Source organism: Pseudorca crassidens, chromosome 6 (genome assembly GCF_039906515.1).
Source record: "Pseudorca crassidens isolate mPseCra1 chromosome 6, mPseCra1.hap1, whole genome shotgun sequence".
Classification (NCBI taxonomy): Eukaryota; Metazoa; Chordata; class Mammalia; order Artiodactyla; family Delphinidae; genus Pseudorca; species Pseudorca crassidens.
The window spans coordinates 86,067,881-87,221,313 of record NC_090301.1 but is presented as its reverse complement, the minus strand read 5'-3'; the positions used below and the strand labels follow the sequence as shown (position 1 = coordinate 87,221,313).

The 1,153,433-nt window shown below is 36.1% G+C and overlaps 2 protein-coding genes across 2 annotated transcripts; both read left to right on the top strand.

Annotated features, from left to right (window-relative positions):
• The first annotated feature begins 384,656 nt into the window (after nt 1-384,656).
• Nucleotides 384,657-476,031, top strand: KYNU (kynureninase). The gene is made up of 14 exons (XM_067742050.1): nt 384,657-384,824; nt 388,752-388,933; nt 398,541-398,661; nt 406,480-406,562; nt 415,923-415,984; nt 417,775-417,846; nt 419,053-419,127; nt 421,914-422,060; nt 441,665-441,763; nt 442,569-442,642; nt 465,003-465,055; nt 466,915-467,000; nt 472,569-472,799; nt 474,111-476,031. Exons 2-14 carry the CDS (start codon nt 388,765-388,767, stop codon nt 474,255-474,257), a joined length of 1,419 nt encoding a protein of 472 aa, XP_067598151.1. The 5' UTR covers nt 384,657-384,824; nt 388,752-388,764; the 3' UTR covers nt 474,258-476,031.
• Nucleotides 476,032-527,085: 51,054 nt separating this feature from the next.
• ARHGAP15 (Rho GTPase activating protein 15) lies at nt 527,086-1,151,228 on the top strand. Its single transcript, XM_067739897.1, has 14 exons — nt 527,086-527,193; nt 556,185-556,363; nt 603,237-603,305; nt 623,249-623,310; nt 638,897-638,984; nt 658,244-658,333; nt 845,246-845,344; nt 846,634-846,763; nt 895,099-895,221; nt 925,588-925,686; nt 955,856-955,933; nt 1,022,962-1,023,096; nt 1,091,053-1,091,158; nt 1,149,600-1,151,228. Exons 2-14 carry the CDS (start codon nt 556,199-556,201, stop codon nt 1,149,781-1,149,783), a joined length of 1,428 nt encoding a protein of 475 aa, XP_067595998.1. The 5' UTR covers nt 527,086-527,193; nt 556,185-556,198; the 3' UTR covers nt 1,149,784-1,151,228.
• The last annotated feature ends 2,205 nt before the right edge of the window (nt 1,151,229-1,153,433 follow it).

Sequence of the window (1,153,433 nt, the reverse complement as noted above, 5' to 3'; positions counted from 1 at the left end):
ACAAAAAACATAGCTTCCAGCCTTGGTATCTAAGAGCATTTTTACCAGACCAAGCTAGGAAAATTTTATGTGTAAGGATCAATGCAAGACTTTGGAATGAAGCTGTTCAACTGACAGCTGGAAATGAAGGTTTAGATCTTTTGCTCTCAAGATATGGACTAAAAGAGGGCTTGCAGACTCAAATGCTTACAGGGACTACTGAAGTAACAGGCTATGTTCAAAACAATAAAGCCATGGGGAGTGCAGCACCATGAAAAAATGTGTCTTTCTGAAGGAGGTAGCTGCTGCTCAGCTTCAACAGATTGGTGCCCTTGCAATTGTAGACCCTGCTTTTCTAACATAAGCCAGAAATTTACATGGCTTTCCTTTTTAAATTATTGATAGGGAAACTACTCAGTAAAATTAAGTAACTTTGGGGAATAAACAAAACATGACTCTAAGCCACATTGGTATACAGACTGCTGGATATAAGTTTGGGACTACTATATTAACCTTTTCAGAATTAGCAGAAAGATAACAGTGATGAAAATTGTGGGAAAGGGTACACATTTTCAAAAGAACAACTCTAAGGAGAGAAGTCTAAGAAGAAATCCTCAAATAATTTTTATACTTAAAAAGTCAAGTAAAAGAAAATAGTGGTCCCTATATACAATGAGGTTGCCAGATATGAGAAAAATATGAGGATATACTCGAAGAGAATGGAAGGTAAAGAAACAAGGATAGACACAGTTTCCACCAACAGGAGGAATTTAAAGAATACACAATAGAAGAGACATTAGTAGCCTAAAAAGATAGGATGAAAGTGGAAAGGCATAAATTACCTGCATTTTTCTTTACATAATCTCTATATTTTTTCATTTTATGTTTTCAGAAATCTGCTTCATAGCTCAACATACTTATTGGATTGAATAGTATGCTCAATATATCCACTTTTTCATACAAACACCTGGAGATGTTTTTTGTGGTAACTGGCAACTGTGAAGTTACCATCCATTACAAGAAGACAATATGGGAAAAAAGACTTGGAAGATTTAACTGCTCATTTGTATTATCAGGTAGACAAGTCCACAATCGTGGTTGTATTAAAACATGTATAAGAGAAAGTGGAAAATGAGTTTGATTTAATGTTTAGAAGATATTTTAAAGTGTTCCTACAACCATGCTTTCTTCATTGACTCTGAGAATTTATTAGAAGAGCAAGTAGCTGTATCTTGCTGGACACTTCTCAGTCTCTGCTGGTAAGAAATCATGAGTCTCAACTGTTGAGAAGCTTTATGTTTTCCTTGAAAAGAAACAGTTCCTTGAACAGATGGTTGACTGCAAGATTTTGCCACATTTCTCAAATATTCTTTGTAAACCACCAGCAGCCACATTTAATTTTGTCTACGAGGAAGGAGCAGTGAGTGGATGATGAATCAGGCATCATTAACTGTAATTTAAGAAAAATCAAATGCAACGTCTTGAATAGCAATAATAAGATATTAGAAAAGCTTCTTTTGAAAAGATTTTCCAAATGTGCAAAGGATTGTCAAGGAAGTATTAGAATATGACAATGAAGAATATTAAGGTGGGTGACAAAAACTGATATATATATATGTGAGTGTGGGGGGGAGGGGGTAATTTGTATTTGGAACACACTAGGCACTCAATAATTACTTGCTGTTGCATAACTTTTCTACTCTTGCTGGTCACAGAAATTCAGATGCTGAATTTCTTCTGAGAGTCATCTATAGATCCCAAGACACCTTACCAGCAACTTTTTTTTTCTTCCCTGTTTTTCCCACCTTTCTGGTAGACTCTAGAACCATGCTGTTTTCCTTTTCTGGTCTATTATTAATTCATTTTTTATAACTATGTTTTTTTCTCCTTGGCTTATAAAAAAGCTCAATTTTCCTTCATGATTTAATAAGCTTTTTCTTCTAGTTATCTGCTGCTATTTATTAAACAATATCACTCCCAAATTAGTGGTCTAAACAACAATCATATCATTTTGCTCTGGACTTCATAAGTCAGGAATTCAGACAGGGCATAGCAGGCAGACTTGTCTCTGCTCAAGTCTGTCTGGGACCTCAGCAAGGAAGTCCTGATACCTGAGGGTAACTGGAAACTCTGGAGGCTGGAATCGTTTGGGAGGCATTTTTGCTCACCTTACTGATACCCGTCATAACTCAAAGCCAGGGCTCAGCTGAAACTTTTGACTGGAATGCCTACTCTTATCACCTCCACATGGACTAGGGTTTCTCATAACATAGTGGATGGGACCTGAGAGTGACTGTCTAGAGAATGACAGTTCAAGAGATGCAGGAAAAGGCTGCATGACTTTTTAGGACCTAGCCTTAGGAGTCACAGGCTACAACTTCCACTGTCTTCCATAGGTTGTAGAAGTCACAACCTAGATTCAAAGGCGGAGACACAGATTGCATCTCCTAATGGGTGCATGTATCAAACTTTTTGTGATCTTTTTTTCTAACTTACCATTTTAAATTACCAAATTTTCTAGAGAAGTCATGAAAAATGTCATGGGAGGGTTTGTGAGTCAATAATGTTAGTAAAACAGCATTTGAAGAGGAGAAAACTAGGTGTGCAAGAGATGTACGTGAGCATTCCATGTTTGTGAATCTGCAAGTCAATCACTGTTGGATCATATTGTACAAAACATGTGCAAGCAGTAGATTTTAAAGGGCCATTTTTGCCATGTTAAGAAGTTGCTACAATATACATTAAGTAATAGCAATCACTGAAGAACATTAAGCATGGGAAAAACCTCCTCACTACATATTAGCCCTATTTCTCTTGCAAGACTCTGAAGAAGGAATTTATTATGGGATGAGAATACAGATAAAGTGACTAGCTAGAAAGCTACTGCAGCAGTTCAGAGGAACATGAAGACAGCCTGACCTTCTTTTAGAAAGGGGAGAATCAGAACAAGAGAAATTGAGGAAGTTGAATTAAGGCAGTTTAAAAATTGATTAATCGTTCAGATAAAGTTGGTCAAAGTGAAGGAACACTTTTCAGATCACTATCCGTGGGTGGTTGGTTGATGATTATTATGCTATTTAGCCAAAGTACTGATGATGGACAATAATTTTCATAATATATTAGCTTTAAAACATTTCTGAACTCATTATAGACATATCAGCCTCTTTCTGATAAGTCAGTAATACTGATCTACTCAACCACATGAGGCTTTCTTTATTTAACTGATTATGTAGAAACTGATGGCCATGCAGAGATTAGTTAATAATGACGAAGAGAAGTGATGGCTATAAAAGTACTTAAAATGATCCATAGGTAGTTTTTATATCCATCAATGCCAGCAAATGTCCAGTATCATTGAGGTCTTGAACTTAAACCTACTGAAAAGGTAATAAATAAAATAGTCTAACCTATGGTATCTATTAAGTTTTATTAGCTATTTTGTCAGGCTGGTCTGTGTGCAGGCATATTGAGAGGTGAGAAAATCATTTTTTGTTTCTGCATTTTTTTAGAAACCTGTTCTTGAATACGGCTGGAATAAGTGCAACTTTAAAAATGGAAAGGTTGAGGACTTGGATAGGAAAGGAGGGTAACATTTAGAATGATAAAGTGAAGCTGAAACATAAGGTTTACTTTAATGTCAAAGAATTGTGACAAATCGGAAGTCTATGTGTTGTTTTCACATATATTAATTAATTTTTACAGTAACAATGCTGAATTAAAGCATCCTTATATATAAACCAGTGCTTACAGCTCCTGTACCTATCAGTAATTTTTCCTTATGGGTGAAAGTAAAAGAACCTTTAATTCTTAAGGTAATACCTTGAAAAGGGGGCTTATCATGGAATGTTCAGGTAGTATTTTCATCACGTTGCCTCTAGCCAAGTGCAGCATGAGCTGCTGCTGCACACGTGAATGAACTGTATTGGCAGCAGGACCTCTAGCTCTTTGATGGTTTTATACAAAGCATGAAACTATTAAAAACATTTACTTAAAGTAACATTTTTTACTCTACTATTAGGTATGTCTACAAAGTCAGATTATGCCTAGAAGTGGGAAGCAATATCTGTTTTCTTAATAGTACAAGTGTTTTATATTCATTGTTTTAACTTCTAGATTTTACTACTATTCAGTTATGGTGAGGCCGACAGATATGGAGACTGAAAAGATAGTTTTTTGCTCACAGTTTCCAAGAGGGGGAGGCATGCCACATGATGCAGGGGACATCTGGGGAAGCAAAAAATTCAGTAAGGAGGCAGAGGGAGCAGGGGGTAGGAAGAAAGCATGGGCAAAGCTTTCTCTGTGGTTTCCCTAAGAAGGAATGGACAAAGCAGGGTAAGCAGGTTTAGGATTGGCTAGTTTGGATAATTTCAGTGGGTTCCAGGTTGCAGCAGCTCTCTAGCTGTCTGGTACCTGGCCATGGGTGATTAGAGGCAGGGAATAATGGCCCAGACTGTAAGAGCCCTGTGAGAGGCTGATAGAAGAGGTGGATGGAATATGCGTTCTGGGTTGGTTGCTTTGTATATGAAAGGCGTACTTACAGGCAAGTCCTTTCCTGTCTCTAGGAACTGGCTAACCCTGGGAGAAGCGGTCTCTCTAGAGTCAGCAAGGCCCCAGATGTCAAAGTTTCAGAAATACCAAAAATAAAAAGCCATGATTAATATACTCATCAATGACAGAGCCTCCATCTTTATTCACCCCACAAAGAAAAAAACAAGAAAATTAAATCTGTTCTTACTTAAAACAAGCCTCAAATCACTGACGGCCTGAGACTCCTGGTCTGGTGCTATTCTTGTTCCTAAAGCTGAGAGAAACTAGACACTAGAAAATTCATAATTGTCTTTTGCTTGTGTTTTCCAAAGACTTTAAAACATGTCATGAATTCAAAAAACTATATTTAAGGTAAAGGAGTATTTCTTTTCCTGATTATCTAGTGGGCTAATAATATAAGCTAGTATTAAAATCATCTGGGAGAAAGGGAATTTAGAAGGAAATTCAGTTTGCCCATTTTGCCTTCAAACAAAGTAACATATAATCTATAAACAGAGGAAAATCCATTTAACTCTGAAGCATTATTATATTTTTATTGGGAAGACTATGTGAAGTTGTTTTTTTCTATCTTTGATGGTGTGTGTCCAAAAATACAGAAGGACCATCTATTGGTCGACAGGTTCAGGGTAAAACAGGCCATCTATAGGCTGAATGTTTGCAACCCCCCACAAATTCATATGTTGAAATCTAACCTCCATTGTGATGTTGCTTGGAGGTGTTGCTTTTGGAAAGTGATTAGGTCATAAGGGCAGAGTTCTCAGCAAGATTCTTCATCCCTTCTACCAGGTGAGGTTACAGCAAAAGGAAGAAAGTATGGTTAGGAAGGAGCTTTCATGAGACACTGAATCTGCCAGTGACTTGATCTTGGACTTCTCAGCCTTCAGAACTGTGAGAAATAAATGTTTATTGTTTCTAAATCACCCAATCTATGGTATTTCTTTTAGAAGCCTGAAAAGAATAAGACAAGGCCCTATATTCAATGTTCAGATTGGAATTTATAGGATCGTTCTATGTATTTTGAAAATGCCTTTGGGTTTTTTAATACAATTATCTTTAAAAATCTTCAAGATTAATTTTATTTGTATCTAACTAATAATTTTCTCTTTTTTTGTATTCCTGCCAAGAATGCAGTACTTCATTTCTTTTATTTTTTAAGCTCTATTATGGTATTTTTAATACCCAAAATACACAAAACTGTATACAATGTGATGAGTTTGTATATATGAATATACCTATGATACCAAAACCACAATCCATCACTTTCAGAAGTTTCCTTGTGTCTCTTCATTATTTTTTTTTCTGGTAAGAAAAATTAACATGAAATTTTCCCTCTTAACACATTTTGAAATGCACAATACTGTGTTGTTAATTATAAGCACTCTGTTCCACAATAGGCCATCTCCTGTAACTCTTGTCTGAACTAAATTTCACATCAAGAACACGGCTTTCGTCTTTAGATGAATCAAAATATCTATAAGCATCTGGCCACTCAACAAGTGTCTGCTGAATTTCAAATTATATTATTTTGTAGGCTTAGCTACTACAGGCATAAAATGATCAATGCTCATTACAAGATCTACAATTATCCCTGTAAACATAGAAGACCACTTTTAAATGCACATTTCAATTTGGTTGTCCCTGAGATAAGATTAGTAAGATATTGTCATAGGGTTTTCAGGTCACAAACATACATCTTAACAGTGCACATTACAGCCTAACACTGGAGCCAATTAATAAATTGGTTGAAATAGCAGTTTGATTAAAATCTCAGATGTGCTAATTCACTTTCCTAGTGCCCTTTAATTAAGGCTTTAAGAGAGTCTGCAATTACCTGAAAAGTTTTTTCTTTGTCTTAAATATTTGCGCTTCTTTCCTTAACTTTCAAAGCTCCTTCAACTCACCAAAGCACAAGAACAATCACTCTAAGAAATTAAGTTAAAGCATAAAGAAAAAACAGCTTTTCCTTTAATTGGGTGAACAAGTACTGTATGCCTTTAAAATGTTTGTGGAAATTTAAGTTGCAAATGGGTATTTTACTATAAGTTATGATATGTTTTCTGTTGTTTTTGCTATTGTTGTTGTAAAAAACATTAGTTTTGGTGAATGAAGCACCACTCTGTGGACTTTTTCTACGTAAACTATCTTGACCTTAATTGAATTTTAATATAGAATACTTAACACTCAAATTTATGTCTTCTGTGTTAAATTTTGATTTTATTAAAAAATACAACTTTATCTCAGCTCGTTTATAACTACTATATTTTGAGCTTTTTTTCCTGTATCAGGCACTGTTCAAAGTGCTTTACATAAACTTTGTCATTTATTACTCCAATAACTGAACTCAGTAGATGCAGTTGTTATCCACATTTTGAAGATAAGAGAATTAAGAATTACTGCTTTGGGGTAACTGGTCAAAGTTACACACATGTAAACGGCAGAATTGCAACTGAGCCAGGTGTGTTTGACTCTGAAATTTGTGGTCTTAACTGCACTAAGCTTATCTCAGTTGTTTGAATTTATTGGCTTATTATTAACTATACCAACATTTGTGTAAAGTAAAAGGGCTCATGTTTAAAATCTCTGGTGTGTGATATGACAAATGTTTCTAACAAACTTCCAAATACGAATTTGTATGATTTGTAATGATTACTTATTTTAAATGGAAATATAGATAATATCTTGTTATTGTTTTGTGGTGAATCATGCCTCCACTTTGAAAAACTTCACTTTGAAAAAAACCCCAAATCTCTCTTCAGAAACAAACAAATGAGCAAGTACACCACAGACCTCAGTCTCAGGCTTTTTTTCTGTAACTAAATATCTACGCATTGAAAACATTGCAGCAAAAAACCCACCCTGGATTTGACTGCCATCCAAAAACAACTCCCCTCCCACCTACCTTCAAAAGTGTTCTTTCAGAGAAGGATTGAGTCTGTTGCTAGTAAACATGTCTAAGATTGATTCAGAAAACCTGAAGAATGCTGTAAAAATATATGCTATGACACATACTGAAAAGTAACAAAGAAATGTAAAAAATGTAGTTCCCAGCTTAGTTTAGAAGTTGTGTAAACTACCAAAGATTCCAAGTTTGGGGAGTCACCACTTGAGAGACATTCTAGCATATTCATTGATTCAGAATAGAAAATGTTTATCTCATAAAATATACAGACAGTAGAATTATAATTGATAACTGATTGAAAATTTTAAAAAATATGCTTGTGTACTTTGAAGTCACTTATATAATGTAGAAAATTAGGTTTAAAAATGCACTAATAGTTACTCTTGCATATACTCTTGAAGTAAACTCACTGCAACACTATTACTATAGGAAATAAAAAGAAGATGAAGAACAACTTAAAAATCACTTTGTATAGGAAAATATATTTAAAACTCACTTGTACCACAAATTTTTTCACATATGTTAATATTTTTTGAAATTGCAAAATTATATATCCCATAAAAATTGTAGGCCAATTCAAATCCCAGCAGCATTTGAGGGTCACGGGTTGGTGAAAAGAACTTTGAAAAATGATACCAATGCTCAATATGGAGAATAAATATTGACAATAACAAGAATATTTCCAACAAATACTTAATAAGAAGTGGCTTGTCTGTCTAGGTATTCAACTCATACAATAATTTAAGCAATATGGAAATGTTACAAAGACTGAAAAATAAAACAGTGGAACAAAATATATATTTCAGAAAAGATCTAGTTTATATAAAAATTAAAATTTTTATAAATATCTGCAAAAAAAGAAATTACATGCCTCTTAGCTTAAGTTACTTAGGCCATATTTAAATAACCAGGAAAATAAATAAAATGATAATTCCTAATTTGATCTCTTAATACACAGATAGTAGATATTTGGATTACTATATTAAAAATATTTATAAGTGAAGCAATTAATTTTCAAAATATTTATTTTAGATTTATATGGTAATACCTGACCCTAACCAATGAAAATACCTATCATTTAAACATTTTCAAATGCTTTTCTAAAGAAGAAATAAAGTTTTCCAGAAAACCTTTTCTATGATGATTAAACTAGCTTATAAAATATTAGTAAAATCCTGGTGCTAGAGCCTCAGAGAATATACATTACCTGATGATTTTCCTATCTCTGTCGTCTCTCTCTATTTGCACACTTGTTCTCTTTCCTTTTGTCCTACTATATCCCATTTTGATTGTGCAATTCATTGTGTTATATCATTTTACTTCTTTATAATTTCAGGGTCTTTAAGAAAAAACAGATGCTCTCTTCTCTTGAAGTGCTTTCCATGCAGCTGATCCATCAGCATATTTATATTAAATAATGGGAAAGTAATAAAAAGATGACATCATATATTTGAAACCACATTTTCATACTGAGGGGTGTAGAGTCAGTGTGATTAGAGAAGTGAATATTTAGGTAAGAAAGAATTCTTAGAAAATGTAAAATTTGGGGGAATTTGTAGACCATCTCTGTGGAGCCTTTAAAAGAATTTATAAATGCCTGTCATCTACCACGGGCATTTGTTAGAATGTACTGACTTTTTCACAGTCGGCTACGTGTTAACTAATATATTTTGATATACTTTTATAATCCTCAGCTCATTTGATGTAAAAATCAGGCATTTCTACACATTCTCTTATAATTAGGATATCTTGAACCTCCATAAATAGAATTATGTGTAAAAAACTTATAAAATAAAGAAATGCGTAATTTGGTAACACTGAATCTAGTAGTTGGAACTAAATTTCATTGATAGCAATTTTAAAGTAAGAACAGGTGATAAATTCAGAGACTCTCCTCTTCCTGATAAGTTTTATGAGTTTATAAATGCCAAATATCAAAAATGATATTTTACCAGGAATAGGGGCAGCACAAATACTAGTTGACCGAGCCAAGGAAACACATTCTTAGATAAAAACTTTTATTGTGCTTTGTAAAGTCAGATCTGTGCAAAGGAAGAAATAGCCTGAATTATTGAAAATTATGAAAACTAGAATATTTGGTAGGTGGATAGGGAAGATTACAAGTTACAAAAACTTTAAAGAAGGAAGTTCAGAAACTTTGGGTACACTTTAAGAAAAAGAGCAATCATGAGCAACATGGAATGAGCACCTCGAATTGGCAGAAACAAAAAAACCCAAACTAGTGAGAAAAAAGATGATAAGGAACAAAGAGATGTTATTACCTTGTCAAGGTGCTGACTGAAGAAACTGTATATGTTTTGATTAATGTAATTAGGTTCCCCATCCCCCATAATAAAATCATTGGGCACATCACCTTTAGAAAAGTTAAACTGATGCTGCTCATCTTCTGTAAAATAGAGATATATCTAGAACTCAATATCCCATGTTTAGCTACCAGACATGCTAGAAGAATCTGGCTTCCACATGATCACAATTAAAATGAAAGACTATATACCAATTATTCTGCAGTGTGAATGCCAATTTCCCTATTTAGAAGGGAAACAGTACAAAAGTTTTCATATCTTCCCTAACTTCTCTTTCTATTGAGAACAGCAGTAGCAACTGCAATTAACATGTCTAGCCTGCCTTGATTCAGCCCTCACCATCCCTCATCTGGACTGTTTTAAGAGCTTGCTAACAAGATTCTCTGCCTTCTTGTGATCTAGACAGTACTCTTCTGCTGTGTAGTCCTTCTGAAACAGAAATCTGACCATGTCACTCTGATGAATAAAATCATTCATTGCACAAAGTAAAACTCCTGAGCACAACATCCAAAGCCTTTCACAATCTGTTCATTTAGCTCCTAGTACATTTGCACAATCTTGTTTTCATCTCCTCCATTTGCTTTGTGTTCTAGAAAAGCCAAAGTTCTTATCCGTTGCCAGGTGTCATGCCATTTCCACCACACTGAAAGGGCAATTACTGCTCATCCCAGCTCCTGGCAGGACTTCCCATTCTCCAGTTGTCCATCTGGGGAACACCAGCTTCTTGTGGTCAAGGACTTAGTTTAAATGTTAAAGACTCTCCTCTGCAGAGTCTTTGCTCACCTGTCCTAGCAAACTTTGGTGCATCCTCCTTAGGTTACCCCCATCTCAAATTTTATACTAGCAAGTATCAGTTCCTATAATTAGTTGCATGACTGATTTAAATTAAATGTTAGTACCTGGAGGACAGAATAGTTCTTTTTACTGTATTTTATATGAATAGAGCCTAGCATATGGTAGGTTTATAAGAACTTTGTTGACTAGGTAAATAAATGAATAAGACAACATTTATGAAAATTCTGGTGACATCTTTTTCACATATTATGAAGCTGATTCAGACTTCAGAAAATTTTGTAACTTTAATTCTTTATGTAAATTTCAGCAACAGAATTTTTTTCTTCTGAAACAAAACTAAACAACTCTACTGCCCTGCAAATTATTTTAGCTATAGTTATAATTCTGTCTAGAATTAAATGACCACAGTTGTTTACCCATCAAGAAATAGTTGAGAAGCAGCCTTAAAAACTTTTCCAGTTAGCTAAAATTTGTTCACAAATTAAAGTTTCTACCCTTCACAGGTAGAGAACAGTTCTTCAGTACTTAGTTTTCACTTAGAATCCATTTGCTCTAAACACATACTTCTATCCATCTGTCCAGTGATTATTAAGCTGCTGATATTTAAATTTAGTGAGGGATAGCAATGTTAAAATTAATACTAACTTTGCTGTCTAGGAAATGATGGCTTAGACTATTAGGTATCTTTTCCATTTCATAATTAAACAGAAACAATAGTGGCTCTACCTTTCATCTCCTCTCCTCACAACAGGCTCTATAATCCTTCAAACGTACCCTTGTATAAAAAGATACTGAAGACCCACATTGTCATGACCTTTCCAGTTTTCAAGTCCTCAAATTTTAAAAGCCCCTTCTTAAAACGAAGCAGCTATAAACCAATGCAAAGCACTGATACTTTGACTTCTCCACTTGAAAATATAATTTATTTATTTATTTATTTTTACTATTTATAAAATGTGCTTCAGACAGCCCTAAGATTTACTTCATTCTTAATCCTTATCCCTCTCCTGGAGTGAGACTCAGAAAGGGTAGATTTTGCCTAAGATGTCTGTTGCAAATATTACCTGCTATTTTTTGTAATATTTCAATAGGAATTTTTCCCTTTTTTTATTGCCTGTATTTTTTTCTATTTTTAACACTAGCTAGAAAACTCTTACGATAATCAAGTTTTAGTGCTTATGTTGTATACCCCTTTACATATTATCTGATTGATACAGGAAGAAAAGGAATTATCTCCTCCTCTCCTAGGTTACATTATGCTTCTATTAATTCATCCTAAGACTGAAATAGCCTTTTACTGGCAACCATAATTCTTATTGGTTCATACTTAATTTGCAGTAAAATAAGACACAGTTTTTAAAATGAATAATAATTGTTTTGAAATATAGAGACTTTGGTTAATCAAGGAAAGCATGCATTCTCTTCAGTATGCTCTGAAAGTATAACAAAGTAAGTGTTTCCTTTTCAAAATGCATTTCTTCAGCCACTGATTTATTCATTAGCCACTTTGGAGGCATCTATTCCATGTGTCTTGCAGAAGAATTTCTTTACAAAGTGGTTAGACAGCTAAGTCAGATAACTGAATAAAAACATTTACTTATTCAAGGGAAAGTTTTTATTTTGTTGTGTATTATCTAGATCATTCTCTATAAGCAAATAGAATTCTAGGTAATATTTAGTATTCTGAATAAGAATAGAGTTGCTTGTGTTTAACATGGTACACTCCATGTAAATTACTTCTCACAGTCTTTACATTATAGAGTCTTTACATTATAGAGAAAGGTAATAAAGAAGTTATGGTTAAGAGGAGAGGCAAAAGAGCAGTTCAGGGATGATAAGTTATTGAAAAAGGAATCCAGTAGCATTAGAGATACACATTAAAGATAATCTTACCAGACAAGAAGACAAGGATGGCTTTCCTTCCTTTCTTCCTTCCCTCCTTCCTTCTTTAGAAGATAACAAACCTTCTGTTCAACTGTAAAAACATTAAAATCCACAAATAAGACTGTTTAAGTCTTCCTTTCTGATTCCCACCTTCCACCTTTCTCTCATTCTAATATTTATTAACCTGACCTAGTCTATCTGTTCCATCACTATTTATTCACCACAAACTTAACCTGGTTCTGCAGCAATGGCAAAAGTATGACCATATACCTATGAGCAGGAAGTATTGTAGATTAAATAAAAAGATTTTGAGATAGGTCTGAATTATTTGATTTATTAGCGCTACAATTTTAGACATGTGGCTTTACCACACACACGCACACACAAATATATATATATATACATTTCTTAATCTATAAAATTGAGGGATAACACCAACTCATCAAGTTATTGTGACGTTTAAATAAGTGCTTAATATATAGTAGCCGTTTTAATTATTATTATCATTCTTAATATCCAGTGTAGGGAGGGCATTTATTTCATTGTCTCCTTGGCTTTTTATGATGCCTATCTCGTCAATAAGCTTCACTATGTGCACATCTATTGATGTGTTGTCTCCCTTGCTCCCATACTTCTCAGGCTAGCATGGTTCTTCTCAGATCTGCCATTCCTGTCATTTTCATCACAACTTTTCTCCGGGAGGTGCCATGTTCTTACGTGTCCATGGCCACATGGTCACACTTAGTTTAACAATAGTAATCTGAATTATGTTTAGCAACTCATCTTAAACCATTGCAAATTACTTCGAATCTTTCAGCTTTTTTCTTTTTTGGTTTGGGTTTATGAATCTAGAAGAGTACCATACCTAGTGAGCCCAATAAGCATTTTATATTTGTTAAATATTTGTTAAATAAATGATTGAACATATTATTAAGTATAGCTTAAAAGAATATGAAATAAGTCTTAGGATCAGGCAATTGGCTGTGCCTTGTTACTTTTTATTCTTCTATACATTCTGTGAATTTGTAGTAGACTTCTTTAGCTAAAACAATTTTCTCCTTTATCACAGAAATGAGTGAATCACATATTACACTAAAACACAATACTTAGAATTTTACTTGTACTATATAAACTACATGGTAAACAGTAAAGAGCTCAGCTTTTTTCAAATTATAAATATTTGACTTACTTTCATATTAGGCAAGAATCATATGAATTGTATGGACAAGAGATTGAAGACACAAGGAAATACTGGGATAAAGGTGAATTTCTAAATTTTTGTCTTGCAGTCTGTTTTACTCAAAATGTTGCCTTTTGTGTACTTCATTTACAAAAATAAGAAAGGGACCGAGGTCCATGAGGAATCTGAATAAGGTTGAGGTTTGACAGTCTTTTGATTATGACTTATTGGTGACTTTATTGTACGCAATTTGATCACTGTTTTCCAGTTCCCACAATCTGCATGGCCAGCTGTGCAAGGAATGCTGCTGAAGTAGGCTGTCTCTCTCCCACCTGCTGTTTTTATTTTTACTCACTAATTATGAAATTAGGTCTAGGAAAATGAAAAAAATTTAATATGCTACAGCTACAGTAAGTTTTTCATCATTACATGAGTGGTTGGTCATACAGTATAAGAGCACTGGGCAAGATTTCATATGACCATGGTTCTTATTCCTGTTTTATTACCAGTTAGCTGAGTAGCACTGGTCAAGTAACATGTAATTCCCCTACTCTGTGATTACATTACTTAAAAGGGCTAACTTGGTGCAGATTATGGATAAAGCAAAATATTAATACCAGATTTTAAGAAATTACTCTCATACAGGTCTTATGTTACGAAACATGTTTTTTAAAAAACAATCTGCCTAAATTTGGTACAGGCATAAAGGCAGACATATAAGCCAATGGAACAGAATAGAGAGCCTAGAAATAAATCCACACATATACAGTCAACTGATCAGTGACAAGGGAGCCAAGAATATACAATGGGGTAAAGACTGTCTCTTCAACAAATGGTCTTGAGAAAACTGGATATGAAAATGCAAAATAATGAAATTGGACCCATATTATACATGATACAAAAAAATAAATAAATAAACTCAAAATGAATAAAAAAGTAAACATAAGAACTGAAATTGTAAAACTCCTAGAAGAAAACTAGGGAAAATCTTCATAACATGGTTCTTGGTAGTGATTTCTTGGATATGACATCAAAAGTACAAGGAACAAAAGCAAAAATAAACAAGTGAAACTACATCAAACTAAAAAACTCTGCACAGCAAAAGAAACAGTCCACAGTATGAAAATGCAACGTAGAGAGAGGGAGAAGATATCTGCAACCCATATATCTAATAAAGTTTTAATATCCAAAATATATAAAGTAATCCTAAACTCAGCAGCAAAAAACAAAAGTAAACAAAACAAAAAACAAAACAAAAAAACCCCAAAACCAACTAGATGAACAAATAAAAACAACAAATAACCATTAAAAATGAGCAAAGGGCTTGAATAGATATTTCTTCAAAGAAGACATACAAATGGCCAACAGGTATATGAAAAGATGCTCAACATCATTAATCATCAAGGAAATGCAAATTAAAATCACTGTGAGATATCACCTCACATCTGTTAGGATAACTATTCTCAAAAAAAATTAAAACAAAACAAAAAAAGTGTTGGTTAGGATAGAGAAAAATTGGAACCCTTGTACACTGCTGGTGGAAATGTAAAATTTTGCAGCAGCTGCTGTAGAAAATAATGTGAAGGTTCCTCAAAAAATTAAAAATAGAACTATCAGATGATCCAGCAATCCCTCTTCTGGGGATATATCCAAAGAAAATGAAAACAGAGTATCGAAGAGCTATCTGCATCCTCAAGTTCATTGCAGCATTCTTCACAATAGCCAAGATGTGGAAAAAATCTAAATGTCCATCAACAGATGAATAGATAAAGAAAATGTGGTACATATATATGATTGAATATATTTTTTAAACATCTTTATTGGGGTATAATTGGTGATTGAATATTATTTAGTCTTAAAAAAGAAGGAAATACTGACATACCTGACACCATGAATGAACCTTGAGAACATCATGCTAAGTCATACAAGCCAGTCACAGAAGAACAAATACTGTATGGTTCTACTTGTATGAGGTATTTTAAATAATCAAACTCATAGAAACAGAGAGTAGAATGGTGGTTGCCAGGGTCTGGAGGGGAGGGGAATGGGAAGATGCTATTCAATGGGTATAAAATTTGCAATATGCAAGATGAATAAGTTCTAGAAATTTGCTGTGTAACAATACTGTACTGTACACTTGAAAAGTTGTTAAATAAATAAATACTAGGGATGTAATGTACAATAGGATGACTATAATTGCCACTGTTCTATGATGTATATGAAAGTTGTTAAAAGAATCAATCTTGGGCTTCCCTGGTGGCGCAGTGGTTGAGAGTCCGCCTGCCGATGCAGGGGACACGGGTTCGTGCCCCGGTCCGGGAAGATCCCACATGCCGCGGAGCGGCTGGGCCCGTGAGCCATGGCCACTGAGCCTGCGCGTCCGGAGCCTGTGCTCTGCAACGGGAGAGGCCACAACAGTGGGAGGCCTGTGAACCGCAAAAAAAAAAAAAAAGAATCAATCTTAAGTGTTCTCATTACAAGGAGAACTTTTTTTTCCTTTTTTCCCCCACTTTTATCTATATATCTATATAAGATAATGGTTATTAACTAAACTTACAGTGGTAATCATTTCACAAGAAATGCAAGTCAAATCTTTATGCTGTACACCTGAAACTCATACAGTGATATATGTCAATTACATCTCAATGAAAATGAATAAAAGAAAAAATATAAAAACATTCTTAAGAAGTAAATCTTGGGACTTCTCTGGTGGCACAGTGGTTAAGAATCTGCCTGCCAATGCGGGGAACACAGGTTTGATCTCTGGTCCAGAAAGATCCCACATGCCGCAAAACAACTAAGCCCATGTGCCACAACTACTGAGCCTGTGCTCTACGGCCTGCAAGCCACAACTCCTGAGCCCACGTGCCGCAACTACTGAAGTCCCCGCGCCTAGAGCCCGTGCTCCAAAACAAGAGAAGCCACCACAATGAGAAGCCCATGCACCGCAACGAAGAGTAGTCCCCACTCTCTGCAACTAGAGGAAGCCTGTGCTTAGCAACAAAGACCCAACGCAGCCAAAATAATAATAATGATAATAAATTTTTAAAAAAGAGGTAAATCTCAAGTTGTGTCCTTACAACTACTTAAAATAAGAAAATGGAGAGTAAACCTAATGACACTAGAAAGTGCTCAGGTTCAAAATTAAAATTCTGCCTATATAAACAACTAGATTAAGGTCACGTTAATTAATTTCATTAAAAAAATTTAAAGTGCTATCTCATATGCTAACAATTTACCACCACGCTTTCTCTAAGTTATTTTGAAGTCACAAAAGAAGTGAAAAACAGACTAGAGCTTATCAGAATTACACAACGTCTTCCTGTCCTAATTAACACCCCTCCCAAATACAACAGACGATAGAAAACATGGTGTACTCAGCCACTTGCCAATAGATTCAATTAGGACATGGTGTTCACAGCACAAATAGAGCAGTGACTGTCGGGGGACCAGATAGTGAAGGGCTTTGGGTGCACTAGTGAGAAATCAGAATTTATCTTGAAGGTAGTCTGGAATCATTAACTAGTTTTTAAAGTAGGGGGATAACAGAACTAGTTTACATTTCAGAACCACTGTTTCACTTGAAAAAACTAGAAAATATGTTGCAGAAAAGACAACAATAAAATTGGAAAATTAGATAGCAAGAAGTTCTTATTAACCCTTGCCTTATAAATCCAGGCAAGATGTGATGATGTTCTGAACTGAGACACTGAGATACCGGGATATGTAGAAAAATAAGGAAAAAAGAGAGAGTCATAGGAAACACAATGAACAAAACCTGATGATTTATCATTCTTAGGTTCGATTTCAGAATATTCCCTGTTCTCTCATTCTTCCTTTGAACTTTAGTTATTGATATACACTTAAAATCACCTTGATAATTATTATCATGTAAATTATTCCAAAATATAAATATTTTAAATTGATGCTTATTCTGTCAAAAAACTGAATTATTACTGACACAAAGAAATTTTGCACTAAGGTGCTATTACAGGAAATGTGTTCTTCACAAAGTAAAGACATGATGGACTTCCCTGGTGCCCCCAGGGAAGAGCAGCCCCTGCTCGCCGCAACTAGAGAAAAGCCCGAGCACAGCAACGAAGACTCAACGCAGCCATAAATGAATAAATAAATTGAAAAAAAAAAAAAGTAAAAACATGATATTAAACATTAGCATGCAAAAATGAAGAAGAACATGACTGACAAAAAATTGTGATGAGTAGTTCTGGCAAAATTTAATCAAAGCAAAACCAAAAGAGAGTTCTATGGTTATACTATGGTGATAATGAGTGGGATTTTTTAAAGCTGTAAATGGTGAATTCATATTTAGTATGTGACTAGGAACCATTGAAGGTCCTTGAAATATGTTGAAAGTGATGTTTTTGGAAGAACATTTTCAGTACTTGCAAATAAGGTTTGCCAAGTAAGAGTCGACTGTATATTAAAGACTTACCCAGTTTTACCATAAATTTTATTAGAAGATATAAGCTGTATATAAGAAATTGAAATTGAATTTATTTTCCAAAATGGAATTGTTTAAAATATTGCCTAGTGAATTAATCTCTGACTATCATTATCATAATAATATCTATGTTTTCCGGGCCAGGGAATGTAAATAGCTATGCTTCCTGCCTTTTGGAATCATCGGGCCTAAAACGGATGACGAAAACAATAAACATAACCAGAAAAGCAGCCAAATTAATCTCCACTATACAGAAATCCTGAGAGGCAATGCCTTGAAAGAAGATGTTGAAAGAAAATAAATTCAATAAGGAAGGGCTTTTAATTTTATATGTGACCCTATGCCAGAAATTAAATACATATAAGCAGAAATGAGACAAGAATTGGAAATGTTCTTTGGGTATTCCTTTCAACATTCCCAGTGTCTATAATGATATTCATTGTAGAGCACTTTCATATGTATCATCCCTCTTTTTAAATCCTTCAAGTGTATTAAAGTTATTTACATATTATACATATTTACAATCCAACTCCCATGAGCCAATCCAACAAAGTTTCTACAGAAATTGAATATCAATTACTTAAACCTGAAAAGTGGATGGCAAAAGTTTGTTTCTCTTTACTTTTTTTATCCTCCCATTCTGTTTTGCTAGTTATTTAATTAATTTATTTCTGGAAAGTTTGTCTCTAGGCATTTTATTGCATGTATATGCTACTCAGAGTGTTTATTCTCAAATTCTAATTAGCATATCCTTCTTTTGCCCCTTAAATATTTTCTTTGTAATGTAGTTTACTCTTCTATTCTGTTAAAGTAAATAGGCCCAAAGTCGTATACTCTACCATGTTCAGAGGTTGAATTGTTTTATCCCCTCTCCCACACAGTCCCTGCAATCTTTCTCTCAAGCTCATACATTTTCTTTAAACCCAAACTTTAGGAAGGGTTTAAGAAGCCATATACCATCTGCTGGTCTTAGCTGGATTTCCTTCCTCCTCTTAGATAGGTTTTAAAGTTCAACTTCTTAACATCATTCTTTTCTAACTGCCATCAATATACAAATTGTGTCCACTTCCTCCCTCCTTTTATCTTCTGCTTTCTCAAGACCTCTCTCAAACGTTGTGCTTCTTTGCATTCTAAACTTTCCCTTTGGTGGAATACTTTCTTCACCATAGAATTAACACGAGAAGAAAGAATTATGAACTTACCCTTTAGCCATTGTCATCTTCTTTTTAAATGTTGACACATGAAAGTTAATCAACTGCAACAGAAGCTTGTATTAAATCTGCCTAACGCTGTACCTGCAGTGTCAGGCACATAGCCCTGGACCTGCAGTGTCAAGCATGTTAGCTAAAGCTTGCTTGAGTTTGCCTTGCCATTCTAGAAGGAAGAGTCTGCAGGACTCTGCATGGGGTGATACTCAACACCCACCACTAATATTCAAGACAATTAATACTTCCCTGTGTCTGAACTAGTAATACTCTGCTTTAAAAAGCTCAGCATGCTTTTTTCTTTTCCAAATTTACCTGGTTTCCCTTTCCTATCAACATGCATAAGGAGTATGTTTACTGCTCTATCTTGAACTTCAATAAATCATGTGACTTTTGGGTATCAAATTTCTGACCTTCCATTTTCTTCTGTTGACTATCACTCAAACTTCTCTGGCATGATTGTTTATATATTTTAAATATTCTCCCCTTTCTTTTTCTCAATTAGTTAGAGAAATGTCAGCACAAAGTTATATCATGAATATAACCTGCTTATTACTTTCCCTTTTTCATCTTTGCACTATACTACTTTCAAATGTGGAATCCATTTCCCTGAGAGGGTGTGTTCAATCCATAATCAGAGTGGAAGCTAAATGGGCTGCTTGACCTCACTCGCTCCACTTGTCACTTTCATTTCTCTCCCCACCTACCCATTCAGATGCAGGATGCCTGTTACACTGGCAAGTAGAGCATTTTAGCATCCAAGACATCATGCAGCACATCTTTGTATTTCCTTAAAGAGAACATAATTATTTGTTTGTCCAAATGTAATAAATAGTCATTCTATGTTCTCCTTTAGAAAAAATTGAGATTTCTCATCAATTGAACATCTACGTTTTTATTCTTGAAAATTGACTGCTTCTACTCTAAAAGTCCTTCAGTGGAACAGACTAACAGTATGGGCATATAATCAAGATTTAATGATGCTAAATGAAGCCTTCTGATTCCAAATCTTCCCTTTCTGGCCCCTTGAATTTTGACAATATTTCAAGCGTATATCCATCCAATAGGCTTCAGAAAAATCTTATCAGAGACTTTGATGTCTCCCAAATGGGCATCTGGAGCTGTAACACCTAGTACCAAGTGTCTTCACCTGCCATCAAAAGTTGCACATACAGCCAGCCTCAGCTCAAGCACAGTTCTGATGTTTTCACACCCGAGAGTACACTTCCCACTTTCAAGTTTTTCTCCTCCTAAATTTCTTTACATAGCAATATTAATGTAGCATTTCTAAAAACAATGTTCCAAGCCCTTTAGAATGTCTTGTGAGGTAGATCCTATTATTATTTTTACATCGCAAATAAACCACATCACAAGAGAAGTATTTTAACTTGCCTATTGTAAGCATCCAGTGACAAAAGACATTTGAACACTGAGTTGTGAGCTTCTTGTTAAATCCTCTACTTTGTGTATGTAGCAAAAAGTCCTTAAATTTTAGTAAATACAAATAACCTCAAATCCCAGGAATCTGCATCAGAATGAGTTTGAATTTTAATTGCTGACAAAAAAGAGAATCTTTTCTTTCATTACAGAAATTTCATTACAGTATATTTTCATTATCAAATTGATATACTTAATCTTGTAATATTGTTTTAAGAGTTTGTTATTATTTTTTCTCTTTAGATATGTAGGATATATTTTTCTGTTTTCTTTCTTATTTGATAGCTATAAAAACAACTCTTTGTAATTCTACTGGAGATTACTTTAGCATTTTGAAATAAAAAATGAGCCTACACTTCTCTTATTATCACAGTGAAACTGATATGCTATATATTGATTCTTTTCAAAGAAGAAGGATTTAGCACACATTTATTTACCTTTTACCCATAATTATTTTCCATTTTTACTATAGTGTCATATTTTTACTTCAGATTTACTTTATTTTTAAATCATGTATCTCTTTGTCCAAAAATTATTGTGACATTTGTGTTCAGTCTGTTTAACCATTAATTATCTTAACTCGACGTTTAACTGACTTTATGTTGACCATACGAATTTTCTTATCATGACTACCATATTAACTTCTTTACTTTGATGCTGCTTTCAAACAGCTGCATATTTCAAACAGGACTACGTCTGTGAAAGCTTTTCCCCCCTTGTAAGAGTGTGAAAATTACACTGTTGAGCCACGTGTATTTGAGAATTTTCTTCTTTTTCCTTCAAGCATAACAGAGTTATAGAGTTCTGGGTGGTAATATTTCCCCTCAAAATTCTTTTGATATTTCAATGTCTTTTGAAGTTAGTGATACATAAAGAATGTGAGGTCAAGCTGACATTATTCCTTTGTATGTAAACTTTATTTTTTCCTGCCTGAATGTCCTTAGTATTTCTCTTAATCCATGCATTTCAAAAATTTCACCAGGCTCTCTAGGTATTGTTGTTTCTTAACTAAGAAACCTATAGATTCAAATTATTTTTCAGCTGAGGTAAGCTTTCCTATTCCAGATTCTCAATTATTACTTCAACTCTATTGTCAAATATATATATATACACACACATACACACTTCTATCCTGTTGTCATATATATGTTTTTTATATATATATATAATTTTAAGTATATTACTATATAATATAATTTTAAGTATATTACTTATACATTACATATTACAAATTAATATTTTTGCCTCTTAATATCTTAGAGGTTTAATATCTTAGCCTTAATATCTTAGCCTCTTTCTTCTGAATGTTGGGCAAGCTACTCAAACTTTTCTCCTACACTACTGATTGTATTTCTTGCAGAGATCCTTATTTCTTTAAACTTATGTTTTAATTTATTTTCTCTATCTCATTCATTTATCAAAAATCTCCTCTATTTTTATCATTTCTCACTTGGTTTTACAACACAAGATTTCTTGAATTTTATTTTAAAAGTTGAAGTGCTTTCTAAAACTACTTTGTGCTTTCTCAAATAAAAATATACTCAACAAATATACTCAATTGAGTCAAAAAGACTCAATTTTTCCCTCTATATCTGCTATGCAATACTAATGATCCCTATATTGCCACAATATTTATTAGCCCCTAAGATATTTGGTTTTATTTTTTAATCACTAAATATGGAAAATTCCAGCAAAGCCAGATACTTTGTTACATTCTCTTTGTTCCCTTTATCCCCTTCCTTTTAGCTTTTATGCTAAAGTATAGGTTATTTTTTTATCTTGTTTTAGGCAAAGGTTTCTTAGATTGGACAGAAAAGCAAAAAATATAAAAGAAGAAGATCAATAAAACTGATGTTGTCAAAAATAAATTCTTCTATTTGAGACATACCACCACAAAAATGGAAAAAAAAAAAGCCACAAACTGCGAGAAAATATTTGCAATGTGTATATCTGGCAAAGAAAAAAGAAAACAACTTGCTTCTAGAGCTTATAAAGAACTCTTACAGTTGAATTATAAAAAAAGAGAGAAGTGGGCAAATGGTTTAGAAAATACTTGACAAAGAAGATGTAGGAAAGGCCATTTCACACATGCAGGCATTTCTGACACCATTAATCATTAGGGAAATGTGAATTAAAGCCACAATGAGATATTATTATACATATATTAAAATGGCTAGAATTAAAAAGACTAACCATACAGAGTGTTGGCAAGGATCTGGAGGAAATGAAACAACCATGCATTTCTGATCTGAATGGAAAATAGTACAGCCACTTCGTAAACTAGCATTTTTAAAAATAGCACTTTTTAAAAAATTGATGTTTAGTTGATATACAATATTATATGTTTCAAATTTACAATACAGAAAATTTTTAAAGGTTATATACCATTTATAGCTATAAAATACTGGCTATATTCCCTATGTTGCACAATATATCCTTGTAGCTTATTTATTTTATACATAGTAGTTTGCACCTCTTAATCTTTTTTGCAAAGTGAAACCTACATCTAACATAGGACCTAGCCATTCCATTCCTAGGCAAATACCCAAGAGAAATAAAAGCATTTACCCACACATAGATTTGTAGATAGCAATTTGTGCATAGCAACTTCATTCATAATAGCTCCAAATTGCAAACAACCCAAATGCCCATCAACAGATTAATGTATAAATGATTTATAGTATATCCACATGGAATAACATTCCACACTGAATACTACTGTGGCATACTACTATTGTATATACTTATATGGAAGAATCTCAAAAGCATTACATGGAACAAAGGTAGCTAGATACAAAAGAGTACATCCTTTATGATCCCATTTACATAAATGTTTAGAAAAATATAACTCACTCATAGCGAGAGAAAACAAAGAGGAATGAGGGAGCTTTTGGTGTGATGAAAATTTTCTAACTCTAGATGGTGATGGTGGTTACTGAAGTGAACACATTTTACCATATTTTTCTGACAATGTCAGGAAATTTGTTCATACAAATTTCAGGACAGGCTGCTCACTTTCTGTGGAACAAAGGTACATACCTGCATTTTAAGGGACTGATAGGCTGAATATATGTTAATCTTGTACAATTTTTCCTTGATTAACTTTCCTTACCTCTTTTGAAGTTTAATAGTTTAATAGCTCTTACCTATTCCTAGTTTTCAAGATTATTGCAATTTGGCATATTCTTTTACTCTCATAATACACTTTAAGAGAAAACTAACATTGCTAACTAGCTGTCGTCTGCACCTGAGTGTAGCCTTCTCTCAAACCCAAGGGGATTTTTTTGCATTCACAGGGACAAAGGCTCTCAATTCCATTGCTTCATTCATCTGGAATCTGGAGAAGAGCCAGGCGCTCATGCCTTACCTTCATCATTGCTTCCCCTCTGTGAAGTTTGCATAGCTCTGACTTTTCCGTCAAATATCGGTACATATTTCTCGTTACCTGAAAACTTGCTGTTTTTTTGTTTTTCACAATTTTGAGTTTTTCATCTGCCTCTACAGCTTCTCTATGGCTGAATAAATCTAATTGTTATCTTGTATTTTGCCTAAACAGAAAGGTTCTGGAGCCTTTTAAAATCAAACATAAAACTACAAACACCCCAATAGAAAAACTGGCAGAAGAGGCAAGTTACAATAAACATGAAAGGACATAACCTCATAAGTAATCAAAGGAATGCAAATTAAACAGTGAGATATCATATTTGCCTTTTGTCAGGAAAAAAAAAAGTATTCATTGTTTTAAAGGCTACAGGGAAAAGAGGCTGCTGGTAGGAATATAAATTGTTTTCTGAAAGAGAATTTTGAATAGATATTTTTAAAAACCTTAAATGTATATTATCTTCTGCTAGAAATTCTACATCTAGTAGCTTTTTCAGACAACAGCACAAATATGGAGGCACAAACACATTCATCACAATGCTTTTGAAATGATTGAAATCCCTACGTTTCCAATAATGAGAGTAACTGATGGTACATTATATAAACAATGTCCACCTAATGTTTGATGGCTAAGAAAAAAATGTTCATCTATAGAATATTCCACATTGGTGTCATGATTTTTGTTTTAAAATGTACATGTACAGGGACTTCCCTTGTGGTACAGTGGTTAAGAATCCGCCTGACAATTCAGGGGACACAAGTTCGAGCCCTGGTCGGGGAAGACCCCACGTGCCGTGGAGCAACTAACCCATGCACCACAACTACTGAATCTGCGCTCTACAGCCTGTGAGCCACAACTACGGAGACTGAGTGCCACAACTATTGAAGCTCGCACACCTAGAGCCTGTGCTCCAAAATAAAGAGAAGCCACTGCAATGAGAAGACTGTGCTCCTCAATGAAGAGCAGCCCCGGCTCTCCACAGCTAGATAAAGTCCGTGCACAGCAACAAAACCCAACACACCCACAATTTAAATAAATAAATAATAAATAAATGAAATGTATATGTATATATTGAAAACTATCAAAACAAATATATTGAAATCTGAATCACCAATATCTATGTTGTAAGATTAGGATAGTTTTTTTTCTTCCTTTCTTGTGGTTCGTTTTTTTGTACTTCCAAAATGTCTGAAAGCCATATATAACATTACTTTTGTATTCAGATTTCAGGCATATGATTAACTCTGTGTTCCATGGGCCCATGTCATACCTTCTAGTTTTCTGAAATCTGTTTGTATTTGGTCTCATTTGCATTCATCCATACAATATTCCTTAAGAGGAAAAAAATCTTCACATCACTTTTCCATTGGATTTCTAGCAACTCAATTATCTCCAAGATATGTTCAAACTACTAGTATAGTGCATAAGATCCTTCATATTCTAATAGTTCTAACTCTAATCTACCTATTGAATTTCATCTTCAGCTACTGCCTCAATCCTCATTCAGTCCATAGTTTGGTCTCAGCAAATACCCGTCATCACCTGTCTCAACCTTATGCTTTTGTGCATATGCTGGAACATTTTCTTTCAAACTGTTATACGTGGCATACTACCCACCCTTCATATCCAGGTGAATTGCACATTCCTGTTGAAAACTTCCCTGACTGTGCCAGACCTTTCCTTTCTCTGGTCACCCACAGTATCTTGATCATACTTCTTTGAAAATCATTATTTGGGGTATTTTAACATGATCAATTAAAAGAGCTGTCACAGAGATAAGAATCAGAGAGTAGAGAAATATACCTCTATTTTCGAATTCCCAGAACCTAGCACTTAGAATCTAGAAACTTCATTACATCTCTGTCGAAGAGAAAAGGAGAAGGAAGGCCAAAGTTCATATAATGATGAGGAAACTGAAATGCACAGAAACAAAATTATTAATCACAAAGAGTTCTAATCCAAGATGGTGACATAGGAGGCTCCTGAACTTACCTCCTCCCACAGACATACCAATTCTACAGCTACAAATGGAGCAGTTCCCTCTGAAACATCCAGAAACGATATGAGCAAATGTGAATCAGGCCAATGAGAAAATATCCACATCAAAATAGATCTTGGCTAATCCTCAACTACTAGGAGTCACTAAAAACAAAGAAGGTGACTTGGAAACCCACAAAGATTTGAGAGACAATGAAGAGGTAAGACAGGGCTGAATGTTAAGTCTCATCTCTTACACAAGATCATGTTATCAAGACTCAGAGAGGTGACTGTTTTATCTAATGTATAGAAACCAACATAGAGAGTCAAAGAATACAAAGAAACAGAGAAATACGTTCCAAATAACGATAGAACACCAGAAACAAACATTAATGAAATAGAGATAAGTTATTTTCCTCATCAAGAATGCAAAATGTTTATGAAGTTATTCACCAAGGTCAGGATAATAACGCATGAAGGAAATGAGACTTTCAGCAAAGAGAAAATATATGAAAGTAGGAACAGGAGTCAAGATGGAAGCGTGGGAGATGCGGAGTTTGCATCTCCCCTCAACTAGGGCACCTGCCAGATGCTGGTGGGGGATCTTGACACCCAAGGAGATGGAAGGAGCCCCCGGGAAACTGGGTAGGATGTGGTAGGGAGTGAGGGGAGAGGAGAAGTGAAAGCCGGACAGGACTGGTGCCCCTGAGGGGTGGCTGGGAGGGGGGAGGGGTTCCCACGCCTGGAGAGAGCCTTGGGGTCTCAGAGGATTGGGGGAGCATGCCTAGAGTTTCCCCTGCCCAACTGGGTCCCGGGAAGCCTGCTGGTCTCCCAGGTGAGTCCTCCACCCTCTGAGGCCCCATCCCAGCCGCGTTGGTCCTAGGGGTGTAGGAGGGGGGGGGGAAAGGGGAGAGGTGGGAAGGAGGAGCCCTCCAGGACCGGAGGCTGAGGGGAGGTGCAGCAGGCGTTTCCCCCACCCACTTGGGCCTCAGGAAGCCTGCTCGGCTCCCAGGCCAGGTCCCCCACCCTCCGAGGCCTCCTCCAGGCCTCATTGGTCCTAGGAGTGTAGGAGGGAGGCGGGGAGAGAAGATGAGAGTTGGATGGGGAGGGCCCTTCAGGATTGGAGGATCAGGGGAGGCACAGAGGGTATTTCCCCCACCCACTTGGGCCCCGGGTAGCCTGCCGGGATCCAGGGCCTGGTCCTCCGTTCTCTGGGGCCCCCCTCCAGCCTTGTGGCTCCTAGGGGCATGGGGGGAAAAGGAGGAGGGGGAAGAGGAGGAGAGGCGGAGGGTCGGGGGGGTACCCTCCAGGACCAGAGGATCAGGGGTGGTGCACCAGGCATTTCCTCCACCCACACGGCCCCGGGAACCCTGTTGGGCTTCTGGGTCTGGTCTCCCGCCTTCTGGGGCCCCCTCTGGCTGCCTGGGTTCTAGGGGCATGGGGGATACGAAGAGAGGCCAACGGGGAGGGACCCTATGGGATTGGAGGATTGAGGGGAATGGGCCTAGCATCTCCCCCACCCACTCAGGCCCAGTGAGACTACTGGAGTCCCAGACCTGGTCCTCAGCCCTTCAAGGCCAGAGGCACTCCTGGGTACCTCTTGCTGTGTTGAGCCTAAGCCCCATCTCTCACCCCCCAGGGCCTTTACCAGTCCTGTGGGTCCTAAGCATAGGCCCTGCCCACCACCTAAACCCTGCTTTGACTAAGCCCCGCCCCCCACAGCCAAGGCCTTTTCTGGCTTTTTTTTTTTCCGTCCTCTTTTTTACTATTGTGGTTCTGTTTTACATTCCGGTTGTTGTTTCATATATATATGTATTTTAAAAAATTATATATATATTTAGTTTTCTTTTTAATTCTTTCTAACATATCTGTTAGCTTTCTAATATTATACTTTTTACTCTTTGCTCTTGTTCTGCTCCTTTTTTTCTTTCTTTTTTTTTTGCCACCTGCGCAGCTTGTGGGATCTAGGTTCACAAGCAGGGTGACTGGCCTGCGCTCCTGCAGTGGGAGCTCTGAGTCCAAACCACCGGACAAAGAGAGAACCTGAGACCCAGGGAATATTCATCAGAGTGAGGTCTCCTGGAGGTCCTCAACTTGGCACCAAGATCTAGCACTACCAACAGCCAATAAACTCCAGTGCTGGAAGCCTCAGGCCAAACAATCAGTAAGACAGTAACACAGTCCCACCCATCAAAAAAAAAAAAAATTAGATGACAAAAAGATATGTCACAGATGAAGGAGCAAGGTAAAAACCTACACAATGAAATAAATGAAGAGGAAATACGCAACTTACCTGAAAAAGAATCTGGAGTAATGACAGTAATCTTGGAAATAGAAAGGAGGCACAGATCGAGAAAATACAAGAAATGTTTAATAAAGATCTAGAAGAACTAAAGAACAAATAAAGAGAGATGAAAAACACAATAACTGAAATGAAAAATACACTAGAAAGAATAAATAACAGAATAACTGAGGCAGAAGAACGAATAAGTGAGCTGGAAGACAGAATGGTGGAAACTGCTGAGGAGTAAAATAAAGAAAAAAGGCTGAAAAGAATTGACAATCACAGAGACCACTGGAACAATACTAAACACACCAACATTCGAATTATAGGGGTCTCAGAAGAAGAAGAGAAAAAGAAAGGGTCTGAGAAAATATTCGAAGGGATTATAGTGGAAAACTTCCATAATATGGGAAAGGAAATAGTCACCAAAGTCCAGGAAGCACAGAGAGTCCCATACAGGATAGACACTAGGAGAAACACACCAAGACACATATTAATCAAACTAACAAAAATTAAATTCAAAGAAAAAATATTAAAAGCAGCAAGGGAGGGGACTTCCCTAGTGGCAAAGAATCTGCCTTACAATATGGGGGACGTGGGTTCGATCCCTGGTCAAGTAACTGGGATCCCACAGGCCGTGGGGCAACTGGGCCCACGCGCCACAACTACTGAGCTCACGCACCTCAACTAGAGAGCCCGTGTGCTGCACACTACAGAGCCCATGCACTCTGGAACCTGTGTGGCACCACTATAGAGCCCATGCATCCTGCAGCCTACATGCCACAGAGAGAGAAAAAACCCACATGCTGCAACTAGAGAGAACACTGCACACCACAATGAAAGATCACACATGCCTCAAAGAAGATACCACATGCCGCAACTAAGACCCAATGCAGCCAAAAAAAAAAAAAAAAAGCAAGGGAAAAGCAAAAAATAACATATAAAATAATCCCTATAGGGTTATCAGCTGAATTTTCAGCAGAAACTCTGCAGGCCAAAAGGGAGTGGCAAGATATACATAAAGTGATGAAAGAGAAAAACTTACAACCAAGATTACTCTACCCAGCAAGGATCTCATTCAGATTCAACATTGAAATCAAAAGCTTTACAAACAAGCAAAAGCTAACAGAATTCAGCACCACCAAATGAGCTTTACAAAAAATGCTGAAGGAACTACTCTAGGGAGGAAACACGAGAGAAGAAAAAGACCCACAAAAACAAACCTGAAACAATTAAGAAAATGGTGATAGGAACATATATATCGATAATCACCTTCAACGTAGATAGATTAAATGCTCCAACCAAAAGACACAGACTGGTTGAATGGATACAAAAACAAGACCTGTATATATGTTGTCTACAAGAGACCCACGTCAGACCTAAGGACATATAAAGACTCAAAGTGAAGGGATGGAAAAAGATATTCCATGCAGATGGAAAAAGATATTCCATGCAAATGGAAATCAAAAGAAAGCTGGAGTAGCAATACTTGTATCAGATAAAATAGACTTTAAAATAAAGACTGTTCCAAGAGATAAGGAAGGGCACTATATAATGATCAAGGGATCAATCCAAGAAGAAGATATAACAATTATAAATATTTATGCACCCAACACAGAAGCACCTCAATACATAAGGAAAATGCTAACAACCATAAAAGGGGAAATTGACAGGAACACAATAATAGTAGGGGACTTTAACACCCCGCTTACACCAATGGACAGATCATCCAAACAGAAAATAAAGAAGGAAACACAACCTTTAAATGACACAATAACCAAACAGATTTAATTGATATTTATAGAACATTCCACCCGAAAGTGGAAGAATACACTTTCTCCTCAAGTGCACACAAACATTCTCCAGGATAGATCATATCTTGGGTCACAAATCAAGCCTCAGAAAATTTAAGAAAACTGAAATAATATGAAGCATTTTTTCTGACCATAGTGCTATTAGATGAGAAATCAATTACAGGAAAAAAACTGTAAAAAACACATACATGGAGGCTAAACAGTGTGCAACTAAATAACCAAGAGATCACTGAAGAAATCAAAGAAGAAACATAAAATATATAGAAACAAATGACAATGAACACAATGACCAAAAACCTATGGGACACAGCAAAAGCAGTTGTAAGAGGGAACTTTATGGCAATTCAATCTCACCTCAAGAAACAAGAAAAATCTCAAATAAACAATCTAACTTTACACCTAAAGCATCTAGAGAAAGAAGAACAAAGAAAACCCAAAGTCAGTAGAAGGAAAGAAATCATAAAGATCAGAGCAGAAATAAATGAAATAGAAATGAAGAAAACAATAGCAAAGATCAATAAAACTAAAAGTTGGTTCTTTGAGAAGATAAACAAAATTGATAAACCTTTAACCAGGCTCATCAAGAAAAAAAGGGAGAGGAAGTAAATCAATAAAATTAGAAATGAAAAAGGAGAAATCACAACTGACACTGCAGAAATACAAAGGATTATAAGAGACTACGACAAACAACTTCATGCCAATAAAATGGACAACCATGAAAAATGGACAAATTCTTGGAAACGTACAATTTTCTAAGACCGAACCAGGAAGAATTACAAAATATAAACAGACGTATCACATGTAATGGAATTGAAACTGTAATTTAAAATTTCCAACAAACAAAAGCCCAGGACCAGATGGCTTCACAGGTGAATTCTAACAAACACTTAGGGAATAGCTAACACCCATCCTTCTCAAACTCTTCCAAAAAATTGCAGAGGAAGGAACACTCCCAAACTCATTCTATGAGGCCATCATCACTCTGATACCAAAACCAGACAAAGATACGACAAAAAATAAAATTACAGACCAATATCACTGATGAACATAGATGTAAAAATCCTCAACAAAATACTAGCAAACAGAATCCAATAACACATTAAAAGGATCATATACCATGATCAAGTGGGATTTATCCCAGAAATGCAAGGATTCTTCAATATACACAAATCAATCGATGTGATACACCATATTAACAATTTAAGGAATAAAAACCATATGATCATCTCAAAAGATGCAGAAAAAGCTTTTGACAAAATTAAACGCCCATTTATGATAAAAACTCTTCAGAAAATGGGCATAGAGGGAACCTACCTCAACCTCATAAAGGACATATATGACAAACCCATAGCAAGCATCATTTTCAGTGGTGGAAAACTGAAAGCATTTCCACTAAGATCAGGAACAAGAAAAGGATGCTCACTCTCGCCACTCTTATTCAACATAGTTTTGCAAGTTTTAGCCACGGCAATCAGAGAAGAAAAAGAAATAAAAGGAATACAAATTAGAAAAGAAGTAGGGGCTTCCCTGGTGACACAGTGGTTAAGAACATGCATACCAATGGGGGGGACACGGGTTCGAGACCTGGTCTGGGAAGATCCCACATGCCACAGAGCAACTAAGCCCATGCACCACAACAACAGAGTCCGCGCTCCAGAGCCAGCAATCCACAACTACTGAGCCCATGCACCACAACTACTGAAGTCCACATGTCTAGAGCCCATGCTCCACAACAAGAGAAGCCACCTCAATGAGAAGCCTGTGCACTGCAATGAAGAGTAGCCCTGGTTCGCTGCAATTAGAGAAAGCCCGCATGCAGCAATGAAGACACAATACAGACAAAAATAAATAAATGAAATAAATAATTTTTTTAAAAAAGAAGTAAAACTGTCACTGTTTGCAGATGACATGATACTATACATAGAAAATCCTAAAGATGCCAACAGAAAACTACTAGAAATAATCAATGAATTTGGTAAGGTTGCAGGAAACAAAATTAATGCATGGAAATCTCTTGCATTCCTATACGCTAACAACGAAAACCCAGAAAGAGAAATTAAGGAAAAAATCCCATTTACCATCGCAACAAAAAGAATAAGATACCTAGGAATAAACCTACCTAAGAAGACAAAAGACCTGTATGCAGAAAACTATAAAATACTGATGAAAGAAATCAAACATGACATAAACATATGGAGAAATATACTATGATTTGGATTGGAAGAATCAATATTGTGAAAATCACTATAATACCCAAAGCAATCTACATATTCAAAGCCATCCCTATCAAACTACCCATGGCATTCTTCAAAGATTTAGAACAAAACATTTTAAAATTTGTATGGAAACACAAAAGACCCCGCATAGTGAGAAAGGAAAATGGAGCAGAAGGAATCAGCCTCCCTGACTCCACACTATACTACAAAGCTACAGTAATCAAGACAGTATGGTACTGGCACAAAAACAGAAATATAGATCAATGGTACTTGATACAAAGCCCAGAGATAAACCTACGCACATATGGCCACCTAATTTATGACAAAGGAGGCACAACATACAATGGAGAAAAGACAGCCTCTTCAATAAGTTGTGCTGGGAAAACTGGACAGCTACATGTAAAACAATGAAAGTAGAATACTACCTAACACCAAACAGAAAAATAAACTCAAAATGGATTAAAGACCTAAATGTAAGATGTAATAAAACTCTTAGAGGAAAACAGGAAAAACACTCTTTGACATAAACCACAGCAAGATATTTTTTGATCCACTTTCTAGAGTCATGGAAATAAAAACAAAAATAAACAAATGAGACCTAATGAAACTTAAAAACTTTTGCACAGCAAAGGAAGCCATAAACAAGACAAAAAGACAATCCTCATAATGGGAGAAAATATTTGCAAATGAAGCAATGGACAGAGGATTAATCTCCAAAATATACAAACAGCTCATGAAGCTCAATATCAGAAAAGAAAACAACCCAATTAAAAAATGGGTGGAAGACCTAAATAGACATTTCACCAAAGAAGACATGCAGATGGCCAAGAAGCACATGAAAAGGTGCTCAACATCACTAATTATTAGAGAAATGCAAATCAAAACTACAATGAGGTATCACCTCACACCAGTCAGAATGGACATCATCAAAAAAATCTACAAACAATAAATGCTGGAGAGGGTTTGGAGAAGAGCGAACCCTTTTGCACTGTTGGTGGGAATGTACATTGATACAGCCACTATGGAGACCAGTATGGAGGTTCCTTAGAAAACTAAAAATAGAACTATCATATGACCCAGCAATCCCACTACTGGGCATATACCCTGAGAAAACCATAATTCAAAAGGACCCATGTACCCCAATGTTCACTGCAGCACTCTTTACAAGAGCCAGGACATGGAAACAACCTAAATGTCCAATGATAGATGAATGAAAAAGAAGATGTGGTACATATATACAATGGAACATTAATCATAAAAAGGAATGAAATTAAGTTATTTGTAGTGAGGTAGATGGACCAAGAGTGTGTCATACAGAGTGAAGTAAGTCAGAAAGAGAAAAACAAATATTGTATATTAACACATATGTGGAATCTAGAAAAATAGTACAGATGAACCTATTTGTAGGGGAGGAACAGAGACATAGTTGTAGAGAACAGACATGTGGATATAGGGAGTGAAGGGCAGGGTGGGACAAACTGGGAGATTAGGTTTGATATAAATGCACTAAAGTGTGTAAAATAGATAGCTAGTGGGAACATGCTGAATAGCTAGTGGGAGCTCAGCTTGCTGCCCTGTGATGACCTAGATGGCTGGGATAGGGGGGTGGATGGGAGGTCCAAGAGGGAGGAGATGTAGGTATATGTATAGATGATTCACTTCTTTGTACAGAGGAAACTAACACAACATTGCAAAGCAATTATACTCCATTAAAAAAAAATGCTGAACAACTTCTGTTCCACTATGAACATAGATAATAGGTGCTTCCCCACACCCTCACCAACACTGGCTATGAGAATCTTTTTAACAATTCCTCAGATTAATAAGCAAAAGTAGCAGGAACCAAGATGGCAGTGTAGAAGGACGTGCTCTAACTCCCTATTGTGAGAACACCAGAATCACAACTAGCTGCTGGACAATCATCGACAGGAAGACACTGGAACTCACCAAAAAAGATACCCCACATCCTAAGACAAAGGAGAAGCCACAATAAGACGGTAGGAGGGGTGCAATCACCGTAAAATCAAATCCCATAACCGCTGGGTGGGTGACTCACAGACTGGAGAACACTTATACCACAGAACTCCACCCACTGGAGTGAAGGTTCTGAGCCCCACATCAGGCTTCCCAATCTGGGGGTCTGGCAGCAGGAGGAGGAATTCCTAGAGAATCAGACTTTGAAGGCTAGTGGGATTTGATTGCAGGACTTTGACAGGACTGGGGGAAACAGAGACTCCACTCTTGAAGGGCAAAAACAAAGTAGTGTGTGCATCGGGACACAGGGGAAGGAGCAGTGACCCCAGAGGAGACTGAACCAGACCTATCTGCTAGTGTTGGAGGGTCTCCTGCAGAGGTTGGGGGTGGATGTGGCTCACCCTGGGGACAAGGACACTGGCAGCAGAAGTTCTGGGAAGTATTCCTTGGCGTGAGACCTCCCAGAGACTGTCATTAGCCCCAACAAAGAGCCCAGGTAGGCTCCAGTGTTGGGTTGCCTCAGACCAAACAACCAACAGGTAGGGAACCCAGCCCCACCCATCAGCAGCCAAGTGGATTAAAGTTTTACTGAGCTCTGCCCACTAGAGCAACAGTCAGCTCTACCCACCACCAGTCCCTCCCATCAGAAAACTTGCACAAGCCTCTTAGATAGCCTCATCCACCAGAGGGCAGACAGCAGAAGCAAGAACTACAATCTTGTAGCCAGTGGAACAAAAACCACATTCACAGAAAGATAGACAAGATGAAAAGGCAGAGGGCTATGTCCAGATGAAGAAACAAGATAAAACCACAGAAAAGAAACTAAATGAAGTGGAGATAGGCAACCTTCCAGAAAAAGAATTCAGAATAAGAGTAGTGAAGATGATCCAGAACCTCGGAAAAAGAATGGAGGCAAAGATCGAGAAGATGCAAGAAATGTTTAACAAAGACCTAGAAGAATTAAAGAACAAAGAAACAGAGATTAACAATACAATAACTGAAATGAAAACTACACTAGAAGGACTCAATAGCAGAATAACTGAGGCAGAAGAATGGATAAGTGACCTGAAGACAGAATGGCGGAATTTACTGCTGAGGAACAGACTAAAGAAGAAAGAATGAAAAGAAATGAAGACAGCCTAAGAGAACTCTGGGACAAAATTAAACGCAGCAACATTTGCATTATAGGGGTCCCAGAAGTAGAAGAGAGACAGAAAGGACCCAAGAAAATATTTAAAGAGATTATAGTCGAAATCTTCCCTAACATGGGAAAGGAAATAGCCACCCAAGTCCAGGAAGCACAGAGAGTCCCATACAGGATAAACCCAAGGAGAAACATGCTGAGACACACAGTAATCAAATTGGCAAAAATTAAAGACAAAAAAAAATTATTGAAAGCAGCAAGGAAAGAACGATACAAGGGAACTCACATAAGATTAACAGCTGATTTCTCAGCAGAAACTCTACAAGCCAGAAGGGACTGGCATGATATACTTAAAGTGATGAAAGGGAAGAACCTACAACCAAGATTACGCTACCCAGCAAGGATCTCATTCAGATTCCATGGAGAAATCAAAAGTTTTACAGGCAAGCAAAAACTAAGAGAATTCATCACCACCAAACCAGCTCTACAACAAATGCTAAAGGAACTTCTCTAGTGGAAAACACAAGAGAAGGAAAAGAACCTACAAAAACAAACCCAAAACAATTAAGAAAATGGTCATAGGAACATACATATCGATAATTACCTTAACGTGAACGGATTAAATGCTCCAACTAAAAGACACAGCCTTGCTGAATGGATAAAAAAACAAGACCCATCTATATGCTGCCTACAAGAGACCCACTTCAGATCTAGGGACACATACAGACTGAAAGTGGGGGGATGGAAAAAGATATTCCATGCAAATGGAAATCACAAGAAAGCTGGAGTAGCAATACTCACGAGATAAAACTGAGTTTAAAATAAAGAATATTACAAGAGACAAGGAAGGACACTACATAATGATCAAGGGATCAATCCAAGAAGAAGATATAACAATTATAAATATATATGCACCCAACATAGGAGCACCTCAATACATAAGGGAACTGCTAACAGCTATGAAAGAGGAAATCAACAGTAACACAATAATAGTGGGGGACTTTAAACCTCACTTACACCAATGGACAGATCATCCAAAATGAAAATAAATATGGAAACAGAGCTTTAAAGACACAATAGACCAGATAGATTTAATTGATATTTATAGGACATTTCATCCAAAAACAGCAGATTACAATTTCTTCTCATGTGCTCATGGAATGTTCTCCAGGATACATCACATCTTGGGTCACAAATCAAGCCTCAGTAAATTTAAGAAAATTGAAATCATACCAAGCATCTTTTCTGACCACAACAATATGAGATTAGAAATGAATTACAGGGGAAAAAAACGTAAAAAACACAAACACATGGAGGCTAAACAATACGTTACTAAATAACTAAGAGATCACTGAAGAAATCAAAAGGAAATCAAAAAATACCTAGAGACAAATGACAAGGAAAACACGATGATCCAAAACCTATGGGATACAGCAAATCAGTTCTAAGAGGGAAGTTTATAGCTATACAAGTCTACCACAAGAAACAAGAAAAATCTGAAATAAACAATCTAAACTTACACCTGAAGGAACGAGAGAAAGAAGAACAAACAAAACCGAAAGTTAGCAGAAGGAAAGAAATCATAGAGATCAGGGCAGAAGTAAATGAAATAGAAACAAAGAAAACAATAGCAAAGATCAATAAAACTAAAAGCTGGTTATTTGAGAAGATAAACAAAATTGGTAAACCATTAGCCAGACTCATCAAGAAAAAGAGGGAGAGGACTCAAATCAATAAAATTAGAAATGAAAAAGGAGAAGTTACAACAGACACCACAGAAATATAAAGCATCCTAAGAGACTACTACAAGCAACTCTATGCCAATAAAATGGACAACCTGGAAGAAATGGAAAAATTCTTAGAAAGGTATAACCTTCCAAGACTGAACCAGGAAGAAACAGAAAATATTAAACAGACCAATCACAAGCAGTGAATTTGAGACTGTGATTTAAAATCTTCCAACAAACAAAAGCCCAGGACCAGATGGCTTCACAGGTGAATTCTAACAAACACTTAGGGAATAGCTAACACCCATCCTTCTCAAACTCTTCCAAAAAATTGCAGAGGAAGGAACACTCCCAAACTCATTCTATGAGGCCATCATCACTCTGATACCAAAACCAGACAAAGATACGACAAAAAATAAAATTACAGACCAATATCACTGATGAATATAGATTCAAAAATCCTAAACAAAATACTAGCAAACAGAATCCAACAACACATTAAAAGGATCATACACCATGATCAAGTGGGATTTACAACAGGGATGCAAGGATTCTTCAATATACGCAAATCAATCAATGTGATACACCATATTAACAAATTGAAGAATAAAAACCATATGATCATCTCAATAGATGCAGAAAAAGCTTTTGACAAAATTCAACACCCATTTATGATAAAAAACTCTCCAGAATGTGGGCATAGAGGGAACCTACCTCAACATAATAAAGGCCATATATGACAAACCCACAGCAAACATCATTCTCAATGGTGAAAAACTGAAAGCATTTCCCCTAAGATCAGGGAGAAGAGAAGGATGTCCACTCTCACCACTATTATTCAACATAGTTTTGGAAGTCCTAGCCACGTCAATCAGAGAAGAAAAAGCAATAAAAAGAATAAAATTGGAAAAGAAGAAGTAAAACTGTCACTGTTTGCAGATGACATGATACTGTACATAGAGAATCCTAAAAATGCCACCAGGAAACTACTAGAGCTAATCAATGCATTTGGTAAAGTAGCAAGATACAAAATTAATGCACAGAAATCTCTTGCATTCCTATACACTAATGATGAAAAATCTGAAAGAGAAATTAAGGAAACACTTCCATTTATTATTGCAACAAAAAGAATAAAATACCTAGGAATAAACCTACCTAGGGAGACAAAAGACCTGTATGCAGAAAACTATAAGACACTGATGAAAGAAATTAAAGATGATACCAACAGATGGAGGGATATACCATGTTCTTGGATTAGAAGAATCAATATTGTGAAAATGACTGTACTACCCAAAGCAATCTACAGATTCAATGCAATCCCTATCAAATTACCAATGCCATTTTTTATGGAACTAGAACAAAAAAATCTTAAAGGAGACACAAAAGACCCTGAATAGCCAAAGCTGGCTTGAGGGAAAAAAATGGAGCAGGAGGAATCAGACTCCCTGATTTCAGACTATACTACAAAGCTACAGTAATGAACACAATGTGGTACTGGCACAAATACAGAAACATAGATCAATGGAACAAGATAGAAAGCCCAGAGATAAACCCACGCACCTATGGTCAACTAATCTATGACAAAGGAGGCAAGTATATACAATGGAGAAAAGACAGTCTCTTCAATAAGTAGTGCTGGGGAAACTGGACAGCCACATGTAAAAGAATGAAATTAGAACACTCTGTAACACCATACACAAAAATAAACTCAAAATGGATTTGAGACCTAAATGTAAGATCAGACACTATAAAACTCTTAGAGGAAAACATAGGAAGAACACTCTTTGATATAAGTCACAGCAAGGGCTTTTTTGTTCCACTTCCTAGAGTAATGGAAATAAAAACAAAAATAAACAAATGGGACTTCATAAAACTTCAAAGCTTTTGCGCAGCAAAGGAAACCATAAAGAAGACGAAAAGACAACCCTCAGAATGGAAGAAAATATTTGCAAATGCATCATGGACAAAGCATTAATCTCCAAAATATATAAACAGCTCATGCAGCTTAATATTAAGAAACAAACAATCCAATCCAAAAATGGGCAGAAGACCTAAATAGACATTTCTCCAAAGAAGACATACAGATGGCCAAGAAGCACATGAAAAGCTGCTCAACATCACTAATTATTAGAGAAATGCAAATCAAAACTACAATGAGGTATCACCTCACACCAGTTAGAATGGGCATCATCTGAAAATCTACAAACAACAAATGCTGGAGAGGGTGTGGAGAAAAGGGAACCCTCTTGCACTGTTGGTGGGAATGTAAATTGATACAGCCACTATGGAGAAAAGTATGGAGGTTCCCTAAAAAACTATAAATAGAATTATCATATGATCTAGTAATCCCACTACTGGGCATATACCCAGAGAAAACCATAATTCAAAAAGACACATGCACCCCAATGTTCATTGCAGCACTATTTACAATAGCCAGGTCATGGAAGCAACCTAAATGCCCATCGACAGACGAATGGATAAAGAAGTTGGGGTACATATATACAATGGAATATTACTCAGCCATAAAAAGGAACGAAATTGGGTCATTTGTTGAGATGTGGATGGATCTAGAGGCTGTCATACAGAGTGAAATAAGTCAGAAAGAGAAAAACAAATATTGTATATTAATGCATGTGTGTGGAACCTAGAAAAAATGGTACAGATGAACCGGTTTGCAGGGCAGAAGTTGAGACACAGACATAGAGAACAAATGTATGGACACCAAGTGGGGAAAGCTACGGTGGGGTGGGGATGGTGGTGTGATGAATTGGGCTATTGGGACTGACATGTATACACTGATGTTCATAAAATTGATGACTAATAAGAACCTGCTGTATAAAAAAATAAATTAAATTAAAAAATTAAAAATATAAGCAAAATATAAGCAAAAATATAAGCAAAAATATAAGCAAAATATAAAAAAATAAGCAAAATATAAGCAAAAATATAAGCAAAATATAAGCCAAAAAAAGTAGTATATATGAAAATACCAAAATAAAATCAAAAAGTTGAAGAATATAATTACTTAACTAAAGAAAGTGCAATAGAGGGATTCAACAGCAGCTACATAAGTAGAAGAAAAGATCAGTAAATTGAAGACAGCATAGTGAAATCCATCCAGTAAGAGGAGCAAAAAGAATAAAAAGAGTGAAAATAGCTTATGGGACTTGCATTATAGTATTCTCAGAAGAAGGAGAGATAGAAAAGGAAAAAAACCTTATTTGAATAAATCATGGCTGAGCACTTCCCTAATCTATGAAAAGAAACAGATATTCAGATCTAGGAAGCCCTGAGAATTCAAAATAAGAACTCAAAGAGATCCATACCATGACATTATAATTAAATTAAGAGAAAAAAAATTGTTACACAAAAAAGGAACATCCATAACTATCAGCAGATTTTTCAGCAGAAGCTTTGCAGGCTTGAATGGAGACATAATATATTCAAAAAGCTGAAAGAAAAAAACAAAACTGACATCCAGGAATACTCTACTCAGCAAAATTGTCATTCAGAATTGAAGGAGAGATGAAGAGCTTTCCAGACAAGCAAAAGCTGATTGAATACATCACCACTAGACTGGCCTTACAAGATATGTTAAAGGGATTTCTTCAAGCTGCAACAAAAGGACTCTAGTTAGTAATAGAAAAATATATGAAAGTATAAATTTCACTGGTAAAGATTAATATACATGTAAGTTTAGAATATTCTAATGTTGTAATGATGACTTAAATTGCAGAAAGATCTGTTTTGATCCACCTCCTAGAGTAATGAAAATAAAAACAAAAATAAACAAATGGGACCTGATTAAACTTAAAAGCTTTTGCACAGCAAAGGAAACTGTAAACAAAATGAAAAGACAACCCACAGAATGTGAGAAAATATTTGCAAATGAAGCAACCATCGGGGATTAATTTCCAAAATATACAAATAGCTCATGCAGCTCAATATCAAAAAAACAAACAACCTAATCCAAAAATGGGCAGACCTAAATAGACTTTTCTCCAAAGAAGACATACAGATGGCCAACAAACACATGAAAAGATGCTCAATGTCACTATTAGAGAAATGTAAATCAAATCTACAATGAGGTATCACTTCACACTGGTCAGAATGGCCATCATCAAAAAATCTACAAACAATAAATGCTGGAAAGAATGTGTATAAAATGGAACTCACCTACACTGTTGGTGGGAATGTAAATTGGTACAACCATTATGAAGAACAATATGGAGGGTCCTTAAAAATCTAAAAATAGAACTACCATAAGATCCTACAATCTCACACTTGGGCATATATCCAGAGGAAACCATAATTCAAAAAGATACATACACCCCAATGTTCACTGCAGCACTATTTCCAATAGCTAAGACATGGAAGCAACCTAAATGTCCATTGACATAGGAGTGGATAAAGACGATGTGATACACATATACAATAGAATATTACTCAGCCATAAAAAAGAATGAAATAATGTCATTTGTAGAAATATGGATGGACCTTGAGATTGTCATACTGAGTGAAATAAGTCAGACAGAGAAAGATAAATACCATATGATATCATTTATATGTGGAATCTAAAAAAAATGGTACAAATGAACTTATTTACAAAACAGAAATAGAGTCACAGATGTAAAAAACAAACTTATGGTTACCGGGGGGGGGGAAGGGGGGAGGGATAAAGTGGCAGATTGGGATTGATGTATACACACTACTATGTATAGAACAGATAACTAATAAGGACCTACTGTATAGCACAGGGAACTCTGCTCAATACTCTGTAATGACTAATATGGGAAAAGAATCTAAAAAAGGGTATATATATGTATATGCATAACTGATTCACTTTACTGTACACCTGAAAATAACACAACATTGTAAATCAACTATACTCCAATAAAAAATTTTTAATAAATAAATAATTATTAAAAAAAAAGAATTAATACAAAACTTTCTCAAACTCTTCCAAAAAACAGAAGTGGAAGGAACATTATCAAGCTCGCTTTACAAGACTGCATTATCCTGAGACCAAAACCTGATAAGAACACTAAAGGAAAAGAAAAATACAAGCCAATATTCCTGATGAACCTAGATGCAAAAGTCCTAAAAAAATACAAACAAAATGAGTTCAACAATAGATTAAGAGGATAATACACCACATCAAGTGAGATTTATTGCAGGGGTGCAAGGAAGGTTCAACATTCACAAATCAATGAAATACAGCACATTAACAAAATAAAGGATAAAAATCATATGATGCAGGAAAAGCTCTTGACAAAATTCATCCTGCTTGTGATAAAAACTCTCAACAACCTGGGTATAGAGAGAAGTTACCTCAATATTATAAAGACTATATATGACATGCCCATAGCCAACTTCATATTCAATGGTGAAAAGCTGAAAGCTTTACCTCTAAGGTCAGAAACAAGGCAAGGATGCCCACTCTTGCCAATTTTATTAAGTATATCACTGGAAATCCTATTCAGAACAATTAAGTAAGAAAAAGAAATAAAGGCATCCAACTGGAAAGGAAGAAATAAAACTATCTCTATTTGGAGATGACATGATACGATAAATATAAAGCCCTAAAAACTCCACCCCAAACTGTTAGAACTAATAAATGAATTATTAGCAAATTGCAGGAGACAAAATCAATATTAAAAAAATATGTTGTGTTTTTACACACTAATAGTGAAATACCAGAAAGAAAAATTTAAGAAATAAATCCCATTTATAATTGCATCACAAAGGTCAAAATACCTAGGAATAAATTTAACCAAGGAGGTGAAAGATCTGTACACTAAAACTATAAGACAAAAATTGAAGAAGGCACAAATGAACAAAAACATATTCTGTGTTCATGGATTGGAAGAATTAATATTGTTAATCTCCATAATACCCAAAGCAAACTACACATTCAATGCAATCCCTATCAAAATCTCAATGGTGTTTTTCACAGAAATAGTACAAATAATTCTAAAATTTGTATAGAACCACAAAAGACCTCAAGTAGTCAAAGCAATCTTGAGAAAGAAGACCAAAGCTGAAGGCATCAAACTTCCTGATTTCAAACTATATTACAATGCTACAGTAATCAAAACAGTATGATATTGACATAAACACAGACATATAGCCCAGTGGAACAGAATAGAGAGCCCAGAAATAAACCCATGTATGTATGGTCAGTTAATTTATGACAAAGGAGCCAAGAATATATAATGGGGAAATATAGTCTCTTCAATAAATGGTGTCTGGAAAATTGGACAGCCACATGCAAACAAATGAAACTAGACCAATATCTTACACCATGCACAAAAATCAACTCAAAATCGATTAAATACTTGAAAATAAGACCTAAACCATAAAACTCCTAGAAAAAAAATTTTTTAAACGCTCCATGACATAGGTTTTTTTCAATGAGTTATTTGGATTTGACACCAAAAGCAAAGGCAACAAAAGCAAAAGTAAACAAGTGGGACTATAACAAACTGAAAACTTTTGTACAGCATAGGAAACCATTAACAAAATGATAAGGAAACCTACAGAATAGGAGAAAACATTTGCAAATCATGTATCTTATAAGGGATTAACATCCAAAATATATAAAAAGCTCACACAACTCAATAACAAAAAATATCTGATTTAAATATAGGCAGAAAATCTGGATAGACATTTTTCCAAAGAAGACATACAAATGGGGAACAAGTACGTGAATAGGTGTTCAATATTATTAATCATCAGGGAAATGCAAATTAAAACCACAATGAGCTATCACCTCACACTTGTCACAATGGCTATTATCAAAAAGACAAGAGACAGCAAGTGCTGGTGAGGATGTGAAGAAAAGCAAACCCTTGTGCACTGTTAGTGGGAATGTAAATTGGTACAGCCACTGTGGAAAAAAGTATGGAGATTCCTAAAAAATTAAAAATAGAACTACCATATGATTCAGGAACCCCACTTCTGGGTATGTGTATAAAGCAAATAAAATCACCATCTTGAAGAGATATCTAAACCCCCATGTTCATTGCAGCATTATTTACAATAGCCAAGATATGGAAACAACCTAAGTGTCCATCTATGGACAGATGGATTAAAAATTGTGATATATCTCTATCATGTATCTATATCTATAGATACATAATAGACTTTTATTCATCTATGAAAAGAAGGAAATCCTGCCATTTGTAACAATATAGATGAACCTCTAGGGCATTATGCTAGTGAAGTAAGCCATACAGAGAGACAAATACTGTATGATCACACTTATATGTAGAATCTGAACTCACAGAAAACAGATTGGTTGTTGTCAGGGTTGGGGGTGGAGGGTGGAAGAAATGCATGTAGTAGGTCAAAATGTACAAATTTCTAGTTATAAAATAAGTAAGTCTTGGAAATGTAATGCACAGCATGGTGATTATAGTTAACAATACTGTATCGTATATTTGAAAGTTGCTGAGAGAGTATAGATCTTAACAGTTTTCATCAAAAAAAAAAAAAAAAAAAAAAAAGCCCTAGTGAGGTTACGGGATGTTAACTGAACTTATTGTGCTTCATTTCAAAATATGTACATATATCAGATCATTATGTTGTACACCTTAAACTAATATAATCTTTATATTATATAATGTATATATTATGTTATATATTATATATATAATATATATATATTAGATCTCAGTAAAGCAGGAAAAATTATTAATCACATGTTAGAGCTAGTGATTAGTAGAATTTAATATTGTACTCTATGTTTCCTGATCAGTATTTTTCCTTTAAACCCATCTGTCTTTTAAAATGTGTTTCAATGGTATTACCTGTATTAGAAAATCAAATACAGTTCTGAATAAGATCTATAAACTCCAAAGCAAGAAGTCATCATTTTTAAAAACAAAAGTTTTTAAAACAGAAGTTATTAACTGCCTTTGAGCATAGTTGTTATCCATAATATCTTGTTGTTATCCATAATATCTTGTTGGACTATATTTGATTGATACTTATAAACATTGTATAGGAGAGAGCTCTGTTTTAATCTTTAAAGCTTAATGATTAAAATTTCTTTCTTCCATGTTCTGAATAAAGACCAGAAAAATTATGCCGCTTGGTTTTATTAAGGAAAATATTTCCTTCTGTGCCAGTGCAAAATATCCTATGACTTCTAGAAATGTACTCATGAAAGCAAAACGGATCAATTTGCCAAAAATTAAATGAAGCAACACGCAATCTAACCATCCAGGCAGAATGATATTTTGCCTACCTAAACGCCTCCTGACATTTTCATTGGTTAAGGAATTACTCCTCACTTCATGACACAAATTTGCTTAGTGCTTCAGTAAAAACAGCTGCTGAGTATCTTTCCTGAAGTGACTATTTGAAAATTACAAATAAAGAAGTATTTGAAAGTATTCTGTATGTCCATTTGTAAATTATTTGGGTGTTTTAGATGAAAAAGGTAGGCATTTTATAAACATTTTAAGGTTCTACATATTAGATGTACTATTTCTCATTCCCCCAATGTTTAAAAAAATTCAATGAAAACATGTACTTTGTAAGAAAAATCACTCAATTAATACATATATACGATCAGTTGGGAAAAAAAATATACAATCCCTTTCAGTAATCTTCAATTCCATCCATTCCTTTCCCCCAGAAATGAACACTGTTTTGGGTTTGATGAGATCCTTAAAGAACATTTTCATATATTGACTGAATATAAAATATATACCTATAGTGTATTTTTACTTAAATACTCACATGATACGTTCTGTGTCACAATTCGCTTTTCTTCTATTAACTTTCTTTTCAACTGTACACTGTATGAATGAATTGTAGGTTCTTTAATTATTCTTCTGTTGATAGAGATTTAGGACATTTACATACTGTTGTTTATATCTGACACGTTTTGAAGCCTCACACTGTGCCCTTATCCTAATTGGTTTAAACAAACTGACTAATTTACTTTTCACAAGAATTCAATATATCAATTCAACCAGGAAATCTGACCTTTTGATACTGCTATTTCAAACTTTGACTTTCAACTCTCAAAGGACCACCAAGAAAATCTGTAACCAAGCAATGGTAAGTTGATTAGATTGACTGTAGTAAGAGAGAATGTCAAGCTGACAGAGTTTAGGAATGTCCCAGAGAGGGGGATCAGGGTTTTAAGACCTGGGCAGGGTGATTTTTTAAAGAAAGTCTTATATGGTAAGGAACTGGGTGGGACTGGGCAGAATTCATATGTATCGTATACCTTTGGACTGATGGCAGAGAGAGATGAGGAAGCAAATTTTGTTAACAAATCTGTTATTATTGATAAGTAAGCTGTTATGGTTTCTTCTTAGTCTTATCTTCCTAGAACAAGTACCTAAGTTATTTTGCCAATTTTCAATATTGTTTAACAAAGGAACAGGAAGGTATGTTTAAGTTCTCACCAATACCACTACAGTAAATATAGTTTTGCATGACTCCATGTATGTGAATGATATTTTTCTAAGATAGATCCCTAGAAGTGGAAATTCTGGGGCTTTAGGTTTGCACATTCTTTTAAGAGATACTGTCAAATTGTGTTCCAAAAACCCTAATGTTAACTATTTTCAGCAAAGGCATATGGTACTCGATTTCCATACCCACACTAACACTATATCTGATCAAGCTATCAATTTTACCAACCTGATAAGAGAAAAATGCTGGTTTGCTCGACATTTTAATTACAATTTCCTTGATTTTTTTTCCTGCATTTTCCTAGCAAAGTTGAGCAGCATATTTCTTATGCTGCTCATTTGTTTGTTGTCTCCTGTGATATATTTGTTCATTTCCTTTGTCATTTTTTCCCTATTGATTTGTAGGACCATTATATAAAAATGCATTTCTTGCTCATGTATTTAAGAGATGGCTTCATCAGCTCTACTAAAGGCTGCTGTTAAGTTTAGGTCTATTCCACCTATACCAATTTTGGGCTTTGGTTGAGTGGCAGCAGTTACTTGGAACATTTACTTTTCATGGAAGAAATGGAAGCTTTCTCCAGAGAGGTGAGTGGAAATATGGGGTTTCTCTTAGGGGTTAATATACTTTAACTTCCATCCATATTATACTGTCCAAAACAAATCACGTTGCCCAGCCCCAAATCAATAGGAGGGCTAAATTTACTCTTTTCATGGATGTAAGGGGAGAAGAGATTAAATAACTGTGAACAGAAATCTCATCTCCTCAATTCTAGGTAAAGCTCACTCTAGCTTGAACCCTCCCAGAAGAGAGTCATGATGCAGAATTTGGTGACTACCATTGCTATATATGTATTTGTACCTACTCAACAAATATAATGTATGTTCCACTAACCATAGTGTATATACTGTTGTATTTTAGATTTAGCCATGTTTATAAAAGTAATTACTAATAATCACATGAACAGATAATCTGGTAATTAGGAAAATATAAAGTAAAATAATAGGATATGGGGCTTCCCTGGTGGTGCAGTGGTTGAGAGTCCGCCTGCCGATGCAGGGGACATGGGTTCGTGCCCCGGTCTGGGAAGATCCCACATGCCGCGGAGGGGCTGGGCCCGTGAGCCATGGCCGCTGAGCCTGCGTGTCCGGAGCCTGTGCTCTGCAACGGGAGAGGCCCCAACAGTGAGAGGCCCGCCTACCACAAAAAAAAAAATAAATAAAAATAATAGGATATGACATTTTCATCTTTTATAAAAATAAGTACGTATGATAACACCAAGTGTTGGTGGGTAAGTATGAAATGAGAATTCTTATTGATGGTGAAAGTATATATAGAGTGATAGTGACTGGGTTTTGACTCATAAAGCTGAAGCTGCACATGTCCTACAATAAAGCAGCTTCCCTTATTTTTATGGAAGAGACTATATAAGAAGGGAATTTTCTATTCCTTTAAAGTTTTGGAAAACTCAGCCACATAACCTTTGGGGACTAATGTATGTTTTGGTACAAAATCTGAATCACATTTTCAATTTTCTTTCTATAGTTATTATGCTATCCAGATATTTTAAATTGATTCTTATCAATTTAGATAGTTTTTATTTTTCCAGTAAATAGCATTAATTTTATTTAGGGACTCTGTTGATATTTATAGTTCCTCTGTGGATCCCTCCTTGTTTTCCAGCACTGCTATGATGTATTGCTACTTTTTTAGATCTCTTAATTTCAAAGCTTGGTGTTGGGATGTGAGATAACCTGTCTGCCAAGTTATCAACCTGATTTCCTGTGTGCATTACAACAATGAGCCTGGTTAGACAGCATATTAAATATAGGCTCTCTCTGACATGCCATACCTTCAAAATTTCACATTAAGTATGCATACATTAAATTTCTGATAACTCAGAGGGCAAATACAAGAAAATCGTTTCCAAGAAAATGTAGTAACCTCCAATAAGCCTTGTTATAGCTATTGACCATGGTTATATCATAGACAATCTCTTTGATCTAGCATCTTAGCACAGAAAATCTCTTTGATTTGTCATCTTTTTAAAAATATTCTTTCAGTTAGTATTTGGCAAGAAATTGAAGAAGGTGGTGATGCCATCATTTCTTACTCAGTTTTCTCTCTAGTATATATTCTGTGTTTCATTGTTTTTAGTTTAATGAAAATTCTTCATGTTCACACAACTCAAGGAATGTGGTCACTTTTCCAAGTGAAATGGGATATAAAAATCCAATGTTACCTGGTCAATTCAGAAAATACTCTTAATTTTGAGATTCCTATTTGGACAAACTAAAGCTACCACATTCTGTATAACTAAAGCTTATTTGAAAATTGTCTTTACATACACTTTTTTTTAACATAGGTTTTAGTAAATGTTCTCATGGATTATTGCAATGTGCTATAGAGATTTTATAAATGGTCTATTTTATTCTATTTATATCATATTATCTGGAGCTTGGAGTGTCACTTTCTTTTTTCTAGAACAGATAATTTGAGTTTTATTTTATGACCTTGACCGGAGTTAGAAAGCTAAAGATATTATATGAGAAAGTTAGAAGGTTGAGCAATCCTAAATTAGAAATAACTGAGGTATTGAACAATTTATAGAGTTAGCTCTTCCAATGAGTTTGCTCTTGCCCACAAGATCTAGTAGAAATCTGCCTAATTAAAAAACTTTAAGTTGGAATTAGTGGCAAAACAATGATCACAACAAACCTGCAACACCCAAAACATACTCATTAACACTCAACAATTCATCCAAAAATCTTTCCAAATTCCTTAGTATTAAAATTTTACCAAAATATCTCTATATATAAATATGTATTAAGACTGCTGTAAATACCTTAGCCCAAAGTCATTTGGTGAGAAGGTAAGTAAAGAGTCAGAACTTTAATTTAGTGAAATATCTTTCAGAATACTCACTGAGTAGCCCTACCAATGCCAACCAACTGGCCCATAATAATGTAGCTTGCTGTCTAATACATTTCAAAAATGAGATACATATTTTAATGTAACCCCACATGTTCTTTTTTATAAATAGGCAAAAATCTCAGTTTCAAATTCACAGTTTGTATATATCAAAATTAAAAGGACATAAGTGAGATTTTAACATATCTGAACAAATTTGGAGGTTTCAAGCTGTAATCCTGTTTTAAAACTTCTTTGTATGAACAAAATTGCTATTGAAAATAATTGCATTTCTCAAATAGAAATATAATTCCAAACATTAAAAAAATTCAACACATTTCTCACTCATTATGTGTGCTTCAGGCATAGTGCTGTTCGTATTCTAATTAGTCATTATCATGTACTTTCTAATTATCTCAATTCTAAATCATTAAAAATTACAAGATCAAAGTTTTAAATGATAGCAGCAATGAATTAGTCACCAAGAGTAGTGAGAGAACTGAATTCAGTATAAGAAAAAATCTATTATTTTTAAATGTCATTTTTTACTTTATAGTACCTTGAAAATACCACTTCCAGTAATTTTAGAAGTAAATTGAAAGATCTAATTATTGAGAGGAAAGATCAACTGATTAACAAAATAATATTTCAAAAGGCTCTATTTCCTCTAATGACATAAAACTATAAAATGTTAATATATTTTTGCTGCCTAAACATCCTAGAACAATTTGCAATTTTCTAAATGAGCTAGGACTGGTAAATAACCTGTGAGGTTTTACAGAACAGACTTCAACAAAGTGCATCATCTCTTTCTTTGCCACAGAGGTGATCACAGGAGATCAAACTGAATTAAAAATTTATGTAAATATCAATTAAAAGACCAGAATGAATCCCATTTTAACAAGTAATCAAAGCAATCAAATCAATGACAGTGTTGTTAGGTAGCTGAGGAGGGTAACATTAAAAGTTCTTTAGATACATATAGTCTTGAAAGGTAACATAGCAGGTTCTTTTGAAGATTCACCATTTGAGAATGGAAAGTATATATTTAAGTTCATCTAAATAAATAGTTTTTTGAATAATTGCTGAAGGTCAATTTTAAATTCAGAGAATGCAAACTCAGAGAGGATTTATGTTAGAGCAGTGGAAACAGCTAATTTCCATGCTGATATAGACAAATGTGTATATTTTTGTAAGAAAAAGAATATACACAGTAATAATATGTGAGGCAATTTAAAACTGGGACAGACAAAAAGAAGTCATGGTTCACTGTGAAATTTTAACTGGATTAATAGGAAGCACTGGCACTTTAAAACAACAAACCAATATGTAGGAATAAAAGTTAACTCTCCATCACACTCAAATGGGTTTAAGGGATGTTTTGCCATCAAAAGCACTGGTGTTAAGAGCAAGGTTCAATTAATGAGAGGTTCCCAGCAAAAGACTGAGCTCTGCTGAAGATAATCAGGGAGGAGTCTTATTTACATAAACAACAGAGTCTTAAATTGTTATGAGGGCTGTTGGTGTTATTTTGTTGTACATGAGGTAGAGAATATAAAGGATGAGTTGGAGGGAAAAACAATTCTCAGAGAAAGAAACAAACAAAGAAACAAACAAAAAGATCCTGGAGGAAAAGAGGTGTGCCATATGAAGAAAAAAAAAAGGAGCATTGCAAAATAATTACACTTTATTCTTCAGGGTGCAGCCCCAGGCCAGAGAATTGGAAAACAAAATTAAGATTATAGATTTCCATGTATACAAGTATGAAATGTATTGATACCTAAGGGACTAGATCTCAGATCTAAAACATAAAAATGCTTTTTTTTTAAAAAAAAAAAAGCACTATGTTACCCAAAGAAATATAATTGAGTTCGAAGTTGAGTTAAATGAGGAATTTTAGGAAATGGATAGGCCATATTTGGATGAGACCAGGAAGAAAAGAGAAATAATAATATTGTGGTAGTGTAGAGAAAGAAGGTGTTGGAGAAGGAAGGTATCGGTGCCTTCCATGGAGAAAGAAGGTATTGGTGAATTTTTTTCTAGTAGAATTTATAGACATAATTCAGTGGGAAAATGTAATAGTGGTGGTAATACAGAGATGTAAGGAATGTTTCACTTTTCTAAGTTCAAATTTCTATGAAGCCTTAATTTGCCTTGCTGATCCCTAAAACAATAGAGGAATGCTGAGGCAATGCTTTTTGAGACTTCTTCCATATCAACAAGGGGAAAGAGGTTCATAAATCTAAAGTAGTAAAAATTGTGGTAGGAAACGATCATACTGCTCCAAGTTATAATACTGAAAGACAGAAATAAAAGACATAGACACATGCAAACTAAAGACTGAGTTGTTTCCTCCTTCCTGACTGTCTAGTTATAAGAGCACAATTACACTGAGCTGTCATTATCTGTTGATATCCCATCTTCCCAGGTAGACTTCAAAACTTTCAAAATCAGCAGTAATTGTTACTCATCTCCATATCTTTAATGCATAACACAGTGTTTTTGTTTGGGAATTTAATACATTTAATCCTCATTATTCATGGATTCTGTATTTGCAAATTTGCCTACTGACTAAAATGCATTTATAACTCCAAAATCAATACTCATGCTACTTTCACAATAGTTTAAAGGCATGAATATGTACAGAGAGGTAAGAAATAGGAGTTCCTCAACACACACTTTCCCAGCTTAGGTGGAACAAGGAGAAGGTTGTTTTGGCTATTGTACCATAAACAAGTATATGTTTTGTGGGCTATTTAATGCCATTTTTGTTGGCTTTTTGTTGGTGATGTCTCTGTTTAAAATGGCCCCCAAGCAATGTTGAAGTACTGCCTGTGTTCTGAATTAAAAAAGGCTGTGATGTGCTTTACTGAGAGCACATGTTTTACATAAACTTTGTTGAGGCATGTGTTATAGTGCTGTTGATAGTGAGTTCAATGTTAATGAATCAACAGTATGTATTAAATAAGGTGTCAAACAAAACACACATAAAATAAGGTTATGTGTGCAAAAATGCTGTGGCCAAGGCTTGCAGGAATCTAACCCTATATTTCTTCTAGGAACACTGATTCAGTATTTGTTAATTCAGTGTTTGCAGCAACTTTGTAGTACATAACTATAGTGAATAACGAGAATCAAATTTGTATGTTTGTTTTGAATGAGTTATTTAAAAGATGCATCTATTATTCATAACACTAGTTAGACTAGCTTTTTTATAAATGCAATTTTATATATTTTCAAAAAATACAGCTAATCTGCAAATTAAATGGATTCAGGTTTTTAGATATTTAACAGCTAAAATTCCCGGATTTAATTTATACATCTACCAGTCGCATTCCAAGTGACAGGCTGTAACTTTACGTTGTCGCTAACTTCTTGGAGTCTCTGCCCTCAACTAAAAATAATTGCCTCGGGAGCCTGATATGAGACCCAAAGAAGTAATGTGAAAGAAAATATTTTTCTAAACTCTAAAATGCTGAACATTATTATCCTTTGATTATATCAGTTGTATCTATTGAAACAAATTAAACTTACTTAAATAATTATTACTAGTTTACACATTTTACTCACCTTTAAAAAACTGACTCCGCAACTGTAATGGCGGCGCGGCGAGCGCAGCGTTAGCCCGTGGTTCTCAGCCCGCGGCCGTTAGTGCACAGCTGTTAGTGCGTGGTCCTTAATGGTCCCCCTCCACCAGCGGTCAGCATCGCAGTGCGCCAGGCGGCGGTCACCCTGGGTCGCTGTGCTGTGACCTGTCGCCTGTTGGGGGGTGCGGAGCAGCCTGAGGGCCGGCTGGATCCTGGACGTCCTGCTCCCTCAGTGATGATGGCTGGCCGCAATTTGACCCAGAGGGCACTGCCAGCTGAGATCTGCCTCTTCAGTTGCACCTGGGCACTGGTGGGAGCACCCAAACTGGGTGCTGGATGAGTGCTCCTGGGCAAGGGTGACCGGCCTGCGCAAGGACCCCCTCTCAGCCAGGGCCTAAACCTCGGAGGGGGAAAGTCGATCCTTGGGACCCTGGACAAGTAAAATGAGGGGTAATGATGTCACTTTGCTCACAGGATTTGTTAAGTGTTAGAAGTCGTGTAATTGTATTGTATAATACAAGCCGAATTGTATAATTCTCAAGGCTATTACCTTTAAGAGTATGACACCTTTAGGGCTTCCCTGGTGGCGCAGTGGTGGGGAATCTGCCTGCCAATGCAGGGGACACGGGTTTGAGCCTTGGTTTAGGAGGATCCCACATGCCGCGGAGCGGCTAGGCCCGGGAGCCTGCGCGTCTGGAGCCTGCGCGTCTGGAGCCTGCGCTCCGCAGCGGGAGAGGCCGCGACAGTGAGAGGTCCGCGCACCGCGCTGAAGAGTAGCCCCCGCTCCCGGCAACTGGAGAAAAGCCCTCGCACAGAAACGAAGACCCAACACAGCCAAAAATAAATAAATAGATTAATTAATTTATAAAAAAAAGAGTATTACTACACCTTTAGATAAAAAATTGCCTTTGTTTTTAAGGTTTACAGGAATATCGTGGCCTGTGACCTGACCTACATGGACAGCTGCAAGAACAAAGGGTCCCTCACCAAGAGCTTTGCAACAACTAACCACGCCCCTCTCTCACCTTTTCTATAAACAGGCTTTGCTGAAAGCCTTCCAGGAGTTCAGGGTTTTTAAGGCATGAGTAAACCCTCTCCTGCGTGGCCCTGCAATAAACCTTTCTCTGCTCCAGACTCCAACGTTTCGACATTGTTTGGCCTTACTGTGCATTAGGCACACGGAACTGTGCTGGGTAACACAACTACTAGATATTTGAAGTCATCATATTTGGGGCTGTGAGACTGACGAATGTAAAAAGTACAAGTCTCCTATACTCAAAAGAGCTTGTTGTAGATGTAAAAATTTGGCATTCGTATTTTTAATAGCAACATAAGCAGTGTAGAATAAACATATAAAAAATCAATTTCTATTAGGACACTAAAAAGGGTGAAACCGAAAATAAAACTTCCCTCAAAGAGACAATGTAAGTGAATCACAGTTCCCTCATGTGGGAATAGGAGGAAAAGAAGTGAAAAAGTTTATGTTATTGGCATTTTATTTTCCTTGATTTAAATAAAATTATTTAAAATACATACAAAAAAAAGTTCCTAAGAAACATTCTTGTGCTGTAACAATTTTTACCTAAATATGAAGTACAATATGCTTGATGTCAAGTTTGTTCCAAGATATGACTTTGGAATTCATCTAATGAACTTTTTTTCTTGCAAAAAATATACGTTTTTCTAGACTTGTTATGTGCTTTAATTATGTTTGCTAGTTATGACATGATCTCTGTTTACACTAATTACTAACTGCTTGTAATTATACAAATCATGCCTATACACCCTAATTTACTTAAGATGATATGTAAACAAAAATTTATCTTTTTCCTGCCTGCAACAGGGGAAGATGAGGTGCTGAGATTTTTTTTAAATAAAGAGGATCAAAAACCACAGAGGCATCATCAGCCGTACAAGCAAGTTGGGGCAGAGGTGGGGGGAGTGAGGCAGGTATTCTTTATTTGTGCTGAGTGGCTCTCCTTGTCTCTAAAGCACTTTCTTATCCCTCAATCAGAAGTGTGAAACCCACAAAAGCCTGGGATCAGTTAAGAAGGAATTATCAGTACCTTAATGGATGATGTAGCAATCCCGCCCAGATACTATTTCTTTGTAACCAGACTCTATGTACCTATTAGATCCTTGCTTCTCTAACATAAGGTTTTGCATTTTGCTCAGCATATCTATAAATCAGCAGCTACTGGCTGTAGAAGGAGACGCCTGAAAAACCTAGTCCTCGTTCTATATGTTATTTGTCAGAAGAGAAGGGAAAGATTACATACTTTACTTTCAATATTCCACTGGATCGTCGTAACAATCTGATGAGATTATAGTTAGTTAGAAAAAGTAAGCCGATTCAATGAATAGTTTTCTAAATCTACACAGTTAATAAGTGGTAAAATCGCTGTTAGAACCCTGACTCTAATCTGTTCTATTTTATGTTATATCAATGGCAACTATAGAACCCGTTAGAATTCTCTTGAACCATAGACACACAGGCCTCGCACTCAGACACAGCCTGATTAACAAACAAGTATAAAAGAAAAGTTCCTTTTTTCCATGATGACAGCTGCTTAATTGATTGTTTGCTCCATTGTTTTTTTTCTTTTTTTTTCCCCTTTGTTCTGGATCATGTTTGCCTGAGCCTGTAATTCCCCTAGGGCTGTGGGTCCCTGGCTCTTAGTGCTCTGCTGTTCACTTCCCCATTGCTATTGATATCCCCATATCCTGGTTAGCACTGGACAGAGATCAGTACTTCATTAGTCCTCTTGATAAAACCTCACCCTTGAGTTGGAGGCAAAACATTTAAATTTAAAACAAACTCCCAAATATTAAAATGGACTTTATCTAGAAGCCAAGCAGAATTCAACAGGTTGTTTGGTTTGGTGGTTGATGTCAAGAAGACAGAAGAGTGTTTTTAAAAGAATTGAGTTAGAAATTGAAGAGTGCATAGGAAGACATGGATAATTGTGGAATATGGGTTAAGTGACCCATGAGGAATTTTGAAAAAATCAGGTTCTCCTATAAAATCTCATTTTATATAGATCCCATACACATATTTTAAGAATCAATTCAAGTTTTCTTTCCCTCCAAAGCTTTTTGTGACTTTCCCAGTTTTAATTGCTATTCCTCCCAAATGTTTCCATGGTATCTTTACATCATAAATCACAGGAGTTATACAGTTAATATATTAAGAACTCTTCCTTTTAAATTTTGTATCCCCATCACAAAAGGTGTATTTTGTTTGTTTGCTTAGTAAAAATGTTCCTGGAACAAGAATACACTTAGTATGTTAACAGTCAATCTGGTTGCATATAGTTCCCATTTTAAGTGGTATAATGTATTTTAAACTTTGGTTTGTAACTTTTCACTTGTGAAGATATATGGTATGCATGGGTGTTACTGTGCTACCTGTATACAAATCGAGACTTAGTGAAGTGTGGCATTCTTGCAGCTATCAGTCAAGGCAATGCTAAATATAGCTTTTTGCATAAAGGTATGTCTGTTCTTTGTTTACAATGGTTATTGAACAGTGACTGTAAGATCATAATGGTGGTTTTCTTCTCATATTTGAAGCTTTATATTGACCTCTATAAAAATATAAGAAATATGTGATATTTTTCTGAGCATAGATGAAAGATGAAAATCCATTTCTAAAGGAAATAGACTTAATGATAAAAACATAAGCAGAAATAAGGGAGCAAAATAGCTGAATTTCTTGTTTTAAACTGCATGGATTCTATATGAGTGTAGGTCAAGCTCATTTTCAGGAATAGTTTTTTTTTTTAATATTACTGAGTTTTAAGTCACAACTTAAGCATTATAGATATTTTTAAAAATGAAGTATTCAAGGAATTATCTGACATAGAAATGGAACTCAAAACAACATAGGAAGGTAATTTAATCTGCAGTTGTTAGCATAAAATAACACAAAACCTAAAGATAATAGTGTTTTTTTCCTTACCATTAAGCCTCATGTTTATTTTAATTGTACCAAGCATTTAAAAATGTGTACCCTCTTGGGCTTCCCTGGTAGCGCAGTGGTTGAGAGTCCGCCTGCCGATGCAGGGGACACAGGCTCGTGCCCCGGTCCGGGAAGATCCCACATGCCGCGGAGCGGCTGGGCCCGTGAGCCATGGCCGCTGAGCCTGCGCGTCCGGAGCCTGTGCTCCACAACGGGAGAGGCCACAACAGTGAGAGGCCCACGTACCGCAAAAAAACAAACAAACAAAAAGTGTACTCTCTTTTCTTTCATATAATAACTCTGTGGAATAGAAAAGTTTCGTATTGTTACCACCACTTTATGGAAGCCCAAAGCAAGCGTTTCAAGGTGATATAAACAGACATCACAAATACAACCTAATCACACGACCAAGAATTCTGAACCCTTTGAGGAAAACCAACAATATAAAAGAGACACAAAAGAATAGAAAAACTAACATCTGAGGAAACAGACCTAACAGGACAAACAGAGTAATACTTTAAATCATGATTATTGCCAAAGCTCTGTCAGCAGCAGTGATTGTACAAATTTAAACTGCTATCAACAAACAAAACTCTGAAAATCTATGCTTAACATCATAATTGACTATAGTAGTGAGCTAAATTTTTGAATAGGGAAAGATGCCCATGCATTCAAACAAACAAAAAGAAAGAAAGAAAGAAAGAAAATACCAAAGAGAGACTCAGCAGTCCTAAGATTTGTTTTTTAAAAATGTTACAGAAGATCTGAGGAGATAAAAGGAGGGGCTAAATGTTCTTTAAAAATGGGGAAAAAAATTTAAGTAGGACTGAAGAATAATGAGATTACTAAATTGAAAAGGCTTGCCATGTACTGAGTGGCAGGAATTTTAAACACACAGATACACAATTATATATCACTAGACACATCATTGTGGTAAAATTTCTGAACTCCCAAAATTAAAAAAAGAAATCACTTTAAGATGTAGACACACTACAAGAATTAAATGACATTGAAAACAGACTTGTTTTGGGCAGTATTTCCTGCAAGACTGTAAACATATTTCTTCATAATTTTGAAGAACTGATCTTGAACATAAAACCTTAATTTATCATTTAAGGGAGAGAATATGCAAGAACTCATATTTTATTTTTAAAAAAGTACCCAAACTGTAAGAATTATAAGAGAACATGCTCAAAAGAAACAATGCAAAAAAGAAAATTCAACCCAAAGGAATAAATAAAGCACATTAAATATGAGTAAGTTTGATCTGCTTAAAAATATATACAATCCTATAACTCAAATCCCAGAGTAATTTATTAAATAGAAGATAATGGTTTGGGGGATGGAAAGGGATAGTGGAAAAAGAAGATTGATTTTTTTTCATTTTGCTTATTTTAGCTTTATTATGTAGATTAAAATATCTAAAGCTAATAATTAAAAAATATATATCTATATATCTATATCTATCTTACAAACCATTATAATACCAAGAATGAAACAAAGAGAACTGAAAAATTTGAACAAAGGCAGAAAAGGAGAGAATAATGAGAAAACATGGAAAACTGAAAAACAATATATATAGTAGAAGTAATTGCAAATATTTTATTAATGAAAATATGTCTAAAGTCATATTGAAAAGACAGAGACAGCCTCTTCAATAAGTGGTGCTGGGAAAACTGGACAGGTAGATGTAAAAGTACAAAATTAGAACACTCCCTAACACCATGCACAAAAGTAAACTCAAAATGGATTAAAGACCTAAATGTAAGGCCAGACACTATCAAACTCTTAGAGGAAAACATAGGCAGAACACTCTATGACATACATCACAGCAAGATCCTTTTTGACCCACCTCCTAGAGAAATGGAAATAAATACAAAAATAAACAAATGGGACCTAATGAAACTTCAAAGCTTTTGCACAGCAAAGGAAACCATAAACAAGACCAAAAGACAACCCTCAGAATGGGAGAAAATATTTGCAAATGAAGCAACTGACAAAGGATTAATCTCCAAAATGTACAAGCAGCTCATGCAGCTCAATATCAAAAAACAAACAACCCAATCCAAAAATGGGCAGAAGGCCTAAATAGACATTTCTCCAAAGAAGATATACAGATTGCCAACAAACACATGAAAGAATGCTCAACATCATTAATCATTAGAGAAATGCAAATCAAAACTACGAGATATCATCTTATACCGGTCAGAATGGCCATCATCAAAAAATCTAGAAACAATAAATGCTGGAGAGGGTGTGGAGAAAAGGGAACACTCTTGCACTGTTGGTGGGAATGTAAATTGATACAGCCACTATGGAGAACAGTATGGAGATTCCTTAAAAAACTACAAATAGAACTACCATATGACCCAGCAATCCCACTACTGGGCATATACCCTGAGAAAACTAGAATTCAAAAAGAGTCATGTACCAAAATGTTCATTGCAGCTCTATTTACAATAGCCAGGACATGGAAGCAACCTAAGTGTCCAACAACAGATGAATGGATAAAGAAGATGTGGCACATATATACAATGGAATATTACTCAGCCATAAAAAGAAACGAAATTGAGTTATTTGTAGTGAGGTGGATGGACCTAGAGTCTGTCATACAGAGTGAAGTAAGTCAGAAAAGAAAAACAAATACCGTATGCTAACACATATATATGGAATCTAAGAAAAAAAAAAAAGGTCATGAAGAACCTAGGGGCAAGATGGGAATAAAGGCGCAGACCTACTAGAGAATGGACTTGGAGATGTGGGGAGGGGGAAGGGTGGGCTGTGACGGGGTGAAGGAGTGGCATGGACATATGTACACTATCAGGCGTGGAATGGATAGCTGGTGGGAAGCAGCCGCGTGGCACGGGGAGATCAGCTCGGTGCTTTGTGACCACCTAGAGGGGTTGGATGGGAGGGTGGGAGGGAGGGAGACGCAGGAGGGAAGAGATGTGGGAGCATGTGTGTGTGTATGACTGATTCATGCTGTTATAAAGCAGAAAGTAACACACCTTTGTAAAGCAATTATACTCCAATAAAGATGTTAAAAAAGAAAAAGAAAAGATAGAGCCTCACAGATTCATAAAAAACAAAAATCTGTTTATAAGAATAACTAAAAGTTACAGAACTACTATCAATAAAGACATATAAATATTAGAAAAAACTTAAAGGGATATTAACTATGGAAATCTTAATGAGCCTTAATGTAATTACTGATGCAAAACATTAGAAGGGGAAAGCATTTATATTGATTAAGATATGAAAAGATTGTATTTGTTAGGCTAGGTATTATGCAACAAATGTTTATTTTTCACTCAAGTCACAATCTGATATTTAATGGTAGGTTTCCACATTGTAATTCAGTTATCCCTGATCTTTCCATTTTTGCTCCTTCCATCTTCACCATTTCCCTGAAGAGCCCTCTTCCTCCTCTACATTTTGATGAATGAAGAGAAAGAGCAAAAATAAAAGCATACCTATATACACATAGTTAAGTATGAGTATATATTGTGCATACACACATAAACACATATGTGTATATATAAACATAGCTTATATTACATTGTCTCAAAATGCAAAAACCACTATTATCTATGTTCTATCACTACTGATATAATTGTTATTACAATCTTAAAGGTCAGTGAAAGCACCATAAAAACTGTTTATAGAATCCTATTCGAGTCAAAGTTACAACTCCAGTCAAGTGTTTTGTTGCTGTTGGGTGGATGGTTTTGCCTTAGAAAAAAAAAAAAAAGAAGTTTGAACAGCATGAAAAGAACCTGTTACAGTAGGTGAGATTTAGGTAAGTATTTCTAATTAAAAGTATTTATAGTCTTTAAAATAAATAGCTTAGTAAGTTGTCACATTTTCCCCCAATATTCTTAGAAATAAACAACACTAGTATTTTAGGCTTCATTTTACTGCATTTGTATTCAGGTTAGAGGGCTTGAATGGATGAAATTCTCTAGCATTCTGATTATTCAGACAAGTATTCTAGCTCATGGAGAAGGAAATGAGATGTTATTACCTCATATTTCACCTTTTCATTGCTGGCAGAAAAACCTAAGACATGCACTGAGCTTATCAAACACAACCCGCACTGTTTGTTTTTCTGTTTCCTCATTTATGAACTTTTTGAGGAAAAGACCAACTTTTTAATATCTTCGTACTTCAAGTGCCTAGCACAGTACCTGAACATAATGGATTTTGGAATTGTTTATTTGGGGAACTTCATATAAGAAGATTAGACCAAGAACAGGGGACATTTTTTAAAAAGAAGAAAAATGGTCTCTTGACTTCACCTTTCCTCCTTACCACATTTATCCCTACTAGAACTCCTAGCCCTTGGCTCTTTAAATACATTGGTCCTATTTCATCTAACATTAGCTAAATCTTTATTTCAACAAGCAGGAATATCGGCGTCAATATCAACTGTGAAAGTGAGTCACTATGTATGTTAATTGCCAACGCAGAGGCCGAGGACTGCTAATTTTTAAAAAATGCATTTTTGAAAAAATTTCTTCCTGTTTTATTCCAAATCTGTGTGCAGATATTTCTTACTGTGATGCTGAACCTCCTGACAGAGATGGCATTTTCTTTCTAGTCAACAGCTAGCCTTCTCCTACATATGGTAAAATACTAAAGAATTTAAGTATTCACACTGATAATTCGTTAACCTGACCTTTAGCAAAATGTGGATTTCTGGAGTTTATCTGCCTCTCCATGCACAAGCTTCCCCATGATTTATATGTTCTGCAATGAATCCTACTTTCCAATCTTCTTGTCACCAATTTTATTCTCTGATCAGTCTTTTCTGTCGTTCTCTCTGGAGTCTCATTTCAGTCTGCCTCATAAAAAATATATTAGTTATCAACCTAAAAGACTCTCAGCTTCTGTTTCTGTGCCCATCTACATGCAGACTGCTCTAAAAGGCGTCACTGGCTCTGCTAGCTAGAGTTTACTGGGGTCCAAGATTATTATTCAAGGTAGCGTCTCTGGGCCCCAGTGATCCCCTGGCCTTGTGCTAATGGATTTTCTCCTAAAGATGCAAATAACGGCTGCCTGAATTCCTGTCTTAATTGCCTCAAAATGAGGCAATCTGGCATCCTTGCAGAGCCATAAATAATCCTCTGAAACTACTTGCAGAAATGCTCTATCAAGATGTTTTTTTGGGACTTGATGATAAAAAGTGTTCAGTGCCAAGTTGCCACCATAAACCAGATCACATCTGTAGAAGAGGGTTTGCTGAAGGAACCTTCTCCCGAGTCTACCCTTTTACTCTGGGTGTAAAAATCACCTTCATTTATTAATATTACTCTTGTAGTGATGTGAGGATTCAAACACTATCCAAAGAGCCAATGTAAAGTTAGGACTTTATGAAAATGAAAGTGGGGCTTCATTTCTGCTGCAGTCAGATCAACTGTGCTAATTTTTTTTTAAACCATACTGAGAAAACTATAATCTAACACTATTTAAACTTACTTTTCAAAACTGTCCAAGACCACACTACAAGCGCTTTGATGATTTATACTTGGAATTAGGGGAGTAAATAGGGTTAAATCAGAGTGATAAAGAGTTCCTGACTAAATATTCAATTTGACTACTACCTATTAAATATTATAAAATGTAGCTGACCCATTATAGAAAATTAAATGCAAGGAAAAAGGGTGTTAATGTTAACTAAGCCTAAATATTTGTAATTAACATTTACATTTATCATTATGTACTCAGATGTACAGTCTCTGAAACACAGTAGTAAGAACTCAATAAATATTTAACACATGAATTAATGAATATGACTTTTAATATCATCTTTAGTTCCCCTGATAGTTTCACAGGCATTCACCTAGACAGTAACTTGACATTCATCCAGAAACCAAATTTCTGCAATCTTAGCCACGTGGAATGGAATCAAGAACCCCAAATACTGCTTGTGAGACTATTATACGATTTTTGGTATTCAAAAATGGGTAACTCTGATATCACAAATTTCAAATATTAACCTGTTTAAGAAGAAAGTGTTTAAGATGAAAAAGATGCAAAACAGAACTTCTTAACATTATTGAGTGTGGGTAAACAGAGAAGCAAGTTTCAATAATGTAAAATATTCATTTTCACTGAAATTTTATATCATGTTAAACCTAGATATCTAAGTTATCTTTTTCATTCAAAAGACCATGATGAACAGGGAATCCTGGAGAAGAAGAAGAATGTGTCATTATTTGTCATTCTTAAAGTGTAGATGGTGACTGGATTATTTACTGAGCCAGGCACAGTGAGGGCTCATCAGTGAAAACAGAAATTAGCTGATTAAACATTCTTTGATGAGTGAGAGAGAAGCACATAACAAAAATACAGAACTTCGGGGCTTCCCTGGTGGCGCAGTGGTTGAGAGTCCGCCTGCCGATGCAGGGGACACGGGTTCGTGCCCCGGTCTGGGAGGATCCCACATGCTGCGGAGCAGCTGGGCCCGTGAGCCATGGCCACTGAGCCTGCGCATCCGGAGCCTGTGCTCCGCAACGGGAGAGGCCACAACAGTGAGAGGCCCGTGTACTGCAAAAAAAAAAAAAAAACAGAACTTCGAAAAATTCAGCTATCCTGTTTCAGCCCTGTTATTCCAGAAAACTTTATTCAAAGCATTTATGGAAGAAAGTTTCTTCCTTAGTTAATGATTTCTAGGGTAAAAATAACATTAGAATAACTTACCTTAGTAACTTAAATTCTTTCTTAATAATCTCTACTCTCAAAAAGCACTTCTTAATATCGAATCCAAAATTTTGCCAAGTGACAAGCTGATAAATTATCCGTGCAAATATTTAAATATTTACTAACTTATTTTTCAACTTTTTATTTATTTCATGGTTCTCTACTCAATGTGTACAAAGTTTTCTGGGGCACATTTTTTTTCTGCATTCTCTGTATCAATAAGAATTTCTGAACCTCTTCAAAATAGTATCTGAATACTACTTGTATCACTATACTATTAGTCTGCTGAATACAGAGACAAATCAAATGATAATTATTAATTTTCATTTAAGGTCTGAATGAAATAAAAGGATTTATGTCCATGCCTCAAACAACAGATAAACCAGATAAAATATTAGAAACAACATTGTTCAGATATCAGGCAACAGATAGCACAGGATGGTCTCTTCACCTGAGTGAAGAGAAACAGATGAAGTGAACCCTCTGATTGCCTCAGCTTCCTGCCTAGAGGCAGTTTCAGGGCTGTAGTGCAAGGAGAGAAAACCTACAAAGAACATGGTGGTCACTAACATGAGAAGACAGTTCAAAGTTTACGGAGGTCACAGTGGCTATAATTTGTGGCACAATAATGGAGAGAGGTTGTTGAACAGAGGGAAATGTGACAAGATCTGAACAGGAACCCCTCAATTCTCCGGCTGAGCACTAATCAATGTATGTTAAAAGAAATCACACAAGGTTGGGGAAAAACCTACCAGAAAAGAGGAGGCTGAAAAATTTCCAAAGCTCACACATGGCTGGGAATAATAGTTCAGACTACCACTAGCGAAAATGGAAAAATCTCCAAAAATAAGGCATCTGATAGAGGTCTCCGAAAATATCATCCCAGTAGTAAAGCTCAGTTAGGCCTAGATCAAAGACTGCTTTGCACCTGCCTAACAAAGCTTAAAAGCAAACCTCAAGAATATTAAACAAAGTGCAAGTAACTTAAATTTACTGCAAAAAATGTTCAACACAATTTAAATAAATGCAATTTATTACCAAGAATCCAAATAAGATTGATACTGTCCAGCATACAAATTTCCAGACAAGCTAGAAAAATGAAATAGGAAAATATGACCCATAACTAGGATAAGATTCAATCACTGCAAGCCAACTCAAAAATTATATGGGTGAAGTAATTTTTAAATTGTAAGTTCTAATTAAAATTTTATTGTTAAAACAGAGATCCAGAAAAAAAAAAGTGTCCTATATAATAATGGGAAAAGAAGAGAAGAGAAAACACAAACCTGGTAAGAGAGATGAGCAATTAAAAAAAAAAAGACACAAGTAGAAATTCTATAAAAAATAATAGCAATATTATTATATTGTAGTGTTTATAACATATGTAGAAGTAAAATAGACATCAATGCAGATAATGGGAGAAGGAAGACAGTAGTGGACTAAAATAAACATATCCATAATACCATTAAATGTTTTTATCAAACATAGTTTTTTAGAACTATAATGCCAGCTACATATGGAATTTTAAATTTTGTAGTAGCCACACTAAAATTAAAAAAAAAAGATGAATGATGATATTGAGCACCTTTTCAGTCTTCATCATTTTCTTGCAACTCAATATTCATATTGTTCAAGACGGGTTGCCTGAGAAACACTTTCTTATGGTGATTACTTTTATCCTATGCTTTTCTCAGCACCAAGATTCTCCTGGTGACAATAAGTTATGATGGACAGAGAGGAACACACAGATGGTAACACAGACAGAATACAACCCTCCCTTTCCCTCCACAACTCTAATTTTCATTTTTTAAATTAGTAAAGCTATTTATTTATTTTATTTATTTTTATACAGGTTTAGTAAAGCTATTTAATATCATCACTTCTGATGTTCTTTAAAATTCCAAAATAATAATGCAAATCCATACATAATTAATTATCCGAAAATAATCAAAAACAACAGCTAACAAAAAATTCTGCTCTGTGAAGTGAATATTGTTCTACTTTAAAAATCACTCACAATGTCTTAATATGTGTATAAAATGAACTTTGTTAAAGATGTGTAAGCAAAATAGGGAAAACATAAATCTTTCCATCTCAGAACATTTGTACAAGTAAAATGTAGTTGCTTTTATTAAACTAGACAGATTTACCAAAAAGCAAGTTTAAAAGAACTGTCCTGCATGGAAGCAACCTAAGTGTCCATCAACAGATGAATGGATAAAGAAGATGTGGCACATATATACAATGGAATATTACTCAGCCATAAAAAGAAACGAAACTGAGTTATTTGTAGTGAGATGGATGGACCCAGAGTCTGTCATATAGAGTGAAGTAAGTCAGAAAGAGAAAAACAAATACCGTATGCTAACACATATATATGGAATCTAAAAAAAACAAATGGTCATGAAGAAACTAGGGGCAAGACGGAATAAAGACACAGACCTACTAGAGAATGGACTTGAGGATATGGGGAGGGGGAAGGGTAAGCTGGGATAAAGTGAGAGAGTGGCATGGACATATATACACTATCAAACAATAATAGCTAGAGGGAAGCAGCTGCATAGCACAGGGAGATCAGCTCGGTGTGTTGTGACCACCTAGAGTGGTGGGATAAGGAGGGTCGGAGGGAGGGAGACGCAAGAGGGAAGAGATATGGGGACACATGTATATGTATAGCTGATTCACTTTGTTATAAAGCAGAAACTAACACACCATTGTAAAGCAATTATACTCCAATAAAGATGTTAAAAAAAAAAGAAGAAGAACTGTCCTGAGATCTCAGAACCATGCAATTCTCATCACTTTCTTTCTTTTTTGTAAAGACATGAAGGGAAGAGCAAAACCAAAATAATTCCAGACATATTCCAGTTGGGGTGTATGGGGTGGGGAGAGATGGAATTCATTCAACCACTCAATAGAATCCACCCTATCTTAAGGAACACTATGATGTTCTCTAAGGTGAGAAGTTTTATAAGCTTCAAATACCTTTAACTTCAAGTAGATGCTTATATATATTCAAGATGTGACTTCCTCGACAGTTATGAAAGTTTTTCCATAAAACATTTAGGATTCTGTCTGATGATATGCCTGCTAAATGTGACTCTTTCATAATACATAAAGGGCCTACTAATACCGTAGACCAGCCTTAACAAACTTTTCCTGTAAAGAGCCTGATAAAATAGTTTAAGCTTTGTAGGTCATACAGTCCCTGTCACAACCTCAGAAGTCCTTGCTTGGCACAATAGGTAGAAAAAGACCAGAAAAGGGACCATGCAAGCTGAAACGATGCAAAGAAATCTTAGTAATTAATGGTAAAATTGAGATTGTTTTGCAACCTTTAAAGTTTTTGTCAAAACATTAAATAGTCAATTGTAAGTGTATAAGAAAATGAAAAAAATAGTAAAACTAATATTTATTTAGTACACTGTGACTTCAAACATTGAAATCATTGAGAAAATGTTCTACTTATTCTTAAAAAACTTACCCTGGTTGTGATAGTGTACTGTAGTTTGGGAAGATGTTACCATTGGGTGAAGAGCACTGTGGATCTCTCTGCATTATTTCTTAACACTGCATTTGAATTTATAGTTATCTGAAAATTAAACAAAGATTGATAAAAAAAAACTTGGGAATAGTTTGAACAATGCTTGCTTTCTTCTTGTTATTGTATAACTAATTATATGGAATGGACATCTTTTTTGTTTCGTTTTGTTTTTTTAAAGATTTAGGGACTTCCCTAGTGGTCCAGTGGTAAAGAATCCACCTTCCAGTTCAGGGGATGCAGGTTCGATCCCTGGTCAGGGAACTAAGATTCCACATGCTGTGGGGCAATGAAGCCCATGAGCCACAACTACTGAGCTTGCACACCTCAACTAGAGAGCCCACGTGCTCAGTAGTTGTGGCATGTGGGCTTAGTTGCCCTACGGCATGTGGGATCTTAGTTCCCTGACCAGGGATCGAACCCGCATCCCCTGCATTGGAAGGCAGATTCTTTACCACTGGACCACCAGGGAAGTCCCAGAATGGGCATCTTTTCTGTGCCTTGGTGGACTGCCATGCTTCTTTCTAAGTTTGTATCAGCTTCCAACAATTCATCCTTTACTCTTTCAAAGTCATAAAATGTCTCCAAGAGTTTGCCTATTGTAAAGATTTTGCCAGCATCTGAGACATCTTCCAATCATCCATTTTTAAAAAATTTTTACTGGAGTATATTTGCTTTACATTTTTTAAACTATCACATGAATTCATCACCAGGAAACAGGGAAGCAGCACGACATACTTTTTGTCTCTGTGTGTACTGAACAGTTGATGCTGACTGGTTACTGGTTATGATATACGTTTGTTATTTACATATTGATGTGGGGACCAAAGAGCTAGCAGCAAAGTCTGTGATTTATGTAATTACAGTTAATGTACCGTGGTAACTAAAACTTGAATCATGTTCTTGAGAGATTTGTGTTATCTAACTAAATTGGTTTAGTTAAAATTTGTGCACATCAGAACCATGCAAAGCAAGAACCACCTATACTCAACCCTGCCACACAGTGTGAAAGCAGCTGAAGACAATATGTAAAAATATGGGCACCGCTGTGTTCCAGCAAAACTTTATTTACAAAAATAGAGAGCTGGCATGATTTGGCCTGAGGGCCATAGTTTGAGTCTGCTGAGTTATATGGCCCAAGCAGCAAGTCTTCTTGCACTGTTGTTATATTATAGAGTGGGCCTGCTACAACCCCCTTTCTTGCATAGCCCCTTATCCAAAGATGGCTTCTGTGTCACCAACTCAGTGAGTAAAAGCAGTATTCCCAAGTGTGAAATATGCTGTCTTCATAATCTTAGAAGCCAAACAAGGGCCATGTTTCTTCCTCAGTGATGGGATGTACTAGCTACAATAACGTGTTCTTTTTTTTTTTAAACATCTTTATTGGAGTGTAATTGCTTAACAATGTTGTGTTATTTTCTGCTGTATAACAAAGTGAATCACCTATACAAATATATATATATATATATATATATATATATACACACACATATATATATAGCCTCATATCCCCTCCTTCTTTCGCCTCCCTCCCACTCTCCATATCCCACCCCTCTAGGTAGTCACAGAGCACCGGGCTGATCTCCTTGTGCTATGCAGCTGCTTCCCACCAGCTGTTTTACATTTGGTAGTGTATATATGTCAATGCTACTCTCTCATTTCATCCGAGCTTACCCTTCCCCCCACCGTGTCCTCAAGGTACCACATCTTCTTTATCCATTCATCTATCAATGGACATTTAGGTTGTTTCCATGTATTGGCTATTGTGAATAGTGCTGCTATGAACATAGGGGTGCGTGTATCTTTTTGAATTATAGTTTTGTCTGGATATATGCCCAGGAGTGGGATTGCTGCATCATATAGTAATTCTATTTTTAGTTTTCTGAGACACCTCCATACTGTTCTCCATAGAGGCACCCACCAATAGTGTATGAGGGTTCTCTTTTCTCCACATCCTCTCCATCATTTGTTATTTGTAAGATATTTTAATGATGTCCATTTTCACCGATGTGAGGTGGTACCTCACTGAAGTTTTGAATTGCATTTCTCTAATAATTAGCGATATTGAACATCTTTTCATGTGCCTATTGGCCATCTGTATGTCTTCTTCGGAGAAATGTCTATTTAGGTCTTCTGCCCAGTTTCTGATTGGGTTTTTTTTTGTTGTTGTTGTTGAGTTGTATGAGCTGTTTGTATACTTTAGAAATTAAGCCCTTGATGGTTGCATAATTTGCAAATATTTCCCCCCGTTCTGTAGGTTGTCTTTTCATTTTGTTTATTGTTTCCTTGCTGTGCAAAAGCTTATAAGTTTGATTAGGTCCCATTTAAAGACACAGACATACAGAATGGACTTGAGGACACAGGGAGGGGGAAGGGTAAGCTGGGACGAAGTAAGAGAGAAGCAATGACATATATACACTACCAAACATAAAATAGATAGCTAGTGGGAAGCAGCCGCATAGCACAGGGAGATCAGCTCGGTGCTTTGTGACCACCTAGAGAGGTGGGATAGGGAGGGTGGGAGGGAAACGCAAGAGGGAGGAGATATGGGGATATATGTATATCTGATTCACTTTGTTATACAGCAGAAACTAACACAACACTGTAAAGCAATTATACTCCAATAAAGATGTTAAAAAAATAAATAAACGTGGGTGCAGAGAGAGGAGGCAGCTGAGGGGTAGAGAACTCTGGAGAGCAACAACACACAGGCAGCAACACCAAGTAGGTGCTGGGTTCGGGGGTGGCCAAGAGTTGAGGACATAGTAGGAGTCAGCCATGACCTGGGGGGCTTCAAAGCAGTCTTTGTCCGATAGTACTGAGAAACCAAGGGGCTGAGCAGATTTGATAGAAGAAAATGCTAACTCTTGTCGGGATGCTCCATTCAAGACCAGGAGGCTGAAAGCTGACAAGTTCTTGCAGGTGACCTACGGTGCATCCAAATAAACTTCCCATTCGCTTGGCAATATGAAACAAGCCTCTGTGTCTCTGCTCCCAGGAAACAGGAGTTTCAAGAAGATAACTTCTTCACCAACAGTGAAATATCAGAAAGGGAATGTAAAAAACAATACCTTTTAAACTCACACACCCAAAAATAAAATATTTAGCAATAAATCTGACCAAGGAGGTGAAAGGCTTATACACTGAGAACTATAAAACATTAATAAAGGAAATTGAAGAGGATTCAAAGAAATGGAAAGATATTCCATGCTCTTGGGTTGGAAGAATTAATAGTGTTAAAATGGCCATACTACCCAAAGCAATCTACAGATTTAATGTAAGCCCTACCAAATTACCATGACCTTTTTCACAGAACTAGAACAAATAATCCTAAAATTCAAGTGGAACCATAAAAGACCCTGAACTGCCAAAGCAATCCTGAAGAAAAAAGAACAAAGCAGGAGGCATAACCCTCCTAGACTTCAGACAATACTACAAAGCTACAGGAATCAAAATAGCGTGGTATCGGCACAAACACAGATATATAGATCAATGGAACAGAACAGACAGCCCAGAAATAAACCCACATAGCTATGGTCAATTAATCTTTGACAAAGGAGGCAAGAATATACAATGGGAAAAAGACAGTCTCTTCAGCAATTGGTGCTGGTAAAGTTGGACAGCCGCATGTAAATCAATGAAGTTAGAACACACCCTCACACTACACACAAAAATAAACTCAAAATGGCTTAGAGACTTAAACATAAGACATGACACCATTAAACTCCTAGAAGAGATCATAGGCAAAATATTCTCTGACATAAATCGTACCAATGTTTTCTTAGGTCAGTCTCTCAAAGCAATAGAAATAAAAACAAAAATAACTTGTTCTTTCTTAATCATGGTTATATTTTGGCACACTCTAGTCCACTTCACTAATATGGGTAGCTCCTAAATCTTCAGAGGTTTTAAACTCCTACCTTCTTGACTACATGATGTTTGCCAAAGTTGCTAACATGCTACTTCTCACTCATCACGTCCAACTAACACAATGCCAAGCATGTAGTAATATTCTACAGAATACCTATCGAATTCTGGCCCCTTTGGACTATAGTATAATAAACATAAGGAGAGTTAACATACCCTAGGGCAAGATCATTAATATATACTCTTGTTCATTCCATGTGAATGTCAACTGCCTCTGACTCACCTTCCTGATAGGAATGAAAAAGAATATTTTTTTCAGATAATGACTACATATCATATACCTAAAGTTATGCTAATGTGTTCTAACCACTTAAACAACAGAAAAAGCAATTGGAGTTACCCTTTAGGTAAATTTCTGATAGCCCATTCTCAAATTTCAGGATCAATCTGGCTTTTATAGGGGCTACACTAGTAAATTAAATGAGAACATGAAAGAGACTATAACTCCTGCATTCTTTAAGACTCTAAGGGTGACACTGATCTCTGCCATTTCCCACCAGGACGTGACTCTAGGTTTTGATTTACTACTGTGACCAAGTTGTGAAAGGACAGTTCCAGGAACTTCCTTTGACCTTTCCATTATAACTCGTACCTCATAGAAATCAATGGGAGCGTATAGCAATTTTAATACATGGCTTCAAAATTCTGGGCTTCCCTGGTGGCGCAGTGGTTGAGAGTCCGCCTGCCGATGCAGGGGACACGGGTTTGTGCCCCAGTCCGGGAAGATCCCACATGCCACGGAGCGGCTGGGCCCGTGAGCCATGGCCGCTGAGCCTGCGCGTCCAGAGCCTGTGCTCCGCATCAGGAGAGGCCACAACAGTGAGAGGCCCACGTACCGCAAAAAAAAAAAAAAAAAAAAATTCTTTCACCCTCTTCCCATTCTCTCACTTTTAAATCTCAGTAGTTTGTGACTAATTTGACCAAGAGAAGACAGTGGAAGTGATCTTATATGTCTTTAAGGGCTAGCTCAGAAAAAGACAGGCATTGTCTAACCTGCTCCCTATGGGATGCTTGCTCTGGTAGAAGCCATCTACCACGTAAGAAGTCCAAATACCCTGAGAATACCAGGCTAGGAAGTCAGAGTGCACTACTCTAGATGATAGCCTCAGCTGAGCTCTTAGCCAAGAGCTAGCATCACCTGCTATCCAGGCAAGTGAGCCAGCTTGGATATCTAATCCAGCTGAGCCTTTGGAAGACTGCAGCATCAACCAACAACTAACTGCACCAGCATAAGAAGTCCTAAGAAAGAACTGCCCAGCTGAGCTCTTCCTGAATTCCTGACCCATGAAACATGCGAAAAATAAAATGTTTACTTTAATCACTAAATTTTGGGATAATTTGTTACATGCAACAATAACATGCCAACTAACAAGGATGTACATTTTAATTATATTTTGGGGGACTTGGGAAATTACTAACAGGTGCATCTGTGGAACAAGTGGAACCAGAGTAAAATAAACCATGTTTATTTATTATCTATTATCTCACCACCATATACTCCCACGGTATGGTTACTGAGTAACCACGGAGCAAAAATGGGGGAATCATTACATACTTATGATGTTACCGGGTGTTAGAGACCCAGCCTCGTATTCAGTTTGTGGGTTTGGGGTCTGTAAACCAATTCAAGTTGAACTACCATGGATACTGTTTATTTTGTTTCCTTTTATAAATCAAGCAACATCATTGTTGACTGCCCATATAGCTTATTCCCAGGATCATTGTGTTCTATTTTTAAAAAAAATATTTATTTATATGTTTATATTTTATTTGGCTGTGCTGGGTCTTAGCTGTGGCATGTGGGACCTTTAGTTGCGGCATGTGAACTCTTAGTTGCAGCATGTGAACTCTTAGTTGCGGCATGTGGGATCTAGTTCCCTGACCAGGGATCGAACCTGGGCCCCCTGCACTGGGGCATGGAGTATTAGCCACTGGACCACCAGGGAAGTCCCAGCATTGTGTTCTATTAAAAATCACTGTAGAGATGGTTGGTCTGGTCCCTGACTTCTACTCTGACTTTGAAATTATTGAAATATGTATTTCAATAATTTCACTCATCTTTCTCCTTACAACTAAACCCTGCCACCTGGTCTCTATTCATCTGGCATTCCATCACCTTCCTTTCAGTCAGATAACATCATATTTTAAAATCATTCCTAGCCTACAGAGTATAGCCATCACAGATATTTATACTGCTGGTGCACTCCTCACTCCCATATTTCTTAGCACTTTGCTAAGCGAATTGTACTCAGGGTTCCCATAAGGTTTTGCAGATTTATGTATTATACACACTCTAATTGCCTGTGTTGGTGAGCATTTTACCTTTTCCTGCTGTTTGCCAGGGAATCTCTTCATTTGTCTTTATTTAGTGAGGGCAAGCACTTTTTCCAAACTTTCACAGGCCAACCTGTAGTATATCAGCATCATCTCTCAATGTCCCTGAAAAAGTGTTAAATTCTATGTTACAGGGGTGTGTTCCCATATGAAGAAACTCTGTTTTAAATCAGTTTTGTAGGCTGCCCTTCTGGATTCAGCACCCTCAGATCCAACTTCACATGTACTTTCCAGGTTCCTGACTGTAAGCTTGGCTAGGTCCTGCAGTTTCTTGGCACTTACATTTTGTCTCCTTTAGCAGAAACCTCCCCAGCCAATTTATCCTGTAATCTGACCCTAGTTAAAAGTCTTCTGGCAAGCAGCAGAAGTGGGAGTATAGCCTGAGGAAGGCATGTGTTGTCTTGCAAGCAAAGGTGTCTGCATCATCGTTATGCATAGATAAAATGCTAGTCTTGACAAAGAGGAGTGGAGCATTTCTGAATGCCCAAAGAGTTTGAGGTGATCTCCGGTGTCAAGGTTCTAGAAACCATTGACCCAGACGTTAACATCCTTAATCTCAGCGTTCTACTCTTTCCTCATCAGAGCCCAGATCATAGCATGGTTGACTTGTTGGGATTCCTCTAGCTTTCTAATTCAATCCTGAGCCTGTTCTTCACCTTGTTCTGCTCTCTAGTATTAGAAAGTGAGTCTTTTTATATATTTCCAAGGAGGCACTGTGACTTTCATACATGGCCTTAAAACAATGATCAAGCACATCTACCATTGCCTTTTTTCAATACATTGATTCAACCCAGCAAGAGTCATCTAATCCCATACATTATAATATCTACTTCCTGTTTACTTTTTAAATGCCTGAGACATTGTATTGTCCAGTGGAAAGTAAACACATACTTTCCACTTGTTTACCACTGGTAAAAAGTTCAATAACTGCACTGCTATAGCATACCAGGGCTTATTAGTACTCCCCCGACTACCAGAAATAGGAGTCACGGTGCTGGCCAACCAGCAGGTACTCCAGTCCTAATATCCCATTTTACAGTTCACTCTTTAGGATCACTCTTGGCACCCACTGACTTAGGTCAGCATCCTCAGAAACAATATCGAAGACAGGACTTTGCATTCAGGAGCTGTACTAGGGAGGATATATTGGGACAACACCTGTAAGGAAGTGAAGGGGGCAGGACTGAAGAGAGAGAGAATTGGAATGTGATGCAGATGCGAAGAGGTCTCAACCAGCGCTGAGCCCATCTATGGAATGGGTTGGCCCTTCAGAATTGTCCCAGATTAAGTAATAGTTCCAGGCCCTCCAGACTGCATGCACCAATCACTGAATGCAAATTGACTGTAGCAATGTGCATGACCTTGGGAGAGTCAGCTTCCCCAGGCTGAAGGTAATTTCCAAAGTGATCGAATAAGGAACCATCTGCAGCCAATATTCATGACTACTGGATGAATGAATGTCTCCAGACTGAAAAAGTGATCCAAGAGGCATATGCAAAGAAGGCAATGCACATATTCACTGGGAATCTGTTTTCAGCAAGGAACTCTAGTTGCAAATGACTCTGTGTCAAAGAGCCCTTATGATGATTGTGGCAGGACAAAAGTATGTAACAATAGAATACAGAGAGCATGTGTAACTAAATTAGAGAGAGGCAGTGCCTGCAGCCGTTCCCAGTAAAAGTAAAGCAATCAACTAAGATTTTGAAGTTTGCTGTACAATGCAAAACTTTGTACTTAAAGGATGTTATTTTGAATAAATGCAAAGGTAAGAATCAAAAGTTGTCTTCAAGTAGTAATAAGGCTCCTACATGCCAGAATAGAACAGTGTGGAAATCAGAAGAGAAATAATACAATGGGCATTTCCAGAGAGAAAAGGTAACCTAACCAAAGCTTTACAGAAATGCAACCCTTATACTTCCTCCCTGATTAGAGCACTCATCACGTACTTTGTGGAACAGAAATCAGAACCTCACTGAAGGGTGTATCCAAAGGGACATAGTTACTATTCTCTTCCACTCCTAGAGTCTGGACAGATGTAATTATCAATTTATAGTCCATATTGAACAACCCTCAAGTTAATGAATGCCTTTGGAATGCTTAAATTTCTCAACCTTGGCCAGACCAACTCTGCCCGATTGTGGCAGTCAGTTTTCTATGATCCAGAATAGACAAAATCAGGTAGCCTCCGCATACAGCTCTAGTTTTCTAAGTGAGTCTTAGCCTTGACTCTGTCTAGATTGGCTACCTGTAAAAACCATTGCTGCAATGACAAGGATTTTGATATATTTAACTCTTAAAAAGATGAAAAAAGCAAGTTGGAATGAAATTGTTTAAAATAAACTACATTGAGAGAATCAGAAATACTTTAGTAATATATGTTTATAAAATACTTTTATTGGCAAGAATTTGGAGAGAGGGAACATCAGAATCTTTCTTTCTCTAGGTTATAAGCAACGCAAGGGCAGGATTTTACCGTATCATGTTCACTTTTATAGTCACGTTAATTAGCGAGTTTGACACTCATTGATATTTGTTCAGTGAAGTTAACACATGCCTCAGAAATATTTCAATATAATTGTCTTATGGGTCTCCAAAGCCTTGTGTCTCTGATATTCTTGATTCTAAAACTTGTTCTGCTTTGACATTTGGCTTTAGGCTTGTCATACCCCTCTCTTCCTTGTTTGTGACCTGACTTATACAGCTCTGGCCATTTAATGTCATTTCCTACCTCCTATTGCCTGAGACAGGTCTTCTTTCAGTGTTCTCCTTCTGTCCTAAGTTCAGCTAAGGCTTTTTACCATACAACATTGACCTTCAAATCTGTGTGGTGGAGCCCTTTTTCTTCTCTACTGATTGAAGGCAGAAGGAAAAATTTCTACCCTGTCAGCTCTTTGCTATCCTAATGGATTTCCATTGCTTATAACTTTGGCTGTCTAAATTTAAAGTCATGCTTTCAACTCTGAAATTCAAAAAGTGTAAGTGAATGTCCAGGGTCATTTAACTAGTATAGAGAGTTTATGAAGAAATATCAACTTTTGATAATATCGACGTGTAACAACTTCATTTATGCAAATACTATGTAGTGAGTCTCTTAATATTTTGAAATTGTCATTAAATTTATAGTCGTTTCTCAGTAATTAGAAGAGATTTGTTTTGTTTTCTTTTGCGCTACGTAGGCCTCTCACTGTTGTGGCCTCTCCCGTTGCGGAGCAACAGGCTCCGGACACGCAGGCTCAGCGGCCATGGCTTACGGGCCTAGCCGCTCCGCGGCATGTGGGATCCTCCCAGACCAGGGCACGAACCCGTGTCCCCTGCATCAGCAGGCGGACTCTCAACCACTGCACCACCAGGGAAGCCCAGAAGAGTTTTATTTCCATATTTAATATGCTGTTGCATTATTTTGAAAAATTTTCACATTAAACTAGTTTCAAACTTTCTGCCTCCCACTATGCCAGGTAAAATCTCTTGTGGCTTTAGTGCTTTGAAGGAGGAGCAGGGAGAGGGACGATATGACATTATCACTATTTACACACTCCCTTCCTCCCTTTTCTAGTGCTAGTTATTTGAGTTGGAAGGAGGAATAGAGAGGGAAAATGAGAGTGTTCCTTGACTTAACTGGGAGCGGTGGCAATCTGGTTGAGTTGATTATTGTTGTTTCCCTGGATAACTGAAACTGGCTACACTTATTTGCTATGTCGCAGTTACCTAAATATTGGCTCTCTTGGGAACCACACCTATCAGGTATTAAGAATCCCTTCCAAGGTGGTGTTCAATGGCCCAATTTCCTAATGTCAGAGAGAAGGCTCTGGTTAGACCTGTTCCAAGACAACTCTTCCCCCACCAGCATCAGTCTATCCCAAAGTCTCTTCCTAATGAACTCCCTTCTTTCTCTTCAGCAGACATTGCCAAATGGCCAGGGACAAGCAGCCCCACTCAGCTCCCGCCTTCTTAGCTCTGCCATTTCTTTCTAATTCTCTCTGTCTGCCTGTGTAGTAAAGGAGCACAAAGGCAAGTGAGGGGTCTAAGCAGACAGCCATTGGAGAACAAAATTCTCTCTCCCTTTCTTTTGGAGACTTTTTTTAAACATCTTTATTGGAGTATAATTGTTTTACAATGTTGTGTTAGTTTCTGCTGTATAACAAAGTGAATCAGCTATACATATACATATATCCCCATATCTCCTCCCTCTTGCATCTCCCTCCCAAGCTCCCTATCCCACCTTCTAGGTGGTCACAATGCACCGAGCTGATCTCCCTGTGCTATGTGGCTGCTTCCCACTTGCTAGCTATTTTACCTTTGGTAGTGTATATATGTCCATGCCACTCTCTTACTTCGTCACAGCTTACCCTTCCCCCTCCCCATATCCTCAAGTCCATGCTCTAGTAGGTCTGTTTCTTTATTCCCGTCTTACCCCTAGGTTCTTCATGACCTTTTTTTTTCCTTAGATTCCATATATATGTGTTAGCATACGGTATTTGTTTTTCTCTTTCTGACTTACTTCACTCTGTATGACAGACTCTAGGTCCACCCACCTCATTCTTAAAAAGCCATTCCCTTGGCTTTGGAGAGGGAAATAATCTTCTCCAATAACATTCACAGTATTCCCACGATCCCTCATGAGAGCTCACACTTGGGTCCTCTACTTGGGTCACACTTTGGGGAAGACAGGAAGAATCCTACTCAGCCTCACTTGACAATGAGAAGTAAAATCAGCATCATAAGTTTCTAATCCTTTGTCCCTTAAGGGAAGCATGGTGAAGATGACCCACCAGGCATGGGCCAGGAGGGATGGACATGTGCTAGAGCTGACAGATCTTTTTAAATAGATCAAAGTCAAGAGGATTGGCTGAGATCTAGAGAAGTCTGGTCAGATGGCAGTCAAAGCAAGAAAAGATAGTGGGAGATAACTAATATTAAAGTTAGGATCAGAGTAAGCTGATTCCTACGAAATGTCAGAAGGAAGTTCATCACCTAGGAAAACAATATTTTAAAATAAATAAAAACCCATAAATTTATGTTTTGAGTACATCTGGATGTTCATATATGAAATGTATTTCTTACGTCACTACAAATTAGGTCAGATAAAATCGGGGCACAAGTGACAAGTATACAATAAGAGCATAAATTAAGTGGAAACTTTCTGGCATGTCACTAACTAACTGGAATCTTCACATCCAAGCCTTTCTAAATCTTTCACAGATGGAGATGAAGGGTTCTGGGGATTCCTGTGTGAGGTTTGAACAGCAGGACTGGGTTTATACCACTTTCAGTTCTGTTTAGGTGCCACCTCAGCTGCAAACGTTTCCTACCATATGCAGTGGCATGGCTGCTGCACTGCTCTGGCCCAATGTCTAGGCACATTTTCTGCCACTGTGGATGTGAATATTTAGCATTTCCCTTACAACCGTCACTGCCAATGTAACTTTCTGTGTTTGGTCTTAAAAACATTAGATCTTTGTGCCCTTTCTCATATTCAGAAGCCTTAGCTATACAACACTTCAACTGCTATAGAGCTAAGGCCTCCCTCCTTCCAAACTTCTTTGTCCTGATCCAAAGGTGCTGGTGTGGGAGAAAGAACAGAATCTGTGGAGCAGTGACAGTGAGATTGTCTTCATGCCCATCATACTTTAGAACTTTTCCTTTCTAGTACACTGTCTGGAGAACTGGGAGTAACTTGATTATAAGGCAAATTAGGTGCATTAATCCTGGTGACTTAGTAATAGGGGATCTGCTTAGTTGCCATGGATCATCCTAAAACTGATCCCAAGTGATCTTGTCCTGCAAACCATACAGATAAATTAGATTCTGCAACCTGTGAGACTTTAGGTCTTCACTCTGAGATTTGTGTCTCACATATTTTCAGTTTCCTTAAACTACATACACACATGTGCACTTATACACACAATATAATAAATTTCAGAGGCCAAGTGCATACTCAGTAAGGAAGAAGTCTAAAAATAAAAGTGCTATAAGGCATTGAAAAAGAACAACTAGGCCAGCATATTTCAAACATACTTTTCCCTATAAAGCCTGCTGTCAAAATAATTTCCTACTGATGCTACAACTAAAAATCCTTTTTCCTATTGTTCTTCACTTTTTTGAAAGAGCTAAAAGCCAATTGTCTCTGTTCATTTATAAAGACAATTCTGTCCAATTAACACAAAACTGCTCTAATGAATTACTGTCAATGGGAAATTATTCTATCAAATGAATTAACATCATAGAAAATGGCTTCTAATCATTCGGTGTCATAGAAAGTATTCTTTCAAAGGTATCTTTTAAGATATATTTCTCTACATGTGCGTATACTGTTGATGTATTATGGAATATAGTTTCTGCATTTAGTTTATTTATGTCATTTACTGGGTGTGACTAGTAAACAATCTGAGACCATCATGTCTGATCAGGATGAAAGAACATGCAGATCAGTTTTGTGAATAAAAATGTCTATTGAAAAACAAATTGGGCAATGATGAAGGAAAGTAATCCTATTTATGTTTAAAGACAATTTTTACTTTTCTTTCCCTTCCATTTCCTGTTCTCTTCATGAAAAATTTAGTCCACACGCATGAGGTGTGGCTGAGGACAGTAAGTGTCCATGCCAGGGGCAGTGGCACCATGCTCAGAATGGAATGTTGGAATCAGTGTGGGTAGAAGGGTATTCCCAGGTAATGTGGCCCAGTGAAGGGGATGAAAACCACGCCTGCTGAGGAATGCCCACTGAAGGGGCAGTTTGATGTGGGGTGTCAGAACCAAAGCATGGTAAGGAGGGTATGCACATGGGATTACAGCTAGTTGTAGGATTTATTATATAAGAAGGGTGAGAAGGTCGTTCACGTGGTGCATAGAGAGTGGCCTGTGTGGGACGGTGGACTCCAGGAGGGATGGGGAGGGTATCCACTGGGAGAGTGGGAGTCTTCAGGCCTCAAGCAAAGTGAGGAAGGCATGTACAAGGCAGGGGGCTGCAAGGCGGTGTGACATGGGGTACTGGAGCCCAAGGCAGGTAAGGAGGTGGCTAACCCAACGCAGTGTCAGTGTTTGAGTGGCCTAAGGGTGGCATTCCAGTGTGTGTAGAGGAGGAACTTGGCATAGAGTATCAGATCGTGAACAGTGTGAGGAAGATGTGTCTAGAAGGGTTATCTCTTCACTGGCTGTACGAGCCCAAGTGGCTTGAGGAGAGCATCTACATGAGATGACGGTCTAACAAGGGTGTTATGACTCTAGCCAGGTGAGAGTATCACCATCTGGGAGACCATTTCACCAGGAGGTAATGGCCCCTAAGTGGGCTGAGGAGGCTGGAGTGAGGAGAATTTCCACATTGTGGGCAATCCCACTCAGGGAGTTGGAACAAAGGTGGGGAGAGAAGGGTATTCACATGTTGGAGGGAGCAGTGCAGCAAGGTATCAGAGCCCAAGTGCGACAAGAAAGTCATCTGTGCGTGAAGAGGATGGTAGCAGTATTGTAAGTGCAGTTACACTGAGGGAGATTGATCACATAAATAAATGTTAGGTAGGGATAATGGGAACTGGGTCTCTTACCATCAGAAAAGAAAATTACAGATACAGAAAGGGAGGAAATTAGTGTTAATGCTATGGCATTATATTGAAACTAAAGATGTCTGTGTGAACTCCTGGTTTTCAATATAGAAAGAAACATAAAAATAAATAGAGGTGCAAATATGGGGTTATACATGTGTTTTCTAAATTTTCTATTGAGAAAGCCTGGAAGCAGGGACATCCCAATAGTAATAAGTACACCTTAAACCCAGACTTGGTTTCTTAATTCTAGTCTCCCCTAGAAGAGCTAGGACTCCTTGGAGAAAGGTCTGATCTAGAGGTAGAGCAGGAAGGGACATGCGACTAGAACATCATCTTGTACCAGAAAACAATAAAAGGCTCAAATGATGAAGGGGCATGCCAAAAGGATACTTGGAGGGTTTCCACTGGCCATATCTGGGACAACTGAGCCTCACAATAAATAATGATGTTAATGGATGACAGCCCACTAAATAAAACAGAAAGCCATGGTTCATAGTGATATACAAAAATAAATGAATAAATTGAATATTCGGATGGTGGAGAAGCATGGTAGACATCACTTTCATCAACTGATCAAAGTTAACATAGGACAAATTGAAATCTTGGGCAAACTAACAAGATGCAATAAGAAGAACACAATATTACTTCTGTGATATTCCTGAAATGTACAACCTGAATCTAATTGTGAGTAAACATCAGAGAAACTCAAGTTGAGGGACATTTTATGAACTATCTGGCCTGTATCTATGAAGATGCAGTGTTACAAAAGCCAAGGGAAGACTGAAAATGGTTTCATAATGAAGGGGACTAAAAGATTCAATGCACTACAGGATTCCAAACTGAATTTCTTTGCCACTAAGAACATTTCTCAAACAGTTGGTAAAATGTAGATGACAGTTTGAATTCAACTTTGTTGAGTAAATTGTTGTAATATGTCAATGTTAATTTCTCAATTTCAATGGTTGTATTGTGCTCTGTAGAAAAAATATTCTTGTTTTAGAAAACTACACACTAAAGTACTGAGGGGAGTGCTATGCGGCATCATGTAAAAAACTCTTTCAAATGAAAACAATTTACCTGTGCTATACTTGCAATTTTTCTATAACTTGGAGATTGTTTCAAATAATAAAGAATAAAAGTTAAAAAAAAATAAATGCAAGGTTTTACCAACATATACTGATTTAACTGAGAAAAGGAAATAGTAATTGGATATTCTTTCCACTCTGCATATGATAGTGTGATGGAAAGAAGGCTATACAATAGAAAAATTACTGAATTGTGGGCCAGATAGCTTCAAGAACTTCCTCCAATTTTTACTCACTATGTGAACCTGGACAAGTCTACTTCAGGTCTCAGTTTTCTTCAAGTAGCATGTGACATCAATGCTTACATTCTTTACATCAGTTCTTATATTTGAGCTAAGAGGCTCAAAGGGGTTGTCTGTGAAAACATTTTGTAGACTATAAGGTGGCATAGAAAAGTCAGCATTAGGTACTAACATGGTCAAGCTGGGCTTAACCTGTGCTATTTGAGTCTACTGCAAAATTCCTGGTGTGTTTGTTCAAAATCAATCAATTCAATTCTGATTCGATTAGTTCTTCTATTGGTCTGACCTATATCACACTCTACTGCTGTGCCATATGGCTCAAAGCGGGTGTGTAAGAATCTACCGTACTCCTTCTACCTCTGGTCAGCACACTGCACTGAGGTTTCCTAACTCTGACTGTCAGACATTTTTGCACACACTCAGCACAGCTGAGATGTATTTCTGCAAGTATTTGCTTCAAGATCGGTGAGCTAGCTAATGTCAGAACATTTTTTTCTGGCAAATCCAGCTTAACTTTGAAATTAAGAACACTTATATTTGATGTTAATAAAAGTCAAGCAACATGGGCTTCCCTGGTGGCACAGTGGTTGAGAGTCCGCCTGCCGATGCGGGGGACACCGTTTTGTGCCCCGGTCCGGGAAGATCCCACATGCCGCGGAGCAGCTGGGCCCGTGAGCCACGGCCGCTGAGCCTGCGCGTCTGGAGCCTGTGCTCCGCAGCGGGAGAGGCCACAGCAGTGAGAGGCCCCCGTACCGAAAAAAAAAAAAAAAAAGTCAAGCAACAAATTTTTTTCTCTTTATTTTGCAGTAAGCTTCTTTAGTAAATACAGAGTTCGGGTGTGTGTGGTTTTCGTTATCGTTGTTGTTTTTGCAGAGTACTATATTTAACCATTTAAAAGATTAGAATATTAAGACCCAGAGAGAGAACTGGTTACCTTAAGGAAATATCCTCTGATGTTTGCATAGACTATACAATTACGATCTTTTTGTGAACATTGACTCTGATGTGGAATTTCTATCTTGATGCTACAAGGAGGGTCTATCAAAGGATGCGATAATTTCTTCCCCCAAAATAACAAATATACACTTTTAATGGGCTTTCATGGGAGAAACTATTTGCAAATGAAGCAACTGACAAAGGATTAATCTCCAAAATTTACAAGCAGCTCATGCAGCTCAATATCAAAAAAAACCAAACAACCCAATCCAAAAATGGGCAGAAGACCTAAATAGACATTTCTCCAAAGAAGATATACAGATTGCCAACAAACACATGAAAGGATGCTCAACATCACTAATCATTAGAGAAATGCAAATCAAAACTACAATGAGGTATCACCTCACACCAGTCAGAATGGTCATCATCAAAAAATCTACAAACAATAAATGCTGCAGAGGGTGTGGAGAAAAGGGAATCCTCTTGCACTGTTGGTGGGAATGTTAACTGATAGAGCCCTACTATGGAGAACAGTATGGAGGTTCCTTAAAAAACTAAAAATAGAAATACCATACGACCCAGCAATCTCACTACTGGGCATACCCTGAGAAAACCATAATTCAAAAAGTCATGTACCACAATGTTCATTGCAGCTCTATTTACAATAGCCAGGACATGGAAGCAACCTAAGCGTCCATCGACAGATGAATGGATAAAGATGTGGCACGTATATACAATGGAATATTACTCAGCCATAAAAAGAAACGAAATTGAGTTATTTGTAGTGAGGTGGAAGGACCTAGAGTCTGTCATACAGAGTGAAGTAAGTCAGAAAAGAAAAACAAATACCGTATGCTAACACATATATATGGAATTTGGAAAAAAAAATAAGAATGGCTCTGAAGAACATAGGAGCAAGACAGGAATAAAGATGCAGGTGTAGAGAATGGACTTGAGGACATGGGGAGGCGGAAGGGTAAGCTGGGACGAAGTGAGAGAGTGGCATGGACATATATACACTACCAAATGTAAAATAGATAGCTAGTGGGAGGCAGTGACATAGCACAGGGAGATCAGCTTGGTGCTTTGTGATCACCTAGAGGGGTGGGATAAGGAGGGTGGGAGGGAGACACCAGAGGGAGGATATATGGGGATATATATATATATATATATATATGTATAGCTGATTCACTTCGTTATAAAGCAGAAACTAACACATCATTGTAAAGCAATTATACTCAAATAGAGATGTTAAAAAAAAAGGGCTTTCAACTGATGTCTATTGGCACAATTTTTTTGTTGTTGTTAAACCATAGCTCCTAACCAGAACAAGTAAAAGCATCATTCTGAAACATATTGGGAATTGAGGGAAAAAGAAAACTTCAATTATAGTTTCTTTTTTTATTTAAAATTTTGAAATTTGGCTTATCATAGATTTTTGCATTAATTTTTATTTTGTAAAAAATAATGCATTAAGGCTTCCGGGAAGATGGCGGAAGAGTAAGACGCGGAGATCACCTTCCTCCCCACAGATACACCAGAAATACATCTACACGTGGAACAACTCCTACAGAGCACCTACTGAATGCTGGCAGAAGACCTCAGACCTCCCAAAAGGCAAGAAACCCCCCACGTACCTGGGTAGGGCAAAAGAATAAACAGAGACAAAAGGATAGGGACGGGACCTGCACCAGTGGGAGGGAGCTGTGAAGAAGGAAAGGTTTCCACACACTAGGAAGCCCCTTCGCGGGCGGAGACTGTGGGTGGCGGAGGGGGAAAGCTTCGGGGCCCCGGAGGAGAGCGCAGCCACAGGGGTGCAGAGGGCAAAGCGGAGAGATTCCCACACAGAGGACCGGTGCTGACCAGCACTCACTGGCCCAAGAGGCTTCTCTGCTCACCCGCCGGGGCGGGCGGGGCTGGGAGCTGAGGCTCAGGCTTCGGTCAGAGCTCCGGGAGAGGACTGGGGTTGGTGACGTGAACACAGCCTGCAGGGGGTTGGTGCGCCACGGCCGGCCGGGAAGGAGTTGGGGAAAAAGTCTGGAGCTGCAGAAGAGGCAAGAGACTTCTTCTTACCTCTTTGTTTCCTGGTGCCAGAGGAGAGGGGATTAAGAGCGCTGCTTAAAGGAGCTCCAGAGACGGGCGCGAGCTGTGGCTAAAAGCGCGGACCCCAGAGACGGGCACAAGACGCTAAGGCTGCTGCTGCCGCCACCAAGAAGCCTGTGTGCGAGCACAGGTCACTATCCACACCCCGGTTCCGGGGAGCCTGTGCAGTGCGCCACTGCCAGGGTCCCGGGATCCAGGGACAACACCCCCAGGAGAACGCATGGCGTGCCTCAGGCTGGTGCAACGCCACGCCGGCCTCTGCCGCCGCAGCCCCTCCCCCCGCACTCCGTGCTCCTCCCTCCCCCAGGCCTGAGTGAGCAAGAGCCCCCAAATCAGCGGCTCCTTTAACTCCGTCCTGTCTGAGCGAAGAAAAGACGCCCTCCGCGACCTACACGCAGAGGCGGGGCCAAATCCAAAGCTGAGCCCCAGGAGCTGTGAGAACAGAGAAGAGAAAGGGAAATCTCTCCCAGCAGCCTCAGAAGCAGCGGATTAAAGCTCCACAATCAACTTGATGTACCCTGCATCTCTGGAATACATGAAAAGACAAAGAATCATCCCAAATTAAGGAGGTGGACTTTGAGAGCAAGATTTATGATTTTTTCCCCTTTTCCTCTTTTTGTGAGTGTGTATGTGTATGCTTCTGTGTGAGACTTTGTCTGTATAGCTTTGCTTCCACCATTTGTCCTAGGGTTCTATCCGTCCATTTTTTTTTTCTTTTTTTAATTTTTTTTCTCTTAACAATTATTTTTTATTTTAATAACTTTATTATATTTTATCTTACTTCATTTTATTTTACTTTATCTTTCTTTCTTTTTTCCTTCCTTCCCTCCTTCCTTCCTCCCTCCCTCCCTCCCTCCTTTCTTTTTCTTTCTTTCTTTTCTTTCTTTCTACTTCTACTAATTCTTTCTTTCTACTTTTTCTCCCTTTTATTCTGAGCTGTGTGGATGAAAGGCTCTTGGTGCTCCAGCCAGGAGTCAGTGCTGTGCCTCTGAGGTGGGAGAGCCAACTTCAGGACACTGGTCCACAAGAGACCTCCCAGCTCCACATAACATCAAACGGCGAAAATCTCCCAGAGATCTCCATCTCAACGCCAGCACCCAGCTTCACTCAACGACCAGCAAGCTACAGTGCTGGACATCCTATGCCAAACAACTAGCAAGACAGGAACACAACCTCACCCATTAGCAGAGAGGCTGCCTAAAATCATAATAAGTCCACAGAAACCCCAAAACACACCACCAGACGTGGACCTGCCCACCAGAAAGACAAGATCCAGCCTCATCCACCAGAACACAGGCACTAGTCCCCTCCACCAGGAAGCCTACAAAACCCACTGCACCAACCTTAGCCACTGGGGACAGACACCAAAAACAACGGGAACTACGAATCTGCAGCCTGCAAAAAGGAGACCCCAAACACAGTAAGATAAGCAAAATGAGAAGACAGAAAAACACACAGCAGATGAAGGAGCAAGATAAAAACCCACCAGACCTAACAAATGAAGAGGAAATAGGCAGTCTACCTGAAAAAGAATTCAGAATAATGATAGTAAAGATGACCCAAAATCTTGGAAATAGAATAGACAAAATGCAAGAAACATTTAACAAGGACCTAGAAGAACTAAAGATGAAACAAACAATGATGAACAACACAATAAATGAAATTAAAAAATACTCTAGATGGGATCAATAGCAGAATAACTGAGGCAGAAGAACGGATAAGTGACCTGGAAGATAAAATAGTGGAAATAACTACAGCAGAGCAGAATAAAGAAAAAAAGAATGAAAAGAATCGAGGACAGTCTCAGAGACCTCTGGGACAACATTAAATGCACAACATTCGAATTATAGGGGTTCCAGAAGAAGAAGAGAAAAAGAAAGGGACTGAGAAAATATTTGAAGAGATTATAGTTGAAAACTTCCCTAATGTGGGAAAGGAAATAGTTAATCAAGTCCAGGAAGCACAGAGAGTCCCATACAGGATAAATCCAAGGAGAAATATGCCAAGACACATATTAATCAAACTGTCAAAAATTAAAAACAAAGAAAACATATTAAAAGCAGCAAGGGAAAAACAACAAATAACACACAAGGGAATCCCCATAAGGTTAACAGCTGATCTTTCAGCAGAAACTCTGCAAGCCAGAAGGGACTGGCAGGACATATTTAAAGTGATGAAGGAGAAAAACCTGCAACCAAGATTACTCAACCCAGCAAGGATCTCATTCAGATTTGATGGAGAAATTAAAACCTTTACAGAAAAGCAAAAGTTGACAGAGTTCAGCACCACCAAACCAGCTTTACAACAACTGTTAAAGGCAAGAAACACAAGAGAAGGAAAAGACCTACAATAACAAACCCAAAACAAGAAAATGGGAATAGGAACATACATATCGATAATTACCTTAAATGTAAATGGACTAAATGCTCCCACCAAAAGACACAGATTGGCTGAATGGATACAAAAACAAGACCCATATATTTGCCGTCTACAAGAGACCCACTTCAGACCTAAAGACACATACAGACTGAAAATAAGCGGATGGAAAAAGATATTCCATGCAAATGGAAACCAAAAGAAAGCTGGAGTAGCAAATCTCATATCAGACAAAAGACTTTAAAATAAAGACTATTAGAAGAGACAAAGAAGGACACTACATAATGATCAATGATCCAATAAGAAGATATAACAATTGTAAATATTTATGCACCCAACATAGGAGCACCTCAATACATAAGGCAAATACTAACAGCCATAAAAGGGGAAATCGACAGTAACACATTCATAGTAGGGGACTTTAACACCCCACTTTCACCAATGGACAGATAATCCAAAATGAACATAAATAAGGACACACAGGCTTTAAATGATAATTAAACAAGATGGACTTAATTGATATTTATAGAACACTCCATCCAAAAACAACAGAATACACATTTTTCTCAAGTACTCATGGAACATTCTCCAGGATAGATCATATCTTGGGTCACAAATCAAGCCTTGGTAAATTTAAGAAAATTGAAATTGTATCAAGTATCTTTGCTGACCACAACACTATGAGACTAGATATCAATTACAGGAAAAGATCTGTAAAAACTACAAACACATGGAGGCTAAACAATACACTACTTAATAATGAAGTGATCACTGAAGAAATCAAAGAGTAAATAAAAAAAAACCTAGAAACAAATGACAATGCAGACACGACGACCCAAAGTTTGGTTTATAAATGGTCATTGAATGATAAATTTGGTAGGTGGTTATATTTTTTTTAGCAAAAATAAGCCTAATATTGCCATCTAATTTCATTGACTAAATTCTATGGCAGCTTCCATTTTGTCAGGAATAATAAGGATGCATTCCTCTTGGTCTCAAAATGTTTATATCAGCCAAAAGGTGAGAAAAAAGATATTCCAAGGAAGCTGGCCTTGTAAACCTTAATGGATTATTAATTAGTCTGTCAAGTTTAATTTTTGATTAAGAAAGAAAGGTAACACTTGAGCACATTTTAAGCAGCTCATTTTAAATTCTTCCATCACTGCCACTGAAGATCTGCAAGAAGAAGAGTTTTGACAAGTGATGCCATTTTTTCACACCTCTCCATAGACGTGATCATTGAGATGACTGTGGTGGACAGCACAATATATCCAGAAAGCATTAGGCAATGGGAGGCTCTCCTCCCCCCATCTTTGATATGCTTGAATCCATATTAAGAACTGCATACTGCATCTCACTTACCCTAAAACCTGTGCTGTCACTTGAAATATCTCAAAATATTTCCTTCTTCTGTTATGCCATCCAGAAAAGTTTTACAGAACAGCATGCTCTCATTCATAGTATTTTCCAAAGTATAACTTACAAATGCCAACAACTGAGCACAACCTGAAACATCTGTGGATTGGTCCATTTATGGGACAAAGTAATCACTTTCAACACTCTTTAAAACCAGCTGTTCACAGACATTAATTGCCATGTCACTTATACACTTTAGAACAGCACCATTTGACAATGGCACGTGTTAATTTGTTTACCACATCTGGTTCTTTTTCAGTGAATACTGTCTTTATGGCAGATGGTAATAGAAGAGTAGTTGCAATTATGCAGTTTAAAAGGGATCTGGGTTGTGATGGATACAGTACGCATTTAAGTAACTAAATTTTTATATTAAAACGCATATGTAAATTTCTTCAAATTTCTGGCTTACAAGTTCCATAATCTAGGTTTTGTTTTATTTTTAGAAATATACATGTTGATTCTACAATGACAAAATAGTTTTAAAGACTACCTTCACATGTCAGATCTTCAAAATATATACCATGCCTGTCTTGAAAGAGATGAGCATGTTGGTGTCTTCTCTTCCTGAAGTGATCCAAGAGAATCAAAGCTCACTCTTAGAGAGAGTGATTAAACATTACCAGTTTCCAGCACCCAGCACCCTTGGAACAGTATTAAAGGCTGTGGCTTCCATGAGATTGATTTAGGAACAGTGGAAGGACATTGTAGTCTGAGAGGGAAAAAGCCACTGGTTCTTTTTTGTTTCTTGCATGCTTCCTCTCCAGTTTGCTTACACACACACACACACACACACACACACACACACACACACCCCTACCATGAAGATCCAACCAACCTGAAAGAAAAGATTTGCAGAAGAATTCTATCATTTATTTAGTATCATGAAATCCCTCTGGAAATAATATAAATCTCCAGTGGCTTCTACCCCCGGTTCTACTTTGACTTTGCAAGCTATTCTACGTTCTTGATGCTTGGTTTTGGCAGTCTTTATCTCACTCTATATAGCAGATGATGAATTCTCAAAGTTTGTTTAATTCCTATTCTGATTCTACCCTTTAAATGCTAGTGCTTCTACCAACAATGGCAAAAGACAAAGGCTGACATAATATTTGCAAATTTATGATAAAGAACTAAGTTTTTTAGTATATCTTTTCTATCACCCACACAAAATGCTGTAACATTTGTCGTGTCAAAAAAAAAAAAAAATCCCTTCCATGATCTAAGCTGCTGTCCTACCATTTCTCTACCTCTCTTTAGAGCTAATATGTAGTTGCCTATTTTGCAGTCTCCAATTCTTTTCCTATAATTTCTCTTGTGCCCCTTTAATCACGGTTTCGCCCATAGCACTCTACCAGTCAGCTCTCATCAAAGTGGCCGATGACATTTATGTTGCTAAATCTAATGGTGGATTTTAAGTCCTTATTTAACAACACCTATAGATAACATTTGCAATAGTTATTCACTCTTTCTTCAAAGACTTATCTCACTTCGGTTCTAAGATACCACCTCCTATAGATTCTCCTCTTTCCTCATGACCCTCCTCATTTCCTTTTCAGGTTTGCCTTCTGCTCTAGGATTTCTCATCTCTGGTGTGTCTCACAGCTCGGCCCTCAGACTTCTCTACTTTTCTGTGGACTCTCACTTCCTAGATCATCTCATCATGGTTCATGTGATAGCATACTATCTATATGCTGAAGACTTTACAAGCTATATCTATGGTCAATAATTCTCAATTTCACATTCGTATATAAAACTGTCTATTGGAAATGTTCACCTGAAGTCTAATTGGCATCCCTAACTTAAATGGATGTTTCAATAAAGAGAGAAATTAAATGGTGTGACCAACAAGGGATTCATTTCCAAAATATACAGACAGCTCATACAACTCAATAACAAAAAAACCCAACAAACAGCCCAATCAAAAAATGGGCAGAAGATTTAAACATATTTCTCCAAAGAAGACATACAGATAGCCAACAGGCACATGAAAAATGCTCACCATCACTAAGTATTAGAGAAATCAAAACTACAATGAGGTATCACCTCACACCTGTCTGAATGGCCATCATCAAAGAGTCTACAAATAATAAATGCTGGAGAGGGTGGGGAGAAAAGGAAACCCTCCTACACCATTGGTGGGAATGTAAATGGGTGCAGCCACTAAGAAAAACAGTATGGAGGTTCCTTAAAAAAACTAAAAATAGAGTTACCATATGATTCATCAATCCCACTCCTGTGCATATGTCCAGAGAAAACTATAATTCGAAAAGATACATGCACCTCAGTGTTCACAGCAGCATTATTTACAATAGCCAAAGCATGGAAGCAACCTAGATATCCATCAATGGAGGAATGGATAAAGAAGATGTGGTATATATATATATATATATATATATATATATATATATATATATATATATATATATAAAATGGAATATTACTCAGCCACAAAAAAGAATGAAATAATGCCATTTGCAGCAACATGAATGGACTAGAGATTATTATACTAAGTGAAGTAAGTCAGAAAGAGAAAGACAAATACCATATAATATTGCTTATATGTGGAATCTAAAAAGTGATACAAATGAACTTATTTACAGAAGAGAAACAGACTCACAGACATAGAAAACAAACTTGTGGTAACCAAAGAGGGGGAGGGGGGGATAAATTAGGAGTTTGGGATTAGCAGATACATACTGTATATAAAATAGATAAACAACAGGGTCCTACTGTATAGCACAGGGAACTATATTCAATATTTTATAATAAACTATAATGGAAAAGAATCTGAAAAAGAATACAGACACACACACACATATATATGTGTGTATATGTATATATATATATATAATTGAATCACTTTGCTGTACACCAGAAACTGACACAACACTGTAAATCAACTATACTTCAATAAAAAATGAGGTAAATTATAAAACCCCAAAAGATGTATTAAATTGAACATAAAACCCCACAGTATCCTCAAACTTTTAGACAACACTGCAGCTTCTACAGTGCACCTCATTTCAGTAAATTTCAAGAATTCTTTTAATCTATTTGCTTTGGTCAAAAACCTTGCAGATACTCTTGTCTCCTCCCTTTATCAGCAGAAGTTGTTTTGAGAAGGATCGCAGATCCATATATTGAATATATCTTATATTATGAGGACAAAGTATAGTATCCTTCATGACAGGTGGGATCTAATATAATTAGTTTCCCATCAGCAGGCAGGCTGATCCCCACCACCCACCTACAGTATCAGGAGATGAAGGCATATTGAGGCTCAGGCTCAGCTGAAACCAAATGGGAGCCAGGGCTAACTGATGTAATCTGTCCACACTAGAATAGGGAGAACAGAATAGAGAAGAGATCAGATTGATCTGGGAAGCAAACAGAAGATATCCAACACAGCAGTCAAATAAAAATAAAAATAATAAAATATGATCAACTTAACTCATAATTAAAGTACTGCTATTAAAAAACAATGGCAGGGGGCTTCCCTGGTGGCACAGCAGTTGAGAGTCCGCCTGCCGATGCAGGGGACACGGGTTCATGTCCTGGTCCGGGAAGATCCCACATGCCACGGAACGGCTGGGCCCGTGAGCCATGGCCGCTGAGCCTGCGCGTCCGGAGCCTGTGCTCTGCAACGGGAGAGGCCACAACAGTGAGAGGCCCGTGTACCGCAAAAAAAAAAAAAAAAACAATGGCAGGATATATTTCATTGATCAGATTGACAAAGTTTGTTTTAACAGAATTAAAAATAGACAGTACTGATAGCTAGAGGATGTGGTGAAAAAGGAACTCCCAAATGCTGCTGGTGAAAGCAAAAATTAGCATGCTTCTGGAAAGCAAATTCTTACCAAAATCAAAATGTATTGAACCAGATCCTACTTCAAGGAATCTAGGAATAAAATACTTAGAAAAAGCACAGAAATACTGTTCAATTTGTTTATTGCTTAACTGTGCAATAAACAAAATATGGAAACAATCTCCATGTCCATAAATATGGGATAAGAAATAAATGATAGGGCTTCCCTGGTGGCGCAGTGGTTGAGAGTCCGCCTGCCGATGCGGGGGACACGGGCTCGTGCCCCGGTCCGGGAAGATCCCACATGCCGCGGAGCGGCTGGGCCCATGAGCCATGGCTGCTGGGCCTGTGCGTCCAGAGTCTGTGCTCTGCAACGGAGGAGGCCACAACAGTGAGAGGCCTGCGTACCAAAAAAAAAAAAAAAAAAAGAAAGAAATAAATGATAAAACAATGATGTTCAATGGGTTTGAGTCAGCTATTTAAAGAAAGGATTTAAAAATCTATATGTACTAATACAGAATGAATGTTGTGATAAAATGGTAAAAGGAAGTTGCTGAACAATTTTTAGAGTATGCTTCCATGAGAGTTTTAAAAAGTATACATAAATTATCCAGATATTACTAGGAAATTTTATAAAATTCATCCATTACCCATTTCCAGTGACTGGGACAGTAAACACCCTCTCCACAATTTTTATTTCTGATACCTTCTCCTCTATGTCTGCCCAGGAATGAAGATGGATTTGGAGCACATATTCACATGCACATACCCCATGAAGTTTTTTTTTTTTTCTTTTGGAACTTTACTAAAATTTGGGGGGAAGTAGAGGAGAAATGTAAGTCCAGGGTCCAAAAAGTTTCAGCCATCTCCCTTTTTTCCATCTAATTTTTATTATCGCTTCAGAGATAAAGACAAATTATTCCCCTTTTAATAAAGATTTTTCCTTATTTTGCACATTCTTCAGCTTTTTCAGTCCCTTAGGGGGTCTTACCTTCTACCTTAAGTTGTCTAGTAAAATTTTTTCCTAGACCAAAGAGCATAATCTACTTGGGAGCAATTCTGCTGAATACTATTTTCTCTATTTATTTATTTAGCCTATATGTCCATATGTTCTGAAAATATGTATTCAGAGGTATTCGCCAAATGGTTAACAGTGGCTCCCTATAGGACTAGTTGGGGTAGCCTATACTAGAACTTTTATTAATTTATTTTTCCAACAAACATATATCACTTCTTTTTTTTTTTTTTTTTGCGGTACGCGGGCTTCTCACTGCTGTGGCCTCTCCCGTTGCGGAGCACAGGCTCCGGACGCGCAGGCTCAGCTGCCATGGCTCACGGGCCCAGCTGCTCCACGGCATGTGGGATCTTCCCGGACCGGGGCACGAACCCGTGTCCCCTGCATCGGCAGGCGGACTCTCAACAACTGCGCCACCAGGGAAGCCCCATGTATCACTTTTATAATTTAAAAAAATTTAAGTATTTGCGTGCCTCAGGATTTTATCCTAGTCCACATCTCCTTCTATTTGTTCTCCTTTACTCATCACATTCACTCCAAATGTTTTAATTACCCTGAGAGTAGCATGTTTACAAATCCACATTTCCATTTTGGATAGTTTTCAAGCCATGGATATCTGTATTTCCTATTGCAGATTCATTCTTTCCCAGACATATAGGTACTACCTACCTACTACATGCCATGGTGAGTGATGTCCACACTGTTGCTAAAGCAAAATGACATGACTCTTGTGTTGACAGTTGACAATCTTTGGACAATCTTTGGAAGTGGTGTACAGTAAACAATTAAACAAATAAATGTATTATAACATGTTGTAAGAGGTGTCCTCCAGAAAAATAAATGCAATGCTGTCATAAAAAAAACTGGAGGTCTATATTAGACTGGGGGGCGAGAGAAGTGCTTTCTAAGGGGATGATGTTGAAGGAGAGGCCAGATGGAGAACTGCGAATAGTAGCTTCCAGACAGAGGGACAGGAGGTGGGAAAGTCTGAGTTTCCAAAGTGCTTGCTGTGCTTTAGAAATGGAACGACAGTTTTTGTGGTTTAGGCTTAAAAATTGAAAAAAAAATGTGGCATAACAATCTCAGAGACATGAGCACAGGAGTTTAGTAATGGCAATCTTAGACCTTATGAAGATTTTGGACTATCTTAAAAGCAATGGGACGCCCTAAAGAGATTTAAGTAGGTTAAGGAAGTGTTTTGGTTTATATATTTTTAAAATTTTCTTGTTATATCATTTATACTGTAAAATAGGTCAAAGAGTTCGGGAAGAAGCAGATTATTAAGAATCTGCAGGGTATTTAGATTTCCCTGTTACCATTATCCATTTGATATTCCAGAAATCTAGATATATCTTTGACTTCTCTGTTCCCTTCACTTGCTCTACCATTCTGTGATCAAGTTTGACAATTTTAGATTCTTAATATCTCTCATAGGTATAATTTCTTCTTCTCTACCTTTATTAATTTACTGCCCTACATTAGGCTTTCATAATCTTTTATCTGGGCTCCTATAAGACTATAGTCTTCCTACCACATTTCTATGGCTACTATCATGCATATCAACCCTGATCATGCAAACTGATGCCTTAGTTATCTTAATAAAATAAACATTTAAACATGATACTCCCCTACTTACATCATCACTGGGTGTCCACAATAAAATACATATATTTATTTATACAGGAAAGAATGCCATTTATTGAACACTCCTATGAACAAGCTTCATATATGAAAATTTTTATTGGAATATAGTTGACTTACAATGTTGTGTTAGTGTCAGATGTACAGCAAAGTGAATCACTTATACTTATACATATATCCACTTTGAAATTTTCATAACAGCCCTGTATGTTAGGTTTTGCCATTGTTCTCGCTTTACACATGAAGAAACTGAGGGCTGGGGTAAGTAAATGAGAGAGAAAGAGTGTTATTTGGCCCACTGCTGAGTAAATCTGCTCTCAGAAACTACTTGACTGATAAATTGCAAATCACCTTGAGATTATTTTTAGAGGAGCTCACCAGCTCAAATTTATAGGCAGAATGTATCTTATTAAGGAGCCTTTAAACTGTTTGATTCTTTGGAGTGAATTATCTTGCCAACAACTTGGCATGCTGTCATTGGGAACTTGAAAACCATTTTAGAAAGTTGTAGCAGTTTCGGATTGACTAGTAAAAGAATGCTTATGGTGGTTTATCACAGTGTTTTATATTGTTTCTTTTTTTCATTAAATATTTTTTTAATAAATTAATTTATTTTTGGCTGCGTTGGGTCTTCGTTGCTGCGTGCAGGCTTTCTCTAGTTGCACCGAGCTGGGGCTACTCTTCGTTGCAGTGCACAGGCTTCTCATTGCGGTGGCTTCTCTTGCTGTGGAGCTCAGGCTCTAGGCCCGGGCTCAGCAGCTGTGGCTCATGTGCTCTAGAGCACAGGCTCAATAGTTGTGGCGCACGGGTTTGGTTGCTCCGCGGCATGTGGGATCTTCCCGGACCAGGGCTCAAATCCATGTCCTCTGCATTAGCAGGCGGATTCTTAACCACTGCGCCACCAGGGCAGCCCTATATTGTTTCTTCTATTGGCATTAACATTTTGGACGTGTGTGGGAAATTTTCCAAATTTTACCTTTTAATGATACATTTCCTCTTAATAAATAATTAAGTACACAATTTCAAATGACTGACCTTAAAGATAAGCAGAACTATATCCCATTTTTCAACATGGGAATAATCTATATAATAAGGAGTACAGATTTCTGTCAAGTTGTGAGTCATTAGAAATGATTGAAGCTCACTCTCTCTTCCAGCCTAGGACCTAAACCTGGTAAATTCAATATCTGTACCTAGTGTTCTCACTCCTTTCCCCACTATACCATTAGCCCTCTAGAATCAGTTTCATATCCTGGAGAATGTCACCAGCCAGCCCAACCTATATTGGTCCCAGCAGGCCTTATAAAGCAAGCTTTAATAAAGGAAGATAACATACAGTGACAACTATAGAATTCCACAGAGAGCTGTTATCAAAGTCTGTTTTCAGAGTCTGTTTTCAAAACACACATCAGATTCCCTTCCCTTACTGCTTTCCTTCTCTCATAGATAAGAAGAGGAAGAACTGAAGGTGATTTGTAACTTGAGGGTGTGGGTTTTCTTTTTTAGCATGAGGATTTGTTTTCCATATAGCTGAAGTAACAATCTTTCTGAAGACTTTGCTTGTTCTGAGATTCCATCCAAGCCTGAGCACTGTTTATTAATATAATTAATATTAATAGATGTTAGGCACAAACATAGGCACTGAGCAAAATATTTTTTAAATCTCATGACTACACCTAGGATGAGAGCTTACTTTTCTGCAGTCAACATATAGAACCTGACTTAACCAGCTGCAGCATATTCTTTCTCTCTCTCCAGATAAATTAACGTTTTCAAAAAAAGAAAAACCATATGATATCATGCAAATATAAATGAGACCCTCTCAGAGATTTTCTTCAATTCATTAGATAATATGGTGTTGAGGGCTAAATTGTGTACCCTTAAACTGTTTTTTTTTTTTTTTTTTTTTTTGCGGTACGCGGGCCTCTCACTGTTGTGGCCTGTCCCTTTGCGGAGCCCAGGCTCCGGACGCGCAGGCTCAGCGGCCATGGCTCACGGGCCCAGCCGCTCCGTAGCATGTGGGATCTTCCCGGACCGAGGCACAAATCCGTGTCCCCTGCATCGGCAGGCGGACTCTCAACCACTGCGCCACCAGGGAAGCCCCCCCCCCCCCGCCTTAAACTTTTATACAGTGAATTCCTAATGCCTCGTACCTGAGAATGTGACTGTATTTGGCGACAGGGTTTTTAAAGAGGTAATTTAAGTTAAAATAAGGTCATTAGGGTAGGTCCTAATCTGACTAGTTTCTTTATAAGAAGAGGAGATTAGGACTCAGGCAGACACAGAGGGAAGACCATGTTAAGACATACGAAGAAGATGGCCATCTATAAGCCAAGGAGGACTCTCGAAGAAACTAACCCTGGCAACACCTTGATTTAAGAATTCTAGATTCCAGAACTGTAAGAAAATAAATTTCTGTTTAAATAACTCAGTCTGTGATTCTTTATGTCAGCCCTAGCAAATAATACATTTACATTAGAGCCCATATATATTATAGGCAATGGAGATTTGCATTGCTATTATTTTCCCATAAGTTAACCTCTAGCCCTAGAGAGTTGTGAAATAGTCTAGTTATATAAAATTAATAAAAAGTGCACACCCCCATGAAATCAGATATTCCTCCAAGGGTTCACTAGGTAAAACTTATCACTCCACTGAAAAGATGCCCAGTGATCTCTTTTGTCCATTCCAAGTATTGGGCTTTCTTTTCTTTTTCTTTTTTTTTTTCTTTTTTGATATACCACAACCCCATACCTTGCACACATTTTCTATCTCATGTATGTAACCATTGACCAGATATATGTCATAATATGTTAATCAAGTATGCTTTCCATGCATTTAGTCTGGGATGAATCTCTTCTTCTGTTATCCTGGCTAGGATGCAGGTTTTCTTCCACTGACTAATATTCAGAAGCTTTGTCATGCCAGGATGCAACATATGATTATCAGATTTTCATAAAATTATACACAAGTATCAGATTTTCATAAAAATGATCAGGCTCATAACACCTCAATAAAGCGGATGAAGCCCCCATTTCCACACATACAAATCTGTTTTGAATTTATTATTATTTGAAAGAATCTGATTCAGATTTTTCTGTTGATTATTAATTCTTTAAGTAAGAATAAGTGCCTTGACAATTGGAGAGTAGGTGGTGAGGGAGTATTATTGGAGAAATATAGACAGGATTTAGAAAAGGGAGGTATGAGAGGATTCAGAAAAGGGAGGTATGAATGAAGGTTCACCTGCTATACAGGATTAACAGACCACTCTGCTCTTAAGCCATATACTCCCTGGATTTATTCATTCATGACCTGATTTATTTTTAACATCACATGGTAATACGTTAGCGTTTTTTTTTTTCAAGACCCCTCTGATAATCAGCCTAAGGCTGAAATATCTGGCAACAAAACGTTTGAAGAGATAATTCAACCTAGGTAAACTTTAATATATCTTTAGATTTTCTGCTTCCTCCTCTCTGAGTCTGATTTCAGCATTTTGGCCTAAGGTCTAATGTTAAGGACACATAAGAAATGCTAAATGCCATAATCCCTCTTTCCTAAAGGTTATGCTTATTTATTTTTCCTATTTTAAATCAAATTTTTTCAACAAATTGAAACATTATTTAAGTAACTCTACTGCCCAGCTTAAAAATCGAAAGGAACTGAAAAGTTGACTTGGCGCTGATCTGTGAATGACAGTAATGAGTGTGGGGGAGATGAAGAACATGAACTTTTCAGAGTGTCTAAAAAATGACATTGTTATTTAAAGTGCTTATCACTTAGTGATTTTTTTAAAAATACGATTTTTTGCTTCACCAAGAGAACATTAAGCTGTGCTTTTTATCACACTCTTTCTTCCAAAGCACTGGAATTATCGTCTTTCTTTAGTCCATGCCCAGCTGCTGCCCTAGTAAGCCCCATAAACTTGGCTTCACAGCTGTGCTGCCTGTTCCAGATTTTGGAGTCGGAATTTTATTCTCAGTTGTTTCAGTGATTTTGGCCCAGATTTCAGGTGAACATTCTCCTAATGCTCAGTTGAAAAGCATCACTTTTTGTGAAAATCATATGCAAAGTGTTTTTTTTTTTAAATTTTTTGTTTTGTTTTGTTTTCTGTTTTGGTGGTGCTTTTCTGAATATCATTGGAAGCATTTAAAACAACTTACCAACTTCTCAAAGAAAGCTCAGAGTATATGATAAGGTACTCAACATCACTAATCACCAGGGTAATGCAAATCAAAACCACAGTGAGATATCACCTCACAACTGTTAGGATGGCAATTATCAAAACAAAACAAAAATCAAAAGATAAGTGTTGGTGAGGATGTGAAGAAATTAGAACCCCTGAACACTGTTGGTGAGAATGTAAGATTGTGCAGCCACTATGGAAAACAGTATGGAGATAAAAAATTAAAAGTTGAACTACCATACAATCCAGCAATCCTATATCTGGTTATTTATCCAAAAGAATTCAAACTAAGATCTCAAAGAGATATATGCACTCCCATGTTCATTGCACAATTATTCACAATAGCCAAGATATGGAAACAATCAAAATGTCCATTGACAGATGAATAAAGTGTGGTATATACAAACAATGAAGTAGTATTCAGCCTCAAAAAAGAAGGCAATCCTGCCACATACAACAACATGGATGAACGTGAAGGACGTTATGCTAAGTAAAATACGCCAGCCACAACATGACAAATACTGCATGATTCCAATTATATGAGGTATCTAAAATAATCAAACTCATGGAAACAGAAAGTAGAATGGTGGTTGCTGGGGACTGAGGGGAGGGAGAAATGAGGACTTGTTTTTCAATAGGCATAAAATTTCAGTTACGTAAGATGAATAAGTTCTAGGGATCTGTTGTATAACATAGTTCCTATAGTTAACACCACTCAACTGCATACTTAAAAATTTTGTTAAAAGTGTAGAAATTATATTAAGTGTTCTTACCACACACACATACAAACAATAGGTCATGAGGACACTTTTGGAGGTGATGTTTATGTTTATTACCTTGATTGAGGTGATGATTTCACAAGTGTGTACGTATATCCAAATTCATCAAATCGTATGCATTTTATATGTGCAGTTTTCGGTGTATCGATTATCCTTTGACAAGCTGTTTAAAAAAGGGGAAAAAAGCTCAGGAGATGTGAAGCTAAACAGCCTAATTTTCAGTGACCAAGTGAGCCTAGATATCTGAGTGTTTTAAAATAATTCTATTCCAGTCCCCAGTACCGGTCCACAGTCTGTTAGGAACCTGGCCACAAAGCAGTAGGTGAGTGGTGGGCAAGTGAGCGAAGCTTCATCTGCCACCCGCCATGGCTCCCCATCACTCGCATTGCCGCCTGAACCATCTCCCCACACCCTCCCCCTGCCCCCGTCCATGGAAAAATTGTCTTCAACGAAACTGGTCCCTGGTGCCAAAAAGGCTGGGGACTGCTGCTATAAGTGGTCTATTTAGTATGAGGTCAAATAATCTTATAAATATATCTCATAAACTAGGAAATTGATGTACAATATCAGCTTCTGATATAAATTCTCTGTATTACAGTTATGTTTGTACTGTTTTATCATTTACTAGATTGTTGAGTTCCTTGAGGGCAAAACTATGTCATTCATTTTTCTGACACTCAAATTAAGCTATTATTTGCTTGGTAAATGTAAATTTTAATCTGAACTGAGCACTGAAGTTCACTGGTCTTGTGCTGTCCTGAACCAAACTTGGGTATTAAAATAACAATTTAAAAGAAATTTAAAAAAAAAAAGAATTATTAATAGTCACATCTTTAACCCCTTTCTCTGCCTTTTAATAAGGAAAAATATTTTGTTGCTTGGGACCCAAGATTTTATTTTCTTGATTGGGTTGTCCAGATTGAGTAAAGCCATAACTGAAAAGACCTGAAATGGGCTAGATTGATTTTCACTGGCAAGATCTTATCACAGACAGATAAAAGTTAATTACAGGAGCTGGAGTAGAGACTTTCTTGAAGAAAGTTAGCAAATTCTGTATTTTAAAGAGATTTTATCTGGATTTTAGAAAATTTAAAAATATAACAACAGCAAAACACCTGAATGGAATCCTTGTTTGGCATTTGTAAAGTTTAAGTCAAGAATTTCACTGCTTTTCATAATTTGCCTTTTCAAAAAATTTTGTGTTCCAATAAAATTTTATTTATAGAAACAGGAAATGGGTCAGATTTGGGCCCAGGACAATAGTTTGCCAACCTATATGGTCTAGAGGGAATCCAACACTCCTCAGAAAGTACTTGATGATCTATCAGGTTGCTTCTAATTCAAAAGTTCAGTGAATCTGTGCTGTTGTAGACTCAGCCAAAAGAAATATTGGGACAATGTGATGGACCTGAAGGGAATTATGCTAAGTGAGATAAGTCACACAGAAAGACAAATCCTACATGATATCACTAATGTGGAATCTTAAAAAGCTGAACAGTAGCAACAGAGAATATAAAGGTGTTTACCAGGTGCTGAGGGGGTGGGGGGAATTGGGAAGATTATATTAAAGGGTAAAAACTTGTAACTAGAAAATGAATAATTTTTAGGGTTTATTTTCAATACTGGTATTTCTTTTGCATGCTGTCTCATAAAGAAAACAAAGAAAATTCATGTTATGTGGTAATTCAACTTCTGTGGCAAGAACAGTGGTGATGGTGAGAGTGAGAAGGTAGTGGTTTTGCGGCCTTCAAATCATACCACATAGGTGACCATGTAAATCTAGTTCAACTCCCCCTAAAGGTCTTTTGATATATTTTAAACATTCTCAAGAAATAATTTGGTTCACAGATATTCATTGCATGAATCAAATACTTGTACACTTTTCATTTACTATACAGATATTTTATATAAAGGTTACACTTTGTTAAATAGCAAATCTTACAATTTTGTGCATACTATAATAAAAAAAAAATATATATATAGAGTGTGGTATCATAGAGAAATATTTGGTCTTTGTTCCCTATTCCTGGCATAGAGCTCCTAAAGCCTTTAGAATTTCTCGAGAAATGAGAGTGATAGGACTGTCCCTTGTTCTAATGAGGCACTCTTGATTAGCCCCTAGGTAGCTTTAGGATGGTGGCTGGTCACCAGAAAGAAGACCAAGCCTTGATTACAAGTTTGAAACTTTCATCCCCACCCCCAACAACCAGAAAGAAGAGAGAGGCTGGAGATTGAGTTAGTCACCAATGGTCAAGGATTTAATGCATTACACCTACGTAAGAAACCTCCATAAATACCCCTAAAGATGGGGTTCGGAGAGTTTCCGATTTGTCCAACATGTCAGGAGGATGGCACACCCCAGCTCCATAGTGACAGAAGCTCCTGTGATTGGGACTCTTTAAGACCCCTGCCCAGGATACCTCTTCATTTGGCTGTTCATTTGTAACTTTATAATAATCCAGTAAATGTAAGTAAAGGCTTCTTGAGTGAGTTCTGTGAGTCATGCTACCAAATCATTGAACCTGAGGAGGTAGTTATGGGAATCTCCAAATTATAGCCAGTCCATCAGAAGTATGGTGGATCAGGACTTTTGACTGGCATCTGAGGTGGGGGCAGTGTTGTGGGACTGAGCCCCTAAATGTGTGGAGTCTGACACTAACACCTGGTATTTCAGTCAGAACTGAATTGAATTATAGGACACTTAGTGAGTGTCAGCATTAATGTCAGATGTCAGGAGGAGAAAAATCTGAGACAGTCAAAAAATAAGAAAATTAAAACACTCACAACTCCTCTTATTCCCCGGGTAAGCAGTTAGGATACATTGATACATAGATACATACACATACACGTACTCTCTCTTCTTAAACACACATTTACACACACAAATAGTTTTATAATAAATTAAGACCATAGCATACAGATCTTTTCACTGTCAATACAAAGTTGTTAAAATATTTTCTTTAATGGAATAGGATGCCATTATATTGATACACATAATTTAATTCATACAGCGAATGTCAAGCATTACATTTCAAGATATGAGTAGTGATTTTTGTATCTTTTAAGTGTAACATCTTAGGACAAACTATACTAAGAAAACAATCTCATAAATTTATAGCAAAAGTCGGTAAGCTGTGACTGTCCATAACACTCTCTACCTCTTTTCCACCTAAAATGGGAATTGATGTACTGTAACTCAACCATACTTCAATTAAAAAATAAAGAAAAGAAAAGCTGAGGGAATTAAAGCTTCAACAGCCAAATATTTTAATTTTTTTTTTAAAATGGGAATTGAGATAATTTTTGTGAAATATATCTAATAATACTAAAACATATTTATTATCTAAAGTCTGGAGGTAATATGTCCCAAATTAAGTTTTAGGAATTATTTTATTTATTAAACCAAGCTTCGATGGAACAAAACTTTCAATTTATTTGAAAGAGAATACACAGGAACATTTTGGTTGTCTGAATCTTTGGATAAGCTGAGATATTCTGTTAATCAAAAGAGACAAAAGAAGCATAAATCATATTCCTCATATAAACTAAAATCAATAGAATTCTATCAGGCTGAATTAAGCAATATTGTATTATTAACTTCAAATATTATCTAGTGTGGTTAAATGATTTTATTTATATATGTTTGAGTTTTTTCTTGAACATAAGAATCTATAGTCATGTAATTTTTAAGCATAGAGGGATCTTAGATATTAATCAAATAATATGTAGGTTGGAGTACAAATTCCTTTGGGGTAGATACTGAATTTTCTCCATCTTTACATCAATACAGTGACTTGCAAAAGTGTACCTAATTTTTAAACTCAATTTAACTGAAAATGAGGAAAGTGTGTTCCAAGAAGTTAAGTGATTTATCAAATGATTATTAGAGACTTAGATGTACCTAGACTTTAGAATTTATTTATTTTTTAATCCTAGACAATTAGTAGTACTATTATGCCAGACTTCCTCTCTCAACATATATATCTTTAATAATAGTAATATATTAGATATGGCAGCTCTTATCTAATGGAATTCTATAGTGGTACGTATTTAACTATATTTGGGGTTCCACACTGAAATGTCCAGGCAGGATAGGACAGGTAAAGTAAGTGAGAGAATATGGCCAGTGTTGAGTGCCTAAGTACATATTAGGTAAATGGAGTGAGTTGTGATAAATTGAATAAACTCAGGTCCTGTCTAAATACGGCTTCTTCTCCTCAGCTTTAAGAAATCTTAGAGGTTTATTACTTAGAGATGGGAAAGAAACTGCCTCTTGCTCAATACTCAAAACAGACACAAGACAGAGTTTTGTTGCCATTTAAGGAAAAAGTAAGGGATGCAGACAGACAAATCTCCACCCCCTAGGGCCAGGACCCAAGGTCCTGTCTAAAACTGAGGCTGGGGGACTTCGCTGGTGATCCAGTGGTTAAGAATCCGCCTTCCAATGCAGGGGACGTGGGTTCGATCCCTGGTCAGGGACCTAAGATCCCACCTGCCGCAGGGCAACTGAGCCGATGCGCCTCAACTAGAGAGCACACCTGCCGCAAACTACAGAGCCCACACACTCTGGAGCCCATGTGCCACAGCTAGAGAGAAGCCCGCGTGCCTCAACTAAGACCCGATGCAGCCAAAAAAAAACCCCCAAGCAAAACAAAATACTCAGATGTCAACAAAAAAATAAATAAATTAAATAAATTAAAAATAAAACTGAGGGTAGGCCAAGAAAGTAGGAAAGCCCTCCTCTATACACAGATGTTTATAGCAGCTTTATTCATAATTGTGACAGTAAAAAGATCAGTGGTTTCCAGGGGTTGTGTTGGGGTGGCAGTGGGGATGAACAGGCAGAGCACAGAGGATTTTTAGGGCAGTGAAAAGACTCTGTATGATATTATAATGATGGATACATGTTGTTATAAATGTGTCCAAATCCATACCACATATAATACCAAAAGTGAACAGTAATATAGCTATTACTTATGACTTTGGTTAATGATGTGCCAAAATAGGTCAGAGAAAGACAAATATCATACGATATTGCTTACATGTGGAATCTAAAAAACATGGTACAAATAATTTATTTGCAAAACAGAAATAGAATCACAGAAGTAGAAAACATACTTTACAGTTACCAAGGGGAAAAGGGGGGAAGGGATAAATTGGGAGATTGGGACTGATATATACACACTACTGTATATAAAATAGGTAACTAATAAGAACCTACTGTATAGCACAGGGAACTCTACTCAGTACTCTGTAATGACCTATATAAGAAAAGAATCTAAAAAAGAGTGCATATATGTATATGTATAACTGATTCACTTTGCTGTACATCAGAAAGTAACACAACATTGTAAATTAACTCTAGTCCAAAGTAACTTAATTTAAAAAAAGAAAAGAAAAACTATGGCAACATACAAAAAAAAAAAAAAGAAGAAGAAGAAAAGAAAAAGATCTCAAGCCAGTAATCTAGCTTTAAATCCAAAGCATGTGGAAGGAATAAAACAATAAAGACAGGGACAAAAAACAATGAGATTAAAAATGGGAAATCAGTAGAAAAAATCGGGAAGCAAAAAACTGTTTATTTGTAAAAAAATCAATAAAATTGATAAGCCTCTAGACTGATTAGGAAAAAAGATTATTAATATTATCAATATCAGGGAAAAAAGAGGGAATGTCAGTACAGATTATACAGACGTTAAAACACAATAGGGGGCTTCCCTGGTGGCGCAGTGGTTGAGAGTCCACCTGCCGATGCAGGGGACACGGGTTTGTGCCCTGGTCCGGGAAGATCCCACGTGTCGCGGAGCAGCTGGGCCCGTGAGCCATGGCCGCTGAGCCTGCGCGTCCGGAGCCTGTGCTCCGCAACGGGAGAGGCCACAGCAGTGAGAGGCCCGCATACCGCAAAAAAAAAAAAAAAAAAAAAAAAACCACAATAGGGAAATATGAAAAACTTTGTCAATAAATGTGATGACTTAGATGAAATATACAAACTACTAAAACTATCAAAACCACAGGAAAGTCACAAACTACCAAAACCACATGAGAAGAAATAGATAACCTTAATTACCCATATCCATTAAGTAAATAAATTGCATTTATCATTAAAAATCTTTTCCTCCAAAACAATAACAACAGTTCCATGTCAAATGGCTTCACTGATTAATTCAACACAAATATCTTTACACTATATACTTATTAATCACAAAGGAAAAAATAAAAACTTAACAGTGGAGTAACCTGACTGACACTACTTTATCAAGTGATTAATTAAGAGTTAACATTACCAGTAATAGGACAAATCAATATCATGTGCATCTTGATGTGACGCACCAAGAACAAAATATCTCTTCAGTAGTATTCCTGCAAAAAATCCAGAGCAGAATTGAGCAGTATTCTACAGAAAACTGGCCTGTTCTCTACAATATTGTCAATGTCATGAATGACCAAGAAAAACTTAAGAGATCAACACCTCAATTCAACATGCCTAAAGTGAAATTTAATTTTTTCTCCCCAAACATGTTCTATCAGATTTTCTTTTTCATTATAGATAGCGGCAATGCCCACAATCTCAAAGAAGATCAGAGTATGGCATTTTATTGACAGCCTTATTCATCAACACTCTAAGTTTCTGAATTACTAAATTCTGCCTGTTTTACCTCTGAAATATAACTCAAATTCACCCACTCCTTTTAAAACAATTTTATTGAGATACAACTCAATTCATGTATCACACAATTCATCCATTTAAAGTGTAAGATTCACTGTTTTTCAGTATTTTTACAGAGTTGTACGACCCATCATCACAATTTTAGAACACTTTGTCACTCCACCAAAAAACAGCATCCATTAGTAGTCATTCCTCACTCTCCTCTCAATCCTTCCTCTCTTGGGAAACCATGAATCTAATTGTTTCTATAGATTTACTCTTCTGGAGAGTTCATATAAATGGAATCATACAATATGTAGTCTTTCTTTTTTTGACTTGCATCTTTCATGTAACATGTTTTCGATGTTACATCATGTTGTCATACATATTAGTACTTCCTTTTATTTCCAAATAATATTCTCCTGTATAGATAGACCACATTTTGTTTATCCATTCATTTTGATTATTATACTTTTGGGCTATTATGAATGAAGCTGCTATAAATATTCATGTATACATGTTTACATGGATGTATGTTTTTATTTTTCTTGGGTATATACCAAGAATACATTTTCCTTTCTCTTGGGTATATACCTAGAATTGGAATTGCCGAGTCTTATGGTAACTCTACGCTTAATGTTTGAAGAACTGCCAAACTTTTTTCCAAAATGGCTGCAACATTCTACATGCCCACTAGCGATGATTCTAGGGTCTTTACATCTTTACCAACATTTGCCATTATCTGTCTCACTGATTATAACTATCCTAGTAGAAATGAAGCCATGTCTCATTGTGTTTGATTTGCACTTCTGCAGTGGCTAATGTGTTCACTGGTTATTTATATATCTTCTTCAAAGAAATGTTTACTCAAATAATTTTCTGATATTTTAACTTGGTTATCATTTATTATTGCATTTTAAATGTTCTTTATATATGCTTATCAAGTCCTTTATCAGATGTATAATTTGGAAATATTCACTCCCATTCTGTACGTTATCTTTTTACTTTCTGGATGGTATCATTTGTCACCCATTCATTTTTTTCCCACAGTAAACATTTGAATTCAGGTCCTTACGATTTCTGGATCATTTCTGAATTGTTTTGTAGACTTCCAAATGGACACTTGTCTTCAATTTCTACCCTCTCCTATCAATTCACTGGGTAGTTGTCAGCTGTCCCCTAAAACCAATAATCAGACTGCCATCTCTTCTTCACAAACTATTTGTGGATTCTCTTTGTCCTTAGAATAAATCCCATCTCTTAAAAATGGCGTCAAGGGCTTCCCTGGTGGCGCAGTGGTTGAGAGTCCGACTGCCGATGCAGGGGACACGGGTTCGTGCCCCGGTCCGGGAAGATCCCACATGTTGTGGAGCGGCTGGGCCCGTGAGCCATGGCTGCTGAGCCTGTGCGTCCAGAGCCTGTGCTCCGCAATGGGAGAGGCCACAACAGTGAGAAGGCCACGTACCGCAAAAAAGAAAAAAAAAAAAAAAAAAAATGGCGTCAAATTGTTTTAAATACTGGCTCCAACCTAGAATTTTGGCATTATTTCAGATATCAATGACCTCTACTCCCATGACATTTGAACTCCCATCACCCCAGCCCAATTTTTAGATTATTTAAACAATTACTTCTATATCCCCGTGCTTCTGCTCATGTCTGAAGCACCTTTCTCTCCTTCCATCTCCACCATCGAATCTGTATGTATCCTTTATGCCATACTTGGAAATCAACTTCTTTGGAAAGCCTTTTTCTATCACTATGTCTCCAGCACAAGCTTAGCATTTGTTTCATTCTCTTTTATGGAAATGGAATGGAAATGTATGAGTAAACATTATATAGTTATGATGCATCTTTTAGTAGTTGTTAAGCTACTTTCTTATGTAATAGGGCCATATACCATTATGTATGTTCCATGTCCAAAATGTATTGCATATATCAGGTGCATGTTTGTTTAATGAATAAATACGAAGATTAAAATTTTGTAAGAGATCACTTAGAATTTGTCACATTAAGAAATAATCATTTACTTTATGAAGAAGTCAATTGCAAAGTGTTTTTCATTTGTTAACTTGTTCGTTTTCACCTTGAAATACCCTAAGGAAAATTTCATTATATATTGGAACATAGTTTGTTTACAGTCTACTTTCAGGATATCTGTATCAGCATGATTGGTACCTCAATATTGTCACTTTTACAAAAGGACTTCTGTAATTCATGTTATCAGTGAACTTGATTACAGAAATCGGGTACTTTACTTTGTTTTATTTCTCTTTTCCTTCAGCAATTTGCACCAATGGGAAATGCCACATTTTTTATCTTGCTCATTTTTAGCCTTAGTTCCCTTATCAGTAAAATAATTCTATTAGATCAGATGATTTCCAATGTTCCATTTAAATCCTAATATGTGTCAGTGATGGGCATTTGCATAAGATCTCTGTAAGCAATCACAGATTTTGGATATTATTTTCCCCATTTACATTTGCCAACTGCATTTAAATTTCAGTTCTTCATTTAATGGAAATACTGTTAAATTGTTTCAGCTCTTCCAAGATAGTGGTGCCTTTCACTTTTGGAGACTTAACTTAGGATATGCATGAAATTTCCACAGTTGTAAAGCTGAGCCAGTGATCCATTCTTTGCCTCTAACTAGTTCTTGATAAGAATTTGTGAATTCAAATTCACAAATTTGTGAATAAGAATTTGTGGTCAATTCATACTTTTCCTTTCCCTTGAATTCCCAATATGATTTTCCATTTTCTGCCTTTACATGGAAAGTGACTGTTGATAAAAATGGGATTTGACTCTAGAACATTATTTTTATTTTCCCCTATACCTTTTCTCATTATATATTCCAATTTTCTCTCATATCTCATCTACACTCACATAATTAGTTCTAGTTGATTTGCTAGGCTAGAACATTTCCCTTCTATGTCTCAGGATTTTTGAAGAACCTTTCCTCTCTTCCTCCTATTCTTCTTCATCATTATTATTATCACCATTATATCAACAGTAATAATAAAATCAATAGCAATATATCATTATTGAGTGTTATTAGTCAATGCCCCTTATGTGTCAGGAATCATTCTAGGTGTTTTTGCAATGTTTACTGGCTAATTACTACAATGACATGATGAGGTATATATTATTAAATCCAATTTATGCATAAGAAAACTGAGAATCAGAAAGATTAAGTGACTTATCCAAGATTTTCTTGACAGGAAGTAGAAAAATCTGAATGTGACTTCAAACCACATTTTACAGTTTCATACTCCTACCGAACAGATCTGGTTAAAAAAAAAAACAAACTCATGCATATTGAGGCTTTCCAGGTGAATATTTTCCTATAAGTCTACATGGGCTTTTAAGTCTGAGTCTAAAATCATGAAATTGGGATATAAGGAAAGAAACAATTTATTAAGCTTTATGGATCTAAATTTGAGTCTCAGTCCACGACAGCACTATCTAGCCTCATACTCCTCGCAATTCAGTGAATCTCTCTGGGTTCAGTGTTTTTTCTTCTTTCAAAGAGGAAAACATTGCTTACCTTGCATGGGTTTTGTAAAGACGATAGCTGTTACTGTTATTTCAGTATAAAATTTTAATCTAAGAAAGCACTAGAAGAAGCTAGAAAACAATGTGGACTTAAAAAAAAGTATATAGGTTTTAAAACAGATCAAATTTAATTACTTCCCCCCCCAAAATAGTTCAACTACTCTTTTAAGTAATGATTTTTTTGAATTATTATATAATTTCAATACATGCTAAAAAGTCAATTAAGAGACTTCTAATCTGGACAAGATGGTATAAAATCCTTTTACCCTGCATCTCTCCTCTAAAGACAACTATATACCCCAGAAAGGGTACAAGACAAAAAGCAAACAACTATGAAAGATTGTAAGAAGAAGGTCAGCTGGTTTAGGACACCAGGACTGGAGAAACAAGCACAACTGTGGCAGTGTGTTTTGTTTTGTGACCCTCACCCGATAGAAGAAGGCTACCCAGATCCAGCATTTCCCAAATCCTAACCTAGCAACAGAAAGCAGGTCATTCTTCCCCAAAGAGAAGTCCCTCTGACAACATCAGGGGAGCCTGACACCACCAGAAAGGGGGATCGTTTTGGGAGCACTGCCAGAAACAAAAAGCCAGAGGATGCTCTCTCATTCCCCACCAGGCCTGACACTCCACTCATCCTCCAAAGAGATACCAAAATAGGCAGGCAGAGCCGGCAGAAGAGACAAGATAGGGCAGGTGGCCTGGTCCAGGAAGCCTCTTAGTCCCTACATGACTAAGTCTCTCCTACCCTGCCCAGAGTTACCAGAAGGTCAGGCAGAACCCACACAAGGAACAAAGTCAGAGCAAGCAGCCTGGTCCAGGCAGGCTTTTCATCTCAGTAGTATACAGATTGTCCCTCCCTGCCAAAAGACACTGGTTTAAGCAGGTGGGGCAAGGGACTCAGCTACAACAAGAAGCTCAGTCTGAGAAACACCTATGTCCCTGTAAGCAGAAGACTCTTCTCTCCCACCCAGAAACACCATGGAAGAAAGGCACTGGTAGGGGAATCTCATTACACCCTCACCCACTGAGAGATACCTGGCAGTCAGGCCTAGGGAAATCCCTTATACACCCTGAGGCAGCACCAGCAGGGAACAGTTGGAGCCACAATAACAACAGCTAAACCAGGCAGGTCAAGATAATACCAAAAGACCCTGATAATTAAACTGGCGTTGGTATTACAGCTACAAATGTAGGTCAAGACCTGCGTGCTAAATCTGACTGCTAAAAATTTTTTTAAAGTTAAATAGGACCCAGATTCTCCTAACATAATACAAAATGTCCAGGATACAAAACAAAAACAAAAACAAAAACAAAAAAACCATCATAGCAAGAACCAAGAAAAGACAACTTAAATTTTAAAAAAGCAATGAACTGATGCCAATATCAAAATGAATCATATGCTGGAAATAGATGACAAGACTTTTAAAGCAGCTGTCATAAAAATATTTTGATAAATAATTACAAAATCTCTTGAAACAAATTAAAAATATAGAAAATCTCAGCAAAGAAACATAAGTTATAAAAATGAACCAAACTAAAATTATAAAAGTGAAAATTACCATAACAGGAAAAAAAAGGTCTTGGATGGGCTCAACTGTAGTGTAGAGATGACAGAAGAATGCATTGGTGAACAATATAATTGATGCAATCTGAAAAATAACGAGAAAATAGGCAGAAAACAACAACAACAACAAAAATGAGCAAAGACTCAATATTTGTATTATTCAAGTCCCAGAAGAAGAGAAGAAAGAAATTGGGACTAAAAGAGGATTTAAAAAAATAATGATTGAAAACTTCATAAATTTGGTAAAAGACAAACCCACAAAGAAGTTGAGCAAATTCCATACAAAGAAATCCATGTTAAGACACATCACAATTAAACTTTTGAAAACTAAAGAGAGAGAAAAAATTATATTGAAAGCAGCCAAAATAAATAACACCCTACCTAAAGGGACAGTTTGCATTGTAATGAATTTCTCATTTTAAACTGTGGAGGCCAGAGGCAAGGTCACACTATTTTCCAAGTGATGAAAGAAAAGAACAAAGGAAAAAATCTTCAGCGTCTAGGACTAAAACAGAACTTTTAAACTTGACACAAAAAGTATAATCCATAATGGGGAAAATTGATATAGATATATTGAACCTCATCAAAATTAAAATATTTTGCTTGGTGAAATCTCATATAAAGAGAATAAAAAGACTACCTACAGTCTGGGAGAAAATATTTGAAAACCATATACCAGACAAAGGACTAGTGCCTCGGATATATAAATAACTCTCAAAACTGAACATGAAAAAAATTCCAATTAGAAAACTGGCTAAATATATGACCAGATATTTTACTCAAGAGGATATATAGATGGCAAATACGCATATGAAACGATGTTTAGCATCATTAGTCATTAAAGAAATGTAAATTAAAACTACAATGACATATCACTAAATTCTTATAAGAATGGCTAAAATTAAAAAAAAAAATAGTGACAACAACAAATGCTGATAAGGACGTAGAGAAACTGGACCATACATTGCTGACAGGAATGTAAAATGGTACAGAAACTCTGGAAAACAATTTGGTGGCAGTTTTTAGAAAACTAAATAACCAACTACCATATATGTCAGAAATCAGACTTCTGGGCTTTTATCCCATCAAAATAAAAATTATGTTCACACAAAGACCTGTACACAGTCGTTTTTGGCAGCTTTATTTTCAATAGTCAAAAAATTAGTTAAGCAAAGTGTGGTACATCTGTAACAGACTACTACTCAACAATAAAAAGGAATAAACTATCCATACACACAACTTGGAACAATCTTCAAAGAATTATGCTGAGTAAAAAAACCCCCAAACTTATATACTGTATGATTCCATTTATATAACATTTTCAAAATTACAACATTTAGAAGTGGAGGAGAGATTAATGGTTGCTAGCGATTAGAGATGGGCATGGGAGTGAACACAATAGAGGGTTTAGTCATAAAGGGAAACCTGAGGGATCCCTGTGGTATTGCAATTCTTTAATATCTTAACTGCAGTGGTAGATACATGAACCAATAAAGTGACAAAACTGTGTAGGAGTTAATGCACATGCACACACACACACACACACACACACAAATGAAAGTAAGTAAAACAACGGGAGAACTATAAATAAAATTTTTGGATTCTGTCAGTGTCAATATCCTGTTTGGGATATTGTACTATAGTTTGCAAAGTCCTACTATGGGAAGAAATTGGGCAAAGTGTTCAAGGGTTCTCTCTGTATTCTTTCTCATCTCAATTTTTAAAAATGATTAAAACTACAAAATAGAAGTCCATTAGTCCAAAATTCTTATAGTGAAAAGCACTCAGGGTTGAAAATCATTGTTCACATAGTGCCGTGGAAACACAACTCCATTTATTGTCTTATATGAGCAATGATGCTGGGGCTCACCTACAGTGTTGTGTGTGTGTGTGTTTTTGGAGGGTTTTTTGGAAAATTTTAAGATAGCCTCAGTATTTCTAAGCATTGAAAATTTTTCCTTCATTATGTTTATGATTCTGTCCTCTCTAATGTCAAAGCATTTAACTCAGAGAAGATTTACTGTATTAATATTATTGTTATTCTTGATATCCTTCTCTGAAATTTCTAACATTCGATCCTTTCTTATCTCATATATTTTCTCTCATACTTTTACCTCTATGTATTTTTATCTTTTATATTCAGGGAAATTTCTTCAAATTTATCTTTCAATCTTACTAAATTTTGGTTTTAGTTTCCAAGAAACCCTGCTTATTTTGTGATTACTTATTTTTCACTGTATGTTTTTTAATGGATGCAATACATTTTTTTACTCTCTCACTGAAGTTTTTTTTTATTGAAATATAGTTGATGTCTCTGAAGACTTTAATTAGAATTTTGGTTTTCTGTTTCTTAGCTCCATTTATTTATTTGTTTTTTCTGTTTCCTATCTTCTGGGTAAGGGTTTGGCACATGATCATTTTGTTGGAGAACCTTTAAGTGCAAGAATGGGAATGGGGGCACTAATGTCCATTATTTCTGCCTAAGTCATCCATAAAATGTTGTTTTATTTAAAACAATGAAGCGATCTTCAGTCACCCCATTTACATGGTAGAGCCCCGGATAGGCATGGGCAATCACCCCTGTGATTTCACATTTGACCCGACTTCTCACTCCTGCCTTCTGGAACCTGGTAGGCAGTTCAGCCAGCTCACTGGTTACAACACTTTTTGCTTGTCAACTAGACTGTGGCTTCTCATGTCATCAGTCAACACTGTTTCTACTGTTTTCTGTCTTCTAGAAATTTACTAACATTTCTCATTTTTTCATGGCCTCCATTTGATATTCTTTATTGTTGTGGTCTGTGCTATTTGTTTTGTTTTGCTATTATTTCAATGTGCCAAGAGAAAAAAGAAATATGTATTTGTGTTGTCTGAAATTTTCAAACGTAAGTCACCATTAAAATATTCTCAACATAAAAATATAACTGTTGTACATTTTACTAGTAGTAATTTAAAAATCAATAAATATTTTTCTTTTCCTCCAGAAATATAATTGAAAACTAAAGCCATAATTATATTTGACAAGCTAACAAAGAATGAAATCATGGATTTCTTTCATCTTACAACTCATGCTGCACGTGACTTTAGCTACTAGCCTTTCACAATTAAAATAAGCCTTTGTAAAACAAGCCTTTCACAATTAAAACTAAGTAAATTCAGTGTCTTCCAAAGTATTTTGAAATTCTTATTATAGTTTTGTTTATCTATAGGGAAGGATTTCCCCATATTATTTGTTACTGAGTCAATGCTAGGCATAGAGTACTCAATCAATTAATATTTGTTATGATCCCAGGTATAATTTTAATGTCTAGTGACATGCAGCTTTGTGTTCTGTGAATCTTGGTTTTCTTTTTTTTTTTTTGCCAACTGTGAATCTCGGTTTTCTAACATCATCTTTCCCACCCCAAAATAATCAGTCTCCCTTCTAACCTTGTCATAAGTTTCACTGACAGTAAAGTCACTCATCTCAGTGGAGCAGAAATAAAAGCAGAATCATTGTTTGGAACTACTGAATCATTGTTTGGAACTACTGACACATTGTACATTTATTTTACTTAGTTCAAGAACCAAAACATCCAAGTCATCTTAACCATGCCAATAATAGTAAAATATCTTCTGAGTCCTTCAATCTCTTAACAGCTACAAAACTTCAATTATGCACCTATTTCTTCCTGCCTGACATCCTATTTCTCAGTGAGGCCATTTTGTGTAACTCTGTGTTCCTTATTAGAAGACTGGAACAAAGGCAATGATGAAAATAATCACCATGGAAAACACTTAAAACACAGGAAAAAAAGCAATCATGAATACTCTTAAGTTATCCACTTTCTGTGAAGATTTCTGTGAAGATAAAATAGTATTTATCATTTGGAGGCCACTGTTAAAGATCCAATTAATAGTGAAGGAAGAGAGGAACAGAAAGTTTGTGTTAAGCCAGCTTGACTTGGAATAAGTAAACATTGACCCTGTGGCTTTCTCTTGTTTATCTGTATAGCTGCAAAAAAAAAGAGATAAGGTTCTCAGAATTTAAAAAAAGGCCTAAGTCAGAGCAGTAAACTAATGTAATTGTGTAGTTATAAAACAATCATGAAAGTTTAACTTTCTCACAGTCAGGCTTGGACCAGGCAATGGTTTACTTCCCATGGTATAAACAATAGAAACATAAAATTCAAATTTAATTTTTGTTTATCTTACCTGTAGACCTTGAAGATTGAAGGAGGAAGCACGGTAGGGTAGGGAAACTGTCTAGATTGTTCAAACATTTTTCAAAATTATTCTCCTTTATCAACTAGAACAACTGAATAAGCAATGGTTACTCTCCGTGTTACTCCCATTGTTCTATCTAGAAATATTCTTGCTCAGATAATAATTAGGGTTGAGCTCCTTGTTTTAGTACAAATGAAGTTTTACTCAAAGAGGCCAACTACTATAATAAACAATCCTAAAGTATCAGGGGCTGAACAAAAATGAACGTTTATTTCTGGCTAATATCACAGTCCAAATCAAGGACCTTTGCTCTAGTGTCATTCACTGGATCCATTTTTCTTCCTTCCTTCCTTCCTTCCTTCCTTCCTTCCTCCCACCCACCCTCTCTCCCTTCCTTCTTTCCTTTCCTTCTCAAATAGACCTTTGAAACTGGTCTGGGAAAGTAGCTGTTTTGATCACTGACAAATATTAAGCTTTATTTGCTTAATATTGCTATCTGATAATCAGGCTAGTCAAAATTCTGGCCCTGTAACAAAATGCCTATGCTTCTAAAAAATCTTTTTCTAGGCTGTATTTTCATTGTTCCTTATCTTAAAGAAGCCATGATCATGCACGATCATTAAGCTATCCTGTTTTCTAAGATTAAGAGCTTTCCCACTTCACTAAAAAAAAAAAAGGGAGGGAGGGAAGGAGGGGAACCAGTCCTGAGCTGGCTTCGTGGGCTTGTGACCTTTGTGGTTGCAGAAGTTTCCTTACTCACAAGGGTACCATGTTTGGTTCTGATATCAGCAACCTGAAATACTTAAAAACTGTATTTTTAAAAATTATGTTTTGTAAGTTAAGTCTAAGGGACAGTGGAGCATGCGCATGAAGAGAAGTTTTATGGGCGTTAAGTGTGTCCACCTCCTTTCCCTGCAGTTCAAGGCTGTTCAAGCAGTGTTCACAGTGCTTGGTGAGCACAAAATTCCCATTAGCTTTTCTGATTTATTGGGCTCTGCACTTCTTAGGACTTCTGCATCCTTACTGGATCCTCTAATTCTTGCTAGCAAATGAAGAAGGAAGGACATGGTGGAGAATTGGGAATTTTTAAATTTAATTGTATTCAATTTAATTTAAATTAATTTAATTTTATTATTTTATTTAAGGGTCCATCTCTCAAAGTGGCATATATCACCTCTGTCACTGTCATGTGGCACTACGACTTGCTTTATCATGAGATTTAGTATAAAATATTTCTTTGATGACTTCTACCCAAAGCAGTTTAGCTTTTCAAAGTAATTGGTCCTAATTAAGAGTGTCACACCATGGAAATCATAGGCTCCAGTGATGGCTCTGGTGCTGCCTTCCCTTTATACATTCTCCCTAAAGTGTTTTCCTTCTCAATAGCATATTACTGCTATTTTTAAAGAATGTCTATTATATCACCCAGTCCTAAATCTCTTTTTTTACCTTTGTTGTGACTAATCTTACTTCTAAAAGGAACACAGTTATTTGAATTACATGAGAATTGAATTACTATAGTTGAATCAGGGTTAGGAGAAAAAAGGAACAAATATAAATGTAAGTGTATATGTACCAACTCAGAGTTAAATCTAGTATCCATAACATATTTTTCTCAAAATCATCTCTTTTCTTTATGTTAAAAGCAGTTGTTTTGAATTCTGTTATAATGTAGCCTGCCAATCCAATGCAGAGATTTTTCTTAAAGCGATTTCACTTGGTACCCCGCCAAAACAAAAAATCTACATTTTTCTCATTTTTTAATTAGTAGCAGCACAATTGTTTCTTAGATTTTGAGAGGCATGTTCAGAAAATACAGTGTGGTTCAATGAGAGAAAATCACATTTTTATTCTTCCTCAGACAACTTTGATTTAGTTCAACTATTTCTGAAAGAATGAAAGTTCTGCTTGAATGCCCAATGCTGATTTCCACCATGCTTCATTTTTTTGTTCCTTATTAATAGGAGAATCTGGAGAAAGGAAGAGGGTTCACATTTGAAAAAGGAAGGAGAAAATAGGAGAAGCAATTCTATTTTTATTTTCCCTCACCTCACCTGTGTGGGGAATAATGATGGGAACTCTGTAAGATAAACTCACCAAGCACAGTTTCTGGTAATGCTTAAAACATACCTGTAGGAGAAGGAAGAAAGAAATCCCTCAGGTGCAGGTTACTTTGATGTTTGTTTATCAAGAAATTTTAATAACATAAAACAACAACAAAAAAAGAATTTTTATTTGTATTAGAATAAGTCAATTATGTACTTGAGTATTAGTCAACTTTCCCTAATTTATACAATGATAGTTAAGTAACCCTAACATCTTAGTAGCGTATATGACATTGTGTTTTATGTCTGTGGCTGTCATGTGCTTTGCCTCTACTCTACATGCCATCACCTTCCAGAACACAGGCTGAAGGAAGAGCCCCATTTGGGATGTGCTATTCTCATGGCAATGGTAAAAGAGCAACATAGTTGATGGGGACAGACAACAGCTCGTAAAGCTTCATTTAAGATAGGCTTGTACGACTTCTGGTTTTATTGGCTGAAATAAGTCACATGGTCACACTTGACATTGGAGAGAGGAAGTATATTTCACCTACAGGGAGGTAATGTAAGTCACATAGCAATGTGCCAAAGTATGTAAACCTCCAATACAAAAGAAGAGAGAAGAGCAAGTGATTTGAAATCATAATGCAATCTGCCATACATGTTGACACACTTTCTAGTAGGAAGAAAGCTATTATTTTTCTTTCTTAAAAAACTGAGCTCTTCAAATTACATCTTCTATGTTGTAAAAGTTATAGAAATCAGAGTAGAAACATTTTAATACTGTAATGTTTTGGGTAATTGCAAAGTTAAGGAGATAATATAAAAATTCAGAGGAAGCTAAAGGATTCATTAATACCATATTTCTTTTTTCTACTAAGAGAGGAAAACACTTTAATCAGAGAATACTAGTTTTTTACTTCAAGTATATTCTGTTTTTCTTTAGGAATCAACTACTATTTTATTGCATGTGGCTATGTGCCCGATTAGGCAACAATATTTCTCAGGTCCCCTTGAGGCCAAGATGGTCAATTAGACTTAAGTGAGAGTTGACGGATGGCACTTCTGAGAAAACTTCTTTGGAACAGAGAGTTAATGTGCACCGTTTTACCACCACTTTCTTCCATTTCCTTCTTCCTGTCTAGATCTTAAACCCAATGGTTGATGAGCTATAGTTATTTGCACGTTGGCCTTGAAGATGGAAGCTGAGTGCTGAGAATGTTGGAGCCAAACATTAAAGGTGTTTGCATCCTTGGTGGCAATATGCAGCCTTCCCATCAGTCCTGGACTGCTTAACTCTACTTCTTTTGTGAGACGGTGATATAAACTTCAATTTTGTTTGCATCACTATGATTTTCTATTTCTCTTACTAGCAGTTGGGCACAATTATTGTATAGTGCAACGCTTACATAGGAATATTAACTAAAAATTGAGGAAATCCCATTGCAGCTTTTCTAACAGAGATCTGTGTGGATGTTTAGCTGGGAATATGATGATGCAGAATAAGATGCCAAAGAGAACAAAGCAAGATTATGATGCCCAAGACCAGGAAGAAGACTGAACAGCGCTAGTATTCAGCCAAATGAGTAAAGCCAAAGAAATGGTATTGTATCAAATAAGATTATGACTTCACAAAGCTTAAACATTTAGTTATAATAATAGATATGGATATATGTCTTTGAGTATATATTGATACACACACATTCACAAATTAAAAAATTGCATATTTTTGTGTATAGGTAGTGTCAAATCAAGTAGGCTCCTCAGTGATACTTAAACTGGGACACCATAGAACTATGAGCTCTTAGTTAAGTAGATTGATGTGTTCCCTCTTATAGGCCACTTGGCACCAATGTTGGCCACTTGCTTTGCTTCTATAGACTTCGCAACAACAGCTATTCCCACACAATGAAAACTTTTCAAATGTTTCTATTGGCAATTGGATTGTGGCTTGTGAACAACTAGTGCCCCAGTTGTCATTTTTTTAAATTTATCATTTCAACATTTTTTTCCTCTGTTAGTTCCTATTAGATGTAGGACCAGAAAAAAAAATAATAGAACTTATCACTCAATTCTGCAGAATCTCTTTTCCAAGTAACATGGATCCTTTCCAAACGGTGGGCTAAGTAGGCACACCTAAGTATTTCTTAATGCCTATGATGTGCTGTCTTTGTCTACACCCTGATTTTGTCCTCCCTCATTTATTCATTGTCACTTGAAGACAGCAAATCTAAGAGCTCTCTTGGCTCCTGAAAGTTTTAACTTTTGCAATCTGCCAGAGCAGGTATCTATAATTTAATACGGATTAAGAAAAAGAGTAAGAAAGAAATGTTCAAATGGTTATGTGAGGAAATATCATTAATACACAGGGATGATTTATAATCTAAAGCAGGTGCAATCAGCACACATTAACCAACAGGTCTACATAGGATGTAGACAACCAATTATACAATTTAAAAATATTTTTGATTAATTATTATTACAGTTAGAGAGGATTTGTGGTAAATTCCTGCTTTAGTTTCCAAAGTCAGAGAAAGACTTCAGGTTCCAGTGAGGAACTCAAAATATGTGGTTGAAGTAAAGAGAGTATCATTAGTGTATGTGGGTTGGAACATGAAGAAAGAGGAGGAGGAGAAAGAAGAGTGTGTGTAAAGTTGCATTTCAAGCAGAGAGGATGAACTGAACAAATGTTGGAGATAAGCAAGGGAAAGCTGGCTAAAGACCACAGAATAATAAAGCAGCTAGACATTATCAGCTGGCTAGTGGCCTACAGACTAGCATGTTTCAGCTACTTGAATATTTGCATCAGTTTCTATTGACTGGAATCAGAAATTCACACTTAGATATTTCTAAGTGAAAATGAACTAACACTACCTTAATGTCCTAATTATGTGGAGATGTTTAGGGAACACCTTGCTTTTGTAGTGCATTTTGCTGCTTTTATTCTAATAACTAAATATGTACTATTTTTGTATAATTGCCAAACAGTGGTAGATTAAAATTATTAAATAATTCTTCAAATGAATAGCTTGTCAATTAGTCAATAAAATGTTTTAACTCTTTTTTAATATAAAGGAGCTAATGCTTTCTTACCACTTATATTCCTTTTTCTCCTGGGAAAACAGAGTAATTATGATTTTTTTCTACTTCAGAATCTGTCTCTTAGAAGTGTATCAATTGCATTCAAGTTCTTACTGTTTAATGTGTCCATTTTAAGTTATTTTCTGTATTTACCTTGCTGATGCTACCTAGTACAGAATAGGTAGCTATCTTGTTGAAATAGAAATGTCCACACATTTCTAAAAATTTCTAAAAATGTAGACACATTTTTCCTTTCAGAAATGATTTCAAGCCTGATTAAGAAAGAAAAAGGTAAAGCCAGCAAAGCACTTGTCATTTTTCTGTAAGTACTGCACTTGTTTCTTTCAGGCATTTGGGAAAGAACTGAATATATATTATTTGATTTACTTTACTGTCTGTTGGAGTAAATTTGGTTTTGTGTATTTTAAACAGAGAGACTGAAATGACTTGATAAATAATATCCATCAAAACAACTTGGAAACCACTTAAGATGTTGGTCTTTATATGAAGTCAAGATAGCTTTTCCATCCAAGTTGCTTGAGTGCTTCTGTTAAAAGTATGTAGAAGGAAGGAGCAAAGCAAAAGCAAAGCAAAGAAGTAGAAAGGTTTAAGTTGGAAATATGACTTTAAATATTGTTAGTGCCTTTCAAAACAGATACCTCAACCAGTAAGTTTCTATTTGATAGTAACAGATGTCAACCTTTGGTCTGAAGTTAAAGCACTGTTGAAAAGCTCCATTGGCTAAATATGAAATTCCATTTGAAATAAACTTGTACATGTTATAATTGATTCAAACTGTTTGCTCAGAGGAGATGCTCAATTTATGTACATTGGATTTCTTTATTACCATTCAGAAGAGTAATTAGGACTGTTACTCTTATTATTCAGCTTTAGAATATCAGTGAATCAGCTTTGAAATATACCATGGCAAATCTTTAACAGCGAGCAACACTGATTAATAAGGAAGGAAAGGAATGGATATTGCCCCAGTAAAAGAAAAGGAAAATTTAGGAAGTTGGCAGAGAATTATCCAACTTGAAATTTGTTCAGGAAACAGCACCTGACACCCACATCCTCCTTTGGCAATATGTTCTCTGCTCTTTTATCAATAATGGCCATGAACAGCTGTAACATTAGTTTTGTAGGTAAGTGATGAGAAGAGGATCGTTGAGACAGTGCACTGAATTCTACTCCCAAACTCCCTAATTATTTTTTTATGAAAATATCTCATTTCTCAACATTAGCCTATTTCTTGGAGGTCTGTGGGACTTAACTCATGTAATTGTTAAATTTTCTGCCCAGGCCCAGTAAATTAGACTGACTTGACTAATCCATATGTCTCAATAGTAATGATCATGTCTGATAAGAAGAACATGTATGATCAGGATTAGAGGGGACAAGGAAGTGAAAAGAAACTCAATCCTTTAGATTGAATCAGAGTAGAGCTTAAAGACAAACCACCACTGTCTCTACAATCATCATCACAGCCACATCTCCCTTCAGAACAATTCTATTTTCAGTAGTGGCAGTTTATCTCAGTGTGTTCTCTCGCCTAAATAAGCTCCCCTCCTGGGCACAGTAATTCTCTAAATTTCCATCTTAAATCTTCGCTGAACTTTTGACCATGAGCAGAATGCTAGATGGTACACTAGATGATGGCCACTAGATGATGACCACTCGAACACCAACTTGATGGACAGCATGCTTTTCTTTGCAAGAGTAAGTGTGGTTAATTTTTGCACACTGAGAAAATCACATTTTAAACGTCTTGTCTGTAGGCCATTTATAGATAATTTGAGAATAAGCACATTTCTCTAAGGCTGAAGACTTAAATAAATGTTAAGAGTGTACAGACAACTCACATAACTGATAGATACTGCCCTGTGCAAGTAGAAATAGTCTCTACCCTTGATTATATCCCTTTCCACCCTACCTCCACTTTACCTCTCTTAACAAACAAAATATATAACTTATGAAAAAAGGAGGAAGAGTCAGTGAAGAAGTAAAAAAAATAATGAAGTTATTCCAGTAGCTTACCCAAAATAGATACTTGTTATCTCTAGGTTGATATTATCAATGGACATTTTTAAGTCTTTGTCCTATTTGAACTCACAGTAGCATTAGGTAGTATTAATTGTTCTCTTTCTTTTGAAATTCTCTTTTCCCTTGGCTTTCATGAACAATATAGTCTTCTGCTGTACCACAACACCTATCTTTTCGACCCATTTATGTTAGTATTTACTAATTTCTCCTACTATTTTTAGATTTTAGATACTGGAAGTCCCCAAGATTTGGTCTTATTTCTCATTTTTCACTATACAATCTCTTCTTTGGCAATCACATTCACATCTGTGGTTTCATTTACTTTTAATCTCTTTATCCAGAGCTCACTTCTGAGTTATAGACTCTTATCATCCTCTTCCTACATGGCAATTGCATTTGGATGTTTCAAAGGCAACTCAATCTCATCATGTCCAAAATCAAGCTTAGTGTTTTCCTTAAATATCATGCCCTCTCCTAGCATTCTCTGTTTTCATGAATGGGACCACCATCCATCAAGTTAAGCAAACTAGAAATTCAAAGGTTTCAATTTGTCCTTCTTTACTTTCATACCAAATAAATTTCCATGTTCTTCATTTATATTTTCTAAATATCTCTCCATCCCAAACACCACCACTGTGGTTAAAGTCTACCTCACCTGGACTGTTACAACAGATTTCATCTCATTTTCCCCTTCCCATCTTGATCACTTTGAATTTGTTCTCACACAGGGGTCAGGGTGATAGATTTGAAATACTGGGTTGGCCAAAAAGTTCGTTCAGGTTCTTCCATAACATCTTATGGAAAAACCCGAACGAACTTTTTGGCCAATCCAATATAAAGATATTTGTGTTATTCCTGAGCTAAAAATCTTCCAAAGATTGCCCATTGTTCTTGAAATAAATATGCATTCAAGGTTCAACCCATGACTCTCTCTCTAAGTAATTTTATACCATTCTTCACCTTTCATTCTATATTTCATCTATATTGGCTTCTTTAAGTCTAAAAATTCCACTTTGATCTTCCTACTCATGCCATTGCACCAGATCCACCCTGGAAAAATACCACTTTAAGCAAGTTACTGCCTTCTCATTCATGGTCTCAGCCCCATCTTCTCTCCTTGAGGTGAGCCTCGTCAATCACACAGCCTAGAAATAGACACACTATAATGTCCATAACTCAGTTATTTCCCTTTTATCACAATTATTATAATTTTTAATGTGTCCCCAATTAGATGATGAGCTCCACAGAATAATATCCACATCTATTTGTATTCACTTCACTGATAATCCAGTGCCTGAAATATACATATTAGACACTCAAGAAGTGTTTTTAAATGTCTAAAGAAAAGACCTGGTTTTATTCTGTATATCATCAAGCTGAATTGCATCACTATACTTGCTCCATTTCACCTCTGTTCTCCCACTTTTCCATGTCATAACTGTAATAGCATCTTTCTTCCAATGTTGCCTCAGTACCATTTATGATCTATGAGGGAACACAACACAAGGTTAAGGATATGGTTTCTAAAGAAGTCTGCATGTTTCAAATGACTTGTCTACTTTCCTAGCTTTGAGATATTTGGTAAGCTACTTAATTGCTCTGTGTTTTAGTTCCCTCATCTGAAAAAATGGGGATTAATAATATTGATTTATGAGATTATGTGAGGAGTAAAAAAACTGCCTATTTAAAGCCCTTAATGCATGCACAATACATATCAGCAAATGTTCTCAATCAGATTTTTCATGTATTGAAAAATCTGAGGGAACATACAGGGTGATGCTGGTTATAGATGCTTTATTTTTGAGGGATCAGTGAGTGCAGAGAGTTCTGTAGTAGAAATTTGGAATCTGTCCAAAAACCTGATTTATAAAACTGACTTTTCTCAGTAATGGTGCAGCTTTCATAAAATCTAAGGGGAATACAGGAAAAAGACACTATCCCAGATCTTCAGACACTTCTAAAGGGAAAAATGGCAAAATACTGGTCAGCAATTCGTCTTTGGCATAAATGCTTAAAGTCTAAGCAGATGTTTTTAGTTCTACCCTTGCCTTGGTATTGACTTACGGTAAAAACTGCTTAATCGGTTTCTATAAAGAACATAATTATTCCGGAGTTGATTTTTAAAGAGGATATTCATTTTGATAAGGATTATTACAGTTGCAGAATTTTCTACTTCAAGTCAATATGTTTCTGGAAATTATCACAAAGTTTAGAGATAACCAGAATAAAAAGCAATTTATATAACAGTTGAATTATAATAAAAGATGATAAGTATTTTACATTTTTATCTGGTAGTTCTGAAAATTATTTGCTCTTCACAATTATCTTGATTTTTTGGGTATATTTTGAATTGGTTATCATATTTAGTTTGCTCTTGCACAGCATTATACACTGCAAACTGAACATAGAGATATATAGGAAAATACTTAATTTTTTTGTTCTAAATTTAAATGGAACATAAATCTACTGCAGTCATCAGTTGATTATACAATCTTCCTTTATGTTTTATAGCAGAATTATAGCTGGAAGGCAGCTTTAAGTGTCTTTCCCAGAGGTAGAGATGATATGAAAAATAAAATAATATGTGAACACTCTGACTGACTCCATTCAGTAAATTTGTCTCATCCCAAATACACTTCTAGGCACCGAAAAGTTATAGTTTTAAACAAGGGTATATAGACAAGAATGAAAATAATCTCAAACTGGGGAAATATTTTGAATGAATGTTAAAATATTCCTGTTGATTTACATCTATGCATATATAATAATTCCTAATAAACTGTATGAATGGCCAAGTAACGTGAACACTCAACTTCATTTTTAAGTGTGTATGCAAATTTAAAAACTGATATAATTTTAATTGAGCATATTGAAAACATTTGAAAAGATTATATTATTCCGAGTAGAGGATAGTGTTGGTAAAAATGTACATCATACAACTACTAAGGAAGAATTGAAAGTATATACTCAAGCATTTCAAATGTGAGCATGTTCTGAGCCAAACTTTTCCATTCTTAGAAATTTATATCGGGTATTTTTGTTAGTAGGAAAAATTTGTATAAGAAGGCTTATTTATTTTATTAATAACATTTTTATTACATAACACTTTTAGATTTTGTTTGAAAAGTTACAAAGATAGGGTTCCCATATACCCTACTTCCAGGTCTACTATTAACATCTTCCTTGGCCTGGAACATTTGTTGCCATTAATGAACCAATACTGGTGCACTGTGATTAACTAAAGTCTATACTTTATTCAGATATCCTTATTTTTTACATAATGTCTCTCTTCTGTTCCAAAATTCCTTCCAAGTTACCACATTACATTTAGTCATCATGTCTCCTTAGGCTGTATCTCTTGGCTATGTGTTTCTCAGTCTTTCCTTATTTTTAATGGCTTTGGCAGTTTTGAGGTCCTGTGAAGGTATTTAGTAGAAAGATGTGAATTAAGATTTGTCTGATTTTTTTTTCATGATCAGACTAGAGTTATGTGTTTTTGAGAGGAAGACCACAGAGATAAAGTGCCATTTTCATTACAAGGGTATATGCTATCAGTGTAACTTATGACTATCAATGTTAAACGTGATCACCAAGATGAGGAACTGTCAGTCAGGTTTCTCTACTTTTCATACTGTACTTTTTGGAAGGAAGTCACCATGTGCAACTCACCTCCTCTAGGGCAGAGTACCTACATAAATTATTTGGAATCCTTCTGTATAAAAGATTTGTCTATTCTCTCCCATTCATTTATTTTTCTATAATTTACTTACATCAATATGGTCTCATGGAAGTTCTATTTTAATATTGTTTATAATGACACAATTTTGAAAGTACTTTAAATGTTCATCGTTAATTATTAGTTACAGTATGAAATTATATGCAATGAAGTAATATGTAGCATATCATATGTCAATATCAACATATATATTGACATGGAAATATATCCATATCCAAAAATGGCAAGATACTTATTTTTAGTATAGTTGAATTTTTATCGAATTAATTAATTAAATGAAAGTGTGTGAATGAATATGTGTGTATATATTTTTAAAAGTCTGAGATAAGAGAAAACCATAGGTTGAAAGGGATTATATCTAGATGTCTGGATTATGAAAGTGCTTTTTAATTTTCTATGTTATATAGTTCCAAATATTTTTGTTTGGATATTTTTCATACTGAATACTAATTCATTGTTTTTTTGTCTTTAAATATGGAATTCTGTTTTTAAGTGTGCATGATTATCCACCTCTGACTGCGTAGTTTTATTTTCTCTTCGTATAATAGATAGTGACAAGCAATCAGCTCATTCCATATCTCTTTAAATGGATCTACGCACCCACGGAATAGAAAGAGCTACCATTTGTTACATGTAATGAGTGCTAGGTCCTTTGCGTGCATCCTCTGACTTCATGATGTAAAAAGCTATAAGAGATGTATCATCATCACCATCTCCATTACTGAGAAGTTCCTGAGACTTCTAGAACTTGTGAAGAGTCCCACAGTTAGTAAAGAGGAGTCGTGTTTTAAACAAAGACATGTTTAAATCCAAAGTTCATTTTCTTAATCATTATGTGATACGTAGGAACTTGCTCCTGTAAGTGTTATACAAACTACCTTCCACTCACCAATTTAATACCACCTGCTTTCTCTTACTTATATCCTCCCTGGATCTTTCTTCAATTTCTTGGCTTTAAGCCTTATGTCAAAATATTCTCCTTCAGTCTTCCCTTATTTGATAACTCATCCAAATGACTCATCATTGTTTTTTCCCTTAAATTTTATATGTATTTATGATGATGTACTGACTTTTGAATCCACAAACTTGTAGTTATGAATTGGACAATATCTCTAACAAGTTTGGGCAATACTAGGCCCATATCTTTATATGTCATGTTCATACAAGCAGTGTCTGTTGTATTGGTTAGCTGTATTTGTGATACATGTAGAGTTTTGCAATAGTTTTTAAGATTGATTCCATGGAAAGAGAAAATATAAGCCCCTGCTCTCAGAAAGACAAACATAGTTTTTAAAAAATGAGTTGCCCTTCAAGAAGAAATTCTGTTTTAATTAAAGGCTAATATGAGTTTGTCTGTGCATCTGAATATTTTAAAAAGTACATTAGAATCACAGACCTTGACACCTGGTACAGTTGGGGCAAGAGCAAAAGTATCAACTGGAGCTGCATTTTATAGTACTCTTTTATTTCAGTGTGTTTTTGCATTCATTTATTTTTCTATAATTTCATATCCTGAGGCCCTAGGAGATGTGTACCTCACTAATATTTAAGGATCCTATATTTACCTTATTTTTTTAAATATGTTTAAAATTTTAGTGTTCTTCAGTGGTTGTGATATAAGTTTTAGGTAATTACAGGAAGTGATAAAACATGGCTATTATAGGAGATAGTTAAATTTCAAAAATAAAAATGGCAATCAATTAATTAAAATCATAGCAAAATAGATATTTTTTAAAAAGATTTCTGCTCCTTTTGGCCCTCTTTTTTTACTTTCCCCATTACAATAATCCAATTTTATATAACTCACAAATTGTATAACACAAAACAATATTATATCTAATTTTGAGATATTTATTCATCTTCCTAGCTAAAGAGGTTATAAGAATCTTTTATTACTGAAAATGCTACCTATTATGGGTTTGCTAACATTTTTATTCTGAACCCCATTCTTCAGGCCGTCAATGTTTTAAGGAGAGTAGGGGTATCTTAGGGTAATCTTTTATATTATTGATTTATTATTTATAATAAATGCGGCTATCAATCAATCATATTCCTCTAATTATGCTTTTTGTGTAGACATTTTGATAGTTTTCAATACTTTGTGGAGAGGTTCTTTGAAAAGTGTTAAACTGTTGTGAACAATAAAGAGTAACAATTAGGCAAAGTTCCTATTGATCCCATTTAAAATTCAATCAGTTAAAGAAATTTAAATGTGTATTAAATTTGGTAATGGGATGTTTATAAATGATACTCAACTTAGTAAAGAAATTTAACAACACAAAAACAAATAACGCAAAACATGAAGTCCTTTAGGACAAATGCATAATGACACTGAAATTATAACAATTATCCCTTCAAATTGTGCCAAGAAAATGGCAGAATCCAACCTTCCACGTGGCAGCAAGAAGCAGGTTAGTTGCACATTTAACATTATATAGAAAGCATGTTAATAAGTTAGTTGCAAAATGGTATGAGTAGCACATCAGAAGGCATTTAGTCAATCACTGTCAAACAATAAACTACTGTTGTTCAGAACTAAGCTAAGAATGTTGACATTCATCTCATTTAATCCTCATGACAACCAAGGGAGGTAAACAGTGCTATCTTCACTTTACAAATGGAAAAAAAAAAAAACTATGTAAAAAATGGATAAAAGTATTAAGGAAATAGATGTAGGCAGATAACTTAAAGATAAAGACCCTCTTAGGCAAAGATTTCTAAACTAGTATAAAAGGCAGTATCTCTTTTTTTCAAATGTAGGAGACTTTATCATCAGAAATTTATATAGGTAAAAACCAGCAATTACTATTCAAGAGCAAGTCTTCCAAGAGGTAAAGATCACAAGCCTCTATGAAGTCTCCCGAAAAGTTATGTATTTCTACCTCCAGGCTAAGACTGTATGTGGTCACAAGATGTTTAAAAACAAATGAGTCACATCACTGAGTAAGAAGTTTCATTGATTACAAAATTTTTAATGCTCCAAAGCATGTCACTTTGGGCCCCTTCCTCAGCACCCACTGTCACATAATTGCTCTACTGAAGTTTTTCTGTGTGTGCTGTTACTTCAGGGAATGAAAACAAATGAAGTGGAAATGCACTGATGGCTCTGGTTAGTGAAGAGGTCAAATGAACTTCTGGCTCTGCACTTTGCAGCTACAGAAGGCAGTGGCTTCCACATCAAATAGTTCTGCTAAAGAGATCTACATCACAGGAAGTGAAAATACTTGACTCTTTGGGGATTCTAGGGCCAGAAGGAAATACAAATATTGTTTTCACCAATTATGTACAAATAACCTTACTGGTTTTAATAATCAGTCAGGAGAGTTAAGGAGGGAGTGATAGGTTTGGTGAAGATAAGCATACCCTTTAAAAGTGTATATGATTTTTCTAAGAATTACCATGTTTAGGATTGCCATATTTAGCAAATAAAACTACAAGATACCCAGCTAAATTAGAATTGCAGATAAACAATGATTTTTTTTTTTTTTTTTAGTATAAGTATGCCCAAAATATTGCATGGTATATACTGATATTTTTCAATTGTTTTTCATCTGAAATTCAAATCATCTGGGGATTCTATATTTTATTTGTCAACCCTACTAGAAAAAGTATCGACTAGAAGATATTTGGGAATATGGAAGATAAGACAGTCGTTCAACAACTTTTCAGAAAGAAGAATGGATATATCAAAATACAGGTCTAATACATTAGCCCATGGGTTAACATTTTTCTGGGCCAAAGCACATTACGCATGAAAGAAATGACAGTTCCCTGAACTAAGGATGAGGTAGCTGTTCTCTTCCCAGTTCTCTGGAGGTAAATGCAGTGCTTTCTATAAATTATGTTGCCTTACTTGCTGGAGATACAAAGACCCACATATCACATCCATTTCATCTCCTGGGTTTTATAACCTTTATTACTGAGAGCCATTGGCCTGATCTTTATTTGGTTTTGACTACAGACTTCATTTTGATCAGTGTTTTTATGCATGCATAAGCTTTGTTTTGAAGGACTTCTAAGACTTACAAACTAAATAGGATTCCTGATTTTCTCTGTGTAGCTGTGTCATTTACATTTTATAATGTTGACAGATAAGAAAATGAACAAAAAGGGCAAGTTTTCAAAAAATTCAATGAACCTAGTAGCTTTAGACATTTAAGTTAATAAGAATGGGGCTCAAAATGTCACCCCAGCTAGGAATGAAATGACAAGGGCTATTCAGCCTCATGCTTACAAACTTATACCTATTTTCTAAATTTAAGAGCAAGACCCCGCCTCTCACCTCCACGTTCTCATTGGTAAACTGGTATACAGTAGAGAAAGAATGTCAAAGCTCTGTACAGTCCATGGCATGTATGGGTTTCTCTGAAATACCTGCAATCACATGAGTTAGTGAGGCAGGACCCTAAGGTGGCTTGTTGCAACAATCTATATAGAGAACTCAAGTTTCATGCCTCAGAGACTGACAAAGCAATCCACCAATGGTCTGAAGAATGAGGTGCCGAACTGGAACTAAATTTCCCTGAATCCCTAGCAGCATGGATGAGTCAACTGTGTCCCCTCTAGTAAAGACCTCGGAAGATCTCTATCCTTGAGGGTTTTTTTTTTAACTGTATGATTCCATTTATGTAACATTTCAAAATGACAAAATTACAGAAATAAGAGGACACATGAATGGTTGCCAGGGGTTAGGATGGTGAGGGGGAGGAAAGTTATCCTTCAGTTTTTGATTTTCACAATTGAATCATCATCTGCCCTGTTTTGAAGAGGCACTTTTACTTATAAATGGTATTAACGCTTGGGTTTTGTGTTCAAAGCCACAAAAATACCCTGTCAATTTTCTTTCATTTATCATAGCCAAAGGTCGAAAATATTTTACCTTATGAATATTTTTGTCTTCCCCCCCAACCCATGGACCTCATATTTACATATGGATAGAGATAGATAGATAGATATACACACACACGCATATGTGTTTATATATATATATATATATATATATAAAAACTCTGAACTATATATCCAAAATCTATTTTAAATCGACTTTAAATCCGGTAAAGAAAATCTCTGTCCCAAATTATCCCTGATTTGTGGTGATGTCACACTGCTACACTAATCATTTTCAAATGATTTTGCTAAAATTTCTAAAATGATGCAGACCCTAATCTCATTTTGGGAATACCCTCCCTCTTCAAGGATCCAGAACTCACAGGAGAAGAGTAAATTTGTCACATTTTTGTTTGCCTCATTTGGTCGTTGTTTGCCTAGTAAGCTGCAAGTTGCTAGCAAGACTGCAAGGCTTTCCCTGGGCACCGTAGGTGCTCAATGAATAATTAATCATCAAATGAAGCTGCATCAGTTACCAGGAGGTTAGCCACCAGGCATCAACTGCTATCCTATGCTGGTCTGAGAGGAAAATAACAGACTGACATGAAATCGGGTGACTCCTAATGAAATTAGGAGCTTCCTTTAAAGAAAACAGGTCTGCTGTTGGAAGCATTCAATAACAATAATAATAATAGGAGAAAAAACATAATATCAGCATTTTTTTCAACTTTTCTAAAACTGAGTTGATAAAACCCACATACTTGTCATTCATGAATGCATTTTCAGACTTTATCACTTTCTCAACTTCCTTGATGCTCTTTTGGCCGTTTTATCCTTTCTTCCCCAACTGTAGAACCTTACAGCGCTGTAGCAGTTTTGAGTTACTGGGTCTTCCTGAGACATTGATAATTTCCACCTAATATACTGAAGTGCTTTTGACTAGAAAAGGAAAATTGTGATGTGTCATCATCTTGTCTTTAAGCGATTTCATTTGCAAAATTCTCTTGGTGTACAACTTACTCTGATATTAAGTCCGACAACTTGAATACCACATTACAACCTGGAAAATCCTAAAATATTCTAAATTACAGCAGGGAGATCAAATAAAGGATACACATTTTTGCTAGTCTGTGAATAGGTCTGGAAGGAGGGAGAGGGAGGCAAATATAGAGAAATAATATAAGTGAGAAATTGTGTTCCTTGAATAAAATTGACATATTGGGCTTACTGTTGAAACTTAAAACGGACTGGAGATAAGAAAAGGCCAGGCAAAGGAAGACTGAAATCAGATAAGTCTCTTTATCACATAACCAGAAAATGTGGAAAGACAGAGGTAGAGATATTATTAAAAGAATATCGAAGAGTTGTCTGAAACATTTTATTACCCCAAAACTTCTGATTCTTTTGAGTACTTGGGTAGTCAATTGTATGAGTCACATCATGTCACCTGATATTCAGTGTCACAATCAGGCAGATTTTAATTTCCATTCAGGAAAAAAGAAGACTAAAATCCATATGAGCCATTCAAAATTGTCTTCTCCTTTGATATATTTTTCTCCACCTCCCACTTGCAATACCCTCTCCCCATCTTTCTTCTTTTTCATGTTTACTTTTCTGAGGTGTCTTTTCTGTGGAAAGTCTGAAGGCAGGACCCTGGCTTTGGGATCCTTGACCTCTGAGTACGCTGCTCCACTCTCTGTAACTCCTGGATTTCAACTGAAATCTTTTTCATCTTCTACTCCTTTTGTTCACAGTCCAGGCTAATATGCAGAGAAATGCTTGAATATGAGATTTCTCGTTCAGTTTTTACATTAAACTCAAAACTTTGTAGAAGTCATTTGAAACTTGCTCTTCATTGTCCCCATGACCCACAGTATTAACCAAACCAAAGGCAGATGAGGAACTGGTGAGATAAGCAGAGATTTTTCCTTAGAAATAATTTGTAAGAGCATTTGTCTCTCTCTTCCTCTTACCAAATATCTATCTTTAGAGAGTCTTAGAATTCACACATTATTTTCTTTAAGTAAGTGATAACAATATTATTATAAATTTAGGGCATATTGATATCTTTAAGTATAAAATAAACATTATCTTACTGAAGCAAGGGTTTAGAAGAGATGACCCCAACTTCTCTTTCTTTTCTTTTTTTTTTTTTTTGATTACCTGCTTGCAAGCTAGATTTTAATCCAAAGGTAACAGGAGTGCATTGACAGTTTTTGTTTTTTGTTTTTTTTTTTTTGTGGTATGCGGGCCTCTCACTGTTGTGGCCTCTCCCGTTGCAGAGCGCTCCGGACGCGCAGGCTCAGCGGCTATGGCTCACGGGCCCAGCCGTTCCGCAGCATGTGGGATCTTCCCGGACCGGGGCACGAACCCGCGTCCCCTGAATTGGCAGGCGGACTCTCAACCACTGCGCCACCAGGGAAGCCCCTGTTATTTTTTTTTTTTTTACAACTTTATCGAGATGAAATTGATATACAACCCACTGACCTATTTAAAATGTACAATTTGCTGAGTGTTTACATATGAATACACCCACGAAAGCATCACCACAATCAAGATAATGAATATTTCCATTACCCCTAAACTTTTCTCATGCTCCTTCTTAATCCATCTCCTTCCACCCCTGCCTCCCGGCAATCACCGATCAGCTTTCTGTCACTATAGGTGAGTTTGCATCTACTAGAGTTTTTGAGAGTCATCCATATTGCTGCAGGAATCAATAGTTTGTTGTTTATTTTTATCACAGGGTATTATTGTTTATCCTTTCACCTGTTCCTGGACATTTGGATTGATTCCAGTTTCTATTACAAATAAATTTCTGTGAACATTCATATGCAAACCTTTGGGTAGACATATACCTTCATGGGTGTGTAGTGGTTTCTTATTGTGGTTTTAAATGGAAACGCCCTGGTAACTAATGATGCGGAGCATCTTTTCATGTGCTCATTGGCCATTCTTCTGTTTTCTTTCATGACCAACTTCTCTCTTTTTTATGAGCTTTATTGAGGTTCAGTTTACTGTAACATTCACACATTTAAAGTATACAACGCAAGGATTTTTGGTATAGTCACAGTTGTGTGACCATCACCACAGTCAACCTTAGAATATTTTCATCAACCCCCAAATAAGTGAAATATTCTTCAGCTATAACATTCCAACCTTCCCCACCTCCAGCCCCACCACAAGGCAACCACTTGTCTACTTTCTAACTATATTTGCCTATTCTGGACATTTCATGGAGATCGGATCCTATAATACATGGTCTTTTGTGACTGATTTCTTTCACTCAGCTGATGTTTTTATGGTTCATCCATGTTGAAGCACTCATCAGTCTTTCACTGTTTTTCATTTGTTAAACTGAGATAAATATCCACATAACATAAAATTAACCATATTAAAGTGTTCAATTCAGTGTCCCTTAGTATATTCACAATGTTGTACAACCATCAATACTCTCTAATTCCAGAACATTTCCATCACTCTAAAAAGAAACTCCTTGCCCTTTAGCAGTCACTCCCCAATCCCCTCAACCCCCAGTTTCTGATAACCACTAGCCTGCTTTCTGTCTGCATGCATTTGCCTATTTTGGATATTTCATATAAATGGAACAAGCATATATGGATTTTTCTATCTCTCCCTTCTTTTACTCAGCCTAATGTTTTCCAGGTTCATGCATGTGGCAGCATGTACCAGTACTTCCCGTCTTTTTATAGCCAAATAATATTCCACTGTAGATAAATCACATTTGTTTATCCATTCAGCCAATAATGGACATTTGGGTAGTTTGCACTTTTTGGTTATTATGAATACTGCTGCTATGGACATTCATGTACAAGGTTTTGTTTGGACACCTTATTTTCAGCTTTACTGAAGTATAACTGACAAATAGAATTGTAAGATATTTAAAGTGCACATCATGATTATTTGATACACATATGAATTGCGAAAGGATTCCTCCTATCTAGTTAATTAATATATCCATCACTTCACATACTTATCTTTTTGTGTGTGTGAGAACATCTAAGTTTTAGTCTCTTAAATTACTGTTCAACAATTTCACAATACAGTGTTGACTATCAACTACAGTCATCATGTAATTCATTAGCTCCTCATACCTTGTTCATCTTATGTTTGAAAGTTTGTACCCCTTTACCAAATTCCCTCTATTTCCCCCACAAACTAGTCCCTGTGAACTGCTTTGCTACCCTCTGTTTCTGTGATTTTTAATATTTATTTAGATTCCACAAAAGTGAGACCATGGACTACTTGTCTTTCTCTGTCTGGCTTATTTATTTGGCATAATGCCCTCCAGGTCCACTGACACTATCTCAAACAAAATGATTTACTTTTCTCTCATGGTTGAATAATATTCCATTATATATATATATATATATGTTCATTCATCCATTGTTGAACAGTTAGGTTGCTTCTATTGTGAATAATGCCACAATGAATATGGGGGTGCAGGTATTTCTTCAATATCCTGATATCCTGTTTTCATTTCCTTTGGATATATACCCAGAAGTGGGGTTGCTAGATAATATGGTAGTTCTATTTTAAATTTTTTGAGAAACTGCCATACTGTTTTCCCTAGTGGTTGCACCAATTTGCATCCCTACCAACAGTGCACAAGTGTTCCCTTTTCTCCAAATCCTTGCCAGCTCTGCTTATCAGCTGTCTATTTGATGACAGGCCTTCTAACAGGTGTGAGGTGATATCTCATTATGGTTTTGATTTGCATTATTAGTGATGTTGAGCATTTTTCATGAAGCTGTCGCCCATTTGTATGTCTTCTTTAGAAAAATGTCTATTCACTTCTTTTACTCATCTTTTAATTGGATTGATTTTTGGTTGCTGTTGAGTTGTGTGAGTTCTTAATATATTTTGGATATTACCCACCTATCAGATAAATGATTTGCAAATATTTTCTCCCTTTCTGTAGGTTGTCTTTTCATTTTGTTGATGGTATATCCTTTGCTGTACAGAAGTTTTTAGTTTGATGTAATACCACATGTTGATTTTTGCTTTTGTTGCCTTTGCTTTAGGTGTAAAAAGAAAAAAAAAAAATCATTGCCAACACCAAAGCCAAGGTGCTTATCCCCTATTTTTTTCTAGAAGTTTTATAGTTTCAGGTCTTAAATTTAAGTCGTTAATCCAGTTTGAGTTGAGTTTTCAGTATAGTGTAATAAAGGGGTACAGTTGCATTCTTTTGTACTTGTCTATCCAGCTTTCCCAACACCATTTATTTAAGGACTATCCTTTCCTCACTGTATATTCTCGCTTCCTTTGTTGTAAATTAATTGACAATATATGTGTATTTCTGAGGCCTTGATTCTGTTCCATTGATCTATGGGTCTGTTTTTATGCAATATCATACTGTCTTGATTACTATAGTGTTGAAATTTAATTTAAAAATAGAGTGATGTCTCCAGCTTTGTTCTTCTTTCTTAGGATTGCTTTGGCTCTTTGGGGTCTTTTGTGGTTGCATACAAATTTTAGAATTGTTTTTTTTTTCTTTTTCTGTGAAAAATAGCTTTGGAATTTTTATAGAGATTACATTCAATCTGTAGATTGTTTTAGTTAATATGGACATTTTAACATTAATTCTTCCAACCTGTTAGCATGGAATATGCTCCCATTTGTTTGTGTCTCCTTCAATTTCTTTCCCCAATGTCTTATAGTTTTCAACGTACAGGTCTTTCACCTATTCGGTTACATTTATTGCTAAGCATTTTGTTTTTGATGCAATTGCAAATGGGGTTATTTTTTAATACTTCTTTCTGATAGTTCATTCTTACTGTGTATAAACAACTGATTTTTGTGTATTTATTTTGTATCCTATAACTTTAGCGAATTCATTTATTAATTGTTTTTGGTGGAGTTTTAGGGATATATATATATATATATATATATAACATTATGTCATCTGCAAATAGAGACAGTTTTACGTCTTTCTGATTTGGATGAATCTTATTTATATTTCTTGCCTAATTGCTCTATCTAGGACTTCTAATACTATGTTGATTAAAAGTGCTGAGAGTGGGTATCCTTGTCTTCTTCCTGATCTTAGAGGAAAAACGCTCAGTTTTTTACCACTGAATATGTTAGCTGTGGATTGAATGAATATGGGGGTGCAGGGATAAAAATATGGCTTTTATTAAATTGAGGTTAATTTCTTCTATACCCAGTTTGTTAAGAGTTTTTATCATAAATGGATGTTGAAATTTGTCAAATTAACTTTCTGCATCTATTGAGATTGATCAATGATTTTTTCCTTCACTTTGTAAATCTGATGACTGATTGATTTGCAGACTTTGAACTATCCTTGCATCCCTGGAATAAATCCCACTGGATCGTAGTAAATGATCCTTTTAATGTACTGTTGAATTCAGTCTGCTGATATTTTGTTGAGGATATTTGCATCTATGTTCATCAGGGATATTGACCTATAATATTCTTTCTTTGTAGCCTTCTTGGCTGATTTTAGTATCAGGGTAATGCTGGCCTCATAAAAGAAGTTTGGAAGTTTCCCTCCTCTTCCATTTTGGAAGAGTTTGAAAATAATTGGTATTAATTTTTCTTAAAATGTTTCATAGAATTCACCAGTGACTCCATCTTGTCTTGGCTTTTGTTTATTGAGACTTTTTTTGATTACTGTCTACATATCTTTACTAGTAATCAGTTTGTTTGGATTTTATGTTTCTTCATTATTTAGTCCTGATAGGTTGCATGTTTCTAGGAATTTATCCATTTCTTCTACGTAGTCCAATTTGTGGGCATATAATTGTTCATAGTAGTCTCTTATGACCCTTTGTGTTTATGTGCTCTCAGTTGTAATATATCCTCTTTCATTTCTGACTTTATTTGAGTCCTTTCTCTTTTTTTCTTGGTAACTCTAGCAAAAGGTTGGTTTATTTTGTTCATCTTAAAAAATGCCTCCTAGTTTTACTGATCTTTTTATTGTCTATTTAATTTATATTTCATGTATTTCCACAATGACCTTTGTTATTTCCATCCTTCTACTAAATTGGGCATTATTATTATTTTTGCCTAGATCCTTGATGTATAGAGTTAGGTTGTTTATTTGAGCTCTTATTTTTTTTCTTAATGTTGGCATTTATCATGTAAATATACTTCTTAGATTTGTTTTTGCTGCATATCATAAATTTTATTGTATTTCCATTTTTATTTACTTCAAGTTTTTTTTTAGTTTCTCTTTTCATATTCTTTGACCTATTGGTTGTTTAGTAGCATGTCGCTTAATCTCCACATATTAATTCATATTGTGAATTTTCCAGTTTTCTGTGTTTTTTTTTTCCTCCAGTTTTCTTATAACTGATTTCTAGTTTCATATCATGGTGGTTAGAAAAGTTGCTTAAATTCCAATCTTCTTAAATTTATCAAGATTTGTTTTGTGGCTTAACATATGATCTATTCTGGAGAAAGTTTTATGTGCACTTTAGAAGAATAGGTATTCTGCTGCAGTTGGATGGAATGTTCTGTAAATAAATATCTGTTAAACCCATCTGATCTAACATATAGTTTAAAACCAATGTTTCCTTATTGATTTTCTGTTTCTACGATCTAACCATTGTTAACGACTTTGTCTCTATTATAAAACAATTGAGGTATCAAAGTCTTCCTCACTATTATTGCATTCTTGTCAATTTCTCTCTTAACTCACAACTCTCACGTTGTGCATTTTTTTCAGTCAACAGCCTGTTGTACAGTAAACTTTTTAAGGTTTAAAATTAGTTCATATCACTATTTAGAAAATTGGATTATTGAGTTTTGTCATCTCAATAAATTTAATTGTATGCATGTTAGCAGAGAAGTAACAAAAGTAAGGACGGAAAAGAAATAAAATCTTTATTGCTTTGGGAAACTGCTGCTAATGACTAATTTCATGTTTACAATTGCAAATCTCTGCAACACTCCACCAGACATGGACTGCATTGAAATAAGGATGCTCCACTGAAATAAGGATCAATTTTGAATTGTTTTCCCTGAAAGTCTGGTATTTAGCTCTGGAAATGAGTTTGGTGAGATCAAGGGCTAAGCCTAGGTGAACTGTTTCTGTTTAATGCCATGTCAGACACTCATGTTCAGAGTGCTGGCCACCTTCTTTCTCTTCTCTTTCTCTCTCTCTTTCATCTTTCCTGTTTCTGCTCTTTTTCTGTCTTTCTCTCACTCTGACTTTCTCTGCCTTTCAGTCTCTGTTTCAGCCCCTTACCTTCTTGTGTTTCCTCTTTCTATGTCTCATTCTCCCAGTTTCTTTGCTTCCTCTCTCTCTCCATCCCTCTATTTTTTGTCCTCCTCTTCTTGACTCCTGAATCCACAGAAGCCACACAAATTCCATAGCTGTAGCTCTGCCTCTACATTGTAACTTTCAATATTTTATTAGGAAACCAAACTGAGAGCTGCCTAACGATCCCAGGAGAAGATCCTTCCAATTTAACATAACCTCTAAACAACATCTGAGAGGCAATTTCATAGGACCACAGTGGAGTGGGTACTGCAAAGCCATCGGTGCAGGGGCAGTTTAAAGGTAACATGCATTTTGGTTCCTCCTCTTTGCTTTTAGCACAGCCATGGGGTCCTGCAGGCATTTGCTCCTGGTACTGCTGGCTTCTCACTTTCATTTTTATTAAAAAACTAACAAGGAGCATTAAGCAGCTCCCTGCTTAATTTCCCATAGAAAAGCAATAGTTTCAAGCAGCCCACTGCTGGAGGGATATTGAAATGCAAAATGCACAGCTGTGCCAGATGTATGCAGCAGAGAAAAAAGGGTTTCATAATATGACAGGTTAATACCATGGGTTTTTATTTCATTTGCCACTGAAACAGCTAATCAGAGAGAACTGGACTGGCAGAAGGAGAGGTGAAACTGGGTAGTTCTTAAGAGACAAAGGATATTGCTTGTCAACGTTCTATGGTTTTAATATTATGCTAGTGAAAAGCTGAAGAATCCACCAAAAGTTACCCCCCTGGAGAGACTTTCCCTGACCTGCCATCACTTATCTGAGCCATCTAGAAGTTCCTACACAGAGACCCCTAGTGAGCCATAGTTCCACCCAGCCACGTGCACAGGCCCTACCTCTCTCCCAACCCATGAAAACAAAATTATATTAAGGCAAAACTAGAACAGATCACACAAAGGAAATCTGTAAAGCTTTATATTAGTCTGAACACTTGACCTCTCTTTAGCTTTGGGTAAATGGACACATAGTAATGTGAATGATTACAGAAAAGAGAATGCCCTAAGCACAGATTTCATGAAATCCCTGTACAAGCCAAGCAACATGTCAGATGACCAGCTTAGCCTAGCCCAGCATTATAGGAAAACACTCTCTTAATTATATTTGTAACAGATGTAGCTCTTAAACCAATCCTACTTCCTTAGGCCAGGTTGCCATAATAACCCTTCCTTCTCTTTAGTTCATAATATGTACACCCTAGTGAAAAGCCATATAATGAATAATGATGCTTTCAGATAGGAAACCTGGCAAAACCTCTCAAAGATATTTGAGATCTTAGGTAAAGGTGCAATTATGATGTTCATACCAGTCAGGTCTTTTTTTTCCTCCTAAAGAGCAAGGCTTTGTCAAGAGACAGGTCAAAAAATAACTATCAATGTCAGAACAAATATTGACAAATATGCTCTGAACTGTCTCTTTTGGAATTTTTCCCTTCACTTTAAATGAATTTTTGCTTGGCCCCTGGCCACATTCTAACATCACTATTCAAATCCTAGCATTCAATTTCTGAAGTCCAGATCCACTGTTGCCTAGTTGTCTTTAGAATAGAACTATGAAGCTTTGACAGACGTATTCTAGTTTTCACACAGTAGAAGAAGGGTCAAAAGATTAAGGTGTGAAAGAGACCACAATCCATGTATCTGAAGAAAGCAAGGTACTAGAAGGATCCAAAGCAGTAGAAAGTTTGTCACAGAGTAAAGGAAGGAGACATCTTCCGTTCATTTGTTTACTTATAGCTCAGGGAACAATTTCCTTGCTTTCAAATTAAATCATTTTTACTCTGCTTCCCTAGACAAGCATCATGAAGGAATCATCTGAGGATCTGAATGATGTTTTCAACAATAAATTGAAGATGGCCACTTACCAATGACTACTTTCATACAGGTTCTTCCTCTGTTAGCTAAGGCAACGGAGGCTAGCTTTCCAAGATAGTAACAAAAATAAAATAAAGAAGAAGGAAAAGAAAGGTAAAAGGAAAATATATCAGTAGAAAAAACCATTAAAAGACTGATCTAAGGGGAAAGGCTATTATATTTCCAGAGGAGGGAGTAAATAGATCACTTGTAGCTTTGTTAAGGAGAAACATGATATATGAATGACTCTGAAGTGATGCTTCCATTTATTCTGTTGAAATGGAGGTATGTGTGCATCATGCAGCACCTGAACACTGAACCTAGAACACACATGGATATTTGCTGTCATTTGGTGAGTGTCTACTGCATGTCAGGTATCATATTAAGTGTTTTGTAAAAAAAAAAAAAAAAAAAAATGAAATTCAAAGTCTTGTTCAATGTTTGAGATGACTTAGGTCAATAAGAATAGCTGGGGAATATTTGAATGTTAAGCCTTATATCTAAAATATGGTTACTGCAAAGTTACAGCTCTTCCTACTTCAATTTTCTTCTCTCCTAGTCCTTGCTATTGTCCCTTTGTTACTGACTGTTCCTCCAACCCTTCATTTGTAACAACACATAATCCACATGCTGTTGAAAGTCCTCAGTCCAACTCCAGACAGCACAGTTAAGTTTTTTCCCCCAGCTTTATTGGGGTATAATTGATGAATAAAATTGAGAATTTATTTTAAGTTCGGAGTATAAAAAATAAAGGTTTACAAAGAAATGTATTCCCATGTCTCCTTTCATCTTCTACTTCCCCCTTTCTCCTTTTTGTCAATAAATGTTAACAGGCTGACGGTGCCGATTCACATGCCTAAAGTATTCATTTATTTCTGCTGAAGAGCTACAACAATGAATACTTCCAAAGCTCAGCTTGTGTCTTTAATTTAAATAATAAATGCTACGAAATAAATAAATCACATTCTGATTCATTTCAGGTTAAAATGGCTCCAGCAACACAGAGGTATATCTGGACACTCTCAAAGTTCCTCTCCATTTCTAAATACACTAAGACTGAAAATAGCTTTATCTCCTTGAACACAGGTAAAAGAATGTTCATGATTAAACCCTACAATTTATTTACTTTTAATTATGTTTGTCTCTGCAGATTGCCTTTTCCTTACCTTTTCAATGCCTGACTCTGAAGGCATCCTGTGTTTTACAGGCCAAAGTGTCTTTATAAACTTACGTCAAGTGGGTTTTAGTTGTTCTCCTGACGAGAACGTTTTCATCCAGAGAAAGCCAATAGGACAAGAGTAACTGAACTAGCAGCATTATAAATGATTCCAGTTTGACAAAGTCAAAATAGAGAGCTTCTGTCACTTTACAGTCTGTCTTTTAGTTTTATTTCTTCTGGCTTACCCTTATATATAAAAATGTAACATATAGGAAATAAGAGTCAGCATTTGGAAAAATCTAAATTGATTGGCTTATTCTCTAGAGAAAAAAATATTGTCCTGTATTGTTGGAAATGACACCAATAATGATAGGGGAGCATATAGTATGCATTTTGTTATAACAGAGAAGACTAAAGTAAACACTTTGAAAACTAAACAGAAGCAGAAAGCTTTATTATACTTTTCTTCCTAATATACTTTATTTTTTTTTGCTATATTCTCCCAAATCTAAATCTGAGCTCAAAAGTACAGTTTGGGGGCTTCCCTGGTGGCGCAGTGGTTGAGAGTCTGCCTGTCGATGCAGGGGACACAGGTTCGTGCCCCAGTCTGGGAAGATCCCACATGCCGCAGAGCGGCTGGGCCCATGAGCCATGGCCGCTGAGCCTGCACGTCCGGAGCCTGTGCTCCGCAACGGGAGACGCCACGACAGTGAGAGGCCTGCATACCGCAAAAAAAAAAAAAAAAGTACAGTTTGATTTTTGATACACCCATGCTTCATTTTGTCCACTGGACACTTTCTCCTGCTTGTACACTTTATTTTCTCCTTCCCCCTCTTTCCCTTTCTTTTCTTCTTCTTCTTTTTTTTTTTTTTTTTTGTAATTCTTTGAAGGTTGAGAGTTTTTCTAAGGGTGAATATCTGGGTACTCAGGTATAAGTTGGAGAGCATGCCTTTTCGTACATCAGCCTTTGGAGATTTCAGGATTGAGGTTCAGGTCAGAACCTGGAATTAATTGGAAAAGACAAAAGAAGCTCTTTGGCAGATAAACAATACTTGGAACACCCTGGAATGCACAATTTGGCCGAGCATCAAAGAAGTTATCAGTAGACTTGATGGACAGCTGTTGCTCAGTTCACTGTGGAAAAGAATCAAAGTGTGTAGTTTCACTGGTGAAGCTTATGAAAGGCCAGACTTCTCAACCAGGAGCTGATTGTTGAGGACCAACAGAACAGAGAGCAAGCCAACATGGTCTGAGTAGTTACACAGCTCCACTTCCTTTACATCAGAAAGTGTGTCCACCTTGAGGACCCTGGGAAAGCATTTAAACTGACCATAGCTAGTTTGAAAGGAACTGTCTATGACCTCCACAAATAGCAACCCCCGTGTGCTTGTTTCTATTTATGTTTTTATAGTAGTTTGCTGTTGTTGCCTTCTCTTTTAGAAATGTAAGAATTCTTCTCCAGATAACGTCTTCATTTATAATGTCTAACATTTTTGCTTTTTTTCCACTATGAAAGTACTGTGCATTCCTCATAAAAACATAGTAAATACCAATGAAAAACACAAAAAGATAAAAGAAAATAGATACAATGGGCTAACACATGAACACAGCCACTGTTAAAAATATTAGTTGATGTTTTGGCTCACTCTTTGATATGTTTTGGATAATTCTTCCCCAGAACATTGAGCTCTTTAAGTATTAGTTGACTTCATCTCAGGTAGAGAGTTCCTTTTACTTGCATTTCAGAAAAAGGAGGGAGATGCACAAGGCAGGAATTTCTATAAACTATCCATAGCCTCCATTAACCCCCACATAATATAGAAAATAACTAAAGAGGAGCTATGGTTAGAGACAATGAAGGATTGCAGGTTTATTCAGCAGTGAAGAATAAGAGAACTAAAAGCAATGAAGATATATTGATTCAGAAGAAATATGGCTACCCATCCCACATTTCATGTTGCCTGCAGCTGTACTCAGCTTAGTTCACATGAAAGAGGTAGAAGCTAATAGTCATTTGTACCTCAAAAGCGTAAGTCTTTATAGTTCCAGAGGCCTAAAACATCTCAATCACATATATGAAGAAGATGAGAAAGACGACTGCACTTCAATAGCTCTACAGAGTATTTGTGCAACATCTTCTGTCCCGGCAAACAAACAATAAAAGAGTTGCTGGTCCTAGGCTTTTGGGAGATTGGCAGGGAAGAGGGCACAGTTAAGACGGTATGAGGGATACATTCGAGCAACATATAATTATATTCATAAAATGTGTTCATTTGAGGCTTCAAAAATTTATTCATTTATACTTAGTGTACTCTGTTTAAATATGTCTACTTCTTTCTCCACATTCACAAGATCTCTGCTCACATGTTATCTCCTTAGAGAATTGTTTCTTGAAATTCACAGCTTGCCACCACTAGGTACCCATCTACTATCATGTCACTTGATTTTAATGTCTTCATAGCACTTATCATTTGAAATTATCTCATTCAATTGTTTACTTTTCTCTCACCTTTCCATAATAGATTATAAACCTAATGAGATCAAGGTAGTTGTCATTGATCATTGTATTACTAAATATAGAGCTTGAAATATTGCCTAGAACACAGTAGGTGTTTGATAAATACTTTTATAATATAACTTTAAATAAATTTAAAAAAGAAACAAATTTGGCACATGTCAGATCTATAGTTTCACTGATTATTTTGTCTTCTTTATCTCTGTACTGAAAGCCATGTGTTTCCTCACTGTGATAATGGATTTGACTTTTAGTTCTATTCATCTCTTTTCTGTTTAAATATTAAAGATATTTTATTATATGCATACAATTTAAGAATTGATATATCTTCTTTCTCTAACTTATGATGCTTCTTGCCCTAAAGTCTTTTTTTTTTTTTAATTTTATATAGGAATACTAGCTTTATTTTGTTTTGGGTTATGTGAATATCTTTTCCCAACTTTTTTCTTTCAGCATTTTTATTTCAGATATCTCTTGTAAGAAGTTTTATCTGTTATAGCATTTTTGTCATTTATTTGGAATTTTTAATCCATTACATTTAGTGTAATCAATGAAATATATGGTCTTAAGTCAACTGTCTCACTATATACTATTTGTCACACTTTCTCCATTTTCTTATCATCATTTTTGCTTTCTTCTGATTAATTATACATTCTTATTATCTTATGTTTTTTCTATTAATGTGGTACTTTACATTCTCATTAGTTTTCATAGCTACATTATAAATTAAACATATTATTGATTTATTAATGGTTAATATAAATTAGTACATTTACCATTTCTAGGATAATGCAATAACCTTCAATAGCAACCTTCAAAGTTTCTATTATTGTTGTGGTGTTTGCCAGTATTTTTAAAATAAGTGCAAATGGCTAATCTCTTGATTTGTTATTACTTGTTCCTGAATCTTTGCTTCTTTCTGGCTTTATTATCTTTCTCTTTAAAACATTTCTTTAATTCAAGCTTATGGCTGACAAATAGTATATTTTTTAGTGTCTTTGTTTTGCCATATTTTTTTAACATCTTTATTGGAGTATAATTGTTTTACAATGGTGTGTTAGTTTCTGCTTTATAACAAAGTGAAACAGCTATACATATACATCATATACATATATACCCATATCTCTTCCCTCTTGCGTCTCCCTCCCACCCACCCTATCCCACCCCTCTAGGTGGTCACAAAGCACCAAGCTGATCTCTCTGTGCTATGCAGCTTCTTCCCACTAGCTATCTATTTTATGTTTGGTAGTGTATATATGTCCATGCCACTCTCTCACTTCATCCCAGCTTACCCTTCCCCTCCCCGTGCCCTCAAGTCCATTCTCTACATCTGCGTCTTTATTCCTGTCCTGCCCCTAGGTTCTTCAGAACCTTTTTTTTTTTTTTTTTTTTTTTTAGATTCCATATATATGTGTTAGCATACGGTATTTGTTTTTCTCTTTCTGACTTACTTCACTCTGTATGATAGACTCTGGGTCCATCCACCTCACTACATATAACTCACTTTCGTTTCTTTTTATGGCTGAGTAATATTCCACTGTATATATGTGCCACATCTTCTTTATTCATTCATCTGTCGATGGACACTTAGGTTGCTTCCATGTCCTGGCTATGGTAAATAGAGCTGCAATGAACATTGTGGTACATGGCTCTTTTTGAATTATGGTTTTCTCAGGGTATATGTCCAGTAGTGGGATTGCTGGGTTGTATGGTAGTTCTACTTTTAGTTTTTTAAGGAACCTCCATACTGTTCTCCATAGTGGCTCAATTTACATTCTCACCAACAGTGCAAGAGAGTTCTCTTTTCCCCACACCCTCTCCAGCATTTATTGTTTGTAGATTTTTTGATGATGGCCATTCTGACTGGTGTGAGGTGATATCTCATTGTAGTTTTGATTTGCATTTCTCTAATGATTAGTGATGTTGAGCACTCTTTCATGTGTTCGTTGGCAATCAGAATTCTAGCTTGGTAGTTGCTTTCTTTAGCACTTAAAAAATATTATTCAGTTTTCCTCTAGATTCCCTTGTTTCTGTTGAAAAATTAGTTCCCAGTTTTACTATAGTTTCAATGATAGTAGACAGTGTATGTGTTTATGTGCATGTTTTATTACGCATTCCAACTGTTTTTAGGGTTTTCTTGTTTCTTTGGTTTTTAGCAGCTTTATTATATGTCTAAATATGATCTTTTTACTTACCTTCCTTGGGGGTTGAATCATTTTTTGAATCTGATGATGTGTTTCACTATTTTGGGAAAATTCTGGGCCATTATATCTTCATATATTATTTCTAATTATTTCCATATTTTCCTCTTGGGTCTCCAATTATGCATATAATAGAACTTTCCTGTCTGTGATTCATAGTCTATATTTCTATTCTTTTCTTCTTTCCTTCAGTCTGGACAATTTCTTCTGAACTATTTTCCAGTTTACTAATTTTCTCTTCAACTGAATTTAATCCTCCTTAAAACTCATGCTTCCTTGATGATTTAATTCACATATAATAAATTTTAGTTCTAAATTTTCCATTTGGTTTTACTTTTATATTAAATTTCTACTTCTCTGCTGAAATTCTTCATCATGAATTCACTTTTTTAAACAAATTTCTCACAGTTATTTTAAAATATGTCTGCTAAAGTTAATATCTGCTTCTGTTATGTTCTTTTTCTTAACTTTTATTCAGTTCTTGTTTTTTGCAAAGTTAATTTTTTCTTATAGAATGCCAGACACTGTCCTTAATTTTTTAAAATTAAATTCATAGATAATCTGAGGCCCTAAATGCTGTTACCTTCCTTCAAAGATAATTTGCTTTTGCTGGTGGATCATGGGATGAGTTGATTCAAACTTGAGTTTCTATCTTTGTGATGGCTGGTTATTTTTAGTTTCTTACTCCCAGGGTCTGGGAACCTAGAAAATTACAAATCTGGACTGTAAGTGTGAGGTATTTACTGGGATAGCTCTTCCTTAGAAGACCTCAACTCTAATTCTCTTGGTTCCAAGAGACAGTTGAAAGCATAAATCAACCAAACAAAACTAATATTTTTTTCTGTATTTCTATTTGTTTTCAGTGGGACAGTCAGTTTGAATTGAGTTAGCCCATCATTTCTTAAACAGTTGTCTTACAAGAAATAAATTGTATAAGACTGAAACTAAAACTTTCTAAAAAAGAGCAAACATTAGCAATCTGGGTAATTTAGTTACCCAGAATGAAGCATACCTCTGTGTTTCAGAAGATCAAGTTCTTACTTCTTTCTGTGTGTGTATGGATTTGAAGAAAAATACACTCAATTTGTGTGAACTTTGTACATTACAAAATATTTTTCATAAGAAACTGTCTTATTACTTATAAAATTATGTGTGCCTATATGAAATGTGGAAAATATAATTAAGTACATTAGGTGCCTGCATTGTACCAGGACTTATTAGATTTTTCTGGGTTTTAACTTACCAATCAAGTACTGATTCTGCCTTCATCTTCAATAGGCAGCATTTATATCCTAAGCAGTCTACCCTTGTTTGCAGAATTCTGCTGATGGTGCTATTCAATGCATTAAGCATGTATAGTTTGTTAGAAGAAAAATCAATCCTGTCATCAAAGTATTACTGAGAATATATTTTTCTTAGTTGAAATGTACACAAGGGCATTTTGCAAAGGGGTTGCAAATGAGGTAGTTTGTCCATGGTAAAATTTGGGAAGTGGAATAGGGTGTGAGCAGGTAAACAGGCAAGAAGTATTTAGAAAACATCTGTCCCTAAACCATCTTATTATTTTAAAGTCCTCTTTCATGTTTATGTCTTCTTCCCACCTTTTCCTTTTCATACTATATGCAAAGACTAGGGGTTAAAATTATTCAAAAAGCACTTGTGTCAGACTTTCACAACACTCTTATATAGCTGGGAGATCAAAACAAAGACTTCATACACTTTTCAGATTCCAAATGTAGAGTAAAGCCTGGATAAAAAGGTTCTGTTTTTCTTTTTTTGGTTTCTTTTTTTTCCAACACCCACACAAAAATAATAATGGTGATGAAGCCATTGTTGAAACTTGTGTTCTGCATCTTTTAAATGAGCATTTTACTCAGAGGAAAGCAATGTGTTTCATTTTAACTAATTCATGACATAAAGTTTCCAGTTGAGTCATGGAAAGAGTGAAAGAGAGAAAGAGAAAAATGAGCCAGACAGTGAAACAGTGCTGAATGCACAGATAACAAGGAAATGGTTTCCTTGGCAACAACAGCACTTTGGAAGATTTCAGACAAAAGTACAACTGGGTACAAAATATTTGATTAAAATTTATTGCAGGAGAAGGAAATTATGCAAATTTAAAGGTACCAGAACATGCACTGTAAATCTGAATATGATTGCTAAAAATTGATAACTATAATTTGTCCAACTGAGATTCTTCTCTCTGTTTTGGTATAAAGTAGCATTTGGAAGGCCATGCCAATCTAGCAAAGAAAGGTTTAAAGTATCCAAAGGATACTTATGCTTGATTTGTGACCTAAGAATCAAAATGCATTGACAAAAGCAACAAAATACATATCTAAAATGGCAAATTCAGATACCTGTTGGGAGAGTCCTAATATCTCCTTTAAACCCTATTTCTTCAGAGAAGGATAATATTGTCTTATTCATTCTCAACCAACAAGAATAAGAATTATTATGAGTCATGTTCTGTACACTTGAAATTAATCTATATGTAGCATTTAGCTTTCAAAGCTAACATGGGACTATAGATAATCATGATGATAATCTATTATATACAATCTGGATAAACAGAGTCAACTGGTCACTCTGATGAAGATATTCTCCTACATATAAGGCTGACAACCTAGTAATCCACCTTCTTGAGCAACGTCCTGCATATTATATACCACAGGGAAACAGAGAATGGAGGGTTGTTGGATCTCTAAAATGTTGTCAATTCTGGGAGAAAAATTTCAAATTTCTTAGGCTAAAATGAATTATCACAACATTTAAAAACCCTGTTTCACATGCTTACTTGTGCACAAAATAATCTTTATTATCATAATATAGTTTTATAAAGATGATCCTCGTGTTCTAAGACACCTACAGGTAAGGAAACTGCACCACTCATTTCTCAGTTACTTCACCTTGCCTACTGGGGATAATCATAGGAAGTAGTGAATGATCTCTAATTCATTTTTATCTGTGATTACCACTTAAGTTTTCTGAGAACTCAGCATGCCTAAGATGTTAACTCTTTATACGAGGAACTTGAAAGTAAGGGAATTATTTTAGTTTTCTAATGTACAATGTACACTTAGAGATTTTTGCTGAAGAGATGTAGGAAAGCAGAAAGCATTTCTATCCACTAAGTTTGTCCTTAGCTACAGCTAATATTAAAGAATTTAAATTAAAAAAAATATATGCCTATACTTAATTTTTAATTTTGGCTATCCAGGAAAAAAATACACCAGGTCAAAATTTTAGCAAAAGGTCTGGTTCTGACTAAATTAAATGATTTATTCATACTTAATAATGATGGGTAATTTCTAATGAGTAGAAAGCCGGAAATAAAATTAAAATGTTTTACAGAACAGTATATGAGTATCCACATTTTTTTTCACTTACTTCTATTTCTGGTAAACTGTATTTAAAATACCACTGGTGAAAGGACAATGGAAAATCTAATTCCGTATATTTTATATTTGGCAAATAAAATGTCCTTCCCTTTGGCCCTGAACTTTCACCATTAATTTTTTGGTTTACACAAATTCCCACATTAAAAGACTACTATTTTAAGAGAGAAAAAGTCTATGCTTTTGTAGAATGCAAACCTTTTTTTAAAAAAAATTGATACAGTGCACAAATCATTATTACCAATGCTAACTGCCTTACCATTGAATATCTGTTGATTTTATGGAGATAATTACTAATGTGCATGCACATTTCCAGTAATTTTCAGCATGATGTCCTATTCATTTCATTAAAACTTTTTTTTTTAAAAAAAACCTCTTTCCTGAAGGCCTACTATGGCCTTAATATTTGAATGGATACTTAGAATCTGAAAAAATAAATCTAGAACAAGGACTTTGCTCTAAAAGCAATTATATACTCCCTAGAGGAAAAGTATATGAATGCCCAATTACTTCTACATATTCTATTCTGTCACATCTCTGGGACTAGGTATAAGTTAATAGTCTATCTAGCTATCAAGGTCTATTTGATATTCCACTAACTCTATACCTGCTCTGATTCCCCCAACTAGATATAGACTCTTGCACTACATTTTTCACCATAGGGTTATTCTTGAACTGAATATCAATTCTAAGATGTGCACTTTTTTCACATTTATCATGTAAGAGCAATCATAATTTTAAATGGTAATAACTAATATATAGCCCTTATTACATGCCAGATATTTTCTAATTGATTTACATATGTTAACTCCTTTTATCCGCACAACAGCCTTGTATGACAAACTTTCTTATTACACACGTTTTGCACATGAGGAAAGCTAAATGTAGAAAAGTTCAGTCTTTCCCGATAGCCCATCTCTAGGGGGTGGTGTATCCAAAAGGTTTGGTTCCAAAACTCTGTCCATAGCCATTATATTACACTGCTCATTCTAAAATGAGGATATTTCTGACCATGAGGTAATGAGTTTATTAGTTGGCTTATTAGTTTATTAGTTGCCTTATATCAATGACATATCATACGATCATTGGCTTATTAGCCATGTGGAAATATGGTATAATTTTTTTATAACTAGGTTTTACCAAGTTTACACTTCCCTACTGGAAAAAATTTTATTTGAGGATTATCTGAATTATTCTAGAATATCTTACAGAATCAAACACAGGGTCTTCTTAGGTTAGTGTTTAATGAATATTTACCATATAGTGTATAAGAAACAGTTTATGTGAACTATATACTAGCACATATATAAAGCGCCAAAAGGGAAGTTTAATAATACGTGAATTTTGAGAAGTGATAACGAATTAGGGCTGAAGAAAGTGATAACGAATTAGGGCTGATATTCTTTAGGGAAATGTTTAGAAGAAATCATACTGAACTGGACATTGGATAATTAATTTTTTTTTGAAGTATAGTTAACTTACAATGTTGTGTTAGTTTCAGCTGTACAGCAAAGTGAGGCAGTTATATATATATTTATTCTTCTTCAGATTCTTTTCCATTATAGGTTATTATAAGATATTGAATATAGTATCCTGTGCTATACAGTAGGTCTTTGTTGTTTATCTATTTTATATATAGTAGTGTGTATCTGTTAATCCCAAACTCCTAATTTATCCCTCCCCTCCCCCCACTATCCCCTTTGGTAACCATAACTTTGTTTTCTACATCTCTGACTCTTTCTATTTGTAAGTAAAAGTTTACTTGTATCATATTTTTTTTAGATTCCACATATAAGTGATATCATATGGTATTTGTCTTCCTCTGTCTGACTTACTTCACTTAATATGATAATCTCTAGGTCCATCCATGTTGTTGCAAATAGCATTATTTCATTTTTTATGGCCATTGTGTGTATGTGTGTGTGTGTGTATATATGTGTATATATATATATATATATATATATATATATATATATATATATATATATATATATATATACCACATCTTTTTTATCCATTCATCTGTTGATGGACATAGGTTGTTTCCATGTCTTGGCTATTGTAAATAGTGCTGCTATGACTATTGTGGTGCATGTATCTTTTTGAATTAGAGTTTTCTCCCAGGAGTGGAATTGCAGGGTCATATGGTAACTCTATTTTTAGTTTTTTAAGGAACCCCCATACTGTGCTCCATAGTGGTTGTACCAATTTATATCCCCAGCAATAGTGTAAGAGGGTTCCCTTTTCTCCACACCCTCTCCAGCATTTTTTATCTGTAGACTTTTTCATGATGGCCATTCTGACCAGTGTGACGTGATACTTCATTGTAGTTTTGATTTGCATTTCTCTAATAATTAGCGATATTTAGCATATTTTCATGTGCCTGTTTGCCATCTGTATGTCTTCTTTGAAGAAATGTCTATTGAGGTCTTCTTCCCTTTTTTTGATTGGGTTGTCTTTTTGATATTAGCTGTATGAGCTGTTTGTGTATTTTGGAAATTAATCCCTTGTCAGTAACATAATTTGCAAATATTTTCTCCCAGTCTAGGTTGTCTTTTCTTTTTGCTTATGTCTTCCTTTGCTGTGAAAAAAGCTTTTCAGTTTAATTAGGTCCCATTTGTTTATTTATTTATTTTTATTTCCATTACTCTTGGAGACAGATCCAAAAAAATATTGTTATGATTCATGTCAACGAGTATTCTGCCTATGCATTTCTCTAGGTGTTTTATAGTAAGTACCCAGTCTTACATTTAGGTCTTTAATCATTTTGAGTTTATTTTTGTATATGGTGTCAGAGAACGTTCTAATTTCATTCTTTTACATATAGTTGTTCAGTTTTCCCAGTACCACTTATCAAAGAGACTTTTCCCCATTGTATATTCTTGCCTTTTTTATTGTAGATTAATTGGCCATAAGTGCCTGGGTTTACTTCTGGTCTTTCTATCTTGTTCCATTGATCTATATGCCTGTTTTTTGCACCAGTACCATACTGTTTTGATTACTGTAGCTTTGTAGTTCATTTCTAGCCTCATAGCGTTGTGGTCAGAAAAGATGTTTGATATGATTTCAGTTTTCTTAAATTTACCGAGGCTTGCTTTGTGGCTCAGCATGTGATCTATCCTGGAGAATGTTCCACCTGAACTTGAAAAGAATGTACATTCTGCTGCTTTCAGATGGAATGCTCTATAAATATCAGTTAAGTCCATCTGATCTAATGTGTAGTGTCATTTTAGGCCTGTTTTTCCTTATTGATTATTTGTCTGGATGATCTGTCCATTGATGTAAGTGGGGTGTTAAAAGTCCCCCACTATTATTGGGTTGCTGTCAATTTCTCCTTTTATGTCTGTTAACACTTGCCTTATATATTGAGGTGCTTCTATGTTGGGTGCATATATATTTACAATTGTTATATCTTCTTGGATTGATCTTTTGATCATTATATAGTGTTCTTCCTTGTCTCATATAACAGTCTTTTTTTTTTTAAGTCTATTTTGTCTGGCTTTCTTTTGATTTCCATTTGTGTGGAATACCTTCTTCCATCTGCTTACTTTCAATCTGTATGTGTCTCTAGATCTGAAGTGAGTCTCTTATAGGCAGAATATATATGGGTTTTGTTTTTGTATCCATTCAGCCAGTCTATGTCTTTTGGTTGGAGCATTTAGTTCATTTACATTAAGGTAATCATTGATATGTATGTTCCTACTGCCATTGTGTTAATTGTTTTGGAATTGTTTTTGTATGTTTTTTCCCCCCTTTCTTCTTTTGTTTTCTTCTCTTGTGATTTGATGACTATCTTTAGTGCTATGTTTGGATTCCTTTTTTCTTTTTTGTGTGTATATCTATTATAGATGTTTGGCTTGTGGTTACCATGAGGGTTTTTGTATAGCAAACTATATATAATTTGTTTGGTTTGAATAAGCAATTAGGATAAAAGAAGGCATTTCCCAAAGGGAGATATGTGTATGAAAAGGCTCAAAGGCAGGACTACATATTCAGGATAAAGTAACATGACAACTTAAGTAAAGTAACAGGTTCCCATCATGGAGATAAACTAAAGTATTTAGGTGAGGGTGAAGCCAGAGGGGTCACTGAAAGCCAGTTAAAGAGTTGAGACTCTGATAAAGCAGATAGGAGAGACTGATACAGAGTGGGTTTAAGATGACTAATTGAGCAGCACTTTGAAGGATCAGTAAGTTACAGAGAGAAGTAAAATCAAATAAGTGGTGGGCTGATGGAAACCTGTGTGAAGATGGTGACTGTGATGGTGCAAAAGAAATGAAAGATTTAAAAAGTAATAATAAAAAATTAAAAAGCTGACTGGCCTTGATGATAAAGTGGATGTAAATGGAGAAAGAAGAACCAAGAGCCAAATATAGTCCAGTCAGGAAGCAAGAATGCAGAGTAATAAAAGGCTAGCAACTCCCTGGGTTCAAATCTGAATCATACTAACTGGTATATTTTTTAGTAATTTTCTCTACTTTCATTAGCCTCAGTGTTTCAATTCTAACAAAAATGATACTTATTTTATCTGGTGGTTATCAAGACTGAGATGATACATATGAATTCCTTAAAATGGTGTCTCGCAGGTAGGGAGAATTCAACAACTATTAATATATACCTTAATATTAATTTATTACTATATTAATAAGTTAATAAAATTATTATTATCATTCTGCTGATTTGAGCCTAGGTGACCCCCCAAAAAAATGACAGGTAAAGGGGTATCTAAATGAAAACTGGTTAAGGGGAAAGAAAATATTCTAAATATTTTTATTGTTAAATAATTATTAAAGATGTTGGAAACTAGGCCAGGAGTTAGGACTAAGGAATAATAAGGGATCTGTTCATAAACCTTTTAAGTTGAGCTTAAAGTGGTGCCTATTTATTTCTATAATGCCTCAGGAAGCAAAAGTTAAAAAAAAAAATCTAAAATTCTATAAGACAAACTGGTTTCTGCATTTAGTATGTTATCTCAAATCTGGTTGGTTGTTGCTGAGACTAATAACTGATGATAATATAAAATCTGGAAAAAGAGTGTATGATCTTAGAAACCAAGGGCATTTCAGAATATTTACATCAGTAAAACACAGGAGACAAAAATTATAAGAAATATTCACTAGATTATAAACTCCATACAGGCTGAGACTATATCTTGTTCTATTCACAACTAGATACCCAACAAGTCTTGCATTCAACAAGCAGACTTTGAGTGAATAAAATATTTTTAGTTAATAAAAATTTAACTACGACTTATAAAGAGATTACTCATGTCTGCCATCTGTAAGAGGTGACACCAAGAATTGACTCTACATCTGTCTGATTCAAAAGCTTATTTTGTCTTCCATACATGTCAGTAACTGAGTCTAATGTTTGGTGAGATCCCAGTGCTTTTAATGGTGCACAGGAGAATATGATTAATTGATAAGGTTAATTTTCAGGTTTTATTCACTAACTAGAATGTGTTTTTGGGTTTTGAGAAGTAGTATCAAATTTTTTTATGAGAATTTAGTATTTCTATGGGCCTTAAATTATGCTATAGAAATGCTAATAGTATAGGTATTGAGATATATTTTGAAATCTGAATTCTCCAACTAGAGGAATTTTACCTATATCTGAACTATACTGACCCCTAACCTCTTACTTTTATGTAATTAATTTTAAATATTTTTGGAAGATACAGGATACTGTTTGCCCTATATTAAATTCAGAGGTACTTCCTATTAGTTTTTAAGATAAATAAAACTGTCTGAAATTCAGTCCCAATGAAACCCTCTACTCAAGGGCTTCTTGAAAGTGACCCCATTTATAATATGCCCTTCTGGAAATCAAAGGCAACCTCTGAATGGCATAAAGCTTCAGAAATATTGTTAAAGGTTTCCTTGTCATTGTTAAATAAATATTGGTAGCCATCAGAATTTTCCAATGAATCTTTATACAATTAATATGAATAAAGTATAAGTAATTCAGTCCTAACTACACATTGGATTGAAGAATGTCTCAAAGATAGTATAGGTAAAATAAGTGGTTTTATTTATTTTTATATTTATTAGTTTTCCAAAACCAGTGTAAAAAAGTGGATTTGTATTAGTTTTCAGGATCAACAGTAATGTTATGGCTTCTCAGTTGGTTCCACAATTTCTTCCATGTCTAACCTGATGCTGAATAAACTACATGTTTTAAATACATCAATATATAAATCTCACTTTTCAAAAAAATGTTATACCTTTTATCTACAGTCTTTGGTATTAGCTTAATGACCCTTCGTTTTTTTTTTTTTTTTTTTTTTCGGTACGCGGGCCTCTCATTGTTGTGGCCTCTCCCGTTGTGGAGCACAGGCTCCGGATGCACAGGCTCAGCAGCCATGGCTCACGGGCCCAGCTGCTCCACAGTATGTGGGATCTTCCCGGACGGGGGCAAGAACCCGTGTCCCCTGCATCAGCAGGTGGACTCTCAACCACTGTGTCACCAGGGAAGCCCGACCTTTCGTTTTATATAAGTTCATTTTCAGGATCATTCTACCGAGTAAAAGCCAAAATAGACATGACATGAAACCACCTTTTATGCTTTGACTATTAGCCAAGTGTTAAGGTTTAGTTTTGTTTTATTTGTTTTCTAAATTTTCCTTAATAACTCTGTTCTTTAAAGGAACACAGTGACAACTGACTGTGGACAGCACAATTCTTTTCTTAAAGGTATTCTTACTCATTGTTTCATTTCACATTATTTTATTGATAAATATACTAAGCATAAGGAACAACTTATCTTTGCAGTCTCATCAATTTAAAAGCTACATTTTATTTAATTAATAGGGAGAGTTTATGGGAAAAGCTTTTATCAATGGGCATTGGTTTAAGATATCTTGGCCTTTTGAGAGCTATGCAGTATAATAATTGGTCTAAGATCATGTTAGAGAGGCCAGGTTGCTTTATATTCTCCCCCAACAAATAGAGAAGTCAGGTGAGGTTGTTTCCTGACACAGCTACTATTTCATTATTTTGGCTGATATTGCTGACCCCAAGAAGTTATTTCCTGTATTACGTGGACCCAGCATATACAGTCATTGAGAAGCACAGTATAAATATAGAAAACAAACTGGTCTATTCATATCAGGACCTCAATTTACCATTAATTTTCCACTCTTGATTACATGATAAATTATGTCTATCAAATCCATCATATTGTGATGTAAAAACAAGATAGGCAACTATGGTGTAGGGACCAGGGTAATTATTGTTCTGGGCTAGCGTTCTAGCCCAGGTTTTCACACAGTGAGCCTTTGGTTAAATAATTTTATGCAGTGATTCTCAATTTCCACTGCACACTGCAGTCACTGGAGAACCTTAAAACAAAACAAATCTGAATGCTGATGACTGGTCCCACTGCTAGAGTTTTATCCTTTTATGATTTTTTCAGGGTATTAAATAGTCCAGCTATAATCTTAATGCATTTGTTTTTGTTTTGCAAATAGATAGTAGCACATTTAATCTAAAATTGAAAAGTCAAGAATACTTATCTTAATCCATATAATTTTTAATAATAAAAACACACTTCCATTTTTAGGTGATTTTGAAGCTGTAGATATCATATATTTTCCTTATGAACATTTTTTCTCATTTTATTCTTTAATGAAGTCAATATTATCTAATCTAAAAAACAAATAGATAAAATCCAATCTTAAAGGTGATTCTTTTAGAGGATATAGATCCCTAATTCCTTAACCCTTTCATATAAAAATAAACTCCTAACTGAAGATATAAACACATTTTTCAAACATCACCCAAAAGTAAAAACAAAAAAGTTTTATTAGTTGTTTATTACATAATATACACCTTATTAATATCATTCTACTGAATTTCTTAGTCTTTAATATACAAGCTGCAATCAGGAGGAATTATCAATCTACAACCTCTTCCATTTGCAATCTAGTAGACAAGATATACCTTAATTATCTTACATATATTATTACTGTGTTTGACAGCTGAAGAGAGGATGGTCTTGGACCCCATGGATCTTAAAAACTAACGATTTCCAGAAAATGAAATAAAAATCTTTGATTAATCAGGTGGTTACTTCAATTTTATAAACAAGGGGTCAAATCTAAAGATTTCTAGTCTCAGAAAATAGAAAAGATAGCAGAGGGAAACTGATGTATAAGGAATAGGAGAGAACAGCTCTCTAATTTAAATTCTCGTGCCTTTGAATCTCTGGCATGTAAAACTATGTATATCATCCTGACCTCATTATTTCTGTCTGTACTTTTTTCCCTCCCTATACCCAACTATAAGAATTTGCATAAAACATGCATCTCAATCTGCCTTTGATGATTCCAAGCTCTCTTGAATTCCTACTAAGTTTACATATAAATCAATAAAGTTGACCAAGGAAGACAGATCAAGGATCATATTTTCACAGTTTATGCCAAGGGAATTAAAGTTGAAAATCAAACATATAGGGTTGAATTAATGGGGCAGTCAGAAGCTGTGAAAATCTCCAATGTGGAAGAAGGAGCTGAATAGAGACACATTCCATTTTCACCTCATGGAGACGTTTAAGACCCTCTGTAGAAGAAAATGTCTGCCTCTTTGCTACTTGTCCATAATTTTTGTCCTTTTTGTCTCCCAGGTTCATTGTGTCAGTTACTACCAGGTTCATTGTATCAGGCTTTTTTAAAAATTATATTTCATGCAATCATAATTTGAGACTGAGCAAGACCTCCAGAGTCTCAATCTTATTTCTCCTTCTTCTCCAGCAGGATTCTTTCCTCACAATCATAGGCTACAAAGAATGTTCAGAGTATTTCAGTGAAGTGACTCAAATATATCAGCATCAGATATTCTGTCTTCCCTTATTTCTATTGTCTTTAACAGAAAAATGTCATACTTTTTCTCTTCTTGAGAATCTACCTATGTTTTGATATTTATTTTGTGCCACATGAACTCACGGATTTATTCCTTGACTGCATTGGAATCCATTGTTTTATTATTTTATTATCTTTATTTCATCTTTTTGAATATATCTTTGCTTTCTACTTCATTTTTAATCAGTCTGCCTTTAGACTTTTCCTCCTTACATTGCCCACCAATAAAAATCTAGAAAGTTCTTTGTTTATTGCTATTTGAGGACCTAGAGATTACATTATTTTTTGTAATATAAAAGAATTTAATACAAAATATTAAATAATATAAAAGGATTTAAGCTGAAATTATCTATGTTATCTATTTCAAAATTCTATATCTTATATTTTGGTTGTGCTGTTTTCACTTCTTTTATCAGCTGAATTCAATTAGCACTTATTAACCCCTTAGTAATTGAAAACATTGTACTATAGGTTGAGAGCACAGAACAATTAACCCTCAGGAACTTTACAGTCATGGCCACAAATGTCAATATGCCGCAAGCATCCATCAATTTACTTTGATTTAAAATGGCTTTTGCTAGTTACTCAGATATACTAACGGTTAACAGTTCCCTTCGATGAACTAAATGTGAATAGTTATTATCCTGTAAGCGTTGTTCCTGAGGTGAGAGAAAATGTGAGCTCTTATCACAGATACATTCACCACCCTTGCCCACAACCTTCTGAAGACCTGACCCCATGCATATTTGAAAGATATTTTACCATCCTTTCTAGTAGATAAGAACTTAAATTTAATTACAGTAAGTCCAAAATTATTGCTTATGGGAAAGGAGTCACATACTAAATCCAGGTTTATAGATAACCATAAAATTGAAAAAGTTGGTACTTATATCAAACTTAGAACTGACTTTTCATACCAAGTTATTGAGCAGTCCATTTAGATTAAGGGAAAAATCAAAACATTTCACTTATGGATTGCTATCACCTTTTGAAGCTTGATGGCTTATTTCTTGGCCTGTTTCTTCTTCAAAAGCTGTTATAAAATAGCTTTGTTATAAAATGTTTTAAATGTATAATTGGCCAATATAATAAAAATACTTAAATGCAATTCAGTTCTTTTTTCAAATGTACCATTCCTAATCTAACAGGAGTAAATAACAGGAGTAAATAACATGAGTAAAATGTGGTCATTCCAAATTTCTATTGTTTTCTATCATATTAATTGTGAACATTACAATAAAGATCTATTTTGTCCTTATTTATATTATTAAAACTTTGTTTTGAATGTACCTTGTTATTTCTGTGGCATGAATTTGTTCACTTTCCAATGGATAGTAATATTTTGATGGAAAAAAAGCAAATAAGCAAAACCTAATATACACAATAGTGAAATAAAATTCTGTAATAAAAATCATTTTCCAGAACAGAAAGTAGGAGAAATGTTGAATTTTCCATCAAATGGCTTATTTGTATTTTCTATCTGCCTTTCGAAAACTAAATCTTCTTTTTATTATTGTTTCTATCTTTCCTTCTATTGTCAGTTTCTTTCCTCTTCATCTCAATCATCTTCATAGCAAACACTAATTTCTCTAATCATGTGCCAGACACTGTTCCTAGTGCTTTCATGCATTTTCTAATTTATTATTCATACCTACACAACAAGGTAGGTATTTTTATTACCCCCCAACCATTGCACAGATTAGACAACTGAAATTTACAGTTTTTCTTCCCACATCTTTACTTCCTAGAAACCCTCGGGCATCTCAGATGAATTTTGCTGAAGCTTTTCTTAATCAAAACAATTTACTTAGGATTTTAAATGCAAAGTTGTTAATAAGATATAAACACAACTTATATATCGCTCTGTCCTTACTATTCACATATGAATTTGGTCCTCATCTGAAAAAATTTAAAAACTCAGTGTTTCAGCTCACTCAGAAAATGAGCAGACCAGAGCCTCAACAGCATAAAAACTCATTGATGTTAATCAAATATATAAAAGTATCTCTGATACACCAAAATGTCAATGTATTAATTTGCAGTGAAAAATTCAATTTCCTGAGGTACACTGATATTTGTACTGACCAGTGTAAAGATAAGGACCAATTAGTATCACTTAACAACACCAACTTCACTGTTCAGTCACCCTCTGAGTTTCATCCTAGGCACCCAGCTGCCCTCTTCCTGCTTCATATCTTATTAGCGTATTTCTTAAAATATCTCTATATCATCATCCCAATTTAGCTTTCATCCTGAAAGTAATTATTTATTTATTTATTTTCTCTCCTTTCTGAATCTCTTTTCCCATCAAGGTAAGACTTTGCTTCTATTTTTCTGTATTTGCTCTAACATCCCTTGTTTCTACTCTTAATGTTATCACTCTGCTAAAAAATGTCACTATATCCTGTCTAGAGTGAAACAATAGTCTCTGAATTGGAAAATCCAATAAATTCTCTCGATTACCAGAAGATTAATTTTCTTAAAGTATAGCTCAAATAATATCATTTTTCTTCACAGGCTACCCCATTGCCTACTGAATTAATGAATAAATATTTTTTAAACCCATAGTTAAAAAGTCAAGAACATTCTATACTTCACTAATCTTCTTCATATGTAGTTCAAGGCTCTCTAAATTAACTCTACACTTTATTAATTTACGCACTCAGTTCTTTTTCCTGGAATAATTTTCCTTCCCATTTCTTACCTACTAAAAATTTTATCAGTCTGTAAGGCCATTTAAAAGTCACCTCCTCCAAGCAATCTTCCAGAACTTCAGTAGATTGATATCATTTATCCCTCCTCAGAATTCTCAGAGGACTGCATTTTTACCTTTCTTACCACATAATTATTCTTTCTCATAATAGAGATACTATCACCTTATAGAGGTGATAATAGAGATACTTGTGTAATCACTTAGGTTTCTGGCATTCCACCAGATCTTAACTTCTAAAGATCAGGACTTTGGACAACTAGCTGCTGGACAATCGTCGACAGGAAGAAACTGGAACTCACCAAAAAAGATACCCCACATCCAAAGACAAAGGAGAAGCCACAATGAGATGGTAGGAGGGGCGCAATCACAGTAAAATCAAATCCCATAACTGCTGGGTGGGTGACTCACGGACTGGAGAACACTTATACCGCAGAAGTCAACCCACTGGACTAAAGGTTCTGAGCCCCAAGGGGTCCGGCAACAGGAGGAGGAATTCCTAGAGAATTCCTAGAGAATCAGACTTTGAACTCTAGTGGGATCTGACTGCAGGAGTTCGACAGGACTGGGGAAACAGAGACTCCATTCTTGGAGGGCACACACAAAGTACTGTGTGCATGGGTACCCAGGGGAAGGAGCAGTGACCACAAGGGAGACTGAACCAGACCTACCTGCTAGTGCTGGAGGGTCTCCTGCAGAGGCAGGGGGTGGCTGTAGCTCACCTTGGGGATAAGGACACTGGCAGCAAAAGCTCTGGGAAGTAGTCCTTGGTGAGAGCCCTCACAGAGTCTACCATTAGCCCTACAAAAGAGCCAGGTAGGCTCCAGTGTTGGGTTGCCTCAGGCCAAACAAGAACAGGGGGGGAACCCAGCATCACCCATCAGCAGTTAAGCAGATTAAAGTTTTACTGAGCTCTGCCCACCAGAGCAATAGTCAGCTCTAACCAACATCAGTCCCTCCCATCACAAAACTTACACAAGCCTCTTAGATAGCCACATCCATCAGAGGACAGACAGCAGAAGCAAGAAGAACTACAATCCTGCAGCCTGTGGAACAAAAACCACATTCACAGAAAGATAGAAAAGATGAAAAGGCAGAGGGCTATGTACCAGAACAGGATAAAACCCCAGAGAAACAACTAAATGAAGTGGAGATAGGCAAATTTCCAGAAAAAGAGTTCAGAATAATGATAGTGAAGATGATCCAGGACCTCGGAAAAAGAATGGAGGCAAAGATCGAGAAGATGCAAAATATGCTTAACAAAGACCTGGAAGAATTAAAGGACAAAAAACAGAGATGAACAATACAATAACTGAAATGAACATTACACTAGAAGGAATCAATAGCAGAATAACTGAGGCAGAAGAACGGATAAGTGACCTGGAAGACAGATGGGGAAGTTCACTGCTGCAGAACAGAATAAAGAAAAATGAATGAAAAGAAATGAAGACAGCCTAAGAGACCTCTGGGACAACATTAAACACAACAACATTTCCATGATAGGGGTCCCAGAAGAAGAAGAGAGAGAGAAAGGACCCAAGAAAATATTTGAAGAGATTATAGTCAAAAACTTCGCTAACATGGGAAAGGAAATAGCCACCCAAGTCCAAGAAGCGCAGAGAGTCCCATACAGGATAAACCCAAGGAGAAACACACCGAGACACACAGTAATCAAATTGGCAGAAATTAAAGACAAAGAAAAATTATTGAAAGCAGCAAAGGAAAAATGACAAATAACATACAAGGGAACTCCCATAAGGTTAACAGCAGATTTCTCAGCAGAAACTCTACAAGCCAGAAGGGAGTGGCATGATATACTTAAAGTGACGAAAGGGAAGAACCTACAACCAAGATTACTCTACCCAGCAAGGATCTCATTCAGATTCCATGGAGAAATCAAAAGCTTTACAGACAAGCAAAAACTAAGAGAATTCATCACCACCAAACCAACCCTACAACAAACGCTAAAGGAACTTCTCTAAGTGGGAGACATAAGAGAAAAAAAGGACCTACAAAAAGAAACTCAAAACAATTAAGAAAATGGTCATAGGAACAAACATACCGATAATTACCTTAAATGTGAATGGATTAAATGCTCCAAGAAAAAGACACAGGCTTGCTGAATGATACAAAAACAAGACCCATCTATATGCTGCCTACAAGAGACCCACTTCAGATCTAGGGACACATACAGACTGAAAGTGAGGGGATGGAAAAAGACATTCAATGCAAATGGAAATCAAAAGAAAGCTGGAGTAGCAATACTCATATCAGATAAAACTGAATTTACAATAAAGAATATTACAGGAGACAAGGAAGCACACTACAAAATGATCAAGGGATCAATCCAAGCGGAAGATATAACAATTATAAATATATATGCACCCAACATAGGAGCACCTCAATACATAAGGCAACTGCTAACAGCTATGAAAGAGGAAATCGACAGTAACACAATAATAGTGGGGGACTTTAACACCTCACTTACACCAATGGACAGATCATCCAAAATGAAAATAAATAAGGAAGCAGAAGCTTTAAAGACACAACAGACCAGATAGATTTAATTCATATTTATAGGACATTCCATCCAAAAACAGCAGATTACACTTTCTTCTCAAGTGGGCATGGAACATTCACCAGGATAGATCACATCTTGGGTCACAAATCAAGACTCAGTAAATTTAAGAAAATTGAAATCATACCAAGCATCTTTTCTGACCACAACAATATGAGATTAGAAATGAATTACAGGGGAAAAAACGTAAAAAACACAAACACATGGAGGCTAAACAATACATTAGTAAATAACCAAGAGATCACTGAAGAAATCAAAGAGGAAATCAAAAAATACGTAGAGACAAATGACAATGAAAACACGATGATCCAAAACCTATGGGATGCAGCAAAAGCAGTTCTAAGAAGGAAATTTATAGCTATACAAGCCTACCTCAAGAAACAAGAAAAATCTCAAATAAACAATCTAACCTTACACCTAAAGGAACTAGAGAAAGAAGAACAAACAAAACCAAAAGTTAGCAGAAGGAAAGAAATCATAGAGATCAGGGCAGAAGTAAATGAAATAGAAACAAACAAAACAATAGCAAAGATCAATAAAACTAAAAGCTGGTTATTTGAGAAGATAAACAAAACTGATAAACTATTAGCCAGACTCATCAAGAAAATAAGGGAGAGGACTCAAATCAATAAAATTAGAAATGAAAAAGGAGAAGTTACAACAGACACCACAGAAATACAAAGCATCCTAAGAGACTACTACAAGCAACTCTATGCCAATAAAATGGACAACCTGGAAGAAATGGACAAATTCCTAGAAAGGTATAAGCTTCCAAGACTGAACCAGGAAGAAATAGAAAATATGAACAGACCAATCACAAGTAATGAAATTGAAACTGTGATTAAAAATTTTCCAACAAAGAAAAGTCCAGGACCAGATGGCTTCATAGGTGAATTCTATCAAACATTTAGGGAATAGCTAACACCCATCCGTCTCAAGCTCTTCCAAAAAATTGCAGAGGAAGGAACACTCCCAAACTCATTCTAGAGGCCTCTATCACCCTGATACCAAACCCAGACAATGATACGACAAAAAAAGAAAATTACAGACCAATATCACTGATGAATATAGATGCAAAAATCCTCAACAAAATACTAGCAAACAGAATCCAACAACACATTAAAAGGATCATACACCATGATCAAGTGGGATTTACAACAGGGATGCAAGGATTCTTCAATATACGCAAATCAATAAATGTAATACACCATATTAACAAATTGAAGAATAAAAACCATATGATCATCTCAATAGATGCAGAAAAAGCTTTTGACAAAATTCAACACCCATTTATGATAAAAACTCTCCAGAAAGTGGGCACAGAGGGAACCTACCTCAACATAATAAAGGCCATATATGAAACACCCACAGCATACGTCATTCTCAATGGTGAAAAACTGAAAGCATTTCCTCTAAGATCAGGAACAAGATAAGGATGTCCACTCTCACCACTATTATTCAACATAATTTTGGTAGTCCTACCAACATAGTTTTGGAAGTCCTAGCCACTAGGACTTCTTCTCTGATTGTCCTAGCAATCAGAGAAGAAAGAGAAATAAAAGGAATCCAAATTACAAAAGAAGAAGTAAAACTGTCACTGTTTGCAGATGACAGGATACTATACATAGAGAATACTAAAAATGCCACCAGAAAACTACTAGAGCTAATCAATGAATTTGGTAAAGTTGCAGGATACAAAATTAATGCACAGAAATCTCTTGCATTCCTATACTAATGATGAAATATCTGAAAGAGAAATTAAGGAAACACTCCCATTTACCACTGCAACAAAAAGAATAAAATATCTAGGAATAAACCTACCTAGGGAGACAAAAGACCTGTATGCAGAAAACTATAAGACACTGATGAAAGAAATTAGAGATGATACCAACAGATGGAGAGGTATACCATGTTCTTGGACTGGAAGAATCAATATCGTGAAAATGACTATACTACCCGAAGCAAACTGCAGATTCAATGCAATCCCTATTAAATTACTAAAGGCATTTTTTATGGAACTAGAACAAAAAATCTTAAAATTTGTATGGAAACACAAAAGACCCTGAATATCCAAAGCAGCCTTGAGGGAAAAAAACGGAGCTGGAGGAATGAGACTCCCTCACTTCAGACTATACTACAAAGCTACAGTAATCAAGACAACATGGTACTGGCACAAATACAGAAACATAGATCAATGGAACAAGATAGAAAGTCCAGAGATAAACCCATGCACCCATGGTCAACTAATCTATGACAAAGGAGGCAAGGATATACAATGGAGAAAAGACAGTCTCTTCAATAAGTGGTGCTGGGAAAACTGGACAGCTACATGTAAAAGAATGAAATTAGAACACTCCCTAATATCATACACAAAAATAAACTCAAAATGGATTAGAGACCAAAATGTAAGAACAGACACTATAAAACTCTTAGAGGAAAACACAGGAAGAACACTCTTTGACATAAATCACAACAGGATCTTTGTTGATCAACCTCCTAGAGTAATGGAAATAAAAACAGAAATAAACAAATGGGACCTAATGAAACTTAAAAGCTTTTGCACAGCAAAGGAAACCATAGAGAAGACGAAAAGACAACCCTCAGAATGGGAGAAAATATTTGCAAATGAATCAATGGACAAAGGATTAATCTCCAAAATATATAAACAGCTCATGCAGCTCAATATTAAAAAAACAAACAACCCAATCCAAAAATGGGCAGAAGACCTAAATAGACATTTCTCCAAGGAAGACATACAGATGGCCATGAAGCACATGAAAAGCTGCTCAACATCACTAATTATTAGAGAAATGCAAATCAAAACTACAATGAGGAAAAAAAAAAAAAAAAAAAAAAAACTACAATGAGGTATCACCTCACACCAGTTAGAATGGGCATCAACAGAAAATGTAGAAAGAAGAAATGCTGGAGAGGGTGTGGAGAAAAGGGAACCCTCTTGCACTGTTGGTGGGAATGTAAATTGATACAGCCACTATGGAGAACAGTATGGAGGTTCCTTAAAACACTAAAAATAGAATTACCATATGATCCAGCAATCCAACTACTGGGCATATACCCTGAGAAAACCATAATTCAGAAAGACACATGCACCCCAATGTTCATTGCAGCACTATTTACAATAGCCAGGTCACGGAAGCAACCTAAATGCCCATCGACAGACGAATGGATAAAGAAGTTGTGGTACATATATATGATGGAATATTACCCAGCCATAAAAAGGAATGAAATTGGGTCATTTGTTGAGATGTGGATAGATCTAGAGGCTGTCATACAGAGTGAAATAAGTCAGAAAGAGAAAAACAAATATCGTATATTAATGCATGTATGTGGAACCTAGAAAAATGGTACAGATGAACCAGTTTGCAGGGCAGAAATTGAGACACAGATGTAGAGAACAAACGTATGGACACCAAGGGGGGAAAGCCATGGGGGGGTGGGGATGGTGATGTGATGAACTGGGGGATTGGGATTGACATTATACACTGATGTGTATACAATTGATGACTAATAAGGACCTGCTCTATAAAAAAATAAATAAAATAAAGTACAAAAAAAAAATCAGGATTTTATTTTCTTTTTTCTTTTTTTTTTTGCAGTACATGGGCCTTTCACTGTTGTTGCCTCTCCCATTGCGGAGCACAGGCTCCGGACACGCAGGCTCAGTGGCCATGGCTCAGCGGCCTAGCCGCTCTGCGGCATGTGGGATCTTCCCAGACTGGGGCACGAACCCGAGTCCCCTGCATCGGCAGGCAGACTCTCAACCACTGCGCCACCAGGGAAGCCCTGTCTTATTCATTTTTGATTCCCTATCCCTATATTATCTATTTACTAATCAAGTATTTAATGAAATCTTGTCCACTTAAATTAAATAGATCAAAATAGACCACTAAGAGCCCTTACTTTTAGTTTTATTTCATCTTGAAGTTTATGTCTCTGACATTTCCCCAGAAAGGTTTATACTCTTTGTTTCAGCATATTTACCCATTAAGTCAACAGTTTTATCTCATATATGAAAAGCTGAAAGGCAACAGTTCATGTCTAGACAATATTTTGTAGTCATCAGTAAGGTTTGAATCTAAGGTCTGTACTAGGTGGATGCTATTGAATATAAAGAAATGCAGTTTAAATGGAAAATTAGTCATTTACTTAATTTTATACAGTTGAAGAGTATTATCAGTAATGGTTACTCTCAGTTTACCCTTATAACACCTAAGGTCTTTCAGTGTTCAAATAATTTAAAAATTAAATTTAGTTACCCTTTCACTCAAGACACCATGAGATCTGTTGAATATTTTTTTTTGATGGGTTTATGTAGTGGATGTTCTTTGTAGTTCTCCAAGTAAATATTTGGGAAGAGAATATTGTTGAGGAGACCCACAGCACATGTGAGGAACTGAAATGTGCAAGCTCTGCACTGGGCATCTAAATGCTTACAGTTTATGCTCAGATACAGGGCAGTTTCACCAATGAGCTCAGGAAAGCAAAATGGGTATTTGGCATATTCCTTTCCAATCTGCTTCAGAGTATACTATTTATGGCATGGACAACCTTTGAATTTTTTGTTCAAGTGATACGATCTCACTGAACACAAACACAGGGATTTATAACATGCAGCTCAGTATAGAGTACCTTCTATTACAAGCACATATGGAGAAAAAGTCTTCTTAAAAATTTAATTTCTTTGCATTCTCTTAGCTTAAGATGTTTCTCTCCTTGAAGAATCTTGATTATCTGTGTTGAAAACCCTGTGGGATTCCTCCTATAATGATATTCCTTCTTAGGTTAAATATGTTTTCCCTCTATACCTACTAAAATAAAATTTAGGGCTTATATTATACTTTGCTCCTCCTTTTTGAAAAGACAGTTTAAGCAATAAACATATATCCAATTTTGCTGATTTTTTTCAGTTTGCTTTTTGATTTAATCAGATACAGAATTCATTGAAAGACTTTTTGTTTAAGTTTTAGGACTTCAAACTAAAATTTTAAAGTACTGAAGGTCAAGATAAGTTAGGAAATGGCAAAAGATCTCATGGTATACGGACACTTGCTTCCTTTTCTTGCTTCACTTGTGCTACAAGGTAAGCAGCGCTCACTTGTAGGAATTAAACTCAGAAGAACATAGATAGCACTATGAGATATATATATATAATTAATATATTATTAACATATACTATCATATATATGCATATGATATATATGATGTTATATAGTCCAGTGAAAAGGCATGGACTAGGAATCAGGAAACTGTCTCCACTCTTCTTTTTGGTATAACTAGTTGCATGAGTTAACTGACATCATTTCCTCCATGGTCAAATACATAGAAACATTTATTTGCTTCAAGTTTTTATGCGTTTCAACTGAAATGTTGATTCTAAAAGCATTGTAAAAATAAGCCTATATACTGTGCAAATTCAGATGGAAGCAGCAATTTGAATTATAAAATAGAGGAGAAAAATTAAATAGTTGGGAGGGAGTAGGTAGATAGAAAATAGTTGAGAATATTATGATGGAGAAAGTCAAGGTAGTAAAACTTCTAGGCATTTTTCTTCAGAAATATGTTTGAGTGATTTTATAAAGTGATGTACCTACTTGTGATTGCCTTGCCAGTGCTGAGAAGAATTTTCAAGAACGTTCTCTAAACATTTTTCTGAGGCAAAATACACAACTTCTTGCTTTCTTGTAACATGCTTTTTGGCTTGTATGATCAAATATCATATTCAGGTAGTATTTTTATTTTGAATTTGAAAGTTACCATGTAGGGCTTCCCTGGTGGCGCAGTGGTTGAGAGTCCGCCTGCCGATGCAGGGGACACGGGTTCGTGCCCCAGTCTGGGAAGATCGTGCCCCAGTCCGGAAAGATTCCACATGCCGTGGAGCAGCTGGGCCCATGAGCCATGGCCGCTGAGCCTGCGCGTCCGGAGCCTGCGCTCCGCAACGGGAGAGGCCGCAGCAGTGAGAGGCCCGCGCACCGCAAAAAAAAAAAAAAAAAAAAAAAGTTACCATGTAGTTGATGGGAGCTGAGATGAAGTCATCAAAAGCGGGATATTTCTGCTGAGTTCTAGATGCACTGCAATGGTGTGTGGAGTGACAGTATCACAGAGAACACTTGTGGTATTATAAAATATGAAAAATGATAAATACTTCATATAACATCCAAAAAATCATCTTGAAAAAAACGACTTGCTGAGTTGTATCTGTTCTGTGGTGCTTTACATCTTGTTGATGCTTCAAATGGATCACCTAGTCATCACCTTTGCATCCTTACATTGCTAAAGACTACTTTTTGATGCTTTCTCAGATATTGTGCTTACTTTTCAGCTTTAAATTTAGTTTTGAAAACACATGTTCCTAATTTATAGAATGTCAAAGGAGGCATTTAAATTCAAATTACTGTATTGGGATATTCAGAGTAAAACTATAATTATATTTTTTTACACTGTCTTTTGACATCTCAGAAAAACCCATGTCTCTGATTCAATCCACATACTGCAAGAATAAATAGTATGCCTTCTCAGTAATTTATCACTTTCTGTATGATGGAAAGCCTCATTTTCTAAAAGAAATACCAGACATGCGAAGGAAAGCACTTTGTACATTATTTTATCAAGAACAAAAAGAATGGTTTAATACTTCCTGTAATTCCACTTTCTCCCTCTGCATACGAAGTAACTTGCACAAGTTCAAGATTAACAGATCCTAATTGAAATGCTAAAAGACAAATACACAGTGTAATTATCGAGTTTAAAGTTTAACATCTTTGAAGATATTTCAATGTGAAAAAATCTGTTCAGAGACTCAACACATGTCATATTATAGAAGGAAATGAGCACTGATTTTTCTAGATATTTTCAGTGCCTAGCAAAATATGGTATTTTATCTTGACTTTGTAACCAAGCACCGTATTTTTTAACAGATGCTATTTCTCTTCTGATTACTGTATCCCACTATGAATTATCTCTCTTGGGAAGAGGAGAGGGGGAAGATTTTCATCAAAACATAAATCTATGCACCTAAAATACACTATGTTCTAAAGACAATAAAAAAATTATACACATACAGTAATCTACCTTTGCCAATTTGAAAAATCATCAAACCTTTAAAGCAGAAATACTGAGGCCTTGGGAGACACCATAGAACCATTAGAGATGTATATTTATACTTTAAAAGTTGGTATTATTCTACCTCAATAAAACCTTTCCATATATGCAAACAGTAATGACAGCAATGTAAATTGAATTATCTATAAAATATTATGTTTTTCTTACGGGATTGCTGAAAAGATGTTTTACACTACAATGCTGTTAGAAAGTGCTATCATGCTGCACATACCAAGGATTCTAATTAGACTTGTCAATCACTGATTGATTACTACCATAAGATGAAAGAGCAATTGCATCCCGGCAATTATATTATCTTAAGGGTACAAAATGCAATGTTCAACTTTCAGCTGTCAGCAAGATTTCACTGAATGAAGGCCTGTTTTATCACACGGGCTGTTCAAAAGCCCTTCTGAGAACCTAAATGGCACATTAAGCCCTGGAAATATTGCTACTCAAAAGAAAAAAAATGTAGTAGAGTGAAATTGACTAAGTTTTAATTGATGAATGAGAAATCACATGGCTCTGTAGCCTCACATTCTTTAATTTTAGGAAAATACGGTCCACAGTAACATGCAAAATTACCCTGTTTCCATATTTCATATACTTTCTTTCTCATCTGCCCCCACTTCTCTCTCTCTGTTGACTCCCTCTATGTACAAACACCTCCACTTCTATAAGTAGGTACATGTGTTTCATATATTGAACTTTGCTTTTTGGTTTATTAGACTTCAAAATATTCAGCAGATATTTATTTTTCTAAATGTATTCTAGGTAAATAAGTATTCTTTTTTTCCTAAGAATGAAATATTGTCAAGTCAATAATTATTTAATAATGACTTAAGATTAATTGTCAAATATTATTTTTCATTCCAAAATATACTAGTTTGGAAAGATTATAATCTTTTCAGTAGCACAACTTCAGGTGCCTCTTTCAAATTCCAAATTCAGGAGTATGGTATATCAAAAGGTTGTGATTTAGGAACTCTACAGCCATAATAGCTACTATAGTTTCAAATATTTGGGGGGAAAAAAAGTAAACTGTTAACTGATTTGGAACATAGAGGAGAGGATTTGAATTAGAGATTTATTTTAAATTTAAAATTTTCAGCCTTTCTAAAAAGGAATATTGGATGACATTCTAATTACTATTGCTATAAACAAACCATTCAAAACTTGGAGTGGCAAACACCACCATTTTATTTTGCTCAAGGATTCTGTAGGTCAGGAATTAGGATAGGACACACTGATGACAGCCTCTCTGCTTCATAGGGTTTGGGGCTTATCTGGGAAGATTTGAAAAGCAGGGGACTGGAATCATCTAGAGTTTTCTTCTCATGCCTTTCTGTATCAGAGATGAGATGATGCCAAGGACAGGCATAGCTGGACGTGTCAACTGGGGCACTTACATGAGGCCTTCCATGTGACTTGATATTCTCACCATGTATTGGCTGAGTTCTAAGAGAGAATGTCATGAGAGTGAGTATTCCAAGTGACTCAGGAAGAAGCTACATGGACTACTATACTAGCTTCAGTCACACAGGATCACTTCTCCTGGGCTCTACTAGTTGAAGCAAATGCAAACCTTACCCATTCTCTTGGCAAGAGGACACAGAACTACCTCTCATATGAGCAGAGTCAATTTCCTACTATTTTAAAAAAGGCACCAAAGTGTCATCTGGCCACAGTTATGTATATTTATCATATCTGCACAATAGAAGGCTATCTTAAGACTCCTCAAATGTCTCGACCTTTATTTTTTTATCTTATTTTATTTTTTATTAGAGTTAATTTACAATGTTGTGTTATTTTCTGATATAGAGCAGTGATTCAATTATACACACACACACACACATTCTTTTCCATATTTGTTTCCATTATGGTTTATTATAGGATATTGAATATAGTTCTCTGTGCTATACAGTAGGACCTTGTTTATCTATTTTATATACAGTAGTTTGCACCTGCTAATCCTAAACTCCTAATTTATCCCTCCCCATCCCCATTTCCCTTTGGTAAAGTTTGTTTTCTATGTCTGTGAGACTGTTTGTTTTGTAAATAGGTTCATTTATGTCATATTTTAGATTCCACATATAACTGATATCATATGGTATCTTTCTCTATCTGACTTACTTCACTTAGTATAATAATCTCTAGGTCCATCCATGATGCTTCAAATGGCATTATTTCATTCTTTTTATGGTTGAGTAGTATTCCATTGTGTGTATGTACCACATCTTCTTTACCCATTCATCTGTCAATGGACATCTAGGTTGCTTCAATGTTTTTGCTATTGTGAATAGTGCTGCTATGAACATTGGAATGCATGTATCTTTTTGAATTACAGTTTTGTCCAGATATATGCCCAGGAGTAGGATTGCTGGATCATATGGCAACTCTATTTTTAGTGTTTGTTTGTTTGATTTTTGTGGTGCGCGGGCCTCTCACTGTTGTGGCCTCTCCCGTTGCGGAGCACAGGCTCTGGACGCGCAGGCTCAGTGGCCATGGCTCACGGGCCCAGCCGCTCTGCGGCACGTGGGATCTTCCTGGACCGGGGCACGAACCCACGTCCCCTGCATCGGCAGGCGGACTCTCAACCACTGCGCCACCAGGGAAGCCCCCCTATTTTTAGTGTTTTGAGGAACCTCCATACTGTTTTCCATAGTGGCTGCACCAAGTTAACTTACATTCCTACCAACAGTGTAGAAGCGTTCCCTTTTCTCCACACCCTCTCCAGCATCAAATGTCTCAACTCTTTAAGGAATTATGTTCAAATTCAAAATCCAGGATACTGTTAACTAAATAAGGTCCAGATATGGATGAGGTTCCTCAGAGTGATCCCTCTAGTACAGTCCTTGAATATAGTTTCTATCAACCTGAAGACTTGTAAACTAAAGAGTCTCATTATCTTCCCCCACATACCCAAAGTACAATGATGGGATACTCCTGGATAACTGCAGTGGCACTCCTGCTCAAAAATGGATGTGGGACAGGGATAAGGAAAGTGACAGGAAGTACACAGCAGTCATTGGCTTACAGCATTTCTGAAATCCAGCCAGCATGAGCTGCCAGTTTCTAGATTAGAGTCCAGTCCTATTTTCTTTGCTCCTGGCTTTGGAATTCTCTGTGGCTGTTAGCTCCACCCTCCGGGGCCCTGTTTCTGTCCTCTGAGTCATCCTTCCTCTTCTGTAAGAGGTAGCCCATTTTTGCAGTTGAGCAGTTGTTTCAACCTGATCCCTGCTATTCCTGCTCAGAAAAGAGGAGTCACCATATTTCCAAGAATAATTGACCCTGATCAGCAGAAGGCAAAGCTGCTTTTACTCATTGAGAACACAGATATATATATATATATATATATATGGAATGCAGATGATACACTTGGGCACCTCCTGGCATTTGTTTGTTCTATTGTAACCATAAGTGGGCAAATATAGCAGCCCGGATTTGAGAAGTGTACGACTACCAAGGATTCAGCCACTCAATAATGAAGGTTTGGTCACCTTGGTGACCAGCCAAGACCAGCCAAGGAAAAGCTGAGAGTGAGGGGAATTTAGAATGGATAATGGAGAAGGGAAGGAATGAGTACTGCTTATGGCTCCAAGATAAGCTACAGTAATGGGGGCTATAAAGTATCCCACTAACCTCCCCCTTCCAAGTTTACCCTCAGGAAAAAAGGTCTGTGGGAACCATGGAGGAGCTGCTCTTTGAACACGTGTAGACAAACGTATCTGTTCAGTGCAAACAGTGAACTGTGGTGGCTAAATCCATGACTCAGATTTTCTGCTGCAGGAAATCTAATTGATAGATGACCCTAGCTGCTGCACTCTGAAGCTACCACCATTTTTGTATACACAGTCTTTTGTACAGTCTTGATTACCAGAAACTTTGATCTTGTTAAAATTTATCAGAACTGCACTATAGTCTAAGACTCTGCCTATCCAATTCTCCTTCCTTCTCTCTCTCTTCCACAGGTGTCATGACTGTAACATGGTCTACCAGCTCTCCCTCCCTCTTGGGCTCCCTCCTCTTTTTACCTCACAAGTATTTTCCCCTAAAAACCTATTACAATCTAATCCTGTCTTGACATCTGACTTTTGGAAGACCTGAACTAATGCACTGGGGATTGGTTGATTTGTTTTAAAGCCAGAAAGTCCTGGCTCTTATAGTTTCTTTAAGCTCTGCCTGAAAAATTAAATAAGTTCTTTTTTAGCTTATCTCTCTCTAGGCTCACCTTATGATGCATAAGAAAGCAACTGACACCTTAAACATGTTACCCAGTAATGTCCTTAGCCAGATCTATTCATTCATTAGGTACATAGTCTATTTTCCATGTTACTGCAGGTGCTAGCTGTGCTTAATTCTTCATCACTATGTAACAAGAAATCTATTCTCCTCCAGCTTCCAAAAATAGCTTTATCACTTTCCTTTAAGCCTTCACAATAGCCTTCTGAAGACCCATTCAAGCATCCACCCATGACCCAGTCCTAAACCTAACAGCACATAAAGCTAAATACAATGTTTTAGATTTTCACTTTACGTTTTAGATTATTGTATCTTGTCTATTTTTTAATTTCACGTTTGTTTTATGACTTTGCCCTGCCTCAAAATACCAAATTCTATTCCAAGTACTACTGCTGCCTAGAAACCATTCTGAATTTGAGAGTATACAACCACCATTGTACTGTATTCACACATTCATTTTTTTTTGACTTTTATTTATTTTTTAACATCTTTTTTTTTAACATCTTTATTGGAGTATAATTGCTTTACAATGGTGTGTTATTTTCTGCTTTATAACAAAGTGAATCAGCTATACATATACATATATCCCCATATCTCTTCCCTCTTGCGTCTCCCTCCCTCCCACCCTCCCTGTCCCAAACCCTAGGTGGTCACAAAGCACCGAGCTGATCTCCCTGTGCTATGCGGCTGCTTCCCACTAGCTATCGATTTCACATTTGGTAGTGTACACATGTCCATGCCACTCTCTCACTTTGTCCCAGCTTACCCCTTTCCCCTCCCCATGTCCTCAAGTCCATTCTCTAGTAGGTCTGGGTCTTTATTCCCATTCTGCCCCTAGGTTCTTCATAGAGTCTGTCATACAGAGTGAAGTAAGTCAGAAAGAGAAAAACAAATACTGTATGCTAACACATATATATGGAATCTAAAAAAAAAAAAAAAACAACAAAAAACCACCACCATAAAAAATGGTCACACATTCACTTTTGTTCTACCTTCATGTTCACCATAGGTCCCAAACCCATCCAGTATCAAAAGAGAGAGTACATGGACCCTACTGCTCAACAGGAAAAGTGCCAACAAATTTGGAGCCATTTTTTAAAACTTCTACATATGATATTCATCAATTCATTACCATTTTGAAAATGTGTAAAATTTATGAGAGAAAATGTGTGAAGCTTAATAAGATTCTAACAGCCTGGGAAATTTTTTCAGAAGCCTTTAGGCCTATAGTATTCACTAACCCTGCCTATATTTAGGATTCTTCCTCCTATGACTTACTACTACTCTTTTCAGTACCAAAGAGCAATTGTCTTTAAAACTGGTTCTCTACTGTCCAGTGATAAATGTTTCTTCTCTGCTAAGGAACCTACTACTTTTCCCACAATCTGTTAAAGCAAATCCAAATTTCTACAACTTTCCTTATCTCTGCCTTGAATTTTAATTCTTATCTTTTCTTTAACATCAATTCTCTATTCCAAAAATTTTGTCCTCCCCATGTGTCATCATAATGTCTGAGTCCTCATCACCTTTCCATTTCCAATGAAATGGAATTTGTCTTTATTCTCCATCAATCCAAATCTTATGCTTTCTAAAACATATGGTTAAATACCTAACTTTTCCCAAAATAATCCACCATCTCATAGATCTTTTTCTTTGAATTTCTAAGTCTCCTAGGGCATCTCTCCGAATTTCTAAGTCTCCAAAATAAGAATGAGATGCACATTCCTATTTGTTTTGTGTTACTTAAATTCTACTTCTGGACTGATAAATTAATTCTATTGCTTTGAGAGTTTTTGTACATTTGTTTTTTTTTCTTCTTTTTCTCATTCATAATGTTGATCTTCTGATGTTTGTTGATTATTAGTTGTGTGCCTCAGTTTTGTGACAGAATTCTCACATTGTATTCTGGGCTGTCTGATCTCCCTTGAGGGCTGTGACATTCCATTTAGGTATTTTTTGCTGTTGTGGAAAATTTCAATTGGACGCACTATTTTTTTTTTTTCAAATATGTTACACAAATTCATTGTCTCTGAGAATTCCCCTTTGTTTTGGTCATGGCTGTATACTCATTAATTAGTTTTTACATTTTTTCCCTATACTTTGTAGACTTGAGATGTCAAGCAGTGATTTCAATGTGTGTTTGGTCTGCCACTTTGATAGTGGAATAATACACAGTACACTTTATGTTGTCTTTTACATAATTGACAGGTATCATATTTTCATCATTTTGGCTTACACAGTAGCTAAAAGAGTATCTTAAATGTGCTAAGTTTTCAATTAAAGTTTTTTGAATGACTTTAAATACTTTGGTTCTAATATAGGGTTGTAATTCTGACACTGTCTTGGGATTAAACTGGAGTGAAACCACAATATCCTCTAGAATGTAGACTGTGAGAAAATATGTGTAACAAGAGGTAAATTTGAGAATTAGGATTCACTTCGGAGAAAACTATAATTTTAGATTCTATCTAGGTTTATGTAGCCTTTCAGCTCAGACTGTGGTTTATTCCTTCATTCAGAAAAGATTTACAGAGTAAATAATGTTTTCAAGTATTGTGCTGGATACTAAGTTTGTAGAAATAAAGTGAAAAACTATCCAGCCATCAAGGAGTTTATATGTGTCAGGGCACTGAGGTATAGTGTATCTCTTGTTTTCAAGGAGGCAAGTATGGCTGGAACAGGAGTGATGGGAAAAGTATCAGATGATGCGGGCAAAGAAGTAATGAATGAAAAATTATGTAGAAAATCTTAGGCCATGGTAAAGATTTTGATTTTTACTCTGAGCTATATGGAGGACTACCGGAAGGTTTTGGTAGGGGAGTGACATTATTTTACTTTTTTTTTTTTAGCAGTATCACCCAGATTCCTATGTAGATGTCAGCCTGCTATGCAGATATCAGCCTGTAGGGGTAAGGGCAGAAGCCTAGAATCCAGTTAGGATATCATGTCATTACATAGGCAAGAAATGATGGTGACTTTGTTCATGAGTAATATTGATAAAGGTGATAAGAACTGGTCAGAGTCTGAGGTATACACTAAAATGCAAAGACTGAAGGAAAAATAGGTTTTGGGAGAAGATGAGTACGTATTTTTTAAATGTCCCAGGATAAATGCTAGTTTTATTAACTAAAACCATAAGGGTAAAAGGAGACTATTCCAAAATTCTTTTACTTACTTTTACTACACCCTATAGCAGTCATTCTCAAACTTTTTGGTCCCAGGACCCTTTTACCATCTTAGAAATTATTGAAGACCTTGGGTCTAACCAGGAGTCAGAAATCACAGAGTGATTTAAATAGGGCAAGTTTAATGTAAGTAATTATTATAAAGCTGATATTTTAGAGTAACTATAAAGGTGAGAAGATGATTCTGAAGTGTATCCAGGTACTGAGGGAGAGTTTCCAAAAAAGGACAAACTTGAAAGGGAAATGATGTCCCCAAGGTTGGGGCTCAGACATTTTGAAGGTCTGGTACAATCTACCAGATGGTAGAGAACTTTGCTGAGTTGCCTGAGCAGAGCTGGTCCAGACTCACCGGGCAAGTGGTAGAACCCTCTGAGGTGCCTGTGAGTACCACTGTGGGAACTGCTGAAAACTGGAGCTGAACAGGTTTCCCTCTTTATGAATCTTGGATGCTGTGCCTAGGTGGTGTGGGATAAAGGTTGGGTGGTCTGCTCAGCAGAAGTCAGCCTGATGGGACCTCTAGCATGTGCATTACATGATACAGGTCTGTCTTAAAACTGATCATTCAAATATTTCAAACAAACTACAAATAACCAAAGTAATAAAAGTCCTTTAGATTTTAGTCTTCAAAATGTTCTGAAGTAAGATATACACTGCCTCCACCTCAACACCCGATTTATATCAGTTGAAATGAATAGAGAAATGACATTTTCAATTCATATATTCATAGTTCATTAGGTTTAATAGTGTACAAACATTATATTTAGAACATCATGGGTAATACCTATACTCCCCTTCCTATGGGCAACCAAAATTTTGCGTTCAAATAATTCTAGTAAAAAACTTTAAATTTGAAATGTAGTTATGAATCCACTTACCTTCTCTTAGAAGATTTTGAAATCTCCTGTAATTTATCCATTCTATTTCAATGTAGCTCATTTCAAAGAACTTTTTACAAAATGGAATCCTTTTAGATTAAACTTTCCACAATTGCTACTTCCACAGTTTTAGCATATAACATAATTTTGCTTAACAAACAAAAAAAGGCTCTTGAACCTTCAACCCTGTCCTAATAGCTCAGTGAAAAGTTACCAGTAAGTCATTTCTACTCTTTTATATAAATTGGAAAGAAAGTAAAGACAGTGGATAGGTTTAGACTTTTCTAAGACAGTTGTTGGCTACCTTGGTGTGCTAGTGGATCTGCTTGACTTAAAGAACTGGGCTGGCCAAAAGGTTCATTCTTTTTTTTCTGTAAGATGGTTCTAGTAGTGCTTAGTTGTCTTTAACTTCATTTGAAACAATTTTGTTAGATTGTATTGTGACAGGTATCATATCAGTGTGCATTAAAAAATATCAAAATTGGTGAATTTTTGTTTAGCCATTTTAATATTGAAGATGGAAGAAAAAAAGCAACATTTTCGGCATATTATGCTTTATTATTTCAAGAAAGGGAAAAACGCAACTGATACATAAAAAAAGATTTGTGCAATGTATGGAGAAGGCGCTATGACTGATCGAACATGTCAGAAATGGTTTGCAAAGTTTCCTCCTGGAGATTTCTCGCTGGACGATGCGCCACGGTTGGGTAGACCAGTTGAAGTTGACAGCAATCAACTCAAGACGTTAATTGAGAACAGTCAACGTTAAGTCACGTGGGAGATAGCAACATACTCAAATTATCCAAATGAAGCATTGAAAATCATCTGCACCAGCTTGGTTATGTTCGTCACTTTGATGTTTGGGTTCCACATAAGTTAAGCGAAAAAAACCTTCTTGACCGTATTTCCGCATGTCTCTACTTAAACATACGTAAATGTTCCATTTTTAAAACAAATTGTGATGGGTGATGAAAAGTGGATACTGTATAATAATGTGGAACAGAAGAGATTGTGGTGCAAGTGAAATGAACCACCACCAACCACACCAAAGGCCTGTCTTCATCCAAAGAAGGTGATGTTGTGTATATGGTGGGATTAGAAGGGAGTCCTCTATTATGAGCTCCTTCTGGAAAACGAAACAATTAATTCCAACAAGTACTGCTCCCAATTAGACCGACTGAAAGCAGCCCTCGATGAAAAGCGTCTGGAATTAGTCAACAGAAAACGCATAATCTTCCATCAGGATCATGCAAGACTGCATGTTTCTTTGATGACCAGGCAAAAACTGTTACAGCTGGGCTGGGAAGTTCTGATTCATCCGCTGTATTCACCAGACATTGCACCTTCAGACTGCCATTTATTTCAGTCTTTACAAAATTCTCTTAATGGAAAAAATTTCAATTCCCTGGAAGACTCTAAAAGGCACCTGGTACAGTTCTTTGCACAAAAAGGTAAAAAGTTTTGGGAAGATGGAATTATGAATTTGCCTGAAAAATGGCAGAAGGTAGTGGAACAAAGGGCGAATGCACTGTTCAATAAAGTTCTTGGTGAAAATGAAAAATGTGTCTTTTATTTTTACTTAAAAAACCGAAGGAACTTTTTGGCCAACCCAATATAAGGTAAGGGTATATGCTCTATAACACTACCCAGCTTCTCTGCTCATATCTCTATTAATTTCATCCAGTATAATTATTTAATGATAACATAATTATTGAAGACTATTGATCCTCCAAAAGACTTAGTTCTCTTTCAGCAACTTATTCATATACATCTTCCTAATTTTGTAACTTATTTTAGTTTCTCAAGTGTACTTCAGTATATTTGCTGAATGGCTACATGGGCAAACTAAGTGTCAAGTGATGTGGTAAGAAGGCCATCATGCTGACATCTCAGAGAAGATTTAGTCAGTCCAGAGTAGGTTATGCTGTGGTAACAAACAACCCCAAGGTCTCTGTTTTAACAGAACAAAGATCTATTGCTCCCTCATACATAATCTATTATGGATTAGGGCTAATGTTCAGACAACTAGGGCCCCAGCAATTAAGACTGCACTGATCTTACAGCTCTACCACATCAACATGAGGTCTTGTCTGCTGTTGCCTTAGGGGAAGGAGAACTAGAGAGTTATATGCTTGCTTTTCTCAGTATTGGCTAGAAGTAACACACATCACTGCTACCCATAGTCCATAGGCCAGAACTCATCACATGGCCAAGAGAACCAGGAATGTGTGGTGCAGATGGAATGCAACTCTCAACTCCACCGTGTAAATCTGAAACTATCCACGCTTTTGTAGTAACAGCACCAACAAGAAATTCTGCTAACATCCTAGGAAGAAGCAGGAATAGACAACATGAGACCATAATAGATGTAACTAGTTATTACTTGGTGAATTGGAACCTTTTTGATTTATAGATTTTCTAATTTTATACACTAGAAATAATTTGAGTTTTAGATTTGGAGAATCAAGAAATGTTAACAGACCACATATTAAATATATGTTAATCCTCTACTTGACCTCTCTTTCTTTTACCTTTCATTTACACTAAATTCACAGAACAAAAATTTTAAGAAAAAAATTTAAAAAGCATACCTTTGTATATTAAAAATATATACATTTTGTAGACAGGTTTAGTAAATTATGACTTTTAGATCTTCAATATAGCTTATGATTATAGGCCCCATTCCTACTCTGTATAGGTGAGAAAATCGAGGAAGCCCACAGAATTTAAATGACCACCATCACTCTTGAACTTAAGCACACAGCCAACTCTGTGCCTTCTGAATCCAAGCCCTGTGCTCATATCTTGCTCCTTTTATCTTATATTTTGAAAATATCTCTGTGTTGTGTTTATCTCACCCACTAGACAGAGATTCCCTTAAGGTCAAGAAACATGGCTGGATCTACATTGCAATGGATTACTTATTTGATACAGGTGATCTCACCAGGAATTCACTGACTTATATATACCAAAGATCAAGGGAGGCACCAGGGTGTATTCACTCTTATGTGTATACACTTATGGCATCAAGTCCAGTTTCAATATTTTGAGAGATATCTGATATTTATCACCGTTTAAAATCCATACCACTATTATAAAACCCTAGATACGATAATTTTCCAGTATAAACCACTGATGACAAAAAGAAGAGAAATAGAAGAATGGGGGGGGACCATGTTCTGCACATGATGATTGCATTACATTATTTAAAATTCAATAACCATATTGACAAATGAGTTACCTAGCTCAGAGAGGTAACTCTCCAAAGTTACTGTTAAAGCTGAGATTTGACCTCACAGCTTACCTGATTCTAAATGTTGTATGTTTCCTCAATCCCACAATGACCCTCTGACAATGAAACATTTAGTATTTTAGCAAATAAAAATATCAGCATGAAGGCGGAAGATGGCGGAAGAGTAAGACGCGGAGATCACCTTCCTCTCCACAGGTACACCAGAAATACATCTACACGTGGAACAACTCCTACAGAACACCTACTGAAGGCTGGCAGAAGACCTCAGACCTCCCAAAAGGCAAGAAACTTCCCACGTACCTGGCTAGGGCAAAAGAAAAAAAGAAAAAACAGAGACAAAAGAATAGGGACGGCACCTGCACCAGTGGGAGGGAGCTGTGAAGGAGGAAAAGTTTCCACACACTAGGAAGCCCCTTCGCGGGTGGAGACTGCGGGAGGCGGAGGGGGGAGCTTTGAAGACGCGGAGGAGTGCACAGCAACGGGTGCGGAGGGCAAAGCGGGGAGATTCCCGCACAGAGGATCGGTGCCGACCGGCACTCACCAGCCCGAGAGGCTTGTTTGCTCACCCGCCGGGGTGGGCGGGGCTGCGAGCTGAGGCTCTGAGGCTCGGGTTTCGGTTTCGGACGGAGCGCAGGGAGAGGACTGGGGTTGGCGGCTTGAACATAGCCTGTAGGGGTTAGTGCACCACAGCTAGCCGGGAGGGAGTCCGGGGAAAAGTCTGCACCTGCCGTAGAGGCAGGAGACTTTTCCTTCCCTCTTTGTTTCCTGGGGCGTGAGGAGAGGGGTTTAAGAACGCTGCTTAAAGGAACTCCAGAGACCGGCGCGAGCCGCGGCTAAAAGCGCGAACCCCAGAGACGGGCGCGAGCCGCGGCTGAAAGCGCGGAATCCAGAGACGGGCGCGAGCCGCAGCTGAAAGCGCGGAATCCAGAGACGGGCGCAAGCCGCGGCTAAAAGCGCGGACCCCAGAGGCGGGTGGGAGACGTTAAGGCTGCTGCTGCCGCCACCAAGGGGCCTGTGTGCGAGCACAGGTCACTCTCCACACCGCTCTTCCGCGGAGCCTGTGCAGCCCGCCACTGCCAGGTTCCCGGGATCCAGGGACAACTTCCCCGGGAGAACGCACAGCGCGCCTCAGGCTGGTGCAAAGTCACGCCGGCCTTTGCCACCGCAGGCCCGCCCCGCACTCCGTGCCCCTCCCTCCCCGCCGGCCTGAGTGCGCCAGAGCCCCCGAATCAGCGGCTCTTTTAACCCCATCCTGTCTGAGCAAAAAACAGACGCCCTCCAGCGACCTACACGCAGTGGTAGGGCCAAATCCAAAGCTGAGCCCTGGGAGCTGTGCGAACAAAGAAGAGAAAGGGAAATCTCTCCCAGCAGCCTCAGAAGCAGCGGATTAAAGCTCCACAATCAACTTGATATACCCTGCATCTGTGGAATACCTGAATAGACAACCAATCATCCCAAATTAAGGAAGTGGACTTTAGGAGCAAGATCTATGATTTTTTCCCTTTTCCTCTTTTTGCGAACGTGTATGTGTATGCTTCTGTGTGAGATCTTGTCTGTATAGTCTTGCTTCCACCATTTGTCCTAGGGTTCTATCCGTCCATTTTTTTTTAATTTTTTTTCTTAATAATTAATTTTAATAACGTTATTATACTTTACCTTCGTTCTTTCTTTCATTCTTTCTTTCCTTCCTTCCTTCCCTCCTTTAGACAACGAATCATCCCAAATTGAGGAGGTGGTCTCTGAAGCAAGATTTATGATTTTTCCCCATTTACCTCTTTTAGTGAGGGTGTATGTGTATGCTTCTGTGTAAGATTTTGTCTGTATAGCTTTGCTTCCAACATTTGTCCTAAGGTTCTATCCGTCCCTTTTTTTTCTAAATAAGAATTTTTTAATTCAATAACTTTATTATACTTTATTTTATTTTTACTGTATCTTCTTTCTTTCTGTCTTTTTTCCTTCTTTCCCCCCTTCCTTCCTTCCTCCCTCCCTCCCTCCTTTCTTTCCTTCTTGCCTTCTTTCCTTCTTTGCTTCTTTCTTTCTTCCTTCCTTCCTACCCTCCTTTCCTTCTTTCTTTCCTCATACTTCTACTAATTCCCTCTACTTTTTCTCCCTTTTATCCTGAGCCGTGTGGATGAAAAGCTCTTGGTGCTCCAGCCAGGAGGCAGGGCTCTGCCTCTGAGGTAGGAGAGCCAACTTCAGGACACTGGTCAACAAGAGACCTCCCAGCTCCACATAATATCAAACGGCGAAAATCTCCCAGAGACCTCCATCTTAACACCAGCACCCAGCTTCACTCAACGACCAGCAAGCCACAGTGCTGGAAAACCTATGCCAAACAACTAGCAAAACAGGAACACAACCCCACCCATTAGCAGAGAGGCTGCCTAAAATCATAATAAGGCCACAGACACCCCAAAACACACCACCAGACGTGAACCTGCCCACTAGAGAGACAAGATCCAGCCTCATCCACCACAACACAGGCACTAGTCCCCTCCACCAGGAAGCCTACACAACCCACTGAACCAACCTTAGCCACTGGAGACAGACATCAAAAACAGGAGGAACTACGAACCTGCAGCCTGCAAAAAGGAGACCCCAAACACAGTAAGATAAGCAAAATGAGAAGACAGAAAAACACACAGCAGATAAAGGAGCAAGATAAAAATGCACCAGACCTAACAAATGAAGAGGAAATAGGCAGTCTACCTGAAAAAGAATTCAGAATAATGATAGTAAGGTTGATCCGAAATCTTGGAGATAGAATGGACAACAGAATGGACAAAATGCAAGAATCAGTTAACAAGGACCTAGAAGAACTAAAGATGAAACAAGCAACGATGAACAACACAATAAATGAAATTAAAAGTACTCTAGATGGGATCAATAGCAGAATAACTGAGGCAGAAGAACGGATAAGTGACCTGGAAGATAAAATAGTGGAAATAACTACTGCAGAGCAGAATAAAGAAAAAAGAATGAAAAGAACTGAGGACAGTCTCAGAGACCTCTGGGACAACATTAAACGCACCAACATTCGAATTATAGGGGTACCAGAAGAAGAAGAGAAAAAGAAAGGGACTGAGAAAATATTTGAAGAGATTATAGTTGCAAACTTCCCTAATATGGGAAAGGAAATAGTTAATCAAGTCCAGGAAGCACAGAGAGTCCCATACAGGATAAATACAAGGAGAAATACGCCAAGACACATATTAATCAAACTGTCAAAAATTAAATACAAAGAAAGCATATTAAAAGCAGCAAGGGAAAAACAACAAATAACACATAAGGGAATCCCCATAAGGTTAACAGCTGATCTCTCAGCAGAAACCCTACAAGCCAGAAGGGAGTGGCAGGACATACTGAAAGTGATGAAGGAGAAAAACCTGCAGCCAAGACTACTCTACCCAGCAAGGATCTCATTCAGCTTTGATGGAGAAATTAAAACCTTTACAGACAAGCAAAAGCTGAGAGAGTTCAGCACCACCAAACCAGCTTTACAACAAATGCTAAAGGATCTTCTCTAGGCAAGAAACACAAGAGAAGGAAAAGACCTATAATAACGAACCCAAAACAATTTAGAAAATGGGAATAGGAACATACATATCGATAATTACCTTAAATGTAAATGGACTAAATGCTCCCACCAAAAGACACAGATTAGCTGAATGGATACAAAAACAAGACCCTTATATATGCTGTCTACAAGAGACCCACTTCAGACCTAGAGACACATACAGACTGAAAGTAAGGGGATGGAAAAAGATATTCCATGCAAATGGAAACCAAAAGAAAGCTGGAGTAGCAATTCTCATATCAGACAAAATAGACTTTAAAATAAGGACTATTAAAAGAGACAAAGAAGGACACTACATAATGATCAAGGGATCGATCCAAGAAGAAGATATAACAATTGTAAATATTTATGCACCCAACATAGGAGCACCTCAATACATAAGGCAAATACTAACAGCCATAAAAGGGGAAATCGACAGTAACACATTCATAGTAGGGGACTTAAACACCCCACTTTCACCCATGGACAGATCATCCAGAATGAAAATAAATAAGGAAACACAAGCTTTAAATGATACATTAAACAAGATGGACTTAATTGATATTTATAGGACACTCCATCCAAAAACAACAGAATACACATTTTTCTCAAGTGCTCATGGAACATTCTCCAGGATAGATCATATCTTAGGTCACAAATCAAGCCTTGGTAAATTTAAGAAAATTGAAATTGTATCAAGTATCTTTTCTGACCACAACGCCATGAGACTAGATATCAATTACAGGAAAAGATCTGTAAAAACTACAAACACATGGAGGCTAAACAATACACTACTTAATAATGAAGTGATCACTGAAGAAATCAAAGAGGAAATCAAAAAATACCTAGAAACAAATGACAATGGAGACAAAACGACTCAAAACCTGTGGGATGCAGCAAAAGCAGTTCTAAGGGGGAAGTTTATAGCAATACAAGCCCACCTTAAGAAGCAGGAAACATCTCGAATAAACAACCTAACCTTGCACCTCAAGCAATTAGAGAAAGAAGAACAAAAAAACCCCAAAGCTAGCAGAAGGAAAGAAATCATAAAAATCAGATCAGAAATAAATGAAAAAGAAATGAAGGAAACGACAGCAAAGATCAATAAAACTAAAAGCTGGTTCTTTGAGAAGATAAACAATATAGATAAACCACTAGCCAGACTCATCAAGAAAAAAAGGGAGAAGACTCAAATCAATAGAATTAGAAATGAAAAAGGAGAGGTAACAACTGACACTGCAGAAATAAAAGAGATCATGAGAGATTACTACAAGCAACTCTATGCCAATAAAATGGACAATCTGGAAGAAATGGACAAATTCTTAGAAATGCACAACCTGCCAAGGCTGAATCAGGAAGAAATAGAAAATATGAACAGACCAATCACAAGCACTGAAATTGAAACGGTGATTAAAAATCTTCCAACAAAGAAAAAGCCCAGGACCAGATGGCTTCACAGGCGAATTCTATCAAACATTTAGAGAAGAGCTAACACCTATCCTTCTCAAACTCTTCCAAAATATAGCAGAGGGAGGAACACTCCCAAACTCCTTCTATGAGGCCACCATCACCTTGATACCAAAACCAGACAAGGATGTCACAAAGAAAGAAAACTACAGGCCAATATCACTGATGAACATAGATGCAAAAATCCTCAACAAAATACTAGCAAACAGAATCCAACAGCACATTAAAAGGATGATACACCATGATCAAGTGGGGTTTATTCCAGGAATGCAAGGATTCTTCAATATACACAAATCTATCAATGTGATAAACCATATTAACAAGTTGAAGGAGAAAAACCAGATGATCATCTCAATAGATGCAGAGAAAGCTTTTGACAAAATTCAACACCCATTTATGATTAAAACCCTGCAGAAAGTAGGCATAGAGGGAACTTTCCTCAACATAATAAAGGCCATATATGACAAGCCCACAGCAAACATCATCCTCAATGGTGAAAAACTGAAAGCATTTCCACTAAGATCAGGAACAAGACAAGGTTGCCCACTCTCACCACTCTTATTCAACATAGTTTTTGAAGTTTTAGCCACAGCAATCAGAGAAGAAAAGGAAATAAAAGGAATCCAAATCGGAAAAGAAGAAGTAAAGCTGTCACTGTTTGCAGATGACATGATCCTATACATAGAGAACCCTAAAGATGCTACCAGAAAACTACTAGAGCTAATCAATGAATTTGGTAAAGTGGCAGGATACAAAATTAATGCACAGAAATCTCTGGCATTCCTATATACTAATGATGAAAAATCTGAAAGTGAAATCAAGAAAACACTCCCATTTACCATTGCAACAAAAAGAATAAAATATCTAGGAATAAACCTACCTAAGGAGACAAAAGACCTGTATGCAGAAAATTATAAGACACTGATGAAAGAAATTAAAGATGATACAAATAGATGGAGAGATATACCATGTTCTTGGATTGGAAGAATCAACATTGTGAAAATGACTCTACTACCCAAAGCAATCTATAGATTCAATGCAATCCCTATCAAATTACCACTGGCATTTTTCACAGAACTAGAACAAAAAATTTTGCAATTTGTATGGAAACACAAAAGACCCCAAATAACCAAAGCAATCTTGAGAACGAAAGAAGGAACTGGAGGAATCAGGCTCCCTGACTTCAGACTATACTACAAAGCTACAGTTATCAAGACGGTATGGTACTGGCACAAAAACAGAAAGATAGATCAATGGAACAGGATAGAAAGCCCAGAGATAAACCCATGCACATATGGACACCTTATCTTTGATAAAGCTGGCAGTAATGTACAGTGGAGAAAGGACAGCCTCTTCAATAAGTGGTGCTGGGAAAACTGGACAGGTACATGTAAAAGTATGAGATTAGATCACTCCCTAACACCATACACAAAAATAAGCTCAAAATGGATTAAAGACCTAAATGTAAGGCCAGAAACTATCAAACTCTTAGAGGAAAACATAGGCAGAACACTCTATGACATAAATCACAGCAAGATCCTTTCTGACCCACCTCCTAGAGTAATGGAAATAAAAACAAAAATAAACAAATGGGACCTAATGAAACTTCAAAGCTTTTGCACAGCAAAGGAAACCATAAACAAGACCAAAAGACAACCCTCAGAATGGGAGAAAATATTTGCAAATGAAGCAACCGACAAAGGATTAATCTCCAAAATTTACAAGCAGCTCATGCAGCTCAATAACAAGAAAACAAATAACCCAATCCAAAAATGGGCGGAAGACCTAAATAGACATTTCTCCAAAGAAGATATACAGACTGCCAACAAACACATGAAAGAATGCTCAACATCATTAATCATTAGAGAAATGCAAATCAAAACTACAATGAGATATCATCTCACACCAGTCAGAATGGCCATCATCAAAAAATCTAGAAACAATAAATGCTGGAGAGGGTGTGGAGAAAAGGGAACACTCTTGCACTGCTGGTGGGAATGTGAATTGGTTCAGCCACTATGGAGAACAGTACGGAGGTTCCTTAAAAAACTACAAATAGAACTACCATAGGACCCAGCAATCCCACTACTGGGCATATACCCTGAGAAAACCAAAATTCAAAAAGAGTCATGTACCAAAATGTTCATTGCAGCTCTATTTACAATAGCCCGGAGATGGAAACAACCTAAGTGCCCATCATCGGATGAATGGATAAAGAAGATGTGGCACATATATACAATGGAATATTACTCAGCCATAAAAAGAAACGAAATTGAGCTATTTGTAATGAGGTGGATAGACCTAGAGTCTGTCATACAGAGTGAAGTAAGTCAGAAAGAAAAAGACAAATACAGTATGCTAACACATATATATGGAATTTAAGAAAAAAAATGTCATGAAGAACCTAGGGGTAAAGCAGGAATAAAGACGCAGACCTCCTAGAGAATGGACTTGAGGTTATGGGGAGGGGGAAGGGTGAGCTGTGACAGGGCGAGAGAGAGTCATGGGCATATACACAGTAACAAACGTAGTAAGGTAGATAGCTAGTGGGAAGCAGCCGCATGGCACAGGGATATTGGCTCGGTGCTTTGTGACAGCCTGGAGGGGTGGGATAGGGAGGGTGGGAGGGAGGGAGACGCAAGAGGGAAGACATATGGGAACATATGTTTATGTATGACTGATTCACTTTGTTATAAAGCAGAAACTAACACACCATTGTAAAGCAATTATACCCCAATAAAGATGTTAAAAAAAAATTAAAAAAATATATATATATCAGCATGGAAAATTGCAGGTCCTACATCTCCTCCTTTCCTTTTTTCTTAACATACTCTTTACTTTCATATTGGGTAAGGTTTTCATCCACATATACCAGCAGTAAGCCCACCAGTTGATCTACTTCGTTAAATAAGGTAATAGTGCATAAGTATTACTGTTTAAGTATTTCCCGTAGAACAGGCTTCTGTATTTTTCTTCTTTGATTGGAAAAGGTCAGAGGGCATTGCTATCCTCTGGCTAGGTAAACATGTTTTGGGGATATCTTAAGTTTGTGAGAATGGTTGTATCTCTTACATGTGTATCAAAATATTCTAAAATGGAATATATTCAGGGATTGAAAGGGGAAGGGGCATACTCCTTTTTTTCTGTGATTTTTCCAGCCCTCCTTCTATTCCAAAAAATACTTTCTTGTAGAAATTATTTTACTGTTTTTTTCACTGGAGGTCAGAGACATATCTGACAGCAAAGAGAATTCCAATATTTTTTAAAAGTTATTCATTCAGTAAATATATATTTATTGAATATTTATTGAAGTTTTCAATGCCAGATACTGTAGGCATTATGTACAACTGAAAGCATATTTACTGTTCTCTTTCAATTTACAGTCAAAAAAGATGGAGCAGACAGAGCTAGGAGATGGGAAGAAGAAAGAGTAGTTATCTCCTCTCCATTGATTCAAACATAACAAGATGAACAATTTCAATGTTCTAATAGAATTTTCAATTCAAGGACATTAGGACAAAGAACACATTGAAAGTCTTTTAATGTAACAGAGTCTTGGCTCTTCTTCAGCTCTCCAAGTCTTGAATCATGCTCTGGGCCAGAGGAAGAAGCCAAGCACTCTTTCTATTCACCAACATAATTGGTGTCAAGTTTATATGTCAGTCTTTTACATTTGTTGTTCCATCTAAGCAGCATGTTTTTTCAGTAAACCCTGTTATTCATTTGGGGGGCTAGGGATGGGACAGAGACAAAAATATTTAAGTAGATCTTTGTGCTGAATGGGAAGTGGCTTTTTGGTATACGCTTGATCTACATTGTAGGGGTTATTTATTTGATACAGGTGATCCCACCAGGAATTTACTACCTTATATAATCCAAAGGTCTAAGGAAGCACCAAGATGTGTACATATACACTGATATCATTAGGTCCAGGTTCAATATTTTTGAACCTGGGGTAATGAAGCAGCCAGAAGGTAGTTTAAATTAAGGAAGACATTTTCTGACTATTGTCTCTGGGTATAACTTGAACGGACTTCCCTGGGCAGTCAATTATTCCTGTGTGTATTTGAACATAAGTTGGAGTCTCACCCATCAGGGATGTTGTCAAGGTGTTCAAGCTTTACACAGATGATTGGACCATGTAACTTCTGATGAGTCCATCCTAAGATTTATAGGATCAGAAAATCCAGAAGTCATAGAACATTACAGATTAAGGAAATATTTCTTCACTATTATAGAAGAAACAGATTTTATTTTAAATTTGAAAAAAAAAGCACTGTCAATTTGTAAGAACATATATACTTGGTTGAATTAAAAATCTCAAAGCACACAAAACACCAAACTGAATGTATTTATAATTAAAATATGCCCTCATACTTTGTGTTGATATTTTTAATTTGGATGTTTTAGAAATCTATTTCTGATTGGAAAACTTGATAGAAGAACTGCATTAAGAATTGTCATGGTTTTTTGACATTCCTGAAATAAAATCTGTGAAATCTGTTTCTTCTCCCCTGAAACTGAGTGGGTCTTTGTGACTGCCTTGACAAAAAGAATGTGGTGAAAGTGATGCTGTACGACTTCCAAGGATAGTTTAGAAAAGGCCATGCACATTCTGCTGTTTCTCTTGGGACAATGGCCTGGGGCCATTGAGCTGTCATGTATGGAGTCTCACTACCCTGAGCTGCCAAATGAAGATAGATACCAGATTGAGAGAGACAGGCCTGCCCACAGGACCCAGCACCAGATGCTTGTAAAAAGCCTTCCCTATGTCCCAGCCCTACCCTGAGAAAGAGCTGGCCTAGCTGAGTCCTGTCAACCCCCTAACTCCACTGTTTCGGAGTAGTTTGTTACACAAAAACAAAATAGAACACACAGACATCTCACTATTATGCTCTCTTTATACAGTGCTTACCCATTAACTTGAAAAGGGGAAAATTCAATTATCACTACTTTTGACTTTCTCAGCTCTAAATATAATTTTCTATTAACTTACTGGAGAAAGTACATTTTTGGGACTATGTGAAACTGTAGTTAATGTATGAATTTAAATAAATAGACCTTTCCCTTTATTGTTAGCTTGTAATATGTGAGGTATTAACTGAAAACAAGAATATATATATATATATATGTATATCTATCCATCTATCTATCATCTATCCAAATGTTAATCAAATTCATGTGTTAGGTAAAGAAAGTGTTTCGTTATGAATAGCACAAAGTAAACTTTGTAGTGCTGAGAAAAGTAAACGTCTTAGCTGGTCAGACCCTGGAGATAAATAACCATCCCAAGAAGCAATGAATGCTAAAAAAATGAATAGTGAATCAGTGCCAGAATTGTGTGTGGAAATGTAATCGATAAGTCAGGTTAGTGAAGAGAGCTTCTTCCCACCTGAAGCTATCCAAATGACACATCCTTTTCAATATGTCATAGGACTCACAAGAGTTTAAAGAATTAAAATTTCATTAAACTTTTGAAACTGTAGCTTGTTAATATACAGATGAAATCTAATTGTTACTATTTACTCATTTCATGTATAGGTAAATATACTATTTTAATCAGTATTATCTATTATCAATTGATTAAAATTTGATAAAAGTTAACATTTTAATTTTGTAGTTTGAATGTTACAATGACATCATTCCTAATAAAAACATTAAAATATCCTATGCAAAAGTAACAGTAAAAAGTGATTACTTTTATTGCATTGTTTTGTATATTCTAGGTTCAGAGTAAAATAGAAAAGAGGTAAAATACATATACTTTCTCATGTAATATTCAGCATCTTTCAAATATATTTGAAACAAAAAAGCATGAACTTTCAACAATACATGTTCTTTATATGTATAAAAAGAATTTTTATAGATATTTTAAAATAAACGTTATAAAAATGAGAAAATCTTGAAAAATACGACTTCATTTCTTTAAAAATTTCTTACCAAAAGTTAGTAGCTATGAACTTTAGTTTTCCTGTGAAAACCAATTTTAATGTATATCTTGTGCATGCTGTCGTATTGCATTAATGTTAATGTAATCCTGTTAATTGCCTATATTTTCCATTCAAAATTTTTAAATGATTGATGAGATTAGTTCTCATCAATATTTTCTCTGGGGCCTCATGATAATTCTGCTTTGCATAACAGCAAATTGAAATGAACGCTAATTTTTAAAAAATACTAAAAATTCCTAATTGAAAAATGGACATTAGTTTGTAAACCAAAATTTATGCTCAAGTTAATTCTTAGGTGTTGTCCTAAAACCTTTCTTTCATTCTTATAGGAATTAATGAAATCTGTTTTATTAGATGAACAGGAGATTATTTATAACAGCAAAACTTACAAGGTGATAAATATGAATAATGTCAAAGTTAAGACCACAACCAGTGTTAATTACCCATCCCCAAGTGATTATTAGAATTAAAAAAGGAAATAAAAACTGAAAGTTTCATTACACGACATTCTGATAGTATAAATTGTACAGTACAACAGTATAACAGTGCCTCCAAGTGGCATCTGCCAAAATTCCACATGAAAAATTAAAACACAAGATCTAAAAGTTAAGTTTTAATAACAACAGACCCTAAAGAAAGACTAACCCTCTTTTCTTTCTACATACTTACGCTCTACTTTTCCTATTTATGATTCTCTTTATTAGAAATCCCTGTGTCATTACTCTCATTTAACCCCATTAATCCTCAGAATTATAGACTGTTTTTTAATACACTAATTATACTGTCTTGATATAGTGTTTTGATGGCTAATATGTAATTATTTCCATTAAATTTGTACAGTAAAATCTGGGGTTTTTTTAAATTATACTATGCCTCTTTTTTCAGTATTCTTAGAAATATCACCCATATTTACTAAATCTTAGAGGAGAAGAGGGACAAAAGACTTCTCTCCCATCCATAGAATCCTAGAGTTGTAGGATTATCTAATTCCTTCTCTCTACTCTACAATTAAACATAAGAGTTTAAGCAATTTACCCGAGGTCATCCCGTTTTGTGACTTAACTAACGGAATCTGTCTCCCCAGACTTGTAATTCAGGACTCTTTCAAATGTATTTGCTATGACACCACAAGTAGAGCTCTCACCCATGCCTTAAACAAATGCACATTTAGTACATGGTCTTCTTTTTTTAACTTAATTAATTAATTAATTTTTGGCTGCATTGGGTCTTCATTGTGGTACACAGGCTTCTTATTGCGGTGGCTTCTCTTGCTGTGAAGCTTAACTCTAGGTGCACGGGCTTCAGCAGTTGTGGCACATGGGCTCAGTAGTTGTGGCTCTTGAGCTCTAGAGGGCAGGCTCAGTAGTTGTGGTGCACGGGCTTAGTTGCTCTGTGGCATGTGGGATCTTCCTGGATCAGGACTCAAACCCGTGTCCCCTGCATTGGCAGGCGGATTCTTAACCACTGCGCCACCAGGGAAGTCCCATGGTCTTTTTAAAACTCAAACAAACTCTAGAACACCAAATAAATTTTAGATGTTACCTAAAGCAAAAAAGTGCTCAAGAATTGACAAATAACTGATAGGTTCTAAATACACTTTCTAAAAAATTAATGAATGTGTAATGTCATGGAATTATCCCAGTTACATGCCACAGAAATGTTTAAATCAGTACAGCAAAATAGATTCTAGAACCATAATAAATAGGGCAATTGAATTTATAACATAACTTAAAAATTAAAATTTGTTTGCTCTGGGGAGTTCCCTGGTGGTCCAGTGGTTAGGACTCCATGCTCCTACTGCAGGGGGCACGGGTTTGATCCTGGTCGGGAAACTAAGATCCCACATGCCATGTGGTGCAGCCAAAAAAAAAAGTTGTTTTTTTTTGTTTGTTTGTTTGCTCTGAAAAGGTAGTCTTTATAGTGAAAGTTATTTTTAAACTGATTTTATTTGTAAATGCAACTATTTCCATTATTCCACCACTCTTTTAATATTTTTCTGAATATCGTATTTTATTGCTTATTTTCCCTTCTTCTGTTCCATATAAATGATTGCAGTAGGGCATCTTTCTCTCTTTTCCCAGAGGTGTCATACCAATGCTATTCTTTACTAATTCTTATTCCTTTTCTACTACTTAATTGCTCCTTATGGCTCTTTCTCTTTTTCTCTTGCCACTTCATCTACAACTTTCTTGGAGTGAGTTAGCCAACATCGACAACAAGATTTAAAGTTCAATCTCTGAGGGGCTATAAGTAGATATACCTAGAGAATTAAATATAGAAAAAGTGCAAGTAGATTTTTAAATAGATACAGATATATATATATATACACACACATATATATATAATATGAACTATATTGTTAAACTTTTACTGTAATGCTGTAATATTTATGGAACTATTTTGCTGTGAAATTGGAAGAAATTTGTTCTTATTTAATGTTTACTCTTACCTATCTCCAAACTTCCATTTAAAGATTGAGCTCACACTCTACTATCTATAGTTTCCATTAATTTCTTCAGCTATATCACATTTAAACAATTATATGTGTTTTAACTTTCTTACCAAGATTCCACCCGTTTAAGGTAGTTTCAAACTGTGCCTTTTTTTTTTTTTTTTTTTTAGTGGTGTTTTCACTATCTGCCAATCTGAGCTCATCTCAATTTCATTTGTACTCTATTTACTCCATCTGAGATCACTAATGAGGTTTCAAATAAGACCAGGCTGACATTCATCCCTATGGCACCCAGAGAACATGACACTGTTTACCTTCACTCTTTTTTTCAAGCCCATCAGCCAGATTTTAAACATTATGACAATGCTCAACGCAAAGCCTATTTAAATTAGCTTCTCTGAATTAAATCTGTGACTGAAATTTAATGAGACACATCAAAACTTGTTTATAATTAATACAAAAGTTCTTCTACATTACTATAGCTGTTAATCCTGCTTATTTCTCCCATGATTAACTATTCATATGTTTATTTTTCCCATAGTGAGTCCTTCAGATATTTTCCTTGATATTTGCTCTCATTTTGTTAGTGATAAAAGATACATGTCAACTTTCATGAATACTTCAGTACCTTTTAGTTTGGTAAAGATTATTTAACTTTTCATATTGCTTGCCAAATAAATCCAGATGGTATGAATATATCAGAACTAAACACATATAATTATAAAATCCAAGTTAATATTTTGCCACATTTTTGATGACTAACTCCCAGAATCAGAACAAGGGATAAACTGAAAATGAGTAAACCACACATTTTCTGGGCTTTATGCTAATTAAATATAGCAATAGATAGAATCATTTTTAAAAGACAAAAAAAAAGACAGATTAAACTGGGTTATAAGATATTTAATTAAATCTAATAACAATAATTTGTTTATATTTATGGGCCACCTATCTTTCAACCAGATGGCAATATTTTATGTTACATGTAGGGAGAGATGTAAAATTACCTATATTTTTTATTCACTCTGAATGAGGATGATTAGGGAAAATAATGTTGAAATAAAGGTAATAAATAATATATATTTGAAAATTATGGTTATTAGAAACTACTAAACAACTACTATTTGGTGATTGTTCCACAAATGTCCTAAAATCTGTGCTTATATATTATCTCCTTAAATAAACTGAAAGATACTTAAAGACCAAAATATATGCTACTGAAAGTAATACAGCGTTTTTCACTAAATAAACATTATTTGTGTTTAAAAAACAAAAAGAAACAAGGCCAAAATTAAGTCAGTTGTGCTAAGTACCACATCATCCTACCAAGACTTAATTCCTCACTTAACTACAGTTTCAGCCTCTTCCAGAAATTTAACGTTTAACCAGTCAACCCAGAATTACCTGGCCGGCAGAGGTAAGGTAATCTGCCTGACAGACCCAAGCCTTCCTCCAAAGGAAGGTTACTGCCCGAAATAATCTTTTATTTTGCTATGACTTCCCTGTCCCAGGCCCTTTCTGCCCCTAAAAACATTTCCTTTTCTGCAGCTCCTGGGAGCCCCTTTCTATTTGCTAGATGCTGCCCAATTGGTGAATTGTTGAATAAAGACAATTAGATTTCAACTAGATTTTCAAATTTACTCAGCTGAATTTTGTTTTTTAACATTTGCAAGGTGACTGATGTTAATGAGCTGTATTCCCTATGACAGTGTGGTCTCTGTATTAATCTGCTTAAAATTACTAGATTATGTTTGTCAATTACTGAATCAGAATCTCTAAAAATGGGGGAGGTTATAAACTCCCCAGATGAGTTGTGCACTCAACAATGTTTGAGGAACATTGTTCTGTAAGCAACATATGCAATAAATGAATGAATAAATGAATAGATGAAAGAATGAATCAAGAATATTTAGGTGCTGTCCAAAATACATGATGAAAAAACAGCAATAGCATTTCTATTAAACTAAGAGAGGAAAACTTCACAGAACATTTTTGAGTTGATTATCAGCATTAATAAAATTTGATGACCAGAGAATTACTCAACTTATCTGATTATTCTGTGTTGACTAAATATGACATATACTGTTGCTGCTTAATGACATAATCAAAATGTCAAATTATAAATGATATGCCTTAAATTAAAAAGACAGTGAAAGCTAAAAATGATCAAAAATGTATTTTATATTCATGCCAAAGATTTAGAGATATCTGTATTGGTAAAATTGTTGTCAACTATTGATCTGGAAAAGTTAGTCAAAACACAGTTACAATGGATGTATCTAAATTATTTGGTTTATTGCCTCTGGATTCCAAAATTAATATTCAAGAACAGAAGTTACCCAATTTCTTCAATAGTCCCAATAAGTTAATGGAAAGAATAAATGTGTAAATATTTTAAAAATCTGTCATTATTTCAGTCAAGTATGTATATTTGAAGAAAGACAAATTTATGATTAAATTCTCATCATAGGATAGTTAGTGGAGTGACCCGAGCCAAGTTAAACGAATAATGAAAAGGGGGTGAGGTTGGGGGAATTCCTGTCATATAAAATGATTAGATGTGGGAATAACACAAGCTCTGAAACCTAGTAGAGGCTTTGTGAAGGTTTGTTATTATTTTAAAACTTTGTGACTTAAGGCAATCACGATGATAGGAACTTAAAGGTACTACAGTTAAAGAGCCTGGTAGCAGAGAGAAACTACGATTCTTCCCTAATGTAATTAAACACACTACTCTTTCTCTGTGTGGGCCAGATTCACAACTGGCCCACACAGAGTTCACAACTCTCATTCACAACTTCTCATTTGCTTCAAGAAAATTTTGTGATTCATGATTTTGTCTCAGCAGAAATGTTATACTGAGGAAGAAGCATATGTCAGGGAAACCTTTGTACATCCCATGAATTGCAGCCTCTGGAGTGAGTACTTGAACAAAAGAAAAGTGGCTTTGATTAGAGAGCCATGAGGAAAAAGGTCCATTTGCACTGATGCAGATAGCCTATCTAATGTTTTAATTAGTAGATGACCATAAATTTGTTGGTGGGTTGTTTTGACATATCTAAGAGTGCACTAAAACTAAATTACACAGCTTTGTTGTCAATCTTAAATATCTTTGTTAACATATAAATTGAATAAAAATAACTGATATTAAGAGATTGTAAATTACTTCTGCTCATGATGCCTCAAACATGGTTCATAGAAGTCAAATTAATGACATTTTATAGAAATTATTATTTCAACAATGTGCTAAGTACCTACAATATATAATCACACGATGATAGGCACTTTCAAATACTGAAAATACCAAGAACAGTCTTAACCATATCTTCAAGGACTGTACCATTTTATCCAAGTTTATATTAATACTTGCAAAAAATTAGAAGACAATATAAGAAAACATATACATACAAATACTATAGGAATTCAAAGGGTATAACTTGGGAAAGTTTCATAAGGGAATGAGACTTTTTAAAATTAGTTCTAAGTTTTTTTGTGAAAATGAGGGCCATGTAAAATATTTTTAAGTTTAATTCCTGAATTTGCAATTATATTCATATTTCTAGCATGATTTCAGCAATGTACAATTTGAAGAACCATTTGACATTGAGGCTCTTAAATTAAGCATTACAATGCATAAGATTGTGAGTCAACAGATTTAATAAAGAAGAAATAATTATTCAAGTTCAGACCAAAAAAAAAAAAAAAAAAAGAGAGAAAAAAGTAAATTAACAAATTTAAGTGCAAGAACAGAAGGCAATGTAATAGAAGTGAAATCCATAATTCCAATACACAAGTAATAATACTTAATAACAAATTCCAATTACAGAAGAAATCAAACACTCTAAAGATATAAAGAAAAAAGGATGAATAAAATATAAATTTTAAATAGTAATAAAAAAGATTTTTAAAAGCAAATCTAAAAGACATGCTTTTCAGTATGAAGAGAAGTAAATATGTAGTAAGAGAACATCTCTGGCAATAAAATATTAAGGGAAGACTTCATTGTTGTTAATATTATAATATATTCACAGATTAATTATCCAATAAAGATAAATAAAGCTATTTGTAACAAAAACTTTGTGACATGATTTTTTTTAATTTTAAGAGAATAACCCTATGTGTCTATGCAGAAAGAGCCATTTATGTTTGGTCAGCATATGTCCAAGACATAGTAAAATAATTTAGTTGCAAAAAAAAACCTATTTTGACATCACTAAATTTGGCAGAATTTGTTCTATTCACCCTTCATTTTCTTTTTAAGCTGTCATAACTTCTTCTCTGTTTAAAAAGCATTAAATAAATATAATGGATTCTTCACTGGAAAATGTAATGCCTATTTGTTACCTCCCTTTCAAAATATGAGGTTAAAATTCTTTTAGTGAGAAGATCTCAAAATAGAAAGGTCAGAGAAGAAATCCCTTTAAGATATATAGCATAACCAATGTTTTATAGTCCATAAAGTAAAAAATAAACAATGATGTTTGAAATTATCTGCTTTTATGATGGGATCAAAAAGCAAGAGATTTTAGACGGTATTAATTTAGTCATTAGGGAACTTGTATAATAACATATATATTGGTTGGTAGTAATCATGCTTGTGCTTTGCAAATAAAAACTGCCTCAAAATTCTGGTCAAGAAAGATTTAGAATCTTTCAGAGCAGAAGATGTAATTTCAATAGTTTTCAAGAGCTGTGACAATGGAGTTGCCACAGTTCAATTATTTATAGTCATTTTCAGGACTGGGAAACACAACAATATAATAAATTACTTTTTAGCAGACAATATCAACCATTTACATATACACAAAAGAGATGATTTTAGCAACAGTCCAGCTAATTGCCTGTCTTCTACAAATTAGCAACTAGGAAACTATTTTCACTCCTCATGACATCTATGTCTGTACAGTTTTCTGCTTCATTTCCCAGGTCATCTTGTTCTACCTCTCTCTAAATTGATTATCTCCTAAGCATACTAACCTCATATTAAAACATTTGAATAGCCTTACATATTTTAGTGCAAATTCAACACAACAAACATTTACTGAAAACATATTATCGTGAAGAAATATTTTGGATAATGTAGGATGGTCAAAGATTGACCAGAAAAGTTCTTTGCTTTCAAGGATATAGAAAGGGGAACATACATGTATGCCACAAAATTTAATTTGGTATTGACCATCAATGTGTTTTAATTTTGCATAACACAGAAGTAGCTATGGACCCTCAGAGGAGATTGTTTTGAATACACTGGGGGGAAAATGCATCAATGATGGTATCTATGGCATCTTAGATGGCACTTTATGAATGTGTAGAATTGGAGTTGGTTGATACAGAGAAGTCAGATGGGAGGTATGAATGAAAGAGGAAGAATTTTAGAACATAGTTTTTAAAGGTGTGGAGACAGAAGATGGGATTTCTCTTTCAACGTAGAAAGGAGTCTGAATTATATTTTAAAGCAAGAAGTTCTACTAGCCATTGTGTACTGATCTCCTGTCAGGCTTACAGGATTCAGTTACTTACTCCTTACTTTGAAATACTGCTGACATCCGTACTGCACTGCTTGGTGACTCTTTCATATATACAACTCTCATTCAGAAAGCTGATTTTCAAGTTGAGCAAATTAACTTAGGTTTCCTTTCATTATAAATATTTTTTACTTTAGCTAAGATTCAGAATTTTCTTTGGCTAGATTTGAATAAAGAGAAGATTGAAAACTTTGAGTCGATTTCATTTTAACTTAGCTTCAAAATACATCCATTTTTTCCCTTCCATTGAAACCTTTAAATTTTTTTTTTCTTTTAGCAAACAGCTTTCAGATTTACATAGGCTACCTAGATTAAATAATTTACATTTAGCCAGGAAAAGTTGATGAAACTCTCATTCAAAAATTGAAGACACTTCACTTTTTAGAATCTGGTGTTTACCAAATCTTTAAAAAGTTCATCTGTAGGATTATAATGAAATTGCCTAAAATCACAAGACATTTGAATTCAAACTTTTCAATTCCTATTATATAAAATTTGTAATCCATAAATTTTTAACTTCACAGAGTTTAGCTGCATAATATTCAGCACCCCAAAAATATACTGGATAAAATTCTATTGTGCTCAGAAAAATGCAAAGAGTGAATGAATAGGAGGTTACATTGACAGTAAAGCCTTCCCTCTAAAAAGCAACTCTTTCATGGCCTATCTGCATCTGCAGGAATTACTTGGAACATGCAAGATGGACAATTTTGTTTATCATATACGGACACTTCCTTATATGTGTCTATTCCAGTCTCTAACTTCCGTGCAGAAAACTTAGTATTAACTGTACAACTAGCCAGCCTATGACTGTGAATAGATTATTTTATTTCTCTGACCCTCAGTTTTCTAATCTGTAAAGTGGGAGTCAATAACAAACATCACAGTCCATGCTTGAAAATATCAGCTCTCTCTCCAACCCACTCTACATTCTGCAATACCCATCAGAAGAACAACTATGCATAGGCACTAAACACATATTTTCAAAAATAATATCCATATAATAAGGACATGCAGAACTTAGAAGAAAGGGTCCAAGAAGATATAATGAAAGAATGTCTATCTTTGAGATAATGAACAGCAAAGAGTAGTTCTCAAACTTTAATGTGAATGGGAACCATCTGAGAATATTGTTCTGACTCGGTAAGTCTCAGGGTCTTAAGAGTCTACATTTTTAACAAGCCATTGACAAAGATATGCCAGTGCTGCTGGTCGGCAGACCACATGCTGAGCAGAAAGTAATGAGAGGACGCTCAGAAAGCCCTCGGATCACCCAGTGAGTCGTGAAGACAGAGAAAAAAATTTAATATATGTGCCCAAGCAAATAGGTGACCCAGGATCTCACAAGTGCCTGCCGTGCTCCGTATGGCAATATTCATCACCAAAAGTTGTTACCAACATACAAACAGAGCCTTGATTCTAGACATGACCTTGCTGTTGATTCTGCAGCTAAAAAATTTCCATCTCTTTATAGGCAGTCTAGCTGAGTATCTGGAAAGATCCAGGTCCGAAGAAGAAATAGGGAATTGAAAACACTGAGAAGGAAGATAATTAAGAAATATGAACCACAAAAAGTGGCTTTCTATTTTCTGGAGAAAATATGGTGCAAAAATAAAACTGGGAAAATAATCGCTTTGGTCATCTGAATATAACTTAAAAAGTAGTTGTTTCTTTGATCTCCAATATGGCTTTTTCTGTACTGCTCAGCTACATTTCTTTCAAAATTTTCCAAATATAGTTCATTTGTTTCAAATAATCTTTTTATTTTCCTTGATTTATAGTTACTATTCTCTTATAATATACCATGTGAGTACAAAGGCTTCAGTTTTCTTCTCCATGTAAATTCAGAAGTTCTTTTTTTTTTTTTTTTTTTTTTGCGGTACGCGGGCCTCTCACCGCTGCGGCCTCTCTCGACGCGAAGCACAGGCTCCGGACGCGCAGGGTCAGCGGCCATGGCTCACGGACCCAGCCGCTCTACGGCATGTGGGATCCTCCCGGACCGAGGCACGAACCCTCGTCCCCTGCATCGGCAGGTGGACTCCCAACCACTGCGCCACCAGGGAAGCCCTCAGAAGTTCTTATCTTAGTTCAACACTGAGTTAATGATAAAGACAGGATGATGGTAAATTCAGGGCTAAAAAGGTTAAAAGGTTTTTAATTCTCAATTTACTTCTCTCTCCACATTATAATAGCATTTCCTATTTACGGTGTTAAGGTGTAATGTAAAACTAAAGATTTGGAAGTAAAAAACCGGGTTCTAGTTTTGATTTAAGTAGCCTCGGAAAAGTAATTTAATTTTTCTGATCCTCAGTGACTTTATCTATGAAATGAGGATAACTGTAATATCAATTCAAAAAGATGGTTTGAAGATGATATGACAATGTTTGGTTAGCCATTAATTACTATACAGCCACCTCATAAGAGTTATAAAAATATGAATTATTATTAAGCAATTTTGCTGCTGTTATGCAAATAATCCATTGGGGATCATAAGTTACTGTTTTCTAATGCTATCCTAATAAATTTAATTATTCATATTTCAAAACTAACCTATCATTAATGAATTTCTATTCCAGATAAACAGTTTGCCCATAATTATTTTCTAAAACAAAAAGGTATATATTCATGACTAGTCAATAATTATAACCTTTTATGTCAAATACATTTTCTAAAAGGTTTAACATATTTTAAAAAACATGGCATCACCCCATTTCTTCTTAGTTGCAAGGGTTCTACTGGCACACTGTTCTTGGGCAATCCTCTTCCTAAGGTTATGGTGCCTCAAACTATATTTTGTCTCAACAACCCCCAGGCCTACAGTGAGGTTAACTGTTTTTGTCTGACACTTTAAAATATCAGCTTTTCTTCTTAAAGGATAGAAATGGATATGCTTTGACACATATAACATTTTAATTTTGGGATACCCATAGATTCAAAGTTCTGTTTCAAAGAAATGATTTGGACAATTACATTCTATTTCCTAAACTTTAACAGCAATCCAGGTCAACAATCAAGCGATTCAATTCTGACATCTTTGAAGTATCTTGCCAATATCATATACAGGACAAAGTTTTTTCTCAGTGGGGGAAAAAAACACAACAATAACAGGATCCCAGGACCCTGTGAATGCAAGACTAAATAGAGAAGAGGCACTTATTTTCACTCTGTTTCATGGAAATGCAATGGAAAGAAGGAAAAAGTTGTGAAGAATCCTCCACTCAAGGAAATACAAAAGCTGAGATATTTCTAGCTTCAGTTTATTTCTAATTCAGTGAGACTGAAACCAACTTTCTCTACAGGAGCCTTACTGCTCCTCCTTCTGCCCAACCACCAAGAATGAAATGTTTTTTAAAATAACTCTTTAATTAAAAAGGATGATTTTAAATAAAATTTGCTAACCTATAATCATAAAGATAGTATTTCCAATAGACCATAATTAGAGTAATTTTTAAGATCTTATGGTGGGTTTCTCTAAAACAATAAAAGTAAAGGAAGGAAATTCAACAATTACTGTATATCTGTCATTTTCTTTCACACGAACCTACGAAGTAGTCATTTTCAACACAGAGCAAATGAAAAAATTGGGACCAGACAGGTTATAAAACTTGTCAGATATTAAACAGCCAGTAAGTTGAAGAAGCCTGGATTCTCCCAAAATCATGTTTTGAAGGTAAGGTCTCATTTCTTCTTATCCCCAGATATGTCATTATCTTTATGATGTCACAAAATCTTGATCTTTAATCTTTCTGGACTACAATATATGCCTCTATACAATAAGGTTGTGTAAGTAGAAGCTCTCATTCTGTTTTGTAACTCTATGATATCATGAGTCTGGCCATGGCATACATTAATAGAATAATTGGCCAAGAATATAGGGTCCTGCCATAATCTCTGAAGCTTGCCATAATAAAGAAAAGCCAAATATAATAACATCTCTATTATAATTCACTCAATAGTGTTGCTTTTGCCTGGAGAGTTAACATACCACCCTGAATGCCTTGTCTAATATCAGACAGTAAATGAGGCATTTGGGAGATGGAGATCAATGACATCCCTACATGCACATCAACTGCAGTATAATTAACTGAAACCTAAAACCAGGAAGTTCAAAAATTGAAATGCTCTCCAGTGCACTTTTATATCACTAATCATTGTTGTACATTAAAGTACAGGATGTACTTGTGATTGAGGATAGCAGCCTTGACAATTTAATGAAGAAAAGATAAAACACAGTAATCCTATAGAGAGCAAAGCTGGTCTCCTATTTATCAACAAATGCATTAGGAATCTTCCATCATGAAATTATACATCAATAATAGTATGAAATGAAAAGAAACAAGTGCCAAATAGGTTCTTTGATATAACAAAGGTGTTGGAAATGTAAGCCCTTATACTCATGTAAAAAAAAAAAAATCCTACTATTCTATGACCTAATTGTAGAGTGATATTAATAGGAATGGTTCTATAGTACCTAATCAAGCAAAAATTCCATTGAAATAAAGGATGTGTCTTAGAACTACAACATAAGTTCCAAGAGACTGTGTAAATAATATGCAACTTTTTTTAACTTATAAGGACACATAAATTAAAATAATAAGGCTGTTGAAATCACATAGTTCTGCAAAATAGGAAGTAAAATAGCCTAACAAACAGAAAACAATCAAAACAAACAAAAATCCTATATATTTTAAATATAGCTTCTTCAATTAGACTTTTGGGAAAAAGACAGAGTGGAAAATTTTGGACTAAATTTCAGAGATTACAAGATAACTTTCAAAGAACATTCAAAAGATTCAACAGATCAGGAGAGAAGCTGGAGATTCCTTTAACTTCAAATTGTCTATGTTGTCATTCTTAAATAAAAAATAATTTATTATAAATCATTTTGCTTTGCTATATAAGTATTCAATTCCATGTTTGAAATCGTAGTCATGACAATGACCCATATGTAGAACTAGTTAGTAAAAATAATAAAAATATTAAGTTCAACTATAAGAAATTATAGAAAATGTAAGGTTTTAATTTTTTAAGAAAGACATTGTATTTCAGCATTAAAATGAGTAGTATCATTTTTCAAAGTAATTGTTCTGGTAAATTTTGCATCAACTCTTAGAAATGGAACAAATGTTCAAAAATTTTTGAACTTCTCCTTACAACTATAAACTCAGAACCACAGGGAGAAAAAAATGTCTGTTTTTCTTCATTTTGTTTTTAATAATTGCAATCACCATTCTGATACATTTCATTGAAAAAACTTGTACTCAACATTTGTAGAATTCTTGAGAGATCGTGTTTAATTTCACTGGAGATGCAATAGACAGAACAGCAGTGTAGTAAAAGCATCTTCCACTTTCTGGCTACATAATGCTGGGCAAGTTGTTTGAACTCTCAGAGACTCTATTCTTTTATCTTCTAGATGGAAATAAAATAACTACAGAAATAAAAGAGTTGTAAGGATTGTATAAATACATAGTTGGCAGTAATATTATGAGATCTGTAAAGATATATTAAATGATAGTAATCAATACTAAGGAAAAATATTTTTCCCATTTTATGGGTTGATAGAAGGAATATACTTCTTCACTGACTCTGTTCCTGTATTCACTCTTTTGAAAAGAGAAAGTAGATTAACCAGTAGTTAAATTGGGGAAAACTAACTAGGCATGGCTGTCCTGGCACTACCTGCTTTTGTCCTCTTGCTAGCAGAGAGTGAATTCTCCCTGCTCCTCTGTGCTTTGAGATTTTAGGAGGGGTTTTTAGGAGGGCTGTTGTGCAGAGGGAGTTCTGCCTGGATCCAGCACCTCTGTACCTGGACTGGGAGAATCTGTATATTTCTGGAATTTATTTAAAAGACTGGTTTGGCTCATATATTATACCTCCTATAAATTAGACATTATCAGCTATAAGATGAAAATTTGGCATCCATATTTATAATTTAAAATACAAATCATCTTCCTCAAACACAGGTAGAACCTGTCAACATGGACATGGAAAAGAATATACCATAAACTCTGAGGGTAAATTGAAATAAAAATCACAAGGTGTATAAACGCAAGTTCCTGGAATTTGTTGCAGCATCTCTTAGTTACTATTGATAAGTTTAACACTTATATGTTGTATATGTCCTGGCAGGAATGTTACAAAATTAATTCAGAATTAAAGTGATCTTTCATTTTCCACATAGATCTAAATATTTATAGAGTCCTCTATTCAAAAAAATAAGAAAATACTGTCATGTGTTTTGAGTATTCTTGTAATTGTTACTTGTGTTCCAGAATAACAGAAATATAGTGTTTTCCATAAATGTGCATTTAAAGTTTAAAGCCATACAATTTAAATTTTCTAGAAGCCACTTTTTAAAAGTTAAAAGAAAAGATCAAATTAAATGTATTTAACCAAATATAGTCAAAATATTATCATTTAACATGTAATCAATATAAAAAATTTATGAGACTTTTTTACATATGAATTCATCTAAAGTCTAACATGTATTTTACATTCACCTCAATTTGCACTAATGACATTTCAAATGTTCAGTAGCCACATGTGTCTAGTGGATACTGCATTTAATAACAGTGCAGGTATAGACCATCAACAGAATACTATGTCAAAACATCACACACACACATACAAACTACATTAATGTATGTTAAAGTAAAACTTCATTAACCTTAACAAGTGAGGAATGGAAAATTCCAATTGAATATTTTTTTTAAATATTTTATTTTTTTATTTATTTATTTTGGTGGTACGCGGGCCTCTCACTGTTGTGGCCTCTCCCGTTGCGGAGCACAGGCTCCAGACGCGCAGGCTCAGTGGCCATGGCTCAGGGGCCCAGCCACTCCGCGGCATGTGGGATCTTCCCGGACTGGGGCACGAACCCGTGTCCCCTGCATCGGCAGGTGGACTCTCAACCACTGCGCCACCAGGGAAGCCCCCAATTAAATATTTTTGATTGTTTTATGTTTGGGGTAGTGTTTTGCTAATATGTATATCAGCCTTCTTTTTTTCTCGATTAGGTATCATTTAGCAAAAATAAAATTATATATATATTTAATTAATTTATTTATTTATGGCTGTGTTGGGTCTTCATTGCTGTGCATGGGCTTCCTCTAGTTGCAGCGAGAAGGGGTTACTCTTCGTTGCGGTGCGTGGGCTTCTCACTGCTGTGGCTTCTCTTGTTGCAGAGCACGGGCTCTAGGCGTGCAGGCTTCAGTAGTTGTGGCACACGGGCTCAGCAGTTGTGTCTCGCGGGCTCTAGAGTGCAGGCTCAGTGGTTGTGGCGCATAGGCTTAGTTGCTCCGCTGCATGTGGGATCTTCCCAGACCAGGGCTCGAACCCGTGTACCCTGCATTGGCAGGTGGATTCTTAACCACTGCGCCACCAGGGACGTCCCCAAAATTATATTTTTTAAGCAAGTGAGATGATGAACAAAGGTTTTTTGCATAGAAGCGAAAGAACAGATGCATGTGGACTGATTCATGTACCATGCAATCCTAGCCCATATAAATTAAATATGTATTTTTCCTAAAATTTTCTACAACTCAACTAGTCACTCACTGCCAGAGCACCTTAAAACAACTCACAGAGATTTAGCATAGTGGGGAATTGAGTGTTACGTTGTTTTTAATCAATATATTGAGGCTTATTATTGCATTGACTGATTCACTCGACTTTGTTCCACAAAATTTTTAATTTTCTTAAAGCAAATGTATGTAGAAAATAAAACTACAAACTTATCAGACTTAGGGATACTACAGATCAAATCGAGACTGGGAATCCTTAGAATATAGACATCCTTGTCATAGTGTTCTACAATTACTCATGTAGAGTACGAAACTTCACTCTCCTTTTGGCAGCTTGTGCAAAATAGACACTTTCACCACTTACACAGTATTTGGCAAAGAAAAAATGTTCTGGTCTCTCAGGGTATACAAAATTTTCCTCCAAGTTAAATATGAAATTAAGCTTAAAAGTCAATTTCTGTGATATTTTCTTCCATTTTTTTAACCACTCTTATTCCTAAGCACCTCTTCCAAGAGAACTGAAAGGGCAGAGATGAACACCTACAAAAGCCTTCCCCTGCTTTGCCTAGGTCCAACCTGCCTTCATCACCCAGCCTTAAAATCAGAGAAAAACCCCAGCTTCAGTACTTCCTTAGTACACGCAAAAAAATTTCCGGAATCTCTAAGCATATATAAATAATCAGGCCATTTTCTAAATCAAACTTTTCTGTAGTTTTTACCACTGTGATCCAAATTCCCCCACAAAAAAGAAAAAAGAAAAAAAAAACTCTTAAAACTAAGTTTAAGTGCTAAATTCTATCTTCTGGGAATAAATCTCAAAATAAATGTCAGAAGCGTGAAGAGTGATTTATATATGTTATGGTTGCAATTATGTTAAAAATAAAGGTATGCATATAAAAGTACTAAAAGAAGCCAAATGTTAATAATGGTTGTTTTTTGTGTTATGGAATATGGCTGTTGTTGTTTCTTTGTTTATTTTGGAGTTTGAAGTTTATTATGTAATAAGTGCTTAATACTTTTCAAAACATAAAATAACTTCATAAAATGAAATGAAACAGATGTGAATATATAGCATTAAATAAACAGAGAAAACAATGTTGAAACCTTTAAATGTACAAGGGCCTCCAAAGGATTAGGTAAATTTATAAACAATTGACTGAGTTTTATAAATACATTAGAGGTGAACAGTATAGTGAATCAGAAACTGTAAAAGCATACACACCACCAATACAGGCTGATGTTAAAATATAAAATCACAGTTTGAACATCTCCTAGAAATTATTTTGCTTCTCATTGCAAAGCTTTCAATATTAAGACTGTCATTGTTTGGGGTCAGAATACTTAATCCCTACTTCAAATAACCTTCCAAGCAGAGCTTGTCTTGCTTATCCTCATTCTTTTGCTTCTAGGAAAATATTGTCTTTAAACTGTTGTATAATATTCTATTTTTCAGTGATTATAATTAAATTTTAAATGAACATGAGAACATGGCTCATGCTCAAAACTAATCACTCTATTATCTTGTAAGTGTAGTTGCTGAATAAAATTCTTAATATTTCTATATGCATTCATTTACTCAGATAGGCAGACAGGCAGGCGAAGTACTAATATTTTGCAGGGTTTTTTTAATTTTATTTTTTATTTTTTTGTGATACGCGGGCCTCTCACTGTTGTGGCCTCTCCTGTTGTGGAGCACAGGCTCCAGACGCGCAGGCTCAGCGGCCATGGCTCACAGGCCCAGCCGCTCCGCGGCATGTGGGATCTTCCTGGACCGGGGCACGAATCCGTGTCCCCTGCATCGGCAGGCGGATTCTCAACCACTGCGCCACCAGGGAAGCCCTTTGCAGTTTTTTAAAATTTTAATATTGAAATGTTTTAAGCATACAGTCAGAAACAATATTGTGATAGATACCCATGTTCCCACCATCCAGATTTAACAACTGTTAACATTTTGCTGTAGTTGCTTCGAATCTTATTTTAAAGAAATAAAACATTTCATAAACAGTTAAAGCTTTCCACTCTACTGTATGCACCCATTTTCCTCTTTATCTAAAGGTAGTAAGTATCCTCAAATTGTAGTATATTTTTGCTGCATATGGTATCAAATGTCTACTATTTTGTATTCATAAATAATAAATAATATTGTTCAATATTTAAAATTTGCATACATGGCATCTATTCTTCTTAACTTATTTTACTGCACAGTAGGTTTTGAGTATTATTCCACTGGATCTAACTAATTTATTTTAATTGCTAGTTAATTTATTTATCCATTCTCATATTGATAAGCATTTAGAATTTTTTCCAAGATAAACAATACTGCAAAAGCATCATGCCATGAGCATCCTTATGTACATATAGAAGAGTTCCACTAAGGTAGACACATTTTTAAAAGAAATTCTGAATCATACAACATGACTGTCATCAATTTTACTAGATATAACTCAATAAAAATCCATAACAATTTTGTCAATACACTTTCCCTCCAGCCATGTATATCTTTTCATATCCTCATATCCTTGTTGAGATTTTGATCAGACTTGCAGTAAACTCATAAATTCATTTGGAGAGAATTAATATATTTCTATGATTTCTGTGTACCTTTATATATATAAAATCATATTTATACATACTAATTATGGAACATAGTACCTGTTGGGAGAGACAGTTCTTCTGAATTTGTGTTCCTCCTACAAATCTTGCTGAGGTGACTGCTCTCTAGCAGACTGGAACAGGACACATCTCAGTGTTGTTTATGTAGCTGGTAAGTTTGAGAAATGAGATAATCCTTCCACTCAACTGAAAAACAAAAACAAACAAAAACAGGCTTGCTTACTACTTGCTATGAAAGCAGTAGATTCCCCAAACTCACCTATAATCCAGCCCACTGCATGTGCAGGCATCAACATGGTCCCATCACATAACCCTGTAGTCTTGGGGGATCACAGACAAGAGGACTAAAGCAAATATGGCAATACGAATGCTGCTTCCTTAGTGGTGAGGGCTAATGTTTCTTTTTTCTAGCTCAGAATCTATGAAACACTAACAGGTTAATTTCTCAGCTTTGAAGCATGGTAAAATTAAATCTCGGAGCTAACAGTGTATATTTTATTTATTGAAGGCTTTATTTGTAATCCATAATACAGATTTACAATTTTCGGTATAAAGGGCTTATGCATCTTCTGTCAGAAGAAAGGAAGGAAGCAAAGGAAGGAGGGACGGAGGGACGGAAGAAAAGTGTAACACTGCATTGGTTAAATAAAACACATTTTTCAATCAAATTTGGGATTACGGTCTGCTAAATTGCTACCACTGTGCTAAGCTGTCCAACCTATGTGTCACATGTGCTTTGTACAAGTATATATTACTCCCCACAGCCTATTTTACTGGTTATTTGGTTGTATTTGTTTGCCTTACTGTTCCTCAGGAGTAGATACTCTGTATTAATCTTGTCATAATTTATATGCTTGGTATTTGATGTGCATATGTTATCTTTCATTCACTCAAGATTATCATGTGCCCCCTTTAAATTGTGAAGTCTTCCAAAACACACAGATCATATATTTTCCTTCCTTTCTACCTCACCAGTTGGTATAATATAGAATGCTGTATGTGCACTCATAAAATAAATGCAACTGACAGAAGACTGATTATCCTAGTTGGAAGCATTTTTTAAGATGTTCACAGCAGTTACTCTCACTATTTAAGATAATTACAATCATAATAATCACTTTCATTTGTATAATGCTTTCTATTTTCCAAAAGCCTTTTCATATACATTATTTAATGTGAACTCATAATAAGCCTGGATCTACAATAATCAACAAAAATAGTATCCACTTGGCAAGATAAATTGATTTTATTTACTTATACAGATAAGATTAAAATAAGCTAACATTATGAAAAACTAAAAAAGCAAAGAACACATTTGCTTGTTATTTTATCTATGGTGAGCATTAATCCAAATCATTTATGTTGACTTTGATCAAGCTACATCTGTTTGTAAAAGTGCTTTGATCTGCTTTACAAAGCAAGTTGCCCCTGGGGTATTAATAGACTGAGAAGAGGGTAAATTATTTTTTCCTTTCATATTTTGAATTAGACAGCATTGCTTAGCCAAAATGTCTCAAGGCTGGGGATATTACCATTCTCAATTTAATTTATAAATGTGTTCATAAGTCTTCTTATCCTCCTTCCCAACCCATTTGTAATATTGCTTACTGCACTCCAGGTCTAAAATGTTTCTATGCTCAATCATGTTAAAGTGTAAAATTGTCTCTCAATTTGAAGATCACTAAGATGGACTGAGTTCTTTTTGTTCTAATGTTCAACAGAGATCCTCATTTCTCAATGTATGTTTCCCATGTGTCACATTACTATGTGGAAAGGAGGTCACAGAAAGAACAGTATTGACTTTTAAGGTCTAGTATTCAAAAACGCTGTTGCAGTGAAATAGCATGTTCTCCAAGCAATGATATCTAAAAGGTCATTGTAGGGACAACCACAACCACATAATAATGATGGCAAAAGTTCAAGAAATCTTTGAAGTGGTAGAAAAACTTTTCAACTAAATAATGTACTATTATAAAACCTGGAGAATATATTTATGTATGCATGGTAACCTTCAAATAGCCCAATCTGCTTAAAGATAATACAGTAATTGATACAACTATGATGACTATTAAGATTTTAATGTAGAGACTATGTTGACTATGTTTTCAGCAATATAAGTGAGGCTATTGAACAATACAGGCAGATCAATCATGAGGATCTGTCTAAATAGAAAGGTGTTGCAACCAAGGATAAACTTTGACATACACAATTTTAAATTACAGGTGAAAGAAATGTTTAAAGATATGAAGGAACAAGGGAAAAATGGGAAGGAAGGGAGGGAAGGAGGTAAAAGGAAGGAGTTGAAAACCCTAACTGGTATATATTTTATCAAAATACCAAAATACCAATCAAAGCAATATATGTTATCTAAAATATGTTTACTTTGGCGAAAAGTAAAATTTTCTAACTTTACTAGTTGGCTTCTACTTTTTTTAAACAAAAAATCAGCTTTATAGAGGTATAATTTACATACAATAAAATCTACCAGTTTAGTATATAATTCAATGAAATCATACATGTACATATTTGGGCATCCACCACCTTTACCAGGATGTAGAACACTTCCAGAAGGTTCTCCCGTGCTTCTTTGCAATCAATCATCCCTTGCCCATCTACAGATGACAACCAATCTGCTGCCTGTTGCAACAGTTTCGATTTTCAGGTTTTAGAAACCCACACCAGTGGAGCCACATGCCATATGAACATTTTTGGGTCTGCCTTCTTTTGCTCAGCATGGTAGTAATGAGTTTCAGGAGACAGTGCGTATCTATATTCTGTTCCTTTTACTGTAATCAGACACTAGATTGTTTATCATTCATGAGTTGATGAGCAGTGAGCTGTTCCAGTTCCTGCTGCTAAGAACTTTCTTTGAGTCTTTTTTGGGTATGGGTTACCCTTTCCCTTAGGTAAATAACGGGGAATGGAATGACTGCTTTGTATATTAACACTGTATTAAATTTATAACAAATCACCTAGTTATTCCAAAGTAGTTGTACAATTTTACATGGCCCCCATCAAAGTGTGAGAATGCCAGATCTGTATCCTTGCCAGTATTAGGTAATGCCCATCTTTATTTTTTATTAAGGTATATTTGATTTACAATATTATATTAGTTTCAGGTATACAACAAAGTGATTCAATTTTTTAAAGGTTATACTCTATTTATAGTTATTATAAAATATTGGCTATATTCCCTGTGCTGTACAATACATACAATAAATGTAGCTTGTTCCTTTTATACTTAGTAGTTTGTACCTCTTAGTACACTACCCTTATCTTACCCCTCTCTGCTTTCCTCTCCCTTTTGGTAACCACTAGCTTGTTCTCTATACCTGTGACTCTGTATTTGCTTTGTTATATTCATTCATTTGTTTTATTTTTTAGATTCCCCATATAACTTATAACATCCATTCTCTTTCTGTCTTCCATTCCAGGTACAAGACAATTCATGGCTAGTGCTTTGGGTTGGAAGTTCTAGGATTTAGACTGCAGAGAAATACATGGTGTTAGCAAGTTCTTTTTACTGTAGATATAAAGATATGCTCTGCAATCAGCTTTATCAGTATTAAAGCTGACATGCTGAATTCTATTTGCCTCCTAGAAATTGCTACTTAAATAGTTCTAAATTCAGAACAGAAAAAAAAGAGTGTATTAGTGTTCTAAAACCATAGCAACTTGCTCTTTCTCTACGACCTTGAGAAATACACAGACTGGCACTTGGTGACCAAAATAACAAATAGACATCAAAGTTTAGGCGACAGTCAGCTCTACCACCACCACTCCCTCCCATCAGGAAACCTACACAAGCCTCTTAGATAGCCTCATCCACCAGAGGGCAGACAGCAGAAGCAAGAAGAACTACAATCCTGCAGCCTGTGGAACAAAAACCACATTCACAGGAAAACAGACAAGATAAAAAGGCAGAGGGCTATGTACCACATGAAGGAACAAGATAAAACCACAGAAAAACAATTAAATGAGGGGAGATAGGCAACCTTCCAGAAAAAGAATTCAGAATAAGAGTAGTGAAGATGATCCAGAACCTCGGAAAAAGAATGGAGGCAAAGATCGAGAAGATGCAAGAAATGTTTAACAAAGACCTAGAAGAATTAAAGAACAAAGAAACAGAGATTAACAATACAATAACTGAAATGAAAACTACACTAGAAGGACTCAATAGCAGAATAACTGAGGCAGAAGAACGGATAAGTGACCTGGAAGACAGAATGGGGGAGTTCACTGCTGCAGAACAGAATAAAGAAAAAAGAATGAAAAGAAATGAAGACAGCCTAAGAGATCTCTGGAAAAACATTAAACACACCAACATTCGCATTATAGGGGCCCCAGAAGGAGAAGAGAGAGAGAAAGGACCCGAGAAAATATTTGAAGAGATTATAGTCAAAAACTTCGCTAACATGGGAAAGGAAATAGCCACCCAAGCCCAGGAAGTGCAGTGAGTCCCATATAGGATAAACCCAAGGAGAAACACGCCAAGACACATAGTAATCAAACTGGCAAAAATTAAAGACAAAGAAAAATTACTGAAAGCAGCAAGGGAAAAACGACAAATAACATACAAGGGAACTCCCATAAGGTTAACAGCTGATTTCTCAGCAGAAACTCTACAAGCCAGAAGGGAGTGGCATGATATACTTAAAGTGATGAAAGGGAAGAACCTACAACCAAGATACTCTACCCAGCAAGGATCTCATTCAGATTCCATGGAGAAATCAAAAGCTTTACAGACAAGCAAAAGCTAAGAGAATTCAGCACCACCAAACCAACTCTACAACAAATGCTAAAGGAACTTCTCTAAGTGGGAAACAGAAGAGAAGAAAGGACCTACAAAAAGAAACCCAAAACAATTAAGAAAATGGTCATAAGAACATACATATCGATAATTACCTTAAATGTGAATGGATTAAATGCTCCAACCAAAAGACACAGGCTTGCTGAATGGAACAAGACCCATATATATGCTGTCTACAAGAGACCCACTTCAGACCTAGGGACACATACAGACTGAAAGTGAGGGGATGGAAAAAGATATTCCATGCAAATGGAAATCAAAAGAAAGCTGGAGTAGCAATACTCATATCAGATAAAATAGACTTTAAAATAAAGAATGTTACAAGAGACAAGGATGGACACTACATAATGATCAAGGGATCAATCCAAGAAGAAGATATAACAATTATAAATATATATGCACCCAACATAGGAGCACCTCAATACATAAGGCAACTGCTAACAGCTATGAAAGAGGAAACTGACAGTAACACAATAATAGTGGGGGACTTCAACACCTCACTTACACCAGTAGACAGATCATCCAAAATGAAAATAAATAAGGAAACAGAAGCTTTAAATGACACAATAGACCAGATAGATTTAATTGGTATTTTTAGGACATTCCATCCAAAAACAGCCGATTACACTTTCTTCTCAAGTGTGCACGGAACATTCTCCAGGATAGATCACATCTTGGGTCACAAATCAAGCCACAGAAAATTTAAGAAAATTGAAATCATATCAAGCATCTTTTCTGACCACAACGCTACGAGATTAGAAATGAATTAGAGGGGAAAAAAACGTAAAAAGCACAAACACATGGAGGCTAAACAATACGTTAGTAAATAACCAAGAGATCACTGAAGAAATCAAAGAGGAAATCAAAAAGTACCTAGAGACAAATGACAATGAACACACGATGATCCAAAACCTATGGGATGCAGCAAAAGCAGTTCTAAGAGGGAAGTTTATAGCTAAACAAGCCTACCTCAAGAAACAAAAAGAAACTCAAGTAAACAATCTAACCTTACTCCTAAAGGAACTAGAGAAAGAAGAACAAACAAAACCGAAAGTTAGCAGAAGGAAAGAAATCATAAAGATCAGAGCAGAAATAAATGAAACAGAAACAAGAAAAACAATAGCAAAGATCAATAAAACTAAACGCTGGTTCTTTGAGAAGATAAACAAAATTGATAAAGCATTAGCCAGACCCATCAAGAAAAAGAGGGAGAGGACTCAAATCAATAAAATTAGAAATGAAAAAGGAGAAGTTACAACAGACACTGCAGAAATACAAAGCATCCTAAGAGACTACTACAAGCAACTCTATGCCAATAAAATGGACAACCTGGAAGAAATGGACAAATTCTTAGAAAGGTATAACCTTCCAAGACTGAACCAGGAAGAAACAGAAAATATGAACGGACAAATCGCAAGTAATGAAATTGAAACTGTGACTAAAAATCTTCCAACAAACAAAAGTCCAGGACCAGATGGCTTCACAGGTGAATTTTATCAAACATTTAAGGAATACCTAACACCCATCCTTCTCAAACTCTTCCAAAAAATTGCAGAGGAAGGAACACTTCCAAACTCATTCTAGAGGCCACCATCACCCTGATACCAAATAAGTGATGCTGGGAAAACTGGACAGCTACATGTAAAAGAATGAAATTAGAACACTCCCTAACACCATATACAAAAATAAACTCAAAATGGATTAGAGACCAAAATGTAAGACTGGACACTATAAAACTCTTAGAGGAAAACATAGGAAGAACACTCTTTGACATAAATCACAGCAAGATCTGTTTTGATCCACCTCCTAGAGTAATGGAAATAAAAACAAAAATAAACAAATGGGACCTAATGAAACTTCAAAACTTTTGCATAGCAAAGGAAACCATAAACGAGACAAAAAGACAACCCTCAGAATGGGAGAAAATATTTGCAAACGAATCAATGGACAATGGATTAATCTACAAAATATATAAACAGCTCATGCAGCACAATATTAAAAAAACAAACACCCCAATCCAAAAATGGGCAGAAGACCTAAATAGACATTTCTCCAAAGAAGACATACAGATGGCCAAGAAGCTCAGGAAAAGCTGCTCAACATCACTAATTATTAGAGAAATGCAAATCAAAACTGAAATGAGGTATCACCTTACACCAGTTAGAATGGGCATCATCTGAAAATCTACAAACAACAAATGCTGGAGAGGGTGTGGAGAAAAGGGAACCCCCTTGCACTGTTGGTGGGAATGTAAATTGACACAGCCACTATGGAGAACAGTATGGAGCTTCCTTAAAAAACTATAAATAGAATTACCATATGATCTAATAATCCCACTACTGGGCATATACCCAGAGAAAACCATAATTCAAAAAGATACATGCACCCCAATGTTCACTGCAGCACTATTTACAATAGCCAGGGCATGGAAGCAACGTAAATGCTCATCGACAGATGAATGGATAAAGAAGATGTGGTACATATATACAATGGAATATCACTCAGCCATGAAAAGGAACGAAATTGGGTCATTTGCAGAGACGTGGATGGATCTAGAGACTGTCATACAGAGTGAAGTAAGTCAGAAAGAGAAAAACAAATATTGTATATTAACGCACGTATGTGGAAACTAGAAAAGTGGTACAGATGAACCGGTTTGCAGGGCAGAAGTTGAGACACTGATGTAGAGAAGAAATGTCTGGACACCAAGGGGGGAAAGTGGCGGGGGGTGGTGGGGATAGTGGTGTGATGAATTGGGCGGTTGGGATTGACATGCATACACTGATGTATATATAATTGATGACTAATAAGAACCTGCTGTATAAAAAAATAAATAAAATAAAATTCAAAAATTAAAAAAAAAATAACAAAACAAAACAAAAAACTAATACTAAACTTTCTTTGGGTTATTTGTATGGAAATATGTTAATATAAATGTTTCAGACATTACATGAAATTCCTAAAAATCTTATATATTCTGGTATAATGTTACAAGTCATAATTCTAGTTATTATTTTAAAAGGTATATCTCAGAAGTAAGTAAATTTCCTTGTCAACTGTATTATTATGAACTTTCATCAAATCTTTCACCGTGGTCATTTTTAAGTCTTTTGTCATTTACAGACAGTTCTGGGCATACTCTGATGCTTTTGCAAAAATGTTCCTGTACAAGGGTTTCATCTTCAAGGAATTCATGGAGAAGACTGACAAGTACTGGTTTCTGGTAACTCAGTATACTGCTGAACTGAATGAATAAGCATTTTCAGAACTCTAATGATAAACTGATGAATTCATAAAAGTGCTAACAAAAGATCAAGATGAAAAAAAATTAATTACATGGGACTGAGTGAACTGATGAGGATGATTATAATTTTTGTGACTTTGAATAAAAAAAAAACAAAAAACAAATTGTCTATGTTTTTCGAGAGAATTACTATCAGACCACATGAAAGAAAAGCATACATTTTTGTATCCATTTCTTTGAAGTGAAAGTATCTTTCCAAATTTCTATGAGTGAATTTCTTGCCTGACTCCACTAAACAAAGATGAAATTTAAAGGGTATTTAAATGTGTTGTATTTAAAACACTATTAAATACAGTTTGGCAAAAGTGATGGCTTAGTAAATGTCCTTCTCAATCCCTTCTGTTTAGAGAATTACTTATGAAACTAGTCATTAGAAAAAAAAAAAAGTTTACGGCAGGCATGTGGGTTGCTTTATTTAGGTTTTCACCTAAATTAGTTCAGTTAACACGGGATTGTCCACAGTGGGTTAATGCAGTTCATGGGCACTCAGAGTGGAGTTCACATACCCCATTATGAAGACCTGATATGGAGAATACAGTACTTGGTCTTCTTTGAGGAAGGAAATAGCTTAATGAAGTTATTGTACACTAAAACATGAATAAAGCAATTACATAGACCTGTTTTGGAAACCTCAGTTTCTATCAAACAGATTTGCTTAGGTATTCAAATGGTAACTGGATTGGTTTTAAACATATATATTGGAACAACTCTTAGGCCAGGAGTGATGTGAGAATAGTAAAAATACCAGAGGAAAGAAGATTAAGAAGAGATTTTTTTAAAAGAAAGGTCATAATCTTAAAGGACAAGGCTGAAATAAATAAGAAATACTAAAGATGTTCCTGGGTCTAAGTGCTGGTAAAGATGCGATAAAACAGGGGGTAGCTGTTTTAGTTATTACTATGAATGAAAAAAATGAATGGGGAGCAAAGTTATGAAACAGAAAGAAAAGGCAAGATCTCAACGAGGAGACTGAAATGACCAAGTACCAGACACAGAGCCAGTTTAACAACCAGTGTAGATTGGTCACCTACCAATTAGAACAGGACATTACTAATTAGAATGGATAATGGTCATCAAACAGTATATGTGAATATTCAGGTTTCTACTATCTATCTGTGTAGCACTAGGAATTACTATTAGAGACTTAGACTAGTGGTTCTTAAATTATATTCTCTTCAGCACCTTTTTGGGAACTAGTTGAAAATGGAAGTTCTCAGGCCCCACTTCTGATGAACTGAATTAGGAAACACTGAGGGTAGGACCCAGCAATCTGTATCTTAGCAAGTCCCCCTGGTGAATCCAATGCATGCTAAAGTTTGAAAATAATGCGTTTAGCCCAATCATCAACCCTAATCTGAAACACACAGTCAACACATAAATACCTGAATTAGATATTTATTATAGCCAAGTATTATAAAGCTAGAACTAATGTTCCAATAAAAAGGAAGAAACAGAGGAAGCAGATAACGGATAGGAAACCAACAGTGTTCCTGCCATATCTACTCTATCCTTTTAATCTTAAAAAAATTCTCTCTCTCTCTCTCTCCTCTTAACATACTATGATCTACATTGTATCATTCATTTAAAAATCCAGAAGAGTTGTAGACATTGGTCAGGTAAATTAAAGTATAAAATTGATGCTTCATTATAGTTAATTATATTTTATTTGCTTTAAAAAAAAACTTGTAGTGAAAACACTCATTATCATGGTTCTTTTTCTTGTGATTATTATGATAAGCTAGAACATGCTAGAGATAATTTCAAACAGAAGTGAGTTAATAAATTATCTAATTATATAAATTATCTAATTATACAAATAATTACTGAGCATCTATTACATTCCTGGCTCCATGGTGTATACTGATTATCTTGTATTTCTACTTAAACCAATTTAAAAGATGTTTTCACTGTATATTAGTAGGAGGGCAGTCTTATGGTGAGGGAGTCTCTTAGGTCCAAAATTATTTGATTCTTAGGTCTCAAGGCTTCTTCTTTGAAGAGAGTCATTGCCTCGTCACTGATTTGTTATGGAATAAAACAACATTGATAGTCTAGGTATAGAATGATTCAATGTTGAACACATATACAGATAGCAAATAATATTTTACTAATCTATAATCCCTTCTGTGGTTTCTGTCCCCTTTTATGAACTCTGTGGAGGGAATCACTTATGACAAAATGCTTTATGGGTAAAAAAACATTTTCAGAAGTTCAGATTTGCACTTCACTGACACTTTCCCTACAGCGATAGGAGGATCACAGTTATTTTCTTTAAAAGAGATGTAAGTTAAAGAAAAAAGGCAAACTTTAAAGCTTTCAGGACATCAAATAGAATAATCAGATATTTTATAAAATATATATCTTGATATGTCAGCCAATATGTGTTTTCAACAGAAGAAAAAAGTTGTAAAAACCCTCAAACAACAATGATTTTTGTGCACATAAACATAAATGTTTGGGCTTATTTTAATTCTACTGAAATATTTAAACTAGTTTTTTCATATTGCTTCTTATTTTCTAACCCTTCTGACAAATAGACTTTACACAAAAAGTGAGACATTTGCAAGCTGATGAATCATTATCAATTCATGAGGTATGAATATGCAGTGAAATTTTTCAAGTAAAAGATATTAATAACTTGCGATTTTGCAATGATTTATTATATTTCTTGCACCCAGCAGGTAACAGTGCTTTGAACATTTTAGATTCATTATATATTACAGAAACTTACCAGAATAAAACCAAAAATTCTGTATATTGGGTTAAAATATCATATTTACTTATACATTTCCCCCTCATGTAGTCTTATTCCCACAATCAATTTTTTTTAATAAATTTATTTATTTATTTTTGGCTGTGTTGGGTCTTCATTGCTGTGTGCAGGCTTTCTCTAGTTGCGGTGAGCGGGGGCTACTCTTTCATTGCAGTGCGCAGGCTTCTCATTGCAGTGGCTTCTCATGTTGTGGAGCACGGGCTCTAGGCGTGCGGGCTTCAGTAGTTGTGGCACGCGGGCTCAGCAGTTGTGGCTCACGGGCTCTAGAGCACAGGCTCAGTAGTGGTGGCGCACGGGCTTAGTTACTCTGCGGCATGTGGGATCTTCCCAGACCAGGGCTCGAACCCGTGTTCCCTGCATTGGCAGGCGGATTCTTAACCACTGCACCACCAGGGAAGCCCTCCACATTCAATTTTAAGAATTATGTTTTGATTCAATTTTATGTTTTTCTCTTAAATTTATCTAATATAAAAATGTAAGAGTCTTTCTGAATTTTTAGCTAGCACATGTGAATAATACACAATTATTCTGTTTGAAAAAATATAAGATATTAGACCTGTAGAGTTGTTAACAGCGGACTCTACACTATCCAACCAAATTTTAGACTACACTTGAGTGAAAACTTCGCTCCTAACTGTAGAGGCTAAATACATCAAGGCTGCTCACCAGATACAGCAACTCCGCTAAATCTGAGAGGATGCATTCTTATCTTATATAGTGCCGAAAAACGGGGGAAAAAAATCTGAGATTAAAGTTGTAAACTGATATTGATTGGAAGACACATCCTGATTTTGGAGACATTTCAATACGTAAATAAGTGGGTCTTAGACTGAAAAAATAAACTACGTCATAGATGTTTTCCTTCCTCTTGGCATTATTTCCAGAAGTGAGAGAGGCTTATACAAATTAACAGTCCACAGCTACTAGAATGTGCATTATATCTTTTGACAACTTTTTATTAGAACAAATATCAAACTCTACAATTCAGATTTCTGAGTTTAATTCATTACTTTACTTTGGTTAAAACCAATACTAACTACTAAAAAGAGTGATCTTAATGTTCAGATCTGAAAATACCACAATAGTTTATCCACAATTGGAATCTGGGACTAAGACACAGGTCTAAATAAGGAAGAACTTGATTAATGCTTATCAATCGCTCTCCATTGCTTACAGAAGAAAGTGCAAACTTGCAGCGTGACCCACAGGCAGGCTGGAGCCAAGCCTCTACCTCCCCTATAGCATCTCACTTAGGTCTTCCCTTTTAACCCTATATCACCTCCGTACACAATGCAGTAAAGTTCAATGTCCTCAACCTGATTCCTACTTCTGTGGTTTCACAGATGCTCTTCCCATTGTAGACTCCAGGGAATATTCCTCCTCATCCTTCAAGCTCTTCTCAAAGTGGTTCTTCTTCTCTGAAGATTTTTCTAACCTACTTATTAAAAAGCTTGCATTTAGTCACCATTGTTTCTAGCACCTATTTTACAGGATTATAGTGTGTTAGTGTGCGTGTGTGTATGTGTGTATGTGTACATTTCTTAAGGAGAAGGATCATATCCTTTATCTCTGTTTCCGAAACAATCACAGTGCTATGCACATAACTGTCATTCAATAAAACTTTGTTGAATCAGTAATTATTTAATTAAATGGAATCTACGGAAACATTTATTCTTTGGTCAAACATATTAAAGTTCCTTATTAGAATTTTTTTTTTCATTGTCTTTATTGTGAAAATGATGAAACAAGAGCTTTCTTTTATTTCTATACAGGAAGGGACAATGGTGATCGTTTTCTATAGGAAGAGTGAGATCCTTGCTTAGGACTTCATTTTTGAAAGGAAAGTTACCATATTTTGTTCCTGAATTTTCTATTTTTATTTAGATAGTATATAGGGGATGGTAAAGAAATAATTTGATTTTAGCAGGATTTTTAAGAGAAGTAAGGGACAGAAAGCTCTAAGAAATGTCTTAACAAATATTCTTTCTTTAAGACCTCAATTAGAATAGCTTCCCAAGATTTCTGAGTGAATATGAATTAGAATTAGAATTTTATTTTCTCCCCCTTTTTTAATAGAAATGCAGATAACACAGGAAGTCAGGTAGGACCCTCTATTCAATATAAACTTCACCCATTCATACTTGCTATAACTACTAACAGATTTGGCTTGATTGCTTTCCAATGGTGATTATTTCTTTAACTAGCGCTCCTGACAAAATATACAACTTCAGCCACTGTATAAAAACCACCAACAATATATCCATACCAACTCTCTCCTTACACTCTTTTCTTCCCGTAGAAAAAAATAAGAAAATAAGACTTTGAAAATACTTCTACTTCCTCACATCCCTACAGAGAGAGGAAACTATGTGAAGTACTTTACTTCCTCTTCCACTCCATCCCCATTCAGCAGGTTTTGCTGTAATTGTTTAGTACTTTTACTTCCTTTACAGCAGTTTGTATCTTCTCCTTTAAGAAACTATAACTAGGACTGATTAAATATAATTAGTTACCACCCTTACCCACCACTCACTAGTAAATTGTTTCTCCTCTTCCTTGCACTGAGATCACTGATCTATTTGTTTGCTAGGAATTTTTGCTTGAATATTAAATATGAGGCTAATATAGTCTATGAAGTCTTATATATTCTCCAATATTTCATTGCCAAGTGAAAGCTATCTTACCTGGGAAGAAGATCCTTGGATTTGTCTGTTTCTTTCAAGAATCAATACTATATTCTCTTGTAATATCTGGTGTCACTGATGAAAAATTATAGGTTTTTTTGTATATAACTTCAGCCTTCTGTATGGCAGACAAGAGGATTTTTCTTTAACCTTGAGAGGTCAGGATTTTTGCCAGGATATACCCAGGTCTGTGTTCCACCAATCCTGCCTGGAATTCATTGAACAATTTTAATTTGCAGACTCAAATGTTTCTTCACACCAGGGAAATTTTCTTCTTTATTTTTTAATTACTGTCTCTCCTCCATCTTTTTTCTCCTTCTGAAACCTCTATTATCCATATGTTATGTCTTCTGTATCTATTCTTCTTGCTTCTTTTCTTCCACGTCATGATTTTTGTCTCTTTATATTTTTGCTCTGTTTTGAGACGTTCTTCTACTTGATTTCCTAGACTACTAATTCAAATCTCAACCAACAGTGATAATCTTTCCTTTTTATTCATTCTCTGAATTTTTGGTTGAAAGCATGCCCTTTTACTTCTAGTAAGTTATTATCTGTTCTCTGTTGACTTTTCAGTCATAGATAGGTAGATAAATAACACACAGATATAGATAGAAATATAAATATAGATATAAATGTATGACACTGGAAGCATAATGTGAATTTATTATCTGGATCTTGCCATAGTGCCGTATATGCTTTTAAAATATCCCTTTAATAGTTGCCTTGTAGTTTACTGTTTGGCTACATCAAATTTAACTACACATTTAGTAAACATTACTGAAATTTTGGGGTATTATAAGTGTTGTGGGGTTTTAAATATTGCTGTGGCATTCTTCCTAAGCATGCATATTTTAAAAGTCAATATACATATGTGTTAAGATTGATGGGTTGGGTGAGATTATGAGTGTTTTTTTTAATTTGCTTCATTGTCTACCTTATAAGAAATTTCTAAATTAAATGCATATTACTTTTACAATAGAAAAAAATGTATTTAAAAGTTAATTGAAAAACTTAAAGAAAACAAGTCTGTTTACAGTGCAAATTTAACTATTTCAGTGTTTCCATATTTCTCAGCTCACTTTCTGACCATCCATTCCTTCCTCTTCTTTGATTACTTCAATTATAATTGTATTATTTGTACATAATTACATAATATCTTTAGAATAATGAAAATGTCTTCAAGGGAAGAAGTGTTTTATTCATTTACACTCATCTCACCGTTGAAACAAGCTGTTGAAAAATGCTGATAAACAAAATATGATAAATTAATAGATAAAAGGCATTTATTTAAGTTCCATTGCTAATATTGTGTTAAATTTCTGTGCAAACTTTTGTCACTGAACATAGACGAAATTCAATGCTTACACACTTCTTTTAGCTGAATGGACTAGGAAAATACATTCATATATTCATTCTTTTTTTTCCATTCCTCATTTATTCTTTCCTTCATCTAACGTTTATTTCGTGTTTTGTTCCAGATCCTCAGCTTAGGGCTAAGTATTCTTCTCCGTTCTTTTAAAATGAGAAATGGCTTTCTTCCTCTCCCTTCTACACCTCACTTGCCTGGTTTAAAAGGCAATAATATTATTGATAGCTTCTGCATCCACAACCCATTCTTCTCATTTAATCCATCTTTCAGTTAGGAAATCTCCCACCTCTCTTGTTGAGATACCATTCTATCATCTATTGCATATGCTGATACAACTATTTTGTTTATCAAAGAAAGGATTCTTTAAACTGCTACATATGATGCCTGGTCTTTATTAAGTTAGGGGAAAAAAAAACAAACACAATCTTATTGTTTATTCATTCCTGCTTTCACCAAACCTCTAAAAAAAGATTGATGCTTTGGGGTAATATTAACTGTTAATGAAGTTAGCATGAAGTTTTGAAAAAAAATCTTTAGCATTAGAGTTAGAGATTCTATTCAATTTGGATGGACTGCACAGGTGTACAAAATGGAAAACAGCCTAATTCCTGCCATCAGTTGTGAGCTGCAATACTAGTCCTGTGTGCAGATGGGCTGTGAATAGCCTTAAGCATTATAACAGTAATGCCAACTAATGAGAAGCAAATGTTGCCATGAGATTATGAGTGAGCAAAACCGTACAGTGAGCAAAACCATATATTTTAATAATCAAAAGTGTTTTGCCATTTGCAAGAATATTGCTTTGCATTCTACTTTATATACAGACTTCTCCTGATTAAGAAACAATGAATCAGGCCTAGGGACAAAATTCTCCTCTAGGACTAGCAAGACATCAGTTTGAACTATTTGATTTTAGTACTCTCATGGATTCTTAAAATTGAAAGCAGAAAAGGTTTACATATGTAATATGAGACAACTAACTAGATAGGAATAAACTCTAATAAAGGCTGCTCTGTAAGAATACATTTTGGAATATCTGCCTTTCTAGGATCGTTTAAAGGGAAACTATGTGTCATTTATCTTAGATGTATTTGAAAAGAACAAAAAAAAAAAACCCAAAAAACCTCACACATAAAACACCAAAATAATTCTGTGAGAAAGACTATATTCTTACAATAGAATATCAACCATGCAGTTAACTTGAGGCAATTTCATGGAAATCTGCTAATTCTATGCAGTGTGATTATGTCTCACTAAGGAATAAGTGAAATTCTTAGCAAAACTATAGAATCATTTCTTTCTAATGACTCAGCTTAGATTATCTCCTTGATTAGCTCAACGTCTCATATTCTCCTAGAACCAGTGGGTTGTCTGTTGGAATGGTAGGTTGTACATTATATCAGTGCATTACACTAAGTGAAAATAATTTCCAGACTCTGGGTTTGCAGCCGTTCAGAATTCAGATTCTAAATAACTCCAGTTAGATATAATAACTCCAGTTAGATATAATAAAGTCCCTTGCTTTCTGTTCACTCTGCAGAATGTTAAACACCTTTAAAACTTTGGAACTGAGGCACAGTTCTTGAGGTGCTAGCCTACTGTGTTCCCCTTTGCCTGGCAAAGAAAGCAAGCCACTCTTTCTCCTCCATTAACACTGTCTCCATATTTCTGTTTGGCATTGCTGCACAGAGAGCCAAGATTTTGGCAACAAATTTGGGGGCTCGTCCGGGATTGACTCATGGGCAGGAGGCCCCGTAGGGCCCTCGGTTTGATCGGTTACTCAGGGATTTCTCTCCACACCACCCTCCCCAGGGAGAGCAGAGGGTTGGAGGATTTCTCTGAGGCCAGATCGCCAGGGTTCCCCTGCCATAGGGCCCTGCCCCGATCATACCCGACCCGCCGTCTCAGCTGCAGAACTCCATGGCTGCGGCGGAGATCGGGGGAGAGGTTGCCCTAGCAGCTGCCGAGGCTTTCTTTGCCTTGAGGACACCTTCCTTCTCCCTTCTCCGCATCAGCCCGGACATCTACCCTGAGACAACATTAACTCTTGGAGGATCAGAAAGAGGGCGTTTGGTACGTCGCAACAAACCTGCCAGCAATTTGAACAACAGACATTATCTCAGTTTCTATGAGCCGTGGCCGCTGAGCCTGTGCATCCAGAGCCTGTGCTCCACAACGGGAGAGGCCACAACAGTGAGAAGCCAGCGTACAGCAAAAAAACAAACAAACAAACAAACAAAAAAACCACAAAAACTCAACTGGGGGAGAGTCCCCTTCCAAGACTGCTCATGTTGCTGTCAGGTCTTCCTTCTTTGTCACATAGGCCTCTCCACTGGCTCTCTGAATGTCCTCATGACATGGCAGCAGTCTACTCATAAGGAGTTGGGAGATTGTTGGGGAAGGTCCACTCATTGGGCAGAAGTCAGGTTACAGAGAATAATTCACCAATCACTGTCCAGCAGCGGGGTGTGAATGTGCAGGTGTTTCACGGCCACCTGAACGCGCCAGTCTGCGTGGCGGGCAGAAGACACTGTGCTGGACGCGCCGCGGCTCAGGTAGCGCAAGTTGGAGAGCCTGTGGTGCGGGATGGTGGGCAGGGCACTGCAGATGGCCTCCTCGTTCATGGTAGTGGGTGGCGCAGGCACTCAGGCAGCTGGTCGATTCCCTGCGAGCCGGGTCGGCAGGCCCTACAGCCTGCCGGACATTAGGTCACGAGGGCATCCATTCTCCGCGCAGCCCACGCCAAGCCTGAGCGGAGTTTAATTGCATTATTAAAGGATACTCTAAGTTTGTTTCTGAAGCTTATCTCCGTAATTTCTTTGGATGAAGATCAGATGCCCCATGACCTGCAACCAGGGGATTATGCATACCGGAAAAGACAAAATTTAAAGGACTATCTCCAACCTGGAGAGAAGGACCCTTTTCAGGTACTCTTAACTAGCTTATGCACAGCAAAACTGAAGGGAATTGACTTTTGGATTAATTTCCACTCATAAAGGGCCCCTGCACTGGAGTGGCCTATAGAGAGGATGGCTGACCTTGAAAATCACCTCAAAACAATGCTCAAACAAAGGAGAAACTACACTCACACCAGGGCGAGAAGACGACGACATCAGAAGTAGACAGCTTGCCCGAGATCCTGGACCTGGCTCATTTCCCCTTCCCTTGAAGCTCTCTTACCTCCCTTCAAAGCGGGAGACGGGGTGCTGCTGAAGTATGAAAAAGAGCAATGACCTGAGCAGCAGCAGCAGCCTGAAGAAAAAAATGAAAGGGATCTTATCTTAGCACGTTCTTCTTACTACTCACGCCTCTCTAAAATTAGACAGAGTAAAACCGTGGGTACATCATACCAGAGTAAGAAGATTATCAGCTATTGACCAGCCAAGCCTGCCTACAGCCAACAGACTCCTGAGAAACAGACATCTCACCCTTTGGGAAACTTTAAGTATTTGTTCCGACAAGTGGAATGAAAGTTGTTTTCTTATCCTTTCTCATACCTTCTACCTATAGATTCACATGCTGATTATTTCGATAATTCTAACTGCTAGACATGTGGTCAGCTTCCTATTTCTGGGTCTTCAGGATTGCCTTGATAGGTTTTCCCCATACAGGGAATGGTTTGGAAACAACTGGCTACAATAAGTCTCTCTGAAGTGCCGGTTCCAGACTGGGCTTCAGACTTACTCCCCTGAATTCCCAAGGAAATGAGATCTGTTCTGTCTACTAACGTTCTAGTTGTCACTCCTCTTACTTCTAACTGGGTCTGCTACACCAAAATGGCAAAACAAAGGTTTGAGTTCTTAATCACACAAGACTCAGATCCAGGACTTGGAACTCAAATACTTCTAATTTGTTATCTATTCCCCCAAATTTAGGCAGGAATACGCCCCAGCTCAGCAAGAAGTAGTTAAAGCTGTTGTCGCCCCGTTCCCTAAAAGATTTGGGGAAAGATACAGCTGAAGTGGGGATGAAAACCGAGTCCCCCGAAAGCTGAGTTCCTCTGCCGAGTTTACGATTAACATCTCTATCCAAAACGATTGTTCCCTTTTCTTGTCCAACATCTGTTCTCCTCAAGATTGAGGAATATCAAAGAAAAGGAAGGGATCGGTGCTGAGTAGGGCCCTCTGGGGCTCCTGAGCCGGGAGGCCTTTCTGTCCCCCATTTCTTGTAAGCAAGACTCCAGCCTCCATGACCTTCCCTGAGTTCCAAAGGGCAGACCTGAACAGTTGCTAATCAAGGGAGGAGCAGCCACAAAACCACCTGAGGCAAGATTAAAGTGACCAGAGAAGCTCAGGAGATTAGGAGACCCTGAACACACCCTAATCTTGTCAGCAACCCCACCCTTTTGAAACTCTGCAGAAGAAAGAAGAATGCAAGACTGTTACTGCCTTGATCCTTATCACATACCTCTGACCGCTACCCCTGACTATACAACTTCTCCCTATTCCCCAGTGAAGGGGGGCACAGTTCTTGAGGCCCTAGCCTACTGTGTTCCCCTTTGCCTGGCAAAGAAATAAAGCCACTCTTTCTTTCTCCTCCATCACTCTGTCTACATATTTCTGTTTGGCACTGGTGCACAGAGAGCTAAGATTTTGGCAACAACAGCTGATACAGAGGATAGCATAAATTTGGGAATGTTGCTGAATCAGTTTCCCAAACTTCTCAGATAAGAATCACTTGGCGGGAATTCCCTGGCAGTCCAATGGTTAGGATTCTGTGCTTTCACTGCCAAGGGCATGGGTTCAATCCCTGTTTGGGGAACTAATATTCCACAAGCTGCGTGGCGTGGCCAAAAATCACTTGGGCCATCTGTAAAATATACACACCACCAGTCTTCCCCAGACATTCTGACTCAAGAAGGTTGAACTGGGGCCTGGGAATCAGTACAAGTACACCAGTGGCTTATCTTCAACGTCAGGGGGAAACAAATTAGATTATTATATTTAGGCAAATATTTGCACCGTAATACCAAAGACCCTGGAATTGCCAAAGGAGATTAAACTACCAATAGGAAAAAAATTTGTCTATTTTTACACTGATATGGAACCGGTGTTTTGGAAACACAATCCTGACGTTACCTTCTCAGGTTCCACCCCACTCCCACTGAAAAATTTCCCACTGCTTTTAGAATATAGACAAAACTCCTTACAATGGTCCACAATGCCCAGAGTCATGGTTTCCTTCCTACTGCTTCTCTATATCCAGTACCCATCTTTCTGGTCTTAATTTAAAGATGGCCCTTCTCTAGGCTAAGGCTAATCTCTTCGACCCTTGGTGCTCCTGAGGAAGTTTCCTCATTTGTAAAATGGGAATAATATTGATCTCATAGATGGTTCAGGATTAAATGAGGTCAGGTAAGAAGAGCTCTCTGCACAGAGGGGCTGGCACAGTGAATGATAGCTATTATTTAATCAAATCAAGCTCTGTTTCTACTTCACATTCAATTCAGTTCTTAAACCCACTTGCCATCTGGTTTCTGCATCCACCATTCCAAAGAAACTATTTTCATTAGGCTCACCAACTGCCAAGTCCAAATGACATATTTCAGTCCTTATCTGACTGACCTTTCTGCAAATACTGGACATTGCTGACCATTCCATCCTCTGAAATTCTCCTTTGGCATCCCAAAAAACTGTATCCTGGTTTCCTCATACTTCTCTGGCCAGTCTTTTAAAGTACCTTTTGTGGTTCCTTCATTGCTTACTTTTTCAAATTAAAAAAAAATGTTTTATCACAGTAATACATGCATATTTATACGCCAATGAGAGCTACTCAGCAAGGTCTTCCTTGACCATTAAGTTAGAACCCTCACCCCATACCCTCTCACATCACTTTGTTTTGTCTTCGGAGTACTTCTCGCACTCTGATTCACTTGTTTGTCTCCCCGCCCCCACTAGATCCTAAACTCTTTGAGGGAAGGGGTATGTTTTATTCACTGCTGTATTCAGAGCACGAAGAATAATGCCTGGCACCCACTAGGCTCAATCAGCATTTGACTGACTGAAATATCCCCCACATTTAATCAATCACTTGTAGATTCTACCTCCTCAATTCTCTCAAATCTTTGCCCACTGTTCTTGCTTCACAACTGACTCATATCTTGCTTAAATGACTGCCACAACCATCTCCAGCCCTACTCTATAGTCCATATCCCAAATTGCAGCTAAAGTGATCCAAATCCTTCAATAGATTCCTACTGCCTTTAGGATTATGTCTAGATTCTTCAGCAAAGCATATAGAGCTCTCCATGATCTGGACCCTGGCTAATTCTAGTTTCAGCTTTTGCCAGCCCCTTCCATATGCACCATGCTCTAACCATCCCTATTTATAGTCACATGCAAACTGCTTTAGCTTTTCTGCTTCTACACCATGACAGCTGTGTTGCTGAGGACCTTTGGGGAAAAATCACACAATAAAGTAAATCGGTACCATTTTAAATAAACAGCCTTTAACCTCATTTGTTCATTGAACACCTATAACAATCCTTTTATGGATCCCATGTCAGCTCCAGCTCCCATTTCCCTCATGACCATTAAAAAAAAATACCAAGAAACACTTCAACATTAATAGAAGGGTTTACAGTGAAGAGAATGCGCCCCTCCCCAACCCTACCTCACTCCTAGAGGTGTTAAGTTTGAAGTGCAACATGCGGAATCTTCTCTGTGAATATGCAAATATGGATTTACATTCCTTTTGTCTCCTAAACAAGTGAAATTAAATGTCACCTACTATTCTAAGACTTATTTCTTCAAGAATATCTTTCCTATTAGCACATGTAGATTTTCCTCATTCTTTTTCAACAGTTGCATATTTTTTGACTGGACTTACCGCAATTCAACCTCTCTGCTACTAATGGGACATTTAGCAGGTTTTCGGTTTTTCATTCTCTCTCTCAGCAGTTCAACACTTTTATTCGAGCTCCCATCCCATTTTCACTTTTCTCACAAGGATGATTTTACCTATTCCACAGAGGAAACTGAAGCTATGAAGTGTGAATTCCTCCAACTTTCTACCTCCCTCATCTATAGGCTGATCTGTAACTCCAACTCCTTCCTTCCTTTGTCTGGGGGGGGGAATCTCTTCTCCTATAGGAGGAAATGCTATCTATGCTAACATTCCTTCCTGTTTTCACAGAGGTCTTTCCAACAATTATCTTCTCTTGCTTTTTTCCAACCCCTCCTTCTCTATTGCTTTCTCCCTTAAGCCTACGCAAGCGTACTTATTTATCTTCCTTTTTTTTTTTTAAATTTTGGCTGCGCTTCGCAGGCTCCGCATGCAGGATCTTAATTCCCTGACCAGGAATCAAACCTGCGGCCCCTGCAGTGGAAGTGCAGAGTCTTAACCACTGGACAGGCAGGGAAGTCCCTATTTTTCTTCCATCTTAAGACTCTCCCCCTCTTTTATTCCTCACAGCCTAGCTTCTTTTTTATTTTTTTTCAGCCTAGCTTCTTGAAGGGGTAGTCTATGATCTCTCTTGTCACTTCCTCATCTTCCATCTGTCCCTCAACCTCCTGCTGGCTGGCTTCTAATCTCACTCTCTTGCTAGCTAAGGTCACCAGGGACCTCCTAGTTGCCAAACCCCAAAGCTCTCAGGCTTTATTTTACTTCTCTGTGGTATAGATGCTAAGTCTTTTTCTTTTTTCCTTTAAACCTCCTTCCTTGGTTTAAGAAATATCATTCTTCAAGTTCTCCTATTTCTGACCACCCCTAAAAATTGGTCTATACCAGCATTCTGCCCTCCATACTCTTCTGACTCTACACAGGCTTCCTGTGTGATCTCACCTACTCCCAAGTTTGCACAAATCCTAAGCTTTCTACCTATCATAGTTTAAACACACATGCTCCCAACCGAACTTAGCTATTTCTCCTACCTTCCACCCTCAATCTGTTCAGTGAATGGCCATCACCATTTACCCAATCACCTAAGTCAGAAACCTAGATTCCACTTTTTTTTTTTTTTTACTTTCCATTATCCAATCAGTCACCAAGAGGTACCTCTCATTTCACGCCTACTGCCAATGCCTCAGCCAGTTTTAAGTCTCCATCATCTCTCATCTGGCATCAGCCCTCCCCAGCCCATCTATTTCCCACACTGTGCCAGTGATCTAAGATGAGCATTTGAACCTGAGCCTTGTAAATAATCACTACACTACATATGTTTCCTATATTCCATCCATCCAGAACTACTTGTTGTTCCATGAACAGACCATGTACTTTCATGCCCCTAAGCATTCTGTTCCCTCTGCCTAGAATACTTCCCCCACACTGACCCCGGCAAACTCCTCCCTACTCTTCATGATCTATCTGAAGGGTTCCCCTCTACGAAGGCTTCTTATCCTCACTTCATAAGCAGAGTTGGTAACTCCTTATCACCATGAAACTTTATAAATATTTATTGCAATGATCATTTCTTATTAAACTTATTTATATTTATGTGTCTACCACTCATTCTAGACCTTAAGTGCCCTGCCATCAGAAACTGTATCTTAACGTCTGTATCAGCATCTAGCAGACTACTTGATAAAAATAGGTGGCTCGATAAATGCTGAATGAATGAATACCATGTACCCATCCAATCAAGCTAAACCAAAATTCTGGAAGCCACCTTTCATTCTTCCTTCTCCACTCCCAAATGCCAATTGGTCATCAAGTCCTGTTGATTCTATCCCCTAAACAGCTCTCAAATTCATCCCCCTCCTCCCCATCTTAATGCCACAGCCCTGGTTCAGGCTCCACTACCCCATACTTGAACTAGATTTGCCCCTCTCCAAACCACTCTCCGCACTAGTGCTGGAATTTTTTTAATTTTTTAATTCCAAAAATCATACATTCTTGTAAAAAATTCAAATACAGAAATAAAAGCACAATACCCCACCCAGTATACACACAAGCATATAGCCCCCTCCCCTCCAATCCTCCTCCCCTCCAATCCCACTCCCCAGAGGTTATCACTGCAAACAGTTTTGTGTATATCCTTTCAGACCTTTTCCTTTGCATATACATATAAGCACATATAAATACACACACATGGGTTTTGTCATTTACAAAAACGGTATCACACTTGTTACATGATTGTTCAATTTTTCCTCATTTAATATACAGAAAATTCCTAAAACAAAAAGAAAAAAAAAAAAAAAAAACTTTGGAACTGTCTCTTTGTGCATCATTTCAGTCCTCAGGTGTGTCTCTATGGGCAGGTACTGAATTACCTCTATGTTCCACTCATACCTGCAGAAGAGGAAAAGATCTGAAGCCCCTTGCTTTGTGATTCAGACTAAAAAGTTTTCCAAATTAAACAGAAGTTATTACAATATTAATATAAGCGTAACTCTATTAAATTATCTTCCTTTAACTTTGAAATTTACTTCCCCCCCCCGCCCCCCACCCCTTATCTTGCATCCCTGGCTGCATGTCTGGGTTAAAGTTCTTTGGTTTGCAAGTAACAGAAAACTACTTAAGTTAGCTTTAGAAAAAAAAAAAGTGTGATGAAACTAAAGCTGTAGCTCATGGACCTCAGGTGAAGGTCACCTTGGAGGGGAGAGAACTAAAAAGATATCAGAAATTAAGGCAATTCCTCTGCAGTCCCTCTGGTCCTTCTCATTCATTTTATCCCCCTCTTCCTCTCCTTCCTCCCTCACTGTTTAGGATCACAGAGTCTTTCAAATCTGATTCATTCTGAGTATCTTAAATTCCACTGTCTCTACCTGAAGTCTTTTCCTGCTCCTCTTTCATATGGGGAAAATGTTTACCCAGCACGTTTGTAATTTGCAAGTTTCTGTTTAGAAAAGACCCCAAATTGACTAGTATCTTTGAATTCTTAATCCAAAATTTCTGTTCCATCCAGGTATCTAAACCAATTGCAGATAGCTACGTCCAGGAAAATGAAGTCACCCAGGACAGTCACAGCTGCCAGGACCCCCACTGGGAGTATGGCAGACAGTCTAAAAGATCTCTATTACACTATCTAAAAACAAATAAACAAAAATTTTTTTTTTCCACAATGTATCCAAAATAAACACTCCTAGGTCATGAAGAAAAAAAGAAGAAAAAGAAATAGCTTTTAGAACTACTATAGTCAAAAAGTATATCAATGCAAGTCATTTTTCACACATTGAATTTATACAAAGAAGATAGGTTTGTAGCTTCTTCAGAAAAATTCATAATTAAGCAGTCTAATGAAATAGAGGGCTAACATGTAAAGATTAAGGATCTCATTGCTCCCATAAAGAAACAGATGCAGAAACAGTGCAGGAAAAACAGACAATAGCTTCTTCCTTTTAAAAGTTCTTACAATCTATGCAGAGTGTGACACATTTGATATATGCAGAGAATCATATCAGTCAGTTTAAAGTCACGTGTCAAGTAGCATGATATGAATTATTAGGGCTACTAGAAATCAGAGAAATCAGTTATTGATGGAGGTGGTAAGAGTGAAAAAAGTTTCATGGTGAAGACTAGACTTTATCTTGGCCTTTTGTTTAAGTGTAGGATTGGCAATACAAGAAGGGAGGAGGGGTGGGGATAAGGGTGGGAATGAGAATTGTTTGGAAAATGACTAAAAGATAGTGTCATTGTCAGAGAAAGTGTTGATAGAGCAAGGCTGTTGTCAGATATACTGATTACATAAGCAGATGTTTAACTTGTTTCCTCCCTAAAACGATCAGAAAAAAATACATTTTTCTTATCAGATTAATGTGACAACTAGTTTTTGACATCAAAGTGTCAAAACGTCATACATAAAATGTTACCAATATTATTTCAGTAATTACCGACAGAAGTCTGAGAATGGCTACATACTTTCACAATTTTCAGAATGGGAAAGTGATATATTAAAGTAATTAAAATAAATTTTGTTTGTTATTATAATTCCCAGAAAAACTGTAGATGAATTTACTTATCAAACACAGTAGGTAAGCACTTAGAAAAGAATGTAGTTCTCATGGAGCAAACCAAGTTAACCTCATGTTTAATAAGATTACTGGATAGAAAGACAAGAAAAGTACCATGATATAATACAACTTGATCACAGCATAATGTCCTTCAGATGAGTCTATTAGTCTTAGTTGTAAACAGAATCAAATTCTGGCTGATTAAGAAATAAAAGCAAAGACATACTATAAAGGTTATCCTAAAAATAGCTGATTAAAACGAAACCAATTTTTCCAAGAGGCTAAAGCATAAATCACAATTTGGGAGGAATGGAGAATCAGACTTGAAGATCTGGTGCCAGGTATCTAGCCCAAAGCTACAGCACAGATCTAGTCTTCCGAGGAAATCACTCTTGCCAGCAATACCTATCTAGGACCACTGATCATGTGATAAAGTCCTCAGTATTTTAGTTTAGGAACGCAATATTGTCTAGTGGACATGAAAGAGTTCAGGCTTTCAATCAACCTCCTTTGTAGTTAAATAACCTTGGGAAGCACTGGTTTCCCTGTCTGTGTCACACGAATAAAAATAACTCAATTAACATGGTTGTTATATAAATATGTCAAACTGCTCTATGTAGTACCTGACTCATAATAACTGACAAGGAGTAGCAGTATAGTTGTTAATTTACCCAACTTTGACCAGCAGAGGGGCTGGAAGACAATGACTTTAGCACTAATATGTATCCATAGTCCATAGAAAAGAGAATAGTGCTGTTATCCATTGCATTTGTTAGGTGATACAGAATACTGTGTTCAGTTCTGGGTGTTATTTTTTAGAAAAAAATTTTAAATCTGGAACTTTAATATTTGATATTTGGAGGAATATCATGTAGAAACAGAATACAACAATCTGTATAGTTCCATAGATGAAAGTGGGAACAAATGAGTTGGAATTACAGGGAGATGAAGTTCAGTTGAACATAAGAAAAAACTCCCTAATGATTATGGAAATAAGACATTCTTTCATATTCAAAGAGGAATATAACGACTTTCTTTGAAGAACTGAGAACCACAGACATCTTCAAGCAAGAGTTAAATGAGCATTTTTGGATATATTATGGAAGTTCCTATATTTTATGGGATTTTAAAAGGCCCTAAGATCATTTCCCATGATGAGTGAATTGGTTTAAGATTATTCACCTACACCTGTGAAATATATTATACAAGTTAACTTTGAAAAAAATGAGATCAGTGCAGCAAATTACCAATACCCCATACAATATACTTACATTTTAAAAAGCACTTTGTAACACATCAAATACCCCTTCTCTTACTTAGAAATTTCTACTAATGCTTCAGGAAAAATAATGACAAAATAAAGTTACCCGAAAAATATTTTTGCTTAGGTGGCCAGTTTTGGAGTTTTTCTGTTAAGAGGAGTGAAAGACAAATGTTTACACAAAGACAATGATCAGTGATTCTTTCAAATGCTTCATAAAAACATGAAATGGTATCAGAAATTTAATGAAAATAATTGAGGCTTTCAAAAGTTTGGAACAATTTATAAAAGTTGATATTCATAGTAAATTTTACTATTTTCAAATAGCAGCATAGCTTAAGAAAAATAAATAAAGGAATTTTATTTCTTTTAAAAAATTTTTTTCCTTATTTCTTTGATTTTAGTGATCTTTTAAAGTATGACTTTTTTTTCTGCCATATGAAAAATAATTCTGGTTTCAGAAAAGTGCTATAAAGACTGGTTTCTAATCAAATGCCAAGGCAAACTATGAGTAGTATAAAATTAGCATCCCACTGATTTTCAAACAAGGTCCCTTTCATGTGGAGAAAGCATACATGATGTTGTTTTAGTGTACAAGAAATAAACATGAAAGTATTATTCTACCAATCTAGTAATCCAGAGGATGTTACCGCTCTACCAAACAGAATCAAAGACTACAGAAGTCCAAGGAACAAGGAAGTTATGCAGTATAGGGGGAAAAAGCTTAATAAAGTATGGAGTTTGTCTTGAATTCTCTACTCAAAAACCCTGTGGGTTTGAATAATTTGCTTTTTTCTCCATTTTTTTTTCTCTGAAAACTGTAGATATATCTTCTGATTACATTATACCACTGTAAAGATGTTGGCATACTGTGAATCACTATGCAAGAATAAGAGTATTATTATTTTTTATTATAATTACAGAAATGAAGTCTCAGAGCTACATACTGGTTTAGTGGAGCAATTTTCTGAAACTGCTTTCCATGTAAGGAACTCAAATGTTCAGAATTTTAGACAAACGAAAAATTTAAAGTGAAAAAAAATTTACCAAACTTGCCAAGGTTAAATTCAAAACCTAGCATGAACACTTTTCTGATGTTATTTTAGTGCATCAAGTATATATTGAGAAAATGAAAAAATAAGCATAAGCATTAAAATAAGCATCTGGCCTTCATCGGAAATGTCACACTACTGTCATTTATCTCACCTCTTCTGATCAATAACTATCTATGGGAAATCATAAAAATAAACAGAAGAACAATTTCAATCTTACAACAGTCTTTATACGCATTGTTTCTAGCACATCAACAACGTTAAAGTACGGTACTATTGTGTTCATTTTGGGAAGGAGGAAACAGGGTCACAGTAGCTGCGACTTGCCTTAAGAGAATACAGTCAGTAAGGAAAAGAAATGAGTTTTATTTCAGGCCTCTATTACTTTAAAATCTAGGTTTGCATTACTCCAAGTTTTTTTCAAGATTCTATGGTATGTCCGTATCTAGCATATGGATTCTCATCTCATGATTATATAAAAACTGGTATGGAAAAGATAATTTACTTCTCTGGTCCATTATGCTCCATGTCGTTCTATTCCTGAAGGCATCCTTGATCATATTCATCCTTGGACAGAGCTGCCTGTTTTTCACTTAGTCTTCTAATTGCCCATCAGAAAGTATAATAGAATGACTAATTCTTATTCTAAGACAACATCTACAGTTCCAAATGTTGAGACACAAAATGCTTTAGTTCCAAAGATATGTACTCAACATTAAAAATGTCTGTGGATGTGCCTGTCAAGACATAAGGAAAATAAATCTGAAAAGTAAAGGAAAATAATCATAGAACACAGTCACGAGAAGACAGACAGATATAAAGAGGATATAGACAGGCTGCCTAAGAGAAAGGCAGTCTTGGTATGTAGACCAAAAAAACAGGTGGAGGAGAAAAAATAGGGGCATATAGCAGGAGAGTACTATTAAAGATTTGCTCTTGTGCTAAAAATGACAGCATAAATTGCCACTCTGCACTGGAGTACAATGATGATTATATGTAAGGATAACTGCTTTGGTGTATATTGTATTATATTCTCCAATCAGAAGAGGAAGTTCTTTCTGAACTTAAAATTGATTATTATTTCTAACATATAACAATTGAAATAGTTTTTGTACATGAGCTATACATTCTATCTATTGATCAATCAGTCTATACCTATAACTGATAAGTTTAATTTGATCACAGAATCAAAACAATGTTTTAAATTATTAACTTTAAAAGTAAAAATATATATATATATTAGTTACAAAGGTCAGATGCGTGAGCAGGGTAACATTTTGTTTTGTTTTGTTTAAAAAATATGTATCTCTTTTCTATAATAAACAAATATCACTCAGCTCAAGTTAAGTCAGTTTTCTTTCAATCATCACATAAGTTACAAAGACAACCAGACGCATTTTTCTTTTCTATATTTGGTGTCATCAAGATGCTCCAATTGACTGAATATATTATGTTAGCACCACATCTTGTTGGCAAGAGCTTTATCTGACAACCTCTACATTCCTCACCCAACCGTCTGTTTTTCTTGGTCCTTAGTCATAAGGAAAAAAAACTCTAATTTTTTGCAACACCAATATCAAGCTAAACTAATAACTGATTCCCACTGACTTCAGAGAATACTCAGCACTTGGATTCTTACCCATGGGTATGAAGAAAGATGTGAAAATGATTCAGAGAACTTTAAAAATGAAGTAGCATCATCTCTGGGAGCAGATACAGATGCCTTCAGTTTTCTACACTCTGGATTACAGTAAACTGAGACCAAACAGTCTCAAGTACTGAAACACATTGCAAAATAAGGTATTTTTCAGAACAGATTAGATGTACAATGATGTCCTCTATTAAATATGTTTTCACATATCATGCAGTTGATTTGACAGTACACACACACTGCAAATCAAGTTTGCCCTTGTAAACCTATCAATTAAAATTATTACTGGCCTATATATCCATGATTTAATTACAATCAACACACTGGCCTTTATTCGCACCTAACAGCTTCTTTCTGCTAACTTTTTATAACATTTTCCTTCTCTAAAGATATCATCAATTTGCATATATTCAACATTTATGAGCACAAGCCATACAACAAAAAATAATAATTTCTCATATGGGATTTATAATTATTTTAGGTTCATTCAGTCACCAGCAAGTTAATTAAGACCTTCTATGTCCTCTAGCTGTGCTTAGGCTAAGATATAGTCTTGGTATGTAAGGAACTTCCACCTCCTTGAATAGGGATTACATAAGCCTGTATATTTTTCTCTTCAAACGAACTGTAAAGGCCTCAAACATTAGCAGTTGTTGTTTACTCTGTATCTCAATAGTTTGTTTAGAAACTCAGGCACAATCCCTATGCTGATAGTGAAAAGCATAAATGACCATGGGAATGGCTATATCTGGAAATACCTTCTTTCCGCCATGTTGTGCTCTTGCTGTGAGTTCTCTCCATATTTGAAGTCATTTGAGGATAGACACCAATTCCATTTATTTCCCTCCAGGATTCAGCACAGTGCTTGGCACAAGTAAGCCTCTAAATGGCTGCTCCTTAATCATCTATACTCTATATTAAATCAGTTTGTGATTCTGTCATATTTCTATGTGCATTACATTATTCTACATAGTAATAGCATTCCTTTTGTTGTTTTTGCTCTTGAGTAGAGGCATTTGATCAAAAGATCTACAATTACAAACAAATATTTATCTTCCTGACAAAAGAACATTACTATTCCATTCAGACAGCAGCCCTTATAACTGAGAGTTACAATAAAGTTCTGCAAAAATATTCCACATCAGTTCCAGTCAAGGCATTTGTGGATTTATCGGAAACACTTTCAAAATGGCTCCACTAGTATATGGGATAGTGACAATTGTTAGACTAAGCATTTATGGTTTTCTGCAGTCTCAACCACTTTAGAGAACTTAGTAATCATCCAAAGTTACTCCTTATGAATGATTGCAGCTTTCTTTCAGGCATTCAATGCAAGCCTCATTGATTCTCTTCATGATTTATTAAGCCAGGGCACTTTTTTGGTTAAGTGACAGAATTCAGATTTCACTGTAATATCTTTTGTAATGGTTTTTCAAAAGCTTTATGGAAGAATATGAAGATGTATATCGCCTAAATTAAGTGTGTACTTATTCAAACAAATGTGACGTGTTTTAAAACAATTTTAAAACTGCTCATAGCTGATGCTTGCATCAGAAATAGAATTATTTGACTTTAGAGTATGATTAAAACATTTGTACAAATGTATTGCCTATATGGTATGTGTTATTTTAACTAGGGCTTGGTTGGAAAGAGGATGGTCCTGTCAATAATGACCAAGACCTGGGAATCAGGTGGGTTAGAGTATTTGAGAAAGACCACAGAAGTTAGGCACTTGGACTTCAACAGGATACCATTTAAGGAGTTTGCTAGGCAACTAGCCTTAGAGGTGTCTGAAAGCCAGCAGTGAAGACTCTACCATGAAGAAGAGGAACAAGAAAGGAAATGTATCTCTGGAAGGATGGAGAACAGGAGAACGAAGGATTTTGGCTCAGTAGAACTAGAATATTCCCTAAAGAACTAAGGAACAACCCAATTGTTTACTGATACAGCAGAGTAGCAATCATCAGAAATGTATAAAGTAAGCTCCTGGTCATAGCCAATGAAAAGCCCTGCTACTAGGCCTGGTGTATAACATCAATGTTAAGACCAAAATCCTGTCTGACTTGATCTTAAAGAAAATAAATAATAGCCCAGAGATTTCTTTTTAACCTACCCAAGGGTTTCAAATTCTGCGAAGAGCTCCATTTACACAGGAACTTAAATGACTCCAACATCAAGGGTCAGAGGGCTGCAGAAGCTGAAAGCCTGGCATAATCTGTAGTCACTGCCTTTACTGCTTCCATGAAGATTATGGAAACCTAAGGGCATTTAAAACAGAGGAGAAAGACTGTAGTGGCTGTCTAGAATTTTCTGTGTGAAAGTGTACAAAAGGAATACACCTTTACTTTGCTGATATGTTTTGCTTTTTTAGAAAAAAACAGTGGAATCAGGAATTTTTTGACCTTTCCAACAAGATAGAATGTTGGCTGGAGGAAAGATTTATATCTGAGGTAGAACAATGATGGAAAAGGTGGAAAATTTTGGCATTTTCTCTGTTCTTAAGTTATCAAGGGATTTAACTCACTGCCTAGAGAAAGGAGAGAAAGAGGGACAGAGAAGGAGAGAGAGAGACCCTTGTGGGCTTTTCCCTCTCCTTTAAATACACATCATTATTTATCTTGATTACTCTATCACGGTATGTCACTCTTTAATTTACTGTGACTTTTTTCTTTTAAAATGCCATTGTCTTTGGAATGGAGGAAAACATAAGAAAGCAGAAAATAATACTTTGAAAAGATCATCAATAGCTTTATTAGCAAAATTACTCCCCTTTTTTTCCTTCATTTTTCCACACCTCCATCAACAGTTTAAACCTGAAAAATCAATCCACAACTGCACACTGGTCCTTTTCCCCCTAGATATGAAGGAGTCAGTGTGTGGTATGAGCACATAATTCAGAAATAAGATTTCTGAATGAGATAACTGCTTCTATGAAAAGGTTAATGAAAGTAGGGCCTGCTGTGAGGAGAACATTATTTTATGAACAACAGACGTAGGGAGTCTTCATAATAAATTATAATTAGCCTTTTCATAATACATTTCACACATACCATTGATTTAGATAACCACTTTCTTTGAGAAACTCGATATGCTTCACAACTCAAAATATCTAAAACATATAAACAAATCTGAATAAATCTGAACTGACCATTAGACCTAGGCTCTGCAGAAAACTGTATGTAGAATTAGTAGGGGCAGAACCAAAGACAGGGGACTTCTGAAATTTTTGCGAGTTTATAAACATTTTATAAGCTAATTAATTTGCTTGCCCTTCTTGCCAGCTCTCATGAGTTTTTTCTCTTCTCTCTTCTCTGTAGCCTCATTTTGGATGCAAAAAGATGAATCCAGGTCACTAAATAATTTACATCCTTCTGAACTCTGTGGGAAGAAACTCGATTCCTTGCTTAGGTTTCTGACGTCACTATACGATCCTTAAGCCAGTGTCTTAAATTGCCGGAGTCTATTTTATCATTTGTAAAAGTAGAAGCAACAAAACTATTTTACTGTTCTTATGGATGTCTCAGCAAACAACAGGAGTGTACACTAGGGCTTCCCTGGTGGCACAGTGGTTAAGAACCTGCCTGCCAACGCAGGGGACACGGATTCGAGCCCTGGTCCGGGAAGATCCCACATGCTGCAGAGCAACTAAGCCCGTGCACCACAACTACTGAGCCTCCGCTCTAGAGCCTGCGTGCCAGAACTACTGAAGCCCGCGCGCCTAGAGCCCGTGCTCCTAGAGCCCGTGCTCTGCAACAAGAGAAGCCACCACAATGAGAAGCCCGCTCACCGCAACATGCTGCAACTGGAGAAAAGCCCACATGCAGCTACCAAGACCCAACACAGCCAAAAATAAATAAATAAATTTATTTAAAAAAAAAAAAAAAAAAGGAGTGTACACCATACAGTTAGATTAGATTAAAATTTTATTAAAATACAAGATATTGGGATTAATTCTGGCATTCTAAATCACTTACTTCTCTAATGCTAAGGCCACTTGAGTCTACTCTTGAAAATTATCAGAGCATTCTGAGGGTATGAATTGCCACTGCCAGCCTGGAAAAGGATATTAATTAAACCCTAAAAATGCATTCATTACTCATTCAATAAATATTTATTGAACACCTATTATTATGTACCAGGCATTGTATCAGTTGCTGTGTACAACAGTAGATGAAATAGACATAATCATTACCCTGATGGAGGTTACATCTAATGGTGAAGCAAACTATTTTACAAGAATTTTGCTTAAGTGACTCTTCTTGTAAGAAATAAGTTTTCCTATGAAAAGCCATTACATTTTAAATTTACACCTATTATAAACAATTTTATCATTCAATTATAAACAATTTTATCATTTTATCATTCAATTCTCTTCTTTGGATTAGATTTTTGATTCCTGGTATGTAGAAGAATAAAATAAGAGAAATCACAATGTTAATATATATATATATATATATATATATATATATATATATATATATATATACACACAGACACATATACATCAACAATTTACTCTTTTTCTCTGCTTTCTTTAACTTATACTTGGAAAAAATTTCTCAGCTAACTTGTTTCTATACTCTACCAAGACAGATTAAGGGGAAAAAAGACATCAAGACTGATTTATAGCTTATCAAAATCACTCCACTAGTAGAGATTCATCAAGATCAACTGAGTAATGGTCAGACCAAGTTAGTGAAGTCAACATAGTGCTGACACAGCACATCTTAAACTCAAGAATGATAGCTTTGAACTGGTGGCTAAGAGAATGGATGCTACATTTGCCTCAGTAAAATCTCAGTTCACCAGAAGTTAAAAGAAAGAAGGCTATGTACATATTCATTTGTCTGATTGACAAAACACTAAACAGAAATTTTTTCTAGCAGGAATTTTTCCATCTTTCTTTCTTAGTAAATGTACAGATGATTGAACTTTTTGTGATTCAGGTTCTTGTGCTTCAAGTTCCTTAATTTGTCTATGAAGAGCCATTGAAGAAGCCATTTTACATTAAAGACAAAAATAATATTCAGAAGTATTTTATACCTTGTGAAAAATACGGTTGATAATTTTGAAATAAAAGATGTGAAAGGCAACATAATGTAGTAATTAAGCAGGTACTACAGAGCCAGACTTCCTGAGTTCAATCTAATTCCCTAAATCCTTAGGTGTGTAATATTGGACAACGCTTCAGTTTCTTTACCGACAAAATTAACATTATTGTGTTAACTACCTCATGAGGTTGTTACAGGAATTAAGTTAGTAAACACTTAGAAAGGACACTGCCTAGGACAATGTCTCCATCATATTTAGCATACATAAGTGTTTCTTAAAAAATAATATGCACAGAGACAAATAATTTTCTTATGTGACTCATAAATGGGTTTCTGAAGCTGCATGAAAACAAAACAAACAAAAAGCTTTAAAAATATTTTGAATAATAACAGTGTCATTAGGATAAATAAATGGCCCTTCCAAAGGTGACTAATTAGGAGAAAATATTAATTTGAATGTATAAGCAGAAACGTGCTTTTTAAAAGCTATTTCATTTCTCTTGAATCACACCTTATATGATAGCCTAGATCTGTCTGCTAATCACATCAAAGATTTTTTTTTGTTGTTTACTTCATCTGGAACAAAAAGGAAGCGCTGAAGTCAGATGACAGAAGTGAGACCTAGTACATTAGACAAAATAAAAGATTCTTCTTTTTTCAAACTAATAAATTGTCATTAGCTTTGTAGGTAAAAATCAAAAATAAAAAAGATAAAGTACAATTATTAGGGATCAGAGCTGGAATTCATGAAAAATATACAAAAATATAGGAGGATTAGATTTACTTAGCTGTTGAGGGTATGTGTGTTAAAATTTCCCAGAGGGCTTTCCTTTTAAAAACAACATTTAAATCACAATTCATGTAAATTCAAAAATATTAGAACTTTTGGTGGCAACCCCAAAGAAAAAACATTTTAGAAGCTTAACGCTAACAATAAATTGTGAAAAACTGGCTAATTTAGAAATATTTTGTATTTAAATTTCTTGGAATCTATTTGCCCATGGCCAGAAAAGCAATGGGGAAAATGGAAATTTATTGAAATAATTGTGTTGTGGGGAGGACTTTTATTTTGTTTATTCACACAACGCCAACGCTAAGTAAACAATCAACTTTACTTTGCTTAATTTTAATTTTATTTGACATGTTAGTTTGTGGTTTTATCATTCTCAGAGCCAGATTTAATTGGTGAAGTTTTAAATGTAGAAATAATACATGCACTTTACCATATAAAAATATCAAGGCATGAAAACTATTCTAAAGGAAGAAACAATATAGAACTCAGGAAATGGAAACTGTAAGTGGATTTAATGGTTGTCAATTTGCCTAATGATCCACCCACCACCCTACAGATAAAAATCTCCTGACTACTAATCAAAGCTAACAATGATGACATCATACTCTATTGTTCTCTTCCCTCACTCCCTCTGCCCCAGTCACTCTTGCTTGCCTCATTGCTGTTTCTTGAATTCACCAAAAATCCTGCTGTTTTAGTCAGGGTTCTCCAGGAAAACAAACCATTATATATACTCTCAGATGTGTGTGTGTGTGTATACACACACACACACACACACATATATACATATGTATTTACACATAAATATACATGGAGGTGGAGGAGAAAGAGAAAGAGAGATACTTTAAGGAACTGGCTCATACAGTTGTAGAGATGCAAGTCCAAAATCTTCAGGGTGGACCAGCAAGCAGATTGGAGCCCCAGGGAAGGGCGGCAGTTTAAGTCCAAAGGCAGTCTGCTGGCAGAATTCCTTCTTGCTGAAGGAGGTCACTCTTTGTTTTCTTAAGGCTTTCAACTGATTGGCTAAGGCCCATTCACATTATGGAGGGAATCTGCCCACTCATTTAAATGTTAATCTCATCCAAGAAAACAGATTCACAGATGTATCCAGAATAACATTTGAACAAATATCTGGGCACTATGACCTAGCTAAGTTGACACATACAATTAACCAACACATCTGTCATATCTCACTCAAGGCCTTTGCACCATCCCCTATAACAGGAATATTCCTTCCCCAGCCATCTATGCAATACCCTCCCTCCGTCCTCTTCTAGTCTTCTCTATCCCCATTATTTGCTCCACGGTACTTATAGCTACTTCACTAGTAATAGAGACACCTGTTTCTTGTTTCTTTGTATGTTGTTTTTTGTGCAGTGTCCCTCTTCCTCTACTAAAATGAAACCAGAGATACTGTCTGTTTTGTTCACTTCTGCGGACTCCCCACATATAAGCAGTCAAATAGTCATTTTAAAATAATAATGATAAACTAATGCATGGACCATATTATCTTCAATCAACTCAGTTATTACAGGGAAACACATAATCTCTTCAACAAGTTGAACAGTTGTATTTCATATGAATGTTGAGGAATAAATCAGACAACTCTCTTCAATACACCACACTGTCACTCTGCCACTAGGTCCATAGTTTAAGCTATGCAAAGTGTCCCCCAAGGGGCACACTACTGGAAGATCTGTACTTTCCTGATAACTCTCTACTTTATCTCAAATACATCGTTATCAGAATTTATATATGTATACATATATATATATATATATGTATATATATATATATATATATATATATAACAACAAGTTACAGCTATTTAAAAATTACTGGATCCAGGAGCACAAACAACGTGGTTAAGAATTAACCTCACACTACAAAACTCAGCTCATGTTTTCATTTGGTCCTAAAACAGGTTTTGCTCTTGTGATGGCAAGATGTCTCTAGGCCTACATGCTCACAGCTCAAAGTCTGGTAGAAAAGAGGAAAAAATATCTTTTTTTAGTCCTACCAGAAAACACTTCAGGATTTGCTCTGATTGAAATGATATGGATTATATGTCCATCTGTGACACAATCTCTGTTTCTTTGTGTAGGCGGCAATGCTCAACTGAGCCAGGCCTGCTTCACATTTCCACTACTGGGGCTGGGCACTGAGCCAGCTCTACCAAAGCGGCATCATCTTAGAATGAACAAGTGGATTTTTTAAAATAAACTTTTTATTTTAGAACACTTTTAGATTTACAGAAAAACTGCAAAGATAGTAAAGAGAGTTCCCATATACCCTGTACCCAGTTTCCCCTATTATTGCCATCTTATATTAGTTTGGTGATTTGTTACAGTTAATGAACTAATATTGATACATTATTATTAACTAGAGCCCATACTTTATTCAGATTCTTAAGTTTTATTTAATGTCCCTTGTTCATGCCAGGATCCCATTCAAGATACTGCATTATATTTAGTCATCATGTCTCCTTAGGTTACTCTTGACTGAGACAGTTTTTCAGATTTTTCTTGTTTTAAATTACCCTGACAGAGTACTGGTAGGCTATTTTGTAGAATATCTCTCAACTGGGGTTTATCTGATATTTTCTCATGATTAGAAGGGAGATATGAGTTATTGGGAGGAAGACCACAAGGTAAATTGCCGTTTCAATGCATCACATCAACAGTATATACTATCAATATAACATCACTATTGATGTTCTCCTTCATCACCTGGCTGAGGTACTGTTTGTCAGATTTCTCCACTGTAAAGTTGCTCTTTTCTCCCCCCAATTCCATTCTGTGTTCTTCAGAAGGAAGTCACTATATTCAATCCAGACTTAAGGAGTAGGTAGTTATGCTCTATCTCTTTGATGGCAGTATCTACATAAATTATTTGCTATTCTTCTGCATGAAATATTTGTTTATTCTCCCCCATTTGTTTATTTATTAAACCATTTATTTATATCATATAAATTCATGGATATTTATTTTATACTTTAGGTTATAATCCATTAGTAAATTATTTATTTTGTTGCTCAGATTGCTCCAGCTGTGGCCTTTGCGTGCTCTTTCAACTGACTCCTGTGTCCCTTTGTCATAACTCCAACATTGTGGGACTTATTTTTTTAGTATTTTCTTATCTTATGACACTACAAGATGTTCTAGAGGTGGAATTTTAAGGACAATACGGGAGGAATGATCAGAAGAATTACAAATGCATATATGCAAAAACAACTGAGCCCAACTACATGTATCAAATTCCTTATATAGTATTGTATCAAGAGAATTTCTGTGAGCTGAGCTCACATTCTGTTCTATGATGTATAATGTTTTGTTTTTATTTTTTCTACTAGAAAACTCTGAGATTTTGAGCTTACACATATCACTGTTACACAAAAATAATTTGTTTAAGAAATGTCTACATAATTAGGCATTGAGGGTAACATTCCAACTCAAATGCTAAGGTCTATATTGATTGGACTTCTTTTAGCTCACATATCCACATTCAGTATTTAACACAGAAGATGTTAAATAGAAGCTTGATTGTCTAAAGCAGTGGGAAAACAATTCTTTCTTATTCATCTCTAAGTTTTCATATAATTCAAAGCATTCATTTTCTAGAAAATATTTTATTTCATAACAGATCCAAAAATCATGGATTAGCATGGTTAGACAGTAAACCACTCATTTTTATTGCATCAATCCTGATAAAATAGTTTCAGTTCTGAATCCTGTTGTGTAAATGCTTATTATAACACACAAAGATAAGGCAGAAAAAGAAAAACTTACTGTGCTAAGACTATTTCTGTGAAAAATATGAACTTGGTCTTTATTATTCTCTAGAACCCAGTCTACTGTTGTGTTTCTCCACCCAGTCATGCTCTGATTCCTACAATGATTCAGGCTTTAATATGACTATTTATCCTACCTGCAATCCCTCAGTCTAAAGTCAGTTTCTCTCAAGAGCCTATATTTAGTCTCTTAGTCAAAGACTATTGTCTCTTAGAAAACTATCATCTACAAACAAAATGCTTTATGGCTTAGTGTTATTTGAATATATATTTTCTGTAGTAAAATTGTTATTGCTTGTTATAATTTCCTAGTGGTTTCAGAAAGGTCTTAACATTATTTATTACTTTGGAGCCAGCTGAAAGAGAAAAGAAGGTATGTCTCTGGATTCCTGGCCAGTGAGATTGTTTAGAAATCTATAAGCTTGTAGAAGGTTGTGAAGCTCTGTGCATGTAGTATTCTCAACTCCATGACTCTCCAAGATCATGTTTTCTCAGTATCAACAAGTACAGGCTTGTTACTGAGTCCAAGCTCGCTCTGCTCACCACACGACAGGCCAATGAATCAGAGACGAAGTGCTGAGGCAAGGAATACAACTTTATTTGCAAAGCCAGCAGATGTAGAAGATAGCAGACTATCGTCTCCGGTAAAATATCTTATTGGGGTTTGGATGCCGCTTTCTTTTATAGCACAGAGAGGGGGAGGAGATGAGGAAGTAAAGTAAAAAGGTCATAAATTTTGCAAGTATCCCCTGGAATGGCCAGCCTCAGTGAAGGGGATGTGTTAATTTCTCCTTTCTTGTAGCCATCCACAGATGGGCAGGGTCAGGCTGTCTCCCAGTGAGTTGAACAGAGACACTTTAGTTTTTAATATTCAGGCAGAGGGGCAGGGTTCCCTGAGGCAGGCCATTATGTATGATTATAATAACAAAAGCAACAAAAAGCAAAGGTTAAAGTCAAAGAAACAGATCGAACATGGAGTCCGATTTAGCTCTTCCCTGTTACAGGCTTATAGCCACATAAAAAAATTCACTCTGTGTCTTTCCTCTTTTCTATGTTTCTCTTTCTGAGTATCGTCACATAAATTCTTGGTTGAGGCCTTACAGCTCTCCATTTCCTCTGTGTGGTATCTGTTGACAATGTCCCCTGGATGACTGACCTTAAGTGCTCTTATCATCTATAGCCAACAGGAAAGGGCAAAGCAGTTGAAAAAAAAGTGATCAAAGATTAGAGTGTGTGTGTGTGTGTGTGTGTGTGTAATTGATACTTTCAACATAACTATCAAAATATGGGATCAGAAAAAATTGTATTACTGTTTCACTTTAAAGCGGATCTAACAGCAATAATATTGGGGGTGCAGAGTGGGACGGTTACATTTCCTACACCTGTGAATAAAGAATCTGAACAGCCCATGATTTCTGCCATCACCTAAAAGTGTCCACAGACACGTAATATTACAAACACAATTTCAAATAAGTAATTTAAATTATAAAGCCCCATGTAACAATCAAATCTTCAAAATTTACTCCAGTGAATAGCTAGCTGTGGGGTGAGGGCAGTGGTCAGCAAACTCTTCATCCCTATTAGAAATATTCTCCCAAATTTTAGAGGCAACATAAAATACCACATAATATTAGAATGTACAAACCTGAAGGTTAGTAAACAATAGCTTTGATTTATAAAAAGTTAAAGCAAGTGATAAAATTTGAAACATCAATTAAATCATTTTATCATATCTCCCTCATCAAGCTTAAAACCCTTCAGCGACTCCTTAATGTCAAGAAAATTATGGTCAGTTTGCCTATTAAGTCATACAGGATATGGTATGATTTGTCTCTTGAATTCCTCCTTAGCTTCACTTCTCACCAAAACTTTCCTTGTATTCTCTTGCCTTGTACAACTGTTTGCACTTCTAAAAATTCACCATGTTATTTAAAAGCTGTCATTTTCTATCATGTTTACTTGGACTGTATCACTTCTAATAAAGCGATTAAAATCTCAACTTACTGCTGGATATTTAGAGGCCTGACTCTCCATCATGTTCTATTTTTTTTGTATATTATTGTAAGGCCAACTGGTCCGAGGCAGGGGAACACAATCAGATTCACAGGTTGCATCAGACCGAAATTCTCCAGACCACCCAGTTCCAGAAACTGCCCTGGAGACATTCCGGACCACCCAGTTCCAGGAACTGACCTGGGGACTTTGAACCCAGCCCAGCCTTCCTGTCTTTCCAGGGGTGGGACTAACCGTCCCCCAGGATACCCGAAAAGACCACCAAATAAGGAATACCCTGCGCCCTCCCAGATTCACCACACCCCTTTCCCTTCTTCCCCTATAAAATCTTGCCCAACCCTCACCTGAGCGCGACTTCTCTGGCCCCTTTCTCTCGGACCAGTGAACCTCGCCAGGGAGCGCTCCCTAATAAAGCTCACTTGAAGCTTTCCTCTGTTTCGTGGTGCCGTTTGTTAAGATCCAACCTTACAGTTATGTTTTATTCCTTGTTATATTCGAAGTGTCTAGCAAAGTGCATAGCACATATAGGCATATGAATATAGGACAGAGAATTACAATAAAATAAAATAACAAAGACACTATGGCACATGTAATAATATGCATACTTAGCTACTGATATAAATGGCGACAATTTATGTATACATATATATGTGTAATATATAGTGTATACAATACATATATAAAATAAATGTAGTAGGTTGAATAGTGTCCCCCCAAAATCTATACCCATTTGGAACCTCAGAATGTGATTATATTTGGAAATAGGGTCTTTGCAGATTGGATTATTTAAAATGAGGTTGTATTGCATTAGGATGGGCCCTAAATCCAATGTGTAGTGCCCTTATAATAGGACGGGAGATAGAGACACATTAGGAAGAAGGCCATGTGAAGAAGGGGGCAAATTCCTTATGAGCCATACATTCCAGATCCTCTTCCTAACAGCCACAATTCCTGAATCCAATGCCTAATCACACCCATTACTAATGCCTAGGGTAGAGATCCCTTATATTTCAATCAATTCCCTCTTGGGTGTGTCCATATGGAAAGTCTTTATATATATTTACATATATATATATATATATATATATAAATAACTGAAACTAATACAACATTGTAAATCAACTTTATTTCAAAAAAATTAATAAAAATGTATATCAGCTGTAATTCTGTGAGATAGCCTACTATTCAAACATCTTTCTTTTTCCAAGGTTACTCATTCCTTTTCCTTCCTCCTGCAAATGGCCTTGTAGTAAAAACAATTGCATTACCTTTTAACCAGTAATACTGTGCTGTTCAACATGTGAAAGGCTGAAGGTAGCCAATGAAAGAAGTAGAAAATAACACAGGAGGAAGAAAAAGGCGACAGGGTTGGAAACTGAAGAGGACTGCTCTCTTTATCAACACTATATGACACAAACGACAAGAATAGATGTATTGAGGGTCTTGTTGGTGGTCAAATATCAAAGCTCAGAGCAAGTGAGCGTGGGGAGGCGTTTAAAGGAAGGCTCACTAATGGCAGAAGCGGACTTCAACTCTGCTAATGGGGAATTTGATATTTGGACCAACCCTTCTGCTTAGGAACTCTAAAATGGTAAGACAAAATATAAAGATGATCAGACAAACATTACATAGCTAATAAAGTAGTAAGGAATTAGACATCTGAAACTCAAGACAGGCAAAAATCACAGAAGTGAGCCCAACATTTAGGGCTGCTTACGGCTAATTTGCTGCTTTGTAAGAAACTGCAGAGGTTGGTCTTTATTATTATTAGTCCAAATCTTGGAGCTGCCACCTTTTCTTAGACAGTTTGCTTCCAATATACCCAAAAGACTACGGAAAACATAATGCTGAGCAGAGGTCTTTTCTATGAACTTAGATGTGGCAACAATTTAGCCTTAACTCTAAAAACTGTTTATGACCCCATGGAAGAAGGAAACTTTTTTTTTTTTAATATATGAGGGTAGGAAAAACATCTGAAAATAAAATAAAAATTAATAACAGACTGTATTAAAATTTCCTGTCTCATTATTAACTCAATTTATAGAAAGGTTAAATTATACCCAGTGTCTCCAGTTACAGGAAAGTACAGGAATGTGAAATTTACTTCTATAAAACCACTCCTACCAAAATGTACTGAATAAATCAAGCAATACTGTACAGCACCTGCCTTTTTATATCCAAGCACAACAACAGCCTTATAACTCCTACCAAATAAATATTTATTGAGTAGAAAGAAACTGTGTGTTAATGTTTGTACTAATGATTTCATAAACTACCAAAAGATGGCATCAAAATCATCAATTGCGAAGTCCAAGGATCCTGGGCCTTTTCACAGAGCCACTAGAGGAACCCCAGTTGGAGCACTGTGATGACTTACTGACACTATTTTAAAAAAGAACATGGATTCATCAGGAATCCAATTTGTTGGAGGTTAATAACATTTAGCATTTGACTGCAGAGGTCTGTTAGCATAGAATTTAGAAAATGTATGGATAATTTAGACACTGATGAAAGGGAAGCTAAAGAATGCCAAATTCAGGTGTTGCTTTCTCAGTGAGCAATGTCTGTTAAGAAAAGACTATAAGGAGACTCTACTCTGAGTATAATTATTAGGTAAAGGATGAGGCCCTAGAAGTACCATACTTTCCAAAACTGAGAAATAGACTTGGCATGTTATTAACATTTTCACATTTTGAAATGGGATTTTTATTTATTTCCTGACATTCTGTTGAGACAAGGTTAGGTCTTCAATTTTCTCCCCTGTATTACAAACAAAAGAGTGCTCTTAAATGCAAAATAGGAGTTGAAACTGATAAGATTCAGGATTTGCATCTTTAACATGTTAAAAATTAGCTAGAGACATCAATAGTAATGAGGAAATCTGTAAAGAGAATCTATATCATTTTAAATTGTTTCTGAACAAAATGAACATTCGAAAGTAAAGAATTTATTTTAATATCAAGCTTGAAATCCACAAAAAAACTTAATTGCAATTATGCACTGATATTGAAAAAATAATACTAATGTTGTACTCTGTTATTAAAGCATATTGATGTTTACAAGTTAACACAGAAAGAGATACAGTTTGACACAGCAACTGATTGCAGTTATTATTCAACACACTGACCAAGCGCTACCAAAATTTTGCTAAGTAAATCTTATTGAATAGCTGTCTTAAAAATGTTTAAATCAATAAGAAAGAAAGTTTATTTGACTTGTAGTCAGATCTAATTCTACTTTCACTTTTTCTACAGGCTAAATAATTACAATTCACCACTGATGTTGTAGTTAGTGGGAAATTAAAGCATTCTTCAACTTTCTCCCCAAACTGAAAACAACATTTAGCTAAAATATATTTCATTGTTGACAGAGAAAACAGAATAGTGAGCAAATATTTTTTAAAGTTAAATGCTAATTTCAATCTGTTTTTCTTTTAATACCAAAATATATTTTAAGCCCTTAGTATTTTCTATGCAGAAGTACATTTTAATTTTTTTATTCTAAAAAGTAAGTGATTAGATGGTTTTTGAATCATTCAAGACACTATTTTTTTCAAATAAAAATCCATTATAATCAAAACAAAATCTTTGAAGAAGCTAATGTAATCTTTAAAATAATATTTACCTTCTATCCCATTTTCTTTCTTCAACAACTAATTTAATTGCATTGTTTTGCTTAACTACAATACCATTTTAGCTGGTATAAAGTTGAAAGAAAATGTGGGAGATTTCGAAGATCAAGTTCATCTACAAAAGCAACAATTTTAATTATCACAAGAAAATGTTTAGTGATGACTTAATTGGAGAAAGATCATGATCTTAAGGTAGTTTCTTCGTTGTAATCTTTATAAACTTTGACTGAGTTAACTGTTTGCCACGCAAATTAATTATCTAATTTCAGTGACAGGGTTAGATGAACGGATAGTTTACAAACAGCATTCTTTAGCACCAAGTTCTCTTGTCACTGTTAATTCCACTATACCACCTATCTTAACAAAGATCCAATTTAGTATGTGGGGTGGGAGAGTTAAAAACAACCTGAAAGATTAAACTGATCACTTATTCTTCGAGGTGAGCAAGGATGAGGAATGGTGTTATACTTTTAATCTTTCATACTCACATTTAGTTAGCAATTTCAGGAGCTTATCCAGTCCAATGCTGGGCAAGTTTTGACATGGGAACGACTGGAATTTGATGTCCTTTCACATTCTTATGCCATCTTTATTTTCTGTGGTTCATTCTTGTATCAAGTGTCTGAGACCTTCATTCTGCTCACTCATACCCAGAATTACCCATCATAACACCTAAGTAGCATTTCCTCTTAAAATAGAGTTATGCTTTTCCTGTGCTTTTTGAAAACTATCTACTTTACAATTATTCTTACAGAGGATAAAATTTGAGTCTCAGAGATATTAGATATCTTACCAGAGATCACCGTAGAGAGATACTTTTCATGGATTATAAGATCCTACACTCTATTTCTTATTGAAATAGATATATTCAGTAAGAGTATTTAAGGTAGTTTGAGTTTTATCAAAACCCAGAATTCAAAAATCTATTATAGCTAACAGTATGTAGTTCCATAATTGAAAAGGACCTGGACTTAACAATATGAGCTAAACAGAGAGAAGGAAGGAAAATAAACAGAGTTTTCTTTATTTACCTTGTTGCCCTTTCCTCTGTTACAGGGAAAGCTGAAAAGCAGATAATCAAAAGTGCTTTGTTTTTTCTAACATATCATTATATAAGATGCATAAAATGTATTTATCTTATTTATTGCCTGTCTCATACATTAAAATGTAAGCTTCATGAGGGTAGGGATTTTTGCCATTTTATGTTTTTAGCATCTTTAACTGTACCTGACACAAAGTAAATGCTAAATAAATCTTTGTTGAATGACGAATTCCTTGACTTTGAACTTCTAAGGGCCAACATCCTAGAGATTTAAAGGTGGTTTAAGGGATTTACAGTTTATGTGACCATGTGTTATTCTTTATTTTATTCTCTGTCTTTAGAATCTAATCCCTACATAAGCTGAGGCACCGTCATTTTGAATGAACGTTTTATATAAAATTTGTACATGTGCTCAAATTATACATTTATAGCACAACACACGGTAAGCATTCACAATACATAATCATTTGGCAGCATATGTGTGGAGTATAAAGGAAAAATACCAACAAACAGGAGCTACAGTCTAATAAATTAGAAATATCAAAAAAGAAAGACTAGTATTATATTTAAATTTTTTAAATACATTAACATCTAGACCCAATACTTTTGAATTCTAAATATTTTTGTGGCTTCACAAAGATTTTTAGTATTAGATGGATTCCATGAAGCCCAGAGGTATCTCATTATGGGCAATACTCTTAAAATCATATCCAAAATGTACAGATTTTCAAATAGAGATTGCTTATTTACATTTTGCCAGGGAACAAATCCATAGATTTTATCAAATTTCAAAAAAATAAAGTTAAGGACTATTGATGAATGAGATTTTTAAGTTTTTTTTTTTTTAATGCATACTCAGTCATTTTCGTTTATTTGACAAACACATATATATGCTAGGAGAATATAAAAGGTACATGCTATGGGCTCCAGCTAGACTCTCAGGATACAACAGTAAGTAGAGGCTCCTTTAGTTAAAGTCTAGTGACTAACATCTGTAACTGTTAAAAATTATCCAGTTTTGGACCAAAAAGTCCTCATCCTTTCTGATTTTACCTTACTAAAATTTAAATCAAATAATATTTCAATGAATTCAAAATTTATTACCAGAGAGATAAGAATCACTCTATTTCACATTTATGAAAATGTATTTAAAGAACATGAAATCATACATTTCTTGTTATGTGGTGTAGTATCATAAATTATTGACAGTCAGCTTTCCATTTACTTGTTAAAATATGCAGCATTTGGTTCTGATATTTTAAGTGTTTTACACATTTACAAAAATGAAAGTCAGCACTTTAGAGTTGTTATGATCCCAACCTTATCCTAATGCAAATGTATAAGTTTCTTTCTTGTAAATTAATAAGAAAAACACATTTTTAAAAAAGCTAATTTGAAGACTCTCTTATTCTCTGTAACTATTCCTAGTGCTTCTTTATACTTTCTTAAATTGTTCAGAAGTACTAGATCTCTTCATGTGGTACTTAATCTGTTAGGCTTCCTCTTCTGTTTACAGAATATTAGTCTTATGACATAAGACAATATTACTCTTGTGGACACTTAAAATGTCATCACTGTTTTTCTGATGTATGAATAATCAGGTCAAAGATCTGTCTAAAGTCCTTGTGAGATAATTGCTGTTAGCTTCATTTTTTTCTCCTTTCCACATTTCTTAATTCCACACAACATGATGGGGATATGAGCAAATTGTGATTCCATTCCTTTTATTCCATTGTTTTTGGTAATCTCTCTATGTAGTTGGCATTTATGCCTCCTCTGGTAATAGTAAAAAACGAGGCTTTATTTTAATGGGGAGAGAGATCTTTTTTGGCTTTTTCCATGGACTCATGCAACTTTCTTTTTTTTTTCATGATAGATAAACTAATATTCAAGTAAGTGCTGATTTAAGGCCACTTTTACCTATTGAAAAACACCATTATCTGTAGAACCCTGCATTGAATTTATCATCAAATTCCTACTGTTTTGTTCTCAGACTAAAGGATTTAATCAGCGGACCTCCAACTAAATGATTTCCATTAAATATGCACTTTGTTATTTTAGGTGCTGCCCGGAACCTACCTTTTAAGCACTGTGTATATTTTTCTGCACATTTACTCTCCTCCTGCACTACACATGCACTTTAGCATGTTTTAATTCCTTTAACTGGCTTAAAAAGTATTTTATACATCTTAACATTATATCCTGCAATAATGTTATAATTGCTACCAGCAATTTAAATTTATTCCCAGATTCAAACTCTTTGCTTTTTTTTTCTTGTTTCATCTCCAAGATTCCACATGGAATTTTTTTTTTTTTTTTCTACCTGAGGTTCTTATATTTTCTACCTGAGGTTCTTATATTTGGGTTTGTCTGCTGGAGGCGAATTCTTACTCTTTGTATGCAAATGCATTTATGTTACCTTTATTCTTAAAAATATTATCTATGGTGGAAAATTAGGCTCAATAATTCTGCCCTTTAGCATCTTGAAGACACTTCATTCTTCTGTGGCCTCTAATGTTGTTCGGTAGTCAATCATTCCTTTGAGGTTTAATCTTTGGGTACTTTCAATACTTTTATGCTTTGTTTCCTTCATCAATTATGGGAAATTCTCAACCATTATCTCATGAAAAATTTCTCTGGGGCCCATTTTTGTTCTTTTTTTTTTTTTTGCGGAACGCAGGCCTCTCCCGTTGCGGAGCACAGGCTCCGGACGCGCAGGTTCAGCGGCCATGGCTCACGGGCCCAGCCGCTCCATGGCATGTGGGATCTTCCCAGACCGGGGCACAAACCCGTGTCCCCTGCATCGGCAGGCGGACTCCCAACCACTGCACCGCCAGGGAAGCCCTGCCCTTCTTTTATTTTCTAAAATTTTAGTTAAAAAGACATTAGACCTTTTTCACCGTATCCTCTCTTACCCCTTCATCTTTAATTCTGTATTTGTCTCTTCTTGTTCTTTCTAGCTGAGCTGTGTGTAACTGGCTATTAAAATCGTTATGTTGTCTACTTGGTTTTAGTCATACTTTTCAATTCCACAATTTTAGTTGATTTTTATTCATATATGCCATATTGCTTTTTATAGTTTCCAGTTCTTTACTCTAAATTTTAAATGTATTTAGGGACTTCCCTGGCAGTCCAGTGGTTATGCAAGAGGTGCTATTTCGATCCCTGGTCCCTGGTCGGGAAGTGAGATCCCACATTCCCACGTGCCACGTGGCACAGCCAAAAAAATCCCTGTATTTTTATTCTCCTGAACATGGTAAATCATTGTTTTACAATCTACATCTAATAATTCCCCTAACCAGACTTCCTCTCAACCAACTTCTGTTGAATATTGTTCTATTGATTTTAGCTTGTGCATTTTTATTCTGCTATTTGCGTTATTTATCTTAGATTGTTTCTTAGAACAATTAATTTCAGAAATAATTTGAGTCCTAAGATGTTTCTATACTCTTTTGAAGATGATTTTTGTTTCCTTCTGCCAAGCAAAAGTATGTGCTAGATGATCAAGACCAAAACTTAAGAACTGTTTGTGTTATCTACATGGCCTGCCAGAGTCTAGTCCATACCCCACCTCCTGAAGGCAGTTTCTTCAGGTTCCTGCTCTGAGCAAGGGATTTTCCACGAGGGTTTCTACTTTTAGTGATCACTTAAATTTAACTTTCATCTTTTGAACTCAGTGAGTCTCCTGACTGATAGGTTTTCTTTCAGATGTGTCCTGGGCATTGGCAGAAGTTCCCAGTACAAAGGTGGCAGTGTAGCCCTAGCAATCAGAGAAGGTCCCTGCTCCTGGAGGTCCAGGGCTCTGTCACCTGTTGTCTGCTGCCTCTCAGCTGTCTGGTATGATTGAAAATGCCCCTAATAAAGAAGTGCCTAATTCTCTCCCTTGTTATTTTATGAGGACCTCAGCATATGTACTGACATAATATGCTCAGCATATATAACAGCTTAGTGTATTAGTATATTTTTTAGGTCCAGCTTTTTAGGTGCCTTTGGCAGGAAGTGCTTTGAATCACCTAGGTGACCACTTATTGGAAATGGATTTCTCTCAAATGTTAGTTTTTCACAGACTTTATCCACAGTCACGTTATATTTGGGAGAAGTTAACATTTTGTAAATCTGTGTTGGAGATCGTAAAAATATTAGTAACTCCTGCCTTGATGATTTCACTCTGGCAGTGTATTTGAAGAAAAGAGACCAAAGGGAAAAAACACGAAAAACTATGGGAACACTTTATATAAAAAAATATTAATTATAACATTTTTTAAACTCCAATAAAAAAATGAAAACAAATGACATATCAAATAAAATGGAAGAGATGTGCTAACTATGATTTATCCATACAATGGATTAGTATTTAGTAATTAAAAATAATATTTTTCTATAAGCATGCTACCTAAAATCAGAATATAAAATTTCATAGACTATGTGATTTAAATTATATAAATAAAAGAAACAGGACTATAAATCAGAAACACATGGAGACAAATCACTAAAAATCTGTAGATTATTATTATGAATGCTGACTTATATATTTATTTATATTTTATATATTTTTCTAATTATAAAATAAAACCATACTAATTTTAAAATTAGAAAAATATTATTCTAATTGCACCTAAAAGTAAACATAGCAAAATATAATCAGTAATTTTATTTGGGTAGTGGGAATTTAAGTTTCCACCCTTCTTTCAATTTCTTTGTATTTCACAAATTCTCTAAGATTAGTATGCAGCCATTTTTTATGATCATAATAAAATACACTCTTTTTAAGCTAAATTTTAAAAAATCCACCTTTATTCCTGCCTGAAAATAATATTACATAGACTCTTGTTTATATATGTTACATAAAACTGTCCCCAAAAGTAAGGTTAAAATCATTCAATCATGTAAAGTTCTGCAAAGTATGTTCTAGGTAGCATGGCTACCTGTCAGTGTTTACAATAATAGTTCACAAAGATCATCATCAACATGAATTGGCAGGAATTTTTTTTTCAAATTCTTTTTTTTTTAAACAATTTGGCTTTTAAAAAAATGCACTGTTTAAATAAGGCCTGAATTAAAGGAGAATTTCATCTGGCATTAACTTTTCAGTCATGTCCTCAATGTAAAATATAGCTTAATAAGGGAAAGCAGTCTTTAAAGGCTTTATATTAGAAGTAAAATATCATATGCTATTAAAAAAGCAAACTTTCTAGAGTATATCTTTTGTGTAATAAAGACCGTAACGTGAAAGGGTAATATAAAATAATTGCATAAATGTACAGCCTTCTGACCCATGTAATGTGTTCCTTTCTCTTTCAGCATTGAATGCTTTCTGCAAAGGATCCTTAAGTACTTTATCTCATTTTAAATGGTGAAAGAAAAAGGATTTCTAATTCTTCCCATTTTCGTCTTGGTGTCCAAATCTAATGTTCTCCTAATCAATCACCTCCCATTAATTCTAGCTTTGTTTCCTTAGTCACTCTTAGCAACACCCACAATTCTGTTTCTGATGCTGTGATAGCTGTTATGTAATATTCATCTAGCATAGTATTTATGAAGTATAATATTGTTCACAATAATCTTTAGTTTTAGAAATAAAACAAATTAAACAAAAATACATTATGCCCTTGAGTTGTTTCTTGCCTGCTCAATAGGTTAATTGTGACCTCAGCATAAGGAAAGAATAGCTAACTAGGTTGAAATTAGGTTACAAAGGTGGTCTGACTTGTTTAGAAAACAGAGTGTTGCTCTTTGCAAACTAATCCTGTAAAATTGTAATTTTTACTTCCTTCACAAATCAAGGACTTTCAAATACACATTTGGTTACTCCTGATATTTGGATAAGCGAATCAGGAAATGTTTTTATATTCCAAATTTGTCAAGATTTTTAATCTTGTTTTCCTCACCAAATTTGTTAACCAGATAGTCTTATGGCAAACTTAAATATGAAAGTTTTAAACTCAAATGCCTTTTTTTGGTGACTTAAGATACTTTATAAAATCAGTCTTTTTTTATATCCATTCATTCATTTGTACCTCACCTTGTCTGAAAGGTTTTAAGATATTAAGAGTGTGTGTGTGTGCATGTAATGAGATAAAATACTAATAAAATTAATGAGTGAGGAAAGTAGGACAAAGAGAAAATGACAAAATGAAAGGTAAGGTGAAACGAACATGACATTAATACAGGAAAAGCTCACCAAGGGTTTTTACATATCTGTTGGTTGCAGAATACAAATTTGACCCCAAATTAATTAATGAATATGAAAGTCATTCGAGTAATTAGTATGAATTTAGAAATATGATAACATAATTCAGTAAGAAGAAACAAAGAGTTGTATAAGAGAAGTTTCACACTCCCTGATACTAAGGCCAGAGAGAAATTACTTCTGTGAATTCTCATGAAAAGGATGCTATATTATTCAAACAGTAATTTTTTTATAGTAAACAAATCAACTTATTCAGTGGTGCTGTTTCCTACCTAATAGGCTCATTCTGGGTGAACAGGAAAAGACCGTCATTCAACTCAGGAAAAACAGCTAGGTAAGGGGATATGAGATGAGGCCAAGTGTATAGTTCTCTTCGTCTATTTAAAGCTCCTTCAAAATTGTTTTCTATGAATAAAAATTCTCTTTACTGAGACTTTCATTTATATTAAACAACACTGATTCCAAGATTTTAACCCTTGACCAGTAGCTATGTTTCAAGTTAAGCAAAGAACCAAAAAGCAACATCAGTCAGTTGAGCTAGCATATGTGTGACCTCTTGGGGACGGAGCATCCTAGCAATGAGCTACCAAAAGAGAAGGCAACTGTCCCCTCTTCCCAGAAATGAAGGAATACTCATGGGCTGGATGAAGTATCTCTTAGAAGTAGTTATAAGTATTGTCACAACAGATGCCACAACTTAGAGCTATGTAGGTGGTGCTCTGCATAATGTTCTCCTTATCAGTATGTCATCTAAAGGGTTACATCTATGGGGTTTGAGAGCACCTTTTTCTAATTCACATAAAGGCTCTCTAAAGCTTAGCTTTGGCCAGGTTAAGATGTATTAATAGATTAAGTACAAGCAGTCCCTGCTTTTGCATGATTCTGAATGCACAACTTTCAGTAACAATGATTTAGTTAAGTAACCCCAGTCCCCCAATGACACAGTTTAAATTTTGCTTATCATGGTATGAATTGTGAGGAATTACATACTGATACAAACTTCACTACCAGCTCTTCAGTCCACAAATCACTAAGTAAATAACAGACCTGCATCACCATCAATGACCCAATTGTGTCACTTGTTTCAAAGTCTGTCAGTGATTGATTTCTGAGCATCTGTTAACAAGTCCACACACAGACATCAAGGTATGGAATTGTGTTGCCTTCTTGTCTCCCAGTGGTAAATCTATGTGACATTTTACAAAGATGGATAATTGAAAGACAAAGAGAGGTATGGTCAACAAAGATGAACGTGCAGGGGGAAAAAGGAGGAAGGCAAGGAAGAGGAAAAAGAAGAGAAGGAAGAAAAGGAGAAGGGGGAAAAAGAAAAGTGGTGATGCTAGAAGTGAAATTCAAATCAAATGTAAGTAGAGTTACAGTACAAATAGCTGAGTGTAGGAATGTTGACAATGGCACCATTCAAGAGACTCTAAACATGTGCCATAGTAAGTTAGTGAGGGTAAACTTGTTAACATAAATGAGTAAAGTAGTTGTGATGGAAAGGAAAGAGATGTCTCAGAGGAAGTGATGCCAGCAAAAACTTCACACTGAAGGAACTCTCAGAGATATTTCAAAACATTGAAAGCACAAAGGGTAAATGTTGGAACCTGCTCCAAGTGTTGAAAGGTGTAAGGAAATTCTCCAGAGCATAAGAAAAAAAATTCTCACTTCACATTTTAAATTATATCAAGAGAAGAAAAGGGAAATGCTATTCAAACTACTCTCTTGATAAGCTATTTTACAAATAAATAAAACACTTTAATTTTCAACATCTCCAATGTTTCAGTGCACTAAATAAATGTTTTACTAATTTTTCATATACGTACCTCTATAACCAACAGAAAGAAAATTCTTAATGTTTTGACAACAAATTTTAAAAGTCACAGAACAATCATAATTTTCCCATTGATTATTAAAGTTGCTTTCATGTTTTTAGTTTGTATGATTATTTTTACAGTCCCACACTACTGTGCAAAGAGAGGACTTCTTGTACTAAACAATATGAGTAGGTAAATATGTAAGTAAGAGAGATTACAGTAGTGGTAAAACAAAAATAAATGCTATGTATGAAAAAGTCTTTTGATGTATTATAAGAAAGGAAGAAAACATAAAAGAAAATGTATTCATTTAATAATATTGATAACTTCTTCAAAACTGGCATAAGCAAAATTAAAAGACAACATATTAGAAATATATATTTATAATGTGTATGGAATAAAAAATAATTAAGATAAAGAGTTCAAACCAAAAAAATTAGCAAGTATCCCAAGAGATAATGGAATAGCTGGGAAGAAAATAAACTCTAGAGAAGATTTGGTTACAAGGAACTAAAATACACTTTAGCTTGCATGAAATAAAAGGAAATAAATGAAAAGCAAGAATTTCATTTAGTCTTCATAGGGATTGAAGCTTGGAGATAGAAACTCAGGAATGGAAGCTGTTTTATTTTTCTCCTCATGGATTCTCTAACTTTCTCTCTGCTTTAAAGCCAGTCTAGATTTGCTCATGCAGCTTCTTCATAGCTGCAAAATGGCCACCTAAAGCAAAATCTCATCACCTTTTGGTTCAACAGCTACTGACTGTAGCTGACTTTATTTTCTGAGATTTGTTTGTCTAGTTCTCAATAAAGATTTGGTCTCAGGGCAGACTTCTTATCAGAAGATGATGCAATTTGTTGGCTATTTCCAGCAACTTTGGGCAGGTCAGATGCATTTACTGACATATGCAATTCACTTAATTAACAAAAGAAGAAATTAAAAAGTCTAATGAACATTTGAAGATATTTTAAATTGCAGTCAAATAATTGATCCATAAAATAGTGAAACATTATTTATAATAAAATATGAATAATCAAGAAAAAGCAGACAAGAAAGAAAATTGACACACCCATGAGCACTGCTTGAGAGATTACAAATTAGTACAATTATTTTAGAGAGAAATTTGTCAGTGCACAACAAAAGCCTCAAAAATCTGGATTTCCAGTGATTTAATTTCACTTTTAGAAATTTATCTTCAAGAAATAATTATGGGGACTTCCCTGCTGGCACAGTGGTTAAGAACCTGCCTGCCAATGCAGGGGACATGGGTTCAACCCCTGGTCCAGGAAGATCCCACATGCCGTGGAGCAACTAAGCCCATGCTCCACAACTATTGAGGCTGCGCTCTAAAGCCCGTGAGCCACAACTACGGAGCCCGCACGCCTAGAGCCCGTGCTCTGCAACAAGAGAAGCCATGAAGCACATGCACCACAACAAAGAGTAGCCCCCGCTCGCCTCAACTAGAGAAAGCCCGCGTGCTGCAACAAAGACCCAATGCAGCCAAAAATAAAATAAATAAATTTTTAAAAAAGAAATAATTATGACTTCATAAAACAGTTTACGTACAGGGATGTTCATTTTTATATTATGTAAAATAGAGAATGAAATGAATAACTTCAATATTCAATAAGAAGAATGACTAGTTGGTCATGTTTTCAAATAATGAAATATTATTCACTCATTACAATTCATAGAAGTCCCCATATTCATTTTTGTAGACATCAATATTCACATGCAGTAACATGGAAAAAAGTGTAGGTTCTGTACACTCTGAGAGAATATTTTAAAGTATTTGGAAGAATTTGATAAAAATCACTTAAAACAAAGAATAATTGTAGACCAGTGTTTCTCAAACTATACGTGGTAAAAGACCAGTGTTGTTGTTGTTGTTATTCCTTCTAATCCTAATTCACTGGAGACTAATACGTTAAAAAAAAGCAATAATAAAATAAATCAATAAAAAAATAAAATGATGACAGTCAATATATATGTGTTTTTATTAGATTCAATAGACAAAATATGTCATTTTGTTACATATGTTTCTAAACACTTTCAGTTTCTATACTTATCACAGACTGGTAACCAATTTGCAGACCAACGAATTGTGAAACACAACTTCAATAGCACTGTAATCGATCTTCATTATACTGTCTCCTAAAGAGTGTTGGTTTTATTAACAGCAAAGCTTTTGATTCACTAAATGATATGCAGATTTATTATTAAAATTACGAATTATTTTAACTAACATATATGGAAAGCTTTCTATGCCTGTCACTGTTTTCTATACCAAAAAAAAAAAAAAAATTCAAACCTAAAAATAACCATGAAAGATAAGTAAAATTACTCCATTCATTTTAGAGACATACTGAAGAAATTTTCCCAGGGATACACAGCCAGTCAGTAGCAGACCTGGGATTTGAACTGGGGCAATGTGACTTTAAAGCCCGTGTTCTAATGCACTATGCTATAGCCTCTCATAGCACACTGCCTTGTGACCTGAAGCTGAACTGCTTAGAACCATGGAATAGAGGTTGAGCACTAAATCCAGACTCTGTAAAGATGGGGCTCTTCTGGTGACAGAAAAGAACTCACAGACATAATTTAAAAGGAGAATTAACAGAGTTTAATGCTAGATATGTTCCAGGAACTCCTTTGTCTATTCTAGGACATCTTTGGTAAATTTGGGTATTCCAATTCCCCCAAAATATTGAGTATAACTGGATATTTAACTAAAATATAAAACGGGCTGAGGTGTGTTTCAATGTCCTAGTTGTCACTACCCTCATCAATTGTGCCATAGATAACACACCAAAGTTAACTATGTTAAAAGGTTGCATTTTTTAGATTAGGAGCTTATTATTTTCTTTTATTTATTTCCTTTTTATTTGATTTTCTGGACCTCAGACGCAAAGTGTTGTATTAACCATATGCCTCAGTTAGTAACTCACATCGATCTAAGCAAAACTCCTCTTTTATTTTAATTTTGATTCTCTTTTGGCCCAGTTCCCTACTCTCATTTCTCTATCTACCAAAAAAAGGCACCCATTTTAATATGTTATAGATAGGTAGGTAGGTAAGCAGATTAGATAGATAGAGCTATAGTAGCAGCTGTTTTTTAAAAAAATTATCTTTTATTTGTATACATTCTTATAAAACATATTTTTGTACTATTTATTTTCTCTCAATACAACGTTTCTAAGATTTACCTACAGCGCTGGGGGCACATCTCCCTCATTTTCTCTGAGCGTACCACAGTGTGCCTTCAGTATGCATTTTTAAAAATTAATTTCTTTATTAATTTCTTTATTTTTGGCTGCATTGGGTCTTTGTTGCTGCGCGCAGGCTTTTCTCTAGTTGCAGAGAGCGGGGGCTGCTCCTCGTTGCGGCAGGCGGGCTTCTCATTGTGGTGGCCTCTCCCGTCGAGAAGCACAGATTCTAGGCGCGAGGGCCTTGGTAGTTGTGGCTCGCAGGCCCAGCGGTTGTGGCTCCCCGGCTCCAGAGCGTAGGCTCAGTAGCTGTGGAACACGGGCTTAGTTTCTCCGCAGCATGCAGGATCTTCCTGGAGCAGGGCTCGAACCTGTGTCTCCTGCATTGGCAGGCAGACTCCCAACCACTGTGCCACCAGGGAAGTCCCCCTCAGTATGCATTTTAGCTTCAAGGGCTCTTTTCTGGAAGCCCTGGGACAAAATAATTATAATCCACTCATCTAAAATAATTCAACATAACAAAAGGGATCTTGTTATGTAAAGTTAAGTAAACAAAGCTCTTTTTGTGGTTTTTAGCTTAACTATATGACATGCTAAAATAAAAACTGAAAGTTAAGGTTTTTTTCGGTTCTGGTGAATTAAAATAACTTTTAAGTGGTTTTACTTTTTAGAACCCAGGTTTATAGGCCATTACTTTCCTATTTGCAAAGTTCTGGGAGCAAAAGGTCATTACATGTATAATTTTATGGATGTTCATGGCATTTCTAGAGTACTACTTTGAGAATTAAGCATCCTAGTTATGACCCAACTAAACCCCAAATATGCTTAGGATTCTGGATAAACAAGATGAAAAAAAAAAAAAAAAATAGATGCTTTAAATTCACCAAATTTTGACCATCAGGTCTGGCTGGAAAAAAAATCGGATGATTAAATCCACCCTGTACATGCGTAATATAGAAATGGAAGACCCATTAAATTAGTCAAAATTTAAAGCAATTTAAAAGAGATTCAGGACTTCCCTGGTGGGGCAGTGGTTAAGAATCCCCCTGGGGCTTCCCTGGTGGGGCAGTGGTTGAGAGTCCGCCTGCTGATGCAGGGGACACGGGTTCGTGCCCTGGTCCGGGAAGATCCCACATGCCGCGGCGCGGCTGGGCCCGTGAGCCATGGCGGCTGAGCCTGTGCTCTGCAATGGGAGAGGCCACAGCAGTGAGAGGCCCGCGTACCGCAAAAAAAAAAAAAAAAAAAAAAAAAAAAGAATCCGCCTGCCAATGCAGGGTACATGGGTTCAAGCCCTGATCCGGGAAGATCCCCCATGCCACGGAGCAACTGCGTGCCACAACTACTGAAGCCCGCGCGCCACAATACTGAAGCCCAGACGCCTAGAGCTCGCGTTCCCCAACAAGAGAAGCCACCGCAATGATAAGCCCGCGCACCGCAATGAGGAGTAGCCCCCGCTCGCCGCAACTAGAGAAAGCCCGCGCACCGCAACAAAGACCTAACGCAGCCAAATATAAATTTAAAAATAAATTAATTAATAAAAAAATAAAAGGTATTCAAATTTCATTTGTATTTAGATGATTAGTGTTCAACATTCTTTTATGATTTTAATAATAATATCTCAAATAACATATGGCTAGGAATACATTTTTTGTTTCTTTTCTATTATAAAAAGAACTCTTTAATGACATTGAGAAACTGACTGTGGATAAATTAAAAATTAACAGTAGTGCCAGGATTAAATGTTATTGAGACCACTAGACCATGGGTTCCTAAGAGGATATTAGATACTTACCTTCGTTCACCCAGCATCTAGGATCCGGTGGGGTGCACTGCACACACAGTGAGGTTTGATAATTGGAAGGTAATTTAGCCTAGTTAGTAATATTGTCCATGGGACTTCCCAGATTTTAGGGAAGAGTAAAAAATGTACAGAACTTGAGGAAAGGAAGTAGGTAAGCTTTGGGGATGTAATGTTTAATGGCGGAGATAAACTAACATACAGTCAAAATAAGTCTTAGGAGGTGAAACTTAATTTAACATACACATGCACAGAGTGCTATATATGGTGCTTTTTATAGTGTTAAAGCTAGTACCAATTTAGAGGTGTGCAATTCATTACATATATGCTATCCCATCATGAATAAGATATAGCTATAATAAGCTTACAAGTGCTAATTTTGTATGTAAAGATGACACTCCAGACCTCACAATTTTCAGGTTTATTTTTTTTTCTACGAAGAGTGAGGTAATGTGAGCCTATCCACATACTTCTTTGTCTCTATTGTAAATTTATTTATTACGTTTTTCTGGTGAGATATAGTTGGAAAGAATTTTGAAACTAGTAGTTACATATAAGCATGTGAACACATGGGGATCAAACCCCATGAATTCATAACATTTGTTTCCTACTTTGGTGAAGTCTTTCCAGCTACTGACGTATGCTCAGAAATTAATTTTCTCATTCCACCAGTGTGTACTCTGTGCCTATCAGTTCCAGGCATTATGATCGGGGCCACAGAAAAAACATAGAGGTTGACTTTTATTACAGTACTTAAAATCTGAGAGAAAAAGCCAGTATATAAATATAATAAGATGAGAAAATATGAAATAAAGAGCAAAGGTAATTTAGGAAAGTGAGAGATCACATCTGGCTACACTGATAAAAGAGGATTTCTTGGAAGAGCTCATATTTAAGTCTGTATTGAGAGTTTTATGTCACGGAACATGTGTATAATAGAATATATTAATATCTCAGTCATCTCCATAAGAGAGAGAGGGTCCAAAGGTCTGCAGACTAGGAAATTTGAAGTATGTGGGTAGCAAGTTAACTTATGCAAATAAATCATCTTAATTGAGATTTCTCAACTAGGATTCCACAGCTGAACCACAGAACACAGAAAATGTCTAAGTGATTATTTTACTTGTCTCAATGAGTACCATTTGAATGCATAGGTGAAAAGATAATTCATAACCTTCAAAAATGCCTTAGTGGAATAGGACTTAATTCTCTCATGATGTTCCAGTTGAGAAAGACCTAGTGTCTGATATTTATGTTTATTGATGGATATATCTATATTTACCTATATATTCTATATCCATATCTATATATGTATTTATATATCTATATCCATCTATATACCTATATATTTGTATATAGCTATTCATCTATTCTTTTTTTCTTTCTAGAGAGAGAAGTTATCTATTAATAATGAGAAATATGACTACTAAATTTACCAGATACTGAGCAGCATTTTCAATCCCTGAAGGTGGACCTACATAGAAGACCAATTATCATTAGAAAGACTTTTCTTGGAGTATAAAATAATAGTACCATTGAGTCATAAGGACTTGATTTATTTCTCTCCTCAAAGAGATAGTCTCCATGTGAAGACTGGATGATTACTTGCGGCCCAGAGCACATTCCCTCTCCCCTGAGCCTTAGGCATGGTGCCACTGTTTGCTTCTCTCCCTCTTTTTACTCCTTTCCTGAAAACCTCTCTTCCAATTGAATCATTCTCTCTTTGATATCTCTCGTATATATTATGCTAAAAATGTGTTTGACTTAATAACTTTCGAAGTCATATGGCTTGCATGTTTTAAAGAAGGGGATGCTCTTCGCAGGAGCTTAAAATATTATAAAATCTCTAAGTGCATATCACATTTTAGATGTGATCTCTGATGATATATTTCAAGCATTTCAGACCTTTCCTACTTTGATCTTTCCCTTCATAACTGAACACACAGTTGACAGGATTAGGTCTAATGAGCATCCACTTGAGTCAAAATAGTCTCTACTGTCAACTTTCCTAATGAGTTTCAACTGTTACCTCAATTGTATCAAGGTTAGGAGACCTGAATTTCTCATCTTTAGAACTAGCACCTTCATTTTCTGTTTTTTTTTTACTCATTCAATATAATGAGTAAGAAAAAAATGCAATGCAATAAAACAGTGGTTTTAAATGTTCATAAGCAGAATGGTCCATTATTCAAATGACACGTAAAAGGAGAACGAGTATGCCTGAAGTGTAGTGAGTGTCAGGAGGCCCACTTGCTTGCTCCCTCCTTTCCTTCAGCCTTCGCTATTTCTAAGGTACATTTGTGGTGCCATGCCGCAAGGCTTTATAAACCACTGAAAAGACATGATAGATACAGATATTTAGATCAATAGATAAGTAGACATCCGGTCTGTAGTGTAGAGCATTTGTTTCCTTTTGCTGCTGTTAACAAAATGCAACAAACTTAGAAGCTTAAACAATACAAATTTATTATTTTACTGTTCTGTAGGCTAGAAGTACAACACAAAACTCACTGAGCTAAAATCAAGGCGGTGGCAAGACTTCATTTCTTTCCAGAGGCTCTAGGGTTTTGAAAACCTTTCCTGGATCATTTGGGTCTTGGCACAATTCAATTCCTTGCAGCTGCAGGAGTAAGATCCCAATTTTCTTACTGACTGTCAGCTGAGAGCCGTTTCCAGCTTCTAGATGCCTTGGCTGATGGCCCCCTTTTTCCATCCTCAAAGGCATCAGCAGCGGTTCCACCTCTTTTATGCTTCAAATCTGTCCTTCTTTCCTCTTCATCTTTCTAACTCAGCCAGGATAGGTTCTCCACCTTTAAGGATTCGTGTGATGAGGTCGGGCCAACAATATAATACAGGATAATCTCCACATCTCAGGATAATCTCAAGGTCTGTACTCATGATCGTATCTTAAAGTAATGTCTGTCATATAACATCCACGGGTTCCAGGGATTAGAGTGTGGACAGCTTTGTAAGGGGAGAGGTCATTATTCCACTTATCACAAGCAGTGTTTGTGTAGTTATTTGCATTTTCTTCTAAAGAGGAAGTCTTGACCAACAGGCAAGGCTACTAAGAAATATTTTGAAAAGTTATTTTGTATTTAAATGACATTTAATCAGTTTTTAAGTCATGAATATCATTCTTAACTTCAAGGCTTTGCATACCACAGTTTGGTTAATTATACGTTGCTTTTCAGTTAATTTCTGGAGAAGAATCTCACATCTCTATTTCCAATATTTTAATTGAACATACGTGGGAGAAGCTCACAAAGAACCATTAACATAATAAAGGGGGTTTATTTTAGATTATGGGTTGTCAATCAATAATAATTTATGTTTATAATAATAATAATTTATGATTTCAATTTGCCAGCAATTTAGCTATAAAACACACACACACACACACACACACACACACACACACAAAACATAGAGACTTACTGAAGTGAAAGAACTGACCCATAGCCAGGCTGACCACAGTTTTGAATACACTGAAGGACTAAATTTTGACATGCTTATTTGAATCTAATTGGAAATTCAGATCTCTATACAGCCATTTATCCTTGAGTTCTAAGTCATTGCATTTCATCTGTTATTTATGACCTCATTTAGATTTCAGAAAAAATCCAATACTTCACGACACATCTTAACTTATGCTTTACCTTTAAGATCTGGCTACTCTTTGAGCCAAGAGCACAATGCTTATTCATGTGCATGGGAGTTATGAACCACCACCAAAGGTCAATGAATGCAGTCATATAATGAAGATAGAGTTTTTGGTCCACCTTGGTGTCTGACTGGTGATTTGATTAGTGATAAAAATGATACTACTCTTTCTGATAGTTCCAAGGCAGAATCTTCCTGTGGGATCATGGTTTATGGCCAGCCACTTCCCAAAGCACCAAGAGTAGCAGAGGAAGGTGGGGATCCTTATAGCCATCCTGGTGTTGCTTTTGCTAGCTCTAGTCACTGGGGGCTGATGTGATTGCTAGCCAAGATAGAACTTCTATAAAACCCAGCAGCAAAATGCTACACATACCTAACGTGTTAATAAGAGAGAGAAAAACTTCAACTTTCTTTTCTCTCTCACTTGGGATTCTAAAGGGCAACTGGGCAGCTACCAGCAAAAAGTCCAGCGGCACAAACCTACCAACACAGAATTCAAAAGGTACATTTCACAAATGATAGACACAAGATGTGTTTTCTTTGCATACTCTAGTGTCAGGCTATTTCTCAAATGCCAATTCCCATCACAACTGGCACCTTTGGCATTTATGAAATGGTTGGTGTTTTGCATTCAGCTAAGGAATTTGTGTTCAGGGAACAGACAGAACGCAAGTGTCCTGGTCAGCTAATGCCAATCACCGTTCCCCACTCCACAGGGATTTACTCAAAGAAGAATACAGCTTTCAGTCACCCTTTAGGGAAGTTTCTCTCTCATGCCAGAGTATGTCCAAGTAGATTCTTGACTGTGTTTCTAAATTCTTGACAGGCAATATGGGGAAAAAAAGAATAGCACAATTCTGAAAATGGAAAATGTGTATAAATAGTAACTTTATATAACGTTAAATCACAGAACTTACTGAATATAAAGCAATAACACTACATGTGTTTGGAAATACCGCAGTTCAAAGGCATTCTGTGCCTGATTTTAATGGATCTCACAAATACAATGAGTACATTAGTGAATGCATCATTATGTTCAAAGAGTTTGATCCATTTCCGAATAACAAGAATGGCAAACCACCTCCCAGTCCCAAAGGGTCAAATTCAGGGGCATGTTACAAAACCTTTTACAGATTCACCTCTTGACAAATGCATTTTAGGAATGATTAAATCGAAGTTTCACAATACAAAAAGGAAAAGAACAAGCTCCCTGGTAAACCTGCCACAGCTGAGGGAAGAATAGGCTATGGGATGATCTTAGAAACTACAACAATTTTAATGCGTTATGGAGTCTACCGTTAGCACAAGATGAGAATGAAGCAGTAATTATCAAAATCCAACCACCTATTATTTTCCATTCAATAGGCAAAAATATTTCTCATATTCTGATGTGAGAAAGCACAAGGATTTGTTTTTTAAAGATTAGGTTATGCTAGAGAATTATAAACAGCAGGCACTGTCAGCACTTAAGATTAGTGGACTTTTTTTCTTCAAGAAATGTAACTGAGCACTAGCTACACCACCATCAAGCAGGTACCTGGAGGTGAGTGTAGAAATATCAACCAACTTCATGAACAGTTGGAAGGTCTGAAATTACTATGCCCTTTGTATTTGCTAGCTGACATAATTGCTTACTTCAATGCACAGCTGTAGGAAAGAAATAAGACTCTTTTCACTTGTGCAAACTTACACTGACATATTTGTGAAAGCCCAAACTATCCCATACTGAAAGTTTTGGAATACTCTTATATCTATGGAAAATCTATTTGGCTTGCAAAATTCATATGAGCCTCACATACAAATTCTGTATATTTTCATTGCTTCCATAACCTTTTCCTCTTCTCCCATTACATTATAGGTTAAGAGGACATAAGTATGTGCTGGCAGTAAATACTTTCAGCATAATATGTGTTAGCATTTCCTCACAAATAAATATTCCCCTGAAGAACCAAAGAGTAGAAAGGACAGGCAGAATGCATTATTACTTATGTAGCTTCACTGCGTCATTTTATTTAGGGCCCCAAGCTGATTCCCTTAGTGTAGCTATAATTTCTTTTGGTCTTACACAGTGTACATTGGGTTAATGAGGTCAACTTGATCTCTATATGGTACCCTAAACCCATGCCACCTCTTAATATAGCATAATTCTATGGTGACAAGAAGGAAATACAGAACAGATTTACATCAATCAAATTGAGATCTGGAAGCATTTTAGATTTTTACCTTTCCTCCTGCTCCATGTATATTTGATAATAAAAATTTATCTCAGGTTGTCTTCTTTTGCTGCATCTCCTACTGCCCCAGCTTTAATTCAGGCTATCCTTATTTCTAACCTGGATTATGGCAGTAATCCAGAAGATCCCTCTGCCTCCAGTCTGTCTCTGAATTTACTCTATCATCTACACTGATACCACTGTGTCTAAAGCACAGATTGGATTTTTTTTCTATCTTGTTTAAATCTTTCGACGGCCTGGCTAATTCACTGCATGTTCACAAAGACAGTATCGTCATTAATGGTATCAAATGTCCTTTGGGGAAGCAACATCTGAGCATCCAACAGGAAGGAGTCAAGCCACACACCCTGAGCTATGGGGATTTAGAACCCTCAAGAGAAAGAACTTGAAAATGGCCCACAGTAGGAGTCCAGATCTATACAGACATGTCTAATGAATAGGAAGACCATATAGTAATCTGATTTTAAGAAGTACCAACTGTGGCCCTGAGAAAAAAATCCCAAGGAAAAGAATGAATTTATAAAAGTGGACCATATCCAACAACAGGGACAAGATTTTGCTAACAACTACTGGCAATTTTTTGAGATGCATGCTGAAGCCAAACTTGAGTGCACTAAATTCAGCTGTGTGCCTCACCCTCAAAGCATCTATGCAGTCTATGAGGATGAGTGCCATGTAGTAAAACCCCATATAATTATGTCAATATGAATCTCAAAATATCTAAAGCTGGACATCTTCCTTTCTTACTTAAGCACTTAAAGAAAGAAGCTCTTTGTATACTGTAAGCCTGAGAGAATTATACAGTTGAGATGAGAAGAAGAGATGGGAAGGAAATCCGCAGATGGAAACTGAGAGAATACAGATATACGTGGTATTTTGAAGCCATATATGGGTTTCAAAGCATTCATAGATTCATTGAGAGATAGATGTATAGCATCATTGGCAGACACATTAAGTGCCCTGGGATCCAGAGATAAAGAAAGGTGAGACCAAAAGTCATAGATAGTCACTCTGGAAACATGTTTAAGTCACTCCTGGCCATTTCTGAAAATGTCTAAAGAGACATAATGAAAGGGATGAGATTCTGGTAGAAGTTTTTGAGTCAGCAATCCTATTTTACAACTTTCAGGGAGGGGGAAATTTCCCCCTCTACCCTTCTTGAGTTCTTGTGGCTTGACTAATAAAATTGACACAAGACAGATTAAAGAAACAAGCTTAATTGGTACCCACAGAAGTCTCATAGAAATGAGACCTAACAAGTGATGAAAGGCGGCAGCTTTTATATATTTTAGAGAAATAAATTTGAGAGGAATTAATGGGGCAAAGAAACTGAAGTTTGGGTGCTTAAATAGTAAGAGAATTTAAGCAAAGTTAGAGCTTGAGTAGTAAATTAGTAAAGAAGTAACAAGGTTTGTTTGTACAAGTTTCTCAGCCCTGAATTCCTTATCTCTGGTAATGAGGATGTCTTTCTACCTCCCAGTACAGAGAAGGTACCTTTCACATGGGAGATTTATTTCCTGCTTTCAGGCAGACAGAGAGGAGTGTTCCTCTTGCATCTACTGTTTCTTAAGTAATTTTAATTCAAAATAATCAATATGCCATTAGGGCATATTTTGGAGCTTCCATGCCCACTCCAGGCACAACACTCTCTGGGAATCTCCACGTGTTCACCATCTTGGAAGTTCTCCCAACCCTGACCTTTTGGGGTTTTGATGGAAGCATGGTTGATTAAATCATCGGCATTTGGTGATTTTTTTTTAAATAAACATTTATGTACAGTTGTGTTTTTTTCTAAATGTATTTATTTGTTTATATTTTATTTTTGGCTGTGTTGGGTCTTCGTTGCTGCATGGGGCCTCTAGCTGCGGCGAGCAGGGGCTACTCTTTGTTGCGGTGTGCAGGCTCCTCAGTACGGTGGCTTCTCTTGTTGTGGAGCACAGGCTCTAGGACACAAGGGCTTCAGTAGTTGCAGCACACGGGGTCAACAGTTGTGGCTCTCAGGCTCCAGAATGCAGGCTCAGTAGTTGTGGTGCAAGGACTTAGTTGCTCCGCAGCATGTGGGATCTTCCCGGACCAGGGCTCAAACCCGTGTCCCCTGCATTGGCAGGCGGATTCTTAACCACTGTGCCACCAGGGAAATCTGGCATTTGGTGATTGATTCAACCTCCATCCCCTTTCCCCTCTCCAGAAGTCTGGGAGTGCGACTAAATTTTCCCCAATTTGCTTTCTTCACCTGGCTAAATAAATTAGTTTGGGCAGCCTTCTCTAATCTCAACTCTTCAAATCCCATCATGTGTTAGGTGCCCTTTTTGAGTCCAACAACTCTATAATTATAAATTACACTGCAATATAATTATTTCTGTACTTTTTTACCTCCTCCATTAAATAGTGAATTCTTAAATGACAAGGGTATTCTAAATATTACATGGTCGATACAGTGTCTGATAAAGAGTAAATGCATAGCAAAACTGTATTTAATAGATTAATTCCTTCACCCAATATTCTGTATTTTTCATGCAGGTCTATCCATCTATATAGAATGTGGCCCCCACCATCCAAATAATGTAAAAAGTGGAGTCCCATTCCCCCCGTTATATCAATTATCTGAAATTATTTTCTTTACACTTGCTTTTTACTCTACCTGTTTTTCTTTTTTTTTTTTTTTTTTTTTTTTTTGTGATACGCGGGCCTCTCACTGTTGTGGCCTCTCCCGTTGCGGAGCACAGGCTCCGGATGCGCAGGCTCAGTGGCCATGGCTCACGGGCCCAGCCACTCCGCGGCATGTGGGATCTTCCCGGACCGGGGCACGAACCCGTGTCCCCTGCATCGGCAGGCAGACTCTCAACCACTGCGCCACCAGGGAAGCCCTGTTTTTCTTTCTTAATCTTATTCTGTGCCTTTTGTTTTAAAATTCTGTTCTAGTGGTATCAGGAATATGTTAAGTAAAATTTTACATATTTTATATATATATTCTATAATATTTTGTAAAAATTAATAAATAGATCTTAACCTTAAAGGAGCTTAGAATCTACTAGGAGATGTAAGACACGTGCACCATAGAAATCTAACACATGATTGAAAGTGAGAAGTTCTATAACAGAGAAACATATAAAGTGGTATGACAGCTCAAAAGAAATTCCAGTAGGTTATCAATGAAGTTGTAGCAGACACTATTACTTGCTCACTTGGTGTTGGCAGGATTTGGCTCTTTGCTGGCTGGTGGACTGACAGTCTCAGTTCCTGGATGACTATTCCCTGCATGTCTCCCTCAGTCCCTTATTCTGTGACCCTCTGCCTATACCAGCTCAAAACATAGCAGCTAACTTCCATTAGAAGGAGCAATGGAGAGATGAAGAAAAGGCGAACAAGATGGAAACCATAGACTTTTGGTAAATCTAATATTGGAAGTGACATCCCATCATTTTCACTGTATTCTATTTGTTAGAAGAAAGACATTAGGTATGGCCTATATTCAAGGGGAGGGCATTTCACAAGTGAGTAAATACCAAGAGGCAGAGATCAATGGGGGTCATCTAGAGGCTGCCAATCACATATACACCTCATGAAACTTTCATTACAAATGACAAAACAACAAAAACAACAAAAAAAGTTAGCACAGACACTCCTTGAAGCAATTCAAATGTATGTTTCTTAGAAGACCCTCTGGAAGGAAAGACAAATACTTAAAAGGAATGGTGAGCAGGAAAATTGCAAATATGAGCAAATCTAAATGCACTGACACATATAAAACAATAATAGTAGTTTGATGACTAATATAGCATGTAATTAGAAAACGGGCAAACTTATTAAAAAAGAAAAACATCAATAGTATGTAGAAGAACAGAGGCAAGTGAAAACAGATGGTTCTAAGGTTCTTCTATTGTTTCAGAGCTTACTAAATCCAAGTATGCATATTATATTTTAAGGGTAACCACTAAAAATAGACATAGATTATGCTGTTTCCAGACTAGTAGAATGAGTGTATGGGTATATGTTTGGGGTAAAAGGCAGTGGGAATATAAATAAAATTCAATCAGTACAAAAGAACACAGGAAATATGGATACTGGGAGGCATGGAAAAAGCAAGGTAAAAAGAAACCACAAAATAGTAGAAAGTAAAATGTTTGAAAATAATGAAATCACAAAATGGAAGATCTAACCAATGAACCAGAATACATAGATGATAGCAACTGGTTAGATATGGGGCCCAAGGAAAGAGAAAATTAAAGATCTGCCATTTTTCACTAGAGTGATTAGAAAGTTGATTGTGATATAAACAAAATCAGGGAGTATAGGACAGGTTACTGTTCAGTGAAATCACATGACAAAGTCAATTTTGAAAATTTTATTTAGATTTCAGCAGCTTTTCCAGGATTTCTAAGTAACATGCCCTTATGGTTGGCTATCAGGATAGATGGAGTTACCAAAGCTGTGTTTTATAGCATTTTGCATAAGATTGGGAAAATATCACTTGTCTATATGAAAAAATATGTGTGTGAGTGTGCATGGGGAGGGGAACAGAATGGATCTAAAGTTCCTTCAGGAAGCCCTTTGCCCCTACCAGTTGAGTCTGAGTTGCCTATGAGACATCCAAATAGAGCTGTTCATTCAAGTAGAGTATAGAGGCATGGATGTTTATTGTAATATCAGACAGACTGGATTAAATCACACCTTTTCCATTTACTAGCTATGTGATTTGGACAGTTACTTAGTGTTTGTAATCTTAGTTTCTTCAACTTCATAATGGTCACAAGAGCATCACTGTTGCAAGAATTCATTCAATTACATAAGATAATGAATATAAAATGTGTAGAACAGTGCCTGAAACCCAGTGTGTGATTATTGACAGCTTTATTTACAAGTCAATTTCTATTCCCTTTAATATCCATTATTTAAACATCTCATAAATAACATATCTTTTGTTCAAATCTTAGCATAAAATGAAATCACATCTTGAATTTCATTTTCCTTAAAACAAATCTACTAAAAGACTAACATGTCATATGGTTTCTACTGAAGTATCCCAACATGTGGGTCACATTTGTTAACATTTCTATTACAGTGTTGTCATTGAGTCGTACAATTCCTTGCCATCAATACCAAATTTCTCCTTGGAGTTCAGAAACATATTTTCAGATTTGATGGTAACAGATGAGCTTGCCATGAGATCAGCACTATAATAATTTACTGCAAATTCTTACCATTCATTTAAATAAATCATATAGAATACATAAAGCCAGAATATTTATACTATTCTTATCTTGTACATGAGGGAGTTTATAACATAAAAAACTTTAATTTGTATATAGATACATGTTCCTTCAGTGAAAATATAGGGAGAACATAGCCTGAGCCAAAGTAAGTAATCTAATGTAAGAAAAGGAACCTAATTAAATTTAAATAAGGAAAAAAAAAAGGAAAGGAAGGAGCTATTTCACAAGAATGCATTATTCTAGCAAGAATACTGGGTAGTCTCTGACATTCAATATCTATGACACCATGGAAAAATCACCAACACTAAGCCCCATGTATTTCTCTTTTTAAAATGTTTGGAAATAATTCTGAACTAGTAATGTATTAAAGAGACATCCTTACGTAATTATAGTACAATTATAAAACTCAGTGTGTTTTTCATCTCAAACATTTTTCTACAAACTTGATTTGGGTCATTTTTATATCTATCAGATTCCTATTTAACTTTTTAAACATATAAAATATGGTTAAAATACTTTTTAATGACCTTTGTTGCTGCTAATTCTAACATATATGTCAGTTATGGGTCAGATTTTTAAATTAACTTTTTACTTTGAAAGAATTTAAGATTCACAAGTTGCAAAAATAGTGCAGAGATTTCCCATGTCCTCTTCCCCTAACTTTCCCCAATGATAATATCTTACATAACCATAGTACATTGTCAACATAAGGAAATTGACATTGGGACAATATTATTAACTCAGTTACAGACCTTTACTGAAATTTCTCAAGTTTTGCATGTACTCTTGTGTGTGTGTGTGTGCGCGCGCACGCGCACACACATGTTGAGTGAGAAGTATGGTTATGTGAAAATTTGTCACATATATAGATTTGAGTACAAATACCACAATCAGGTCACAGACCTTTCCATTAGACAAACACACACACACCCTCCTTACTATTACCATATTACTCCTTAATAACTATACCCTTCTTCCACCTCTAACCTCTGTTACTCTCTGATGTGTTTTCTTTGTCACTTCAAGGTTGTTACATAAATGAAATCATATAAGTCATAAGTCTTTGGGTTGGATACACACACACACACACACACACACACACACACACACACACAGTGATAGAAATAGTTTCTATATCTATCGATCATCTATATCTATATAAAACCTATTTTTTAAAAATCACTTAGCTGAAGAATGGCATTGCCTCTCCTAATAGATTTGGAAAATATCATTATATTACTGCCTATTTATTTTCTTATTTATTATTCTAGATGACTGTATATGCAGTGGCTATTTTTGTCTCTGTTTTGTACTAGGTGTTGGTTGGTTCGTTGGTTTTGAAGAAGATTGAGGTTTGAACTAAAGATAATTTGGTACCAGTCTCAAGAATTTCTCTTACTGGCCAAAGACAATCACTGAATTGCATTTCAATAAGATCTATCAACTCTGAAAGAGAAGACTGTATTATTTTCTGAAGTGACAGCAAAAAGCCAAAACAGTTTCTATCCAACAGGAAAAACCTGCTGCATATTATCAAATAATTGGCACAAGACTGGTAAATTCTTTCATAGATATTATTTATTATAATATTTTATAATTCACAAAATTTAAATAAAGTTAAACTATTATATTTGTAATAGTTTATATTTGTAGTAATCAAACCACTGTGAATACATTTGGGGGCATTAAGTAGTTAAAGTATTGCATTTGAAAGAGTGGTAATCAAACTGCTAAACTTTTTGAGACTTTTTTTACTTCTCATTAACTAGTAATAATTATAAGAAGAAGATCTGCAGCCAAGGTAGCAAGGAGCAGAAATGAATAGGGTAATCATAAGAAACTCTGCCCTATCTGACTGTTTACCACAACGCACTGTGTTCATTGTGCTCCTGTGGGCACCAGAATGTAAACATGCTCTGACCTTCTTTTCTTTACCTTGCTGGGAAAGGTAATTTTAATAGAATATTTAAATTCTCCAAAAGGAGTTTTCACAAAAGAGTTGTAACTTATGTTTCTATGACTATGGTCAGTCAAATAGTCTATAATTTCTGACATGTTTCTGGACATTCACTTTAAAGCAAAGTAAAACATAGACTTGATCTCAAGAGAGGAGAAACTATGAAAACATTATTTTTGTAGGGTTCCAAGTCTCTACTGAATCTATGTGTTAATAACATTTATGTGCTACAGGCATTGCTTTTAATGTTTGTACAGAAAATGTATGCAGATACTACTATTAATTCATTTTTAAATGTACAATACTGGTTTGTAAGTGAACCGATGATGTACTCAAATCGCTTCTATTATCACAGAATTATTTTCTAGCAAATTAGACATATAACTTTAAGTTCTTCTGGCACTATGGATTCTAATGTGTATACCATTCTGTATTTCTAAGGGTAAAACTTCCCAAAGTAAATCTCTTTGCTCAACTATATATGGCACAACAATACTGGGAAATAATAACATATTTGGTTTCCTTTCCATAGTTATTTTTCTTGCCATCTTGATCTCCTCTAATTAGCTTAGTGGCATCTTTTGCCTGGCAGGTGGGATTTGGGTAGTGGGAGTACAAGTAAAAGCGAAGTAACTAGCTAGATTTCTTAAAGAGATTATTTTTAAAACTCATAGCTCATACTACAGTCTTAAACCAAGGCACCTTTGAACTTGAATAGCTGGACTGTTTGAAAGACATTTTAATGTTTTATCAAAGTTTTCTGTTTTTTTTTCAAAAATCAAAGCATATAGTTTATATCATAAACAATAAGTGAAAAAAATAGATGATAGAAGGGTAACTTCTTGTTCCAAACTAGATAAAGATATATGGTTTGAAGTGAGAGAACTTTGAAAGAAAATTTAAAATTACATAACTAATTATCTAAGACCACAAAGGTCTTCAAACCCTTTCCCACTGGTCTTCACTCCCCAAGCTGTCTACTAGGGTTAGGAGTGAACAACAAGCAACCAATGGTTTAAAAGGAACCTAACTGCACAAAAATTGATGTCTCACTTTCTTATATTGGAGCTTATAAGGAGAGTTCCAAGAATGAATGTCATGGCATGAATTGGCAGAAAGAGACCTCAACTGCCTCTAAATTTTTCTTGCATTCAGAGAATCACAAGAGTTTTAATGTTCCTTCACTTTCATCCCAAGAGGAGCACAGAGACTGCTATAAGGGCTATATATTTGGGATGAAGAGGGAACAGAAAGTCCAAATTTTCACAGTGATAAAGGCCATAGAACCCAAAACTTGAGTAAATCGAAGCCCATGACTGAAAATCAATGGGAATTACACACCACAGTAGAAGCCAGGAAGATGCTTGTTGACAGAAAGATGAGACATTTTCCCTCTATTTGAGAATAATGTTTGAGCCCTTGACTGATATTCCTTATTTATCTCTCCAGAGCTATTCATCTCTGCCCTGTTTTGGACCTAGAGGCTTACTTATATGGACTGCCTCACTTGGGCAGGTTCTGTTGCCATCTGGATCATGGTTTGGTTTGGACAATAAGAAGCATTGGAAAGAGATGAAAGAAGAGAAACAGGTCAAGATATTTACTTATATGCCCCACCTACTCTCTCCATACCTCACCCCACTCCATCTGTTTCCTGCCAAGACAAATTTTGGCAGTGGCTGCCTTCCTCTTTATAACCTGCGACTGTTTATTTTCAATGGGTTCCTTTGTTGCCTCTCCTGTTGCCTCTTTAGGTATAGGGGTAGTAACAATGTCCTCCTCTTTTGAATCCCTAAGTGACTCTCCATCCCTTATTGATATTTCTTAACCTTGCCTATACCTTTATAAATAATCTTGTCTTCATACTCTCTTCCTTTATTCCTTTGAGTTTTCCATTTGTCACCTGATCTTGAGTTTTACCTTCTAGCAAAAATAGAAGGAAAAGGTAGAGGTAGAAATTACTGAACTGATTAAATATTTAACCCAAAAACATTAGAAGCTATGAGTTTCCTTAGAACCAGTAGATAATTTTTTCCATCAGTAGAGAAAATGCTATACAAAAACTAAGTAAAATTCTATTAGACACATAAAAAATTTCTGATTTTGTACACTTGAAATTGTGGTCTTTAAAATTCAACCAACTATATACAAAGACACTGTTCTTCAATTTTTTTCTGAAACCAATTTCAAAAAATAAATTTCTATTCATTCCAAAAGATATCGTTTTTAAAGGAATTCTCTAGATTATTTTTAAAGTCTCATAATCGAAAACTAGTCTCAAATCAAATACTCGCAGGCTAATTTTCTTAACCTCTCTATAACTTACTTGTAAAATTGATATCAGAGTTTAACCATACATTTAAGGAGTCATTTTTAATCTAGAAGCATGACAGATGTAATTATTATTTTCAGCTTGAACAAGTTTACATTTATAAGCCATTAATTTACTAGGCTTTATTCAATTCTATGACTTACAGAGATTGAAAATTTAACCCTAATTGTCTTTAAACGCAATATCCTCCAGCTGTGTCCATTCTTTTAAAAGAGATCATGCATGTGTCTATGTGTTTATTTCTCTGTATGTAGCTGTGTTGGGCAAATCCCAAATAGGATAAACCCAAAGAAATCCATGACAAGATACATCATAATCTAACTTCTGAAAACTAAAAAACAAGAAAAAAATCTCAAAAGCAGCAGAGAGAAATAAGGCATTGCTTATATGAGAACAGCAATTCGAATGACAGAGGATTTCTCATCTGAAACCATAAAGGCCAGGAAAAAGTGGCACACCATGTTTCAAGTGCTGAACAAAAATAACCACAAATTCTACATCTGATGAAAATATCCTTCAGGACAAAGACATTCTAAGATGAAGGAAAACTGAGATAATTTGTCACTAGCAACTGTATCATTAAGAAATGATAAAGGAAATTCTATACACAGAAAGGAAATGATCACAGAAGAAGTTTTAGAACTTGAGAAAAAAAAAGAACATTGAAATGGGTGAAAAGAAGGGTAAATACAGTAGACTATCTTTTTTTCTCATGAGTCTTAAGACATATTTGATGATTGAAGAACAAATTAGAACACCACGTGATGTGGTGCTCAGTGCATGCAGAAGAAATACCTAAGGCTGTTATATTTTAAAAGAAGAGAGGGTAGGGCTTCCCTGGTGGCACAGTGGTTGAGAGTCCGCCTGCCAATGCAGGGGACACGGGTTCGTGCCCTGTTCTGGGAAGATCCCACATGCCGCGGAGCGGCTGGGCCCGTGAGCCATGGTCACTGAGCTTGTGCGTCCGGAGCCTGTGCTCCGCAACGGGAGAGGCCACAACAGTGAGAGGCCCGCGTACCAAAAAAAAAAAAAAAAAAAAGTAGAGAGGGTAAAGGAATCTAAATGAAAGTAAAATTTCTACACTTCACTTGAAAGGTTAAAACATCAATACCAGCAGTTTCTAAGTTATATAAGTATACTATAACACTTTGAATGGCCACTGAGAAAACTATACACAGATTTTATATATATAATGTATATATATAAAACATATGTATATATTTTAAGCACGTTTTTAAAAATACATCAGGATGAGCCTTTTTTCTCTTTTAAGTGTTAAAATACACCAATCAAGTGTCGTAAGGGTAGAGGTATCTAAATGTTTCTTTCACAGACCATGGATACAGTGGCTGAGATGCCCTAATTAAGTAGCTGACCATGGGTTTAGGGTCATACTTGGCCTCCATAAGGCCAAATTCAAGATGGAAGGAGGTTCCCACCAGGGAGCACATTGGGTAACATGGAATCACAATTATGTTATTAAAATCAATTATGAAAATTCAGTAAATAAAAGACAGTCCGACAAAAAAACGTCAAAATGCCGAAGTCAGCAGAAAGTTCCAAGTCAAGCCAAATGAGACCAGAGTGAGAGGAGGTCTACCGGAGTTACAGAAATTAGGGAAGAAAAAGTTCGGTTCATGACTTGCTGCTATGGGCTGACAATTGTGTGATGTATTATGCTGAAGGTATCTGACTCATCTGAAGTACAGGGAACAGGAAGTACAATGTAGGGAACACATAATAGCAACTTGGTTTCTATATCTTCAAGCATCTTTTCCTATATCATCTCATTTAATCTGCTGTGTGACAAGATATTTTAGCCACACAAGCCTGTGTGACAAGATATTTTAGCCTCATTTTACAAAAGACATAATTGAGGCTTAGAGAATTTAACACCTTGGATAAAATTATTTAGCCAAATATGACTCAACCAAGATAGGCATCTGGTCTAACTTTTACAGATCTTTCTCATTAGAAGGATTCTAAGCTGGACTGAGCAAAGGATCTAGGTTGGTAAGAATGGAATAATCTCTCTACCACCTCCTCCAATATTATGTAGCATGGACTTGTTTAGTCCACAATTAAGAAACCTTTTTCTTACCTTTTATTTTTTAATTATAAGAGTGGAAAAATTCTTAAAATAAAGCAGGACTTGGTGACTGAGAGCATAAGGAGATTTTTTAAATGAAATAAATGCTAAAGGTTAAAAAAAAAGGATTATGCAATAGAACCAATTTTTGTTAAAATGTTAGTGTTTGTTGTTTGCTTTTATTACTTTTTTTAAAATAAATTTATGTTTTATTTATTTATTTTTGGCTGCGTTGGGTCTTTGTTGCTGCACGTGGGCTTTCTCTAGTTGTGGCGAGTGGGGGCTACTCTTCATTACGTTGCACGGGTTTCTCATTGCAGTGCCTTCTCTTGTTGCGGAATACGGGCTCTTAGGTGCACGGGCTTCAGTAGGGTTCAGCAGTTGTGGCTTGCGGGCTCTAGAGAGCAGGCTCAGTAGTTGTGGTGCACAGGCTTAATTGCTTCACTGCATGTGGGATCTTCCCGAACCAGGGCTCGAACATGTATCCCCTGAATTGGCAGACAGATTCTTAACCACTGCGCCACCAGGGAAGTCCCTGCCTTTATTACTTTTTAAATGATGAATCTTGTAAAAAAGTGATGCATGTCCACTATCCATATTTTTTCTGAGAAATCATTTTCCCCAGTGTTTAAGAATATAGGCTCAAAGTCAACTGACATGGATGAATCCATAATCTGCTACTTCTTAACTGTGCAACCTTGGGAATTATATTTAAGCTATCTAGAATTTAGTATCTTCATTTGTAAATTGGGGATAATCATTGGAGCGCTTGGAGATTAAATCAATGATACATATAAAATAGTCCGGTAACTTCTTGGCAAAGTATTTCTTGGAAAGAAATCAACTTTTTAAATGAATATCTGGCAAACAACATTTGTTTAAAAACATTGATAGAAGATAATATTGACAAGGTCATAGTCATGACCTCTCATTGGAAATTTACCTCTACTTCTATCTACTCTTTGAACCCTGAACAACAACAACAAAAAACTGCAAATAACTCATTATAGTCATTTGGGATCTGGGTGAAAGGGCATAGCAGGATCTAAGAAAATGCAGGCCTGCTTTGGAAAGAGTATTTCAAAGTCTATCCCCTACCCAACCTGAGTCAAGGCTATCATGTGAAACATAGAACTGCACATTGATAATGTGTATGTTTTATAACCTTTAAAGAAAACCAATGTAGCAAGACATAAAAGAGTCTGAAAAAAATACAGTAGGAATATAATACTCAGTTTTAGAAAGATGAAGAAAAAGTCTTATTTGGAAGGAAATGATTGAAAAGACAAACAAGCTGCAGCTTTTCTTACAGCTAAAGACCATGGAATAAAAGATGAAAACTAAGCCTCTTAGGTGGAATGCTATGAATTCCAGCTCTGTATAGTGGAGGAGTTGACAGAAGACTAATTTCTCAAGAAGAAAATGCTTTAAAAATTAAGCACTCAAATCAATATATCATTCTGGTTTAAAAGAGAAGAAATGACATCTGGGAAGTGCGTTTTTATTTCTTAATCAAATGTAAATATAAAAACAAAGATCCTTGACAACTTTAAGAGATCAATGTTACCATGAGTAATTGCTATAATTTCATTTTTGTAAGGCACATAATTGATTAAAAAATTAACTCATTTCTGGTAGTCATTTATCAACAATATATTATTTTTATAAAGTATTCTAAAATGATAGAATCATATGTCATTGTAGAAAAATCCTATGCATTTCAAACAATTTACAAAGTATCAACTCCATAACAAGGGCCTAAGTTTTTTAGAACTCATTTAAAAAATTAAAACTTCAGAATTAAGATTTCCACTTTATTACACAATATATGTCGGGTTAATTAATCATTCTTGTTGATTCTCCAATATTCAACTACTAGTGAAGTGTGAATGGGTGAATCATATTCACTAATTCACGTCCTAGGGAAACTACTTTTGTCAAATAAGGTAATGTAATAAAAATTTTAAAAAGGTCTCCTCAAATTTGACTGCTACTTGGTCCTTTCCAAGACTTTTAGTGCAACATATTTTTCTTTTATTTAACATCAAGTTATTTCAAAATTGTGAGATGCATGTGATAATTCTTAAAGTCACTTGGATAAGTTTCTCCTTAACATTTTTCAATTTTTTTCTACTGGAAATCTTAGTATGTGCTCTCTTTCCTTGCATTAAATTTCATATATAAGAGAATGAATTTTCTATAAGAACTTCTGAAGCCAAATCTAAAATGAATTTTATCCTGAAGAACTGTCAGTTACTATTGTATTTGCTTAGAAACATAATGGCTATGTTTTAATGTTAGTGCTAAACAGAAGCAGAAATAAAATTTAGACAACACTACTCTCTCTGTATCTCTTTTCATAGGACAGAGATTAATGTCATGCTCTGGATTTGATCTGGGATATTATTTTTCAATTTTAAGAAACCTTCAGTTGCATCTATAACCAGAGAAGCCCCAAGTTCTCTAGCTACTGAAATTACTATCTTCTTTAATGTCTAAATAAAATGACCCAAGATGGATCCTATGTGGTTGCAGAAATTAGAGTCCTGCTCTGAAAATTCAGAAAGATGGGCTAGGGGAGGGAAAGTGAACAGTTGCTTTCTTATACCTCTCACTGCCAACTTCTCTTTCCAATAATGCTTTGATCATCTCTCACAATGCTATATCAGCTTACTCCAGTTTTCGGTAAACACAAAACATGAAAAAAGTATGTCTCGTTCTCCAAGGCAGAGCAATGACAAGGCTAACACCAAATTTATAAGTTAATAAAACTCTTTTTTTTTTTTAAAGGTTTGGGAGATGTGGTGGGAAGTTGGTGAGGGCAACCACAGTATGAAATAGAAACTAACCAAAAAGTAGATGGTACATAAAACGTAATGAACTCTGAACATATACAAACCACAGAGATGAACCTCAAGTGCCTTATATTAAGGAAAAGAAAGCCAGACTCGAACAGCATGATCCAATTTATATTATAGGCGAAGCTCTACAGGGACAGAGACTATAGGTACAGAAACAGATCAGTGGTTGCCAGGAGCAGAAGAAAGGAATAGACTACAAAGGGGCATGAAGAAAATTTACGGAGTGAAGGAACTGTCAAACACGGGTTGTGATGGTGTTTACCTAACCATATTCAATTATCAAAATTCATAGAAATATACATGTAAAAAGGAAAAATTTACTATATGTAAATTATACCTCATAAATTTCACTTCATAAAAATGGATGTTGTGCAATAATATTCTTCATATCCCTTATATAATCTTGAATGGATTTTCTTAGAAGCTCTCTTTCCACATGGCCCTCACCTCCTGATTTACTCTAAAAGCAGAAATTCTAGCTCCTCTTAATCCTGTTTCCCATTTGCAGGCTCCCCAAACTCCTGTTTTCCTAATCCCTCAAAAATAATTCACAAATCTCTTAAAACTGAATGAGTCAATTCACTAAGATAATAATTAGCAGGCAGAGAGATTTTTGCTACCTACTCATTGATTTAAACCAAATCATAAATTTTTCTTGACCATAATCAACATTTTTTTCTTTCCTATTTTCTTTCAACACAAATAGAAGAACCATCTCTCAAAGAGTGATTTGCTGTCCATCTTTGGCATCTCAATGGCCTGTGGTTACATGTAGAGTCGTCCTTCCACTTTCCCAGTTCCAGATGTACTTTTCAACAAAGACCCTGCTTCCAAGTAGCAGGGTTTTCCTTCCCTGCTCAGCAGTTACCAAAAAAGGAAAGGATTAAGTACTAGAAAATTCATCTCCTATTTGAAATTTCTTTTCAAATTGTAATTTTTGGTTACCTAATCTCTCTTCAGTCACCAGGCATATTAACTGTTCAAAGGATAAAAGAACATACTGTATTATCAATTTATTTGCTCACTTTCCTCATAGATTACTATTTAGACAATAATTATATTCAGAACTGATTCTATATTAAGAGAAGAAAAAATGGTGTTAATCCAAAAATGAAAAATTTAAAAACTGCTTTGCACAGCTGCCTTTATAAGTGTTATAGTAGTCTCAAGCTTATGGATACAAATGAGATCACACTAATATCCCCAGCCTCTCCCGCCCAATAAACCATAACTCAGCCAGTCCCCAGGAGTGTCATTCCTTTTGGGAGACAATTCTCCATGGTCTCTAATATTTCTGCATGCCTTTTGAGCAAAGGCATTGACAGCTGTGCTCCCAAATATCTTATCAAGGATGTTAGTACATAAAGGGCCTTGGAAGATAAAGATAGTGTCTCTCTCTAGGGCAGTACACAGATTTCTTTCCTTGGAAGATAAAAATAATGTCTCCCTCCAGGACAAAAAAAGTTGGGCAGATTGACTAATAGCCCCTTGAAAAGAGTAGGGTTTCTAAGCTAGGAGTACTCAGCTGTGATGCAAACCTACTGCCTAGACCTCATCATATGGGCCATCCTGCTTAACCCTGTGGGATTTAGGGTGTGAGCAGAATAGAAGTGATCATGAAGCTCATGACTGTTGTTCCATCAGTAATAAGGTCTTTTGTTTCTGACCCAGGAGTTTCATGTCTTCTGCCAGCACCCATGAAACTGTGGCAACCTAACTTATTAACTGACAAGCAATGTAAAAATCTCAGACCCTTCATGGTTCTTGACAACACCATATTCATGAATCAATCCAATTCACATCTATGTTCCTCTCAGTGGGCTGGTACCACCTGCAAGCTTCTGGGTTGGTGCCTACAGTGCTGCACCTAGATCACAGCCCTATAGATCTCACCAGAAAACTGCCCAAACCACCACCATGTTACTGCACCAGAACTGCTGGCAATAGCTACCCTCAAGAAGCTGCTCTTTTTGTTGTGCTTCCCTAGGGCATTCTCTTTTTGATTTTTGAAGACTGCTACACAAACCACTGACGTCATTACCAACAACTGCCCTATTCAGGCCTTTCTGAGATGTTCTATTGCAAAATGGTAGGGAGACAACTTCTCTTTCCCCGTTGTGGGCTCTTCTGTACATGCTTCACAGCAGGGTTGCTTGGCCCTATTACAGTTCCATTTGACTTTACAAATACATTGGCCTCTGTGTCCAGGATAAACACCCAGCGCTATCTGGTAGCTGGCTGAGGTGGGTTCAAGTAAAACCAACATAATGTAACCAGGATGATCTAGCCTCTCCAACTCTTAAATCCTATTGTTGAGTCAAGCCACATTTGATGCACACTCTCTTCTCTTATTAGCATATATTCTGTACAGAGAGCCTACAATAACTGCTAAATTAGAATAATTTGGATACTGTTATGAACTGAATCATGACTCCCCCCCATATTCATATTGAAACTCTAACCTTTACTGTGGTTGTATTTGGAGATGGGGCTTTTAATGAGGTAATTAAGGTTAAATCAAGTCATAAGGGTAGGACCTTAATCCCATAGGACAGATGACCTTATAAGAAGAAGGGGCACAGAAATCTCTCTCTTTCCGCATGTATACAGAGGAAAGGCTGTATGAGGGCACTGAGAGTAGGCTTCTGTCTACAAACCAAGAAGAGGGCCCTCAAAAGACCAATTCTGATGGCACCTTTTTCTTGGAATTCTAGCCTCCAGAACTGTAAGAAAAAAAATTTCTTTTGTTTATACCATCCAGCTTGTGGTATTTTATCATGGCAACCTGAGCTGACTAACACAGAAACTCCTGTGTCATGGCTTCCCACCGCCTCCTCCACAGTTCTACTACCAGGGCAAACCTTGAGTTAAAATAATTACACATCAAGTGACTCTGGTTTTGGGGAATGCTTCATGTCAAACCCTGGACTACTGTGGGCTTCTATTTGCCCCATGTGGGACATATAATGTTTACTGATTTTTATTCTCTTTTAATAAAGCCTTTTATGCCTTCAAGATGGAGACATTTGAGACAGTGAGCTGGGCTATTCAAGGCAAAGATTTCACAAGCTGCTAACAAGAGGCTGATATTAATATTATAAGAATCATGACACTTAGGATTCAGCTTTGACATACAGGTCAAAGACAGTCTGAAACAGTAGTTTAAATATTTGCAAATAAAAAATCAATATGTCTTTCTATGAGTACACATGATCAGAGGAGCCCAGCACGCTCTTTTGCAAGAAATGGCATGAGCCACTGCCAGGTTGCAAAACACCTGTGGGTTAACCGTATACTTCTCTTTCAAGGGCAGGCAGGCCTCATAAGAAGAATGGAGCAGCATGTTTATTGCTTGTTAGTCCTTTCTTTGGGGGCTAGAACTCACTCTCCCTGCTCCATCTCCTTGCAAAGAGGGGACATAAAGAAATATAATATCACCATTCTATTTTTATAACTAAAAATATTTTCCCCAAACCCACACTATTTCAAGTACTACAAAACCATATCAAATATTTGATCCCAATTAGGAAACATAAAATGCTATGATAGTAATCTTTATAATTATTATTCATTTTTATTCTGTCATATAATTTTTGTTTTTATATTTTACACCAAAATTGTATTATTTATACAGTCATAATATTTTATATATTTTTATAGAACTATGATATTAACAACACATATTTCATCTGGTTAGCTGTAAAATCATGGTCCAAAGTTCCCTAAGCAGAAATCTGTGTGACTCAATGGGCTATGTTATAACCTGTCACTAGGGCAAGAGGCTTGATGACCATTGCCTACAGCCTAGCACTGACACATCCGAAGTTTAAGGATAACATTGGTGACAATTTCCCCAAATGTAAAAATGTCCTTAAATTTATTAGCTCCTCTTTAAGAACTAATTAGGATTAAACTTATAATCGTCTTTTAGTATGTTTTCCTAGCACTTTGTTCTGATGGTGAAAATTTTTTAAGCATTATATATTTCAGTGAATTGAGTCTTTACCCAACACTAAGCTTTGTCATTGAGAAAGAAAAACATTTTTGCAGTAAGTTATAAGAATGAAGCATAATGCATATGAGAAAATTTATGATTTCTTTTTCCTCAGTAAAGGCAGTCTATAGATACTAGGTTAAATGTGGAAATAAACTACAAAACTAATTTAGTATGTGGGTATTTAAAATCAGTTTATTTAACTGCAAAATATTGTAAAAGGTAAGTGATTCAATATCCATAGGTGAGAAAACTGAGTTGTAGAGAAGTTAAATAACTTACCCAGTATATAAAACTAGGAGGTAACAAAGTTAAGATTTAAATCTAATGTTTGAATCTACATTTCAAGATTTTCACTACTATAATATCCTAAAACAAATCCATATGAGCAAAAATTCATAGTTTCTCAAAATGAAACTATGGTAAAACAATAAATAGAAAACTAGAGATAAAATGTGATGTCTAAGGGAAATAAAATATTTTAGATGCCTCAAATATGAAACATATAAGCATCCAGTTCCAGAAACTTTTGGCAGATACAAAATTAGAAACTGTATGACCTATTTAATGAATATAAGCATCGAGGTGCAATAGTTACATTGAATAACCCATGATCAGAAACTGTGTTGGTTATTTTTGCTATAAAGATAAATCTCCAGTAAAACGCCCAATAAGGTTACCATTTAAATGGTATGCTAATAATTACATTCTGTGTTCACATTTCATTGAATGCCATAATTTGTTTCCTACACATTTCCCCTGTGGATAAAAGAAAATGCTTTTGTTCCTGTGAAAGTTCTTGATTATCATTTTTGAAACCTTGTTTAATAACCAGTTTGAATGGAACAACCCAAAACATTTTTATGGAGGGGGTTTCTGAAACAAAAAATATATTTTCTATTTATTATGCAGATATCTATCCTGGGAAACAAAGCATCTCCTAAGTAATACAATCAGCCAAAATCTTACAATTCTCAGGAAAAAAAAAATGGCTGCCATGTGTAACTGTAAGGTATTCTTTCATATGTGGCTAGAATTCAGTACTACAATCTTTAACCTCTGAGGTAAATAACTAACTTTTATGTAAAATTGTATTTGTTTTAGTTTAACACGTTAAGTGTAGAGACCAGAATACATTTGTCTTTGGCAGATGTCAAGAGATTACACATTTTATATTTCATAACTGAGACATGCATATGTATTTTGTTCATCAGAAGAATGGAAAGATGCACAAACTCAACCTTTTATTTTACCTCTTAATATTCAAGATAAAGAAGATGACTTTGTACAGCTCCAGAAGAAATGCCTCAAAAGCAGAGAGGAACACCAGTTGCTTAGATAAGCATCGCCATTGGCATGTGCTAGTTTGGGATATTTTTGTTTTGTTTTCAAAACAAAATTTTTGTTAGTAATTTAACATTATTACAAAGAAGAGCTTGTGAACACTATGATCTATAAGTTTTTGATGTTTACTAGACTTTGATTTCCTTAACAACCCATTTCTTTCAACCTTCTTGTTAAGAAAGAAAGAAGAAGAGAGAGGAAGGAAGAAGGAAGGGAAGGAAGTAAATGATGGAGAAAGAAAGGAGAAAAAAAGGAGGAAAGAAACAACAAATAAAACAACAAAATAAAAAGACATTCTTCCCCAAAACCAATACTCTCTACCTTCAGCAATTTCTTCCCTACTTTCCCATTTAGTGTCATCATTTTCTTAAGCGGTTGCTAACAGAGTGAAGAACACGACTAAGAAAGGGTATGTTAGGCTTGGTTAGTTGTCCATGGTTCATAGAACACCACTGCCTTCTTTCAGTGTCAGAAGCAATTCTGGTTCAGATAAAAGTGTGGCCTCTCAGGGCTGTCAGCACTGACACTTACTCAGTCAAAGACACAGTATGCTTCCCTTTTACTTACTTTGAGTCTTGCTGAACTTACATGCATTGGGAACACACCAGAATTCTGTGTTCTCAGGGCATCACCTATCAATGGGGAGGCAAGGAATGGCAGTGAACATATTTCACGTATTTCCTCTACTATTGTGTATGTTCCATTCTCCTATGGGACTTCATTTACAAAACACAAGTTCAAAGATACAATTATGAAGAATTTCAAGATGGTGACAGCAGAACATTAAACTAAACATAGGTCCTTTTAAACCTGGGACCCTTTGAGACTACACAGGTTGCACATACAGGAAGCCAGCCCCGATTTCATAGGTAGATAAGTAGGTAGATAGATAGAGGGAGATCTTAGAGAAGGCTTCTTTAAAAGGTAAAAGAAACCTCAAGAGAATAAAAGTGATGAGAAGTGATCAAAATATGAATATTGATTTAAAAGAAAAAAGAAATCAGAAGAAATTGAAGGTCTGGGGCCTGAGAAACTAAAAAGATGGAGTTATTATTTAATCAAACAGGGACTACTCCAGGAGAAGGTGGTTTGAGAGATGAGAGATAACAGAAGTTCAATTTTGGATGAATTAAGTTTAAGTGCCTGCTATGCATCCAAGTGTAAAACTCAATTAGGCAGTTGGATATGTGAGTATGTGGAGTAGAGAAGATATCTGAGCTGGAGATTTAATTTGAGAGGAGTCAGCACAGTGGTGACATGATATTTAAAGCCATGAGTGGTGAGAAAAGCTGATGTAAGAAGTACAGATGGAGAAGAGAGAGGGTTAAAGACTCAGATTTGGCACACTCCAATATTTATATATCAGAGAAATGACATGTGATCTACAATGGAAACTTGAAAACTAGTTTTGGCAAATGACAATCTCTCCAAAGTTACTCATCTGTAAAATAAGGGTGCTAATACTTCTTAAGATTGCTAGGGAATGAAAGATAAAAAATAGTATCTTAACTGTCTAAAGTATCAACAACATTGCCTCCTTACTCCAACTACAGTGTCTCCCTCCTCTTGTTCATTTCCTATGCTCTCCCCATAGAACTCAATAAACAACCACAACAAAAAACCTAAATCTATTCATATATTCATTTGTATTACCACTGTTTGCTTTCCTAATACCTTCAATTACCGTTCAATTGTCCAGGACAGGAAACATGTCTTATTCATCTTTGTAACTCTACCATTAAACATACTGCCTGGAAATGAAAGACACTAATATTAAAAAAAAAAAAAAAAAAAAGAATGTATTCTCATCAAACAAGGTCATTCCATGGCCATAGAGAAGACTTTTACACTAATGATAACTTATATAATTGTCTCAAAGGACTAGATGCTGAATGTAGGAGAATATGGCATCTACTCTTGTTCAAAGTTGCTAAGATTTGAATTGTATATAGCTAAGTGAATATATATATATTCAATAAATATATATGGCGAAACTAAAAGTTAAAAATTGACCCTAATATTTCTTTCAAATGATCTTTGATTCAAGTACGTATCCTTTGATTAAGGGGAGATCAGAGGCCGATGACATCTAGGAATACTGGCCACCCTAGAGATAGGGCCAGGACACAACTGGGAGTAAAAAAGAAACCACTCTGAATATATAAACAACAGGGATTGAAATGCAAAGAACTGGCTAGACAAATAGTGAAAAAACAACAACAACAATCAGCAAACAGGAGATCAAAAGGGAATCCAGACACTCGCAACAAAAGGAACCCCTTACAGTCCCCACCATCAGACTGAAGGAACACAGGAAGGAGGTGGTTTTACTAGGGCCAAGGGACCAGCGTCATCTGGTAGAAGCCAAGGATTTGTTCATAGTAACTGGTCAGCACATTCTTTCTACATAAGACAGTGTTCCTCAAATTTTGTGTGCATAAAAGTTACATGGGCAGTTGCATAAAATGAAGACTCCTAGGAATCACCATCAAAGATTCTGATTCAGTAGAATCTGATTCAGTGGTATCAGGCCTAAGAATATGTATGTTTGACAAATATTATTGGTGATTTCAATGTAAGTGGTCCATGAGCCACATCTGTAAACGTACTGTTAAGGAGACATTTCATGGAAGATCAAATTAGAACAAAACTGCTTGTTGAGAAAGAAATCAGTCCAATGTTGCATGGGGAGTGATGGGGTAGAGAATGTTTAGAATGGATTAATTTCATACTTCCTTTAAAGCCTGGTTCCTCCATTTCCTTTTCTTACACCCTGTGTTGATCACATTCCACTTATCTCAAATAAACCATTCGTACATAAAGGTATATATTAACTACACTAAATTTCAAGTGATAGAGACAGACACAGATCACCTCAGGATTTCGTATCAAGTGACTCAGGAGGGTAAGGAGCAAAGGAAACTATTTTAACAGCTGCACAACTGCTCCTGTAAAATTTAAAATTTAAATCATTATTTAGGACATCATGTCTAACATCAACCGTGGTGATCCAATTAAAGGTCTAGTGACCTAGTCTTTTTCATATTCTCAGATAGAGGGGTTTGCATCTCTATTTCCTTAGCCATTCTCATGACTCAACTGCTCTTATTACCTCCCTCTTTCCATGTCTGTTTTATCTTTTCTCCATGTCTGCATCTTCCTCAAATGATACATTCATTGCTAACTCTGATCTAAAGTTATCTATAGTTTCCAAGCTCCCCCAAAATGTTGCAATCAAGTAAATTAGGTAACATCCTTCATGGAGCCTATAATAAGTAGAGGTCTCAGATTTGTTTAGACTCTTCAGTAAGAATCACATTCCAGTCCTGCTTTTATTAAGATTGAACAGCCCCATGTTTCTTCATATAATATCAATGGACAGTCACTCTTGTAATTTCAGCAAATAACTAATTTTGTCAATTTCATTTTGATTTTTTTTTCAAATTCCCTCAGAATTATGGACACTCCACTGTTAAACCCATGTGTTAACCAACCATTCCCTACACACAATGAATTAGCTGCTACTCAAATGTTTCACATAAAGGTGTTCTCACTATGTAATCTGTCTGCCTTTTCTATCATTGCAGATCATTCATTATCTGAAGGATTTTCCTTATAAGTAGCAGCAACTGCTTCATTAAAACTTTAATACATACAAGTGATGTCTGAAAGATTTATAGAATACATAGAATCTATTTTTTTCTCCAACAGAATAGCTACTCAAATATTTAAAAGCATCTACTGTGGCTCTCCTAAATCTTTTTATCTCCAGACTAAAATCCCCCACTTCCTTTCATCTTTCCTCATGTGTCAGAGTTTTCAGATTCCTCACTGTTCTGAACACTGTTCTGCCAATATTTCTTTTACATTGTGATGTATAGCGTTAGAGAAATTATTCCAAGTGTGAACTGCATAGTAGACGGAATGAATAATTCTTATCTGGACATGAGACGTTGATAAACACAATGTAATACCATATCATGATAATATTTTCAGTGGTATGATCAGAGTGTTGACGCACGCTGAGCTTGTCATAATCAACAAAAACACAAGAATTTTCTATTCAAAGTTGCTATCGTATCAGTTTTTCCCAGTCTTTACCTACATCATTTATTGTTTTATTCTAACTAGTAAAGGTGGATACTGGCATTTGTTCCTTTTAAATTTCATAATATTGATTTAATTCTCTTATTTGTTTTTATAACAATGATTTGAAATGCTACAATCATTGAATCTTAGAACGGAAAAACAATTTAATTTTATCTGTATAATCAAAATAAAGCAAAATGGGGCTTCCCTGGTGGTGCAGTGGTTGAGAGTCCGCCTGCCTATGCAGGGGACACAGGTTCGTGCCCTGGTCCGGGAGGATCCCACATGCCGTGGTGCGGCTGAGCCTGTGCGTCCAGAGCCTGTGCTCCGCAACGGGAGAGGCCACAACAGTGAGAGGCCCGCGTACCACACACACAAAAAATAAAATTAAAAAAAAAATAAAAATTAAAGCAGAATGGACAAGATAATCTCTATAGTCCAGGGTTGACTGACCTTCCCTGTACATCAATTCTGTGATTCCTTAATCCTATATTCTAGCCATGCATGTGCCATATGAATATTTGATAACTACAGTGAACCTAATTTGCTTCCCAGTTATTCAAAACTTGAAAAAAAATAATATTGCCTCTAATGTTTAGAGCATCTCTGAGGCAGACAGCTGAAATCATTATTCACGTTCTAAGAGTCACTGATGTCAAAGGTTTGCTTAAGAAATTAAAGGTAGTATAATACACAGCAAGAAACAGAACAGAACTAATCTAGACAGACAAAAAGTAGTCCTAGGAAGGGAGGAAAGGATTATAACAGCACATGAGGAACCTTTAGGATGACGGATATATTTATTATCTTGATTGTGGTTGTGGATTCACAGGTGTATTCTTATGTCAAATTTATCAAATTGAACTATATTAATATTTGCTGATTATTGTACACCAGTAATATTTTCAAAAGCAATTAAAATATATTACTGAGGGATCCAAAGGTCTTTGTTCATGTTAATTATATCTACCAATATTACTGAATAGGTGATTAAAATTGAGAAAGTTTAAAATATTTTTAGTTATTCATTTAAAAATTTTATAATAATTTCATTACATGCTAATATTTAAAATAAATAAACTATTTTCCAAAATAAAAAGTTAGTGAAAATAGGGATAATATTTTACATTTTTGCAAATCTCTTATTACATCTAACAATAGAAAGGAACTAGATTTCATACACTTTGACTTTCAATATATTGCTAAATGTTGTATCAATTGATGTGTCTCAAGAAGTTACAGCCTCACACAGATTCATAGTTGGAAATGAGAGGAGCATTTTAATAGCCTTTTCAGATAATTCTGAATATTCTTTGATGCTGCACCAAAACTCAACAAGTGATCGCTTCTTAAAGGTGCACTGAAATGTGAAAATTCAAATTATATCAATAAACTTTTATATGCTCTGTTACTTTAAAATCCATTGGATTCATTGTACATTAAATAGATTTTACCCATGCATGAATGTGTGTCATGCACTGTAAATGTGAAAAAATACTGATTCTCTGAGACCTTCAGTTCTTTCCAAATTATGACCCATTTTATTTTACAATAGCAAAATGACAAATTCCAGTTCCATCTTGAGAACGGAGACTATTTCCTCTCTGTTTCACTATTGCTTTCTTGGTCCTGGAGGTGATATTCTGATTCAGTAAGGTAAAGTATGTAAGCAAATCTTTAACTTATGGTACGGTTATCTATCCTTTTATTGATAGAGACTGTTTCAATACAAAATGTACACTTATAACATCTTGCTATGGAATATGAGGCTTTCAACATCTGCTTCCTTATGTATATCTACAGCCTTTTTACCATCTTATTTACTACATTCAAAGATTCCTGACTTCAACTTGTTTGTGCACATTTCCTTGATTTTCCACATATGTAAGTATCTTATTCCTTTTGACCAGAGAACTCTAACTGTCTGAAAGGATGAGATTGTTAGCCATTATTTGAGATAAGCCTCTTTAACCACGCAGAATGAGGTAAGGGTTTATTTTATGTGGTGTATACCAGCTGATCCTACCACTTTCTTAGTCTTCCCATAAAGTTAAGGAAAGGCACTCCTTCCAGCAGGATGCAGGCAAGCACAGGGCTTGGCAAGCCGATAGTACCTTATGCAATAAGAAACAGGCATATCTTCCTCTCATTGGATACAACCTCCGAAAGGCACAGGGCTGAGAGGAAGAATTGGCTTGGATTTTAACCGCACAATTTGCAAAATATACAAAATTCTTTCTGGATGTCCTGATCCTTTCATAGCACTTTTCATTTGCACCCTACAAAGTCATGTCTCCAGATAAACTCTAAGCACCCTGAGTAAAGACTTTCTGCTTTATTTACATCCCCAAGATGCGGCACAACAACTGACACACTAGAAGCGCTCACCAAATGGGTACTGAATGAGTGAGCATTTGGTAAAACATGTCAAGATGGAAATCTACATACAAGAAGAAATGACACTCATCAGGAACTTCTTTTTGAAAGAAGTCTTTTTATGTCATGGTCTATACGTATTTTTCCCTCCACTGCCAAATTCATCACACCATCAACCTTCATAGGATAGATTTGTGTGGAAAGATAATGCATTAAAATGAAAATATTCAAGGGAAAGCATTTTTTTCTTTTCAAAATGACCATGTAAAACATGAAAAAACAGATAAATAAATATATTTAAAATATTAATTTGGCTACTGATGGAATGAGAGAAAAACAGCAATTTTCAAATCTGCTCTGGATTAACAAGGTTCAGAGGAAGTGAGACACCATGAAAAGAACATAGACTGTCATCCTTGACAAGTGTGTTTACGAGTCCAGCCTCAGTTACTTTCTGACCACGTGAACTACAGCAGATTGCCTAACCAATCTGATACCAGTTTGTCATTTGTAAAACAAATGTACATTTACCTCCATAGTAGGGTTGTAGCAGTGATTCAAAAAACAAATGATACATGTAAAATAACTAAAACAGTATTCAGCACATTATAGATACAAAATATTTGGTAGTTCTTCATAATTACTTATATTTTCCTCATACTATTAAAGGTAAAAACTCCATGGGAAGAGAAAATAAATTTTAGATATGAAATTCAAAAGCTGAAATTCTTGATTATGTTTATGTGTCATTTGTCTTGAACATTTCCTCAAATTACATTTTCATATCAGTGACAAACGCATGAAAAGGTGTACATTTTAAAAATACATCTAAATCAATATAGTGTTTAAAAATGCATATTATATTTTATTTGGTAGTGCATTTGCCTTCAAATAACCAAAAGCATAACAAATAGCAACTTGAAAAATTACAGTTTGTTTCATATAACATGAAGTTTTGAGAAGAGGCAGGCTAGAGCTGGTGAAGAAGCTCAATATGGAAAGAGGAACACAATACCTTTCTCTCTTTCTTCTCCACCCATAGCTTGCTTTGTGGCAATCATCAGTGAAAAGTGTGTTAGGAAGGTCTCTTGACTGAGACCAACTATAATGTATACTACAGCAAGTAATCAAACTACATTTACATGTTTTCATATAAATGTTTGAGACTAAATTTAAACACATTTACCAATATTCTATATTGTACTTCTTGCTCAACTTGCTTTTGTACTTTAACACTGAAAAATGTCAATTGCAAAAAAAAATAAAAAAAATAAAAATACCCATTATGTCAACAAATACGCAATTAGAATATCGTGGATTTAACAAGTATTGAAATGGATATCAGCTTTATTTTGGTAGATCTAGTCATTCAAAATTGATTTTAGTTTACATGAATTATTGTCATTTCAAACGGTTTACAGAACTTACAAAATATCTTAGATTTAAACACTAAATATTTTTAAAACAAATCACATAAATTTTTATTAACTGTTAACATGTGAGTAATATGTAGATAATCATCAATATTTTATAACAACATGATAGTCCTTAAAATAGTTGCAGATGAGAGTAGGGAATATATACAGTGAGAATAAATTAGGTTTACCGTAAAATCTGATGCCACTAGGGATGGAATAGATTTCTGACTAAATTTCTGAAAGAGTTATCAGTAGACCAGAGAGTTTTATAAGTGGGTGTACTTTTGTATTAACATCAAATCTTTTGACAACAATTTATAATATTTATAATTTGTTTACCATGTACTTACAAAAGTGATTTTTGATCATGTTGTTACCTGTCAAAAGCTAATATATTCTATGCATATTACAATAAAAGGAGACAGCCAGATTTGAAATATGACATAACTTTAAAAACTTTCAACAGTGTCATATCCTTTATTTAATCAGTCAGCCTTTTTTCTTCCTCTCTAATATTCCTAGTATTTTCCTCTTCATCACCCATTAATTTAATCCTTATTTAAGTAGGAGTCATTATGAAACTATCATAATAGCTTTACTTTCTTTGATTTTAGAAGAAAACCAAATATTTCAAATAGTTCAATTTACCCCATAATTTCTTAAAAGCATGTTACATTCACATTATTTCCCTTGTTATTTTTTTCTTTTTTCTTCTATGCTACATTTTGAGACTTTTTAAATCTTTCATTTGCTTTTATTAATTTATAAATTATTTATCCTGTTCCTGAGGATTTTTTGTATTCTGGGGGAAAAAGAAACATGAAATTGTATGTATAGAAAAGTAGTTTTAGAGGTAAAATTGTCATTATATGCAGATGATATGATACTATATATAGAAAACCTTAAAGAAAATCCACACAAAAACTATCAGAACTGATATATGAACTCATCAAGGTAGCAGGATACTAGATTAACATGCAGAAATTCGTTGCCTTTCTTTACACTAACAATGAAATATCAGAAAGGGAATATAAAAAAACAATGCCTTTTAAAACTGCACCAAAAATAAAATAAAATACTTAGGAATAAACCTGATCAAGGAGGTAAAAGACTTATATGTTGAGAATTTTAAAACATTAATAAAGGACATTGAAAATGATTCAAAGAAATGGAAAGATAGCCCATGATCTTGGACTGGAAAAGTTAATACTGTTGAAATGGCCATACTACCCAAAGCAATCTACAGATTTAATGCAATTCCTATCAAATTACCCATGATATTTTTCACAGAACTAGAACATATAATCCTAAAATTTATATGGAACCATAAAATATCCAGAATTGCCAAAGCAATCCTGAGGAAAAAGAACAAAAGAGGAGGCATAACCCTCCCAAACTTCAGACAATACTACAAAGCTACAGTAATCAAAACAGGGTGGTATTGGCACAAAAACAGACATATGGATCAATGAAACAGAATAGAGAGCCCCGAAATAAACCCACATACTTACAGTCAATTAATCTTCAACAAAGGAGGCAAGAATATACGATGGGGAAAAGATAGTCTGTTGAGCAAGTGGTGTAGGGAAAGTTGAACAGCTCATGTAAATCAATGAAGTTAGAACACACCTTCACACCACACATCAAAATAAACTCAAAACGGTTTAAGACCTAAATATAAGACATGACACCATAAAACTCCTAGAAGAGAACATAGGTAAATCATTCTCTGACATATTTCGTACCAATTTTCTTAGGTCAGTCTCCCAAGGCAATAGAAATAAAAGCAAAAATAAACAAATGGAACCTAATTAAACTTATAAGCTTTTGCACAGCAAAGGAAACTACAAACGAAATGAAAAGACAACCTACGTACTGGGAGAAAATATTTGTAAATGATGCAACCAACAACGGCTTAATTTCCAAAACATACAAACAGCTCATATAGCTCAATAACAAAAAAACAAACTAACCACTCAATCAAAAAACAGGCAAAAGACCTAAATAGACATTTCTCCAAAGAAGAGATACAGATGGTCAATAGGTACATGAAAAGATGCTCAACATCACTAAGTATCAGAGAAACACAAATCAAAACTACAATGAGGTATCACCTCACACTTGTCAGAATGGCCATCATCAAAAAGTCTACAAATAATCAATACTGGAGAGGGTGTGGAGAAAAGGGAACCCTCTGCACTGTTGGTGGGAATATAAATGGGTGCAGCCACTATGGAAAACAGTATGGAGGTTTCCTCAAAAAACTGGAAATAGAGTTGCCATACGATCCACCAATCCCATTCCTGGGCCTATATCTGGACAAAACTACACTTTGAAAAGATACATGCACCCCTATATTCATTGCCACACTATTCACAATAGCCCAGACATGGAAACAACCTAAATGTCCATCATCAGATGAATGGATAAAGAAGATGTTGTACATATGTACAAAGGAATACTGCTCAGCCATTAAAAAAAGAATGAAATAATGCCATTTGCAGCAACATGGATGGATCTACAGACTATCACACTAAGTGAAGTAAGTCAGAAAGAGAAAGATAAATACCATATGATATCCCTTATATATGGAATCTAAAATATGACACAAATAAACTTGTCTATGAAACAGAAACAGACTCACAGATATAGAGAACAGACGTGGTTGCCAAGGGGTAGAGGGGTGGGGGAGGGATGGTTTGGGAGTTTGGGATTAATAGTGCAAACTGTTATATATAGAGTGGATAAACAACAAGGTCCTACTGTATAACACAGGGAACTATATTCAATATCCTGTAATAAACGATAATGGAAAAGAATATGAAAAAGTATATAAATGTATATACATGAATAACTGAATCATTTGCTGTATAGCAGAAATTAACACAATATTGTAAATCAACTATAATAAAATACCATTTTTTTAAAGAAGTTGTTTTGTATAGATGCTAGGTGGTGGCATTGATGGGGGTCATGGAAGCTAAAGAGATGGTACAGAGAAGTAGAAGGACGGAAAAATACATTGGCTTATGAGGAAGTATCAAACTGTGGGACTCGAGGGACATTGTTCCAGCTAATGATTAAGAACTCTCCAGACAATAGGGGCTTCTTAGACAATGGGTGAATTTCCAGGATGTCCGGCCCCCTTCCGAGAAGGAGGGAGATAACAAAATGTAAAAAAGGTGTCTGTCAAAGACCAATCAGACAGCTGGGGAGAAGGAGGGAGATAACAAAATGTAAAAAAGGTGTCTGTCAAAGACCAATCAGACAGCTGGGGAGAAGGAGGGAGATAACAAAATGTAAAAAAGGTGTCTGTCAAAGACCAATCAGACAGCTGGGGAGAAGGAGGGAGATAACAAAATGTAAAAAAGGTGTCTGTCAAAGACCAATCAGACAGCTGGGGAGAAGGAGGGAGATAACAAAATGTAAAAAAGGTGTCTGTCAAAGACCAATCAGACAGCTGGGGAGAAAGAGGGAGATAACAAAATGTAAAAAAGGTGTCTGTCAAAGACCAATCAGGCAGCTGGGGACAAGTTCCCTCTCTGGTCCGAGCCTAAGCCGGGACCAATCAGCAGGAGAACACAACCAAATCTATAATTTACATACGGGGAAGTGGGAACCTATAAAACTGACATATTCGCGCCCAAAAGGGTTCCTTCTTCGACCTCCTGCATGAGGACCAAGGAACCCCGGTGCACCGGCCTTCAATAAACCTCTTGCGTTTTGCATCGGCTTCCGACTCTTGTTGTTTCCTGGGCGAGTCGAAACTCCTAGGAGACCGCGCAGGTCTAACAAAACCAGATAAGCTAATATGTAGAGATATAAGACTAAGTGATTTATATGTAATTTTTTTCAGCTTTATTGAGGTATAATTGACAAATAAGATATTTAAAGTGTACATGATGATGATTTGATATATGTCTACATTGTGAAAGGATTCTTCCCATTTAGTTAATTAAATATCCATCACTTCAAATATTTGTTTTATTTACTTGCTTTGTTCAGAATATTTAAGCTCTGCTCTCTTAGCAAATTTCAATTATACAGTACACAATACAAAACTGGTCAGTGATGAGAAAGAAGGAAATCCTGTTGTTTGTGACATGGATGGGCCTTGTGGTCATCATGTTAAGTTAAGTAAGTCAAACAGAGAAAGACAATACTGCATGCTATGAATAGAGTAGGGTGGGGCCCAAGGACAGCCTCTTCATGCATAGGCATTAGGCAGAAGGCAAAGCCACCTCCTTGTTTTGCATTTAATGAGGGCATGACACATAGGGGAATCGCATTTAAAACAGAAACTTTGTAGCATCTTAACAAGAAACCCTGACCATGAGAATTGTGAAGCACGTGCAATAAAACTGCACAGGTTGCTGATGACCCGGTACCACCTTCCACATGTGGTGCCCCACTAGTAAGGGAAAATTTAAGGGAAACAGCTCTTAGAGCATATGTACGGTGGCTGTAGGAGAAAAAAGCTCAGGACCCGGAGCTGATGCAGCCTGGTGCAGTCCAGGTCACACCTCAACCTTCCCCTCAATGAATATTCCAACTGTAATCAAAAAGATCCCCACCCGGGCTTCCCTGGTGGCGCAGTGGTTGAGAGTCCGCCTGCCGATGCAGGGGACACGGGTTTGTGCCCCGGTCCGGGAAGATCCCACATGCCGCGGAGCGGCTGGGCCCGTGAGCCGTGGCCGCAGGGCCTGCGCGTCCGGAGCCTGTGCTCCGCAACAGGAGAGGCCACAGCGGTGAGGGGCCCGCGTACCGCAAAAAAAAAAAAGACCCCCACCCATGCAAAAGGCTAAAAATAAGATAAAAGGGGGATCAAAAAACCCTCACTCTGACATGCCCGTACTCTTCTCCTCTGAGTGTGTAACTTTAGCTTCTGCCCTGAATAAACCACTTCTTTTGTACTCTTTGTTCCCCAGCCTCAGTCTTTATTTTTCCTTAGTGTTTTGTGTTCCTTGCTCAAATTTTTTTGAATGAGTTGAACAAGAGCCTCAACTTTTGATAAAGCTTTTCCAGTATCACTATCACTTATATAAGGAATCTAAAAAATATTTCAAACTCATATAATTTTTGAGAATAAAACCATACATGGTCATTCCAATGATGTCACCATTTTTTTTTAAACTATCATTCACATGGAAGGTGAAATTCTGAGACAGAGAAAATTAGAAATGAAATTTAATTATATTGAAGACTTCTTCAGGAAATCATTAACATATTACACTTCACAAATATGTAAGGCTTTACTAGTTATCATAAAAGAATATTTGTATGGCTTCCAATAAATATAACTCATTCAATTTATATGACTTCTGTTTTTTACTCCTCATATACAAGCCATTGAAAAATGAAGTGAAACATTATATATGCTTTTTTCAAAGCTTTCTCAAAGTTATAGCACATCACACTACATATTTTTCCTCAAACTGTGCAATTTGAGTGAGCTTTTTAACCTCTGAAAAGTAATGGTCAGAAGTTTACTTGATTATTCAGAGCAAAATGTTTTTCCTAGTAATGGTTTCACTGAACGAATACACAATTAATTGTATCAAACTGAGACAGGTTCCAAACTCACAGACGGCAGAAAATATTAGCAAAAGAAGTCAGAAGAACAATTAATGAAATATTTTAAGAGATAAAATACCTTTTGAATGTCTTTAACAAAATTAATATTTTAAATAAATGTAACATTGTCATTATATCCATTATTTTGCTTTTTCTTTACCTTGTTAACAGCTTTATTGAGATAACTAATATATCAAAAAATATGACTCCTTCCAAGTGTACAAATAGTTTTTTGTATAGTCACAGTTGTGATCCTTTAGCACAACCTAATTTTAGAACATTTTCATTACCTGAAAAGAAAACTTGTACCCACCAGTTAGTAGCTTCCCATTCAACAACTCCTCCCAACCTCACTACCCCACAACACACATAGACAGCCCTACCTTCTGTCTCTATAGTTTTGTCTACTCTGGATATTTTAAATAAATGGAAATCATACAATTCCCCTGTATAGAACCATATAAACGAAAGCTAATGTTTTGAAGTTTCATCTGTATCATAGCATGTACCAGCACTTCATTTCTTCTAATAGCTGAATAATATTCCATTGTGTGGATACACCACATCTTTTTTTTTTTAACATCTTTATTGGAGTATAATTGCTTTACATTGTTGTGTTAGTTGCTGCTGTATAACGAAGTGAATCAGCTATACGTATATGTATATCCCCATTATCCCCTCCCTCTTGTGTCTCTCTCCTACCCTCCCTATCCCACCCCTCTAGGTGGTCACACAGCACCAAGCTGATCTCCCCATGCGATGCAGCTGCTTCCCACTAGCTATCTATTTTACATTTGATAGTGTATATATGTTCATGCCACTCTCTCACTTCGTCTCAGCTTACCCTTCCCCCTCCCCATGTCCTCAAGTCCATTCTCTATGTCTGCGTCTTTATTCCTGTCCTGGCCCTAGGTTCTTCAGAAATATTTTTTTTTTTACCACATCTTTTAAAATATATTCCTCAGTTGATGAACATGCAGCTTGCTTCTTGTTATTATGAATAATGCTGATATGGACATTTGTGTACAAGTTTTTTGTTTGAACACCTATTTTCAGTTCTCTTGGGTATATACCTAGGAGTGGAATTGCTGAGTCATATAGTAACTTTACATTTAACATCTCAGTGAATAGCTAAACTGTTTTCCAAATTGGCTGTACCATTTTAAAATCCAACCAGCAATAGATGAGTATTCCAATTTCTCCACATCCTTTCCAACACTTGTCTTAATTAGCCATCTTAGTGGTTGTGAAGAGGTATCTCATCATAGTTTTGATTTTATTCTCCTAATGACTAATGGTGTTGAGCATCTTTCATTTGCTTATCTTTCATTTGTTTATATTCTTTGGAGAAATATCTACTCAATTATATTGCTTATTTTTAAAACTGGGACCTAGCACAGTATTACAAATAGTAGATGCTCAATAAATATATGTAGAATAAATGGGAATGGCTTTGCTATTTATAATTATTATGGCTAATTAATGGATGTTAAGTTACAAATATAATTCCTTTCAAAGTTTGATTAAACATCAGAATAAACATTTTGAATGATAGGACGCTTATTAATTTTGCAGCTCACGTTGTATATAAAAACAAGTCAATAAATAATGCCTCATAACATCCCAAATATGATGAAAAACTTAAATCCACAGAAGCTTAACAAACCATAAGCAGAGTAAAAAGGAATAAAATCACATCTAGGCAAATCATACTCAAACTGCTGACCAAAGATAAAGATAAAGCCTGAAATCAGCAAGAATGATTAATCCAGATAAAATTGAGATGGGGAAAAAGAGAAAAACACACAGTAAGTTTATACATATAAACTCAAAATTTTCAGAATTGCATTGAATGTTAAGTGGTCCAAATACTCCAAAAACCGGGTATCAATCTGAATAGAAAACAAGCACAAAATATAACACTGTATGTCAAGTATACTTCAATGAAAAAACAAAATAAGCACACAAACCTAATTCTATGTTGCTTAAGAGAGATAAAGACACAAAGACTGAATATGAAAAAGTGTAAGTAGATATAACAGAAAACATTAGCCAAAAGTAAGCTGGTAGTTATATTAATATCATAGAAATTAGATTTTAAATCAAGAAGCATTATTAGAGAAAAAGAGAGATGCCATAACGAAAACAAATCAGGGGAAAATAGAACAGTTCTAAATCACTGCGTGTGTAATCACAAAGCCATAAAACAAGAGAAGAAAGAAAAAAATCCACAAGCATAGTAGCATAATTTATCAAGCTTCTCTGTCAATAATAGAACAAGACCAAAAATCTCTAAGTATATAGAACATTTAAAATCTATGATCAACAACTTGGTCTAATTTATATATATATGTATACATATATATGTAATATCCCCACAGTATCCTTAGATTTAAATGAAATCTCAAAGTCCCAGCAAGTTAAGATATAAACAAGTTGATTTGAAAATTCATATAGAATTAGGAAGAGCCATAAATAGCCAAAATAATCTTGAAAAAGAAAGAAACAAAATATTGGACTTATACCACCACAAATCAAAAAACATTATAAAGTTACAATAACTAAAAGAATGTAAGAGGATCGGTAAATAGACCAATGGAATAGAATAGGGTCAAGAAAAACACCCACACGTACATACTTATAAAAGTATTACTGCAATTCACTTACAAAATGTGCACTTTCCAAAATACTGCTATATTATTAAAAAAAAAAAAAACAGGGCTTCCCTGGTGGCGCAGTGGTTGAGAGTCCGCCTGCCATTGCAGGGGACATGGGTTCATGCCCCGGTCCAGGAAGATCCCACGTGCCGCGGAGTGGCTAGGCCCGTGAGCCATGGCTGCTGAGCCTGCGCGTCCAGAGCCTGTGCTCCACAACAGGAGAGGGCACAACAGTGAGAGGCCCGCATACCGCAAAAAAACAAAAAAAACCCAGAAACTAAAAAACAGACAAAATACTCTAGATTATTGTTGATCTAACAGTGAAATTTTAAAATTAATAATAAACTGTGCTATGCAACACAGTAACCACTAGTCACGTGTGGCTATTTAACTTTGAATTAAAAATTCAGTTTATCAGTAGTAATAGCCACTTTTCAAGATATTGATATATACATGTGGTTAGTGACTGCTGTATTAACAGATTTAGAACATTTCCATCATCATGAAAATTTCTGCTGGTTAGCTTGGTTCTAGAAGAAAACAATGGAGACTACCTTTATGGCTTGGGATAGCAAAGATTTCTTAAATAGAAAAGAGAAATGCTAACTACAAAGGCAATTACAATGATAAATTAAAATGTCTTAAAATTAATAACTTTTGTTGATCAATAGATGTCGTTAAGAGAGTGAAAAGGCAACTCAGCAAGCATCAGAAGATATTTTAATTACACGTATCTGACAATTAAGTTGTATTTAAAGAGCATGTATTTTAAAGGATTCTTATAAATCAATAAGAAAAGGACAGTAAACCTAATAGAAAAATAAGGAAAAGACCTAATGGGCACTTCACAGAAAAGATACCAAATGTCCAACCAACAAAAAGTATGTTCAACATCATTAATCATCAGGGAAATTAAAAATTAGATCCATAGATCTACTACATGCACACACATATTCTCTCTCTCTCTGTCTCATACACACACACACACAAACCGAAATAACTACAAATTGAAAGACTGACAGTATCAATCATTGAAGAGGACCTACAGTAATTATAACTCTAATAGTCGGCTAGTAGGAGATAAATTCATACAACCACTACAAAAAAACTAGCAGTATCTAATAAAACAGAATGTATATCTATTCTATGACCAAACAGTTCCATATGTACATATTTTTTTCAATAGAAATGTTTGCATGTGTGTTATGAAGGACATGTACTCAAATGTTCATGGCAGCATTATTCATAATAGCTCCTAACTTGAAACTGTTTAAATGTATGTTAATAGTAAAATAAACAAATACATTGTACTATATTCATATAATGAAATGTTAATTATTAATGAAAATTAATGAACCATGCTACATGTAAGTACACGGATAAATCTTACAAACTTACACTGAAGGAAATACATGAGAACAAAATGATACTATATAAATCTAGTTATATAAATTTTTAAAACAGGAAAAACTAATCTATGCTGTTAGAAGTCAGGGAAGGTAGTTTCCTTTCAACACTATAATGACTGGGAAGTAGCGAAAGGTGGCCTTCTTTAGTTTGGCTATATGGTTATGTCTTTTTTTTTTTTTTTGGTGGTGGTTAAATGAATTGGTAGCATTGTGGTATTTATTTATTTAGCTGTGTACTTAATGTTTGGGTAATTTTCTGTGTGTGTATTATACCACAATAAATTATTTGTAAAGCTACATCATGTAATTGGGTATTAGCTCCATGTAGAAAATATTTTGCTAAAGAAGTTTCACTTGAAGCAAATCTTCAGAGTAACACACAACTAATTTATAATGAACACCACTGAACTCCCTAACTACATAACCTGTAAGAAGCTAAGAAAGCTCTGTCGGTAGACGTTTGGAAGTATTATTTTAATGATAACTGGCAATGTAAATGTTCCTACAGACCATGATGATTAGATGGATAGACAGAAAGACAGATAAAATATAGGTGGCTTACATGATATTAAATATATGACACTATAATGTATATATATAACATTATGATATATGTGGCATTATAGATATATATGGCATTATATATGTATAATACTAAATTTATTATAGTAGATATAACACATATATACATTAATACTAATGATTCTTAAGATCATCCAAGAGATTACTGAAAACCACTGAATGATTTTTTAAAAATCAATTTTGTTTTAATGAGCATTAAAGCACAAAGTTCAATTTCTAAACAAGCAAAACATTTACAATGATCAGTAAGTCTCCCTTCTACATTTTCCTCCTAGATCCCTCCTGGGAAATAACTGCTATGAACACTTTCTTGTTTATCCTTCTACTCTTTCTATATACTTTCCCACACACACTATTCTACACTTTATTTCCCCCCAAATAAATAAATCTAGTGCATTTTTATACATACAGATCTGTTTCATTCATTTTAATGGCTATGTAAATTCTATCGTATTAATATACCACAATTCATTTAACTAGTTCTTTGCTGATAGATATTCAGCTTTCCCAAATCTCTTCTATCATTGATGTGCAATGTGTATTCTTACACATTCAACATTTTGCATGGGTGAATACAGCTATAAGATAAACTCCTAAAAGTGAAATTGCTCATTTAAGTGATATGTGGATTTTAAATTTTGACTGATATTGCCACAAAGTTGCTCATTAAGGTGGAAGCAATTTACATTCTCATCAAGTATATATGATTTTAAGCATTTGTGTTTTAGAAAAATGATTCTGTGTGAAACTTGGAAGATGGACCATGGCAGAGAACAGTGATATGCGGGTTGCTAATTTGGAAGCTAATATAATAATAGTCTATGCAAGTATTCAGGCAAGGGCAATAAGAAGTGAGAGGGAACTAACGATTTCAAGAACTATTACAGTAGGAGAGTTGAGAGGATTGAGATAATGACACCTTTGAGTGCTCTATCCATAATGGCCTTATATATATCTTTTACTAAGTCATCCAAACTGAAGTCCCAATAATTCAAGAGACATCCAGTCCATTACCACCTCAACCTTTGACTTGTCAGCCTCTCAGTTTCTTTTGCCAAATTCTCACTTCATTAAAGTGCTACTAAAATGAATTACCTTTGTCAGATGTCTCCATTAAGCCATTAACATGGGCTCTTCTCTCTCAAAACCTTTGGTCTTAAAGGTTAGCAAACTGGAAGTTCAAGTATTTGGCCTTTATCATTAAAAGGTTAAGGAAAAGCTATTCTTAAATCTGCCTCCATGTTTAGCCTCTAAATTATATCCGGTCCAGCATTAACAACTATATTTCTCAGAGGAGAGTTGTCCTTGTCATTTACATGTGAGGAAACATTTGAATTTCTTTTAGAGAAACTAAAGTTTATCAGGAAATACAAGCAGGAACTCTTGACCATTTGCATAAATTCTTCACCATAGACAACCAGTTTCCAAAATCCTTTTTATATGCAAAAAATGGACTTTCTTCCTGATATGAGAAAATCATAATCCCTGTGTCACTCTTCCAAATGTCATCAGTCTATCAATTTGGAAGATGGTAACTAAAGCTAAAATTGTGAAGCAGTTTCTCCTATTGAAGAACAGTAAGACAAACACTGTTTTTTGTGAAAAATTTTACTTAACAGTTTTGCTTGGACCTGTATTCCACTTGAAAATCTCACTTTGGCATGAAAATCGCTGAATGGTCTTCCCCCATTCCCTCCCCAGGTGGTATAACTAGCTGATTGCAACGTAAGAACAAGTTGGGAGAAAGAAAAGGCAGTGATACCTAAAAAGGATTACTAAGGGCATAAATAGATCTTTTATTGGTAGAGATCTCTGTAGAGGATGGGCATGCCAGAAACTTTGATTCAGGCCTAGATGCAAACTTCATGCTAATATCTTTGAAATCTAAAGCTGGCATAAGCAAAGCTGAGAGCATGGTGGAACAAACAAATAAAAGCTAAACTAAACAAACCTGATCTTTTAAAGCAGTCAGGATGTTTTCTGCTTTCCAATTGTTAGAGACTTGTATTCTACTTTCATGGAGGCTGTTTTATTGTTCCAGGAAAACCATGCACTGAAAATGTGCTTTTTAATTTTGAAGATGTAAAGCAGAGATGTGACTCCAAGGGATGCAATTGCTCTGTCAGATAATACAAAGAGGTTGGCTATGATGCAAGTAGAGTTGAGTATCTGCAGATTGTGCTCCCCTTAGAGGAATTTTTTTTATTTCCAAGTATGGCTTTAGAATGTGCTGTCTCTGAAAATTATAGCAAGTCCTTGGGGGAAATTCTTGTGAAAACAATGCCCACAAGACATAAGCAATTAAGACCTCTTAAGACTTAAAGAAAGATGAGAAAGCCCAATTAACTTGAGCTAGAAGAGAAACTCTACATTGGAAATAAATTGGGCTTGGCTAAACATTGGACTATTGCATCAAACTGCTGATATCCCACATTATTATTATTTAAGACAAATAACTTGTCAGGTAAGGGGCTGATGCATGACTACTGTATTCCAAGAATATTGTTCTTTTGAAGACAATGGGCCAGACTGCACCTCTGTGGTTGCAGGTGGAATCTTGCTTAAAATAAGTAGAACTGCTCATGACAACCATCCCCGTGAAGAGGTCAAACTGGGGACAGGAAATGAATTCGGTAGGTCTCAGATTCGAAGAAAAGAAAGACATTGTCTGTCCTCCTGTGGGTAGTAGGATTGTGAAGCTCAAGAACACTCTTTTAAGCGTGTGGCAAGCAGAGGAATTAGGAGGGAAGAAAATTGGCCATTACCACACAGATACAGAGAGGAAGCTAAACAGGAGCCATCCTGTTAGAAATGTCTTAACGGTAAGTTTAGTTTAGGTGGTACCTTTGAGCTGACCTGTCCAGTACCAATTATAAATTACACCCAGGGTTTTGTTTCTTTTCTATTATATTTTAATTTTCAGTGGGAGATTAGGGGAAAGTTCATGCCCATGCTTGAGAGACAGAGCAAGAGAGAAAAACACATTCAGAGACAACCTACTCATTTGTTCATTCTGTAAATGTTCATCACACCTTCTCTATACCAGGCACTATTCTGTATGTGGGGAATAGATGGGTGAGCAAAACAGTCTTGATGAGTAAGACAATGTCTCTCATAAAGCTAATATTTTAATATGAAAAGATCAAAGAAACAGAATTAGCAATTTAAAAAGCAACAAAGAAAATAATGCGAAGAATATCAGATGCTTATTAGAATAATAAAAACAAGTTAATAAATAATAAATTACTGCATGATGGGGACATCATTTAGATAGGCTGGTCAAGGACAGCCTCTCTTAGAAATGACTTTTAAACAGAGACCTGAAACGATGAGCAACCAGCCTCCTGAAGAGCTGGGTAAAACATATTCTGGGCAGAGGGACACCAAGTTCCACAGTCTTGAGGAAAAGCAGAGCAGTAATGTCCAACGGGTGGGCAGAGCAAGAATCATAGACCAGAACCAGATGTGGAGGTAAAATAAAAAATGAAAACCAGGAGTGCTCTCTAGAATATGTAAGTGTACTCTAAAACTTTTCTGATATTCTGCAGAAGAGGAATTCATTGAAAAATATATTTTTATTAATAAAATCAGACTTGCCATTATTGGAATGTAATTTTGAGGGAAAACATGAGCTAATTTGATACTCAGGGACTCATTGATACCCTGGCCATACCATTCACACTTGCATCTTTTAAAAAAATAAAAGAACTAACTTATTGTGAATAGACATTAATGTTTGAAGCTGATATATATATAGGATATCTCTCTCTCTATAGAGAGAGAGATATATATATATATAGATAGATATGTAGATATCCTTTTCTACTTCAAAAGTTGACCTCAACCTTCATAACAGGCCCTGATTTCTATTTGGGGATCTATGTTGTCCCAAACAACTCAACTATCCCCACAGTGCCAGGGGCAGAACACATGACCTAAGCTAAGGCAGTAAGTACCTTTTCACTACAGGGATTGGACTGGGGACAGGCACTTGCCCCAAGATGATCCAATCAAATTGAATCCCTAGAGTTTTTCAAGGATTTCTGAGGCTAAGATAAGATGAAGGAAGCATGCAGTCCTCTGAGCTGCTGGATACCATCTTCATATCATGAAGGGAGAAAGTCTTAGGATGACCCCAATAGCATTAAAGGCAAAGTGGAAAGCGAGAAAGAAACCTCATCCTTGAGAACATCACTGAGTCTCAAAATCAAGCATTACTGAGGACACTGCTCCATCAAGTCTAGGTACGTAAGTCAGAAACTTCCTTTTACTATTTAAGCCAATTTTTGTCGTGTTTACTTATTGTTACTCCCAACAACAAAAACAAAACACTGTACCCACAAATTTGCACATAAAATGGAGACTAGCTTGTAGTTCACTAGAGTGCAGTAACTGGAAATGTTTGTTAAATGTTGTGGAATTCTTATGAGAAACTGACAAAAATCGTCAGATCAGAAGTATACAGAGTTTAATATTACAGTACTTTAACAGCATCACATCTTTTATGCCACAATTAATGCTTAACTATTCTTATAGTACCAAAAGTGTATATTTGTGGAGTTTTGTTTTGTTATTTTTTTCCCAAGAACCTTAGAAGTCCTTGTTAAGTAACTCATCAACCCTCCTCATAATCTCTCTCTAAGGTAGTCAGGTTATAAGCAGTATTATTCATATTTTACATAAGGCAAGAGCAATTTAAAATTCTCATAATCCCAGTTATCTTAAAAGATAAAACTATTTACCTTAAACCGAAGTAAATATAACTTGGCAGTGAGATATGTGGGTCCTGAGTTGCTTTAAAGTTTAATTCATAAGGCAACTAAATGCTTTGGATCTTTAGGTTTTTTGGGGTTTTTTTGTTTGTTTGTTTTAATTTGGAGCAGGAAAAGCTGGTAAGGAAAAAACCACCAATTTAACAAAATCTTTCTTATGTGGTAATGTATTTATATTTATGTATTCTAGTTACATTGTTTTGAAACAATAGTGTCATCATCTTAAGACTAAATTAATATCTCAGTTTATATGCAGAAAAATGACAACTAATATGATGTCATCAAATAGAAAAAAGTTTTGAGACACTATTTTAATTATGATATTAATTATACTGAATAATAAATTTAATATTGATTAAGTTCATCCATCCTACCCTCAGTATGTCTTTGGATTAATAATGCATATTTTGAAAGACCAATTGTCAGAATTAGGAACACAGTATGTGGCAAGAAATTATCTATGTTAACCAACTGAGACAATTCATTAATTAACAGACTGACAATCACTGCTTTGCTAATAGTAAGCAGATAATTATCATGATTTCCCACAGTAATCTGTGAGTTTTAGACTCATTTTATAACATTAAACATTGTTCATACTTTGGGATTACAGTTAGTAAACTAATTTGAGGCACATTATCATTATTGAATGAATATAACTTGCCTGCACAGACTGCCACAAAATCTGGTGCTATCAGTTAATGAGCTTAATTTTCAACTATTACATGATTGCTGCCCAAACAGTCAAGTGTTCTTTAAATATCTTTCTAACATAAATGAGAAACGGTGGATCTTCCATAGGCTATTTAAGAAACTAAATACATTTTTAATTTACTCTTCATAAAATCCCATTAAAATGAAGTAATCATGAATTTTCGTAAAAGTAAATTCTAACACAACGTTACTGGAAAATGAATCAACTTTAACTCTTAAATCCTTTCTAGATTAATATATGTTACTAGGAAATTCACTGTAGTGTGCACATCTGTCACTTTAAACTACTAATTGAAATGTCCTGGCCACAAAAACTCACCTTAGATTCTGCAGCGACATGACTCAAAAAGTTAAATACAAGTTCCAGAAAATTTTACTCCTGAAATTAATAAAGTCTCAGTAATTAGAAGTTTCTGTAATTCAGATAAAAATTATATTCAATTAAGAATGGTTTTAATAAAAAGTAAAAAATTGATATATCTGTTTTAAAAAAATTATAAGCTGGTTTTAAAATTGAAATTTTCCAATATACACCAGTTTCCTTCTAAAATTGCTAAAAATGTTAAGGCGATGATTTACACAGTAGCTTTTCTGGCAAAAGAGATACGTTAAATGGTATAAAGATCTAATTTCAGAAATTAGGCAATGTAGAAAAATGAGCAAATATTGAAAAGAACAATATTTTCCTAATCTTGTTGACACTTGGTTAGTGAATTATCTAGAAACTACAATGCCTCTACATTTTAATTAATACCGTTAGTAGCATTCATCCTCAAGACAACAAAGGATTTTAAACTTGAACTTGTCAGTGCTGACAACACTCTGTAAGTAAACACACAAAGTAAATTGTTTAACATACAGTTCAATTGAAACATTCCTAAAGTTCATTTCATAAAGGAATTTTACTGTCATCTAGTTCCTGCCCCATATGTGATATGCAGGGGGGGGCACACACACACGCACACAAATATAAATACAAACACAGCAATGTGATCTTCATGCTAGAGTTCCTCATCATGTTTTTTATCATGATGTATAGTGCTGAAATGAGATTCAGGTTTGGGTAAGGAACTAAGTAAATAGTTGAGTAAGGTAAGACTCAGGTATAGAGTGATTTCAAGATGAAGTGGGAGATGAAGCAGTTTCAATAAAATAATTAACAGTAAATTATGCTATTTAACAAAGTAAATTGATAAAAAAAATTTAAGCTCAAATAAAGTTACATATTTTAAACCCAGTCATCTCATTCTTGAGAATTGATTCTTAAAGAAAATACGTAAAATCCATAAGGAGTGGGAGATCAACTGTATAAATAAAGATGCTCCTTGTAGTGACAACATTTATAGTGGCAGATGTTGGAAACAATCTAAAATTCCAATAATATGCAAATAGCTTGCTTATTTTAGATACAACCACTTGATAATTTTTTTTTTGCATCAATTTATTCATTTAGCAAGCATTTACTGAGTGCCTTTTCTGTTACAGGAAATGTCCTAAGTGTTGGAGATAGAGTGGCGAAAAGTTATTCATGGTTCCTGTCTTATTGGAATTAACTACAAATCAGTCATCATCAATTATGATACTCTTGAAGGCTGTACAAGTGCATGAAACAATGGCCATGAATTTTTCAACTACTGACTTAAAAAATCTATTTGCAAAGAAGTTGCAGGGCTTCCCTGGTGGCGCAGTGCTTGGGAATCCACCTGCCGATGAAGGGGACACGGGTTCGAGCCCTGGTCCGGGAGGATCCCACATGCCGTGGAGCAACTAGGCCCGTGTGCCACAACTGCTGAGCCTGTGCTCTGGAGCCCACGAGCCACAACTACTGAAGCCTGTGTGCCTGGGGCCTGTGCTCTGCAACGGGAGAGGCCACCGCAATAAGAAGCCTGCGTACCGCAACAGAGAGTGGCCCCCGCTCGCTGCAACTGGAGAGAGCCTGCACGCAGCAACAAGGACCCAACACAGCCATAAATAAATAAATAAAAAGAAGTTGCAAACATGATGCAGAGCATTCTCATGCATCCTTCACCCAGCTGCCCCTAAAGATAAAATTTTACATAACCAAAGTACAATTGTCAAAGCCAGGAAACTGATTAAAATACCTAGGAATAAATTTAACCAAGGAGGTGAAAGACTTGCACACTGAAAACCATAAGACACTGAGGAAAGAAACTGTAGAACATACAAATAAGGCTATTATTAAAATGACAAGAAATAAGAAGAGTTTGGAAGGATATGAAGAAAAAGCAACCCTTGTGCACTGTTGGTGGGAATGTACATTGGTGCAGCCACTGTGGAAAACAGTATGGAGTTTCCTCAAAAAAGTTAAAAATAGAATTACCATATGATCCAGCAATTCCACTTCTGGGTATTTAACTGAAGAAAACACCAACTCAAAAATATATATGCATCCCTGTAATCATCACAGCATTGTTTACAATAGCCAAGATATGGAAACAACCTAAGTGTCCATCAGTGGATAAATGGATAAAGAAATTGTGGCATATATGCAATGGAATATTATTCTGCCATAAAAGTAATAATGAGATCTTGCTATTTGCAACAACATAGATGGACTTGAGGGCATTATGCTAAGTGAAACAAGTCAGACAGAGAAAGACAAATACCATATGATCTCTCTTACATGTGTAATATAAAAGACAAAACAAAACAAAACAAGCTCATAGATACAGAGAACAGATGGGTGATTGTCAGAGGCAGATGGGGCAGGGGGCAAAATGGGTGAAAGGGGTCAAAAGGTACAAACTTCAGTTATAAAATAAATGTCATAGGGATATAATGTACAGCATGGTGAAGATAGTTAATGATAGTATATTATATATTTGAAAGTTGCTAAGAGAGTAGATTTTAAAAGTTCTCATTATAAGAAAAATAAATTTTTTACTATGTATGGTGATAGATGTTAACTAGACTTACTGTGGTGATCATTTTGCAATATATACAAATATCGAATCACTATGTAGAACATCTGGAACTAACACGATGTTATGTGACAATTATACCACAGTTTAAAAAAAATAGGAAAATGACATTGGCATGATATTATAAACTACACTACACACCTTATTTAGATTTCTCTAGGCTTTATAGTCATTCATTGTGTGGGTGTATAAATCTATACAATTTTATCACATGTATAGATCCATAATCAGGACACAGTAATATTCCCTCACTCCAAACAAAATTCCTCTCACTACACTTTGTCACATCTTCCCCACAACACTAACCCTTGACCACCACTGATCCGTTTCTCATCACTACAGTTTTATGATTTCCAGAATGAGCAGAATCATACAGTATGTGACCTTTTGAAATTGGCTTTTTTCATTCAGCACAATGCCCTCAAGATCTATCCAAGATGTTGCATGCTTTTTCTTATTGCTGAGTAGTATTCTCTTGCATAGGTGTATCACAATTTGTTTACACATTTACTCATAGAAGAATATTTAATAATAGATTTGTGATAATATTAAAGTGACATGAGTTATGTGTATGTATTTTAAAAGTATAAGAGTACATGTGTTCTCTTAAAGTCTCAGCTCCTAGGCAGATGACTAGACCCATGTGGAGATTAGTAAATATTTATTGGTTGCATCAATTCCAGAAAAGAAATATGGAAAAATTATATCAATTTTTTGAAATGATATATATTAATGGTTGTTATAATTTGGTTTATAGAGGTCTATTTTGAAAAGAGCATGGGAGGTGGAACATAATTAAACTTACATCTCTATCTCTTATTAGCTATAATACTTTGACATTCTATTAATAATTATCTCCACACTCTAGGTTATATTACCTCATTTAATCATCACAATAAAAAAGTTCATGAATTATTATTCTACTCATGTTCCAGATAAGAAAACTGAGGCTCAGCAAACAATGAAGAATGCATACAAATTAATTTTAAAAAGAGACAAATTCCCTGACAGAAAAATGAAGAAAGAACATTAAAGTAATACCTAATAATTATTTTTAAATATTTAACTATCTTAGTTATCAAATACATACTTATTGAAAGATCAATATTATTTTTAACTACCAAATTACCAAGGAGTTTTTTAAAGGATAAATACCAAGAACTTGTATCTAACTACTTATGGGAGCAAAAGTTAGCACAAAGTTATACAGGGCAATTGACTGTAAATATTTTCACTAAGATTACTTAATGAATCCACTTCATGTATTTTATTAAAGAAATAATTATATGTATGTGTGTGCATACACATGTATATATGCATCCACAAACACACATATACACACATATACATATATATATATACTTGTTTACAAAGGTATTTATGCTGATGACAAAAAAGTTACATGTAATTTATACATACAAGAAAAGTGATTACATAAAAAATGAATAGCAATATCTATAGAATTTATAGATTTTTTCATATAATTAGTGATCTCTCTAATTTTTATGTTTCCTAAAGTTTTACAGTATATTGCAATATTTATATATACTATGATTATATTTTAAAATAAAAAATATGTATGTAAAAATATATAATTTATTAAGCCACTTTCTATGTTTAAAAATCACATCTCACTTATGTCTCACATGACTTTCACAATAACCATTTAAGAATGTCATTATTGTTCCTATTTCGCTGACAGAAAACTGAGACCTAAATTGATGAAGAGATCTGCCAATATCTCACAGAATAGTGAATGTAAAATTTACTTCTAACAATAGTGTTTTCTTTCTCAAAGTGCAGTATTCTTTGTACTACATCTTGCTGACAGCATATGAAAAATTACAGTTCATTGGTAATAAAAACATTTCACCAAATTTATGAGCTTTAAAACTTACATTTGCATGAGTAGTAGTTTTAAGTACACAGGCCTAAAACGGTTACAGCAATTTTTACATCATTCAGTACTTGACAAATCTAAATGGTGACAAATACATTTCCTATCAAAAGAAAGATTTTCAAATAACTAAACATTGACGGGAACACTACCATTGAGATTTCCAATATTTGGTTGCTGTGAGAGACACTGAATTTCACTGTAATACAAGCATAGACCAGGGGTGCTATATTTAAAACTACATCGGCATTTCTATTAAAATTTAAGCTTTTCAAGGTTTATGACAAAGCCATAAAAATTCTATTTGATAGAAAGACAGAATTGAAAGCCTCTGTGGAGATTGTTTTCTTCCCTTTTCATATAAAACCAGCCTACCTATTTGTTTTCTTCATGGAATCCAAACACTTTAGCAGAACATGAATCTTGGATAACTATTAAGCAGTTAAGGTATATCAGCACTCTACCAACCTGAGAAAATGTGAGCGGGCCATACTGCCTGAAGGCTTGCCTATTCCAAATTCTGTTCTTATAAACCTATAAAAATTTTTTTGGTAATACTAATGGACTTGAAACCCAGAATATTTTGAGTCATTGTGCCAACAGTTGATACTGAACAGAGAAATGATATGTTGGTTTTTCCATGTTGTTGAGAAAACCCTACGATTTCTATTTTATTTTTAGAAGGATGACACAATCCTGTCAGTTACCACTCAGAGGCATATGAATTTTAAAACTCTTTATAATTCTTTTTCTGTTATTCAATTAAATATACTTTTACTGAGCCCTAGAATTCTCTGCTTAGAATCATGTTATTACTGCAGGAGGTAAGGGGAATTACCAGAGATGGTTCTGTCCTTAAAGGGCTAACAAGTTCATTGGGGAGATAAGATAAACCTATGAAGCATCATGGTTCAAATACATAGTTGTAATCATTGTGAAACATTTACTAAGAACAGAAAAGAAAAATTTTGTGCTGTTGAATACAACTCAATTATTGCCTCACTTCTTAAGGACCTTACGACTGAAAACAATATGACACAACTATGTTCATAAGGAACATTAGGAAATTGGTAGAGTTATTTATCAAACTGAGTCTCAGTTTTCTTAACTATAAAGTGAGACTTCAGTGTTTTTTAAACTTAAAAGGGACTATTTCACCTCCTTTAGTGGGCATGAAATGAATTAAATGGGTCACAACCAGCATTCTTTATAAAATTAAGTAGTACAGAGTAGATGAAATAGAAAATATCAAAGTGCATCCCATAGTGTGGGTAAGTGTTGTTTCATGAAACTTTTTTTAACTTGCATGTGTGTGTCTGCATATGTAATCCATCATAACATATATTTCCTTTGGTGGGTCATAATATGTAAAGTTTAGATTAGATGGACTAGTATCATTCCATCTATTAAGGTCTATAGTTTTGTAAACTGTCTCAGATTTCATTAGGCTATAGAAACACTATATCACATTAAATATTAATCTCCATTGGCTTTAAATATTCATCAGTTTAAATAGAAATTTATCTCATAAAATCCCTGTTCTTCTGATCTGTTTTTGTAGAGAATATGAAAGGGGGTAGTATCTCATGTGTCATGACTTTTCTAGTATAATTTTTCTACCTTGACGTTCTTTTCTAGGCATTGGACACATCTGTCCTGAGACACATTGCCAGTCCTTGAAATATTTGCAAGTACTGTATTTCATGCAGAGTATCATGCTGACCTTGAAACACCAAGGATCATTCCTGGGATCTCATAGCACAGCTCATAAACTGAATTCTCTCAACTCTTTTTTTTTTTTGGAATAAACAAAACAGAATTTATTGATTCACTCAACTCTTGAATCGGCTTTTTTTTTTTTTTTTTTTTTTTTAACCAAAGCTCAGACCCTGTCCAACTGGCTGGTAGGGCAACAGATGCTATCATTTTCATACTTTGTCACTTCTCTTGCCTTGAGTACTCCTGAAAAATCCCTTAGTCTTCCTCTAGCCAAAAGAGAACAGTCCTTTGTGTAGATCATTTGTCTATTTGCTTTTTGCATTCCAAACTCCACCTTTCCTGGCTCTGCTATATAGTTCAGGAGTCTTGGAGCCAGAACATTTTATTTCCCAAAGCCCTTTTGACAGCTGAATTTCTGATGATTTCTTATCATTAGGAGGTCAAACAGGCAGTCAGAGAGTGGGAGGAAGAAAGAAGCTTCCAGCTTCTTGCTCCCACAATTCGGTAGTTGTTGAATATTGCTAGAGATGCAGCAAGCGGATATGATATTGGGCTTAAGCAACCTGAAAAAGGCAGTTACCTTTTCAGAGTCAGTCTTGGTTGAGCTGAACTTCTCTGGTGGATAAAGCAGCAACTACAATGGTTTCCAACAGCTTACCAGCAGCATAAGCTCATAGACTCCAGCACAAGGACTTCTGCAGCTTTTGATCTTTATATATCACATCTTTTTTTCTTTTTCTTTCTCTACATAACACTACCTTTTTTCCTTTTTACTCTTCATACCCTTCCAACACTTGCACAACCAATTCTCCAGATTAAATTTCCTTTAAATTACTAGAGTTGATCTGTATTTCCTAACTCAACCCTGACTGATACAGCCCTATATATGTTAAATCCTTCATTGCAAGTGGGAATGGGAGACGTACCACTGAACAACACTTCACAGAAGAATCTCAGTTACAGCTCTGGTTTAGTCTATGAACTAACCAAGGGGAACGTTTGCCTTGTGTTTATTAGTCATTTTAGTAACTCATTTTTTTGCCGAAAGTACTTGAAGTAGATCGGAGTATTTTTCAACAAAACTTCATTTCTCTCTAACCTCCTCATAGGGAGTATATTTCTCTGCTCCACAGAAGTTTTGTATGGCCATGTGATTTCTTCTGACCCACGGGATGTGACATGAGTAGCAGCAATAAAGTAATGAGCTTATTAGCCCTTATGGAGCAGCCACATATTTCTGCCAGTTCCCTTGGGGAACTTCTGACAGTTGCCAGAAGAAAATCACAACCACTTGGCTTCTGCCCCTCTAGCCTAGGAACTCAGCATAAACATGCATGGAACAGAACCAACCCAACACACATGTGGGACCTGCAGCATGAAACTGAGTGAGTTGCCAAACACAGTCCCATGAGCATGTCATTTGCCATTGAGATTTCTGCAATCGGTTGATTATGTGTACAAAGCTACTAATGCCATAGATTTGTACCATATTTTTTCCTATCTTGTTGATGTAATTGCTGACATAGATAATCTCTGCAATCAATATCTGTGTAACTCTGACCTGGCCATTCTGATCTGTTGTAACCTGCTACATAACATCTAGTTATTTCACTTAGAACCCTGAGAAAATGAAAATGTGATTAATATTTCAGGAACTGCATAACACTGAAAGCAATTAACAGGCATAGTCAACACTTTTAAGAAATAATATTTCTCAAAAAAAGATATTGTACCCTGCTTAAACTAAAATGTTATCCTTCATTCATTCATTCATTCATCACTGTTTCAGTTATGGGGAATACAGCAGCAAACCAAATGAAGTTCTCTGTTCTCATTCTAGAGGTGAAGACAGACTCCAAAATATAAACACATAAACACATAAATCTTTATACTGCCACTAGCTGTTTTAGGCAGGTTAATCAGAGAAGACCTCTGGTCTTCTGCCAGAGTTGCAGTAAACACTAGCAGAGCTTATGTTTATGTTATTGTACATATATAATAAATTAGTTTATAAGGTTAGTCCAAAAATATGAATGTTCTTCTGTTTCATTCAGCAATAATTTTGTTAAATGAGTTCCTAAGCCTTGCAGAATACCTGATGATTAAAAAAAGTTGGCCTTTGTTATAAAGTTACAAAGGGCATCTTTCAGAACCCAAAAGTAAAAACTGCAACCAGACAATCAAGTATTTAGAACTAAAAATTAGAAAATTTCTGAGCTGATTTTTCCATTCCTCTTTTTACTGATGCTATATTTTTTGTTTCTGCTTTGCTCTTTGCTTGCTGAATATCTGATTTATTCCTTTCTCTGCAAAATAACTTTCTCTAATTGCACATGACTCAACCTGGCCATTTCAGCCCCAAACTCACAGATTTTACACAAAGATAACTGGTAACATTTCCCAATTCTAAATTCTAACTAAAGGGAATCTTATTATCCTTGCCCAAGCTTGGAACTTCTCTACATCAATGATTACCAGTGTGATCCCTGGACCAGTAACAGCAGCATCACCTGTGAATGTGTTAAAGATGCAAATTCTCAGACCCAGGCCTAGATTTATTAAATTAGAAGAAGCTCTGGGGTGAGGATTAGAAATCTGTGTCTTTACAAGCCTTTCATGTGATCTTGATGCATACTAAACTTTGAGGACCACTGTTCTATGCTGTTGTCTGTAGCACTGATGAAATTAGCTCTAGGTAGATTGCTTAGGTCATAAAATAAAACGTCTTCATTTTCACGACCCATTGCGTGGGGTGGGGAATGAGTGTTAAAGGAGAAATTTCTTTAAAATAGAAAAATAAAATATGGAATATAGAAGAAACGATTAACTTCCTTCATACATTTCCTAGGATCATTCTTATCTATTGTTCCATTTTTGGAAATTGATTATTCATAGGTTTCTCTCCACCTAAGAATTAGGCTGTTTCTATTAATAGAAGTTGCTTCTATTAAATATAAAAATTTTGTTTCGGGTATTTAAGTAAGTCATAAGTTGGAACACACAAGAAACGTGCTTTTAATTTTTTTTCATATGGATGAAAAAGACACAGAAAATAACTTTATTTATATGGCTCCTCATAAAAAGTAGAGTATTTGAATTTCTCCTATATTGACTTTGGGATTTTAAACTAGTATAAATATTCTTTTTAGGGCAGTTTGATGGCTAAATAACTCCATGGGAATCCTAACACAATACAGTTCATAAATACTGGATAAAGCTACTTGACATTCATGAAGTCTTTTCTCTGACATCCTTACATGCTATGTTAGTATTAAATTCATAAAGACAGCAATGAGATTTAAAAGCATGACTTGTTCAGAATTCAGAATATTTTCCAGTAGAAGTATGAATAGAGGTCTTGATATTTGAGTACATGACAGTAGAAGGAGAGGAGAAAATTCTGGTGACTTAATAACCACCATTTACCCTGACAAAGTAGAAATTAAAGAAAATCCTCACGACCATAATGCTGTCACAGGCACTGAACAAAGAAAACTACAAGACATACCCTTTGTCCTTCAAGAGATTACTATCTGAGAACATTTGCTTTAAAGAAACAGACTTAAGTGACCCAAGGCAGAGCAGAAGTCATACATACAGTTCTCAGGCAGTTAATATGCTGATAAAACAGAAATGGGAGAGACAGGACTAATTTTATATTGATGGAAATGCAAGCCTTCTAAGGGTAGGAAGAATTGATCTTTTCTCCTGTGTTAAATACTCATAAGGCACAAAATAACTTACTTGATTTCTGTTCAAAATCTTTTCACTGCAGTTCACTACCTTTGCTTCTGTTTTCTCTCTCAACTGTCAACTGCTAAATGAATCATAGGAAGTAAGACAAAAAAATATGTGTTCTGGGGGGGCTTCACTGGTGGTGCAGTGGCTGAGAGTCCGCCTGCCAATGCAGGGGACGCGGGTTCGTGCCCCGCTCCGTGAGCCATGGCCGCTGAGCCTGCGCGTCCGGAGCCTGTGCTCCGCAACGGGAGAGGCCACAACAGTGAGAGGCCTGCGTACCGCAGCAAAAAAAAAAAAAAAAAAAAAAAAAATTTGTTCTGGGAATAATAGAGGTAAGTAAAACCGTACTGAGACCAGTTTCATGCAGAAGGCAACAGAGAGAGAAGAATGTTCTCATGGCAGAGACAGGGAGAAAAATAAAACAAGGCATGGACATTATCTTAATGATGGCATCAAGGTGCACAAAGAAAACAGTGAGAATTAAACGGTGCTTGAAAAACTGAAATGGAAAAAGAATGTGAAGACAGTGAGTTGCTTTCTTAAATACTATGTAATATTTAATACATACAAAAAACCACACACACATTAAAAAACCACCCCTGAGCCCGTCAATAATATAGTAACGGGAACATTTCACACCTGTGTGCTTCTACTTGGCTTTATCATTATTTTGATTTTTTTGTCATCACTTATTTCATTATAAAATGGATTTTATCACACATGCATGTGTCAAAAGAAAAGACTGATAAATATGACAGCAAAACTTATGCTTTGATAAAAAAGTAGGAAAAATAATCTTAAAAGATATACTGTAAGTGATGTAACTTATTACCTATATGAATAATTGATAAAATATGAGAATAAAAGTAAAATGAAAAATTAACAAAACATATGAATAAGCAGTATTTAAAAGCAGAAACTCAAATGACCTATACATATATGAAAATTGACTATCAGTAGTAATCATAGGCATTTAAATTTATAGAAGTCATGTATTACTTTATCATTCATCAGATCAGAAAATATGAAAAAATAATATTAATATGCTAACAATGCCTTGGCAGGTTGTGAGGAAATAGTGTTTTCTTTCATTCTTGATGGGAGAATAAAGCAGTAGAGCAAATTTGATGAAGAATTTGACAATATACGTTAACACTAAAAATGCACATATGCTGTTATTCAGCAATTCTCATATTAAGTACCTAAGATAGAAAAAGCAAATTCACATATGCAAATGGAGACATTCTAAGGTGCTTAATGAAGCCCTGCTTACCAAAATTAAAAACTAAAACAACCACAGTTTAAAAACAGTTAAATCTAGTTTGTTCTTTTGATGGAATAATATATAGCATCTATAAGGAATCAAGTATATGAGTTAGCATAGACAGACTGAAAACATATTTGAGTGAAAAAAAAGCAAGCTACAAAATATGTACACTATGGTATTATTTTTATAAAAATAAAAATCTGCATTAAATTTTTTATATACTTTCTATCCACGTATTTTGATATATAAACAGTATTTTTAGTTTCTACTAGAAAGATACATATTGCATTCTGACAAGGATGAGGAGAAAGGAGCATGGTGATCAGAAAGGACTTAAGCATTAAATGTAACACTCTTATTATTTTCTAAAACCAATGCAATAATACATTACTTGTGTTATTAATTTTTTAAAATAAATACAATATTAAATAAGATCAAGGTAATTTCCGGGAAGTGGAAGCTTGAATCACACACTCAATCTGAACTCTAAATGTCATATATATTGTATCTTCATGGAAATGGATGCCTCAGATAATCATAACATGGAACATGCAAATAATTGTTATCCCTTTGAAGTGTATGTTCATCTAGCATCTTATAGTTTTGACATCTATCAAGGAAAGAATATGCTAAGCTTAACAAAATAAATTCATTTGTTCAGCAAGTACTGTATGCTTACCATGCAAAAGTCACTGTTCTGCATTGTGGGACTATAACTGAACAAAACTGGCCATGATTCTTGCCCTGTGGAGCTTATATTGTAGTGCAATATATAAAGATGTTAGGTAGGAGTAAATGATATGGAAAAAATAAAACAAAAAGGAGGACACAAAATTTGAGGAGGGAGTAGTTGGGAATGAAAGCTGGGCACAAGAATCATTAGATTGTTGTAAGTTATTCTGAAGATTTTGAATCTTACTCTGAGTTAGATGAGAAGAAGTTGGTGGGTTTTAAGCGGAGGAGATTTTATTAGGATCTCTTTGGGGGTTGTGCTGAGAATACACTAAAAAAGAGCAAGGTGGAAATAAGACTCTTCAATAAGTTACTACAGTAATCCAGGCAAGAGAACATGGTGGTTTGGACAAGTGTGATAACAAGGGGATGGTATGAAATGTTCTAATGTGTTTTTAATGTAGAGTCCACAGGATTTGCTGTAGGATGATTGTGAAGGTTTAGAGAAACACGGAAGTCAAAAATGAGTTCAAGGTTTTTGTTTTACGTTATAAGGATCCACTGACAACTGAAATGGATAACACTAAAGCAGGAAAAGATTTGGGTGTTTGATTGGGTGTTGAACATATTAAAACTGAGTTCAATATCCCTTAATATATGACTGCTCTAATTCTCACTGTAAATTAATAATAGAAATTCTGGTTAACATATCATTGTATTTGGTGACCAGAAGTGTCAGTAATAGTGTGACCAGAAGTGTCAGTAATAGTGTTCTGTGTATAAGCAAAGTAGTGTATGTCAATTATATCTCAATAAAACTGAAAGAAAAAAAAGTAAAGGAGAAACACACAGGAGGAAATCTGTAGGTTTTTTTCAATATACCTCTTCATACTGCTTTACCTAGACTCTAAGATATTATCTACCTCATAGGGTTGTTTTCAGATTAAATGAAGGAATATGTATACAGTACTGCGTGCTTTAGTTATACACAGTTGTGTTAGTGCTTAGTGACAAGTAGTTAGGACGTAAAAATGTTAGTTGTTGTTAGTACTATTTTTATGGCCTGAATAGTTTAGACTTTTGATGAGAGACAGGAAGGAGAGCATTCAACTTTTGTTAAATCCTTGTAGAATATGCTTAGTGTATTAATGTTTACCTCAGTGGAAGTAATCTGAGACCTGGAGATGAGGTTACATTTTAAAAATTCTGAAGATTAACTGACAGAGACCTTCTTTAATGTTCCCTCTTTATTAGTTTGCATAATCAGGAGAGAAAACATGAAAAATGGTTGTCTGACAATTTACAAATTTGAGCAATTATATAATTGTGATTAGATACATATCTAGAAGCGAAGTACCATTTATTGCAAACAAAAGAAAAAACAAAAAAAGCTTCAAAGATTAATTTTCTCTAAATGTCCATATGTACACATTATTTATTCATTACCTGCTTTTTGCAAAATTGTTTAGCTTAAGGTCAAACATGTACTACAAACACAAAGATATATAAAATTATTAATAATTATTTATATATAGATGATCAAAGATCTAAATCTAAAGAAAAAGGTGAAACAGCAACTTGTTCAAATTAAATTGTTTAGAAAATAGATTAGTAATTTCACTGATAGCTAAAACATATATTCCAGATTTAAGCAAGAGAGAACTACAAAGCAGTAAAAAGCTCTTTTTGAGAGTTTATAACAAATACATAACCATAGCAATTTAAAAGAAAAGAGTAATTTAAGTTTCAGTAACTATGATATAAAAATTACTCTCAAAATTCTTCTTAAAGCCATCACTAAATTGTTCCATGTCATAGAATATATGACATTAAAATTTCTCTTAAACTATGTCAGAATGGAATGGAAAACAAGAGAAGCCAGAGAATAGAAGAAAGATCAAGTTTGATTTTCTTAACCCTTGCCTTATCTTTTCGATTGAAAACATCTCTGCTGGGCATCACAGATAAGTGGACTTGCCCCCAAGCAAATAAATATACCCTATACATATGTGCCTTTGAAAATATAGGGTAAGGTCCATGCTGTCCTTTGTCTCATTCTCACAACATATTGCATTTACATAGTGCTTAAAGCAATATTTTTGCTTAAAGATTTTCCCAAATACCTAATTTATCAAACCATTACACACAGTTTTTTATTGAAAATGCCTTATATATCAGACACTCCCTAGGAGACAAAGGTCCTGACCAATCTTTTGCTCTCATTATGTTCTTGAGAGAGAGAAGGACCATAATTAATAAAGAAATAATATAAAATGCAAATATAATACATGCTATAACTACAGTAAGGCAGAAGCAGGTAACAAAGAGTGTCTAGGATTCTACTTCATGTGTGGTAGACAAGGAAATGGCAGGATTCACATTTCTATTTGATTTTAATAGTTTTTATTTTTCTTATCATCACAGAAACAAATGGACAGATTTTTTTTCTGTAGATTTTCCAAAAGGATCATATTATCTCTGGTCCCTGAAGAGATAGCTTCACTGACTTAAGAGTTGATGCTATATTTGAGCGTTTATAGATACTTAATTCTAAAGTTGCTATTTTGAAATGCACTGTCATATCTTCGGTAAAAGGACTGCTGTAACATTATGTGCCATGTGGATTATTGTTTTGTATGTAAGGAGCCATGAAAATGTTTGGAACACTAAGTGAATTTGCACAATTACTTCTGCCAGATAATTTACTTCCTAACGAATTGTTTCCATTTTTGCATAAGTGACCAGTAAAATAAAGCAAAATTTCATTGCTACTTAATGTCTCCCAGCAAATTAGTGTCACAGCTAGACCTCTTGATCACCACCCAGTGCTTTTCCTGGGATATCACATTTTCTAAAGATAACTTGATCTTCTGATAAAAAGCCATCACTTTAAAGCATATACTGTATTTCATTGACTTTAAGTTACCATTGCTTCTAAGATGCACTGTTACCTCTAAAAAAGATGCTTCCAATTGGACTATAATTCAGTGCTTATTGTGACTTAGATTCATATTCTATACTTTTATATTGAAAGAACTCTTCTAGGCTTAATTAGACATAGGGTTTTATCTTTTATCAATCTTATACATGCATATAAGCAAAGTATAATCGGAGTAAATTGGTTGAGTTGTTCCTGAAAATTTTATACATTCAGACAAAAGTTTTCTAGAAATTTTTTAATTCAGTCATTAATATCGTCAAGAACATTGGTGATACAGCATTTCTTAAAATCTTACACAAGAGAATTAAAACCTTTTAGTAATAAGCCCTAAGACAACTTTGAGGTTATGAAGACCTAGCTTACTTTTAAATACCATTTCAGAAATTTTGCTAAGTACCATCTAATTCAATGTCTTTACTGATGGTGTCTAAGAGTTTAAAAGAATACTCCAGAATTATCCCTGGGCCTTTCTACAGGCCACTGCTATCCTTTCTGTGAGTTTTGATCTGGCATTTTGATGGTTGCCCATACACAGGCAATGGCAATTATGCCACAATTGCTAATTGGCTGACTGCTGTTTGGAAACATTATTGATTTCAATATACATCCATTGTAAAGATTAAATGCAGAGCAAAAATGCAAAAAAAAAAAAAATCTGTGTCTTGTGATTATGAACCAGAGCAATATAGTAAGCATATTTTGTTGTTGTTCCACAAGTTAAATTAACATAGACCTTTCTTGATGCTCATTCCTAAAATATAAAAATTACTAATTTATTCTAATATACCTTGCATTCTCTGGAGAAAAATCTACTGTAAAATCTGCTTCTTCCCAAGCTTCCTTTTTTTTTTGCCTTTTTTTTTTTTTAAAAGATCTGAAAATTTTAGTAAACAAAATCCTCAGTAGCAGCTGTTTTAACTACATTTTAATATGGGATGAACTTAGTTGGCAAAAGAAGCTTTGTTTAGCTTTTTCTTTGCTAGAGCTTTTGAAGCAGCAAAGAAGATAAAGAATTGTTCTAGGATATATGGAAATTCAACTGAATTTGATAAGACTGCTTCCTTGTGCTTCAACCCTCAGGAAGATGTGTGTGAAAGGCAGTCAACCACAGCCAAATCCAAGTTCATAGCATAGTTCCTCATTTGCTATTTGTTCCTTCCTGCTCAGTACATCTTACTGAATAAATACCTTTGGGATATGGAGCCCACACCCTTGTTCTCCTTCCTTTTCTAAGTTGATGGTAGATAAGGTTTATCAAGTCTCAGTTACATGTTACTTTCACCATAGTCTAAAGTTTGAAAGCAGGTAGATTCTGAAGCCTAGATGTCCCTAGAAAATGTCACATGGCAGACTGGCTGGCCGACTGCTGAGAGTCTCCAAAAAATCCAGTCATTTCCTCTTCTTTATAGTTTAAATTCATGATCATACCTGTGCATTGAGAGCGGCACTATGTTATTTTTTAAATCACACTTAATACAATGATATGTCACCAATGGGGTTTTTTTTCCCCACATCAAAGCAATTCATGACACCAACTGGGTATCCTACAATTTAACTCAGTTCTGGAAATGGGTCAGACACCACAGGTTAAGAGCTCAGTCCCACAAGAATGTTCCCACGACACTTTAGATACCAACTGAAAGTAGTAGGTCCCCAGAGTACCCACAACTTCTGTCTGACTTGGCTACAAAACGGAGGTTTTCACAATTCCCTCCTCGGGTTCTATTAATTTGCTAGAGCAGCTCACAGAGCTCAGAGAAACACTTATTTACATTTACCAGTTTATTGAAGAATATGATAAAAGAATACAGATGAACAGCCAGATGAAGTAATACATAGGCTGGGAAGGTCCCAAGCCTGGGAGATTATGTCCCTGTGAAGTTGGGATGTGTCACCCTGCACATGAATGTGTTCATCAACCTGGAAGTTCCCAGAACCCCCTACTCTTGGAATTTTATGGAGGCTTCTTCACGTAAGCATAATCAACTATTAACTCCACTCCTTTCTTTGGAGGATGGGGGCAGAGCTGAAAGTACCAAGCATCTAATCATGTCTTTCTGGTGACTAATCCCCATCCAAGAACCAACCAGGAGCCCACTCAGAGTCGCCTCAATAGAACAAGATGTGTTCCTAGTGTTTTTATTACTTAAGAAATCACAAGGGTTTTAGAAACTCGGTGTCAAGAACTGGGAGCACAAACCCATATTCCATTACCTCATGAGAGGTAATGAGACTTACCTTAAAGAGTTTTCAACACAGGTCTTTCCAACTCTAGATCTCAGATCTTGACATCAGTGCTATAAGGAAATGCCATGAAATAATTAATTATCTTACAAAATACAACCTTGTCAATTACACAATTTTACTACAATGAAATATAGCTGGTTAAAACTACTACTATAGTTATTCCTAATAGTTCTATGTCTCAAACACCATACTTGAGAGGACTTAAACTGATGTATATTTGAGAAAATTCTAAGGTATACTAGTTAGTATGATGAGCAGATCTTTAATTTGAATAAGGAGACCTCCAATGTATCTTCTGTTATTCTTAAAAAAAAACACAAAAACCCACATTGTACCTTCAACACATTGTAATTTGGCTCAAAAATTTTACTACAGATGATTCCTTTGACCCATGTGTTTTTTAATTATTATTTACATGCTTTACAAATTGTCACATTATCTAGATATATTTCAATGTGAGTTCATTCAAAGTAAACTGCAGAACATACTCATATTCTTTTATAGATCATAACATTTGCCATGTTATAAATATTAATTTAATACTTTTAATTAAATAGGAATAATAAAAAAGGAATACTAACATAAGTATCAGAAAATAATTATTCAGAAAAAGTAGATATACGGTATATGGGCCTAAGAAATATCTACTTGTTAGCTCTGCAGTTGTCCTAAAATGAATTTGACATGTGGGGTAAACTGAATAACTGCCCTCAAAGATGTCCTTGTCTTAATCTCTGGAACCTGTAAATATGTTACCTTACATGATAAAAGGAACTCTGCAGACGTGATTAAGTTTAGGATCTTGTGATAGAGAGATTATGCTAAATTACCTGGGTGTGCCCAAAGTAATCACAAAAGTCCTGTAAGAGGGAGGCAGCAGGATCAAAGTCATGAAAAGGAGTTGTGAATATGGTAACTGAGGCTAGAGTGATGTACTTTGAAGACAGAGGAAGGGACCATGAGTCAAGGAAAGCAGGGAGCCTCTAGGAAAGGAAAATTAAAGGAAATGGATTCTCTTCTAAAGCCTCCAGAAGGTCCTGCCAACATCTTGATTTTAGACCTCTAGAACTATAAGAAAATAAATTCATGTTCTTTTAAGCTACTAAGTTTATAACAATTTGATAGAGCAGCATTTGAAAACTAATAAATTACGGTTGTTAAATAGAACTTCTCACACTTTTACCTCTGGCCAAGATTTACCAAAAGTTTGTTTTAAGCAAAAACAAGCAAACCAACATATTGAATACAAAAATAAAAACAAAACAAAACCCAAACTACCAAAAATAAAAAAAACTGTATGTGAAAAGTAGTTTTCAAAACAATGGATATCATGCAATGAATGTTAGTCATCCCTAACAGGCACGAAACAAATAAAAGCAGTCCAACAAGTTTTCTAGTTTAATGCTTTGAGAGAGAGACTCTTCAGGCCATGGCACAGGGAGGAGGAAACTAGGCGTAACCTGGAGAATGCACTGAGCTGAGGAGACAAGCAGAGTCTGAGGAGAACCTGGCAGCAAGATTCCACAGAACAGAGTCCCTGAAGAGAAGGGGCCGCTGAAGAGACCTAGAGCTCTGGGGATCTGCTAGTGAGGAAACCACCTGAGGCTGAAGGAATGCCAACCATAAGAATTAGAGTGAATGGGGCCTGGAACACAGACATGGCGTGAATCGTGTCTGACTCCTCCAGGCAGCCTGTGTAAACTCCTAATTCACTTGACAGAGTGCTCAGAAAATGTTTACCTCAGTAGTGGGTTATAATTATCCATAAACTGAGCACTGTTCCAGGCACATATAACAAATTAAAAAAAACAAAACACCTGAAAGAACCAAACTTCTTTCCAAGTAACTTCTCTGAGTCCCCAAAGTTTAATATTTATATAAGTGCAACAAAATACGCACGAGGGGCTGCATGGCACATCCTGCAGGCGGTGGCGGGCAGGCGGCCGGGCGCAAGATGAGGAAATTTCGGTTCCTTAGGCAGAGCTTCCACCCGCCTCACGAAATGCTAAAGCAGGAGCTCTTCGCCTTCCCCAAGACCGAGGAGCATGGCTTCCCCAATCAGCCCAGCCAGCGCCCTGGCCTTCGACCCTGAGCTTCGCCTCATGGCCTGCAGCACCAGGTCTGGAGCCATCAAGATCTATGGTGCCCCCTGGTGTGGAGTTCACGCGCCTGCACCGAGACATGGCCACCGACACCCAGATGCACCTCCAGCCCGGCCAGGGCCACCTCCTGACCCTGCTGGATGACAGCAACCTCCATCTTTGGGAGATCGTCCACCACAATGGCTGCGCCCACCGGGAGGGAGCCCTCAGCTTCCAGCTGCCTAGGCGCCTGGACTTTGACAGTGCCACTGGCCTGCTCAGCCTCTCGCATATCACAGTGGTCCATCTGGTGGCTTCTGGTGACAGGGCAGCCCTGGGCACTGAGGGTGGTAGCATCGTCTTCCTGGATGTTCCCACTGTGACGCTGCACGAGGAGGGCAGACCCTTGGTGCTGAAGAAGTTCCGTGAAGGTGAGGCCATCAGGCTTCCCAGCATCCTCTTTGCTGGGCAATCAGCTACCCGCTCACACCACCCCCGCACCCCGCTCCCGCCATGCTCCCTCTGGGGGGATATACTATACATATATATATAGTACGTACTATATATATATATAGAGAGAGAGAGAGAGTACATGCACATGCACATGCACATGTGGGCACCCACACACACAAGGGATAAATTTCAAAATGAATGGTATCTAATCAGATTGCCAGGCATGAAAGAAGTAGAAAAATAAAAACCCGCAATGAGAAGAGTAACTGTCAATTGAAACCAGATCAAAATTTACACTGATATTAGAAATATCAGAGAAGAATTTTAAAACCATTATAACTCTGCTGTATATGCTGAAAATGCTAAGTAAAGACCCGGAAAACATGTTTTAAAGACTCAAATCAAATTTCAAGAAATACAAACTACAATGCATATAATGAAAAATATACAACATGAGCTTAATGCAGATTAGAAATTACAAAAGAAAAGATAAGTGAACTTGAAAGATAGTCATAGAATTATCCAAATTATGTTATCTAATGGAATAATCCAAAGTGAAACACACAAAGAAAAAAAGGATTAAGAAAATGAAAAGAGCATAGGAGACCTGTGGAACAATTCAAATGATCTAATATGCATGTAACTGATATTTCTTAATGAGATGAGAGAGACAAAATTTTTGAAGAAAAAGTTCTAAATTTGATTAAAACTATAAACCTACAATTCCAACAAACATAATGCATTGTAAATACAAGAAACTTGAAGAAAGCTACACCCATACAGAATATAATCAAATAGATCAAAACTAGACAAGGAAAAAACTTAAAAACAGCCAGAGGCAAATGATACATTACATACAGAGAAACAAAAATATTGATGGCGGCAGAGCTCTCATCAGACATAACACAAGGTGAGAAAACACTGCATCAATGTCTTTAAAATACTGAATGAAAAAGAAAATCAACCTGGAATTCTGTTCTGAGTAAAACTATATTTCATAAACAAGGTGAAATAAAGGTGCTTTCAGACATTCAAAGCTGAAATAATTCTTCACTAACAGACCTGTTCTATAAGAAATGGTTGGGACTTCCCTGATGGCTCAGTGGTTAAGAATCCACCTGCCAATGCAGGGGATAGGGGCACGAGCCCTGGTCCAGGAAGATCTCACATGCCGCGGAGCAACTAAACCCGTGTGCCACAGCTACTGAGCCTGCACTCTAAAGCCCGCGAGCCACAACTACTGAGCCCGTGTGCCACAACTACTGAAGCCTGTGCACCTGGAGCCCATGCTCCACAACAAGAGAAGCCACCATGATGAGAAGCCTGCGTACCTCAAAGAAGAGTGGCCCCTGCTCGCCACAACTAGAGAAAGCCCATGCAGCAAAGAAGACCCAACGCAGCCAAAAATAAATAATTTTTTTAAAAAAAGGATTACTATTGTTTAAAAAAAAAAAAAAAGAAATGGTAAAGGACATCCTCAAGCAGAAGAAAAATAATAACAGCTGGAACACTGAATCTATACAAAGGTAGGGGAAAAGAAATATAAATTACAACTAAATGGGTAAATATATGATTTTTTCTTAATATTTAAATCTCAAAAAATCACCACAAACTTCCACATCTAGAAAGATGAAATAAATGTAAATTTTTCTATTCCTCCGTTAAATATAGTTATGCATTCTGTACATTATATATAAAACAAATATAAAAAGTTTCTGAAAGAGAGAAGGCAAAATAGCTAGAAAACTCAAGATTTAAGAAATGTGCTCAAAAAAAAAAAAAAATGAAGTTCTTAGGAAGTAAATCCAATAAAACATGTCCAGTTTTGTATGCTGAAAATCATAAAATGGTGATGAAAATAGTCAACAAAGATCTAAATAATTGGAGAGATATAGTGTGTTTATGGATTGGAGGACTCAACATAGCAAAAATATCAATTCTCCCCAAATTGATATATAAGTAATATACAATTTTTATCAAAATTCAAGAATTTGTAGAAATAGACTAAAACTATTATAAAATTTGCATAGGAAAAGGAAGAAACTTGAATAGCTTAAAAATGTTTTGAAAAAGAACGAAGTGGGAAGAATCAGTCTACCCAATTTCAGTTACTAGATAGCTACAGTAATCGAGACGATGTGATACTGCCAGATAGACAAACACAAATCATGGAATAGAACAGACAACCCAAAAACAGACCCAACAAATATGCCCAAACTGACATTTTTTTAAGGTGCAAAACTAATTCAATGGAGTAAAGATAGATTTTTCAACAAGTAGTGCTTGAAGAATTGGACATCCATAGATTAAAAAAAAAAAAAAAAAAAGAACACAACCAGTTTCACATCTCATAAAAATATTAACTCAAAATGGATTGTGGATTTAAATGTAAAACTATAAAATACTTAGGGGAACAAAAAAACTAAGGGAAAATTTTTGATATCTAGGGCTAGGCAAAATGTTCTTGGACTTGATGCCAAAAATACATTTTATAAAATAAAAATAGATAACTTATACCATATCAAAACTTAAAACTCTGGCTCTCCTAAATACCCTGATAAAAGAATGAAAATATATGCTGCAAAGTGGGAGAAAATATTTGCAAACCATTAGTCTGTCAAAGGACCAATACCTATAGTACATAAAGAACTTTCAAAACTCAACAGTAAAAAACAAATAATGCAATTAGAAAATGGGCAAAAAACATAAAGAGACATTTTATTGAAAAGAATATATAGCTGACAAATAAGCACTTGAAAAGATGTTAAACATCACTAAAGATTAGAGAAATGCAAATTAAAACCACAATGAGATATCATCTCACATCCATCAGAATATCTAAAATAAAAATAGTGTCAACATCAAATGCTGGTAAAGATACAGATGTGAAAGGGCCAGATGGGAAAGCCAGCCTCTCGCTCCTTCCAATTGCAAGTCTTTCAGCTGAAGCTGATCTCAGCCTGGGATGGTAGAAAAATCTTATGTTAAATAAACTCAAAATTTTGATTATTAAATAGAATTGGGCTATTTTCTAAACTGAGATGGTTTTAATTCAAAGTGCCCCACAAACTACTTATATTATACAGAAATGTATTGGAACTGAACAAAGTCTGAGACTGAAGATCTAGCCTCTATTGAATCTATATTGGGAAGAGTGGAAGACAGTTTCTTTATGATATATCATTAATTGTAACTTGTAAAATATTGTGATTCATGTAATAAGCAAGAGATTGCTGAGAAATCATTCAAAACAGTTAAAATACTTACTTTTGACAAAGAATTTCAGAAATAGGAACATGAATAAGGTCCAGTATTACACAATTAATGAATCCCATTTTTTTAAACAATCCCTGTAAAAGAGGTATCCAAATATTCTCTGGAACATGAAGTCACTGATGGTAGTGCTCCTGGTGATAATGGACCTGTTAATGCATTTTTGTATTTAACCAAGAACCATGTATTAGAATACCTTTAAATATTAAGAATATTTATAATAGGAAATGTCATACCCTTTTGTAAGTATAATTGAAAGGACTTTATTCCTTTTCATCTGCAAATAAACACCACATCTCTATTGGCATCTTTATTAGTATTGCTTAAACTGATGTTTTCACAACTGCCCCTCGTGAGAACCCTGCACTGGGAGTCAGCAACTCTGGATTCTTTTTTCACCCTGTTGCTGGCTTAACACATTACTCTAGAAATACTACATAACCTCTCCCTCCTCTCTTTCCACATTTTTTAAAAGACATGTATTATAGCTACTCCAAATACGCCAGAAAATCATTTTCAATTGCCAAGCATGTATTTATGGTGTGGTTTCCCAATATCTGGAAGTATGCTTTACCTTGTGCTTAAAGGAAACTTATTGAAAGATTTAAAGTTGCCTAGAAACAAGCTGAAACTGAAGTTTAAAAAATGGGATTGGAAGGTGCTAGAATAACCAAGTATTCATATGGGGAAAAAACATTCCCTTCTATTTCACCCAATACATAAAAAAAAATATTTAATGGGCAAATTCATAGAGACAGAAAGTACAACTGTGTCTACCAGGAATTTAAGGGGAGAGGGGAATGGGGAGTTACTGTTTAATGGATACAGAGTTTCAGTTTGGGATGGTGAAAAAATTCTGGAGATGGATAGTAGTGATGGTCACTCAGCAGTTTGAATGTACATAATGTCAATAAGTTATACACTTAAAATGGTTAAAATCATCAATTTTATGTTATATATATTTTACCAAAAAATACAATTGAAAAGAGAAAAGGAATTGAGTCTTTGGAAAGCAGGGCGGCCCTCATAGCAACCTCTGGTCCTAACTAATGTGTGGCTTATCAAGTAGGATCGGATAAAACCACTGCCTCACTTAAAGGCTGGGGTTAAAAGACAATAAAATAATGCTTCAAGACTTTAAAGTATACATCAAACTGGTGGAATAAAAAATGCATAGCAAGTATATGTTACAAATGTGTGCTTAGAACTATTAAAAAAAGTGAAATAGCATAATTTCCATTAGACTGAGACATCAGACTCCCTTGAGATGCCATACATGGCGTCCTACGTGATATGTGCAGTTTAATGTATGTCAATTATACCTCAATAAAACTGTTAAGAATATTTTTCTTAATTCAAAGTGAATGATAGAAAGAAATTTAAAAGCTAAAAATATAAAACTTCTAGAATAAAAGAGAAAAATATCTTCATGATGTTAAGATAGACGAAGGTTTCTACAGAACACAAAGAGCCTTAACAATAAGAGAAAAAATTGGTAAATAAGACTTCAACAACAACAATATGTATGCTTATCAGAAGGAATAATTAAGAAAATAAAAACATAAACCACAGACCTGTATATTAATATCTGCAATGCCTATATGTGATAAAGAACTTGTATCTAGAATATACATGTATGCATATATATATATATTTTTTTAATCCCTAAAACTCAATAATAAAAAGACAAACACAATACAAATGGGCAAACAACTTGACAGACACTTCCCCAAGAACATACAACTGGCCAGTAAACACATAAAAGGTGTTCAATATTATTACTCATCATAGAAATGCAAGTAAAAACCACATCACTAGAATTGCTAAAATTAAAAAGAATCACAAAATCAATTGTTAGTAGTAGACATGTGGAGCCACTGGAACTCCCATATTTTGCTGGTGAAAGAGAAACTGGTACCATCACTTGGAAAGCCACTTGGCAGTTCACTATAAAGTTAAAACATACCTACCCTGTGATTGAGAAAATTCACCTCTAAATACTTTTCCGGAGGGAAATAAAAACTTCTGTCCCAAAAACCCTCGTATAAGAATGTTTATTACAGTTTTATTTATAATACTAAAAACCAGAAACAAATTAAAATGTGAATGAGTAAACAAATTGTAGATATTTATACAAGGGGATACTAGCTAGAAATATAAATAAAAGTACAATCAAGGCACACAACAGCATGGATGAATTCCACAGAAATCATTTTGGGCAAATGAAGCCAGGTATTTAAAATTCCATTTACATACAGCTGTTAAACAGGAAAAACTGGTAACAGAAATTAGATCAACTGTTGCCTTGTATTTCGGGAGAAACTGAATGTAAGAGATTGAATGTGAAGGTGCATGAGGAAATGTTCTGAGGTGATGGAAATGTTTTCGATTATAGTGTGGTCACATAGGAGTATATATTTGTCAAAACTCATTCCACTGAAAACTTAATACCTATGCATTTTATTCAAATTATACTTTGTGATGATTAATTTTATGTGTTAACTTGGAAGGTATTTGTGGATGAGATCAACAGTTAAATTGGCGGTTTGAGTAAAGCTCTCCATAATATGGGTAGGCCTCATTCAACCAGGTGAAGGCCTGAATAAAGCAAAAACGACTGGCCTCCCTAGCAAGAGGACTGCCTTCCTCCAGCTGACTACCTTTAGACTTCATCTGCACCGTTGGCTCTCTGGCCTGCCACCCTACCCTGCCAATTCTGGACTTGCTAGCCTCCATATTTGTGTGAGCTAATTTCTTATAGCAAATCTCTCTCTCTACCTCTCATATATACATATACACAAACACACAACCTATTTTTTCTCTGGCAAACAATGATTAATATGTACCTCAAATCCAGAAAATAGTATAAAGCAAATTCTCCAGAAACAATATGCTAATTCAAGGAAATCCTTCCAAGACAGTAGATTCCATTCCAAGCCAGATTCAGAGTCCACATCTCAGAGGTAGCCAAAAATACTGTTTATTTTTCTTTATGAATCTTGCATAATCCTACTACTGGGAAAATCAAGTTTGAGCTTTCATTCTATCAACTTTCTCCTTCCTGAAGGTTCTGAGTCACTATCCGCCATGTAATCTATTTCTTAGCAGCTATTTCAATTTGTCCCTACTCTAGGACCAGAGTCATTATGGCTATACTCCTACAACAGAATCTTACTGCTCTTCATGACCTTTCTGGGTCATGGCTGGAAGCACTTGGAATCAAACAAGGCCCCTCCAACCTGTCAGGGTCTGAATAAAGTGTCTGCCTTCCCTGCACTGTGTACCTGAAATTCCTGCTCACCTGTTTGGCTGTTAGCCCCTGTTTTCTGCCAGGTTTCTTGAAATCTTGCTCTACACAGGCATAGCTGAAGAATCAGCCAACTACTTGAGAGAAAATTTGCATACAGATTATTGTATCCACTTTGCTGAAGTTCATCTCGCCAAGATGTTTCTCCCTCAAGTCCCATCCATTTTCTCAGTTCCAAGCTCACTTTTGTAAAATAGGCCATTTTCTGCCTTGGCTCTATTCCTAGGAACTGAAAGCCAAAAAATATCTTCAGACGAAACAGTCAAAATATTTGAGTAACATCATTTTCCTTCCTTTCTCTTAAAGACAGGCTGGAGCCCTATACCCAGCCTGTCTCAGTTGCTCTCCAGGGCTTTCCAAAAGTTGCTTTGTGTAGTTTGTCCATATTTAGTAATTATTTTCAGGGACATCACAGCTAGAACCAAGGTTAGCAGAGTGCATCTTTAAAAACATAAATTTTATCAAGTCACCCCCACTCTCCAACCTTAAAATCCTTCAATGGCTTCCAACTACACTTTGAACGAATTCAGATACTTAGCCTTGACCTAAAAGGACTGCATAATCTGACCCTGTCTATCTCTCCTGGTTCACCTAGAGCCACTGCTGCATTATGTTCAGAGTTACTTAGCCACATGTCCCTTCTTGCAACTCTTGAAACATAACACTACCATATATAAAATAAACAACAAGGACATACTGTATAGCACAGGGAACTATGTCCAATATCTTGTAATAACCTATAATGGAAAAGAACTGGAAAAAATGAATGCAAACATAAGCATATATATATATATATATATATATATATATATATATAATATATAACCAAATCACTTTGCTGTACACCTGAAACTAACACAGTATTGTAAATCAACTATACTTCAATTAAAAACAAAAGACAGAACTAACATAACAAGCCTCTTGGTGGCTCAGGGGCCTTTATTTTGGCTACCCCCTCACCTCTGCTTGAAACACTCTTCTCTCTTTTATTAGCTTATTTCTTCTCATGATTGACGATGATTGACCCCAATGCAACTTTTTCAGAGAGGCCCTCCTTAATGACATTATGTAATCTCATACTCCCTTGTTATTCACTATTTCTGTACACTCTTTTTCACTTTAGTCTTTCAGTGCGCATCACAATATAAAAAGTTACATAGCAAAATCATACCCAAAGAAATGGAGAAAGTGAAGAAGAAATAAGTAGGATTTAGCTAAGCAGAGAAAGAGAATACAATTACAACATCTGCAAAGTGACTTATATGCAGAGATTAGTAATAATATTCAAGTCTGAGGAAGGGAGATGATAAAAGGGAAGTGAATATGTAAGGCTTTTACTAAAAAGTCAAGTCACTTTTTGTATACTGTTGCAAGATTTGATTGACTTGTGAAATGAACAATTAACAACCATGAAATTATTTTATTTTTATCAATACTTAGGCCAAATTTGCTTTGTGTGTCCTCATCTCTTTCTATGCAAGTGAAAAAAATTAACATTAGTGGTGTCTTTTGTTCTCAACTCACTCATACAATTAATGGGATTTTTGTTTTCTACTAAAAACTGTCTTCAAAGTATTTTATGTATTCATCTTGCAGTAAGATTAGTAAATCTTTATTAAATCTGTTGCACATATTTTAAAAGTTCTTGACATTTATTATAATTTTTTTGCCATATCAAAGTTTGAATTTTTGCAGTTAAATCTGTCTTTTTCTTTATCACTCCTCTTGATGTGTCACACTTAGAAAGTACTTCCCTACCCTAAGATGCATTCAAGTTTTTAAGTCATCTTAAAATTTTATTGTTAGTATGTATTAAATACATTAGAATTTCTTTTGATTTATGTTGTAAATAGGGAATCTAAATTATCATTTCCTAAATGTCAATCATCACTATATACTATATGATAATATTTTCCCCATAGCTTTAAGATGTCAATAATAAAATACTTAATATTTACAATTATATGAATACGTGTGAATTCAGTACATACACACATACACCCCTGTAACTAGGTATTTTGCTCTGCTTAAGTGATACATCCATTAACCTTTATAATAGTGCTTCTTAATGACTATTTGTTAAATAAATAGAATTAAATTACATATTAATTAGTCATTAAATTTTTACTTAATATTTATTTAGTAACCAAATTAAATATAGCATCTCAACTTTACATGTATATTTTAATATGTTCTAAAACAAAGCACTATTTTTTACTCTTGTTTTCAAAAGTTATTGAATATTTTACTTTGTTTATTCTTAAAGTAACAATATGAAATGATCATCTCAGACCACATTAGAAAAACATGTCACATTTGATGCAAAAAAGAGTCATCTAGAGACTGGTATAAATATACTGAGAGAAATGTTTTCTACAGAGCTGGGATAAAACTAGATTTCAAAGATTTGCTCAACCTTATTTTGATTCATCCAGTGCCTTACTGAGTACATAGAAACCTTTCAGTAAATATTTATTCATTGAAAAACATATTTGAAGGCGTTTCAAATGTGAGCTATTTGTCCAAGCTGTACAAATAAAATTACACAGATAAAAAAATTCCCCTTTATAATTTAATTAGACATGAGTTTTCAACCAGCTTGAATTAACAATTAATACATGTTTATTGGCTGCTTGTAGAAGTCTCAATTGTTTTTACGGTATATACAAAGAAGTAGAAGATGTAATGAGTCTCTTGTTTCAAATAGTTGGCAATAAAATGGGGAAACGTAATGTGTATTTAACCACTAGGAGGAAATTAAGAATTTTTAGGGGAAGGAAGTTTGTAAGGTCTGGAATCGCATAGGTTCCCTTACAGAAGGCTAAAGAAGGATGGATGGCCTTTCACCTTAGATACATGACAATAGGCAGGGAAAATGTCAACACAGAAGAGATCCTCCCCTCTAGTACCAGGAATCTTGGTGTGAGAGCTTTGATGAACTATTCTCATGAAGCAAGTAGACTTCATGAGTCCTATGCCAATTATTTTAGATGGAATTCTTTTTGAAAATATACTTAACTGGAAAAAAGTAAAATATGATTTTTTTACTCTTTACACATAGTGTGCATTTTCCTTTCTTTTTTTTATTTTTTACTTTCATTTTTTAAATTCCATTTTCAGGCAAAAGGCTTGGGTTCTTGGCAGAGGGTATTAATGTAAGTATTCAGTTCTGTATTCTCCAGTTCCTAGTACTACACAGACATTTAGGTTATCTATTTTCTACATATTTATTTTTGTTAACTGCATATACAACAAACAAAGGAAATAAGGGAAAAAAGGATTAAATATATTTAAGCCCACTGTGTGTTGTGCCTGTAGACATGATGTTAGGAATCCACATGAAAATACAAAGATCAAGCCCTTCAACAGTTCTGATTTTTGGTGCATTGGGCCAAGACACATGCAAGAAAAAAGCAGAGCAGTTAATGAGCTAGTGAAAAAATTTATTAAGATTAGAACCTACATAATTAGATGATACTTGCTGATGTTTTTCTTAGTGTGTATGTATCATATACCCTTAAAATATCTGTAATATTTTGTTTGCTTGGAGAAATAAATTCAAAACAAAAAGCTTCACAACAGATATGTCAACGTAAGGATCACATTTCATATTTTATCCTGGAATGTTTATGAAATCTCTGCTCCATTAAGTCTTCACCCCAATAACCTTAGAAAGCCCATTGATATTAGAGTTTAGTTCTTGTTGGTTGATATTTATATCTTTCAGCAATAAATGCTTTTATTTTGAAATTGCTTATGAAAAGGTTAAACTAGTTCACCATATGCAGAAAATAAACACGTATTTTCCCTCGGATAAAATGCCAAGAATATGAAAATAAACAGGTGGATTTATGGATGTATACCAAAACATCACTAAAGCTTAGTTGATTCTGCTTACAAAGCCACCTTAATATTCAGTGGAGATCACTGCCAGATCCATTCGACAATAGTGATTGATGTAAATAAGTAAAGACAGAATCATTCCCCCAATTATATTGCCTCCTAGCTCAGCTGTTCAGGCTAGGCAGCCATGGTTCCAGATACTGAACTTTCTCTGTCACTCTCCCCTTCGTTAGTTCTCTTTTATCTTCAAACATTTTATAGAAAATAGCCCACTTTTGACCCTAGAGGGGTTTTTTGTTTGTTTGTTTGGTTTGGGGTTTGATTTTGGCCATACCACAGGGCATGCCGGATCTTAGTTCTCCAACCAGGGATCGAACCCATGTTGTCGCCAGTGGAAGTGTGGAGTCCCAACCACTGGACGGCCAGGGAAGTCCCAACACAAGAGTTTTAATATAAAAGTAAAAAGGTCTCTCTCTCTCTCACTCCTAGACCTAGGTCAAGATGGGAAGGGGCATAGGGAGACTCAAGTGTCCTCAGTAATTTTACTTTGGTTTTGATATGTAGTAATGACTGAAAATGGAGTAACCAAGGCATTTAGCTCCCAACTATCTCTTCTTATACTCAGGGTGAATTGATCAGCAAGGTTCATGCTCTGCAGGAAAGCCCTGTGAGCAAACAGATAACAATTTATGCTCCTGCAAATCCCTTCATAAACTGCACCCTTGCTGTTAGTGTTCTTCTTAGCAAAGAAGCTCCCGGGAGAATGGGAGATATAGAGTGTCCAATAAGTAAAACAAAGTCCTTTGGATTTCTCAACTTTTTGGAAAAATATTCTAATCCTAGTAGATAGTTCACAACACTTAGATTTTAATAGAAGTTTTTCCAGTTTTCTGTTCTAGTCTAACCTTGCCTATAAGCTGTTTCAAAGGGGCCCTCAATAAATAGGACTTCTACAACAAGTGTGATGGTTTTCATCAGTTAATGAGAATCAACTTGGATGTGTATATCAGTTACTGTCAACATTATGATGACTCTGAACCACAGTCAGAGTGGCAGTCTCTTGTTTAATGTTTTTTTCCTTCTCCGTTCAATGTGGTCATGACTCACATGTTAAGAATAGTACTACTTCATAGTGTAAAAAATTAATAAACAGAAGCCTCAATTAAACAGAGCTGCAAGATCAGAAAGGGGAATTCTCATGCCCTGTGATGGTAGCAGAGCCCGACGGTAGAAAAACTCCTCTTCTTTCCTGGCAAGGACTCAGTCAATAAAAAGCCATAGACTCTTTGTTTACTATAGAACTACCAACTTCCTTTTCCTCTTTATAAAAGCTTTCTCCTTCCCTTGTGGGGTGGGAACTTGCATGTGGCCGCCATTGTTGCAGACCCCAAATTGTAATTCTCTGCTGATTCCAAATAAACCTATCTTTGCTGGAGAAATACAGGGCAGTCTGCTTATTTCAGGTCAACAATAGTATTGGGAGAATTAAATGAATTGATACATTATAGCATTTCGAACAAAGTAAGCATTCAATGAGCATTAATAATTTGACCTTTTTGCTTCTTGCTGTGGCTGTTGTCTGTATAATTACCAGTACTGAATGCCAGCCTGCATGACTGCCTCACCCTCCCATTCCCTTTCCAGCCCCCATATCCTCTGGACCATTGCAGATATGAACCGGAAAGCAGATGGGAGTCAGGGCATGATGGTAGGGAAGGAACAGCCCTCCACTTTAACTTTTGACATAGGGACTTAAAATAGGTCCTCCCCTAAAACTCTCTCAGCAGGATTGTGACTAAATTGCAACTTTACAAAAGATTTAACTGAAAGTTCATGGTTAACAGAGGGGTACACAATCAGCAGTTATTTTCAAGTGCCAATCCATGTGGTTCATTTCAGAGCACTCTAGCCCAAGATTACCCACATGGATTTCCTAACAGTCTGGCACTCTAGATGACAACTTGCCTACAAGCAGTAAGGTCAGTTTAGCTTTCATTATCAAAAAGGCATTTAATAATTATGATACCCAGAGAAAAAAATTCTCCCATTACCCCAAATGAAGACTTGTTTCTCAATTTTCTCATTTCTTCAGATTCTGGTTTATCCCAGAATCTGCTGTTTCCTCTGAATCATTTTCAACAAAAACTCTCATCTCTACAATATAACAATGCAGTTTAATGTAGTGTAATCCATTCTAAGTCTTCTAAAGAAAAGAAGCATTTCTACCATCTGTTTCCTCCAGCCTTCTCATCCAGGCAAATACAGCAACAAAGTCAATAGGGACAGAAACTCTCCCTCAGCCAAATGTACACAATTTTATATTGCAAAGTTGAATATTTAGCTTCTTCATCTAAATCATCTGCATTTCGGTAAAGGGACACGTCAGTTCTTCCCACAGAACAACAGTTGGGTACATTATGGGATACCATGAACAATTACAGATGCACTCATTAGTTTATTTCAAAAATTGCTTTAATTGCTAATGATATGCCTGGCACTGGAAAATAAAAACAATTAAGAAAAAAATTTTGAAACATAAGCCTGTCTTCTGAAGCTAAAAATCTAGTGTTAGAGAAATAATAAATAAGTTAAAAACCAAAATATTATTATAGAGTGCTGTAAGTTTCATGAAGGAAACAGGGATCTGTGCAAAACAATGGCAGATGGCATTAGTGAAGATATGGCATCCTTTCAGTCACTGTGTGCTTTGTTCAGCAATAGTATGTTTTCTGGGTATGATCTTATTTTTGAAAATATCATTGTCTATGTTACGTCTAAAAAGTACAGAAGCTGGGTTAATAGTTGAAAATATTACAAAAAAGTGTTACAAAAAAGCGTTTCACTATAGTGAAACTAAAAGTGGTAGCAATAAAAATAATTAAATATGTAAAGAAAATGGCAAATTTGGCATGTCAGGGATCAATCTTTTGAAAATAATATAGATTCTGAGGAAAAAGTAGCAAAGCATACATTATATGCAGAAGTCCATAACCAGCAAGAGTGGTCTGCTGTCTTCCCTCATCCCCCATCTGCTCTGTTATTCCAGAGTTTTAACAAGCATCCAATAATCCTATATATGTTTCTTATATACCAGGTTTATTGCTCATTTATTCCCATAAACTGCAAATTCCACAAGATCAGGGTTTTCTTGTGTGATGAATTTCAAGCACCGTGAATAGTACTTTATGCATAGCAGGGTTAAATAAATATTTGTTAAATCAAGAAATATGTAAGTAAATGAGTGTACAAATGAACCAACAAAGAATCTAATAATTTCAAAATGAATAATATTGGATGAATTCTAAAATTAACTTGCATTTTTGTCTGTTAAAGCTCTCTGAAGTAGACCCATTTAATCTTCCCTATTTTTCCTTTCTCCTATAGAAAGCTGGTATAATTTCTACATATAAGTAATTTTCATGACATTTTTTATTGAAGTATAGTTGAATTATAATGTTGCGTTAATTACTGCTGTACAGCAAAGTGACTCGGTTATGCATATATATACATTCTTTTTCATATTCTTTTCCATTATGGTTTATCACAGGATATTGAATATAGTTCCCTGTGCTATACAGTAGGACCTTGTTGTTTATCCATTCTATATATACCAGTTTGCATCTGCTAATCCCAAACTCCCAATCCAACCCTCTCTCTCACCCTTCCCTCTTGGCAACCACCAGTCTATTCTCTATGTCCCTGATTCTATTTCTGTTTCACAGATAGGTTCATTTCTGTCATATTTTAGAGTCCACATATTAAGTGATATCATGTGGTATTTGTCTTTCTCTTTCTGACTTACTTCACTTAGTATGATAATCTCTAGTTGCATCCATATTGCTGCAAAAGGCATTATTTCATTTTTTATGGCTGAGTAGTATTTCTAATTTTGATTACTTATATGTTTTATTAAAATATAAGAAAATAATGTGAAAAACACTGGGGGAATAATTCATATGAGCAAATATAGGGATTTTAAAAATATTCTAATATGATGGTCAATATATTCATTCATTAGTTCAACAGATATGTTTTGAGCATCTGCTATGTGTCAGGGGTATAGCTTTGAAAAAGGAAGACAATATTACTGAACACATGGAAACACATGCAAAGAAGTAAACACACTGAGTTATTTCAGACAGTGCTAAATGCAGTGAAAACTTAAAATGGAGAAGGGATGAGGATCTTGTTTTTGGTCAAGGTAATCAGGGAGAGTCTCCATCAGAGGTGACTTTTGAATTGAGACCAGAATGGAGAGACTGCACACCCTATGGGAACGTGGAAGAACAGAGTTTTCTAGGCAGAGAGAACAAGAATGTGAGATTAGAGGGAGGCAACATGAGCACAGGTACAGAAAGGAATGAAGTCCAGTACGGCTGGAGGCCACTGAGAAAAGAAGAATATGATGTGTGTTGAAGTCAGAAAGGTCTCAGGGACCTAAATCACTCTGGGCCTTGTTGACACGGACAGTGTTTGGCCTTTATTTCTTGTTCACTTGTACTTCGCTGGAAGGTTTCATCTTGCAAGTAACAAAATTTGATTTATTTCAGTTTTAAAAATATCCCTAGCTGTGTACAGAAAATGACCAGCACTGCTGGGGGAAATATCTTCCTCATGTGTAATTTTCTTTTTCCTATGAAATCTCTCGGTGAGGAAAGATAGTATATTGAATTACTATTACAATTCTATGCGTCTTGCCTTTTATGCTTTAAAAGTCACAGTTCTGAAATTTTATTCATGTGCACCACAAATACAATTTTTTTTTAAATTGATCATTAATTTTTGTCTAAAAGGTGTCTACTTCTTTAGAACTAACTTAAGTTCTCCACAATGTGGGGGAAAAAAATTAATGACAGTTACTCCAGTCCAAGGATATTACTTTTGATAGAAGTATCCCTAAATCTTGGTTTACTTCAGTCCTTTTCAGTGAAATTGCACATTAACGTTGGCAGGTTGTAATGGGTAAAAATCATCAATATTCCACTTCTTATTCCTCCTAACAAACTAAAGCCTGATGGGCTAAAGTAAATTTAAAATCTAAACCACAATGTTGTATTAAATTCAGTTTTGGCAGTTAGTAGATATTTTTTATCCTACAACAACAGATGTGACTAAAAGAATTGATCTTGTTGACATTGCTACCCTTGTATGGATAGAAATCAATATTAACAATATAATTTACCATTGCATATTTTGGCAAGGAAATTTTAACCATTCATAAAGTCAGGCTGAGCTTGTTCTCCATTGCAGTGTCACAGCCTACTTCTGATAGAAAACATTTTTATCTGCAATTGGCTAAGTCATTTATCTTAGTGAGACATCACAGGCAGTAGATGGCATCAGCAAATAGATATAGGAAAACCGCCATCATTAATTATAGTGAAGGCTGGAATTGGGGTCGCTGAGCTTCCAGTGACAGACTCACAAAGGAGGTAATACAACTTGTGATTCAAGTACAATTAAGTGTAATATATTAATGTCTTTTTAGTCACCTCTTTAAGTGCAGGATTAACTCTAAGTCTTCATTATAATGACTAGTGTCCAACCAAATTTGGGAGTGTCTGATCTAGATTTAGTACTGTCTTTGCATTTGAGCTTCCTGACAAGATTCATGACAATCACCCATGTGATATGGGTAACATTAGCCAGTATCTACACACAAAAAATAAAGTGGAAGACTGAAACAATACTCCAGATAGTTTTTCCCACATTTTGATTGTCTGCATGATTACAATTTCAAGAGTAATTTGCAGAGAAAGAACAAGTTTTCATTTTCTGAAAAGTTTTCTGTAAAGGTTATTTAACATAGAGTTATGTAAGAGCATAATCATTTTGACAAATAGGACATACTTTCAGAACATAAAATGGAATAAATAAGATTATATGAAAAATGTGGAGTACATTTTGTCCCTGGCAAAAGGTATTCAAATCTGGCTGACCCTAATAACTATTAATCAATATTAATTTGGTTACTTATGCATTTAGCTATTGTGTTTTATATTTTCGGTCTTAAAATTTGCAGTTTTTAAATACATTTCTACCTTTGTTCTTCCATATTTATTGTAGTTTGTTTCTCTCTAGCCTCTGGTTCTTCTATTTGATGCCTTCTGTAGCATTTTTCTATGCTATTCCTTCCATTTATACTCATTCAGCTCTTTAATATTTTGAGTGTATTTAGCATTGAACTTTAATTTTGGTCTGACTGTCTACTTTTTTCTTTAAAATTACTGCACTATGTCTATTAAAGTTTATCAGAACTTTTATATACTGGTTCATCCATTTTTACCTTTCTTAAATTAGGGGAGAAAAACACCTTATACAGTAAAATTCACCACCCATTCAGAGAATTCCTTGATTACATAAATCAATGATAAAAAATGCACATACCTGTTACAAATGCTGTTTTTTAATTCGATTAAATTTAAAATATTTTGCTATATGTAAGGCTGGTTTTGTTAGAAAGCCTAAGTTTACATTCAAAAAGACAAAATTTATAAATCACTCAGAGATGTGTATGGTTCTTAGAAACACTATTTACCTGTCACCTATCAGTATGCATATTTATAAGTTTGTGTGTATGTGTGTGTGTGTGTTAAGTGATAGTGGATTTGGAGGAATCTGTTGGTTTGGCATGATCACGGGAAAGCCATGTTTCACCAAACACTGAGAAAAATAATGAAAAGTTGTACACGTATCTTTTGTTTCTATTTGTTCCCTCACTTTGCTATGGACTTATATAGACTAGTGTTGGGGTGGTAGCATAGCAGTTTCCTGTCTCAAGGTGGCTTCATACTATTAAAAGCAAAACAGCACACTCCCCTTGGTTCAAAGGAGACTACAGTAAATAATTACTCACATTGTGAAGGTGAGCTCTTTCCAGATACAACCCTTCTCCATCCAGACTGATGTTTCTAATCTTCCGTATCCATTGAGAGATGGATGGGATATGGGAGAAAAAAATAATCCCTGAGGAGGTTATTATGTGCATGCTGCTCCTGGGCCATGACTCATCTAGTGAGCCTCCTGTAGGAATATTCTTACATGAATATTATCTCATGGAATCCTCACAGCAGTTCTGTGAGGAAGGGAGACATGATATATTATTACAGATAAGGAACCTGAGACTCACAGAGGCTGCCTTTTGCAAAGGCTACATACTAGAAAGGGGCAGTTTCTCACTAAGAATTCTGTGTGTTCTGACTTTAAAGTCCACATTCTGTCCACATCATGTAGCCCCTAAAGCAGATCTCAGCACAGCTGGCAATGCCTGCAAAGCACAATGAACTACTGGGTTCTGTTATTCTGCTCTCTAAGAATTTTTTGGCCCGGTTATACAGCACCAGTTCTTGCTTTGCAAGAAAAGAAAAAAAAAAAGAAAGAAGAAAGGTAGAAAACAGTAAGAGTCAGTCTTGTGCCCATTACAGTAAATGGTAATGTATATAATTTTTCGATTAAAAAAATTTCAAAAGTTTCCATATATTATCCAGTGGCCTGCCCCTGACAGCTTCGAATTCCACCAATCTTACTGTATTAATTCATGTTAGGCATTTTCTTCTCATGCTTCAAGTTGCAAATATCTCTGGAACAAGTGGGGCACTGAAATTAGTGTCACATATTTAATTTTCTTAAGTAATTGGAAAGGCAAGCAGTATGGGAGCACTGGAGAAACTGAAGTGCGAGAAAGAGGAGAATGAAGGAGGATACCTATAAAAAGCCCTCTCCATTTCACTATTTCTTTATATTTGATCTTGTTCATAAATGAAGTTGTACGAGTTAGAGACATAAATATCATCATAAATGTCTTTAAAAAGGCACTGATGACAGTTCCATACAGGCTTTCAAGGGAAACAGTGGTGTTTTGGGAGCTCTTTTTTAACATTCAGGTAAGCATCATGTACAACCACATCTCCCCATGGCAATTCTTTATTGCCCTAGTAAGTGGCAGGATTCTGATAGGGACAGTGCCCAACTGACTCAGAGTAACAAATATCATACTTTTGGCTCATATGCATGGCCCCTGATTTCTTGATGCCATCTTCAGAGAAATAAATCATCATAAAGTTGACTGAGTGTGTCCTATGTACATGTGCTTGACTGTATTTGATATAATTGACAACAATAAAAAGACATTAGAGAAGAGAGGCATCAGTGTTGTCAAGTGAGTGTCACCTGACCCACGACTTCCAAAGAATAGTCAGGATATGGATGGGCTGAGAGGAAAGAAGAAGCCATCCAACAAGAGTAGGGATAGATAGTACAGAAGTAGTGTAACCACATGACATCTGTGTCTGTGTCTGGAGGGGGCTGCATGTGGTGGAAGAAAAAGGAGAGGTATTTTGCAAAGTTAAAAGGTTAGTCTGATTAAAATAGTTCATGGTACTAACAGGAGATCATTTTAAAACTGTAGAATTCAGTGAAATTATTGAATACCATAATTTGGGTTTATTTTTATATCACATTTGACATCTCAGCACAGTAGCACTTATAGCACATGGAGAAAAAAATAATTATGTTTAAGTGAGCATTCTGTATAGGCTGTGGCTTTCGTACTTCTTCATCCTCTGTATACCAGAATATAACAGAAATATAGTATACCTAACAGAAAGTCAGTGTACAGACAGACCAGGATGCTCCATCTATAGCAAAATTTTGAGGTGTTCTTGGAAGGATTGTATAAAGAGAAAGAAAGAATATGTAGAAAATAGGTGAACGCATATCTGTTATGAGAGTCAAGTATATGTTACTGTAAATACTTATATGCAATGAACTCTAACATCCACCCAGGGGTTTTTGTTTTAATGTTTAGTTGCTCATGTTAAAGAAATCATGTAAACAATTAGCCAGTTTTTCTGATGCTCTGTTTGGATTTACTGCCATCTCTCTCCTGCTTAAGGATTGTTGTTACTCATCAGATAAGCTGAGTTCTTAGCATTTTCTTGTTAATTCCTTCAATCACTTTTGAAGCTTTAGTTCTGCTTTTCTAACTTCAGTGACTTGTGTGTGTGGTCTTGCCCTTTGGGTAGCAGTGTTCTAAAATGAGAGAGAGAGGATTTTTTTTAAACTTTTCCTGGAGGATCTTGTGACTAGAGTCAATCTAAAAAGAAAAAAAAGAAGTGTATATGCCACTTATACATGTTGAGTTCCTACCTTTGAATTATCCCAATCTTAGAAACTTGTTATACTTTAAACTCTGTCTTATAAGTAAATGATCAGGGCAAAGTACTTAATCACTGTAGGGTAGCAGACTATGCCACCCCCAAAATATGCCACTTTAGCATAGGGGTTATTTTGAGCTGAAGTTAATTGAGAGGAATTAGATACAAAAAAGTTTTCTGCCCTCCTCCTATTTCTCTAAAAGTAGAACATAAATTTAGGAAGGTGCCTCTCCTCCCCTCTCCAACAGGAAGGACAAAAGTTAATCACTGAACATTAGTTTGTATCTCTGGATCCCATACCCCTAACTTGCACCCCCCCTTAATAGATAAGCAACGAGGATATATTGTACAGCACAGGGAATTAACCATTATCTTGTAATAATTTTTGATAGAGTATAATCTGTTAAAACTCTGAATCACTATGCTCTATACCTGAAATTAATATCATATTGTAAATCAACTGTACTTCAATTTAAAAAAAAGTTAATTACTGAAGAAAATTTTAGATCCTAACAGCCTGGAGACAGCATCAGAGGAATCTACATAGTGAGATTTACTAATGAGGCTTTATCTACCATTAGTTTCTCATATGTTTATCTTTCCACATTTTCCTGCCCCTAGAGACTCAGGACCTTTCCACTTCTCTAAAAATGTATTATTTCTTTGTTAAGATGCTGTATAAGTCCAAGTTCTAACCAAATCTTTGAGTCACTCATCTCCAGGTACTCCCATGTGCCACATGTATGATGTACATGTTAATAAACTTCTGTTTCGGTTTTCTCTTGTTGATTTGTTTTTGGCCAGTCTAATTTATAGGGCCCCAGCTGGAGAACCTAAGATGGGTAAAAGAGATTTTTCCTCCCCCACATCACTTAATTCCAAAATTCTGTGAGTTTCTCTGCAAATTTTTATGACTATATAATTTCATTCCATGCCTAGGCATAATATTCAATATGAGAACCTTGAGTGCCAGCCGTACAGTGCTGGGCAAATCCTTTGCACACCCAGTCTCACCATATGGTATAGCTCTAAAGATAGATAAGAGCAATGAAAGTAGCGAGCTCCTGGGCAGGGAGTGAAATGGGAATGACAGATAGCAGGACAAACAGAAGAAACAACCAATTTAATCAGTCAACATGGATATATGGTGTTCCTACTAGAGTCCATGCCTGGCATTAAAGGAAGAGATAACATGGGCCTTGCCTTACAAGATCTGATTTAGAGATCCCATATTCATTCAAATATTTATTCCAATGTTCCAAAATTCCAATATTTATTAAATAATTAAACTTGTAAGAGCCAATGGTGACATTAAAAATAGTTAAATATTAATGTTATATGGAACCATTAGGACTGAAATGTTAAGGGAAAGATTTTTTTGGGGTAGGACTTTGTAGCAGGGTTTAAGATGAGGGAGTTTCAGAAACAAATATGTAAGTATCATAAGAAGTGGGAACAAATGAAGCAGAGAAAGTGAGGAAAGGCTAAAAGTGGAATATTCTGGAAATAGTGAGATTTCACTCAAGAAAAGCTTTCATAAAGACAGAGTCAGGAATAACAAGAAGACCAGCTCTTAAGCAGTTGGAAATGTCGTGAATCACTCAGCATAGGCAAAAGGGCCACAATTCAAGGGACAAAGTGTAAAAGGTATTGAAAAAAAGTTCAGCAATTAAAACAGCCTTAAAATCATGTTTCTTACTGATGGTCTGTTGACATTCTGCACATAAGAGGTGTCCAAATAATACCAGAGAATTATTGTCCAGGCAGAATGAAATATGTTGCTTTAAAAGTCAAATTGAGGCTTTTCGCCCCGGAATATGTTCTGACTTTGGAGATTTATAATGATCAATTTCTATCACTGGTAGAGAGCTATACACTGAATACTGAATTTAAGATCTATCATTTGCTTGAGCTACATTATAATAGTTTAATTTTTAAAACAATACAGCTGAAATAGTTTTCATACAGGAACTAGATAATAGACTGTAATACAGATTAGAAGAAAGTACAGTACATTTCTTCAGGGTACAAAGCAGGTGCCTTCAATGTTTGTGTATTTTAAATGGAAATTGTTTTCTTTTAAGAGAAAGTATTATATAGAATATTGATACAAAGGGATTATATATTTTTGTTTTATCTTCCTGAGTTGTAAAACTAATTTTCTTCCTCTAATGAGAGTTCCGTGAAATATTCCATGAAGTCTGTAACCAATCTGGCCTATAAGGAAATGGATTTTTATAAACTATAGCTGGGATTTTTCTGTATCTCAATGCAATTTCTTTCTTTGTAACATTTTATGCAGGCTTATTATGATTTTATCTACAGAGGCATTTAGGTATGTTTTAAATGGTAAGGAAAAAAATCAAAATTTGAAATTGAAAAAAAGAATTCAAAGTGAGTTACCAGGACAAAGAGTTCTTGAATAATGAATTTTAGAAGTAAGATCAAATTCTTACTATATGGAGTGCACATCTGAACAATTTCCATTTGTGACCTAGTAATCAAGACTTCTCTATAACACTGCCTATGATTACCATCATTAAGAATGGTATGGATATTATATATAAAAAAACACTGGAGAGGCCTCCTTTGAAATTGATGGCCAATATAACTATAACTCAGAGGCATTTACACGAACAACTTTGTAATAAAGAATAAGCCCAACGGTGTAAGAACAAGTTGATTTCAATCACAGTTTTAAGTTAAAGCTTGTGGGGGCCACAGTGAGTGTCTGTAATTATAGGAATGTGCTGTAGGATGGTGTGGGGTTTTTTTCTGAAGCTATTCCTGAAGAAGATAAATGAGGCATGATGGTGGTACTTTTTCATTGGTTATGTTTTCAATAGATCTTTTGTAATGAATGTAAGGTGGCTTAGGAGAAGAAAAACTGATAAATCTGAAAATATAGATACTAGAATGATCTCTCTATGCAATGATGAGCAAAAGAAGTAGTTGAATTCATCAGTGTAACATATCCATTGAAAATGGACAGACCATGTATTGTTGTTGTTAGAAAAAGAGCTGGAGCTCCACAAACATCAAGTAAAAATGTAATAACCAAAAGAAATTCTGGAAAAATGATTCCTCAATAGATGTTCTGACCATCCAACCCTCTCAATTCCAATATCCTCAACTACTGCTCTTATATGAAGCACTACTGAATAGATTGTAAAAGTCTTAGGCTTTGTTGGGTATTGAGGCAATGAGGAAATAATTAAGCATACCACTATCTAAACTCTAAGTTCAGGATAGTTCTATTACTGTTCAAAACTGGTCTGAAGTGTAGAAGCAGTGGGCTCCTACCCCTCTGCACTGCATCAAATCCATTCTCCCAGTAAAAACATAGGCCTTTGCCCTTTTTGAGCTCAACACTGTCCTGATAAACTGACTACATGGGTGAGCCATACAAAATGCAACTTTTCCACAGATGATCAGTTCTAAAATACAGAAAACTCAGACGTGGTTGGAGCAAAACAGTAACTCAAGCTGAAGCTTCTCCACATGAAAGCTTGAGGCCAGAAAAACAGAACTCCTGCCTTCAAACCCAAACCCGAACTTGGATCTGGAAAGAAAGAGAAGCTATATGCAGAAAGTTTATCTTCTTTTAGCCAGAAGGATGCCTGGAGACAGAGGGTAGACAGTCTCGGGATGAGAATTAAATTCTGAGGTTCTTAGAGAAAACTCAATCTGCAGAAATCCATAGATGTTGGTATTTGAACAAGTGTGTAGTGCTAAGAGCACTCAAGCCTTGGAAGAAATGCTGGAGCATCATACCATTGGACACACTTTAACCTAAATCTCATAAAATAGCAAAGTTTTCAGTGAAAGAGACTGTGAAGAATAAAGCGTTACTGATGGAGCCTCAACAGAGGGCAGATGGATTGAGGGTGGTACATCATCAATGCCCAGTTGTAAATACTGTAGAACCTCCCACCACTTGTATCCCTCATGATAGCTCAATAGCTTGATCTGAGTCATAAAGGCAAATAAAGCCAAGAGCAAATATATGCTTAAGGAAATTTAGCACATAACACAGAACACCCAACGAAAACAATCCAAACAAGTAGGTTCTTCCAGTGAATTTGAATCTGGAATTTGAATTTGAATCTCACCTTGAAATTGAATCTGGAGGAAACAGATGAAACTGTTAGAGAAATAAAAAGGAACACTGAGATTAATTCAATGATCATAATAAGGCTTTCAGGTATGGAAACAAAATTTTTAAATTTAGAAAATATTAGAAATGCTGAAAAAGTAGATGGTGATTGTTAAAAATGAGGCAGTATCCTGAAATCTTGAAACGATAAAAATGCAAAGAGACTGACAAGGAACTTGTAAGACGTATCCAGGAAGTCTAACACCTGAAACATAGGAGTTAAAGAAAAAGGGAACAAAGAGGTTGGGGAGAGACAATTGCTAGAGAAATGATAGGGAAGAATTTTCCCATGCATATGCACATACGAGCATGCTCATGCGCACACCCACGAAGAAATTTTTGGGCCAAACTTCTGAATTCTAAAAATAGAAAAAAAATTCTAACAAGATTCCACACAAAAGAAACAAGTTGTTTTTTTGTATTTTTGTTTTTTATAAAGGAAAACTAATTAGACTGGTATTGAGCTTTTCCCTTATAATACCAAAGGAAGAAGTGTATGGAATAACATCTATAGGCTATTGAAAGAAAAGGATTGGAACCTAAGTATCTACACCCAGCTTAGAATCATTCACCTGCAAAAAAAAGAAACATATTTGTTGATAGGCAAATATTCAAAACCAGATTATTCTATATCCATCAAAGGAAATACTCGAGAATGGATTTAAAACCAAAAAACAAGTAAGTGGAACAGTATCCTTATATATCATTATGGAGGATGATGGGCAAGAGAGTTCCTTCAAACAAGAAAAGTGAGTTTTGTTATCCCTGCCCTGTAGTATTTTTGTATGTTTTATATCAAGGGCCTATTGCTCTCATTTCACTGACGTTTCTTTATAATAGTTTTCCTCCACTGCTTTAAAGTGGGAATGGGTATCTGGGTTCATTTTTATTATTAGTCATGAATGCCAGAATAATGAGAAACCGTATTTATAAAGAACAAGAATATCCTAAGTTTCCTAACAACACGTATCCTAAAGTTCCTGTTTTTAGAGGGAAACTTTAATTTGGATGAAGTTTGGATTGTCTCTCTTTGGAAATAGGGTAACTGTGTTTCAGTTGCATACGGAATTGCTGAATTGGGTCCATGGGCACAGGTTTAGAATCATGTATCTGGGGGAAAAGATTGGGGTTGCCAGAAGCGAAATTGTAGTGAATTTCACTACAATATAGTAGGTATATAGTTTGGTCAGCTTACGTCAGGGAGCAGCTGAAGTCCTGCTCTATAATAATTCTCTATTCAACTGTGTTCAGCCTAGGGTTATTATAGCTATGGATTTTTGTGTGTCTATATTTTTATTACCAATATTTCAATTGATATTTCTTTTATATTCATATCTTCTTGTTTTGGTTTTCATGTTTTTTTAAATAATTGAAAACATACTTATTCCTATTATAATTGTATGCAGAGTGAGTTTATCATGAGTATTTAATCACTGAGTATGTCTTTCTTAGTACTATACTACTTAATATAATATGCAGACTTATATTGAAAAAGAGAATATCATGTGATTATTTACACTCTCTCTCCCCCACTTTAACTGCCTTATCAGAATCATGCCAGCCCACTCACCCCTCTCTCTTTTTCTAAGGCAGCAGTCATAGTTCTGTTAGCTCAACCTGTAATTGGCACTTTTGTTTCCTACAGCAGCCAAACATGTAGCCTTTCTTTTTTTCACCCAGATCCACAGCCTTGCAGGACCATAACTTCAGCCCTACTCACTGCTTTGGTTTTTTGTTTTGTTTTGTTTTTCTATTTCTTATCCACAGAAATATTTGCCTTTTTATTTATTTTTTGATCCCAGCTACAATTGTTTTGCTTTTCTCTTTTACTATAGTATCTACTAGTGTGGATTTGGGGGTCTATATTGCATGGAATATTCCCTTCTTCTCTCTCTCTCTCTCTCTCACACGCACACACACACACACACACACGCATGCACACACACACACATTTTATTTTATTTCCTTTGACGCATTTCCTCCTCTGTAAAGTAAAACAGTAATAGTACTTATAACTCTTTTTTTCTTTCCTCTAAAGATTAAGGGAGATAATACAAATGAAACCCTAGTACAATACTTGACGCTTAGATAGGATTAAATATATACTAGTTATTTATTAATCTTGTTTCAAATTGAACTTACATTTTTGTGGGACTTAGATACACATATAAAATGAGATTTAAATTTAATTTTAGTCTAAATTGAAATTGAATAATTTGTTCTGTCCTATATGTACTCCCTCACCAAAGTCTCTGAGAATGTACAGTATGGTGATAAATGGAGGAGGATGTAGCTGGGAAATCAGCAGCCATAACTCTGCTCTTGAACTCACATTAGCCTGGCACTCCTGCCTGTGTGGGAAGCAGACCCTGCCCTTAAAGCTGACCTGCCTTTGTGCAGCAAGCATCTGACCTGCTAATGATGGAGGAACTCTCATCTTTTCATTTGGGCCAAATGTATCTATTGAATCCATATATTTATAGTCTCAAAATGCAACACTTTCATCACCATCACTCTTGCCTCTAGTGCACGATTTATCACACAACATGTCAAACCATTTTGAGGAAGGTATCAGGAAATACAAAGTCAAAGTTGTATCTGATTTCTTTACTGAAGAACAAACTTAGAAAGGAAAGAAAAAACAGCACTGCCAATGTCATGATAGAAAATGGAATCATTCTTAAATTCATGAGGCAAAATATGTTTTCCAAAATCTGTATTATAGATATTGGCAAACAGAGATAGGTAAGAAAAACAGTGGGGCAAGTAGAATGTTCTTATAAGTGCATGGAGTTTTCTCTTAGTAGAAACTTTTCCATTTAGTTACTAAACAAATTCTCTAAACATTGAAAATATTTTAGAACTTCTCAGGAAATGATCATTAAAGTAAATTGCTAGTGTTTGATAAATTCTCACTCCAGTGTCCATCCGTGGCTCCTTCAACCAATACCTCTGTTCTCGGCCAGATTCTTTACTAGCAAGGAGTTCTGGGAGCATTTTATATTCACTTGTCTATGTCAGGTTTGTCTAAGATGCTCAGCCTAGGTTGGTAAAAACATTCCATCCCTTTTAAAATTAGTTTCTGGAGTACTCTGTTAAGAAGATGAAAGACCGGACTTCCCTGCTGGTGCAGTGGTTAAGAATCCGCCTGCCAATTCAGGGGACACGGGTTCGATCCCTAGTCTGAGAAGACCCCACATGCCGTGGAGCAACTAACCTGTGCGTCACAACTACTGAGCCTGCGCTCTAGAGCCCGCGAGCCACAACTACTGAAGCCCACATGCCTAGAGCCCGTGCTCTGCAACAAAGAGAAGCCACTGTAATGAGAAGCCCATGCACCGCAACGAAGAGTAGCCCCCGCTCGCCGCAACTAGAGAAAGCCCGTGCACAGTAATAAAAACCCAATGCAGCCAAAAATAAATAAGTAAAATTAAAAAAAAAAAAAGAACATGAAAGACCACATCTAGGCACAGAGGAAAAGAGTACAGTGTGAGCTCCATTAACAGGGACTGCCACAGGCAAGGAAGAAAGGAGTAGCTTCAGGTAAGTATAGACACTTCTTTGGAATATTCTCTGACTTCCCCAAGCAGAAACATCATTGCTTCTTCCCAATTCCATGGGGATGTATTTTCAGGATACTTTGAATAATTAAATTCTAATTATGTTCTCTGGAGATTTAATAGATCAAATGTAGATATGAAATAACTACTATTCTTGGAAGTTTTTGGATCAGCTATTCACCTTTATTACATTAATCAATAAATTCAATTAATTAATCAAGTGGATTACCATGTACAAATCATGTATTTAAGGACTGTGCATATGCTAGGGCTATCTAAACTGAGTTAACCCTCTTATGTAATTCAACGAGCAATACATGTGTTTTCTTATGGTGTTTGGATTATTAAGAAGGTATTGTACACTGTTCTGTAAACTCTATGTTAATGGACCCAAGTTTCACAATCATAGTAAGAAGTGTTTTTTTTAATTCTGTAGTTATACTGTAATCAAGATGTAGAGCACAAGAAGCAATAGTAATAAACTCACTAGTCATATCTCATAAATCATGAATAGGACTCTTTTAATAAGCAAAGACCTTGGGTCAACTCAGGCTAAGAGGCAGAGCTGCAAAAAATAAGCTTTTCATAAAATCTCTTTAGCTGAAAATGTAAGCACAATCATTTTTGTGGTTAAACAAGGGAAAGGATTAATTCTAACTCTGTCGATATGTGTGTATATATTTCCCCAACCAAACTTAAAATTGCTCATAATAGAGGCAACTTCATTTTTGAAAGGGTTGGCTGTGAGGTTGTGATAATGAAGAAAGAAGCTCTGATAAAGCATATTTTTTCTAGTGCTTCCACAGCTAGTTTTAGTACGTTTTGGGTATTTTTATTAAGCTGATGGCTTCTCAAAGAATATGTTTGTTTTATTGGTGGGTCTTTCCTATATTTTAATTAAAATTGCATACCTCTTGGGCCTCCCTGGTGGCGCAGTGGTTGAGAGTCCACCTGCCGATGCAGGGGACACGGGTTCGTGCCCCGGTCTGGGAGGATCCCACATGCCGCGGAGTGGCTGGGCCCGTGAGCCATGGCCGCTGAGCCTGCGCATCCGGAGCCTGTGTTCCGCAACGGGAGAGGCCACAACAGTGAGAGGCCTGCGTACTGAAAAAAAAAAAAAAAAAAATTTTCATACCTCTACCATGTTTTATTTATAATTTTTATGACAATGATATATACATTAAAATAGTTTTTACAGAGCATTGACCAAAAATTGGTAGTATTTCAACATACTTTTCTATATGAAGACTAAAAGTAGATCTCTGAATATCAGAAAAACCTTAAAAATTAACATTTTAAAAATAAATATAACTTTCACCTTTATCAACTTGATTTGTGCCTGCTTAAGACCTCATGTTCAATTCTGATAATGCTGGGTCTATGTGGTAAACAGGTCCCCAGACTTATGGTCCAGAGTTTTGTTTTTTTAGATTCATATTCCATTGCCATAATGCTTTTTCCTTTTGTTCTCGTCACTATTAATGATATTTTAATATATTTATCAGTTTAACTGGTTAATAATAGATCTTGGTGAATAAAAACAATGCAGAGGGCTTCCCTGGTGGCGCAGTAGTTGAGAGTCCACCTGCCCATGCAGGGGACACGGGTTTGTGCCCCGGTCCGGGAAGATCCCACGTGCCGCGGAGCGGCTAGGCCCGTGAGCCATGGCCGCTGAGCCTGCGCGTCTGGAGCCTGTGCTCCGCAACGGGAGAGGCCACAACAGTGAGAGGCCCACGTATCGCAAAAAAAAAAAAAAACAATGCAGAGGCAATCTAACTAATAAAATAATTTAACAACTTGAATTCAGGAAACATTTTATTATCTACTATGTAAAAGGAAGTACAGAAAGATAAAACTTCATGCTCAAGTAACAAGTACCCTAGAAAGGAAGAAAATTGTGCATACAGGTATATTAAGAACTCAGCCTATGCTAAGGGCTATTAACAGCAGTACAGAAAGTGCTACAGGTACAAAAACGAATGCATGTATTTTTATTAGCAACAGAGGGAAAAACTGTAGAATGAGACTGGAAAAGAAGAGACAAAGAAGAATGAGAAAAAAGATTAAACTGAGATTTGTACTCTAAAAGAAGTGATAGGAACAAGAGCTTTCAATGTAGAGGCTGTCAGCAGAGAAACCAGCTTGAATTTGCCAATTAGCAAATCATTAGAACTGTACCAGAGAAGAGGTTCAGTAATACAGTAGAAGTGGAAGTAAGATTTAAGGGGAGTTTGCAGTTAAGGAGGCACTTTACAGGCATTTCTACTCCATTCTTCTCTTTGAAGCCAAGAGAAAACTGAAAAGAAAACTTCTTAGAAAACGGAGAAGAAAACTCTCTCTTTACTAAAATGGGTAATGGCTATAATTGCAAATGACAAATTATGAAGAATAGCTGCTGAATACAATAAAGTCTCAGACCTAACATGTCTGGGTGCGAAGAGTGTATTCATATCTCACATGGTGAGCCCTGGAGTTCTTCCAAAGCAGGTGGCATGGTCCTATGGGAAACTGTAAAGAATATCTTATCCAGAAAAGTAATTCTGGAAAATAGGACAGGCTAGAGAACAATCTCTAAACTCCATTCCACTCTGAATATAGAAAAGAGACATAAGAGTGGAGGAAGTACACAGATCAGCCGCCATCATGAGAAACTGCAGTCATTATGGTAGTGGGAGGAAAGAGCAGGAGCAATTCACTTTACCCACAATGACAAGAGTTAGCTAAGTCATCTCACAACAGAAAAACCTGTGTCACCTGGGCCCAAATGCTAAGCCATGCTGATTTACTGCTGCAGCAACAACAAAAAAGAATTGGACCATACTGGGTAGATAAATCCCCTCACACCTCCTGGATACCTCAGTCATGCTTCTGACTTTAACTCTGTCAAAGCATAATCACTCAGTTAAATAAAATATCATACGAAGCATTATAAAACAGACAATAAACTCTGACTGGAATATAAAGAAAATCCTGAGCTAAGTGAAAACTTAAGTTCATTTTTGGAAGAGGGCAATCAAGAGAGAAAAGAACATTTCAACCAGAGGGAAGTAACAACATAGGGAAAAACAGAAGTGGATGGAGAGTTTGGGCATCAAATTCTCATAGTGAGTTTAGCATGGCTGGATTATAGCATCCACGGGGAAGAAGGGCCCAAAATGAGGCTCCAAAGGTAGGCACAGTCCAAACCATAAAATACTTTCTATGTCATGTCAATAACTTCATCCTTCCTGGATACAATTTTAAAAGTCCTGTAAGTAGCATTTAACACATGACCTGAAAGATTAGTCTGTGAATGACATGGAATTTAGATTACAGGGGAAATATAGAGACAGGGAAGCAAGTTAAGAGACTGTCCAAAAGAAGTCAAAAGGAAGTCATAAAGTGATGACATGTTAGACTCGGACAAGCAGTGAGTGTAGAAAGGGGCGGAAGGAATGACTAAACAGTACTTGGGCAAATTGAGGACTCCATGCTTTCTGTGAAGTACCTATAGGATGATGATTCTGCGATCTCATAAAGAGTCACAGATAAAAGGAAATTAAGGACAATTCCTCTTGCAAATCTTTTTCCTATTGATGATATTTTTGTTTTCTATTAGTTTTCTTTTATAAATTTAAATTTCAGATTGTCCTACTTGGCTACTAATTGCTGTTAGTAAAACATTAACCTCCTATTTCATCTGTACTGGATTAGGGCAGTGAGTCCAAAAGTCCACTCTTGTAGGCACAATAAAGTTACAGGAGCCTCTTGTGAGTGTAATAGTTACATGGAATTCCTTAGGAATAATTATAAAGAACAAGGAACAAAGATAACTGAAAAGTTAGAAGTCAGAGGATTTATAAACTGCCCTGTTGAAAGTAGGTCCTAAGTAAACTGCATAGGACATATAGCTAGTTACTGACTACTCTACAGCTACTTCCTGGCTTGGACACCACAACAAACATCCAGACCATAAAGGCTCCTTGTCTCATAGAATAGCCTAGGGATGCTCTGATCCAACAGGGAAAGCTATGGAGATCTGACCCTGCATTCTGAAGGCTTCCTCAGAGGAAGGACCATGAGGGTGAATATTTTAAATGGATTCTCTAGAGCATATAATACTAAATCAACAGGTAAGGCGTAACTGGATTACTGAGCAGCAATTAGGGACCAGTCAAAGTGAGAGAGGGTAAATTTGTATGGGAGTAATAATCACTTTCTTATTTAATTACTTATTTGTCCATTATCATTTAACCAGGGTGGTGAATTTATATTATCAATTAAAAGGCCACATGTACGTTGAAAAATAAATAAACATACTGATCCCATAGAAAGATTATTGTACAGTAAATACAAGAGGAAATTAGAACTCAGTGATGTAAATGAAAAGTCTCACTAAACGTAGTGCAAAAAGTTGATTTTAACCTCCCTAGCAGCCAAAGCAAAGAGTAGCACAATTCTTCATGGTTTTTCAAAAACTAAGACCTGAATGATATTTCTCCTATAATTTTTCAAAGCAAAATCATGTTTTGAGGTAAAATATATATAAAGTGAAATGCATGATTCTGCTCCTTTTACTCCTCTCAAGTCACACTGAAGCAGAAAGTCAAATTGGAGTTCTATAAGATCCAAATTCATTAAGAGCTAAAAGCAATAAGGTTCAACTGTGCAGCCTGAGGTAAAGTCTGAAGATCCTCAAAAGTCATCCAGTTGTCACGATTTCACCATGTTCCTTTAAATGCTAATGATACCTGAGGATATTCATCCTCAGAATGCCTTCCCTTGCTCCAAGGATATGTGTGGTGAGGGGGAGAATACACTTTTCATCACCTCTTTCCTGCATTCCTACTTGAACAAATTTATTTAATTTTGTAGACTATCTCAGTCCATTAAAGGTTGTCTCTTTACCAAATCATAATGTGTTGAACACCAACACTATTTTTTTTATTTCCATCAAGAATAAGACACAAGGCTTTTGGCTGGAAATTTATGTAGAAAAAGGTTTACATTGCAGAACAGTAACATGAACAATCACTAAGGTTCTTTGTCTTTTTCTTATCTCCTTGTCCATCACAAACTCTTCCTGCTTGGGCTACCCAGATTAAATGGTTTTCTATATACCATAGAAAGATAACTTATTTTTTAATATTTTAATTTTATTGGAGTATAGTTGATTTACAATGTTGTGTTAGTTTCAGGTGTACAGCAAAGTGATCCAGTTATACATATACATATATTCATTCTTTTTTAGATTATTTTCTCATATAGGTTATCACAGGTAGAGTTCCCTGTGCTATACAGTAGGTCCCCATCGGTCATGTATATTATATATAGTAGTGTGCGTGTATTCATCCCAAGCTCCTGATTTATCCCTCCCACCATGTTTCCCCTTTGGAAACCATAAATTTGTTTTTGATATCTATAAGTCTGCTTCTGTTTTGTAAATAAGTTTGTTTGTATCGTTTTTAAATTAGATTCCACATATGAGTGATATCATATGATATTTGTCTTTCTCTGACTTTCTTCACTTAGTATGATAATCTCTAGGTCCATCCATGTTGCTGCAAATGGCATTATTTCATTCTTTTTATGGCTGAGTAATATTCCTTTGTATATGTGTATACCACAACTTCTTTATACATTTTTCTGTCAATGGACATTTAGTTGGCTTCCATGTCTTGGCTATTGTAAATAGTGCTGCAATGAACACTGGAGTGCATGTATCCTTTTGAATTATGGTTTTCTCTGGATATATGCCCAAGAGTGGGATTGCTGGATCATACGGTGGTTCTATTTTAAGTTTTTTAAGGAACCTCCATACTGTTCTCCGTAGTGGCTGTACCAATTTACATTCCCACCAACACTGTAGGAGGGTTCCCTTTTCTCCACACCCTCTCTAGCTTTTATTGTTCATAGGAAAATAACTTATAAAATTAAAAGCAATTACAATTGTTAATAGTGAATATTTGAAATAAATGGGAAAGAATTAAAGAATTATGAAATAAAACCAATGAAATAAAATGAAAGAACAGAATACAAACAAACAAGTTGAGTAAAAATAAATAATAATAAACAATAAATAATAAAATAAATTAAAATGGCATAACAAGAAATAATAAAGGTCCATCTGTGTAAAGAAAATAATTTAAAATAACAGATTAAAATAAATAAAATAAAAATTGAAAATGTAAAAGTGAGTTATGAAATAAAGCAGGGAAAGAGATTTTAAAAAGTAAAAAAGAGTTAAAATTTTAAAAGAATCAATATTGGAGTAATAAGTAATAAGAAGGAAACACAAGGATCAGATTGGACAAAAGTGAAAAGTTAAGGCAAGAAATTTGATTGGAAAAATTAATATTAAAAATAAGTTGAGAAGGAAGTATTATATGGGAATTCTCTGTACTTTCTGCTCACTTTTGATGTGAATCTAAAGCTGCTCTAAAAAGCAAAGCTTATATAAGAAAATAAAAAAGAAAAACTAGATAAATAAGCTGAAGAAGAAAAAAAAACAGTTGAAAGCCATGTAACAAAGAACAAACTATGTTAAAACAATGCAGTGGAAAATAGCTATAATTTATTTTAAACAGAATTAATATATCATGAATAAAGATAAATGATTCTAATGAAAACAGTTAAGCAACATGATTCTTTATCAACACTTTTTTTTTTTTTTTTAATGAAAACAGACTTTTGTACCTTAGACTCCTACATTATCAAGTTTGGAATTGAGATTAGAAAAACTTCAGAAAATAAACAGGAAAGCTCATTTTTCCCCCAGTAGTCTGGAATAGTTTGAATAATATGGGAATCTCCTATTCTTTTAAGATGAACTATAATTTAACAATAGTTGTACAAAAGTATTCAAACTTCATATTGCCTTCTGTATGACAGCTCTTTAAACTCATTTCTAACCTCTTCTGAAGGAATTGTTCTTTTCAAGTATTCCTCCAGTTCAGTCAATTTTGAAAATGTGTATCGTGTTAAAAAATAATCTTTTTTCCAGATTATAGAAATATTTCTATAAAGCAGGATACTATTCTCATATATAAATGCAAGTTAAATTTCAAGTTTAAAAAAAAAAAATTTCAAGTTTATGAATGTTATTTTCTACTTCTTACTAACTCTTCTCTAATACAATGTACTTTCCTTTTCTAAAGAAGAGCCCCTTAGAAGCATTTCCTGCTGGCCCTCAGGAACTTACTGTAACATTCTTTGGATTCTAACTAATAAAATCTCTCCCATGTTCAGTGTGGGATTTAGGAAATTGCTATATTTTGGTGGATGTGTACTATAAAAGCTGTGGGAAGTAAATGAGTAGGAACCAGCAAAGCTGGTGTTTAGATAATGGACACATGCACAATGAGAATTTTTACAGCATTTGTTAGTGGTGCTAGAAACCATTTTGCCAGAGAATCACAGGAAGAAAAGTCAAATGCTAGAGGAGGATCTTGAAGAGTCACCTATGAACATCCACCCTTCATTGCCTCTCTTGATAGTCACTTTTAATATTTTAAAAATGTTTTAAGGAGAAGTGAGTTATTAAAGTAAAAGGAGGGCACTTGTATTTGTACTTGTACTGTGAAAAAAATTCTAGTGTATAAAACTTTGCCTTTTAATGGAAATTTTGCACGAGTGACATCAGCATCATGGCAGAAGACACTTTCTTTGTCTCACCCCTTCAATCTACACACAAACTACAACCAAGGAAACATCCATAACTCAACAAAAGTGTTCTCTTAGCTTCATGGACTTGTATATCCAGTTCTTTCCTTAAGTTTGGAAATTTCTTAGCTATTATTTCTTTAAATAAACTCTCTACTCCCTTCTCCCTTTCTTCTTCTGGAATACCCATTATCTTTATACTGCCTTCTCTATTGGAGTCAGATAGTCCTCATAGAGTTTATTCATTTAAAAAACAAACAAAAAAACTTAGTTCTTGTTCCTCTTCTCCCCGAATCATTTCTAGCTTTCTGTCTTTGAGCTTAATAAATCTCTTCCTTATGGTCTGCTCTATTTCCAGTGCTCCATCTCATTTATTGAGTTTTTCAGCTCTAGAATTTCTGTTTGGTTCATTTTTAGAGTCTCAGTCTCTTTGGTAAAGTATTCCTTCTGATCATTAATTTTATTCCTGACCTCATTGAACTGCCTTTCTGAGTTTTCTTGTAGCTCATTGAGTTTCTTCATGACAGCTATTTTTAACTCTCTCTCAGTTAGATTCTGTGACTTTAAGTTTGTTTTCTGGAGAACTGTCAAGTCAATGAAAAAGAATTTTAAAGGAAGCCAGGAAAAAAAAAGGATAGTAAACTACAAAGGAACTCCCATCAGGCTATCAACAGATTCCTCAGTAGAAACTGCTATGATCAAGTGGGATTTATTCCAGGATGCATTGATGGTTCAACATCATAAATTAATAAACATAATTCAATACATTAACAACATGAAGGATAAAAATTACATGTTCATCTCAATACATGCAGAAAAACTATTTGACAAGACAAAAACTCTCAATAAAATGGGTATAGAAGAAATACACCTCATCATAAAAATAGCCATATATGATGAACTCACAGCTATCATACTCAATGGTAACAAACTGAAAGCTACCACTTAATATCAGGAACAAGACAAGGATGCCCACTCTCACCACTCTTATTCAATGTAATACTGGAAGTCCTAGACAGAGCAACTAGGCAAGGAAAAGAAATAAAACACATTCAGACTGGAAGAGAAGAAGTAAAACTGGATGACATGATTTGTGGATGACATGATTATATATATTTGTGGATGACATGATTATATATAGAGAAAACTCTAAAGATACCACCAAAAAAATCTATTAGAAATAATAAACCAACACAGTAAGCTTGCAGAGCACAAAATCAATATAGAAAAATCTGTTGTGTTTTTGTACACTAACAACGAGCTAACAGAAAGAGAAATTAAGAAAACAATCTCATTTACAATCACAACAAAGAGAATAAAATACCTAGGAATAAATTTAACCAAACAGGTAAAAGACCTATATACTGAAAACTACAAGACATTGTTTAAAGAAATTGAAGACATAAATAAATGGAAAGATATTTCATGCTCATGGATTGGAAGAATTAACATTGTTAAAGGTGTCCATATTACCTAAAGCAATCTACAGATTCAATGCAATCCCTATCATTATTCACAGAAATAGGACAAAAAACTCCTAAAATTTATATGGGACCACCAAAGACCCCAAAGAGCCAAAGCAATCCTGAGAAAAAAGAACAAAGCTGAAGATATCATACTCCTGATTTCAAACTATATTATAAAGCTATGTAATCAGAACAGCATGATATTGGCAGAAAAACAGACACATAGATCAATGGAAAATAATTGAGAGCCTAGAAATAGAACCACACATATATGGACAATTAATTTATGACAAAGAAGCAAAGAACCATACAAGGGAGAAAGTATCGTCTCTTCAATAACTGGTGTAGGGAACACTGGACAGCCAGATGCACAAGAATGCAACTAGACCACTATCTCACACCATACACAAAAATCAAAATGGATTGAAATTGAATGTAAGACCCTACACCATAAAACTACTATTTAGACAGTATGGTCTTTGATGGCAGTCTTAGTAATGTCTTTCTGGATATGTCTCCTCAGGCAAGGAAAAAAACAAGAAAACAAAAATAAGTGGGATTACATCAAACTAAAAAGCTTCTGCACAGCAAAATCTACTGTCAATAAAATGAAAAGATAACCTACTGAATGGGGCATTTACAAGTCATACATCTGATAAGGGGTTATATCCAAATATATAAAAGATTCATTCAACTCAACAACAACTAAAAAACAAACAACCCAATTAAAAAATGGGTAGAGGACCTGAAGAGACATTTTTCCAAGGAAAACATACAGTTGGCCAATAGACACATGAAAAGTTGGTTAACATCACTAATTATTAGGGAAATGCAAATCAAACCCACAAATATCACCTTATGCCCATTAGAATGACTACGATCAAAAAGGCAAGAAATAACAAGTGTTGGAGAGAATGTGGAGAAATGGGAACCCTTGTGTAGTGCTGGTGGGAATGTAAACTGGTGCAGTCACTATGGAAAACAATATGGAGATTACAAAAAAAATTAAGAATAGAACTACCATACGATTTAGCTAATTCGCTTCCAGGTATTTATCTGAAGAAAACAAAAACACTAATTCAAAAAGATATATGCACCCCTATGTTCATCGCAGCATTGTTTACAATAGCCAAGATATGGAAACAACCTAAGTGCCCATTTATGGAATGAATGGGAAAGATGTGGTGTATATATATATATATATATGTATATACACACACACACACACACACACACACACACAAAGAAATACAACTCAGCCATAAAAAAAGTAATATTGCCATTTTCAACAACATGGGTGGATCTAAAAGGTATTATGCTAAGTGAAGTAAGTCAGATGGAGAAAGACAAATAACATATGATTTCACTCATATGTGGCATATAAAAAACAAAACCTCAGAAAACCTCTCCTTATCAAGAGGATAATAGCAGTAACATTATTTTGAAAAAGTCAGTTATTAAATAAACAAACAGTAAAAGCATAACTACTACTACAAAATGGTTTATTTGAAAGCAAGCCCTTGCTCTAGAGTGGGAGTTTCAAAATCCTTAATGGTCATTTTCTAATTCATTAAAGTTCCCTCTATTCAGATGTGATGACTCATTGAAATAGGGCCAGCAATATTAAAAGCATTTGCCTATTTCAAAACTGTTTTGAAACTCTTTGTAGCTCAGCTCTGATTCTTTTATCTGCTTACTATTTGAATACAGAGGAAAAAATAGATAATTTTGTTAATTCCAATTCTTCATATACACAATCATATATTTGGACAAATCGATATGCAAACATATCTAATAGAGAATATTCAACTTCCCCTGCTAGAGCACAACATATAGATTGACTTGAATGCCTCTGAATTTAACACTGAGGGGGAAAATTTGATCTAGGAAAAAGTGCGTGGGTTATAGGAATTTTAGTCTACAAATGAATTCTTTTAATATTTAATTAATTAATTAATTTGGTTGTGCTGGGTCTTAGCTGCAGCAGCCAAGCTTCTTAATTGACGCTCACCTGCTCCTTAGTTGAGGCTCTCTGGCTCCTTAGTTGTGGCATGCATGTAGGGTCTAGTTCCCTGACCAGGGATCGAGCCTGGGCCCCCTGCATTGGGAGCCTGGAGTCTTAATCACTGAGCCACCAGGGAAGTCCCTACAAATGAATTTTAAGTACCAACTGGCAAAATGTCATTTGCTTATAATAAACCCTTGTATTTTTTCTCAAAAAAAAAAAAAAACTAAAAAAACTAAGATACTGCATATAGAGGATAGGAAAGCCCGTGCTCATTACTGGGGAATTTTTCTAATAACCAGAATATATATCTCATAGGAAAGACAGAACAGATTACCTATTTAGCCTAGTGATTTACTGTTATTTGCTTTCCCTGTTAGATGTGACGGAAAGGAGAAGAGGGAAGAGAGGAAGGGAAAAGAGTGGAGGAGAAGGAGAGGAGGGGCGCGAAGGGGTGAGGACAGGAGGGAGGTAATGGAGAAGAAGAAAGAAGAAAAGGGAGAGGGGCAAGAGAGAGAGAAAAGGCAGGGGAGGAGGATTAAGGAGAGTAGAGGAAGAGGGGGGAGGGGAGGGAGTAAGAAGGGGGAAGGATAAAAAGGGAAGGCAAGAGAAGAAGGCAGGGAAGGAGAGGAAAGGAGGGAGAAAAGGAAAGGGGAGGGGGAAGAACAGAGGAGAGAATATTTGGGGAGGTGGTGTTCTGTTCTTGATATTGTTCCAATATTTTCCCCTACCCATGAAAGATTTGGCATTCCTTGGCTTCAGAATGAAATTGCTTGACAAGAACCCCCTGACCTGGGATTTGAGAGAACTTATGTTATGTTGGTTAACCCTAAGAGGAAGGGGAAAGAGTGTTGGCAGTGCAAAGTGATGAGGCTGGGAAAGGAGAGGCAGAAGGGAAGAGAGAGAAGGAAGCTACTAGGCTGGCCCCAGAGTATTTTGCTATGTGTAAAACGTCTGGGGTATTTCCAACATCCCCTTGGAAGAAGAAGGAAGGAGCATCCTAATAATGACTCAGATTAAATTTCCCTGCACAGAAGTGAGAAGCGAGTTCCTACATGTTTTTATTTAATTAGAAAAAATAGATCTATGTGAAAGTTCCTATATACTGTAGGGGAGGAAAGATAATTTTCCCTCTACCCTTCTGAGTTCTTAGCTGAGATCCCTGTAATAAAAGACAGATTAACAAGAGAAAAAAAAAAAAAGTAAGTTTATTAACATGAATACCTCATGTATACATAGGAAATATCCAGGAGAAAATGAATAACTCTCAGAGCTGGCTTAGAATTCAGGCTAAATTCCCATCTTAATAGGGAAGGGAAGAGGAATGTATGCCACTTCGTGGAGAATAAACGATTTTTAGGAAAGATCAATGGGCCCTTAGAAGAAAGGATGAGAGATAGAAATAGTTTGTGACAAGGTCTGTCTGTGTGTGGTGTGGACTTCTAGTCTCTTCTGTGATAAGACTCAATCTCCCCTGGTTAATGAAACTTCTGAGGAGGGCATTTATGAAAATTGGGTTCCTTTCGGATCTATCTTTAGGCAGATAAAGGGAGTTCAGAGACATCCTCTCCCTGCATTTGCTGTTTTTCAAGTGCCTACAGCTCATAATAGTCAATATGCCACAGTGGCATATTTTGTGGTGACATGTCCTGAACTACTACAGTTCTATTTGGGGGTGGCATATTATGCTACCCTTCAACACCCAAGTTTGAGACTGCAGCTTTTTATCAGTCCGTCCTCACTGGCCCCCGAGGTTCTCTTTTACTTCTACAGAACACTTTTAATAGTTGGACCTGAACTGGCCACCAACCAGCATCTTTGCCTTAGTCACATACTCGTTTTTACTTACTGAACATTTAGCATTAGAGCTTCTAGTTGGATCTGTAGCCTTGGATTCTTACAGAAACAGTTGCTACACTGAATTTAATTTGATTAATAATACTGTGAGCCCCGACTGAAGTCTACTACTTTATGCCACACACTGGTCCAGCCTTAGTGAATAAGCCTTGAAGAGTAAATATAAAATTCACTGTTTAAGAATCAGTTTTTGAGAACAGACTTTCCCTCATATCCCCAATCAGCAATTTTGATGGAAGGACATGAATCATCTTCTGAAAAAAAACCAACCTAATTCAACAGATATTTTCTTAGCTCTATTCATGGGCAAACTCTGAAGAGGATAAAATCAAATTTTCTGCCTTTCAGAGACATATCATGTTACAGGCCAGATGACATACATGGAAATTAAAAGACAACTCTGAATTGGTACATTTATCCTGGCAACATGTTTCCTCATTCTGTTTCCAAAAAAGAAGAAATGGAAGCTCACTCTGTTCTTTCTTTTCCTGCCACAGCTGGCCTTGCAGTGGATCTTTCTTTCACCACTCCTGTTACGACTTATCTCACAATCCTTTATATTTTTAGGGGCTTATGTGAGTATTATAAAGATTTTATAATGGAAAACCATTATATCCCCAGGAACAAAGAATATTCTTAATACTTTTTAAAAAATGAATAAAGGTAACAGATTAAAAAAGACAGATATACAAAATATAAGAACTAGAATGACAGCTTAGACCTCCAAGCAAGTTCTTTAAAAGTGGCTATGTTAAACAATAGTTTTTAAGATAATATTTTTATGGCATGGTCTTTAAAATTATCAAAAGACTTTAGAAGAAGTAGTGTGAAAGTAAGACACTTTATCTCTACTTCTATATGTACCTATATCTGTCTCCTGTAGATAAAGGAGTATAATTCTCCCACCAAAAATGAAACAGACTTCACCCTCAGGCTCACTTCCTGGATATTAGAACTGGACAAATTGTCTAACACTCTTACAGCATAAGGAATAAGCAAAATAGAAAAAAACCCACAAAATTTGAGATACTCTGGATTCAAAGTTTTACTCTTCCAACTTAATAAAATTAAGACACTCTACTTACTCTATAGTATTATTGTAATGATAAGGTTCATGAGATGAAATACATTTTTTTTTCACTGTTCAATTACTTGTATGAAAGTGACTTCATGTCTTTTATCCCCATCTCTCATACACTGGAGGGTAATGCTTTTGGTCTGGTTAACTAAAAAAAAATAGGGACATGTTACTTATTAACTTATGTGCCTTGGTACACTGGCTCTCTAGGTACATTGTTTTATATCTCAGTAATCTTGATGGAAAGGTACTTTTATGTCTCCATCTGATAGATGACATATGGGACTCACCACAGGTGAGGTAAATTGTCCAGAGTTACACAGCAAACATATGGTAGATTGAATCAAATAATTATTTGATTGAATCAAATAATGCTATACCTGGTATGGTGTGGGGCTCAACAAGGGGCAGATGTACAAGTGAGTTAATTATTCAGGCCCAGTCTCTATCTTTGGTCTTCATTCTGAAACATTTTGCTCTTGGTTTTTGATACCTAAAAGGATATTCACTAAAAGACCCAAGCTCAGGAATAAGCATAAAGAGATAATGAAGGTAGAACAATAGATAGCCCACAGGCTTAAAGGAATAATTTCCATTTATGAAGTTTCCTAGGCTAGTTTCCACTTGATCTTCAAACTCTAACTCTTTCTTCCTTGATTGTTTTGTTAACTGTTAATTTAAGACTTTCTAAAATCCACCTATTGGGCAATAAAGTATATTCTAGAATTGTGGGCCAATATTAAACTTTCGACTAAAATGTTAATTCATTAAATATCAAACTCTACCTTCAGACTAAAAACTTACAGTGCTTTTGACAGTGGGGTACTGCCTCAAAATCTAAGTTTTCCTTATCTCCCAGAGTTGGGAAAGAACTTTTCTCCAGTCCTTAGTGTATTCCATAGCCCAAAGCAAGGAAGGATTGCAAATTTGGGGATTTAGTTCCTGGACAAACTCATTGGTTCATTTCACAAAAAAATGAGGATAATCTATTTACTCTATAGGATTATTATAGGATATAGCTCACATTCTCAAAGGTCTTAGTTGGAGGACAAAGAAGTGTTTATCTAAGTGTAAAGGTCAGAGCCCCTTAGGGAACTGCCCTAAGCAGAGCCCCTAGTGTTTGAAATAGAGAGCAGAAGCAGCATTTTGTTTAGATGTTTGTCAGTGATTGGAGATTTACAATCAGCATACACAGAGTGGGAAGAACTAAAGTTAGCTCACAGATTCCCCGGAGGGTGGAGTCTGAGCAGAAGTGCTTTCAATTTCTCACCCAGAAGTCTGGCCTATAAATTTGTAAGGAACTCTTGAGAGGTTTACTTTTTTGTTGAAGCAGAAACACAGGGAGCTGTGGACCCCATTGGAATCCTAGCCGGTAAGCCCTGAGACACTGATATATATACTCTGTACACAAATATACATTCAGTGATTTTTCTAAAGGGATATTCTGCTAGAATTCTTGTCATAATGCTTTAGAGGTTTCTTCTGCCAGTTTCTTCTCTTTTTCTCCTCCAAATTATTTTCATAAAAACAGTGCAACACCCTAAAAGTGTTCTCACCTTTAAAATTGCAAGTTAAATGAAGAGATTTTTACCAATATAGTAAAAAAAGAATTGATGTCAATAGTATACTGCAATTCATCTACTAAAAGATAGTTATAGTTGAATAAGTTAATCTTGGTACTTGAGTTTAAATGGTAAGATTTGATCAAAATTCAAATTATTAAATTAGCTTTAGGTCTTTTGTTTTCTGGTAACTCTAGTTGTCTTTAGTGCTGTTAGTCATACTCAATTTTTGTTTAGAGAAGTGAAAATGTCTATTTCTTGAGTGAGTTTTCTTCCCCTTTCACTCTGTGAAATGTTTGCCTAAGAATGGAAAGTTGATACACATTTTTTCTATATAGCTAAAAGAGTTTCTTTTTTCTTTCCTGCTTTTACTTTGAGGACGGAGGGGTGTTTTTTTAGGTAGTAATATTGGAGCAAATGCATTGAACTTATTAATGTGAAACTCAGCATATAATTCATATAAGCTTAGATATGAAGTATACAGCTATGTCAGTGATGTCACTCATTCCTCAAACAATGATATATTTAAAGAACACTGTTCTATGCACATATATTAAGTAATACTTTCTTTCTCAATGAAAAGCTACACACTTTCTTCATAATTTGCTTTACCAGGTTCTAATCTTTGGACTCAAGTGAATAATTTGCTCATTTCAGGCATGAAACCTGAAACTGTGTAAAGATTAACTACTGGGTATTCATTGTCATTTACTTAACTATTTAACCTTAGACCTGTGGGCAACTTGGGAGATCCTGAATTCCATAATTCCATAAAAAAATTTTTATGATTCTAAGAGTTTCAGCTTTAAAGTTTTAGCTGTCTAAATAAAATTGAAAACACAATTTACAAAATTTCAAAAGCTAAATTGACAGTAAAATGGCAATTTCCATCACAAGGTACTAATATGAAAATATATTATGAGACTATCTTTTATCTCTTTAGAAAGGAATTTACTTAAATAATTTTATTTGATCCTAACCATGATCTTCTGAAGTAGAATTTAAGATAGTTTTACATAACATTGCAGCAGAGAAATGTTAGGAGACTCGCCTAAGACCATATGTGTACATGTCCACTTTTAAAATAAAATTAACACTAAATACATGAAGTATAAAATTTGGAATTTTTTTTTTTTTTTTTTTTTTTTTTTTTGCGGTACGCGGTCCTCTCACTGCTGTGGCCTCTCCCGTTGCGGAGCACAGACTCCGGACGCGCAGGGTCAGCGGCCATGGCTCACAGGCCCAGCCGCTCCGCGGCATGTGGGATCTTCCCGGACCGGGACACGAACTCGTGTCCCCTGCATCGGCAGGCGGACTCTCAACCACAGCGCCACCAGGGAAGCCCTACTTCTGTCGGAAGCTGTGCCTGTTGGCAGGGTGGCACCCAGTTTGCTCTTCTGGAAAGACTATTTCACCAGCAGGTATCTTACTGTCAGTGCAGGTGAGGTTTTGACACCTGGGCTATGACAGGCCCAGAAGTAGGACCAGCACTTTAACCTTTGCCTGGCTGGGACTGAAAGGATTAAAAAGAGTAATAGCCTGTGGTGCTTTGCAGACTGAGTACAGGGCTGAAAAAAGAAATAAAGGGAGAGAAAGGGAATGAACCAAAGAAACATCGAAAGGAAAATCAAGAAACAAGATTGAAAGAAAAAGAAGTGAGAGGGTCAAGTCTTGGGTCAGGAATTCTTCTCTGCACATTCCACCCACATGCCCTGTCAAAGACAAGCACAATTTGACTCAGCTCCTCAGGCAAGTGCAGTCCCAAATTGTGAGCTCTATTATCCTTCTCTTTCATTTTTGTTTCTACTCTATTGATTCCAGAGTTTGGTCTCAAAATAGGGGAAAATGACTCTGATCCCTCAGAATTGTTACAGGGATTAAATAAGAAACAAATATAAAGAGGCTAATGAGTTAATACAAATATTTTTTTAAATGAAGTTGAATTTTATTGCTAATATGATGGTAGAAAATTAATTTGTGTATTGATTTAGATAACCCAGTCAGAGTTTAGAGTCAACCCTGATGAACTCTGAAAGTGCTGACTCTCCAAAGGAAGTCTCAAATACAAGGCAAGCTCTCTTGATTCTGAATCCCATTGAAAATGTTCCTTTAATTATTTCCTCTGTGGTTGGAATGAGGAGGGTATTCCTCTAGTAACAGTCATTAATCCTGTCAAATAATTCACCAAGCTATTTTGTGAATCTTATTCAATTGCCATTTCGGGCGGAACACTCTATCTGAAAGGCACTTCTCAGGAATGGGTTGACTACAAAGATAAATTAAACAAGATTCAGGCGCCCAGGTAGAATACAGTTCAATAGTAACTCAATCAAGCTACCATAAGTAATGGGTTTATAGTAAAGACACACTTGATAGAAAAGCTCCAGGTTTTGATTCCCTCCAGACTGTGGGTCACCACACGGGCAAGAGGGTGTCAAGGCTAGATTGTGTCCTAGCCTCTTCTAATCACTTCAGTGTGGTTTTCCCCTCGTTCTCCTGATGTGTAGTTGATGCTCAGCCAGCCTTTAGGTTTTTTCAGAGGAAACTGCTTCATATGTAGTTGTAGACTCATTGTGTCTGTGGGGTCAAGTGAGTTCAGTATCTTCCTGCACTGCCATCTCAAACAGGAAGCCTCTCCTATTCTTGCTCAATTTCAAAAAACTAAAACTTTGGGAAATAAAATACAAATATAAAAACTAATTACAAAATAAATATAAATATAAAACTCCATTGTCATTTATCCCTTTCCAAAATTTAAGTTTTCTTTCCAAAAGGGTGGGAACTGTTAGATGATGACTAAAGGAAGCAGGATGTGGTTTCAAGAAAGGGTCCTGCTTTGTTCAAAGATGCTCTGGGGGCTTCCCTGGTGGCACAGTGGTTGAGAGTCCACCTGCCGATGCAGGGGACACGGGTTCGTGCCCCGGTCCGGGAAGATCCCACATGCTGTGGAGCGGCTGGGCCCGTGAGCCATAGCCGCTGATCCTGCGTGTCTGGAGTCTGTGCTCCGCAACAGGAGAGGCCACAACAGTGAGAGGCCTGCATACCGCAAAAAAAAAAAAAAAAAAAAAAAGATGCTCTGTATGACTGTGAAAGAGAAGTTTCTCATTAGCAGCAGCAGGTAGATTTCTTTGGTCTTCATATGGCAAAAATTACTAACATTATTTAAGGTGTTTAAATACTTTTTCATCGATATTGTTTTTATTCACAATAAAGAATTTGTTAAGGTTCTATTGTATATATGTTCATATTTTTAAAACTATGATCCAAGAATCACTGGGGAGGGGAGAGTGGAGGTGGGCTAGGGAGAAGGAGGATAAGCTAGTTGGGGCACTGCTCTTCTATACTTTTCACAAAAGCATCTTTACTGTTACCTCCTAGTAAGACACCTAAAGGAAAAAGTGCTGACATTATATATGTTTGAACAACATTAATTTGGACCACTTCTCAGAAAATAAAAATGGAAAGAGCTAACACTGATTGAGAGCTTACTTTGTCTTGAGCACCATTACCTAATTCAGTCCTTTCAGCATCCCTAAGTCACTATTATTTTCATTATTATGTGCATGAGAAAAACTCAGGCATGGGGTTTAATGCTGATTGTTAATTATATTATTCGTGAGGTTGGGAAGATGAGAAGCTTAGTTAAAACAAAAGGTGTTTTACCTAAAAGCTAATTTTCTACCAAAAAAAATGATGGTGGCTAGATTATTTTTAATTTTTTTCAAATTAATTTTTAGAGGAGAACTTATAATGGAACCTTCACCTCTTGAGTTACCAGCTAACACAGTCCGACGCATCGCATCTGAACTTAGATGTCACCCAACAGATGAGAGGGTTGCCCTCCGCCTCGATGAGGAAGATAAGCTGAGGCACTTCAGGGAGTGTTTTTATATTCCTAAAATGCAGGATCTGCCTCCAAGTAAGAATACTGGAAAGGGTTTTACTTTTCTTAATTAATTTATTAACATATTTGCTACTGCATGTGTTCATCATAAATCTTTGAAAATCATTGTTCTGTTACATAATAGAGCCATTGCAATTGTGTCCACAAAACAGCAGGCTCCTGGTGGTATTAATTCAACCTGTCAGCCTACCTTAGTCTCAGATTCTATGTGTTTCCTCTCCTCTTCTGAAGAAAATACTTACAGGGTTCTTATACTGTCATCTAGTTCTATTAACAATAGAGTTACTGATTGAAAATTGTAGCAGATGCATTTACTTGTTCTCTTAAGCACTCAGAGCTCAAAACAATTCTTTTTCAATACAGTATTAGAATACCTCTTGTTTTGTGGCACCTAGTTCATGATAACATATTTGTCTAAGAGAGAATATTATTTTGGGACTTGGACATATTAGGAAGGATGTTACATAAGTAGCCATCTTTGTGTGTTGAGGCATGTATGACTTACAAAAATAATTAAATAAATAAAATCAATGCCTAAGAAATGCATATTGCATTTCAAAAATTTAATACAGTAAACTGACTTTGTTCTTGTTTTGGAGGATGTTCTGTTTAAAAAAAACTGGATAGCATAGGTAAAAAAAATGAAACAATTTTTCATATTTGGCTTAGCTCCATTTTTCATCGATGAAAAAGTTTACAAGTTGAATAGAATTGATCCACCAAAATGGGTTTCACATACTTAATAATTCAGTCTAATTTCCTTTTTTCTTCAGATTAACTGTGGCGGGTACAATTTTGGATAGTCATAATCCAAGAGCATTAGCTAATATGATTTTAAGATGAGATTGGGTCACATAACTGTCATATTTGGTTTATGTTTTATTATGTAACACAGGATGGCACTTTGTAAAATTATGGAAGTGTAAAATAAAAGGAAGCCTAGTATCCAATTTAAAGTTGCTTACTTTCTGCCCTGCAAACCGGTTCATCTGTACCATTTTTCTAGGTTCCACATATATGCGTTAATACACAATATCTGTTTTTCTCTTTCTGACTTGCTTCACTCTGTTTGACAGTCTCTAGATTCATCCACATCTCTACAAATGACCCAATTTTTCCCCTTTTTATGGCTGAGTAATATTCCATTGCATATATGTACCACAACTTCTTTATCCATTCGTCCGTTGATGGGCATTTAGGTTGCTTCCATGACCTGGCTATTGTAAATAGCACAGCAATGAACATTGGGGTGCATGTGTCTTTTTGAATTATGGTTTTCTCCAGGTATATGACCAGTAGTGGGATTGCTGGGTCATATGGTAATTTTATTTTTAGTTTTGTTTTTTTTTTTTTTACAGTACACGGCCCTCTCACTGCCGCGGCCTCTCCCGTCGCAGAGCACAGGCTCCGTACGCGCAGGCCCAGCAGCCATGGCTCACGGGCCCAGCCGCTCTGCGGCACATGGGATCCTCCCAGACTGGGGCACAAACCCGCGTCCCCTGCATTGGCAGGCAGACTCTCAACCACTGCGCCACCAGGGAAGCCCTATTTTTAGTTTTTTAAGGAACCTCCATACTGTTCTCCATAGTGGCTGTATCAATTTACATTCCCACCAACAGTGCAAGAGGGTTCCCTTTTCTCCACACCCTCTCCAGCATTTGTTGTTTGTAGACTTTCTAATGATGCCCATTCTAACTGGTATGAGGTAATACCTCATTGTAGTTTTGATTTGCATTTCTCTAATAATTAGTGATGTTGAGCAGCTTTTCAAGTGCCTCTTGGCCATCTGTATGTCCTCTTTGGAGAAATGTCTGTTTTGGTCTGCCCATTTTTGGATTGGATTGTTTGTTTTCTTAATATTGAGCTGCATGAGCTGTTTATATATTTTGGAGATTAATCCTTTGTCCATTGATTCATTTGTAAATATTTTCTCCCATTCTGAGGGTTGTTTTTTCATCCTGTTTGTAGTTTCCTTTGCTTTGCAAAAGCTTTTAAGTTTCATCAGGTCCCATTTTTTTATTTTTGTTTTTATTTCCATTATTCTAGGAGGTGGACCAAAAAAGATCTTGCTGTGATTTATGTCAAAAAGTGTTCTTCCTATGTTTTCCACTAAGAGTTTTATAGTGTCCGGTCTTATATTTAGGTCTCTAATCCATTTTGACTTTATTTTTGTGTATGGTGTTAGGGAGGGTTCTAATTTCATTCTTTTACATGATGCTGTCCAGTTTTACCAGCACCACTTATTGAAGAGACTGTCTTTTCTCCATTGTACATCCTAGCCTCCTTTGTCATAGATTAGTTGACCATAGGGGTGTGGGTTTATCTCTGGGCTTTCTATCCTGTTCCATTGATCTATATTTCTGTCTTTCTGCCAGTACCATATTGTCTTGATTACTGTAGCTTTGTAGTATAGTCTGAAGTCAGGGAGTCTGATTCCTCCAGCTCCACTGTTTTCCCTCAAGACTGCTTTAGCTATTTGGGGTCTTTTGTGTCTCCATACAAATTTTACGATTTTTTTGTTCTAGTCCTGTAAAAAATGCTATTGGTAATTTGATAGGGATTGCACTGAATCTGTAGATTGTTTTGGGTAGTATGGTCATTTTCACAATATTGATTCTTCCAATCCAAGAACATGGTATATCTCTCCATCTGTTGGCATCATCTTTAATTTCCTTCATCAGTGTCTTATAGTTTTCTGCATACAGGTCTTTTGTCTCTCTAGGTAGGTTTATTCCTACGTATTTTATTCTTTTTGTTGCAATGGTAAATGGGAGTGTTTCCTTAATTTCTCTATCAGATTTTTCATCATTAGTGTATAGGAATGCAAGAGATTTCTGTACATTAATTTTGTATCCTGCAACTTTACCAAATTCACTGATTAGCTCTAGTAGTTTTCTGGTGGCATTTTTAGGATTTTCTCTGCATAGTATCATGTCATCTGCAAACAGTGACAGTTTTATTTCTTCTTTTCCAATTTGTATTCCTTTTATTTCTTTTTCTTCCCTGATTGCCATGGCTAGGACTTACAAAACTATGTTGAATAATAGTGGTAAGAGTGCATATCCTAGGCTCATTCCTGATCTTAGAGGAAATGCTTTCAGTTTTTCAGCATTGAGAATGATGTTTCCTGTGGGTTTGTTGTACATGGCCTTTATTATGTTGAGGTAGGTTCCCTCTATGCCCACTTTCTGGAGAGTTTTTATCATAAATGGGTGTTGAATTTTGTCAAAAGCTTTTTCTGCATCTATTGAGATGATCATATGGTTTTTATTCTTCAATTTGTTAATATGGTTTATCACATTGACTGATTTACATATATTGAAGAATCCTTGCATCCCTGGGATAAATCCCACTTGATCATGGTGTATGATCATTTTAATGTGTTGTTGGATTCTGTTTGCTAGTATTTTGTTTAGGATTTTTGCATCTATATTCATCAGTGATCTTGGTCTGCATTTTCCTTTTTTGTAGTATCTTTGTCTGGTTTTGGTATCAGGGTGATGGTGGCCTCATAGAATGAGGTTGGGAGTGTTCCTTCCTCTGAAAATTTTTGGAAGAGTTTGAGAAGTATGGGTGTTAGCTTTTCTCTAAATGTTTGATAGAATTCACCTTTGAAGCCATCTGGTCCTGGACTTTTGTTTGTTGGAAGATTTTTAATCACAGTTTCAATTTCATTACTTGTGATTGGTCCATTCATATTTTCTGTTTCTTCCTGGTTCAGTCTTGGAAGGTTATACCTTTCTAAGAATTTTTCCATTTCTTCCAGGTTGTCCATTTTATTGGCATAGAGTTAGTTGTAGTAGTCTCTTAGAATGCTTTGTATTTCTGCAGTGTCAGTTGTGATTTCTCCTTTTTCAATTCTAATTTTATTGATTTGAGTCTTCTCCCTCTTTTTCTTGATGAGTCTGGCTAATAGTTTATAAATTTTGTTTATCTTCTCAAAGAACCAGCTTTTAGTTTTATTGATCTTTGCTATTGTTTTCTTTGTTTCTATTTCATTGATTTCTGCTCTGATCTTTATGATTTCTTTCCTTCTGCTAACTTTGGGTTTTGTCTGTTCTTTTTTCTCTAGTTCCTTTAGGTGTAATGTTAGATTGTCTATTTGAGATTTTTCTTGTTTCTTGAGGTAGGCTTGCATAGCTATAAACTTCCTTCTTAGAACTGCTTTTGCTGCATCCCATAGGTTTTGGATCATCGTGTTTTCATTGTCATTTGTCTCTACGTATTTTTTTGATTTCCTCTTTGATTTCTTCAGTGATCTCTTGGTTATTAAGTAACGTATTGTTAAGCCTCCATGTGTTTGTGCTTTTTACGTTTTTTTTCCCTCTAATTCATTTCTAATCTCATAGCGCTGTTGTCAGAAAAGATGCTTGATATGATTTCAATTTTCTTAAATTTACTGTGGCTTGATTTGTGACCCAAGATGTGATCTATCCTGGAGAATGTTCTGTGTGCACTTGAAAAGAAAGTGTAATCTGCTGTTTTTGGATGGAATGTCCTATAAATATCAATTAAATCTATCTGGTCTATTGTGTCATTTAAAGCTTGTGTTTCCTTATTAATTTTCTGTCTGGATGATCTGTCCATTGCTGTAAGTGAGGTGTTGAAGTCCCCCACTATTATTGTGTTACTGTCAATTTCCTGTTTTACAGCTGTTAGCAGTTGCCTTATGTATTGAGGTGCTCCTATGTTGGGTGCATATATATTTATAATTGTTATATCTTCTTCTTGGATTGATTCCTTGACCATTATGTAGTGTCCTTCCTTGTCTCTTGTAACATTCTTTATTTTAAAGTCTATTTTATCTGATATGAGTATTGCTACTCCAGCTTTCTTTTGATTTCCATTTGCATGGAATATCTTTTTCCAACCCCTCACTTTCAGTCTGAATGTGTCCCTAGGTCTGAAGTGGGTCCCTTGTAGACAGCATATATATGTGTCTTGTTTTTGTATCCATTCAGCAAGCCTGTGTCTTTTGGTTGGAACATTGAATCCATTCACTTTTAAGGTAGTTATCAATATGTATGTTCTTATTACCATTTTCTTAATTGTTTTGGGTTTGTTTTTGTAGGTCCTTTTCTTCTCTTCTGTTTCCCACTTAGAGAAGTTCCTTTAGCATTTGTTGTGGAGCTGGTTTGGTAGTTCTTTATTCTCTTAGCTTTTGCTTGTCTGTAAAGCTTTTGATTTCTTCATCGAATCTGAACGAGATCCTAATCTTGGTTGTAGGTTCTTCCCTTTCATCACTTTAAGTATATCTTGCTCCCTTCTGGCTTGTAGAGTTTCTGCTGAGAAATCAGCTGTTAACCTTATGGGAGTACCCTTGTATGTTATTTGTCGGTTTTCCCTTGCTGCTTTCAATAATTTTTCTTTGTCTTTAATTTTTGCCAATTTGATTACTATGTGTCTTGACGTGTTTCTCCTTGGGTTTATCCTGTATGGGACTCTCTGCACTTCCTGGACTTGGGTGGCTATTTCCTTTCCCATGTAAGGGAAGTTTGCAACTATAATCTCTTCAAATATTTTCTCGGTCCTTTCTCTCTCTCTTCTCCTTCTGGGACCCCTATAACGTGAATGCTGTTGTGCTTATTGTTGTTCCAGTGGTCTCTTAGGCCCTCTTCATTTCTTTTCATTCTTTTTTCTTTATTCTGTTCCACAGCAGTGAATTCCACCATTCTTTCTTCCAGGTCACTTATCCATTCTTCTGCTTCAGTTATTCTGCTATTGATTCCTTCTAGTGTAGTTTTCATTTCAGTTATTGTGTTCTTCATCTCTGTTTGTTTGTTCTTTAATTCTTCTAGGTCTTCGTTAAACATTTCTTGCATCTTCTCGATCTTTGCCTCCATTCTTTTTCCGAGGTCCTGGATCATCTTCACTCTCGTTATTCTGAATTCTTTTTCTTGAAGGTTGTTGCCTATCTCCACTTCATTTAGTTGTTTCTCTGGGGTTTTATCTTGTTCCTTCATCTGGTACATAGCCCTCTGCCTTTTCATCTTGTCTATCTTTCTGTGAATGTGGTTTTTGTTCCACAGGCTGCAGGATTGTAGTCCTTCTTGCTTCTGCTGTCTGCCCTCTGGTGGACGAGACTATCTAAGTGGCTTGTGCAAGTTTCTTGATGGGAGGGACTGATGCTGGGTAGAGCTGGCTGTTCCTTTGGTGGGCAGAGCTCAGTAAAACTTTAATCCTCTTGTCTGCTGATGGGTGGGGCTGGGTTCCCTCCCTGTTGGTTGTTTGGCCTGAGGCGACCCAACACTGGAGCCTACCCAGGCTCTTTGGTGGGGGTAATGGAAGACTCTGGGGGGGCTCACGCCAAGGATTACTTCCCAGAACTTCTGCTGCCAGTGTCCTTGTCCTCACAGTGACACACAGCCACCCCCTGCCTCTGCAGGGAAGCCTCCAACACTAGCAGGTAGGTCTAGTTCAGTCTCCTATGGCGTCACTGCTCCTTCCCCTGGGTACTGATGAGCACACTACTTTGTGTGTGCCCTCCAAGAGTGGAGTCTCTGTTTTCCCCAGTCCTGTCAAAGTCCTGCAATCAAATCCCACTAGCCTTCAATGTCTGATTCTCTAGGAATTCCTCCTCCCGTTCCCAGGCCCCCAGATTGGGAAGCCTGACGTGGGGCTCAGAACGTTCACTCCAGTGGGTGGATGTCTGTGGTATAAGTGTTCTCCAGTTTGTGAGTCACCCACCCAGCAGTTAGGGGATTTGACTTTATCGTGATCGTGCCCCTCCTACCATCTTATTGTGGCTTCTCCTTTGTCTTTGGATGTGGGGTATCTTTTTTGGTGAGTTCCTGTGTCTTCCTGTCAATGATTGTTCAGCAGTTAGTTGTGATTCTGGTGTTCTTGTAAGAGGGAGTGAGAGCACGTCTTTCTACTCCACCATCTTGAACCAATCTCCATAATTTCTTCATTACATTTTTGATCCCCTTCTCTCTCTGTCTTCTAAAATCCCTATAATGTGAATACTGGCATGCTTAATGTTATCGTAGACATCTCTTAAATTGCTTTGTTTTTAAAAAATTTACTTTTCTGTCTGCTGTTCCAACTGGGTGATTTCCATTATTGTATCTTTCAGATCACTTTTGCATTCTTCTGTATCACTTAGTCTGTTATTCATTCCTTCTAATGTGTTTATTTTAGCTACTGAATTATTTAGTTTTGATTGGGTCTTTTTTATATTTTCTAGTTCCTTGTTAAAATATCAGTGTTTAGATCAATTATTTTTTTCTAATTCAGTTAACATTTTTATTATCAATGTTTTGAATTCTTTGGTAAATTATTTATTTATGTTTTATTACTTTTTTCAGCGGCTTCCTCTTGTTCTTTCAATTGTGGATAGTTCTTCTGACTTTTCAGTTCACTTAACTTTGCCTCTATGAATTTACATGAAACAGTTACCTTCTGTGGTCTTGAAGGGATGTTCTTAGGTTGGAGCATCCCTGTGCAGACTGCGTGTGCCCAATGCTTTTGGTGGGAGAGCTGGATTTGATATGGATACTAGTCACATCTTCTTCCAGGGTGTGCTGGCAGCTATCTTATGATGTGAGTATCTCATGACTTGGTTAGGTGAAGGTCAGAAAGTTCTTCCTACACTAGCCATTTCTCAAATTCCTTCAGCTTAAAACATCCAATATGCCAAGGTGCCGTATTTTTTAAAATACTTTTTAAAAAATTAATTAGTTTATTTATTTTTGGCTGCTTTGCGTCTTTGTTGCTGTGTGCAGGCTTTCTCTAATTGCGGTGAGCAGGGGCTACTCTTCATTGCGGTGCACAGACTTCTCATTGTGGTGGCTTCTCGTTTCGGAGCATGGGCTCTAGGTGCGAGGGCTTCAGTAATTGTGGCACACAGGCTCACTAGTTGTGGCTCGTGGGCTCATAGAGCACAGGCTCAGTAGTTGTGGCACACGGGCTTAATTACTCAGCGGCATGTGGGATCTTCCCGGACCAAGGTCCGTGTCCCCTGCATTGGCAGGAAGATTCTTAACCACTGTGCCACCAGAGAAGTCCAAGGTGCCACATTTTGAGGTAGCATGTCCTGAACCCCATGACTGCCAAGAGTACCAACTTTTAATAAGAAATTTTCTTATCATTCTTCAGAGAAGAGAAGCCTAGGCCCCCACAGCTTAAAGTCCTGTTTGTCTTTCATGTTGTAAAGATCTGATGGCATTAGGTTGGAGAGTGGTGTGTTATCTCTTCATTCTTGTGGATAATTACCAAAGCACTTTCTTGATACTCTATTCTACCTATTTACATAATGCCAAATGAATGCTCACATGGTGACATTTGATGTGCTTTGAGACAAAAAACGAACAAACAAAAAAACCCAAACCTCAACCAAGTAAAAGGAAAATAGTTTAGGATGGGGAACCACACTTTGGGGAGGCATGAGATGAGATAATTCAGTTTACAATTCCACTTTTTTTTCACACTGAACACATTTTAAAAATGACTTTCTAAGTAAAAGTAACCCAATACCTATATATCTGTAAAAGCGTCACCAATGAAAGAACAAGACAAAAAAAAAAAAAAATGGGAGCAGAGATCTGGGTGATTGCCTCCTCTTCCTGGGTTGTTGATAAGGCTGACACACACAGAACATGTTTAGTCTTTAAACTACTTATTTGAATGCTTAGTTGAAATTTGAGCCATGGTACACCAATTAAAACCTCTGGATTCTAAAAAAAATCCTTCAGTATTTGTTCTCTAGATCGACAAAGAACTGCTAATTAATCAAATTTAAATGTGTGAACAGTATTTACACCTCTTTGATTGGGTCTGACTTAAGAAATGCCAATGAAAAAGTGACACAGGATCTATAAAAGTAGGTTGAATTAGATGGTATGCTTTTAAAAAGCCTGCAAAGATTTAAGCAGTCTAAATAAAGACAAGTATACTACCAAATGATTCAAATTTCAGCAAGAAGCTTAATCTTTCTTCCCATAGAATTAAGATAAAACTTAGTAGAACACAATTATAAACTTGTGCATTTCTAGAAAATACTTGAAGCATATAGATTGGTTTGCTAATGAAATTGCATTTACTGCAATCAAGGAAAAATTATAAAACAAATCACTAAAGTTCTGATTTACTTGAATAAAAAGTAGATATAGAGAACAATCTTTGCTTACATATGTATTAATATTATATGCATACAAAGAACAAAAATCTATAAATTCAATATATCTACTTCAGATATATAAGTAATCATTTAGATTTTTTTAATTTGCCTGATCTACAACACCAGGATTATTACTTGTCTAAATTCTGGTAACCTTCTGCTATGACTAGATAGGCTGATATAATTTCTGTAAAAATTCTGGTTTTAACTCTTTTCTATTGGCTATTTATGATTGGGAGTAGCTGTTAATCTAGATTTCCTCGTGGAGCATAATAAATATGACAGACCTGAACAAAAGCATCTATCTGTTTAAACTGTATTTTAAAATATAAATGTAAAAGATTATTTTTCAGAGAACCTGATGTTATCCTTGGGAGGAATTTTAAGATATGTATCATCTTTCTTGGAGTTAATTACATTCATTGTTTGTAGTGGATTAACAATGCCAAATGGAAGAATGTTAATTAATTGAATAAGTATATTTTCCCTTTTCTTCTATTTCAGTTGATTTATCTTTAGTGAATAAGGATGAAGAAGCCATCTATTTCTTGGGAAATTCTCTTGGGCTTCAACCAAAAATGGTTAAAACATATCTGGAAGAAGAACTAGATAAGTGGGCCAAAATGTAAGTATTATTTCACAAGCTATCATTCAACATCTCATATAAGAATTTTAAAAATCACGCCAGGTTGTCTAATATTTGGAAAGGTGTATAGTAGAATCTTAGAATTTTAGAGCAGAGGGAACCTGAGGGATTGTGTCATTCAACACTGGATGAAATAACTGAGGATCAGTAAATAAGGTATTATGGCAAGTTAGTTGCAGAATCAATAGTAAAACTTTTGAAATATTTAAAAATTTAAGTTTCTCCCTTGAAATGACACATCTACATCGTATGCAATTATTTTATTTTCTAAATGATTAACAAAGCAGTTAATATTTAGGATTCAATTTAGTGTTTTCATGATTAGTTCTTGGCTAAACTCTACCACACTAATTTTTATAAATAAGAAAATAAAAATTGTTGAGGTGGGGAGAGGAGGTTGAGTGGAAGAGAAGGTGCTTCCCTCCCCAAATTGAACATGATTATTGAGAAGATGCTCCATTTGGGCTTAGCTAACCATGCAGGAATCTTAAATTAGGATTCATCTTTTTCTCCTTCTTTTATGTTCTGCTTTTACTCTTCTGCTTATGAAACCCTTCATACTCTCTGCTTACCTCAATGATTACCCTCTTTAATATCAACCTTCTCAACCACTGATTAGCCCTCCCTGAATGTCTATTGCATTAATAATCAGTGCTCTACAATAGGCAGTTTAGAGGTGTCTACTTTCATTAGTTTCATATTCTCAGCTATATTGTAAATCCCTTAAGGAAAATAACCTAATCTTATGTACTTCTTATCCTTCCCCAGTGATTACTGATAAAGCTGGAACTGAAAATATTTTAAAATATTTTTAACTATTTAAACATTTTATATTTAAAATATTAAAAATAGTACAACTATTTTAAAAATATTTTTTGACTCCTAGAATCTGAAAAATAGATATGAAGGGGAAGCTAAACCTGAAGGATAGGAAAAAAAAAAATTCAGGAAGGAAGATGAAACTAAACCAGATAAGAATTCTGAGCAAGATATTTGGTTCTTATAGAAACTCAGAATGTCTTTTCCAGCTTTCTATATTCTTCAGGTCAGTGGTCTTTTACATCGAGACCAAAACCTCTTCTATAAAGTTTAGTTTACACTGACTATGCCAATGATTACTACCATGGCTATTAGATAACATTGCAAAGTTTCTTAATTTAAGTGGTTAAGAATGTAAGTTCACAACTCAATGCAAGAATAATAGAGTTTTATATAGTTTATTAGGCATATTATAACTTTACCTGCGTAACATTTATGCATAAATTGAAAAATAAATATCACCACATTTGGAAGCATTTTGCACTAGCAAGCTTTAGTATTTAAAAAATGAGGGTCATATTTAATAAAAATGGTTAATATTCATTTTTGGCCTTAATGTAAAAGATAGCAAAGAATTAGATTGAATTTGAACTTTGGAGAGTGTCCTTGACTCTTGGATATTCATTCAGCAAGACTGTGCATTTTTATCCTTCAGGTATTTTAAAAAGATGCCACTCTTCTATCCTATTCATATTCTTATGATTATCCTACTTTATTAAAAGAATGGTTGATTATTCTCAAGACATGTATTCCAGTTATGTTCCAGGAAAGTGCCTCTCTGTCATAATACCCTTCTATTGTTGTTACCTTTCAATTTTATATTTTACCTTGTGACAACAGAAAATTACACATAATCTTAAACCGTTCTACCTATTTTTCATCAGACAGACGATTTAGCAAGGAGGTGCACTGTAATGCTTCAAGCAATGTAAAGTAAATTTTAAAAAGACGACTTCTTCTGAGAAAAAGATTAGGTAGCTAGTTTGTTTTATTTAGTCTTTTTGCTGTAAACTGTGGTGGCCCAGTCAACATCATAGCCCTGCCAGCTCAACGTCAGTGGTGTTTTAGGTGCATGATCGCAATCCTGTTTTCCCCTATCCCACCCTTGATCTTTCATCTCAAATGGGTTTGTTCATTACTTTTTGCTCCTAAATATTTAGCTTAAAATTCCACTCTGGCCTTTTCCAGCTAAGGTTGTGTTGGGAGGAAAACATTTCCTCTACCAACTTACATTCTAGTGGTTGGGGGCATGAGAATTAATTGACAACAGACAGATTAGCAGGAGAAAAGTTTATTTCACATGTGTGCAGAAGCACTCTACAAACAGTGATTCACTGATCAGCCAGAGTAAAGGTTTAAAACCAACTTAACAAAAGGGGCGAGTTTTAGGGCTTCAGTAGGAAAGTATGGAAGGTTCTGTTGGGCTTTTCCATCCTGATGATAATGGGCAGTATCTTTCCGGGCTGGAAGCCCCCCAAGAGGAAGATGGAAGAGAAGTAAATTTGTAACTCCTAGTGCTAAGCGTCATTTTTCTCTGACGGTGGGTCAATGGCAATGGCATTTTCAGGAGGCTTTCCTTAAGTCTAGATAATGTTTCTTTCTTAGGCTGCTGTTTGTCCACATGCTTTTAGTTTAAAGTAATCTTCATGCCACTCTGGTGGCCTGTTGGTTACTTCAATTCCCTTTCTGGCTATTGCTTTTGTTTTAAATCTCCCCTGCATATATTTGATTTGCCTCTAGATCCAGGGCCTCCCATTACTGTGGTGAGTTTTATCCGATTATCTGTTCCTCTTCATCTCCTCCAACCCCACTTCTGCCCTACTTCTTAGCTGATACCCAAGCCAGGCCAGTGCCTCCCCCTCTTCTAGATCACTGAGAGATTTTGAGAAGAACTGAGTCAAACAGAGCTACACAGTCACTAAACACTCTAATGCACATTGAAATTAGTTGGAAAAAAATAATATTAAAAATTTATAATCTTAAGAGTAACATAGAAATTTGAGTGCTCTAAGCAAGATATTACTCTGGGATATTGATGTCAAGTCTCTGGCCATCCATGACCTATAATGTAGGAAAAGACATTTGGCTCATGGTTTTCATCTTCTATGTCATCATCTTTTATGGCCTATTGTAGACATACTACCTACTTATCTACAAAATAAACCATCACTGGTCACAATGCCATCCAATCTTATAATTCATATGGCTACCATATTTGATTATTTATACTAAAGAAAAGTCAAGGATACAGGCACACTTAGAAATATTTTAGGACCCAAATGATTTCTTCTAAAACTTCAAGTTACTTAAGGCAAAACTATGAAAATAAAATACTTACCTCTGTGTTTTTTATAAATGATTATCATTATTTTCCAAAGTCATTTTCAACTGTATGTGATTTCTAAAGTAGGTTAATAACACTTTACTTTGGAGAATATATTATTTGTTTGGTGAAATGATAATATTTAGATAATTTTAATATTCTGAAATAGAAAACTTTTAGGGTAATTTCACTCTTTGATATATAATAATTAGTTATCAGCAAGAAGCTAACATAAACAATAAGAAGCAACAATATCATATGCTTGTTCATTGTGGGTCTGCTAGGATGGATAGGCAATAAACTTAAATAATTTTTGAGAACATTTAAAATTATATATTTTACCAATGGCCCAGATTATTTAAAGGAGAATAACATGGGTTAATATTCATAGCGGTAAAGTTCGGCTAGAAGGGAAAGATATGTCAGTCCTAAAGAGCACATTGTAAGTTGAGAAATGTATATTGTGTCCCTAAGATATAATCACTATATCTTAGGTCTTCTGGGTTGTCTTATCTGCTAGATAAATAAATGTCTTTCTTTTTCATAGGAGCAAAAACTTGCCACATTTGTGTTTTTATAGGCATTCTTCTAAGAACTGAGATATATTAGGTAGAATTATTTAAAGAGAAAAATAGCCCGCTGAATTACATAGTAGGAACAAAAGGCCTGGTTTGCAGACAGTGACTTAACTTACATGGCAATGTGTGTGCAGAAAAGGTACTGGTAAAGCACATGGGAGAGGTCTGCTCCTGCAGACCTGCAGTGGTTCAATTTATGGGTTTCTTTCTTTAAAAAAAAAAAAAAGTGTATTGTAAGGGAGGAAAGACTGTCCCCCTACTCTCCTAGATCCATTAGCTGGGTCTATGAAATAAACATAACAGGCAGATTAACGAGAGAGAAGGCATAAAAGTACATTTTTAACATTACGTGCATGAGGGCATCACAGGAAAAAGAAAAAAGTGAATATCCAAAAAAGCAATGAGATTTGAGAGCTTAGGTACTGTCTTAATAGGGACAGAGGAGGGGTATATAGGCTACTCTGGGGAAAGTAAACGATTTTTAGGAAGGATGAATGGAACTTTAGAAGAATAGATGGGAAGTGTGATAGCTTGTGACAAAGTTTGTCTGGCTGTGGTGCTGACTTCTAGTTTCCTCTCTTGTGACAAGAGTAAATCTCCTCTGGTTGATGAAACTCCTGAGGAGGGAATTTATGACAACTGAGTCCTTTTTGGAGGATCTGTCTTCAGGCAGATAAGGGGAGTTCAGAGATATCTTCCCCATGTATTTGCTGTTTTTCAAGTGCATTCCTTTTTATTAATTTATTTATTTAATTTATTTTTGGCTGTGTTGGGTCTTTGTTGCTGCGCGCGGGCTTTCTCTAGTTGCGGCGAGAGCGGGCTGCACTTTGTTGCGGTACGTGGGCTTCTCATGTGGTGGCTTCTCTTGTTGTGGAGCACGGGCTCTAGGCACGCAGTCTTCAGTAGCTGCAGCATCTGAGCTCAATAGTTGTGGCTTGTGGGCTCTAGAGCACAGGCTCAATAGTTGTGGCGCATGGGCTTAATTGCTCCACGGCATATGGGATCTTCCCAGACCAGGGCTTGAACCCATGTCCCCTGCATTGGCAGGCGGATTCTCAACCACTGCACCACTAGGGACCTCAAGTGCATTCTTTGTGCTTTGTGCAAAATAATCCTTATGCCAAAGAGGCCAGTTTTAGTGTGGCATATTCTGCCACCCTTCAGTATGAATAAGAAAATACATGGTATGACATGTGACAGAGCTTTTCCTGACATCTCTGTTGGCTAATCAACAATTGGATCACAGAAAAAAACTTGTGATATCATTAAGGAAGACTGTGAAGTCTTATTTATTCGCTTATTGGGGGGAGCTTTTAAAAGCAGGGCAACTTTTCATTTTGTAGGATGGTTAAAGCACAGTCATATTTCAAAGAGGATCCACATTTCTATTAACTTCCTAATTAGATTTTATATTCTGAAATTTAATTTTCTGAGCAAATACTGCTTTGTAGACTTCTCTGAGAACAGCCCACTCAGGCAATGATTGATGCTATGGTAGTGAGTGAATGCTTTCCTATGCTCTCTTTTCCTTTCCAGCACTTGTAAAAGAAGATTGCAGCTATACTGCAACTATTTTAAGCAGTTTTGAATGAGAACAACATAATCTTTCTCTTAACTTGAATATGTACGTTATGACTGCAGTGTGATCCACATCAGCTCTTTCTAATGACAGGCCACTTTACTTTGAGTTTATTTGGGTAACACTTTCTAAATACATTTCACTATCTCAGGCTAGGAGACTGACAAAATGAAGAAGCTGACTCTGCATGTGATATTTTAAAGGGAGGAAGATGACAAAAGCATTCCAAGAAGAAAGTATCCTTAAAGATTATTATCATGGTGCCTACCAGAGTGAGAAGTAGGTGGCATCATATTCTGAGATATAAATTCTCTGAGGCAGAACATAGACTTTTACTACCTAAATGTAATAAGATGTATTGTGCTATCAGCAAGGCCATGGAGCTCTATATGATTAAAATAAAAATGTATCCAAGTATCTGCCTTTAAATACTATTTAATGATAATGATTTTTGTCTTTAGTATTTATATTGGAAGTCAAGAGAGAGGCAAGCTGCAGGCTATCTAATAATAATATGAATAATATGCACTAACAGTTGCCCTTCTTTTCCTCCTTAGTTCTTATAGTCTGTTTATTCTCAAAGAAAGTCTTCTTCCTTCATCTCAGTTTATATGGTAATTGAAATATTAGCTTAAAAGTTGTGTTTTACACCTCATGCTGGTGAAGTGAGTTTTAACATTAGATTTTCATTAGGAAAGAAGACTCAGAAAAGGGGTACGATGTACCAATCTTTTTCACATGTTGCTTGTTTTTCATAGCTATCCTTTAAGTTATATATTGTAACCCATTTACTTTTATAAAAGTGGAAAATTAGGCCCTATAAACCTCTAATAAATGTAGCCTCGGGCCCAGTATTGCCCTGGACCTGTCTCATCCCAGGTGATGGAGCCAATTGCTAAATATTCAAGACTTTTGTTGATACCAAATTGGCCACGTGAATGGGGGTAGTCATACCGCAAAAAACAGCAAGGGCTAAAAAACAGGGCTCCTCCCTTCCAGTTCCCCACTGCTGTGTAGAGGAGAAAAAATATTTTCCTTTACCCTACTGAGTTTTTACCTGAGAGCTTGTAATAAAAGATTAACAAGAGAAGAACAAACGGAAGTGTATTAACATGAATACCTCATGTATACATAGGAAACACCCAGGGAAAAATGAGTAACTCCCAAAAGTGGCTTAGAATTCAAGCTTAAATCCCTTGTTAAAAGGGAAAGAGGAGGAGAGATGAAGGCCTCTTAGAGGAGAGTAAAGGATTTCTATGAAAGATGGTCCTTGAAGAATAGATAAGAGGTATAGTTTGTGACAAAGTTTATCTGGGGTGTCACTGAGTTCTAATCTCTTCTGTGCTAAGAATCAATTTTCCCTGGTTGATGAAACTCCTGAGGAGGGGATTTATGACAACTGAATTCCCTTTGAAGGATCTGTCTTTAGGCAGATAGGGAAGTTCAGAGAAAGCTTCTCCATACATTTTCTGTTTTTCAAGTGCCTACAGCTCAAGATGATCAATATACCACTATGCTACATTTTAGTGTGGTGTGTTCTGCTACCCTTCACCTCTGAGAGAAGGTTTACCAGCTCACCACTGCCAGCTTACTTAATTTCAGAGTATGTATTCATCACAATTAGCACTATACATAGAGCACATGCTCATTCTTTTCTTCCAAGTTTAAATAGTCTTTGGATTCCAAAAGAATTAAAAACAATCTAATTCAAAGCTTCCTAAGATATGTTTGTAACAGTACACAAAGTCACTCCCTTCTTAATCCTTTGTTTTAATTTCTTCTCCTATATTTTTCAAATATTTTGCCTCCTCATTTGATAGAAACTACCAGAGAGTTGAAGTTCTCTTATGTATTTTGTGTTTTTTCCATTATGCCTACTGGCATATTTACTAGAATAATAAAATTGAGCTAGAACATGATAGATGAAATTGCTAGAAAATAGGTCAAGAAATAGTGTTGGCTTTGATTATTGCCAAGTTTTACTATCTACTTAAAATGTTACCATGAGTATGGTCACATTTTATACACTTCTATTTAATTTACAGATTGTAATTATATTTTAATGTTTAATTAATAATAATTTTAATCTCTAGCCTCAAAGAACAGTTAATATGTTTTAGTATAGGTACATCTATATGGTATGGTATACAAGTAAGGTATTCAAATAGTCTTGAAATTTTCAAAAGAAAAGAGAAAAAAATAACATCTTAGACTCCAAAATAGAGAAAAATAATGAAATATATGGGTAATCGCCCCTACGCTCCCCAACAGAAAGGAAATCAAAGAAATTTTTTTAAATGACAAGTTAAAAAGCAGAGTTCTCAAGTATTACTTTTGGTTTTCAAAAAAGCATGCTTTTTATTAAAACACTACAAAGACTCATTTAGAAATGTCCAGTTGCTAATGCTGATATCTGAAAACTCTCACACACACACTCACACAGATACACACAGACACACACATAAACTAAGATGGTTCATCTCCCTTTTCAATTTCAGGGGAGCCTATGGTCATGATGTAGGGAAACGTCCTTGGATTATAGGAGATGAGACTATTTTAGGACTTATGACTGACATTGTAGGTAAGTATAAAATGAATTTTTTCCAGAAGAATCATAAAGATATGATCATTTAGTTATACACATAGGTTATACGGTAAAAATTTTATTGAAGAATGTCCTGATTTTCTATTTTAATCCATAACACTAAGGCGTAAGCATGCCTTTAATTAAGACTTATTGCTAATGTTATTTTTTATTATATATTCTAGGACTAGTATTTGCTCACCAATGAGAAACACACATATTTATAATTAAATAAGTTTCATAAAAATCATCTTAAAAGACTTTTATAAGGTTTTATTATATGGTAAAATAAACATTAACCTTAACATGCTAAAACACCAATATGTTTTGGTTCATTTCAACTTAATTCATGGTGATCTTTTAAAATTAGGCTGAGTGCTGTTGAAAATAATATAGTTGATGCTGTTTTTTGGTATATAGTGTATTCCTTAAAGCGAATTCTATCTACTCTTGGTAAAACTATTCAAGATAGTTTTAGATGGTAAATGTGTTAACATTTCAAAAAAAGTTATCTGTTTAATTGGGTTGATTGTTCAGCATTGCCTAAAATCTTATATGAAATTTAAGGTATTAAACAAACAAAAAATATAGCTCTGATGACCAGAGACGAGTGTGCTTCTGGGCCCCATAGTAAGTTTCCTACATAAAGCCTCTTCTTTAAGATCAGGAAATGTAACAAACTTCCCTAAAACATACAAATAAACATAGAGAATTAGGCAAAGTGAGGTGACAGAGGAATATGTTCCAAACAAATAACAACATGAAACTGAAGAACTACGTGAAGTGTTGATAAGTAATCTACTCGATAAAAAAATCAAGGTAGTGATTATAAAAATGCTCAATGAATTAGGGAGAATGGATGAAAACAGTGAGGAGTTAAACAAAGAGTTAGAAAATATAAAGAAGAACCAAACAGACCTGAAGAATACAATAACTGAAATAAAAATACACTAGATGGAATCAACAGTAAATTAGATGATACAGAGGAACGTGTCAGTGAACTGGAAGACAGAGTAGTGTAAATCACTCCAGCTAAGCAGAGAAAAGAATAAGGAATTGAAAAATAAGGACAGTTTAAGAGACCCCTGGGCCAATATCTAGTGTACTATCATTCACATTATAGGGGTCCCAGAAGGAGAAGACAGAAAGGGGCAGAGAAGTTATTTGAAGTGATAATAGCTGAAAACTTCCCTAACCTGGGAAAGGAAACAGACATCCAGGTCCAGAAATCACAGAGATAAGATCAAACCAAAGAGGTCCACACCAAGACACATTGTAATTAAAATGTCAAAAAATAAAGAGAAAGAGAAAATCTTAAAAGCAGCAAGGGAAAAGCAAGTAATTACATACAAGAGAACTCCCATAAAACAGTCAGCTGACTTTTCAGCAGGAACTCTGCAAGGCCAGAAGGGAGTGTCATCACATATTTAAAGTGGTGAAGAAAAAAAAAAACCTATGAACAAGAATACTCTACCTGGCAAGACTATCATTCAAATTTGAAGGAGAGATGAAGAGTTTCACAAATAAGCAAAAGTTAGAAGAGTTCAGCACCACTAAATCTGCTTTACAAGAAATGTGAAAGAAAATTCTGTAAGTGGAAAAGAAAAGGCCACAACTAGAAATCTCTCTCTCTGTTTTAATGTTCTTACACAGTATTCATTTGCTCTGTAACAATTCACATTTTAAATAGTGCTTCCTGACAACATGCCAGCTGGCTCTTCTTGAATAGGGGCAATAAGGATAGCAATTCACATTCAAGGTGGTGATATTACCAGACCACACTAGAAGGGTAAGCAGAGATCCTGGGGTGGGGGGGGGCGGTGTGTGTGTGGTGGGGAGGATGTTGTCTAGGGTAGAGGGTTTGTAAGGGAAGGAAAGTGGAGAGGTTGGGAGAAGGAACACCCTTGAATTTGCAGAAGTCATTACTCTATCTAAGTAGTGGTTGTATTGGCTTTGCTGGTAACCCCATGTAGGGAGAAGAGGAAGAAAGGAGCACTTCCTATCTTAGATGTTTGGTTGGGGGCTTGCCTGCGAGGAGAAGGAAGTTTAGGGACACATTTGACAAGAGACCAGCACCCACACCAATCAGGTGAAGCTTACTCAGTCTTCAGCCACCATTTACATCCTCTGTACTGGCTGCAAGAGGGAGAGGAAACCTCAAGCTTTTGTACTATGTTTAACAAGGAGAAATTCAAACTTATTATAGTCAAAACAATCTAAGGCAGTTTGCAAACATACCACAAAGAATTTAGGGACATTGTTTTTCTAGCTTCTTCTTATGTATTTCTGGGAGTCACCCCAGCATAAATATAGTCTTCTGCCCCAATCAACCCCCACAAACCAGATCCTCAGTAAACAACTTTGCATTTTACTCCTGCCCAAAGTGGCTGGCTTCCCAGAAAGCCTCAACATGGTAGAGAACCAGGCCTAGATGGCCCAGCCCAGGTTGCAGGACTACTGCCCAAGTTTAGGTATTCGGTCAACTAAAAATTAGTCCTTAGAATTCTCTATTAGACTAAAATCTCACTGGTAAAGGCAAGGAGGACACAGTTCAATCCATAACATATTCCCTGTGAAAACAGAGTTAAATAAATGTTTATCCACCTCTACACTAACTTAGCTCCCAGTATCTAGGCAGGAGACTGGAAAAGTCTTCTCTGCGATATTTGGGCAGCCTGAAGGTTCTGACATGGGTTTTCATAGCACGACAAACCCCACCACATGCACAGCGGGGAACACAGTGGGTGCTTAACACACCCCAAACTACCAGACTTTAAGGAAAACCTGTTTTTAGTTTATGAACTATATGAATGTGTAACCTGTTCCGTTCAGCAAGTTAAAAAAAAAAAAAACAACACTCCATCGAAGAGTTGCAAGCAAAAGCAACAAGCTCGGTTTGCTGCTAGTTATTACTGAGTAATCATTACACTACACACATTTCTGTTTTATGTGGTTATATTATAGGATCAGAAGATTGGCTTCTAGTTTAAGATAACACATTAAGTACAAACTGAAAATGCTCCTTTCTATTCCAAAAACAGAGAAATGATAGAAAAAAAATTAGATTAACAAACATATAGCAACACTAAAAAAAATTAAATAGAAATCCCTACTGACCAGAAATATAGCAACTGCTGAGAAAGAAGCAGTTGAAAGCTGGAAGCACAATATCTGGGGGGTAGTGCATGGAGCCAGGAGTGTGTATGGCCTGAGTGCAGGACTCTCACAAGCCCCAGGGCGAATCTGCAGAGCCCTGGATGCTTGGGGCTCAAACTCAAGGCCAGAACCTTGTCAGCCAGGGTGGGTAAAGGTGAAAACATAGCATCTCCTGCCAAACCAGTCAGGATCTTGGGAGCACAGAGCATTTGATCAGACTGCCAGCATTATCCAGAGGAGTGTATATTCTCATGGAGGGAATTCCCACCTGAACAATCCTGGACTACATTTACGGGTGTATTAATTAGTTGTTTGACAATGCTTTCATTTATGTTCATTTTTTAGACGCCTATTATATTCATTCAAATGCCTAACATGTAAATTTAAAAAAAAACTGAAAAAAATCCTGCATTAATTTGACCTGAGCATGTATGTTTTCCTTAGATGTGGACTGTCTCTTTCTTTGCTAGATTTGCTTTCAGAACATAAATTACATGCTAATCCTATTATTTTGTGATTAGTATTTATTATCCTTTAAGAGGAGTTCAGATGTTTATATACAGGCCAGGGAAGTGGTAAGGCTATCATTTAGTGAGATTTATTTATGAAGCCCATAAAACCTGCAAAAAGATTTCCTTTGATCGTTTAAAAGTTTATAGCTCTATTGCAACTTATTAAATGTGCATGTGTTTTGTTGCCCAGCAAATACACATATGTCAAAATGATCAATGAAATTTAAACCAGCTCACCTCTCATGATGATTACTAAGGAAATTAAAAAACAACAACAACAACTAAATACTCAGATTTATTTAGATAAGTAAGAAGATTGAGTTTACTAAAAATGTTTAAAGAATATTTATCAGTTCTAGCTTTAGGGATTTTTGTGTGTCTTTGAAATACCATACAAAGCTGTAACGTATGGGACAAACTTCCTTATGTTTTTTGTGATTTTTGTCCTTGAATGTTGTATAAATTAAATTACATTTGATCCTAATTATACAGGATATAAAAATAAAAATTATGTCTTGAAATGGGCAAAGTCACATTTGTACATATGAAACTCAATAAACAGTATATGTATTGTTTATTTTATATATATACAGTATATATATATTCTCAAAGTTTCAAGCCTTAATATGACAAATGCATTGTCATATTTTATTTGAAATATTGTCAGTGCATTAAACTAAATATTTAGTTTAATGATTAGTTTATTAAATGTTTATTTTGTTCTCTACAATTTATGTTGTATCAGGAGAAATATTTCTACATTTTTGTTGTTGACAGTATCTGCAAAAGTATATTATGAGCAATATTTTAAAAGCTTGTTTTTCTTTTTAATTTCAGTAGCTATCATCTATCCCCAAATTTCTTTACTTTTAAAACTGTATATGTTAGTCCAAGAAACGGTTCTTAAGTTGAAAAATGAATGAGTTCACTTTGTTCGATTTAGTAGGAACTGATTCTTTTAGAAGGTATTGTGTGTCTGTTCATGTTTATTTTCTTTGCTACAAATCCCATGCAGGTTCCCTTTTGCCTTGGTTGATAGTAAGTTCTGAGAAAATTTGGTAGAGTTCGAAGTAGCAAAAATATTTTGTTAAAAAAAAATATATTTAATAGCTCCTAATTTGTTTCTCATCCACATATATAGTACTCTGTTGCAATTTTTTAAAATCATTCTTTCTCACATGTAATACAAGAAACCTAAAATCCTCTTTGGAAGTAGATATTGTATAAATCACAAAATAAATGTTAAAATTATGTGGTAACTACAGAAGAGAGCAGCAGAAGTCAAATTGATTTTTGCTACTTGTGGGCTGCCTAAATGTGTCATGAACAGATAAGTTGTATATTTTGGACTATGACTGAATCTTCCAGGTTCTTAAAACCACAACCTGTATTTTGCCATAAAATTTCTCAAAAAGAAGTAACAGGAGTATAATAAAAATTATTATGTGTACAAATTGATAGAGTGGATAGAGAAGCGGAAGACACAGTGAGCAACCCTATATTTCTATGTCCACAGACATAGAAAAGAATTTCCATTTCAGATGAGAAGAAAAACCATTAATAAAACATTTTATATGGAGCTAACAATTCTGCAAAACATGGAATAACTTTCCCTTATAGTTAATGTCATATTATCAAGATGCTAGAAATAGAATTGCTGAAGAATATTATTAGTATTATTATTAAGCCTACTTCTCCCTGGGCACATAAACATCACAAAGGGCTAGATACATACATTTCGGCTTATAAGAATGTTGTAATGTGAACAAAAATTTGCTTTATGAAACTTGTGGTTGACCCTCAGAGAAGCAATAATCCCTGGGAGCTCTCTCCAAAGTCATAAATCCTCAACCACACACTAGCCACCTCCAAGGCCATAGGAATTTGCTATTTGAAAAACAGAGTGGAAAGTTCTCGGACTTAGCCGAACTACAAACCTTACAACAAAATCCACAATTAACATTTGCATCTGCTTAATAAAATATACAGAACATGGTATGGCAGTTATGAGATCCATCATTAACCTTCTTATCAAACACTAAGCAGCCTGGAACCCTGCTGGCCTCACTTTGCAAAATATTTGAAATTAAATGAAGATTAGAAAGGTGCAGAGGGATGTTAGTAATGAACATGGGCTTCCTATATTTGACTTACAGGGAGTGGATAATGTAGACAACACTTCCAAATGTTACCTTGAACAAAGATTTTAATTAATATTTTTTTCTATAAGATTTTGTCTCCTACTTCCTATCTGTGAGATCTTAAGCGAGTTAGTTCATTTCTGTGCACATCAGTTTCCTCATTGATAAATATGGAAATCAAAGTAGATACCTTATCAAGTTACTGTGAAAATAATACAAGTTACATTAGAAGTGTTGGCACATAATAAGGGCTCAATAAACGTTAGCATGCCAGGCATTGAGATAAGAAGGCAGTGCTTGTACATAACTTTCACCTTCTGGTAAACAAAAAGTTATGTTCAATAAATAAGCAAGCAAGAAAGCACTCTTCAAATGAGAACTCTGGCTCACACCCATCTCAGATGAAATAATTCAAATTTTTACATTTACTGCAGTGAGTTTTATATGATCTTCTAAAATAAAGACTCTTTCAAATCCTGATAAGTTTTCATGAAGTTTTTTAAAAAAACCTTGGCCTCTAGTAAATTTGCCCTCAATACTTGTGGTTCTTTCTTTTATTTTTATTTTTTATTGAATTTTAGTCAGATGAATGGATAAAGAAGATGTGGTGTATACATATATAATGGAATATTACTCAGCCATAAAGAAGAATGAAATAATGCCATTTGCAGGGGTGTGGATGGACCTAGAGCATATTATGCTTAGTGAAAGAAGCCATACAGAGAAAGACAAATACTGTATGATATCACCTATGTGGAATCTAAAAAATAATACAAAAGAAGGTATATGCAAAACAGAAGCAGAGTTATGGATGTAGGAAACAAACAAGTGGTTGCCAAAGGGAAGAGGGAAGAGGGAGGAGCCAAACAGGGGAGTTACAAACTACTATGTATAAAATAGATAAGCAACAAGGATATATTGTACAGCACAGGGAATTACAGCTCATACTTATAGTTATTGATGTTTCAACATTATTTCACAAAAAGTTCTTGGGAGAAAGAAAAGGTACAAAGAAAAGCAACTTGAAATAATTTCAGCTTGCTTAAAAAAAATTTTTGTCTTATGGAATGCTGATAATATTGAAATATCTTAAAACAGCAAATGTTGATTTCAGAAATACATATTAGACCAAAAGAGATAGGTCAATTAGATATATTTCCTTTGGAAAATAGGCTAAAAATCAGTCTGACTGGTGGCCCTTTCATGTTAACAATGCTTGTTTCTTTAGTGCCTTTAGGTCATATTTGGAATAAACATTTCTGTTAATGTTCTGCAGCATTAATATTTGCACCATCCTTAGATATACATAGGTACGCACGTACATGTTAAGTACACCGAACCTCTCCTTGACAAAGTTCGTTAGCAGGTGAGGAGGGCATTTTGTGAAGAGCTTGATTGAATTTAAAGTGTGCCAAGGCGGGATAATTTTTGCGGGCAAATTATTCAAGTCAGTGAGGGATTATTTACAAAGAATTGATCCAATGTTAGCATGCCATTGAGAGTGAGGGGAGGAAAGGCCACGTGTATGTCTAGATTAATTCAGCCTAGCACTTGTGGTTCATCACATTCCATGCAAGAAAAATTTTAGGTGATCCAAAGTGAACACTATTATTTGAAGGACTAACATTCCTGAGGAATGAATAATTATTTTAATCAGAAGGTAATCACTAAGCAAAAATGGAATGCCTGACCTTGTATAGAAAGTCTCACTCCCTTCCTGCCTCTTCTATTTCTTTGTTTTCATTTTGTGATAAAATTTATGAACTTTCTCCTCTTTTGTTTTCTTCCCACCACATTCTTTCAAATGCTTTTCTTTCTACTAATTCTGCTTGCTCAGTATGTTTGGGGCGTGGCTCCCCCATGGATACCAAAATAGGAGGATGCTCAAGTCCCTAATATAAAGTGAGTCGTGCCATGAATAAAGTCCGTCCTCCATATCCGCAGGTTTCATATCCACAGATAAGGAGGGCCAAATGTATTATTTTTCCTTCCTTTTCTCCTTCCACGCTCCCTGCCAGAATATTTTTTATTAAAATGAATAGTGTTCAGAAAAGATGTGTGTAAAGAGCTAACAGGGAGTTAAGAGTTATATAAGATTAATATAATAGATAATGTTTTGTTTTAGAAATAACAGTAAAAATTCATACCATAATGCAAAGAAACGAATAAAATAAAGCTTGCAGCATTTCTTTCACCATATTTCTAAAAGACTTTTATACCGTAGGAGAAGACATATGCCCCTGTATACAAATTAAGCTTTCTAGTATGTTTGAGACATTTTATTTAGTGCTAGGAATGCAGAATGAGGTTGTCGTTATTGTCCCTTGACTTGAGACACTATTCACATTACAATGACCAGAGATACATCTCCTAACAGCCACCATTTATTTACCAACCTTGCATTCAAATGGGGAAATCCATCAATCAAATGCAACAAAAAGTTTTTCTTGACTAAATGAAGACACAGGCCTTTCCTTAAATGGCTATGTTGAAATATAAATTCCTAAGTTATACACTTATTTCCAGTGGCCTTCCCTCAAGTGAACTTAACCTAAAATCCATCTATTAATTAGATTAATTATTCTACTTACTGTCTATTCTTTTAGTAAAAATGGGACTCTATCAGAAGTATTTCATTGGATACAAAGTGCAAGACTTGTATGATGCATTTTCTCTAACACCTAGTACAGCCTTACAAACATTAAAGCTCACAGCCCATTTTTCTCAGTGATAGTAAAGAGAAATCATTCCTATTAAACAGGTCTAATTGCCTTTAAGAGACATCATAAGAACTAAAAATAGGGAAAGTATTATTATCTTTGTTATTGCGCTCTGAGTTCTTCAGTATTCAATGTATGCTTTGTCTCTGGGTCTGTTTCCAGTGGCAAAACCCTTGTTAACAGGAATTATATCAGATTATGATTGTGTGGTGGATATATTAATTTTGTGTGTTTTCTTCATCAGACAATACATATCTATATTAATTATCTTATATCAGTGTGTATAAATAAACCCCAGAGCTATTTAGCTCTTTGTACTTTGCTCCTAGCTCTTTTGTCTTATAAACTACAGTATTGTATATCTCACTGTAATAACAGTGAATTATGTTTAGCAACATTGCCTTCTTTTATTAAAGGTGCATTTTAATTTGATGTTACAAACAACCAGCTTTAAAAATGTGATGGGCTTTCATTTCTTTTTAGATTCCTTTTGGAGATACACTTACCACAAAAATGTCCTCTGTGGGAATTTGGCAACGTAGCTGATGATAGGATAAATCATTTTTAGTTTAGCAAATGCTTCACTATTATGTTATTATTATTTACTATGTCAAAAAGGAAATATAATTTTTAGCTAGCTATATGCATATGAGTCCAGCTATTGTTTGATAAAATGAGTCAAGTGGGAAAACTTCCATTTCTTTGTGATGACACATCAAATGTGTCCTTATCTCTAAAAACATTAAGGATGAAGGAGTGATAGTTTGTTTTTCCAGGTACTCTTAGAACTAATAGAACAATCTAAATTATGATATATTTATTTTGCAGGAGCCAATGAGAAAGAAATAGCCCTGATGAATGGTTTGACTGTTAATTTACATCTTCTATTGGTAAGTTTCCTATTCCACCAATGTTTAGTATACACTGTTTACAGAATCTGACATTTTTCAATCTTTAATCCATGAGCATTTGGAGGTTTACTTATTTAAAAATAAGTTGTGAGGTTGTTTTCATTTCTACCAGGAAATGCTGGACCATGACAGAATGGCTTCTTCGTAACCATGGGAGAGTTGACTCTTGCAAAGAGCTTTAGAATAATGAATAGCTCTTATATCAGAACATAAGGAATAAGAGTCACAGTGGGTAAAAAGCAAAACTGCTGCACACACACAAAACAATGATGTATGAATGGTAGCAAACAGTGAGCTTTTCAGAAAGACAGTTTTCCAATATGCTGGGCTTTAGTAGGGTGGGACTATGGATTAGTATGTCTTTGTAGGCTAATTTTGGGAGAGTAGATTAAAAAAGAATTAGAAAATAAAACTAAATTGGAGAAAAAGAACCTAGTACCTTAAATGAGTCACTGTGTTTAGGTGTTTCTTACATCCTAAGAACTTAATAATGTGTATGCCTTAGAATGTCAAATATATTATTGATTTGAAATATGGTACCTATAGTAATTGTTTGATGCTATGAAAAATTTGTATTTCATTTTTGTTTGTTTTTGTTTTTTGTTTTTGCGGTACGGGCCTCTCACTGCCGTGGCCTCTCCCGTTGCGGAGCACAGGCTCCGGACGCACAGGCTCAGCGTCCATGGCTCACGGGCCCAGCCGCTCCGCAGCATGTGGGATCTTCCCAGACCGGGGCACGAACCCGCGTCCCCTGCATCGGCAGGCGGACTCTCAACCATTGCGCCACCAGGGAAGCCCTGTATTTCATTTTTAAGTGAGATTTTGAAAACATGTCTACAAGACAAAGATGCACAATTAAGATATTGATATTTTATTTTGATAAAATATAGACATGATTATTAAATATGCCTGAAGGAAAGTACTTGCGGAGTATGTTAACTATGATGGTAAACAGCATAGTTTTCAGTTCAGACACCTCTGGTTTGGCTCCCAGCTAGGCTACTTAATACCTGTTTGACTTTGGACAAGGGTTTTGGCATCTCTAAATCTTAATTTTTTCCTCTGTAAAAATGAGGATAATACCTACCTCGTACATATGAAACAAGATAATATGTGAAAATTGCTTTAGCACCCTGGCCAGTGGTCAACATCTAATTATCAGTAGTAATCATCCTCATTGTTATTATTGTCAGTCAGTATTGCTTCTCCAGGGACTGTGTGGAGAAATGAAAAGGCCCCACTGAACACATGAGCTACTTCTCTCTGGTGTCTCTAGAAATGCCAAATGTTTCATTAGGGCAAAGGTACTTCTAGTTGAACCTAAAATTAGATTTCATAAAATCATAAAACTGTAGAAATCTTATGTACTAGAAACCAAATCTGCAGTGCTAGATAAACCAGTATAAATAAAATATACACAGAACATGATATTTGTCTCATAATAGAGAAATTGCCATTAAACGCATTGGAAGTTAATTTTTCAATTAACATTTAAGTAAAGTTTGAGAATGTGTTTTTATCTGATTAACATTTTCTCCCAAATTTGCTTTCCTATTGATAAATATAATGAGCAAGTATCTTCTTCCATTTTAGAATTTACTGGAAACAAGGCTAATCAGAGAAGGTACCTTTGACAGACATCTAGCTGTGTAATTAATTAATGCCTTTAAAATGCTGGAGATTATAAAATTAAAGTGTGGTATATATAAAATGAAGAAATGTCTAAGTTGTGCATTAACGCATTTCTCAATAAATCCATTTCATTGCAGTTATCGTTTTTCAAGCCTACACCCAAACGGTATAAAATTCTCCTAGAAGCTAAAGCCTTCCCTTCAGATCATGTAAGGATTCTTCAAATTATATTTATATTCTTTCTGCTCTTCCTAAAGGAGCATATCATTTGCCTGACTTGAATGTTTATTCACTAGTCTTTTCCAAGTAACCTTATAATAAAAAAGATCTGTCAAATGCTTTTGATTTATGCATTTTTTATAGATTGTAGCTTTATTTCTTTGGTTCAAGTAAAACGTGTTAAAGGAAGAAAGAATTGAATGGGAACATTGATTTATTAGTCTTTTTAAAGACATTGAGCAAACCGCTGGTCTAAATCAAGTGCAGTTATAAATGTTTTATTAATTCTTGTTGCTGTTTTATTTTATGAAATTAAATCAATACATATACCAGTACTTAACCTTTTAGGTACATAAAATAGGAATATAAACATTTATTTGTCCATTTGTTTTCATAGCACACTAACATAATTATTGATGCTTTATAATTAAAAAAATGTATTAAGGACTAAAAGAATTTTTTGTGGTTCAAGAAAAAAAATCATGCTACTTTTTCAGGAATCACAGTTGGTAAGAAATATGATTGTTCCAGACACAGACAGACACAGATTAAAGTATATTGCAGTTTCAGTGCTGTATTTCAGTTTTAGTGTTGGAGAAACTTGATTTCTGTCTTTTCTAAGTATTCTAGCCTACACCTTGTAATTTTAAGGCACTTAATTAATGCAAATTAATAACCATGATCTTACTAAAAAGGATCAAACCTCTATTTTGAAAAACTTCAGGGTTTCAAAATTTCTTGTTCCCATTTATATCTTGGGCTCTCAATGAAGGGAATTTCTTGATGCCCTTTTCTTTTACTAGCTTACTCTTTCTAGGACAAGCCACTTCTGTACTCTCTGTTGTAGCCTAGCAAATCCCCACCTGCTCACTTTGGTTATTTTGTAAATTCTGTTTTGACTTGCATTAGATGATTTAATATCTTATTCTAAAAATCTTTTGTACTCCTAAAGTCTAGATGACCCCTACATTTCCATCCATTTCTAATATTTTGTGTTTCAAAGAATGTTCAGACTGTTGCATGTAAATTATGTTAAGCAATTCTTCTCTGATATATTCTGTTTAGTCACTTTTAACCTTGACCTTGAATTTAATATAATAATATGCTTTTATTGGTATTTTATTATTTTTTTCTGAGTTATTTCAATATACTTCTGTACACTGGACTTGATTTAATAAATCATCTTTCTTTTCCAGTATGCTATTGAGTCACAGCTTCAACTTCATGGACTTAACATTGAGAAAAGTATGCGGCTTATAAAACCAAGAGAGGTATATGAGAAAGATAAATAAATATTAATCATTCTTCTATTTAGTATTGATTTTTTTTCTTCATTTTCTTCAAAAGTTTATTATCTTCATTACTTTAATGGAAGTTTCAAGAAAGTATAAAAGGCCTATACTCTGTTACTGTTAGGTCATTTTGCTTAAAATAGAGAATTAACTCAGAAGTGTATTTATTTTAATTTTTCAAGGGCTATTACAAGCAAACTATTTTCCTATTAATACCACTGGAGTCTGCCATTTTCTTCAATGGGATGGGAGGAGATGACAAATTGCATACATCATTTTCAATTTTAAATGCCATTGCCTGTGGGTGCCATTGAAATCATGTTAAAAATTAGTGATATTTGTTGAAATTGAATGATGCCTATCTTTTATGCCCCTCTTAATCTAAGGATCAAATATTTTCCTCTGAGCTTGGCCTGGGGAATAGAAAGGGATGTGGTGTAGCAGAAAAAAACTAGGCTTAGAACTTCGCTATTACTCCCCAGGGAAATCCCAGACCCACCAACATACTGGGTATGTGACTTTCTGATAGTTACTTTATATCTGAGATTCCTTTATATTTAAACAGACAACAAAGGAAATACCTAGTCAGGCTTGACCATATGTTCAAGGTCTAAAATACTGTGCACTTTACATTAATAAAGATATAAGGCTAAGTTGTACAGGTTTTGACCTATAAACCCTGCATCTTGTGTAATTTTGGCACCAAGAGATCCACACAGAATAAATTTTAGGTTTCACATATGTACGATGCTCCCAGGCTGTTAAACCAGTGTTTGAACATTTATTTCTTTCCACCCAGAACTAATTTGAGAAATTAAAGGTCTACTCTATTCACTTCTATTTGCCAACATGCAATAAATTAATGGAATAGAAAGTTCTCACAGCTTTGGAACAACATCTGTTTCATATGTTGTATATAAATTGCTTATTTCCAGCAAAATGAGCATAGCCACTAATATATCACAAGTTTTTACTTTAAAAGTGACAAGTGGGGACTTCCCTGGTGGTCCAGTGGTTCAGAATCTGCTTTCCAATGCAAGGGACACGGGCTCGCTCCCTGGTCAGGGAACTAGGATCCCATATGATGCAGGGCAACTAAGCCCGCCCGCCACTAACTAGAGAGAAGCCCGCGCTCCATAACGATAGATCCTTCATGCCACAACGAGGATCCCGCGTGCCGCAACCAGGACCCGATGCAGCCAAATAAATAAATAAATAAATAAAATGAAATAGGGAACAAACTTACAGTTACCAATGGGGAAAGGCGGGGGAACAGGGCGGAGGGGAGGGATAAATTAGGAGTTTGGGGTTAACACACACACTACTGTATATAAGGTAGATAACCAACAAGACCTGCTGTATAGCACAGGGAAATATACTCAATATTTAAAAAATAAAAAAATAAAAAAGTAATAAAAGTGACAAGTGTTGTAGAGCTGTATGAGTTAATCATAATTTGGGGACCACTCTTTAGCATTACTGGATTAGGGCACATGAACATGAGAGAGAACCATATCTATCATTGAAAAATATATTTCTTATTTGCTTAATACTGATTCTTTAAAGAAATAAAGTATTAGTAGATATAACACTTTCCTTACTTTTTTTTGAAATTATGGTGGACAAATTGTATTAGCTTCCTCTAAGGGAAAAAAAGAGTTTGGGGTTATGATATTATTAATTTTACTCTGAATTTTTTCTTAGAATCACTGAAATCCTTCTCTTTATGTATAAAGTATGCATCACTTAGTAATTCAAAGATTTCATTGTCAATCCTATTTTTATAGATTATCATTTTGTAAACAAGTCTCAGACTATTAGCAGAAATTAGAGTATTATTATATTTGTGATACATATTATATATGTCTAATATGGGATACAGTAACTGGCAAATAGTAAGTTACCAAAAATTAAAAATAATTGAAGGAAAATTCATTAATGCCTTAATGAGTTTTCCCCACATATTAATGTAGTTAATGATGCTTTGACTTCATAATCATGTCAGATTTAGCACTGTAGAAAATACATGAAGACTTCATAAATAGATGAGAATTATCAGGATACAAATAGACTATATGTATCTAGGTGAGTTATTTTTACTCAAGTTGTTTATAAGACCAAATCTAAATTCATTCACAATTTTCAGAAAGTCACTGATCACTAGTCTTAGGTGGGGAGTTGTAGGGGAAAAGTAACTTTGATAATATTGAGTTTTATTGATATTTTCTTCATGTTTGGATCTTGATCTTTAGATTGGTGTGGAGGAGATTTTACTCTTAAACTAATAGAAAATATTGGTTAAGTTACACTCAGATGAATGATGTATACGTGACTCTTTTTTCTGGAAAAAAGTATTAGATTGATAAGTAAAATACTAATTTCCAAGAAATTTGCCTTGACATTTAAATTTTATGGACATCCTGTACTTTCTGGTATTTTATTTGATGGGAATAAGAAGGAAACAATCTATAAGTATGTAAATAGTAAAGATTAAGTGAAAAACTGAAGACTAAAATCAAGCAGTAGGGTTTTGCAAAGATACTTTATAAACCTCTTTTTTACTATTTTATTATCATTTCTTAATAACAAAAAGATATTCAAATACATGCTCTTGCCTGATTTTTGAAGATTATTAATTTGAAAAAAAATATCTTTGATTTTTCTTATGGTAGGAAAGATCTCAAGGTGAATTTTAGATTGGGAAATGTAAAGGGACAAATTTGTTATTGTGGATATAATGTAACTTGTGCCTAACGTGACTTTAGGGGGAAGAAACACTGAGATTAGAGGATATCCTTGAAGTAATTGAGAATGAAGGTGACTCTATTGCAGTGATCCTGTTCAGTGGTCTGCATTTTTATACTGGCCAGCTCTTTAATATGCCTGCCATCACAAAAGCCGGACAAGCAAAGGTATGTACGTCATTTCCTCCTTTGCCCCTTGTCCAGAACATCACTCTATAGGAGTATTCAACTGTATTTCTAGTAAAATAACTTTGTTTGTGTCTGTGTAAAATTATTTAAAGAGTTTAAAAAAAGAGTAAGATATATATCATATATATGATATATGACATATATATGATATATGACATACAAATAATATATTAAATATATCTGAAAAAATATATATATTTTGCTTTAGGCATCTCTATTTAAACCTCTTTTTGTCACTTCTGTGGTCTTACCTCCTTATTAGCATCTGCTCTCCCAATGTCTACCTCTAATCAGCAGTATAGGTGAGCTTCCTGTAAGTGATGTCATTGGTACAGAGCTGCTCAGTCAGCAGGAAGCAGACAATACTTAGGATAGTAACTATATACTAGGACTGTTAGAAGCTCAACTCTGGTGCTTTGTCATATTATAACTCATTCTATATATAATTCATGCTCATTAACACTATGTACCTGAAAAAGGGGAGATGGAGAATAAAAGTTTATCAGTAGATGGAGTTTTACCCAGTTTACTTTAGGAAGCCATTATACTGCCTATAACGAGCAATTTTCCCTCAATACTACTGAATGACACTTACATAGTTTACTATTGTGAAAGAGTAGCTCTTTATATATAAGTGCTTGTAAGAAAGTGTTTTTAGTATTTGTTTGCCTGAAAAAAAAAATCAGAGGAACATTAAACAGTTACAATTTGTATTTAAAATCTTTAAATAACAGTTCTATTTGATTCAGCAATCAAATCATGTATTTAAAAAGGTAACAACTGAATTATACTCTGAACATTAATAAGTTATGCGATTAATATATGTGTGATATCTAGTTAATGTACTCAGTTATTGAAGCTAATGAATGGAACTAATGAAAAAAAATTTAGCACCGTTATCAGCAGTCTCTAGGAGTTTCCAACCAAGACTTCCAACTGGTTTGATGGATAACTGTGAAAGTGGTGCATTATGAAAGATATAAAGATAATGTCTTCTTAATTTAGATATTAAATGTTAAGCACCAAAATAAAGGGAGGCCAATAAAATATCATATTTTTAAATGTTATGCAAGTAATCAGAAGTCCCTGATTGCCTTAGTATACACGCATGTCTCATTAAACTTCATAGAAATGAGGCAGGATGGTAAAGAAGAAAGATCATGGGTTTTGGAATCACTCAGTCTGAAATTCATATCTTGGCTAGGTCATTTAATTCTTACATGATCTCAAGCAAGCTAGATACTTGACTTTTCTGAATTTCTGTTTTCAAAACTGTTAATTTGGGATAACAGGACCCACTTCATAAATGCAGTGTTGATTATGAAGAGTATAAAATATCTCTTGGATTGTACACATTCTACAGTTAAATGGTGGTTCCCTCCCTCCTTCCACTGTCCTCAACAAATATGAAGTTATAGAAAGTGGCTTAAATATAAATTTTCTTTCATTTCCCATTAAAAGCAAAATAAACTTGTTTAGTAGATGTTATATGTAATTCTTATTCTTAACTACCTTGCTTACTAAAACCATTCTCTCAGTATTTTGCACGCTTTCTTTTATGTAAAAAATATGGTAAGTGCCTACCAGGTAAAACTCTCATTGAGTTTTCAGTCAAAGAAAGGTAGGTAGGAATGAGCAGTTCTATATAAATGTAACTGCACAGGAGTGATGGATACTATGTGAGTGAAATGGCGATCTAGCAGACTTCAATTTATCCATTATCAAAATTATTTTAACAGACATTTATACTCTTGCTAGACAATCTCCTCCATTGTCAATGGAGATTTAGAAAAATTCTTTATAATGTAGACTTACATAGCTCTCTTGGGTGGTCTATGAAGATAAAGCTGAAGAGAGAGACAAGGAGAAAATTAAAGGTGTCAATCAAGAAAGAGTTGGGAAATTCGAGGGGAAAAAAAGCCATAAAAGAGCCACTGTTAGGAACGGCTAAGTGACATAAAAAAGACGAAAGTTTCCAGAAGTATGGTTGGAACCAAAAATGATGGATTAATAAAAGTCAACAAGAGTAGATTCTGAAGTAGAAACTTCATATGAAAGGGAAGTGGGGATAGGAATTTTGAAAAATAGATTATTAAATAAATACATGTATACCAAAAAAAGCAGAAATCATAAGTGGCTTGATAAATTATTTTGAACCCTTATAGCCATCACCCACATCAAGAAACTTCTAGAACATTTATAACACTCAGAATCCTCCTTCTCCCAAATACTGCCTATTACCTCCTCTCCTGACTTCTAACCATATATAAATATATATGGATAAAATATATACATATATAAAATATATATAAGCTTTGCCCATCTTTGAACTGTATATGAATGGATTAACATATATTCTTTTGTGTCTTGCTTATTTGCTATTATATTTGTGGGGTTCATCCATATTGTATGTAGCAGTTTTGCCTGTTTTTCTTTCCACTTCACTATATTATTATAGTGTATGAAATAGATCACAATTTATTTTTTTCCATTCTAATCAGAATAGATATTTGAGTTTCATTTCCATTTGAGGGCCATTACAATAAATTCTACTGTGAACATTCTTATAAATTTCTTTGGGTATGCCTTCATACCCATTTCTGTTAAATACATACCTAGAATTAGAATCCTTGGAACATAAAGTATATATATGTTAAATCCTAATCAACAATGCCAACTTTCCAAAGGTTTGTATCAATTTGTCATATACTCCCACTAGCATGTATCAGTTTCTGTTGCTCTTCATTCTCACCAATAGCAAATCTGATTAGTTTGTAATAATAATTCATTAAAGTTTTAATGTGCACTTCTCTGACTATTGATGAGGTTGAGGATCTTTCAAATGTGTACTAGCTGTCTCAGAATCTTCTTTTATGAAATGCTTATTCAAGTGTCTTTCCCAATTTTGTATTTGGTTATCTGACTTTTTGTTGTAAGTGGTATAGAAATCGACTCTGATGGAAAGAGAAAATATAAGATTTCTAGTGATCATCTAAAGGGAAAAATAAATAAATTAATAAAAGAACAGTTGGTAGGACGGCTCTGACTCACATAATGAATTTAGAGAATGCTGAGACTTTTTTTAACTGAGGAGAAGCCCTGGGATGGTGACAAGTGTGAGAGGCCAAGGAAAATTAAGCATAAGATCAGGCTAGAGAGCCATATTATAAGGGAAGGCCAGCATATGAAAAGAGACATCAGTTTGAAGACACACTTTTCATATTTTGTCTTAGAAGCCATCTACTTAATTTTATATTATTGGCCAACCTACCATCTTGGAGCTCTGCCTTACTTCTATATTTATATATTTTTCATATACTATTAATTATTTCTACTAATAATTTATTTTTGTCTACATTCACTGAATGCTCCCCATTGTCCTTTGAATTACTAACCCTAAAGATTTTTAACCACTGCCACGACTCAGCTCTCACTGTCAAGTAAAAGCTACAGGCTACTCACACACTTGAAAATTGTTATTTATGAGCATCTGCCTATTACACATGGAAGTCCTATATGCACCTTGAGATCAGTATATTCCAGACTTGTCTCCCTCCAGAATATCCCTACTGTTTGTTTCATGCCACCATCGTTATAGACCTTTAGACTCAACTCTGACATTTTCCTGTTCTTTACCTTTTCAACCAATCACTTCTTAATTCTACCCTCAGGGTTAGTCTTTCCTTTAATATTCCTGAATCACTTATGAAGGTGTTCAGCTGCAAGAAACAAAATCCCAGAGAAAAATTAGCCAAAGATTAGGGATTTATTTTTCTCACCACAGAAGACTTGAGGCAGGAGGCTGCTAGGATGCACTCAGCAACTGAGTAGTGTTTGTGTGACATCTCCAGGGCTTTCTTATATTTTCTTCAGTCTTTTCATGTCATGGTCACAGGGAGAGTTGTCCCAAATCCAGATATCACAATTCTATTTACAGCAGAGAGAAAGACGAAGGGAGAAGTAGCAGTACAGCTTTACCTGTCCCTTTCATCCAAAGTGCAAAGTCTTTCCCAGAAAAACTTAGCAGTTTCCTGTTTATGATTCATTGCCTTCTGAAGTAGTAGTTTCAAAGAAGCATGAGTAAAGGAGTTTTTAGCTTTTATGGCCCTATATTAAAGAGAGGCTGAGAAGAGGGGTTGGGGTTAATTTACCGATAGTACTTCTTGCATTTCCCAATTACACCCCCGTGGAGCATCATTGTTTCTAATCTGTTTCCCTCTTTCCTCTTCTAGCCCTCTTTAATTTTTTTCCTTTTTTTTTCCCTTTGTTCCTTCCTCCCTCCCTCCCTCCCTCCCTTCTTTTTTTCTTTCTTCTATTTTCTTCTTTGCCTCATTTCACAAAATATTTGAAAAAAATTCATGGAAAGTTGATTAGGCTCCATAATGAAATATAAAGAGAGCAAAATAAAGAGAAAATCTATATCATCTGGTGAAATGAATAGACTCCCCACAAATTATAATTTCTCAAGTTGAATTATGATAAGAAATAGGTAATTAGAAATTACTGTCAATGGAAACTCTTGGTGTATAAAGTAGACTAAGTCTTGGTAACAATTAAATAGAGCCATAAATGGCTTCACTGTGATAGATGTTTTTGTGTTGCTCATGCAGCAGTCAGGGATCAGCTTTCTCCAGTGCAATGATTCAGGTTACCAGTGGTTCAGGGTTGTATCCTATGGCTTTCATACCCTAGAGCTTCTGTCACTATTCAGCCAAAGAAATGGGATAAAGGGATTTAAAGGGGAATACTAACATCTTAAAAACATTAGCTTAACAATGAAAAAATTTATTTCCACTTATATTCCCTCGACTAACACATGGTCATTTTTGGGAAATTAAGTGTATTTGTGTGCTTAAGAGGAACAGTTATTAGCCTTGCCACACCTGGAATTCAGGCGTTTTTGGTTGCTGATGGAGTAGGATACTTATTCTGAAATGCAGTATAGCATTTGCATTAATGAAATGTTTAGATAGTAGAGACAGAGACACACCTGGCCTTGAACCCACATCTTTCCATTAGTTTCTAGAATAGTTTAAATGGCTTAATTCATTTACCAATATGACTTCATTTCTCCACTTAACAAATGGGGAAGGTAATAGTGCCTACTTCATTGATTTGTTCTAGTGAGAAACAAGGAACTATCCCTAAAACACTTAGTACTTAGTGCATTGTAAGTAATCAGTAAATGTTATCAATATATAAAAATATCACATTGGCATATCCAACCTACAAAAAAATAATGAATCCTTAGAAAGTGAAATATTAAGAACTTTAAACTAAAGACTCTCATTAGACACTCCTACTCTAGATTATAAAAGAAAACAATAATCTAAGCAGTATGGTTAGGACTCAATAGACTGGACTGAAAACTTTAAAGACTGGGTAATGGACTGATAAAAATTTTAATAATCTTATCCCTAAAAAAACTCAGTGCCAACTGCTTGCTTTCTACCTTCCCTCTCCAGTGCCACATAAAATGGCCTACAGCACTCTGGAATTCGTGGTACCTGGCAGACAGTGGTGCCAAATAAATATTTTTGAGTGAATGAATGATTGATTCTCTTATTTATCACATGTTTTATACTATCTTACTCTACCTTATATGGATGCTGGCATGTTAGTTTTCTTTTAGCCTACTGAAAATTGAAATGCAAATGATAGCCAAAAAGAAGACTGAATTTTGCAAACCTGTGCTTTGCTTTATTAGCTTCTACCTTGTTATGGGTCACTCTCTACTGGGTATGAGTACAAACATCTCTTAGACCTAACTATAAGTTGCCTAAATTATTAATAAATAATAATCACAATTACAGCCCAAACAATTTTAAAAACAAAATGAATTAATTCTGGATCTAGAACATTAGACGAAAGCAGAAATATGAATAAAGACATCATTATAAAAAAGAAAGACATTTTAGCTTTAGTATCATTTAATAAAAACTGAGGTATCTAAATAACACTCATATATAAATGGTCACCTCACTGATCCACCCATTTACCTTCAGGGAAAGTTTAAATTATTGTTAAAAATGTCTTCAGACTTTTGTAGGAGACAAATGATTGATCAAGCCTCAAAATTCAACATTATCTTGGCTGAGCTGCTTCCAGTACTGAAGATTGGGAGTCAAGTCTCATGGACTATTACAACAGAATAATATCAGTAATACTTGCATGAGATATCAGGATTTGAGCAATCAATCAGTTAGGAAAAATCAGTACCTGATGCTTTTGTATATAACTATAATATAAACTGGCATGTTGTATGAAATTTTTATGCATAATAAATTAACCTTTTCCAAAAAGGTTTAACATTGAGATGTTCAATATTAAGTAATCTTTACTAGAAATCATACTGATACGGCCATTCTTTCATTAAAGTCACTGCCAGTTCACCAAATAGGATCTTATCATTAGCGCATAAAAAGAATCTTATCTCTATATTCTCTATAGCAGAGCGATATGCATTTTAATTTTTTATACATTCTTTCTATCAGTAAATATTTGAGTAGTAAATTATAATAACGGAATTCTAAATAAGAATGCCTAATTTAGCCTGGAGTGTCAGCCTGACCTTCTTAGGGAAGATGAGACAAGAGCCAATTCTAACATTATGAGTAGGAGTTAACTAGGTAAAATCCCCTCCAGGGTGTGGACAGTATGGTGGGGCCATTCTAGATAGTGTTAAAAAATGACAGAATTACAAGGAAGCAAATATTTCAGTATAATTTGATTGTAGAAAAGATTGTATAATTTGATAGTTAGAAAAGATATGACAAGAAATGAGTTTATAAAGCAGACAGAGGCTGAGTAAAGAAGGGCCCACTAAGCCATATTATACATCTTGAGCTTCTCTTTAGTGCCACAGGTAGCCACTAAAAGCTTTTAGACAATGGAAGAACTAGGTTTTGTTTTAATTTTAAAAAGATTTTCCCTGCCTACAGGAATGGGTAGGAATTAGATGGGTAGGCAAAAGTAAAGAGTCAGTTGCAGTCTCTATGCAAGAATTTTAAAACTCGCTATCATGATACAGTTCAAAAGATAGGGGTACCAGAGAGCAGATCCATTTCATACTACATGAAATATTTTTCTGATCTCCTAAGAGACTGTTCTTATTTAATCTTATCATCCTATTGTTATTAAAGACAGATTTTGTATAACCATCAGAAATGAAGGATCTATACTGAGCTCTTGCTATCCCACCCAGATTTAGTTCTAGCCACAGAATCCAAGGATTAAATATATATATATATATATGTATATATATATAGATATATATATATATATATAGAGAGAGAGAGAGAGAGAGAGAGAGAGAGAGGGAGAGAGAGAGAACAGAGACAGATTGAAACAGAGACAAAGAGACAGAGAGAGAGAAGAGAAAAATGACCTAAAGTTTAGATGGAATGTCCCATTAACTATACATCATTTACTCTGGGAATAGTGAAGGATTATTCTGTTTAGAAATATAAAGTAAACTATCCTGGTTATCCAAGCAGAAGCCTGGAGTCTCTAAGTCAAAATATGTTGGTAAGGATCAGTGCCCAAGAATCTAAAAATTTTGAGCTGTCTCTAAGAAGTTTTCATCAGATGTTTTAATTTAAGCTTTTCATTAAATGGACCATGTGAGAAAGACTGAGTAGTTCTCAACAGAAGAGAAATTTGCACTCAAGATGTTTTAGAATTACAGATTTGAGAAAAGCAAGACTCTCAGTTGTCAATCAGGATTGTTGCTTTGGCAACCACTCTCATCAAAGCCATGGTGGACAATTATTTCTCCAGATCTAGCCTCATCTAAACCCAGGGTCCCCCAAGTGAAATATTATATTTATGGGTTTTTTTAGATGATATACATTTTATAAAATACTTAAGTTGTCTTAGACCCAGGCTAAAACCCATATTTTTCATGCCACTTGACCAACAAAAGGCTGATTTAAGTCTTTGTTAAGCTGAAAAATTAAAGTGTTACAACATGAAATGTACACACCCGTTTTAATTTATTCACTAATCACCATAAGAATGGAAAGGAAAAAGTGTGTCTCATGGCAATCAAGGTAGGTGGAATTTCAGAAGACCCCAGAAAAAAAAATCCCCAATAAAATGTGAGAGATTTCTCTTAATGTCCTTCTTCATGATCCCCTTCTTTAAGAAATGTTTTATTAAATTAATTAATTTATTTTTGGCTGCGTTGGGTCTTCGTTGCTGTGTGCGGGCTTTCTCTAGTTGCGGCGAGTGGGGGCTACTCTTCATTGTGGTGCACGGGCTTCTTACTGCGGCGGCTTCTCTTGTTGTGGAGCACGGGCTCTAGGTACACGGGCTTCAGTAGTTGTGGCTTGTGGGCTGTAGAGCGCAGGCTCAGTAGCCGTGGCGCACGGGCTTAGTTGCTCCGCGGCATGTGGGATCTTCCCAGACCAGGGCTCAAATCCGTGTCCCCTGCATTGACAGGCGGATTCTTAACCACTGTGCCACCAGGGACTTCCCCCCTTCTTTAATCAGTTAAATTGTTTATGCAAACAAGATTAGGGATATCAAAGTTTAGTTCAGTTGAAGAGACAATGTTCACTTTCCTAGCAAATTAAGTAAGGTGGTAAACAAAGAAGATAACTATCACATTGTCTATAAAAAGTAGCTTTAAGGGAAGAAATTTAAGAGTGACATCTTCAGAAACTATCCCATAAGCTTCTTTGCAAGATTATCAAGTTCAGTATGTAAGTAAAACTTAATAATATAAGCAAATTTGGTTGAGAAATTGACCATTTAGATTGGCATAGTAATCACTAGTAAAATATCTTATGGAAGAGTGTACTTTCATTTCCCATCTAAATGGGGCTCTCTTTGATATACAGTACCATTCTCATGTGATGGATAAATTAAATAGTTGCTTTAACGCCACTTTATAACAAGACAGGTAGATAAAAGTAGATACGTAAAGGTTAAAAGTCACCACCCATGCAAAAAGTAACTGCCCATTGTTGGGAAGGTTGTGATTAGGCCCATGTATCCCCTATTTGATCCCTTGCTTCATGTCTTTCCCAAATTATGACCATCATTCTTCTACCATTTGTAGAATAGAGTCAAAACCACTTCAGGGCTTCCCTGGTGGCGCAGTAGTTGAGAGTCCGCCTGCCGATGCAGGGGAAACGGGTTCGTGCTCCGGTCCGGGAAGATCCCACATGCCGCAGAGCGGCTGGGCCCGTGAGCCATGGCCACTGAGCCTGCGCGTCCGGAGCCTGTGCTCCGCAACGGGAGAGGCCACATCAGTGAGAGGCCCGCGTACCGCAAAAAAGAAACAAAAAACACTTCAGTCTTTTATGATTATGCATATACCTAAGTTATCAGTATCGTATTTTCCTCTGCTCTCCTTCACATACTAATAGTTAAACTAAACCAAATGTGTTGAATGTTTTCTGTCCGGATGTCATACTTTCAGTCTCCAGGCCTTTTTTCTTAGCTTTCCCTCTTCCTAGAATTCCCACATATGAAGATTCTGTTCCTCCAGCTTAGCTCAACCACTACCTGCTTCACAGGTTATGATCTGTCCTAGAGAATTGCTTTGTTTAACCCTCTTTGTATATGCAAACATCATACATTAAACATTTTTTTAATCACATGCCAATAATGACAGATCAAGAGATTTCATATAAAAACTCCTAGTTTCAAATTACAGGTTTGGCAACACTAGACCATCTTTCTTGTACGATAACAAGTGGCAAGCCTGAATCATAGCTCTGCCCATTGGATGGGACTTCGGTTCTTCAACACAACTGCCATGTCTACCTACTGACCTCAGCACTGAAGCAGAATGACAGCTGGTGTATATATTTCTGCTTACATTGCAGCATTCTTACCAAAAACGGTAAAGTGGAGTATTTCTTATAGGCCCAACTCATATATTTCTTGACTAACTCCTGTAGAAACATGAGGGGGTGATCCTTCACCTTCATCATAAAATTTTTCTTGCTCCTCTGTGTCAGGCTAAATCTGTCTTCCTGCTGTATTTCCATAGCATGACAGAAAATGTATTATTGGTCCTCTTTTGCAGTATCTTGTAATTATTTCTATGCCTATCTTAACTATGAAATTTAGGAAGCTTTTGTCAATAGTGTGTTCAATGACTGATTGAGGGTGGACCCTACAAACTTCACAGGCTTATACTAGTGCTTTACACATACATAGTCATTTATCATTAAGTGCATACCTGTTTGGCCAGTGAATGGATAAATGTGTGTTATCAGCAAGAATGGATTAGGCTGATTTTATGGATCACACATTGCATAAAAGACATAACTATGCTCCCATTTAATTAGAATCAGAAAATTCTGAAGAATTACTTATAATGGTCAATTGCTCTAAAAATCAAAATACTTGTAAAATTTGAGTTCTTTTTCAAACTCCATTTCTACTCTTTGACACACTTAGGGCATGCAGACTGCTCCATTAAGTTATTAAATATTAAATGAACTAAATTAAGCTTGAAAAATTACCTTGAGCTATTTTTCCCATCTTGAGTATCTGAAATAAATCAAACAAACTATATTTTGTGTGAGATCCTTGCCAGCTGGAGAAAGACTCCAGAAGAGAACAGTGTTACTTGATTTGTTTTATTTTTCTTCTTTGGTTTTGTACTTACTTCTGACCATAAACAGAGGAGACAATTGCTGTTTTTTCCTGGTAAAAGAAACAGCTGAAATTTACTCTTGAAAGCACACTCTATTAGATAGTAAGACATTTCTACCTGTAAATTACACAACACTTTAGGGTCTCAAGGTTTTTTTTTTTTTTTTTTTTGCTTTTCCTCTCTCTCAAATCCTTTACTCTTTCTCCCCATGTAGCTCTTAGCTCTTAGCTCTGTCTCAAACCTTCTTAACTGATACCTCCCTCCTTAAATTTCATTAGCAAAATGCTCCTAACACTCCCCACTTTCTACTTCTCATCTCTGGATTTGCCAGTCCCATCAATATTTACTTTTAAAAAGCCAGGCTAAAAGGATGAATCTAGTTTCTGCAATAGTGCTTTGTACAAATGTGAATAATACTAGGTGCTGATGATGACCTACTGTGCTTCAGGCACTTGGCATGTAGTATTTACAATATTCTCAGCTACCCTAATAGGGAGCTTTTCCCATGGCTCAGTTGAGGAAACTGAGTCCAAGAGAAGTTAAGCAGTTGCTCAAGCTGACTTAGCCAGCCAGTAAAGGTTAGACTTGGAGTCTGGCGCCGATACCATACCTCTCTTTCCACTATATTTTCTCCTTTTATATTTGTAAACTGATTGTGTAAGGGCAAAGAGGTCTCAACATTTGGAAAGTCAAAGAAAATACATATAGCCCTCTTTCTTGGTTATTTTTCTCCATGGGAGCCTGAAACCTTTGTCTTTATGGTTGATATAACTGTCTCTTCAGTTTAGAGAATATTGAAAACCACAATTTTTACTTTGCCCCTAGATGTCAAGTATAAGGAACAGAATTATTGCTGAATAAGATTCTATTCAGTGCCAGCATTCAATAGTGGCCCAACTCGGAACCTCTAACCCACTCTTCCCAACCGCTCTTTTTCAGAGATGCCCCAAGACACTGGTGGGTCTCCTTCTGATGGTTCTCTTAGGTAGTTCTATTGGCAATAGCTCCCACCAATGATTGCCCCATTGTCATTCCTGTTAGCAGCTCTTCAGGGCCTTTAGATGTATTTGCAGGTGCCCTCCCTCTAATTAAGAGCTTACAAACTCCTATATGACTGGGAAGCTAATCTACATGACAATAGGGAGAATTTCAACAGGAAGTCCACTGAACCTTCTAATGGTAGCTGAGTTGCAGAGTATTCTCAAGAAATTTCATTGTTTCACAGGTATATTGACCCCTCACTTAATATCAGTTTCCAGGATTTAAGAGGGGGAGAGAGAGAGAGACAGAGAGAGCGAGGGAGACAGAGAGAGAATAGATTAAGAAAAACCCCACTGTGTCTGCCTTTAAAGAATCATATGGGACATAGAGACATATATATAGAAAACTGCTTTAGACTGTATTAATGCTCGACAAGGGTAAAAACAAATCCATGAAAATGTCTTAGAAAATCAATCCAGTCTAATACCACAAAAAACAGAGTTATATATGCTCCAATTCATTTTACCTTACGATTGGGTCAAAACCACATATTGCAAATTCAAGAGGAAGTCAGATAGTGTGGGGAAAATTTCCCACTCAAGTTCGGAAGCTATCATTTTTCTCCAGGCATCTGTTCACAGAACTAGGGGACATAGCTATTAGGACATAGCTAGTATTCCAGACTCTGGTTGCCAGTGTTCCCCATGGGCTACGTGGCCTGCTGTGTAAGTTCCACAGCTAAAACACTTCTGGAATTTAAACAAAGGGCACCTTGAGTTATACATTAATTTCAAAAAAAACATTCAGGTTCCATTTCCTGTGACATAAACAGAGCCCAGAAAGGCCTCCAAAAATGCACTAGGTTGGCCATCTTCAGCACCTGAGTAGAGTTCTACCACCCCATTCAGGACTCCAAGGTTTCCATCCAAAGACAAGCTCCTTAGTTTTCCTGTGTCCATCATCTTCTTCCCAAATTTCCACCCCGTTACTTTACTTTTCCAACAGGATACTTCCTTCATATTTTCTTTTGGGTAACTATAAGTTACTATACTTTCTGAAAATATGGAAGTATGGCTTGATATAAGTGGGTAATAAAATCCTAATACTGTATTAGTCTAATTTGCACAGGTTGACAAATAAATGAATATTTCAGAATTGATTCTACTTTCACTTTTTAGCTTACCCGTGAATCCAAACCAGAGTTTTTAAGTCACTGAGTGAAAGCATTCATTCTGATTTCATTTTGATTTCAAGTTAAAGGTACTCGTTTTTAATTTAATTAATTCCCTGATATCTATGCACAACCTTTGTCATGAAAGACTCTTTCTTGATTCAAAACTCTCTCTTATTCGATATCTTATCTTTTTCCAAATTAAGCTCTCTGGAAACCGAGAAGTATAGTCATGGCTCCCCAAATCCCTAGCAATAGCCCACATGAGAGGCACAGAACAATGTTCACTTTATCACGGCTTGTTGTCTCTGCTGTATATACATTTTGGCATAAATACCATCAATCAATAGCTCTAGGACAATGGGGGAGCTTTCTTACTCAAATTATCATGTAGACTAAGGGTTATTTGTGATACCATCCTTCTCTGTACACTTGCATTTTAAAATAATATTTTGATAGAAGATACATTTGAAATTATTAGACCTTAACCTTGGAGTAATTCATCATATGTCTCGGGTAGAATCTTGTCTACCCTCCCAATTTTTCCTCTTTCTGTTCGTGTTTGCTGCTGAACTTAATATGAACATTTAGAATTATCAAGTCACTAGCTTCCTGGATGGAATACTGTGTGTATTTTTTTTCTCCTGCAGTACATATGCTGATTACTTATGTTTTTCTGGTATCATATATTATCTATAAGAGCCTCAGGACTAAAATAACTTTGAGTAGCATTCAGGTTCTGCCTTACAGAAAATTTTAAGTTTTGGTTCTGGTTGCCAAGCTACTTGATTTCTAAAATATTCCCTGCAGTTCCACTTGGAAGATTGTGTTTTGTCCCTTTTAACTTGTGAAAGTTCATTCTCATTTTGTATTGCTTTATGTTTTAATAGTGAGGAACAGTTACTCCCATAAAACTATTGATATAAATAAGTGAAGGCTTAACATAGTATTTCAAAAAACAGTAGACAGCTGTATTAAATAATTTGGGGAAGGAAACTGTAATACAAATTACATATTGACTTTAAGTGCAGAGTAAACACAGTATTAAGAAATAATGCATAGTTCCTGCTTATAACCAGAGTTGGATGAAAAGAAAAAAAAAAAAGTGAGAAGGATATTTGAAGACCACAATAAATTTTAGGATGAAAGGAAAGACTTTCACAATAAAAATTCACTCTGAAATGATATACTATGTTTACAGAGATGGTAGAGAGATCTCTTACAGAGATCTTTACTAGATATTACTTTTTTTTCTTTTAACTTAGCATCTGTGGATTTTTTTGAATCATAGCACTTGAATAAATTTTACAAATTTTAGTGCTTCAAGACTATGGCAAGAAACCCTACCACCTTTCATGTGCTTCTTGTTCATTTTCACCCTCCCCAATACAAGTCAACAACACCTCCCTAACTGTGAGCTTCCTTGGGAAATCCCAGAATCAAAGCTAACTAGCCAACCTGTTGTTATTAATCCATCATTTGTCCATATCATCTATGTAGAGTTGAACAACCACACACACATACACACACACTCCTATCATTTTTAAAAATTTTTGTTCACTGTCCTCAAATTTTCCCATCAGTTTTTCTATTTAAGGTAATATTGTTCAAATTTATAGCAATGTACTTCTTCAGTTGTTTCCTGTGACTTTAGATCAAAACAGGAGTGATATTTAGAATACATAAAGATCTCTTTAGTATGGTGTGGAAACTGTAGTTCCCATAAACAGCCACGAGAGAAGTCACACTCCTATTACTAGTATCCAATTACTAGCCTTGAAGGGACTTGTAGGCCCCTGTAATTTACCCACCATGATGCTAATGCCACTGCCAAGGGCATCCACTGAAGTCTGGACATGCACCCAGCTGGTATGTATGAATGACCACAGGCTGTGTGACAGGCATCTCTTGCAGGTACCTCCTAAGTAACCTGGGCGCTTACTCAACTGGCTCAAAGACAAAGGCTACTTACCTATCTTAAGTATTTTATTATTTTAACAATTATTTGAACACACAAATGCATACAAGCTGACTTTCAGTTCTGTGTATAGCTACAAATATATAATTAACCCTTTTCCCACCAAATTTGCTACTTATTGATGGTCTTCATAATTTATAGGATTTTTTTTTTTGGTGAAGAAAGAACAAACTAATAATATCTGTCTAAAGCCAATCTGTTATAGAATAAATCAATAAAGTTATCAGGACTTTAATGCTACAAGGGATAAAATTAAACTGTACTATTCCATATTTCATTTTAATTAATAAACAAATAATAAACTAAATTTGAGAGACAGTGATCTAGCTCTTTACCTGGAAATCTCAGCACAGACCCTGTGTATTATTCCACTGGTTAGAAAAATTTTTAGTATTGTGCTAGTAAAGATGGCAAAGACAAAAAGTCATGATATTCCTTGTTTTATTGAAAGGGATTTTAAATATATTTTAAACTACTTTTGACTGTCCAAGAAACTTCATTTTAAAATATGCCAAGCCTGAATAAATGGTTTATGCAATAAAATTGAAACAGAAATAAAGGATATCAAATAATATTTTAACATTTAGCTTCAGTTTACAGAATATTTATTGACAATTGTATGACTTTGTTTTTTTACTTACTTATTCAACAATTGAATTATCTGAGTTCATATTATATAAAAATAGAAGACAGTTTAAGATTGGAAAATTGCTACAAGAGATTTATGCAACCAGGGCTGTAAGATGAGAGAAGCAAGAGGGTTTGGCAAAGGTATCTTCCTATGGAAGTTATCTTGTGATCAAAATTTGAGCTACCCAGGCAAATGAGGAGGGAAAGAATACCCCAGAGACAGAGAACAGTTTATGCGAATAAATGAAAGTACGTGTAGGGCACCCGGGACAGGAAAGCTGGAAAGAACCAGATCATAAAGGTCTTTAAAAGCCATACCAAGGAAAATGAGTTACATTCTCAAGTTAATGGGGAGATCTTTGAAGGGACACAGGAAGTCTTATAACCAAATGTATGATTTAGAAAGTTCATTGGAAGAAGGCAGGCTGGAAGTAGTCCGAATGGTTAGAAGACTACTGCCATAGTTTGGGGACTGACTGTAAAGCCAGGTGACACGGTGGCTGAACATCGCTGCTGTCCTTGTATCAATGAGAGTCTGAGCAATTGTGGGTAATTTTAATAAAAATCTGTTGAAAAATATTTGATTTCTATTTTTAAAATTACATAAAGTATGCACTCAAGAGTGAGGTCTGTTTTCACACATTCATATTGTTTTACCTACTCTTATTCGTAAAATAATGAAAATGTTAACTGTATGGCTATACAGAGGTTTTGGAGAACTATTAGTTTTTTCTTTATTTTTAAGATGCTGCCATCTAGTGAAACTTTTGTAAAATTGCTTTGTGATGATCTCATGCAAGTTTGTATCTTACGGTCATTTCCTAAAAACAGTCACATTTTAATAATTTATGTTCTCTGCCACCCATGGGGAAAGAATTGTACATGCATTAAAACATACTGTAGGAGCCACAAGTGATTATTTTACATCGTGCCACAGATGTGACCACAGAGCTTTTAATAACAGGATACTGTAGGTGAAGTTTCATGGTTTCTTCATTGTGCCATTCTTTATAAATAATTGATAATAAAAGTGCTGCCTTTTTATTCCTTGAGTTTTCTAAGAAAAGCTGTGTTGTAAAAACTTGTCTCAGAGAAGTTAAGTTGTAAAAATTTCTTCATAAAAAAAGCACTTTAATTGGATGTGTTGGTGAGAAAAAAGAGAATTTTAAATTCAGAACTTTTTTCCCCCAAATTTAATTTCAATATTAAAAGTGTATCTTAAAATACAAACTAATTGCACATATGTATGTCTCTGTATATATATCTATTGAACCTAGTCTGCAAACCTCAGTTTTGATGACCTCTAAATCTTGATGGAGATTAACTGTATTTCTTTTCTATTGCTTCAAAAATTTGTGTTAGCATGAAGCATCTGTCATATTTTTATGACATGTATTGCTCATTTTTTGTGTTTTAGAAACAAAATACCTGTAAGAACTTTTTCTTTTATGATGTTCTAGTTCTGGCCACATTACAGTAAGATTTCTAATTAACTGACTCCCCAATATATTGAGTTTCTCTATGGAAACCAATGCTATAGGGCAGGGGTCAGCAAATCTTTTCTGTAATGGGCAAAATAGCAAATGTTTCAGACTTTTTCGTTCATATGGTCTCTGTTGCAGTGATTCATTTGTGCTTGCAAAAGCAGCCATAGACAATATCTAAACAAACGAGATTGTTGTGCTCAAATACAACTTTATTCATTAAGAACTAGGTCATGAAAAAAAAAGAAGAAAAAAAAAAAGAACAGGTCATGGTTTGCATCCCTCTGTTCTGGGGAAAGTACCTGTAATAGCAGTTTGGGGTTATTTATTCTTAAGAGGTGTTAGAACAATCTAAAATTGGTACCTCTGCAATTATTTACTTCAAAAACTTCAATCCATAGATGTGTTTCTTCGAAGTTGCAGGAAGTCTACAAGTTTTAAGAATGTAATTATTATGTTTGCTCTTAGTAAGCTAACAACAGAAGAACTCAGAGGTAAGACATGTTTGCAAAGCGAACTATCACCCCCATTTAACTATCAGCTTTTTAAAAAAATTCATGTCATTAATTGAGACAGAATAGAGTCAGACAGGAAGAGACTGTTAGGGTCTCAAGTCAATGTACAGGGAGAACACAGTATAGAGTCAAAAACAGCATCATTTTTATGGGTCACCTTTGTGTCAACTGATCTAGACAGGACTTAGTTGCAGGGATCCTGCTAATCTCAGCTGAGGTCACTCATGCATCTCTGGCCAACTAAGAGAATGTGGGAGAGTAGAATCCAGGCTGAGCCCAGGGGAGGATGACTCTGATCCACAATTTTTTCATCTTCCATCTGGGCCAGTAGGTTGGCCGAAGCAAGTCCTTCTCATATAGGTGGCAGAGGGCAAGAGAGAGCAAGCCTCATCACTCAAGTGATTAGGACATTCTCTTTGTATTATATGTGCTGATGTCCCTTTGATCAAAACAAGTCACCTGACTGATCCCAGTGGCAGAGAATTGCACCCTGTTCTCAGTGAAGGAACTGAAAAGTTACGTGGCAAGGGACATGGATACAGGAGGGGATGTAGAATCGGAACCACTAAGGCAATTTACTACAGCATGCATAGACTTGATCAAATTAAATGACATGATGTGGGGTTAAGTGATAAACTGAAAATTTTATTAACTCCTTCAGGTTAACAGGATATACTAAAGCAGCAGTTCTCAAACTTTTTAGTAGTGCAAACCTTTTATATTCTTAAAAATCACTGATCACCTCAAAGAGGTTTTAATGTTGTTTATATCTATCTATATTTACTGTATTTCTAATTAAAACAGAATTTTAAAATACATTTACTTATTTATTTTAGGACAAAAGTGGCAAACCCATTACATATTGACATAAATAATATATTGTTAGGGAAGCAAAACTGTAGTTTCTAAAAGAAACAATAAAAGGAATGTTTTATATTTGGCAGATATTTTATATAGATAGAGATCTTTACTGTTTGGCTTCATAGCAGGCAACTGGTTTTATATATCTTCTGCATTCAATCTCTTGATTTTTTTTTTTCCTTTGTGAACCACAGGAATGAAATTGGACCTTGTACAGATATATATTTAGAAAAAGCAAAAGTAGTTTAATAGCTTTTTCAGTTAATTGTGAATAATCTTTGATACTACACCAGAATTTGACAAGTGAGAACTTCTTGGGAGTTGTGGTATGAAATGTGAAACCAAACCACTGATCTTTCTACGCTTTGTTACATTAAAATCCATTGGCTGATTTTTCATTTTGAATAGATCTTTTATCCATGCATGATATGTAACAATAAGCGTTGGTCATTTGGAAAATATTGGTTCATTATTATGCATATTTTACAAATATTGGTATTTACATATTTCAGTATATGTTCTTTTAAAAATTATATATTACTTCTAAACTCATCAGAAATATCTTTAAATACTGGGAAATGGTCATATTCATAAAAGTGGATACAAGTTTTCCAAAATTCTACTTTATCTTGGTAACTACTTTTTTTCCTTGGCAACAAATCCTGTGAGTTATTTTCCTTAAATTGACAGACTCATTTAATTTTCCAAAATATGTCTGTCAAATACCTAAGTATGACCTACTATTGTTTGTATATAAGTTGCTCTTTCATGCAAAAACGGTTTTCCAGTAAGCTAAAGTGGCTAATTCAGCTTGCAACTCAAATAATTGCATAAGTGCATTACTTTGAGACAACTATCCTACTTCAGGATATGGTCAAATGTCTTATGCATAATTCCCACATTAAATCTTAAAAACAGGAAAATTAAGATATTGAGATTTAATATAAATGTATTAGTTTTATACTTTTATCAAGGAGATATAGAAGTGAAATTAACTTTTTTATGCTGTAACTGAATGGCTTTGACACACAATGACAGTACAAACTTCCACTACCTTGATTTGTGCTGAGGTGCCAGCAATTTCACCCATCATTGCTTTTGCATTATCATTGCAAATGTCAACACAGTGAAGAAGGCAAAGAATGTCTTCTTCATGGTACGAAAATTGTTTTGACCTGAAAGGGTCTTGGGAATGCCCAGGACTTTGTGACTCATACTTTGTGGGTCACTGTACCAAAGGATGAACTATATTTATGGTACAGCAGTGTGTCAAAGATTTTCTTAAGTATACTGTCTTTACTATTTCAAATCATTAAGTGAATTCAAAATTTATTATGTTCTTCCACAGGGTTGTTTGGTTGGCTTTGATCTGGCACATGCAGTTGGAAATGTTGAACTCCACTTACATGAGTGGGGAGTTGATTTTGCCTGCTGGTGCTCCTACAAGGTATCAACAAACTAGTTAATATATTTTTATTCTTTTATTCCATATTGACGTTAATCTAAATGTAAAACTGGATCAGTGGCCAATTTTAAGTATTTGAATTACTTACCTCCATTTCTTTCATTACTGTATTTTCTGACTCTAGTTAACTGTAGAGCACATGATAGAATAGTATAGGTTATTAAATTTTGCTATTTCCATCCTCTATAGAATACTATTCCTTCAATTCCCTGGCTGCTCTGTAAAAGTCAGGAGGTTCTGGAAAAAAAGCTCCACACTTAGAACTTAATTCAAATTGATCTGAGTTTTTTGTTGATATGTTGTGAAATTTCTACATAAGTAAAGATAATTCTTATGGAATCAACTTTGTACTGACATTTGAAGACAAGTTAATTGACAGGGAGCATGGATATACAACCAATTTTATTTAAATTTAAGTGTTTTAAAAATATAATCTTTTATTATTATTTAAATAGTTTGTGACAAAATAATTGAAATGAATGAGCTCTGAAATGAGATAAATGTCACTGGAACTATTATCTACTAGTTGGGGCAAAATTTGGCTAAAAAAGTAATAGCTATTTATTCTCGATTAATAATGCTATGTTTCATTTTTTTTTCTTTAAACAAGGTAACTCTAAATTCTGTTTTTTATAAAAGTTCAAATAGTCACACATTCTGATCTTGTCAAAAGTTGGTTTCATAACAAAAAAGTCAAATTATTACATTGTTTACTTTTGTCATACATATTTAGGTAAACCCATACAGTTTAATTTATTCTCAATCCGGTATTTTTTTTTTAATCCAGTATTTAAATGCAGGAGCAGGAGGTCTTGCTGGTGCCTTTGTCCATGAAAAGCATGCCTATACAATTAAACCTGCGTGAGTACTATCTTTAGATTCTTCTTTGGTGATGAATAAATGAACTTGCATTAATAATATGCTAAATTTACATGAGCTCTTTAAGATGCTATCCAATAAGAATCTGGACTGATTATAATTATTTTACTACTCTATGGACAATGATATGCTTTGTCGGAAATAAATGGTTTCCAAAGAGTTCTCTTGGTTGAACAAGAAATTTAATCACAAAAGAGAAGCTTCAAGGCTAAAAATGAGTCCCTGTAATCATGCAGAGCAGATGGTTTAATGCGAAGAGACTACTTAACTTTTTTTCAAAAATTAGACTTTAGAAAATTTCAGGTTTCTCACATTGATGAATAAATCAAAGGCAACTAGAGCTGTGCCTAATAGAGCTTCAAAGTGGTATGTGATTATTAAAATTACATCTACCTTTAAAGCTGGAAACTTATAAAATGGTCTTGTAAGGAGTATCTTCTGTCCTAAAAAATTTTATAATCCATGAAAACTGAAGAAGCTGAACACTGAACAACAGACTGACTACATAATAAGAAATACTTTTCAATTTTTATATAGCACTCCATTTTTTTAGAGCAAGTATAAATGCAAATGTGATACACCAACAAATTTACACATTTTTATTTGACTGGGGAACTCTTAAGTGTTTCTATTTTTCTAATCTGGTATGGAGATAAAGAAATAATATCCTGTAAAAAAAATCCTTTCAAAGTTGTATCAGAGTGTAGGTGATGAGGAGACTGTCTAGACTCCTAATAGGTAATATAATGACATTTGATTAGTTTTCTGAATCTTCTCAGTCACTGGTTGAGTGGTATAATCGTTATAAGAATTGAAAGTGAATTAGTAATAAAGCTTGGAGCACCTCACATTTTTGAGATTCTGTGCATATAAATCTTACAAATTTAAGATGATTTTCTATAGCTCATTTAATTATGTCTAAAATTTCCACAAGATTTTAAAGTTTTAAAATTAAATAGAGCATTTTTAGGCAAGTATTTTGTTAGGCAGACATCTTCCTTGAGTATATTGTCAGTACATTAGATTTCTCCCCTTGTCCCAAATTCTCTGAAAAGAATATAAAGCGTATATTATATTATAGGAATACGATACATATTTTAAAAGGTCTCTTTTTCATTTTTAGCAAACCACATTGATAACACTTTACCTAGCATAAGTGTTTTCCATATAGACAGTATATAAGGTATTGCTTGCTTTGTGTGAAGACTCACTACCTTGAGCATCTCCAACTCTCCACTTATTTATTGCAATAGAGGAATCAGCAAAGGGAAGCGAGGGTAAGTAATCTACACAAATTCTAGAGAATGCAAGTGTTAGCAGTTTAACTGATTTTACAGCATCTCTATTGAACTTCAGATTTCTTTCACCATTATTTGCCTTTCATGGATGAGGAACTGGAGAGGGTGGAGGGGTTGTAGTGTGTTCGCATGTGCCTCATCTTGTAGAATCCCAACATCCTCTAGACCCAGTAAGCAATTGTTAAGTCTATGCTCCCAGGAGAAAGACCATGCAGACAGACCAGATTTACATTCCAGCTTGATCACTCACTTGCTGGTCCATAACCTGAAGAATGTCCTTGACTTCATAGTGTTCTAGCCTCTATATAAAGATAACATCAGCATTCACCTCATAGGCAATTACTGTGAGATTAAAATGGGATGATGCATGGAAAGCACTTAGCATAGCCACTGAAGCATGACAGGTGATCCATACATGTAGGCTAAGTATTTTGTTGCCTCAATGTGAAGCTGCATGTTAACTTGTAGAATTTTGCCTAGTAGAGACCATTTCTCTCAAGCAGGAAACATAGCCTTAAAGATTACAGCTTGTGACCTTTGGGACATTAAACCGTTTTGTACCTATTGCCAAGCTCAGACTGACCCTGTAAGTCTCTATTCCTTGAATTCTCTCTCGTACTGGCCTCACCATCTTAATTGGCTCCCTTGCTAATTAATGAGTTGATTGAGATCTTTATATGTGTTCATTTTATATTTGTATGAGAGCCATGCTTTTAACTTTTTTGAAAATTATACGTTATTAACTATTGTTGCATTTTAACTATCTGGCTTTGGAGACTGACGACTCAATTCAGTCTGACTCATGTAGCCCTTCTTACAGGAAAGCCTGTTTGTTGTTTCTTCGTTTGTCTGTTGTTAAAGCTTCTTTTTATGTGATATCAGAGGGACTAATTCCGATGGTAACAACTTCTACCCTATAGTGGAACGTAACTGCTGTTGATGTTGTAAACTTTGTCAAGTAAACTTTGTCGCTTAAAAAAGGGTGACATCTAGTGGCTAAACACATTATTTCAAATAAAGAGTACATATAACTTTTCCTGGTCCATTCATCCTTTTATCAAGTATTTTTTAAGTATATATATTTAAATCATTTTTTATTTTATATCATTTGACCCCATATTTATAGTGCAATGATTGTGTAGTCAAAGCCTTCGATAAAGAGGCAGGACAGGACGAAGGTGGAAGTTAGTGAGGGGCATTCTAGGTGCATGGTTCAACATAACGCATACATGTCTATCAAGGCTGAGAAGAAGGGCATTATGGGAGTGGCTGGAGGTTGGCCTACCTGCTATAGTGAGTGGATCCCGGAACATGTAATCCTGCATTCTAAAAGTTTAATATTCATTATATAATTTCAAAGTATCTTTTATATGATGTTCCCATTAGCAACTGGTAAATTATATCTGTACCAAGAAACTTCACTTCCTTCTTTTGTTTAAATAGGCATTTTGGCCATTGTTCAAACCTGATGATGACCTAAGACTTTTTCCAAGAACCTTTGCCAATAAAAAGAATGAGTAGAGGCCAGAGTCAGTCCACTGCATTAAGCATTGTAACTCAAGCTATCATTCTCAACTAGAATTTGACCTTTTCCTAGTTTATCATCACTTTTTCTCATTCCAGTGTCATATTCTAAACCTTGTCTGTAGCTAAGAATTATACAAAGTTAGAACTGGTTGTGAGTAAATGTTATCTGTGTCTTCTTCCTTCAGGGCTGACTTCAATTTAGTCTACACAGTTAATTATTGCTCTGAAATATGAAGGAAAATATTTTAATTATAAGAATTTGACAATCAGAAATGTATCACTTTAAAAAATATACTTCAAAATCTTGAATTTTTCTTTTTAACTTTATAAGTGTTGACCTTTCTGATAGACTTCAGATCAATATTTAACCTTTTAGTTTTAGGGGATTCAAGCATATCTGAGGACCGTAAAAAGATTCTTCTGTGAGAACCTATAGACTGCAATTCAAGACACCACCACCCACCTCTTCTTTTTTTTTAGAGAGACTCTAGCATGAAAACAGGAGTGGATTATGTGAGCTATTAAGATTCCTTCTATGGCTTACTTTTTTACCCTGTCCAATGAAATAACACATACAAGAAAACTGCTGTTCCTCACTTTCCATGCTGGCATAAAAAACCTCCAAATGGTCTCATATATCTCTTGAAATGCTAGTTTCTCCTACAATTTTTTTTTTTTAAGTTTTCTGAGTGGCCAAGAATGGGGCCAACTGATAATTTTTTTTAAATGCCGGAATTTCAAATCATGCCAACACATTTCCATAAACAGCTAGAAGTATTTGATTGAAGACTTTAAGTAGAGATAACATTTTCAAAGCTTTATTGAGAACTTGAGTCATCTCCTTTATTATAATAAGTCATTTGCAGGTTAAAAAGAACCAATAGAAGAGGCTGGCTGACATCAGTGCATGGTTAAGGCATATTTTAGAACTCAGAAATGTAGGTTATTATTATTATTAGGGAACTTAAAAAAAGAGGAACAATAAAAGAAAACAACATTGTTTCCTATAAAACAATATAGGGAAGTCTAAGAAAGGATAATAATAAGCATCAAGAAAATTTAGAAAAAAAGACTTAAAAAATTATAAGCAGGTACCATGCGTGACCCAACTGTACAATTAATGTTATATGGAGAGAGCATCTAATGCACATTTGTTCTAGGGAGCGCTGACTTGAAATATTTGATTCTACATACTTCTCCAGGCGATACTGGAGAATACCATAGCCCAAAACTCATCTATAATTTAAACCTTGTTTTGGTTTCTGTGATTCTTTCTGACTTACTACTTATCACATCCTTGTCTACTACCTGCATAAGGTCTTGTTGTTAAACGCTGAGAGAACAAGGAAGTGTAGGTGTGTGAATTCACAAGACTCCAAATGCTTTCAAATGGAACAGGCCAGTATCAATAGATTTCTCAGTGAGAGTTTTCACAGAATTCCTAGTTGATCTATGACCTAGACCTCCCAGGGCATCTGTTCTACCCATTTAGCATGTTTCTGGAGTTAGATGTTCAGTATGAATTAACATGGATGACTTCTCAGCCACAACTTCCTGCCCTATCAGACAGCCATATTAAATGTACTTGGCCATCCCCTTTGTCCTTAATGTGTACCTCCCACAGCCCTAATCTTCTAGTGTACTACTTTCCCTTGCTTCTGCTCCAATGTATGTGATTATTCTTCTATATTTTATAAGGTTTTCTCTTTCACTTTTTCATTGATTCTCTCAATGCCTCAACCATTGGTCCTCTTGCCCAGGAGTTTCTCATCCACAGTCATTATGTCAACAACAGACATTTGTAGAAGACACCAATTTGCATTTCCAGCTTTACCACTTGCTTACTTTCTAGCCCTTACTTTCATCTGATTGCAAATTGCAAGAGTTCCTGATTACCAAAGCATTATTCCAGTCCCCAAGATATATGACAATGTAGGGAAGCAAAAACTGTCATAGTAGGAAATTTTCACTAATGAACTACCCATTTATAAAATTAGCCTTTTCTAAACACCCTTTCCCAATTAGTATTAGCATTTATCTCTATGTTATCATAAAAAAGTTTAGACTCTTGCTGATTATAGAATGTTATAAGCATAACACAATAAAAACTTAACGCAAATGAATTGTAAAGTAACATTTTGCAAGAGATTCAGGATTTCATGATGCAAGTGATACTGAAGAACTGCTGAATCACAAAATCATGGACAATGAGAATATGTCAGAGTCAGAACCATTAACAGATGAAGTAGACGAAATTAGACACGGTACTTCAAAAGCAAATGACTAGAATATCAGGGATTAAAAGGAAATGATGAATGCTTCAAAAATTTTGTGGAAATGATCATCTTTATGCTCATGCTAAAAAAGTTAAATGTAATACAAAAAAGATTGTAGTTTGCTATCACATTTGTTAAAATACACACAAAAACCCCACAATTTATTATTCTTTTTAATAATTAGCATATTATAATTTTAATGTAAGTTTTGTCAAATTATATTTATTTTACAATTTAAAATTTTATTTTCAAGAGCATCTCAATCAAATCTTTTATTCTTTTTTCCTCCATTATTTACTTCAAAAAGTATGGTTTACTGTTTTAAAATAGATGTATTTTAAATGGCCTTTTCCCAGTATTCCATTTGTAATCAAATAATGAGGACTTCCAATATATTCATACATCTTTCCAATCTTAGGAATTAAACATGATGAACCTTCCATTTTATCCTACTCCAAAACGAGTATCCTTTCTAAGGTGCTCACTGCTTTACCAAGTAAAGAGAATGTTCCTGAGTCAATTGAGGAGGCATGAGCAAATATAAACAACATAGATTTTTGTACAAGAAACTTTAATAGATAGAAATAAATATAGGATATTTCATATGATTTTTAAATCATACAATCTATTTGGAGAGATGCCATTTCAATAGCTGAATAAACAATTTAAATAACAGGTAACACAGGGATAGAATATGTGCCACAAGGCAATTTCTTAATAATTGCTGGGTGAATTTTCAGATATTGCTATAGAACAGTGAAGGAATAGATAACTTTAACTCAGAGCTGCTTTGGAAAAGCTTGAAGAAGTTGGTTCACCACCAACTTACAGATACAATTCCTCTGCAAAATGGAATGCTATGTTAACTGAGTAAATTTTCTCTCTGTTACTTTGAAAGTTGAAATTGTTGCCTATGAGGGAGATTTCACTTGATTAGTTTCATAAATTTAAGGAAGTATAAAGAAGAGTTACTTAAATGACATTTCTTTAAGGGATATGTCAGGTGATCTTTATCTTTTTATACTCTTTAGTAGAATTTTTATGGAATCTGAGTTATTGACTTAACATTTAAAAGTCTGCCGATTATCATAAAATTGCTCTTTATCTCTATTCTACAATATTTTAGAAATTATAAACAGTGGTAAAATCAAGTATGCTTCATACACTTAGTTCCAGAGCCATGCTCACGAGTGGGTTACACCTATTGCAAATCCTAGTCCCCAAAGCCTCATTGTAAGGGATCCAAAAGAAGACAATTTGATTGAAGAAAACTCATTTATGGATTCATGGCATATAACCTATACCTGTCTTCATTCACAAACCATTTTAGATCAATAACTCTAAAAGGATCCCTCATCTTCTTGGCTTGACACTTTTTTACTGTGCATAATCATCTAGACAATTTTCCTGTGTGAATTTAAGCTGGGATCATAAAAATAACGTTTATGCACTGAGGCATGATCACAGTTAAAAATAATTTCAGTAAATAATCTGATTTTCTCAATTTAAGAGATAAAGGAATCCTGGCTCTTAAAAGAAAACCAAAATAGTAATCATCAGTATAAAAAGATACATTAAAGCCATTGTTGCTCGCAAATCACTATTCTCAGATAATGATGACATAAAGATTAATTTGAGAAAACTGAAGTCCTTTGAAACCTCAAAATTTATTTTCTCTTTGAAAATTGCAGACTTGTGTCCCTGGAGATATATGAGGTCAGTGAACCTTTTAAACACAAAAAGTAAAACTTGTCAAAGAACTTCTGCTCTTGTTTTAATTACTTCAAGTTTTGTCCCTAAAGTAACCTTCAGAATCTGCAAGGGTTTTTAATATAAACTATGGAGAGCTACTGCTAAACTTTTATTTGTTCTTGTTGAGAAAACACATGTATCCATCTGACTTTTTATGACTGTCAAAACAGCCACGGTGCAATGATACTGTTGTGCGGGGCAGCTTGGGAAACTGCTCATCACACACAGACCCACTGGGTCCTGGTGCTTCCAAGACTGAGCTGTGCCAACTTCACAGGTCACAGGAATACTTGGAATGCATTACTCAGAAGAGAGGTCTGAATTCCTATGATCCATTTTCTCTTTGGTCACTTGTTTTTAACTCTACCCCAGAGGAGAGGGTTTGATTGAGTGGGAGTTATCATTTTCTCTAGGATGGAGGTTTGTCCCCATCATGGTAACGTCCTGTAGAGATAGCTTGCCTTCATTCTCTTATAAATCCTTGCTCCAATCAGATGTGGTCAGAGTCTCAGAAGATTTGGCACAGGCATGGAAACCTAGGCAGAAAATGCCCATTTGATTCTTTTTTTTTTTTTTTAAAGGGGGCCTGTGATCCTTGTGAGAATTCATCTTAGTATGTCCAATGTGATTGTTTGAAAAATTGACTAAATTAATTCTAAATGTTTAAGTACAAGGACATTGTCCTTTGAATTTTCCTTTACTTTCATAATCCACAACGCCCAAGAAAATATTTTTAAAATTTTGTTGTTGGATATATGGCTCTTTCTTTACTCTCAGCATAACAGACAAACCATCTTCTAGCATATGGAAGCATTTCTACTTTGCAAGGTATTCTGAAGTGGGTATGATTTGCAAAATACTGTCAAATTAAATATGCATTTCCATATGCTTCTACAAAGACCAAATATATCCATGAAAACCAGCTATATACAACTTCAAAAGTCCTTCATGAGTATTTTAATCAACATTGCAAATAGTTCTTTCTAAAGTCCTAAATTCAGACATCTTCTTGATGTGTTTTGTGCTTTTAGCATCAATGTTACCACAGATTATAAACCAATATTTTATAGTAATAATACATTTCAATGAATCATATGCAGAAATTTTTTCTTAATGAAGCTTTCACACCAAGAAAATATTGATTTAGCTCTTGTAAGGACAGCATATTATTCTGAATCTTCAGGAAACAATTTTCATTAACCAAAACTTACAATAACAGGAAGTACTTTCTTATAACTATGCTTATCATACTGTTAGCTCACTGAACATATTTTAACAAGCCTCCTTTTGAGTAAGATTTGAAGATGTAATTGAATATGTAACAGAACCAAGTAAAGCACTCTATCTTAATGATATTTACATTATGATTGGGCAAATGAGTGGAGGAAAAGGAATTGAACCCCCATACATCCACAACTCCTTTCCAAAGCAGTGTTAAATCAGCTGACTTAGAACAGAGCAGAGCAATTGTGAATAGATGAATTTTTTTAGAAAATAGGAACTGATAAAGATCTTTACTAAGAGTGAGTTGGTAATATTTTACCTGTCTAATGTCATGGCCATATTGAGCCTTATAATGGTCATGCTTAGGGACTAGTCGCTGACGTCAAGGGATGAATGCACAATTCACGGGCTGAAACATCCTGTTTTGTCAAGATTTTTGTTGTCACTAGCACCTTTGAATCTGCTTCTATCACTTAGCCGTAAGTTTACTTTTCCTTCAAATATGCTGTTCCCCAACTGCCTGGATTTAGGTTTTCCTTGCTCCTTCTCTCATTTTTAGTTGAGCTTTTGTTTTTTTGCCTTTTGTTATAGTTTATATCTGTTTTCTCTGATCCTTATTCCTATGCTGTAGCTCCACCTTTCCTATATGTGCCTGAACTACTGTTATTTTTGAATTTCAATATCTACTTGAACTTTAGCAATTGTGTTCCTGCTTCCCAAGCCTTTCTTCTCACTCTGCATGGTAGTTTAGCAATATTAATGCCTCATTGTGAGAAATGGCCTAAAGACTTTCTGGGATACTTATGTACCCACGCAACCTGCCCATATTCCACCCAACTGATATTACTTCCCTGAAGGCAGTGTTTTAGTATGCTCAAAGTCACCCTTGTTTGCATTTGGTCATCCTATTGGATGGCTTGCTTAGAAAAGACTGTCAGTGGAGGCTTGAAGAAACACCTTGGCTGATTATAGATGAATAGAGCTTGGACTAACCAAAAAGAAAGAGGAAAAAAGTATACAATTGTTCATGAAAAGAAGTTAATATTGTCACTGAACATTGTGGAAGAATTTTGACTTATAATCTTTTAAGGCACAGCTGCATAATGTCCTTGTACCACATTTACATTCATTAAAGAAATATTTATGGAGCATCTACTATATTCCAGGCATTTTTTTTAAGTGTCTGGGATATATGGACAAATAAAGCAAAGATTCCTCCCCTTATAGAGCTTACATTCCAGTAAAGAAAGATAGATTATACACATAATAAAGAGCAAATTGTATGATATGTTTGAAGTTGATAAGTCCTATAGACAATTGGAAAAACAGGACATTAAAAGGAGGTATAAGAATACTCTGTGGGGCTTCTCTGGTGGCACAGTCATTAAGAATCTGCCTGCCAATGCAGGGGACACGGGTTTTTGCCTTGGTCCGGGAAGATCCCACATGCCGCACAGCAACTGAGTCCATGAGCCATAACTACTGAGCCTGCGCTCTAGAGCCCGCAAGCCACAACTACTGAGCCCACGTGCCACAACTACTGAAGCCCGCATGCCTAGAGCCCATGCTCCACAACAGGAGAGGCCACTGCGAAGAGAAGTCCGTGTACCACAACAAAGAGTAGCCCCCGCTCAATGCAACTAGAGAAAGCCCATGCACGGAAATGAAGACCCAACGCAGACAAAAGAAAAAAAGAAAAAGAATACTCTGTGGAATCCTTGGCATTGCACAGTATTAAAAAGGCATTCAGGAAAGCTCACCATTGGGAAAACATAATATGGATGAAGAGGTGAATGAGGTGGAGACTGGACCAAATAATTATTTGGTGAAGAGGGCTCCAGGCAGTGGGAGTATTTTATCAAAAGCTCAAAGACAAGAGTGTGTTGAGAAAGCCAGCATGGCTGGAATAGAATGAATAAGCTTGAGATGAGTGAGACAAAGTGGTCCAGAAAATGCAGGCCCTTATAAGGCAATGTAAAGACTTGGGATACATTGCCCATTTTGCTGAAAAGTGACATGACAGCAAACTTAAAATGATAATTCTGGTGGCTTTCTTGGGAATAGGTTGTAGGAGGGTAAGGGACACCTTACTTTGGGAGACTTTGGGAGACCTGCTCGGGAGCCATTAAGGAATGCAGACAAGACGTGACAACAATTCAAAGCAGGGGAGCAGCAAAGGAGGTGATGAGAAGTTGTAGGCTTCTAGATTTATTACAAAAGATAGGTGGCAGCACTCTGAAGGAGGTCAGAAACAGAAATGTGGATGTCAGTTAAGTGATGTTTGCAATCACACAGAAGTGAGCCACTCACTATCTAAAATATAGTAATGGCAAGAGGGATAAAGAAAGCAGGACAGAGTTAAAAGTTATTAGGAAATTAGAGGACATAGAGAAAAGTTTGGCTAGAGGGACAAGAATGAGGGGAGAATCAGACTGATGTCTGTCCAAATGATACTAAAATACTCAAATGTCATACAGTTATTTCAACTATCAACTAAAAAAATATTTCTTGAGCATCTACTACAGGCAAAGCAGTATGCAAACCCTGGGGATACAGACAAGAATAAGCCTGTTTTCTTGGGATTTATCATTCTGTGTGACAGGGAAAAGGAAGAGAGACGTTGGAGAAAGTCTCCTAACTCTTAGTCAGACTGAAAGGGAACAGGCAGTGGTGGGGTGTTCCAGGCAGGATCATCGAGGTCCTTGTGTTTCAAGTTAAGGAGTTTTGATTTTTATCTTAAAAACAAAGGGGTGCCATTGACTGCTCATATGGAACAAGACTGCAAATTCAAGTCTCATCACCTCTCCAGGTATTGGTTTGATTATGGGAAAAATAAATAGTTAGGCCGGGGCATCTTTAAGATTCCCTTCCAGTTTTCAAACTCTCTGATTCTTCAGTAATAAACATGAAGCTTTCGAATAAGGTAAACTGCTGATAGGGATAACTCAGAAATTAAAACCAATTTAATGGAAATCTGTGCATCATCGGTTATATTGAGTTTGATGACCCTCTTCCCTTCTGTTTTTTTGTAATAGGTGGATACAGTAATGCCCAGTAAGTTCAGACAAATTTATAACAAACTTTACTGTAACTTTCTCATCTTTTTCATTTTCTCAAGTATGAAAGAGTACCATGTTCACATTTCCTAAGCTCAGCTACCAAATTTTTTATTATGAAAATTAAGACTATATAAAAGCTATTTGAATGAATAAATTTCTCATTACATCCTCAATAAAACAACCTTTGTGGAACTTTTGATTCTGTGAAACCTGATTATTTGATGAGGATTTTAAGTAATATACTTTCACTTGAGGTTCGGTTATAGAGGACATTAGGATATGAGATAACAGACAAACTTATTCACAATTGCTATTACAGATTTTGTTTAAAAATAAACAATTATGCTGTACCCCAAATGTTCCTTTTTTTTTGTAATGCTATAACAGTTTTGTTGATTCAACACATTTTCTGAAACCATGAAAGCAGTAAGACAATTGTATTTAGTTCTAAGTTGTGCCCGAGAGAGAGAGAGAGAGAGAGAGAGAGAGAGAGAGAGAGAGAGAAATAAGAGAAGAGGGGTGGGGAGGGGAGGGAAGAAGAAAGGAAAGAGGAAGAAGGAAAAGAAGAGGAAAAGGAAAAGAAAAAAAAAAGAAACTTACTCCCAGTCAGGTTTATATTCCTAAGCACAGACTTAAATTATTAAATGTGTGGTGATAAATTGCCAAATTAAAGGACATCATGAAAGCAGTTTTTAATGCAAATGTACTTCCTTAGAAAAGATTGTGATCTATTTCTTTATATGTGGGATTTTGCTCCAATGAATAATTGCACTTTTAACATAAGCTAAGAAAACCGGGATAAGTTGTTTTGTTTAGATTTGGTGAGGTATGGGGTGAGGAGAGGTAAGGGGTTTGCAGAATAAGTTAAATTAATTCAGTGCATGAAATATTTAGGGATTCATACTGGAGATTCTGCCATTAAAGTCTTGCTAAGGAGATCAAGGAGCATTTTGATATTTCATTTCATAACTGTTAGCATCCAAAATCATATTGATTGGATCCCTAGTGGCTTCCTCTTACTGAATCTGAATATCATGGCTCAAAGATGCCTTTATTGTAAGTGATGCTTTCCATTTGATAATACTTATTTGAAACTCCTTTTAGGAAATTTATGATGTTCAAGAACAAAAAGCATATTAAAATCTTTACTTTTTATTATTTATTGGATCTCTCCCAACACCTTCTCTCAAAATTCTGTTAACATCCTCATTTTAAGTAAATTTACTCACTGCTTGATTTTTAATTTTTGATGGCAAAAGATTCAAATTTCTATCCTAGTATGATGAGATTGCATCTTGATTGTTATTGTTCATATTCAATTTGTAGATATGATTTATGAGCTTGTGATAATAGCTACTTATAAGCTAATTTAGTGGTTTTTAATTTTACTGCATTAGCTTTAGAATATTTGTCTTTAGAATTCATGCCACGATTTCATTTATATTACATTTCTTTTGTATTTTGATTTTCCCTTTCCTGCATTCCAAGTGGTGGAGTCTTAAAATGAATTTAATTTTCCCCTAGGTTCTTAGAAATGTATTTTGAGTTTGAATAAATATTCTTTGAAATAATCATTTCTTTATTTGACTTTAAACAGCCCCCATTCCATCTGTCAAGACTTCAAGGTGTAATATATGATCGATACACATACTCAGATTCATTAAATTAGATACCTAGGTCCATGCATTTTGAAGAAAAGAAACTGACTACAGTGATTATGAAAGGACAGAGTCAAAAAACTTTTTTTTTGAGGAAGGAAAAACATTGTGTATAAAAAAATGTGGCTGTCATCTAGCCTGGCATTTTGCCAGGTCAGAACCTTAAGCGTAGTATTTAAGTAATCTAAGGAATATTGGGGTTTTTTTAGACTCCTTGATGAATTAAAAAAAAAAAAAAAAAGACTGCCCAGGCGATTTTGCATGTGTTTGTGAATATACTTGGTCATGATGGTCTATACCTGTATTTGGGCTTCAAGGACTAATAACTGTATTATCTTCAACTAATTTTTTTTTTTTAATTAATTTTTTTGGCCACCAACGTGAGGCATGTGGGATCTTAGTTCCCCGACCAGGGATGGAACACACGCCCCTGACAGTCGAAGCAGAGTCTTAACCGCTGGACTGCCAGAGAATTCCCCTATCTTTGACTATTTATCCAGCATCTTGGAACCTCAATTTTCTCATCTGTTTAATGAGGATGATAATAATATCTACATCACAGGATTCTTTTGTAGATTGATTGTTTAGAACAATGTTTGATTCATAATGAAATCTCAATTAACATTTGTTTTTGTTGCTCTCAAAATTAATAAAACAACTACAAGAACCTAAATCAGGACGAACCCACAAAATCAAATCAAATTCTTTTGAGTATTTTTACAAGATCTTTGCTTGATGTTTGAGGAGTCAGTCACCTGGTTTCATGTTGTTCACTTTCCAGCATTGGAAAATAATATGGGGAAAAGACTTTATCTTTTTAACATACTATTTTAATAAACAGAATTCTTTTTCCTTTTCTTATTTAAATTAACAATGATTTTCAAAATTTTAATCTAGTTATGGTAAAAGTTATATTAGTATGGGCTCTTATATTAACATATATCATTGATGTTATTTATCATGAAAATATTCAGGATAACCTGAAAAATGTCAGGAGTTAAAGAAGAGATTCTAAGATCCTTTTACTTTACAAGGAATTATGGGTAAAAATAAATTTTAATAAGATAAAAATGTCATTCTCTTGTTGTAACACCCCATTTAAATTATTACTTTTTATCAAGTGAAAGTATAGAGCAATTAATTTTAGAAAGTTGTGATTATTTCCACAAGAAATAATATTTAGAATTTCATTAAGATTATAGACACCACAAATGATTAAAAGAATATGGTAATTATTAATCTTTTATATCAGAATAAAGACATAGAGGAAGAAAAGCATCACATGAAAATCAGTGACAGTTTGGGACAATTAACCACTATTGGCTTCAGGAATTTGAAGCACATACAACATGGAATAGCTCCTCTATCCTCTTTTTTCATAACTGTAAGAGTATTTGTACTATGATTTGTTGAGTTGTTTTGATGAAAATTTTCAAGTAATTGCTTTGGTAACAGAGTTCAGTGATGTCACTGTCACATCTAGATATCAGACTTTACTGCCATATATATTATCCTCCTGCTCTGGAGCACTCTCACCCAATTTACTACTACTTGTTAGGGAATTATGGTATAAATAGCCTCTATTGAAGAGCCGTGTTTTCTTTCTTCTGTTTCTCCTACTCTACTTTTCTTCTCTTAATGAGTTCAATATTCACGTTGATGAAACTGAAACTTCTTACCTTTTGAGTCTCTAATTTCATTTCTTTCAGGGTTTCAATCCACTCAATGTCTCACTCCTAACAGAATCTGTCAGCAACTCTGTCTTCCTTAGCTCTTGTTTAACATCAGACATCTAGGTTTGAGTCCATTTTCCCTCTCTCAATTCTTTCTACTTTGCTATGTCACCTGAATCCATTCTTCTTGAGGAAGAGACACAGGTCCCACCCACAATTCTTAATTGTGAGCCACATAAAGGCATGAACACCAGGAGTCAGAGATGGGGGGCTACCTACCCACCCTTTGTTGAATTAATATTTGTTTAATTAGTTTCTACCCCGAGTCACACCCACACCCAATAGACTTTAAGCTCTTTGTGGGCAGGAACCATTTCTAGTACAGCTCACTGTACTATTTCTATCTCTTGCTTCTATCAAGGTGTCTCAATTATTTTTGAAGAATTATAGAGTGAAATGTAGGAAAACTCTAATAAGCTTGATAAAAGAAAGGTAATTTAATTAGTCACATAAATGATAGAAATAGAGTCCCTTATAACAAGCATCAACTTTACTCTAACTTCACACTAATTTCCATTAAACTATTTTATTTTACCTGAGTCTACTTTTAGCATCTGCTCTTCTACTCAGCTTCCAGGGACTGACCATCTCAGCTTCTATTTGCTTATTGGTTTGTTAAGATACTTGCTTTGAACCCCCTCCTTCAACTTCCTTCTGATGATGTTATATCAACCACAGCTTCTCACTGTGGGTCAGTGTTTCTGCTCACTTACTGGGCAGGATGTGGGCTTAACTAGCTACATTCCTTTAGATGATCACTCAAACTCTGTAAGCCTTACTTTTCTCAAATATAAAATGATGGAAACAATACCAACCTCAGAATGTTGTTGCAAAGATTAATAAGTAAGATGACATGAAACGATCTTGCCCATTTTCCAGCAAACATATCTTTGTTTCTGCCCTTTTTTTCCCTTAGCAGTTCAATATGCAAAAGCTTTGCCCAACAATGCCTTTTGAATAGGATTTCCTGTTGGCATAAGAACAAGCAATTTGATTTGATAGATCACTCCGAAATGTTCTATAGGATTATATAATTCCCATCCAGAAGTGACATAGATGTGGTGGCTAGGGGTGATGGATGGCAAACAATTAGAATCTCCAATGCGGCTGGCCCAGAGGTTAGTCTCCCAGTATCTTTTGTACTAAGCCATTGGATAGAAAAATATAATCTCTTTAGTGAATAAATTCAAAAGAAGCATATTATCATCAAATAATGAGGCAACTCAGAAAAAATTACAATATCATATTTGTACTTTTTCAGATAAAAAGTTAAAGTACTTTTATGGACTCAGTAAATAAAGCATAAAAAATGATGCCTTGACCTCAGTTATAGACTCAGGTCCAAGTACTTTTTCCCCTAAAGAAGAAAACTTTTTCCCTCCGTGTATTTACTTGTTCCTTTTATATTTGGGCTATGAACGTGCCATCAGTACTTTTAAGCATGAACTATAATTTCCTCCTATGATACCACGTTCATATCTAGGTCTTTGATGGTATCTTTGGATACCATGTATCTAGGTCTTTGATGTTTCTGTCAGATATGCCCAGCAATCATAAATCATACTCCTGAATTTTTAATAGCACTCCACAAACAGAAATGATAAATACCTAGTCTTTTTAATGAATACACAAAAATGAAGGAAAAGTTGCTAAATAAGAAAAAAAGTATTGAAGTACTCTCCCAATTTTTATTTTAAACCTGTTGAAAAAAGATGGAAAAAAAAATTCCCAGTTTTCCATTACCCTGTCTCATAGCCACTGTATTTGCCTCAGATTTTTAAAAAAGAAAATGCCAAGAGGAAAATTTTGAATCCGTTTCCAAAGAAAGCATTACATGCAAAAGGGCTCATACATTATGTTTTTGATTTGTAACTACAGAAGAAATCATTCTCTTTAACAAACTGTAGTATTTTTCTTCTCTTTCAAAAGATAGAAATAACATAAAAAAATAGTAAATGCCTCTGTACTAAATGATAGTGAATGAATCTAATTCATTCAGGCTAGAACTCCTTTCTTTATTCCTCTTTTTTTATGCAAACATAATCTTAGCCTCAATAGAAAAGGTGATACTGAGTTCCCCTCAGTACCCAGCACAGTTTTATGCCTGCTGAAAGAATGGGTTTTCAATAAATATACACCATGATAAATATAAGCACCTCAAATAAACAATTACATTGTACACTGATTTGTTTTCCCACTCAATTTAACTCATCCATATAGCTCAGTTATGTGTTCAGATTAACTAAAGAAAGGTTCTGATTCTGGATATTTAATACAAAAACATATGAGAACTTTGATAAACATACTTTTCATTTTATAATTGATTTCAGTTGTCATCAGAAATTTAATAATTTTTTAGTAAGTTACATATGTAAATGTCACCAGACCATAAACTTAGGTGGACAAATAATTTTATTTTCTTTATTTTCATCTATCAACTCATTTGATTCAGGAAATTCAGTCTTATAACTTTGAGGTATACTTAGTGACTTTTCTCAGTAAATTCAGAATTTAAGCTCTGTCAGTTCAGAGTTCTTTTCTTGTCCTTCTCTCCTTAGGATGGCATCTAAGGTTGCACGATGGGTGACGTACAGAGTGCCCAGACATAGATAAAGGAGAGGCATCTTGTCTATAGCCATCTCCTGGAATCCATTAAAATGTACCTGGCACTCCCTTGGTCATCTGCTCCCATTACTGCTACATCCTCCAAGATGTCTGTGGAGCTACCATGACCCTATGCCCTTTATCTCAAGCTCCAATGGGGATGCTGACTTTCTCAGTCACTTCGATTTCCTTCTCTGGGGAAACAGGTATTTCAGGATACTCTCTTGGGTCTCTTGGGTTAGTATGATCCTAGATTATAAATGGAGGTGCTATCACAGGCCCTTCTGCTAACCTTTTTTGTATGAAGATTATGGTACCAACCTGGCATAGAGGGATTCTTACAAACCCTTTGGATTGCCACGTAGGACTGAGGGAACATGGCTCAGGAATTTCGTATCATTAGATCCTCCCAAACATATCTGGAATTCCCACTGACCTCTCAAGCATCCCAACTCCCATCCCCTAGAACTTAACTGGGGGTAGGGAGTGCAGCCCAGCTCTGTATTAGGAATATGAATCCAGTCTTTCTATTTTCCTTTCTGAAGCTTCCCATTCCTCAGCACTCACAAAGGTCATTTGATTCATGGGTTAGATTTATTATTCTCTTTTCTTTTTGCTGCTTACAGCATAAACTTTATGCTAGGCTATTATATGAGACACTTGATAATTAGAATTCCAAAATGTCTATCTACTGCAAGTCAAAAGCCTTGGCTTTTAAAGACTACTGACTCTGCTATAAGTTTCAATAGCTTGTTTTGAACTCAAAGCTAAAAGGAGTATACATCTTTTGGTGCTCTCCATTTAACAAATGACCCTGAAGTAATAAAATTTATTGATTCATTGTGGAGAAGAAAGTTTTAGAAAATTATTTGCAAATGATGAGAAAATTTTTAATTAATACCTTCAAAGTTTTTTTTTTACCACCCCAAACATTTTTTCCCAAACAATATTATGTCAGTAGTTGTCCCTGAAGCCATAGATTTTTCAAGTCAAGAGAAACTGGCAATTAATATGTGACTAAAAATATCATACATAGCAGGAGCAGAACCCAAACTGGATCATCAGTTTTCTAATAAGTTTTAGAGCTTTATTCTGGAAAAATCATTTGAAAACAATTCTGAAGTTGAATATTAAGTCTACACCTAGAAATTTAGTAAACTCAATAAAAACATCAGCAGAATTCATTTAAAGTCAAACAGTATAACACACACAAAAATATAAAAGTTGAAAAGGGAGGTGGTGTGAAATTTGCCCTCATAATCTTCATATGTGCTGGGCCTTTGAATATGCTATTTGACTATCTGGAACACTTTTTCCTTCCTCTTTTGCTGAAATATACTCATTCTTCTGCTTAGCTTCCTTGTCAAAGCCTCCCCTGACCATCACCACACTAGTCAGTTGCCCGAACTCATGCTTCTCCTAACAATCTTTTACCATTCGTCACACATCCACATTACAAACACTCTTCTACAAACACTAGGAGACAAGTCCCTGATCTCATGAGCTTACATTCTAGTTGGGGGAGAAAAATGAAGATAAGCAAGATAATTATCAAGTTCATAAAAGATACTACATGTTCTATTGTATATCTTTATTTTTTGGTTTCTTATCTCTTGCAATCATTCCCTTTCAGGACCCAGAACTCATTCTCATTCACTTTTGATATAATGACTATGTGATATTTTATAATATAAATTTAGCATAATTTATAAAACTAGTCTTTTATTGAAGGAAGTTTAGGTTATTTTCAATCTTGGACTATTACTAAAAGGGAGGCAATGGCTACACTTATACATAATTCACTTCATACTTGTACAAGTTCTACTGGAGAAAAAACTCCCAGAATTGAATTTGCCAGGTAAAAGAATACATGTATTTGTAAATTTTATAGCTGTTACTCATTTGTTTTCTAGAGGGGTGCATCAATAATACATATTCCCACAATAATACATGAGCATTACTTATAAAACATGTTAATACTAAAAGAGTCCTTAATAAAACTTTGGAATTTTTTTCTAATCTAAGAGGACAGCAAATGTATCTCAATGTAGCTTTCATTTGTATTTTTCTTATCATTAGTTAAGTGGAGAGTTTTTTGGGTTTTTTTTTTGCTGTACGCAGGCCTCTCACTGTTGTAGCCTCTCCCGTTGTGGAGCACAGGTTCCGGATGCGCAGGCTCAGCGGTCATGGCTCACGGGCCCAGCCGCTCTGCAGCATGTGGGATCTTCCCGGACTGGGGCACGAACCCGCGTCCCCTGCATCGGCAGGCGGACTCTCAACCACTGTGCCACCAGGGAAGCCCTATCTCTAGATATTTTTATACTACAAAGATTAACCTCTTGTGACATAAGTTGCAAATATCACTTGATAGAACTTTCTCTTATGACTCATTGGTCTATGGAGATGATTCTATAACTTTCTCTTCAGCTTTATTAATATGATGAATGGTATATTAATTGATTTGTTAACACAGTTCCACATTGTTTTCATTTTGAATTTTTATAATATAGTAATATTTTGTCATAGCTGTTATGTCATAGCTGTTATGTCGTAGCTGTTATGTCAATGTCATAGCTGTTATTTTTTAGGGATTTTTTAATATTATTTGTTTTTCCATATGGCATTAGAATCAGCTTGCAAGTACCAAATGAAAATAAAATCTGTTTGTATATTTTACTGGGGTTATATAAATTTATACATCAATTTGAGGAGAACTGACTTTTTCTTTTTTAATAAATTTCTTTATTTGTTTATTTTTGGCTGTGTTGGGTCTTCTTTGCTGCGCACAAGGCTTTCTCTAGTTGGGGGGCGATGGGGGGCTACTCTCTTGCGGTGCGTGGGCTTCTCATTGCAGTGGCTTATCTTGTTGTGGAGCACGGGTTCTAGGCACACAGGCTTCAGTGGTTGTGGCTCACAGGCTCAATAGTTGTAGCACATGGGCTTAGTTGCTCCGCAGCACGTGGGATCTTCCTGGACCAGGGCTCAAACCCATGTCCCTTGCATTGGCAGGCAGATTCTTAATGAATGCACCACCAGGGAAGTCCTATTGTTTTTCCTGATGTTGAAAATTATTCAAGTCTTTTTGCTCTTGTTGTTCAGATTCAGAAGTATTTAAACTTTTTTATGTAGGTCTGGAATATTTCTTATTATTATATCAGCTTGTTGAAATTGTAAACTTCAGATATTTAGTTCTCATATTAATTTTGTACCAGATTACCAGACTAAATTATCTTTTTGTTCATACCAGCTACAAAATTGTATAATTTGAAAGTAGTGACAATTTACTACCTCTTTTTTCAATTATTATAACTGTAAAATCTTAGTACTAATGAAAGTAACTTTGGTGTTTCTCCATTTCGTCTAAGTTTGACTTGGATGTGAATAAAGAAAAAATTGAAAATTTTAACATTTTGGCCATAATTACATATAAATGCATGCAATATATTTTATCCTAAAATTGGAAACATAGTTTAAATATTGTTATCTCCATTTTATTCTTTTTGAATATACATTCTTTCAAATATGATTTTTATAATGGCTACATAATATTCCATCATATAAAAGTTGTATAATTTATTTTATTGTTTCTCTGTTACAAGATATTGGGGTTGCTGTGACACTGTAAATAGTACTGTGTTCACTGTCCTGGCACACACATCTTAGCATACTACAAATAGTGTAATCCGAACAGTCCTTTGGATAAACTGGAACAAGTAAAAGTACTGGGACAGAAAACTATACAATATTTAATTTATATTTTCAAACTGTACTCCATAAAGGCTTTATTACTTATATATTCATTATTAGACAAAGAGCTTATTTCCTTTTTACTAAATCCTTGATACAAACAGACATATAAATTTTAAATGACTTTGCCAATTTGATATGTGAAGCATGGTCTGATCTTCTTGTTTTTTCATATTTTTAATTATTACTGAGATTGAGGGTTTTTTTTCCCCCCAGAATTCATGGGGCATATGCATTTCTCCTTTTATAAATGCCTTGTCCATTCTTCGTGGCTGTGTGGTTTTGGGGGCACTGCCCTTTCTCTGATGAAAAAACTCTTGGTGAAAACTCTTTTAAATGTGGCAAACAGCTTCCTTCTCCCCATCATTGGTTTTTCTTTTGGTTTTTCATTTGTTTTTTCTTTGTAATACAGAATTTGAAATGTGTCTGAATATATAGATATGTTCCTTTATATTTTCTTTGGTTTTCATAGTTAGAAAATTTACTCTTAAGAATCATATAAATATAGGAACATATGTTCTTCATCTCTGCATTTTTTGGAATGTTACAATTATCACTTATTAAATTGTTGTATGATCTGAGGACTGTTTTTTATATTTTCTGCCATGTTCCATTTGTCTCCCTGATGCTTCTTTTAATAGTATTGTGCTCATTCATTTAACGAATTTCGTAATATGCTGTATAATAAAGAGCATATTCACCTTTATACTCTTCTATTTCAAAATTTATTATTTTCACTCATATATTCTATATAAACTTAACAACATTTTGCCAAATCCAAAAACAACATACTTGGAATTTTTAATTTTGGCAGTATTAAAACTAGCAATTTATTTAGGAAGAATTGATTATCAGGAATATTGTATTTCTCTTTCTCAAATTTTATATTTTTCTTTAGATATTTTGTATTTTTTTTTATCTAATAAGCATACACACATACATATGATTTTTCCTATATATACTGTATTTTATATCTGGCTAATTAACATTCTTATTAAAATCTGAAAGTAACAATTTCTTTAGAAAATTATTTAAAATTTTTCAAAAATTATATAGGTTATTTTTATGCCATTTCTCCTTAGAGAGCTTACTGCAAGAAAAATACATTATTGTATTAATCACATTTTTTTGGAGCTTTCTTTTCACCTTTGTTTTAAAATCTAAAATAACCAACATTTTTGCTCATTTTATTTAATTTTAAATAAGAACAAGGTCATTAAGTACAGGTCTCCAGATGATTTAACTTTGCAAAGGTAATACAACTAATAAGAATAAATTGATTTTATACTCAATCTCAAGAAGGTTATAAATATTAATTCCCTTATGATATCATATAGTATTTATATGCTTAAGTATCTGATGACTCGTATCACAAATGATTTTAAAATGCAGGCCCTAGAGTCCTATATTAATTGTGACTATTTTTATAGACCAAAATATCAAATGTTATTATTTATGTTTCAGGTTAGTGGGATGGTTTGGCCATGAATTAAGCACCAGATTTAAGATGGATAACAGTAAGTGTATTCAATTTTACTTCACAAGTCACTTTGTCTTAACTTTATTTCAATTTTCGTCTGTCTTTGTATGATATGTAATATACATGCCTCATGGAGAGTGCACTTTGAAAATGCCACTGAGAATTCTTAAAATAAGGAATGACATTTCTTCAGTGTAAGACTAAGTGTTCATAGATTTTAGCATGATTTTGAGCCTATCCTTTTGTAGGGAAATAAGTAGAAGTGAAATCTAAAGTACTCAGATCTCATCAATATGGAGTACCTAAAACATCAGGCAGGGAAAACAGGAAGGAATTGTTGGCTTGGAGTCAGACCCAGAGAGACTTAGGTATCAAACCCGCTTTGCTGCTTAATAGTTTTGTGATGTTGCACATAATTATCATTTTGGATTTTTGGGGTTTTTTCCTCACATATCTAATGTGAATAATAATAACTATTTCAGGGTTTCGTTTGAGGGCAGGACACATTCTAAGCTATAAACCAAGTAGCATACTATTTAATAAATGTTCATTTTTATCCCTCTATTTTCCCAAATATTCCTTCTTTTGTGTCTTTCATCACATACCAAATAGTAACCCCAATGGGTAGAAATGAAAGTACACCATGAACAGGGAGTTATCAAATTGCACTATTTCTTTTTCCTGAGTGACTTTATTCTTCCATCACATGGGATACAGAGAACTTCCTAAATGTGAGAATTAAACTTAAATTTGATCCTTCAGACTGCTTCCAACCCTGAGATAGGATTTTAAATATATTCACATTTGCACCAACCAAGATGCAAAGAATAAAGATGGGCTCTTCAGTCATATCAGGAAAGCTGTGTTTTATCTTGGCTGCTGAAATAATGAACTGTTATTATGCCAGTTATTTAAATTGTTTGTAGTGGGTTTTCTTATCTGTAAATGAGGGAGCTGGATTAGATGAGGGGTGGACAAAAATTTTCTGTGAAGGGTCAGATTGGAGATATGCTAAGTTTTGGGGGCTATGCTGTTTCTGTGGTAAATACATAACTCTGCCATTGTGGTGCTAAAGCAGCCACAAAAATACATAAATGAATGAATGTGGCTACGTTCCAATAAAACTTTATTTACAAAAACAAGTGGTGGGCCAGATTTGACCCACTGGATATAGTTTGACTAGCCTTAATTAGATGCATCTCTAAAGACCCAGAAAATTCTCTCACTCTTAGTATTAGTTTTTAACTTTATCTCTAACTAGCAGTTTTAACTCTTGGATTTAACTTGCAACTATTCAATCTAATTAATTATAATTAGGATAATGTCTGATATTAATTTACCTTTTTAATATATCATATTTAGGCAGATCATTTTTTTTAAAGCCTTTTTTTTTCTTCTTTCCCAAGAGAAGTTACTTGACCTAGTAATCCTAATGTTAAAAGTCACCTTCCTAGGTCATTTCATTTATATTTCTGCCTTTGGGTGACATTACAATTACAAATCATTCGAATATTGATATCTTCCCCTTGTTGACCTGGTTTCATAATAGAAAGGCAAAGCATGGAGCAGAACAAGGAATGCTGGCTGGGGATGAGAGGGCAGAGGATGGGGTGCCGAAAATCTTCTAGATGACATTATGTTTGTCTTGTGTCTAAGGGCTCTAATTTTTGGTAGGCTGCTATGAAGGTGGGGGCAGAGGAGATGGAAGTTGTAGGTGAAGGAGAAATATGCCGGTATTTTAGGTCCATGGCGTTTCTCTTAAATATCTCAGTAATCTCAGGAAGAAAAGTTTTTAAGTCTTATATTTTTCCTCTCTACTTTACTGTCATAAAAAAATCCATAAATGATACCTTTTTAGGCACATTCTATAAAAATGACACGATATTAATTTTTCAGAACTGCAGTTAATCCCTGGGGTCAATGGATTCCGAATTTCAAATCCTCCCATTCTATTGGTCTGTTCCTTACATGCTAGTTTAGAGGTAAGTGATCTATGCTTCAGCCTTCCCACATCTTTACCTTTCTCTTTACCTGAGACATGTTGTTTATCTGCTAATCAGCTAGATTAATATGCAATGTGCATAAACAATGGAGGAAGGGCAGGGTTCTCCATTAGGACAGTGACTGTGTGCTAATGTCACTTTTTATTTATATATTCAGCCCCCAACCCAAGGCTTGGCACACTTAATAAATGTTCAATGAAACTTACATGGGGTGACATATTTTTAGTTCCACTTAGAATTTGTGTGAACCTGAACAAGTTATTTAATCTTCTACTGGTCTCTCTCTATACAAAACAAACATGCAATATTTAAGTCTTGATTAATTCACTCATTCAAACACTTACTTATTAAGAAATTATTGTGTGCTGGACGATGTTGTGATTACTGGGGACTCTGTTTCTTCTAGTTCTGTGAGTCAATGAACTGACAAACTGCCACGTGACAAAACTATAGGAAGACTTCAGGGGGTTGGGGAGAGTATGAATACTCAGAGTAAACCAAAGATGAGTAAGGTTGTCCTATGAGGTAGGGCGGATTTTCTTTTTCCTCACTGGGGTTTCTATAACATTATATCCATGTTTAATTTCTACTATTATTGGCTCAATATTTTTCTTTAAGTCCATTCATGCTTCTACTTAAAATTAGTCTCACCCTAAATAATAGGGTACTTACCTATATCTATTCATTTTTACGCACATATAATGCATATATATGTCTCCTAACTAATTATTTGGATATTGGATATTCATTAATTTCAGATTAAGACTAAATTTATCTAAGTAAATATATATTGTTAATAATTATATCTATATAATAATAGTATTAATACATATATTAAGGCAATATATTTTATATACATACATTTAAGTAAAATATATTTTAAGTAAATACACATATGTTTCCAATAGAGATTTTAAATATATAGATATTCAAATAAAATTTTGATTTTCTGTTTTTTTTTAAATTGAAAGCCTCCTAAAATCATCTAGGTTTAGGAAATTCTACTGTGGCGTATTCTGGCATGAGTGACCGGATAAAGACTTCCAAAATCTCTTCCAAACTTAAAATTCTAGAATTATGTGAACATTCACAGCAGCTTCTCATTTTGGCCACTGGACAGCAGCGTCAAGTTCCGCTGTTTTTATACAGCTTCACCACTAGATAGTAGTAATCAACTCATTTCATTTCATCCCAATTTAAAGAGCACATACTCGGTATGACCACTAGATGGAGCTTGTGCTGTTTTCACTTTTGGGCAGGTTTTTTTTTTTTTTTTTTTTAAGTTGAAATAGACCCAGTAACAAGATTTCACAGGCAGTGATACATATTTTAAAAAATCTTTTTAAGGGGGGTGATGAAATCTACTCGGCAAATCAAATAATGATATTTGATTTGCTTTCAAAATATCCAACCTGAGGAACACTTCCGTTAAACATTTTTATTTTATTTTATTTTATTCTATTCTATTTTATTTTATTTTTTTGGCTGCATTGGGTGTTTGCTGCTGCGAACCGACTTTTCTCTAGTTGCGGCGAGCCAGGGCTACTCTTTGATGCAGCACGCGGGCTTCTCCTTGCGGTGGCTTCCCTGGTTGCGGAGCACAGGCCCTAGGCATGCAGGCTTCAGTAGTCGCAGCATGTGGGCTCAGTTGTTGCAGTGCATGGGTTCAGTAGTTGTGGCGCAAGGGCTCAGTAGTTGTGGCTTGTGGGCTCTAGAGCGCAGGCTCAGTAGTTGTGGCACACAGGCTTAGCTGCTCTGCAGCAATGTGGGATCTTCCCGGACCAGGGATCGAACCCGTTTCCCTTGCATTGGCGGGCGGATTCTTAACCACTGAGCACCAGGGATGTCCCCCGTTAAACATTTTAAAAGAAGATAACGTTTTGCTTATTTTGAAAGTTTATATCAGGGAGAAGATGAATTATAGTAAGAAAAAACAAGGCACCAAGGAATACCTTAGGAAAAATTAGTACTTAAAGTTTCCTCTGATTTTATCTTTGCAAATGACTTCCTAGCCGTATCTAGAAAATGTCTTTTAGACACTATCACTTTGGTATTCTCTGCAGTGGACTGACTGTTCTTCAGTATTCACCTCTTCTGCCACAGGAAGTCTTATTCCTATTTTCCCTACCAATAGTTTTCTTCCACACTGTATTATAGTCACCTAGACATGGTTTCTATTCTCAGCTGGAATCTGAAGACTGATTTATCTTCTCCTTTAATATCTAAACTTAAACCTGAGAAAAAGACTCTAAATGCCACAGAAGAGGTATGTACACTGCTCTGGAGCTTCTTATCACTTAAGTGTTTCTCTGCATCCTCTTGGAGATATCTTATTAAATCATTCACTGTCGAGGCTATGTTCTAACCAAAATTATCTTTAAGTAATCAAATCTTGTGTTAAAGAGGTGTTTTCGAAATTCTTGCTTCCTATTATAAATTACAAAATTCTGAAATTACAAAATAATACGTTTCATTGTTTCCCATTCTCTACTTAACTGTTAAAACACTGTACCTTCTAGATGTTTCTGAGTTTGCCATGTGTCAGTGAATTAACCTATTCAGTACTTACCTAATTTATTTAAAAGTTACACATATAGGAGACACGTAGCTGAAGTTTGAGTAAATGAAAGAAATAAATACATGAATCAAGCTACCTTTCTTTGTTATCTCTACTTCCCTTTCAAAAAATATTCTTACACAGTCAAATGCCAACCGAAGAAGAGATTCTATACTTAAGAATCAATGTACATGGATATGATTTCGGATTTGCAATACACAGAATTTTTAAAAAAGATTAATTATGGCTTTGTTCACAATTAATGTGTATTTGATTGATTGATGGATACCATGAAAAATAGCACCTTATAATTAGTTTCAAACTGTTTCTTCATAGTGCTGCCTATTTAATCTTTTGTACAATAATTTAAAAAATATTGTGGATCAAGAGAAAGAGCAATAAGGTAGGAAGCAGGAGGCAAATACTCTATCCCTCACTGGGACACTAAGTGTGACCTTCAACAAGTGACAACTACTCTTGAATTCATTTGCCTCAATTTTTTAATGAAGATGTTTGGACCAGATTTGGACTTCGGAGGTCACCTCAACCTTCTAATTACTAACTTGAAATTAAACAATACTTATATTGTATTTTGAAGGGTCATATAGACAATTTTAGACTTTTTCAGTACATAAATATATAATTAAATAGCTTAAATATATAAAATTAGAGCATTCAATTAAAATACAGGGCAAGTCAGAAGAAATGTACTCTGTCTTTCCTCAGAGTTATTAGGGAGCCAATTTTAAGAATTGAAAACATCATGCTATACTTATTTTTCCTATTTAAACATAACTAACTTTTCTAGCTTTGCATTTATTTTAGTTAGCAAGAAAACTCACCCAAATAGTGGAAACTCTGCCAAGAATTCTGTTATAAGCTGAATATTTTCAAACTACACTTTTCATTTTTCCTAATTTAAAAAAAAATTATTCCACAGTACTGAAAGCATGAAAATAATGAGAAGCAAAAAAAAAAAAAAAAAGGGACATTTATTCTACTTCACTGTTAACTCCTATTATCCCCTCTTGATATTTTTATCTGAGGCCTCAGTAGAGACTTTTACACTCTGAGAAGAATTTACGACCGCCTCAGAATGCAGCTTCTCTTGTTGTGGTTGTAATGTGGAAATTAGTTTTACATTTAAAAGTTATTTTATTATTAACAAAGAGTCATGATATGTTAAAATTGACACATTTGTCATGAAAAAAAATTGGTTGCTTGTTATCAAATCTGCAAGAGCAAAAAACCTAATTAAAAAAAACCCCCTATAAACTTAATATTCCCCAAAGTCTTACTAACCTATGAATACAAATGAAATACCATTAAAAGTACTACTTTACACATTGTCCCCATCTGCATCTTATGGGTCCCAAAGCAGATCCAGAAAGTGTACTAGAATTATTTAAATAATTAAAATATCCTCAAATTATTATTAATCTCCAAAGAGAAGCTTGTAAAGATTCCTGTCACATTTTTTTTTTTTTTAATTCCAAACCTGACAGCCAAACCACTGGTGGGCTACACCTTACCTGTCCCTGCTCCTGCCCTCTGTACAAATGTTGATTCTTGGATCAGGCTCTCTTGATCCAAAACTTGGAGGTGTTCCCTTGAGTCTTTATTGTGCCAAATCTATGGACATTTTTTTTACACAGGAAATGAAGAGATGCCTCTTACCAAAGTCCATGTAACTGGCCTAAAGTAGCATTTTTTTGCACTGAATATGTCAGATGCCTTTTGACATGGACCTCAAAGACCTCAGCTTCTATTTGCAGCTGAACTCTTCCCAGGCTGCAGACACAGTCCATGAGGTCTGGTTGGGAAGAGAGGCAGATAGGTTTCTATCCTCTGATTTTCCTCTCTTCCTTCAAGACATTACCTTACGTACAACTCCCATCCTCTCCTTCAGCCACATCCATACCTTCCATGCAATAGGTCAAGAAAATCTATGCCTGAATGGTTGAGTTCTAGTAGAATGCCTGCCCACACATGCCATGTGTATATAGAGAAAAAACTATTTTCATAGACTTCATAAAGTATAGATATCACCAAATGACCCTATGTTTGGTCAGTGGCATAACATGATACAGAATAGGGACATTAAGTGGCTTGCCAGTGCATCATTCTCTGTTTGCAGTTATTTCAGTTCTTATATGTAGAATATATTTTTAAACTCTATTTGACCTTAAGAGATAAGCTAGAAAAGCATGTCTGTTCTGACCCCTAATGTTCCAATACCAGTTATTTTGTGCCCTTTTGTCACTCATCTTAATATAAGACACCTCACGCAGCAACTGGCAGTATTTTCACACCAGTGTTAGAGTTTAGCAGGGGAGAAAATGATGAAAGAAGAAAAAAAGAAAGACCAAATGCTTCAGTAATAATACATGCATTATCTAACATTATTTGCTTTTCTGACCAAACTTAGCCATCACTATTTAACTACTTGTTTTCTTGCTGTTAAACTGAAGGAGATTTAGGAATTGGTAAAACGAATATAAATAATATTGGTAACATTGCCTTCCACATAAGCGTTTAGCTCTTATTGCACCGTTTTGTGGATTAAACAAACTTTATATGGGAATAGAAAAAAATCTTGATTATGATTGTATAAAATGTTTGGAGGAAAATTTTTGACATTTATAACAGTTAAATGCATTTATTAAGGTATGTTTTACTTGTACTAATTATATGAAGCTAATTTAAAATAACTGAAGGAACATTATGTTCACTTATATTTTTCTGCTTTTGCAAGTATTGTTTAAATGACAGTTGTACAGTTTTTCTGTCATGGACACTTTGTGTTTAATTTTTAATGGCAAAGCACTTAAAAGAGGACATGTTTTCACAAAAAGATTATCTAAAATGGATGTTTTATTGGAAAGGTCAAAAGTGGGCATTTCCCTTGTTTTATGTGTGATTTACAGTTAAATTTTGCTTCTTTATAAATCAACAAGAAACCGTGAACCTGATTGCTTCTCATTCTGCAGATCTTTAGGCAAGCAACTATGAAAGCACTGAGGAGAAAATCTATTTTGCTAACTGGTTATCTGGAATACATGATCAAGCATCACTTCAGCCAGGATAAAGCAGAAACCAAGAAAACAGTTGTGAACATAATTACTCCATCCCGTATAGAGGATCGCGGCTGCCAGCTAACCCTAATATTTTCTATTCCAATTAAATATATTTTCCAAGAACTAGAAAAAAGAGGAGTGGTTGTACGTATATCTCTTGCTTTGCTACCAGGTTTTTCTCTATGGGTTGCATGTTGAGGACAAAATTTGGATTTTTTTGTTTATTCATTTTTCCATGTTATTTCACATCAGTCAGTGAGGATAAGTTAAATGCCAACTAAGTATTCAGCACTGTGCTAACTGAAGGGCACAGAGATCTGTCATTTCTGAAAAAAGGGAAGAAACCACAAATTTTGGTTGCAGGAAAGAATTTTATGTAATTTATCCATTATTTTCATTATAGTTTGGGCAGAAAAAAATTTAGTGAAAACCCTAATATATTATATATTTATTGAATAAGTGGAATTAAAGAACATACAATATAGTAGAGGGAGAAAAAGGAAATCAGTCTTACTTAGTTGTTTGATTGAACTAAATTATTTTCAACATTTTCACTTCAGTCAAGAAAGATATGTAGACACATCTTAAGAGTGTTAATGTTGTATGGAATTTTTTTTTAAACTGTTGGGCCTAAGTAGCCCTCTTAGTCTCTTGAAGAGAACTAATAAGTATTTAATGAGTAATTTCAGGAAAAATGGTGATAACATATCTATTTCCAGATTTAGAAACTGCTGCACTCAGTCTTCCAAACCTTTAGGAGAGGTATCCCCAGAGTCTGAAGACACAAATCAGAATATCAGCATTTCAAATCACACTCTACCATTTACAAGCCATGTGCTCCTGGGGAAGTTAGTAAACAACTACTGACTTCAGATCCTTCATCTGTATTTTTGCTGCAAAAATACTTACCTCATAAGTTGTTATGGAATAAAATGTGCCAGCACACATAAACCATTTATTATATTGTCTCGCCCATAGGGCGTGTTTCTTAAAGATAGTCATAGTGATCTTCAGACTATGCTGAATTATCTGAGCCCAATTCATGAGATTAGGGATTACTGAATTTAATGGAAATATAACTAAAACTATCCAGATCTCAGTGAGGTTCTCAATCATTGAAATGTGTGCAAGGGTTCCAGTCTCTCCAGGGTCTCTCCACAGATAAACTGTATACTCGATCCATTGGTTGCTTAAAAAGGATCATTGCTGACTGGACTTCAGGAAAGTACTTAGGATATTCATGTACCAACCCATTAATATTTTAATTATTATTATGAGGGGAGTTTCAAATAACATAGAAACACTATGCTTTATTTAAAGTGAAAAAAATTGCTTATACATTAAGTTTTAGGGAAATCAGTATGAATGTTTTATGTAAGTTTCTCTTGAATGTGGATTTCCATTATATGAATGATGCCAACATTATTGTGATTTTACTTTTTGTTTCCTCTACAGTGTGACAAACGGGATCCAAATGGGATTCGAGTGGCTCCAGTTCCTCTCTACAATTCTTTCCATGATGTTTATAAATTTATCAATCTGTTCATTTCTGCACTTGACTCTGCAGAAACAAAAATAGCCGAGTTTTCCATAGCAACTTAAGCAAATAATATGGAAAGCCTGTGGTTATTTTATTACTATTATTCAAGTTTTAATTATTTCAAAACTGATTACACATAACTGGCAATGAATTGTATACTTCACAGAAAAACAAGACAATTTTTTAAGGGTCTGTGGCCTTGAGATATCTGCATGGCTGTCCAATTTCTTGGTGTTTGGTGGATCAAAGTCTTTACTGGTGCAAGTATTATGTACACAGTCTTGATTAGCTGTCATATTTCATTGTTAATGAAATGTGTTTTGTTGGTTTAATTTATAATTTGACTGACAACTTCACAATGTACGTGGAAATTTTTGTGTCAATTTTAGAAATATTACTTTAATTTTAATTTACCAAAGAGTTTCTTATAGGCACTGTAGTTGAACAATCTGATATATGTATGCTTTTTACAATGTTCCATCTAACTCCAATCTGAGGAACAGAAAATGCATTTTCTAGGGCAGTGGCTTTCAAATATTTTGGTCACAATCCACACTAAGGAATACATTTAATATCAGAGTTTAATTTGTGTACAAGCCTTATTTCATTGATTCTAATACACAATTTTTTTAATCGTATGTTAACATCTGGTAAAGAAGAAATGTCTTTCAGTTTTCATTCCACAGCTTCTTACAATTGCCATTGGCCATTCTTTCATGTTATCTTCCCTGACATTACCATGATTTTCATAGTGAGTAGATATCATCCTAGATCTGGTTTTAAAAATGGTATATATAGCAACAACAAAAGTTGCATAAATTATTTGCTTGTGCTTTCATATTTATTATTTTATCTCATTACAACTAATGGTGGTTGAAGCTCATTAAATTGATTTCTTTACTCACTCTAGGGTCCTAATCCATTTTTCAAGGATGTCCCCTTATTTAATGTTATCATAATCTCTTGGTTTTGTTTAATGGGAATTTCTCCTGATAAAAGACTTCAGATGCTACTATGTTTCTAAAATAATGAAATAAATCACTCTAAGATACTTGTGATTGAGGATTAAGGTTAGGAAATAAGTGCTTCATCACTCAACCTCTATCCCAAATCTATGGACCTTTGTTAATCACTATGAAAACACAACAGTTACATTCAGCCCTGTAAAATTCCCCTAGTTCTCAGCTGTTGATGCCATAACCACTATTCATGAATTGGCAAAATACTCTACATTTGTGTACATAAGCAGCAAGAAAGAGTGACTATGACGGTATTAGCTTAGCCAACCACTTTGAGTGGTAGAGTTAAATAAAAAGTTGCAGAGCTCTGACACCAACACCAGCAACTACTGATATTTATTGAGTACTTCCCATGTACCATGTATTGTGCTATTCTATTTACATGTTATCTCACTTAATTGAGTGGTTGCATAATTGCTTTAGAAAACTTTCCCACCTCCACTTTTGGCAAAACTCATCTTTCATAGATGGAAAAATTCTCAAAACCTTAAAATCTGACCATACATGACTTCATCTAGAAGAAATTGTTTTTGAACATCACAGTGGTAAACAAAAAAGACATAATTTCAGCTCTCAGGGAACAGGTAGCTTAGTGGGGAAACAGAGAGTAAACCTATAAACATCCAAGTAAATATATATTTACAAACTGTAAGTTCTTCTATTAAAGATAAACGGTGATACTACGAGAGAAAAATCTTAAGGGTATTAACTAGATAGTTGAGTAAGGAAAGGTATATGAAGGTGCCTATCAGTTAAAGTTCTAAAATATTTGATGTTAATCACATTAAAATTACATCAAATTATGTAAATAAACCATTCAAAGCATCATCAGCACTCTGTCCTCATCACCCAGGTGAAGAAAGAGCATTAAAAACTCGCTTTCTCACAGACTCTGGGAGGGCTCATGCCAAGGAGTACTTGCCAGAACTTCTGCTGCCAGTGTCCTTGTCCCACCGTGAGCCACAGCCACCCCCCGCCTTTACAGGAGACCCTCCAATACTAGCAGATTCACAGAAAGGTAGACAGGATGAAAAGGCAGAGGGCTATGTACCAGATGAAGGAACAAGATAAAACGCCAGAAAAACAACTAAATGAAGTGGAGATAGGCAACCTTCCAGAAAAAGAATTCAGAATAAGGATAGTGAAGATGACCCAGGACCTCAGAAAAAGAATAGAGGCAAAGATCGAGAAAATGCAAGAAATGTTTAACAAAGACCTAGAAGAATTAAAGAACAAACAAACAGAGATGAACAATACAATAACTGAAATGAAAACTACACTAGAAGGAATCAATAGCAGAATAACTGAGGCAGAAGAATGGATAAGTGACCTTGAAGACAGAATGGTGGAATTCACTGCTGCGGAACACAATAAAGAAAAAAGGATGAAAAGAAATGAAGAGGGCCTAAGAGACCGCTGGGACAACATTGAACGAAACAACATTCACATCATAGGGGTCCCAGAAGAAGAGAGAGAGAAAGGACCTGAGAAAATATTTGAAGAGATTATAGTCAAAAACTTCCCTAACATGGGAAAGGAAATAGCCACACAGGTCCAGGAAAGGCAGAGTCCCATACAGGATAAATCCAAAGAGAAACACGCCGAGACACATAGTAAATCAAACTGGCAAAAATTAAAGACAAAGAAAAATTATTGAAAGCAGCAAGGGAAAAATGACAAATAACATACAAGGGAACTCCGATAAGGTTAACAGCTGATTTCTCAGCAGAAACTCTACAAGCCAGAAGGGAGAGGCATGATATACTGAGAGTGATGAAAGGGAAGAACCTACAACCAAGATTACTCTACCCAGCAAGGATCTCATTCAGAATCAATGGAGAAATCAAAACCTTTACAGACAAGCAAAAGCTAAGAGAATTCAGCACCACCAAACCAGCTCTACAACAAACGCTAAAGGAACTTCTCTAAGTGGGAAACACAAGAGAAGAAAAGGACCTACAAAAACAAACCCAAAACAATTAAGAAAATGGTAATAGGAACATACTTATCGATAATCACCTTAAATGTGAATGGATTAAATGCTCCTACTAAATAACACAGGCTCCTTGAATGGATACGAAAAAAAGACACATATATATGCTGTCTACAAGAGACCCACTTCAGACCTAGGGACACATACACACTGAAAGTGAGGGGATGGAAAAAGATATTCCATGCAAATGGAAATCAAAAGAAAGCTGGAGTAGCAATACTCATATCAGATAAAATAGATTTTAAAATAAAGAATGTTACAAGAGACAAGGAAGGACACTACATAATGATCAAGGGATCAATCCAAGAAGAAGATATAACAATTATAAATATATATATGCACCCAACATAGGAGCACCTCAATACGTAAGGCAACTGCTAACAGCTATAAAAGAGGAAATCAACAGTAACACAATAATAGTGGGGGACTTTAACACCTCACTTACACCAATGGACAGATCATCCAGACAGAAAATTAATAAGGAAACACAAGCTTTAAATGACACAATAGACCCGATAGATTTAATTGATATTTATAGGACATTCCATCCAAAAACAGCAGATTACACTTTCTTCTCAAGTGCGCATGGAACATTCTCCAGGATAGATCACATCTTGGGTCACAAACCAAGCCACAGTAAATTTAAGAAAATTGAAATCATACCAAGCATCTTTTCTGACCACAACACTGTGAGATTAGAAATGAATTACAGGGAAAAAAAACATATAAAACACAAACACATGGAGGTTAAATAACACGTAACTAAATAACCAAGAGATCACTGAAGAAATCAAAGAGGAAATCAAAAAATACCTAGAGACAAATGACAATGAAAACACGATGATCCAAAACCTATAGGATGTAGCAAAGGCAGTTCTAAGAGGGAAGTTTATAGCTATATAAGCCTACCTCAAGAAACAACTCAAACAATCTAAGCTTACACCTAACAGAACTAGAGAAAGAAGAACAAACAAAACCCAAAGTTAGCAGAAGGAAAGAAATCATAAAAATCAGAGCAGAAATAAATGAAATAGAAACAAACAAAACAATAGCAAAGATCAATAAAACTAAAAGCTGGTTCTTTGAGAAGATAAACAAAATTGGTAAACCATTAGCCAGATTCATCAAGAAAAAGAAAGAGAGGACTCAAGTCAGTAAAATTAGAAATGAAAAAGGAGAAGTTACAACAGACACCGCAGAAATACAAAGCATTCTAAGAGACTACTACAAGCAACTCTATGCCAATAAAATGGACAACCTGAAAGAAATGGACAAATTCTTAGAAAGGTATAACCTTCCAAGACTGAACCAGGAAGAAACAGAAAATATGAACAGACCAATCACAAGTAATGAAATTGAAACTGTGATTAAAAATCTTCCAACAAATAAAAGTCCAGGACCAGATGGCTTCACAGGTGAACTCTATCAAACATTTAGAGAAAAGCTAACACCCATCCTTCTCAAACTCTTCCAGAACATTTCAGAGGAAGGAACACTCCCAAACTCATTCTATGAGGCCACCATCACCATGCTAACAAAACCAGACAAAGATACTACAAAGAAAGAAAATTACAGACCAATATCACTAATGAATATAGATGCAAAAATCCTAAACAAAATACTAGCAAACAGAATCCAACAACATATTAAAAGGACCATACACCATGATCAAGTGGGATTTATCCCAGGGATGCAAGGATTCTTCAATATAGGTAAATCAGTCAATGTGATAAACCATATTAACAAATTGAAGAATAAAAACCATATGATCATCTCAATAGATGCAGAAAAAGCTTTTGACAAAATTCAACACCCATTTATGATAAAAATTCTCCAGAAAGGGGGCATAGAGGGAAACTACCTCAACATAATAAAGGCCATATATGACACACCCACAGCAAACATCATTCTCAATGGTGAAAAACTGAAAGCATTTCCTCTAAGATCAGGAACAAGACAAGGATGTCCACACTCACCACTGTTACTCAACATAGTTTTGGAAATCCTAGCCATGGCAATCAGAGAAGAAAAAGAAATAAAAGGAATACAAATTGGAAAAGAAGAAGTAAAACTGTCACTGTTTGCAGATGACATGATACTATATATAGAGAATCCTAAAGATGCCACCAGAAAACTACTAGAGTTAATTAATGAATTTGGTAAAGTTGCAGGATACAAAATTAATGCACAGAAATCTCTTGCATTCCTACACACTAATGATGAAATATCTGAAAGAGAAATAAAGGAAACACTCCCATTTACCATTGTAACAAAAAGAATAAAATACCTAGGAATAAATCTACCTAGGGAGACAAAAGACCTGTATGCAGAAAACTATAAGACACGGATGAAAGAAAATAAAGATGAAACCAACAGATGGAGAGATATACCATGTTCTTGGATTGGAAGAATCAATACTGTGAAAATGACTATACTACCCAAAGCAATCTACAGATTCAATGCAATCCCTATCAAATTATCAATGGCATTTTTTATGGAACTAGAACAAAATATCTTAAAATTTGTATGGAGACCCAAAAGACCCTGAATAGCCAAAGCAGTCTTGAGGGAAAAAAACGGAGTGGGAGGAATCAGACTCCCTGACTGCAGACTATACTACAGTAATCAAGACAATATGGTACTGGCACAAAAACAGAAACATAGAGCAATGGAACAAGATAGAAAGCCCCAAGATAAAACCACACACCTATGGTTAACTAATCTATGACAAAGGAGGCAAGGATATACAATGGAGAAAAGACAGTCTCTTCAATAAGTGGTGCTGGGAAAACTGGACAGCTACATGTAAAAGAATGAAATTAGAACACTCCCTAACACCATACAGAAAATAAACTCAAAATGGATTAGAGACCTAAATATAAGATCAGACAGTATAAAACTCTTAGAGGAAAACATAGGAAAAACACTTTGACATAAATCACAGCAAGATCATTTTTGATCCACCTCCTAGAGTAATGGAAATAAAAACAAAAAAATGGGACCTAATGAAACTTAAAACCTTTTGCACAGAAAAGGAAACCATAAAAAAGACCAAAAGACAACCCTCAGAATGGGAGAAAATATTTGCAAACGAATCAACAGACAAAGGATTCATCTCCAAAATTTATAAACAGCTCATGCAACTCAATATTAAAAAGACAAACAACCCAGTTCAAAAATGGGCAGAAGACCTAAATAGACATTTCTCCAAAGAAGACATACAGATGGCCAAGAAGCACATGAAAAGCTGCTCAACATCACTAATTATTAGAGAAATGCAAATCAAAACTACAATAAGGTATCACCTCACACCAGTTAGAATGGCATCATCAGAATATCTACAAACAACAAATGCTGTAGAGGGTGTGGAGAAAAGGGAACCCTCTTGCACTGTTGGTGGGAATGTAAATTGATACAGTCACTATGGAGAACAGTGTGGAGGTTCCTTAATAAACTAAAAATAGAATTACTATATGATCCAGCAATCCCACTACTGGGCATACACCCAGAGAAAACCATAATTCAAAAAGACACATGTACCCCAATTTTCATTGCAGCACTATTTACAATAGCCAGGTAATGGAAACAACCTAAATGCCCATCGCCAGATGAATGGATACAGAAGATGTGGTACATATATACAATGGAATATTACTCAGCCATAAAAAGGAACGAAATTGGGTCATTTGCAGAGATGTGGATGGATCTAGAGACTGTCATACAGAATGAAGCAAGTCAGAAAGAGAAAAACAGATATCGTATATTAACGCATATATGTGAAACCTAGAAAAATGGTACAGATGAACCAGTTTGCAGGGCAGAAATTGAGACACAGATGTAGAGAAGAAACATATGGACACCAAGTGGGGGAAGCGGCAGGGGGGTGGTGGTGGTGGTGTGATGAATTGGGCGATTGGGATTGACATGTATACACTTATGTGTATAAAATTGATGACTAATAAGGACCTGCTGTATAAAAAAATAAGTAAAATAAAAATTAAAAAAAAAAAAGAAACTTGCTTTCTCCTACTTGCACCCCCTCCTCCCCCAAACCCAGAGATAATCATCGAACTAAATTTTGTGTTAAGCATTCCCTTATTTTCTTTAAAATTTTATAATTATGCATGTACCCATAAAAATATATTAGCTAAATTTGCCTGTGTGTGAACTTTATATAAATGTAATCATACTGTATATATTCTTCTACTTCTTTTGCTCAGCATTCTGCTTTTTGAGATTCATTCATGTGTTACACATAGCTTTCCATTCACTTTCATTGCTGCTCAGTATTCTATTGTATAATTAGAATTATAATTCATTCTACTACTGATGAAGATGTGAGTTGTTCCAAATATTTGTAATATTGCAACAATGCTGCTATTAACATTCTTAGTGCACACGTTCAAAAGTTTGTCCAGGACCTATAACTGTGGAAGTGCTTGGTCATAGGCCACAGACATGGTCGACTTCACTATGTACTGTCAAACTTTTCTAAAGTGGTTGTACCAGTTTCCACGCCAAACCAGTAGGACATGAGGGTTCCCTTGCTCCTTATCCTTGTCAGTAGTATACATATAAAAATAGACAAGGTGGGGCTTCCCTGGTGGCGCAGTGGTTGAGAGTCCGCCTGCCGATGCAGGGGACACGGGTTCGTGCCCCGGTCCGGGAGTATCCCACATGCCGCGGAGCGGCTGGGCCCGTGAGCCATGGCCGCTGAGCCTGCGCGTCCGGAGCCTGTGCTCCGCAACGGGAGAGGCCACAGCAGTGAGAGGGCCCGCGTACCACAAAAAAAAAAAAAAATAGCCAAGGTGATTATTAAAATAACAGAGAATAAATGTTTAACTTCCACACAAGAAGAAAGGGAAAAAAGAATGAAGACACACACAACACACACACACACACACATACACACACACACACACACACACATCAGTTTATGCTTCGGACACCATCCTTAATTTGTGGATTAAGCCAAAATTAGATTTTTACTTGAATTTTATACTTGATCAGCCTCTTTTCCTTTCTATCCTCTCCCTCACAGGCTTTTTGTATAATTCCTTCAGTAAAACATATTTATCCAAATTCCTGTCTCAAGTTCCTAGGGAACCAAATCTAAGACACCATTTCCTTACTAGTCTTAATAATCGTAAGTATTTTATATTCTATATCTAATATATAATGAATTTACAGTTCTGTTTCTGTTGCTTTTCACATATAATGCTAGTTTCCTTGTATATATTGTAATTCTTAACTTTAAAGTGCTCGTTCTTTGAGAACTGGGTTAAAGTGTGTTATTTGAAAGGTATTCACATTTGCTTCTGCCAGTTGCCGAGGATCACTTCTGAGTTGTTTTCAGGTTTTCAAATCACATGAACAGCATGTAACTAGATATATTAATCCATGTGAGGACCAATTAATAGTTACAAATCTTCACAAGTTACTAATTTTTCTTGCTGATCCTTTATATAGCCTTTGGTTGTCAACATTATGCCAGGCTCTCCTATCAGCTTACTTACCTTGGCCAATCCTAGGCTTGTCTCATGTCCTATTTAGTTATCAACACTGAAGCTCAGTGACTCTGGGATTCAGCAGAAACTCTGAGGATGAAAGCCATGCCTTGATCCTAAGCTTACTTTGATCTTTTCTTACTTCCCAGTTTCCTGCTTTTATTTCATTTTGGGGTTCTGAGAATTTCTCACTTCTGTGCCATCTCATTTTAAAAGGCTTTTTTGTTGTCGTTTTTCTTTTCTTTTTTTTTCTTTCTGGTATCTAATCCCCTACAACATGCTAAACTGTCAAGAAATGGATTATGACTGAAAACAAAACAAAACAAAATATATATATATACTTCCTGTTTTCTTAAGTAGAATGTGTGAAAAATGAATTGCACTTTCTCAATAACTCACGCACATCTATATAAATGTCAATTCTTTTATAGCGATGCCCTTGGGTGCTATTGTAATACATAGGTCTGTTTGTGTAACATGAAATTATTATACAAAGCTTACTGGAGAAAAAGCTGGATGTGAAGTCAATAACTTATTTTCAAATTAAAGAAATAAACTTTTTCTACAGCTATTTTCTGCGCAATAACTTTCTACTTATTCTTGAGTTCAAAACTATACGGGTTTACATTCAAATTTTTTTATGTCTTTGTTTCACAAGTTGAAGTTGCTAGAGCATTGGTTTTTAAGTAAATGGATTTTGGCATAATCTTAAGAAAGAAACTTGCAAACACCCTGAAAGCACACCATGAAGTACAACATGGTAATCACTGGATTAGGGCACCCTATTACTGAGATGATGGATTTGATGCTTGTGTGGGCCATTAGCATCTGCACTATGTGTTTGAGAAAGGTACAGGATATGTACCCAGCCCTCTAGTAGTAGTATTTTTAATCTCGGCAAGATGTACTCTCAAAGAACAAAATGATAAAGAGGATCATTATAATGGATTTAAACATTTCTGATGTGGTTTTGGCTTATTGCAATTATTCTTTTTATTAATGATCTAGTGTTCCGATTTTTGACTCTTTAAAGTGGCTCCTGAGTCCTTTTGACATTACCTCAGCTATTTTTTGATAGCTTTATTGCTTTTGGTCTGACAAGATGTAGGCTTACTTTGTATATTTCCTACCTCAAACTTGATATCACTCATTTCTTTAAGAATATTCAATTTCTTTTGGAGAAAAGTGGCATTTAGAAACTATAATCTTAACAGTACAAGTGCTCATTATAATTAGGTTGATCATTATATCCATGATTTTCAGTAAAAGCATTAGGAAATATATATTTTTATGAGAAATTATATCTTTATTTCATATTCATTCAATTTAATTTAGGATAACAGAGTATTTATTTAACTTAATCTATTTTATATCTCTTGTGCTGAAAATCTTTGTTCTAATAATATTATCATGTATAATATACACTATCATATATATGCATATATATTATATATATAGTTTCAGAATTAGTAATACTAAAGCTATCATAAACAATATGATGAAAACAGTTTAAGATCTTTTGGAAACTTCTTTTTGTCCTTAGAATACAGCACAGTAAAACACAGTAAGTCAGATTACTGTGTTTTAAAGGCACTTGTAATAACTCTTCTCTGTATGGTTCCATCACCAATTGTATACATATTTAGGTTCAGTACTTTAGAATTATCTTTTCAATCTTTATAAACTTCATTTTAAATATAAAATTTATTTCAGAATTGTGTCATATAATTGGACAATTTCAACTTCAAATCTGCAAGCCAGGTATACTCAGAAAACTCTAGATTCTGTCCCTATTCCCTTCACCCTATTTCCTCCCAGTATTTATACATTTTTTTTTCATGCTTTGGTTTATCCTTTCTTTTACTTTACATATAGATATAAATATAGGTAAATGTATATATAAATATATATCTCCTTCCTTATATAATATATAATAAATATAGTAGCATGTTACAAATGCTTCCACTTTGGAAAAGCATTCCTTTATAGAAAATTATAGTTAATACTTAAGGAATAATAGAATTAGAAAATAATTCATTTTCAATTCTTATTAGAATAATTGGTTCAGGCAAAGATCAAACATTATAGGAAAAGTTGATGAGAAAGTACATAGTGGGGGCATTGGATTGTTACCACCTAAACTCACTGATCATCACTAATACCAGTAAAAATGGAGCAACCTGTAACTATGTGCCTGTGATGCAGGCTATTTACTAAGGATATAATAAACCTGAATCCAATAAAACTTTAGGGCTATTTTCCAGTTTATAACAACATGAAGAATGGAGGAACAAGCTAAATGACCCCACAGACCCCACAGAGAAGCAAATATGAGCCATTCTACATGGCAACTGGCTGGGTTTCTTCAACAAGTCAATAGCATGAATAAGATAGGGAAGAGGTGAGGGAGAAGGAACTATTCTGGATTATGAGACTGAAGAGACGGCAAGCAAATGCAATGTGTAGACTTAGTTTGGATCTTGATTCAAAGACCAACTATAAAAATATATTGCTGAGAGAACTGAGGACATCTGAATGAGAAAAGAATTTTTATTCAATTTGTTAGCTGTGATAGCTACTGTGGATGTAAGAAGATGTTAGTATATCTAGGTATATATACCAAGTACATAGGAATAAAATGATGAAGTCTGGAATTTGCTTTAAAATTCCTTTGTTCCCTCCCTCTCCCCACCCCCAAAAAATAGAAAGAGTTTCTTATTGTATCATGTATATAATATTTCCCACCACATATTCTTATGATGGAAACAATCCCTTCTGCCTCCACGTGTCAAAGAGTTGTTTCCATAATTTCCTTATGATGGATTTTGAAAGGAACAATATATCACACACTTATTTGCATATTTGTCTTTTGTTCCTACTTTAATATCCTCAATCAAATGAGAATAGTGTTTTAAAGCATGACTTCCCATGAAAAACAAAGAAACTAACTAACATTGGATTCCTGGGCCTCAGTTGCAATTTCAATCACATATACTCATAATATTATTTTAGGTGAAAAGAACTGCATTTGGGTGCCAATATTTACTAAACAGAGGTCTTAATTTACTCTTTCCCAGTATGTGGGAGCTTCATTTCATGCAGCTCTCCTTGCACTCTATTGTGCTAAAACAGCAAGCTTGTCAAGAATGGAGACATTGCAATGATATATGCAGAGTCTATGGGAGACATTTTCTCTATGGGTTAAAGTAAGTAGTTGGATCAAAGTCAGGACGTAGATGCTACAGCTGGTCTGGGAAAAAACGGCAATTAAGAGGAAAAAAAAGAACAGAAAGAGAGAATCACAGACAGTCTTTTTTTAGGTGGCAACAACAGAACCAGACTGTTTGAAACTGGTAACTGACTCCAAATGTCACATTTTTCACTGAATTCTAAGTAATATTGCTATTTCATATCTGTTATTTGGTTGTATTGATGGCCATATTAACTTACTTTGTAACAAACTTGTTACATATATTTTTACATACTATATTTGTTATCTTTCTCTTTCTTATGTATCTTTCTCTCAACAATACTTAGGAGGATTGAAGAAAAGCATATTAAAGCTTACAGAACACTTCCTTTGAATGACTTTCAATCCAGCCAGACCTGGTACGTTTATTGTGATCAACTCATGCACTTCTGTGCAGTTCAATATCCAGTACCTGTGTGATTACCTATCCATCAGAAAATTTCATCTTCCTTAAATATTTCAATGTGTATTTGTGTCAGAAACATAAGAATAAAATAAGACTAAAAGAAAACTAAATGTTTTAAATTAATTTCTCTGGGAAAGTTGACAATCATTTTAGGGGAGCAAATTTACTGTATAGTAATCTATACTTCCAGGTAATATTAGTCATCTATCTCACAAAAAATTATAGTAAATGAATAAATGTGGCATAAACATAGAAATACCCCTAAAATGACAAGAGTCAAGAGTGCATGGAAGATGTCAATACACTTTCAAAACTGGAAAGTAAACTGACTTAGCAGGACAAAGAAAACTGAAATATAACTGCCAACATGAGAGGGGAAGCTATCAAAGAGTATTAATCTAATTCAGGTCAAAGCCATTGAAATGTTTAGGAATTGGAGGTACCTGTTATTTCTGAAGATCAGGATACACAGTGGGATGGGAAATAAATGGTTGAAAGTCTATATAATTCGCAGCTGGACCACAGATTCTTTCCTCAGCCTGTGCAACTGGAATGTTACACCTTCCCCACAACCACAAAGACAAGAGTTCACTTTCTAGAAAGGATGAACTTGTGTAGTTCTAGACGTGGGGCCATGAGGACAGCTGAGGAGATGGATGAGCCATTTGAGTAAATGATGAATGATTTAGCAAAATTTTGCATTTTAAGTGGTGAAAGCCCTTACTCCTTTCCCCTAACTTGTCTCCCAAGAAATTATGCATGTGCCTAGGGCCATGTCCACCTACCCTCCAGCCCACCCCAGGAATATGATTATAGAGTTCTCTCTGGGAAAACTGTCTAGTCCAATTGATACGAACTACAAATCTTTACATGGGTCTCATTGTGGTATAGTGTCACCCACCAATCAAAAAGTTCCACCCCTGCACAAAATACTCACACTTGATTTTTACAGTTCCAAGTTTAAAATGAATAGACATGGAGTATCACCATACGTTGAACAATAACATTTAAAGTGCAGGATATAATCCAAAAGAACAAACAGGAAATAAGTAATACAATGAAAAAGGAAGAAAAAGAGGAGAAAAAGGAAAAAAAAAAGCTACAGCTAAAAGTCTTCCAAGAGAAAAGAAAAATCTTGGAACAAGAATACTATACAATTAAACAGGGTTCAGAGAACAAGAAAAAGTTCTTGAAAATGAAAACAAATATGATATCAGAAATAATTCAAAGGAAAATTTGGAATATAAAATTGAAGAACTGTCTCAAAAGGAGAACAAATAGATTAGATAATTAGAAGGCTAATTCTAGAGGTCAACACCCATCTAACAGTGGCTGCAAAATAAAAGAGCAGAGAAAATATTGGGTTGGCCAAAAAGTTCGTTTGGGTTTTTCCATGTTACATTTTGGCCAACCCAATAGAAAAATTATCAAAAAAGAAAACTCCTCCCAAGAACTTTTCCCAAAACAAAGATGTGCTTTCAGAAGAAAGAGGCTTAGTAAGTACTAAACATGATCAACTTGTTTTGTTTTTTAAAATATAAATCACATTATGGGAAAAAATGTAAGACACTGGGGATATAAAGAAGATTCTAAAAACTTTTATAGAAATAATTGTTACATTAAAATCAGCAACTATAATGATGCAGAAATTCTTACTACAAAATCTGAAAGACAGAGAACAATGGAGGATACTTTTGTTATTCAGATGGGAAATTATCTCCATTTAAGACTTTGACTGCAAGTCAAACTATCAATTAAATGTGAAGATAAAGATGTTTTCAGGTGAGCAAGGTTTTAGAATGTTTACTTTCCATGTACTACTTCTCAGAAGCTACTGGAAAAGACTGAGGCAATAGGATTCCCAAAGAGGGCATGAAGAGAGGTCTCATGCAGACAGCCCTAGAGCAGAACCACTCCAGACTGGAATAAATCCTCAGAGGGCTGCAGGAGGTGGATATTTACTTCCTCTCTCTGTCCTTCCACCACACACACAAACTGATGAAATACCTAATGCCTCATATTTTTCATTATTCTGATAAGAGTTTTAAATTCTGTCAGAGCTAATTTGAGAATTCAAATTAGTAAACAGACAATAATACTGAGCAAATGTAAAAGAAGGCAATTATTAACTCTAAAACATAAGATTGTACAATAAAAGAAACATTATTAGAGTAAAACGTGCGGTGTAGAAGACATACCCTCTATTTCTCAGTTTAATATTACAAAAATGCTATGTTCTCAATATATTTTAACATATGTCCTGATTCTTTCATATGCACACAACACCAGCTGTAAATAATATTTATGTGGTTATAAACATGCAAACAATGACTATTGAGGCAATCTAAATAATAATTTCACTATATGTGGAGGATAGGGGAAGAGAATATGTATTTGTTTGTATGTATGTGTCTGTGGGCCATGGGGGAGAGGGAGATCTATGACAACTAAATCCTCAATTTTCACAGTAGGAAAAAATAATGTTGCGAATTTGAAGATGAAGAAATAGCTATAAATTCATATTATTTAAAAATATGGGGCTAAATATAGATAGAAATAGCTAAAATAGTTGAGAGCTGTCGCCTTTTGGTTAGCAGGAATTAAAGGTAGGTGTTGGGTGGGTCAGAGGACTACTGTTTTGGGCGTAAAAGTTGAAACATGCAGAGAAGTATGCTGTATAAGAGTTACGTTCACAGACTCTGAAACCAAGATACAGGGCTCAAATACTGGGTCTACCACCTACTAGTTATATGATCTTGTGACATAGATGCTCAGTGCCTCCATTTCCCTTTTGTAAAATTAAATAATAATGGCGTTACCTCACAGGGTTGTCTTACAGATTAAGTAGTTTAATAAACAAAATCATTTAAATAGTATGTGGCACACATTACTAGTGCTGGCAGTTCTAGGTAACTGTTAAGTATTTACATGAGTTACTTTGGTTAAAAAAAAAATTAAAAAGAAAACACAACACATTGTGCAATACATAGAAATTAGTCAAGAAATAAGAATCATTATATTTAAAAACTAAAAATTGATGAATTGCCATCAATGGAATAAAGCTATCTTAAACTACTAAAGTATGTTTCTTACTGTTTAATATCTAAACAAGAGCATTTCATTAATTATGCTTCGTATGAAAGATTAATTTGTGTCTATTGTAACTATCAGTATATGAACATATTGCATAAGATATGAATTGAAATTGGCTTCTAAAAATCAGAAGCTCATTCACTGAAAGAAATGAAGACAGTAAAATTGATAATAACATTCATTGGACTTCCCTGGTGATGCAGTGGTTAAGAATCTGCCTGCCAGTGCAGGGGACATGGGTTTGATCCCTGGTCAGGGAAGATCCCACATGTCACGGAGCAACTAAGCCCCCAAGCCGCAACTACTGAGCCCACACACCACAACTACTGAGCCCATGTGCCGCAACTACTGAAGCCTGTGCACCTAGAGCCTGTGCTCTTCAACAAGAGAAGCCCTCACTCCCTGCAACTAGAGAAAGCCCGTGAGTAGCAACGAAGACCCAATGCAGCCAAAAAATAAAATAAAGTAAATAAAATAAAATAAAAACTTGTCAGAAGACTAATTAATACTTATGCGAATATTTCTTCTTTTTGGCCGAACACTGGTCCTATATCTGCTTTGATATTTTCACATAATATCAGGTATGCCCTCTATGCTTCAACTTAATATTCAGAAAATCCTAAATTCTCAATATATCTTAAGATATGTTGCTACTATTTCATATACACTTAGTGAGTCCAAAATTTCAACAAAACTGATACTGATTTTTCTTTTTCTCCTCAGTAGAGATTAAGGACATATTTTTTTTTTCCCAAAAACGAACTGTGTTTAAAAAGATGCTATTAAGTGGGGAAACAACAGGTAATGTGTTGAGTGCGGTGGTTTTATTAATTGTAACATATAGTAAACCATGTTTTTGTTTTTATTTATAGTTTCAACATGTGATGTAAATTAGAATACCTCCAGATATTCTTTTGGCAAACACAAAAGCTGTTTATCCCATAGATGATATAGACAATAATGTATGGCTCATAATTTGGAAGAAAGCTGTAACTTAAGAAGTTCCGATGACATTCAAACAGTTTGTGTGTAACTAAACTAAGGCTGTTAGTGAATGGCAGCTTTAAAACATTTTAAACATGTGGACAAAAAATTGAATTTTTATTATTGTAAACGAAAAAGGAAGGTTTCTGGAGAAGCTAGACAACATACTGTAATCCAAGCTTGAGCAAGTTGAGGAGGTATGGTGTCGTATAAATAGAAACCTACTCTTCCCTTTATGTGTTTAACATACATAGTCTGAAAAAGAGGAGAGATATGGAATGATAATGTACAATATCATACATCTGAGCACAGGAATAGAAATGTTTTTATTCTGAATATCAGAAACTCAAGGAAGAATCACAGTGAGACATATTTATCTCTGCAAATCTAGGTACATCCTGAAAATTTTGAATAATATACATTTTATGAAAAAGATTAAATTGAGTGAGTTTGTATATAAGTGTATGCGAAGACTGAAAGAGAGAAGTGACTGAAGGACAAAACTTAATCCAGTCATTGCTATCAAACATATGACAACATTTAATGACATTTCTACTATGGCAAGTTTGAGTACAGGAAAACTGTATGATAAAAAAAATCTTTATAGCCTTCTGTTCATTCAACTCATAGTGTATTTAGTTAGTTATAGCTTAGGGAATACTTTAAAATCATATTCATAGTTTTATTACATAGAGAAAATGAAGAAATAGAAGAATAATATAGGAAAAAAGAAAGGAAGATGGATTAAAAGGACTGAGAAAGTAAACTGCTTCTTTTCTTTTGAAACATTTGTCATAAAGAAAGTTGAATTCATTTTACTTAGAATTTTTAGGAATTTAGTAGAGAACCATTTCTTAATATAGAATCCTGCATACTGTAGGTATTTTTATCATATCCACTATATATTGAAAACCTAAGCTGTGTAACCTATGTTAATGCAAAAATATGTACAAAATGGCTAAAATTTAAAAAATAGAGATAATATCAACTTTTGGAGAGGCTGCAGAGAAACTTAATCACCTGTACATTGCTGGTTAAGATGTAAAATGATATATCTACTTCTGCAAAATAGTTTAGCAGTTTCTTCTAAAACTGAAAATGTGCTTACAATACAACCCAGGAATGGTACTTTGGGAAATTTATACCAGAGAAATTAAAACCTATGTTACTGCAAAGACATGTACAAAAATATTTATAACAACTTTATTTATAGTAGAGAAAAACTGAAAACAACTCAAATGTCTTTCAATGGATGAATGGTTAAACAAACTGTGGTATATCCATACCTTGGAATACTGCTCTTTTACCTTTCTCTCTTTAGTTAATTTCAATTCACTTTCACCGATCAATAGAGACTTTATTTTGCCTGGAAGATTCTCCTTCTAGGCCAAGTTGAGTATCTTCTACAATACAGTCATTCACTTGGGAATGATAACACAGAGCTTAAATACTGAATGAATGAATGAGTGAATCACAGTAGGACAAATGATCAATCTCTGAGATATGGAGACTATCTGAAAAAATGAGAATTCCATTAGTGAAAATAAACTCTTGTCCAACCAAGAATTACTTTTGTTTCTTTCTTATTCATTTCGGTTGAGTTCTTAGAAGTTAAAAACTTCCAGTTATTTTAGGTTTACCTATGATAATAGGTTTCATTATTTAGTCTAATAGGTATCTAATGGATATCATGATAAATAATAGTTCAATAAATGCTAGAGTTAATTGTTCTCTTAACGTATGCCAGATTTTTGTCTTAACACTTTATATTTAATCCCTATCCCAACCCTATGAGATAAATACTATTATTTTGTTCATATTCTAGATAAAGCAGGAAAGGATAAGTATTGTGTCAAGATCAAACAACTAGAAAGTGGTAGAGTTGGGACCCAAATCTGGCAGTCTGTATCTAGGGCTCACGTACTTAACCAACATGCAATATTTCCTCTCTTGAAGCACACTGATAATTTGGTTTATTTTAATTGCTCACAGCTTTCTCACCTTTCGTAACATGCATGGTAAACTCATAAAATACTAACTTTGTAAGCCCATTTCCTTAGATGTAAACCAAGATAAAATAACTACTTACTCCATTCACTTCTCAAAAAAATAAACAAGGAAGCATTCTGTAAACTTTGAAGTTCTATCATAAGGCTTTTGTCACAGGCAGTGATATCCACTGGTTTCTTTTCTGTATTAAAGTCATCTTGTCATGTCCCTGCCTTATACCTTTTCAACTGTCATCTTTTTATTTCTTAATGTAGTCCTAATTATATTAAGTTTCCAGACTTCACCTCCCTAAAAAGGTGCACTTCAATCAAAGACAATATGATTTGGACTGATTCACATACTCATCCTTCAGAGGTACAGGCATACCTTGTTAAATTGTGCTTTGCTTTATTGTGCTTTGCAAATATTGCAATTTTTTACAAATTGAAGTTTCGTGGCAACCCTGCATCGAGCAAGTCTATCAATGCCATTTTCCCAACAGTTTTTGCTCACTTTGTGTCTGATTACATGTTGTTAATCCTCACAATCTTTTGGACCTTTTCATTGTTATCATATTTATTATGGTGATCTGTGATCGGTGATCCTCGATGTTACTACTATGATTCACTGAAGGTTCAGATGATGGTTAGCATATTTTAGCAATAAAATATTTTAAAATTAAAATATGTACTTTTTTAAAAGACATAATGCTATTGCACACTGAATAGGCTACACTATAGTGTAAACATAACTTTTATATACACTGGGAAACCAAAAAATTCATGTGACTCACTTTATTGCAACACTTACTTTATTGCACTGGTCTGGAACCGAATCCACAATATCTTCAAGGTATGCCTCTGTTAACTGAGCCCTGACTACAGACAGTTTCTCATGCTAGGTTCAGAGATTAGAAAAAGGGCAATCATCCCAGCCAAGGGAGCTCAGAGTCTGGGGAGATAGCTACCATAATGTAGACATACTCCAGATAGTAAAGGAGTAGAGTTCTGGTAAGGGTTGTAAAGGAAAAGGACAGAGTGTACAATGGAAGACTGACCAAGGGAAAATTTTCACCTATAGGTTGGTCAGGGAAGGCTTCCATTGAGGAAGTGATTAAAATGAAACCTGGAAGATGAGAAACAGGGAACGCAGGGTGGAGAAAGAGTATTCTAAACAAAGTCCGTGAGGTTAGAAAGGACTTCATGTAGAAACGAGCTTCAGTCTTTTGAGAAACATATTTAATAGGCAAGATTTCCTACTTAAAAGTCCAAAAACTTTTTCTAAGTTTTTAAAGATTTTTTCCAGTTTTCTTATTATATAGTTTGATGAAACAACAATGAAAAAACACATTAATTTGTGAATGTATTTTTAAAAATGAGTTTGAGTGTTCCTGTGGCTAACCCAGTGACTATAAAATAACCTACAGGGCAACATCAATCTGAGGTGAGTAGTAATTATTTTGAACCAAAACATCTATTGGATCTTTGAATGTTCCTTTTATTTAATCAGTTCTCACCCCAAAGGCAGAGAAGTGTTTCTCTATTTTGTCCTACACTGACAATTCAACTACAAGTCATATACCAGGGTCAGCAAACTATGGTCCATGGGCCAAATCCCATCCAACATCTCTTTTTGTTCAGTGTGTGAGCTAAGAATGGTTTTTATATTTCCAAGTGGATAAAAAAATTTTAAAGAATAATATTTCAAAACATATGATAATTACATAAAATTCAAATTTCATTGCCAACTATTTTTTTTTGAGTGGGGGAGAACTCAGTCATGCACATTTGTTCATGTATTATCTATGGCTTCTAAGGTCAGAGTTGTGTAGTTGGGACAGAGACCTTATCCACAAAACCATTTAGACCATCCTCCACAAATATTTACTCACTGGTCCTTTAAAGAAAAAGTTTACTGACCTCTGCATTAAAACATTAGTTTGTTGAGGTGTTATTGGTAACACATTCATGCCACAAATCGTCAGTTCAGTTGTGTGCCCATGGCTTTATCGTAGGCTTTAAACGTATATGAGCTGCTTTTTCTACCTTTAATTTTCTGAACAGTATCTCGTTAACAAACTAGACAATCAAATGATTTTATTTTGAAAAACTATATGATTTTTTGTTTAATCTTAATTTTTGGTAGCTTTCTAAATTCTATTTTAGGATATGGAAATTTTTTCTGATATTATAATACATAAAGTTAACATTAGGTGTCAGTATTTTACATATTATTTAGTAAGTGTGTGTATATGAAAAAGTATTGGATTATTACAGACAGCATTTTCACTGGAAAACTTCAACTTTGTTATAATGCTTGCTCTATTGTTTTTGGGTTTTTTTGGTTTCTGTATTATGGAAATATTCTTTATGATATCTACTAAGAAATCTCTTTAAAATGTGGCCCATCTACACCAGTCCATTTGCCAGCTGAATATAACTGTACCCTCAATTGAAGCCACAAAGAATAGAAGCTCTACCAAATTCTGGACCGAAACATTCATGAGGTGTATTAATTTTAGCCTCTAAATTTTGAGGTGATTTGTTAAACACCAAGAGATAATTAGAACAATTGGGACAATCCTCAATGTTGTAGACAACAGATGTGGTAGAGTGAAAGAGTAAGAATTTAAACATTATTACTCAATCGAGCAAAAAAAATATAACACTCTTAGCCCCCACTCCCAAAAAGTCTATTGCTCGAAAGCCCTATGAAGCAACTGGGAGTAGGTTTGGGAGGGGACTCAAGCCTGCTAATTAAGGGTATTAACTTTTTTTATGGCAAAACCTGATCTGGTCCAAACTCATTTGATCAGCATTTACATAAGACTATATATTGCTTTTATTTATTACACTTAGTGTGAATATTCATATATTTGGTTACAGTTATATTAATGCCCTTAAGTGATACTGTCCTAGACCCCACTGGAAGTATTATGTATTATATGATGTATATATTATATTACTTTATAAACTCAGAAAAATTCTAAATTCTAAATCATAAGTGGACCCAAACGTTTCAAATAAAGTTTTGAGAGCCTGTATTATGTGGCAGTTGAACATGCCATTTTTAGGAGTCATAGTATTGGGTTCAATTTTCAACTCTGTATACAATCATGGGAAAGTTACTTGGTCTCTCTGCACCTTAATTTCCCCACAATCAAATGCAGATGTGTTCACAAAACATATCTTCAGGAAAGCTTAACCAAATATTATTTATAAAGATAGAAAAACAGAGTCAACTTAAATGAAGAACTATAAGGGACTAATTTAATTAGGCCATCGTTAAAAATTCTGTTTTAGAATTTTTAAATATTTTAAAATGCAGTACATTCAACACTGTAAATAGATATTGAAATAGTGAAAACATTATTGCTATTCCACAAAAGTAAAAACCAGAAATAGATATTAATATGATTAAATCTAAGCCAGAAAGAGCTAAACAGAAGTGCATTTACTGTACCAAGTTTTATGAAAGTGAAGAGGAAGGAGAGTTTTAATCCCACCTAAGGGGAAGAAATGAAGACTTCCTCTCTTTTATAGTAGCTTGAAATTCTCCAAAAGTCCCAACGTCATGGATTATCATTAATGGAAGGAGCAAGTAAGTCAGGGAGGAAACAGTGTCATGTAAGTACAGTGGCGCTGCATATACAAGGGTTCACTTTCAAAAACTCAACTAAATTATGCTCAATCAAAAAAGATTAAACATAAAAAACAGTCTAAATTGTTTGGGTGACTGATACAGCACTACAGAATGAGCTGAGGACCCAGATAGAATGTGACAAGGTTGACAGCAATTCCTCCTCACTTTCTAGATGCCTCTCAGGACATAAGCATGACCTACACCAGATGTGATTCTAGTGTTGAAGACTAGATGAAATCTATTTTTAATAAATATTTCCAAGTATTTATTTTTCCAAAACATAAGCCATAAACTTTATCTAGAAATCAACCAAAGCATCTCATTTTCCAATAATGGAGGAAAAACTATTGACACTGGACTTACTTAAAGAATATATGTCTCCAAGATGTTGCCTTCTTTGAAGATCTGCAGTTTGCTTAGGGGTCACTTACATCCATCCTACATACCCACATCTTACAGATGTAGAAACTCAGGACCAGCACAGTCAAGCACTAGAACCCTGAAGTTTTCACTCTATGCATGTTACTTTTTCCTCCTTTTTCTATACTATTTCTGTGAGGATTCCACAATTCTCAGTTGCTACACAACCCTCTCCGTGGGGATAACAAATGGGGCTTGCTGATGATTCTGTTTGCTGCTTAAGTGTCCCCATAAACCTGCTTCTCTACTGTTGCAAAACAGAATAGCACCTCAGAGGATTCTGTAGCTTCAGTTACTACACACATTTCAAATATGGGAGATTCAGCATGGACAGCAAGATCTATCCATTGATTTGTAGGCAGTGCACGAGCAACCCTTTCCATACACGAACCTCCATCTCAGCCAGGAAGGGGTGTACCACCAGCAGGAGTCCTTGTTTTTTCTCTCCCATACCTGTTTCCACTGCTCTCACACTAACTTGGAGGAGAAGTAAACAATAATTCTAACATTTTGCCATTGAAAATACTAGATACTAACTTAGTCCCACCTCCTGAAACCTATGGAGAAGGGGAGACATTCTCTGAGTACCAGTACCCCCTTGTACCTTAGTTCTCCAGGTCAAAACCCCTCAACCCTTAGGAAAACACTGGGCAGTTTTTTCTTGTAGCCCACCAAGTTTTGAATGAATGTAAAGAGAGGAAGTTAGGGGAAACAGAGTAATCACACTCTACCCACCAACTTTCATCTAATCTATAATAAATTATTAATCTAATTAATATTAGATGTTCAAAAAACAATGCCTTCTCCCATAACCATGACCTGACATTCTCACAGGAGTAACTTGTCTAATTTATCCCAAATAGTACTTCCTTCTCAATAGATACATACTTTCTAGATTTCATAATTAACAAAACTAAAAGTAACTTTTAAAAAGGGTCATCTGTATGGTAATAAGATAGTGGCCCAGTTTCATTCTTTCAAATGTGGCTGTCCAATTTTCCCAATACCGTTTATTGAAGAGACTCTTTTTCCATTGTATATCCTTGGCTCCTTTGTTGTAAATTAATTGATACATATGCATGGGTTTATGTCTGGGATCTCTATTCTGATCCACTAATTGATGTGTCTGTTTTTATGCCAATACCATTCTGATTACCATAGCTTTGTAATATAGTTTAAAATCAGGGAGCATGATGCTCACAGCTTTGTTCTTCTTTCTCAAGATTACTTTAGTTATCTGAGATCTTTTGTGGTTCCATACAAATTTTAGGATTGTTTGTTCTATTTCTGTGAAAAATGCCATTGTAATTTTGATAGGGATTACATTGAATCCATATATTGCTTTGAGTAGTATGGACATTTGAACAACATTAGTTCTTCCAAATATGAGCACAAAATATCTTTCCATTTACTTGTGTCTTCTTAAATTTCTTTCATATATTTCTTTCTTAAATTTATTATATTTTGTAGTTTTCAATATACAGGTCTTCCACATCCTTGGCTAAATTATTCCTAGGTATTTTATTTGTTTTGATGCAATTGCAAATGGGATTTTTTTTAAGCTTCTCTTTCTGACAGTTCATTATTAGTGTATAGAAAAGCAACAGATTTTTGTGTATTAATTTTGCATCCTGCACAGTCCCTTTGTCATGTAAGGCACCGTATTTATAGTTCATGGGGATTAGGGCATGATCTTTAAGGGTTATTATATTGCTCACCACCATTGGTTTCTGAGCATTTCTCTTTCTCTCCTACTTTGGCTTTGCTCCCATGTAGAATCCCTGAAGCCTTTTTACCCTAAAATGCTTTGCCTCCATCTTCTACAACCTTTCAGTAACCAAAGGCAGATATTTCCTTGGATGGTAGCCTTCTAGAGCATTCCTCTATGTTCTCTTTGAAGTTGTTAGTTGCAGGAAGCAAACTCAGATGGAGATTTATGTGCAGGAGTTTTACTGGAAATGCTCTTGGGATGAACATGTGTATGTGGGGATGGGCTTGGGGGACAGCGAAGGAAGCAGGACTGTGCTGATGGGAGAAAATGAACTTTAATACAGTTACAACAAAGTTCTCAACCAATCCCACAGGGAGTCTGGACCAAGATGACCCTTGAGAATTGCCCTCCAATTGAGGTCCCTTGTATGCGGCTCCAACATCATTGTCATAGATGCAAGAAACTAGGGCATGGAGAAGTGAAGGAGGGGCAGGCATGACCTCAGGCTAGGCACAGAAATTCACCGAGAGAGGTCTGTCCCCAACAATCCCAGTAATAATTGTTTTGAGGAATGAGTGTTTTGCAGCTAAAGAGTAAGAAATCTGCCTTGAAGTAGGAGAACAAAGATGACACTTGGGTCAGGAAAATAAGATCAAAGATTTGGGATCAAATGGAGGTGGGATAGTCTAGTATTTCCTATACCAATCACTTCTACTTCTTGTAGCTTGTATGCACAGGTGTATGGGAGGTGTGGGGTTCAGCTATCAGGAAAAGAAAAGGGGTAATGATCTCATTCCTGCCACCTGCCACATTGATCCCCACTCTCCCTGAATGGTTCCTGATCTTTTATCTTTAAACTAATAAGCCTAGGTACATGTTTATATATGTGTATTTTGTGATAAGCCATCAAAACTTCACATTTAATGTAGAAATGTTATCAAATATAAATGAACCATTTTTATGTGTGTACATATTCATATATATGTATTTACACATATGTGTGAGTATATACATATATATACACAGGTATACACACACATGGAAACACACATATATTCAGAAATCTGTGTAAACAGCTAACCTTGCTTGATAAGTGTGTATGTTTTTTTTGGCGTGTGGAGTGTCCTTGAAGGTGGTTTTGGAGTAACTAAAAGTCAAATCTGAAGTTGCTTTTGTTTAAAAAAAAGAAAAAAAACCCCACTTCTTTTGTAACTACTAGAATCAGCTCACAAAGTTTATTTTTTATCTGTGTCCATAAAATTTAATAAATTTAATAATTTAAAAGATTTATAAAGGGAAAATTGTCCCTAACATGGTCTGGGACAGAGTTTTTAATTCACAACCTTCTTCTGGGAAGAAATTAGCATTCTTGATAAACTGCTAAAGCAATTTTCAGATAAACTTTTGATGGTATTAAGACCTCTTCTGGGAAGCCAGTTGTCATCCCACTCAGCCGAATGATAGTCAAAGAGTTCAATGATCTTTCACCAGACATCTTTTTCTCCCTTTTTGTGTATGACACCTTACCACTCTTTCATATATGTTTGTGTGTGTGTATGTGCGTGTGCGCATGTGCACGTGTATGTGTGTGTATGAAGAGAGAAAACTTAAAGTTGTCCAATTTAGAATTTGTAATAATTTAAAAATAAAATTTGATTAGCACACATAACTAAATTTTCTGGGGAAAAAAGTTTCAAACAGGAAGTATTTCATTAATATTTGGTCCCATTTAGAAATGTAAGAGCCCCTAAACATTTTAAACTACAGTTGTGAATTTAATACTTGATTTCATTTTTTAAATATTTACATTTAAATACCTTTAAATATTTACATTGTCCAAAAAAAATTTTAAGTACTTACATAATTCTGTAAAATTTACTAAATTAAATTTCAAAATAGAATAAACCTGTGCCAACAGGCATTCTAATACTGTATATGAACTTACTGAGATCTTAAGTTAAGATCTCAAGTTGAAATTGATTTCACAATTGCATATTTTAAACTGGAGTCAAAAGTCTGACCCATTCTAATATACTAAATTCTCCACAACATTTCAGATATTTAAAATACCAAATGTGCACAATTTACTTAACAAAGATGGCTAAATAATAATAATATCATAGATGTGATTTTCTAAAACATTTTAATACTAATTTTAAACCTTCTCAAGTTTAAAAAAATGCTGCACATCATGAAACAATTATGTCACCCAACCCATTTTTGGTGGTTACCTTCCCATGAAATTTTTGGAATTGCTTTCATTTTCCTGGTTCTTAGAGACCAGAATATATTGACCAAAAAGCAATGGATCCTTATCTGGGATTCTGATGGATTTCCCATGAATATAAAGAGGATCCAACAGTCTTTCTAACTTAAAACGTGTAGACATTTGGACCATTTTCTTAGACTTAAGTCTCATCATTACCAAATTTTCAAATGAAACAAGGTCTGTAATCCACACCAAGGAATTAAATTTGACTTTGCATTTCTTTCTATGGAAACGTGTCTCCATTCAAGGTCTAAAGACCCATGAGCTTGAAGGATTTCACATTATCTTAGTACTCTATAACCTTAGGAGATATGAAAATTATATCAAACTAATTCCATATGTCTCTCCTGGCTGTGTGTTATTATTCAACCGTAATTTCCAAGGTCATTCTGTGAATGCTATCCTTTCCCCTAAGCTCTTCAACTTCTTGCTTCCCTTCTCTGAGAACAATTTCATCAAACCTTATTTTCCTCACTACAAAATAAGAATAATAATATACAACTCACAAGTTTTGCGAACACTAAATTAGATAATATATGCAAAATTTCTTTGTAATAAAATCAGTGTTGCTGTGAAATTTTTTTTTTTTTTTTTAACCACAACTACTAATACCTCGTATTGAGTTTTCACTATAGGGCAGATTCCCACAAGAGGGATTTAACATTATCTATTTAAACCTCTAAACAATGCTAGGTGATGACTAATAGTAATCTCCACTTCAGAACCAGGGCTTCAAGACCACAAGTCATTTCTTAGTTATATAACATATTGCTAAATTATGCCCATAGCTATGTTGCTAATGTTTGTGGAACTAGAATTTAAAGCCAGATATGATGGACTACAAGGGTGGTTTTTTTAACCTCTATTCTAAATACTCTAGGCAACCAAGAAAGAGGTGATCAGTGTAAAGTGTACGATCCAGATCTTGTTACACAGATGGTCCACTATTTCTTTCACCATCCTTTTTTTTTATCTCCACCAATGACCTTTTATTTCTGTTTTACTATTTCATCTTTGCCGAGTTTATATTACCAAGTATACAATAAGCTATTCCAAGCACCGTTTGGAGTTCCTTGGTGAATGCCAAATCACTCCTCATATATGGAAGGTGCTACAAAAATAGTTGTTGAATGAATGGGGCAAAGCGTTGAAGAAAAAAAAAGGAACACATTTGTTATTTAGTATAATACTTAGAAGAGATATTTTCTTGGCGGGGAGAAGAAAATGAACCCTTTAGAAATGTATATTTTTTAGTTCTTCTATGCACTAGGCATTAGTTCTCTAATACACTAGAAATAAAGTAACACATATTTTATTTCATTCAAGCTTTTCAATAACGTGCCAAGATTTGTTGCACTACCGCTATCTATGACTATTGTTGTGGAGACACTAAAGAAGTTAAGGAACTTGTCAAAGGATAAAGATCAAGTGTTAGGACCAGACTTTGGAGCCTAGTGGGTCTGATTTCAGTAATGAAAGGAAAGAGCCTTTCTTTTGATCATAAAGTGAGTACTGAAAGCTGCTTATTGTTGAAATTATTTCCTATCAAAAAGCTGAGCATTCTTAGTAGAACCTTTTAAACAAATGTCCTGTATTCTTCAACTAAATTGATTTAAAGGTAATACTCCTCATATTGGGCCAGTCATTTAAGAAAATGTAAACAAATGCCAAATTGATCTCCATGTCCTCCCACCCCACTTATTAAAATATTTTTAGTGAAGTGTAGTTGATTAACAATGTTGTGCCAATCTCTGCTGTACAGCAAAGTGACTCAGTTATACACATATAGACATTCATTTTTTAATATTCTTTTCCATGATGGTTTATCCCAGGAGATTGGATATAGTTCCCTGTGCTGTACAGTAGGACCTTGTTGTTTATCCATAGTAAATGTAATAGTTTGCATCTACTAACCCTAAACTCCTAGTCCATCCCTCTCCCTCCTTTCCTCCCCTTTGGCAACCACAAGTCTGTTCTCTGTGTCTGTGAGTCTGTTTCTGTTTTGTAGATAAGTTCATTTGTGCCATATTTTAGATTCCACATATAAGTGATATCATATGATATTTGTCTTTCTCTGTCTGACTTACTTCACTTAGTATGATAATCTCTGGTTGCATCCATGTTGTCGAAAATGGTATTATTTCATTCTTTTTTGTGGTTGATTAGTAGTTCATTGTGTATATGTACCATATCTTCTTTATCCATTCCTCTGTCAATGGACATTTAGGTTTCCACCCCACTTTTTTATACACCCCTTACCCTCCAAACACCTAAGGGCTTTTTATCACCCAGTGCATCCTCACAACTTTCCTGTGCTACCTCTCCTATCCTTACACAAGTCTACAGTGAAACTCTGACATCTCGTTCTCAACATGGTTGAAATTAAGTTTACTCTCTTTCCAACTGCCCCAAATAAACCTTGTCTCTGCTCTTTCTCTTTTGTCCTCTATGTCATATAATAGCATTACCAGCTATGCATTTGACTGTTCCTGAAGCCTCAAGTTCCCACATCTAATCAATCACCAAATTTTACTGATACTATCTCCTACTACCTCTAGAATTCTTTTTTCATTCTATTCCACTTCCATTGTCAGAATCATAGTTTAGTAGATATCTTTTTTTTTGCCTTGGATTCATGAAAATGAACCTCTTATATATTTCCCCATCTTGAGGCATATCCTACCTTTTTGAGTTCTCTACACTATAGACAAAAATATAACCGGCAGATAGGTTCTATTTAGATCCCTTTTTAAAACGACACTATTTCCAGGAATTTGGGGACAGAATACATATCTGGTTCTGAAACCCTTTCAGGCCTCATATTTCTTTTTTTTTTTTTTTTTTTTTTTGTAGTATGCGGGCCTCTCACTGTTGTGGCCTCTCCCGTTGCGGAGCACAGGCTCCGGACGCGCAGGCCCAGCGGCCATGGCTCACGGGCCCAGCCGCTCCGCGGCATGTGGGATCTTCCCGGACGGGGGCACGAACCCGTGTCCCCTACATCGGCAGGCGGACTCTCAACCACTGCGCTACCAGGGAAGCCCATGGCCTCATATTTCATCATTCATTTGTTCCTCCAAACTGCTCTTCCAGAATTAACTGTGCTTTCTCTTGATTTGTGCTATCTGCCATTCTCTGCTTAGAAGACATTCCTTAATGCCTTGTCCCCTGATTACATTCTACTCTTCCTTCAAGTCTCGGCTGAGTCTTACTTAACTTGCTAGTGAAATTGTTGCCGATGGGTATCATCCTTACATCCCATTGCAGGGAAACATGAGCTATCTAAATATTCTCATAGCAAAATTAAGTTCTTCTTTATCTGTGTTTCCATTGCAGTTTTGTACTTCCCTGTTTTCATCCCTATCTATTGTATTGGTCCTCATGTACTAAGTATTGGACAGAGATCTGGAACATAGTAGGCATTCACAGAACCCTTGTTCACTTGAAATATTAGATATACTCATAATATTTATTAATTTAATGTAGGAAACTTCATATAACTTAGCCACAAATTTTTAATGGGTTCTTCCTATATTAGAAATTATATATGTAAAGCAAAAATAAGAAAATAAATCATGCTAAAAGTAGAATGTTGTACTTACATAAGATGAATGTGGAAATGTTTTAAATAGAAGTGTGCTAAATTAATGGAAGAATATTTACTAAAACATATTTATAACATTCTGATATGACATAATGCTATACATTTTAGTTTTCTTCTATTTTGAGCTCTTTTTAGAACACAGCTGAGCATTTTATTGGATGACTCTTTGGGTCAATTTTATTAATTTAACTAATTAAGTGGTACTGAAATTTAGATTAAAGAGGAAATATTAAAGTTAATGATAACAGAGACAGAGTTATAAAACAATGAAGTCTGTACAAGTGAGGGAACATAAAATGCTCAGTCAGATTAAAAAAATAAAAAGTTCAATTTTTTGATATTGTGGCATGTGTCTTTCACTGAATTTAACATCTTTTCTAAGAAAACAAAAGTCACATAAGTTCACTGAATTTGTATTGACTGGTTGGGATACATTTGATAAAAAACATAAATATTCTGCAAGACTTCTGGTGGGTAACATAGGTTTAGGTACTGTTTTGACCAGTTAAGTAATAAGAGGGGTTTTGTTTTTTTGTTTTTGGGGTTTTTTGCTTTTGTTTTGTTTTTATCATGCACCAAATTTTCACTCAATATTGGTGACACATTTTACTTACATGCCCCACAATCTGCACAAATGACTCAGTTATAGATCAGTAATTCATGTTTTTTTATTCTTCAATTTTATTACCTAAACTTACTCTTCTAAGCATCGTTTTATGTTTCTAGTTAAATATAAGTGAAAATTGATTGGAGTATTTCTCAATGGAATTTTATCTTTATTTCATCATAATTGCTTCATATTTGAATAATGACAGATGAACTGCCTCATTCAATTGCAGCTTTAAGTCTTTGAAGTCACAATAACAGCATACGATTTAAATCCTCAAGCCATTATTATATCAGAAAAGACATTGTTGAAAATGAAAACTTATGATGCTATAATTTGATGGGAAAAAAGACTCTAATAGTTAAAACATATTATTTCCTGGACAATTTCTAACCTAAGACATTATGACACAAGAGTGAACTAGACAGTTACACGGTGGTACCACCTTCCTAAATTACTTCTAGAGCAATATTTTATAATTATTGAGCAAAAATTCACATAGCAAGTAAACGACACTAAAATTATTTTGCTTTAGGATGAAACATTATCTCAGTGGCATTTATAATTCTATTCAGCAACAATTCAGTATTTCACCAATAGAGAGTTCATCAGATCTTTTTCTTTTTTTCTCTGACATTTACATCAAGAGTTGAGTACTTGTTAATACTCCAAGGTATGCATTTCAAAGTTCTCTTTGGCTTTGTATTCAGTTTTAAGTAAAGAATCAAATACTATGCAAAGGCTAAAAGTAAAAAAAAAAAAGAGATCCTGCACTTAAAATTTTATTAAATATGGCTAATATGTTTTGCAGCGGCTGATTTATACATGCAACACTTTCATTTTTTGACTAAGACACTATATTTCTACCAATGCGGCATCAAAAGATTTTCAGGACCTCAGTAAGCAAAGTAAATAGAATAAAACTTATGTAACACATACTTAACATAATTCAGAGTACATAAAATTACACACATAAGAGGGAATATTTGTAAATGATTACAGTGAATAACATGAACATGAAAATGGCTCCCATTTGAAATTATAGAAAGACCCCTTTTTACTGGGGATTTTCTTCAGCCATTTATCAAAGCAAGTTGATACTCCTAGTAAGTCAATACCTTTCTTTAAGAAGGAAATTACATAGAATAAAATTAATTATGTGTTATAAAAATTATATTTTGTACTAACACTAAATTTTGTGAAGTTACAAAACCCAGTAAATATCAACTTCTTGTCCAATAGCAAGAACATCATTAGATATTTCTTCTATAAAAGATCATAGAATACTATGAATGAAGCACCTCAGAGTCAGGCAAAACCCTGCTATTTCTCTAATTGCATAGATGTTTTCCGTGCTAGCAGAATCTGTTTAAATTCTAAAACTCTGCTTGTTTACATTTTAATACTGTTTAACTACTGGGATGTCCTATATCATTTGAGCTCTAGGGGAAAAGTGAGATTGAATGTTCTATCTATGCACCCAAATTCTCCTTATGTTGCAGACTATTAAATAGATCACCAAGGACTTTTGGATCTTGAGGATGAGTCTACAATTTAAGAAAGATATTTTATAGCACACCATGACAAAACCTATATGCATAAAATCTTCACTGACTACTAGTTATTTTCAGAAAATACTTTTACAGTTCATTTCATCCTTTCCCTTCCTGTCCCTCTTCAATAGTTTTAGATTCCTGCCTGCCTTGAGGAGAGCTTATTTTGGTACATTATCTTTGAATTGAGTTTGATCTAGCTTCTTCAAATTGATCAATTAATTCTAATCAGCTATCTCGATTTACTGTGATTCAAATCTCCATGTGCCAACTTATCTGAGTTTCTTTCTTTAAAAAAGATCAGGCATTTAGGAGTAAATGTTGGCAGCAAATGTTGGGGTCTAGAGATGGCAAGAGGGAAGATGAAGAATTGTATGGAAACATACGGAAGCTCATTTGCCTCTCTGTGCCTTAATGCACACTAGAATCTGGTTTCACAGATCTAGGAAAATGTTATAAAGGAAACTATTCCCGGGACTTCCCTGGTGGCGCAGTGGTTAAGAATCTGCCTGCCAATGCAGGGGACATGGGTTCGAGCCCTGTTCCGAGAAGATCCCACATGTCGCAGAGCAACTAAGCCCGTGTGCCACAACTACTGAGCCTGCACTCTAGAGCCCGCGAGCCACAACTACTGAGCCTGCGTGCCACAACTAATGAATCCTACGTGCCTAGAGCCCGTGCTCCGCAAAAAGAGAAACCCCCTCTCTCTGTGACTGGAAGAAGCCTGAGTGCAGCAACAAAGACCCAAAGCAGCCATAAATAAATAAATACATTTATTTTAAAAAAAAAAAACAAAAAAACTATCCCCACAGCATATTCACAACTTACTTTCTGAACCCAAGTCAGATTCTGGACACTTTATCTCCTGTCTTTCAACACTGGTGCATATGCCTTTATATTTCTAAAACCCTTCACTGAAAAACCTCCTTGACCACAGCGCTCCAGAACTAAAATAATACTCCTTTTCCCCACTCCCTCCTAGATCTGCAGAACCCAGGGCAGGATGACAAATAGCAACTAAATATTTCAAAGTTGCAAAATATATTGTTAATAAGCTGTGAAATAAAACCAAGTTCTATCTTTCTACCTTGACATATATTCCCTTATAATGTCCTGGAAAACCAGATTTGAAGTTAGAATTCTTGTGCTCCTTAGCGTTCCCCCTGAAATGAGGGTGCAAGGAAGCCAACCCCCTGCCGTTAGTCATCAGTTTGAGCCCTGTTCTCCCTTTCCACCCTGGGCTCCAGTCTGAAGCTGAAGGAACTTTACTCCCATGCATGTGTGGCTTCATCTAAACCCTCCCCCAAAACAGCTCTTCCTTAGCTAAGCCTGAGGGTTAGCGGTGCACACAACTGGCCGTGTGGCCTATTCTTGGATAAATGGAAGCAGGGAAGAGGCTTTCATAAGGTCTGGAAGCAGGCTCAGAGCTCTTTGGGCAGGAAATTCCCCAATTTTTGATATCTGTAGATATCTAGGGGTTCAGAGACACTGATTCAAACTGGGTACATGCCTCTGGTCTTATGGATTTCCTCACTCGTGGGGAGGAACTGCTGGAAGAGAACCAGAGTAGGGGCCTCTGAAATGTGGATCTCATCTCAAGGCAGGAGCTCTCTCGTCTCAGCCACATGTTAGAGAAGAAGCAAACTAAGGTCATTCATATTATTATGAGAATGGTCAATGATACTAATCTTTAAGTAAGGCTGAAATGGCCCCCTAATTCTGAAAACAATGAGGTCACCAACTTTGAATTTTAAAGATCCATTTGCAATGTGGTTGTTTGAAACTTGGAGTTCTGTTGTCAGATGGGTCAGCCAAAGCCTACTTAGATTACAATATAGTTAAATGCTATTGAAAAAAATGAGAGATAACACTATATCTTGCAACACTGGTCAATTAAATTACATAGAAAAACATAAAACAAAGGAAAATAAACCCCGAAGTCTTTGTTTCCTATAATTCTTCATACAATTTGAAATGTCTCAGTAGTAACTTTTCATCGTATCTGTAGTTGCCAATATCCTGGAACCATTTATATCAGAGTCTCCTAAACTCAACTAACATTGAGATTCAAGGAGAGAACTTAAAGAGCACAGTGTTGGCCTTACATTGTTCTGTCAGTTTGAACCTGGAGCACTGCCTTTGGTTATGGCTGGCATCCAACCAGTACGGATGTAAGGCTATATCTGGTATTTATGGCAATAATCATCTAGTCAGTGTCTATGCCTTACTACTGTTTAAATATTTTATATATTATCCTTGTTTTTTGGATCTGTTCCTTGTCTTTGGGGCAAATTAAGTAAATAAGTAAATAAGTAAATAAGTTACCTGAAATGTAATCTCAAACAAGTTGTATGTCAGAAATTAAGAAATGTATTTTAAACACAGTAAAACCTTGCAATAAATCAGAATCAGATATAATAAGAATGCTATTGGCCCTCCATTATTCAACGTTTCATTAGAAAGTGAGCTTTTTTTTCATCTTTTAAGGAGAGTAGGCAGAGAGCACACAGAGGCAGCCCTGACTCAGGAGACAAGATGTATTCTACATTTCCAGTAATTTTTCTGCCCAAATCTTACCAGATTTGTCTGACTGAATTAAAGCAGCCTCCAACTAACTATAGAACCATGTGACTGTGAGATTTCTCAATTTACTGTCTCCATACAAAAGTCCCAGGAAGCCAAAAAACTCAGAATGGTCCTCAGCTATATTTAAAGTAAACAGGTGCCACAAGGTGGCACCAAACCATGGATGGCTCCCCTCTTATTTAAGAATACAGGATGAGCAAACTGGACCCTGGCCTTCCTTTGATTCCTTGATATGTGTATGTGTGTGTCTACACACACATACACACACACACACACACACATACACACTCTAGCTAGACCCACAGAACTATTTTTCATTAATTTTGTAGTATATACTTGTTTATAGCTGAAGATAGAGTATCTTGTTAGATTTTGTATCTTGCTAAATTTTGTGACCTGTATAGTAAAAAATAAAAGCAATCATATTAATCATTTAAAACACACCTTAGCTAAAACTCTGATTTTAAAGACTAGAAACAATTATTTATACAATGACCATTTTCCCTTTCTTCCTAATAAACAGAACACTAATTTTCTTTTAGGCTATCATGTGTCCAGCTAAAAGATTACATTTATAAACTTTTTTTTTTTTTTTCCAGCCAGTAGTGGCCAAAAAGCTATAAGCAAAATTGTCAGTGGAACATTCGGGAGAGTGCTTTCTTGCTCATGGAACTCAGACATGAAGGCAGGAGCTAATAAGACAGCCATCTTAAGACTATAAGGGCAAAGCTAAAAGTGTCACACGTTTCTAGACCTTGACCATCCGAAGCCACTGAATCAGGGCTAGCAACTGCCTATTTCTAGATTTCTCATTATGTGAGAAATTAACTGTTCTGTGTCAAAGCCACTGCCATCTTTTTTTAATATGTAACTGAATCTAATCCCAACTGATATAGCGGGTAAATAGCAATCATCTTTTACCTGTCTTGAACATACAGGTGCTCTAAAACTCAACGTGAAGCCCATACTCAATAATAATAATAATAATAAAGGTTTATTGAAATGTATCAAACTAACATTCTGCATAGCTTTTACTATTTATAAACTGAGTTTACAAGCACTATCTTATTTGACCATTGTAAAACTTAAAGTAATTCAGTCATTATTTATTAGGCATTTACCATATGACAGGCACTGAACCAGGTGCTGGAGGTACATATTGTAAGCAACACAAAACCTTATTTGAACAAATAGAGCTCATATTTTTGAAGAAGGTAAAATGAATAAATAGAAAAAAATTTTAAATTCAGTACAATAAAAAAGAAATAGGGGCCCAAGATAAAAATATGGAACAGAATGGGGTGCTTCATAGATAGGTCAACAGAGAGATGGCATTTTAAGCTGACATCTGTAGAAACTGGCTATGGGAACAATGGGAGGTGGGCATGAGGAGTGGGTCCAGAGCCTCTGAGGCAGAACAGGCAGATAGAATGAAGGTCATCAAAAAGAAAGAACTTGGCACATTCAAGGAACTGGAAGATTAGTGGGGATAAAGTAATGCACAAAAGAGAAGTGCCTAACATGTCATAAATTCTTAAGAAATAGTTGTTGAAAACTACAGTGAAGTAATTCTATGAATACATTAATTGTAACTAGGACTGAACTAAAATATAAAAAAACAACATGCTAAAATAGCTCAATTTTTAAACCTGAATCTGTAACTTATGGTTTACCAACAATACTCTCCTTATTATAAACTAAAACATAATAAATAGATAACAGTAGAAGAGCTCATTGATAACACTGATATATTCTTAAACTTGCAATGTTTTTTCGTAGTTCAATTAACTTTTCGAGTATTCTTAATATTAATTCATTTATTAGAGTGTCCATAAAACTTATTAGAATCAATAAATGAGATTGAAAGGCATTAGAGTAATGGAAGTAATCAAGTTAATTTTCAACATTTTCTTCACTTTGCACTATGCTTTATGTATGGTCATGCCCCATCAGATACTAAAAAGGTTTTAGTAAAGTTTGGTGAAGAGGGTAGGGGAACTTTCTTGAGAAATAAAGATGTCAACTGCCTTCATTCTGAAAGTATCTACTTCTATTTGATCAGGACATATAGAGAGTAAAATTTCTAAATACTTGATATTTGAGGTTAAAATGAACAAAATCTTTCATCTAAAACAGAGTTACTCCTTATATGTCATTTTGGTGATTACTTTAACTTACAGGTTTTAGATTATCCTAATATTTTTAATTTACCCAAGATATACATGAACTTGAAAACATAGTCACAACTACATCTTTACTTTGCCCAGTTTTTACAACTGTATGTTTATAACCAAATTTTAATGAGGAGGTTGTTAATTCTTCATCTTCTGAGTATTACTGAGCTATAGTTTATTTCATAATATCTGCAGATTTTTTTTTTTTTTTTTTTTTTTTTGGCGGTACGCGGGCCTCTCACTGCTGTGGCCTCTCCCATTGCGGAGCACAGGCTCCGGACGCGTAGGCTCAGCGGCCATGGCTCACGGGCCTAGCCACTCCACGGCATGTGGGATCTTCCCGGACCGGGGCCCGAACCCGCGTACCCTGCATCGGCAGGCGGACTCTCAACCACTGCGCCACCAGGGAAGCCCCTATTTTTGAATGTATAAGAAAGTTATTATAGCTCAAGCATGATAATGAGTATTACTATATTGAATGAATCTGAGTATGCTGAGATAAAATTGCATGTCCTAGGATTTTTTTTTAGTGAAGATTTTCTGTACCCCATGTCTAGAAACTATGATTAAGTAAGTCATTGGATAAACATTGAAATATTTATTTTAAAAAATTCTAATCATTATGGTGCAGAAGTTTTGACCAGCTTTTGGGGAAAATAAACAAGCAAGCAAGCATGCCCTCAATCTTCTAGTTAGCCAGTAAAGGTTTTCCAAAGAGTTAACCAGAGGAAGAAGACAGTATTGTTTCCCAAGAGCAATAGTACAGGTTTTGTCCATTGTGTTGACAAATAAATATATATTTTTATTTTAAATAACTGAGTATATCCTGAGAGTGAAAATGTAACCTAGCTGAAGAGTCATTTTAGGATTGCTTTTTAAACTGGAAACTTTTCCCCCCTAGCTGTCTGCGGAAATAAATTATTTCTCCTAATTTCCTGATTTAGTTATAGTCATAGTGTACATAAAAACAGATTTGATTTTCTTGGAATCAAACATAAAATGAAAGCCAAGGCCTTATCACTGAAACAAGACAGCAGTTTTGCAGAGCTGTGTACATCCTTTGAACTCAGATGACATTGTCTCAGAGGAAAAGATGTTTGATGAGTTTTTTATACTTTAAAGCTCTTTCTAAGGAAAATGAGCTGGGGATCTCTTTTGGTAGAATTGAAGGGGGTGGATCATTTTGTCTTCAAAAGATGAGGGAAAAAGTGTCATTTTCTATTTCCCTTAAGTATCATTCTTTCAAATGCTTGTGTGACAAGAGGTTCAACAGGCTTAGATTTGGGGTTTTAGTTTTCCAGAAATGCATGTAGGACTTAAATGGCCCTGCACATCAAAAGGAAGAGAGAGAGAGAGAAAAAAAAATCCCCTAGAAAAAAGAAAATAGTGCAGAAAACTCTTGAAAAATATAGTTCATAAAACTGCTACAATCTATGCAATATCCTACAATTTAAAGGGAAATTAACAGCTGAAACTCAAAACTGAATTAAGTAACATTTTGTACATCTAATTCAAGCTGTCAAATGATAAACCAAGTGAGAAATGGTGTTTAGAGATAGAAACTTATAAAAGTGTTGGTTCATTTAACAAATACATATCATGAGCCAAGTTCTGTGCTAGGTGCTATTTTCATATACAGAGGATGAGGTTAGGTTGAGTAAACAAAGAATAATGAGAAATAAGGTGATATAGAGTGGAACGAGGGATGAAAGTATGAAATGAATGGAGACTGAAATGATAAACAGTGCAAGGAAGAAAAGCCAAAACTGGAAATATTGATGTGTTGAGAATTGTGAAGGGTCTGAGATTTTGTACTACCTACAAGCTCACAAATCAGTCTGCTGCAGTTTCATAGATGGTAAAAGACAGAAGATTCCTGGGTCAAAGACAAAGAACTTTTACTCACTGCACAGCAAGCAGCCTGTGCTTCATGTCCACATCAGTTTCCCTTGCTCTGCAGATCCCCTGAAGACAATATGCAGAGAGGCTCAGATGGATAAAGTACACACAGTGGGTTTGCATCACAGCTAAGGGAACTTAAAATTTGAAACTCTGAGTAATATAAAGGCAAACCTACTAGTGAACCTTTGCCCCAAAGTGAGATATAATCTTCATTATCCTGAGCAATGAACAAAACTCCGCTACTCCAGAGGAAGATATTACACCTTCCAAATCTGTGTGCTATACAAAATTCTTGAACAGAGCCATTAGTGCCTCTAGTTTATAGATGGCCAGAAACACAAGAGATCCATAGAAAATTGTCTCCCAAGAGGATGCAGAAAGTACAGGAGTTTCAACTAGCATTCTGTAACATTGGGCCATCATTGTGCCATATGATCTTTTAAAACTCTACTCAGCTGAGTCAGTCCTGAACAAAGCAACCGTAAATATCTTGCTCATTTATAACACATACAGATGTATACGGCCCATGACGAACTTATAAAGACATAGTTTTCAGCTATTTTTACCATACATGTTTTAAAAGTGATTTTAAAGGATCCTAATTAAATATTGTTATTTATTCTTATTTTTTTTATTATTTCTATTTATTTATTTATGTATTTGGCTGTGTTGGGTCTTCAGTGCTGTGCACGGGCTTTCTCTAGTTGCAGTGAGCGAGGGCTACTCTTCATTACGGCATGCGGGCTTCTCTTGTCTCAGAGCATGGGCTCTAGGCACATAGGCTCAGTAGTTGTGGCGCATGGGCTTAGTTGCTCCGTGGCATGTGGGATCTTCCTGGACCAGGGACTGAACCTGTGTCCCCTGCATTAACAGGCAGATTCTTAACCACTGCACTACGAGGGATGTCCTGTTGTCACTGCTTTTAGAGTAAAATCTATCGTTGTGGTATTTGCCAAGTCTAGCAGCTTTAAGCTGTTTTGTTGTTGTTGTTGTTTTTTTTGCGGTACGCGGGCCTCTCACTGTTGTGGCCTCTCCTGTTGCAGAGCACAGGCTCCGGATGCGCAGGCTCAGTGGCCATGGCTCACGGGCCCAGCCGCTCCGCGGCACGTGGGACCTTCCTGGACCGGGGCACGAACCCGTGTCCCCTGCATCGGCAGGCGGACTCTCAACCACTGCGCCACCAGGGGAGCCCTAAGCTGTTTTTTATAATTTTCTCCGTGTCCTAATCACGCTCATTTCTGGCCATGAACAAAAACAAGGCACTTCAGCCTCATTATTGTGTTCTTTCACAGAGGCAATAACAGTACATTTGAATCTAACAAGACAGAAATGCTTTTATTGTGTTTCAGCATGGATCACAGTAGTGCTTTATTGTAATCTAAAATCTTGAAATAGTAACCTAAACTCTGTCTCTGACAATTTATGTAACCTGGAGAGAGAGGTGACCAAGATGGCCAAGTGGGGAGAAACTGAACTCACTTCCTCCTGTTGACACACCAAAATTACAACTACTTACAGAGCAACTATCTATTAGAATGACCTGAAGGTTAGCAGAAAGAATTTTCCACAACTAAAGACATAAAGAAAGAATCACAGCAAGATGAGTATAAGGGGCAAAGATGTAGTATAGTCAGGACCCACACCCCTGGTTGGCAACCCACAAACAAAAGAAATATCACAATCATACAGGTCCTCCCCAAGGATTGAGGGGTCTGAGTCCCATATTGGATTACCCAGCCCAAAGGTGCTGCACCAGGAAGATGAGCCTCCAGAACATCTGGCTTTGAAAACCAGTGAGGCTATGTTCAGGAGAGCTGGAGGACTATATAGAACATAGACTCCATTCTTAAAGGGTGTATGAAAATCTCATAAGATCTGAGTCCCAGTGCATGGACAGCAGTTAGAAAGGGGTCTCCACCTGATGATCTCAGAGAGCCTCCTGGAGAGGCAGGAGGCAACTGGGACAACCTGTAAGGACAGAGACACTGGTAGCAGCCTTTTTTAGGAGATCATTCTACCATAATAACACCAGCACTGATAAGTGCCATTTTGGAATCCTCCCTCTAGCCTATTACACTGCCTGGGATACAGCCGTACCTTGCAGTAGGCTGGCACTAGGCCTGTGTCCCCCCACTGGCCACACAGACAGCCCTGCAGGGACCAGCTCCCATCCTCCAGTGGGCCAGCACCAGTCCTGCAACCTCCCTGGACCACACAGACAGCTGGCTGGTACTAGCCCCGAGCCACCCCAGGCTATGCAGTCAATTGCAAGGGAAACCTAGTCCACCTTCCAGCAGCCCAGAGCCACCACACAAGGCATGGCCTCACAGCCAACTGGACTGGGGGCCAGCCCACCTACTAGTATGCCCACAGTAGTCGACCCCGCCATAGCAAGAGCACATGCAGCCCACACAGGGCATAGCCCTAGAACATAGAGCTCTGGCAATCAGAGGGGTGTGTGCTGCTGAGCCCCATGATCTAGAAGACAAAGTAGTGGAAATCACCTAATCTGTGCAGAAAAAAGAAAAAAAAAAGAATTTTAAAATATGAGGATAATTTAAAAGACCACTGGACAACATCAAGCTTACTAACATTTGTATTGTAAGGGCCCCAGAAGGAGAAGAGGGAAAGAAAGGAGCAGAGAACTTATTTGAAGAAATAATAGATTAACACCTTCTTAAGCTGCAGAAAGAAACAGACATCCAAATCCAGGAAGCACAGCATCCCAAACAAGATGAACCCAAAGAGATCCACACAAAAACACTTTATAACTAAAATGTCAAAAATTAAAGATAAAGAGAAAACTTTAAAAGCAGAAAGAGAAAAGCAAAGAAGCTATATACAAAGGAACTCCCATAAGACTACCAGCTGACTTTTTAGCAGAAATCTTGCAGGCCAGAAGGGAGTGGCACAATATTTAAAGTGATAAAAGTAAAAAAAAAAAAACAACCCTATAACCAATAATACTCCACCCAGCAAGGCTATCATCCAGATCTGAAGAAGAGATAAAGAGTTTCACAGACAAGCAAAAGTAAAAAGAGTTCAGCACTAGAAAACTGACTTTAGAAAAAATGTTTAGAAGACATACATGTAGGATCTGAAAACATACGCAGTCTGCTTTTTGACATCAGTGCTAGCAATATATATATATATATATATATATTTTTTTTTAAATCTGTTTCTTCAGGCAAGGGAAGCAAAAGCAAAAGCAAACAAACTGGGACTACTAAATCAAATTGAAAAGCTTCTGCACAGCAAAGGAAAGATCAACAAAATGAAAAGGCAACCTACTGAATGGCAGAAATATTTGCAAATGATATATCTGATAAAGAGTTAATAAGGCCAACAGACACAGGAAAAGAAGCTCAACATCACAAATCATCAGGGAAATGCAAATCAATACCACAGTGGGATACCATCTCATGCCTGTCAAAAGGGCTATCATCAAAAAGACAACAAATACAAGTGTTGGTGAGGATGTGGAGATTGCACTTACCCTGTTGGTGGGATTGTAAATTGGTTTAGTCATTATGGAAAGCTGAGTGGAGTTTCTTCAAAAAAAAAAAAAAAAAAAAAAGGCCTACCACATGATTCAGAAATTTCACTTCAGGTTATCTATCTGAAGAAAATGAAAACAATAATTAGGAAAGAGATGCGGCCCTATGTTCATTGCAGCATTATTTACAATAGCCAAGATATGGAAGCAACCTAAGTAGTCATCAATAGATGAATGGATAAAGAAGTGGTATACATACACAACAGAATATTACTCAGCCATAAAGAAAAATGAAACCTTGCCATTTGTGACAACATGATGGATCTAAAGCATATAATGTTAAGTGAAGTAAGTCAAACTGAGAAAGATAAATACTGTATGTTATCACATATGCGGAATCTAAAAAAACTAAACAAACAAGCAAAATGAAATGAAAACAGATTTATAGATGCAGAGAACAAAGGGGTGGCTACCAAAGGTGAGGGTATAGGGGTTTGAAAGAGATGAAGGGGATTAAGAGGTACAAACCTCCAGTTATAAAATAAATAAGCTATGGGAATGTAATATACAACATAAAGAATATGGTCAATAATACTGTAATAACTTTGTATGGGTACAGATGTTTTCTACATTTATTGTGACAATCATTTCATAATGTATGCAAATGTCAAATCATTATGTAGTACACCTTTAACATAATAGTGTATGTCTACTATATTTCAATTTTTTAAAAAAACAATAATTTGAGAAGATAGATGCAGCCCATGTTCATTGCAGGATAGCTTCAATCATATGTGATATATTATTTAATAACCAATTCTGAAAACTTTAGGCCCAAGTTATAGCAATTGCCAATTTCTGTGGTAAATACCTCTATTATGGCCAATTTCAAATTACCAACGTGATGTCACTGAACACAGGGTTGAGAAGATAGGTCATATTTGAATCTTGTAAGGTGGCTTAAGCCTGCTCCAGCACACTAGTGGATAGCTCCATCTATCACTTATACTTTCCATTTGTAATGTAGCTCACTGGAAAATTGGAAGGCTACCATTCAATTTGTAGTTGGCAAAATAAAATTTATACTCAGGTATGATAAGGGACAAGTCATCACAGAGAGATTAGAGTCCTCTCCTACTTGTGAATATGGAATTTATACATTACCTTATTTACCAAAATAGAGAACACAGCTTCATCAGCCAATAGCTTTCTCCACCTGCACACATGCTCATCTTGATAACTCACTAGCATGTTTCTTCAAAATTCAGCTCTGAAAAATCTCAGCTCATGCAAGTCATACCTGAACCTACCTCTCATCACAATCCACCATCCTCTATTCTGCATTTCCATTACATCCTCAAGTCTTTTTGTCAAGTCAAGGAAATTCTCAGGCTTTACCTCATTATATTTTGCTCTCCCCTATTTTCTGTATTCCCTTCCTCTGGTACTCCTTTGAGATGCATTCTGTCCTTATACCTTTTATTTATTCTTTCATATTTTACATCTTTTCAGTACACTTGCCACATGCTAGGATTTTCTTCAAGTCTATCTTCAAGTTTACTATTTTTTTTTGCACCTGTCATTTATTTTAATATGCCTTTTGAGTTTTTAATCTTACTTTTTTTGTCTTAGTACCAAATTTTTCTTGAGAAACAGAGAGTGGAAAACTACAGTTTTTGGCTGAGAGTTCAAGATAATTGGTATTTATTACAACACAATTGGCATAAAGTGATAAAGTGGAATTGTCAGACATTTTACATCTGCATTATTTTTAGAAATTAAAAGAAAAAGCTTACCACCTACAATGCTATCAAAGTTTCAGTATTTGCCATCTATCCATTAGAAAGTAGATATATATTTTAAGGTTATTTCAGTTTTAAAGATGTGAAATACAAGTTGCTGATATATTCCATGAGATACAATTTTTTTCCATATGCAGTTTTTACACAGAAGTCATTTTTAGTTTCTTGTTCAATTCTACAGAAAGGAAATAAAGAAAAACAATAAAAATTATAATCTCACTAATTCACAGAATTGCTTATTTTTCAGCTAGAAAAAACGAAGTACATTCTATCTATGATGATGTAAATGATCCTTCTATTATATTTTAAGACTGACAAATTTATTTGAAGTAAATTATTTTTAGGTTATATTGTTTCTTAACTCAAGAATATTGCTTGGTCAAATCTACTTTCCAAGAGTTACATCTGAAAAATAATTATGTAAATGATTCAACCCTTGATTTATAATGATACATATTTATCAAGGAAAATCATATAATGGTGGAATATTTCAGTTTGAAGGCATCATAATATAGAACTTCCATTCTCATTCATGATGCAATATGGGTATACTCACTATGACTATAACAGGGTCATCTTTCTACTGCTAGAAAAATTCTCTGGTAATCAAGAACATATTATGATTGTCCTTAATATGTATTTTTTAAAATTTATATTTGGTTCTTATGAAAACATGTCAGTCATTTTTTAATGGAGCTCTATTTTTTCTGGTGGAATCTATTTCATTTCTAATCTTTGTATTCAACTGAAATATACTCATTTCGTAGATTTTTTTCAGATTGCCTATAATCTCAAATTCTGAGGAATCTCGTTTTTTGTGATGACTTTTGCAAATGGTTGATGACTTTTTGATATGCAGTGTCATTTTCATTGTGAAAGCACCTTACATGGATAGATGTGCATGTACTCTGGCTTGAGGAAGTATTTGCTACATAATAGTTTTGCATTTGCTCCTTCCATAGGCCACCTGGTTTCACTGGTCTAAAGGCAATTTTACATGAATTGTAGACTTAGAGTTTCCAGTATCTGAAAAGATATTATGCATCTGGATCCTCAACATGAGTCAGTTTTTAATTTCTCACAAAAGACTTTTCTTTGTTAAACCAAGGACCCAGTATTAACAGGCTTTCTAGTTTTTATCTACTTTAGTTCCTCTTTTATGGTGGTGATAGCCATTCTAGGGTCTTATCTTTAAGGCAGGAATCAGTTCTAACTGCTGGCTTTGTGCAAGCGCAGCGCCATCTTTTCATTTCCTTGGTGACCATGAAAATCTCTGACCCTAGGGACTACCTGCCTCCTCAACCTGCCATAGCAGCAGTCTGCAAGCTTACTCCTTTAGCTTCAGATTTCCTTTTTAATCCTGTCTTTCAGTGAGTTTCACTTGCTTTTCTGGGATGCTTAGCTATGTGTTTAATATTTTGTTAATCCATATTTTTTCTTGCATTTTTAAGCGTTTGCAGTGATATGGCAGATCCATATTAGCTCAATAGGCAATGTTGCTAGAATAGGAAGTCTCTCGATTTTGCACATACTCTTACGGCATGAGCTTCATGTTTTGAAACTAGCTTGTTTCCTTTCCTCTTTCTCTCACTGGAGTAATATACTCTGGGGCTTTCAAATAGGGCTGGAGGCCAGGACTTGGGACCTGGCTATGTACAGATACCCAGAATCTTAAGGCTCCAAAAGTACATTCCTGATCCAGGAGCCTTGAGACAGCTCCTTCTGGCTACTTAAGTCAATAAAAGGAAGATAGACCTTACCCCTGTTACAATATCCAAACATGTAACACGAAAAGAATGAGCCAAGATGTGATGACAGTGCCTTGATAGAGGTTAAGGGGATGGAAGGGAGGTGAAGAATTTTGTCTCTAAAGTCTCACTTCTTAGCAAAATGACTTTTGCACAATGTGTATAAAAACTATTGTTCTTATTTGGCATTCAGTGCCCTACAAAATCTTGCCCTCACTGCTTGCTTTCTAGGCACACATGTCTCATTGCTATTCTTCAAATTGCCAATCCTGCTCTAACTTGGCATTTACTCTTTCTTCTGCTTGGACCACTGTTCTCCATATATACCAGGTTCCTCCTTGACTATTTTCATGTCTTGTGCCAAAAGTCACGTCAGAAATGTCACTCCTGAAAACCCTATATCTAACCACCTTCATCTAGATGCTCTCCTTTTTCTCCTGTTTCTATGAATTACCTATGACTTGATGCCAAGGCCAATTTCTCCCTTTTCACTTACTCAGGGTCATTGTTTCAGGGAGCATCCTTTTTATGTTATATCAACAAATTTTCCCTTTCTACTACATCATTTCAAAATCAGCATAGAATCAAGCTATTATTATTCTCTGATCTGAAAAACAAAACAAAACATTTTGTCACCTGCTTCTCCCTCAAGGCACTGCATATCTAACACATATCTAACTTCCTTTTAGATTATGATTTCTTGGAAGAGTTGTGTATACTTGCTATTTGCTGATATTGCTTTACTTTCTCCATAGCTCTTACTACTCTTGAACATTATTAATTAATGTGATTTTATTCTTATTTATTGTCTCTGTTACCTCCACCAAATGACATTAAAAAATCTCCAAGAAACTGCATCCTTGGAGCTTGGTGTTGTGTCTAGAATAAAGTAAATACCCCAAATATATTTGCTGAATAAGTGAGTGATTGAGTGCACACATTTTTTTCCTACAACAGTATAACACTTGGTTGTAAGAAATGTCACATTTTTTTCTCTTTTTATAAATAATCTAAGTCAGGTCTTATTCTCACCTACTTTCTTTAGTTAGAATTAAATTTCCATCATGCTTGGCCCACCCTCCTCCATTCTACATCCAACTTTCAGCTCTTGAAACTATACGGGATTCCCCACTGCTTCCACAGTCCTCAGGGAAGCTCCTCCGGTCATTATGAATGTCACTGAAAGACGTCTTGTCTAAGTTCAGGGGCATAACGTGAAACAGGTGGTTCCGATGCTCCTGGCAAAATGTGGCATATGGAGATGTGTCCACACTCCACCCCAGAAATCTCACAATGTTGGACTGTTTCACATTTTATTCTTCTTAAAAACTCTAACTCTTCACCCCATTTTCACCCATTCTAATTCTCATTCCCATCTTTCTCCTTAACTGACAGAATTGTTGTAATCAGAAGAGAACTTCCACTGACCTCAAATACTGTACCCAGCTGCAAATTTGTGCCTTGCCTATGTGCTCTGGTTTCATTTCTGGTACAATGAAAGAACTGCCCATGCTTTCAGCCAAGGCTTAGGCCATAAAGGTACTTGTGCCTGAGATTCTATTCCCACTCCTCTGCTTCAGGACTGCATCCCATAACACTTTCCTTTCTATCTGGTATAATCAGTTTTTCCTTCTATAGGATCATCTTCACTTCTTCTACTTCTATTCTTTCCTGTAGAGTAAAACTCCAAAAAGATATCTGTATTTGCTGTCTTCAATCTATTAAAATAAGATTTTCTCACTCATATGCTACTAAAACTTTTATCATGGTCACAACGACCTGTATGTTGCCATATCTAAAGGTAATTTTGCCCCTTTCATTTTACCTGAGTTTTCAGTGGCATTTGACAATTTATGAATCTCTCATCCCTGAAAAATATTTTCACTTGGTTTCCAGGACATCAAATTCATCTGTTCTTTCCTCCTTCCTTCCAGACTACCCTTTTTAACATCTCCTTTGTGAATTTTTCCTCTCTCCCAATCTTAAATTAAGCATAGATCCTTTCCTTGAAACTTTTCTCTTTTCTATATACACTCTGTATCTATATTATCCAGTCTCATAGTATTAAATGCCATTTTTATGCTGATGAGTTCCAAATTTATATCTAACCTGGACTCCCTTCTTGACCTCCAGACCTTCATATCTAACTGCAAAATAGTCAACTCCACTGAGATGACAAATAAGCATCTCAAAGTTATCATGTACTACAAACCAACATGCCCCAATGTACCAGCTCTTCTGAAGTCTTTTTTGTCTCGGTTAATAGCAACTCCATTCTTCAGCTGTTCAGGTTGCTCAAAAGGAAATGGTTGTTGGATCCATTTTCAGAACACATACAGAATTTGATCATTTCTCCCTTACACTTGCTACCATCACTTTGGTCCAAGTCCCAATCATCTCTGCCATGGATTATTGCAGTAGCTTACTAATTGGTGTCCTGGGTTCTATTCCCATTCTTTTGGTCAATCCTTCATACAACAGACAGAATGCTCTTGTAAAATTGTGAGTCAAATTATTTTAATGTTTCCCCTTCTCACTCAGATTTTTCAAAAAGAGCAGGAGAGTCCACGTGGTCTAGGCCTTATTACTTCTCTGATACTATACCCTATACTCCTCTCTCTCACTCATCTATAGTCACACTGACCCCCATGCAGCTTTTCAATGATCCCAGACACAATCTTCATCCAGAGTTCCTGCACTTCTATTTCCTCTCCATGGAATACCCACCTCCCACCTCTAAATCCACATGGCTAGATCCCTCACTTTCTTTAAATATTTACTTTCCTTGGTAAGACCTCTCTTCTCATCTGACCTCAAGTCTTATACCTTCTGAACATTTTATGTGCCACTTCACTGCTTTTGTATTTCTTTCCTTATCAATAAATTATTTTAATTTATCTTTTTTCTAACTAATATTCAGTATATCTAAAGCTTGCTATATTGCCTGGTACACAGTAAGTGTTCAAGAGATGAACAGACGTTGCCTCCAGATTAAAGTGTTTGCCAATAAGGGGCAGCTTCTTGGGAGTGGAGCAAGCTCTCCTCCAGTAAGGGAAACCCATCTCTCTCTCTCATTCCTATCACAGGAAATTGAAATCTTTCCCAATCTAAGTCAAGCCTTTCTTCTCTTTTCTACTCTCCTTTAGTGTCTAACTCATAACATCTGCTCAGAGGGCCTATAAACTTCTGTTTTTGTTTTCCCTAATCATACACAAACACACAGACACAATAATAGTTAATATTACCTGAGACACAAGAACCAAGACCTAAATCAGTTAACTAGTTGTGATAAAGGAGGGAAAACAAGGCTTTGTGAGGGATTTATCTGAACCTATATTTATAACAGAATTGGGTTGCTGGAACATAGTGCATGAATATATTTTATTTTGCTATATTTTTTTTTGCCAGATTGCTTGTCAGAATGGCTTCAGTTTATAGTTCCACCATCAATATATGACAGTTCCTCTCTATAAATTCTCATCCAGATTTTTGCCATTTCAATAGGAGCTAATTTAACTTGTTTTTACAGTGACTACTGGGGAGGTGTACATCTCTTTACTTACTGATGGATACTAGTTCAGTCCTTTTCATGAATTGTTTATTCAAATTACTTTCTTATTTCCCACTTAAGTTTCCTACTGACTTACACAAATCTTTTGTGAATCTATGTATGTTCTACTAGTCTGTTATTTTTCTGTAACTTTGTTTTATAATTAACAGAATTCTTTAATTATTGTATAGTTAAGTCCATATATTTTTGCTCTTGTTAAGTCCATATATTTTTGTTCTTTTCCTTTTAATTTAGGGATACTATTTATGAAAGTTGCATTTTGCAAAAATATATTTCTTTATATTTTGTATCAGCAAAAGGATTTACTTTTCAAATGTAGATTTACTCCATCTAGGGTCCATCTTTGCTTGTGGTCTAATGTAGGGGCCCAACTCTATTTTCTTTGATTTAGTGAGTGTGTCTTGCCAGAATCATCTACTAATCAATCTGTTCCTTTTTGTTTACCGAATGATGCCATCTTTGTCATATATCAAGTTCTCAAATAAATATGGTCTGCTATTGGACCAGTACTCTAATGTTTTTTTAATACTGTGGCCTGGACTATGTTAATATCTGACTAGTAAGTCATCAGTCTTTGCTGTTCTGTTTCAAAATAAACTTAGGTACTTTGGGACATTTGTTCTTCTATGGAAATTCCTGGAATAGCCTGTTGTGTTCCTTAAAAATTCATCTGCAATATATTGAGATTTTATTGAATCTATTTGTTGATTGACTTGGACAAACTGACACATTTTCACTGTTACTTTTCTTATCTATGCACATAGTGTATTTCCATTTATCAATTCTTTTAATCTCTTCAATATAAATTTAAACGTAGAGAACTTTGGGGAGATTTGATTTTAGTATGAGTCTAATGCTAAGTCTATCATTCCTGTCAGTGAAGAAGCAAAAAGAAACACCAGGGGTGAAACTTGTCCTCGGCATTACTTACTTTGAGTTATGCTGAATAGAACATGGTTAGGAGATAGCATAGTGATTTAGAACAATCACTGTGGGATCAGGGCCCTTGGCTGGACTCCTGGCTCTACTCCTTACTAAAATGGGCAATTATATAATCTCAGTTTCCTCATAAGAAAGAAAAAAAGAAAGTATAATAACATTGGTTAGCTCATAAGGTTGTTGGAAGGATTAAACGAAAGAAAAAATGTAAAGGGATTGGTACAATTCTTGGCTTATAGCAAGTATTCAATAAATATTAGATACATATTGAGTGGCAAGTGTCAAAGCCTAAGCTAGATCCTTAATCGTAATCATGGTAAATACATTTCCTCTAGCCACCAAACCCAGGTATATCACTGCCTGAGTTGCTCCCCTCCCATCTTGTACAAAGAAAATGTGCTTTGTCTTTATTTAATGTCTACTTGTTCATGATCAAAAATAAACACTGAAAATTTATACCTTCAAGTAGGTGTTTGTGTTTATTTATTTCCCATAAGGGTACATTGGTGTTTTATATTTTTTCTATTCCAATATCTGTTATCAGTACCTATGTAAAAGGAAAAGCCTATTTCCCTTGTTCTAGATTTATGAGCCTGACTTGGACTTACAAAGGCTTAAATCGAGTAGGATGTACTAAATTTATCTGATGTTTCTTAGGAGGCATCATCATTTCCTAGCTCATGCTCATGTATAAGTCTGCAATTCTTCATTATTTACAACACATTTAAATCTATTTACTTATTTTTGTTGGAGGAGGTAATTGGGAGAATGTGACCTCCAGTTGAGCTGCAAACTGGACCCAGGCAATCGGAGGCTCCTCACCTCCTACCCTGACCCTGGAATGTATGTTCTGCCCACCATTCCCACAGCAGGAGCCATTTTCAAGGACGCAGCCTTGAGGGAGCAATGTGTTATTGAGATGGTCTGGACTGTATGCATGACTGAACCCAGTTAAGTCCTCTATCTAAACTTAAGATTCTGGTGGGCAGGCGCAAAGATTTACTTGTCTTGCGGCCACCCAAGACAATCTTTGTAGGTAAGTTCCTTTGCTTATTAAACCTGCCACCTACCAATCTGGAGTGGTCTGCCTCTTTCTTTGGTCTCTTCTTGCCCTCATCATATGGGGGCCAGTTTCAGATTTCACTGGGGGAGCTGCTGAGTGTACCAACCAACAATTTTATTCTGGTAGATGGATATTTTTTATATGTATGTTTCCATTATATAGATAAATAACCTTAATTTCAGAGAACCTAAGCGACTTGGCCAAGGTTAAATAAACAGTAGTGTCAGAACTGAAGCCTGAAATCTGGTTTCCTCACTTTCATTATCATGTCCTTTCTATTTTCTCTTCAATGTTAAGGAGGAACATTGAGTACAAACCTTCAGGGCTCTAAAAACTTAAAAAGGTGTATGCTGGAATGACAATTGACAGTGAGTTCTAGGGTGAATCTGAAATATGATTTTAGAAAGAAGAGTCCTAGAGAAATTAGATTAATTTGCAGGGACATGCCATGCATATCTTGGGCCATATACACCACATATATTTTTAAAGTTTTTCTTTATGTGTGCCAAAACATTCCACACCACTGAGAACTACTACATAGATTTCTAGTCTGATGGGTTTGTATGACAAGAGATTGTGATTTAACTTTCTCACATATTTGGAAGGGAAGATTTTCCTTTTGTGAATCTCCTGCAGTCTCACAAAACCAGCCAGGCTTGCACGCCCAGGAGCTCACTTCTTGGAGCCCATAGCTCAGTAGAGAGGCACACCCTACGGCTATTTTGAGTCCCCACCCCACCCCAAACGTGTCTTGGACGGGTGGAAGTTTGACACAGAAGGGCACAGCGCAGCATGACAAAAATGACACCCCTTGGAGCCTTTATTTTCCTTCTTAAGTTAGGCCATACAGAGAATCATTTAGCCACAGCAAAAGCTCTTCAGCACATATCAGAACTCCTTAGGCAACTGCGAGAGAGGACACACAAGTGTGAGAGCCACCTAGAGCAAATGTCACAGTATGTGCTGGATGAGCACATTCCATTCCCCCACGTGGCAGCGGGGCCCTGGGCTGTGTTCTCTGAAGTTCTAATGCAAGCTGTCCAAAGCCTCATGAACTTAGTAATGGAGCACCTCTTTGTGGGGCCCTCTGTGAGTTAAAAGCACCAGCTCTGTGAATGGAGATGGTCTCTTGGCTTCCCAAGCCAATAAGCAAAGCCTCCTGAAGGCATATGGACATGCTCTAGCTGACTGAGGAGAGCAGGCTTTAGGCTTAAAGCCCTTGCTAGAAGGCAGAGAAAGAGGAAGTGTCCCCGGTGCTTAGCAGGCTGCCCCTCTCCCTGCTAAATTTTTAACCATACATTTTGCCCCATTAAATCAGAATTGATGAAACCTTTACAAATGTGCAGTGTCTGAAAACTGAAAATCACACTGAAAAATAACAATCTCGTTGACTATAGAAGGCAAGTTTTTCAAATCGAGTAATGATGTGATGTGTGTGGTTAACTGTATCTACGCAGGAAGTGGTTTATTTAAAAGTTTTTGTGCTCACTCCACACCCACCCCACCCCACCCCACCCCGCCTTTTTTTTTCCTCCAGTACTGAAATTAAGCAGCATCCAACCTAGGCCTACTTTTACGACATGTGACTTGACTTTACTGTTTTCCGTTTTTGCTAAAAGAGTCATTAACAGAAGTTGATGGCAGTTTCAGTAACAAGTCAGCACTGAGGAAAGGTAAGTGAGCTCATACAGAACGTGCAATTTAACCTTGAAAATATTTGACAGAGTATCCTATGCTTCAGTGGGAATGTATAAACGTTTCCTACAAAATTGTGATGTTTTCATTTGTGATTGAAACATCAGTTTGTTTCCTTTGGTGTAGAGAAAAATATTGTTTTTAAATTTGCAACAGTTAAATTCTAAAGTACTTTAAAAGATCGTATACTAAGATTTTATATGAAAATATTAAAAACAGAATAAGGTATAGTTTTAGTTTGAAAGTGCTTTTAAAAATTGGGACTTTGTATCTTTAACTGACTGCTTTATAAAAATATGCATTCTTCATGATCCAGATAATAAAGAGAAAAAGGCATTTTGTAACAATTAGAAATAACATCTGAATTGCATGCAGTGTGAAAGATACCCACTGTAAAGTGTTGTAGTAAAGTTAGCATTAGAAACCCTTAAAAGGTGTAGTTTATTAAATTTACAGCTTATTAAATAGCTATTAAAAAGCAGGAAATTTTCAAAATGCCAAAGAAATTTCTCTATCATGACATCTGATTTTTTTCCTAAATTTTATTTAAGATATAGTGTGAAATGAGGGCAAGTTTCTATTTCATAAGCAAAACTGACGTTTAAAGGAGAAGTCACAGATGACTTCACAGGGGGTTACTTCTGGGAAAAGAGGCAAATTAGAAATATACTTCTGTTATTTAGGTAATTATATAATTTTCCTTCTTTGAGATTTCTAAAACAATAACCTCAGAAATTAAAAGGATTTGTTAATCATTAACTGACAAGAACTTTTCTTGTATAGTGACTTCTTGCTTTTATAGAATGTCTTTGTGTGCTGTAACATATGTACAAAAAATATAAAAGTATTGCTCATCTCAGAGACAAATACCTAAAATAAATCTGACTGTAGATTTTTCAAGGAATTTTAATAAAAGCTCCAGATACGATCCACCCTTCCGTAATATTATTTTTATTGTGCTGTTGGATGGGGGACATGAGGGCCCCACAACACCTATTTTTTTGTATTATTAAAAAATGGTTACAGGATTGATAAGTGGCAACAATTTTCTTTTCTTTTATTGTCTTCTATTGAAACACTCATATAAATGTTTTTTGATGTGGTCAATTTGGTAGGAAATTATTAGTTATACTAGTACACTCCATTTTAAGACCTCTTCAATTGTCAATACTGAAGCTAGCTACTTGTTGACTATTCAAATGATCATGAAAAAACAGAGATTAGGACTTGATGTTCAATACATTTTTTATTGTTAGAGTGTAAGAGAACCTTGGTAATATGTATTTGCTTTGATATTCTGATTAGCTTTTCAATTTGCTGCATTTTCTCACAATGGAAAGCATTATTTAAATCTGTCTTCAATACTGTGGTTCTGAACCTCTGCATCTACAGAAGCTTAATAATTCAGATAGTTTTGGTTGATATGTTATTACTTTATTTCATTTTATTATAAAAGAACATCACATGAATAAACATATGTAGTACTTACATATTAGCAAGAATGAATATCCACATAAGCCTTTGGTACTGAAAAAAGTCCACTACAGTTTTTTAAATAATTTAATATTTTTATAAGCCAAATCTTTGTAAAATGATTGTTTCCTGCAGAAACTGTTAAATTAAAAGACAAATATTTTATGGAGTATGTATAAAATTAAGAAGTAATTAAACATACTTAATATGGATTTATAAAGAGAAATAAGTAGAGATGATATTCATGTAACCTAAGATGCTCTCAGAATTGTTTGTAAAAACTACTAATGCATTATCTCTGGGATGTAAAGACCAAATCTTAAGAGGGTAAATTACAAATGAGTTATTATAGGTAGGTTACTATATCTTTATGTATTTTAAGCGAATAAGAAACAAATTTTGATGAAATAAAAACAATGCAGAGAATCTCATTTGGAAAGTCTTTAAAAAAAAAAATAGGGGGCTTCCCTGGTGACGCAGTGGTTGAGAGTCCGCCTGCCGATGCAGGGGACACGGGTTCGTTCCCCTGGTCCCGGAAGATCCCACATGCCGCGTAGCGGCTGGGCCCGTGAGCCATGGCTGCTGAGCCTGCGCATCCAGAGCCTGTGCTCCGCAACGGGAGAGGCCACAACAGTGAGAGGCCCGCGTACCGCAAAAAAAAAAAAAAAAAAGCTTTTCCACTTGGGGCCAGGATTCAGCAAAATTCAGAAAGGAGACATTCCCCCCCTTGATATTCCTTCTCTTGTTATTTTTAAGTGTTCTGTCCCAGAGTGGGCTACTCTGTCCCCGACTTAAGGTCTGCCAGCCTTGGTCCTAGAGAAATACACCCTACACTTTTCCTTCCATCACACTCCCATTGTTCTTAAAATGTACTCATCCTATTTTCCAGAAGTTAGGGCATCTGATAAAAATAATCCATGCTCACAAGAGAGGGCTCCAGAGCTTTGTTTCTTGTAACCTGTAATTCAGGCCTCCCTTCCTCCTCCCAGTAGAATTTTAATAACTTCTCTCAGCAGACAGGATCCAAGGGAACGGCTAACTGTTGAGGACCTCAGTCTCAAGTGAGGAGACTGATGCCATTACAAACATTTTGGGGAAAATATTTTGGGGGAGAAAGAGTGTTTTGTTAACGATTCGTCTTGTCTATGGCATTTAAACAAAATTTCTGAGTATGTTTTATGTGAAGGGTCCATCACAGAGATGTGTCCATTTCTCTAAGATATTCCTTAAGAAATATACATCTTTCTTGTAGTGGATGAAAATTAACTGCACATCTTCAGACTATTTTGGTATTCCCATACACTTAGAAACTATCTAACATAATCAAAAGTTTTACATATGTATTTTAAAAATCATTTAATATCCTGAATTTAGCACTTTGGGTACCATATTTTTTGTACTGCAAGATAAATGTTATATAACTAAACTATAAAATATACTTACAAGTATTCTAAATTTTAGCTTACGGTAGACAAAACTCCTTTGCTTGCAAATGACAGAAAATAAGCTAAAGTTAGCCTAGGCAATAGAGAGAGGCACTGATTTGTATAACTGAAAATCCAAGGAAAGAAAAGTCAGGCTGGATCCAGCAGCTCACACAGATTTACCAAGATCATTTTCTTCATCCCTTAGCTCTTTTCTTTCACTCCACTATAAACAGTCTCTGGTAGAAGCTCACACTAAGTTGACCAGAAGGCTTCAGGTTTACCTCTGACCCTTTCAGCAAACTTTGTACAAAAGAATGCCTTTCCCCCATCACCACAGCAAAGGTACCTCAGATTGAGATCTGATTGGACTGAAGTGGGTCACGTAACCATACTGAACCAATCACTGCCTCACCCTGCGTGACCAGGCCTAAGGTCACTGGCCCACTCTTGCATTGATGAGCCACCTGCCCCTGCAACACCTGGACTCTCCGCTGAAAAGAGGGGTCCCTACACTGAGGAACTAAAATTCTTACCCCAGAAGAAGAGCAACTTTATGTCTTAGAGGTAATACAGCCATAGAAAACTACCACACGGCCACATCGGGTCACATTTAAAACCAGTACTTAAATTTTCCAACCTCTGTAATCAGACAGAAAGACGGCGTCAGTTTAAGCATAGGTCTGAATGAAGCAAGTGTTTCAATTAAACTGAATTTTAAAGTATTTTTCACCAGCTACTCCATGTACAAACCCCTGCCCCACAATACTTGTCTTCTAAAAGCTTATAATCCAGTAAAAGTACAAGATTAATAATTATAATGCCAACAACTTTTTATCAAGTACCATAAAAAGATATAAGAAATATTCTATTAGGATTCAGAATTTCATCAAACATTTTTGTCTTCCTGTTATATGGCGGGCAATAAACTAGAGAATTTTGCAGGTGTTATATCATTTATCATATCCAGTCAGAGAAATCAGGGCAGTTTTGGAAGAAATATTTGTACAGTAGTTCCCCCTTCTCCAGGGTTTTGCTTTCCGCGGTTTCAGTTACCTGCAGTCAACCACCGTCCGAAAATGTTGAAGGGAAAATTCCAGAAATAATCCATGAGATTTAAATGACTCACCTTTCTGAGGCAGTGTGAGGAAGTCTCGCTGCCGTGCTCCGGGCCGGCATCTTCGCGTCCAGCGTTTCCCCCGTGAGGCACTGAGCTGCCTTCCCGCTTATCAGATCGTCGCTCTCGCGAGTTTGAGGTTTGAGGTATCGCGGTGCTGGTGTTTGCGTCCCCTTTAATTCGCTTAATAGTGCCTCCAACGCGCGAGTAGTGCTTCCGGCCAATCGGACATGCCAAGGCATATCCTTGCAGTGCTTCCTCTAAGCGATAGGGTGCCAGAAAAAAAATTCGTAGTCCGAGGTTGCCCAGATGTACTGTACGGACGAACCTGAGTTTTCCATCCGTGAAATTGTGAAGAAGGAAAAATAAATCTCTGTCCGTTTTGTTGTGGCACCTCGAACTGCAAAAGTTATGGCTGCAGTGTGTGGTAAGTGCTTAATTAAGATGAAAACGGCATTGAATTTGTACAATAAGATATTGTGTGTGTGTGAGAGAGAGACAACATTCACATAACTTTTATTTTTTTAATTTTTTATTGCTGTACGCGGGCCTCTCACTGTTGTGGCCTCTCCCGTTGCGGAGCACAGGCTCCGGACGCGCAGGCTCAGCAGCCATGGCTCACGGGCCCAGCCACTCCGCGGCATGTGGGATCTTCCCTGACCGGGGCACGGACCCGTGTCCCTTGCATCGGCAGGCGGACTCTTAACCACTGCGCCACCAGGGAAGCCCCACATAACTTTTATTACGGTATATTGTTATAATTGTTGTATTTCTTTATTAGTTGTTAATCTTTTACTGTGCCTAATTTATAAATTAAACTTTACCATAGGTATGTATGTATAGGGAAAAACATAGTCTATATAGGAGTCGGTGCTATCTGCGGTTTCAAGATCCATCGTGGCATTTGGAATGTGTCCCCGTAGATAAGGAGTGGGGGGTGGACTACTGTGATAGTATCCAGAGAAAGCTAGAACTGGGGAGTTGAGAAACATTCCAAAAGACAGGAAGGGAATGTGTCAGGGGACAAACATGGAGTATCAGAGAATTTCCCAGGCGGAGTGAGTTGTCTCCTGTTGTTAGCTGTAAGTATACTAGCAGGAGGTCAGGGCAGATGGTTTGAGATTCTAATAGGGTGAACCTGCTGAGCAGATCATGACTAAGGGCTGTAAGTACCAACAGGGTTGTTGAGCAGGGGAAATCCATCGCAGGATGGCCACGTTTTGCATCTGGGTGGGCTATCTAGCATCAGGATTTATTTACTTCTTGTATATATGTCACTATTGGTGACATACTCTTTAGGGTGATTTGGAGAAATGGTGGTCGTCTATGAAGGGAGGTATTCCTTTAAGACAAGTCACTGGCGCACCTCCCCAGGTGCCTCGAGGTTCTTATATAGGCTGTGGTTATAATGATTTTTTTTCATATTGCAGAGCTTTGTTGTGTTGTTTTTAATTTGAGAATAAGTGATACAGTGAAATGGTTTGAAAACAAACAAAACCTAAATAAAAATATTTTAGTGAAAGTCTTTCTAACATTCCTATTTCTATATACCTCTGTTTACTCCCACCTTAACCCAGCAGGCAACCACTTTTCAGTTTTTTTTTTAAATCCTTCATTGTTTCTTTATGCAAAAGCATGTATGTATATACGCACGTGTGTGTATATATTTCTTTATTATATTAAAGGGAGTTCACTATATACACCTCAGCACTTTATTTTCTTTCAGTAATATCTTAGAGATATTTTAATTATAAAAATAAGAAACTGTCTAATTCTCTCTCTCTCTCTCTTTGTTTATAGTTGTACAGTGTTCCACTGTGTGGATATAGCATACTTAATCTAACCAGTCTAAAAGAGTCATGGGTGTTTTCAATTTTTTGCTAATACAAAGAATGTTTTAATATAATTGTGTACATTTGAAAATATATCTATGGAATGAAATCCCAGAAATTTCATTTATTAAAACTATTTATTTATAAGCCAAGAGATAAAATAATTTTGATAGTTATTGCCAAACTATCCTTCACGTTAGTTGTAACTTTTTGAATTTCCATCAGCACTTAACGAGAGGGCTGGTGGAAGCTCCATAGCTTTTCTAACAGATTGTGTTACCAAACATTTCAGGTTTTGCCAGTCTGTAGAAAAATGTATCCTGATATAGTTTTATGTAATATTTCTGTTATTATGATTGAGGTTGGGCTTGTTTTTAAAAGAGTAAAGGTCTATTTGTTTTTCCTAATAACAGAATGTATCCTTTCTCAACTGCATAATTAAGGACCAAAAGCATTAGTTAAGTTCAAGCCTAGAATGAGATGTTAAAGGAAATAAGGAATCGGGGCTAGCATATGTAAAATACTCTTTTAATAAAACTTGAAATAAGCAGTAGCTAAAAGAGGATGAAACATGAACACTGAAGTGAAGGAAAAGAGAAAAGGAATGAAAAATAAAAATAAAAAAAAAAAGAAAATCTATCCAGACATCCAACAATGTCTCAGAGGATACGAGGACAGATGGGTGTAATCACTAGCTCAAGTAGATAAATTAACCTGAAACAGAAGGAAGAGCACTTTAATGAGTGTGCATGTAGATGAACTGGATACAGATAAGATGAAGTGAGGAGAGGAAGGTGAGGAATATTTGCTTCATGGATTCTATCTTCTTTGAAATGGTAGGAAAGTCCATTTGATAAGAGGTAGTATTTAGAGGATGCCAAAGAATATGCAGACTATCTTATTTTAAAAATTGGCCTCGTCAAAAACATATAGTACAACTGTGAATTTTAAAGTTGATTTTTCACTTTCAATGGGCATCAGCCCTATTCAATTCCATAAATCCCATATTTATTATTCCATAAATAATTTTGAGCTCTAACTAAGTACACTGTGTTATGCTAAGAATTATTGGGGCTACAGAGACTCAGTGTGCTAACTAGCCAGTGAAACCATCTTAGGTAGCTTAGTGCACAAATACAAGAATTTAAATATAAATTTATAAGTATAAATGCAAGGCCTTAGAAATATTAGAGAACATGCTATGTCAGAGTCTCAGTGGTTTCATTTTACCAAATCCAATGGCTATTTATGCATCTTCATATTATCCATATCTGAGTTGCATTTGATGCAACTGAACATTCCTTCTCTCTTGAAACTCCCTCTTCACTAAACTTCTATATTTCATTCTCCCAGTTTTTCTCCAAACTATTTCAGTGCTCCTTCTCTGTCTCTTTGCTAACTCTTCCTCATTATCCAGCCCTCTAAATGTTAAAATGTCCTGTACTCAATCTTCAGATTTCTACCTTTCTGGTCCTAGCTATCGTCTTCTTAGTTTATTCCTAGGTGCTATTATTTAGTGCCATGATTTTAAATACTATCTATATTCTTTTTTTAAAAAAATTTTTCATTTATTTTTGTCTGTGCTGGGTCTTCGTTGTGGTGCGCGGGCTTCTCATTTCGGTGGCTTCTCTTGTTGTGGAGCACGGGTTCTAGGCGTGCGGGCTTCAGTAGCTGTGGCTCACAGGCTCTAGAGCACAGGCTCAGTAGTTGTGGAGCACGGGCTTAGTTGCTCCGCGGCATGTGGGATCTCCCCGGACCAGGGATCAAACCCGTGTCCCCTGCATTGGCAGGTGGATTCTTAACCACTATCTATATTCTATTTAGACCTCAAGACCAAAACTTTTTGTTTTTTAACACTAAAACTGTAAATGCAGTTGCCTACCTATCATCTCCAGTTGAATGTTTCAAGAGACATCAAAATGAGTATGTTCAAAACTAAGCTCTTATTTACTCCCCACTTACCCACCCCCACCTGCTTCTCTCCTATTTTCATTTATCTCATTTAATGGCACCATTATTCATATCTCTGTTCAAGATAATAAATTAAGAATTACCCCCAATTCCACTCCTTCTCTCATACTCCCTACCCCAAACCACATCCAATTAATCAGCAATAAGCAGAGCCTGCAAAATTGACTTACCTCCCATAATCCTGTTTACTTTTCTAAATGTTGGCTCTTGAAAAGTTATATCTTTTTTTTTTATACTAATGACTCTTTTTATTTTTTGTTTCTTGGTATAATGAATTTTCCTCAAAAAACCTGCTAAATGAATACACTACAATATATGACATTTAGATGACATCACAATTTTAGATAAACCATGCTTACTAATTCACTTTCTAGTTTCAAGTTAGAGAAGAATCATACCAAATATATGGAGCAATGTTGATTTGAAAATTTTTGAATGAACTCAAGAAGGTTGAAGAAGTAGCAACTTGTAGAACATTCCAGTTGGTTTGTTGGCCCTAAATTTTTTTTTTTGCTGTAATTTATCATTAAGTATGCTCTGACAGCAAGAAAACTGTAACTTTCATAAACATTGAAAATATTGGTGACGTAAAAGATACAGAAAAATAGGAAATTTAATAAATATACTTTTTATATTTTATGTACTTTTTTTTCAAATTGTTGTTACTACTTACATAAACCCATTTTTAAAATCTATTCATGCATTTTTATATTTATAAATGTTGATTGGGTATCTTGAGCTTTTATTTAACTGATTTTATCTTAGCAAGAATGAATTAGACATTAAGCAAGGGGTAAATGTGTATCAGAATATCCCAAATTTAATCACTTTTTACCACCTCTACTGCTGTTACTGCAGAGTCCTCTAACTCATCTCCCTGATTCTAATTTTTACATGATAGTCATTCTCCAAAGAGTAGCCAGAGTGACTTTCTTAAGACTTAAATCATACAATTCTCCAACTAAAACATTCCAAATGATTTTCTATTATACTTTAAATTAATTCAGTCTTTTTCCATGATTTGTCAGGCCCTCTATGTAATTACTCTGCTTTTGTTTGCTTAAATAGCATTTTGGATATGAGGAATCATTATTACATTTTTTAGTGGCTATCTTTACCCTGAACTGAATGGCCCATGAAAGTACTGACCTTGTTTGCCTTTTTACTACTGAATACCTAGAACCTAGAACAATGGTAGACATATAATAAACACTCAATAAATATTTGATTAGTGAAAGAACAAATAATATAAAAGCTGACTGGGGGCTGTAGAGTCAGGGAAGGCTTCTGGAGATTTGTGACTTCTCTTGGATCTAAAAAATAAGGTAAGTTTAGGGGAAGAGAAGCTAGAAACGTATTTCAAACAAATGACACTTTATGGGTTCATTTTGAGCAACCTGGCAGTGATGAAAGGTTGGAATGGAATGCTGGATCCGTTATATACTGGGGCACTTTTTTGAAACTCAAAACAAATAAGCATCTGAAAACGTATTGCATAAATTGGTAGAGAACACCAGCTACTTCTAAGCATTTAAATTTTAAGCTGTTCTTCTAAAACTAGGGTATTAAAATTGAATAATTTTGTTTACTTTAGATTCATTTCCTAAACACTTAGTGAACTTTTTGTTTTAGTCTCTGCTGATGTAATGACAAGCTTAGAGTCAAAACGAGATTTCTTTTTAAAATAGAATGCTCAGGAAATTAAGTGCTGAGTCGGGGGAAATTTTTTTTTAATTTATCTTTCCACTTCAGTTAATTTCATATTAGAATTTTAAGGGATAGAAACTGAGCAATGAAGTCCATATTCATCTTATTTGGGAAATCAAGTAGTCTTAGCCTCTATTTATACCTTGATGGTTCTCCTAAAGGAAGTAGAATGTAGGAGGAAAAATGAGTGTTGATTACCCCAGTGGTGCCTCCAGCACTGTGGTAGGTACCATGGTGTTACCCCAAGCAAACAATATCCCCTTCTTGTCTAGATGCTTACAGTAGCATGAGACATTCATTAATATAAATTATTAGAGTGGCATTATTAATAATAATCATCAGAGCTATGATTTATTCAATGTGTATTATGTATCAGGTGTTTTGCATACCTAATAGTATTTGAATACCACAAAAATCATGTAAGAGAGTTAGTATCTCCATTTTAAAGATAAGGAAGCTTAGGTTGAGTGGGTAAGTGCCCAAATTTATAATGCTGTTTGGTTGGTGGGTTATGATTTGTAGGCAGATTTGGGTAATGCAAAATCTGTGTTATTTTCACTATGCCATGCTATAATTTCTAATCCTGTTAGGTGTCAGCAGTTAAGTGATACTGGACTTCATTCATGAGGCCCTGTAGTCTGAAAGGGTCTAGAAGGATCCTGCTTTGTTTGATATCTAAAACTATGCCATCTGTGGAAATCCTGTTGCTTTTTCACTATATACATATATCCTTATGTAGAGATGTTATAAAATATGTGAGGAAGAAAACATTTTTGCCTTAGTTTTTGTCATACTGTAGGTACTTTTTCTATTTCACTTCTTCTGTCTTCTCTGGACCCTGTGTCTCCTTTCTGCCCCTAGATTCCCGATTCCTTCTTAGAGTCATGCTGTCCATTATGGTAGAAACTAGCTACAGATGGTTATTTAGCACTTGAAATGTGGCTAGTTTAAACTGAGTGTAAAATAAACACCAGTTTTTGAAAACAGTACAAATAAAAAAGTTATAAAATATCTCCTTAATATTTTTACATTGATTATATGCTAAAATTTTGACATAGTGGGATAAATAACATACATTATTAAAATACATTATTTTAATATAATCACTTATTTCATTTTACTCATCTAGTATGGCTACCAGAAAATTTTAAATTATTTGTGTGGCAAATTATTTCTAGTGGATGGCACAGCTTTAGGCCATCTCCTCTTCTCACAAGACTACTTTGACATTCTTATCCACTCTTATATTTTAAATTTAATCAATATGGTCCTTAATTTTTTATCTTTGGCTTTGGTCTCTCTCCCAATATTGTTCCTTCTTCCAATTGTCACTTGATAACCTATTCCGTGATGTCCCATCAGAAGTTCAAACTGAATATGTCTCATGTTAAACCTATAATCTCCCCACAGAATCCCCATTCTCTTTCCAACTTCAGTTAAGCTATCTCTGTTCTTCAAATCACTTAAGTAAGTGAGCTTGGTATCTCCAAGGACTCCTGTCCATACATCCAATCAACTGTCATTGTTAGGGGCATCCATTTCCTTCTTTCTGTGTTCACTTATTGTCATAGTTACTCATTTAGATATCCATTAAGTCTTGTCTAGACTATGGCAAAGGGGTCTTATTTACTTTCATACTCATTTCTCTTACCTCTTTAGTTTGCATATTTAATATTTATTTTATGTCTTCATGGTGATGGTTGGGTTCAAGTTAATTAATACAAGTAAGAATTTTTATGACCTAGTTATATTCTATTTAGAGTTTTAAAAGTGATTTTGCATAATTATTTTATGTGGTTATTCTAGCAAGCTAGTGGTAAAAGCAGAAGATTTAGTAGAAGACAAGGAAGCTTGGAGAAATAGAAGTGTTTGAGGACATGCTGAGAACATATTTCTCCCAAATTCTGGTCTAGAAGTTTTTTATTTCTTGTGGAGATAGTGAAGATTTTTTTTTTAATTTGGAGTATAGTTGCTTTACAATGTTGTATTAGTTTCTGCTGTACAGCAAAGTGAATCAATTATACGTATACATATATCCACTCTTTTTTAGATTTCCTTCCCATTTAGGTCACCACAGATCACTGAGTAGAGTTCCCTGTGCTATACAGTATGTTCTCATTAGTTGTGTATTATACGTAGTAGTGTATATATTTCAATCCCAATCTCCCAATTTGTCCCACCCCTCCCTTTCTCCTTTGGAAACCATAAGTTTGTTCTCTACATCTGTGACTTTATTTCTCCTTTGCAAATAAGTTCATCTGTACCATTTTTCTAGATTCCACATATAAGCAATATTATACGATATTTGTTTTTTCTCCTCCTGACTTACTTCACTCTATATGACAGTCTCTAAGTCATCCATGTCTCTGTAAATGTCACAATTTCGTTCCTTTTTATGGCTGAGTAATATTCCATTGTGTATATGTACCACATCTCCTTTATCCATTCCTCTTTGATGGACATTCAGGTTGCTTCCATGTCCTGGCTATTGTAAATAGTGCTGCAGTGAACATCAAAATGGGTGCATGCATCCTTCTGAATTATGGTTTTCTCTGGATATATGCCCAGGAGTGGGATTGCTGGGTCATATGGTAGCTCTATTTTTAGTTTTTTAAGGACCCTCCATACTGTTCTCCATAGTGGCTGTAGCAATTTATCCCCACCAACAGTGTAGAAGGGTTCCCTTTTCTCCACACCCTCTCCAGTATTTATTGTTTGTAGATTTTTTGATGGCCATTCTGACCCATGTGAGAAATAGTAAAGATATTAAGAGCACTGCCTGGGAAGTCAGAAAAAACAAAGTTCGATCTTGGGCTTCACCACTTGCTAGGTATTGTATATGTTATATTGTACAAGTTACTTAATCTCTCTGAGCCCAAGTTTCCTTATCTATAAAATGAGGAGTTTCCTCACAAGATAAAAAAAGAATGTATATAAAGAACTTTGCCTAGTTTGTGTCTCACAATATTGTTTTAGAAGGGTTAAATGTAGCGTGAATAGTAGTTATAGTAGTAATTGTTTTATCAGGTTGTCTTGAATCAAATGATGACCATTCTCCCCTTCATTATGATATAAAAATCATGCCAGGATAATTTTGATTTATTTCAATTCTAAGTATTATGATAGGATTTGGAACTCATCAAAAGCAATTTCTTGCTATTAGTTTCATTTCCTCAATACAGCTGTGTGGAGGAGAAGGAAGAAGACTCACTCTTTTCTTGTTTGTTTACCAATTTTTGGTTGATATGGAAATTTTCCTCTGAGCAGCTCAAGATGTGTCCTAACCAAAAATACCCTTTAATTTTGAAGAATTCATATTCATCACACAGAGCAGTTTAAAAAGTGAAAGGCAGCCATTGACTCTTGGACTTAAAATTAAAATGAAACAAAGAAGAACTACAGAAACCAGGAGAGAGAAAAAAAAAGTAGAATTCTTTTCACCCACTTTTATATTATACCTAATTTTTGCCTACGGTTATAAAGTATTAATGCAGATTGTTCATGAGGCATGGGGGTCCTAGCAAAATGATTCTGAGGAAAAAAATAAGATGTTGGGATGTCCAAAGTGCTTATCCAGTTAGCAAAGTCTTTTTCTGTTTTTATTCTGTTTTGTTCTCCCCCTGAGGAAACCTGCTCAGGATTCCATGTATGGAGGTTGACTGAATACACCAATCTCGGTCCTAATCCTGAAAGCACTTGGTATTAGGATATCCATTAAATGACAGCAAGGTGTGGCAGTAGGAAGTGACTGACAGAATGCTAGGGAGATAAGTGGCTGTGGTGCTGTCCCTGGAGAATTAGCTGCATCCTACAGGCCAGAGGGCTTTAGGTTAGAAGTCTGGCTCTAAGAAAGTGGATTAACAAGTGGGCCATAGTTTCAGGGTGGGAAATCAGCTTGAAAGGAAAACCAGAGACTAGTCAGTATGGCAGATGGTTAGGGAGTATGTCTTGAGTCAGGGATGGGAGCAAGTTGAGATGCAGTGGATGTTCTGACTTCCCCTAACCATCATGCCCTGTATCCCAGGTCCATTTGGCAGCTTTTGATGTGGAGAAGTAGGAAAGAAGCATGAGAATGCAGTAACACTTGGGACTGAGAATCAGGACCATTCTAATATGGTGGCAAACCTGAACTTGTTGGAAATGCTCATAGTACTGGCAGAATTAGAGGCAGAGGATTTCAGACAGGCACCAAATATCCGTAATGTTCTTGGTACGATGCAGAGCAACAACACTGAAAAAATACAGCATCTGACTTTAAGGATCCTACAATTTGGCAGAAGGGACACTCAACTCAAATAGATAACAGAGAACAAAAGAAGTCAGGATATGATTATCTGCCAAAATATAATAGGAACAGTAAAGGAGGTCAGAGCAGAGAGGGGGAAATGGGAACTTGCTTAGCAATAGCAAAGAGCACAGCACAATATCCTACTCTTGGTAATGTCAGATCATGTTGAAAAAATTGTACAAATAAATGAAATAATGTTAATCTCCAGTGAACCTCTTGCTAAAGCAGAAGTACAAATTCAGTCTCAGTTTTGTTCTCCATTTTCAATCCTACCAGCTTGGATTTTAAAATAATAAGATATTGAAAATGATATTAATTTAATATGCAGCAGAAACTCTGCTCAACCCTCAAATCAGAGGAGCAAAACTCCTAGAGGTGATTGACATCTGGGGTCACAGTCACGGATATTCCCAGATCAGTCAAGTTTTCTATGCAAATCAAGGGGGAAGGGAGAGAAAGTCTGAATCAGAGAGAACTTGTCCTATTTACAAGATGTTGAAGCTGCCCACCTCCACCTGACAGTTACCATGCATACCTTGAGCAGTTTTTCACATCTCATCATTTTTCGAGAGAAGACACACAGATATACATTTTTTTTAAAAAGTAAAAATTCTCATGTTTCAATTGGAAACTGATTCAAAACACTCCAAAACATTGTTCAGGCCCAACAACATATGTCTGTGGGTTGAATTTGGTTGGCAGTCTGCCGGTTTTCCACCTCTTCTTGAATTTATAGCTGTTCCAAAGAAAACAGGAGCAGGGTGTAATGATTAGAGAGAACTAGAATCCTCCAGCTAACTTCTGTACACACAATAAATCATAATAAGTGTTTAGAGACTGACTAGCACATTGCTTTATGAAAAACCTCCATTTATCTGCAACTTTTTCATTTAGGTCCTTGTTTTGTTTGTCTGCCTTTCACGACTAGGCTCAGTTTCCTTACTTGGAAGAACAAACTCTTCTGCTACCAACCCTCTTCAAAGCATTTTTTTAAACATTAAGATATGTCTCCAAAAGGTTAACTTTTCTAAATAATAGCAAGTATAGTAATCCTTAGTTTCCCTGATTTTCACAAAATCACAAGATATTGGATTCCGACCGGAACATCTACACTTTTAAAGGATGAATTATTGTAGGGGAAATAAAAGAGAGTTTAGTATGTCTTAAATGGTGATAATAATAGTAACAACAATTTAAACATATGTGCACACATGCATACACACACATACATGTGTGAAATTCACAGTGCATAGAATGAGGAAATGTAGCCCAAGTGTGGTTGTATAACCCATTTTATCATATGTGTTATCTATTAATAGATGATTATAAGTTCCAGAAGTGGTCATGACAATGGATATAAATGATGTGGGAGGACAGACAGAAAAAGAATTACTGTTCAATAATTTTTTAATTAAAAAGGTAATCCTGATAGACATTTAAAAACTCTAACATTTATGAATTCCTTTTTTACTTCAATGTGTCCAAGACAAAATCCTATAGTTTGCTTTATGAGGAGCCTAAATTAAGATAGAAATTTAGCTACATTACTTCAAATTACAGTAACACTCAATTAACTGGAACCTAGTTCGATAATGCATATAACCATCTCTACCTCCTACCTCCTGGGGAGAGGCCTCTGAACTCTACTTTGAGGAGAGAGAAGCAAAACAGGACTTATTTAAGTGGGAAAATATCCCCCAAACAAACCCTGGGTTGAGGTTCCTAATAATACAGCTGAAGCTCTTTAAGAGACTATAGCATCATAAGAGCCTTTAGTTAACCAGTCTAGAAAGGACACAATTTAAGATGTATAATATACAGAACATATTGAAGTATCTTCAAAGACTAGGATTTGAAAAACTCAGTCAAAAACTTTTAATTTAAATAATGTGGACTGCTAAATATTTTTTTTGCTATTTTGACATTCTTGGCTTCATGAAAGAAAGCCTCACTTCCACAAAATTTCAGATTAAATTTGAAAACAACAATATTTTGTGGAATCTGTTTTGTTCTCACACTAAACACCCTTTGATATTTAACAAGCAAGAGAACAGTTTTCCAAGTGTTCAAATTGACATTGTTTTACTCACACTTACTATGTTCATGATATAAACATTAAAAAAACAAACAAACCAAAAAAAACAACTTGCTGAAAGTTCTGCAATAGACCTAGATCGTTTGTGGTATGATACTACTGGGTTTTTCATTTATGTAAAATAATTCATTTTGCAGCAATAGTTAGGACTGGATGTATGTTCTGGATAGCTAAACATCATATTTTAATTAATCTCAAATAGGATACTCATAGTATTACTTTCACGTACCTATGTGTCTGTGTATCAATTTTTATACTACCTACTTAGCTACCTGCTCACTTCTCTCCTCACTGTTCTCAACTGCGATCCACACCACTCCCCCAAACCACCAACATATTCCAAAGTGAGATTTACTTCCAGAAAACTTCATTAGAGCAAAAATATTAACAAATATGAACCTAGTATCAATGGGCTTTAAAAATAAGACACTGTAGTAATTGGTAACATTTTTAGGACAATGCAGATATGAAATAAAAAATAACTTTATATAATTCTATAGACTTGTTTCTCATCAAAGTTCAGTGTGCATTTGAATCACCAAGGGTGATGGCCAAACATGTCCTTTCTCAGGCTCCTCCTCAGTCTTGCTGAATGGAAATATCTTGGGAAGGTGCAGTTAAATCTGCATGTTTATGAAGCTACTCACACTGACCCTTGAGAATCATTGCTCTATAGCTGTCTTCTTCCTCACTTCTAGAGATACCTTTTCATTTTCAACTGAAGTTGAGTTATTTGTGACCCTAACTCCCAGGAGAAATCTTAGCTTAATGCAGGTGATTTTTAACTAATTCCAGTGAAATGGAGTTCTGTGAGTTCAATAATAAATTATAACAAGTGATTATGGCTTTTAGTCTGCACTTGTGATACACAAATCAAGTGTGTTGCCCCCTTATTTACAAGTCCCAGTGCCTCAGCGAGTCCTTCCTCATTAGGCATTTGTTTTGTCCCTGACCACAACTTCCTCTATTGGAAACCTGGTCATTCATTGCCTCATTCTCTTGCTAGGATGAAAGTCCTACCTCTCTACTGAGAGTCTCCCATGTGGGTAACTGAGCTAGCTCTGAACAAATACCCAGTGTTGAGAACTCTGACAGTAACAAACCTCCTGGTTGATAACAATCTACAAATCTGAACTTCTGAGTATCGCTCCTCTCAGAATGGTTGTTTCTTCCCACCTGTTAGATAAATCTTTCTATTCAACTTGGATACCCAGTTGCCAGTATTTACCAAGACTGTAACCAGATATTTATGTAATTATTAGACAAAACCGCACCTACTGTCAATATTTGTGGATAGGAAAGCTCTCCAGTATCTGTTCACTCCAGATGGAGGGCCAGATCCTGGTCCTTTTTCACCTAGATAAATCACGAGAGATGACAAGTCCTTCTAATTAAAAAAAATACACACACACACACACACACACACACACACACACATATATGAATTCTTTATATAGAAAGAACGTTTTCCTGCCTCACACCAAACACAATTATTTCCAGAAGGATCACAGTTCTAGAAAAAAGTTTAGGGACTTCCCTGATGGCGCAGTGGTTAAGAATCTGCCTGCCAATGCAGGGGACATGGGTTCGAGCCCTGGTCTGGGAAGATCCCACATGCCACGGAGTAACTAAGCCCGTGTACCACAACTACTGAGCCTGCTTTCTAGAGCCCGCAAGCCACATTGAGCCCACACGCTGCACCTACTGAATCCTGCGCACCTAGAGCCCGTGCTCCGCAACAAGAGAAGCCACCGCAATGAGAAGCCTGCGCACTGCAGCGAAGAGTAGCCCCCGCTTGCCACAACTAGAGAAAGCCCACACACAGCAACAAAGACCCAATGCAGCCAAAAATAAATATAAAACAAACAAATAAATCTTTTTTAAAAAAGTTTAAATAACAAAACTCTTTAGAGGAAAATATATGAATAGTCTTTGTAGCTTTGGATTAGGCAAGAATTTCTTAAGAGGACAAAAAAAGCACTAATTGTAAAAGGAGATAAATGATAAATTGGATATATTAAAGCTAAGAACCTCTACTAATGAACATATTACAGTAAGAGAGTAAAAAGCAACTTACAAATGAAAAAGAGGATCATTATTGCAACATATATATTAAAAGGAAACTTGTATCCAGAATATAAAAACAACTCCTACAAATCAGTAAGAAAAGCACAAACACCCTAATAGAAGAATTAGCAAAAGTTTTGCACAGGTGCTTCCAAAGAATATCACACAGCAATCAGCTACACAAATGAAAATTTGAGTAAAATAAGCCCAGCAATTAAAAAGTATATACTCTAAGTTTCCTTTTATATAAAGATCAAAAGTAGGCAAAACTAAGAAGACAGAATGTTGATTATCCTTGGTGGGGTGAGGAGGGTAGTGACCGGAAGGGAGCTTCAGAGGGCTTCTGGAGTGCTGATGATGTTGAGTTTCTTGATTTGGGTGTGGTTACAGGAGCGTGCATTCAGTTTGTGACAATTCATTGAACTTATATGCAAACACAATCGTATACATACACATAAACACAAAAACTATTTAAAATGTATTTTATGCATATATAATTGAGCAAGAGAGAAACCAATTTTTAAATGCATTTTAAAAGATATGCTGAAATGTTTTATCTTAATGGTGCTGTCATTGTCACAACAGTGGACTATATTACTGTCCCATTCTCAGACAGGTCTCTTTGGCACTAAAATACAATTCAGTCAATTCAGAGTTTGAAGACATGAGCATTAGGGAAAGACTAATTGGATACAATAACAAATTTGCTAAATAAAACAAATGTCATCCACATTTTCCTACTGTCAATTACTGACTCCCGTTAATTACTGTCAAACACTACGCAATATGCAGCTTCCTCATATTTTAACTTGGGCAGGCCAAGATGGAGATGGAGGGAACCTGGTGTATTGCAATCAATGTGTGATTAGATTTAATCTGCTTGGTAAAAGGGCTTTGCAACTGAGTCATGTACTTTAGGAAATAAATACTATAGAACATGAAATTGGAGGAAACAAGCAATCGCAAGTTGAAATGTATATTTGTGCACTTGATACTCTTCCAACAAAGATCAGAGAATGAGCCCTGTCCCAGAGGGTGAGACTGCTTGTTTTGCCAGTGTTTTTTAATTCTGTGGCTGCCGAACAACTTCTTCTACAGCTGATGTTTTCTCCTTAAGTGACATTTCATCATCCAGTGCCCTAAGATAGTCACCCTGTTTTCCCTTAATTGATACTTGTATGCAAGAGGCGGAAAATGGCTCAGCATTTCTTGCTATATTAGTTCAAAACTGACAGAGGAAACAGAGAAGAGATTGCACTACTTATGCCCCTTATGGTTTTCCTGTGTATCTAAGGAGATTGCCATTTCATAAAATTTCTTATGCTGCCTGAACATAATTACAATAATGCAGGCATTTTGTTCCTATTTGCTTTTCTATTTTTTACTGCTTACCTGATCACCAGAGGGAAATTCAGAAGCAGTTTCACTAATCTTAACTTTATTTTCTTTTATGCCCTTAATAAGATGTAATTGTACCCTTAGACCTCCCTTCCGTAAATGCTTCATTTTGTCATTCCGGTGAAGCCTTTACCTTTCTCTTCATTTGATTGGTAACAAGAAGCATTAAACATGTACCTGGAAGTTCAAAGTGAGGTTCCTGAAGTTTTTCCCCCAAGTCATGGGGTGCTCTTTTCATAAGATTAGTGTTTACAAATAGATGCTGTGATATTTATTCTAATTTAAAGTTAATTAAGAAGCATCCCATGAGAATGCTCCTGTTCATTGTGCAGCCTCAGTGGCTGGAGATCCATTCTGGGTCCTTTCCACCAAGTCTTTTGGAATGGGATTATGCCTTAAACAAAGGCATCAACATTTCCAGGGATCTATAAGAGCCCCTTTTTTTTTTTTTAGATTTTATTTTAGAATTTATTTATTTTATTTTATTTTTTATTTTTTGGCTGTGTTGGGTCTTTCTTGCTGCATGTGGGCTTTCTCTAGTTGCGGTGAGCAGGGGCTACTCTTTGTGTAGTGTGCGGGCTTCTCATTGCGGTGGCTTGTTGAGGAGCGCAGGCTCTAGGCACGCGGGCTTCAGTAGTTGCAGCATGTGGGCTCAGTAGTTGCAGCACACGGGCCGTAGAGCACAGGCTCAGTAGTTGTTGCTCATGGGCTCTAGAGCGCAGGCTCAGTAGTTGTGGAGCACGGGCTTAGTTGCTCCACGGCATGTGGGATCTCCCCGGACCAGGGATCAAACCCATGTCCCCTGCACTGGCAGGCAGATTCTCAACCACTGTGCCACCCAAGAGCCCACTTTTTTTAATAGAGCTGCAAGTTTCTCCTAATCCGGCCCTAATCAACTATCTCTCCCTAGGTTTCCCAACTAGCCACCCCCACTCTGTCATTTGTTGTGGATGTTCACTTTGCTTTTCCTGAAATCTTGTGATCTCAGCTTGCACTGCCCTTGATATCCCTTCTCTGCCTTTTGGATCCTATTTATCATACAACATCAAGTTCAATGTCACCTTCACCTGGAAATTGCCCTCAGTCCCATTCTCCATTGCACTCTTATCAGACTTCATTGTAAGCAAGCATGCTTATGTCTAACTCTACCCCAGAATTCTTAACAATTTTTGTAGAAACTGTGGGACCTAGCAAGTCAGTTTCTCAGGGTAGAGGCTCAATAATTATTTGAAATATAAAACCAGTTGCTTTGCTCCCAGTAGGTTGGAGACTAATGGGCTAAGGTGCTCAGGGGATGAGAGGTAGCAACAAGATACCAAGGTGGCCTACCACACAGTTTTGGTCAGTACTTATTCTACTTAAAACATATTTTATATTTTACTTGTCATTTTTACCATTTAGGATACCCATATGCAATGACAATAACTGTATTACAATTTGTCCATGCAGATGATCTGCCAGACTTTGTCAGTAAATGCAGTCTATCACCCAGATTTCCTGATATATGTTAACTAAATGCAAAGCCTTATTATCACATTTCCTATATATAATACCTGCCAAAGTCAAAGACAGTGTTACCCAATGGGGTGGCTATGGTCAAATTCCTTTACTGTGATCATCCTTTCTCATTATATTTGACATTTTTGAAACTGAATTTTATTGTACTCTCTCCGCTTCTGAAAGTGGTCTGGGAAATTAGACTTAATAGAGATGTAGAAGCCACAGGGAAAAAAGAAAAGGAGAGTGAACCGGGAAGAAAGTGAAATTAAAATGTTATTTTGGTAAATGGATGCTCTGGTGGAGACGGCAAACAATTGCAATGCAAGTTAATTACTGACCTGTCAGGCAAGTGTAGCACAGAGGTTGTGCCACACGTTACTGGAGCTACCACTGCCACAAGTCATTTCCACAGGGGAACAAACAGACCGTGCTCTACCACAGATGAGTAGAAGACCTTTCCAGGGGACAGAAATGAGTTTCTGATATCATATTCATCTGTGGAGTTTCCACACACTCTTACTAGACCTGGAGAAGCAACTCATCTTACACATTCCGGAAAGGGAATGGGGTCATATTGCCACAGAGGGTTCGTGTGTGTTAAGGCAGAGAGGACCTTGGTGGTGACCAGACAGCTCACTGCCACACAGTGAAAACCCAGGCTAAGACCCATGGAATGGGAAAACACTGGGGCACACTCAGTGCTTATCTCTGAGACAGTTCTCCTCACAAAGTCTTTAGTGAGAATCCATGTCAGGCAAGAGAGTCCTTCTATTCAGAGAAAAAAATGTTAAGCACCTGAAGAAAGCTGAAAATCCAGGGAGATGTTCTCTATTGTTAGAACACAGAGCCCTGCTAAGTTGCAAGGTGGTCAAAAATGCAGTCATTTTTTAAAAATAAGAAATAAAGAAAAGGGTTATCTGAAATGGAAATATGGTATTGTTCATATTTTTGGAAATTTTGTATGATTTTCCAAGTATACTTTAATGTTGTCCTCAAAAGGTATGAAAAGCATTGCTTCTTTGCAGCCTCTAACTTATGAAATATCCATCGTTCATTGGCCCTTAGAACCACTGGGCAGAGCAAGTTATACATATTCTTTTTAAAATAAGAACTAAATTAGGTCAAAGACATTCCTACTGATAATGCTTTCCTAAGCTATGTACTCTGGCATTACCTAGGTTCTATATTTGTTTTCCATTTCTATATTCTGCAAATATTTATTCAGTCTTTATTGTTTTGTCAGAAAGCACGGGGACATTTATAAATGATTAAATAGAAAGACTTACATGATCTATACTTAATATGGATGCACTTTGATCATTTTATCTACCTGATCTCTGTCAGATTTCCTTTGGAATTCTTGTTACCTTGTTTTTCCAGACACAGTTGCCACTTGACTATGACTAAAGCAAGGATGTTTGGAGATGCAGGACTTGAGCTCTGTCCTGGGACTACTTTGAACAGGTTGTGGCACCTTGGGGAAGAGTCTGTATCCTTGAACTTCAATTTTCTCTGCTCTGTAGCATGTAGATAATATCATAGTGCCTATTCAGTTTCTACTAACTCAAATAATTCTTAATATATTTTTATTTTAATGTTGCTGGTGGGAAAAAGATGTCAAAAATACACTTTCTACCTCAAAAGGGCAAGCTGCTGAGCCTTAGTGTAATTAACAGAGTGCAACAAATAATTGACAGAGCAGCTTTGAAATTTATGATTAGATGAAATATCACATTCATTCCTATTTGGGTATTTGCAGTGTGAGTGGGAGAATCAGGCCCAGAATATCACTGAGCCAAGTCTGTTGAGCAGAGCCAAAGTTTGTGTGGCTCTTATGAAGTGCATTCTCATCACTGTTTCCTGTTTTTAAAACAGTATTGAAAGTGGAACTAGTGTAACATCACAAGCTATTCTTGCTGTTCTCTTGGTACATACAAAATCAGGAAGTCTACAGAAATTGTGAAGCCAGTCTTAAGTGATTTACATTTCAACTTCTAACTCAGGGATATTTATTTGGAGAGTTTTGTAAAAATCAAATGGATATTTTAAACACATGCAAAATGAACGAATGTGTTGTCATTAGTCATTCACCATGCTTCTATGTGCCTCCTGTAAGAATATAAATGCATACGTCATCAATGTTTTTTCTAATAGAATTTGGTAACAATGATGATGACGATTAGATGATATGTTATGAAAGAACAAGAGAAATACGGAATAAGCATGTAGATCACATGAAACTTAATATGACTTATAGTTAACAAAATGTTTCATGTTACGAAGTTGCATAGAAATAAGCATACAAAAGTATTATTGATTTTACAAGTCCTCTACCAAATCTAGAAAGTTAAGGGTCAATGAGAAATGAAAATACAGGTGGAACAACAGAATATGATTTCAAAACCCTGTGTATATTCTTGGAATAATAACTCAGAAAGACTCACAGATTAGAGCTCTTCATTGCCTTTCTGAGTATATTCTGAAATTGATACTTATGTTCCTGGAATTATATTCACTCCCTGATGCTGGGAGCAAGTTATGATGGACCCTGGGGTTTGAGGGTTTCTCTCTTTTTTAAAAAAATATTTATTTATTTATTTAGCTGCCCGGGTCTTAGTTGCGGCATGGGAGATCTTTTAGTTGCAGCATGCAGGATCTTTAGTTGAGGCGTACAAACTCTTAGTTGCGGCATGTGGGATCTAGTTCCCTGACCAGGGATCGAACCCAGGCCCCCTGCGTTGGGCGCGCAGAAACCCTTGAGGGTTTCTTTTGACTCAGGGTTGGGAAGACTTTATATTGGAGTTTATTCCCCTAGAACCTTCTTTCATAAAGACTCAAAAACTAGAGCACCCTGGCAGGGCCATCACGTCCCACAACTCCAAGAGGCACCCTTTACTAGAATGCAATGCTAATATCCTATCCCTAGTCACAAATGCTACCTGCCTCTACTTTTACTTAAGATCACACACAAAGTAGAGTAATCAAAGGTTTTCTACTGTAAGATATTTTCCTACATAGCCGGAGGAGTTTCCAGTATGTGATTCAGGTAAATAATTCCCTGAGAGTTCATGGGAAGTCTGACTAATCATTTATGACAGTGTGTTAATTAGTTTAATCATTCCTCTCCCATATATACCTCTAAGTGATTCACTGAGCAGATGGATGTAAGTAAAAAGATGTAAGTAAGGAAGAATGGATGATGGAATTTCAGATATGTTGACCCTGTAGATGAGATGGGGCCTAAGTAGGTGCTGCAGTGGGGGGCTTTGGCAGCCAAAACGTGAAAAGGATCATAGTGTGCACTGTAGAGGAAAACATGAGTATTAGGATGCAGGTGAGGAGAAAATGGGAAAGTTGGAGTGTAAAGAGAATGAACTGTAAGTGGGGTCCAAATGCAACTTGCAAAATTGGCCTAAAACAGCCTTATCCACCAGCTATGAGAGGTTTCTAACAGGATGAATAAGAATAAATCATCTCTGAACCCACAAGTACGGCAGTTAGAAGTTTCACAGCCACCAACACAGCTGTCATTTCTGGCCATTAGATTTCCTTCCTCCTCTGTCCTCCCTCCTTCCTCAGTTCCTGCTTGGGGTGAGGGGGTCCTGCTTCCTTCTGTTTTGCACTCAACTCATCCATACAAGACATTTGTGTATTATGCCAAGAAAAGCCCTCTTCCCAAATTCTCTCCCTCAGAGTGTCTAGAATACCAGCCTCTTACAGCACTGGTGGGCTTAGAAGGGATTCGGCTCTCTGTTAACCCTTCAGCCCGATAAGAGGATAGAAAAGATGATCAAACTCACCCACACTGAGGCTAAATGCCATTTTCTTCATGAAACCCAATGCTTACCTTTTCCTTGAATTTCCTTGGTACTATAGTTTTTCTTCATGACATATTTCAGTATCTACTCTATAATATCACAGTTGTTTGCATACCTCTGCACTCCTGAGCCCTTTGCCCGAAATGCCCAACCTGCCCTGACTTAGCTCCAGCGTCAGCTGATCTTTTGTGGACTTTCTCTCTCCACACCTCCCAGCTCTACTGTGGTCTGATGTCATTGCTTCTCTCCCCACCTGGCACCACTCTATTCTCTTTTAATTATTGATTTGTTTCTTTATCACACTCACCAAACTACTGTAAAACAGTTGGTTGAAACAAACAAACAAAAACCAAAAACACAAGAAAGAGTTATCGCCAGCCTCTAATGTAGTGCCTTGCCACTCAGGAAAGTCTCAGTAAACGTTAAACAGATAATTTATTTTCTGTGGGTAGAAAGAGGTTTGTGTCATTTTCTGTATTCTTCTCAGAGCAACGTGGTGCTCTGCAAAATCAGAAACCACCAAATATTTTCAAACATGAGAATAACTATGAATAGTATCAAGTGAATGCCATTGATAGAACAAAATACAAAAAAAGCTGAATAAAGAGAAAAAATTGAGTGCAATAAATAGAGTATCAATAAAAAGTGAAGATGAGGTCAGTTGGGAAAAGAAGTGATGGCTAGAGGAGTGAGAAAAGAGAAATAACATTAACATTGGTAGGGGGAGAGATCAGCTTAAAAGAAAGATCTGAAGGAGGAAGATTTTGAAATTCTTTTCTGTAGACTGTCCTCGAGAAAACAGATGGGAAAGCCAGATAAGAGGCTTTTAAAATTAATCCAGCCTTTTGACAGTAACCCATCACCAGGCAAATTATGGGTTAATTGTCAAATCAATACAAGAATGCAAACGTTGATTTGACGCTGAAATTTGTTCAGAGTTTGAGAAACAACATGCCGTATAAACGGCACCTGGTGGGGCTATGTAAATATAGTGGCTTTATGCTCTTGGTCAGAAGAGAGTGGCGTTAGCCCGAGTATTTCTCTTACCAGTATTACAAACACACCACCTTAGAGTTTTGAATCTAATGAATAATTTGGAAGATCAAGCCTTCAATGTACTCCAAGGAGAACCCAAATTTTTTAGAAAAGATTTATATGTTTAATCATAGATCCCCTCAACCCTCACTCAAATCCTTGGGCATCAGATCATACCAAAGCATTTACATTGTTGCTAAAACTACCTAAAACTACTGAGCTCTGTAAATCTGCAGTAATACCTCTTGAGCTCCCAGACTTTTACACAACAGTATCAGAAGTGAAAAGGATCCTACAGATCATAGCAATCCTTTTAGTTGCCCATGCCCCCTCACTATCAATTTTTTCCAGTGATGAAACAGAGGTCCACGGACTTGTTCAAGGTCACAAAGGTGGCCATTAGAAACAGTGCTGCACTAGAAGTCATCATAGGCTCTTTTTATGCAACCAGTCTGATTATAATGAATCCAAGACCTCCATTACAATCACGGTACCTAGATTCTCATTCTTTCATTCATCCTTACTTCATCCACTGAAATATACTCTGAAAAAAACTCATGCTTTTATTAGTAGCATCTTTATAAATATAAAAAATCCAGAGATTTGCTTTAGTTTGAAATAATGTCTCTTGGCTAAGAAAAATTGAAGGCCTCAATAATAAATAATACACAGAATAAAACCAAAAATGTTTATCCTGTACTGGGGTACGTGGAGAAATAACTATTTATATCATCTGCATGTGATTGCATTTACTTTTTTTTTTTTTTTGCGGTACGCGGGCCTCTCACTGTTGTGGCCTCTCCCGTTGTGGAGCACAGGTTCCAGACGCGCAGGCTCAGCGGCCATGGCTCACGGACCCAGCCGCTCCGCGGCATGTGGGATCTTCCCAGACCGGGGCACGAACCTGTGTCCCCTGCATCGGCAGGTGGACTCTCAACCACTGGGCCATCAGGGAAGCCCGATTGCATTTACTTTTCAAAACACATTTATATATAAAAAACCCTATCTTATTCTAGTTAGATATAGAGGTAAGATCCCTTATGCATACATTAGTGGTCAGATTTGATACATTTTAAAGTCCTTCTTATTAATGTAGCTGTCATCATATTGCTGTGGAATAGTGGGGATAATATTTCTTCTTTTATTCAAATTTTTATTTCAAATGTTGTCAAAAGAGCTCTTATTCTCAATTAGATAAGTTTTTAAAATATATCACTCATGTATGATTATGAAAATGAATATATTCAAAATAAATTAAAATAAAATAAGTAGCAAAATAAATTGGTTAAGGAATTCTTAATAAAACTGTCCTGTAAAAAGCTTTGTTAGATATAACTGAAGTACAATAAAGTGCAAGTGTTTAAAGTGTACAATTTGATCATTTTTAATATATGTATACTGCTATTAAACCATCACCACAATCAAGATAACAAACATATCCATCACCCCCAAAAGCTTCCTTGTATCCAGAGTCCACACTGTCCCTAGGCAATCACTAATCTGTTTTCTCTCATTTTATGTTAGTTTGCATTTTCAAAAATATTATGTAAGTGAAATCGTAAGTACTCAATGAGTACTTTTTTGGTGGGGGGCTTGATTTCTTTTACTCTGCACAATGAATTTACAATTCATCCATGTGGTTGCATGCGTTAGTAATCCATTCATTTTTATTGTTGAGCAATATTTCATTGTGTAGATAAACTAGAATTTGTCTATCTATTTATCTGTTGATGGACATCTGGGTCGGCAGTGGGGGGGGGGGGCGGATAAAATAAATACTCCTTCACTTCTTGCTGCCCACTGTCCATAAGAAAATTGTTAGTCACTCTGATCCTCATTTTTCTCCACTATAAAAATATGAGTTTAATGTCAATATCATAGAAACTTTGTAAGGATTAAACCAGCTCATTGCCTGGCACATAGTAAATACTCAATAAATATTAACTTCTTTTCTCACTCAATATCACTCAATTGCCTAACTGGTTCCAATTATGAGGAAACACTTTTCCTCCCGTTAAAATGCTTTTATTCTTTTCTAATCCTTTTAGTGTCCACTCAACTTGAACATTACCGTGATTCTAGCCCCGTTGTCTGTCCAATCAGGTAGAGGTACCAAAACAGTTGGCTCCTTAAAATATAATCCTTCTTTTGGATTATATTGGCTTCTATAACTGACTGGTGACATTTTTTTCTAATGTTCTACCCACGTGCCTAGGCTAGCTATGAAATGTCTATATGGGTGAGACATAGAGAGGACACTCAGGCTAGAAGAGGGTCTGTTTCTAGAAGCTTTGAAGCTATATTTGCATTGCAAATATCCTATTTAAAAAGAGTAGATGTATTCATTTGAGGAACTCGTGGGGAGGAGCAACTGAAAAGGATTATGGATTTGGGAAGCAACTAAAAGCCCTCCTGGTCCACCCACCCAATTTATTTCCTTTGTTTTCTTTTTCTGAATTATTGTTTTCTCACAGCCGCTCCTTTAAAATTTGCCCACACTGGATTTTCCTACCTGAATCAGACTCCTTCCATTAAAATAAATATAAATAAATAAATAGTGTCGATGTGCTGATTTTCTGTTTCTTCATAGTCTTCATAAATATTATATCCAACTAAGCTACTAAATCTAGTTCAGTTGGCAGATGGCAGTGGACAAAGGAATTTTAATTTTTCCCTGTGGATATTGCAAGTGGGGGTGGTGACTGGGACTCTGCACCATGCTAATGAGGCCAAGCCAACATATTTGATAGTCAATGGGACCAGCTTGCTTTCCTCCAATTTTACACACTTAAATTTGACCTTATTCACAGGGGTTTTTTGTTCACCAAAAAAGGCTGCTGGTGGTAATGTCTGGAGGTGGGTTGGGATGGGGTGGGTGATAGATCAAAGACATTGTGAATGAAAAGAGCATATACCCGGAAGATGCTTAGTTGGCAATATCATTTCTATATAAGGGAGACCATATCATATTGCCATTAGGAGTTCCTTAATCGAATTAAGAAACTACACAGAATTTGAGTGTGCTATCTATGAACTGAAATCCTCTGGCACGTATACAGTACCGTCGGAATACAGAGGTCCAATTGATAAAAGCACTACAAAGTAACTACCTTCTTCTTCACCAAAGAGGCGGAGACTATTTCATTTTTGTACTTTAATGATATATAAGGATATGCACTCCACCAGGAGTTTTTCATGGAAAAGCATATACTTAGAATAATATAATGCTTTTATATTTCATCAGGATAACATTGTAATATGCAGAAGTCTACAAATTCTGATACCTCTGTGGAAACACTGAATCCCACCCGCCAAGGCACTGGAGCTGTGCAAATGAGAATCAAAAATGCCAATAGCCACCACAGCAGGCTGAGCCAAAGTAAATCCATGATCCTCACCGATGTTGGGAAGGTCACTGAACCTGTAAGTCAAATACCACAAGTTCCCTGATATATAGAATTTTGTAAAAGAAGGGGGGAAAAAAAAGCTAATTAGCCTTGTTTTATTTGTTTTCCTAATGTGCATGAGAAAACTGTTTTTGTAATGCATTTTATCTTGCCTACTTATAGTCGTAATTATATCCCCAGTTGCAAGAGAAGAGCTGGGCTTAATCCAGAGTGATAAAGTGGATTTGGAGCTAGACTGAAGAGCACCTTTGACTCATTTTAAGGGCCTCCACTATCATGCTTCAGTGTCATAAAAATAATGAGGTTATGCTAGCATGTGGTGTTTGTACTTCCAAATACAGTACATCACTTTGAAAAGCCAGAGGCTAAAATTAGCTAAGAATAAACTGAGAAAAAAATCTTTTAAAAAAGTGAAAATCTCTTCCTTAAAATCTCCCAACAATATATGATATTGGAAATTACAATCTGATTTGGAATGAGCTTGAACAGTTGAAATGGTGTGGAGATTTAAGGTTTGGAGAGGAAGCCATTTTGTCTCCATAATGTGTCATTAGGAAGATTTGAAATAAAATAGTTACAGATGAACTCTATTGCCAGTTGTGTCCCTGCCCCTGCACGCATCCTGAGCCACTAAACACACTGATTGCAATGAGTCTCCTCTGGTTAATTTTCTTCCATAATGGTGGTAACTTGCAGCTGAGGCCATAGGATGTTACAAAATTATTTATGCAATGTTAGCCACTCTTTTGGACCCCGGATCTATTTTGTTTCTCACAGTGAGAGCAAGAGCAAGAAATAGGTTAGCTGGGGACAGGCTGTGAGTCCCAGTCACCCTGCAGTAACATGTGAGCTATTAATTGAGTGTTCTGTTAATATCATAGGGGCCTATGAAATATTCAGCTCCCTAACTGAGTTATTAAATGAGATCAACTTGCTGAGTAGCATGTTACCGATTATATTTATTCGCTGTTTTTCACTCGAATTTCAAGTGCAAAATTAACCCACAACGATCTAAGGAGCCTGAGAAATGTATGGTTTTAATCATCCTTTCTTCAGGTATTATAGACAAATTTAGCATGAGGAAGCCAGTGATTATATTTTGAAAGTGAGAAACATATCCCTAGTTAAGGTACTGAGAGATGCATTTTTTTTTCTTTATTTTCTCATTTAAAAGTATTATCTGCTGGGAGGCACAACACGGCCAGCCTGACTTGGCGTTGAAACCTGCTAAAACGTTCCTCAACCATGAACTTGAGACAATGGTTAGAGTAAATTATTGGAATCTCTATAATGTATTATCAGTAAGAACTGTACCTTTGGAAAAGTTTAAAAGTTAAGTATATTTAATGATGCCTAACATATTTTATTGGCTGTGTTTAACAAAAGGCACTATGCCGCAGTTGTTTTTGACAAGCATGAAAACATCACAGCATGAGACTGCAAAAGGAATTATGGAGAGAAATTACAAGTGATCCATCTCTCAATGAATTATCCACCTCAATAGCCCGCAGAACTCAGCTACCAATTAACACCTACTTTATTACATGTTGGGATGTACTTAATAACTTTCATGTGTTTATGCACTATTACCTTGACTGATGCCTCTTGTACAATTAGGCATAATTGGCATATCAATATGCAAAAGTTAAAAGGATTAACCCTCTTAAAACTAATGAGCATTTCTGTATCCAGCTGCTAAATGAGACAAAATTAGCATTTTTCAATTTTGGGCAGGATTTTATCATGCAGTTTCTCATTGTTGATATTACCTTGTTACATAACTTTAGTTTGGGCGGTTATATGCTGGACTGCTGGAGAATCAGAGTTTTCCAAAGTTAAATTAGCTATAATTATCCCAGCTTTTGTTTCCGCATTCTTAGCCTCGGCAATATGTATTCCTCGATAAGGAACAAAAATAAAAGTTACTTTTGGTTATGTGTGCTCGGTGCATAATTATATAAAAGGGGTATTTTAGTGAGGATATGTCATTTCACCGAGAAAACTTGGCTCAGAGATACTGTATTGAAAGCTTGCCATGGCACTAATTTTCTTTCTGTCTCAGTTCTTTTCATCTCTTTTTTTCCATGCACAATTTTCTGACTAGATACTGACAGAATGTAAAGTATTTTGGCATATTTATTCAAACAAGCCTGTTAAAGATATCTGCTCAAGCTAAACTAAGAACTTGATTTTTCAGAAGTTGGAGGTTGGGGTAAGGTCAAAGGGGGAGATTTTGAACTTAGGAGAAGTGGGAGGAAGTGCACACTAAAAATGTGTGCACAAGTTCACATGTGGTATGGCTTGCTGTAACAGAGATACATTTAATCTGTACAGAAAAAAATTGAGTACTTAGAGACTATATATGTATTATGCATCCTATTTAATATATATGGCATATATATACTACTTGTCACTTGCATATCAATTCTACAAATCTAATATGGACTTATCAGAGTATATAATAACACAAAAATCTGGTATTACACATTTCCATGATTTCACTTATTCCAAAAACATGATACAAATATTCTAGGGTCAAATCAATTGTATAATTTTGTCATTAATTCATAAAGTCCTCTTAAAATTTTGCTTAATTAAAAATACGTTAATATGACTGTGAACTCAGAACACAATATAAAATTCTCCTATACATGTCATAAGAGCCTGTATTCTTGGTATCTTAAATCGAGGAGTATTTTGAAATGCCAATATAAACATTTATTCTACCCTAAGCTGTGCAAACACAGGTGAATTTACTTGTTGAATTAAAAGTTTTGATTGCCTAAGTGCTGCAGGGAAGCATTCCAGTAAAACAGGTATCAATACTCCATTAGTATTTTATTGGTGGCATGCATCATTTTCTTTAAACACCAAACAATCATTTTTATGTGGTTCATAAGATCAATGCCTTTTCAAAATTCAGAGGCCACTTTGCTTTCTAAGAAATGTTGGAGAGGTGGGAAATTTGGACATCTAATGACATGGTTAGTAAGAAAATTGCGTATCTGTGAGAGCCATCTGGAGACCTTCATTTGGTGGGGAGGGAGCGCTCTTTGGTCTCAGTGATTTGTTGTCTCACCCGGAGCATTGGAGTGAGACCTCTTAAAGGTGGACTGCTGATTTACCTGAATGTGCTAAACACAGAAGCAGAAGGCTTAGTGAACGTAAATGGGGGCAAGTAAAGTGTGCCTCTTTAAGGGCTAAAAAGGCTAATGTGCAATCCAGCAAATAGCTAATGCAAAAGGTTTAATGTGGCTTTGATGTTATTTATAAGTGGGATGCCCAGCCTACTAGACAGTTTGAAAATAGGTATTAATGAAGAGTTTAAATAGCCCAAGTCAGGAAACTGCAGACATAGGATTTGCAGGCAGGAGTAGTTCCGGCATTTAATACTGGTGTCTTAAGCAGCAACATGTATGAATATTCACCATTTCCATCTTGTAAACCCTGCAGAAGTGCCTCACTCCATTCATAGCCATCATGGACAGGGAAATATTTCTTTTAATTAGTGTTCAGATAAAGACTTAGGTCAAGCCATTCCTAAACATTAACATACAAGACTCCTTGTGCTTCTCTTAACATACAGCGTTCCTTCATTTTTCTTTTTAATATATTATAAGGAAAAAGAGGAAACAATTTTCCTTTGTTTCTTACTTCTGTGATTTTAGGATACTTGCCAAAGTTGTGGCTAGCTAAAAAGGCAGACATAAAAATTGCTACTAAAAATATAAGCCTTCTGTTTAGCAGAGATTTTGAGAAATATTATGAGGCTGTAGGACTTGTCCATGTTTACTTCAAATCAAGCTTATAGATAGGTTTGAGGCTTTGTTTGTATAAATTGTCCTGAAGTGGATCCTGATATTTAATTAAAATGACACTAAATCACATTGAATTGATAAGACTTGGCATCTCAAACAAAGGTAATTGCCCGTATTGGTTTTATACAAAAATAGCGCTGCTTGGAAAATGTGCAGCCAACACAGACTGTCAACTCCATTTATAGATCAATATGTGAAAACCATTGATCAGGCAGGCATGTATAACAGTAACACTTTGCATTTATTTGTTGTTTTTATACCACATTAAGGCTTACAGGATTATAGGCTTCCTAAATATTTTGACTTCCTCATAAATATATGATCTGTTGAATGTTAATTAAATGAGAGTCTGCAGCCATCTCTAAAATTGTTTTTAGTTTGATGATTTCCTTTTATTGCTGTGGATCGTATGATCTGAAAATGGATTAGTTTCCTTCTGCATAAAGATTATTAAAGCCTTAATGTGTCCTATTTAGTGTAAGATGTGGCTGCCTTTTTGCTTTGAAAAATATAGATACAGACAATTATTTTTCTCTTAGCGAGTGGCTGATCTCTTTTTATTAACTGGGCATTCTCAGAGCTCAGGGTGGAATTATTTCCTGACATAGTTTGCACACTCTGTAGATAACGGGTCTTCTTGATTTTTCCTGATAGAATTTGTTTTCTTTCTTTTCTTTTTATCTAGCTCTGTAGTACAGGCATCTGATCAAACATTATGTAGAAAATAAACTCATCACCTCAATTAAATTCTAGACACACATATAATTTGAATTCTATTTTTCTGATTCAAGAACAAGCCTTATGAACTGTTCTTATACACTGCATTCTACAGTTAAATCTTTCTTATCTCATCAGTGTAAGGACAGTGTTTTGTTCCTAATCTTTATTGGACTATTGTGGATGACATTTGTAAGCCATTTTGGTTTATAAGGAAAAGCTGGAGGACAGTGGAGTCAGACTCTCCATAGATCCAAACCTCAGATATGACTACTAAATAATGTGTCTTCCACTGCAATTTTCTCTGCCACTGAGAGGTCAATTTTGTTGAGAAATCTTTTTATATCCTCTATATACATTAGGAGTACTGCTTTCAAGACAATACTTGGTTTTATATATGATATTAAAACAATAATAAAAGAAACAAGATTTCAGAAATAGAAAAAAAAAGAAAAAAGAAATCATGAAATTCAAGGGTTAGCTAAGGTAACCAGTCTGCTGTAAAGCAGAAGAAAATGTTTATTTAGCTAGATTTTTGACTTTTAAATAAAATGCCCTGGGGTGGGAGGGAGGAAAGAAGAATAAAAGAACACTAGAGATTTCTTTCCTTGTCCTTGCAGTCCCATGTCATCTCATGCTGTGAAAATCTTTAACTCTGTTTACCAAGCACAAATTGGACTTGCCAAATGTTCAGGAAGTTTTCATTGACAGTGTAGAGTCTGTACTTCAAAGAATGAGCTGGGGCTCTTGAGTTCACGTTTGTGGTTGCATCGTTTCCATTTTAACTTGAGCATAGCTAAATTTGTTTATAATCTCCTACTGATTGAACATGGCGCTGAATGTACATGAGGTACATTTTTTTTTTACTTTAGTCCTCTGATTACTAATTTGAATCCAAAACTCTAACCTTGTTAGCATCTGGACTTATTTCCATAATAACAACCCCTTCAGAACCTACAAAGTAATGAATAATTGACAACAAATGAAATGTTTTGATAGTTGTCGGCACAAAGCATGTTTAATGTTTTGTGTTGCTTCCTAGCTAATTATGTAGATGACACATTTGTCAGACCTTGACTGCCATTAGAAACGTGTTTCCAGAGGGGAGAAAAACAGGCTATTCATAGAGTAATTAACTAGAATGCTCAATGACCTGTGAGAGATTCAAATCGCTGCCAGTTCAGACATTGTTTTGTTACAGAAGCAGAGGGGTAATTAAAATTCCAAATTACAGTCCTATGATGGAGCATTTGTTTGTTGACAGTATACTCTTACTCTAGTTTGTTAATTCTTTTTAAAATTGCTTCTAATCCATTTTATAGCTTTAGGAGTTCCGTCTTTGAATTTACTGACAACTAATATTATGGTAAATTGTACTTCAAAGGAGTACTGCCTTCCTCACAGTTTCAAGGGAGCACAAGGTGGGTGGGATAAAAATAGCTCCTTCCCTAAACTGACATATCAGGTGCTGTCAGTGGGAATGCCACTAAAGTGTAACGTCTTGTTAAATACTGTGTTTCCTTTTCTGTATTAGGGGAAAATGTCCTGGCAGAAAATACAGAGATTAAAAAGGAAAGCAACCATGAACATCTAAAAAGGAGGAAAAAAACTCATCTCCCAACAAGAAATGATTGATTAAGGTGTTCTGTTAAACAAGGAGGAGGGAGAGGAGTTAGGGCTGAGGATGATTTGGGGAATGTGTTGAGTTCAATGCAGAAGATGCAGCAGTCTGTAGGAAGGCTCTCATGGATCAGTCAAAAAAGGGCGTTTTTGCAGCAGTACCTTCCATATCAGGTCAATAACTGTAGGATAATGGGTATCATGCATGAATTTTTTCAAGGCATTATTGGCATAGTTTACAAATCTGGAAGGCCAACATAGTCTAAAAAATTCAGCTCAAGAGAAATATGTATTCAGGTTGCTGAAAGTGAGAACATAGTTTTATTAAAAAGATCTGACAGAAGTCACACGGTATTTGATGCAGGCGAGCTGACAGAGGCATCCAGTGAGCGTTGATTATCCCGAAGTCACTGTCAGCTAGGATTGATTTTCACTTTCTCCGTTTATGTAACAGTTCCTGTAATACAGCTGACCCCGAATCATGTTACCTTGTCATTTCTCTGCATGGATCAAGAAGAGATGAGCTGAAAATAGCTAGACACTGACCTTGAACTTGCCAGAAAAGTGAGAAGTGACAGTGGGGTTTTTCTGTAGTAGTGTACAAAGATTAAGGCGAACTGTTCCTCTGTTGAGTTCACTGTAGCAGCACAAGGGGGCAGAGCAGTACTAGAGATTACAGGTAAAATAGATTCTGCACCAGCATGTAAAGGCTCTGAAATACCGAGTTGAGCCAGAGGTCTCATTTTTACGTCTTAGTGTAGACATAAAGGAGAATTACTGATGAATCAAAATCTTGGGTCCCCTGATGTTCATAATCAGTAATCTAAAAGTGTACATTCTAATTAAAAAGAGGTTACCTAATACTCTGTGTGGCAGCAGCTATGCTTTTCCACTAAGTTATTTGCAGCATCTCTTATTTAATTCATATAATACTCTTCACCCTTAAAATAAGTTAGTCACTTAGAACCATAGTCACTATTATTGTGAGGGTTTTATGGCAAATTCCTAAGGTAATATGTGTCATTTAAGGTACAATTGTATCAGAAGCTGGGAACAGTCTTTTTATACTATTAAGTATCAAAACCCCCAAATTAAAATTGGGCAGTGTTATATGTTGATGTACATGCACAGAAAGGTAAAATGCAAGCTGGTAAATAATATTTGCCATTTGATTTACGTTTTTCTATACCTTGTACATTTTCCCACCTTAATACTTGCCTCAGTTTTCAAACATTTCCTTTAATAGATCATCACTATAACCTTGATTAATCTAAAACACAGTATGTTGAACATTGTCCTTTGATTGCTAGCACTTAGTTAAGCTAAGTCATTGTTTTAATGCTGCAGAATGTTTCTTATAAATGACACTCCAGGAACTTGCCAAGTGAAGCAGAGAACTGAAGCAGGTTGAGAAACAAGAAGAAACACTGACTTGATTATCCCCTAGGCTGTAAGTGCCTTATGAAATGGCAAAATAGCATCTTTGCATGCGTGATGGCACAATAACATTGCAAACCTCTACAGAAACAAGATCCTTTCTTGCATCTAGTGGATTCTTTCTGTGTGTGTGTGTGTGTGTAAATAAACACACGTATCTATTATACATATATAAAAATACAGTATATATATATATACACACAAATGCATATATACATCTTTCACTTCAGAGTGAGAGAGATATGTATATAATATTTATATATTTGAGATTATTTTTATATTCTATAAAAAATAGCCACCTACATATAGTTACGAGCTGAAATATCAAGATTGCTTCAATACTCTTCTTCCCATAGATTTAATTCAGGACAGACAATGTTAAGATCTGAGAAATAAGTCGAATTCCAGTATGTTTCAAGGATGGAATAAGTAGATCATTTGGTTCCCAGAAATGAGGTTGAAAATATTCAGAATAACTATGTCATCACAGAAATCTATGGTACCTAGTTTTTGGCCTCACATGGAAGAGGATAGCTTGTGCTGTTGGAGCATAAGTCCCCCAGTGTAGGTTGTGATATGTGTGTGTGTGTGTGTGTGTGTGTGTAGGAGGGATGGGGATAGGGTGAATTTATAGTTACAAAATTGGTGTGTCTAAAGCTGGTGTCTTTGAAGGCAATCCTGAGGGACAGTTGCTTTCCTTTAGAGTCACACATCTACTTTGCATTCCTGCTCCTCAGGCTGTGCAGAAGACCTCTTGTGTGCCCTCTCCCAGGTGGTAGGAAACCCATCCCTAAATGGTTGATTAGCTTGTGCTTCTGAGGTCAAGGCAGACATAAAGGTGTTGGCTGCTAAAACACATCCCCAGAGTTGTCATTCCCCCTCCTTTCAGTGTGTAAGGCTTTTAATAAGGGACTTTAGTCCCTCATATGTTCAGATTCAGTTTATTGTTACCATCTGTTTAATTACCCTCTCAGGTTCGTGTTGGGAAGCATGAAACTATTTTATTCAGCCTTTGAATCTCTGTGTTCCTAAAGAGATGTGGGTAAAGTACATGTCAGTTTTCAAAGAGCATATTAAAAACTGATAAGCAGAACCATCTCTAAACAATACCATGTAACAAAAAGGCATTTTTTTATACTTTAATGCATGTTGCAAGTAATTAGCAAATGTACAGCGATGTGGCACTTTCTCCCAGAAATGATGCCATCTTCTTTATGCGCAATCTCACATGCTTCTCCGTTTAGGTGATGGATTTTTGATTCCCATTCACTTCCAATGCACTGGCAGTATGTTTATTGAGGAAGAGATACGGGATTTGAGTTGTAACAGAATGTATGGTTGTCATATGTCAAGCAAGTTTAAGGATATGCTAAAATGAGAGATAAATCATATGCTCCAAAAATGAGGATAGACTCTTTGGGGAAGGTGAGAAACCCAGAGGAAGTTCAGTTACTTTATTCTTTGTCCTCTTCCTCCTCTACCTCATTTTTATTATTTCATTCCATTCTTTTTTTTTTTTTTTTTTCTGGAGAGGCACCAGCATGTTGTTTCTGGTGGCCACTGTAGTCACCATGATATGATGCGTTTTTCCACATGTAAATTCCTTTGATAAAATTAAACTGGCTGACACAGACGTCTCACTCATTTATATCCAAATTATTTTATATACCAGCATTTGAGTGACATAAAACATAACATAAAGTGAAACAAAGCCAAATTCTGGTGTTTAAGTATCAAAATGTTGTAGAGGTCTGGCTTTGAAAACCAGAAGGAAATAAATCAGGTGATTATACTTACTAAATAAAAAAGAAAATGCCAGATGTTTACTAATGTTTCATATTTACTTATCCCTGAGGAGGTGATTTCAATAAGTGATTTTTTTCCTGAGATTCCAAGATATCCGATTAATAATGTGTTTGAAAATGTCCAGAAGTGGTAGTCTTGTTTTTATGTGAGTGCCCTTCCACAATACGATAAACACAAATGACCATGGTACTGTTGTTTTTTTTTTTAATCCCTTCATGAAGAAACCAGTGCTGTTCTTGCCTCATAATCTTATATTATTTCTATGGAGGAGGAGGAATAGTGATGACACTAACTTTCCTCCGCTACTTTTGGACACCTGACCTGCTTTCTTTCCCACAGGGTAAAAGGAAGCTGCAGTCTTCGTATTCCCAATGAGAAGGGACATGTGTCTCCTTGCATTGAATTGTCTTAGATCATATCATGTAGCACAAAGTGACCCAACATAGGAAGACAGGAAAACAAAGTGACAGTTTTGTTTGCTCAAATATAAACACCAACATCAAAACATGGGGGCAAATCCTAGAGTCCCACTGCCAGATCACAGGAATTAAATAGCAAGAGCTGATATTCTGTACTTAGATAAAATGAGTAGTCTATAATCAAGGAGTAGTCTATAATCAGCAGGGAAAGGATAATGAATAAATAAGCTTAGCTCAGGTTAGACAAAGTGAGTGTAACTACTACTCTTAAAATCCATGAGAAAGTTAATCTGGCTGATACTTGATAATATATCACCCACTGTGGTCTTACCTATTGATCATAGCCTGACAGTGGGTAACATTTCATGGCAACTTCCTCTTTTACCATGAATTATTGACAGTATTAATGCCAATAACACATGATCAAATAGACAGGAAAGAAGTTTACATTCCTGGATGTGCTATCTTTAACCTCCATGCTTTTAATATCATCGTTTAAGAAAAAAGAAAAAGAAAAGAAAGAGAGAAAGAAAGACATTTTCTTTCTTGTCTTGAAATTACCAATGAATAAGATTTTGCTGTCACACAGATTATTAATTTGATATCTTTATAATTCTCATCTACAACACATTTTGGATAATAAAGCCCTAAATATAAGGGAACATTATAATTGTTATTTTTATCCTGGCATCCTCAGTCTTATGTAACAAAAATCCTAGAGAATGTTACTCTAATAGTGTATCCTGAGGTCCCTGCATTAATAATTTCCAGCTCACGGAGTTGTCATCCTCCCAACCCATTAAGAGTCCCCAGACTGAAAAGTGGGTGAGCAGGTCAACTACTTTCATCCATTCATTCATTAGTCCATTCTTTTATTCATTTGGAAGACATTTACTAGCACCTACTGTATGTCAGAGACTGCGTTGAAACCTGGGTACGCAAAACAGAAAGGTTCTCTGTCCTCTTGGAGTTTACATTCTGGTGAGGTAGAATCATTATCATGGGATCGCCCAGGCTCAGCCTGTTTGCTTCCTAGATGTCATCATGGTCACCACCAGCTCCTTCTTATTCTCAGTACTGGTACTAGCATCATATACCTTACATTTTGTCAGAAACATTATACACAGTGTTTAAAATTTACCTGTGAAATAAGAGACCTTCACTGTCTCTTCCTGTAGACGCATTTCTGTGGGTTGTAAATCTCAAACAAGACTTTTTTTAAAATTTGAAATTGTGGAACTCCCACCTGATTTTAGCCTACTTTAAACTCTCTGTAGCACACTTTAGCAGACCTATTTCCTATGTCTTTTTTCCTTTGGCAAACACAAGTTATTACAGTACTTTTTTTTGGTAATAAATCAAGGTGCAAGTATTCTCAACTGGTTAAATTTATAATGCCATTTTTATTCATTACCCATTCTTATTCCCTCTTCCTTAGTCTTCAAAAACTTATCATAAATGTTTAACTGGAGTAGTTGAAATAATAATTTTTATGAATACAAATTAAAATGTTAGTATGTATACTTGACATCTAGGGCTGTTTATGGTTTCAACAGGAAAATTGAATACAGACCCAATTTAGACTTCCACAGAGCATTCAGAATTTTCACCAAGTTCTTGACTTTTAAACATTTTTTTATTATGATCTTTGCTGATTATCTGGCTGAATGTTGTCCTCCAAGTACCCATGATTTGTGAAATTTTGGGGGGTTGATCATGGAAGGAATGATTTAATTTACACACCCACCTAAGTAGTCCCTATCATTAGTGTTATCCTCATCTATTTAAGAGGAGCATGCTATCATAGTCCTTAAGACACATTGCCGACTATGACACTAATACGCTCCTACACAGAAGCAAAGATCAGAGAGCATAGGCTCAGTTGGCAGTATGAACTATTTTCAGGTTTATTCTATTCAGGAAAAAAAAGAAAGGAAAAAAATGTTTTGAAGGATAATTTCTTCAAATTGCATAGACAAACTAGGGTCAAAATACAGTAATATCCAGGTTTTGAAATAAGCCAATCAGTTGACCAGTTTAAAGACTTAGCTCTACCTAAAGCAAGGCGATTCTTAGGTATTTCCAAATAGAGGCCTATCTCCCTTTATTGCGCTTCATTTTATTTCACTTCGCAGATATTGCGCTTTTTTTTTTTTTTTTTTTTAACAAATTGAAAGTTTGTGGCAACATTGAGTTCAGCAAATTGGTGCAGTTTTACCAAGAGCATTCGCTCATTTCGTGTCTCTCTGTCACCTTTTGGTAATTCTCATGATATTTCAGAATTTTTCATTATAATTATATTTGTTATGGTGATCTGTGATCAGTGATCTTTGATGTTACTATCGTAATTATTTTGGCATTTTTTAGAAATAAAGTATTTTTTAATTAAGTTATGTACTTCTTTAGACATAATGCTATTGCACACATAATAGACTACAGTATAGTGTAAACATAACTTTTATATGCACTGGAAACCAAAACATTTGTGTGACTAGCTTTATTGTGATATTAGCTTTTTTGCAGTGGTCTGGAACCGTACCTGCAATGTCTCCCAAGTATACCTGCACTTGATCATGCACAAAATAGTTTCTATCGAGACTTCATAGTTTCTTATTTCTCTAATGTGTGCGTAATTGGACAGCAGTCTTGCTATGAGAATGGACAAGGAAACCCAGACTAGATCCTGGATGCATTAAAGAGAACTGTTTTACACCTTTTGACTGTCAATCTGAGCTTCTCTCCACTCATGTTGACCTTTACAATTCTGAGATCCCCACCTGCTGCCTGACTGCTTAGCTGAAACCAATCTTGAAAGATCTGTGCTTTCCAAGATCACAAACATGTACCTAGAACTCTGATAGCTTCCTTTTACCTATGCTTCAAGGATTTGTTTAGGGACAATATTGATTTCATATATACTAGTGACAAGAGGCTAATAGTCTAAAGCAGAGGTCACAAACAAGTGGATGACCCAATTTTGCCCATAGGTATTTTTTATTTGGGATGGTGTTTTTAAAATTTTGACTTTGAAAGCCTTTAGTTGGAGTAGCAGTGTCTTCATCAACTTATGCTACCTGCTTGGCCCTGAAGATATTTCAGCTTGTAATCTTAGAGTTATTTCAGTGACTGACTATTTAGAATTGAGAACATAATGTGGCAAGTCAGAAGATGACAACTGTTAGTTATCAATTTGAGAATTTAGAAGATGACAATTGTTAGTCATACATTTGGAAATGTAGTCTCTACCACATTTCACTGAGAGTGTGAAAACATTCTGTTATATAGCTAAATATGAATTTTCTTATTCAGATTTTTTTACTTGGGATTAATTTCAATTTTAGACTCTTACATTATTATAAATTAACAAACAACTTGCTACCTTTTAGACAACACTAAAAGATAACTGTGATTATCTATGCAGATAGTGTTTTCTTGTCACTAAGTTATAAATATTCTGTTTATTCTGATTTATCTATGATTTAACTTTTGTGGGTTTTGTTAAATATTTCTGAAAGCTTGATGATAAGCTGCCTTGTATTTAAGTGAAGCAGTGCACTTCTAAATATTATAAAAAAGAATCACACCAGGCCCTTAGAAATGAGAAATGATACTATCTGACAGTTCACAATATTATACAAAATTTAAATCAATTCAGATTTGACTAGTCATCTTATCTTTTACTTTATCTTATCTTTTACATCGTATCATTTACTTTACATTTTTACTAAAGTTAATTTGAAGACTATTAAACTTCGTTAGAATTTTTATATCTTTTTCAATTGACATGTAACATCCCATAAAAAATGAAACACACAAAAAAATGAACTCCACAAACAGTCTCAACACAGCTCCTTATAGCCAAAATTTCTTTTTCTGGAGCATTGGCTTTACCAAGTCAGAAGCTGTGTGCCTTTGTGGAGAGAAGATAGGGTCATATAAGGAAGAGAAAAGCTCCTTTAAAACAAAGATCAAAGGGCTCTCAGAGATCTCTAGACTTGCATCTTGCATGCTGAATCCAACCTAAAGATGTGGTTTGCCTGGTCCAGTTTCCTTCTTGTTTTTTAATTGAGCTGACATTTTAACATTGTGACCTTTCACAAGAATTTGTATATGTGACACATCTCAAAATATCAGAAATTCTGGCATCAAAGGGCTGGCTCCCCAAAGAGCAGGCAATAACCAGCTAAAGGTAAATAGATGTTGCCCTGTCTAGATGGGGCAAGTGACCTCTAGTTCACAGCATTCAAACCAGTTCCCCTTCACTGGATCCTGTTACTTACCTGACATTTGAGTTGGCAATGTCAGCTTTAGCATATCTATTCCAACCTTCTTTAAATGCCCACTATGTTTCAAAAAGAAGCTGTGTTATCATTCAAGTAACTGCAAAACTCATGTTTCCATTAAATGTAACTTTTCTAAGTTGCCTCTTCTAGGTGGGAATAAGGTTTGGAAATAGGAAGAAAGAGTTCATTTATGTACTGTGGTGGTTATTTACATAAATGAAACTTTGGAAAACTTGATCCTCTGCTGATTCCCAGAGACACTAATTAGTGCCCCTGTGGCATACAAATCTCCAATGACAAATCAAAGATTCAATCATGGGGAGATGTGGCAAGTCTCTGAAGTGGTCCCTCCAGGTTCAGTCAGAACTGTCAGGGCAAGTGTCATACAGAGGTTGTAATGTTCTCGTTTGTTTAGTTATGAGTTTGGTACATGTTCAGTATTTTGACCAGTAACATTTGACTCTAGCCAGGATTAGAATTATTTTAGGCAGTGTAAATCAAGTGTAAATCATCCCCTCAAGCACATCTGCATGATGGTTACCTTCAAAGTGCTTTGCCACTTCATGGAAGCAAATAGGAGTGTGGTGATTATAAACATGAGCTAGTGCTGAGCAGACCTGGGAGAAAACCCTGGCTCTGTCACTTACTTACTATGTTACTTTGGGCACATTTCTTATATATATATATATAGATAGATTTATTTATTTATTTATTTTATTTATTTATCTTCTCTTCATTTTTTTGGCTGCGTCGGGTCTAAGTTGAGGCACACGGGATCTTCATTGAGGCATGTGGGATCTTTCATTGTGGCACGGGCTTCTCTCTAATTGTGGCGTGCAGGTTTTCTCTCTCTAGTTGTGGCACATGGGCTACAGGTTGCATGGGCTCAGCAGTTGTGGCATGCGGGCTTAGTTGCCCTGTGGCATGTGGGATTTTAGTTCCCCGACCAGGGATCGAACCCGTGTCCCCTGCATTGGAAGGCAGATTCTTTACCACTGGACCACCAGGGAAGTCCCCTGGGCAGATTTCTTGATGGTTTGGGGGCTTCCTATCCACAATTTTAAATGAATATAAAAATATCAGTTACCTATAGACTGATGAGAATTTAAGAAGATAATGTATATAAAGTGCTAAGTATGATACCTGGGTACATAAGAAGTATTCAAAAATTGTAGAAAATCACTGTTATAATCATGCCACTCATTTGAATAAGGTTCTACAGACCTGGCTCTGTAGCTTTGAACTTCCCTGTGGGCCCCTCTGCCATTTGACCAACACCTTTCAGCAAAGTTGTTCCAGTACTTACCTGTATTCTGAAACATTTTGATTCAACTACCTTGAACTCTTACTCAACCTATTCTTGATTTCTTTAAGCTTTTAATTCTTAGACAAATATTTTCTGATATCTGATACTGTTTTTACAATGCGTTAACGCCTGCCAGCTTCCATCCTCAGCTAAGACCAGAGTTAGCTCTTAAGTTACAGTAATACAAATGTTTGCCATTTGGGGGCGTCCACTATGTACATGGCACTGTGCTAAGTGCTGTAACAAAGAAGACTTGATTAAAGCCTCACACCAAAAAATAAGTGATGGAACTGAGACTTGACTCCAAGGATGACTGATACTAAAACCCAAACTCTGGCTATTCTGAGCCACAGTCAGTATTATAGCTCCTAAGCCCTGAAACCCTGCCCTGCTATAGACTCCATGGTGACACTGTGCTATGTTCAACCTGGCCCACAGAAACAGTGGGAAGCAGTTATACATTCTCTTTTTATGCCAATTAAAATTCTATTCAACTTTAAAGAATGAATTAAAGCTCAATCTCCTACACAACAGTTTCTCAACTGGCTTTTCCCTCATCTGAACTCCAATAGCAATTATTCATTTGATGAATTACATAACTTTTTATTATGCACAGCTTTAGTGTATTTCTCTATGTTTTATTTTGAAAATTTATTACCCTTAATTATTATTGTTCAACTTTTTGTATTTTCCTATTATATATCTCCTACTAATGTGAAAACTCCTAAAAGTCAGATATCATGCCAAACCTCAACTGAACCTGACTGAAAGTGAGCATTTAGTATTTTTTAAAAATTTAAAGTACTTATAAGAAGTTTAAAATAGTATATGGCTAGTAACATCTAACGATATCTCTTCTATTTTCTGAATAAAACATCCCTGTAACAAAAATGTATAATTTTTATCTGTACAACAGGAGTAAGAAAAAATTAGAATCTAGGGATATCTCATACTATAAAAATAAAGAAGCTGAATTGAGAGCAGGAAAACCCCAACAGTCCATCTATGTTTCTAATCATGGACAGTGAATTCATCATTCCATCCACTGAGTCTGAAATAGGTAGCTTATCTCTTTGACTGCCTGCCTTGTAATTCAGAAATGATGGCATGTGTGCCAACCACAAACTAGGCAAGAACCCCTGTACTGAGCAGGTGTTGTTTTATGAAACAACCAGAATTCTGTTGCTCTTTATCCTTTCCCCACCTTTTTATGTCCACTCAGAGATTAAAACTCCCAGAAAACACCATTGTAGAGATAGTAGGGGACTGACTGGCAATGGGATAAGGCGTCATTGGAATTATAGTAACCACAAGTATATTGCTAAAGGTAGAGCTAGAATTACCATGAGCACCGGTAGAAGGGTGGGCTGGGATTTAATTTTATATATACATATATATGTAAAATTATATTTAATTATGTATATATACATAATTAGTATATAATTATACACTACATATAATAATACATTATTAGTATATGGTATATAATTATATATAATTAGTATTTAATTATATACAAATATAATTAAATAATATATATAATTAGTCCAATACATCAGAGAACAAGGCAGGGAAAGCTAAAGATGTTCCCACCTGTATCTAGCAGCACTATACTAGGCAGTCTTGTTGACTAAAACTGTGATGGAGAGTGGTGGTTACCAAACTGCTCTCAAGCTGTATCTAACTCCAAGAAAGGAATTCAGCCACCCATCTGGATAATGAATTCAGTCCAGAAATAGGCACATGACCTTCATAGCCATTACAGATTGCATTTGGTCCCATGGGACAGAAAAATGGACATATTGGCTTAAATAACTAATGGGCTTATTTTTGTGTGTAACAACAATGCAGAGGTAGTAACTACCAGGCAGTTGTAGTGCTTGGCTAAGAAAAATGTCAAAGACTCAGGTTTCTTCCAGTCACCCTCTTTAGAATGCAGTTTATTTCCTATTGCTGATCTTCTCGTGGCCAGCAGATGGCTGCTTTACCTTTAGCATTTCAAGTGCATTCCAAGCAGGAAAGAAGACTAGCTAAGGGCAAAAGACCTGTGCAAGCTGAACCTACTGTCTTTTAAATAGCTTCCACAGAAGGTCCATTCAATGATTCTACTTATATCTTGTTCAAAACTGTATTACATTTTCACATTTAGCTTCAAGGAAGACTGTGTTATGTAATTTTTGATCAGGAGCCTTCCCTGCTGCAAACAAAATAATATCAGATAGAGATAAGGCTAATAAAAGATCAGAGTTAAAGGACAGAGTGGATTAAGAGTGAGGTGGGGGCTTCCCTGGTGGCGCAGTGGTTGAGAGTCCGCCTGCCGATGCAGGGGACACGGGTTCGTGCCCCGGTCCGGGAAGATCCCACATGCCGCGGAGCGGCTGGGCCCGTGAGCCATGGCCGCTGGGCCTGCGCGTCCGGAGCGGAGAGGCCACAACAGTGATAGGCCCACGTACCGCAAAAAAAAAAAAAAAGAGTGAGGTGGGAGTGGGAACATTCCTTAGATCATGCAGGGCTTTGTAGTCTACTAAAATGAGTTTAGATTTTATTGTTTGATGCACAGAGGACACTGAAATATTTTAAGCAGATGAGTCTCCCTGCTTGGTGGAGAATAGGTTAAGAGAGGAAGAAAGAAAATGGGAGTGCTGTTGAGTTCAAACTATTCTTGACCCAATAAATCATGGTAACTTGTACTAGATTGGTTGAGTGGAGATAGATGGAAGAAAACAATTAACATTTTAAGCATAGAATTGAAAAGACTTGCAGACAACTGAATGTAGGTGGAAAGGAAGTGGGGAGGTTTCCAGGTATTTAGATAGAGAAAGTGGATTGATAATAGTGCCAATCACTGGGATGGGAAGAACAGAGAATGGACAGATTTGACAATGTGAGTTGTCAAGTGGTCAGATTTGGTTACGGATAGTTTGAGATTTCCAATGACACATCAAAGTCAAAGTGTCGAGGTGACAATGAATTATGTGGGTTTGGAGCTCAGAGAGTAGGCATGACCAGGAGATATAATTTTGATGCCAAGAACCAGCAGATGATATTTAATGCCACATATATAACCAAGAGTCTATCGGAATAAAGCGTAGACACAAAAGAGGGTTTAAACCTGCAGCGTAAGCCTGCAAAGAAGGTGAAGGAGTGGCCAGAAAAGTGGGCGTGAACCAAGAGATGTCCATGAGTTTCAAGAAATAAATGGTGCCTGAGAATATTCAAATAAAAAAAATATATATTTCACTTAAGTACCTGTAGATTCAGTTTCTTTGAGTGAAAAATTACTTCATATGAATTGGAAATGAGGCAAAACTAGTGACTCTAAGTGTTGGTATTATGATCTAAAGATACAATTAAAAACAGAGATGTTGTTTGTTTCATGTATAAGTATTTTAGACATCGTTTGTAGTCATATATGAATATGCATGCATATATAAGTACTATTTATCTATATACATTTGAATGTATGCTCTGATAAAATCTAAGCAATATTAGGTATCTTTATATGTTTCAAATATTATTTTTCTTTTCCTGGTAGAGGAAAACTCAAAATTTATTTTGCACTTTTAACTTTCCCATAAAAGAATATTATCTTGGTCCTTCCAGCATCACAAGGAATAGGAAAAAGTCAAAATGTCTGGAAAATAACTGGTTTCAACATGTAAAACAAATGTTCAAAGATAGAATCAAAGGGCAAACATCAAGGTAAAGATAAAGAAATAAACTACACAGAGATAATAAAGATAATCCACAAAACTAAAAAAAACCCCTGCAACTCTAATTTTATCTTGAGTAAATTGAATGGATATTTTTGAGCTTTGTTTTTCATTTACAGTTTGCCCTAGGATAAAATGATAAGCTCTATTAATCAGAAAAGGTTAATGGCATATTATTTCTCTGGTAGATTGATAACAGTTTCTGGACCAAGTTGTTTGTAACTTCTGTCCAAGTAGACTATTGTACCCTAGCAGCAAATCATATGAAAATGTCAACCATGTGTTTGATTTTACCCACTTACAGAAAAAAATCCCTCAAGGAACATTATAAGATAATAGAATGTGTAAAATTAATCGTTTTTCAAGTGGTCTTTTCCAATTTTATTCTCCTTGGTTGAATTCCCTTCCCAATTTGGCCCTCAGATATGCATTTTCTCATTGGAAGATGTGTTTGTGGCAAGGGTACTAGAGCCCACTTTGAGTCAACTTACATTTATCAAACAATTCCCTCTCACCCAAAAATTCCCAGAGTAGTCACTACTAGCAATTCTCCTTTATTTGTACTCTCCGTTTGTACCTGGTGGATTCTATATTATATTAATTCGTAAAACCAGCTCTGCCAGACTCCCTGTGGTTACAGTTATTAAGGCTGGAACTGAAATGATATCTCTCATATTGATCTTCAACCAGAAGTTCTTGTCCCGAAGCTTTTGTTTCCCATTAAGACGCTAATGATCACCTCCACCAAATGAGCAGCTTAATAGTCACAAAAAGCTGAATGAAAAGACTTTGATCATCACCTTTGAGAGTTCTATATTTCAATATCTCTCCTGTCCATAACTGGCAAACACTAACAGAGCTTTCAATTAAAAAACAAACAAACAAAATGCTTTAAAGAAACTTTTTTTTTTTAACAAAAATCATCTCCTTTTTTTGTTTGTTTTTGCCAAGTAGTTTTAGCTCTACAGGCTCTGTTTGCTTTCCAGGTCATACAAAGACTGTTTGCCTATGGATTATTTTTAATATTCTAATTTTTAACAATGTTTCATTTTCTTTCTGTAAGAACTGAGATGTTATAAATCCAGTTAAAACGATAGAAATTAGGAAGCACTTTAGAGTGTCTATTTGATTTATTTATTAAGAGAATTGGTACAGATTAGTCAGTGTAGTCTCCCCCATATCTGGAGGGACAGAGGAACTACTTGATGGTTCTTTCATATTCACATCTCCTCCTGGAAAAAGTAGAATAATGACTCTGTAATGAAGCTCTTATACAAACATAGTGTATCCTGAAAAAATATTAATGATATTTTTGTAATTGATCAAATGGAAAAAAATCTCTTTAGGTATTAATTAGACATATTAACGTTATTCACTCCACTGCTAAAAAATAACAACACTATGGAGAGTTTTCATATCCAAGTTTTAAATCAATCTCATATTGTAGACTTTTAATTTTCCCTAGGAACCTGCAGATGCATAATTTAAAAATGTACACTCTGTAGTGGTGGACTTATGCATACATAGAAAGAAAACTAGAGAGGGTTAAAAAACATCAAGCCTGAAATTTTATGGGTCATTAGCTCTTCAGTGCATCTCATGGGCTCCTAAACCAATGAACCGAGAGCCTTGGGAAGCCTAGCCTGACCCCAGTGGAAGAAATGAGAAAGAACACAAGTATTAACAGTGCTCAATGCTATTAAAATATTCACAGAAGACTAATTTGAAAGTGTATTAACCACATAGTAAGTTAAGGCCCATCACAGATCAAAAGTTAAGTTTTGGGACAGGAAACAATTGTTGAAAGTAATTGGCTGATACTGGGAGGAAAGACTGGAGGAGAGAAGGCTGGGATGGAAAATGACCTGATAGCCTTTTAAGACCTGTGGATGGCAGAGGTCCCTGTGATAATGATCTGCTTCCCTTGGTATTTCTTCCTTTAGGAGACACATGCCTGAAATGTGGAAGCTCTGATGTCTCCATGGATATGGAGCAGGCTTGTGCATGGACAGAAGGAAAAAAATTATCCCCACCATTTTTATTGTCAACCACAGATCTTGGGGTGAATAATGATTTCTAAAGTCATCTTCAGAAGCCACTATAATTCTTTTATTCCTCAGCCTTCTTTTTTTTTTTTAATATCTTTATTGGGGTATAGTTGCTTTACAATGGTGTGTTAGTTTCTGCTTTATAACAAAGTGAATCAGTTATACATATACATATGTTCCCATATCTCTTCCCTCTTGCGTCTCCCTCAGCCTTCTTCCTTGAACTTAGAAATTAGTACAGTATTTTCAGGGAGGCCTCTCTAACTACTGCAAACCTCCAGTATCTCCAGAGCTATGAAAAATGGTCATCTTGAAAACCCAACCTAATAGCAGATGTAGTTTCAATAAAAGAAGAAAAAGTCAAATTCAAGTCATAGAATCATATCTGTTTGAATAATAATAATATGTATACAATACCTTAATGAAATTATTATTTTATAATACATTAAAGATAAAATACATGTTATTATCTAGAGGGAACTTTTTTTATTGTTGGCAAATTTCAAGGGAATCACTACATTGTCAAGCTTGAGCACAGCTGAGTTCCTATATTTTGAAAGGTTCTTCTATATTACCAACCGATCATGCGAGAAAGTGAGATGACCTCACTCCTTAACCAAAATACTTCAGGATGCTTTTGTCACACAATTATAAAGATTCACAAAAATTATTTTATATTGATGGAAAATAAGCGAACAATGATGTAGGAAACTTTACTATTATTCATCTATACAATAATACATTTTCTCAAAGTTTTATTTGCAACTTTCAAAAACAATTATGGAAATTACTCAGTAAGAAAATAAATCTACTGCTTTGTTAATTTATCTGTTTCACATCATTCAAGAGTAGAGTGGAATAGATATTTATATGAAGAAGGCAAGCAATTAATAAATTATTATATATCCAAAACGACCGTGGGCTTTGGGCAGCTGGTTAAAATTATTAGATAATAGCTGAGGAAATCACAATATTAAATAGTGAAAAACAACTAACAAATCGGAGAATCTATGTAAAAATCATCTTGTACTGGTCAATTCTTTTGTTTCCAAATGTAGAAACCCAATTTAAATTAGTTTAACTAGAAAAAAATGTATTGGTTTTCATAGCATGTATTAGTTATCTATCATTGCGTTATTTACCATCCCCAAATGTTTATGTAACTTATAAATCTTCAATATGGGCAGGACTCACTAGGGACTGCTCATTGCATTGGCTGGGGCAGCTCAACTCAGGCCTGGAGGACTTACTTCCAAGATGGCTCACTCACATGGCTGGAAAATCAATGCTACTGTCTCCTAGAAGCCCAACTAGAGCTGAGGACTGGGGGGTAAGGGGACTCTATTTCCTACCACATGGGCCTTCCATGGCCTGTTTCAGCTTCTGCATGGCACATGACTAGTTTCTAAGTGTTAGTGTCTCAAGAGGACCAGATGGAAGTTGTATGACCTTTTATGTACTGATTTTAGAAGTCATTATAGTGTCACTTTTGTGGTAGTAACAGACCCCCTAATTTAAGAGAAACCAATATACAGATTCTTAATGGAAGGAGTGTCAATGTAATGTTGTAAGAAGAACATGTGGCATGGCAGATCTTGTGGACATCTTGGAAAACAAAATCTGCCACATAATCAAAATTTAGAAAGATTCTGTCCTCTACCTCTGCCCCTTGCCCCTCTAAATACTAGCTTCTTTTCCCCCTGTGACAGATAATCTTTTCTCAAGAAAGTGGGTAAGATGAGAGCTAGCAGTCCACATGCATAGGGAGGTCTCTTGCAGAAGAAAAAGTCCTTCCCCATCAGTTTGAGCAAGAAGAATCCCAGGCAAAGACTTGGCTTTGTTTTGGTTATGGAGCCATTTTTAGACCAATGACTGGTCACCTTGGATGGGAACTTAAAAGACAAGAACTGAAAGGCAAGCTTATAATTTGGACAGTACCCACCAGGATGATTTCATTGGATTAGGAAAGGCTGTCCCCACTCTCACCAAAGAGGGAGTGCATTCAAGACAGATAACATAAAGAATATTCACTATAAGATTTGATAACAGGAAGAGACTTTGCATTTTTCTACCTTTTACTTTCAATTGTATATTCATTTGCTCATTCATTCATATATATGTGCATGTAGATCTGACAAGCAGTGTTCTACATCAGTGATTGTCAAAGGGTGATCTAGAGATTCCTGTGGGTTCCTTGCCTTTCAGGGGATCCCAGAGGTCACATCCATTTTCATAATAATTCTAAAATATTATTTATATTTACAAAAAATATAAATGAATTCCTCTCTCTCACTGCATTTTTCTTTGTTTTGGAAAACAGTTATTTTCATAAATATATGGGATTTATGTTAATAAGCAAAGGATTATTCCTATGTATAAATTGATTACTACATAAATATTTTTAAAAATTACTCAGTTTAAGTTCCTAATGTGATAAATATTGTTAGATATGTCCCACATTGACAAAGTCTTTAAAGAACTTAAAATTTTTTAAGAGTGTAAAGTCCTCTGAAAAATGTTTGAGAACCTCTATCTAAGTCGAGAATCTGGCATCCAAGAAAGCAGACTAAGCCTCTGCTCCAGAGCATGGTAGAGATACTAACCCACTTTGAGTAGGATTCCAAGATTTATCATGCTGCAATGTACCTGTCTATCTAATTGTCAGTCTCCTCCCTAAGGCTAAAAGTTCTTAGGGGGTAAGGATTTTGTATTGTTTTCAGAAAAGAAATATAAAAAATGATAGCTATTGTTTTTACAAAGAGAACTACAAATCAGCCCTCAGTTTTATGCATTTATGAACCCCATTAAGGGATGAAATCTCTCTTTCATACTGATTTACTCTAAAGGTGGCAAAAAAATGAAATTGAGAAGTTACCAATTAGTTTGAAAGTTCTCATTAAAATTTTCAATTTATCACAAACAGATATTGCCTAAATATTGTCTAAAGTGACTAATAAGTGTTCATGATGACTGGACTGTAGAATTCATTACACTCAGAAAAATAGCATTATGTCAAGCACATTTTAGTAATTTGGAATCGTTATACACCTAAAAACAAAATGTTTTGGCTGTTATTTTTCTCTGACATTGTGTTGAGTTTTGTTGTTGTTGGGGGTATATTATATATCCTTCATAAATCTTAAGCTTTATTTTCTGAGATGAGATGCAGAATGTAACATAGAAACACAATTTAGAATTGCTTGAGCCCTTGGAGATCATTGGCTCCAATCTCCTCATTTCACAGATAGGTTAAGTCATTGAGCAGCTAACTAGCTTAAGTTGTGGCCAGCTGGTCTACGGCCAAGAAATTCCCCTGAAATTTCCACCAAATATCATTTGTTGGATTAAAAGTGTGGGCAGACAAACTAGGTTCAGATCCTGGTTTAACAACTCACTAACTGGGGGACATTTTACATGTTCCATAACCTCTTTGTGTCTCAGTTTCCTCACTAAAAATTGCAATGATAACAGTAATTTCTCCCAAAGAATTGTTTTGAGAATGAAATGATGACCTAATACACATAAAGCACAAAGCAACTGTCACATGTGAAACTCCAATAACCGTTACCTTCTCTTACTTGCAAGCCATTGCTCTCTGTTATTGTCATGGTTTATGATCACAAAAAATTTACGTGAGAGTTCTTTGGATTGCTAGAAGATTTAATAACGGTAACAATAACATGATTTAAATCTTGGAAGGACTCTTAGGCTGGTGTGCAGAACTTCTAACTTCTGGTATCAGTCCTGTACAGACTCTGGGTATCATTTTTCACAAGTTTAAAACTGGATATTTGGAGTAGATGATGTTATATTAGGTTCCAAATTTTGTATGGGTATATTAAAATGGGTTTGGACACTGGGCAAAGTAGATTTGACAGCCTTAAATTAGCTGGAAATTCACTGAGTCTGAGCAGACCAAGTTGAGCAGAAGCAACCCCCAAAACAGCATCAGTGCTTTAAACACATAGTCTCACTTAATCTCTATACCTACAAGGTAGGTGTTAGTAATATGGTAACTAACACACTTACAGAGCAAACATATGGCCCTAAATAAGGATGCAAATCCCAGGGTGTAAATGGCACTGTCATTCAGGTGTTTTTCCTGCCTTTTTAGCAATTTGAGGTTTATCTTCACTTATAGCCAACTAAGTAGGTGCATTGGATTCATCAGCTTTAGTTTAATCTCACTGGTATAAGGAGTAGTCCCTTTATTTGGTTGGCATTACAAGTCACTTTTCTGGATATTCCAGGATTATCTTCATACCCTTTCATCTTTAACATTTTTATGGGCAAGCCAAGTCTAGACATCCATTTAGGACCTAGAACAGGATAGATCTCTTTTCCTGGCTTTTGTTCTTTCATTTTGGAAAATGCTTTCCAGTTATTCAGCACTGCCTTCATTCACAACCTGAGATTACTAGTTTATTTCTTTGACGATGGTTTTGAAGTCACCAGACACTAAAACCAAAATCCTAGAAGTAGGGTCTTAGGCTCACTTGGAATAGGAAATGCTCTTCTGCTACCACACTAGGATACATTCTGTTATGTAGGGTACTCAGGGAAATTATCACCTTTCTCTATTTCAGTGATTACAAAATGTGGCTGATCATAAGAATCACTGGCAGAGCTTTTTAAAAATACAGATTCCTGAACTTAACCTAGATCTTAGGAATTAGAATCCAGCTTGTACTATTCACTGGGTCCCAAACTTTTCAGTCTCCAAAGTTAAATAAACAAACAAAAACTAAGAGTACTCTCTATTGGCCAGCCTCTGCTTTGAAACTGAGCCTATGAAACCAATAGCACTACACTACAAAGTCAGCTAGCATTTAGAAGCCAGAAATGTTCACCCTCTACTCTGCATGTAAGGTTCCAGTTCCCTCTACGTTTTAGAAAATCTAGACATATTTCATCTATGTCTTAGATAATCTATATTTTTTATTCTTTCTCTACCAAACCTTTCCCTAAGGAGCGTGTGTGTGTGTGTGTGTGTGTGTGTGTGTGTGTGTGTGTTTTAGAGAGACAGAGAGGAACTTAGAGAAAGACAAGAGAATATTGAGTTAGTGCAGAGCCAACATAGCATTATCTATACGGCTTCATAAACCTTGTAGGGGCTTCTCTTCTCTCTTGCTGCCATTCACCAGAAAAACTCAACCTCTACTAGGGTGGGAATTAATACATTAGTAAGGACTGTCTCCGGTAAGGCAAATGTTTGATGCTGAAAGAAACTCAGAGATATTTTAGGCAATCATGTTTACCAGCTGGTTCAAGTGCTTGGCAGGAACAAGGTCACAAAGAATTTAAATGACATTGTATTCTGTAATAAGGGATCTGCCTATATGTTGCAGGGCCCCCACTAGGCAGCAGGGATACTAAGCATATAATCTAGTCCCAGGAAATAGTATGAGCAGGATCTCAGGGGAGGCAGCCCTTCAGCAACCAACCATGGTTCAGGACAGGCCCTCTCTCTCACTGGAGAAGATCAGGGTACCAAAGGCTAGCTGTCAAGGATGGGAGATCAGTCTTATAGCTGAAGTCAATACTAGAGGCAGGCAAAGAAGATATGGAAGGGCCACCGGAGTTCTCAAATTTGGACCTAACATTCAGGCTTGACTGGCATCAGAAATTTAGGGTGGTTGTTCACCAACGTGGAGTCTTGAGAGGCTCACTGACTATTCATCTTCTTAAGGTAGTGGGTCAGAGAAGGCTGACATATTCTTGCTCCTGTTAGGACTGGTTCTGGAGCTATGCTAAGCCCCTTAGAAGAGCTAGTCTTCAGAATCTAGGACAAAGCAAAGGTAGGAGAAGGTCAGTAGGACTGTTGGGTGTTGTCAAATATTGTAATTTATTCATAACCAGTGATTAATTATTATCAGCTTCAAGGGGTCTATGTTATTGGAATTTTAGAGATTTAAATTCTCTTTCAAATTTAAGGCATGTTTCTTCTGTGTAAAGGAAACAATGATCAATGAGGAGAATGGAAATGACTTCAGGGGACACCATCAAAGACTACCATTTTTCTTTGTACTGATATAAACATATCTTTGAAAAAATAATCAAGTATATTAAAGTATCAAAAATAGGATCAGATAAGAAACAGGAGCACACAAAGGGGAAATAAAAGTATATAGCAACTGAAAGAGTCACACAGTTCCAATATGAGTATGAGAATAGGACCCTAGGTAAAACACTCTGTAGATTTCTCTGTATTGGATTGTCTTTTTCTAAAGCTAAAGATAAAATGCTGTCAGGTTATAAGTTTGTTTACTGTAAGCAAAATTGACCAAAAGAAATAGACACTGTCCTTAAATTGAAGTTTAAAGTTGGAACCACATAAAAAGGTAATCTTTATAAATCATCAAGTTGGCACAGCAGGATAAAAGACAGGCATGTAATATTAGGCAAGCCAAAAGTTTCTCCTTTGTGATTGCCCTTGCTCTTCAGAGCTCCTTCCTTTTCTTTGACTAGTAGCCCATGGCAGTCTAAGGAGGTCAGCATTCCAGCAGCCCAAGTCTCGTGAAGAAAGGACAGAAACATGTAACCTGAAATGACACAGCCGCTGATGCAGCTTGTTGCTCAGTTAGCTTATATTTTGAAGTATATCATGTGAGCTGAATTGCAAAGAATAGCATTCGACAGGGTGAAGGATTCCATATACTAAAGAGAAGGCAAGATTCCTGGGGAGGCAAAAGTCTGAAGGACAAGTGCCTTTAGCACCAGCTGAAAGTCTATCTGTATAAATGTGACCTCAAAAAATTGGACAGCGCTGATAGCAAACTGGACAAACTTACTTAGTTTTGTTGCTTACTTAGGAATACTCTTTGATGACTTTGATTTGACTAAAGCAGAACTACTTTCTTTATTCATATTTCCATCTATATTTGGGATGGCATGTTCCAATGGAAAGACAGCTGCAGATTCTATTTCATGTGGCCTCAAGGAAACATTGTGGATAGGTGTAGGATCTGATCTAATATCTAGCAACTTAATATCTCTGAACCTCAGTTTAGAAATCAGTGATACCAATTTAAGAGGCTGATTTTTGTAGATCAAATGACATTTGGGATGTAAGTAAAAAATAAATATTATTTATTACCATAGTAATCCTACCTGGTCTATGCTCATAGAATTAACCCAAGAAATACCCATTTGAACTGTAGCCTAATTTCCTTATCTTCCAAAAAGATGTAATAATTTCCTGTATATTGTACAATACCATTTTTTAATAAAATGGACTAATTATATGAAATAATTTTGAGAAATAAAGTGAAATATTTTTGTTGATATTTTAATATTCAACTTAACAACATTCATTCCATGCCTGCCATATACCAAGTACTGTGCCGATCTTTGGGATTACTAGCGTGAACTGCATATAGTCACTACCTTAAAATAAAAATATGTTTATTCTCTTTTTAATTTATCCTACTGAAACTTTCTTTACCCCATTGCTTTTAACTACTAACACAGATTTAAGCTCATATACTTTGAACATTTTCTATATTTTTCCTGACTTTAAACTTTTGTGTCTCTCATTGATTTTTTTTTTTTTTTTCCCGGTACACGAGCCTCACTGTTGCGGCCTCTCCCATTGCGGAGCACAGGCTCCGGACGCGCAGGCTCAGCAGCTATGGCTCACGGGCCCAGCCGCTCCGCGGCATGTGGGATCCTCCCAGACCGGGGCACGAACCCATGTCCCCTGCATCGGCAGGCGGACTCTCAACCACTGCGCTACCAGGGAAGCCCTCTCATTGATTTTTAATCTAGGATCAGGGTAGGAGCAGGTTTTTTCAAATTGCAGTCTTCTCTAAGATTCTGTAATATGAGACTCTGCAATGTCTGCTAGGAGTGCTCCCTGATGCCTATAATCACTGCAATAGTAAGAGTTGCTACTTACAAGTGTGTTTCCTTCAGGTACGTTGGAGGTCCAAAAAGAGTTGAGATCCTTTCTCTAGAAATGTCTTTGTTTTTTGGTTAGGATGAATTTTACCTTCTTCACCAGGCACTGTCGATTCCCATATTAATTGCTATTGTAGGAAATCTATCCTTTGTCAGTATCATCGGAAGGGCTTCATAAATCATATGAAAGTGATTTCTCCTAAGCAGAAATTTTAAGTTATGTTTCATAAAATGAAAAGAAAAAGTATTCTATCTTAAGTTTACAAGAAAAGTATGAAATATATATTTTAAATAATTCCAACCCCAAATTCATTAGCTTTACCAAACCTTCTGACCCCCAATCTTATTCCTTTTCTTCTTTAAATGAGACCCCAAATTAACTTCCTGTAGCTGTGTGCAATGTCCTGTTCTCTGTGAAAAACCCCACCAAACTCTTGTAAAGGCTATTTAATAAATACACTTTACATTCCTTCAGGAAACTTTGCCATTAAGCTACTGTCGAACTTGTGGCCAAAATTTCAAAAATAATCATCAGCTCTTTCTTTTTTATTGCTGCTGATTTGGGTGTGTCTTTCACTGTGACTGGATGAGGAAAATCAAATCAGCAGTAAAGCCACAAATAACCAGGGAAATTTGAGCATATGAAATAGGAACAAAAACATTTTTCTTTGTTTATGATTAAAAGTTAACAATCTTTATTTAAATTATTTCTACTTACAAAGAGCAAGAATTTGACATTTGCACTATGAAAACATTTATTTTGAAAAGTTAATAAGTTAAAGTTTTCTGTTTTAAAATTTAGGTGTATATAGTTTTCATTTTAAGAGTTTATATGACAAAATTCATTTATTATAAAAATTTCCTTTTAGTATATGACCTAAAACATTGTTTCCTAGGTTTGTTTTGCACCTGTTTTCTATACCATGGTTTAAGGTTCTTCTCCCTCATTTTTGAACTGCCACTGATTTCAAATCCCTGTCCCCAAACCAATATAATGACCATTCTATGTCCCTTTATCTTCAAAACATTCCCACTTGGTCCTGTACTTTATTAGCCTTCACATTTCCCTTAAAATATCTCCTAAATGAACCACAGAGGATTCTCCCCTAAATGCTCAGGACCACAGTTTGGGAACAATTACTCCATGTGACTGATTTCTCCCCAAACAAACACTTTGATCAGTTAAAAATTATGGCCCTTGCCGAGAGCACTAATGAGCTGACTTGTGCCTTGTGGTGGGTACACAATGGAGGAGAAAAAATGGGCTCAGAATTAGACTCCCTCTTTATTTATCCAAGGGGAGCATTAGTGAGAGAGTTATTTTTAAAAAATTAATACAATTTTGGCAGCTTCCCTTGATTTGAAAATGAAAAGGTTTTAAGTAGGTGACTAGTGAAGAGGCTTTCTTTTTTCTTTGTAGATGTCTGTAAAAAACAGAAACTTGAAAATCTTTCTATGGGCATCACAGAACCAGGGATCTAATGGCACCTTACCCGCTAATAAAAAGCAAGGGGTTATTTCCCAGCCTCTCCCACTTAATGTCCAGAAAGATAAACATCTGGTTAAATAATAGCATGCATGCTTTTTGGGGATATGGCGCTAAATACAAATGTAACCATTTCACTCCTTGGCTATTTGTTTTGTGAAGGCTCATTTGTCTGTGTGAAATGCTTTCACTGGAGAAGAGAAAGTGAGGCCAGGGAGAATAGGAGAGGGGGCACTTCCCCTTGTCTTCTCCTTTGACCCTGCCTCTCCCTGCCCTTAGAACGTACATTTAGGGAGTGAGTCTTCAACTGGGAACTCTAGGAAGATGAAAGGGCTAAGGAAGCCACTATTTTAGGAGGACTCTCTTAGGGTTCAGAATTCAGGAGTTCTTTTGATAATAATAGCTAACGTGTATACAGCACTTATTACATACCAGGTGCTCTCATATGTACTTTGAAAGTATTAATCTGTTTAATCATCCCATAACTCTATTGGTGTAAGCTGTTATATTCTCTATTTTGTAGATGAGGAAACTGAGATACTGAGAGGTTAAATAACTTGCCCCAAATCATGCAGATTAGTGGTGAATGCAGGGCTTGAATCCACTAGTTGCTCTGTGGGTGTGATTTTGTTAAGTTATTCCAGTTGTTCTCTGCTGACTCAGACTTAAAATTCTTTTTGTATTAAACTCTGATAGGCAATTGGAACTTTTTCATGATAGAGATTGATTACCAAGACTCCTGGTGTGAGAATTGCCTGCTCTCTTTCTCTCTTTCAAGACTATTTAGAAAAAATTTTAATTTTTTTATGATAAGTTACACTTAACTCGTAGTCAGTTTTATTATTTTTTTATCAAAGTTATACATGAAGTTAAGACATTAGTCTAGAAAGCTTTTAATTAAACATAGCATTCCTCTGGCTTCTCCATCTGTCTACTCATCAATCTCACTTGCTAGCGGCTACCACCTTCAACAGCTTTAGTTTTTTGGTATTGTTGTTTCTTATTTCCATTAACCTTCATGTTTTTCAACACTATGTGCCATCGGACTTTTCCTGATTTATCTATTTTAGGCATTATATATTAACTTTCTGTTATGATACTTTAATATTAGCACTCTTAACTCACACCTTCCCTTCCCTCATTCTTTTCATTATAGTTCTGTCACAATTTTTGTTTCAATCACTAGTTGACATTATTGTGATTTTCTAAATATTTCCAGTTGAGCCAAGAATTATTATATAATTATCATTCCTTTTGTATTCAACCTTTTTTCATGGACTTAATAATTGCCTTAGTTTAATTTACTTATATTTTGTCATATCTATAGCTAATTTACCCAAAGATGCCAGCAAATCTCTCAAACTCCTACCAATCTTTTCCTCAAACACAGAAACATTAAATATTGTCTATCCGCATTTAAAATTTTGTTTTCTTTCTATTGATTTCCATCACCTTACTTCAATTTGGACTGAAGACTGTTGGCCTGACACACATCGGTGAACATGGGCTCCTCTTTGCCATATTTTTTTATGTCTCCAGGCCTTATTTACAGTGCCTTCTTATCCTTGGTCAAATCCTTCATTTTGCTAATTTTCCTCAGGAGTTTCCTAATACGAATGTAGTGGAGACAAATGCTTTGAGTCCTTTTATATCTGGAGATGTCTTTATTCAATTCTGTCTTTTGATTGATAGTTTAACAAGCTACATAATTCTAGGTTGACAGTATTTTCTCCTTAAATTGTGGAAGCATTTTTCTAGCCTCCAGTCAGTTTTAGAAAAGCCTAACACCATTCTGATTCCCATCCTTTTGTATGTGATCTTTCTCTCTCTCTCTCTATTTCCAGTGTTCTATAATTGCATGACCTACCTATTAATTTATTACACCAGACACTTGATAGTCTCTTTCAACCAGAAGGCTCATATTATAAACTTCTGGGATATTTGCTTGTACTTTATTTTAAAATTTCTTCACATGCATTTAAAAATTAATTTTTGTCCTTTGGGGTTTTCCTATAAGGCAGATGTTGAACTTCTCAGATTATTTTTTTTATTTATTCTTTTTTATAATCCAGCTCTTTTTCTATTTCCTGACATATTTATTATTCTTATCCTCCAAGAATTATGTTGAATTAATATATTTATTTACATTTTTAATTTACAAATGCCTCTCTTTATTATTATTGTTCCTGTTTTTATGAATCCTATATATTTTCTTATCTCTTGATAATATTAACAATAGTTGTTTTTTAAATTTTCTTTTTTGTGTATAATTTCTGCTTATTTTGGGTTCTTTTTTAGATTTGCTTGTTTTGATATTCCTCTTCCATTTTGGGACTTTCCCCAAAGACTTTAACTTCATTAAAGCAGAGGTTATTTTACTCATCACTTTGAACATGTTGTACGTATTTGACGCTCAATAAATAAATATATAATATAGTGATTATAATTTATTATACATATAATGTAGTAATTATACTCATATATAAGTGTTATATAATATATGACCTATAAGTATAATATATAAATATTATATAGTATTATATATCATATATTAATTAATTTCTTTTAACTCATTCCTGCATGCTCATATTTTAAAAAGAGGCACTAAAATGCCTCTTTTGGAGTTGGCATGTTGGGCTTGTTGACTGCCAGGCTTTTTTGTAGAACATGTTGATGCAAGCTTTTCATTGAGGATATCTGAGTTTCCGTATCTGAAGGACTTTAGAACCATTCATCCTTCTAGAGTAGACTCCTTAAGTCTTCTGGGAGAAGGGATACATTTTTTGCCCCTGGCATTTCTGGGAGAAAAGTTGAGAATGGGTGCTGAGGGTTCCATTGCTTGGTACATAGGATTTAATCCCCTAGTTCACAGTACTGCACTCCTCTCTTCCCTTTGCAATGCCGGGTGATCCTAAGTCAAGACTCTGGAAACTGCCTGATTTAATGTCTGTCTCATCATGTCTGGGAGTGGTCTCCTGGCTATGAGTAAATGAGTGCAATGAATGACTGAGCCTGGGAGTCCAGCTTTTCCGATAATGGCTGTTGCAGGCAGTTTTGACCTTATCTCTTATCGTACCTTGTGCTTCCAAGTGATGAGCCTCTTGAACATTCTGTGGGGAGGGAGAGACTTATTAACTTTTTTGTCATTAATATCCTCATCTTCCACTGCTGCAAACACTGAGATTGTAGATTTTTCATTTTACGAAGTAATATACAATGCTTTCATAACTTTTTATCTTCCAAAAGTTCTTTGAGATGTATTATCCACTTTTGCGCACATTTTCATTCTCTATGAATATGTTTTTATCCTTTTACCCTGATTTTAGTACACGGGGGGATTAAGGTATATGTTCAATCCACAAGTTTCAACTAAAGTCCACTTTGGCAACTTTACCTCAGCTGGTATAATATCTAGAACAGATAGATAGTCATTTTCCAATTCCAGGATATGCCAAATACAAATCTGTAGCACTATTTTTGAGTGAATACTATAGTAAAGTATATGCACCATTAGTTTATTTGTCTTCCTGATTTCCAAAACATTGCTATCATTATTTCATTTAGATAATGTTCAAGATGATTATAAAAATTTCTTATTTGAAATATGATGAAACTAGAATAGGCACTTAGGTGTAAGAAAATAGTTCAGTACAAGTTGATAAACACTAGTCTATATTTTGATCTACAAACAGTGTGATATGATGGACAGGCAACAAGCATTTGTTGAATATTCACTTTTTTTTTTTTTTTTTTTTTTTTTTTGCGGTACACGGGCCTCTCACTGTTGTGGCCTCTTCCGTTGCGGAGCACAGGCTCCGGACGTGCAGGCTCAGCGGCCATGGCTCACGGGTCCACCCACTCCGTGGCATGTGGGATCTTCCCAGACCGGGGCACGAACCCGTGTCCCCTGCATCGGCAAGCGGACTCTCAACCACTGTGCCACTAGGGAAGCCCTGAATATTCACTTTGAGAGGCAGTAGATTCAGCATTTAAAAGCTTTGGAGTCAGCATACATGCGGTTTTGAATTGAATGAATCTGGGTTAACCAACAGCCTCTGACACTCGCTAACTTTCAGTCTTATTTCACTTGCCTTAGATTTATCATCTATGCAATGAGGGCAGTAATCATAACTACTTCATGGATAGTACACATTATTAAAGTTGTTAAACACCACTGGCTATAGAATCAGATTACTTGTGTTTGAATCCTGCCTCTGTTACTTAATAGTTGATCTCAGTCAAGCTCAACTTCTTTCAAAACTGAGTTTAGGTGACTAGATTTTGGTCTTTGAGCTGGTGAGATAATGAGATTTAGATTTGTATGATGCGATCTTGGTCTTTGAGTGGATGCTATAATAAAACAAGACTCTTTGGAATTGTGGGAGAGGATGATGTATTTTGCTTGTGGGAGGGACATGATTTGTTGAGGGCCAGAGGTGGGATTGTGGTAGGCAAAATTCTAAAACCCCAGGATACCCACCTCCTTCTGTGCATATCCAGTATAACTCCACTTCTTGAGTATTTAAAGATTTTTCTATTAAAATGCTTTCAGAGTATCCTAGAAGAAATAGTTGGAGTTTCTTAAAGAAATAAATCATTTTAAAAGAGTTTTTAAAAGCATCAAACACTTTAAAAGAACATTGACTGAATGTTAATTATCCATGCACTAAAATATATTTACTCATTTACTAGAAGGACTGTTGAAAGAAGAATTATATAATTGGTATAGTAGAGATTATACTAATGAGTACTTACCATGTGGTTGAAGCTGTATATGTTTTAATTTACTTATTTCTAATGGAATCCTATGAGGAATGACAACTATACCTTGCATATTTCACAACTTAGGAAATAGAGGCACCAAGAGGTAAAACAATTTTCCCAGTGGGTAAGTGATAATAGAAAATAGAACTGTTCAAAATAATAATCTACATAATTGTGTAATGCTACTTAAAACCATTATTACAGAAATATATCTACCTAAATCTATATCCATATCTATACCTATCTATATCTATTTATCTTCTCAGATTTTTCCTCTGGAAGAGGAGTGTAAGCCCCAAGCATTGGGTATACTACATAGATCAGGGAACTATAATATTATCCAACTAGTGTCAGTTATTTCAACTGTAGACTAATGGAGGGATCATTTTGAAAGTTCAACCTTATTTCAGTAAGGATAGATGGCAAATCTCCTATGAGAAATTATGGAACTTCGTCTGGAAATGACTACTGACTTAGTCCATATTTTGGAAAGAATGATGAATTTGTTTATAACAGGGTATCACAGGGCAAGGCATTATAAGCTTTTGAAGGTCTTGGTAAATTCAATGAAAAATAGGTCACATGTATAAGATGATACAATATGAAGTTTGAAGTGACCAATTCCATAATATGTATTTCTCACTATACTAAGTTCAGTTGATTTAAAGATGAGTAAAACATGGTCCTTACCCTCAAAAGTCTCTAGACAGGACATCTGCTTTTTTTCACTTTCAAAAAGTTAGTAGTATGTAACTCTTACTGTAAAATACTCAAGGTGTGGTAAGTCATGAGGAAAATTATTTATTCTGGGAGCTCGCTCTGACAGTTGTAGAATAAAAATCAGATTGAAGAGTTTTGGATGACTATACCCATTCTTTGTCTGTTTTCACCAGCAGCTCCCAAATAATTCCAAATTCAGTTTCTCATAAATACTTTTTCAAACTATTCAAACTTACCTCTTCTTTGACTAGTTTTCATTTAAGTATACATCTAAGGCATGGTGCTAACTTGAAGGTCAATAAGGAAAACAGGATGAGGGATCTGTCTTTTATGAAAATGTGCTGCTTTTGAGAACTTTTTTTTTTGATAGGAAAAAATGGCAGATTTTCTCTTGTAAACCGTATGTTCTTGCATTTCTGATATCTGGAATCAGTAGCTTGCCAGAAACGTTCCCAATCAAAATTCAGACTAACCCATGAAGGTGTCCAAAGAAGTCTGTTCTGATTACTAAAGATGTTGAACTAGTCCTGACTTCAAACAGTAGATATTTCCACACTTTAGTGGTATATGACAGCTCTATTCATTCCACAATGTCAGATTCTTTGGTTTTGGCCATTGGGTATTTACGCATTTCTGGCTAGGGAAGCAGAGAAACCTAATTTGATTCTCAAGCCAAAAGTTTTTAGGCCCTGTTCCTTTGGAACTTGGACTGGAGGATTTTGGCACTGTATAAAGACGAGGACAGAGCAAGTAGTCACACATAACTAACTGACTCAACAGAACATATTCAGGGAGAAAGATCATGCCTACACATTGGATAACCATTCTCCAAGGCAGACTGACAACACCCTGAATTCAATCACCCTTAAATAAACACACAAGGAAAGCAAAGCTTTAACATACCTTCCGGCACTGCTTTCCAAAGCAGCCTGATTGGTTTGAGTGCCATAGGCCAGGCTGCAGATGCAACCATTACTGTTGTTCTTACTTATGTCTGTCTGCTAACAAGCATTCATATGCTTTGGATCATTAAAGTCACAACCTCCTATGCCAATCTATTCCTCTCCACGGATTTCCTGTAGATTGGAAAGAGAGATGCTATTTTCTGTTTCTTTTTTCTCTCTATTAGGACCTCCAGTAAGGGTTATTTCTGAGGTCTGAATATTGTAGCTTGTACCCTTGCCCCCATTGAGCATATAAATTGTGTTCCCATTAAGCTTGTTCTTTTTGCCTGATTTATTTCGTTTTCTGTTGTACGTGCCTTTTCAATGCAAGGCAAGTGATTTGTGCTGGAGCTGCGACAGACAAAAAGTGTTGTAACTTAAGCTATTTCCTGGTGCCATTGCTATCTGTGAGAGATCTGCTGTACTTACACCCTTGCTAAATTTCTTCTGACAGACTCCAGGTGGTCGGGATTTTCACAATCCATCCCATTTCTGAATTAGAACTTGTCATTTGGGGCTCTGTGGATTCTTCCTTATCATCTTACTGTTGGTAGCAGGTTGAGTGTATTTGTATATCTACCTGTAAAAGGCCACATGTGTCCACAGGTATAAGCAGAGGTAGAGAAACATAAGTGTCTCTTTCAGAGAAGGCACAGAAGACAGATACTGGAGAGAGAGAGAGAAAGAAAAAAATTGTCACTTGTAGTATTATGCAGGCTGCCCATCTAAACCCATCATTGCCTGGCACCTACACACTAAGGGCAAGGATCCAGCCAACTTGTGAGTGGGCACCATGCCATTTGAGCAGATGGGCATGGAAGTCGGCAGCCAGTAGACCATGTATGTGCATCAGCAGTGGGTGTTGAGGGCACGATTCCCAGAGGAGAATGTCCTAACAGCTGTCTGGCCTGAGCCAACATACTTACGACCAAGGAAAAGTGCCATCCTTCAATCCTGCTGAGTTGGATTAACCTTCAGAGCTAATCTGCGGTTTTGTCAGTAGAAGGTGAGTTTGGGGTCTATGAAAACCTCAAAAAATAACTGAAGAAAGGAAACTGGAAAGATACGATTATTAGACATTCACTAAAGGTGCCAACAACATTTGTATGCATGTTTTAAATATTTGACCAAAAGTCCATTAATTCTTGAAAGAACGTCATAGTTATTAAAAGCTTTGCCTCCCACAATGCTTTTAGAAGTGACCTTTCGACACAGGGAGAGCATTTTCAGTGAGTTACATAGTACATTTCCATCTTTGCACTAAGAAAAAATGTGCAAGGAAAGGTGTCAAAAGACTATAGAAATCTGACTGTGGGTAAATGTCTTTGTCAAACTTTACATATCATAGATCAAACTTGATATATCGTGGATTACAGCTTTCCAAAGAAGAGCATTTCTTCTTTACTGATTGAACATATACCTGAAAAAGTAAGAAGTAAATTTGATATTTCAACTTAAGCCCTTCTGGACAATGAAAGAGCCTGAAATATGAGACTGAAAATAGAGCCTGTTTCTAATCTGTTGAGTATTTCCAGACAGTTAAACATCATGAAATTAGATATAGTTTGTTTCTGCCCAACATAGCCAAATGGTGATTTGACAATGATTTGTTTCATTTAGCTAAAAATAGGTAGACCATTTTAATAATTTAGACCTTCAATAACTGTTTATTTGTTTTCTGTTTTCCTTTGTTTTGAGGTTTTTTGAGATAGTTTTCTTGGTATTGTTTTCTACTGCTTTGAATCTTTTTATTTAAAAAATAACATGACTTGCCATTGTGGAGAAAATATCCGTTTGGCCCAAGTGTTCTAGATACCCATCTATATTTTCTTAATCTATCTAAACTCTTTCCTTTTGTTTACAGAGTAAAATATCTCTGTATGGAGAGTAAAAGAGATGAATAAGTTATTTTATCTGCTAATGGTAGTAACTTTAGCTCTGGCTCTAATGAATTATCTAATGTGTTAGATCTAATACCATTAGTAGTATTATGAGTGAAATAAGATGTTTCTGTGTCTATTTGGCCCTTATTTTCTCATATCAATTTGGAAATTCATGGCTAAATATATATGAACCTATAAAGAAAAAAGTAAGCTAAAAATTAAGACAATACATAAATGCACTTCACATGAAGAAAATGTAAAAAATTGTATTACCAAGATATCTCTGTGTTTCTTGCTTCTGGTAGTTTTTATCTTACAAGTGCATTTGAAGGCTAAAATTGTGGAGCGTCCAAGTTCCGTATGAATGATACCTCTCAGTCTGAGAAGATTCTTGGAGAGAAACATTTTACTGAAAGTATGCAAAAAAAAAAAAATGAGAAAACTAAAACAGTATTTAGCAATAAACAAGGAAGTGTGTGCTGTATACAGTTCATTTTTATTTAAAAAGGAAAGTAAGAGGCAGTTTGATTTTCTTCTTGGAGGAACACACATGTTTGTGACTAAATAAAGGAGGGAAAATATAAAGGAGTTAGAATCATTCCAGCAAGCACTTACCTTTGGCTATCTGGGATAAGAATATGTGGTTGAAGCTGAATTTCACTCAGCTAGACTTATCCCAGGATTGAAAGGCTGGTGAGAGCTTCAGGTGACCCAGATGCTGACTAAAGAATACTCAAGAAACTTAAAAAAAAAAAAAAAAAAAGCTGATAAACTTTAGTATACCCATCAAAAGGTTTCTGAATCTTTCATTTTCTGCAGGGGATAAAAGAGATGAGAGTGTCAGATTTCTGACTGACAATGTACAACCAAAAAAGGTTTATGGAAAAAAATTTTAAAAAAGACATTTGCTTATGCCCAATATGGTAATTGAATGATATTGTGGGCAGATGGAGGAAGAGAATACAAATGTTAAACAGTATACTGTGGTACATTAATAAGGAGTATAACAAGATTTGGGTTTTCCATGGTTTATGTCATTACCTCTCATTAGGACTAGGAAGGATACATTTAGTTAGTGGTAGAATAATTATGAGGCATGCGTAAATTTTATATGTGCCTACAAATATGTAAAGTTAGAACATTAAATGCATGATAAGGTAATGTCCTTATATGTTGTTATCTTCCTTTTTTTTTCAAAATCAGTTACCTACCACATACACATGATTGAAAAAATAGAGCCATCACTTAGGTTGATGTTTATTATTTCTAAACAACTAAATTGTTGTGAGTTTAAGAAATACCGGCCACCTCTCCACATTCCAAAAAAAAAAAGCTTCACTAACTTTCCTTAATTTCTGATTGTAGTAGCTTTAAGAAAAAGAACTTGCAAAACAAATGAAGATTTGAACATAAGACTTGGGATACACCAAAAACAAACAAGCAAACAAACAAAAACTCTTGAGAAACTGAAGATAAAAACTAAACTTAACCAAAAATTTATTTCTGTTTTTCATCCAAGTATCCAGGGAGGTTGCTAACGGGAGGTATGCCTCAGAAAATGTACATGTCTGTGAAAATGTTGGAACTAATGCTTTTATTCAAGTGATTTTATTTCAGTTCTAAGCCACAAGATATAAACTTTCATCAAAAATGGTAATCTATTTAAAATCAGAGCTATGTGGAATGTTTCATGTTTATGTATAACTCTCATAGTAGATGCTCCTAAACAAGGAAAATAATATGCTCAAATTCTGTTATTTTTACAGTTTGTAATATATCAAGTACTAGACCCACCCATCAGTTTCATATTTTTTAAATAGTTAAAAAAGGAATGGAAGAAAAAATAGAGACACTTTGAAAAAGGGACTTTTAATTCCTTTTTTTGGAGGAAAAGGTATCTGAAAAACTTAATTATGATGCTTATTCTAATAAGAACAAAAAGGAATTTAAAGGAAAATATGCATTACACATCTTGAATACTTCATTTTCCACTTTGCTTTGCACAATTAGAAAGCTAGGGTACCTGGGGAGGGCAGAGGATTGGAAACAGGGAGCATAGTGTGCAGTGATAAAGGGGAAAACTCATAGATTTGATCTAAAAAAGTTGCAGTGATATATAATATTAACCTAATTTTGAGTTCAAAAAAATCCAAGTCAAAAGATATTTGTATTTCTATTTTTTCAATGGTAGCTACAGATGATTTCTATTTACTGGAAAAATAAATCAGTAGGAAGATGGCATCACTGAAAAAAAGGTAAGGTCTGACATTTTTTTTTTTTCTCCTCAAAGGAAGGGTTGCCATCAACTCATGTATTTATTATGAAAGCTCAGTTGCTTAAGATGCAGAATACTGTGAGAGAAAAAACAGTTTAAGGCATAACCATGTTACCTCAAAAGAAACTGTTAAGTAACATTCTTAATAAATAGGCTGGAGAAGTGTGGAATTGTTAAGGCCTCTTTCTGCTAAAATGCTGGAAGTAAATTGACAGGTAGCAATTCATAAAATTCTCAGATGGGAATTGTAAAATGATTTTGAAACCAATATTTCATAATTTAAGAGTAAAAGAACTAGCAAAAAAAAATCAGGCTATAAACACTTAAATATGTGGTGGGTATACATACATGTTCACTTATGTTTAGAGGGAAGATCTGTATACTATTTCAGATTATTTGGAGACGTAAAAAGAAATCATACATACATATAAATCATATTTTCAGGCTTCCTCAGAAGAAATACTTCTGTACTTCACAGAGAAAATAATGTATTAAAATTTTTATATCAAGCTACTGCTAATATTTTGACTGTTATTTTACGTTTTCAAATTCAATGATTAATTAACAGTTCCTGCAAAAGTGAAAAGGATCTAAGATTAAACAATGGAGCCCAACCTTGCCAGCATTCTGAAACTTATCCAGAAGCAATTTGCAGAACAAGATGTAGGTTTTTTGATGTCAGGTACATTTAAAAGTTCTGATATCAAGAACTTCATCCAAAATGAAGGATTATCCAAAATGAAGTATGTGCTGTCTTTGCAATACTAGTATTAGAGATATTTTATAATGTCAACAAACAGGTGCATTTTAAGCACCTACTATTGGAAATTACTGGCATATGAGTGTAACTAAACATGAAATGTTTACTGGCTAAAATGAATGGTTCATAAAAAATCTATGGAAAAGAATATAAAAAAGGATGTATATATATATATGTGTATATATATATATATATACACATATATATACAAGAAAAACTGAATCACTTTGCTGTACAGCAGAAATAAATACAACATTGTAAATCAACTGCACTTCAAAAAAAAACCAAACTGATGTCTTAAGTGGGACTGTTTCTCAGGAGAATGTCCCATAAAAATTTGCAAAGTTATCAGATACTGCCAATAAGCTATTGATAAATAATTATATAAGCTGTAAGATTTTCTCTGTTTATACTGTGGCTTAGGAGAATCATTTTTTCCCTTGAAACTTAACCTCATGAGACTGTGATTGACCTCAAATTTTCTTTACAATTATTATTTCAATTAAGTATGTCACAGAAGCACAGCTCTTTTGAAACATCCTAAGTTTTTCAGATATCCATGCAAGACAACTGAGCAACTTTGGATCCAGAATTTCCTAAATAAGTCTCAGTCAGCATAATCTGATTTGGCATAACATATTTCTGTACCTAATGTTTAACTGAGAAAGACATTAAAGCAAAAGACAGGTGATGAAAGTTTTCTTTTCTTCCATATCTTCATAACTTGATTGAACATGATAGATGAGCTAGCTTATTGATTTAGGAATGATCAGCAATATTACTTCCCCAAAGGAATAGTAAGATGATTCATAACAGATTTGAAATCTGATTTCTAACTTCCTGCATCAATGTGTACAAATTTGTAAGCTTGGCTCTCTTCAAATTTCTACCTTAGGAATATCCACTTATGCGCACAGGAGATCTCTGTAGTTCCCCAAGAATTTAGTGACTGTCTTTATACATATACATTTATATTTCTGGAAAAACAGTAAAGTGCAATAGCTGAGGGCTTAGATCCATGTTAAAACATCACCTGTGCTTTCACTAGCTATGGATTTTCAAAGTTACTTTAAAGGTGTGTGTCTGTGTTTCTACCTTTATGAAATATATGTCATTGATCTCTTAATGTTTGGGTGATAATTAAATAGTTTAGTACATGCAAAACACTTAGAACAGTGCCTGGCTACTAATAGGCACTCAGTAAATGTTAGCAGGCAGTATTATTGTTGTATCATTTCTCAAGTTGAATTCTTGTTTATACCATGGAACCAATGGTTTCCTTCAAGGGTGGTATGTGCTTAGTAACTGGTCATTTCTAATTCCATTTCTTCCCATTAAAATTTGTTTCCCAAACTTCAGTCATTCACTTACTGTGTTTGTTCTTTTTTCCCCCACATTTCATATACTTAAATAACTTTATATTAATGGAAAATGTATTCATATCACTAATAAATGGCTCTGATGTGATAAATTTTTCTACTAAACCTTAAAATTATGTAAATAATAATTAAAATTGAAACATCAGCTAAAATCATCTCTTGTACCCCTGGCAGTATGTATACAACACATTTTGAAGCATTGCCTTATAAGAAAGCTTTCTGTAGGTGACTAGAAGGGAATATTTAGAGGCTTGTGGACCACTATGCCCATTAAAATCCAGTAGTGGTAGGACAAAAGATGGCATGGACTTGGCCATAGAAGAAATGGTAAAACTGACACAAGTGAATGCCCAGGTGCCTATTCATTGGTATCGTATCGTGGAGACATTTACATACTACTGCTTTCTCTAACATTTAAAGCTTGAGGTACTTTACATGCCAAAAGAATGACTTTTACGCCAAGACTATAAATCCAGCAAGAAAATGGAACAAGAAAACTCCCTCTATCCCAGAATTGTCCGACCTTTGTAAGCTGAATATGACATGTATACTAAATTTTCACTGAAGATTATAAATCTTAGTATAATGAGTAATAGTTGAGAGTAGTAAATTCTAAATGCATAGCAATATAAAACAAATTCTAGTTCCTTAAGAGGCTTAAATACCAAATATATGTGTATTCTCCCCCTGCTGAGAAGCTGAAATATCAATGAATAACAGGTATGAAGTTTTGGTTGCTAGGATTTCTCTAATGAACTGTTATTCTGTTCACAGTTTTCTTATGCAAAAGACCTTTCATTTAAACATTGATTGAGTGTCAACTATGGTTATCTTAATTAGGGTAATGTTAACACCTATAAAATTCTCTAAAATACATGATGGCTCCACAAAATACAAGTTTATTTCTCGCTATATACAAGTTCGAAGCAGTTTTTCTACCTGAATTCTCTGTCCTCGCTGCAACTTTTCTCTAAGCATAAAATTATTCCAAAATAAAAAGTTTACTAAATAAAACAAAGTGAATTTTCCTGGCCTGTGCTTGGCTTTTCTTGACATGGTGATTCAGGGCCCCCAACTTGCATCTTTATCCTCCCATAAGGCCTCGGTTAATGTTTACTCCCAGCCAGTATACTAGGAAAGAGAACATTGCGGGGGGAGCACTCACTGGTTAATAGCCTTGGAGGGGGAGTGGTTCTCATGATTTCTGCTCATTTGCCTTTGGTCTGAACTAGTCACGTGGCCACTCTTAACTGTAAGGCAGGCTGAGAGTGCAGTCTGGAGATGTGCTCAGGAAAGAGAGCACAGAATTTGGTGAGTGACCACCAGGCTCTTCCTCCCTCCCATATATCAATTTGCACCTGTATTCCAACACTTAGAAATACACCCATACACCTCCTCAAAGGAGACAACCAAAAGTCCCATCCAGTTACTGCCTCAAGCTCCAGTTCCAGAATCTCTGGTGATAAGTAGCTTTCTTCATCAGGCCCAAATTTTCTCCAGGGTGTTAAGAATTTAGAACTTGAAAAATAAGCTCTCTGTCCTGCCCTCCCCATCATATCCAATAGAAAATGGTGGGGCAAGAACTTAATACCTGGAAATAAACAAACAAACAAAAATCGTCTCGTTTGTAAAGGAAAGAATGGTAAATGACCAACAGTCTCTGGACCAAAGTGATGATTGTAATCCTGCTGGGCAGGTCCTCTGAGACCCTGCCCTGGCAGTAGAGACAGTTTCTGGCTCTTCTTTCTGGGAGAATTTCCCATATCCATTGTTCTCCAGGTTTCTGGCTCTGCTTTCTGGAGTCTGTTCCTTCCCCATTATCCTTCTTGGGCCACATCTGAAGTGGGAATTGAAGAAAATGGCTTCCTTGAAGGTTGTACTGCCTTCATAATTCAGTTTTTGTGGAGCAAATATGGGATTCAGGGACTGAATAGAATCACAGGGTTTTTAGGCCAGGTTTTTGGTTTCTTTGGGAATACAGTTCCCTCAAAATCTTAGTAGACATTGATCTAATCCCCTCAGTCTGTTGCATGTGCTGGTAAGCAGAGTCAAAGACGTCCAGAGTTCTTTTCTAGACATGGTACTTGAGCCTGCTTTATTTAAAGATTCCTTGCACTCATGTCTTTCTCTCTCTTTGTCTCTCTCAGTCTCTGCCTTCTGTCTCTTCCTTTTTCTTCCTAGTGCTTTGTCCCAACCCTTTCCACTCTCTCCTTCATTCAAAGTACTGGAAAATTCCTGTTTAGTGAAATAGTACTCTTAATGAGAGCTTCTACTTAAATTTTCAAGATAATGATTTTTAATTATAAATTCCTCACTTTTTTTTAAATTATAGAATCTGTCTACGATGCTTCTTCAGGAGAAAGAACAATAAGGCATTTAAAACAGATTTGTTCCAAAAGCACTTATTGTGTGATTATTATATATTTATATATATCTAGATAATAGTAGAAGACAGGGAAATTAATAGCACATTAACTTCGAAAAAGCTGAGTTCATAACATAGCATAAACACAAAGTGTTTCAATATTAAATATTTTGTTCCAGTTATTACTACAGCATTGCAGATCACACTGAAACACAGAGGTGTAAAGCAATGATTTTTTTATGCTTATAGAATCTGGTCAAAAATTCAGATAAGGCACAACAGGAACGGCTTATTTCTCCTACAGTGTTTGAGGTCTCTGCTGGGAAGACTTGAAAGCTGGGGGTGGTTCAATGGCTGGAAGAAGGAATCATCATATCTTTATACTCATGTGAATGGTGGTTGATACTGGCTGTCTGCTGGAACCTCAGCTAGTCTGTCATCTAGAAGACTTACGAGGTCTCTCCCTGTGGGGTCTCTGTATGGGATGATTTGGTGACTTTTTTTTTTTTTTTTTTTTACAATCCATAGCATATTTATTACTCAATAGCCAGTGCCACATCATAACATCACCCAGAGCCCTCACCTTCCCTCCCCACCTGTCCCCAAGGGTACACCCGTAATGGAAAAAATGAAAGTAAACTCAGATCTCTGCTTTTCCTCTGGAAAAAGGGATCTTGGCCCTGGAAGCCCCTTTCCACAGGTCTCAGCAGGCAAGGTAGTGGACACCTCCTGTGCCCAGAGAGCGGGGCTCCAAGCTCCAACAACAGAGAGAACATGCAGGCAGGAGCAGAGCCCCGTGTCTGTGGAAGAAGATGAGCTGGGAGTATTCCAAGAGAACAAGGGGGTAGTGCATGATATTTTTATGCTCTAATATTTGGAGTCCATATAGTATTACTTCTGCCATATGTTTTAGTTAAAGCAGGTATAAAGGTCTGCCCAAGTTTGAAATGAAAGAACATAGACCTCACCATTTGATAGGAGGGGTGTCAAGGTCACACAGTAAGAAGACCACATGCAATATGAGATATTGTTGCAGCCAGCCGTCTTTGAGTACACATCTTACTCAAATTAATGTCCCAAACATTTACTTCCCATTTAAATGTACTTTATTCACCTTTTTGAATGAATCTGAATATGGTTATTTTCATGTGCACTTTTACTAAATTACTCTCTTTTAAATCATTTAAAGTTTTTTTTTTTTTTTAAGAAAAATAATATAATAGTATCAAATGTCACTATTTTTTCAGGTATCCCGGCACAGAAGGAATCATTCACAGCATGTCTTGAAAGATGTCATTCCTCCACTGGAACAACTGGTAAGTGATTATTTCACTTCAATACTGTATTATTTATCTACTGCTACAAAATAAATTACCTCAGAACTCAGCAACTTGGAACAGCACATATTATTATCTCATGTTTCTGTGGGTAAGGAATCTGGGCATAACCTAGCAGGGTCCTGTGGCTCAGAGCCTTCCAAAAGTTTGCACTCAAGGTTTAAGCCAAAATTGGGGTCACATCTGAAGGCTTGACTGGGGAAAGATCTGTTTTCAAGCTCAGGTACATGGTTGCTGGCAGGATTTAGTTCCTTCAGGGCTTTTGGCCAGAGGCTACTCTTACTTCCTTGCCACTTGGGCTTTTCCAGCATGGTGGCTTGCTCCTTCAAAGCATGCAAACTGAGAAGACGAGAGTCTGGCTTATTCTGCTCCTGCCAAAATGACCTCCTTGCTTTTTCCACAGGGCCGTTTCTCCTCTTCTTTCCTCTGCCTGATACAAAATACTTCATTTGGCGCCCAGAAATTTTTAGGGCTCATTCGTTCCTTTTCTTCGCATCTCTGTTCAAATATCACCTTTTAAGATAGCTCTTCTCTAGTGTTCCCTAAACACAAATGAGCAAATTTAAAAACCCACCAGTTCTGTCCACACTTCTTTTCTCTTACCCTAATTTAATTTTCTCCATAGAACTTACCACCATGTGGTATACTCTGCAGTTTCTTTTTATTTGTTTGTCATCTCCTTAGAAAGTTCTGTGAAAGCAGGGTTATTGTCTCCTATGTTTATAACTATTCCCATGATTATAACAATTGCTAGAACATAGTAAAATCTCAGTAAATGTGTGTTAAATGAATGCACAAATGAAATAGTTAATGACTTTTTTTTTAATTTCCAAGCTCATAGTACACAGATCTATACTTGTGTACTTTCTCTTCATTATCTCATCATATATCTTGAAGTGCTGCTTAGTCATTTGTTCTTAGCGCATCTTGGTGTCATCCTTAAAATGAAATATCCCAAGTTGAACACACCATCACCATCTTCCCAAATTGATTCCTATTTCCATTGAACCCCATCTCTATTTTTTTAATAGCTGTTAAAAACAAAAAAGTTAGCTCTTTTTAATAGAGAAGACTTGTTTTAAAATTTTATTTATTTATTTAAATTTTTATTTTGTATTGGAGTATAGTTAACAATGTGTTAGTTTCAGGTGTACAGCAAAGTGATCCAGTTATACATATACATGTATCTATTCTTTTTCAAATTATTTTCCCATTTAGGTTATTACAGAATATTGAGCAGAGTTCCCTGTGCTATACAGTAGGTCCTTGTTGGTTATCTATTTTAAATATAGTAGTGTGTACATGTCAGTCCCAAACTCCCAATCTATCCCATTTCTATTAGTAGCAAATGTTTATCTAGGCTGAGAACACATTTTCTTTGGATCCTTTATTTTCTCTGTGACCCTTCACATGTCAACATTTTCTGAGGTGGTTTCTCCACAGTGGATGTGGTGGCCTCATTTTTTTCTCCATGTGTACAGGCACACCCTTTCTGAGGCCTTCAAATGCTTCTGGTCTCACCCCACTGTATCCCACCATGCCTCTCCCACTGATCCTGTGCTACTGTACAACCTTCCACACCAACCTTCTTTAAACAGTACCTTCATTATTTCATTCTCCTTGTCAGAACTTTCAACAGCTTCCTATTTTCTATAGCACCAAGTCTATAGACTTCTCTCATGGCTCTGATTTACCTTATTTATTATCTACTGCCAAATACACAACCTCGAGCCAGCAATAGTAACATGATTAAGACATGGTTCTCACCCTGAAGGAATTTGGATTTTCTGTAACAATTATAGTTCCTTCATCTCAACACTCTTTTGTGTTGTTCTCTCTTATTTCATGGGTAATAGACTTGTTCCATGGCTAGACTATAAATGCTTTGAAGTTAGGGGTCATGACTTGTATTTTCTTTATTATATCATACTTCCCCTTACATTGCTTCTGGGACTAGTGTTTGTTCAGAAAAGACATGTTTGTCAATTGATTTAATGATAAGATATTAAAGATTTATTAAAACAATATTGTTGATTTTGGAGATTAATAAATATATGACTGCTATTCATAGTGAAAGACATTTTAAAATTTAGTTAGATATAACAATATCTTGTTTTCAAAATTAATCACTTAGGTTTCAACTTAGAGATCATTTTCCCTGGAAAGTATTTCTTTGCTTCCTCAACTTTGCATCAGGTAGCCCTTCTTTATTCTGCCTTCCTATAGCAGCTTGGCCTTGCCTCTGTCTCTAAATTGCCTCTATCTCTAATCACACTAAAATTGCCTGTTTCCTTTTACTTGTCTCTTACTGCACTATAAGTATTTGAGGGGAGAGCTATGCTTCACTTACTGTTTTATTATTAAAACTTCATAGAAGGCCTGGCATAGTATCGCTGTACAGTGAATAGAAAGTAATTGTGTTTCTTTTCTATAAATTTGCCTTACAGAACATATAAAGTGCTCTTTTTTAAATATAGCACGTGCAAATGTTTCTCTGAAGTGTTTGATGAAACATGGCAAAAGTTAGACTGAAAATGAAGCTATATGAACGTGTGTGTACATAATATAAATATATATGCAATTATATATAATTTTACATGTACAAATATATATGGATTATATTTGAAAAATGCCTTAAAGTGTCTCAAAATTTTTATATGAAATATATATTAATTATGAATTTTAAAAATTAAAATTATGGTCATTACTTAAATTTAATCAATAACTAATGGTATATTTGTGCTATGCCTATACATCAAGCATAGGCTAATATTAAAAAAATTAGAATATTCAGAAATAGTTTTGTCAGTTTAATAACTTCCTACCTTTAAGGTTATTTGTTGGTTTGCTGGCCTATAGTTATGTGTTTTGACTCTGCAGCCTCAATTCTCAATAAATGAAACTCATTTTAAATATGTCAAATTATGGATAGTTTAACTAAAAGAAAATATATCTAAGTGCTCAATACTCTATTCTAGGTCAGATAACCTTGTAAAAGTGACATTGGGAAGTACTGCTGATAGAAGGAAAAAAAGACAGTAATTTGTTGACCTCTTCAGTTTGCAGTCTCTCTGAATCTCTTTCTCTGCATCTCTCTCTCTCTGTTACTCTCTGTCTACACAAGCACACTCTCTCTCTCTCTCTCTCTCTCTCTCTCTCTGTCTAAACTCTACTGGAACTACCAACCAATTTACTTCCTATTCCTGAGTTGGGTTTCCCTGGACCCTCTCTTTGAGTACTTGTTTATCTTGCTCTATCTCGTGAACAGAGGTTATGTTCAACTTTTATTCATCAATCTCTACTTGAATTAAATTGCTTATTTAATGTTACTTTAAAGACAAATGATTATCTTTCCCCCACACGTCTTACTTATGAATTACTTCATTATGGTAGACGATGCCGAAATAACCACCAATTCCCTCAAACAACAAATTCTGATTAATATTTTTTTAAAATTTCATTTACTTATTAATTTATTTTTGGCTGCGTTGGGTCTTCGTTGCTGCGTGCGGGCTTTCACTAGTTGCAGCGAGCGGGGGCTACTCTTCGTTGCAGTGCACGGGCTTCTCATTGCGGTGGCTTCTCTTATTGCAGAGCACAGGCTCTAGGAGTGCAGGCTTCAGTAGTTGTGGCACGCAGGCTCAGTAGTTGTGGCCCCCAGGCTTAGTTGCTCCGCGGCATGTGGGATCTTCCTGGACCAGGGCTCGAACCCATGTTCCCTGCATTGGCAGTTGGATTCTTAACCACTGCACCACCAGGGAAGTGCCTCTGATTAATTTTTAATTATCCGTTACTGTTTACATCAAGACTTGAATTATTTTCCAGAACCTATAAAGCTGTCTTTATATTTGACTAATATAACTGTATAATTATTTTTAACCTAGAGTCACATATTTTTTTTTCACAAATCTGACGTGTTCCTTCCTTCATCTCTACATCTCTTTTTCTTTCCCTCATGCCTGCCTCAGTGTTGCTTCTGGAATCATCCATAGGTTCTTGCAGCAGTTTCCCTTGCCAGTACCTACCAGGATCAACTACCATATATAAAATGATATACACCAAAACACTGTAGAAAATAGTAAAATCCTTTAAGTTGATGTTATTACTCATTATTTTTACTATATGGATCTTTGAGCTTATTTATATCCCACATTTTCTGCTATAAATCCCATTTCCTTTATCTCCTATATTTAGAACTTCCTTGAACAGTATCCAGCAATCATGGGAGGCTTTGGCTTTAAGCACAACTGGCAAAAGTATCCTATTCGATGCACTCACTCCCTTTGGAGAAAAGTAATTCATTTTACGACAGTGGAGTCTGCCATGGTGGATGCTCCCATAGATGCTATCATCCTTTGGTAACCATGCTTTACCTCTCAACTTCCCCTTTAATAAAGTAGGTTGTGATCAACACGGTTAAACAGAAACATAATGCATTTCTTTTGAATACTGACAAAAATATATTCCTATCTGGAGTCTGAAATCTTAGGGCAGAAACTACCCAGTTCACTGACAGCTGAAGTCATTTATGCCACTTGGTGTGCAAATCCATATGCTATCAATGCATGAGACTATATTATTTTCTGAGAAGCCGTGTTGTTGCTTAACCATTTCTGTAATGCAGCAAAGATTTTAAACATGAAATGTCAAATATACTAATATGTGTTTGTTTCCTGATCTTGTATATTTCATATTATAACTCTTCGTGAGACCTAATTATTTTCCGGGCATTTTCCCTTTTCCCCCTAAAGAAATGTTCAAGAAAAATAACCCTGTTTATAGCATGTTAAATCTTTATCATCTTTATGTTTATCAAAAGAGTATAAGACATGTCTACGGATAACCCTGCAGGAGTCAAAAGCCTGTGGCAGGTTTTAGAGAATCATCTGCTACCTCCTGAGCTAGAAGGATTTGGAGGCCAGATCTCAGGAAGTTGCCATGGCTTGGGGGCAAAGCAGGCTTTTGCAGATAAACCTTAAGTCACAGATTCTACCTTTTGGAGCCAGATATCATTTTGTGGATTAATTAATACTTGTGAGGGCTTTAAGGATGAAAGACATTGTGAGCATACAGTGTTTTCTTATTTTAAAACAAAGGACGGCCCCTTTGGGCGAATAATTCTATTGATCAGGCTGTGCTTTCCTCAAATTGCAAAAAATTTTCAAAAGCTCTTCAGTCTTTCAAAATTCTACTTTGTTAAGATAGAATTAGGTTTTCTGAAAAAAACTTTTTCCCAGATCTTCAAGCTGGCAGTATGTTAATAATGTTACATAATTTAATAACAGTAATACAAACCATCTCCAAGTTTTCATTGCTTTATGTACCCTTCCTTTACTCAAACAGCAGGAGTGTGTTTTTTATTTGAAAAAAAATTTTATTGGAGTATAGTTTTTACAGTGTTTTGTAGGAGTGCGTTAATTGCAATGTTTGTTGAGGCCATCCCTGTGCTGGGCACTGGGCTGGGTTTAGGGTATGCAATGATATGCTAAATAGTCATGTCCTTTTTTGGAGGGCCTGTCAGTCTAAGGGTGAAGAAAAGTATTAAACGAGTAAAGAAAGGCATAATTCTCTGAATGCAAATTACACAACATGCTACGACAGCAGACAAACAAGTTTCTATGAAAGAGGGAGAGCCTACCTTGGATTAAGTAGTCATAAGATCACTCTTTGAAAGGGCAATTTAAATTGAGATTTGTAGGGTGACTAGAGTTTGTCAAGCAAATTACTGGAAGAATGATGCAAACTGAAGGAACATCAAGTGCAAAGGTCTGGAAGTCAGAACAAAGTGGTTACATTGAAAAAACTGCAAGAATGCCACACTGGCTAGAACAGGGAAATAAGTCTGGAAGTGTGGGCAGAGTGAGGCAGTGCTCAGATGTTGATGGGCCTTGAGGTGATGATAAGGAGTTCAGAAGCCATTAAAACACAGAAACAGGTTACCATGACTTCTCCCATCCAGGCCTACATTTGAAATTCATTTAACTGTAGAGTAGAGAAGAAGAACAAACACAACAACAAAAAAGGTTGTTAACATTGAGCAATCCTTTCTTCCCTACTGCCTTGACCAAAATTAGGTTATAACAAAACAATTGAATGAGGCTAATTAGTTGCCCAGGCAGTGACCAGGAAGGCGATTCTCACTGAATTCCAATGACGGGCAAAGAAAGAACAACATATTTAGATCAAGGAAACAAAGAAATAGAAGTCAGGGAAGAAGAGAGAAATAAAGGAGGAGAAAGGAGATGTGATACATAGGAAAAGCCTCCAGAAGACTGAAATTCTTAAGATAAAAAGAGGTTCCCTCATCAGCCTGTTTCCCAATTAGAACCTGGATATTTTGGTGGTGACCAAATGAAACACACTGGTTACAAGATGAAAGGCTCAGGAAAAGGCTATGGGGGTTCTTAAACATCAAAATGTAGCTTATTCAAGATGATATTTTGATGAGTGAAGGGTAAATAAATCAGAGACATGTGGGTAAAATTTCTCTTGAAATACACAGGGGTTTAAAATGATGGGGAAATTCACTTGGCAAAACATTATATGTACTTTGCCAAACCCAACATTTGAAAAACAGTTTAAGACATTCAGCAGAACCCCAAAGCACAACATATTCTCTTATCCTGAGAGTAAGAGAGGGAGAATACCCGTGAAAGCATTGTGCAACATACACACTGCAGGGTATAAATAATTTACAATGAGCAAACCATGCCTAACTTTGAGACCTGAAGTCAAGACCAGCTTCTCCAGAACTTTTTTGAGAATGCTGTATTACTCCTTTATAGGCATCACTCATGTATGACACAGCATCGTTTTTCTTTGCTTTTCTTCTTTCCTTCTTTTTGTGTAATTATCGTATCCAACTTGAGAATTTTGGTTTACCACTTTTTTAAAGTATGCACACAGTAAATTATGTATCTACTTTAGGCAGAAATATTATATTTCACCCCTCTAAATGCATCATAGTTCATTCTCCAGCTATATGTAAGATAGTCCTATAATTAAGCACTTACATTTTTTATGTACTTAGTACTTTATATGATGTACAGATAAGCTGCATTTTGAAGGTGATTTTTTTTCCTTGTTTTTGTTTCTGTTCTACTGCAAGTCCACACACATGGTCAGCAGATCTGATATAGCAAGAAAGCTAGAGCCAGTACAGAAATAATTGGAAACGGAGAAGAAAAATGTAAGCAATGAGTCCCAAACAGGGAAGTGGGGCAAGAGAAGGAAAGCCAATGGAGTTATGTAGGATGACTAAGTTCTAGAGATCAACTGTACAGCATGGTGATTATATTGGTTAATAAGACTGTTGTACACTGGAAATTTGCCTCAAGAGTAGATTCACATGCTCTCACCACAAAAAAAAGACTTAAATTTTGGGGCTTCCCAGGTGGCGCAGTGGTTAAGAATCTGCCTGCCAATGCAGGGAACACGGGTTTGAGCCCTGGTCCAGGAAGATCCCACAGGCCGTGGAGCAACTAAGCCCATGCACCACAATTACTGAGGCTGCGCTCTAGAGCCCGCGAGCCACAACTATTGAGCCTGCGTGCCACAACTACTGAAGCCTGTGCCTAGAGCCCATGCTCCACAACAAGAGAGGCCACCACAACGAGAAGCCCGCGCACCACAGCAAAGAGTAGCCCCAGCTCGGCGCAACTGGAGAAAGCCTGCACGCAGCAATGAAGACCCAACGCAGCCAAAAATAAATAAATTTATTAAATAAATAAAAAGATAACTATATGAGGAAATGTATATATTAAGTAGCTTGACTATAGTAATCATTTCACTATGTATATGTAGGTGAAAACATCATATTGTACACCGTAAATATATACAATTTTTATTTTAAAAATAGAAACTTAAAAAATAATTTTTAAAAAGCCAATGGAAAGAAGACACAGAAATTTCTATTTCTGTGGGTGGTGGAAGAGTTAAGAAGAGATTTAAGAAGGAAGAGAAGCCCCATTTGGGGGTAAAATGATGTAACCAGATATGTCTCCTTCTGTGCTTTGTAATAGAAATTATCAAAGCAAACAGATTATCAGCAAAGTACTGCGATCTATTAAAAGTTCAGAAAAAAATATAGCAAGTGCCTAATTATTAAATAGGAAAATAATTAAATGCAAAATAATAGTAGCGCATGTTTGTAGTTATACAGAATTGATACAAAATTCTCCTAGGAGGCCAGTCAGTCATACAGAAACTTTCACAGGGTGGTGCTACTTCGGAGGGCTCTCTCCAGTTCAGGTCTGGGGCCTGTCTCAGTTTTGTGGATCTTGAAAAATTACATGTAACAATGTTATCAGTGTTTACAGAGATGATGATCCCTAGTATTACCTCACAGTAACCAAATTTGTAAGAGTCAGCTGTATAAATTATAATTCTGATTTATTAATTTATAATGGTGAATATACTGATGCTATTTGTCACCCACATTCTGCCTATTTGTGAGAGGACCGAGGAAGCTAAATTAGGAGCCAGAGGATTGCCAGTGAACACAGGAATCAGAACAAAGGAGAAAAGAGCAACCACTTACATACATCAGCAGCCCAAAGGGTCTGTCGTTCTGGTATTAAAACCCAATACCCTCTCATGAAAATCTGGTGAAAGTTTTAGATTCAGTTTATTTCCATTTGTAAACATGTATTTTGACAGAATTCTTTTGGTGGACTGGTGTAGATGAAAACCTATTGTTTTCAATTCAAGTCTTTTATCAGAGAACTACTTGAAGCCTTCATATAAAAAAACAATTACAGTGTCTGTACTTAACGGTTACAGGCTGGTCCTTCTGCCATGACTGTTAGCATTAATCAAAGGTTGTCATCTGCTCTCTTGCCTTGCCTCTCGCTTCCAACTTAGGTTGATAAACAGGTGCTATCTGGATATCCCACTGCCATTCATTCTTTTCATCTGTATCTCAGCACAGTTGTGTCTGCCGAGTGCTTCCTCAATGCTAGCAGACTGACTGGCATCCAATCTGGACAAATTGCTGATCTTTCCTGCCACTTAACATTAAATAGGGCTTCTAAGGAATATTGGACAAATAGCTCAAGAAGCCAGATTCAGCATCTAAAGATTGGTTGGCAATTCTTAAGTATACTTTGTTTAGGGAGTGCTGCTACTTTAAAGAACTTCAAGTTGGCCTGGAACTTGGTGTATAGTATCCTAAACATAGGCCTAAAGCTATACAGAGTTTTGTAAATTACTAGCGGCAAGACCATCTAGGTCCTAGATGACCAGTATACTCAACTGTAATTTATAGATTACTGTCCCTTCAAACCATGTGATTAACATAAAAGAGGAATAAGTAATTAGAATAATTACTATGGTACCATATATAAACCCACATACAAAATACATAGCAATCTTCTGCTTACCCTAATACTTCTTTCTGCTCCTATGAGCCTCCTGGAATAACTGATTCCTAGTGCCTGGAACATGGTGAGGTATTTCAAAGTATGACGACAAGGAATAATAAAGTAATTAAATGTACCTCATGGAAACTTTGCTTCCCAGCATGGGACTTAAAATAATGCAGTGCTTTCAGTGTAGGAAGCCTGATTGGAGTTTTCTATTCCAGGGCAAAAGTTGGCCTTAGTCTCTGAGATAACTGGAGGGGAGTATGGTATCCAGTCCCCCCAAAAGAGGAACAGGAGTATCTTGAAATGTGAACTCACAAGGATATAAGCCTCAGTAAGATTAAGGTTGTCCTGTTAGTCTTTGCAGTCCCATTGTGAGCAGAGTAGCTGGTATTTAGGGGAAGAGGATGTTACTATTTAAAAATGTGTTGAAAGAATGAATGGTTGTGCAGCAAGTATGAAAGAAACAATGGAGAGAAGTGAACACCTGATCACAAAAGTGGGAATAGTGCATGATGGTTGCACATGTATATAATTACATGTAGAAATGTGTATGCCGATACATAGATAAGTAAAAATATGCACTGTAGAAATAAATATAATAGGTAAAAGTACACAGTAGAAGGATTATTAGCTTCTTCAAATGACCAGGAAGGCAACTTGGACTTTGAAAGATAATATAAAAGCAGATACCTAACCTGCTATTTACCTCTTCCTCTTTCCTTTTTCTGGACCTCTGTGTGGACATGCTTGGAAACTCTGTTGCGTTGACCAAAGGCCGTGAAAATTGGTTCAGCCTGTTTGATGGCAATGATGTCCATTTATAGAATCCTAACATGAGAAATCCAGCCCCTGGCCTTAATCTCAGGTATCCTGAAAAGATCCAGCATATAGAGAAACTTTACTTATACATTCAAGGAGAGAGAATTTTAAGGTATATAATTCAAGCCAGCTTATGTTGATTTCCCTTGCAAGAGTGTTAGGTTTCTACTTTCACATTTCCCTTCTCTTTTTAAAGAAATGGTCATCAATAATACATCTCTGGGTACTAAATATCCACCTAGTGGTCTTTTAGTGAATATTTTTATGGGGAAAAAGGCAATATTGTTAGCTGAGAAAGTATGCATCAGTTTTTATCATGGGTTGAGAGATTTTGTAGCTGTTTGGTAGATAGATTCAGGCTTTTGGTAACATTTTATTTTCATCATAAGAAAGCTTAAATAAAATGGTAAATTTTATCTATGGTTACACAACAAAATTTCTCAATATACATTCCTAAAAGGGACCTCCTCTGTGATGCTAATTGCTCTTAACAACATTTTTCTTCCAAACATTTGTAGAAACTAGTGATGCCCAGATTTAAATACTAAATGTATTATATGGATTTTAGGGGGTAGACAAATAAGACTTCCTGGAAGTAAGAAGAGGAGACGGCATACATTAGGACAAAAGGTGGGAAAAGCAAATGAATAGACATATCTAAGCACAGAAGAGGCACCACTGAACATCATGATTCTAAAAGTTATCTAAGAGAGCTTCCTCAGATTCTTCTAGGCTTGTGGAGAACATGCTGAAAGAAAAGAAATTCTCTGGAAATGTAGCTATGTGAAAAATACTATGCTATGATTATCATAAGTCATCATTATCTTCATCATTATTTATTAAGAGATGTCTTCATCCAATGTATTTTTTAATTTCTATTTTAAAATTTATTTTATTTTATTTTCTACATCTTTATTGGAGTATAATTGCTTTACAATGATGTGTTAGTTTCTGCTTTATAACAAAGTGAATCAGTTATACATATGTTCCCATATCTCTTCCCTCTTGTGTCTCCCTCCCTCTCACCCTCCCTATCCCACCCCTCTAGGTGGTCACAAAGCACTGAGCTGATCTCCCTGTGCTATGCAGCTGCTTCCCACTATCTATTTCACGTTTGGTAGTGTATATATGTCCATGCCACTCTCTCGCTTTGTCACAGCTTACCCTTCCCCCTCCCCATATCCTCAAGTCCATTCTCTAGCAGGTCTGTGTCTTTATTCCTGTCTTACCCCTAGGTTCTTCATGACATTTTTTTTTCTTAAATTCCATATATATGTGTTAGCATACGGTATTTGTCTTTCTCTTTCTGACTTGCTTCACTCTGTATGACAGACTGTAGGTCTATCCACCTCATTACAAATAGCTCAATTTCGTTTCTTTTAAGGCTGAGTAATATTCCTTTCTATATATGTGCCACACCTTCTTTATCCATTCATCCGATGATGGACACTTAGGTTGTTTCCATCTCCTGGCTATTGTAAATAGAGCTGCAATGAACATTTTGGTACATGACTCTTTCTTGTGTGTGTGTGGGGGGTATGCGGGCCTCTCACTGCTGTGGCCTCCCCCGTTGCGGAGCACAGGCTCCGGACGCACAGGCCCAGCGGCCATGGCCCATGGGCCCAGCCGCTCTGTGACATGCGGGATCCTCCCAGACAGGGGCACGAACCCACGTCCCCTGCATCGGCAGGCGGACTCCCAACCACTGCACCAACAGGGAAGCCCCACATGACTGTTTTTGAATTATGGTTTTCTCAGGGTATATGCCCAGTAGTGGGATTGCTGGGGTATATGGTAGTTCTATTTGTAGTTTTTTAAGGAACCTCCATACTGTTCTCCATAGTGGCTGTACCAATTCACATTCCCACCAGCAGTGCAAGAGTGTTCGCTTTTCTCCACACCCTCTCCAGCATTTATTGTTCCTAGATTTTTTGATGAGGACCATTCTGACTGGTGTGAGATGATACCTGATTGTAGTTTTGATTTGCATTTCTCTAATGATTAATGATGTTGAGCATTCTTTCATGTGTTTGTTGGCATTCTGTATATCTTCTTTGGAGAAATGTCTATTTAGGTCTTCTGCCCATTTTTGGATTGGGTTGTTTGTTTTTTAGTTATTGAGCTGCATGAGCTGCTTGTAAATTTTGGAAATTACTCCTTTGTGAGATGCTTCATTTGCAAATATTTTCTCCCATTCTGAGGGTTGTCTTTTGGTCTTGTTTATGGTTTCCTTTGCTGTGCAAAAGCTTTGAAGTTTCATTAGGTCCCATTTGTTTATTTTTGTTTTTATTTCCATTTCTCTAGGAGGTGGGTCAATAAGGATCTTGTGTGATTTATGTCATAGAGTGTTCCACCTATGTTTTCCTCTAAGAGTTTGATAGTTTCTGGCCTTACATTTAGGTCTTTATTCCATTTTGAGCTTATTTTTGTGTATGGTGTTAGGGAGTGTTCTAATCTCATACTTTTACATCTACCTGTCCAGTTTTCCCAGCACCACTTGTTGAAGAGGCTGTCCTTTCTCCACTGTACATTCCTGCCTCCTTTATGAAAGATAAGATGACCATATGTGCATGGGTTTATCTCTGGACTTTCTATCCTGTTCCATTGATCTATCTGTTTTTGTGCCAGTACCATACTGTCTTGATTACTGTAGCTTTGTAGTATAGTCTGAAGTCAGGGAGCCTGATTCCTCCAGCTCCATTTTTCGTTCTCAAGATTGCTTTAGCTATTTAGGGTCTTTTGTATTTCCATACAAATTGTGAAATTTTTTGTTCTAGTTCTGTGAAAAATGCCAGTGGTAGTTTGATAGGGATTGCACTGAATCTGTAGATTGCTTTGGGTAGTAGAGTCATTTTCACAATGTTGATTCTTCCAATCCAAGAACATGGTATATCTCTCCATCTATTTGTATCATGTTTAATTTCTCTCATCAGTATCTTATAATTTTCTGCATACAGGTCTTTTGTCTCCTTAGGTAGATTTATTCCTAGATATTTTATTCTTTTTGTTGCAATGGTAAATGGGAGTGTTTTCTTGATTTCACTTTCAGATTTTTCATCATTAGTGTATAGGAATGCCAGAGATTTCTGTGTATTAATTTTGTATCCTGCTACTTTACCAAATTCATTGATTACCTCTAGTAGTTTTTTGGTAGCATCTTTAGGTTTCTCTATGTATAGTATCATGTCATCTGCAAACAGTGACAGCTTTACTTCTTTTCCGATTTGGATTCCTTTTATTTCCTTTTCTTCTCTGATTGCTGTGGCTAAAGCTTCCAAAACTATGTTGAATAAGAGTGGTGAGAGTGGGCAACCTTGTCTTGTTCCTGATCTTAGTGGAAATGCTTTCAATTTTTCACCATTGAGGACGATGTTGGCTGTGGGTTTGTCATATATGGCCTTTATTATGTTGAGGAAAGTTCCCTCTATGCCTACTTTCTGCAGGGTTTTTATCATAAACGGTGTTGAATTTTGTCAAAAGCTTTCTCTGCATCTATTGAGATGATCATATGGTTTTTCTCCTTCAATTTGTTAATACGGTGTATCATGTTGATTGATTTGCATACATTGAAGAATCCTTGCATTCCTGGAATAAACCCCACTTGATCATGGTGTATGATCCTTTTAATGTGCTGTTGGATTCTGTTTGCTAGTATTTCGTTGAGGATTTTTGCATCTATGTTCATCAGTGATATTGGCCTGTAGTTTTCTTTCTTTGTGACATCCTTGTCTGGTTTTGGTATCAGGGTGATGGTGGCCTCGTAGAATGAGTTTGGGAGTGTTCCTCCCTCTGCTATATTTTGGAAGAGTTTGAGAAGGATAGGTGTTAGCTCTTCTCTAAATGTTTGATAGAATTCGCCTGGGAAGCCATCTGGTCCTGGGCTTTTGTTTGTTGGAAGATTTTCAATCACAGTTTCAATTTCAGTGCTTGTGATTGGTCTGTTCATATTTTCTATTCTTCCTGGTTCAGTCTTGGAAGGTTGTGCATTTCTAAGAATTTGTCCATTTCTTCCAGGTTGTCCATTTTATTGGCATAGAGTTGCTTGTAATAACCTCTCATGATCTTTTGTATTTCTTCAGTGTCAGTTGTTACTTCTCCTTCTTCATTTCTATTTGTATTGATTTGAGTCTTCTCCCTTTTTTTCTTGATGAGTCTGGCTAATGGTTTATCAATTTTGTTTATCTTCTCAGAGAACCAGCTTTTAGTTTTATTGATCTTTGCTATCATTTCCTTCATTTCTTTTTCATTTATTTCTGATCTGATTTTTATGATTTCTTTCCTTCTGCTAACTTTGGGGGTTTTTTGTTCTTCTTTCTCTAATTGCTTTAGGTGCAAGGTTAGGTTGTTTATTCGAGATCTTTCCTGTTTCTTAAGGTAGGATTGTATTCCTATAAACTTCCCTCCTATAACTGCTTTTGCTGCATCCCATAGGTTTTGGGTCATCATGTCTCCATTGTCATTTGTTTTTGGTATTTTTTGATTTCCTCTTTGATTTCTTCAGTGATCACTTCGTTATTAAGTAGTGTATTGTTTAGCCTCCATGTGTTTGTATTTTTTACAGATCTTTTCCTGTAATTGACATCTAGTCTCATAGCATTATGGTCGGAAAAGATACTTGATACAACTTCAGTTTTCTTAAATTTACCAAGGCTTGAGTTGTGACCCAAGATATGATCTATCCTGGAGAATGTTCCATGAGCACTTGAGAAAAATGTGTATTCTGTTGATTTTGGATGGAGTGTTCTATAAATATCAATTAAGTCCATCTTGTTTAATGTATCATTTAAAGCTTGTGTTTCCTTATTTATTTTCATTTTGGATGATGTGTGCATTGGTGAAAGTGGGGTGTTAAAGTCCCCTACTATGAATGTGTTACTGTTGATTTCCCCTTTTATGGCTGTTAGTATTTGCCTTATGTATTGAGGTGCTCCTGTGTTGGGTGCATAAATATTTACAGTTGTTATGTCTTCTTCTTGGATCAATCCCTTGATCATTATGTAGTGTCCTTCTTTATCTCTTCTAATAGTCTTTATTTTAAAGTCTGTTTTGTCTGACATGAGAATTGCTACTCCAGGTTTCTTTTGGTTTCCATTTGCATGGAATATCTTTTTCCATCCCCTTACTTTCAGTCTGTATGTGTCTCTAGGTCTGAAGTGGGTCTCTTGTACACAGCATATATATGGGTCTTGTTTTTGTATCCATTCAGCCAGTCTGTGTCTTTTGGTGGGAGCATTTAATCCATTTACATTTAAGATAATTATCGATATGTATGTTCCTATTCCCATTTTCTTAATTGTTTTGGGTTTGTTATTGTAGGTCTTTTCCTTCTCTTGTGTTTCTTGCTTAGAGAAGTTCCTTTAGCATTTGTTGTAAAGCTGGTTTGGTGGTGCTGAACTCTCAGCTTTTGCTTGTCTGTAAAGGTTTTAATTTCTCCATCAAATCTGAATGAGATCCTTGCTGGGTAATCTTGGTTGCAGGTTTTTCTCCTTCATCACTTTAAATATGTCCTGCCAGTCCCTTCTGGCTTGCAGAGTTTCTGCTGAAAGCTCAGCTGTTAACCTTATGGGGATTCCCTTGTGTGTTATTTGTTGTTTTTCCCTTGCTGCTTTTAATATGTTTTCTTTGTATTTAATTTTTGACAGTTTGATTAATATGTGTCTTGGCGTGTTTCTCCATGGATTTATCCTGTATGGGACTATCTGTGCTTCCTGGACTTGATTAACTATTTCCTTTCCCACATTAGGGAAGTTTTCAACTATAATCTCTTCAAATATTTTCTCAGTCCCTTTCTTTTTCTCTTCTTCTTCTGGAACCCCTATAATTCGAACGTTGGTGCGTTTAATGTTGTCTCAGAGGTCTCTGAGACTGTCCTCAGTTCTTTTCATTCTTTTTTCTTTAATCTGCTCTGCAGTAGTTATTTGCACTATTTTATCTTCCAGGTCACTTATCTGTTCTTCTGCCTCAGTTATTCTGCTATTGATCCCATCTAGAGTATTTTTAATTTCATTTATTGTGTTGTTCATCATTGCTTGTTTCATCTTTAGTTGTTCTAGGTCCTTGTTAAATGTTTCTTGCATTTTCTATATTCTATTTCCAAGATTTTGGATCATCTTTACTATCAATATTCTGAATTCTTTTTCAGGTAGACTGCCTATTTCCTCTTCATTTGTTAGGTCTGGTGGGTTTTTATCTTGCTCCTTCATCTGCTATGTGTTTTTCTGTCTTCTCATTTTGCTTATCTTACTGTGTTTGGGGTCTCCTTTTTGCGGGCTGCAGGTTCATAGTTCCCGTTGTTTTTGGTGTCTGTCCCCAGTGGCCAAAGTTGGTTCAGTGGGTTGTGTAGGCTTCCTGGTGGAGGGGACTGCTGCCTGTGTTCTGGTGGGTGAGGCTGGATCTTGTCTTTCTGATGGGCAGGTCCACGTCTGGTGGTGTGTTTTGGGGTTTCTGTGGACTTCTTATGATTTTAGGCAGCCTCTCTGCCAATGGGTGGGGTTGTGTTCCTGTCTTGCTAGTTGTTTGGCATAGGGTGTCCAGCACTGTAGCTTGCTGGTGGTTGAGTGAAACTGGGTGCTGGTGTTAAGATGGAGGTCTCTGGGAGATTTTTGCCGTTTGATATTATGTGTAGCTGGGAGGTCTCTTGTGGACCAGTGTCCTGAAGTTGGCTCTCCCACCTCAGAGGCACAGCACTGACTCCTGGCTGTAGCACCAAGAGCCTTTCATCCACACGGCTCAGAATAAAAGGGAGAAAAAGTAGAAAGAAAGAAAAAAAAAAAAAAGAAAATAGGAAGGAAGGAAAGAAAGAAAGAAAGAAGATAAAATAAAGTAAGATAAAATAAAGTTATTAAAATAAAAAAATAATTATTAAGAAAAAAAAATTTTTTAAGAAAAAAAAAAGGACAGACGGCTAGAACCCTAGCACAAATGGTGAAAGCAAAGCTATACGGACAAAATCTCACACAGAAGCATACTCATACACACGCACAAAAAGAGGAAAAGGGGAAAAAACCATAAATCTTGCTCTCAAAGTCCACCTCCTCAACTTGGGATGATTCGTTGTCTATTCAGGTATTCCACAGATGCAGGGTACATCAAGTTGATTGTGGAGCTTTAATCCGCTGCTTCTGAGGCTGCTGGGAAAGATTTCCCTTTCTCTTCTTTGTTCGCACAGCTCCCGGGGCTCAGCTTTGGATTTGGCCCTGCCTCTGTGTGTAGGTCGCTGGAGGGCGTCTGTTCTTCGCTCAGACAGGACGGGGTTAAAGGAGCAGCTGATTCGCGGGCTCTGGCTCACTCAGGCCCAGGGGAGGGAGGGCTATGGATGCGGGGCGAGCCCACGGCGGCAGAGGCCGGCGGGGCGTTGCACCAGCCTGAGGCGCGCCGTGCGTTCTCCCGGGGAAGTTGTCCCTGGATCCCGGGACCCTGGCAGTGGCGGGCTGCACAGACTCCTGGGAGGGGAGGTGTGGAGAGTGACCTGTGCTTGCACACAGGGTTCTTGGTGGCGGCAGCAGCAGCCTTAGAGTCTCATGCCCGTCTCTGGGGTCAACGCTGTTAGCCGCGACTCGCGCCCATCTCTGGAGCTCCTTTAAGCAGCGCTCTTAATCCCCTCTCCTCGGGCACCAGGAAACAAAGAGGGAAGAAAAAGTCTCTTGCCTCTTCGGCAGCTCCAGACTTTTCCCCGGACTCCCGCCCGGCTAGCCGTGGTGCACTAACCCCTTTCAGACTGTGTTCACGCCGCCAACCCCATTCCTGTCCCTGCGCTCTGGTCGAAGCCGAGTCTCAGCTCCCAGCCCCACCCGCTCCGGCAGGTGAGCAGATAAGCCTCTCGGGCTGGTGAGTGCAGGTCGGCACCGATCCTCTGTGCAGGAATCTCTCCGCTTTGCTCTCTGCACCCCTGTGGCTGCGCTCTCCTCCGCGGCTCCGAAGCTTCCCCCCTCCACCACCCGCAGTCTCCGCCCGCGAAGGGGCTTCCTAGTGTGTGGAAACTTTTCCTCCTTTACAGCTCCCTCCCACTGGTGCAGGTCCCGTCCCTATTCTTTTGTCTCTGTTTATTCTTTTTTCTTTTGCCCTACGCAGGTATGTGGGGAGTTTCTTGCCTTTTGGGAGGTCTGAGGTCTTCTGCCAGCGTTCAGTAGGTGTTCTGTAGGAGTTGTTCCACGTGTAGATGTATTTCTGGTGTATCTGTGGGGGGGAAGGTGATCTCTGCGTTTTACTCTTCCGCCATCCTCCTGATTCCTCCATCCAGTGTATTTTGAAAGCTAAGTATTGTGCTGTGTATTAGGAATATAATAATAAACAAATCAGAAAAGATCTCACCTATATCAGAGTGAGTCTTGTAAATAGCCAATTCTTTAACTGATGAAATTTTAGTGGTTTGGAACAACTCACACCCAAATATCTCTTCCTTTAACCTGTCATAATGCAGACAGATTATTTTTGCTTGTCCAGTTTCCTATAAAAATTTAAATAAACATTTAAATAGCCATTCATTCATCCACTCATTTGTTCAAAGAATATTTATTATTGTGATCATTGGTGCCAGCAAGTACTCGCTGTGCTGGGAACACAGGTGTGAAAGGAAGCGTCACAGCACAGGTGCAGGTACAACCAAATAAGCCCTGTGATAGTGGTAATGGCAAAATGAAAATGAAGATTCAGGACAGGGCATCTAAAAAGAGATTGCAGAGGAAACATGGAAGAACTCTCCAACAATAGAGAGAAATATTACATTTTAAAGTAGATTTAATATATCTGGGAATTGATGAGATGACGATATGGTAGAAGTGAAATATTACAGTCAGGAGGAAGGCATGTAGGGTGGCACTGAGGGAGTGTGGTCCTTTGATATTAGGTAGGTGACTCCTTAAAGCTTTCAGCATATAGCATGGGGGTGCGGGTGAAGGTTGTTGGCAATTTACCAAGATCGAAAAGATGGAACACAGGTAAGATCTAGGGATGGGAGGGGTGCAGGACTGACAGGGGAAGGTAGAAATAGGGCACTAAGAAATTAAAACATCTATTATAGACTTTGCTGGGAGTCACCACATCACAATTTGCATTGTGTATTTATTTACCCTAGAACTCCACAAAAACCTCTGTGGAATGATAAGGAATGGTTGAATCTCCTTTAAGGAATGTGCAGCTGTATTAGCAATGAAAGCCAATAAATACAAATAGGAAAGGAAGCAAACCCACATCATGGAGGAAGATAATGAGATAATGCTGCTACAGCATCTCTTGGCAACTAACTGAATGAAATGCGTGGAATGTCAGTGTTTTAAATGCCCTTCCAGTTTAACCGGCCCAGTTACCTGCTGCTGTTGACTTTTTCTCACTCACTGGCATCAGCAGGTACATGAGGAAGTGGAAATGAGGAGTGAAAAGGAAGAACTTTTCCAAGGATGATTGGTAAAATTAAGGAAGGCATTAAATTTGTTTTTGTTTTACCATTTTTAATCAATTTTGTAAGCAAGTGACTTCAATGCCCAGAAGGAAAAGTAAGTAAAGGTGTATCACTATCTAACAAATCATTCACATTACTCTTTGTTATCTTTCTTTTGGATATTTAACAGCTTGTAATGACTGATCTTGAAGGCACTTCCCATAATCTATATATGCATTGTTGATGAAGTTCTATGACTGGAAACTTCCATCACTGCAATGACTGTTGGAAAGCACAGGTTCATTCAAACTAATAATGCATAGGAGTTTGTCACAGTTTCAATATATGTATTCTTCTTGCAGATGGTTGAAAAAGAAGGTTATCTTCAAAAAGCTAAAATTGCAGATGGAGGAAAGAAACTAAGGTAATAAAATTTTTTTTAATTCACTTTTATATAACTATGCCAGTTCCCCATCTCCTCAATTGTGTCACTGCTATTGTTTGGAAAGGTAGGTCCTATGGTACATGACTAGAATATTCCTTTCTGCTATCACTAAGATCAACAGTATTTTTAATATAATTATAGTTTTCTAACAAAGCACTACATTTTATTTTGTTGCACAGAATATATAAATGAAGTGCTTCATGACCTTCTAAGACTTGAAATCTTAAAAAATATGTGAAGAAATAAGATAATGGGTCTTGATTTCTGGGATTAATAGATTAGGGGATGAAAGGACTCATTTTGCAGTATATAAAAATCTCCCTACAGTACATTGGGATCATAATTTTTTGAAGGATGGAGGATTTGAAATACATTTGTTGCTCAAATAAAAATCATTTGAGAAAAAATAAAAGGAAAATAATCTGTCAGATAAAAAGTTGGAAGTTGCTGCACTTGGAGATGAGGTCAACACAGAGTAGGTGAGAGAAATTAGAAAATGTAATAAGGATTCCCTAGGCAACAACAAGAAAAAACTTGGAGAAAAAAATAAGGTTGATAGGAGGGTAGACAAACACACTACATGTTTTTATTCTGAATTCTTTTTCAGATAGACTGCCTATTTCCTCTTCATTTGTTAGGTCTGGTGGGTTTTTATCTTGCTCCTTCATCTGCTGTGTGTTTTTCTGTTTTTTCATTTTGCTTATCTTACTGTGTTTGGGGTCTCCTTTTTTGCAGGCTGAAGGTTCGTAGTTCCTGTTGTTTTTTGTGTCTGTCCCCAGTGGCTAAGGTTGGTTCAGTGGGTTGTGTAGGCTTCCTGGTGGAGGGGACTAGTGCCTGTGTTCTGGTGGATGAGGCTGGATCTTGTCTTTCTGGTGGGCAGGTCCACGTCTGGTGGTGTGTTTTGGGGTATCTGTAGACTTATTATGATTTTGGGCAGCCTCTCTGCTAATGGGTGGGGTTGTGTTCCTGTCTTGCTAGTTGTTTGGCATAGGATGTCCAGCACTGTAGCTTGCTGGTCATTGAGTGAAGCTGGGTGCTGGCGTTGAGATGGAGGTCTCTGGGAGATTTTCGCCGTTTGATATTATGTGCAGCTGGGAGGCCTCTTGTGGACCAGTGTCCTGAAGTTGGCTCTCCCACCTCAGAGGCACAGCACTGACTCCTGGCTGCAGCACCAAGAGCCTTTCATCCACAAGGCTCCTTAATTTGGGATGATTCGTTGTCTATTCAGGTACTCCACAGATGCAGGGTACATCAAGTTGATTGTGGAGCTTTAATCCGCTGCTCCTGAGGCTGCTGGGAGAGATTTCCCTTTCTCTTCTTTGTTCTCACAGTTCCCAGGGGCTCAGCTTTGGATTTGGCCCCGCCTGTGCGTGTAGGTCGCCAGAGGGCGTCTGTTCTTTGCTCAGACATGACGGCGTTAAAGGAGCCGCTGATTCGGAGACTCTGGCTCACCCAGGCCGGGGGGTAGGGAGGGTCACGGAGTGCGGGGCGGGCCTGCAGCGGCAGAGGCCTGCGTGACGGCGTGACGCTGCAGCCTGAGGCGCGCCGAGCGCTCTCCCGAGGGAGCCGTCCCTGGATCCCGGGACCCTGGCAGTGGCGGGCTGCACAGGCTCCCCGGAAGGGCGCGTGGCTAGTGACCTGTGTTCGCACACAGGCCTCCTGGCTGCGGCAGCAGCGGCCTTAGCGTCCCATGTCCGTCTCCGGGCTCCGCACTCTTAGCCGCGGCTCGAGCCCGTCCCTGGAGCTCTCCCAAGCAGCGCTCTTAATCCCCTCTCCTCGTGCACCAGGAAACAAAGAGGGAAGAAAAAGTCTCTTGCCTCTTCGGCAGCTCCAGACCCCTCCCCGGACTCTCTCCCGGCCAGCCGCGGCGCACCAACGCCCTGCAGGCTGTGTTCACGCCGCCAACCTCAGTCCTCTCCCGGCGCTCCGACAAAAGCCGGAGCCTCAGCTCCCAGTCCCGCCCGCCCCGGCGGGCGAGCAGACAAGCCTCTCGGCTGGTGAGTGCCGGTCGGCCCGATCCTCTGCGCTGGAAGCTGTCTGCTTTGCCCTCCGCACCCCTGTTGCTGTGACACTACATGTTTTTTATGTATGGGATATTTAGAAATAATCATCTCCATTTTAGAATTTTCCCTATTTCTCATATAGGTCTTATAATATACTTAGCTTTGTGCTAGGTTATATGCAAGCTGCAAAGGTATGTAGAAAGTGCTTACAGTGGGAGAAAAGGCATTTATTCATGACTATATTGTTAACAGTTAAAATCATACAGGATAAATTCACTAATTAGCTATACAATGGGACACTTATTAATTGTATAATACAATTCATTACTAGAATGGAACTCTGGCCAACACTAGAGAATGAAGTATGCTATTGTTTGTTTGCTATAGTGGAGTAAGTATATATTTATTTAAAAGAAGTAAAATTGGGGAAAACTATCATCCATAATTCCACTGCTTAAAGTAACTATTTCAATTTTAAAGAACAAACTCTATTTTCTGCCCGTATTATGTTTTATTCTCAGATAGCAAACAGGGCCTTGAACCCTCTCCTAGACTGTTCCTCTGCAGTAACCCTGCAGCCACCCTCCTTTGAAGGGTGCAGGAGGGAGATGCACAAGAGACAAGATCAAATGCAATGCTGCTTTCAAAGACTCATCTAGTCCTGGCCCCAGTGGAGAACCTGACTTAATGTGTTGGGTTCTGAAAGGACCCAGGAGGGATTCTTTGATTAACCCAATCTAGTGCCAACTTTCCCCTAGACTTTTCTCCCAGTTATATCAGCTCGTGAAAGGTGCAATGATAAATCTTCCCAAGATAAGTCAAAACCCTTTCTTACCTTACCAGCGATGTGGACAAAAAATCCATAGAGGGACAGAAGAGGACTTGTCTAAGTTATCACTTCACCTTTCACTGGGGCTTGGCAGGAAAGAGGAGTGATAGCTTTGGTCAGTCTTAGCCTCCAGACTCATGCAAGCAAGAGGAGGAGATGCTAAAAGGAACTCCAAGGAAACAAGATGATGCGCCACTACAGTGATCTTTTACAATGTCCTTGCCCATAAGCTATCCATAAACCATCCCTGTAAAATGTTTTCCTAGAAAGTGGTGTCAAGAAAAAGTAGAGGAGCACAACCAGGCCTTTTCCCTAACAGACTCACATTTTTAGGTAATTTCAACCAGTGTGTATACCATTTTGTATTTGTTGTTACTTTAATCAGCTTACAAACCATTTCTGTGTTCTAGTTTAAATTCATATAAACATTATTTTATACTATGTTTTATTGTTATTTCAACCAGCTTACATGCAGTTATGCATTCTTTCAGCTTTTTCATTTAAAGTTATATAAATTTTAGTTTTCCTTTTTTGTTTTTGTTTTTATCTTTGCTTTTAACCTCAGGTGTACAAATTGAGTTGATTTTCCTCTTCAGTGTGTGGCCTTGTATTATCATCATTCTGGGCAAGACCCCTAGTTGGTTTTATTTTATTCTTCATCTCCATTCCTCACTTCAATCCTCTGTAGAATGTATGTTCATCAGATCCTCTCTCCATACATTTATTTGGCTGTATGTGTGGCATTCTAGAAAACAGTGTGTAAGTGAATGTGTTCTAAATTGCATAAGCCTTTGGTTATAAGCCTCATTCTGGTCCGTACTGCTTTCATTCAATGTTAGTCAGTGTTAGGATATCTTATCTATATCTATATATTTAAAACAAGTTAATTTCTTCCAACTGCTGCCCATTTTGCCGTTGTGAACACACATCAAAGTTTACTTACTCAGTCTTCCAGGAGTGGATACCTAAATTGTCCCTAACTCCTTCCATCCCAAACAACATTGCAACAAACCACACCGATATGTCTCCTTACAGACCTGTGAGGAATTCTCTCTGGGGCATACCCCCAGGAGTAAAGGATTGCTTGGTGGTAAGGTACACACGGTTATAAATGATTTGGGTGCTACATGCCAAACTTTCTCCAGAATGAATGCATCGGTTCACACTCTCTCCACAATGCAGAAGGGATCGCCTCGCTCCATGATCTCATCAGCATGCAGCATTATCAAACTTTCAGTTTTGCAAGTTGATGGCTATAGGACATTACTTTAGTGTTGCATTTATTTTTATTCTTCTGACTTGTGTTTCAGTTAAGCATCATGTCACCTATTTAGAGTCAGTCAGGCTCTGCATTCCAAGAATCGCCTGTGCATAAACTCTGACTATCTTCTACTGAGTTTCTCCCTTTTTTTTTTTGAGAGAACTCCTGATGTACACCAGGTTGTAATACATTGTCAACTTTAGGCTTGGCAGATATCTCCTCCAAGTCTCTCACTATCTATTTACCTTGCTGATGAAAGTCCTTAGTGACCAGATATCTTTAAATTTGATCCATATTGTTCCATAATTTCATTCTTTATTGTTTGTGGGATTTGCTTTCTTTTTCGAATTTTTAAAAAAATTTTAATTGAAGTATGGTTGATTTATGATATCATGCAAGTTTCAGGTTTACAGCACAACGATTCAGTTCTCTATATATACATATATATATATATATATATATATATATATTCTTGTTCAGATTCTTTTCCCTTATAGGTTATTACATAATATTGAGTATAGTTTCCTGTGCTATACAGTAGGTTCTTGTTGGTTATCTATTTTATACACAGTAGTGTATAAAATCCCAGCCTCATAATTCATCCCTCACATCCATCCCCCTTTCCCCTTTGGTAACCATAAGTTTGTTTTCTGTATCTGTGAGTCTCTTTCTGTTTTGGAAATAAGTTCATTTGTGTCTTTTTCTTTTCTTTTCTTTTCTTTTTTTAGATTCCATATATAAGCGATATCACATGATATTTTTCTTTCTCTGTCTGGCTTACTTCACTTGGTATGACAATCTCTCAGTCCACCCATTTGCAACAGCAGCAAATGGCATTATTTCATTCATTTTTATGGCTGAGTAATATTCCACTGTGTGTGTGTGTGTGTATGTATATATGTATGTATGTATATATGTATATGTATATGTAGGGGTGTGTGTGTGTATAGATATACATATATATGTATATATATACACCACATGTTCTTTATACATTCATCTGTTGATGGACATTTAGGTTGCTTTCTTGTCTTGGCTTTTGTAAATAGTGCTGCAGTGAACATTGGGGTGCATGTATCTTTTCAAATTATGGTTTTCTCTGGGTATATGCCCAGGGGTGAGATTTCAGGATCATATGGTAGCTCTATTTTTAGTTGTTTTAAGGATTGCTTTAGTTTTTATTATAAACACATTACAGATTGAAAATTGTAGTATATATAGTCAGCATGTTTAATAACATATAATACACCACAATGTTGATGGGACTGTAATACACCAAGCCATTTCTACGTTCCTCTTTTATTAGATTTTTAAGTTGATTCCAGTTTTATACTAAAATAGTTATAAATGCAGTAAACCTACTATTGCTTGTCAATTTTTCTTTTATATCTTCTTAAGAGAATTTCTAAGCCTAGATGACTTAATTAAATCACAAGACCATTTTTAAATGACTGTTATGTATTGACATACTGCTTGCCCAAGGAGCCTGTATGTTTTTTGTAACTAATAACAAAATGGTCAGTTTAATCATAACTTTGAAAAATTGTGTAGTTTTTATATCATTGTAAATTGAGTAACTATTAAATAGTATACCATAGTTGCTATAATTTGTATTTCTTATGTAAAATTTCTTTCCATAGCCTTTTCCCCATTTATCAGGGAACTTTATATCTTTTTATAAATTATAATCAGTTACTGCAATAGTAACAGATGCTTATTCTGTCAAGTACTTGGATAATTGCTTTACTAGTAATTCTGAAATAATACTCTAAAATAGGCTATGTTACCGCTTTCAATCTTACAAGTGGAGAAACTTGGTCACTTGTATCAACCTCTCCTTCTCTCAATCTTATTGCATGTATAGTTGGTATCAGATTTTTAGCCCTGTCCTCTGTTTAAAGTAGGTTGGATTTTTCCCTCTTGCTAGAAGATGTTTGAGGCCAGGAAGCAAAAATTGTTCGTTTATTTCATACCATCAACAGTACAAAGGGGCTTCCCTGGTGGCGCAATGGTTGAGAGTCTGCCTGCCGATGCAGGGGACACAGGTTCGTGCCCCGGTCCGGGAAGATCCCACATGCCGCGGAGCGGCTGGGCCCGTGAGCCATGGCTGCTGAGCCTGCGCGTCTGGAGCCTGTGCTCCGCGACGGGAGAGGCCACAACAGTGAGAGGCCCGCGTACCGCCAAAAAATAAAAAAAACAGTACAAAGGGCTTCAATTGTCACTTAATACTATTTTATTAATCTCAAAGTTTTCTACTCATAAATACATGACAGGTCATCCACATTATATCTTGTGTTCTTATTTTTCTTTCTTTCCCTCCTCCTGTTCCTTTTTCTTTAGCTTCCTTTCCTCTTCCATATATTTTTTCTTTCTAAGACAAGTTTGAGCTATCTCTGAATACAAGAGTGGGTGGAAGGAAGGAGAACTCCTTGGCTGTATCTTACATTTGTAAAGGGCCATAAATTTAACTTTATTTTGAAATGAAGTTCTAGAAATCTCCCCAGACAGACAGACGGGGTTGAAAGCCGAAGACATTCAGCATTCAACTTTAGTTTTTCTTTGTGAACATTGAAAGTATGCTTTTTCTGATAAAGTTTAGAAATTCCTGCATTTTGGTACATCTATCCCCAAAAGCTAAGTAGCCCAGGTTTCTCTGAAGCTCTCGGAGACCTTAACAAAGAGCTGTTTTCAATTCTTTAATTGAAAACAACTTTAATTTATAAAAGCCCCCGACAGCATGTAAGCTATTTCCGTACCCTTATCTCTCCCTCTATACCTTTCAAGCCTGCCCCTTCGTCATCTCATTTGTGGCTCTGTACATCTTATCATGGCTTTTCACTCTGCTCTGCTTTTCAGAGGGACCTGGGAAGAAGTACTTGAGGGTGAAAATATGGACAGAGAGGTATTTGGGAAGAAATCGAGTAAAGGTAGTGCAGCGTTATGTCTACTAGTGTGTATTTTCATCCTAGAGCCCATGGCTGTTAGACCTTAGTTTTTATTTGTTTTTTCTTCTTTTTAAACAATTGTTTCTCAGAATAGACTCTGTAGAACATGATACCAAAGTACCCTCCTAATGTAAACTTTTTTTTTTTTTTTAGCATTTTCTGCTCAAGATCCCAATAACTTCTTCCAGGCTTCATCTGTCTTTCTCTCTTTTTAATGTTCCATAATGAGGACTGGAGGGAAGGTTTGGAGAGTATGGAATACTGAAGTTAATTTGTAAAAGGTTGCTTGAGTTTCATGATTTCCAACACATGCTCTGTTATAATTTCCAACTTCTAGTAACCCTTTGAATATATAAAGCTTTTACATTTCTTGCAATAGTGGCAGAGATGTATGTATTTATACATCAGTGTCTCTTTGACCCTTTTTTTAAAGCAGAGGCAAATTACAAGAAGCTTAAGAGAGAAGCAATAAGTTCTTCACCTACCAGTTTGAGAACTAGTCAGAACACTTAAAAAGTGTCCAAGTGATTTTTCAGTAAATCAGTCAAGGACACTAGAGTAAATTACATTCACCCCCACCAGAGGTACAGAATCAAGTCAAATCCAGTGTGCCCAAGTCAGATAACAGAGGCAGGTGGCCCAGAGTGAGTCTGAAATTTACAAAGTAACCTCACATATATTTTCCTCTGACTTTTTCGTTTGCCACCGTGTCATTACCAAAGGAGGCATAGGAGAGGTGAATGTAAGTTATAAGGCTTTGATGTTAGAGCAGATGAATACGTTAAACCTGAGTTCAAGCTAACAGATTCTTATGACGATAACGAATATCTTAAGGGCCATTTTCCATCAAGCGTTCTTCAGATAAGCTGTTACCAAGCTGCTGTTATTATGTGCTGCCATCCGGTGTCCGTTTTGTAGAATGCAGAGTTTTTGGTCAAGCTGATGCCTGTGTTGAGTTTTCTTTGGTTTTGGGGTTGTTTTGTTTTGTTTTGTTTTTACTTTCTACCTTTACAACTCAGGATTTGTTTTAGGGAAGCTCTCTGAAGTGTCTCACTTGGAGAAATTGTCCCACCAATTGCATTAATTGTAACTAATTGTCCTTATTAGAATTTAGTTCTTCCTCCTTCCTAATTACATTAAGGATCTTTTTCCCCCTTAGATGTGATGTCTTGTGACAAAAAAAATTAAAATAAATAGCCTGCATTTATTGTCCCAGGATCTATTTCCTGTACTGAATCACTAGTGTCAATATCAATCCCTTACCTAATTGTTACTTGTAAATTCATGCGGAGACTCTCTCACCTATTCCTGGGACCTCTGACTTACTGAAGTTGGACATTTCCTGACCTATGTATCTTGTTTAGCCCTCAAGTCTATCCAACAGCTTGGTGTTTATCTCTCTGTGTGGAAAAATAAAAAAGAACTCCCCCAAAGTTAAGATGATGAAGTGTTGATGCATTAATTGGCTCCCATCAATGGATGAAGTTACTTGCTGGCCATCTTGGGACGGTAGAGTTGAAAGGGCTTCCAGGTCAGCATTGCAGAACAGCCCAGGTCAGGCTAAGAAGTGCCCTTGTTCCAAGGAGAAAGATGTTCAAGTAACTCTTTGACAGCAGTTGGGTGTCTTCCTCTCTCAGAGTCTATCATGAGGCTCTGCATAGACGTGCCCAATATGACTAAGGGAGAATTGCATGCCACCTGCTCTAGAGACAACTGATACAGCAGAATGAGCATGGCCTTCTAAGTCCAGAAGACTTGGTCTGAATCCCATATTTATGACTTTGATGCCCTTGGGTAGGATGCAGCCTCAATTTTTTTATCTGAATGTGGAGGATTTGTTTCTGTGTTTACTGCCTGTCTCCTCTGAGTTAGACATAAATGCCTTGAGGTCTCTGCTATTTGCCTTTATATATTCAGTCCTTGGAATTGTATCTGTCCTGTGGTAGATGCTCAGTAGATACTTGTGACTGTCTTGGGGATTAAATTACTTGACACAAAATGCCAGGTGCCATACCTAGCACAGAGTGAGAACCAATGCATGCATAATAGCTTATCTTATTGAAACACATCTGAGAAGTCAGGAAGCCCTCTAGAGAAAGCTCAGGTATTGCCACTAGAATTATAAATTAGAAGAAGATATACTAAACCAGGAATGTTAGATACTTTTAAAACAGTGCTATGAAAGACTTATCAAAACACTTGGGAACTAAGGAATAAATAAGGGAAATGCAAGAAGTAGGTGCTTTTGTAGTCCTTGTTAGTAAATAACAACAAACAGGGCAGGAGTAATCTAGATGTGTAACCCTCCTGAAATTTGAGAACCCATATATTCTTTTACTCAAAAACCTTTGATAAGCACTCACTAAATGTCAGATATTGTGCCGAGGAGTGGAAAAGCTCTAGGAGGTCATGGTGTTCCCCTCTTTGGGGGTACTAGGAAAGTAGAGGGACTTTCTTTCCATTCTGAAAATCGCTTCATCCTCAAAAGGGCTATTTTTAAAGTCCTACCTAAGCCCTCTAAACTTGAAGGAGTTACTCGCTCTCTGAGTTGAATCTCAATACACCGAAAAACTGTCACCTATAAGGATTTGGTTGCATGCAGAAAGCATTAAAGGTACAAGTCAAGGCAAAACCTTGCCAGTTGATCCTATTCATACTCCCTCCAGAGCTGACAGTGCCATCAAAAGGCTTGCTGTGTTAGAGTAACTGGTGAGAAAGCTTTTCTGCTGATACCCTGAGAATTACAAGCAGCACAATGGGCCAAACACATCAAATGGGGAATGGACTTGAAAGATACTGTGAAGAAAATAGCCAAGTCTCTAGACTACTTCATTCAGAGAGGAAGGTTCTGACCTAAGTCATAGGTTAAAAGATATTCCCATTAGGTGAATTCTTAGCCGCTCCTAGACTAGAGGCTTTTGAAACACTTTCTGGTTTTAGACTCCCTACTGAGTGCAGGTGAGTCTACTCATCACAAACCAGAATAATCCCCTAGCAGGAAAGAGAAAGAGATGGTGTCATAGTTAGAAGCACATCCCTGCTTCCGGCTTCTTATGAGGAATTGAAAGACTCATCATGTGACTTCTTTAAATCAGCTCAATTCCCAAGAGAAAAATAGAGCTTGAGAGTGGTGGGCCTTTGACCAATCCTTCTAATTAACATTAGGTAAAACAGTTAATTTGACAATCCAGATGGCTTATACCTTGTCACAGGCTCTGCACTCTAGCTTTTATAATTTGAGACTTAGGACCCAAACTATGGTGAAATCTGACATTGACAATCTCCTTAACCAAGAAAATAGTATATTGCTGGTTTGGTTCCAGAACACCTCAATAAAGAGAATAAGGCAACAAAGAGAGTCACATGATTTTTTTTGGTTTCCCCTTGCATATAAATTTATGTTTACACTCTACCGTAGTCTATGAAATGTGCGATAACATTATGTCTAACAAAACAATGTACATACCTTAATTCAAAAATACTGTATTGCTAAAACATGCTAACCATCATCTGAGCCTTCAGTGAGTCATAATCTTTTTGCTGGTGGAGCGTCTTGCCTTGATGTTGATGACTGCCGACTGCTCAGGGTGGTGAATACTACAGGTTGGGGTGGCTGGGCAGTTTTTGAAAATAAGAAAATAATAAAGTTTACTACATCAATTGACTCTTTCTTTCACAAACGATTTCTCTGTAGCGTGCAGTGCTGTTTGAAAGCAATTTACTCACAGTAGAACTTCTTTCAAATTGGAGTCAGTCCTCTCAAACCCTGCCCCTGCTCTATCAACTAAATTTATGTAATATTCGAAATCCTTTGGTATCATTTCAACAGTCTTCACAGCAACTTCACCAGGAATAGATTCCATCAGAAGAAACCACTTTCTTTGCTCATCCATAAGAAGCAATTCTTCATTCTTTAAAGTTTTATCATGAGATTGTGGCAATTTAGTCACATCCTCAGGCTCCACTTCTAATTCTAGCCCTCTTGCTATCTCCATCACTTCTGCAGTCACTTCCTCCACTGATGCATTGAACCCCTCAAAGTCATTCATGAGGGTTGGAATCAACTAATTCAGACTCCCGTTAATGTTGATATTTTGACCTCTTCCCATGAATCAGGAATGTTCTTAATGGCATCAAAAATATTGAATACTTTCCAAAAGGTTTTCAATTTACTTTTCCCATATCCATCAGAGGAATCATGACCTATAGCAGCTATAATGTATTTCTTACATGATAGAACTCCTTGATCCATGGGCTGCAGAATGGATGTTACGTTAGTAGGCATAAAAACAACATTAATTTTATTGTATATCTTCATCAGAGCTCTTGAGTAACCAGGTAATTTGTCAACGAACACTAATATTTTGAAAGGAATCTTTTTTTCTGAGCAGCAAGTCTCAAAAGTGGACTTAAAGTATTCAATAAACCATGTTGCCAAGAGATGTGCTTTCACCCAGGCTTTGTCATCCCATTTATAGAGCACAGGCAGAGTAGATTTAGCATAATTCTTAAGGATCCTAGGACTTTCAGAATGGAAAAGGAGCTTTGGCTTCAACTTAAAGTCACCAGCTGCATTAACCCCTAACAAGACAGTCTGTCTGTGCTTTGAGGCTTTTGAAGTTGGGCATTGACTTCTCTTCTCTAGCTATGAAAGTCCTAGATGGCATCTTCTTCCAATAGAAGACTATTTTGTCTACATGGAAAATCTCTTGTTTAGTTGTAGTCACCTTCATTAATTATCTTAGCTAGAGCTTGTGGACAACTTGCTGCAGCTTCTACATCAGCATTTGCTGCTTCACCTTGTACTTTGATGTTTCTGAGACAGCTTCTTTCCTTAAACCTCATGAACCAACCTCTGCTTGCTTCAGACTTTTCCTCTGCAGCTTCCTCATGTCTCTCAGCCTTCACAGAATTGAAGAGCGTTAAAATCTTGCTCTGGATTAGGCTTTGACTTAAGGGAATGTTGCGTCTGGTTTGATTTCTATCCAAACCACTAAAACTTTCTCCATATCAGCATTAAGACTGTTTTGCTTTTCTGTCATTCATGTGTTCACTGGAGTAGCACTTTTAATTTCCTTCGAGAACTTTTCCTTTGCATTCACTTGGCTAACTGCTTGGCACAAGAGGCGTAGCTGTCAGCCTGTTTTGGTTTTTGACCTGCCTTCCTCGCTAAACTTAAGATTATGACTAGCTTTCAATTTAAAGTGAGAGAGATGCAACTCTTCCTTTCACTTGAACACCTAGAGGCCATTGTAGAGCTACTAATTGGCCTAATTTCAATATTGCTCTGTCTCAGGGAATAGGGAGGCCTGAGGAGAGGAAGAGAGATGGGGAAAGGCCAGTCGGTGGAGCAGTCAGAACACACATAACACTTATGGATTAAGTTAGCTGTCTTATATGGGCATGGTTCACGGCACCCCAAAACAATTACAATAGTGACATCAAGATCACTGATCACAGATCACCATGACAAATATAATAATAATGTAAAAGTTTTAAATACTGCGAGAATTACCAATATGTGACACCGAGACATGAAGTGAACAAACACTGTTGGAAAAATTGCGCCAGTAGACTTGAAGGCAAGGTTCAGTTTGTAAAAAAACACAATATCTGTGAAGCACAATAAAATGTATGCCTATATGCCTATACTCTTTAATCTTTAAAAAAAAAACCCACAACATAAATTAGTGAACAGATTTTAGGCTTCAGAATTGGAGAAACTGAGTTTGACTCTAAGTGTATGGGCTTAAGTAAGTTACCTAAACACTCTGAACTTTGTTTTCCATATTAGTAAATGGACAGATTAGTACCTTCATCTTTTTTGCAAAGCTAAATCTCCAGTAGACAAGCAAACTTATACTAGGTACTCAAAATAATTTATGCTAATTATTATTTTAAAAGAGATCATGAAAAACTGAATTAAAAATGGAGCCTCTAAAACATTGAAAAACAGCATTCTATTTTTCTTTTTGAAATGAAATTATCTTAAATTGGAAAAATCTTCACTTGTATTCATAAAGACATTGTTTGTAGTTTATAAGATCAAAAAGAAATTTACTGTATGTAAAGTACCAGAACAATTCATATTACTAAGGTTCCAATACCTGCAGTTCTTACCCTATTCAGCTTGTTCATCAGATTCACCTAAGAGGGAACATTTCACAGCAGTTCAAAGTTCTAACTGTGAACCATGAGGTAATCGAATTTCATGCAACTTCAGTTCTAACCAGTTCCAGTTCCAAGTTTAAGAAAGGGAAGAGTAATGCCAACACATTCTATAAACGATCAACATCTGAAAAAGATCAAATCAGAACCATTTACTCAGGGCTTGCTATAGACAGGAAGCAAATAAGGTATAGAGTATCTCTTGCCAGGAGATGAAAAATATAGTGGGAAATACAACAGGCAGGTTAAATATAGGTTCCCTCATGCCTGGGGGTGTCCCATTCTCCTTGGTTACATATGGTCAAAGTAAGGGGTGGAGATAAAAAAGATGCCCAGTCTAGAACAGCAGTCCCACCAATGTTTACTCTATCTTGGGCCATCTAATATTATGACCTGCATAAGAAGAAGGCTACAGGTGTTGCAATTCATCTTGCTGCCACTGTTACCTAAAACGAGAAATGGGAACTAAGGCAAGGGAAGAAAAAGGTCTATGTGGTTTTCATTTTTCCTCCATCTTTTTCATCATTTGATTGAAAAAGTGACTATTTGAAGACAAGTGGGTCCAAGAACATAGTGTTCATATTTGCATGGTGGAAAATACACATTGTGTTTGTTTTGTTTCTGTTTATCCAGTTTTTTTTCTTTTTAACACAGTGATGTATCATTAGGAAAGCTTCAGGCATGTAAGAGCAGCCTAATCTTGTAAATATTAACTTTACTGAATCACAGCTGTCCTTTAAATCAAGCCCCTAGAGACTATGAGGCAAGTGGAACTAAATTACACAAAGATCTTAAATGGTCATTTAAAATGTATCTTTGTGTAGTTTTCTATGGATCAGAGTAGTCTTTTTGTAAACTTTTTAAAAAAATCACTTTTGTAAAATGAATTCAGCTATTCTGAACTGAGTGTTAAACCAAAGCAAACTGCAGCAATATGATGTAATAGAAACTTATGTATACTAATCTCCTTAATCTTTTACCATCTAAAACATTTGTCTTTCTTTATGACACAAATATATACACATCTGCGTATTGAAGTAATACATGTTCAATGAAAAGGAAAATCAAAAGCTATGGTTTCACTCTCTGATTTAACTATTGTTATATCCAGCTTTTTATTTTTTACCCCCATGCCTAAGTTTAATCATTGACTCAGCAAATACATATTTATTGCCTACTCTGTCCAAGGCACTGTTGCTTGTCACTGGGGGTATCTCTGTAAGGATGAAATGTTTTCTGTCGATTTGGAGCTTTTTATTTAATAGGGGAGAGAGAGAAGTGAAATTTACAAAAAAAATTTTTTTAATTTATCCTAAGTTCTATGTGAGGAAGTCATGGAAGACATATTTGAGGACATAATATTTGAACTTCGATGAATGGGAATTGATGATCAGAAGGGGCTGGGATGGGTGAGGACAATCATAGGTAAATAGCACAGCATGGTCTTATGAACTACATATTATATTATGGTCTGCATTAAAATCTTCCCACATCAGGATTCTGCTAAGCACAGGGTTCATTAGTCCATTGTATGACTCCATTATATGCAATTTACATAACCTATCTCAATTTTTGATATTTTAGACGCAGAATTAAGAAATGGTGCACTTCCTTCTTATGTACAGAGCCTTAACTTATGAGATGATTTCTTTAGGATAAATTTAACTTCATAGTAATGGGCTTGTTCAATCAAAAGATATACACATTTTAAAATATTTTTAAAAAACATATTGCCAAATTCACTCCTGAAAAGTTGTTTCCACTCCCACCAAAACTGTATGGGAGAATCCATTTCTCCATACTCTCAGTAAACCTCTGTATTATTCCTTCTAATTCTTGCCAATTTGATTGGCAAAAAAGTAAAAAGCATTTGACTCCCTTTATTTGCATTGAGTTTCAACATTGAAAAATATTGTGAACTAGGCAGGCAAATTAGCTGATTAGTTTTGCAGACTCTGATGTATACTAAACCAATGAAGAGATATAACGATGAAGGACAAGGTTCTGATTTCTATTTTTACTTTGCTGTTTTTGGTTTGCTGCAGAAACATAGACTTTTTATGGAGTGGAAGACATGGATACACGAGGTTGGATTTTTGATAGCTGAAAAAGATTTGGGGAAGATCTACAAATGATGAAACTTTTACTATAAATGCCATGATATATAAAAATTACAGAATATTTTTATTATTTTTTTAATCTAAATTCCATACCACCTGTAGATTTTAATAAAGAAAAGATTTTTAGGAATTCTGGTTAAAAATAAAAATAGTCTCTACTTATTCCAAATGTTGCTCATACAATACCTGTGAATGATTTCTTCAAGTGATAGTACTTTTTTGCTTTTTTCTCTCCTAAGGAAAAACTGGTCTACTTCCTGGATTGTTCTTTCTAGTCGAAAAATTGAATTTTACAAAGAATCCAAGCAGCAGGCTCTGTCTAATATGGTGGGTAGTTCTCTGTTTCTACTATTATCATGTTTACAGAAATATCATTGAATTAAAAGTTTGGTTTCAACAGAAATCACACTAAAGCCTCCAAGCTATCAACATCTGAAAGCAGATGGAGGAAAATGACTCAATAAACTTTTAATTAGATGAAGGGAAAATAGAACTTAGTGTTTGTTTTATTAAGTGGTGCATTTGGAGAATAATCACAAAATGAGATGAATGGCAAGCAGCTCTCTAGTAATGGGAAGGTAACACTTTAAATTAAGGTGCCATTTATAAATGCTTTATTCTTATTTATGAAATGATCACTAAATGCAGCTACTTGCTCAAATAATGTAGTATAAAGTATGTTATAAAATGCATTAGTAATAAATACTTAACGGATGAGACTATGGAAAGCTGTTTTAAAGAATATTATAAGGCATAAATCGTATTAAACCATGTATGTGCATCTTTAATACATGAATTTAAGTTGTTATCTAGCATGCTATAAAGTGCTTCACACATTAATAAATAATAATAAACTGTTTATAAATGACACCTTAATATAGGGTGTTACCAATGAGGAAACACTCTAAGTTAACAGTGATTTTTTATCTTAGTCTAACTGTGACATTCACTGCATCCAGCTAACCTTTCTGAACAGTTCTATGACTCCATCTAATGGAACTAATACAATTTCTGTATCCAATAGTTATTACAAAGTGAAATTTGTAGGGCTTCTTGATTTGTACCTGGAGGAGGGCCTCATATATGCCCACAGAGATTTGACAATGATAGTCGGAGCAATTCTGAGCTAGTTACTGGGGCAATTCAAGCTCAAAACCTTGCTGCCCGAACACCAGAGCTGCCACATGATGTTGGAGACAGTGGGCAAGCAGCATATCTGACAGCCTCCTGCATAGGAAGGACTCTGGGCAGGAACCAACCTGCCATACCCCAACGGCCTGATGGGCAGCAGGGAAAAGGGGTCTCCTGGCAGGAATTAACCACAATGAACTAATTTGTATTTGGCAGGTAATAAAACGATGGAAGATTCTTTGCTTTCCAGCCACTAGTCGTGTTTGCTATGTAATCCTCTTTAAATAGGAAATAGAAAATCATTTGCTAGGAGATTTTTTTTTTTTTTAAAAGGAGAAGATTTTAGTAAGAACAAAAGGTAGCATTTGGCTTGCTCCTGATAATTGCAATAGCCTTTATCCCCAAGTAGCTTGCTGATTTTGGAGTCTCGGTGCAGTCCAATCTGTAAACTAATTATGAATAAATTAAAAATATATCTCAGTCCTTTGTATTTTTAATTTAAACTGCCTCAGAAATTTGTTTTAGGGTTTTGTTTTGTTTTTATTTTTTGGCTACAGTAATGTTGAGATAATCTTTTTAAGAAAAATAAGGTATCCCTAAAGGCTAGGTACAAAACAACTCCCATCCACCCACGGGTCCTTTGTCTTCCCTTTGAATGAATTCTAAAGGAGAAATCAGGAAGGGAGGAAAATCACTTGCCTTGCTGAATTTGGCTGCTGAGAAGATGATCTTCATCCTGCTGGGTGAGAAGAATTCCATTAGAGCAGAGTTTATGTGAATGTGCTGGGATAATGGGAGAGATTAGATTCCAAGTTAAAGCATTTGGTTTATTTTTATTTTATTATTTTAGTCTCCTCATACCAGGAGATAGTTATCAGGTGCTTAATTTCGTACAGGTGGAAGAAACTCCCCCTTACTGTAGGCAAACTTTGCAAGTCAGCTCACTAATTGCATGCCTCTAGTTCAAGCTTCAGAACTGTTGTAAATTGACGATAAATTTTACTTTTAGAGGAAATTTGTTAACCCCCTTTTTTTTTTTTTTTTTTTGGCAGTCCCTATTTATTACTTCTAGTCCCATTTTCAGTGCTCTTATGGTTTCTTCCAGACACTCATTGTCTTCAAAGCAAATTCTGGGCAGGAACTAACTGTGTTTTGTGGTAGTAGGGGAAAGAATTGCAGATTCCTGTTTGTACTGCATGGATTGTCTTGCTAGTCAAGTTCTTGGATTCATTTCTAACCAAATATTAAAGGCCTGGTGGGATAGCCCACATTTACCAATTCCAGTCTCAGAGAAATGATATGATGATTACTAGGCCTTGATGAAAGATACTGTGGTTTTATTTTGAAAGAGATTTATGCTCGAGTTTCTGAATTTCTCTTGTGCCCCCTTACACATGTCCTGGTATTACTGTTCATTGTACTTCTGGGAAAGTCTGTCCTTTTCTCCAAGGGGGTCTGTAGAAGCTGCCTAAGTGAGTGCAAAATGTGGCTTAAAAGAGTAAATGGCATTTTAATCTGTACAGGAATGATCTTTGAATGTTAATTCAGTGGTGAGACAAAGCAGCAGAGTAGCTAGGAGAAGGGCTTTGAAGTTCAACCATAGGGAGCTTTATTCTAGTTTTGCCACTTAGGAGCTGACAAACTTATTCAACTGCTTTGAGCTTCAGAATCCTCATCTGTAAAGTAGAGATAGTAATATTTGCCAAGAGAATTAGTAAGGAATAAAATTAGTTAATAAAATAAAAATATGCATAGTAGCCATAAAATAATTATTATATTCTAATATACTCCATTAAAATATAAATATACTGTATTCTATAGTACATAATATAGGGTATAGTATAATTATAACATCATTATACTATCTTAGTTTTGCACTTGAATTGATTCACACGTGCGTAGAAGAAAAGGTATATTAATTCAAGGAATACCAACGTGTACTGTCTCCAAAAAAAGAAATATGTATCCATAGGCAGCATAAAATATTGTGTCTGAGCACTGAATAATTCTGAAAATGAAGCCATTTCTCCATTTGGGGTTCTAGATGTAATATCCTGCTTATCCATATATATTTTCCTGGGACCCTCATCTTCCTTCATTGTCTCTTAACCTTACTGCTTTCACATTTAATACAGAATGTCACACAGTGTTGTGCCTGATCCCACATTCCATGTTTGACTATATTTCTTTCTCACTGAAATTCTGTCAGTTCATAACCAAGTCACATTTTTATCAAAAGCAGCCTCCCCCTGAAAAGAAACACAGTCACTTTGCTGGTGTGTGTAAATCAGAGATTCATAGGCTCTGGGTCCTCAGTGACCTATTCAAGGAAAAGGAGGACTGACCTATTCTGTTTTTCTTTTTTAATGACATTAAAGAGTAAAGTACTGCCTACTACTACTGTCACTTTCTGACAGAAAGGACATTGTATAATACCCCAATCCTAAATCTAGGTGGGATAAAACCTCAAAATTAAAGACAGTCTTTACCAAGAGAGGAAACCATCTCCCTCCTATGTCTACATACATTGTCTCTGTTTTGTTCACTTCACCTCAGACCAGAGAAAGTTTGGTCCAGACTGGCTGGCCCTCCTGTGAAAAGAAGCATTGGAAAACCACTGGTGTCCTTAGTTCCGGATTTTCTGGATTATAAAGGAAAGGACAGTGTTCTTATTCTGTATTCTGATTTGTAACTCACTTTAAAATTTTAAAATATTGTCACTGGAAAATAATGCAGAAACCATTTTTAGTAAAATGTATAAAACATGTATGTATATTTTAACAGTTATAATCAAACTTCTACATAACCACCACCCAGGGCAAGATGCACACCCTGCCAGCCCTCCAGAAGCCCCACCCCTGCCTATTGTCTGTATGTCATCACAGCCTCTTCCCTTGCCACAGACTTAGATGGCATTTTAGTCATTATTTTATCACCCTTTATTATTTTCCCACCTATATCTGTAGCCCTTAAAAATATAGTATACTTTGTCTGCTTTTGAATTTATAAAATGGAATCACAGCATGTGTTTCTTTTGTTTCTTGCTTCTTTCTCTAAATATCAATATGTCCTGCTTTTTCCTTCCTTTCATTTTGTTTTAATCATTTCATATTTTTCTTTACTGTTTTAGGAGTGATACACTTGGTGTTCTGTTAGTGACTTGCCTAGAATTATAACTTATTGAAGACTAAAGCTATTCAAATATTACTTTAGAATAGTTTTAATTCACTTATCACCTTCCCAATGTATATGCTATTTCTGTCTGTATTTTAATTCTTTTTTAACAGCACTAGACATTATTTATTCTCTTTTATAGAATCAATATTGATTTTTATTTGCCCAATATTTGCCATGTTCCTTGTTATTTATATATTCCTGTATCTTAGACCTTCCCTCTAGGATTATTTTTTCTTCTATTTGAAGTATATTCTGAGAAATTCCTGTAGTAAGGGTCTTGTCGTGACAATCTGTCTCAGCATCTGCTTGTTTCAAATGTCTCTATTTCTCCATCATTTTGGAAATATATATTCTCTCTGGATATAGAATTTTGAGTTGGCAGTAATACTCTTTTGGCACATCAAAGATATCATTCCACTGTTTTCTGTCATCCATGATTGTTATCAAGAAGTTACCTGTTAATCTAACCACTGTTCTTTGGTCCCTCATAATATTTTCTCATTACCTTTGTGTTTCCACTGTTTCACTGTGATGCATCCAGGTGTCAATATCTTTTTATTTTCCCTGCCTGGATTGTTGGGCCTCTTGAAATTGATTATAACTGTCATTAATGTATTTTACAAATTTCCAAGCTATTATCTTCTCAGATGTAGCTTCTTTTACATTTTCTCTCTTATTTTCTTCTAAGCCCCTAGTTAAACCTATGTTAAATTTTCTCACTCTATCCTCCACATGTTTTATATTCTTCTTTCTTTCTGTCTTTCTGAACTGCATTCCAAATAACTTATCTTGATTTATCTTCTAATTTAACTCAGTCTCCCTTTGTGATAAACATTATTTTTATTTCAATTATTATAATTTTTATTTCTAGAAGTTTGTTTCTTTTTTAAATTTACTATGTCATTTGTTGTAGGTTTTTTTCCTGAATGTTAAAGACTCTCTTTTATTTTGTGAAAATTAGAAGGCATAGTTTTTTTATATTCTGTGTCTTGTGATTCTAGCATCTGAAGTCTACATCAGGCTGTTTCTACTGGTTCTCACTCATGTTGCTTTGTTTCCTTGTGTGTCTGCTTATCTTTGACTGTGTGCTAATCATTGTTATTGAACTATCATGGGAGGTTCTCTGAGGCCTGGAATAAATGTGTCCTACTCCAGAGTGTTTTGTATTTTTCTAAATTGTCTGGGGGCACTTCCAGTGATTGATTAGATCAATTTAACAGTTTAAAATTTTTGAGTTATGTGTACATAAAAGGAGGGCTACAGCTGTGCTACACTTTATCAGGGACAGAATTATTGTTCACTCCTTCTTCTCTTAACATTGTTCATCTACAAAGGCGGTCTTCTTTATAATCCCTTGGGATTGGAGAAAGGGAACAAGTTGAATATTGGTTCTCCTTTATCCTTTTATAATGCCCTCAGGAAAGATGCAGTTATTTTGATTTGATATTCTGCTTTTCTCTGTGGGTTCAGATTCTCACCTCCAAAAAATATTTACCCTGGATGTTCCCACTATCTTTTCAGCCTTTCAATTCTTTTAAGGTTAATTTTAAAAAGAAATATTTTATCCAGCATTTTTCATTGTTTGCAGTGGGAGAGTTGATCCAAATAGCATAGTTTCTCATTACAATCTACCTCACTTTCATTTAAATATGCATTTGGTTAATCAAGTTAGTGCTATTTATATAAGCCTTGGTGGGAAAAGACTTCATAAGAATATGTATTGAAATCCTACAATGAACAGCTTGCTCGTTAGGGCTACATATAAGGCATAGAGATATAATCAAGATATAGTCTTTGCTTTATAGCATCTCTGCCAAAAAATAGGATGAGATGAAATAAGAAACATAGGAGAGTGTTTTTTTTGTTTTGTTTTGTTTTTTAACATTTAAAGGAGGGACAGCTCACATCTGTGAAAGATTTGAATTAGGCCTTGAAGGATGGTTATAATTTCAATATGTAGAGATTTGTGGGCAGGGAAAATTCCAGTGGAGTAAAAAAATATGAACAATGGCATGAAACTGAAAATGGGCAAGGTCTGTGTGCTAAAAAGAGAAATGAATTTTTTAGTTCGGTTGGAAAATAGGATAAAAGAAAAGGATTGAGAAGAATGCCATGGGCTGAGATTTGCTACCAGGGGCAACTCTTTAATAAGGTGTGTCAATAATTCTCCAGACATCTTCACCCTAGAATAATCTCTCGTGGCTCTTCTTTTAACAACTACATGCTGAACAGCAGTATGACCCAGGTGTTGCTTGTCTTAAAAAGACCAGTACTATCACAGGAAAAAGGCAAGAGAGGAGATGATTCTTCTAACTGCAACTCATTTAGTCCAAGAGCAAAAACTTTTGCCTCAAAAGCAGCTACAGTATTATTTGATTCATCTAGTGGCAGAGAAGTCCTAAAGAAACAAGAGTTGTCAGTTTGAATTATCCTCTGAGGCCTTGAATCATACCCCTTGCATTTTTCAGGTACACTTACCTATTTCAGTACCAGCATAGTATTTCAATTGGCTCCAGCAATTCACTTGCAACTTTTCTCCTGTGTATGGGCTATACTTTGTGATTTTAGAGCATCTGCTTGTTATGGAGTAGACCCTGGACTATAGCTATGGGATGTGGCAAATATGCACTCCTGGTTAAAAAAAACAAAATTGATGGATTGCCTCATGGGGAAGAAGCTGTGTAATTTAGAGAACCCATTCATTTATTGATTTATGAACTATTAACAGGTGTCACACAATGTGTTGTTAAACCTTAGAGATATCCAGATGAATAATATATGATCCCTGCTGTCAAGGTGCTTATAGTCCGGTAGGGGAAACAGAATCATATGTAGGTTTATTATAATAGAACATGACTAACATGATAAAGGTATATAAGAAAACATGCTGGGGAACCATAGGTTTAGCTACAGGTAGCTCTTTCCCAAGGAAATTGTTGTTGCAAGTAATGGTCAGCTTATGTATTTCTCCATTAGTTCATTCTGGAAATATCACTTAGGGTCCTTGATATTAAGCCACTGTGCTAGGTATTAGGAAAGACACAAAAATGAAGCAAACTCAGATCTTTCACTTGAGGGTCTAGAAACAAATAGAAAGCATGCCCATAAGTCAAGTAATTGTAGTGAAAAAGTAGACATTGATAGTTACTCCAAAATGGCATGAACAGAGACATGGGTTAGTTTCATGGTAACTAAGAGGAGAGAGATATGGCTCCCAGCTGGAAAGGATTCTAAATATATCCATTAGAGGAAGTGACATTTGAGGAAGTTTTTGAAGGCTGAATAGGATTTCATTGCAGAAATGGGGGGGGGTGGGGGAATACACTTTACATGGAAAGAAGGGAGTAAGCAATGATAAAATGTGGGAAATTAATTCCTTAATTTGTTTATTTTCCAGATATTATCAATCGCTTGCCTTGCTCCACATACTGTGCTAGTCATTGCTCTTAAAAATGTTTCTTGGTGGTTCCCTGAGTCCTAGGGTGTATATGCCCCAGTCCAGACTATTTTGTGTTTCTTCTGTAAGTTGTCTGGATGCACTGCCAGTGAGGGATTGCCTCAAAAAAAGTTGAGGAACATTGTTATAGGACAGCAAGCACTCTAACTTGGTTAGAAAGTCAGTGTGGAATCAGCTCATGAAAGACCTTGAACAGGATTGTGGGAGGAGATGATTTCTTTCTGTAGGCATTGTGGAGCCCTTTATAGTTTATACTGCATATGCTCAAATTAAGAGAGATTCAGAGTTTTCAGAGACAGTTTGGGGAGTTAAGATATATTTTTCCTACAGTTAAAAAAATGAAGGTAGGACTTGTTAAATTATCTGAAAAACCTATTCTAAAAATATATGGAAATAGATGACAGTAATAACGCCTGTGCTCTTATTGACAAAGATAATAGCAAAACGGCTAAGTCTGTCATCATTATGGCCCCATGCCTTTAGTAAATCACAGGGCATCTTCTTACTCAGAATGTATATTAATATTCTCCTATGACCTGATCTTTTAGCAGCATGGTCATTGCTAAAGAAGTCCTAGTGCAAAGAAAGCAAGCAGGGTAATTCTTCTAGGAAGAACTAAAAAATATGCAGTGCCCAAAACATGGGTGTATCAGCACATTAGTGAGCACCAGTAGCAACCTGGAGGTGTTTTCATGTGATTCCAGAATATATGTTCAGTGTGGTACCCCACTGAGATAAATGCATCATGCAAAGTCTATTTCTGATTAGGAAATTTCTTGTCTCCACAGCCACTAAAAATCAGACCAAGTGGACCTTACTTCCTTTTATATTTATCTCATGGTACTCAGAAAACTTAGTGTCACTTTTGACATAAATTCAGAAGTATTATAAACATTTTAGGGACTATTTCTCCCCTCAAACTGTATAGTTCTAAAGCCAGAATGTTTGATATGGAGGCTACATGTTGATTGTGTATGTAACTGGGATTTTTGGGGCTACTTTTATGTTTTTTACTTTACGTTGTACTAATACTTCTAATCAGAGGCAAACACTGGCAAATTTTACTTCTAGTGACAGAAAACTCTTCCAAGGCATTTAATAAACTATTAAGTTTTTTAGACCACTCATTCAGCCATAACCTTGAAAGCAAAAAGAGTAATATAAAAGACTTCATTAAAATAATTTGTTTACTTTTTCTTAATATTGTTTACTTCCAGTGCAAATAATGAGCACAAGCATTAATTAAATAATGCAGTATATTTAATGTTCATTCACTGTAGCATGACTTTAATAAAAAAATGGACTTATTTATGGGAGTAAAATGATGCAATTTAGCAAAAGAAGATGAAAATAGTTTCAGTCAGCAAGCTATTCATGAATTATTGAGTAATCTGTATAAAATGAATGTGGAATGATTTTATCTTTGTAAAGTGAGTGTTCAAAAAGATCATAAAAATGGAGGTGCTCAAAAAGATCATAAAAATGGAGGTGCAAACAATAGATCTACCAACCTTAGCCTAACGAAGGCATTTTAAATTCTCACAATAATAGTGCTCTGGTGAAGTCAGCATGGTTAACATTAGGGCAGGTTGCACTATCATACGGTCTCAACATACATTTAAAAATTAAAAGAAAAAACAGTCCAAAACCTGGAGGATGACAGGTGGAGATCAAAGAAATAAAGGAAAAATGAATTCTAGTGTTTTATTAACACAAACTTTGTAAGGAAAAAAATGAAATCAAGTGATCGATATTAATATAAATGAAGCCATGTTCTCTGGTTATAATTTTCTCAAGATTTGGCCATTAACCACAATAAATTCTGTATCGTACATAATTTTTAATAACCACAAAAATCTATGAAATTGATAGGATGCCTTATAAATGGGTAATAGCTTACTGTCCAATAAACCTCACCTTAGGCTCTTTCAGAAAAGTATTTTAATTATGAAGCTTGACTCTCTGTGGTTTATCATTTTGGTCAATGTAATACATCTGATTTAGAGCTTACATTTCTCTAAGATAAAACGGACTTTTACTCCACGGTGCATTTTTAAATTTACTGAATATATGTATTTATTCTTCCTTTAAAAGTCACTACTAAATTGAAATGCTCTGGGAAGCAGTATACCGTATTAGGTAGAAATAGGGGCTTCTAAGTCACACAACCTGGGTTAGGAATCCCAGGTTCACATTTTATTTGTTGCTACAATTCTTTGATGTATCAGCGGCAGTATGGGGTTAATAAGAGTACCTACCTCATAGAGCTATTGTGAGATTGTGTGAGAAAATTGATGTAGCAAGCCTGACACACAGCAAAGATAATAAATATTAGTTATATTTATTATTGGTATTATTGGTATTATTATTGCATGAAGCAATTGAGTATAGTGATTAAGAGAACAGACTTTGGAATCAGAATTGGATTCAAATGCACAAACTCACTTAATGACAGTATACTTCAAAATCCTTGTCTTAGTTTTCTTAACAATAATATCAAGATTTTTCAGGTAAAGAAACACTACCTGCTGTCCAAATACAATTCAAAATGTCTTCAGAACCTCATTTCTTACTCATACCATAGGCCAGAACAGATATTCCTGGTCAGCTTTCTGCTACATTGTGCTTCTCCCATCTTTTGGTTCTGTCATCCCCTAGTGGCAGATGAAGGAAACGTTAAGAGAGCATAGGAAAATCTGCATGCTCTTTAAAAGCTGTGAGCCCAGAGGTGTCTCACATTGTTCTTGTTCACATTCCAGTGATGAGAATGGGTAATGTGACCACAGGTTGGTGTAAAGGGGGATAGAAAAAAATGGAGCCTTTGGCTCGTGAGCTATTGGGATGGCCAAAAAGTTCTTTTAGGTTTTCCTGTAACATCTTATGGAAAAACCAGAATGAACTTTTTGGCCAACCCAATACTTTCCAATGACAACTCTAGACTCCTGAAGAGAGAGCCCTGCACACATTTCAGTGGAGAGCTATGCCTCCCTGACACAGGAGAGTAACATCAATTGTCTCAGTCCGGATTCCCTAGAAAACAAAGCCCAAATTAAGCATCCATGCTTTATTTGGGAGGCATGAGCCCAGGACACAGAGAGTGAAGTAAAAAGGAAGTGAGGCAGGAGATGATGCAAAATAGAAGAGAGGATGTGTTATCATGCTGGCTACTACTCTACAGTGAGCCTCAGAGACACAGAGAACCACTGGGCAGGTGCACCACTTGACTTGCAAAAAAGCTGCAAATAAACTGGAGAAAGCATGAAGAAGTCTGTAGGAGGAAGGGATGGAGGTAGGAGAAGGAATATATCGACCTGTTTCTTCCCATTTCTTGCTTCCTTTTGGTTAAAATTTATCACCCGGAGTATTTTCTCCCTGTATTATGTGGATCCTGGGCACACCCTTGAATGGCTATGCAGAAGGTCAGATCCTACACCCTGTAAAATAGTATTTTATCCAAATCTGGATGTGGTAGGGATCTAAAAGCCAGTCTGAACCTTGGCAACCAGGAGGGCCTTGCATTCCAAGAAGGTGTCTGGTCATCCACAGGAAGTGGGACCATATGGGCCCAAGCATCACTGGTCATCTACAGGGACAACTGAGGCAGACTGAAAGAACGAGGGTCTAAGGAGGGAATCTGAGGAGGTGCCTGAGGCATCAAAAATGTGCCCAAATTGCTCACATTGCAGAATTAAATAGTTTTTACATAGTGTAAATTTAAGGCAATATAAGCATGCAACAAACATAGATTAAATAGAAGCTATTATATTTATTCTAGCAAGATTTTGATTCAGGAATAAATGCAATAAATTCTTAAAAAGGGGAGAATACTTTCTCCTCAACAAACAAACAAACACATAACATTCTAGTGCCCCAAATCACTAACAAGGCTTTGCTTTTCTGAAAATCTGGTTTGATTTGGTCTTGTAATATACTGAGAAATTTCACTGGAGAAACAATTTCAGTTATTATTAACACCATTTATATTCATATACATAAAACCCACATCTTAACAATCAAAGTATCCTCTTCTATGTTGACAGCGGCCATACTTTAGACATTAATAAGATCAGGTATCCATTCAGCACTCTTTCCTATATCATTTTGCCCAAATGAGAATTTATAAGTGAGTTTTATCCTCCTCCATGACTGATTTTCCAGAATCAAAACCAGTTATGTGATAAAACTTAATTCCTCTAAACAGATTTTGTGTTTCATGTTTCAGACTGATAAGGACAATCTGAGTCTATATTCTGGAATAGCAATTAATCCAAAATAAAAAATGGTAGCTAATAAACTGTTTCATAAAATCTGAGCCTTGACTTTTTTTCAACCACATCTAGTAATAAGGGTATGAGAATGAGTGGCCCAGTGATTTGTTGCCCACACACATGGCCAATCTTCATCATGGAAAATGCCATCAAGCAAAAGAGCATCTGGCCTTTGATATTTTCTTAATATACATTAAAAGCCCCCAAATATCCCATAAAGAAAAATGGGAAACTTAATCCCAAAGGTTTAATCTAAGTCAGAGAAAAATATATTATGGAGAGACAACCCTGTCAGCTATTATTGAGAAATGGTAAAGATGGACTAAGAGAATAATAAAAATCAGAAGTGGACAAGACCTAAGATCAATTTTTAATGACTTCACATTTTTCCAACAAAGAGGCTTTTATGTTTTGTCCAGAAGCAGTAACTTTTAAATAATTCTATTTAAATATTTAAAAATCATTTATATTTTAAGTTTACCCAGAATAGATATATGTCTACTCTTAGGCTTAAGTTTATATTTAGTCAATTTTTAAAAGTACATTTTTATAATGATGTACAATGTGATACATTGGCATCATGTAGTTCAGCAGACTTTTTCATGTGTTTTATAGCTGTAGAATCAGAAATACGTTTTCTATTAAAGGATTCTTTAATTTCAGATGGAATAAAATCTTGACTGTCTTCCAAGTAAATTCTACAACTTTTCTGAACTACTTATTCCAATATTTAACAACACTTAAACACTGATAATTTTCCCTTCTAATAAAGCCTACTCCCTAAAGTTGTTCTTCAAGCCTAGGTCTTTCTGCTTTAACTTTGTAAAAATAAACAATTGATTAGGATCATTTTTATATAGTCCTTCATTTACTTATCTTAGTTTTCTTTTCTTGAGACTAATATTTTTATTTGCTTGACTTTTACCAAAATCACTTTAGCTTTTTCTGGCATACTTTTAAATTCACCCCAAATCTCTATTATTTGCTTCAATTTTGCCATAAGATCAGTTCCTATTAAAGGTCAGTATAAATGGGAATGTAGTGATTTTTATGTCCTAAATATTTCTCATTTTGTAAACTATAATTCTGAGCTGTATTCTTAGTTTTATTAATTCATTTGAATGAATCTGGAAATTTTCTGTTGCAATTTTCCATCCAGTTCATAAATTCATTCAAAGGTTAACAAACTTCTGTTGAGTGCTTACTTTGGGCCACTTTGCTAAATTTGGGGAAAATGAAGACCGATAAGACAAATCCAGCTTGTTCTCTGATTGTATAGCTGGGGGAAAGAGACACATCAAAAAGTAGTTGCAATGTGTGAATAACAAAACAAATTGTAAAAAAAAAAAAAAAATGTTTTTCAGAGTAGGGGAAATGGTAAGAAGGAAAGAGTGACTGTGCCTGCAGAGGTGAAGGAGAGCCTCGTGGAAATTATTTTGGAGTTACATCATGAAAATGAGCAGGATTGGGGCAGATGGCAGGCAAAGAGAGTGGATGAAGAGAGAAATAACTGTGTTCCAGATGAAAAGGATACATGCAAACTCACTTCCCCGAAATACAGAGTTGTGAAAGCATGTAGCATTTTGGAAACTGCCTGGAATTCAGCATTGCTGATGTATAGAAAAAAGGAGGGATGAATGGAACTGAGAAGGTGGTTGGGGGATGATGAAAAGAAGCCTGTATACTCTACTAAGGGATTTGTACATTATCTTGTGGATTACAAGTTTTCTAGGAGAAATATTGTGAGATTTGTATTTTAGGAAAAAAATTCAAAATGTGGAGAATGAATTGAAATGGTTTTTACTGAGTTCAGAGGAAATGGGAAGGAGAGAAATTCAGATGAGAGAAAATAAGAACTTAAAAGAGTTTGTGATCTCGTTCTGGAATTTGGGCTTTGTACCTTTTGGTTGTGGCTATTGATGGAAAGAGGAGAACTAAGAAAGTGAAGAGAGTGAAGGAGATAAATGATTAGCCAAGACAAGCAATAGAAAAAAGGGGACAAGTCTGAGAAGAAGACAGTGATTTCAAGGAGATGTCTGTGCTATATCCTAATGATAGTTAGAAAATAGAGTTTGGACACATAAGAGGGAGCTGGGGACCAGAGGAATCATGGGGACTTAACATAAATCAGTGATGGATCAGGCCACAGGCAAAATCAAAACTCACAGGAATCATGTAAACTATGAGAAATAATGAAAGCCTAGAACCATAAACCAGGGATTACTAACATTTAAGAAGTTAAGAAGTTGGTTGAGGAAGAGAAGTCAGTGAGGGGGAAAAAAAAAAAAAAAAAAAAAACAGAGAAGGAAAAGTATAAAAGGTGAAAGAATTTGGAGAGAAAATGTCTCCTTAGCTGAAGGACAGAGGGTTTAAGAAGGGCCAGCAGAATCTCATAGTACTACAGAGTTCAACCAGAATGTGGATGGGAGAGAAAGCATCAGACTGTTCCTGTTGACCTTAATGGTTAAGACGAATTAGATTAACCAAGGAAGGGGATAAAAGACTGCAGTGGGTTGAGGAGAGAATAGAACAGGAGCAGAGAATGTGACTGCAGGAAACTCTGAAGAATCCTGGTAATCATGAAAGGAAATAGGTGAGATTGAGAAAACGTGAAGTTGTGGCATTGGTGCTTGCTTTCTTCTATTTTTTATTTTTTTATAATCACTTCAGTGTGATTATAGTCTAAAGGATATAATCTACTTTAGGGAAGACAAGGAATGAGATTGGATAGAATTAGGAACTATAGAGGAAAAACCTTGGGCTGAAGAAGGAGCATCTCTTACTCTGAGGCAAAACAAGACATGCCTTGTGAGTTCATGCAGTATATGGCACTGATAGGCCAGGTAATTTTGATGCTCATAGATGACACTGTCGTGCCCAGACATGGGAGTTCATTGGACAGGTGGACCGGAGTCACAGACCCAGGTCCAGAATTTTGGGAAACAGATGCAAAAGTGGGAAATGATGACACTTACAAGGAAGAAATAGAAAGTGTTAATTCTTACTTTGGGACCTGAAAAAGGCATTATGTGACCTAGCAGGAGGAAAGGATAGGTATGGAGGGGAGGCAGTGTATTGTGTTGTGATAAGGACTTGGGACTTGGAGTCAGATAAAAATGAATTCATATCTCAGCTGAGGTCCTTATTAAGTGCATGAGCTTATGTAAGGCACTTAACCACTCCCTGCTTGAGTTTTCTTCACATGTCAGTTAAAGGCAATGGTATTAACTTCACAAATTTGTTGTAAGGAATAAATGAGAAGTTGATATAAAGCTTTCAGAGGGCAAGACATATAGAAATTTATTAAAGTTTCTGTTTGTTCATTTGCATTACACAGACTAACTATGAAAGAGGGAAGAATGGCGAATGTTCTAGCACCACAGCTCTATGATCTCTCTGAATTATGAGTAAGCCGTTTGGTGGGCTTGAAAAAGGTAAAGCTTTGGGAGAGAGGTACCATGAGGAAGAGTAGAAACTGACTAGGAGCGCATGAAAACTTTGCAAAGTATTCATGACATTGGTCTTGGTAATGATTTCATGGATACGTTGTGTCCTTATCACAGTAACAATAGTATTGCTAAGTAGAGTCAAAAGCCCAGCTGAAGTAGGTGGCCATTATTTGTAATGTTACTACATTGAGTAGTCACGTTATTTCTCTAGAATTGAGGAATATGAGGAAGATTGTAGAAGAAGAAAAAGTGGATGAGAGAGTGGAGTGGATCATCGAATGAGGGAGGGAGAGAGAGAAAGAAAGAGAGAGAGAGAGAGAGGCTGAATTGACTGCAGAATCAGAGGCACAGGTCTGGACATGAAAGGAAGTGAAATCAAGGACTTGAGAGGCTGGGGCAACACACAAAGGTGTGCAGATTTCAATAACCTCGAAAATCAAACATAACAAGGTGGGAGTAAGGCAGATTCAGAAAATGGGATTTGTTAGGCAGAAAGCACAATGAAGATTGCTAATGTGGAGAGGAGGTAAAGCAGTGAGCTCATGAAGAATGTAAGAGACGGGTCAAAGTCACATGAATGAGCACTAGGAGGTGACTAAGTGTAATGGGCAGTGTTCGGACTGAGATAAACCCAAGCCAGGTGCCAAAGCCATCGGATTTAGCATATGACGCTGATGAGGACAGCTAGAAGCTAGCAGAACTAGATGGTAAGCACACTGGCAAAGCTTAGATTGCTTTTTACCCATAAGTCTCCTCTAGCTCTCTCTCTTTCTATAGAGAGAGTCTATAGATAATTATACAGAGTCTGAGGCTAGGATACGATTCTTAAAGGAAGAGTCAAGATATAGGCCAACACAGTAGCTAACACACTCACACTTAGTATATATACAGTAAGTGTTTATTGCATGATTCTGTGAAATCCTATGTTCAGTCCACATATGAGTCCATTAAACTGTTTAGATTTTGCCAAATCACAAAGCAAAGACTGCTTAACCATTAGACCAGATACAAATCTTGCTTGTTATAAAGTTAGGAATTTTAAGATGCCCAAACCTTCCTTCCAAAGCACAAATGTTAGTTGCATTTTGGTATTTTCCTTCATGCACAAATTTAGCAAATATTCATTGAACAACAACTGTGTACCAGCACTGTTCCATACATTGGAAAAATAGTGGAAGAAAAGGCAAACAAGGTCCCAGCTCAGGGAGTTAAATTCCAGTGGGAGAAAAACAGTCAGCATATAAAACTATATATATATATATATATATATTAATTTCGGTTAGGAGGAAGGCTGTGGTGAAATTAAAATAAATAGGTAGAGAGTAATCAGAAGTCATGGAATGCCATGATTTTATATAAGACAGTCAGAGAGAAGACCTCTGACAAGGTCTTCTCTGGAATGCCATGATTTTATATAAGACAGTCAGAGAGAAGACCTCTGACAAGGTGACATTCACTGAGACATGATGGAGAAGGAGTCAGTCATGTGAAGATTGGGAGGTATTCCAGGTAAACAGGTGGTGTAAAGGCCCAATGGGAAGATCAAGTTCAACAGAGAAGGACAGAAACAAGATCAATATGTCTGTACTAGTCTAGTAAGAAAAGCATATCTTTTCCCAAAATGTTTCATGTTTTAGCATGAATATGATCATAGTGTATATTCAATTTTTAAGGACTACATAGTGGTTAAAAACAGACTCTGGAGGGGCACTGCTAGCATTTAAATCCTGGCACCTCCTTTTCTACCTATGTTACCTTGGGAAAGCTCACCTAACCATTCTGGCATATTCTCTTACCTGTAACATGGTAATAATAATAATACCTACTGGGCTTCCGTGGTAGCGCAGTGGTTAAGAATCCACCTGCCAGTGCAGGGGACGTGGGTTTGAGCCCTGGTCCAGGAAGATCCCACATGCAGCGGGGCAACTAAGCCCGTGCGCCACAACTACTGAGCCTGCGCTCTAAAGCCTGTGAGCCACAATTACTGAGCCCACATGCCACAACTACTGAAGCCCATGCCCCTAGAGCCTGTGCTCCGCAACAAGAGAAGCCACTGCCATGAGAAGCCCACACACCGCAACAAAGAATAGCCCCTGCTCACCACAACTAGAGAAAGCCCACACACAGCAACAAAGACCCAGCGCAGCCAAAAATAAATAAATAAATTTATTTAAAAAAATAATAATACCTACTTCATACAGGTATTATAAGTATTAAAAGAATTGATAGCCATAAAACACATAAGAAGTGTTTGGCCCATAAAAAGTGCTTCTTATATAAAATCATATTCCATCTTTTTTTCCTGACTGCATTACGTGGGAGAGATAATCTTTTTTGTTATATATGTTTATTGGTTCTGAGTGTCCCATAATTCAATTAACTGTAGAAGCAGGTTTTTCTTAATTTTTCTATGTCATAAATCACTCAACAATGAACATTATTATTGTGCCTTGAGATTTTCCACAGCCGTGATGACCTGGGTGGCAGATTATGGGAAAACAGTAAAAATATTTCAGTATCTGAAGCATCCATAAGAGCCATGCTCATCTTGATAAGTTTTTCCTGAGATTACTACCAAATAACCAAGGAAAGCTATGCTATCAATTGCCATCTTGCCAGCCGAATTTATCCTGAAGGAAAGTTATGCTTGGCCTGTATAATGTTTCCAAAAAAATTTTTATTGAGTTGCCAAAAATCAAAAAATCTCACAATTTACTATTAAAAAAACCCATATTTCTGGCTTCTTCTGAAAAATAATTTATTTCTTTTAAACCGATAGAACATAGTGGCTCTGAGGCAACAATTGTGGACAGATTTCTTATAAAATTTTTGCCATTTTTCCATAATTTTATGCTTTAACCTAAAGTTCATACTGTTAACATTGTCTAAATATATTATAAGCTTTTTACACTAAAATTTTAAAGTATTCTATTGAAAATGGCTTGAGGAAACTGAATTTCTCTATAGGAAAACCTAGAGTAGCTCAGAACATATGAAAATAGTTGGAGTCTTTGAAATGTGGCTTAACTTTCTTTAAAAATAGTAAAAAAATCTCCCAAGCAGGTAAGTTTTTGTTTAATGTTTGGAGTTTTGCAAATTTAAAGTTATGTAAGTGTGATTCACTTGAACTAAATAAAAATATGAAGAGGCAAATACAGAGGATATTCCTATTAACTGATTATTATGAATTAATGAAGTAAAAACAGCTTTTCACTAACATACACATTGTATTGTGTGAAAGGAGGCACACACCATAATCTATTTGATCTAAATTAAATTTACTAAATACAAATACACATTATACTTATGTATAGACTTAAAGTCTGAAAGATGAATTTCTAAAAGGCATACAGTTGGCACTTAATATTTATTAAATTTGTTTTTTCTTTTTTTCAGCTCTATTGAGATATAATTGACAATTAATAATGTGTAAGTTTAAGGCATGAAATGTGGTGATTTGATATACAGATATACTGTGAAATGATTACCACACTAAGGTTAGTTAGTAACATTCATCACCTCACATAGTTACCTTTTTGTGTGGTTCTAACATTTAAGATCTACTCTCTTAGCAATTTTCAAGTATACAGTAAAGTGTTAATTATAGTCACCATGCTGTATATTCGATCCCCAGAACTTATTCATCTTAAAACTGAAAGTCTGTACCCTTTGACAAATATCTTCCAATTACCCCAGTGCCTGGTAACCTGCCTGTTTCTATGAATTATACTTTAGATTCCACATAAAAGTGAAATCATGCAGAATTTGTCTCCTGTCTAACTTACGTGTGTGTGTGTATATATATATATATATACACACACACACACACACACACATAATATAAAACATTATATTATATAAAACATTTTGTTTATCCATTCATCCATTGATGGATTGATGGACACAGGTCATTTCCATGTTTTGGCTATTGTACATAATGCTGCAATGAATATGACGGTGAGAATATCTATTTGAAACTGGAAAAAAGATAAGAAAGTCTTTATACCATAAATATATAGCTGCTAAGTCAATAAAGCTTTATTTTTTCTGACATGCGTCTCCAGTGTTGTATGCTTTTTATTCTTATTGCATTTTCATTTGCAGAAAACTGGGCACAAACCAGAAAGTGTGGATTTGTGTGGGGCATATATCGAATGGGCCAAAGAAAAATCAAGCAGAAAGAATGTCTTTCAGGTAAGAATGCTACATAGATTCAAATTATTCCTATTCCTTCTAAATCTGAGCTCTCTTGGGTAATCAAAACAAGACTACCTTGTTACGATGTTTTCATGTGCATGAACTAGTTGTGTAGAGGTCATTGTGAAAAACCTGGCTTCTCTTCCTTGTTGAATTTTGGTTGTTTTGTTGTTTTTCCCTGGTGACTGCTTGCTATCTAAACACAAAATATATGTTGTGTGGTGATTAATTATATACCCGAAAGTCATTGAATTTTGCAGTGTGTTTGATAGCTGTTTGTGGTTCAAACCTAGAATGCTTGGCTTAAATAGATTTAATGTAGGACTTTCAGATGTAAACAAAGTAAGATTTGCTAATTATGATAAACTATTTGCATTCATTGCCATTCCTGCTTTCCAGTCATAAATTATATTTACCAGTGTAACTTGGGGGATGGAGAGAGCTGAACAGTTATAAAAATTGGATTTTTCATATTGTATAATTTAATTTTTTGGAAAAAAATAACTGTGATTAATAATTTCAATCATGTTCCTTTGAATGGAAAGCACCAGATGAAATCCTTGAAAGAAAGGAAATGGGAAAACTTAATATTTCACATATGATGTTACTGAAATCCCTTTGGCAATTAATAACTTCAGATTATGGAAGTTGATCTTTTTCTGTATTTACATGACATTTAATTTACTTTTATATCTCCAAAGTAACCAATAACTTTATAGTATATTTTAGAATTTATATCATTTAGTAGGAACTAGATTATCATAATTATTGTATCAAATGTCTTCTGAGACCATTTTAGCCCTTGAAGAAAAGTCAATTCTGTTCTTAAATGTATCACTAAAATTGATGTATTCAGTCTTATAGAAGTATAGGTAGGCGACATTTCTTATCTGAATTCTCACTGGGACGAAAAAACTGATTTTCAGTTTGTTTTTGCATTTTCCAAATGCTCAATGAGTTCTAGCCAAATAATTTGGACTTATGTTAATTAAAAAAACAAAACAAAACAACATGAAAAAACACTTTTAACATATTATGGAATAACTTATTTTTCTGATTATAGTTGAATTCTATTTAGGTATTCATTTTTATATGGTAGCGGTTTTTTTGTTTTTCTTTTTCTTTTTAACCAAAAATGAGGAAGAAAGAAAGAAAGGAAGGAAAGAAGAAAACCAAAAAAAAGAAATAAAGAAAACTAAACATACTTGCCAAGAAATCAAAGGACTAAAGCCCAAAGTGATTAGAAGGTGAACTTACAGAATCAAGAAGTAAAATTAAATTTTTTTTTAAAGTGAGGAATTGTAGATCAGTGACATACTCTGTCTCCCAATCTCTTGCTTTTTTTTTTTTTTTTATTCTGCTATAAATAAGAAAAATTAGGGGCTATAATCCTAGCCTCTGTGACAACCTAGATAATCAGTATGGCTAGTTCTGAACAGGGTAGGGTGAGCTAAGTGGTTTAGTTTTATTATGTATTGTGAGTTTAGCAACCTAATCATCAATGTTATAAAATAAAGACATTATAAAAAACAAAACAAAACAAAGATAAAGACATTAAAATTTGACACTGACATAATTCTTGAATAGTAGAAACCCTCGGAGTTGAACTAAGGAAGACTTTTTCAGTTCCTTCTGTTAACCTTATGAAGAGTTAAGTTAGATCACAAATGAGGATGATAATCAAATATATATGATGTGTACAGGGCTGCGAATATGGAAGAAAATATTTAAGTATAATTTTACATAGCTGTGAATATAATATTCATAGATGTATATTTAAACCAATACATTGATAATATGTTATCATCCTAACCTTTTCGGGGTGTGACTGCCTCTGTTATAATATTTTCCTCATTTTTCTTATTTCTTAATGTAGGTACTTCCAAAGATATTAAAACTATTCTCACTTTTGGTAGCTTTTTGGAGGTGAAAATCTTGCCAGTTAGCTTTGTTTGTAAGATACCTGAGCAGTTCATGAGACTTCAGTTTTCTTACATCCAGTTTATCTTTTTTTGTCTTGTACCCTTTAGTTTAGAGAAACAAGAGGTGATGATAAGGATGTTGCAAATAATAAAACTAAAGAAAGATTCAGATTTAATTTCCTGCTTCATTCTTTTTGGGGTGAATCGTGGTTTTCTTGTCATGCTGAAATCTTTTCATCATCTAAACATATGAGCTTAGGTAAAATTGACTAATACGTATCCATAGTGAAAGTAAGCGTTTCAAGAGGAACAATATAGATAGCTTTTATAGTTCTGTTAACAAAAAAGCATCGGGAAGGATTTGTCAGAGAGCTAGCTCTAGATGACTTGCATCAATATTTGATTAGGTACATTAGCTGGAATAACTCTCAAATGATCAGAATAAACATGATTATATCTCAAAAACATGGTATTAAGGCATTGTTGGGTATCTGAGTGTGTGTGTTCAAGGGTTTCATTACCTACAGGATAATGAAGTATTTCTTCCTCAGTGAAAAAGACCATCACAGTTTTAGCCGATATGCTACATCAGAAATAGCTTTAGAATACCAAGTTTGAATTAGGCATAGTGTTCAATCTCAGTCTATGAATTATAGATTACAGATAGCAAACGACTATTGAGATTTTTGGTTCAAGAAAAATCAAGGAAAAGCAAAATTAGAAATAATTTAAAATTTGAAATCTGTCTTTAAAAAGTTGATGGATTAGCAGTTATATGCCACATAATTACAATGTCTCTAGAGAAGTTGAACTTAAAATGAAGAGGAAAACAAACAAACATGTGCCTGAGATATGCTTGAAAGACTCAGAAGCAAACATTTATGACACAAAAAAATGGAAGGATTTCATTTGTTTCCTTTGTATATGTCATTTGGACATTTGAGTTCATTTTCTTTTTGCATTAAAAGTCAAATTTTCTTTATAGTCAAAGTCTTATTAAACTCTTGATGTAGATTCAATCTTATTTGATTGGTACATAGTAACATAACTGTGCCAGCATTAATTAATTAGGTTTTGTATTCAACTATTCTCAGTAATTCAGAATGATGCTCACTGGCTGAGTTCAAGAACATCTACCTATTTTAGAGCAGTTTTTGACATAAGTAGCTTTAATAATAAATCATATATTAAAGATATTTAGCAACTTCTATAATATATATATGTAAAGTAGACATAGACAAGTCATAATATGTGTTTAAAGTATAAATGTACATACATGTATGCATATATGATGTATGTGTCAACGTATATACCCACATGTAATAGCTTGACGTTAAGAAATAGAATGGTCCTTTCCACACACATACGCTACCAACACTGAAAGACATATTGTATTTATTATAAAGGTCATACACACTCTAAGTTAAACTAGTAAATGTTCATTGCTTCTAACTTTTGTTCAATTCTGCATTTAGCATAATTGTCAAGGACCATCACAAGTTTGATGTAGCTTGAGAAAGCATTTAGCAACCGAGTAAATTGTAATGAAATGTGGTACGAGTTTTCTTAGTTAAGAGCAACCCTAGGTCTTCATCAGGGAAAGAGTGAATAAAAAGATTTATGTACAAATCACATGTTTTAAGCATTTCTGCTAAGTGCTAGTTTGCTCTTTGGTGTTTAGCCTGAAATTTAAAGCACTGAGGATTAAAAGGATTACAACATAATCTTAAATAATCCTAAATGTCATTTACAGAGAGATACTTGTAATAACTAAATAAAACCATGTGAAAGGATGGCAGTATTGTCAGGCAGCATCTGTAACATAAGCAGTGCTTCTGTCACCTTCTCTTTCCTCATGGATATGTCAGGCATTTACAAAGCTTTTCAATAGAAGTCCAGTTGAGAAAATGGTTGTAAAATAATTTATAACAATCAGTAATTTTTAAACATCTACTATCTTTTTGTTTCAAAGTTGAAGGAAAGGTTTCACTCAGGTTTCCTTCCTTCCTTTGAACATAAGGCTCTCTGAGCTAAACATTTTTGAAAGTCTGGGGAAAAGGAGTTCATGATATGGCTATCAAATAAATAGATGACACACCTCTAAAACATTCCCAGCCTCCAAGAAGCTGCCCTCTTATTAAATATATGATGGTCCCAAGCACTGTAATTAATTCCATGCCTTTTAATTTAGCACTAAAATATTCTTTACTCCTGTCATGTAAATTAGTTTTGCCTCCTCAAAGAATATACGAAGATAGAGACTATATTCCATACTGCATTTTTAAACCAGAAGACTGGAAACCTTTTAACCAATTCAGTGGTTACTGCTAAGGCTAAAATTGCATTGTTTCAGTTAAAAAAAAAAAAAAGAAAAGAAATTCATTGTCATAAAAAAATTTTAAGAAATTGTGTCCACAATATAGGCTCTATATTCCAAGATGATTTCTGGAGTGTCATCTCTAGTCACTTTTTAAAATGGGGGTTAAGAATAAGAAAAATACTATCTGTTTTCTTGGTCATTTTCATTACAACAGTAGTTGATTACTCATTTGAAATAATTAAACCTTTTCTCAGAGCCAGACGGTGACTAGGCCTCAGTTTTTCTGAGTTTCCTTTCAAATAAAATTTTCAAAAAATTTCACCCGTGAACATGTAGCAGGCTCATCTACAGATTACGTGATTTAAATAAGATAATTCTACTATTAATGAATTATGGTTGATTAGAACTGTATCAATTGCCTGCCTTAAAGGCAGAAAAAAATTAAATGACTCAAGAAGATGAAAGTCAATTTTTTTTCCTCTCACCACCAATTTATAACCTCAACAAAAACCATGGCCAAATTTCTTGGATTTGAGATTCTTTTTTTTTTTTGCATTACACGGGCTCATTTTTAACGTATAAAAATATCTCAAGGAAGCCAATTCTGTCCCTAAAAGTAAATCTCGGAATAGATTTATCATTAGTTGTATTTCTTTTCTGACTTTGGATGGAGTCTTCTGACTATAATGTATATTAAACATATTCATGTAATATTTTCCATGGATATGCTTTACATTTAAACATAATTTGATAGCTCTTCCTGATCTGAATATGTCTTAGCTTAAAATCTTTAAGTACTACTTAAGTTTATTAATGCGAAGATAATTTAATAACATCTTGGAAAATGTCATTTTAAGCCAAAAGGAAAACTACTGGTATTTTGCTTTTATCCATTTCCTTCTGTTAAAAGTGATGGTTTAAAATAAATCTGAGCTTTTATCAATTTTCTCTTTCATTTTTCAATGCTTGTAGTTAGACTAAATGCAAAAGGATGATTCTTCACATTCATATATGCATTAGATTTCGAGTAAAGCTGGTTTCACTTTGGAGAATTACTCACAGTATCTTAAAAGGCATGGCATTAAAAATAAACCAGAATAAGAGCAGCATTAATGTCTAATACAGTTGGTTTTTTAGTTTTTTCTTGTCCCCAATCATTTTATCTACTTATTAGATATTCATCCATCATTCAGAAGGTTCAGTGGAGAGAGCACAAGAGTCTGGGGACGTGTGTTCCAGTTTTGGCGATGTCAGTTGTAACTTTATGTAGAACCCAGGGTAGGATCCCTCCTCCAGCTTACAGTTTTTCACAGCAAAGAAATAAGAGAGAAGCCTTTAACTCACCTGCCTCCCATCTGTGTTAAGGTTAAAGTGAAACAGCCCTGTATTTGAAAGCAACTCCAAAGGACTGATTTTTAACATAAATAAGATGGGGTTGTATTCATCTTCTAACCACATCATCTCACAGTACTTTGAGAACAATTCCAGATGTGGATTTTGGAAGAAAATGGGTAGGAGAGGTATGCCTCTGTGAAATGCAATTCAGGGTCTCTGTACTCTCTGTACTACCTTATGAACTTAACCAAGAGACTAAGATTAAATATACCATTGAAAATCTGTTCATTCATTGTCTAAGGATATGTGTCCTCAAACATTACTGAAATTATTTTTAATATCCTAGTCTATAAGTAAATAGTATAATTAATGTAATATCTAATCAATACAGGTTATTTAATTAATGTCATATCCCAGTAAACACTTTAAGAAAAGCATTTTGCCCTGAAAGCCTCTACCAAGCTATTGAGAGCATCTTGCAAAAGGGAACTTAGAGACAAGTGCAGCTACTATGCCCCTAAATGAGAGACAACAGTAACTCTTTTTATTCCCCTCCTTAGATATCAGGACAACACTTTTTTTCTGATTGAAGGGGAAGGGATATTATTTTGATGATTTTGGCTTCATTTTTACCAGTGGGATTTCACAGAAGAATTTTGATGAATGGAATGATATAATTTTTTATAATTGGGGATTTGATTTAGGAATATTAACATTAAGGGTGTATATAAGACTTACTGCAAAGGAGAGAGCCTGGAGACAGGAAATAAAATTGATTGCAGAAATCTAAGGTAAGACCCAAAGAGCATGTTAGCCTGACTGATGAAAAGAGAAACAGAAACAAGTCCTTGGATGGCAAGTACACCCCTCAAATGAAGAACATGCCTGTTTGTTCAGACCATGTTACTTGGAAACCACTGTCTTTTTTCTGGTTCAACTTTTGAGAAGTAATAAAGATCTCTGTAAAAAAACAGGTATAATCTCAAGTATAGAATTAAGATACTGATACCTTGGGTGTATTATCAAATAAAACAATAGAAAGCTTATGTTGCCTGGTGATTCCATGAAGCATGGTAGTCTGTGAGGATATGGTCTCATTTGCACAGCTTCTTTATTATACTAACTACCAAAGGACACAATGCTACCTCACTGTCTTCTACCTTACTGTCTTCATTTGTTTTTAAACTATCATCAAAGCAGAATGCTACTGGATGACAGTAAAGATTGACAATAGCCATACTAGTACCTTTTAGTCCCAAATTAGCCAAGAGAACCAAGATTTTAAGGTTCCAAAATAAAATAAAATTAATCAAAATTAAAAATATAAAGAAAAAAAAGAGAAAATGTCAACTTGTCTTCTTTTACTTCCCCAGTAAAAGAAGTGCATTTCCCCAGAGTGAGGCTAGCTGAGTTATGTGGGATCAAACCTGGGCCTTCATAACACCGACCTGAGCAAAAGCCACCACTGCCAATGGGGGATTTCATGGCATCAAAGTAGAATCATCAAGTGTTATGGTTTTGTAATTTTTGTAATTTGTAATTTTGTAATTTTCCTCTTGTAAAGTACAAAAGATATTACACTGATGCTAGCAAGACAACATTCAAACCAATTTATTTCTTTTTCATATCTGTTTCAAAATTCTTATTTTATATTTTAAAGGAGAACAACTGTGTTTATTTCATGATGAATATGATTTCTTTTAATAGTAAACAGGCTTTTTCTAGAAAAAGGAACGATTTAATCCCTAAAGCTGGTAAATAATAGATGGGGCCAATAAATGGTATGACATTTTATAGCTTGTCCATGAGGGTGACACAGGGTGAAATAAAATTGAGTGGTTTTGGATAATATAGGATCACTGGCAGAGATATAGTTGATGCCATTCAGTTTTTAGAAACATAAGGTAATGAGGCTGGACCTGAAAGCAAGAGAAAAAAATATATATTCACAGCATTTATATGCCACAAGTCACTGAGCAGGGAAAAATCTGGGCAGTGGTGAGCAAAACTCTCAAACCTCAAAGCAGTGTTTAAAGCAGTATAAGAAAACAACAAAGCAAGCATCCATAACAAAGGTATGAAATGTACACAAGAAAAAAAATAAGTTTAAAATTAAAGGGAAATGCCAGCATTCATACAGAACTGGAGAGGCCACTTATAGAATCTATGCAGCCTCTCAATATATGAGTTAAATATGTTACTAAAATTTAGTAGAAAATAAATATTCAAGAGCAAGGCTGTAAACACTGCAGGACAGTTAAGGATTCTCGGTATTTGAAAAGGAGAGGAGGCTGTTTTTTTATCTTGACAGAATGTTGAGAAATGATCTAAGAGAAACGATGAAATGAAATGCCTGATGGTGGGGAAAGATCAGGAAGGAAGCTGTTTAAACTCTTTTCAGATAACAGATCAGTATGAGGTGATTTGACCAAGGGAGGCACATTCACTTGGAGGCTTTAGATGAATTTCTTTTTAGTAGAGAGCTATTAGATCCTTGGCCTTCATCCCACCACTTTGCCTAACATTTTATTTCCAGCACTGGGAGAAATTCTAAGTCTGACTTCCTTGGTGAACATGTGCAAACCAAAAAAAATTTACAGTGGAGAAGTTAACAAATGCTGCAAACAGCCCAAAAAGGGAAAGAAACATTGATATTGAGGATTCCCTTTCTGAGTAATATAGACCTTGATAGTTTTTAGGGATTTTTTTTAAAACTTGAATTTAAACAGTGCTTCATTTTTCAAAATTCTCACACCCATGATCAAGTAGAGGAGAAGCTTCTGATATTTGAGCTCTGTGATAGATTTGAAATCAATTCGTGGGAAGGGAGGTTATGAACACACTCTTTTGATGTGTAGGATGACTGATGAGGGTGGCAGGAAATTATGTGAAACCCTTCTCTTTTGACAGCTACACTGGAACATTTACAACCGCAGATGTTATTTGTCCATCAGAAAGGAAAATATTTGTTTCAAGCCACAGGCATTTTCTACCACGATATCAAAATGAAATTCAACAACAATTTAATGTTTAATGTGTAAGAAAATAAATATTTTCGGGGGGCCCAAATTCTAGAAAGCAAATAGATCCCACAAAATATAACTAGTGACATGAAAAAAATAGCTGGCCTCATTACGAACAAATCTGTCCTTTTGCTAAAGTAAGGATTGTTCTATTATTAACATAGGAAATCTTAGATGGACTGCACATAATGCCGCATTATTCATAAAAGCATTGCTGCCATCTGGTGGCTAGTTGGCATTTCAACACTGACTTTGCTGATTTGATTTGGCTGGGTGCTCTGGAGAGGTATTCAAAGGAGGTCTCTATTTATGTTGTTAAGCTTAAACCTGAAATCCCATGGCCCTAGATGTTATTCATCTGATGGCAGTCCTTTCTGTCTGTCCTGTCATAGAATGGAGGATTCAGGGGAGGCAATGACACACTTGTGTAATTTTTGTCCTGAACATGAAAGTATATTTTCCATGACTTATCTAAGGAAGTTATTCTTGGCTGTTATTGACTGATGAATTTTATCAACACTCATTTCTGTTAGAAAATAAATATGTAGTCAAATATTAGGAAGATTTATTGAATCTAAAGATATACTATATTGCTTAAATAAGAATATATGTGAGATGTTGTAATCCCTCTTTTGGATCTAAGCATGAATTTTTTTTAAGTTACCACTTACTGAGCTTGATTTTGGAAATAACATAATTTACAGCGTCAAAAGAGAGAAATGTGTAGGGCTTCATAAAATTCAAGATTTCTTCCCAGTCATTCAATTGTTATATTGAAGAAATCTGATTAATTGCTAATGACTCAGAGACTTACGAAGTCATCTTTCTTCATGGATTTACAAGTTAAATGACAAATATTCAGCTCATGCTGCACTTTTTATCAAAAATATAATAGTTAAAATGTAATTTAAGAAATTTTGATCGTTCTTAAGCATCAGTGAATTAACACATTCTTAATCAGAAGCAGTAGGGTTATCTTGGCAACTTCAGTGTATGTTTTGTTTCTAATAACTGTAGAATGTCTCATTGTATGTAATGAAAATCCTGATCCTTAAAGTGTATACTTATATAGATCACAAGTCTTTAAAGATTATAGGAGATAATGAGTTAAAATTACCCCAGGAGGAAAGTTGAAGTTCAGTCCTGAATTCTCAAGGATGATATTTAATAGTTAATACTCAGTTTCTACCAGCTATTTGCCTACATCTTTAAACCACCTTATAATTTAGTAAAAGTCAGATAACAAAAGGCCATTGCACTAACTTGGGAGAATCATAATATCAAATGCATATTATCTTTGCAAAAAAATTTGTAAATGCCTGTTTTTAAAGTAAGACTGTGGGTTTTATTTTTAAATATTTGGTTAAGATTTTCACTCTGTGAATGCATACTTGATAATACCCTCGATAAGTACCTACTTTTGCCACTTAAAATGTTTTCTCCCTCAAAATATTTAATTTGACTCATGGAAGAACATTGCTGGTTTTCCCTGGGAAGATCGCTTAATCCCCTACCCCTACCCCTACCCCTGTCTCTATTTAGGAAGAGGATATGAAAAACAACAATAAAACCTTAGAAAGAAAGTAAAATCTATAATGATTATGCCCCAGTCTCTTTCACCTATAAGTATAAAATTTCAAGTAAATTATTTTCCTATTCAACTTGGATACAACCCTATAGTGGCTTCTAATGGCTCCGTAATAGAGATGGTAGCTATGGTCAGGACGCTCCAGGCTGTAGTCATAAGTTGCTAATGTTTGTTTCAATAACATTTGCTTTCTGGCAGCTTTTACAGCTACTTAACACTAAATTCCCATTTAGCCAGGAGAATCATTCACATACTATAATGAATGATGTCACCTTAAATCCTTTAGTGTGTAATTGCTGGATGTTACATTTTATAGCAGGGCATTTAATGGTGTATTTGTTTATGCTAAATTTTATGACAGTGACAGCTGTATCTCAGTGGAGGAATGATCCATTCCTTTCATAGGAAGCTAGGTTTGAATTCTCTTTAAGCAAACAGATTTGCCATATATGCCCTCTGGTTTAGGCAGGGTTCCCCCTCAAACCAAAGTTAGAGACTAGGAATTTTGTAGCAAGTAGTTTATTTGCGAGGTGTCCCAGAAAGCAAGAATTCAGAACTAGAAAGAGTGAAACAGAGGAGGAAAAGGCACTACAAGGAACGTTATTGAGTGGGTCAAAGTGGCTAGGATGCTTATCAGAATTTTCACCCAAGGATTAACAGAATGAAGCATTTGTTCATCAGCTTCTCATCCCTTTGGTTTAGGGTCACCTCGGATGGCATAATATCTTTAAATCTTCTTGACTTTTAGGCTGCACATGTGTGTGTATGTGTGTGTCTGTGTGTGCACCAAGAAGGCTCTTTCAGGTGTCCTCCTCCTTAGACTAGAGAATATCAGTGACAGAAAGTGAAAGATACCTGGTGCATGCTTGAGGCAAGATGAAGTCAGGACAAAGGAATGTGAAGCCCTCACAGAAATGTTTTCACCAGCTACAGCTAGAGTCACAGGTAAAGCCAAGAGGATATGAGGCAGGACACAAGAAGTATGTGATGCAATTCACTCCTTGCTATACTCAAATTGACTTGGACCTCATGTTAACCTTAATCCATTTCTGAATATTCCAAGATGGTGGCTGGCCTCAGTTTCTTCAAAAGAGGTAGTAAAAAAGTTGTGGTGGTATAAGTTACACTCCTTTACTGCCACTGTGTCTGAGGTCATATTTGCTATTCATCATCTACTTCTTGTACCACTCATTCTAGATTATCCTCACCCTCAGTCAGGACTGCAACTAGTCTGTTGTGTTTGCCTTATGAGGTGAATCAAACTTTCATACCTGACGGATTTGAGCCCTTAATTTTTTGACAGTGCCAGCCTCTGTTTGCTGCAGTTGACAGTTCACTGCTCTCACCAGGCACAGAAACACCAAGACACATGTCAGTGAATTCCCCGAGTTCCTGAATCATTTCTCCAACTCCCATTGTACAGAAGCAACTTCACCTTCTCATTATAATAGGGCCAGTTATCCTCATGATTATAGCAGCTATTTTATTTGTCTGTTGGTCCACTGCTTGAGTATCCATAGTTACATAGCAGTGATTATAGCTTTAAGTTCAGTGATTCCATTACTAATCCTTGCCAGAAGCAAACTTCTCCCCCATCCCAAGAACAAGAATTTTTAATCTAGCAGAGCCAAAGCTGCAAAAGTCAAAAGCATCAATGCTGCAAATGGGTTACTACAGGAGCTACTCCTGCTTCTACCTCTTGGTCCTTAGACTCATATAATCTAGCTGTTGGGGACACTGTAACACATATCAGATAATGATTCAGTATATATATTGCATCTTGCAATACAACACCCTAACCAAACAGGGTCTAATCCCTAAGCTATCACCTTAACTGAGACTTTAAGAAGTCATTCCATTATTCTATTAGGTTGATTGCTACCAAATATTATGTTATTTAGTAAGAACAGTGGATCCCGGGATCCACTTTCAAAGGAAGGGCTCTGATACGGTGAATTTGCTATCAGGCACCTGGTTAGTCTCTTTTAAGGACTCAGTTGTGCTTCTGCTGCTGGAAGACTGAGCAATCAGCAGTGGTAGGAGTTATATCATCCTTGGTTAGAGGGAGCCATGGTTTGGCATCTGTGCATAGTTTCCATCTTTGCTACTAGGGCCACTCCATTCATGAGTGTATTATACAAGTTCCAAGTGGCTAAAGACAAAGGTTAGAGGACTTCAACTGATTAAGTCATCTGGTGTACTTACTCTCTGGTAGACATTAACACATGAAGATGAAACACAATGATTTGCATGTCCTGTGCCCACTCCCATGAGTCCACTGACTCCTTTATCTCCAGCCTTCCAGACTGTTTCCTTCCAGGCCTCTGACCAACAAGCAGAGTCATTCTCCACTTTCCAGAAATCAGTCTATATGCTTACCTCAGGCTGCCCTGCTCTCTACAGAGTGAACAAGTCAAGTTTATTTCTTATATTTCTCCCCATGGGAATATTTCTCCTCACCACTTTCCTGCAGGCTCACCCCAGAGTCGGCCTATGGTGCAGCTGCAGTTCATATTTTTGGTGTTCACCAACATACTGAGCTGACCCATTCATGAATCAGGCTTGAGTTTTTTCATCCTTCATCAGTTGGCTTTTAGGAACTTCCATGAGGCCATAGGTGCAAGCTCAGGGAGAAGCACTACTCCAATAGTGACAGATATAATGGGGCTTTGAGCCATGTGTTCATGTAACTTACTTAGGCCCTCTGGACCTGCTTGGGCCAAATTCTAAATATAGCATTTCCATCCATGGATTGTTGTCCAATATTATTATTCAATGGATTTGACAATGCCTGGCTCATCATGGGAAGCTGAAGTCACATAGTCACTTGACGTCTTGTGATCAGGTGCTCAGTCTGTTCTAAACCAGTAATAGGCCAGGAGCTATGTTTTAGGTGGTGAGGATTTCTTTACTGAAGGAAGCAAAGCCTTCCTCCACAACCCTGGGGGTCTTCATTGTGAGGCTCTTTTTATAAACTGTCACAAACTCCACAGCAGCATTATACTGTAATTCCTCATTGAATTTTCTGAGTCATATGACTCAAGAGTCAAAGAGCTTACACCATAGCCTGAGCTTGCTGCAGGCATTGCTAAGTTACGGATAGCCAGGCTGATGTGTGAATGACGTCCAGAAATACTCCTGCTGGCTAGTGTACTGACTCACCTGTCATGGAGGTCCAGGACTTGTGATGATATCACTGTTCAAGAATATCTAAGAGCAACCCAGATTCTTGATTGTAAACAAATACAAGATTATTGTTTTAAACCACTAAATTTGGGGCTAGTTTGTTACAGAGCAACAGCTAATTGATACAAGTAATATGCCTACAAAGAAAATTCAATGGCATGATTTTTAGAAGAAAAAAATAACATATTTGAGAGTAAAATCCAACCAGTATAAAAGGCCTTTGTAAAGGTTGTGGAAACCCAGTTCATGGTGTCAGCTTCTAATAATTAACTACCAAGCACTAGTTCCTTACAGGATTGTAGAGAAAATGCAGGTAGTAGCATTTCATCTCATCATGTGTCTTTTCTATTACTCAGTTTGTTTATAGAAATAGCCGCCTAACAAAGTTAACTTCCAGGAAAGATGCCAGGTTACACAGAACCATACCAGAGCCTCAGAATCACTTTGGGCTTTCACCCAAAGTTTTTGCAACATTAGGTGGAGGCAACATAATTTGGCTTGAAAAGTTACAAGAGAAAAAATCACAGCAAATGCTCATGGAACAGTATGTTCAGAGTCTTCAAGATAGTATCTTGCTTGGCCTCTTAAAAATCAGAGACTATTGTATATTTATGCTATTTTTTTAAATGGTCTGGATCAGCAGGACCCAGGGTTGTCACAGGTCATTGTTAGGCCAGCAACTATAGAGGTTCTAACCCAAAATTTGAGCCGTAAGACATAAGACCAGATAGAGCTACAGTTGGAAAATCTAAATATAGCTGAAAAGTTTTGGCACTTCAAGAGTTTCTGGGAGAAAGAAAAGAAATTTGATTTCTGTGCTGCTGATGGAAAAGCTTGCAAATGACCTAAGAAAATTATATTTGTCATATTTTCATTGCAAATGGTATTTTTTATTTGTTCCTAAAAGTTGAAAATGACCTTCATGTTAAAAACCATTAGTTAGGAAAAAGCATGAAGTCCATCTTGCTTTGTATTTTGGAGTTAAATATTCTAGCAATTCCTTTAATTTTGAAAAATATACACATAGAGAATGCTATTATTTGTCCTCAGAATTTTCACAGGATATTTCAGGTCAGAAGGTATTTATTTGTGCAAGGTTAACATGTGATTCCCAGAACTACCTTCATCGATACAATTTTTAGTTTCTTTTTTCTTCCTAAAATATGTAAATAAGAAGGTTTAATTCATTTATTTCTTTCTGTTTTTTTTTACATAATTAAACCCAAAGATAAGCATGGTATATTCTATGTTAAAGCTGCATGATACTAAGAATACTCTGCTTTGGATTAAAAATTTATTTGAATTCCTTAATTAAATTAAATTTTCAATTTTCAAGAGTTTATTATTTCTAAATCTGTGTTAGGTTAACTTCAGGAACAAAAACTGATGAAAAACAGGGAATAAAGTTATTCAGTTACATCAAAGTCTAGGTTTTAAATAATTTTTTGGTAGTTATTTTAGAAATTGTGTGTTCAGTTACTACTTTTTCACAGTACTGAGTAGAACTCCAGAATCTTGGAAAAAGTCAGTTTTCAAAAATGTCTAATTTATGTTTAAGAAATTGAATAACACTCAACTATTTCCCATTTATTCCTATTACATCCGTTGTTTCACAGTTTATTTTAAATAATTTTTCCACTCCATATAAAATGCCATTTTGATAACACATGTTACTTTATCTTCTAAAGTCAAACAAAATTATTTTTTTTCAGTGTAACGCAAATCAAATCACGGTGCAAATTTCAGTAACTGGAGAAAGTAGCTGAGCTATTTTTCAAATGCAAGCTCTAAGAAAGTTAACTAATACTTGGGTTATGTAGAGTACTTATTTGCTCTTGGTGACTAAGTAGCAATTCTACTGATTTTGCCGGAACTCCAAACAGGGTGAACTAAAGGTAGTCAGGAGTTGTCATTGTAAGTAATTAGATTGCTTTTACCAAAGACATGATTTATATATGATATTATTTACCAACGAAATGATGTATGTCTGTGATTACTAATTCATATTTATTATTTTCACTTAGCATATGAATCTGCTAAATTTACTTATTAAAGGTGAAATATTTCTGAATTTTCTACTTTGATGAGTCCAATCTGACTCAGGGGCAGAGAGATGTAAGAGGGATCACTTCTTAAGTTACTTTGTGTAGGATTTCCATTGTATCAACAAAATCCTTACACTTACTTTTCTCCCATAAACTTTGCTTAGTATTCACTCATGTTTCCAAATAAATAAAAGATCTATAATGACTTAATGAAGTAAACATTAACAGAATGATACAAAGGACCAAATGGCATCAGGGTTTTGATTTACCATACTTCAATTTATGGTCCCTGTATCATCCAGGATAGACTTTAGGAACAGATTTCTTTTGCTCAGCTCAGTACTGTCTTCATTCTGGGTCACAGGTTGAAGGAATAGCCTCTGTCTGGAACAGATATGACAAGCTACATGCTAGCCTTTAAGCTCCTGTCTGAAAGTGGCATATGTCAGGTCTGTCTTCATTTCATGGGACCAAGGAAGTCACACAGCCAGGAGACTACACACTATAATCCTCCCATGTGCAGGGCCACTGCAGGGAGATGCACTGTTATAAATGGTAACTAATAATAGAGTCTACCACAATCCCTACACAACTACATATTCAACTCACTTGACATAAACTGCCCGATCTAAAGGGTTGTTGTTGTTCTTTAAATGGAGTAACATTTCATCAAGCCATTCTAGAGATAAAAAAACATTTAACATAATTGATTGCATACTTGTAATTGATGGTGACATAGTGACTTATTTAAAAGAACCATTCAGCTTCTTTGATAAAGACTGTTGAGTATGAAACTAGAGTTCAGGTTATTCAACAACACATGACAACCTGCATACTAATTCATATCTATTTTAAATTAGTTCAAAAGTGTTGAGAATATAGAAAATGTGCATCAATAATTATTTAAGTCCAAGTCAGATGCATGAATTATAGGAGCTAAAGGTCAAAGAATTCAGAGTGAAATAAATACTTTATGAGGGTGTCAAAAATGAGGTGAGGGTCGGAAAGTTCATTCAGTAATTGAACCATGTTAATAGGCTTACACCTTTTTTCAATGGTAAATGAATATAAGTCTCATATTATCAAATAAGGCTGTCTTCTGGTCATAGATATTTATATACCATCTTTAAAGATATTGAATACATACATACTGTGCCTGATTTTGTTGGTCTCTCAGGAAATGCTTTGCTGAAAAAATAAACTGTAGAGCACTTTTGTTGTTGAAATAACAGTTTTCTGGAATACAAATATTTGGCATAAGAAATCATGATTCTTTTCTATCGAGTTTTATGAATTTTATCCTTCTGAGGTGTATTCTAGAGAGATAATATTAGATGGGATGGAAGACGAAATGAGGGTGCTCAGTGTAAATTGTTCAATAGCAAAGGAACACATTTTGCTTCATAAGCCTCATTTTTTTGCGGTATGTGGGCCTCTCACTGTTGTGGCCTCTCCCGTTGCGCAGCACAGTCTCCGGACGTGCACGCTCAATGGCCATGGCTCACGGGCCCAGCCGCTCCGTGGCATGTGGGATCTTCCTGGACCGGGGCACGAACCCATGTCCCCTGCATAGGCAGGTGGACTCTCAACCATTGCGCTACCAGGGAAGCCCCAAGCCTCATTTTTAATACTATAGATTTGTTACAACAAGTAAAAACTACTTTAATTTTAGCGAAAGTACCAGTGTCAGTGAAAAATGATTGCAATTCAACTTTATGTATGTAGCTATCATGGCAAAGTAATTTTACAGAGTGTAGGTTTTTGTTTTGTTTTGTTTTTGCTTGGAAGTCATTGGTTTTAAGTCCTATGTTTTGAATGTACAGCGTATTGGTATAACACAAACAAAAAGGCCCTCAAACAAAAGTCCCAGTAAACCAAGTTGCAATTAGCTTCGACTCCAGGGAAATATTCTAGCATATGTTGCTGGCACTTGAAAAATTTACACCTTATGAGGAAAGGCAAGAAAATTCTGTCAAACAATTAAACTGATTGGAATTTCCAAGAATGTGAAAAAACAAAATGAGTCCTGTGTTAGAAAAGAATGGGAAATAGTTGTGTATACGGCTGTAAACAGAAAGAGTAAAAGATTTTTGTGCCTTGTGTAAATCAGTATTTTTTTTCTTTATAACACATGTAATGCAAGTCAGGTAAAAACTTTTAGTACTGGTTTATTCTTTAAAAAACTACACATTCTAGACTTGAAAATGTGTTTAATTAAATAACCTCTAGAATAGCAATAGAGTGGCACATTTGGTATTAATATTTTTGGATAAATTAGATGCTTATTAAATCTTTGGATAAGTATACATTTGACAACTAAGTTGGTAAAGATAAAATATGGGTATGTTACCATCAAATAATATAGAATATACCAAGAAGAGAGCAGATAATTCAGATTAAGAGTAAAACAGAAGTTGGCATTTAAAAGATTAAACTAAGATAATATTAATTGAAAGAAAATTATCCAACGAAATGAAAAGGGAAGACCCTGCTGTATGTTGCCCTTCCTAAGTAAATATACTTCAAAGAGTTGTAAGAAAAAAAATTAGAATACCTTAGGTTTTCAAGGAAATAAAATAAGCTTTCTGATTTAGAAGGCTATGTTTGGTAGATTTCTTTAAGAAAGAGAAAATACTATGGTTTACCCGTTTCCTATTCTAAATATTCCTGTGCCAACATGGGTTTATTATATTCACATGCTTTCATCTATATAGAAATTATAGGAGGTGATGGATAAGTTTATGACATTGATTGGTATGATGGTTTCAATGTTTTATACTTATCTCCAAACACATCAAGTTGTATTTATTAAACACCTATATCTTTTTATGTCTCAAAAAGATGAAAATGAATGAATCATAACTACTTTAAAAGGATCTGTACTTAGTGAATATATAATATCCCATGCAGTTGATAAATGCAGTATTATTATTTTAAAAAAGAAATGATAAGTTAATTAAAGTAATGCTTCTCCAGTCTCATAGCACAGGGAGATCAGCTTGGTGCTTTGTGACCAGCTAGAAGGGTGGGATGGGGGGGTGGGAGGGAGGGAGGGAGACGCAAGAGGGAAGAGATATGGGGCTATATGTATATGTATAACTGATTCACTTTGTTATAAAGCAGAAACTAACACACCATTGTAAAGCACTTATACTCCAATAAAAACGTTAAAAAAATAAAAAATAAAAAAAAATAATGCTTCTCAAGCTTTTCTATTAATAAATCCTAAAGAGGGAATAAAAACTCTGAAAGCTAGGGAGGGGTCAGAGATAAAGATACAGACTTAGGGAACTTCAGGATTTAGATGGTGTCTAGCACATGAGGTTGCTAAACATGAGGTTTAGCACATACAGCTACTTGCCATTAAAGCTATGATTTTCATCACATATAAAAGAAGTGAGTCTCATACAGGTCGTGATCCTTACAATCAACTTGCTCATCCAATTCTTAAATTTCACTGTCACAGTGATTTTTGTTCCAATTTTTAAGAGTGTTCCTTTACAGCTGATGGTTGAGACTCTGAACCTTTGAATTAATATATGATTAATGAGTCATTTTTTATTAATAAGGTAAAATAATGAATTTTCATTTACCTAGTCAAATTTTGATCATTTTCTATGAAGATAAATAACAAAATAACCCAGAAGTTAAAAACTTTGACTTAGTTAAGTATATACCTTCCAGTTGAAAAAAGTATTCCAGGTCACTTCCTATGAATTATAAATTTGGTTAAAAACTTTTTAAAAAGCCAAGCTATTTTTAAACTATTTATCATTTTTACTACTCTGTTGATCACACTGAAAATAAATCATGAGCAAAATTATTCAAAACAAAATTATTCTCATTGAATGATATAGTGGCTGCAGGTGTGTTCAGAGTGTGTGCTAGCAGCCCTGCAGGGCTGCCTGTTATATCAATGTGTGTACAAGTCCCATTAGGTGCAAGTATCAGTACCTTTTAAAAAAAACTGTCGGGCTTCCCTGGTGGTGCAGTGGTTGAGAGTCCACCTGCCGATGCAGGGGACACGGGTTCATGTCCCAGTTCGGGAAGATTCCCCGTGCCGCGGAGCAGCTAGGCCCGTGAGCCATGGCCTCTGGGCCTGCGCGTCCGGAGCCTGTGCCCCGCAACGAGAGACGCCACAACAGTGAGAGGCCCGCGTACCACAAAAAAAAAGCAAAAAACAAAACACTGTCCACAAAGAGGCGCAGATGTTATGTCAATAATTTAGAAATATGTCTGTAGTAAAATATTAATCATCTTACATATTCTTCACCAACTACAAACCTTTATTTGATTTTCATTTTGCTCAAGATGTTACTAACTCAGAAGTTTTCACCTTTGTGTAGACATTTCTGGTTTGCTTTGGATGTGATTTCCTTTACATTTATGCGTTAAAATACAATCCTTACCCACACTGAGATCAGCACCTTTTCATTTGTATTGCCCATTTCTGAAAAGATTTCAGTATTTTTTAACATTTAGCTAGTGGTGATATTTAATTTGTTCATAATTTATTTTGGTGTGTAGTGTAACATGACTCAAGTACTCAAACATTCAATAACATTTTGTGAATAATGTATCATTCTCTATGGTTTTATGATGCTTATATTTTTATTATGTATTATCTTCTTTTTAATAAGTGCATTTCAGATATCAATTTAATTTCTTTGACATTGCACCCAATATTACTGTCATCACTATTGTAACCATATAATTTATTCTAATTACTGGAAGATCAAATCTCCTGGTCAGCTTTTCTTTTTTTAAACTATCTTTATATTGCTCTATTATCTACAGGCTGTTAGTATAATATGGAAACAATCTAATTTTGTTCTTTGCAAGTAACCTGGTTTACCTGCCTGTTTATATCTTTATTCTAGAAATTTTTTTAAAAAAATCTTATTTATTTTTCTACTAATTTACTAGTCACATTCAATATTTTAATGCATATTCAAGCTTAAGGTTATTTTTTAAAAAGTTCATGTCAGTGATGATCACTTCAAGTTGTTTCTTTTCATCTTCAGTACATCTAACTTTCTGTAAAATTGCACCTCCCTATCTGTTTTTCATATGTATCATGTTTATCTCAAAATTTCTCCCTCTTGGTCTCTTTCCTCTGTATTAGAAATGGCAGAATTTTCCCTCTCCATTGTTGATACTTGGTTTTTGTTTGGTTTTGTGTTGTTTTTTTGCCGTGTAAATTCAGCTCTTTTCTGCCTCTAATAAATATTTTAATAAATAATTCTGATCTAATGCACAAAGTTGCCCTGCCTTGTTTTCTTACCTTTTCCAGCCATATGCACATCTCACTCTATGTAAGCCTTTAAAAGAATCAAATCTTCTTTTTCTGGCCATATACATTCCAAGTTTTCTTTTGTTGCAACACAGGTATGTTCCTACAGGTTCTGGTTTCTATAATAAATCTTTTTTCCCCCCACAGATTTTTCTCTGTATCTTTTTTTTTCATAAGTTAATGGTCATCTTTTTTTTAATTCATTTTATTGAAGTATACCTGATTTACAGTGCTGTGTTAATTTCTACTGTACAGCAAAATGATTCAGTTATACATATATATATGTATACCTTCTTTTTCATCATGGGTTATCACAGGATATTGAATATAGTTCCCTATGCTATACAGTAGGACCTTGTAGTTTACCTTTTCCGTATATAATAGTTTGCATCTGCTAATCCCAAACTCCCACTCCACCCCTCCCCCACACCCCTCCTCCCCCTTGGCAACCACAAGTCTGTCCTCTATGTCTGTGAGTCTGTTTCTGTTTGGTAGATAATTTCATTTGTGTCATATTTTAGATTCCACATATAAGTGATATCATATGATATTTGTCTTTCTCTGTCTGACTGACTTCACTTAGTATGCAAATCTTGAGGCCCATCCATGTTGCTGCAAATGGCATTATTTCATTCTTTTTATGACTGAGTAATATTCTATTATATATATATACCACATCTTCTTTATCCATTCATCTGTAAATGGACATTTAGTTTGTTCCCATGTCTTAGCTATTGTGAATAGTGCTGCTATGAACATTGGGGTGCATGTGTCTTTTTGAATTATAGTTTTTTTCAGATATATGCCCAGGAATGGGATTGCTGGATCATATGGCAACTCTATTTTTAGTTTTTTAAGGAACCACCATGCTGTTTTCCGTAGTGGCTGCACCAATTTACATTCCCACCAACAGTGTAGGAGGGTTAACAGGCATCTTTTGATTCAACATTATTTACAAAAATAGACAGCCGGTCAGCAGGCTGTAGTTTTCTGACCCTTGTCTCTTGTTCAAGAGACACTCTCTGAAAAACACAAACCAGTCAAAAAATAGGCAAGATCTGAACAGGCACTATGTAGAAGATAATGTGCCATTAGCCAGTAAGTATACAAACAGCTCAATCTCTCAAGTCACCAGTGAGTTTGTGATCAAACTCCCTCCCTGACAGCCCAGGAGGCCTTCAGGTACTTCTCCTAACAGGGCAGGAGGCCGCCATGCAAATAACATCAGTGATGAGAGAATTTTGGGGCAGCTCTCCCCACCCAGAACGAGGGGGCCTTCCCTGTCTAATCTTCACTTACATTGAGAGTATTCAGGACCCTCCTTGGAGCCCTCAGATACACGTAAAAACTGTATATCCTGCTGTTTAGGAAGTAAGGGAGGCAAGACCGCATCTGGTGAAATCACTGATACGATGCAGAAAAAATTTCCAGACCATCCTTCCTGAAGGTTAAATTCTTTCTTCATGAGAGGAGGACTGGACAATGGGATCGCAGAGCAGAGGCAGAGATTTCCAAAGTCCTTTCTGCTTGGTCAGCTGTAATATGCTTCCTCTGAACATTGCTGATCTCAAACATTTTATTTATTTATTTTTTTAAATAGATCTTTATTGGAGTATAATTGCTTCACAATACTGTGCTAGCTTCAGTTGTACACCAAAGTGAATCAGCCATATGCATACACATGTCCCCATATCCCCTCCTCTTGAGCCTCCCTCCCACCCTCCCTCTAGGTGGACACAAAGCACCGAACTGATCTCCCTGTGCTATGCTGCTGCTTCCCACCAGCCAACTATTTTACATTCAGTATTGTATGTATATCAATGTTACTCTCACTTCGCCCCAGCTTCCCCCTCCTACCCCATGTCCTCAAGTCCATTCTCTTTGTCTATGCATTTATTCCTGCCCTGCCACTAGGTTCATCAGTACCATTTTTTTTTTTTAGATTCCATATATATGTGATAGAATACGGTATTTGTTTTTCTCCTGACTTACTTCACTCTGTATGACAGACTCTAGGCCCATCCACCTCACTACAAATAACTCAATTTCGTTTCTCATTGTATATATGGGCCACATCTTCTTTATCCATTCATCTGTCGATGGACATTTAGGTTGGTTCCATGTCCTGGCTATTGTAAATAGAGCTGCAATGAACATTTTGGTACATGTCTCTTTTTGAATTATGGTTTTCTCAGGGTATATGCCCAGTACTGGGATTGCTGGGTCATATGGTAGTTCTATTTTTAGTTTTTTAAGGAACCACCATACTGTTTTCCATAGTGGCTGTATCAATTTACATTCCCACCAAAAGTGCAGGAGGGTTCCCTTTTCACCACACCCTTTCCAGCATTTATTGTTTCTAGATTTTTTGATAAAAGCCATTCTGACCCGCGTGAGGTGATACCTCATTGTAGTATTGATTTGCATTTCTCTAATAATTAGTGATGTTGAGCATCTTTTCATGTGCCTCTTGGCCATCTGTATGTCTTCCTTGGTCAAATGTCTATTTAGGTCTTCTACCCATTTTTTAATTGGACTGTTTGTTTTTTCGATATTGAGCTCCATGAGTTGTTTGTATATTTTGGAGATTAATCCTCTGTCTGTTGTTTCATTTGCAAATATTTTCTCCCATTCTGAGGGTTGTCGTTTTGTCTTGTTTATGGTTTCCTTTGCTGTGCAAAAGCTTTTAATTAAGTCCCATTTGTTTATTTTTGTATTTATTTCCATTACTCTAGGAGGGGGCGTCAAAAAGATCTTGCTGGGTTTATGTCAAAGAGTGTTTTTCCTGTGTTTTCCTCTAAGAGTTTTATAGTGTCCAGTCTTACACTTAGGTCTTTAATCCATTTGGAGTTTATTTTTGTGTATGGTGTTAGGCAGTGTTCTAATTTCATTCTTTTACACGTAGCTGTCCAGTTTTCCCAGCACCACTTATTGAAGAGGCTATCCTTTCTCCATTGTATGTTCTTGCCTCCTTTGTCCTAAATTAGGTGACCATATGTGCATGGGTTTATCTCTGGGTAGTCTATCCTGTACTATTGATCTATATTTCCATTTTTGTGCCAGTACTATACTGTCTTGATTACTGTAGCTTTGTGGTATAGTTTGAAGTCAGGGAGCCTGATTCCTCCAACTTTTCTTTCTCAAGATTGCTTTGGTTATTCGAGACCTTTTGTATTTCCATACAGATTGTGAAATTTTTTGTTCTAGTTGTGTGAAAAATGCCACTGGCAGTTTGATAGGGATTGCATTGAATTTGTAGATTGCTTTGGGTAGTATAGTCATTTTCACAATATTGATACTTCCAATCCAAGAACATGGTATATTTCTCCATCTGTTTATGTCATCGTTGATTTCTTTCATCTGTGTTTTATAGTCTTCTGAATACAATTCTTTCACCTCCTTACACAGGTTTATTCCTAGGTATTTTATTCTTTTTGTTGTGATGGTAAATGGGAGTGTTTCCTTAATTTCTCTTTCTGATTTTTCATTGTTGCTGTATAGGAATGCCAGAGATTTCTGTGCATTAATTTTGTATCCTGCAACCTTACTAAATTCACTGATTAGTTCTAGTAGTTTTCTGGTGGCATCTTTAGGATTTTCTATATATAGAATATGTCATCCACAAACAGTGACAGTTTTACTGCTTCTTTTCCAATTTGTATTCCTTTTATTTCTTTTTCTTCTCTGATTGCCATGGCTAGGACTTGCAAAACTATGTTGAATAAGAGTGGCAAGAGTGGACATCCCTTGTCTTGTTCCTGATCTTAGTGGAAATGCTTTCAGTTTTTCACCATTGAGTATGATGCTTGCTGTGGGTTTGTCTCATATGGCCTTTATTATGTTGAGGTAGGTTCCCTCTATGCTCATTTTCTGGAGAGTGGGTGTTGAATTTTGTCAAAAGCTTTTTCTGCATCTATTGAGATGATCATATGGATTTATTCCTTAATTTGTTAATGTGGGGTATCACATTGATTGATTTGCATATGTTGAAGAATCCTTGCATCCCTGGGATAAATCCCACTTGATCATGGTGTATGATCCTTTTAATATGTTGTTGGATTCTGTTTGTGAGTATTTCGTTCAGGATTTTTGCATCTATGTTCATCAGTGATATTGGTCTATAATTTTCTTTTTTTGTGATATCTTTTTCTGGTTTTGGTATCAGGGTGATGGTGGCTTTGTAGAATGAATTTGGAAGTGTTTCTCCCTCTGCAAATGTTTGGAACAGTTTGAAAAGGATTGGTGTTAGCTCTTCTCTAAATGTTTGATAGAATTCACCTGTGAAGCCATCTGGTCCTGGACTTTTATTTGTTGGAAGATTTTTAATTACAGTTTCAACTTCATTACTTGTGATAGGTCTGTTTATATTTTCTAATTCTTCCTGGCTCAGTCTTGGAAAATTGTACCTTTCCAAGAATTTTCCCATTTCTTCATGGCTGTCCATTTTATAAGCGTATAGTTGTTTGTAGTAGTCTCTTATAATCCTTTGTATTTCTGCAGTGTCAATTATGATTTCTCCTTTTTTATTTCTAATTTTATTGATTTGTGTCCTCTGCCTTTTTTTCTTGATGAGTCTGGCTAAGGGTTTATCAATTTTGGTTATCTTCTCAAAGAACCAGCTTTTAGTTTTATTGATCTTTGCTATTGTTTTCTTCGTTTCCTTTCCTTCTTTGTCTCTTGTCTTTATTTTAAAGTCTACTTTACCAGATACCAGTATTGCTACTCCAGCTTTCTTTTGATTTCCATTTGCATGAAATATCTTTTTCCATCCCTTCATCTTCAGTCTGTATGTGTACCTAGGTCTGAAGTGGGTCTCTTTTAGACAGCATATATATGGGTCTTGTTTTTGTATCCATTCAACCAGTCTGTGTCTTTTGGTTGGGGCATTTAATCCATTTACATTCAAGGTTATTATCGATATGTATGTTCCTATTACCATTTTCTTAATTGTTTTGGGTTTGTTTTTGTGGGTCTTTTTCTTCTCTTGTGTTTCCCGCCTAGAGAAGTTTTTTTAGCATTTGTTGTAAAGCTGGATTGGTGGTGCTGAATTCTCTGAGCTTTTGCTTGTCTGAAAAGCTTTTGATTTCTCCATTGAATCTGAATGAGATCCTTGCTGGGTAGAGTAGTCTTGGTTGTAGGTTTTTCTCTTTCATCACTTTAAGTATATCCTGCCACTCCCTTCTGGCCTGCAGAGTTTCTGCTGAAAACTCAGCTGATAACCTTATGGGGATTCCTTTATATGTTATTTTTTGTTTTTCCCTTGCTGCTTTTAATACTTTTTCTATGAATTTAATTTTTGTTAGTTTGATTAATATGTGTCTTGGTGTGTTTTACCTAGGGTTTATCCTGTATGGGACTCTCTGTGCTTCCTGGACTTTGGTGACTATTTCCTTTCCCGTGTTAGGGAAGTTTTTGACTATAATCTCTTCAAATACTTTCTCAGACCCTTTCTTTTTTTCTTCTTCTTCTGAGCCCCTATAATTTGGATGTTGGTGCATTTAGTGTTATCCCAGAGGTCTCTGAGATTGTCTTCAATTCTTTTCTTTTTTTTTTTTTATTCTGCTCCTCAGCAGTTATTTCCACCATTCTGTCTTCCAGCTCACTTATTCTGCCTCAGTTTTTCTGCCTCAGTTATTCTGTTATTGATTCCTTCTAGTGTATTTTTAATTTCAGTTATTGTTTTGTTCATCTCTGTTTGTTTGTTCTTTAGTTCTTCTAGATCTTTGTTAAACATTTCTTGTATTTTCTCAATCCATGCCAGCATTCTATTTATGAGATTCTGAGTCATCTTTACTATCATTACACTGAATTCTTTTTTAGGTAGATTGCCTATTTCCTCTTCATTTATTTTGTCTTGTAGGTTTTTACCTTGCTCCATCACCTGTGACATATTTTTTTGCCATCTCATTTTTTTTTTTTTTTTTTAAATGAGTGGGGCTGTGTTCCTGTCTTATTGGTTGTTTGGCCTGAGGCTTCCAACAAGGGAGTTTGTAGGCTGTTGGGTAGAGCTGGGTCTTGGTGCTGAGATGAGGCCCTCCATGAGATCTCACTCCAATGAATAGTCCCTGGGGTCTGAGGTTCTCTGTTAGTCCAGTGGTTCCGACAGAGCTCCCACCGCAGGAGCTTCGGCCCGACCCCTGGCTCATGAGCCAAGATCCCGCAAGCTGCATGAGGTGGCAAAAAAAAAAAAAAAAAAAAAGAGAGAGGACAATAACAAAGTAAAAAATAAAATTAGACTAGGAAACGAACAGATATGTTAGAAAGAATATAAGAATATAGATGAATCAACAACCAGAAGATACAACAGTACCACAGTAGTAAAAAAGAGGAGGGAAAAGAGAAAAAGAAAAGAAAGAAAAAGGAAAAAAAGAAAAAAAAATGGGAAAAGGCCTTGGCTGTGGAGGGCGGGGCCTAAGCAAGAGCAAGGGTTGGGTGGTGGGCAGGGCCTATGCTCAGGACCCACAGGGCTCGAAAAGGGCCTGGGGGCTTTGGGGGGTGGGGCTTAGGCTCAAAGAACAGGAAGGGCCTAGGTTTGCCCCCACCTCTGGTCTCAGAGGCAGGGGACCTCACCTGGGAGCCAAGCAGGCTTCCTGGGCTCGAGTGGGCGGGGCAAACACTCTCCATTCTTCTCCCGCTCCTCCCGGAGGGCCACTCTCACCTGCCTCTCCTGATCTCCCGGGCCTCCCGCCCTTGCCCCCAAGAACCCATGCGGCCTGGAGGGGGTTTTGGAGAAGGGGTACTGGCCTGGGAGCTCAGCAGGCTCCCCGGGCTGGGTGGGCCAGGCGATCGCCCTCTGCTCCTCTCCTGCTCCTCCCATAGGCCCCTCTCGCCTGCCTCTCCTGATCTCCCCAGGCTTAGGGGTGCCGATCCTGTCTGGCTTCCACATCTCCTCCCCCCTCTGTCCCGCCATGTCCTACTGGTTCACTTGGGGGTTCCTCCCATCTCCTTGGGCGTCAGGGTCTCCCCTTTGTATTTTTTAAGCATTGCACTCTTCTTCTAGGTTGTAGACTCTTTTTACAGAACCCAAGTTTTCATACATTTTTCTTATAGTTTTTTACAACTTCAGCTCCACTTGAGTGCTGACAGACTCTCTCTTGCCTTAAAGTTGCGGAAACTTAGATATGTCAAACATTCTTTTCTATTATATGTTCTGCTAATTATAAGGAGATGGATGTATTCATGAGAATTTCAAAAATGTTTTTAGTTCTTCTTTTACTCGAACGTGTGCATGCATCTGTAATTCTCTGGAAGAATGAACCATTTCTTGGGTTCCTTTTAATCAGCAATTACTGTTAATTTTGCTCATCAAGTAAAATTTCTCCTCTTCTTGTGCTGGACCCATTGCCTCCTTACAAACTGATGGTGTCAGGAGGAGGCAATGGGGTGGGAACAGGATGTGAATGGTTCTGGTCGCCTCAGCAAACGGCTCTCTTCCAGCAGACACAAGGCTGTGGTCACGAGTCTGCATGGGCAGTGCATGCCAAACCATATTAGGAAAAAAGAGTTAATAGATTTTTTTAATAACCATCCTTTTTTTTCTTTCTGTATTATTCAGCTTAAAAAGTATAGCAATGCATTCACTGCTAATCTCAATCCAGATGATCTGTAAAGTATTCAGGGAATATTATTACCAATCTGTGAGATCACTAGTTTATATTCTCAATTTCCAATACTGCTAGAACTCACTGGTATTTTCATGAATGTTTCAGTAGAAAAGTATTAATCATATATGTATTTAACCACCGGATCAGTCCAGATTCTGCCTTTTAATAGGCTGCACTTTTAAAATTTAAATTCGACCATATTAAATGGAATTTTTTTTCTTGTTTTTGGCAATGTGATTTTAAAGTTTGACAGTGTTGTTGATGTCGTTTTTATTTCACGTGTTCAAGTACTTTCTCTACATTTTTAGCTGTGTATTACTTCATTGTTTTGTGTGTCTTTTTAATTGGATATTTTTAAGTTAAAGATTTGGTTAGAGAAATGATTTACATTGCTTTGTCTACATAATCACTCTATTTCTACTTGTCAAGCTGTGTTATTTTCTTAAATTTCCACTTAAAATATTATGACACTGATATCTTTGTCTTTAAGTTATTGATATCCAGAAATGAAGGTAATTAGGTTTGGATACCTTTGTTCAGTAAAACAAATGATAAAATAGGTAAAAATAAGACAATACATCCTAATAGAATCTAATACGTATTTCTGAATAATTTGATGATGATATTCGGTAGTAATTACTAATAACTGCTTTATTTTATAGTATGTTTGCCATAACTCCTGTTCTTAATAATAACATATTAAAAAGCCACTTTTTAATTAGATGAAATATATTACAAATAAAAAATCATGACCCATATTCTTAAGCAGCATGTTGTATGACATTTTTCAAAAGATTAAATATTTTAAAATGTAGGTTAGTATTTTATTTGTGTAATTTTTTAAGATTTTATAAATTTCTCCTAATCTTAGTTACTTTTAAAATTACTATTTAATTTATTTTAACTGCTAGTCATTTTCCAAATACTTCACTTCCATATTTTATTCTTATAAAATTTCATCATTAGTAATTTCCTCTCATTTATTGCTAATTTATTTCCTGGTAATTCCAAGGAGCCTAGAACAAAGTCTGGATCATAGTCAGAGTACAAATGTTTTTAAAGAATAAATATATTTTGTACTTTTTTCTAGACAACCCTTATAATACATGTTACTGAGAAACAACCCTTATAATACATGTTACTGAGAAACAACCTTTAACACAAATGAGCTTTCTGGAAAAGTAAAGTTTTTTTTTTTTTTCTATTCACTAGCTATTTTATTATGGTCACTCTTCAACCTTTAATTTTAGATTTTAAGTAAAATGTCTGTGCATCTTCTGTTACTTTATGTCAGTTGGATAGACACTTAACATCATTAAGTACTCTGTTGTTTGAAAATAAATAAATTCTGTAACACACAACTTTGCAACCTAGATGAAAAGTTGCCAAGGTATCTCTCTACCCCTTGTTATCTGTAACTAAGTAAGTTATCTAACTCCTGTCTGGCTTCAAAGTCCACAATGTTAGGCATATAAAGCTGTTTTTAATAACTAGTTTGTTCCCATAGAGAAGAAAAAAGTCCAAAATACAACATTAATTTTCACTGTTGCATTAGAACTAGCTTTTCTCTGGTCTTCTCATCTGTACTTCATTAAGTCACATTATGTGGTATAATGTTGCAAGTTTGAAAATGCAGAAACAGTTCAAGAAATTGATTCTATTTGTTCTTTCTGTTCAATAGACCTTTGATCTGAAATGTTCAATGGTGCCTGGCTGTTCCACGCAAGCCTCTTTTAAACCATTGTTCACATTGTAATAGCCTTGTTATCAGGTTGTATGAATTAATTCCATCACATTAGCAGGAGGAAGTTATACTCGCACAGCACAGTCTAATAACTGTTTCATGTTACTGGCCAATTGACTGGGTAACAAGACGACATACCACGTTTATAATTCAGTTGTTTTGCAAGGTGGTCCTAATTTCAGAATTTCAAAATGACAATAATAATTTTTTATTTCCCCAGGACACCTTGCCTAACTGACTTTGGGAACCTAACAATGTATAACTGAAAAATGTCACAGTGAAGCGGGTCACCGCTCTCAGTAAAATTCCTGAATCAAGAGAAAACACAGAACCCCCCCCCCCAAAAAAAAACCCTTTGGCACAATGAAACAACCACCCACAAAAAAAGAACAAAAGCAGACATCACCCACACACTAAAAGGCTGAAGGTCTGGGGGCAGACAGGCAAACTAGGAGAAATATCAGAGTTCTTCAGGCAGCTACTGTCCAACTTTGGGCTGACTTCAACTGCTAGAGAAAGGGGAGGAGATCCCAGGGACACCCCCTGCCCGCGCCCCTCCAGGCTGACTTCACCATCACTGAACTATTGATGATATAATCAGCAAGGGAATGGAATAACATATAATGTTGATGTTTCCATCACAAAGGGTTGACCCTGGTGATGGTGAGATGCAGTTAGACAATTAATTTGAAAACAGTAATTTCGAAACTGTTCAAATCTACATATTAACAAAATAATTACTGGACAAGTAGATTTCATTTCTCTGCTTGATTAGGTTTGTGTATGTGAAAACAGGCCCATTTATTTATTTATTTACTTTCCTACTTACTTCAGAAGATCCAGTGAGCACATTTCCCTAAGCTTCCATCTCTTCAAGTTATCAACCCCAGAGAGGTGACCAAGTCAGTTACCCGATTCATTTGTGTAAGGCACCTTCCAAGTCTACACTTCTCTGATGCACAATTTCTTGGACACAGCAGTCCTCTAACAAACCAAATTGCTTGTGCCCATACTCTTTTGGTGATAATGCATGACTTCTTTAAATGATTGATAGGCTCTTTAACATCATTGTGTATTTGCTGAACCATTTCCCTTCCTGGTATGCCATTACATTGCCTCTCTTCCAGCCCAGCTCTTGCACATCCTTTACAATAAGTTCTTCCATGAATTCTTCCAAGTCTCATAGCTAGAATAGACTTTGCCCACTTCTAAACTTTTAAAGTAAGGATGTCGTTATATGAGTTGATGTGATAATTAAATGAGATAACTTAGGCAGAATGGTTCCCACAGAAAAAGCAAAATAAACATCAGCTATATTTATGAATACCATTTACTTAGCCAACTATTACTAATTTTATTATTACCCTTTACCAAGTACTCTAGTGATGGCTCAGCACTCTGTTGAATACTCCACATGTATCTTTCTACTTCTCACAGCCAACTCACCAAGTCTATAGTTTGCTTTGTTTCCAGTTTAAAAATGAGAAAAAGGATTTACAGAAGGGTTCGTTAACTTGCCTTATTTTGTGCAGCTCTTATGGCAAAGGTGAGGTTTAAACCACAGGCAGGTTGTCTCTTATCCCTATGCCGCTAACACTGAATCTTGCCTCTGAATGACAGTGTTGCTGTCTTTGTGCATATTATTATTGGTAATCTTTTTGTTAGACACTTTGCTTACTACTTGGCATTTATGCATGTTTTCATATGTCTGTGCATTCTCTCTAATTACATTTTACATCTTTGGAAAGCAGGGGCCACAGCTACCCTCCCTCCCTCCCTCCCTTTCTTCCTTCCTTCCTTCCTTCTTTTTTAAATTTCTTTCCATGTCTGATGTAGTATCTTGCATAGTGATGCTCAAAGTTGTTTATTCTTTTCTTGTTATAATTTGGTATTTTACTAAAACATTGGCTCAGAATTAGGCACACCATCAAAACAAGCAAAAACTCGCAAAGTTGTAGAAATCCCGTCACTGGAAGCTTAACCACACCATCTTTTCATTCTTCTACTCACTCGGATGCCTTGTATTCCTGAGTGTTCTTCGTAGTTTTTTGGCTTATTTGTGTTGTTTTTATTGTTATTGTGGCTTGTACTTTGATACTGGGGTTTATTGAAATACTGCCTTAGACCCTTCTGAACTTCCAGTGTGCCCAGGGAACCTAAGAGTGGAAATGAATTCATTCTTAGCCGTTTGCTTTTCAAATAATAAGAAATGAAGTAGTTTATTTTTCATTTGTTGCACACTCCTCAGTAAGAAAAAAATGAACAGTTTCATTACGTATCATTTGCTGCTTGTTTGTTCAGTGTAACTGGCAGACATAGCTTGTTTACTTTTTGAAAAATGAATATGAGGTAGATAGATTCAGGAAGTCACACCAGGATTCAGAATGTACCTCCTATGCCTGAGAATTATGTATGCTCTTACCACATGGATAGACCGTCTGTCTGGGTATTTGGACAGATAGAGCTTTTAAATCTTAAGCTACTAGCCATCTTTGGGCAACTTTCAAGCAGCAAGACAATAAGACAAATCCATAGGCTTTGTTTATTAAATTCATAGGCAAACCTTGAAATCAGCTCTATAGACCTACATGGTGCTTTGTGGACATAGCATTTATTTTTATCAACTAGATAATCATTGGACTATTCTTCTGTAGATCCAGGGTAAAATGGGCCATAATTTCTTCAAACTCTCTGCCTCTGCGTCCCAGTTTTTCTATTCCGTTATCACCAGCTTCTGTAGGTGTAGCTTCTGCCCGTTCTTTCCCTGTGGTTTATTTAGGGGAAAGTCCATAGAACATTTCTTTCTAATCTGTGAGGAAATTTGTGAGTATGCATCTCAGGGATCTCTCAAACGTTGGGCTCATTATCTCAGTATTTTTACACTGGTGGATAGCAGCAGGTCTGAGATGCCATGAGAAGTAATGACATAGAAATAATTCTGAAAACAATGCCTTCCAGGTTGTATTAGTGACAACTCATCTGTGTAGAAAACCTGACATTTCTATCCTAAATGATACCGAAATTTTAAGTCATGTAGAAAGAGAGTGCCAAGATAAAACGGTACCAGGGGTGGCTAATTCAGTAGCTCAATGACATTATCAAAGGCATAGAGTCATTCCTTCTTCTTGTCCTGTCATCCCCTTGGTCTCCTTGTCTCACTCATGGCCACATGTTTGCTGTTGCTGGTCCAGATAGCCCACAAAGACCTGATGTGTATAACATGCAAGAGAAATGGGAACAAGAGTTGATTGACAAGGGAGGGCGGCTGACAGACCCCCCCATGCTGGGGTTCTACCAGCAAAGAAGAAAATGACTTTTGCATAGGTAACAGTGCCTGCTAAATTAGTCTCCTGTTTTTGACTCTCTTTGGACTTTTTCTATTGTCCTTCATGTTTCCTACCCTGAGGGTCTAATTACCTGGTCCAAATGCAGATTTCCTTCCAATCCCGAAGGTGGAGTTCCACAGCCCCTCAGATAGTTCTATTCTGATACTTAAGATGAACATTTAACTGTTTCAATAATACTAAATTGACTAGTACAGCAATTTAAAAATATAAGAAATCTTCTTATTTATAGTTTAATAAAAATAACCTCTAGCCTCTTGGCCCAGAAGCCACTGCTAAATTTACAATTACATTTTGAGGTATTTTCTTCTTTGTACCAATCAATGCTGAAGACTTTTTTGGCCAGACTACACGTAGGATGGATTAAAAAAAGGAAGATTTAATATACATTGTAGATGCTCTTTTTACTCAAATAGCAGGGAATTTAGAACCCACTTATTTAAGTGCAAATGCCACCTCCTACCTAAGTCACTTAATCAGGAGACTTTAATTTCTACAATGGCTAAATTCAGATAATAATACCTGCCCCCTATCTACCTCTCTGGGAAGCTGGGCGGATTAATTAGATAAAGTATTTAAAGCTCCTCAGAAGTGTCATATGTAAAAGATGTTATTATTTCTAGGGAAGAATGAAGCAGTGTCTCTTTTATGGACAGTCCATGCTTCTAGAATTTTCCCCTCTTATTCATTCAGCTGAAGTGCCAATTTGGTGGATTTTAATTCACCACGTGAGACCCTTCTCATTCTCAAGTAGCTGCGCTTAAAGAAAAGATTTTCAAGTATTGCTTTCGATGATAGGAACCGTGTGTGATTCCTGAGTTTTTCTGAATATTTCATAGCATGGCCTTGCAAATTGGTATACATGCTAGAATCTGTTTGCATTTGTAAAAACAAGCAATGACTACATTGAAGACTGTGACCTGGGCCCTTTTTGAGGTCACACTCAATCCTGGTTTCTTCCATGAAGCGTCAGCCTATGATAGCAATCCTTACTGCTGTCCTTCCCTGAGAGCTTTTATGGCCAGAAGAGCCTTCACTGCTCAGTATAGAGCTGGTTCTCAAACATAGGACATCTGACTTCAAACTGAGACGTGTTTTGAATACACCAAGTTATTCAGAGGTTATTCGGCTTTGTACAGAAGGAAAGAAATCTCATCCACCCATTTACATAGAAATGGGCCGAGTCAGATCATTTTGGACATAGAAAGAAGACAGATTGAGAGCATAATCTTTATTTATTCCCAGAGGCACTTTGTGAAATAGTTTACTTTTAAATATCTTTTTTAAGCAGTAAGTTTTCCTATTTAGGTCACAGATCCCTACCATTTTCTTCTAGAATCCTCAGTTTTAGTTATACATTTAAACTTCTCCACTCTTTTCACCTCTAACTGCATTTTATGGAGGTTTAGCTATGCTTGACCTTGAAGGTATTTTAGTGGACATTGAGCACCTTTGTTAACTCTTAAGTTGATGGTTTGCTAGTTGAGAAATTCGTTTAGCAAGTCCTCATGTGTTCTAATGACTGCAGCTGTGGTTTGCTGTTAAAAAATCTGTGTTCTGTTTGGGGATGTGGAAGCTCATTATCGATGCAGCCGGGCCTGTTTCCCCACAGCAGGTTTTGAAGCAAGTGAGCAACTGTGTCTACTACTGAGCTTGGGAAGTGACTTGCTGGGGACATCAGTGTTAGCTTTCCCCCAAGCACTTTAGGACAGCTTTTGACAACCTTATATCACTCTTCCTAGAAATAAATTCAACCTATCATTCTTCACAAATCAAGACAGATAACTTCCTTCAAAGCAAAAGTGTACCCATAGAACTTTATCTGAATCTTGATTTCATATGTATGGGCTCTTAAAAAAAAAGTCTTATTTTCCTCATACTTCTAGTTCTAAAGGAAAAGGATAGAAATGAGCATTGGATTTTACTCAGTAACTACATAATTCCAAACTTGCTTAGGCAGCCAACCTTCCTTGCCTGGCAGTTCAGTATGAGAAGCAGCAATAGAGGACATGGTGAGATTCTATCAATAGGGGAAAAGGCTATGCTCTTTTACTTTTCCAGAAGCGTAGAGTAGAAAAGAAGATCAAGGGTTAGGTCATGTCTAGGTCCACTTACCACATGGAGAAACAATCGAGGGTACAAGAGAAAAAGAAACAAGAGAGAAAAAAAAGAGGGGAGGGTGCTCTTAAGACTTGGTAACACCATCCATTGATCCAGGTCATGTATTGGGTGCTGACCCTTCTGATCATAAACTCCTCGCCCTCTTGGTAGAAGCTGGAAATGAGAATGGGTGGAGATGGACCTGGCATGGGAGAAGGCAGACATGTTTCTTTCCCAATGTTGCTAACATGACTGGCCCTAGCAATGTCAACGTTATTCATCCCCAAAGAATTGTATGTCTATAGTGTCTTCTTTTGAAGCATTCACAGCCAAGAGGGATGCCAAGACTAACCTAAAAAGCTAAGTTTTAAGGATTTGATTAAGGGTTTGTTGAGCGGTTTTGAGAAGGAAGAATCGTGGTTTTGATATTCAAATATGTCCTTAATAACTTGCCCCATCAAAAGGTAGATATTGGCCAACTATTTATAAGAAGGAACCCACACTTCAGTTTTGATACAAAGAAATGGCAGGTATAAAAAGAGCACCCTCATTATTTGCTTAAAGATAGACTATTAGTAAGATATACTTGCAGTGAAAATGTAGTAGACAGGAATTCCCTGGTAGTCCAGTGGTTAGGACTTGGCACTTTCACTGCTGGGGCCTGGGTTCAAAAGCTGTGTGGCATGGCCAAAAAAAAAAATGTAGTAGAGTTACCGTATGTTGTACTTACTATACACTAGACTCTAAGGAGTTTATTTAATTTTACTGATTTAATCCTTACAATATCTGTGAAACAATTGTTATACCCATTTTACAGATCAAGAAAAGTAAGGCTCAGAGAGTTTAGATCACTTGCCAGAGGTCATATAATTAACAAGTAGTAAAAGCCAGGTTTAGAACTAGGGTGCTTCTGCTATAGGGTTCTTGATGTTGACTACTCTGCTAATATATATAGTGAAGAAAATTTTAAATGTAGAAAACATTAACTACTAATTACAGATATTCAAAATACATCAAATATACACATAGGAAGAATAGTAATCATGAGACATCATTAGCCTATGTTAATATAAAAGATCTAGAGCTGAAATAGAGTCTCTTATATGGAAAGTCTTAAGCAGTGAGTCAAAATCAAGAAGATTAGACTATAACATAGCAGGAGGACAATAATTGTTAGGATTTTTTGCAATTAAGAACATTTGCTTAAAAATAGAGACATGTTTCATGAGGTTCTTTTTTTTTATTATTATTTATTTGGCTGCGCCAGGTCATAGTTGAGGCACGTGGGATATTTGTTGCCTCGTGCGGGATCTTTTTTAGTTGCAGCATTCGGGATCTTAGTTGCGGCATGTGGGATCTAGTTCCCTGACCAGGGATCAAACCTGGGCGCCTTGCATTGGGAGCGCAGAGTCTTAACCACTGAATTACCAGGGAAGTCCCTCATGAGGTTCTGAGACAGTTCATGTAGGAAGCAGAGCCAAATAGAAGTGAAACTAAAAGAAGAGAGAGCCCTGCAAATTGTGACTCTCCCATAGAAAACATGAGCCAACTGGAAATGGGCCTGAAAACCCGTTTCTTGAACATTGTAGTGAAGCTGCAGGTTCCCTTCATGATGACCAACTATGAATGATGGTGTTTTATTATGATAATAAAATGGCCAGTAGTGCATCATGGACTAATGCATTTTATGAAAGTGTACCTGTGCTTCAAGCACAATTTTCATTAGCAGTTTATTAATGGACTACAAAATATTCTAGTTTCTATTTTTAAAAATCCTACTATTAAGATAAAGAAAAGAGAAAAACCTCTTACTTTATTCCTTTTTTTAATGCTTTCGGTAGCTGAACCTTGTGAAAGTGTTACCTAGCCAAAAATATTTTCAAAGTTGTTTATGAATCCAGTATTCATAAGCATATGTAATCCTTTGCTCTCAGACTAAATGAAATTGTGATAGATGGAATCCAATAAGGTTACCATCTACTACATAAAAGACTTCTTTATTTTAGTAATTCTTAGTTTTAGCAACTTTTCTTAAAGTCATCTCTTCAGTATCATGTTTCCAGTCCACTTGTACTTGTAAATAAAATTTTGAATTCACAAGTTACATTATTTACTATGTAAATTTTTATTTCTCAAGGAAAAGTATATAGATTTGCAGTATGTCCTCCTACCGACACACCTTTATTGCTTTAATAATAATGATTTTCATAATGATAAACTAATAATAGAAATACCATTTATAATGCATGCATCAGCTTGTCATTATTCAACATTGTTATCAGGTAAATACTAATTCTCTCACTTTACATGCGAGAAAACTGGGATTCAGAGAGGCTATGTAACCTACCAGATTTCACATAACTAATAAATGACAGAACCAAAATCTGGACCCAGATTTGTCTGTCTTCAAAGCCTGTGCTCTTTCTACCCTGGCCCGCTGCTTAGAAGTTCGGTCCTTTCCTGGTTCCTCCTCCTCCTTTACTTTACCTGTCATTCAGTGCTGCCTCCTGCTGATCTCCCCTGGTATTACACCATAGCCTGCCCTTCAATACAATCCAGTGAAAACAATCAGTTCTTGTTGGGAGCAGATCATTTAGGAGTATTGATTCTAAATTTGTCATTGTTTTCCGTGAAAGCTAAGCATAGAGTATAAATTGCCACTCACCACATAAAGTTGATGACTTTCTATGCCCAAATGATTGGACAATTTGTGATTTCACCCCAGGAGTTATTTTGCTAACATTTTTCAAGGCAAAATGTTCAATCCCTGTCTAAAATGATCAAATTTTGCCCTGCAGCAAACTTGTAAATTTTTGCAAGGACTTGTGAAACTTCACAAGGCAAGAGATCAATAATTTCACACCGTTCTGTTCTCACTGCTTTCCTCAATGTACAGTATTTAGTTTGAAACCGCCAAGATGAGAAAGTAGAAATTTAAGGGACAAGTAAGAAACTCCTTCCCTATCTTGTATAAATATAACTGCTATATTTATAATAAAGATGATCAATCTGTAGCCCAAAATTTAAAGAAAGGCAAAAACTTCAATTCAGATACAGGCATATCTCATTTTATTGCCCTTTGCTTTATTGCGATTCACAGACTTGGTGTTTTTTACAAATAGAAAGTTTGTGACTACCCTGTATCAAGCAACTCTTATCAGCACCTTTTATTTTTCCAACAGCATTTGCTCTCCTCTCACAATATTTCAAACTTTTTCATTATTATTATATTTGTTACGGTGATCTGTGATCAGTGATCTTTGACATTACTACTGCAAAAAATTACTACTCACTGAAGGCTCAGATCATAATTAACATTTTTTAACAATAATGTATTTTTAAATTAAGGTATATACATTGCTTTTAGACATAAGGCTATTGCACACTTAATAGACTATAGTATAGTGTAAACATAACTTTCATATGCACTGGGAAACCGAAATATTTGTGTGACTCCCTTTATTGTGATATTCACTTAATTGCAGTGCTTTTGGAACCAAACCCGCAATATCTCCAAGTTATGTCCATATTTTTAAAAATGCATTTTACCCAAAAAATTGCAAAATTACATGTTTCTACTCTTGTAATATCCTATTATATATATTCACATGAAAATATTTTTGGTTTTCTGCCTATTGTGTCCAGCACTCTCAGCCTATGTTGCAAATCAGGGTTTCAGCAAAGGTCCTGCTTGAGCTTTGTGCTGTTGTTATGCCGAGGCACCACGACGTTTTGTTCCTCCCTGGAACAATATTAAACCTTTCATTATTCACCATTAATTTTATGCATACCTATCTCTTTCCATGTTGAAAAACACCAATAAATTCAAGCCAGGAAAAAGGTAGATTTTGTCACCCTCTTCAAAACTTCCGTGTATCTATCCAGATCCTTTTTCTCTGCCTGCATGATAATTGTGAATATTTCCCTAAGTTCAGCTCTTTCTCGTTCATTCTTCTTGCTGTCTAATTTCTCCTTCAAAGAACTCATCCATTTTCATGGCTTCAGCTCTGCCTTTACTCATATGATTCCAAAATCTCTATGGCCAATCTTTTCCTCTTGTGTCGGCACTAGCCATTTATTTCCAAATGTTCACTGGACATTTTCTACTTTGATGATTCACCCCTTCTTCCAAATAAATATGCATTCCACCCCCAAACAACCTTCTCCTTATTTCCTTTTTATTTTTGAGAATAGAAACATGTTTCCAATCACCCACACTTGAAACTTTGGACCAGGGCTCAAAAATGGCAAAACTTACATACGTACAAGGGACAGGAGTTCATTTACAGCAGTATAGTAGGGCCAGTGATGCTGGTTGAACTGGGAGCCCTGCCCCTTGTAACTCAGCGCCACCTAATGGTCACCATAGAGAAGGACAGGCCCAGTTTTTTCAGTCCTATTTTTCAAAGGAAAACATAAATGTAGATTTTGTTGTGAAATCTATCAAATATATTTAAATGCTGGCAACTATTAAACAAGATTAAACCCTTTGGAAGCACTGGAAATATGTATATGAGCATGTCTATCCCAAGGGCTGCCTATCTGTGACCATTTTACAGGCACTGAGCTAAAAGGCAATTAGAAAAAATATATAAATAAGTGAAAGATAACAAGTAGATAAATACTCTTGGTTATGGTAATGGTATAGAGCAAACAGAGCCAGTCCAACAGAGTGGAGGCCCAAGACCTTGGGCCACTTAGCACAGTGTTCCAGAAAAATGGGCTTAATTAATTTAACCAGTGAGATAACTGACATTGAGCTAAAACCCATAAACCTGAAATAAAAAATCATACATTCTAAATCAGTGAGAAAATAATACAAGAAGCCAGGAACTACACAAGGTGATCCTGATTCTCCAAAAATAAGCCACAGGTTATATTTCTTTCCTTCAAGGTTCTCCTAAGCATGAAAAACAAATTTCTAGCCTAAGACTGGTAGATTTCAGTGAACATGCATCCCACGTCTCTAATTCTTACTTTGTTCTTTTAATCTTTTAGAGATAATGTACATTTTCTTCTATCATAACAAAGTTATTGTAATAAACTTTTGAAAATAAATATTATAGACTTATCAAATTAGACTTTTGGAGACTGACTCAAAGATATATACTATACTGACAATATGCAGTATGCAATGACATAATGCAGTCTTTGACAGGATCTCTTAAGACATCAAAAAGACCATGTGCAGGCCTGTGAGCCATGGCCGCTGAGCCTGCGCGTCCGGAGCCTGTGCTCCACAACGGGAGAGGCCACAACAGTGAGAGGCCCGCGTACCGCCAAAAAAAAAAAAAAAGTGCAGATGAAACTAAGTACATATAAATTCAACTAATAGTTCCTTACAAAAATTAAAAATTTGATTTAATACCTCTACATTTGGGGCTTTTACTTGTAAACCCAATACTGACTGAGAAAATTAAAGAACTGTGGAAACTTAATTAATTCAATATTTTTTCAATATAGTGTAAAGGGTATTTTTTAAACATAAAAGAAATGAAAAGTATAAGCATACAAAACACCTGGTTAAGATTATACACTTAAACGCTCAAACTACCAGTGCAAAATTCATGTTAAGTATAAATTAGCTGAGTGACTGAATAAATAATACCAAACTTCTATTTTGTGTGTGTGTCCTTTGGAAATAGACTTTTAGCTTCAAATAACTTTTTTACCCAGATCAGGTGGCAAATTGGTTTGATAAGAAAGAGTGAGAATGGAAAATACATTATATGAAATACTGTGGTATAGGGGCTTTCGAATCTTTTCTGAGTTGTCGTTGATCTGTATGCATTTACTTTTTAAATTAGAAAACATCTAATATTTTGTTAGAAGGTACTTAATTTTTTAAATTGAGAAAATAAATTACCAAGTTAATATAGCATCAGTTTATTGTACTTCAAATTTCCAAAGCACAAGCATTTCAGAACACTGAAAGGCTATATTTAGAGTGAAATCTACATATTCCATACAGATGGAATAAGTCTATGAATATGTGTTGGTATCATTCTTGCCAGTCCTAATAAAACTCTATCTTTAGTGTGTTTGAACAAGACTTAAGTTATACATAAAAACTGAAACATCAAACCATTATATACCCTTTAAGTGTAGATAAAATAATTTTACATCCATACAATATTTTTAAATGTTGACTTTAGCAAAATCTTAAAAATCCCCTAAAATTTGAAATGAAAATTCATGATGCACAAAATTATGAAAGAAAAAACTGTCTTCTCTAAATATTCCATAACTTTTTTGAACAAAATCTCAGTGTTATGATTTAATCTTTCTCATTTACATTTGCCAAGTGTATCTGAGTTTACAAAGTGTTTTCACGTAGAATACAACATTTAACCTGCAGAGTGGCCTTTGTGAAAAGAGGGGTTATTATAATTTTAATGATGAGATAAGAGTCTCATAGAAGTGAATGACCATCCTCATCATCACACCTCCAGAAAAAATGGCAGAACTAAAGAGTAAAGCCCCGGTTTTCTGAATCCCAACCCAGAGCTCTCTTTCTAATAGACCATGATCTGCTCTGACAACTTCTGATCAGATTTCTGTTTTCCTCCATTCATTTTACACCATGTAATATATGAGGGCAATGTAAGTGTAACCATTTAAAACTTTTGAATTTCTCTTTTTTAATTGGGCCCTTGTTGTATTGCCAGCTTTGTCTGAGCATAACCGGAATGTGAAATCATGTTCATATTTGTGTGTGTATGCACGTGAGTACACACATACATATGTATACATGTAATGAATTCCTATAGAAGTAAATTTACTGCTTCCTTTTATTTTCTCTGACAGAAAGATTGCTATAGTTCTGAGAAAAGAATGTGGGGAAGAGGGGAATCTCAATAGCTATGTAGGAATCAAACACTTTAGTAAAATGGAAATAGGCAGGAAGACATTAGTTTATTGCAATGATTGTTCTTTTTAATATATAGTCAGGTGTGTAGAGCCCATTCTGCACTGTAAATGCATAATTCTTAGGAGTCTGAAGTTCTAGAAGTGGAATGGCATGACCATGACCAGAATTTTTGAGAATGAAACACTACAGTGAACAAATGTATAATTCTGTTACCTAAACTGGCATAAACCTACTACATATTAATGTAATTGCCTGGCCATATATTTTATATAGCTTACTTTTATCTAATGTCAATATAAAATTTGTCCAAAAATATAAATTATATTAGTCGTTAGGAGGGAAGTCTGATTTTGACTTCAATGGAAAATGCGCTTAAAAAGATATTGGAAGAGGTCAGTCTTAATCTAATTATCTGGCCGTGTGCTTACTTATGACAAGTGCTTTCTTTCTTTCTCAAAATCCACCCTGTCTTCTGCCTGGCTTCACTGTAGCCTTAAAATCGCACTTTAGGACATCAGCTTGTCACCCTGAAAGGAACTGATATCCCCGATGTGTCATTGAAAGTTTGCTTCCAGAACAAAGAGGAAAATAGGATGGGCTCTCATGGGCTAGTTTAAAGAATCATCTGAGACTTTTGCTCTGTGTGCCTCTTCAGGGAAGGCTAACCCCCCAATTTAGCTCACTTCTTGGAGTCTGCCTTCTGTGCCGAGGGAAGGATGCTTAGTGTGTCATTTCTGCAAATTGACTTTCTGAGTTTTCAAACTTTGGGAGACTGTATCAAAGTCATGATTTGAAAGATTATCTCCTCAAACCTCTGGCACTCCCTAATGGTTCTATAACACATTCACCCTTGCACACAGTGCTCTCTGCATTGATGAGGGACACAAAGAACCAAGCCCAGTGTGAACCCACGTGGGAAAAAGTGCCACATGATTCAATAGTACATGAATCTGCCTCAGATGGTAATAAAAGGTGTCATGCGAGGCCACAGGCCATAGGGAGAGCGCCAACCATGTGTATGCACATTCAGTTAAGTCTTGTGCACATCCTGTTTCTCTTAACTGCAGACCAACCGTTTCTCCTTTGGAGTCAGGTACACAGTATGCAGAATGGTTATGCAGGAGAAATCCATGGCAACAGCACATACAAAGCTTGTTGATTTATTTGGAAAAATAAGTTTACCTAATTTTTTTTTTTATTTTTAACCTTTTAAAAGGATATATTTCTTTAGATTTACTTGATTCAAACTTGGAAAAAAAGAACAGTGCTGTACAGTTTTTTTAGCCATAGCTTATCTTGGCCTTTATGAATAGCTAAAGGCTATTCACTCTTCCCTTTAGAAAATTTGGAGGTATTTTTCTGTGCTGTGTACATTTTCATCCACAAGAATATTTTCTTCTCATTCTCCTAGATACCTTGGGACAATTATTTTTTTTCTGCAGATACCTTAAAGAACTATTTAAGACCCTATCCATTCCATCTACTCTTAGCCTCACCTGAAGGGCAAAATCCCTAAGACCTTGACACAAATACTGATAAGTACATGGAATTATTAAAGGTGCAATCTCAGCAGAAAAGGATTGCTGCTGCCTTTATTCTCAGGGGAATACATATTTCACCCAGTAGCAAGACACCCAACCGCGGCTACGATCAGAAATCTCTGAAATGCCTTTAAGCTAATCATCTTTGAACATAAGTCTTTGTTGTTCAATCAGGGACCTTCTAGATGCAAGGCAAAGAAACGTTGCTTCATTTTTTTTTTCTTTTCTTCACCTTGCACAAAACAGCATCAAGCCTGTCACTATACCAGTAAGGTGCAGTGATCTGTCAACATTCACTCCTGATGAAGACAGTGAGAGAAATCCGGAGCTCCAGAGAGTTCAGGAGAGAACCAAACAGAGTGTTTGCAAAAGAGCATTTTTATATGTTTTCCTGTGACAGCACTAGTTTAACAGAAAATAGTTGGAGTGTGCCAAAAAAGGGGGAAAAAAATGAAAGACAGTAGTAGTAAGTTAGGCTAGCATGACATGATGGATCTGGGCTATGACAAACCGAATTGGAAAAAAGCTTCCCTGGGGACCAACTATACCAGGTTTGCTGAATTGTATTTCTTGATTTCTTACTGTGCAACAGTGCTTTTTACTGTTAGATTGACTAGGCTTCAGAATATTTTTAAAATTGTACAAATCAAAATCCATGTAGCTTAAAAATGAAGGATGTAAAAGGTTTAGGAGTTTGATGTATTGAAAGGCATTCTGTATTCCCTCATGTGAGTGTTAAATATACACTTTGTCTGTTTGATGAATTTTAAATCTTTGTGGAAGGCAGTACACTTGATAACCGTTTACAGGGCTGAAAACCCTGGTTGGAAAGAAGGATACAGGCTGCAGAGATTCAAAGCTTCTTCCCTCTTATCCCACCCAGATGTGCCCAGGAATTACAACACGCAGCCTCTGTAGGTTCTCATTTGTTCTGAGTTGTTTATATAAAGGACAAGTAAAGAAACCTTAAATCTGGGGTCCTCTTAACAAAAGTATGATGCCTTGTTCTTATCACGTATCCTTTCAATTCATACATAGTGACTTTCACACACCCTAAGGTGAGGTCGAAAGAAAAATAAGAAGAGGGAGAAGAATTATTTCACAGCTGATAAATTTGTCAAATCTTCGTATACTGCATGACATCACATGCAGTCTGATCCTTTAAATAGCCACACCTAAAAAGCTTTGAATGAATATACCTAAATGAATGGACTATATTAGCTACTCAGACAACTTTAGGTACTTGAGCTACAGAGGCATAAACAATTTGGGTCCTGTTTTCAAGGAGTTTGCAACTGATTTGAATAATTCATGAAATGGTCAGAGTGCAAAGTGATAATGTACCAAGTGACACTGAAGCTCAAAGAAGATAGCAAACTATCTATTGGGCTCAGGCAAAACAACTCCATAATTTTCCCCATCAGCTGTTCACATCGAGGAGAAGGTGTTGAGAAAGTGGTTGGTGAAAGTGAGTTTTGGTTGAGGATTAGAATATATAGACAGAAGATCTAAGCACTGAGTAAATGAGAGCTAAATGATAAGACGTAGGTTCAGAAAATATTCAAGTTGGAACCACATACTGAAATGCTTATGACTGGTAAAGACATAAAATGGTATGGTTTAAGTGCTGAGGAAAATGTGACAATTATACACTGGAGTTTGCTTGTCCTATCTGAAAAACAAAAACAAAAACAGCTGCTTTTCAGCTGTAGATCATTGATGCATGCAAAAATATGAAACAAAATTGCCAAATCTTCTGCATTTTTACATGAATCTCTTGATTTTAAATATTAGCAACTTATTTTTTTAAATTTACACATTATATGGATCAAATAAAATGTACCTGAGACTTGTGTTTCAGCCCATATACTTTCAGTTTGTAACCTCTATTCATATAAAGACTCAGCTTGAATTGTGCATACACGATGTAGCAAGTCTTTGAGTTTGAGAGTGTGATGGGTGAACTAATTATGACTCAAATAGTTTTAGGAGGAGATATCTGGAGTGTGTAGGACTGAAGAAATAAAAGGGATTTGGAAGTCAGGCAAACAAAGAGATTATTGGAGAGATGATTAAAGTAGCTGGGATGGTAGCAGGTGACAAGGTAGAGAAGAACAGCATCGGCCAGGTGTTGACATCAAGGAATATGAAAGATTTGTCAGAGAGAAGGAAGCACACAAGGTGTTATAAAGTTGCCAATGATATTAACAGTGAGGGAGAAGCATTACTGTTCTGTGGCCTGACATTGAGCAGGTCACAACGAATGCCCGAAGTCTAAGCAAAAAAAGGTGAGAATTACTAACAAGAGCAACAAAGAAAGCCTTAGTGAATTTGACTTGGTTTGATAATTTCTATCAAAAATATATCCAATCAGTTGGTTAACTGAATTCAATTTATTTGCAAAAATATACTAAAGAATACATTTTCTAAGATATTGGATTAAATATTTTGGAAGGGATACTGGGGGCAACAGTGAATATAAAGATGTATAAGACACTCTGCCTGTCCTCAGGGTGTTTAAATCTATATGGAAAGCAGCAGATACACACACACACACACACACACACACACACACACCCCTATGTGTTTTACTTTGTTTTGTTAGTGCTAAGTGCTATGACAGAAAGGCAAAGCATTCTTGTATAGTAGTTCAAATTCAAATGATTGTTTCTGAAGGATTGTTTGAATTGATGTTTTCTGATATCTATATATAGATATCATGTGTCAGAGCTCTCCAGAGAACCAGTGATACGTGTGTGTGTGTGTGTGTATACATATCAGATACATATACACATATATATGGAGATTTATTATGAAGAATTAGTTTCACATAATTATGAAGACTGAGAAATCCCTTGTTCTGCCATCTACAACTTGGAGGCCCAGGAAAGCCTGTGGTGTATTTTAGTTCAAGTCCAAAGACCTGAGAACCAGGGAGCCAATAAATCCCAGTCCCAGAGAAGATGAGATGTCCCACCCCAATCAGTAAGGCTGGAAAATAGGGAACAATTCTCCTTCCTCTGTCTTTTGTTCTACTCATGCCCTCAACAGATGAGATGATGCCCACTCACACTGGGGAGGACAATCTACTTTAGAGTCCACCCATTCCAGTGCTAACCTCATTTGGAAGCACTCTCACAGGTACACTTAGAAATAATGTATAATCTGGGCACCTTTTACCGGTCAAGTTGACACAGAAAATTAAACATCACACCATGTAACAGTGTTTTTGCCTGTTCTGAAGAACTACAATGCATTATTATCTGGTGGGTTCTCTTCTGAAAATCCCAATAGCAAGCCAGAGTGGGTGCTCTGGGAGGGGTCTTCTTTTCTTGCCTCTTTTGTTAAGACCTGACTCAGGTTAGCACTCAGCAGATGTACAGTTTTAACTAGGATGAATTGATTTGAATTCCAGTTGACTCAGTTTGAACCTTTGCCCTCCATATCTACCCGTTTTATTATTGCCCTGCTTGGGTCAAAGCCTACCTCCCTTCTCTCCATCAAGGTTGGAGCTGAGACTATCACTAAAAAGCATATTCTATGTAAAGGTCTCCAATATCCTTAAGAGTTGTACTTGGATACTGGGAAAAATCAACTAGAAATTCATTTAGATAGATAGACACGGCATGTTCTAAAATTTCAGAATAAAAATACTTTAGAAACTGGAAAGTTTCAAAATACTTTTAGAAAGCTGTGGCTGCTTCTCAAAGAAATGTCCATTTCTCAGTGGTGCTATTTGACAGTCGTAACCAAGTGCCCCCAAATTAATAACAATGAGTACAAATAACATTTGGCTTTTCTATCCTATAAGCACATCCTATTCTTATTTTGAAATTCAGTTGCTTGGGCTTTGCAATGCTTTACCAATTTCATCAGACATTTGGGGCAACTTTAGCTTCCAGCCCATAACTTAGAATATTGTTAAAGGAGAAAGTTAAGATAAATCTAATAGTTTCCATATAAGTATTTTTGCTGTCTTTAAAGTTAAATTAGTTACTTTTTAATGTACTTTTTCAATTTATAATGCAGGAAGATGCCAATATTACTCAATTATTTTGATCCATTTCCATCTTAAACTATGGAAATAATTGTTATGCCACCCCTACTATTCATTTACTCTTAGATTGGTATCCTCTTTGGTTTGGTTTTATTTATGTGTAAATATGCAGAGTTCAAAACTTGTTAGTCGCAACACTAATAATGTTATTTATATACTTCACCTTGTCCATTTAAAATGGATTGTTCTATTTATAGAGTAACAGCCTGTAAAATTGAATTTAAAAATTTAATAGAAAAGACAGTCCTTTTAAAAATTATGATGATAGAAAGATGGGTAATTTTTGTTCATAAATTACTCACAGAGCAACTTTTTAAAAAATCTTGTTTTTAGTTCCAAAACTTTAAAATAGTCTTATTGATTTTTAAAAGTAATTATTTATGTAAATAATTCATAGCAGAGTTTTCAGTATTTGAAATATAAATTCTTATAATAGGAATTTTACAAGACCATTAATTTTAGCAGGGCTGGGAAACACAACTATAATTTAGGAGCTATTGTTGATTGTTTCTAGAAATAGATATTGACCCCATTAGTTTTAAGTGATAACATTACTAAGCCAAGTATTAATCCAACAATACCAGAATTACTGATTTTAATCAGCATTTTTATTCAAAACCTTCCTTTAGCACTTAAATTTCACTTAGCTTATCATACATAAATATAAGTGTAAAATTTCAATAAATTATCTTAGAATTCTCATTTTTAAAGTTATTACAAAATTAATGCCTGCAGAAGCTCCAGTGCCTAAAGTCTTTTGTTTGTTACAGTCACTTTAGTATGCATTTTGGCTCTGGTGGAAAAGATGCCACCCTCTCAGACATTGTTTCATTAATCAAGAGGGTATCCTCGGGGTCCAGAGAAGCCTCATGGCGCAATAATCAATCCCTGAGTCATTTAGTTGTTATGAAATTCTCTCAAGGAGAGGAAGTCATCATCATCAACAATAGCAACAACAAGAATAGCAGCTAACATTTACTGGGTCCTCACTATGTGCCTCACTATGTGCCAGGTATGGTTCCTTGACATGTATCAACATATTTAGTCCTCACAACCAATGAAATGGTTTGGAAAATGATTTTGTGAAGTTTGTTAACTGCATTTACAACTGTTAAATATTTTCACATACAGCATGTATGTCTCCATTTGTATTCTTGTTTTGAGACCCATAGATGCTAGGGCAGGGGGTGCTTAATGAAGTCTACTCACAAACAAATCTGCTGTCACCAACAAGAGTATAATTTGTGTTCATTTTGGAGAGGTTAGATTAACACTAATTTTGGAGTTCAAAACCACCTCAGTCCATCAGAGATGTCAGGCTTTGTTGACGATGCATAGTTCCACAAGCACCTGATGAAAGAGACAAAGTATCTCAGAGATGGGTCTTAAGGCTGGGTGTCTGGGAGGTAACTAAAAGTATATATGTGTTGCAAATATTAAGTGGTAAAAGAATAATGTGACGATGGGCTGTTCATATTCAAATCTGAATTTAGCTATTGTTTGGCAACAAATGCTTAACCACCGCCCCAAGAAGAGCCCAAAGAAAAACCTTCCCTTTTTTGCTTATTCAGTTTTTTAATTCTACACTTAAAAGTAGAGACAACAGCAAAATCAATGATATTTTGGGGGTTACTATATAAAACCATTTAAGTTCATTTGATGAACATTCATTAAAGCTCTGGGAACTTAACTCAATGGTAAACTGGTCTTGCTCAACTATTTACTTAAAACTCCTTTGGTGTTTGTCTTGATGATAAACGATTGTCTCCATCTAAACCTTCTCTTCCCTTATACCTGAATCTTAATAAGCACCTTTAAAGATCCTAAGACAGTCTTTGCTGTAACTATTGCATATTTTGGAACCCAGAACATTTAAACGTATGGATGAGTTGAGAAGCACTTGTGAACTATTCAGTATTTTGCAATTTTAACACAAATTTCTCAGAATAAAAGCACTAAGTTAGCAGGATAATATTACCAGATGTATTTACTTGGTGCTTCTGAGACTTCGGTATTTTGTGGGTTAATAATTAACTTTTGGTAGATGGATGGGCTTCTTTCCAATTTACTGATGGACAACGGTGTTAGTTAGGATAACTGCTACCTGCTGTAACAAACAAACTCCACCCTAGATAATTGATCAAATAGAATAGAATGTTACTTTTCACTCTTACAAAGTCCAGCATGGGCATTGCTGATTGCAGGCAGCTTTCCTGTGGGCAGTCAATCAGGGACCCCCAGAGTCTTCCCAGAGGATGGACCCAGCATCTTTAACATGTAGCTTCTAAGGTCTCTGGGTACATCTGCATCAAGCCAGTGAAAGAAGCATGAAGAAGAGGAGGGGCACAATTGGTCTGGAAGTGACACACATCACTTCTGCTTATGTTTTATTGGCAAGAATGTGATTCACCATTTAAAAGCAAGGGGAGAGGGCTGGGAAGTATAGAATCTAAGGGACAGCACTTCTGAGCGATAAATGTGTACTGTGGAAGGGAAACCACACATATTTGGTATGGTTATCATCATCTGCTGAAGGCAATCCAGAAATATCAGTGATTACCCCCAAAGAACCCTGGGCTGGTGCACTGACCAGTGACTGAAGAGTCAACTCCCCTAACATCCAGCCTAAGGCTCTAGGTACTACGTCGCTGGTTTCCAGCCAGTGGGACTCTACATTCAAACAAGTGGCCTCTACTTAGAAACCAGAGGGAAATTTAATCGAATACTAAGCTAATGAGAAGGAATTTAATCATAACAAAATAATAGCCCACATTTATTAGCATTCACTATGTTTTGGGCATTGTTCTAAGCACTTTACATATGTTAGTTTAATTAATACTCCAGATGACGCTAAAGGCAATTATTCTTATTTGGCCCAGTTTACAGTTGGGAGACTGAGGCACAGGGAAGGGAGTAAATTCCCCAAAGCTATATGGTAAACATCAATTAGAATCTAAATTCAAATCTAGACAATCTAATTCTATTAGACTATCTTATCTCCCATGAAAGATAGAAAAATACCATTTGAAAAGAAAGGGGAAAATGGGGAAGAACAGTTTCTTCCTGAAAGAAACTTCCTCTAATTAGACTTTGCTTAGGTTACACCTTATAATTTTGTACAATTCACTCCCAGCCTGCAGACTTCTGTCCTTTTCTCCACAGGATGTTTTCTACCTTGTGCATGTCATGTGGGTTCAGCAAAGGACTGAATTTTAAAATGACCTCTAACCTCAAGGAATTTGGATTCTGTTGAGGAGGAAAGAGATTCTAAAATAATAGAAAAGGACAGTCAATATTAAAGGACAAATAAAAGGCAGGCAATAGGATTTCCAGGAAGGGTGGGAATTTTCAAGAAAGAGTTTATGAAGGATGAAGATTTTAACTGGTCCTTAATAAATGGGCAGAATTTCATGAATAGAAAAGTAGAGAAGACTTCAAAGGAGAAGGATGATGGGAACAAAGATTTGGGTGGATAAAGGCAGTATTTGTAGCAGCATGGCTGTAATAGAAGGCAATTTTGGGAATTAGTGAGAGTTATATCTTTAACCACTTTTACTTTAGAACTTATTTTTGCATATATTTTTAATTCAATGTAACCATCTGGTAAGACCTGGCACTCGATGATTTGTTGCAGTAGTAGTGTTTATCTAAGGAGCTACGTATGTAGGCACAGGAAAATGAATACTGGGTTCTGGGAACAAAGACTGGGGAGGGATTTCCAAACAAATGCCACCTTCTACTCATTTCAACAAGTGTGAGAGTTAAGGAATGTGCTTCACTGCCATTACATTTCTGGGTCCCCAGAGCTTCTTACAGAGAACCTAACCAAGACCTTGGGGTATTCAGCCTGTCCTGCTTCTAAGTACTTTTAGAGTAACTGACCATTCTTATGTACCTATGTCACTTCTCAACTCTGCTTTCTCATGCAGCGAACACTTCATTCCTCCTTCAAATCAAGGGATGAGCCCCTGGAGGACACTAAGCGAGTTCTGAATTCTCTGAGGAGCCACCTCTGACTATGACTGTTCTTCTTTGTCAATCACAGAGCACTTCCAGTGCCATCATTGCTGTTTTCAGTATTATGTTGTTGCTGTAGGCAACATGAAACTGACAAGGGATGGCACGGAGAAGAGCTGAAAGGGCACTTCTGTTTTTTTGATGCATCTGACACCTGTAGTTACAAGAAAGAAAACAGCTTTCTTAAGCATATTGCTGGGTGACGTAGAAGGTGAAAGATGATTTAGAAATAGCTTTTCAATGCAACAGCACAATAGAATCTAAACTGCTTCTGTGTACTTCCATCCTGAGAGTATCTTCCTAAGTAGAAGCAGTATGGTCAGGTAGTTTCCTAGGAGTCTCTGGATAGAGTTAGGCTTCAGTGAAGACCCAGTCTAACCCTTAGAATTTAAATATGTACTAGTAAAACTGTCTTACCAGTACATACTTTTATATATCAGGCTCATTATGATGAGTGCAAGAAGCATGGTGAGAAAAGCTTATCATCAGTCTTACTCACAAGCACTGGAGGAGAAAGAAAGAGAAAATCCTCCTTGTAACCTTTTGCATGTCTCCTAAACCATGGCAAGAAAGAAAAACTATGATTGTTGAAATAGAGGTTTACATCCCAGGCTAGGACAAATATTCAGCATAGAGCCTCAACATTTCATATATATGCATTTAAGTAATAATAATAAATACAAAAAAAGTCCACAACACATAGGACTATAATTGAGGACTAATTAGGTGCCAATTTCTAGACCATATGTTTTGCAATGCAGTATCTCATCTAATTTTAGTGACAAAGGTACTATGCACAATTGTTATCTCCCCTTTACAAATGAGAAAATTAAGGCATAGAGAAATTAAGTAACTATCCAAAGTTGGGCAACTAATGACAAATGACACAGGACTTTTTATTCTTCCCCACAGGAGCCCTGCATTTTAGATAGATTTCTCTTTGCATTGTCTCACATAGAAGCATCTTATTTCTACCTTTTACTCTACCACTCCTGTACATTCTTATATAGCTTTGTAGATTACCATTTTTATTCTTAAATTATTGCACTGTGTTCACAGGTATAATTATCTCCAATTGGAGGGGAGTCTCCCATATTCCCTGGCAGATATCTGGTTATTAATTGCTTAAAAATAGATAACTAGGGCTTCCCTGGTGACGCAGTGGTTGAGAGTCCGCCTGCCAATGCAGGGGACACGGGTTCGTGCCCCGGTCCGGGAAGATCCCACATGCCGCAGAGCGGCTGGGCCCGTGAGCCATGGCCGCTGAGCCCGTGCGTCCGGAGCCTTTGCTCCGCAATGGGAGAGGCCACAACACTGAGAGGCCCGCGTACCGCAAAAAAAACAAAAAAACAAACAAACAAAAAAGATAACTGGAGTTGATTTGTTCTCTGTCACTTCTGTCTATAGATCGTACCATCCACATGTATATTATTATACAGATATTGGTACTTCAGTCTCAGCTATGAATTTCCATGTGGAAGGATTAGTAAAAAGGTAATATTAGGATTCCACCTCAAATGGATGTAATCCCTAGTTAGCATCTTAAAATACTGAAACTCCTTATTATCCCCTTAGCACACCATGGTATTGACAGAACTTTGTTTTACCTTATCATTATAACATCATCTCTGAGAATTTCCACTTGTATCATTACAAGATGATTATGACAGCTTCACTAAGCCTCATTCATGTGAATGGAAAATTAGTGCCATGAAGAAAATTTCTAATAATTATTTTCCAAGACATATCGGTACTTTTCAAACTTAAACTCATTAAACTGATTTGAATCTCATTTCAGCAAATCCATACCAAGTGTTATTAAGTTATTCTCATACTACTTTTAGGTAAAGATTTAATCAGGAAATATGTTACTAAAATCCATATGCATAACCTTAATATCATCACATATGTGGCAATGGTATATGTGGATCTCAATACTTCCAAAGTAAGTCTCAAAATAATTATATAGTAAATTAAATTATCAAAATAATCAACAAGTAAATAGTACCCCAGATACTGTGCTAGTTGTTCTACATTCATTATCTTATTTAACATGCACAACCTCCCCATGAGAATTTTGTCCACATTTTACAGATGTGGTAATTGAATGCCAAAGATGTTAAGAGACTTGTTCAGAGTCACATATACAGTGTGTGGCAAGAACCATTTGGGGATATGCTTCAAGATTCTAAAGTTCTTACTCTTTTAACTTTCACATGTTAATTCACATTTCTAGTACTGGGTCCTCCTTCCATTGTTTTTTTAACATAAGAAAAAGAAAGAAAGCAGCTAATGATGAGTCTTATATAATAAAAAAGAAGTTCTGAGTTTTCATAAGTTCTAGTTCAAGATCTAAAAATTAATAATTTAGGAATAATTAGATTTATTTTCTCAACTTACTCATTATAAGAAATATTTGAACAAATACATATGCAGTAACTAAAATCAATATGCAAAATGCTTTATGCAAGTCTACATAGAGAGGCACAGAGAGAGTAAAATCTCACCGCTCTGAAAAATTTGGAGGGGTAGCTATATGTTCCCAGGGAGAAATCAATCTAGAAAGTCTTCTTTTTCTCCATCCTATACAATAAAAGCCTATAGAAACCCTTGCAAAGGCAGCAGCAAAGTACTTTCTATCATACACAGTGTTATTTAATAGCATTTGATAAGTTAAATATCTTAGATTATAAAGGGAAAATGATTGAATTCTGTGTAGACAAATCAGAAAGCTTATTCTTAAGGGAACAGATGTTGAGCACTTTGGGGCAGAAAATCTGGGAACTTTCTACAGGAGTGTTATTAACTCAGTACTTATGTTAGAATAAGCCAGACCTGCTTGTGCCAGTGTGGCACTTGGAAGCCCATCATTCAGTTTGGTCAATAGATTAAGCACATTGAAAGATTTAAATCAAGTAGAATGGGATCAGATGTGGCCATACGGAGGCAAAATTAATAGGTAACACTCTATCCTATGTAACCATAAGTTTTTCACACATAGTAACACTCAATAAATTGGATATACTTCATTTTATATATGGGTTCAAATTATGTCTAAGTATTCACTTTGTTACCTGTATAATATTCTCAATGTATAAGTTGGTGTCTCCCTAACTGGTATAACAAATAGACCCAACATGTGTAATGACTCAACCAAAACAGACAATCTGATGATGAACTAGAACATAATTACAAACATTCTGAGGTGGGGGTTCTTGAACAGGCAGCTCTCCCCCATCTCCCGTTGGATAGGCAGTGATTCGGGGACCCTAGCCCCTTGCATCTTGTGGCTCTGCTTGCTCATGAGCCTCATTATTGTTGTCCAGAAGGAGAGAGTATAGTTAGGGCACAGCAGCTGCTTAAAAGCCTTGTCCCAGAAACTGGACACATCTTATCCGATTATAGTCCAATGACTAGCACCAATACATGGTCATAACAACTGCAGAGGAGGCTGGGAGATGGAGTACAGTTGTGTACAAGTTGGAAAAGGAGAACACAGCTTTCTCAACTGCATTGTATATTAAATTATTACAGGATCTGTATCTAACAGGGAAGTACCAAACCAACAAGTGTAGCAACTGCATCATTGTATTGATAGAGTTACTATGTTGATAAACACTTTAAAATATGTACTGAAAGTCTTCTAACACTTGTGATAATGAGTCAAGCCTCAACATGAACTCTAAGACAACGCCTTTGTTTTTTTACTGTCATTTTTGTTTTCCCCAATTACTTATTTTTGGCTAAATTCTAAATGGGTGAATTTGATGAGGTAAATTTATTTGTTTGTTTGTTTATTAGATCTTAGATCCTCAAAGGAGAGCTGTTAAATGTTTCCAAAATAATAGGTTCTGAAGATAAAATAACAAAGTCCATTTATCAGCTTTGTCAATTTATCATTTTCCTAAAGATGACAAGAGCACTAATTAAAAAAAAAAAAAAAGCAACAGTCAATACGTGATGAACACTATCTCCACAGGTAACTATGATGACTTTATAATGGATAAGATATACATATCAACGCTGTTATCTCCTTATAGTATCTTCATTCTTAGAGTTTGACATGGGATATTTTTAAATGCAAAATTGTTTGATAATGAAATTGCTTAATGCTAATTCAGCACCACTTGTGGGTTGAAAATAGTTACAATATTACAATAAATGTGTGAGTTGTTTATGTATACACATATATGGATATGTATACAAATGGAGATACATAAATAGATAAGTTGATAAATATGAAGTATGAAGTATGATAAGTATGAAGTTCCTATTTCATACATAGATAGATAGATAGAGTGTTCTTTAAAGGTTTTAAATAGTGAATATGGTCCCACTTGGTTTATCCAATCAAGTAGTGACCAAGGTGATTATATATGAAAAATTAGGAGGTTGAGTTTCTAAAATCCAGCCATGTTTACTTTTAGACTCAGTTACTTACTATAAGCATGACCTTGAGTGAATTTTAATCTCACTAATCTTAGTTTCTTCACCTGCTAAATAGACCTAATAACCTCTCCTACATAGGCATGTTGAAATTGTCACCAGAGATAATGAATGCCAAGTGCTTATACTGTGCATCGTTTGTGTTCCACATCCATTAGTCTCATCCTCATTCCTTTTTAGTGATTCTACATTTAAAATATCACCACCACTGCAATCAGTACCACCACCTTTGCTCTCACAAGACATTGCTAAAGAGGACCTTTAATGCAACTGACAATCAGATTTTACTTTTATCCCCGCAAGTTAAAATCTTGTTAAACTTTCACATTAAAAAAACCATAGCAAGGTATAAATAATACTTCTTGCTCTGACTAAAAATAATTCTGACACTTTATATTCTTTTTGAAAATTTCAGTCCAATGTGGTGTGAAATTCTGGGCTGAAAATCTGCATTTCTGGTGAAAATACTTATTTAACTTAGTGGCACAGATAATACGGAAGATGGGAAGAAATTCTGTTTTATGACAAAAGTTCCTTTGGAGAAGAAGGAGATCAGGCATTCTCCAGTACACAGATGACTCTAAAATTTCCCAGGTAGTGAAATACCAACTCTTTCCCAGGTGATAGCTGAATTAGCATGTTATAAAAGCATATGTATTCCTATCATTTTAACTCAGGAGGAATAGTTCTGCCCTTTCACATAAATGACCCTTTTATCAAAGAGAAAATTCTCAACTGAATAAATCATAAGCTTGACCACAAATAAACTCCTGTGGTTTTGTAATCTAACCCTTATTTTGTAATTTGTGAGGCTAAACAAAATGGTTTATATCCTTGAGGAGAAACATAATAAAACTGCTCCTTTCTAAATAAGTATAACATCACAAGGTAAATATGTACATTCACAGGATGGTAAAGTCACTTTCTTATTTCTGGCTTATCCATTTAACCTTTTAAAGCAGATTGAACTAAAAGTGTGGTCAGTCTTACAGCAATGCTCACTGAGTTTTATGGATACTTCAGAATCATTATTTAAGTCTTGCTTTAAGCTGTATGAAGTTGCTATTTTTGTAGGTCAAAGATGGTCAAATCTTGATCCTTCTACATCTTTTAAAATGGTATTTCCAAAATCAAAATTGAGTATAATGGTGATGAAATTGTAAAATCCAAATAGTTTAGACATATCAAACTTGAGACACAACCAATATATTTTTTTTAATGGTGTTTCAATTGTCAATGAACATTTAGGCAAAAACAGATCTTTAATGTGAAACTGGTAGTAGAATATCAGTGTTTTAGGGAAAACTGGCCCTTCTATACAAATGGAATTTGAGCAACTGTTGTAAACAAATTAAGGGTAATTTAAAATATATAAATATCATTCAGTGCCAAAACTATGTCAATCAAATAAATTCTAGTTGATACTATATTCTTTAAGATATTTTCTAAATAAGTGTATAGTGTATCTTATAATTAATTTATTTCATTATAAAAACAGTTTGTGGAATAGTCTTAGATTAAATTTTTAACCAAGTTTTTTTTTCAACTTGAAAAAATATTTTTTGCAAACACCTGTTCCCCATCTCTACATTAAGAACAATTGGAACAATCTCAGTAACATTATTGGGCATACTGTGAATTTCTTATATAAGGATGTGCCACTTTTATTCAAATTAAAATGCTACATTAAGGTAAGAAAATGCCTTGATATACTGACCAAAAATGTGAGAAAGACATAGAAAATCTTTCTAAGATTTATGGGCAAAGATTGAAGAGAATGGTGCTTACTGCAGTTCTCAGATTGGTAGAGATAGAGAGGGGCAAGTCCCTGTATGGAGGAGAGAAAACTACAGAAGTATTCAGATCATGGGGTTATTGGTTAGATCTGTGTTTAATTCTTGGCCCTGCCATTTACTAGCCATTTGATGATTGGCACATTATTTAACCTATATGTATCATCAAGTATATCATCTGATAAATAGGGCTGTTAATAATACATAATTACTTATCTCAGGGTGGTTATGGGGATCAGAATAGATAATGCATGTGAATTGTCTTGGACAGTGTCTAGCACCTAGGAAATACTAAAACATATTAGTCCTCCTTAGTATTATTTAGGAGAGGGCTTTTAGGGCAAGTGTGACTGATCTGGAGACAAGGAGAAGTGTGCTTGGGTAAAACAAACTCTAGGTCCTGATTCCAGGCCTCCTTGTAATTCACCCACATCTTAGGAGGAGCTTTTATTTTCCTGAGTGGGAGTAAGCCCTGAATAGTCTTTTTCTTCCCACTCTCTCCACCTGTTTTGCTAATATCTCACCAACCTGCTGATCCCTCCTTTAGTTGTCTCTTGCTATTTAGCAAAGTACCACAAACTTGGCAGCTTAAAAAACACACAGTTATTATCAGAGTTTCCATAGGTCAGGATCCTCAGCACAGCCTAGCTGGGTCCTCAGGTATTCATAAGGCTACTTGAGATATCTTTTTGCGGTGTCCATTGGGGCTGCAATGTCACCTGAGGCTACACTGGCAGAATTCAGTTCCTTGTGGTTGTAGACTAAGTTCCTAGGTAACTCATAACATTGCTGTTTGCTTCTTCAAGAGCAGTAGGAGAATATCTTTACTGCTTCCAGTCTTTTTTTTTCAGGGGAAGGGCTGATCATCTTATAAAGGGTAGATTTGATTAGGTCAAGCCCACCCAGTATAATCAGCCTTTGATTAACTCAAATTCAATGGATTTGTGGCCTTAAATACATCTGCAAAATCCTTTCACCTTTGCCATCTAACAAAACCTAACCACAGGAGTGGTATCCCATCACATTCATAGGTCCTGCCCACATTTAAGAGTGGATTATACTGGGCGTTCATACCAGGGGGCTGGAATCTTGGGAACCATATTCGAGTTTTGCCTATCCTACCTCTAAACTATTTTAAATAAATAAAAGGCCTTTCATTTTGTGATTGTGGATGAGATTTAAATGCTAAGGCTCAAGGAAGGTAGCAATATAATATGATCAAGATGCAATTGAAGTATAGTCGTCAACACATTCTGATCAGAATCTCCTGTTTGATGTTACAAACTGTATGAAGAGGAAAAGGATCCTGGAAGCATCTGAAGGATATTGTCAGTCTGTAAGGAGAGAAAGAAAAACTTTGCCTCTCATCCAAAGACAAACTTTCAGTACTTACTACAAATGTGTTTTGAGTCTATCCAGTTTACCTTCCAATGACTTGGGGCAGAGAGAGCGAGCATGGTGGGGTCCTGATTAGGCAGCTAGTGAACAGTCAGATTTACATCACATAATTATAAATATTTTCTTGTTTTTCATGATATAGTAATTCTTATAGTATAATTAGTTCAGATTAAATGAAGCATCACTACATTTATTTATGGTTTCTTTTATTTGTTGAAATGCCTTAATCAGTTTTAGTCTTTCACAAGCATGAAAGTAGCTACACAGTTTTATAATGTTCTTGATGAAAACAGTGTAAGTCAACACCTTTCCTCAAACAAGTACACTTAAGTAACCTTTAAGAAATGACAATCAATTAAAATATACACACTACTATATATAAAATAGATAACCAACCAAGGACCTACTGTATAGCACTGGGAACTATACTCAATATCTTGTAAAAACCTATTATGAAAGACAATGTAAAAAAATAATATATATATATATATGTATAACTGAATCACTTTACTGTATACCTGAAACTAAAACAACATTGTAAATCAACTATTTCAATAAAAATTAAAAAATAAAAGAATAAATGAAAAAATCTTCCCCTTAAAAAGAGACAATATGTAAACTTTGGACCATGAATAAGACTTTTTTATACTATTTTAAAATCTTCAGATGATACGATACACTATACTGTTAGGTCTGTGGTATAGCTGTGGGATAAGGGAGACTTGAGTAAGAAACAGAATGGGGATGAAGTAAATTATCACTAAGTAGATTCAATAAAAAGTCATACCAGAAATTGAATTAAATCATACCTAAACTTCTACCTTAGAAATTTATTTCACACTCTATTAAAATTTTTCCATTTTTTTAATGCATTAAGTGGACTGACATACAAGTGAAAATAAGCAAGGACTTTGCAGTCAGATCTACAGTGGGATTCTAGTTCTGCCACTAGCTCACTGGATAGTATTAGGCAAGTTACTGACCCGCTCCAAGCTTCCAGTTCTTCACGTGTAAAACAAGAATAATTGTATCCAGTTTGCAGGATTGAGTTAATGGTAGAAAAAAGAACACAAAAAAGTACACAACAGAGTGCCCAGCAATAGAAGAGCTATGGTTAAGTATTACAATTACAAGTCTTTATACTGCTGTTGACAGGCGAGGTTGTTTTACTTAACAATATGCTAGAAATGGCATTCCTGGAAACCTTTCATGAAATTCTAGGGAATGCAATAGATTCAAAATCATTGAGTAAATCATAGGAGAAAGTGCATGTTAATTATTCAGTTTTAAAACCATTTATAATATTATTATTCTTTGACACTATTTAAGTAAACTTCCAGCTTCCCTGGTGGCGCAGTGGTTGAGAGTCCGCCTGCTGATGCAGGGGACACGGATTCGTGCCCTGGTCCGGGAAGATGCCACATGCCGCGGAGCGGCTGGGCCCGTGAGCCATGGCCGCTGATCCTGTGTGTCTGGAGCCTGTGCTCCGCAACGGGAGAGGCCACAACAGTGAGAGGCCCATGTACCGCAAAAAAAAAAAAAAAAAACCGTTAAGTAAATTTTCTAGGAAAACAGAGAGTGTATCTACTTAATTAAATAATTTATTCATACTTCCTAACATCTTAAAAAAAAAAAGAAACTAAATCAGGGTAATGGAAAAGATAAAGAAACAGAGAACATACAAACTAGTATTTTTGCTGCTAGTGAAATTCATTTCTGGCTCTGACCTTCCTGGTGGCCAGGGCAAAAAAGAAGAAAATGATACTTTTTAAGAAGTAAAAACTTTTGCTGGTCTTTAATTCTGAAAATATTTTCTCATACTATTCTTTAAATATGTTACAGCATTGCCAAAAGAATTTTTATTTTTGTAGTTTCAATTAAAGGTCCTTAGTAGAAAATTAAAATATAATATTAAATATGACTCAAGGAAGATTTGCTTAGCTAATGAGATCTAATAAAAGTATCCCTGTGGAATCAACCTTATTCCTTCATGTTCTATCTATATATCTTAAAATGTAATAGCAAATAGCCTATTCAAAGCAGTCAAAGCAAGTTGGAATTTTAGCCAATATATGGGAAAACACCTGCATAATGCAAATCAGCATTGTACAATTACCATTCCCAGTTGTTAACTGCTGAGAGCACAGGTTTCAGTGTATAAAAGATTGTTCTGGAATCTCAGAGTTAAGAAAACTCAATTCAAACCCAGCCAGGCCAAGGTAAGTATAGGCAAGTCAATTTACTTACTAGGACAATTATTCACCAAACCTTAAGTGAAGGAATTGGACTAGACAAGTGCCAGCTTGTTCTAGAACTATGCCCACAACAAGGCCTGACACAGAGTATGACAAATTAAAGTTAAGAATGAATCCTGTTCCTCTATTACAGCAATGATCTGATTTTACCAGTCTGGTGGCTAACAAGGGTTAATTGATGTAAGTACTTGGTATTTCTCAATTAAAAGAGGGCAGATGTTAGCAACAAAAACTACAGGTATATCTCAAGGTTTCTCAAACTAGGTACAATAATATTTTGGACTGGATACTTCTTTGTTGTGGGAGGTTGTCCTGTTCACTGTAGGATATTTAGCAGCATCCCTGGCTTCTGCGCACGAGGTATAAGTAGCCCTGTTCCTCAAGTCATGGCAACTAAACTGTCTGGAGACATTTAGACCTCATTTGAGAAAAATTGGCATATATGAACAGGTGTATGCATGTGTGTGTGCGTGTGTGCAGATAGATAGTGTTGTCTGTCAGATATTTACTTTTAATGTACCTTGAATATATGAGATCAATCATTTTCAATTATTAATTTTATGTACTCCAATGACATAATAAATAATTAACACAATTAGCCCAATGATCTCTTCTTATTTTGAATATAGTATGACTGGAGTCTAAAAGAATCAAGTGTTTTCCAAAATTAAAGCTAATGTACTTCATTCCATTGCTTATGGTTCTTGATGAAATCATGCAAACACAAGCAGTCTGATGTTATTTTTTTGTTTACAGTATTACTGTGTTGTTTTGGTTAACAGAATGAAAAACAGCACTGTAATACTACAAGTAAAAATGTTTTATTCTTAGTTTGTTTCATCAATAAAAGCTGACATTTTTGCAAGAAAGATGTTATACTATTGAAATTAACTCTTAGTCAATTGTAAATAATTGTATTATATCGGTATGTTATCATGAAGATTAGAAATCATTTCCTACAGAATCATGTTTTTGCTTCCTCAGCACTGTTTCAATTGAAAGGAATTTGAATGAAGTGCATCTCATTACTAACATAAAGTAGATGGAGCTTGAATAATTTTTATATTTATTTTCCATGGATGGCTATTACATTTCTTATCCTATCTATCCAAATTTTATAAAATAAATTGTTTTAATCCATTCTTTGGAGAGGAGCAATGAATTTATTTTTGCAAAAGCTCTGCATCTGAATATATTGTAATATGCATAAAGCTTTGTTAACACAGTTATTTATATAAAAAGTGTAGCTGCCTTACCTTTTATTTAATTTACATATTTTATTTACTTTCTGACAGATTCTTCTCCTTTCATTTTTATTTACATACCAAAAATGTCTTTTCAGATAAGTCAACTAAAACTTTAATGTACTGTATAATTTAAAACTCCATAAAATGTTTTATGTATTGTATAGTTTCATATGAATTTTTAACTTGATAGTATAGAATTTTGGAAATATTTCATCAATTCCTCTACAACACCACCATATTTCTTAAATAGGATGGGAAATAGAGTATTGTCTTTTGTCTGAGATCATGTTTAGAAAGAATTATAAAACTTATGCTAAGTCTGTGTGCTTCAAATAGGAAAGAAATCACCAGATAGTTTAAAGGAGTGTAATTTTTTCTTAAAATATTATTATGAATCTCATATAATATGGGCATCTCACATCCTTAAAGAATTTGGTTCTTTTGTTCTAAACTATACAAAAGGTCATTATTTTTACATTTAAATGTTGGAAACAATACATTTCCCTTATGTGTTTCATCAGCTGAAACAGTGAAGTAATAATGCCAGTGTGTCAAATCAAAGTCCAGTTTCAGAAATATAAACTTAACCCTCACCCTCCCTTCTTCATATTTATCTTTTGTAAGCGTGGTTTGTGTTTGCATAACCCACCATTCATGTTCTTGTGAGCTCATGATATAAATAATTTGAAAAATTTCATTCAGTTCCCCAAATTATTCTAGTCATTATGGATGATTCATGAGAGGATTAATCTCTTGGATGTGACATAAAACTAGAGAGGAAAGACACTACCTATCATATCATTTGCAGTTAAGAACATGCTGCATATCTTTAAGCTTTACTTAAAGTGCTTATAGTAATTGGGTGTGCATGCCTTCACTCGGTTAAAACCCAAACAGCAATATGGGAGAGTGTGGTTTGTTTTTTAAATGTGCAAGGAAGGAAAATTAGTGAAATGTTTAAGTCACAAAACTGCCTCATTCAGGACCCAATTCAGCAGCATGGAAAAAGTAACTCAAGTTAACTGTACTCTTAGCATATGTCTAAGCTCAGAAATTTCAATTCACTTCAGGTTCCTTTCTTTTCCCAAGGATCTGCTGGCAAAGAAAAGAGATCCAAAGATGGTAAACAGGTTCAATAGTTCAGTAGCTCTAAGCTCTCTCAAGGTTTTCAGAATAAAAATATGTCCAGTTAAAGAACAAGTTCCTCGTATTTTGGAACGGGGATACCCATACAAATTGTTTTCTATTTTATTATGGGCCTTTCCTCTTTTCCCGCTACTGCTACCACCAGCACACACAAATACACACATGCATATGGAGTTAAAGGTATAATGTATTTTGATTTCATCCATGCAAGGAAAATTTGGGGGAAGGAGTGAAACTAAGCTAACGAAGAATAGATTTAGGTATTATACAGAGATTGTGGTTTAGTGACCTAAATTGCACCATAATCTTTTAAAGGATTACAGTATTTAGGGAGAAAAAATGATCTCTCTTTCTATAATGGCATCTCTGTGTAAGAGGATATTATAGGATATGAGCTGTGTGGTAGCAGCAGATATTTTCTCTATATCTTTCAGCAATTCAAAGTAGTTCTCAGATACATCTGAGAAGTAGCACTGAAGAATTAGTCTTCATTTATAATCAAACATTCTTGAATAACATTTTCTTCCAATTTTTGTTTTAAAGGTCTAACATTTGATCGTATGTTTTCTTTAGTTAACTTTCTATATTATATGGCAATCTCTGCAGTTATTTTTTTCAAAGATAAAAAAGAAAAAAAGCGTGCTCAAAATGTAGAAGTTATTTTTGCAGTAACGTATGTCATGATTTTTAAACATTCAGGCCTTTAAACTTTTTTTATAGTGTATGTTCTTGCCAATCCCAGCACAGTTCTACAAAGTAAAATATTTGGCAGTGAATTCATATTAACAGATGGAACAAGAAATTAACACGTTTTTGCTTCGCTAATTCACAGTTCTTTTAATACGCTAATTCTAAATCACCTGTTCTGACTTTGACAGGCTACAGACACCTGTTTGGGGTAATATTCCACAGCTAATTATTACATGAGAAATTCAGTTTCCAACAAAAGGGTTTCTGTGTGAAATTGTCATAGTTAAAAAATTAGTAATACCCAATATATACAAATATATTTCTGATGTCTTAAATACAGTTAATCTACTACTTATCTTTAACTAAAGGATGGTGTATGAAAACTAGAGACTGTCCTCTTAGTGTTTGAATTCTGTCTATCACACTTTACACCATGGTTGCACTGATCAAGTCAGGATGTTCTTCCTAGTAGCAGTGATTTACTGTAATACTGTATTTTAAATGGCAGGAAAAGAGTATAGAATTTTCAAGTGGCTGGAAAAATTCCTAACTGTATGTTAAAAATGACTCAGGAGAGTTAAAAAAAATACTGACAAATGAAAGAGAAAAAAAGAAAAACTTAGCCTGGGTGGTATAGTGTATGGAAGACAGACAATAAATAAATAGGAAGTTCACTGAATTACAGTTTGAAGTATGACTGACTCACATGAAGCACCCAGAGGACCATTGACTGTTTGTCAAAGAAAAGCAAGGTAACGATGCCAGGAATTTTATGGATATAAAGTCAAGTGCCTCCCACCTCTTGTATCTCAACCTCTTAATGGACAAACTACTTCTATTTTCCACTAAACCTTGATTTTCTTTATTTCTCATACTGTTCTTCATTGTTCCAACAGGGTCATTTCCCTTCTCTCACCTCAGATGATATCCTTTCACAGTAACTCTTTTCATTTCAATTTCCTACAAAACCCTGCTACAGGGGAATGTGGAGGCAAAGAATGTGTATGTGTGGCAGGGTAGGTTGGTGGAACAAGAAGCAAAAATCAGAAACGTAAGGTTTTTTCGATGTTTGTAACATAACGACAGATGCTGAGGTAGAGTCTATCTTTAGGTTTGCCAAAGGTTCCATTTTGTGTGTCTGTTTTTTGATTCTCTCTAATTGCTGTTCAGCTTTGTATATGGCTTTGCTAATGTGTCTTCCTTAGCCACATTTGGGAAATGGAGAACTTGTTTCTTTAATTAACCTTTATATCCTAGTGCCGTGAGAGCAGGGTTCACCAAGCAGGCGCTCTTGGAACTTTTAAGATTCATGTGGTTATACTCTGATTTTGAAAAGGTATTGTATAAAGCATATTTTTTAAATGCAATTTTATTTTGCAAGACTCCAGGTGGATGAGGAGAAAGCTCGCTTTTTACATTTAGCCTCCTTATAATTTTGTTGTTTTTCTCCCAATTGCTACTCTAGAAAGCACATGGTCTTTCTCTAAAATCATGCTTTATGACATTGCTATTTGCAGAAATTTAACTGGCAGCCCACCCCAGGAAGATAAAATCCTGTTTCATCCAAGTTTGGTTCCCCTCCTACACCCACACCTGAAACCGTATTTCTGCCAGAGCCTACATTCTGCTAAGGAGGAAACCAATCTTTTATAATACTTTAACATACGTGAATTTTATTTTATTTTTAATTAACAAATTACATTTCTCATCCAAAAAATGCTAGATGACATTTTAAGCTAGAAAAGAGTTTCCAAATAACTCACCTTTACAATTAACTCTTATCAGAACTAGACAGTTATTTCACTGCACATAGCATAAGCAAATGGCTGTGACGTACCTTTGAAGTGGAAAGGCCTCCATCACTACTCAAGCTCTTGGCAAAGTTCAGAAGCACATTATCCTACAGGGAGTTGGTCAGGTCTCAAAGTTTGGAAGAGAGTTACTGGTACAGAATTGGAATAAAATCAGTTTTTTTTTCAGCTAATAAGATGCCTCAAGAATAAACCAAACTTCCTGGTCTTTAAGAGAGGGGAACAAAGATTCTCAGAAGCTTCTCTATAAATCTCTTAAGTTTCCCTGAAAACAGTTACAGAAATACATTGCTACCTCTAAAACAACTTGAATGAATTAGATCTAGATTTTAATGCAAAATATTCAACATTGGGGCTTCCCTGGTGGCACAGTGGTTGAGAGTCCGCCTGCCGATGCAGGGGACACGGGTTCGTGCCCCGGTCCGGGAAGATCCCACATGCTGCGGAGCAGCTGGGCCCGTGAGCCATTGCTGCTGAGCCTGCGCGTCCGGAGCCTGTGCTCCGCAACAGGAGAGGCCACAACACTGAGAGGCCCGCGTACCGCAAAAAAAAAAAAAAAATTCTACATTTAACATTTAAAGGATAATGACCTTGAAAAATGTGTTTGAGATTTAGATTCAATGTGAAATTCTTAAGAAAATTGTTCAAGGTGATGAATGACATTGCAATGCAGTTCCATTCATCTGTCCTTAGTTAAAACACTTTGAGAAGTCAATTAATATGAAAAACTGATATCTCTGATATGTCCTACTTTAACATACATGTGCAATGGGTAAAATAACTATGTCATTTTGCCATGGACTAATACATATGTATATAATTTTATTTGTATGCATGTATATATGTGTATACACACACATACACACATGTACATACACCTACATTTTAGGGAGCTTGTTTAATCCTTCAGAGAGGATTGCAGATTAGAACAGATTAAAGAGTTATTGCAGCAACAATTATATTTCACTTAATCACTTTTCTAAGCAAGTAAAAGTTCAACATATCAGATACTTAAAGGGAAAACTTTAAGTAACTAACAGATGCCATTAATTTATAGTCACCATTTATGTCCTTATACATATTTTAAATAGTTGCTTATACACACACACACACACACACACACACACACACACACATATCTCAAGGTATTATATTTACTATCTTATTTATAGAATATATTTTAGAAAGAGGTAAACTTCATTTAAAATTTAATTATATTAATGTAATTCATCCTAAGTCATTCTATTATATCATCTATCTTAGAAGCATGATATTATTATTATAACAATAGCTTGTCATTTACTGAGCAGCTAATGAGCACCAAATACTCTCCATAAATTATTGCTAATCCTAGGCTTATTGTTCCATTTCACAGAATAGGTAGCTGGAATCTAAAGAGGTTAATAACTTCTCCTCTAGTCTCAGAGCAGTGGCCAAAATAAAATCCCAACCTGGAACTCTGTAATTGCAAACCCATTTTTTTTCTCACCACTTGATACTGGTGATCAACATTTGAGTAGCTAGATATGTAGAGTTCAGGTTTAGCAGCAGCTGTCATCAAAAACCAAAAAGGTACACACACTGTGATAGAGTCAAATGAACTGTCTAAATAAGAACTTAAAACTAATCTGCATAAAATACCCAAATGAGCAAATCACTTTGCCTTACTAATCTGCAGGGATGTTTATTTATTCCTGGAAATATTGAAGTCTACCAGATCATGATGTCAACTATCTTATATTTTAAAAATTCAGTTTCCATGCTGTTTACAAACTATTCACTGACATTGCCTGTGCCTTCAAGGAGTATACAATTTAGTAAATTACAAAGTTCATAACTTGATTCTTTTAGCTTTACCATGCTGCTTTATATCTCTGTAAAATAATATATTTTTATCAGCAAATTTTCTTTAGATGTGTTGTCACTTTAAAGGGTTTTCTTTTAATTTTTATTCTAAAATATATTTGGCAAATATATTATACTGGCCTGTTTAATTATGACCCATGAATAGATCGTAATATTCCTGTGTCAAAGACCACATAAGTCTTATTTTCTAGCCTTTATCACAGTCATAGGTATTATAGTGAAAGTTTAATAACTTAGTGTTAAATGATTAAATGGATGGATGGATGGAAAATGTATTCATGTAAATTCTGGCAGATAATTGTATGGCAGTGAAAGTGAGGAGAAAAAGAATACACACATAGAAACACACATAGTTGTAATCCAGATGAGAAAAACTGAAGAGCTGAATGACTTCATTTAGCAAACCTTTATTGGATATCAGGCACTGAGTTAAACATGAAGATATGATGTTGATGGAAATTAATAGTAGCTAGCCACATGGAGTTTACTTGCCAATGGGAAAGGTACAAAAATACTTAAATAAGTGAACATAGTCAATAAGATAATTGCTTAATCTGATTATTGCTGTAAAGGTAAAATGTGCATGATGACACAAACTCACTCAGGGGATCTCTTTAGAAAGCAGAGACAGGGAAAACTCAGAGGAAGACTTTTGAGTTGGGATTAAGCAATGTGAAAGAGGAGGAAAAGAGCAGTCTCCTGAGAGTAGGTGGAAAATTCCTGATTGTTAGCAATGAGGACCAAGAGAAGGGAGTCATGCGTCCTTTAACAGAGTCAGTAGCTGCTCATCATGACACACTCTTTGTCTTCCTTACTTAAATATACATGTGGCTCTGAAACACAGCTAAACATAAGAATTTCTGGGGTAATTTTTTAAAATCTAGATACCAGGACACTTACTGTATTGTCAAGTGGTAGGACACACTTTCTGTATATTATAAAAGCTTCCCAGGTGCTTCTGTACAGGATAGAAAACAACAGCAGCAACACTACGCTCATCTTGTGGTTTCTACTAACTACAAACCACAGTTACAGAATAATACTAACAAACATTATAGAAATAAACACCAAAAAGGACCACTGAAATCTATTCTGTTCAATACTTGTAACCCAGAAAATGACCACAGTCATGTTATACATACCTGCATCACCTTAATCCCCTAAGAAATAAATATATATTAAACATTTATTTGTATGTATCAAGTAATTTTCAACTCAAATTGACCCAAATAGGGTATGATTTAATGAACATTCTAACCATTAGCCTTTCTTCCTAATTTAGTTAGTAAATCAATTAACCAATAAATCCATTCAACAATCATCTAATAAATGTGGTCCTCAAACAGGCAGCATTGGGGTGTTCCAGAACTTGTTACAAACGCAGAATTCCAGGTCACCCCAGACCTAATCAATCAGTCTATATTCTGACAAGTTTCTCAGGTGATTTGAATGCACAATAAAATTTGGGAGCTTCTTGAACGCTAGTTGTATGCCCAATCCCAAAATATGTGCTAAAGTACACAGAGGCAATACAAGTTTACCAGGAGTTAACTTTTTCCAGCAGAATCTAACTAGTTGAAACTGGGAAGAAAATACCAGTTTTTGACAACGTTGATTTGAATATGCATTTGAGTCAAATTCCTAAGTAAGTTACTGACCCTGATCCATGACATGAGATTCTCTGATCAGTTCTGTTTCTAAATATGTAAACTCGCTGTACGTATAATACAATCAGTCCATCAACCTTCAATATACAGTCCAAATTCCACCATTATTTTCAGTCTAGATTATAGTAAATCACTTCCCAATTGTGTCCCTGCTTCCTCTATTCCTATTATAGTGTATTTTCCAATAAGTTGTTAAACTCGTTGACTTTTTAAAGACCTTGGGTTTATTGTTCTCCTCCCAAATTGATCTTACATAATTACAGCGTATGTACTTCCCATGTCTGCTCATATGGTAACACCTCAAATAAAATTTTCCTGAACACTTCAGTTAAACTAGACTCCTCATCTCTCTCTTTCTCTCAGTCTCTCTCTGTCTCTGTCTCTGGCTTTGTCTCTCTCTCTCTCTCCCCCACCCCTGACTCTATCTTACATTTTTCTTTATTGTCCTTATAACTCTCTGTAAGCACATTATATCATATTATTATATCATATTATCAACTAGTGTCTTCACACCAAAGTACAAGATCCAGAAGGCAGGGACTTTGTCTTTCTCTTCCACCAGTGCCTGGAAGAGTACCATATAAATAACAGAGGCTGAAGAAATAATTCTTGAGTGAAATTAGCATTCGAGGATGTCCACAGTGTGTGAGGCTATATAATTATCAGAAATACTTATTGAGCACCTAATATCTGTCACTATGGTAGACTCTAGAGAATGGCATGCAAAAATATATGCCTTCTGAAGACATAATGCAACTGAGTAATAAATGAATGAAAATAGGGAGGCCTGTAGTACACAAAATAAGTGTTTCATGAGTTAAAAGGTGAGTTCAGTGGTGGAATGTGGAAGAAAGAAGACCATTTTGATAAGTAGGTAATATGGTGATGGCATTTTCAGAAGCATAAATGGCAAGCTTTAGAGTTAAGATATGTATGGAACATTATTCATGAAACTGTGAAAGTACCTGTGGAACCCACAGTTAGTTACAAAGATAACCAGTGACCAGCTAATGGTGGCTTTATCTCTGAAAGTAAGGAATTTGTACTTTATTCTGTAGACAGGTTTTTTGAGAAAATAGTCATGTGTTCAGAATGATGGTTTGGGAATATTCATGCAACGGCAGTGTGCAGGATGAACTGGATTGGGAAGAGGCTGCACAGAGATACGGTTGGCTAAGAGATTCCCAATTGTACATGGAAAGTAGCCTAGGTTAAGAGGTGACATTGGTAATACAATGTATTAAATGAGCTAATAATACATAAATGTTAGAAGAGCACATAGCAAGGAAAAATACTATATGAGCAATTGCTATCATCTTGTTCATCACTATTATGGCACATAAAAACACCAAAGAACTTTCGCACAATAGGAGCTATGAGGGTACTAATATAAGCTGTGTAGAAAAAAATTCTTCCAGAGATAAGGATATTATCATTTTCTAGTGATTTAAGACTCAAATCATTGGGCTACATTTTAGTGCAGCAGTTCTTACCATTACAAATCTTCAAAAAGGAATTTATTCTCATCTTCTCAGAAAAAAACCATAGCCTTGCTTCTTTCAAATAGTCAACACAAGAGACAAGAGTTTTTCCTCGATTCCAAAGTGCCTTTTATTTGTTTGCCAAATGGGAAACCCCTCATACACACAAATCTTTTGTATTTCATTGTTTGCACTTTCTAAACAACAGTTTTCTTAACCAAAAATGAGAATATTAAAATTGACCTGAAAGATTGTGATGAGGGTGTAAATGACAAAGTATAAGTTAAGACTCAGTCTTCATGCCGGAGTGGGACCTTAATATAAATATCTGTTGTCCTTTCTTTCCCACCAGAATCAAGTAGAGTTCCTTGACAGTGTTAGTGCTCAATAATTGCTTATCAAATCAGTGAGTGTTGCTTAATTTGCACTTACTAAGCACTTCACTTTTAAATCATTGACCAATACACTTTCAAATGTTCATATTCAGAAAACCTGCATAGAAATATCTTTTAGTGTTGAACCTCAGCTGTAAACTTGACTTTTCTCTCAGTCTCTTCTAATCCACAGCTTTCTCTTTCTTTATATGTGTATGGTTACCTGTTCTCCCCACAGTATGTATCCTAATACTATATCTCATATCCTGGCCCAATATTTGTTTATTTGCCATGATATATTTTTGAGACTTTTAGATTGATTTCTCTTATTTCCATTTTTGTCCCTTTCACTCCCTTCTTGTGTCTCCCAGTGTATTTTTTTAATCAGGTCCCATTTTGTTTTAAAATTATATTTTAAAAATATATTTATAAAAATATAAATTCCTGTCCCCCTATTCTGTGTATCCTAAACCATTACTCTCTTCTATATATACTTCTTTCCTCCCTCTTTTATGAAACTTTTTCCCAGTCTGGAAACTTATTTCCATCTCTTTGCACATTTTGTCTGTTGCCCAAGGTATTGTATTCCTAATTGGATTAGAAAACTCATCCTTATAGGACCTTTTATGTGTTCTGTGCACTCACGGTTTTCTGTAAACAAAAATAATAAATAACAGGTGGGTAGCTAAATATATAACCCACTGGGAATCAAGTATTTCAAAGAGGAAGGAAAAGGCTATGTCAGAAACACTTTACATAGGTTATACTGAGTTCAGTAGAAAAGTAAATGGTGTTCAGCTGTCACTTATAATAGACTAAATCCTGCTATTGATTAGCCAATAAAAAGTAAACATTTTAAACTTATCTCAGTTTTTTTCAGAAATGTATTGTAATAAATGTTATTATAAATGTGTGTTTCTATAGCACCAAACATGAAATCTCTCTTCTGTCTCATCTTTACCCCTTCTTAGTAGATAGAGAGACAGATGGACCCAGTGAAGGATAATTAAAACTGTGTGGGCAATAACCAAAACTTAGATGTTTCTAATATAAAATACAAAACCTGGTTAGGATTCTTTAACTTTAGCAATTCCCTCTTCCCATATACTACCTCCTACCAGAAAAAAGGAGGGGCCAGGATGCTGGTGGACTGGAGCTGGCTGCAGAGCTGACCATGTACAGCTCTTCCCAGCTCTGCATTCTGAGATACCACTTTGTTAGCTTGAAATGGGCAGTGGGAGTATTCCCACTAGGAAAATCAGTGAATGCTACAAATAAAGACTTTTCCCCAGAGCCTTCGATATACATTTTTTTTTGACCCCGCCACTCCACTTGTGGGATCTTAGTTCCCCGACCAGAGATTGAACCCATGCCCTCAGCAGTGAAAGCGTGGAGTCCTAACCACTGGAATGCCAGGGAATCCCCTATGATAAACATATACTAGCACAGCACTGGGGAAGGGTCTGAAAATCTGTGGCAAAGATATGCTGGAAGTCACTTGACTTCCAGCATAGAAGGTAATCCCTGAGAGGGAGCAATAGGAAGTAAGGAAGACCGTAGAATCTGACTGGGCTGAGCAGAAGCAGGGGATTCAGAGATGAATCAACAAGATGCTATTCTGGGAGAAAATATCAGAGCAAAGAGTTAAAGGGGAGACTAGGCAAGGAAAACTGGGGACTATCTCTGAGCAAAAAAAAAAGAGTTGTGCATACTTTGTATTGGACAGTTGCAGTCTTTTGGGGGGATGGGGAGTTGGGCACTAAAGTGAATGGAATGAGACTTTAAACAGAAAGGGATTTCTGGAGTCATAATACAACAGAGGAAGCAAACTCCTAACAAGCAACAGATTTACCTGGTGAGAGGAGCTTGCTGTATGTGGGTGCAGCACCAGCTCCCATATAAGACCTTTGCACGGGGCTCAATAGCCTCCACTCCCTGTAGGAGGAAGCCACAGCCAGAAACTTGGATGACAATGGATAGCCTGGGTTGCTGGATGCCTCACTTGGCCCTGGGGGGCCCATTACCATTTTCCTGGAGAAGGACAAAGTCTCAGAAGGAAGATCTTGTGTACTTAGATAAGAGGGAAAAAAACCTCGAAGCATCCAAACCAGGATGCTCAGGTTTATGCAAAATGTATAAACGCATGTTTAGTTTAAGTGCCTCAGTCCAACGTTAATTCATGGGAAGTATAGATAGGGCCCTTTAGGTTGCAAGTGACAAAAACTCAACTCAAACTTGTGTAAGCAAAGAAGGAATGGACTGCTTTGTCCCTCTCCTCTTTTGTTGTCTGTGGGTTTTTATTTCTAAACAGGTTTTCTCTTATAGAGGGTTCACACTGATGTGCACCTCAGCACACAGGCAATTAGCATAGGAGAGATTGCATATTTCCCCTAACTTCTGGCATAAAAGTCCTGAGAAGACTTCTCAGTGGCCTGGCTGTGTCATGATGTGCCTTTCCCTGAACCACTAACTATAGGCAGAGAAATGAAATTTTCTGCTGACCTGGGCTCGGTGCCCATATGTGGAAAAGGGCTCGGATCCCATGGGCTGAGAGGGGGAAGGGTATTTTCCCCAAAGGAAGAGGTGTAGATTGGACATAGAGAGACATGCACTATAGTTGTCTTCTTATTAGGGTTACAGTGAACTTACCGGTATCTTCTAAAAGTGGGTAGAAGCTTAATCACTCTATTTAGGACATTGTTTCTTTTCTAGCTAAGATTTATATGCTCATTTTCAATTCCCCTAAACTCTACACCTTCTAAAATTTCGTTCTCCTGCATGTGTGCACTGCACTTTATTTCTACCGGGTTATTGGTCTAATCCCAAAAGGCTGCTCAACCCTCTGTGCCATGCCCCCCCTCCTTTTGGCTTCCAGATCTGTACCAGGGTTGGGCTCTCTCTGATGGTTGGTCTCCTATGCAATTTTTTTTTTTTTTCTGTCAGACTGAGTGAGGCACTTAGGAGAGGCTATGTTGCTTCAGCCAAGAAAATCCATTGTTCAAGTGACAAGGGACTGCTTTATTAGCGGAGAGAAGCTAATAAATTAACTACCTAAGGTATTATTTTTATTCATAAATTTGAAAATTTGATCAATCAAAGATGAGGTTATGTGCTCTGTAACTCTGCATAGCCCACTCTTGTAACTTGTAAAATGAATAGTGCAGAATTGATGGAATAGTGATTATTTAATCTAAAAATGCAGTTATGAACTTCCTACTAAATACAACACAATAATACAATAATATGATAGTAATATTATTACCATTATTGAATAATAGTAAATAATCACAAAAGTAAATATTTTCATTTAGAATTTTGAAGATCAAAAACGTTTTGCAACTTTCCCATTTTAAACTTCAGTTACCTAATGGGAAAAACGGAAGGTCAGTATTACTATGGACAGAATAACCCAAGGCCTAAACTAATTATTGCTGTCACTGAATTTTTTGTTTACTTTCTGTCTGTGCTTCCCAATGCTTGTATGTGGTACTGGAATAGAGGAGAAGGAGGAATTCATTTGTGAAATGTTTGTTCTGATAACTGGAAGAATGGCTAAGGAGAAGGTTTTATGTCATTATAAGTAAACAACATATTTCCATTTGCAATTATATGAATTTAATTCCTTATCTTTTAATGTTTATACCTGTAGTTATTAGTCAACTTAATCTCTCTTAGACTAATGGAAATCAGTTGACTTTGGAAATAATATTTGCTGCCATAAGAGTAAAGGATGGTACCCACCTGCTCTTCCCCTGACTGTGCCTCCTAGTTTGCCTGGGACTCTCCTGGTTGATGCTTGTTTTTTCAGTATATTTTTAATTGTGCCTCCTTGCATGCTATAAAAGTATTTTAGTTCAAAGAATGTAGATAGGCTAAGTTTATGTTACACATGAGAATTATTTTTGCTTTGAAATGACAGGCTGTTCACCAGAAACATTGGAATTGGTTAATGAAGGGGTCATAAAAACAGCTTTCTTCAGAAATCTTTAACATTGATGAAGTTAGATATGTGCATCACCCTGAGACAGCTAAGGAAGAGTCTATGAATGTAGGAATTGACGAGTATTTGATGATGGCTCTTGCTCAGCATGCAAACCTGCAAACATCTTAGAAAGGAATGAAATGTCCATGAGTGTGAGAAAATCTATATTAAGATTGGAAATCAGTCTTACCTCAGAAATGAGTCACTGTTTTCATTCTGTTTTATTATAAATTTTATAGTTTAAAAAATTCAGGATCGGCAGATGATGGATCATAGATCAATAAATTTCAAGTCTTAGGATTTCCTTAAAAGGTTTTATAATTTCCTTTGGAAAGACTGTATGAAGAGAGATAAACATGGAGGAGAGGCCAAGGCCATGTGCTATGTCAGCACATGCACCTGGGTTTCAAATCTCAGCTCTACCGCTTATTAGTTTGGTCTGTGGTTCTTTGCTTTTAAATTGCATTATTAACACCATGTATGCAAAAACACACCCACACATAAAATTACAGGGAGAACACAGATTAGCATTTGATCACTGCTTTCCTTAGTTATAACATCTACTAACGCTAATATTTGTCTGTCTTGTATTTTGTTTTCCTAGCATATTTTTTTTCTTTCTTCGAATTATAACACAATCTGCATGGACTGGAAAAATAGTCTGTGGCTTTCTTTCAGTGTTTACATACTTTAGCAGGTGAATTACCTGCTAAAATGATTTATGTTTGTCCTTGATGGACTGCCACCAATGTAGAAAGTCTGAGGTACTCTTCATGGCAGAAATACTACTTTGTAACCTAATACTTAACCTAATACTTATTTGTTTTGCTTTTTAATGAGGAAATGCAGGGAGAGTAAAACTGTTAGTTCAGGTTTAAACATTCACTTGTGCTTTCTCTTCTGTACTGTACAAGCTTAGCTGAGAAAAATCTATACATTTTGGTTTCGAAACGATAATCTTACATTCAGTATGTATGCTGGTCCGTTGTGTAAAAATGAATTTTTAAGCAATTTAGCATTTCATCAAAGTAACAGGGCACTTGATTTTCATTCATCCATATGAAAACAATTAGAAAAAAATGCCACTTATCTTAAATAGTATTTGTCAGATTTTCTTCATCAAACTTGGTAAATACAGATCTCTTGACATTTTGATGAATTTTCATCACTCTGTGGTAAACCTAAGTGACTAGGCTGTGGCCCGTGAACAGCTTTTGTTTCTGTGTGACATTAAAATGTATTTTTTTTAAAAACATGATTATAATGAATATTCAAAATTAGATTCATTCTCCAGCATGTGCACAATAGGTTAGAAGTCGTGGCTGAAGAACACTTACTAGTCAATCTCAAGGCTTTATTATTTCTTATGAATCTCATCTTTTCACATTGTTCAGAGATATGACTATCAAAGAGGAAAGCCAGCTAAATATATACCAGTTTCAGTTTACCTAGACAACTTTGAAAATTCATTTCACATGTAGTTAAGTGAAAAGTTGGTGTATCTCCCTAGCTGTATATTGTCTCGACTCAAAATTTCTTGGACCGTATGTTCAAGACAGCTTGAAACAGACATTATAAATGAAGAATAATCAGTTACCATAGTTCAGAGCATTTTCTTCAAATACTCTTCAATTTCTGGTTCCAGCAGAATTTTATTTACTCAAATATAAATCTTTTTTTTTTTAATACTCTAGAGCCTCATCCTCAACAAAACACCTCATTTTAGTACAATTGTTTTTATATCCTGTCACAGGGTGATGATGATAAATGGAAAATGATTAAATATATTGTGTGTCAGATTTCTTCTTTCACAATTCAATAAATATTCCCAGAGTCCTCCCATGTCACCTTACTTACATGATTATGAAGTAGAAGATATGTTTGAAATCCAAGGTTGAAATCTAGTTTTTTATTTTGGTTGTTCTTCTTTACCAAAAATATAAAATATGAATTAAAACTTTGGATGCTTACAAGCCAAATTAATCACTTAGAGACATTAAATCCTTTATTTGGAGACCTTGAGCTGTGTATACTTACGTAAGAAAAAATCACTTTGAGTTTCTAATTCAGTGGGAGGCATAGTTGTAATACAGTGCTTTCTTTCATTTTAGACACACTTTTAATATTTAAATCACTGGTTTCCAAATACAGTGCACTTATTCAATAAAATTTATTACATCTACTATTACTTAAACATCAAAAACAATCACTAACAAGAACGGTGACAAATGAAAAAGAAAACAAAAGCAAATTCCTTTCCTAAATATCATCCATACTGACCTTCATGTTCCTGAAATTTCCACCTTTTTTTTTTTTTTTACTTTCATGGTATTAAATTATAAAAGTTCTCAGTCAAAAAGCTAATTTTATTATTTATTTGTTTATTTCTAACTTCCTTGTTTCAGAATGGTCTTGAAGTTGCTTATACATTTATTATATCAAATACAGTAAGGCAATAAATCAGAGATATTTAACTAATGAGAGAACATCACTGGGGAACTTATGACATGAGTGGCCTACATTTTTTTGGCACTTTACAATTTTTAAAGTCCTTTTCTCTTTTAATATTTTTTGTTTCTATATTCTTTCTGTGATCCTATGAGTAAGCAATCCAGATATTTGATTTTCTCTTCTCTAACACCTATGAAGTAAGCATTTTTACTTCCATTTTTATAAGTGAGGGAACTGGAAGTTCAGAGAGTTCAAATACCTTACCCAAAGCCACACAGCTATGCATTGACAGACTAGAATTCAAACTCTTATCTGCCTGGCTTTACACTACACTGTTAAGAAAGAATGTTAAACAGCTGTATAAACTGAACCTCTCTTCTCTGTCTGTTCACCCAGACCTTTCTTATCTTTTAGAATCCAGCCTAAATCTCTTCTTTAGTGGGGCTTTCTCCAACAGTTAGAGCTCATTTCAAATGAGCTCTAATCAATTTCCTGAGTTATTGTCCATGCCATTCATTTTGACTTTTAATCATAGATTATTTTCCAATATTATTCATGAGTGTATGCATTCCTGACTTATCTCCCCTATAGTATTTAAATGAAAGCAACTTATCAATGTGTTTTGTACAATTATTTGCTCTAAGTTTGCCCATGATTGCTGAATAATACAAACTTGTCCTCACCAATGTTTAAGCAGTAGCTTTACCATGCTCAGTAAGGTATGATAGGCAGATTCAAAGAGGGCCCCATGATCTTTGCCACTGATATTACACCCATGTTAGGTTACATTATAGGGCAAAGATGATGATGTCACTACCTCGATTTGGTTATGTTTTATGGTAATGGTGAACAGATTGTGCAGATATAATTAAGGTCTTGAAGCAGTTGACTTTAAATTAATCAAAAGGAGATTATCCTGGGTGGACCTCATTTAATGAGGTGAGCCCTCTAAAAGAGGTTTTACATGTCAGTGATAATCTCCAACTAGCCTTGCAGAAGCACACAGCCATGCGGTGAATTGTGTATGGAGAGGAGCCGTCTCTAGGAGCTAGGGGCCTTAGCCCAACAGCCATAAGAAAGTGAATTCTGCCAAGCACAACATGAGCTTGAAAGAGGACTCCTTAGCCTCGGAAGAGATAGCAACCCCATCTGACACCTAGATTAGAACCTGTGCAGTCCTGAAGAGACGACTCAGCCAGCTTGTGTCTGAACTCCTGACCCATGGGAACTGTGAAATAAGAAATGTATATTGTTTTGAACTGCTAAGTTGGTGCCAGTTTGTTAGACTGTCATAGAAAATAAACACATTTTTACTAAAATAAGTACTAATACTAATACATAAAGTAATGTCTAGTATACTATAAAACTTGTCAATTATATATGTTATGTATATCCACATATATATCTTACACTGATTATTTATTTACACATGCACACAACACATGCCTAATTTAGCAGCAGCATCTCTATCTTAAAGTTTTAATGACAGAACTTTCACCAAAGTTGTGGAACCACTCTACAAAATTATGAAAGAACATATTTTAAAGGAAACTGCTTGGTGTTTAAGAATGATTCCAGGAGGAAAAAAAAGAAAGTTGACATTAAACTTTGAAGTTGAGTGTCTATTTGTCCACAGTAAAAGAGAAGAGTTTAAGTAAACTTTGGCCTACAAGATCTATAAAGTATAAATAATGTAATACAATGTTAATATTTCAATGCCCCTGCCTAAGAGATTTTTATAGATATATTTTTCTACTATGCTACCATTTCCCATCAAATTTTAGCATATAAATAAATTTGCATAATAGAAATAAACTCTCAAGTAGCACTGTATAAGACAAATATATGACATATCCATGGTCATATGTGTGTTAAATTTATGAGTATTTCATAAGTAGCCATGTATGATTCCTAAGTCTCTATAACTTTAGTTGAATAAAGTTTCTTTTTCAGGATCTTGGTGATATTGTATGAGGGCAAATAAACCTAGTGATTCAGGCCTTCAGAGTTTTGAAGTAGCATATGCACAATATTGCTACACTGTTTATGCAATTTCAACATATTACTCAAATAGAATTATGATTTTTTTCTAATTTCAGTTTGTCCTCAAGGTTTCATTTCTCCATCAGTGATATATTGGAAAACTCCTAGGCAATAAATAAACACAGGATGAGTTGTAATTTTCTATTTCTAAAGTAATATGTTTGGTAACTGTCAATGTCCCCACATCAGTTTGGATGTCCATAGAGAAAGTATTTATTTTGCACATTAAAGATAAGTAGCCTAAGTTGTATACATACTCTTTTAAGTTTTTTTATGAGGATGTTCAAGTAACTATTGCTAATCTATGTCACTTTCTCCCTAAAAATATCATTTCTTTGGTTTGAGTTGAATTTGATGTCCTCATTCTGTCCTTAATTAGATATGGATCTTTGAGTTTATCATTTATTCATTTATTTCTGCTCAATAAGGACAGAAATTATATCTGCAGGAGAGGCTGCTAGGAGGATCAGATGTATATGAAGTTTTGCTAACTATGAACCCAGTCATAAACCAGAGTCGTTTGTCTTTTACATGATTCCAGTACATAACAAACATATTTTTCCCCTGAGAATTACATGTTAGCAATATAGTTTTTCATTATGTTCTATTTTTTTTTTAATGCAGAAGTCTTTTAAAAAATATTTTATTTATTTATTTATTTATTTGGCTGTGCCGGGTCTTAGTTGCAGTACGCGGGATCTCCATTATGGCAAGCGGGATCTACTTCCCTGGCCAGGGATAGAACCCGGGACCCCTGCATTGGGATCGTGGAGTCTTAACCACTGGACCTTCAGGGAAGTCCCCATTGTGTTCTATTTTTGTGACTATTGTGCACTGATTACCTTTAAGATCCCTTTGTAAAAGCTCCTCCCCTCCCGCCCCCACCCCCCTCTTCTTCCCAACCTTCCTCTTTTGTAAAAGGAACCATACCTTCTTGAGGCCATTAGGGTACCATGGGCCTAGTTATCTCTTTTCTGGAACTTAACTATAAATATCTCTTTGCGTGTCTCCTCTGCTAGACTATCCTCAGAACAGGAACAGTGTCTTGTGCGTTATTTGTTTTGTCAAAATCCAGCAGAGTACATAATGCATAGTAATCACTCAATAAAATGGTTTTGATTTTTCCTTTAATAAAATAATATATGAAAAAATGAGGAAATAGTGAAAGTCTAAGCAAGGATTACATAGACTAGTCTCCCTTCAGTCATCAAGCTAAACTTTCTGAGAGGAATACTGTTGATACTAAAACAACAACAACAAATACCCTTAAGAAGTACATGAGGAAAGAGCTTGAAATGTGTAGCCACTTTAGAAAGGCTAAGACCATCTTTTGGAGTAAAAAGGGAGATGACTGGGTATCTTGAGAGGAAGATCCCCAGTAGAGGTAGAGGAAGGGTTAATATCATTTCTTAAATCTAACCTCAAGTTTAAATTGTGATTCTAATGTTAATCATTATAAGACATAAGCTTCACATCTCATAAATTCAGTCAGCCTGTTTCCATTATCGAGAGCCATGTTAAATAAAGAACAGTTTCACAAAGCATACATTTCTAGAAAGTCCTTTCTGTACTTTCTCCAAATTATGTTTCTTGTCGTACAAGCTACCTTTCATGAGCTGTCTGCCACGAAGCCCTAAGAATAATAATGCAGATGTTTGAGTCAATAAATGGTCTACTTCTCTTTCAGACAACCTAGTGTATAAATAGAAAATACCCCTCCCCTTCCTTTATATATGCCATGCGTAGATCACAATATCAATTCAAACAAAGAAATGGATGTTCTAGGAACTGGGCGTACAAATACATTATTTCTTCTCTTTGAAATGAGTGAAGGAAAGGGAACTAATAATAATGTGACATTGTTGTCTACTCACTAACGACAGCCTGGAATAAATAAAAAAGTCTTCCTTTGGTTGTCCTGATGGTGAGATATAACTGCCTTTCATAATGCTAGAGGTACAAATGTCCTCATATTTTAAAAATGTTTGATAAGATCCTTATCTGTCATATATTTCAGTTGAGGCATTTTATGCTTTGTATTGTATCTAATAGGCCTATTCACAAATGAAGAGTATATGAGGGAAAAGATGAACATCACTTCATAACAAGACATTGCGATAAACTCTCCTAAATTATGAAAGCTTCCAAATGCATATGGCCTTTTTATTCATGGCTTTTTCTATTCACATATCAAAGTGCTTCAAGTGGCTTTGATGACATACTTATGAATTCATAAAAGTGTTTTTCATAATGTGCTCACCTTTGGTGCTGAGAGGTTATGCAGATTGCTTTTATTTGCTTGGCTGGAAAAGAGGAGCTAAGAGTGTGTTGCAGATACATCACACTTTAGAACAATTTCTCACATTGTCCTTAGCTACTTTTCACAAACTTGCCGGAACTCTCTACCCAAACTTCAGGCAATGATAAGAATAAATGTCAAATATTATTAGTTCTGGAGTATAACTACTAATTTTGGTTTGGACTGCACAGTACATAGAAAAACCTTGGAACATTTCCAGTTATCTTCACGATCATGTAGTCCTTAAAACCCTGAACAGACATTTAAAATGAAAAAAAGAAAAAAGTGCACCATCGTATTGAGGCGGCAGATGCAAGTTAGCATTATCAGAAGATGAATACTTGCAGCCTTCACTGGCAACCTGATCAGATATATTCTGTATAATTAAATAAGGGAGCTGTTTAAAAAATAAAATTATAGCATCTTGGGGAATGCTTTGTAAATAATGGAGTAAGCAGCAGAGGGGACAGCAAAAAAAGTCCAAATGTGATTAGCAGTTGCTCTTCATGAGAAATTTTCTCCACCTCTAATTTGACTTTTCTGAAAAGCTTTAATGAACACTTTCCTCAGTGATACCGTTTGTTGTTTTAAATATCATCATGTAATCTTTGCGGTGTTATTACTGTATGAAGATGACACACTGACGAACTTTGTAAAATACCAAGTGGCTCTTGGCAGGACATGTCTATACTAACTCATTTCAGCCCGTCGTGTCCCTGTTACCGAGCTCTTTTGCACAAATGTTAAGGTTATCACAATTCCAGAAAGAAACTGGACTTTATGAAGGCTTGCTTTCTGAAGAAAAGGACTTGGAAGAAAGCAGGAAATATTAGTACATCGAGCAAAGTGAAAGACAAGGTAGTTTAACTTGTTAGTTTGTTTACTGATCTCAAAAGTAAATATACTGCAGCTGAAAGTGTTCCATTTTTATCCGCCTGCTGCAGTAATGGTTGTGTTACTTCAGGGCTTCTACTTCAATAATTGATCAGGGTTTGTATAGCACCGGCTAAGAGCAAAAATAAGAGTGTTGCTTTGAACAAACTGCGGCAATGTTATAGCATTAGGCACAGAAACAAGATTCGGGGAATATAGAAGAAACAGGAAAAAGATGGATACGTTGGGTTGTAAATACTGCTTCGGGCTAGAAAGTAATGAGAATTTTTCCGTAGAGAGTTTTGACCTGCTATTCAAAAATTGTTTCTTGTCTTAATAAATACTAAAAGTGTAATTTACTTGCAAAAGGGAAAGAACAAAGGCACCAAAATTCTTTTGATAACAACACTTGTTAAGGTTGATAAGTTGGGTTTCAAATGTGTGAAGAAAAATGTGTGACAGTTTGTTTTAAGGTGACAACCTAAGTGTTCAGATACTTGCATCTTTTGCTACTTATCAAGCAGTAGCCAAGTTGTAGCTTCCACTTGTACATTTGCAGCATAGACCATACCGAAGTAATATCAGTTGAATTCATGGAGAAAATATACTCGTATTTGTTGGTAAATTGACAACCACAGATCTCTATAATTTTTCTTAAGGTGGTAAGAAAGGTGGTAAGACTTTTTTCTTTGGTTTTAATTTGTTTTGCATTACAAATAAGGAAACACCAGTCCTTTCAGAAAATAATTTTTTTCTGAACATAGAGTTTTCCAAAGATGATAGTTACATATCTTCTGCTTTTTCTGAGTTGAATCTTACATGACTCACAGGGGTCTCAACTGTTAGATGCCAACTACTGCATACATACGTGTCCATTCAGCAAAAATTTGTGTTTGTCTTATAAGCTATTTATGAATTTTTAGTTTAGCCTTCTTTTTTTTTAATAATTTTCTTTGTTTTTTTGGGGGGGCTGCGTTGGGTCTTCATTGCTGCGCATGGGCTTTCTCTAGTTGCGGCGAGCAGGGTCTACTCTTCACTGAGGTGTGAGGGGCTTTTCATTGCAGTGGCTTCTCTTGTTGCAGAGCACAGGCTCTAGGCATGTGGGTTTCAGTAGTTGTGGTACGTGGGCTCAGTAGTTGTGGTGCACAGGCTTAGTTGCTCCACGGCATGTGGGATCTTCCCGGACCAGGGCTTGAACCCGTGTCCCCTGCATTGGTAGGTGGATTCTTAACCACTGCGCCACCAGGGAAGTCCCTAGTTTAGGCTTCTTGATTGTGTGTGTGTGTGTATATGTCTGTGTGTGCACACACACGAAAATCAACTTGAAGATTAGGAAGCATGAGGTGGTAAATTCTAAGTTTAACTTACGATTCATGCTATTAAAATAACTACTGTAACCTGCTGCTCTGGTGTGGTAATAGTGATAAGATGTAAAGCAAGATTACCAAATTTTAATAACAGTGTAGGAAAGACACTATGATGTTAATAATAATGTGATTTATTCCATTATGAAACACATTGCCAAGGAGTGATTATTTATTTTATGCCTAATTACCATGGAGGAAAAAAATTAAACAGTTATATATTTCATACCAAAGAATAAGCAAAAAAGGATCTAAAATTATTTGTTCTCAATTATATAGACCCTTCCTGGTAAAAATGATGTACCAAATAATTGCTTCAGTTCTCTACTTTGCATGTACATGTACCACTGTAATTAAAAGGCATGTACTGGGTTGAGAATGTGAAGATCAAGTTTAGCTTTTTCCACACTGAGTACCTAAAATGTCCGTAGAGCTCCACAAGCAAATGAGTTTGGATATGCTGAGCTAAATAAAGATAAATAGGCTTTTTTTACTGAAGAATTTCTCAGGGCTTTAAGGATTCTAGTGTACACTACAAACCTCCATGCAGGGCCAGGAATGCAGTGTTCCCAAGCAGATCTCATGATGAACATTTTTGTTCAGAACCTCAAGGGACTGGTGAGTCTTGGAACATACTTTGAGAAATACTGATCTTGACCTATACCAGCACCAACCCTGATTCGCTGTGCAGTGAGAAAATCACTTTCTTTGTTCTTCAACTTTCTAAATTAAAAAAAGTCCACAGAATTCTCTGTATATTTCACAAGAATTGAAAACCCTCTTGATAATTGTTGTCATAATAAAATATTATTTAAAATAAAAATGACAAAATGGTTAGATGCCGAATCAGAGCAGTTGACTGGACTCTCTAACCAGCTAAACGGTATATGTGGGCAATAGGCACCGTGCATGCATGATTTTGTTTGGGATTCAGCTAATTTCTCTGTGGTACACAGTTTGGGGAATCTCACAGTGAGTTGATACCATAAATATTAAAGGTTTAAACGCCAAGGAACTGTTCAAAATGATTGGAACGTTTCTTCTACTCATTCAGGGTACATTTAGTATGTCAAGCAGTAACCTAGGAAGTAGGAACAGAGCTGAGAAATGCAGAATCTGTATTTAAGGAGATACCTAGGCAGGGAAGACAGACCCGAAAGTAAACAAGAACCATACTTGTTATCAAACAATGTGTTAAGGCCTATGCTGAGGTGGAAACCATAGAGTCCTATGGGTGCATGTGGTAGGGGTTTGGGTAAATTATCCAGACTGGGAAAAGCAAATGGTAATATTTGAGCTAGTTCATGAAGCAATTGAACAAATTATTCAGGCAGAGAAAATACATTCCAAAAAGACAGGATGGCAAGTACACAGGCATAGGAAAAATTATGATATGTTTCATGATTCATATATAAAGCTCAAGGGGAGGGGAGGGAAGCAGGAATGGTAAGTGAAAATAATGATAGAGTTTTTAAATGTTATGCCATAGACTTGGATGTTTTCCTCTGGGTATTAGAGGAACCACTAAAGGACCTACGTTTATGAGGGGAAAGATAGATGATAGAGACAGCCACGAATAGATGATGATATCTGTGTTTTCTGACATGTATGAATGTGTGAGAGCATGACTTAGATTGGGAATAGAGTTTGGAGAGTTGAAAATTATGTAACCTAACAAAGTTTACCCAGGACAGCTTGCCCTTGTTATGATATTTAAAAATAAAATAATTGATCATTATATGATTGTATCCTATATCACTGATTTTCAAATTATTTCTATCCTCTCAATCCTTCACTCATGCATTGTGCAATAAAGAAAATGCAGTAAAAAAAAATACCAAGAGAGGATGGCTTTGTTTGATTGGTGGGGACATGGGTATAGGAGGCCCCAGGGAACAACCCAAGTAGGCCCCTGGGAATTTAGAATAAAACCGTGGAACACAGTGAGGCAGAATTTTAAAAGTACTCTTTTTTTTAATATAAATTTTATTTATTTTTTGGCTGCGTTGGGTCTTTGTTGCTGCAGGCAGGCTTTCTCTAGTTGTGGCAAGTGGGGGCTACTCTTCGTCGCGGTGCTCATGCTTCTCATTGTGGTGGCTTCTCTTGTTGTGGAGCACAGGCTCTAGGCACATAAGCTTCAGTAGTTGTGGCGTGCTGGCTCAGTAGTTGTGACTCACAGGCTCGAAAGCTCAGGTTCACTAGTTGTGGCACATGGCCTTAGTTGCTCTGTGGCATGTGAGATCTTCCCAGACCAGGGATCAAACCCGTGTCCCCTGCATTGGCAGGCAGATTTGTAACCACTGTGACACCAGGGAAGTCCCCAAAGTATTCTTCTAAGTATTAGAAAATAACGTGTGACATTCTAACAGCTTATTTTGTATTTAAAGAAGACTTTTTGCTTTCTCTTTCAAATTCTTTTAAAATTTTGATTTTCTTTCTTCATTGCACAATATTTATTAACTTAATACTGGCCCTAGGCTGGATGCTGGAAAAATGGTGGTGAACCTAGAAAACATCCCTACGACCGAGACAAGTAAATCATTCCCTAAGTATCTATGAAGCTGCCACTCTGCAAAATGTTATGGGAGAGACCTCCAGAGCACCATTCAGGACTGTGCAAGTGTTGATCTGGTGAGCAAGGCCAGAGGAGGCTCCCTGATGGGCTGAAGGTGGAGCTCCGTGGAGTAGGAGAGGCTGGAAGTGAACCTCAGGCTGAGCTATGTGTGTGCAGAAGTGCTGTGAAACAGTGAGCATGGCACATTTGTGAGGCTGTCTGCAGGCCAGTCTGGCTATGGGGGCGGGAGGAGGTGTTGGGAGTGAAGGGGGGACAGGATAGGAAGCTGGGGAGGTGAGAGGAAGGCGTCAGACTTCGGAAGGTTTTGTAGGCTGAGTTAAAGATTTGATATTTATCCATAGAGCAATGGGAAGGCATTAAATAAATCAAAGCAATGTAGCAAAATGTTTCTCGAGGCTGCGTGTGGCATTGCTTCTGTAGGCTCTAGGTGGCGAATATGTCAAATTTTGCATTACATTAAGGATTCGGGGATTTTGCCTTAGTAGGTTTCTGACTGCCATTGACCTAAGAGTCAGGGATTTTTAGGAATGTAACCTAATGTAAATAACCCCTTCTGGAGTTCTCTCTTAGGCTTTCGTACTTGAGGATCACAGGATTTATTTTCAAAATAACTAAATTTAGCAATGACTGGCAAAATATCAAAAATTTAAAAAAAGAATGGAAGGTATTCTGCTTATAAGATAGCAAAATTCTACCCAAACACTCGAAGGTAGAATGCCACTGACCTATGATAATTAACTTGAAGAGGAAAACACAGCGTTAAATTAATTGCTCAGCTGGAAATTATTTAGTAATTCTCTGAGTTTTAAGTCCCAAGGGTTTACTTCTTGATATAATATTGTTAGACAACTTAAAATCATCTTAAAACGTACATTTTGGGGCTTCCCTGGTGGCGCAGTGGTTGAGAGTCCGCCTGCCTATGCAGGGGACACGGGTTCGTGCCCCGGTCCGGGAAGATCCCACATGCTGCGGAGCGGCTGGGCCCGTGAGCCATGGCCGCTGAGCCTGCGTGTCCAGAGCCTGTGCTCCACAATGGGAGAGGCCACAACAGTGAAAGGCCCGCGTACCGCAAAAAAAAAAAAAAAAAGTACATTTTGGAAGGCATTTCTTTCCTTCACTTTTAGTGTGCAAGTGTTCATTTATGTGTCTAATAATAATAAACATTTCTTGACGGCTCCATATCTTGAGTGTAAACACTAAATCTGAGCATTTTAAATGATATATCTCATTGTACCCTCACAATTACCTACATAAAGTAGGGGCATTTTTACTCTTATTTCAGACAGGAAACAGGCTTTAGAAGGGATAGCTACCCAAGGATGTACCAGCTGGTAAGTGGTTGAGTGGAGGTTTGAACCCAGGAAGTCCAATAGAGAACCCATTGATTAATTGCTGCAGTGTCCTGCCTCAGAACTCAATAAAAATAAACAGAGTTGTACATTTCGTAGTATTCAATAAATTTCTGACATGTGGAGAAAAGTACTCTCAGTTAATGGTTAATGTGGATGGGATTCAGTGGCCCTTTGTATTTTAAGGAAGATAATCGACAAGGAGAAAAACAACATAAATCAGTGATTAGGATTTATTAATGCAAGACTCTAACATTGAAATACTGTCAACAAAAGGCATCCATAATCTCTCCAACCAGTAGAATCGGGACCTGTATTTGGTTACTTGACAGGAAGTAGGAGGTGAAAAGAAGACTGTAGAATTATCTAGTGACAGACTGGTAAGTAATGGGAGTAGAGAGAGCTTCGGAGTAACGATTTTATATATTCCATTTCAGTGGCTTCTTGCTAACCTACTTGACTCCTTTGAGGCAAATAAACCAAATGAAAACCTCACTTTAGGGCGTGACTGTGACTCAGGTTTCCATCAAGGAAAAGAAAGTACACAAAGCTGTGCAGGAACATCATGAAGTCAGGCTGCCGGGTTCAAATTCTGCTTCAGGACTCACTTGCTGAGTGACCCTTTAGAACCTGTTCAACCTCTCTAAATCTCAGTTGGTTCATCTATAAAATTAGAATAATAGTACTTCCCTCACTGCACTGGTGATGAAAACCCTAGATTTACGGATCTTCAAAGTCTGTATTCCTTTCCCTGTGTCGTGCTAGATGATAGAAAACAAGACAGATCATAACAGGGAATGAATATGAGGTGTGTGCTCTGGGTTGGGGTGAGCTATCCATTTTTTCATAAATATTGACTGATTGAATGGACATTATATGCCCGACTAGCTTCTATTGGATATGCAGCAGTGTCATGCAGACTTCTAATTCCTAAAGTAGGAGAGGGCTGTTGCTGTTGTCACTGTTGTTGCTGAGTAGGAGTGTAGTGTGAAGTAAAGAGATGACTGAGCTAGGACTAGTGACCTCAGGTGCAGGCCCAGCCTTCCCAGGTGGGTGCCCTTGATCAAGTCTCTTTACTCGTGGGCCCTTCATCTCTAAAGGAAAGAACTGGGTGAAATATTGGACCAGATATGGCTCACAAATTTATGGTTGGATTCACAAAATTTTTAATAGTCAGATACAGGAGTTAAGCAAAGAGATGTAATGGGATAGCAACGATGAATTACGTAAAGAGTAGGCGATACTGCTTATTGGTGACATCAAGCAAACCTACCAGGTGTCAGAGGGCTGTGACTGGGAAGACAGAGTGGATTATGTTCCTGAGAATCGTGAATTCCCAGAAAGAAACCTCGAATTATTCCATTAGGCAACAGGGCCACCAAAGAAAGGCAGTTCCAGAGTATATCAGTCATGTCATCAAACCGGAAACTCAGATCTGGAAGCTTTCTATTTAAATTATCTTAGATTCCTTCTTGCTTTTCTTTGGTATCTATGGTCTATCTACTAAGGCTCTTTCGCTAAAATTCTCAAGTTATACTTATACGTATGATCACATAAAATACCGTAATATACTTTAAAACGTAACTGGCAATAGTATTCAGCAGCATCATTGTAATTTGAATTTGGATCGTTTTAGCTACCTTGTGTCTCACTGTATGAAACTCTCTATGTAGAGAGTATTTTGGTTTTCTCACACACCACTTTCATAGGGTCCATCAATCAACAGGGATTTTCTTTCAGTTGAATCATTTTTCCTTTCTGAGTTCTAAATGCCTCAGTGTCACATACCCAAAGTTAGTTCTTTCCTTCTCTTTGAAAACTACAATCAATATGTTTAAAACACACGGCTCTCAAATACAGAAACAATACACGTGTAGCAGAGACAAAAAAGTATGAGCATTCAATACCTTGCATCCAAAAAAGAAGAGCATTTTTTTATTGGGGCAGATACCTACCAGGTTGGGCTTTCTACACTTGTAATTTGCTGATTGGAATAAGGGTGAAGCTGCAGAACGAAAGAGAACCAAGATAGATTGGAAACCATTCAGGGTGAAAGTGACCAAGGATAAACCAGGCAAAGGAAGAGGAGAGAGGCTTAAAAAAAAAGAAGGGTGGGCAAATGCTGAGTTTTAAGTGAGAGTTTTGAGAAGTTTTGTTGGAGAGAGTTGGTTGATTTTGAGGTATACTCCACTGTGTGAGATATTGGACTAGAACTGGGAAAAGATTTTTAAGATTTTTGTGTCTTCCTAATGTATATTCTATATGTTGTCTACTGAGAATTAAAATGTTTTCCCCCAAATTTTTACTAGTGGACATGTTTCTCTTTTTATAAGTTTAAAAGAAATCAATATTTTTATGGGGAAAGGAGCATACTGGGATGGAGCAGTACGCAGCAGCATTGTTCACGTTGATTATAAACCACATATCTGGTAATCTCTAAGGTGGAGAACTCATGGTAGCAGAGGTTCCCAGGATGTTTACTCTCATTTTTCTGATGAAAGTCCATGCTGGTGGGAATGATTTGCTACTCAGACCATAAAAGTCTAGTTCAAGTGGCCATAGTTGAGAGTGGGAAGCATAATGAAGAAGAGAATTATTGAAAAAATATTTTCCTTTTCCTGTTTTCTTGACATTTGACTTGACAGTGATAAAAAAATGGTAAAAGAAAAACTACAAATATAAAAAGCATAGACACCAATCTAATAAGAAATACTGAAATTTTTAAACAATGTGAATTAACACATTGTTAAGACAGCTTTATGTTTTCACACTTCGAGGGACATCTATTCTTTCATTGGACTTAATTCTGTCCATTGACAATTTGTTTTCCATAATATGTAGGAAAAACCTCTCTTCTCTGTGAACACTTGCGGGTCCTGCCTTTGCAGTTCTGTCATTTTGTCCTTTATTGTATTAATTTACCTCTCTGGCTTCCCTTTTTCTGGGGAATTCATTAGAGGAGGAACTAAGTCATATTTTTCTTCCATCATCATTATCTTAGAAAAACCCCTGTATAGTAGCTACTTATTAAATGCCTGAAGAATAATTTTTGAATACACTATTACATTTGAATTGAGATCTTTACATTATTCTCTGCTGTTACAAAAATATAAGGAAATATTTCATCTGCATGACAATTTTACAGATAAAACTAACAGACTCTTCAGAAGTCTCTCGCAAGGGCAGCCAATACATGAGACTCTAGTATAAATAACTCTCATAAACACACTGACTAATACATTTTGGGATATTATTTTGAAATAATATATAATCAATCTGTTTAGTTCCACCCTCAGATCCCTCATGTTCTCCTGTTTTCCTTCTTTGTTGTGTCCATGCTTGGTCTGAAGCAACAAGTGCATGTGTTGCACTTGTTGGAACACAAGGAATGGAGCATAAAATCCCTCTACATCAGATTCTGTCTCACCAGAGTCATTCTATTTTCCCTTGCATGTAAGCTTCTAAAATTTCTCACTCTGCGTATACTCTGTGTTAATGCTAAATAATGACATATAGAATGTCTCTCCCAGATTTCCAACCAAAAGGATAATAATTATTGTTTCTCCCTTCCGCTTATTTACTAAATTCAGTGTATACAAATTGCCCTGACTAGTGTAACAAGAAGCAGTATTAAATTTACACAAAATTTAGAATTTAACAAAATCATGGTTCTTCTTAATTCTTGACCATCCTACTTCTTAAGTGTCTTAAAATGTAAGTTGCTTCCAGTTTGGTGACATGAAAAATTACATTGTTTTGAACTTTAGGAAATAGTTTTAATCATTAAAATAAATACAAATCCTATTTTATATTTGACCTATCCAAAACCTTTCACACTGTGCATGTATTATGGCATAATTGGAGACAACTCTGAATTTATGTTTCCAAATGCCACAGGACTTACTGTGAGCTATATGTTCATTTAAGAGCAGAATTTTAGCCATTGTACATAACGACATCATAGACGATTGTGATGATTTGGATATTTGTGAAAATTGCAAGCTATATCCCACATATCAATAGATGCTTTCTGGGCTTTTCATCAAAATCATGGGTATTGCTAGTGTTTTGTGGGAAAAAATGTGCTCACATATGGCAAGTTTGTATGTCCAAGAAATGCAGGACAGGACAGACTTCAGAAGGAAATAATACTCAGTTAGCAGTATAATATTTCATAAGGAAAAGAAATGCCTGGAACTGGAAAGATGATTTATTTTTCATGCTATTAATAAAGGCTTAATAGAGGGATTTTTAATATGAATATGCCATGATCATTCTCTCCTGTATGGCAATAGAGTAATATGCCTACTTAGAGGGTATTCTTCCAGACACATGATGATTCTTCAGTGTTATTGTGTAAGTAATTGCATTTTAAAGGCTATAAGCCTCACAGGGTCTATGTCTCGCACTAAAGTTCCAAGAGGCAGAAATAAATCATAGCATTCCACCCATCGCTCTGACAACCTTTAAGTTTGCATAGAATTATTTCTTCCTAAGTCCCAGACTCCATGTATTCACTTACTCCTGTGTGCCAAAAACTATGCTGAGTTCTAGATGAGGCAAAAAGGTGGAAAAGCCTCAGAAGAATAAGTTTGAAAACTATTGGGTAAGATGCATTGTAAATAAATGATTGCTAAGTATCTTTACTCAAGATCTCTTGATGGTGGGTCCTTCCCTGGCCACAGCTATCAACATTAATCACCCCCTCTAATACCACACATCTTCTTTCCTTTAATCTTAGAACTCAACACTATCAACCAAAAAAGTATGTAATATAATATTATATAATACATGATATAAAAATTGTCTCACTTTTTTCTGTGATTGACTTGAAAGTAAATTCTGTGAGATTAGAAATTTTATCTGTTTTGTTCAGTGATATGTCCTCAGTACCGAGTACATAATGGAAGCTTGATAAGTTGTTGCTGAGTGAATGAAGATGGTAGTATGATTGGTAGCATAGCATACTTCTTTCTACAGTGATATGGAAGCACAAATGGGAAGCCTGCATACAGAGAAAAAATTTTATATAGGGACAAATGATATTTCATCTGGGTTTTGATGGATGAGAAGGAGTTCACCTTGCAGGCAAGGAACTGTGCAGAGAGGCTAATTCAGGAAGATTGAACAGTACCTATGAAGCATGGAGATGTGTGTTGACAAAGAGCTGTCAATTCTGGGATAGAGTATAAGTCAACAAGTGTTGAGGGGAATTTAGCAGGAACTAGCATGATCAGGAAAGGTCAGAGAAGAAGATTGGTGAAAGAGGATCAGAAAACAGAGATTGGACAATTAAGAATCTTACATACCAGGGTCAGAAGTTTGAATTTCATTCTAAGGCCATGAGTAATCTTTGAAGGATTTTCTGCAGAGATAGATCAGATTTGTCCTTGAAAGATCATTCTGGTGGCAGTGTGCTGAATGGATAGGTACTCAATATTTGTTGAGTTAATGAAGGATTTCTCAACATTACTATAGACCTTACAATTTGGTAATTCTTCAAACTTCACTATATATATTGACAGATTGAGAGGATAAATATCTTGGAATGATGGAGCAGTTCTATTGAGGAAGACAAGATTGCACCCAATTTTTCAGAATGTTAAAAATGGAGAACTTTCCCTAAGCCTCTCACTGGTTTCATAACTAATCCTGTCATTACACTAATCTTGGTTACTCCTATTAATGATCTCTTTTCTCTGAAAATCTTCAACTGTCTTAAACAGAAGCTTTCTACTTTAGAGATAAAATCAACTTTTTGACTTTTTCCTGTCTGCCAAAATTGATTTGCTACAAATCAAGTTTAGTTATGTACTTCTTATTCATTATGGAAAGTAGTTAATGCAAATTTAAAAATCAACGCTCCCTACCACAGATAAAAACAAACTTACGTAAAAAACAGATTGCCAGGCAGGCTTTGAGAAGTCTCTGATGTACACACATTCAGAACGATTACTCATTCCGAATTCCTTTCAATAACATACCTCTCACTCTCTCACCTACCCCAGTACTGTGGGAATTGGATCTTAAATGAAAAATCTTTTTTTTTCAGATGGTTGTTTGAAAGTAGTTAGCATCTTTAACCTTGCCTGGAAAAGTAGATACCTAGAAAAGTAATATGGGTAATTTGGTATTCCTTCTTTCAAAGCCTAATATGGTTGATAACTTTATCAAAAACTGAAATTACAGGTCGTCTCACAATTGCTATTTGTATCTAAAATGTCAACAAGTTTTTTAGGTTGTATATATTGGCTTAATTAAAGAAGTCTTTTTAGCTAAGCTTTCAATTCTGAAATTATTTGAAAAGTTTAGGTATAGTTAATATTAAGGAAGTGCTAAGCTAATTTTTCTTAAATAAAATCTCTCTGTCTGGACTGTATAAAACAGAATTAGCACCATATGAAAGTATTCATTTGTCATTAATGAAATGGTATTTTGTCTAAAACTTGACATAAAGTGATTACAAATTTATACCAGGCCAGTAAGTTCTGACTGTCCTAAGGAAAAGTTGAGAATATCATGCAGACCATGGCTCGTGAAGGACATTGAGTGAGTCACATTTATCCATTCATCTTACACATGTGTTACTGAGTGTCTCATAGGTGTCAGGCAGATAGGAATGAAGATCCATAAGACCCCTTCTATGAAGGAGCTCACACTTCAGTAAAAAGGGGGGAGAGAGATAATGAACAAATAAAGAAGTAAATGAAAAGAAATATCAAGTAGTTGTAAGGCTTTGATGAAAATAAAACTAAGGAAGAAGGCTGCAAGGCTATTCTGCCATGCAGGGCTATTAAGTGATCAGAAAAGTCTTGTCTTTAAGTAGATCCCTGATTTTCTCAGAAAGCCTGTCTTACTTCAGCCATGTGTAATTCGACAACAGCCATGAATCACCCCAGCAGCTCAGTGCTCTGGGTTAATCATTTACCATACTTTTTACCCTACCGTGATGACATCTGAAAGTTACCTGGCTTTATTAGCAAATACATTTATTTTCAATCTGATTTTCTATTAATGGATTTAAACTACCTCAAAAAATGCAAATTATGCTTTCAATAGTTAAAATTATCTTATGGGCTTGGAGCATATAAAATCCGAGAGAAGAACTACAATTAGCCTAAGCCAGTATCAGTTCAAGCTTCCCCCACATGATTTTACTAATACCCTTCAAATTCTGACTTCTACCATTCCAGCCATATGTCTCTTTAAGCAGATCCACTCTGTGGTGCCAAAGTGTGTCAAGGACAGTGCTAGGTTACCAAAAACATTTTTTTATGTGCAACTTTTTATAATATTCTAAAGCACTCTTCCACCTGAACCCCACCCCACCCCTAAAATATAATTTTAATAACACACATGAAAATGTCATGCTGATAATAAACCCAGAGATATATGACAGGGAATCTGTCTGCATTTTTTTTAACGCCTTTTGGCACTAACATAATGGCGTAAGCACATGGACTCACACACATTGCCTAATGTCTTTTCTTTCTTTCTTTTTTGCAGGTTTTGGGTACAAAAGTAGTGCAAAAATTTATAGTGATGTTATTCAGTGCATAAATGTCAATTTAAGAAAGAGCTAGGAGGCTAGGAATATAAATTTGTGTTTGAGAGATGTACTAAGAGAGTAGAACTGTATGTGTATGGGATGTGGCTTTTTAGTTTCTGATCGCAGTTTTATAATCATATTATCCTATGTTGCTGCTGGGGAAAGCAACAAACAGTGGCTTCTGCCAATCTCGGTGAACAGAGATCTCTGGAAATTGCACCTGTTCATTATTATGTGAGAAAGCCTTCTGTGGGCAGAGAGGAGGAATTCAGTTTTATTCTCAGACTGTTGCCTAATTCTTATAGCTTGTGCATATTTTTTGAGTGGTGATTGTACAATCTGCTACACATTTTGGGATAAAAACATTATTGAAATTGAGCATACTAACTTTAACCAAGCTGCATTTTTTGTGAATCGGGTTGTAAAGTTGATTGCCACAATACAGCCATGTCCTGTAAAAATTAGCATACATACACACACTCACTAAGCCCCCCACACACATGCACACATTGACGCACACACATACTCTCTCACAAACACACCAGGGAGGACATAATTTAACACTTGGAAGCTCATTACTCTTCTAAAATAAAGAGTTAATTTTTTTTCCCCTACTGCTCTTCCCATCTTTGAAACACCATGAGTCACGGTGTTTCCCATTTAACAAACACCACAGATTCTTTATTGTCTGTGAGCCTTCCGTGTACTGCAGTAAATCTGAATTGGATATGTTATGTCCCAATTGACAGTAGTGATTAAGCCAAAATAAGTGCATTCTCCTTTAAATGTTAGCTGCATCATCAAGTAACATCCTCTACATTATGCTATACTCAAACAAGTCAGTCTGCACAGACCAACATGTTGATGGATATACAGCAGATCAAAAAGAGGAGAGTCATTTTGAAGTGCTCGCTATCTGTCTGAGATGATAGGCTTCTGCATTTGTACCTCTTTGCAAAAGAGACCACATTATTTTGTCAGTTTGTTTCAATTTGAGAGGTGTTGAAATTGGTATTCATTTTTTGATATAACCCTTAAATTGTACAATTTACGAAAACTGACTGAAAGAGATAAATTAAATGGGTAGAAATATTTTCAAATCAAAGACCAACTGACATATATAAAAATGATGTATGTTTCCTACATAGTCCACAGGGAGAGTTCTGTAGGCTTGCTATGATCTCTACAATTTGCTTCAGGGCAAACTAGATTCTGGGATATTCTGTTATCCCTTTGGTCTGTTTATCATGGAAACTGATGTACAAATTGAGAGTTCTTTTTGGTCTCTTTCTTTGTATATGGTTGGAACTGGTAAGAATTCACTTATCTCATGTCCTCACCTTCGGTAAAGTGCTACAGAAGAGTTCAGTGACCAGTAATCAATTATTATTGAGAAGCAATCAATTGCTAATTTCCATAATTATGCACATCTAAACACTATGAACAAGAAAGAGAAACAAAGCTGCACTCCAAGCATTGCCTTGTTAGCAGTATTTTGTTAACACAGGCTCTAAAAAAAGCTGCCGCAGCTGGTACCACAAATGTGTTTCCAGTATTCAGGCCATCAACGTGATTCGTCGCTAAATGTATAGAATCAGCTTCTTGCTAAAAACTACAATTACAGGTGATATACAGATTGAAATCACAGGGCTGGTTTGTCGAAGAAAATTGTCCTAATGATGGGTTTTCGGATGGGGAATGCAGCTCTTTTCTTTCTCTGTGATGGGTTGTGAAGGCAGCTGCACCTGCCTCTATGCTGTATTCTGCCGCACTTAATGATATCTGATGATATCATTAGGCAAAGTGTTCATAAACAGATGTTGAGCCTGTGCCTAAATGCTGTCAGATGAGCGGTTGCTGGCCTGAAACAGTATTATTTATATAGAACATTTACGTTTGTTATGTTAATAACCCCACTATTAGCTCTCTGGATGTTACGTTAGGAATGTAAATGTAGTTAATATGAATAACAACCTCTTTACTCTTTGTGCTGCAGTTGAGTATAACTTTTAGGCTTTGGGAGAGAAACAAAGATACCCCCACCAAGTCCTTTTGACTTCTTTTTTTGGGGGCACCATTCGAAATTTTGATCAAAAGATAAATGGTAAGAATTCGTAGGACAGATGTTAAATATTAGGATTTGATTTTCCTAACAGTTAATAATTTCAGGAGATTCTGATATCTATGGGTGTTCTTCTGTGAGCCCAATCCATGACCTTAATGTACGTAGAGTGGTCATCGTGGACACCAAATTGACAAGTATCCATTTCAACTGGAAAGTCCCAAACAAACTGTTGGATATGGACCCATTTTGTTCCAGCTCTTTTTCTGTCGCTACCACATTCCATGCAACACATTGGGACACCAAAGTCATGTGTCATAATAATTTTTTTCACATTTGTGTTAATGATTTAGGCTTTACCTTGATGTCATAGTTGCAGTGCCTAAAAATGTCACATGACAATTATTGTCTCTCTGTGTATTTAAGCCAAAACTGAATTTTATACCTCATAGTTAATTCATGCAGAGTAAGTTATGTAAATTCTGACAGTCATCAAATGTGCAATATTTTTCTGAAATACTATTCTACTGTGATAGCCACATTATTTTTTGAAAGTACCTTTGTCATTTTTTATGACATTTTAACTCTTCCAGGAGTTTTCAATACTGAAAAATTGTACTCGTCTGTTTTTAAGATCAGAAAAACTGTTATTTGGAATGTTTAATGAAGAAAAGAACAAACAGTGTTAAACAGGTTTAACATATAACCATAATTAGAGGTTAGAGTGATTTTTGACATGTCATTCTCATCTCAATTATGAAATCATTCATATTACTAAAACTGATAAAGATGTCCTTATATGTTTGTTTCAGACTATAGGTGTGAACAATGTACTAGAGATATGTGTTTACATATGTAACTTCTTTCATTTCATCTTATTTCTAAGGATAATCTGAATTATCTGTGATTTTAAGTAATCGTAATGGAATCTCAAGGATGGCATTTTTTTCTGTGCTTCTCCTACCTGTCATTTCAATTCTGATCTTCTGGGAAATGCAAGAAACTCCAGATTTTTTTGATATGGAGATTTACTAACATCTTCCAAATAAGGCAATGGGAAAAAGTAAATCAAATCAGAGGATATACTGTTCCATACAAATTGCTTCCTGACTATGATGTTTACATGGATAGTGTTTTTAATTGTAACTTCTCCTAAAATTGGAACACTTAAAACATCATTTCTTAAAACGTAGCTTCAGGTAGTAAAACTATCAAAACTTTGCTTGTAAGGGAAATTTGGGTACTGGAAGGAATGAACTAACTCTCAACATATTCTGAACAACACATGCAAATATAAAATGTCAGAGGACTCTGAGGACCTGTTGAGTTATTTAGACTTTTCAGCATGTCCAGTATGCCTTTTATAAGGGGAAATCGAAAGAAGGGAGTGGGGAGCTTCAACTACCATGGCTTTGTACTTTGATTTGCTTGATACTGCCTGAAGTTGTTCAGAAGAAACTTGAGGATTGCCTTTGTATTTGCTCATCCAGTCAACACTTTGGAAAGCTAACCCATGAAAATATTCATTCTGAACTCTTCAGAAATTTAGATCGATTTGAGTGAGAGGATAAAGGAACTGCTGAAAGCATCAACTATTGTCGAAACAAGATCAATTCATCAAAGTCTATTTAAGAGGTATGGAAGTCCACCACCCTCTCCAAGAAGTCTTCATTTCCTGTCTTCTCTTCAGTAGCAGTAATTCTGACCAGTTCCTTAGGATGAATGCATGTGTGTGGCATATATTAATTTCTCTTCATTCTTAAAGATGGAAATGATGCAGTCATCTGGCTTGTAATTTTCCAAAATGTTTTAGTTTGTTAGGTTGAATTGAGGTGATGGTCACTTTGAAGATGAAAATATCTGCTGAGGCCAATTGGTGCATTCTACTTTTTAAAACATTTCTGCTTACCTAAAGAACTAGATTTTTATATAAATCTCTTGATGAATAATAAATATTATTTTATTGGTCTGATGACATAATTATCCTAATGTGCAAAGATAGTTGCTTTTCTATGTCTTTCTTTCTATGTCCTGTGTCTTATAAAAGAACTCCAGAGTTCAAGAGTAAGGCAATGAGTACATCAGGAATCAAGCAATGTGTATTCTAGTGTTGGCTTAACAAATGCATAGCAAGTGTATGATTGCATACAAATGTTTAGCAAATGCATTACCTTTCTAGGCCTCAATTTATCTGCTGTAATATATTTATGGCTTCTTATTCTTCTGCTTCTTGGAAAGATTCCTGTATACATGATAAAATATTAAGATTTGTAGAACTATAATGTATGAGTCCAATTTTAACTGAAACTTAAAAAACCTAGTGGCAGTATTGTTTTATTAAAATATGGCCAAAATATGGCCTTTTGAGGAAATACATTAAAATAAATACTTATTAGAGAAAATCTCCTTGTGATGACAGCAATAATAATCTTGTCATTAGTTTTGTTAGCTTTTTGTTATGATTTTTGTAAATTTTTCTTTAGATCCCCAAAATGGAGAGGAGATATGCAAAAATATTTTTTACCGACATGAATAATACATATTTATTTTTTGTCAGAATATTCCCCCTTTAGTGAACCCCACTTAAAATGAATCTGTTCATATTTATAATTAGCTTAATTTTCAACATATTTTTATAAAACATATCCTGATTCACTGATATGGCATTTTATGTCTCCTGTGTGTGTTCTCACTGGAACAACTAGGGACTTTTATCAGTTGCCTGAGTTTCAGCATCTGTAATATTTAGGACATCTCATATAGAATTTCTTTAATGAATATAAAAAAAAAGTTTGCCTTTTAAAAGTAAAGCTATATCTTCAGAGATGGGTCATAACTGGTTTTATATCAAAGACAAGTTAGAATCACTTAGGAGATAGTAATCAATATTTTATTTTATCATTTCTTTTTTTAATTTATGAAATTATATTTTTTGTTATTAGATGGACCTCAAGGAGCAAATAGGAAATATAAAACATTTAGTTACTTGTCCCTGCTCTTTTTATGTATCTTACTGGGCTTTCTTAAAATATTCATTATGTGATAGTATGTGCGTAGAGCCTATTTGAAAGTATGTGGCTTATATTGTGCCCAGAAGGTCATCAGGGTCTCTGTGAGAGGAAATTTGGAGACATCAGGTTACTCATGCCATAGTTATTAAAGTTAACAGTTTAAGAACAGATTAAGTATGCAGAGACTGCTTTTGCTAGTAAAAGGTAAGAAGTATGTGTGTTGATGTGAATTCTTACTTGTTTCTTAGCATTTATAAAAACTATTGGTCTATTCCTGCAGTTTGGTGTTGGTGCCTCAGTATACAGTGGCCATAAGCAATCAATTAATAAGAAAAATATTTTAAAGGATCATTATGATACGTTTCTGATAAGACATATCCTTCCACTGTGTGCTTTAATATCATCAGGGAATTGTCCAACAAATAACTGGTACCTCAGAGCTGCTTTTCACCTTGAAAGGAGGGGAAAGAAGAGAGGGGGGAAAAGGTAGAAGGAGAAAGCAAGACTACTGAATTTCTGGATATAACACTATGCAACCAAATTCTTCCTTTATTAAGCAAAATGCTTAAATTGACAAAATATGTTTGCCATGATGAACAGAACTTGCTTCAGGTGGTCAGAATAAACAGTTACTTGGGTCCATTTCTTCTGCAAGAAAAGGTTTTGTAACCTGGGAAGATACGTGATGTGATGACTATGATGGTGGCCCAGATTTGAGCACTTGTCGTTACTTTTGATTAAGAAACAGACTTGTGGTGGGAAGGTTAGTGTCAGAAGATTCCCCATTTTTTCAGTCTTGTGTCTGAATCAATAAGATTGAACTAATTGCTAATTGGCGTTTAGAAAATGAACTACTTTGGTACCTTGGAGCTTTGCTGTAATATGGCATGGAATTAGGACTATGATATTTTTATCTTAGATAACAGAGAATGGTATTTATTCCTAGAAGTAACATAGAGTCTCATTATAATATTTTTATCTATAATATGGCCAAATATATGGACAATCAGAAATTCATTATTTATAGCATACATTTATTCAAAAGATGTGGGTTTCCTAGAATTCATTACCTTAAACAGAACTGTTAGGTCCTGACATCACTCATCAAGAATTAAGACAAAGCTTCACCCTAAATAACCCTGTTTGTCCCCACCTTCCAACCATCATTACAACAATTCTTTGTGTTTTTGATTCATGTTGTGTTGTAGAATTTCAAATTTTTTTCTCCATTGCCTTTGGCATAGAATATCCTAACATATTTAGTGATTTTAAGGTTCTTTTGGTATATTTTCCAAAGAAATTTATAGTTTGGGAAACATTTATACAGAAAGCTTTCTTTATGAACTACCACCAACTTCTCAAGAAGTTACTGCTAGAAAATTACATTTTTAGGATTCATTTAATATACCTTTAATAGACTTGCCTTTTCTTACCTTCTAGAGTCATTGAAATAAAATAATGATTTTTAAAATGTGATTATCTTCAAAGTACTTAAGTATTTGGGGTTAATTTCAATCATCTATGATTAGCTTTTTTTTTTTTTTTTTCGGTACGTGGGCCTCTCACTGTTGTGGCCTCTCCCGTTGCGGAGCACAGGCTCCGGACACGCAGGCCCAGTGGCCATGGCTCACAGGCCCAGCCTCTCCGCGGCATGTGGGATCTTCCCGGACCGGGGCATGAACCCGTGTCCCCTACGTCGGCAGGCGGACTGTCAACCACTGCACCACCAGGGAAGCCTGGATTATTTTTTTTTGAGTAGCGTTTTCTAAAATGTGGCTCATGGTCTTCCTGATACTCTCTAGAAAAATCCATAGCCAAATAAGTCTGAGAAAATTTGGGCACACCATCACCCTCATAGAGAATCATAATACATGTTAACGTTAAAAAAGAATAAAAGAGGTCCTGCATAAAAATATTTATTTGCCTAACTCAGCATTTTAAAAATTTATATAATTATGGAATCCCTCTTTCTCTTTGTATATACTGCAGACTTGCTGTTCAACCCAATTCCCTTCAAAAAACATTGTTTCAATAACCATTTCTCATGAAAGGGGTAGGTAGATCACTTACTTATAAATAATCTGAATCATCTTGAAAATTCTAATTTTTTCCACATTCTCTGAACCTGCTAATTGAATATCTAAAACATGTTAACCAGTTGGTTATAAACCTTTCTTAAGGATTGGACAATCTCTGAAAGTTTCATTACCTCAATATTAACATCAAAACCATTATGTTCAAATTTTACTTTAATAAATACTGTGAATTTTCAAGTTTAGTATTTCTCGTACTATTAAAATGACACATAACATTGAATCAGAACAAAACTTTATGAAATAATTTAAAGAAACATTGTTTTTAAAAAAAGGAATAGCTATGCTCATGCATTTTAAAAAATTAGAAGGTGAATGAACAAGAAATGATTGACATTAAGGCAAGGCCAAGATGAAGTTGGACCCTTAAGAGAAACTTGTTGAGATCCAGAGAGTTTCACTGCTTTTTCAGCAAACTTGGAAAGTGCAACAGTGTATTGGTACACCATCAGATAAACATCCTACTGGTCTCCACACCCTGGATTTAGGCTAAATTTATGGTGTAAAGGTGGTTTTGCATTTATAAAAATCTTTCTATTTTTTGAGAATCTCAGAGTGGTTACTCATTCAGTTATATAAATGAATAACCTGAGTAGGAATTCTATGACATGGGAGAGATATACAGAAATACTGCCCATGAGTCTTCAATTTAAACCAATGATCAAAAGCTTCTTTCCATTTCCAAGGATCTAAAGTTATAAAATGGGTGCAACCTAATTTCGTTATTTCCTTTTATTTGTTGATTGATTACAAAACTAAGGAAATAAAACTTAGAAACTGTTTCAAAAAGCACTGAACTTACTCTGAAGTATCTTAGTAATTGATTCTTGTTGCTAAATAAATATTTCCTTGGAATGTCAGTCATTCTTTTTCTTTTTTTTAATTGTAAAATGCGCTTTAAAAAATTGTTAGAGATCCTGTTTTGTTTAAATTAGGAAACTAAAAAACAAGGTAAATTTGGACAGAGCACAAATTTGAATCTGTAGCAGAAGAAACACATGTATTCTTAGGCCCCAAGGTAAATGATGGAAATGGACAGATATCAAAAGAAAAATATTGAGTCTGTTTATGATTGACTAGTGAGGATTTTGTTTTGTTTTCCTAAAGATGAAGATTTTAGTTAGTGGCTCCTAGAAGTTGGGGCTGAGGTTGCATGTGAAAGTAAAGCAGAGAGACTTAGAAAACAAATTGATGACCCCCTTTTTCAGCAGGCAGGCTATTTCGATCATACGGAAAGAATAATGCACTTCAGAACCAATGTATCTGGAAAGGAAGAGCATTCTACTGTGTCACTTAAATGTATTATAGAGATTAGAACAATATTAATCCCCCTAGTATACTTAAAATGATATTAAGTGCCCAAATAGCAAAAGTTCAAATACCTGGAGCTAATGTGAACTTTGAGCTCAATTCAAGAATGTCAATAACCAAATCATCATTGAAGTCTGGAGCCCCAAAGACGTAATGATGGAGCAAGCATTTAAGGCTCTAAAATGATATTCTTCACAGTGTGATTTCATCTGCTTTGTTATTATTTTTCTTAAAATAAGAACCCTCCATTTGCATTGGCTTCTGTAAAATATAAACTACTTCCTGATGAATGAATTCCTAATGGGAATGAAAATTATCCCACATTCATAGATTAAAACAAGAAATTCCTATCATCTCCAAGTGTCTTCACACTTACATTAAAAAAAATGGTGAGCTGTGAGGTTCAGTACAGGAGGCAGAGTTTGGAAACTGCAGCTCCTCCTTCCAAAGAACTGTGCTTACCTCAGAGTGAAAACGTAGGAATCTGTGACACAATGATAGTGGCAGCATTTGTGTAAGCAAGTGTCTCATTGAAAGCAAAGAAGCATGTTGCTTGAAAGGATCCCTTAGAACCTTGAAATAGAAGTATGGCTGCCTAAGAACACACTCATACACAGAGTAGTATTTCAGCTCTGCTGGCTTAGCTAGCGAACAAAATGTGGTTCAAATGGCTTAACAATCCTAGAAACGGAAGGCACCAGTTTAATGAGGTCTCTTCGGCTTGAAATTAAAGTAGGAGTTTTACAGAGAACAGTATTCAATAACAAAATATTAAATGATAAACACAGATTGCTTAAAATCAGACGGGCCATTTTAAGAAAAGCATTTTAGCTCATCATGATATGTAGCACCTTATTTAAATTAGGAGGTGTTAATTCGTAGCTTGAATAATATATTAATATAATATGTAAAGTGAATGGCATTGTTAATCACAGTCGCGCCTGGAACGACTTTGCTTCTGTGCACTGAATGTTAATTTTGCAAAACATTAATTTCAAAGATTTTGCAGCAGTGCTTTTGTAATTAAATATTAATGTCACATGTTATTGCAGTAGCATGTTTATGAAAGCCGGCAACACTTCAAGTCAACTCATTTGTTTTTATATTTATTCTTGTACATCTGCAATCCCTTCCATTTCACAATTTCAAAGTGAAGGCCATTTTGAATAGTCAATATGTGAACATTTTTCATTGTAAGCGTTTTTTAACATCCAACAGGGTAAATATTTAATGTTGTGTTTTTAGCTGGTATAATTTTTCAGAAAATTGGCTATAACTTTTAACAACTCAAAGGTACCTAAACTGTCTCCAGTTTTGGCGTAAGTGATCTGAAAATAAAGTAGCAATAAATGTGATGAAGCTGTGTAAAAATATTTAGGAATTAGAAGGCTTTATATGAAAGTTTGAAATTAGAACTGCAATTCTGTACATGGGATATCTCAGCGGTTACTTATTTTCATGTATTTTCATTATGACACTGTATTATCTCAAGAAAATTTAAAGGATGGAACTGACTTTCAGTTAAGTTTGCTCAAGTTGCATAATGAGACAAAGAATAGAAAAATATCAGTTGGCAATGATATGTATCACCCTTAATATGTGTTTTGAAGTTATACATTTCCTTTAAAAGAGAACCATTTTGTTTTATGCTCACCAGTTTACTCCAAGTATACACAATATATATTTCATTATATTGGTTTACCCATGACTATTTTGGCTAAATTGCTGCATCTAGTGATCTTGCCCATGATACTTCCAATCTGCTAATTACATTTAGCCTAAAAATTAAGTCACTTCCATTTTTGAATCTTGACAAGAAGTAACATTAAAGGGATTATAATTTAAAGCTATTATTTTAGCCATCTAGTAAAGTCATCTTTTAGAATCAAATCCCTTAGATAAATGTTTTTGAATTATGGAATGAGTTCCCCATACTACAAAGAAAAAAACAAAAAACAAAAACAAAAAAAAACAACCAGGAAAAATCAAGATACATTATGTTTGGTTATGGGCACATTTAACAGTTAAAAATTATATCTGCACCTGATGTTGCATGTTAACAGCTAATGCCATTTGACAGTGATGAAATTAAAGGATGAAGAAGAGATACAAACTACATTTTACAAGCATGATGGGTCTCCAACAATGCCATTTAAATATTATTTGTCACTATTTAAAATGAACCTTTCCCCTTTAAGCTATGCCATTACGCTCATTTGTCCTGTCACTGCTGACAGGCTATATGACTCACACACAAAAATGGTCATTAGGTACTGCATCTTCATCTTATTTAAAAAAAAAAAAAAGAAAGAAAGAAAGAAAGAAAGCATTCTGATGCCTCTAAAAGCCTGTAATTATTTTCATCCAAAGAGATAGTGTTGCTCGGAAGGTAATTTAATAACCTTTTGCATGTACCTGGGGAATGCCTCTCCAGGGGACCAAGGTGCCGACATGCCATTCAGTCGTCAAAACATGACCTTTAATGGTTGCTTGGAGAGAAGTTAGCATGGAATGTTGTACACAGTGCAATGCTAATTCTGCTTTCTAATATATGCAAAATTTAGTTCTTGAGCAATGATCTTTGTAAGATGAATTAACACAGGTACTGCTCCAGGAAACAAAAGAAATTGCCACGTGAAAGGCTCCTTCCACCCATGATCTTTTATACTTCAGTTTGAAGTAGCTAACAACTTGCACAATCTGTATAAAAAATAGTGTGAAACACTCCAGAAGTCGTTTGCTTCTTTTCCCCCTTTAAGTTTGTTGATGAATTCTATTCTATATACTATGGAAATGTAAAACAGGATTAAAGGGATTTCTTTGATAAGTTTATTTCCCAAAATAAGGCACCGGCCCCAACTCTGTGAAAAAGAAAAAGAAAGGCTTACCTTTAATATACCCTCTCTTTTATAACACCATCTATGTGGCTCACTGAAATTACTAATGCAGTTACTGAGTTAATTAAAAAAAGAAATCCTTCATGGATTTTCCTGTTAAAATATGATATTTTGAACACTTGCATATACAATAAGATGCACAGGCTGTTTTCTGTGACAACCAGGTTCAGAAACTCCTTATTTTGGTAGTCTGATATTAGATCCCGCCTTAGTTAGAAATGCTTGGATTTCAACTCCTACCCCTGACACGCCATCCGTCAATTTATTAGCACGCTGGTGCAGTAAGCCACTGAACAGGCTATATCAATTCGTTTAGTTTTTTTCTTTAAAATGTCTGTAATCCTCAGCTCTGCTCTCTCAACCGATCAGCATTAAAGATTTATGTTGCACTTTTTTTCATTGCCACACCTGAATATGGATTACTTAAATGGGCTGTAAATAATTCATATCTGGGAATAAGTTTCCATTACTGACCAATGTTGTAATTTAATATACTGTATTATGGGTTATACAATTTTAGATTGTTTTCTGTGTGCATTCAGCAGTCAGGCAGACAACAGTTTAAGTTAAAAGGGTGAGATGTTTGTTCAGCTTATTTTCATGTTCACTCTGTGTGCTCAAATCAGCAACAAGGCTAAAGGAAGCAGAAGGCTACTTTCAATTGCATGTTTTTTCTGCTATTTATGAAAATCTTTTAAGAAGACAAAAAAACACTTGACCTGAAACAAAATACAAAAATGTGTAATAGCATATTATTGATAAAACTCAAGAAAGAAATAAAATGTGTTAATGTAGGTGGCTAGAAATCTCTTAATTCTTGAGAATTGAAAAATAATCTTGATTCTTGAGCACAAAGGTTAACTTCCCTGTTCAATGCTTGATTATTCTATGCATAAAATGCCCATGATAAAATTATAATTTATTTGACAGTTAAGTTTGAATGAGGCTACTGGATCAAATACGCAAAGTGTTAAAGTATAAGCTATCTTTAAAACATAAGCAAGTGTTTACTCTTAAAAGAGCTTTAAACAATTTAAGATTAAGTTGAGTATAGTAAAAATTAATAATAGATTAATACATGAAAATCTGTGAAGACACATAAGATAATGATTTAAAAAGGAATAATTTAAAAAGATGAATTAAAAAGTCGAATCAGAAAAGAAGGCCAGCATAAACTAGGGAAAAACATGCTGTGAATAAAGTCTGTTAGATCTTGAAATAGGAGAACTGCTAAATAATGCATAGTTTTATTTTTCTATAATTTGCATAAACCTTAAGAGAGTATTTATTTGTGTAAAACTTGATATATCGAGTAAGGAGAATGAAAAAATGGCATTCATTTTGTTTTCATTTTGGTATTTAGGAAAAATATTCTGTTACATATGGACTACTTAGACCTAATCATCTGACTGAATGTGATGTGTGTCTTGAGCCAGGTTGGAAAGGGGCTGGCTGGAGAACAGTGCCCTGGTCTTGCTGCAGGCGATGCAGGTTGGCCCGTACTCTGCTGGGGAGCAGATGGTGAGCCAATGCTTGTAGTCACACTTACCTTCCTTGCTAAATCCATAATCCCTCACTGGACACGGAGCCAAGGCAGGCTTTGGAGGCAGAAAGGAGGTTACAATCTGGACTTGGGTAGTGACTGCCAGAACTGAGAAAACAGCTCAGAAATTTCAAATGCTTAACAAGTTATCTGTCTTGTCCCTAAGCCAGTGCAGCATTTTTAAAAGTAATTAAGACATGATTGAAAATGTGTATGCCATCTAAATACAAAAATCTTTAAAAATCATCAAAACCAATAATGAAAAGCCACATTTAATATGACATTATGCAAAAATACATTTAAAATGAATTATATTTTTGAGATTGAGAGGAAATATACACAGTAAAAAAAAAAAACAGGAAAGAGGAAAGCATTTTTTTATAGGAAAAAGCATTTTTTTCTTTACAAACCTGGACCTTATAGAAGAAAAATATTTCATACATGCCTATAAATATGCGGCATGTATGAAATATTTACCTTCTATAAGGAAATGCATAGCTATGCAACATCTATATCTATACTAACATATGCTCTTCTCTATAAGTTATTCTTTCAGAATATTAAATGATTATAGTTAATTTTTTCTATATATAATGATACTTATTCATGTAAATATATGTTTTTATATGTGTGAATGGAGTTCATCATCAACACAGACATTAGAACTTAGAAAGACAAAATAAAAATATTGAGTGGGTAGCCAAATTCTAATCATTTATAATAAAAGGGATAGTAAGTGCCATCTGTTAAATGTAAAAAAAAAAATGATAAAATGCATACATATCTAGTAAATTGAAACCATAGCATAGTTCATATGAAACAAAATATATATAAGATATCAACATATTTTAAGATATCAACATATTTTATTAGGGTGGGATTGACTTAAACATGTACTACTTATATAATAATTATATAAGAATAAGCAAAATCTGATTATTTTTGGTGTAATACCACCAATATATATTTTTAACATCTTTATTGGGGTATAATTGCTTTACAATGGTGTGTTAGTTTGTGCTTTATAACAAAGTGAATCATTTATACATATACATATGTTCCCATATCTCTTCCCTCTTGCGTCTCCCTCCCTCCCACCCTCCCTATCCCACCCCTCTAGGTGGTCACAAAGCACCGAGCTGATCTCCCTGTGCTATGCGGCTGCTTCCCACTAGCTATCTATTTTACATTTGGTAGTGTATATATGTCCATGCCACTCTCTCACTTTGTCACAGCTTACCCTTACCCCTCCCCAAATCCTCAAGTCCATTCTCTAGTAGGTCTGTGTCTTTATTCCCGTCTTACCCCTAGGTTCTTCATGACTTTTTTTTTTCTTAGATTCCAGATATATGTGTTAGCATGCAGTATTTGTTTTTCTCTTTCTGACCTACTTCACTCTGTATGATAGACTTTAGGTTCATCCACCTCACTACAAATATCTCAATTTCATTTCTTTTTATGGTTGAGTAATATTCCATTGTATATATGTGCCCCATATTCTTTATCCATTTATCCGATGATGGACACTTAGGTTGCCGCCATGTCCTGGCTATTGTAAATAGAGCTGCAATGAACATTTTGGTACATGACTCTTTTTGAATTATGGTTTTCTCAGGGTATATGCACAGTAGTGGGATTGCTGGGTCATATGGTAGTTCTATTTTTAGTTTTTTAAGGAACCTCCATACTCTTTCCATAGTGGCTGTATCAATTTATATTCCCACCAGCAGTGCAAGAGGGTTCCCTTTTCTCCACACCCTCTCCAGTATTTATTGTTTGCAGATTTTCTGATGATGGCCATTCTGACAGGTGTGAGGTGATACCTCAATGTAGTTTTGATTTGCATTTCTCTAATGACTAGTGATGTTGAGCATTCTTTCATGTGTTTGTTGTCAATCTGTATATCTTCTTTGGAGAAATGTCTATTTAGGTCTTCTGCCCATTTTTGGATTGGGTTGTTTTTTTGTTATTGAGCTGCGTGAGCTGCTTGTAAATCTTGGAGATTAATCCTTTGTCAGTTGCTTCATTTGCAAATATTTTCTCCCATTCTGAGAGTTGTCTTTTTGTCTTGTTTATGGTTTCCTTTGGTGTGTAAAAGCTTTGGAGTTTCATTAGGTCCCATTTGTTTATTTTTGTTTTTATTTCCATTACTCTAGGAGGTGGGTCAGAAAGGATCTTGCTGTGATTTATGTCAGAGTGTTCTGCCTATGTTTTCCTCTAAGAGTTTGATAGTGTCTGGCCTTACATTTAGGTCTTTAATCCATTTTGAGTTTATTTTTGTGTATGGTGTTAGGGAGTGTTCTAATTTCATACTTCTACATGTACCTGTCCAGTTTTCCCAGCACCACTTATTGAAGAGGCTGTCTTTTCTCCACTGTATATTCTTGCCTCACCACCAATATTTTTTTTAAATATGTAGTCTACTTAGTGGGTGTAACAAAATTCCTCAGTTTTCTCCACTGGATTTTCATTGGCTCTCATTCTCTTAGGCAGTACTTCTCCTTGCAAATCATTCTTATGCATACTTGCATTGAAGTTCATTCATTTGAGCAAATTTCTTATAGCTTTATTAGTCCATTGTATTACCTACATTTCCCATTGGTAGCTGATAAAATGCTACAAATACTTTACTCATATATGAATAACTTGAGCTCTCCACTTTGGGACCATCATCAACTCCTTTCATTAATTTCTTTTGCTCCCCTTTTCATTGCCTCTCTTTTGGAAAGTGTTTAGCATTCTTATCTATACTTAGTAAATGTCTTAATTCTTCTTTTTGTGACTCTTCTTCAGAATTCATTTCTTGACAATGCCCTCCATCCCTCAATACGTCCTTTCCTAATAATGCTGTTTTCTTCAAAAAAATGGATATACAACAGTAAACAAAGAAAAATGTAGAAGCACCTTTCTTTGTCTCACCTTAGAATTTAAGAAATTTGCCTTGATATGTAATATGTGCAGGTCAGTATTTACAAAAGGAGGTGTAAGAGCAAAAATATTCAATAGTAATAACTTTTATAAATATTATATGCAGTCTTTATCCCCATAAAAATATGCATGTTATTTTTAACTTTTATCTTAGTCTACATTGGAAAACTAAATTCCAAAATATAATGATATTTATGACAAACAAATTTTTCATGATTTTGATAGAAAAGTTTTACTATAAAATGGCATCATAGAATAGTTCACTTCACCCTCAAACCTAAAATGAAGACATATCTTATGATATTTACATTCACCTATTTTTTTTTGGAGGGAGGGATAATTTCATAGACTTTCAAACAGGCCTGAAGAGATGGATTTAATATGATTTCTGCTATCAGATAAGAACAGAAAGAAACAAAACATTAAAGTTCGCTTTCAACAATACAAGTTTTCTATAAAATCACATTTCTGTTAATATCAAAGATTAATCTAGAACATTGTAGACAACAACAGTTTAAAAACTAGCAAAACAACAAAAGATGTAAGATAATTTACTAAGAGGTAAAGGCAATGCAAAGAAGTAGAAGACATAGTCTCTCCCTTCAAGAGTTTTAAACAAAGATATTGGACTTGAAAACAGGAGACCTGGGTTTGCATTACAGCTCTGCCACTTGCGCACTACAGAAATATAAGAAGTACCTACATTTCTGGATCTCAGTTTCCTCATCCATACAATTATAGCATTTGCCTAATGATTTCTAGCATGTTGATTACCTACAAAACATTTTATAACTATGTGAAGCTGGAGAGACAAACTGAAGAGGTAAATAAGGAAGAGCTAAGTACCAGTGATAACACAGTAAAGATGATGTCTCTGGGAAGGAAATACATGATTAATGACCAAGTAAGTGGTTCAGGCTATGCTTTAAGCCAGCTAACAGGATAAGTATTTATATGGGTTCCTAATGTTTTATATTTAAAATTTTTCATTGCATAATTTTTGATATATAATTTGAAACACATTTTGGCCAAATTAAATTGAGATGTTAACAATGGAAAATGTTTCAAATATAGACCTCCAAGCAAAATTTTGTAACATGCTCCATGTCTCAGGACAATTCCACGAGAAATTCCATTGCCATGTACCATGCATGAGTCCCACATTTTTGGGAACTCTAAGGTCCCAGAATTGCAGAGAGAGGAGCTATATCCATAGACACCAAGGAGAAAATGAGTAGCAAAAGTGAGCTACCCAAGCAAAAAATGTACTGCAGATTGAATTAGAAATCCAATTTATCAAAATCCAGAGGCGGCTTCTAAACTCTAGCTGAATCTTCAGCATTTTGATATGTCACCTGTTAAACTGCAGAGAGACATATGCCAATTCTTATGTGGCGTACAAAGCCTCCAAATAACTATTATATTATCCATCATCATTATCACAAACATTATTATGAGAGACCTGTTTATTTCCTTAAAAGGGAATAGTACTCTTATGGAAAATGACCAGTTATAGAATTGGAAATGGCTACGTTGTAAGAATTTGCACCTCTTGGATGAAGCATAAAGCACACATCTTGATTTTAATGGTCATGGAAGATTCTGTGTTGACATCTGTCTGGAATTATTTACCAGTTCTTGCTGACCAAATTCCAAATTAAGGGGCTCCATTTACTGGCTCAAACTTACCCTCTATCTTAATTATGAATAGTGTCCACCTTTACTATTTATGATCTATTATAAGATATGTGAACTTTGATGGACTTAGGTAAGATTTTTTTTTTTAAATTCTACTTCCTCTTCTTTTGTTCAGGTACTCATCTTTTCTTGACAGAATTTCTACCACAAGTCCCTAAACAATATTCACAGCAGCCTTCTTTACTCACTTTAAGCCATACTCCTGGGGCTGGCTGCCAGAGAAATCATTCTAAAATTCAAATTGGTTTCCTAGTTGTCCACTTTTTATAATTCCTCCATGACTCCCCATAACCTTTAGAAAAAAAACGTTCAAAATCTTTACTATAACTTTCAAAGCTCTCCACGATCTGACCCCTGCTTATCTTGTTAGCCTCAGGTCTCATGCTGCATCTAAGCTCTGTGGATCCTGGAAACATACCTACAGGTATCAGACTCTGCACTCCCTCCTTTTGTTGGCTTTTCAGAAACTATTCTGTTTACCATGAATGCTCTATATGTAGCCACATCTCCTAATTTTTCTTCCATCAAACTCATACCTTCCCTGTAGATGACCTGTCCTCCAAAAGACCATTCCTAATTGCTCTCCTCAAAATCTTGGTGGACATGTCCTTCTTTTGTGCTCTCATAATACCCCAAACTATCACAATTATACACTGAGGGAAGTTGTCTGTTTCTCTGCTTACCCAATTAAGTTCAGTATTCCTCTTTGTACTTCCAAGGCCTAGGCTATTGTGTGGCAAAAAGCAGTATTTGTCACAGTTGACCTCTCTGTCCTTGAAATATCTTCTCTTAGTTTATTTGGCATCATACTCTCAAGGGACAACCTTTTGTCTTAGTTTTCTGCCCTCCTCGTCACCATTTCTTACTTGTGCAGTGACTCAGGATGCAGTCTTTGATCCCTTTAATATCTGCAATTGTCTAGTTGGTTTTATTCAGGTCATGGTTTGAAATGATTCTCTCCATGCCACATGCACTCAAATCTCTACATCTAGCCTTGACCACAGCTCTCCAGACTTGTACATCCAGCTGCCTCCTTGATGTCTCCATTTGGATGTTTAATGTGTATCCTAAACCATCCAAACAAAACAAGAATACTTGTTTTCTTCATCAAAATCTGTTCTCTCTTGGAATATCCCATCGTTATAAACAAACCACTCCAACCACTTAGTTGTTCATGGTAAAAATCTAGGATTCATTCTTGTTTCCTATTTAAACCCAACCCAGTGAAATCATCATTATGACCTCTTGGCCCTACATCAAAGCAACCTGAATACATCTGCCTTTTTGTATCTCCATTAAACCACCTTGGTCAAAGTCACCGTCATCATTCTCTGAATACTGTAATAATCTTTTAGTTGGTTATGTCAACCATGTCAATGAAATTATGTCAATGAAATCACACCATTTATCTGTTCAAAGCTTTATAATAATGTTCATTCTATTTAGAATAAAATGTTGATATCTCATTTTGGCTTAATGCACCTGCACGGTTCAACCCCTTCCAAATGCACTGGTCCTATCTCATCACATACCCCTCTTTCTACTTTTGCTTCAGCCATACTGTTCTTCTTTTACTTTCTTGGACATGTTAACTCAGTTTTGCCCTATAGGTTATGCCCCTGTTGTTTCCTCTGTCTAGAAGATTCTTGCTCTTTATTTTCATATAGTTTTCTTCTCTGTCATTCAAATTTCACGTACTTGCCAATGCTTTTTCTAACTGCCATTTCTAAAAGTAGCCACTTAGTCATTTGCTATCACATTGCACTATTTTAACACTCTGCAAAACACCTATCATTACTGTATGTTTCTGTTTGTTAATCAATATTTTGTATATCTTCTTTAAACTCATCAAAATTCTAACTTCATCAGAGCATAGAACTTGCCTATCTTCTTCATTGCAGTGTCTCCAGCACCTAGAACTGGGTATCAAACAGTAGAAACTTAATGAATACATGTTAGACAAATGAATAGCAATCCCAAAGAAAATCCAGTTTGAATGAGTGAAGCTTAGAACATCATGAATTTGAGGGTTGCTACTAATATATGAGGAATAGAAGTTACCGTGTTTTGTTTCAAATTTTAAAGAGACTGGTGGTATCAGTGAGCACGCATTAAAAAAATAGATTGCTAGCATAATTAAGGACCTTACAAAGTATCTGTTGTCCTCCTAAGAAGTGCTGATGAAGCCAAATCTTCTGTTCCAACTACTTTTTTCCAGAGAAAAAAAGCCAGAGAATTAGAAGTCAGAGAGGAAACAATAGCATAAATGACAAAAAATTCAGCTGTCCATTACATACACTAACAGACTTCTGAATAATGTTCTCTCTAATCTCAGAAATCCTAATGAGCAGTTCCTAGTGAACATGAGCCTATGATAAGATTACTTGGTTTATTTTAGACACAGATCCACCTTAAACTTCATGTTTTCCTTCCTTGAACTTTCACTTGGAAATTATTTTATTCTCCCACAGAAGAGGTTTAGGTCAAAACCTTGCCATTTCACCATTTATTTAGTCAGGAAATATTTATTAAGAACTTTTTATGAAACTCGAAGTATAATAAAAGATATAAAACATGAGTATAATGTTTATCATATGGGCAGAGCAATCGTATAGAGGGTGTTATAAGTACCAAATAAATGCTAAGAAACTTCAGAAGAGGGAGGAATTATGCCCTAATGATGGATCAGTAAGTATCATGTATTGTAATATCAAGAAAGCTGGGATTTGAAGTATGCCCAGAAATTTACCGTGCGCATAGAGCAGCAGAAGAAGAAGTAGGAGGGGGAGGAGGAGGAGGGGGGAAAGGGTGAAAGAAAGTAAGGAAGGAAGAGAGGGAGAAAGGAAGGGAAGAGAAGGAGAAAGGAAGGAATAGAGGGAGAAGGCATTTCGAGAAGAAAGAGCAATTTGAGCAAGGTATAAAAAAGGATTATCATGGGGTATGTGCAGTATGTTAAATTAGTAGTTTCATTCCAATGAGGCACTGCGGGGCAAGGAGGGGAGTAGGAAGTAAGGATAGGAAGGTATTCTTTGGGCCTTCTATCACTCTTATTCTTTCTGTATATACGAGCAAGAAATTGATAGAGCCTGGATTATGAAGATAAACTTTCCTTGAATGTATCTTGGCTCCTCATTTAAGACTTCAAGGATCTTGGGTGATTTTTGCAAACACCTCTAGTTCTAAGTTGCCTTATATATAAAGTGGGAATAACCATGCTCACCTTTTAAAGAATTAATCCGTGGAGTCACAATCACAACTATTTTTTGGCTTAAATAGACAAATGTTCTAAGGATCGATGACAGAATCTGTAAAACATCAGGAACACACTAGGCACTTAATAGCTGTTAGCTCCCTTACCACATCCTTGTGTGGATTTCCTGATTCCTTCTGGAAAATTCTTTATTCCACATTTCCATGGGTTTTTCTTTTACCCATCTTTCAATATTCTGAAATTTTTTTTGAATGACCAATTGAATGAAAGGCTGATTGTCACAAATCTTTCTTTTAAATTCCCTAGGCATTTTATCTGAGCCTCTTTTATGGTGGGTTTCACTCTCTACCTTGATTACAGCAGCACAAATTTTGCCCTTATTTTGTGTTAAGTTCCAATTCTTATTGTGTATCCTCACAGCATCTAATGCAGTATTTTTCAAGCAATAGATCCTGTATATATACATGTTGAATCAGTTTTTCTGAATAGTTCTTTTCTTATGTAAAACTACTGAAAAATCATTTAGATTGTGGAAAATCTATACAATTATGTCTAGAACTTTACCTAATAAAGTATATATTTTGCTAAGTCAACTAGATAGTACAGTAAAAAGATATGAATGTTCTTAATTTCTAGTTAACAAATTTATATCATTCAAACTACCTGAAATCTATTGCCTTTTTATAACTATTAGAGAATATACATGAAAAATTTCATACATATATAAAAATTGGATCTCAGAAATTTCATATACATATGAAATTTAGATCTCAGTTCAGTTTCTATTACACCCACATAATAGAAATCAAGATCACAAATCCATTATAACAATAATTTTCATATCTAATAAATGTTTCAAAAGAAAAATAATCTCTACCTTAAGGTCCAAGTTATAGTGTTGATAATAAAACATCAAAAATTATGCATTTCAGGATCATGTTGTTTTTTTCCTTGTGAATTTTCTTTAGCAAATATGATTAATGGTTATTAGAATAATGCTATAAAAGTGAAATCTTTATATTTTAGTTTATCATTTGAAGATTTTTCAAATAGGCTTATAGAAATTCAAACTTAAAACAAATTTTAAATCTTTATTAAAAAACACCAACTGAAAAAATTCTTGTCAGATAATTATTTATTCTTTCTGAAAATTAAAATAAAATACATAAAGCATGACCAAGATATTTCTCTGTCTTCAGCAACTTCTTTTAACTCTATCTGCAGTCCTAGTGTTTACTGGATTTCTCTTAAAGATATTTTTTAAAGTGTTATTTATGTTCTTCACATAATAGGCAAGTTCATGGTACTTGTAATCAACTCCAAAAATGCTTATTGTAACCAAGATGCAGTATTAATATTGTTTAGTTATACCTTTTGTTTTCAAATAGAATGAAACGTTGAAGAAAAAAAAAACCCGCTTCAATTGATTAGACATTCCATAGCAATCTTAATTTCCTTTAACATTTCTTTTCTATCTCATGGGAAATGTATGTCTGTGTTTGCCACGTTAGCCTCTCCACTATTCGTGGACACTGAGGCAGAAAAAAAAATTAATTTTGTTTTATCAGCTCCTCTACCTTTGCTGTCAATAAGTTATCTCTTCTATCTCTTCCAGGGTCTGACCTCTTGCCCTTCCTACAGTTGAAAAATGTCATTGTATTTATCTTTATCATCGTCACAATTTTACTTTTATTTGCCACCTTTCCTTTCTTATCATGTTGTACTCCCTTCACTTCATTTTATAATCTTCCACATAATGTTTTGAATCTCATGCAACTTACCCTGCATATTCCTCTTCTTTATTCCTGATTATTTTTGCATTTTCTTGTTCATACTAATTGGTTCTATTTTTATTTCCAGTATATTTATTGCTAAATGGCATTCATTGCCTTTGGGCATATATTAATTTATCTTTCAGGACGTTCCATTTGCTCCCTATGTCTTTTCTTTATATATTTCTTCTTGCAGCCTCCATTTCACTTTACTTTTCTTGTATGTGTTGGTGTATTATTTTTATTGTTGCTTTTTTAATATGCCTTCATATCTCTAATTCATGCTTCATATTATTAGGAAGGTTTATAAAATAAAACACTATGTTTTTCACAAACAGCAATAATTTGGATCATCTTAAAGTAGTTTTGGGTTCACTGTACTGCAATTTGTCAGCCACGTTTTTTACAGCCATATTATAGGATTTAACTAAATAAATAATTAGAAGCTAATTTTGCAAATTAAAAGGAATATATATGTGTGTATATATATACATATATATATATATATATATATATATATATATATATATATATATATATATACTGACCTGAGGTCAGAGAAGGGGAGTTTATTGAAAGGTGAACAAAACAGTGTAAAAGTTATGATTTATTTAAAGAGAGATATGTTTAGACCTTTTGAGGTATTTCACTGATAAAGTTACATATGTATATATATAATATATAATTAATCTTCATACTTCTCTATGCTTTTATGCACATAATAAGGTAATACGGTAACATTTAAATCCAGATATACCTTCTCTAGGAAGACCCTTGAAAAGCAGAATATCTAATGAGGCAAGTAAAAATGTACCAAATAAATTACAGCACCATGTGATAAATATTGTAAGATTAAATAGAATTATACTTGGCCTGTGATGGAAGCAAAGCAATACAAAGAGTGTCTTAGAAGACTCCCTGGAGTAAATGATGTCTCAGCTGAGTATCAAAGAATCACACATGCCTTGCCACCTGGAGATGAGGGGAAGGGAGTCTTTAGAGAACATATTCCACGCTGTAACTGAAAAGTGAGCTTCAGTAGAAAGAATGGCAGGAAATGAAGTGAAAACTAAGCATATGTTTACTAAAAATTTTTGGAATTTTCCTGTAGTTCAGTGGGAGGCATTGGACATTTTAAGCAGAGAAGAGGCATGATCGGATTTGATTTTAGAGTGAAAGTTCTAGTACAGATGAAGAAACTGTGGGCTTGGAGGCACCAAGACCACTTTGGATAGTAAAATAATAACATTGATGAAAGAGAATGAGGCCCCAAAGTAAAGCAGAAACTGAAAGGAATAGTCAGAAAATATATGAGTCAGTTAAAGGGTTCAGTCAAGAGAACATGGGAACACCTGGGCACAGGTGCAGGCAAAAGTAAGGGAGACAACATTTTTCTGTAGAATTGAGGACCATCCACCTAATTTAAATTAGAAAAATAAAGCTTTGAACTGTCTGTCCATTAAGTCCAATTTCATCCAGACCGATTCTCCAATTTCCATTGACTATTTAGTTCACTGCTACCTCTTGACAGTAGTTAATGAATTACGATTAACAATTGATTGAATTAAAATATGGTCAACCAGGAAAATAAAAATAGCTAAATATTGGATTAATACTTTAATTAATCCAATTAATATTGGATTAATACCAGACTTCCTAACACTCAGCAAGGGAGACCCCCCCAAAAAACAATAAAAAGCATTGCACATACATTCATGCAAAATGAACACTGATACTAGTAAATTCTAAAAATGGCAGAATTTGGTTCTAAATCAAATGCAATTTCCACATTTGCATACTATGTTAGAAAGCATCTTATAACTATGTTCATAGTATATTGTTCAGTTCATTTCCATAATCTAATTCAGTGATACTTATGCTCTTCAAATAGTATTCACTGATCATATTTTATCTCTTCTTTTTCCTAAACTGTGGTTCTGTGAACTATAGACCACATCAGAGTAAGATTGTAAATATCATAAATATTATGCCAATTTCCTTAAAATGGCAAATTATGTAAAATTTATTTTCTGCTTTTTCTTAGAAGAACCAAAAGCAGATAGACCTTTGAGCTTAAAAGTGGATTTTAATATCTTTTCAATACATAGCATAAATTTTAAAAATCCTTTAATTTGTTAAAAAATATTCATTTTGACAAGATAATCATGTACTATAGACCTATTGATTTTAAACAGACTTCAGTTTGGTCAACTTTCTCATCCAAACTTGCAAAATTTCCAATATAATTGCTAGTTGAATTTGTAGTAAGTAAGGCAGGTATTTGTTCCAAAGATATAATCCACTATTTATTCATGCTGTGTTAATTTATTATCAGTAAAATGATGATTGTGATATACTGAGACCATATTAGGAGCAAAGTACTCTACCAGGCACTTCACAAAGTATGTGTGATATACTATGTAATATTTCTATGTAATACAACAGTCTTTCAGAGAACACACACTTATTATTATTGTCATTTGTATTATTGTTACATTTTATTTCTTTATTTCCCAGAAATTGAATGTAAGGGAGGTTATGTAATTTGCCCAATATTTATCTGCTTGTAATGTAAATCCTGGATTGGAGTCCACATCAGTCTTTTTCTAAAGTCCATGCTTATTTCCTCTGGATTATCCTGTCATAATGTGACATTAGCACTCTCATTTGCGAAGCAGTAATAGATAACTAGGGAGTGGGCTTTAAACAAAACATTTCTTATTTGGTGCAAAAGAACTACATTATTTTATGCACCAAAAAGATGAACTATATGAACCCCAAGAAATAATAACACAAGTGTCGAACAACAAATAGGACTTGTGCAAAGATATCAATTTCCCCCAGTTATGTTTAACCTATGTTTTTTCTTTAATATCGAATCTTAAAAAAGAGAATTTCATAAATTAATTATGTAAGACTCAAATATTTATACCTTGTTTTTTTACTTCTTCAGCCCACTTCAAAAAGCCTGTTGTATCAAAAGCCATACTGACTAATTGTAAATACTTGCAGCTGTTTTAATTATTTGACTTAGCTCTGATGTCTTATGGAATATCCTAAGAAATTTAGTGTGGCATACAGTTATTTATGAAGAAATCACATAATTAGCAGACAGCATCTTATATGTCATTTCTAAGATTATTTGATTATATTTACTTAGCCATAGTTGGAATTCTTAACTCTGACAAGTATCTGCAAACTGGGCCTTGAGTCTGTTCTAGTTATGTCCACATTTCAGAGTTACCCACAGTGACTTCAGATTTCTTTCCCCAGTGATTTATTCTTTTATCTTCTATGGCATCATGTAAACCCATGTGAAAAGTTTAAAGTTTAGCTTTTTCATGTTTCAAAAGATTATGCAAGTTAAGAAGGCTTGTCTCCTTAATCGTTACTTTTTTCCTCCTTTGAATGTCTTGTCCCAAAGTGCCTATCAGGATATTTGCATAATGTACCTAATTTGGGAGAACAGGTCGTTGCTGGGGACGGGGGAGTGGTTTTCATTTGTTGTCTGGTGGTTGTAGAGGTGGTGGTGGTGTTTGGCACTATAGAAACCCGTGCTAGGTCTGCTTTTGACAAAGAATGCTTTTGGATGTAGAAAGTCATTCAGATATCATAGATCCGATAGATTCTGAAAGATGTGTCACAGTAAGGATCATTTGGTGAGGATCTCTTCTCCAACAGTGAAGAAAGAGTTCTGCATATTATTCAGTGATCTCTAGAGTATCTGTGTGAGATTCCAAGCTTGCATATTCTCTTTCCCTCTCTGTCTCTGTTTCTTCGCACACACACACACAGACACAGACACACACACACACACACACACACACACACAAATACAAGAGAAATTGCTACATTCAGAATAGATACAGATTCTGTTTGGTTTGGTTTGGTTTGGTTTGTAGCAATTCAGGCACTGAGCCAAGTATTATATTCTTCTTTGGTTTTGGTTTTATCAAGCTAGCTTAAAACCAGTACAAGGATCAGTGTAGTCTCAATCTTTTGGAATCCTGACTGTTAGGTCTATGAAAGGTAGGGCTTCAAACCACTGTTTTGAGAAATTTCTCCTTGATGGAAACATTTTATTATCCTGATGATCCACTCTTAAGCAATCATTTATCTGTGCTACCAGTGCTGAAGACATCAATGAAAGCTTTCAATTTGTGTATCCCATTACTATGAATGTGTTCAGAAATGACTTAATGGTTTATTCTTTAACTCAAACAGTTTATTTTATTTCTTTGATTTTCATAAAAATGTCATCAATCTCTCAAAAATAAAAACCAAGTATTCTGTTTCACTAATACCACCACAGCTTTTAGCTAACTCACATATGTGTATGTGTGTATAAATTCAAACTTCAAAAACTATTTGTAGATAAATTAAGATGAAAGAAAGAAATAATGAAGACACCACATTACCTTGGGTTTTTGGGTAAATTCTTATATAAACTTCAGGTTATACATTCCAAATGGACTTGGAAATTTTTTAATTGTTGTAAAAGTTAGAAGGTTGTTTCTTTACTATTTTTGTTACATAATTTTATTAAGAATTTGATGAGTGATAGGAATACTTGCCTCAGAAAAAATTGCACATGAGCAGTTTCAAAGTACGGAATTTTTGAAGATCATTCATGGGGTTCCTTAGAGTCTTTGATTCCAGTGTTATATCAGTCAACATTTATTAAACTCCTACCATATTAAACAATTTTTAAGAGACTCCAAAATGTGTGATGCACAAAAACAAATGACATGTTCTCAGGATTAAATAAAGGCTATGCTATTGAGGAAGATTCACACATGAGAGAACGATTATATTAAATAGATAAGATAGGACTGATAGATAAAAATAGCACATACACGGTATTTGCTGTATGCCAGACAATTTTATTATTCCTTTTATATATTTACTCATCTCATTCGACAATTTTATTATTCCTTTTATATATTTACTCATCTCATCCTCAGGACCTTATTAGTTAGGTACTGCTATTTTATCTGCTTTATAGATGAGGAAATTGAGGCACAGAATGGTGATGAAACTTGCCTAAGATAATACAAGTACTGAGAGGGCAAACCAGGATTCAAAACCAGGTAGTGTGTTTCAAGAATCCATGCTCTTAGCCATTACGTTTGCCGTCTCTCATAAAAATATAACAGAATTATTAGAGCGACGTGGGATGACAAGATGAAAGAGCAATCAATTTTGTTGATAGTCTAGGAAAAGTCTCAGAGAAGCACATCAAATTTGAGTTGAGCATTGAAGGAGTAGAAGATATATAGCAGGTAGTTTTGGGTGATTTCTCCTTAAATAAAAATATGATTCACCATGCTTAGTTTCATATTAACAAAGTTCTTTGTTTTCTAATGAAAAAGTAAAACATAATAATAATTGAGTTACTCATGAACAAGATATCCCAGATAGATGAAACATTCTTTGGACCTAGCAAAGCTGCAAATCCATTTTACTAAGGTTAAACTGTTATTAGAATCATGGTTAGCTCTTAAAAATAGGTGCATAACAACAAATCCCAAATGTTGTATATCTATGAGGTAAAATTATCCTGTTAATCACATCTAGCTGGATTTGTAATTTTGTTACTTCTCAAACAATTGGCAAAGGGCACTGCAAATTAAGTTGTTGAAAGCCATTATAATGGATGAAATAAAAGCCAGTGGGTAAGAAAGAACATATTTCCTAAAAGGGAACATATTGCTTATTTCTTACTTTTAAAAAATAGGATATAAAAATATTGTAAGTGGATTATGGGATGTTGTTACTGGAATGTGCCTCTTTCACGTAGCGCCACTATTTGCCATCATTAGTATATCCCTACTGTTGCCAACCTCCCACCCCACTTCTTCCCCACTGTGCTCCACCCTGCTTGACTCTCTACAATGATGATTCGTTCTTTGATTCATCTTCGGGCTGCAATGGTAGCTTTCACATGCCCCAACTGGAGAGTCTGCCCTGTGGCCACAATGGCTACTCATTGAAAGAGTTGTTTTCACGAAGCAGACTAATGACTTCTTTAGGACAAGTACAATGCTTTTTCCATTTGCATAATCTGAGAATTTAACACTGTTAATAACGTGTGCCAAAACAATTGATCAATAAAAGGAAGAGAAAAATGAATAGACGAAGGCCGTCACAGCTTCACTACAAGAAAGAATCACTAGAGGGATCTAAATTTGTAAAATAAAGCAATGAACAAACAACAGGTTGGACAGAAAGGAAACTGGGCTAGATGTTTTGATTAGGATGTGGACGTTAAAATGTATTCTAAGTTAATTTTCTGATAAGACAGGTAGTGATATATGACATAATTTATATTTTTTTAAAAACCAAATGCTTTTTTAGCTTAAAGGCAAACATTCAGAATGGTTACACTAAAATGTATGTTACTACTAATAATTGTATTATTAACACGATGCTAGAATCAGAACTCTCTACCTACTGGTCTTTGGAAATGTCATTGGCCTCTCTCCCTCTCTTCACCTCCCATCCTGCCATTTCTCCCTAGGGCCCTACTAAGAATAAGTTTCCCAAATTCTTTTTTGTGACTTTTAGTGGTCTGAAAGTAAGTAATCTGATTGGTGATGAAAATTCAGAACAACATAGCCCAAATACCCTGGGAATCAGAGTTCTGCCAAGCACTTATGAACTAAGAAAAATATACTCTCTTGCACATGTGGAATGTTGTGGAGGAAACCCTGCAGCTCACTGGGTGTTAGAACAACAGTGCAAGAGTGTCCAGTGGTGACACGCATAAAGACATGACCTCCCTGGGAGCTCCAGTGATTTAGAAATGAAATCTTAGACTGCTCTGTGAAAGTTGAAGATGCTGTTTTTTTAGCAAAGCATGGAAATTGTATAGGTTTAAGGTAAAGACAGCAAACTCACCGATAACACTGCCATGGTTAAGTGTTCCTACTGAAAACTTCTATCAACACTCGGGCTCTAAAGAGTTCATTCTGGAAGCCAAGAACAGTGAAATGCCAACTAAGAACCCAACTTCTCCAAACATTCATTAAATGGATTTTATTTTTCTTGTTGATGGTTGCTTGGATCGAGGAGTGCTTTAGCAAAGAGCAAACCCTGCTCTAAAGAAAATGTGTTGACAAATAACAACAGAACAAGTTCACATTTTTAAATGCATTATACAAAGAGAAAAACACATATCTACTATGGCCTACAGTGCGTATGCATTCATTCTCATCTCTAATATCTTCAACCTCTACATTTTCCATTCGGTACAATGAGAACTGATTTTTAGAATCGTGACTGGGTACAGTAAGTTTCTTACCATTACAGATACATTCCATTGTGCAACCCTTCAGAATGCTAAAAGTAGAGAGAGGAACTAAAACATTTTAAAGATAAATTTAAATTATAAGACAGAAAGTAGAGGACTTTTCATTAACAGTGAGCTAATCAGGAAAATCAATTAACCAAAATCCCTCATTGCCAGAACACTCCATATAAATTTGTACATTTCGATTTTTACTTAACTTGGATTGTTTGTAGCCTGTCGATGATGTTTCCTGAAGTGTTCAAGTCTATCAATCATCACTGATAGAATTCACTCATTGACACCTACTCTGTCTGGCAGGGGTGAGGTATGTGTGGGGAACAGAACTTCTAAAATCATGATCCTGACCATGAGGAGGGCTTTCTAGGCTATGGGCTAAGGGGATTTATTTTGATTAACTTCAGGTGTCTCTATGGTAAGCCTTAGAAAACATAGAATAAAATTCAGGACTTAATATGTGGCATGGAGGCTGACACTAAGCATTAGAAAATCTGATCTTCACTAGATTGCTTTTAAAGGGTATTCCATAGGATATCTATCACTAATATTGTAATATTTTAACATTCTAATTTAATTTAATAAAAATTAGAACTTCCCATTTTCTTCTAGCTACAACTTTCTCACTTTATAATTCTTTTTGAGCTTATAAGAAAGATAAAACTGATCTAAGTGCCAATTGAATATTTTGAAATGTTGAATATTTAATTTGATCAAACATACTTGCTCACTCTTCACAAGCATTCTTTCTTTGCTTTTTAGATTACACATATATGCATAAAGGTCAGATTGTCAACCCCCAATACTGTGTTTTATATTGTTGGTAGTGGTAAATATTTTCTTGTAATCTCTTTTAAATACTTTGCTCTGGAAGTAATAAACTGAAGAATATCAATCCATTTGCCTGGAATTAAAATGAAGCTATACTCTCTTATTGAGGAAGTACAAGCTTTGGATTCTGTTTACAAATGGCATATATGGACTACTTTCCCCAACATCTAATAAAATTTTCAAAGACAGAATAATTTTAATAAACCATGTCTCAAAACATTTGGGTAAAATTATAATCCTATAAAGAGTAAATACATTTTTTAATGTATAGTCAATATTTACCTAATGAAGTTATATACAGTACAATAGAATTTTAATGTAGGAAGAAATGTCAGTGATCATTTATTCTAGTTTCTTGTTCCAATTAACATATTTTTTAAAAAAAACTCCTTCTAGAATATTGAGGAACAAAGGATTTTTAGCACATTTTCAGTAATTTTGTTTTCATGATTAAGAAAAATATTATTTCATAATGTGATTACTTTAGAAAAATTGGAGAAAAAATACAAATAACTATTTCCAAAGTATTTTAAATATATTATTATATTATTATATAAATATATTATTTATTTATATTTATATATATTATTTATTTATATATATTAAATAATAAATATATTATTTATAAATATATTATTTATTTAAATATATTATTATATTATATTAATATATTATTATTAATATATTATTATTATATAGTATTATTAAATATATTACAAAATAGAGTTATGTATTTCCTTTCTACATTTATTTTTCTTTACGTATATATTTTTATTTTATAAATTGGGATCCTATAGATAATTTTGTTTTCTGATTTTCTTTTATTAAATTTAGAGTGGAAAACTACCAAGTCACTAAATATTTTTTGAAAAGTAATTTAATGGCTACATAGTTTTATGGTAATTAATATTACTAATGCCATGTTAAAGAGGTTTAAATTGGAATTTTTTCTATTAAGGTTAAAGCAATAAATTAGAAAGGTGTTAGTAGTAAAAAAAAAATATTATAGAACATATGAATTTGCTTTAGAACTTTTCCATTCATGATTTTAGGACACTGACATTTCAGTCTTCTGAGAGATTTTCTTGAAGACTGCTTCTTTGAATGATGCTCATAAATAACCTTTTTAATACATAGTCTAAATCTCTCCCTGGTACCTTTCCCTTTACAACAAACATACCAAAATACTATCTTCAGTTAAACATTAATAATTAATTTAATATACTTAATATGTCATAATACTTAATAAGTAGATAATTCTAGCTTTAGAAATAGCCTTTGGAGAGAAATGCAGAAAGGAAAACAAGCAAACAAACATTATGCTTACTGAGATTTATTAAAGTGTTGAAGTTTACCCTGAAATTTGGATTTGTATGTGTGGCTTTGGGGTTTCAACTCAGCAAAGCAGGTGATCTGATAATAGTAACTAACATAATTAGCGTATGTGAAAATGAGATCATAAAGCACAATTTCTAAGATCTTTTAGAAATAACTTGTGAGTGATTGGAAGTTCAAAGCCATTCTTGAGCCTGGAGATACTAAACAGTTTATTAAACAGATATTAAAGTATTTCTAAAATTTTAAGAAATTAAGATATTTTTCTATAAATCTGGTCTGGTATTAAGGCTGATATTATCCATGTTACCTCTTGGCGTATTGAGGTCAATTCTCAGTTATCTATCCAACATGACACAGTGAATCAAACTCATTATCCTTCCTATTCTGAACTCCTTCATTGATAACAGGGATAGTTTATAAAAGAGCCATAGCCACCCTTAGCACCTTAGAGAAAAGGATATAATCAAAATCAGTGAAAACCTCAGATACTCAAAAGTATCATTTTAGCTAGCTTTTTCAACATCTTCCTATACACCATCCTCTAGCAGTTCTGCTAAAACATTGATTGATGTGTTTTATCTTCTTCATTCTCCATTGCCACCCTCTAGCAGAGATTCTAGGGAGGGAAGAAATGCCCTAGAGACAGGTTCTTTGAGGGAAATGGAAAAGTCAAGGACTTGAATTATATCCACAGACTGGATAATCAATCTCGGAAGTATTGAAAGTTGACTGTACAGGAGAAGTACACTAGGTAAACTATAAAGGGTAACTGTTTGTAATTTGGAGAATTAAAAATATTGAAGAGAATAGGCACACTATTTGGTGGTACATGTAATGAACCTTGGAACCATGAAGTTGTTGATTTATTTATTTATTTTTAATGAAATGGAGATTCAAAAATTACCAAGTTAGGGTACCTTCAATGAATGGTCTCGGAAGTTTAAATTTCCAAATATGTGTAGATTAAAAGCAAAGAAGATTGTGTTATATGCATACAGGTCTTCTAGGTACATACTAAAGGATAAATTGAAGCGAGGGTTGAGAACTCAGTCTGTGCACAACGCCACAAGTAAATTATCCTCCAAGCATACAGCTTGCCTGTTGGTGCTGATCATTGCTACAGTTGAATTCATAGTGAAATGATCCACACTGACCATTAAAAAAGCCATTTCCAGACATTGCAGTTTCAATGCGGCAGTTTACAAAATTATCTTTTTAGCTTCCTCAAAACCCATCTGAATTTCCTAGTTTGAATCTTCATTGCTTTTGTCTTCTGCAAAGACAATATTGTCATCTTTAGAGAGGGGTGAGCAACCAAAAATTGTTATGAAAATTCTATTGAAAATCAAGTTTAAATGACAAGACTTGCCTCTTTGTAATAAATACATGCACTTCAAAATGCTTTAGTAGGAAAAAAGAATGGCCTTTTTTATTTTTTTTCTCAAAGAAGTGAAGATACAATACAGATAGATTTTAAAGAGGGTTCTTATTCCACATCCATTAAACAGATATTTATTGTGCCAGGAACTGGATGCTCATTTGCAATTCTCAAAATATGTAGTGGAATAGAACAAGAAGAACAAAATTGCCCACTTTATAAATAAAATACCTACTTTATGCACATTACACTAGGCACTTTGCAAAGAAAAGGGTAAAGGAAGGAATGAGGATAAATACATCAGACCTCTGGTTATAGCCTTTGAGCAGATCTAATCTAATTGGAGACTTGAATATGCATGTGAGCATAGGCAAAACAGATTAAGTAGATTAATAAAGAGTACTAATATATTATAATGATATGTTAGTACTCTGCTTCTTATTAGTCTCCTACTTAATCTACTCTGTTTAAAGTAACAATGTAGTATAGTGGAAAGAATGTTACTTTGTGTTCCATTCCTGGCTCTATTGCAAACATTTGGGCTGACTATGGGCCAATCACTTAAAAACAAGAATAATACTTACCATTGATTTGATTGCTTGGGTGCTTAACATACATTGTTTCATTCAGTCCTCATATCTACCCTATGATGTCTGTATCACTCTCACAATACAAGTGACTATAAGTCTAGTTTGTCAGAAATAGCCCTGCTTTATCCCCACTGTCCCAGCATACTTATCATCAGTGTCCCCCTTTCCCCTTCAAGAGTGTCCCTGTTTGGATGATATATTAAATTGCCCCCATGTAATGAGAAATTTGATAGTCACAATCGAACAAGTAGTGGAGCCAGATTTGATCCAAGGCTGTTGATAGCCAAAGCCCATATACATAACTCTCTGTGTTCCCTCTGGTTAAATAGTTCCACTCGTTCTTTGTGTATAAATAAAATTAAGCCATTAAAGTAAATGATCTCCAGGATTCCTTCCATCGCCAAACTCTAAAATGCTAACTACAAAGAGACAAAATATGTGGGCTCATTATACTGGGATTCAGACTTTACACCAGGGTTAGCAAACAGAATTGAGAAACAGTGAAGGAAAGAAGGGGAAAGAGAATGGAAGGTTTAACACATTGCCTGGTTCATAATGTAAGTGTAGTTCTGAATGATTAAAAAGCTAGCCTCTCTTACTAATTGTGCATGGCAAACAGATGACCCTTGACATAAATTAGGGGGAGCTGTATCTTTTCATATCTTTCTGTTAAGAGCATGGAATGATGTGTTATCTTGGTCCTTGTATTTTTAAAGTACTTGCATTATTGTTTTAGGTAGTTCTTTCACTTACTTAAGTCCAATTCTAGTTTATAATATTATGAGATCTTCATTGAAATTCTTTATTTCACAGAATACGATATTGCCTACAAAGAATTGTTTGGCATTCTCCCCAGATAATTATATTTTCCTGGGAAAAGTTGATGCATTCCTGACAGCTTTGACTTCTCATATTCCCTTCTTTATTCTCATCTTATTGGATGCTTGCCATCAATACTAAATTGTCTTAATCCCAATTTTTCCACCTATTGCTGCTTTTGCAGTTGGCACTGATTCTTATGCCCCTTGAAAGGTACTTGTGTGGCAAAAGATTGAAAAAAAATTGGCAGTTGCTGTCAGGGTTAATGTAGAAAAATAAATCTCTTATATTGCCAGTTTGGATTTACTTTTCATTTTTAATGGCCCCAACAGATGTTGGAGGAATCCTCTACTTCCTGCACTCTTCCATTTTTACAGCTGGTACTGCTTGACTGGTTCTTGACTTTGGGGGAGCAGTTCCTGGGTGTTTACACAGTGATTTACAGACACCCTCTCACTACAGACTCTGACCGACCTCTAGCTTTCTTTCACCATTTTCCCTGAAACTGACTGATATCACCATTACTCAGTTTCTCACCAGGTTTCCCCATCTCAGTGTTTCCTAGCAATTGCTTCTTTCCCCATTGTGCCACATTTTGAAATGTTTGGACTGTTAGGTAAAAGGCATAAAGAGGAAAAAGTACAAAGAAGAGGAGACTTTTCAACTTAGCAAATGAGGCATTCCATCTTTTTTGGTACCCTCTTTGGTATCTTTTCCTCATTTTTTACAAAAGTGCTTCTGACAATTTGCATTTGGGTAGTTCACTCCTTTAGGACTTTCCCCTTTCCTTTCCTTTTCTTTTTCTATAATTTTCTTTTCTGAAATATTAGCCTCAGTGGCACTAGTTTCACCAACTGTATTCATTTGCTAGGGCTGCCGTTACAACGTACCACAAACTGATGGATTAAAACAACAGCAACTGAATGTCTCACAGTTCTGGAGGCTAGAAGTCTGAAATCATGGTGTCATCAGGACCATGGTCACTGTGAAACCTGAAGGAATCCTTCTTTGCCTCTGGTGGATTGCTAGCAATCTTTGACATTTCTTGACTCGTAGTGGCATAACTCTAATCTCTGCCTTCATTGTCACCTGACATTCTCCCTGTGTTTCTTTACATAGTCTTCCCTCTATGTGTTTGTCTCTGTGTCTAAATTTCTCCTTTTTATAAGGACACCAGTCATATTGGATCAGGACCCACCCTCATGACCTCATTTTAACTTGATTATCTCTGTAAAGACCCTATTTTCAAATAAGGTCATGTTCTGAGGTACTGGGGTTACGACGTCAACATATCTTATTGGGGGGACCTGATTCAACTCACAACACCAACTAAGAACAGAATTCTCCCCCACGCTTGCTTCCAAAGGAAATGTTGACAGCTTTTAGCAATTGGTAGGATCCTGCAAGGCTGAAAGTGCCGTTCAGGGCTACTCTCTTGTCTATGACTTCTTTGCACTGTTCCCTTGCTCTTTTGGTTTGAGGGTTTCTATGGAAAAGGCAGAATCAGATACAAAACACTGATGAAAAAGCATTGCATAACCTTTCCATTCTTTTAATAATCTTTATAAGTAGCCCTTTTATGTAGTATATAAAGTTTGTTTGGTAATCATCCTGACTTGAGAAAAGAAAAGCTAAGCTACACAGCATCGTGGGAAAGAAAATTATCAAGTATCAGTAACACCAGCCATGGTTTTATTTTCCTTCACAAATTTTATTACTTAGATATGTATCAAGATTGCTGAGGATTCCAAAGAAGCTTATCAACCCACAGTTTTAATGCCTTGTTCCAGTAATCAATGAAACCATTTTAAATACTTTTGAATTATGCTAGGGAGAGAAAAAGGAGAGAACACATTTAAAATATATAAAGCCATTTCAAACCCAAACTACTGGAGTATTTGCCTAAAAATCCTTCGAAGTTTTCTTCTGATGATAAATAATTTGTGACTGTCATTGTGGCCTCTATTAACTTTTTAATTTTCTTCTGGAAAATTGAAGAAAATAAAATATTTTACTCAAGCAGGTATCTTGGCTCATTTAAATAACAGTAATGTGGCAATGCTTTTCTTTGAATGTATCTTTAATTAAAATTATGGATAGCTATCAATGAATAAAGTATTCTTGAGGTTAGTAATAAAATTAAAATATTTAATGTCAAAAAAGAATTATATTTGCAAATCCCCTATTGCTAATAATACAGCTATAACCCTATAGCAGATCCAAACCTGCTCTCTTGGAAGTGCTTTTTAAAAAGTAATTATGACAAACATGGAAAGTATAGAAAATAATTTGTCACATATTACATATTCAGCCAAATTCTTGCAGTTCTCAAGCAATTCTCCACTGTGTTCATTTGATTAAAAAAAAAAAGTTGATTCAGGAAACTGTAGAGAAAAAAAAATAGTTAAGCCAGTTGTTCAGACAAAACCAGTAATTATGTGTCTAAATTATTTTGCCTCCTAATTCATTTGCTTTGACATCACACAGACCTAGTCTTATTCACATATGGTAGCTGGTACAAGACCACCGGGGTATTATGCAGTGAGTTACTAAACAAGTTACACTGAGCAAATCTGATGAAATCAGGATTCTAGGGGCAGGACTTATGAGACCGTGTCTTGGAGTGAATGATGAAATTTTTACAGCAGCATTAAAGAAAGGGAAAGGTATTGATTGGAGAGGAAACTAAAATTGACAGCCACCTGCATGCTCTTCTGGGGCCACCCTGTAAAGTCCTTGTCATCCTCATGAGGCAGAGAAAAGTCATCATTAGGCTTCCTGGGGTAATTCAACCTTGCAGATGACTATGCTTTCACTTGGAAATAGTTTCACAGTATGTAAGTGAAAAATACAAATTTTATTTTAGAATTTTATTTTAAAATTTTCAGAACATTTAAACACACGGGTTTTGATTTATTTTTTCTGTTCGTTGATTTTTCATGGAGTTGATGGAGATAAAAAGATCAGCTTGGCAGCTTGCTGGCATGGAGCTGGAGTGTTTAGGGTTTGTTTTGCCTCTTTGCAAGATTGGTCCACAAGAACTTTAAAAGGAGAAAAAGACGATGCAAATTAAGTACGTTAGAAACGTATGTCCCATCTGTTTTTATTTCATTTTTAGAATAAGGTTTTCATACCTTCTTTTATTTTTATATTCTATGATACCACACTATAATGTTGGCCACCTCAGAGACAAACTAAATTAGCTATCCTGACCATATGGAAAGGAAAAGCTTTACCAGCTAAAGAAACAAATTTAACTCAGGCAAAAAGGCCTATGTGTTTTAGAGTTTTAAAAAAAATACTGTTAAGTGCATAGTAGGGGAATGTAACCCACCTGCATAAGTAAAATTTGAAAAAAAGTTTGGATAGTCCAAAATAGCTTTCTCTTTTCCTGGCGTCATTCAGGAATCACCCATATTTGAAGCATATTTCTGTTTATTTGTATCTGGATTTATTTGTAAGTAAACGTAATCAAAGGCATGAAGGCCCCTTGAAAGGCCATCCACTCCTTCTTTCTGCCTCCAAGTTTAATTAAATCTAACCTGCCTAAGTATACCTTATCCCACTATGAAGAAAAGCTTCAAAACTCTCCAGAGAACAAAACTTTTCCCCTACTGTCTATTCTTTGGAAAATTGAAGAAGGCGTGCCTTTATAGAAAAAGAGATTTTATTTCATTCTACAAATGCCCATAGTGTAAAACATTTGATAGAAGCCCTAGGCTACCATTTTATTTACCTGGAGAGAAGCTTCTCATAAATTCACTATGTTAAATTGATGGCTGCTTCAGAAATCTCTCAATTTTAGGTTTTTATATAGACCACAGTGAAGGAATGGAACTCACAGAGGTCAAGCATGTGTTTTCTAACCACACAGAGCAGAAGAGTGTCAGCCTGATCCAGGAAGACTTCATATTGACATGTGCAGTTATTTACAGTGATTGAGAACATCAGGTTTTATGCACAACCCATGAAGACAAGATAAATAGATTGGTAGAGAAGCTTCGTCTAAAAGAGGGTCAACTGAAGTGTTTGCTGTCACCTGACTGTAACTCTCGGCACGACCAAGCTAGGGCCACTCGACTTCTAGAGAACTGAAGTTAAAATTCACTTTATTTCATCAAAATAATAGCTAAACTTATAAGTGAAGGCATATGTTTTGAGAGTTTTTCTGTAGACATTGGAATGGCTTTTTTTCTGGACATTCCTACCAGCAGGCATTTCACCAAATGCACACTGATTACTAAAATTACCTGAATGTATTCAAGATGTGTCTCAGTATTTTTTCAGTACTAAAGGGGGTGGAATTACAGTAATAGTTCCCTTTCTCAAATCATGGGGCAGTCAGTGTAACCATTAGCTAGCCTGCAAGATAACTTTCCAACTCAGACACTAAACTAGTACAAGATTTCTGAAGTGCCCTGTAGTTGTCCTAAAGTTATTAATTTGCACCAGACGAAATGGACTAATCAAGCAAAAGTAATTTTGGTTTAGAAAATGTGAAGTCTACATATTGATCTAGCTATTTTGGGTTTTCCAATTAATACTTGTATTAATGTTGGTATCAGAAGAGACAGATAAGCAACAGAAAAAGAGCCATCTCAGGCCCAGCATTGGTCTTTGACAGTGGAACATAGTGTTAATGCTCTGAGCTACATAAATAAATACCTCCTCTCTTTTGTTTCCTGGGACTTATTAATGTTCATACTCAACTAGTATTGTCTAGTTTATGGCAAAGCATAAAAAAAAATAAATGGTTTCCTTGAAACATCCATGATGTAATTCACATTATCAATGAAGAGAGGAAATTCAGATGAATTCTGCTTGAGGTATATTACAACCTGAAACCACTCAGCCCCCAACATAGTGTTGATAGTTCATCTGAGTATTGTCATGTGGGATATTACTAAGCAGACAAAAAATGGCCATGGGTTTTTCCAAAGAAGAGGATTGTTAAAAATCTATATAGGCTGAATGTGTTAGGTGTATCACTCTGATCTAGAAAAATGACTTATGGGGCTTCCCTGGTGGCGCAGTGGTTGAGAGCCCGCCTGCCGATGCAGGGAACATGGGTTCGTGCCCCGGTCCGGGAAGATCCCACATGCCGCGGAGCGGCTGGGCCCGTGAGCCATGGCCGCTGAGCCTGCGCGTCCAGAGCCTGTGCTCCGCAACGGGAGAGGCCACAACAGTGAGAGGCCTGCGTACCGGAATAGAAAAAAAAAAATGACTTATGTGTCAAAAAAGTTTTTCTTTGTTTTAACTTAGAGCTTGTTTTGCAGTTAAGGAATGAAGTTTTTGCAAAGCCCACTGAAAGGAAAAAAAAAAAGAGAAAGTACTTTTCCTGGATTAAAAGGAGGGGGAAAAAAATCAATGCTTACTGAAGACAATTGTTCAAGAAGTTCTCTTATAAATACACAGTAAAACTGGTCTTCAGGTAACATGAAAGGAAAATATGTGGAAGGAATAGACAGGATCCTTTGTATATTTATTTTTTTCCATGTGTCCAAAAAAGACTATCAGAAAAAAATTCTGGAAAGATGTTTTGTGTAGGCATTTATTTTTGTTCAAAATGGCCAAGTTGGCTTTTAATTTTGCATAGAGAGTATCTGTTTCAGAGCACAAGTCCATACAAAACAGCCTATTTTGCCGTATAATGTTTCATTGAAAATAGTTTAAAAACGTTAATCAATAGGAAAAAACATGATGAAAAGGAGTAACATAGGAACTATACATTTTTTAATAGTGGAATTTTGCCAGTTTAACTAAGGGAATTTAGGAATATCAATTAATGTTGAATGAATGTGATTTTTACGTAAATGTTCTTCACACACACTAACAGTGGGCAACAGTTTTGAGCAATTAAACAGAATTCAAGAGTCCCAACTCTGGGTTTTCTTTCCCATTTTTCACTAGATCTTATTTTTGGTGAGTGAATACTTAAAAGAGACTAATGATTACATGGCAATAATATTGATAATGTAATATTACCTTACATTATTGATAATTATACCAATTACTGACACCCACTATGAGCCAGGTCTTATTCTCTGCTCTTTATACATTTATTAATCCACAGAATTCATAAAATAACTTGACATTTTATTATCATTGACATTTTACAGATGAAGACGCTGACACACAGAACTTGCCTGAGCTCATAAAGCTGGTACACTGCTAATCACCATGTGTGAACCATGCACTGTGCTGGGCCATGGGGATAAAAAAGAATAAAATGCAGTACTGAATCTTTCCAAAATAGGGGAAACAAACAAACAAACAAAAAACCCTACTAATTCTTATTATAAAAAGTGGGAAAAAATTGTTGAGTTCTTAACTGCCACGCCATTCCCTTGCATCTACCCTTACCATGGGGTGTGAGAATATACATACACAAATACACACACAATGATAAATACATATTCGTAAGATATTTTAAACAGTCTCACTTAAGTGCCTCAATGATTAGCTAACATTTTTCGTATTCTTTCTGAAATGTACTGATGTCAACACCATGCTAAATGCTCACAGGTAATATTCCACTTTTGGTATGCCTGTACTATTTTGTGCCTAACAGTTGAGTAGGGTGCTTTTGGAGAATACTTTTCATTTTTTTCCACAACGATTTACATCAGTTTTATGTATAGAAATACATAACTTAATTCAATATTATGTGAACTGATGACATAAAAATGTTCAAAGAAAGGAAGCTATTGTTTGTATGAAACCAAAGATGAATGCTTTGGAAAGACTTGATAAGTGAATTGTTAAAAGAAATTGTTCCAAATCAGGTATAGACAAGACAACTGCAAAAAGTTGACAAAAATTCCGGAAAGATTCTGAACTTAGCTTATTTTGCATGTATCACTGAATTTGCGCTCTACATCAAAGAAACAAAAAATTGACATTCTATGTGTATTACAGACAGGTTTATGGAAGAGAGCATGAAACCCAAACTTTGACACTCAAATGAGGAAAAACTTTGACCCTATCTAAAATATATATTTGTTTTAAATTTAATTAATTGGTTTAGGTAGATATAGTATATAATTCTATAATAGTTCCTCACTTAACTTTTTAAATTACTCATTAAGTATTGGGCCAGATTGCTTCAGATAAGAATATTTCTATGATTACTAGATCTAAATTCTTTACTTTTTCTGTTAACTTGTAATTTAATGTATGTTATATTCAATGTAGAGTAAGAACAATCAGATTTTTCACAAAAGCCTCTGCCATTTAGAGAACTTTTTTAAAGGTTTAATTTGATTATGTTATAATGAAATTAAGGCATCTGTATGGATACTATTAAACCTCTAGTTTATTTTATGACATGCCAAATGAAGAATTTACCTTTCTAAAAAAAAATTTGGTAAACTAGTAGTTTAGAGGGCTTCAGCCTAGGTAGTCCTATAAAAGTATCTAAGTAGACTGAGATATTTTCCCTTATGCCTCACTAGTTTCAGTTTTTAAAAAGAACATCTTGAAATATGTATTTTCCTGCTTTTTTAAAAAACTAAGGCATTACTTATTTTTGCAAACTGTGTTCAGTATGTTTTTGAAACACAAACAAGATTTTGTATCTGGTGCATTTACTAATAAGCCCAGGTCTGCACCAGATGGGCAGGTGAAAATGTAATTATGAGGTGTGTGGAGATAGTTCCATTTCTAGGATACATGACTCTCCAGATTATTTGTGCGTCTGTTATGTTTATCAATTCACTTTACGATTATCCTTAGGTGTGCTTAAAGAGGCAGTCTTACACCACGAAAGGTCTCTAGAAGAGGAAACGTTCCTTCTTTTAACACAATTACAATAAATGATTCTCCTTGTTTCATAACAATCAAATAAATAGAAAGATGTCAGCATTTTCCCCTGGCAGGTTTAGAAGTTTGTTGCTGAAATATTGGATAGTGCACGTGGAACATGACTAAAGTGAGCTTGCTCTTTAGTAGATAGATGCAAATTGAGTCATAGGGTATACTTTGCTGCATCATGGCTTTGGGAATAACACATAGGGCAGACAAAGCCAAACCCCATCCAGGTGGTTGAACTCCCCACATATTCATTTGGACTGAAACTTTCAAATGTCAGGTGCCTGGAGAGCTCATTTAATGAAAGGGTTATCTCTGCCAACCAGTCAGTAGTTGATTTTTTTTTCACCAGAAGTTGTGAAATATTATTTATGTATGTAGAAGACAGGTGCTTCCTGCTGTTGTTGTTTACTTGTGGGTTTGGGCAAATTTCGTCTTTTCCAAAAAGCAAGTTTTCCATAAAAGCAACTTTGCAACAGCCTTGCTCCTTTTGTTTGGTACCCCAGGCAAAGAGCTTTTCATGGCACTGAAATCATTCTCATTTAAAAATGGGAGCTCAGATGAACCAGTTCTTTATTGAAAATACAAAAAAAAAAAAGGCAGTAAGGTATCCTTGGTTAACTTTTTAGTTATTTAAAAGTAGCTTGTTGAAGATTGAATATTTCTATGTTTCACTAGAGCCTTTAAATATAAAAGAGATATGAGACTATATCTGACACCATCAGGCATATTATATTAAAATTTATGAACAACTTCATCAAAAACCACTTTCCCTCTCCTGCATAGAGACAGATTTGTTCTGACATAAACGTTACATGGCTGGTTGCAGCCTCAGATTAATGCGAAGACCCTGGCGATTCCTTTTAGACGTTATTTTATGAAATAATACCTGTCAGCTGCTGCCTGATCCTAGAAAAGGGGGCAGGTTTTCCAGGTCATCTTGCCATCTGTCAGCTAAAGCTCATCTGTCCCTCCACATTACCACCTGATCTGTGCTAACAGGCCTCACAGGGAGGCCTGCTTCATTGGCCCAGTGGGAACCTGGGAAAGAGACTGTGTGAGGACATCACCTGTGATGCTGAGATTTAATTATCGCTGAAGTGATGAAGATGTGCAGGCAGATTGCAATGCTTTTGAATAAATTCATGGAGCGGGATGTGCTGTGCCCCTCTCCCTGCTTCCCCCTCCCTTCACTTCCCCCACTTTACCCCCGACCCTCAGCCTGGTGTGCTCACCGGTTCCAGCAGAAGCTTTCAGATTCACCCTTAGATATTTGCAAGTACACCCTTGAAACACACACACACACTCTAGCACAGGCACATGGGCACAAACACGCAAACACAACTAAATATGACCGCTGAAGTATCAACCTGAAATGAAAGAACAAACCATGTAGTTGGGAGAAAATTTGCCTCAGCTTTTTACAGCAAACCTGATTATTTTCTGCCAGAGTTCCTTGTTATCAAATTTTAAAGCTGTATTGATTGTTGATGACTTGAAAATCAGATTTCATTGTGGTGCCGCGCTTTTACCTACGGTTTTACTCAGTCTGTGGTAACACCAGCACAGTTACCTGGGGTCTCCTGTGGAGACTTAATGTGAGGGTTCACAGTGGAGGGGGGAGTGTGGTAGAATACAAAGGGTAAAGAAGGCCATACAAAGCCCCCCGACACCCTGGGACGGTGGACTCCCTCATGATTTCTGAATCAATACCCTGCACAAAAGTTATTACAGGTCCAGGCCTTCTTGCCTTCAAAGCTGCTTAGGCCATATGTGGCATTAATTCCCTCCTGTACAAAAATGTAGTTGATAATCACCTGGCTGAGGAAAGGATTTAGGGCTAGAACAGAAGATTTCCTCACAGATTACGGAATAAAACCTAGTTTCTTGGGATAAATCGGGATAATTGTAGTGAAATACGTTACCCCCGTGGATTCATGCCCATGTGATACCTTTGTTAGACATCACCAAAGAGAAACATTTATGCCATTATGTGCGGTAAGATCTGATTTCCACCCTGTTCTAAGACATGCTATGCTGCACAATACACATTTATTTTCTTGGTTTGGGGAGCCTGCCTTCAGTCCAGAGGCCAGTTATTAAGCAAGCACTTAACTCAATTGACTCCTAATTATAAAGTTACAAAAGAAAATGATATGCTACTCCTAGGCCTCTTTCTTGTCACCTTGTGAGCACAGTCATGGCCCTGAACTGCACTTGACCACATGGCTGTCAGAGGCCACAGAATTTCCTTCCCAACATACACCTCTCCCTGAGAAGGAAGATTTGGAACAGCCAAAGAAGACCCAAGGGTTTTTTCCAGCACAACAGCAGACTGAAATTGTATATTATCCTTTTCTTTTTTAAGGGAAATCGTGAGCAAACATTGCCTTAATTCACATTTCAAAAATAATTACTACAGATTCAAGACATTTATCATGTTGTCATTGGAACCTGGGAAAGGTTATTCTCGTGGTACTTCAGGTCACAAACAGGAACGTATTATTAGAAACTAACACACAGGCTATCCAAGAGATTCCTGGGGGAAAAATAGAGGTCCATCGGCTTCAAAAAAAGGTGGCAGGAATGAATTAGGTAACAGGGGCCCAGAGAAACTTACCAGGCTCTGAGTGGGTCAGTTTCCAAAGTAACTCCTATCCGTTACATTATGTAGCTCTAGTGAGAACATGCTGGGAAAGTACCAAGAGTCACTATTATGTTTTTCCAAATACTACTTTTATTCTCTGAAATGGTATGGCTTTTTATGAAGCTGCCATTTTCCAATAACTCCAAAGAAAATGTAAACATGAATAAACATATAATATAAATATAGAAATTTTAAAACAGAAATATTATTCTCCCAAGTCTTTTGACAGTTGGCCCACATCTTTAACCTTTTCCTATTTTCAAAAATATATTGAAATCATGTTTTCTGGAAGAATTATTGTATATTTTGTCCACAGATGTAGTATTGATCAATTTAAAAACGTTAAACATTCTATTCAGTGTTAAATTCCGCCTAGATTATGTGAACATGCATTTAGAAATGCGACTTCAAGTAATGAGTATATCCCCACAATATGTACCCTTTAGCGCACAGTAACACTGGCACATACACTCCACTTATAAAAGACAAATGAGATTGGGTTTGGATCGCTTTGGATGAGTGTGGTTGTTTCAGCAACTTGAAGTGATGCTATGAAATCAGCAAGTGAGGTAGATGGATGAGGTTTGAAAGAAGCATAAATAGAAAATAACGAACATGCTGAGAGGTTTTTGTTGTTTTGGCTTTTGGGGCATTTAGGAAAAATTCTGTACAACATATATGGCTCCTTGATATGATTTTGACCTCTGGATGTCTGATTAGCTTTCAACAAAAGTCATTGTCATTTGAGTATTGTTCAGTAATCAGTAAGAAAATGTCATATTCTTAAGCTAACTCAATGTAGATGCATATCCCAAGATAAAAATTTTGACAAAAAAATGTTCTTAAAGGCCCATAGTCAAGCTTAAAATTATAGGGAATTTGTCAATATATTCATCATATATGTATGAAAATATATAAGATGAATAAGAAAAAAAATGATTTTTCTCCACATACATCTTAGCTTTTTTCTCCTTTTTTTACAAAACAAATTACAATGTGTACTTACTTCCAGGAAGATTATTTTAAATATCTTTCATTGTAAAGGTCTCTGTTTCTGTTTTCAGTTTTGGATTTGTTAATTAAAAAACCGATTGAACCTAGATATCCCAAAAGATCTAGACAGCCAAAGTTAGCCTTCTTTATGCTTTGCCTAGATTATAAGATTTAGAATTATGTAAATTTTATAATCTAGGAACTGATATTTTCGATGTGGCAATATGTGCACCAAGAGCTAGGACTTGTATCACCAATAGTAATTTATCTATTAGGCAGACATCATTATTAATATTACTAAGAATAATGCACCCTATCCATAACTTATCTTCGAAAAAGACACTTCAGATAATTTATGAGAAAACTGGCATTATTACTTAATTGGTACTTAAGAAATGCAAAGTGAAATTAGGGGGTAGACCATTAAAAGAGGTGTCTTTCACAGGACTGTTTTTCCAGTTGAAATGTAATTGAAACAGAAAGAAATACTTAAATTGTTGTTACTGTAAAGCCAGTCTGTCTCTAGGGAAGGCAATCCATTGAATATGTCCATGGAACAAGCATTACTTCTCAGTACCCTTTGTCAGCATTGGCCTTCTTATGTGCCAGAGGACGGGACACTCCAGGATCACATCCAGCTTGCTTCTGTGGTTTAGGACACAGCAAAAATTTACAAGAATTTTTCTAAAAACTCCACCCTTTTCTAAAATAAGGGTTTAATTGTTGATGAATATGCACAGTGATCACTAAATAAGCACACAGAACATACTATGACAACTTAATTAGAGCTTTTCAAATAGACTTCTTTGCTCATCCAATATGACAAACACTTAACAACTTCCCTACAACTTTAAGCTACAACCTCATTATCATTCTGTATAAACTAATAGACTCTTAGGCATCAACATAGCCATAAATATACTAGTTTGTGAAGAATATGGAAATGTCCAGGGTGACTCAAGAGCTAGTGACGGCCAAGACTAGAACACAAGTGATTCTCTTCCTTGTTGGCAAGTTAGAAAAAATAATTAAAACTGTAAAACACAAATCCTACACTAAACTTGTGAGCACATGGAAATGTAATGAAAACCATGGTCAGAATGCCTGCTCACAGTGCAAGGGTGCTTCTCCAGGGGCCCAGACTAAACATTATAGATATGTTACACACTCTGTGCAACTTTAGCTTCACTTTTAATAGTGAGAGTGATAAATGGAATGTCTTCCAATCTCCCATATCCCAACTGATAACCTTTGATGACTGGTGCTGTCTTCTACCTACTGAAAACAGTAGAAATGAAAATATGAAAGGAAACTCCCAGAAAATGGCATGTTTCAGGAGTAAGCACCTTTTCATCTTAGTTAAGGACTTCTGAAGTACAAAGAATCATCCAATATACTTCAATAGAACTATTGTTTACCACTTTGAAATGATTGTTATTATACTTAGAACTAAAGAGATGAGTAAAGTCTCAGAACATGGTAAAATATATTTTCTAACAAAAAGAAATGAGGCAACTTAATGATCAGCAGAAGTTTTTCCTTGCTACACATAGGCAGAACACTCTATGACATAAATCACAGCAAGATCCTTTCTGACCCACCTCCTAGAGTAATGGAAATAAAAACAAAAATAAACAAATGAGACCTAATGAAACTTCAAAGCTTTTGCACAGCAAAGGAAACCATAAACAAGACCAAAAGACAACCCTCAGAATGGGAGAAAATATTTGCAAATGAAGCAACTGACAAAGGATTAATCTCCAAACTTTACAAGCAGCTCATGCAGCTCAATAACAAAAAAACAAACAACCCAATCCAAAAATGGGCAGAAGACCTAAATAGACATTTCTCCAAAGAAGATATACAGACTGCCAACAAACACATGAAAGAATGCTCAACATCATTAATAATCAGAGAAATGCAAATCAAAACTACAATAAGATATCATCTCACACCAGTCAGAATGGCCATCATCAAAAAATCTAGAAACAATAAATGCTGGAGAGGGTGTGAAGAAAAGGGAACACTCTTGCACTGCTGGTGAGAATGTGAATTGGTTCAGCCACTATGGAGAACAGTATGGAGGTTCCTTAAAAAACTACAAATAGAACTACCATATGCCCCAGCAATCCCACTACTGGGCATATACCCTGAGAAAACCATAATTCCAAAAGAGTCATGTACCAAAATGTTCATTGCAGCTCTATTTACAATAGCCTGGAGATGGAAACAACCTAAGTGCCCATCATCGGATGAATGGATAAAGAAGATGTGGCACATATATACAATGGAATATTACTCAGCCATAAAAAGAAACGAAATTGAGCTATTTGTAATGAGGTGGATAGACCTAGAGTCTGTCATACAGAGTGAAGTAAGTCAGAAAGAAAAAGACAAATACCGTATGCTAACACATATATATGGAATTTAAGAAGAAAAAAAATATCATGAAGAACCTCGGGGTAAGACAGGAATAAAGACACAGACCTACTGGAGAACGGACTTGAGGATATGGGAAGGGGGAAGGGTGAACTGTGACAGGGCGAGAGGGAGTCATGGACATATACACACTAACAAACGTAAGGTAGATAGCTAGTGGGAAGCAGCCGCATGGCACAGGGATATCGGCTCGGTGCTTTGTGACAGCCTGGAGGGGTGGGATAGGGAGGGAGGGAGACGCAAGAGGGAAGAGATATGGGAACATATGTATATGTATAACTGATTCACTTTGTTATAAAGCAGAAACTAACACACCATTGTAAAGCAATTATAACCCAATAAAGATGTTAAAAAAAAAAAGATTATAAGACTCCATTCTGTATTGTATCTTCAAGGAAAAATTAGTGTGAAAATGGTCAAAAATTACCATTCATGGAGGATAGGGCAAAGAAGGAAGGGAGGAATTGAGGGTAAGAGAGAAAGATTATTATACCTTGCCCGAAAGACACTGTATATCTGGATCACCTACCACCACAGTGTAACAATAAAAACCACACATGAATAGTAAAAGCTCAAAGCACCTGGAGTATATAATGTGAAGAATACAATAATTTTTAAAGTGCCTAGTTGTTAACATTAAATGAGCTTGAAATTTATTGAGGAACAGTCATTATTGTACAAGAATATCAAAGAGAGATTAAATCAGACTACAGAAAGGAAAGGCCAATAAAGAGATGGCATTTCAGCTGGACCTTCAAGAATTTAGTAAATATTCAATAGGCAAGGAGTTTAAGGGGATTGCAAGTGAGAATGAGGGACCACTCAGTCAATAATTTTTGAGCCACTCTTTCAATCTAACATTGACCTAGAACAAAGAATTCACTAGTGAACAAAACATAGTCTATATCCTCATGATGTTTATAGTCTAAATGGAAAGATATAAAGCAAATATTTAAATATTCACACACATGCAGAGTGCAGTTCAAGAAAAGTACAAAGTACAACAAGAGCACACCAGTAGTTATCTCCAGAAGATCTCCTTCCTATATAAAAAGTAAAAGACATTATTAGTGTTAAAGACTATTTTTAGCTGTATCTAGTCTAACATGTCAAGAAAGACTCTTCTGGGGAAGAGATCTTTAAATTAGGAGCAGGAGAATGAGTGAGCATACACAGGTGAAAAGAGAGGCTAAGAGAATTACACACACAAGGAGCATCTTGTTCAAAGATGCTATGATAAGAGAGAGCATGGCATGTTTGAAGAACCAAAACGTTCTGGAAAGAATGCAATGAGAAAGATAGAGCATGGAAAGGCATAAAGCCATGGGGTAGGCAGAAACAGGTAATGCAAGTCCCTTTTTTTTTTTTTTTTTTTTTTTGGCAGTTTTTTGTAGTGATTTTATTACTTTTGTTCAGTCTTGCTAGTTTTTAGTCTCTTGTATAAATATCACAAAATTGATAGTGAGTTATTTTCTTTTCCAAATGATGTCACTTCTCAAAGAGTATGGAAATTCTTCTAAGGACAGTAAATTAATGCCAGTGTTTTGAACTATGTCAATATCTAGAAGCACATGCTTTCAAATGACACCAAGAGACTGGGGGGAAAGGGGTCTAGTGTTCCAGTACTCCAGTGACTTGTTAGAGACTCCTATTCCTGCATTTATAAAACTCATTTATAAAACTTGTTTGCAAGTTTAGCATACAACTATGCTAAACATGTTTCACTTTTATCTGAGAGCAATGAGATGCCACTGGTAGTTTTAGGAAGCAGAAACAAGGTAAGTTTGTCCTGGAGTACAAGGCACATAGTGGGGCATGGAGGAGGATGAGTGCTAATCAGAATCTGAACCAGAACACAGAAATTCCAGGGAAAGCTAGCACTTCGTTCCTATTGTATTCATTGATGGTGTAAAACTATTTGTCTTCACCACTTCACCAGAGATGCTGTCAGCTTCTGTGTACATTTTACTCCCCTAAAATTTCATCGTAAATCAAAGATGCTTTACTGAAGGTCTCATTCAAAAGGAGGTGAAATAATGCTGCATATTAATATTCTGATTTGCTGAGTCTGTTTTATTCAGCTGTGTTTAAGGGCAACAGAAATAACCCAAACATTTATATTGTCATTGCCACTGTGCTTCCATAAAATTCTTCCATTTTAACAGATTAAAAAACATTATCAGAAATATCACCAGATGTTCATGAACCAAATCATAGGATCTTCTCTGTGCCATGACTGCATTTTCAGTAATATACCAAGGAATGTAGACTGATGGCTAACGTGAATCAGGAACACAGCATCACCTGCTATGGGTTTTCACAAGCAGTGAGGCCCCCATTCAAGTGGTCCCTAGTGACTAGAGTAACATATAATTTAATGATGCTATGACAGACCATGTAAAGGATCTGATTCAATCAAAGGAGCCTATTGTTTCTTAGAGTGAGCTCCATGTAAATATTCTAAAGAAAAAGTGATTCAAATTATTTTCTTTTTAATCAAAGATGGTGTTTTCAGCTTTCTGAATGATTTCATGAGCCTTTCCTAAGGAAATAAAAATATCCTAGAGCACAACCCATCTGTTGAGATTAGTTGTCACTCTGCTAGATGTACATCAAAGCCTAAATGGTTACAGCACATTCAGTCAAGAAGATGAAGCATTCCAATACCCAATATCCCAAGAACACCCTGAACTGCAGTACCAATTGTGATCATAGTAGTTTCTCTCTTGGATATAGTTCTTTGAAGTTTGTAATGAATATTTATATGAATTATCTCATGATTTCTCACATTTAACAATAGACACAGGGAGATGTAGTATGACTTCATGACATACCCAAAGTTAGAGATGGAGGAGGTGGGAGAATTACTGAAATATTCTTGACATTTCCTTAGATTGAGTTCTTGTCATCCATGTTATTTTCTCACTTTCCAATGCTGCAAAGAGTAAAAAGCCAAGGAAACTACTTTTTGCTAGCTCAAGTACAACCTGTAGATGGAGGAAAGTAGATACAGTCTCTTGGCAAGAGACTATGGCTAGGGGTCAAAGACAAAAGCCCTAAACATAGTAGGGACAATTATTCCATCACAGTGAATGAAGTATATTCACTGATTTATCAGTACATTACTGATTTATGCAGAAAATAATAATAACTAATGATAAATAAGAATGATGATAAATATGAACAATAACAATAAATAAGAGTGATGTATATTTTCAACTTTAGTTTCATATAATGAATGTGTGAATAGTGTTTAGGTTTCTGGTCATTTTTCATGGGTGGTACATTTTTAATATAGTTTTTAATTGCTTACTAAAAATTGCTGAATTCCACAGATTCTCAACAGAAGATAAAGTTGGCATACTAGAGATACTTCTATGAAAGTAACTAATATCTTAAATATATAGGAATCATAACTTTACTGATAATTAGCTAAAAATAAAGAAAAAATACAGTATAATCCTAGAACATTTTACTCATGGACTTTTCATTTTTTGCTTATTTTTTTTTCATGGATAGTAAGTTGTAACAAAATTAAGAATGCTACAAATTCTAACACTTTAAGTAAAATTGGGGTCTACAATGCATTATACCTGGTGTGGTGCTGGATGCCACTATGGTCATGAATTTCCTCTAATTTGAAATTTCCCTAACATGTAAGTCTATCTCACCATGCTTCATCTTCATTTGGAATGTTTAGAGTATTCCTCTGAAATTATTTGGAAAGTGTACAGATAGATTCATACCTTCAATAAATTGATTATAAAAATCTCAAAAAAGAAAAAAAAAGGAAAGCAATAAATTATTTTTCTGAGTAGCTCAATGAAAGTTAAAAGCTGAGTGTAGACTATCATCATCAACTCCTTTCAACCTTGAAATGTCTGCTTTCTGCCTTGAGTGGTAATTTCTCAAATAATCTGCCTTTAAAAAGGTTCAAATTGTATGGGAAGTCCCACATGTGTGAGTCATCTTTATTACATCCTTCCATATTGGAGACATAATAAGATTTCAAGAATAAGATTTCATACTTCTCAGCCTGAGCAGTTAGACTCCAGCAAGAGATGCTGGTTAGGTTGATACTGTTTTATAATTTACACAAAGCTAATGTTCCCTTCAGTGATGGGTTAAAAGTCATTCACCAAAACTCTAAGAGAAGTGGACTTTCCTGGAATTTTACTGCCTCTACCGTTGCTTAGACTAAGCAGCCTAGCTGGGGTTTAGGAAGCTTTCAGTTCTGAGCTTTTGTAGTTGCTAACTCGGCTTGTCGTAAATGCATCCAACCTGCAGCGTTGTTGATTTTCTCCAGAAAATACTGAGGCACACTCGGTTTATAGGCACAGATGACTGGGTTAAGGGCTTCCTCCAAGCATAATGCCATATATGATTGAATGTAAACGACCAACTCTGATCATCACCCACACAGTGGAATGGAAATAGAGTTGCTGAATGATCCTGAATTTTCTGGTTCATAAACAAATAGAAAATAACAAGCCTAATATATTGAGTTTTATGTGCAGTTTGGCCACGAGACAAACTTTTTTCCCCTTGCAATGTTTAATGAGAAGCATCCCTCTCGTTGCTCTTCCAATTTAGATTTAAACTTCCCTATCTCAGATAATCAATTGCTTATAATACATGGAAAAATCCTTAATTTTTTTGAAATGGTTTCTGGCATCTAATTACACAGAATTTTTGACCTGGCTAGACAGATAATGTTAACACAGCTTCAGTACTAAACAAGTCTGAACATGTGTGCTCTTGACTTTTATTAAACTCCTACTGAAGAAACAGATTAATTGGAGGCTGATTCACTGGTGAACAGGCGTTAAAGACAGAAGGACCTTCTCACATTTTGTTCTGTTATCCAGGCTTATGCCATCTCAGGTTGGCAAGGAGATCCCAACTGTAGTGTTTTGAAATATAACTGAAAGAAATTGTAGAATACCAGGTGCAAAAAAAAATAAATAAAAATGCAAACCACTTATAAAATGTTGATCTGATTTCTTCCTTTTTCTCTTGTCAAATGGCCACCTGACACTTTATGGACTCAGGTACTGCCCAGACAGCATTTCATATAAGAATATTATGTGGAAATTGATCATGGAGGCTAGCAGCTATCATAATTATTCCTTACACCATTATTACTTTTTTCTTCCTTTTAGAAAAATTTTTTGGAAGAACATGGGTACAAACTGTGAGGAAACCATTTCAGATAGCCTCAAAGAACATTGAGGTGAAAGAAACTGCCCTTCTTGGCAGCTTTGCTTCTATGTATAAAAGCTGGAATTTTATCCCCTGATGTTTCCTTTGCTGTTTAATGGTTTATATCCTGTAAGATAAGGCATAAATAAATAAATAAATAAAGACACTAGGAACTAAGTTGCTGGTGAACTGGAGAAAGGCCCTGTAATGTATTTGCAGATGTAATGTATTATAGTTTACAGGGCTTTCCCATGTATTATCTCATTCATAATATCTCTGTGAAATACGTGTCACCAGATTTTTACAGCTGGGAAAATCGCCTCTTAAAAAAGTTAAGAGACTTCCTAAAGTAACTCATGGAGTAAGTTGGGCAATAATGACTCCAGCCCAAACCTTTTGACCCCAGGTCTGCTTGGGGCTTTCTTAGGAATGTGCCCCCTGGAAAGTCCCTGAATACTTCTGGGTCTAAATCTTTTCCTCTGTCAAAAAAGGACATTGGTGGAAAGATGATCTTTAAGTCTCCTTCCAGTTTCAAAATGTGATCTTGAGATTTGATTATAAAACTCTGGAATCATAGAAATAAGCAACAAATTTCAAGAAATAGTCAACACATATCTGGTACAACTTGACTCTAGGAAGGTGTGACCTGTGCAGACCCTCAAGGTCACCTGGAGCACACCCTCAGGTCTAGTTCACACCACCTGGAGGTTCTGTTAACTGTTTCTTTTTGACAAAGTTCCATTAGCATCATCAGTTTCCTCTGTGTAAATACTTCTGTGCAAGCCAGGAACATAAATGTGGGGATGAGTGTAAGGGTTTCAGTGTTAGATGTTTAAAGTCCCAACTGTTAGAAATTAAACATTACTATGGAAATTTGGAAAGATTACATTTCATCACATTTCAGGGAGTTTAAGTTTCAGCAAAAGGAAAGAAGTAGTCAATTGGTTGAAAGTGAAGGATGCGAAGTTAAGATAGTGGCTCTCCATAAGGAGCTTGCACCTCACATTCTATTTGTAAATACATTTTTATTTACATTTATTTCACGGAGGCCAAAGCAATGATTAGTTATTTACTTGTTTGTTTATCTATACCCTGTGTCCTTTCCACCAAAGTTTTGAGACAGCCCATAACACTACTTTTAAATATTTGATTAAATGCCCTAAAACTCCTGAATATTAGCTATCACATTAAAAAATTCAAGTGCCATGCACATCATTATATTAATTCACTTCAAGCTAAGGTGGACATCCATGCAATTGAAATGAAACCACAGTAGATACAGGAATAATAAAATACAAAGTGAAGCACTTACTTTCAGTGAATATTTAAAAAATATTATGATGGACTAAACTTTTTATTTTTAATGTATGGACTGATTGTTCAGCTCTTATTTAGGCTCTGTCCTGGATAACAAATAGTTAACATGAAATACAGTAGAACTGTGGGATGTTTTCTAGTCTCAATTACTAATAGAGGAGTGTAGTAGAATTTTCTATGTGTGTTGTGCAACAGCTGATTGGAGACTTTCTGATTTTTTACTACATTTCAATTTCAATGTAGAATGAAAGTCCAAGAACTGAGTGAACTTTTTCATATCTAAACATGCAAGCCTGGTAAAACCATTCCGCTTGCTAAAATATGTTATAAATATCGAGATTAGTTTCTTCTAAAATTACCAGTGCCAGGTGCATTCCATTTCTTATGTCATATAATATTCTGTTACCAGTGTTCACAGTTTAAAAGAAGGTTTAAAGAATGTGTAGACAAAAGAAAAATGAGTAAAGACATTTAAATGTGACAACTGTATCTACACAACCTACATGGTAAGTGCTGAAGAGTAGGATTATTTTTTTAGTGTTGTCTTTGTTTTGCTTAGGTGGAATAACATGATGGGGATATGTATGTACAGTTCTGAATTAGCTATTGTCTCCATCATAAATAAGTATAACAGTTTGAATATATAAATCAGTTGCAAAACCAATGTTACTATATTTTGTTTGTTGTACTTCCCATGCATAAAATCTCAGCACTCAAGATGTCCCCATAAAATCCTTCACTAAACCTTTGTTTTAAAGTATTTGAAAGGACATCATTCCATGTGGGAATATTACGTACAGCCACTGATTCAACAGTAACTGAGAACTTATGTACAAAACATTCTTTACATATTGACAAATATTTCTAAAAAATGAATTGGTATTTTTTGTTGTTGAGTGTTTCATGAATGACCTTTACCTCTGTAGACATATGCAGTTTTCAGTTTTTTGGGTGAGACTTTCAAAATATTTTTTTAGAGTGTTCAATGTTAGCAGTGACATTTTTACAGTGATTTCAGAGCCTTGTAGTTTAGAATATTCTATTTGCTTTATTTCTAATTACTTATACCACCCTCGTTTTAAATACTGTGCAGATGTAATTGACAGTGATGATACACAATATGTATTAAATGAGCTTTTCTCTATCAGTGATGTGTGTCATGCAAGATTCCATTGCAATATTTACAGTTAAACTAAACTTTTTAGAAGGAGCAAAATTGCATTTGTTTTGCAGATTTGCTCATCATTAAATGTGAAACATTTCACATTTGTCTTTTTGAGTAATTGGCTTTTTAAAATGATAAGGTGCTCTGAACACTTGTTATGTGGATAGGTCTGACGTTGTATCCCAGAAATCCATATGCCATACAGACAGAACAGAAGAAAGATATTCACAAGCATGTCACAGATTGGACTAAAGCAAGCCAAAAACCCAAGTGCCATGGCATTAACAATAGCACCAGATTTACTGTCACGATCACAATCTGTGCTGCATCACAGACAGAAGGAGAACTTTTGATAGGTAACACCTCAGTGTTTTTTTTTGTTTTTTTGGCAAATTATCATTTATCATTATATTTTTGCCTGCTGTATAATATTATTATAACGATATAAAAAATACAGGATAAGTTTACTAGTCCCCAACAAAAAGACAAACTTATTTGCCAGGCTAGGTAGGATTAGAGGCAGGGCAGGGGGAAGAAGGGAGAGAGAAAGAGGCAGATATTCTGTTGTTTTATTACAGACAAAACTGAAGTTGGAAAAATAGAAAACAGCTAAGGTACTAGTGAGAATTTTAGCTTCTTCAAATTCGCTTATTAATGACAGGGAAAACAAAAGAATTACTCCTCTTGAGAACTTGAAAACTCTGATGTTTCCAAAATATGTGGTTCCCCAGGATAAAAACTCACAGCTAATTTTATTTTCCAAATTGAAAGGGGGTTGGGTGGGGATATTTTGAGATGTGAAATTGTCCAATCCTTTCTGTTCTGTGCATATTTCCCCATGATGCAGATATGAAGCGACCACAATTCACAGGATGCCCCAATAGGTACTAAAAAAATGATTTACAAAATCACAGCTTGCAGCACAATCTCATATTGGGCTGATTGAAGGAAAAACTGTAGAAACACTGCACAGAGCTTCCTAGCATCAAATAGAGACACATCGGTCAATTGCTTTTCTTAATTGAGGGACACTTTGGGACCTCACTGAAAAGAATGTTTCCACCTTTTAGCTTTCTACTTGGCTAGAAGACATTCTGGAGAACGGCCTCAATGAGAGTTTTGTTTTCTCACAGAAGAATGTATCCTAAAGTTATCTAGTTTTGTTAATATAATTAAAAATATTAAAGCTAGCTTCTCAAAGATATAAAAGGAATCTTAAGGAAAACTTGAAAGGATTAATTAGCAAAATGCTAAGCTATTCACGTATAGCTATGTAGACACAAAAGGATATTAATCTGTAAATTAATTTGAAATTGAGTTGGCTGAAATTGAGAAATGTCTTTAAAGTATATACGATTTATTTTAAAGTAAATAAACATGTTTCCATCCTTTTCAAGCCATGATTTTCACAAAAATTAGAATAAATTTTTGTATTTCTTAGCCTTGAGACCAGTGAGCATTTGGTTTCTAGTCTTGTGTCAGTTTGGAGACCTGGGCACAGTATTTTCTCTCAACATTCCACTTGCCAATGTCAGTCTTCCTTAAAGCCTTGAGGATTATTTACTGTTGTCCACATCCAGTTCACATGCCTCACTTTCGTGGGACTTAATATATGTCTTCTAATTTTCAAACTCTGTCAACTCAATTTTTACCTTATTAATCGTTACCCCAGAGATAGACTAAGTATTGTGAGGGTTACAAAGAAGCACAAAATAGTTACTACTTTCAAAAAAGATATGTTGTTACTAGGGAGGAAACAAGAAGAAAACCACCCAAGATAAAATACAACAAACTGCTTAAATTGCTTCTAAAAATGTATAATACATAATAGTGGTGAAGTTATGCTCAGAAATCAAAGAAATCTATGAATGAGATACCTAGAGAGACCAGAGAAGGAAAACTTCAGTTTTACGAGCTATTAGGGGAAGAGACAGAGAAAGAGATGCAATTTTTATCAAGATTTATAAAACAAATTGTTCTACAAATCACTCATTTGCTTTTATTGTTGCATTTCTACTATAAGTATATAAAGACAATATGAATGAGACAAACTTTTCTCCAGAGACATAGAACAACTATTCATACAAGGTATATGAGAGCAACACAGGAAACATCCTGAGAGTGATACTAGTATATGAAGGTTGTAAGAAAAGGAAAAGAGAGTGGGAGCCTTATTACTCAAAGCTTATTCAGGTGACAGTATATTGAATATTTTCCAATTTAAGTAGAGAATTCTTGTAATGTTAATTCTTTAAGGTTTTGGAGTTGGTGAGATATATGATATAAAGAGGGTATTGAAAGGAAGGGGTCCAGAGGTGGCATGTCAGGAGCAAATAGAGTGTGGAATAGACTGACAATTCTGAACATTCAAGGATGAAGGAGACATTATAAATGATCGTCTACTGGAGACAAAGGAGATGCAAGAAATAAAAGTAATACAGTTGTAGAACAAGAATTGATGAAGTGGATGATGGTGTGCAGTGGTAGAATTGTGAACATCTGGAAGGTAAAACATTTTAAGAAAAATATTTTTATTGAAGAAGCAAAATTTGATAGAGGCCCTATGACATATGTAGAATGAGTGAATGTGTTAACAAAAAGATATGGAAATCAAATTATAGACTAAAAATTTTGATGGTGTCACTTAAGTTAATCCCATAGAAAAATTTATATTATTTTCAGGAACATGTTTGTCTCCTAAAGCATGGTATACTTGTAATTTTCAAAAAAGTATCTGCTACTGCATATATGGTTTCCATTAGTTTTGCATTAGTTTATTAATATTTCATTTAAATTATCTTTGTTCAGTGTAAATAAGATGTAAACTCTAAAGTCATGATTTATGTATTCAAAAGTCAGCAAACACGTATGAGTTCCTACCATGTGGGCACAAGCTAGGGATAGTTCTTAGCCTCTAGCACAAAGCAGCCAAATAAGATGTTACCCTTTGGGCAACAAGGTTAATGAAAATTGGTGAAATGAATTAAATTTATAAAATTTGAAAAGATAAATTAGGGGACTCATGGTTATGCTCTTAAAATAAATTAAAAATTTATTACTACTTGGGTTGTGTTAAGAACTTATGCCTTATGTTCTCACATCTTAAGTTTTTAGTTCTTTAGTTCTCTCAAGTTCTTAAGAGACCAGTTCTGTCTCTTAGAGACCACACGAAGTTTCTCTAAGGTTACCTGAGATGAAACTCATGTTACAAAATGTACAACTTCTACTTCAAAACAATGCATAGTTTAGATTTTTCTCTCATTGCAATGACTACAAAGTATGAAGATAATTTCTGGGAAGCCAAGGTAAATTTTAGAAAAACAAATATTTCTAGTTAAATAATTTGATATACAAACATGTCCTTTCAATGAATTTTATAACAATTTAATGTGTGATGGGAGAACACATTTTAGGAAGTGTGTTTAGTAAGTTTGATGGTATAAGGTAGACTTCCCTATAACAAAACAAATAAATGAGTGCCCATGAGCAAGTTCTCTTTGATTTTTGTTTGTTTTGCGTTGTGGTCTTCATCAAATTTTGTTTATCATTTTGTGTTTTTTATTTCTGCCATTATGGGAATTAGTTACTCTTGCAATTATCCTTATAAATGTAATACTTGCTTCATTAACTTAAACAGCATTGACCCCCGTTATGAAAAATGAGAAATGTGTGCACTTATACTTCTTCCCACTTTGTCATAGTCAATAGATTTTTAGTTATATTTTTATATTTTCCGGTTTACAATATTTATATTTTTCTGTCATCCTAATTTTCAGAGAGTTTTAGCTTAATTAAGGATTGTATCTCATTTTGTACAGCAACTTCCTCAAAAATATTTTTTTAGCTTTTGATATTTGGTTGCTTTTGTTTGTTTGGAACCAAATATATTATGAAACTCATATTGCCCAAGGAAGTCTTCTGGTGCCTTTGTATGTGAACATAAACTTGACTGGGTACAAAGTACTTGATTAACACTTTCATTTTACCAAGACCTTTAGGCTTTCTCCACTATTTTCTGTATATAAACACTGATATGGAGAAGTCTGAAGCAATCCTGTTTTTGCTCTAATAAGTGACTTCATGTTTCTGAAGGTCTATAGGACTTTTTTCTTTATCCATAAAGTCTGATAATTTAGCAAAGATATCTCTTAGTATTTAAATTCTATAGCAAAATTCTCTAGAACACACTCATCTTATCCACATAAATTCAGATTTCTCTATATGTTACTGAGATTTTTGTTTGTCACATATTTGGATATTTTGTTTTATTAAAATGTTCTTTTTTGGGGTTCACCAATGATGAGGATATGACATCTCCTATGTTGTGTTCTCATATTTAGTCTTCTACAAATGAATGTACCTCAGTTAATAAATTTTCTGATTATTTAGTATTTTTATCATATCCTCACAGGTTTTATAATATAAGGTTCATATTTAAAGTTTTGTTATTCTAGTTTTAATGTCCTTTTTAATCCAAATATTTTCAGGAGAGTATTTTCTATTTGCTTATATGTTATTACGGAGAGTATTTTCTATTTGTTTATATGTTATTACTTTCAAGGAAAGATATTCTTTTCAGCTATTCTGTTTGCTTTTAATTTCTAATTATACGACATCATGGTTTAGAGGTATGGCTATTAAAGTTTAAAAATAGAGCTACCATATGGTTCAGCAGTCCCACTTCTGTGTATATTTATGAAAGTAATGAAATCACTATTTGCAGAGATATCTGCACTCACATGTTCACTGCAGCATTATTCATAATAGGCAAGACAGGGAAACTAACTCTCCATCAGTGGATGAATGGTTAAAGAAAATGTGATATATCTATATAGATATAATAGAATATTATTCAGCCAGAAAAATATTCATGTCATTTGTGACAACGTTTATGAACCTTGAGGGAATTTTGGTAAATGAAATAAGTTAAGACAGAGAAAGAGAAATACAGTACAATCTTACTCATATGCACAATCTAAAAAAGTCAAACTTGTAGGCTCAGAGAGTAGACTGGTGGTTTCCAGAGCTCAGGGGTAGGGGAAATAGATGTTAGTCAAAGGGTGCAAACTTTTAGTTAGATGATAAATAAGCTCTGGGGATGTAATGTACAGCATGGTGACTATAGTTAACAGTACTGTACTGATACTGGAAAAAGTTGTTGAAATAGTAAATCTTAAATATTCTCACCAGACACAAAAAATGATAACTATGTGGAATGATGGATATGTTAACTCACCTTGTGGTAATCATTTCCCCATATATATATATATATATATATATATATATATATATATATACATCAAAACATCATGTTATACACCGTAAACTTACACAACGTTATTTGTCAATTCTGCTCAATGTTATGTGGCAGCCTGGATAGGAGGGGAGTCTGGAGGAGAATGGATGCATGTATATGTATGGCTCAGTCGCTTTGCTGTGCACCTGAAACTATCACAACATTGTTAATCAACTATAGTCCAATATAAGATAGAAAGTTAAAGAAAAATTTCAATAAAGCTAGGTGAAAAAAAAATCTGGAAAAGAGGCCAGGAGTACACATTTTAAAAAAAAGAAAGAAAGAAAAGAAAGTGCCACATGTGCCACACACTTTTTGGTAATATTAATATGAACTTGCATTCTTATTTCCAACCTCATTGTTCCCTTAGTTTTGTATCTTGTAAATAGTCTATTGATATATTTCTGTTTTAAAAACTCAAACTAATAACCTCCATTCATTAATAGGAAAAGATAACCCATTCATATTTTTTCAGGTTAGTAAGATATTTGATATTTCTGTGATTTTTATGTTATTATTTTTGGTGTTGGCTTTTGAGGGTTTGTTCGTTTTACCTGCAGGTTATTTCTTTTTCTTCAATTCGTTTTATCTCTAGGAAATTAAATTACTCTTTTTTGTTTATTTTTATCCATTTGGTGGAGTCAAGACCCTTAACATGCTTTTTCTCTCCCTACTGGAAAAGAACAAAAACCAAAAAAACAAAACCCTGGTATATTCTTCATATAGATATTGGGTTTTGTTGCTTTGATGAAAATATGCCAGGAAAGCAGAATTAATGCTTGTATTCAGTCTACCATCTTTATTAAATCTCTCAAATATTCTCTCCAATAACTTTGATCTCATCGTTCTTTTTTCATTCGTGTGTTTTCCTTCAGTATATCATTATACCTGTTCTACTTTTTGCTACTTTACTGTGGTTTAATTTCTCTAATAATTCTCACTGTAACACTCAATTCTTTTTATAAACCCTAAAAATTCTTACTTTATATTTTTGCTTACTCATCTTTTCTTTGACCATGTATGTTTATTCTTGTGTTATTCTTTCAATAGGTGCACGGTCCCATATCTTTTCCCTGAAGGTGTAGAATATTATGTGTGACATTTTCTCCTATTTCCTGGAATAGTTTTTCTTCTCTTGTGGGTTTTTACTATGACTTCTGTTTATTTTTTATCTTTTTCCCCCCACTGTTTCCTGAGGAGGTGAGAACAAGAGTTGCAGTGTCTGTGCACTAGTTCCATATGGCATGCTCTCTGCTTATTAATCTTCTTAGTATGGAAATTATTGCACTTAAACCCAAAGTATTTAATCTGAAGAAAGCTGCACACTTCTTCCTGGGCAGTCTCTCTCTTTCTCTTTCTCTTTCATTTTTAATCCACATGCTGACTTTTTGCACTTCCTTCTTTCTGTGTTCCTATTTCTTCCTTATGGAGAACTCTGGACAAGACTGGTAAAGTCTCTTCCAGCTTTAGGCTACATGTATCAGTTTGTGGCTATTTTTGAGAACGTATTATTATGTTTTAAGAATTATTTAATTCCATCTAAAAGATGAGATTGGGTAAAGGATTGTCCAATACCTAATTTACTAGAACACTTCTCCCCTCAATTATGCTAATAGTCCTCAAATCTTTTTTGCCAAAGATAATTTTGAATACAGTAAAAACTCTGCAGACAATATATAGGCTTTTTAAATACATCAATATAACGTGTGTATTTAAGTGTCTCCATTGTGTAGATTGCTGGAAAGAAAAAGAAATGGCCTCTTTAAATACAAACGGTATTTGCACTATTTGAATAGAATTTGTATACAGGTATAAAAAAATCATATGTTAATTTTTATACGTTTGAAAACAGAAGACTTGATTACTGTAATAATGAAATAATGTTTCAGCCCTACAGAAAAAACATTTTTCATGCTGTTTGGGGAGGAAGAGTGGTGGCTTGAATCAATCATCGTTGTGAGATTTTTGTTTTAGTTGGGACTGGATAAAGGAGGAAGATACGTTTTTTCCTTTAAATCTTGGTTTGAAATATGTATTACATAAATATAAGATATTCTGATAATGACATTGTTTGATTATGAGGATTTGATACAAAAGACACTTGTCTCTGACACTTCCATTTTTTCAGAATAAAATATTACTTGCTTATAAAAACCATTCAGGTGCCACCAACTTCTAGAAATTGCTTTCTGTAAAGCGACTTCAGCTTCAGAGAATAGCTAACCTATGTAAAGCATGTTCTTTGAAGGTACAAGTCTAACACGTTGACACATATATCACACCCCCACACCTACCAATAGAAAAACAACAACAACAACCACCTCATTAAATTTAATGAGGCAAATGGTGCTACTTTTGATGGGACACTAATGAGAGAATCTTTTTTTCTTAACCAAATAGAGTCTTATTAATTTATGTCAGAAACAGAAGTGGAGACACAGTCATATTAGAAGTGTTAATTCCACAAGGGAATATCTCCAGTGGTCCTTTAACTGGGCTTAACCACTTATTTAATCAAACTTACTGAGCTTCATTTTAATGTTCCATGATTTAAGATCATTGCTGGATCACAGTATGTTTCTCAAAGACAAGAAATATATTTGTTCACCTGTATATCCCCTATTACAGAGAATGGTACTTCAGACATTACAAAGGCACCCGTTCTTCTTTTCTAGATCAAGAAATTCACTTTATTTTACTTTTATGGTTTTCACATGTAGAAAATAAATGAAACTGAGATACTGATTTTTTCAAATCCAACCAAAAATCATCCTGAAACTACTATTGCCATGCATATTTTTAGAAAGTAGTGTATAAAGTCTGAAAATCCATAGAATTTTAATTTAAATGCATTATAGAAACTTGCCATTTAAATTAAAAGTCATGGTGAATTCTCTTAAAATGGAATATTCTTTGTAACATGAAAATTTTCTACTTTATTATTTGTTTTGGCAAGTCTGAAGACACATTTGCTATTTCATCAATTACAGAATGGACACATGCACATAGACAAAAATTCATCTTTGGGACTAATGTAAAAATGTATTCATTGATCAATAGCAGTCTACATGATTGTCTATTATAATATGTCCTCTTCTATGTCAGCATTTTCTAATGTTCTGAATAGGTTACTAGTATTCTATCCTGGAGAGGGAAAACATGTGAAATGTGTGATTGAAGATTCAAAGAAGATTCAGTCTTCTTTGTGCCTAGTTATGGTGTGTGTGTGTGTATATATATATATGCCAAACATTAGGGTGGGTACTGCTCTACAGCAGTTAACAAACAGAAAAATATTCCACTCTCGTGGAGTTAGCATTCTAGTTTGATGAGGCTAGAAATAGGCAAAACATTAAGATAAAACAAAATATATAGTATATTGATGTTGCTATGGCAACTAGAAAATTAAGGCAGAAAGAATAATTTAGAAATTTAAATAGCATGGCCAGAGAATGCCATAGTAAAGTGATTATGTGAGTCAAGTCTGAAGGAAGTAAGGGTTAATTAAGGTTAGGGTTAGGTTCTGTTGATGACTGATTTATATGATCATGATAACTTCAGTCACAGTGATAATGAAAATGAGAATATAGTAGGAAAGGCTATATTAATTGAAAACCTTTTAAAATGTATATTTTAAAGACCATGGCATAATTCATATTTTAAGAACCACAGCCTTTAATTCTGTATTTATTAAAATTAAAAGATAAGTATCTAGGACAATTATTAACTAGCTGTGTGAAGATGATAAATTAATCAATTTATTTTCTACCAAAAACAAACCAAAAAAACCACCAAGACTTCACATCACTGTATATGGACATTGTCTCCCTATTATAGTTATCACATTGATTACTTTATCTGTTTATCTCCTATTATCCTATGAATTTATTGAATATAAAGATACAGATTTATTGAATATATTGAACTTACTGAATTCATCTTTTCTTTGCACAAAGGCAGAGCAATGCATGGCACTCACTCATTATAATTGTTGAATACATTGATTGATCAAACAAATATTTATTGAGATACTATTTTAAAAACTGGAGATACACTGGTGACTAAGAAGAAAAATTTTCTGGAATCATGGAGTTTACATGTTAGTAAAAAGTAGTCAATAATCGAGTAAGTAAAAATATATAGTATGCCAATTAAAATATATCATGAGAAAAATAAAGTGGGAAAAGGGGATAGAGGGTGATAGAGAGTAGTAATAGGGTGTACTGTTTTGGGAAGGGTGATTAAGGAAGACTTCTGTGAGGTAGTGATATCGTAGCAGAACCAGGAGTGAAGGGCAGCATCTGAATAAAGAGCATTCTGGGAAGAGGGAATGAAAAGTCCAAAGGCTCAGTAGCAACAGCTAGAAAGCTAATGCAGCTGAATCAGAGTAGGAGGTGAAATGTGGGAGGAGAGAGGGTCAACACGATAGATGATGCTCAGATCACATAAACCTAGGAGACTGTGACAGAGTTTCAGCTTCAGTCATTAGGGTATTTTAAGCAGAGAAGTGATATGATCCTATTAGCAGTTTTTTGTTAATTACTCTGTCAGCTGTGTAATGAAATTGAGTGTAGAGGGTTAAGACCGGAAGCAAGGAGGCCACTTAGGAGGCTCTTGTCATATAGATAAGAGGTAGCTCCTGTTTTGGTCTAGAGTGACCAGAGGTGATTAGAGATGAAATAGAAATGGGTTAAATATGATAGTACAAAGGGAAATTCTTTGAAAACAACTTGTTGGACTTTTCAACACATGGTTTTAAGTAACTGTAATGATATTAAAAAGTGGCAGTATTTGAATTTTATCACTGACATGTTTGGTAAAAATTCCAGATACTGAAACAAAATATTAACTGGAATTTACTTCAAGGAATGGCTAATGTGGATGAATACTATCTTTTCATAAGTCTTTTATGGGCTTATGGGAATTCATTTTACCTAATAATATTAACTGATGATTTATTACTGCTCCTTTAAATTCACATTGCCTTTTTTTCTGGGTGCTTCTGAGAATTTTCTCTTTCTCTTTAGATTGCAGCTGTATAATTATGATATAGTAAGGGTGATTTTCTTTACATTTATCCTGCTCAGGGTTTGTAGTGATTCTTGGATCTGTGGCTTGATGTATTTAAGCAGCTTTGGAAAATTCTCAGTCATTAGCTTTATTTATGTGTTCGTTTATTTATTTAAGTATAGTTTACTTGCAATAGTATATTAGTCTCAGGTGTACAACATAGTAATTCAATATTTGTATAGGTTATACTCCATTTAAAGTTATTATAACATATTGGCTATATTCCCTATGCTGTGTAATATATCCTTGTATCTTATTTATTTTATACATAGTATTTTATACCCCTTTATCTCTTACTCCTATATTGCCCCTCTCCCTTCCTTCTTCCCAGTGGTAACCACTACTTGGTTCTCCATAACTGTGGGTCTGTTTCTGTTTTGTTTTATTCATTTGTTTGTTTTATCTTTTATATTCCACATATGTGATAACATACAGTATTTGTCCTTCTCTGTGTGACTTATTTCACTAAGCATAATACCCTCCAGGTCCATCCATGTTGTTGCAAATGGCAAAATTTTATTCTTTTTGACTCAGTCTTTAAATATAGCTTCTTCCTATTCAATTTCTCCTCTCTTTTTGGATTCCAAGTATATATCTGTAGGACCTTATGTCTTTTTTTTATGACCTTTTCGGTATTTTCCATTATTTTGCTTTCTGTGCTTCAGTGTGCATATTTTATTCTGACTTAATATCAGTTCATTTTTCTCTGTATATTTTATCTGCTGGTAATCTATCTTAATTTCTTATTTTTATATCTTAATATATCTTAATTATGTTTTCAGTTCTAAAATTCATATCATTCTATTGATCATTTCCAGGTCTCTGCTAAGACTTTTAGTTTGTAAATTATTTTTGAATATATTATATAATGTCATAGAACTGGATTATCTAAATTTATTGTAGGTCTATTTTCATCACTTTTTCTATTTGTTGTAAATCATTTATCTATAGCAAACCTGTTTTTTAAATCAGGCGCAGGACATTGTTTTGAAAAATTGTAGAGATAATTTAAGCATCTAGATGATGCCATTTTCTTTCACAGGGAACTTATTTTTTATTTATGGCAGGAGCTTTAGGCTAGGAGATCACCTTAATCCAAGCAGGGATTAAATTAACTCAATATTGGCTTTCTACATTTGTGAAGGCTAGTAGATTCCCAGTTCATTTTAATGCTTAAGGCACAATCCTTCAGGGTCCCAATTGAAAGCCTCAGGTCCTTTCCATCCTGGTAGAACTTAAACTCTACTTTTGTTTCTCAAGCTCTGTGAGACTACCATAAACTCTGATGAGCTTCTCAACCTATCACCCATAGCTTTAATTGGAGAATGTCTGAGGGGAAGAAGCAAGACCAAATTCTGAGCTCACTTCTCTGGGCTTCTGTTCTTTTCAAGATCTTAGTTTATAAGTTTTCTGTGCCTTGTTGGCTCTTCTGTGTCTTCAAAGAGAAGTGTTATTTGTGTGTGTGTGTCTGGTTCTCTGGTAAATGTTGATCTGAAGCCAGTCAGCCTTTGTCTGAAACTTGTTTAATGAAAAAAAAATAATGGTAGAATACAAAGCAGTTTTTTTAGGGGAATATTTATTATCCTAATGCATATATTTAGAAATAAAAATAAAAGTAAATAATAAAACAAAATTTAAAAAGATTAAAGTTATAAAAAATCAAAATAACCCCAAAGAAAATGTAATTTAGAACTTAATTAAGATTAAAAACAAAAAGTAATGATGGAATAAACCATGAATAAAACATACTTTATCAATAAAACTAAAAGCTGATCCCTTAAAAAGACACAACAATAAATTTGAACAATAAAAGACAATTATAAGCAAAAAAGAGAAAAGACATTATGTTAGAAATAAGAAAATGACTACAAATGAGAAGTGATTTACAAGAAAATTTCCATAAAACTTGGTTAATACTCTGAAAACCTGGATAAAATGGATTATTTTTTAGGAAAATTTAAACCTACAAGCTTAACTCAAGAAACGGAAAAGCTGAATAGAAAAATTATCCTAGAAAAATTTTTAGAAGTAATAAAATATCTACATCTGAAAAGGCATCAAGAACAAACACTTTTTATAGATGCATTTCACCAGAACTTCACAGATCAAGCAATCCCCATGTTACATAAACTTTTTCACATAGAAATATGGAAAGCTTCCCAATTTATGAGACTCGCATAACGTGAAAATAAAATCAAACAGGCAGAGCTCCAAAAAAGAAACTAACTGAAGGACAATCATAATGATGAATAAGGTGCTAAGACCTCTAAATATAATATCTATATATAATATTAGCAAACAAATCTTAGTAACCAAATGAAATACTTATCCCAAGAGTGGATATCTCCAACATGAGGAATTCTGGTTTTGTACATTCTTACTGTAACTTACTAAAAAGAAAAAACTATATAATATCTCCGATATTAAAAAAATCCTTTTGATAAAATTCAGTACCTGCCTAAAAAAATGGTGTGCCAGCAATAGAAATAAATTTCTTTGGCAAAAAAAAAAAAGACTGACATATATGAACATATAAAATTAAAACCTCTGTGGGAATAAAGATACTATGAGTAAAGTAAAAAAATAATATGACAGATAAAAAATATTTTTGCAAGGACAAATATAGAGAGAACACCTCTAAATGAATAAGAAATAAAGAAACATGCCAACAGATAGCTGAGAAGAAAAATTGTAAAAAAAAAAAAAGCAATTAATTAAAATTTTTTAATAAGCTTATGGAAAAAAATGTTTAACTTCACCGAGCATCAGAGAATTGCAGCCTTCAATGGGATACCATTTTCACTTATCAGATTGATAAATATTTAAAAGATTGATAATGTTTAGTTTTGAAAGAATGTTGGGAAAAGCATTCTCATTCACTGTTGATGTAATTGCAATTTTAGAGAAGAAATGGGCAGAATTTATTAAAATTAAATGTGTAGGGCTTCCCTGGGGGCGCAGTGGTTGAGAGTCCGCCTGCCGATGCAGGGGACGCGGGTTCGTGCCCCGGTCCGGGAGGATCCCACGTGCCGCGGAGCAGCTGGGCCCATGAGCTGTGGCTGCTGGGCCTGTGCGTCCGGAGCCTGTGCTCCGCAACGGGAGAGGCCACAACAGTGATAGGCCCGCGTACTGCAAAAAAAAAAAAAAAAAAAAAAAAAATTACATGTCTATTACTTTTGATCCTGCTCTTCCACTTTTAAGAATCTATCAAACTTTTGCACGTACATAATTGGTATATGTACAAGGGGTTGGTTGTAACCTTGGCTTTTTGTAATAGAGAATAATTTTATTAAATATCCCTTTATAGGAAGGTATTAAATAAATTCAGGTACACTGGGAAAGGTGTATGGGAAAACTAGGCAGTGGTTAGAAAGAATGGTATGCTAATGTGGGAATCACTCTTTATCTGTTCGTATCAGGAAAAGAAATGGCAGGAATGGCTAGAGTGAGAGAAGAATTTGGCTCAAAAGGGAACATTTCAATGTTGTTTAGGGGAGTAGCAAAGCAGACTGAGAAGGAGTCAAAGAATTAGAAGAAAGCCAGGAAAAGAGATTATTCATGATAGAGGGTTAACTTGCTTATAGCTTCTGAGATATCAAATATGAGGGAGATAAAAAAAAATATGAGGGAGATAATTGTAATGGGGTCAAAAATCACTTTCTATAAAGCAAATATTCTTTAAAAGAGTATTCACTCAATAATTTAATTCTTAATTCATTTTGATCCAGGTCCCCCATTTCCTTGGGAGGGTTGTGGGTTGTTAATTAAAACAAAACAACAAAAACAAAAGTACATACACTTGACCATTTCAGTCAACTTGGTCTTCTGAGATATAACGTCTTCCTTAGTCTGCCCTCCCAGGTCTCCTTCCCAAGATGGTATCTGGGTAAAATGAGAAGCTTACTGGCCTCACGGCAAATGGCAAATAAGAGAATGGTCTCTAGATTCATTGTTTTTCATATATTCATTCGATAAATACTTACTGAGTATCTATTATGTGCCAAGCTTTATTTGAGATCCTGGGGACACTGCAGTGAATAAAGAGGCAAAAATCCCTGCCCTCATGGAGTTTACATCCTAAGGAAAGGCCTTTCTGGTCTCCACTTTGTGTTTGGTCTAGTCTGTGCCCTGCTGTTCTCTGTCCTCTGCTCTTCCATTACACCTGCCTGGTTTTTGTTCTTAACTGTTTATTTGCTTTGTTTTGTGGCTGGCGTTAAGCTGCCCCACCCCCAAATTTTGTGATTTTTACTGTTTGCTTCAACTCTGAGATCGCTTCTTTCTTCAGCCTCTTTGTCCTGGCCTCAGGATGGAGATTTTAGCACATCTGTGTCTGCCTTCAGGGGCACAGGGACACAAGGGGTCTCCTCAAAGCTGTGTATAAACTGTGAGGATGAGGTGTTGCTCCTGGGCCTGGTCACGAACACTGCTCCTGCCCTGCAGCCTTGCCTGCCACTTCTCCCCCAAGCCCCAGCCACCACACACTTGAAACCTAGCCCCAGACAAGGGTTTTCCCTCCACATATCTTCCCCGCTCTAACCCATCTATAGACAGGGGTCCAAACCCACTCATTCCCTTCTCAGGAGCCCCGAAGTCAAATTCACCCTAATTGTGATTCTGCAAAGTCTCCATAGTTGAGGCGTTCCTTTTATTGTTTGCTTGTTTGAAACTGCTGTTGTGGTGACACTGCCTTTGAAAAATTTAGGATAAGTGGTAGTGGAAGAGTGTGGTACCTGAGTAAGCAAAAGAAATAGAGACTGGGACTCCAGAGTCTTCAGTCAGGTGTTTTTATAACTTCTTATACAGGAATTGATTCCTGCAGCCCACAGGGTTATGATCATTAATTCTGTCATATTCTTCAGTTGCAGTTTAGAAATTATCAGTCCACAATCCTCCTACAGGGGACACACGGGTTTGAGGGCATTAGCTCACTGTGGCCCCCTTTGCCTGGCAAAGCAATAAAGCTATTCTCTTCTACTTCACACCTCCCTCCCCCCGCCAAAAAAATCCTCATACATGTGGATTGTGGAGGTACTCCACACATGTTTATGCATATATGTAAATAGATATGCAAAGTTTCCCCTTTTTCCTCCCCATTTATTTGAAGTGAACTTGTCCTCTTTCACAAAATAGGCTAGGAACATTTAGGGGAGGGGAGATAGGGTAGTGGTTGCAAAGATATCTTGTTCTTTACTTGTTTGTACATATCATGGGTAATTGTATTAATAGTTAAGACTCTTTGCCAGGCACTTTGTCATGGGATTTTCATGGATTACACTTAATTGTCACCACAGTCCTATGAGGTAGCTCCTCTTTTTATCCCCATTTTAAAGGTGAGACTGAAGCACAGTGTGGTGAAGTGACATGGGCAGGACTCAAGCCTGTGTGAGGCAAGCCTAGATCTGCCCAGAGTGGTATCTGTAAAGCTCACGTGTTTGAACTTGAGCTATACTGTCTCACGCTATCTTTCATGTCCCGCACATTTGTACTCGAAATTATAGGCTCTCATTTTGTTAGATATTATGAAGATGTGAAAGAAATTAAAGCCATACTCCAAGTTTTTGAAAATGGAATATGATATATCCAAATGATGAAATATTACACAATTACCAAAAGGTTGCATCTGAAGAATTTACAGTAACTTGGGAAATCGATTTTTGGAAAATGGTAAAGATGTGGGTCTAAAATTAGATGAATGTTTTTGCAGCTGCTGATGTGGAGGGGTTTTAACTGCCTTGATCAAGAAAAGGAAACTCAGACCAATAGAAATAGTACATTTTGGGTATCAGTAGTTCTATTTTTTATTATCATAAAATGAGCATGTCTTTGGATTAGATTACTCTAGTAGCACCTGTTAGCTTAGAGTCATTTATAGGGACAATGCCGTGTAGGAAATGATAAGAACAAGGAAATGAATGTTCTGGGCTTCTTGGGGTCATTACCACAAAGATCGCTGACCTTGTGCTAAACACTGCTGTAGAAAAAGCACTCCCCATCTATTTATTCTGAGCCTCTTCTTTCTTTGGAGTCATAGTTATGTTTGCCCTCAAGTTTCTCTCTATTCTTCTATCAAAATTCTTTTCAAGTACCGAGAACTGAGTGTGTTTATATGAGTAAAACAAAAAATCTGTTAAGAGATACAAACAAAATCTTAAGATAGACATACTTTGTTTCTGAGGAGGAAGTCTTACCATTTGCAAATTTTTCATTTTGCAAATTAATATACAACCCTATCAAAATCCCAATGGGAGATTCTGGGAGAAGAAAAAAATTTTTTTAATTTGTTTAAAAGGTTTAGAGTCAAGATGGTTCCAAGAAAATCATAAAAGGAATAACAGAGGGGAAACATGCCATGTGAAGTACAGGAAAAAATCTAAAATAAGAATAATTAGAGGTTGAAATAGCATGAATCCAGAGAGAAGTCACACAACTGTGTAGACAGCCCACAAAAAGACCATGGCATTTATACAATAACAGGAGAATCGCAAACCAATAGGGAGAGGAAAGATTAATCAATAAATGGTGCTAGATAACACATTATTTGGAATAAAGTTTTAATAATGATTCTCATATACCCATAAAACAAATCTAAGAGGAATTAAGTATATACAAGTTTAACAAAATCATAAAAAATAGTGGAAAATATATGAGTCAAAAATCTGACATCTGGATGAGTAAGGGATTTCTAAGAATTAAAATATTAATTAGAAAAATCACCAAGGAACAATATACAACTTTTATAATGTAAAATTAAAACTTACACTTTTATATATAAATAAATTAATTAGAAGTACCATTCAAAATAAATTAGGGAGAGTATTTGTAGCCATTATGGCCAAGCTTTAACAAACTTTAATTCAAGTTCTCTTTCAAATAAATCTTAAAAGTCCTATAATTGAAAAATGTAAAAGGATACTAGCAACAAATTTTTAATAAATGACTACTGATAAGAGAAATGCAAGCTTAACAAAAAATATATTTTTGTATTTACAAAATTTGCTAACCATACAATAATAAGATAAAGTATGAATTGAAATGGTCCCACTTCTAAATTTTAGTGAGATAATACAACTTAGAATAATGTTTCTAGAAAGTAATTAGGAATGTATTTCAGCAGCCTTCCAAAATTATATTATTTGATGTAGCAAATCTCTCTCTAGGAGTCTCTTCTAAGAAAAACAAACCAGAAATTTGAAAAAAAAAGCATGTTTATGCAACATGGCCTCATTTGTCATGACAAAAAATGGAAACAACTAAATTATGGAAAAACAGGAAAACTTAAATATATTATGATAAATCTCTATGACAGAATGCTATGAAGTCATTAAACCGATGCTCTCAAAGAATGTCATAGAAAAACCCTTATAATATAATGTTTAAAAATTAAGATATAATACTGTATATTTAATTCAACCTATTATATATACATATTTTTATATATATATGCATTAAAAAATCTGAAAAGAAATACATTAAGTATTAAGAGGGCTGTCTTTGAGTAGTGTGATTAGAGGTGGGTTTTAATTTTCATTTTACTTATTTCTGATTTTGCTTGTTTTTAAAGTGTTTATATGCTATATTTATAATCAGAAATCATTTGTTTTAATATATTTTCTCAGGAAAAGTAATATACTGATATCTGAACAATTATATAAAAAGATAATCTCTCCATTTAATTGTTTAAAAAGCTTCATCTAAAGTAATAACCTGATCATTAATATTCCAATCCTGATACAGCAGGTTTAGAGAATTTGTCATCCAAAGAGGCTTCTTCTTAACACTCCTGGAATCACACTACATAGCAATTGACAATACTGCCAATATAAGTTTTAAGGTCAGGTCAGCATATGGATACTGAAGTCTCATGTATGGGAAATGCAGTTCATCAACTTATAAGGAGATTGCCAAACTTTCTCAAATGTAGTGGCAGTTTTAAAATATAGTCATGATAATGAATTACATAGAAGAAAGTTTGCTCAGTTTTTGAGCTTGAGAATTTTGGAAAAGAATGTCATGGGGAGAGAATGGAACACAGAAAAAGGAAAAGTGTGGTCTCAGAGCAGCAATCACTTGGAGTTACAGTCTTGTTAGAGATGGCGTAGAACAATCAGTATACCTGGGGGAAGATTTACTGGCTATCTGAGATATACCAGCTCCATTTTGTCAGCCTTCTGCTGTCGTATTGTCTGGCTTACATTACAAGAACACTCGGAGCCTAAGTCTCTGGTAATTTTGGTGCATAAAGGATGAGTACGTTTCACTACCTTTAGTCATCATAGTGGCAAGTGTTCTCTGAAAACCTTGATGTAGTCCGAGCGCTGCCGAAATTTACCATAAAGTCTTTGGAGTTTGCTTTCGAATCTTACCATCGTGGGCCCTTTGAGAGCACTGACTTTCTGTGATTTTCCTCAAGATAGCATATCAGGTATCTGCCTGACATCATAGGAGCATAAGGGCATCTGTTGATGGCAAGGAGAAGACCATGGAGTCATATTATCTGATAATGTTTATTCCACATCTGTGATTTGTGTCCTACAAGGCTCTTGGGGCTTAAACCACATGTGCTGTATTTGCATTAATGGGAACTTGAGAAGGAGAGTCCATAACACTATTAAAATGTTTAGCTTTCACTCTCCCATCACACAGACACATGCTAATAACTACTCCCAGACCTTGTATCATGGTGCTGCAGGATGAACGTGGAGTGCGCTCATTGTTTCGATACAAGGGCCTTAAAAACAAATAGCTACCATATCTGCCTCTGATAGCTTGCCAGGCTTTTAACTTCTTTGGTTTTTCCCTCTTCAGATCATGGTGAGGTATCGCAAATGTATTCCAAACAGCGCATTACCGTCAAGTCTTTGTTTCTTCTTTTATGAAGAAACTAGTGCTTTAAGGTATATTTAGAAAAGACAGGGTTTAAGCCAAATTCCAAAGAGCCACATCCTAATTCTACTTTCAAAAGGCAGGAAATGATTTATCAGAGCAGAATCCCCCCTGCAGGGTTATTGATCAACCAGGCCTAATTGTCAAAAATGTGACAAATATTCTGGAGTCTTTCTGTAGGGTTAAATATCCAACTGTTAAATTATATTTGGAAACATTTTGAAGCACCTTATAAACCAGAAGAAAGAGAGAGAAAGCCAAGAAGCAGGACTTGAAGACTGGATTCTTCATTACTCCCTAAGCCAGTGTTTTTCAAATAGCATTCAAGACCCTTTAGTGGATCACGAAATCAATTTAGTGAGTTGGGACTATATTTTTTAATGAAATCAATTAAAGAAAGAATAGGGCAGAATAAAAATATCAGACTACATTACATATAGTAAGGGTAACTATTATTTTATGAAACTTCTGTTTCAATTATATAAGCTGTGCCTATATTCACAAACATATACACAAACATATGTACACAGTATATATATTGAATATTATATATAGAAAATGGATGGCTAGATAGATAGGTAGGATTGTGTGTGTGCATCTAAGAAAGAGAAAAAGAGAGAGAGTGAGTGAAGGAAGAGGTACCAGTTGCCAATGTAAAATATATATCACTATACCTCCTGGGCAGTGGCTTCTTTTAACTTTGGAATAAATTCTCCCCCTCAATGCCTCCCTCATCAGCTTTCAGATAAATTCACAAGCTACTTATAAATGTAAATCTCAAACATTTTTAGAAAACTTTGTGGATGAAACTCAGTAAGATGTAGATCTAATGCCATGAGCCATTCATCAAGAGTAGCAAATTACAAGCCAGACAGATAGTGGTTCCAATGATGGGAAAGTGTTCTTAATGTCCCACTCCTCAGGATCCTAGAAAACGATAAATCTCACAATAGTTCATAGTGAGCCACAAAAATTGAGGGAGGAACTCACTGTATTGATGATACTTACTTATAATATCATTCAGGGATAGGGACTATTTCTTAGGTTTAAGAGTAATCTGGTTGATGGCAATAGAACCATCTTGATGAAGCCAGCAAAAAACTATAGTTGAGACAGGTGCTAGGGAAAAGTTTGAGATGATAATATTGGAAGGAAGTGTGTCTGCTGGACATACTACAGAACCAATAACTAAGATAACAGAATACAGTCCAAGCTGTTAGAGTCAGAGTGTGAGTTCCAACTTGAAATAAAAAGAATATTTAAAAGGCCAGTTGAATAATCAATGAATACCCGGAAATGGCTCATTTTGGGGTACTCATATGACCATCTGCCTTGAATGCAAGTAAGGATTATTGTTTGATTACACGTTTAGTAATTTAGGTGGATGAGACAGATGGAAGGTGGAGTTAAGGAAGGGGGTGGGCAGTGAGGATCAAGGAGATGCTCAGCAGAGCCCCAGTTCCTGAAAGGGATACTAGCAAAAAGCACTCCTGCCACCTGAGAGGATCTGGTGCACAATGTAAGCCATCAGAATACGGAATCAGAAGCCAAGAAACAAGATAAGGGTAAAGCTACAGAACTGAGTTTCAGCAAAGACAGGATATTGAGAACTGGGTACATTCTAAACTATCAGGGTCTGAGATCATGTCAAGCCACCTAGGAGTGAGCTCAAGGTCTGAATTCAATGCCAAGCATCCCAAAAGCCTAGCGTCTAAAATCACAGGCAGAGAAACAGACTACTTGAGCTCTTTGGAAAGGAGGGACAAAAGACTGAAAACCAACAAGAGCCTTGGAAAGTCCAGGAGACCATGGAAGAGGCACTGTACACCTTTCAGAAGAGCTACATTGTCACAAACGTAGAAGGCAGTGCCATGCTAATAGGGAAGTTGCAATACAGATCCAGCTTTAAGATGCCCCCACTCCTCTGACACTATGGTATGGCTCTACTGATATATCTGCTCAGGAATCTAGTGCTGTTTTCCTCTTGCCTAACATATCAAATCAAACTTACGTTTTCTAAATTTTAAGGCCTTTTGTTATCTGAATATCACAACTCTACAGTAGTAACCTAACTCAACTGAGCCATCATTCATTCCATAACCCTTCTGAGGGCCCATGGTGCTCAGCTGTGTGCTTGGGACACATGGTCTTTGTCATCAGTGAGTTTAAAGTGTAGCAAGGGTGGAACAAGAAATTAGATACTTACAGTAGTGAGATGAACTCAATGGTGGAGTAAATACAGGCTACTGAAGGGACACTTCCGTTTTGACCTCCATAGGTTAGAAGAGCCTTTCCTATATAGGTGATGTCTGAGTAGTTTCCTGAATAAAGAGGAGGAGTTTGCAAAAATCCAAGAGACAATCAATGACTCAGTCAATCAAATAATAACAACCACAATAGTTTCAAGGACTTACTATGTGACAGATACTATGCTAAATTATTTTCCTGAATTATATTTCATATACCCTGCACACTGGTCCTATGAGGTAAGTATTATTATTTTCCTCAGCTTATAGGTGAGGATATGGAAACACAAAGATTCTACTATAAGTAACTTGCTCAAAGTTATGCAGTTAACATATAGAGGACTTGAAGAGAAAGGTTAGAGACAGAAAGAGAAATCATGAAGTGCTTGGTAATCCATATTAAAGAATTTGGGTTTTATCTTGAGGACAATATGGATCCAGTCAGTGACTATTAAATGACAGGTGACCAACATGGGTTTGGATGGATCATCTGTCTATAGTCTGGAGTGGCAGGCGCCAACACAGAGTAACTTCCAAACCATGTGTGGAACTCGGTAAACAAAGAGATTCCTAATCCCTACTCCAAGGATCTGATCCTTAGGTCCCTGTGAGCATGAGAATCAATACTTCTTATAAAGACCTTGAAGGACAATTCTGATATCAGCCAAATTAGGAATTCGCTAATGAGTAGATGTAGAGATTGGATTGTAGCAACACAAATCAGCAGTAGGGAGATCAGACAGGGAATAACAGTGGCTTGAATTAAAATAAATATCAAGAAAGATGTCTGAAATAGAGATAGTAATTAAGGATTCATTAGTTTATAATTCTGATTTAAACAAATAACAAAGTGGGTAATGTCATTCAGGAGTATGTCCCTAATTGAGAAGAATCATGGCTTATGAGAGAATGCTGATAAAACACCTCCATTTAAAGGGTGAGTGAAGGGAGAATAGCCCACAAAGAGGACTTAGAAATAGACTCTTAATGTCCTCTAGAGATGCCAACTTCTATCCTGCCTCTAAGCCATTATACATTCTGCTCCTGTCACCTGTGTTATTCTCTTCCCCCTCCTTTTCTTTTACTAAATCTCATCTGTCCTTGTAAGGACCTTCTCCAACATTCTTCCCTGAAATGCAAGTTTACCCTTAGAGAAACTTTGGTTTGTTCCTTAAAAGTTAGTACGTATGTCCCATCTTGGATCATGATTAATTATTGCTTTCTAGTTGTTTTTCCGTGTCACCCTAGATTTTAAGCTTGTTAAGAGCAAGGGTCACTGTTAACTTTTTTTTGGAATACCTCATCATTCCTAGAATTGAATGCTAATAGGTGTTCACTAGGCATCTAATGATCAGTGGTTGCTGAATGGCTCTCCAGTGTTGTATGTGATGAATAGTGATCTATATGTCCCAATATACACAAAGTACATGGACCTGTTGTCCTGGTGCAATTACTAGTAGTGCTTCTTTTGCCTTCAAAATTGTCACAGTTTAGGCAATAAATTATATGGTCACTCTACTGATAATGCAATCTATATTTTTTTTAAAATCTAGCATTTTAAAATGGTGCTATTTCTAACACAAATATAGTTTTGTTTTGGAAATTAAGGAGTGTTAAAGTTTTTCTGCACACATGTAGCATAAGTAATATGTCACTCCAGATGTCAGATGTCCCCATTACTGGCCTGTTTTTCAGTTGACAGATGTCATTGTCTATTATAAAGTCATGAGTGGTTTATTTTTTAAAAAGTGACATCAAATGATATATCTACTATTGTATTATATACACATTATGCCACTAAATTATAGTTTTAGAAATGTCAGATACTTCTACATGTTTGTTTAAAGAGAACCCTTTTGAATAAACAGTGATTTTCTCCCAAAAGCAGAATTATCACTTTTGCTCATTTTCAGGGAAAGTTTCATCATTTTCAACTTATTTAAACCTATAATTCATGGGGAAAGAGAAATTTCTTCTCATTCATGAACTTCCTAATTACACATATACTTAGTCTGTTATCCTTAGTGAATAATGATGCTGTTTTATAAAGGCCAAAATCTAGATTGTCAAGCTCTTGGTTAAATACAATTTCAAAATTTTCAGAAACCAAAAGTAAGGTTTTGCTATAGTATTAACTTTACTTCTTGGATTAGGAAGTTTCGATTCCAGACAATAAAAATTCACTAGTTGATCCCCAAATCCTCACTGAGTATTTGTCATTCTGCCCAGACCATGTAGTGTGACATCAGAGAAGGAAATAGATACCCTTCGTTCTTGTGATCTACACATTCTCCCAGAGTAATTCTCAGTTCCCTCATTTCCCAGGTTGAAGTGGCATTAATTCTGTGAGAATAGTTCATCTGTGCCTGGGTAATCGGTGTTTACTAGAACAGCACAGAGGCGCTCTGTTTATGTCTGACAAAGTAGTTATAAATCACATTTCTTCAGATCATAAATACACATTTATCTTTAGAATATATCACCAACTGAGTCATTTTGATGTAAATATTGCACCTCTTAAATATAATGATGATAATCGAGGCTGTGAATCTACAGATTTGTGCAAGTGCTCCCTTTTTGATAACTGAAAATATTTAAATCGCAGAAGTTTTAACATCCTATGAGAAGTGGCAGACAGAGTGGGACCTACCAAAGTTGCAACTATTTTCTCTGAGTTATGAATAAGGCAGTCTCACTGGCTTCTGCAAGGAAATCACAGTACGTTTTCTAAGTTGGTAGGCTTTTGTTGTGCTGGGAGCAGCGGCCCGGAAATGACTGACTCAGAGGGAGTCCTCAGCTCCTTCCCTTCTTTTAGTTCTGGCATCACATAGAAAGGGCTCTATGGCAAAGCGTTATAAACAAAACAAAGTGAGCAATAGTCTGCAAATTTTCTCATTCAGTCAAAAGACCTGTGGGAACCATCCAGGTTTCTCAGACTGGTAAAGAGTCCATCTTTAGAGAGGTCCCCAAGATGATGGAGAATCAACATTGTGATGGCATTGCCATCTCTCTCTTGTTGGCATCCTTGTCTGGAAACTGTCTCAGTTGGCTGTAATTTTACTTGAAGATTAAAGCACAGATTTTTATATGTATCTTCTGTTCTCTGAATGTAAAAAATATAAAATACACCTACATTCATTTCTCACTGGCAGTTTTGTAATTCAGCAGATTTCTGTTTTTCATTGAAACCTGGAGTTGAATTATCTTGAGCCGGAAGGCATTCAAGGTGCTGTTTTTTGCTCAGCTATATTTTTCTATAAGCACCTAATTGTTTCAAAAAGTGATGTACAGTATGCAAAAACCTGAATCTACTGCAAAATAAGTCTGTACAGCACTCACGTTAACAGGTGTTCTCATTAATGTAAGTAGACATGGAACAATTCTTGAATGTTTTATAAATACTCATAATCATGGCCAAATATGTTACAATAGCATAAAGATACATACTTCAACATCTTTCATCCTTGTTGTGCAATGTCAGCACTTATTAACAGAAGACATGTGTGAGTAATAAACTAGGGGCAACAATACCTATTTCTACTTAAGTGACTGTATCTTAAATTAACTAATACTTCTAAATAAAAAGTTTGCTTGTTTATTAATGTTGATAATGCTTTACTGAACATAATGGCTGCAACATTGATGGACCAGCAATGAGCACTTTTGCATCACTGAGGTTCTCTAAAGGCTTGACCCATTAACCTTAGGATTAACTCTCGAAAATCTTCAACTGTATCCAGTTTTGAGTATTGTCAACGCTCAATTAGAAAGATCCACACATAGGGCGAGATTCTTGGATGATCTAGTATAGATTACCCCTGCAAAACACATGCTTTGGAATATAATCAAGAACATTCTATTCTAGCAATATGCATTGAAATACAGACCCACTTTTGGTGCTTCCTGAGTCCCTCCACGTTTAGTCCTATTGTCTGACGTCTAGGGCTTATTGACTGATGGGAAAACATAGTTTCAGATTGTTGTTCCCAGTCTTCAAAATGGATTGCCTACTCTACTCTGATAAAAAGTGTTATCAGGGCGCTTCCTTGGTGGCGCAGTGGTTGAGAGTCCGCCTGCCGATGCAGGGGACACGGCTTCGTGCCCCGGTCCGGGAAGATCCCACGTGCCGCGGAGCGGCTGGGCCCGTGAGCCATGGCCGCTGAGCCTGCGCGTCCGGAGCCCGTGCTCCGTGACCGGAGGGGCCACAGCAGTGAGAGGCCCGCGTACCGCCAAAAAAAACAAGTGTTATTAGTAGATATCCAAATAAACTACTTACGTTGCCTGACAGTACACAATGGTATTTTAACTTTCAAAATTCTATTACAATGGAGGATGAGTTAAATACTGTATGCTATGGCATATCAAACAATAGGATGTAATGCATTCAGTGAAACGTATAAGGTAGATATAGCTCACCTATATATTACTTACTTAGTGCCCCTTAGGTGTGGGTTGTGCAGCCATATACTGGATAGACAATTGCCCTTGGCTTCAGAGTAATTATAGTGTAGTGGGGGGAATAGAGAAATCAATAGGGAACTGCAATGGAGAGCAGTATGTCCTATGATGAAATAGAAGCAGGATATCACAGAAGCACTTAGGAGGAACATCTATTTCAGAGAACGCTTTCCTGAAAAGCTGACATCTAAATTGATTTGAATAATATCATAGAGGAAGGCACAAGGTTCTGCACAAGGGAAACGGTTGTGCAGAAACTCTGAGGGAAGAAATAAGAATTAGTATGGGACAGCTGGACAAAAAAAAAAAAGAAAAAAATCAATATGGCTGGATTGTAGAGGTGCAGAGGAAAATGTGGAACAGGGGGGCTGCAGAGCAGGTAGATGGCAGAGCACACAGGGTCTGGCAGCCTGAATTAAAGGTTTTATTTGCACTGCAGTGTACAGCTGTGGGGAATCTCAGAATGATATCAAGCAGAGGAATGGGATGATCAGATCCAAATTTCAGAAAGATCACTATGGCTACAATATGGAGCATGGATTGGAAGGGAAAACATAGATGAGATGGTGGGGAGACAAAAAGATATTGTCATTAAATCCATGTGGAAGATGATGGTAGTATACATAGTTAAATACATTAAAATTCCATGACAGTATACATGACTTTTCATTAAAATTATAAACACATATAATGTTTATCCATGAATCAAAAAAATTGAACGATAGCAATTTGGTGTACCTTGGGAAAAGGGAAATTTTGTGTTTGTTATACTTTTATATTTGGTAAGAAACTTTAAATTGGGCATTTCTTAAGTAAACACAGAAATAGTGACAACCATTCCAATTTGAAAATAGTGGGAACAGCAGATTCCCAAATGTCATGTGACTAAATGAGTAATTTTGCACAGTGAACATAGCTCAAGCTAGAAGCCGATCTGTGGTTGGCAGGGATTGAGTGGTGGGTACCAGCGAACACGAGCCCTGGGATGATGAGTTTACCTAGAGGCAGTTGCTCTCCCCAAGTTTAAAAATTAACATTAACAGCAATAAAACTCTAAGCTGATATCTTTATACACCAACTGCTTCGATTAGTCACTTTTTCAGTTGTTTTTCATATGAGCACCACAGGCAAAAGTTTTGGTGTAGCTGACTGCAAACGTGTAGAAACTGCTAAACTATCTACTAATTACTTGGATAGTATTCTTTGATGAATATTGAGAAGACTGTTTCTCAGTAGTTAAAGTATTTTACTACAGGTAAAAGAATGAACACGAGTTTTGTTTTTCTTTTTTCTTTGTTTGAGTTTGGGTATTTCATTCATAAACAGAGAGGTAGAGTGGGCAAGTGATTCAGGGTGTGAATGTTCACTACGGGACCAGTTTTATTACGCAGAACAAATCTGTGTTGTAGGAATGCAGGGACCAAATTATTTGAGTGTCAAAGGTACAGCTCAATTTCAGTTAAAAAACACTGTTTCTTGAAAGTTTGACCTTAAACCTTGGATTTCGGAACACACTTAAAATCTGTCGTGTATATTGCCCAACATTTGTTTACTTTCCATTAAATAAGAAATTGCTTACATGAGCAGGTTATTTTGATATGATGACACCACTGAGGGTTCCAGTAAATGTACATGCAAATCAATCAACCCCAAACACATTGAAAACATATCCAATAAACCTCTCGAAACTAATGAACTCACGTTTGTTAACACAAAGGGAGTTGTGGATACACAGGATCCTTTGGTGGCCAGGCTCATTTAGTAGCGTGTGGATTTTAGAACATTTCTCAGAGTCAGAAGAAACGGGGTAATTATAACATAAGGTTCAACATCTTTAGATATGTAGAACATTTTCCGTTGCTTAAAACAAATATTCCCTAAGAAAGTATAAAACATTTTTCTGACTTGCAAAGTTTTTGCAGTCTATCATTTAAATTACTTAAATAAAGGGAGCTTTACTGGTCCCCAAAGCTGAGAATATAACACCCTCCATGCATATTAGCTTGATCTTCTTGACAGACCAGAAAAGTGTTTGTGTGTGCCAATTAAAACGAAAATGGATCCCTAGTGGCTTGTTCCTCACCCGACTTCTGAAGACTGCTATCATTGTTTGCTAGGATAAGGCTGCTATCCAAAGTAAACAAACTTTTCAAAACTTTCATGACAGATGGGGGTTACAAATGCATTTTAATAAGAGAGTTGCCAAAGCAACTTTTTTTTTCTAATCAGCATATATTTACTTAACATCTAGCAACATTGGGAACACAAGGCAGATACTTTCTCACAAAATGTTTTAACAAGTAACATTTTTGGAAAGACAAATTGAAGACCTTTTACTTCTAACTGATATTTTACCCTCAGTTTTATGTTAACTTTGCTCGACATGTTAAGAAAAATGTTAGGAGTTACACAAACCAGATTGTAATTTGAGACAGACATGCAGCTTGATAATGTAATTTCTTTGGTGGTCATAAACACCTTTGAGACCAAGTAATTTAACTATTAGTATAACCATGACAACGTCCATATCAAATGTGGAGTGTGATGCAAGATGAAAAAAAAATGTTAATCTGAGGGATTTTTTCAAAGCATTATTGCTTCAATTTTAGGTCTTGACATCTCACTATGATGTGGCCAAGATATATATTTCTTATGCTATTAGAATTAAATAAAGATACAACCAAAATTAATAGAAAAATTATTTTCACTTCAAATGAATTTGCTATACTTTGACATAACTTTTTATATCTACTTAATTTAATTTAAACATAATGGTTTCATCAAGAAGTCCAAAGTGTCTCCAAATATAGTAGCAATTAAATTCCATTCCTCTTAAATGGGTAATCTGCTTACTTGTAGAATCACTGTAGACACACGATTTAACATTTTTCAAGGCTCTTTGGATATCTGGCATATTTTATTACACATTTCCTATATACAGTTTCAACTTTATTAAGATGGAATAAACCCTCCTTAGGCTCATCATCAAAGTTTGATCCTAAGCAAAATGTGAAAGATACTTAGTTCAAACATAGGATTGTTTTAGTTCTTTCTAGAATCTCAAAGAGTTTTTTGGGTGCTCCAATTCTGTTTTAGATATATTTTTTTTTTTCGTAGCAGGATAGTAGCTGTTTTTGAGGGAAAAAAAAAAGAAAGAAAGAAAACATCTGAGAAACAATATTGGTTGATCTTTGAAAATTGTGCTATCTTTAGCATAACAGTAAAGAAACAAGCAACTTTTGTCTAAGATCTATATTCCAAATTTCACAACTGAAACCAAATCATCATGGTCCTTTTCCCATATGCAGAGTCCTTGACTGGTATACAACTGTTTGCTAAGAACTAGTGAACTAGAAATCAAGATCTTTGTAATCTCTTAATTCTGTCATTTAAAGTGATGCCAATTTGATAGAATGGCATTCTCATTTTCCTCATTTGCTTCATTTTCTTCATTTGCAAAATTACTTTATGATAGTGGAAGAAAGCTGCATTTGAAGAATGTTTAATATGTGCTTTGAGATCATTAAAGCTGTTATCACTTTGCATACCAAGTGGTAGTATTCATATCCTTAATATACTAAAGTTCTGATAAAGTCAACCTTTAAAGAATAACATATCATGACCAATAGTTTATATATAATTCCATGATACAAATGTGTCTGCAGTAATTACTCCCTCCTCTGAAATCTTGGCATGAGCATTGTCTGTGCCACTCACATTGGGACTTAGTATAAGCCATTTTCTATTGTTATTTATCCTTATACTCATATGTCCTGTTTATCCAAACAGAGTGTGAGCTCTTGAGGGTGAGAGTTGTGTATTCTTAGCTTCTAACAATGCGCCTTGCACTTAATAGATGTTTAATCAGTCCTTATTGATGATTAGGGAGATGTTCGGTGAGAAATACATCTTCTCATTCTCCTGAACTAAAATTATGTGTGGGGTTTATTCTGCAGTAGGTAAGTTGTTACTATCAAAGAGGGGAACACGTGTCACTTGTTAACTCTAGCACCTTTGATAGTCTCCCAACATTCATTTGAGGTCAACTGGAATGGAAGTAGCCGACAATATTTAACCATCAAATATGTTTTACTGATGAGGCATCTATAACGTAAAGTTGTTCATTGATCATTATCACATACATTTGGTTATTATTTATAAAAGACTGAAAAATAACTAAAGTAATATGTCTATAATGTTTCCTCTATGGAGCTATGAATAGTTTTAATTTGTTTTTTCATTATCTTTAGTTTTTCTAAATTCTCCACAGTAAATTTAATGTCTTAAAATCAGGAAAAAAAAAGTGATGTTCTGAAAATTTTTTGTTTCTATTCTGGTAAACCAAAGTATGGAAAATGTTAATAATATAAATACCATCCTACATATTAATTTCTCATTTAAGTGAACATCCAACAGGGGAAAGACTAACCGCCAGAATGCATTTTGACAAGAGCAGTACTTAATTGGCAATATTGAAAAGGGCAATACTTAAACATAAACCCTACTCATTAAAAGTCCTTTAAGCAGCTTTAAATTAGCATAACTATACTCCATTTGTTAATTAAAGGTTAGAAAACAAATTTCTTCTCTCCTTGTCTCTAATCAGTGAAGTTTGGAGTTGGGATGTACCTGCTTTCATCTTCAGAGGAGCCCTAACAAGGACACAGACTAAGTTATGTCCCTAGCCCAGGGAAACTATTGCAGAATTAACACCAGAGTCTTGAGGAATGTGTCTGTTCTGCGTGTTGCCCAGTGGATATGCTTATATAATTTCTTAGGCATACACTTATTACCAGCAAGAATTCAGGTGGTCATTATTTAGCGAGAAAACGTTTCAGGCAAATTTCCTGCCAGGTATTTAAATACATCTATTCCTGACAACAGCAGAAAATTTCATTGAGACGGCTTTGGTGCCAGGATATATCCCTTCAAAATACAACTTAGTGGAGATAAGGGATTTCAAGAGGCATTTGTCTAAAGTAGGCTTTGAAGCAAAGTGTAGACCAACAGCTCTTGCCTAAACCCATCTTTTCTGTAAGTTCTTCCTTCATCTACCGTATTCCAGCATCTGTCAGTTAGACAAAGCACGATACAGAAAGAATACATTAGCCTGGCTTAATATCAAATCTTTTATGTCTGTTATCAGTTCTATATCACTCTATAGTGTCATCAGGAGATAATCAAACATTTAGTCAAAGCTAACATTTACTGATATCTTTTTTTTTAAGAGTGTTGAAAATTTGATTGTTCAAAGTGCAAGTATGATTCAGCAAACCATTTATCAGAAAACCTAAAGAGGTAATGTTAAAAAAGTGGATTGAGAAACCTGAATTAAATGTGTTTTACCAGCCAAAGACTTTGAAACTGCTTTCCTGTGAGTGATTGGAATGGAGCAGAACAGTCAATTACTGACTGTAATTAAGAAGTGGATGCATTTAAACTGTAGAGAGCAGTAGCAGACTTCTCCAGACTGCCTAGTAACTTGAAAGATTAGTGGGAAGACCAAGAAAAGGATGTAAACTGTATCTTTCTGATAGTATGTTTTGAATGAATTGCATTCACATAGTTCTCTGATCCAGCTTCTCAAAATGAATTCATAAATCACTGGTTATGTACAATTAATGCAGTAATGTATTTGGACAAAGAAACTTTTAAAGTACATTTTGCTCTTGGTTGTGTTAGGAGTAAAGATCCCCTTTGCATTGCGTAGCATGCACCAAAACTGCAAATGCACTGCTGAAGTACTTACATTTTATCACTGTTTGAATTTACTAGACTGAAAACTGAACCATACTGGCTCTTTCCTAAACCCTCAGAATATGTTTGTTTCTGGTACTTCGAAAATGTTCCTTTTTATAATTTTAATAATGGTTTATTTATAATGACAGAGAAATAGGTTGTACACTGCCTTTGGGCTAATTGATTTTTCTTTGTGTATGTTAACAAATCGTAACATTATATAATACATTCTTAATCAAAATATTTACCTTCAGATTAGGATGAAGGTAGAGGTCAAGGACATTACTAGTTTTCTTGCGTTAGTTAGAAGTGACCTTATATTTTTAGATGACTATTTCTGTGGCAGCACTTTATAAAGTAAATATTTGGAACTTTATGTAAGTAAAGACCATTGTAAGTGTGTTCAGATAATTAAGCAAACATCAGCTTAACTGTCTTTTACTAGATACATAAAACAGAGGACTATTTGGAGGCTATTTTGAGCCATCCCGACTCTTGCACGCAATTTTACTTAGAAAAAAAGAGTGATAGGGCTTCCCTGGTGGCACAGTGGTTGAGAGTCCACCTGCCAATGCAGGGGACACGGGTTCGTGCCCCGGTCCGGGAAGATCCCACATGCCACGGAGCGGCTGGACCCGTGAGCCATGGCCGCTGAGCCTGCGCGTCTGGAGCCTGTGCTCCACAATGGGAGAGGCCACAACAGTGAGAGGCCCACGTACCGAAAAAAAAAAAAAAAAAAAAAAAAGAGTGATGGGCCCTGGTAATCTGTCAAACGCTAGTGTGGATAATTAAATTCCTCTTATTTTCTAATCTTTCACTTCTCATAATTTGAATGTACTTTGAATAGTTCCTTTTCTTACAATTGTAAAAAGTTGGAATCCAACTCACTCAAGAATGGTTGCATTGCAGCACTGATTAATGTTGCATCTCTAAATAGTTTTTTCTAAAAATCAATGCAAATGAATATATATGTATGTGTGTAATCAAAGATTGCTTTAAAACTCCAGGATTATTGTCATTAAATGTTGCCATAAGAATCACTGAAACCTTCAGAGTGAGCTATTTGGGGTAATAATTGTCACTTTAATGATAGAATTACAGAGACATTTTGTAGCATGATTTGTGATTTTCTGAACTTGTGCCACGTTTCAGCATTTACCTCCTATTTAGAGGAAGTAAGGCTGAGAAGAGGTGACTAGCTCCTGACTGAGTATTTTGAAATGTCAGTCCTCTAAACCTCTGAAGCTTTGCTTGATGTGTGACAGTAGTTGGGAAATGTTCATCTTCCTGTTGAAACAAAAAGTCAACAATACAAAGGGAAAATCTTCACAGTTCAGATTGATAGCTTAATTCGAAGAGCGTGTCCACACCCACTCTAATCAAATTCTTGTCTAAGTAGTCCTTTATGTGTGAAATCAAGAGCATTGCTCTGTTTTCTATAGGGCCACATTCTTCTCTCACAATTCCAGGGAGAAAAAGATTCCCTGCAATGAAAAACGTATAGTTGCATGCTAAATATTGCCAACTACTTAACAGCCCTAAGAGTCTGGAACAGGAATGTTCATTTGATAAGTACTCTCCATGAGAGGTTCAAATATGTAAATGAACTTTTATTCTAATGTACTCCCTTTGTGGGGAAATTGGTCCTTTATTGCTTTCCTATAGGTCTTTATGATAGGAAAGTAGAAGTAGCCAAATGTTATTCGTTAGAATGACCTTTCAGAAAAGTCTGCATTAGTCTCTTTGGTAAATAATCTGTTTTAGTGCCCTCCATAAAATGAAAACAAATATAGAGATACTATTTGATTTGAAAGAGACAAACAGGAAAGAGCCAAAAGTGCAGAATGAATTCTGACACACCCGAGTGCATTTTTCTGAGGTTCTGACTTAAGTGGATACTGTCTGCATTATTCTGAACTTCCTGGCTTCCTTTCTGCATGAGTTGGAGTAATTCAGCTTTAGGCCTACTCTGAGTTAATTGTTCTATTATTAAAACAATAATATATTTGTTATGACATGAAAAAATCGTTTATAGAGAGCAGTTCAAAATGATCCTAGTCTCCCAGTTTCCAGAAAGACAATTACTGGAATACAAGAAAATATCTGAGTGTATTAAAGTGTGTTTTTTAAAAAAGTATATATTTTTTAATGTAAGAGATCTATTTTATTTTATATGGTTTGCTTACCTCTCAACTTTTTTTTTTTTAGATCACAACAGTATCAGGAACTGAGTTCCTTCTGCAGTCAGATATTGACTTCATCATATTGGATTGGTTCAACGCTATCAAAAATGCAATTGACAGATTGGTATGTATTTGTTTTGGCTGTTACCTTTATTAATTAGAATGTAGTCATTTAAATCTATTGCTTAGGCATAAGCACACATGCATTTAAGTAGATCCTATGAATTGAGAGTTAGTAAGTTATTTTAAGTTTAAATAGTCCACGAAAACCATTTTCAGTAGAGAGGATTTGTGGAACTAAATGTCATTTGATTTCTCTCTTTCAAAAACACAGTGCATTCATTTTTTTCCTGAAATAACACAGACGTTCATTCACTGAAGTCTGTGAAAAGCACACAAGAACTTAATAACTACTGAATTTTCACATTTTCAGTTTATGCAATCTATAATACATATTCTTGAAAATAAATATCAATGTATTTAAGCCCATACTCACTGTTATAATACCAGTAAACAATAACCCTTTGTATTGATTTTCATTGTTCTTCCAGCTAAGCTAGATTGTTCTTCTCATGAAAATTATGTATCTAGAACTTCATGAAATTACCCTAAATTCACACATTTAGAGTATGTTCTTAAAAGAGTCAAATTATTTAAAACTACTCATTTTATACTGTTTCTCGACCAAACATCTTATTTTAGGACACTAATATGTGCAAAATCTTGAGAAGAAAATATTCTTGAGCGTTTTTAATAATGTATACAAAAACTACAACATTTTTGTGTAATTTTACTGTGATTTAATCACACACTTCCATTATATAACTTTGGGATCAAAACTTTAAAAAATAAAATAACAAATTGACTTTTTCCCATCATCAATATAGTTCCCTTATCCAGGCACACATGAGTACTCACGCACACACACACACACACACACAGATTGCTGTTGTCATTAAGAGTGGACTCTGGAGTCAAACTTCCTGCATTTGAAAGTTTGAATCCAGGTTCTATCATTTACTAGCTGTGTGGCCTTAGGCAAATTACTTATCTCTTTTGGCTTCAGTCTCCTTGTCTGGAAAATAAGGATAATAATAATAATACCTACCTCATAGGATTACTGTGATGATTGAGTTAATGCACGGAGTGCTTGGGGTATGCACAGCATTTAGTAAGTTTTATATATATATATATATATATATATATATATGTATATGTGTGTGTGTGTGTGTGTGTGTGTGTATATATATATATATATCATTATTAAATTTGAAAATTGAGCTTAGCTTAGGGGCCCTATTCCAAAATAATTATCTTATTTCAAACTTCTCTTTAACAGCAAAATAGATCACAGAACTATTCAGTGCATTTTTTCTTCCTTGTAAAATTATCCCATCTAATTGTCATTTCCAGCCAAAGGATCCAAGTAGTCCTTCAAGAAACCTGGAATTATTTAAGATTCAGAGATCCTCCAGTACTGAACTACTAAGTCACTATGATAGTGATATAAAAGAACAGAAACCAGAGAACAGGAAATCTTTAAGTAAGTATTTTCTTTTGACTTGCTCATTTTAACTCTGTTTAAATGCAGTGCTTATGAAATATAAATGCATTGAAATGAGATTTGAGCCAAACTCATACTACTCATGGAAGATTCGTAGCCATTTTCTGGCCAGGGATTCATGCACTGGAGGGCAGTCTGGGCGCTTTGCATGCGTCATTGTTGGTAATGCCTTTTGAAAAAATAATTGTTCCAAGGTCATGGTCTCTGCTTACAGCAAACCTCTGAATCTCTGAGTAATAACCATGGCGTTCAGATTGGTGATTGATTTTGAGAGTGGGAAATGTCAAGTGTCTCCAAACCTTGGTAAGCTGACTATTTGATTTCCATACGTTAAAAGATATATGAGTGACCAGCATAGTTGGCTCAACATAAACCAACAGACTATGCAACTTTCTACACTTTTAGACCACCAGAAAGATTTAGAAATGTGGAATGTGGATTAGATGTTCTCCAAGGTCATATCTATTTCTAATATTCTGAAAGAAATGAATTTGAAATGAAAAGGACCAGTCTGTCCACTTATATAGTGACCTTGAGCATATCTCTTAACCTTCTTCACTCTGATTATTCCTCAATAAAGGAAGTTATGAAAAAGTGTCGTGCATATCTCACAGAGTTGACATGAGTCTCAGCTTCCTAAAAGAACAAGTAGATATCTCTGGAATTAGAGAAAAACAATTTCCCAAAGTCTTGTAAATTATAATACCTTTCTTGCATCATCTGTCTACCTACACTGAATCTTCTGAATCAACATTTTTTCTGCAATTTCCCTCTGACCGAAGATCAGTGTAGTTATAGCCTAGCTTTTTGAACTTAAGGAGAACTCAGTAAGTAGAGAAAGGCTGATTATGGAATATCTCCTTATCTACATATGTATATGAGTAAATATGCTAGATGACCATATGTGTAGATACACATATTTGTGTGCATTAGAGAGTATTATACATATTTATACATAAATGTACATGTACATTCACCCACATGACAAGAAAGAGGGAAACTATTTATATGTGATACTATATCTTCCAAATCTAAATTATTAGGAACCCAAATCTAGAAACAGCATGACAGCTTTGAGTAAGAGCACCCTTTCAAAACTGTCATTATTCAAAGAACCATACCGTAGTTTCAACAACTGTTAGGTACATTATTTAGGTAGCAGTTGTGTTAACTTAGAGCTTAAAATTATCAATGTTAGTGTCTTGGACTGTATGGTGCTTTCCAAATTATTTGTGGAAGATAAACAATGCCATTTTTAAAAGTTTTCCGTATGATGGTACAGTTTGAAGTTATCTCATTTGAAGATTTCTCTTGAATTCCTGGTCATTGTCCCTCTTGACTTCATATGGGATCAGACATAAGATTTTAGAATTAGAATTCAACTGTGAGTACATAATTAATGTTAACTACATAAACATTTGTAGTGGATATAAAAGGATGCATGAGGCAATGAGCAGTAGCTCTGGAATCTCAGATATAATTGCTGGTTTGGAGGAGACCTTGGCACATTTCTGAAGCCTAAAGCTCAGGAGAAAATAAAGGTTTATAAAAGTGTGTGTGAGAAACATTGAGGTAAATGGATTTTGTATTCAGCAATAGTCACTTGAAATGTTTTCAGACCATACTGGGGAAAAAAATTCCTACAGGTAGAATACCAGCCGCTTCTCTTTAGAATTTATTTTTAACTGGGAGAGACAGTTATTTGTCTATTTTGGGCTTAAATTCGATGCTGTCTAAAGACAAGGAAAGAGACATATAATTCATTCTATTCATTTCAAAATGTATTTAACTGTATAATGACCTCATATTCACCTTTTTCTTTGCAGTTAAAAAGTAATGATAGCTAGCAAATACTGAGTACTTACTGTTCAGGCATTGTTCTAAGTGCTTGTCTTATATTGATTTACTTAATCCTTCTACTAACCCAATGACATAGGTACCATTATTAACCCTATTTTATAGATGAGGAAACTGAGGCACAGAAAATTAAAGCAACTTGTACAAAAAACAAGTTATGGAGACAAGTTTCAAACCCAAGCAAACCGATATTAGAGTCTGTGCTTTTAACCATCACACTATAGTGAAATGAACAAATAAAAGGTAAACTTAGTTTATATCAACCTTGGCCTTGGGTGGAAATATTACATTAAAGATGAGATCCATATAAATCAATAAACTTAAATAGGGACCCAAAAACATATTAGCAAAAGAATTAAAACCAGATGTTGCCTTTGGACTTTGATTTCACTGTTAAACTAAAAGGGTCGTTTAATCTTTACTGCTAGCCCTAATTTTAGAAAATGCTTCGTTACTGTATTTTGGTGGATATTTATAGTTGTAAGCCTTTTTTAGGACTAGTATATTTTTTGCAACGTAGGATACAGTTAATATCCATCTAATACTTTGAATGAAGTTCATTCGGTATTTACATATTCATTTTCATTTGAAAGGCATAATGATTGACCCACCCACACAATATCAAATTAGCTATGCATTTAAAATAGTGATTGGCATATTTTATATTTGATGCTTTTTAAAATATTTTTTCAAGTAGGAAATACGCTCTGTGAAACCCCTCTGATCTCAGTCCCAGATTTGAGCACCCAAACTTAGGTTTTTAAAGCATGAATTCGGTTTTATGTCACCCTCTTGAGATTAAATAATTATGTGGAGTTAGAGAGTCACAGTGTCTCCTTCCTTATTAGCAGTCTAAGAACAAACTTTATTGTCAGTTTGCTGCCTTTGGCTTCCTGTGCCCTTGATGTTCCCACGAGTTTTGTCGCCAAGATTGTAGACAGATAAAGCCAGAATTACTTTTTTTAAAGGCATGTGAACATCATTAGCAGCTAACAGGTGGTCATTTCATTGTCCAGTTTCTCTGTATAACATGGGAAAAAAAATATGTACTTTCAGTGAGTGAATCAGAAAGTTAAGTGCTTAAATATACTTTCCTTTTTAAAATATGATTCTAACCTGCCAACACTATTAAGTACTAATCAGATATTTTAAGATATCAGTTGAGTCTAACAGACAAGAAGCCAGAAAATTCAATGTAAGGGCCAAATCACTGTGGGAAATTCAGGACACCAGCATGGGATGAGAGTGGGAGAGCAGCTCTCCAGGGAGGGCTGTTATGGAAAGTGGAGAGTCAGTCAAAGAAAATGCTAACATATTTTTCCGAGGAAAGAGAAGCGTCTTCCACTGATGGCAAAGAGGAAAAGCTCAAATATAAATCCAAGAAACCTTGGACAGCTTTCTGAACTTTTCTGAGCTTTACTTTCTAGGTCTATAAAAATGGATCTAATACTGTCCTTGCAGGATCAAGTGAGAATGTGAAATTAGATATGTAAATACTTAGCTCACAGCAGGCACTCAATAAGTAGGAGCTCTTATTATTGCCCTCTATGTCCCCAAGCAGATGGCAGCAAACTAGGGCATGAGCCAAGGGTGGTGTCTGATAGAAGACTGGAGCAAGGCATATATACTTGACATCTTCTCTCTGAGTGTAGAGGAAATAGGGGAAAGGAGCCAGAACTGGATATGGGAGTTATGGCTGCAAAAATCTGAATATGAGCAGCTGGTCTTTTCCCTGGCGACTTCCTAGGTGAAAATGGCAGCCAGGGCATTCTTGGGAGCAGCACACCAGGAACTAGCACAAGGGAGCCAAGAAATACTCTTGATTCATTTATGCCCAGAAGAGCAGTTCATTAAGAAACTCCAGTTGATGGAAAGGATTCAGCATCTAGCCATTTCACCATTGCTTTAGCCATACCTCTAGTTTATTCCCTCATTCATGTATTTATTATTTTTCATTAATAGATATATCTGAAGCCACACCACTAAAATTCCTGGCTCCACACATCTGTACTTTAAACTTTTAAAAATTATTTTTGTATTTAGATTATGCTGTAGGAGTAGTATATCTCATGCTAATCAATTGCTAAGCTGTAAATCCATGTATGGAAATCTTGAATAAGTTTATACAAAATTGATACTTAGCATTATAAATAAGCACCCCAAAATGAACATAAGTTAGAAGAATAAAATCAAAAGTAATAGAACCGAAAGGAAATGGGTTTCCTATTAACTGTCTTTTGATGAAAGCATCATAAAAACCAAATGTATTCTGGGTGAAATCCTAAAAGTATTTTAGATATGGATTTCCTAATTCCACAGCTCCTTAGTGATGCATGTAACAAGAACGTATGTACAAGGCTACAGGAATAAAGATAAGAATGGAAAAATTGGATTGAGATATTTATACAGTGCAGAAAATGAAAATGCTTGTGAAACTTTAGTGATATTTTTGTTTAAAAATTTGCCTGCAAAGTAATAATGGTCATGCCAAGTGAAAACAAGTGTGATAGAGAAGACAGTTAATTTTTGTGCTAATCTAAATAATTATAATACTGGCCATCCACAACTGTATGTAGACTAACTTCTCAAAATCCAATTGTAAACTGGTGGCTTAGACCTCAACACATTTTCGTAAGGAAACCATGTACTAGCCACAAAAGCACACTTGAATCTTATGCAATCATTTTGAATGTTGTTTCTAGGGAACAGTTCATTCTGAGTTTGTTGCACCTCTGTCCTAGGAGCTCTGCCTTCCCAGTAGCATTGCTTTCCATCTGGTTTCCCTTTTTCTCCTCCCCCCACCCTTACACCAACTCCACCAGTGCAATCAGGATTCTCAGAATGGCTTTGGCCAGGAGATTCCTGGACCCTGAAAATCCCCAGTGATGGCAAGGAGGGAATGCAAGGCCTCCAAGCCAGAAGAAATAGTCAGAAAAGGAGAGAATGAAGGACTGGAGAGGAAGTTTTTGCAGCATGGGTGGGGAAGTGAGTCCTCAGCAAGGTCAGATGTTCTTTGTAAGACATGTATGTAATGAGAGATTAGTCTGGCATTGTCCCAAATGTTAACATTTGTTGAATCTAGGTGGTATCTATAGGAGTGATCATGATGCTGTTGTTTTCTGTATGTTTGAAAGTTTCACAATCAAAAACTGGAGTATATACACACATATACACACACACACACAGTTAGGCATTACTCATGTTCACAATTCAATAAAAGAATATATACATTTTCTAATTGTAATTTGAAAATTTTAAGAGAAAAGTCAAATTTTCTGAGTATGAGTTACATTAAGACCTCTTTAAATGTAAAACATTGATAAATCACTGTTTTCCTACTTTTTCTCCAAAAGCCAATATATTTTTTCTTGTGACTATTGTGAACTTTCTGGTAACTATATAATTAACAAAATTTATTAAAATGTTCATTATTATCCAAAATGGAAAAGTCATACTAGTTTCCTGGATAAATACGTAATTAGCAATTGTTCAAAACATATTGTGAGGCCTGTTCTGGAGAATCATATAAATACATATGTTAAAGTTTCTTCTTATTAAGAATTTTGTATAAAACAGCCTAATCTTGCCAATGCATGAAAATAGATGAATAAGCCATCTGCCAAGAAAATGAAAACAATATTAAAATTGCACAAAGAAATTATATCTAGCTCTGAAGAAACAGAAAAACTCTTACCTGGACACACACGAAAAAAATCATAATAGTTGTGTAGAATATTATGGGTAAACGTGTTGTCAGAAAAATCCAGATTCAGATAAGGTGGTCAATTATCTGATTCTTTTTTTTCCCACTAAAATCAATATTGGTACCCTGGCACCAGTTTCATTCAATATCCACCTGAGAAAAATAAACTATTGAACTGAAGTGTGAAAATAAAAATAAATTTGTTTTACTATAGTTATGTTGACTTAAAAAAAAAAACGCACAATGTGAGAGTTTTATTTGGGACAAAATGAGGACTGCAGCCCGGGAGACAGCATCCCAGATAGCTCTGAGAAACTGCTTCACAGAGGCAGGCAGGGGGCAAGGTCAGTATATATGTGATTTTGGTGAAGGGGAATACATGCAATCAAGCACATATTTTTTACAGACAGTTTCTGCTAGTCCCGTGCAGGTTACTGCTAGTCACAAGGAGCAGAGGTCACCATGAAGGATTTTAGCACTTTTCCAGATATGAAGAGATACAAGAATTGGGGTCATAAAATTGGCTTCTGAAAATATCTAACTATCTGAAGACCTGTTCTGCCAGTGTTTCTCAGAGCACAGAGTGCCTCATTTCTGCTCTCCACCTGAACTCCTTTCAGGGGGTGTTGAAAGTCAGCAGCTGCAGCAACACATGATTTAATCCTTGTAGAGGTAGATGGCAAGTGCCAATAGAAAATGCCAGTTCGTAGCTGACATTTAAGACACAATATCTAAGGAACGGTGAGTGTCAGCTCTCTTCTTGATTGTTTTCCACAGGTTAAGGGAGTTCTTTATTTCAAAATATTCCAGTTTGGTGAAGAAAAAAATGAAAAGTTTTAAAAGAAAATTTACATTGCCAAAGCTGGAAGAGTTAAACATTATGAGAAAAACAAACAAACAAACAGTAAAGATTAAATGCATACTTGATAATCAGACATCTGAATTACTTTGTCAAAACAGTATTATTTAATTAAAAAAAACAAAAACCAGTACTATTCACGAAGGTTCCAGGGCTTCACTGAGGCACTGTGTGACCACAGCAATTGTTCTGACATGTGTTTCCAAGACAGTTAGCAGCAATTCAAGTTTCCTGGGACCCATAGATTACAGTCTCTTCAAAACATTCAGTTCTCCGTGAATCATTGGATAAGAGGACTTAGTTATAAGCTGAGCAAAGGATGTTCTGATTAATCTCTTCCTTCCCATCTAAGGGGTTGATCTCGCTCTCTGACCTTTCAGTGTCCATTGTCATGTATCTTGTAGCATCAGCTACTCTGAAAGTCTATCTAACCCTATCAGCACTCAAGCACTAGATCACCGCATCTCCTCTTGACCCTGGCAGTAACTCCCTGACCATATTTCCCCTTAGATGAACTGCATTTAATCAATTTCTGATTTCATTAGGTCAAATGGCATCTTTCTTTCAATAATAGGCCAGATCCAGAGGGCTGTTTGCTGTAACTCTCCAGCAATACTTCCTTAGCATGAATACACTACTGTGATTGTAAACAATAGAAAAAAATGTCCTTTGATCTCCTCTGAAAGTTTCTCCTCTCTTTATTCCATGACCCTAGAATGGGCATATATTAATATTTTCTTGTAAAGTTAGGTGTATGATATTTGTTTACTGGTGTCATATCAAGTTTAAAGTATCTTAGCTAAACATGATATTTAAAGCATTCTTACAGTGAATCCCTGTGCAGAAAAAAGCATTCTTTTGAATGCAAATGATCAACTCTGTGTACAGAATTTATTTGGTATACTCCTTTTTGTTTCTGGAGTGCGGGAATAATGCTATTTTTCTTCAAAATCCTAAAAAAAAAATAATTGATTTTTAATGCATTTATTTGGGTGTCCCAAATAGGCCCAAAAGTATGCTTAGGGAAAACATTTAACTGTAAACATGTATAATCGATGAGATTTTCTTGGAAAATAAGTTTATTTCTCATTACTCATAGTAAAGCCCACATCCATGTAAGGAAAATCAGGTATTGCTTTCCTTCCAAAGTATGAGTTGTATCCAAAAGTACCAGCTCTTTCCATCGAAATGCAATAAAACGTGATCTATAACATTAGGACTCTTAGCTTCCTTCAAGAAATGGCTTATGAATGTCTGGAGAATGGTAAATCAGTCTGCCAATTCATCTTTCTCTGATTATTTAAATAGAACCTAAATACTCCTGCTACCCAATTTCAGTAATGTAAATATACCCTTTTTGTATACAAAATCAATTGGCCTAAAAAAATAGAGGTAAAATAGGAGATGTGATGGCTAAATACAAAATGTAGGACTGGGATAGTGCCGTCAGAGATGGTGACCTCCAAACTGAAGTCAAAGGCTAAGAACAATTTCTAATTAAATTACTGCATTTGGAATGGCTCAAGTCCAAGTTCCTCAATAGAAAGCTATCACTGAGTCCCCTTCTCCAGTTTTTTTCCCACCTCTCTCTGACCCATGATTTATGTTCCAGGAAAATGACAGTTATAATCCCTGATGCACGCTACTCTGTGCTGATGTTTATATTTAAATCAGTGTCTTCTCTTTGCTAAATTAACATCCTGTTCAACTCAGCTCAAGCCACACCTCCTCCAAAAAGCTTTCCCAAACCTCTGTGGTGAGTTAGGAGATCCTTAGTACTCAGTGCATATCTCTACCATTGCAGTGGCCAAAGTGTGTGTTACAACAAGCTAATTATCCATGTCTGTTTGTCTGTCCACTAGACTGCCAGACTCTAAAGAGAACTCTAGTTTACCTTTATCTGCAACTATCAGAGTGGCTTGATGATATTTGAGAGTACTCAAAATTTGCAGTGTTAAATTAGTGAATGAATGAACGAGGATATTCAAATGGCCATTATCAATGTACTTCTCATTCTGTGCTAAAAATGAAGATAAAATTGCTGAAACATTTTTAGGAACAATAATGGATTATTTCTTCATCCTGACTACTTGTACTGGTTTGGTATTTTAAGGTCACTATTTGTATGTCTCTCTTAGTTTTCTCTTAGAACTGTAAATCTCAAAACAGTGGTATATTTTTGCAGGTCTCATGTACTGTACCTAGCAAAGTCACGTATAAGTAAGTGTTTTATCATTCAATGAGGATAAAAGTGACTAAGATTTTGGGGAGAGAAAAGAGAAAAGCCTAATCCCTTTGCTTAAAGTTACTGTCCTCTCAGTATCTTTCTATCATGCATTCTAGCCTTCTATTTTTTTTAATAGATCTTTATTGGAGTGTAATTGCTTCACAATACCGTGTTAGTTTCTGTTACACAACAAAGCAAATCAACCATATGCATGCATATGTCCCCCATATCCCCTCCCTCTTGAGCCTCCCTTCTATCCTCCCTGTCCCATCCCTCTAGGTGGTCACAAAGCACGGAGCTGATCTCCCTGTGCTATGCTGCTGCTTCCCACCAGCCAACTATTTTACATTCTGTAGTGTATATATGTCGATGCTACTCGCGCTTCTCCCCAGCTTCCCCCTCCCACCCCATGTCATCAAATCCATTCTCTATGTCTACGTCTTTATTCCTGCCCTGCAACTAAGTTCATCAGTACGTTGTTTTTTCCCCCAGATTCCATATATATGTGTTAGCATACGGTATTTGTTTTTCTCTTTCTGACTTACTTCACTCTGTGTGACAGACTCTAGGTCCATCCACCTCACTACTAATAACTCAATTTTGTTTCTTTTTATGGCTGAGTAATATTCCATTGTATATATGTGCCACATCTCCTTCATCCATTCATCTGTTGATGGACATCTAGGTTGGCACTATTTACAATAACCTTCTATTTTATTTGAGAGAATCACTCTGGTTCATAATTATTCTTGATGCTATTCTGTGGGCTCTGACTTAGAATTTTCAAGGCTGTATGGAGGCGAGAAAGAAGAAGACACTCTATAATGTACAAAAAAGATAGTAGTTTTGATAATTTTTAGAAGACTCTGAGAATAGTTTTCTTTAAGGTCAGCATATTTATAAAAATCCAGTAATTTTATAAAAATCCACACGAAAGTTAGAAAAGTGTTGTATGCACCTTCTTCAAAAGGTTGTATGGGATTGTGTCAGAAATTTGTGTCTAACAATCGGGTATTTTAAGTACAATTCTTACCGCCAAGATAAGCTAACTATAAGATTTGGACAAGTTTCTTAAGTTTCCAGAAACTGACTTTTCAGATAAATACAGTGGATAATTTTTATATAAATATAAAGCATATATACAATATTATATGATCTAAGGAGATAATAATATATTAGATCTAAGGATAATGTATATACTAGATCTAAAATATATCTAAGAACTATGTAGATTTATATTACAGTATAAATATTAGATAATGATTTCTAAATGGGTGTACTCTGAGTAAAATAATCATGACATTTGTCTACTATAAGTTCATCAAATTTTCTCTTTAGAAATATAGCAGGAATGCACTTTGCCACTGATTTGAACAGTTGGCGAAATCAGATCAAACAAATGCATAATTTATCAAAGGCTTAATTTTTTAATATCTTCATTATTCTATTGACTCATAGCATTATGTACACTTTTATCTCTGTTTTATTAAGGGATTCCGAGTGTTATGGGGAATAAACCCTTGGTTTTCCATTCCTGAGTGTGAGCCTGATGTGATGGCAATCTCTAGAGATTAAATGTCATGAAGTGTCAGTTGCCTTTTCATTCTTGCATAAAAGAGCAAAATGATGCAATGGTAGAGTTTTGACAGAAAGTTATGTAATTTCACTTAAAAACAAGGAAAGATATTGTTTAATTTTAATGTTTTATATATGTGTGTGTGTGTATATATATATATATATGTATATATATATTAGAACCAAGCCAAATGTCATAACACATCTGGTGATAAAGAGATAGCTTTTCTTTTTTTTTTTTTCTTTGGCGATAGCTTTTTTTGACTAAAGTAAAACTATCAAACCCACATGAATACAGAGCCACTTATACAGAGTAAAGTGAGAGAGGCTTAAGATCTGGTCTCACCAAAGCACACTCTATTGACAGACTGGTAAGCATTCCAGGATGCCTCCTAGGCCCACTCTATCTGAATGAAGGGGGTTGATATGTGGGAGGGGCAACCCTAGCTGACCAAGGTTTCTGTCATCTGCTGAAGCCAGGATCTCCCTGTTCCATTAGCTTGCAAGTGCCTGAGGGTATAAATCATGACCTTCTGATGATTACTCCTCGTCATCCCCGCTACCTAAGGGCGGAGTCCGAAATATATTGGTGTTCAATATTAAATGTCTGACTGAGTGAGTAAATAAATGACAGAGTGAGTGAGCTGAAAAAAAAGAAAACAATTTTGAATTTTATGTATGAGAAATGAAGGGAAAGGTTGAAATGTGAGGCACTGACCTCTTGATGGGTGTTTTAGTTTGGATTCCTTCAGAAACAGTCCCTGAGACAAAGATTTGAGTGTAGGTAATATTTTTGGGAAGTCATCCCTGGAAATACAGGTAGGAGATGGGGGTGTGGAGAGAACCAGGGAAAGGAAGGCAACAAAGGAAAATATAAGTTACCTGGAGTTTAATACTGCTATGAAATGCTGGGAGTTTTTCAGATTGAGAAGACAGGAATGGCAGAGAAGAAAATGGGTACGTATTAAGATAGGAAAGAAAGAACTATTAGAGCATAACATGTTTGGAGAACACCCTAGACTGGCAAGCCTGTAATACACAAAACATTAGGGCAACAACTGGAGATCAGATTGGAAATGAGCAGGAAACATTGGCAAAGAGTCTTGCACAGAATGCTAAGAAATTTTGATTTATACTATAAGTAATGGGTGCCTAGTGACACACTTTTATGCAGGCAGGCAGGAGACATTTACAGATCTGATATTCAGAGTGATAATTTTGGCAGAAATGTGGAGAATGGCAAAGAGACAGGTAGCACAAAAAAAGTGAAAACTCAGATGTAAGGAGATACATCAGGAAACTATTACAGTGGACCAAGTAACGTAATACAGTCTGAAACTAGGTAATTAGAGTGGAGAAGGGAGAAAATTCCAGAGATTTCTGAGGGGATATTGACAGGTTTTCTTGATATGTATTGGGAAGATTTTTGGCAGTTCCCAAATACCCATTGCTTCTGTGGTTAGGCTAAAAGAAACATCAGGATGCCTAGGAGTTCAACAGAACTGGCATCCTATGTCTCGTTCTTTTAGGATCTTGCTAGATTCTTGTACTTAAAGTATGGTCTGTGGATCAGCAGCAACAATATCACTTGGGAGCTTATCAGGAAATACAGAATCCGGAGCCCCATCCCAACCCTACTAAATGGAATCTCTGTTTTAACAGGTGATTTATATGTATATTAAATTTTGAGACGGACGCTCCCATATGACAAAAATAATTTCTCTAAGTACTTTTTTGGAAGTCTTGAGCCAGAGAGTGGCCTTTGAGACTTTGACAAGACCTACTTATGTAGAAGAGCTATCTGGTCTGCCTTTATGTAAAATAACCCTACACGTGGTTATTATCACGTTGGCCATGCCATGGCACTGATTTTGGATGGTGAGTACTTATTTCATCTCACCAACCCCTTTCAACCCCTAATTGCAGACTAACTGAGACAGAACCGACTTACACTTTCCTTACAGCTTTTGCCTGTGCAAACACCCAAGTCATGAACTCTAAATTATCCATGTCAAAAAGTCAACAGCTCTAGCCAAACAACAACCACAATAATGAAAATTTAGCCAAGAATAAACTACCCTCACCAAGACAAACAGCCAAGAAACCAAAGCTCCAAACAATTCCTTGGAAGTGATTCACGAATTCCCTGGATGTGCTCACGTGCAAAGTCCATCTGAAAGGCTATTTACCTCTTATTTTCCATTTGGCTCTTATGGGAGCACACAGTCTCATACATAGCCTTCTTTTTGTTATTTTTCTTCTCCAAATGCAAGAATTATAGTATTTTATGGCTTAAATGTCTTTTATTTTAATGTTGTTCTTGGGTACCTGAATTCATTTCTCATTGGCCTTTCAGGTTATATGTCATAATTCTGAATGAGTCACGATATAGCTGCTTTACTTATAGAGTAAGTTTATCTGTTGTGCCTGCCAAAACAATCAAGGCCTACCAGCTTGCATGTTAGTGAAGTAGTTTAGAAAAATTGCCAAAAAAAAAGTAGGCTCACAATTTAGTGATCAAAAAGTAAAGGATAGATTCCAAATAAAGTCTGATTACTCCTTCTGGTAGTATGAAATTTCATTCACCAGGAAGAGGTAATAATAACTATGTCGGAAATAAAGCATCATTTTCTCAGATCCACCTTTATTTATTCTAGGAAATACAAACTGAGCTGGGCAAATGATAATCTTTTCTAAGTAAGAATCTTTCTTACAAATTTGCCCCTAAACGCCCAGTCTTTTAAAAACTTGTTGGATAGTAATGAGACAGATTGAAAGAGTATCCTCAAAATTTTAGTAGTGCCTGGATACACTTCACTTAGTTTTATTACTCCAGGACGGCTTACGTAAGAATAATTAATCTTCTTTATTTTTCCTCGTCAGTACCTAGGTTTGTTATTGAGGTTCCATGCCTTATTTTTAAATTGGACATAACTGATTTCACTGAAGGTTTTGACTGAGAACCCATACAATTTTTGCTTAACTCATTTTTATTGAACAAAATCTTGAATTTTAGTCAAGAAGCATTAGATATTAATCACATGCAAGTGGAATCATTAAAATTTCCTTTACCTTCCAGAATAGCAATAGCAGGTCATTACAGAATCATAAGAAGTGAGCTCACTTAATACTCTTAACAATTACATAAAAGCAGTCATTTTCATAAGTCTTAGAAGAAGCTTTTAACTATTACTTGAAGAGCATATTGGAATATTAGAATGTATTATGTTGTGTTATTATAGATGTGACTTGTGAATTGAAAAAAAGTGTTCTCTCACTCAAGACTCTTAGAAGTTATCCTTTTCAGCTTGAATAGTTTTGTTTAGCACAGTTTGTGATTATATTTTTTACATGGCAAGTAGAGACCTTTTTGCTGAAATATTCCAGTATCGTTTCTTAATTATTACAATCTTAACTTTAGAGAAAATTAGAGGAGAAACGCAATATTTTCTACTGCAGTTAAGTACAACAATTGGTGATACTTAATTTAAGGTGAGTCAGTTTAGAGGAAAAACTAAAACAAATCCCTCCTCTAAATTATTATCGCCTTTCTCCTTCCTTTTCTTGTAACCACTTCTCGTCTTTGACTTTGAAACCCAACATTTTAAACTCGGTTCCTATTTCAGTGGGCTAATCCCCTTTCATAAATCATGCTCAAGAGCTGAAATAATTTGCACATCATTTAAAGAGTATTTGCTTTGAAATATTCACCTCAAGCCCTTTGTATATCCTTTCTCTCTAAAGATTTGTAGTATTTGTTTTGTTCTCTGAGGTATAAAAGACCTGGATAAACTTTATTCCTGTTGTTTCAAGATTAGTTAACGAAAATGCATATTAATTCAGCAGGAACTGGAACAAACCTCAGTAAAGATGATCATACATATGCCTCTTGGGAATAGCAAAGTACAAAATGTCAGTCTTCAAATCTCCTCGGACTTGCTCAGAAGAGCATTGAGGGATTTAAATTTCCAGAATATGTCTACAAATGTATTTTCTTTGTTGTGGAGAACAGGAGCTATACTGATTATTTTTCCCCAGAAAATTGATTCTAATTTGTATTTAAACAAAAATTAAGCTATTTACAAAGTAGCTCTTCCAGAATACAGAGAAAAACTGCCACAGAAAAGGTAAATTTAACATCAACAAATTATAGTCCTGACATGCCACTAAATTTTTAATTTCTTTTGTTTCAGGCATCAAATCCCAAAATAAAATTTAACAGAACACACCTTTTTTTCTAAAAACAAGTGGAATTGAAAGGACCTCATAAAATCAGAATTAAACATATTTAGGTAAAGTTCAAGGATACATTTAAACATATAAACTCAAATTTTCCAATTTGCTAGTAAACTCAGAAAAAAAACGACCATTTCTCCAAATAATATATCTGTTTTGTATGTTAAGATGTACCCTGTTCTTTTCTTAAACTGAAAATGACCATAACCTTTGGCACTTAAGTGCTTATCCGGAAATGACTAAGCGGATTCAGGGGTAATAAATCACTCATATGGATCCAGCCACCCACAGTCTTGTTCCACTTCTCTCCTTTACAAGTGTAGTAATAGACATTTCCATAGTCCTCAGGGTGCCAAACTTTGCACCATTAGGAAAATCTGCAAGTAGCTTGATTTATCTTCCTCACTCAGTTAGCTAAGGCTCAACTAAGTAAAAACCTGCAGGAATGAACTTGAGTTGTTAAACTTTTTTAATAGGGAGATGCAACAATTAGAACTTTCCTCCTTTGCCACTTCAATTTACTTTGGATGTGAAGCCCCTTGTGAACAATATTCAGATGAGATCTCAAATTATAGGTGCATGGCTGGATGATGCTGACTCTGAGTTTTCATTATACACAGAGGATTGTCTGCTGTTTGCAATTAATCCAGACACAATTCTCTTGGTACTTTGGGAGGAATGTGGAAGAAATAGCCATTTTATAAGTTGTAAACTCCTGAATTACCCTAAATTAGAGACACTATTAATCAGACACTTAGATATAGATAGGATCTGCTTATTGTGTAGGCTCGTCTTCCCCTGATGGAGAAATCAATTAAATATTTAGGATGTGGAATACCTTCCAGGTTGGATAACACATTTCATTTAAATTATGGCCCTCCAATTCGAAGCATTAAAGGGGATCTTAACGGATGGAAGCACATTACTGTCTCTTGGATTGGACGCATTAACACTTTAAAAATGAATGTGCTTCCCCGGATTTCCTATTTGTTCCACCAGCTGCCTGTCGATGTGCCAGATAAACAGTTTAAGGATAAGTATGTAAAAGATGTATGTGCAACATTCTGTGTGCTGAGGTGCACCCTTGTAGGAGAAGTCCCCAGCTGTGACCCGTTTGGATGGTTTTTCTCAATGCCTAGCAATCTAAAATGAGAGGGCTCATATGACCATGAGAGAGTAGGAGGGAAAACCTAAAAAGAGATGCAGTTAGTCCTCTCACAGAGGTTCTGTGGATTTCTAATCTTGTATCATTTCTTCCTATCTTAATAAATAACTAAGTGACTATCACAAGAAAACATTGGGACAATATGGTAGAATTTTAAATAAACATAAGATTTCCCATTATAAAAATATTTGGTAGGAAAATCATCATTAGATGATCACTCAAGGACCATCCCTATGCCAAATTTATGAACAGTACTGTAAGAATGGAGCTTTCATGTCCCCCATGCTACAGAAGTATGGTATAGAAATAGCTATTGTTTGGGAGTGCTTACCAGGCTGTAGGCCCCGTTTTAAGCAGTGTACATGTTCTCTCTCATTTAATTCTGTCAGTAAACCTATGAGGTACAATGGTATTACCATCATCCCCATTTTACCTAGTGGGTAAGTGAGGCACTGAAATGTTAGTCAATATGCCCAAGGTTACACAGCTGAAAAATGGCAGAGTTAGAATTCAAAACCAAGCATTCTGAATCCACAGCCTGGAGCCATAACCATTGTTCCGTGAGGATTCTGGGTTTGGGAATGAGGCTGAAGGTTTCTGCTGCTTACTAGCTCTATAAACTTGTAAAACTCACTTATATTCTGTTTTACAGTCTTGATAATGTCAATAACGATGGTACCTATGTTGTTTGGAAGCATAAATTAGATTATGTATGTGGTGTTTGTAGCAGTGCTTGGCATAAAGAAAGAACTCAATAAATGTTAATACTAACATTGGTACGCATATTTAATTTTCATCCATAGTATTTTGAAGAGTCTTCCTAATTTGGTTCAGGAAAGGTTACCTTAGAGATAGATGATTGAAGTCTCTTAGATTAACATATTTTCAAAATTTCTTTGAGATTTATAGGGAAAAAAATAGCATGTGGAATGACTTACAGAAAACTGAACTGTAGTCAGTCTGAACTTAGTCAGACATTGTCCTCTTTTGTTTCCATTTATAAAAGTCTTGATTCAGAATTAACATAGATATATTAGCTTAGTGAAAACAAATTTACTCAATCATAAAAGAGATGATGAAGATAGGAGTCAATTTCTTTGTTTCTAGAGACAGACTCCTCTTGCCAAATCTGATAGAACACATGCTTCAGTGCATTTGCCTTACTTCAGAAGACAGCAGAAAACTCAGCTAACTGGTATAATTATATAACTTGGATGGTCCTACTGAGGGGGTTAAGCTTTGGCAATATAATACGGAATTACAAAGTGCAGTGAAGTTGCAGGACTTTAACTGAAATTACTTATCAGCATTTTGACTGGGAATAAACAGAAAAGGAACAAATTGATCCTTGCAGAGTTGGGTGGAAAGAGTGTTCCAGAAGCCTTCCTTTGTAATCACGGTCATTGAGAGGCCCTGAGGCCTCTTATTTGTTAGTAATTGATACCTAGACTTCAGGCTCAAATAGTAAAGAAACTGCTATTTTAAGGGCTTGTCAAGAAAGTCAGGAATTAGAGTTCTTTTTTCCTACCCAGTCTTTCACTAGTCTTTCACTATTGGACCAAGGTCATCGTAAGTCAGGGGTGAATCATATACAGATAATTTTACCCTTTCAATATCTTAGGAAAAATATTGGGATAAAATCAGAATCTGATATTTAAAACCACCAGAGATGTGCTTTATTTGTCTGGAAAACAGCCTAACCAGCAACCATTCTATATTTGTTTATTTGCTTGTTCATTGGCGGTTCTAACAGCGGAGTAAAGCTCTTCATTGAATCTTAAATTCTGCTTTTCTTCCACTGAATAGATAGAAAGGAAATGACTTTAGATGGAATGGTAATAAAGGAAAGGGACCCAGGCCCAACCAGATAGATCAGCCAATCAACTCTGAAAACCAGTGAAGAAACAAGTTACACAGAGCAATATTCCTCTCAATGTATTTGTTACATTCCAATTATAGAGGGACTTTCTTAATGTCCCTGTATTATAATATGTTCATAATATAAATGGATTAACTCAGATCAGAGAGATCTGTATCTGGGGACTGAGGGAAGACAAATAAGCTCTAAAAAGCTAGAACTGATATTTGAGGTCTAAGCAAAGTTGACAAGAACCCTTAAAAGCTAGAGTAGTGGGAACAAGCACTCAGTTCACACATTCGTGTCACAGGTGCATTTGAGAAGTTGCTTGCACTGTTTGAAGCACTGATATGAAAGAGGTGCCAGATGCTCTCAATTCTACATTGACAAAGAGTGTTTATGGTCACATTTTAAGTAGGTATTTACTATTCTCTATCAAAATGATTTAATGATGAATTTACACATGAAATATTGTTAGACTATACCTTTTTTGATTTTCTCAACAAAATGAATACAATAATGACTGGTTAAATATGCTTTTGGCAAAGTACTTTGCTTAAGTTTACATTTATATCTCACACTGAACTTCTCAGAAATTTTGCATCCACATTAAGACCAAGCTCCTATCTATGGAGTGTTAAGTAGCACCATGAGCCATGGTCCACCAAGAGTTCATAAGGGAAGAATTTGATAAGTCAAAATGCTACAAGCTTGAGTCCTAGTGTCATTGTTCCTCCTCAGTCTTCTAGAGGCTGGAATTGTTTCCCATCTGGCCCTAGGAATGAGAATCTGTCACTTTACAGTAATAGAAACAGTGTTAAATGACCTAGAGCCCAGATGTTAGGAAGCAAGTGCTACTTTAAGTGCAGATTAGGCTAGGAGCTCACCTGGTTGTCCAGCTGCAGTGCAGTCACGAAAAGCATTGATGCTAGACCCAGATGGCTTGGGTGTAGGTCCTGGCCCTGCCAGGACCATCTGTGTGACTTGGGTAACATTTCCTCATAGATTTGTAGTGAGGACTAAATCACTTAGTCCCTGAAAGTGCTTAGAACATTGCCCAGAATAGAGTAAGTGCCCTTGAAATGTCAGTTATCCATATTAGGGACTCCTATTAGACCAAATAAACCTAACAATTTATATAACTTGAATAACTTTAAAAACAAATGGTAAAAATATAAACCACAGAGTGGAAGATTAATTGGAGGTTGTAGAAAATTTTAGAATAATTATAAATAAAATAATAATTTTGCATTTTCCATTGTCTTATGTATTAAGATTAAATATATTAGGTAATGATATGAAGTAAACAAAGATATAAAGTGATATGGATAACTTTATTTCCAAAAAGTTAAAGGATTCTCCTGTTACAAGGGAAATAATTTTTGTCAATATTTACATATTAATATCAGTATTAATAAAAAATATAAACAGATGTGCCACGTTTTGCTCTAATCACATAGCATGTGTTTTCTCATTTTTCATCTTTAAAACACCCTATATAATAAGAACAATTTTATATTCATTTATAGAGGAGAAAACACAAATATTTTAGTTTTGGAGCCCAGATTTTAACTTAAGCACACATTGTATCTTTTAAGCTTTGTACAATTTTGTTATTTTCTCTTACCTTTCTTTAAGTTTTACTTGCAAATATGTATAAATAATTATATTGTTAAATGATTTTTGTACGTGTGTTTTGAAGGATAAAGAGATCTTTATACAGATATAAATGCATGTGTGCATATATACAGTATATAAAAATAAAATTTAAGGGCCATATTGACAGATGGAAAAAGCATAAATGTCAAGGAAGGTTGATTTAGAAATTAATGTATAATAACAAAAATTAAACTCCAGCATTTATTGATTTAACAGATGATGAGTTAAAAAGTAAAAACAAAAGCTTAAAATGTAGTTTGATTTTTAAAATTAGTGAAATAACTCTATGAACTTGTTCAGATGTTTGTTATTTTCTAATTATATTTAAAATAACTCTAACCTTTAAGTTTCCAAATAACTTATGTCATTTATTTAATTGTTTCTGTTTAGAAATTTGCATATGTAAAAATATTTAGTATGAAAATATCATATTTAATTCTAGATAAATGTCCATAAGATTATACTGGAGGTAAAAACATTTTTCACATATTTGTATTGTTGATTACTAAATACATATTAAACTTTGTACCTGAAGTACAGACTCAACACAGTATTTTAAAATATCCCACATAATATTTATTATTATCAATCATATACTAGAGCCACAAAGAAATTTTTTTTTAAATCCTGAATGTAGAGATTACAAAGAAACATGACATGAATAAGATATAATAAAATATAAGAAAAATCGAAATTGATAACAAGATATTAAGCAAAATGCCCCAAGTCACTTGTTAGCTAAAATAACATTTCCTTCAGTTGCTTTTGCCCTAAGGAAGAGCCCAATAAATATCAAATGTAATAGTATGCAACCAAAATATTATTCTGAGGCAAATGCATAGCATGAAATGTTTTTAGCATTACAAAGAAAGTTAAACAATTCTGTAGTTAACTCAAGAAACATTTTTTTAATAACTAAATATAACTAAAGAAATTTGAAGGTGAAAGTGGTAAAGTGAAGAAAACCAGTCAATTATAAAACAAAAATTCCTTTTTTTTTTTTTTTTTGCGGTACGCAGGCCTCTCACTGTTGTGGCCTCTCCCATTGTGGAGCACAGGCTCCAGATGCACAGGCTCAGCGGCCATGGCTCACGGGCCCAGCCACTCTGTGGCATGCAGGATCTTCCCGGACCGGGGCACGAACCTTTGTCCCCTGCATCGGCAGGCGGATTCTCAACCACTGCACCACCAGGGAAGCCCAAAAATTACTTTTAAACTAAGAGATAGTCCTTTGAAAATAATCTTATTAAGAATAAAATAAAAATAACTGAAGACTCTAAAAGAATATAAAGCACAATTAAAATTTAAAATGTGAAGCAGATACAGAAGTTAAATTTCAAGACAATAGTATATAAAATTGTATTCTCATCAATGGAAAACCAGTGAAATATGTTATTTTAGAAAAATTAACCAAAAGAAATAAGGAGAAAGTAGAATATTCTAAAATATTTCTTCAAAATCTGCCTCAAAACTGTTACAGGTCTAAAAATTTACTGATGTCAGTTTTCTAAAGAGCAGATCATTTTCATGGCATTCTAAAGCACACAAATAATCAATGAGAAAAATCTTAAAGTACCCATATAATCAAGGAACTGCAAAATTAAGCAATAGAGAGCATACATCACCACTGCAGCCATAGCTGTCATGAACAGTGGGGGTCGTCTGCACAGAAATGAAGGCTAAATATGACCAGAGTTCCAACCTGATTTTCCACGAAGTTCCTCAGAGGAGTCAGCTCTGGAGACCTGCACACAGATTCTTGTAGCACTACCAGCAGTGTGTTCAGAAGACACTATAGGGAAAGGATTTTCCTGTTGAAGGGCTGGTAATCATAGGCCATGGGAAAGAAAGTTGGAAAGTCTCTAGTGCTCTTAACTGTTGAAAATGGACTCCTCAGATCTGGAAGATAGGAACTCTAGATTTTTTCAGTTAAGATCATCAAGATAGACATCTGTTTGATGAATAGTTTAAGAGGAAAGAAAAATTTTTCCCTCCTTCCTAATGATTTTCTCTCCTTTGGGAATGAACCATCACTCATTGCTTTGAAGTCAAGACTCAATTGCTTTGGCATCTCACAGCAACTAAATGTGGCAACACAGAACAATTTTTTTGGAATGATGGTTGTAATACTTGATCTGTGATCAGCTTGAGATGTAAATAATGATAAACTAGTCAGGATAGTCAAGGCCATGTGACCTCTTAAGTCTGGCTGTTAGGTACACCATACTTTTGTTTTTGTTTTTATGGAAGCATTTGGCTAGATCTTTTCTAGCCTCAGAGAACTAGTGCTCTGAAAATCATCCTAGCAACATAGTTTCAATGTTTGGAGGCATAGTTTTATATTTTTATATACTGAGTTAACTTTTTTTTGACTTAATTTTTAAGATTGCTAGTAGCTTGGGTTAGTCAAGAGGAGAGAGGTTTTAACAGCCTACTTCCTACCTTAAAAAGGGGTGTCAGATTGAGACTTGAAGACTTCAAGAAAGGTCATGGTGAACACCATCTCAGAGCTACAATGATGTACAAGAAGAAGGATGATTTGAGTGGCCATAGAGGAAGATCCAAGTTGCAAAGATTTGCTTTTGCCAGCATCCAATCCAAGTCAAAGGGTCAAGGCATCTGCATATTATTAAAATGCTAGAATGATGCATCTAGTTAAATGAGGAAGAGAAGAATGCTTTATTTCCCTTGTTTCTCCATGCTTCCCTGTAACATTTTGAATCATAAAGATGGAATAAATCATAGTATTTCGTATCCATCATTTAAAAACAAAAATAAAATTAAACAGAAAGAAACATATTACATTTTTATAAATTTTATCAACTATTATACTTCCTTGTACATAAACAGGTAGATATAAAAGCATATGTGTGTGTGTGCAGGTGTATATACAAATATTCCACCTGTATTGTACATAAGCTTTCTGTGAAGCAATTTGGAATTGAGCACGGAGAACCTTGAAAATAGTTGTAGTCTCCAAACTTAATTTCAGTTCTAGAAATCTGTTCAAAGAAAATAATAACAATATGAAACTCCAAATTAAAATGCTTTTGAGTGTAGTGAAAATTTTGAAATAATCTAATTGCCAACAGTGGGCATTTGTTAAATAAGTCATTGTGCATTTATATGGTGATGTGTTATGCAACTATAAAAATTTGTTTTCAAAGAACAATTGCAGAAAGAATGTGCATGGTATAATGTGAAGTGGGGGTAAGAAAAAACAAGCCACAGAACTTGTTTGATAAGGAGAATGAAAGCAGGGGCCTGATCTACTTGTTCAGAGATGTATCTCTAAACAAAGTAAGGGCTCATTAAATACTGTTAAGTATGTGAATGAATATATGATATAAAAGAAAAATACACCAAAATAGCAACAGCAACAGTGGTTGCTGTTTTTCTAAGTAATAAATTTGTCATTGGTTTCTTTTATTGTTGTGTTCTCTGTTCTTTCTGTATCTTCTAAGTTTTTCACAATAAATGCATATTTGCTTTCAAAATCAGAAAAAATATAAAATAGGGCATTATTGTAAAAGATGGACATTATGTACAGGAAATACACCTCACAAAGTGTCTGCTGGACTGTACTTATGAGTATTTGGCTCTTCTCAGGTCAAGTTCAAAACTCTTGCGTCTACTCACACCAATTTTCTCCCCCAGATTTCATCTACTGCCCCTACATGTGTGTGTGTGTGTATATATACATATATATATGTATATATACACACATACATGTATACATATATATAAAACAATACATACTAGTTTTATTAATTTCACTTTATCCTCTGCATATGTGAAAGCACAAATGACACGTCTGGAAAAATACATATCCAGAGACTAAAAACGTAATTTCTCATCAAAGAGCTGGAATGCAAAGGTTTAGAAGACAAACTACTTGAATAATGATAACTTAGAATCTTTATTTTATACTAACCAAACCTCAGATATGAAGCACAAATTGTGGTTTATTGCTTGATATGGTAATTGCATTAAGGTTATTATTCTCTTTACTATCATTTTTTTTTCCTCTGAGTTGGATTTAAGACAAGAAATGATACAGTTTTCTAGGAAGATTCTACCTAAACTTTGATCCTTTTTAACTAACATATATGTGTGATTCCTCCTCTCCTTAAAAGAAGAAAATGAGAGAAGGAGGAGAAAGCTGAAGTATTGCCATTTAGAGGAAACTTAAGAAAGGAACCAAGAGCACAGATGGCCTCAACTGAATCTCTGTATTGTGCCATGATTCAGGGAAAGGGCCCTATCCTGTTGGGTTGAACAGCTGGCAGCTCCCTGAGTACTTCTGCCACCCTGTCAGAGGGGAACAGACACACAGAACATAGGTAACATACCTGAATTTAGCCCCAGGATAGAGGCCCCTTTTGTCAGAAAAAATTTTAATTTGAAGTGAGACCATAGCTTTTTCTTCAGGCTTTAAAATGTTTAGTGAGTCTAGAAGACACAAGCCCATCTTTAAATTAAAATCCTTGAACATTTTCTGCAGATTTGACTTGTGCTATTAAACTATCCTTTCACTTTTGGCACATCTGTGGGGCAGTGAATTTATGATTCGAGATCTTCATTCCTCTGAACTTGGAGGAAATCCCAGGGAGATGCATCATTTCTTCATTTGGGCTAAATGTTACAAGAAAAATGTAAGGACTAAATGACTAGTTTTACTATAATTAGAGAAAATAACTTCCCCCATCATTAAAAGAAAGCAAACTAAAATAATGGAATATATCTATATATGTAAGAGCATTAGTAAATTCATCAGGAAACTTTTTTTTTTTTTTTTTTGCGGTACGCGGGCCTCTCACTGCTGTGGCCTCCCCCGTTGCGGAGCACAGGCTCCGGACGCGCAGGCTCAGCGGCCATGGCTCACGGGCCCAGCCACTCCGCGACGTGTGGGATCTTCCCGGACCAGGGCACGAACCCGTGTCCCCTGCATTGGCAGGCAGACTGTCAACCACTGCGCCACCAGGGAAGCCCAGGAAACTTCTTTTAACTGTCAGAAAACCCACTCTTTTTCAGTATCCATTTTCATCAGTATGACTTATAGTACCTTTGCCTATAAAGAAAAATTTAGTAATTGTAAAAATGAAGGTACCAGTTAATTCTGCTTCTGAAATTGTCCGTAAATATGAATCCCCTTTGGGGTGTCTTCTTCAGCATAGTTCACTGAACAAATAGGCATTAATCCTAGTTCCAACAGGCCTGAAGTTTACCATTAAAAATGGACTGTTCAGTAGGTCCACATGATATGTAAAAACGGTTGCTGTAAAGTGTATTTGACTCACCATCTGCATTGTGCCAGGGGTTTTTGTTTTCTTTACTTGGATTTTTTTTTTATTAATTTGTTTTGTGGTAGAAGTTTGCCTTTCTAAAAATGACAGATTAAAGTTTAACTCTGGAAAAAAACTAAAAGGCTGAAAGGAAGAAATCATGCCTAATCATTAAACCTTCTACAAAGACATGATAGGAAAATACAAAGCCCCACTGAAGGTTAGATATATTTCACATTTCCAGAAGACACAGAGAACAGAGTTCCGTCCATTCATCCATCCATACATGCATCCATTCCATATATGAGACACTGTCCTATGCACTGGAGATATAATTTTGAACACAATAGATTAGTTAATATTCTCCAAAAATGTCCCACACATAAGAGAATGCTGGCCCTAATATCAGGGCCAAGTGCTTTGAGAATTGAGAGGTAACTCAAGACTACACCTAATCAACCTTCTACTTTTACAAAAGACAAAAGTTAGTCCAAAAGCCACTGTGTAAGTTAGGGTTCAACCAGAGACGCAGAACCACTACTAATAGGAAGGATGGACAGAGGGGAAGAGAGAGAGGAGGGAAGTTGGGTGGAAGGCAGGGAGGGGGAGGGGGAGGGGAAGGGAGGGGAGAGGAGATGAGAGGGATAGATAGATAACAAGGAACAGACTTACACAGATATGGGGCCAGCTAAGTCTGCAGGCCATAGGGAAGGCAGTCAGAAAGGGAAGACCACAACCAGGCTGGAAGTCCATAGGCAGGGGCTGAAGCTACTTGTCCATGGACAGTAAGAAAAGGGAGATTAGGCAAAAACTGAAACTCCCTGGGCAGGAGTTACTTGGAGTCTATGACACCAGGGAAGACTTAAGCCCTCTTTTAAAGAGCTCAGCTGATTAGAGTTTAAGAAATGTATTTAAATAACATCTTTAATTTATCGAACTGATGTTAGGACAATCAAGAAACAATTATAATTTCTTTAATTGTATTTATTTTAATGGTAATTAGTAAGTTGGATATAATTTGATACATATAAGGAATAGACCAAAATTACAATAATTTTAAAGAAAATAAAGGTCTACCCTCGAATAAACAGAACGAATTGCATTGGTGATTGAGGACATACAACAACATAACCTAAGATGAATTTCTATTAATATGGCAAACATATTATGGCAAACATAAAAAGCAAGAATAAGTAAATAAATAACCCTCTGTATATTCATGTAAATTTGGCAAGCCGTGCTTAGTCTTGCCAGAAAAGTTATTTATATTTCTAAATGTAAGTAACAGAAACTTCTTTGACAATTTCTATTCAAGACAACTTCTGTTACAGTGGAAATGATGTAATCAAGGCTAGTTTGGCTTCTTGTTGATGATCAAGACATCTCAAGAAGTTTGTGCTGGACGGTGATTGCATTTCTAGAGATTTTTATTATAGACTACACCCTCATAATGTTTCTTAGTTCTTAGTTTTTTCCCTTTATCTTATGTAATTATGAAATAAAAATCCTACTGATTTTCTTTGGATTACCACATCAACTTAAAGCCTTCTATTTGATAATTTTCCTTTATCTTATAAGAAAATCCTTTTCATGTTCTATAAAGCAGTGATGTCATTTTCACAGTCAAGTATTAGAACAAGTTTTACTTTTTTAGACTTTTTAAAGCCTGTTTAAAAAAATAGTTCCTTAGCTTAATGAAGGTGTTTTAGATTTAAAATGTTGAGATGGACAGATTTTTCTCCCATCATTCCCTCAAAATGGCTCTGCTATCCCTCCCACTGCTATTTTCTTTCCCTCTTTCTTATTTCTTCCCCACTTAACCTCCTCCTGTTTTTGTTCTTCTGTGGCTGGCCTTCCGTTAACATTTAAAAATATACTTTAATGAGCATTAACCAAAAGATTTAAGATGAACAAAGGAGGGGGCAAAGAAAGCAGGAGAGGGAGGAGGAGGAAGAAGAGATGAACAGTGGGCATTACTATCAGTCTTAAACTAATTTCTGCAGCTGGCTCTCATGTCCAGAGCTGGTCCAAAATTCTACAGTATTTACTGAGGTGTCCAAATCAGAGAAAAGGAAGGATCTTGGTAATAAGAAGTCTACAGTCCTTGAATCATGGATTATTGCCATAATATTTACCTTTAAATGTAATGAATATGGGCTATTAAGAGTACAGGGAATCTAGTCACTGATGGTCTTTATTTTATTGATATCTGCATTTTTAGGGTATGACTTACACAGGTATTTATTTTAAAATCTTCGTTTACATTTTTTTTTACATTTTTATTTAAGCAGAAAGCTAATGCTTTATGTTTTCCAGTTTAAAAGTCTAGATGCTGATATATTACATATAAAAAAGCATAAAATGTTTGAAAATATAGTTACCTTTTTGACATTAATCAACTGAGAAAAAGTATAAATATGTTTTTCTTTACATCACTACTTTTTGACAGCTCCCCACATAAAAATTAACTAAAGGCCACCTTTTGTTGTATTAGCAACAGTGATATTTTAAATTAGCTTCACTACCTCCATTTGTGCTTAGGTATGACACTTTCCACAAGCCCCAGTTCACATCAGCTTTGTAGTTCCTTCTTTGGAAGACAGAAAAATCCCTCACCTGCCTTTGATACTTCATGTCTCTCTTTAGGGTCTGTTTAACAGAAACCCCATTTTTGTCAGTCAACAAACCAGTTCCTTGAGCAGTGATGACCTAATATGAAAACTGAATATTTAGTTTGTTTTTGTCACACTGGGTCTGGGTCGGGGGGAGGGTCGGGGTCTCGGCAAATATCCCCAGGATGATAAAGTTATTTCAGAATAGAAATTTTATTTTGATCAGCTATTGTATTTTCAGTCTATCATGGTTCTCTACATCCATATAGGATAAAGTATGTGGGCCAAATAATAAAGGGCGGTTTGGAAACAATTGGCTTTTATGGGCACAATCTTATTCTTTCCATATCCATTTTTTTTTAATTATGAAAATGAAGCCAGTTTTTTTTTTTTTCAAAACAATGCAACTTCTCAACACTCTTGGAAAAGACAGCTTGGGTTGAATCTTTTTTTTTCAATTTCAGCTTATGAGGAAAAAGAGTCGGTTGTTTAAATTGAGCATATATGTTTGTCCAGACATTCACTGTGTTTGACTATTAGTGGAAAAGAGTATTTCATGTGATAGGCTTTGTCTCCTGGTTTAGTTCTTCAAGTTCCTGACTCCTATACTCATAAATCAAGCATATTTAGGCACAAAACAGGTAATTGAGGGGAGCCATTCGCTTGGTAATTCCATCCTCTCTTTTGTGCACACACTTGCAAATGTAAATGATTTGCATCTGTGCAGACACCCTTGAAGGGCTTGTCTATCCTCACATCATTTTTAGATATCCAAGAAGTTTCTTTGTGAAACTCTCATTCTGTGTTGCCAGATGGTTGATACAACCCTACAACACCATATTTTGAGCAAAGAGGACCAGTTTAGCAGGTAGATGAAACAACACCCATTACAATTATTGTCACATCTCCCGATTTGATAATGGCAAAATGTACTTCTCATCACATGTTCATTCCAAACACAAAAATGAGTAAAAAAAATTGATATGGTTTTCCTTTTACGTTAAGAATTGGGCACAGCTGCTGCCTTACAAACGTTAAAAGCAAAAATAAAAGATAATAACATCTTTAATTTCTCATGTTTCTCAGCATCTCTTAGAAAAACAGCTTCGTGATACATGGCTCAGTGGCCTGAAAATACCTACTCTTGCTACACTTTTAAGTGTTTTCCTTCATGTTATAATTCGAGAGAGGGAAGATTTCTAGCAAACATAAAGACTTGGGGATCTAAGGAAGAGAATCTGAAAACTTGAAATAATGCCTTGTCATGCTGTTCGCTTATTCCGGGACATTTTTGCAGTCTTTTGTTTGATCACTACTGTATACCATTCATTTACCTTGTTTGAAAAAAAAGGGTTAAACTAGTAGCTATATGCGTGGCAAATATTAAGTAAAGATGAACATTTTAAATATTTGTCATACTTTCAATTATTTGTTCTTTTGAGTAAAATTAAAATGCACTGATCAGATAAGTAATTGTAGTTGGATTTGGAGTATATAATCTTCAGGGAATTATATACACAATAAATCAATGCATTAATATAACAAAGTAAGCATTTTTTACTAGATTAAAAAAACTTAAAATAAAGCCAGGTGTCCAAAACTGTTGTTTCTCTCCATCAAAAGGATTGCTTAGAAATTTCCTTGAGACCACCTTCAGATCACAACATAGGCATAATACATAATTCAAGTTATTAACTTTTTCCATTTAGGCTTACAGATCTTCGAGACACAAGTATTTTAAAAGAAGAACAAGATTTTCATGGAAAAGTATGAATTATACAGTAGTTTTATTGAGTCTTTATTGCTAATGCACATGGGGTTCAGAACCATAATGACGATATTGGGCACTTAAGTCATTAGGCTGTCATATTACAGCAAAATTATTTGTACTATATAATCATTGTTTCCTTTTTTATATTACACATATCTAAACTTAGTTCATCTATCTTTGCCATTACAGTACTACTTTGTTGTTGTAAATACCTATTTTTTAAGGATGATTTGAGTATGTTCATTGTAGTTCAAGTTCATGTTTATTAGACCTCTGCATCCTTAAAGCTGGGAAACATGATCGAGGGAAGTTTTCAATCTGCCTCATGGTGTCTTGTTTGATTATGTATTGCTTCACAGCGTCAATTGCTATATAGTTTATATTTTAAGTACTTGTACACACTAAAAATTACAAGCGGAACGGGAGGAGCCAGTTTCTTTTTTTTTCTAGCAAGATTTCCATCATACTCATATTTAAGACACACTCTTGTTTTTAAAATTAAAGTGAAGTTCTGTTTGTATTCTCCTTTTTTAGCGGGGTGACTTTGAAGATGAACACATTTAAATGCTCTCCAGTGATCATTTGCAGTAAGAGCAAAATCATTTGTGGGGAAAGGTAAAGCTGAAGCTCAAAGCGTCAGCTGAAAATCAGGTGGAGGTGGCTTTGGTTTTGAGAACTGGTTCGAGGGTTTCATAAACCCTTTAGAAATGAATATTGATTATTATTATTCAACTAATCAAACAGCTTTCTCAGAATTTGCTTTGCTTGAAATCAGTGCCATGATGGATTGTTCGTTTTATTATTAAATCCTAGGGGTTATGGCACAATATAGCCCACACTGTTTGTTGCCTTGTGAGTGTGTGTGTGTGTGTGTGTGATGTAAAAGTTGAGAGATATACACACTTCTCAGTTTGAATAATTTTTGGCCGAGATTATGTGAATTGATTCCCTTACAGGGAAATGATATAAAAGTAAAATCAGTAGAGTCTATTCAAATCATTGTACAGTCAAGTCAACTAAATATATGGCACTTAAGAGCAAAACCAAAACTCAAATTGAACAAAACCAATTTATTCTGTAGCTAAGCATATACTATGTCTGAGTGTGTGTGTCTCCAACTTTTCTCACCAGACCAAAACCATTATTTGGATAATGTCCTACAAAGCAGACAGTGCCCATCCAGTCTTTCTTATATTAAAATAGATCATCTGAAACTGACCCTTTGTGATAATTTAAAATGTTTACCTTGCCATGAATTTTCAAAACTAAAATCCATTTAACATGAGAGAGGTCAAATAAGGACTACCACTCTGAACTGTTGTAACTGTCCTGAGCACAGGGAGTACATCTTATAAAGTTAAAACACCCAGCACCCCTGAGAACCTAGAGTTAACCCATTCAGTCCTCCCAGATATATTTTAAGGTTTGGGCATAAATTCAGTTATGGTGGAGAGATGACTAGCACATGTGAAGTTTCAACAGAACAGCACTTGAAAGTAGGTATACTAAAATTCAGAAGCCTAATTATCAGTATTACAGTTAAAAGAACAGAGTGTGTCTTGCTTGATCTGCTCTGCCAGCTTGAGATACAAGTAAAATCACCTTACTTTTTTCCTAACTGTTGTCCTTTTTGATGAATCACTCTGGCTCCCCCATGCAATTGTCTTACTTAGACACTAACAGAAAGCTAGATGGTGAAAGAACTGGAATCACAAATTAATTCAGAAATAGTCTCTGGTTTTGGTGGCTCTGATTCCAGACACATGACTTTGCAGCTTTCTTTTCTGACATACAGTTGCCCACTGCTGTGGTAAGGCCCACCTTCAGACATGACACCTAGAAGCTTGCTTTAGACCTGCACTGTCCAGTACAGATGCCACTAGCCACAGGTGTTTATTGGACATTTAAAATGGGGCTAGTCTGAATTGAGACGTGCTGGCTGTAGGTGTGACGTACACACCAGATTTCAAAGACTTAGTACAAGAAAAAGAATATAAAATATCTCACTAATAATGTCTATTTTGATTACATGGAGAAATGGCAATACTTTGGATAGATTAGGTTAAATAAAATACACAAATTATTAAAATTAGTGTCTGCTTTTTCTTTTTTAATGTGACTACTAGCATATTTATAATTACATATGTGAAGAATGCTGGTCTAGGAGGTCTGCAATCTCAGCCACATGAGAGACCAGAATCAGCCCCTTGAGGAAACTCAGCCTCTCTCTTTCTCTCTCTCTCTCTCTCTCTCTCTCTCTCTCTCTCTCTCTCGCTGTCTGCTTAATTGATACAGAGAATTGTGTTTATATCATCCTCATCATCCTTGTCATCCTTATTATCATTAGCCATGCAACTCTCTAGCTTTACAATTTTCTTCTTTATCTCTCATTCACCTTCCTCCCAATAAATACCATATAGAATAATTTTAATATATCCTTGAATGTATGTGTCCTTAAAAGATATTTAATGTTTTTAATATGAATTCTATTTTTCTTATTTAAATAAGATAATAAGGATAGCAACATAATTTTTCACTCATATCTGTGAATAGGTAAATAAGGAAAGAATACCACAACTCTTTCTAGATGTTCAAGGTTTGAAGAAAAGGGCCTGAGGGCCGGGATCTGTTTCTTTTCTCAGACCTGTTGTGGATATAAACTCAGACTGTCATTCAATGATAATAACCAATCATAATTTCCTTTCTTCATAAAACATTAGGTGAAGGTTTACTTTCTAAGAACATAGGGTTTTATTCATGTGTTAAAAACGTTGAATAAAAGAAATTAGAACTTTCAGTTTTCTAGAAAAAAAATCAGAGTATTCTTCTATTCAGTCAACAAATATATACTAAGCACTTGTCATTCACTCAGCACTGTTCTGGGTACTGGGATTAGAGTCTCTTAAAAAATCAGTAAAATAAAATACAATGAAACATAGGCAAAAATCCTGCTCTCCTGGAGCTAACATTCTATTGGGGGAAAAATAGATGTTAAAAGGAAGTAAAATATATATTAGTGAGACAGTGAAGTTTAAAAACTTAAATAAACAAACAAACAAATAAACCAAGGAAGGGAGATAGCACCTAAGTGGGGAAGGCTTGCAATTTTAAATAGAGAGGGAAAACCTATGAGAGGTGATGTTTAGGGGAAGATCTGAAAGAAGTAAGGAAAGTAGCTATGCAAATATCCAAAAAAAGTTCTGGGTCAGAGGAAGCAGCATGTGCAAAGACCCTGAGGTGGGATGTGCTCAGGAGAGAAAATGAAGGTCAATGTATCTAAAGTAAAAGTAGTGACTGACAAGTAACTATAAGCGATCAACTCCATCTGGGGGTATGGAAGCTTACCAGAAAGACACTAATTCTGAGAAGTTTTCTTTTACTCTACTGGTCAGAGCTGATCTTGCTTGAAAACTGTGAATATGACCACTATGAAGTACAACAGCAAAGAGTCTTCTGACTACTAACCCATTCCCTCACTCCCCACCGCACAAACAATTCAGCTCCTCAGATCTTCAGATTCTCCCCCAAACTGATTCCATCCACTATTAATCAAGTGTTAAGGGTCTTTAAAATTTTTTTAATATATAAAATATGTTTTAGCTGTCATTATTAAATTACTTACCTGTGTACTGTAAGGCTACATCAGATGTACTTCTGACACAATTCTGATAAGAAGTACCATTATATAAGACAATGCTGCTACCATATTTATCAAAGAAAAATTTCTGCCATTTCTATTTGGGTAGACGCAAGATTTCAGTCTTAAAGTATAAATAAAATACTTTATTATTTTTTTAATTATTATTATTAGCAGAAGTTGTTGTGGTAACTCACATCATGCATTCATGTGGGAGGGTTTATACCGCCAGGACACTTATTGCCATCAAAGCTGCAATAAATAAACATTCATGCAGGTGGAGAATTTCGTATACAGTGTGTTAAAAGTGTGAGAAGGTATACTCTTTCTCAACCAGCAATTCCTAGGGCTCTTCCTATGCCATATAGACATATCTCTTTACTGACAGCTAATATTAATATAAGCTTAACTTAATTTTTATACACTTACTCCAAATTTCTTAAATTATCCATATCTACTTTCTGTTTAGACACATCAGTGTTGTAATTTTTAATTGTTAGCTCCCAAAGGTCCAAGGACCATCTCTGTTTAATTCACTTTACAGAGTCTAGTGCAAGCTGTAATTTATGGTAATGATGGTGAGAATGATGAAGATGTGGAAGAAAATGGAGGAAAAGCATAAACATAGTAATATATTTGTGTTCATACAAAGCCCTGTGATATTTTACATTCATAACATTTAATCCTTACAACATTGCATTGGAGCTTTTGTATCCCTATTATACAGATAAGGAAATTGAGATTCAGGGAAGCCAAGTCACACACTTCCTAAGTGGTGGATCTGGGAGTCAAGATCAGCTCTCTTAGCCCAAATGCCTATGTGCTTTCCACCATACATCTTGCTCAGAGAGTATTCAATTATTAAACATTTTTTTAACTGACTACTGACTCTGTGTCAGCCTTGATTAGTGTATAGGGAACACCCTTAAATTCCAAAGTGCTATGTGAAGATCTGCCTTAGCCCACCCTCATCTTTGACTTCCACATGTATTCCAACAGCAGTTTATTTCATGTGGGCACAAAACTGGCAAAAGAAGTATTTTTGCCAAACTATTATGTGACCAAGAGCACATAATTCTTGGTTGGCCATTCCCTCACAGTGGAGCAATTAAGTTCAATTTTCCTTTGCAAGGCCCCACCTTTGACTCACGACTCTGTTCTCCTCTGCTTTCTTGAGCCATTACATAAGCCAACACCTGTTTTTGTTGTCAGGCGTGTTTTCAGACTGAAGTCCACAGGTGTTTTTTTCCTTTTTTTGTGTGTGCCACAGAGTGAAAAATAGCTAAACTTGCTTTCAGTGGTTAATTTAAGGGAATATTTCCTGATAGAAATTTCCTAACTGAACTGCTTGACACAAATGGGGAGGGAGTCAGGTCCTGCTTGAATATTTCCCTTTTACTCTTGGTTGTGCTTTGACAGTTTGAAGGATTAAGGGATAACAATGACAGTAGTTATTGTTATTATCAAGTCTGACCGCGTCTTTCTCACCATTCACTGTGTCCCTTTTGGAATAGATGCTGATGACCACATCTGTTGTGTTATTTAAAGTAGATCTTTAAGTCAAAATAAGGATGTGTGTGCGTTGCCTCATTTTGAGTTTGCTTAATGTTTCCAACCATGTTTTAGAAGTAAATGCCAAATGCTTTTTTGCTAAGTGCATTTTCCTTTTGATTTTAAACCTATGTGTATTTTAGAGGTCATTTAATCTGCTCACTTCCAGTTTCTCTGGTCTTAAATCATCGCTGTATTATTTTTTATACAAGAGATACTTAATGTCTCAAGAAGCTTTCAGAGACCTTTAAAACCCAAAGACATTTTTTTTCCCCAAGACCAGAATTTCTATTTTGTCGAAAATAAACAAGCTTGAAGAAAATCAAGATCTCAGCCTATTCAATAGTCCAAAAGTTCGAATTTCAGAGGGGTTGGAACTTGGTGAAATGCATGTTCCCATTCCTAGCTCAATCCTCTTTATTCCCTCTTAGCTTAGGCTGAAACACATGGAGGGGATATCCAGCAGAGGACTCTCCTCAGTGACATCTATGTCTGGAGGAGTGTCCTGGCAATTGGCAACAGGATCTTCTCCCCACAGGGAATGAGAAGGGTCAGAACCCTAAATAATAATAATCTATTACAGATTTCAGGTTACCAAAAGTTAAAGAAAAGTATAATAGCAAACACAGCATTGCTACATGTCAAAAGCAAGGCTACTGTAATTTCCCCCCTTGGGGCATGTATTTTTCATATTCGTATGCATAATTATGCATATGAATTTAAATATATTTCCAGGGCTTCCCTGGTGGCACAGTGGTTAAGAATCCACCTGCCAGTGCAGGGGACACGGGTTAGAGCCCTGGTCCGGGAAGATCCCACATGCCGCAGAGCAACTAAGCTCGCGTGCCATAACTATTGAGCCTGCGCTCTAGAGCCCGCGAGCCACAACTACTGAGCCTGTGTGCCACAACTACTGAGCCTGTGTGCCACAAATACTGGAGCCCGCATGCCTAGAGCCTGTGCTCTGCAACAAGAGAAGCCACCGCAGTGAGAAGCCCGCGCACCTCAACGAAGAGTAGCCCTCGCTCACTGCAACTAGAGAAAGCCCATGCGCAGCAACGAAGACCCAACTCAGCCAAAATTAAATAAAATAAAAAAATTTATAAAAAAATATATATATATATCCATATTCTATTCAAAACTCTTTTTCCAAATATGTACAATAAAATGAAATTAATTGATGGCAATGACTGCATTAAGATTCAAATCTAAAATACCTGATCACTGAAAGATTTGGGCTAGTAGTGGGTGCCTAGAGCAACAGACCTGGCTCCTGTAGAACATTCTTCTGGATTTAGGACAGTTTTTCCAATAAAGTTAAATCAGGGATTAGTGAGACATAAAAAATGTGCTGACAGAAACCCAGAGATGGTGCTTGAGACTTTGGAGAGAATCTTTACCCTGCTTCTTACTCTGTGGCCTAAGGCAAGTGACTTAAACAATTTGGGTGTCTTTTTCCTCATCTCAGAAGTAAGGGGCATTTGGGCTTCCCTGGTGGCGCAGTGGTTAAGAATCCTTCTGCCAATGCAGGGGACATGGGTTCGAGCCCTGGTCCGGGAAGATCCCACATGCTGCAGGGCAACTAAGCCCATCCGCCACAACTACTGAACCTGCGCTCTAGAGGCCGCAAGCCACAACTACTGAGCCCACGTGCCACAACTACTGAAGCCTGTGCACCTAGAGCCCATGCTCTGTAACAAGAGAAGCCACTGCAGTGAGAAGCCCGCGCACCACAACGAGGAGTAGCCCCTGCTCGCCGCAACTAGAGAAAAGCCCATGCGCAGCAACAAAGACCCAACGCAGCCAAAAATAAATAAATAATTTTTTTTAAAGAGTAAGGAGCATTTATTTTATGTTCCCTCAAGTTCATTCCAGATTTAATATTTCATGTTTCCATGACTCCAACATGAACTGCCCCCAAGAATGAGGTTATCTGATGGTCAAAAACAAGGAAAAGCTTGGCAACTTGATTACAATTAACTCATCTAGGAAAAGAAATAAAATATTCGGGATAATAATTGGATTTTGGCAGAAAGTAAATCTCCTATCACTATTTTTTAATGGAAAGAAGAGTTAATCTGAAGGTGTGACTGGAAAGCAGAAAGCAGTTTCATTTGTCACAGACCTGGGGACCATCGTCTCCATAAAGGACCCCACATAGACTCCAAATAGACAACAAATAAAACAGCGTATATCCTGACCGCTTCAAGTGTCACAATGATATGGGTCTTTCTGGGTCTTTTCCTAGTTTTTTCTCCTTCTTTAGCAATGTATGTTATGAATTATGATTATTGCAATGGAGCCAAGTATTCACCGGCTCCAGCTAGATCTTTGTTTAGCAAGCATAAACTCACTGCCAGCTGCAAATTGCAGCTGTCTGTCAGCATTTGTGAGGACAAACCGCTCCACTATCCCGGATCACTTAGCTGTAGACTGCATACTGTGTCCTCAGTTCTGCTCAGCCCACCCTTTGCATTTTCAATACCCTTCCTGTGGGGGAGGGTCTCAGTGGTTTACAAGCACATTTTGGAGCAAATAGCTTGAAGCTTACATCAAAACGATGCCTCTACTAGAGGGTCCTATCCCAGCAAAACTATTTTGTGAGAGACTAACTGACTCTGGCCTGACGTTCCCTGATCTCCGATGTCCTGAAAAAGGCACAGGAGGCTGCCACGCTGACAACCAGCCGTTCTTCAGGACAGAGTGACCCCTGCAGAGAGTGCCAAGAGAATGGGCCCAAGGCCAGGAGCCTGTCTCAGAGCTAGGGAATGTGAGGGTTGAGAAGGCCGTGGCCAAGGGGCCAAGCCAGAGGAAGGACATGGTCCAGGGGGCTCAGTGAGGCCATTCTGCTGGGCCATAGCGTGGACGAGCAGGAAGCAAGGCTCAATGGGACCCTTTTCTTGGGAGAAATCCTAGTCTCGAATGTTCAAGTAAACTTGGAACTCTGTCACTTAAGGAGCGGATTTGCACAATGATACATTTTGCTTGTGTAGCATTTGCCAGCATTCTAAGCAAATTTTTTCCTTTAAATTTCCAGGCATGCTTAGACTGGGGAAGAAGCTGACAGCACCACAGCAGATTTAATTAAAGTATTTGTAGACTTAACCAAGTCTTCCCTGTTTTATCATCAGAGTAACTCGTGCGTTCTAAGGATCGCTTTTTTAGAGGGTTGACAATTTTAGGAATATTCTGAGAATTATCCCAAGATCGAGGAATACCCTGCTTTCCCCAGGCATTTGCATACAGTAACCTCTGAGCTTTGTAGAGGGTGACAACTAAGACTGAAGGTTCTTTAGGCCCTGGAACGCTCCTCGTACACTGCAGGAAGCGTGAGATATGATCAGTCAGTACTTGGGGAAGGTATGCTTTTAGATTTTGTTTAATAATATTTTCAAATAAAAAAATAAATCTGGAATTCTTCCCACTCATGAGGGTATTATGAGAACTGTTCTTTGTTATGTAAGAGTGTTGTTTCAGTAAGAAATGTGCCCTCTTGGGAAGAAAGGCACAATGCAAATTCAAATTAGTAATGAAACTGTACAATGTGTAGCATATGGCCAAAGTTGGCCTGAGTCACTCATGGGAGAAAACATTCCAAGACTTGGGAAAAGTCACATCCCTGGTGTGTGTGTGTGTGTGTGTGTGTGTAGAGCTGTGTATGTTTGTGGACAGGGGAGCAATGACCCAACATAAACTCTTTCCCACAACTGAAACATACACACAATACTTAAAATAGTTTCATTCAGGGGTAGAAACCGTGAGAGTCACAGGATCATTAAACAATAGCAAAGCTCTGTTAGTCCATGATCTTTCCATATTCAAGAGGATTGTAAAATAAAAACAAGGCTCTGCAAGAGATTGACATTTTCCAAAGGGATAGCAACTTACAGTACAAGAGCGTTTGGATTGCTAAGTGCCTTCCCTTCTCTCTTTGCTGCAGTTTGCTGCTTTGTTCATTGTGAAACCTTTTTGCTGGATGTGTTACATGCGATGAGCTTTGGTGTTAAAATAAACAGAGGAAGGCTGCAATAATGTATTTCAGTTAGGAAGAAGCACTTGAAAGAAATTGGTTTTGCTATACACATGATGTGAGCCAATCAATAGTGGTTTAGTCTGACAAGCACTGTCAATATCCATTGTCACAGTTCAGAAAGTCTTTAATGGATAGTTCTTCAAAACCCAATGATTTCAAAGCATGTTCAAAGTCTTGAAATACACTCTACCTGGCAGAAATTAATCACAGATAAACTCTTGGGGTTGTATACAAGTTTTTTTTTTAACTGAGAGCCAAACAGCCGTCAATTAAAATGTGTATGTATTAATATATATTAATCATATAAATTAATATAAACTTAATGTATGCAACAGCTAAAGGCATAATCTAATAATACCAGATACATAATAAATGACCAAGTAAATGCTGATAAAATGAGAGGCACTGGGATGGAAGGTGAAGAGTGCACTTTTCATACCACCTGATCTGTTTACTTACTGATTATTACAACCATGATTGTGATACGGGGTAACTCTCATAACCTCACAGTTCATAACAATTGTTAGTTTTTATTGAATGCTTACTATACCCTAGATATTGTGCTGGTGTTTTGCATATATCGGGGTATTTACCTGCTATAACAATCCTTGGTAGGGATATTGTCAGTGCCATTTAACAGATGAGAAAATAGAGGCAAAAAGAACTTATACTGCTTAAATAAGATCTTACCACTGTCAAGTATCAGAGTTGAAATTCAAAATCCAAAACTGGTAGCATTCAAAAGAGAGAAAAAATGCATGAGAGAGAACGGAACACACATTTTTGAAAAGGAACAGCATTAGCTGTTAGAAGGAGGCCACATATTAGTGGTTCTTATCTGCCTTCCCCTTAAATGCTGACCCTGAACTTACTCCTATGAAGCAACTAGGAATAATACAAGCAGACTCTGTGGTTGGATATAGAGAAGAATGAGATTCCTGGTTGGGCTGAGAGAAGAACTAAGGAGTCTGTAGACATGAATGTATGTGCTTTGAATGTATTGTGAATGTATTGTGGGCTAAGGGTGCATCATCTGTTTTTGAAAAAAGATTGTATGATGACAGGAATCAAGAGCAAGGACTAAGAAATTGAGAGAACCGGCTAGGTCACTAGGCATTTTGGCTTAAAAGGAAGCCCCAATAGCTCTATTTCTATATTCGTTCTTATCTTGCTACATTCAGCCACCTGGAGCATGGTGAGAGATCCTTGTATTCACCTTCTGCCCAGTAGCTGAAGAGCTCAATTTGTGTTTATGATGGTTATGGCTCTGTGCAGCCCAGAAGCCATCTTCAGCTGTTCTGACTGACAATCCAGAGAGTATTCAGCTGTCAACACTGTGGCTGTCCTGTGATTCACTAATCTCGCCTAAAGCAACTCATTTTCCCTTTTAGGTCTACAGTGACACACAGCACCTAGAGTAATTTTATCAGCAGTTCACCTGAAGCAGATGATTTAAGACCTTAGGTCGGAAGTAGTTGACCACAGTGGGAGGCTACTGCCATCTCTCCATGTCCTTAGAACTTTGACAGCATTGCCAAACAGATAGAGAGGCAGGCAGTGGGGCAGGATAGGCATGCCCAGGGGCTCCAAATCAAACAGCCCTGCATTTGATTTCTGGCTCGGCCACTATTGGCTACTTGGCTTAAGCTCTCTCAACCTCAGATTCCTAATCTGCAGAGTAGACAGCAATAAGAGAACCTACCACATTGAATAATCATGAGATATGACGTTCTTAGTACAGTTCCTTGTCACACTGGTAGTACTCTACAAACATTAGTCATTATTAATAATACATGTGATTTTAAGATGATCAGATTGACTGGTCAAAATGGAAATTGAGACTGCTTTAAAAGAATCAATACTATATAGATTATTATATGTAATTATGTAGATGATTATATAATTATAATATTTAGATTGTGAGAAAAGTTAAATATATATATTTATTTAACTTTTCTCACAATCTAAATAAACAATTTATTCCACCACTTCCTCTTAAATATTGATTTTTTTGACTATATATTTTCCTGTCCTGTTTCAAATTTTATGTTTGCAAAATTAAGGATACACTGTAAAATATTCTTGATCACACATAGGGCCAAGAGTTTAGAGATTAAAGAAAAAGCTTCAGAGTTGTTATATATTTCTCCCCCCTATGCCTGCTGAGAATACAGTATCTGTACACACATTTTCACAAAGGTACAAATACATACACGTGCACAAAATACATAGTGATAGCTCTATTTATGTCTGTATGGAGAGAAGATTTTAATACCACCCACCCAATGCAAATACTGCTAAGCATGAGTCAGTATGTAAAGTAAGCATGGAAATTGGCTGGTGCTCTAAAATATGAATATTATTTCTTTCTCCAACTTGACTTTTTTTTTCCATAGAAATCTAAGTGTTAATTTCCTAGAATTTTGTCATGCTTCTACCTCTATGGGGGGAATTGCCATGCCTACAATCCTATTGTTTTGTTTTTTCTTTATTTTGTTCTCTGTTTGTGGACTGATGTTCACATTCATCTGTAAGGCTCTTCTCATTTGATTTGGCCATGGCCTGTTTTCTATCACTAGGAGAGAACCCATCCCTGTATTTAATATGCAGCCTTTCCTCATGGAAAACATGTTTCTACTTCATGGTGCCCTTTGTCTGGATTGGTGCCGTATGTTATTTTTTTCTTTCTTTCTTTTTTTTCCTTAGTAATTTTACTTTCAAAATCAGTTACTGCCTTAGCTCAGTAACCCCTTACTCTATTAGCAAATTTATCAAAGTTTTGAAATAGCTCTCAAGTGACAAAGTTTTACCAACACTACATTAAGTTGTAAGAAGCCAAGATAAAATATCTAGTCAATAGAAGATGTCTGGATGATCTGAATCTTTACATCTTATACTGTATCTGTATCTGATTCTGTTTCAGGAAGAAATATCATCATATGTCTCTACATACACCATAGGTTTTTGCTATTTAGGTGTATTCTCTTTTTTTCTTCTTTCCTTTTTTTGTGAATATGTAGTATTTCCATAACCTTTGATGCCAAAATCTTTTGCAACTCTGGCTTATAGAAAGAAACCAGATAGACTAACAATTGAAAGAAAATTATATTTGTGATGAAATTACTCAATATTTGCAGTACAGTTTTGAAGTTGTCATCATCATCATCATAACCATCCTGAAGGTTATTCTTTAAGTAACTCAGTGCTATGCTAAACACTGTAAAAAGAGTTTAAATATAATACCCTGACTCACATTATAGAAATGCATTATCAACACAGACACATCTAAGATATATCATGAGCAAAATTAAAATATTAGGTCAATACATGAAAAGACACTAAAGAATTTATACATTACTGGAAAAAGCAGTTAATGGCATTTCCATATGGCTGAGTTACAGGGGCCATGACAGTAAACTGCCAGCTCTTTATTGACACTGAAAATGTAAAAATGTGAGTAGATTTGTCTATTTAAACTAGATGATTTAGCCTAAAAGTAAACATATTTCATTGCATGAATTCTCACTCCTCTTTAAATGAGTAGATAGCATAACTATGAATCATTGGCAAGAGAACGTTTTCATACCCTTCTGTTTCCAACTGATTATTTATTTTATATTTCTACGATGTCTAAGTGGGAATTAAGTGGTTAAAATAAAGCACTGCTGTTAAAACGCCCTGCATTCCCTCTTCCAATTATTTCCAGATTTAATCATGATTTGTGTTTCAAGTAAGTCACTTAAAGTTTCAATAACTTAGCTCCTCAGGGGATTGAAATTATGACTTCTGTTTACACTGAGCATGTGAAAAAAAAAGAGAGATTAAATGACCAACAGTACATTTCAGTACATTAAGTCCAGACTTACCCTTTCTGCCCACTCTGACATGGAGTTATGTGCAAAGTTTTTGAGCTCTAAAACCACACTCTGGAGAGAGCAAAGCAGTATTTATTACAGCCTAATGAATGAGCGCAAGCAGATATGCCCTGTAAAGGAATCAGGCAGGAGACTGGCAAGAAATTTAATAAACTTTATTTCTCTACTTCGGGTAAGGTGCTCTTGTTTTAGTAATTTAGAAAGTGGTACAACAGGGTAATTCCAAATACAAGAAGGTCATATTGGAAAATATGAAAGGAGACAATCAGCACTTTGTTATGTAATCCGTGTGATGGTTTGAGAAGTGTTTTCGAATCTCTGGGGATGAAGAGCCTGATATAACCCTATTTTGTCATTTCTTTCTGGATTTCCCTCTCCAAACACTGCAGTGCGGTAAGATGAGTGCACTAAGCAACTGCCACCAGTTTTGCTCTGAACATCCTACCAGACTCTGTGTTGGGAGCTCTTAGCTGCGAATACAACTATCTATCTACACCTGATGTTGATCCCTATGTAAAACCCCATCAAAAAAGTGACAACAAGTAGCCTAGAAATTTGTTTGTAATAGCATTTCTGAAGGGTAATGACTCTGCTTTCCTTTAGCAACATTTCTGACATGTTAGCTCTCCCAGCATTTCCAAATTTAAAAAAAATAATAATATTAACAACATGTAATTGTAACATGGGAATACCGCGAGAACAGCAGTTTGGCAGGAAAAGGGGATATTTCAAAATAAGGTCCACAGCAAGAAAAATTCTGGCAGATGCACAGTTCTGGATCATATTATCCAAACCGTTGGATTCTGGAAGATTTGAAGGTTTTTCTTTTGTGGTTCCCATCCCTTAATAGAATGGTAGTGGATATTCATCATCTAAATTGTGTTGCTTCCTCCTCCCATTACTAAAGTTGGGAAATAAATATACAAAGGGCATCCTTTACAATAAGCATTCCTACCTCTAGAGGTGGTTTTAACACCATAATGGCTGCGTCAGGTATAAAACTTGTGTTGGGCTAATGCCTTATTCTCATATGTAATGATATTTATTGAAGATCATCTTGAAAAGCCCAGGATCCTAACTCTTGTCTGGTGTGAGCAGCTTTAACACCAATTAAATCTCTCCACTGGTTAAGAATGGTGCTTAAAGCTAATGCCTTTGGCCTATGAGTGTGGAGACTTAAACTGCATATTGTTATTCAAAATTCTTACGCTTTGAAAAATAGTCTATTTGTTTGGGCTTGAAAGAAAAGATCACCCATCAGTGGAAAAGAAAAAGAGAAAGCATAAAGGAAATAAAAGTAAATTCTAGAATACCTGGAAAGCTAATCCAATTCAAGTTAACTTTTCGTGGAGGTGAAAATATGTAGAATTAAGAGTGATTCCTCTGTAAATCAGATTAAATGCTTTGGAATTTAAACCCCTATCTCTTCAGTCTCTTTTCATTTTTGAATAAAAAGTTTAAATGGGAACGGAAAAAAACTGCTCATTGGCTTAACATAAATCTTTAAATTGCAGTAAGCTTCACTCTCAAAAAGTAGTTGAATCTCTGAGGAAAGAGAAAAGACTGAATTCTATTTTTCATAAATGATGGATTATTGTACCACACTGTGTATTTTCCAGTAAAGTGTCCTTTTATTTGCACTGTGTGATTACAAGTTTCTAAAAGTATGTGTGGGGTCACTTGGGTGCTGTGGGAAAGTGGAAGGAACACTGTTCTGTTAAAATCAGTAGTGAAATCAGAAGCAAACTATGTCCTGATTACCATAGGCATGTGTTTAAATTTTGCTTTCCTTAATTGGTTATGTTGTATTTACTTAAAATGAACAATTTGGCAAGTTTTTCTCCCTTGACAACAGAAAAGCGTAAACTGTTTTATAAGTTTGGCTGTTAAAATCAGATTTGTAAACCACAATATTCAAAGAGTTTTATTGCTGTTTACAGGGGTCCAGTGATGGACTTTGCTTTATAACCATGTGCTTTTTACATTTTTAGTTTGTATTTACAGCGCTTTCAAGTTATTTGGTTAATAAAAATTATGCCATATATTATAGTCATCTATTGACTTTAACTTCTGCGGATCTCTTCTTAGAACAAAGTGAGCAGAATGAATGATGGCAAAGGCCTGGCAATTTGACTTGTCATCTGAGGACGATTATTTATGGCATCAGGAAATGGAAGTTGACACTCTAGTCTGTCTCCAGGAAAGTCATCATTAGAGGCAACTTCGGATAGTTTGGCTATGTTAAAAACTGTGTAATCATATTCAAGACTCTGCTAGTTTCTCAGAATGTATGAGAAAGAAACAAGCTAAAACATTTTAAAATACACTTTCATTTTTCTTGAAAAACCAGTGTACCTTACATACATTTCTCACATGTGGAGGCAGAAGTTGGTATTGAAAACAATATATATATATATACACTATATAATTACTTCCATAATCTCACATTTATACCACATGTATGTATTTTAATTTAAAAAGTACTTTTTAATCATATCATATTTACTAGTCCCTAACTGGCCAAAAAAATACCTCTTTTGGCCCTTAATTTCTTGACATTCTATCATGGAAAATGACAAGATTTTGAGGTGAGACTAGACATAGAAAATGGTAACCTGTGAAAATTTAGATTGATTATTCCATATCATTTCAAAGGCAGACAGACTTGAGACCAGAATTACTGAGGTAGATTCTTCCTGAAGGATAAGTGTTCCTTTAGCTCCCAGTACTAGAACCCAGAGCCACGGGGCTTTGATACAGCTATCAATTGGAGCAGATTATATATGACTGGACCCAGATGAAAGTTGATAGGATAGCATATAAGCACAGTATATTAAGACACTCAGAATGACTCATCCAATCATACAGTTTTGAATCAGTTAATGCCTGACATTCATGGTCCTGTAAAAACAACTATGGCTTGCATGGGTTTTCAAGGCACTTGCTATTTCTCCAAAATGACCTGAGGTCTGTTCCTCCTCTAAGAACCCTTAGTCTCTTATACTTCAAACTCCTTATCATGATGTATTATTACTACATAGACCGTATGCATTTCTATCCACAACAGTTAAATCCAGCACTGCCATGTATTCAGTAGGTGGTCAATGTGTGTGTGTGTGTGTGTGTGTGTGTGTGTGTGTGTCTGTGTGTCTGTGTGCGTGTATCACCTAGCAGCACTGTCCAAAAATATCTGAGCTATGTGTGTAATTTAAAATCTTCTCATAGCCACACTTTTTAAAGTAACAAGTTTTAATAATATATTAATTTTAACAATATATTTTTTAACAAAAATATCCAAAACATTATTATTTCAACCTACGGCACAAGCTGCATTTCAAGTATTCCATAGCCCTGAGTGACTAGTGGCTACCGTATTGGACAACACAGGTCTAAAGCAGTGCTCCTCAAACCATTTTATGTTCAAATGCACAAAAAAAATGATAATATTTGCATAGCCCACTGGAACAAATAAATAAGACTGCTCATAGCCAACAACAATTTCCCAGGGGCTCAGGTTGCCTTGGTCCTGCTCAATTACACAGAGTGCTGAGGGCATCCGTAAATCTCACTCTATATAACCATCCTGTCAGGTATAATAGTTGGGACGCTCTGGTCTACAGCAGTGCTTCCCAACCTTTTCAAGTGATAGACCCATTGACCACACTCACATGAGAGTGGTTGTACTTGTATAAACAGCTCATTTAATTAACAGATAGCAGATAGATAAACAATAGATAGATGATAGATCAGATATGTATGTTTTACATATATATTTTTATATACATGCTACTTATAGAGAGATATATTATTAAAATAATAGGGTTTTTTTTTTTTTTTGCTTTTCACTGTTGCTTTACATTTTGTCAGCGTGGGAGTAGCCCTTCCACCACCAATAAACAAGAACTGAAGCAGGTCCTATAACTTGTCCCTTCAGTTTAAGGGAATGATTCTCAGCAGGGAGCACTTTTCCCCCCTCTCATTGCTAACCCCAGAAGACAGTTAGCAATGTCTGGAGACATTTTTGATTGTCACACCTGAGGAGAGTGTGCTACTGACATATTGTGGGTAGAGGCCAGGGAGGCTTCTCAACATCCTTATCCTGTACAGAGCAACTCCCTGCAAAAAAGAATTTTTGGGCCTAGAATATCAATAGTACTAAGATTGAGAACCTTACTTTGAGGTAATAGAAGATATTATGGTCTTATAAGTAGCAAGTACTGTCTCAACTCAGTATTTAATAGTGTATAACCCCATGTGATAATCAAAATTTTGAACTTAATTTAAAATTAAAACTCCACTCTACACTTAGCTAGGAGGGGGGCAGGATGTCTTCCTCTTCTTTTCCTTAGCCTAACACTTCACTCCAACTCCCCATTTTGCTAACGCAAGTTTATAACTACTTTGTGGTCAAAGCTAGAGGAAGGAGGTTGCAAAAATGTCCTTATTTGACCAGTTATAAGAAAGCTTCTCACACTCTAGGCCTGGCAGAATTTTTAAAGCATACACTCTCCCTTAGGCACTTTTGCGGGTTCCTTGGAGACCCCACTGGGAAAATTTGACTTCAGATCCTCTAATTCAGGCAATTTATTTTCTTCCAGCTGCAGCTCCCTCCTAAGTCTCTCTCTTTTCTCTTCTGAGTTCCTCAGGAGAGGATAGAATGACTCAAGTGAAGCTCCCCTACAGCTGTAACTTAGTAAAGTGTTTTGCACCCAATAGCTACTTAAAAAATTTTAGTTGATTAAAACCATTCTACTTGAAATGACTACGTGAGCTCCTGATATTTCTGTTTTCCTTCCCCTTCCATTCTTTCACCAATACTCCAATACATCAGAATACCAGATAAAAATCCGAGACTGGTCCCATATCCAAACTGGACCTTGGACAAGTTACTTAGCTTGACTCTCTGACTTAGCTTCTTCATCTCTAAAATGGATGAATTAGTTTATATACTTCAAAAGGTCATTTGAGATTTGATTCAACAAATATTGACTAAACACTTACTAATTCTAAACAGTGTTTGAGGTATTAGGGACACATTAGTGAACAACATTTGTAAAAGTAGATGAAAATCCCTGCCTACATGTAGCTTACATTGCAGTAGAATTAGGTTAAATCATGTTAGGTGCTTAGGAGAATATCAAGCATAAATTACGGTGTCAGTACATTTTAGTCATATTATTATTAACCCAACTGAATGATTGGCTTATTCTAAAATATGATTTGAGAGGAAAAGAACCTTTATGTTCCTCCTTAAGTGCCCCAAATCCTCACATGACGTCAGTAATTAGATTAAGACAGTGAAGGGCCCACTTACGATCTGTATCTCAGGTCATACAGATAATAAATTCCTATCATTTCAGGAATTATTAATGATAAGAATCATTGTTAACAAGTTAGTTAATAAAGTCATTAATAATAAGATAACCTGAATGTATTTAGACTCCATGCTTAATGAAGGTACAGACCTTAAGTGTTACGTTCATCATTGAATTCACAGCGTTTAGCATGGGATGTGATAATCAGTAGACATTCAGCAAATATTTGCTTAGGAAATGAATTTGATGCACACCTAACTTTGAAGATAACAGTGAGGCTAGGAAACTGAGGATGGGGGACTGATGAAGACATGGCAAAAGTTTGAGGCAATATGTGTTACAGAATTTCACCTAGAGGTAATTTCACACACATAGGAAGAGTAAGAAATATCTGCTTTCTGAAAAAGAAATCACTTTGGGTTAACTTGATAAAGAAAATTGATGAAATTATTTGGGCAAGCAGGATCTTTGAAAATGCCTACATTTCCTACAGGCAGTATATAATCACAATTAATTGAAATTAACCAGAGCTTTTTTTTTTTTTTTTTTTTTGCGGTATGCGGGCCTCTCACTGCTGTGGCCTCTCCCATTGCGGAGCACAGGCTCCGGACGCGCAAGGCTCAGCGGCCATGGCTCACGGGCTCAGCCGCTCCGCGGCATGTGGGATCTTCCCAGACCAAGGCACGAACCCGTGTCCCCTGCACTGGCAGGGGGACTCTCAACCACTGCGCCACCAGGGAAGCCCAACCAGAGCTTTTTTATCTCTAAGTTAGATTAACTTTTCTACAATTTTGTGTATGGATACAGTTAGGTGGAATTATACAGATAAAGATTATTGTGGTAAATATGAGGAAATGAATGTGAGATAAATTGTGAAAATATGGAGCTAACCACATTCTCATTACACATGCATGTTGCAACAGAGCTAATATTTTCATATGGACAAATTTTTACTCCTATGCCCTGTCTAAACAGAAGGGCCTGAGCTATTAATTCAGGTAGTTGTCCCATAACTACTGTTTTCTATTCATATTTGCATAAAGTAATAATCATAAAGGAAAAATTTACTGAAAGCCTCTTTTTTTTAAATCTCCAGTGTTCAGACTGCATCATAGTGCTTCTGATACAAGCGACAAAAACCGAGTTAAGAGCAGATTAAAGAAGTTTATTACCCGAAGACCTTCCCTGAAAACTCTGCAAGAAAAAGGACTTATTAAAGGTATAGAACATTTTATACTTTTACTGTAACAGTGAAAAATAAATGTGCCTCTGTGTCCATAGTTATTCAGCTCTAAAGGAGTATTAAGATATTTTAGTCTTTTTAGGTTGCTTATTAAATGTTCTGCTCTATAACAGAGGAAAAAATAGTTGTCCAGAAAACTAATCCTGAGAAAATAAAGGTTGTTTCAGAGGATCATTGAAAAAAAACACCTAGTGTTGCCCTCAGAGGATCTGGGCTCTGGACCAGCAGCCGAGAAGAAATATCCTAGTGGCCCATCAGAATGATCCCATGTCCCCACATGGCTGGACAATCCTAGTTATACCTGTCGTCCCAGAATACTTAGTAACAGCAGCCCTTTTCATTCTCAGATGAGTCTTGATTTGTACTGTAAGTTGTCTGATCATGTAGTCATAGTCTGAAGTAAGTGCGAGGAAGAAAGTGCTAGGAGGAAAGTCCAAGATAAACTAGTGTCATGAAAACTTACAGATTTGAGAGCTGGAGAACCTAGAACTCAATCTAAACTGAAATAAGCAGGTACTTTTGCAAATATATCTAAAGTATATAAAATATCCTAGACCAGCTCAGCCACCAGAATAAAAAAACACTCTGGCAAGAGACTGTAATTGGAATTCAGACCTTGGTTCTACCACTCACTAATATGGACATTGAACAAGTTATGATCTCTGAGCCTCAGATACCTCTTCCGTTAAATGGGTATACTTATACCCACCACCGAGAGGACCACTAAAACAAATAAATGAGATAATCCATTTAAAGGATTTAACAGAGTTTCTGGAACATAATTATTCAAGAAATGTCCTCTGCTATTATTAATGCCATTATTATTCATTACTGTCGTTATGACCGGTAGTGTACCAGATAGATGAAAGGATGGATGGACAGATAAAACCAGTGATGTAGATTTCTATCACTGGAAATCATCACTTAGATCACACAGGCAAATATATTATTTTCCTAAGAAGAAAACATGCATCAAGTCCATTATTCTCTCTGGTTTTCAAATTTTCTAACTGATGCATATATTCTGAAAGTTAAATTACAAGGAAGAATTTGAAAAGAATTGGGGCTAAAATAAAGTCCTAAAATAAACTTTGAGAACAAAGTTGAAAGACTGATCCTTGTAGAAATCAAAAAGTGATTTAATATGCAATTATTTCTCAGGAACAGGACAAAGCAGATAATATTTTCAGCACTACTTAGAATGAGAATGATTTCAATAGTTTAGACTGTTTGACCTATCAATTTCAGTCCATTTTAAAAGAGGTGAACATATCACAAAAATCATCTAGCGTTCTGAACCAATTGTGAAAGGTGAACTTTTATGCAGCATGAACATACCTATCACTAATAGAATGGAAAATTCTTAGAATGTAAGCATTTGCAAGTAGAACTAGAACGTGCTTTAAATCAGTCTTAGCTCAGACTTTTACTGTCTGAAGTGTCCTTTTCAGTGGACAGCATTTGGTCCTCTACAGATCCAACTTCGTATAGTAATACAGTAGTACCTTCAATTCTGCCTTTGAATTTATCCCCTAGATTAAAAGTTTCTTAGAAAGGATTCAGTAGCATGTTACCTGCCATCCTGACAAAATATAAAACCAGATAAGTAGCCCAAACAATCCCAATGTGACATAAAGTCCAAATTTTTCATGACTGTGGCAAAATAAAAGGGTTTTAATTCAGTGGCACAGTCTGGCCCCAGTCAAAATGCTAAAGAATTAATAACCATAGTGCTCTAGAATTGGTCTCAGAGAGCGGCAGAGAAACCGGATGCCTGATGCAGTTTTCATACTGATGTAATGGAACCACCGAACACACTCCAATGATACATTTCCTATCTTAGAGCTCCATTACATTTTCACCATAGCTGACCAATGAGTCAGTATTCATTAGTAGGGCTATGGAAAATCTATGTGAAATTCCAATTTGATAAGCTTCCATTGTTGTCTTCAGTGGAATTTTCTTCCAAATACAGTTCAAGTTATGCAAATATAGTCACTTCTTGGGCTTGTTTCAGTTTTAACTGTGAATTTTTTGTAAGGCTTCTTCTGAGACTTTTTTTTTTAACCGAGTAGAAAGGATTAAACCAATTTTTAAAAAACGCAGGCCTAGTCAAATTTAGTACTTTAAGTCCATTTTCTTAGCATATCTAAGGCAAAGACTTAGAAAAAACCAATGAAATCAGTGTTTCTGATTGGTTATGAAAACTCACATAACATAAATTAATGATTAACAGTTAAATATTTAATTTCTCCAAGTAAAATGACTTAACTCTTTCAAGAGAAGAATTATTTAGAAAGAGGGATAATGCCTTTAAATTTATTCTGCAGTGCATTTGACCAAAGAATATATATCAAATTCTTTAAACTGTCTAATTTTCCACATGTGGAATAAAGGCCTCCATTACAAGGTTTGGGAAAGCTTTGGTAGTTTGCATCTTACAAGTGTGCTTCCTGATACCTGGGGGGCGGGGGTGGGGCTTGACAAGGCCACAGACACTTTTCAAAGTGTTTACTCTTTTATGTAGTGTTCCCAACAGACTGAGAGGCCTGAGTTTTGAATTCAGCCAGCCTTTATTGAGCCCTCACTGTGGGGCAGGAAAGGCTGTGTTTTATGGACTTTAAATGCCCAGCAGAACTATATTCACAAAGTACTTTATGTGAAAAGAAAACTGTCCCAGTATCACACAGTCTAAGCTCAGTCACAAAGCCTTTCTTCAAAACCTGTTTTTAGGACTCACGGAGACCCAGCCAATATGTGATTTCTTTGGCCAGGTTTTAGATCTGGAAACAGTCTCTTGATGGGGCTGCATTTTCTGATTTCTTTAATATGACTAATGAGAAGGGTACATTGTGATGCCAAAAAGGGGCCATCAGATAATTCTGAATGATCACCCAGTGGAAGGAAATCGTAATAGCTCAGGTGGGCGTTGCAATCATTGTGCCATTGCAGGGGTAGCTTCTGAAAAGCTTTCAATTTCTCCAAGTGCTTTCACATTTGCCAAGGGAATGGCAAGAGCTTTTTAAAAGTATGAGTTTATTACATTGAGCCTCTCATAGAAAACAAAACTCCAATCAGTATAATATGTAAATTATAGGGAAGAGGGTACATTTTAGGGTGGTAGGTGTGCTTATACATGTCCTCTACTTGCTTTTGGAACTGAGATTATAGCTCTTTAGCGTCAACCAAACTACCTTATGTAATCTTTCAAATGGCAGCATTGACATCCAAGAACAGAAAACACTTGGCAGTGCAATTTTTAGAAAAGATAACAATTGGTTGGTTTTTTAGGAGCAACTAGTGTTTCCTTATATCAAAATGATAGAGTTAGAAAGTACTGTATATTTAGAAAGTGGTTTCTTTCATCTTTGTATGGACAAAACCATACTGGATGATATTAGCAGAAATTGAGAGTAACGCTGCACTACTTGTATTTTTTACTCAGTATATTGTAGAGGAAACAACCAGTCTGAGGATGAAATAGTATGCCTCCAGGATTTATGATGAAAAGCAGTGTTTTCCTGCCTTACCCCAGTTTTCCTTCTTGCAGGGCACCGTTTGGAATGGTTTCTGTTCGCAGCTCTTCTGGTGGCTGCCTCCCTATCTTACGTTATTGTTATTTGGGGTATAGATTTTTGTCAATATCTTGCTTATCTGTAATGTTTTAATATCTTTATTTATAAAGCTTAGACATTACCTCAGATTTATTTTACAATGAATCTGACTTAATTAAACTAGACTTCATCTACCTGGCCCTCTCTTCCCCAAATACTCAAATATAGCCGGTCTTGCTGTTACTGTTGGCTTCCTCTGAAACATCCAACATACTTGAACCTCTATTTATTGTTCTGTTAACCATAGAAAATTGAGACTTAATGCATCCATTGGCAAGATGAGAAGCATAGTGTCCTTTGCCCTTTCATCTCCTCTGCCTTTGCTATTGAGTCTTCTATGTTTTGAAATTTTATATTATTTCACTGGTTTCTGTAATTATGACTTATTTATAGCTTGACTCTAAAAGCAGAAAACCAAAAAAACAGCTTTCGTATGATTATGATTAGGTAAGGCCGCTTACTGCAGCACCAAGTACTAGACCTCCTTCCCTTTTCTTACAATATCATGACCCTGTGACTCTCAAAGAGAAATGCACCTTGATCCTGGTGAAAAAGATTCTCCTTTCTTTTACATTTGAAGGTTATATTAGTAAGTTTATGTTGTTTCACAACCACAATCAAGTCTTCTATTTCCCACCCCCCACCCCGCCCCCCGCATATTTTGAATCTAAATGTGAAAAAACCAGTCAGTTACTCATGAGCATTTAGTTCATATTTATCATGTAAATATTATGGAATTTTTCCCCAGGTAATTTGCCAGATTGGATTAACTTATCCATGGGTCCAGTGCTATGCCGTTTCGGCCACACATATTATAATGTTCTTATTTCTAAAGCTTATGCTTCATCATTTGCTTATAATCATGCTATTGTTTAGTTTGATATATTTTTGGATTGTGAATTTCTTGTACAGATGTTTTTTTTTTCCCCCAGAGTTTTATTTTTTATTGCTTTCTGAGCCTGTACATCCTCAAAGGCTTTAATCCTCTCAATTAAACATTCTATATACTTTAGTCTGTGACTCCCTGGTTTTTACCCCAGGATGTTTTCTAAAGTCCTTCCACCATCCTACTTCATTTGTATTGGTTGCTTTCCAGACTTCACATTTATCACCCTGTGATTTCCTTTCACTGATCTTCTGAGTTGTATTCACTGTCTTCTGAATCACATGCCTTTTCTTTCTTGCTTTAATTTCTTCTATTTCTATGTAACTCCAGTGACTCATTTAGGAAACATGAGAACTTGACTGCCTAAAAATATCTTCAGGATGCAGGCACACTTAATCAATAGTTTAGTTGGGCATAAAATCCCATTGCCTCTAGAATATAGAGTTGCAGCTTCCATTCTTACTCTTGTTACTTTGAATTTCTTTTCTTTCAGAATCATTGAGGGTTTTTTTTTTTTGTTTTTTGGGCTTTGTTTGTCTTTGAGATTCTGTAATAGAGATAATGTATATTGGCAGAATTTTTAAAATTTATTCTGCTTGGCACTCAAATTGAGGAACAGTGACTCTTCGGCTCTGGAATTTTTTCTCTTTATTATTATGTTAATAAGTTTCTCCCATCAGTTTTCTCTGTTTCCTCTTTTGTGATCTTTATGATGTGAGTGTTAGATCATCAGGATTGATTTTTCTCATGTTCTGAAAGAATTCTCAGTTTGATCCCCCCTTTTTTTTTTTAATTTTCATTTATTTATTTATTTATTTTTGGCTGCGTTGGGTCTTCATTGCTGCACACAGGCTTTCTCTAGTTGCGGTGAACGAGGACTCCTCTTTGTTGCAATGCGTGGGCTTCTCAGTGCGGTGGCTTCTCTTGTTGCGGAGCACGGGCTCTAGGTGCGCGGGCTTCAGTAGTTGTGGCACATGGGCTCAGTAGTTGTGGCTCACGGGCTCTAGAGCACAGGCTCAGTGGTTGTGGCACACAGGCTTAGTTGCTCCGTGGCATGTGGGGTCTTCCCGGACCAGGGCTCGAACCTGTGTCCCCTGCATTGGCAGGAGGATTCTTAACCTTTGTGCCACCAGGGAAGCACCCCCCTCCACCTTTATATTAATTTATTTTTACTTAAGCAATTATATTTTCAATTTTCTAGATGTCTTTCTTATTCTCTGTTCTTTCTTGCATACCTCACTCTCTCACATACTGTGAGGGCAAAAATTTTGTTTGACCATGCTACTCCCATTCCCAATAGTGAGGATGGCACTTAGCACTCAATAAACATTAATTAATTGAATAAGTGAGAAAACAGAAAATAGATTATACATATATATATATATAGTGTGTGTGTGTGTGTGGTACGCGGGGCTCTCACTGTTGTGGCCTCTCCCGTTGCACAGCACAGGCTCCGAACGCGCAGGCTCAGCAGCCATGGCTCACGGGCCCAGCCGCTCCGCGGCATGTGGGATCTTCCCGGACCGGGGCACAAACCCGCATCCCCTGCATCAGCAGGTGGACTCTCAACCACTGCGCCACCAGGGAAGCCCAATAGATTATATTTTTTTCTAACTTACCTAAGGATATAAATTAAAATTTGTTGTTTTGTACTTTTAGGTTTTTTTATTTTAAAATTTTCTCTACTTTGAATCATCGATTTCATCTGGTTCCTTTCGTTCATATATTTTTCTCATTCTATTTCCATCACATTAGTGACTTGACTCAAATATCTGGTGGGCCGTGGTTGTCCATTCTTATTACAGAATGAGGCTCCAACAAGATAAGCTGGAACTCTGCATACATGGGTAGAGGTAGCTTGTCAATGAAATGTTTTTGCTGGACTATAGGGACTACCACATCAGTCTCAAATATCAAATATTTCCATTGGATACAGTATGTCTTATATACTCTGGATAAACTGAATCAGTCTTTATAGAATTTTTTGTGGTGATAGAAAATTTTCAACTCTATTTTACAATTAAGAAAACTGAATTTATTTGAAAGTAGAGCAGCTTTAGAATGTGACTAATCTAAGCTTAAAGGTAGATCCTGTCATTTACCAGCTGTATAATTTAATATTTGGTTATCGACTTCTTGATATACAAAATTTACATCATAAAACTTAAATGAAATGATATATGTAAAGAATCTCACACAGTGCCCATTAACCATTAGATAACCATTATCTTAACCATTCAGCAACTCCCTCCCTCCCTTCCTTCCTTCTGTCTTTGCTTCCTTGTTTTCATCTTTCTTTCTTTCCTTTCTTTCCTGCTTCTTTCTTTTCTTAATTATGTTTATGGAGGAAATCATGGCCAAGATGACCCTAGGAAACCATTCTCCCAAGTATTCTTTTAGTGTATGAGAAATCAATCCAAACAAGTGTCAAGGAAAGGCAGCAGTAACTCATTTACTTTAAGGAAAGTATAAAGATCATTCGCAGTTGGCTCATGTTTATCTTTTTTGGTAATTTTTATCATGGTGCTCTTTATACACAAATGGGCATGAGCTCATTTTCTTTCCTATCTACACCCATTTACATGGTGTCATCTAATTGCTAGAATGTTTAATAATTACCCACACAACTAATTATTTAAGGTTTTTGTCATATGAGAAAATAATGTCTTTTAAATCACAGTACTTTTGTAAAAGATGTCAATTATATTGAGAAGTAAAGAAAGCTTTGCTATCCAAGTTTCAGATACAAGTTGTCAGCCCTAAAGGTTCAACAGTTATGTTTATGAATAGCAAAATCGTTAAGAGGAAAGTATTTTTAAAATAATTTGTTAGAACTAATGTATGACAAAGTAACCTACCTGTCACATCATTAATTTAAGCAAAAAATATATGCGCAACACTGCAATATACCTTTGAGTAGAGGTATGCTCCAACTTGCCACTTTATCAGTGTTAGTCTAAGAATAATTATATTTGAATTTATATACTGGGGCATGGGTCTATCATTGCTGGGGCCTGAAATACTCTCACAACTTCCACAATATGCATTAATGTGCTTAAAAATATCTTGTAAATCTTCTTTTCTTTAAACTTCTTTATGGTTCATAATTGAACTGTGATCCTTACGTGTGAGCTGTGTCATGATTTAATATTAGCCAAAATTAATAGCCAACCTTAAGCTGCTTTATCTTGGCCTATAAGCTTCCTGGTTCCTCTGCATTTAGAGTTCCCAGGCAATTTCTGTTATTTAAAGGCTCTTGGGAGCTAATGTGTTGGTAACAGAGTACCACATAGATAGCTTTTGTTCAATAATAAAATACAGGTCACCATGAAAGGTGACAAATGTTGAGAAAAAAGTGCACCTGGGTAGCAGGTTAAGCCCATGTCTTTTAAAAGCTTGTTATCCAAGGAGGAAATGATCCTGATATTATGAGATATTAAAATCAAAATAACTTTAGAACAACAGGAGAAAAATGAGGTCCAGAAATGGGAGTGAATTAGGTAAGCAGGAAAAGAATGAGCCAGAATAATAAATTGGTTTCCCTGAGGTTCAAGAACTTATTTTCTTATGGAGGGAGACCTTTTCACACAGGATTAGTTAGAATATATTATTTGAGATGGTGACTTATATATACTTGATTTTTAGTACATACAAAATGGTTTTACCAGTAATTTCCTGGTATAACCTACTATATTTTATATACTATATATATATTGTATATCTGCAAATAATATTTTCTATTATTGTTATTTTTTCTTCCTTTAAATTATATTACTTTCCCTTTGAGTAAAGTTCTCAAGATCTTTGTCTTTTTTTAAGTAAAAGAAAGTTCCAGATAATAGACTTTAGCCTTAAAGCTGACTGGATTCCTGGTAACAGGCATGCTAAATGCTGAGAATATAAAATGAATAAGACCCAGTTGATTTGAAACCGGCATATTGGTATTTTGTTGTTAGCCAATTGCCTCTAAAACCCATGTTAATTCTTGCCCTGGCAGTAGATGCTGGTTTTATTCATTCCATGGACTATCTATCATTAAAAGATTGTCCAGAGTTTTGGCATGCCCTACAGGATTAGTCTAATCCTAGTGCCAGTTCAAAATACTGTCTTTAAGCCTTCCAGTTTAAGGACTGACAAGTTTCCTTAAAATAAGAAGAAATCAGCATGAGTGCCAGTAAGGAAACAGTAACAGGTAGAGACAGGTTTTGTTTCATAATAAACCATGTTTTAAGCATGCTCTAACTCAAATTGTGTGTGTGTGTGTGTGTGTGTGTGTGTGTGTGTAGACTGTATAAAGGCTAGGAAACCTCCCTTCCCCATCCCTGACATTGCACCAGCCCAAGTTTATATGCTCTCTGAAGCATATCCTCAACTAGTTGCAGATGACCAAAAGTCAGGCCAACGTGATATTTCCTTCCTGTGCCAGGAGGCTGCTGCACTGCCCTCTGGAGAGGTGGTCTATGACCCGTTCAATCCTCTAATCACATCCTAAATCTTTCCTCCATGAAACCACCTGAAGAGAAGAAAAAGATGCAGGGCTCTCCTCAGTGTTCACAAGAATCCCCTTTTTAAAGGTTAGCATTTATTATTGATACCCTGCTGTTTTCCAGCAGGTGTTCTCGTACCACATAGTTCCCTCATGACTCCTAAACCCAGCTCACAGACAGTGGAAGATTCTTCAGCTTAATTCTTGTTAGCTTTTCAGGGCCTCGGTAGACTATACGAACTGTATCCAAAGCCAGTGCTGGCGCTTCACTTTCTCCTTTGTCGTTTTTATAATTCTACTGCTTATACAAAGTACTAGCCGTTGATTTCTTTTTGTGGTGAGGTGGATAATTGAGGGAGCAGAAAGCAGAATTTCTTCCTGACCTGCAGACTGATAATTTGAACAAATGTGTGAATAAATGCTTCATTTGTAGTGAGATGAATTGAATTTTTCATAGTGCTTGGGAAAGGAGGTATTCATGCTATGATTGGGATCTGAGAGTCCACATTACATGTATGTTGAATGTGTTTCTAAAGATGGTACATATCAGAGCTCTCCCAACCTGCATCTCCTCATCAGGGTCCACGTTCAGCAGACGTGTGGGCTGCTACAAGTACAGGAAATATTAATATCAACAATTCATTTTGACATATCCTAAGATTAAGAGAGTGTTCTTTTATAATATTTCCTTTAGCATCACTGACAGTCTGGCCTACAAATCTTTCCCCGCAAATTCATTTCTATTATAAATCAGCAATGTTCCACAAATTCCCAACATAAAGAAAAAAAGAACTGTATCATTTTATTTGGGGGAGGGGCAAATTTTGTTCAGTATAAAAATATCTCTTTTGACTTGTTACCCTATCTGATTATAGACATTGAAATTTGACCAGCCTCTGTAAAATTTAGTCATCAAAAAAATAACTCTGTGTGGCAAAAGTGCTATTCCAGCATATTCTATTTTCCTCTGTGGGAAAGAGGCAAGAGGCCGTATCAGAATTTGGATATTCATAATTGGATATTCACACTCCAATTCATAATTGGAGTGTCAGTATTAGTCAAATTGCAATAAGGAGAGGTATATCTCCCAACTTCCCTTTGAAATTGACTATGTAGCTCTAAGTGTGTTTTATCAAAGCATTTTCTGGGGCAACAGATCTGAAAACATAAACTTTATGTAGCATTGTTCCTCCTTAGATATTTCTCTTTAATATGTCCTTTCTTTTTGAAGATAAAATAAAAGTACATAAAAGAGTTCTGGGAATAGGCAGCTATATGTCATAAACACCCTTCACTCCCCCTCACGCAAGGCCCCCAGAGCTCCTGAAATTTGGAAATAATTTGATTGAAGTGATGACTGCCTTGATCTTGTTTGAATACTCCTCCTTCTTCATTGTCTTTTCTCTGTGGGAGGCAGCAATCCTGTCATGGAGTCATTCCTGGGAGAGAAAGAGGTATTTCAAGCAACCATATTTTCCAAACACAAAATTGAGACACATGGCCTGACAGTGACATAATATTTGAAGTGGAGACTGTGCTCAAAGATCCAGAACATATGGTTGAAAGAGTTTTCTTATAAAAAGCAACTATTAAGACACTCTCTAGATTCTTATTCACAAAAGGCACATTCCTCCATCCCTTTTATTCTTGTGTAAAAATATTACCCAAACATGGGAAGACTGACCAGTTTTCCCTCAAACACGTTGCCTTGGCAGTGCAAGAAGCACCCTGTTGACTAGAAAGTTAACTGCACAGCCATCAAGGAAGCAATGCAAACCAGACTGCCAAACATATTATGAATATATTGCTCTTCTTAAAAATGCTAGTTGGTTTTTCATACTGGAGTATTGACTAACTGTCTGTGTTTGATGAATGGTTTACCAGCCTGATGTCGACTTATGGTTAGAGCTTAACTTGTTAGTTCTGCTTTTGCAGCCAATTCAGAATAACTACAGATGCCTTGAGATATTAAAATTGACTGCTCAAATGGACTCAGTATGGGAGTTTCATTGGTTTTAAATTGATAACAGCTGAAAGAGTGAGTGATTAAAGTGTACATGGGCATAGGACACAGCTCCTTCACAGGAACTCTTGTGAACAAACTCCCTTAGTGTGGGAATTTTTCTGTCTTTTTATATCATAGTTATGTCTAAGCAATCTTGGGTTAAATTTTAAAATTGCACAGGAATATTCAGAAGCTTACAGAAGAAATAATTCCTGAGAAACTGAGATAAATTTTGATGAAGTGGGTTTCTAGTCTGTAGGGAACATTTAAAGTTAAGCAGCATTCCATAAGGTGGTAATCGTGTCTATTTCCCAGGCATTGGAGTTAGATAAGCTGTACAGGAAGCATAAACTGTCATAATAGAAGGGTTGAAATGTTGTGTACATCTCTTTCTTCAACTCGCAAAAACCGAAGCACCAAAGTGCTTCATCACAGATAAGTCCAACAAAACCTCTTCTTTGCTGTCTTATTCTCCTGGGAACAGTTATTATTATTTTCACTATTTAAAAAGATGATCTGAACACTTTCTTCTCACACAGGAAAAAAAAAAAAAGACACAAAAGAGAAATAAGAAAACTTTCCTCCCCCTCCTCAAATCAACAACACTCATATAATAAAAAAAATTTTATGAAAATGTATTTTCACAATTTATAGTAGCTTAGGGGAAAAGCCTAGTAAAGAAAAGAATACAGAGAAATTTAAAGAAGTTTATAAGAAAGGAATATCTGTTTATACACGTCTTCGTCAACTTAGATTTTTCCGAGAGTTCAGTGCCTTTACTATCAAATATTGTAACCTAACTCCATTCTATTTTCAATTGTCTCTAGTATTTTTTACCTTTGATAGTCTGTTAAAAAATATTCAAAGCACTTTGTATTGCTAACTGATAGAGAACATCAATCTATAATAATAAAGTTGGGGTTTGTTGAAGGAATATAAAGCCAAATATCATGTACCCATTTCACCTATACATTTTAAAAAGAGAAACTAAAACATTGTGCCCAGCTAGCATACCCTAAATATTTAGCAATGTCAAGTGTTAATTAAAATTAGGGGACTAAGAAATTTAGATATATTTGACAATAATGTCAGTGGATACTGATACATATGTTCAGACATGTAAGATAATCAAATTATAAAGGAGACTATAATTTTAAAGCAAAATAAGTCGTCTATATTTGGCCAATATTTATAAGAAAATTTTTTATATATTTACTGCTGAAATTTTGCCCCAAATTGTAACCTAAAGTTGCCTAACTCCATGCCTTCCTGAGATGCATGCAGGCATTGAATCATGCTTTGTGTTGTGATGGATAACTTGTGCAGATAGTCATCTAAGAGGCTGTTACAAGGTTTGACATTTTCATAAGATTTAATTCCCTTAGAAATGTAAGAGCAAAGGAGAGAAATTTTCATTCTCTTTCAGCAGTTGTTGAGCTCCAATTTTTTAATGATTTTCTTATCTACCCATATTAGACAGGAGGGGGATTTTAGAGGAGATGTCATCCAAGTTAAACACATGTGAGGGTCATTAACTTGAATATATCACTCCTAACTTATCCCTTTGAACTTGGAACTCAAACTCATAGAAGGAAAAGAAATGATGCAGGCGGAAGAGGACTGGCCTCAGTTAACCTCACAACGGTGGAATCTATGATGCACTAGAGGCTGAGAAGTAAGAAAGCAGATGGTCTGAAAATAATGTCTTGAGGATATCTTTGTATCTTGATATTCCAAATAATCTAAATTTCAGAAAAGCCATTATTCACCCAGACTCCCTCATCGTTTGAACCACTTCATACATTCCTTCTCTGAACAGTGAGATACTGTATTTACATCTTTTTTGACTCTACATTTCAAATGCACTGGAGCCCTGAGCATGTTACAATTTTTCCATCTTAAAAAGAGTAATTAGCATAGGAGAACATTCAATATTATGTAAAGAATTTGACAGGACCTCACTTAATGTTTTTTAGAAACAATTAACATGTCAAAAGAAGAATTGAGAGCCCTTTTTGGTTATAAATCTGTTTACATAATTACCAGTTGAAGAAGTCAAACATTTTAGGGGGAAAAAAAGCAAGGTTAGATCCTCTCTTCATCAAAGGCAGTATTCCCAATGATGTCAGATGTCTCAAATTCTCTAGCATAAGGTTTTTTTATTCATGTACACACTTGTATGCATACCTCTTTAATCAGAAAGATCACATGTTTATAGTATGAATGAATAATATTGAAGAAAAGTAATATTGGCTAGAAATAAGCTGTCCATCACACAGGAGGAGAGACAATTACATCTGTGTGTGAGGTTATGTTCAACTCAAGATGCCACAGTAGTATGGAGAAAGTATTTCAAGGGTGGCTATGCAGTGTAGGAATATAAGCTTTCCAAATGTGACCATACGGTGCCACATACCAGGGCACTACATTAGTAGATATACGCCTGTCCCATGCTGCATCGCGGAGGACAGAATGGGAAGCAGAAACCCTGGCCAGGGAACTGTGACCTCAGAGGGGACTGATCGGTAGGAGGTAGATAGTGGGGGAAACAAAGACCACAACCCTGGTCCAGGACCAGAAAGAAGGTAGAGAATAAATAGCACATTGGAGAAAGTTAAGGAGATGGGACATCTAATCTGAGGAATTCTGGAGAAGGCAGTAAGTACTTTTGCGTAAAGTTCTAGTGGAAAATACTTCCATGTGCTAATCCAAAGCCATTTGTTCCTACAATCAGTTATTATAGTATGAGCACTACCAAAAGCCCAGAGGAGGCTTCTGTCTCCCAGATGCAGTTCTCTGATTCTGAGAAGCTGCCATGGATATGTGTATTGAGCTTCAGTTTCGCCTACTGAGCTAAATGGCAGACACTCAACTGAGATCTGCTAGAAGGAGTCTGTGCTAATCCATTTGCCACACTATCTGGAGGCTAGGAGTGGTTGAGGCAGCCTCTGCTGGACAAGGGTCCCAGGCTGTTGGCTCCATTATCACCAGCCTAGAATCCTAGACTCCAAGAATATCTACCAAGAAACGCAGCAATGCCATACATTCTTGGGAAAAAGAGATACTTGAATACAAAACTGTACTTAGTTTTGTGTGATATTTAAGTACATAAAGAACACTTGAAATAATGAAATATATGAAAGACTATTTTCCCTATTGGGTCTGGAGACATGTGGTGTGAAGTGATGAGATAGTAGTGACAAACTCTCCCTGTGCTATTTGAAAGAGCTATATGTATTCTCCTTTACTCAGGGAAACAATGTATTGCAGTCATTAAGCCCTAAAGATGGCTGAATTTTGAAGTAGATTTGAAGTCTAGTCTTGGCTCTGCTACTTATTTTTTGTGAATTAGGGCAAGGTAATGAAATTTTCTGTCTTAACACTTTCCAGATAATGCCTTTTAGGAATGTTGATACCGTGTAAAAAACAATCAGCGTAGCAAGTAATAACTATCCCTTCTTATACTCCTAATTCTACTCTTATTATCGCATTACATATTGCAAGTGCACCTTGTCCTGAATGCAGAGTAGGTATTCTGAAAATTGCAAACCAGATAAAATATGGTGAGATTTTTGTGACATTGCATTAAAAAAGCCAACATGTTGAGCATTCTGTGTGCCTCACACTGTGCTTGTAGCATTGCATGCGGTATCCAATGATGAGAATAAAGAACTATGCTTGGGCTTCCCTGGTGGCGCAGTGGTTGAGAGTCCGCCTGCCGATGCAGGGGACGCGGGTTCGTGCCCCAGTCTGGGAGGATCCCACATGCCGCGGAGCGGCTGGGCCTGTGAGCCATGGCCGCTGGGCCTGCGCGTCCGGAGCCTGTGGTCCGCAACAGGAGAGGCCACAACAGTGAGAGGCCCGCATACTGCAAAAAAAAAAAAAAAAGAACTGTGCTTACATTTCTTTATGCTTTGATGGTTTTTCATATTGCCTACTCATACATATTCTGTAAATCACTGTGTTCTAAGAGGATACAAAGTTACATAAATCAGAATCCCCCAAGAAGTGAGTGAGGGGGAAAAACGTACAACAAATATGGCATAATATGTCAAATGCTTCCAGGGACATTCAGGTTGTAGATTTGGGAAAATTACAAGTGGAAAAAGTGTGGGTAAGATTAATATTTATTTTATTCTATTGTCTTTAAGCTGAGTCTTGACTTAGAGCATTTGGATATGTGAGGAAATGGGTAAGCCATCCAAGGTGCCCAATTGTAGGAAAGCATGGGGAATGGTGGCGTCGATGAAACGTAGAGGGTTCGATGAGAGGTCGTTGTGGCAGGTGTCTTGCATAGTGCCAGGCTAAGGAGCTTGTTCTTTATTTTATAAGCAATTTTATTATTCACTCAGTACCCATTATATATTTTTATTTATTTGATGAACATTTATTGAAGACCCAGACCCACCATGTGGTAAGTGATGGGCTGGATACTGGGCCCATGAAGATGTATAATGTGAGATTCCTTCCTTCAAAATTAGACACTGCCTAGGAAGAAGTATTCTATATCAAAAAAAAAAAAAAAAAACCTTCATGTCCATACCCTGCCAACTTGGCTCCATTTTAAAAGACCAGTGGAAATATATATTGTTGTCCCTTACTATCCACAAAAGATTGGTGCCAGGACCCCAGCAGATACAAAGTTTGAGGATGCTCAAGTCCAGTATATAAAATGCCATAGTACAGTCGTTCCTCTGTATTTGCCAGTTCTGCATCCCTGCATATGTGGAGGGCTGATTGTATTAGAAAGCTATATTATGGAATTAATTTTACTTAATTCCTGTATAACCTCAATGGGCCATGCCCCAGCAGCCTGTGAATATGAGGGAAGTAACACCGACATTAAGGCACAGTTATCACAAGTCATGGCTCCCACCTGTACAATCATAACAATTCAGCCTGTCTCTGTTTCCAAGCTCTCCCTAGCTATTTCTGGGAGCACCTGGAATGTATCACATCTGAGGAGAACTGCCCTTCTCATGTTCTTCTCCTTTGATTCTTCTTCTTTGATACCCCATTGCCTACAAACTGGCCAAGGAAGGCACCTCACCAGGCCACAGGCAGCCAGCATCTTCCAGTCGATGCCTGCTTCACTGCCTAGGTACTGTCCAGGAGTTTCCAAACCTACAAAAACTTCTGGGTGCCATACAGTGCTTTGATTCCTCTGGTTCCACTGCATTTCTGGGTTCACTCTGTCTCCAGAGCAAACAGGAAGAATGCTTTTCTCCCCAGCCACCTGCATATTTCACTTGGTATTTTAGGTCCTGAAGTAATAGCGCTTAGGCATTGAATCTCACAAAGTGAGAAAACAGCTTCTTTCCATACTGTCTGAGGCCCTTTCCTCAACAGAACTCAGATCTACTCCCTGGGACTCAACTGGGTTACATGAACCATTTTGCCATCTCTCAGAATTCCCATTGACCTCCACAGGCTCAAAATTCCTCTGAAGTCACTGTGTTTTCACCAACGAATATCAATACCTGCAATTAGACATCTGGGTGGTGACCATGATTCTGCCAATTCAGTAGGCAGACCCAACTGAGGTACTCCATTTTATCTTGAAGTGTGCCCATCCCCCCATGGGAGGCCCTGTTAGCTGGGAAAGTTATATAAATAAAGAGTATGAAATAAACTGATATTGCATCTTCATGTGCAATATGCAAAGTGCATCTCCCAGGGAGATATCTATTTACTCATTTCTGTGAACAGCTTCGGGACAGGATAAGGTGTTTTAGAAACGTTACTGCATAGTTGCTTTCTGCAGTAAGGGCCGAAAAAGAAATACACACCATGTTTGACTGGAAACCCAAAAGAGACAAAATGTTTTCGGAAGTGTGTGCATCATGGACTACTAAATTTGGGCTCATAACCCCTTCTCTCCAATTATATTCCTGGAAATGTTTTTCAGTCTCTTTGCATAAAATAATCCGTGGACCACAGGGAACAGGCAAACCTGCGCAGAGTATGTACCACACCTCCATGGAGCTAGCCAACACTTCCAGAGAACCACACGATTCCCCAGCTCTTAATATGGTTTATTATAAAATCCTTTACCTGCCTCAAAGCACTTTTCTTCAAAGCAGCTTTTAAGCTGAAGCTGAGGACCAAAGAATGCCTTTAACAGAATCCTGAAATAGCTTTTAACCCGAGGCTGAGAAGAGAAAGTGCTTTTAACCTAAAGTGCTTTCCTCTTAGGTGCTTCAGCATGTACCTAGCACTCAGCATTAGTTGCTGTGAGAACACCCTTAAGACCCAAATGAAAGAGACTCCATTATAGATATTCAAACCCGTTATATTAATATATTACACGTAATATTTGAAATCATTAAGCAGTTTTACTCCAACTAAATTTGAATCTTTTCTTATTGAACTATGCATTCATGCAAATAAATTGAAGTCTTACCACCTGGGATTCTAACAAATCTATGCTGATATCTGGAAAAGTACATTGTTCTTTCCTAGATTTTACTTAAATCCAGAGTGACTCAAAATTTCCACACCTTCTCCACCCTAGAAGAAACTTTCAACTTTTATCGATCACTGAATGACATTTCCAACTTTAGTCCATATTTGTTTGAGCTAAAAAGGTAATTTTATTAAATCATTTAGAATTAATTCAATCAAATATCTGAATAAATTTTATGTATCAAGTTTTCTTCTTAGTCTCATCACTCAAACAGAAATAAAAGTACTGATTTCACAGTAATTTTAACTGCAGTGAAGTTCCTACTAAGTAAAGTAAGTAGACAACCCAACCTATAAAAGTTTTAACTTCAGAATAATTGCAGTAAGTTGTGTGCTTGAGCAGTTGAATTCCATGGACAGTTTTCTATTTTAAAAACATAAAATGTACACAAATAAGGTTAAGGTAGCAAAGTTTGACATCTTTGAATTTTATTCCCTTTTCCTTTTGTAGACCCCTGTGTAATTCTAATAAAATGAGGACAGGCAAAGGAAAACCAGAAAGTATTGTCAACCCAACATATAAATAATCAGTCTTTGCTAAGCAAAATTTGGCCATGTCAGTCATCCAAAATGCACTAATGCAAACTAAACTGAAATATATTTCTTTCATACTCAAGTGACCGTGGCACAATCTTTACATAAAAGTCACTTTCTTTTATACATTCCCTTATTCATTTATTCATTCATTCATTCACTCATTCATATATATTTCACTTGGCATCCAGAAGGGAGTGTAATAGGATGCAATAGAAGTACATCTATTTCTATATGAAAGAGGAAGAAATTACATTGATCTTGTTCTACTGTGTAAAGCTTCCTTCACCTTGAATATTCTTCTCCAGCTTACTCTATATTGTAAACTTCTATTCATTTTTAGTCCTCCATCTCAAAGTTACCAACTCCATAAATCCATCCCTGTCTTCCTCATTCTGAATTAGTCCTCTCTTTTCTTTATCCCCAAACTGTAATTTCAGTGGTTGAATATTTTAATACCTTCCAAGGAGACTGTGAACTATCTCTGGTAGATAGAGATCACCTTACTTCGCTCTGCTTTGTTATTGCCTAAAAGAGGGTAGGAAAGAAAGGAAGCAGGACATGAAATCTTTCAGTGGTTTTAGAATTGCTATTTATTTACAATTTCTCATCCTTCTTGTGGAAAGTCTTCTGCCCATGGGTGCTCCTTCGGTAGAGCCTGCTCCTCCCACCAGCCTCACAGTGTTGGGCTACTCCTATGTTAAGTCTTTGGACTTCTCTTTTCTTTTCCTTCTCCTTCAGACTACTGAGCACTATTGCTGAAATATTCCAGCCCTGTGGCTTCAGATTCCATCTGCAAGCTTTCCAAACTTAGTACTTCAGCTTCAAACTCCAGACCCTTGAAACTCTAGTCTTGCATGTTCAAACATCTATTTGACATCTCCTAGGATGTTTGGTAGACATCTCACATTTACCTAGAGCAACCCTTGCCTTCGGAATGGCTTCCATGTGTTCTCGACCTCAGGAAATACCTCTGTTCTTTGCCAGCCGGGGTCACCCTCCATGCTATTCTGTCTCTTCTACTCTCATCAACAAATCCCACCTTAAAAATATATTCTATATTCAACCACTCTCAGTTACTTCCACTGTTACCACCCTACCCAAGCACTATCATCTCTCCCTGGACTATCTCACCAGCCCCCTAACTGGCCTCTCTGCTTCTTTTCCTGACGCCCTTACATATAACCTCCACATGGCAACTAGAAAGATCATTTAAAAACATAAATCACTTTAAGTCACTTTCCTGCTCAATAATTTCCAATTACTTAGAATAAAATCGTACTTAAAATAATATCTATTGCCCTTCCTGTGACCTATAGGGTCCTACCTGCTTTGTCCCCCAGGCTACCTTATCAGTTTCATCCTCAGCCATACTTCCTGTTTATCATTTCACGCCAGCCACACCGGCCTTCTTGCTGCTTCTCCAGGGTATGCAACTTACTCCCATTTGCTACTCCTCTGATGAGATGCTCTGCCTGTGTATTGGTATGGCTCATGCCTTCACTTCTTTGGGTCTCTGCTCAATGCCACTGTCTAGCAAATGTCTGCCCTGACAACACCTCTCTCTTTCTATCTCCCTGCCATGCTTTATTTTCTCACAGCACCTATCACCATCTGACATTGCATTCCATGTTAATGTCTTTATGTGTTTGTTTCCTCCATTTACGTACAGGCTGTGTAAAGACAGAGAGTGTTCTGTTCATTATTCCATCCTCCGAAGGCACTGAAAAATATTCAGGGATGGATAGATTGAATGGATGAATACAAAAATGCAGTAACATTCACTTGGTCAAACCATTCTCTTTAGTATTGTGATTCTGTGCACACACATATAAGGGGAGGGTGTGTGTGTGTATGTGTGTAATTCATGTGTTGTGCTGCTCTGGGTAAGCAGAGGTAAGGAGAAGTATAGGGCAAAGTGTTGCCTAGGGGAGACAAATACAGAAAAATTTTATTCTCCTTGTTACATTTGGGTTAATAAACTCTTCATTTAAGATACAAATTCCTTCCTGATTAGTGGACCCACCAATGTGTCCGTTGCATTAACTGGATCAAAATTGAGTTGAGATCTATTTTTAATGAGTTTAGGAGCTTAAAGCAAGGGTCCAAAAGGTACTTCATAGAAGCATTGTTTGGGGTTGAGGGTGAAATTGTGAAAGGTGGCGATGGCTGGAAGCCTGAAAAGGGAAGAAGGAGAAAACATGGAAAGGACTGGGGAAGAACTCACCATACCATCTGGATGGCAGCTAGCCTGTCTCTGACACTCATCTTTGGGCCGATCTTGTCAAAGGATGCCACCCCTGCAGCCAACTGTCTAATGTCTATTGGAAGCTGCAGACCCCAGCCTACCCTTGTTTGAGAAGATCTTCTCTCTAGAGCCTAAGCCAGTTTCCTCCAGGCCAGCCTTTCCGGAGTAGACATTATCATTTTCCACCAGCGACTTTAAAGTCTGTTAGTAGATGAGATCCAAAAATATGAATAAACATGTGGGGGGGAACTATACACAGAAGTGTATATACTTTAAATTCCTATTTATTTAGATTCCAAACTACCTAAAAGTTAAAATAATTAAGCTTTTCCCTGTACTTGCCTCTTATGAGAAAAGAAATCACAAGTAAACAAGGCAATGAGAGAGATTTACTTTCAGTGTATATTAGAGACTCAACGGAGTATCAGCCCAATTTTTGATATCTATGTAACAAAAAGCAGTAGCTGATATTTTTAATCAAAGCCCTGAGACATCATAAGACAATGCAGTACCTTCCGAAGCACTTAAGATAGATTAAGTTCAGTGCTAGTGTTTTAGCATTAAACGTATTTTTCCGCATCTTAATTCAAAGACATAAGCCATCAGTAAACTATAGTTCTTAACTTAAATCACCTATTTCTCCAAAACTATTCAGTAAAGTTGTGGGAAAGTTATATGATGGGGGCTCATATAGTGGGTATTTTAAAGGTGAGGAAGAGAAAAATGTAAGAATGGAAGTGGAGAAAATATAAGGATAGAAATACGATTCCCTCATAAGCAATCTGAAAGTTTTGGTCTGGAAACCTACTCCCAAAACAAAAAGCAAATGTCACTTACAGTTTAAAATCAAAAGATGAAATCAGTGAAATTGCTGAAATTACCTGTGTTGAGAATATTATTTTAGCCCTCCACTCTCCACTGCCCTGCCCTCATAGCAACCTATTGGGAAATGATCTGCCCATGTGTGTGACAGTCCAGAGGGAGAAAATTTCCAAGTGAATGCTACCTACTATGGAAGCTACATGGGCTGTATTTTTTCTCATTTCAACCCATTTTTTAGACAAAATCTCAACCCGTTGGACATTGTCTATTGGAACTTCAGATCTCGAGTAACTGATGAACAGAAGTCGCTAGGACAGTACTGGTGGTGGAGGTGACAATGCGTATAGCATCCTGACCCAGCTCTCAAAGTTACAAGGCAGTTGCTCCATTTCCTTTTTCTTATTTCGTGGATCTCCCGAGAACCTTGGATTAAACATCTCCAAGACTGGTCCCTCGCCTCCAGTATTTTCTTTGAGGAATTAATAAATTACTTTAATTTTTTTGTTTGTTTTTATTTTATTTTGGAATATAGTTGCTTAACAATGTTGTGTTAGTTTCGGGTGTACAGCAAAGTGATTCAGTTATAAATTACTTTCAGTTCTCAGTAAATTCTTTGAGTTTCCTCCTACCCCTATCCTTCACCGTCATTTGAATAAATTTTTCTTTGCTTAAGATAGCCACAGTGGATTTTTTTCTATTGTAGCCAAAATCCTTGATGAATATGCCTCATTACCAAAATAATTATCCAATATGTGTGTGTGTGTGTGTGTGTGTGTGCGAACAGTTCAGTTTTTTGTTGTTGTTTTCTCTTCCCCTCTTTATTTCTTCATGTATGTAGTTCTAGGTGCTTTGTTTTTTTCTTTAAAATTCACTAGAGTGGCCGCAATGGGCCTCTGTCCTGAAAGCAGAATAACATCATTTTGAAAAGCATGTGGAGACTGTCTCCCTGCATAAATGATGATAACACCGTCACATTATTTGAACATTTAACTGCCTCTATTGAGTAGTTTTCCTCATAGTTTTGATTCATTTGGAATCTAACTGACAAAGATCCCATTACTGGGTGTTCTTTTCATTTTTTGTCAAAAAATACATAGCAGAGATGAGGGAGAATGAAGCTAATTTGTGATCTGGGAGGCTTAACCTGGTTATGCTGATGAACTAACTAAATCGGTCAAAAGTTTGAGAGCTTAAAGATTAAAAACCACCATTCCCTAGTTAAACTCTAATTCATTATGTAAACAACGTGATTTGTAAGTGCAGTCATGTGGAAGGTCTATTTGTTTTTCTCACCAAAAGATGCTTTCAAAGAAAAATTACAGAAAATGGATTTTCTCCAACCAATGTGTTGCCTGCCACCCCTGGTACAAGCGCTGAAGCAGGAGAACAAAGATGTAATGATCACACCAGCCAAGGCCATAGGCATGTGCAGAGCATTCTGAAAATATTGGCACCCCTAGCAAGAGGTGTTTTCTAAATACAAAAAGTTGTTAAGAGAGGAATAAAGGATTACCAGTGAGCCCACAGATGGAACTGTAGATGGGGAGCCGGGAGCTCAGGGTTCTGGGACTGCTCCCTTTTTTGGAATACCATAAGGAGGGGAAAAGCAGAAACAATCCTTAATGTTGTGCCAGCCTAGCAAGCATGGAAGTTTAGGAGGCAAAAGCTAGGTCATCAATGCTTGCCAAGAAAACAAAACACCTTCTCTCTCCCTCCCCCTTTCTTTACACGGTTTTAAGAAAGAAGGTTCTGTGGTTCAAAGACATTCCTATAATTTAATGGTCTTCCTTGGTGTATCAAACTCTGGACTGTATCAGAGTTACAGATGGGTGGCAATCTTACAGCAGCCCCTAAATTGGACAATGATGTCTAAGCTAAATCTCTATGATTTACTTCCTTTGGATATAGCACTTTTGACTTTGCAAAGTCGTTTCATGTATAACACCATCTCCTCCACGTTATATAATTCACCATGTAATGTTGAAGGCTAATGTTGTAGTCAAGTTGGTTTTTAGTTATAATTGATAGAAACTTATTCAAATTGCAAACGTAGGAATGGAATTTATTGGACTACTTAACTGAAAAGTCCAAGGGACAAGGATAGCTTCAGGCATGACTGGACCTCTGGGCACAAAATGCTATCGAATCTATCTCCTCCATCCCTCAGCTGTTTTCCACTCTGTTGGCTTCATTCTCCAGTATGTTTTCCCACAAGCTGGCAATATAACTTCTAGAAGCTTAGACTCATATCCTCATAGTTTACCAAATCCTATAGAAAGAGGGCTCCTCTTTCCCAGCAGCACTAAAAAAAGGAAGCCTCAGGATTTGCTTGCCCAGATACAGCTGGGTCATGTGTTCATGTCTGAACCGATTACTGTGGCCGGGGGAGGAAATGCATGTTCATCCCTGGAGCTGGAGCTGGTGAGGTCAGCACTACTCAAAACAAATGGCAGCAGAATGAGAAAGTATCATCCCCAAAGGAAAACCAGGGTGCTCTTACCGGAGGATAGAAGAATAGTTCCAGGGCCAGCAAAACCAACAGACATACAACATACTCTTCCTAACCAGCATCATCTGTAACAGGGGGTCTCATTTAGTTATTTTCCCAAGGCTAGTCCTTTCTATTGTGATTGTAAGCCCTCTTCGAAACCTTGTGGACAATGCTATCCACGTACTAGCCAAATTTGTCTAGTTGCATTAAACTGAAATTCCCTCTAACTTCTAATGCACCCCATGGCAACCATATATGGTGCCTAGGCATCAGGAAGTGAGAAGTTGAGGTGTGTCTGTTTCATTCACCTCTCTGTCTGCATATTAGCTTCAGTAACACTCATTCACTGCACATCACCATCTCCCCAAATGGCTGCTTTTGCCCTGCAGTGTCTAAATCTAGACGGCCTTTCAATTCAAATCCCTGGAGCAGGTAGTATCTCTGATACCACCTCAGTCTATAGTGTCCCAATTCTAAAACTTTTGCAGGACAAATTGCACTGACCCAGCTTGGGCCACATGACAACCTTTGATTCAATCAGGTTTACCTGAAAGGCTAGGTCCTTCTACTACAGAGCCATACCTTCTTGGGTAAGTATAGCCACTTTAAAGACAGGATATAAGTGAGATGGAATTTTTTGACCTTTCTGGTAACTAGTGAAAGCAAACGTCTCCCTTCTATCTAATGAAGTTCAACATATCTAAGCTCTTTTTTCACCAGGGCGTTACTGGCAATCAGGGAGGGATTGTTTTCTCTCCCAGTGAGGGATTGCCTGCACTTACCTGGACCACCCAGTAAGTGGCAGTAGCACACCTCCCCCACCCCAGGCATTATAGCAACCAAAAACAGCCAAGAGGGCGTCTCACCCCCTCTAGAGCATTCTGGCAATCAGAAACACTCTGCAATTGAAATTCTCTCCTATCCACCCCAAATGAAAATCTTTCCCCAAGTCCCGTCTTTCCTTATAATTAGTGAATTCCCACCACTAAACTTCTAAAAAAGGGGGTCTATTTGCTACCTCTACTTCTTACCTTCTCTTCAAATCTTTACCACAAACATCTGCTTCTCAGTTTCATTCTATGAAAGCCATTTTCCTTATGATCAGCAATAGTCTCTGAATTTCACCTGGATATCCCATCAGTGTTTTGCTGGGTCTGAAATGCTATCCTAACTTCTAAACATCAATCTCTCTTTTCTTCTCCAAACCCTCAGGTTTCAGCATCTTAGTCTCCTTCAACCAAGCAAAAAACCTGAAAGTCCTCTTTGCCTGGTGGGTTGGCTCACCTCCCGCATCCAGTTTACAAATCCCACTGAATCATCCCATCTCTTCGTTATCTTAGTTCAGGTCCTTATCTTTTTTTTTTTTCCCCAGAGCCTGATGTTTTGTAACTATGAACAAACGACTCAATATCTTTGTGCCTCATTTTTCTCTCCTATAAGATCAGGATGGTAATAGTATCTACCACCAAAGTGTTAAGGATTGTTATAAAGATTAAATAAGTTAAAATATATAACGTACTTTGACCCTTGCCTGGCTAAATATATCTTCGCTATTTATTATTGAGCGTCCTTGCAATAGCACTAATCACATCATATTATAACTGGTTTTGAGAGCTGTTCTTCCCCCTACACTGTGGGAGATCATGCTTCATGGATCATTGCATCTTTAGGATGGAGCACACTGTCTGGACAACAGTGGGCATGTAATAGATAGCTATGGATGAATGTCAATCTTTGCATTCTTTACAATGCCCTGCATATGGTAGGTGCTTATGATATATTTGCTGAATTGAATTAAATAGAATTGAATTGATCTGGAGAGAATACATAATAAGAAATGCCATAATATAACATAAAACATAATGAGTTTAAATTTTAAGGTGAGAGAAATTTCCTTTGAGACTCCTTCTTAGGATTGACTCTAAACAAATGCATATTTCCACGTTCTAACCAAATTTAGATTTTTTTCTCTATTTATTTGCTCCCCAGTTTTGGTTTCCATGTCCTGTCAACTCTGTTTTCATTCTCACAGCATAGCTTAGATCACCAAAAATCCAGACTCCTATTATCATCTTTATCAGTAAGCTATTGATGCCTAACAAACAAACATAGAATCTCAGTGGCAAACTGCAAAAAGCACTTATTTTTCATGTGTCTGTGGGTCAGTCTACGGCAGGCTTGAATGGACAGCTCTGCTTTAAGTTGTAGGTCTGACTGGACTTGTCTCCTCACTGAGGGTTGACCTCAGTTCTGTGCTATATGTATTTACTCTGGAGCCCAGACTGAAGGCGCAGCAGCTACCCAGGGAAACTCTTGTCTTGGCAATAGTGAAGAAGCAAGGAGATGAGTAGAAATCTGTAATGTGTCTGAAGGCCTCAGTCTTGAATTGACACATCATTTCTACACATGCTACGTTATCCAAAGCAAGTCATATGGCCAAGCCCTATAGCAGTGAAATGAGGAAAATGTTGCCCACTCTAGTGAGTTTTACTACACAGGCAGATGGCAGAGGTAGTGAATGTATGAATCTAACTTAGAGAAGATGAGATGAATTCTCAATGATGATTAAATTTACCACAAGCCTATCCTGATTCTGGTCTTCCCAAGCAATCACATTAGCCTCTTAACAAATCTCTTTGTGTTCAGTCTTCCCCACTATCTGTGCCCCCCATTTTTTTATGAACCTTTTGGTTACAGGTGATAGAATACCCAGTTAAAAATTATTTATATTATATTTAATTATTATTATACTTATATTCATATAATAGGAAGTCTAGAGAATGTGTTTTAGGATAGGTTTAAAAGTTCAACAATATTGTTGAGGTCTCAGGTTTTTGTACCTTCTTTTTTAATCATGTTTAGCTTTTGTTTGCAAGCTTCTTGCCTCGTGGTGACAAGATTGCAGCAGTAGCTCCAGGCATTGCATGATTGCACAGTGATGTTCAAAGCAGGAAGGAAGAAAGAAAGAATGTCTTCACATACCCCTCTCCGTTTATCAGGGAAAAAAATCTTCTCTTGTAGATTCCCAAGTCACGTTCCCTTACATTTTACCAACCAGAACTATCTAATTTAAACTAACTAAAGCTACAGGGGAAACAGAAGTCAATGGAGAACACTTTCAGGTTCTGTCTTATGAGTGGACTTTAAAAACAAGAAAGAAGGGGCTTCCCTGGTGGCGCAGTGGTTGAGAGTCCGCCTGCCGATGCAGGGGACACAGGTTTGAGCCCTGGTCTGGGAAGATCCCACATGCTGCAGAGCAACTACGCCCGTGAGCCACAACTGCTGAGCCTGCGCGTCCGGAGCCCGTGCTCTGCAACAAGAGAGGCCACGATAGTGAGAGACCCACGCACCGCGATGAAGAGTGGCCCCCGCTTGCCACAACTAGAGAAAGCCCTCGCACAGAAACGAAGACCCAACACAGCAAAAAAAAATTAATTAATTAATAAACTCCTACCCCCAACATCTTCTAAAAAAAAAAAAAAAAAAAAACAAGAAAGAAGTTGGGAGGGGAATAGCATGTGTATAAGAAATCGATGGTATCTGCACACTCTCAAATAATTACCTGCCTGACTTAATATTTAAGACTCTTCATAACATAATCTTCATCTCCTTTTAAAGCTTAATACATCAAGATTTTTCTAAATAAGAAAGAGTGAATGTTTTTCTCAGCACACCACATCCTTCTCATCACTCTTCTCATCATTGATGTGTTTGTTTGCCTCTCCTCCATCTTCTCCAAATGCCCTTTTTGTCCTTTTTCTTACCTCTCCAATCTAAATCTTACTTATCCTCGAGGATTCATTTCTTCTTTGGTAAGTCTTCCATGTGCACTCAAGGCTGTTCAGGTTGCCCTGCCACATGTATCTGTGCTTCCCCAGGTATAATATTTTTCACGATATGTTCTTACCTGTTTACTTATATGATGCCCGCACTAGTCAAGAAACTTTTAGAGTATAGGAATTGAGTCTTGGTAATTGTGTTACCAGTGCCATTCCTAGTTCCTGATGCAGAGCAGGCACTCAGAATTTTTTTTTTTTTTTTTTTTTTGGCAAATAACTGAGTGAATGAAACAGTAAATACACTAGAATGCCTTCATCTTCATCTTCCTGTATCTACCTATCAGAAGAAAAAAAATTAAACAAACAAAAGAAACCTCTCTCCAGATTTTAACACCACTCCATTCAGGAATCTATCTTTTTGGAATGATCTCCATCTCATAAACTTCCCTCCACTCTGCCCCCACCAAACACTGCATCTGCACTACATGACACAAAAAACTCGATGCTATAGAACATCCTCCTTAGCACTGAGTACCTTTTATGATACCTGTTATAGTCTATTTTTTATATTATTTGAATATTTCTTTCAGCCCTACAGTATTATGACCTCTTGATATCTTTTTCACAACCTAATATGCCTACTTCATCACTACAAGTATAGAAGATAATAAATATTTGTGAAATTCATTTGAATTATGATTACTATTAAAGGATTTTCTACTCTATAACAGTTCCCCCTGACTGTAACCTCTGGCCAAATTAAATGATCAAATATGAAGTTTTGGATTATTTTTCTTAAGTAATATTTTATTTTATCCTTTCTTATAGTGGTGACTCACTGTTTTTGAACAAATCTTTGTTACTTGACCAGCTATTCAAAGGAAATACCTATGATTATTTCCCACTTCTCTACACTATGTTACTGTGTTTTGAGCTTATCTTCTTTCTCTCTCTTGCAAAAAATGCACATTTCCATATTGAAGTACATTATTATTGGTGTTTTAGCCTTAATTCTTTCCCTCTCTGCTAAGTTCTCAATTCAGGCCATCACCTTTTCTGAGAAATGGATGAAAATCGTGACTTTCTTGAAGTCTCACCACAGTCCATGTTGACTACCCCTTTGTAATAATGCATCGTTTAGCATTCTGTTATGCTGCATTTTATATTTTTCTCCCCACTTCTGCTAAAAATATGTTTTAAATGCATTGAAGACCTCCACTGATGATTAAGATGCTGTCTTACAGTCAATAATTCAATAAATATTTATTGAACTTCTAATGTATGCCAAACGTTGTCGAGTTACTGGGGATCCAGTAATAAAGGAAATAGGAATAGTCCTTACTCTCCTGGGTTTTGCATTCTAAGCAAGGGAAGCAACTAACCAGTAAACATATCAATCTAATATGTCAGGTGGAGAAAAGTGCTCCAAGAAAAGTAAGGTGGGGCGGCATGGAGAGTTCTATTGGCAGTGGTTGCCAGGTTTTATTTAAAGGTGGATAGGAAAGGCTACAATAAGAAGGTGACATTTGATCAGAGAGCTAGGACAATAGAGCTCCATGCAGAGGAAATAATAAGTGCAATGTCCCTGCGGCAGAGCATGAATCAGCAACGTCGACAGAGTGGTGGCAGGCAAGTGATGAGCGGGAAAGAGTAGAGAGGAAGCAAATGAAATCAGTTAATTGGTGGAAGGTCAGGTCGTTTACTGCCTTGGAAGTGATGTTAGGGAATTGGATTTCATTCTGTGGTAGAGGGGAAGCCCTTGAACCTACTAAATATTTGTTTCATTATCAGTAATCAACATCTATGCTGTTTAAAAAGGTTCTGGAAATGGATGGTGGTGATGGTCGCACACCAATGCACATGTACTTAATGCCACTAAACTGTACACATAAAAGTGGTTAAAATGGACACTTTTATGTTACATATATTTTAACACAGTTTTAAAAAATCTTTGCGTGAATGCCGTGGACCCAAATTTGTGCTAGGCACTGGTGACCGTAAGAACATATAAGCAATGCAGCACTCAGAATCTGCTTGGAGAAAATACATTCCATATATTATAAGTGTAAATACACAATGCAAGGTAGCATAAATCATGTTCCAAATGAGAGGGCTAGGCTAGAATTTCACAAAGTGTGATCTGGGAAACATTAGTCTGGAGAGATGCCCTTTGAAATAAAAGGATCTTACTCAGATAAGTTTGGGAAATAATGCATCCTCCAGTCCCGCCTGGAGATTCCCAGTGCACACTGGCATAACACAGGCTCTAAAAATAAGTACACATGAAAGAAACCTGTTTAACTTTGTTTAACCCAATGTGGCTAAACCATTTTTGATTACAGGCTTTTTCCCCAAAATCGCCTATTAACATCCTGAAGAACTGGTATTCCAAAGAACCTATGTTACAGGAGACATAAAGCTGAGATAGGAAGGATAGAGTTTATGGAGAAAGAGCCATCTGAGCTGAGCCCTAAAAGAAAGGGGATACTTAGATTAGAGAAGAGGAAGGGCATTCAAGGCAGGAGAGATGTGAAGAAATTCACTTCCAAGTAAGTCTCCGGGAACTTCCTTTCTTCGAATATCATTGAGCCACAGGGTGAATCTTCTGCATATACTAACAACATCATAATTTTGATAACCATTGACAAATTTGTTCTCAAACACTAAGACACCAATTCGCTAAGATTAATTATTTTATAGACGTTTTCTTAATTCCTTGTCATTATTTTATAGACAACAAAGTTAAGCCCAGAGAGACTATAAATTACTCAGTCATCCCTGCCTAATCGATGGCAGAGTGTTAGTTTTCTTTCTCTGGGGCCGGAGTCCTGTTCCATAGAGAAGGGAGTTATGGTCTTTGTATGTCTGCAATAGACACTTTGGAATTAAAGCAAAAAATCGATTCCTATGCAAGATGCAGATTTCATCATTCAGTGGATATGGAAACAGAATCAAATTAAAGAACAACGCAAGCTTGGATTTTAATGAAGCTCATCTTTGTTTCTTTTGCAGATCAAATTTTTGGCTCTCATCTGCACACAGTGTGTGAACGTGAAAATTCCACAGTTCCGCGGTTTGTAAAGCAGTGCATTGAAGCTGTCGAAAAAAGAGGTGGGTAACTGAATATACAGCAATTTCCCCCAATACTGTACCCTCTACACAACCAGTGCTCAAGTTAACAGCACTGACAAGCTATGAAATTAAAATTTGACTTTTGTTAATCAGTTAAGAGGATCAAGTTTCTTATTAACTTCAGTTTGTTTTCACAGTAGGGACATCAATAATTCCCACTAATGTTCTTTTTTTAATATTTTTTTCTGTCTGACATGTTGTTGATTCAATTGCAAACTTCTTGTTTTCTCGCCAGTGATAAAACATTCATAAAATATCAGCACTCACAGTGTTAGAACCCTCCTAACATTCATGCTGGTAGATTTTGTGCCAGAACATATTTTGGTAAGCCCCCAACATTACCCAAGTGAAGCAAACAGCGTTTCTACTTGCACATGGTGATATTCCATCTTCCACGTGTATCTGTTCAGCACAGAATATGCCTAACTGGTTTTCCTGGAACAATTAACAGACACACCTCCAGTGTTCAGATGACCTTTGATTCCTATATTTCAACATTCTGTTTTCCATTTGAAATTATTTCATCTTACTGAGGGGAACAAAACAAAACCCATTTGACTCATCATTTCTATGCTAGTCTATCTGTGGGGTGTTTTTCCTTCAGACTATGACTTTATTCATTCAAGGTCATTTTCCCTGAAAGATACGTACAGTAGGTTCAGAGTCCCAAAAAATATATTGTATAGAAATGTGAAGCTTCATCACCATCTGTTACAAGTTTACAACATATTCCCAGGATCTAGGGGAATATATATCATGTAAAAGACAGAGGTGTTTCCAGAAAAAGAAGTGGTGAATCTATTCCCCTTTTCAGCTCCCAGTCTCTTAAAACAATAGAACCAAGGGAAGAAATCTTTACCAAGTTATCTGCTAGGGAAAAGCCATTTTAATTCTCTCGATGTTACCTGGCTTTATTATAGAAACATAATAAAAATGGTCTGCAATTTCCAGCTCCTGGAAATTCATACTTTGATTATACTGTAAGGACAGCCTTGGGATCCTATTATTCCCATGTCAGTAGGGAATGAGAGAATAACAAGAAGGGGACGAGTGGGTAGAGAAAGTGGATAAAGTGAGCAGCTTTGGGGAAAAGCATATCAACACATCAGAGAGAAGAGCTGAGGGTTCAAAGAGAGAGGAGAAAACAGTAAAAGCAGAATGAACACAAGGAGAGGTATCTGTGAGGAATGGAATCAATTGGAGTTTAGAGAGAATTGTCTTTTTATTGTATGTTGCAATCTCATTTAATTTTGTAAGTACATATTTTAGGAATAAATATTATTTAATAAGTACTTAAAGCCAAATGGATCACTGAAAATGTTATAATGCCATTATTGCTAATAGTTAAATTATCATCATTTTCAGGAAATCTTCATTCTCTTATAAATACTCAGCACTGATGGTGTGAGCACTGTTATATTAGCAAAAATCCAAATAGGACTTTGGGGGAAGCTGTACATAATAAGATGTGTGCCCATAAAAAAAAGGGTTCTATAACTCTCTATTTATGTACATACCCCAGGCAAAATGAGAACTCTGCTAGATACAGCCTTGTGGCATGCAAACACCATGGTATTGCAGAATAGAAAATGCCCATAAATAGAAACTGTATGTTTTGTTCATGGTATTTTGTTGGTGATTTTTAATAAAATAAGACAATGTATTTTCTGACAGGGGCAATCATATTTGGCATTATATTTCATTGTCCCAATGTTTACTCTTAAAATGAATTGGTAGATTCAGCACTGAACAGGCACTAATCACATATGATTATTAAAATAATTCCTAAGTGTTTTAATGAAACTCAAAGACTGCAATTCCATAAAGCAACTGATAATTCAAAGCATTTTGGCAATGTCAGCCTGAAGGAACTGTATGGAAATGTTCAACAAAAACTCAGAGACACAAGGTAAACCTCTCACATCACTGCACGATTTACAAGTGTGTGCTTTTGATTATATTTTTCTATGATCATTTGTTGGATTAATATTCTTACATTGATATGCCAATTCTGTTTACTCAAAGTGTTGTTTTTACTAAATTTTGGCATAAAGCACCTCAGGACAGAAATAATTTATGTGAATCTAAGTCCAATGTTTATGCAGGCTTCTGATGACATTTTATGCTGGGGTTGTTGTTAGGAAGTAGCATATAAAGGTGCCAAGTCTCTCAGCACGGCTGGACTCTGCATATCTAGAGCCCTCCTTCTAATGGCCAGATCCTCTTCCAGCCAAGATACTTAACTGCAGAGTCATGGGAAATGCTTATGGACCAGTTATGGGAAAGGCACTTTTAATGAAAACTGTGTGTTTACTCTCACAGTCTTAGGAAAATGGTCTCAATCCTCACTACAGCAGCACATCAGCTGTTATAAAAAATATTTGTTTCCTTTCTCTCTCTTTTTCTTGAGGTTATTTCCCCCACCTTAAAAAAATCATTTACAAACTGTAGCTGGATTTTTTTAATGCTTCTTACATGCTTGATTTCAAATGAAACAACATCAGGAGGGCATTTCTCACCATTTATCCATTCATTCCTCCATTCATTCATTCAGTTAGTTACTTGCACTTGGCAGAGCCAGTTTGCCCATGCTCCTCTAGTCTCCACAGGGAAATCCTACCCAGCCCTTGGCACAAGATACATTCTCTATTCATCACTGGTACAGTGGTATTAGTTACATTTTAAATTTTGCTTCTCTTGGACCTACCTAGAAAGAAATCTCTTAGTGAGTCGAATGTAAACCAATTTAGCGAATCACTTGTTTAGTATGTTTCCTTATCTTGATTTGGATTTCCTTTATTCCTCTAAACCACCAGAGCATTCTCCTTCTTCCCAACTATTATAACTAGATTAAAGTTATTTCTGTGGTTTCTGACATTGTCTGCTCAGCCTAGAAAACATACAGAAAACTTGGAGGGCAAACTGTAAAGGAGTGTGTTAGTCTTTAAAGCTTTTCCAAGTGGTTCATTCTCCCTTGCCTTGCCTTTACAGTTTTAGATTTTATATATATATATGTGAAATCATAAGTAGCCAATGAAAAATTCAACTTATGTTTCTTCTTCCAGAGCAGTTTCTGCAAAAATATTGAATTATTGTTCAGCTAATGCTCAATACATATGGTAAACTGACTAAAAGCAGGAGATCATCTGATACTTTTTTGAGGTCTGGGGGGACAAGCCTGGAGAGGATAACATTGTGACACACTGGTGGTGTGTAGATCCAAAGAGGGAGAAGTCCAGTCTTCAGTGCTTTATAAAATACTTTCTGTAGTTTATGATGACCTCAAACGTGTCTAGAAATTCCTTACTTAAAAATAGGGTCACCTGTGTCACTTAGAGACAAGGACCTAGGAGACATGAACTAAACAAAGTACTAAACTGGTATAATTAGTACTGAGACCTTAATCCATAGTTTTTTATATGAAAACTATGTAACTGACTGGCTACTCTTTGTGAAGACCAGTTACTGATATTTGGAAAGAACGGCACACAGTGTGTGCGGCATTGTAAACACTCACTGAAGTAACAGACACTAGTTTTTATTGCATTTCGGCAGTAAGTAACTATTCAGTACCTACTCTGTGTCAGTCTCCATACTACCAGCTGAGAATATAGAGCAGATATACATTAAACAAACTGTGATAAGTGCTGTGAAAGAAAAGAATAGATATTGTGCTAGGAGAAAGAACAACCACTACAGTAATAATAAAAAAACAATAGGAGAAGTTTGTCAGCTTAAAAATGGCATAATAGGGGATGGGGGAAATGGAAAGATCTTGGTCAAAGGGCATAAAGTTGCAGTTATGCAGGATGAATAAGTCTAGAGACCTACTATACAAGCATGATGACCAGAGTTAACAATACTGTGATGAATACTGAAAATAAGCTAAGAGAGTAGTTTTCAGGTGCTCTCGTCACAGACAAAAATTGGTAGTTATGTGAGGAGATGATATGTTAATTAGTTGGTCATTTTGCTGTGTCTATGTATATCAAATCATCATGTTGTACACCTTAAATATATATAATTTTGGGGCTTCCCTGGTGGCACAGTGGTTGAGAGTCCACCTGCCGATGCAGGGGACACGGGTTCATGTCCTGGTCTGGGAAGATCCCACATGCCGCGGAGCGGCTGGGCCCGTGAGCCATGGCCGCTGAGCCTGCGCGTCCGGAGCCTGTGCTCCGCAACGGGAGAGGCCACAGCAGTGAGAGGCCCGCGTACCGCAAAAAAATAAAACCAAAACAACGAATATATATAATTTTTATTTAGAATATATTTCTAAATGACATTATAAACCCTGAATAATAAAACACATACTCTTCTGGTTTTAGCCTCCTGATAAGACCAGAAGTTTAATTACAGCCTATTTCCCAGGTTATTTTCTTGACACATTGTGACAGCACAATACAAGGAGTCACTTGGTGTGAGATACCCAAAAGAACATGCCATAAATGATGAACCAGTTCTTTTTCTACACAACAATACCATACATTGCCAAAGACTTCCTTTATATAATAATGGAGTTAACTAAATGAATGAACACGTTTCTACACTAAATGTATTTTTATGCATTGAATATATTTTTGTTTGTAAAGGAATAGGGCTGGTTTTAAAACAATTTTTAAATTACATTTGGATTGGCATTCATCCTTTGGAATATGGTTTAACAACTCATTCTTCCTCCATGATTCCCAGTTCTGATTTTTATTTCCCTGAACTATTTAACAACATTAAAATGATACCTAGAGATCTGTTGCAAACAATGTGTACACACTTAACACCACTTAACTGTACACTTAAAAATGGTTAAAATGATAAATTTTATATTATGTGGTTTTCTTTACCACAGTTAAAAATCAGTGATACCAGGTCTTCCAAATTTGATGATTCCAGCTATAAGCTACTTTGCAGAATGCCTCAGCAGATGCTAACTGACAATTTTGCTCTTTCTTTTTTCTGGAACACAAAATACTATGACAAGAATGATACACAAAATTACATATTTGACTTGGTGCCTAAAAGCCACCCTGGGATCCATAACCTTGCTTAAAGATTTAAGAAAGACCTTTAGTCTACTTCTGAGAAGGTCCTTAGCCTCAAAAACTTTATCTCTCTACTTGACTTCTTAGCAGCTGTTATATTTTTTTACTGTCGTTTGTTTGACAGGATCCAGTTATAGGTTCCGATGTCTGTTTAAAGAAACAAGGAGGCTGTTGGCTTTAAAATTCCTTCATTGCTTGTGTGATCAGCATTTTCCCAGGCTTTTCTACATAGTTTGCCAAGCAAAGGGACTGACCTTTTGTAGCAAACACTTTTTCATTTCAAAATGCTCACTTTGATTTTTGTCCCATTTTATGCTCATTCCAAACTGTTTACAACCCACTAAAAATGACTGTGAATTATATGTTTGTGTAATGGATTCCTTTTGTGGTCAGAGTGGAATGTTTACTTTGAACAATTAGTTATCTTTGGGTAGATTATAGCAACTTGGAAAAAGAATGGCTAAGATTATTATTATACCTTAACTGTTTCTTTTTGGTAATTCAGCTGCAGTTAACGTGAAGTTTGAGAGAAAGACACATTAAGAATCCCATGCCATTATAAATGAAATCTATTTCTCTAATTGTGTCAGTATTTATTTAGACGTATGTATTAATATCATAAGAAGGTAAGGTTGTACACCTACACAGGAGTATACTTACCGAGTCATAAAAATTCAGAACAAGGACGATACGTAAATTCATGGATATTTACTATTATATATAGTGCATGCCTTGCTTAACATGTACTTGCAAATTAAGTAAGGCATGCCCATGTACGTACTTATTATAAAAAGAACAGGCAACATTCAGTGCACCAGTCTGCCTCTTGAGATACTACCAAGTGTTCACTTGCAAAAATAAAGCTACATGGTCTATTCCCATTGCCTGATGATCTAGACCCCTTAAAGGCAGATCATAATGCCTTCCCTAGACAAGCTCTGCTCCCAGTTCTGCTAATTTTGTCCTGTTCATTCTTTCCCACTTTGGGATAATCTATTATAGTTGGATCCAGGCACGCACCAAAGGCTGATACTTCCATGAAGAATGTGTAATTTGTACTGTTTAGTTTGTGACGAGATTCTTGAAAACTTGTATGATTCTATCTTGTTCCAGAGGGACTTCTGCTTGCTAGTTTTAAAAGCAGTGAGTAAAAAAAAAAAAAAAAAAGTAACAAAAACAAAACAAACTGATAAAAATGACATGTTCAAAAAATAAAATCAAGAGTTCAAGATAAGCAGTATTCCTTTTTCCCCAGAGAATATTTGTGGACTGAACAAAAATGTTTCTAAGAGCACTGACCTATGTCTTCCTTTTTTTTTAAGTGCTTGCTTTTTATGCCTAAAGTTAGGCATCCACATGCGTTTACAATAGCAATGATCCTCCAAGAAACTCCGTGAAAGTTTACAGCAAATTTTCCTTAGTTTTTAATTCTGAGTTAAAATCAAGTCCAGTTTAGCGTTTTTGGTGTTTTATGTTTTGTTTTAATGCAACCAATGACAGCCACCTTCCTGACAGCAGTAGTCTTGTGGGTCCAAGTTGGAATTGGCTCTTTGGGGTAGTCATGCTGGGGCCTCTGTGTCTGTAAGAAAGCCACATTCAGGGCTAGAGGGGAAGACAAAAATCAAAAAAGAGTAAACAGGAAACAGCCAGCGAGAGTATAAAAGAGAAACTGGGAAAAGACAACCAAAAGAAATCAGAGATGACAAGGTGGAGAGAGAGAAAAAAGCTGTGTTTTGCAATTAAGAAAACAAATATGGATAAAAAGACTTGCTTGTGAGGTCTGTAATGAAGAGAAGACAGACTATTGCACCAGTTACCATCTCTGCCATAGTTACCTAATGCCTACTTCCCTGTTCCAGAGAAACGTACTGCTGTTCCAGAAAATGCTTGTCAGTTAAATCTTGCCATGAATGTTCACAAATTCTGAATGTTCACAAATTCTGTGTATAGACGTGGCTACGAATTAGTTCACTGTACTTATTAGTGACATTTAATGGAGTTTATCTACATTGAGCAATACACAACAGTCTTATTATCAAAAAAAGAGAGCTTAAGACTAACAGAAGTTAACAGAGAAATGAATGTGCAGTTCAATAACCAGAAAGGCTATCTAACGTATCCAGCAATGTGGCCCTGGTCAAATCAGTCAGCGGATATTCCCACACTTTTGAGTCCAGAATGCATACGAATAAATAATGTCTCTTCCTAGATAAAGCCTGAGTCTAATTTCCAACCTCTGCCCCCACTCCCATCCCCTTTCTAAAGTTTAGGTTCTTAACATATTTTTCCTTTGGAGTCAGTTGGAAGGAAACACAGCCAAAATTAATACCCTAGGAAATTAGCCTTTTGTTGTGGATGGAGGATTTAAATAATGCAACACCTCAACATGTCAAGATGCAGTACTCTAAATTATCCTTTAGTGGTGTCATTTATATGATGGGAGTTCTGGGTCTGGGAGTTTTGTCCATTATAAACCCCAATATTCAGAAGTTAATAGTTCAACCATAAAAATAATCTTGGCTGAAAGTTGGCAGGATGTTTAAGCCTGAAAGCAAGTGTTTACAAATGTTGAAGGAAAAAAATCACATGCTTTTGGAAAGCTTTCAGTTTTTTAAAAAATGGGAGTAATAGTGATAATAATACCACTAATAATAAGGCAGTTAGAGATTTTCAGATATTTGTTGCCTTGGGATTCAAAAATGGATTTGTAGTTTTTAAATATTTTTTTTATTCTTGTTGCATAATGTGAACCAATTGATGAAAAAGTAAATTATCAACACTTTCACAAGTGTCACTTTATTTTTTGAATTAATCTATTCTTTATTGGTTGAACAAAAATATATACGTTATATTTTGATAGGCATTTCCCTAGAGCTTAAAAATGTATGATAATTGAGAAGCCTTAAGTTAATTCAGGAAGCTATGAACAAGACCAAAATTTTATACTCTTTTGTGGGTTTCCTAATGAATAATATTCCCTTTCTAAATGCCTAGAAAAAATTGCCTTTTCCAAAGAATTTTCACACTTTCAGATGAAGTGTGTCCAACTTAAGCATTAATCATTAATCTGTGTATACCGTAAAAGAGACATACAGATTCCAGGAGAAATAGTTGCATTGGTCTGCATAATTGAATGTGGCATATTTTCCTCTACAGGATGTTTTAAAGTAATTTACTCATCTCCTTAATAGATTCGTGTCTTAGAGATTCTTCTGAACTCTATGAGAGGTTATCTTATAGTCTAATGGGCTGTTGAGTTAGAAATGTTTTTCCTGTGTTTAAATAATCTTTTCTATGCTAGTTTTATTCCTTTTGCCAAATTCTATACTCTTCAAGCCACTTCTATTTTCAGTTCAGAAACAAACAAACAAACAAACAAACAAACCAAGGGCAGGATGCTTTGAAAAGAAAAACTGACCGTGCAAAACCAAAATAAGTCTGAAATGATACTGCTGGAAGAGTTCTTGAGGTTTTAGTAGACCATAGACCCAAAATGTAAAGTCGTACTCTTTTTAAGAAAATAAGAATGCCCTGAGATGTAGGGTGAAAGCACCACTTATAGAAAGAAAGTATTTAAGACATCACCTTCAGTACATTGTGTGCTCCTTTCTATAGGGAGCATGGATTTATTTTTAACTCTTCACACAGTGCCTTGCACATGATGAATTCTCAATAAATGATGAAAGAATGGTTAAATTGCATTCAACATTGTTTAAATCTTGATTGGAAAGTTGTACTCCATTGCTACACCTGCAAATGGTTGAAACTAAAAAGATGAATGACCAGCAGTTGTTGGTTGAAGGCAGCTACAAGATGTGCAGAGAATAATGTAGCTTGCAGATCTTTCTTTTAAACATTTAAACCATTTCTGATGATATTATATTATATTCTAAATGACATCATTCTTTCCCATTGATACTCAGCTATGCTAAACATTCGAAGTTATGTTTACTTTAAGATTTTATGCTCATCAATTTTTGGAAAGCACGTTTAAGTTCCGCAGCTAATAGAACATCCATTCTCATTTCATCAGAGGAAGTCATATCCCATTAGGCATTATTTCAACACCAATAGCCTGCTGTTTTTCATTTAGTAATTGAATGGCAACTATGACTTGTAAGTGCCATGTCTGAGAATGGTCAGGCATAGGCTCAGGTCCCATAACCACACAGAAAGTTGAGCACCACATCTTTTCCTTTAATTCAGACTTGGAATACCATGCTGGTGCTCCTCTGTGTTAGTTTACTTCCCTGTGAATATCTCACCTTCCTGATTTAGTGTTTCTTTTCTATGTAAATATCAGGAAATTCTTAGTTTGAAGATAGATTTTGAGTTTACAGATTCTGTCAAAGAATTTGAAATAAGAAAGATATGGTCAACGACACAGACCTATCAGTTTGAAACTAATGAACAGAGGATACCAATCCTCTACATTCTGACATGGTTTTGCTACTGGATATTGATTGCATTTTCTCCAAAATTTACTTCACAGCAGAAAAAAGTTAAACTCTGCTGACACTATCAAAAGCTCTATAAAGACTTAGAATACACCAGTGTCATTAAAAGAGGACTATTACCTTTCTTGTTTTAAACATAATGCTCTTCAAGTTATGTTTTGCACTTTTGACAGTTTGGGCTAATAACTTAACTCTTGAGTATCCCTACAGAGTGGTGAGACACCCAACAGCACTGTAATCACTGTGGTAAGTTTTCTTTACTTTTGTCTTAAAGGTGAGCAGTTGGCATGTATGTGAAATTGCATAGCATAGTATTGGAGCCTATGTGTCTGGCCTAGAGTTTGACAGCATAAAAACACGCATTTCCTCTGGATTTAATTCTTGACTGACATTTCGTGCTACTCATTCTCTCAGTGTGATCTCAATGCCCCTAAAGCTTCAATGATTCCTTCAATGACTTTAAAGTTCCTAAACGGGCATGACTCCTCAAGCTACTTTTTTTTTTTTTTTAAATAAATTTATTTATTTATTTTTGGCTGTGTTGGATCTTCGTTTCTGTGCGAGGGCTTTCTCTAGTTGTGGCAAGCGGGGGCCACTCTTCATCACGGTGCGCGGGCCTCTCACTATCGCGGCCTCTCTTGTTGCGGAGCACAGGCTCAGTAGTTGTGGCTCACGGGCCCTGTTGCTCCGCGGCATGTGGGATCTTCTCGGACCAGGGCTCGAACCCGTGTCCCCTGCATTGGCAGGCAGACTCTCAACCACTGCGCCACCAGGGAAGCCTCCTCAAGCTACCTTTTTATACTCAGACCTGAGGTCCAGGAACAACCCTTTTTGAGTTTTTCCCTGGCATTCCAAATTCAACTTTTTTAAACTGAACTTATAACTTTCCTCAACAAACCTGCTATTCCTCCTTTAGTCTTTAATTCAGTCAGTGGATTCATAACTATTTCCCCATTGCCCTAAAAAGAAATTCATTGGGCATCTTAAATTCTTCTCTCTCATTATGTACAGCATCTTTCATCAGATCAAATGATCTGTACTTTTTTTACTATCTCTTTTTTTTTTTTTAAGCATTGACTAATTCAATCCTCACATCCACGGTGGCATTGGTACTTTTGTTTTTAATTAATTTATTTATTTTTGCTGTGTTGGATCTTCGTTTCTGTGCGAGGGCTTTCTCTAGTTGTGGCAAGCGGGGGCCACTCTTCATCACGGTGCGCGGGCCTCTCACTATCGCGGCCTCTCTTGTTGTGGAGCACAGGCTCAGTAGTTGTGGCTCATGGGCCCAGTTGCTCCGCGGCATGTGGGATCCTCCCAGACCAGGGCTCGAACCCGTGTCCCCTGCATTAGCAGGCAGACTCTCAACCACTGCGCCACCAGGGAAGCCCATACTATCTCTTGAAGCTGATTCTTCCTCTCACCTCCCATGGCCTTAATTGTGCTCCCATAATTTCTTTTGAGATAAACCCTCTAATTGATATCACTGCCTTTGTTCTTATTTCTTCCCAGGCCATTCTTCTGCATGCTGCCAAAATTATCCCTCTTAAATATAAATAGGATTATATTATCCCTTCTGAGAGCCTTCCCATCAGGATAAACAAAATACCATACTAGTTATTACCATAAAAAGGAGAAGCATATGACCTCTGTCTACTCTCCAGCTTTATAACCTCATAAACGGCTTCCTATGCTCCAACTACATGAAGTTTTCCAAAGGCTGATATTCCTTCCATGAACTGTTTTCTCTCCTTAAAGACCCTTTCCATACCCATTTACCTGCCAAATTCCGATTGATCCTCTTGGGCATAGCACCAGAGTCACCCTCAACAATGAATGTTCTCTGACTCATACCCTCAACCACCTCTCTGTGGTCTCTTGAACATTAGTAGCCACCCCTCTCCACAGTGTTCCAGTAAGAGCTTTGCTTCCCCAACATAGCCTTTATTGCATGCAACCATAACGGCTGGTTTCATAGCCCTTTCCCCACCTAGAATGTGAGTCCTGGAGTCTAGAGACGGTCTGGTTCATCCCTGCCTCCTCACTGCTCAGCACACTAGAGCTGGCATATGTAGGGGTTCCAGTCAAGATGGACGATTAAATGGATGAATAGATGAATATTATCCAAGATTTCTTTTCACTCATCCACCCAAGCATCCATCCTTAGAGAATCAAATTCTATGCTGAGTGGCTGCTTCCCACCAGCTATCTATTTTACGTTCGGTAGTGTATATATGTCCATGCCACTGTCTCACTTCATCCCAGGGATATCAGCTCAGTGCTTTGTGACCACCTAGAGGGGGTGGGATAGGGAGGGTGGGAGGGAGGGAGACACAAGAGGGAGGGGATATGGGGATATATGTATACATATAGCTGATTCACTTTGTTATACAGCAGAAACTAACACACCATTGTAAAGCAATTATACTCCAATAAAGATATTAAAAAAAAATTCTATGCTGAAGATTCATTGAACTGCTAAAAGAGATAGTGATTAAATGTCTCTTAAAACACAATGTAAAGTTACATTATCTGGAAAGGTAAAGAAGCTGCCTTAAAAGAGTTGTTTTGTTTTGTTTGGCGTTTGCATCATGGTATGATATGTGTATATATATCCACCTCAGTCTATATCCATGTTTATATCTATATGACATACCATATTAGCAATAATCTCTAATAGGATAAGACAGAACAAAAATAGAGCAATGACCCTGGTGTTCAGGACAGGTTTCAGACAAAACTGACTTGCTTATCCTTAAGAGGCAGAAACCAGTCTCTCAACAAACAGTGTTAAATTGCTTCATAAACCTGAGAGATTCAACTAACTAAAGAGAAATTTAATGCTTTTGAGACCTACCAGTGTCATAAGAGTAGAACTATCATGTTCCTGGTTCAAAAAATTATGTTTTTTATATATAAACCTCCAGGCATTGTGCCTACTTCCCCGTAAGTTTGTGTATAATTTTTCCCATTATCACCCCCTAGGTCTCTTTCACCATCACCACTTTCCAGGCATCTACCATCCACTGAATAGCCATGTTTCTGATTATCTTTTCCCAGATGTATTAGCTTGCATTATTTAAGGCTGAATCTCATTTTATTATTTCCTGCTCGTATTTCTAAACTCCTGAAGTCCATTTGTATGATTCTTTTGTCTTCACAGATGTCCACAGTTCCTCCCAATTTAGTATCATCAGCAAATTTAATTAATGCTCTGTTTACCTTTCCTTCTAATGAAACCAGTCCCTTGTTTCATTTCATCATACAAAGTAAAAATGTATTGGCAATAAAACAGTCTGAAGAAATGTTCCCTCACTGTAGGAGGGGAAGTTAAAGATACAGCAAAGAACCATGTGGTGAGGAGTGGACAGGGCAGCAGGGCGGTGAGCTAGTTTGCTGTTGCCCTAAAGGAAAACCTTCACAGCAGCTACACTTTGGCAGATTGCCTGGGTTGGTGCTGGGTGGGCGGGGTGTGTGTGTGTGCGTGCGCACGTGCGCGTGTTCTGGAATGTAGCTCTATTACCCCAACTGAGGACTTTTTATGAAAGATATTTATTGATATCTGAAAAGCACGTTTAAAAGTATAAATACAAATATAAATGTAAGCTAGTAACATTTACTCCATAGTGTAGCCACAAACCTAGATGTGAATATATGCATCTGGGTATACACAGGCTCGCAATTATTTTCAGCAGGATTTTTCTAACATTCACCACTGTCTAAGTTTTTATCTTAGTCCTTAACTTGACAAAAGCTTTAAACCCAAATTACCCATTGGGTTTAAATCAAATCCCTTATAACTAGTAGACTTATAAAATAAAGCCAGAGAACTTTTTCAGTTGTATCCCACAGGCAAATGTCAGTAAAAATATTTTAACCTCTAGAATTAATAGGCTGAAAAATTGAACTTGATCGGAGAAAGAAGCCTTACTTGTTAACTTTAAGATAGGCAAGTTTACACGCAAAGAATTACACCATTAGTCTTTGAAGTTGTGTTCATACAGATATGGTATGATTTATGTAAGGAAAGCAAAGGTGACATTTATTAAGCACCCACTATGTGCGACACATAATGCTAGTGCTTTCCAACATGAGTCAGTACTATACATTTAAAGCTTATATTAATTACTACCTGATACTCCAAATTGTATTCCTAATTCCAATAAATCTCTTAAACATTTGCCATGTTGTATATGAAAAGTCAGTCTTCAGAATGTGGGTGAATTAGTTTAAATCCATTGACTCCACAGGAAAAAAATCTTTCAAATTTATGCTTTGATTAGGACAGACAGATGGTAGACCAGCATCTCTATTGTTATATACAGAAGATAATACACGTTTGCAATGTTGAAATTAAGGCTGATACATACTTTACATATAGCGCAAGGTCACCAAAGATGTCATCACCGAGGCACGGTGTTAACAAAATAGTGACTGGGAATATGGTTAAGCAGTTACAGCCTTGTATTGTTTTTGCAGTGAGAAAAATCTGATGCATGATGCATTCTTATGACAGAATTTTCTCAGATGCCAAGACTTTACAGGCATAACTTCCATAAGCTTTAATGGGAGTTTCCTGCCAGCACCTGTTATGGTGAAGAGTTCTTACTTTTCACACACAATCCAAGACTGGCTTGGAATACTGACTTGGAAAAACTAATATAGTGAAACCTTCTTGTAATGTTTCCTCACATATAATGTTCATCATTTAATCCTTGGTCTGATATATGTATGAGCATGTTTTCCATACAAATTCTTTTCCCACAAGAAAGACTTCTTTTCACAAGCTGTTTATGAATATGAGCAGATAAAACAATTATTCTTAGCAGGTAAACTAAGGGAAAAGTTATTAAGCTAGAAATTGAATTAATGGTAGAAAGCAACTCTTCTTAACTGAAAACAGTTCTAGAACTAGATTGTAGATTCCTGAGGAACCAACAGAAACAATTAGAGTACCGCGTGCAAAAAGCAATACCAGTGGCTCTAAAAGAAGATCACATGTTAAAATAATATAGTTTGGTCATATTTTCTCATATATTTAAAGACTAAAGTGTAGGGACTTTTAATATTTAAAGGGATATTGCATATTTAATCCCATGGATAAATTAGCGGGATAGAGTTTTGTGTAGAGGAGAAAGAGTTTAAAGAATTCTTTTCCATATTTTGAAATTAACTGCCGCAAATTCCCATTACCAAAACTGAAACAAAAATAAACAAAAAGGTTATAGCACTTCTGTTTAACTAAAATTGTTGGAGATTGCACAGAAATGCTATTCTATGAACAACCTCTCTTTTGAAGGTATTTGAAATCTCTTCTTATTTACTATTTCTAACACACCTAGCATATAAGAGGGAAAACAGACCTTCATACTCACAGTCCTGAATCATTTATTGTCATTTTCTTGTTTGACAGCATGCTGGGCGGGGGAAATGCTTTTCACTTGTCAAACATTGTCAAATATTAAATTTTTAGCTCATATTTATAGCAAGATTTTATAATTAATACTGGTAGGTAACAGAGTTAAAGTTGAAAGGAGTCTGAACCCCTGAAACCTTAAGAAGACAATTACAAACCTGTTAGTGAAATTTCTTATGGGGCAAAACATGAGTTCTGAAGAAGGATAACTCCAGGATGATGATGATGTATTTTGGGTACTCATTTACCCCCTTCCTTCTTTCTCTTTGCTCGATGGCTGCATTACTCCATACTGTTCCCTTCAGCACTGTGTCTGACCTCTAGTACCCTTCTCCTGGCCAACCTGCCTCAAGAATATCATTTATACTTCAGCCTGAAGTTCAGACACCCTTATGACTGAATATTACCTTGAGTACAGTTGTTCTAAAAGGCATCAATAAACTGGCATCAAATGGCTTTGTCTCTTATTAGAGTATATTCAAGCACCAGAGAAGGGGTTTTGTTTTGTTTGACAAGGCAAAGAAGGGAAAAGGGAATCATATTGACACCTCTAAGAGCAGGCTATGTTCCCAAGCTTAGTACCTTCCTCCTCTCTAGGGCTTTTGCTTGTAGTACACTTTGCTCTAAACTTTGGCAAAATAAGGTCATTATTTTGTTTTTATATTCTAACCAATGGGTTGGTAGAAATGCATTTGTTTCTGTTTATAGTAGTCTTTGTTAAGGTTTGTTTGAAAACTTGAGAGTCGGTTGGGAATCTAGGACCTCGTGAGTCCGCCATTGTTCAGTGCCATGTGATCTCCAGTTGAGGCTGAAGAGTTTTAGGCTAAGTTACTGAGAGACTTAAGGACACAAGAGAGGAGAGGTGTCTGATGGAGCTAGTCATCTATACACAGACAGCTCCATATGCAGTGCAGGTGCAGAAGAATGATGCAGTGAGAGAAGAATGATGCCAGACTGTGTTTTCTGCAGGCCCTACCCAGAGGAGACAGGCTTGTGTACGTCATTATTCCAAGGAGATACAGAGGTCTCATAATTCCAAGGAAGAACAGTGTGTCTCTTAACAACATTTCAATCTGTAGAGCAAAGCCCTATATGGATTTATATAAGCTCAGTTTTTCTTTTTTTTTTTTGCGGTAGGCGGGCCTCTCACTGCCGTGGCCTCTCCCGTTGCGGAGCACAGGCTCCGGACGCACAGGCTCAGCGGCCACGGCTCACGGGCCCAGCCGCTCCGTGGCATGCGGGATCCTCCCGGACCGGGGCACGAACCCGTGTCCCCTGCATCGGCAGGCGGACTCTCAACCACTGCACCACCAGGGAAGCCCCTAAGCTCAGTTTTTGAACTTCAGTTTAGAGCATTACACTCACCTAAAAGAAAAAGCGTGGTATAAGTTGTCCCAGAAGAAAGATAGATCATTTATTACACTTCCCATATATTGGGAAATTATCATGATAATAAAAATAAATCATATTTAAGAATAAATTGTATTTAGTCAAACTGAAAAACGTGCCTCTCCTCCCCACAAATCTTTAAATACAGTAAGAACACTCCATTTTCCTATGTCCAGTGTATCTGAGAATATAAGGGTGAGCATTTGGATAATAGCAACTACCCATTTGCATTAGCTTGAACCCAACATGTTACATCCACTTCCTTTTCTTTTCTTCTCCCATTATTTATTATACTTGACACTTATCCTTCATCTCTTCCTGTTCCACATCCTCCACAAGTGAACTCTTGCTCTATTTGCCTTCCTTTTAGCTAAAGTCTGCTCTCAAGACAAGATCTAATAGATTGATCCACACTAAAGTGTACATGATTAGTGAAGTTTTATGTGAAATCCCTCCATGGGATTTAAAGACAAAGGAATAAAACTCTAATTACAGAATTTTGAACGTAAGCAATACTATGTAAAAGAAATATTTTAAGATGAAATTATCTTCCCAAAAATTCTAAAAGAAATTGTAAATATAGCCTCTATAATTAATGTTAGGGCTAACCTTGGGGACCAATGAAATAAAATCTAGGTCATCAAATTGATAGTCTTTTATTTCTGTCTTCTGTAGCCCTGAAAGTCAGCTATAGTAACTGATGATGGATTTTCTAATATTATTTTCAAAGTTCAAGATTGGCCAGGCCTTGGTGGAATTAGGAAAATTAAGATACTCTTTACTTAAATTTAAGACAATGGAAAACATGAAATGCATTTGTAACTTGGTTTCTTACCACTTCGAAAAATCACACATGTGGAAGAGACACTCGGTAAATAGTGTGTTAATGAACATCAACATATGTAACACATCTTTGCTTAATATACCTTCTTTCCATGACAACAGGTCAGAAAGAAGTGATAGATGCTAAATATCTAATGATAGATGTTAAATATGTGTGTGTATGTATACACACACAAATATTTCAGTAAGACTTTTGATGTAGACCCAAGTGACAAAATCATTCAGAAGCAAGAAATCTGGTTTGTATTACACTAGTGCTAATGAGTTTAAAAAGAGAACAATTGGTACTGGAATGCCTTTTTTTAAGGCAACAAGTCATGTTTTGAGCAACTAGAGTCTGTGCAATTGTTTGCTAGATAGTTCACAGTCCTCAAGTAGTCAAAAATGAAGCTGAGCAGATAGGTCTCTCTTACACCACTGAAGGAAGTCTTCCCCTAATCTTTCTGCTTGTAATATGATAATAGAAGTTTAAAAAGCCGACCTCAGTGATAGCTCTGAGCATTTATCTATATATTCCATTTTGTAGAAGTCTTAAAATCAATGGTTTAAATTGTCTGGGTATACTTAGAGCTTCTAATTAGGGGAAATGATTGTCTTTTTATCTCTCTTCCAGTGACTTATATTTATATCTCCAAACCTGGGTGTGATTTGTCCAGTAACTTGTGAAATACTTAAATTTTGAGATTTTTACTGTCACCTAAAGATTTGGAATCTGATATCATGGGTCTTAAAGCATCTTTCAGCTAAATTAGAGGTATAAAATAGAACATTCAAGGACATGGTAGATTTAGGATAATCTCCCAATCTTTTTCAAATGAGCCCTTCGGAACACACACCCATATCATAAGAAAGAAATGTAATCTATGACATAATACTTTGGTAATAAAATAAATATCATAATTATCATTTGTTTGCTAAAGTTTCATATATATTATATGCCTACATATTTTACATGAAACATCTATATACACACATATGAAACTTAACAGTTTTAGGATATAATGTGAAATTGAATATATACCATGATGGTGTTTCCTTCTAAAGTTGACTACAGAGCTTATATACCAACCTGAGTGTATTGCTTGGATGTGTCATATATGTAAAAGTATTAGAGATTACAGGTGCCATTGTCACTGATGCATGACTAATGCATGTCACTAATGCACTGTTGCTTCAGAAGATGCTGGTGCTATGGCTCCATTACATCTGGACTGTGTACTCTTTGTTCTTTGCTGTATTCCAAGTGCCTAGCACACTTTTGCTACATAGTAAGTGCTTAATCAATATTCATTAAATTGCATAGACAGTTGGAGTTTACCAGCTCAAGGTCTTTCCATCTAGAATGTATTGAAATTTTTCTGTCCTTCCATTTAACCACAATCTAGCACAGGTCCATCTGCCAAATAGGGAGGATTATGCACTAGCCCCATGTTTCTGTTTAGCAGGAGTATTAACAGTACCTACTCAGTAGTTTATCCTGTATTCTCAAAAAGAAAACAATAATCTTATGTTTCTTGAGAAAAGGAAGTCCAGTCTTTTTAGTCTCATCCATTGTCATGGTTAGAAGCATATTCTTTGACTAGGAAAGAGTCTAATGACACAGAATTTCTCAGAAGTTTGGGAGAGCATTAAGAAGTTGAGAAGAACCATCTTGTCTGTGATGTAAACAGGACTTGTGGGTATTGATAGGATTAAACAGGTTTGTAGACTGTTTTGCCTTTGTGGATGGAATTCAGCTTCCCTGACCCACTCTAGAAGCAGCAGCCAGAATGGGCTCTCTCTCTCACCTGAATGCTTAGCAGAGCCAAGCCATCAAAACCCTCCAGGAAGTGGCTAGCCAAAGGGTCTGAATTAGAGGCACCTCCCCAAAGAAGATCAAAAGTTATGCTCCACCAACACAGAGACACTGAGAAATGGTTGAATGTGTTCTAAATTAAACTGCCCTGGTGGTGAGCAGAGATCTGCCAAAATCTTTCAATTAATCACTTTTACCTCAGGGCAGAGTTAGGCCTAAGAGTATTTCAATAGGTTTTTATTGGAACAGAGTTATTTCAGATATTAAACTATGTTGCACAAAGTAAAAATAATGTTATTTTTAAGTTGCTACTCTTGTTAAATAAAAGTTGGCAAGCATTCTTGGGGTCTGTATTGTGTCTGTGTATTTGTATGTGTGTGGCTTTTTCCTGTGCCATAAGCCTCATTGATTTATACAAGTGAACAGCAATGAATTAGGTGGTAAATATATTCATATAATCATTTTCATTAATAATATGTTGCACATAATAGAAGAAAAGTTTTAAGTATATAATTCTTTGCAACACAATTGAGATATTTTTTTCCTACGTCTTCAGCAATAAGTTAATTAGAATCACCTGCATTTCCTTGGATGGACACCAAATGGATTGCAAACAAAAACAGATTAAAATAGCTGCTGGAGCTCATGGCATACAGATGACAAGATTCACAAAAAGGACAACAAGGCACTGAAAATGTTCACTTTTCAAACAATTTTAGAGGAAATTTAGCTCTTGCAACCTCTCTGTAAAAGCTGCTTATAAGTGTTTTGCTGAAAGGCTAGAATGGCTTTGTTTCTGATCCCTTGATGAGTGAGAGAAATGTTTAAGAAAGATCACTTTACAGAGAGATTCAGGCTGAAATGTGATGACTGTGATTCAAGCCAAGCCAAAAATTACAGTTCAGAATGAAAGGGGAGGGGACGTGGTTTGGGAATCCATTTTCCCACATTCCTGAATCTCAATCATCCCAGCCAATGTTTTAAAAAAAAGTCCAATGGAAAACAATGAGGTCACTTTGTTTAGATGTTTAAAAAAATAGAGGTGGAGGGACTGAAAAGAATGAGAGTAAATTTATAAATTTTAGATCAATATCGATTTCAAGTATGATGGGATCAAAGTCTAGACTTCATATAACTATAATGACTTCATCACACAAGAGGCAATTTTTAAGTGTTTTCTTCTTGTTTGTGTTGGTAAGCCTTGTATTGCATATCTTTAACTTATAAGAGAGTTTGTTGCTAGAATTTTAAAAAGAAAAAAAGTATACATGGGCATAGTCTACAGATTATTCTCCCCTAGGCCTCAAGCTTTCCTTAGGAATGGCATCGTCGGGCAACTAGTTTTCTATCCATAAACCTGCTGTGGCCATCCACTCCTGTCTGGACCTCAGGTTATGCTGGCATGTTTACTTGCAAACTACCAGATGATAATGGCCAACCAAATTAGACTGTTTATTCATATGACTCCTATTTATTCTAGAGAAACACTGAGCAAGTCACAATACCAAAAGAATGATTTATTTACATCAGCATGATCACAGCATAACATAACAATAGAACTCAAACCTACAAGAAACTCAGAGAATGATAGGAGATGAGCTAAATACAACCTCCAACTTCAATGTCTTCCAGACACATGTGATTTTCCTTCAAGACAAGTGCTCTCACTTAATGATACTTAGAATCATTCACCAGTATTTGTCTTCAAGACTAACATTTAAAAGAAAGAAACATGTAAGAGAATTTATTAAAGACTATTTCTAGGTACTTTGTTTTCCACTTTCCAGAAATCATTTCAGGTGGTTATCTTTAGTCTTATCAAATCAAAGAGGTTAGGATTCCTAGTCAAATTTCACAAGCATACTCAAGCTCTCTCTGAGGTTCTTCTTACTTTGAGTTTATTTCCAATATTATTCAAGTCTTAAGATTGGTATAATTCTGTAAATTATGTTTATTTCTACCATCCTTCAGGCTCATACTCATAGGCCTCAAATTATCAGCTAAGTTTAAACAATTACTTTCTAGCAATGTAACTCTTTACAAGAATATTTAGTAATAGTGAAAAGTAAGATAGCCAGCTCTTCCCCCCCATACACAATCCCTAAGTGCTAGTGTTGTATATCTTTTCAAGGCATAAGTGGTACAGTACAGCCCGGTAGAAATGGATCAGTAACACCATTAACACTCAGGATATTTTGTCCTTTTCCTCTTCCAATTTTAAATTTGTCTTCCCAGGCAGCTTAAGATGTTAGGACTGCACAGAAAAGTGAATATGACTTGATAAATAGGTAGGTAGGTAGGTAGGTAAGTAGATAGATAGATAGATAAAGAATTTTTGCTAGGACCCTTAACAATTTTATTTCCTAGTGTAATAGCTTAAACAGATGGGGAGGTTGGGTGGGAAATATTTGGTAATGATCCTAACCACTCAAGTGTTCAATGAAAAGTCCTTGAAGAGGAAATCAACATCCTTCCTTCTGAGCCAAGATTCTTCATTTTTGGTATCATTTTGTCCTTAGTCTCATATATTGTTTCATTTACTTTGCAATTTCAATTTTAGGATATTTAATTTAAGTCTGGAATTTGCTCCTATCTACAGAGTAGGCTACATAAACAATATATAATAATGGTTCATTTATTAGCATCACAGTTTCTAAGCAGTTTTCTCGCGGGGGGGTGGGGGGAAATACCCTTCTCTTGGTGACCTATTTAAAGTCTAACATTTTTAATTTATCAACAAATGCTTGGTTCTTCCATGTGTTAAGAAAACAAAATTCTTCTTTTCCATATGAATATACTATAAAATATCTGGTAGATGAAAAACTTACTTCATTCAGAAATGAGTAACCTAAAATGCTAACAGAATCAAACAAACAAAATGTAAAGGAAAATTGAAGAAAAGTATTTTGTTATGATATTAAAAAGAAAAACTTATTGCAACAATTGTCTCCATGAAACAAGAATTTATTGCAGAGAATAAGGAAGTAGGAAAAGGAAGGTAGGAAAAACATCAAAATAAGATAAAAATTTAAAAAGAAAGGGCTCATGAAACAAATGGAAGAGAAAAATAAAGCAATCTCAGTAATAAAGGGAACACTGGAAAAAGGATTAATGACAATAGGAACTTCTGAAGACAAAGAAAAGGACAGGAGCGAGGCAAAAAAATGAGGGGTATACTGATCCTGGACCCTGTATGAACAAATTCTGCCAACATTAGATTTGGATTCACATAATAAGTGTTTTAAATATTCATAATTTATCTCACATGGATCATTTATATCCTATAGGTTATTACTGAAAAGAAAGTTATTATATAGCAGTATCTTTACAATCCAGTGAAACTTTTGTTTTCAGCATTAAAAAGTCTCTCTTTATGAAAAACAACTCAGGCCCCCGCCGTTAAGTTGGCAGACTGAAAAAACATGTCTGATTCTCCTTCCTCAAAAATATCCCAATTAAATAATAGAAAAGATATGTTGGAAAAGAAAAAAAAAAAAAAAAGTGGTGCTGCAAACAGAAAAGGTACCATCAGCAGACCAGAAATAGAAATTCCAGGAAGACAGAAAGCAGATGGGATCAAACAAGTAAAGATATTAGAGCAAAAGAAACACCATTCTCAGACACCATAATTAGGCACAGTTCTTCCCAGGGATGTCCTAGAGATTATCCAAGCTTAGAGTTAACAAATAAAAAGAGCAAAAATTGGCAAGAGGACAGTAAGTAAAGTAATGCACCAAATACTGGATCTAACGTGTGGGAGAGCTGGGCCCCTCTCCATTTACCTTGCAGCAAGGAAGTCCTCGCATGAGAATAGGTTCTGCAAGGACAAATAAGAGGATGCTGGCATCTAAGAAGGAAAGCAGTGGAGAATGAAGTATCTCAGGTCTTCTACAGCAGGCATAGAATTAGAGAACTTTGCCGAGAAGCAAAATAGTTAAAGTATTCCATATCCCAAAATCAGTCCTCCTTACTTCAGTCCTCCTTACTGAAGACCTCTAGCCTACTATCTACTCACCACCCATTGATACTGCAGGAACCCCTCACTGAGCCTAACAATTTAAGATTGAAGCCTGTTGAGGGTAAAAAGATGTGTATAAATACAGAAATACCCATGACCATCATTTATTCTAGTTAATTTTGTCTTTCATCATAGGAGTATTCTGATATTTGAACATCCATCTTAAAGAAATTCTAGATGGAGAGAAAAGGGACAGTAGAGGGAAGGGTATATAAAGCAAATAATATAAGAAAATGTTTAGATACATCTGAGTGAAATTTTACTTATACAAGTGTAAAGAGAAAATCTTTTTTTAAAAAATCATGAACGAAAAATTGATTTACCTACAAAACATTAAGAATCAACTTGATATCTTTAGTTGCTAGAAGATAGTGGAACATTACTTTTCAAAGTTAGAAAAGTAAAAAATAATAAAACTCAAATACTTAAATCAACAAATATGAAGCAAAATAAAACAGTCTTTTTAAAAATTTTTTTATTGAAGTATAGTTGATTTACAATGTTGTGTTAATTTCTTCTGTACAGCAAAGTGACTCAGTTATACATATATACATATAGAGATCTATATTCTTTTTCATATTCTTTTCCATTATGGTTTGTCGCAGAATACTGAATATAAATCCCTGTGCTATACGGTATGACATTGTTTTTTATCTAAAACAGTCATTGAGATGGAAGAAGTAAGAAAATTTACCAACCACATACTTTTGTGAAAAAAAAAAAACACTAAAAAAATAAATCCAAGAAAGAATAATAGTGGAATACAAGAGAGGAGCAGTAGTTGACTCTGACCTAGAGCTGCACCGTCCAAGATGGTGGTCATAAGCCACATGTGGTTGAGTTATTTAAAATAAGATAAAATAAAAATTCAGTTGTTCAGTTGCGTTAACCACATTTCAAGTGTTCAGCAGCCAGCCTCATGTGGCCGGTGACAGTTGGTCTGGAGAGTTAATATATAGAACATTTCCACCATTACAGAAAGTTCTATTGGGCAGCACTTAATTTGAGGAAATGAAGGAACCTATAATAGAAGACGACACATGAGACCTTGACTTTGGGGAGATCTTTGTGAAACAAAATTTTAATGTGGAACCCAATCACATTCATTTTTTTAATAGTGACTTATATTAACCCATAGATAAGTCAAAAATATTTATAAAGAATAAAATGTTCTAAACTTTGAGAAAATAAGAAATAATAACATAAAGAATAAAGTTGGAAGTTATGAGGGAGAAGAGAAAGGGAAGGAAGAGTAAATGCACTAAGTTCCTTATTTTTTTTTTATACACAGAGGTAGTTTGATATATTAAGATATAGAAATAGACAAATGTAACTAATAATAACAAACCGTACATAGATAAGTGGTAGGAGCTATGGACTCTTTGTTTTTTATGATAGGGAGTGAATAAATACCAAAGTTAATAAATTAATAAACAGAAATGTGATACATTAACATAAAATGAGTAACAATAAAAGAACTAAAACAGAACTGTTAACAATGACTGTATTTGGACAGCAGGATGAGGTAGATACTTACTTTTCATTGTATAATCTTGTGTGGTTTAAATTTTCATTTTTAACAAGGAAGTATATTGCCTCTATAGTAAAAAAAAAATCCATTTAAAATGGCTATTATAAAGTCATAAGGTTTTCCTATAAAATAAAATCCTTGTTTGACAATCAGAATTGTGTCAACTATTTTCTAAGGTAGTTGTTCTTGAAGGATGACTATCTCACAAGGAATTAGTAATAATTAAATAGAGCCAGCAAAAGATACAGGATAAATACAAGCCATTGAGACAGAGTAAAAATTAAATTTAGAAAGAGTTTCCATTTATATCCTGTACTCTCAGTCACTGAACTTCAAGTGTGTGATCAGATAAGTTAGCAATATAAAGTTGGAAACACTTCACTTTAAAGGAGGAGGAAATGTGTGCCATTTGAAATGATCCAAAACCTCTCACATTGAGCTCTGAAACCAAGCAGGACCTTTAGAAGGATAGAGAAAGAAACGTGCAGCACTCTTTGGGGGCAGTCTGGGCGTTCCTGCGCTCACTTGTTCTTGCCAGAGGGAGAAGCCAGAAGACCAAAGCAATGCGAGAATGACTCTACTTGCGGTAGCTCTGGCCTCCTAGGAATTAGGAAGTGCCATAAATCTCAGGAGAGAGACTGTGTAAAATTCCCAGCCCATATTTCAGACTCCAGAGGTTCAGATGCATTTTGTTATATTCCAGAAAAACAAGCAGGCTTTTTGGGCACACCTCTCAACCAGGCTCAAACTCCACATCTTCGTGATTTGTCCATAATTTGAGCTACCAAGAATGCTACCTAATCCACAGTTTGCAGCTATTTTTAACAGACTCAACTGCATTGTTGAAAACTACCCATATTTTGGCAGATAAGTCAGTCAACTCTGGAAACAGTGCTGGTCTCTTAGATTTCTTTTTGGAAAGTGTCTAAGATTTATGGTGGGAATTACACATGACAGCTGCATTCTTTCCACTGGGTTTAGACCACCATTTGGTCTAATAACTCCTAATTGTGTGTCTATCCTAGTCTAAGCTTCTTCAGGAAAAAAAAAAAAAAAAAAAGAGGGGGGGGAAGACTTTTGAAAATCCCCTACAGCAGTACCCAGTGATTTCTGTCAACAGTAAACACTGTTTTGAAACTTAAGAAGGTCAGCTGATGAGGAACAAATAAAAGACATTTCGGTGAATGTGAATTTCTTTAGAGAATTTTTCATTAACATTACATTAATGCTGGTCTGATAAAAATAAATGTAAAATGTTTTAGTTTCATTGTGTTCCCAAAGTATTTTTAGCATAACAGGCAAAATTCCTGTCAGCATTTTCAGTCATGGTATTTTCTTAAAAGAAGTACCTCTTCAGTGATTTTTCTCCAAACTTCACCAAAGCACAACATGGATACCTTGAAGACATTGCTCATTTAAAAATCATAAGAGGTCTAATTATATTTCCAAAATAAGTAGTTTCCAATCCAGCAAGGATAATGTGGTCATGAAAAGGATGTCCAAATCCACCAATTTACATTGGTTTGGCTTGGCATGACTTTCAAAGTTCTTGGAGCAAAAGGAGGATGGCACGTGAATCATTCTAATTTGGGTTCGATTCCCAGGACTTAGGGTTTGCCATTCTGTGAGCCATTCGGGGGGAGAGCTAATCAACTATAAGACTGTACCTATGTAATTTATAACTGCTAAAATTCACTGATGTGTTCCAGATTATTTTGCAAAATGTAATACCCTCCTTTTTAATATATACTTTGTCATTTTCACTCTATTTATGTAATTTAAAAAGTATGATAGCAGGGGAGCATGAGCCATTCAAAGCAGGAGCCAGTAATGTCAGAGATTGTTATCCTTCATAAGATATATGGTGTTGATATCTCTATATCTAAAGGGCTTGGAAGTTCTGTCAAGTTAGATTCAAATTGCATCTAATGTGTTTTGCTTTACTCCTTCTTTCTGGTTTCTAACGTAAGCCACAAAGCAGTTTCTCTACTGTGACTTAGTTCTGCAACCACAGTGGTCACACTGGTCTGAGTTACCCTCCCTGTCTCCATTCCCAACCCTCCCTTCTTTTATTCCAGAAGAAAATTAGGTTATTAATTTAGGATGAGGCTGCTTTGTTTGAACAGTATAGTGCTTTCCAATTGCTCATACGTAATATAACCAACCCATACTGCTCTTTCAAATGTTTTTGATTACTGAACTTAAAAAAAAAAAAACCTTGTACTGAAATTTATGAAAGATCAAAGGGATACTTCCTATGTTGTAACTTTAAATTTCTGTAAGAGAAAAAGTTTTCAGATAGTAGGGAATTTCATTAATTGAAATTCAGTTTACAACTCTAGACAACACATGCATTTCAATAACATGTAAAATAATATTAGAAAAGGAACAGTTCTAGCTTCAAAATAAAAATGCACTTGATTTATACCTATAAAGAGATATGCTTATTAAAATGAGGCTTAAGTAAGGTCCTTATTTGTAATAAAAATTTGTTGGGATTCAAATAATTTTATTTACTGTTGACCTTTGATAAAGGTCCAACTAATTAGCAAAACAAAAATTAATTTAAAAAGAAATATATGGTAAATTTTCTCATTTTTTATTGTAATAGTTGCTGACATTTCATTTTTAATCATTACTTTAAATAGGGCTAATTTGACCAATTCTTTGCAAAAAACATATATTAAGGGCTTCCCTGGTGGCGCAGTGGTTGAGAGTCTGCCTGCCGATGCAGGGGACAAGGGTTCGTGCCACGGTCCGGGAGGGTCCCACGTGCCGCAGAGCGGCTGGGCCCGTGAGCCATGGCCGCTGAGCCTGCGCGTCCGGAGCCTGTGCTCCGCGGCGGGAGAGGCCACAGTAGTGAGAGGCCCGCGTACCGCAAAAAAAAAAACAAAAAAAAACAAACAAACAAAAAAACATATATTAAGATTTCTTGTTTGAGAAAAATGTAGACCTGCATACTGCATCAATGTTTCTATTTTCCAAAGTATTATTTTTCTCAAGTTCCTTCAGAGCAACTGATAACTGGTGGAACATCATGAACGCTTTCATTTGGTAAAACTTTGTTTGACTTTGTGATGGCAAGGAAGATGACCTTATTCACCATTTGTGGTTCTGAATGACCTTTGACTATTTCCAAACCAAAATCTATCACCAAAGGCCCCAACTTGCATCAATAAACATTTTTCTATAGACAATATGGAGTCACTGGAGGTCATTTTAGAGAAGAATTTCAAAATGTTTTCCCTAAGGAATACATGTTTAGAAAAAGTACAGATACCCACAAGAGGGAGAACTTTGAAAGGGACACACTTTAATGCATAAGTTTTAAAATTTTAAAAATCTATCACATTTGTTAAATATATAGGTTAAAGCTAAGTACCAAACACTAGCTAAATGACAAAGCAAAAAAAGAAAATAGTTGATAAATTATTACGTTTCTGAGCACATGTGCATAAACTGAAGACCAGCATGATCTAATACTGAAACTAAAAATCAAACGTTAGGAAAGTTTTAATTAAGATGATTGTCACATTTAAGTTGTCGAGAGCACATTGTACTTAAAAATGAATCAAAGGAGTGCCCTTTGATTAATGGAGCTATTTTGTGCATCAGAAAACAAAAAAAAAAAGAATGCATTTGATTTTTATAAATGTATGTGTCTTAGACATTTTCACCACACACTAATAGGTGTCCAGCCTCATCTCAATTCCTCACAAATTCACAGATTCATAGTTCTCAGGAAGGAACAGAGGCTCACTAATTTATTATTAGACTATTCTAGAACTACAAAACTCACAAATTAATACATTTGTTAATAGCTATTCCATTTTATTGACATTATATGTAAGTTATTACATGGAAGAGTATAGTGAGGGATGAGTACGTGGGAAACAGAGGGCTTTTTTTTTTTTTTTTTTTTTTGGCCGTGCTGCATGGCTTTTGGTCTTAGTTCCCCAATTAGGGATCGAACCAGGGACCTGGACAGTGAGAGCGTGGAGTCCTAACCACAGTGAAAATGCTCTGTATATGCTGTAATAATGGATACAAGTCATTATACATTTGTCCAAACCAATAGAATGTACAACACCAAGACTGAACCCTAATGTAAACTATGGACTTTAGCTGTATCAATGTTGTTTTCATCAGTTTTAACAAATGTATCTCTCTGATGGGGGATGTTGATAATGGGAGAGGCTATGCATGTGCAGGGGCAAGGGGTATGTGGGAAACCTCTGTACCTTCCCTTCAATCTTGATATAAACTTAAAATTGCTCTAAAAAATAATGTCTTAAAACTGAATGAATAATGGCTTTGATTTATGCCATTAATATCAGTATTACACATTAAGTCATTCTGTCCTAACCTACTGATGATATATTTTGCACAGCAGCAGAAATGTTCCTACTATAAAGTATTGATACTTAAAAACAGAGATGGTAAAGCAATAAAGGAGCTCATTTCATGTCAGTAAAGAGCTTTACAAAAATTTTATTCTGTTAGATTATGACAATAATTTCTGTCAATTTATCTAGTACTATCTATTGTGAATTACAATGTTTAATGATGATACTATACCACCTCCCTAGAGAAACTGTGGAGATACTGACCTCTACATTGACTGGTAATCTCATCCAGGCCTCTTTGAGGGTCTAGACACATCAAGGAATATGCAATCCTGACATTAAAATTATGTTATCAACATTTCTTATCAACAATAATAGTGTTTGAATAAATGTTTCTCTTTTCATTTTCCTGTTTCTTCATCTTTTTGATAACTGGGTCATGGAAATAACCTGATGATATAAATAAATGTGTGGAAAACAAGTGGTTGATTATCCAAACCAACTGCCAGGATAAGTTATTTTGAATTATAGATAACTAGTTTTAAAATAATCTGGAACTAATGTCACCATCTCGTCAAAGGTTTCTTTTTATTTTTCCCTCCATAATGGAGCACCCCATTACCTACAATACACTAGAGATTTTCAAAGTAGTTATACATCCGTAGTAGAATTTTCATTCTGTAGTTTCATATAATCAGACCAATATATGTTATGCTATAGTAATTGCAGGAAAAGAGAATGAAACAATGGAAATGGATTGGAATCCCTAGGAATAGAATAAAACAGAATAGAATAAGAATAGGAAAGAGGGAAGAAAGGGAGACAGAAGAGAAGTGAGAAGGGAGTAAAGGAGAGGGAGGGAAGGAAGGAAGGAAGGGAGGGAGGGAGGGAGAGAGGGAGGGAGATTTTAAGGAAAGAAGACTTCACAAGCACTTTGGGTTATTTATCTTTCCAACAACGGGCAATAATACATATATACATGAAGGTTCTTCTCCCTACTCCACCCCAAGTTTGATTCCTGTCTTTTTCAGGGGAATGAATCTTAACTATACTGTGAAATCCCATGCTACCTACTGCTGTTTTATGGTTCAACTACACTCAAGTTTGTTGATGATTAACTGTTACTGAACTTAATGATTATTTTGCTTGTATTAAAATATTGAAGATTGCTTGGTGTAGGACATAGAAATTTGTTTTCTCTGTGAGGAAGAGAGAGTTGGTGGTGATTTACTACCTTCCCATAATTATTATTACTATTTTCTTTTGCCATCTCAGTTTTTATATGAGTGAATATAAAACATGCCCTTTTGTTTTCAGGTCTAGATGTTGATGGAATATATCGAGTTAGTGGCAATCTAGCAACAATACAGAAGTTAAGATTTATTGTCAACCAAGGTAAGTGATTTCTTCAGTTCAGACCTTTTTACAAGTAGTTTCATCTCCAACAATATTTCACACTCTCTGCGTATGTATTATGAATATATACTGATAAAGGCTTTGAAGGGAGAAAGAGAAATTTGAAGAAATTAAACAATTATTACCAGAGAAGTAAAAGATAGCCAGTTTACTTGGAGGTAAATAGAATAAAGAGAGAGACTAACTATTATGTTGTGTGAAATAAATAACAAGTGAAATATGACAAACTAAAAATGAAGAAGAGAATAATAAAAGGAAAAAATAAACTAGCTTTGAAAAATGTTACTGGTATATAATACACAATATATGCTGATAAATGAATAAATAAATGAATGGTGGAAAATGTAAGAGTCAAGATCACAGATGTTAGAAAAATATATAATAGGTAAGTAAAAGAATTAAAAATTAGGAAATACAAATATCATCAAAGGATTACAAACTAAAACAACTATGAAGTACTACTACAAGCCTATTAAAATGGCTAAAATTTAAAACACTGACAACACCAAATGCTGACAAGGATGTGGAGCAACAGGAACTCTCATTCATGCTGGTAGAAATGGAAAATAGTACAGCTAGTTCGGAAAATAGCTTAGCAGTTTCTTATGAAAATAACCATATTCTTACCTTATTACCCAGCAGTTGTGCTCCTTGGTATTTACACAAATGAGTTCAAAACTTATGTCCACACAAAAAACTGCACACAGTATTTCCAGCAGCTTTATTCATAATTGGTAAAATTTGAAAGCAACCAAGATATCCTTCAATAGGTGACTGGACAAACAAACCATAAAATATCCATAAAATGGAATATTATTCAATGATAAAATGAAATGAGCTGTCAAGTGATGAAACGGCTTCAAGGAAACTTAAATGCATATTGCTATGTGAAGGAAGCCAGTCTGAAAATGCTATATACTCTGTTGTCTCAGCTATATGACATTTTTGAAAAGGCAAAACTATGGAGATAGTAGAAAGATCAGTGATAGCAAAGGATTTGAGGGGAGAGGGGGAAGAATAAGCACAGGGGATTTTTAGGGCCATGAAACTATTCTGTTTGATACTGTAATAGTGGATACATGCCATTATATATGTCATTATACATTTGTCAAAATCTATATAATATACAACACTAAGAGTGAACCTTATGTGAACTATGGACTTTAGTTAATAAAAATGTATAAGTATTGGCTCATCAATTGTAAAAAATGTACTACACTAATGCAAGATGTTACTAATAGGGGAAATTTGGGGGGAGTGGTCAGTCATAAGAGGGAGTATGTCGGAACTCTGTATTTTCTATTTTTCTGTAAACCTAAAACTTCTCTAAAAAAGACAGTGAATTTTTAAAATAAAAATTAGGAAATGTTGAAAGAAAAACAGACTAAAACATCTTGAGATGGTGTTACAGACAGCTCACAGGTTTAGAATTAGACACATGGAGTAAAACCCAGACACTCTCTCCTTGTGTCCTTGGCATCTTATTTAACTCCCTTATGCTCTGTTTCTTATCAGTAAAAACAGGATGGAAGTGCCTTGGAAATATTTTTGAGAATGAAATGAGATAGTGTGTAGTATTCCCTTAGTAACATAACAGACTCATGGTAGTTGTTCAGTACATCTAAGTTTCCCTTTCACTTAAAAAGTCAATGATAAAAAAAAAAAAAAGTTAATGATGTCTCATTACCTTCAGGAGAATTTACACAAAGTCTACATAATCTGGCTTCCCAGCTACTTCTAGCTGACTGCAGGTCCTCTGAATTTCCTTCATGATACATTCCTAACTGTACTTCCTTATTTACATACTGTTGTATTTCTTAATGCCTTTGCATAGTCTCTTCCATCTACTTTCAATATTCTCCTATATTTTCCTTCCCATCCCACATACAAAAGCTTCCTGCCTGGTTAGATTTCTCCTTATTCTTAAAAGCCCAGATTATAAATAGTTTTCTCCAGGGAGCCTGCAACATCCCTCAGTCAGATTCCTTCTCTGTGTGCCCATTACGCTGGGTAGTTAAATTTGCATTCGTACCGGCACATCTAACTTCTAAAATTCCATCTATTATAAGACCCAGAGATTTAATGCCATCTTTTAAAGAGAATTTTATCAAATGTATTCAGTGATTATATTTCACAAACATTAAAATTTGAAAGTCTTGAAATAAAAAAAGAGGATATTGGTTGAAATATGTGTCTCCTCCATAAATCTCTATACACCTAAAAAGGTAGGATTTAAATTAGCCTTATATCTTCCCTCACTCACCACCAGTAGCTCTGGGGCCTCCATACAGGGAGCTCTTAATATCTGTTGTATAGTGTGTGTGTGTGTGTGTGTGTGTGTGTGTGTGTGTTGCAAATAGTAGAAGTATTAATACAGAGAATCATTAACCGCTCCAGCAGTTCAGCTTGGGTTGAACCATACTTTTAAGTGTTAACTGCAGTGCTTTTGGCCAGTGGCCACACGATTCTTATTTCTGAACATCTCTATAACCTAGAATCTGTTTGCTCACTAATGTGCACCGTTGTCTTTCAGAATTACTGTCCCTCCTGGGCAAAAAACAGAACTGAACATTACCTTATGTATTCATATTGGCCATTGGCCTGAACCAAAGTACCCCACTGTGGATAAAAATTGGATAAAATACCCCAGCTTTTTATAACCATTCCTGTTTATAACCAGCTAAAATCATTCTTGTAATATATTTCATACTGAAACCATATCCTGATTGGGATTCTAGACAGGTGGGCAACACATTTCTTCCACAAAGAAGAAATCTCAAAACAGAAGCCATGCTAGAAACAAACACTAGTTGCATTTCCTGCCTTTAAAAACAATTATGCTCAGCAGTCTGAAAAGGCAAAAAAAAAAATCTGCAGTGAGAATATGAAATCTGTCCATCTCATCTTTTGCAATCCAAACTTCAGCATCCTCTGGGGCTGTGTAACTGCTCATGTTTCCATGAGAGTTGACAATGTAAAGCTGGACAGAGGCCTGAGTTGGTATCTGGTAGCACAGAATTGTCAGTAAACTGTCTCCCTGGTTTATACCACTGTCAGAATGCAACACACTCAACACAAATTATGCTATATTAGAAACTTTGATACTAGTATTTTGTCCAAGCTGTGTTGTGGAGTTGTTTTGAATTAGATGATAAAAGATATGCGTATACCATCCTCTCTCAAATTTTGCTAATCAGATTATCCTGTGAATGAAATTTTCAGGAGTGGACCTGTAGCATTTGTTCTAACACCATACCTTCCCCTCCATCTGCATGCTGGTTGCTGACAGCAGAGCTGATATGGGAGAGAATCAGTGCTGGATACAAAGAGACTGAGTGTGTAGATTGTGGTCCCCCCTCTGTGTGTGTATGTGTGTGTGTGAGTGTGTGCGATGAAGTGGCAGTGCAGTGATAATTCCTTGAAAAGCATAAAGGAATATGTGAATGCAATGCATTGTATTCAGAGATGGAACATACCTGGTTTTGGCATACCCTCTTTGTATCAACACCTCTTATCTCCTCCATGTTCACGTTCCACAATGTTTCCTTTTCAGAAGGTTCTAAACGTACAGTTTTTAAAATGAACAAGCCCTACCCACCATTGGACTAGACAAATGAAAACGATTTGGGGGATTTTCAAGAACAGTTTAATTGCAATTTATGTATTTCACTAACTTTCTTGAATGCTATAATCATCAGCAATTCTAAATACACCAGTTGAATGATTCAATTTGTTTTGGTTTTCTGTTTGACTCACTAAATCAGTAGGAATTGGATACCCTTATTATACTTCCAGATCAGATGGCATGCAAATTAAATTCAAAGTGATCACTTTTGAAAAGTATTTCCTAATTATAACTAGTAATGAAGATGATAATAATTATTATTATTGTAAAAGTAGCTAACATATTTTCATAATTTATTATGTGCCAGGCACTGTACCAAGCGCTTTACTTATATCATTTAATTTAATCCTTTCTGCTATCCCATAGAATGTGTTCTATTACTGCTCCCATTTTAAAGTTGAGGAAACTGAGGCTCAGAAATGTTAAATAATGTCCTAAGGTCATAAAGCAATAAGTGAAAGAGGTAGGACTAGATCCCAGGTCTCTCTGTCTTAGAGCCTATGCTAAAAACCACTGCCTGATTTGACATTTCCTATTCACTGATTGTTGATTACCTCCTTAGAAAAGTGGAGCTCAGTCTTTTCATGCTGTACCCAGTTGTTAGTGACTTTCTTTCTGTTTTCTGTAAGTGACAAGTACTGTCATAGGAGTTTGGCTAAAACTTTTCAAGAAAGAGAAATGACTGGGAAAACACCAAATGCCGTAGTTAGGAAGAAACCAGGCACTGCCATTCTCTGTAGGGCTTCATGTATCTATGCTTGGACCGAGAAACTACTTTAACACAATATTCTGTTGCAACCTTCAGGAAAGGCATTGAAGACTCTAGATTTACTGGGCTGTTGATGCATTACTGAGCGGTGCTCTGCCTTGTTTGTTGTATTTGGTGACAGCTTTCAGTGACATTTTGCTGATGCAGCTCTTCCATTCTATGAGGGCATCCCCAAAGAAAACTAGTCTGTGACCTTAGATGTCAACTTGTCATCAGCCTGTGAGACTGCGTCGATTCTTTGGGATGATCTGTGACGTGATGGTTTTCTTGTGTGGGGTACTTTACAGAGGACAAACTTTAGCCCTGAGGATGCTGCATAACTGTCTTGAGAACTTTTTGACAGTGGGTCTTAGAAGTCCCACCAGTCTGAATTCCCCCTCCTTCTGACATCAAAATTCTGACTTGAGCTGCCCATCTAGCTTCTTGTTCAAACTCCAAATTCAGTTCAGACTCTCTTTGGTATTACAAAGTGAACATCTAAATGTTCTCTTTCACCCTTTAAAAAAGGGACAAGGAAGACTGGCATCCTTTTTGGAAGATATTAACTGTGAAGCTTCCCAAGCCCATAAGCCAATGGGAGGACTCTGAGGCAGTAAAGGAAGAACTGACTGGGAATTTTCCAAACTGGTGTTTCTTAGCACACAATAACAAATATTCCCTCTAAGCATTTCTCTGAACTGGAGGAAGTTACTTCTTACCAGGATTTTAGACATGTTTTCCATATATAGAAAAATAATTTAAAGGAACATTCTTAGGGACACCCTCCTTCACTTTTTCACACCCGGAGGAACAAAATATATAAATGCCATAAATCTACATGGCCAAGAATCTTAATTGGGTGTGTGGGTGTGTGTACGTGTGTGTTCATACGATTGTGTGTGTGTTATTTTAAAATGGAAGAGGATTTTTTCCCATTAATTTACAGTCTTGTACTTTGCATACCTTTATTCATCCAGATCTTATTGACATAATGATCCAAATTAAGTATTGGCTTAAAGAGATGAACTTGCTTATTTTGAACATGCTAAGAATAAGCTCCATTGAAAATAAACCATTAGAGAAACAATTTTGTGTTGCCAACTATATCTAAACTACTTTTTTATAGATTTGTACCACAAAGCAAAGAAAGCAAAGCATTAACTTCAGTAGCTATCCCAGTGCTTTTCATATTATTTGCAGCATTAAAAATTGAATAAATGAAGAGGAAAGCGAGAAAGAATGTGCACAATTGGCAGTTTCACCATGAAATAAGCAATTGTATGAAACAGAAAAAGATCTAGAAAAAGATTTCAAAACTTCTAGTTCTGTTCTCATAAAATAGACCTTGCATCAAGTCCGTTCATTTTTCTATTAAGTGAGTTTATATTGCCCTCTTATTATTTTTAAAACGAGGTATTTCCTTAAGCTTACTTCCCTCTCACTGCCAACCACAGCAACAACAAAACAAACTGTGTTATTTGCTTTATCCGATTCCACGGGGCAGTTTTTGGAAAGTTGAATCATTGATATTGCACCTTTCTGGCTTCCATGTGACAAGATTATCTTTTAACAGTGATTTATTTTTCCCATTAAGCTGAAAAGATCACTTGATCATAAAAGGGCCAGACTCTAACATCGTTCAGGGCTTTGGAAACTTTCTTAGACCTCATTTTTTTAGCTACGTTGAGTCAGAGAGCTCAAAGACTTGTATTGCTTTCTAGCTGCTTAAGAAAATGTATTTGTCATTAGTAAATAATGGTAAACACAGAGGTCAAAACAATAAGCTCTTCACGTACATATATATTTATATAGTTTTTAGTTTCATGTAATATTCAAATAACAACTTTCTGAATATAGTCTCTAAAGTAAACAAATTCTGGCTACTTATGTTAAAGCAAATTATACCATCCATTTATTGTGGACTATATTTTATAATTCATTACATCCCAAGCAATAAGGAACTGACTTAACTGTGTGGTGAAACAATCAAAAACAGAGACCATCTAGTGGGGAAAGAGCACTGGATAAGCATTGATGAAACTGCCTCCTTATCTTGATTCTGAGCTATTCGTTAGTCTAATGGAAACTATTTTAACCCCTTTGAATCACAGACTCTTCATTTCCAAAATGGGAATAATAATGAAAATGTTAGGACTTTAAGAATTCTGAATCAGCCAAGCGATCATCAGTATTAACTTTAATTAAGATGACAAGTGGTTACATGAAATCAGATCAATGTTACTTAGTTGTGTTAATGATAGCATGATACTAAATATTAATAATCAAATATGGCTTTTAGCTTCCACATGATTGAGTTTTCTCTGATTATAATAAGATTATTTTTCTTTGGAGACTCCCTGCTATCCAATGATTTGTCTCATTCCTAGCCAAATTCATAGGAAATCTGGGTTGGCTTTATCTTATCCATAGGCTTTTGGGAGATTCCAGATTCCAAAAGACTAGCCTCATGTTCATTGGAGAGGAGGAGAAAAGTCTACTGAAATTTTAGGGCCTAGTTTAGTTGTGGCTTTTCCATTGGGTCAAGAAATTGAGTCCAGAAGCTAAATCTGTCACAGTTGTGCCACTGCCAATCTTCAAGGAAAACCCTAAGGATATTTATAAAAATCCATCATCATCATCAATCATTATCATCACCATAAGAATTAATGTGTAGTCATTAAAAATTAGTGGAAAAATACACCAAGCTTACTTCTGCTCTAACCAAGCTTTAAAGCACTGGTTCCCAACCCTGACTATATTTCAGAATTTTATTGGTTATCTACTGCTGCCTAACAATATTACCACCAACTTAGCTGCTTAAGCAACACACATTTATTATCTCCCAGTTTTTGTGGGTCAGAAGTCTGGACATACATAAAAAGAAACGAAACTGAGTTATTTGTAGTGAGGTGGATGGACCTAGAGTCTATCATACAGAGTGAAGTAACTCAGAAAGAGAAAGACAAATACCGTATGCTAACACATATATATGGAATCTAAGAAGAAAAAAAAGTCATGAAGAACCTAGGGGTAAGACGGGAATAAAGACACAGACCTACTAGAGAATGGATTTGAGGATATGGGGAATGGGAAGGGTAAGCTGTGACAAAGCAAGAGAGAGGCATGGACCTATATACCCTACCAAATGTAAGGTAGATTGCTAGTGGAAAGCAGCCGCATAGCACAGGGAGATCAGCTCGGTGCTTTGTGACCACCTAGAGGGTGGGATAGGTAGGGTAGGAGGGAAGGAGACGCAAGAGGGAAGAGATGTGGGAACATATGTATATGTATAACTGATTCACTTTGTTATAAAGCAGAAACTAACACACCATTGTAAAGCAATTATACTCCAATAAAGATGTTAAAAAAAAAAAAAAAGTCTGGGCATGGATTAGCTGAATTCTCCATAAGGCTACAATCAAGGTGTCAGCCAGGGGTGGGTCCTATCTGGAGGCTCAACTGGGGACTGGTCTGCTTCCAAGCTCCCATGATTGTAGGCAGGATTTAATTCCTTGTGAGTTGTTGGACTTAACGTCTCAACATTACTGGCTGTTGGCCAAAGTCCTTGTGGACATTTCCATAGGCCATTTCACAACATGGCAGCTTTCTTCATCAAAACAGCAAGGAATATAGGCCAGTAGCTAAAGCAAAGTTATAATCTTTTGTAAGATATCATGAAGGTTATAACTCAGCACCTTTGGGGCATGCTGATGGTTAGAAGCAAGTCACAGTTTGTATCCATGCCCTAGAGGAGGGGATTACAGAAGGCATGAATACAAGGAAGAGGAGAGAATCAGGGATCACTTTAAAGTCTGTCTGCCATGAGAATCAAGTAGTGGAACTTTTTAAAAATAAAGATTTTTGGAGCTCAGTCATAAAAACTCTGATGTAAAAACCTGAGGTTAGAGCTATAAGTATGCATTTTTAAAGAAGAACTTTACAGGTGACTCAAGTGCGTAGCCAGGTTTGGGAACTCCTGCACAGTATCCAGCTACTTTTATTCTGGCTATTTAGAGGAGATGTGACCTACAAGCCATAAGATATGTGAAGTTTATGTTTGAGGAAAACAAGAATAGACTATGAACCCTTTTTTGTTAACCAATTTTCTAGTGATGAGAAGTTTTCTTTTTGACTATTGATTGGTATAATAATGTTAACTAACTTTTATGAACTCTGAGTCATGATTTGGAATATAACTAAGAAATGAATGTCATGAATATAACACGTATATTATTCATATGATTAAAATTGCTGACATTTTTCACAGCTGCAATCCTTTTCCAATATTATAGATTTTGGAATAAATGAAAAAGAAAGTTGTTTTACCGAAGGATTTGCTAACAAAACTAAAGAGTAAATAATATTTTAAAATGTAACAGAATGACACTGATGCTGATGATAGCTAGCATTTAATTGAGAATCTGCTACGTGACAGGTATGCAAAGTTAGAGTTATCTCAAACCCTCGTAAAAGTTTGCAAGGTAGATAAACTTTATTATCCACATTATTCACACATGAAAATCATGGTTCAGAAAGTTTAAGTAACTTTCCTAAGGTTACAAAGTTATTATGTTTTGAAGCCAGACAGTGAACCCATTTTAAACTTACTCCAAAGAATATATTGCTCGTTGCTGGATTCAATTTACTGTAGGGGAGGGAACAGCTCTCTCATTTTCTTCTTTTTAACATCAAAGAACCAAAAACCACTTCTTCTCATTATAATACTATACATTCTTGGTGTCCAGTCTGTGGGACTCTTTTATAAAAGGAAACTTCATTTTAAAATGTCCTTTCAATAAATAACCCCTAACTGCCTGTGACTTCATGAAGGGTAGTAAGTTGGATTCATTTTTGTATCCCCAATACAACAAAGTGCCCACTACTGTTTATGGGTTAAAGTTTTGTTGCAACAAAATAACAGAATGATGAACTTCTTAAACAAATCAACTCTCTATCAAATGGTCTCATTGGTACATTGTGTTAGGTTCTACTTCTTGGATGTCTCAGTAAAGAAAACTCAAGCTGTATCTCACATTTATTTTCTCCCAGACTCCTATAAATTAACACAATTTTAGACTGTGTAAAAAAATAGTGGGACAGAAATAAAGAGTGAAAAATCCTGTATTCCCATTCTCTGCCTCAGTAAGACAGAGCTTGAGGAGAGATGGTTTACCTTGTGTCACTGGCAATTGGGCAAGTCAGGCACGACACAGGAAGTAGTGGTGTAACTTCGCTTGCCATCTTGGCTCTCCAGAATGTTGGAAATGACTAAGTAGAGAGAAAATAGGAAGTGAGTAAATAGCAATGAAATTAATTATATTGCTCTTGTTAAGTCCATGCCTTGAATTTTGAAAGTATGCTTTGGTGTTTGTTTTCACCCAGGAGATCCCTGTTGCCAATAATTGTGGCTTCAGTGACTCACATATACTTATATGGCACCTGTTCTTCAAGGTGCTCCATGTAGTTTAGAAGGAGTTCCTAACAAAAGTGTGCTATAGGAAAAAAGGTATTCTTATTACTTCAAAGCTGCTTCTAGAAAGAAAAAGGAACAGGTGTAGGGGCAGGAAGGAATTTTGGGGGGTCTCCATAAACTCCCTGAAGAGAAGCATCCAAAATTTACAAAGGTAGGGGCTGAAGCAACGATCAGATGAAAATCTGAATGACTTAGAGTCATGCAGAACTCAAAACCCATCCTCTCTATGCCCTCACATTCATGGCCCACCAGAGACGGAGTGGCAGATATCCCTGTCAGCTCTCCTTTTCTCTGAGGGTCCTGGCACATCCGGATTGATAAGGAACTGAGAGGTGAGCTCCATAAAATAAGATTTTGGCTTTTACATCATTCATTCATTGACAGACACTTAAAAAGTTCTTACTATTGCCAGGCGACATGCAGGATGCTGGAAATAGCAGTGAATACAACAAATGACATTCTCATTGACACAGAGCCTCTATTTCCATGGATATTCCAATCCAGTGGCCAAGAAGATTGGTGGTCTATTCAATGTAAATTAGTAAGAAAATTCTAGGATCTGCAGGCCCCACAGATTCTTTTTCCTTCCTGCCTCTCTGATCTCACCACGTACCTCTCTGTCATCTCATTATTTTCCAACCACCCTGGCTCCCTTCCTTCCTCCCTTCCTTCCTTCCTTCCTCCCTTCCTTCCCTCCTTCCTTCCTTTCTTCCTTCCTCAGACACATCAAGCTCATTTCCTTCCCAGGGCTTTGGCTTTAGCTCCTGTGTACCTGAAATGTGCTTCCTCCAGACGCCCACAGGACTCACTCTTCTCAACATTTGAATCATCTTCTCAGCAAGGCCTTCCATGACTAACACCTCTGAAACATGCCTCCACCATGCCCACCCAGTCACTCTCCACCCCAATATTTGTTTTGTTTTCTTCAGAACACATACTATCTGAAACTGCCTTGCTTCTTTATTTGTTGCTTCAGTGGCTGCCTTTCTCCTCTACACTGTAGCCTCTATACAAGCAAGCTCTTGCCTATTTTGGTCTCTTAAGTATCCCCAGTTCTTACTGTACCTGGCACATAATAGCCTTCAAATAAGTATTTGTTGAATATTAAATGAATTCCATAAGGAAATTAATGAATAATGTGGACCACAGCGATGGTTAGACCCTAATCAAAGGTAACCTTAGCTTTTAGGGCCAGAATACAATATAGCCTCAAGAAAAAAAAATCTTCAGAATTTGAGAGTCACAAACTTCTCCCCACCTCCCATCTCCACCTGTGGTCATAATCTGACTGTCCAACATGGACCACGTAAGAAAGACTTGGCAAAAAAAAAAGAAGAAAAAATAAGAGACACCTGTCAAGATGGAAGACCATAGCCAGCTCTAACATCCTGGCCTAATAGGCCAAGAAAGGCTGCCTAAACAATTGGTGATTCCCAATCCAGGTGGTAAGACCACACTCAGGACTGTCATCTGCTTATGTAAATGTCCACAGTGTGTCAGTAATATTGCTTATCCACAAGGCTGTGCCAGCCCCACGTCAGTCTGCCAAAAGCCACCTCTCAAATTGCAAGGCTCAAATTGCAAGGGACTTTCCTGGTCTTACCATGCCCGCCCCCCACAGAAGTATTATAAAATGAAAAGTATATGAGAAGAATCAGGAAAGGAGGAAAATTAGTTTAAGGAATAAAATAAGGCTTTAATTTGCCTAAGGACAACTTGAAATGGAGATTTATTCATTCAGAAATATCTGTTGAAAACCTATGAGTCAGAATCTCTTCTGGGTACTGAGGAGAGCCCAGGGGAATCAGGATCTGGTGGAGTGTACATTTTGGTGTCAAGAGACAGATAATAATCAACTACACAAGATGCTTACAGGTCAAGTCAAGAGTCAAGATGGTGACATAATAGAGGATAACCAAGGAGATGAGGGTGATGGTCCTCATTTTGGATGATTTGGGAAGATCTCTTTGAGGAGGTACCATCTGAGTAGAAACTTGCCCTGATAGGAAGGAGACAGGAACACAAAGATGTGGGGGGAGAGGAGAGCAGGCAGAGGAAGACTGGTCCCAGGGAATGAGGGCTTGTATGACATCAGGACACAGAAGTTAGAGAGGTGGGCAAAGCCAGCCCAGGGAGGCCCTTGCAAATCAAGATAAGAAGTTTTGCCTTTCATTCTAAGTTCAATGGAAAGTCACTGGGGTAGAGGGAGGTGGGAGATAATCAGAAAATGATCTGACATTATTTTTAAATCATTCTGGCTGCTATGAGTATTTATTTTTAAGTCATTCTGGCTGCTATGAGAAGAATAGATTGTAGAAGACAAGAGTAGAAACAGGGGAACAGTTAGGAGGTTATTACAGTAGGTCAGTCAAGATATAATAATGGTGACTGGTTTACATGAGGTAAATTCCATGTTCTACTGTACTTTGTCTCATTTTCTATGTGTCTTTTGAACAATTTCTTTTAGGCCATTAGGTGCAAAGAGAACACTGATGTCCAGGAGGTAGAAAACTTAGATCAGTTTCCGTATCACCTCTTATTAACTGTCCTCTTGCTCAAGTTACTTAGCCTTCACAGGCCAATTTTCTTATCTTTAAAGCAAGACCTTCTGTTCACTTGAGATGAGTTAATCACATGAAATAATGAACCAGTTATACCGGAAAATGCTACCCCATACCTCGTTTTGTTTTGCTTCACTTTATTGCGCTTCATAGACACAGCCTTTTTCACAAATTGAAGGTTTGTGGCAACCCTGAGCAAGTTTATCCATGCCATTCTTCCAACAGCATTTGCTCACCTTGTGCCTCTGTGTCACATTTTGGTAATTCTCACAGTATTTCAAACTTTTTCATTATGATGATTGTTATGGTGATCTGTGATCAATTATCTTTGACGTTACTATTGTAATTGTTTTGGGGTGCTGTGAACCACGCCCAGGTAAGACAGTGAACTTAATCCATAAATGTTGTGTGTGTTCTGTCTGGTCCACCAACCAGTTATTCCGTTGTCTCTCTCCTTCTTCATAGGTTTCCCTATTCCCTAAGACACAACAAAACTGAAATCAGGCCAATTAATAACCCTACAATGGCCTTTAAGTGTTCAAGTAAACACTTAAATCAAAAGCTAGAAATGATTAAGCTTAGTGAGGAAGGTATATCAAAAGCTGTGATAGGTAGAAAGCTAGGCCTCTTTCACCAGTTAGCCAAGTTATGAATCAAAGCAAAAATTTTTTTTTAAAAATGAGAAGTGCTACTCCAGTGAACTCACAAATGATAAGAAAGTGAAACAGTCTTATTGCTAATACAGAGAAAGTTTTAGTGGTCTGGATAGAAAGATCAAACCAGCCACAACATTCCTTTAAGCCAAAGCCTAATCCAGAGCAAGGCCCTAACGCTCTTCAATTCTGTGAAGGCTGAGAGAGATGAGGAAGCTGCAGAGGAAAAGTTTGAAGCTAGCAGAGGTTGGTTCAGGAGGTTTAAGGAAAGAAGCTGTCTCCATGACATCAGATTACAAAGTGAAGCAGCAAGTGCTGATGTAGAAGCTGCAGCAAGCTGTCCAGAAGATCTAGCTAAGATAATTAATGAAGGTGGCTGCACTAAACAACAAATTTTCAATGCAGATGAAACAGCCTTATATTGGAAGAAGACACCATATAGGACTTTCATAGTTAGAGAGGTCAGTGCTGGCTTCAAAGCTTCAAAGGACAGGCTGACTCTCTTATAAGAAGAGGCTAATGTTCTAGTGACTTTAAGTTGAAGCCAGTGCTCATTTACTATTCTGAAAATCCTAGGGCCCTTAAGAATTATGCTGAATCCACTCTTCCTGTGCTCTGTAAATGGAACAACAAAGCCTGGGTGACAGCACATCTGTTGACAACATGGTTTACTGAATATTTTAAGCCCACTGTTGAGACCTACTGCTCAGAAAAAAAGATTTCTTTCAAAATATTACTGTTCATTCACAATGCACCTAGTCACCCAAGAGCTCTGATGGAGATGGACAATGAGATTAATGTTTTCATGCCGGCTAACAGCACCCATTCTGCAGCCCTTGCAGCAAGGAGTAATTTTGACTTTCAAGTCTTATTATTTCAGAAATATATTTCATAAAGCTATATAGATAGTGACTCATCTGATGGATTTGGGCCAAGTAAATTGAAAACCTTCTGGAAAGGATTCACCATTCTAGATGCCACTAGGAACATTAGTGATTCATGGGAAGAAGCTGAAATATCAACATCAATAGAAGTTTGGAAGAAGTTGATTCCAACCTTCATGAATGACTTGGAGGGGCTCAAGACTTCAGTGGAGGAAGTGACTGCAGATGTGGTGGAGAGAGCAAGAGAACTAAAAGTGGAGCCTAAGTCTGTGAGCCTGTTTCTGTTTTGTAAATAAGTTAATTTGTATCATTTTTTTTTTAGATTCCACATATAAGCGATATATGATATTTCTCTTTCTCTGTCTGACTGACTTTGCTCAGTATGACAGTCTCTAGGTCCATCCATGTTGCTGCAAATGGCATTATTTTCTTCTTTTTAACGGCTGAGTAATATTCCATTGCATATATGTACCACATCTTCTTTATCCATTCCTCTGTCAATGCAGACTTAGAGAACGAACTTATGGTTACCAGGGGGAAAGGGTGGTGGGGGCAGGGATAATTAGGGAGTTCAGGATTAACATGTACACGCTGCTGTATTTAAAGTAGATGACCGGGCTTCCCTGGTGGCGCAGTGGTTGAGAGTCTGCCTGCTGATGCAGGGGACATGGGTTCGTGCCACGGTCCGGGAAGATCCCACATGCCGCGGAATGGCTGGGCCCGTGAGCCATGGCTGCTGAGCCTGCGCGTCCGGAGCCTGTACTCCGCAACGGGAGAGGCCACAACAGTGAGAGGCCCACGTACCACAAAAAAAAAAAAAAAAAAAAAAAAAATGCAGATCTGTACAACAAAAAGAACAAAGTTCAGTGTATGTAAACTGAATTAATAAGCAAAGCATTATTGGAAAAAAAAAGTGGAGCCTAAGATGTGACTGAATTGCTACAATCTCATGATAAAACTTGAATGGGTGAGGAGTTGCTTTTTATGGATGAGCAAAGAAATTGGTTTCTTGAGATGGAATTTACTCCTGGTGAACATGCAGTGAAGATTGTTGAAATTGAAAAAAAAAAAAGGATTTAGAATATTACATAAACTTAGTTGATAAAGCAGTGGGAGGGTTTGAGAGGATGGACTCCAATTTTGAAAGAAGTTCTACTGTGGGTAAAATGCTATCAAACAGCACTGCACGCTACAGAGAACCAGTTCGTAAAAGGAAAAGTATCAATGTGGCAAACTTCATTGTCATATTTTAAGAGGTTGCCCCCAGCCACCCCAGCCTTGAGCAGCCACCACCCAGATCAGTCAGCACCCATCCACATCAAGGCAAGACCCTCCACCAACAGAAAAGATTATGACTCACTGAAAGCTCAGTTGATGGTTAGCATCTTTTAGCAATAAATTATTTGTGATTAAGGTATGTACATTGTTTTTGTGGACATAATGCTACTGCACACTTAACAGACTACAGTATAGTGTAAATATGACTTTTATATTCACTGGAAGGCCAAAAAAGCTGTGTGACTCACTTTATGGTGGTATTCGCTTTACTGCTGTGGTCTGCAACAGAACCCACAATATCTTCGATGTATGCCTGTGGAAATGAAAGTTATATCGAAATGTGTCCCTGACAACTATCCTGATGGAGACATCTATTTTAATAGGATATAGGATGAAGTATATGTTTTTTAAAAGGAAAGAATACTTGAGAAAGGGCTAATCTCATGTCCTCCTTGGATTATTTAAATGTCACTCAAATTTTCCCTGGATCACCCCAATGCACAAAAATTGTTGCTCCTTTTAAATCCTATATTTGCAGTTTCAACTACTCGATTCACAAAAATCTCATATTGTGTATATTGTCATATATTATTAGCAAACATCATGTGCCTATCTTATCTTCTCAACACACCGAACACTTCTTAAGAGCAGAGCTCATATCTTTTAAGTCCGTCGGTCCTACTTCACTTTGAAGGATATCTCACACCTGATAGAATCTCTGTACATTTTAATTAATATATTGATCAGATCCAGAGTTGGGGCATTTCATGTAAAAAGAAAAAGCCTTTTGCACATGCTAGAGATCACTCTCGACATGGACTGTGTCATTGCATATTGCTGCACTCTGTTCAAGAAACAATGGCAAGAAAAGCATAAAATGTTTGAAAAGTCACTAGGTGCTGGTGACTTTTATTGTCTTCTTTTTTCTAAACTGTGTACTAACTTCCTACAATTAATACATGTTTCTTTTGAAATAACAAAAGAAATACATGTTTTGTTTTAAAGAATTGGGTAAATCCACTTCAGGAGAATGATGTTCATTCCTTAGAACATGCCAAGGTAATGTCAGTACTTGAGTTCTCTAAAGCATTTTTCAATGCTGTCTCACTAGATCTTTATAAAAGAGCTCTTCACTTTATAGATGAATGAAAGTCCCTATGAGTTTAAATGAATTGCTAAAAGTTGCATTTGTTTCATTCAACTGATATTTTGAGAAGGCACTATGTGTCTCCTGGTAATCTAGAGATGAACTGGATTTAAAGCCCAGCTATGGTCTTCTAATGCCTGGCCCCCATCTTGGAGACTCTCAGGCCAGCAGGGTGTCCGATAGTCTGCTTAACATAATGTCCATGAGATTCTGAGAAGGTCATTGGAATAATTTTGTTTAAATAGCAGTTTTTCTTGCTGTTTCACTATCTCATCTTTTACAGTTCTCCAAATTGTCTTTTTGTGGTCTCCCCACTCCCGGCTACGTTTTTCCCCAGTGAGTGGCCTGTTCTCCTTTCTACTTAATTCATTCCTTTAATGTTCTGACAACCATAAGGGATTCACTGTCCTTTCTCTGCTCGAGATGTTGGAATTCAGTGTCCCGTCAGCCACAGGGACTGGAGTATGTATGTGTATTATTGTTTGTTTGGTCCCAATGGAAGGAACAGCAGATCTATCTTTCTGAGCAAGAGGCACACAATCACTGGTTTTGCTGACCGGTAAACTCACCTCCTTAAGACAAATCTCACGATTCCTATAAATCTCAACAGGAATTAGCTTCTTCTTCCACTATGTTCCCTTAGCATTCTGTACCTGTGGTTTAACACTGGTTTTAGTCTATTTTGTATCGTATCTCTCTCCCTTTCCCAACTGTTAGATGCTGGGAAGTGAAATGAGCTTCACACTTACTTCTGGATTTCCCATTATGCCCCTGATGTGCCAAGCACATTATAGGCCCTCAGTAAAGTTGTACCTGCCAGAACCTATAATTTCTGCTTGCCAAATACTCAGCCAAGAGAAATGTATGCCTTGGCATCAGCATTACACTTCTACCCTCGGAGAGTTATCTGACTTGAAACTGGGGTCAACCATCAATCAAAGCATAGAGGGACGAAGTGGCTGCAGAGCCTTCAAGTCATTCTACCTTCACCTCTGACACCTCCAAAGCCTACTTTCTCCACACTCATACTCACAGCACCCAACCATCTTCTCAATTCCATCTCTCCCTCTCCCTTTTCCCTTACCCTCTGCTGAACTTTATCAGCCCCATTCCCAAGAGTGTTCAGACCTTCCAAGGTGACAATCTGTTAATCTGAATACACTAGCTCAGGCTCTGTACTACATAACAGCGTAATATAGGGGCCTCCTATAACCAGGCCAATAGTGAGGATATCAGGTTTCTACGTAAGGTATTTTCAAAACAGAATGTTGACTCACATCAAATCACACCACTTAGACAACTTTATAGCCAACTATGCCTGGAATTTTCTTTTTATGACTCAAGAAAATGTTGTATCTCTCATATGTTTATTCTTACTTCTGAATTAATATAGCACTCCTGAATCCTAAATCCAGGTGTAATTTCTGAGATCACTGTTCTCAATACTAATCTAGTTACCTAGAAATTTCTTCTAATCAAAAAATTTAAAATGTACAAAATACAGTTGAAACAAAAAAGACCATATAAAGAGCCATCTGAAGCACTTTAAAAGTTAAGTATTCCAGCTAGATAAATTCAGATCTCCAAATTACAAAAATGAAAATTCAAAAAATTTAGATATCTTTATATCTGTTTCTTCATTTATACCACCTTGTGTGTTTATAGAAGGAATAATATTCAGGAACTTTTCATTTCACTGGGATAAGAAAAGAAAATGCTAACCACAATGCAGCCTCATGACTCAAAGGTCTGTAACTGGTATTAATGAACTTTTAAAATGCTAATTTTAATGCTTACCCCTCTAAGAAAGACGCCTTAGAGCAAAACCTCTCATTTCTTATCTGCTGAAAGCAATGTGTTTGCATCCTTACAAAATAAAATGGTTGAAATAGGGTTTTTGAATGGTTTAAAGTTTCAAGGACTTCTCTTGTTCACAGTTATTCCTCTAGAGAAAAGAAATTTATAAAATCACATCCCTTAATGGTCTCTCTGCTTGAAAATGGAAATATTCCCAAATATGTTCCACTGTAGGAAAATCAGAAATAACATGTAAACTACAAATATGTTAGTCAATTGAGAATATTTATTAACTAAATAATTTAATAATAAAGAAAATGCCTACTTGATTAATTGTTACAGAGTAAAAATTACAATAAAACTGTCTTGATCAGTGCTTTGCAGAAGCGCCATTACTGTCTGTGCAGTTGTTTAACAAGGATTTAATTGGAAAGATAAGTGAATGCACATTTAAAAGTATTGTTAATTTGCTTTATAATCACCCCATCCTTCACAGTATTGACAGCACAAGGCACAAACCCCTTTCTGTTTTACAAGTATTATTTTCCATATGTGCACAATAAATTCTGAAGCAGTAATTGGAAAGTTTATGGGTTCCAACATACCTAGTATAGTGTATTTGGAGGTGCACTCTTCCTTTATAAGAGGTAACCCAGTTCTAGTTGTTGGATACAGTGACAAATCTGACTTATGTATTTCCCCCATTCACTGCAGATGATAATCATATTTTGTCCACTTATAGAAAAATTGCATCTTCTGTATTTTATGTTTGATAAAATCAGGATTGAGAGGAGGAAAAAATTGTCTGAATTATCTTTGTTCTGTGACCATTTATATTATTTTCTTGAAAATGTGCATAAACAGTAGAGGATGGTTTCTAGACTGTATGGATGGCTATAGCAAAACATGTTTTTCTGAAAATAGTTGCTCCTGAGTCTGTTAAAGGAGACAAGAAAAGGGGCAAAGAACTTCTTCTAATACACTATCTCTATTTCTATACCATGACTGCTAGCACACAGACACTTCCTCATCCTCACACACACTTTAGAGTTTGGAATCATCCAGTCAAAACTCCAATCAGTATGGCTTTCAAAACCATGTGAGTGTAGGACTTCCCTGGTGGAGCAGTGTTTAAGAATCCACCTGCCAATGCAGGGGACACGGGTTCAAGCCCTGGTCCGGGAAGATCCCACATGCCGGGAAGCAACTAAGCCCGTGCGCCACAACTACTGAGACTGCATTCTAGAGCCCTCAAGCCACAACTCCTGAGCCCACGTGCCACAACTACTGAAGCCCTCGTACCTAGAGCCCGTGCTCTGCAACAAGAGAAGCCACCGCAATGAGAAGCCTGTGCACCGCAACGAAGAGTCGCCCCCGCTCGCCACAACTAAAGAAAGCCCATGTGCAGCAACGAAGACCCAAAACAGCTAAAAATAAATAAATAAATTTATTAAAAAAGAAAAAAACATGTGAGTGTACTACCTCAGATTTCTCGGAGTGGGAACCTTGCTGACCAAGTCTCCATTGACTAAAGCCCAGAGACCTTTACTTTTGAGTCTAAAGCTGCTTTAGAAGCAGGTAGTGTAGATGTTTTTCCTGTGGACAGCAAATACTTCAACTATACAAGCTTAGAAATTCTTTCGAGGAAAATTTTTGTTAGAATCTTTTTCAGTATAAAACCCTTTGCCCTCTTGATAAAACATGTGACCTCATATTTGTCATGGGAAAAATTATTTTTATCTTTAGTTTGGCTGTGCCTCTAAACCTCTAAACCTCTCACGTTTACAGTAGCTTTTTATGCTTACAGAGTAAGATAGATACATATTGAGTTTCACATGTCTAGAGATTTGCCAATAAATGCTAATAACCAACCATTAATAACAACTCACCAATCACGTGACTCCTTTTTCATTTCTTTCTACATATATGTGTGAAAAAGAAATAAAAGTAATCTTTAAAGTATGCACATAGGTGTACCTGTGTGTTCTCTCTCTCTCTCCATATGTATAATTTCTCTAGTAAAATTCTTCCATGCTGAGTTTCACTCTCCCTATTTATGTATGCACTTGTATGTTGTGAAAACCATACACAGGCACACATATGTACACACTTTATTTTTATTTATTTTTAAAATTTCTCCTTAGAGGCATGGATTTTAAAATCGTTCGCCTCAGGAGAAAGTGTCTTTGGGACCAAGACCTTTACATGCCCCATTTCAACTTGTCGGAGCTGAGGTTGGTGCGATAACGAAATGTCCAGCTGTCCTTTAATTAACTGAAATGAGGAAAATGTAATGTTCTGATGAGAGAACCAGGATCATGTGCGGGATAATGGGAAGACTATATGTTTCTGTGCCTTCCTGCATATGACGGAGCCATGGGGTGCAGGAAAGCGATGAGGCCTTTTTATGCTCCAGTAGGGGGAGCTTTCTTTTCCCTACTGTACAGACAGCATGGTGCATGTGTTTAAATACGCCATCCTAAAATGCAGACTTTTCATTTTCATTTTGCAAGTGGGAAATTTCACTATGTGATGGGCACATTACTCTTCGTAGCGACACATTTTGTGCAAACTCATTTGGGAAAGAATAGGAAATTTAGAATACTGCCTTCATATTTCTTCTGGAAATGTTAGCCTGAATCCATTATTTCCAAACCTGATGAGGATTACAGTTCATTTGTATTTCACAGCAACCCATATTGTATTCTGTTTTGTGAAGTAAATAAGAGATGATACCATTCTAATGGTGCCTGTATTTTGTTTTCCATATGAATAGTCCTATTCTGGGGGCAAGAGGGAAGGAAAAGAAAGCAGGGACTGGAGTACTTGATTTAGCCTTCTCTAGATGGAATATGTTATTTTGACAAAGAAGTGCCCTGAATTATTTTATAAATAATCTAAACTGGAGGAGGTGGAATATAAACTCACTTAGGTCACTGAGTACATCCATATTCAAATGACAGTATAAAAAGCACTGTTTGGTAACACCCAAATCTATATCTCTTATTTAACAAGTTTAAAATACTCATGGACTAACCTGATTTGACAGCAGTGTAGGTGGATGCTTTGTGCCAATGAAGAAATTCTTTATATACAAAATAATTTCCCACCACTATTTCACTGTGCCTGAAATGCCACAATTAGAAAATCAATTCATCAGCTAGGGCAGGAAAGGCAAATAATTTTACCTCTTATACTAAACACAGTTGATTATTAGTGGCTGATTAGATGGTTGTGTTAAGAAGGATACTGAAGCATTGTCCTAAAGAGAATGAGTTCTGTGATCCATTAGTGATGTGTGGCATTGGCATTATTTTTAAAAAGAGCCTCAGTATGCTTGCCACGTGTTTTCTGTTTCTGGGTTACGGTATTGCATTAATAAAAATTGATTATTAGAATTCAAATATCATATGAGGTTTACACATTAAGGAAATCTAATGAACACAAATCTGTTTATCAGGCAGGATAGCATATATCTTAGGATACCTCCAACAGAATACAACAAAAAGTAAGAGATTTTGGAAGAGTCAGAAGAGAGGAGGAGTATATGATAGAGAATGAAGAACTCAGAAGTCCTAGAAGCTTAAGAGCACAAAAAAGCCTTGACTCTTAACAATGAGTTAGATGAAAAAGCCACATTTTACTTAACAATTTTACTAAGACTAGCCCTGTTTTACCCACTAACTAAATCCCCCGTTTGGTATAAGGTATGACTAGACTAGTTTGGTTGACTCTTGTTCATTATGCAAACCATATATTGAGTTGACTCCCACTGAAATGACAGGAAGTCCAAAATAATCTTCCCGACAGGAAATGTCCCATCCCACTTCATGACTTCAGCTGATGACCACAGACACTGTCTTTCTGTCTATAAAACTGTCGTTTAACTGTGGATGGAACAAACCCCCTAACTGAGAAATAAAAGCAAGTCACAAATACAGAAAAACTAGGGACTTCCCTGGCGGTCCAGGGGTTAAGACTTCACCTTCCAGTGCAGGGGATGCAGGTTCGATCCGTGGTTGGGGAGCCAAGATCCCACATGCCTCTCGGTCAAAAAACCAAAACATAAAACAGAAGCAATATTGTAACAAATACAATAACGACTTTAAAAATGGTCCACATCAAAAAGATCTTTAAAAAAAATACAGAAAAACTAAAATGATGTATCTAACCACAGTCTTCCCACTTTACTTTCACTTTGTTTGGGCTCAGGTTGGTGAGATTTATTTTCGTTAAGTCACATTTTTTGACAGACCCTTAAAAAATTGATGAAACTGCATTCAAGATCTCAATGTTCAATTTAAGTTGTCTGTTGAGTTTAAACATACTATCAGCCCATTCCTTATATCAGCTAAAATACAGTCCCCTTCACTGGGGATTTATTGACATGTTCGGTCTCTCACTATGCAGCAGCTGAAAAACTCAGCACCATTAAAGAAAACAAAGGAATAAATAAAACTTACAGGTGAATCACTTAGGATTCTTTTGATTTCAAGGCATAGAAAACCAATCCCAATTGACTTAAAATAAATATTTTTTTTTCATGTAACTAGAAAAGTCAGAAAATAATCCAGATTCAAGCATGACTAAAATTGGTCACTTAAACAGCTTCATCGGGACCTAGTCTCTCTGGATCCCTCAGCTCTGCTTAGGCTTCACATGGTGGCAAAAGTGGCTGCAATTATCTCTGGGTCAACAAGGTCCCTGCTTCTAGTTCATCGGGAATCTCTTTCCTAAACAGACTTGAGTACTAATGACCAAAATTGGCTCCTTAACAAATATTCCTGAGTCAACCACTGTGGCTAAGAAAATCAGATGGGCAGATTGGCTTAGACAAACATCACATGGTCCATACTTGGAGGTAGGGGTAGAGTCCCATCCAGATCACATGAACTGGGATGAAGGAGAAGTATGTTCCCCCAAGGAAACTTGGTACACTAGGTCCAGAAGTAAGATGCTCTCTACAATGAGTAGGTGAACTTTTACTGTTAAGACCATGAATGTCATACCATGGAGATTGGTGTGTGCAAGAGATATCAGGCATCACTAAAGCAATGTTCTTATCTTCAAACAGGCTTCAAACATGCTTAAAACTCTTTAGATAAATCCATTTCATAGGGTTTGGGAGCTTTTTTAAACATGCAGTAATTGCTTTGGGAGATGATGTACACAAACTTTGCTGTAATTGATAGGTTCAGGAAAGGGGTAATTGCATCCCAGTTAAATTGGTTAGCTTGCTCCAGCACAAGCATGGGCCCTAACATGTTCCCAGCATTTAATTAATCTATAATCTTTGAAATGTTTTAGGAGCAAAACTTACACGATTTCAAAGTATTTTAGGCTACCAACATTGAAAAAAAAAAAAAACCACTTGATCGTATACAAGCATGGACCAAGATATGCAAAATTACAACATAGAGTATTAAAAAGGAGAGACTTAACCTTGGACAGGCAAAGGTGAACGTTGGGAGAGTCAGAATAATGATGTAGAACTATGTACCCCAGAAACAGGTTAAGTTGTGATAACAAATACAGTTCAGCAAAGGATCTGAAAGAGTAGTATTGTGATCTTTGGTGACTCCAAGATATTTAGAAATCCTTAATGACTCTCTAGGCATAAGGGAAGGTGATTTTTTGGTTGATGCTTTTGTCGTTGTTAGTGGCATCTGTGCATACGAAGACGCCTTCATACAAGAAGAGAAAACGGTTTTTTGTTGTATCACGGACCCATGATAAAGCATTCAAATATAATGCAAATAATTGCAAACTGATGTATCCAGCAGTAAAAAATTGAATAAATAATTTAGCTTTTACACATGGGCAACTCTTGCTAAAAAACTACAAATCAGAATCCTTCTATTTGATTCTATTTTATTTTGTTAATAGATGAACTAATATGATAGGCATTTAATTGTATAATGTATTATTAGCCATTTTATTTGGCATACCATTAACTTTAAATAGTATTAGTATTCAACATTTCATAATACACACTACAAAATTCTTATTTTTTCCAGCCAAAGAGAAAATGTGCTTTGATAGTAAATATCTTTAAAGTGGGTTTTAAGATCCCCAGTATGCAAAACCTGTTCCTTTTATATTGTTTGATCAAAAATACTGAAAATGCCACAGCATAGTAAGGCAAATGCTGTAAGATGACAATGATGCCCAAACTGTATTATTATTTTGTAATCAAATACAATGTATTGTATAATTAGACATAATTGTATAATTTGAATATTTAAAAGAGCATTTAAAATGTGATAGGAGGCGTCTAAGTACATGGTCTTCTCGGGGGTAGTGAAATCAGAAGGTGTAAAGTTGCCATTCATAGTTGCTATTGAATGGGCAACTAATTCAAACACAAGTTTGCTAGAAGAGGACTTGTAGCTGATTCACATCATGGGCACTATCTTGACAAATCTGAATCTGTTTGAATTTGACCTACCATGGTTTTCTCCCCTTGAGAAAACACTGTTAGTGTTTAGTTAGCTGAGTTAGGGCACAATACTTCTAGTCTCCACGTGGGTCAGTTTGATCCTTTCTTTATATTCCGTGGGTATACATTGTGCCCTTAATTCAGATCCGTGTTCTCAGAAATGTGTGCCCATGATCATGAGGGGAGCTGGACCAGAAAGAATAAGTGGAGCAACACAGATCCATCCCCATTTCCAGAAAAACTGCTCAAAGGATATGCCTCACATGGAGGAAATTAGCTAGATATTTTGTCAAGAGAGGCCAGTGTTTTAAGGCAACTTTTAAAATAGACGAAGAAGCTTGATTTTTTGGTTAATAAATATTTTGGAAGGGCACACTTTTAAGTGAGCAACAATTCTGAGCTTTACCCAGCTCTCCCCACACAGAGCTCCTCCCTCTATTACCAGCACTGGAACAACATTTGTTTGTTTTATTAAGGAAGAACGCTGGGAAATGAGGAAAGCCTTTTTATTTACAATCTTGCCTAAATTTTCCAGTGATCTGGAGACAGAGCCAATAGAAGACTAGGTTGATGGTATATTCTAAAGTTAGAGGAAAAACTCAAACAATATTTTCTGTTTCATATTTATTTAGTAGTGACTCAATTAGGGGGCCAAAGATAGGTAAAAGTAATTGTCTCAACTGAGAGTATTCAATATGTCAGTTATTTCAGAGATTTGTGCTATCGCAATTAAATAGGAAATGAAAAGACAAAATTTAACTGAGGATTTCCTGTATCTGTTAGTACAAAAGCCAGATACATTTCTTCAGAGTTCACCACGTTCTCCAGAAGCTGACCACATGCTATTATTTTCAACCCATGCCCAGTATGAATCTTATGCTCCTGCAAGCGAATGTAATTATTACAGGCAGAAAATGGTATGTTTATTTACATTTCTGTGGCTTGATGGTAGCAACAGATCCCATGTTCTGGGTATTTTATTTTCCTGATATTCCCTTGCTTAGACCATGTTTCAAAACCCAGGTCAAGTTCCAAATTCCTTTGATGAATTCATCTATTTCTGTACTCTTCCTCCTATTATATGGTTTTTTAAAAAGTTAATACAATAATTAATGCCTTAAAGTAAATTGCTCTATTTTCTAGGGTATTTTTCATTACATAAGTACCTAGTACTAAAAATACCTAGATCCTCAGGGGTAGATTCATATCATATTCTATATTTTTTACCCTCAAAGTGCCCATAATGGATGCTTAATAGTGGTGGTGAGAATGATAACTAATGTTTATTGAGCACTTACTATGTGCCAGGTACTGTGTGTGCTAAGTGTTTGATTGGCATTTTCTTACTGATCATCACAATAATCCTATGTACCAGGTACTAGTATCATTCCAATCTTCAGACTAAGGTATAATGCGATAAGGAATTTGACTAAGGACATGAGGCTGGTAACCAGAGTCAAACACAAATATGCTTAAACAGAATCCATGTTTTCAAGGTTAGTTGTTTGATTAGCTCCACAAAAAGCAAAAAGATGCAGGAGCCAAGCAACATCTATCCCGATATACTGTAACATTTGTTAAACAAGCTGCAATTTTCTATAGCTTCACTTTATGAAGAGCTGGGCTAATGGTATCAAACCAGCAACTTGCTATGTCTGCTAGTGCATAACTATGAACCACAGCACACACTTAATCCTTCCCAGAATACACTTCCACTCCACAGCCCCACAAATTCCTGCAAATTCCTTGTTCATCCTTCAAAATCAAGCTGAAATCGTCAAAACCATCACATCTCTGAAACTGTCCTTAAATCCCTCAGGCCCAGATAACCCCTCCCTTTCTCCTCTTGTCTTTCTCCATTTTATACATGCTTTTTTCATAGCATTATTTTCTCACTTTGAAGAGCCTGAATTCCATAAGGTCAAGTATTGCGTCTCACCTTTGCCTTTACTACCTGGCATAAGGACTGCTGCAGAAGTGATATAAATAAATAAGTCTTAACTGAGTTATTGCAAAAAAAAAAAAAGTGCAGTTTATTTGTGCATGATATTAGCTGCTCCAATTCCAGAAATGGCACATTCTGAGCTCCCCTGGCAGCTTCCCCAACTTCAGATTCTCAGAATCTATGGAAGAGCAAAATCTTATCTTCAAAGACAGTTTCTTAAAACCTTCCAAGGATTAGAGCTTCTCTCACAATCACTTCATTGGTGGGAAGGGGATTAGAAGGGGTGGGAACGGGACCAGTTTTTTCTCTGAAAGACATGAGATGAGATGAGTTGAGATGAGATTAGATTACTCATCTAAAGACTCTGGAAAGTGATAACAGCCATTTAGCATTCCTTCATTTCAAGTATTTATGATGCAGTTGCGTTCTTGCTTCTGCATGCTGAGCAGTCTTATTTGAGTCTAATATTGGACGTGATATAAAGACTTGCACATCTTTTACCTTAATAAGGCTTTTTATTTCAAACCCCATATCTTGCATCTATGTATTTGACAGCTGGTGTCCTGCAAGGCAATGGCCAGTAAGAGGCATGATTGCGCTAAATTGGAAGCATGAGGCACAAGAGTGTGTTTTTATTAGGGGGGCAGGGAAGGAAATTTGAGGGTAGTGGGTTAGAAGAAATCATCCACAGATGCCGATCTCTGTCCTTTAGTGGATGGGATTTTTGAATTGTGGTAATTCCTGTTTCTGTGACAGTTCATCAAAAATTGAGAGCACCCCATTTGAAAATTACCCATGGTTTCACTTCCAAACTAGATGCAGACTCTGTGCCTTTGATTATTAGAATTATTCAACTCACTCTGTAGGGCAATGAGGAGGGGCATGGGTAAATACTAAGCCAACTGATATTCTGTAAGAGATTCATTTCAGAAGCACAAGGCAGCAGAGCAAACTCCATCACTTTTTAACAAGCGTTATCTAAACACACAGCAGCAACCGATGAGTGAGCCAAAGTGACAATTTGGAAATTAATCTGTTTCCTCCAGAAATGTCTATGTGGGTGAAGGGCCAGTCATACTGAAAGATGAGGAGACAAACTTTTCTCTGCTTTTATTAAGCATTTTTAGATGAATTGTGGAAGGCAACTCAGCAGATGTCTACAGGTTTCTCTCTACTCTGCAAAACTTCTTTAAAAATAATATAAAAAACATCTCTAACCAAAGAGTGAGGAGGAGATAGTACTTCAGAAACTTTTCACGGGTAACACCAAACTGATTGTTCCTTTAGCAAAAGCAAAACTTCAAAAGCTGGTTTCCTTTCATTCCACCAAACACTGACTGAGGTCAAGTCCCAACGTTCTCTTCAGGAATAGGAGAGAACTCAGACGGAAGGTGTGTGGAAGGGAAGAGGAGATGAATGTACGTTAGTCATATCCACTGTAAGGATATAGTTTCTTCACTGGTCTCATGTAGAGCTCTGCTACACTCCTGATGCGCTGAAAGGCACATGAGCGCCATTGTGAAGAGACAGGACTTAAATTGTAAGAGGGATTTCAAGAGAAGAGGGCTGTTGATTCACATAGGAGCATGTCAAAGATTATTTAAGTGGCCAGTAATATAAACATCATGTTACTAACACTGAACAGTTTATCACATAAATATAATTGTCTTCTTTTAGAAGAATAATAAAAGCTGAATCCATATGTTTCATATTATTTAAAATTGTTTCTGCAAGATGTATTAGTCCCACAGAAGAAGCAATTCTTCCACCAGAGGAGGACAACAGCAGTTTTATTATTTTACATTGTCATTTGTTTAATTTGTTTGTTCCCAGTAGTAGTTTCACAGATTTTTATGAACTGTTACTTTTATAGAAAGTCAAGTTACTCAGGATGGATGTTGCTTGCATTCATTAAAAAAAAAAAAAAAAAAAATAGAGTCAGAAAGGTAGATGGCATGGATTTACTTAACCGAATCTGTTTAAAACAATGTTTCTGAATTCTTAGACAAATCGAAAATTAATGTAGGGAGTTAGGTTCTGTTAGGGATATTTCTAATATTTTGTCTGAGTTTATTTAAACATGGAGATCAAGTTAAAGCTCAGACTGGAAGACCTCTTGTGAGCAAAGATAAACTAGCAATTCTTATGTTTAGAAATAATTCTGAATAAAAACGAGTTCTCCAAGGATTTTTTTTTTGTACAATTACTGCAAAATACTAACTTTATTTACTTATGGTTAAATGTCTACTACTAATTTTTAGGCATTTTATTGGTTGAGAAAACTAGTTTCTCCTGTCATTTCTCACAGTTTCAACTAAATCTTATTTTTTATCTAAACTGAGATGTTTCTAGGTAAATTTGAAAGTTTAAAACTGAAACATTATATTTTGTATTCTCCATTAACTAATAGATTAAATAAATGCACTATGAGAAAATATCACCCAAAAGTTACCATTCTTATTTTTTGGAACTGCTAAAGATGCCTTCTATTGAAGTCAGATATTTGGAAAGAAGTGTCGTGAAGGTAAACGTCCAAAAGAATTTGAACAAAATTATTTCAACAGTATAGACACAAGGCAGGCCAGAGAATCAGCAGTACATTCAAGGTCTTCCAGATATCAAAGTACATGAACATTCACAATCTATTTGCAACACCCTGGTAAACTAAAACTCTAGAAGAGAATAGCAATATTATTGCAACATAATCTGGATAATCAGAGCATTAAAAAAATCTGACAATATAGACACATAGCATGTATCTACTGAAGCTAATTGAAGTCAAGCTATAATTCAGCAAAGCAGTCTTTATGAATGAAAATAATTTATCATACATCTTTTATTCTCAGTTGCAAGATTTTAAATCTAAATACCTGAAAAATTCTGAAAATGAAATATGACCAATATCAGAACAACTGGACGTGAAATCTGTAATTCTAAATAGTCCCAAATAATTGGTATTTGGCTTTGGAATATCTTGCAAATATCTTTATATTTGTATTTTACTTTTTGCTATGAAAACAATTTTATATTTCCTAAGCATATTGATAAAGGCACAGAGAGATGGATCAGGAACATTCTGGGTGTTAAGAAAGCATCCTGAGATTTAAAACATCCTTTCTAAATTTAGACAAATGCAAGATAAATCCTACAAAAGGTTCATAGTTCCCTAGACTAAAATTAAAAGAATGTAGAGATTTGTGTAACCCTGTACCTTTTCTTTATAATCATATGTTGACTGAATAAAGAATGATAAAAAACTCTTCAGCCCTGATCTTATGCAGCTATATTGCTGTTTGTTAAAAGACTATTTTAAAACTTTTTATATTAAAATATTAACTGTTACAAAAATTCAAACAGCACAAAAATAGAAAAAGAAAAAATTGTCACCTAGTCATTCCATAAATAAACACATAATTAAATACACATATGTATAAACATGTTAATATTCAGTGAATAACATTCAAGATGGCGCTTGATATAGTGATGTACACAGAGATGAATAATAAGATAGATAAAAATACGACTCTCCCACAGCGGTTATTCCTTAGTAAAATGTTTTACATTTAGTTTTACTTGAATTTTAAGAAGAAAAAGAAGTTTAAATGAGCTTGAAAGAATGCCTAAACTTCAAATAAATGTTTACTTGACCCAAGAACAATTAACTCCTAAAAGATGACTTAACCTTAAGGAAAATGTTAAGACTTTGAAGTTAAAAGAATTACTTCCATTTTAGACTAAATCTTTTGTTATTTAGAAGATTTGGAAGGTATTCTTCCTTCCAGATGGTCTTCCAATTTATTTAGGATTTTCTTATTGAAAAGTTAACATTCACATTTGTAATCATCATTCCCAATGCTGTTTAGACTTAGTTCTATGCTGCAAAGGAAAAAATGCTCACACCTAGTCATTTTACCAAGTTTTCTCCATTCTCAAGGCCTTCATTTAAACTGTTTATTGTGTTTTGTCATCCAGTTCCATTTCCAAGAAAGGAGCATGAGTAGGTTACTCTCAAGTTTCTGAATGAAGTTCTCTGAATTTTGCAAACCTTTTCATCAGGCATTGAGTATTGCTGTGAAGTATTCTGAGACCAACCTTTTTTTTTCCTCTCTTAATATGAATTACCTGTGCTGTCTGGAAAACCATATGGCTTTTTATTTATCCTTAAATTTCAGTAGCCCTACTAGGATATGTTAGATTAATCATGCTGTATCAATTTTTCCTGGGACTAGGTAAGCAAATTTAAGTCTTTCTCTATTTCCAAAAACTTTTCTTCTGTTACATCTTTGTTTTTTTCTGTTCCATTTGCTCTTTGATCTTCAAGAGCACTAGTTTTGTCTTTGTATTATTATCACCTTTACTCATATAGATAAAATTATTCATAGGCATATTTTATGTCTTTAATCTTTTCCTTTTCATTTTGTATAATTTCTTCTAGTCTGTATGTCATCCTCTGTTTTCAATTATATATATTCAATTTTTCTTCTACTTTGACACTCGTAGGTTTTTTTTTTTATTCCACTTATTTCCTGAGCTTGATAAACTTGCTTTTCCTCCCTTTGAATACATATAGCTCTTTTTAAAAATTCCTCCTGGTACATTTTGTGTAAATAATTTCTTTGCAACCATAGAATAACTATTTGTCTGAACTCTCCTGGTTTCTTGAATAATTCCTTTTATGATTTATATCCCTCTGCTTTTTTTATTCTTGTCTAATCAATGATTCCTTGGTGCTTCTGTAATCCCTACTTAATTTTTCTGATTACTACTAATCCTTGAATTGGCTCATTTAATACCTCTCTCTCTCTATCTCTCTCTCTCTCTCTCTTTCTCTCAGTAACATAGCTCTGTGTGTGGAACCTGGAAATTTCTGTCTCCTCACCCTCCTTCATGCAGCTTCCTCCTTGGAACTCTTCTTAAGCTATGTGACTGGGGAATAAACAGTAAAATGGTTTTGCTTCCATGCCACCTTCCTTGACTTTCTGTGTCATAAATTTCTAGCATATTTCCCTACTCACAGGCTGCACCCATTCCATTCCCATGGCCTGATATTCTATCAGATCTTCAGATACCATGCTCAAAACTATGACCCTTTTAAGGAAACCCCTTTCCTCTTCCATTTCTGAAGTTTGTGTTGGCTCTTAGTTTCTCTCCTCACTGTGGCACAGACTCCACAGTATTTCACAGTACACATGACTGTGTATGGTTTGAAGCTGTGGCTATTTTTGTTTTATTGAAGATTGAGGGGTTTTGCTGTTGTTGTGGTTCCCTATTTTTTCAGTCTTTATTGCTTTTGGTATGTTTTCAAAGCCCTCAATCCAGATGCTTTTTAAAGGAAATAATCTAAGACCCAAGTTCCTCTGGACTTTTGAAGTTTGTCTCATTGTGTTTTGATCTTTATTCACATATTCCTGAAAAAATCTCTTCCTTTCTAATGAATTAATTTAAACAAATCAAATATACTACTCCTTCCCAAATCCCTCTTGTTTTAGTTGATTTTATCCTTCCCAAAATGAAGGATAAAGACCTTCCTTTCTTTCATCTTTCCTCTTTCATAACAATTTCTGTAGTGCCAGCCCTCCCTCTAAATTGAATGGAGACGTGGACACCACTGGCATGATAATAATTTTGCACTATGGTCAAACATATCATTTGACCTGCAAAGCACACCAATAATTTGTCACTTCCTTAAACTGATATAAATATTTATTAAACATTTCTTAAAGACAAATTCAAGTATTGGGGGTTGGAAGAGCAGAAAAAAAATCTACTGTTGCTAGCCTCTCAATTTACAGACCCCATTCAGCACAACAAAAGCCTTTCTCTTAACTGGGCTCAACTTCTTTAGAAGACAGTTTAACAGTATTTTGGTTTTACTCAAGCATAACCTAGGATTTTAGCTCCTCTCCTTCTCCAACAGTTTATCAAAGAACTGTATGCAATTCTCCTACCAAGAGAAGTTCTAGTAATATAAATTTGCCCTGCTCATTACATTTTAAGTGACCTTTTAAAATCCTTTTGGATAAGTTCTCTGGAGCACCAATGGTACTCTCCGGGCAGCTCCTGTGTCTGGCTTTCTACCCTTTATCACATTCTTGAACAGTGATCTCAATTGCTCTAAGTACTCATGTTTTCAAGTTATTTACCTTCTAAGTAAATTGGAGAAAAATCAAGGTTTTCATTAAAAAAAAGAAGAAAAAGGAGAAGTCCCGCTCCCATGGCATCCCAGTTTGCTTTTATGGGCAGAAGAGAAAAGTATGGATACCTAAAATTAGATTGTGTCCATCCTGGGCATACCCATCAGAAATTCTCCCACAAAAAAATATCACCTGTACTATGTTGAACAATAAATGATTCTGGAATCTGTTATTTTCTGCCCAGTTTAATACATTTCCTTTCTGGCTTGGACATGTTCCCAATGCTCTATAGTAAATTTACATTCATGTTTGGCCTCCCCAACCATCTGCCTTCTTCTGTGGCCTTTTTTACCTACTTCCTGGGTCAAGACTTGAAAAAGGCCTTAAAGGTCCCTTTTGCTTTTTCCTCCACTGTATTTCACCTATTGAACTAGGCTGGAGAAAGTTCAACTTCAGGCCTTCTTCTCTACACACTCCTTCCTTAGAGAACTTGCATATTTCAGCTGTCACTTGCAATCAAGTTATTCTCAAGCCTTTATTTCTATACCTTAATTCCAACCTTTCAGCATACTATTAAAAGTGTGATTTTCATTACCTGAAAATATCTCTACTTAAGCGGTCACTAATCACTGGAATGATATAGAAACTTAATCTCTGTTCTGAGGAATCCACTTCTCTGTGTACACTCTACTGCCTACAGCAGTTGACTGCTCTTACTATCCTAGGATGACAAGTTTGAGTCAAAAATTTCCAGCATTTGCTTTTTGACCATCTCAACTACTACAGCTTTAACAGCATTTCTTGAACACTTTTATATACCACCATGGCATGGTGTGCTTTACAAATATTACCTCACTTAATAAACGTAGACTACAAAGAGGTAGACATCACTGTCTCAGTGGTGCTGACACGGAAACTGAAGTTTAGTGAGGTTAATTTGCCTAAGGGCACACAGCTAGTAGGTGACAGAGCCAACATTCAAACCTGGGATTGATTGAATCTAACGTCAATGTGCTTTTAGTCAAGATGCAGTGTTGTCTTAAATTCTGCCTCTCTCTAGGTCTAGGATAGGCTTCATGAGTCTGCAGTCACTCTCCTTTAACAAACATGAATTGAATGGCTGTTATGTCCCAGGTACAATGCAACAGAGTATAAAAATGAATAGGATGTGGCCCTGGCTCAGAGGACTTTTGGGGCTAGTGAGAAACAGTGAGACTAAAGCTTGGTGTAGGGGTGGGCATCTTTCATGAGTTGATGAGTATTATAGTTGCAATTTCAAATAGTTAGCTCTTAGTAGTTAATACATATACATTTTCTTTCCCTTGATTCACTATCTGTTGCAGATGATAGTCTCATTTGGGGAACTTCACTGAAAAAATGGAAAGCAAAGCCAAGTGCCAATTGGGAAAGAGGATCCTCTCGACAGAACAGAAGTTTGTAGGAAATGATTAGTAGCAAAAATAATAAAGCAATTGTGAACAGTGAGATGGACAAGTTCTCATTTTGTAATTTATGTTCTACTCAGGAGCAATTTGTTCTCAAAAATTAGGCCTCCAATTCAGGGCTTCTCCTGATGATGACCCGTGTGAGTTTGGGATATCACGTATTCAGGAGCCTGAAAAAGATTCTTCTGGTAAATTTCCAAAAGTACCCATTTGGTGTACCATGTCCACCTTACTGTTCACAACTGCTTGGTTAATTATTTTTGTTGCCTCTCCTTTCCTACCAACTTCCGTTCTGTCCAAAGGATCCTCTTCCCCAATCCACTTGGCTTTGCTTTCCATTTTTCGGTAAAGTTTCCAAAACACATTCATTAAATCCTAAAATTAGATTGTGATAATCAGCATATTTCATTTCTAAGCACAAAATAATATGTGCTTTAAAATGTGAGTTCTGGAATCACATTGCCCTGGGATAAATTCAAGCCTTGCTTTGTAAAACTGGCACAGCCTTGAATAGGTTGAAACATCTCAGGACTCTGCTTCTTCAATTATAACACAAAATTAATCATCCTTCCTACCTTATGAAGTTCCAACATAAAATGCAAATGAGGTAAATGGTTATTATTATTTTATTATTCTGCAAGTATTGCTGGGATAAAATTTCTCGTAACTCTATTTTGAGAAGGATTTTTGTTTGAAGAAACTTTCTTTTACTACTTTAGTTTGCCCCAATAAAGCAGCATAGCCCATTTCTCTGTTTCAAATATTATTTATTATATTCAATATTTCCTGGATGAAATGCTCTTTCTGAATGATTGGTAGTCAGACAACATTCAGCACCTCCTTCCTTCAATTTTTCTAATGTCAATCCTAGTATATCTAGTGGAGTATATGAAAAGATTTGTTTATAAAAAATTCATTTTTTAAATTATACTCTGAGATAATTAGATGAACTATCTTTATTTTTCCAGATATTTATTACTTTGTGTGTGTTTAACTTCACAACTCAGTAAGAAATTACAGTATCATTTTGGAAAATCTCCAGTCAAACTCTGATCTTTGCCTATGATGTATCTGGTTTTATTTAACTGAAATGGGGGAATTGAATACTTTTAGATTTTCCTGCTATTCTTCGTTGACTATTTGACTTTCGTTGTGTCATTTTGTAAGAAACCTTGACAAGTTAAATTTATCCACACAGAAACCTGTAGTTAGGAGACCTGTGAGACGACTATAATTTCCTTCCCATTAGTTTCAATGAATTCCATGCACGTGAACGAAAACATGGAGAGTGGAGTCTGGAGCCCTGTATTTCCCGTTGTGCAGGTATATTGAGGAGAGAGATATAGTCCAGGTCTCCTTACGTTGTTCCTCTGCTGCACATTACCCTTAATCCTCCTTTGAGCAAATACAGACTAAAGCAGCAATGCCAAGAACTGGAGACTTAACTCTTTAAACACGATAGGCCTATGGACAAGTAGCTTACTCTTTGCACAAAATCTGTGAAATGGTTAATATATAAATGTGAGTGTCTATTGTAGCCAGTGTAAACCAGAAGAATTGAGCTGTAGCCAGCATTTATTTAAGCATCATTTTTGCCATCTGGATTCTTTTGTGAGGAAAGAAACATTTGAGGGGAATTGCCTTTGGTCACAAAAGTGATTTGACTTTCCTCCCTATTTATATGTTAATCATCCCTAAGCTTCCATTGTTCAAAGTTCCATAAAGAGGCATTTTTTCATACTGCTTTGACACTTTAGGTAGCTTAGAGATCTTGAATAGGATGTGGGAAGGTATATCAAACATTCTGTGGACAAAGCACATTGGCCTATGTATGTAAAAATCAACTAAACAATTTAACCCAGGTGAAAAAGCATGCAACCAGTCACTCAGAGAAGGCCAATTAGCCTGTACTCATTGGTTCTTTTCGAAATCACATGCCATATGATATGGCAAATCATTTGGAAATGAATGATCAGATTCAAAATCTTATTGGCCACATAGTATCAACTGTTTTAGGTACCGATTCAGTCCATTCTTCAGTATTAAAACAGAAGACAAAAATATTACTATAGCCCAGAAATCATAATTTCTAGCCCCCTTTGACCTATGGCAAAGTAGAAAAATTCAAAGACAATAGTGAACATCTATCACACAAATGTTTCGAAGATTAAAACTTGAGAAGACTGGCATTCATATCTGGGAATTATACATTTTATACTTATGTTAGAGGAAAGGTTTTTAAATTAGTATGGTTTATTTTATTACTGTGTTTGTAAGATTCAGAATCAGTGGTTATTTTATGATTATTGTAAGATCAGGGAATTTTTATCTGTGAGAGCTCTTTAAAAATAATAAAATCTCTTATCTGAATAAGGGGTTTAAGTCGTGCAATGGGCAATGAGGCAAAGTTTGTGGGTTTCCCCAGCCATAGAATCTGTTATTTTAAAGTATATTAATATAAAAATATTTACAGAAGTACTAACTCCTGTAACATATAAAAGAAATACCCACAAGTAAAGCTCTTTTAGACCAGCAATAAATAGATCAACAAATACAAAATATTATAATTCATACAAAATATTTTTGTGCTATTCACATAACACACTAAAAGAATGATTGGAATGGAAATGAAAATTATCAGTATATAACTCTAAATATTCACTCCTAGTCTTAATTGGAAATTGATACCTTATTTAACTCTTGAGCAGGAATGTGTGATGTTTAAAAATTAAGAGAAAATTATAAAGTCCAAAGGTAAATGTTAAAATACATGTATGTGTGTGCATGTGTGTGCGTGGGTGGAGGTATTAATCTTACCATTAAAAGGAGAAAAAAAAAGAGCCTTTAAAGTTTCCATTATCCGTTATGTCAGGTAGCAAATATCTTCTCAGTGTAACTCCAGACATTAAATCTGTCGAGAGGAATGCTGTAAAATAAATGTCTGGGATACCTTCATAAACAAAAATCTTATTTCCATAATTCATACAGCTGGCTGGCATTTATTGGCACGTCAGGTGCAATGGGGACATTTCAGGAACATTAACATGTACAGCATCATTTGTCAACAAAGCAACAATGTAAGCAAATCGTTCAGAACTCATATAGATTTACAGCTTTCTCTGCCAGCTGCTAATTACGGTGTGCTCTGCCTATTTGGTATGGTCTTTTTATTGGAAAATGACAAAGGGGTTATAGTATCCCAGTTTGGAATATAGATGTGGCTTTTAGTAATAATATGAGTGTAATATGACCACGTAGCTTGGAGTTGTGATCCAGTTTTGCTGGTCTTATAATTGATCAGCTTTGATTGATGAAGGACAAAGAGAAATTCACAGGCTATTTCATTTCTGATATAAGTAACCTCTAAAACAAAGGGAAAATGGGGGAAAAATTATCAAAGACCATGTCATAGCAGTTCTTAATGTTTTCCCCTATGGAACATGACACATAATATTTACCTCTCAAAGAAAAGCTGATGTGTTGATTGCTGATGGAGCAAATGTTACAGGAGCCTGTACATTTCAGAATACTAGGTTGTGCTTTGAACAATCAGGAAGCCCTTCCACAAATATGTTTAAATAATGTTAAGGTTATGACATAAGGTGACAAACGTCAGCAGCATCAAAGTTAACATCTATAATCACCTCCTTCTTAAGTTGTTCAGCTTTAGGAAAAGACACAATTGTGCAAGCAAATGATGGAGTGTCAACTCTACCTTCAAATTCCCTGGATTGTGTCAAGATATATTATAATCCATAAAATGAATAGTGGCGCTGCATTCATGCCCATGATGTAAATCCATATTGAGAGATATAAATGCCTCCTATTCAACCAAAATATAAAAAGTTAAATTGGTAAATACTTACTCAAACATTATTTAGATTTATCCCATCCCGAACCTTATTAAAACCCATTAAATTCCAGAGTGAACAGATTTGACATTCAGCAAATCAATTGCTGTCAGAGCAGCTGACTTGACCAGATATTAAAATATTTTAAGCTTTGTTGGCACTGTATCTTCAGAGAAGAAATGTAGTGAGGCATTCCAAGAGCTGGTAATGTAAGGCCAGCAATGGTTGACTGTATTCAATGTACATTATACTAAATGAGCATCGTCTCATAGTCTCGTAAATAAATATTTTAACTTCAAAAATAGTTTATAGATAAATGGAGTCCCTCTATTTTACATAATCCTCCAGTGGAATCCCTTAGAGTCTTCCCTTACACATTTGTCACTATTTATTTTGATTGTTGGTTTATTTCTCCTTCACTAGAGTAGAATACCTAAAAACAGAAAATATATTGTGTTCATTTTTGCACCCTCAATCCTTAGCACTGCCTGGAACACAGGAGGTACCAAATTAAAGCTAGTCAAGTGAATGAAAGAAGGTATACATGCATGAATATCGAGGCAGCCCTCGGTAAATAAGATTCTGAGGAAGCAGAAATTTGCTTCAACATTTGTCCACGAGTCCTTTTCTTCAGGATACCTTCTAAATCCCCTAAGAAGCATATTTCCTGTATACTCTTCTCTTTTTTTTTCTCGTCTAAAACCTACTTTCAGAAAAGTATCTGAAACCCACAAATATTAAGATATGAAGTATAAAGAATCTTCAAAACTATTGTCTTTTTTCAGGAGAATTTATATTCTAACCAAGATTCAGCTCTTAAACTAAGATTGATTGTTAACTTGAGGATTTTAGGCATTCCTTTTATGTGAAGAAGAATTTTTAAGGTGAGGGTAACATTTTGGTTTCCCTTAATAGATAGACGATCTCAAATTTTTCCCAAACCACTCCTGTTTTGTGCCAAGGGAGGAGGTGGTATTGACTCTGCACTTCAGGATTACGGAGCACACAGATTATACCAGGAATTAAAACACAGGCCCTAGAATAGAAATGTGGTTTTGCTAAGGAAAAATTCCATGGTCTAATTCTCATTAAAATGAAATTTTTCGGTTGAGTCAATATGAAGAGAAACATCTAGATTGCTACATCTGGGTAGAGCCCTTTCAACCTGTATTGACATTTCCTGTGTGAAGCAAAATTTTCTACTGAAATTAGAAACAAGCAAGAGCTTTTATTTTTTACTGTTCAAAAAATGCTAAAACTTTCAATTCATGTCATAACAACCCCAGAGAAATGGGGTCGATGGAATCAGATCATTTGGAAGAGAAGCCCAATAATTACTTGAATAAAAGTCACCATTTGTGAATCTACCCAACTTGCCCAAAATAAAATGATTACTTCTGAAAGTAAATTACATATAAACTAACATTTATCTTAACCCTTATCCCAATTGTTATCCTTATTTTTATTTAGAATCATTAAGCCAGTTCTTTAGAATATTCTGTATCATTACTTCCAAATAATTTAGGTTGCACTAATCAATGATTCACATATACTTGAGATAGAATAGGTTGGTGTTTACCTGTTTATTACGCAAAATATCTTCAAAGAAAATACTTGCAAAATTCCAGGGACATTTTTAAACATTCTTAATTACTTTTAGAAGTATCTGTTTTTCTTCACCAACGTGGTATTCTAACTATAAAACCTTCATCACTAATCATTAACTCAGATCCTCTAAGCAATTCCACCAAGAATCATTTATTATCCTCAGTAATATATAACAATGCTACTTTAAATGATATCAAAGTTGACCATAATTTTATTTCTCACTAATTTAAACATGCCTCTCCTTTTCTTTTCCTCTTCCTAACCCTCCCTTCAACCACCACCTTTGCTCCACAGTAATACATGTCTATAGGCATATTGAAAATACAACCATATAAATAAGAAGTTTTGAGAATTTGCAATTCAGGAAACATGGTAGAACCCCAGACTTATTATCACTTGTTAGTTGATTTGCTTAAATACAAAATATGATAATAAAGAGATAAACATATAAAATTGATACACTTTTGTAAGAGCTATGGAAAAATTATTATTTATGGTTTATATTACATATAATATATAAGCCTACAGATCTTAATTCAGATGCAGATGCAGGTAGAAAATCTACCTTTAATCCAGTTTATATGGAAATGCCCTCATGGGGCCTTTCTAGAAGAAAGCAGGAGGCCACTCATGAGAACGACTCAGTCCAGCTCTCCCTCAACATGTTAAGTCAGCAGCTTAATAGGAGGCATTTAATCAGCTTAATAATTCCCTCTTATTGTTCCTTCCCAAATCTAATTTAAGGGAGAGAGAGCCTTTAATCTCAAATGGTAAATACTTAACTTAAAAAATGGTACAGAAAGATAGAAAAGATAGTTTGATACGTGGCATTTTCTTACATGAAAAAATAACATTCAAACTAATAATGTGTGTCTATATATTTTTAAGATCCATAGCAAAATAGAAACATTCTCAAGCAAGGAAATTTGAGAGTTTAACACCAACAGACTCTCCTGAAAAGATATTATAAGGATGTATTTCAGGAAGAAATTAAATTATTCCAGAAGAAATGTCTGAACTGTTAGAAGAAAAGATTAGTGAAGAAGCTAAACTTATGGGTAAATCTAAAGAAACTGTGTAAAACAATGAGAAATTTGTGGAGCGTAAATCTAGACACAGATAAAATCTTGGTCAAAAACAGTATATAAGTGGGTAAGGGAGTAAACAAAGTTAAAAAAAACTTCCAAGGTCTTCAAAAATTATGAAGGGATGTAAAGACTTTAGATTGTATTAAATGAAATACACGTGTTAAAATTTCTAGGCCACTGTGTTGTCACATGGTCACCATTAGCTGGAAGGTGCCACAGGGAAAGAGGTTAGGAGCGGGGTTGGATCAGCCAGCCAATAAGATGTCTCTTTTATCACACCCTGCTTGTCCACCACGGCAGTGAGCATTCCACTCTTTAAAAAGAAGTTTTATTTTATTTTATTTTTGCTGAGGATAGAAAGTGTGCAACCAGAAGATAGAAATCCTAAGAAATATACTGGATAGAAGGAGAGTAGAGATATATTTCTCAGGGTTGAAAAGTAAACTTAAGAGTCTTAAAGACAAGGAGGTCTATGCATTTGCTTAAAAACCAAACATCAACAGCAAACAGGAATACAAGTGATGTATTCTGGAAGGAATGTTAGCTATTGAGAAAATTATTTATTTGTCTATTCACAGAATGCCACACATCTAGATGCTTCCACTTGGAAGAACAGCAACAGATCATTTTAATAAACATGGACATTTGAATAGTGTTTTTGCTGTCCATAGATGAGAGCCTAAGTAATTTTCCTACCAGCAGAGAACAATGTACTTTGAGAAACATATATGTGCACCTGTAAGTTCCTGTTAATGCACAGTTCTTTCAAAAATAAATTGGAGGATGAGCCATTTGAATGTTTCATAGTTAGGAGGGAAAAAATGACTTTTGTAGTAACAAAAATATAGTGAAAAAACTGTCAATTATAAACAAATAATAAAGATAAAGAAATGAAGACATCACTACCAAAACCAGAAAAATAAGCCTCAAAGACCAGAAAGCACTTTCTGTCCAAAATTAAATGTCCAGTATTTTCATACAGTTTGCATTCATCATGTATTTCCAGTTTAACCTATTTAAGCCCCTTCCCATTGCTACTGATGTTCATGGATCGCTTTCTGTCTGTCTCTCTCTCTTTCAGTTTTACTATTTCTTACCATGTATATCTGCCTCAATGAGTTTTAAAGGCTAAACTGTTTGCTTAGAATTCAGGTGTTTTTCTTAGCAGATTATTTCAAGCTGAAGCTGGTCCTTTCACATACTGTTGAATTCCAAATGTCCCCCTAAAACATAACCATGAAAGTAATTTCTTTCCTAGCCTCATCAACACTTCAGATAGTTAATAGCTGCAGGCACATGTTATAAAAGAAGTTGCTGAAGAAGGGAACGTGAAGCGAATTTGGCATAGAGTCATGGATGGTACTAAACACATGGATGAAGTTATTTACTTAAGATTTTTCTTGTCGGCCTGATTTGGCTATATTTTCAAAATTGACACATACTAGGCTGTAGACTTCTATTTTCACTAGCTGAGAAACAGAATGATTGCAGACTTTTGCATGTTATGCATTTTTAAATATCACCAAGTTAAACTTAGATTTTGATTCTGTGCCCAGGACCAAGTGGAAAAATCTCCATCTTCAATAGTTCCTATTATCTTTTAGTCACAGGGCCACATACTGTATTTCTTCTATGAGTAAAACTCCCACTTGGAATTCCAAGCATTGCATAACCAGCGGAGTGTTCATATTATATGTAACTCAGTTGACTTTCATATCTGAAACAGACATTTTATCTGCATGATATTCTTTTTAGCAGTTAAAACTCTTAAAATCATGGTTCAGAATGGAGCCAACATTTAATTCATCCAATAAATATTTATTAAACACCTACTTCTACTACTAGTATCACAACCATGACTACCACTTTACATAGTTCTTTACTGCTTTAAATTGCTTTTACAAACCTCATCTCATTTAACTACCATGTGAAATTGTCCACTATATTGAAGGAGCTTAGAGTCCCATAAAGCAAATTAAATCAGTTGCCAGAAAAAACAAACTTTAAAGTCGTTGTCTATCGTGAGCTAAATGGTACTGGCTAATGTAGTATTTTAGATGGTTTTGGGGAACTGACAAGTGATCTTAGGTAAACAGTTCATCTTCACAAATGTACATTTATTTTTTATTGTATTCTTTTTTATTCCAATATAATACTTTTTTGAGAACTAAGGAACTTCACATAAAAATATAATTTAAAAAAATGCCACCTATATGAATGACATTTCTTGAAGAATGTCATATTTAAAATATGACCTATGTTTAAAATGTTACCTGCCTGTGTTATGAGCTAAATTTGGCCCATGGGCCTTAGTTTGCCAAACCCTGTACTAAAGCAGTAGTTCTAAAAGTTTGGCTGGGGCTTCCCTGGTGGCGCAGTGGTTGAGTGTCCGCCTGCCGATGCAGGGGACACGGGTTCGTGCCCTGGTCCGGGAGGATCCCACATGCCACGGAGCGGCTGGGCCCGTGAGCCATGGCCGCTGAGCCTGCGCGTCCGGAGCCTGTGCTCCGCAACGGGAGAGGCCACAAGTGAGAGGCCCGCTTACCGCAAAAAAAAATTTAAAAATAAATAAATAAATAAATAAAAAATAAAAGTTTGGCAGGAGAACATCGATTGCTATAGAAGTCCCAGACTGGTCTTCAGGGCTTGAATAATACAACTGCTGTGTTTGAAGGAACCTCAGCAACTTACCTGATTGACTCTCCAAACATGATTCAATTTCTTTTTATGTCTTTAACATGTATTTTACAATGTGGAGATCTGTAAATTTGTTTGGATTTCATGAGTTTATAATATTTTGCTCACAACCTTGTACTGTTGTCTCTTCAAAAATCTTTACTGTCCTTAATCAAAGAAGGTTTCTTGCCAGGGGAAATTAGAAGTAGATATGATAAGAAGTAAAAGGCAAAGAGTAAGTTTAAAATATTAATTTTGTTTTCTCTGATACAGCAAGCATTCATAAACCTTAAAAATTAGCATTAGCCAGTAATCAAGCAAATGTTGTTAATTTCAAACACAAGAGGGAGGAGGTTGCCTAACCACAGGGCTTGACCATTTAAAACCTGAGCTCTATCATTTCTCTGGTAAAATGAGTTGGAGACTCTCAGTTTTCCCTTGGTAACTATTTGTCTTTCATATCTCAATCATGAGAACATAAGTGAGCATTTTTACTTCATCTGGTGTTGAAAATTTTGTATGATGCTGGATTTAAAGTTTTCCATCCTAATTCTTAAAAGTCTTATTTCAAACCACATTGTATTAAGTGTGTTTCACTTAAAATAAGAAAACTATTATATAGCTTAGCTTGGATTATTTTTTCCTAAATCCACCCAATTGTTTGTGACTTTCTTTGGGAATGACTTGCTAATCTTACCCCAGTCCTTTGTGAGCCGTCACTTTACGATGAACATTGACTACTGGACACTTATCCTTTCCAAGATATATTTTTCAGGGTTTTTTTCCTATATAACATAAAACAGTAAAGCATTCATTAATCATTATTAAATCCATTCTTCTTTTTCTCTTTATTGAATTTAAAAGGCAAATCAGCTAGTCTTTTTTTTCTTTTTGGCATGCATCAGCAAAAGTATGTTATTATGAGGTATTCTAAAATAATATATCTTCATAAAACAATATAGGTGGAGGTTTAAAGAGAAATAAGGAAAGAAATTGGAACCATCTGGAAACCAAAGTAGAGAAAAGTTTTTGCTAATGGTTGTCATGTACACATTACAAAAATAACATTGTATGGCTTTCTGAGTGGATGGGCAAACACAGAGCTATCAAAAAGTTTAGAAAGAAGACAGTTCTGGAGTGTAGCAATTGAACAAATAAAATTATTCATAAGACCTGTACTTAGAAGGAGAGTGGAGATTCACACTTCTTGGGTCAGTAGGGAATTAAACATATCTCAGAGATGATTTGCTCGATCATGAGAATGGAAATCCAACTGTGTTCAAGGGAAGATGGAGGGGATCAGATATTTCTTTTTTGGCAGAGGTGAATGGGGAGAGCACCTTTTACTGATTTGCTCCTAAATCAGCGTGATGAATTGGAAAAGAGTAGATTTCATGAAAGAAAAAAAAAAAGTATGAATACATGCCTTAGAGATAAGAGGGGAAATGGGAAAAAAAGAACGGAATGAAGGGAGGAAGAAAAGAGGGAGGATAGGAAAACTCTCCAGAAACAAGCTGAACTCCCTCACGTGTCCATGTTACATACAAGAAGCAATGTTATTGAAATCCCATTTCAAAAGATATTATTTAAGTATTAATACATAAATTATAAATCAATTTTAGGAGGGTTATCCATCCAGTATAAACATTTTTCAGGCTTTTCTTCTTTTTGTCATTTCATCACTAAGTAACCACGCAGGCAGGGAGTATGTCTTTAAAGGAGATTAGTGAAGGTGGTCTGATCAATTATTTTTAAGCCAAACCAAATAGGCATGCTCTAATTTTGCGTATTTCAGCATAATGTTGACCAGCATGATAGAATACTTATTTAAGCAGGTATATCAATCTCAGAGATCTATATGTATAGTTACCTTGAAGTCAATTGAAAACAGAATATTCCTTATTAATTTTGCCTGCTCAGCTGCTGTATGTAGTCAATGGGACTCTTAAGGTTGTATATAGAATGAATCAACTGCTTGCTGGCCCTGGGCCTCCTTGAGTCATGTGAAGTAGGTTTCTGATTCCTTTATGTTCAGGCACAGCCAGGGAGACAAGAGTGCTACTGTCTTCTGCTGGTGTACAGAGTTACCTCAGGCTATGCAGGAAAAATGCTCTTTTCTTATTTTTAGACCTGAATCAGTCTCTGCCACAAAATGTATTCTTGTGAATACAGATAGTACTTTGTTGTCGTGTTCATGGGAAGGCGCTGGACTAACCTGTTTGGACGCAGCTGCAGGCCACCTGTAGAGAAAGTCAAATTAGGGAGAGACCCCACTGTTCTTTGCATTAATGCTTTTTGTATTGTTGTTTGACTTTTCCCCCCTCTGTCTATGTATCTTTTTCAACTAGGGAGATCAGGAGCACATTTTAAGGCCTTCTGTCCCTTTAAGGCATCTAGTGATTGAAAGGACTCTAAGATTTGAAAGGCTGTAAAAACTCCCCAGTTACCAATGAATGATGGCAATACAAAGAATTTTAAAGCTGTTGAAGTTGAAGTAGTCTTCTTACAGATTTAGTCTGTTTGGTGAACTTCCAGCTCTTGCAAAGTACTGTTCAAATATTCCCACCTATCTGTGCTGCTTCTCCTTGTGAGGATTTCTCATGCTCTCGGTGGAAAAGCAGTCATCGATATTAGCAGTTAACTTTACTGTAGATAAGGAGAAAAAAGAAAGAAATTCTCAAAGAAAAAGGATAAACTCCTCTTCTTCCTTTCCTCATCTACCAATCTGAAGCTTTAAAAAAGAAGCCCGTAAATGAAATATCTACATTAGCCACAAATATTAAAGGAGGGAAATGCACAAATAAAACTTGTTTCTGGAAAGCTTGATTTTGGCTGAAAATCAAAAACTATTTCCTGACAATGAGATCCATTAGACTACAAAATAATTTCTCAAAGTAGTGGTTGCATTGCTTATAAGATTTAAAATTTAAGGTTAAACTGAAGACAGCAAGTTCAAATGCAGAGTTTTATTCTGGCGGTTGGAAGGACCAGTTCTTCGGAGCCTAGTTGTTTCTCTTGTTTTTGTTTGTTTGATTGAAAATTCAGATCCAAATATAGGATTGGAATTTTCCACACCCTCTGTTATGAATCCTTGCAAGCAGTTTTGGGAAACTGGGATGGAATCTCACATAGAGACCTGGTTTTGTCTGTGTTTCTACATTGTTCTTCAAACATCCGAAGCAGAAGAGTCATCACAGTTATCATTTAGAGAATTCTCTCTGCTCGACTTCCCAATATTTATCGAATTTAAACATCATACAGTTACAAAAACTTTCGGTCATCAGCATTTTGCCCATTTTGGGCATTTTGCCTGTTTGTATAAACAAAATGCCCCTTCAGAGAAAGTATTGTATGTAGGTAGCTACTGAGATATTCCCTAATTCCTCTAGATAAAGCTTTAGTATTTTAGTCCTGATGACCAGGATTTGATACATGCAAGTTATACTCCTACTAAAACTAAATAATATAAAACAGAATTTGCTGCAACTAAATAGTGACATTCAGACAACTTTAAATCTCAAATACATGTTCTGTGCTTTTTCCTAAATGTCCTACTCTCTTGAGCATCTCTATTCTGGTGAAGAAAAGATTGGAGTAGTAATGCCTTATATAGCATAATATTTTGCAGTTTCATAGGTTGCATCTGCATATACTTCCTTTAATAGATCCTCACAACAACCCAACAATTGATGCTAAGAGATTAAGGGACAGAGCAGAGACTTGAAGTAAGGAGTTCTGACTCTCAGCTCCTTCCTGCTTTGCTCCATGGCTGAACTCTCACATGAAAAGCGTTTTCCATTTGGTGTTCTCTTTCACTGGGACTAGCACATAATTAGCACTTTGAACTATATATCCAGGTAAAGACATAGTCCTAAGGGAACAATGTAAAAAGTACCTACCTGCACAGAAGCAAGGCACTCGAAGAAGTGTGAGACATAGCACCTCATGTCAAGGTGCTTGAAACCCACGGTTGAAAATAGGACAGGTCCCAGGAAAAAAGCATAAATGATCCCCAAGTAACAGTTATGCCAACATATACTACTATGAAGCAGATTCAGGGCACTTAATGTAAAGACACTTTCCTCTTCCAGGATAAAGAGATGAAATTAATTGACCACAGGGAGCTAATTGAGACCTACCTTAAAACCATTCATCTGTGACTTTCAAACTACCTGTGTTTTGAATTTGAAATGGTTTTACTATTTTTATCCCTGAATGCTTTCTTCATAGTTCCACCTAGATATGGTTTAACTATTAAAATGGAAAGCTGATTTAAATAGCAGCAACGGTGCTATAATGGTGCAGCAAAAAGAGTGTTTGACTCAAAGACTTTGTTCAAATCCTGGTTCTCCTGTTTACAGTGTTTGTGTAGTTATTTCACTGAACCTTCTTTTACTGCCCTCTAAAATGCAGAGAATGCCAATAATAACTTTTTCCCGGATTGTTGTATTTAATGAGATGCTGAATGTGAGTGTGTTTTATCTGTGATGCATGATACCAACATAATCTGTTATTTTGCTTCAATTAGTTTAATAGCTTAGTAAAAATAATTTCTTAAATTATTCAGATAACTACCCCTTTAACACCCCAATTTGATCTCTGTGTGTGCTCAGTCCATGTCAGGGTAATTAGCAGTGAAATAGAAAAGACATTTGTAATTTATAACAGTCCTTGGACTCCTGTGTATGGACAGCCTCTATTTTTTTGTCAGCTTGTTTATGAGACATTCATATCCAAACTTAAAGCCTACTCTGTAAAGAAGTTTCAATGCCAGAAATCCCATATGGTTTTGATGTAAGTAAAAGGTGTACATTTCCCTCAGGGTCAAGTCTAAAAATTGGACCACTGCAGGCTCTGACCACATGTGTAAGAATCCACAGGACCTGTGATCTCACCTGCTACAATCATATGCCATTATTTACTCCACTTGCCTCTTTTGAATAGGTATGATCCTAGCCAAACACAGTGGATGAGAAGGTTAAATAATACTAGGAAAATCATTACAGATGAAAATGCTACATTATATGAGTTTTGACATAATGCAACAGAATTACAACTTTATACATAATTCAAATCCATCAACGTGGAGGAGTCCTTGAAATTACTTTCTTCTCCCAAATGAAATGTCCTTTTTAGTTTTGATTTTTGCAAAATTTGGAAAATGGTTATTTTACACATCATAAACAATTACTACAGATACCTTTCAATCACACTGCTCTGACTTGGGAGGAGAATTAGCACTAAAATTCTCCAGTGTTTCAAAATTCTACCCTGTGGGTCAGAGTTTAAGGCCACTCAACGAGAGACTAGAGAGTCTTAGCAGAGACCTCCAGATCTCACCTCTTTCATTGGAACTTTTCATAATACTTGTGTCTGAACCCTCAATATTTGCCAGAGAGACTTTACTTCCTAGAGCAAATATCCTGGTATTTTAGAACCCAGAGATGTCTCATAATTTTGCAAACATCTATGCATTATCAAAAGCCCTGTGAATTACTAGTCATTTAAATATAAGTTATCTATTTTTTTCTGATTGCTTTTTCATTTCAATTGCTTCCATTTCCTGTCCTGACCTTAATGTTTCAGAGAAAGGAAGGAATCCCACAAGAGAGTGATCTTTCATTTGTGAACTGCAAAGCTTCCTAGACCCTAATTTGGCAGTGCGTTTACTGCAAAGCCTTGGAATGCTGTTTTGCAGTTTCAAAAGTGATCATACTCAGCTTCCCAGAATTTTTTATGCCTGGAGGATGCCACCAGAACAAGGGCATCCTTGTTAACAGTTTTAATCTCTCAAAAACAAGATAGAATTCGGATATAAATCATCATTTCAGCTCACAAAGCTATGTTTTCCACCCCACTAAAGGATTTCATTTACATCTAAAATGGTTAATACTGATCTCCACTAGAACTCCTAAGTGGAGGAATGCAGCTGCCATGTGCTTAGTGACTTTGGGGTTAGTGAAGAATGACATCACCAAATTTAAGCATATTATCATGCTGACATAGAGGCACCTTGTTTTCTCTTCTGTGGATAGAGCAAGGATTGTGTTCTGAGTCTTGTTTTTTTCCTCCCAAAGAATACCTTTCCACCCCACTTCTTAGCAGCTGCAATATGAAGGGTTGAAAATGTCACTTCAACTAATGATGAATGATGCTTGACCTCTGGACGGGTTACTCTGAATTTTATGCAATGCTAAATTAACATGAAAGATCCCAACTCAAAGGACTTTGGCTGTTACGAATTGCTTGGAGGATAGATTTGTGTAAAGCAGTCAGTAGCTTCAGGGTTTTTTGTAGTTGTGTCCTTGGTGGTGGTAGAGGGGTGGCGGGTGCTCTATAAGCAAGGTAAAAGACAGAGTGTGCTAGCACTTTAATGTGTTTTTTTCTCCTGTGAGATTAATATCTTTTCATACTGGAAATATTGTCAGTAAGCAGAAACAGTCGTGAAAAAAACATTCTCAAAAGGGCAACTGGCCCACATGTCTTTGTTGTTTTTATTTGGATATAATTAATTATGTAAAGCAATAGTTAGTAGAAGATTAACAATTAGTAGATTCTGTCAAGTAGTCACAGGGAAATTACTAACTAATTGAACGACTGGTTCTCTGTTGTGTCAGAAAGCAGTGCTGAGTGTCATTCTTTTTATCTTTTTGCTTTGTTGTTTTCACAGATCCCCTTGTTCTAAGATGTATGTTTCACAGCAGAGTAATAAACAAATAACCCTGGTTGTAATTTCATAACATGCAAAAGGGTTTGAAATAAAAACACCTGTTTTAATTAGCATTATGATTTGTTCACTTAAAAAAAGTGATAATCCTGATGCAGTTAGCTGACATTCTTAAGCTTTGAATTTCCATCTGTATCTTATATCATGATGTTTCAGGATTGTCATGAGTTAATTATGTTAACTTGGGAAGCATTGCTTGCATTTAGAATGAAAAACTTCAGCTTGAATAGACAGAAAAGCAGATGCTATCTTTCTTGTCAATTGCTTTGTTGTGGGCTGGCTTGCAACTTTTCATGTATTTCTGGATGTAAAGGGAAGTGTAAATCTCTATTTATTTTAAGTTTAACATAAACTACACAATTTCAGTATTCTGTTCTGGCTGTACGTGTCTTGTGTTTCTTTAAATGTGTAGCTTTCCTGCCGCCAAATCCAAAAATCCACGGTCAAATTCTCTCTCCTTTAATTCTTAATTTGTTTTGTTGTGCCTAGCCATTATGAAGATTAGAGCATAATAAAATTTAAGAATAGGACAACTCTACATGGCTCTCTCCTTTTCTTCAGTTAATTTTTCTACCACCTTTTTTGCTTTTGTACATCAGCCTTTTAAATGGTGCAAAACTACACGCAGCATCTGGGCACAACAAGCCATGTTAAGAATGGAGTAGACACTCTAAGTAGGAATTTCCATGCTTTTGTGAGCTTAATGTTCCTTTAACATAGAGAGCAGCTGTGTTTATGTCAATAATTACACATTGAAATAAGTGCATGTACATGTGAGTCTTTATGGGATTAAGGACGTTAGGGATGGCCTTACACAAAAGATTTTTGTCCCTCCCATCTCCACCCAGAAAGTTTCTACAGTATTAAAAACCAAGTTACACTGTTTTGAGATTCTGAAATATGTCTCTGGGCAATTGGCTCCAAGGTGTCAACGAACAGACTATTGGATTGATATGATTGTAATTTTCTGTTTGCCTCCCTACCCCACATTGGTTCTGCATTCTTCACTACCTTGCTCCGTAACCAGGATCTGACCTATATGCACTATATCACCAAGGTCCCCTTACCAAAAGGCTTCCAACTAGATTGAACCAATAGGAGGCATCTGCAGGAGAGCAGAGGGCAGGAGGAGACAGTGCAAGAATGCAGTGATTGTTAATGCCTAATCCCCAAATTAGCGTCATAGGCAATAAGTGCTCAGCTTTCAAAGTGAAGTGAGATCAAGGAAAAGTGGCTCACTCTAGGCAGGATTTCTGGAGATGTGAAGGCTTCCTTTGGGCTTTAAAGAATTGGTAGGTTGGGGTAGAAGGAGGGAGTGGCTATGATGGCTTAGGTCAAGAATGAGCAAGAACCAAAGTATGGAGGTTTTAAAGTACAGCTCTTGTTTGGGAATAGTGAGTACACCAGTTTAACAGGAACAGATGACAGGGGTCTGAGTGAAGTGGAAAGTTAAGATTAAATGGCAGGTTGTGTCACATAGCAGAGGCCTTGAATGGATGGAATAAGAAATCGTAGTCTTTAAAGTACATTACAAAGGTGTGTTCAGTAAATAAATACAACCTGTAAATGATACGTATTGTGGAGGCTTATTCAAGTGCCTTATCACACATTTAAATTAACTTATGGCTGTTCTATCACTTAAAAATAGCTCTGTTCATTAAAGGAAATGTAACCTAGATTTTCAGAAAATTAAAACATAATGTTCCTAAAATCATGTTATACCTTTAACCAGGAGTCACCATTTAGCACTGTCTTCCTAAATATTTTGGACTAAGGGGGAGAGTTATAAATCTAACAGGTTATCTGTACTTGACCGAACAAGATTCCAATTTGACTTCAAACTATCAACTTGTTGTTTGCATAGACATGGCCACTGAACCTGGGAAACACCTATCAGTACGTGTGTTTCATTTCTCTCAACTTTATATGTGTTTTGCCCCATAAACTTTACAACATAGTAATTGTTATTAATCAGTAACACATCAGAGAGCACTGGGTTTGCAGTGATCGGTATTCTTCAGGACAGATGACCTGAATCACAAAGTGTGACTTGTTCCGTGGTCTTAAGACTGCCGCCGCCCCTCTAGAGACCATGGAATTTACCTTGTCAAGCAAGCTGATTTGTGTAGATGCTGATTTGGGGAGATTAACTATTAACACAAGAATCCATGTTGTTGGTTGGAGCTTATAGTCTGGAGCTGTTTGCATATAAACTCATGTAAAAATAATTATATTCTTACTTCCAGAACATACACTTAAATGGTTTCTTGCTCTTCTTGCTCTGTTTCTACATGACCATTTTCCTCCCTTATTATTTTAGGTAGTCTTGCAAAAAAATAGTTTGCAAGTCAGGAAACAATGTTAAAAGCTTAGCTGTGACACTAACTTCCTGTATGAACTTGAACAAGTTAATTTCTCTGGTCCTTACATCTTAACATGTTAAGTGAGGATAGTACTACGTTCCTTGATTGCTGTGGAAGTTAAGATCATGTGTGTAAAGTGCCTATCATAGTGACTGGCACATGAAAGGTGCTCGGTTAACGGCTTTTGTTGTCATTACTGTAGTAATCATTGTTATTCAACTTTTACTTCTATGCTGATAATTCTCAAATTGACCTAGTCAATCTTTATCCCCTTTGCTAAGCTTCATATTCAAATATCCCAATACCCAAACCAAACTCATACTCCCTAGCATCTTCTTGTTGAGAACAAATGGAGTGAACAAAAAATCCTAGGGCTTCCCTGGTGGCGCAGTGGTTGAGAGTCCGCCAGCCGATGCAGGGGACACGGGTTCGTGCCCTGGTCCGGGAAGATCCCACATGCCGCGGAGTGGCTAGGCCCGTGAGCCATGGCCGCTGAGCCTGCGCATCCAGAGCCTGTGCTCCGCAACGGGAGAGGCCACAACAGTGAGAGGCTCTCGTACCGCAAAAAAAAAAAAAAAAAAAATTCCTAGCCACTCTTTCTCAGGTGTCTAATACAAGACAACTATGTCAACACATCAACATCCTTCTAGCTAGAAACAATAGTTTCACTTGATTCTCTTTTCCCTTTACCACCACTACTTTCATTACATTTTAAGGCCTCACATACTCAGCCTCTTTGCGTTTCTACAAAAACCACTTAGTTTCGACCTTCATGGTGCCTTGAACTACAGCAGTAGCTTCCTAAATAATTTGCGTATTCCCACCTTTTCATTTCTCAAATACTGTGTCCATTAAATACAGTCTGAATGGTATTATCTCCCCAATCAAACTTTTGATGGTTCTCTCTTGTCTAAAGAAGAACATTTAATCTCTCAGCATGGAAGTGAAGGCAGTCGACTTCCAAGCTAAGTTCCCACCACATTTCATAACCCACCTTTGCACTAGCCATAAAGAGGCTGCTTGACAATAATCAAACTTTTATCCATTTCGTATCTGTTTGCTAGAAACCGTGGCTCTCGGCCTTTAGCATGCATGCATCAGAATCACTGGGAGGACTTGTTAAATCACAGATGGCCAGCTGCACCCCAGAGATTCTGATTCAGTAGGTCCGATATGGTTTGTTAATTTTCACTTCTAACAATGTCCTGTGTGATGCCAGTATGGCTAGTCCTGAGGCCACATTTGAATGACCTAGAACATCCTTCCTTACCCATCTCAGGCCATCAGAATCCTATGAATCCCTTACTGCCATTGCCTTAGAGAAATTTCATCTGTCACTCTAGTCAGAATGAACCAGTTCATACTCTGTGCTAGCAGAGGGACTAAGGGTTCTGAAGGCTTGGAGCCAGACTGACTGGACTCTAGCTAAATACCTGAGTGAACTTGGACAAATTACTTAATCTCTGGACCCATCTCCTTATCAGTAAAACTGAACAAATAATAGCACCTATAGCATGTGTTAATGTGAAGGTAAAATAACTTAATACACGTGAAGCACTTAGAATAGTGCCTGAGAAGGGCTCAAAGATATTATGTTTAGTAGTTCATACCTTTAATCTAACACTCCACTTAGCCATGTAATGACGTTTGGGGTTTGCAGACCAAAGTCCTTTATTAGATGTTAAGTTCCCTGAAAACAAAGACCACATCTCCATGAATCCCCAGAAACATAGCCCCAGGCTTAGCACTTTACAGAAATCAAGTACAAAACTTTTTTAATTAAATTGAAATTCAGAAAAGATTGCAAAGGGATCTTAAGTAAGTAAAAATCTTCTAAACAATAAATAAACCATCCATTTCTTTTTCCCTCATTATAAAGATGAATAAAGATGAGGTCAATTATTAATAATACATTGAAAGTAGGTTTGCCTTTTCCTTTGAATTTTCTAAAGTCTATAATTAAAACGGCTTCAAATTGAAAGATTGTAAAGAAGGAATTAATCTGATTGGTAAGTAAAAAGCAAATCCCATGATTGATGATAGGTATGACCTGTTAGCAATAGTTACACTTTTATACTTTCTTTTCTTACAATCAGCGTGTGGAGACCAGCATAATCCAATTAATTGTAATTCCCTTTTGTAGAGTCGGTAAAGCAGCGCGTGATACTGAAACACCATTGAAGTCTTATCTCTGGTCATATAATCCAAACGGATTGTCACTTTCCAACCACCAGCAGATCTTTATAAACTTCAGGAAAATAGAATATTTTGACTTCGTCAAACTTATGATAAATGTGATACACAATAATTGTCTCTTTGTACATGCCTAACCATCAGTTCTCTAGACGTCTTTCTCCACTGTGCAGTGGTTTCATGAATACACCTGAGTTTTTCTCTCTTATTTCCTGACTTCCTTTAAAATATTGTATTTCCACAGTAAATATGCAGTATTTTAACACAACAGAGCCTCTCAGCTGAGCTCTTTGCTCCTGGTACCTCTTGGACACACCACCTCTCGTCCATATACTCACTCTGATCCATCCTGCTCACTCCTGCCAATGCACAGGAACAATTATAACAATATGCTGAATTAAAAGTTACGTGAATGTGGTCTCTCTCACATGCACAAAATATCTTATTGTACAAATTTAATGCCTTTTCCACCTTAACTAAGCACTTACCAAGCACCATGGCCGTAAGTTCGGCAGTTTGAGGTACAACAGTAAGACTAGCATGAATTTATTTTTTCCTTTTTCACAATTTCATGAATAGAAGGTCCATTCTTACCACAGACCTTAGTAACTTCAGCATACAACTCTTTTTCTTTCCTTATTAAGTCTAGAACTTTTACCTTTTCACTTAGAGGAAGCACTTTATGGCTTCTCTTTGGCATATCCGAATTGCCAACATCACCACTCTTGTGCTTTGGGGCCAGTATTAAGTAAAATAAGGGTGACTTGAAGACAAGCACTGTGATATCGTGACAGTCAATCTGATAATCGAGATGGCTACTAGGTGACTAACGGAGGCTACGCTAGACAAAGGGAAGATTCAGGTCCCGGGGGGACCAAGCAGCACTGGGTGAGGTTTCATCAAGCTACTCAGAATGACTGGTAACTTAAAATTTATGAACTATTTATCTCTAAAACTTATCACTTGGTATTTTCAGACTGTGGTTGACTGCAGATAGCTGTGGAAAGCGGGAACCAAAGATGAAAGGAGACTGCTGTAGTTAAATTATTTAGGGTGTGCCCCAGGAGTCATGGGATTACCAGGCTAGGATGAGTAACATAGTTAACAGGATCTGACATGAAGCAGAATGCAGGCCAGGGTTAAGATTAGCAGCATAGACATGGGTGACATCAGGAACCAGAGGCAGAGACCCAGGAGTTAGTGCCACAGATTTGTTTCATGTTAGATTGGAAGAGAGGAAAAGCAAGGAGAAGAGCACCTGGCCGAAGAAGCCTGTATCTTTCCATTTACATCACTCCTCCATTTACAGCTTCCTCCACTGACTTTCTTGTGTGAGAACATGTGTGGTGAAGTTAGCCTAAGTACATCTCTGCTCTACAGAGGGATGAGGCTCATATGGGCCAGAACTGCCTAGGCTGCTTGAAAATGTGTTTACTACTAACAGGTCACCTGAGACCATAGCAAATGATGTCTTCCTATTTTTCTACAAGAGGAACTGTAGATAACTCTCAGACTTGGAAGTTTATATAGTTGTCATCATCATCATCATCTTTATTTAAAAGGTACTTATTAAGCAACTAATTGAGCATGTCTGTGTACTAATGAAGCAAATATAAATTAAAGGGGGCAAAAAAATTTAAATAAAGAAATAAAATTAAAAAAATAAAATCAAAGGGGGTAGCTCCTTCCCTAGAGACAGCACAATCCTAGTAGTAATGTTAGAGAACTTAAGAACTGTCAGACTTTAAGAGATTATATACCATTTTTTAGATATATTTTGATCCTCATTTATAACTGCCTTCCCACCCATACCTCTTGCACTTAGCACACCTGACATCTTATAGGTGTTTTATTTTTTAATGAGTGAATATATTAATTTATTTGATTGATGGGTTTGTTTCACTTTACACTATAAATGTATTGCTGAAATTGACATAATTGATGGAATTCCATTCATTCATTTCATTTTCAGCATGCTCAGTCCTTTTTCTTTTATTTGACTTTGTTCCTATTTAGATTTTTATTTCATCAGAAGACAGTCATTGTTATTGGGTTTATTTTTTGTTTGTAGTTACAGTTGACCCTTGAGCAATTCAAGGAGTAGGTGCGGCAGACCCTCCATGCCATTGAAAATTGGAGTATAATTTATAATCCACCCTCCATATATGCAGTTCCTCTGTAACTGCGGTTCTGCATCCGCTGATTCAACCAACCATGGGTCGTGTAGCACTGTAGTATTTACTACTGAAAAAAATTTGTGTATAAGTAAACCCTTGCAGTTCAAACCCAGGTTGTTTAAGGATCAACTGTATTATTGTTATATATTTATTAAACATCAATTGTGTTAAATATTCAGACTTTTCTTTATCAGAAGTTACATCTCTCACAAGTCTCTCTTATGTTTAACAAAGACTTTATATATATTTTTAGTCTGTATCTTTCCTCATTTTACTCTTTGTTATGTATTTTTTCAACTATACAGTCAAAGGCACAATTTATTCATGGGTATCTGAGAAGAGTTACAGGCAGTAATGAATATATATTCCCAATCAACCATAGTTTGTCAAATATTGTGATGGTAACATAAATTGGTTCACTGGCTATGAGGATAACTTGGCAAGGTCTATCAATAGTTTACAATATACACACAACTTTTCACCCAGAAATTCCAGGTCTAGGAATTTGTTCTACTCACACAGATACATACTTAGATATAAATGATCTAAGTGCAAGATTATTCACATTAGCACTATGAAAAATATTTGACATTTGGAAACTGGTCAGTTATTGTACATCCATTAAAGTAAATATGCAGCTGTAAAAAAGAAAGAGAATACTCTGTGTCCCAATTTTGAGTAATCTCTATGATATATAGTCAAGTGAAAAGAATCAAATGCAGAACAGTGCATAGATATCACTGTTAGTGTTTTCGGGTTTTTTTAACGTCTTATTGGAGTATAATTGCTTTACCATGGTGTGTCAGTTTCTGCTGTATAACAAAGTGAATCAGCTATATGTATACATATCCCCATATCCCCTCCCTCTTGCGTCTCCCTCACACCCTCCCTATCCCACCCCTCTAGGTGGTCCCAAAGCACGGAGCTGATCTCCCTGTGCTATGCGGCTGCTTCCCACTAGCTATCTATTTTACATTTGGTAATGTATATAAGTCCATGCCACTCTCTCACTTTGTCCCAGCTTACCCACTGTTAGTGTTTTTTTTTTAAAGTGGTAGTTGAGGATAATGTTGCTTGAGTATAGAAAACATCTTTGAAAGGGTACATGGGAAATTGACAATATAGGTTTTCTGTAGAGGTGTAAACTAGGTAGCTAAGGATAGACTAGAAAGAGACTTTTGCAGTATACTCATGTATGTTGAACTTCCTGTAAATATATTATTTCAAAATAAAATAAATAAAAGTGTTCAAAAAACAATAAGCACACACTTCATATTAAACAATTGTAGGTTTTTGAGTATCATCTTATTAGGTATTTTGACAATTTTTATCAACTAGTTTTTATAGCTACTTTGCAATAAAAACAACCCTCATTGTGAATTATTTGTATGAATTATGATTCTTCAAAGTCATGGTAGAAAGGAACACAAGAGTAATTTTGTGCTTCATAATTGGAGGCCTCTGGTGCAGACAGGCAGACTCTCTTTTGAGGTGGGAAAAAAAATCTCTAAAACTTTTCATTCACAAAGAAAAAACCAAAAACAGTTATTGATAATAGGTAGGTCCATTAAAGAATCTATGTCACTCTTCTGGGCTTGGAATATTGTATAGATGCAGAATTAAGAAGATAGTGTTATCGTGTGGTTTCACAAAGAAAGTTTTGCATAGATCTCTAGCTATCCTAACTTAATGCAAGTAGTTGTAAAATTTATATATCTTCCACTCTTATTGTATGTACCTTTGCAGAGTTCTGGCTATTCTTGTGATATGAAGTAGAAAATTTACTCAACTACTACCATGGATCAATTAATAAAGATAACTTATATGAAAAAATATTATCCTCAATAACTGCTAGAAATCGTCTCTTCGTTTTGGTTGTCTTTAATTGACAACTAATTTTTGTCCTATCCAGGTGTAAAATGGTTTCAAGAAATAAGAGTGGCACTGTCTTACTTTATCCATTTTGTTTCTATTTTATTGATGTTTGTTATCCTTTTATTTCTGTTTTTCTGACAGAATATTTCCAGACAAGAGACTTCTAAATTAGTAAAAAGCCCAGTCTTTTTCCTGCTAAATAATACCATTGCTAACCCCATGTACACCAACAGTGTAGTAAAAGGAATAGTTGAAGCAAGAAAGTATATTAAATTCTGGAAATATTTTCCAAAGTCTGGCTGACAAAGAAGATAATGTCCAAATAAATTTTCTAATAATGTTATAACAAACCTGTGCTAGAACTTTTACATATATTACTTCACTGAATTCTCACACAAAATTAGGAGGGAGAGATGACGGTTCTCATTAGACAAGTGAGGAAACAATACATTAAGTAACTCTGTATATGTGCATATACCTACAATAGACATGTTATCTGTATATGGGTATTTATAGGACTTAGTTATGTTTATTTCCTAGATATCATTATGAGATATGTTTTGATCTGACCTTCCGCTTGGTATTTACAAATGTAATATAACTTGGAGAGAACAAATAGCAATAGTGTTGAAACTTAGAGCCGATAACAAAGAAAACTTTCAAAAATGACTCTGTTGAAATTTAATCCTACGGATTCTCTACCCTTTGGAGTATGTAATGTATGAAATCATCCATGGAATTCAAGTAAATTCGGAATCTGTTTGGAGAAGACAGTCAAATAAAACGAACCATTGTGTATAGTGTCTGCAGAGCACAAAAAGCCTTTGCATGGAATTAAGAGCAGTGTTGGAAGCTCTGAGTAAGAAAGTAATTAAAGAAATATATATTGGTATCATGAAATGCATCCTTTTTAATATTTATGATCCTAACAAATAAAGTCAATTCATTTTTGTCGTTGTTGTTGTTAGAGTCTGAACAGGGCTACCTCTCCTCAGATGCCTAGACAAAAAAACCTAGAAGCCTGGAGAGAAGCATAATGTCAGTAACATCATTTTATAAGATGGCATTATACATGGAGTTATGATGATGGGGAGATGTTTTATGTTATGCCGTTATAAATTAAAAATGCACAAAGCAATGACACATTTGTTATACTTTCCATCTGTGATGCTTGCTTCACAAATTTCAGTTGTACCTATTTATTATGTTATTATTTACATTCTGATGAAATCTGAGGAAAAATAAAAATAAGATGTACTCATTCCTGACTCAGTTCCTGTATTGGATATAGTAGAAGGCTGCTTCACCACCTTCAAAGAGAGTAACGAAAGATATTTCATATTAGCCTGTGACATTATTTGCATGCCTTGGGCTTCTTAAGTGATTTCCAAAGAAATATGCACAGCATGAAGTCCATAGAAAGCAAGCTAACATGGCATGCCAAAATATCCCAGTGGATTTAAGAAATAAAAGCTTCTATGAATAAGGTTTTAGTATCTTAGAGAATTTCTGCTTATTTTCTTGGTTCCTCCCTCTTTCCTACTGCAAGGGGGCCACACAAAACTGGATTTGGTAGACCAGGTGGCAAAAGTGCCCATTCTCTGCATAGGTCAAACCATCTCCTCTTACAGTAAAGTAACCATTTTCAAATGTAAGCATCCTAATAGTTTCCTGGAGATTACTGTGATACATTGTAAGGAATACATCTCTTTGGTTTTGGAATATGAAGTTTCATATTTAAAACCACTGTCCTCCTTCTTTGATAGATACCATGGCCATAGAGAGTTGATTTGGCTTGTGTTGAGTTTTCCTGAGAACTTTTTAAATGTTCCCTAGAGTGAGTAAGAAAATAGCAATCATGATTTTATTCTTTGTCTGGGAGCCATGCTAGAGAGTATCCTGCATGTTTATAGATCAAGTAATTAGAAATAGTTAGGTTGATCTTGAATAGGCAAGCAATTATTCAACTTATTCCACCTTCAAACTCTTTCTCAGAATCTAGATAATTATTTTTATTTAATTTGAATTACCTAAACAGCTCTTTCTGTTGTCTATAATATTTCATAAGTGTGGCATAGCCCATGTGTTGAGAAAATGTCTAGATATGATCTAGGAACATGACATCTTTCTCTGCACAGAATCTTTGGACATCGTATTCGTTTTCTAGGGCTGCCATAACAAAGTGTCACAGACTAGGGGGGATGGGGGTGTGGAGGATTAAACAACAGAAATGTATTTCCTTTCTGTTCCAGAGGCTAGAAGACCAGGATCAAGGTGTTGGCAAGGTTGCTTTCTTCTGAGGCCCCCCTCCTTAGCTTATGGATGCGTGTCTTCTTCCTATGTCTTCACATGGTCTTCGTTCTGTGCATGTCTGTGTCCCAATCTCCTCTTCTTATAAAGACACCAGTCATACTGGAATAAGGCCATCCATATCATCTCATTTTACCTTAATTACCTCTTTAAAGGCTCTATCTCCAAATACAGTGACATGGTGGGGTACAGGGGGTTGAGACTACAAATCATTCACGGGGGTGGGGGACACAATTCAGCCCATAAGAAACATAAAGCACATTTGGGGGGTGAATTTGTCCCTGCTTTTCATTAAGGTCAAAAGAGTATTATTCTAGGGGACAGAAATAAGATGTAAAATGTCTAGAACCTAACTTATTTTCACCTGAGTAGTATTTCTGAGCACCTGGTAAAGCCCTCTCCTTTGAGGAATATAAAGCAGCCTCAACAGCTGTAGCTTTGAAAGGCACAAAATACAGTTCCTGGTATGTAGTCTCCATTCAATCTATATTTGCTTAATAAAAACTAAGTGAACAAACAGATTAACTGGTCAACCAGCCTAGTTTTCAAAGATATTGTCCTCACTGAAGTCTCATGTTGTACCCAAGGTGTTATAGGAGGGGCTTTAGCGAGTGCAGCGTGGAAAGAGGATGGTTTTGGCACGGGGTTTATATCACCGTGTTTGAGAATTTGGAACCTCTCTAATCCACTAGAAATCAGATTGAACTGTCACTTTAAGGAGCCAACACAACAGGAAAGGTCGAGCTAGTCAAATGATTCAACCAACTTCCTTTTGATCCACTCCTTTAAATGCTAAACTCAAAATCAGCTATATCCTTATAGATAAACAGTATGTTTTATGCACTTTTATATCTACCAGTTTGATTTTCTGGACAAACATATTATTATTTTTCAGATCAGTAGTCTCTCTGGCATCTCTTTCATTCATGATGTGACTTTCATGTACCCAGCAGGGCTTTCAGATAAGGTTTCTAAGTGGTCATCTGCACTGGAAGCAGATACCACATCCTTTTATGAGAGTTTCATGATGTAATAGGTTCTTGTCACTATATTAATGAAATCAGAGCTATTTTCTCCATATCCTGTGAAAGTTGGGCTGTCTTTTCCTCTTTATTTTTTTATTGCAACAGTAAAAGAAAAGTTAGTAAAGGGCTTTAAAAACTACAAGGTAAAAATGTACTTGTTTTTCAATACACAAAGAAGTGCCTCTTTATTCTTATATAACTATTCTATTCTGGATAGTCCAAGTTTATCTTCAGCTGCATTTCAACCAATACTAGGTTAACACAGTGAGTTTAGTTAAAGTCGGTCTTGATATTGCAACTTCTGGTTACACCAGTCTATAGAGCAATACATAATACAAGAGGAAAGTGGTGATTAAGCTATTAGTGACATTTAAATGTGCCTTTTTCCATGGAAATTACCATGACCTACTGTGGCTATCAAAAGGTCCATCCTTCAGTTCTCCTTTTTAAAAAAGATTATTCCTAATAGCTATTGTCAAAATTTTTAAATTTTAAATATAATAGTTTTTAGCTGGATATAGGTAAGTTTTTATTTAAAAAATAAAATACACAAAAGTCCCTTCAAGGAAGGACATTTCAAGATGCACTTGAATGCTTGGATACAATATTTAAATATATTTTTTGTGATATCATAAAAGTCACATAGTGACTTTGGATTCTGGAGGTTAACCTATCTTCAATTCTGTTTAAATGCTTTAAGCAAAAAGCCATGACCAAAATGAATTTACGGTAGCCTAAGTAGAGGGCCAGGAGAAACCAGCACAGATTATCAGCATGATAATTGTGAGATATCTTGATTCAACCAGACTTCTTACCAGTATTGAACTCCAGCATGTAAAGTTTTTGTTGAGTTCATATGACAGATTACATCACACTGAGGTAAATCCTCTAAAACAACCAGAATGGTTTATGATGTTTGCTCAGTATTTCCATTGCTTTAATCCCTAATGTATTTTGCCTATTTGGGCTTTATTCACTTTCCTTATCATAGTGGTGTCTTGGATATATATATATATATATTTACTCTCCAAATGTTTTTCAGACACATTTTCTCATTTGATACCAACAACTATCCTTCTGAATATCTTCATTTCACAAATAAATAAATAGATATACAATGAATTAGTGGTAAATCCAGACCTGGTGTTTTGTATAATCTCTTTCTCACCCTATCATATTTCCTCTTCACTCCATCACCACATAACAATTTGCTACATCTTCTGTCCCATTCCTAATGCAGTTTCTTTTTATTGCCAATTCGCTTTATATCTGTTTATATAAGAATCTGTTCCTTCTATAAATCAGTAATTATGAAAGATCAGAGTAAGTTTACAGGTAAAAGCATAGCCTCAAGTAAGATATTTAGGGATAAAATATAAAAATCACTATCTTTGAAGTAATAGTCAATCTACTACCACTGGCAATTGCTATTTATTTGCCTTTATCCTTTCAGCTTCTTCCAGCCAAGATTAGTCTGACCATAGTGGTTTTGAGGGGAGGCTTACATCCTGGGTTTATTACTTGTCATCCATGGAAAAGTTATTTAATCTACCCATGCCTCATTTTTCCTATCTGTAAAATACGTGATGATAACAATAGCATGTACCTCATTGTCTTACTGAAAAAAAATTATATTAGATAATAAATGGAAAGTGCATAGCATAGTCCCTAGTATGGTGTAAGCACTGAATAACTGTTGGTTATTCTTCCTGTTGCAAAGCTTCCTGAAATATAGTCATATGAATTTTGAATTTTGTTCTGTAAAAGGTTTTTATTCTGTCAATAATAATTACCAACTCTTAGGTTCATATTAAAGAAATCTCAGTATTCACATATCTAGTTTTCTATTTCTCTGCCCACCTAAGGTAAACTTCATAAATCGATATTTATTGAGTAACTTTTATAGACTCTTACAGGCTCCACTGTTGTGGTTCTCACCTGGGGATAACTTTTCACTGCCAGGAGATATTTGGCAATATCTGAAGATATTTTTCATCAGCAACCCTGGGAAGTGCTACTGGCATCCAGTGGGCTGAGGCCGGGGATGCTACTAAATATCCTAGAATGCACAGGACAGACCCTATAACAAAGCATTACTCAGCCCCAAATGTCAACAGTGCTTCACTATTGAGAAATCCTGCTCTATTGAAAAGAGGGGAAGTGGAAGACATCATCACTGCCAACAGATTAGTTAGAAAATGCCTATCAGGTAATACAAATGTGTTCATAATGATACCTGTTAACGTGGAGACAGGTATCACTTCATCTTCATTTCATCTTCAGAACTGATTGGATTCATGAGAAGGTGTGCAAATATGGACACAACTGCATGTTTAAATAAGTCACAGTGGCCTTGAAAAATATGCCTTAAAGGCCTCTGGTTTACAAGGAATCTTAACCTTGGCTGTTCACAAAAAATCTTAATATAAAAATTAGGTATTATACACAAAAAGACTCTTTGCAACCACTTGCCATATTATTTATTGAAGCTACTTGTTGAGGGGCTACAAATTATCTTTTTAAAGTGAAGACTACATAGTAGGAATGCTAGTTTAAGTAACACAAGTTGATATGCTATATGGTATTTTGAGTGGATATAATCAAATGGTATTTATTGACTGGTAAATTATCTTTTATGTATATTAAAATATTTCATTTTCACAGTCAATTGAATTAACTGATGTTTACTGGCATCTGCCTTTGGTTAAGCAATTATTTGTTCTTAGTGTTTTCTTGCTCAAGATAAAATCATTCTCTTTTTTTACCTGCTGAACACTTTCATTTGGCGATCTTAAACCTATGCACCAAAACGACAATTTGTATTGGACTTTTGTGATAAATTTTTGGTAGAGATAGTTGTGTGTGTGAACATGTGTGTGTGTTGTGTGTGTGTATGTGTTTATTTAGGTTTCCACTTAAAGTTCGGTGCCAAAGCAACCGTACTTATACATTTTCTAAATGTGCTTTAAGCAATAAGTTGTACAACATTTTTAGAACATGTGTTAAGCTATTTCTCTAAGAATGAAGCTCTTAACAAAACATAAGCACTCTGCATGAGATCTTAGCAGCAAAGTGCTTAAAAGATAAAGTAAGAATTGGTACCATGGGAAGAACACCAGCTGTAGAACGCACAGGTCCATTATGAGAAGTATGGTAGTGGGTAGGGAGAAAATGATTTAATCAGGAGTAAAACCAATTTTATTATAAGGGCACGCAGGGGGTGTGGCACCATAGTGAGAGGGACATTTCAAAATATCTGACAGATTTCAACAACGTGAAAAACCCGTTCTTTAAAGTGACAGTAAACCCCATCAGGTCTCCCTTTTTGATGCTATTGTTAACAGTTGACTGTTTAAAGCTGGCCTGCTAAGATGCTGTCGTCCTATTTCAATAGTGTGTAGCCAAATAAAAGACTAATTGTTGAAATACAATCAATCAAAAATGATTGCAGGGCAGAAAGAAGGTCTCCTCTGCTGATTTTGTTGTGGATCAAATTATTGTGTTATGACCGAGGTAGGAATGAAGGCTGAAAGGGGAGAAGAAAATAGCCCGTCTGAAATAAACAGATTCACCTTCATTGCCTCTCTTTGCAAACAGCCAATTGAGCAGGAACATAACTTACTAGCCCTGGGAGTAATAGTCCATTTAGAAAAAAAAATCTGATAAAGATTTCGGCTAATATTTTTAAAAGGACATGAAGACTATTAGCAGAACTGCCCATGCAGAGATCCCCTATAGTGACAATTCTCAGCTTTTCTTACATTTTTGGTGTCAATTCTCCTCTGCATTCATAAAACTGACACAAGCAAGCATCTGAATGTGAGCTTCGGACGTCGGTAAGGAAACACAATTCTAGTTGACCAAATACCTATTAAGTTCTTGCCAGGATACTCTGCTTTCCCATTAACCCCCAGGTTGTCCAGAATGATTAGCTTTAGTTTTCATTAAGCCCAGAATCCAAAATCTCTTCTGTGTTGTACGTTCAGAAAGACAAACGCTGTGGATCAGCAGCAATGTTTTTATGCCTGCTTCCTTTTAGTTGTATGCAAAGATGTCACTTTCAGACCCTATTACATCCACTTTTTGGGTGAGAATGATTCCAGACTTTCATACTGAAGACGAAAAGGAAGGAAATAATTGCCCAGCGTCTCTTTATTTCTTCTAAGAACTTTATTGTGGCCTTTATTTTCTTTAATATTTAAATGTCTCAACTCACTCAAGCTTCCCAAGCAAACATTTCCGTTATTTCTAAGAGGAGTTGGTAAGCACTTGTGGGTTGTCTTTAGTGTGTTATCATTTTTGACAGCTTTGCATAGCCTACGTAGGCCAACAGGGGTCTGTCTAATATTGTTGCTGGGCACATTTTCCTTGCTGAGATGAAAACTAAAAAAAGATATTTTTGAAGCAGTAAGAAGGAATTAATATCCTTTCTCACTCACTATTCTATTCCTTGCTGACTTTATATTCAGTGAAAAAAGGAAAAAAGTGTTACCCATTATTCCCTTGTACATAGCAAGACTAACACATGTAAAGCAATAACTCATTTTCTATTGCCATGTTTAGCATATGTCTCCTGTTGGCTCAGCAAGGCCTTTAGGCCGGTCCCTTGAGCCGGCCATCATTGGCAACTCTTAGCCCCTCGGCCTCAAAACCAAATAGCTTTGAATCATGTTGAGCTGTGATGCTAATTTTCATACTGATGCATTATGGGAATAAATGTATCTGACATACTGTGTCAATGGCACTGTCTCTTTGTGTCTCTTGTTTTTTGTTAGCTGCACTCCTACAGATGGTATTCCATTGAAAATGTTCCCGTCCTACGGAAAAAAGGAAAAAAAAAAAAAACCATGCACAGCACCAAACCTCTAGGTGCAGAAGGCTGTTATCGGTTGCTGATGATAGTAGGCAAACATTAACATAATAATTAGTGTCTTGTAATTGTTTCATTAAAACCAGTTGTTCCATTTCTCCTCGTGTTTTCCCAGAAGAGAAGCTGAATTTGGACGACAGCCAGTGGGAGGACATCCACGTTGTCACTGGAGCACTGAAGATGTTTTTCCGGGAGCTGCCTGAGCCGCTCTTCCCTTACAGCTTCTTTGAGCGGTTTGTGGAGGCGATCAGTAAGTACCTTACAGACAGGAGCGGTTGGTGCAATAACCTGGCAGTGTGGAATTACTATTAAGTAAATAATAAGAATGGTGATAATAGCAATCATGGTGATGATAATATCCCCAATGCTCCACAGCTTTCATTTTAGTTTTGGTGTTTTTGATGGCTTATTCTTATTTCTGCAATATTATCTAAGTGTTTTGAAAAATTAAGAAAAAAAGAAGAAGGCATCCTGTTTAGGGTGACCAGTTTTCAACTAAGCCTTCTCAAATGAAAATGGCTTCTCATGCAATCTGCTTTACAGGGGCCACCTTCCGCCTCCCTAGCCCCTACCTTTATACTTTCAGAATCACAGTGAGTTTAACTGAGTTCAAGGAGATTTTGAAAAAGAACAGGAGTGAATTAACTATTACATTTCATTAAAGAGGTGTTAAATCATCAGCTGAGGCATCACCTTCTCAAGGCTTGCTCACCCTACACCCACCAACACTAGTAAAGAGTTGGCTACAATTTGCTTACAAACAGTGTGAATATTAAATTAAGTAATGGAAAGTTTCTTCTGTTAAGCTGGTGGCCTTATGGGAGGTTGAGTTGTATCACTTACTAGCCAACAGTCGTTGTATACTCCCTGAAACTTCCTTTCTATTATTTTCTCATTCATAACACACGCACACGCGCGTGCGCACACACATGTAAAAACGAATGAATGAATGAATGAAAATCTTTCCAAATGCAAGGACACTTCCGCTATTGATTCTCGGAGCAGCAACGATTAGTACATCTCTAAATTTAACATCTTAGGGTGTACTTACTATGATTGTGACAGCTTGGAAAAAGTTTCCTGGCAAGCAGGCTGATTCAAGGAGGAAAAAGAAAGAAGAAAGAAAGGTAAAATTAAAAAGCTTGCAAGCCTGGCAGGAGCTTAATTAAAGTCCAAATGAGAATAATCTCCAAGAAAAAAAAGTGCTCTACTTAGGAGGTCTGATCTTGGATGTCTGTGTGTACAGTGTTCCCATTAGGGGGAGTGGGATATGGGGAGCCTGTTGGAAACAGCCCCTCAATATGCCCTTTTATTCTGTTTTTCATTTCACAAAAGTCTTCACGCTTGTTTAAAGCTCTGGCAAAATGATATCAAGAGGAATAAAGCAGAGCTTATTCTCCCAAGGTCTTTCTCTTGCTGCCTGCTCACAATTTCAGATGTTGTTGTTGTTGAATAGAGTAGCAGTGCTTTAAATATGGGTTTTGAAGTGAGGCTGGAGCTCATATCCCCTGTCAGAGTTTTTATTTCATGAGCCCTCTGCTTCTCAAGAAGAACAGTATTTTATAGTTCCCAGGCTCTCGTCACTTCTTTTTAAAAGGAGGAATAAAGAAAAAATAAACAAGCATGAATTTCCCTAACAGTTTATTCTGATATTCCATCTTGGAACGCTCAAGCACGGAAGATCACTCATAATGCGAAGACAGTGTTCTGGTAAGACACTGGGGGCTTTTGCATTTGGGTACATATTTCTGATTATGTATATTTAGAGAATTCATACAAATTTCACATCGTGGTCGCCATACTTTTAAGTGAGAATTGTCTTATTTGGAAATATACTTGTGCATGTGCTGATTTGAGGGCTATGATGTAGGATACCCATCGTTTAAGCTTCCTTTAGTTAACCTGATTCTGAAGATATTAGGCAAGCCATTCCCTTAGTCTAAGAGATGTGGGAAGCAGGCCCTCAAACCCATGAGAGGTTGTGTCCTTTGAATTTCCATAAAGAGGAGGACCATCTCTGGTCTATCCTAGACTTGACTCCAAACTGGACAGAATTTCAGAATTATTGGCATGGTTAGAACTTAACAAAGCAGAATTGAGGTAGGCAGCATGCTGTTGTGACTGATGGCTATTGAGAGGATTTTTTCCAACACCTATCAAATAGGCTATGGAGAAAATGAATGAGAGAGTGCTTTAGAAAGTCCTTTAGAGATGTAAGATACTGAACAAATGCTAACAGTGTTTCTCCAGATGAGCTTTGTTTGAGAAAGTAATCTAGAAGCAAAGAGACGGGAGTTTTTCCTTCATTGCTCAAGGCAAGGAGAATCACCCTCAGCAGGCTTGCCTTACCTAACTCATGTAGTACGTAGTATTTTTAATATGTCAAATGGAGGGACTAACCAAGAGGCTGATATGGCTGAGAAATATGATGTTGGAAAGGGACATATGTTTGCTAATCCATGCATTTTTGACATAACCTTGACATTAGTTCTTGAATTCTCAACTCAGCTTGAGGTTGTAGTTCATGTTTAAATATCCTTAAGCAATGGCAGAATGGCCACATAGTTCTTTGGAAATGGCAAAACCACACCAGAGGAGGCACTTTTACTCCACGGTGCACTAACTGAGTAAAAAAGTTTTTCCAAAATATAAGGACATCCATATCCAGTCCCAGAGAAGTGCTGGGCTTTATCATAACTCTCGCTGCCTCTTGTAAAATCTATACCATGAGAAGCTCAACAGACCTGCCCATGAATTCTTCGCTCTTTTTGAAAAGGAACCAGCCAGGTGAGGTCTGTCTGCAGGGGAGATGTCCATATAGGCTGGCTCTAGGCTTCTTTGACCATCTTCATCCATCACTTCTTTGCTCTGTACCTGTGGAAGGTTGACCCTAGCCAGCTGTATCGCAGAGGTGCTCTTGAGGGCTGGCTTCCTGCTGCTACAGTCAGTGGAAGTCTCTGGTGATAGATGGCAGAGGGGAGGGGGAAGGAAAAGACCAACCAGTTTTTTTAGTTTATCCTCCACCCCCTACCCCTTGCCCACCCATCTGCCTCAGATAGCTTCTCTACCTGAGGATCCATGATGTCCTCCATGTCTTCAGCCCATTCTGGTTCCATCTTCCATCTGGTGATGTGGACCCTCCTCCCTTTGTCCCTCCAGCCTGGTAGTGGCTTCCTGCAGTGGCTGGTTTCTTGGTGACTTCAGGCTTCCTTATTTGGCTCTCAGCTTCTTCATCACATGGGTAACCAGTTCCCTGCATCAAAATCATTCCCTCTGTTGGTGTAAATGCTTGAAGTGATGTCTGGTCTCTGGTTAGCCACTAGCAAAACTCCATGCCAGTCACTGTCATGGTTCATGTAGCTATAACGTTATTTTCCTTTACTGTCTCACTACCCCCAAGCCCAGTTTGTGAAGGCTTAAGATTTCTATTTGGCCCCAAATTGAGAGATCTTCTGTTACCCTTTCATGACAGAGTGAAAAGGTGAATAGACCAAAAGGAATTTTACATCCAACTGGAATGCTTTGCTTCTGAAGAAGAAATGTTTTTTCGTGTACAAGCAATTAATGATCATTTGTGCTATTTGAAATACTGTTAATTTTTATTATATGTTTGAAAGTCATCATTACATATTCCAAGAAGAGTGAACAGAAGGCATTTACTTTTTTAAGTAGTTTCTTTTTGGACCAAAAACAAGCATTAATATGATAAGAACCAACAATTGCCATAGTGATTTCCTGTCTGATAACACCCATTGGGGTAACAAAAACACTAGCGATTGTTTCATATTTCAGAATCCAAGTACTGCAGCTATTGATCTGAAATTCTATACTTGAGGTCAATGCAACTGGGTCACCTGCAGGTTATTTCATGGGGATTTAACCCACTGACTGCAAGGACTTAATTCCCTGGAAATGACTTGTGTTGAAGGCATTATTAATACTGTAAATGTGAACTCAGTACAAAAGCATGACTTTAGAGTTTTATGATAGGTGATGCAATCTTGTGGCTAAAAGCCTGCAGGGGGTCTGGACATTGCCAGTACATCTAAATCCTATGAAATGTACGAAGTTTTTCCTCTATTCCCATCTCTTTTGTTCTGGTACCGCTACGGATCCAAAGAAAAGAGACAACAAACAGTGTCTTTTCTATTTTACTATCTGCATTTTTCCAAAATTCCTGGGAAAGGGAAAGAGAGGAGGAAAACTTGTTGACACTTTTTATAATTATCTAATTTATTTCTGAAAATAACACAGGAGACACAGAAGAAATGGAAAAATCATGTGGAAAGTAATTTCTAGCTCATAAAGTTACTATGAGAATAATACAACATAACATTTCCTTTATATTAGGTGCTCAATAAATGATTTGAAAGAAATTCATTTTTCAGAGGAAAAAAGTAAGTCACAAAATATTTCCCAAGTTCATATGGCTCAGAAGATTAGGTTTAGCATTAAGCTGCAGACTCTAAAACATAAATACTTTCCATCATCCTACATTGCATTTCTGGGACTGTTCATCTAAAAGAAATCTTGCTGGAAGAATAACTAACAACTAAACTAGCTGTTGCCAGATATCTGTCTGTTACATCATCCTATATAAAACCTATATATCCCATATCATTCTATATAAGATCGTGTCATTTCTGTCTTTTTTTTTAACCAAGGTTAGAATGAAATGATCAGAAATTTTAGTATTGGAGTTCTAGGTTAGAAATAAGTTAAAACTTTCCAAGAGTGAGCTATGTTTCAGTATTTACTATTAGATATTAAAAGCATCAGTGCTTTAAATATTGCCCTCTTTGAGTACATTTTAACCCTCCACTGTATTATTTTTGTAACCAATTTTTCACCTATCCCCTTTTGAAATTCATTTAGATATATACAATGTTACTTTCCTATTTCATATGAGTACCTGTTTCAAGCTGAAGTGTTATTAATGTTCCTTTATACAGTTATTCACTTTTATCAAATTACAACATGCACCAAACCAGATTCTACAGAGGAGTTTATGATGGAAAGTGATGGATTGGGCCCTATCACTTCACATCCCCAGGCCTATTCATGAGAGGAAACCTCCTTCAACTATTTCAGTTTTCATCTCTTGTAGTCGTTACTTTCATAACTCTGGATAATATCTCTACTTCTTGACTTATCTACTATAGATAATACCTAATATGAAATATTAACTTATTCTACTTCACTTCCTCCAGCATTTGATAGTCATATTATTATATGTAGATGTTGAATAATACACATGAACCTCTGTTTCTTGTTTCATTGAGCATTCTACAGTAACTCCTAACTTTCCTTTGTAAGGTAAATATATTTTCCTTTCTACTCTTTCCTTTACCTCTCTTCCTTTCTTTCACAATCTCTGGTTATTAACTCCTTTAAATTTTAATAGTTTGACCAATTAGAAAACTAATAAACAGCGTTGATATTTGCATCATTATGAGTTTGTAAGTCTTGTTCATTACCTGTCCAAGAGGTTTCACAAAGATTCCTTCTTTAGAATTCACTGTCACAATCCCTACACTTGTCAAAGAGTATTCCTCACCAGGTCCAATAGAATCTATTTTATTACACTCCAAAAATTGCTTAAACTCTTGGCCACATTTGGTTCCCTTTATAGTTGGATCGTGCTTTTCTTGTGCAGATTTTTAATTTATTTTTTTCCTGGCGTCTGTAATTGCTTTTCTTTTTCTTCGCTTTTTTTCTTTTATAATGTCCTTACTCATTTCTGACACTATTGCGCAGAGTCCCGATTTACCAGGATGGCTTCTTTCTAGAGACTTCTGCCATTCTAATTCATATTGGAGTGGTGCTTCCAGGGCTGCTTCAGGGTGTTCAGATTTCTTTGTGTTTTCTGAATTAGAGGCACTGTTTCCTATAGGACATGTGTATTCGTTTCCTATTGCTGCCGTAACAAATTACCTTGAACTCAGTGGCCTAAAATAACAGTGATTTATTACCACATATTTCTATAGGACAGAAGTCTGAAGCTTAGTCTCACTGAGCTAAAATCAGAGTGCCGGAAGGACGATATTCTGGAGGCTCTGCAGGAGAATCCACTTCCTTGCTTTTTCTAGCTTCTAGAGGTTGCCTGCATGCCTTAGCCAGTGGTCCCCTTCCACCTCCTTCACAGGCAGCAGTCACATGACATCACATCACTCTGACCTCTTCTGTAGTCAGTCTCCCTCTGACTTTCTCCTCAGTCCATTTTCCAGTTTTGAGGACCTTTGTGATTACATTGGGCACCCCCTGGATCATCCAGGATACTTCCCCATCTCAAGGTCCTTAATTTAATCATATCTACAAAATCTCTTCTGCCATGTAAAGTAACATATTCACAGGCTCTAGGAAGTAAAGTATGGACATCTTTATGGAGCCTTTTTTTTTTTTTGCCTACACCTTCTCTACACCCATGTCACAGATGTGCTTCATCCATCAATTTTCATCTTCCTGTCTCAAATCTAAAGAATCATCAGAGTTGAGATAACAGTGAAACCATAGGTTGATTAGTAGATGAGCGGAAAATAAAGAGAAATGACCTTGTGAATTTCCTTACAAGATGTTTTATCTATTATTTGTGCGGTATAAGCTTAGAGATTTGTGTCAGGCCTGGGCCAAAGCTCATTTATTCAAGGACTGTCTGATAATTTCACCTTGGTCACCTTCACCTCAGCTCTGTGCTGCTCTTGCTAGAGCATGATTTAGGGTTTGTTGATTTGTTGTATTCTAAATTTCCAAAGTTGCCTTTTGTGTATAAAAATAATTACTTTTCCTTCCACCCCTGAGCAGGACCCCATCATGGGAATGCAATCAATGCTAACTTCAAGATCAAAACAACCTTATGGGTCCAATAGCAGTCCCCTTATCCTTGTTTTCAGTTACTCTTAAATAATATTATATATATAATGTTTATTATATATCATGTTTATTATGCATCATATTGTTATATATCGTGTTTATTTAATATATGTGCATATACATATATATATATATGTATTTATGTATATAACACTTGGAGATTAGGCAAGCCAGCAACAAACTGAGACAGTAAAGATGCTTCATACAAGTCTTCAATTTAAAGGTTGTAGTCACACACTCACTTGAAGACAATATTTATGCCTAGTTTTGCTACACACTGATCAGTTAAGCAGTAAAACAAATTGTGAGAAATGGTATCCATAAGGTTGACTAAGCATCTTTAAAATCAAGGCACCGAAGGTAGAGCATACCCCATGCCTAGTCCTTAAATATAACTCATCCTACTATACATCTGTCAGTCACACCATCCTCGTATAAAAATGATCTAGGGCTTCCCTGGTGGTGTAGTGGTTGAGAGTCCGCCTGCCGATGCAGGGGACACGGGTTCGTGCCCCGGTCCGGGAAAATCCCACATGCCGCGGAGCAGCTGGGCCCGTGAGCCATGGCCACTGAGCCTGCGCGTCTGGAGCCTGTGCTCCGCAACGGGAGAGGCCACAACAGTGAGAGGCCCACATACCGCAGAAAAAAAAAATCTAAATTAAAGACGTTGCCCTATGTCAGAAAGTATCTATTGCATGTCTTAATGGTTTTTTTCTATGGCCATCATGCCATTTTACCTTTAAACTATACTTTCAATAAGTAATTGGGAAAATAAACTAGTCAAGTATATTTGCAAATATTTTCTTTACTCTTGACTTTATCTTGCCCTTTGGTCAAACTATTTCTGATGCATCATCAACTCCATGATGACACTCTGGGAGAAAAGAAACAGAGCTTGCAAGGCACTTGACTACGAATAGTTGCTAAACATGAAAGCATGATAGTGACAAATTACCTTAAGACCAGAGAAAGGAAAAAACAGGGTTTAAAGGTCACCACAGAGAAAGCAGAGCTATAAAAATAATGTAGTACAAAAATATTCTCTACAGCACCATTTCAAGGAAATTTGAAATTAAAATAAAGGTAGATTTTACAAATACTCCCCTTTAACTACAGTTTCCACTTCAAGCTCACAGACTTGGCGGGGTTTTTGTTGTGGTTGCTTTTTAATCAGTGTGTTTGTGTGTGTGTGTGTGTGTGTGTGTGTGTGTGTGTGTGTGTGTGTGTTTTAGCAAACTAGAAATTTTATGGCTGATGCCTAGCTTGTCTCTTAACTCATTCTAATTATATTCATAATTAAATTGTAAAAAAAAATAGTTGACTAGAGCCAAATGGCTTGCACAGGTGTCTTTTTGTAGGAATGGTTTAGTGCTAGATAATAAACAACTGGACCTCCATCTACTTAATTTGGCTTAATGAAAAGTCCTTTATAAGTAAAACTAGAAGGTGATTCAGAACTAAAATTGGACCTCGACGCTGAAATTAATTGAGTGGTAACACATCAGCTCCATTAGAAAACGTGGTGCTTGTCTTTTTGCTTTTCCTTAAAACTTTCTTGCACTTCTTTCTTCCATAGCCTTATGAGGTCAGTTTTCAAAGCAATAAACTTCAAGCTGAGCGATGAGCCAGTCAGCCTTCCTGAGCATCCCTGCTCCCACTGAAGAGAGGTGCTTTTAAAAAATATATAGCAAAATGCAGAATTTCTCCTCAGTACCTCAGTGGAAAACAGTTATCGCGACCCTGTCCTCTAATGTAGATTTAGATCACTGGTTTTCATGGGCTGTTATCAGGGTCACAGCATCAATAGATCCTAATGAAAAATGAGGGTTTGTGGCCTTTGAGATGCCAGTCTCATTTCACATTCTCAGGTTAACACCAGTACTGCTTTGTGATCACCACAGAGAGACGTTCCAAAAAGTTTTCTGCCGACCCACTCCCAACTCTGATTCTGGCCACATTTCTGGGAGAATGACCTCTCCTACTTCCCCAGTAGGTTTCTTTTCTCTCACCCAGTCCAGCGTGGTTCTAATTATAAAGATAAGCTAATGATGCAACTGGCTTGCCGTTTCCTTTTGAGGAAAAGCCAAATTCTTTGTGAGGTCTTCAAAGCCCTTCGTGTCTGGTTACCTGAAAGTTCTCTTGCCTGGACCATGTCCTTCAAGCCCGCTGATCTCCTGGCCTTTCCTTGAATACCCCAGGTATATGGAGGGTCTTTGTCTGCTCAACCCCTCTGCTACAGGCATGTCCCCATGTTGCCACTCACATGTTCACTTTTCAGTGAGGCCTACCTCATCAGAGAAGCTAACATTTCTACCTGTGGGGCACACCACCACCCCCATTCAAATCCTGAGTCCACTATTTACTACCTTTAAGACCTTGAGCAAGTCCTCAACCTCTCTTCACCTCAATTTCTACAACTAGAAAAAGGATGTAAAAGTCGTATCTTCCCCATGGGGGCTGTAGGGAGTTTAATGAAATGCTAATTATGACAAGGCACTTATTTACGGGTTTCTGGCACGTGACATTCAGTGAACATCAGCTAGTAATATCAAATCAGTGTACAATCAGCCTATCCTTCGGGCCACGCTCTCAAATGACCTTCCTGTCCATTCCCACAATCTTTCCACTCCTCCGATAACGTGTCTCAAGTGACACATATGATCATCTTTATTCTGCTTTAATATTTGTTTCCAGAATTCCAGACAGCACCAAATACGTTTAAGATAATAATCCAGGATATTCTCTTGCTTTGAGATCCAGCAAATCCCACTTTTCTTTATCTCATGACATCTCTCCTTTGTTCTGTCAGCAGTTCCCAGCCCAACTCCACCTGATTATTCCAAAGCCTGTTACTTCATTATAGAACATACATCTTAATCATAACTCAGAGGCTAACCATCTTCTCCAACCTGACGCTGCCTTACTTCTAATGGATATTAGTAAACGTGACATTGATAGTGACACCAGAAAAGACAACTTCAAAGTAATGCCTTCTCCCAATTGGGAAATTAGCTTCCTTGCTGATGGTGTTCCTGTGTTTTCTCTTGTGAAGGTTATAGGCTCATTGGCAGGAGAGGAGTTTAGGGTGTGGAAGGGGGAGGCTAGACACCAGGCTGTGCACATATTCGTAACACTGTAGATCTTTCTCACAGAAAAAAACATTCAAAGAGTTGTCAACTAAACCGTATTCTACAAGAAGTCATTCCTCCTCATGCACACACATAGACACAGGGACACACACTCACACACATTCTCCAAAGCGGAAATGTTTCATTTTTTTTCTTTGCAGCTCTCACAACTCGTGACATTCTAGCTTTAAAAGGTAGACTTATTTTGGAGGATTCCCTGGCGGTCCAGTGGCTAGGACTCCACGATTTCACTGCCGAGAGCCCAGTTCAATCCCTGGTCGGGGAAATAAGATCCCACAAGCCACGCGGTACGGCCAAAAAGAAAAAACTTTTACAATTATCTCAAGAGAACTTTCCTATTAGTCTCCCTGAGCTATTTTTGAACCTTGATATGGGGTGAGAACTGATCCCTTACCCTGTTTCCTCTTGCCTGCTTACAGGCAGGCACATGCTCTCATCGGCTCAGGCACCTGTCCTTACTCTAATTCTCCACCTCTCAGTTGATAACAGAGTTTTCTTCTAATAGCTTCTAGGGCTATCACGGGCGCCTTGAAATGCAGCATGTCTTCATTGGCTCACTCTTTATTGTTTTGGAGAGTTAAACTTTAGAAGTGATGTCTGCCAGAGTACTATACATCTCCTGGGGGAATTCTGCTCATGTTGGAACAGCACAATATACTTGCTGAGAATTGCCATGTGGTTTGGAGATTGGAGCCTTTCCCTAAGGATCGACTCACACATTTTCTACCTACACTTTGGGAAACAGAAACATGGAAAATGGATACCCTTTTATAGAAAGCAAGTAGCAGTGCTGGTTTTGTAAGTTAAAGTAATGTGCTTGAAAAAACAAAAGCAAACACATATTTTTTAAAAAATCCATGCACGATAGAAAAAAGTTGCACTGGATAATTATGAGTTTCCTCCTTTCATTGACTTATTTATAGTTTTCTATTTAAATGTGCAGTCCCTTTTATTTCATGCAACATCTTCACTTTTCAGAAAATTGAAACTCTAAAAGGGTAAATGTCTAAGGCCCTGAGTCCATGATTACTGTCTAACCAATCAGCTCTTGGCCCCTTTCTCTTTTACTTTTCACTTGGAGCGTCCAGTAGGTGAAAGGTTGACTCTTTCAGATCTCAAGTCCATTCGTCTGCCAAGTAACGGATGGGTAGACCCAATATTGTCATCTGTCATGCTAGTTTGCAGGCTGATACTGTCCTTCCAATACATGAAATCAATGATCTTTTGAGCTTCTCCTCCAGGTCCCTAACTCTAAGCACTCTAAGCACCATGGTAAGATTGTTCTTTGACACCTTTTGTGATATTCTCTGAATATCTAATTGGCACCTAAGAAGGAACTATTACATCATTGAAATATTTTTTTGAAATTTCTACTCCTTTGTGCTTTGTTATAAAAATGTTTTAGGAAAAAATCATCCTGAGCAATATTAGACACAGAAAGACCTCTGAAACCCCTGTCTATGATGCTAGGATCTGTAATGCTCAGGGCTTCTGAGAGCTGGACCCCTAAATGAATATGTCTTAGCCAAGCAGAAGACCCAGAGTTCTCCACAAAGGGGAAAGACAGACCAACTAGAACATAACTAGAAGAATCACATTGGTCAATGTCAGAATCCAAACACCATCTTTCTCTAACAGTTCCTTAATATTTGAAAAGACCTAAAACATAAGCTCCAACCTCTGTGTAGTATTCTCCTTTCTTTCTCTGTTCTTTCAATCATTCTCAAGAATTAATATCACACTCTTCCAAGTGTGCCCCTCTAAAGTTTGGAAATTATCTTAGTCAGCTTGGGCTGCCATAACAAAATGCCATTGACTGGGTGACTTAAACAACAGAAATGTATTTCTCACAGTTCTGAATGCTGGAAGTCTGAGATCAGTGGGCCAGCATGGTTGGGTTCCAGTAAAGCTCACTCCCTGGTTTGCAGATGGCCACCTTCTCACTGTATCCTTGTGTGGTGGAGAGAGAGCAAGTTTGGTCTCTTCCTCTTCTTAGAAGGATGCTAATCCCATCATGAGGCCCCACCCTCATGACCTCACCAGCATCTAATGACCTCCCCCAAAGGCCCCACCTTCAAATACCATCACGTTGGAAGTTAGGGTTTCAACATAAGAATTTGGGGTACCACAAAAAAAAAATTAGGACTTCCCTGGTGGCGCAGTGGTTGAGAGTCCGCCTGCCGATTCAGGGGACACGGGTTCGTGCCCCGGTCCGGGAAGATACCACGTGCCGCGGAGCGGCTAGGCCCGTGAGCCATGGCTGCTGAGCCTGCACGTCTGGAGCCTGTGCTCCACAACAGGAGAGGCCACAACAGTGAGAAGCCCGCGTACCACAAAAAAAAAAAAAGAATTTGGGGGACTGGGGGAACAAAAATTTTCAGGCAATAACAGAAATCATACTTGAATGAATACTTTAGTTGTACAACTTAACCAGTGTAGGATGAAGTTTCTTCCCTTATTCTGGCAATATCTTTCTATTACTGCCACACACGATTTAATTAGCTCTTTATTAATATTAGTTAATTATATTATGGGGGTCTAAAATTGAATTTAAAGTTCCAGGTGTCACTTTTACCCATTTCTCTCTCGTATTAATTTTGTGTGTTTTTTAACCTACGTGCAGAAATATGCATGCAACCCATTGTGCTTTTTCCCTCATGATCCCAGGCTGTCAAAAGAATAACACTGGCAGTGGAGTTTTGCTTTAAGTTTTAAGTTTTGCATAGTCACAAGACTAATCTCACCTGAGTCACGTAACAATTGGAACTGGGACCAAAATCCAAGTTTTTAACCATAAATCCTTCAGTCTCATCACTCACTCTTCCTCTCAGCGTTATGACATTTGCAAATCTGAACAATGTGTATTCCATACCCACATCCAGGTCCTTGAGTGCATGTCAAGACCGTATAGCATAGACTGGAAGGCCATTTGGAACAATGGGGCAACGAGGGAGAACAATTTTATAACATTTTGGGAAGAATTTCAAATACTGTGCCATTAAGAAGAATTGTAGAGAGGGGCATTAAAAATTTACAAAGTGTAATTCTTTAGACATGTGGACAGTTTTAAGAATTAATTTGAATTATAAATATTGTAAACTAAACTGGTCATATAATTACAGTTTCAATTTATGGTTTACTTACCATATTTTCACTTGGATAAAGTCAAATACAATATGTACAGTTTGCCATTTAAATTAGTATTTAAAACACTCCTTTGTGATAGATATTATTATTCCCATTATTTCAATTTAGAAAACTGAGGCTCTTGGACATTAAATAGCATGCCTAAGGCTACCAGCTGGAAAGTTGCAGAACTGAGATTTGAACCCCTATCTGGTAGACTCCAAAGCTGTTGTTCTTAACCAGGAAACTAACAGTCTTGCCTAATTTGGACAAAGTGATAGCAAGAGTCTACTTAGAAATGAGATAATTAGTAGAGTTAGATGTGGCTCAGATGAAGACTCTGTTGTCAAGAATTATAATGAAAGGAAGCTAAGTAGAACATGAATAAATTGCTATGTTCATACACATGGTCTCAAAACCTCATTGTTTACTTAAGAAAGGCTTCTGTCCTGGCTATTCAACTTAAAACAAATTCAACAAAATTTTTTATTGCTTTCTGTATCCAAGGCAACATTACAGGTACTCATTCTCATGCCTAGGTCACTGGAAAAACTTTTAAAAATAAAGTTAAGCACCAGTGAAATTCAAACACTCCTAGCAGATGGAGAAGAAAATGCTTAAAGTGTAGAAACAAGGCACTATGTCCTTATTACATTTTCTAGCAAGTGAATTAAGAAATAGCATAAAATTTCTTACAACTTTCATCATATGTGTTATTTAATTGAAAAGTAGAACTACAACAAAGCATTGCTTTGCCTCTCATGTCATGTCCTAGAATATATTTTCATGGAGTCTATAAAATAGATTCACTATTTCAACCCATCATACTCATAACAGAAAAAGCCCAACCAGAGTTAAAATACTGATACTATGTCCACTCACATGCAATGATCGTCCACTTTTTTTTTTTTTTTTTTTGCAGTACGTTGGCCTCTCACTGTTGTGGCCTCTCCCATTGCAGAGCATAGGCTCAGCGAGCCCGCTCCGCAGCATGTGGGATCCTCCCTAACCGGGCACGAACCCATGTCCCCTGCATCGGCAGGAAGACTCTCAACCACTGCGCCACCAGGGAAGCCCCAGATCGTCCACTTTTTAAAAAACATTTAACATCTTTGTTGAAACAGAGCAAACACACAGAAAAATACACCGATCTTGAGAGTGCTGTTAACTGGGAATTATTTTTTATAAAATTGGTTTTCCAGGCTATATGTTTGTGACTCTTTTCTCTGATGATTAATCATAAATTATCTCTGTTGAATTTTTAAGTATGAAACTGAGTCTAAGCTGTCTCATGTCTAGGTATAGAACTGTATAATATTGTTTTCCACCTCTTAATCTGACCTAAGGATCTCTGGGGTAGGAGCCATGTTTTAGTATCTTTGTAGCTGCAGCTACTAGGTGAATGCAAAAACATAACATGCTTTGTGTTGGTTGTTTCATGTAATTCCTCCTTTAACAATCCATTGTAATTAGCAGCAATGGACTGCTGAGGTGGGGGAGTGGGAAGGACTGGTGGTGAGTTAGATGAGTAAGAAGAGAGGAGGAAACTGTGCTTAATATAGCCCATTTTACTGAGAGCAGATTTAAGAATTAACTGCTTACATCTCTCCAGATGTTCTTATCTGTCTTTAAAGCTCTGTTTTACAGCTACCTTCAGAGGAATATGCTGACTCTAGTCTTCATATTTTCTGTATGTCAAAATGGTATTACTATATAATTTACAAAGACTTCATCTTGGTGGTTTAAAAATTTATGAGAGAAGAAAGGGGATGTTAAATGAGCAAATAAAGTATTTTGATAAGGCTAGTGAACTTTTGCAGTATTCAAAGGGTTACCTGAACTCCTGCTAATACAACTTGCCAGTCTTAAATGCAGGGCAATGGTGGAGAAAACAGTGAAACTGTACTATAAAAATAAATTACTGTCATGAATATTAAGCAACAAGAATATAATAAACATGACTGTTTGCATGATTCTGATTTATTGGTACTGATATGTGTATAAATTACGACACTAAGTGTTTATTCTAGTTGTTTCAGAATATGGGCCAAACAAAACTGGGTGGACACTTCCCACAGACCTTTCCATCTGCCACCAAATTCCTATTTTACTGCTCCTGTTGCTGAGTTTCTTATGTCGGTGGCATCAGGACCAAATGTGAGCAGCCGTTCCTTTTAGTTTACTTTGCAGACTGAGTAGATAGCCTTTCCAAGATCTGGTGTTACAACTACTACCATCATGAAGTTTCTGCTCTCTTGCAATAGAAAAACCCCAGCTGCAGAGCATCCCGTGGGCCATTCCTACTTGCTCTGTTAAACAGTGCTCACTTTTGACACGGGAGGGTTCATTACTATATTCATGAACTTCTTGGCACCGGATTTGGGATTTCCCAATGCTAAGCTGTACTGTGTTTTACAAACTTGCTTAACAGTGGATGTTCTGGATTACTTGTTCTGAGAGGTTAAAAGCAGAGAGAGAGAGCAAAAACCACCCTGTGTATCCATGTAAAATCTGGTGGTACCTCAACTGCCGTAAGATAACTACATGAATAGCACAAAGTTGGTCTTGCTGATATTCACAAGTCGATGTTATTAAGATTTGTCATCAGTTTTAATTGACACTCTTTGGAACCAGATATTTGTTAAACAGATGGCCAGAATAAGGTATCGCACAAGAAAATAACATTCTCCTGCCTCGGGTTTTTAGCTTTAATGTTACATCTCATCAGAGTTTACTTCAGGAGATTAATTATTTTGGAGATCTCTTTTCTCTAACATTGGTGGCAACCTGCAAGGAAGATAGCCAAAAATTTAATAACCTTAACAGAAGATGCAGTTTCCACGTAGTGGAGTATGCTGTACAGGTATAAGTTGATGATACCCGTAAAGAACTGCTGATCATATAAACACTTGGCTGCAGATGAATTGCCAGCTAAGGTTCATGATGAGGCAAGAATTGTTAGCTACTTAGAACTGGAAGTCTTGCAACATTCTTGAGAGCATTTTAACTACATATACACCAAAAGGTTTAAAAATCTGCATACCTATGTATTGACTACTACCTATCTAGAAACTTACCTTAGAAAATTTTTATAGATATGCACAAGTATGTGTACAAAGTTGCTCATAGAAATGTTATTTATAATCGTGAACAATGTAAAAGTAACATATTTGTCCAGATTTGGGGAAAGTTAAATTATGGCACATTCATATAATGAAATATTATACATTTGTTAAATTATGTTATAGAAAGCATTACTCACAAGGTAAAATGCCAGTAAATATTAAAAGAGAGCATAAGGGTGTACAGGTATTAACCTATTTTAAAATATGTATGTAATTATTTATAAGTAGAGAAAGGACAAAGTATTTATTTCAAATATTAACAGGGGTTGTCTCTGATTGACTATATAGCCTTCATTTTTTTTTTTTTTTGCTTTTTTATGTTCTTCAAGTTTCTTCAATAAGTACATCTGTAATAATGAAAAAAAAAAAAACCTAAAACTAAAAAGTATAAAAAGAGGGCGAGTTGACGGTATTGTGAGAGATCCCAGAAGCAGTTACTCTAGAGGATCCCAAAAGTGGTTTTGACCCAAATCACCTTCATAGAAACAGATTCCTGGACCCATTCTGCTAGGTTTTGATTCAGTGTGCCTGAGATGAGGTTGAGAAATTTTTACTAAAAAACAGTGAGCAAATTCTCAGGTGATTCTGATGTGCAGTCAGATTTGGGAACCATTGATTTCTGTCCTTTCTCCTTGATGAAGCCGAAAAGGAGAACGTGTACAGACTATGTTCCTTCTGTACATAGTCTGTTGGCATCACAGCGTCTTACCCCAAAACAAGGTGTGCAATCCTTGAGTGGGATACTGCAGAAGTAAGAGGTAAATTCTCTAAACTAGAGAAGAATATGCGACCCTGTATGATCTAGCGGCACAACAAGGGATAAAGACAATGAACACTCTACAGAAGAGAGAGAGAAAAGTACAGTGGTTGCAATAACTTCACTGTGGAGTCATTCAGTGTATGTGGAGTTTGAAAAATCAGTCAGGGAAAGAACATGAGTACTGGCTCCAGCCCTGAGATGAATGTGTTATGCTGGGGAGAGTGAAGAATCTGAATAAAAAGCAGTAAAGATTGTGGAGATAACAACAGAAGGTAAGGAGTGGAGATACAGTTAAGCCAGTGTTATAAATTCCATGAAGGTTGCAGCCCGCAACTGTAGTATTTGATCCTGTAACCTCCCACCTAACACCATACCTTCCACAGAAAAGCTACTCAGTAAATATTTGGTCAATAAATTAACTAATTAATTGCACAGAATTCAATACTACAGAAGGGTTTTCATTTTGATCCACAGCAGAGAAAACCCCATTAAACATTTTTGAGGAAAGTAGTGAAAAACTAAAAAATATTTTTTAGAGAAATTATTTAGTGGTAATTGACAAGATGTATTTAAGAGGAGAGACAGGAGACATAAAACCCTATTGTGTTATCCACCTGGCATTGTACCTGGCTACCAGTCGAGTATGACCTTGGACAAGTAACCTAACCACTCATGGACTCAGTTTTTTCTCTCTGAAGTAATGAAAGTATACCATGTCAAAATTCTGAAATTAAGATACATAGATATGCAAGAGGTTCATGATCCACTGCCCAAAGCGTTGGCCGGGTTTCTGTATATGTTCACCTGTGTATTTTCTGGGACAAGGTTCTCAGAAGATATGTGACCTTGCAAAAATTTATAGAATATGTGCTACTCAGAACATGGTCTGAAGACTGGTAGCATCAGAATCACCTGGAATCCTGTTAGATATAAAAATTCTGGGGCCTGATTCCAGACTTTCTGAATGACAATCTCTGGGAAAGGAGCCCAGGAATTCCTTTTTCACCAGCTCCCCAGGTTATTCATCTGCATGCAAAAGTTTAAGAAGCATCTAGTAGCTAGATGAGTTCTAAGCTTCTCACCAACTTGAAAATCTTTGACTGTTTTGTAAAAAAAAAAAAAAAAAAAAAGGAAAAGAAGAAAGTATAGATAAGAAAGATGAACAACAAAAAAGAAAATTTGCAAAGACTTAATGGCAACTTGGATAGACAGTCATGGTCAGATTTTAAACCTGCATGACCAAGAGAACAGAACTGTATTTGACAGAAATAGAGAAGCTATGATGACTGTTTTGCATGCAGTAGAAGACCGGACCAAACACAACTCATCTATGAACTGATTTTTCTTCGTGGCATTGTTCTTATACACTTCAGAGCAAGACAGTTCAGTGTAACTTTGTGCTGCAAGAAATTATTCCAGGATAACCCAACTGAATACAGCTGTTGGAACGAACACCTAATAGCTGATCAGAAGTTGAGATTGTTCAGAATGAAATGTTTGGCAAAATCCAAGATACCATCATATATACTGATGCGTGTGTGTGTGTGTGTGTGTGTGTGTAGCAAAAAAATATTAAAGCCTAAAATTGGGATTTCCACATGTGAAAAAAGTAATACGATTTGATGAATATGTATAATGTAAAATTACTGTTTCAGAGGTGAGATTGTTTTAAATTTTTAAACAGAGCATTGAAAAATGACCAAAAAATGGTTAACAGGACAAGCAAATTTAAACCTTGACTAATTTTGACAAAAGCTCTACAAACCAAAAGATATCCTTAAAGTAAATGAAACCAACTCCTTTGGTTCAAGAAAGAGAAAAGATATGCAGATTGAAAAGAACTTTTAACTCTGTCTGCACTATCATTAAGTGTACTTATATTTGTACCATATAATTATTATGATTGTGGCAATTAATCAATCAACTGATTAACATGTAAGGTCAGCAGGATCCAGTGATCTTATCTTGAAGCTTGAATTAATTAATTACAGTTTCTTCAACATTATTATTTTCTATTTGTGTGCCCAGTTTGTGCAGGTTGCCCCTGTTGACAAAATGTGGTTTAGTCTCTCTGTCACAGCAGGTATGAGCACTCACTGAGGTACTTTTGCTGATATAAAGTCAGAATTATAAGGAAACAGAAATATATTCAATACTTTCTGAAGTAATTGCTTTGTTATTTTTCAACATTTAATGTGTTATATACATTACAGAAATTAACAACATTCTTGTGAATGTTTTTTAACATAAGATCACAGAACTTCTGTCTGTCAGAATAAGAGAACTTCAATTAAACTATTGTAGGTCATATAATAATTCTATTATTCAGATAATTTAGTGTATATTGCAAGAAGTGCCCAAACCTGCACCTTACAAACACATGCTTTTTATAAAAATATTTTTTAAAGTTTTTCAAATATATCACCTCTTTTGCTAAGTTTTTGTCAAATGTTTAAAGTTGCATGAGGAAACTGAAGCTAAAACCATGAAGTGGTTTGTCCAGAATCTCCCAGTTCACTAAGAGCAGTACTGGAATAGAACAACTTTTTCTCCAAGTACGTATTGAATGACTTTTTTTTTTTTTTTTCTTTTTTGCGGTACGTGGGCCTCTCACTGTTGTGGCCTCTCCCGTTGTGGAGCACAGGCTCCGGACGCGCAGGCTCAGCGGCCATGGCTCACAGGCCCAGCCACTACGCGTCACATGGGATCTTCCCGGACCGGGACACGAACCTGTGTCCCCTGCATCGGCAGGCAGACTCTCAACCACTGCGCCACAGGGAAGCCCTGAATGACTTATTATGGACACAATATATTGAAAGTTAGAGACAGTAAGATGAACAGAACATGCTACCACTTTCATGGAATTCACAGTCCAGCAGGTGAAACAGGCATGTGATGAGATATTTACAAGGGCAGCCCCACAGTGAAGAAATGAAAGGCCTTGAGCACATGAAGGGTCTCTCTTCCACTGCTTATGGTGTTTCAAGATGACATCCTTGATGACGATGCTCCAAAAGGAAGAAGATAGAACACAAAAGAAGTAAATATGTTGCGATATGAGACCTGTTGCATATGTTAAAGCTGGCTTCTTTTTTTTCTTTTTACTAGAAGCCACTTATTAGCAGGGCCTGTCTCAGTTGGAGGCTCTGCCTTTTTGCTTACAGACTGTCTGACGCCTTTATAAAGTGGGCCACTACATTGTTGATTACTGCACACCAGGGTGGTCTGTGAACCGTTGTTTTCTGCCGTCCACAGTGAGGCAACATCTTCTGAAGTTCTGGTCTCATATGTCCTTGGAGAATGGTTTGTGTTTCCTAAGAAGCTTAAGTCTGGATGATTTACATGTAACATTTTAAACTCCTGTTGTGTAATGCCTGGAGTGAGATTTATATAGGCTGAAACCAGTTTTTCAGGTCTGTGCATGACATGTAGTTACGTATTGTATCACCTACCCCCGCTTATCCATGTGGCTGGAGAAGATGTTCATGGGATGCACAGTAACGAGGATCTGAAAATTCTGTATTCTACTGCAAAATAACATCACGCACATAGATGCTCTGGCTTCTTACGATGATCTCATAGTCAAATGATTAAGTGTTTTGTCAACCCAAATTAGATGTGTTTAATTCTGACTTGAAAAGAAAAAAGAGAGAGGCAACTGGGATAAGTTAAGACATGAAATGGTCAGAGTTTGCTTCTGCCTGATTGGAGTTCATTTTCTCCCATTTACTTTTTTGCTCTCTTCCAAGTGAACAGCATATTTCCTGGATGTGAGAGTTTGTCAAATGACATAAAAAAAAGTTCTGAAAACAATTTCAATCTGTGAATGAAAAATTAACATTTATACTCACTCTCATAAGCATTAAAAGAAAATAACACACGAAAATCCATAGAAATGTGATTGTCAAGCTACACTGACTCAAACCAAGAGACCCAGAATGTAGTACGTCTACTATGCTACATGTGGTGGGTGTGTGGGTGTGGGTATGAGTGTGAATGTGAGATGTATCATTGCCATAGTGTAAAAGAGTTGAATTAGCTTCCACTTGACTAGATGAGAGCTCTTAGTTCTTATTTTGAAAGCAATCAATTGAGCATGGTTAATTAGGATATCACCAAGTAGTTAAGAAAAAAAAAGGCAAGCCACTTACTAGAAAGTATATTTTAAATCTGCTTACATTACAGTGCTGATCAAAGGATTATGAAAAGAATTCACCAAAACTGTGGTTGTTAGGTGCTTTCTGCACAAACACATTTTTCTTTAATTACAGCAAATTATTATAGTTATTTTATGTGGTAATACAGTGCTGCCTTTATGGGAATCATTGAGTTATAAACAAAGAACACATTCCAGTCCTTCGAGCAATAATTGTAAAAGGACAAGCCAAAAAGATTTCATTTGGGAAAAAATTATCTTTAATTCTGCTTTTATTCTGTCCATCAGTGCTCTTTTAACTCAACTTACAAATATACATAATTTTTATGAAATGTTAAATTACAGTAAAAATTCAAAATGACTAGCAATATTAACTAGCTATCTAAGGTTTATGCTGTACCATTCTATTCAAGGTATGCCTTTCACGTGAAAGTATTTCAGTGTCCTAAGTAAATTAACTCTTTCATTAATATGGAAAATGAGAATGGACTCCATGTTTTCATACACATGCCCTCTTCATTTTGTTCTGATGGTGTATAACACTCTTTTCAAAATAGTTCCAGAAATCTAACAGCCAGAGAGGGCTGAGTATTAATACTCGGAACGTCAAGCCACTCAGGATTGTTACTCTACCACCACCCAGATTGTTCCCCACAAATACTAATAAGATCAATGCAAGTCTTCTTAACCTTGGGTAAGGTTGAACATTTACATGATTTGAGACTTGAAAACAAAAGTACAAAGGCAAAATCCACATGTTCTTCAAATGCTTGAATGGCTTCTCATTACCCAGGTCCTAGATTTGAGCAGTAGCCCTCTTTCATGCATTAACTTGAGAGTTATGGTGAGCACAGTATCCTATTATTTGTGTGCTTGAATGCAGGAGAATACAAATGTTAAAATTTTACATGTATGCCTTAATTGTTTGAATACAGTATTGGGCAAGTGTTAAGTATTAGCAGCCTACAGGGAACTCAGACTTTAACATATTTTTTCTGCCTTCAAGAGGCTCTAACATTTTCAAGAGAAATGTGTGAGGTGTTTTTATGTCTAGGATAAGTCATTTGTCCTCCTTTTCATGTCTGAACCTAAGAGAGTAGGACTGGATTACACTCAGAACCACATGTTGAAGTTGGACATGGGGAGTCCTTGCCTATTCGTGTCAACTGAGTCTTCGAGATATTTTGGGTTTTCCCCTCCCTTCTCCCCTTTTATAATAAAAATACTTCAATTCCCCTGCAAATAAGTGAGAATCCAGGTAAGAATCTAGATGATCAGAAATAATAGCTGTAAATATTTAAATGAAAATAGTTGCCTGATATCCAAAAGTTAGGGCGGAGATTCCCACCCCTGGCTTATTTCCTATGATTTCCACCCAACCACAGGTTTCCAAAAGAAAACCCCTCGCTCATAAAGACGCATTGTTAGCACATGTCTACGTCTTTATTGGTTTTCTTTTCTTTTTTTAAATTTGTTTGCCATTCTGGGAGTGAATAGTAAGGTAGTCTTTACAATTCAGCTATGTAAAAGAGGGCCATATATGTATTTATATCATGAGATGCATGAGGAAAACCTGATTCAGCCCACTGGACTCACTGTAATACCAACCCCATAGTGAAAACCACACATTTAGTTCTACACCAAGTGACTTATAGGCAAGTCAAGGAATTTCTCTGACCTTACTTAATCACCTCTAATCAATGTACTCACTGTGCTTTAGCATACTCAAGGTCAGAGAATGCAAAGTATTTCCTAATAATTGCTGCCATTTCTTTTTCAAATCGTGTATAAAAGCAAAACCTCACTTCAGCAGCAAGCTTAACTGTCTTCTGTCTCATTCATCATTACCATCATCACCATCAACATCGTCATCATCTATGTAACCAGTTAAGTAACCAGCATGTGGATCTATCCTCTAATCAGTATTTGTTGAAGAAGCAAGAGGCTGAAATTCAGATCTCTTGTTCATTTCAAAACAGTTGTCAAATTCTTCCTTGGACTGGAAAAGAAAACTTTGGAGAAATTGACATCTCAGTCACTGGTTAAGAAGTAAATATGGAAGCACAAAATGGCATTTTTAAACAAAACTGCTATCCTGACCATAACTGAATTTTCACATTGTCAGCACTTCCATTATAAACATTTTTTTTAGTTGGGAGTTTATAACGCAAATGTAAAGATTTGCTATGGGCTAGATCTCAACCCAAGAGCAAATGTTTATACCAATTTTGAAAACAATCAGCTTGCCCATTTGTAGTTATGCATGTGTTCATCTGTTATTGCTTGTCCAATGCTCTCCAACTTCTGGGAGAAAAAGCAGACATCTGGAGAGAAGAAACAATGTTTGCTCTCCAGCAGATGTAGTCTGTTTTCCACAATCATTGAATAAAGAAGGTATTGAATAAATCTGTGCCCTTTAATACAGGGGAATGAAAATGACAGCATTCTGCCTGCATATCAATACTGTTGAAGTACATAACTGGGTAGTCTAAGAATTGATCACTTTGGATCACTAGAACTCAGGGTTATACCCATTTTACAGATGGAAGGAACTGGGATACAACCATGAATCACAGCAGTGAAAGGACCTCTCTTATAAAGTACATCATACTTCAGGGATTGCCAGAGTTAAATGAAAAATAATCATTTTGGTAAAAAGTATTCTTTACTAAGAATAATTAATATTTTCCAAAAGATTGTAAGTGAACTTCCAGTTTCATATTGTTCGAGTTTTTTTCTTTGCTTTTAAATTCATTCAGTAACCTAAATGTTCAATTAGCACCTTGCAAAAAAAAAAACAAAAGATCAGAAACTCATATCTGGAACAACTCCGAAAATGTTCCCTAGCTCTGTGTCCTGATGAGCTGGGAGATCAAGGCTGGGTCTACAGTTTATTTTTTTCAAAATAATATGATAAAATTTCAGTGGGTCTTTTTGTCACCTACATTGAATGGCACCATGAATAACAAAGGGCAAGTATGGTTTACTAAGAAAAGACTGGGTTCACAAGTGATTACATTCTCCTAGTTTGGCTCAAATTAGCTCCACCACATCAAGCAAGTAATTTGTCCTCTCAAACTTGATATTGGAGGTTATTGAACGAAGGGATCTCTGACCATCTCATCCTACTCTAAAGTTCCATGGCTATAGTGCTATACCTTACAAATTACCTTCCTCAAAAGTTTGCAGTTTCTTGGTGAATCAAGTCAAGTCTCTTGTCTGATTCTTCTGTAGTCTTGTATACCCCACCCAGTAAGTAGTCTCTATGTCAAGGGCCCAGCCAAGTGAAAGAATCAGGAAAGCACCTTTGTCTTGTTCTGGGGCAGGTAAAATCAAAGATCCTTATGCATAGCAAATCCTTATTGCCAATATAATTTATCCGGTATTGGTGGGGATTTCTGTAGTACTGGGGACAAAATAAGATTCTTGACTTAATCTGTCATATATTTGGTGGCACTTAATATACCTCTCTATTAGGTAACTTTTGAGAGATAATCAATTATTATTTTATTATCAAACCCCTTAAAATAAAATCTTATCTTCAAGATTAACTTCAGCGTATGATTGCATAGCACCCATCACATGGCTCATTTTCCCCCCAAATCAACACATTCTCATATGTTGTCCGTTTTTTTCTGTGCTAGAAATACATTCCCATGGTGACCTGGAGGACTCTTGGAGGGAAATCCTATATAGCGATGTACTGGTAGATTTTTAGTACATAAAACCGTCAATTACTTACGCCTGCATCGGCAGAAAAGAAGTCAAATACAATGGGTTTACTGCAATGCACATGTCCTGGTCTTACCCAGAGTGAAGACCAGGGTACATGTAAGTCTGGGTGCTGTTGTTTGTATGTTTCTTTTTTGATAAAAGCTATAGTAGTAAAAAGTAAACATGCTCAGTATTGGAGCAATTCATGTGGATTTTCTCCAGCTGTATTAAGGTATAATTGGGGGCACAACTTTAGTATACAATTTGATAAGTTAGACACAATTTGAGGTATGTATACACCATGAAATCATCAGCACAGTCAAAATAATGAGCTCATCCTTCGCCTCAAAAACTTGCCCCATGTTCTTTTGTAATTCCCTCCCTCCACCCCTGGTGCCCCCTTCCCATAACAAATGATTTGCTTTCCATCACCATAGATTAGTTTGATTTTCTAAAGTACTATATAAGTAGAATTATACAATATATACTTGTCTGGTGCAGTTCATGTAGAACAATTATTTTAAAATTCATTGAGGTTGTGCATATTGGGATTTATTCTTTTATTGCTAAGTAGTAGTCTACTGTTTAGGTGTATCACAATTTGCTTAGCAAAGTTCCTGTTGGTGGACATTTGGATTGTCAAATTTTTGGTTATTACAAATAAAGCAGCTATGAGCATTTGTGTATAAGTCCTCATATACTTTCATTTCTCTTATGTAAATACCTAGGAGTAGAATGACTAGGTCATGCGGTAGATGTATATTTAACTTTAAAATTAATTGTCAAACTGTATTTCAGAGTAGCTGTACCATTTTTCATTCTCACCAGCAGTAAGAGCTGCGTTTCTCCACATCCTCATCAACACGTGGGATGGTCAGTCTCTTAAATTTTAGCGATTCGAACAGGTTTTGTAGAGGTGTCGCATTGTGGTTGTTATTTGCATTTCTTTAATGGCCAATAATGTTGGGCATCTTTTCATGTCATTATTTGCCATCTCTATGTCTTCTTTGGTGAGTGTCTGTTCAAATTTTTGTTCATTTTTGATCAGGTTGTCTGTTTCCGGATGAGTTTTCAGAGCTATTTACATATTCAAGATATGAACCGTTTCTTAAATGTATGCTTTGCAGATATATTCTCCTAGTTTGTGTCTTTTCATTTTCCCAGCAGTGTATATTAAAAACCAGAAGCTCTTAATTTTAATGAAGTTTAATTTATAAATTTGTTACTTTTATGGATCATGCTTTTGGTGTCATATCTAAGAAATCTTCGCATTACCCCACGTCACAAAGACTTTCTCCTGTGTTACCTTCTGGAAGTTTTATAGTTTTAGATTTTATGTTAAATCTGTGATCCAGTTTGAGTTCATTTCTGTATAAGTTTGAGAGGTATGGATCGAAGTCCACTCCTTTTGCCTATGGATATCCAATTTCTCCAGCACCCTTTGTTGAAAATACTACCCTTTTTTTCACTCAGTTGCCTTTGCACCTTTGTTGAAAGTCTGTTGTCCATTTAATTGTAGTTCTATTTGGGGACTATCCATTTTGATTCATTGATTTATTTTAACTCAATGCCAGTGCCACAAGTTATTACCATAAATTTAAAATAAGTCTTAAGATCAGGTATTATTTTTCCTTCAACTTCACCCTTTATCAAACTTGTTTTTGCTATTTTAGGTCAGGGATTGGCAAAGTTTTTTTTTTTCTCTGAAGGGACAGATAGTAAATAGTTTAAAGTTTATAGCTATATAGTCTCATACAGTACTCAATTCTGCCACTGTAATACAAAAACAGCCATAGGCAATATTTAAACAAATAATATAGCTATCTTCCAATAAAACCTTATTTACAAAAGCAAGTCATAGTTTGCTAACCCTTGTTGTAGGTCCTTCACATTTTCTCATGAATTTTAGAATCATCTTGTCAATTTATAAAAAGAAAAAAAAAAGATTTGCTGAGATTTTGGTTGGCTTTGAATTGAACCTATAGGTGAATTTGAGAAGAATTGACATTTCAACAATATAGTGTCTCCCAACCAATGGACAAATTATATCTAATCATTTATTTATATCTTAATTTTTCTCAGCAATGTTTCACGATTTTCATTATACGTATCTTGCACATCTTTTGTCAGATTTATCCTTAAATATTTAATATTTTTCATTGCTATTATATATTTCTTATTTCAATTTCTAGTTGTTCTTCACCTCTATATAGAAATACGGTTATATTATGTTTTGTTCTTATATCCTGCAACATTGTGATACTAATTCATTGGTTCTGGTAGTTTTTTGGTACATCATCAAATTTTCTACATAGATGATTATGTCATCTTCAAATTAAAGCAATATTACTTTTTCATTTCCTATTTGGATGCATTTTCTTTCTTTTCCTGTCTCAGTGCACTAGCTAAAACCTCTAGTACCATGTTAGATAGAAATGATGAGAGAAGACATCTTTGTCTTATTGTTGCCTTTAGATGGAAAGTATTCAATTACATTGATAGATTTTTCAAATGCTAAACCAAACTTGCATTCATGGAACAAGTCCCACTTGGTCATGATCTATTATCTTTTCTATACATTGTTGATTTCCATTTCTTAAAATTTTGTTTAGAATTTTACATCTATGTTCATGAAGGATATTCATCTTCAAAGGGTTTTTTTTTCCCCTTGTAATATATTTGCATGGTTTTGTTATTTGCTGTCAACAGTGCTGGCCCTAACAAAATGAAGAACTGTTTCTTTCTCTTCAATGTTGTGAGAAAGAGTTAACTAAAAATTCAACTTCTCTACTAGATACATGAATATTCAGGTTATTTATTTCTTCTTGTGTGAGTGCTGGTAGATTTTGTCTTTAGGAAATTTCTTCATTTCATCTCATTTGTTGAGTGTATTGGCATAATGTTTTCTTATTGTTCTTTTATTATCGATAGAATATATAGTGATCTTCCTCATCCCTGACCTTAGTAACTAGCGTCTTCTATGTTTTTTTCAAGATCATTCTAAGGGACAAGGAAAAGATGCCTCAAAGAGGAGAATACAATTTTTTTAGGAAACAGATTAGATCTTTAAAAACATGAAATAAAAAAGGTGAGAAATAAGAGTTCCTCAGATAGTACTAGTTGCCCCTCAGTCTGGGTTAGCATCCCCTACCCCCAGTACTTTCCCTCAGTCATAGCACTTTCATTAATTTTATTTATACATCAATAGTTTGAGGTGATTAGTTGTTTGTCTGTTTCGTTTACTTCCATAGCACCAAAACACGACACAGTACCTGCCACCTGGTAGGTGCTTAAAAATGATTATTTTAATGTGTTATAAATGAATTAACATAATCATTTACCAGATTCTGAACGCTTTTCTGTGACTTACTCTGGAGGTAGATTTAACCTGAGGGCAAACAAAGTCCCCTTAATATTTTCAATAAGTGCACGACCTACTGAGATTTGCATTGCAACATGTGTACTTATGGGATGGATGGTGGCAAACAAAAGAAGACTGGAGATAGGGAGCTGGTTAAGAAGACATTGGTTACATAAGGAGTGTTTGGGGAATCAAACTAACAGAATTTGTTTGACCACTTACAGTAGAGAATGAGTGAAAATGAAGTGTAAGGAATGGGAGGATAAAGGAAACAGAACAGCTTCTCAAAATTATAGCTTGAGCAATTGATTGGATTTATGGTGCCACTAAGTAAATTTAAAAATAATGGAGTAGGGGAAACCTTTCTGTTCCAAAAAGACAGGTACCCAGTTTGTTACCTGTATAAATCAGCATTATAATTCTTTGTCCCTGCAGTCATTTCAAGTGAGGTTGCCAAAGCTTACTTAACAAGGAGATAAGAAAAGCATAATATATTACAGTTCCCTAATAATGTTTCATTATCAGTATAGCACTGATTCAGCCTAGTAGGTACAATGGATTCACATAAGTGAATTCCCCAATAAGTGAAACACCCCTTGTGTTTTCACCCCAGTTTTCTCATTGAGGTTGCCCCAGCTTGACAAGTGAAGCAGAAAAAATGTTTGAGAACGAAAGAAAGCAATTCAGCATTCAGTATGGCTATTTTCTGGATTTATTTCTACTAGAGACTATCCTTTGGTTTTCTTCGAGGACCAAAGACCATTAGCTTCTGTGCAATATGTGGTTTTCATTCACAGCAGGTCTCATTTAAGCATGTTCTAATTCTAAACTGATTAAGTGCAACTTGATTTCTGGATGGCATTTGTTTATAAGTTGTAATAGTTTTCTTAGTTATTGGGCAGAATCCACAACGATGCTTACCTTGCATACAAGATGATATCTTTGTCTGTAGAAGTCATCTCTGACCACACTACCCACAGGTCTAGAGTAAAAAGACACCACAAATGGCTGAAAGTGTCAACATAAATAACTATCGATAAATATTATGGCATGTAGCAAAGCACTTGGTTTGCATCTTGCTAACCTATCAGAGATAACTGTATGGCTATTACTGTCACAAGGGATGCTCCCAGTTTAGCTACATGCAGTATTTATCAAGTGCCCATCACCATGGTATCTAAACACTTGGGCAATCTAATTACGCTAGTCCAATTACTTGTGTAGAAGTAGAGGAGGTACATTCCTTATATCCCACTCCACTGGAACCAATTTGATTGCGTTTTTAAAAGCAAGAAAAGCCTTCAGTGAGAATAGCTTTCTAGGCCTCTTGTTCCAAGATTAAAAGACTGTCTGGGTAAAGAAATGACTGTTTCCTGTCCCTGAAGGTGATAATGTTCAGAATCAAGCAACTCTCCAGTGATAGAAAACACCACAGCCCAGAGATCTTGATTGAGAACATTCTACTCCCTTTTCTTTTGAACTTCACTCTGGGGGCAGGTAACTGAAAAGTGCTTTCTAAAAGCAGTTCACCTTAAGGTGAATTATGTCCAGGGACCTCCTTGGTGAGAAAGCTGTCTTCTTTCCTGGCCTAGCAAGGCAGAGTCCTTCTGCTCCTCTCTAGGAGATTGAACTAGGTCAGACCTGAATTTAACCTTGGTAACGAAGGCCTCCCCCTCGGACTTTTATTACTAACAGACACAGAGAACTTAGGATATAAGTTCTGGGGTGTGTGTGTGTGTGTGTGTGTGTGTGTGTGTGTGTGTGTATGAGTATGTTTTTAACAAGGCACATATACATGGTGGCATCTGTCTGAGTTCTGAACCCAGTTCCCAGTCTCTCCCTGTGTGTGTGTTGGGGGCAGGGGCATATTATCCATTAGTATAATCACTAAGAAACATTTTTATAATTTAAAGCTAATCAAAGATTTTAGAAAGCTATTTCTGTGCACTGAGGCAAACTGTGAATACCATGCTTATACAGAAAAGTAGTAGCTTGCCAGTACAGACCTCAGGATAAAGAGCAGTTGTCCTTTTGTACTACCAAGACTTTTATTATGTTTCATAACTTAGTAACAAATAAGTCAACATGGCCTGTAATGTTTCAAAGTATAACTTAAAATTTCATAGAACTAACATTTACCTTGAAAATGGGTAGACAATTATTTTACTCTTTAGTGGTTCCATCTATATCATGCATATTATTAGTGCTTGTTGCTCAGTTCAGTTTTTAAACAGTCTTATTTTCTCCTTGTCACCTCTTAACACTATAGAGTCTTTTCATGTGTCTCATTGATTTGTTCTTATTGTTGTGGCTTTGGAGCCTTCTTTTAAGTTGATATTCCGTCTGTGCCTCAACCCTCCCGATCCTGTTCTTGGAGTCTGGCACTTCTCTTTTATATCCATTCTTGGTTGCAAGACTTTTCTTCTCTCTTTCAATATATATATTTTTTAAAAAATTACCTTAGTTCATGGAAAATATTCCTGTACAGCTACATCAGTTCCCTTAGCTACCTACTCATTTTCTTTCTTATCATAACCATTTGCCATTGTATTTTCAGAATTTCATTTTTTAGTGTTCTATTTCTCTTGAGCCATCTTCCTATAAAAAAATTCTCACTAAGGGTTCTTAAGCAATGTTTTTTCTCCGGCCCTTAAAATGATGGTTGCAATTATTGAGCATCTACTTCATGACAGGAATTTTACGTGCATTATCTCATGTACTGTCTACCACTATACTGTCTTATAAGATAGGTTCATTGTCTTCATTGTACCAGTATGAAGATTGGAGTTCAGAGAAGACAAGCATAGGCAGTAATGGAAAGAGCAGGGTAGAATTTCAGGTATATTTGGCTCAAAAGCCTATACTCCTAACTATTACATTCATACTGGAATACTCATCTGAGGAGCCAGAATTTAACCTTACTATGTTATTTATTCCTATAAATTACTAAGTTAGTTAGCCATTCCTATGTCACTATCAAATACTGTGTCAGTTGGATTGTGTTTGACTACAGTTGACAGAAAGTCAGCTCAAAAGGATTTAAGCAGTGGCTCATGTAATGAGAAAGGGTTACATGAGATAGGGGGAATTACAGGATTTATTGATACAGGGATTCAAAGATGGACATCATGACCCAAGGCCGTTCTACCATTGCTCTGCCATCCACAAGGCTGGTTTCATCCTAATGCTGATTTGCCCTCGTTGTATAGGATGACCTCCAAGAGCAACACAAACCATGTCCTTCCTCTGTTACATATGGTGAGAGGTAGAAGAGCCCATTTCCCAGAAATCTGAAGCAAACATCTCCTTTCACCTAATTAATTTGAATCATATCACACGCCTATTTCTTAAAATAGCCCAGAAAAGTACATTGGCTTCGATTAAGCAAGGCTGAATCCAGGATCAGGGACTGGGGTCTGCTAAGGATTAGTCAGACAACAGATCCCTGAACAAGATGAAAGTTCCATTTAGAAGAAAGAGAGGAGAATAGATGTAGGATAGGCAGTCAACGGTATCTCCACTCCAGCTCACTGACTGTCCAACACTCACATGCTCCCTTCTGCTCCAGCCTTTACCTCTGAAACCTTCACAACTACTTGAAACTGCTCACTCCTCCCCAAAACCTCATCCAGCTACTGTAGCTGGTTCCAAGAATCAAGGTTTGTGCTCAGTTTTCTTTATCAGGTATGATGTGACTTCTCTAAATAAATGACATCCGTCTGCCACCAAAGCACTTACTATTCAAGAGTAGAGGAAAAAGAGATAACTACCACTAAGATTTCTATTTGTAAAAGTGAACAATGGAGAGCATACGATAGTGCTTTGTCCAAGGGATATATGAGATTCTGCCGAGAAGAAAAGTGTGAGCTCCGTGCCCTGGCTGTGGAATGATTTTCTGGATCAGCTAGTCTGGCAGCTCCTGATTCTACTTTCTGGAAAATTCTCACTTACCCATTGTCTCCATAGTCACAGTGGAGAAAGGTACAGTGAAGGATAGCCTTTAGCAGCATCCTTGTCCTCAGGGTCCCAGGGAAATTTTAAGGAGTTGTCTGTCCTTCTAGGCAAACATGGATTTCTCTGGTAACAGAATCCCTTTTAAAAATTGAGAATACTTTGGGTTTATTTGTTTTAGTCAATTATATCAGCTTTCAATAATTTTAGAAATCTTTTGTGATCATATTCTGGAAATTTTAGCCTCTTAGCAACAAGCTTCTGTCTTCTGCCCATTTCTCTGGCACTCTGTTTAGTTGATGCTATCTTCATCTTAGAACATTCTTCAAGATAAACTGAAGCAATAGATGGATATTCTTCTTATGGAAGGACACTAGAAATAGCCAACATAGACGAACATCCTGAATTTCAAATTTCTCTGACCAATTTTCCTAACAGGGTAGTGTGGATACACACATGGTCTGTGTTCCAAAATACAACAGATCTGAGTCTAACAAGATGTTTTACTGCTATGTGACAAAAATCATTGCAAACTTCATAGCCTGGAATGATGGAGTCCTCAATGCTCTCACTAACCCCTACATTCAAACTTTCCTCTATGTAAAATCTATTCACGCATACTTGCTTCTATCTATTTTCAGAAAGTACATCTATTTCTCACTCTTCCTCCACATTTGGTTTAATTTTTCAACTTTTGACTGTCTTTTCCACTCTGTAATCCCAGGAATTCTAGGAGAACCAATGGGGACACCAATTGCATTTATAAAAGTCAACTTTGCTTATTACTCTCAACCAGATTTTCAAGTTCTGTATTTCTGGGCAACATTTCTGGAAACAGAAAAGAGATCTGTGCCCTGAGAGGCTAAAGCAGGGTTAGTGGCTTAACATAGCCAAGGAGTGAAGGGTGAAAAAAAGAGGATTTTGTTAAAAAACAAAACAAAACATAAGAACAAGAATCAATCCTAAAATGCACAGCTTATGAATTATTAATGAAAGATATCAGGAAATTACTCATTTAGAGATAGGCCTGCATAAATATCAATGAACTGTACATATGATGTGTCTCCACGGGGGTTATCTTTATTTGAGTATAAGTATGTTAAATTACAGAAGTTGGTGCTAAATTGTCACAGAAAGAAAAAGATTGGACCTATCATATGTGTTTCCTTGAGAGAAATCTTCTCCTAACCCCTGACCTTTTACCTAGGAGTAGTAGCAACAAAGTGAGTTTGTTATGGCCAGGAAATAACATAAGGATATGTCCTCATTTATCTCATTCCACATTGTATTAGTTTTGTGGTGCTGCTGTAAAAATTACCACAAACCTAATGACACTACCCTACCCTTCTGTAGCTTAAAAGTCTGACATGGGTCTCACTGGATTAAAATCAAGGTGTTGGCAGGACTGTGTTTTTTTTCTGAAGACTCTAAGGAAGAATTCATTTTCTTGCCTTTTCCAGCTTGTAAAGACCACCCACATTCCACAGGTCATGGCCTCCTTCCTCCATCATCAGCAACAGCAACAAACAGAAACACTGTATCTCTCTGAACATTCTTCCATACCAGGAGAAATCTCCCTCTGACCATTACCAGGAAATCTCTGCTTTTAAATAACCATATGATTAGATTGGACTCAACCAGATAATCCAGGATAATCTCCTCATCTCAAGGTCCTTAATTTAATCACATCTGCAAAGTCCCTTTTGCTATGAAGATAACATATTCCTCGGTACCAGAGATGAGGACCTGGGCATCTTTGGGGGTCTGTTATTCTGCCTACCACACATGTTAAGCAGGATATAACATTGCTTAAATGATAAATAGTTGAAATCTTGCATTGTCCTTGCCAAAATAATGAAGCAACAAATGTTTAATGAATGTCAACTATGAATAAAGAGAGAAGTAGGAGGAGATAAGGAGGGATACAAGGCTGAAAAAAAGAAAGACCCCATAAGCGTATGCAAAAAATCCATACCTTTAAGAAGTATATGTTCTTACTATGAAAATAAAATTATCGGTGATAACTATCTTGAAAATAAGTGCTCAACAGAAGTGTGTTGATTTAATCTTCCAGAAAATGCAATCTATAATTTCATATAAATCATGATAAAGATTCAGAAAAGAAAATTATATTGATGAGGAATAAGGAAAAAGTTTTGAAGTGTGTTTTGTAGGTTTCATAATGTTAGACTGGAGAATAGTTAACACTGTTGTTAAACCTATATGCAGTCTAAGTTTCAAAGCCCATAGGATGGAAAATACTGTGAAGATACTCATCTGAAGCTTGACAGTATGTTGATGTAACACTCCCATCTCCTCCTAAAAGGCTTCTTCACTGTCTTGATTCTATTTTCTTTTTATTTTCAATCATGGTATTGTTTTTAGCATACAGAGCAAAATTTGGCAACAGCTTTGAGTTCTGAATGACTAATGAATTGTTCATCTGTGTGAAGGATCTCCCTGGTGCAAGCTCTGTGTGAGTCTCTATTCCTCCCTATTCAAAGATGACATGGTTGATTGTGGCGATATCACCCATGTATGCAGACCCAGCTGAAAAGACAAATGAGAGACCAGCATTCCTTTCTAAAACCCCATGCCCTTAAACTATGTCCTTTGTTTGCAGGCACAATTTGCTGTTTGACAAGCCTGTACTCTGACTCTTCCTTTTTTGTGCAGTCTACATGACAGTCTCACTCTGAATAAGTCACCCTGTTCCTTTTTCTGCAGTTGATCTGTCAGTTATTTTTTTCTTAGAGAAGCCCAGAGTTCTGATGTACTTGTGGCTCAAGTCACCTTTATTCCAATCCTTTGATGAGTAATTCCAACTTTTTATTTGAAGTTGAATACATACACAATCCTGTAAAGTCAATACAGGCCACAGAGAGCTACAGAATCATTCAAGTTCACAACACAAAACTTATCCCACTAGCACTTCCCAAAGAGGAGAAATAAGAGAATGATTTAATTCATATGGGTATAAATTTACTTGTAAATATATTCTTCTCTCCTGTATGAAAGAATCAGAATTTTAATTGTTTTTGGGTATTGGAATTGGTAGCTAAGTGGAAAGTTTCCATTCTGTTAGGCCGCAGATCCCTGAGTTTAGACCTTACAATTTTAATGTAACTAACTTACCATAATTTATTATGTGCCAAGTACTGATCTAAGCACATTAAAGGTCTCAATTTCAGCTTTTAGAGCAATCCTAGGCAATATGTACTATTATTATCTCTATTCTGAAGAAAAGAAAAATTGAAGTTTAGAAAAATTGAGATATAGAAAAATTATCTTAGTTTACTCAGCCATCCAGTAGAGGGACTGGCATTCAAACCTAGGCAGTATGGTGCCAAAGCTAGCTTCCTTAGTCAGTATATTGCCTCTCCCATGTCTCTTATCTTGGAGCATAGTTGACCATAAATCTGTTACCTACCCAAGGACTGAGCCCAGTGAGAAAAGCCCAGATTTAGAGCTAATGCCCAGAACAGTGCCTGGAATGCAGTGGGTTGAATGAATGAATGAACAAACAAACTAAATCTACCATGTCATGGGTCAAACATTTGAAGGGCAAACACAAGTGTAGGTACCATATGGAAATCCAAAAAGATAATGACAGCAACAGTTGTGATTTGTTGAGCACTAGCTATATACACAAACTGTGCTAAAGGCTTTCTATAATCTATGTAGCTTAAACACCATGATCAGGCACCTATTACTCTCCCCATTTTACAAATAGGGCAACTAAGACCTAGAAGTTTATGTGGCTTGTCCACGGTCAGACTGCTAGTAATTTATAGACCCCAAGATTTAAATCCAGGTCTCTCTGGTTCCGTGATCCAAAGACTTAACCTCTTGTGTACTCACAGGCTTTAGTCCAGTAGGACTTTATCAGGAGACATATATCATATGAAGCTATAATGGTGAATCTAAGATCAGGTTATATTTTATAACCTAGACAAAGAACTGTCTTAGCAAACTGTGAAGGTGTGAGAATGCAGGACAGATTCCAGACTTGAAAGCGGGAAGTGGAGCTCGAAAATGGAGATTTGCCTCTAGGTATGTGTGCATGGTGCTCTGTTTATACTTGAGTAGAAATATTTCTACCTAAAAAAGGTAGGGAGAGGACCATAGGGCTCCAGTTATTAGAGGGATCCAGGATATACCTGATCTCATCACCAACACAAAGATTCAAGCAAAAAGGGACCAAGTGGAAGTCCAGTGTTTCACACTGAATTTAATTTTAGGCTGAGACAAGCATCAGAGGTGACATGGTGTACAGGTCCCCAATGTAGGGCACGTAGACTGGAGTTTCTTAAGTGCCCACTACTGCTTAAGATCAGGGCAGACCTTGGACACTAGGGAGGAACTGGGCTCACGGGTGGCAGTTAAGTGTTCCATGGATGGACAGAAGAGACTTGGAAATTCTAGGAGTCAGTCTCCACCTAAAAAAGCTCTTGCTGCTTCTCGAAGTTCTTAGAGCAAACCCCATCTCTGCCCCTAACCTCATCCCAGCTTTTTTAAATTTATAACATCTACTTTTTTCTCTCCTCTATACAACCTCACCTTTTTCTGTATTTGTAGTGCTGTTGTTATTTCTTCTTGGTGTCAACATATTTTCTGTGCCACACATGTCATACTTTCTATCATACATTGGAGTATGATAGAAAGGGTTTGACGATTGTAAGACTGATGCCTCAGACTCAGTTTGCTTTCTTTTTGTCATACCACCTTACCAGACCAGCAAAAGGCAGTGCAAAGGACACATAAAACCAAGGATACACATGTGGACACTTCTGCTTGCCTCTGCCAGTTCCATACAATGGCAAATCCTAAATTTTATGCTTTCAACAGCCTGCACACAGTGAGGGATCCAATGGGTCACTGGAGACCAGAACCCTCTGCAAACATCCTGCCCTATGCATTGTTCTGCTGGTGGTGGTGACCACGCCGCCATTCCAGTCCACCCTACAACCATGGTTCTGTTTATGCCAAAGTTATTTCTACCAAATTCCCCATTGTCTCTTATGCTAATATCAGGTCCCCTTCAGACATCAGGACTGGGTCGGACCTATTAACAAAATCTAGAGAAACTGAATTTTATATATTGAATTCATCACCAACACAAAAGTTCCTGTTTAGTGCATACTTTTAATTGTTTTGTGTATTTTAAATTGTTTTGCATATTGTAGGTTTCTAAAGATGAATACTTTATCCCTATTTAATCAGCTGGTAAACTGACCTGACTCGCTAAACAGCATGAGGTAACTGGGTTAAAACATCAGGCCCAGGTCAAAGGAAACCACTAACCGAAATTATTGGAAAAGAATTATTGGGAATACTCATTCTACAACTATATTATCTCCATTCTACAACTATATTTTCTCTGAGAACAGTGTGCTAATGGCACGCCTACTGAGAAAATGATGTGTCAGAAAGCTAAATAACATAGTCTATGTTATTGGTTGAACAGTAATTGAACATTACTGTGAACAATGTTCATGCAGTATAATGCAATGAAGAAGCAGCTTTAGGTTTTGTTTTGAATGGTTCTTTTGTAAAACTATCATTTTGGTTCAGTGGTTCAAAAGTTAGGGTCCATTAACCAGTTTCCTTCTATCAGTGGGAGATTTGCTTCTAGGTATGCGTGTGTGGTGCTCTGAGTAGTTCTACTTTAGTAGCGCCCTGAAAGAGTAGTTCCTTGGAATCTTTCATCTGCAATGGCTTTTTTCGACATATTAGAGCAGTTGGCTACAATGCATCATTTCTGATTTAGGAAATAATTTTGCCTTTAATATCAAAAGTGAAAGATTATTGATTTGACCGAAGAACTTCATCTTACAGATACCTTAAATAAGATTATGTTCCAAGGGGTTCTAGCAAAATTTTGGGGTGATTAAACAATTGACAAATTTATAGGTGTCCAGTTAAAGCAATGATGGCCAAAAGCGACATGCAGTTTAATTTAGTAATGATCTATAGTCTACATGGGTCTATATATTTTTACTCTATAGTTATGCCTTCAGTTTGTTTTGCTGGGGGGTAGTTCCATGAAATCAGGTGGTCTGTCATTTATCCACATCTTTATATAATCTTTAAAGACAATTATACAGCATATTAACTGCCTTATAACACTTTATTTGGAATGCTTTTATTTTTTTATGTATTTACTTAAATGTAATGTAGAATACTCATGTAAGTAGAGTTGTAACAGTTGTTTAATACGTATTCAGGCCTACTGTCACCTCTTACACCATCAGCTGAAGAGAAAAGAATTATCATTATTGATCTATTCAAGTCTCCAAGTCTCCACATCTATTCAAGTCTATTATGCCACAGACAAATAGTGTGTACTTGGTGCTAAAAAAAGCCTGTTATTAATAATTTTTATTAATATAGCAGTAATTGTAACCTAGACCATCCCATGCCTAATCTAATAAAAAGAATATTTTTCCTAAATGGGAGATAAATAGCATTACTTAGAACGTATCAGTAGATTTTCATTTCAGGAGAGGTATAAGTAATTGATAGAGTAATTTGACTCTGGTAGAACTAAAAAGTTGAGATACAGTATTTGGCAGACTTACCTGACCTTAACATCAGTGTAAACCAATATTCTCAGGTCAGAAATCAAAGTGGAGCAGAAAAATGCATATATGTAACAGACAAAACTCAGAAATCGGCTCATTGTTTAAATATGAGGAACTACCACTATGAATGTCTATAAAGAGCCCAAAGATGAGACAAGTCTCCCATATACAAATATTAGAAGACTCAAATGATTTTTAAGTTAGTTAATGGACCTCACTACAGACATTACATGATAGATTGAGTGTTGGTTGATTGCAAAATTTAGCAAAACTGTGCACTTGCATTAAATTGGTTCAATTTAATAAAAAGGATAAAGAACCTCAACTCAGCCCTGCTGATTCATGTACAAATCATGAAGAAAATGCTGGGCCAAGAATGCAGAATAATATTTCTATAATACGGGGCCTTTACTCACTTGCCATGGTAACTTTTAATGGTCCAGTCTGAGAATTAGTTAAGCTAAATGAATATCTACATTATTTGCTTTGCCTAAAGTAGAAATATCCAAGGGCAATGGTAAAACACTTATTTAGGGTTAGTTTAAACTCTAATTTGAATAAATAAGCAGATAAAAAAATTAAAGAGATAATTTTGCATTCCTCCTCTTTTGACTGCTACTGAAAAGTTGAGTTTAAAAATGCATGTATCGGAAAGGCAGTGTTTGCTTCTCTCCATATTGGAATAACTGCTAATAGACTTTCTCTCCTACTTTAGACAACTATACAATTTGACAAAATGGCATTAAGATATTGAAAAAATAAAAGAAGGGAATCATATGGAATGAGCCTCATGATTGCTCTAGCTTTCTATCTGGATACACTTTGATATTGCAGCATAGGGAAATGGAGACCAGAACGGATGGTAGTATTGTTGAGTTAAAGAGGTAGATGCCAAAGTTCAGGAGTGCTAAATTGGCTAGAATTCATGGAGGATGGTATGAGAAAAGAAGGGGCTTTGCAAACGGGGCTTCCAGAAATCTGCATGGCAATTCTGTATATGTGTGTGCCTGAGAGCTGTGTTACACATGCAGAAGGCTTCCATGAGGCCAAGCAGAGATACCCTGTTTCAGGGTTGACAATTGAAGCAAGATATCTTACAGTACTGAGGTCTTACAGTACTGAGAGACATTTGGGTTTCAGTTTAGTCAGAGTAGAGAAATCTCTCTGAGCAATTTTGACATTTAGGTACGACCTCAGAAAGGCTGTAGCTATATCTAACAAGACCTGTAATTGAGTTCAAAAGTGAAATAAACCAACCCTAACAGAGAAATAGCCAAGTCTCACAAGATCAAAAGGATCTGACAGAAGCTTAACAATCCTTCATTAAAAACTTCTCCTCTTTAAAGAAAAGCGACTAATACAGATTCCATACAACATGTCATCTGCAAGGACACAATGAAGATTGCTAGCAATGTAACAAAACAGAAGATATGGCCCACAATCAAGAAAAACGCAGACAACAGAAATAGACCTTAAGATGACCAGGTTAATGAAGTTAGCAGACAAGAATTTTGAAACAGCTACTATAAATGTGTCCAGAGACTGAAAGGAAAAGATGACCATATTGAGTAAACAGAAGGGGGACCTCAGCATAGAAATGTAGAAAAAAGGACAGAAGGAAGGAGGGAGGGAGAGCGAGAAAAAGGAAGAGAAAGAATGAAAACCTAATAAATGTTTTAAAACTGAAAAGTAAAATATCCAAAGTGAACAAATTTACTTTGAAATGAATGGGCCTAGCAATAGACAGGTATTTATATTATAAAGTGTCAGTGAACTTGAAGACAGATCAATAGATATTATACAGCAAGAAGAACAGAGAAAAAAAAAGTATAAAAAAGAAACAGAATTTCAGTGACCTATGGAACAAAATCAAACAGTGTAACATACATATAATTGGACATACAGTGGGAGAGTAGAAAAAGAATGAACACAAAAATATATATATTCAGAGAAAAAAAGTGATCGATATTTTCCAAATTTTATGAAAAACTTCAACTTATGAATCTAGCAAGCTCAGAAAACCTTAAGCAGAAAATATACAACACAAAACAAAAATAAAATCCCTAAACCACATATTTGAACTTAAAATGAAAGATGGAAATAAAAAACTTAAAACTTTATGGAGAAAAAGAATATAATTCATGCATATATAAAAACTGTAAATTATGACTGACTTCTCATCAGAAACAAAAAGCATTGTTAAAGTGCTGGAAAAAAGTCAACTCAGTGTCTTGCCACTTCTATTCAAAGTTGTACTGGATTTTCTAGCCAATGCAATCCTAAGGTAATCCATAAAAACATTACTGGAAGTAATAAGCAAATTTATAAACATCACAGATCAGAATCAATAAAGAAAATGCAATTATATATCTGTATACTAGCAGCAAACAATGAGAAATAGAAATTTTAAAAATGTAAATTAAAACTTGCATTAAAAATGGCTTTGAATACTTAGCAATAAATGTATCAAGTCATATAACCCTGACAAATCAAGGACTACAAAACATTGCTGAGAGAAAATTTAAAAGACCTAAATAATGGATTAGAAGATTCAATATTGGTAAGATGTCATCTCTACTCAAATTCATCCATAGTCAACACAGTCAACTTTCCAACAAGTGTTTCTATAGACATTACACGTTGATTATACAGTTAATAACAAAATGAAAACAGCATGGAACAGTTGAAACAATTGTGAAAAGAAGAAAAAAATCAATGGGGAAAGAAGAGTCTTTTCAACAAATAACACTAGAACAATTGAATAAGGAAATGGGGAAAAAAAGGAAAAACTTTGGTCCCTATCTCACAACATACACAAAAGTTAATTTGAGTTGGACCATAGACTTAAAAGTAACATTTAAGTCTACATAGCTTCTAGAAGAAACTATTGTAGAACACAATATTGAAGGACACATTTAAGGCCTAGGAAGTAGGCAAAGATTTTTTAGACAATATATAGAGAGCATGGGGCTTCCCTGGTGGCACAGTGGTTGAGAGTCCGCTTGCCAATGCAAGGGACACGGGTTCGTGCCCCGGTCCAGGAAGATCCCACATGCCGCGGAGCGGCTGGGCCCGTGAGCCATGGCCGCTGAGCCTGCGCGTCCGGAGCCTGTGCTCCACAACGGGAGAGGCCACAACAGTGAGAGGCCCGCGTACAGCAAAAAAACAAAAACAAAAAAACAATATATAGAGAGCAATAACCTTAAAAGAAAACATTTTTATTGGATTTTACAAAAGTTATCATTAAGAACAAAAGATAAGCCATAGATTGGGAAAAAAAGTTTATAATACATACATCTGACAAAAATATATGTATATATGTATACACATATATATATTATAAAATCAATAAGACAACATGCAATCCTATTTTTAAAAATGGACAGAAGACTTGAACAGACCTTCACCAAAGACATACAGATGGTCAACGAACACATGAAAAGTTTCTTGACATTAATAGTCATCAGGGAAGTGCAAATCAAAACCACAGAATACAACTTTACACCCGTCAGAATGGCTAAAATTAAAAGGACTTATAACACTAAATATTGGTGAAAATAGTGAGCAACTAGAGCCCTTGTACGTTGCTGGTGAGAGTGTAAAATGGTACAATCATTTTGAAAAAATGTTAGGCGGTTCTTAAAAATCAAACTTATTCCTACCTATGATCCAAAAATTGTACCCCTAGTTATATACCCAAAAACTGTAAAAACATTTGTCAACAAAAAGACTTGTACAAAAATCCACAAACTTTGTTCATCATAGCCAAAACATAAAAATGACTCATTTGTTCATCAAAGGGAGGATTTGTGAACAAATCACATAACAGAATACTATTAAGCATTAAAAAACAATGAACTATGGATACACACAATAACATGATGAATCTTAAAACTTGTCTTGAGGAAAAGAATTCACACACACAAGAGTATGTACCTACAGGATTGCATTTATATGAAGTTCAAAAACAAGCAAAATTAATCTATTATGATGAACTCAGAACAATGGTTGCATGTGAGAAAGATGGAGACTGACTGGAAAGATGTCTGAGGGAAGTTTTGGAAATGAAAAAGATGTGCTATACATGTTCTAACTCAATTGGGGTGTTCGTTACTTGAGTGCATGCATTTGTCAAAACTAATCAACACTTAAGATGTGTGCATTCCCCTATTTGAATTTTAACTCAGTTTTACTTGAACTGAAAACTGAAAGGAAAGTATTTCAATAATTGAAAGATCATTTTGGTTTGTTTCTTTTATGTTATTCTGTTTTGATTCTACATGGTTCCTGTAGACACCTCATTCATTGTTTCATTAATTCTTCATGGTTCCAATTATTCTAATATTGACTCAGAGCCTCTGAAAATGGTGAAAACCCAGAGTACCAGTTAGTTACGCTTAAAGTGAAGAGAAGAAATAGAAGATTTAGACCTGATTGGTCTTGGGGATTTCCATTTTGTGAACACTAAGTTTTGGAACACATGGTTGGTGAACTTGGTAACTAAATCATGAGTTTGAACACCAGAATCAGTGAGTAAACCAGGGAATGTATATTGCTATATTTATCTTTAGACACTAGAGTAGGGAATGAACAAAGCTCCTGGTTACTGGAACCTACTTTCATGCAACCTTTCTGGATTATCCCAGATAAATATGATATTTTTCTTCTTCAAATCCACATAGAAATTCATACCTCTTTAGTATGCCTTGTATTTTAATTGTGTCCATGTTATATCACCCCTCCTAGTTGGTGTGCTCTTAAGGCTAAAAACTGCTTATTATCTCATAGCACCTAGAACATTGTTTAATTTAGATCGAGTGCTTGGTAAGGTTTGAAGTATTTGATGGATTGGATTTGATTGGACTGAATGGAATAACCTTTGTAGGTAATGGAGCTACAGATCAGGCAATATTAACAGGGATTTGAGGAGCTGGATTCATTTGTGCCTTCTTATAACAAAGTTATTGAGTACTTACCATGAGTAAGATAATGAGATGAGAAATTAAAAAATCAAAGAAAAATAAGGCATAGTTCTTGTATGCAAAGTTCTATCAGGTTGTCAGGGGAAAAAAACAATGTGTATAACTGAAACACAATAAAAAGTGGAAAGTCATGTGAAAAAACAGAGGAAGAGATACATTCTTATGAAAGTGCAAAGAGGAAGAATATGTTTGCCTGTATTTTCCCTCTCCCATTAGAGAGGCTTGCTCTCTTTTAGAACAAATTTTACTCATGTTTAGCATATGCATGTTGGGAAAGCCGAAAGAAATACTAGTAAGAAGTTTTAGGAATTCTCTTTCAACAAAGAGTCAAGAAGATAACCTTTTGTATGAAGAATAGTCAGTATTTCTTCCAGAAATCAAGTGTGAGTGAATAGGAGGTGATTCCCAAATTTATTTATTCTTTTCCTAACAATGAGAGCCTAGTCTGTGAGGAGCTCTGGTTTCTAATTGTATCTTTGCCCATAACTGGATGGGTGACTTGTTCATTGGCTTACTCTCCTGTATCATAACCTTTACATCCATAAAATTAGAGAATAGGACAGAAGGTTTCAAAGTCTGCTCCAACTCGAAAAATGTCATGACTATATTCTGTGCCTCTGTGATTCTCATTATCTTTAATAAAATTTTTTATGTGATTTTGGTGAAAGAGGTTGCCCAGTTTCCCAAACTTTGTAATCCACATGCTATTTTCATGGATAGTATTTTCAGTAAATCAATGTTAAATATTTTTCTTAAAATTAAATGACATTTTTATTTAAATAGATTTAGCTTTATTCCCAAGTAATAATATCCCTGGAAGCATACATTCTAAGTGTTCCTTATGCTTTCATACACATGAAAATAAATACATAATCATTAAATTTGTCTCTTATACAACCAATAATATGCATATTCTACTTTAAGAAACACTGTTTTACTGTATTAAAAAAGACTTATCCAGTGTCTTTGCCAGTTGACCGTCGATCATAAATGTTAGCAGAATAGGTCAACCTATATGCACTAGTATCTATAAAGACTAAAAAAATATATGTTGCACTCAATCAGAATCTTCTAAATCCTGAATTCAACTCTTAAGTGAGTATGTGCATTACCTGGAAAACCATTTGCAAAAATAGATTTTTAAAGTTCAGAGTAAATTGGAGAAAAGGCTACATTACATTTGAACCTTAATAAATACTTGATAACCCATAAGACAAATAGCCATGAATTACTAGAATGATTTCAAGCACAGTGCTTCTGCATAGAGCCAACCTGCTCTCTTATTTTTCTCATCATAAAACAGGAGTTATAATATTGCGAAGTTTGTTAGCTCTGTTGATTTGTGTATTTTATAAAATAAGACATTTGAATAATATGGAACCAGAACCATAGGAAAATCCATTTCTTTCTCTTCTTTCTCTTCTCTATCTAGTCTCCCCTGCCCAAGACAGCTTTAAAATGTCTCTCTCATAGAGTGGGAAAAACAAGAAGATTCCTCTAACTCTGTCCTTTTTTATGGAGGTTATTTATTTCTCGAATGAGGGTGTGTGTGTGTGTGTGTGTGTGTGTGTGTGTGTGTGTGTGTGTACAAGCTTAGGTCCTCAGGTGGAACCGTGGTTCCTGTGCTTTCGTCCTCGAAGCTGTTTTTCTGGAAGGGAATGGAGGCAGCTGTGTTTACAGCTCAAGTCTTGGCATACATTTACCAGAATCTATTATTCATATCATTCAGTATCAGGGAGAGATCTCAGGCCACCTGTCTATCTGACAAATTCACCCTTTTGTGAGCTTTCTGTTCATAGCAAATTATGTTCACATTGATGAATTGAGTTTTTATGAGCATTGCTAACTAACATTCTCACAGAAGGCCAGGGGCAAGAGCCTGCAAGTGTTTCTGGTCCACAAGTAAATGATAAAAAAAAAAAGAACGAAAGAAAAAAAAATAGTAGTGTTTAAAGACAATTTGCCATGGAGGGATAGTTAAATCATTTGGCAATGGCGTAATATTTATAATTCCAAGACTTTCCATAAATTATTGCAAATACTCTGCTTATAACAAACAAAAACATGGAAAAAATCCACACATTATTTTTCTCTGTGGCACAGAATATTCTTTAAAAACTGTTTTACATTTTGACAGGTAACCACTGACCAGGGCAAAACACGGAGTACTTGAAGTATGCCCAGCATTAATAAATCGAGCAATTTTATACTATAATGTGGAAAACTTGCAGCAATTATAGCTTAAATTCCAGCTTCATATTTCCATAGATACAAAATGGATTTTTTTAATCTCTAGAAACCCTATACTGGTTATGAAGCTACGCCATGTGGCCTGAGTTAAATAAATGAGAGCAATCTTTCACAAAAGACTAACAGAAATCCTTCTAAATGGTGGGTGGGGAAATATCCACTGTTCATGATAGGAATGAAGATTTCCTTCAGTTTACATATAGAATTGGTTCTTCTCACATGCTTCTGAGAGAAGTTCCTTGCATTTATTCTGACTCCTAGTCTGCATTTCATTTAGAGCAACTGAAAAAGAGGAGAGGATTTCACGAGAAAGACACATTCTAGTTTTACTATACCCACGTTTCAAAGCTCTAATTCAGAATCTACTTAAAATGATAAACCTGCTTAGGTGGCAGATCCACTAGTCAATATGTTTTTTTTTGTTTTTTTTTTTTTTAAAAAGGAACAAAGCAGAAATTTTACAGGGTAGTGAGGAATATCATCAATAAAAATCCATGTTCTCCTGGTCTCAGTTCACTCCGGAACTGTGACCCTGTCATTCCAAAAGTCAGATTATTACCTTCGATAAAGTACACTCTTATTCTCTTGTCTTATTGCAAGTCAGTGGAAAATTCTAAAGCTCTTCAAAATGTAGCCTGCCAAAATGTGTCAGACACATCACCTTTCAATGCAGAGAAAGACACCATAGCACAAAGAACACTTGGCATTATCCCTGGAAAATGCACACCTTTCGGAGGAGCAAATGGGAAGGGTGGTCTGTTCAACACCATATGTGAGGGAGCTGAACCAGTCTCATTTCTCCTTCCAAATGTTACAAGCTGCTACCTCATTGTGGTGTGTGTGACTCTGGAATGAAATTGGTGACAGCCAAGTGTCTACCTGGTCCCAATGTCAGTTGGCCTGTTGACCACTTGAGCGTACTGCTCAATATGATACTATGCTTTAGTGGCCTCTGAGAGAGAGAATGCCTAGGGCTTTATATTAATTTAGTAGCACATGTGAAACTTTTACAAACTTCCCAGTGGCTGCCACTGCCCTCAGATTTATGGGTAAAATGAGGAGACTGGGTTTGCCATCCTTATAGTATAGAGAGATGCAGAGACAGGCAATTTTTAAAGATTTTTTTTTGATCTTTCCTTCTGGTCTAAATATATTACAGATAGGCGCTTATGTCATTAAAAACAAATTGGAGAGAATCATCGCAACAAAATGCTGCAATCACAGGTGTGATGGCAATTTTCTGTGGTAAGCATGGTGACCATTCATCTCAGATTCTCTATAATAGTTGAGTTTTCAAATGGTCCATCCTTTTCTCCAACCATGTGTTCCTGTTTTACTTCAGGAAAGATGGTAAATGCAGCTTTAAGGCAATAGGACTATTTTACCTGCAAGAGTTTTTCACTGTAAGACTGTGGAAATGAGCATAGGAGGAAGAGATTGAGGGTTTTCATTGCTGAGTAACCAACTTGAGATAACGGGTACATTCTCCGGTGGTGAAGGCATAGCAGGCAGCATTCTGCAGCTCGGTGCCATGTTCGTAGTGTCAGGCAGCTGAAGGACCACCATTTTGCTCCCTGGAACAGCTACTGCATTTCAAGCATTGCTAGAAGGCTGAACGTTGGCTGCAGCTGGCAGAGCATTGTTCTTTTTTTAACCCATGTGATAGGTATCTTCAACAGTGTCAAACAAATTTGTAGAGCTGGTGATTAGTTGCCCAAAGAGCATAATGTATGCATTATTAATTAAAGAAGGTAAGTTTGGCTAATTGTCATTTCTATACAGTAGCAGTGCACTAAGATACATTTTAACAATCTATAAATAATTGATAATTTTTTTTCTTTCATCTTCCTTCCTAGTTTGCATAAAACTAATGACTTGGTAAATGTTACTCACTTCAAAATATTCCACCGCTTCTATGAAAATTAAACTAACACTGTAACCTTAGCAAATAAGGAGATTTTTTCCCTTTTATTGCAGGTTAAAAAAAAGATAGGAAATATAATGCTTGTAACAAAAATGGGATTCTGTGAAATCCAAATGAGAATCATAAATAATATAAAATCAGCACTGAGTGTGAATTTAATAAATAGAATTGACTTTTAAAATATGAAGATTCATATATATGTGATCGTATGTATATTCCATCGGCCCCAAAGTATTGCTTGTTCAGCTTTCAAGAGCCTATGACCCAAAGATTTGCTCCAGGATATCTTCTCCGTCTGGCATCAGCCGGTGTTTCAATACTTACTAATAACTACATGAATATAATCCTTTAAATCTGGTTGGCAGAAGAAGCAAAATTTTTCTCAAATGAAGTGTTTAAGTCTAGTTTCTGTATGCTTTGTTAATTTGATTATAACACCTAGCTGGGTCCTTGTAACAAGAGATTTACTGCAGTAAAAGTACCTACTGTCCTTTTTTTTTTTCTTTTGACGAGTTCTCTGTTATTTTTACAAATCCACAATCCGTCAGTCTTGTATAATAGCACAAGATCTTACTCTCTAATTTTCACCACAACTGAATACATTCCCGAAGTTATTGATGGCCCCATAATTTTACGTTTATTTTGTTTGGAATACATTGTGGTTAAAAAAAGATTTTTTAAGAAGACCCACAAACTAAAGTATTGCCCAAGTGACATATTGTTATTTTAAGCCTTCGCCGAATCTTACATATGCTTCATTATGATAAAAAACAGGTTGTAAGGACTGATTCTGTGACCTGTTTTTCTCATTTTAACCCTACTGATATGTCACCCATGGCAACCTTAAACTGATTTTAATAGAGTCGATCCTATTATTCATTTAAATTGAGGTGCAAGAGCACTTAGACCAGGGAAATTTGCATTCAGCAAATGGGGATTTGATGAGTAAAAATGATAAGATATATGTTGTATAACATGGCCTATTTTGCTAGCAAATAAACAGCTCTTGAAATTGATAAACTTCAGAATATTTTATCCTCAAATGTTTATACATAAATGATTAAAATGCATTAGCAATTCTGCTTTTAAAAAAAAACATATTGGGAAAACAACACAGTTGTGTTGCTTAAATTTGTAATTAACAAATTTATTACTAATTCTGTTCAGTTCTTTAATATGCTGCATTCCTGAAGAAGAACATTAATACACAATGGCATAAAGAAGCTAATTTTAAGACTTTGGAGAAATGAATGTCTTTTAATGCTGTGTGTTTCTCTTATCTACATGCCACATTATTGTAATAAGTACATTCAGGAATAATTTCTTTTCAAATATTTTTACAAATCTTGCTCTTATTTGCATGCAAGTAAGTTGTCAGCTTAAATCTTTGAAATGCAAAATATATCTCATTTCTATATTTCATCAAGGAGCCTTTCATGTTTAATAAATTACAACTTAGATCCTCCAAGACTTTGTTTTTCATTAACTAAAAGCAAAAGGATACATTTAAAATCTTAATCACAACCTGCAAGGGTATTTGCATGTTGCTGATATTTGTCTTGATGGGACTTTTTTTAATATTTGCAAACTAATCAGGATAGCAAGGTTATACCAATAATTTCTGAAGACAAAAAACTTTCTGCATTATTTTCTTTATTACATCCAAGCAGAAAACTTAAATAAAAACTTTCAGTGCCTTAGCCCCAACAATCTGTATATTTTTTTGTACATACTCCTCCTCTCTTAAAGATTTTAAGTGGAGAAAATGGCCACATCACAGGAGCACTATGGAAAAATGTGTAGAAGAATGTCACATCTGGGTTCGGCCTAGTCTTTTATTCGTGCTCGATCAGCATGTATTGGACAGAATCGTTAACAACACAAAACAAGCAAAAGGTAAATCACCCACTACCGCCACCCTGATAACCACCTGGTGATACTACAGAGAGATGTGGACCCAGGAGAAATCAAAGGAGAGCTGCACTCTTTTCATTTAACCCCAGCTTAGACAGGAGATGAGGTTGTTTCTGCTTTTTGTGGTTGTGGTTGTTATTTTTATTTTCTCCAAACATCCGAGCTGATCTTGCAGAAAGTCTTCTGGACTCTGAAATAGGATGGATCATCTCATCTCAGCAGAGGCAAAAAAAAAAAAAAAAAAAATCGGGACAGTTAGCATGATATCCTTATTGCGGGGGTCCCATGGGCCACAGCAATACAATGTCACAGAAGAGGCAAACTTCTGCTGAACTTGCTGCCCTGGGACCTTCGGTTAATCTTTTGCTCGAGAATGGAACATCAAAAAACCCTGAGCAGTTTTAAAAATATGCAGCTAATGTCATGCAGTTAAACTGATGTAGCATGCATGTTGTTTTGCAAGCTAACAGGTTAAATATGGCTTTGCTTTAAGATTCCCATCAAATTTCGTTTTTATAGAGAAATCTCTGAAAGCAGAAGGGGTTGAGGGGGGGTGAGGTAAAAAGAAATAAATCATTGTAGTCTCAGGAACAGTAATCCTTGTTGAGGATTTTGGCTGATTGATATAAATAACATCGTCCCCGCCATCTGTCCGAAGAGGGACCTTTCCAGTCAGTGTTAAGCTGCAACGGCAGAATAATTAATGAATGGTGTCCTTTGTGCTGGTAATAAAGACAAGACAAATTATGTTATAATCCAACTGCTGCTCATTTGTCACAGCCAAATAAAATGTCAAATAAAAGTGAGGGGGGCACTGTGTTTGTTTAATGGACTGCAAGCTACCTGTTTCTATTGTTGACAGACAACTAGAGTGTAAGTTCTGAATGTTGCAGGAGAGAAAAACCTCCAAATGGAATTCGCATTTCCTCGGGAGCGGGGGTGGGAATGTAGGGAGACCACGGCGGAGGACTGGCAGATAAACATTGAAGTAAGTTTTAATTAGAGAGCCATAATACCACCCGCTTCTCTGAGTAAGTTGGTTGCGATTACAGTGCAAAAGCGCTGCCTGGAAAGTCCAAGCTATTTGCAAATCTCTAAGATTGGTAGGGCTCTCATCTTGCATTTTCAGGATAGACACATTCATCCAGTTGCTAGGAAAGCCAAATAATGAAAACATAGCTGGGATTTAGCAAGTTCCACTGGGAATTACCTATGATAGAGGGCAGAGCTGCACTTCCTCAGAACATGCTCCTGCTGTAAAAATTCACAAACCTGGCATTCATACAGGCATCTGTCGCTTGCTCTAATGCCAGTTCATAGTATACATACAAACATCTGCTTCCGTGCACAAAGGGATACAGAGCGCTTGACAGGTCTGTGTTAGCAGGGTTCGCAATGCCAGTTCTTTATGCAAAAACCCTAATGCTTCCCGTCAAGCCATTAGAAGTGATACAATCAGCCCAGGCCCCATTAAGCCATCAGTGTCCACCTGTGATAAAGATGGCCATTTGTTTTCTTAAAGCCCACTTAATGTCTGCTTAACTCAATTTGTCAGGAAATGTAGAACAATTTCCTCACAGCCTGAAATTTGGTAGTGGTTCAAAGTCAAAAGGCCAGGTCTAGTCCTATTCAAATGATATAATAAACAGTCTTCAAATCGAAATCTCCCTTGAGGAGCTGATGTTTACTTAAAAAAAAAAAATTATGTTAGCTAGAAAAGAATAACATTTGCATCCTTTATTGTTGTTTTTTTTTTAATTTTTAAAGTCCTGGAAGATGTCTACCGGTGAAAAGGGCCATTGCTTGATTATATGAGAAAATAACTCTATTCTCTTTTTTAAATTCAGCCTGAAATTGGTTTTAGAAAGAACAGAAGAGCCTTTGCAAAGCACCAGTCCCTTACTATAGCAATCACTTCCAACCTCTTTAAGGAATCCCACTGTAATATGCCCAAGTATACTTTTTAGTCTAATTCTGTTTACAACGTTCTCCATATCGCTTATATTTCTAGCTATTTGTTGGAGGCTGATATTGTCTTTTTGTATACCTTAAGAGAGAGAATTAATAGATTCTTTTTGAAAAATGTTTTATTTTGAAAATGATATTAATCAAATCTAGGGGCTGACTTTGCCACCATCCCAATTTACTTTTAAACACATGGCCAATTACATATGCTTAAATATATCTGGCCATCTGGAGGACAGAAAGGAATCAGAAGACATTTCTAAGAGTAACCAACAGGGGGCTCTCTTAAATATCCCAGATATACTGACTTCCTACCATCCCAAATTAGTTGTCCATTTAAATCTAACCCCAATTTTGAAAAGAATTTAAATCAAAAATTTAATTTTTGATTGTCTAACAACTTCTGCATTCAGAATATTTAACTTTTGGTTCCTTGTGTTTCTGCTTGGTAAAACTAGGAGCTAACTACTGATGCCAACTCTGAAGAATAATTTCTCAGCTCACTATGCATGCAAGGTGAACTGAAGAACCAAGTCAGTTATCTGGATAATTTAATCAACATGTATTAATTGGGCATCTAACATGTACAGAAAAATTGAGACAAAAGTAAAGTTTAAGGGTTTAAATTACCTGGATATGACCTCATTTCTCAACTTTTCGCTCCTAGTAGAGAAAGCTTTAACGAATGTAGTTTCCAAAAGAGAAGAGAAATTGATATGACTTAAACGGATAGGTAGGAATAAAATGTGTGTTTCGATGTAAGCTCTATAGCAGTCTTTTTTTTTTTTTTCACTTAGAAATACCACCATTAAGTCTCATCCTTGAACTAGTGTTGTGTTGATAGGTTTTATTTCCCACGCTTCAGAAGTTCAGTCCAATAGGTGATGTAACTCCCTAAGAAAAGATTTGATTGAGGAAGAATCAGAAATCAGAATGTGGAACTAGAATATATTTACATATATTGCACTGCATCACCCTGGGTCTTTCTTCAAGTTGCAAATATATAATCCTGTGGCATTTTACATTTTCTGTACTCTCCCTGCAAGTACCCTATACCCAATATTTTCATCCATGAAAAGAAAGTATCAAATTCCAACCTTGCTTTCTTGATTCTAGAATTTAGTCACTAAATAAAAGATTAACTGCAACAGAAAAACCTAGAGGAAAGTCCAGTATATTATTTTCCTAGAAATGGTTTGATCTGTGAAAATAGTATATTTTTCTATGGCTTAGAACAACTAAAGGTTCTGTACCAAACACAGAGAATTATTTTTCTTATCAAGATAGCACATACTCATTATAGAAAATATGTAAAATGCATTTAAAATGGGGAAGAAAGTGATCTATAATCCTGTTATTCAAAGATAACTTATCATGGTTAATATTTTGGTATATTTTTCTGCAGTCTTTTTAATTAGCTGTTTAGCAAAGCTATAATTATATGGTATCTAAGCAATTGTACAATTTAAAGTTGTCTCTTTTAACAGATTACAAAAATAATAAATATTTATTGAAGCTAACTTGAACAGAAAAGTAAAAAGAAAAAAATTAAAATTACTCTGAATTTCATCCTTGTATTTTGTAGATATTTCCTTTTGACCTGTTTGTTCTGCATTTTTTCCCCTGGACTTTTTAAAACATATGCAACATAGGATAATTTGTATATAATACTTATCATTGCTTAATTGTTCAGTCTTTATCACTTTAATTGTCCTCCGATTCAGTTTTTTCAGTACAGTTATTATAGATATAAAGGATGTTTACTAAAGATTCAGTTTTTTCAATACAGTTATTACTGTTTACTAAAGATTCAGGAGTAAACATTCTGCTATTCTCTGAAGCTTTGATTTTTGCGAAGGGAAAACTTTAGTAACTCTCCAGGGCAACGTTCTAATAATGGTGTTTGCTAACAAATGCCAGAACTGAATAGCATCAGTCACTGTTTTAAATGGTCATTAGAGCTTTCACCTGAACTATGAAGGGTGGAGCCCAAGAAAATCATTTCCTGGTACTGAGAATGAAATGGAAGCCAGAGAGAAATAATTCAATGGAGCCTTCTGAGTTTGAGGTCCAAATAAGTATAAAAAGATACTTAGTTTCATTTATAGTGTCTCTCTTCTTGAGTTCTAAATTTTGATTCATTAGTCAGTAGGGCTTACATAATAAACCTTCAAGTAAACTTTTCAAGAAAGCAGAGCTATTATAAATCTTTGCATAGATGAGCATGTCTTTCTGTTATCCTAACATGAAAAAGATGATTGAAGTGTGCACACAGTTTTAAGACCACAGTTTTCCCTCTGAACAACAGATACTGCTTTTACTTCAGAATTTAGTGAGATAAGTCTTAGGAAAGCCTGCATGACTACTTAACTTAGTTTTATTTTTGTTCTAATAATTGTATGATAGTGCTTGATCTTCATCATTACAAAGTTTTGCCAAACTATATGAAAATAATATATCTACCCAATGATGTTTTCTTAGAACCTAGCTGTCATTTGTAAAGAGAGAATTTTTTTCACTCACAGACAGACATTTTCTTTAATTTTGTCTTTGATTATTGAATATTTTTCAAATGTTCTGGTTTCTTCCTCAAGTACACTTACAAGTTGTAGATAATCTCTCAATTCTCTGACTTCCAGCATGTCTCCTTCCTATCATTTTTTGTTTCCACATTCTGGGGAAGCTTCTCTAGTTTGTCATCCATATCACTGACCTAATTTTTCTACAATGACAGTTTGGCCTTTAATGTAAAATTTAATTTTGTTTTGCATTTTTAGATTTCACACTGTCTTTCCTCACCATCTATCTCCTTATCATCTCATCCTGGTATGTTTTCATCTTATCCAGTTCTCTCCCTATGGCTTGCTGATCCTTTTGATTAGACTCCTTGATATACAAAATTCTGTTGAAAATACTAAGTAGTTTCCTAATTGTCTCATGGTCATTGTGAGAGTTCTGCATTTCTGAGCATTGTTCTCTTACCTGAAATGAGTTTTTTCATAGGTCATGCATTGTTGGAAATTTCGTTATGTTTACTCATCTCAAAAGGTGGAAATGCGTGCAACATTCTGTGCACATTGCATTTTGCCTTTCACCCTCTGCTTTAGTTTTAGCCTAATCTTTGTCCTGGAGTACCATCCAGTTGACAAATTGATAATCACAGCTCTTATATTTATTCTTTTCTAGCACACTTACTGACTTGTGGCCCTACTATCCTGATGATATTTCTCCCACCATGTTTCTTAACTCACTGGCATTCTAAAAGATGAACGACATACAACATTAGAATTCCAAGAACGTGTTCCTAATAGAATTTTGCCAGTCTCCACCTCCCTCCTACGTTTTACATATGGGACTACAATTCCTATGGTGATATGCGCCATCATCTGCCTTCCACTCTCAATTATTATTATTATTGTTATTATTGTTATTATTATTCTGCCTTCCATTCTCAATCTCCTTGGTTATTTTGTGGAAATTGCTATCTCTAAATTGTTGCAGGCAAAAGAGAAGTCTTCATCTATAGTTAGAAGGGCAGAGGACAGGTGAGGAAGGGAAGAAGGAAACTATACTATTCACAGTACTCAACACTATCAGCTGAGGAAAGGGAGTTTTTGGTTGGCACAGACCTTGAGTCTTTGATTCTGAAATCAGACAGTTGAAGAAAGAAAGAGAAGGATGTTTCTATCTGCTCTGAGAAAGACAGGCTCTCTGGTTCAATAGTTCAATAGCACAAGTGGTCCCACTTGTGCTGGCACTTTCCAGTTAAATTCCATCTGTCTTGAAGGAAATTACTATAAACTTTTTGTCACCACGTTGCCTGTGAGTCCCTGTTTAAGAATTCTAGTCTTTTTTCTTTGTCTTCAAGCATATTTAGTGACAAGTTCCAAGAGGTGGTTAGGTGTTGCCAATCAGATGCCATTTTTAAACCAAAAGTCAAGATTTGCATCAAGGACATCACATTGAAAGTCTGCATTCAAATTCTCCCTTGGAGTGTGACCTCTGTCTATGACTTCTTCTTTACATTTGCATCTTTACCTGGAAATGGTAACAGACCTGAGAGGAGGATGTTTATTTTTAGTCTTGCCATTTGCAAGGAAGGCCCTTTGAGCTTCTAAGAATATGCTTAGTATCACAAAATGTAAATCAATCATTTATCGTAATGATCGATTTCAAAATATTATTTTTCCATTTGGGGGATTTTTTTTCATTGTCTAAACCACACCTTGGTTCTTTATAAAAAGAATTTTGGACTTTACACCATAGGAAAAAAAAAAGTTTCTATTGGCTTGAATTGCGGGTAAGGAGGTGTGCAAATGGCCTCAAGTCATACATTTGCAGAGGAAATATCATCCAGATGCTCAGGTCAGCCTTTTCTTGCCAGACAGCTAAGAACCATAGCAAAACTGAGTCTACAGTCTTTAACAAAAGAATTCCACAATCACTTACCTTTGAAACGGACATTAATTAAAAGAAACGTATCCCTTGTGATCAGAGTTTAACTACTATTAATCAGAGTTCACCACACAATTAACACTTTGAACTGATTAGCAAATGGAAATCATAGCAAGACATTTTGAGGTTAAAATAGTGAATGGACATATTCTCTTACCCAACTCACTGTCCCTCATCTTTTAAAAGAAAAAAAAAAAAATTAAGCACTCCAGTCATAACGAACTGGGCAGATTTTGTTTTCAGTGAGGTGTTTGCCATTACATATTGCACATAATGTATGGCACTGTTAGGAGGAAAAAATTGGAGTCAAAGTGGCTGGAAAGTTAGGTCTGCTCTGTAGCACTGTGAGATTGTTGACATCTGCCGAGGTTGGAGCGCTCAGTAAGCAGGAAATGGGGTGTCACTCTGAGTGGTAGTTTACCATTATCCTGGCATCCTAATGAAGTGTCTGCAGTGCACAGAGCTTCTGGATGGCATCTTAACGCACGGCTAAGCAAAAGCACTTCTCTCCCTGTCACTGTCATCCATCTGCCTGCACCCTACTGTAGCCAATGGGATGGAACCATGCTACAATGTGCTATAAGCCATTTAGAGTTGCACATTGCATAATCAGTCCCATCAAATATGTTAAAAATGGCTATTATTGGTTATTTTCTTCAAACTCTGGCACCTGGAGTTTGATACATTAAAGTTAAACTTTTCCAAGTGCTGTTTATGCTATTAATTCCGCATTCCCCTTCCCCCCACTATCTAAATGGGAATGAGTTGCATCCTCATTGTCTTAAGTCCTGTTAATGGACTGAAAGAGTTGTATGAATATTCATTAAAAACTTCACTGTACATCACACTTGGTGAATTTGTCAATTTACGATGGAATGGAATGGTCATTTTCTTCAAGGTAACCATTTTTAAGAAAAGGACAAAGAATAAATCAACTCAGATCACAGATCGGTTGTTTTCATCTTTGAGCACATTATTTAGTTTGCAGTGATAGTTTGAGGTCTTTTGATAGATTTCTTTAAAGACACAGTGCATTTCACCAAGTACACTTGCAGTTTAAGCTAGCATTGTCGATGTCGGCGCTTTAACATTACCTCCGATGAAATGCATACGCAGTAGAGAAGAGGATATCTGTTATGAGGTGATATAAGTAGAGCAAGGCGTGTGTGTTATCCTCCCGGAACGTCTAAATAGATCATGTGTGATCCTCCGGCCGTGGCTGCATAGCAGCTGGATTGTGGTGGCGAGAATTGGCGTGGTAAGATGGCCACCAAGTTGAGAAGGCTCTTTCTGTCACAGGCAGGGGCAACAGGAATCTGCTAAATTCGGGGGGTAGGGTGGGGTTAGATAAACAAGAGGGCATAACATAATTCGGTTGCATCAGGAATTTTTTTCACAGACATTAAAACTATGGTAAACATAACAGCGGGGAGGCTTGTACTGCAGCACAGTGGGAAGCTCAACGCGTCTGCCCGCACCGTGCCTGGTTCAACCACTGCTAGAAGTCTCCGAATTTCATTAGCACTCAACAATTCACCCAGTTCCCCAGAAAAGGAGAAAAAACCCAGGCACCAAAGCCCCTCACTAATTATTGTAAATGCTCCCAGGTTACAGTTTTGGGGGGACAATAATGGCAGAATGATGTTAAGCTAGAACGGAAGAGTCATTCTGAAATAAGAAAGAATAAAAGGGCTCGCTTGTTTGTTTATTTGTCTGTTTGTTTGAAATCAGTGCAGTCTTTCATTCGATGGGTAAGACAGTGTGTTAGAATATTAGACCACCTCTTTACAATGAAATTTTAGATGACCTAACCAAAGTGTGTACAGCTCTTTCTGAGCAGTGAAAGTACAGGTTGGTTTCACAAATGACATCTTCCACTCCACCCCCTGCCCCTAAATTTATGCAAGTTCGTCTCACAAATCTCTGAAACAGAAATTGTATCCTTTGGAGGAAATTTGTAATAATACAAAAATTAATGTGGAATCAAATGTAGGAAGACTGGCAAACTACTGTAGATTATTGCAAAATACTGCATGTCAAATTCAAGTTTTTATCTCCCCCTCAAAGAATGGAATTCTTTGAGAAAAATATTGGCTTTTTCAAAGGGAGAGAGGTCTGCTATTAATGCCCGTAAACATTTAAAATGGCACAACTTTTTAATGGAATGATAGGTGTTTATTTTTGCTAAATCCAGGCTTGGGAATCTGGTTTCTTCATTCATATCCCCCCAGCTGCTGTCAGCATTACAGCACATCAGCTTTCCTTCATGTGCGGATATTTCTCCAGAACTCATTTGCAAAAAAGTCGAAGCAATATTCAACACCACATCCAAACCTCTTTTAAACACACAAAGAGATAGGAAAACACATCAGAACTAGACCATTGAGAAAATCCTCCTTTCAAATTTACTGTCTGCTTCACGTGCTAGTATAAAGTATCCCGCAAAGTCCTGTTTGTGATCCATTTGAAACAATCTTGATTTGCTTAAATTGTCACATTCTTCTTGCACATTTCTTCCTAACTGCAAAGATGGCAAAGAATTCTCCTCCCTCTTCATTACAAAAGTGCAGAATTTCTGGTTTGTTTATTCCTAATGGAACACTTGAGAAAGAAGAAGATATATAAATATCTCCTTCAGAAGATTAGTTGTCTCAATCTTTTTAAAAGAGAGTATTTGTTCATTTCTTCCCCATGGTAAACAATTTGGGCTTTTCATTGTAATTTTCCATGGTCAAATCAATGCATTTCACTTTACTGTCCTGGTCCCATGGTTCAAAAACATCGTACTTTTTAATATCCTTATTTCTTCTATATATATTAATGTATGTCGTTTAGGACCTAGATAGTTAGGGATAGAACCTAAGCTCCTTTTTAAACAAATTTGTTGGCAGAACCTTCGACTTCATTGTAACTTACTGGAACAGAATCTGGAAAAACTCACAATCGAACAAAGTAAACTACATCGTACTCCTTATGAGAACACATTTCCAAGCAAAGGATTTCAGGCAACAAATGGCATACGTGTTTTGAGTATTACAAATCAAGCATCAGAAATTTCATCTAATCTACTGGTAAATATTCTATTGACAAGGTCAAGAAGAGAGAAAACTCCGGCCCCCAAGATGGAAGAGAGAATAAGCATTAAAAAAAGTGGACAGTTTATCAACTTCAATTTCTAAAGGACTGTGCAGTCCCTTTATAGGATGTAGAGGAAAGTCCCCTAACTCTACTGAAAGTATGTCCATATGTGTGTGATTCTTCAAAGATTATGTTAAGGATGTTAATGAAAAAGGTGGCTAATAATTTCAAGAAACCATAAAGAAAGAGAGAGAGGGAGAGGAAAGCAAGCTGTGGCAAAAAACCTGGGCTCAGCAACTTTCTGGGGGAAACGGTGAAATGTGACTATGTGATTTATAATGAGAAAAGGTATCTACAACATACAATTTTCTACCTAGCTGCAAATAATAATTCATAGTGATGTCCCTTCCAGATAAAAGACCTTTGCTATGTAGGACCCATGTGGTAAAATGATCATGATAAATGTCAGACCGGTGCAGGTAACGGCTTTACAAACCATTAAGATTAGCTGGCTCTTTTTTCCGATGATAACGGTAACCATGCTGTGACTCTATGTGGTAATAATATCTCAGTCCTGATAAATGCCAGAGCCAGGCAGAGGTGTTTATCATTCCCAGTTCAGAAATGCTGACTAAAGTTACCACATGTTGCCTGTTTTTCTTCTTTTACAATACTCTCACAATTAAAAAAAAAAAAAAAGCTGAATCATACAATTATTTTATTCCCCATTTCTTAAAGGAGTTTGATGCTTGTGCTGTTAACTCTCCCCTGCTCTCAATGTCACTGTGCAGCCATGTCGAATGAACTGGCTGGAGAAACAGTTCACCTCATACTAACCACTGTCTCCTCTTGAGAGGTGTTTTGTTCCAAATGAATAGTTATGGGTAAAGTTGAATATGCTTCTTCAAAAAATATTTTTAACCCAAAAGACAGGGAAAAATATTTCTTCGTTCACATTTTTCTTAATTGTGTGACAGATCCTAGTTGTTTTCAAGTGTGATTTTTTTTAATCCCCTATAAATTTAATTTGTCTACCAGTGGAAAGAGGTAGACACATTAAAACTTTAAATCTGGAAAAGTATTTGTAGGATTGCCACCCTCATGAAAATGTACAAAGATAATGCTTAATGTAAATAGCTACTTGAGTATTTGAAAAGAATTACTGGTTTATGGTTAGAAAGATGTCAAATGTCTCAAAACGATAAGCCTGTTTTTTTTTAAAGGCTTATAAAACCAGATATGCACGGATAAATATAGTTTAAAGAAAATTCTCAAAGGAGAACTAAATAAACTAGTGAGCTTTATTTTCTCAGCACACACTCTCACCTGAGGATGAATTAGTATCATTTGTAAGTTACAGAAATGTGCTTGGCCACCATGACACTTGCAAAATTACTTTGAAAACAAGAAATTTTAGCGAGGATACTACGATCATGCTTTTCCTGTGAAGATTGCTGCCACTACCTTACTCTTTGATTCAGACAAAGAGCGGCATTGCTGCAAAACTGAGGAAATTTGTTTTAAGAGACAGTTCCAGGTTGGTGAATTTTAGAAAATGTTATCATCCCCAAATTGATTGCACCAAAGCAATAATACAGGTTATTAAAAGTTACTTAGAGCCTAAAACTTGAATACATTTTCCAAACTTGCCCTCAGTGTGAGGTCAATACACCAGAAGTCCCTAGGATAACATAGATAAAGTTACATGAAAAAGAAAAGGTGATTAAATTACTTTCTTGAATGTATTTGGGGATATACAAAGAAGTTAAGAATAATGATTCGAAGACCTTCAGAAATCGATTAGAAAAAATTTTACATTTGTGACTTGGTATTAATTGCATTTCTCAATTATTTTGAATTTTTTGGTATAAGGAACTAACACCCAAGAAGCATTTTGAGTTTAACAATTATCTTAGAGGATTCCTTCAGTCAAAAGAAAGATACAAACTCCACTGATAACTATATAATGATATGTCTTAAGTTTAACCATCTCTGGGACACATTTTGTATCTTATCTGCCCCTCTAGGCTGTAAAATGACAGTAGATAGGGATCAACTTTGTGTTTGCCACACGCTGCACGTTGGTCTTAATAAACATTTTTTTCTTCAACCGTGTGTACATATATATGTTTAATACTCTAAAAATTATTTGACAAAAAGGTATTTTTTTCTTTTCAATAATTTTCTAGTTGGTATTGCCAGAGACTAGGAGTAGAGGTGAAAAGAAACAGAAGTCAGCCTTAACAAAACTAAGTTTGCCCCTAACAGCATGCTGTAGATGGCCTAGCTCCACCTGCACAAGGACCAGAAATGGCCTCTGGAAATGATGCAAAACTGGCCAGGATGCTGCAACTTTCCTCACAGGTTGAGGAATCCATGGACTTATGTCAATCAGTTGGCCAGAGGATTTTTTTTACTGACATTTATTAGCTATGGAGAGTTATTTTTAAAATTCTTCCTAAAAGGGAAAAATTGTTCAAAAATCAGACAGCACATTAATATCTCCTGGAAGCAGAAACAAAGAATACAACAGAAATCTGGTGTACCAGTGAGGGGATTAGATCTAATATGCAGGTGATCCCTACTAGAGAAAGTAGATTCAGTTCCGGCTGCATCTTTCCTGCCCTGTGTTCTCAAGTTGAACTGCCTTGACATAGATTATCAGTACCTAAAATCAAACTTACCAGGTAACTGCAGACATTAAGAATGTGTCTTCCTTTTAACTAAAAATAAAAAACGGCTCTTCAGTTTGGATGGGGCGAGGGGAGCAGACTCTTGAAAAATTGCCAGTTGCCAACTCCAGATTAGCCTGAAGTCCATTGTTCTTCCTTTTTATGATGCAATGGCACATCTATTTATAATACACTATGTCTACTTATGAGTTAGAACCAAACACTCTTTCATAATGGACAGCATTCTAAGTATTTATGGCTTCATATGATTTGGGAAATGGCCTTGAACTATGAACAATCATGTGTCAGGGCAGATAGGATGATTCAAAAGAAAGGTTTTAATGGGAAGGGTACTTACATTCAATAAGCACTTATAATATGTGCATTTATGTACATTGAAACATTTAATTCAACAAATGGGTTGTGCGTGTGCGCGTTTAAATAAGGAACTGGAAGCATCGAAATTCAAGCAACTTGTCCCAAATCATAACTGCAGAGCAAGAATTCTAACTTAGTTCTTTCAGACTCCTTCATGATATACCACTTCTCTTAATTTATAACAGGGATTTAAAGCCTCTATTTGTATCCATTTGTAAGTCTTGAATTTGCTCCCCTCCCCCCCAGTGTTCCTCCCTGAATTCAACGTAAATTATTTAAAGAAAGTTATCAAGCGATTGTTGTCATGCCTTGGATGATTCCTCAACACCCAATTCAAATTTTATAATTAAAAATCATGTCCTCAAAGATTTGCATCCAGTTGTATGGTACACTAAAAAAATAAAATGTTCTCTGAAGATAATCATTCCTCCTGTAAGCCAGGACAGTCTCTAACTGGATTCTGAAATGGTGATGATACAAAGAATAGAAAGTGAATAGAAACTAAACTGCTTTCTTCCAAATATAGCCCTGACGTATAAGTGACTACCATTTTTTTCATACAGGATGCACTATACATTCCAGAGTAACTTTCAGAAGCAGAACATCTGTGATATTGCTGACCTCCTCAAAACAAAGGGGTACAGTTGTCCTTTAAGAATTACAGACAAATAGAAAGAATAGTACTACTGATACATTGGTTACTGGGAGAATCTGGTCTTTTCTTCCCCTGGGTGAACTTACATAACAAAGCAGAATTAATTTTGAAATATGATTTAACATGTGACTATAAATAAGTTAAGAATAATAAATGCATAGATGATAAGGCCGGAAAAGTGTCCAGGGGTCACCAGGTCCAGGGTTTTGCACTGCACAGAACTCTTTCCATCGTTGTATAACTTTCTCTTATCTCTGCAAAAAAAGGCATTCGGTTGTAAATGTCCTTGTTTTAGTAGCAACATTTCATGCAGATAAATGCAAATGCATCATAAACCATATTTTTAAAAATGTGTCCTCAAAACCATGAATCAGAGGAAAACTGTAAAGCCACATCCTTACCATAACATTAAAGGCTATTTCACATCATGTAGGAGCTGTTACTTCTCTAACTGGCCTGGAGTTGTTTTTGAAGAAGCTCATTTACAAAAGAGTTTAAGGTAGTTTGAGAATATGGGGCCAGGTGAGTGAGGAATAGGCATTAGTAAAAAACAGTTTACTATCTCAATATGTACATGTACACTGTGCATATTTTTACATAGACATTTTTGCTACTATTGGGTAGCAAGAATGAGGCACTACAGAAAGATTCTGTATGCAATGTGGGTTCACAGCTCAGAGATTGGAGAGGCTATTGGGATCTGGGTGGGAACTAAAATGGACGTATTAGAGAACACAGAGTAGATACAAAAATAAATTATAAGGGAATGAAGGTAGGAGCAAATGTGAGTGAAAAAGGAAAGAATCATGGAGGTTTTTTTTAATTACTGGCAAGATTTTGTATAAGTCTCTTAGTATACAGTTTACCTAAGAGGTTCTCTAATTCTCCATGTAGAAAAGGTTCATTTCCCCCCTTTTAGACATAATGTAAAAGAGTCAGAGATATCTCAAAGTCTTCTCGGAACTCTCAATACTTCACAAGAATGAGAAACCATATGCTGAAGGAGAAATATTAATAGAAAATGCTGTCTTTCAGATGCTCACTGAATCAGTTGAAGACAGTTGACGCATCTGTAGTAAACTGTGTCTGAATCTTAGCTCATTAACCACTGCTGTATTATGTATGCTGATTCCAACTCCTAATATGACACATCAATAAACCAGATCAGAAAAGGTGTCATTTTGATTTTAATGTATCCAATTGTATTTTTAGATGTTCCTCTACTTAGAAGTGTTTGTGTTATTTCCTGATTTTACAAGCTATGGAAGAGTGGGTATGGTATTGATTTGAAGGGGAAACCACTGCTTTCCTATAACCTTTTCAAAGATTTTGTTCTGATTATGTTGTAAGAACAATAAATTGCTCCTCCTTGATAATATTTCAGCCCTCTCTAAGCCATTGTCCAGTACCCCCTCCACTGGTTAAGTGTAACCCAGCCACAAATATGTATATACCACCATTCATTCCAGTTCCTCAATTATGTGTGAAAGCAGAGGAAGAGAGAAAAATGTTTCTATAAAGTATTCTTCGTGTAGGATGTTTCTTACAAGCAGATATGGGAACCACCATGTACTTTTATAAGAATCCTTGCATGGAACTGAGCTGCTCATCAGTCAGATCATCGGCCTCTCTGCCCACCACAAGTTATTTAGTGTGCTGTAAAATGTCAGGCTACCATAGCAAGTGTATCGTCACCCACTGGCACCAACTCAGTTCAAGTATTAGAAACTACATTTTGAACGCTCACTGCAACCAGGTAGTATGCTCATTGCTGAAGATAAACGGTGAACCATACCCAGCATGGGCCTCAAAAAAGGTGGCGGGGGGGCGGGGGTGAACACTTACGGAGTACCTACTTTTTACTAGTCATCGTTAGGTTCATTACATACTATCTTGTTCAATCCATAAAACTGGCCTCAGACATTTTTCAAAGAAAATAAGAAACTTGTCCAAGACCACACAGCTAATAAAAAGCTGTTACAGAATTCAAACCAAAGTCTGTCTGTTCCAATCTGTGTTCATGTCTTTCCTTTGTTCACTAATTCTTTCTTTATTCATTTAACCCACTATATACCAGTATAAGAGCTGCCTCAGTTTATGGGAAAATTCTCAGTTTAATAGGAAAAATTGAACGGCATTCAAGCCATGAAAATATCGTGCAGAATGTTATCTACATAGAATGTCCTAAGTGCAATGGAACATAGAACAGGGACTTTGTCTAGGGAAGGTCATAATTCTTTTACCTAGTGGTTAAACAGACAAACTAAAGTTTTAATTCCTGCCCAGGCACCATGGCAGTGACCTTGCACATTCAAGTATTTCCAGTTAAGCAACGCCAGCCTTTCTTAAACCTACCCAGACTGGGGCATATTTCCCTAAAACCGAGGTTTGCTGGATATAGCCATTTAAACCACTCTCCATTTATTGTCTGTCAGGCTTAGATTATGGCTACTACTCCTATAGTCCTCAATGTCAACAGATCCCTTTTTTGGAGACTCTGACATTGACCTAATCATAACCATGGCCAGAGACTTCAGTGAAATTAGAAAGGTGTCCTCTCCTTCCTTTCCCTCCTCTCCCTCACCTCTCCTAATTTCATCTTAATTGCTTGAATCAAGTAGTTCAGCAGATCCTTAGGTAAATTAAACTACTAGCATCATGCCAAACTATGCAGAATATACCCATCTCATAAATATATAAACGTATGTATATGTACCTGTTTATGTATATGATCATTGGTGTGTTGCATTAGCTTCAGATGGCTAGATACAAGGTATCCAAGTATCCCTAAGTGCTCTGTCCTGAATGTACTGTACCAGTTTCACTGTCATCTTTATTGACTTTGTTTTCCTTCTTTTTCTGAGTTTCTCATATCCTATAGGCTCCAACTGGTCCTGTGAAGCATCACATTGTCTTACCACCATTAAGCTACAAGGTGGCTTTCTACCCTTTGGCAGAAAGATTAGATCTGCTGTCTGCTGTGATGTTGCAACTGGCTTTTCTGTTTTTCTCTCTCTTTTTCTCTCCCCTTTGTCTCTTTCATTTGCAGTTGTCCAATCCATATTATTCCGGAACTCTTCTAAGAGTAAGTGCAGTTTTGAAAGCTCAGACTGTGGGAGGCATTATTTATAGACCTCTGTGGTTTCAGGAAGAAGAAGAAACGCTTCCAAGCAGAGTTCTACTAGGAAGACTGCCCCCACCCTACTTTAGCCAAATACTATCTTCTGCAGGATATTTTCCTGTAATTCCTTATAAAAAGTTTCTTTTGCAAAAGTATATTTAAAAAAAGGAAAACAAAACACCCTGCCAGTTTCTACACTAACTCTTTCTTGCCCCACTGTATAAAGTTTATATACCTAATAACAGGTGATTATGAACTGGGCTTTTGGACGCACACTGTATTAGGAAGTACGTTTGGTTTAGAGACCCACCTTCAAAGGCTTCAGTACACAAGGACTTATTATGTTAAAGAAACTCAGAGACCAACAGTGCAGGACTGGTCTGACTGCTCCACAGATTCAGGGAAGCTCTTTATTCTGTGTGTCCCACTCTGCATAGCCTCAGTTCTCAAGGTCATCTCATGGTACAACCATGCCATCTACATTCTGAGGAGCAGAAAGGCCAAAGGACCACAAAGATAAATTAGCCTCCTGCACACAGCCTCCCCGGAAGTCCCACATAACACTTTGCCTTCTCATTGGCTGGACTCTGTCATACGGTCATTCCAGCTGCCAAGCAAGAAAGCTAGGATGAAGGATGTGGCCATCCCTTCAACAGCGGGATTGTCTAGCTAAAGAAGAAGAGAATGGATATTGCGTGGGTGGGTGCCTTACATATTATTCTCTTATCTATCATCTTTTCCAGCAGTGGCCTCTTTAGAATCATCAGGAGCTCTGTGCTAGAAGTTAAAGTATAGAAAGGAAAGGCACCTGAGTCAGTGTATCTAAGGAGTTTAAGTTTGAGAAGTAATTATAATTCTGGGCCCTGGTTAAAACTATGGTAAGATAAATTCTCTAGTGTACTAAGTAACTCAGTTCTTCTTATGCCACCCATGCCCAGAAAGGCAAAAAGAAACAAAATGAAGGAAAACAACCAATATGGTATGTAGTTTTGAACAACTTCCTATTTTTTTAAAATGTATATGACCAAAAAATTAAAAATCAATAAAAAATACAAATTAAAAAATAAAACAAAATGTATATGAATAAGTATTATGCTTTCAAATTTATTTGCACTTTTTTGTTTTACAGCAAAAGCAAAATGTATTAGGGAGAAAAGATAGCATAGAACTAATTTTAAAAATTCTTTACTTCTCCACAAAATCAAGCAAAATAATAGAATGTTGGTAATTGAATGAGAATATATGTCCTTGTGTGTTTGTTTTATATTGTTGCTGTAACAAATTGTCACAAACTCAGTGGCTTCAAACCATAAGAATTTATTATCTTACGTTCCTGAAGGCCAGAAGTGTGAAGTCAGTTTCACTGGGCAAAAATCAAGGTGCTGGCAGGCCTGTGTCCCTTCTGGAGGCTCTCTTCCCTCAGCTTTTCTGGTTTTTAGAGGCTCTCTTTACTCCTTGGCCCATGGTCCTTTATCACATAGCCAAATCTCCTTTCGTTTTCATTGTCATATCCCCTCTCTCTCCGACTCTGACCCTCCTGCTTCCCTCTTAGCCACCGTGATTACATTGGGCCTCCCAGATAATCCAGAATAATCTCCCCATCTCAGAATCCCTAATTTAATCACATTTTCAAAGTCCCTTTTTCCATGGAAGGTAACATTCACAGGTTCCAGAGATGAGGACAGAGACATCTTTGGAAGGCCATTATTTACCCTGCCACAACTTGTAAAATAGTAAAGCATTTATGAAAACGGATGTAATACCTGATCTTAGTAAGAAGATCGTGTCAGAGCCACACTGTTGCTGCTTTCATTTTCCCATGATCTAATTCAGAGTCAAAGTAAAGAAACTTCATGATCCTGATTTCAAGTATAACTATTCCCTTTGGCTGCTAATTAGAACTTTTAAGTTGCTCAGACTTAGTCCAGAATTCTCCTAAGAAAATTCCCTCATGCACCTAAGAAATATCATTCTTTTCTAACCGTCCTTTTTAATTTCTTTTTTTTTTTTTTCCAGAAAAGCAAGACAATAACACAAGAATTGAAACTATAAAGTCTCTTGTACAAAAACTCCCTCCACCAAATCGTGACACCATGAAAGTCCTCTTTGGACACCTAACTAAGTAAGTTGCAAAGTTTCTGGTTGTTCTGTCACAGTCTCATTTCCTAAATGAGCAATATTTAATTTCAAATCTCTAATACAAGAGTTTCCGAATGCATCGATCTCAGATTTCCCTCTCCAGCTGATCTACGTCTTCCTGCAGAAGCTGGGGAATGTACTAGAGGTAGGAAGGGGAACCTACAAAAGGAACTTTTAAAATACTTTCTTTTTTCTGGCTTTTCAACAAGTAGATGTTTGCTGATTGATTGTCAGAACTGTAGCCAGAGCCCTGGGATGGGCTGGGTTTACTTTGTTATTTAGTATAATGGCAAGAGCCTGAAATGATTCAGACATGAGTTCAAAACCTAGCCTCACCACGTACCAAGAGTGATGACCACAAATAAGTTACTTAAACTCTCTGATATCCAATTCCTTCGTCTGTAAGACATTGATTCACATTGATAAGGTGCCATCCATGTAAACAGCTAAAAGAAGAGTATTTCTGGAAGAAAAAAAGACAGTGTAAAGACCCAGAGGCCACACAGAGCTTTATGTATTTGCAAAGCAGAAAGCAGGCCAGGCGGGCTAGAGCCTAATGGACAAGGGGCATGGTGGTGGAGTTGAGGTCATAGATGTTGGACCAGTGTAAGATCACATAGGTTCTCGTGGGCCACAGTGAGAGAGTGGAATTCCATTCTAAATACAGTGAAAAGCCATAAAGAGTGCTAAATTGAGGGATATACAAGATCACCCTGGCTGACAGGTGGAGAATGATTTGCAAAAGTGAAAGCAGGGAAACCTATACGGAGGAGACCATAGTAGTCCAGGCAAGAAGTAATGGTGACTTCAGTGGAGGCCTTAAAGAGGTATTTTGATGATGGATCAGATTGTATTTGCTGATGGTTGGGGTGCAGTGGGGAAGGGAAAGGAGAAATTAAGTGTGCCTGTTAGGGTTTGGGTTTGGGCAAGTGGAGAAATGGTAGTGCGGCACAGATGGGTAAAACTGGAGGAGGAACGGGCTGAATAGGAAGAGCCGACTGGAGAACTTCATTCTGGACATGTTAAGTTTGAAATGACTGTTCCTCATTTGCCTTCTGTTAACACCTTCTTCAGATAATGCAAAGTGCAATACAAGTGATGAGGTTGTAGCTTTCACCATATGCATATAGTAATGTTGAAGCCTGACAGAGTTTCAAATAGATTGGGCTGTTTTGCTTTTGTGAGATTAAATCTCTTTAATCACCCATGCCTTAGGTTGAGTCATTCCTACAGCTTATTCAACTCATCCACTACATGATTTTTAATTGTAAATGTAATGTGCAGAATTGCACACACACAAAATTTAAGCAACTGTCGTGCATGTAAGTCAAATTTGCCTACTAGTCACTCTTAGCCTGCTGAGCAGAAGCAACTAACATTTTTGTATCTACCCTTCCAGACCTGTTCCTAAGGACATACATACCTCTGTGTGGTTGTTTATTGCATTAGAGTATATCATTCTGCACATATTGTTCTTCTACTGTTTTGCAACTCACGGACAGCTTTCCATTTCATGGCATAGTACTCCATGGTATGGATGGTCCATAATTCACTTCACCGGGCACTGCGTTAGGGAACATGTTTCAATCTAATTCATCATATTTGCTTCTTACTTATTTTACTCCCACAGAGGAACCTATGTCAAAGTTCAGAACATCCCTTATTGTTAGAATGCCCCTTTTTGTCACCTCCACATTACTGGCTTCAGTGGGAAACCCAGTGTGGTTAAGTGAAAGGATCTTGGGCTTCAAAAAAATAAAGAGAGAAAGCTAGAGTCAAATTCTTGTTCTATACTTTATACTCCCTTCATGATCTCAAGCACATAAAATCAGATTAAATAATATCAACCGTATCTTGTGGTTATGAGAATTAAATGAGATAATGCATATAAAAAACCTGGCACAAGGTAAGCATTCCTCAAATGTTAATTCTTTTCCCTTAGGATCCAGACCCACCATGAAAGGGGTTTCAAGTTACAAGTAAATACTGGAGTGCTTATCTCAGTAACTTTAACTGGACAAAGTCGTAAAACAAATGGAAAAGTGTACTCTTTAATGCTGTGCAATACCTAGTCTCAGAGATCTAGAGAAATATCCATTACTCAGTCTCAATTATTCCTTTTTTTTTTTCCAACTGAAAGAACAGCTATAAAATGAAGAAACTGAGAATCAGCTAAATCCTACTTTGAAAAAAACACACACAGATGAGAATCTATCCAATTAAAAACCTTCAAAGGATGAGAATCTTCCACCTTCATGCCAACAATCCCAGTATTAACAATTAGTGCCTGATCATGTTTCTTATATCTAAATTAATTTCCTAATTTTGTTAGAACTTTCAGTTGAGATGGAAATAGATGTTTTTAACTAAGATTTAAGATCAGATGATTATGTCACCTTCACAGCATTCACATGATAAGATTTTTCATTACAGATGGAGAAAAAAGTGTTATTTGCTAGCCACCCGCCTTTCTTGAGTGGTGTGACCATATTCCACCCTGCAATGATTTATAAACGGGGTTTAATTATGCAGAAGTGTGTGCACATGATTATATCTTGTTAAGCATTTCTTGTTAAGTTTTTGATAAACAGCCAATCGTGGCATGTCATCAAAGCTTGAGAAGGCTAAATAAGAAGATTGTTTAACGAGAATTTAAATGTATTCATCTTTGAAAGAATCATTAGAATGTTTTCCTTAGTCTTGATGCATTTGGTAGTTCTTCAGAAAATCTACCATCAACACTTGTATGTAGTGTTTATTCCAAATTGCTGCAAATATATATATTTTTTGAAGTTTGTTTAGTGAGGGTCAGGGAATGTAATGAAGTGCCAAAAATTCCACTTGACCTGCGTTGTACTCTGTAGCCAACAGAATAGAAGTCCATTTTTGCAAAGCTCTGAGTTAAACATTCCCTTGAAAGCAGAGCAACTACCAGCTGAGAAAGCTTAATACAGCACAGTTGGGCTAGAAGGTGGATGCAAGTGCTGTCCACAAAAGCCAGAATTTTTAAAGGATTGTGATTATATTAAGCATAAGATTACACAATAGCTGCACAGACTGAATAGTCTCAGAGTCCAGAGTCCTCATTCTCGATCAAACTCAAGGTAAAGTATGTGCTTCTGCTGTGATAGATTGAGACCAGGAATTCAGAATACACTATCATCTCAAAATGCCATCAGCCAGAAACCTTTATTAATAGGCACTTTCACCAATTGACATTACAGTGATAAGCACTGGAAGGTCCTGTGACAGCTCTGAATCATCATATAAATGGCAAGTTCTATCTCTGTTAAAATATAAGTGTCGAATGCATGTTCCTTCAGCCTGCTTCTTTGGAAAGGCAGGCAGGCAAAGTGAAGATGAAGTTAATGGGAAGGAAGACCTAGAAAGATAAGGGTTGCTTGCTGATGGGTAGTGGTTGGACGTTGAGAGCCAGGCAAAGAGGTTATATAAGAAATAGAGGACCATTGAGACTTTATCTGCTGGACATTTGCATGATGTGCTCTGTGTTTATGAAAGAGTATTCTGACAATAGAGTGCAGGGTGAACGAGATAGAAGGAGAAAAAAAACCTAAGAGGCCACATGGGAGTTGTAGTTGGTTTGGAGTGATGAACATAAAATGGAAAGCAATGGTCCAAATACTGAGACTTTTCAAAGGAAAATTCCATACAATTTTTATTTCTCTCATTTCTTTATCCCCCTTATCCAGTCAGCCATGGGAATAAGTCTGCGGTTTCAGTGCTGAGTAATTGTAAAAATAGTTCCTCTGGTAGCAAGTTAAAAAGCAAAAGGAGACAGTGTTTAGAAGGGTGCACTTTTTTCTCTGTTTTGAAATGCAGACAGGGGAAAGAGGAAGATTAAGATGAGGGTATAGAAGACTAATGAAATAAAGTAAACCCCATTTTGTCAGGTGTGAATTGAATCAAGCCCTCTAGATCTGCTGGTGGGGATGTTCCAACCAGCATGGTATGAAGCCACATATGTAATATAGCTCAAGAATGAAAACCTTTCCAATCTTCATGCCTCTTGAGCCAATCATCTTAATTGCTAGGACCCTATCCTAAGTAATGCTGGGGGATGAGGCCACTTTATGCAGATAAAATTTTACTATTTTCACTGGTAGAAACTTGGAAACAACCTAAGTGTTCAGTGATAGGGGAAGGTTATATAGAACATGGTACATCATATGAGCTTCATAAAATGTGGTTCACAGCTAATTGTTTTCTTAATTAGGGAAATGCTTGTATTAAGTTTAATAAAGTCAGGGATACAATATTTTATATATTTAAGGAGAGTATAAATATGTGGGAAAGTTGTGCATCTAGAAAAGACTGTAAAGCTATTTGCTGAGATGTTAATATTTCTTAGAGTTGTTGAACAATGAAAGTTTTTTTTTTAAAAAACTTCGTTTTTTAAAACGAAGTCTTGGGTCTTCGTTTCTGTGCGAGGGCTTTCTCTAGTTGTGGCAAGCGGGGGCCACTCTTCATCGCGGTGCACGGGCCTCTCACTACCGCTGCCTCTCTTGTTCTCTGCGGAGCACAGGCTCCAGACGCGCAGGCTCAGTAATTGTGGCTCACGGGCCCAGTTGCTCCGCGGCATGTGGAATCTTCCCGGACCAAGGCTCGAACCCATGTCCCCTGCATTGGTAGGCAGATTCTCAACCACTGCGCCACCAGGGAAGCCCGAAAGTTTTTTTTTTCTTTGTGTGTTTCTTTTTCTCTCCTAACAATGGGATAGAAAGAGATATTGAGGTTAAGAGAACCGGTAAAGAGAACAGGCTTTGGAGTTAAGCAGAATTGAATGTGAGCCTTGGCCCTGCCACTTACTGGGCATGTAACTTAGAACTGACCTAACTCTAAGCTTCCTTCTTCTCATCTGCAAAACAGGGATCATAATAGGACCTATTTCTGTGGTGACGAGTAAAGGAATAATCCTTTTAAAGAGTCCAGCACAATACCTAGCACATAGTTGGTTCTAGTTAAGCATCAGACATCAACATGTCTTATTTTTATAGGGAGAGAAATGTAAAATTATTTCTAATGAAATAAATATAGGAAGAATTGCAGAGGCTGGGTTGCCAAATTTCCTGGCTTCCAGAAAATTCTTTACCCCACCACAGAATCTTTTGCCAAAACCTGAGTTGCTATACTGGCCTGACTCAGCCAGTTTCCCCTAGTCCCAGTGAGGCTGTTTTCACATGTTCGACAAACCACGTGACGCCTCCATGTGTTGCCCAGTCCCTGTGTGAATTCCCCTGCCCAATTCTGTACTGTCGCCAGCTCTCCATCAACCTGATCTGAATCTTGTCCCGTGTTCTCAAATCCAACTATTTTCACCTTCAGAGTTGTAGCTTGCTGATAAGAAAGTCTGGTCCGCTTGACTTCTAGGCAGGCGTGGGAACGCTGGAGAAGGACACAGGTCCTCCTCTGCTTCCTGCCCAGAGCCTCCCATCACAGCAGTTTCCTAGGGACAGTTCTCTTCTTGTTGTCTAACTTATCAGAATGGTTCTCACAGTGAGAATTTCCTACCAGGCAGAACAGCACACTGGCCACGTGGAAGCCTGGTAAGTGAGCTAATTTGGAGCTGGTAGGGCCTTACCCTATGCCTCAAATCCCCAGTGTAAACACTCCTAGAATTTTATCAGCTACATATCCACCTAGAATGGACACTGACCTTTTCAAGTTCTAGAATTCCTGTTGCCGTTCCTATAAGTAAGCTGTCCTAGCTATTGCTGAAGTCTTTTCTCACATTTTTATTTCCGGGATAAAAGTAATACATGAGAATTACAGAAAACTTAGAAGATAAATACAAAAATATTTTTCCCCCAGCTAAATTGAACTTGTTATCCAGATTTACTTTGTGGCATGCGTTTTGGAAGCCAAAACAATCTCAAATGTTTGATGGTGGGTGGGGGGAGGATATAAAAGAGCATTCAATTCCCACATAGGTATATATTGTCCAGAGAAAGTCAAAATGTCTTAGAGATGGGTGGCTTTTAGAGGTGACATAAAATAATGTCGTTCGTTGATTTTCAAAAATAGCCTTGGAAGAATATATTTGCTGCAGATTTTAGATGCAAATAAACATTCTTATAGGAGACTTGCACTTTGTAAAATAGGCTGAAAGGAGAGCACTGACGCTAAGAAAATCGTCCAGCTGTTCATAGAATTCCAAGGTGAATAGACAAGTCTCATGGAAGCATGCCAGTTGAATGCCTCATTGAAAGGCGAAACTGTTGAGCTGTGGCTATTTTGTGAGAGTAAACCAATATTTAAAGCTTCTCTGTGGTCTTCATGGATGTTAAATAAATACTCTACAAAAGCATGTCAGAGGCAACTCAAATGATGATGACTTAGAAATATAGGGGTTGTATGAGGAAACAATGGTGAGGAAATAATTCATCCGCTCTGTCTTTAAAATGGCATTGGGAGCGTTTCTGATATTTTGTGGGGAGGGGGGTGAGACATGGCCAGAGAGGGACTGGAAAGCCCATGAGCCCGCACCCTTCTCTCTGGTCAAGAGCAATGGCTGGTGAGGCTCTGCCTCCCGTCAGGCCTCTGAAGGCTCAGCTCTGGGGTGCTTTGGAGCAGGCTGTGTTTTTCTGTGCTGCCTTCTGGCATTCCACCCTTTTTCTGTACACTTTGGTCTCTCACCCAGCCACAATACCTGATATCCAATGACTTGCAGGCCATGGGTGTTTTTACTGGAAAATAAAGAACCTTAGCAAATTGTTATTTTCCCTTTTTCTCTTTCTTTTTTTTTTTTTTTTTCCCTGAGAAACAGGGGCTGCAAGTTGTTTGAAATAAGCCAGAAGCCTAATAGCTCCTTTGCTTGTGTATTTGAAATGGCACCCTAATCACTTTGAAGAGCTAATGTACTTCCTATGGGCCTGAAATTTCTCAACTGGACTCCCGTGGCAGAATTTGGCCTGTAGTTAAGAAAATTAATTACTCTGATAGTGAGGATGAAGCAATAGTTCCCAACTCCCTGTAGTAATCATTAAAATGTCATCTACTTAGGAGACATCTTGGCATGGGATTTATAAGGTTTGTGAGCTGGGGACTAAGTTCAATGATCCTTCCAGTGGTGGATCCTTGTTCTAGAGGAAGGCTTTGGGAGATAAGGTTTTTAAGATGGGAGTGAAATTACTTTAGATCTTTTGATTTAACATTTGAATGTTAACAGTTAACCACTGAATAATAAAAAACAAAACAAAACTTAAAATGGCTACTGACCATTTATCACTGTCTTCTCTATTGTTAGCGGTGGCTCACCTTATGGGGGTATTTCCCTCATAAGAGGTAAATTTTTTAATTTGCCTCACCCTTCTCCACTGTGAATCTTGGCCTTTCACCTAATGGAAAGAACCAAGGATTTGGAATCAGAAGACATGGGCTCAAGTCCCAACCTCAGCCCTTAGAAACTGTACAACATTAGGAAAAGCTTTAATGTCTCTAACCCTCCCTTTTGCTTATATGTGAAATGGGTCAAATAAATTCACACTTGAGAAAATATTTGTTAACTGTGAAGTCCTATCCACCCATTCCTTTAGGAAGTCTTAAATGAGTGCCTACTGTACTCCAGGCACTGGACCAGATCAGAGGTTGGCAACCTATGGCCATGGGCCACATCCAGCCTGCTGCCTACTTTTATCAACAAAGTTTTATTGGGAAACACACACGCACACCTATATGTTTATGTATTGCCAATGGCTGCTTTCATGCTACAGTGGCAAGAATTAAATAGCTGTAACAAGTTGCACAAAAATATTTATTATCCAGCCCTTTACAGAAACAGTTTACTGACCTTTCACCCAGATACCAGAGGCATAAAAAAGATTCCTACCCTCCCTTATCCTATAGTTTCCCAGGGTAGATAAATTAATAAACAATTATAATAAATGTGGTGAGATATCACAAGACAGTATGAGAGCACCAAGCAGGAGCTGAAATTTAGCCTAGAGAAACCAAAGAATGCCTCCCAGAGGAGAAGACATGGCTATCTTTAAGGAGGTCAGTTTGGCAGACAAAGGCCTGCTACAGGCAGAGGGAAGACTGTGTATAAAGAGGCAGGAAGAAGGAGAACCACAGTGTGGTAAAGACATGCTGACTCCTCTGGAATGATGAATTAGGAAACATGAAAGAGGTGACAGGACATAAGCCCAGAATGTAGTAAACTAGAGCTAAATTGTGATGAACATCATATGCTTTGCTTAAGGAGTTTGAAATTCATTCTGTGGATGTTAGGTAAATCACTGAAAGGTCTGAAGCAGGCAGATGAGGTGATGTGATTTGTGTTTATAAAGAGGGCAACGCTAGAGGTAGTGGAACCAGTTAAGAGGCTGGTATAATGTCTAAGTCAGAGATCCCATAGTAAGGGAGTGTGGGGTGGGGGAAAGGAATGGATACAAGAGGCATGGAGAAGGTCGATTCAATAGAACACGCTCACTGAGTGCATGTAAGAGGTTAAGAGGAAGGAAGGTTCCAAGATGGCACCCAGGTTTTGAACTAGCTGAATGGTGATACCCTTAACTCAAACAGAGCAAAAGGAGAAAATTGGAGACATAAAAGAAGTTGAAATTTTCTGGACATGATGTGATTTGGTCATTGCTCATATTCCATTAGAGAATAAGAAACATATGTTGGGAATGCAGGAAAGTTGATTGGAATCTAGGTATGAATTTGGGAGTCATCAGTTTAAAGATGGCCTTGGGGTGAGGGAAGGTGTGAACCTAGAAGAGAGTTGAGGGCTTCCCTGGTGGCACAGTGGTTGAGAGTCTGCCTGCCGATGCAGGGGACGCAGGTTCGTGCCCCGGTCCGGGAAGACACCACATGCCGCGGAGCAGCTAGGCCCGTGAGCCATGGCCGCTGAGCCTGCGCGTCCGGAGCCTGTGCTCCGCAACGGGAGGGGCCACAACAGTGAGAGGCCTGCGTGCCGCAAAAAAAAAAAAAGAAGAGAGTTGAGGACAGACTCCTGAGGGTGTCCCCATTGAAGAAGTGGCCAGAGGAAGGGATACTGGGAAAGGGGTCTGAGACTAGCATGCCTGGTAATAGAAAACATGGTGAGACCAGAGGTATTATATTTTGTGGTTAAAACTATTGCTTCCACAAGACCTAGAAAATTCTTATGGTAATGGGACATTGGGCAGAATTTCTAGTGATGTGATCTCCTATTCTAACATTCATCCTTTGGTTTCTGAAAAGCCATAGGAATGAATATATAGTAATCCAGAAGAAAGAAAATTTGTTCTTTAGTATAGTCAGGTCCTGGAAGCATTGATAAAGTTGGAAATTATGACCTGGTCCCTTCTACCGTTAGTGCTTGGGCTCCAGGAGGGCAGGAATTTGTATCATTTTGATTCTTGCTGTATCCCCAGAGCCTAATACAGTGTTCCACACGTTATAGATACTAAATGGTCTTTGCTGAACAAATGGAATCACATGAACTCATTGAAGAGAAGATGAACATCTAATAGCCATTGGTGGTTCCAATTAAGATCAACTTCTTAAGCTTGTAATCTTGGAAACTTGATATACTTCAGACTAGCACTAGGGAATATTCCATTTTGAGGTTATTGTTAAGTAAATTGTTTTTCTCAAGTTTCTCTCTCCTCACCTGATATTTATCTTTTCATCGTGATGAAGAGAAGAGCAGTTTTAATTGTAAAAGAGGCAATATTATCACTAAGACTGCAAGTTAGGAAGCCTGGAGTATAATGATGAATGGGAGCTAAGGGAAGCTGACCTTGCTGAGTGAGTCTTGGTCAGGGAATCTGTGACCACAGACCAGTGTTGGAGCCCTTTAGATCAATTAGTGCAGCCCAGGGTGGGATTGCCATTTCTTCTGATTTCTTGATCATCTTGGATTTGTAAGAGATCTTGGAATTTCAAAACTTAGTTCTATACCTTCTGTGAGTACTCTTACTACTAAATTAAAGAATCTCTATCACTCCTGTCTCCTATCATATCAGCCAACCTCCCTGTCCATCTTTTGTTCCAGATCCAATATTGACTTCCTACTACCTTGAATTATTTAGCATCAGGTCAAGGAAAAAAATTATGATTACAAAAACTTGACCTGTGCTATTAAGTGTATAAAGAGGGCTTCCCTGGTGGCGCAGTGGTTGCGAGTCCGCCTGCCGATGCAGGGGACGCGGGTTCGTGCCCCGGTCCAGGAAGATCCCGCATGCTGCGGAGCGGCTGGGCCCATGAGCCATGGCCGCTGAGCCTGCGCGTCCGGAGCCTGTGCTCCGCAATGGGAGAGGCCACAACAGTGAGAGGCAAAAAAAAAAAAAAAAAAAAAAGTGTATAAAGTAATTTGGTTCTCCTGTTTTATGGAGCAGAGACACATAACTTCAAAGTGGAAGGGGGAAAAAAATCAACCAGACCTCAGGTCACCTGATTTCCAGTCCACTAGACCACAGTCTGCTTCCTTGCCAACACCAATACTCGATTGTTTCCAGGGAAGAAAGAGGGAGAATGAGAGGCCAACTGTGATAGAGGCACAGGCCCATCACTTGAATAACTTTTTAAATTGAACATCAGCTATAATCCCAATCTTTTAAATAAAATAACCTAATTAGTATAGTGACATATTTAAATAAGGGGTTTCTTGGTGTCTGTCCTTCTATCTCTGTCTCTCTCTCTCTCTCTCCCTCTAACAGCTTGCTTTCTACCTAAAAAGCACTGAGAAAAGTTTTATTTTGGGGGGTCCTTTTTAAAACCAAGTTCCATGACCATATTTATTAATGCTTGTGTGTGTGTGTGTGTGTGTAGAAAAAACACATTTTTTTAAAAGGCAGTGATGGTGCTGTCTTTTTCCACCTTCTTTCTCCTCCTTAAATGGAAAGCATTGAACCCAGATGCCCAACCACGGAAGATATTCTTCCAGAAGCAGCATCTGGCTTCCTGGCAAGCCCTTCAGGCGAGTTGTTTGGGGAGCTTTGCAGTTGTCTCTTGGTCTGTCACGTGTATCAGATACCGTGGCCCCTCTGGCTGGCATGTCCAGACAGCTGCCAATTCCTTTCGGTTCACCTTTAATTCTGAGAACTAGTTCCCTTATTTTCATTTCTTGTTGGACTTATTTTTCTCCCCACTGCCCATAAGAATTCCAGGACAAGGCTAATTTCTCACTGCTGTCTGCCTGTCAACTTCCTCTCCAGGCCTCTGTCTTTTGAACCCGAGTGAAATCCTCCGTCATTTAGCCCTACATTAAAATAGGTGACTTTTAATAGTGTTTCTTAGCCACTCCTTGTCAGCCTAGCTCCTTGTAATCTGCGGGGTTGTTCCCTGAAAAGAAAACAAAACATTCCATCAGAGTAATTTATTCTGGTCTGTACACGAGATATGAAAGTATTCCTGGCATTTGTGTATTATTTAGTTAAATCAAATTGGCTCCCTGCATCCTCGTCACACCATGAACAAAAGAGCATCTCAGGACTGGAAAAGAGGAGGCCACACGGCAGCATTTACAAATAGCTCCTGCTTCAGGACACCAAAATTTTTAAAGTAGCTTTCTTTTTTTTTCTCTTTTATCTGTTAATGTAAATAAATTGTTCTACTTGTGAAGGATTCTGTGGGGTTTTTTACGGATAATTGTTAAGAACACAGAATCCGATGGTAGCCCACGCACGAGGAAGCCGTGACAAGGTGCTGACAGGTCCGGCTGCAGCACCCAAAACGCAGAGGAGAAAGAAGAAATTAGAGCTGCAGGGTGACATCCAGGAATAGTTCGCATGGGGTAGCTGCACATTTCCACGTTGCTGGGGGGTTTTGCCTCATGCAGGAAAAAGTGCAGATTGTATATGAGATTTCAGATCCCAAGACTGTATTGGCTGTGCTGAGAAAAGACTGGGCTTTAGTAATGGACAGAAGGAAATCTCAACCATAAGTAATAATTAGTCTGTGGCCAGTGGCAGACTCAACCCACAGTTGACTCTGAAGAGGTCCGCAGCTAAAACCACAGGCTTACCTGGAATGAGAGCCTCTGGGGGACAAGGAAATGAATTTAGGGGCTGTTTGGATCAGGACATTGGGAAAATCTTTGAAATCATCTACAGAACAGTAGAGCTTGAATTGAAGATTAGGCTTTTTAAAGTTTTTTTAATCTCTGCCTCAGTGACATTTTCTGGTCTATAATTTTTCCTCAGGTTAATGTGTACAAAGGAAGTTGGAAATACATTCAGAACTTAGAAGCTTTATACTAAATATTGCCCTTTGTACAGAGATTACTTTTCCTCACTTCTAGTAATTTCTTCTCCTCTGTGTCATACATTCTTTTGTCAGACTCTTTTCGCTGACATTTTCCCCTTTCTATTTTCTGCCTTTTCTCCCAATATCACCCTCCTCCTCAAATTCTTCCTCCTGCCCCTCACTCTGAGAACTCTTTTCACCTTCAAAGCATTGCCAAATACGTCATCCATCTCCCCATTTATTCTTTATACAAATAACAGATCAAGTGCCTCTCACGTGATAGACGCTGAGCTGGAAATAAGGATAATTTTACCAGGAAAACAATCAGTTCCTAGCATCTGGGAACTGCATTCAGTTATGTTATCAATCTCTCTGCCCTTATCTGGGAATGTTCACTTCCCTTAGTCTGACTTTCACTCCCAACTTTGTGGTTCTAGCCCTGCCCCTCCTCTCCTCGCAGGGATATGCAAACCAGCCTATCTTTTATAGGCGTTCGGTGAGTCCATTGATGAGATTCAGGAAGCCCCTGATCTTCTTTTCTTTCCCACTTTCTGAGAGACAGGTAGAACACTTCGGGGCAGGGCCATAGCGAGGAGTAGGCAAGACATGGGCGCTGGCACCCGGAGAGCTAAAAGCATTTTCTTTCCTACCCTCCGTGAACTCCCAGTCAACATATACCTCTTAATAAATATTTTTCCCTTTGTCAGTGAGTTCACTCATTCATTCATTCATGAATTCATTTAGCGCGTAGTGTTTGGGCTATGAAAAGGTAAAAGAAATTACTCCTGCCCTAAAGGAATTTTTATCTAATTAATTTGTGTCTCTGAGCTTAGACATCAAAACAGGATAAATGTCCTCACATAGTGAAAAGACATGCAGAGTGTGATACTTTACACATGCAAAGTGTGATACTTTACCTAAATCTGGGTTCTTTTTCCCATTTGAACACTTTTTGAGCAATCATTTTACATCCCAGAAAAATTCCACCCTCAAATGCATCTCCTCTTTGATTAGAGCACAACTCTGTCCCCTCCCTGCTCACCCACCTTTTTTCCACTTCCTTTCATTTCCGGCTGCCATTCCAGAGCTGCAAGTGCTCCCTTGGTACTGACCTTTGATTCATCAGAAAGGGACTCCGTTCACTCTCCCGGGGCCACATTTCCTGTTTAGGGTCAAACATCCCCCACAGAGATAGTGAGGTATTTTATGGCTGGTTTACATGTCCAGCTGTATTTTTCTAACTAGTGGGAAAAGAGAAATAAAATGCACGCCCCATTCTCTTTGACCTCACTCTCCATTCATATCACACTGAGAATAACCAATTCCTAGGGTGCCAGGCTCTTAAAGTAATTCATACTTCCCTGGCAATCACAGGCATTTACCTTTCATCTTGGCAGAGGAAGGCCTGTTTTATCCACCCCTCATCACATTCTTGCCTTTCTGTGCTTGAGTTTCCCCTCCAACACCCTACAATAGGCTAGGTAGGCTAAGAAGCAGTTGGCTACATAGAGAAAGTAAAGAAAGGTTCACTGTCACATTCTAGTAATTTCTGATCCCAAAGCACTTTTATCCAAGAAATGGTGATATAGAAGAAAACAGGCATGAGGTTGTGTGGGCTGGTGGCCGCGGAGATAGCGGGACTGGGGAGGGAGATAGCCAGAGAGAGACGTTTTGTTCGTCACGAATGCAGTCACCTGAAAAAAACCAGCTAATTAGCAGTCTGTAGCCACACAACACAGCAGTTTAGTACAAGAAGTGAACAATACTTTACTTAATTGAAACTACAGAGCAGACTTAGGTAGGCTGAATGCAATTATGCAGATTGGAAGTCAGCCAGGATACACTGAGGTTAACAACCCCTTCTCTCACAAAAAGCACCACGGGAACATCAGTGACCACAAATGGTAAAAGCTGTCATCCTGGGGCCCATCCAAAACGCCTCACCTCTCACAACCTAGGCTCCATCAGAAGGGCTTAATGGTATCAACTAACTGGCTGGAAGAAAGAGTGCCCTCTATCTGTGCAGGTGTGCCTGTGCCTCGTGCTGTGTGACTAGTTCAGCCTTCTCAGGAAACAAGCTTTGAAGAGGTAGAGTGGAGGGGGATTTAAATGGTGGAGGACATCCAGGGGGGTCCAGTGGTGGACGATGGGAACTGTGAGAGCTCCACCACCTGCTAGTCTTGTCGTCAACACGATGGCTGCCTAACCGTTGCAGAAAGTTCTAGCTCAGGATTTCTCAAACTTTAAGGTGCTTATCAATTAAATCACCTAGAGATCCTGTTAAAAATGTAGATTCTGATTCAAGAGGTCTGGAATGGGGTCTGAGATTTTGCATCGAGAACAAGCTCCCAGGTGCTGCTGTCCGGGAACCAAACTTTTAGAAGTCATTTCTTGCAGGGAAGAGGGCAGAGGCTGGACAAAGAGAAAGAGGACTTTAAAATGAGACTTAACACCCAGAATAATCAGGCTCACTTTCATTTGTCCTAGGAACTAAAGGAAGCAGAAACTTGGAGAGTTCAAAATAGTAACGAATCCAATCCACTCGTAAAACTCACTCCTAAAATGGCTTCTGCCATTAGAGGATGGGGAGAGGCACAGAATTTGGCCCCTGAACATGTTTCATGAATGAGATGCCCACTCTGAACAGTGTAGCATTTTCCACTCACTGGTTGGTGCTGTAGCAGAGACACACCAGCCAGCAGTGTTCTAAGATGACCTCCCGAGAACGAAAACTGTCTGTCTTTCAAGGTGAGTCAAGAGAAGACACGATGGCAGAATGCAGACCCTCAAAGCTTGACCAATGGACAGTGAAGGGAGTAATAATCTTCCTGCAGAGCCCTGTAAAATAAAATCAGCGTTGCTGAAAAACATCAAAGAATGGGCCATTTTAAGCTTATATTATGCAAACTTAGTTTATTGCCGTGTGCTGTGGAGGCTTCCATGCTAAAGTCTGCATGTACTGTTAAAGACTTAATTGTTGGGTGGATTATTGATTATATTCTTTAGTTATTCCCCAAGTGCTTTTTATACTAATATCTACATATTTTGTGACTTCTTAATGATAGAATTCACTTTAGATGTATGGAAACACACACACACAAAAACACACACATGCTTAAAAGCAAGACCCAATTAATCCCTGGTGAAAGCAGTATGGGTTCCTACCTTTAGACATGCTGTAAACACGCTTTAAACTAGATAAGGCTGGAGTTTAGATATACATTTATCCTAATATGTAGCTCATCAGTATAGCTACAAAAATCTTATTACTTGCCATCATTCAGAATATATCATTTGAAATGTTCAGCTATCTAAAACCAGCACAGTAAAGCATACACACACACACACACACACACACACACACACACACACAAGAAACAGAAGAATATAAGTATCAATCAGTGAATCAGCAGTAGCTATGGAGTGCCCACTTTGTGTTCCATACCACACTGGGGAGGGTTGGGAAGATAAAAGAAGTATAAAGTTCTGCCATTACAGAGATACTTATCTAAAAGGGAACAAAACACTTAGGAAAAAGAGTAGAGAATAATTAACTGTTAAACAGCATGTATGGGAAGAAGTAGAGTAAAATAGTTAAGTCTGCAATGAAAAGTGGACCTGAAGTTAGGCTTTGAAACACAAGTAGGATTTGGCACTTTTCCACTTGAGAAAAGCCAAAGGAAGCCAGGATGTGACAGGGAGCAAAGGAGGAGGAGGGACCTGAGTGCAGGGAGAGACCAGGTCATGGGTAGGGCCTGGCAGGAAAGTCGGAATCTGAAGTCTTAGATAATAGGGGCCCAAGGCAGGTTATTGAGCAGTTGAAGAATAGAAGTTTTGCTTTGGTTTCTGTTTTAAGTATCTCAGTTCATTGAAGGATCAAATGTGAAATGGATTTGGGGAGGGAGGCTTGGAGTCAGGCTAGTCCTGTGCTGGCTGAGGAGCTCAGTGGGAAGAGGGGAATTTCTAGAGAAACTTTGCAGTGAGTCAATAGTATTTGCTGATAGGTTTGATATGATGGATAAATGACTGGAAAGAGTTTGAGACAGTGCCAGGATGTCCAATTTGTAGACAAAGAAGAGTGGAGATGTCACTTATAGAAACTGGGTTATTGATGGACTTTAAGAACCAAGGATGTGACAGGCACTGTTCTAGGAGCTTAGGATCATCAGTAAACTTTACAGAAGTCATGTTTGCCCTCACAGAGTTTACATAATAAACATAACACACATAATATAAATAAATCAAACAAATAAACATAATAAGCAAGGAAATGCTATGGCATATTAGAAGATAATGGCTGCTAAGGAACTAGTAAAAATGGGGCAGAGTGAGGAGGGTCAAGGGTGCTGCCAGGGTCCTGAGTCCGGTGGTTTGCAGTCATTGGGGAAGAACTCATTACAAAGGGGATATTTGAGAAAAGACTTGAGGGAGGGGAGGGAGTTAGTGAGGCGGATTTGCCTGGAGTCAAAGCATTCCAGAGATGTGTAGAGAACATCCAGCATCTTGGTGTCTTCAAGCTACAGCAAAGCAAGGAGGCCAGTGTGGCTTGAGCAGAGGGAGGGTGGGGAGAGGAGTCACCTAGTTGACAAGGCCACATCACACAGGGCCTTCCGAGACCATTATAAGGACCTGGTCTAGACACTGTCAAATTCTTAGAGGAAAACAGAGGCAGAACACTCGATGAGATAAATCACAGCAAGATCCTTTATGACCCACCTCCTAGAGAAATGGAAATAAAAACAGAAATAAACAAATGGGACCTAATGAAACTTACAAGCTTTTGCACAGCAAAGAAAACCATAAACAAGACAAAAAGACAACCCTCAGAATGGGAGAAAATATTTGCAGACAAAGCAACTGACAAAGGATTAATCTCCAAAATATACAAACAGCTCATGCAGCTCAATATCAGAAAACAAACAGCCCAATCCAAAAATGGGCAGAAGACCTAAATAGACATTTCTCCAAAGAAGGTATACAGACTGCCAACAAACACATGAAAGGATGCTCAACATCATTAATCATTAGAGAAATGCAAATCACGACTACAATGAGGTATCATCTCACTCTGGTCAGAATGGCCATCATCAATAAATCTAGAAACAATAAATGCTGGAGAGGGTGTGGAGAAAAGGGAACCCTCTTGCACTGTTGGTGGGAATGTAACTTGATACAGCCACTATGGAGAACAGTATGGAGGTTCCTTAAAAAACCAAAAATAGAACTACCATATGACCCAGCAATCCCACTACTGGGCATATACCCTGAGAAAACCATAATTCAAAAAGAGTCATGTACTACAATGTTCACTGCAGCACTATTTACAATAGCCAGGACATGGAAGCAACCTAAGCGTCCATCGACAGATGAATGCATAAAGATGTGGCACATATATACAATAAAATATTACTCAGCCATAAAAAGAAATGAAATTGAGTTATTTGTAGTGAGGTGGATGGACCTAGAGTCTGACATACAGAGTGAAGTAAGTCAGAAAGAGAAAAACAAATACCACATGCTAACACATATATATAGAATGTAAAAAAAAAATGGTTCTGAAGAACCTAGGGACGGGACAGGAATAAAGACCCAGACGTACAGAATGGACTTAAGGACATGGAGAGAGGGAAGGGTAAGCTGGGACGAAGTGAGAGAGTGGCATGGACATATATACACTACCAAATGTAAAATAGATAGCTAGTGGGAAGAAGCCGCATGACACAGGGAGATCAGCTTGGTGCTTTGTGACCACCTAGAGGGGTGGGATAGGGAGGGTGGGAGGGAGGGAGACACAAGAGGGAGGGGATATGGGGACATATGTATACATACAGCTGATTCACTTTGTTATACAGCAGAAACTAACACACCATTGTAAAGCAATTATACTCCAATAAAGATGTTAAAAATAAAAAAATTAAGGACCTGGTCTTCGCTCTTAGTTAAAAGAAAGGGGGAGCCAGTTGTAGATTTTGGAGCAGGACTGACATGAACTGATTTCAGTTTTAAAAGAATCACTGTGTTGAGAATACATTCTAGGAGAACAAGAAAACCAGCTGGAAAACTAACTTATCCAGTTACCAATCTAATTAGAAAGAGTTATTTGTGGGTGGAAAGTTCTTCATGCATTTGCCTCTGATAGGTTGAAGGAATCTAAAGAACTGGATTCCAGCCCCCTGCTTGGGTATAAGTTTCCCAAATAACTTTAGGCCTGTTGCTTCACTTCTCAGCTGCTGCTTTATTGTCTTTAGCATGGGAAAAATGCTTAACTTTATCTACCTTGTAGTGTGTGTTTGTGTGTGTGTTTGTGCACACCCCGAATCGAAGGAGATAAAGGAAGTAAAAGCCAAGACTACACACTGTTATTAGAGATTGACACAATTGGAAATTCAAGCAGAGTCCAGTCCAGACACCTGATCTTGTGCTGAATCCAAGTGAGAGTGGAGATAGCACTGGATTCAGAGTCAGAAAACCTGAGTTTGGATCCTGAGTCACTGACTCCTTACCCCTGTCACCTTGGATAAAACAGCTTCCTCAGTTTCCTCTTCTGTGTTAGAGGACATTACGATACTGATACCTCAAAGGACTTAATCCAGAGTTACAGGTGAATAAAATTCCTGTTATATACTGTAAAGCACCAAAGAGATGAAGCCCCCCAAAGCTCCTATTGCAACTGTAGACAGCTCTACTCAGCCTGTTAAAAAATCTTAATTAATCCTTCCATATAGGTAGTTGTTAATTTTAACTCCTTGAGGGCAGAAATCGTTTCTTACTTTAGTGCCCCATGTCACCAGCACAGGGTAGAGCAACAGGGGGGACTTAGCAAGTCATTTTAGCAAGTGGGTAAGTAAAGGTATGATATTAAAGGAGGAAATGTAGATTTGGGAATCAGGTTTTTTTAGAGTAAATATTCCAAACCATGAGAGTGGATACATTCACCGAGAGAGTTCAGAGCCTGAAGAGGCAGGATAGAGCTAAACACCAAATTGGGGACTAGCACAGTAAATTCACTAACCAGCAAAGGGAAACACCGTAGAAAGTAAACAGATCATTCGGAATCATCAGCATGATAAAAATCTGAAGAGCATCATCAACTAGTATAACTTATTATAAATACCTTCCACTCAGAAAGGATCCAAACAAATTTCAATTAGCTGTCATTTCACCAGTCTGAAATCCCTAATGACCACCCACTTATCTATAACCACACTCCAGCACAGAGACAACTGAAGTTCCTTCGCGATTCAAAAGTTCCGTGTGAATTATCGAAGGACGATAATGCAGTGTCCATTGTAATTTTAATACTAATTGTGTTGTTTGAGTCCTGCTAATCCACATATGACAATATAATGTAAGTGTTTTTTACCAGAGCATTTGCTTAATCAGAGCCTTACACTCCCCAGGCCTTCTAAGTAAAGGAACTTTACTGGGAAAGAAGGAAAGTGGCACATAAAACCATTTTCCTAGTCTGTTTGTTAAGTACATACTTAGCAAGCCATCTTGCAACATACCTAGCCAATAATTTACATCTCCTCTCTAGAGCCCTCTTTTTTGTGTCTTCTTAACTGACATTTTGGAATTCACCTGAAAACACCAACGATTTGCCAAGACAAAACTTGGCCTGTGGAGAAGACACCATATTCAACACCAATCTGGAGAAAACAGCATACTCAGTTCCTGTATTCACGATGATCGTAATATTTATTTTAATCATTATCACAATTTGAGGATTATAACTTGGTCCTAAGAAAACTGGCCTCCAAGCAGTGAAGAGTTAAGACCAGAAAGTTCACCCCCTGGGCCCTTTGCTCAATCTCCTTATTTCAATCCCTCCTTCCCTGTGATACCACAAAATGAATAATGCCTTAGACATAGTTTTTGCAATGCTAATATTTGAACAGTAAAAGATACCTTAAGACCTTCATCAAGATTTTTTAAGGCCTCGTTTAATGTCAGTGTCAAGGTTCTGTGAGGAATAATTAATATAACAAAACAAGGTCTATGTGCCCATCGATTGCCAGGGGATTTATGCAGGTAACTCATTAATGCCGCAGGGGTTTCTGCATGTAAATCCCGAAGCCTTGATGGGGAAATGGGACCCAATGATTTTCCCCCTATAAAAAACACAAACAATGACAAGTATAAAAGCAGATAACCTGAATATCTATACAAACAGCTATATGGCTTGTAAAAGTTTTCCATTTACATCCTGTCACCTCTTCTTTTCACATGTATAAAAGATGGGACAATTATTTCAACAAACCGACCCATATAAATCAATGCAGTTTTGCTGTGGGAAGACTGGGTGTTTAAGGCATTTAATATTTCAGCATCACCAGATTATCACCAGGATCCATTTCACTTTGCGGTCAAGTGCATGATTAGCGCTGTGACAGGATATTGGCCATTTTTGTAGGAAGATCTGCAAATCCTAGTAAACAAATACCAGTTGGAAAAATTAAGAACAAGTCTGTGGACTGGAATGCACCCTACTTGTAATGGGAACAAAAAGCTGGCAATCAAATCTAAAGAAAAAAGCTAAATCACAGCAGAATGACCTACTTTAAGGCATTTGCCAAAGAGGCAGTGTTTTTAGACAGCTCCTCTGAAGTAGCGTCTTTCTGTCTATGCCATCTGCAGATTTATTACTGCCTGAGAAAAACAACCAAAAAAAAAAAGCTCTATTTGAATGATACTAGGAGGCTGGTCTATAGGAAAGATTCCAGTATTGTGGGCACCACACCCACACCTACTGATGTGGTCCAAGGTTTTGCTTTAGAGGCACCTAATTAAGAAACCCTGACTCATTTACATGGAGACGTTTGATCTAAATTACACTCCAAACCGCACCAAATTGGGAGCATCTGTGAATGTGAAATGTTTGTTCCCTGTGACGGCTAGAACAGGGCCAGCTCTGGACGGCACATGTTCAAGTGACGAAAAATATTTCACATGTAACGTACTTCTGAGACCCACTTTTCCACTAATAATTCATAGTGATGCTAACCAGTATCTGTACTTCCACAATTATTTCAGGCTGTGAAAAATTATGTCACTTTTTTTTTCTACAGCTAGAAAGAGGTAGAAGACCACCTACTTCGCTTGTTGTCATTGATAAAAGGCCTTAAGTGCAGCCAATAGCAGAAAGGCAAAGCTGGATGGTGTAGGGGCTGGTCATTACATATATCTCTTAACTGGGGGGTCCAGAAATGCAGAGCAGCAATCTAAAAGGATAAATCTCAAGGATGACCCCCTCTCGTCACTGGCTTAACTTCTCTAGTTTTCCACTTGGCTTGCTGGTTCTCAATAAAGGTTTGCTTCTCAACTCCTCTGAGGCTGTGTTTGTGTCCAGAAGACACAGCCCACCAAAGTGAGAATACTGATAGATTAAAGGTCACATTATATGCAATTAAAGGGCATTCAGATACAGTCCGTGTCATTTCCATCCTGTAAAATGTCTAAGAAAGTTTAAAAGAATTTTTTAAAATGTTCTGCCATTGGATGCTAAGAACAGTACTTAGCACATAATACTCACGAAAGAGTGCTGTATATCAAACACAATCAACAGTGTTTCATAGACGCAGTCAGCCCTGCACTCTGGCACCTGGTGAGCACTTTCCCTTATTAGGCTGTGTATCACCTATGTTTCAACTGGAGTCCAAGGAATAAGAAAGAAACTTAAAAAAAAATTCCAGATTCTTTTGTCTAAGAAGATACTAATACATTGATCTGACATACCGTTTTTTTGCAGTAGCTAGAATGAGATTTGAATATACTGATAGTTTCAGCAGCAGAACCCAGGGAGCCCAGTTAATAACTTATGCATGGATATATAGATATACTTCAGACAGAGGTAAGGTTTTCAGCTCTCATGTTGGTAATACTTAGAGGGATCGAATGAAAGGGGCTGTTCCCCCAGAGTCTTTGTTGTGGGCATGCATTGTGACAGTATGGAGCCAGAGTTCTTCTGGTTGTCTACACAGCCTGGATTCAATAAACTGTTATATATGCATATTATGACAATGTGGTCAAGGAAACCAGATTTTTTTACTCTACCTTCGAGTGCCTATAGAGCCTAAATCTGGTGTTTATTTTTCTTGTCCCCCTTCAATATGTTAACATATTCATAATTTAATACAGGTTATGTTCATTTTATAATTAAAGTTATGGACTTAGTTGAGAAAGCACTCAGACTATACTGTATGGAAAATATTTATCTTTTTCTATATCTGTCTGGTTCAGTGTGAATCCTAAATGTAGATAATCCCAGACTATCTTACTTTGCTAGGGCTGCCATAACAAAATACCACAGACTAGGCTGCTTAAACAACAGAAATTTCTTTTCTCACAATTCTGGATGCTGGAAGTCTGAGGTCAAGGTGTCAGCAGGTTTGCCTTCTTCTGAGGCCTCTCTCCTTGGATTGCAGATGGCTATCTTCTGATTGTGCCCTTACATGGTCTTTCCTCTGTGTGTATGCATCCCTGGTGTCTCTCTGTCCCAGTTTCTTCTACTTATAAAGACATCAGTCATATTGGATGAAGGCCCAACCCAACAGTCTCAGTTCAACTTAATTACCAAAAGCCCTATCTCCAAATTCAGTCACATTATTAGGTACTGGGAGTTAGGGCTTCCACATATGAATTGGGGTGTATGGGGGGGGCAGAGGGGAGAGGACATAATTCAGCCCATAACGTAGTCCAAGACAATATCCATGCTGCTGACATGCCCCTTGCCAAATGTGTGTTTACTTGAGACCAAAACTAAAACTAAAGTTAATATTTTAAAATCTATGGTATGGGCTTCCCTGGTGGCACAGTGTTAAGAATCCGCCTGCCAATGTAGGGGACACGGGTTCGAGCCCTGGTCCGGGAAGATCCCACATACCGCGGAGCAACTAAGCCCACGAGTCACAACTACTGTAGCCCTCGTGCCACAACTACTGAAGCCCACGCGCCTAGGGCCTGTGCTCTGCAACAAGAGAAGCCACCGCAATGAGAAGCCCGCGTACCGCAACGAAGAGTAGCCCCCGCTCACCACAACTAGAGAAAACCCGCACACAGCAACGAAGACCCAACACAGCCAAAAATAAATATAAATATATTAAAAATAATAATAATAAATTAATTAAATCTGTGGTACTTTTCCAGTATGATTCTCATTCACTTCTTGCATCAGTAAGAAACAAGGATGACTTTCTAAGGTTTAGGAGAACGAGCAGCAGCGTGACTCTTCTTATACCTTCTTGCTAGACTGGAAGGAAGCAGTTACCGAGTACAGTAAGTGTTACCACAGTGCCTGCCTGAGCTCCACCCCGCCTTCAGGGACCCCTGGTCTGGAGGCATAAGTGCCTCCGCCTCCATTACTTCCACCCTCCATTAGGAAAAGATAATGCAAGAGATATCACTTTCACAATAAAACATTGCACTTACACCACACCTTTCAACTCAGCATTTCCAAATGCTTTAAAAATCATTATTATTTTTATTATTTATTTGTGGAATCCCAGCAGTCTACTCGGCACTGGGAAGTGCAGTCAAAGCCACAGAGCTATGGTCTCAGTTACACAGCCTTAAACTGACGCTCAAGTTTCCCCCTTGATGTGCCAGTAAAAAATCTGAAGGTGGGTGTTTGTATGTGTGTGCATATTTAGGAAAAAAAGAGAGAGAGAAAGGAAACTCATCTGCTACCCTGCCACTTATATAGCTGAAGAAATTTAGAAACGAGCCGTTCCATAGCATTGTTCTAATAAACTAAGAACCACACCAAGAAAAAAGCAAGAAAGCAAGCACATAGTTTTGGACCTAAAATTCAGAAAATGGAAATGAATTGCCCTAATCAAGGACAACTACAATAACACTTTTAAAGGGTTATTAAGCGATGCAGGAAATAGAAATCAATCATGCTCTGCATATTGTTCACTGGTCATTATTTCCTAGGTCAAATCTGCTTGACATTCAATTTAATACAGTCTTTCATCAAGTTAAAAGGCCCTGGAGAAACTTTCACTGGCCACCCACATTTTCCAACAGGGCTGTTGCCTGATCCACCTCATTTTTGTTTTCTGACTTTTTATTGTTATTGCATAGTCTGCCTTCTCCTACTGAAACAACTCTTCTGCTTTACGTGCCTTCCAAGATGGTGAATATATGCTGTCCATTCCTGTAATGCTAGAACCTGGTCCAGTGGCTGGCACATAGTAGGTGCTCAATAAATGTTTGTGAGATAAATGAACAACACATTTTCATAGCACTCCGCAAAGCAGTCTAAAAGTGTGTTTGGCACATCCTGTTTCATCAATAAAGTTATAAGCTAAGACAGATCACAGCAAAGAAGAGATAGTCCAGATGCAGAGTAAAAAATCTAATGAAATAAGGATTTAGATTGCTTTAAATCAGAGTGACCAAATGCATTTGTAGAAAGTATATGTTGAAAGTTATCTTGACTAGTCTTGAATTTAGCCAGCAAAGGTTTTCTGAAATAAGTATGAGTTCAGGAATTTTTGTTCTAATGGGAGGGAGAAGTCATAAACTGAGAAGTGTTCTAGAATGTGGGGTGGGGCCTCTGAGGAAGCCTGAAGGTAAAAATAGAGGTCAGTAATTGGATTTAAAATATCAGGAGAGGCAAGAGTCAGGGAGGTAGAGGAACGTCAGATTACTATCTATTCTAATGGAAGGCTTTCCAAGAAGATAAACACCCCCAGGTATAGAGAACTTCTTTACGGAGGTTGTTGTACCATAAGAATGTCATTAGTAACACAATTGGGGATACACTAAGGTAGGAATTCAGACAATAAGGGCTGCCACAATGTAGCCAAAGTGAGGAGAATGTTTCTTGGGTCCTCTGTGCTTGGTGGCAGCCACCACCCTCAGCAGTCCTGCATTATCCCCAGGCAGAGAGCTTAGAAAGGGCCTAAACACACACTGTAATCATATGTCTTTCTCAGTCTACATGGGGAGTGAATCACAAAAGGGCATTTCCTGTGCTTAGAGAAAAGTATGAAATATTTGTCTTTCACCATCTCAAATCAGTAATGCAGACAGACTATATACACTTCTGTATTGGGCTATTTTGAGGCTTAAGTATCCCCAGCCCCTCAGAGGAAAGATGCTGCAAAGCAGAGGAAAATATGGGGCATCTTCCAAAAGTGAGCGAATTAAGCCCCTGGAAGGTGGCTGGCCTCATCTCGAAACCCACCAAAGAATAGTAGCACAGCTAGAAACAAGTTCAAAAGTGCTTGACGACCCTAAATTAAAACAACAGCAAAGTTCAAATTGTGGCTTGGCTCAAGCTGCTTTATTATATTTTGTATTTAGATTTCACACGTTTATATTCCAAAGTGTGATGTCTCTTTAAAAATGTAACTGTTGAGTTTAAAATCAAGAAGTAGTAATGTGGCTTCACAGAGAGACACATATGGAAGGTTTTTGTTTTGGGGGGTGGGGAAAGGAGTTGATTTTGTCTTTAGTTCTGTGGAATTTCAGGCCAGTCAACACCTAGGCCACTCCTTGAAAAAAAAAAAAGAGGAAGAAGAAGACCTTTTCAAAAATTTAAATGACTCAGCATGCAGAGGACTTCTTGCAGACATCTGGAAGTTTAAACAGAGGCGTCCAAAAGGCAAGTCGAGGTACAGCAGCAATAGCAAGCATCTGACCTTTATTCTCATTTTCAAGAGTGAAATGGCTTATAGGTTTTTGAGGTGTCAGTGCCAGAAGGGAAGCTGGCCAAGGCTCTCATTGCAAAGATGAGCAAACCTGTGCTTTCCCAGGTCATCTAGCCGGTTTGCAGGTCCTATAACCCAGGCTGACTTTAGTGGTAAAAGGAAAATGGAAATAAGCTATGTCGAAGGCACTTGACCTCCAACTGGCTAATTACTCTAGATGGTTCTTAAAGTTAAAGTTCTTAGATTTTCAATTTCTGATGAAGGTAATTACATCACAGAGGTCCCTTTTCTATAAAATTGTCAGTACTTTCTCACTGTCTTAGCTCTACCTGGAATTCTAACCATTACTTCCGTGAACGAATGTGTCACTTCATCAGATGAATGAATTTTCTTGTCAGCTCCACCCATACCTCCCGCATCCCCCTCTGCAAGGCTTGGCCCACATTCTTCTGCTCCTTCCCAGACTCCTCTCTATGCTCTCTGCTCATCCCAGATGCTACCACTTCTTTGAAGCATCTGGCTCAGTGTCCAGCTATATTCAGATTTGCTCGATCACAGATCTGACCCCATCTGAGGAGATCTTTCCCTACTCAACTCATAGCCCTTCTTAGGCATAGCCGTGAAGGGGAGCTTGACACATACATACAGCATAGTGAATGTAGAGCAGAAGTTATTCTTATTCTTTTCTGGTTCTTGAGAATACCTAGCATGAAGAGACATAGTTTACTGAGCATCAACCACGTGTCCCATACTCTCCTGAATATTTAGAAATACATCCTCTCAATTCAGCAACCATGTAAAGGAGGTATTACTGTCCATTTATGGAGCCAAAAATCTAGCATCCAGAGGAACCACGTGTTTTTCGTAGACCACCCAACTAAAAAGTAGTGGGGTCAGTATTTGAATGCAAGTTTTTCTGAATCCAAAGCTAACTTCTATGCAAAACTGCTTCCCTTCTCAGAGTAACCCACACATAAAAGTCACTAAATATTTGTATGAATGGACAAGCTAATATGGGAACTGTTCCCTGCTCCAATCTGACTTGGAAAAAAAAAAGAAGAAATTCAGAATCTTTGGTGCCTCTGAACAGACATGGTCACATAGACAGCACAAGGAAAGCAGAAATGTTCTCAGAAGTTAACAGTTAAGTTGGTCACTGGCAGACTACCTGGAAGTGATATGACTCACAGGGAATGACAAGCCTCGAGTCAAACTTGGCAAGCATTTGTAACTTTACAGCATGCACCTTAAATATTCTACTAACCCCTTATTTTCCCTTTGCCCTTATTTTCTCACTCATTTTATTTTATTTATTTATTTATTAATTTTGTGTGTGTGTGTGTGTGTGGTACGCAGGCCTCTCACTGTTGTGGCCTCTTCCGTTGCGGAGCACAGGCTCCGGACGCGCAGGCTCAGTGGCCATGGCTCACGGGCCCAGCCGCTCCGCGGCATGTGAGATCTTCCCGGACCGGGGCACAAACCCGTGTCCCCTGCATCGGCAGGCGGACTCTCAACCACTGCGCCACCAGGGAAGCCCCTCTCACTCATTTTAAACGTATTTTAACCTTTTATATGTAATGTATTTTTACACAGTAAAATACATTTATAAGGTGGAAGTATAAATCAATTTAATACATAATGAAAATGAAATTAATGAACAAAATAAAATTGGTGCTCCAATTTACAGAACAAGTTCAGAAATGTTCACTGCATAGAAGTGGGTGGCTCAGGCCTCACGTGTTACTTCATTAAAGCATAGGACTATAATTGTGACCTTGTGTTTTAGGGAAGATTTGAAATGTGTGGCGTTCTAGAAGGTATTTAAAGATGCAGCTTATCCGTATTAAAATCAGAAAAGTTTAAAGGCCAACGGAAGAGATATGGGATTTTCATAGATCTTTTTTTTAATCCCACTAAACAGTACAAAGATCTCTGAGTTTGAAAATGATTTTATCCTCAAATACCATAACGTTTGCAAACTGATATTTTAAAACACAGAGGGGAAGGTTGACTAAGACTGAAAGTTATGGTTTTCTCGAAGTTTTTAACTAAATGAATATCAAGACAATAAAGAGAAGCTTATTTGATTGCAAATTCTGAGGCTACCAGATGGTATTTCTCTCTGTTGCCATCCAACTCTTAGTTGTGTTTTCTAATGATAAGGGAGGCTGGGAACCACTGATCTACTCCAGTCATATCACATGAGTATCTCAATTCTCAGAAAGAAATCCCTTGTCCAGATTTTTCCAGTTGTTTTTAAAGAGCAGTGATGTTGAGGCGACTCTCATGGGAACCAACTTAGTTCCGTGAATGAACCATGGAAAGGAACTCAGTTGGGGAAAAGGAGTACGTATTTCTTACCAAATTGTCATTGCCATCTGCTCTGTCAGTGGATGTCATTGTCTACTACAAATTCTCAAGGACCTCCAAAGAATCAGAGTCAAGCCCTTCCTAGGAGTGTTGAAAGGAAGGGTATCTGGTTGGTTTTAACTGCAGGCATGTGTGACCAAGTAAAGCAGATTCCTGAAGAGTCTCCTTCCAGATGTATGTATGACATTTGTGCTTTATTCAAGCTCCTTTTGGACAGTGAAGACCCTTCAAAAGTAACATAATCTGTGTGGATCGAGGGTTTGTTACTCAAGAACCCAGATATCGCTTCCCAGTTACATCAATGAACTATACCTTCAGTTACTGATTTCAACTATAAGATGGAAAAATCAAAACTGACCCAACTTAATTTTTCAAAAAATATTGTGGCAAATTTAACAAACCTATTTCCCAATTCATGTATTATATGACAAGCTACCATAAACTTTCAATCAGAAATTGTCTCTAGATTTATTCAGAGACTAGAATTAATTTCCTTTTTTTTTCATTTGTTCAGTCCATGGAATAATGAAGTAAGAATGTTCTTTCCTCTCTGTTAAAGCATGTTGACTCCTATCTATTAAGATAGAGGGTCAATGTTTGAAGAGGAGTTGGGAGAGTATGTATGATGGTCTTAGATTGAATTTCCAAACGTCTTTTAAGTCTTTAACATGCATCATAGAAGTCCAAACTATAAAAAACCCTGGTGTAAATTTATTTCTACAAAAATTGAATATAAACTAACAAAGCCAGCAACTTCAAATAAATGTTCACTCTAAATTTACTTTGCTTTTATGTTGGCCTACCCTCATTCATGTTAACATCTGATTCATGAGTTTTATCTTTTTGTGAAGTGTCCAGCCTAACTAGTCTAGGATGTGAGGGCAGCGCTTACCTTAGTTTAGATGTGCGTGAACAATGACTTCCCCTTCAAACAATCACAGTCGTTTTCTCATCAGAGATGGCCGGGAGCAGCAGCAAAGGGTGAAGGAGATCCATCATGAAATGTCCAGCGTCGATGTGTTCTCTCAATTTACTTCCTGACCTTCAGCGTGCAGCCACACTCCTGACCCTCATGAGATGGAGCCTAAGGGGGAAATGGCACTGAGTACCAATTCCTATGTCCTGTTGTTCTGTGGTCTCAATTAAGTGCTAATTAATTACCACTGGCATCTTTGGCATTGCTTGTCAAATTGCATTTAGGAATATCTTTCCTGTGTTTAAATATCAGTAGTCCAAAATCCAAAGCTAAAAATCCCATGTGTTACTATACCTTTTTTTCTTCCTTTTCAAAACTGTGTTTTAAAACTCAACAAATATATCTATAACCACTGAAGGTAGCTTTCAGATACAACAAACAGGAATTGGTATTGTCAATTTTGATTAATAGTACTTCATTAATAAACATCCTGCTCTTCAGTCTCCACCTGCACTTGCTGATGTTGCCTGGAATCAATTAACTCATATAATTTGATTTATTTTACAAAGACATTTTGGGATGTGCTGTGCTGATGATAAGGTCCTATTTTAGTAGTTCTTGATTACAAGTTAGATTGTACCCGAATGGATTTCTGTTTCTGCATGGTTGTGTATACACAAGTGTGTGTTTTGCAAGTGAGCTGGAAGAAAATGCTGCTTGAAGAAGTCTTGAATTAAAGAATTCATTTGAAAACATGGTGGGGGTATTCCCCCTGCATATTCTGACTTGTTCTGAAGACTTCCAAGAAATTCAGATCTTGCAATGTTATGTATGAAGCCATTTTACTTAGCAGATTAGCTAGTCTTCTTTTAAATCAAAGAACAAAAGAGTGTTACTAAGCACCAAAGTTAAAACACTAGCTAGAGCTAAGATATTAGAGCCAGATATTAGATTCAGCTTTGTGTTTAATTTTTTTTCTTTGCTTTGTTTTAAGTGTAATTTCTTTTTCTCCTCTAAACATTTGCAAGCCATGGTTTCTGGATCAATCCATTTGATCCCAATTATGCACTCTGAAAACTTTTCTTAGGCTTCTATAAATTCTTAAGACATGCTAAAGTTCGGTGCAAGTGACAAAGGCCAACTCAAACTGTTTAGGTATAAAAGAGAATTTATTGGATTACTTAACTTAAAGTTCCAGGATTAGATATGACTTTGGGCATGACTAGATCCAAGTGCCAAAGTATCTTGCCGGGAATTTTGCCTCTTTCCATCTCTAATCTCTGCTCATCTTTGGGTTAGCTTCGTTTTCGCTTAAAATCTTTCCTTCTGGCAGCAAGATGGCAGCAGCAGTATTGTATCGTATCAGCCTAGCATCCTCAGGGGCAAGTATGTTTCTCTTTTGCCGTGGGAATAGAAAATTCCCAGGAACAATTCTCCTTGGCCTGGCTTCGATCCCATATTTATTCCGTATTTGCTCCTGATCCATTCACTGTGGCAGAGGAATGAATGGTTCTCATTAGTTGGACTTGGGACATAAGCCCAACCCTGGAGGCAGGGACTGGGTCAACTCCACTCACACCACAGAGACTGGGAGTGGGCGAGAGGTTTCCCCCAAAAGGAAGAAAAAAGATGCATGGAAGACAAAAAAAAATAATCCACTTGTCCACAACAGTAAATTGTAACTACAACCTCTTATTTCCCCAACACAACTATCCTATATCTGAATATAATAGTATTTCAATCAATGAGAGACGTACATGGAGGCTAAGTCACATTAAGCAGCACTGTTGTCTACGAATAAGAAATGTTGCCTGTCTTTCTTCCGTGCTCTCTGGCAAAGTGACATCAAGGCCTAGCAAGCAAAACTGAAGTAATACCCATCCATGCATGCATTCCTTCATCCATGTAACACTAGTGAGTCCCTACAGTGAGATAGGACCTGAACTAGGCACTGAGGCTACAAAAATAAATAAGGCAGCTCCTTAAAGAGCCTCTATGTGGAAGTAGTATAGTGTAGTCACAAGAGATAAGGTTTTGAAGTTACATAGAGCTGAGTTTCAATCCCAGCTCTTTTACTTATTAGTTGCGTACGTGTAGACAAAGTTCCCATTCCTTCTGTGTTTTAGCTTCCGTATCTAAAAATCGGCGTATTGTAAGAATTAAATGGGTAATATTTATAATTTGCTCAACAAAAGGCCAAGCACATAAGGTCATTGTTCAATAATTAATAGTCATTACTATGTTTATCAAATGAGATAATGCAAACAAACCATTGTACACAGTACCTGGCACATAGTAAGTGCTCAGGAAATGGTAATTGGCAGCTGTTATCATATGAAATAGAACTTGGGACTAAATCCAAAAGGAAACAAAATTTAAAAACGAAGAAATATCTATTACAATAGATTTGGAAAAAGCCTTGAGAATTCATCCAGACCTACCCCATCTTCAGAGAAAATCCTTTAGTCAGTTTATATTTAGTAGAATTTATCTTCTCTTCAAAAGAAGTGTTCCCCAAAGCAACTGTCTTCCTTTTTGCTCTCATATTTCATCAGTTTACATAATATTTAATTAAATTATGTAATTACAATAATAAGTACAAATGGTATAAACTTGTTTGGGACTCTCTCCTGGGACTTTCCTCTAGTGGGAACAGATGTGCACAGTTGAGAGTCATTAACTAGCTGTGAACATTCAGTGTGTTGTGGGCATTGGTCAGTATATTTTACAGAGGAAATAGAGAGCTGGTTAAGTAGAAGTGAGCCACCGGAACCTCTGCAGTACTGTAGCGGTCTTCTGCGTGCTCTTATCTTCTTCAATGCCACTGATTCTTGAAAATGTGTCCCATATTAACTTGTATTTTTTAAACTTCTATAGGTGACATGATCAGAACTTTATAACCAGAACCTTAAGCCTGCCTTCTGGTCAGTTTTCCTATTCTATAGTCACAACTATGTACCGGGCAAAAATGTAACGTGAATAGAAAATGGTAGAACATGAAGGATTAGTACTTGGTGCTGCCCTAAATCCATTTCTAACTCTAATCTTAAATAATAGGTTATATATTCATTTCTTAGAAGGAAAAAATAGAAAGTTATCTCACACATTGAAATGACACTAACAACTGGGTAGAATCTAAAAGAAGATTAGAAGTTGCTTCCCATATATGCCTGTCCTAATGCATGAAATTAAGAGACTGTTCTTCCCATTCTCCATGGTGATCTCATGATGATTTTTGAAATCTATTTGTCTACTGTCTTGAAAACCTCAAAATCAGAGTGCCACAAAAATTGGAAGCATGGACAACATATATACTTTAATAAGATTGTTGGTTTGAGGGAGATTAATGACTCTGTGTTAAATTTTAAGTAATAGTCATTAAAGGCTAAAAGCTAATGAAGTTCTTATTTGTAACCAGGTACTTTTGCTGAGAAGAGCATTAGAAGTAGTTCAATCCATGCCTCAAGAAGTTAAAATTTTATGATCAGAGTAGAAAATAAGCTATCATTACTGCTAAGTCTCAACCAATGGGAGGGTGCTGAGCAAAACAAGGGGCGGGCCCTGGGATGGGTGCTGGAGTGGCCCAGCCCGGGGCAAATAATTACAATATTAATAAATATCAATAGCAGACATTTAAAAAGAGAAAGAAAATAAGCTGTCATATAGAATTGGTCAAATTCAGAAGACACGTGCCTTTCGCTGGTGGTCTGTGAGGTAATTTAGAGTCCTAAACATTAAAGGCCTCTTCCACTCCTCAACTGTATTTTAGACGATTTAGATTTTTCTCTAGTAATCACCGGCCACCCAGCAGACACTGACCTTGTATAGAATGGTTCACTATTAAAGATGACTTGAAACCAGATCAGTTCCTTAGATCTGAACTTCCAGGTCTCTGTTCGAATATCATGGAGATCAACTAATTTCACTACTTATGTGAACTATGTCATATGTAGTCATTATAATTTTGAACATTGTGGTATAAATAACAATTTAAAATTTCATAATTACTTTTGGTGAGAAAAAGAGTTCTGAGCCAAGGCACCTTTTTTAGTTTCTCTTAATGTATTAATTGAAATAGTTACACAATCCAAATCACGTGCTCTGTTCTGTGAAGACCTTATATTAACAGGCATTGCAAAGGTTGGAATGTCCTTCTTCAAACCAAGTTTAAATGCTGAGAAAGGCACTCTGGTTGGTCCCATTTCTTGATTCAAGCCTCTACCCTTGGTCCAAACAGCCATAAAAAAACATGGCCAGGTCTACTCACTGGGAGAAAAAGGAATATTCTGATGAGTGCTTATTGAGAACATTGAATGGGGAGTACTGGAAAAAGACACTGGAACAGGTTATGAAGGGGCTAATATATCCAATAAGGAGCTGGGATTTTACCTAATGGGTAACAGAAGGCCACTGCTGGTTTTCAAGTCAAGAACATTGATCCACATAATGAGACTAAAAGAGCCCAGGTGCATGCAGACTCTATCTTGGAAGGCTCTGTAAACCGTGTTTGGGGAGAGGCAATAATAGTGGTTCAGGTATACTTAGGAGAGCAGAAAAAGACAACAACCTTAGCAGAAGAAGCTGGCAAATATTAGGTGATAGAGTCCAGTCTCCCAGCAACCCCTCTAGTGTTCAGAGCCGGGTTCTGGTCCTTGAGGGGGGGAATTGAAAGGCAGAAGCAAGTATCAAAACCGCAAATGGAAGGGTCACTTGGGGAAACAGGGCACATAGGGCTCAGTCCTGCTGCATCCTGAAATCTGTGAACTAGCAGGATGCATAGGCCCTTTAGAAGAAACTTGGGTACAGCTGAGGCAGGCAAGACATGGCACCAGGAATCCCAAGGAAATACCCTTTGTCAGTCTGCATCATCATTCCTACTCAAATTAAAATAACGTGTTCAAACTTACAATCCTTATGAAATTAGAAACCTGGTGTCTCTCAGGTTATCAGAAAGGATTTATGTTTCATCTAGTTGTTTCTGGCTTGATTTCCTGCTTTGGCTGAAACCACAACCCATGCATTGCCTCATCACTTGCCAGTGTTCCCTTATCTTAACAATTCCTCTGCCTTGCTTTCCAAAAGCTCACTCCAGGACATAGCACTTAGTAGACATTTACTGAAAATTCATGGAGGATGGAAAGATTACATCACACCCAGCCTAGCAGATAATTGAAAATTTAAACTTCAGTAATAGGCATTCCTATTACTACCTTGGTCATTCTCCCTACACCCTCCACTAGGAAATTTTTGTGGGTTGTCTCTTCCATTTGGCCTCCAACTTTCCACCATGTGTAATTCTGCCCCAACACCCTTCTTTCATATTCTTTCTTTTTACACACAACCTTCATAAGTCCATTTCATTTTTTATACAGAGAATTTGTTTATCTCTTTTTCTGGCTGTGTTCTAAGGATTATCTTTCCAGAATGGTCCATCAAAATGTTTTGCTTGGGCTTCCCTGGTGGCGCAGTGGTTGAGAGTCCACCTGCCGTTGCAGGGGACACGGGTTCGTGCCCCGGTCCGGGAAGATCCCACATGCCGCGGAGCAGCTGGGCCCGTGAACCATGGCCGCTGAGCCTGCGGGTCCGGAGCCTGTGCTCCGCAACGGGAGAGGCCACAACAGTGAGAGGCCCGCGTACCGCAAAAAAAAAAAAAAAAAAATGTTTTGCTAAGAAAGAAAGAAAAACTGATTTTTTTCCCTTAAGAGGAATTCTGCTACCAGCTATTAAATAAGACTTTTTCCCCAGTATACTTGAATCTGTAAGTTGAGCATAATTGTACCTCCTTTTTACCTAAGAATGGATTAATATATCTAAACTGACCTGCAGATAGTCTACTGGGATACCCTGTATTATGCTGGCCCTTCTGGCTATCACTGTCTGACAGCATATTAGAAACAACAGTCATGTCAGACCCTACCTCTTGCCTTTCCTCTTGACAATTTATAGATCTGATGCTATTTAGACAGGTGTAGAAGTAATCTCACCAGTGAGGCAATTCCCTTGGGCCATTATACATGCAAGATATTGCGATTCAAAAACGCTATTGGAGGATTTCACTGAGAGCTCCAGTAAAGAAATTCCTGAAACTGCAGTGCTGAAACTAGTAAAAGGGCTCTGCTACAAGAAGCACTCTTCTCACCAAGCTGTTGATACCATTTGAGAAATTTACATCTTGAGACAGTATCGGATGGCGGTGATAACAAGCTCTGTGTCAATGATCCTCCAGGTCTGTCAATTGATCTCATCCCAGGTAAAGCAAGAGCAGTGACTGTCTTATTGAAAAATAAATGCAGACCCCCAAACTGTCAGAAGCACAGCATGAGCTACTGAGTGCCTAAAAGAGAGTGAAATTCTATCAGAAAACCATGAACATAGGGTCTGTTCAGTTTCCATTTCAAGGACCATATTTATGTGCTTGGGAGTTGATTTAAACTGCCTCTTGTTTTTCAAATACTCAAACCATCCTACCCATTTTGGGGGGGAAATACTGAAGTTGTGGATAATTGAGAGAAAAAGTCAAAACAGGCAAGGATCTAGCAGCTATATTCAATGTACTGTATTGCTGTGGAACTGCTTCAACACCCTGTCCCTCTACCCTCCCCCGTGTTTGTCCCACCACAAATACCTGAACCCAACGACGACAAAAACGTGAAAGACCAAGACGACTCACCCTTGCTGAGTAGCAGTGGTCCCTTGGCAACCATGGCGAAAACATCACCTTAGCAGGTGACAGACACTTGGGCCTTGGCTAGGGCATTAGTGAACAATATTAATAAAGACTAATTAGATAGTTTTTGTTGAAATGTCTCCAAAGTGATGAGCAAAATAAAGCCAACCTAAAGAAAATATTTTAAAACCTCCCAACGAGCATGCTCAGAAAGAGCATTTTAACTTCTTTTAGTTTTAAAATGCTCAACCATTTTCTTCAAAAACTTGGCTTGATCTTCCTGATTCAGTGATAACTGAAGTCATGCCAACTTTGATGTTTTTAGCTTCAGCTGTTTTAGAGCTACATGTGATTTCCCCTCCCCAAAAGGTTGGAGTGAATTTTTTTCTGAGTGAAGAAGAAAGCATATGTTTTAACCCTCATGTGCCTTTTTTGAAAAGGATGAATTAACATCCTATAATATTTTACCTTTGGGCTTAAAATACAGAGTGTGGTTTGAAAGTCAAGGAGACATTTTTCAGAAATCAACGTGGAGACTCCAGCTTTCAGGATTAAGTCTGTGGATTTTGTCTGTTTTACCAAATACGTTTGGTGACTTGCGTGTCTGCTGCTATTGTTTTAAAATGGCAGCAGAGACAAGGCAGTTTGGAGACTTGAGCATGACGGACCACACACAAACCTAACTTCAGGACATCAAAAGAACATGAAAACTAATATGCAGAAACACTGGAGCATCTTGAATACATTTTTTTTCTAACCAGATAAATGACAGAATGGGAAATAAAAATGAATTTAGAAAGCTTTAATCCACCTGACAGTCTAATTTTCCCTTCTAATTATAGAAATAGGAAGGAAGGAATAAATAATGAGCAGTTAGAGGCTGAGTGGTATCAAATATAACTAATCCCATTGAAGAAGAAGGAACATAGAAGAGAGGGTGGTCAGGGTTGCTTCTGAGAGCCATGTCTACATTCTTTTCTATTTTCAACCATGCCAAGGCTTCCCTCAGATTTCTCTTGGGATCAGTTCATCATTGGATTTCCTTAGGACACACCAGAGATGGTAAGGAAAAGAAATCAGGGTAATTATGGCTGATACAATGATTAGCTAGAAAGTTAGACAACAGTCCTGGTAATGTAGGACAGATATGTCAAACGGCTCCTATAGTTGATGCAAAACTTAAGTGAGAAGTGGCTTTGGACTTAGGGTAGAACATTCCCCAGGTCACTATAGGTGGAAACATTGGATGATATTTGTGCTTCCAGATCAGACCTAGGTCATTTTTGCAGATGATGTTGCAATGCCAAGTCTAGTAGTATCAGGTTAAATTTCACTAAGTCACAACTCCCACTATACTCTGGTATGTACCCAAAACTCTGGGTGAACAACAAAAGGAAAGAACTGGTAAAGGAATGACAAATGTCTCACTCTCTTACAATGTCAGAAAAACTACGGGCAGAAAAATTGAAACCAGAATGAAAGAAAGGTTTAAAAGGAAATTGAGTCTGTGTTTACAAAAGGATTCCAATTCTGGGTGAACTGTCCAACTCAACCAGTTGCTTTGGAGAAACATGATTAAAGTGATGACTGAGGTGTTTTGTGTCCTAGCCTCAGTTTCCTTTAGTCCCCTCTGAGTCCTGTAACAGCCAATCAGAAGGAACCTGGCCCGGAGGCTTGTCAGTGATAATAATTGAAAACATCTGTCCATGTAGCAAGTGTGGGAAGCCAAAGCAGTTCCCTGACAGAGGGAGTTCTCAGACAGCAAAGCCATAACCACGACTGCGTTCATATTCTCCTTCACAGGCTTTTCTCACTGCCAGCTGTCTTTATTCTCCTGCCAGGAAAGCAAGGGGCCTGGGGCTCTTACCCGGGCTGGGGTTAAGTGAGCTGGGACTGGGGCAAGGGGGGGTAAGGCTGGCTCAAAGCTCTGGGTACAGAGATGAGGGCTATCTGATTGGGAACTAAAGAGACCCAGGACTGGGGGGAAAGAATAGCAAACAGAGGAACCAGTGAGGTATGAGAAGGACAGAGGGATAACAATGTAAGAAGAGTTCATATTCTGCACTCAGAGGACCTGGCTTTAAATCTTAGCACAACCGTTTCTGTGTGACACAGGACAACCTCCATGAACCTCAAGTTTTTCATCTTTAATATGGGGATAATAATAGTACCTATCTCATAAAGCTGTTGTCAGGAAAAAAGTAAGATGATGCATTTGAGTGGCACAAGGCAAGGACTGAACAAACATTAGCTCCTTTATCAGAGAGAGGATGGCTTGCCAGACAGCACTTGAGGTTTAGAAAAATAGGGGCAGAGACTTCGACTGGAGGGCCTGATACCTTGGTCATGAGTAGCGCTGTTCCTGACCATGTCTATCTGTCTTAGACTGACACACTGACTGTCTTAGACAGTTGCCATTTCGTTGCTGCAAATATGGCTCATCCCCTGGCTGTAGCCTTTTAAAAACTACTTTGCCAACTTGTGTTGCTTAGCTTTTTGTGATCTCAGTACTGACTCTTTCTGGTAGCTTCTCTCTGCCCCTAGAGCCATGGTCTGGGCTGCACCAGCTTCTGTCTGATCTAGCTGGCTTCATCTCACTCCTAATGTACCAATGCCTCATTCCCTCTGTCCCAGCGGTTGGCCAGATCTTTCAGCTTGGTGTTGAACATATCAAGGGAATATCTGGTCAGAGGAATGCCAGTAAAACATTACTTCAGCCAATTGAAGAGAAAATTCCAAATTGTAGGTTAGAGAAAATTTAAAGCAAGGAAAGTTGGAGCAAGGAAAAGAAAGAAAATAAAGTTCTTAATAGGAAGACTTAGATGTTTTCCCTGCCTGCAGGAAAAGAAAAAAAAAAAAAAGCTTTCATTGAGAATATAATAAACCAATAGATTCGGAAAGAAAATATAAACAAAAGATCTTAAAGGGCCACATTAAAAAATGCCCAATTAACCAGGTCATTTCATTGCTTCAGATACTCTGTACATAAATTAACCACCTCTGGAAACTTCATTAGCAGCCACATCACCACAATTGTATGTACAACTAACTCACAGTTATTTGATGTATGATATTCCCCTGGAAGCTAGAAGGAATAAATCCAGCTTGCAAAGAAGCCGAACTTACTTTTAGGGTGGGGCTTAGGTCCTGAGAAAATCTTGCTTAACACATGGGTGGCAAGAAATAATACAAAAGGAGAAACTTGGGGAGGCCAACTTTGTATCATTAGTTAAGAACAGTTATGTATTGTATATGCATCCAACATAAACACTTGGCTGAGGATGTTATTCCACTGACAGTGTTTGCCTTTCCTTATGGTCATCAGCTGGTGACTACTGCTACTTGGCTGCGAAGCACTTCATCCATAAAGAAAAGCACCATAAGTAATAATGAGTGTGAGTTTGTGTTCGTTGCAAAGCAAGAATTCAGCTTCAACAAGAGTTTTTTTTATCCAATTGAAATGAATCAAACTGTTTAACCTAACTGGGCTTCTATAAATCAGGAGTGTTGTCATATTAGTAATCCTCCTAGATAAGGCATGGCAATGAGGCGCCATGCAAGAGTACAAACGTATAAACACAAAATGAATAGATTCCACTGACCCTCTTCTATTCCACAGCGTTGTACGTCTTCCCTCTATTATCACTATTCAATAAAATTACCACTTAACCACTGACATTAGTAGATCTTTTTAACCATAGAGAGACTGTATTTTTCCTTTCTATGACTTTCTCTTCAGTATTCATATACAACCAGAGAAAGCTCTGATCTTGTGATGATTATGAGTTAATAAAATATAGGGGTGGGGTGGATAATGTACATCCATTGGGAACTGGGTTTTTTGAAATACATATTATAAATATTGAGTAATTTCTTTTAAAAAATGAAGCAGGTATATGTTCTAATTTGAAAGGACTACCAATTTATATCTTTTGTATATATTTCCTTAAATCTCTTTCAGAGAGTTATCCTTAAAATTTAACTCATATATATCTAAATTCACTCTTTGTCTACTTTGACACCTCTATGCAGATACAATTTTCCCTTTTTTTTCTATACTTACTTAAGGGCAACTTGGTTCAAATGCCCCCAACAGCTTGCCTCTCAAGTTTCCAGATTCTTTCTCATCCAGGAAGGCTTTGTAATTCTTCTATAGATGTATCTGATTTCCTTTCAAAATTACTTTTGCCCTGAATGGCACATTCCTGGCACATACACCACCATTCTCCATCCAAATCCCATGTAGACATTATTGATTGGTCACATCACTCTTTCAACTTCAGGGTCCTTCCCCACGGAGCAGACAGCCACCATCAGCCAGGTAAAGCAAACCTGTGTGTCATCTCTGCCAGAGAAGGTCTGTTGGTCCATTGCCACTATTCTTTTATAGGTGTTATGAAAACAAAAATGCAGACTACAGACACACCCTTATGCTTCCAAGAGAACAGGAGGCTCGTGTCTGTTTCCTTAAAAATTCCCAGTGTCTGCCTTTTTGTTTCATTCTTTATTTTAATAAATAAATGTATGCCTTATAGCAAAAATATACATACATACCCTTTATATGTCTATTATATTTAAAGCGTGTACACATATACCTAAGATATTATTACAACCCCTTAAATTTTAGGGTTTCCTTATTTTGCAGTGGAGTACTATGCTTTCCATGTGTTTCCGAGCGTGTCAACTTTCCTTACAAATCATTTCAAATTTGAGGAAGAAAAGAGTTTAAGCTTTTTTTAAGCGTTAAATTGTTCAACAAGGACATTAGAACTCTTCCAGCCCAACTGTCTGATTTTCCAAAAGAGGGAACTGAGGCTGAGGAAGGCTAAGTGAATCCCCAAAGTCCTACATGCAATAAAAAGTGGAGCCAGGGGAGGAAACCAGGCTTTCTGTTTCTTTGTACACATTGATCTTCTACATCAATTAAAATTGTGTGCATTTACGAGACAAAGGCTTCCTCACTGAATCGCCTTTTTCTCCAGGTTCCTATGCTGTGTTGGGTCAGTAAGCCTCAGGGATGTCTACACAATTCTCTAGGTCAGTGAGATGGATTCTTTCTCATTTGGATGATGTAGACATTTCTGTGAAGAAGCAAGACTGCTCAACACAAACCTCATAACTCCTGCATTCTATTTTTGACACCTTAACCTAAAGTAATTTCACACTACCTCATAAAACCTTTGAAAACGGAGCATCCACAGATGATATTTTGCACTTACTGAATTCTCTTTTCCAAAAAAAAATACCTCTAAATGTTACATAAGATTGCTGTATTTCCAAATTCAATTCTCCAGTCATCCTCTGTAATTTTTTTTTTCAAAAGAAGTAAAAAGAGAAGACAGGGGAAAGGAGAAAGGGAGAGGATTGACATGGAAAAGGGCTCAAGGGTTTCACTGATGATCTTGACTTCCCTCCTGGACTTAAGAAAGAGAAGCTAACAAGAGTGGCTGTGGGTTTCCCTGGTGGAACAGTGGTTAAGAATTCGCCTGCCAAGGCATGGGACACGGGTTCGAGCCCTGGTCCGGGAAGATCCCACATGCCGCAGAGCAACTAAGCCCGTGTGCCACAACTACTGAGCCCGCGCTCTAGAGCCTGTGAGCCACAACTACTGAGCCTGCGTGCTGCAACTACTGAAGCCCGTGCGCCCTAGAGCCCGTGCTCCGCAACAAGAGAAGCCACTGCAAGAAGCCCGCGCACCTCAGCGAAGAGTAGCCCCCGCTCACCGTAACTAGAGAAAGCCCGCGCACAGCAACGAAGACCTAACGCAGCAAAAAATAAATTAATTAATTTAAAAAAAAAAAAGGAGTAGCTGTGGACAGCTTTGCTCTGACTGTAGATAGAAAAGTATAAGGGAGTACCTCATTTTTGTTCAGTTCAGCTCACTTTCTGCTTGAGCAAAACACATCTGGGTGAGGAAAAATTTAACCTGCCAGTGACCTATAAAGCAAAATCAATTTGTAATAACAGGAAGGTATAGAATACCCAAATTTCCTACTGCAATGAAAACAGGAGTAAAGTAGAAGGTAACACGTCACCTAAACTCAAAGATTCTGCAATCTAATTGAGGGAGATAAAACATATGTGCATGAAATACCTTAGAGATAAAAATAAACCATCAACAATAATGTAATACAATCTGAATGTTTAAATGCCAAGAAAGCAAATAACGAAGTGATCAGAATACAATTCTTAAAGGCTTCCTCGTAGAAACAAACTTAAATATGGTTTTGGATACGGTGACTGACATACAGTGCAAAGCCATTCAAATGTGTGTGCCCGTAAGGATAGACAAACAGGGAAATGGACCTCTGGACCATGAATTAATGCAATCTGCTTTCGTTATCTTTTTTTTTTTTTTAACTTTTTTTTAATTAATAGATTTTTCAGAACCGATTTAGGTTTACAGAAAACTGAGCAGAAATTACACAGTTTTCATATGCTATCTAGCCCCACACACCCCCAAACACACATGCAGAATCTCCTCTATTATTAACATCTTGCATTAGTGTGGGACATCTGTTACAATTGATGAGCCAACATCAATACATTATTATTAACTAAAGTCCATAGTTTACATTAAGGTTCACTCTTGCTGTATATTATATTGATTTTGACAAATATATAATAACATATATCCACCATTATAGTATCATGCAGAATAGATCTACTGCCCTAAAAATCCTCTGTGCTCTGCCCAGTCATTCCTCCCTCTCCCCTAACTCCTGGAAACCACTCATCTTTCATTATCTCCAGAGTTTTGCCTTTTCCAGAATGTCAGATACTTGAAATCATACAGGCTTTTCAGATTGGCCTCTTTCACTTAGCAACATACATTTAAAATTCGTCCAAATTTTTTTTTTTTTTTTGCGGTACACGGGCCTCTCACTGTTGTGGCCTCTCCCGCTGCAGAGCACAGGCTCCAGACACGCAGGCTTGGCGGCCATGGCTCACGGGCCCAGCCACTCTGCAGGATGTGGGATCTTCCCGGACCGGGGCACGAACCTGTGTCCCCTGCATCGGCAGGCAGACTCTCAACCACTGCGCCACCAGGGAAACCCCGTCCACATTTTTTCATGGTTTGATAGCTCATTCCTTTTTATCATCAAATAATATTCCATTATTCCATCCCATAGTTTGTTTATCCATTCACCCACTGAAGGACATTCATAAACTTTTGAATTTAAAAACAAAGTTTTTTCAACTTAAGTTTTTTAACCAATGCATTACTTAGGTAGGAAATACAGTTCTCAGAACACATATTCTTTTCACCTTGAGACTTCTTTGTCTAGGGGAGTATGTTGTCATTTTCTATAACGTGATAGTAGGTCATCATTTCTCTCCTTATACTTGTGAGTCATGGACCACCTCACCCTTTTGCTTTCATTCTTTGGTAATGTGCAAGCAAAGCATTTAAAAATATATAACCAAAAGATGAGAGTTACAAAATTAAGTTCTGAATTTTTAAATTGAACATGGTTATTATCAAACATCTATTGGGGTTTATGTCTTTTCCTTTCCTCTAGAACTACAAGGATGTTTTGTCTTCACAGGAAATCAGACTATAAATCTAAATTTGAAATTATGCCTTTTTCTCTCTTCTTTAGTCACAGTGTTAATTATATCCAAAGAAACAATTTTATGACTTTTTCAAAAGTGACATCCCAGGCTGTTGTTGATTCTCTAAATGGAGCCAAAATGTCACCTGGCATACCTGTGTCTTCCTTTTTGACACCAAATAACATTGATAACCAAATTATTCTAGCAATAATAATTTGAAAAGCCTCCCCCACCTGCCATTTGAAGGAAATTTTCAATGAAAGCCATTTATTTGGCTCCATAATTATGTATACATTGTTGATTTTAAGACAGCACACAGGAGGCTTTGCCAGAAAAATTTTAAAGTTTAAGTAGAAAAAATAATCACAATATCTTTCTGTCATTTGCTGCTTGTATTTGATTCCTTAAAATGCACAGCTAAATGCTCTCTACACACAGATATCACTTGGTAGGCGGGGTGTATCTTATTACTGGGTTATTTTCCAGTACATTTGGCGTAGTTAAGGTAAAGTGTATTAACTTTCTCTCAAAATAAAGATGAAAACGGAGTTGTAGCGGTTGTGAATGCTTCAGCCATTGTCAGGAAGTTAAGAACTGACAGGAGGTCCAAATAATCAACTCTGCCTGGTGCATATACCGTAGTTTTCCCCTGGGATATCCGGTCTAATCCTACAATGTATCTGACTGGCATGAATGTAGAATTACTTTCAATAAAGATTTTATTTCAAGCTTGGATGATTTCCCCCAAAACATCTTGTCACTAAGGCAAAGTATATCATAGAATATCTGATTTTTTTTTTCCTCCAAGTCAGCTTTTGTGGGTGAAAAATACACATTTCAACTCAAGTACTCAACTCAGGTCAATTCGCTGTAAAAATCACATTTTAACATATCTAGACTGATTAAAGGTTTGCCGCGTTAAAGAAATCGGGGAGCTGTCAAGGAGAACTTACCCTAAAGTCTGCAAATGTAAAGAATAAGTAACACATTTGCTCATCTACAATTTTCACCCCCCCTGCAGTAAACTCCATGCAAAGAGCTAGCGGGACAGATGCCTCCACAAGCTAACACCGAGCTTCTAGAATATTTGTCGTTTTGCAAGTAAGGAATATTTAAAGGTCACACCTTCCAATAAGTATAAGATTGGTTCCAGGCTATAGGAGAAATATGAATGGCCTGGTCATGATCACACTAAAAATAATCTTCATTTCTCTATTTATCCTTCTCTCTGTCTTTATCCTGTTCTCTTCCTTCCTGATGCCAGATTAAGTCAGCATGTCAGGATAGGGGAACCGTCAGTAGCAGTACACTACTCTATTTTGAATTCACTGCAGTGTTTCACTTGGTGCTTGCTTACATTATTTCAGCCTTGGTGTCACTTTATTTAATTTATGCTTGGTTCATATACACTTAAAAATAGCTTAGGTTACCTATAGTCTCACCCCTTACTCACTAAAAGCACACAAATCACATGGTTTAGTTCTGGTGGGATAGAAGTAATTTTTTAATATATAATAATTATAGCACATTTTACAATGTTTTAAATTCAAAATCCCTCTTATCTCTATTATTATACTTTATGACTAACATATAATATTATGATAAAATGTATGTGCAAGAATGAAAACTCAGCATGGATAACAGCAGATGAAACTTGAGAGAGACACAAAAAGGTCTAGATTTGAGTCATAACAGGTGATTACAGAGGTGTGTGCTGAACAATAGACTCATGAGTTAGCCTGACGTCCATATGTACAAGGACAGATGCAGAAACTGGCACAATTTATTTCTCCACCACACTACAGATTATAAATTCATGTGTGTAAAAGCAGAACAAATAGTTTCTATCTTTAAGCCAAGTATTATAAACATTTTGAAGGGGTTTGTATTTCTGCAGATACATCAAGCATTTTACCTAAAATAGAATTTGATGGTCAGATTTTAGATGGCCAAGAAAAATGGTGTCACTGTCTTTAACTTCAACCATCCATAGTATAAACCAGTTAAAAATTACATTTTATTCTAAACTCCTCTCACCAGTTTTGTTCAAACTGGGTACATGTTAGAATCTCATTGTCAGATAATACATGGGAAGGAAAGGCACCCTGCACACTTACAGGCCCTTAACTAGCTCTCAAGAAATATTATCTCTGTCCATCTCTGCCTTCGTGTTCTCATCATCTCGGAGTAGGTATGAAACTCAGGTGTGCCAGAAATGTAAATATTGTGCCACAATTGAAACTAATTTCCCCTGTGAGCCCTATTCATCGAAATGATTTAAATTTAGTCAGTTCAGAGTGTCTTCTAGACACTTCTAGACATTTTCCTGGATCCTTTCTAGTTCTGGAGGGCTACATATGGCCTCAGCATTTGGTGGGGGGCAGGGAGAGCATCCGTTTATACAGTATTTCAATAAGTATTTACTGAGCACCTAGTACTATGTGCCAAACACTAATCTGGGTCTAGGAATACAGCACTAAACAAAAACAGATAAAGTCCTGGTCCTTAAGATGTTTACATTCTACTAGAGAAAGGTAGTAAAGCAGATAAGCAGGGTAGTAAGGGTCTGGCTTTTGTCACCTGTCCTGGCTTGTCTCCATTTCCTTCTGGTTTTCTGTCATCATCCCCAACTTCCAATTCCAGGTCCAGGTTTCAGTCACTGGTCAGACAGACACTGTGGAGTTATCTTATGCCACCCTTGCGTAGATACACCATGCAGTAATTTGTCTTTATTCCTGATACAGTGAACATGAGGAAGTCTGGAATTTTTTTATAACCCTAGGTTTTCCCCAAGGAGGGGAATATGGGTCTATCTGATCTCAGAATCCTCAAACCTTCCAACAGCCCGCATCCCCAGGGAAGGGGGATAAGAAGGACTCAGGATTGGGCCACATTCATGGGACCTCACCAAAGTCTCAGCTCTCTTTTTAACTCTCTTTCTACCTATCCAGAGAAATCTTTCTCTTGTCTGGCAGCAGGGCAGCCTGGCTCTTGATCTACCTTCCAATCTATTGGTTAAGCCATCGCTGCAACTCTGAGTCCAGGGCACTTAGGCCGAGTCCTTTTCAGTTCAAATGCCCTAGCTTACAAAAATCCAAAGCACTTTCTCTGCTTTTCGGTTGCACCATCCCTCCACTGAAGACAAAACGCTGCTGATTGAATCTTGGAGAAAAGAAAGAGGCATTAGGAAGGGTGGGGAAGAAACCTCAGTTATTATATACTATCCCACCTCATCTCTAACGATAGTTTGAGTTTCCCAGAATGTTCATTCTTTCGTCATTAATCTGGAAGCCCAAACCAAACCACACTTTAAATGTCATTCACTTTGCCATTCAATACGGGAATCTGGAACATCTCTGAATGCCTCCTGATGGGGAACTCATGTTCTTTTTAAGTGCAGAATGTTTAATAACCTTGATAGATAGTCCCCCTATTTTTCTAGTATACACTTGGAAAAATCTATACCAAATATTAATAATAGTAATAGCTAAGTGATGGACTTATCAGGGATTTTTAGTTTCTATTTTGACTCATCTACATTTTCTAAATTTTCTATAATAACTGTGAATCTTTTGAAGGAGTCTAGTCTATTTTCATAACTCTAATTCGTCGTATGGAGGTGAAATTTGTCTCTGGGCCAATTCCAGGAACTGGATTTACTAGAGGAAAATAGACTTTTTCTTCCATATCATGGCTTTTTGCTTTCAGTCATCGTGGCTTCCCTAATTGTTCTTTTTTCCAAACCAAAACACCATCAGTCCCTGCCCTGTGTCACTGAGGAGCCTGTCACTCTGCTTCACACATTCACCCTGGAGCCTCTATTTGTGCAGCCTCTCAGAGTCAAGTCACTGTGAGAAACATCTAAAGCTTGTTTTTCCTCAGAAAGTAAAATTAAGTGTGGACGAATGAATGCTGACACCCAAACTACAAGTGATTCTCTTTCAGCTATTCTGGGACCTTTTAAATAAGGAAACAATTTTCTAGAAAACTGCTGAAGATTTGATAGATGCCCTTAGCGAAATAGCTGTTCTCTTCAGCTATGTGAAAAGAAATTAAAAAAAAAAAAAAAAAGAGGTTGATGAATCCTGACTTTGCATATTGATAGTATTCCTTTTAGTTTTATCTAACATCACAAGGCAAATATTTAAGTTCTGTATTTTCCACTAATGTCTTATAATTAGGTGCCTTATTCTGCTTGGCCTAATTAATGCTGATCCATGCACACCCCCAATGTTCTATATAAAATGTTACTAGCTCATACTAGTGTTTTAACTGCCTTATTGGACAAATTCCAAGTAAAGAATAATAAACAGTCTTATATTTTTTTTTTCTTTTCTAAAAATACTCCCAACATGTAATACATTTCCTAACCTTTCTCCCCTAAATCCAGGGCAGTGTCTTCCCAGGATGGTGATATTATCCATGGTTATTGGTAGATCAACAGAGCTCAGGGAGTAAAAATTAAGACTTCTTTTACTGCGGACAAGGTCAAATCTGAATGGCTAAAACCATTTTAAAGCTTAAGAGAAAACAGCTAAGGGAAACAATAGCTGAAACTCTCAACCAATCTCACAAGTAGTGCGTTTCTTTTCACAGTGAGAAGTGAATGCTCTCAGAAGTTTAAAACACTGTGTGATTCTGGAGAAAAAGACAATATGTATTCATTTGGTTTTTCTTCCACCTGAACATCCTTCTCATCCCTATAAATATATCCTTGGATGTGAGTTAGGTGATTAAAAAATCAAAATATGTCACCCAAGACTTGTGCCAACTTTCTGACTCACTTCTCTTCCACGTCTGCCTCAGGCCTCAGGCCTCAACATTAAGAAACCCCTTGATTTCAAACCCCAAATTCTTGAATCTTAGTTATTTGTGGAAAGAATATCTATCTCCCAGAGTAATAAAGATCTGCATCTTCATCTAGGTGCTACTGCCGCTTAACTACATGGTGTTGATCAAATTATTCAATCTTTCTCAGGCTCCTTTTGTCCATCTGAACATTTTCCTTCCCATCTGAAAAAGAAAAAAAATGGGAAGATTCCTAATGTTTATTAAAGTTATCATGATTTAAACAGCAAAGTACTAGCTAAGAATACACACAGAAATCATCCACAGAGTAAAAATACCAGGTGTGTGTGTCTGTGAGTTGTAGGAAGGTAGCATCACAAATCAATGGAGAATGGAAATTTATTCAAGAAATGTGGTTGGGGGAATCAGCTAGCTTTTGAAGAAAAAGAAGATTGAGATTACCATCACATTTCAAACAGTAAAATATACTGAGATGAATTAGGGGATATGAAATGAAATCATTTTTTAAAGTTAGGAAAAAATATTAATGACATTTATCTGATTTATTTAAATGGATGAATTTTATAATAACAAAAACAATGATAGAAATTCCAAAAGAAAGAGTGCTAGATGTGACCACACAAAATTTAAATAAACAAAACTAAGGAAAAAAAGAATTGGGAGAATATAAGTACAACAAAAGTAATGAAGTATTATGCATCTTAATACATAAAAAACTCACAAATCTATATGTACAAGGATGTTCATTGTAGCATTGTCTGTAACAGCAAAAAATTAGAAGCAACCTAAAAGTCCATCAGCAGGGGAATGGTTAAATAAATTATTTCCATATTATGAAATGTAACAACATTTTTTTTAAAGGGTGAGGTATTTTTATATGTACTGACTTGGAAAGATTCCCATGATATATAGTTAAGGGGGAATAAAGCAAATTGTACCATATTATGTACTTTTTTAAAAAGAAAAAAATATATATATATATAGATAGGTAGATGGATAGATAGAAAAGCATCCAGAAGGAACACCCATCTGTTAATTAGAGTTATCATGAAGGAGTTTGACTAGAAAACCAGAGTATTTTACCTTTTTATTCTACATACTCCTGATTAGCACACTGTTAAAGACTATGTGTTAGTTTTGTTATACAAAATAAGTAAGTGGATTAAGTAAACAAATAAAATGATATGCTCTCAATAGGAAAAAGGCAGGTGATATGAACAATTGTTCACAGAAGAAAAAATCCACATGGCTGTTCTTTTCTTAACTTCTTCCCCATTACCTAACTTAAAAGAATCCTAAATTCAAACGACAATCATTTTTCACCTATCAAGTTAGCAATTATTTTAAAAAGAATAAAACCAAGTGATAATAATGCTAACAGGACTATGGGTTGTCATGTTACGTATCCCACGTTATCATATTTTAAGAAAAGAGAACCAATATCTTAATCTAGCACAAGTTCTCAAAGTGTGGTCCCGGGACCAGTTGTATCATCTCTAGGAACTTGTGACAAATGCATATCCTCAAGTCCTTCTCCAGAGGTGCTGAACCAAAAATCTGAAGGTGAAGTTCAGCAAACTTGTGTTTCATATGGTTTCCAAATTACTCTCATGCATGGTAAAGTTTCAGAACCATCTATCTAATTGTTACATTTCTACTATTTTACCCTGAGGCAGGGTTTCTCAACAGCAACACTATTGACATTTTGGGCTGGATAAATTCTTTGTTTGGGGGACTGTCCTGTGCATTGTAGAATGTTTAGCAGCATCCTTTGCCTGTACCCACTAGATACCATAGCAACTCAACTCCCCCACCCCGCCCAGTCATGACAATCAGAAATGTCTCCAGACATTGCAAATGCCTAATAGGGGGAGTGGGAGTGGGTAGTTGCCCCATTTGGAAACCACTGCCTAAAGAAATACTCCAAAATGTGGAGAAAGAGTACAAAAAGATTTTTTAATACATCAATTTCACTTATACTAAGAAATCATAGGGTACAGCCCATTCTGTCCCATATAAGATAATGAGTAAAAAATATATACTACTTATATAAAACATGGGAATTGCTCATGATAGAAGTGAAAAACGGTGAATACAAAATTACATAGAAAGTATTTTCTTGAATATGTATGTAAATAAATTCCTTATACATTTATATTAAATGCTGGCAGTGTTATTCTCTTGCTCAAAACCCAAGGTTGAATTCCCATCACTGTTAGAATTAAGTCCTAAATCCTTACCAAGTCCCATGAGTCCGCCCACAGCATCTCCTACCTTCTCTGCCTCACTCTCCTCTTCTCTATTCCTAGAACCACCCAGCCCAACTTCACCACTGGGGCTTTCTACCTACTTTTCCCTGCCTGGCGTTTTCCTTCCCTTGGTGTGTGCACATAAGCTGCTCTCTGCCCCAGCGTCCCTTCCTTAGAAAGAACTTCTGAGCACCTTGTCTGCCACATGTGCACTTTCCACCTCTCTACACAGTGGAATAATCTAGGGGCTGTATTATCTACAGCCAGCCAGGCTCCACTCATTCTTGGTAAAGAAGAATCTCTGGGGATGGATTCTAGGCCAGGAGAAACTTTTAAAAGGCTCCCAGCGTCAGTGGAAGAACCACCACTTCTCTTAGTTTTTCTTGAAGTACCTCAGTGCCTGAAATCACACCGTATACTGATTAGTGTATTGTTCGTTGTCTGGTTCCCCCACTAGATTGTATGCTGCATATGGGCAGGGATTTTGTTTTACTCACTGCACCATCCTCAACTTCCAGAACAGCGTCAGGCACCTAGCAGGTGTTGAGTAATAGCAGGTCTACTGAGTAACAGATTTTTATGAATGAATAATGGGTACCTTGAGTTACTGTTCACAGTTGCTGGTGTGGTTTTTTCTTTACTAAATTTTCAAATTCTAATAGAATGTATTACTTTATAATCATAACAAAGAAATTAAAGCTGATTTTTAAGTCTACCTTTGAAAATTGTGATATATTTGAAGCACAGTGATTAATACATAAAAGATATTCAACAAATAGTGACTACTGTTAGTGTTCCTTTTGATATTATCTACTATGTAAGGGCTTTGGCTATGATATCCCATTTTATCCATGGTTGTTATCACCTTATAGAATACATATTCCAACCAGAAATAAGCCATTTTGAAGTCTATGGGCTAGTCACTTTTTTTTATTTTATCACTCCTCCTATCTTACTGTTCTGAATATTGCTTTAAAGATACATTAGACTCTCCCTGTAATGGCCAATCAATATAAATATGAAACAAGTGAATAATTGAAAATGTTTCAGTCTTTTGCAATGAAATCAATGCAAAGAGGGCACTCAATAAATGCAAAGAATAAGGCCATGTTACCTGTGAATGTGCGACTGCCATATAAAGTACCTTTTCCATGATGTGCTTTGAAAGAATTACATACACGTAGCTTTAAAGATAATTTAAAAGCAAAAATGTCAGAATATAGCAGTAATTCCTTTTTAGGAGGATAGTTTTTTGCTTACTTTGGAAAACAATAATATGATATTTAAGTATAAAATTGAAGACTTTACAATTAGTTTAAATCAATTAATTTATAAATTTGCATATAAAAAATGACTGAATCACCAGTGAATCACTGCCTTGAAATACATTAGTATTAAATGCAAAAACATTTCTGAATGCTCTTCTGCTTTTGCAATATTTGAAAAATTTTCTAACATACAGCCATGACTTTAAGGGAGAAGGTAGAATTCCTGCTAAGTCCCCAATCTTTAAAAAAAAATAAAAAGGCCAGTGTAGACAGCAGTATAGTTTGTGCAAATTGAGAGTAGGCAAGCATATGGTTAGCATGGAACCCCCCCCCCAAAGTAGTTATAGCACATAGGAAACATAAGTTGAGCACATTGAAAATTTATTCTATATTTAACAGCCTCTCTTCACTGAAATGGTCAAAGTCACAATTAACATTTCACATACAGTGGATGAGCTGTATTTTGCAAGTGTGACCTGATGGCAAAAGTACGTTTACCACCGCACTTTCCCCATTCAAGTTAAACCATCCTAAAGTTATGTCTGTTGGAAAATCACAGCAATCCAGAGATAGGGAAGGGAATATTTTTAGTACACCTCCAATAACCTGAGGCTTGTTCTGCAGGCAATTATGTGGCTTTCGACTTGCTTTGCAAGTCACTATGGTAACAGCAAAGCACAAACTTAAAAGGAAGTTTGCATCCGTATATCTGTTTGGAGCTGGACTATTATTAAATGCTTTGGTCTTCTTAATTCAGCATTAATTTTTAGTTTTATAGTAAATCTCTCTTTCATTTTGAATCATTTGGCTGTGATTTTAAGCAACTAAGAAATTCCTTTGAGTTAGCAATTCAGCTCACTTTTGGAAAAACTTACCCAGCATAAGGCTCTGAGGATTTTTTTCTGCCTGGGGTCCAGCATCTATAGCTCTGGATTATAGATTGTTTCTAAAATAATCTAAAATTGATGGATCATTGCTCCGTCCATTTGGGTCCAACAAAAAGTAGCTCTGGTATTTCTTTTCCTTCTTATGCTGTAAACTGTATATCACCTTTTTGATCTCTTGCCAGAAAAATGAATTCTTACCCACTTCAAGATTTTATAAACTTGAATTTACTTAGCGGTATAAGAGTTTCTTTTAAAATGAACACATATCAAGTGCTATTTTGTGAAGAAATTCATAAAATCATAATTATTTTTGTCAGGCTATTTTAAACTAAGCAGTGTTAATAAATAGCCTTTTTCAAAAGAGTTGCAGTTTGGGGTATTTTTCCTATTAGTCAAGCATTCACAGGCACTAAACTTTGAGCTCTTCTTGTGGCTGCAAATCACGTATCTTTGCTATAAGGATTTCTTGGGAGTAATCTAATGGTGAGTAAACAAACATGTAGAAGAATTTCCAAATATTGATCTAAGATCTAAATGTTTTTGCACCTTCTTACCATCCATCAATTTACTGTATGGTAATCTCTCAACCATGTCTCTGCTCTCACCTTTCTCATTCAGATGTGGTCTTTTGCCTTTTGGCCTTTGTTTTGTCCTAAAAAGGGAGCTTCTTTCATTTCTTTGCTGAAAACAGGTTAAATTGTAGCTCAAAATTTACAACACTGTCATGGAGTTTAAGGCCAGATGAAATCTAAGCCCTACCAGAGGGGTGGAACTTGCCAGAAATGACCACAATCTGACCTCTTTAAATTAGCTGCTATGGAGTTCTGAAGCCTGGGTGGCATAGGAGGGTAAAATCCATAATGTTTCAGACTTAGTAGATCCTTAGCAAAGCACACTAGAAGTAACATTTCTTAATGTATGCTGTTTATTGTCTCTCAAGAAAGAGGATCCACAACGTGCAAGTAAGTTAGGGAGCACAAGAGTTACACAAAGATGAACAGGGTTAGTTTTCTGCAGGACTTGTCAGAGCCTTTATTATGCTATTGTGCATTGTAAATTTCCAAGAAGGAAAAATGGCATATAATTTTCTCCAAAACTTTTCTTACTCCAGATTGCTATTTTTGTGAAGTATGTCACAGAGATGGTGTTTTGCAGAACTCACTTTAGTGAAAGCTGTCTTGGAAGTACTGCCAAACCCATAGTAAAAATGTATTTGGTTTCTGAATCAGATCCTCCCCTCCAATAATACAACTCAACTGCATTTTAAACTACTGGAAGTACAACTTACTGTTTTTGAGAGTTTTCCATCTTACATACTAGATTGCATTTTTTTCCATGCAGGGCTTTTATTTCTTTCGATAGCCTCTATTTCTCCTCTACATATGTTTTACTAGTTGAAGCCTTCAGAAATAATGACACTTGCAATGCCCAGATAGTCCCCATAGTGAGAGTGGAAATTATGACACCCATTGATCTGAGGTAAAAAACTGAGATTTGAATAATTTCGTAGGATTGTATTCTAGCTGTATTTTGACATTGTGGTTGACTACTTATGTGGTCCTAAATCAACCACTTAACTATTTAAGAGTCTGTTGAGGTACAGCGTAAGTAAGTTCACATTTGAATAGTGAAGTCTATAACAGCATGAATACATCCATAACAGCATGAATACATTTTCCAGACATCCCCAGTTTGGGAGCCTTCTTTGCTAGAAATATCTATCACCACTCTTTACTATAAAGGGGTTTAATCTAATGTGAATGTTGATGTGAGAATATTTTTGTCTATCTACATGAATCATATAGTTCGGTAGTTGGTGACTTCCACCCCAAAATAGTCTTCACCCTCAGCATTTTCTAACCTAAAGATTGATTGATTTCTCAATATACCAACTACTGGTTGGTTGATATTCAGAACATAAATTGCCAATGAAATACATACACACACACACACACACACACACACACACACAAGCACACGTTTTGTAACAGAGAATAGGCAAGAAAGCATGCATTCTGTATAATACATATCCACATTTTCTTAACATTCTTTCTTAACTACATTTGATTTTTCTAAAAGTTATTGCAAGTAACTTAATTTTCCCAACTTGGAAAAAATTCCAAGCTGCTAAGAAAATTTAACCTGCAGTAATGCAAATATAACAAGAATACAACACTAAGTGTTATTTGGTAAAATCTACATGTAACAAGATTACTTGAAAGCACCCATTAGTTAAAACTGGTTTTATTAAAGTCACATGGAGAGTGTGAAGAGAAATGGACACAAATAACACAGGTTGAGATGGCATGAATGTTCCACATTTACACACGCAGAAGAGCTCAAAGTGAACACTTGTCCATGGGAAATTTAGGAAACCGATGACTTGGCAGAAATCCATTACAGGAGTCCTCTCCCATGATCCACTGGCCAAGAGCGAATCCTTTCCCAGAGGGGGCTCTGACAGCCCGCTGTAGCCTCCTACTCTTCACTCCATTGAAACTCAGCCTTGCTTTCCTCTAGATTTGGTCCTGCTCTGGATTCTCAGATCAGAACTTTTGCTGAGCAGGAAAAATATAAAGAACACTGGGAAAATTAAAAAATAATCTAGTCCCATTTCAGCCTTCTTTTTCTCCTCTCACAGCTCGAGTCCCACCAGCTATATCTTTCCTGTATGCCCTGGAGACCCCTCCAGTCACGCCAGTTCCTCCAGATAGCCTAGACCTCTTCCAGCTTCTACCCCCATAATCTCCAATAATGACAGCCACAACTGTCCCTTCCAATAATCAGCTTTTGGACGTCCCTTGATTTCTAGCCTCACCTTGAGTTTGACACAATTCTGGTTCCCAGCTATACCCCAAATCTCATTGTTCCTGCTATTGACTGAAATTATAGCCATTATTAACTAGGAAACTATATCTCCCATCATCAATCTGTCTTGAGGTCACCCCTTTCTCCTTTCAGTCTCCCTGGACTCCAGGTCCTAATGTTCTTCTTCTCCCCTGTTGGCCCCATATCAGCCATTCACCTTCATACTTAAATAGGCTTTTGCTTTTTTTTTTTTTTTTTTTTTTTTTTTTGCGGTACGCGGGCCTCTCACTGTTGTGGCCTCTCCCGTTGCGGAACACAAGCTCCGGACGCGCAGGCCCAGCGGCCATGGCTCACGGGCCCAGCAGCTCCGCGGCATGTGGGATCTTCCCAGACCGGGGCACGAACCCGCGTTCCCTGCATCGGCAGGCGGACTCTCAACCACTGCGCCACCAGGGAAGCCCTAGACTTTTGCTTTTAATTTTACCTTCTTCATGCCCCATGCCTTCTGAGCCCTGTTCTCTGATAGATAATTCTTATCAGCCTAGACCTTTGCTACCTATGGGTAATGTTTTTAAAGCAACTTTTACCTAATAGTTAGTTAATTGATCACTTATGTTATCTCTCTCCATATTTGTTTAACAAAATTTTAAATTATTATTGTGGCATAGTCAATGAATGAGTTAGCATCCCAAAAAGGTATTACTTTAAATCCAAAAGAGAAAAACTGTCTTCCTTCACAATGGATCATACAAGTGATTTTTATATTCAAGAGGTCTGGGAGAGGCTCAAGAGAGACTTTAAGCCAAGGTGAATAGGTGTATTAAAGAGAAGCAAAGCCCCACTCCATTTGTGCCTACTCCAGGTTAGGAGAGTGTTTTAAAATCATTCTACAGACTTTTGGTAAATGTAGTAGCAAAGTGGCACAGTTTCTTACATTCCAAAGGAAACTCTAAACTTGAAGTCTCTGATAACGCACTGATACTTTAAATGTGAGAATCCCTTCCAGAAACGTAGTATTGCCAACATTACGCACAGGTACAAATGCTTTCCATTTGAAGGAGAAGAAAAGTGAAAATGGGAGGCAGAATATCTTGAATATTCAGTCCAAGTTTAAGAGTAATTTTCCCCACAATAAATCCATTGTAACCAGGCTGTCAATCACAATGCTACTGTGAGGAATAAAACTCCAGACCCCCTTATGGAAGGACCAATAACCATGTGGAAGATGGTAGAGTGACATGACAGCCCAGTTATTAAGCATAGGAGCCATAACACACCCCAGGGCAATGATGTTTCCACGGGAGCTGCAACCCACCTGCCTGGGTCTGAGCCTCAGCTCTGTGTGATATCAGGCACTTTGCCGCTCTTGGCCTCAGTCTTCTCGTTTGTCAAAAGGGCTTAAATAATAGATACTACCTCATGGGATTGTTATGAAGTTAAATGAGACCCCAAAATTGCTTAGAATAAAATCAACTATATTTCAATTTAAAAATCAAATTAAATAAAAAATAAATAATAGGGACTTCCCTGGCGGTCCAGTGGTTAGGACTCTGCACTTCCACTATGGAATAGGAGTGCGGGTTTGATCCCTGGTCAGGGAACTAAGATCCCGCATGCCTCTGCGGCCAATAAATAAATAAAATTGCTTAGAATAATACTTGATTTTGCTTGATTACTACTGATATTGATCAGGTCAATGACATCTTGCTGACATCTTGTGGGGAGTCACAAACTGAAGGCTTTGGCCCTTCTCAGTCTCTTTCAGGAGAGAGAAGGCATGGGCTCTTGGTCACCGAAATGGTATGTCAGAGATCTGGGTTTGTGGAGAGATGGAAAGAGAGCAAGTCTTCCTTCCTCCTGCCTCCTCTGAGTGGGAACTAGGTAGGCCCAAACAGACCAAACACAGAGTCCGCTAGAGCTCAACCAGTGCCCCAGTGGGCTCTGAGACTGGATGCCCCACTGCCTTGCAGTAAAGTATTCTTTTGCCCCACTTTATTCTCTGAGCTTATATTTCCCTTGGGTCGGTGTTCTGCAGGAATGCAGAGTACAGTATTTCTTAGCACCCTGTCCTTCCATGTGCTCTCCCTATTTCCCTAACGTCACTAAAACCTAATTTTAATATAAAACCAAGGGGGTTCTAATGGTGAGAATAAGCATTATTTTTTTTAATTTTAAAGTCTCAATTGATAGGAGGGGGCTTTATTTTCTTTTTAAGAGTCCCATGTTGAAGCAGGCAAGACATTACCAGTAATAAAACCACATCCTAATGTTTCATTGGTATTCCAGCTCTCCACAGTCCTCACATAAGCAAACATTTCTTTGATTCCAGTGGGACTCTTCTCCTGTGCAAATGCTACAGTCTTCTGCATTTTATTGAGATGTGAGCTAAATTGAGTAAAATGGGTGGGGACACTTAGAATTTTGTTATACACCTAAATGTCCCAGAACCTACCCTCTCTACAAAACATATTGCAATTAGCATTTGTCAGGAATACTTTACTCATGCTAATCACTAAAAACTTAATTATTTTTTTGGTCTTTCCATCATGAATTATGTATCTATTGTTCTATTTTTTGTGTGTTTGGCTTCTTATATATTCTGTGCATGTTTCCTCCATTGACTATAACCACTTCACAGGTTGAATCTTGTTAACTCTCCACAGTAATTTTTCTCATTTTTGCTAATTTATTCATTCATTCATTCCACAAACATTTATTAAGCACCCACAATGGCCAGGTATTATGGGGATAGAATCCTCCCCCCAAAAGTCATAGGTTCTATTTCCATATAGTAAAGTACACAGAGTAGAAGATTAAATAATGCTGTGGTCTAGTAGTATTTCTGGAACCTGAATTTTTTTTTTTTTTTTTGCTTGTGTTGCATTCTGTGTTTTGCCAAAGCCAATCACTGCCCTTATTCTCCTTCTTTAAGTTGAAATTTAACAAAGAAAAAGGATTCAAGAGCACAGAACTTTATAGTTCAAAAGTAGCCACAATTTTATTCAAACTCCAATGGGTCTTTTTTTTCTCTCTCTCTCCATAGGATAGTGGCCAAGGCATCCAAGAACCTCATGTCCACACAAAGCCTAGGGATTGTATTTGGACCCACCCTTCTGCGAGCTGAAAACGAGACAGGGAACATGGCGGTGCACATGGTGTACCAGAACCAGATCGCCGAGCTCATGCTGAGCGAGTACAGTAAGATCTTTGGCTCGGAGGAAGACTGACAGACAAGACGAGTTACTGAGTATGTTCACATCTGTCTCGAGGCCTCATATTTTTACGTTTCTGTAAACATATTTCTGAAATATTTTTTTCCATTCAAGAGACAGATGCCTCATTTTGTAAAAACTTAATGATGATTTTGTGTTTAAGTTCCAAACATTTGAATAAAATAGTTGACAGTATTTGCCTATATGTGTTCTACATTAACCCCTTCAGTGTTGTGCATTCCAGCACTTCTAGGCCTACATTATGCATGCTCCATGCTATAGAATATTGTTCAGAGGACAGCATATATCCAAAAATAGCCTTAATTCGACTCCCGGGCATCGGATGTGTGGTTGTGTATTTGCAGACATGTGAGTGAGTGTGAGTGTGAGTGTGATTGAGAGTGTGGGTATGTGTCCACACAGGTGAGCCTCTTCACTACCCTGGCTGCCTCAGGCCTCTGCCCATACGCCCACGGGTACACGAGTAGAACCAAAAGACGGGAGAAGGCAGAAATGAATACTTTTTAAATAGAACAAAGGAAATCAGAATCTCAACCAAAATAGACATATTTCCTCTTTCAAGAACCTTTTCGTTAAGCATAAATCTAGTCCAGCTATCCTTGGCGCTAGATGCTGAAATTTACAAATACATGTTGAATGGCATTTTTTCTGAAGAAAAATGGCAGTTCAAAACATTTGCCATTGGATATGTTTTGTTTTGTTTTGTTTTTGCGGTACGCGGGGGCCTCTCACTGTTGTGGCCTCTCCCATTGCAGAGCACAAGCTCCGGACGCGCTGGCTCAGCGGCCATGGCTCACGGTCCCAGCCGCTCCACGGCATGTGGGATCCTCCCGGACCAGGGCACGAACCCGTGTCCCCTGCATCGGCGGGCGGACTTTCAACCACTGCGCCACAAGGGAAGCCCTGGATATGTTTTTTTACATATACTATTTGCAGTCCCATAAACATACTGTCTTATAAATTAGAAGCAAAATTAGTGCCCTGCAATTTTGATCTTTATATTATACAGGAATTGCATGACTGTTCATTTTTAATGTTAACATCCATTTTGAATCTTCATCAGACTGTATATCTTCCTTTTCCCTGGCTATGTCATTTTATGTAGAATTTTTATTATGCTTCTGAGGATGCTTTATTGGTGAATTACATTAAATCCATCTAGAAAGAACTTTTTTAAAAAAGGCTTTTTTTCCATATGCCCTAAGGATTACTTGACTGGACTTGGATTGCTTTATCCATTTGATGGTTAATTTCAGTTGTCATGGATAAACAAAAGGGTAACTGTCTAGAATATATCAAACATTGTTTTATTTTGAAAACTGTGTTCTAGCTGAACACATCTCATAGCCGGTTTTGTGAAATTATTCTGCTGATATAAATGTAGACTTATGTTTGACAGCTTTTTAATCAAATTCAAATGGAATAAATAAAGCTAATCCAGTGCGATAAAGAGTAAGTCTAGTTATCGATTTGTTCATAAAATGAAAAATAAAGCATGTAAATAAAACACGTGAAGCACGGATCCAAGAGCAAACACTTAGAGCAGTAAGGAGCTCAGAGGCCTGGGCTGTCTGCGTGGGTGGGGTATACAGTGGAGGGAGAGCGGCTGCTCGAGAGACAGCCAGATGTGCACAGCTCCAGCATCCACGGAGCTGCCTGAGGAAGGAGAGGTTTCCCTTACCCCTGTTGAATGTCTTCATTTTGGCAATGGCGCCAGTAAGTTGGCTGATGGCCAAGAACACAAGCGACCACAATAAATGCTGAAGTGTGGTTTCATGGAGTGGGACATATACAAATACCACAAAGCCAAGGAAAGTCACATGAGGCAGAACCCCATGATCTAAAGTTGCTGGTAGCAGTGAGCTAACAGACTTGCAGCTTTAAGCTCTTCTTTTATTCAAAGTTGTGCTTGTGCCTTTCAGAAAAACATGGAGACATGAAACAAGAGTTTCTGGCATTCACGTCCTCCTCATTTCCATGACATTTCATATTCTTAATTAGGTCTTCTCCAAGGCTTTCATTGCTTCTTAGTAGTCCGAGTGTTAAACTCTTATCCCTTCCCGTGTCCATCTTTAAAGTAATTCTGGGGGCAACAGCCAGAGAGAAGAAGCGCTAGCAGCCACAGAGACGTGGCACTACCTTCTCTGAGCAGGGACTCACAGCCCCTTGCCTCTGCTGCCTTCCAGATTTATGATCTTCAAAAGCAGCAGCTTCTTGATTTCCAATCTGATGGGATTTAGCCTTATTCAAACCCCAGCTGTGTCCTGTCCCTGCCTACTAAGGGCATTTAATCAAAGACTGTGTTTCCTCTCTGGAAGAAGACCGTTCCAAGGTGCTGAGCCAAAGCGCCCATCACAGGATCTGACTTATACACACTAAAGGCATAAAAAAGTTTATGCCGAAAGGTCATTAGCTTCCATAACATCTCAGGGACAGCGATGATGCTCGTTATCCACTGTTCCAAGTTTAAAAGCCAAGATTGTAGGTATACTAGGTTGCCTCGCTGAGGGGTTAGATTTTATAAAACTGATCAACATTCTCCATCAAGAAGACATTTAAAGACAACGAGCATTTCTTAATCCCCTTATCTGATCCAGGTGCAAGTCTAGACTCTGCTGATCGAATACAAAGTAAGGCAAATATTACTACACTAGGCAGTTTCACAGTCTGGTAAGGAAAACAATCACCTAAGGATTAGTTACAGTTCAATACCAGATCAGGCGCTCAGCCCTCCTAGTGACCATGTGGCCCCAGAGTTTAGCACCTCGACACAGAGATACTCAAAAAGTATTTTTTCCAGTTTTATTCATAAGAAAGTATCTTTGAATGGGTGAATGAGCAGAAGCTGGTACAGAGGTGTTAAAGTTCAGTGGTTGACAAAGAACCAAAAAACAGGTTGTGCCTGGGAGAGTCAGGTGAAGCGTCACTAGGAAGGTAACCCTTTCAATCTGGCCTTGACCCATGAGTAAAACTAACCAAAGAAAAATGTAGAAGACACACTAGGGAGCAGGAATGGCATGAACAGAGTCGTGAAAGACCTAACCCCTCCAAGGAAAAGTAAGAAGCACATGTGAAGCACACGCCTGGCAATTTTGGAGAATAGAGTTGGAGTCAGATACAGGACGTGATAAAATATTTAGATTTTATCCTGCAGGCAAAAGAGATCCAATGGAGGTTGTAAAATGAGAAACTTTGTTTCTTAGAAAGAGAATCTCTAAATTCACCAGTGGGCAGAAGAAAACAAGGTACTTGGAGGACACTGGCATTTTCTCATGTGTGGCCTTATATGTGTGTGTGTACAGCTTTTAACGTTTTCTAGGAGTGCAAGAGATAATCTTGTAGTCTTAGAAGCATTTATATATTATGATGAATAAATATTTTAAAGAAATCATAACCTTAACATAATGGAAGTCCAAAGCAGTCTGCCTGGAAAATCAGGCTAGTTAGCATGTCCAATTGCAGCACGGCTTTTCCTCCCAGGACACGGGAGCTTGTCCCTCTTTCCTACTCACAGAGCTTCTTGGAGATGGTATTTATTCCATCTTATATGTTGCAGGTCTGACTTTACTTAGCGTGTGCCATATGACAGGATCACCATGCCACAGCTAGTAACTGAAAGCCATGTGATAGTTCTCTCTCTCCAA

What these genes read in the sequence shown, in the direction of transcription:
- ARHGAP15 (XM_067739897.1), top strand. Translation starts at nt 556,199, where the DNA reads ATGCAGAAGTCTACAAATTCTGATACCTCTGTGGAAACACTGAATCCC. An exon ending in TTGGGAAGGTCACTGAACCT is followed by an intron (nt 556,364 to 603,236) that starts GTAAGTCAAATA and finishes CTATTTTTTCAG; the next exon opens with GTATCCCGGCACAGAAGGAA. An exon ending in CTCTTTGGACACCTAACTAA is followed by an intron (nt 1,091,159 to 1,149,599) that starts GTAAGTTGCAAA and finishes CTCTCTCCATAG; the next exon opens with GATAGTGGCCAAGGCATCCA.
- KYNU (XM_067742050.1), top strand. Translation starts at nt 388,765, where the DNA reads ATGGAACCTTCACCTCTTGAGTTACCAGCTAACACAGTCCGACGCATC. An exon ending in CCTGCTGGTGCTCCTACAAG is followed by an intron (nt 441,764 to 442,568) that starts GTATCAACAAAC and finishes TTTTTAATCCAG; the next exon opens with TATTTAAATGCAGGAGCAGG. An exon ending in TAGAAAAAAGAGGAGTGGTT is followed by an intron (nt 472,800 to 474,110) that starts GTACGTATATCT and finishes TTTCCTCTACAG; the next exon opens with TGTGACAAACGGGATCCAAA.